Here is a 1153319-nt window from a genome sequence, read left to right as displayed (position 1 = left end):
TTCCGTAGCACGGATCATCTTACTTTTGGGACAATTAGTTGATCAGCCTGTAATGTCCTAACCAAACTAGGGATGACAAGGTGATTTTTGTTATATGTCCCCACCGGGATTCGAACCCGGGGCCTCCGGATCGTGAGTCCAACGCTCAACCACTGGGCCACAGAGGCCGTTACCCAAATAAACGCAACCGATTTTTTTATGTACTTAATCCGTTTCATTTAGTCTATACTTCAATTATAATGTACTTAACGAATATTTGTATTCGCATTCGCAAATATTCGCACTTTAATGGACATTTGCAATTCGCAAAACTCATGCAAAATTTCGAATATTTTGTGAATATGAACGTCAGAAATAATAAATACATTAAGGTGTTCGACTTTTCAATTGTTTCTTATAAAAATATCCAACACCTTATATTGTTCCTGCACTTTAATCTGGCACCTTTGAATGCTGTGCTGTTTTGTTTTTGTTAGGATAGATGCCTACCAACTGTGTAAAACCAAGGAAAAGTTGCTTGGAAAAACTCAATATTTGCGACGTGAGCCTGCTTTTTGTTTATCAAAATTCTGATTCGCAAAAAACCCAAAAACAACCTCCTGGACTCGTTAGACGTGAGGAATTATAGTATATTAACTCATCGCATCGAATCTCTTAGGTAATCTACAACCCCTTTATTGACTGGACTATGGCTCACGACTAGTTTTCCGGGGTTGATGTACTCCATCAGCAAGGATCTGCCGTCCGTTGTATCACCATCTATAACTGATAGCCAACATAGAGCAACACGGGCCTTTGATAGCCAACAGTGTTAGTGAAAATTATAAGTACCTACTTAACTTTACTACACAAATTGGGAATAAAATCGTAAACTTATGTCATGTTATGTTATTATATAGCCATATAATCACCATCTTCTCACAATATGCAATAAAACCGATACTGAACCGATCCCGCCCGCGTGGTCGACGATTTCCCTCATTCAGCGCTTATCGCTATCGACCCACTAGGGTCGATTAATTCTTTCAAATATTTTTCCTCTCAGACGACGCCCTGAGCCGAGGTTCGCGCCCAACTGGGCACCCTCAGGCCTGTTATCTTAAATGTTGTACCGGGTGAGAGCCTTCAGCGCTCCCCATTTGTCCAGCCATGTAGTTAATGCCATCTGCGGCAAATCTACAATAAGTCACGTCAAGAAATCCTATCACTATTTCATTACTATGAACTCGTTACAACTTCAAAAAGCAAAAGCGAATAAGTATTGACTTACCTATAATTTGAGATAGGTACATTTCGTTTGCGCTCGACGTGGGATTTTTTGAGCGTTGGCCTTTGGAAGATTTTGTTTTGGACAGGAAAGTCTGACGCATAAGCTACTAATATTAATAACATTTTAAATTGGGAGTTCTATCTGTTAATAATCCGATTTTAATAATCTGATTGTTATAATCCGATTTCCTTAATTCTATTTTTTTCTGCTTAAAAGTGTAGGACTGTGCTTCCGTAGGACGCACCTTTTAGGGACAGGGCAGACCAAGGGCAGCAGCGAGACGTGCACTTTCTGATAACACTGAATATCACCAAAAATAGAACTTTACTACGATTCTCGTAAAGTGCAATATTGTTCAACAACGCCAAACCAAACTTCTCTCGGCTCGAGTCACCGAGAGCTGATATTTGGGAGGGAGAAGTTTGCACTTTATTGAAACTTAATAATGTTAATTTTTCAGTGTTATAAGTGTGTTAAGCCGAAACTATAATCAGAATACACAATAGAAACCTGAAAAAAATATCCATGGGCATGGGCTATGCAGTTACAAGAGGTGTTTTAAAATTTAATTTACTATTGGTAGCATGTGTGTGTTACTCTGTAGTGTATGATGACTGGCGTATTTGCGATTGGTACCAAAGATACGTAATGTAATCACAACTACCAACGATTGGTACGCGGTAAGTCAGCTGTCAAAAATGCTAAAAGACTAGATGTAAAAACCGCATGTTCGTATGAGCAACTATTGACCGTAGATATTCGGTTTCGCGAATATTGAAAAATCAATATTCGTCCATCTACACTATCGGTTTCACTTGCTCAGACCTTTTACTTCAAAAACGATAATTTTTACTCTAAAAATACATATCGCTGCAGACTGATTAACTCTTAAAGGTATTCAATTTTAGTGGAATAGGTCAGGTCAGATTGAGGTCAGACGGGCTTGAGTTTATTACATTACCGCTACACTCAGCTTATAATGAACTTGGGTCAGGACTCAGTAACAGACAATGTATGACTCTCTATAACTTAGGTACGTTGGACTTTAGATGTTACTTGAGCGGCACTCTGATGAAATAGTTGATAGGTACTGTGGAAACGCATTTATACGTGGCGTTGGCCTTCCGCCACAGCACGTGGTGATGCGTCCGCGTTAGGAAGCTGCGACGTAAACATGCACTGATCTTGGCCAGATCTTGACCCATTAACACGGGGACTGTCAGAGCTGTCGCTTAGTATATTTTTAGCCGGGAAGCGGGCGCGGGTGCCGTATTGCCGAGCGCGTGCCGGGTAGTGAGCGTCGCGCCGCGCCGCAGTCGGTGCGCGCCCGAGCGGGGGCCATGAGCGCGGTACAATGACCACCAGAGGCATCCGGAGGAAGAAATCCTCGCTCTCCGAAGTGAAAGTGGCGGTGGTGGGAGCCCCCTCCGTAGGCAAAAGCGGTACGTCCTCATTTCCGCATTACAAGTTTATGACAACTGTGCGTTTGCGGTGTTTGAACAAATGCAACTTTCGCAACTTTTTCGCACAACGGAAAATAAGTAATTAATAAAAAGTGTTTATTTCTAAAAAGAAACTTGTGGACATCAACAGTATACTTTTGAGACATTTTTACTCAATTTCTTTTCTCTTGTCTTCAAAATAATATTTGATGACTCATCGCAACGTGGAAACAGAAATCTTATTGGCCTACGCATGAATGGTACCCAGCCGGCTAGTACGAGTCGGAAAAAATACCTCAACCGCTAAAATAAAATGGTTCAGTCAAGGCCCAGATATTTTCAAGTCGTAAAATTCCCAATAAATCCAATGTTATCATGTGTAGTTAAATCAGAAATTTATCAACGTATCCGCTTAGATAAATCTTGTATTTGCTCGCTAAAGTTTTAATAAATTCGCAAACTGCATCTGTTCAAACACACTGCTTATTAAATAAATAATTCCTTCTAGACATTTACTTTTCTAGATATAGTACGGACAACCTCTACTGATTTCTTTCTGGACAACTTGAAACCCACGTATACATACCTTAAATCTATCATTTTTATAAGTACGTTTATATAATTTTTTTTTTAATATTTTTTTTTAGTAATGTCGATTATTTTACCTATCATACGCTAAGCGAAGGTGTTGCAGAGCGAAGAACTTTACAGTTAATGCGCAACTGCGTATATTCGTTAAGAACGACAGAAGTTGGAAATACAATGTATAGGGTACCTATAATTATAGTTCGCAGAGAAATAATAACGTTACGTTACGTTTACATACTCTAAGCGATCCTTTATTAACCTTGGTACACACAGAGACGAGAAACCGGAACAAACAAGCTTAGGGTTTTGATTTTGTTTGCGGCTTTACCGTTTCACACAAAATTCGGCGTCTCGACCCGCTTATTATAATACTTTCCCGACGCTGCGTGCAACAAGTAAGCCATGACTTTAAAGTAGACTTAGGGATCTATGATCTGTCTCTGTACGGACCCCATTTGTCAGGACAAGTAGGGAAAGACGTCCAGCAAATACAAAATAAGGTTACTACGATTTAAAACAGCTACCTACTTACCTATAAACAAAAAAATACTTAAACCAGACGTCTAGCAGGTACAAAGTGACTATGAACAGTCATGAGCAATATAATGTACCCACTTTAGGACTCTGTCGCACTAACATATTTGACATTTAGTGAGACTTACAGTTCAATTTGTCAAAAAAGTTAATGTGACATGGTACCAAAGTGCTCGCGACCGAACATGCAAGAAATATTAAGTACTTATTACAATTGAACACAAAAAGTGTCCTCTTTTACAAACAGGCGTGAAAAATAAATTTTAATTGAAGCGTATGTTTGTTATCGTATCCTCACACTATCCGGAGAGGCAGCAGTAAACTGAGTAACCTTTTACAATGCGACACAGATCAGAAATTCCCCCGGATAAGTTTACCAATCGAACTTTACCACGACCGAACAAAAGGTGCCGTGCTATCGGACGTAACACAAACTCGTTTCAGTTATTCTGGGTGATGTTCGACATATTATTTGGGTCTCTCGTAAAAAAAAACAAAAATCGTTTATTTTCGATGTATTAGAATCACCAAAGTTGCATCACGTTGAGGCACCATAAAAAAAACAAAGCACACACGGTGAACGTCACTATTTTAAATTCTATCCTTTTAACTTATATTTGACTACCTCTTTGAAGTGTATTATGGCTGAGAACATGTGGTGGAATAAACTCCTCCACAACACACGATGATAAATAACTAGAAATTCTAAAGCGGTCAATTTCTAAACCACACACGAAATGATAAACTCCAATTTTTCTTTCACTGAAACATAAACACAATTTATTATTTGTTTTCATATAAGTAGTACGAAAGTACCTGCCTGCTTCTAAGTTGTTTTGCCCTTCAACACACAGTCTCTAAACATATGAACGATGAGGTCTTCGCTTGTTCTCATCACTAAGGTCTAGCTGTTACATTCTTGATCTTGATTAGATCTTCATAGTATAAATACATAATGAAGATTTTTAACTGTGGTACCTACCACAGACAAACACTGCTTTAAATACGTCACCCGCCAAGGTTTTTCATCAGGTCTCGTCCTTTTTTATATACTTAGATGTGTAAATATATAGATGTAAGTATTATGGTATATATGGATGTATGGTCTAGGGCGGCTACACGCTTACCTAGTGCTATACGAATGAGGCACTATGCAATCGGCCCAGCAGTGCATGCAGGGCACTATAACCGGCTCATATGTAGGATCTCTCTCACTTAGCCGCTTCTCCTCTTCCATTATTTTTTTATTATTAGTACAGATTTGAGGGTTAATCTAAGGATCTGAACAACTTAAACCCCCACACTTAAAATATTTCTTTACGGAAAAACATACGTTTGGATTATGCAGACTCGGTCCTACTTGTTAATATTATTTAATACTCCTAGTCCTAAGTATCTTATGGATCACGAAATTAAGAATTACAGTTAATATAAAATTCATTTCTCCCTTCTTATTCACTTCATGTCATACTAGTACCCGAGTCGATTTAGAAAATATTATTTCCTAATTTACAAGCAGTTAAATGATCAAACCCTGTCAGTCCTGTCACATACTCATATTCACCGGTTCCCATATAACATAATGTGAGTACTTAATCCATTTCCTAGAGTTCTATTATTAATAGAGAATAGTATTTTAAATAAGTAAAGTATATGATACATGGTAGTGGTAGGTACGATGAACTCCAAAAGTCCAATCAGTTTCTTGCAAAGTAATAAATTACTTAACTTGTTGCACGTAAGGCCTCCCAGTTACCTACATGTCGTTTTTGTAATAGACCAAAACCACCTACAAAAACATAAATTTTATAATTATGACAACTAATGGTTCATAATTTCACCACTGTTTACAAATAATTCGCTGAACTCAATGACTGAACTTATGCTCTTTGATTGTACATGCAAAATGTCAAAAGTTAATTGAGATCACGGTTAAAACGCCACATCGAAGCATTCAGACATTTACGCATATAAAAGTGTCAAATAGCAATATTGCAATTTGACATTTGCGTATTTTATTTTATTTATTTTATTTTATTTTTTTTGGGGAAATAAAAGTAAGTGCACAACGGCAAGAAATGTCAAATAGCAATGTTACTTTTTGAGATGAATTGCTTTGATGTGGCCTTTTTAACCCCCCTGTTAAAAAAAATCTTGGAAAAAAAACATTAGCACAAAACACTCGATTTCTGAACTTACTAGGAATTTATTGAACCTTGCACTTGAACTAGACCTCTACTGCAGCGAAGTGCATAGGGCACCGTCGCGATGAATACGTCTCTCAGAAACATTTTATCAAGCATTTCAATAGCATTTCCTTAGCTTTATATAATTTCCCTCTTACTGACAGACAAGTTTTCAATGTAACTGAAGTATTGATTTCTTACTTAGTTTGTTTCCTAACGAGAGCAAATGTTTTTTATTCTTTTAGAAACAACTTTGTCGAGAGCGTCGTGTAACAGACACGCGCTGTAAAATCGATGCCGGCTTGATTGATAGCTCCGGTAACTCACATGTCCCATATGCGTCGACTGCATGTACAATTGTAAATGCTATTGTAGTTAAGTATCGAGATTTTGAACTTAGGCGTACATATCTACACACACACACATACTTGAGATCACGCCTTCTCGCGGAAGGTACCTTTCTACTCGCTTATACGAACTTAACCCGATGGTTGATGGATGGTAGTAGTCCTACAGTAAAGAGGAACCGGGATCGTTTTTGTTTGACGTGTCCCCATTGGGAATCAAAAGCTCTACTACTGGACCACAGTGACTGTTAAGTCGATGAATTGTAATAAATAGTAATAATTCTTCTCTTGAACTATTAATTTAAAGGTCAACATTGCTGCTAATAGGTACTGTACAACTAATGTTCTATATTGCACGTGCATTGTTTATTGCAGTAGAGAAAAAAATATTTTTATTATTTATACGTAAGTATATTTAAATGGAACCATTATGATACTAGACTATTTTAAGTAAGTACGTAAAAAAATATCGTCCACGACCACGCGCATTATATTTTAAGATCCTATTTTTATAATTATGGGGGATTGAATCATTCGAAATATTTGTAACGGAAGTAATCTGGTGCGACGTACAATAGTGTAAACATTCGCGGCCAGGGTCGTAGTCAGTGTCTTAAGGCGTAGATAGATTCCTGCTTGGTGAACAATAAGGTGCAAATAAACAAAGAACAATAATAATTTTATAATTCCATTCCATCTCAAGCGCTTAAACTACTACACAGAAAATTAAAAAAAATTCTTATTCACCATACCTTTTATTCAGTGAAAGAATATTTAAATTTAAAGTCACACCCGTTTATTTAAATTAAGGTTAATTGTTTTTTGTGTATTTGAAATATCTATTGTTATTATTATTATTTTTTGAGACATTTATTAAAGATTGCATGTTCCTTTAATTATACATTATTTAATATTAATATTCGCACGCTGTATGGTTGAGTGATGGACTTTTATTGATATAATGTATATTTAAGATCTTTTGTACCACTCTAGAGCGAATAAATTTCATTTCAATTTCAGAAGCAAAGTTTTGCAAACACACTATTTACACAGTGATTTACATGAATCTTTTCAATTAAAAGCTCTCTTCCTCTTTTAAATTAAATGTACCTAATAAAAGTTTTAGCCGCGTTCAAAATACAAAATACAAAAAAAAATTAAAGAGGTTCAAACATTGATGCATAATTATGTTACTATAGGATTCAAACACGTGGACCTGAGAAGCTATATTATACTAATGTCACAAAGATTCATTATTTTCGTAATTACAGTGTTCAGTGTTCATGTTACCAAGTAAGTAAGTGCCATGTTAGGCATATTTCTTCTGTAAAACTTTTTTCTGACTTTATAGTTACATAGAGACAATCTCAATCCTGGCCTGCATAAGCGACGCTCGTCGCCCAGTCGCCCACACAACATATTCTGCTTACAGATATAATAATCTCATTGTACAATGTTTTATAGTAGACTTTTCTTTCTTAATCTTCACTCGTTTATTATAGTTTGACCGGTCATTACAGTCTCGTGCCAAATATTTCATAATTTTCTGTTAACTTTGAAAACGTTACTTCATACCACGCTCAAATAACGAATTACTCTGCGCACCCAAGAAAAACAAAGTTAAAATTCTATTCTAATATACGTCTAATCCCTTCTTACGAAGAGTGTTAAGAAATGAGTAATGTATATACAGGGTGTTAGTGAGTTCATAACGAATACTACAGGGGATGATGCAGACTATGATTCTGAGTTAATATGAAGTGAAATTTTTCGTCGCAAAATTCAGGAATTTCTAATTATTTTCAATTCTATACTTTTGCGATGGAAAAGTCCACTTGATATTAACTCAGAATAATAAGCTGAATCATCCCTCTCAGTATTCATTACGATGTCAGTTACACCTCGTATAAGTACGTACAGGTAGCCATACAAGTAGGTATGGTGTTAGTAGAACTGTAACGAATACTGAGGGAGATGATTCAGACCATGATTCTGAGTTGATAACAAGTGGAATTTCCTTTCGGAAAATTCATGAAAATTTTAGCGCTTTTTTAATTATTCTGAATTCTGTACTTTTGCGACCCGTCAAAGTTTTCGTTGCGATGTCACTAACACCCTGTATGTAAATAAGTACTCCAATTGTTAGCACTGCGTAAGTACCTGTATGTTTATCAACAAAAACGGCCAATGGTACATTTCTCTTCATGAAGCTCATTTAATACGTATACTTACTGTAGAAGTAAACTAATATCAAAGCCAATTCAAAAGGGTTTAGTTAATTTTAGTTGCACGTGTACACTGTATGTTGGAAGTTGATCTCTCGCCGTCCATACTAAGTTGAGCAGATATTTGTAAAACCACTACGAAGGTATCAATGGAAACTTTCAGAGCATGTTGCTCAACTAACACAGCAGGTAAAATCACAAAAATAACTAGTTTGCACGCTCGTATTTACGTTAGCCTTGTAATCGAGAATAGTTTTGTTGTCGATAAGTAAAACACGATTCTTTGTTGAACGTTTGTTTGGCCGAGTCGAACAGAAATAGTTCACATTGTGGATCTTGAGCTCTCTATGATTATTACGAGTATCGAACCACATTTGTTTTTCCGGAAATAGACCAAATGGATGCGTTGTTTTCTCTCCTTGAATTCGACGAATATTTTATTTGACTAACATAAATAAATCCGACTATTAAAACGTTCTAATACAAATTATGCAGAAACGTAGTCTTCTTACTGGCTAAGAAGTCGTTGTTGGCATATAATCTGATCAGTTTGTATCGGTTCGCAACTTATTAATTAACGCTACAGTCGATCACGAAGCCAGGCGTCTTATAAGAATGCTACAGTAGACACCAGTGAAGCATACATTCGTTTGCAACTCTGTCTATACGATGTACCTATGTATCAGTGCTATTGATTATCCGGTATGTTAGTGAATTGTGGATAGCATAATGTAACATAACACAGCATCATGCCTGTATTCACGTTGGAGTAGGCAGAGGTATACAGTACCTAGACACCCACTACTCGCCAGCTGTTTAAGTCCCATGTAGCAGAAGACGAGCCTATTGTGATTAACCTGGCACACCTATATAGATTACCAGCTCGGGGTGGACCTCAGGGTGAACCCACAAATTATCAGAAGCAACTTGCTAAATTCTAAGATGGTCACACTGAAAAAATGTTTCACAAAACTTTGGATGTTGTTTACTAGAGTGACTACTTTGTATTCGGTACTACGTAACGTAACTGTTTAGTTACAAAAAATATATATACTGTAGAATTGAGAACCTCGTCCTTTTTTGAAGTCGGTAATAATAAACTTTCATAAAATATTACAATGTTAAAGTTAAGTTTGTAAATAATAACCTTTTTATTTAATTTGACGTGACTTATTGTAGATTTGCCGCAGATGGCATTAACTACTTAGCCGGAAAAATAATAACCAAAGTTTCATTAAATACCTATTTATTTCAGCGCTTATGCTGAAGTAAGACTGAAGAAAAAGCTTAAGAACGCGTCTTTCAACTCACCAGTCCGTGAAAGCCGTAGAAGTTACTAAAGGATTATCTTCTCTTTAATACGATAAGTAAATGAGATTCATCATATCTATCTCAAGATTACAACACCGAATGTGACTAATTATAAAGCTACTAACGCTTTATAATTAGACACTTTATTGAAAAAAAAATACAAATAACTGTGATTGTATACACGTATCTTTTATTTTTTTCTTTTCTCCTTGCAAAATAAGTGCGTCCTTGACTACACTGCAGTGACGTACTGAAACGTCACAATTGAGCGTTTGCCGTTGGCATGCCGACGACGTCATTGACCGTCGCCGCGGCATGGCACCATCTTCGCTGGTCTGTAAGCGCCCTTAGTCTTCTGATGATGGTATACCTCTACCATTTCCATTTCGATTATAGACGTTTTAATAAAAAGTAGTAAACACAGGTGCACAATAAATGCATTAGTATTTTATGACTACGCTGTTAGACGTTTAGCCATGAAATTGTTGAAATCAACTCGTAATGAATCCTAAAGGAGAGTTTATAGCGAATTAAGTCTTATTTTAGAATAGAACGCGAGATGTTTTCAAAGCATTCAAGAGGTATTTCAATCGAATGCACTCTACACTGTAAGCGGTGGCAATTTACGAGAAGCATGTAACTTTATTTATGTTCTGCGAATTAACCTCGAAATTTTCGTTCATGACCTGATATCATCGATTTTGATTCGCCCGAGTGCCTATCTACGTACCGGTTACAATACGCAGAACTCACAGCAGTCGGTATTTCCATTTGGTGTGTAGTATTCTTGTCTTGTACTTTTCGTGCAATATAGAGATGAGCCGTAGAATAGAATAATCGTAAAGAGTAGATTACGTATGTATCTTGTAGATAAAGCTCACAGAAAGCTTTACTTAGCTTTATTAGTATACCTCATTTATTAGTAAACGGCCTCTGTGGTCCAGTAGTTGAGCGTTGGACTCACGATCCCAGAGGTCCCAGGTTCATATCCCAGGGATATATCGCAAAAATCACTTTGTGATCAGGACATTACAGGCTACTCAGATTGTTCGAAAATAAGGTGATCCGTGCTTCAGAAGGCACGTTAAATCGTTGGTCCCGATTACTGCTTACTAGTCTAAATAAGTATTCGTTACATGAGCCATGCCAAAGGCCTTTAGCGGCTCAATAGTAACCCTGACACCAGGTTTGATGAGGATGGTACGGTCACGAGCATTAATATGTATATACGCTTTGGTACCATGTCACATTAACTTTTATGACAAATTGAACTGTGAGTCTCACTAAATGTCAAATGTGTTAGTGCGACAGAGTCCTAAAGTGGGTACATTATATTGCTCATGACTGTACTCCACCTGACAACCCACACTATAGATGAAGATCGAAAGTCCTGAATGTAGAATCGTGTGATAGGTCGTCTACTCCATCGTTCCACGCATTCAAGCGCAGCTAATTTACTTATAATAGAACTGAAAGTGCAACGCAGTTCTTCGTTATTGAACTTGAATGCGCCTCGTGCCTAGAAGTCCCTGCTTTGCTAACAAGACGGCTGATTTAATTAACGGTCTGCCCACGTTTTTTTATTAATAGCGGAAAAGTAAATAATCAAGAAAGTACACTGTCAGGGATATCCAGGAAGTTTTAATATAAACGCAAGGCAGACATTGCGAAGTAACTTCTTGTTCTAATGGATTCAATAAGCGTTACATTATTGTCACTAACAACGCACATATTTCGAAATATATTTTGATTAGTTACTGATACTGATTTTTTGACAATATCAACTTTATAAAACGAATTAAATAGATTAGAAATGTTTTACGAGAATGTAGTGTATAGTTTGTTAAAACTCAGAATCAAAATTTTTATGCAGTTTTGTGTGACGGTATTCAAAAAAATGTGAAGTGTTTTCTACTCAGTTATCATAACATTAAGAAGATCTTTCAAACAATATAAATAACACTGAGTGTCTGCTGGAATCAGTAGCAGAATGAACACATGGCCTAAAGGTCTCTGCCACTGATGGGCCGGGGAATGTAACTGTTATAAGAATAGTAAGGACACTGGGGCTGCTTTTCTTTTTCACATTGTTCTTTTTTGTACTCAGGTCTAATCTGCCTAAAAGTTAGGCATGTAGTAAAGCTCTTTTTACATATGTTTTGGGCCTTTTCACTGCCAGCCACGTTCTCAAAGTGGGAACATTCTTGCAAACGGCAAAATCACAGTTCTCACCAACCACACCAAAAACCCTGTAACAGCAACCACAAAAAAGAAATGTCATAGTAATACTTTTATGCTGATATTTGATTTTGGAAGCCGTGGTAGCCCAGATGGTAGAACGCTTGCCTCTCACTTGGACGTCGCAGGTTCGAATCCAGCACAGGACTAAACCAATGATTGTCGAATTTGTTTTCGAATTCATGTTTGGATTATAAATGATTATCACGTGCTCAGCAGTGAAGGCAACATCGTAAGTATTCGTGAGGAAACCCACATACATAACATAAACTGCCTATAAAGGGTGTTAGTGACATCGTAACGAATACTGAGGGGGATGATTCTGACCATGATTCTGAGTTCATATCAAGTGGAATTTTCCGTCGCAAAATTCATGATTTTTTTTTAGTTTTTTTAAATTATTTTCAATTCTATACTTTTGCGATAAAAAATTCCACTTGATATTAACTCAGAATAATCAGCTGAATCATCCCCCTCAGTATTCGTTACGATGTCACTTACACCGCGCACAAGTACATACTGTAGCCATACAAGTAGGTATGGGTGTCAGTGACACCGTAACGAATACTGAGGGGGATGCTTCAGACCATGATTCTGAGTTGAAATCAAGTGGAATTTTCAGTCGGAAAATTCATGAAATTTTTTGTTTTATTTTAAGTTATTTTCTGTTCCATACTTTTGCGACGGAAAATTCCACTTGATATCATCTCATAATCATTGTCTCTATCATCCCTCAAAGTTTTCGTTACGATGTCACTAACACCCTGTATACGTCCCACTGCTGGGCACAGGAAACCCACATTCCCGAGAAATGCATTTTCGGAGGCATGTGACCTAACATTTATTGGGCTGGTTGTCCCCTCGCGGGTTGGAAGGTCAGACAGGCAGTCGCTTCTGTAGAAAAACCAGACCTGTCAAATGTTCAGGTTAGGGAAGCGGACCCTGTGAAAAACGGGATATTGCTAGGGAAGTGATGATGTTGATTTTGGATTTCGTATACGAAGTAGAACTTAGAACGACAACTATTAGTTTACTAATCAAAACACATAATACCGGGTTCTTACCGCGTTATTTCAACACTATTGCAAGTTATGATCACGGGATGACTGATGAAATTGGAGTGGACTATATAGTATTATGTGTTTTAATTATGATAAAAACCGCGTATACTTACCTCAAACAATGTATTTAGTTTACTATCACATCCTGTTTGGCGTGATGGACTATAAATAGGCGATGAATATAATGTTATATAACTTAGCACGACACGGTTCAACATATTCATTTTTAAAATAATTAACTTTTAAAGCATTCTTACGTGTTTATATGTAACATAAGCCCTGTACCATCTCACTAATGGTTAGTTGAAAAGCTATTGTTGAGAATCTTTTGTTTGTACATCATCCGTTCCCTTATGTGTATTCTTGTTAACATTGTCAGCTTTTGTTGCAACCACGTCACCTCCCAACCACGTCATTAATATAGTAATAACAGACTTCTCATCAAAAACTCGAAGCATTTCCGAATATTTATTCAACAAAATTTTAAAGAATTAGAAAGATTAATAATTAGAATTCACTGTCATAATCACCTCCCTAGCATTATCCCGTTTTTCACAGAATCCGCTTACCTAACTTGAAGATTTGACAGGTCCGGTTTTCTACAGAAGCGACTACCTGTCTGACCACTAGACCACTGTATCTGTTTATCACTGTAAAATATCATATAATTTTTATTAATGAGAAGTGCCTACACAAACAACACACAAACAACAGACAGAAAATTCCACTTGATATTAACTCAGAATCATGGTCTGAATCATCCCTCAATAGTTTTCGTTACGATGTCACTAACATTCTGTATAGTGATCGAACGTGATAGGGACGGACGCGAATGTTGAGTACATTTAAGTAAACTAGATTAATCGTTTTAATTATTTTGTAAATTGATCCTTTGCAAAAATAATATAATCTTATGTCAAAAAGTCTGACATCATAATTTAAGTACAATTTATTCAGTCATAATTTATGTTTAAGTATTGTAGATATTACAATTTGTAATATCGCACTAGCAATACCTTTGTTTTATAATTTCTTAACGGTTGTTATCTGAATTTTATTTGACATCTTAACGACGACTCTACAACATACCTACGTGATTATGCTATTAGTGTAATCTTTAGAAAGCTGTTTTTCAATATAGCATTTTAGTCGCATTTTATCTGGTGTCTGAATCTTGGCTTGGTTCCCTGACACCAGCAATTTGAGACAATTTATATCCACGATGTCACATGGTGCAATGGCCTTCGTCAGCTTATCGCTTGATTGGAAAAGTGTGGGAAGGCCTCTCTATATTTACGCAGCTTACCTTTTTAACATGTTTTATAACATGTTATTCTTACAGTGCCAAATGGCGTTTCTTATTTCCGTCCCATAAGTGAGAATTTTTAACAAAAATAGACATTGATATAGTTTTCTCCAATAAGTGTGTGTAAACTATGTAAGGTGGACTACCTTAGTCAAATAGAGATTAGGCTATGCGCACACCGATGCGGATGGGGTGACAAAAACGGGCGGCAAGGTCGCGTTTAGCTGTAGTAGGTAACCCACTGATGCTGATAACCGACTCCACCGCCTTGCCGAGTGCTGCACCGCTATAAGGACCGCGTTGTATGTTTCTAGTAATTAAACGGCTACGTCATCGTTAGTATTATTTTTCTTGAATCATTCGAAACAGACCTAGTGATCGCAATATAAAGTTCTTGAAGTGAAATTATGGATCATAATTCATCATCATCAGCCCATTAACGTCCCCACTGCTGGGGCACGGGCCTTCTCTACTATGGATGAATAGGGAGATCGGGCCTTAAACCATCACGCGGGCTCAGTGCGGATTGGTGGTTATTAACGACTGCTAATGCAGCCGGGACCAACGGCTTAACGTGCCTTCCGAAGCACGGAGGAGCTCGAGATGAAAACTTTTTTTGTGGTCACACATCCTATGAAAGTTTGCGAAAGTTGCTTAACTTCAACAATCGCAGACCGAGCGCGTTTACCGCTGCGCCACCGAGCTCCTCATAATTCAATGTTATCTTTATAGTGGAAATCAACCACTGGATTATAGTTGCTACTTGACATTTGTAATCCCATTAATATAATTATTTATTTAAAAATATATAAATATTTAGTTTGTTATTTGGTTTGGAGCCAAAGTTCTGCTATAGCACTAAATTTATATAGTAAAGTAAAGTTTGATAAACAGGAGGGAGAGAGGTTAAGTGGACGGCAGTATAGTAAGGTAATGAGGCGTACATTATGGCCTATCTATCGACCTTTGTAACAAAATTCATCATCATCATCATCAGCCCATTAACGTCCCCACTGCTGGGGCACGGGCCTTCCCTGTGGATGGATAGGGAGATCGGGCCTTAAACCATCACGCGGGCCCAGTGCGGATTGATGGTTATTAACGACTGCTAATGCAGCCGGGACCAACGGCTTAACGTGCCTTCAACGTGCCTTCCGAAGCACGGAGGAGCTCGAGATGAGTTTTTTTTTTGTGGTCACCCATCCTATGACCGGCCTTTGCGAAAGTTGCTTAACTTCAACAATCGCAGACCGAGCGCGTTTACCGCTGCGCCACCGAGCTCCTCAGAACAGAATTATAGTGGCCTAATTAGCATCTAATAGCGAGTGGACGTCTAGGGAGGAGAGTACTAATAATTTTCCACTCTTACCTAGGCGAGGGTACTCAAGTTCATCTTGCGATATATGTACTTCTGATTAGCACAACTGGGAATGTAATCGTGTGCTTAATTATGTTATTGGACCCCAATACCGACCGCGTGGTCGACGATTTCCCTCATTCAGCGCTTATCGCTATCGACCCACTAAGAGTCGATTAATTCTTTCAAATATTTTTCCTCTCAGACGACGCCCTGAGCCGAGGTTCGCGCCCAACTGGGCACCCTCAGGCCTGTTGTCTTAAACGTTTTACCGGGTGAGAGCCTTCAGCGCTCCCCATTTGTCCGGCCAGGTAGTTAATGCCATCTGCGGCAAATCTACAATAAGTCACGTCAAAAAATATATGTTACGTCATCTAGCTACCTCACTTAACAAACAAATGAATTCTTAGTTTGATTAGAAAGCATAATGGAGTAGTTAGGTATTTGGAGTTATTACAGTTGACTACTTACATTGAACAATGGACAGGAGGAGGACCCGGTGGTGTAATGGTTAACACGGTCGTCACGGCTTGACAAGAGCTGCTAGTTCAAGACAAGTTCGAGCTTCGAGACAGATTTTTTTCGATTTAATTTTCTCTTTGTGAGCTTCCCTAAGCGCGGATGAGTGCTACAAATATCACTAATTAGTGTTCAGCAATACATTATCTCTGTCAGTACACTAGAAGTAACGTACTAGTACCACCTACAATCTACTCACAGAAAGAACACTTCGTTTAAGTAGAATAAAGATGTTTTGATAGTATTATGTTGATAATAATTATGTGTTACGATTTTTTTAGTTCAGAAGAAAAAAATGAAGAATCTGGTAGTATGATGTCTCTCTTTTCTTCTTCTAATTACCGGGTGAGAGCCTTCATCGCTCCCCATTTGTCCGGTCAAGTCGGTAATGCCATCTGCGGCAAATCTACAATAAGTCACGTCAAAAAAAATCTTCTTCTAATACTTTTATCCCTCAAACTCAGGTTGAAATAACAGAGTTGTACTCCTCGTGATCTTTTGCAGCCTCTGTAGCTCTGTGTGGGAGGAATCCCATGATGTCTAAATATGAAAAATTGGAGACTAAGAATTTCTTCTGCCTTCTTAGACTTTAATTAATCGAATAGATAGGTTAGCTAAGTAGATATTTTTTCGTACAACGTAGTCTTACACGTACATGTAACATGTACGTTTGGTGCTGGTACTTGATAAATACTTCATTGTTCTCGATATCATCATGACACAGTTATTGAACTTGAATGTCAATAACGCGTTTACTCCACTGCCATTCATTTTCGGTCAGACGATGCCTGTGCCCGTGAATGCGAAACTTAATGTCACTGCTACGCCATTCGCAGTCCTCCTGACAAATTGCAGTATCGAATAACAAGTATAACAGCATCCCACATTGTTGGCTTGCACTCAAATACGTAAACGTACCTATGCGTGTACATTTACGCGGGCTATGTACTTTACTTACCTATTTCTATTGCAGCAAATATAGTACGTTTCTTTAATAATAAACGTCTTTCTTTCTTTTAAATAAACAGTTTATTGACGTAATGCAGAATATATTTCCCCAGCCAAACTTGACAAATGCTAAATATAAAATCTGTGAAGAGATAGGTATTACAAGAAATCAACAAGTCTTTCTTTCAATTGTTTTTGTTATGCCAAATATTGTTAAAATGTTTTTGCTATGCCACACGCTGGTATATATCGCAACACAACTACGTGACTGCGACATTACCGTCGCATGCGCAGGAAAGTCGTGAAACACGTACGCTTTTAAAGATTTACCAATATTTAAACGAAATATGTTCGCACAAGATTTGATCCCTATATTTAATTATGATTTATGACTCACTTACAAATCTATACAAAATGCACCAAGTAATAGAGACTTTAGTGCCGTGGACTCAAATCAAAATATAGATTAAAAGCTGGCGTACTTACTTACCTTCTTCATAATGAGCAAACGATCATTTTTTCATGCATATTTATTTTTTAATTTCAGCATTGACAGTCCGGTTTTTAACCAAGAGATACATCGGCGAGTATGATCATCAACAAGGTAGAGATTTTATTTTTAGACGATCGGTGTTACGCCGTGCCTATTTAAAGCTTTTAGTGTGATCCAATAAAATTAATGGATTTCTTATTTAGCTTTTATATTATAATACATTTCGAATTCATTTAATTATTATATAATATTAACAATATAAAATTAATATATTGTATAATATATATTTTTCGCCTGAAAAAAATAATACTGTACAGTATTTTTTATTTTATTTTAAACAAATTGTTTGCAGTTATTTCGAAAGTTCTACTGAATTTGATTATCTTAGGTTAAAAAAGCCACACCAAAAGCAATATTGCTATTTGACATTTGTTTGCATATCGCACTTACTTTTTATTAGCGCAAATGTCAAATTGCAATTTAGGTAAATTGCTTCGATGTGGCCTTTTTAACTCCTCAGATTGTGGAAAAATAATAAAAATCATTCGCTGGCGGACATAATGTACATACCTAATGCATTGTTTTGTGTCGTTTTACAGATAGCAAATATCGGCATGAAGTTTTACTAGATGGAGAGCCAATACTTTTTGAAATTTTAGACACGTGTCCTAAGGTAAGACAAAATAGTTTCTAATGAAGGACTTTCCAAGCTGCGTTCCTCAAAAACAATATAGATGGCGCACTGTACAGATTGTTTTTCGTTTGACATTCTAATTGCAGGAATAATAGGCACATGCATCTTTTATCTTTGTTTTGGGTATAAATGTTGACTCCTTTTATAACACTCACTACACTCAGGCACAAATACATCTTCCACCCAATATTAGTCTGGTCAAAATAAAGAGAAGCAATATAGGTGTTGTGCTTTTCTGTATGTTGTCCTTATCTCTGTATTTTGTGTCCATTGTGCTCAATAAAGTATTTTATCTATCTATCTATAGGTAGCAACATAATTCTATACATGTGATCCAAATATAAAGCATAAAATATTTTTATATACAGGGTGTTAGTGACATCGTAACGAAAACTTTGAGGGGTGGTCACGAAATTCCACTTGATATCAACTCAGAATCATGGTCTGAACCATCCCCCTCAGTATTCGTCACGGTGTCACTAACACCCATACCTACTTATATGGCTACCGTATGTACTTGTACGGGGTGTAAGTGTCATCGTAACGAATACTGAGAGGGATGATTCATCTGATTATTCTGAGTTAATATCAAGTGGAATTTTCCATCGCAAAAGTATAGAATTGAAAATAATTTAAAAAAACTAAAAAAAAATCATGAATTTTGCGACGGAAAATTCCACTTGATTTTAACTCAGAATCATGGTCTGAATCAACCCCCTCAGTATTCGTTACGATGTCACTAACACCCAGTATATATGCTTCTGCAATTACATTGTATTTTGGAATAATTATGTACCCGAGTAATGAGAAAATAGGTAATTATCATGTTAAAGCTGTCCAACGCCATCGTTTTTGGTAAACGGTAGCCTGGAAAGTCCCTCATTAATACTTAATTAGGTAGAATAATAATAGCACACATATTATTATATAAGTACTTAGGCTTTATTTACTTAGTCTTTTGAGGGGCTCGGTGGCGCCAGCGGTTAACGCGCTCGGTCTGCGATTGTTGAAGTAAAGCAGCTTTCGCAAAGGCCGGTCATTGGATGGGTGACCACAAAAAAAAATGTTTTCATCTCGAGCTCCTCCGTGCTTCGGAAGGCACGTTAAGCCGTTGGTCCCGGCTACATTAGCAGTCGTTAATAACCATCAATCCGCACTGGGCCGGCGTGATGGTTTAAGGCCCGATCTCCATACCCATACATAGGGAAGGCCGTGCCCCAGCAGTGGGGACGTTAATGGGCTGATGATGATGATGACTTAGTCTTTTAATACTCTTTTATCGCAAATACGTTGTTACGCAACATTTTACAAATTAACTAAAATAAAGAATTATCTATAAGTAAGTAAATATATATACGTCCCACTGCTGGGCACAGACCTGTCTCTCTCAATCTACCGGAGTGGGTATGGAGCATACTCGACCAAGCTGAAACTAACCAGTGAAAACATTTTTCAGTAAAATGGTAATTTGATTCGTCGTGGTGCTTTTCAATCTTGCCTTGACGCGACAGGTTTATTTACTGCGAGGTACTCTTGTTTCATTCCCTTCCACTTTGACGACACACAAGCGTATTTTATACGCTCTTGGTTCGTACTTTATTTCATTTGCAAAATACCGCTTCAGGGTCTTTCAGGGCAGGCAAAAAAAAAGCATATTAAAGCCGACGAAGGAAATGAGTCGTTTCTAACATTTTGGACTAGTGTATATATGGGCGATGGATACATCATCTTGCATCATACGGTTCATTATACCGTTCATATATTCTGCATGTTGTCTTCTGGTTGGTTACGTGAGTAGATCACAATTAATTTCACACTCATTATTTACCCTACACTTCCTTATAAGACACCTCCTTACAATACACACATACACTTCCTTACACCTCCTTGGAATTGGCCTTTGATAGACAAGAATGGAGAACGCTACACCGACAAGAGCGTGGCTCTTAACTTAGTGATGATGATTTACTCTACAGTCTACAGGGACTTAGTTCGGACCTCGTATTATTTGTATCTTCGGCGTTACGACGCTACTAGATACGTCTAGTCGCGAACGTGGTCTAGTGGTTAGAAAGCACGGCTCGCGCCCTATTTGAGAGGTGATTTGATTCCCAGTTCCCCGTTTGTCCCGTTAATTATGAAATGAAACTTTCTCATAATACTTATTGTTTTACGCTTGCAGAGTATGGATGAGTTGCCGAACAGTGACATAGCGCAATGGGCAGACGGTTTGTTCCTGGTTTACTCCATTACTGACCGCGAGTCCTTCAACTACGTGCGCCGCGCCAAGCAGAGCCTGCAGCCTGACATACCGCTCACACTCGTCGGGAACAAAGCAGACATGGTCCACTTGCGACAGGTATGTTGTATTTAACTTCTAGCATGTGCGAGTTTATGCGCTCACAAAAAAAAATCTTCTGGATGGTACTAACTCCGCTTCCCAACCTACAAAATTACGGAAAACATATACACTATTATAATCGGATATATAATATAAGGGTAACTCGTGGTTAATCATCCAGGATTATATTACTTAGAATAGGTATAAGTACCTACATTCATTAAGGATTCTGAATACATTTAAAAAAAAGGGAAAGGGTTTGTGTAAAACTTTAACACAGAAGGAGTAAAAAAGTTGATTTAAGATATTCCTAGATTACTTACATCTAGAAATCTTATTTGAGCTACTAACTACTGTAACTATGATGAATGACGATTAAGTATTATGCTAGCACCCAACAGTTTGAGACGTAGAAACCGTTGGGAGCATGGATTGTTCATAAACTTTGTTTTTGTGAGCAGGTGAGCCCGGACGAAGGCGAGATCCTGGCGAAGGACTTCGAGTGCAGCTTCGCGGAGGTGGCCGCGGCCGAGCAGGTGAACCAGGTGGGCGAGGTGTTTCACGAGCTATGCCGCGAGGTCCTGGCGCTGCGCCGGCGCGCGAAACACAGCCTGCTGGACCGCATGCTCGGCTCCAAGACCGCATACCGCGTCTACTCCCGCGGCAAGAGCGACAGTGCGCTCCCCAAAGACTAAGCTCCCCACATCTGCATTTATAACCCATCTCCATTACTCGACATCTGCGCTTGTCCAGCGCACTTAGCTGTAGTAACTCTCATCTGTTTCGTCTTCTAGTCGTTCAACATTTTATTCCGTAAAGACAAAAAACATGAATTTAGTTTAGATTGTAGGGGCTACGTTTCGTTGTTATGTCACGTAGTATGTTAATTAATTTATTGCTTGACTGTGAGATGTGTAATTTAATTTTAATCAACATTCTTAGTATAGGTATGCATTTGACGAATGTGGTATTGTAAAGCTATGATTTAACAATAAAAATGATCTATTCAACTGAAATTTTATTGTTCGCCTGCCCCATTGTAGTTTACTAATATCGCAGGTAATCTTCTCTGCGAGAAGTTTTATTGAAATGATAAACAAATAAATAATGAAGCGCGATTAAAAAATGACTAGCCGTCACAAAGGCAACCCCAGAGTCAGGAACAGTCGGGAACACAAAAGGTAATCTGTACCAAGTGGCCCTAAATCATCCCTAAATGAAGAATGAAAGCGCCTCCCCTCGCGACAGGGGTCCTGCCGTCAGCCAATCGCAGCGTTTCTATTACGTCACGTAATTGACAGTTGCAGCCGAATGACAGATTTAAAGATGGCACCGTGACTCTATCATTGTTTACTTTTATTATTATTACATTCAGGATACATTTTTATTCGAATACAACTTTAGTTATAGGTACTAATAATGAAAATTTGTCTATTGAGTCATAGCACAAATGTAGATAGAAATTAATGAATTTAAAGAGCAACAAACTAAAGATTTAAGCCAATAGTATTAGTGATCGAATCCCTATCTCTTTCGTCACCTTACCCGCACCTATACCTATCCTTCGATCTATTTACTGACTTTCAGTAGCCGAATAAAACAAATGTAAGTACTAATTACGCACACCACACCACAAAAAAATTATACTTACATCGCATTACGAATTCAACAAGCTTATCAGTATCCCAGTGGGCCGGACGAGATGGGCTCCCCTCGCCCCGCGCCGCGCCTGCGTGGAGAACAACCCCTGCAAAGCTGCGCGTGCGTCACTTCACCATCAACCACCTCTGACGTCAACACCGACGATACAGTTTCCCAAAAGTGCTACGGACTTACCGCTGTGCCGTGAAAGTGATCTATTTGTGTTTAAAAGGTAAGTGATTTTGCGGATTGCGGTTTTGAAGTAAGTAATTTTAATTTCTGTAATTTTTTTCACCCTGCGAATGCAAGGCAATAATGTACCTTTTTTATATTTTGTGTGGCCAGAGCGAGATGACGTTTTCATAACTCAAATAGGTATTTTTGTGTTTTTGTTTTCGTTTTTGTTAACAAACTACACTCCATTGTATATATACGTACATCTAGGTATTATACATCTATTATATTGTCGGTAATCCGTAAATGTATTTACTTATGATTCATAATTTAACTAACAGTCGATTTCTTTATTTTATTTCTCTAACTAACATTTTCAATTGTATCATCGCGTCACATTGTCATTATGAATTTCAGTAACCCCTTCTTTTATAAATATGGTCTAGACAGATAGACAACAATACATGAGATAATTATAAAGAAATGAGAGATAAGTAAATTCTACAGTGCGCCAGAGCGGCCTCAGCGCTAAATGCGATCTCTTCCAGACAGCTTTTAATTAATCTATGTTTTCAATCAAGTGTTATACGAGTATTTATGTTGTCAAAAGTGAAGTGACTCTCGATTGTCTCTTCATAGTGTGGTAGGTCGTGAATTGTTGTGATCTCGGATGTTGAGTAGCAATGCGGGCCATGCCGGCGGTTTTATATATAAATAGATACACCTAACACCCCCTTCACTATACTGCCTAAAGAAAATGTTGGATACAGATCTAATAGTTACAAGATAATAATTATTTCTTCACGTAATCAATCTTAGCGGTTTACTTTCTTGTTTGTTTACTAAATACTTTTCTTTTTTTGACGTGACTTTTTGTACATTTGCCGCATATGGCATTAACTACTTGGCCGGCTTTTACAACATTTAATTGTGTTGTCTAGAACTGAAAATCATCATCACTAATTTAAGAGCCACGCTCTTGTCGGTGTAGAATTCTCCATTCTTGTATAACAAAGACCAATTCCTTCACTTCCTTATAAGACACGACGTTCGCCTCTTTAATCTGTTCTATGTAAGCTCTTCTTGGTCTTCCCCTTTCTCTCTTTCCTTGTAGCTTCCCTTCTATGATGTTTTTAATAAATTAGTCATGTTTATTAAGTGTCCAATCTTCTTGCCTCTTCTGTCCTCAATAATTTTCAAAGTTTGCCTTTTAGTATTTTAGAACTGAAAATGATTGAAAAAAATAATGGACTAAAAAGTGAGACTTATCAAGCGTTATCTCCAATGCGTGAAAGTAGAATCCTAATTATGTAGGAGTTACAGTATGGATGATGAATACCTAGAACTTACCTAGCGTAATACTTATAGGCGGTTAGCAAAATCAATTGTAAAAGCAAATACAAAATAAACATAAATTGTAACTGTTATTTAAATAATAATATATTAAAGCACGTGAAAATCTGAAGGTAACAATCATGAAAACTTAGTAAACAAGCGACAGATTAGTTACTAGTTAGATAAACAAGTTTACCATTTTGTTGACCATTAGTGCTTCCCTACCCCAAAAGTATCTGCGACCATGCTCATGTTACTTATTTGTAGTTTTGATTGATATAATGTGAATAAACAATAATTTCATGTATGTGACTCTTAAGCTGACAGGTGTGATGCTCTCTGCCTGGATCACTATTTAGTACACAATTTCTAAATTATATCAATAAAACCTACATTCTTTCTACCTTCACGTGTATACCAAGAAAAACATCTCTCTCTCTCTCTCTCTCTCTCTCTCTCTCTCTCTATTTAAGAACTGCGCTCGTGTCGGTGGAGTAATCGCCATTCCTCTCTTCTTCCCGCCAAAACCTTCACCCCCCGATACGACAAGACCTGCACCTTCTCTTTGTTTTTTTTGTTTCATAAATGTTCTCCTAGGTCTCCCCATTCCTCGCTTCCCTTCAATTTTTCCTTCTATAATGTAATGTAAGAAAAACATAGTTCATCAAATTAAAAGAAAATGAATGTTTTGGGGTCCGAACAGGGAATAGTTCTCCGCGCCAACGTGAGTCTCAGAGATAAAATATGTAACAATTAAGGCTTCCATTCCGGAATTTTGTAGTTTCATAACTCTAAGAGTTTCGTGCGATTTTTGCCGATATTTCAACTCCGAAATTTTATTACTTACTTACTTACTCCAATATCGTAACTCCGGGGTTCGGTATTACCTGATCCTGAATGACTATAACGTCCTTCGGAGCAGACTTGAAAAAACGTTTAGAAGTTAATTTGAGCCATTGGGCACTAGTTAGCAGACCTAGGACATCCTTTCTAATCCGAAACCAGAAGGTGGAAGGGATTCGCCTGATCGAAGATGACCCCTGCTTAGATCATGATCGGATAATGCCGTTTTGAGATGGCGTGACTTATATCGTAAGATCAGGGGTTCGCATATCGAGTCGGGTTTTAAACCACAAAAATTCGTAATCAGCAAGAGTACGGGCATTAGAATTTTCGGGTCTATGAACAATCGGCGTTATGGATACCTAATTGATTCTTCGGGAAATATTAGTAATCGGGGTTGAGGTAGGTATTCTGTAGTCATTCGGTAGTATTTAGCTGTAAGCAATAAAAAGTACATAAGTTATTTTGTGTAAAAATGTTTATGCCTACTATAAAATAGACGACTATTTAAAAAATATATCTGCTTTGCTTTTGAATTATAAAAAACTAAAACCAAGTTGATAAGGATTTTATTCCGCCATTTCTCGTCAGCCATAACACGTTGGTAGTAGATTATTAGGTATTATAGAATAAAATAAAAATAGTAACATTCAATAACTGTTCTTTTATGATCATTTATTGAAAATTAACGATTTTTTGAATTCAATAAAATATACTAGATTTTTATGATACTTATAATTAGAAAGTGTACTGAATAGCCGCACATAAAACCTCTGATGACATCATACAAAAAAATGGAGCGTAATTTCATTGGATTGCAACCGAATATTTCAAATTACCTAACAAAACAATAAGCGACGTTGCGCGTACGATTTGGAAGTTATTTGGAAGTTATTTGCAAATCAAAGTCATAAATGTACTTAGTCAAAAAAGGGATCTCGTTAAAAGCTTCTGTGTGACGCTTATTAATGCAATCAACACATTATGTGAATCAGTAATATATATACCTATAGTCCTTGTAATAAGTAGGTAAGTACCAAAAACCAATGCATGTGTAAACTAGCGAATAACATAATTTATTGCCTGACTCAATTATAATTTTTCCGTTGATTGCTAGCGTTAAATTAATTTAGAATTGAAAAGGATATCGATACAGTCAGAAACATAATTTGAGCATTACAACGCATGCAAAGTCTTCTTTTGTATTACTAAAACTAAAACTGAATTAGTTTCGAATCGGCGTTAATACTATAAACTTCTACAGTGGCATCATCCGCCGCAAACATTCGTAACTATCCACTGAAAAGCGAATTTTATTGAACATGTTTTGGTTGTTGCCTGTACTTTATAATGTTTGGAATTAATTTTCTCTTACTTGTCAAGTCGTTAAAGTTTTCCCTAACGATCTACGGACACGCCTAGTGAAGTTAATTTTAACTGCGATATACAAGTACCCGTCAAAACTATCAGAATCGCTGAAACTGTTGTAAGTTACACTTTCTTTCTGAATACCTATATTATTTTTAAGTACTTAGATATCTTTATTTAAATTGTTTTAACACACATTATAATAAGACACTAATAAGCTATAAATATTTCTACATGAGTATATTATTTTATAATTATGACATTTTGTGTTTTTCTTTCTATTGATGACATTATATTGTTGCTATGGGCGTCGAATATAAATGATTCAACGGCCTCCGTGGTCCAGTGGTCTGAGTGTTGGGCTCACGATCCGGAGGACCTTATTGTCCGAAAGTAAGATGATCCATGCTTCGGAAGGCACGTTAAGCCGTTGATCCCGGCTGCTATTTACCGATGTAAGTAAATAGGCGTTACATGAGCCCTGTCAGGGGCCTTTGGCGGCTCAATAGTAATCCTGACACCAGGTTTGATGGGGTTGGTAATCCACCTCACATCCTACACGATAGAAGAAGAATGATTCATATTCTTATTATTTTTCTTACCTTGATTGCGTCGTATCGGGAGAGGACATCCACAGAGTTAATAGCAGCGTTTCCTATTTGTACGGGCTGCCAGCCCTTGGATGCCTATTATAATGAATGTTATTGTAAATATTATTTATTAATGTGAGGAGGGCGAATTGTTGAAGTTAAGCAACTTTCACAAAGGCCGGTCATAGGATGGGTGACCACAAAAAATAACCATCAATCCGCACTGGGCCCGCGTGATGGTTTAAGGCCCGATCTCCCTATCCATCCATAGGGAAGGCCCGTGCCCCAGCAGTGGGGACGTTAATGGGCTGATGATGATGATGAATGTATACTAAACGTTACCACAAGAACTCGGTAGGTATAAAAAGGCCTGCCGTATTACTATTTAGATAATTCCGGTGCCTGTAGAAATCTAACTACCACTGTCAATATGTATATTTATAAGCATACTTACCTACTATTAGGATATAAAGCTAGTTTTTAAAAATGAGGTATATATATTAACTTTCATTTATCTGCATATTTAACAAATCAGCAAGAAATTAATGCAAAAAATGTAGCACCGTAGCCGCTTGTATTGTAAACGTTGTACCTAAAATCAAACAAACCTACAAAAAATACACAACTACATTAAAATAGTTTTTTGTCGCAACTAAACGTTGAAAGCAAGAAGCTACCGACTTTCCGATGTTATTATCACTATTATTGGAGTGGCTTTTGTTGAGCCCTCCGCGCACCAGGCCTTTGCAACCCGACGGCTGATCCGCACCATTGTGCCGTACTTACCCGGATTATCCCCGCCTAATTTGTGTTACCTGTTTTGCGAAGCCGTAATTATGGACCCGTAATAATAAAAAATATGCAATTTTTACATCTTAAGTGACCGACGGACAGACAATGAAGACGGAACACAGCTACTGTTGTTCTCATAGCCGCAAACGCAATCCCTTGTGTGCAACTGTTTGCGTTTATATTTTCCAAGAATCTGTATCGTTTAGGCTGCTAATCGTCGAATCTGTTGAGAGATTTTGCTTACGGATTAATGGAAATAGTTAATTCTATAACTATTTGGAGAAATTTTCCAAAGGCATTTAAATAATAGCCCTTATTCTAGCTTGAAAGTCGCTGTCAACGCTACAATTCATCAAAAATAGCACGAATAAAGAACAATTACGGTCACACGAATACAAATTTGCTGCGGAAACGGCAAGTGTTTAAAGCGAAATAAACGGTGGGCACTCGATACCACTCGATGCCACAGCCGACATTATTGCACCCATTAGAACAATGCGAATAATGAACAAATATGAGCACACTTAGCTTTGTGCCAAAAAGATGTCAGACTTGTTAGCTTTAACAATGGCGAATTATTTCTTACATTTGTTGCGATTATTCTTCGTCGATTCTTTTCATTTAGTTTTTAAGTTGTTTGAGTTTGAAGTGTCCTCGACAAACCGCGAACGTCTCTCCAGGGGTTGATTCACACGGAGCTGTGTGAACATTCACTGAGAAAATCATTAAGGTTACTTTTTGTTACAGGAGTTATGAAGAAATAAATATTTTGCACGAAAACATTCAATATGGAAATGCAAGCTATGCCGACATCTTCAAGTGAGTATTTTGTACAGTTGCCTGTATTAGGTGTCTACAGCTGCTTAACAAATGACTGAACAACATTATCTGTACGTCTCATCCTACAATGTAAAATTAAAAATTATATTTTATTTAAATGTACTTACTTACTTATTTTATCCTTCTCGTATCCAGGCAGCCAATAGCGCAATATTTTATTACCGAACACGCCGACATTACAATTACGGGTTAATCGCAGGTTATTTAACTAATTTCATATTTATCCCGGGAACAATGTCAGTTGCTAATTACCTGACGAGATGACGTGTCTGCTAATATAGAGCGGTGGTGGTGTTCCCACGCGCGTGCGCATCTGCTCGCACTCCCACCGCCGCCCCAGGATCAACGATACCGTTCATTTGTTTCCTATGTTGATAAAATCCATAATTGGCATTGTGATGCTTTATGATTGTTTGACTAACTAGCCGCTTTTTAAACTTGTCGGTTTATATCGGTTGGTATGTTAGGATTTGTAGATTTATTAGTACTTACCCGTTCACACAGAATCCGCGCGGATTCATATTAACTCCTGTTTTCCGCCTGGAACGCTAGATTTACAAGATTTATGTACTAACATACACTAACCTTTAACCTACACTACAGCTGTTACGTACAGTGCAAATAATAAAAGTGAGTTAAAGTTAAAAATATTTTACAATATTTTTTTGTATTCTACCGCATATTTTTAACTATTTTTACATATAGGTAATTTTCAAATTCAATTTAATCATCTAATTAGACGAAACATAAGTAGGTAGTTTCATGGTATTTATATTTTTTTCAAATTCAAAGTAAGTAGCTTTATTTTACAACAATCTCAAATATCGATATTATTTCAAAAGTTCAAAAACAAATTCATCACAATCTAATTACCATATCTACATATTCATCCTCTGATCTGTGACACGCAAACTTTATTGATGTGGGAAAACATCAAAACAGTGCTCCCGTTCCAAATGAACAGTAAATTTAAACTTAAAAAGCATCCCAAAGCTCGATTAATAGTCGTGATGACCCCGCGTGTCACGCGATGCGTAGGCGCACCACAGGTGACCGCTCGCACGGGGCGGCGATAGCGATCATATTGCCATCGTTACGCGGCACGGATGACACAGAAATTGTCGTTATAGTCACCCCTTACTAATTAGGTCGCCTAGGTCGATAGTGCACTCTAACTCTAAACCAACCACGCAGCAAAATATCAACGATCATCAAGGCTGTGATATGACAGCTGGTAATACAAATAAAAGAGTTCCTAAAGAAATTCACACGACACAACAATGAGCAAAATAAAAACGCATACATATTAAACGGTCGCAGCTCATTCCCGACGACTTCTGATCTTATGTACGGAACCTGTCATTATCTATCGTCAATGGCCGTTTTATTGAGACGCATTAAATTGTTCTCAAGCCCCACTTCTTGGCTTTTATGCCCATTGCTGAATCTTTTTTTCATCTTACATTCGACACCGCGTTTCCTGCCCCGCAAGTGTATTCACGTGCAAGTCGTTTGAAATGGACGCATTCAATGGAACTGCCTTTGTGCCTTCTCGACTACGGTATGTTTGGAGGTGTATTAATAAAGGCGTATTATCTCTACTGCTAAACGGTGTGCGCCGTGGGATCGTATTTACAGATCAAATGATGAGGCCGAGACGAGCAAAAAACTGCACCGCGCTTTTGTTGCCAGCGAATATTTTTGTGCAGTCTTGTCTTGAAATACCAATGTATTTTTTTTTGTATAAGTCATTATTAAATCAAAAGGATTTACTTAATATGTTGGTATATACTATATTTTTTTACATTAAATACAAATAAAAGTATAATAATAGTCAAAATAATCGCTAGTAAAATTCAATAAAAATAACTAAACACGTAATTTAAGCAAAGGCTCTGTTTATATTAAAAATAAACATTATATAGAATTACCAAAAACCACATACCTATATGGTTACATTAATCAATACCCAATTTATAACCCTACGAAATCATAAATGAGTAGTCGTTGGTAACATTTTGTCCTTTTCGCAGTCACGTTATAAATTGGGCGTTAAACAAATTACTGCGTAGGGCGTCCCCGCAAGGCGGAGCCCTATCGATGCCTGCCCTAGTAGTCACACTCCACAAATGAATCTGTATTCGTATTGTACTCGAAATCACACAATAAGTAGTTTGATTTATGGTTTTCGATGACTATCGCCTGGCACGTTTACGGTATTGGTGGGTGGGTAAGTTACGTAGAGTCACAGCATAAGACTATTATGATGTCAATAGTTGGCCACTTAACAGTTTTCGGATAAGTATTTTGAAATTTACAAACTCTTATTTTATACCTCTTAAAATATTTTCTCGAAAAAGCTTTATTGGCTTAATACAAAAAACATACATTTCTTCATTAATTTCTCTTACGAAAACGATTGGTCACGTGACATTTTGCCCAGTGACGTCACATTTCACTAAACAAAGAAACTCTCGAGCTACGCGTCACTTCGACTGACCGAAAACCTGAAAGATAGCTTTTGTTTATTTTGTGAAATATGACGCCAAACGAAGCTCAATCATAGCCGCCCGTGTTTCGGGTCTTGTAATACGCAGATAAATAGCATTCTTATTTTGTACAAATAAAATATAAAAATAATCTAAGTAAATAAAAAAACTATAGGTTCATTCATTGTTAAATGATAAAGTACCATAACCGACATATTTCATATTTTATTGTTGTACCTAAGTAGCCAATTGTAAGAAGCCAAGTTACGCGTTGAGCAATGTCAATTTTATTTTTTACATAAACTTCTTTTTCCTATCAAAACCAGTAAATTGCCACAAACTATTTTCGCCGCTTGTGAATATGAAAACGAAGCGCTGTGACAAACATCAAGCTCGGGGGGTTAGCCAACTTGCAAAAGATTATGACAATCGACAGTGACAGTGATAAAAATGTATGCGATTGACATAAGGAGACATGCCAAGCCCGTTTATTTTTAACACTGTCGCTGTCGATTGTCATAATCGTTTGCAACTTCGCTCCGTTTGCAACAAGCCCCTGGACAAACAATACCTCATGACTTGCAACTACAAAATAGGTACCTAGAGTAGTTCTGAAGAATCGTGGATTACTAAGTATATGTCACTATTTCAGAAATATTTTTTAGTTTTTTTTAGATAATCTAGCAATATTTTTTCCGCCAGGCCGCATCCTGTATGATGTGCCATGCGCGGTTTGTCACGATCACTCCTCGGGCAAGCATTACGGCGTGTTCGCCTGCGATGGGTGTGCAGGATTCTTCAAGCGCTCAGTGCGCCGCGACCGCCGGTACGCGTGTAAAGCGCGCAGCCCCGGGGCATGCCTTGTGGACAAAGCGCACAGGAACCAATGCCGTGCCTGCCGCCTTGCCAAGTGCCTAGATGCTGGTATGAATAAGGATGGTAAGTTTCTAGGCAATCGTTTAAAAAGCCTTATAATGCTCAGTTTTTCGGAAGACATTTTATTTTCAACTGCAAACTTTTAAAACTTGCGTTTTAAAATAACATACTTAATAACATAATCTCAAAAATTACTTGTTGAGATATATATACAAACACATGCTAGATATTTATACAAATCTATATACCTACTTTTATACCTATACGTAACCTAGGATACGCGAAGACTAATAAAATAGTGCTCATTGCGAAATAATATCATTTAAGTGCCTAACTTAGGTATTGTTTCAGCTGTTCAACATGAAAGAGGACCACGAAACTCAACCATTCGAAGACAGATGGCACTCTTTCTCAAAGATCCAGCCCTCCCAACGTCAGAAATGGGTCTTCCAGGACCACCGGCATTGGACTTAGCCTTACCAAAACACACTCTACTGCCACCACCACCAATGTCACTCTTTCACACCGCATACCCTTATAGACTGAATCTTCTCACGCCTCCTCTAGCCCCCTGTCCTCTGAAAGTGCCTTCTCCCCCTCCAATCGTACCCTCACTTCTTACACCTTCAGATCCAGAAGCTATGTGTGAAGCAGCTGCTCGCCTGCTCTTCATGAATGTGAAATGGGCTAAAAATGTACCTGCCTTCACATCCTTGTCTCTCTCTGATCGAATACTGCTACTGGAAGAATCGTGGCATGACCTTTTTGTAATTGGTTCAGCACAGTTTCTATACCCCCTGGATCTAAAGTTGCTGTATGATGGAAAAAACACGAGAATTGAAGCGAGTGACTTGGAAACATTTGAAACAGCTTTAGTGGAATTGGCAAAGATTCGTCCAGATAGCAATGAATACGCTTGTCTTCGAGCTATAGTACTATTCAAGACAAATTTCAGAGATAAAAATGACAGCAGCAGTCCACCGCATACCGGGGAATATAAGAGACTTCAAGATCTGCCTGCTGTGGCAGCGCTACAGGACCATTCTCAAGCTGTGCTAAACGAGGTGTGCTTTCATACTGTAACATAACATGAGATAATTTCTACTTATGTAACTTAGGTTAGGATATTCTCCTTTTAACTTATTCCAGGTGTTTTAACAAAATTATATTTTCTAGTACGTCGCGCGCACGTATCCTCTGGACGTCTCCCGTGCCAGCCGACTCCTGCAGATGCTCTCGATCATCCGACGGGTGGCCAGTACCACGATTGTTGAGCTCTTCTTCCGCGCCACCATCGGCGAAATACCCATTGAACGTATAATCAGTGACATGTATAGAACCGGTAAAGATTCCGTCTGATGAGTGATGATAGATCGTCAAAATATTCAGCTGTAAAATATACACCTACTTAGCTGGTGTGCATAGATACCTAAGTACACAGGGAAATATTAAAGAGGCAATATTTAAGATATTCAGAATAGACGAATTATTGTAAATAAAATATATTATGTAGATAACTTATACTTTCTATGTAAGTACTACGTAAATTAATAATTGAACGTAGCGTATTGAATAGGTTCAATTATTTTTAGATTAGTATTTATCTAGTCAAAACAATTATTGTTCACTACAATGTGACTAAGATAATTTATTCACTTTTTGTTTAAAATACCATACTTACAATTTAATTCAGTACTTACGTACTTAATCATGTAATCACGATAAATATTACTTGTAATGCAGTAATTGATTGCTACATTACGTATTTTTTATAAAAATGCACGAATGCACTGTCTGTAGGTAATAATAAAAATAAAAAGGGATTGTAAACTAAATATATTTAAGTAGATAATAAAATGTGCCTTTTAAACTTTTGGTACTTATAACTTCTTAAGGCAATTTAGACACATTTTATGTCAAAGAGGTACTTAGTAGATAAATAATTGTTAGCTAAAGCTACGTTATTCTAGATATTAATTCAAAATATAACGATATTATTATTATGGTAAAATTATTATACAGTAAAATAAGTAAGCATTTTACTTTAGTCATTCCTTTGTACATATGTATTACGAATGAATAATAACATGTGATGAATTTGAGAGAGTTATCATTTTGTACATTTTAACGTTTAAGTACTTCTGCAGATCAGATTATTTATACGCTCTGGCCATCAAATAGGATTACTTCGGCTAATATAGCATAATGAACTAGTACATATTAAATATCTCAATGACTTAAGCCTATTATTAGGTATTTATTAGTATCAATACCGAAAATAGCGCTAGCGATCACATTTCAAAGCTTAGACAATTTAATCATAATATACGTAAAACATAAACAGCCTATATACGTCCCACAGCTGGGCTCCCCTCAATCAACCAGAGGGGGAAGATAATTAAAAAATAAAAATTAAAACATTAAAGTCGACTACGGAATCATTAAAATAGTTAATAAACAAATTTGTAGTTAATATCACAGCAAAATCCTTAACTCGTGTCAAACAAGGAAAGACGATCAATTTGTTTATCTATAAATACTATGAGAGCTAGACGAAGGTGTGGTACCTACTTATTCCATCTTAAACGATGGATGTACCTCTGACTAGCCCATTGGGATATAGTCGTGAACTTATGTTATGTTATGCCTATTAAAACAGATAAGTAAATGAAGTTGGTTAAAAAGTTAATCATGTACTTTCTTCACCACTGAAAGTTAGGTAATACCATGCAGAGCGATCGAACTTTTTAAATTTTTAAATGAGTCAATCAGAGAATGCTTCTCATAGATGATGTGATGACATCGCAACCCTCGTGTTAGGATGTCATTGACAAACAAACCGACTGCGGCCGTCAGTTCGTCTGCCATGTGTGCTGGCGTATATTGTGTCCAAATCCCCGATTAATCTCCAACTTTTATAAGCTTTTGTTCACTCCCTTTCAATTTTTTTTTGCGCTGTCCCAATTTTAACAATACCGTTACCACGTTTAATGTAAACTCTACCTTAAGATTCGCACATAAGGATTATATTCGGGCAGGGGTATCAATTAAAAAAAAATAAAGTAACTTTTCCCTTATAGTCGTAGCGATAGATTTGACTTTCCATTGAGTGAGAGTGCGCACTCGCTGACAGTATTAACTTCTAGAGTTTATAGTCTTTCGGTCGCGTCAATTTGTGTATTGTCATTTCGACATAATAGCCTTGCCATCCCCACGGCTTTATTGGTTGAAATCTGATGACAGTTACCTCGGATTTTTGACAAATATGCATTTCGCTTCTCTTTCGTACGCGGTCGAATCTACAAGGGGGAAAGGGAAAGCGAAACGGATTGTGTCAAATAGAAAAGCCTACTTAACGAAATATGGCTCTTTTATTGAGTGAATTTAATAAAGTATAATAGGGTGGCAGTCCATTATGTTTGTGTCACGTCGAATGTTAACATTTAATAATTTGGTACTTACTTATGCATCTTCTTCAATACAAGCATACGATTATTGTGTGATGGACCTTTGACTTAGGCATAGAATAAAGAATAATACTACTAATAGTCCTACTTACTAAGCTAGGTACCTAACTACGTAACGGTAAAATTTTAGGAGATGGTACATAAATAAATGGATTTTTTTAGGTAGGTAGGAACTTAGGTATAAGCCCATCGTTCGAGTAAACAGGTAGGTAAGTACCTAAAAAACTGAAAAAAATCTGAAAGGACTTTTCGGATCAGGCATGAGTTGGTGTCATAGTCAAAAATATCGAGAGAGATCTACCCGATAACTTCTACATATTATCTCTTTCACGTTTGGTACCACCTGTCTGCGAAAGCTACGATGATCCATGCTTAAGTTGAGATCTACCTAAAGCGCAGGCAGATTTTCAGCTTTTATAGAATATTTAATGCGAAGTCTGGAGACCTCTGGCTCGGATTAATTACTTAGAATATAGTAACTATTTGTTTTTTTTTAAATCTTTTGAGCTTGACTGATATAGGTCCTATTTACCTAATTAGGTGACGGACGAACAGCAAAGCGCGTGCCTTATTAGGTATGACAGCCGCACTACATGAGTTAAGTACCTATCTATGGTAGAAAATATCGGTAAACTAATACATAGTATTATTCCTTATTGTATGCTAACACTAAACTAACTAAATGACTATTCAATATTCTAGATTAAGTACCTACCTACCTAAATTAAATTTATCTTTTTTGGGTTATGTAAGTATACGTTTTTACAATAAAATACCGGATAATATTTCAAATTTGCCAGAAAATAAATTTAAAGCTCATGTGAAGCTTACTTTATGTAAAAAAGCTTAATATAAGATTTAACTATTAAGTTACCTAAATGATAAAAAGGCCTGGTATTAAATGTGTTTCTCTAGTTATTAAATAACTTGTAATGTAACTACATTGATTTATTAAAAGATGTGTTGCTGTTGTAGTTTCTTGTCATTTTTTCTCCTAAGATAAGTAGTTTACCCATGATAACTACGTTGAACAAATGGTTCTGATTTCTGATTAAAATACCTATTATGATGATGCAACCTGCTTCCAAAAATTAGAAATACTATCCGCCCTCCGGTACTGATACGTAGATATTTACATTCCTAGTTATTCGGATGAGGTGTTTTAACCATTTTGTTATGGAAACCTAATTCATTTTATGTTACACAAACAGTATTGGCAATTAGGTACTATATTTTTTGAATTAAGTATTATTTAATAAGTTGAATGAATCCCTAAGGGGAATACTTAGTGCATTTTTCATCAAAATCGGTTTAGTAGTTTTAAAACTCAATAAACATTATTATTTAAGAAACACAATGAACTCGTTAGTAGGCAATATAAAGTATAAAGTTAGTTGTCGGTGCTGGTGCGGATATTGGTATGGATGCTAGAAGGCATGGTGCTGATGCGGATGCTTGAGACGACTGGTCCGGGCTCCTGGCGTATGGATGCTATTTTTATGGATAACAGACATATACATTTTTAACTTTGTTTTGGGATAAGTATAAATGATGCCCCTTTTTATTACACCCCGACACAATACATCCATTTTTGTTCTGATTAAAATAAAGAAAGATTTTCCTTCTTTTAACCTTCTAATTTCATGGATAACGGATATAATACTTATGCAACTTTTGTTTTTGCGTATAAATGATGACCCTTTTTATTACACCCAGGTAGGTACAATTACATTTTCCACCCATTAATTTTCTGAACAAAATAAATTGAAGAAATATACGTGGGTAGGAACTTAGATTTATACGTACCTAATGTGATCCAAATATCAAGCAACAATTATTTTTATTTTGCCATTACTTTTATTATATTTTTAAATAATTATGTACCCCGAGATATGATAAAATAATTATCACCTTAAATCTGAACAGCGCCATCCATATTTTTAGGGCATGAAGTGTGAAAAGTCCTTGCAAAGTTCAGCGCCATCTATCCAGAAACTAGAAAAAAAATGGAAAATAAAATCTCTTTTTAAATACATTTTTTTTTTCTTTGTCTTGGACTTCCAAGACTTTCCATTTAAGTAGTGTTTGTTATATTAAAAATCATCATTAAATCGCACCCTTCGTGGAAAAACGCAGTAAGTTGATTTTATCAACTTTTCAGGAGCTAAAAAAAACTGTCCTACTAATTAGTTATAAGTCCTGGAAATAACCTTCAAAGAGAAAATAATAGCAAAAAGTAGCCCGGATTGACCCACATTTATTAATTTTTAATTAATTGTGTATATTTGAAAAAAAATTAAAAAAACACGGTTGCGTAGATATTCCACGAAACTATAATCAAACGTTCCGTTGTAAGTACAGATACTGCTTTATTATTACGTAGTGCAAACAACATTGACAGTTGTAACTTTACCTACAACGTTGTTCACCTTCCGATTTCATCTTACTCGGATGTTGTAAGTATTAGTTACTTCGTTCTTACACGAAAAATTTTAACAACATGTTTTGCGTAAGTTGAGAAACCTATTTGTTCCACGTGAAAGTAAATGATCTTTGATAGTGTAACTATAGAAATTGCTTTTTTAATAAGGAAATATCTCAAAATAATTGTATGTATCTTTAAATACTTGTTTGTTGCAGGGGTTAGTCTAGAATGTAGAAGTATGTATGCTCATACATTATAAAGGGTAGCCCAGAACTTCAAGTTCAAAATGAAAAATTAGATAAAGTGGCTCATTAGCTACTAGAAACACCCCCATGTATGTTCAGCCATTATTTATAGTTTAGGAGATATGACCTATTTTGTACCTTTTTCTAGATTTTCTACCTTACTTCAGAAATAATCATTTTGTCGCTATCCCGTTCTTAATAATTATTTTATTTTACTTCACAACTATGTCTAAAGATATATACCGCTAGGTAAAAAAATAAAAACAGTCAAATCAAAGACAAAAAAAAAGTTATTGGAAGTCAAAGTGAGAATTGGACCAAAATTGTCACAGTTGTTAAAACTTCGCCGAAGAATAATTAACACATGAGATTGGCATGGACGCTGAAAGTAGGTATCTCTAAAAAACTGCTCCATTTAATAGCCTTTTAGACACATCAAAAAAAGTACCTTTAATAGAAGCAATAAACTAAATAATTAGACCTCAAAGATTGCAAGATAGACAGATTTGAAGGAAAAATTTACATTCTCATACAATGTAGGTAGCTGCTTCTTTCTAACGTTGTTCTTTAACAACCTTTAACTACCTTTGTGGTCAAAGACACATTTTCAATAAAAAAAATCACGCTCATAATCGCTAACAGGGTAGACATAGCAACAGTCTGAAGACAAAACTTGCAGTCACTTTTGGTATTCATATTGTAATGAAGGAAAAAGTTATCTCCAAACACTGTTGGTGATTCATACTATAAGATGCTAAAATAAAATCTGTCTGTCTTGCAATCTTTGAGGGCTAATTATTTAGTTTTATGCCCCTATTAAGGGTACTTTTTTGGATGTGTCTAAAAGCCTATTAAATGGAGCAGTTTTTAAAAACACTTTCAGGGTTCATGAAAATCTCATGTGTTTATTATTCTTCGGCGAAGACTTACAACTGTAACAATTTTAGACGAATTCTCACTTTGACTTCCAACTTCCAATGACTTTTTTATCTTTCATTCGATTGTTTTTATTTTTTCACCTAGCGATACACATACTTAGGCATAGTTATGAAGCAAAATAATTAGAAATTAGAAAGAAAAAATTAGAATTATTAAGAAAGGGATAGCGACAAAATGATGATTTCTGAAGTAAGATAGAAAATCAAGAAAAAGGTGTAAAATGGGTCATATCTCCTAAACCGTAAATAATCGCTGAACATACACGGGGGTGTTTCTGGTAGCTAATGAGCCCCTCCATCAAATTTTTCATTTTGAACGTGAACTTTTGGGCCACCCTGTATATTGAAACAAATAAAATCAGTGTTAAATTAAGTGTTTATTCTAATTTGTATTAAAAAAAAAATATTTATTTACTAGCTGTGCCGAAAGCCGTTTGACCCGCATGGGTTTTTAGTTTTCAGGGAGTTATTTCTATTTGTAATTAAAATCCAACTTTTAATTTTAAAACGTTTATTAATTAATACATGCATAATCACAAAATATATTAATACGGTATGGCACTTGCCTTTATTAGAAAAACCTTCATTTTCAGTTATTACAGTTAGTCATTAAGTGTTTTCTTGAACATTTTGCTCCTTTCCGATCACCCCCTCTTTGCTTTTCGGTAGAACCTGCAAATGACAAAATATAAAAAACTATTAAGTATGATAATAAATTACTAAAAAGAAAAAACAACCATTAATACCTATTATAGTAAGCTTAGAGATGAGCCAATTTTCCAACGTATCCGAAAAGCGACAGTGTCAGTGATAAAAATGTATGTGATTGACATAAGGTCTGTCACTGTCGTTTTACGTACTTAATCGTTTGCAACTTGGCTAAAACCCCATAAAAGCTAGTTGGTTTGCATAGGAGATAACTCTAGAAAAAACTACATTAAGCAAATCAAAAATATATCTGTGGTTGTTATGATAAGAGGAAAATGACGGAATAATTATACCATAAATACACAGGCACTGACTATTTCAGAGAAACTTTACCACGCGCCGCTTCCAGGTTAGTAGGTAAATACCTATATCAATCTAGAATACAAATACTGAAAGGATATTTCGGCATACAAAACATGGAACGTTTTCAGCTGCTTAGCTTCCCGGCCAAGTCGTAAATCAGAAATGGTACTAATATTTTTTTTTTGCCCAAAAGTAAGATGATCTGTGCGTCGGAGGGCACGTTAGGCAGTCGGTTGCGGCTTAATTAAGTATGCAGGTATGTCGTCGTTACATGAGGCATGTCATGGACCTATAGCGGCTCAGTAGTAACCCTGATACCAGGGTTGATGAGGTCAGTCAATTATTGTCTCAACCCACACGAGAGAAGAACTTTAGTAGGATACGGATAGGTACATACGAACCTTCAAGAGAATGTGTCTCATGTTGACTACGACGAGAAGATATCCCATAGTTTCTTGAAATATTTTTGCATTTCTGGTCATTCTTCCACTGGGTTGTACTGGATTGGGTTGCAGTATTAGTGGAATCTGTTAATTGTAACATAATGGTTTAAATACATTGTTTGTAGGTAGGTACATAATAGACGTTAAGCAATAAAAAGGACCCATTACCAAATCACCCTAAAAATTAGACACAAACCTAGATATTTTATCGTTATTTAGATATTAAATAGAAGGTTAGTACCAATGCGTTAATAATAAAATGTATATCAAACTCAAGCGCACAAAATAACAACAAAATCAAGGGTGTTTTTGCAAAAGTTAACTTATATACCTAGGTAGATAATTCACAACCAAGCCGAAATACTACAGTTGATCCAGGTGCTATGCCAGGTGATAGCGAATGTACAAAAACGGCACACCCCAATTTAAATAGGTAGTTAGTTTATAGATTAAAAGCACCGAATAGGCACATAGGCATGCTTAGTTTAATAATTAGTACAGAGCAGTGCAATCATCATCACGCATTAACCAAACCAACTTACGTCAAGTAGGTCGTCAGGTAGGTAGGTAGGTAGGATCTGCTTCTGTGTAAACCTTACAAAACAAAATATTTATAATATTAATAGTCTAATAAATAGTAATATACTAAGTAGGTAAGGTAATAGGTACCTAAAATCTAGCTAGTCTATTTATAAGTAAATAACTCACCATCTTCGATTTTGTCGAAGTTGAGCATACGTATAATCCTTGGGTTTTTTACTTCCACACAAAGATATGCACGCTTCGAGTAGCCACCATGAACAAATTAAATAGAGAGATAATTATTACATCTATCCAACATTCGTCAATCATGACTTTTTATTCTAACAAAAATCGACCTTATTATTACTACAATGCGATCGTTATTTGTAGCGCCGTATGCTGACTGACGGAATACCGTGGTAAAACTACGATCACAAATAGACAATCAGCTTTCACTCTACAAATAACGATCACAGTACAATAATAATAAGGTCGTTTTTTATAAACTTCGTCGGCAATAATTTTGTCTATAGGTGATCTTGGTTTTACCGTGGTAAAACCACAATCAGCATACGACCCTACAAATAACGATCACAGTACAGTAATAATAGGGTCGATTTTTGGTTGAATAAAAAGTCGAGATTGACGAAAAATTGGTGGATAGATGTAATACCTCTCTTATATCTTTCTAATACCTCTCTTTGAGTGTGCAGCCCGCCGCCGCTGGCACGGCGTAAGTACAGTAACCAAATAAAACATAGGGATTTACGCTAGTGATAAGTAAGTATATTTACTTAGGACATTAATAAGTAGTCTATATTTGCAGGTAATTAGAATAACACGACAAATGATTCAAATTATTGTCTTTAAAAGAGTTGTATTCATATTTACGAAGAGTATAGTGTAAAATATATCATCGAAAAATGAAGATAAATGAAATAACGTAATAGTAATATCAAACCTTGCTTGGAAAAAACTACGTGATTATATTTACACCAAACCGTTACACTAAAAGATTCGCAGCATAGGCAAGTAGCTGGAGTTACAACAAATAGTAACGCTAAAACATTCGTGGAATAACGAAGTAACTAGACGTACAACCACTGTCGTGTCGTATAATGTCGTGAAACATGTCAGTACGTTTACTTACGACTCGACCATCCTAAAAAACTTTCGTGTAAAATCGAAGTAAGTGTTATTATGACTTTACTATATGGGAAAATACCAAAAAAAAATCACGTATTTATACTTACTTTCTTATTATGGGGGAAAAATATTTTTATCAATGTTGCACAATTTCATTGTTTTTGTAATAATTTCTTCATTTTTACTGATATCTTAATGAAAATTTGTGAGAAGGTGTATTCGTGTACGCTGAATTGAATGGTGCAATAAAAAAAAAATGTCGCTAGTCCACTTACTGCGTTTTTCCACGGGGGGTGCGAAATTATATTATGAACGCTGAGTTAAGTGCTGACATCTCTCCTCTGGCAGCTAAACTATAAGAGATCTCTTGTTCGTGCAAATGCAAAGTTATGAAACGAAACGTAGTCCACGAAGCGACATCTTTACATAGGTACCTAATTACTCTTTCTACGTGTAATGTAATTTACTAAAATATTTATCGTAGTACCTAATTTACTTCATCGTTCATTAATTTGTCAACAGTATGTATGTTGCTTATTTTGTACATTTTCGTCACTAAATAGGTAGGTAGGAACATAATCATGTCATATAAATTTCAAATCGTATTACGATTACGAATTAAAAATATATTTCTGCGAAACTGATTGTTCTCACACATAATTTATTATGTCTAATATCTATTTGTATAAATTTTAATAGAACGAAGAAAATCAATAACTAAACGTCCTCTAAATTACTTGTTAGTTACCGCGACAGATGTCGCTAGCATACTGTGACCTAGAAAATACAGACGTAAAATTCTACGTAACAATAAGGAAAATTGTGTATGTGTGAGTTAATGCAGCAGTGTGCGCAACAGTGCGCCACTAGCTGTCAAAAATTGTTCGGACGTCTGGCGAGTGCGAATCTTCCTAAAATGATTTTTAACGTATTTCTAAGTTAGACTAGAGTTATGTATGCCCGTACGTATCATTTAGAAGTCAAAACATCTTGTTGGTTAACAAGTAGTACTTACGCTGACGATCGACACCATGGTGCAGTGTCATCCACCGTTGGAGTTAGAGGAATTGCCAAAAGAAGACGAAGAAAGACTAGAAAAGCTATTTGCTAAATTAGACAATGATGGAAACGGGAAGATCGACATACACGACTTGTCTGTGGCACTGAAGGAGTTGGCGCCGCACATCAACCGCAGCTATGCAGAGGTTAGAATTTGATTCTCTCACGCCACCAGCTAACGGTGGTTTCACTTTCCATCCGCGGCGACACCCGACACGTGTGCCATCAATCATTATACACACTTCTAATTTAAAACGCCCTATTTCATTCTGATGCTATCCATTCAGATGGTCGCAATTAATCCTACACTTTAAAGTGTAATTACTTGGGCTTGCAATTAACCGCGAAATCGCGAACAAAAGAAATTCACCTAGTATCCATAAAACAGCTTTCCTTTTATTTAAAACATTCTAATTTTGAGTGTAAAATAATTTTAAATAACAGAACTGTCAATCATAACTTTAAAAAACGAAAAAACCTAATCTATTTCCTTGACAGTCTTGTGACTGCTTTGCTAACACAAATTTGCGTATTTATAATACTTTGTTTATTTATATACTGCTTATATTTAATATTAAATACAAATAAATTACTATGAAAGCTCCCACCAAAATAATGCAAAAAGAATGTATGGTTTTTATTTGAAATAAACTTTCAATCTACGAAAAAAGAAAAATAAAATATTATCCAAACTTCTAACATTGAGCTGAAATCTCATAGTTCAAAATATTTAACCTGATAATTCTCTGATAATGTATATCTCAGCTGTCACGGCTATGTTTGATGAGAGACAAGTGATAAATAATATCACCACAGTTTTGTTTGTTTCTTATGTAACCAATTCGCAGTTATCTTATAGACTTTCTACCTATAATATTCCATACCTACTCTTTATAGCAAACAAGTTGAAAATCACATGTCCACATCTGTATGCTATACTTACTTATTTATATGTCATTCATTGATTCCTGGATAATAGGCAACTTCACTGCTACGTCAATATCTTCCAACCACCTTAAATTAAAAGATAATATATTGTAATACCATAAGCTTATGAATGAAGTGATGCAGAACAATACAACAGTTTCCATATGAAATGGGCACAATGTGGTGTTCAATGTCCATGAAATGTAGACTTCAATTAATGCTTCCTGCATGAGCTGTTTCACTTGGTAAAACTAGTTTGGTACAGTTACTATATTATATTACAATGCACATATTCTAAACATACTAATAAAAAAAATAGCCCATAGCCCTCTTGACTATAAAATCTTTCTGATTAAAAATTTGTTAAAATAACAATTGTAAAACTGTTATGGAAAAGTAAGTATCAAATATATTACAACTACAAAAATGTTTAATAATGCTTTAAAATAAGTCAAAGTATTAAATGTTCCAGAAATTTCTGGCTAAGACGGGGAAGGATGCTGGTGATGTCACGCTGTCCGAATTCATTCACTATGTACGGGAGCATGAGAAGAATCTGCGACTCCAGTTTTCACACCTGGACAAAAATAAAGATGGTAAGATAATTATTATTAATTAACAACTTAACCTTGACCATGCTCAATCCATACATACCTAGTTATAAAAACAATCTCTCTAATTTGAAGCAACTACTGATCCAATGAGGGACTTTCCTCATTACGTTTTCATGAAAAATATATAGAAAGCGTTATTCAGATTTAATGTGATATTTATGTATTATCTCATTGCTCAGGGTACATAATTATTTTAAAATATAATGGGAGATGCGTATATTATAAATATAATTGTTGTGGATATTTGCATCAGAACAATAATGGGTGGACAATGTGTAGTGCCTGGATGTATGAAGGTCATCTTTTATACCCAAAAACAAAGATAAAAGTTGCATATGTGAAATTAGAAAGTTAGGCAGAGGCAAATCGGTACAGTGCCACATATATTTTTTTAGGAAAAGCCTGGAAAGTCCCTCTTTGACATAAATCATCAATCATCACTATCAAATGTATATCATTTTATAAAGTAGGTACAACGGTGTCTAGTTTACAGTATATAATTTGTAACTTTGAGCTTTTAAGATATCCGCTGTCATTGGAGGAGAATAGACAAATTCAAACTCAAAAATATCTTTATTCATTAGGTAATATAATTACACTTTGTATCGACAATTTTTACATAATTTTATTTTTTTGACGAATGTCTCTTCCACCTAAAACTACTGTAGCTTCTCAAAACCTATATATATATAACCTATGTATAGCCGAGGAAAAGCTTCGGCACAGGACCCTAGATGTTTTTAAAAGTGGTAAATGACAATAAGTGACGTTAGAGAAGAAATACACAAAGCATAACGGTGTAACAAATGCGATATAACCAGTCAATGTATTGTACGCGGAAGTGGGCGGAGGGGTTTGCTTAATATGAAAATAACTTAAACAATAACTATGAAGTCCATATGTAGACTAGCCACCAATTTGCATGTTTGTTGGGACCACTAAATTGTCTGTAATAATAATGGATGACTGTCCCAGAATAACTTTAGAATATTCCACTAAAATGAATTAACATGATAATAAATTATGATTCATAAAACTGTACTTTGGACTTTTGCCTGCTACCTATATATCGTACTATGCCTGCTAACTACTCTTATTCAAATATCATGTTGAAATTATCATTAATTTTATATTTATTATTTATGTACATATTTAACCATTGCTAATAAAATCGCCTTATTTTACTTATATTTTTTTTAGTATGTTATGTGCCGTGGTTGGTATGGTGATACCATGCCATGGTGTAGGAAAGAAAGTGACCGATTACGAGTTGAGATTCGTACTTTCTCCCAAATCATACATAGTGATTTAAACTATATCTAATCATTCTGTAGGTATTAAAATGCATACAGCTACAAAAATATGGAAAGAAGCGCGCGATTGTCATATTTGAAATTTACAGCCACGCCAAGTCGCCGCCCCCTACCTCTTGTAACTTTTAGCGAGTTTTCAGTTTTAAAACATTTTTTCCTCTTGGCATTTGATCATCTTAGTACGTTTCTACTGATGTTGCCAAAAAATTAAAAAGTTAAAAATACCGGACGATAATGGATTTTCATACAATTTTTGCTTCCCGCTTATTTGTATGATAACATAGAGTACTTTCTGCCCCCTTTTCAAAAAAAGGAAGATGGCATTGTCCGCGTAGATGTAACTTAAAGAGAATATTTTATTGTACTTTAAAACTTAATGTAATAAACTTTAAATTAGAATAAAAATAAGAAAAGAGGACTAATAACAAAAATATTCTTAACAGAGCTGTAAGCCCATGCTTTGAAATATGATAAACATCTGTCTACTAGCATAAGGTTACTGAACAATGTAACAGACAATATAATATGATCTTTGCCACACAACACTCTGAAGTACCTAATCAATACACTTATGTTTTATGCAATAGTAACATCCTATAAATACTGATGTCTAAAAATACTGCTCCACTGGTATTATGTGATGTTTTGATCAGGAGATAATGCCACTATGCGACGCTTTTTGAAATGCAAGACTTTAAAAAAACCCTGACTAGAAATAGAAGGACGATCTATACTTATAGTGGTGACATGAATGTATGTAGGTATATGAAACAAATAGTTTCTTCTCTCAAAACTTTAAGTTATTACGGCAATATTCAACCTACAATTACCTAAACGAGATATAGGATAGGAGCTATAGGTAGGCAAGGTATACTTGTACAATGATATGCCTTCACAATAACTTTTATATTCTTTCTTTTTTCAGGAAAAGTTGACCTTGAAGAACTTATATCGGCGTTTGCGGACTTAGGAATAGCTATCGGCCGGAATGAGGCTACCAACCTGTTGAAAAGGTAAAGACGTAATACATGTATTTGTTATATTATAAAAAGGTTCATTTTAATGCGCGTGGAAAGCTGGCGATATATTTTTTTTGTTGTTTTTTTTTTTGTAATTGCAAAAGCGATTGTCTTTCAATTAAGGTTAGTGATTATGCGATTTCTCATTACCACATTTATGGCCCGGTGACGACATTACGCAAACCCGCAGGTTTGAAACAAACGCAATACCGTGGAGTAACTAATATACTACGAAGCAATACATTTGATATTGAAGGATTCTATTTCATATAAATTGGCCCGTGCACATTGCGATTACTCAATTAAAACATCGAGTTATTAATATGGTGATGAGGTGCACCCACCTAAATCTGTTTACTTTAGTTTTCATTTATTCAATGTGACGCTAAATCTAATATCAGCAATCTTGTAACGTATTACGGTTGAGGGACTACGGTAAACGCTCTAACTAAAAATATCCATCAAATGTATTTAGATAAGGTTTTATTTTTAAAAATTTAGTTAAATATTTGGATTGTATTTAATAATTTATTACGTAAAATAATTCACTACCCAGCAGCAGAGGAGTATGAGAGAGAGACTGTTTATGTTATTATTTTATTAATCTTTATTTAAAGAGCTTAGGTCATTTATTTTATGTTAGTCTGCGTACATAACAAATATTGCAAATGCGATTAGTTACTGAGCTCTATAGCACACAGTTTCAATAACTGCATAAAAGCAGGGTCGAAGAGAGTGTTATTTAGAATTTAAATAAAAGTGTAGTAATTTCTTTTTTTTTTTCAGTTTGTTTATACCTCGGATACATTTTTTACTTATTACTTATGTTATAAATAAATGATTCAGTAAACATAATATGGCCAAGTCCCCATAACTCACTATAAACAATTAAGTATATTTAAACCTTATAATACTTTAATTCGCAGTAATTACGGCAGTTTTGTCAGGACTTATACCCCGTTAAATTTAGCATGATTAGAATGACAGCTGTCGGAACAATACGTTTCATATACACTCTTAATTCGCACTGTCCTGCTGCTATGCTGATTTTGCTATTTTAACAGGGTATAGGAAGACTGGATATATTTGTTACACCCAAGACTGCTTTGAGCGATTTCAATAATACACAAACGCCGTGCAATGGCTGCCGCCTAAACCATACCCAAAAATTAAAACTGAAGAGAAGATTCATTAGTAATTTAATCATTTCGGATACCAAATGTTTCAGAAAAACGAGTTGGCCAAATTTCTGGTGGTAAGTCGCGTCAACCCACGTAGTTTGCCTTGGCCAAACATGAGCTAAAGATATCATGACCACGTACCTAATAATGTCATTTAAAATGTGAAGTAAAATTACTAACAACACAAATTGGGACAAACAAAATATAGTAAGAAACCATTGCTTGGCGACTGTACATTGGAAACATAAAATATTGCATTATTCATTGAAACATTAGTGCCAGTATTTCACGGGATTACACTACGTCATGAAGCTCATGTAGCGTCGAGAGACGTCAGCTGTAAGATATCATCAGCTAGCTCGCCACCACATCTGTGGAACACCAGGAAACAAAAGCCAGCACTAAAGTAACAGAAATATCAAGGAACATCCTCCATGCTTCCAAAGTCAACGTTTTGTGATAATAAGATAGTTTACGTGTTTGCTTAAAAATATTTGAATCTGTATAGACTGAAATGTTAATAAATAATATAGAATAAGAATCACAGCTCGCTTTAAATTGTTTGTTTCTTTGTCTTTGTTTTTAAATTTTGTTGAGATCATAAATAGAAATAAACGTTTTATAGTACCTATAATATTTGAGACAACATTGTAGCGTCATACAATTTCATACAAGATGCAGAATGTGCCGTGGCGCAACTTTGTTCTAAAGCTTATCGTGTCAAATACATTGCCATTAAATAACCTCTCAAGGATGTTCTCACCGGAATCCATGGTGTTCTTTCGCTCAGTCGCATGAGTTTGTCCTCAGGATGGACCAGGACGGCAGTTTAAACATCAGCTACGATGAATGGCGGGACTACCTCCTGCTGGCTCCTGCCTCGGATATCCACGCCCTCATACACTTCTGGAGGCACTCTACTGTAAGTACTAGTCAGTAATTTTGCAGCGCCTGCAGATATTTTCTTCGCCAACAAAAATGATATAGTAGTTACTACCGGACTTGGAGCTAAAACTATTTTACACGTTACTATTTTTCATAAGTACTTATATTTATAATAAACAGTCTCCGTGTTCCAGTGGTTAGTGTTAGGCACTCGAATCGGAGATCTCGCATTCGAATTCTAGATCCAAACCTATAGATCCATTAGGACGTTACAGGTTGATCACTCGATTATCCGTAAGTTAGATGATCCCTGCTTCGGAGGGCACGTTAAGCAGTCGGTCCCGGCTACTATTAACTTAAGTTATAGTCATTCTTGCTCAGGATAGGAAAATAGTCTGGAATGAATCGCTGTCATCATTTGTATTCCTCATTTAAGCACTAGCTCTGGGTTTAAAGCTGGGTTGCCCATATTTAGTTTGATTGTATCTTTTAATTTTAAAATTAAACATCGTGATAGTTTCACTGAATACAACTCGTATATTTCCATTCTAAATCACACATAATTATTATTATTATTTTTTTTTGGGAAGAATACGTTGCATATCATAGTTTTATTTTATGGGACTTTTTTCACCCTCAGGATAAGGATATTCAGGATAAATATGAACCAATTTGAAACCTTCCGTTGGAAGAAAGTGTCTACCAAACAGATAAGGTTTCGTTCGCCGTGTCAAAGTCACTGACATGGCCGTGCTAATAACATAACAGTGCCGTGACCTTGCACAAGCGGGCAAACACTTGTTACTAAGGGTATGTTCACGTAGTTATTATAGCCTCAACCGTGTCGCAGTCTTACGTAATAGAAGTTCGTAAAACAATTTATTTCAATATCAATGTTCCATTGTATAATAACTGCGTTGGTTGCACAATTATTATTTTTTGAAATGCCGTGTAATGCGATTATTTCTTTTAATTTATTAATATACTTAATAGTGTCAACAAAACATTTCTAAAGAACCATTTTTTTATAGTTACTGATGTTTTTCTGATATTAAGTATCTTTAGGTTGTCTTATAAAATTTATCTATAGACCCTGTTAGAGATTTCAGCGATGAATTACGGGTTAGAGATCCGACTTCGCTTCACTGAGCAAAGATTAGTTTTTTTTTAATTAAAAACCGTATTGTTCTGCTTCTATACGTGAAAATCCAATAAAGTTAAATCTTTCTCGAAAACGGGTATAGGTATATACTTGGTCGGAGAGATAGACAAAACGTATTTGGGCATTTCTTTTATATTGAAGAATTTGTAAATGTAGACGTTGGTCTAAATCTAACTACCCCGTTTGGGACTAGCGACACAAGTTTATTTCCAGTTCACCAACAAGGTTCTACTTTCCGCAAAAAGATATTCTAACTGCAAGGAAAGTGTAAAAAAAGCCAAATATATTCGATAGTTTTTAATAGATTCCCTCACTAACGAATAGCATTTAATTTTCGTTTATATAGAATTGAATTTTCAAGATCAACATTGCGTAGTTCGGTATCTCAGAGACTTTGCCCGAACGTCCATTACAACGACTAGAGTGCTAAGGTCAAACGTCGAATCGGGTGTCATCGAATGTTTCCAAGTCCGGGAGCACAGTCACGCCTCTACAAATTCTCCATCCTCATTGGTCAACAACTCTCGACCTCATATTCATATCAAAATATTTTTCTTCAACAGAGATAACTGTTGATTCCGTTGTTATCGTATCGCGATCACAAAATGAAGACTTCCTCGTATAAATAATTTCAAACTGCGTGATCTATTTACGCAATACAATTTTAATTGACGTATTTCTGAAAGTGTATTTCTCCCCTTCTCATTCATAATAATAAAAAATAATTAGATTCAGTGAGACTTTCCACGCTACGTTCCTCAAAAACGTTATAGATGGCGCTGTACATTTTCCTTCTTTTAACCTACTAATTTCATAGATAATAGACATGATGATAAATGATGACCCTTTTTATACCTAGGCACAATTACGTCTTCCACCCATTATTATTCTGATCAAAATAAAGAGAAGCAATATAGGTAGCAACATAATTTATATACATAATGTGATCCAAATATCAAGCAACAATTATTTTTATATATGGTTTTGTGATTATATTGTATTTTGGAATAATGATGTACCCTAGTATGAGAAAATAGGTAATTATCACGTTAAAGCTATACAACGCCATCTATATTGTTTTTGGTAAACGTAGCCTGGAAACTCCCTTATTCGTAATGAATGAACGACGTAGAAATCCAAAACGTAAAACAGCTGCAGTTGGTAGCTGTTAATGGATAAGTAACTTGTTGTAAAAGGGCTGTTGCATAGTGCACCTTTTTTCATAGTTCTTAAAGTTTTCTTTGATCACGTAGAGCTCAAACCCATACTAATTAAAAGCTGTTTTTCCCCTTGGTCATTGATCGAAGTTCTAAATTCTTGAAATCTCCTTTTGGTCGCGTGTCTATAAACACACGCTACTAATGTCAAGGGCGGTCAGGACGACGCCGCAAAACCATAGACCCATCCGAAACTAGAAAGAACAAGAACGTTCGAGAAGTTCGTTCGAGGCGTTCGTGTCACGCTCAATCTCCATCATTATTATGTTTTGACTTCACACGATTGTTACTCCAGTCCAGACATAATAATTGTCTATAGACAGTTTCAGTCAGGTTTCAGTTCAGTGTTCTTTGCTTCAGTATATTGATGATATGATTATGATGTAGTTATTAGGACATGTACCCAGCTCCTACGCGTTTTCGCTCGTACTCCATTCTAGAAATACTAGAAAACCGTATTTATAAGCGTAGGTAGAAATGAAATATTTACAGACGAGACGATACAGTTTCAATTCCATTTAAATTTAATAACGAATGTGATTACTTGCGTCGCATGCAGGGGGCGCGAATGTAATTTTCTACTAAGTTGATGAGAACAGTATCGGGAAAATATGTTGTTCTAAAATGTAATTGTCCTACTGCTTATACAGCTCGATTTAGATTATTTTTTACCTACATTTCGATTTTGTGAAGATTGGGCATTGAATTAGACATTATGAAGCAGAGATCACAATGTCTAATTTTAATGTTCTAGTTTAGTAACAACGCGCAATAGGTACGCAAGGTCAATGTATTGCGTATTTGGACTCCCGACGATCCTGTCAAATTGATGGAGGGGGTGTCCAAATTCGTATAAGCAGGTCACTTGTACTCGTTTTACACTGCTCTCAAGCGTTTTCTGCTAGGTAAACCAATAATGCGCGTCAGCCTGCCGTGCACAAGGAACCCTGTATCTCTGGTCCAATGGTACTAACAACAACAAAGAGTAAATAGCTTGTCGTGTAAATCGTTCGCATGTACACGACTTGTATTTATTTAAAGAGAAACATAACAGCGGCCACACTATTTACATATTTGTAAAACATTGAAAAACATACATACATACATAAACTCACGCCCGTAATCCCTAATGGGGTGGGCAGAGCCACAAGTAATCAAAGACAACTTGCAGCCACTGTTGATACGAAGTCCAAAGATGGATATGATGAACCTTATGGTGACATTGAAAAAACACACAGTAAATCATAACATATACTTAAGTTTCATGGTAGCAACCACGATCGTGAATGTGACGGTGCCGATTGTTCGACTGCACTTAGGAACCTAACGTCATCTCCGATTGCAGCGTTGTTTCATCATAGACACAACAGCCGTCTTGTCTCCCGGCAGTTTCCTGGTGACGAGGCGTTAAGCGACATATTGCGTATCAGCTCCCCCATAGTCGAGCCCACCAAACGGGGCCCATTATCCAACTACACTGTAGTACACACACATTATCATATCAACATGATGACGTCAGACTTAGGTACGGCCTCGGGACTAAGGAGGGAAAAGGTCATCGCCTTGCTTCTTTAAATACAAGGATAGATGTCGTATTGGTATAAACTCACACCCATAATCTTTATTTGAAATTGACTCTAGGACTGGCCACTAGTCGTCCCCAAAGCGTCAGGAACTGTGTTACAGTTATAGCTTATATTACCATAAATAAATAGAGTCAAGTGCGAGTTGCACACGCACATCGAGATGGTGCCATACCTACCAGCATACAGACACAGGGTTAACTGAATCGACGGGGGTAAATAACGCACCACAACTTGTGGTTCACTCGTTATAAAATGTGTGGAAGACATTTTTCATGTTGTGCAGTGTAATCACTGTACTTCTAGCAACATATTATAACTATAGTAACATCAATGTCTATTGACAGAATACTTAGAAGTCTAAATGTTATTTTAATTATTGTATAAGTACAACCTCATCATCGTCATCAGCCCATTAACGCCTCCACTGCTGGGGCACGGGCCTTCCCTATGGATGGATAGGGAGATCGGGCCTTAAACCATCACGCGTGCCCAGTGCGGATTGATGGTTATTAACGACTGCTAATGCAGCCGGGACCAACGGGTTAACGTGCCTTCCGAAGCACGGAGGAGCTCGAGATGAAAACTTTTTTTTTGTGTTCACCCATCCTATGACCGGCCTTTGCGAAAGTTGCTTAACTTCAACAATCGCAGACCGAGCGCGTTTACCGCTGCGCCACCGAGCTCCTCATTCTTAGTACCTAATAGAAGCATATTTTTACGTCAAAATACTGACGTATTACAAAGTACAAAACCAAGTATTGTGTTTGCAATACTAGAATGACCACAAAGAAACTAAGTGAAAAGTTTCGAGAAAATTCTAGCCGGGCCCACGGTACGCCTTCTTTCAGACTATCTCGAGTAAAATACTAACAACGATTAACGACCTAACACATCGGGATATGCGCATCACCTGTCCTACTTTTAAAGGATAGTAATACACATTTACACTGATGATGTAAATAAAAATTGAAAATGAGAAGGACACAGAATTAAACGTCGGGTTAATAGATCTAACCACAACTTTATAAAAAACATGTTTTTTAATCGACAATATTGAATTATAATTAGCGCACGAGTTGCCAGAAAATGGGACTCGTCCGGTTTCCTTCAAATTGAAAAATGCATGTTTTTAATAATCATCAGCTGATATGACTGGCTAAACATAGGTAAGTACTCAAGTTCCAAACAGTACATTATACAACGCGGTTGGATCGAAGTCTCATGACAGTACTGCGGGAATTACTAGAAACGATAAGATAATAGTAGCCATTAGACATGACATCATTATACAAGTATTGTCTGATTGCAGGGAGGATGTCGGCTTTTAATGTACATTATTGTAAGGTTTCAGCCTGTCGACTCTCGAACTTGAAAGTACCAAACGAATTATGATTTGTACGCTTTGCTGTCACAGTTATGAAACTGTAGAAGACACGACTGTTATCATTTATTACATTATAAACCTGTATTTTACTATTTCGCATAAAGAAAGAGAATGAGCTAAGGCGACGGCAAAACAGAAGTAATAATATTGTCACAATATGTAGACATACTATAGCTACCTATTACTATCCTTTAAAAGTAGGACAGGTGATGCGCATATCTCGCTTACAGTTTTAACAAGCTTATCAAGTCGTAAGAAAATTCTATGTCTATGAATTTCATCTAAACACGACGGGTATCGATCGACGAGCTGACGTCAACAGGTGAAGTCGATTATAAAATATCTCCAGTGAAACGGACGCGTGTGTCTACGAATACCAAGGAGAACTCAAATATGTATTGAGCCCGGACTGAGCCCTCATAAATAAATCTAATATTCAGTATTGTATTTCAGTATCTATACTTACCTGATATTTATCAATTAATAGCTTTGTCATTTATGTTTATTATTATTATCTGCAAGCTATAATAACATCAATCAATGATCCGCAACTCATGTGTACATTGTATAACCCAATTATCACTTTACGATATTGACGTAAAATCGGTTTTTCAGTTTGTCACATGGTGCTAATCTTTGTAATTGAGTAACCAAACTAAGTATGTTCACGCGATTGCCAAGTTATTGTTTCTACATAAACTGACTTGGCTTTATATGAGATCTCACAACTTTTTTCGATAGAAGGATGATATAGCTCGCATTTTTTGTACATTTCTGTTTTTAATGGGGTTCTATTTTCTCTTATATAAAATAAGTTCAAAGTTATATACCTAGAAGTTATGTGAAGTTTGGACAAGGATTAAAAAATACACATATATTGCCTATTTTATCGCATTTGAGTATTCGATGTCGCAGTTTGCAGTTCATACCATTCTCATGCCATTACTAAATGTGAGGCAGTGGACTGGAAGTGACGTTTGTTGTGTAGTTGTCCCTCAACTGGGTAAAATTCAAAATTCAAAATTCAAAAATATCTTTATTCAGTAGGTAACATAGTTACACTTTGAATCGTCAATTTTACATAACGAACGTCTCATCCGCCTAAAACTACTGCAGCTTCTCACAACCTGTATAGCCGGGGAAAAGAAGCTGCAAGAAAAACCTCGGCACAGGGCCCTAGACGTTCTTTAAAAAAATAAAAATAAACATAAAACATAAAATATTGGTATACAATTGAGTAATTTAGCTGCCTAATATCAGTTCTCAGACAGTTAATCCCATGCATTCATATCTTCTAAATAATCACTAACTTTATAATAACCTTTTTTGTAAAGTTTTTGTTTAACTACTGTCTTAAAACAGTTGAAAGGCAAATTCTGAATGTCAACACATACATACCCGCGTCACTTAGGGGCTCGGCTACATTCGTCATCCGCTGGCCCAGATCACCTACCGCATCCGTTCCGTAATGTGAGCTGTCAAAGTCCGGATATTTTATCGCGGTACTAGATAAGTGTTGTCGTCGTCGCAGTCTTGTTTTGCTGATAGCGGAATTTTCTGACCCGATCACTTAGTACAGCTCCAGCTTACGACATCGTATCAACAGTGGCTGCAAGTTGTCTTTAATTACTTGTGGCTCTGCCCACCCCATTAGGGATTACGGGCGTGAGTTTATGTATGTATGTATGTATCACTTAGTAGTGATCGCGGAAAAATACGGGCATACTAACTTTTGTCCATCTCCAGATGGACCTCAAATGAGATGGCGTTTCAAAGAGATTGGATTGCACTCTTTTAGATTTGAACTGGCTGTAAGAGTTCAATTGTTTTAGAGATTACCTCTAGCTGCGAAACTTCATATTGATTCGTGATTTACAGAAGAAATCTAAGGAAGCCATAAAATACTAGTTTAGGCATACCATTAGAAGAAAAACCTAGCCAAGTAATTATAGGACAGGACAGGCATTTGATAGGATTCTGTATAGCGATCGTACAACCCAGACGCTTTTTGAGTTATACAGTCATTTAATACGACGTTGTTACTTAGAACTACCTATTGCGTAACCGTGTGTTGTAAAAATACATACATAAACAGCCTATATACGTCCCACTGCTGGGCACAGGCCTCCTCTCAATCAACCGGAGAGGGTATGGAGCATACTCCACCACGCTGCTCCACTGCGGGTTGCGTGTTGTAAAAATATCAAACATTAATTTGCAAATAACAAATATAAACGTATTTTATTACAATTTGCTAATTAAAAACATTTTTTACGTATTTGGTAAAATGTTCGGAAATTAAATTGCATCTTCTTCCGAACATTAGAGTGGACCTACCTAATCCATACGGTATATACCTTATAGTACGCCCAGGATAATAAGCAGCGTCGGCAGCCTAAATAATTAGCCCAGGACTTTGTACTAAAAGACGAATGTAACACATAAGACGATGTGTGTCTAAATAAAATTTGGAGGTAAATGAATGAACTTCACAATGAGAGACTTTCTAGCCTACGTTCCTTAAAAACAATATAGATGGCGCTGTTCAGATTTTCCTTCCTTTAAACTTCTAATTTCATTGGTAAGAGTCATGCCTCTTTGTTTTTGGGTATTATTATTTTGATCAAAATAAAGAGGAGCAATACAGGGTGTTAGTGACATCGTAACGAAAACTTTGAGGGATGATTCAGGCCATGATTCTGAGTTGATATCAAGTGGAATTTTCCGTCGCAAAAGTATGGAACGGAATATACCTACTTGTATGGCTACTGTATGTACTTGTATGGGGTGTAAGTGACATCGTACCGAATACTGAGAGGGATGATTCAGCTGATTATTCTGAGTTAATATCAAGTGGAATTTTCCATCGCAAAAGTATAGAATTGAAAATAATTTAAAAAAACTAAAAAAATAACATGAATTTTGCGACGGAAAATTCCACTTGATATTAACTCAGAATGATGGTCTGAATCATCCCTCTGAGTACTTGTTACGATGTCACTAACACCCTGTATAGATAGCAACGTAATTCTAAACATAATGCGATCCAAATATCAAGCAACAATCACGTTAAATCTCATCTGTAATACAGATGTAATGTAATTAGAATTACGTTGCTATCTATATCTGTATTATTTTTGAGGATCGCAGCCTGGAAACTCCCTCATTTTTTAAAAATTATTATAATTATATATGCTCAGCTGGTGTGGAAGTTATAACTACATCTGGCTGATATACACGTCATTGATTGGAGGCTTTATCCGGATAACTGAACAACTTTTTTGACGTTTACCTACCAAAAACGGAATTAACAAATGAAAAGTTTTTTTTTCTCAATTAAGTAAATTATATTTATCTTGTATAAGGAATAAATGACGAACGGAATCTAAACTAAGGAAGATACAGTTTATTTATACAATGGTGCTAATTCCTGTAAATACCATCTAATTTTATTTTAAGTTATATCTGTCATTTTCTTATCCGCCGAAAAGGAAAGGGACGGGTAATCGACAAGCATAAAATTTATGGAACACACGTCAATTTTAAGCACAAATCTAAACCAACCGTCTAAAAATTTTACATCAGTCAATAATCCGACACGTTCATTTGCTCATTCTTCCTAAAATTAAGAGCTGTAAATCATCCGTCCCTTTCCTTTTCGACGGATATGAAAATGACAGATATAACTTAAAATAAAATTAGACGGTGTCTCCAGGAATCGGGGCCAATATATGTACGTGTTGTCGTTTTTTTTTACACCTAACTTGTGCCGTTTAGACGCTAACTCGTAACTATGCGATATCAGAATCCGGTAAAATCTGGTTTGGTTGGCACGCGGAATGTGACGTCACGCCGTCTGCGCTTACGTACTGTCTCTGACGACTTTTCCAGATGGATAAGTGTGCATAACTACGAGTATGAACAGTATTTTGCTTATGTCATTTATAGAATAAAACTATTTTACAGCAAATAAATGCTGCGATATTGATACTTCTTTATTATAAATCTTTTTCGATAATTTAACATTGTGTACTCTAACCTGACCCTACGATAAGCTTCCAACAAACTGGTCGAAGATAATGGTAGCGATTTTCTGTGATTTTTTTTGAATTCTATATACTTATTTCAGTCATTAATTTATTTCTCATATATGTACTGTAGACATTTGTACCATTAAAATGCTATAAGATTTTCGGTACCTAAGCAATTTATTTTAATTATTTTATTTTATTGTCTTAGGGAATTTTACAGCGTTATTTACAATATAAGCGACTTAATAATAACTATTGGCCAATTACAAGCTACCACAAATGATTGAAAATAAATTTAAACTATATGAGAAAGAATAAAATGAAAGCAATTAAAAGAAAATACAATTTTAAGACATTAAATAAAACAAAATACTACTACAACCAATAATAATATTGCTATTATTTAATATAGTTATTTATAAGCGAGGTCCTAAGAGAACCAGCGCTGCTGAAAAACAAATCGCATCCAGAACTATTTAAAATGTTGAATAGTTTGAGCGCACGAGGCATAAAGCTGCAATTATATTATGTAAGTTGACAATTAACTTAATTTTATTACATTAAATAGGTTACCTCTAAATTGTTATCTAATGACTTGTTATGACGTAATAAATTTTGGTTTTACCACAAGTAAATGTAATATTTTGTAACGACCATTATTAGCAATCACGCAAAGTTTATTTTCTACCACATTAGTGTTATTGTTGTACTAAATAAATGAGATAATTGCTTTCAAACTCGTTCTCTTCAATGTAAATGTTAATAAATAGTCGTAAACGGCAAGTCACTGTGAAGCTTCTAGAAATAATAGTAGGTACCTACTTCAGGCGATAATTTTGTCATTTTATCTATATTCCCCAAGTGAGGTACCTAACCGAACTGTGACTTGTACTATATTTATTCTCAAACAAACCCGTTTAGTTGACATTTTATTAATGTAAATGTGAAATGCTTAGAAATCTTCTGGTAACGAAATCAGGGGTCTAAAAACACAAGACCTCGTTAAACAACTCATATAAAAAAAAACAATATTGCTTGTGATATTTGTTGACATTGAGAACTTACTTTTATGTGCGCTAACATGAAACTTTTTTAGACCAATTGCACCAATATGGCCTGTTTAAACCCACTGGTGATAAATGGAACACGCATAATTTATTTATAGAAACATAAGCAAAGTCATAAAATTTGTGAAATTCTCTGTTATACTTCATCATACATTTATCACTTCAATACAAAGATGTTTATAATTTAGATATTTATGTAATATCATTGCTTCAATATCATTGTCAAGGCGAAAATATCTTTTCCCTCATTGTATAACTTTTTTATATATAGAAACTGATAACAAGGACGTCATATCGTCTGTCAAGACTTTGTTTGATATACAAGAAGGTATTTTTCAGAAATAAATACTTTGATCAGTTGGAAAATTAAAAAGAAGCATCAGTTTGTGACATGCAATAAATCATTTGGAATTACTACATAAGTCTACCGCGTATTGCATATTGCCAAAAATGTAATATAAGCCCTAGAAGTGTGAATAAAAATAGTCATTGGTTCTGAAATCAGATTACTTTAAACTACTTCAATGACGGATGGATGTCTTGCAAGAAGGGCAGTACCAGTACGTACGAGTTGCAAGTTGAGACGATCAATATTATTAAATACTTAAGGAGGGGTAATGACAGGAATATTTACTAAACTAAAAAATAGTGTATATTTTTAAACAACAACAAAACAAATAAAATCTCTGAATCAAACACAATTCGATTGACTGACACAATCACATTGAAAGCATAACTTACACCTACGTCATAAGAGTAATAGACGTGAAGCGAGAATCATCAACGGCCTTGATGTATTGCCATGGAACAAATAAATAATATGTATAAGATATTAGTGGCACTTATCAACCTATGGCATACTCGTATAGGTTGCAAGTCCATCGTGTTAGACGGGGACGTGATGTAATTCTCTTAGTTGTCTTCTCTAATACTTGCGATCATCGGAAATTCTCAGAGCATTCTGCCTCAGTCTAGACGCATAATTTTGAACCGAGCAATTCACAATGACTAAATCTTTCTGTTCAAATGCTGCTATTTAGTGGTGCATTGGTCATCTGCATATATCTGGCTTCAGTCAGTACAGCCTAAATACGTCTCATTACTTGCCTGGCTCAGGTCTTCTTTTAATCAAATATAAATTAATCTTCAGGAAAAAATACAAGTACAAAGCAGTTCATTGACATAGTCGTCTTTAAATATTAGTACAGTAATTATACATTATATCATCATAACTCTTGTCACTCTAGTATTTGTTATCTGTCGGTTACTTGGAATTTATTACACGAATTTCCCAGGAATATGTGTTATATGAGACTGTTGGCTCGTGCGCAGTTTATTGCTTGATGGTGGTAGTACAACAAACTTAAGGAAACTCTTATGAAGAAACTGCCTTTTATGGTAAAAATAAAACAAACACTGATAATATAGCGATTTTTATAACGTAATGTCTTTGGGGCACCATAAGCGACTCGACATGGTAGCATCATCAATAAAATGTATACAGTTGTGTAAAGGGTACCCCTGTGCCGTATTTATCAAAACTTACAAGTCTACACGTTCACAAGCTACAAGTTACTCACAAGTACGTGTCAATTACGTTCATCAAAAAAGTATAAAAGTAAAAAATACTTGTGAAATAAATACTGACGTTTGTAACATGTAATTTACATGTGTAGTTTTGATAAACACATTGTTGTAATAATGAACTTTTTTTTAGAAGGAAAATTCTTGTAACAGTACTTGTAAGTTTTGATAGACAGGGCACTTGTTTCGCAACAAAATGTTATGTTATTAATTTCGGGCTGGTAGCACAACCATATTGTTCTTGAATAATACTACGTATGGAACGGAAACTCTCCGCTCCCCACCAGCGGCTGAGCTAGGTATACCTCACACCCCCTCGGTCTTGAATTGTATGGGCGGCAGACATCAGACATACCTACATATGCGCGTGTACGATAACTTTTTTTTTTGACGTGACTTATTGTAGATTTGCCGCAGATGGCATTAACTACTTGGCCGGACAAATGTGGAGCGCTGAAGGCTCTCACCCGGCAGGTGTACGATAACGCCAACGTGTAATGTGTATGTAAAACGAGGTGTTTTATATGAAGTGTCCGGGGTGTGATTCTAGTAAGATAAAGCCCTAGGTAGTTTTCTGAAGGCATATATTAAATACGATTAGAAAACCATTTCAGATCAACATAATATGTTGTGTAACACATAAAATATAGGTATTTCATCGTAGAAAAGTACTTATATCACAAATGTAGCCGAATCTCAGTAACTGTGATCATAATAAGTAATCGCATAGGTGTGACCCTCAATCCATCCATACATTCTATTCCATCTCATCATTCGCACGCGCCATCCGAGTTTACATTCTCAACTTGTTTGCAAACTTGACAGAGTACCATGTTTTATAAACATTTCAGCGAAAAATATCGGCCTTTATGCAAACAGAAATATTTTGCTGCTAAATTTGTATACCTCGTAGCATTCATTCATTCATTTCAAACAATGTAACTTTATTATACTACCAGAATAAATCCAGCTTGGCTTTTTCATTTTAAAGCCAGTTTAATCCAGTACGCATCCGATGTCATACGCCTAAACTAACGTCGTGACTCATCAGGTTTTCCTTTTCATAATACATGGAATTCATAAGTATCGATTATCACAGGTTTACAATTACGAAATAACTAGAAAAACATCGTATCCCGGTCGTCTTGGAGACAATTCAACCTTGTATACAAAACTGTGCAAAGGTGCCAAACTATTCGAGTCTTCCTGGTAATGACGTAATGCTCCTGTTATGTAAATTGAAACGCCTTAACTAGCTATGAACTAGTTTCTTCATCGTTGACAAAAATAGTTTAAACAATTGAAAGACATCTTAATATAAAATTAAGTTTGTAGAATACTTAATTGACGCCTCTCTAAAGAGACCTGCTGCTACATTAAAGTTACCAAGGCATCTTTTACTTTTCGTGAATGGGTAGAATAATCGCTTAAGTGCAATGCTCAACAGCTGTTTTAGATCTCGAAGCAGCTGACAAAGTCATCTGACTAGTTGCTTCGTCATTTCCTAGATTATACCTGTCGCTTTTCTATGTGTATGTTTCTAGATTACATACTCCTGGCTTTGCACATTATGAGATCAAAATTTCAAATTTCGTTACTATAATAGTTACTAAAAATATTGTTTAATTGTTTATACTGCACCTAGGAAAAAAGTGTAATCTTCCTTTTTTAAAAAGGCGGCTGAGAATACGGCATTACTGTCGGGATTATGTTACATTTAAGCGGGATAAAAAGTGTATGAAAGTCCAAATAATGGATATTTCTGTTTATTTATTTTTTTACGACATCCGTAATTTAAAAATACAAAATGTCAAAAGGTAAAGGTTTTTAAGTTCAAGTTCGTAGAACGTTACTAGTGGAGGTGGCGTAGAGTAGCTGTGCGTATTTAAAAAATAGAACAATAAATTAAAAAAAATACAATCGCGCGCCGCTGGCTATCTTGTTCTATTATTTTTCATTATACAAATATCTGTTTTCCTAGTAGGTGTAGTATAAAGTACTATTACATGTATCACTCGGGAGAAAGTACGACTCCCAACTCGTATGTGTATAGGTCCTCGGGTACTTTGTTGGTAATCGGTCACTTTCTTCCCTTGGTGAACAATGTACTGTTTTCTCATCAATAACTTTCGGTATCTGCTGCATACATAATTGTAAACGTTTTTGAAAAGACTTTGCAGATAGGTGTCGTATCTTGCTTGCAAGAATGAAAGTGGATACCTATATTTTTTCGTTTTGTCACTTTTTCTGTATGTCAAAAATCTCATTAGTGGCATTATGTAGCTCTAGTTTGAGTATAATTCTGGTAGCGCGCCGACTTTCACCTTCATTCACATGCATACCGATGTTGCCAAGCAACTAGATACGGCTACTTCATACCGCTTTGTATCGCAAATCGCAACGTATGGGGCGAGCCCCCAATGAACTTGTAGTTCGACCCGAGCGTAGCCATTATCAGCTGTTACTTCCCCTCTACCACTGTATGTTAAACCGGTCAAATGTAATCGTTTTGGTCTCAACAGCGGGCGCATCGCTCAGTGCTAGTCGGTATCGTAGTGCCAGCCGGTCGTCGGCAGCCACATACAACCGCCGCCGCCCGGTTCTCGCGGGCACGGTGACGACACTCGCGGCTGGCGCTTGCTAGCCAACCAACATAACTCGACTCGCAGTGTGAGATAGCCCGTTGAAGCGACTAGGCGCGTATAATTAATTATTCGTACAATCGCGTCCGCACACTCGAATTATAGCTAAAGTATTACGCGATCTGATACCTACAGTTCCAAAGAAAGTCTGTGATCTTATTTTAATTAATTTATCTTCTTTGCGTTCAGTAAATAAGAAAAAATGTCTCTTGAGTTAGAAGAACTAACAGGAGTAACCGGCGATGTCTTCGAGGATTTCTTGGTGGTGTTTCGTCGGTGCTTGGCAAAGGTAAATGCATCTATATTCGGTGACCAATACTGCTCTACCGAACTGCAATCAGTTTTAGCACGCACTTCACCTGGTTAAGACCATACCTATATTGGTTCTCGTCATTACCTTGTGACATTTCTTCAACCACTTCAATCATGGATTCTTACGCTGATTATTGGGAATGGATATTGAAGGTACCAAAATAATTGTAACCTCATAAATATTTCTTTACTACATTCTTCTAAGTACTGACCTTCAAAATCTGTCAATCCCGCCACATTATGTTCAGTTTTGGAACGTTTTCAAGTTTGCAAAAATAAAATAGTCATTAATCTGATTTCGTTTAAATCTCGAAACAATAATAGTTGAAATACCAAAATCCCGCCAATTTCTCAACTTCAATGAAACTGAGCATAGGGTAGTGCAGTATGGTTGTCTCTTTCCTCCTAATTATAAATGGCATGTGACCGCTCACACAGTAAAGGTATGCGCAGTCGCCTATTTTAACGAGAACCGTCCACGTGGTGATTGTTGCTAGGGAAACGCAGGCTCACGTAAAGCTTTAATGAATTGTGACCACGCGGCGGTGACGTACTTTATCTAAATTTAAATCCGTTTGATATAATAACTATAACCACGACTATCGATTAGCACAAACGGTCGTACTTTATAATCAAACAAAAGGAACATTCGGGAAAACATTCGAATTCGAGCAACCAAAAAAATATATTTTATATTTTCATAGATGTCTTCATATTCATTTATATCGTAATAATTATATTATTACATGTCACAAAGTAAAATTAATGTTACATTAAAACACCAGTATTGTTTTAATGTTGTTATTAATTAATTATACTTAAGTATTACGTGGTCAATTTTAAAATTAATTTAATTTCCAGGCATAATAGATACAAAAAATTTCATAACACTATATAACGTTAGAATCCCACAAAAAAGGGGCCCTACCTACACTAGCTGAGCGAACATTCGCACTGCGAGTTTGCAAACTAATCAACTTTCATCACACATTGATTTCACTCATCACTTTCACCTTTCGCTTCTCCCAAAAATTCTTCTGTCTTATTTTTGATAGTTTGTAATAAAACTTGGAATCTCAATACATACAGATGAAAACTATCATCGCGTAAATGGTTAAAATCAATACCCAGCTTCAACAGATTTATAAATCCGACTTACAGCCTGTTATAATATAAACTAAACTACTTTCTTTTTTTTAATCTTTTATTTAATACTTGGTACAAGAACAAAGACCATATCGTCCTCGCAAAAACTACTTTCTTCTTTTTTGTAATATCTTTACAGGCCGACTTAGTACTTTGTACAGGTACATTGTAATAGTACAATGTTGAACAGTAATAGTCACAGTACAAGTAAATTTTACAGTGTTGTAAACAGCGATGTGCCGTTCCAAGAATTGTTCCCACTTTGGGGACCTTCCCGGTAGTAAAAAGGCGCAAAACTTATGTAAAAAGAGCTTTATTATCTAGCATTTAAGCAGATAAAACCAAAGTACAAAAAGAACAATTTGAAATAGAAAAGCAGCCAGTGTCCTTACTATTAAATAGTTTTTACAATGGGTACATTCCCACTTTGGGAAAATTTCCGAGAACGGCACACCAATGGTCATAATGGACTGTTGATGATCGCGCTCAAGCGAAATATTTATGCTAAGCGACATTATTATTCTGCGAAAAGGAACACACCCTGTTTATCTTGAGTCGGCTCTATTACACTACACGATTTCAAGGCCCCAAGTAAGAGCAGCGCTTAATCTAAATATAAAGAGAAATCGAGGCCCATACTTCCTAAGTTTTATTACACCCTAACTCTATCCTGAAATCGTGTAATGTAATAGAGATTACCTAGAATTATAACAACAGAGCTTAAAATATACAAATCATGTATTTTTGTGTTAAGCCCACTTGTCGTACTTCTTACTAGTAAGCACTTGCTGATGACAATGATAATTAATAGAGATGAAAAATTCCATAGTTTAGTTCTTGCGCATGTGCAGTAGGTATGGAACACATACATAGTAAACTACAGAGGTGTAGTGAGGCTATCTATATAGGCAAACACCATCGGCCGGTGCAGCTGGCTCCGCGACTCACTCACCTAGTTTCCTCGTCACTAGCAATCACGCTTATCTCGTGTGACGTCACGAGTCTCACCGATCGAGGACACTTCCGAAAACTACATTGGGTAACTTAAAAAATGCAACTGTTTTTATAAAATTTCGTTTCCGCCCTGGAACTCAATTAGATATCTTTAAAAACTTTTTGCTACTTGCTTTGCGGTAAAGAAACCTGTTCTTGCTTTTGTTACAAATACTAAATGATTAGGTTTAATACCCAGTGATCGGATATTCAGGCGCTTATTTACCTCCAAAATATTACACTTTCATATTTTGTATTTACAAAATAAAGTGTTGTACAAAACCGCTTTCATACTCTCATAGCATTTCGTGGGATTTTAAGAAGTTTAGGTAAAAATCCGATCACTGAATTAACGTTGTATTGATTCTTGAGTTAACTATAATATCTTGACTATTTTCTCATTCAATGGTAAAAGATAGAGACATGGTCCTCTTTTCCCGCGTGTTTAGGTTCCCTGACTTCATAGACTTGTTCGAGGCTCACGTACTACAAATATTTGTATAGAATGGTTCCGTTGTGTTCAATAACATGCGTTTATCGCCGCATGTGAGTCGTGACGTCTGTTTACATGTGTTAGCACTAGACACGTTTTCATAACGTCTTATAAGTTATCTCTTATCATTTAGGTTACTGGTATAAAGCAAAGAAGTTAGAAGTTCGCTTTAACGTAACCTTTAGACTACGGTATCTAGTACTGGATGTACTTATGTCCCAATTGTTGTGTCTAGATGTACATACGAGTAGTGTGTCAAATTGATAACATTGCCAATATTTAATGATGAATCAAGAATGTACCAGTGTACCTTCTTACATATTGATGACTATTGACTTCTTCTTTGTAGCTTTCATAACTTCGTACATACATAACACCCATATATGTCGCTCTGCTATGTACAGGCCTCCCCTCAGTCACCCGGAGGGGATTCTCCAGTGCGAGTTGGTGGAGGCGTTTGGGCTAGCAGCCTGGTACCAACTGCTTAACGTGCGAAGGTTTTTAGATGAATCCGAAATCGTCTTATATTTCTCGGGATATAAGATGATTCAGCCTAAATGGTTTCTTGTGATCGTGATCTTCAGTTAGAAATAAGAAAATCTGAGCGTGTATCACATTGCGATTTACAAAATGTGATCTAATAAACAACAGGAATCATTCATTGCTTACAAAAAAAGAAATATCCGTATCAGGGAGTCTAAAGATGCCACATTGAAGCAATTCATCTAAAAAGTAATATTACAATTTGACTTTTGCACGTAAGAAAAAAAGTCAAATAGCAATATTGCTTTTTTAGATGAATTGCTTCGATGTGGCCTTTTTAACCCCTCTGTAGTCATATTTCCTGAATACAATTTCGTATGACTTTTACTAGTCCTTGATTTGTATTATGTTATCGTATTACATTATGCCGGAAAAGGTTTAATTCAAGTTTGTATACACCCGTCTACATGTACAAGGTATAAACAGGATGCAATATTTTTGCACTACTATACACAGTTTACGAAGATTCTTTATTATTTACAATGATTAATTCGTACGTTTCTGAATAGTAAACTTATATACGTAACAAATCATTGTCACTGGAATATTAATTTACGTTTATTAGGCATATCTGCGATTAAGTCTATAGTAAATATTATTAAGAATAAGTTAAATTGCATATATTATGTATTCTTGAAGATTTTCTTCCAAAAATAACAAAGAGAATTCGCAGTTATAATCACCCTATCCTTACAGTCTTACGTAACGTATAAACTACAGTATGTATCCGTATGTCCAGTATATATCGCTCACCTGTACGTACATCTCACTGAAGGCGCGGCCCCCTTTACAAATGCATAGTTCCAAAAATGTGTATGACTTACAGTGAGATTCTCTACCTTTCCACTTATAATTATTATCACTGCAACAATTTCCTCTAGTTTGCAAATGACAATAACTCGTACATTTTTAACTTATTGTTCATCTATCCGCTCGCTCAGGTAGAGCGCCCAACCCTGCGTTTCCTTGAATGTGTCCACTCCTAAGCGACTCACTGACGATGGAGATCTAAGCCATTTGACGCGACATACACACTCTCTTTATTTTCTCCCGCCATCCATCAAGATATCTATTTTCGGGCATCTTTTCCTTAAAATACTTTAACCTCATTGTATGCAAAGGTATATGCGTCGACTCCCGCGCACTTTGCTCGTCTGACGCAACGGGTTGTGGATTGCGTCAGCGGCGGCGCAATGGGAAAACCTCGTGTCAAAATATTTGTTATCGTTTTATTGTTATCAAACAAGTCCTTCGACAATAAATGCCATCGCATATGAACCTTCCTTTAAAATATCCGTATTTATAATTGGACGATACTAAAATGTTAATAGCCAGCACCTGCCGGGCGATCTTTGGACTTTGTAACTGGACCAGTGACCAAGCGTTAATGCAATTTAGTTTTTTTCTTATTTAAAATTGATACTTAGCCAACTTTTAAATTAATATTTCTTTACTCCTTTATTGTTAAAAATGTTGCGTAGTTCTGTAATATACCTAGGTAGATAATACGTACTATTCGAAATGGTAATGAAGTATAACTTTGTAGCTGAACTATTTTCGATGGTCTCTCAGTCGTAGTATTCGTGTCACGTGTAACTGTTCTTTTTATCAAAATAGATCTAAGTGTCCCAAACTAAACCTACTTTGTTTATTTAGTCACTATAAAATGGCACAAACATTTTGTTAAAGAAAAGTCAAAATGCTGTATTTAAATAATAGTGAACTTTCAAAGATAAAACTTAGACAATGATAAAGAGGAAATTGCAAAAATATCTTGTAGGTTCATCTACACTCTAGTTTATTTCCACTCAACAAGTGATTATGATTATAGAAAACCATTACAAGTAGTGATACGCTAACTTTGTTCATAAAACTTATTTGTCTCATTAAAATGTTAATACATAAATATGTTTTATAATTATTTTTTAATTTATGCACATTTATTATAAAATTGTTTATAATTAATTATTATCTGACGAGAGACTGCTGAAAATCTGTCCTTTTAGATTATTCTGTAATTACAAAATACACGATGTTACTGTAATATGATTAATAAATGTCTATATATTAATATCATTTTAAAATTTGTTATAATGGTAAGAGTATCGGTGGAACTAATCAAGTAATTAGCAGTTAGCAGCACCAGCGAACCGTAACACGTAACTGTGAAATCACGAGATGGCGTCGTGGACTCGCGCGCTGCGCCTGCGACTGTGAATCATTCTTGACGTAACCCATTGACAATTACGATTCATGCAACCAAATTTTGACATATAAAACCTAATCTTATGTACAAATAAATTATAATTACTTCAATTCTGGTTATTTAGTACTTTCGTTTCAAATGAGCCCAGTGACAAGACATTCTGCCTGCCAAGACTGCCGTTCCGGTTTGCTCGGGCTGGGTTTATATTTAAAAACGAATTTCTAAAGTAGGTTCAGGAAAAAGGAATGAGCAATACATGTATAGGGGAAAACATTAATAATTAGATACAAAGCATAATAGTAGGAATAGCGTGTAACTATAAAATTACAGCGCGTTTTCCCGATTTAGAGAAAGAACGTATGGACCCTTCAGTTGATTAAAGAAAGATCTTTGCCTACCAATGTGAGTTAGGTTAGTTTATTTATGGTGTTCGTTATAGAATAGTTCAAACAGTAGGAGTGCACATATTGGAACGCAAGATAATGGAACGGTGACATTGACCGCCTTACCCAAAAACCAAGCACCGGAGGTCACACGAACAAATACCGGGGAAAGGAAATGAGATGACGATAGAATCTTAGTAATCATTGATTTATGTGATCACGGCGGTATTGTAGATGAATGTAATGTAAAGCGGATCCAATGCTGAACATAAATGTCCCCAATTGGTTTCTAAAAACAACAAAGATACATTTCATTGGATATTTTTTTAAGACTTTGGCAATGCCTTTGATAATCATGGCCATTACCAGGCAAGGGTGGGCGAGGTAACAGCCAGTGATTAAATTGATACCTTATCTACACTAGCTATAGCCTCTAAATTCTATTATAAGCACCAATTTATCAATGATTTGGCCGCAATGTTAAGTTCACTGACTAGAATAGATTGCACAATGTTAGCGCTGTAGCATTGCACGAGTAACTTATCACCGTTGCAATAAAGATCAAAACATATCAATCTGTAGCGTGTCTTGAGTTAAACGTCGGTTTAAAAGCAGTTCTAACAGAATTCGATACACAGGTGCAACCATCAATGAATAACACACACCAAGCGACGACGTTCTCTATTGATCTGGACGCGGCTTAATATTGACCTTGTGCTGAGTTAGGCAATTCATCAAACGCCCAAATCAGAGGCTAACATTCTAACCTTGACATCAATCTATCGGTAAAGGTGAACACTATTACATTTATCTACAAGTATTCCAACCTTAATAAAATTCAAGAAGATCAAACATTCTCTTCTATCGTGTGGGTTGTGAGGTGGAGTACCAGCCTTATCAAGCCTGATGTCAGGGTTACTATTGAGCCGCCAAAGGCCCCTGACATGGCTCATGTAACGACTACTTCCTTACATCAGTAAGTAGTAACCGGGACCAAGGGCTTAATGAGCCTTACGAAGCACGGATCATCTTACTTTTGGACAATCAAACGTTGAAATAAATAGTTCAGACTATAATTGTGATTCTCCGTTTTTTCCCTATGATAGTACTAAATTATGCAATGTCATATGCACTGCACGTAAAAACCAAGTTATAGTATTTTATCTATACTTATAATAAATCTGTAGAGAGGTCAATTCTGTACATTAAATATTTTTTCAAAATAACTATCAGGGGGTGATAAGTGGTCGATACTGATGCCAAAAATGCAATCAGTAAAATTTTTGTCTGTCTGTCTGTCTGTCTGTCTGTCTGTCTGTCTGTATGTTCCTTATAGAAACAAAACCTACTGGACGGATTTTAATGAAACTTAGTACAATTATTCTTCACACTCCTGGACAGGTTATAGTATACTTTTCATCACGCTACAATCAATAGGAGCAGAGTAGTGAAGGGAAATTCTTTTGTATGAAAAATCTAAACCACTCAAGTTAGACGTTTGAAATTTGGCATGCAGGTACCTTAGATACCGTAGAGGTACACTAAGAAAGGAATTCCCGAAAATCCTACGGGAACGGGAATTAGCGGGAAAATCCTTTTGTATGAAAAATCTAAACCACTCAAGTTAGACGTTTGAAATTTGGCATGCAGGTACTTTAGTAAACTTAAAGCTTAGTTGCAACAGGATATTACAAAATTCCCACGGGAACGGTAGTTAGCGGGAAAATCCTTTTGTATGAAAAATCTAAACCACTCAAGTTAGACAATTGAAATTTGGCATGCAAGTACCTTAAGTACCGTAGAGGTGCACTAAGAAAGGAATTCCCAAAATTCTCACGGGAACGGGAATTAGCGGGAAAATCCTTTTGTATGAAAAATCTAAACCACTCAAGTTAGACAATTGAAATTTGGCATGCAAGTACCTTAAGTACCGTAGAGGTGCACTAAGAAAGGAATTCCCAAAATTCTCACGGGAACGGGCATTAGCGGGAAAATCCTTTTGTATGAAAAATCTAAACCACTCAAGTTAGACGTTTGAAATTTGGCATGCAGATACCTTAAGTACCGTAGTGGTGCACTAAGAAAGGAATTCCCGAAATTCCCACGAGAACGGGAATTAGCGGGAAAATCCTTTTGTATGAAAAATCTTAACCACTCAAGTTAGACCTTTGAAATTTGTCATGCAGGTACCTTAGGTACCGTGGAGGTGCACTAAGAAAGGAATTCCCAAATTCCCACGGGAACGCGAATTAACGGGAAAATCCTTTTGTATGAAAAATCTAAACCACTCAAGTTAGACGTTTGAAATTTGGCATGCAGGTACTTTAGTAAACTTAAAGCTTAGTTGCAACTGGATATTACAAAATTCCCACGGGAACGGTAGTTAGCGGGAAAAAACATTTGTATGAAAAAATCAAATCTAAATAAAAGGAGAAACTGACTGACACAGTGACTGACATATATCAACGCATAGCCTGAACGGCTAAACGTAGGCATTTGAAATTTGGAAGGGACATAGCTTAGGTACCGTAGAGGTGCACTAAGAAAGGAATTCCCAAAATTCTCACGGGAACGGGAATTAGCGGGAAAATCCTTTTGTATGAAAAATCTAAACCACTCAAGTTAGACGTTTGAAATTTGGCATGCAGATACCTTAAGTACCGTAGTGGTGCACTAAGAAAGGAATTCCCGAAATTCCCACGAGAACGGGAATTAGCGGGAAAATCCTTTTGTATGAAAAATCTAAACCACTCAAGTTAGACCTTTGAAATTTGTCATGCAGGTACCTTAGATACCGTGGAGGTGCACTAAGAAAGGAATTCCCAAATTCCCACGGGAACGCGAATTAACGGGAAAATCCTTTTGTATGAAAAATCTAAACCACTCAAGTTAGACGTTTGAAATTTGGCATGCAGGTACTTTAGTAAACTTAAAGCTTAGTTGCAACAGGATATTACAAAACTCCCACGGGAACGGTAGTTAGCGGGAAAAAACATTTGTATGAAAAAATCAAATCTAAATAAAAAAGAGAAACTGACTGACTCAGTGACTGACATATATCAACGCATAGCCTGAACGGCTAAACGTAGGCATTTGAAATTTGGAAGGGACATAGCTTAGGTACCGTAGAGGTGCACTAAGAAAGGAATTCCCGGAATTCCCACGGCAACGGAAATTAGCGGGAAAATCTTTTTGTATGAAAAATCTAAACCGCTTAAGTTAGACGCTTGAAATTTGGCATGCAGGTACCTTAGTTAACTTAAAGCTTAGTTGCAACAGGATATTGCAAAATTGCCACGGAAACGGGAGTTAGTGGGAAAAAAACATTTGTATGAAAAAATCGAAAGCGCGTAAGATAGATATTTTCAATTCAATTAAATTAAATTATTTATTGCATTCCATGTAGTACAATAGGGTGTTACATAGGCATAGGAACTAAAACATGGACCCTATAGGGCACAGCAACGTTGAAGGGAAGAGAGGAAGTGTGTATTAAAATTAAAACTCAATGAACAATCAATTAAAAAAAAAACAATTCAATAAATTGATTCAATCTAGCACGCATGCATACCTTAGTAAATATAAAGTTTATTTTTGGCTGTATTTTGAAAAATGGGAGTTATTGGGAAAAAAAAATGTACTTATGAAAAAATCTAAACTGCATAAGTATGCACTCCCACACACACAAAGATCTCTCTCTTATATAACACGCCACGCGGACGAAGTCGCGGGCAAAAGCTAGTTCTCAATAAATATGAATGTTACGAAACAATAAATTGACAATTACTGTGAATTATGAATCATTGTTTATCACAGCATTCACGCCCGATAATGAAAACCTACTAGAAGCGCATGTCATTTCGTAATGCTCAAAAAACCCCGCTATTAAATTACTTTTTTAATAGGTATACCAGTTAATTAGAATACTTTGAAAATTTTAGTGAAGATATGGGAACAATACCATATATACCTACCCCCATTCGGTCTGCCTTCTGTCTGCCTGCATTAAGGATACTTTTACAATGAAGATTATACATTTTTACTTAATTTCTCACGAATACAAACTCGTAACGGCAATGTTATAAAAACTTCCATTAGGTATTTGGTCAAAGACAATCTCTATACTTCTTCTAGTGTCATAATATAAATCGTTTACAACAAAAAACACTCAAAAAACATGCCTTTTTGGTTTGGTTGTCAAGCTGTCGAAAAATTACTCTGTAATAGAAATGAATAAAAATAGTCAGTTATGTGTAAAGTTACACACTTTCCGAAAATTTTGCACACTTTTCACGTTAAAACAAGCTGGCTAAAAAACAACATGTGCTGGAAATTTTACGTAACCTACAACTCCATGGGTTTTGATTGGATTCCTAACAGGACAATAGAACATATTACAGAGCCATCGGTAATCGGTTTGCAATTGCATAGATTGTTGTTTATTTTACGTTTTGCTCAACTTGCTGGTACCTGATGAAGAGTCCCGTTTAGATCAACCAGCCATAGAGCTAATAGCAACAGACAGACGTGGATCTAACATTCAAAGTTATTTACAATTCACGTTAATTTCACAGTTCATGGACCACCACGGAATAAAAGAAATTATATTAAACACACACTCAAAATTTAGGAGGAAGGTAGAAGCATTAGGGGACGAGGAAGACGATATTATGGCGAATACTGTAATTAATGAATATTTTACTGACTAATATATCATCACAAGAGTAGATACCATGTTGTAACTAAGTATCCACCGCTGCACCGGCTCGGATTAAGAAGTCTGACTCTGGTTATAAGAAGTACATTTGTTTGAAGGTGGACGCTCAGTTTAAACCACATGTATACTATAGTTTGTAATTGTATCCGTAAACTAATTATATCCAGGTATAAATTTTATAGATATAGGTACACGGTAGTTTCTACTATAGTATATTAGTCTGCTTGGTATGTTACTCTTAGCTTACATTATCTTTGAAGTGTGATTTATAGGTTGATGGTCTCATCCTGTATTACATAACTTCTATACATGTAATAAAATGACTTGACAAAGTTTTACTTAATCTTCATGCAAGATTTAAGTAGTCCATTAATTATCTTATGTAACTATTTTATAAGATAGTCATTTGTCAAGAAATTCAGATATTTTGTGTATTCCATGGTAGTATTGCTGTTTAAATTGAATTCTTAACAAAAAGTTTAATTTTTCACATTATTTTTATAAATTAGAGATACCCTGCTGTGTATTATCTTCGATATTTATTAAATTCACGTTCAAAGACACGCAAATCAATGACAGTCTTGCTACAAAGGTAATGTATTTGCTTCCAGTACCTGGACATCGGCGAGGATATGAACGTGCCTGATGACTTCACACAGAATGAATTGCAAACAGGGAAGTGGTGGCGCCACCTGCTGGCCGGGGGCATCGCCGGCGCCGTCAGTCGGACCAGCACGGCGCCGCTCGACCGACTCAAAGTATTCCTACAGGTGTGTACTTACGTTCCTTCCATAACTCCACGTCACAATTGATTCATCACTTTTAGTCCTCTGTTTGACATGTATGTGGAAATTGGTCATTCATTAAATCCTTCTTTTTCAAATTCTAGGTGAACCCGACAAGAGAGAATATGAGTAAATGTTTACTAAGAATGCTTAGTGAAGGAGGGTTTACCGGCATGTGGAGAGGGAACGGTATAAATGTTATCAAAATAGCTCCAGAATCTGCAATAAAGTTCGCTGCGTATGAACAAGTGAAAAGGTTGATCAAAGGCGAGCAACGCAACCAGCCGCTCGAAATCCACGAGCGGTTCGTGGCCGGTGCCAGCGCGGGAGCGATCAGCCAAACTGTGATCTACCCATTAGAGGTGCTAAAGACGAGATTAGCTTTAAGGAAAACTGGTCAGTACCAGGGGATTGTGGATGCTGCTAAAAAGATATACGCACGGGAGGGGCTTAGATGTTTCTATAAGGGTTACATTCCAAACATTCTGGGGATCGTACCGTACGCAGGCATCGATCTGGCGGTTTACGAGACGCTGAAGAAGAAGTACATCAACACGATGCAGGGCGGTCAGCCGGGCATCCTGCTGCTGCTGGCCTGCGGCTCCGTCTCCTGCACGCTCGGACAGATGTGCTCCTACCCGCTCGCGCTCGTGCGTACGCGCCTGCAGGCACAAGGTCAGTCCTCACAACACTCTTTGCTTACTCTTAAATTATAACAAGATGTCAAACATTACATTTTAAATAGTTTTTACAGTTCAAAGTTTATATTAGGTCTTTATCTATGAAATCGCCACACAGCCTCTGTGCTCCAGTTTAGTGGTTCGTTGGGCACACAATCCCGAGGCCCAGGGTTCGAATCCCGATGGGAACATATCACAAAAAATCAGTTTGTGAACCCTAGTTCGGTTAAGACATTACAGGCTGATCACCCGATTGTCCAAAAATAAGATGATCCATGCTTCAGATGGCACATTGAGCCGTTGGTCCCGGTTACTACTTACTGATCTAAGTACTTACGTTGGCGTCACATGAGTCATGACAGTAGACTTTGGCGGCCCAATAATAACCCTGACACCAGGGTCGATGCACTTGACATCCCACACGATAAACCTATGAAATTGCTGTTTTCTATTACAGTTCGATATCTAACTTTCTACTATTTACTCCAAATTCAAATTAGTTTTCAATTAAAGCTAAATTAAAAACTGTTATTCATTTGGTTTTCTTGGACGTTGCTGTCGCTGTTTCTGTAACCATGAATAAAACGAAATTACGTGCTATTTCCGAAAATGAAACTCTGCTACATGATACTCCCTTGGCCAGGCCAGTCCTTGCCCTAATACATTTTATTTTTAAAGCTAGTTACCAATATATCTGTAAAATAGTAAGGCCATACGAACAAAAAGTAACATTTAACATTTGTTTGTCCACAGAACAAGCAGCAAAGGGTAGGGAAGGGACGATGCGGGGAATGTTTCGTGAGATAGTTCAACGAGAAGGACTGTGCGGTCTGTACCGAGGGATCACGCCCAACTTCATCAAGGTGATCCCGGCAGTGTCAATCTCTTACGTGGTGTACGAGTACGCGAGCCGGTCGCTGGGCGTGAACATGACGTGAGCGAGGGCGGCGCCGCCCCTGTCCTCGCCCACCAGCGCGCCGACCGCCGTCAGCGCGCCGACTCCTACAGTCTCAGTCGCCGCTACGCCACGCTCGAGCTCAACTCACATCACATTCTACTTTAAGCATATTAGCAAATTTTGCATTTGAATGATTGTACATAGCTCTCGTGTATGTTAAGTCTATTATTTATTCTACATAATGTAAACTTGAATTATTCCATTATTTTGTTCGTCCTAACAGTATAGTTTAAGCTTGGAAATAATATGTGACATATTGAATACGTGAACTACTTACAACTTGTTGAAATTTTGAGCTGGTATTACGTTAACGCCGTGTGAATTCCGGCAGAACGCTGGACATGCATCTGTGATTACAATAAATTATGTATTTTTTTTTATTTACTTTTTTATTTTAAACTTTTATTTTTTAACATTAATCTTTCTTTCTATAAAACTTATACAGTGTTACTACAAAACACAAACTAAAAATAAGCTAGGTTTGAAATAGTATTTCGCGCCACGAAAGAAGTCTGCGGATTTTAATGAAACTAACTTGACAAGTCATAATAATTCTATGCAGAATCTGCGACATTAACGCCGCCGCCTTCGGGACGTCTTTCGTATACGGATTATATTTTAAACATAGTTTATGTTTTAGTCTTTGTTTTGTAGTAACACTGATAGAATCGTGAGATATTTTTTTGTTGGAGAAGAGTTTACATCTGCGTCAATGCGTATCATAAGCGTAAATCTTAGCTTTGTATTGAAGATTACAGCGCCTAATGAATGCGAGTGAGACCGTACAGAGACCGAGTGAGCTGTGATAGTAAACAATTATTTGTTTAAGTATAAACAAAGACGATAAAAAACAGGTGGATATCCAAGTTATTCTCCTACGCCCATTTCTATACAAAGAGCAATGATCAATGTGTTCACTAAAACTCGAATAATATAAACATGGTCTTACTATGCAGGGCAGCCATAGTTTTACACACCGTGCCCGTACTTCAGATACACTCATATTGCAGAGAAGCCCGTTATGTCAAATATCATAAAAATAAGACGTCCAAGTATAATACTCCTTTTCGCAATATGAAGTAATATATTTTTCTTCTCTAATACTTATATGTAGTTTTTAATAGTGTCATTTAAATAAATTAATAACTTAATGAAATCATGTGTACCTAATTAGATAGGCTTTAAAATGTATTTGCCTTTATAAGTGTTTTCCCTATAAAATTGTAGGTAGTATAGTGTTATAGCAGTTATATAAATACATAGCTAGCTAGTTGAATTTTAATCTTGGCTCTCAAATTCAGAAATATATTACATCAGGGGCTCTCAACTCTAAGAGGAAAGAAAGAAACGCAGCTGAAACGTACATTTTACAGGCCAATGTAGGCGTATTACTCACGAAACGACTGGTATTCCAAATGCTATCACCTGGAGTGATTCACGATTGAAGTCTTGAGAATTCCTGCTTTACTCAATAATAAAGCTTAACTTGTAAAATATAAGGTACATTCTACTGCCATTGACCTAAGTTCTCTTATAACAATTTTGACTGTTATAACGTCGTAATTTCATTTATTAATCATAGTTAGAATTTATAGCTTGATTAAAAAATATGCATCAAAGATGTAGTCAGAGCGAACAAACGATGCCTTATTTTTTATCAATAGTAATATAATATACATAGCCCCAAGTTTATTTTATCGAAATAAACATTTAAAATGAATCGCTCCCTTGTACTATCATGAACCGGAAAATCTAACCCACTTCTTGTACTGTTTATTAGTGAAAAGTTATGGGAGATTTTCCCATGCCACATGATAAAGTGACGGTAAGTACTTGTCTCCTGTAACGATTTCATGCTTAGTATATATCCAAGGTATAATTTTAGACAGTGGAAATGTTTGGCTAAAGTCCAAATAAGGTTACGCGAGGACTTACCATCGAAATGGATCAGATTTTCCCGGTACCAGACCATACACGTTGGAAAATATTAATAACGTTTTGATGTAATTATTTATGTAGTCTTGTTGAATAGTTAGATAGGTAAACAAATTTCGTGTCTTGTGTAGTTAGTCTCGCTAGGCTTCCATTATATCTTCAGTTGTTAAAGCAGATGATATAATTATGTTTCGAAGTCATCAATTGTACATGACGAGATAGTTAACTATTTATTCCCGTTATTATATTCCTTATGAATGAAACATATATTTATAAACTTATTATATACGTATACAACATGTAACGAGCAATAGATTATTATGGTTACGAATGATGGTGATTATATACATTATGTAATTTGTTAAACTTTCAAGTACAGCAAATATCTTATGAGGTTCATAGGCTAAAATAAAGACATAAATAATAATAACTTTGATTTATTTTGTACAACTTTTTACATAAAAGTGAAACACAAACGCGAGCTTATTGCATCGTTATAATTATCGACATAAATTAATAATACATATTGCCTTCAATTATCAGTGGACAGCCAAGAAAGTACAGAGAGCACCTCCATTAACTTTAGCAAAACATCTAATAACAATTTATACACAATGAATTAGTTACAAATAACAGAGATATCGCGTACGTATGATAAATTTGAAAACTAATGCAGTCTGACGGCTCCTGCTGGGGTGTGCAACTGGATCCCTCCACGAGAAACGCCAACACTATGAGAAAAGAAAGCTTACTACGAACTTAAAAATATATCAAAGGTAAGTATGAAGTCTCATGGCTGTAAGTACATCAACATGTTAAACATCATTCTCAATCTACTTAAGAAAACCTTAATTTTCTATAAAAATCTTAATCATTGATAATAATTAATATTAATATGAAATCGATGTTGAATTTCATAACTCGCGAAGCTGATTACAATTTTCAATTTACTCATTCTCGTACTATAAAAAGTGCTTCCATACTTCCAATACTTTGGCGTTAGTCCTTATTAAATACGATCTAACAATAAAACATTGTCAGACTATAATTTCTGAATCTATTAAATGCTTAATACTATACATATTTATACACAAAGTGAATATATAATAAAGTCATGCCTCATCATCATCTCTTTAGCGTTATCCCATTTTCACGGGATCCGCTTACCTAACCTGAAGATATGACAGGGTTTATTAAATTCATAACTATGCAATGAAAATTAAATTTTAAATTATATTTATAGGAATGCACAACATAATTTTGTTAAGAAAATAAGGTACAGGCAGTGGCCCTGACATGAATGGCGACAGGCGAGGTTCAGTGAAAAAAACACTTAAAATATGTGCATTACGCAGTTTTGAAAGATTTTTCTTGTTATAAATAAACACATTTATTGACTGTTCAGATACACTTTGATGCAGATAACGGCAGACACCAACTTAATTTAACAGTTGTAAAATTCGTTCTATCTCTTTCTTGTACTTATCGTAAGATAATGATAGCATTATTTTTAGAACTGTCGAATTAAGTTTGTGTCTACCAGAACTGGCGCCAATAACGAAATATTATAAAGGAGTAGGTGTTACAGTTATACACCTTGAATTACTTACATAAGGGAGAAAAGTACAGAAGAATGATTTACAACTAGTGATTTCATATTATTTACTCTAATCACAACATACTCGTAATGTAATGGGGAGGCTAATCGTTGGTATGCAACTATCCAGCCAGACAAGTTTCCTGTTAGTTTATTATATTATTTTGTGGATGTCTAGTACCATATTAGAAAATTGTTACTATTTAGCCGGGTAAACACTGATAATAATTTATTTGATAAATTAATTTACTTGGATACACTACAAATTGGCATTTTCAAATTTATTTTTTTGTTTGTTCCGGCAAATTAGTCTTCGCCTCCCCATTTCGATATGCAAAGAATTCTATGCATTACCCTAAACCTTTCCCAATTTGATTTGTCATCTTCAGGCATCATTACCTTTTTTCCAGATGATGTATACAGTGTCTAGGTGGCACTTTTCTCATGGCTATAAGCTAATGCGAGAGCGGCAAGGTCTAACACACGCTTTGCAAGCGTAGCCAGTGCCAGGTGGTCCCGTGCCACTTTCGTGTCGTCGGTTTATGACCTCCAGAGTAACAACATGAACAAATTCTCCCAAGCATGTTCTTTGTTTTTCATGTCCATCAACGTTTAAAAAACCGTTGTGCTGGAGCAGCATAGTCAAAAACCACAAGTCATCACTCTTGATGGCATCATGCAAGTAGTCGACAAAGTTTTGCTACTTGGGATCGACCGCGTCAAAAAATCTTTCGCTCGAAGCGGAGATCAATATCCGTATCGGCAAAGCGGCAAAACAAACAACTGACGATAAGACTAAGATGGTCATCTATCAGGTCTACAGGTTGAGAATACTGGATGACTCGACTCTATGTGCGGAGTTGAAACCTGGACAACGTATGCAAATCAGGAACGTCGACTAAACACGTTCCAAATGCGCTGCCATCGGTACATTCTTCGTATCTCTTGGGAGGACAAAATGACCAAAAAGAGGGTACTTGAAATTGCACAGCTATTAAATTGTTTACGCATACAATAATCTGTTATACATTTTTAAACCCTGAATTTATCTCACTGCCTTCCCCGATGTTCTAGGGACACTAATCTATACGACCTAATTAAATATATTACAATTTAAAATTCAGCCTACCTATGTATGTAGCCTAGTCCGAGTTATAGTTAGTCTCTTGCATCAGCGGCTGCATGTCTTCCCGCTTCTTCTCACTACCACCTCGAGACACCTTCGTGACTCCTTCTAGTACTCCGATTTCTGATAACCTATAACAAGTACAGGTAGAAAGTTCAAATGTTACTTTAATTACTCTTGGTCATTATAATGTTGATTATTATTATGTTGTTATGTATGAATGGTCACTTGTTCTATCTAGTTTGTTCTTTCTTATTTTACGTAGTCAGCACGGTACAAAAAGAGAAGCTGACGATAATTCACTTCGCTTAGAAAAATATTGAGAGAGTGAGGCACCGGGTACTAGGACAAACTATTAACGACGTAAATTCGCCTCTAGATATTTGATAGAAGACAAGCGGCGATTTTCAGGAATCGTCCAATCACCGAGGGGAGGGCGACAGAGTATTTTCTCTATCGCTTTCACGCGCGCTGTGATTGGTCGACTCCGCACGTCTCCATTCTCCGTGTCTCTCCTCTTCGGTATAAGTTGGAAACAGACTCTTAGTTACGTATTTTTTACACAATAGGACAGATAAAAGGAACTTACAAAGAAAACAGACAGTACAAGTAAAACTTATTTCTAATTAAGTGAAAGTTTTGTGTCTGGGTTACAATCACACGCCAACGGTCTTATCGGTGTGATGGTCGCCGGACAGGATACTCACACTTCAGGCTCGTCGTCGTCGAGCTGGGTGGGCGTGAAGTAAGGGTTGGCGGCGGCCGGCCGGAACTTGTAGCCCGTCATTACGAAGAATACGAACGTCGCCATCTCGCGGAACATCTCGTCTATCCACGAGTATTGGAACGGCACTGTAATCTGCGCACCGAGCACTAATTAAGTCCATATCTATATTTACCCATAGATACCTAAAATAAACAGCCTACATTATACGTCCCACTGATGGCACAGTCTTCCCCTCAATCAACCGAAAGGGAGATCTATAAATACAATAAAATGAACTTTTCTGGGTTTGTTCGTGCATCACGTGAAAACGTCTAGACGGATTTGATATCAATTCTGGAGTTTTGTACATTAGAAGCTTACCATCAGGGTTACCTCAGGTTTACGCAGATGAACGCTTGTTCGTCTGCGTAAACCTAGTCTAGTTTTATTTTAAACTATACCTGTCATTTTCTTATCCGCCGATAAGGAAAGCCGGCATAAAATTTATGGATCACACGCTCACACGTCAATTTTAGGCAGAAATCTGAAAAATCCCTGCCAAAATTTTATATTGGCCAATAACCTGACAAAATTAAGTTGACAGCGCACGTCAAACGGGTCGCATGTGAGCGAGATGCCTATTTTATTCGCCCGGGTTATTCATTCATTTTAAAATTAACAGCTTTCAACCACCCGTCCCATTCCTTTTCGGCGGATAAGAAAATGACAGGTATAACTTAAAATTAAATTAGAATGAGTCTGCAGGAATCGAGGCCAGTATTAGAATAAGTAAATAAATCGTAAATCTAATACTTAGCCTACGTAATATAAGTAAGGCAGTGCGAAAAAAATTTACAATAGGAAATTATTTATTTTTCGCGGTCTTCTAAACAATTCTAAATATATTAAATGGAAAAGCAAGTATATTTGTTTGTTACGCTTTCACGCCTTAACTGCTCAACTGATCATCACATGTAGGGGTACAGAAAAGAACAGTGCGAGCGAAACACATTGATAAAAATGTATTCAGATACGACGTCATTTCATAACAGGCGTACTATAGCTTAAGACCGATCGACTAGTTCAGTACAATTAGTGTTTACATTTCAATAAAGACAATGTAGTGCGTACATATGAAACGATTATTGAGAAAGCAAAAACTTTACCTGCTGATTTTTATATTGAACAAAAAACTAACAGACATTTTAAATACAATGGAACATTCTGAAAATGACAAGTACATAAAAAAACTTAAGACGACCAAGTAGGCTGTAGTTAACACTTTTACAATAGCTTAAATGCGCGGTACGAGTTAGATGTCTATCCATTTCGGACCCACGATACCTTTGACGATACCCCTGGTGGTATCGTAGGTCTTTTAAAATTAAACGATACCCCTGTTCGAAATGACCGTAGTGTTGCGGTGTGGAATGCGAAAATGCATTTATCTCTTGTTATCAAAGTATAGAGGCCAGTGTTGTAGCGTTTATTAGCGTGGTGGTGTAAGGTGTATCAGTCGAGATTAGACCCAAACTAACGACATTTTAAACTGAAGTTACCTTGAGCAAGGAGACGATGATCCGGGTGAAGTAGATGTAGCAGACGACCATGATATAGAAGTGGCGGAACAGCTTCAACTTGCGCAAGTTGATCGCTGCCTTACCGTCCGTCGTCGACGCGTCTTGGAGGTGACGGATCGACCTGCCACACACAACATTACATACATAAACTCACGTCCCTAATAGGCAAGAAGACAATCTAGTCAAATGAGATATTTTTACGAAACATCAAAACGATACATTTCATGCATGTATGACGCCATGAATAAGCGTAGTCAAACGTCGACGCCTTAAAGAGAAAACCTCGTAAAAATAACATTCGCAAGTGATTTTTGTTAACAAAACCTCGCATTAACACGCTAGTTTCAATCCAGATAAAAGTTTGTAGTCTCAATTTTAACCCAGAATGAAATTAATTAATGTAATCGAGGTTCAGTTGTATTGTAGTTGTGTATGAAATTTTTAGTAAAAAATAGTAAATCTATCAAAAAGAAAGAAAATCAGACTGATTTTTAAGCAGGCTTCTATGTCTTAATTAACATTTTACAATTTATCGTCCAACTCTGCTTCCGATTGCTCGTGGCTTTGTCTACGTGACACGAATAGGCCGTTAGAAAGTCCACAACACACTCGATTTTTGCGACGTGTTGGGAAGATAAGCAGCTGAACGAGATAATTTTGTTTTATTTTTTGTTGCGGGAGCTAACTAGGATAGAAGCAAAACAGCAGCGTACAAAAAAGAAAATAAAACAACTTTAGACATACTGAATTCCCCGTGAAAACTTACATACATCTCGATGTAATGGAAAGGGGGTTGTTCTTTGTTACGGTAACACTAGATCTAAAATATTATACTTGCCATACAACCGGAAAGAGTATGGCGCCGCAACACAGCAGGTCCACAGATATGAAGAGGTCTCGCCATGCGTTGTGTTCCGCCGCCCCCTCCTCACTCTCGGCTATTATGATCTCTGCTACATTTGCTACCACCTGCCGAACAAAACGATTTTATAACAACGGCATTTACTCGCGAGAGCCACCGCCAACATATCGTTATATTTACCCACGGCTTGAAAGCGGTTACGGTTATGCTACCGTTATTACGGTACCGATTTCCTTTTGGCCGTAAAACGGTAGCCTAACCTAAACAGTTTGTACACCTTAACCGGTTTTAAACCCTGATTATCCCTATAAGGCTATATATAAGGGGATATAAGGGTACACATCAATTACGGCGAACAGGAAATCGGTACGGTAATCATCCTGCCAGAGTATTCTTATAACAATGTCCGCCGAGTTTGTATGGTGTCCACTCTTTATATAAATTAACTACGGCGAGGTCTTTGCAGGGTTTACAGGTTGCGCCGAATTTAGATTATATCATCAGTCCGACCTGCAATGGAATGACGATCATGAAGAGCTTCTTGTCCCGGTCGGCGAGGATGTGCTTGATGAAGTTCCATCCAGTCCCCACTAAAACGATAGTCACGAACAACACGGCGCCTTTCAACCTGAAAACAAAATTCGATTGTATTCTTTGACAATAACATCGCAAATTATGTTGTGTAATTTATATTTCAAGTTTAGTGAAAGGGTGATTAATATTGTCTTTAAGTGCAAAAAGGATATTACTTGTTGGACAAAACCTTTACACCACTAATAATTGGTGTCAAAAACAATAGGGTATTTGACTGTGGCATAAAATGCTCATCTAGAAATAGAAGCCAAAAGATCAAAGATCAAATATCAATCTCATTTTCCATTTGACTTATTTTCGTGTAACTATGAATACGGTGTTGGACTGTTTTCATTGATGACGTGACACAACCATATTTTCATACAAATTCCATGGATAATTTCCATTTTGACGTTTCGTAAAAAGTATTTAATTTGACTAGAGAAATTTGTCAAGTAGCCTATAGTGCATACTATATCGTAACTTTAATGAGCTTATAGTAAACAGTAACATTCACAATAAATTTAATCACGAAATATACTTACAGGTGAGTAATATAGTACAGTATCGCCCAGGCCGTTACATGCTCGCCTCTCGTTTGTATGAAGTGGTAGTTTATAGCGTGGAATGCTAGAGAGAGAGCCTTGAGGTAGACTAGGACACACATGATGATATGGATGCGGTAGACCGGGTGTCTGCTGGTCTTGAGGATGAAGGTCCAGAATCCAGCGCTCAAGAAAAATACAAGGGACATCATGCTATAAAGGGCTGGTAGTGGCATCTCGCCCGCCGACAGAAAGTTGCCGTCGTTGCTCTCGTATATTTCTATCTAAAAATACAAAACACAAAAGGTATAAACGCTTATGTTAAACCCACCCTTACTTAAGACTACGGACTTAAGACATTTACTAGAGTGGAGATGTGCAGGAATCGACTAATCACCGCGAGGGAGAGAGGGACAGAGCGTCTTCTGTCTCGCTTTTTCACACGCTGTGTGTGGTTGATTGACACCTCTCTCCTCTCCTCTTTAGTCACAACCCACTCATATACTATTTTTATTTTTTACTTGATTAAGAAAACAAGAAAATTCCTGAGAATACATCATTGAGTCACGTCAACGGCCTCCGTGGTCCAGTGGTTGAGCGTTGTGCTCACGAACCGGAGGTCCCGGGTTCGAATCACAAAAACCACTTTGTGATCCCTAGTTTGGCATTACAGGCTGATCACCTGATTGTGCAAAAGTAAGATGATCCGTGCTTCGGAAGGCACGTTAAGCCGTTGGTCCCGGTTACCACTTACTGATGCAAGTACGTAGTCGTTACATGAGTCATGTCAGGGGCCTATGGCGGCTCAGTAATAACCCTGACACCAGGGTTGATGGGGTTGGTAATCCACCTCACAACCCACACGATAGAAGAAGATAGAGTTACGTCTTTTCTAACTTAATGGAGCGATGCACTGATAAGGTAGCAAGTTGACTCCCCAATCTTCCCCAATACGGTTTACTAAGAAGTAAGCAATGTATCACAACTATTAAAGTAGGCAATGTTTTCAAAAGATTCATCATCATCATCATCAGCCCATTAACGTCCCCACTGCTGGGGCACGGGCCTTCCCTATGGATGGATAGGGAGATCGGGCCTTAAACCATCACGCGGGCCCAGTGCGGATTGATCGTTATTAACGACTGCTAATGCAGCCGGGACCAACGGCTTAACGTGCCTTCCGAAGCACGGAGGAGCTCGAGATGAAAACTTTTTTTTTGTGGTCACCCATCCTATGACCGGCCTTTGCGAAAGTTGCTTTACTTCAACAATCGCAGGCCGAGCGCGTTAACCGCTGCGCCACCGAGCTCCTCAAAAAATTCGTAAATTCAAAATGTATATAGTGAAATCTTACCATGACATTAACAGGGGGAGATGACTTGCCGGGGTGCGGACAGTTGTGGAAATACAGATTGTACAGTCCCTCTTCTTTATCCGAAGCCACATACATTGCAAACTAAAACAATAACAGTAATAAAAGAGATAAAAACACCCAACAGAACAAAAAATAGATTATTCTAAACTATACAAAACCAGTTAGTTACCGTATTGTTGATGTGGTGAATAAACGAAAAAGAAAGTAAAAGTGATGGTTGAAGCCAATACTTACGCTAGTGTTATAAAAGTCGTAGCCATCTCGTGTCTCTTTGGTAATATTTAATACTGCGTTTGAACACAATTGCGTGACGACCTGGTCGTCGATCTTTTCCAGAGCTGTAAAAAAGTAATTGTGTTCAATATACATAGGTTCACAACTAATTCAATTATAAGCAGATAGGTTATTAAGTTATTACATATATATGATGATAAGTTAGCCGCTAATACTAAATTATTTCATATTATGCTTTAAGCTGCGCTTGAGCGGCACCAGAACGTAAAGTGTGAGCATAAAATTTAAAACTTAGTAATATCAAACAAGTGACGACTTCCGAGCGGAATTGCTGATCTAGTAAACGCAGCTATAAAACTCAATACAAAGCAAGAAATCCTTAAGCTCTGATTTTGCTCAAGTGTCCATATAACATAAAAGGTAGCTATATTACTCTTGTGCGTATTAAATTGAGGAGCTCAGTGGCGCAGCAGTAAACGCGCTCGGTCTGCGATTGTTGAAGTTAAGCAACTTTCGAAAAGGCCGGTCATAGGATGGGTGACCACAAAAAAAAAGTTTTCATCTCGAGCTCCCCCGTGCTTCGGAAGGCACGTTAAGCCGTTGGTCCCGGCTGCACTAGCAGTCGTTAATTACGACCAATGCGCACGGGCCCGCGTGGTGGTTTGAGGCCCGATCTCCCTATCCATCCATAAGGAAGGCCCGTGCCCCAGCAGTGGGGACGTTTATGGGCTGGTGATGATGACGTGTTAAATAATCAAACGTACCATCAGCAGATCTCCTTCTCCTGTTAAGGAATAAATACTCAGAATGTCGTTTAATTCTGTCGATAGGGATCGCGGACCTGTTGTGGTACAAGTGCAATGCAGCCACCTCCCCTTTACAGGTTATATTCAATCTGAAATCAAAATCCGCAATATAAACAACAAAGGACATAGTCTGATCTACATAGGACATAACATAAGCTTACAACTATATAGTTGTGGGATATCCCAATTGGGGTAGTCCGAGGTACATTCATCGCAAGATTTTTGTTCGGCCAAGTAGTTAATGCCATCTCCGGCAAATGTACAATAAGTCACGTCAAAAAAAAAAAACATAACAACATGAACTAAGTAGGTACGCACATCTCACTGAGCTTTCTATTTGTTTCCAGTATATACCTACTAATGATGAAATTATTTTCAATCAATTTCCATTGCTAACCTTAAGTTTTTAAAGTCCATCTTCAAGAATACTATAGCTGGGTGTTGTGGAGACACCAAACTATTGTCACTCTCTTTGAGGAAGCAGGTGTCGGTGTGTGCCTCCAAGTAAGGGTTGATTGCATCATTCACAGTTCGATCTAGCGTAAACCCATACTGTAACAAAATAAAATCCGCGTAATGAACAATGTGTCGCGTCTGAGATACGCAGAAATATTTAATTAGTTTTTTTCGCTTTATATGATACATTCTCAAGCGCAAGTACGCAGCAGCTCAATATCCACAGATTCACTAACATTATTAACATAAATGGTAAAATTTCATAGTTAGTTATACTATCACTCAAAGTTATAGGTACATTAGTGCAAGCTTTAATAGAAAACAATGTCAGTGTGAAAGTCGCTTTTAACTTTATTAAACATAGATTGTGGGTAGTCGCCTGAGCATTAGACACACACGTAAAACACCTATAATATTTATTTATGAAAATTTTGCCGTTTAAAGAACTGAATTTACGAATATTACCATAAAAGAAAACCAAGTAAAAATAAATATCAGTAGCAATCTCCATCGTTTATTCTTTCAAGTACTGAATGATTTGTCTCAATTAATGCATAATAAAGGAAAAGAACAGGAACAGAAAATTTAAAGAAAATTGCTATGGTAGAGGCGATCATGATTGGGAAAACATGTGACTTAAATCGCTAACTCAAGGGTTTGGCTCCATTGTTTTTCTGTAATATTTGTATTTGAAATGATACAACATTTTTTACGCATAAATTCGATGATATTTTTTGTGTAATTCCGCCCTCAAACTGCGCCCGCGTCGCAACTGCGCTGATACGTTTCTTGTATTAACATGCGCAGACCCGTACTCAAACTGCACTGCAATGGTGTATGTGCCAAAGCATTTATATATACTTTCAATATACTTAAAAGAGCTTCTAAGATAGCAAATATTTCTATGAAAGACAAAAAGATAATACTTATTACTTGCTCTGTGTGACTTATGGTTGCCAAATACGTGCCAGAGCAGCAGTGGCGGCCCTAGCAAAATATTTAGGTGGTGCGAGACGGCGATACCTCATAGTGGCGCCTCTTAAAATACAAAATGTTTCGATTAGTTTACGGCCACTGAAAAATACCTATTTAAATCTTCAAAAAAAGTTGTTTACGGCCACCCGGTATGAGACTCAATGTGGCCCCGATCTAACCCGCATAAGATATATTTACTCCTCCACCATAATATATATATATTATGTATCTACTTTTTTTAATTTACTGTATTTTGTAATATTAATACAAATTATGTCTGTATAATTTCGTTATCTACCTAAACAATTTCGTTGTCTTACACTGCAAATGTTGTGTGCACCTATAATTGGCTTATGTAAACAGTCTAATTCTTGATGTAACGTTTATTTCATTTAATGTTTTTTTAATGTTTTATATAAGCTGTTGGTGTACTTTTTTTATAAATAAATAAATAAATAAAACCCAATGAAGTTAGTTTGCGACCAGAGTGAACCAGTCTTGGTTGATTTTGGCGCCCTCCCTATTTCGGAGCCCGGTTCTGTGGCACACCTCGCACCACCCTAGGGCCGTCTCTGCTAGCAGAACAGCAGAGGATAACTCTAAAAGTGCCAGAGCCGGATGGAGTGAATTATGTAAAACGTGAGGACTGGAATAGCAGATGTCAAATGTACAGTAAGGAAACTAAAGTGATAAATTGAACACACAATCTGCAACAGAAAAGAAATGATCTAAATCAGTGTTGGTGTGGAAACACCCTCGCGATGGAAACAGCAAGAAGACATAAAAAGTTGCAAGAGAAGGAAGGCTATAGATAAAAAAATATTGAGTAGGAGAGTTCCCAATAATGAAGGAAAGGCCTTTGCCAGAGGCCAAACTGACGCAACAAAAAAGAAAGACAAAATACATTGAAAGCAAGAATTTAATTTAAAGTAAAGAGTAAAAGAAAAAAGATTGGTAAGGAGAAAGATAATTATATATTAATATCAGTAATAAAAGGAGGTAAAAGTAGGTTGTCAGTAATAAAAGCTTTATTATTATTATTAAAATAGCTCTCGTCACACATTAGGAAGTAGCTAGGCAAGTAATAATCTGATTAAAATAATAAGGATATGAAAGAAGACAGATGGATGAAATGAAAGGACATCACTTTCGCTTAGCTAGCAAACCTAAAGTGAATAAAAATATAATGACAATAACTAAGTATAAACATTGTGCACTCATTGCCTTTATATTGCATTTTCACATTCGAAGGTTAGTAATATGTCATCAGCATTAAATACATGTTGCTTCCTCTAAGCTCACTGGCAAGTTAAAATTCAGAATGTATCACAAATCTACATTAATAACATACCAGCATAATGCATGAATACTATTTATTAATACATACACACAATACTGTTGAGCCGGGGATCTTTAAACTGTTTTTGTTCCCAATGCACTTACAGGTTTAGTAATTTATCTTGGACTCTATCTAGATTATTCAAATAGTGAATAAGGATTAACCTCACAGTGCCCCTACTCTATATTTTCCATAGCATCGTCCCACACAATTTGGGAACCCCCAAGTATATATATTCTTTGGGTGAAGAGGAACTATTTATAGTGAAATGATAGCTCCTGTGGTATAGTGGTTAAGAGCTTAGAAGCATTCAGCTCAATCCGGAGGTGCTGGATTTGATTTCTTGGCCAGTAAACAAGCATATCCAACCACGAAATCAAATCCAGTTGACCTGGGTCTGAACCCATGTCAATGTCTTGACAAGTCTGGTAAACAGGTTGGCTAGGGGTCTAGACACCATCACTAATCCACAATTAGACATATTTTTGTTTATAATGCAACACAGAAACTAAAATTAATATACCTACCTCTCCATCAACTGGCCCTGTTGGAAGCATGAAGTTGATCATGTGCACGTCAAGGATGCCTCCTTGGAAGAACCCGAACGTCGTCAAATCAACATAATGGCGATCATCATCCTGTAATGTAAACAATTGATAGCATATGCCAATCGGCAACCATAATTACAAAATTCAAATGGAAAATTACTGTGTACCCACATGGACCGACACTAGAATTTATCCAGGAATTACGCTTAAATTTCTTTTGCTTATTTAGTTATTGCAACAGCTGGCTAAAAGATAATAACATATGCTCGCAATTATAACAGTTTAATGAGTTCAGCTTCCCTTTGTGCTGGACCAAGTTTACGTTTCATACGATCATCCGATCTTAACATAAAACTTATTTCGCACAACTATAATAAAAGATATGACTTTAGTGTATCACAAAATAAAATTACTCACCGTAAGGGGCAACTTGTGAATCCTGCATGTTACAACCGCTGCAGCAAAAATAATGAATAATAAAACATTTTTCACAACAAAAAACATGTTTCATGACTAGTTAATTGTGATGTTTTAATACAAAATAATATAATTTATTAAAAAATCGTGATTTTCCCCAATTTTCTGCAAGTACAATCAAACTTAAAGTCGACCACAGATTATAAACTGGCTGGATCCAAAGACCTTGTATAGAATAGACGGAGCATATTTAAGACGAAAGAAAAACATAGGTTTTGTCTTTCGCACTCATGTGAGCCGTCATAAGTTAAAAAGAGATAAATATACTATCGTCGTAACGTCTTTTGTACTCGTGTAGCGGGTTTGTTATAGAAACGTACCTATAGTATATGTTTTTGTATCAGAACCACTAGTGCCGTTCCATGTCTTTATCGACATTATTATTGGCTAAATATTTCATGTTAGTCCAAGATCTAAAAAAATATACATTACAAATTGAATGATTAATTAAATACAGAAATAACGACCTAGTATCCATACCTGGGTGGGTAGAACCACAAGTAAATTAGTTAAAACGATACCTATTTGTACCCTGATAGAAAGATACCTAAGAAGAACCGTACGTTGCGGTGACAGATTCACTTATTCAACGTAATTATCATGGACAAACTTGTTAAAGGTCAATTTATCATTTTTTAATCTATGTCATTTCGCAAGGTGTTATGGCCGAGGAGGTCGAGGACGGTCCATCTAGTCCACATATACTATAGTATCATTTTAATACGAAATTGCGGCCACCCTTTGGTTGCTATAAATCACATACCTACCCTTTTATAAAAATTAAATACACGTTTTTCATTGACTTGACCGGAAATCGAATCGGCTCTCGATACAAGAAGTAGACGACCTTCTAGTATATTTCGGGGATTATCTCAATGCGATTAAAGAATAAAAGCAAATACTTCTTTATAAGATTTTTATTCAATATAGTTAGAATACAATGACTACGAAGCACTGAACAATTCCGACTTTTGGTGATAAAAAAAAATATTTCCTCTTGTTCACTTTCTTTAGAAGTGTATAGTGTCGGCTCTGGTCGTTATAACTTTACCTGCAAGAATGGCACATATTAACGTGGAGCACACAAATACACAAGCATTGCATGTTTACACATTGCACATAGAAGGAATAATCACAGGTAATTACAAAAATAGTTATTCATACTAATTATTTATAGAAGGAATAATCACAGGTAATTACCAAAATAGTTATTCATACTAATTATTTTGTGCAATAGAGAATATTTGTATTGTATTGAAATATTTTTTTCATGCTAATGTAGAATACAAAAACGAAATAGCTGCAAATTTATCTATAAACTTATAACTAAACTTAAACTCACCTTATGTGAGATATGTGAGTGAATATTGTTGGTACTGCATCTCTATGTAATATTTTTGTTTGGTATCCTGCTCGATAGAAACCAAGATACATCGAAATGTAATTAGCACAGGCTTAAATAAGGAGAAGGCGTCCTTCAGAAGAGAGAATTATCTCGTTTCATGATCTGAATCTAATTGTTTCTTAATTTCTTGTTTCGTAAATTAGGATATTTAGGAAATCTGGAAAATACAATATCTTTATGTAATCTTCATCCAAATCGGAAACAGGTCGAAAAATAAATTAAACGTGAATAGAATAACGCAACATGTAGATGTTACATTCAAACATAATATTATGTTATCGATATCAAAGGACAACACTACTTATAATACTTTGGGTACATGATCTGTCAAAGCTGATTAACGTAAAATGTGAAATAAATTATTTGTACAAATGTGACGGCTTTGCTGAAAATATGCGTCTGCATCGTGTTTAGGGCTCAATAAACTTTACAAAAACCAGACCACGTAATGTATTTCTTGCACACAAACATGTATTATGTGGTCGATAACTTACCCATGGTGAGACATTGTTTGATCGTTCTCCATTATAACACCCATTCTACTCTCACAACCAATAGCTACGCAAGCCATGGTTCATAATGAATAACTATTTCACAGATTGTTTATATAAAAAGTTAAAATAATGTCCCAAAACACCAAAAAACTAACGGCAGGTTTGGTATCCAGCTGACTACCACAACATCTCAAAACGGTAAACACTGACGTTCTAGACAGCGGTGTTTGTCTATGTTTGTTTCTTTTTTCCACAGAGATTGTTGCCATAGGGAAGAAAGAGAGCTGTGATAGTTTGATCGTCACTCTAAAATATTATCCGTCTATTCTATACAAGGTCTTTGGCTGGATCGAAGTCAGAGAATTGTCATTTAGAGCTGTCTCACATGGGAGAATCCGAGTTTCCTAGCTTGCTAGCTACAAAAATGCATCACACGATCCAAGCGCCGCGCCGCGCGCCGTTTATTAAAATCTTAATATTCGGATATGATTTTTGTACATAACGCAATAGAGAAGCTCGATTCAATTCAATTCAAAATTTGTGGTCCCAATGAGAAGCTTTCCAGGCTACGTTCCTCAAAAAGAATATAGATGGCGCTGTAAAGATTTTTCTTCGCTTAACCGTATAATTTCATGGATAATAAACATAATTATGCATCATTTATCTTTGTTTTTGGGTATAAATTTGAATGATGACCCTTTTCTTATTCATTCCTTTTATCATTCCTTATTCTATGACCCAGGCACAATTACATTTTCTACCCATTATTATTCTGATCAATATAAATACGTAAGACATGGCTGTATGGGCGTAGTTCCCTTTGCCTTACCCTTCGGGGAAAACCAAAGAAAAAAAAATAAATAAAAAGAAGCAAAATAGGTAGAGCAACATTTATTACATCAAGTAACAATTATTTTTATACAGGGTATTAGATGGGTATTAGTGACATCGTAACGTTTTGTAACGAATACTGAGGGTGATGGTTCAGACCATGATTCTGAGTTGATATCAAGTGGAATTTTCTGTCGAAAAATTTATGGCATTTTTTATGTTTTTTTAATTATTTCCAGTTCCCTACTTTTGTAACGGAAAATTCCACATATCAACTCATAATCATGATCTTCTACCATTACATTGAAAAAATATAATCTTTAAAAGGTGTCTATTATGCTTGAAACAAGCTTGAAATTAGAAGGTTAACGAGGGCAAAGTTTATACAGCGCCATCTATATTTTTGGGGAACGTAGCCTGCCAAGCTCCTCCTCGTATATAATAGTAACATATTATATCAATGAGTTTGTTTATGTACCCAGCCGAGGAATATTATACAACCCACAGCAATTATTATTTACTGGCTGGCTGATAGAAAATAAAACCAACTGAAAAACAACATAAATGTGATGACCATAGAGTAAGGGGTTAATTAGACAGTAAGCTGTTCGTCAATCAAAACTATCAGTCATCGCACGAGTTGATTGAAGGATAACATAGCACCTGTGAGACCAACGATATACAACACTATTCAACAACACAATTGTTATTGACCATTCATTCATATGAGGGATATTACATCTATCCAACATTCGTCAATCATGACTTTTTATTCAAACAAAAATCGACCTTATTATTACTGTACTGTGATCGTTAATTGTAGGGTCGTATGCAGATCTTGGTTTTACTGTGGAAATAATAAATAATAAGGTCGGCAATGATAATAAGGTCGATTTTTGTTTGAATAAAAAGTAATTGACGAAAAATTGGTGGATAGATGTAATACCTCTATAATGGGTGAATCTCAAAATTTCAAGTTTGGTGGCGAAATTTCATATTATTTTTTCGTGAAAAATTGGGTTCCGACATGAAAAAGATCGAAAAGGATCCTCGGTTCCGACATAAAAAAGGAATTTTTCAATTCCCGATTTTCCCAATTTCCCAAATTTTTCACGAAAAAATTATATGACAGTCGCCACCAAACTTGACACATTTTGATATTCACCCTAATATGTCTAATAGTAATAATAGTATGTCCTTAGAGTGCCAAACGGCGGCGCGGCGGCGCGGCGGCGTTTGATTTGATCGTTTTGATTGACGGACAACCTACCATCTAATGGACCCATAAGCAACGTAACAACATAATCACCAAAGAGAATATTCACGGCGATGAATTAGACAATTTAGACATGATGAAATTGATTTTAACGAACTGAAATAAAGAAGTACTTTAATTACATAAATAAATAATTAATACGTGTATTACCTAATATTTCTTATTTGCAACTTATAATATTCTGTGACGCGCAACGCGCAAGTGTAGGGTTATAATTAACCTTCATTTGATTGGAAGTTTTTGTTATGGTTCGATTGGCTCTGAATTAGGAATTAATTCTTATAAATAGGCAAACAGTGAAGAAGAATAAAATGAAGTTGACTTGGCAGTGCATGTTTTCACCGCGTTTGTACAAAATCTATCGCGATGGCAACAGAGAGGTAGGTTTCATAATATTATCCTTTCTTTCCTTCTTTTTATCTCCTGCTACCTATATGGCTAATGCTGAAAATTGGCCTTATGAACAATTTCAAGCAGTTCTTGTATTATGTACTAAAAATTAAAGAAGTTATGCAATTCTAACTTTCACATTCTTCACAGTTTATTTCAAAGATAAGAAAATGATTCTTATTGGATTTTCATGTTTTAGGCAATGTACCAACCTCAGGGTTTGGAAAAATGGGGAGATAGAGTCATCACAACGGTAAGGGGTATTTAAATTTATCATTTGCACTATTTCTGATTATAATTATGGGTAGTAGAAAATTACTTAGAATAGTACCTATTGGGAGTGTGTAAGCTACCATATAAATAATTCTACAACTACAGATCTGGCATTCACGGGCTTGGACTGTGAATTCACACTACAATTGCTAATCGCATTTTTGCCAATTGTATTGTGAGCCAGCAATATCCAGTAATGTTACTGATTGTAAAAAATGTTATTAAAAATATTTAATGTTTTAGGCCAACACAATACTGAATATAGGAATTTATACATCACCATTCATCTGCATGTATATTTATAAAAGGGGATTCTTCTCTATAGAAGAGACTAGAAACCTTGCCCGTTTCTTTGGAGGAATTGGATGTCTCATCGCCTTCTCCTTTCTTATGAGGGGTTTTGGTCGAGCAACCAACCCAAAGTATGTAGCATTCTACAAGGCTCTCACCAACACAGTTGCTGACCAAAGAGTATATCTGAATAATATAAGGAAGTATGACTTTGATTTTCGCTCTTGGCCTGTGACATACTCTGTACCACCAAAACTAAGGTAAGAGATTCTTGTAAAGTGTTGAATCAGTTACACTTGTTATGAATAAAGTAAAACACCTGACTTGTGATATTGTTTCAGTTCCTCATGGTTTGATAAGCACCCATTCAGCAATTGTGCAAATGTTAATTTGCCTCTCTACCAAAGAACCACTATTCAAGTATTGGCTTATGCAGCAACCCATACTTTTGGCTTGCGTCTTATTTACCCGGGTTCTGTGGGTCTTGTTCAGAATCTTTTGTGTAAGTAGTCTAATCTATGTCTAATTAAGTTTGATTTGATCTGATTATATAATTGTTTTTTCCACAGGGTCTGCTCTCTTTCAAGGTAGAGCTCAACTTGTTGAACAATTTGAAGGGAAGCGTACAAAAGTAGGTACTGCTGATGGAAACCACATAGACACAATGTTTGTGGACAATAGAGAAACTTCAGTGAAGGGTAAAACACTGGTAATCTGCTGTGAGGGCAACTCTGGATTTTATGAGATTGGTATCATGACTACACCAGTGAAGGCTGGTTATTCAGCCTTAGGATGGAATCACCCTGGCTTTGCTGGAAGTACTGTAAGTATTACTATTCTTAGGATAATAATGGCCATCCATTAAATTTATTTTTTTACTGATTTTACCTTTTCTGTAAATGAAGCTATTTGTTTTATACTTTTAAGATGTTTTTGTATCACTAGCTGTTTGTTAGCTTCTAATAAAAATAAAATAATAATAGACAATTCTCTTTTTATATTATTTCAGGGTTTGCCATATCCAGAGCAAGAGCATAATGCAATAGATGCAGTGATGCAGTATGCAATCAATGAACTTGGTTTCAAACCTGAAAACATAGTATTGTTTGGGTGGAGCATTGGTGGATATGCTGCTGCTTGGGCTGCACTTAATTACCCTGTCAAGGGATTGGTAAGCACAACATTTTATGAAATAAAATCATCAAACTCTAAAGTTTTGACACACTTTGTCCTGTCCGCTTCTGTGCCTTTAAATAATATAATACATATATTATATTTATAAATATTTCAGGTATTAGATGCAACTTTCGATGATTTGTTACCTTTGGCTGAGAACCAAATGCCAAAGTCATGGGCTCTATTAGTGAAAGAAGTGGTTCGCTCCTATGTGGACCTGAACATCGCTGAACTGGTCGCACAGTACACAGGCCCAATACAACTAGTTCGACGCACTGAGGACGAGATTATCTGCCTAAGGTAAGCATAACAATGTCACCACTGTAAAGTTGTATGTTATATGCAGTACTAATGTAACTTGTCTGTTTCTAATTGTTTAGACAAGGACTGCTATCAACTAATCGTGGCAACCATTTACTGCTGCGTTTGATAGCGGCACGACATCCTGATGTAGTAACAGAAGCAGCAGAGGAGACAACCGTGGCTCCTCTTGATAAATACGTCTCCTTGATGGATTCACAGCGTGCTGCTTTAGAACGCAGCGAGGTTGACGCTAATGATAAACGGAATCTACAACTGGTGAGCTTTACTTTTATTTACAGCTTATAACATACACGTGAATGTAGATTATGTAGCTTTAATTGATATAATTAGAAATTTTGTACTAAATGGTGTCTGGTCAGATGACCAGAAAGAATCACACTTTCACTACCATTCAATCCATGGTATTTTGTATATTTTACAAATTTACAATTACAGGTTAGAGTTACTTGTGGTAACTAGATCTATTTAATCCGGACTAAATTAGATAGATTGGAGACCCAGACATGCAGGGAGATACATTGTAAAGAATGAATTTGATTTAACTTTCACATCATACATTAAACTACTTGGCAATAAATACCCCATGTGTATGAAAGACAAGGACTGCTATCAACTAATCGTGGCAACCATTTACTGCTGCGTTTGATAGCGGCACGACATCCTGATGTAGTAACAGAAGCAGCAGAGGAGACAACCGTGGCTCCTCTTGATAAATACGTCTCCTTGATGGATTCCTTCTAACCTTAAGAAGTTAGTGATTGAACTTAATAAATATTGTTTGTCTTTCAGATTGGGCGATACATGCGCGATTACAAGTCTAGTCACTGCACACCATTGCCTGAGCAAGTCTTTGATTCTGTGATGACCAACCTAACTTCCAATAAATTAAATTAATTTATACACATACATTCATTCTTGCATAAATATTTTGCTGCATTTAAAACTAATTTTAAACATGAAAATGCTAGAATTGATCTATAGCTTCTCTTCATATTTTTGTCTCAGTTAAATTAGGAATAAACCTTTAGGAAATTATGATCTTTCACTACATTACCAGAAAAGTGATATCATTCCTTACAGGTATATTTATTTATCATTCTAAATATTTGGAAATTTTGTGGGGATATTTATTTTGTCTTAGTCACAAGTGAGAGATACGCCCTTTATATTGTGTTTAGCGATTGTATGTAGGTATTATTATTTGAACGTCGCAGGCTGGTGCATCAAGATCGTGGGAAATCAACGCTACTACAGACGATCCAAAGAGCTTCAGGCCCATTATACTCCTGTACCATACTTTCAAGTTATTCGAAAGATTAACTCTTAACCGTCTTGCTAGTCTAATCGACCCAAAATTGATCCCGGAGCAGACTGGATTTCAACCAGGAAAAAGCATGCTGTAACCAGACCTTCAACGTCACTCAGCACATAGAGGACGGCTTTGAAACTGGAAAGGTGACAGGCACTGTATTTGTCGACTTATCTGCGGAAGGTGGGCGAACTCACTGGGGACCGCAAATTTGTTGAGGTCCTTGGAGAACTCCTCCAGAACCGTCGCAACTCACCTCGGCCCCGATAGGAGTCCTTGGCGAGCCAGAGTACGGAATGGCCACAAGGGAGTTTAACATATACACCAACGACCAACCATCTAGCCCAAACACTACTCGCTTTCCGTACGCTGACGATTTGGCCCTTATATCACAGGGATCTTTTGAGGCAGAGGCACACCTCGATAAAGCACTCGAAGATCTGAGTGTTTATTACGTGGAGAATGCCTTGAAACCAAATCCCGCAAAAACCCAGTCGTTCGTATTCCAGCTGCGTAACAGAACAGCGAGTCGTACCCTTAATATCCGGTGGCGGGGTGTGCCTATCAGCCATTGTAAACACCTAAAACAACTGGGCGTAACTCTGGACAGGTCAATCACGAAAAAACTGAACATCGGAACATCAAGCAGAAACTCGCCGCCCGAAACAACCTCCTGCGAAAACTGACGAGTACGACCTGGGGAGCTTCACCAAAGGTGCTGCGAACTACCGCGCTGGAACTCTTGTTACTATGCGGGTGAGCATACGTGCCCCGTGTGGAGTCGTTCCGTTCACGCCAGCCATGTGGATGTAGCCCTAAACTAATCATGCCGCATCATTACTGGCTGCCAGATGTTCGCAGGAGTGTGGCTTCCGGCATCGAGAATCAAACTTGAAACAGATCAGCGACACCCTGTGCACAATTACACCACAGGGCCTTAAAAGCCGCAAGGGTTACTATAAAGTCGTTGATCCAGTTAACGGTGAGGCCTCTCAAGCCTGACGCGATCTTTGGCGATTCATACAGTTAGGTAGGTATCTGCATTCGCAGGATAACGTAAACGGATAAAATGTTCGTCTACTTTTTGAAAAATACTTGGGCGGCCTGGAGTTTTTTAACATATTTGATGCGAATATTACATTCCACATAATCACGTGTCAAATGAAAAATACATGTAAGTACCTACCTATCTTTGTGAATTTTTCATCCCTAGCTTATATTAGTGAACAAGTCAACGTACCCACTACCAACCAATGATAATAATTTCTTAGTAATTATATAAATTTGTAGCTACATCAATTAAAAGGTATGATATGTAATAATATCAAGTTACAACACTAATATTATGTCTGGTAATCTGCTCAATATTTCTGCAAAATTAAGTAGACATCTTTCAATATTTTGGTACCCCCATACCAAGAACAGAAACAAAATTATGATTTTTCGATAATACCACTATTGCAGCAAATATGCAAAGTCCGTCCCTAAAAAGTGGAATACATTGAATAGGTAATCAAGGTGCAATACCGTAACACACTTAATATTTGTACAGTTTGAAAGGACAGATGTATTTTATGTAAATAGATAAAAAAATATATATTCTTGAATTCAATGTTGGCTTGGAGCTATACAGCTTGCAATATGCACAGTAGAAATATTTTAAGGCTATAAAACTGTTCTATGTTTGCTATTAGAGTGAGAGATTACCAGATTTTATAATAATTGTGACTATCCTCTTTATGTATTTTAAAATGTATGTATTCTCAAATGCACAGAAAAGATAATTTAAGTGAAATTAATGATTGGTTTATTAAAAATAATAAAAATATAATTATATTCTAAACAAGTATTGAATTCTATACAAGTATTTGATTTTAATGTACTCTACTTATTTATTCAATATGTGTAGGTTAGATTTAATAAGGAATATGTATTTTGGTGAACTTGGTGTACTTTATGAATACAGATTGAAAAAATATGTTTGTTTTAATTATATCAATTAGTTGTAATATTTAAATATAAAGTATTTCCACAAAACACTATTCAGTCTTGCTATTAACTTATTTAGGAATGTAAGCTCGAATAATTCGAACATCATCAACAGGACAGTCATCTTTGTCACATTCCACTAATCCAATTCTTTTCACAACTGTCATTCCATTCTGAACTCTGCCAAATACTGTATGTTTACCATCTAACCATTGTGTTGGGGCCAATGTGATGAAAAACTGCGAACCGTTAGTGTCGGGTCCTGCATTAGCCATAGACAAAATCCCGGCTCCTGTGTGTTTTAAATCTCCTGTGATTTCATCTTCAAATGTCGGTCCATATATGGACTGACCACCCTTTCCAGTGCCAGTAGGATCCCCGCCTTGTATCATGAAATCCCTTATAACTCTATGGAATTTTGTGTTATTGTAGTAGCCTCTTCTCACCAATTCCATAAAATTACGGCAAGTATTCGGCGCGTGTTTCCAATATAACTCAACAGACAGGGTGCCCATACTGGAAGCAATAAATAATGATAATATATATTATGTAAACTAAAAGACCACAAATTTTGTACTTAAAGTAAATTAGGATAACTTACGATGTTTCTATAACTGCAACCGGTGGTTGCCACGACTTATCAGGAATTCCAACATTAGCGAACCCAAGCATATTGTTGAGTTGACTTAATTACTACACTAGAAATCGATATTATAGTCAATTAACAGTATTATTAAATAATTTAAATTGTGATATGCAAAACACACCGCACGCGTATCTTTACCAAAATGACATTGACTGATTGACATACTTATTGCCATATTACAAAAAGAAAATACTTATAGAGTTTACGAACGAAAATATTCTTCCTTGCACATCCACTTTGTGTTCATTCATCATACAAATATTATATTCAACGAAATATCTTTAGGATGAGCGGTGGTGTGTAGTATTAGATAGCACAAAAAGATTTCACAGTCGGGACTCCGGGCGGAAACATATTTTTTATTTGTGGCAATGATAGAAAAAATGACCGTCTAAAGTCTGAAACGAAGTAAAATAATATACATTCATCAATCAAATCAACTTGGATTTCCACATCAAATGTATCATCAACTCAGTGATCTAATTTAACATTGTTTATTTTCAATTTAAGTTGCTCGCTTAGCTTGTATCGTGATGTAAAGACTATAAAACTTAACTAATGTGCCAACTGGGAATTTTGTGAGACTTAACGAGTTAGGAGGAAGTAAGTGACATTGATAACAGTTGGGCTGGGCTGGGATATTTCACAAGCCATGGAATCAGAACATCATCCGAAATTGAGCCCTGTACGCGCTTTTCAAGGTAAGAAAGTTTATGAAGAACCTTCTACATTATAACATAGGTATTTTTCGTGGGTAGACGTCTTGCGAAATCAGTTTGAAACTAGTAAATTAACATGTAAACAAAGCACGTAGATTACGTTCGCAATAAACTTATGCATCATCATACGTCGGTGCAAGAGAAAACGTTGGGATTTTTCAATATATTCATTGTACAATATATTAATACCAAATTATATTTTTTGTCTGGTGACTATGCAACTGCCAAATTTTGTTTACTTACCCATTTTTTTAACAACTACCAACAGAAGGTTTTACTCTGAAACTAATGAGTAATTGTTGCGAACTTATTAAAGTTTATACCATACACGGACAATGTGCAATTCTTCATAATGTATAAATCCCATCTTTTTTATATATGAAACAATTAAGTTACATTTTCCACACAGCTCTTCATGGGACCAGTAATGAAGAGGACCAGTACACCAGCCTCTCAGAATATCATGACTATGAGCCAAGCTTAGAGTTTGATGACTCAGAGCTAATACAAACTACAGGACTAGGTATATATTTTATTTAGTTACTTTTTTACCCTTACCTTTATTCTGTTAATCTACAGAATATCCTTTTGTTGTGGATATATTACTAATCTACATGAAATGCTTTGCCTAATCCATTTTCATATTAACAATAAAGGAATGGAAGTGTGTGTAGAGTGAATAGGTATTTGCTAAATGAGTGTATATCAAATCATCATTTACCATCAGGTGAGTATGTGATCAAACAAAAACCTATACATAATATGCACTATAATAAATAAAAATGAAATAAATCAATGCTCCTTTGACAAATTTCCATATCATGAAAATGTAGCATTTTCTATTTTTATCACTAAGTACATGTAATTGACAATCTATTTTCAGTATCACAAGTGCAAATATATTTCGGTTGTTAACTATGCTACTATGTTGATTTGTTTAAGGTCTTTATTCATAATGCTGTGCATTTTAACCATATTTCTTTCCCCGTTTGTATTGAATGATTGAACTTGTATTGAATATTATGTTATTTCATGTCTAATATATCTTTCAAAATTATACAGTCTTACTTGTTTAATAGAAAAATAAGAGGTTTACTGCACTATATTACTGCCACACCAAATTATTATTTTCATTCTAGTGAAATGTTTCATTGTTGATGAATTAGGGTCAACCTAAACAATATTTGACATTTAAATATTAAATGTCTTGCCATTTAGAAGCAGATAGGGGATTTATACATTATACTGTTGTTGGCAAAGGTGACATTTTGAAAGGAGGGTATAATTTTATAGATCACATATTGTCACTCTTTTAGGGATTTCTAATGCAAATATTACACGGTAATTGTGAAATAATCCAGAAACAATCTACAAATATGTTCAATACAAACTAAGAACTTATTAATTTACTACTATTGTTACCACTTCTAGTTACAAGAGATGTAGGTAGGTATAACAATTTAAACTAATGCTAATAGCATTGCATTGTGCTGTAGTTTTCGTGACATATTGCTAAATCATATTATATGTAGGTGTAATTCCTCTAACCAGTATCAATATAAACCTAAGGCTCAACTGAAAATAAAGTAAGCATTTAGTTTGGTTAGTAAGAAACAACTAATTCAAGATTGTAATCAGATTTTCACTAGCATATCTATCTACGCTTCTTCTTTCTCAATTATGTAATTAGATATGTGATACTGGCGTCGCCTGCAATCTCTTCCGGGTACACTTTTAGTTACTATATCGCGCTAAGCATTCCAAGTCTGCCCCTGAAAAGCACCCTACGTAGCTAAGTCACACAAATGATACAAAAAAGGTCAATTCTACTTGTTTATTTATGCCACAATGCAATAGCAATATAGAAATATAAGGACAATTGTGATCCTGGATTGATTGTCTGATGAGAAAATTGCATGCCTCAAGTATCTACATACGTACAATACAGCGATTGTGACGCACTAATCTGGGTACAGTGGGTATGTAACCAACTACAGAGTACTTCCATACCTAATACTTATAGGTATACATATACCTAGGTACTATTCTATAATAGAATTTGGTCACTGCCACTTTTAGAATTGAATTACGTCTCGGCTGTCTTTCATTTAGCTTTCAAAAGTGTACGCTTTCGGATCGTGTTTAGATTTATTTCGTCAATCCGAAAATAATAATAAAAGTCAAGGTCAATAAACCTTCGATAAACAAACATAGGTTGGTACTTACATCCCTACCTTACGACTCGAAATGACAAGCTAAATATTGCTGGCTTTTTATTTTAGGTCATCTATTTGAGGGTAGATATTAGGTATTAAGTCTAATATCATAAATCTTTTTGCGGTTGGCCGCAATGAGCGACAGTTAATAGATGGCTTGGTGCCTAAACCTAAGTAGGAAGATATTCCAAGGATACTCAAGCAAAGGTTTCAATCAACACATTTTATTGTTGTAGGAAGTACTCTGGGTGCGCGATAGATTGTCAAGACTAGTAAAAATTCGTGTTGTTTTCAGCGCCCCTACCGCCCGAACTTTTAGATCTTCCAGATGATCTTTTGGAACGTCCTGCCAGCGATGGCACCATTGAAGAGAACTTCGAAGAGGAACTCGCTAGAGCACCCGAGGTCTACGCTGAGGTACGTCATCTATTATACGTACTTGCGACTGTAAGGCCGGTCACATACATTCGGAATTCCGTTTCGGAATTTCGATTCGAAATATCGATTCGTAATATCGAACGCATTAAATCCATACAACATCTATGAATCAACCACATACTTACAGTTTTTTTCCGTTCGAAATTTAATCTGATTGGGAATTCCGTATGATGGCCTATGCATGGCCCAGTAACGGCGACGTATTTTTTTTTCCTTGATAGGTATAATAGCAACAGTGCTATCGCGATAAGAAAATCGTCGTCCATAATGCCAAATGTCTGAACTCAAGTTCTAGCGTCGCTCAACTGAGCCTTGTTATTCCGAACGGAAATAAACGTATGTGTGTGATATATTAACGGAATCCCGAAACAGTATTTCGAATCGAAATTCCGAAACGGAATTCCGAATGTATGTGACCGGCCTAATAGGAGCCACGTGGCCATGGGTGCTGCTGCCACAACATATTTAGATGGCATTACGGCAACATTTATGTATAACCCAAATGGTGATTGTTTTAGCTTAGGGTATGAGACGTTTATCTTTTTTCCGCTTTTGATGCCTGACAATAAGAACTGCAACATGTACTGGTAGGTAGGTAGTTATAACAGTTATATTGTTTGTTGCACATATTATTCAATTTGAACTCTGCAAATAGACATTCGATTGTACGTCGCCTCTCAGTACACATTGGTGTTCAGATAGGTAGCTGGTTTTTTATTTTAAGACGTTTTTATTAAATTGGACCAGAGTAGGTATATATACGTATGTTACTGGTGTTGCAGATATCAGGCTCATTACACGACGATGAGGGTTTCGTGGAGCTGTCGGGGACAGGGTTGGTAGAAGTAGTGGGGGACGACGAGATCGGCCGCCGCATTATCGTGGTATCAGCGTGCAAGCTACCGCCTAGCAAGGAACTGAATCCCGACATACTTTTGAGGTATCGTCAATTTACTGCTATACTCGTGAAATATTTTCTTGCATATATATGTCCCTTAAACGAAGACCCAATCCACCAGTGCTTAAAACTTTTTTGTAAGAGATAGTGAACATTTTGTTTTTCATATACATAGTTAATTTGAATCTCAATCATACTTGATATTTATATAAATTTAATCAAGGTTATTATAAAGAATACAAATAACGTTTGCCGACAGGTATCTAATGTTTACCCTGGACAAATATGTCGAGCAAGACTACAGTGTGGTATACTTTCACTGCGGACTGACTAGCAAGAACAAGCCCCCTCTATCCTGGCTATGGAAGGCATACAAGGCTTTCGACAGGAAGTACAAGAAGAATCTTAAAGCACTTTACCTCGTACATCCAACAAATTTCATCAGAATTGTATGGCAAATGTTACGACCAGCCATAAGTGTCAAGTTTGGAAGAAAGATGATGTACGTTAACTACCTCCATGAGCTGAATCAATATCTTAGCTTAGAGAAGCTTTGTATACCGGAGCCAGTGTTGGAGTGAGTATTTTTTTTATGATGTTTCTAGACGTAATATATTGTTGATCCATATGAACATCCGTATTTAAATGCAGTGGTATTCCGTGTCCTCGACAGATACGACAAACTTCTCCTTTCCAAAAACCCTCGGGCTGCTGAATTAGCTCGGCAATCTTTCGAGAAAGCGGAGAAACTTCCAGAACAGACTGATGCCAAAGTCACAGTTAAGGAGAGTCTGTCGCCACCCCCCACGCAACAATTCGGAGTATCCCTGCAGTTTATCAAGGAAAACAACGCTAATATGGTTGATTCAATACCTCCAGTAGTGCGACAGTGCGTCGAATTCTTGACACAACCAGACGGTAAGTAAATTAATATTGTGTTATCAACTGTAACAAGTTTGTTATAACTGCAACAACATATTATGTTCATTTTTCTTTATGTTGTAAAAACAAGTTAGCGTTCAGCTGTTAGAATTTTTTAAGCAAAGTTATCCTTTAAATAGGCGAAAACTGATACTGAATAGAGTAGGAATAGAGTTACTATCGTCGATCGATCGTTGCTTGTTTAGCTACAGCTACCTACAGCAGTTGGTCCATTCAGCGAACACTGATAAAAATATTAGCACTACTGATAATTATATCGAAGTGTATGCTGATAATATAATACTGTATTGAAACAGTTCAGATTTTTTATATAAACACATGACACTTATTCACTTCTCAAAAATAAATGAATAATGGGTTATGCACTTGATACCTCTTATTAAAGCCGTAAATAATGCAAATACTGGATATTATATTACTCAAGATGATGTCTTCCCATCATGGGTTGATAAACTGTTACTTCAGTGTAGTTAATACATTTGGCTGCATACAATTTGTTGATTGATGACATCACAAGTTTATGCATTAAGTGTTTGAGTTTATAAATGTAATTATTAAAGTTGTACTTGGGTTCTAATTGTAGTTGAAGAGGGCTTAGTATACAGGCTACTCGATTACTGCCCGCGCCGCGTGGACGTGTCGTTTATCGCAGGCTGCGTTATTTTATGTCCAGGGATAGAATAAGGATTAATACAACGGAAACTCTCCGCTCCCCACCATTGACTGTACTAGGTTTAGCTCACCCCGTTTCTTTAGTCTTAAATCGTATGAACGTGAGAGGTCACACACACTATGCGCGTGTACGATCACATCAATGTGTAACGTTTATGTAAAATGAGGTTTTGTATGAAGAGTCCGGGGTGTGATCCAGGATAAAAGCTCTTGCATTTTTACCTGGGTCTCAAACTATAATAAGCTCACGACTATATCCCGATGGGGTAGACAGAGGTACATTCATCGTAAGATGATCTAAGTATCCACATCTCACTGAGCTTTCTGTTAGACCAATGTGATAGGTGTCTCAAACTATCTCTGTACTGAATTCCATTTTAATCGATTCAGTGGTTTACATGTTTAAAATACAGACAGTTCATTTTGCATTTATAATTTTAGTATATCCATACTTGGAGGGATGATATTTCTTACTTTTAAATTAAATAAATTACAAAGTTTTCTATTCGTCCACCTAGCTTTAGAAACGGAAGGCATATTCCGGCGGTCGGCAAACATATCGGTGATCAAGGAGTTGCAGCGAGCGTGCAATAGAGGCGAGCCCATCTCCTTCAGGAATGACCCGCACAACGCAGCCGTCCTGTTGAAAACCTTCCTGAGAGATCTTGAAGAGCCGCTTATGACCTTCGACCTTTACGAGGAAATACTCAAATTCCAAAGTAAGTTTCGCAAAAAGTTACTTGTCCAAATTATCAAAGATAAACCTTGTCAAAGGTCAAATTTAAAATGGTTTTTATTTCTACGGTGTTCATCCGGTGGTTGAGCATTGGGCGCAAAATTAGAAGGTCACAGGTTCGAATCTCGGTGCTATATGTCCATATCACAAAAATCACTAACAAAACATACAAACTCCATTATTATGTTCTGACGTTTCGTAAACACGTCAATTACTTTCGATATGGTACAAATCGCGCGCGTCACACGTCTATGAGGAAGATCCCTTAAACAACACTTAAGATGTTTCGTTGACCATATACTAACACATTTTTTGCATGAAATGTGTTGAGTGCTTTGGGACATACGTTAAACAGTTGGTCGCGGTTACTACTTAACATGTCAGGGGCCTTTGGCTTAATCATAATCCTGACACCAATGTTGCTGAGGTTGGCCATCCACCCTCAGATCCCACACGATAGAAGACACATAGTATAGAAAATACATCTTTGTATGTATCTACTCGTGAAGATATGCCCTCAGTACTAAATTACACGAGTCGGTATGTCGCCTGACGTCACGTCGACGTGTGAAGCAGCTAAACAACGACACAACTTGCTAAAGCCCTACTTAGATTTACCCGCCGTTCATTGCGTTGCATAGACACAAGCGCTAGTTTTGGTTGCGCGATAACAAAGATAGGATGATGAGATATTTGTTTCATGGTAGTGGTCGTCTGGAAGAAATTAATCTAGAGCAATGAGGCCGCCCAAATTGTACTGTATTCATGTGTTATGTCTGATTGTTCAAATTTAGTTCTGTGCAATAAAGTATATTTGATTTGATTTTGATAGAAGCAATGAATAACATGGAAGTTTTATAATATGATTGTTGCTTCAGTAAATAATTTCGATTTGTGCATATTTCATACATGACATCTCTCTATAATAAGAACTCTGTGCTTCTACTATTCTGAGTCCATAATATAAAATTTTAATTCCAGCATGGTCACATCGGGACAAGCCGAGACAGGTGAAGATTTTAATTCTGGAGAGGTTACCGCTGGACAACTACAAACTCCTTAAGTACATCATACAGTTCTTATGGAAGGTTTGTACTTTTTTGGTTCGTTTGTTTTATCATTCTGCCCATTGCATTTCAGTCAAATGTTGAAATGCCTTACTCAACACTGAAATGAACAAGCATTTTACTCAATTTATTGATGAAATTCGTTGGATAACTATGTCAATGATAAATTATAAAACACTAATCTAGAAAAGGAAGTCAGACTAAGACAATAATCTCATTTTTCTTTCTGACTCATTTACCAATTTTAATTATCAATTACGTAACAATGGGTGCGACTATTTGACCGCCTTTATAGACGACATCTCAAGTAAATATTCCATGCAAATGCTATTACGTTACACAATCTTGGCTTTGACGTTTTATAAAAAAGTATCCCCTTTGACTAAGTTGTTTTCTGGCTTAATTATAGTTCATCTGGTGTTTCGTCGGGTGTTTCAGGTTCAAGACAGGAGTTGCCTGAACAAGATGACGAGCAGTAACTTGGCTGTGGTATTCGGGCCCAACTTAGCATGGCCTCCAAACGGCCAGATGTCGCTCCAAGCTATAGCGCCCATTAACGCGTTTACAGACTTCTTGCTTGAAAATCAGGAATCCATATTCATTATCTAAGTTAACACGACGGTAGATAGGAAAGAAAAGGTGGGTAACTTGATCTAAAACTGATATATTATTTGCTTATTTCACTTATCATCAAGCCCGTGGATTCTATAGTATTCTTAGGTAGATACTACCAAAACTACATAGGTACTTACATCGATAATAATGGAACGTTCTAAATGCGATACAGAAACAATTTCATAGGTAAAACCTAATTATTCGAACTAAGTAAAAGTAATTTTTAGTTCTCAAAAGGACTTTATGAAATTGCCTATCTACCTTACGTTATTTATTTTTTAAATCTGCAGAGTGTCTGGTAGACCTTGACGCTCTCACGTTAGCTTATAGTAGTCATGAGAAAAAGTGCCGGATGGGGTTTTTCAATCCTGCCTCCGAAGTTTTGGAAAGCAAAATATTTTCTTTACAACACATATTTTTATAAACGTTTCTATAGTATACATGTGAAACTTATCCACTGTGCCACAACTGTTAGGCTTCTGAGAGTTTTTCTTCTCACATCCGTCTTCTCTTCTTAGATATTTTTATTACAATCGGTTAATTTCTTTTGAATTCGAGCAAGAGGGGTAGTAGGGGATTACAGTCAAGTGTTAGTTTAGTATGTGATCATGGGTCGTAATTCGACAAAGGTGCCTATTCTGGCGGATACAAACTTAATCTTATTTTAGTTTGACAGTTCTCAAGCTAAATGAAAACTAAGTCTGTGTCGGTCCGAATTGGTAGGTACTGATTTTGTCTGCAGCATACCTCAACAGGTGCAAAAGATGTTTCGTGGTAAAAATAAAATTTGGTTAAGCACTCTTTTATGTAATACAACTCACACGGACTGAAAAAAAATTCAATTGTATTAGGTTTACATCCGTTTGCCGTCACCATGGGCAACTTTATTGACTGTTCATTGCCATTTTATTATTATAGTTCTTTTAGGAACGAAACGGCCAAGCCACATATTTTGCCTAACGTGTAGAGTTTGTAAACTTAGGGTTTGTATAGTTAGCCCGTGTAGAGTTAGAAGCTTGCGAGATCTAATAACTTTTTGACATTGCGATCGATATAATCTCGTCTTAGCACATTTTACATGAAAATGTTTTTGTTGGGATTATATGTATTCAAAAAGTGTATCGAAAAGAAATAAAATTTGGTTCAGCACTCTTATCTAATACAAAGCACGGACTGAAAAAATGTTAATTGTATTAGGTTTACCTATGAAATTGCTGTTCTATTACTAGTGGTTCGTAACAAGCTAATGGGAAAACGCCTGATTATCCAACACGTCACTGATTCTGTAACTAAGGACATTTTGAAATTGGGTAGTTTCCTAGATCAAAAATAAAAGACCTAAAGGTGACAAAAAGTTTTCTATTTCGATTTAACTTATTTATGAATTTTAATAAAGGAAAATGGAACAATTAGTGCGATATTTTGTCACGTTTTTCTATAAAGCCACAGGTTACTTTTTCATACAGATACCATAGTCATTTCGAGTTTTGACGTTTAGTAAAAAGTATTGTACCTGTTGTTTTCTATGAAAGATAATATTGGCTGTTGGATTAGTACACTAAACCCGCGTTTCGGAGTTTCTACATAACCAAATATAATGTAACAAATACTTTATCTTACTATAATTCCAAAATATTAATTTTCAACAATTAAATATCAAAAATAATTTTATTTTTAATAACTCTTTGGATTTGTTATTTTATTAACGCCGGGTGTATTTTATAATACATCTATATTACGCCAATTATGGCAATCGAAAAGAAAAAAATCGTAACAAATTATGCTTACCATATATGGTTTTTTAATCTCCAGTGCGTGTGTGTGGTAGATCTTGCCGCTCTCTCATTGGCTTGTATAATCATGAGAAAAAGTGAATGAATAATTAAATCATCTGGGAAATAAATATGAGGCCTGATGTTGACGTTGATTACCTACATTGTATGATCGATCACAAATGGACTGATAGAATTTAATCGATCTGATTATACAGGTTTAAAAGTCATCCCTTTTTAAAGTACCTTTTTATAATTTAAAGCCAAGAAGAGATCCTTCTGAATCTGCCATTACTAAAAAAAACTTTTTTTTTACCGTTTTACTAACTATAATATGGTAAAGAATGTCATCAATTATGATATGCAAAACATAAGTACAACATGTATACAATACAATACACCCAGTTATAATTTAAAGGCGAAGTATTATACGTATACAAGATCTCCTGTGTAAAGTATGTCCTCTGAGATCAACCAATCTGCTCTTTTAGTCTTTTGATAACTTGGCCAACCGCACCCACAATTAATTGAGTAAAACTGAGATAGTAGAGTATAAATACCTTTTGATGAGCTTGCTTAATTTACATTATACCTTGAAACACAAGGAATGACATGAGTTTATAACATTCAGTCACAAATCATTGTAGGTAAAGTGCTTAATCGAATGCTTACAAAGTAACAACATCACATTGTAAATGCAAAAATAGAGCCATAGGAGCACTAGATTTTTATATATCAATACATAAGGAATAACTTTATCATACCTACCTACTGTTTATATTTATAGTGTAGTTTCGTATATTGGGAGTTTGATGAATATCAAGTAAGTAAACATACATAAACTGCTTATATACGTCCAGCTGTAGCATGCAGACTCTCTACATCAACCAATAAGTTATGATGCATGGTATAATATTAGCAGTCCCAGAGAGCAATGTAGTTGTACATAAATTCAGTACATATACCATAATATGAGTACTGTGCCCGGTTAAGGGACGTATGTAAGCTGTTTAGTTTTTTTTTATGTAAATTAATGTATACCAAAAATAACAAAGAATAGGTTGTAAGATTGTTTTAGTACCTAATTAGTTTACTAATAAACTGGATCAATTTAAGTGATTCGTGTATAGGGCCTTTTTGTATTCGAAACAAAGTACTGTTGGCCAGTAAAGACATCCGTCAAGTTTTTATACTTAAGTACTACTTATAATATTTTTCTATGAGTATTCACGCGATATTTTCAGAAAGTAATAAGAGGCATCATAATGATGTTCCATGGAGCCTTCCACTTTAAAACTTCCACTTCGTTCTGAGTGTACCTTTTGCGTGATATTTCCTACCTAATAATCAATTTCCTGAGTAACACATTAAATAAATATTATCTTACTTTTTAACATATACAAGGAAGTTTTTTACAAGTAAGATAGTATATATTAAGAACGTTTTGTCCCGAATGCTTATACGGGCCTTGCCCTTGTCTGCATTACTACCAAATAACAGGTGTTACTTGTAAATTCGATTTATTGTTGCATAGTTATTTGTTATACAATAATAGAAAGTTATGTTTTATACGCGAGTGCTTAGTTTAGTAATATAGTAGACTTCTGAGCACAGTGAATAATTTAAAAGCGCGCTCTTATAAAATAATGTCAAATAATTTCTTCTCGTGTGAAACTTACAACTTTTCACGTCTACCAGAAAGAAAAGATGCAAACCTGTTATTTCAATTTTTTTGGAGTTAGACAACTGTCTTCATAAGTGGACATACTCCTTTTTGGTAGAATTGTTATATCCTGCCCCCGAATTTTCGCAAACGAAATCCGTAGATTTTCCGCTGTAGAAGTGAAAGGTTGTATGTTTCACTAAAGTTTCACACGACAGGAAATTTGTTTCATCTCACGTGTCCTTTAACTCACTACGCTCATGATTCAGTTATAGACTACTTCGCTAGTTCATAATTTAAACTCGGCACTCGCACATAAAATAACTTCCTCGTTTATTGAACAAATAACTATTACTGTCGTCTTCCAAAATTCTTCCATTTTCATTCTTCCGTTTGTTCGAGTGTCATGATAAGCCTGTATTTTTAAATAGTAAGTATCATGGCTAGGCCCTATGATTTTTCTGGCTCGGAATTGAAGTGCTGTTTTTCTTTTTCGATATTACATGAACTTGTGATCAAATTAATTGGGCAGCAAAGTGCCATTAAATTGTTGTTTTAACGACATTAACACCTTCAGGATATATCTGTTCACTATGGTACATGGCACACAATAATTTGTCTCAACATGGTGATTAGAATCAAATGTTCCACAAGCCATTAGATAGCGCTGCCTCCCAGATGCGTCAATATTCATCAAAAATAGAAAATCAACTCCGTAAATTAGAATTAATATTTTCAAAAGTTCGTATAACATCTGATCCATCGCATGTACGATTTGGAAAAGTCTTGAAAAGAAGATTGCCTTGGCCCAAAATCACTGGACTACTAGGTCCAATCAAAAAGTATAGGTAAAAAAAGCAACTTTATGAATAAAACTTTCAAAAAGTTTCCAAGTCATCACATTTAAATATTGAAGTGGCCACTTTAAGACGGTTCATTTATTTATATTAATACTTTTCTTAGTCTCATTACTGTATTTTTACTTATTAAAAAATTCTTGAATCTCCAACTTTCTATAGCATTCCAGAATTCCTAAGTATGTATTGTGAAAAAAATATAATAGGTATTTAACATTACATATTTTGTAATGTTGTAAATATTTGTTGTATTATGCGTTGAAGTTTTATATTTTTATACAACGAACTTTTATTCCTTCCTTATTTTGTATCCTTTGTGTTTAAGTCGGAGTGGGTATGTTTAAGGTCTGTTACAGTATTTTATTAGACATGGCACACAGTTAGAAAATATCCCTCAATATCTTTAATTTACCTGAACCACCTGACCAAGCTGCTACTAAAGTACTGTAACTTTATTATAAGTGTAATATGAAAAGTAAATAAAATAATGAAATAGTCAATGGGTACGTACCTATTGAATTTTATGCTTTAAAAGCGACGATTAGACGTTTGAAAAAAAGTAGGTATACCTAAATTAATTGTTTACCGATAACTTTAATATATTATGAAATGTTAACAAAATGATGTAATAATAACGTCAATAAAATTTTGATAAGTACTGCTAATCTTTCTCAAAAATCTTTTATCAAAAATATAAAATGCGTCCGTGGTCCTGTTGTTGAGCGTTAACTTCAGTCTCACGGTCCGGAGATCCCGATTTCGATTCCCGGTGGGGGACATATTACAAAACTTTTGATCCCTAGTTTGATTAGGACATTGCAGGTTGACCAGATTCGTGGTTCGGAGGGCGCATGAAGCAGTCTACTATTTACTTAGCGTGCAGGTAGTATGTAGGTACCTAATCGTTACTTTGCGGCTCAATAGTAACCCTGACTGACACTAGTGTTCATGAGGTCACTTCGGTCGTTGATCTCCCACGAGAGAAGAAGATTTGCTCTCTAATTTTAAACATCACACTCGTATCGGGGTGAGTTGATCCACGGTAATCCTGATTTTTGTTCCAAAATGGCAAATGCAGAATATGCTTTAAGGGCATAATGGCAAGCCCTCATAATTAGGTACGAGTATACCAAACCAAAACTCACTTCGGATGTTGATGTTATTTTAATATGACAGGTCTAGCGAATTGCAATAACAATAATACTGTACTACAGTGATTTGAAGAAAATAACAACTGCTGCGAAGAGATTTGAATGAGTAATAGCAATATAAAAGGCGAGCTAAATTGGCCTACAAACAAGTTGAGTGGGGAGGGCAAAGTGTTATTGGGGTCAAAGAAAGTAACGAATAAAAACTTGCATTTACGGTGCGTCACACCACTCGCGTACGGAAGCATTTCAGTAATATGAAAACAGTCGTTAGATATAATTAATTATACTGATTTAAAATGTATAATTCCCAGATTCTAGATGAACCGATAATGCTGACGATTATGTTTAACAGTTTCCCGCGCCTTTCCTATTCAATGGCTTAGAAAAGGAGTTATCTTGTTAACACACATTGGATTTATATACTTACCTCTCCACTCTAGGAAGTCAGAGTGATGACATTTGTCGGCATGATACCGTTATTGGCGTCGATAACACTTAACCTCGTAAGATTTAGTTTTCTAGACAATAGTTTAACAATGGAGACTGGATTTCGAAAGGATTGAAAATTTAAAATGTATCGGAGTGTAAAAATACACTTCACTTGCCTGGAGATGGTCGATACCGTTATAGTTTCCTAAAATGAAAAGGCGGGAACTTTTACGTTTATTGTAGATGCCTAATAAATAATGCTTATTTGCAGGACTGGAATGATCCTCTGTTGAGCAGGAAGTAAAAAATAATGCCTATAGACTTTGTTCGCGTCTTGAATTTAGATGTATCCAGGGCCTTGACCAATAAACGCAGTGAATGCTATCAAATAAGTGGATAAACGTCGTATGGTTACCCGTGCCGCCTATGCAGATATGCCATAACATTCGATTAAGGGATAACTTATATCCTCTCCAACACCACGGATTTATGAACGTAATAAAATAAATAATATATACAGGGTATTAGTGACATCGTAATGAAAATTTTGAGGGCTGATTCAAACCATGATTCTGAATTGATATCAAGTGGAATTATCCGTCGCAAAAGTATCAAACGGAAAATAATAAAAAAAAAACACTAACATTATATATGATATGAAATAGATATCAACTCATAATCATGGTCTGAATCATCCCCCTTAGTATTTCTTATAGTGTCACTAACCTGCACGTACTTGTACGGGGTGTAAGTGCCATCGAAACAATTACTAAGTGGGATTCGACTCATGAGTTAATATCAAGTGCTATTTTCCATCGCAAAGGTATAGAATCCAAAATAATTAATAAAACAAAAATAAAACAGTTTAAAAAATCATGAAATTTGCGACGGAAAATTCCACTTGATATTAATTCAAAATCATGGGCTGAATCATCGCGCTCAGTATTCGTTATGGGTAATGTCACTAACATTCAGTAGGTAGGCACCTCCCTAATAGTTTGGTAGGTAACTTGTCACCTTAAGGTTCATTATTTACCTACTTTGTGAATTATACACTTAATACCAGGTACCGACCTAGACGGAAGGGCTCTCTCTGCAAGTTGCCTTCCTATGAATTAGAGTCTACCTACCCCGATCAGGACATCGAGCTGGAGTTACGTAGAGATATAATAATATCTTCGCCCATTTTAATTTTTAAATTAGATATATGAACAGTGAGATACCGAAATACCAGATTATAAGTAGGTAGGTAAGCTTATGTACATAGTAAGTAACTATCGGAAACATTCATTGCACGAATCATACTTAATATACATAATCATCAGCCCTTTAACGTCCCCACTGCTGGGGCACGGGCCTTCCCCATGGATGGATAGGGAGATCGGGCCTTAAACCATCACGCGGGCCCAGTGCGGATTAATGGTTATTAACGACTGCTAATGCAGCCGGGACCAACGGCTTAACGTGCCTTCCGAGGCACGGAGGAGCTCGAGATGAAAACGTTTTTTTTTGTGGTCACCCATCATATGACCGGCCTTTGCGAAAGTTGCTTAACTTCAACAATCGCAGACCGAGCGCGTTTACCGCTGCGCCACCGAGCTCCTAAATATAAATATAAGACCCGAATTAGTTCAAATAATGAATAAATAAAAGGTAAAAATAAATAAATAAAAATACTTAATTCAAAATAATCTCAGAAATTTTGCATTCCAAATATTATTTATTCGTAGTTCCACAGAAAAGAACGCGTTGATTCATCAAATAAGCAATCTAAAATACCTACATGCTGTCAAAAATCATGACGCTGTCCTCCAGCAGATACGTATTTAGATTCGGAATGAAATACCATCAGTTTTGGATGTAAAGGTAAGTTAATAATTTACAAAATACTTTCCCATAAACGTATTGAATTTATATTATGAAACTCATTCTAGTACATAATTTCCCTTATAGAAAGAAATAATAAGTAGATATTGGGGTCAAGTGAGGTCATATTCATACTTTAGTTTAGTGTAGCCATCTCAGGTAGCCATACATGTCCACCCTGACTACGTATCTGTTAGAATTGCATTGGAAAGCAATCATGGTAGTATGTAATTTTGTAGTAGGCAACACTGTACAAAGTAAAGATAGTTCGCACGAGCGGAAAACTACAATCTTGGTCCTTGATTGTAATCTAGTCTACAATAATATTCTTCTTCTGCGGATCGGAGATGTGAACAGGAGTATTTTTATATCGTTTCTAAATACTTTATTGTAATATTACAGTTTGATAAAACATTATTGTTTAATTTGTGATACTTAATAAAGATTTTAGAAAATTTTTTTTTCTTTTTACTATCTTTTCATCTATTTTATTTAAGTATCATAAAGATATAATTAAATATTTGAGTCCGTGACCGAAACCCTATTTTTTGCTATTTTTTTTATTACTCTAATATGTTTTTTACTCGATTTTTTTATTATAAGAGCAATATTACATTTTTCAAATATGCATCGATAAAATTTGTTCTGACTCTGACGCAGTTCAGAAAAATCTACCTTATTATTAGTGTATTATGATCTTAGTTTTAATAGGATATATACTGTCTGCCAAAAAGCCATGGTTTAGGACAATCTTTTGACAAACAGAATACGATATTGATAAAAATTATGACCCTACAAATAACGATGACAGTATTTTAACAATGTCGATTTTTTGATCTTAAGTCATGCGTGATTCACGAATGACTGAGAGATGTAATATCGCTCTAAAGTTGACCTTCGACATGTTTTTTGATCTTATTTGTCCATCGAAGCTGAGAACTTACGTTCTTACAAAATTTTGAGAAGTGGATATAATAATAATAATAATGTTATTTAATTGGCGCCAGCCCGTAAATATCATACACATACCAGCATTAAGCTGAGATAATATTAATTTCACAAGAAAATAATAATAATAGACATTTATTTCAGACACAAGATCCATCGAGTTACAAACAGATAAATAATACAATACAATAATAAAAGATAAAAAATAATAAAGATAAATAACAAAATTGCTTTAAAATAAAATATAAATATTCTAAAATAAAACAATCCTTCATAAATATAAATAAGTAAAACTTTACGTCACAACATTTAGCCATCGTTTGTACCAAGAAGTGCCCAATATACGCAGGGTACCTTCTGTTCAATAGTGGGTTCATATCAAACATTCTAAATAAACAAGATGGATCAACTTGTTTCTCCATTTAAAGCCTTACAGCAATACGGGCGTGGAAGTTTTACTATATGTTCAAAACTCTTTATAACGTTAGTTATTTTCACCAGCTTAATTTTGTTGACATACAAGTTACAATCTGGATCAAGAGCTTAGGTACCTATCTCTGGAAATCTCCGGTTCATCGACGGTCCGTGTTGCTGTTGCTCGTCGTAGTCGAAATAGTACAAAACGAGAAGCTTAAAATAAATGTAGGCGGCAGCACTGTTGACTGTAAGTACCTAAATTTTGACAGTTCTCTATCTCTGTCCAGCTAAAATTCGTGATAAATTGCTATCAAATGTGGAGTCTATACCATCTGAAGGATGAGTTACGAAAAAGAAAAGTAGGAAAAGGCAGTTTTGTTTAAAAAGAAGTTTTTCTAAGGCTTCTTTCCGATCTTTAGGGAATAAATATAAGGCCGGTCACATACATTCGGAATTCCGTTTCGGAATTTCGATTCGAAATACTGTTTCGGGATTCCGTTAATATATCACACACATACGTTTATTTCCGTTCGGAATAACAAGGCTCAGTTGAGCGACGCTAGAACTTGAGTTCAGACATTTGGCATTATGGACGACGATTTTCTTATCGCGATAGCACTGTTGCTATACTTGTGCTATACCTATCAAGGAAAAAAAAAATACGTCGCCGTTACTGGGCCATGCATGCATAGGCCATCATACGGAATTCCCAATCAGATTAAATTTCGAACGGAAAAAAACTGTAAGTATGTGGTTGATTCATAGATGTTGTATGGATTTAATGCGTTCGATATTACGAATCGATATTTCGAATCGAAATTCCGAAACGGAATTCCGAATGTATGTGACAGGCCTAACACTGGTTTTGCAGTTAAACGCTGCGCAAAGGGTTATAGCGTAAAATTATAACCAAAAGATATGTTGTTTACTTAAATACTATGGGGAACTGTAAAAATTTAAGGGCACTCAACAGTAGACACACGTGATGGGAGAAATATGCAGATTTTGTCCTCACTACCGTTGTTAACTAGATAGGGTGTTATTAAGTCTTCTTCTTTTCAAAGAAGAAGAAGAAGTGTTATAAAGTATGTCCATACCTTAATTTGCCCTGTCGAATATAATTTAAGAATGGTAATTTATATTTGACTATTGTTGCAAGATACACGCAAAGCTCAATTATGCTTAAAATGTAGATATTTACTACTATAAATCAATAATAAAATTAAAAAACTGTGTGTGGGGGGGTCTTTTCTTACGGTACTTTATTTATTTCTGGCAACATTTTTATCGACTCAAGCGCCAACTAGCGGATTATGTCTGTAACTTCTTATTGATATGTATCTCTCGCTCTAAGTTCACGCTGTAATATTCCCTAATAATTTGTGGTATTTGCAGACAAATTCGATGTTTTTGAATATGTGCTGGTGTTTGGCTTGTTTTCGAGTGTAACGCATTAAAAATCTAGTCTCAATGTATGTGTTATGCGGCAATTTCCTTTCAAAACCAATGACATTAGATGAACTCGATGTGCGTTTTGGCCATTTTACTTGGCTTGCGTTGGTGATTCGTACATAGTCACGTGACCTAAGTGGTTTTTGGATCAATGGCGCCAAATGTCTGTTACAGAAAATGTACGTAAAATGTGATGAATTTAGCATAATACATTATTCTATAGGGATCAACATTCAACTTTTACCATACATCGTATAAATTTACACTGAAAGGGGAAGAAATGATGCGTAGGACTCACGTCAATCTGGCAACAAACAGTGCTGCTATCTATGTTGTCAATTTTGTTATGTAGTAATGGAGACTACCCCGTGAGATAAATATTTACGGTTACGATTATTAAAGAATGGAATTATTAAAACATGTCGTTGTGTGAAGTGAGTGTATTTTTAAGTAAGATTTGTGAAGTTCTGTTTGGGGGAGCGCCACAACGGGAGCGCGAACCGCCTGTTTACACAGTGCTCCGAGCCGTGTTCAGGCCCGCCATTCATTTTACTCATGCAATTTGTGAAATGTCAATCGGATTTGTTGATTGTTTTTAATGTAAATGTGCAGAAATTACTATTTGCTAGAAATATATCGAACACTGGAGCTGTCGAAAGATAAAATTGGCATCCTTTGTAATTAGCACCTGCATCTGTATCATGATGAATTCTGAATTGTCATTTTTGTTCCTTACGTCAAAAACCACTTTTAGACCCAATTACTCTTAGACAATATAATAGATAACGTGGTATAATATTGAAAACATGTGTAACATGTGGTTATAATGATATTTGTGTATTGTTTTGTTGTGAGATGCAAAGTGCAAGGTGGATCTGAGCTGTCAAAAGTATCACACACTAGGAAAGCATTTAGTCTTGCAACTTTACTTGTCGAAGCGACATACGGAAGCTTTGCCGCCTTTTTGTGTCAGATAAGGATACTGATAGGATAATTTGGTTACAGGGTGCATCTTTTGGTGTTGTGCAGTTCCAAAGTAAAGTGCCATCATGTAGTGAACGATGTGACATTCTACACAATGTTGCTCCCGCGATCCAAGTGTAAAGCACTAGGGGGGTCGTGAACATGTAGGTTGTGAACATAAACAAAACAACATGTCGTTGAAAGGCACCAAGAGGGGAGCCGGGGTGCGTGGTGAAGAGGCAGGCGCGTCCAAACGTCGCAGGACAGAGCCTGAGGATGCACTCTGGCAGCTCCGTCCAGTCAGTGACCTCAAGATGTCATCAATTTATAACAGAAATGCCTCTGAGGCACCTGCAGAACTATTCAGGTTTGTGTGCATTATTATGATTCCTTAAGTTATTATTTAGTTCATACTCTGTTGAAAATTAATAAGAATGTATGCTTCTCATTAGTTTATAGGCAATGTGAAAGACTGTTATTGAAGCTAAAATGATTATTTTTCTTAATATATTCTATACATGTCACTTAATTAGAATAAGCTTAAAACTTTTTAAACAATTTAGGTGGATATAATGAATAATCATACTTAGACATACATAAACTTACAATTGCAATCCCTAATGGGACCCAGAAGTTATCAGCTACCGTCAATAAGAAGTCCTAAGATAAATAAATTAATGATCAATGTATGAATATGCTTTGCAAGTATTCAAATAAAATGGGGAACATATTACATGTAATAATAACAAAATTGAATCAATGGTATAATCATCATCAGTGGCCTATAATAGTCCTCTGGCCCCTCATCTATGAAATTTTCATTACATATTTTTTATATATAGTTGTAATAGATAATAGATATAGAATTGCTGTGCCTTTTACAAATAGCCAATTTTCTTCAGATGGTTTAATATTGATCAATGGAATACTATTGATTTATAAATTGTTAATTTAATATACCTGCTGATACCTATGATAGACAAAAATAACAGAATTAAGGGATATATGAGGGATATCTTAATTACTTTTAGTGCGCATTTGCATTGTGAATTTAATTATTTCTGTATTGTTTAGTTATTAGCAGCATTGTGAATTGATATTTGTTGGTAAAAACTTAATTTTACAGTTGATTATTAATCTTGAATGCATCTTAATTTAAAGATCCTGACAGCAATGGGATACTGAAAGATTCCATTGGTTTAATCATTCACACAATCTAGGTCTCCCTGGTTGACGGAGGCAAGGCCTGTACCCAGCATTGGACATATATGCTGTTTAAGTTATGTTTATGGTTATTGTCAAGTTGGTAATTTTGTTACTTTTAACTTAAAATAATTTTAGCTACAATACATGCTGTGCGGTAATTCAATTTGTAATATGAAGTTAATATTGTATTATTACAATTTCATATTTATATAATTTAGCTTATAATTGGAATTGTATTTGTAAAAAAATATGCTGTGCTCATTATAATCAGGGTTTGAAGATGTATATCTGGAATTCCAAATGAAGTGAAAATATATATTATTATTATATAATATACCATATTACATCAGAGTATGATATACAGAACTAGAGTGTAACTTCTCAGTATAACACAATTTCATGACTCTCCAATATGGACTGACTAAAAATGTTGGTATCTACAGGAATAAGCACCAATTTGACTAAAAATAATGATTAAGTTTTGAATAATCAGTAATATGCAAGTGTTATTTCTTTGATATAGTTAAATAGTGTATTTAGGGGTTCTGTATCTCATATTATGGACTATTTAATCATTATGAGAAACTTTCCACTTAGTTAATTTTCGATTATTTTGAAACTAACATTGTGCCTATATGTAACTATGATGATTGAGTGAACAAAACTTCCAATGTGTGTTTTTTGTTGATTTATGTATTTTATTCATGTTGTAACTCTACAGATTTAAAAAGTACTTGTATGTCGATTAGAGCATCATTGATTTATATAAAAAGGTAAAGTATAAGACAGAATAAGTAAATAATGCATAATACCATACAGTAAACATCTAACCATGGTGGTATGTTGTATATTCAATATTTGTTAAGAAGACTCTTAAGCAAAGTTACAAATTACGTCTAATTCTTTTTTTATGATCTTTCCTTTAAAAAGAAACTAAACTATTTTCTGTCTTTATAGTCAGTAGAAGTTACAGGCACTTCAGCCAACTTCTAAAATCTAATAATCCAGACAGTTTTTAAAGTTCCTTTCGGATTTACAAAAGTATTTTTTAATAATGGTCATTATCTGTCAATTACTTTACAATTATTCTTATATTCATAAATTGAAAATGTTGACATTCTTTGTTAAATAGTCTAGGTAACACAATAGCTTATGATTTTGCAATTTACTAGCGATAGAAAGTTTTTTTCAAAGCGAGAATCGCGGGATGGGATTAGCATATTATTATTGGAATGAAATTGACGAGGGTGTTGATACTGGAATTCCAGGAAGGACCTGATCAGTGCCATGAAACTGCCGGATTCGGAGCCACTGACACCGAGTGAATACTGGGTGATCACGGACGCTTGGAAGCAAGACTGGGAGCGGGGTGTGCAAGTGCCTGTCAACCCGGACTCGCTTCCGGCGCCTAAGGTGAAGCTCATCGACAATCCGCTGCCACCAGACTTCCAGGAATTCAAGCTGTGAGTATTGATAAAGCCACCTCTTTAAACTTCAGCTCATTACTCCCTTTTTGATGTACTTATTTTGGTAAGATGTGTCGTATTTAGAATTTTATAACATACGATTTCCAAAACTTATTTAATTTAAAAAAACACGCAAAGGGAAGCTATGATGCTACAGATAATTGCTAAATTCAAATAAGAAACTTTGTTTCAAAGTGAGGATAAATTTGGGTTCCTATAAGTTATACTTATTACATCTTTTTAGTAATGCCCACACAAATTATTAAAAATATTAATATACGTTAAATGGTTTGTGTAGGCCTCGAGATAAGTACATACATCTGACTCGTGATGGGCACTACCAATCGGACAAGCACGTGCTGAGCACGACGCCGGCGCGTGCGGAAGCCGCGTGCAGCTACGACTTGGACGCCACTGACACGGCCTGGTTGAACCTGCTGAACGCGGAGCGGGCTCGTGCGGGTGCGCCCGCAGTCACGGAAGACCAGCTCGAGAAAGTCATTGAGGAGCTTGAGGTAAGTTATTTTCTTCCCTATGCAAATCCGTACAGCCCTAGTACAGATCAGCTGCTGGACTATTTCATACCTCGCCTCAGTTGGCTGATATTTTTGTCGTGAGCTCGGTATATCGGAAGACGGGAGACGGGTAGGATCCTACAGCTAGTGGATTACTGCTGACGGATTTTACCATTGTGTACTTGCATTTAAATATTTTTAAACTTGAATACAAAGGTTTCGGAGTTTGGTGTGAGTGAAATATTGTAAAAGGAAAAAATAATTTGACTAATTTAATTAAATAATTTGCGTAATACGATTTTTGAGATATAAAATGTTGCAGATAAAAAATATTTTTGTTTAGGCGGATTTCTACTACAAGTCTGAAATAATAAGCTGATATTAGCCGATGGATATATAGATAGATATCCACAACTAGTCATCAACCAAGTCTCTGCTGCATTCGCCGCACAATGCAGCTCGGCTGTGTCGCCTAGGAACCGGTGTTATTTAGTGTTACACCTACAACTATAATAGCACTCCTAAAATAATAGACCAAAATATGTCAATTGATTTATTTTTAGACAATATTCATCTTAGATAAGTTATCCTGCATACCTCTTTGTATGAAAAACGTTGCGCTTTAATTTATCAAACGGTTTATAAAATATCTTAAAGTAGTATATAATAAAAAAGTACAAAAAGATACATAGTTTTTAGTCAATACAATTTCTAGGTGTATTACACAGGGTGTTAGTGACATCGTAACGAAAACTGAGGGATGATGCAGATCATGATTATATCAAGTGGAATTTTCCGTCGCAAAAGCATGGAATTGAAAATAATAAAAAAACAAAACATGAACATGAATAATAAAAAAACAGAACATTTGATATTAACTCATTCATGGTCTGAATCATCCCCCTTAGTATTCGTTACGATGTCATTAACACCCTGTATAATGAAGTACACAAACAGTTTTGCAGGCTAAAACAACAGATAAAAATAGTAATCAAATGATTAGGTATAATTTTGAATGTGCAATAAAATGTAAAATGTAGGTAATTTATAAGTAATTTTATACGTAGACAAATAATAGTTATTCAATGAGAGAGGAAAATAGATTTTGTGAGCGAGTGCTGAGTTTAAATCACGAACTAGCGAAGTTGTCTACATTGAGGGACTTTCCAAGGCTACATTTCCGAAACAATGTATAGATTTGCCTTCATTTAGCCTTCTAATTTCATGAATAACAGACTGCATCTGTTGTATTTGTTTTTGGCTATAAATAATGACCCTTGTTAATTACACCCAGGCACAACACATCTTCCACCAATTATTATTCCGATCAAAATTACTGGTAGCAATATAGTTGGGAACCTAATAATTCTATACATATCTCGTTCAAATATAAAGCAACAATTTATTATTTTTATCTATTCCTCTGCCATTAGATTATATTTTTGAATAATGATGTACCCCGAGGAATGAGAAAATTAATTATCATGATAAACCTGAACAGCGTCATCTATATTTTTTTGGGGAACATAGCCTGGACAGTACAACATTTGGGGAACATAGCCTCATTGCGCTACGAGCTTCATTCAGTGTTACAAAGTTGTTGTCTCAACTCTTTTGGAGTTAGACAACTGCCATCATAACTGGACGCACTTATTTTTCGCCATACAAACTTTAACATACTTTATATTTATTATTAAGTAATTTTATGAATAACATTTTTAACATGATATTTTTTTGAAGTATTTTCGTAAATATTACGTTTTTAAAAAAAACAAATAGCACAATGAATATAATCTTAAATTTAAATAAATAACTTATGTACAAAATCTGCCTATTAAACGCCGAGTTTACACTATTAATCGGACTGTAAGGTTATTTTCCTTTGGCTATTGTTGAAAATCAGACTATAACACAAAAAAGCTACTTTGTTTCTTTAGTGAATAAAATACACGTTTCCTCGTTATCTTATACGCGGGAAAAGAACCCTTTTCGTGCTGGAGGGGTGGTTCGTCTTCCTTAGAAAATATTCCTTGACCTATTTTGTTTAGGCTACAATAAAACTTCATATTATGCAATGAAGATAAAGCTCGCAAGGAATATGGATAATGTGTTGCGTGCAGGATCATTTTTCTCATTTGGCACTCTAGGCTAGCGCCCAGGTCCCCACGATTGATGGGGGCCGGAGGTCCCCTAACTCCTGCCAGATCTCTTAACTGATAATAGTTGAAAAAACATAATCAAGAAGCTTGCTACTTTTCTCGGTGAAGCATAAAGGAGTGATATGCGTTTGACCGCTATGTATACCTATAGGTGTGTATGTACGTCTGTTCCCCCCTAACTTCTAAACTACTTATCAGAATTTAACAAATAAGGTATCGCTAGAAGCGTCTTCAATTACCGTTGGTTATATGCTATGCGACGTCACACTTTTAATGTGGCAGGTGCTCTGCAGGACGTAGACTGCAGAAATAAAAAATCCAAGGATATCGTGTTGGGTATCAAATGTAATTAGTATATCTATTCTCAGGTACTTACATAGTACTAGTTTTTAGCCACAGTTTCGCTTATATTTGCTTGAAAGACGGAGAGAGGAGTTAATTTTTCGCATCAGCAAGTTTGAAATAGGTACTTAAAAACACTAAAAGTGACTGTAAGTTTTGCGTTGGACTGTTGCCACTACCCGGTTAGCGATTATGAGCGTGAATTTATTATTGAAAATTTGTGATATGGCTACTTTTATTTTTTCAGCTAGTGGTCCTCTTCCTTAAGAAAGGGTATGAAGTAAAATATTAAGAAAGAGACAGTGTCAAAATAATGATTTTTGAAGTAAGATTATAAAATCTTGAAAAAGGTACAAAATGGGTCATATTTTCTAAACCGTAAATAATCGCTGAACATACATGGGGTGTTTCTGATAGCCAATGAGCCCCTATATCTATTTTTTTTTATTTTAAACGTGAACCTCTGGCCATCCTGTATATAGCTGGAGACCCACTGACTGACTGACTCACTGACATATTAATTATTCTTCCAGAAGGGGCATCGGGGGTGAAAATAATGTATGGTATGGGGGGGATGTAATCGGAACGTCACAGTGGGTATGGGAAAACTTCCAGATCTTCGAAAACTGCTCTGCATCAGAGACAACGGCCTGCTAAAACTAAACGTATTCCAATCTTGGTCAAAATCAATCACCGGTGACAAAAAAACAAAATGGCGCATAAACAAGATGGCGGCCATATAAAGTTTCTTTTGATTGCTTAACCGTTTGAGGTAGGTCGTGTTCCAATAAATGTTATTGCCTAGGAAGTAGGAGTGGCCTAGGGAGGTGACATTAAAAATCACGATGGCAGAAAAACAAGATGGTCGCCATAGAAAGTGTTATTCCCACAGAAACTTCGCGGATACATCGGAAAGTCATGTTGAGTATGTAAATACTTCCCAATCTTCAAAAACTGCTACGCATCAGGGAGACTGGTCTGACTTGGCCTGACTTTTATTTATGTGGGCGCACTTAGCACAATAATTACCAATCGGTAGCCTGATCTATTGTTGAGCTTTTATTTTGAATGCATTTACCTAGTTTTCTATCTATAAATCATTTTACACAATTAGTAACGTCGTAACATAAGTTTTAATATTGAACGATCCTGATGGATAAATCAGAAATTAAAACAAAATTTGAGTCGAATTTGTCCATCAGTGTATAAAGTGTATTTGAAAAGCAACCACAACAGGTTGCTCTTAAGGTCAACAGTATTATACAAAAGTAAACAAACTCAAGTTCATTTCTTAAGGAAGACCAACATAATAAGTAGCTGTAACTTTTTAAAGCTTTAATTTTGGAGCTTGGGCACTTCGTGGCTAAGTCGCTCCATTGTGAAACTCTAACAATAAACACGGAAAAAAGTACTTTATGCTGCTCGTGTTGCGTAGTAATAAAAAAATGTGATTACCTGGTTAAATATTTGAGTATCTGAGCTACAAGGGGGCAAAAATGTCTCGAAACCAGTCGTATAAGTGCGTGAACTTGGCCTGCACAATGCCCTGTCCGCAGATACATACTTTAAAAACCACTTACGTAGTAAACTGATGTCTCCAATATTCTGTCCTCTTGGGTGGAAATAGTATTAACGTGCTTGACTTTCAAGGAAATCCTCCGCCTTAAAGAAATCTATAACAATTCACAGCTCGGGAAATGAAATTGCATTTCTTCGTCGTATGTCTGGTTTGATACTGTCTAAATAATTTACTAGACCTTAGATATGATTTAAATGTTGCACATACGGCAAACCACCGAGGCTGTTACACCAGAAACCAAGAATAATCTACGCGATTGTATAAAGGGTTATTTTTTCTGTATTTTACGCGATAAGTATCGCAAACGCTGTACATTTGCTTGTTGTCGAGTCTTCTATAATAAATAGGGAAACTAAATATTTTTACAATGTCTGAAAATACCGAAATTATTTGGTCAGCTCATTCGATATTAATCCAGTTTAAAAACGGCAGCTCTTTAAAATTGTATTATGGTACCTATCCAGCTTTAATATTATTACATGAAGACTATCAATATAATTATTATTCATTCCCAAAGAAAAAAGGTAACTGTAATTGCACAAGGCCAGCTACATAGTTAAAGTATAGAAGTTCAGTTGTGTTTTGATATTTTCAATGTAAATTGTGTTTAGTTGCATTGTATCGTAAAGCTAGTGTTTAAAGATCGCGAAGTAATTGCATCTTTTTATTGCGTGGGCTGGTAACTTTCTAATAAAAGTGTTTTAAGTACCTTACAGTATAACATAAAGATGTATTTGTGTCAATATTTGTGACTGCCGAACGGACGAAATGAAATATCTGCATTGATAGGAGTCATAGGTATGCAAATTGATGCAGAATGAAGCTGGTTCGGTGCGAAGCGACAATTACGGTCGACGATTGCTTCAAATCAGTCGTTCACGGTCCCTCTCAGTGAAGCATTGATGCTGTATGCGTCTTTGTGGCGCATTCAATCGCGCGACGTCTATTATCGTTCGTCACTAATCCGCAAACCGAATCGTTATCCTGGAGAAAACCGCAGGACTTTGTCCGTATGCCGTTGTAATAACGTTGATATCCGTTGAGAGCCGACGACGTGTGTGCGCATACTATTATATCACTTACCAGTTGTGTGCAGGAATCACCGAGTTAATGGAAATGCATCGAGGAACGGATTTTCGGCCGCTATTTTGACGGATCGAATAGTGCTACCAGGCATGCATTTTTCCAGTGTTCTCTTTGCCTTAGTAATAGTTCAGTCGTACGTTCGTATTTATAAAATATTAGTGCGATTATTCGCTGAACTACAAATTACGGGCGTCAGTTTGTTGCACCGATGTCTCAACGCAAATAGAGATTGTCGTTTCATTTTGGGCTGTGGAAAATATTTGATTTAATTCGTGGACACCAGATGTTTCCTCCTGTTATTTTTTTTTTCATATCATCACTAATCATACAACATATCTTCATAATGTGTTTGTTGTTAATAAAATTATTCGTAAAAAATATGAGCAACACGTTAAGAACTATACTACAATGGACAAGACTATACCTACTACAATGGACAAGGGGTAATCCGTAGTCTTCTTATAGAAAGGTACAGCGTGCGTAACAGTAACAATTAATTCAGCGTTTCTCGAGATTACCTTGAACATACATAATAACATACTTCCTTTTATACTATGTTAGAAGTTCCCAAAGACAGGCGCGCCACCCTGTTGCGTCGTAAAGGGGGGGAGGTGCGTTGAGGCGCTTCGGTATACTCTTTTCCGTAAACAAAATATATTATGACTTAATATCAATACGTGAGACCATAATTATCCATGTTATATGATATATTTAGTGGTTGTTTTAAATTTTTGTATATCTGTCCTAGTAAGTGGTCATTCATTATATTTCATTCCGATCAGCTGGGGCGGGCGCTGACACAATATTAAACCTTTCTGTACGTTTGTTTAGAGCAAGTACTAATCTGAATTGTTCAGCTTATTGGTACACAAGTTAAGGACAAGCCAAATAATGTTGATTGAGTGTCAAGTTAAATCGTAAACACAAATATGTATTTCATGAATTAAATTTATATGCGACAAAATTCACATAAACTATGTCCCGACCACTTACTTCGATCAAAGTTTCGACGAAGTAAAGGAATTTCATTTAGGAACCTAAACTGAACTATATCCAAACTTGTATAATTAGGTTTTTACCTATGATATATATATTTTTTGGCGTGATACTCTGTTACGATATGTGTTATTAATATTGTTTTAAGTTTACGCGGTTATTATCATAATTAAAGCACATAATAACGGGTTCTTACCGCGTTCTTTCTTGCCGTAGTAAAGAACATATATTATTGCCAATTATTATTAGTGCCGTATTAAAGAACATATGTACTATATTAGTGCCGAAAAAAAACCGCGTGCAGAAATCTGCTATAGCTGAGCACGTACTGGAGTCGGGCCCTAACCACAGGATCGAGTTTAACAATCCTCAAATATTATCGACAGAACGTCATTACATCCCCAGACTCGTAAAAGAGGCTATTGAAATCAGAAAACATAAAAATTTCCATAGGGAAGACGGGTTTAAATTATCGCGCATGTGGAATCCAGCAGTAGGTGTTGTAAAAAGCTTGAAACGGCCTAATGTGGTGACAAAACATGAGGACACAGTGAGTGCGGTTTGTCGTAGTGAGTTTGGTGCGAGTTCAGATGGTTTCGAACATTCCGATATCAAAAACATAAACAAGCGGCAAAGAAAGAGGGTAGACAGATATGTCTGCCCGTAGAAAAATATGGATCTACCTACTCCACTCCAATCTCATCAGTCGTCCCTTGCAACAGTGTCGAAATATCGGGAGTCTCATATCCCCATTTAAACGCGGTAAGAACCCGTTATTATGTGCTTTAATTGTGTTATTAATGTTTTTTTGTATAAAAAGTACTATTTTATTTTGTTTATCGTACTATTATTATTGGCGCTCTTTCTTCTTATCGTGTCGATGGCAAACGAAATAGTATCGGCCGAAAAAGTATGGCGCTCTTTGAGATTATTCAAAGTTCTTTTGTGCCCCATACTGTAAAATCCCTGAGGACAGGTCGGAGAACTGTTCAAAGACAGTGAAAAACATCTCATCAGAGTTGAAATTTTCGTTTTCAATTGTTAACCAAATTCGAAAAAAAATATCTAGTCATGGTCACAAAAAGATGGAAAATCTAATGAACACGCTGATTTTAATTGAGCTTTAATTTATTTTATAGAGTTAGGAATTCGTTGATTTCAAAAACCTATTATCATAGGTTGCTTGTCTTCTCGTTTAGTGCAACAGCAGAGTGTAGCGTGGGTGTTAGACAGAAGAGTGGGCGAGGCGGTTGGGGGGGGGGGGGGGGGGGGGGGGGGGTGTTTCAGTCGCATCCGTATGCGACAGGTCTCCTTGAGCAGTTTACACATAACAAAGGCTTTGTTTACGTGACAGACACTACATTAACCTCTTACATCGAGATTACCCACACGTCTCAATTTAATATACCTAACTGTCACGAGATTAGGGCAGTGATAGAATTACGAAAGCTGTATATAAAGGAAAGGTTGACCAAATTGGAGATGTATATAGCCATAGAAAAGTTTCGTTTGATCTACTCTGAACCGGTGTGCGTGTTTGAAACGATTGCTGAACGTGGAGGAAGCAAGAGAAGTGTGTCAGGATCGAAGCAAATGGAATTCCATTGTCTCTGCTTGTGGTAAATATGCGTGAGTTTATGTATGTACGTATGTGTAGCAGTGATTCCAATCCCAGGGAGTTCTCGTTTCGTGAATACAATTCAACTATTTTAGAAATAGTATGTATTTTTTATTTTAGTAGTACGGTTCGTCGGGTAATAATAGTGGTCCAAACGATGAGGTCCATAACTAAAATTTTAATAAAAAGGCTAGGCTCTCTACGATATGAGTGCAGCGTAGTACATTCTGCAATATATATTTTTCTAGTTTAATTGAAACATAGATCGCGAACAACTATCGATGTATTTACTACTTTCTTTTTGTATGTTTTGTTGCGCGAGGGCCGCTAGTAATGTAATTTTAAATTTGTCAGAGAATAAATTTAAAGTTAATAATAATAAGATTAATGATGACCTAAATGATAAAAATGTCTGGTATTGAATGTGTTCCTCTAGTTATTAAATAACTTGTAATGTACCCTCATTGATTTAAAAAATGTGTTGCTGATGCAGTTTCTTGTCATTTCTTCTCCTCAGCCATAACACCTTGCGAGAAATGACGTAAATTCAAAAATGTTACATTGACCTTCAACAAGTTTATCCATGATAATTACTTTGAATAAATGATTCTGATTATGTTTGTATTTTATGTATAAAATAAAAGTATTATATTCTGTTCTATTCACGCCCACATTCACAACAATATTGCATGAAAGCCCCTTTTATACGAAGTGTTGGAAAAATGTCGCGCTTGTACATAAGATTAATTCTGACAAAGGGCGAGAAAACTCTTTGTTATCAGTGCACTCAAACTCGGTGTTCTATTTCAAGAGTTATTTTGTATTATGCAGTTCTAGGAAAATGTTGCCTAGTATCTTTTCTGCGAGCTTATAAAATACCACGCATTGAGCTTTTTTAATCTACGCGAATTTGTTCATTTTATATTTCATTTTACATTTGGAAGGTTTCAGGATTATAAGTTTTAATCCTGAAACCTTCCAATAATAAAATTTCGTATTTCCAATAATAAAATTTCATATTTCCAATAATAAAAATAAGTGAAATCGCTTCCTCGATATCAATGCAACATGAATATTCGATCTGCTCTAAGCATGTCCCGAATAATAGGTCTTCGTAGTCATGGTTATTATTTTATATAGGTACGAAAAGTTTGTTTTATATTGAATTTATTGATTAAATAGTATTTGATAATTGCTCAGTTTTTGGTTGATTACATTTAATTCACCGAATCCAAAGTTTTATAATAATAAGTTCGAATTTTACTTTAAGTGGTAGTATATTATAACTTTTTATTATGGTTTTGGCACTAATATTGAAATAACATACAATGGCGTTATACTAATTTGTAGCATCGATATATGAAATTATAAGAGATTTTGCTACTTAACTAATAATGGTAATTAGTTAAAAGGTTGCACTATCGCACTTTCGCGTTTATTATTGAGAACCGATGGATTGCTTCACAAAAGTTAACATGCAGTGTGACCAACGAATGGGCGTACGTTTCATCTGTTTGTTGCAACTTAATCAATATGAACAAACATGTAACAATTTATGGAATAAACCAAGTTTTATTTTATTTTAAAAGGTTTTATCTTTACAAACGATTTTTACAATAAATTGACATTTGTAGGAAAGATTTAGTTTTTGGTGGTCAGAGACAGATAATTTCGTTGTCCCCAAGTTTACAAGCCCGGCTAACTAGCCGCCCAACTGGGCGTGCAGCGAGACAGTTTAACAGTATTACGAGCTCGTGTTATTGCACCAAACTTTACTGACGCCGCTACAACATCTCGCGTACTTGATTGATCTGAAGTTAATTATTGGGTCAGGAGCTTCCATTTGAACATGTTAGTTAGTGTCTTAAATAATTAGTTTATAGGAAGAGTCTTCCGGACAGATTTAATGTGATTTACTGAAGTATGCTAGCATGGTCACCCATGACAAAGTTTAAAGTTATTAATGCCAGAAGCTCGATACTATTATTTACTACTCATGTGAAGCTTACTTTATCTAAAAAGCTTATTATAAGATTAATGACTACCTAAATGATAAAAATGTCTGGTAGGAATTGAATGTGTTCCTCTAGTTATTAAATAACTTGTAATGTATACCCTCGTTTTTAAAAGATATGTTGCTGTTGCAGTTTCTTGCCATTTCTTCTCCTCAGCTATAACACCTTGCGAAATGACGTAAATTCAAAAATGTTACATTGACCTTTAACAAGTTTATCCATGATAATTACGTTGAATAAATGATTCTGATTTCTAATTTCTGATTACTACGTTTTATTAAGTGTTTAGTTCATTACGTTTTCAAATAAAAAGTTTGATTTTAGTTTAAGATGGGTTTAGTGATGACCATAACAATAAATTGATTAACTCTTTATTTCGAAGCAAATACACATGCCTTTTAGTTCACAAATGATCCTAAGTTACATAGTTAATTAATTAAAACTTTAAGACGTAATGTGATCTCACTGAACTTTAATTTTTGTATTAGCAATATGAAACGGAAACAAACTGAGTATGATTAAGGAAATATTTAAAATAATTAGCCTATTTATGCAGCAGGTACTCATTTTCTGGCCTGCTCTATTTTCCTGCCCTAGAATGTTGTACCAGGATTTCCAGGGAAACCTAGTGCGTGACCTCTCGATCGATGCAGCTCCCTGCATTTTCTATTTTAGTTACTGACCCCTGACATCTGGGCTCGAATGATTCTGCGTAGTTGGAGCTAGGGACGCCATATTCATTTATTGATTTTAGTTATTGCGTTTTATGTTTGGATGCATATCTGGGCTAGCCTACACTTAGTGCTTTCAACAGGTGGTGGCGGAAGCACGTAGTTTCTGTTTTTTGGTTTTACTTTTATTTAGTGAATTTCACATAGATTTAATTCTATGTGTGATTAAGAACAAAAGATTATCGGGGTGAACAATAGTTACATTATTATAATTTATTACCACATGGCAGTGAACTAGTAGTTCAATATGGTAAGTAACTCAGATCGATTGGGCGTAGTAATTTTTATACGAGACTTTATGTTTCGTCTTTAGTCTCAAATGCGTAAAAAATCTTAAAACTCCCGTGGAAGAAACTTTTGTTGGTTTTGATTGTTTCATATTTCTTTTAAAATAATTGAAACTCTTGTTAGAAGGCTCTTGGAAAATGATTGTTGTCGCAAACTATTTGGTTGGGCAGCGACTGGCTGGTCTCCGGCCTGTCATTAAATGACATTTTTATTGATTTTATGTTTTAATACGTTTATTGTTTTTTTGCTGTCTTTCTGCGGTGCTCTTGTCGCTTACAATTGTATATGGTATTTTTAGGGTTCCGGAGCCTAATGGCAAAAAACGGAACCCTTATAGATTCGTCATGTCTGTCCGTCCGTCCGTCCGTCCGTATGTCACAGCCACTTTTCCCCGAAAATATAATAGCTATACTGTTGAAACTTGATAAATATGTGTATTCTGTGAACCGCATTAAGATTTTTATGCAATGATAGAAAACAAAAACAATAAATTTTGGGGGTCCTCCATACGTAGAACTGGAACTAAAAAAATTTTTTTTCATCACTAGCCCATACGTGTGGGGTATCTATGGATAGGTCTTCCAAAATAGTATTGAGGTTTCTAATATAATTTTTTTCTGAACTGAATAGTTTGCGCGAGAGACACTTCCAAAGTGGTAAAATGTGTAATGTAATTTCTAAAATAAGAGGAGGATAAAACTAAAAAAAAATATATGATGTAGATTAGCATGCAAACTACCAACGATAATTCGTTTGAACCAGATCTAGTAAGTAGTTTTTTTTTAATACATCATAAATCGTAAACCGTAATTTACTTTTATATTATGTTATGTGTTATGTGTCTGTTTCAACGACGGAAGGCACATTTCTTGAGTTCTTGTAGCACTTGGTGAATCTTGTCAGTTTTTTAATATCTTAATTTTTAAACGCAACCTTTTCCAATCCATATTCCAATTATTTTACCGTATGGTTTCGTATCGCCATGCCATGGCGGAGTCCGCGGTGTGTTAACTTTACGGGGGTACTCAGGGATAAGAGAGAAAGGCACCGAATGCGTTGCAATCCACTTTTTTAATTAATCAGAAACTAAAAATTCTTTGAGGGTCTGAAGGAGCTTGAAAGATAAGTGTTTGTGTGCGTCGTTCGACTGCCTCGGCATCAATCGGCAACAGGTCCCCCAGTACGAGTTGGCCGGGCCTGCTCGCCGTGATCCGTAGTCCCGGTATACGTAGTGGCGTAGTACGCTGACTGAGCCGGCTCCGCCAACGTGTACCTGGGGCGTGTTTAAAATATCTAGGAACAAAGAACGCGCCTTCCAACCCTGGCCGGACCACCATCTAAACACACAATTTCTAATTATATCAATAAAATTTGCATTATATCTACATTCACGTGTAAATCGAAATAAACATATTATTATGAAACGATTAAAAGAAAATTGATGGTATATGGGTTCCGGCTAGGGAGTAGTTCTACCCAGCCAGATTACCGTGATTCTTTGGGATTAAAGGATGTAATCAAGCAATAATGACATAGGAAAATAGTAGGATAACTTAATTCTTTTACGAAGTATCTCATTTGCTTCTATCTTGTTCAGCTAAGCGTTAATTAGAAGAAGATTTTTTGATTTTCTTTTTTTTTCTAACCTAACCATCTTAGTTGCAAACATCACATCTAGTATTGTTTGTGCATTCAAATAAATCTATAATTTTAATACATTCATTAACGGAAAATACCCTGGTACTAATCAAAGGGGTCCGGCCAGGGAGTAGTTGATTGTCAATAACGTGACTTATAAATAAAACTCACGTCTATTTTTTATTTTTTCGCCTATTAGGCGTGAGTTTATGTATGTATGTATGTGTATAAATAAAACTAAATAAGTGTAAAAAACATAGGTTTGTTTGGAAATATACAGGGTCTTGTGACATCGTATCGAAAACTTTGAGGGATGATTCAACCATGATTCTGAGTTGATATCAAGAGTAATGTTCCGTCGCAAAAGTATGGATCGGAAAATAATTAAAAAGAAACCCAAAATTTTTTATTAATTTTTGACAGGAAATTCCACTTGATATCAACTCAGAATCATGGTCTGAATCATCCCCTTCAGTATTCGTTACGGTGTCACTAACACCCATACCTACTTGTACGGGTATGTACTTGTACGGGGTGTAAGTGACATCGTAACGAATACTGAGAGGGATGATTCATCTGATTATTTTGAGTTAATATCAAGTGGAATTTTCCATCGCAAAAGTATAGAATTGTAAATAATTTTAAAAACTAAAAAAAAAAAAACATAACTTTTGCGACGGAAAATTCCACTTAATATCAACTCAAAGTTTTCGTTACGATGTCACTAACACCCTGTACAGTGACCGGCACATTGTTAATACCCGGAATAAAAATGAGCTTGCTTTACATGTCGGTCGACTGCATAAGATAACTAAATTTTTTAAGGGGCAATGTATAGTGTTTACAATAAGATTTCCATTGACATTCAGAATTTACCTTTGAACAAATGATAAGAATAAATTTAAGACGAATGTCCTATTTAATTGTTCGGCTTTTTAGGTGATTTGGAAAGCAAAATTGTAGACGTTAGTCGGTTTTGTTTCTTTGTTCAATATTTTACTACTGATCCCGACTATTTCAGCTAGTTTTTAAATAATTTCCAGAACTAAATGCGTGATTTTTATGTAGGTGAATCAATTTTCTACCAGGACGACACTGGGTTAATTAAAGGGTGCTGGGTGCCTTACAGTTATTTAACTGAGTTTTAATTTTTCGTATGTTCAAGCAAAAAATGGTGCATTTCTCGTTCGTACTTCGCTCATCGCACTTATAGACAGTTAGATATAAATCTTGTGAAAGCGAGCTCCACTTTGAAATTTAATTTATCAGATTATTGTCATGGGCATATGTTTAACTTTTTTACATTAAGAAGCTTTTAAGCTATTATAGATAACTTTTATAGCTAATGACTTTACCGTAGCGAGTAAGCCGGTTATTTTATGACAGCTCTAATCTTTACAAATATTTTTATTAATTTTGTTAACAATCAATTCCGTTACTTGCAGGTGCGGACGTGGGATAAAATCCAGGCGATAATAAAATCGGAGGAGGGGCTCGGCATTGAGTACGATGAGAATGTCATCTGTGACGTGTGCCGGTCGCCCGACTCAGAGGATGGGAACGAGATGGTGTTCTGCGATTCGTGTAATATCTGCGTTCATCAGGCCTGTTACGGTATCACTGTCATCCCAGACGGTAAGTACGGCAACGGTGAGTTCCCCTACATAGTTTGGTGTTGGCTTATTGATAATAGAGTAGATTTTAATTGTTCGGTCTGCATTTATCCTTTCAGGACAATGGCTTTGCAGACCTTGCGGAGACGGCGTCCGCCCTACGTGCGTCCTTTGCCCTAATCTCGGCGGTGCTATGAAATGCACACCATCGGGCCACAAATGGGCTCACGTTAGCTGCGTTCTCTGGATTCCTGAAGTTTCTATTGGTTGTGCTGAAAAAATGGAACCCATAACTAAAATATCTTCTATACCGGCCTCGCGCTGGTCTCTAGTGTGCGTGTTGTGTCGTGAACGTAAAGGAGCTTGCATTCAGTGTTCCGTTAAGACTTGTAAGACTGCTTATCATGTTACGTGTGCATTTAAGCATGGACTAGAAATGCGTGCAATTATAGAAGACGAAAATGCCGACGACGGTGTAAAATTACGGTCCTATTGTCAAAAACATAGTGTCAATTCGAAAAAAGAGAAGTGCCCTGGTTCAGGGTCGGAGGAGGAGGAGGTCAAGAGAAAGCGTCGGAAAGACATGACATCAGAGGAAAAGACGCAAGCGCGGGCTGCCCGCTTGCAGGAGATCGAAAGGGAATTTGATCGCCATGTCAGTGTCAAAGATATAAGTTCACATCTTCTTGACGTCGATGAAGATTCTCTTAACTATATTTACAATTATTGGAAGCTCAAGAGACGTGGAGGGCATAATCGTCCCTTGCTACCACCTAAATCAGACGATAACGAACTACTTACTCATAGACAAGAACAAGCTGATCTCGATAAGATGAGAATGTTCGTACAGCTAAGACAAGATCTGGAAAGAGTGCGGAATTTGTGTTACATGGTGAGCAGGAGGGAAAAGCTCTCTCGCTCATTCTTTCGTATGCGAGAGCAAACATTTCATAAACAAGTGGCTGTATTAACTGCCGATCCTAACATCTCTGGGCCAGATTTAGCCGCCATTATTGAAGCTAATCACGGGCCTTCAATTTACGATCGATTGTATTCTCATCCAAATGCTACGGATCATAAAAATGATTTTGAAGAGTTACTTGCTCGCATTGCGCCGCCAGATTCTGGCGATGATAAGAAAAAAGATCGTAATGGCCTTCTCAAAGGCTCTAAGTCACAGAATCCTTACAAGAAACATTACGTGAATGGTTCGCGGCGAAGCGGCAGCATGTACAGTGGGCTATCCAGTGAGGAAAGCGCTGGTGAAATAGGTCGATCGACGCGGTACCGTGGAAGAGCTATTGGATCCAGTACGGAAGAAGACACGAAAAAATGTAGTTCATCACCGAAGAAAAAGATTTCCCCAAAAGGTAAAGGCAAGAAGTCGCCTAAGAAAACTGAAAGAAAGAAGAAGAAAATGCCTCAGTCAAAGGCAGTTGTTGAAAGCAGCAGTGAAGAGGAGACAATTAAAGCTAGAATGAGGAAAGACAGTACTCGAAGCCGAACTCTCCAGCAGATGGAAAAAGAAATGACAGCTGGTAAACTTGGTCAATCCGGCTCTGACAGTGATGACTTGATTCCTATGAAGTCAACACGTAATAACAATAAATTTCCGATCGACATTTACTCTGACAGTAGTGATGAAGTTCCTGTTAAAACAGAAACCAAACCTGATAAACTGAAATCTGAAAAGGGTAAATCAGTTAAAGCCAAACCTGAAAAATCGCCAAATGAAAATGATTCTCAACAACCATTGCCTAGAACTAAAGCGGCTATGAAAGAGTTTATACCGACTAAAACAGAAAAGAAAACAGTAATTAAAGAAGAAGAAAAGCCTGCTCCGAAAAAGCGGGGCAGAAAACCATCTAATAAAGAGAAAAAGCCTCCAGTGAAAACTAATGAATCAGATGACGAGGCCAAGAATAAAGAAAATATTAAATTTTCCAAACAGAAAGATAATCCCACTGATTTGATAGTGCCACAGAGACAAGCTGCTAAAAAGGCTTCTGAAAACATGCGCTCAACGACTGCTGTCAAAAAGGAAGATTCCATCCCTGAGAAACATGTTAGTGGCGACGACACTAAGACTAAACCTAAAGTAAAACCAAAAGACAAGGAGATGAAAGAAGCTGTATCTGCTAAAGTGGGTAGAAAGAAGTCTTCAAAAGATGTTGAAAAGGAACCAATTGCATATGTGCCTCAAAGGCAAGCAGCAAAGAAAGCTGCTGCTCATATCAAAAGTGGCTTGGGAACTAAGTTACCCGTTCCTGAAGCTGAAAATGATAAGAAAAAGGAAAACGAGAAATCAGAGTCACCACCTAAGAAGGAAGAAGGTAAAACTTCTAAACCTTCCGAAAAAGAAAGCTCTAGTTCTTCTTCTAATTCAAGTAGCAGTAGCTGCTCGTCATCCACATCGTCGGATGAGGAACCTGAACCAGAGAAGCATGAGATAAAACCTACGGCTAAGGCACGTGAAATTAAACCTGCTGCAAGACAGCCATCTATGTTTTCTCCACAACCTACAGTTAGACCGACAGTGGACTTGCCCTTTCTCGACAAGGTGTCAAGACCATTGTCGTCAACTAGTGCCTCGAGTGATTCTGACAGCTCTCGGTCGCAATACTCCGGATCAAGCCCCACTCCTAAGCGACCACGGAGACGGAGAAAAAAGAAGAGTGTGTCAACTGATGCGTCCCCTCGCAAGACCCTTGACAAGAAGCTTAAAACTTCCGAACGGGGGTCCGAATGTCGGGTACCATCACCGATTCCTCAAAGAGAGGAACCGAGTCGACCCAGCGATGCGCGTGCTGCCACGCGTGCTCGGACCAGAAGCACTACTTCAAGCGGAAATATGCCTAATAAGCCTGATGCCCGACAGGGAAAACCATCTAAAGACGACACCGGTCTTGCCACTGGACCAAATAAAACTTCCAAAGAGAGCAGCCAGTCCAGTGAACTTTCAATTACGGAACGGAAAACGAACGAGGCGTTAAAGAAGGACGTGAAAGATACTGTCTCTGGAGACGTAAATGACACCAAGGCGAAATTACCGAAAAGTAAAAGACTCAGTGATGGCGTCGAGGATAGAGATAGAGGAGAGAAGACCAAGGCATCCGAAAGTGTAACTCCTCTGAATAGGACAAGTCCAAGAAAGGGTGGTGACGTGAAACAAAAGCCTGTATCTAACAGGCGGCTGAGTGTAAAAGATTCAGTTAAGGAAATCGTACCAGGTGCTCATGTTGCCGAGCCACGTGAATCAATAACTAAAGCAAGAAGATTGAGTCGATATGAGACAAGCGCGCCAAGTTCTGATCGCAAGAGTCTTTCGCCTGTGAAGAAACCAGCGACCAATGAAAAGCCCTTAATAACTGATAGGCCTCCTTCTCGCATTAACGACGACTTTTCTGACGCTGACAAACATTGGCCGCCGAAACCGCCTAGCCCTAATGTCCACCCACCGCCAGTAGAAAAACCAGGTGGACATGAAAAGTACATGACTGAAGATAAATCGTTGGATGCAGATTTTACTGATAAGACAAGCGTAAAAATGATTGCTAAGATTCAAGCAAATCTTAACGAAAACACCATGATTAAGTCACCAAAGACTCCTATGGACGCCAGATCTATGGATCCTATAGATATCGATAATCCGATGGTTCGAAACATTCGCAAACGATCTTTACTTGATTCAGACAAGAAGTTTATTACTCAAGACGCTAGTCACGTGCAAGGCGTAGAGATATCAAAGAGCGCTAAAATACCATCAGCTGTAAATCCATTTCCTAACAGATCTATGTTTTCACCGCAGCCTAAAGATAATGAGCTTTTCGAATTTGATTTGTTGGCGGTCGATGACGGGTTTAATCATGATGAAATGATGAAACCATTCACATCTTATCCAGAATTCTTTTTCAAAGAAGATTCAAAAGAACAGGGTGTCCAAGAAACCCTGAATTTAGTCGATCGACTCAGAATGCAACTGAGTTCAAAAAAGATGCCCACCGAGAACACAACGCAAGATGAACCTTCTGTTAATGATGACAAGGATCAAAGAGTTGAGGAGAACAATGTGGCTTCCAATACTATTTCGACTGATCGAGAAGAACAGCCGCCTAGTAAGAGTGCGATGGAGTTGCAAGACAAGAGGAAACCTGAAAAGGATTCGCACACTGCTACAGTCAATCATGTGCCTCGCGGTCTCGCAGCAACTAACTTAATATCCAGGGACCCTGTATCTGAATCCGATTCTAAAGATCGCCCTGTTCCTATGACAAGTAGCGATAAATGGCCAGAGCTGCCAGTTTCTCATAACGAATCACCCCATATTGATTTATCAAATGATAGAAGAAAGTACGATATTGCGCGTTCCTATGGTGAAGAAGCTAATAAGGAATCTTTGACAATTCAGTCGGATGCGCAGTCAGTCTCTGAAATCGGAGACACCATATCATTATCAAAACAAAGCGACGACACGTCACAATCTTTGTCAGTTGCCGACCATCCCATTAATAACGATGATCAAGATTTGACACAAGACAACCAGAATTATGACAATAATAATTCAGTGATGCATTCGGATTCAATTTCCTCTCCTTATATAGGTGAGAAGTGGAGAGAAAGCAAAATAACAACAAGAAGATCTTCAGCTTCGAGCACAAACTCCGAAGGTTCTGTTTGTTCTCAAAAAACAGATTTGAAATCTCACATAAACAGCTGTGATTCACATCAAGGTAATGTAATGCCTGAAATAGATTCTTATCCACCGATCCCTGCATACTCGTGCCCTGTTGAACCATCGATGCCCTTGAACCAATACGCGACGTACGCTACTGAACCATCACCGTTCCTGAGTATCAGTGGTTTGCCCCTATTTGGGCCAGGAGCGTGCGCATCCAGTCAATTACCGCTACCGTCGCCGGGACCGGCGTTGTACGCACCGGGGCTACCCTTTGCCCCGACTCCTTTGATACAGCCGTTAACAAAACCGCCATTTAACACGCTTTGTGCCGCCTTTACATCTTCCTCTCAAAATATTGCTTTGACTACAGCAATGATTGCACCGCCAACTCCTAAACCAATGGATTCTCCACCTAGAGATGAAATTGACGTCACCGGTGAAAGCGACAAATTCTCGATACATGTCAGAGAATCAAGTCCGACCATTAGTGTCGATTCATATAATGATACTAATACAAGACTGTCTACAAAAATGTCTAATGAATGCAGCAATGAGACTGTAACAACTCAAAATTCACAAGAATCAAATAAATCATCACCCAAACCTAAAGCTATGACAAAATTCCCAGGTAAATCCCCTGGTAAAAGCCCGGCTGGCATATCACCCAAACAAAGTGAATCGTCAAAAGGAACTAAACGATCTAGTAACAGAAGCAATAGAAGTCAAAGAGGCCGAGGACGATCTAAGAGTCGAGGTCAAGGGGTTCACGGTTTCCCTACCGTTGACTACATGGGTAATTCCATTCAAAGTAAATTAGTTGGAACTGTATATGACTTCGATGAAGAAATAGCCAACGATGGCGTTGATCTCAAAGCACTGCGTGAAAGGCGGAAATCAGTCGATGTTAGAGATGATAGAAAATCAGAGCAATCGTATAAAGACTCCTCGCAATCACCGCGTGTGGTTAGTTCTCCACAAAACAAAAGACCTCCTCTTGTCGAAACTAAAGAAACTAAACCTCCGACCCCTGAACCCGAAGATAAAGCTTCGTCGCCATCTGACAGAGGCGGCGAAGACCGCGGACCGGGATTTTCTCAAGTGCATCCGGTACTGCCTGGACCTGTGGATATGCGTACCTATCAGAACGTCGACGCTCCTGTTCCTCCTACAGGAGATGCTTATCATAGCCACCTCCTTGCATTCGCTAGTGGAACTGCCGACCAACAACTTGTGGATATTGACGAAGAAGTAGAGAAGCAACTCCAGTCGGCGCTAATGGCAAGTAAACACGGTATTGGCTCTCCGGTGCCAACGCCAACACCTGAGATTAAAGAACCCATAAAAGAGACTTTCACGCCGCAGCTACCTAAGGTCTCGTTGTCTGACTCACGAAACCAACTCAAAGTAAAGATAAAAGGACCCTTCCTCGATGCTAACTACTCCACAAGTTCTTCACAGCCTGTGGCGCCGCAACCACCCGCGCCTGTGCACTCCCATGACACCAGCACAGCATTTACTGGAGTAGTAGGCGGCGCGGCGTCTACTGCGATGAGTGGTTCCACCAATCTGCGCCGTATGCGTAAGAAAGAACTGTTGCGTCAGTACTGGACGCAAGATATGAATATGGATGACCCTACAAACCCAGTGACAATGGGCGTTGCACCTCCTCCGGCTGTGCCCCCGCCGCTGCCACGAGCTGTCATAACTATCCCGAAGGCGGTCGCCTCGATGACAAGCATACCCACGAGAGAAGACTATAAAATAACCGATACGTCAGTAGACAAGAAGAAACGTAAGACAACCAGCGGCTTATCTCGCGAATTGCGGCATTTAGACGTAGATCCAGCCGACGATGCGAAATTGTCCAGTTTCTCTGGTAACTCAAGTCAAGCACACAAGCGTCGAGGACGCGTTTCTACTAAACCAAATAAGACCGCCACATCTCCAGTGGCACCTAAACTTAAAATAAAAATCGGTTCGAACGTAGTGCAACAGGTGAACGAGGAACCACCTGGATTTCAGTTCCGGCCGCCGAAGAAACGAATTGTGGCTCCAGTGCCTAAACCTAGTCTCGAAGATTTGCGTCGTGAAAGTATGAAGTATCGACGAATGGTAATGGCGGACTTTGAAGAAAACGAAAAAACCAAGAAGAGTGAGAAACGTAAAAAGAAAAAGGACAAAAAAGCAGAAAAACTGCAAGTAGTGAACAGTGAAAGTGAAAGTGCTACTAAGTTGATAATAAAAATAAAGCGTACCAAGGAGGAGGAGGCGAGCGAGATGGGTGGCGGGACGAGTGCAGAGACGGCGCCCAGCGGGCTGAGCGGCGCGGCGGCGGTGGCGCCCGAGCTACCTGTCGACCCCTTCGAGTACGACCCTACAGCGCCCGACCCGCTCGCCATCGACCCGCCCTCTTACTCAGAGACCTCTTCCACTATGAGAAAGATTCGGACAGCTAAAGTGACACCCATTCGTTTAAAATTGGCGCGTAGCTCGCAGGGTTCCGGCTACGTAATGAAGAAAGCCGGCGAGGATGGCGGCGCGGGCGCGGCGATCCAAGCGGCGCCAGCCAGCGCGGCCGCCGCCGCCGTCACCTCATGCGCGGCCACCACAGCGTCCACCGCTTCTACCGCAGACGCGCTGCCACTGTCTCTCAATAAACATTGCGAAACGAGGTGATATAAACCGCGGTTTAATTGGTAGACAGTTAAACTAGAACAAGCGTAAAATCTCCTGTATAGTAATAATGGTATATTTATAAGTCTGTATATTATAAAATTAATAATAACTTCTTTATAATGTAGTTTATTATATTATTTATTTGTATAAATTGAAAGCTCAATGATTAACTTAAAAGTTACTCTTAAGATGTAGTTTTAAATAGTTTTGTGCATCAGAGTAGTGCACAAGTAAATCTTATTAATACTAGTATGCATTGATGTGCATATATTTATATATTTTTGTTAACGTTACTGTTTTAATTTGTGCCTCATGTGGAATCTCATTAATTTATCATTATGTAAATTAAACTGGATGTAGGTAAAATTACATTATCACAATAGACATCACAGGCTGTTCGATACTTCTATTCATTGCTTTCATATCTTACTGACCTAAATATATTTAGTTACATCTCATTCCAGACCGACATTGTTGTAACTCTAAAACATATTTGACTGGATGTGATTTGGCTTTTCGCTTTAGTATCAAATAATAGATTAAACCTAACACCTTTTCTAAAATACCATGGCCACAGGAAACCCAATTTGACGTTTTTAAAACCTCATAGTTATAAGAGTTTAATTTTCCATGCTGGCTTCTATTTATTATGGGTCTGACAGCTGTCAATTCGGGTTTCTTATGGCGGTGGACATAATGGGATTAGTCGAATTGACATCGAAAAGTAACCGTATGATTAATTCCCACGTTGTAATTTGAGATTACTAGAATATATCTATAAAATATGTATGGCAGGCTCCGTTGATTTTATTTAGTTAATTCGGTTTTAAGTACTGAGCAACACGAGCTTCCGGCGGACTCGAAGGGAGTAGTAGCCGCGGCGTTATTTCTCAATACAAAAGTGGGGGCCAGGGGTCACTCGCTAGGATACAAATAAACTAGTTTTGGATTGTGCAAATGGGCAAACACTTTGGCCAAAGGGAACGCCGCGTATGATTACTCCTTCCCCATGTTGCTCTAAGGTTTTAAGTGACTGATTATGCATGAAGTTGTAAATATTTTATTATTGGCACCATTAAAATTATGAGATATATTTTATAATTAATATAGTTACTTGTTAGGGCCAACGGGCCCTGATTCCTACAGACACCTAATTTTATTTTAAGTTATACCTGTTATTTTTTTATCCGCCGAAAAGAAAAGGTACGGATAGTTGACAGCTTTTAATTTGAAAATGAATAAATGAGGCGAATCAAATTGGCAACCCATTTGATCGCTGTTATGCAACCCATTTGACGTGTGCTCTCAATTTAATTCCGGGGTAATAATCCCGCATTTAATTTTACATTGGCTATTTTTTTTTTCTGTAGCCTAATCAATGTCCCACTTCTGGGCAAAGGCCTCCCCCTTCTCTTTCCAACCCTCCCTGTCCCTGCTAATAAGCTAATGTAAAATTTTGTAGAGTTGTTTAAGATTTCTGCCTAAAATAGACCGTCCCTTATCTTTTCGGCGGATAAGAAAATGACAGGTATAACTTGAAATAAAATTAGGTATGTACTGGAATTAGCACCATTGTTTTTATAGATTAACTTGATCATTAGCGTTCAGCCAATCACACTGCCAGCCATAAATGTTTTGGAATTACATTTTCTTTAGATGACATAAATTTTGGAGAACGCCAAAGATTAAAAAAAAGGAGTTATCACCATACGCAATCACTGAAGTTAGTCTGTAAGAATGGGCATTAATAGCACAGTTTTGTTATAATAGGTTATCATTATAACATCATAATAGTTTCTCGCTATGGCTTAGCTACAGGTGTAAAAAGTGGAAAATAAAAAATATTATCTATTAAATATTTACCTCTGTCTGACAAAAAATAAATATTACGATATCAACATCAAGTTTTGCTTTATTGAAAGTGAATCCCAGCTTATACAGTGGATCGTCAAGATAGTTTATACTAAAAATTATTTGACCAGCGTTAAAATTCAACACTAAATATTAATTAGTCATATAAAACAAAATTGATACAAATAGGCCTAATCCAAAATCCAACCTCCGAAATCCTGATCATAAAATAGTCGCAAAGCTCCATGTCATACCCGTGTCGTTTCACCTTTTCACAACTTCTTCATGTGAACGACTGTAGGAACTATTTTTTAATTGTAATGTTTTACTTTTCCACCTGTAGGTAAGTGAAATAATTTAAACTGGTGTTTTTCTTAATCTTAGTTCTCGCGAATACGCGCAAATTATTGTATTCTTCATAGAGCACCGCTGGCGGTGTGACAATATTTTTAAACACAATTTAAATTGTTGAGTCTTTCGTAATTTTAGTAATATAATAGTGACACATGTTACAATGCGTGTCCGACTTCATTTTTTTTTATCTAGTGTCGATTTACGATTAATTTCGTGTATTTTGTTACTCTTTGTTATATTTATATTTACTTGTGATCTGATCAAGTGTTGATGTGAGTCTTTGTTTGCGATTGGTTTTTTCTTAGGGTATAAATCATGTGACCAAGCTTTTGATTTATTTTGAGGTGAATCTATTGCTGTTATAATCATAAGTAAAAAATCACGATGGAAGTCCATTTTGGCAGCTGTCAGACTCATAGTAAACTGAAGCCAGTATCGAAAAATTAAACCTTATATCTATGAGGTTAAGAAAACGTCAAAATGAAAGTCTCGTGATATTTACTGTAACTTAGCTTATCCTCGGCATATCATGTTCACAAGTGTAATAATTAGATTAATTTGGTATCGTAGAGCTGTGTAAGGGCTGATTTGATTGTTTAGTTTGGTAAAAAAGTATTTATAGGTCAGCCGAAATTTGATGACAAGCAAAAACAAATCCGAGTAACGACTGATATCTGAAAGTTTGTTGTGTCTCATTGCAGTCACAGAAGACAGTCTGTATGGTTGTGTCAGTCAGTACAATTCTACGTTGTCAGAACTAACCAACCAAGAGAGTTCAACGTATGTTAATATTTTTTGTTGCGTTTCTGGTTCTGTGCAGTTTTCAGTCATCAGATTCCGGTACCCTACAGTCTTGTGCAATATTCGGCAATACTCATCGGGTAGTCACGGTCAAGCGACCTCTTCGTTAGGCGTAAGTGCGTGTTTGTTGGATAAGTAATATATTTGGAGCGTTTCGTTTTTTGTATATAGTGATTTACACACGGCAAAGTAGACGGTAAATACAAAATACTAACTTTCTCTGCAGTATCGGTTTTTTCACCAGTAGGCTGTGCACGGTAACCGCGCCGCGCGCGTCGCGTATTATATTGAGGTCTTCGACCAATAGCCGTTTGACGTCCATCTACGTAGATAACATTCGTAGCGTTTATTGGTCGAAGCGCACAATGTAATTCGCGCCACGTGCGGCGCGGTTGTCATGCAGACCGTGAACATTTTTAATTTATTATTTGAAAAACTAAGTATAAGATGCAGATAATTTACAGCTTGCTTGCAATATGTCCCGATACTTACATATATAGTTTTAAGTATCTTTCAATATAGGTGCATAAAACTGAACAGACTCACTTGGTAACAGATTAATATGATGTGTCAAGATACATGGTCAAACAAACAGCAATCATGCAGCATAAATTATCTTCTGTTTATAGGAAGTCCTATAACCATAAATTAATTCACTCCACTTTATAGCAGATTTATACTAATTTATCGTCTACTTCGACCGGGACGCGAATTAATTAGGTTGAACTAATTTATACTTTTGTATTTTTTTATATTTGGTATGTATCAGGCATTGTATGTGGCAGACGTTTTATATACAATCATGGTACCGTGAGTGCTGCGGTCATCTTCATACTCTTCGCATCCGAAAGGCGATCATTGTGACGATGGTCTCACTCCGAACGGAATTCAAATCGAAAACTTGCATTTACTCGTCGGTCTTAGATGAACTTGTATTAAAAATGACAGGATCTTTCATAAGTTATATTCTTGTACGTCTCTTAAATGTGATTTTTTAAACAATGTAGGTTAAAACTTTACGTAATAATTGTTTATATAATTCTTATTCTTACATTATGAAGGTTCACTGTAAAAATAAATCAATAGCAATTGACGCCGCCATTTTAAGCAAAAGACGAGACTTCTGCCTGCACATATCCAGCATCTTGTGCAGCACTAGCACTTTATGCTGATTTTAAATTAAATAAATATAGAATTAGATTGTATAGATAACATAAATAGTATAACGCAAATGACCTAATTAAATGAAAACCCCAATAGTCAGCCAAGAGCCTCTCGCCCATAATGCTTTTAAGGATAAACAACAATTTCAGCTCCGACTATGAATTGAATGTAGTTTGCTGCTCCTCTTAGGGACGTATTACTTCATTTTATTATAATCGTGTTGCAAATAAGTAGGTATAATAATCGTCGTCTCAGTATATTAAGAAAATGCTTCAGGTTAAGTTAAACTTGTGTCGGCCCGCGCTTTGTTCGTTCGAAGCTCGCATTTTGTATTGGATCGCAACAGGCACGTTACCGGGACGTGCGTGGAACTCAATATTAAACATGTTTAGCGTGTTATGAAAGTAAGGGTCGCGGCGTCAGGGGTAACTTAACCCTTCGTAGCCTATATATTATTAGTCAATAGAATCGTCATAACAGATAATTTCGATGGCGCAAGGAAATAAAATAACGTTCTCAGTAGTGATTAGTGCAGCGGGAGAAATTAAAATAAAATAATATTGAATAGATTTCGAAAAGAAAATAATTTTCGTTACCATAAATTTATTACTTATAAAATATTTATTGTAATTTATGTGAAAAATAAAACGAAATTAATTTAATTAGATCAACCGTCATAGTAACTTGTGTAAATAGATATATAACATTGAATACTACGATCACGATCGACTCGATTTTGAATGTCTACTTTAAAGTAATTTTAAAAATCAATTATTGCGTAGGTATAAGTTTCAACTATTTTACTTCTTCATTTAAAAAATGTAAATATACTTTTTAAAAATTTATAAAGCAGTGCATGAAATGATGATCGAGACAGAGACCGCTTTGCGTGACCCGTATCGATGCATTATTTACATCGATATCATCTTAATAGCAAGTTCGGAACTCTATTCAATAGTACCATTCCTAAATACTTACCTAAAGTTAATATTTTCAGTTGAACATGTTGTGGGTAGCAGGTACGTCCCGAGTTCAGTTACTTATATTGGCATTCCACAGACCTGCTGAGATTTTTAATACAAACGGATTATATAGTGAATAGAAGGTACTTAGACCTTACATTTTACGTTGATGCTTCTGGTCATTCCAACATCACACATAAAGCGCTTCTGACAGGCAACGTTGTGAATAATGCATCTTTTCGTTTACTCAGTTATTAAACTTTCATCATCATCTCCTTAGAGAGCTACAGCAGGTTTTCCCTTATTCTGTGCTTCGCTTATCAATCAATTCTGCAGTTTATGACAAGATTTGCGTTACGAAGCGTTACGTTATCAAAACGTTAAAACTATTTTTGCACGGCCACTTGGTCAGCATTTTGATGGCAGTCCTACCAGTCCCTATTGACTAGCTGACACTCGTGTTGGAACCTTCTAACTAAATTGCAAGCAAGTGGCACAGTTCACTGCAAAATAACATTATTATTACAATTATTATTGCATTTTAATTTTGTTAAACTTTCGGATCAGAAAACTTGACAGACGTTTATTGATCAGGATATTATCTACTGGACACCCTCCTCGAATACACTAGATTTTCAATATACAACATTTAATGTAATGCAAAAAAAATATGATGGAATTTCCATAAATACGTAGGTAAATTATGTGTGACACCTAACGGTATTTAACTAAAACATGTATCCTATCTGTGCCGGCCAAGTGGACGCGCTGCTTACTACAGCAGTTGTGATTTTTTCCATCGATTTCTATTAGTAAATTTCTATTAGTAAGACTTCTTGTAAACTGGTAGCTGTTAAAAACATATTCGTATTTTCAAGATATATTTTACAATAATTTCCAATTTTAATAGTTCTCTCATTGTGAAAAGCGCGTTGTTTAAAGCCACCCCGTGAAATCTTCTTGAACAATACAGTCGAATTTACATGAGCAGTTTGTTTTCTTGTCTTGAAACAACGTATAGTCGTACAACGCGTTTAATATAGTATAATATATCGATCGTTTCAGATCCTACAGAGCATCAATATAGATTTTATTTATCAAATCTCATATGAAATTAGTACACTGTCATATTTCACGCACAAACCCTACATAACACGAGCAAGCAACATCACAATACAATGATTAATGAATAAATTATAGAGATGCACCAACTAGACACCGACTAGCCGGCCAATGTCATATTCTGTGGCTGGGAGCTTCAAAATGTAGAAAATACTTGAAATTAAAACTCAGTGAAATTTTATGAAAAATATTAAGATTATTAGTTTGAAATTACAGGAAAAAATAAGAAACATTATCTATTCCGCATGTAATATTAATGTGACGAACACCAGTAAAATTCACTTCAGAAACAATATTTTCATGCACAGTACTAGCTGGAAAATTGAACGACTAGTCGGCTTTCTGGGGTCGGCATCTCTAATAAATTACCTTGTTACTGTGATTTGTTTTAATTTATACAAGCGTCTAGATTTTAAGAACGATTTTGTATTCGAGATTCCGATAGCAGGAAATAAAAAAAAGAATAAAAATATTTTTAATGTATATATATATGTTTACTAAAAGAACTTCTTGTGTTGATAAAATATTTTTTTATAAAAACTACGAGTGTATTGATTTTGAGTACTTTATAAGAGTCATGTTATGTAGATTTCGTGCTTTAAGCGCATGATTTTGTATTGAGTATTTTCATTTACATAGTGTTGATATTATAAAGTGTTGTATGGAATTGTAATTTAAATTATATCGTAAGTGGCGTTGGTAAGCGTGTGTGTTAGCATGTTGATGTATTATGTGCATGTAAAGGACGCTATAGTTATCTGGGGAGGCCTCGCTGGGGCCAGTAGTAAACCTCGGTCGGAGCTTCCTCGTTTGAGTTTCGTGGCGGAGAGGGGCGTGTGCCGCGTGCGACTCAGAGTAGGCGTGCGGAAGCTCTGTACTGAATGTGAGGTAGCTGTGTGTGGCGCGCGACACGGCGGCGCGGGCGCACCCAGCCTGCACCCTGCGTGCGGCTCGCCCGCTGCGCTGCTGCGTGCCACATTTTGCAGAAAATTATCATGTTAGTCGTAAAGCCGTCATGGATTCATGCCAGGCGTTAGGTTAGAAAATTCAATACATATATTAATTATTTATATTGTAGCCTATATAATCAGTATAAGTATTAGTGTTAAGAGATTAACTTCTTATACCATTATCCGTATAAGTATTATGATCAACAATATTTCCATTGTTTTTAAATCTAGAATGTTAGACATTAAATTTAAGTGTAACTTGTACAAACTACTTATGTACAGTGTGTAAATGAATGGTGAAGCTATAATAGAATAAAGAGATGGTGAGCGCTATCTCGGCGCTAGGCGGGTGTTGTATATAGTGTACAAGCGGTCTTGTATTATAACAAGTGTTTTCAATGTGCACATAGTCGCCTCATTCATTAATAAATTTTTTAGATCAATTTCTTTCTTTTTGATTTACCCTGTTTATTTATATTTCCAACCGATGCGAACCTGATTGTTGTACGTCCGTTTGTCTGTCTGCCACCTTTTTCTCGGGAACGCATGTAGGTATCAAGTTTCTACATCTAATACTTACGTCTGCGGTCTCTTGAAGATGTACAAAAATCAAGCTTCTACATCAGTGGAATCTAAAGATATAGCCATTTTTATCCTTCTTTTTATACATTTCGTCGGGGAACAAAACGGGGTACTTCCTAGAATAAGACCTAGAATCATGAAATTTGGACACAGCGCAAAGGAAAAATCTGAAAATCGCTGTTGTTCTACATCAGTTGGTAAACTAATCACTACCCTATATCGATGTATGGAGTGAACAGTTTTTCAATCGTAAAACAACCGTTGTTTTTGCGATTACAAACGTTTTGTAGTTGGTCAACTATTCGCGACCTATTTCGATATGTATGTGTGGAGACCATAGCCAACGGCCAGTCACAGCCTCTGAACTCTCGATGCGCGAGTGTACTCGCACTTGACAGGCTTTTTTATCAATCAATGTGCCAATGATTCTAAAAAAGATTGCCAAAGAAAAGACCATAAAAAAATTTCGTAAGTACAAAATTCACTTCTAAATCGGTAAAAACGAGGTAAACGAGTTACGTATTCATCCTTGAAATTATTAGCAGTATCTGATAAGGAATTTGGAATGTGATTGATATGTGAAATTCTGCGTTGAAGGCGAGTTCTCAATTAGATACTACTAAGTGCATAAAAAATCGACACATACCTAAGTATATATCTCTGTCTACACAGGGTAGGTACTCAGGGACCAATCAGAATTATGTCTTGCTTACTGCAAGGCACAACAACAAATTTGGCCCGATGTCAGCAGCATGGGACAAGTTATTAGTTTTCTCCCTGAAAAAGCATTAAGAGTATGTAAATTTGAATTAAGTATTTAACAGATTTTACAGGTAGGTAAGAAAATTATCTCAAATCGTGACTATATTTCTTATCTGTACCAATCTGCTTCTATAATATCGTGCGTTGTCCTTAAACATACGTTTCATAACTCGATGATAACGTTTACATTGCCGATTACAATTAATATAAATCTGCTTATAGAATATTGTTGATTTCAGAATTGTTTGGGTTGATAAGTAGGTAGGTAAACTGGTCAGTATAGAAGATTAACTTGTGATAAATGGTTGTTTATATTGAATGTTATACGTAGATGGAACTAAAATAGTAGAAATGATGATTTTTTGAGATTGTGGTTGGAAGTTTAAGTGGATTACAAGTTAATATTAGTATGGACTCTAAAAGGCAAAGTTACTACGAACGGGAATACGGAAAGCCGCAAAGAAAGCAGCCTAAAGTATTAGTAAGTACCACCTTATCTTATTTATCCAAAAGTAAATACTTTACAAAGAATACGTATCGTTGGTTGTGGATCCAGGATTTTCGTAAGTACTTGTGGATATGTTAGTAGGTACCTACCTACTGTGTGAATGTCTCATTCCTAGGCATTTCTAGGTACGTACCATACCTGTACGAAATTACTTTTCCTAATCTCACACATCTGCTAAAAAGTAGGAAGTGCCCAGGGGCCTGTTTAATAAAACTTACAATTGTAAATTACAATGACAATTTGGTGTTCATTACGTTGCTAATATGAAACTGCAAAATATTCGTGATCACACACTCCGCAATGTACATCAAATTGTCATTGTAATTTTCAATTTTTTATATGTTTTATTAAACAGCAATCCTGGGGATTGATGCAATCTAGTTTTTTTACCTAGCTAGACCCGGCAAACGGGCGTTTATTCATTAGCTCACAGCGGAATAATGATAGTGAATGATAGAAACCGTTTTCGAACCCACTCTGAGCACATGAACCCTATATCTTGCAGAGCACCGCTGAGCACCTGACCTAATACTACCACCGTCACTCGTTAGAACAACAATAATTCTGGACGGTATAAACGCTTGTTTTTTTACTTAAAAACATAGAGTGCATTTTAACTAACTTTATTGAATCAACATGACGAGCTAAAAGCCAGTTATAAAAAAAAAGGATCTAAACCATTCTAATGGGGAACTTTCCAGGCTACGTTCACCAAAAACAATATAGATGCCTTTGTATAGCTTTAACGTGATAAGTACCTATTTTCTCATTAAGTACTCGTGTACATCATCATTCCAAAATACAATGTACTTAATGGCAGAAGCATAATATATAGATTTGGATCTCATTATGTATACGTAGAATTATGTTTGATCAGAATAATAATGGGTGGAAGATGTATTTGTGCCTGGGTGTATAAAAAGAGTCATACCCAAAAAAGAAAAGGATGCATAGGTATGTCTTCTCCATGAAATTAGAAGGAAAATCTGTATAGCGCCATCTATATTGTTTCTGAGGAACGTAGCCTGAAAAGTCCTCCAGTAAAGCTGCTAAACCAATGGAATTGTAATAATAAAAAATGCACTACGTTTTTAAGTAAAAAAAGAAGCTTATGGTTTCCACCGTCCAGATTTTTTGTTGTTCTAATGGTACGATATCAAGTGGTACTATTAGGTAATGTGCTCTGCAAAATACAGGGTGCATGTGCTCTACATACAATAGACATCTTCATGAACCTCATTGTTACGTGTTTCTAAGTAATCACGGTAGATGGCGTCATCTGAACAAATAGTTTCAGACATAGTTAAGGTGACTTATAGCCATGAACAAGTAAGAAGTAGTATTTATAATCCCGTGAAAGTATTGTTAGATTAAGTTGAAACTATAAGTAGGTACAATAAAAGACAAAAAGGTGGTTGAATTATAGTCTATGGTTGTGGGGTGTGAGGAGCATGCGCGGTTGCAACCGAGTTGGTGAGGTAAGGCTTTGGTAAGGCCGAGCGGACCGTGCGGCAGAGGGCGGTCACGCGTGCGTTCAGCGCCATCGATCGTATCGCGGCGTGTGTTCGCTACAAGTAAACCGCGGGACAAGCGCGTGCCGCGACGCGGTCACCTCACCATGCAGCCTCCACCACGGAAGGTACGTCCATCAACTTTCTGTCACTTTCACCCTACTTCACGTACTCCCGACCTTCAACTTCACTTCTCTTCAATGAAAATGCTGGTGCACCCGACGACGCGACGCGTCTTTTTTACCGTGTATTTATGTTATATAATTATATAACTTTCGGCAAGCGTGTTATGTTTTTAATGTAACTTAGAATGTCGCCAGTAACGTAAAAATATCGTATCAGGTGTCAAATATTATTTTCGCCTCTATACTTTACCTGTAAATACAAGTTTCTGTTATCTTTCATTCTAGTAAGCTTTTGCTGTATTTTGATATAATTTGTATGCGAGGACGCATGGATTTTCTGTAATTAAGAGGTTAGACGGTTGACTTGACCCAGTTAAATCAATAACATTGAGTATCATTGGTTTTGTGTCAAAAAAAACGTTGTCCCTAATATTTTATTCTATGTCGTACAAGACAAACGAATGTCTGAAATCATTCCATTTTTTAAATTTATGTAGCAGAATGAGATCAAAGCATTCAAAGGTCTTGTTTTGACGTTTCGTGAATGTCGCTCAACTAGGTACTCTTTCATAAGCTTTTTCGGGACATAGTTTGACACAATTAACAGAGGTCATTGGTTGGCTACGGTGGTGGCGCGGCGTAGCGTAGAGGCTACGCATGCCTTGCTGTAGCACCGTAGCCTTCGAGCGTAACATTGTCGTAGCAAGCACGTAATAAATGGGAATTCAAGCATATTTCAAGCAAATTAGTATACCTAGGTAATATATATACTATTTACATGTGTTTGTTTTGTATTTGGGTTTAGCGTGATACAAAATTATGATTGTTGGCGGATTGTACCTATGATTTCATGGCGTTGTCCAAAATAACCAAATTCGGACAAATAAAAATGCTCGATAAACACATCAAGTTGAATTGCATAGGTACATGTAATCGCAATCGTTGTCACTTATGCAGTGGGCAGAACCACAATAAACAAGACATGTAAACAACTTGCAATCATAACAGCCTTCGGTTAGGTGATCGCAACACATTTTCATAATTAGTAAATTATTAGTATTTAAATTATCACATTATTAAACTTTATATCATAAATATTTTTACCTTTCATAATACAGGGTGTTAGTGACATCGTAACGAAAACTTTGAGGAATGATTCAGGCCATAATTCTGAGTTGATATCAAGTGGAATTTTCCGTCGCAAAAGTATGGAACGGAAAATAATTTAAATAAGCTCTAAAATTTTCATGACTTCTCCGAAAGGAAATTCCACTTGATATTGACTCAGAATCATGGTCTGAATCATCCCCTTCAGTATTCGTTACAGTGTCACCACCACCCATACCTACTTGTATGGCTACTGTATGTACGTACGTATACTTGTATGGGGTGTAAGTGACATCGTAACGAATACTGAGAGGGATGATTCAGCCGATTATTCTGAGTTAATATCAAGTGGAATTTTCCATCGCAAAAGTATAGAATTGAAAATAATTAAAAAAAACTAAAAAAATAACATGAATTTTGCGACGTAAAATTCCACTTGATATTAACTCAGAATCATGGTCTGAATCATCCCTCTGAGTATTCGTTACGATGTCACTAACACCCTGTATAAGTTCAATAGGCAATAAATGTAAATAGGAAATAAATGATCATCATCACCAGCCCATTAACGTCCCCACTACTGGGGCACGGGCCTTCCCTATGGATGGATAGGGAGATCGGGCCTTAAACCACCACGCGGGCCGAGTGCGGATTGGTGGTTATTAACGACTGCTAATGCAGCCGGGACTAACGGCTTAACGTGACTTCCGAAGCACGGAGGATCGCTCGAGATGAATTCTACAGCCCGTTTTAATTTGAAAATCCTCGAAGAAAATGAGGCTGGCATTATGAAGTAGGAAAGGATTCATTCCCAAAGTATTTGAATTTAGATAAGCGAGAGCGGAGATGTTGGCTATTACATCTGAGCGGGACGTACGTATTGTCTAATTCACGAATCTTATTGGTTGTTGACGATTTTGAGGACCGTTATTTTACTTACTTAGATTACTACTTCTATATATTTACTATTGTACTTGGATCATTACATTTACTTGTGTAAAACTAGAGCGAGCTTCTAGCACTAATTAAATAGGTAAGTAATCTGGAATTTAACAAGAAATGTTATAGACGCTACAGACACAGATTTCTAAATAGTTGCTAAAGGGATTGATATTCATCACGTAAGCTGATTAGTTAATTCGCGGAAATTTTAGATAAATTACATTCTCCGTAATCTAAATCCATGTTTCTGGATTTTGATATATCTATCTCTGATTGACCTTACCTGTTCTGTGATCAGTGTACCAAATATTAAAATTGATTGAGCGGTCTGTGTGTGAAATGGTAACAGACAGAAGATGGCAGGCAAGCCGACAGACAGACATGCAAGCAGATATTTTTTAAAGTCAAATAAAATACCTTATTATATACAGTACTTACTTGTAGAAAATATAATGACACGTAAAAGAATAAACTTTCCAAAATATTTGGAGCTTATCCAGACTTCTGTAGACGGATAGATCCACCTTTATCTATCTGTGACTGCTGCGCAGGTAAATCCAGGAATTTGATGTAAAAAAGAGTTCGTACGGGACGTTTCAATTCAAGTATTTGTACGAAGTTAAATTTTGACACGTTTTGGTAAGTCACACAGCTTTTCACTTTTTAACGGTCTCCCATGCATGGGGAAACCGTTTTGTGCATGGTGTGAGTGAGACAAAGATAGCTTAGTATGTTGCGTGTGTGGGTGATAATTAATAATAATAATAATAAAACACTTTATTGCACACAAATTCACAAAACATTTACAGGGTAAACTTATTCTAAGGTGGGCAAAGGCGTAGGCAAGGCATAGGAGTAAAGGTTGGACTACTTGTCTTGTAGTTGACGGGCTGAGTAGATCCTTTTATTTATACTTTTTATGATTGTGGCTGCTGCCTATCCAAACAGGTTTGGCCGTGGTACCCTTGGTATTGGAATCCTTAGTTCAGTATAAACTTTGTTTGGTAAGGACTTTTCAGGCTGGAATCACCTGATTGTCCGAAAAAGTAAGATGAATACGTGCTTCGGAGGGCATGTTAAGCCGTTGGTCCCGGCTATAAGCCGTAAAAACACCTCCACCAACCCGCATTAGAGTAGCGTGGTGGAGTATGCTCCATACCCCCTCCGCTTAATTGAGGGGAGGCCTGTGCCCAGTAGTGGGACGTATATAGGCTGTTTATGTTATGTTATGTAGTTCAGTATGAAGTCACCAGTTTAAAACACCCGTATTCTAAGATGTTCACTCAGCTCTTCTCTTCTTCTTCAGCTGAGCATTTTGGTATTTTAAGTTGAGATACGTCCTCGACTTGAGGACTTACTCACTTGAGTCGGGCATATCATACTACCCATGATGCTACTTATAATAATGCGAAAATAATGATGTCAAGCCATACTAAAGTAAACTGGAGTTAAGGTCGAGGAAAGCCTAGAGGTCGCCTCTACTGAAAACGGAGTAGAGGAAAGTTGGAGTTACGAATAGAATACGGGAATACGGATGTAAGTATTTATAAGAAAATTAGAATACGGGTGTAAGAAACGAAATGATAATAGTGCAAGTATAGGCATGTATTCGTTCACTTGAGCCCGGCCAAGTAGTGAATACCATCTGAGGTAAACCTACAGTAGGTTTGTCACGTCTACAAAAACATTCCTCTTGCTTACAAGGGGCTGCAGGCCTCTCCTCATCAGCGGGCGGGGCATGAAGCACACTCGACAACGCCGCTCAAGCATGCAAAACCAATTATATTTACCAGTGGAGCCTACTTCTGAAATACACATTAGTTTATGATTACCCACCTACCACATAATATGTCCTGAATCCTGATATCATATAATGAAGGTAGAAGCTACTTACGTAATAACTAGACATGCATGCATCAATTCACGCCGCTATAGGGATGAGTAGAAAGGTCATCAGTAGATGACTCTGAAAAATCAAATATTTAAGTGGATTTGTAGGACACTTGAACACTTTTTTAAAGAATAACATAACATAAATGAGGCAAAACGCCTTAATACAAAACATGAAATAAAAATGTGCGTTTGCAAGTAACAAATGTACCTATTAAAATGTTATACAATCAAATTTTCAAATGTGCGATTGGTACAATATTTCGATGGCAAAAAGCAAATAAATCGATTAACCTCCTTCTTTTTTTTAATAATAAGTAACCCTTTGTTAAATGGAAATAATTTCCTAAAATAAAAACTAATGATTATCTAGAAGTACATATCAGAAGCGAAAGTGGAGTGTAACAATCGTAGTAAGTGGAATTCCGTGATTTCTGCCTACCCGAACTGGAAACAGGCGTGATCTTATGTGTACTTACCTATGCGTAGATGTCAAGACAACTCAAGTCTTTGTCTTTGTATGTAAATCATTATGTGTTTATCCAAGCGGAATGCAACATATTCTAGAAAATCACAATTTCTCTTGAATAAACACGTAATTCGATCTCTCCGTTGAATTCAGTAGAGTTAGTTAGGTACGTCGGTAGCGGGAGGTTGTATTATTACCTGCGCCGTGAGGCTGCGTGTTTGATGCAGTTGTGCACATCCTCTGTCGCGCCGGCAGAGTAAACAGTAGCGCGTGACTCGTCGGCCTGAACGGAAGGATCCAACCTTTCGGAAAGGTGTCTTTTAGGTCTATCGAGCACTCTATGCGCGCGCGGCTCTATTTGGATTTCATTCCTTCTGAAGTCTACCCACGGTACTTTTTTGGTGGCCGTTTCCGAAATGGATAATATCCCAGTGGCGGGCCCCAGCTGGAGAGCTGATTATAGTTCGCCGGTGCATACTACCTCGTGTTGCGGCCAATCGGTAAAAATACTTTTTTTTTGGCTTGTTATTAAATTTTCTTTCGACCTTTTTTCATTTTACTTTATCAACGTATTCCATTTGCATGTTGTTCTTTTTTATTAAAATAATTTGCAGACAATGTGTTTAGATTTATTATACCTTGTTTAAGCAGTTTTTTCTAATTCTTTATTTTGGTTAATTATAATCGGCGAGTTGATGGACCAATCGCGATTAGCTTTTCACGGCGTAACCTCCGAATTTATCTTTACGAATTTTTCATTTGCGTTTTCCGAAAAGTTAGATTTTCAGTTTCATTACATATTGGCCCCAATTCCTGCAGACACCTCCTACTTTTATATTAAGTAATAACTTAATATATATAATAGGTATAAAGTAATAACTTTATACCCGTCATTTTGTTATCCGCCAAAAAAGAATGGGTCGACTTTATTCATTTATTATTCATTTAACTTTAGAATAAATGAATAACCCGGGCGAATGAAATAGGTATCTCGCTGGTATGCCCGTTTGACGTGTGCTGTCAACTTAATTCTGTCGGGTTGCTGATATATAAAATTGGGAGGGTTTTTTAAAATTCCTGCCTAAAATTACGTGTGTTCCATAAATTTTACGGCTGTCAATTACATGTCCTTTCCTTTTCGGCGGATAAGATAATGACAGGTATAACTTAAAATTAGTTGGTGTCTACAGGAACCAGTGCCATTGTACTTAAAATTTTAAGTAGAAGTAAAGTTTTCTTAGCGTTGATTAGTGTCTTAAAATGATGAGCAATCAAGTGATTTAAAAATATTCTTTTGATTAGATATACTCATGCGAATTTACAAATTAAATATTATATTATAAAATTAAATATTATATTATCTACTGGATGATTTGACTTCACAAACATATACATAAACTCACGCTCACAAGTACTAATGGGGTGGACAGAGACACAAATAAACGGAAAACAACTTGTGGCCGCTTTTGATACGAAGTTGGACTGTTGTGGTTGTCTTACTTCTGATACTATATGAGCGTGACAGTTACTATAATATTTGTGCGAAGGCTAATTTGCGTAAGATGTGGCGAAATAAATACAGCATAAAAAAGAAACTAGCGCAGGTCCCTAAACACATTAAATGATTTGTACATTTGGAATGTTTTTCAGAAAAGTCTTTTCGGTTTCCGGGAAAATTTTTGCAGTTCGTTTGCAAATTGATCTACTTACATAATGGAATTGGGAATTTTAGGAATTGTTTTCATTGCAGGTAATATTTCATGCTGTTGCACGAATTTTATGTATTGTGGGTGGTGGTTCTATTTCGGACAATTCCGTTGTATTTATTAATTTAATTAAAAACAGTAATTTGACTAAACATTATAACGTCAAGCAAAGAGGGTGACAAGCATTGAGAGTTCAATAATACAATGAAGAACATCACAAAGGTTGGGAACGAGAAATAAGTTAATAATAAAACGAAACACAAAGGCCAGCCGATCAGATTTCATAAGATGCAGGATGGCTATTTTAAAGAAGTTGTAACTGTTGAGTGCTGTACTTCTGCTTCCATTTGCAGTTCTAAATTATCAGTTTTGAAATAAAGTACAGGCTTCGTCTTAAAATCACATTTAATGGGAGTATATCTCGTAAAATTGTCTATTCTTGGAATAACTGTTGTGGTGTACTAAAATGGGGTCATTATTACATTTTAAGGATTCAAATTTCACAACCTTATAAATAAATACAAAATAAAAGTGATATTTCTGCATTCGATTTCATGAGTAGATTAATTTATCCATAAATATCTTACGCGATCAGAAATACTCTCAAAAACCACCTTCGATTATCTCCGACCACTAATAATAAACAAACCGTCATTAGCCAATGCGGTCTAACTAACAAAAAAGTAAAACAATTGGCGGATCGATATAGTGTAAACCAGTTTGAAGTAGTACTATGAATACTCTTTTATTAACCTTATATATATAGACCCTTAGGTCTTCAAAATCAGAAGTTATTGCCACTAGACGGTCTTACCCACATTGACTTTTACAGCAAACAGCTTTTGAAAGCTTAATTATGTGGCATCGCCGGGTATTAAAACTTTTTTATTAAACGTCTCCCTGATAATTAAATTATCAAAACATATTAAAAGACCCACTTTTAATGGAGGCATAGTGTTTAAAAGTACTTTAATTGAAAGTGAAATAACAATTAAATTAGATTGTACCTACCTACCAAGAATTTTGCATTGCCGTGCACTTTCTCGTTTACGCATTTTCGCCATTTATTCTTATTTTTAGCGAAAATCTTCAAGCCTCTATGCTTGATTTTGATGACAGTCATGTAACGTTTGGCACAATCTTTCAAGCATAGCAATGGTCTCCTAACATTTTCTTTAGTAAGTAGCTATTTCTTCTTACATGACACGCCAATGGGAGTGGAAAGTTTTATCCGATGCACCTCTGTTTAAGCAGAGGCTGTGCAATCTTAAGAACCCTCCTGTTTGTAATTCTGTCGTCCTAGGCCTTTGTTTGCTTTTTAGGATTTTTACGACAATTTCTCAAAACGGCAAAAGTGATGCGTAAGATGTTACGTAGACAGCATATTTGAAAAGTATTAAGTCGACGTTCGTACATTGTTTTGCCTACGAGGTCTCTGATCTGTATATTAAAGAAGATGCCTGTTCGTACCATAATTTCGCACCGAGCTTGCAGATTCGCCTTGTCGAATATGTCGATATGTCTATGTCAAGGCCAGATCTTAGAATTGATCACTTCATGATGTGTTCGACCATTTCATGAAATGGTCATAATTCATGAAATAGCCAACTTAAGTTGACTATATCTTTGAAACGCCATCGTTTAATGATATTGCAATCAACCTTTGGCCATATCGTTGATGTAGACGGTGATTTCATGAAATGATCGAGCACATTATGAAATGATCAATTATAAGATTTGGCCAGGATATCTACAATAAAAAAATAATTCAAAGAAGTGCATCCAACAGTACAGTCAGTATTTTCGCACTACCTTTAGTATTCTTGGCATTTATGGACATGGAAAACAGATCGTCGATCGACCAAATTTTCACGATTTCTTTTTAATTTTGGGACATGATTGATTTTTAATTTTGGCTTCCTATCAGTCCTCGTATGATAAAACCCTTTTGGTAGTCGGCGAAAGCTGTTTTTAGAAGCAACGTAAAAAATATACTTAACAAAGTTCTTACCCTCATATTGCTTCGTATTGGCACCTGCCAATATGCAACCTTGGTGGAGACCTCTGCGTATAGCGAATGATTTGGGTGTATAACTATTGCAGATAACAGTACCTTTCATATTCTCATGTGAGGTTTCGATAATTATCAGGAGTTTTGGCGGACACCCAATGCTTCCAAGTGTTGTGTAAAGTCCGCCCCTACTTACTGTGTTAAAGCTACGTCTACCTCTAATAAGGAAATTGGTTAAAAATATGCGTAATTTTACTCTTAATTTAGTATATACTCTTTTCTCTTTGCCTAGATCTATCTGTTAATTTTTAGTTTTATTTTTGACATGTATATTGTATTAAATAAAAAAATCATTAAATATTTGAATTGAAATAAAAATAGTATATTAATTGACAAAATAGTATTCAGTACCCTTCGTAATTGATGATCGGCCGAAATGATTATAGTATTTAAAAATATCATCATCCTCCTGCCCTTATCCCTCTCCAAGTGGGATCAGCATAACATGTATTCCTCTTCCATTCATTTCTGTCAGTCGTCATCTCGGTACTCACACCTTTCACACACATACCCTTCTTTACACAATCCATCTACCCTTTCTTGGGTCGTCCCCTACCCCTACATCTATCCACATTCATACTCAAAACTTTCATCGCCTTTCATCCCACCTTATTACATGCCCATACTATGATACCTGTTGCTCCTCAATTTCTCAGGGCGCTACTTTCAGACTTCCTCTTATATATTCTTTCCTGATCTTGTCCATTCTGGTCACACCACTCATCCACCTCAACATTCGCATCTCTGCCACATGTACTCTTCTTTCATCCGCCTCCTTTGTCGCCCAACACTCGGAACCAAACAGCACGACAGGTCTTATGACCGTCTTATCTTCTCTTTTAGCTTTAGGGACATTCACGGGTCACATATTGTTCCTGAGACCTGTCGTCATTTCATCCGTCACGCATTTATCCTGTTCACCTTATCCACCACAGAACCTTTCGGGTTTACAGGTATATCATCCGGCCCGACAGCTTTTTCATTTTTCATGCCTTACATGGATTTATTATCTCAACTATATTCACTTCTTGCACCACACTCAGATTCGCTAGTACACCTGCCAACTCTCCATTCCAATCATTTTCCTCGATCATCAATCTCTCAAAATCTCGCCAACATTTCTTTATTTACGTTTCCTCATCTTTCGTCAGTACCTTCCCTGCGTCATCTTTTATACATTTAACGTGTACTATCCCTTGCATTCTTTTCTCCAGCTCTTGCCAGGCTTTCCAGTGATTTGTACAATTTAATTCGTAATTGCGCCCTAGCTACTGCAACTGCTTTTTTAGCATATGTCTTAAGATAAATAACTACTTAGTTATTTGAATTTAAATGTATGTATTAAGACACCTCAAGGGTCATCTCTACCAAATTTAAAAACTAAAATAATTATTTCAATTTATTTCACGCATTAAGCTGTCTGCGCTGTTCTGGAAGATTTCCGCGGCACCACGCTCTCAACGACTTAATTCGCAGGGCACTTGGGGCCGCCAATGTCCCCAGCGTCTTGGAGCCCCCCGGCCTCAGCAGGTCGGATGGTAAGAGACCAGATGGGCTTACTATGGTCCCGTGGTGCAGGGGGCGGTGCCTTATTTGGGACGCCACCTGCGTAAGCACGTTTGCGGTGTCTCACCTGCGCGGGACCTCGCGAGTGGCGGGTTCGGCGGCTGAGTTAGCGGCTAAGCTCAAGCATGCCAAGTACGCGGAACTGAAAACTGCATACGTGTTTGTGCCCGTGGCTTTTGAGACTGCAGGTCCTTGGGGTAGCGAGGCGAGGGAATTGATCAGGGAGATCGGCCGGAGACTCAAAGTCAGAGGGGGTGACCCTAGGTCTGCGTCTTACCTGGTCCAACGCCTGTCAGTGGCTGTGCAACGGGGCAATGCCGCTAGTGTAATGGGTTCGTTTGGACCAGGTCAGAATCAGAACACTTAAACGCGTAGTTGGACGTGACGAAGTTACGTATGTTTCTGATTATGTGACAGATTGTATTATTTCTAGTGTATCATTTTTAATATTTAAATTAATTAAATACGTTTAGTTTTTTCAATTTATTTATTTTCGCCGCTTTAGAGTACCTTTGACCTGACTGGTGTAAGTGGAATTCCGTGGCCTCTGCCTACCCCAACGGGAAAAAGGCGTGATCTTATGTGTATACGTTTTTGTCCTAGAGATATCGTAGGCACCACACAAGAGATACACTCACGCAACATACAGTTATCTTTCGTCTATTTCAGGTTTCAGCATTAAACACAAAACGTCTCTGTACCTCTAAATGACCAATAAAGCCAATTTGGAACTACTTGTGTAATCAGTTCCATAATATAATACATTTGCTTATATTATTAGGTCACTAATTACTAATCTCGCCGCGACAATAAGATAATTATTTTAAGATTGGTAAGTAGTTAGGTATAATTTCGCACCGAGGTTTAGGTACTAACTTTTCGCTTGCAACTCCGTCCGCCAGGTATTCGTACTTCGCAAAAATTGCTTTAATTTAATTGGTTTGATTTATTCGCGCTTAGTTTAAAAAATACTTTTTTGAGGATACCTACTTATGTATAATTTAAATATCAAAACTATGATTTATGTACTTACTTAAATACTTTAAAAAAGCTCTGTAGGCAGCATAGCGATTGAGTTTGGAAATTTTAAAAAAGTAGGAAAACCTATTCATTGTGGTCTCCAGAAAAATAATATATCATTATGTAAGTACCTACAAAACAGTTTTATGGTAAAACTTTCTCAATCAATCATAATTCTATCTCCAGCACATGTTTTCTCAGCTATTACGTAGCGATTTATCAGTAAAATAAGTAGTGAATTATTTTAAATAAGTAAATAATTAATTACAAAGTAATGCAAAGCAAAGAATATAATATAATTATGGGTACTGGCCCTTGCGAATGTTTTACTCGTACCAAGTATATTTGAACAATACCTGATTGGTAATATGAGTAATACTAGTTACTACAAATCAGACATTGCTGGACGAACCTAATGATACAGACCTTTAGTAAGTATATGAGGAAAATTAATTAAGTGCTAGGTATATACCACACACTAGTATACCTCGTTTTCTCAAAGAAGTATCTATCTCATTAAAGGTGATCAGACGGCAACGTCGTAACTAAACTAGGAATCACGAAGTGATTTTTTGTGATATAACCTCACTGGGATTCGAACCCTGACTCCAATGAGTCCTATGCTCAACTACTGGACTACAAGAATTTTTACTAGAATTATTTATTCTTCTCTTCTATCGTGTTGGTTGTGAGGTGGAGTACCAATCTCATCAACCCTGGTGTCAGGGTTACTATTGAGCCGCCAGAAGCCCCTGACATGGCTCACGTAACGACTACTTACTTACATCAGTAAATAGTAACCCTGACACCAGGGTTGATGTGGTTGGCATCCACCTCACAACCCACACGATAGAAGAGAAGAATAAGTAATTGTAGTAAAAATTCACTACATGTTATATTACTTATTAATAAAATAGTTATATTACTCCACCAGTATACGTAAGATAGAAATGAGAAATAATTGGTTGCGTGGCTTTACAATGGAAAATTACGACATTAAGTAACTAGGTTTCCATACAAACATTCCCAGCCACTGCGACAACGGGTACAAGAAATTCGATATTTCTCGAAGAAGGCTAAAATATCTCAGCCTGTTCGAGAAAAAAGCTAATTAGTGTCTCTAATAACGTATTGTTATCTTTGTTTTTTTCTGGAAAAGAGATGGCTTAGAGGAAATGGTATTTTATTTACGATTGGAAATGAAGATCTAATTATGTCATCGAATGTTTATGGAAGGGTCCGTAATTAACGGAAAAATATTCACCCTGATATAGCAGTCTAGCGGAGTTTTCCCTGCAGTCTCATGATCTTGCCTTATATAATACTGGAGACATTTTACTAGGTAATATTCTGTACTTATTTTGAATAGCTTTGCGATACTAATTGGCTGTATTATAGCATTACATGTTTCTCTTTATACCGTTGCGTCTTATTGAAATTGCTGGCTTGACTGTTCATTATTATCGGTCTTAAGACTTCGTATCGTTTATGTGGAGTATATTTTGTAGATGGTATATTTTGCCTGAAAAAGTTACTATTATTTTTTGTGTTTGTCTCATACAGAGCCTTGAAACCTTAGTGAAGGAACTTTAGTGAAAATTATCTATTATTGAGCCGAGAAAAACTCCAGTAACGTTTACAACAACGTACTTACTATTTACTTAAGTAAAAACCGGGTAAGTGGCCACCTAAGCTCAAAACTGTACCATCCAAAACAAGCTGCTGAGTAGGTAAACGGTTATTTTTTCGACGGTTTTCGACATGATATAAAAGAAAAAGGAAAAGATGTTTTAGAATGTGCAAACGAAACCCCTTCATGCGACGTGCCACATGATCTAGTAACGCGAAAAAAAGCGTACGATCCTCTATCAGCCCCTTTAACAAAAAGTTTATAGTTTTCCCATAATATTTGCCTTATTCTTTATCTCATGTAAACATTTCAGATGTTTCTGTTCAGTAACTTCGGAGTACACTTTTTGATCGGACAGACTCTCCTACTCTAACCATAAGGGTTCCTTTTTACCATTTTTGTTCGGAACCATTAAAACGGCGTAACGTGGCTTCTAAAGTACGAATTCATTTTGCTTTCAGTCAATCTAGTGAGTACCCTGCAATGTATCGTAACTAGGGACAGTTTTACAAACCAACAATAACCCTTTTTATTTTTTTTTCATCGAGATTCGTATTACGGTATTTTTGAGGTGGCTACGCCCGCGCTACTACGCGTTCGTTTCGCCAGACTTTTTGTTTCCTTCTTATTTCCGTCATCTACTCGTATTTGGCCTATCTAGGATGCCACGTCATGTAGGCTGCTTTAGAAATTCACAGTCGTTTTTTTTTATAATTTATAGCAGTGGCTAGTTTGAGTGAGAAAATAGGTATGCCATTTCGTAACGCGGCTACGCGTAGTAAGTGCTACGAAATGTTTGAGCCGCCTAGCCGTAGCGAATGTTTTATAATTTGAATTTTTCAGGATTAAAAAGTTAAAAATTGATCAAATAATTAGCTATGACTTATGTTACCAGGCTAGAGCGCAATAACTATAGTGTGTTGTGTGGATAGTATGACGTGTACTAATAGCGGATATGTTTTCAGAGTAATTACGCGAAGTTCTTGAAGAACTTGCACACAGAGCAGATAGCGAAGCTCCATGCGAAGAACCAGCACGAGTGCGACCTGCTCGAGGACTTGCGCACCTACACCATAAAGCGCTCCGCCATCGAGAAGTCCTACTCCGAGGTAAGCTAAAAAATATTTTTCATATTACACAAATGAAGTTTCAAGTGTTACTGTGTGTAATCTTGTGTAAAGTCGAGGGTAGACGAAATGACACTGTCCCCCTTGAGGTTAATGGTCTTGTATAAAACCAAAACAAATTTGTTATTTAATTACAAATACATGTTGTAACTATCGCTCCTCAGCATCTTCTCATTTCAACCAAACGGGCTAAAACAGTCATGTTAAAATTTTCTTGTACTTGTCATTGATTGATTAGTGATTTTACATGCTAAGTGCTTACGACTTTCGTTCTATGTATCGACTTTAGTGCACCACTTCCGAAGTTCGGAGATTAATTAGACGATTTCCTTCCTTCCCTGATATTTACTTGTACCAAAGCTCAAGTTTTAAAAGTTCCACCGAGTTGCATCTATCTACAAACAAGAAATCGACGTGTTTGATATAAATTGTTACATTTCGAAATTTAGCTTGCTGAGCCGAAACCTAACCTAAACCATTCGGGCCAGCACTCATATCCGTCTGTTTTCAAATTTTCTTTGCTTTAGGCTCGAACCATTTCTAATTAGCCGACTTCATGATACTCCTTCTTATTAATAATTTACTTACCTCGAACGGCTTCATGTTGCCTACTACCATTGATAAGGGATACCTTCATACAAAAGACATCAACGAGGTCAAAGTTATTAAAGCATTTTTTTTATAGCACTCACCCATGATTAGGGAATTTAATCGAAAAGGTCTGACTGGGGTGGTTGCTTTTGTAATAACAATTTACAATATAAATTACTATTGTCTTACTTCATGTAACATCCAAACCAAAGTAAATCTACACACCTCATGACACTTGAATTAAGGAGTTTCTTTAATATAATTTTGGATTGGACTGCGATGGGATGACAAGGATTTGCGACTAAACCTGTAGACATGCTTTGAACCTGTTGAATCTGTTGAACAAATTCACTATTATAACGGGCATATTACAATGGGCATTCACTTTTCTTTGATAAAACCTCCCTCACACTTTCCATGTCTTATGGACATTTACCTTACATAGAAACACATTCACATGTTTCTCACATGTAATCAATATTACTTTCTGTCATCCCTAAGAGGCATAGAACAACGCAGGTCTCCGGCTAAGAAGCTAACGTAAACAGCTTTTATTTCAACTACAATGAGATCGCTAATGGGTACTGGAAATAAAACACTAAGTTGTCAGACAAGCCTCAAAGCCTCGCTTTTGTAATGAAGAACATAAAGCTGGATTTTATAAAGGGCAGGTTATGAAAGTGCCACATTGTCAAGAAGGGCTTGTGTATTGTTAGGTATCCGATTTCGCGTATTGTTTATGTTGACCCATAACAAAAAAAATATTGTATTGTTTATAAAAATCTCAATTAGTACACTGAGCTGCAGTGTTTCCTTTTCACTATATCTTATGATAATCGTTTACATTTTACTTTTGAAGAAGTACCTATTCTGAAAGTAACTAACTTGGCGTTGGACTTAAAAAAACAACTCTTTATTAAAACAGCCTACCAACAATAATTGGATTATGCAAATTAAACTGTCTTATTCTTGACCTTTTCGCCTTAACTTTCGTTAGTTTGACTACAATGTAGTACGAGATATGTAATTTTTCAGACGATTCGGAAGTCGCACAATATTCCAAGTCTATGATTGCACTAGTCTACGACTGTCATGTCTACAGCACACGATTTCCTGTGTGTCCGCGTTTATATAGGTAGATCTATCTCAAGCGCGCATTCGTTCAATAACAAAACTTTCCATTGCTATTTTACCTACATCTTTGTACGTTTGAAGAGATATTCTAGAATAAAGAAAGTCAAACTGGAAGTGAACATTTGGCAGTGCTAAAACACACCCTCAGTTGGACAGCTGGAGTGCACGCATTTGTCTAGAGGTATTTTAAAATGGTCCTTTTACAGTTGATCGATAAGGATCTTGATTGTCAGGAGATGTGCATCATCTCCAAGACCTCCATACATTCGACGTATGCGATCCTATAGATGCGACTTTGTTCCGATTATAACCAACTGCCAAATAATCCTTTTAGCTTTTTAATAAATAATATGACATGACAAATCCTGCGTCTCTAAAATAGGTAAGTACATGGATAAAAAATGGTCGTAGAAAATTGACATGTGGTTTATAATGCTTACTTATTGTATGTCATCCAACTTCCATTCCTGTTACTAACATGACAGGAATAATATGGACTATTTTCCGAATTAAAATATTTGAATTTCAAATTGAAAATGCGAACTATTTGAAATATGCACACATTGCGTTTCACTTCTTGTAAGTTGTAATGTTTCTCCAGTCACGTATGAAATATAATTACTTACCTGCACTGTCTGTTATCTTTGTACGATTCTTTTGTTCTATTGAGTACAAATAAATCAATCAATAAATAAATTAAATCAAATAGAAGATCGATCCAATTAAAAGGAATATGTCTCTTCTTGAAACTCTTTTGCTGGCGTACATTGCAGTCAAAAGAGAGATTGAATGTTCTATGTTTACAGCCGTAATGTTACCATGAATAAAAAATGGAATTACTGAAATACATGTAACGCTGAAAGTAATATAAAACCCGTTGAGATAGGATAACCTTCGGAAGTTTGCCAAAACCAGATATAGCGCAACATTCCAGAAGCTTGTCACCATTACTTATAAGAAAAGCTTTTGTTTAGTATAAAGAGTTGGAGGATGGAAAAATAATGTTTGTTATAAGCTGGTAGGTATTTTTTAAATGGCTCCTTTGTCAGTCCGAACACTATATGGCGCACAAGTGAGGCAAAATTTTCAATGCAACGGTCCATTAAAGACCTACAAGATTCCAGGTCCAATATCAAAGGGAAACATGAAAGCGACCTATATTCGCCATTCATATTGAAAAATGAAGCCGTTCATTTCTGTAAGTTGTATTTTTCGCGATCTAGGTGAACTATAAAGTATTTTTTGTTACGCTTGTAACACGTTTTTTTTTACACTTCCCACTTGGCTGTATGGCATACAGGTGTGTGCCTACGCGCCGGGAAAAAGTTATGTTCGTTTGACATTTCGTTTACGCGATGACGATGGCAATTTAGTCCCGTCGCGATTATTTCTTTAAAGTGGTGTATAAGCCACATATATTATGATGGAAGGATGGTGAAGTCTTCTGGTGAGTGTTTTGATGGTTATTATCGTGGAACGTTGGCAATTATGAGCTTCATATGTTCATGACAATGACCTAACCTCACGTTCTTTCTTTCAGTATAAAAACAATGGTTTAGTCCATCGACTAGGGGGAATGCTGTTATAATATCGTCCCACGTGATGTGGTGAGTGTTTTTACCTATAATTCCGCGTCGTAACGGGGTTGACAGAGCTGTAACATGTCATTTTGTTACAGGGGTCAAAGTCCACCGGCAGAGTCCAGTGTTAAAGTTCTACTAGAATGATCAACTGTAAAGACTAACTTCAAAAATCAACTTCAAGGTCTTCCTTCAGGGTCTAGCTCCCCAGCCATGACTACCATTTGTGTTCCTTATTTACTTTTGCCGTCAGGGTCAGTTCCTGCTGCGGTCATTAATGTACATAATCCCAGTTTGGTGTTAAAATCTCTGGATACCATCTAGATATCTCTTCTTCATGATTAATTTAACTTATTATGGATAGTGCCATTCTCTCAATGTGTTATTCAACTAATACATGGAGTATCTATCCTCAATGCATACTCCATGCTACTCATCCTCATAGGAATAAAACCTAGTTGTTTAGGAATAATACTAAGTTAAGCTACCATGCTATAGTAAATGTTTTATTCCTTAATTTATATTAGGATGGTTTGTAACCGACTGACTGCATATCATTTTATTGTGAAATTGTTGAACCAAATATACCTTTGTTAAAAGTGAAATCTTTATTATTTCCAACACCTTGGCTTTGTTTGTAATAGGAGGGAATCCTCTATAAGGCGTCCACATTGAAAAGTCTTACAGTAAGCGCCCAACGTTTGGCTCAGAAAAGCAAGGTTGGAAATTAGTAGGTATTTCACTTTCTTTGTTCTTTGTAACATAACCTAGTTATAAGCACATGGTGTAACTTTATAGCAAATAGGGTGTGTTTTCTTTTAATAGGTACACACTTATGACTTTACTTTTCTATTTATAAGTAGGTATGTAAACTTGAAATTTAGCATATCTCCAGTTGTTGTTGCATAGGGACATAGTGATAATTGTATTGACAGGACCATAGTATCTCTCAGATTTCTTTTTCTTATTTTAAGCTGAGTTAGTTTACATAGGGCCATAGTCATATACTTTTAATATCACATAGGACTATAGTGACACAATTCCTTTTTCTAGTAATTTATACGATTATAAACATAGTGACTCAGAGCACATAGAAGTTCTTACATAGACATAGTAATAGACTGTGGGTTTTTTTTAACTTATTTTATTTGTTAGTGTTTACATAGGAACATAGTATTCATAAATTTGATACATAGGACCATAGTAGCATGTAGATAAGTACCTTATAGGGGTGTTACTTATAATTTTTTTTCTTCATTACATTTTGTTAGTACTTAGAGTACTATAACTGTATTCACATACATTAGTGACATATCCATATTTCTTTTTCACTTATCTGGTATACTGTTCTTACTTTGTTTACTCAGAATGGCGGAATTCAATGCTAATATTAACTTCTTGTTGAAAGATGAACTTATTTATGAACTTTCTATTCGGAATGTAAAGGTTGACCGGGATAATACTGTTGAGCAATTACGAAAATTATTTAGACAAACTTGTAAACAAGCCCGTCGCGGCAGTATAGTTGTACCATCTGAGGGTTTTGAGAGTGATATTGATGATGAACATAAAACTTTAACATTAAAAATAAATGAAATCATCGCTTGTTTATCAAGTCCTGACAAATCTCCTTCGGCCCATCAGCGTATTCTAGGCCGTGCTCAGTATTTGCTTTTGCGGTTGTCTCGCATAGAACGTCCGGCCGATGACCTTGAAAAATTGAAAACTTCTTTATTGTTATCATTGGCTAATAATGATATCACTTCCGATTCATCTTCAGATTCCGAGCATGAATTAAACCGTCCGTCGTGTATTAACAAATATAAAACTATTATTTCTCATGAAAAGAAATATAACCTCAACTCGTTGAATTTGAAATTTAAGGGTGATTCCTGTGTTCGCGCTTTCCTGGCTCGCTTGGAGGAGCTGTGTTCGGCACGGAACATTCGTGTTGATGATGTCTACACTGGTTTTACTGACTTGGTGGATGGTCCCGCTTTATGCTGGTATCGCGCCAACAAATGTCGGTTTTCTAACTATAGTGAACTGGTTTCTGCTTTGAAATCAGATTTTGATTTACCTGACTACGACTTTCGTCTTCTTGAAGAGATTCGTTCGCGAACACAAGCGAAGGATGAATCCATTGTCATATATTTGTCTATCATACTAGGTATGATGTCTCGTTTGAGTAAAGATCTTTCTGAGAGCGATAAACTCGACATCATCTTGCGGAATATTCGTCCGGAATATAGTAGGGAAATTCGGATGATTGATGTCACTACCATCCAACAATTACAACAGATAGGTAAACGTTTGGAATTGTCAAAACATAGGATTGACAACTTTATAGAACCAAATTTCTCTAAAAATTCCGTAGCTCCGGATTTCAACTTTAAATGCAAACCTAAATCCTCTAGGGATTTTTCTAAAAACATTCCTGTCGCTTCTGTTAATCGTTCTTCGACTTGCTTTCGCTGTGGTGGAACGAATCATTCCACAAATCGGTGTAATGCATCTAAGGAAGTAGTTTGTTTTAAATGTGGTAAGAAGGGGGTAAAGACTCCTCTTTGCCCAAATTGTAATCCTCATTCTAATCCAAAAAACTAGATTGCTTAGTCTCTCTGGGATCTGAATCCTGCAGGGAGGCGATATTTAATCCTGATTCTAAAGACTTTCGCCCTTATTTAACTGTTAAAGTCTATGGCATTAAAATTTCTGGTTTACTCGACTGTGGAGCCGCTTGTTCTATTTTAGGAAACAATGCTCATAAATTCTTTAAAAATCTTGGTATCCCATTGCGTAATTTAAAGTCCCCTGTATTTTTGAAAGTGGCTAGTGGTCACGAATATATGTGCCAATTTTACATGGATATTCCTATTGAATATAACAATGAGGTTAAGCTCATTCAATTTTACATTCAACCCGAAATCAAACTTCCATTACATTTCGGAATTAATTTCTGGAAATCATTTAACTTAGCCCCAGAAGTTCTGGCGTGTCTACCTGCAATAGAGCCTGTCGATTTATACAATGTAGCAAGTGTCAAAGAAAATGGCTTGCGCAATTTAGATTCTCTTTCGGATTTTCAAAAACAAGAAATTGATAACGTTAAACAACTTTTCTCTAATATTGATTCAGAGTTAGTCGGCCTTGGTCGTACTCATTTAATAGAGCATGTTATAGAAACAGGTGATGCGAAACCTATAAAACAAAAATATTATCGTATTAGTCCTGAAAAACTTAAACTTCTAGACGGCGAGTTAAACCGAATGCTCCAACATGATATTGTTGAACCATCTTTCTCTCCTTGGAATTCTCCAGTAACCATGGTACCTAAAGCCAATGGTGATATTCGTCTGTGTTTAGATAGTAGAAGGTTAAATTCAGTGTCAAAACCTGATGCCTATCCACTACCATATATTAATTATATCATGGACAATCTTCGCGATGCTAAATACTTAACTTCTCTTGACTTGAGTGCTGCGTATCATCAGATTCCTCTCTCTACTTCTTCGAAAGAGAAAACTGCTTTCACGGTTCCTGGCCGTGGGCTATTTCATTACAAGGTCATGTGTTTTGGTCTTGTAGGAGCCTCCGCTACCATGCAAAGGCTAATGGATAATCTTTTCTCCTCTCAATTTGATAACAAAGTGTTTTGTTTCATTGACGACATCATTATCTGTACCAGTTCTTTTGAAGAACACGTGAAAATTCTAAAAGCGGTCTATGAAAAACTAAGATTCGCTAATCTCACTATTAACATGAAAAAGTCATTTTTCTGCCGATCTGAACTTAAATATCTCGGTTTCGTAGTTGATCGATATGGTCTTAGGACCGATCCTTCTAAAGTAGATGTTATTGCAAATTTTCCGACGCCAACTGACGCGAAGTCAATTAAACGTTTCTTGGGAATGGCGGGTTGGTACCGTCGTTTTATCCTAAATTTCTCTCATGTTGCTAGACCTTTGTCTCGACTTACTAGTAAGAAGGTACCTTTCACATGGTCTCCGGAAGCTGAAGAAGCTTTCACCCAACTTAAATCTGCTCTTATCTCGTCACCTATTCTACAATGTCCTGATTTCTCTCAGCCATTTTACATCCATACGGATGCTTCCTCGTTTGCTATTGGTGCTGTTTTAACTCAAAGGGTCGATGGTATTGATCACCCTATCGCTTATTGTAGCAGAACATTAAACGCCCAAGAAATCAATTACTCAGCGACAGAAAGAGAACTGTTAGCTGTGATTTATTCTCTGGAGTTATACCGTCCTTATGTTGAGGGTAGCAAATGTTATATTATAACCGATCATGCCTCGTTGCAATGGTTTCAGAATCTTAGTAATCCGAGTGGTCGTCTAAATAGATGGGCATGTCGTTTGAGTCAGTTCGATTTTGATATAATTCACAGGAAAGGTAAAGAACATGTGATACCTGATGCTTTGTCTAGAATCAAGATTGACTCAGTTGAAATTGATCCCTACACTATTTCTGATCCTTGGTATATTAAAGTCTTTAACGGTTGTACTAAAAATCCTCGTCGTTATCCTAATTTCTCGGTAGTAAATGGTAAACTATGTCGTTTATCTAAAAATAAATATCATCTTATTTCTCAACACGATTGGAAAATCGTAGTTCCCCGTGAAAAATATGGAGAAGTTCTTCGAAAATATCATGATGAGCCTTCTTCCGGTCATTTCGGTGTGGCTAAGACCCACAAGAAAATTTCTTCCATATATTTCTGGCCTTCCTTATTTAAAGATGTAAAATCATATGTTGACAATTGTGAGGTATGTCGTTCATACAAGCCGGTCAATACTGCTAGGCCTGGTCTGATGGGTAACCCCCGTCAAGTTACTAAACCTTGGGAGGCTATATCATGCGATATATTAGGTCCTTTCCCTTCTTCTTATTCTCGCAATCAATACTTATTCGTGGTCTCTGATTATTTCAGTAAGTATGTTCTTTTATTCCCTTTGCGTAGTGCAACTTCTAAGGCCATTGTGAAATGTCTTGAGAAACATGTTTTTCTAGTCCATGGCATATGTCGTATCCTGTATACCGACAACGGTCCTCAATTCACTTCTAAAGAATTTAGAGATTCTTTAACTTCATTCGGAGTACCTCATATATTTTATAATCCTCGATACCATCCTCAGTGTAATCAAACTGAACGCGTGAATCGTGATGTTGTTCGTGCCATTGCTTCCCTCGTGCGTTCTGATCATCGTAAATGGGATCAGAACATTCAGGAAATCCAGTGTGCGCTCAATACTTCGGTCCACGAAAGTACAAAATATACTGCCTTTTATATAAATCATGGTAGAGAGATGGTCATCGATGGTGCTACTTATACAAAAGATTCTTCACCTTGTGATGGGTCTACCATAGTAGTAGATACCCAAACTTTTGCTTCTCGGTTGCCGCGTATGGCTGAAGTCTTCAAGAAAGTTGAATGTCACCTTAAAAAGGCATATCAACACAATGTAAAATATTATAATCTTAGGAAGCGTCCTTTGGAATTGCGGGAAGGTCAAATTATTTATAAAAGATGTTTTCCTTTGTCCAGCGCTCCCAAGCACTTTTCTGCTAAACTAGCCCCTAAGTTTGAAAAATGTGTAGTGCATAAAAAGCTAGGTAATGTAGTTTATTCATTGAAAACCTTAGAAGGTAAACCTTTGGGTTCCTTCCACATTAAAGATCTTGTTGTTCGAGGTCCTAGTGAGGAAGTTTAGGTCTTCTCTCACTTTCAAGGTTGTGTTCTAAGGACATTACCTGTTAAGTGGTCATCCCTATAGGAAGGTGATCCATTTGATGAGATTTCCCTCGTTCGAGTAATATCCGTAGGCCTTGTTTATGCATTTGGTGTGGGTTTGATTACCACCCAAATGACGCCAAGGATATTCACTCTTATATATAAAAAGAAGATAGATTAAGTTTTTTAAGTACTTAAATAGTTTTTACTTGGAATAAGTTTAGTGTCATGGCCATGACTAAGTATAACGTATGCATAAGGTTTAGTCTATTATTTTAAATTTAAAAGTTAGGTAGGTTTTCCTTGGCCATGACTAAGTAAAACGTAGGCATAAGGTTTAATCTGTTATTTTAAATTTAAAAGTTAGGTAGGTTTTCCTTTAACTTGACCATATTCAAGATGTTTGTATGTTTATGTAAGGTTAAGCAGTGTTAGATTTAATTCTTTGAGTTGTCGTCTGACACCACCAGGGTGTTTCTTTGATTTGATTCAAACATATGTTGCCTATGTGCAATGTGTTTTCTTGGGAGAATCCCAAATTTTAACTCAGGTAAGCACGAGGCTAGTGCGGAATGTACTAATCCTTTTCCCCTTGGGCTACATGAGATGTGTTTTCAAGTTTGATACATGGTGATCATGTTTGTTTCTTTCCATTCTTTTACCTTTGTAAGGTAAATGTACGTTCATAACAAGTTAACTCATCAGGAGTCGCTTGTTATTTCTCTTTCGTTACTAGAATGTAGCGAAAAATTTTATTTAAAAATTTTAAATTTTTAAATAAAATTTTTCTTCCTCAACTAAAACGGAACTGTAACACGTTTTTTTTTACACTTCCCACTTGGCTGTATGGCATACAGGTGTGTGCCTACGCGCCGGGAAAAAGTTATGTTCGTTTGACATTTCGTTTACGCGATGACGATGGCAATTTAGTCCCGTCGCGATTATTTCTTTAAAGTGGTGTATAAGCCACATATATTATGATGGAAGGATGGTGAAGTCTTCTGGTGAGTGTTTTGATGGTTATTATCGTGGAACGTTGGCAATTATGAGCTTCATATGTTCATGACAATGACCTAACCTCACGTTCTTTCTTTCAGTATAAAAACAATGGTTTAGTCCATCGACTAGGGGGAATGCTGTTATAATATCGTCCCACGTGATGTGGTGAGTGTTTTTACCTATAATTCCGCGTCGTAACGGGGTTGACAGAGCTGTAACATGTCATTTTGTTACAGGGGTCAAAGTCCACCGGCAGAGTCCAGTGTTAAAGTTCTACTAGAATGATCAACTGTAAAGACTAACTTCAAAAATCAACTTCAAGGTCTTCCTTCAGGGTCTAGCTCCCCAGCCATGACTACCATTTGTGTTCCTTATTTACTTTTGCCGTCAGGGTCAGTTCCTGCTGCGGTCATTAATGTACATAATCCCAGTTTGGTGTTAAAATCTCTGGATACCATCTAGATATCTCTTCTTCATGATTAATTTAACTTATTATGGATAGTGCCATTCTCTCAATGTGTTATTCAACTAATACATGGAGTATCTATCCTCAATGCATACTCCATGCTACTCATCCTCATAGGAATAAAACCTAGTTGTTTAGGAATAATACTAAGTTAAGCTACCATGCTATAGTAAATGTTTTATTCCTTAATTTATATTAGGATGGTTTGTAACCGACTGACTGCATATCATTTTATTGTGAAATTGTTGAACCAAATATACCTTTGTTAAAAGTGAAATCTTTATTATTTCCAACACCTTGGCTTTGTTTGTAATAGGAGGGAATCTTCTATACGGCGCCCAACATTTTAATCTTATTCTCCCCCTATTCTCTGAGTTAGGTGCCTATTTCCACGCCCTGGGAAACTAATATCTCATTATAAGACAACATCTATAGGGGCAACTCACCCCAACACATTAACTGTACTTACACGCTTATCAAGAAAATCTTATCGTTTATGATCGCGTTTATATAGAACTAGCGACCCGCCCCGGCTTCGCTCGGGTGCAATGCTGAGGAAAAAATTAAATTATTTACGACATCACATTAAAAACTCAAAAACAACAGTATTTTTCCACTATTTAATGGATGTTATTATACATATGAACCTTCCTCTTGAATCACTCTATCTATTTAAAAAAACCGCATCAAAATCCGTTGCGTAGTTTTAAAGATTTAAGCGTACATAGGGATATAGGGACAGAAAAAGCGACTTTGCTTTATACTATGTAGTGATTTAGAGTACCTAAATACTGAAAGGACATGGATTTTACTAAGTATTAGTAGATATTACCTACCTACCTCATCATCACCAGCCCATTAACGTCCCCACTGCTGGGGCACGGGCCTTCCCTATGGATGGATAGGGAGATCGGGCCTTAAACCACCACGCGGGCCCAGTGCGGATTGGTGGTTATTAACGACTGCTAATGCAGCCGGGACCAACGACTTAACGTGCCTTCTTCCGAAGCACGGAGGAGCTCGAGATGAAAACATTTTTTTTTTCTGTGGTCACCCATCCTATGACCGGCCTTTGCGAAAGTCACTTAACTTCAACAATCGCAGACCGAGCGCGTTAACCGCTGCGCCACCGAGCTCCTCAACCTACCTACCTATCTACTTAATATATATTTAGGTCTACAATTTTATATGTAGGTATTGGGTACTGATTCCAGTATTTTCTTATCCACTAATGAATGAATGATCATTTTAAAATTAACACTTGTCAATCATTCATCCCTTTACTTTTCGGCGGATAAGAAAATGACGGGTCCATTACCTTCCCATCTAACATTACCTATTTTTCTAATACCCTTTTTGTTTGTAGGCTCTGCTAAAGATATCGTCGGCGTACCTCAACAAGAAGATACCAAACATCCCGGACATCAAGACAGATGGCGCCGAAGAGAAATGGTAAGTTAATACATTGGTTTAGAAACCAAAAATACTTAGTTGAACCTTTTATGAGCAATTCGTATCTGACTGCGGGACACTGTAAGCCAACGCGTAGCAATCTAGCAATATTATCCTGCATTTTAAAACCTACCTTTTTTACATACTACGTTTGCCCCACGAATATAGTTGTCCGCATTTGTAGGTACTTACACACACATTGGCAGTACTCCACAGTCCACTATCTATTCCAAAAAGTATTTCGGTGGTAAATATTTAGTTTTTTCAGTTTTATTTTCAACGGTTTGTCAATTTAACCCCGCTGCATGTTCTACGGACCGTATTTGATTGGATGGCTATTTTTCAATATTCCGTATTACATTTTTTCATATAACTCTCATCTGTTTGTCATTCGAACATATAGGACGTTTGTTGGATGTGTAAATGTTTGTATTTCAAATCAATATTTTTTATATTAAAACCTTTGTCCGAACTGACAATAACCATTGCACGGTATTATTTTGCTGCTCGATGTATATAAATATCTTTATACCTCTCCAGTGCGATAAAGGTGTTACGCGGTGAGGAAAAGTGCATTCTATTCTATTGAGAGACAAAGTATTTTTTAATTTTATACTCGGATTTCCCCTTGGAATAGCCATACAGCCTAATTTGCAGAGGAAACTTGTATTTTTGTTAAAGATTATTTAAAATGTAATATTTAAAATAACAAATTATACTAGTAGCTATACATTAATTTACTGCAACTTAAAAGTAATACCTACATCAAAAAATACCTACTTACATACATAACATAAATAGCTTACATACACCTAATACACCCCACTGCAGGGCACAGGCCTCCCCTCAATCAGCCGGAGGGGGTATGGAGCATACTCCACCACGCTGCTCCAATGCGGGTTTGTGGAGGTGCTTTTACTGCTAATAGCCAGGACCGTGCCCTCCGAACCACGGAATCATCTTACTTTTTTGGACAATCAGGTGATTCAAGCCAAAAAAGTCCTTACCTAACAAAGGACAGTCTCACAAAGTGATTTCGACAATGTCCCCATCATAAGTATGTAATATTATTTATGTACTTATAACATACTTAATAACAATAAAATTATAAAAAAAATGAGGCGAAACATATGTTTTGTGTTACATTGTTTGAACATTTTTTTGTGATAGGGAATAGCGAAAAGTTATGAAGACAGTTGTCTGCCTCCAGCAGACTTAAGAGAACAGATATACTTAAAATACTTATGCTTCAAACGACAGAAAATTTATTTTATGTCTCGTACTTTTAAATCACTCATTGTGCTCAATGCCTGATCAATATTACTTACAATCTTATTCTAAAGTACTTCAGTAGCTTGTAATTTAAACTCGATCTCACACACAAAACATAACTTTCAACAAATAACTTTAACGTTGAACAAATAACTATTCTCTGCTGGATTGAGAATTTTCTTTTTCGTGTAGCGATTGCGTTTAGTTGTAATAAACACGCCAGTATGACCAGGATAATAACCTGACCTGGTCATATCGAATAAAGGATTGTACCTATTTGTTTTCTTTAAAACCAAGTGCCATCGCGACATGGCGTGAGTTCCTTCCTGCTTATAAATGCATGTAAACAATTGCCCGCTGATATTTCCTTTAGATATATTTCATCATCACCAGCCCATTAACGTCGCCACTGCTGGGGCACGGGGCTTCCCTATGGATGGATAGGGAGATCGGGCCTTAAACTACCACGCGGGCCCGGTGCGGATTGGTGGTTATTAACGACTGCTAATGCAGCCGGGACCAACGGCTTAACGTGCCTTACGAAGTACGGAGGAGCTCGAGATGAAAACTTTTTTTGTGGTCACCCATCCTATGACCGGCCTTTGCGAAAGTCGCTTAACTTCAACAATCGCAGACCGAGCGCGTTTACCGCTGCGCCACCGAGTTCCTCAGATATATTTATCTAGTTACAATTACAGAATGACTTATAATATTTAATTACAAATACCATTTATAATTTATGATTCTTTTTTTGAGAAATCAATTGATATTTTATTTTGGAACCCGCTGCCGCTGGTGTGAGAGCGGGACGCGCGACGCCTCGACTTATGCAGCTTGCAGCGCAGTCTCGGCGGAGGGTTGAATTTTGTATGAATTACAAGCGAGCTCTTTGATTCTCGCTTGCCGCCCTAAATTAACTTCTTCTTTGGCGAAGCTAATAATTTTTAATATTGCTGTAGGTATTATCATCAGTTTATTAATAGTATTAATTCAATAGCTTATCTAAAGAAAGGCAAAATCCTTCATCAACAGAGGAAAGTTCTAACAAAAGTGTAACTCAGAAACGAACAAGAGTTGGCAAAAATTGTTACGGGAAAGAAAAGCGTAGCCATAGTACAGTGTTTTCTTTCAGGCCGTTTCCTCGCCAGGCTAAGGAACGTTCATCGCTCAGAATAGTTTGTGATGTGCGCTAATTGAACACCGATTTTATACGATACTTTATACTACCTTTTGCAATTAACCAAGTGTAGTATTTTGCTTGTTTCGCTGAGAAGTTTAGTAAAAAAATTCCTATACGGTATAGATACTTACTTACCTACATTTTAAAATATATTGTAAAAGGGGACGCTGAATTAAATTACGAAATAGTTTTTACGGTGTATAATTGCGCCATTAAAGCACAAATAACAACTGACAATCTTCACTTTTCTTTTTAAAAACCACAGAGTAAAAATTATCGAACGTAAGAAGTTTAAATTATGCCTGTATCAATTTATTATTGAGCCTGCTTGGTACAATACCTACTATAATCCACCACGGAGTATTGTTCTGATTATTAATGAAAATAATTGCGTAATTATTTAGAAATAATAACAGCTTAAACTCTATCAGCACAGCACACCTCAGCTCAGCATCGGACAGCACACAGCCATTAGCGATCTCTGCATGGCAATTGTTACAGAATTGAGAGATTATGAAAAAAATAATTCTCTGTTGAATTGAAAGTAAATATAAGACTATATCCCTATTGCGGTAGTCACAGGTACATTCATCGCAAGTTGAACTAAGTACGTGGGTACTTAGCTCACTGCACACTTTCTGTTAGTGTTTTTGAAAGTAAAGAAACAACATAAAATGCGCATGTCGTAAAAGCCGAATAAAAGTTTGTTTATGTCCACCCCAACACGACAGAGCATTAAATGGGCAAAGGGTTGATACTTCTCGCCATCCATCATATTCGTTTTAAGACTTCGTATTGTAAGTATCTGCAAGTTGTCTGATGACTTGTGGCCAGAAAATAAAAATATGTTTAGCAACTGGTTTCGAAACTTAGTTGCCATGATGGAGAATGGATAACATATTCGCAACTGATTGTGTATTAAGACAAAATATTCTTCATTCACAACTAGTTGCCAACAAAGGAGTATTTTTTTTCCTTTGCAACTGGTTGCGATGGCGGCCGAAGGGGGCTCTGCCCACCCCATGATTTTGAAATAAATAAAGATAAGAATTAATACGCGGTGAGGGAGATAACTGTAGTTTTAAAGTCTCATCGCACACATGATCAGACTGTAAGCCGCGTCGATTAATATGCTGTGGCGTCACTAGGTACCCCGCATATGTTCAAAGACGCTTGAATGACTTCACCCTGTCGATGTAACTTAGGCACACAAAATGATATATTCTGAAAGTTGCTTGGTTTTTATACTATAAAGGCTTCGGCACACCATATTTTGTGAAACGCATTTCATAATAGTTTCTTGTATTGTAATACAACACGCACAGATCCGCATTCAAACTGCGCTTTTTTGACCTGTTTTTATGTGCTTAGTTCCTAATTACATAGATTAAGAGGTTTCAAAAGGGTATAGAATATTAAAATCTAATTATAACAGTAGATCTAAAACAGTGACAAATAATTTAAAGTACTTAATTAAGTTTCTCTTATACAAGTTGTAACTATGGGTTGATACTTCTCGCCATCCATCATATTCGTTTTAAGACTTCGTATTGTAAGTATCTGCAAGTTGTCTGATGACTTGTGGCCAGAAAATAAAAATATGTTTAGCAACTGGTTTATTGCACCTGCCTGCCCAGACCAATACGGATTGTAGGCACTGTCGTTGCAGTTTTGTTTACACAAAGCACAAATTTACCAAATAACAAATTGAGACGATAATCGTATACTCTGTGGACACAACGCAATTCGCGTATGCATAGAATAACAATAACTCATGAATACTTATTGCAATGAGTCTTGTTACCATGGGAACCACGTCATAGTCACATCATATTTCCAGTGTCCATACAAATATTTCAAGGATTTATTGCAAATAAATCCATAACCTTGTTATCTTAAGTTCGAAGCTACTATAATGATAGGGTATTTAAGAGAATCAAACATATTTATACACTTCGGCGATTTTTTTTGAAAGTGAGGAAAGACAGTTTAGCCTTTTGTTTAAACCTGGGTTGTGTTATACCATCACCGTAGATTAATTTGTTTCCGAATCAATGAGACGTGACTAACGTCGTGAGGAAACCAAGGACAAGTATTGTGAACCAAACCTGTCAATAATTTATTGCACAAACATTTACCAATAACATAAAACATAAACAGCCCATATAGCATCCCACTGTTGAGCACAGGACTCCCCTCAATCAACTTTAACATACTCCAACCACACTGCTCCACTGCAGGTTGGTGGAGGAGTTTTTACGCCCAGTAACCGTGACCTACAATTTAACGTGCCTTCCAGAACACGGAATAATTTTACTTTTTCGGACTTCAGGTGATTTAGCCTGCAATGTCCTACGGTCCACACAAAAGACACCACAGTGTGAGTCCACAAAGTGATGAAACCACTTTATTTGCTAAATTTCATGATTCAAGGATCGGGGAAGCACCGTGGAAGAACTGAATAGTTTTTGATTCCCCTACAAAATGTATGAAAATAAGGCTAAAATGGCCGTGTCTTTGGAGTGTGTTGATGTGGAAGCTTGATGGTTTTTACTCCTTCGAGAGGCTGCAAACATAAGTGTTTGTTAGATATAAATTTCAACTTGATACACGTTTCCGAGACAGACGGACGGATAGACTGATAGACGGACAACAAAATGATCCTATAAAAGTTCCGTTTTAACTTTTGTGGTTCGGAACCCTAAAAAACAGAAAAGTCACAGTCACCCGCGGAAGTTCGTTGCTCTGTAGTTCCGTCTGAGTATGGATATTACATCGCATTTTATTGTAAATGCAAGAATTATATTCCATAATATTTTTGGTATAAATATTGTAAGCTCGGATTCAAAAAGCAAAATGCACGTCAATTATTTTAATTTATAATAAAGTGATCGGAAGCGTTCATTCCATACACAAAATAAACACTATTTCAATAAATCAGCTTTCAGTTTTTATTTTCGACCGATCTGATTAAATTGTGGTTTCATTTGTAAAGCTCAAATTTGAAATAATGAACGTGCTTGATTGATATTAACTGGTGTAGCGGGGATGAAGTTCAGGGATTAAAGAAAAAGCTCTACCACATTCTGGTTTAAGTGAGTTTTCAGTTAAAGTAAGCTGATTCCCTGCTTCCCCGTTGCCATAGGGGAGGCCCGTGCCCAGTCGTAGGAAGTATTACGCTGTTTTAGTAATCGTGAAAACCACGTAAGCGCTTTTTTGAGAAATCACATTCTGATGTGATTTCATTTAGCAAAATCTCGAATTCTTTCAATTAATTTCAATCCGGTTAAATAATTAGACGCCAAATTACCTGGATTGAAACTATCTTGTGTATTGCGAGGTTTTATTAACAAAAAAAGTACTTAATTTAAAAAATGTAAACCGACTTCAAAATGTGTCAAAAAGTTGAATACAATGTTAGAAGAATCTAAATTCTGATGTTGTCCATGCAGTATGTTGATGTATGGAGGCTGAACAGTTTTTCAGCGGGATAAAATATATGGTTTTAGGATACACACGTATTTGCAGCATGGAGACGATAGTTTTTCAACGGCAAAGTCAAAGCCTCCCTTAGGAGACTTCGGTACGAGAATCAGACTTGCACTTAACCGGCATTTACTTTTTTTGCGTGCGTGGTAAAAAAGGAAAAGACGACCACATCTCTGCGTGAATGAACACTGATGGGAGTCGATGAGACGAAAGTGGAAATTTCAGGATTGTAGCAACATGCCTCACGGGAAACTGGCGTGATGTATTAAGCGCGAAAAAAAATCATATTGTAAGTCTATGCTAATTCCGTAACAACACATCAAATACGAATATCGATTATCGTTTCGTGCATTCGGCTACAGCCAAATAAAGACTATCTACTACTTAGACTACTTACTAATAATTGCCTCGTAAAGACTCCTTCATCTTATTTGGAATAAAAAGAAGCTGAAAGTAATATTCCATTCACAAAAAGTTCTCATATATTCTCAATTCTATCGAAGTAAGTATGTAAAATTGTTTAAATTCTGTAACCTTATTTACATCTTTGTAATTAAGTAAATGTAAACAAAGTAGAATAAAAATTACTAAGAATCCATAAAAAAATGTTCTACGGATTACTTTAAAAAAATTGTGGTTCTCATCAATGATAGAAAAGCAAATACTCGTATAACACAATTCATAATGTAGCGATCTCTCTCGGGTTACTATCGGTCAAACCGTGCAGCTACCTTACACCTAACATACTTGCATTGATTTCAAAAGACATGGTGATTGCCTTTGTATTCATTCGCAATTTGCCTTCTTCGTAAGTATTGGTTGTCTGTGATAGACGTTATGAATTGTACATGTATGGTTACCACCCCACCGCCTGTATAATAAGCAGCTAGGAATATACTCGCAGAGCATATATAAATATGTTATGATGATGTAATTTATGTAAAATACTCGGTCGTTATACACGTCTCGTCAAATCGAAATACTTCGCTAGTTCATGTTTTATTATCAGAAAAATAGTAGATAACTAATACTTACAAATACTTAATACGTAATCCTTACAAATATTGTTAATAAAAAAATCGGGTATTAAGTATAAGGCTGCGAATTCTTTATTTCGATGTTCCAAATGCAAATTTTAAATTTATTTATTTTCGTTTTATGTTCAACAAAAATTGAAGTGTTTGATGAGAAGTATATTTTCAAACGCATTGACTAGACTGTGATTTTCGACGAAGAACTCTTTAAAAAATACAACTCTAGTTCGCTTTAATGGGTTAAAAGCCAATGTAATTGATTAACTGTGAGTAAATGCGCTCCCCTTCTGGCAATCATAGCAGCAGAACAAAATTATAGATTAATTATCGATTATCGATTTAAGTACGTTAGGCCTTTTACGAGTATTAACGAACCTAATGGTGTACTTATACTCGATAGTTTGCGATTATGTATGTAATTATTCATAAATAGGTCTGAAGGTAAGTAATCCTGTACAATGAAATTACAGACATACATACATAAACTCACGCCTTTTCCCCACCGGGCTAAACAGAGATTAAGGAATTTCATTCCTGACACACTTCTCTTTGTCTCTTTTTCTTTCACTTTGAAATTACACAGACAAAATAAAGACCACACACGGAAAGCTCAGGTGAAGCGTGGGTGCCCAGTTCATCTTGCAAGAATGTACCTCTGACTAGCCTAAGTAGGAATATAATCGTTAGCTTAAGTTATGTTTACTCTATCTTTTAGGTGTTCTAAATAAAAGCATTTGAATATTATGTCAAAAACATCTTCAAACTAAAATAATAAGTATACAGTCACTCAATAGCTTTTCTATCTCAAATTGATTCAATAAACACAAGTTCTTTTAATGCGAAAGTGCCGATCATTAATTACAAATACAGACTAAAAATAATATCAAAGAGAAGTTTCAGTAAAGACTGCAGTTTTGAATTCAGATACGAAAACGAACTGAAGTAAAAAAAACATTATCCCTAATGGGATTGGTTGATTTGATAAGGATCACGTGCTAAATTCAGTCCTCACTACTTTAGTCTAGAGATAAAACCATCAAAGTGCATTTTATTTATAGCTCTCTATGATCAGAGCTTAGCTTGAGCATAAAATTATTTAAGTAAGTAAACCTTGTTTTTATAGATATTAGGTAAGCATTTTACCACAATCTCACCTGATTGTAAGCGACGATGTGGTCGAAGTTGGCACACGCTTACCTAGATACTGGTGCTAAGTCCTGTAAATACCATCTAATTTTATTTTAAGTTATATCTGTCATTTTCTTATCCGCCGAAAAGGAAAGGGACGGGTAATTGACAAGCATAAAGGAGATCATCGGCTCTCCATACTTTGGCCGGCCCAAATTTGAAAGTGCCGGCCAGAGAAAAAAAATGTGTCGAACCTTTCGAGTAGATTGCTCTGATAATTTTTTACTATGACACCAAACGTGTATGACCATTAGTTTGGCTTTAATTGGATTTTAAAAATCACGATCTTTCATACATTTTGTAAAAAAAAATATTGTGTCCGTTTGGAAAAAGGGGATACAGGCGTATTACAAAGGACCGTTAGAACATTTATTAGTATGGCGCCAAACTTCTATGACCATTATTTTGACGTTTATTGGACTTTCCGTTTTGGTTAATATGTTAAAATGCCGGCAATCGAAAAGAATACGACGAATCCGTCTAATAGTTGCTTCTCAATATTTTTTAATATGACACCAAACATCTATGACCATTATTTTGACTTTTATTGGAATTTACGTTTTAGTTCAAATGTGAAAAGTGCCGACCAGCAAAAATAGCATGTAGACAGTATCGAGTAGATGCCTATTATCATTTTTTTCTATAGCACCAAACGTGTACGATCATTAGTTTGGCTTTTATTTTATTTTGAAAATCTTGATTTCTTATTTATTTTGTTTAAAAATAAAGTGCTTTGGGCAAAAATTGCGATACCGCGGATAACAAACGACCTTTAATACAACTTTGAACATTTAATAATCTGGCGCAAAACATTTTTGACCATTATTTTGACTTTGGCTTTTATTGGACTTTTTAAAATCTTAATTTTTTTTTATACATTTTAACAATGACAACAAGCAGAGCTTTCCCAATGACTAGTTATTAGTCAGATAAATACTTTTTGTTTTTGTTTTGTGTGTTGATAGGTGAACTTCTATATTAATACCATCTGATTTTAGATATGACGTTGGCTGTAGTTTTTGCATTCCACTCAACGTTACGGCCTAAGTTTAGGTTGAATTATTATGACCGTAGATGGTTACCACCCTCCAAAGATAAGCTTGCCATCTAGTGACGAAACTCGTATTTTGGCATGACGTCTGAAGTAGCTGTAAGGGAAGACAGGAGTCGGGCAGTTGTACTTTGCATGTATGCCGATCACAATGTCCTGGTGCTACTCGGCCGATAACGTAGTACATCTATCACCCCACTCTATTTTCCTTGTATACACACTTTTCTTAAAAAAGTAGCTTCTAAAGCGTAAACTCAAACCTATTTTTAATTTATAAAAATGTGTCAAAAATGTGTGTAGGTATCTATGAAAACACCAGATTTTTGAAAAATCGAATCAAGTTCAAAATAGTGGTCATAGACGTTTAATTCCATAGTAATAAACATTTTGACGATCCTTTACATAACGTGCCTGTTATACGTGTGTGTTATTATATTTTTTTACAAAATGAATCAAAAATCAAGTTTTTTTTTAATCTAACAAAAGGCAAACTCATTTTTGTCATAGTGAATAATGTTTACAGGTATCTTCTCGATAGCTTTGACATGTGTTTTTTGCTGACCGGCACTTCTCACACAGAAACTATAATGTAAAGTCCAACAAAAGTCAAAATAATGGTCATAGACGTTTGGTGCCATAATAATAAATGGTCAAACGGATAAGTTATAACGGATTATACCAATATTGTTTCTTGACCAGCACTTCAAATTTTCACCAAAAATGTATGAAAATTCATGTTTTTTTAATTCGAATAAAACCGAAAATATTGACCCTACAGCTTTGGTGCCATAGTAATAAATGCTCAGACGGATAAGTTCTAAGGATATATACCATTATTGTTACTTGGCCGGCACTTTACATTTTGACCAAAAATGTATGAAAAATAGAGTTTTTTGAATTCGAATAAAACCGAAGATATTGACCCTACAGCTTTGGTGCCATAGTAATAAATGCTCAAGTGAATAAGATCTAACGGAATATAGCAAAATTATTTTTTGGCCGGCACTTTGACTTCTGGGCCGAAATCCGATGATCTCCTTTATGGAACACACGTCAATTTTAAGCACAAATCTAAAGCAACCGTCTAAAAATTTTACATCAGTAAATAACCCGACACATTCATTTACTCATTCTTCCTAAAATTAAGAGCTGTGAATCATCCGTCCCTTTCCTTTTCGACGGATATGAAAATGACGGATATAACTTAAAATAAAATTAGGCGGTGTTTGCAGGAATCGGGAGCAACTGTTGCCTATTCACTCTTGGCGTTGCATAAAACGATAATTAAAAATAGCTTTAATATATAAAATTATAAAATAACCAAACCAATTACCCAAGTTACAAAAAGTTAGGAAACAAAATTATTATGCACATGTAAAACTATAAAATGATAATATACAACATAATCCAAATTTTTTTTTTCAGTAAGTATGTTCATTAATTTCGTTAGTTTTGTATCGGAATTTGTAATTATTATTTGTCCGTATTATTTATATAGCCGGTTTATTTATTAATATTATTTATTAAACAAGAGCTTACAATTATTTAAATATTACGAAATAAACTAAAAACAAAATCGCTACTTGTTTCTTGTACTAGCTTTCGCTATTTATTTCAGTTGAAAAATACTTTTTTTCGATTCCATTTCCCGATAAAACGCGTTTGTTTGCATCATAACATTATTCCGTTTTCATAACTTGCGTACTTATTCATAAAGGCACTGGCGGGGTTATTTCAGTTATGTAACATCGATTGTCATCACTACCCCTCTAAATGTAGGAGGTGGTTTCAAGTTGATACTTACCTAGTTATTATGGATAAAGACACCATGTTCTTGGCAGTTGCATGGAAATAATTACCTGTTACTGAACGTGACATCGCTATCTAGATAGCTGGAAGATATTTCTAGAATGTGCAGGAGGTAAGTTTAGCTCAGGAAAACATTCTTATCGGGACCGTTTAAAATATAAAGTTTTGTACAATAGGTATTAGAAAAGAACTAATGTTAGAAAGAACGATGTTTAGGTTGAGTAGTTACGAAAGACAATTTTAAAGGAAAACTTCGTAAGCTAAAGCTGTGTTGAATATATCTCGAGTTTATAGGAAGTGAATGTACCTATACTTCACGTTGTATTAAAAAGTCAAATCTTGAATAAAGTATCATGATGGAAATAACGCGGATAATTCAAATCTGAGTTTAAGGGGCACATTGAGGCACTTAATCCGAATAGCAATATTAAGATTTTACATTTAAACATAATATAAAATAAAGGTAAGTGTGTAATGTCAACGAATGTAAAATAGCAATTTGGATTTTTTAACCCCCGACGCAATAACGACGGGGTGTTATAAGTTTGACGTGTCTGTGTAAATGTGTATGTGTCTGTCTGTGGCATCGTAGCTGCCAAACGGATGATCCGATTTTAATGTGGCTTTTTTGTTTGAAAGGTATTTCAGTCGAGAAATCGGTTCAGGTCTTCAAGGTCATCAGGTCGTTTGTTAAGTGTGATAGGAATGTTACACAAGATAAGTTATTTTTTTGCGTTTTATAGGGTTTAGCATTTTTAACCTTTTGTCATAATAATTAGAGTACTTTATTTTGGTCGGGGGTTTTTAAATTTTTAATTTGATGTTATTAGATGAATTACTTCAACGTGGCCTCTTTACTCCTTCAGATTTGACGTTGAAGCGGCAACTCGAATTGGCCATCAGTGTAGTTCGCCTGTGTAATATGTTATAACCGCTAGTACCATTGATTCGTATAGGATGTCAGTGGCTAGTACACATACTCGTTCACGGGACATTTGACAAAGATGCACCTGCCAGGATATTGTGTTCCATATTTGAGTTACCGTAAGTTTGCATAGTCGTGGCAAATTTTGATATATACTCCGTTATACCACACCTCGGACACTGGAGAGTGATTGTATGGAACAATAGACTGGATTTGTGTTAGTACACGCGCGTATATTGTGTGAGTGACTACTAAGGTAACGTCTACGCAAAATTTATACTTACATACTTATCTAGTGAAATGATTATATGTAAATATTTTAATTATTTAATCCCGATATGAAACCATAAAAAACTATGTAAAGGTAGCGGTGTAAGTAGCGTGCGGGGACTGTTGCGGTATTTGGTTTCGGTGGGGGGAGGTAAATGTCACGAGTGGCCTGTTTGTACGTAGTAGGTACTATAATGTATTCTGTGGTAATACCGTCTGATTTTGAGCTTCGAGGTTGTGACCACCTTCGTCCATTTCTGTTAGTACTATTTACACTGAGCTAACTCTGAATGTTAGAAGGTTCTCTTTTTTTTATTCTCACACATTACATTTGAACACGTTTATTTCGCACAACACCTTGCAAATTATACATGTTTTCATTGCGGTTGAAATATACTTCCTGAAACATAGACATAGAAAACTATTTTAAGGAGCGTATTTATTATCCCGAGACGACCCGTTAAAAATACTTTATTATGTACTTGTAAAGTGCTGGAATCTATAAAAGTGACTATACTTCTTGAAACCTATTATTTCCTACAGCCAGCTTGGTGTAGATTCCTTGTAAGTTAGATCAAAGGACTGGTATGTTGAATACAATTCACATTAGAGTTGCGTCGATAACGATTCGATAGCCTATCAAAAGAAAGATTGGTAGTTATCGGTGGTATCGATAGATTTTAACAATTATTCGTGTCAAATATATAGTTACTTAATAACAATGGGTATGATAACCCCATTCACGTAGAAGCCAACCTCACCGAAAAATAAAGTTTATCGATACTAAGTATTTATTGATATTCGACTGTCAACACTAGCTCATAGATTTGCGAAGTATTTGTTATTTACAATATATTAGATATACGTATATAGATAATATTCATTTTCGTTTAGTGAAGCGATCATCGTACCTCCACATTAATCAAAGATTTGACCCTTTTTGGGAGTATCAAGTCTACTTTCTGTTCCGAGCTTTAGTCCCATACTAACGATGACGTCCATTGTTGAAGTGAAACTCATCTGAAACATTAATCTGAACATGAAGCTGTATAACACAACACATACCAACACAACAATAACATAACTTTTCACCATTTGCTTGTACTTAAGCGCCGCCAACAAAATATTGATAATCATAGTTTAAGAGTGTTTAGTTACACAATTGTGCTAATTCCTGCAGACGCCATCTAATTTTATTTTAAGTTATACCTGCCATTTTCTTATCCGCTGAAAAAGAAAGGGACGGGTAATCGACAGGCATAAAATTTATGGAACACACGTCAATTTTAAGCAGAAATCCAAAACAACCGTCTAAAAATTTTACATCGGCCATTAACCTGACAGAGTTAAGTAGTCAGCACGTCAAATGGATTGCATACCACCGAGATGCTTATTTTATTCGCCCGGGTTATTCATTCGTTTTAAAATTAACTTGTTGACAATCATCCGTCCCTTTCCTTTTCGGCGGATAAGAAAATGACGGGTATTATAACTTAAAATAAAATTAGGAGGTGTCTGCAGGAATCGGGGCCAATAGAGATGTAGTGAGAAAAATGCTTTAAAATCTTTGAGGATTGATGTAAGTAGTTCGAAATCATTAAGTACCTACTTAAGTAAGTATTTGAGTGTCTTTTTTAACTTTGCGTAGTGGCGAGGTGTGACATTCCGACCAAATAGTTAATGATAAATGCGCCAAAACTACGATAAGTCAAAAAAGAAGATTCACCGTCCCTTTCCTATAAAAGCGGCCTTACTCAACTTGGCACCGGGAAGTGGTGAATTTCAAAGATATTATACGTATCACCATCGAACACTATTAGGCTGCGTTTCCATTGACGCGGAGATGGGCGGAGAGGAGCGGAGATGTGCAGGAATGGACCAATCACCGTGTGGGAGAGAGTGACAGAGCGTCTTCGTTTTTCGCTCTCTCGAACGCTATGATTGGTCAAATCCGCACATCTCCGCTCTCTCCGCGTCAGTGGAAACCCGGCCTTACGCAAGCATAGCAGCCTAGAAATTAACAAAAGAGCAATATATTGTTGGTAAATATATGTATAATGATACACAGATAGACCTGATAAATAGGATAAAGATACAAAACATGTTACAATTTGAATTTTTGTTAGATGTTTGCAATGCCTTTAACAGCGTTGAGAGGGATACCGTTCTCGCACAGGTGAAAGACCTGATCCCGTCGGTGTACCCGTTTGTGTACCAGTGCTATGCAAAGGCGTCCAAACTTTTTTTCGACGACTCTTCCATCGAATCGCAGGTTGGTGCCCAGCAGGGTGACCCGTTGGGACCTCTTATTTTTAGCCTAGCGATTCATAAGGCTGTTGAATCCCTGAAGTCGCCTTTAAACATTTGGTATTTGGACGATGGTACTATCGGCGGCCCGCAAGATGTAGTCGCGCGGGACATTCATCGCCTGTTTCCGGCTCTTGGGGAGATGGGTCTCAAGGTTAATACCGCAAAATGCGAGATTTTCCCGTGCGGGCCCGAGGCGATGGCTGGTTTGGCAACTTTTAAAGACCTGATTCCTGGCCTAAGGGTCGTCACTAAAGACAATTTTATGCTTTTAGGAGCGCCAATCTTCCCCGACGCGGTTTCCGCCGCGCTCCGAGAAAAAAAAGAATTGCTGCTCAGGGGACACGCGGAGCTAAAGCACCTGTCAGCTCACGTTGCCCTGGTTCTTCTCAGGGGTAGCCTCTCTCTTCCAAAGCTCACCTACTTAATAAGAACCAGTCCTACTTGGTTATTTCCTCAAGAGGTTGCCGACATAGACGAAGTTCTCAGGTGCTCTCTGGAAGATATTATTAACATTAGCCTGGGGGAACGGGAGTGGAGGCAGGCTGGTCTTCCGGTTCGTCATGGAGGTTTAGGGGTGAGGCGAGTGCAGGATATCGGGGTGTCTGCTTTCTTGGCTTCGGCAAACGGCTCACTGGAACTTGTCACTAATATTATCTTTTTCGAGGGTGACAGTTTCAGGATCCCGTTTGCGGACGAAGCCCAATCAGCATGGAATGCGCTTTGCCCTAATACCACGTCCCCCGAAAAGCCTCAGTATCAGAGGAACTGGGACGACCTTTGGGCCAAATCAGCTGTTGCGGACCTTATGGAGTTGTCGTCAGGGGCGGACTTGGCCAGATTGCGTGCGGCCCTCTGTCCCGAGTCCGGAGCTTGGCTTCACGCCCTGCCTTCGCCGCACGTGGGCACGCTCTTGGACGATAACACCCTGAGGATAGGAGTTGCCCTTCGGCTGGGGTGTGGAATGTGTGAGCCACATACATGCCGCTGTGGTAAGCCGGTTGGCTCTGATGGGCGGCACGGCCTCGCTTGCCTAAAGTGCGCGGGAAGACACCCCCGGCATCATGCGCTCAATGATGTCATCCGCCGTGCACTGGCGTCGATCGACGTGCCGTGCAAGTTGGAACCGCCGGGTCTAAGCCGTACAGACGGTAAGAGGCCTGATGGGCTCACGCTCATACCCTGGGAGAGGGGGCGCGCTTTATTGTGGGACGTCACCTGTGCTTGCACGTTTGCAGCAACGCACCTGCCTCGTACTACTCGAACCGCAGGGGCAGCTGCCGAGTGGGCTGCTAGCCAAAAGCTGGCGAAATACGGGGACTTAACGCGGACCCACGATTTTGTCCCTTTTGCCGTCGAGACTTCGGGTGTGTGGTGCTCGGCGGCCAAGGATTTTATTCGTGTTTTGGGGAGGCGCTTGAGGGACCGCGGTAGTGACCCCCGCGCCAGCTCGTTCCTGGTTCAACAGGTTTCCTTGGCAATAGTGCGCGGTAACGCGGCCAGTATAATGGGCACCTTTGAACCGGGTACGAGAGGGGGCGGTATTTTAGACTGACTCACTAGTCATAGTTTGTGTTATAATTTTAAATGTTTTAATTATTCGTAATTTTAAGCGACAAATTGTATAAATTATTAAGTGAATAAAAAAATTATAAAATTAAAAAAAAAAAAATTTGAATTTCGAAGCGAATTGCATCGAGCTTACATCCCTTACTGGTTGTTTTTTAGTGTTTTATTTTTATTGTTTCGAATTGTATTAAACCTACAAAGATTGAACAAAGGATTTCAGTATGGCTGCTATAAAGCTAACAACAATATTGATTTTTGTATAATCTGTATCCAATATTACTCATTGGGATGTTACTTTGCGAGGCTATTGCATTAATATGTTCTATATAGTAATTAGATAAGAAGTGAAATTTTGTATACCCATTTACCGACAATGCGCGCTTATATCGCACATAGTTCAAACAAGCAATTGTATTCAATTACTGAAAAATCTCTTGGAACTATACCACCCACCATATGCCTGTTGTTTCTATATTATCCTATAGTAATAAAGAGAAAAGTCACAGAAAATCTGATCTAAGTATATACATATAGAAACGTTAAAATTTACAAAAATGCAACCTCTGCGTGCATTAGCTTTTAATGCGATGTGCGATATAAACGCTTCGATACAACTGGGTTTAAATCAACCTGGCTTAGCACTGCTATGCGGGGGCACAAATTATTAGAAAATTAATAAAATTAAGTAATAAAAAATATTAGAAATCATTAGAAAGAACAATATTACGTTACAACTAGATACCTATAGTTACTTTATGTCTCGATGAATGGATATTTATAAGACAGTTGGTGACTTATACAAGAGTACTTTTGAAATTTTAAGTTTAGGTTCGAATTTGGTCATCTTTAAATTGAAGAATTCACCTACTATGAAAAAACCAGACTATTATTGAAAATATATCGTAAAAAGTCTTATTCAATGACACTGAAGCCTACTTATTCTCTAAAATGTAAATAGATACTGCAATCTAAAAAAATGCTTTTTTCTTTTAGATCGCATTTAAATAGATTTAGCTTTGCTTTTTTCAAGTGGGTAGGTCCGATTTCCCGTTTGTTGATGTAGAATGTCAATGTGCAGACAATGTACTTACTTACTAATGTGTGACGTGGGCAGGAACATGTGGAACGTGTGGCGCACGGTGTTGGAGGAGAACGAGAAGCTTGCGCGTGCGCGGCTGGCTGCTGTCGAGGTCTTCCAGCAGCAGATCGCCGACGAAGCCAAGTTTCTGCGGCAGCATAAGCTCAATGTCGCCAAGAAAGTATGTACCAAAACCTTTACCTAAAATTTTAAATTTTTGTTCTCTGGGTTTGTTCGTGTATCTCACAAAAAAAAATCCTTTATGCCAAATTTGATGATTAGGTCTTTAGGAAATAGGTATCCCATAGGTTTGCTTCCCCTACGAAATGTGTGAAAATAAGACTAAAATGGCTGTATCTTTGGATTGCGTTGATTTGGAAGCTTGATTTAAATAGAATAGAATAACTTTATTCCCAAAACAGTGCAGTACAATAGTAGAGAAGATAAAGATAAGTATACAAATCAAAAATACACTGCCAGGGAAAAGGGACTGACTCAGCATGTTGTTGCGAAGGATAGTAGAAATACCACTCTTAGCAACACTGATTTTCGCTTACCTAACCTGAAGAATTAACAGTGCCGATTTTTATAGAAGCGCCTATCCAGATCCTACAAATAGCGAAGGTGAAGCCCAAAACCCTTCCAGATTAGGTCACGTAGGTACCTACGAAACGCATTTCTCAGGGACGTGGGTTTCCACACGATATTTACCTACACCACTGAGCACGTGATAATCATATAAGACCTAATGAATTCGAAAACAAAGACAATTATTGGTTTTATGCTCATGCTGGGATTCGAACTTGCGACCTCACAGTCAGAGTCAACGGTTCTTCCAACAGGGCTAACCCGACTTCTTATATTGGCGCATTCTATGAACAATTCACTTTGCATTGAGTACCAAAACATTGTTACAGCATTATATTTCAGTAGAAAACATCCATCATAAACAGAATAACCACAACCCTGGTAATGTATTAACAGCAAATTCTGCTAGCAACGTCGACCAATTTTACTTTAATTTAAGTGGCATACATTAATCCCGTCAATTAGCATTGACATTTGAAATTCCAGAATGCAAAATTACGTACTGTCGAGGTCCAAATTAGCTCTGTATGGTTGACCTCATTTGCCAGTGGTTAGAAACATGGAGCTCAGTCAACTCTGAGTAAATAAGTCGAACCGATTCTGACCTATTTAAGTTTAACATCGTGGGTTCTTGTCGAGCTGGACAGCGGGATCGTCCCAAAATATTTGAATGACTCTCCAATATTACATGAAGGTCGTCAGAAATAGTAGCGGACGACTCTTTACTTGACTTTATCATTCACATTCGAGGCTTCTAATCTATGTCGATAAATATATAGGATGTTAGTGACTTCTGATGCTATCTTGATCTAAATTTACTAAATTATTTATAACTTTAGCCAGCCGTTGAAATAAAAGCAAATTAAGCATTGCCGATAATTTTAGGCAAGTTATTGAGTAAGGATTAAAACTATCCGTCTGTCAGTCTATCGCTCCCGCAGTTGAACGATGCTACAGGCGCTGCCAGCGTCATCCGCTTCCTGTTTCCTGTTTCCTTCAACTAATTACATTGCTGCTAACACCTTAAAGCTTTGCCATCCTGCAAATTTCTCAATACTGGAAATGTTACTCGAGATCAAATTAAAAGAAGGAAATAAAATAGGTACTTAACAGTTTCTGATAGTTGTAAGCTGGGGTTGAATTTCAACAAGTTTATTTTTTTCATCATTTCCGTGAGATTTTTTTATTTCTTCACATATTTCATAACAAATAAAACTTTAACTTATTTTAAAGTATGTGCGTGAGTAGGTATCGAATACGATTATTTATGATTGCTTGTTTATGAATCCACTGAAATGATAAGTACAAACGAAAGTACAAAGTACAAAGAAATGATAATTAGCCCACTGAAATGAATGAAACGGTTTTACCATTTCGCTGTTATATATCACCCGTGAAGTGTTATTGGCATTTCAGTCCACCGATTCCACCGAAATGATAACACCGAGATGAAAGTGGGTTACGGACTAGCCATCGAAATGATAAAATGGCACATTATCTTCTTTTTTGTCGTGTTATAGATTCCGTAACTGAATGTTTTATTTTTGCCAAGATAGAAGACTACTTATTTTATCCAGAAAAAAATGTATAAAATCATTTAGCAGCATTTTGCGATACCGTTCTCAGTGCCGACGCGTTTGTTTTGGCTTTTGTAATTCACCTTTGTCTTCTTACTTTTGCCTCAACATGTGCCATTAGACAGCATTAGACACACGGAAGTGAATTTCTACAACGTACTAATGTCTATGTAGGTATATCTTTGCAAATATGTTCACAAGGTATTTATAAACCACATTTTTGAGCTTTTTGAATTCTAGATCCAGCAGTTCATTATTCAAACCCCAGATATAGAGAATAGAATAGTATAAACTTTGTACACCCGTTTTGGTATATGATTAGAATCTGGATTGCGTTGTTGATCAGAAAACAAGCAAACGAAGCCGTTAATACCGAAGTACACCTAATTCTGTAAATAATAGATGCGATAACAGATTCATTGTAGAAAGAATATGCTTAGAGACTAGATATTGAAATTCGTAACACAAGGATGATAAACAAATGTTATCTTAGTCAGTAAGTAGTTGAATTTGGTGGTCATTAAACTGGTTGCTTGCAAAGATTCCTGGGAGTTTTGAAAATTATGGTGATTTTAAAGATTTTAGCCTTTCCGAATTCCAACTTTGCTTATCTTTGCCGCCTTAATATTAGAAAAATCGCGCACAAAGATCGTCTTTTGACCATATATGTAATGCATTTTATTTAAAATTATTACTAACTATGGAGTGAATGGGAAAGTTGTAGAAGACGATATTTTGCACAAAGGTCGTGGGGGAAATATTTAATAGACTTATAATAATCTGTACGTTCTTGAGATATACTGCGTAGAGTAGGCGCCTATATTAGTTGTTTGCATAACAAACTCTGAGAGGCTGTGACCTTTGACCTGTAATTTGTGTTGGCAACATCAAAGTCTTAATTATAAATTTTACTGTAATATATTTTGCTATGGCAATATTACGGTACTTACGCCACGGACTTTGCCGATGAGGCATGTTTTTCTTTTCTCGCTAACTTAATGTAAATATTTCCTATTTATTCAATACAGTCCATTTTTCAATACAGTCATTCTAACAACATCTCGAAGGGTTTTATTTACCGGAGCAACCATCGCCTCCAACAATTTGTAATTTTCGTAGAATGTGTGTTGTTATAGCGTATATATATTATCCTAACAAGTAAAATATCTATTACATATATAAATGTGGGACAAAAATACCTGCTTTTTATTCAGTGCTTTTATCTCGGCTATCATAAAACGGTAGTGACTTTCCTCGAAACACAGACATCGATAGTAATGTACCACGCGCTGTGTTCCAGTTGCAATTCACAAAGACTTAACGATATATCATATATTAATTAAAAAAGGATATTAAGGATACCTGTAATGTATGGGTATGTATGTGAATATGACATGGTATGTATTTCCCACGGCTGGGAATGGGGGTCCCTTCTATCCACCAGATTAGGTAACAAATTATTCACTTTTAATTAAACTTATATTATAAGTAGGTCAGATTATGAAATAAGAAATTAATAAAGTCTGCACACAACAGAGCACAAAGCAAACAATACTCATACTGCACAATACACGATTACTTAAACGGACAAAACATTCCTTGAGATGAGGAAGTATTTCCTGGAATTTTCATTTTACCAAGAAGAGAGACCAATCTATAAAGCCTTGATATAGCTCAACGTCTATTCAGCCGTAACATAGGTACATTCTTATCCTCAATCAACCCGATATGAATTCCATGTGGACCGTAGCATACTCCACCACCCTAGTAGTTCTTCAAAAGTTAAGTGCAATAGAATGTATTGTATTGTACCATCGACACAAAGTACTCGAGTTTTTAAAAAGTCTGTCGTCCTGACTTTGCATTGCGTTCTATTCACGGCGTTCCAACCCTACCATAATACTTAGAGAAGACCACGTCAAGCGTCTTGTAAGCTTCTTACAAACGATTGTGAAAAGAATAGGGCCTGACGCAGGCTCTGTACTTACACAGCCAGTGTCAGCCTCTATTCTACTCTATGTTATAACTTTACAATGTTAGTAAAACGATACCGTAACTATAAGAAGTATTGAACAGCTACATACAATGGAAGTGAATGAATAACTTAAGCTCATATTCCGACTTGGTATTTTATAAAACCTTTCAGTTCACTCGAGCTCAAAGAATAGACAACTCTTCAAAGAGTTGACAACTTTATCAGCTGCGATGTAGTGAAAAGTGTTGCGCATAACAAAAGCTCTGTTAAGTACATGAGTGTAAAGTACAACATAAACAGCTAATTATATTTATAACACACGTCTTCCCTTCAGTTCTGTAAACAGCAAATACATAGGTATTTGCTTCACTAACTATTATGTACGGAGCAAAATTAGTGCTCTTTCATACAGCGATCTGTTTTACTGGATGCTTCTGTGTGAAAGTGGCTTAATTAAAGAAGTTATTGTTCTGTTCTTATGGGACGGGGCTGCAGCACACCATAACAGCATTACTAGCGACGTCGTACTAAGATAAAAACCGCACCAGTAAATCAATTAGTCGTATGCTCCGGAGCAATAAATCTATTTTCAGCGCACATTATAACAAATGCTATTAAATGAAGAGAAAACCTGCAGAAAAGGCAGAAAGGGATATTGGTTTCTTGAGTTACTTTGAAACTTAATGCACATACAAATTCTTCCGAATCGTCAGCATTTACAATTTGGTATGGTGATTGCCTATGCCTGGCCTATGCCCAGCAGTGGGCGTCGTACGGCTGATGATGATGATGGTGATTACCTATTAGCGCGAAATAAAAAGTCTATACCTATTAAAATCACCACGGAATAGAAGTAAGAGGTTAGTGTAAAAACACTTCAATGTACTTTTCTTAAATTCTAAAATCCTTCTCTCGAATGGAGTCAGGGTTACTAATGAGCCGCCAAAGGCCTCTGGCATAGCCCGTGTAACGACTACATACTTAAGTGATTAGTTCTTAGGACCGACTTCTTAACGTGCTCTCCGAAGCATGGATCGTCTTACTTTCGGACAATCGGGTAATCAGCCTACAATACAATGTGCAAACCAAACTAGGCATCACAAAGTGTTTTTTTAGTATGTCCCCACTGGTATATGAATTTGGGACCTCCGGATCGTGTGTCCAACACTCAACCACTGGACCACGGAGGTCCTTAAATTAAGCTTAGACGATCTTATTATTAAAACATCCTGCAAGTATCATGGGGTTAAAAAGTCACATTAAAGCTATTCACCTAAAAAAGCAATATTAGTTATGTTTGCATTGCGCACTTACTTTTATATGCGCATATGACAAGTTGCAATAAGTATTCCTTCTTTATATGAATTGCTTCGATGTGGCCTTTTAAACCCCCGAGCTCAAGTGACAGGGCTATAAAGTCCAAGTTTATTAAAAAGTTAGTTCTTGGACTAAAATCATCCCGCATTACAGTATTTCCACGAATGAATCTCAAGTACTTACTTCGATCATATAAACTCACGCCGGTAATCCTTAATGGGGTGAGCAAAGCCACAAGTAATTGAAGATAACTTAGACCCACACTTGATATGAAGTCCTAAAATGGACATGATGAACCTTTGGTTTTGTACCGATACAAACAATAAACATAATAAACTTATGCTTAATGAAACTCCTGCGGATCCATAATAATTAGTCAGACAAGAATCTATAGACATTTTTGATAGTTTCGGACAGTCAGGTGATTCAAGCCTGCAAAGTCCTTACCAAACAAAGGACAGTCTCACAAAGTAATTTCGACAATCTCCCCATCGGGAGTCGAACCCGGTCCTCCAGATCGTAAGCCTAACGCTCTAACGACTAGACCACCAAGGCTATTACCAAAAATTGAATTTGGATTAACTCAAATTAGTAGTGACTAATCCTCCTTTCCGTGTTGAGTACATAACTTTAGTGCTATAATATTAATCTATACTTATAATAAATCTGTAGAGAGGTCAATTCTGTACATTAAATATTTTTTCAAAATAACTATCAGGGGGTGATAAGTGGTCGATACTGATGCCAAAAATGCAATCAGTAAAATTTTTGTCTGTCTGTCTGTCTGTCTGTCTGTCTGTCTGTCTGTCTGTATGTTCCTTATAGAAACAAAAACTACTAGACGGATTTTAATGAAACTTGGTACAATTATTCTTCACACTCCTGGACAGGTTATAGTATACCTTTCATCACGCTACAATCAATAGGAGCAGAGTAGTGAAGGGAAATTCTTTTGTATGAAAAATCTAAACCACTCAAGTTAGACGTTTGAAATTTGGCATGCAGGTACCTTAGATACCGTAGAGGTGCACTAAGAAAGGAATTCCCGAAATTCCTACGGGAACGGGAATTAGCGGGAAAATCCTTTTGTATGAAAAATCTAAACCACTCAAGTTAGACGTTTGAAATTTGGCACGCAGGTACCTTAGATACCGTAGAGGTACACTAAGAAAGGAATTCCCGAAATTCTCACGGGAACGGGAATGCGGGAAAATCCTTTTGTATGAAAAATCTAAACCACTCAAGTTAGACGTTTGAAATTTGGCATGCAGATACCTTAGGTACCGTAGAGGTGCACTAAGAAAGGAATTCCCGAAATTCTCACGGGAACGGGAATTAGCGGGAAAATCCTTTTGTATGAAAAATCTAAACCACTCAAGTTAGACGTTTGAAATTTGTCATGCAGGTACCTTAGGTACCGTAAAGGTGCATTAAGAAAGGAATTCCCGAAATTCCCTCGAGAACGGGAATTAGCGGGAAAATCCTTTTGTATGAAAAACCTAAACCATTCAAGTTAGATGTTTGAAATTTGTCATGCAGGTACCTTAGATACCGTAGAGGTGTACTAAGAAAGGAATTCCCGAAATTCTCACGGGAACGGGAATTAGCGGGAAAATCCTTTTGTATGAAAAATCTAAACCATTCAAGTTAGATGTTTGAAATTTGTCATGCAGGTACCTTTGATACCGTAGAGGTGTACTAAGAAAGGAATTTCAATTCCCACGGGAACGGGAATTAGCGGGAAAATCCTTTTGTATGAAAAATCTAAACCACTCAAGCTAGACGTTTGAAATTTGGCATGCAGGTACCATAGGTACCGTAGAGGTGCACTAATAAAGGAATTCCCAAAATTCTCACGGGAACGGGAATTAGCGGGAAAATCCTTTTGTATGAAAAATCTAAACCACTCAAGCTAGACGTTTGAAATTTGGCATGCAGGTACCATAGGTACCGTAGAGGTGCACTAAGAAAGGAATTCCCGAAATTCCCACGGGAACGGGAATTAGCGGGAAAATCCTTTTGTATGAAAAATCTAAACCACTCAAGTTAGACGTTTGAAATTTGGCATGCAGGTACTTTAGTAAACTTAAAGCTTAGTTGCAACAGGATATTACAAAATTCCCACGGGAACGGTAGTTAGCGGGAAAAAACATTTGTATGAAAAAATCGAAACCGCGTAAGATAGATGTTTTCAATTCAATTCAATTAAATTATTTATTGCATTCCATGTAGTACAATGGGGTGTTACATAGGCATAGGAACTAAAACATGGACCCTGTAGGGCACAGCAACGTTGAAGGGAAGAGAGGAAGTGTGTATTAAAATGAAAACTCAATGAACAATCAATTAAAAAAAAATCAATTCAATCAATTGATTCAATCTAGCATGCATGCATACCTTAGTAAATATAAAGTTTATTTTTGGCTGTATTTTGAAAAATGGGAGTTATTGGGAAAAAAATTGTACTTATAAAAAATCTAAACTGCATAAGTATGCACTCCCACACACACAAAGATCTCTCTCTTATATAACACGCCACGCGGACGAAGTCGCGGGCAAAAGCTAGTTAACAAATATATGTGGTGTGCAGTGCACGGACACACTAGCGCAAGCGCATAAGGAGCTGCAACTGACCGTGCTGGACGTGGACAAGAACAAGAAGATGTACTTCGACGAGGAGCACACGGCCCACGACGTGCGCGACAAAGCCAAGGACATCGAGGAGAAGTAAGCTCTTCCACTTTCTAACTTTCTTTGACGTGACTTATTGTAGATTTGCCGCAAATGGCATTAACTATTTGGCGGGAACTACTTTCCGATGCCGCTATTACACTAATACACGATTTCAAAGGGCCCTATTTTTTTTTCTTTTTTTATAGAGGGGGAGATGCCTTATGCATACCCAGTCGCACGAACGACAGGGTTATGTGGGACTCGCGCCTACTAAAACCCCCTCTGTACTACAGACTGCAGACACAGCGGTCCCGCACCTTCGTTAGTTTATTTTTTTTTGTTGGATTACTTGATTAATTGCTCCTTAATCTATTCCTTAAGTCTATGCTCGTTGATTTTTGCTTTTTTCTTTTTTAGTTTGTTTTTTTTTGTGGGACCCTAACTCCTTATGTCTTATCCGTCTGTTACACCAACCTATCGCAAATTTAAGATCGCTTGGCATTAGGCCGGTCGGAAGCTTCTATAGTTGGCTAGGATTGTAAACGTAATACGTGTTCACACGAGGTAGATTCGTAAGTTGGTTTAGTCTTTTTTACTGCAAGTATTTAAATATGACCAAACCAACTTCAAAGGGACGAATAAAAACACAGATTACTGATTCACTTTATAAGTATAGTATAATACATATATAGTATATGTATATAGTATATACCTATGTATAGATCTTACGAGGAGCAACTCGATTAAACATTGCCCCGGACGTTTTAAATGGAAGTTTCAGGGGGCGCAAAAAATATAATTTAAAAAAGACGCTTCGTTCACATAGCGGAGGCGGATAACTATCGCCAACCAGATCGCCCCAAGGTAGCACTTTAACAACAATCTCCTGCGGCTGCTTAATAAACAAGGGCACTAATGATTTACCTCCCTATTAGGTATATATTATACGATAAAGTTCTACATCGCCGATTCCATAATAGGAGTTAATAAGATAAAATTGCAATGTTGCGATTTGTGCAACATGTCGGCAAATATAGATATTAACTTAGTAGTTGGTGAATGGGGCTTTCTTTTTTAAAACTATAATTTTAGTGCCTCTTAAAACTTCTATGATGTCCAGGGCAGGTGTGCCCAATCTAGTTGCTCTCCGTCAGACCCGGGACTGCTGGCTAGGGTGGTCGTGTCTTCGTTGATTTTGGCGCCCCCCTATAACGGCGCCCGGTGTGCTCGCCAGTGGAACTTTTGCGAAGTCACAACTCACAGCAGTGACTCGATGTTCTGTAAGGTTACAACAGCTCGCATCACGATGCTCCGAATGGTTGCGGCTGGTGCCGCGTCGCTCGGAGCGGCTGCGGCTGTACCCTCGACGCTCCGCGCGGTTGCGGTTGCCTTCGCGATGCTCGACATGGATGCAGCAGGCGTCGCGATACTCGTCAAGGCTGCAGATGGCGTCGCATTGCTCGGTGTGGCTGCAGCTGACGTCGCGAGGCATATCATGGGGTCAGCTGGCTTCGCGATGCTCGGTGTGCCTGCAGCTGGTTTTGCGATGCATGGCGCGACTGGCGTGTCTGGCATCGCGACTCTCGCTGCGGCTGGCGTCCAGGTTCGCGGCGCAACTGGCATCGCGATGCGCGGTGCGACAGGCGGTGCGATGCGCGGAGCAACTGGCGGCGCGATGCGCGGAGCGACTGGCGGCGCGATACTCCATATCGAGGTGCACTAAGGGTCATTGGAATAAAACACAACATACATTAAAAGCGCGAAGTACAAGTTTAAGTTTTAAGCAATTAATGTATTCTGATATAGACATAGATAAGAAAGTAGGTCACCGCGTTTAATTCGTAATTATAAGCGCGGGAGACCCTACGCAAACCAGCGTGCATTCGTTTTAATCTGTGACGACGACGTCACAGATTAAAACACTACGCGAAAAGAAACGACACACTTAACGCTTGTGTGTACGTACAATGATGGGGGGGGGGGACGCGGGAAGTCAGTTCAGTTTTTGAAGTGTTGTGCAAGTGATCGAAGAGGGAAGAAGAAGTGAAAAACTGAGAGTAAAGAAATAGTGGAAGTGAAGTAACAGTGCAGTGCAGTGTTCTGTGTACCGTTCAGGAGACGGGTAAAGTGCGTAATAAAAAGAAGTCACAGTGACTGAGTTGGACCGTCTCTGTGCATATTTATCATATTTTTTATAATTATTATTAAGTATCTATTGTGTACCGTGTGTATCGTGAATAAATTCGCTATCCTTGGACTGCGTGAGTTTCCTTCCATTCCCGAAACCCACTTCAACAACACTATGTGTAATTTTCTTTGGCACAAGTCTAAATTCCATTCTGGCTAAGGATGATCCTTAGCGTTTAAACGCATCGGCTTAAAGAACTTCAGCGTTCTAGATCAGATGTAGGTAGGTACTATAGGGAGTGTCAGAAGTGCCAATGTAAATACTACTTTATTAACGTTAAGTACTAATATTCTGTAAACAAGTTTATTATCTATTACAGCTATATTATAAGCATCTTTTGCTGGACTAGTCCAATTAAAAAAGCGAAATAAAAAACCATACAACTCGTTCAGCTGCTTGTCCATCTATCTTAGGGCTTGGGCTTGGTATCAACAATGGCTGCAAGTTCACTTTGATTACTTGTGGCTCTGCCCACCCCGTCACGGATTACGGGCGTGAGTTTATGTATGTATGTACTAGTTACACATGTTGAATAAACCGACAGAGGGATTTTATCCCTGATAACATGATGGACAATTGTGATGGGCGAAAGGCTGATATGCCCTTCCCAAAATAACTATCCTAAGATTCCGTATCAATACTGGCAAGGTTTTTATTACTCGGGGATCTGCTTACCCCGTTCAGGATTACGGGTGTGACTTTATGTTTGTATGTATTAGTCATTTCGCTTTCAGTCTGTCATTTAAATGCAGAAACCCCGTGCGAGTATGACTTTCTCACGGATAAGTAGCGCAGGCGCTACCTTTCACTTGGGCAGCCTGCTTTTATTTTACTAATGTACCTTCACAGACGCATGCTCTGTATAAGAGAAGAAGTGAAGTCCACAAGTGACTCGTCATTCGTCTACTAATGTAGCCGAAGTAGGGCTGCTTAAAAAGTAAGACTTCTCAAATCGATTTGTATCGAAAATTGCATTTATGTGACATAGTAGAAACGAGTAGGTGTGTATAAAGTGGACTGGATATGCGCTGATGTAGTCTCATTCGCAGACTGAAGAAGAAGAAAGGATCCTTCTTCCAGTCGATAACATCGCTGCAGAAGAACAGCGCCAAAGTCTCGTCCAGGAGAGATCAGCTGGAGGAGAAGTCCACGGGCGCCAGGAACGACTATCTTCTCAGCATTGCCGCTGCTAATGCTCACCAGGTAATTCCAATTCAATAGATTTGGGATAGATGAGATTTTGATTATTTTTTTATTGAGACTTGTTTTTTATTGATTGTAATTTGTTTTGTTTTCATTGTTTCGAGTTTATAAACTAAAGTTCTATAGGTTTTACCAGTCAGTTTCGTTCCCGCTATGTGTGTTTGAGGATTCATGTAATAGGTTACGAGACACAACGTTCACGGTGATGTCCAAAGTTATACATTATGAATGAAACGTCAGCTACCCAGATTTGAATTCCTATTCACCGTGTTTTTTTCCAACAGAACCGCTACTTCCTGGTGGAGCTCCAGTCCTGCATGCAGAGCATGGAGTCGTCGGTGTACGAGAAGGTGTCCGAGTTCCTGACGCTGATGGGCCGCACGGAGCTGCTCACCTGCTCCGCCACGCAACACTCGTTCGGCAAGATCCGCGACCAGGCCCAGCAGCTCACCCGCGAGTACAACTTACAATGCCTGTACCTCTACTATCCGGTTCTTAAGCAGCACATTCAGGTCAGCAGCATTATTTGAAAGTTCATAACAGCTTTGGTGAACCGAAGAGAGCCAGGAACCAAGAATGTTCCATACATGTGGGATATAGAAATAGCACATGATATATTTTAAATCTTAAGTCTTTACTCCTTTTATTTTACACACACCTTATATTAAAACAAAATCCTCTCACCCGACCGACATCGCACCAAAGACTCTCCTTTCTTACTTTTTAAAACTGCCTTACGCCCCATTCATTAACCATCCTCCTTTCATACCATAAACAATCAAATTCCCATTCATTATCCTTCCATAGTATTCTCACTTTCCTACATACATTTAGCTAATTTCCCAAGACATTGTAAGACACGAATGGGATTGCATGATACTTAACGAAAAATAAGCGAGCCTTTTAAAGTTTGACTTGTAAACAGTTTGTGAACACCAAGTTGCGACTACTATTATGATTCCTATATTTTCCTACATCTATACTTGGATACTTAATACGTTACTCTGATACTGTGATAATATTCGCATCATGCTTTCTTGTAAAGTTAGTCTAGAAATCCATGCATGCTTCAATAACATCCCGTTAACACGACACGTACGGCATGCTTCGATAAACTCTCGAGCTTTCGATTCGATGAACGCGAGATTGTAATTGATTGCATCGGATAACTATACAAATTAGCAAACTGATATTTTACTGATATACTTAGTAAAAATGAGAGTCCATTTTACTGAATTAGATAGAACCGTGAAATTCACGGTGTCGGCGACGTGAACCGATGCAAGTCGTGACGTTTTACGACTTTAACGTGAATTTACATGTTACGACGGTCTGTCACATGGATATGTAGACAAGCCCCCGCCTAATTGTCAGATAAAGTAAGATAATTCCGTACTTTGGTCCCGGCTACTACCAAACACTTGCACCGTGTGGTAAGTACGCTTCTCCACAGGTTTAGTGGCGGCCTGTGCCCTGCCACAGGACTCATCTAACTTGTTACGTATTTTGCTTACAGTACGAGTACGAGCCGTGCGACAACGACCCGGTAGACACGGTGACGATGGACCACGAGTCCGTGGTACAGACGCTAGCGCAGGAGGCTCGTCGCTGGGCCACGCGCGTCGTGCGCGAGACCGCTCTCGTGCGCGATGCTACGCGCAAGATCCATCTGTATCAGGCCATGCGTGATGCTGGGCAGAAGGTAACAGGATACTTGCATGACCTTATTTCTATACACATAGGTACATAAACTCTCGGAGGATAGGGCCATAATACAGGTATATTTATTTAAGCTCAAATTTAAAATTTAATTGTTTCAATTTGGCCTTTTAGACTCCCTGATCAGTTTTAGCATAGCGTACTTTCAAAATACGTCCCTATTTAATTTGTAAAAGTTTTTCACGAATTATTAGGTGGATCCGAACGACCCGAACGGCCCGGAACTGGAGGTCCGCCTTGATGAGCTGCGCGCCACCATCCGTCGCTCGGAGACTTCCAAGGTGAAGTACGAGGCGCGCCTGGAGTGCCTGCGGAACAGCGGCGCTCCGGTGGACGAGTGGCTGAAAGAAGTAGACCTGCTCGCAGTGCAAGACACCCTGCCCCGCAGCAGCAGTCTACTCAGTGTGAGGACCGATGCCTCTGGAGCCGCTGTGAGTGTAAGCGTCCCTCCCCTTCTTTCTTTCTTTCATCTTTCCTCTCTACTTTCAACATCGTAGTGTCATAGACGAACTAACTCCGAAATATTTTTTCATACTTCCGATCTTTACCTTTAACTCTACTAATTTGTATGAAAACTTACATCGTGACTATTCGTGACGTCACACAGTTGTTGTGTTTTTATTAATTTAAATTATTATGTAAATAAATTAAATAGAAAAATCATTTTAATTGGTTTAAGACTTGTAGTAAGTAATTTAGTAATTAACAGTTCGTAATTTTTGATCCATGTAACTAATTATGTCGTAAATATTCGATTTATTATTAAATTTTCACTTTAATAAGTAAATTGATCGGTATTTACGTTTTCTTTTTTTTAATAAAATGGCTAATTGATCGATGGCTACATTGCGCAGGACCACCCGAGCTCGGACTCCTTCTACGACAGCGATAACACAGACGGCGAAGCGGCCACCTCGGCCCCTCCGGCCACCACCTCCGGCCACCAGCGCACCACCTCCGGGTCACAGCATGAGGATGACCACGACGAGGATGTCGATGGTAAACAGACACATCGCATTAATTCTGAACGATCTATTGATACCTATCCATATTCTTCGTTTGACTTTATCACTCCTAATATCATCTGCTGACACATATTTCATGCATGCCACATTAAAAACGACTTCATTATTATTAAAAATCTCTTGTTTATTAGTTTAGACTTACTTATTTTTAATATTCGGTTTCATATAGGTACCTACCTATCTACCTATATGGTAAAACCTACCTATATGATATAATAAAACCCACTTTATAATTTCTGCTCTTTTTGTGATTATTCCTATGTAATATTATGCCAATTAGTTATTACAAAATAATCCTGTTAAGTAGGTAAATCTATCTATCTACTCAGCCTGTATCCACCCACTGCTGGGTATAGGCCTCCTCTCTTTCACGCCATCCTTTCCGGTCCTGTGCAAGTCTTATCCATTGCTTCCCGGCATACCTCACAATGTCATGTGACCACCGGGTTGGTGGTCTGCCTCGATATCACATACCATCCCTTGGCCACCATTCAGTAACAGCTTTAGTCCGTCTGTTGTCTTCCCGTCTTGCCAAGTGCCCTGCCCATCTCCACCTAAGCCTAGCGATTCGTTTACCTACATCCAGGTAAATCTATAATAATGGTATTATTTGAGCTGGTTGAGGGGAGGCTCAGCAGTGGAAAGTATTGTGAGATCACTCATATTGTTTTTTAGGTACTTAAATTATAAATGTTCTTATTAGGAACGCGGATCCCAAAGGCAAACATAGACTGCTTTTTTGATAGCTAAACAAACCAATTTGATTCGATTCTTTACAAAGTTATATTTATTATTCTAAAGATTAAACGTAGAAAATCATTGCGTTTTCAATTTATATACATTCTAATATTTTGATTTAATTTGTTCTTGTAGGAAGCAAGTACTTACCTTACTTGCGACAAAAGTAAATATTTTGGACACTCAACAATGTTATCATTTACAGCTGTGTTGGAGGAGGAGCGCATGCGCATTGAGTCACTGACTGTGGGTTGGGATGACCCTACTCAGGTGAACTGGGGTGAACCCGAAACTGAGGCCGTCATCGAGGCCGAGCCGCCGGCCCCATCTCTTTACAAATGCACTGCGCTGTATTCTTACACGGTGAGTCATGTTGTATCCACGGTATTGTATCCGTTGCTATGGTGACCCAGCGGCAGCCACAACCGCGGCTGCGATTGTGGACGTTCATACACGACGTCGTCCGCCGCAACAAATTCTCGCAAGCGCCGAATGTGAGCACATGATCTCTTCTACGTAAAACATACGTGACGCTTGGGGTGACACGTTGCGCAGGCGCGCGGCGTGCCGCACTGTGTATAAGTCGCCATTTTAGCTCTCCTACTACCTGGAAGCGATCTCACAAATGCTGTTAAAAATGTGGATTCTGTAGTATTATAGCCCTGTAATTTTTTCACTTGCTTACCTAATTATTCCAACTTTTTTTACTGCAAACTTAATTCTAACTTAACTCCACTATAAAGGGATCCAAACAACATATAAAAAATGCAGTTTTACATAGCATTTTGTGTAAGATTTGCATGGTAATATAAATGTACCGTCACGACTCAGATGTGTAAAATCACTTATAGGCTCAAAACCCGGATGAGTTGTCGATCATTGAGAATGAGCAGTTAGAGGTGGTCGGTGAAGGCGACGGAGACGGTTGGCTGCGCGCACGCAACTACCGCGGGGAGGAGGGCTACGTGCCCCACAACTACCTTGATGTTGATCGTGAGCAGGTAATAATCATTTTATTATAGCTAGTTGGGTGTACATACTATACACCTCTGCCTACCCCTTTAAGGATATAGGCGTGATGCTATGTTAGGTTATACTTAAGTACTTATATCTGCTTTATTCAAACAGAACATACATTTATTCAACTGATTATTGAGATAAGAGAAGACAGAAGTCTTCGATTTCAGCTCTGCCACAATAATATTTACGTACCTACATTACTTCCTAAAAGACAGTAGGTTTTTATAATAACAACGGTTATCATAATTAAAACATAATAACGGGTTCTTACTACGTTTAAAGTAGGGATATGAGAAAATATGAGAAACCCGTTATAATAATCGCGTTGACTTAAAACAATGTACCTATAAACAACGGTTATTTCACAGGCTTCGAGTGCTCCGGGGCTGGTGAGCCAGATATCCTTCTCCTCTGTGGACTACACGGTGGAAGGCGAGGACGCCGACGTGGTCCAGTCACCCGACCAGATCTCGGTGATCTCAGCTCCGGTGACCAAGCCGGAGGAGAAGCCTGAGCCAGCAAAGGCCGAGGCTGCCAAACCAGATCTGCCTACACTGGGCTACTGCTTCGCGCTCTACGATTATGATGCCGAAGGCGATGATGAGCTCAACTTGGAAGAAGGACAGGCAAGTTCTATTACAACTTCTTCTTTTTAAGTATTCTTGTTGTAAAACCATTCGCCAAACTGATTGTCCTGGTTGTTCAGCCACGAAATACTTCTTCACTCCTCATAAAGCTGAAGACTCTTGCTAGGGGTTCATAGCCAAATAGAAATCTTGTCTTTCTGTTTTGAAATTTAGATAGTAATCCGATTTTGCGAAAAAGTAGGTACAGTTATCCATATATTTTTTATCTAGAAACAGAAACCGGAATCCCATTGAAAACCGGGAGTCGTAAATGCTGTCATAGATTTTTTGTAGAACATTACAATGTGGCCATTTTATTATACATCTTGTGTTTATGAACGATTGTTGTAGATGATTCGCATCGTGTCCCGCAACGCCCACGGCGTTGACGACGGCTGGTGGCGCGGCGAGGCCAACGGGATCACCGGAAACTTCCCCTCGCTGATCGTGGAAGAATGTGACGAGGTCAGGTCCATTTGCTTAAAAGTATAAGCTCATGACTATACCTATCCCAAAATACCCACACATCACTGAACTTTCCGTTAGACCAACATGATAGGTGGTGAGTCGCCAACTGTGTGTGTCCATTTACTCTTTAAGAAAAAAATGATCAGTATTCAATAGGTCCTTTAAAGGGAATTTTATACCATACACGAATCTTATCCAAACTGGCATATTCATATATGCCATTTCGGCTTAACTCCGGTTATCTCACATGGCTCATTAGGAACGATTTTGTTTTAATGCAGACTGACGAAGGGTACATACTTACATATGCCTAAATTTGATTTCCATTTCCATCTGTGCGGGTGTTGCTGACTTGACGAGTAAATTATACATATCTAATCTGTGAATGTGAATTATGGTTTAGAACGGCGAGCCCCTGAGCACCGGGGAGACAGACTGGACGCCCCCGGGCTCCGCGCCGCCGGCGGCGTTCGCCTCGCCGCCGACCTCGCCGCCGGCTGACGGCGCTGACGATGAGCGTAAGCCACTCTTGTTTTCCCCTTCTCATTTCTCTTTTCTCCTGCATTGGCTGGTAGAATCGGAACATTTCGTACCTCAAAATCTTACTCATGTTAATTGTGTTAAATGAAAGTTGATTTTATTGTAGGTACTTACCTACCTATCTACACCTTTGTGCTTTGTCAAACGAGAATAGCGAAAGGAGAAGTTTGGATATTCACACGGTTAATAAATAATTATTAGATAGGTTGAAACAAAACTTTGTTAATTTTGTAAAAAAAATACATTTTTGTATTTAAAAATACTTCTTTATTACGATTTTGTTAAACACTGTCTACCAAAAACAAATCGCGTTGAATTATTATTGTAAGTTAGCAATTAAAAGATTGTAATTTAAAGCAATACGAGCAATCAGATCTTAATTTCAAATAGTGTCGTCCCACGTGTACGCCGATGACGCCAGGGTCGGATGTTCCGCATCCACCAGCCAATTTATCAATGTCTTGCAGCTCAGTATACGTATCTTTTGTATTGCCATGTTCACATAGTGGCCGTAACTTGTGCGGTTGTCTCGCGATAGATAGCTTATTGGCTGATTGGGTTTGATGTGGTTTTATTCCCAATTGGCATGGTAATTTGTTTACCCGCAGTTTCATGGCACGACACACGCTAGAATTTGTACTTACCGCTAGGATCATAAGGCATCATCATTGACGTTTGCATGTTTTGCACGAGTAATACGAGTAGAACCATTCGACTGGTTAAAATCAAGTGCCGTATTTGAAACTCCAGCGTCGATTAAAATTCTAAATTCAAAATCCGTGCCGTGCTTATCAGTTCTTCCTTGATTGTACACGTTTCTTATGTTCGATGAGTGATTCGATGTATTCTTCCATCCAGCTGTCTACTCAACTGTCTTCTATTCGTATAAATACAAATTGTTTCCTAAATCACGTGTCAATGTGTTAATATTTTCCCACATTATAATGACTACCTATCTACCTACCTATCAATTTATAATTCGTGAAAGTGTTCACAGTGTGTGTATATGTTTTTAGTGCTTCAATAATTGTCTTTGCTGTCGGAAGCTCTCTGTGTATCAATTATGATGATATTTTATTACAACTAATCAATATTGTACCTACACGAGTGCTGCTTAAGTAGCGTTAATCATTTCATATTTGATCGATACAAAAATCAAAATTTCTGCATAAACCAATTGGCTACCATCGTGATTAAAAAAAACATATCACCGCTACAGAACGCCTCGTGGTTTTAAAAACGGTACTTATCTATGCAAGATTTTCCGATATTAAATTCCTTTGAAAATATTTGGTATTCTGTATTAATCTATTGATATTTTCTTGAATTTGTGTACCGTTTTCTAAGCCTTCTATCAAAGCCTTCATCACACCGAAAGCGCGCAAGTTTAGACATGACTCAACATTTTGAGGAAAAATTTTCGTCATTCCTCGGGCTTCTTTTATAGGATAAGTGCGCGGTACGACGCTCATTATAGAGTCGTGCTTTTGGGGACTGAAGTCCTGTACTTTATCGTGGCTGCTTTCGGTGCGTTTAGGGCGGTTGTGGCGTAGTAGCGTGACGCGCTCGTGTAAGCTGACCTGCTAGAGTATGTGTGTGCTCCCGGACGCTGCCAGTGATCCTGGGCGAGAACAACAACACAAAGAGCGGCGCGCCTCCCGCGCTGCCGCCGCCGCCGCCGCCCCCAGAGTTCGCGGAGTTCGGCGAGTCCATGGACAGCCAACCTGACTTCAGCTTTAACTTAGAGCTAAGTAGGAACCAGCAGGACCACTACGACATGCAGTTCGCTCAGGGCTCCGAAGCCCCCGCCTCCGCGTCTCCCGCCGCCATAGCAACCCCTGCCGTTGTTACTATCGTTGGTAAGTTTCAGGTGACAACAGTATATCTGTACGTTTACATTCTTACAAAAGAAATAAAGTGTGGGTACATGTTAATTGAAGAATTAGTTATTGTAGCACAAGAGCCAATCTACACATTTTCGTGGAAGGCGAATGTATAAGTAGGTACGAGTATGTCAGAAAGTCACATGGACTATTTTTATAGATTTCAAACATCGATATCAAATGAATGACGTTAATTGTATCAAATATAAGACATGATATTCTTTGTGGCGATACCTATGTATATTGTGCATCTGTCACGGGTAGCATTCACTACTTGGACGTAGAAAATTGCCTTCATTTGTTAAGAATTTTGTAGGAACAACTCAATAACTGTCCTACAGTGAGAAAATTTGCCCGATACCTATATATACATATAAAGTTGTTATTAGTCTAATGGAATGAATTTTATATAAAACTGAACTCATTTAACTAAGCAGGTATAACATTCAGTGGGTAACTTCTCTTAAAAAGTCGGAACAGTTGCGACAAACTGTAACGGAATGTTTTTCTTATAGACAATGTTACCAACGTCCTTACTAACTACCTAATTGCAATAAATGTGTTTATTATTAATATTATACTGTTATAAGTGTTTGAATAATTGTCTAAATTTTTTCCATGCTTCAGTCGATGAGGTTGTCGGTGAAAATTTAGAGGACCAGGTTTGATATTCATTTACAAAGTCACTCTGTGTTGTTACATTGTATATACCTAGGTGTGCTTTGTCTTCGTCGCTTTATTTAGATGTAAATACATTATGTTATATGCTTGTTGCTGACCTTGTGTTTACTATGCTTCACTTAAGCTTTTGCCTTGCAGGTTATAAGTTAAGTACAATCAATTGTACATAATAATATTAAGGTGATAAGAGGATGTGCTCCAGCTAAGAGCCCATACGTAGGTATTATCTAAAGTTCCCCCTCTGGACTTCGGTCGCCCACTCCTAAGTATTTCCAGTAACATTCATATCATAAGCAGTAGTCTTCATGACATTAGGCATGAGCTTATTGCTGCATGGAAGAATATCCTGAATTTTGCATGATAATACCGATTAGTTAGTGTACAGTAACATGTTAAGCGTAGACCAGCCCATTGACGTGCACTGTCTGACACAACGCAACATCTCTAATGTTGACACGAGCTCTCGGCCCACTAACGACCCTCAATCGAAACCACTCCAACTATTTACATCCTGCTTGCGTAACACATCCGACAGTCGTTTGTTTACATCGGATGACATTACAAATACTGTAACACTAATACTAACCGACCGTACCCCATCTCACTTAATCTATTAAATGTGTGCAGTTTTAAGTATATAAATTAAAGTATTGTATTTATATAGGAGGAGGAGGAAGCGACACAGGCGCCGGCGCCCAAGCCGAGCAAGCCAGTGCCGCCCAAAGTTGAATTGCCGGAGACTAGCGGGCTGGGCGTGGGCATCGTGATCACGGCCGCCACGCCCATGGTAGAGGAGCCCGAGCAGCCGTTCCCGCCGCCGGAGCCGGAGGCGGAGTCAGAGCTGGCGGACGAGCCCGACAACGAAGACGAGGAGTCGTCGCTCTCGGAGCAGACGGCCGTGTGCCTGCGCGACGACGACGGCCACGCCGACGCGGCTCCGCACCCCGCCTCCAGCTCCACGGCCTCAGAGGGCGAATCCACCGGGCCCCCCACCGCGCCGCAGTCGCCCCCCGCCGCCGTACGCGCCGGCCGCGCCTCCATCCCCGACGAGCTCGAGCCCGCACAGCTAGCCAGGCTCACTGACCTCAAAGAGTCTAACGCTTAAGTCCCTGTAATCTTGACGTCATATTCTCGCTAACTTACTACTGACGCACACCTGATATCTTTTGTGAGAAAGTTATATTTTCCCATTGTCGACATCAATAATACTATCTTAATAATATGATGTGTACATTCAAACAAAAGTATTTTTTTCTAACTCCTCTACACAGACTGTGAAAATCAATAGAGGCATGTCTGTACAAAGGAAGGAACTAACAAGAAGACATATATTTGTTAAACCAGGTCTCATTATCTTATACAAGAGGCACAAAACGTATCACGTATGCGCGGATTCCCACTCTTTAACCTGTCACGGTCCAACTATCCTATCGTACTGGGAATGTGGCTTTTAGTTCTAAGGGATACTAGGCCTAATTAACGGCGCTTCCCCTTCAATTTCGAAGGTAGGACGACGGACGCCGGCGACTTTCAGTACTCCCACACATCAAACTGACAAATGTATCTCCGTCAAGTAGTGGAGAGGTTACTGAAAGTCGTGTAAGGACCGTCTCTTGCAGAATGGTTATGATTTATTTGTATTCACCTTCCCTGTCAAATCTATTTTTGTGAAGTATTTTATAAACCCGACCTTACGCTTCATATTTTTTCCTTTTATAAAACTATGTACGTTAAATGTTATATTTCTAAACCAAGATTCGATCCTATAAATATATGCCCCAATGTATGACAGTGAGACGGTCCTCATGTAGATGTGTTGTATATAGTTATACTATTTACTAGTAAATTACTGGGCACGATTTAGTACCTACCTGCTGACTAGAAGGTATGATAGAATGATATTGTACACTTGAGCTGTGTGTTGGCCAGATTAATTCTAGATTATTTTACATCTGTGCGAGCTAAATATTAAGCATTTGTTGTATAGTTTAGTGTTTAAATAATACTTAATAGTCACACACGATATACAATAAAAATACACTATAATAATAACTTTATACTCTTACTTCATATACCTACACATTTTCACGGGAGTGTGTAATATAAACTCATTCGACACTACTATTATTGTTTTATTTAAAAATCATATATTTGTTTCTTCATATTGATGTCATTTCGATTAAAAATTATTCTTGTGTCCTAAATTGATCTTAAAAAGTACTTACTGTAGTTTCAAACAACGATGGCAAAACATTTAAAATGTGTTATCGTAGAGAGTTATATTCATTTATTTTTTGTTACTCTATGCAAATGCGAATACTCAAGCGAATGTGTATTGTAATGCTCTGTGAATTTTGGCCAACACAGAAGCGAATAAGGCGTTGCTGAGTTCCCTCACTGAACCTTTATACCTCTGGCTTCCTATCGGATCTTGTACCAGTGGATATAAAGCTGAGTGACGGAAAGTAGGATTACGTATACAGGGTGTTACTACCTTCTTCTTTTCACACATCAACTGCCTATATCTCAAGTCCATTTGTAACGAAAATTTCTTAGAAATACTTTACTTATGTTAGCGCACTTCCATATTTAGGTCAAACATGATTTATGGATTAATTGAGTACCTACCTAAGAAATAAGTAATATTCCTCAATCTGTCCTATATAAACAACTTTATACAACTTTCTAGTTATTATACACTTCTGTTCTTTATGTCACATCAACTATATGATGTGATTGAACAAATTATGTTATTAAGTGTTAAGTATAACGATTGCATGCGCATTTTAAACTACGTCTGTTTGGTAAACGTTGTGAAATAATATTGCACATTTAAATATCACATACTTAGCCTCAGTATTATTATCATTATTAGCTATTACTTAGAGAATTAATTATATGTTCTGTGTTACCATTAATATATAGGATACATTAATAGATAAATATACTTTCTTTTAAATGTTTAACACGTGTAAGTTTAATATATTATTGTTATATTATACGTATTATATATGTTAAAAACAGAATCGAGATGCTAATTCATTTACCAGTATGAAAGAAATAGGTATATAATATGTTGTAGGGATAATGAAGGGACTTGGGATATGAGATTTAATGTTGTGACGTGGTTTAAAGTGATAAAGCCTGAGAAATACTGTAAATTAATCTCAGGCTTTCTATTCGCTGCGATATTTACGAGTTTTTTTCAAGTAGACGAGTTGTTTGAGATGGTCATTTCGAACGTCGCTAAGATTGGTAATTGAGCTGGCATCCCGCTGATAATACCTTTGGGCGTTGAGACAGAGCTCTGCTACTTACGGCATAGTTTGGTGATATTACTACATTGCTGCACGTAGGGAATGATTGAGAAATAAATCAACAGCTTGCGTTTAAATTTAAAGAACTCGATGAAAACTTTGGTAGTGGTTAGGAAACCTACTGCGGCCCAAAGGTATCGCACGTAGTAGATGATTACTATTATAATTCATTATTGTATGGCTCATTACTCATGAATATTTGGCAAGAAGACTGTAGCACTCTGGATAATATCACTGTAATAAAAAATTGCACAGAATAAAAATTGACTGTTACTATTAATTACAAACTCGATGGTGATTCATGTATCCGTTCACGCATTAGCGACTGGCTCAGAGAAAGTGTTATGTAATATCTTGTTATGAAAATGAATGAGAAGGTGAGGAAGTATTAGTTGTAATATTTTAGTAATTACCCATAATAACACGCGTGAGGGTATAACGTCGTATCGCTGAAGGGAATACCTATGCTTTGAACATTGTTGTTATTCTTCATCCGAGCAGGTCGCTCGTGGGTAAACAATACGTGGATTAGCATCTTTGTTGTTTGTGATACATACAATACTACTTATAGCTATATCGTATCTAAGTGTTGCTTTTCCTTTAGATAAATAAAAATATACCTGGAGGATATTAGATCACGTTAGCCTTAACTGTGGCATTGCGTAAATATGATTGTCCGATGTATCAAAGTTCCAAGTCTCCAGTAAGTAAACGAAAAGTTGAGTTTATCATACACACTTTTACATTTATTTTAAAATCGTAATGTTTCTTATATGAAACAAGTACTATTTAACTGGAAGCTTACAACGTGCGCGGTAACTAATTGAACATCTCGAAACTTCCACTCGCTCTATTTATTTTTACACTAGTAACAAAGTACGACTACCGATGTCTCATCCCATTAGTAGTAAGTATTATGGAAACATATTATTGTGTTATAGTAATTTCGATCCTTCATGTCGATTATATAACTGAAGTTTGTATGGAGCTCGAACTTACTGGAGACAGAATAGGTAATAACATTCAGATATCAGGCTAAAGCAGAAAAGAAAGAGAGAACCAAATTTTCCTTGGCAACAAAAGCGATCTTTCGAACAGGAATTGGGTTGGGAACAGTTTCCTACGTCAAAGATAAATTACTAAATTCTGATAACTAAAAAGAGATCTGAAGGTGATAAAAAACGTTCTTTTTTCTATTTAACTTATTTATTAACTTTAATAAAGAAAATTATAATAACAAATGCATGACATTTTATCACGATTTTCTATGAGGTCACAAGTTGCTTTTTCATACAAATTCCATAGTTATTTCGTGTTTTGACGTTTAGTAAACAGTAACTAATTTGACTAGTTGGAAACTAGCCTTTGAGTGAGGGTCACATGCAACGCATCGTGAATACCATCGGGACCACTATCGAGTCATCTATTGAGTTCTCAAACGAAAAATATCCTTTCGGATAACGACAGATAACTCAATTACGTTTAATAGTTTCAAAGACGGGATTTAGAAAATTGTTTTATTTTTACCTTATATATTATTTCTAGTGGTTTATTTACTTTTACTTCAACTAAATGTCTAGCTCTCCGGCTCATTAGTACATTTGTTCGCGTTAAAATAAGGGCATGGGATAAATATTATATACACAATGCCACAGCTAGAGGAACTTTACCAATTTAGAATATTTTAGCAATGCTCTCAAGTGTTTTACACTTTAAGAAATATATTATACTTACTATATACATGTAATAGAGACCGGTAGTAAATGTTTCGTATACAATTATATGGCTATCCTCTCAAACTGTGTTTTTAGTATTTATATAAATATTGAAACCCACGAAAATAAAGGAAATTGTATCTTTTTTTTTCATTCCTTCGAACGTAAATGACAATAATTAACTGCCATCTAAAAGTAAAGGATACGAAAAGATTAAAAAATCTTCTGAAGGGAACTGCTTCTCCACAAAACCATCAAGAAAATGCTTTAACTTTTTTTAATACAACTGGGGGGTTAAAAGGGCCACATCGAAGCAATTAATCTAAGAAACCAATATTGCAATTTGACATTTGCGCATATAAACGTAAATGCGCAATGCAAACACATGTCAAATAGCAATATTTCTTTTTTAGATGAATTATGTCGATGTGGCCTTTTTAACCCAAGATAGAGAGCTATGATTATTGATTACACATGAAGAAGTCCGAAAGATTAAGTAACTACAATCTGAGTAAAATATTAAATCATAATATTTGAATGCTATAGCGTTTGTTTTGTCAAAACTACCTTTCTTAATTTATTTAATTATATTGCATACACAGGAGCTAAGGGCAACTGCAACTGGCGATACCAGTGAAATATTTACAAGTCACAAGATGGCGCAGTTGAGACCCTGACTAGCGAATAGTTACAAAAAATTTCAAAAATTAAATGCACTCTCGTTAGAAACCTGACAAACCTCACGTCTCAGTGTTGCCATCTTTGACGATTATAATATATAATTGACACGTGAAGACTGCTTCAAACATTGATGTACAATTATGTTACTACATTGGTTTCAAAACTGCAGATTACTACTCTAAACTGGCAACATTGATAGATAACACAGCAATATTTAAGTTGGTAAGATCATAAATTGACTATTCTCTCGATCTGCTTTTTTGTGCTAGATGTTCAATATATCAATAACCATAGTTCTGATAGTTTTAAAGAAATACAGATCAAGATACAAGGCACAGATCAATAGCTGTCGTTAGTCGATCTAAAGACGTTTCCCTATGCCAACAAATATTGTATACGGAACTAACATAGACAGCAGACACCAGATTTCTACTTCCGTACAATTGGCTACTTGACAGATTTCGGATAAGTATTTAAAAAAATACAAACGCTTATTGTACGTATATACCTCTTAAAATATTTTATTGTCTCGAAAAAACGCTATATGTAATAGAAAAAGACATATTTTTTTCATTAATTTCAAATCTCGCGCGAAAACGGTTGGTCACGTGACATTTTGCCAAGTGACGTCACATTTCAACAAGCAAAGAAACTGAAAAACAGTATAATTAGAAACCTGACAGATAGTTTTTATTTTGTGAAATATGACGTCACACGAAACTCAATCATGGCCGCCCGTGTTTCGAGTCTTGTAATACACAGATATAAAATCGAATTCTTATTTTGTAAAAATATTTAAAAATCATCTTATTAAAAAAAACTATTCGATAATTATCATTAAATTATAAACTGCCATATCCGATATACTTTATATTTATATTGATATATTTTATTGTTACCACTATCAAGTAGCCAACTGCAAAGGTAAAATGTTCACGTTGAGTTTGATGTACGTACCTATTCAAATATATAAATAAAATTAAAAAGTATTATTTTAGACCGAATAGAAAATCTGTTGGCTGCATGTAAGCCAAGATCGAAATCGATCTCAGTTCGATGTTCCCCATGCCTTTTCGACCCGCAATAAAGTTTCTTAAAAATTCCAAAAGTCTATTATTATCCCCCTAACTGTTGTTTTACGGAAAAACTGTAATATTAGAAAAAATGATATTCTTCTCGCTTATACAGTGCAATGGACTCGTAAACTGAAAAGTGGTGTTTCAGGATCGTAGTAAGTGGAATTCCGTTATCTCTGCCTACCCCAAAGAAAAATACGCGTGATCTTATATATGTTCTTGTAAACTGGTAACCCTATAACGGAAGTTTTTTTTAGTCACCCATAAAGTTTTCTGAACACAAGCTGTCTTGATTCAAAAACCGATAAGTCTATGAAATTGAAGTCTTAAGTATTTGAATCAAAAGAAAAGCAAACATATAACATTAACTTTATTTTGTTAACTTCATTAATAATAAATTAACATCACTTTAACATAATATACTCAATATAGTTTACAGTGACTTATTTTGATATTAAAAAAACGAGTGAGGCAAAACAGCAATTATACGTAAATAATGCTCTACTATAGCGATTTCAAAGTTAGAAAAATATTATGGAAATACCTTTTCTTATTAAATGTCCGTAAAATACTGAGTTAAGTACAAGTACCTTACAATTATACGAGGTAGTAGGTAAGTTTGTGTTATTTTGTAGTTATTATTATATTAATCACAACCCTACTTCTAATTAGACAAAGACACGTAATTCGTGTATTTGGCAATGTTTATAATTACGTCCACTATAGGTCTGCTCACAAATTCTTGTCACCGGCGCGGCGGCGGCAGACTGATCAGGCTGTCTCAGTCTGCCAATCAGTGTCTACCTCTCCCGTCCTGCTGCTCACATACCTCAGGCGGTGTCAAGAACTTATGAGCAGACTATTATTATAGACTAGGACACACTGACATCCTATTAAGAAATAGAGTCACATTCGCGAAGGATTTTGTCTAAAAAAAGTGTGCGAACCGTGTTCTCAAATCGTACTGAATTACGTAATATACGTAAATTATAGCTGTTAAAATAAAGTGCAATATCGGTTGTACAGTGTCGTTACACGTCGTACCTTGTGACAAGATGCGCCTCGGACACTTTTTACAGAGATTGGTTGTCTATGCTTGGACGCATAAACAGCAGTTGGAAAACGTTTGTATTTTAAATGATGACCGCTGTAGCCTCAAACCATAGATCATCAAACATTACATTATTTGATTTTCATTTAAACTATTAAGATCGTTAGCTAGCTGCTACATAATTACTCCATAAATTATTTCCATGATGGTGAAATTTTGCAAGTAAATCTTTAATCGAAATAACTAACGTCAAGGGGTTACAAAAATTAAATCCGCTTTTTAAGTTTTTGAATTCAATCTAAAGAACTTATCTTAACATTTTGTGTGCGTCAAGCTAGCGGCCTCAAAAAAAAAATGGGCACGAAAAAATAATTTGACCATACCAAAAAATAGTACTCTTATTGAAAAAAATAGTACCTGTTGTAAAAAAATTAGTACCATCACGGTTCTGGATTTATAGCCATGTTTTATTGCACTTGCTAGCTTGACGGTGAGCGAAATTTGGCGAGAGTTAACGACAAGGTCTTTCGCTTTGATTTAAACGCCAAAAAATAGTACCGAAATAGTACTCACCCCCTGCAAAATACCGAAAGTAGTACTTCAACGGTTCCAAAGTTATAAAGGCAGTTCTTTGATCCCGCTAGCTTGACGTTTTGAAAATACCTATTATCTGGGGAACGCTTGCATACTTCAGTATGTAACTAATGTCAATAAACTCGTATGAAATAGTACTCCCTACCATCATAATTTTGATCCGATTCTCTTTGTAGAAATGTTAAAAAATCATCATAACCTATGCCATACATTTGTTGTTGATACAGTCACGTAGACAATTACATAACCTCACAATTTATTCGTAAGTATTGCCATTTTGGAGGTCTACCCTACCATTTCTTTGCACTTCAGTGCTGCTATTACAAAAAAATCCTATTGCATACACCCATATGCACTAATTTTAATAGAAAATGGCTGCATGGGTCTAGTTCTTATCGAAAACAATCTGTGATTTTAATACATCATAATACATTTTTAATCTGCTGTTTTATTTTATAATTTATACCTTCATGTTGAATTTGTTACGGATCGAAGTGTTTGTTAATAAACAATTTGCAGTATTTGTAGAATAACTCAAAGAGTTTCAACAATGATATTACTTTCATCTAACAACCCTGGCACTTCACCAATTTTTACCCAAAAATGGGGAAAAATACTAAAATCTGACAACATTCTTGACCATGTGTAATAATTTTGTTCGCGACTGTACTTGTCTTGATAAATGTATGACATAGGTTATAATGACTTTTTGACATATTTCTACAAAGAGAATCAGGTCCAAATTATGATGGTAGGGAGTACTATTTCATACGAGTTTATTGACATTAGTTACAAACTGAAGTATGCAAGCATTCCCCAGATAATAGGTATTTTCAAAACGTCAAGCTAGCGGGATCAAAGAACTACCTTTATAACTTTGGAACCGTTGAAGTACTACTTTCGGTATTTTGCAGGGGGTGAGTACTATTTCGATACTATTTTTTGGCGTTTAAATCAAAGCGAAAGACCTTGTCGTTAACTCTCGCCAAATTTCGCTCACCGTCAAGCTAGCAAGTGCAATAAAACATGGCTATAAATCCAGAACCGTGATGGTACTAATTTTTTTACAACAGGTACTATTTTTTTCAATAAGAGTACTATTTTTTGGTATGGTCAAATTATTTTTTCGTGCCCATTTTTTTTTTGAGGCCGCTAGCTTGACGCACACAACATTTTATCATCACCGACATATTACAACTAAGTTTAAACTCGAAAAACTTGCCCTGAAACACAAGTCTTTGATAAAAGTTGAATAAAGGGATTGTGTGTACTCTCCTGCCTAATTTTGCGACTGAATAACATTGACAATTGTTAGGTAAAACAATTGTATTCTGAGTCGGAACTTTATATCGAAGTAAATATATTTACACTTACAAAACTCAATTTAAGTGTCATTTTTTATTATAAGAAAACAGATAACGATTGTCAATATCATTTGGTTACGGAAGTTCGACAATGCATTACCGGTTGTTAGCTTTGTATTGCTTATAGATATCCTGAAATATATCTCTACAATTCATGCGGATTTTTAACTTGGAGCAGAGAAGGAAAACTCCAGATAGTTTTCTATGGAGGGAGTAGATTTCTTCAGGAGGCGGGCAGAGGCGATGGTTGAGAATGGTTGGTACTAACGCTTGTATCCGACGCGTCGTGTTCTGACCACCGAAATCGAATTCGCCGTCTCGTGTAAATACTTCGCCCATTATCAACACAGTGTCCACATGCGTTTCTTCCATTAGCTGTTGACAAAATTATGCAATTAATTTTGAATTTGCCATTTGCCATGCACCCAGTTAGACTCTTTTGTTAAAATTATCTTTTATTTTGGTGCAATAATATAAATTTGAATTAATCAATATAAAAGAAAATTCGAAAACTGTATGAAAGTTGTGTTTTTGTTATGTATGTCTTTCCGCAGAGCGCGATATCATAACGCCATATAGGACCACTTCTTTTTGCATATCCACCAAGAACACCAACCTTAGATTCGTAGCCAGTGAGGAACTTCATTTCGCGAGACATACGCAAGATGGCGTCGCGGTCGCCGTCAGACGCTGCCTTGATGATCTCTATGTACTGGTCCATAAACTCCTTGGAATATTCACGAGTTGCTCCGAAGTCCAGAAGGATCACCTATAGGAAAGCTTTTCAGTAAATAATAGAAATAAATGACATAAAATTAATATGTGAAAGAATCATACTGCAATGACTAAGGTCGGACTCTACTAACACCGATGAGCAGAAATCAGAATCAGAAAGAGCTGTGTATTAGAACCAATATAATTTTGTTATTGTCTCATGATGTGTATATCTCCACATTGAGGAGTCTGGGCCTGAGTGGACTTATACAAGCACGGTATTGTAGGTAACATGGAAAATCATACATTTTAATTTCCGTCTCAAACAAATGATGGAATTAAAATTGAATATGTACCTGTTTAGTATTCGTGTTATAGAAGAAGTTCGCCCAGTTAGGATCCGTCTGCATACAGCGCAGGATGAACATTTCTCTGAGACACAACTGCATGATCTTATAGGCGATATCGTGACAAATCTCGTATGGTGCGTCGAACAGCTTGTCCAGAGGCGTCCCGTCTATCAACTCCGTAGTTATTACTTCTGGCGCGCACAGCTCGTCTGTATAATACCGACCGTTGGATATAAATACATAGTGTAATTTAGACAACAGGCTGCCCTGTTTTCTATTATACCACCAGTTTGACAAGGATATTCTCAAAAAATATATATAATTATATATATTTTAGGACAAGTTTTAATCAAGATATAAAAGTGAGAAGAAACAAAAATTAAATTGTAAAATTTGACTCGGACGGAACTTGAACCCACAAGTCTTGTCAAGCCGGGACGAGCGTATTAATTACGCCTTCGGGTCCTCCTGTCCGTGCGAAATTTTAGATCTATATCGTCACTGAGCCGGCGAGACTGATTTTTCGTATTAATTTTCTCTTTAATTCCCGGTCAACCGAGCGTCACCAGGTCTCTTTGGGCCATGGATCTCGGCATGTCATGGGAGCAAGCTATAGACGCTGCAAAAGATCGCGACGCGTGGAAATCTGTTATTCGAGCCCTACATCCCAACAGGAGATAAAAAAAATTGTAGAATTTTCTCCTTGTGGGTTTCCCTAAGCACGGGTGAGTCCTATAGAAATAAAAACCTTTATAAGAATTTATACTACGAGTGCCGACTTTTTTTATCGACATTTTCACATTACGTAGTTACCCCTCAGACATTCTATGCTTTTGACATAAACACCTGATTCGCTTTATGTTACTAGTTACTATAATAACGTAGTAATAGAGTGCATTACCGATGACATCAGGTACATAGTACTCGGGGTAAGGTGCCAGTAATTGTTTAAACTTTCTCGTACATTGCGCCTCACGTACGTAGTCTACCTCCCACGATAACTCCTTCTTGGCCACCTCCACTATATTGTCGATGAACATTCCCTTTGGAAATATATTCCATACCTGCAAACACAAAAACAGTTATAAAAAACCTAGTGTAAGGTGTAAACAACTTCCCCGAGTAAGAAATTAAGTCAACCGAGACTATGGAATTCTATTTGCTTTGATCCCGACACACTTCTCTTGCTTACTCCACATTCATCAATCGATTCATACACGCACGTCGATTCGGAGTGACGGGACGGAGTGTGATATCTTCCTATCCTAGAACTGCATTCACTAGATCGAAAACCCGCGCCGGACAGATCATAACTCATAATAAATTGTAAATGCAGATTCTCCATCCATCCCTAACCAGAACATGTGCCTCTTTCTCCTGGATTTGTGATCACCATGATTGTTTAAGTCTGCCTCTTTACGGAAACTGTATTTCCTAAATCAACAGGCCAAGGAGGAAAATTGACTTACTTTCATGACACCAACGAGGTTGTCTATGTCGCTGTTGATGCCTTTAGCTACGCCAGGATACTGCACTTTCATAGCCACCTCCTGTCCATTATGCAAGACTGCCAGATGTACTTGGCCTATAATACAAGTAAAAGTCTTATGCAATTAAGAAGACAATGAAATATTAGACCCAAAATAGAAAATAGAGTTTGAGAATTATGTGTATTGTTTTAACACTGCACTTTAAATAGTGGTGTCGATTAAGGTAGACAACCTTAATTTTAATTTACTCTCTTCTCTTTTTGGTACTTCTAAAGTAAAGTCGAAAGTAAAGGACTTTATTTTCAAAATAGTCACACTAAATTCAAATTAAGTATTTTCACCAGCATTAGTATCATTGTGATAACAGAAAAAAATTAAAGGGGAATATTAAGGGTAAGATGGTTTGTACACATACATGTGCCATGCGTCTATCTGTTACAAATATAATCGAAGTGATAAACAAAGAGATTACCAATAGAAGCTGCTGCAAATGGCTTGTCTTCGAAGTACTGCACCTTACTTCGCCATTCAGGACCAAGTTGCGAGCTCATGACCTTCTCCACCTGCCATGACGGCATGAAGTCAGCTGACTGGCGCACTCGCTCAAAGATACGTTGTAGTTCCGGTGATATCACTGCCTCATCTTGGATGCTCAGTAATTGGCCTAGTTTTAGTGCTGCACCTGTAAATATACTAATTTGGATGAATTGTTTATGTGTTCGCAAGTGAAGAGCAGCATTAATTTCGCTAAAAAGATCTTTTAGAGCAAATGGAGACTTCTGTGTTCTATTTTCACATCATCAAATATTGATAATTATCTCTAACTTCATTACACTAAAAAATGCTGTTTTGTTAAGTCATATGTATTTTTTGTTGTCATACCATTATGCAGATTAACATCAGGACCAGTTATTTCAATGTCAGATTATCATTGTTAATGCACCTACAACTTATGCAAATTAAAAACACTTTCCCACGCAAATCCCAGTTTTCATGTTGTTGTAAGCTTCATACTAATACACACACACTGAACATGACTATTATAATTAGTTAGTTTGCAAAATGTAGTATCTGGAAATCTAGGACTTACCCCTGTAAGGCCTAGATTGTTACACACATATTTACAGTAATACAAACCTCTAACTTTACAAAGTGTGTCCACAATTCTTTCTGCATTGGCAGGGGACATGAAAGCGTTGTTTGGTTCCTCTGCTTTGCCAGTAACAGACTGCAAGGTGTTTCTGGCATACTGTGCCACAGTACCCACACCAAGGCCAGCAGCTAAAGTGCCAAATGAGAACATTCTCCCAATCCGCGAAGACGGTACTACTCGAGCCTTTGAATTCTCACTTAACTACAAAAATTATATAAATAATATGATTATAATACAAAAAGAAAGTATGGACATTAAACTATAGTTAGTACTGTATAAAAAAATATAGTTTGGCTACAGTTACAGCAAACAGTAACAGGACATTAGTTTAATTATTTTAAGTGACAATCTAGGTGGTTAAAGTACATATTTATTTTCTGTATGAAGTAAGTTAAATACTCACAGAAACTTTTATTTTCTTTTTGGCAACAGGCTTAGGTAAACCTTTTCCTATGGTTCCAGTGCTTGAACTACTAGAAGCCTCCAAGTCTTTTGTTTTTGGTGTTGGTGGTGTTGATGGTGCTGGAGGCGGTGGAGGCAGAGGAGCAGCCATGCTATTTGAAGGTGGTTGGAGGTCGTCATATGACACCACAAAATCTTCTTTAGGTATTGGTGGTAAAGAATATGATGGTTTACTTTGTGCTTTTTTCAAAGTCTCAAATGTCTTGTTAAACTCTCTGTTTAGCTCTTCAATTTCATCATTTAAATCAGTGAACTCCGGATCCATTTGTTTTCTCTCTGGTTCAACATTGAAATTGGGTACATACATTATGGCATATTGTCTAAAGCCGTGCGCCACCACCAGGGCCCTTTCAAACAACTCTTTGGCAGTGTCAGGATTTGGCTTGGAAGCTGTGAGCGGGTTAGTTGGGAAGTTTTGTAAGAGTGGTCTGATGCTAGAATTATTCCATATTAGCTTGGCATTCTCTTGCTGCAGTTTTCCAGCTGCTTCTGCAACTAGCCGCAATCCCCGAACTACACCTATCAAGTCGTTAATATGTGACATGGCTGACAGCCTGAAATTAGTTATTAGTTCATGTTAATTACATATAATTTAGGAAAATTATATTTAAAAAGGATTCCCTTTTGCATGGATTTACAAAGCCATTGGTAAAGTAGATGAGAGTCTCAAGCTTTGCTATAGGTTACTTTAACAAAGGTCGTTGTTAGGTATTTCAGAACACCCAATGGTACATTTTTTTTAATGATTATGCTTTTTTGAACATGGAATCACGTGTGTAAAACGTAAATAACTTAAAAATTCAAGCCCATTAAGAGTTATTGCATAACAAATAAAACTTGTATTAAAGTATATGTTCGGTCGAATATTAATTTGTATTTTTTTAAAAGGATTCTTTTTAAGTAATTTCAACTGACAAATTAATTAATACTTATTATGAAAAATGTGTATTAAAGACAAATAGTTCTTACGATTTGTTGCAGTTTTGTAAGGTGTCCAAACGTTCTCCTACTCGAGTAGTTGTTCTAGACAATTAATTATTATTAGAAGCACTGACAAACTTGATTAATAGGTAACTTATGTCGAAAGTGTTTGAAGCATTCGTATTTTTCAACGCAGGTGTTACTTTTATTTCTTACGCCACACACTTGCTTCACTCAAAACGCTCAAAAACTCAAAACCGACACTTTGAATTTGACATTGACGTCTTTTTTTTTCTTTTTTCTTGAATGGCTTCGTCTCGTCCCGTAGACAGAGAAACTAATAGACTAAATAATGTTTTTGTCTCATTCGCACTAGAAAGAGATAAGCCAACACAGTAACCGTAAGAAAAAAGGGGATAGCATTATCGTTTTTTTGTCCTTGTCGCTGTAACCTGTTTTTTACCTGACCACAAAACGTCAAAATGACAGTATGTGTGCAAACATTTAACTGATTCTGCGTTTTTACTCTAAATAAATAATTATTAGTGTTTCTTAGCTTCCAAGTACATTTTTTTTGGACAAAATCAATAGCGTAATAATAACAATGCCAGTATGTAGTGTTTTAGCGTGTGAAAACAGAACATATCGAAGCAGTCCGGCTACATCCTATCACAGGTACAATTTCCATTAAATTATACCTTAAACTCTTTATTTCTGTGTTTTATTCTCGTAAAATCTTCAATTTGGTGTTAGAAAGAGATTCCAGTGTAATTGCAGGTGATTTTTCGTGTTTTTTTCTGTAATTACAAAATCACCACGAAATTTTAGTGTTGCCTACCGAACAGTTATTTTTACCCTAGATTTTCACAAAAAAGTCATATTAAGTGGAACCAATTACTTACTGTCTATTATTATTTATATGTTGTTGTCATTAAAGGTTTCCACTTCAAGAACGTGAACGCACTGATTGGGTTAAAGCATGTGGAAGAACAAACTGGGAACCGCCTAAAAGTTCTGTAATATGCTCTAAGCATTTTGATGACAACTTCTTTATTAAACATGGAGATAGAACAAGTCCCAACCAAGTTCTGTCATGTAAGTTATATGTTCCTCTTGGATATATTATGACCAAGAAGAAGTCAATTTACCTTTCAATCAATCCTGATATTTTATTAAGTTTATTTTTATTTACAGTTGGAAAATGTTTCTGTACCAAGTTGTTCACCATCCTCAATGCAACATAGTGAAGTTGCCGGCATCCCTGCCAACTATATTTAGAAGCAGGAAAATCCAACTAAGCGAGGTAAGCTGCTGGTATTTGAAACAACATACATACATAAACCCACGCCCGTATTCCCCGAAACGGTGGGCAGAACTACAAATAATCGAGAATATATTTGCAGCCACTTTTGATTAAAAATGGGAGGCCACTTTTATTCCTCTGATCGATACTATTTTCCATTTTTTGTTATTTGTCTGTTGATGATTGAATTAAGAATCTGTTAACACTTTTCTCTCAATTTTTACGCCTTGAAATTGTCAATGAATGTTTTTTTTTATTATTTCAGGCAAAAGAACATGATTACACAGATACGCCTCGGAAGAAAAAGTTAAAGCTTATGCTTGAAAGAAAAAGGGTTTTGTCAGAAACTCGATTGAAAAAACTACGTGCTGCAAGACAAGCGAACCAGCGTTTAGTAAAAAAAAATGCTGAACTGTCTGACGTTATTGCTGAACTGCGGCTAAACTTTAAATTTTGAAAAACAGATCAACTCTTCTCTTTCATTTTTAAGAGATGATGCGTTAATAGAAGAAGCTTTCGAATCCGAGGAACTTGATTTTTCAGTAGACCATGACTATCTGCCAGATCCATCCCGTTTAACAGAATATACAAAACATGTAGTGGTATATATTGCGGGCTTTGTTGTTACCAAAGTGTCCAAAATAGTAAAGTGTCACGATTGCTTAAGTAGCATAGTGGAGATGTCAAATTTAAACTTGTTATTAATTTCCAAAAAAGACAAAGGCGGTTTGCGATATCCTTCTGCTGATGTAATAAATTTATGTGAAATTGCTGAAAGAATTTTTAGACAAAATGTCATACGGTTAGGTTTAAAAATACTGTCAACAAAAAAATATTTTAATGCTTTTAATCAGGAAATGTATAGAAAGAAAGAAAGAAAGAAAATATTTATTTCCATATTGGACGCCACATTTACAAACTTACATTACAGGAGATAAAAAAAAATAGAACAAAAAAAAAAAAAACAAAGACAAGAAGACAAATAATACAGACATTAAATATACATACACAATGGAGGCGCCCAAAATAAAAAAAAAGGATCTCCCTCAGCATAAACAACTAAGCCCAATTAAAGATTTTTTTTAATTTCACGGCAACCGGTTTGACCATTCTCCTTTAGAAAGCCATGAAATGCTTTTAATGAAAGCCATAATTATGAATTATTTAAAAGTTCGGTTTCATCATTACGCCAAAAACTTATCAGAGCCTGATGTAAAAGTGCGAAATATGTACAACAAATTGACCCTGTTACGTAATCAATGAATATTTTCAGTTTATTATTTTTGTTTTTTTTTATAGTCATTTAAACAAAGTTTCTTTCTATTAATGTGCAGTTTTATTGTTCTGTTCTACCGTCCTCTTACCCTTTACTTTTTTTAGCTTTACAGACTGCTTACCCCATATTTAACTGGGTTAAAAATCGGACTGTATATGGTGTTCAAGTTAGCACTGCTAATTAGCTAATTATCCATGCAAGCTAAGTTTACGACTTTGGTCGCACTGACTTAATTCACTGAACTTCTAATTCATTTGGTCGCCACTCGCAGACGACTACAGCGACTACGTTGGCCACTTGGTGTACCACGTTGAACCACTGTCGAAAGTCGCTATGGCTGTGACTAAAGTCCCTCATATAGGAACAGTTGCGTTTGGTTAAATGTATGGTCGTGGAGTTCCTTGGGGGAGGCCTATGCCCAGCAGTGGGCGTCATACGGCTGTTGATGATGGTCCGCGCCACGAAAGAAGTCCCGCGGATTTTAATGGCAAGTCGCAGCGGCCGCACGACTTGTAACGGGGCGCGTATTCTTTTTTAAAGTATACAAACTTTTTTTTACGTGGCTTATTACAGTTTACCAACCATGTGGTAATATCCTTTCAATGAGTCATATTTTCCACATAGTAAAGTTTACCCTGGTTATGGGTAGTTTTTATTTGTGGCAATACGTATAAAAACTATACCTGTCTCATAGCCGGTTACACGGTGATTTAGTCTATTAGTTTCTCTGTCTACGTCTCGTCCTCATCTTGAATATCCATGGTATAAGAAATCTCCACGTTCTGCCAACCATTGCCCAATGGCTCAAATTAGCTTCAAAACGTTTTTTAGATTCTACTCCGCACCACCCAAATCCCCTGGTAGTTGCGGCTTCCGAATATATCCCGCTTAGGAACGCTACTGAAAAGTATCGGCGTCCGAAAGACGTAATATATTGCGTAATATACGTACGATCCCCACGACCCGATTACTCTAGCTATAGAGCCAGCCAATCAGCTCGCGACACCAAACACCTCAGGACCCCGGTACTGACCCCGCCGGTCAAAGACGATTTCCCTCAATCAGTGCTTATCGCTATCGACCCGCTAGGGTCGATTAATTCTTTCAAATATTTTTCCTCTCAGACTACGCCCTCAGCCGAGGTTCGCGCCCAACTGGGCACCCTCAGGCCTGTTGTCTTAAACGTTGTACCGGGTGAGAGCCTTCAGCGCTCCCCATTTGTCCGGCCAAGTAGTTAATGCCATCTGCGGCAAATCTACAATAAGTCACGTCAAAAAAAACAACTCTACGTTCTCCAAAAACATAATATAAATATATACCGCTGTATACTTTTAACGCTAAGTTTTAACGTGCTAGTTATCTATTTTCTCATTGCCTGGGTACATAATTATTTTAAAAATAATGTAATGGTAGAGATTTGGATCCGATATGTTTACTCCGGAGTCTGGAAGCATCGTGAGCGACGCGCCTAACGCAGGATTGGTGTGCGTCAAGCTAGCGGCCTCAAAAAAAAAATGGGCACGAAAAAATAATTTGACCATACCAAAAAATAGTACTCTTATTGAAAAAAATAGTACCTGTTGTAAAAAAATTAGTACCATCACGGTTCTGGATTTATAGCCATGTTTTATTGCACTTGCTAGCTTGACGGTGAGCGAAATTTGGCGAGAGTTAACGACAAGGTCTTTCGCTTTGATTTAAACGCCGAAAAATAGTACCGAAATAGTACTCACCCCCTGCAAAATACCGAAAGTAGTACTTCAACGGTTCCAAAGTTATAAAGGCAGTTCTTTGATCCCGCTAGCTTGACGTTTTGAAAATACCTATTATCTGGGGAACGCTTGCATACTTCAGTATGTAACTAATGTCAATAAACTCGTATGAAATAGTACTCCCTACCATCATAATTTTGATCCGATTCTCTTTGTAGAAATGTTAAAAAATCAACATAACCTATGCCATACATTTGTTGTTGATACAGTCACGTAGACAATTACATAACCTCACAATTTATTCGTAAGTATTGCCATTTTGGAGGTCTACCCTACCATTTCTTTGCACTTCAGTGCTGCTATTACAAAAAAATCCTATTGCATACACCCATATGCACTAATTTTAATAGAAAATGGCTGCATGGGTCTAGTTCTTATCGAAAACAATCTGTGATTTTAATACATCATACATAATACATTTTTAATCTGCTGTTTTATTTTATAATTTATACCTTCATGTTGAATTTGTTACGGATCGAAGTGTTTGTTAATAAACAATTTGCAGTATTTGTAGAATAACTCAAAGAGTTTCAACAATGATATTACTTTCAAAAATGGGGAAAAATACTGAAATCTGACAACATTCTTGACCATGTGTAATAATTTTGTTCGCGACTGTACTTGTCTTAATAAATGTATGACATAGGTTATAATGACTTTTTGACATATTTCTACAAAGAGAATCAGGTCCAAATTATGATGGTAGGGAGTACTATTTCATACGAGTTTATTGACATTAGTTACAAACTGAAGTATGCAAGCATTCCCCAGATAATAGGTATTTTCAAAACGTCAAGCTAGCGGGATCAAAGAACTACCTTTATAACTTTGGAACCGTTGAAGTACTACTTTCGGTATTTTGCAGGGGGTGAGTACTATTTCGATACTATTTTTTGGCGTTTAAATCAAAGCGAAAGACCTTGTCGTTAACTCTCGCCAAATTTCGCTCACCGTCAAGCTAGCAAGTGCAATAAAACATGGCTATAAATCCAGAACCGTGATGGTACTAATTTTTTTACAACAGGTACTATTTTTTTCAATAAGAGTACTATTTTTTGGTATGGTCAAATTATTTTTTCGTGCCCATTTTTTTTTTGAGGCCGCTAGCTTGACGCACACGCAGGATTGTTGTTAAATGTTGGTACATGATTTTATTACAATTTTATTACTTTCAATCGATAAATATTTGCGATTAACTTAAGAATAGCGAGACTTATTTAACGAAAATTACCGGTTTTTATAAACGATATTATCTAATAATACCGTTTTTGTAATAAGTACCAACCAACTGCTCTATAGTATAGTCTATACTTTTTTAATACAGCAACATAGCGTGGTTCAACGTGATCTATCGTTTTCCGTTTGTATTTCGTGTAAATCATTCTAATGTACTCACGTATTTAACTTCAAGCTATTTAAATTTTTCATGTGGTTTTTCACAAATTATAAAATAGTGATATCTCCATATTGATGGGTGTACTCGGACCTCCCTCCAAACGCTGCTCTGACATTTTCTAAAGACGCCATGTTTGTCACGTTTTTGCCAGTTGTGAATATATTTAGCCAAAAATTGGATTTGCAGTAGCGTTGCCGCATGTAATCGTGAACCAGTGTTGTAATAAATTCGGTTCAAAATGAGTATGGTTTTTTCAAAAAATAAGGAAAAGCGTTCGCGTTCGTCGTCCAGCGAAGCTAACAATGTAAGTTGTCAATAAATTCCCGCTCTCTGCGACATCATCGTTATATTCCTAACAACTGTATGGCCTCACGCGTAGATGTATATTTTTACTTTTACGAACGTGATGCTTTGCAAGGCGAATGATTATACTTAAAATGTTAATGCATGTATTCATGTTTGCGTGTTATTTATACAGGGACCAGGGAAATTTCGTTGGAAACACGTCTTACGTCAAGTTTTTATACTTGCACCATCCTTGTCAAAGTCCATGCTTTTAGATAATTTGGCTGACCATCTCGTCGGGTTACTGACGCCGCTCTTTGTAGAAGCACTTAGCTTTTGCCCAAATAAATATATTTTGTTAGAAAAAATTATGAGACAAATGAGCTGAGTGGTAGATGTTGATTTATAGATAAGATAGTCATTATCATATACCTACTACATTAGATGCCTTAATCAGCTTTCTTCATTAACAGCAGTTATGCCTACACCCTTTTTCATTCTTCTCCTTTTTTAACAGGATGGCCTTTTCTCATAGTGGTCTTTTCTCACATGTCCCTTTAAATTAAATCATTTATAAAGTATTTATAAACATTATTTTCTCATCTCAAAATGGCGTTTAAATTTTCACAATGTTAATCAATAGATTCATTTTCTAAACTACTTGTCACCACTATACAATCTCATATTTTTACTTGGCAAGTTTAGTATTTTCATAAAATTTATAGATTTCTATTTAAAGTCTTTTAATATATTCTCTGCTTTTATTACCTTTCAAAAGTTGCTTACACTTATGCATTTAAAACAATACATAAATAAGATCACTTCTGTTTCCCATTGGGGTGCCTACATAGAGACTCTGGAATTCCACTTATTATGATCATGACACACCACTTTTCTCTCTTACATTCTCATCAAGATTTTTGTATTTTATGCTAGACAGTTAAGATTACTCTGGACCTGGCATCTCTTTAAAACTTCCTGAATTTGATCATGTTCCAAGGATACCACTTAATCGGCTTTATGAAATTGTTTTGTTAGGTTTTGTGAGATTAAAAAAGACTTTACACATTATAAAAACAGTGATGGCTGACAATACTATTTAAATGATTACATAGTAAAAGCCATAAACTTAAACAGCCTATATATATGTCCCACTGCTGGGCACAGGTTTTCCTCTTAATGGGTGGAGCTATAAAGCATATTCCATAATGCTGTTCTACTGCATATTATAGAGTACATAAGTATGTGCATTTCTCCAAGAAGACTACAAAAAAAAAATTGAATATAACAAATCTTCAACTTCAATCAGATCTTTTTACAAAAATTTGCTTTAATTCTTCTTCAATTAGTCAGTCAGCTCTCCTTGAAGTCTGTAGACCTTCCTTCTTCCATCATTACCATGCAGCAAAACTTTCGTTTCATCAGTGAAAAGTACCTGGCTCCATTGATGTTGAGTCTAATTTTAATGTTTATGTACGAAAGTGCCATTCGTGAGCTCGCATCAATTTGGGCCCATTTGCTGGGTTGTGTGGGTATACACCACTGAGTCTTCTTCTCACAGTACGAATATTCACAGCTACTCTATGAAAGTCTCGAAGCTGTTTTTGGATCTGTACTGAAGTGAAGTGACGAATTCGTAAGCTAGTCGTCAGGATATAGAGATCTTGTTTCTCTGTCATTACTCAGGATTGTGGTTATCCTGGTTGGCGAATGTAGCCGCCGGTCTCTAGAAATCGTTGATACACTCTTTGAACAGTGAACCGGATAATATGGAGCTGTGTACTTACATTTTGTTGATTATTCCCAGCTTGAAGAAGTGTCACAGTTGCGGCCACTTCAGGAGGAGTAACCAAAATTTTACCTACAAAATCCAGTGAAAAGTGGACAAAACAAAAAAAAAAACTACTGCAAAAAAAGCACCACTATACCTTAAAATATTGAGTTAAAGTCCTTTAATTTAAATTTTAACGTTTATTGAGTTTCAATATTCATAATTCAAATTTTGAACAATAGGGCATTCAAATTAATTTTGAATATGCCAGCTTCAAACCTGTATGTTTTTTAGTTTAGTACAATTTAAAAGTGAAAAGGACTTAAATATATTTGAAGTATAAATATACTTTTCACCACTATCACCACAATAGCAACATCCAACCCACTAGGGCTTTTGTTAGTACATGTTTATAAATTGATTGTCTTGAAACATAGATATCTTATTAAGAATCCACATTTAAAAAGATATTGTTTACACCTATCAGAGTAGGTACCTACTACAAATAAAAATATGTTTCATTAAGGTAGATAAACTTATTCCATACATTTAAATGTAAAGCTTGTGTCATGTGTTATGCCGATGGTCTCCGCTATTAGCCGTAAAATCACCGCCACCAACCCGCAGTGGAGCAGCGTGGTGGAGTATGCTTCATACGCCCAAACGTTGATTGAGGTGACGCCTGTGCCCAGCAGTGGGACGTATATAGGCTGTTTGTGTTATGTGTCATATACTTCAAATTTTTCTTTCAGATTTTTATAATTATGTTTGTCATATTAGGTACAGTGTTTTGGTCCACATTTTCTGTATTATTTAAATAATGAACAGACACCAAAGTAGGATAAGGAATAATTTCAAGTGGTAGCATTCGAACTGTGCAATCCATTTAATATGAATAAAGTCGGATTTTTTTAATACACAATACTTAACCGATAGTAGGTTATTATTATCATTATCATCAGCCCATTAACGTCCCCACTGCTGGGGCACGGGCCTTCCCTATGGATGGATAGGGAGATCGGGCCTTAAACAATCACGCGGGCCCAGTGCGGATTGATGGTTATTAACGACTGCTAATGCAGCCGGGACCAACGGCATAACGTGCCTTCCGAAGCACGGAGGAGCTCGAGATGAAATTTTTTTTGTGGTCACCCATCTTATGACGGGCTTTGCGATAGTTGCTTTACTTCAACAATCGCGCGTTAACCGCTGCGCCACCGAGCTCCTCAAATCTAATCCTAACCTAATAGGTATTATTACTTTATTCGTGTGATGAAATTATGAACACACTTTTAGTTCTTCCATCACTTTCTCCTTTCTGCAATATTATTTCAATAACTGTTGTAACGGGAGTAGGGTTAAACTTCATGTAAATGTAACATGTAGGTTATGAATACCTGTATTATATCGTTTTTTTCTGCTTTATGAATATGTTGTTGCATTTTGATACTTGCAAAGTTACTTCAATGTTATATTATGGTTCCTTTTCAAAAAGGGGAATAACACATTTTCCAAAGGGAGTAACAAAAATCAAAACAAGTACCTACCTACTACTTTGGGTAAAATTTATGCACATTCCATTTTATTCTGTGCTATAAAACAATTATTAAATTTACTTAAAGAATGTTATAAACATTGCATATGGGTTTAGCAACATTTTCATTGTTCTTTCCTTCATAGATAACCCCACCTTTGCTTCTCCTGAAGTGCTTTTACATTGACACTGAGGATTTTAATAATTAATAACTATTTGTTGTGTTTCTCTCCAGAAAGACATGTACTTCAAGATTTTTTTATGTACCAACAATTCCGCAGAAACATTACAAAGGTTCTGCAAAATTATTTATTTTCGGCTGTTAACACTTTCGAGGATTCCAAGGTGTCATATTACCTATTATGGACCATCAATGACTAGTGTTGGGTTCTTACCCGGAAAATTCCCGCGTTTTGGGAATTTTCCCAATTCTGAGGGAAAAAACCCGAAAAATTCCCATTTCAAGGGAAAATATTTTTTATCGCATATATTTGTATTAAAAGTAAGGATTTCCAACAAAGACCATTTAAATATAATGTATGCCTACTTATGCCCAATTTATTTTCTGTCGTAGTGTCGTATGAACTCTTAAAAAACTTATCTAAAGGAGATCATCGGATTTCGGCCCAGAAGTCAAAGTGCCGGCCAAAAAATAATTTTGCTATATTCCGTTAGATCTTATCCGTATGAGCATTTATTACTATGGCACCAAAGCTGTAGGGTCAATATCTTCGGTTTTATTCGATTTTAAAAAACTGTATTTTTCATACATTTTTGGTGAAAATGTAAAGTGCCGGCCAAGTAACAATAATGGTATTATTCTTAGAACTTATCTGTCTGAGCATTTATTACTATGGCACCAAAGCTGTAGGGTCAATATTTTCGGTTTTATTCGAATTAAAAAAAACTGAATTTTCATACATTTTTGGTGAAAATGTGAAGTGCCGGCCATGAAACAATATTTGTATATCCCGTTAGAACTTATCCATTTGACCATTTATTATTAGGGCACCAAACGTCTATGACCATTATTTTGACTTTTGTTGGACTTTACGTTATAGTTTCTATGTGAAAAGTGCCGGTCAGCAAAAAACACATGTCAAAGCTATCGAGACATTATTAACTATGACAAAAACGTGTATGACCATTAATTAGTTTGGCTTTTGTGGGATTTAAAAAAAACTTGATTTTTGATTCATTTTGTATAAAAATAAAATACAACAGGCGCGTTATTTAAAGGATCGTCAGAATGTTTATTACTATGGCATTAAACGACTATGACCAATATTTTGAACTTAATTCGATTTTTCAAAAATCAAAAAAAAGTTTTATCTAGTGATAATGGAACTATCTTGCTAAAGGCGTAATATGGTGGTCGTCTTTTGAAAAATAGGTTTACGTTTGACCACTACCTTACCTGATGGTGATACACGCTTAAGAAGCTACTTTTTTAAAGAAAAGTGTATACAAGGAATAAACAGCGGGGTGATAGAGGTAAGTACTATGTTATCGGCCGAGTAGCACCAGGACATTGTGATAGGCATACTTGCAAAGTAGAATAGAATAGAAAAAGTTTATTATAAGTACAACTACCCGACTCCTGTTTTCCCTAACAGATACTTCAGGCGTCATGCCAAAATACGAGTTTCGTCACTAGATGGCAAGCTTATCTTTGGAGGGTGGTAACCATTTACGGTCAAGGTGAATCAATACCATAATTCAACCTAAACTTAGGCCGTAACGTTGAGTCGAATGCAAAAACTACAGTCAACGTCATATCTAAAATCAGATAGTATTAATATAGAAGTTCACCTAACAACACACAAAACAAAAACACAAAGTATTTATCTGACTAATAACTAGTCATTGGGAAAGCTCTGCTTGTTGTCATTGTTAAAATGTATAAAACAAGTTTTTTTAAAGTCAAATAAAAGCCAAAGTCGACATTTGGTAGTATCGTAAAAATACGTTTCAAGTCGTTTACCAAAAGATTTGACTTATTTGTTTCGCTGGCTGACATTTTCCCATTTGAACCAAAACGGAAAGAGAGACGAATAAAAAGTCAACATAACGGTCAAAAATGTTTTGCGCCGGATTATTAAATGTTCTAAAGGTCCTTTGTAATCCGCCGTACCGCATTTTTTACCCAAAGCACTTTATTTTCATACAAAATAAATAAGAAATCAAGATTTTTAAAATACACTAAAAGCCAAACTAATGGTCATACAAGTTTGGCGCTATAGAAAAAAATATAAGAGGCATCTACTCGATACTCTCAACATGATATTTTTGCTGGTCAGCATTTTTCACATTCGAACTAAAACGTAAATTCCAATAAAAGTCAAAATAATGGTCATAGATGTTTGGTGTTATTAAAAAATATTGAGAAGCAACTATTAGACAGATTCGACATATTTTTTTCGATGGCCGGTATTTTAACATATTAACCAAAACTGAAAGTCCAATAATGGTCATAGAAGTTTGGCGCCATACTAATAAATGTTCTAACGGTCCTTTGTAATACGCTTGTATACCTCTTTTTCCCAACGGACATAATATTATTTTTTACAAAATGTATGAAAAATCGAGATTTTTAAAATCCAATTAAAGCCAAATTAATGGTCATACACCTCTGGTGTCATAGTAAAAAATGTTCAGATAATAACGATAACACATAATCTAAAGTGGGACGAACACATTATTGGAATCACTAATAAGGATAACTGCCTGTTATACATAATTAGAAAAGCTTTTTATCATATAGATACGGAATTGTTTCTTAGGCTTTACAAAACTTACTTACGTCAGACCGCTGTTAGAACATGGGTTTCAAATATGGAGACTTTACTATCGGAAGGACTCTACTAGAGAGAGATCTCTCTTTACTCGAGAGAGTCCAAAGAAGAGCAACAAAGATGGTGACAGTACTGGCTGGCCGGAGTGGACCTTAGCGGGGGCCGCAGGACTCTCACCTCTGGCTTGCCTTCATTGGCCAGCCAGAGTGGGGCGTTAGAGCTATACGCTCGCAGGATGCATAAGTCGCGAGTTGGTAAGGCGGGTAAACCGCCTCGCAGAAAGCGGTGTACACCTCTTGACATCCTGAGATGCTCACAACCATGTTGTTGCCTTGCCGTCCAGTCGCGTCGGCTAGATAGGTGACCCAACCAGTTAGTGACGAGTCACCGCCTGCCCAATGTGTCTCTGTTATTAAAATTGGTCGAGCAGGCGCCATAGTCCCCCATAGCCCCAGTATCCCGGTTCACTAACCCCCAACCCAATAGCCCCGTTCCTTTTGTTCCCATAATCTGCAATAGTCCTACACGAAGCAGGGATTGTCTTTGGGTGCACTCCCATAATGCATACAGGGATAATCGCCGGTTGATGTCACAACACATTTAGAGTAAATTGTCTTAAGGGGACTCCACGTGTTGGCTTCGGCCCCACGCACGCCTTCCAAAAGTCCGGGACTCCATGACAGACCCGACCCGAGACATGGAAACGACATACAAATAATAATAAGATTAAAAATAATTAAATAAAAAATATTTTCCCATGATTCGGGAATTTTTCGGGTGTTTATTTTATTTTCCCATATTTTCCCGATATTTTTTCTTTCCCACCCAATTTTTTCTTTCCCTGCCCATCACTATCAATGACTCATGATCTCTGTCCGGGAAAGGGTTAATCGTTACCACAGTTAGGCACAAATATTATTTTGGATTAGTGCAAAAATTCGGTATTGTTATGTGTAGTACCGGTAGTTAGCAAGTATGCGCGTGACTTTGATTCGGTGTCATTGATTTCTAATCATTTGATATCACGTTTCATAAAAGTTACTTGGTGAGTGTTAGTTTGGGAAGGCCAGGCCACCAATGAGCTATATGTTATCAGAAACCTTTTTTTGATGTATGTGAATTATGTCTTATGTTGGCTCTGCTGAAAGGGTTGTACTTTACAATTTATTCGGATTTTTAGAATTTTACAGCAATTGGCTACTTGACAGTATTTTAAAAATTATAATTGCTGTATATTTTATTTTCTCGAAGATGCTTTATATGATAGAAAAAAAAAACCTTTTTCTTCAATTAGTTTAAATTTCGTGCGTAATCGGTTGCTCACGTGACATATTGCCCAGTGACGTCACAGTTCAACAAACAGAAACTGTCAAACAGTATCACTTGAAACCTGACAGATAGTTTTTATTCATTTTGTGTGAAATGTGACGTCACACGAAGATCAATCATGGCCGTCCGTGTTTCGGATTTTGTAATACACAGATATAAAAACGTAAAAATAAGATATTTAATAAAAAAGAACTATATATCCGGCACATATTTTATTGTTACAACTGTCAAGTTCACAATTTTGGTCTAGACCACCAACACCGATGATCGTGTGGTTTAGGAAAAAAATGTAATATCCTCTTTTACCGTTATGGAAGAGCAAAAATGTCATTTTTGTCGTACATAGGGGAAACACGTGCGCAAGATAATTCTGACTTCAGCCATGCGAGAGCATTTTTTACTTGAGTTGTCACACAGCTTGAATGTTGATCTTGATAGAATTGTCTGTGTTGCATGATCATGCATGCTTAGCTGTCAATGTATTGCGGCGTTGTTGGCGAATAATAAAACACTGTTTTATAGATAAAGAAAAACTTTGTGTAAATTATCGAAAAGATCCGCGTCAGCCTTTTTCGGAGGACGCGTAGTGTCACGGATTCGAATCCCGGATCGGGCTTTGAACCACTAAATTCGACTTTATGAATTTGAATTATTTTTTTTGAATTGAATTGAGTTTTGATTAAAGATAATTGATATCACATGGTTTCCAGAATTTGTGACTGGTTAATGGCAATATTACAGGACGTAAGCATAGCTGGCGAGTGGATGTATAATATATCCCACAATATTCCATAATATATATATGTCACCGTAAAATTGTAAATAACGTTAGATTATAATCTATCTCCCGAGATTGTGACCTGTCGAAAAATTGTGAAACGTAATATATTGCTTACAATTTAACGTATTATTTTTCGGTAGATTATAATCTATCGAAGTAAAACTGTTAAATCACAATCTTACAATTGTCAAATTGTCAACTGTCCGACGGCTGTCCCCGATTGGTCGGCCTTACAGTAGACCTGCCTTTACGTTATTTACAATTTTACGGTGACATATATATATATATATATTGTTTTTGTGGAATATTAGTAATTAGTTGTTACTATGTGCCATGCACGTTGCTAAGCGATTATATCCACAAATATCTTAATATATACGTATTATAATTATTTGTGTATGCATTTTTTGCACTTTTAGTATATTTTAAGTTAAGTTGCTTGGTTCAAAGGGAATTATATTTATTATTGATTTAAATTACTCAGTTGTTTTATGTTATTGTATTGAATTGATGTATTCAATTTTATACTCATTCTAAATACATTTTCAGTCATTTGTGAAGAATGTGACATCACGAGTGTCTGGGCTGTTGCCTGCGACCATCACTAAGTGGTTTAGCAGTAGCCCAAGCTCGTCTTCAAATGCCAATGGATCGACTCAAACAGCCGACGTCACTGACTCCTCAACTGAGGACGAGGCACCAGAGAGCCCAATCACCACCCAGCCGCCGTCCAAGCGAATGCGATACAGTTCTCCCGGGAATTATCATTATAGCTCAGAGGTTTGAGGCTTTAGTAAATACGTATTTCGCTGGCTATTATGCCATTCTTTTCTTTTTTCAAAAAAGGAGGGGGTTCTCAATCCGACCGCATATTATATATATTTTTTTATAATATATATCTTGTATTGTATGGTGTGTACAATAATAAGTAACGTGTTGTGCGTGTAGGGCTATAAGTCTTCAGAATGTAACCTGCATCTTCCATATTCTTGCCGTAAGTGAATTATTCTTGATTTTATTGTTTTTTGTTTGTTTCAGACAAGATCTGATTGTATACCCACAAATGTAGATGACATGGACTTATGCACTCCTTATGGTAATGTGCAGTCTCCGCCAGGCCGCACTACTTTCAGGAGAGAGACTAACTTTGTCTCCACTCCACTGCGTTCTACTGACGAGTCCTCTATGGACAGCACTGATAAAGAAACAACAATGTTCAAATCGACAATTTCAGTGTCCACTGCAGGTCCGTCAGTTGCGCCCAAGAGGAAGTCTTTGTTTGATCCATCAAACAGCACTGAAGCGTCAACTAGAGCTTGCGGTAATTTGCCTTTAAGGCCCCTATATACCTAAAATAACCGTTTTTGATTTACTACTCCTCCTAAATTAGCCAGCCAAACATTCCACAAAAAATATATGTTACCCCTTGATGTTTTCGCAAAAGTTTGGCATATTAAAGAGCAAACCCATCAAAGGTAAAAAAAAACTATTTTCAACTTCATTTCCCTACTCCTCCCAAACTACAAGTGAATCGATAAGAATCGATAATAAGAATCAATAATAATTAGTTGGAAACTACCCTATTGTCAAAAAAATTGTCGATGATCAATATTACAATTATTATAGATTCTTTTACTTCACTTGAATTCGGCTACTTTTACAATTGATTTCCTCATTAGTGTGAACTGTGCTGCAAATTATTTATTTATTTTTATTTATTTGGGATAACAACAGCTACTTTAATTTATTTATGGGCCAATTACAGTTATCCACTATTGTAAAGTAGATAATAGATGTTGGGAGTAGGAGGAGTAGTAATTCTAAAACGGTCATTTCAGTTCCTTAAGACTTAACATTCATTATTATTACTTAGTCTTCTCAAAATCCACACAAGAGCAGATGACTATTACTTGATTTCAATCGTTTTTGAGGTCTACTTCCTTGATATTAACAGAGAGTTTTTGGTTACAGCGAAAACGGCGAGTAATACACCGAAAGACCCTAAACAACCATGTTTCAAGCCAAGTCTTTTTGGTTCACCATTCTATCCAGGGAGGACAATGTATGGTGGTGCTTCATCATCTTATATAAATCAGCCCAACATCAAACAGCGGAGGAATACGCTAGTAAATGAGGCTAGTTCTAGCGACAATACCATCAGTAACTCGACAAAACGTATCATGGACCTATTGCAACATTACTCATCACCATTGAATGAAGCTAAAAGAATACCACCATACACAAGGCCTTCCAGAAGCGAAAGTCTCAACAACAGTGTTAATAGTTCCTCTCCATATTCAAAGAAAGTTGTTAGTGAGTATATTCAGTTTATCAAGATTTTTTTTCCAATGAGTGGGTAACTGTAATATTAATATATTAATACTTTCTTTAGGTTATAAAACTCAAGAGCTTTATGTGCCAAGCATAGCTTCAATTTTACGACTGAAGCAGAAGTCTCGATTGATGGACACAACTAATGTGGCGCGTCAGTTACTAGCATCGCACAGCAGCACGTCTGATTACGTGCCTTACTCCCAAAGGTAAATTTTGTATAATTTATATACTGGAAGTTGTATCGATTTTTTTATATAATAATTTTACGTCTTCTATTGCAGGGAACAAACAGAAAAGGAAACTACCAGTAGTAAATTAACAACTAAAGTGAAATCGAGGTTAACTCGGCCCAAAAGAGGCGAGAGCAGTGATGCAGAAACTGAACTACCTACACCAGTTCACTTGCCATCTGCAGTTTTACAGATTGATCAAAATAATTTGCCTAAATTCTCATTTGGAATACCGTTGACTTCTGACACGTTAACACCTACACCAAAGGTCGCAGTCAATAAGTCGCCAGTTGCAGAGCCCAAGAAGGCTAATACTACATTCAAAATAACTGAAACACCATTAAGTAAGCCTGAGACAGTCACTAGTAACAATTTTATGAATTTCTCAAGTCCTGTTAGGATATCCAGTGATAATCCGCAGACTGCAGCCATTCTTCCTAAATTCACATTTAGTAGCCCCGAACGAAGTATAGACAAACCTAAAATTTTGGAAAAGAAAGATGATGATGTTACTTGTGTTGTAGGTGCCACAAAACAGACAGAAAATATAATATCCCTTTCAAAATCTAAGGGAAATTGGCAATGTCCCGATTGCTGGGTTCACAACAAACCAGATGTCGAGAACTGCGTATGCTGCGGAGCCACTAAATCAAAGAAAGTTACTGAAAAGTCGGCCAAATGCTCTGTTTGCAAACTTGCTGACATTAAGTCACATGGTGACAAATGTGCGCTTTGCGAAAATAATAGTATTAACAATATAGACAAAGTATCAGTGATTAAATCTACTGATTCTTCTCAATGGAAATGCGATGATTGCTGGGTAAACAATGACGAGAATGCAGAAAAATGTGTGTGTTGCGGCGCCAAAAATCCTAAGAAAGCTACCACTTCAAAAATAAATGTCATTCCTACAGAACCTGTGAAGTTAGAGATTGAGTGGAAGTGTGAAGATTGTTGGATCAAGAACAAAAGCAATGTGGATAAGTGTGCGGCATGTGGCGCAGCAAAACCCGGCGCTAAGCAAACAAGCGCCGCACCTTGTACTGGTTTTAGCTTCTTTAATTCACCCATGACTCAATCGTCTGACCAATTGACAAAGTTAGTCAAAACACAGACAAGCAAATGGGAATGCCCCAGCTGTTTAGTGCGAAATGACAATACCAAAACTAAATGTGTTTGTTGTGAGTCTGACAAACCTGGTTTAGTGAAAGAACCTGAAAAGAAGAGTTTTAATTTTGGAATGAACGTAAATACGACATTCAAGTTTGGTATTGATACCAAAATTCAAGAAGCAAGTACAACCAAAACAAATGAAATTAAGACTACCATTGAAAGCAAAAACGTTGAAGAATCTGAAACAAATAATAATGTGTTATCTAAGACGCCGACATTCAAATTTGGCTTATCCGTGAAAAAGAACGAGGATCTGCTAAGTGCTGCTAAAACAACTGAAGAAAAAGCTGCAGACAGTACTCCAAAAATGAATTTCTCCTTTGGCATACCCACATCTTTGCCTCCATCTACTACTATCACTCCTATTTTAGGAACTTCAAATAAATTTACAATGCCTGTGTCCAATAAGGAAGAGGATAAAGAAAAACCACAAGAAGTACCAACTATTGAAATCCCAAAGACCGAAGAAGCGCCCAAACCAGCAGCCAACCTCTTTGCATCACCATTGGCTTCACAGCCAGCTTCACAAGAAAAATCTCCTGCAATTTCTTTCTTTAGCCAAGATAAACAGGCTACTACTTCATCTTCATTAATGAGCTCCTCCATAACTCTAGAAAAAAAAGATCCGCCTAGTAACCATTTAGCTCAGGCGCAACCTGCTGCCACTAGTATTGAAACTTCAGCCAAGCCTACGTTTACGTTTGGTACTGGCGGTGGCATCAAAATAAACCCCAATTTATTTGCTACTGCAGCTACGACGACTATAGCTTTTGGAACACCTCTTCAAAATACAACAAATTCTGCTTCTCTTTTTTCCAACAAAGAACCAGTTACGACGTCAACAATGTCCATGTTCCCCAAAACTGATTCATCAAGTACCGTGTCTCTGTTTCAAAAGAGTGACTCGCCCGCTAGCACTGCGGCGCCACCGGCTCTCGGTGCCACAGCACCGATGTTCAGTTTTGGAGGCGGCAATCAGAATGCGCAACAAGAAAAACCCAAGTTCAATTTTACATTTGGCAGTAACAACAAAACTGAAACTCCGTCACTATTTAAGGCGCCCACATTTGGTGCGTCAAATGATAACAAATTTACTCTTCCTGCTGCAACCGGCAACTCAAATGCGTTAGGTGGCAATGGATTGTCGTCTGGAAATGCACTTGGAAGCAATGTTATGTCCAGCGGAAATGGCTTGCCAGCAAATTCGCTCGGAGGAGGAAGTGAGATGTCGAACAATCCTTTAGCGAGCGGAAATAGTTTACCATCTGGAAATGCTTTGCAGACACCATCGAGTGGAATATTTGGAGCCGCAATTCAAAAGGAAAATATGTGGTCTTCATCAAACAATCCTTCAAACAATTTATTTGTTTCAAATGCGACAACAAACAGTTTACAGAAGCCAGCCGCGTTTACTTTCGGATCTTCGACACCTTTTAATGCCAACAACAATAATACGACACCAGCTTTCGGGAGCAACACGCAGTCTACACCGAGTGTGTTTGGGATGGCAAATCAGAATGCAAATACACAACCTTCTTTATTCGCAAGTCCAGTGCAGAACCAGCCGGCGGCGAATGTTTTCGGCTCTCCACAGCCAGCGGCTAATCCCGCACCTACCCTCGGCATGTTTGGCACTCCAAACGTTGGTGCCACTCCGACTTTCGGCACGCCAAACCCCTCGATCCCGTCGTTCGAAGCGCCATCGCTCACACCTGCACCTGCTCCCGCTTTCAATTTCGGCGCACCGCCATCGACAGGCGTTTTTGGATTCGGACAGGTAAATATTCCTTGCTATTTATTGCCTTTAGTTTAATACTTGTGTATTTTTACTGCATGAAAAAAAAAATGGCGAGTATAATATAATATAAAACCACCCATCAGGGGGGCTACCGGCTAAAACGAAGCCGATTCAGATTGGAGCAAATCGAACATCGATTTGATTCTGTCGTACCGCGTAAGCAGCCAAGATGGCGATCCCCGATTCGTGACGTCACATGAAGTTCGGCAAGCCGATTGAACGAATGATTTCAGTACTTTTGACACTAAAATCGCTACCGCGTAAAAAATCGAAGTTCGGCGTCTGAAGCCGATTCCCATTGGAAGTGTCAGTTGAAGCCGGGCACTTTTCAGTAACCGTGATCAATTTTAATTTCTTATTTTCACTGTTTTTCACCAATATTAGGAGCTATTTACGGTGGGCGACAAATTTTAGGAACATCTTAATCAATATAAAATTGATATCGGCGTGGATTTTCGTGTTTAAATACCTAAATACAGTGTCATGGAGATAGTCGTTTTATGGGCTGCTGCGGAAGAAAATGTCTTCAGAATCTTGAGCAAATCGATTGCAGGATACTTCGAGAGAAAAGCCAGTATATACTTCTCACAGGTACATCTATTTATAACATTATTTCTGACAAGTGGCTCAATGTTTACAGAGGAAAAGTTGCTGAACTTACTAGAAGCGATTTTTGATCATTTCATACTTATCTATTTTGTTTTGTTTCAGAGAGTAGCTACATTGGTAATTTTAGATTAGTATCATGACTTAGGACCATATCTGAAGGTCCAATGCTCTACAACTGTGCAATCGACTTTAAGGTAGGTGGTTACTATATTATGTTATATATTACCTTATATTTTGATAATTAAAGTTATACTACAACATTACATGAATCCAATATAATATCTGTATGTTATAATTACAGTGACAAATGCCCTCAATCAGCCTGCAATCGTGAGATAATATATCAAGTTTCCTCGGACAAAAACTGAGCATATAGAAAGGTCTCTAGAGGTTTTAATGACAAATTTGGATTTCTTGGAGTACTTGGATGCATCCATGGCACACAAATTGCCATTATCCAACCTCACAAGTGGGAAGAGGCCTTCTTCAATAGCAAGTATTACCATTCATTGCATGTTATGTTGGTAAGAATCATGCCTTTAACTAGCTACATTTGTTTTGATTCTTATGATTGAGTCGCTAAAAATATTTTAATTTTCAGGTTTGTGATGGAGATATGTGCATTACATTTGTGATGCATCCAATGGGAGTGTTAGTGCTAGACTACTAGCCAAGATAACCATATTTGGAACAACAGCACTTTGAGAAGGGAAAAGGAACATCTCCTTAATTTTAATATGTTTAAGTTCATTAAGTGGACTTGTGTGGTCCTTGAAATGTAAATTATGAAGTCAGTGTGGTGTAATCAAAAGTGGCAGATTTGTTATTCAAAACATCTAAACAAACCTTTCTTTATTGACATCAAATAAACTATTTTCATTATGCATATTTATTTATTTTGTGTTATTACATAATTTGTTTCATTGCACCCCTCTCATTAACCAACCTATCTCTCAAGTAGATACATTTTTTCTAATCTTGTGTCCATTGTGCTTAATAAAGTAGTTTATCCATCTATCTTTAACTTGTAATAAATAAATCCATTTATTTTGTATAAATACAAGCTTGCGGGGCCTTATTGGACTAGACTATTTGTAATGTGTAATAGTATAGTCAAAAAAGCCCTGCGAGTGGATCAAAGAAATGTAATCAATTAGAACATACTACAAATATAATATTGTTCCCAATTCTTACTATAATATGGAAATATAAGTTAATTGCATCCAACATCTTCATCAATACACCTATACAAATCTTTTTATTAGATAGTAGTTGGCAAGGAGTGGTTGTATACATATACTATACACCTCTGCCTACCCCTTCGGGAATAGAAGCGTGATGCTATATTATTTTTGTTTCAAAATAGTTCTTGGTAAAATGATATCTAGTTGCTTTGTCTTTAATGTACTTTAATGTTACCCCTAGACAAACTCACTTAAATAACATGACCAAACTTAAGTATTTAAATTAAATACAACTTCACTTAAATAACATAAATGGAGTACTTATACTTTAGCTTAAATATTTACATACAAGTTTATTGAATACATATGTTTTTACTTAAGTATTTTAACTTAGTTTGTCTAGTGTCTTCGTTCTTGAGAATCGTCATGCTGCTATTCTTTAACCTGTAATAAATAAATCCATTAATTCATATAAAATACATGCGAAATATAAACAGTCACAATATGACAAAGTTTTTATGACGTCTATCATGTACATTAGTAATAGTCTTTATAGACTAGTTATAATCCTTTAGTTATTACTTTATTTATTTGGGTGATCCCGGCAAGGCAAAAATTTTGTAAAGTGGTCTTTCATGAATTAAAAGTTTAGGAACACTAGCCGACTCTAATGGAATGAAATACAATGTAAAGAAAATATTTTGGAATGTAATAAAGTAGCACATACAAAGGTATAAGGATATTTATATTTGGCCTTTATTCTTGCTAGTATGGAGTAAAATATGCTGATCAAGGAGGTAAATTTGGGTATATAACATACATACAATCTTTATGCTACATCCCTGGCGGGGTAGGCAGTAAGGACAGACCACTAAGTGTAGTGATCCTTATAAACTTCTCCTACTTGCTCCAATTCCATACAATTTTTAATAAGTTTGAGTAAATTACCTTATATTGTTCTTCACCTAGCTTCCTCCAGCAGCAGCCGAAGCAACTCTGTTTGCATATCCGCGGCCTTGCTATTAGCTTCAGCAGCTGTAGCCAGCCAGCTTGTTAACTGCTGAAACAAGTCGCTCCTCCATGTCTAGCCTCCGACTCTCTAGATCTAGTAGGTAGTAAATCGGTGATCTAGAAAAACAAAAAGATACATTTACAAGTTTCCAACAAACTATTTAAGTTGTTGAACAATGAATAGGTTCATTATGTGACTATTCTTTCTTGACTTGTTTCTTACTACTACTAGATTAATAATTTACTTACATTTCTTTCGTTATTGTTGTTATTGTATAAATTCTGAGAAGATAAAACTGTTGCATTCGGCGCGAATTCATTTTTTTTTTTTTTTGTTTTGGTTTTCCCCGAAGGGTAAGGCAAAGGGAACTATGCCCATACAGCCATGTCTGACGTATTTTTTCTTGATGATTAATGAAATGATGAAAGGTGATGATGATGAAACCTAAGCCCCCACCCTCGGAGTAGACTCCTACTCCGAACCCCAAACGAATTAACTCAAAAGTCCGCATAAACTTTTGAGTTATGAAGCGGCTTCCCGGCACGAAGCGAAAATAGGCAGATACACTTTGTTTATTGAATACTCCAATATAATAACACTCGCGAATGTCTTCTGACTAACTTAATGCGATCATTAACCACAAAACACCACTTCGTATTAATTATTTAGATTACTCAATGAAGAAAGCAACTGTCCCGTTCCCGTTTCCCGCCGAAAAGCCTCGGCGCGAATTCAAGTATGTCAGCTGATATACCGTCATTTTTCTTTTTTTTTTTTTGCGTTTCATTACTTCAGTTGCAAAAGAAAAATCCGTCGTTGCATTTTCCTTTTGTTTTAAACATTTGTAAGACTTTACAAAGTGATTAACTAAAAATATTATCAATTAATAAAAATAACATACAAAATTAGTCTGTATTTTTTAATTTCATAATGATATAAAATATTAAATGTTTACCAAATGTCTCAACGGAACGCAAGACCAAAAGTCATTCGTTCAATCATGCACCCCTCTAATATGTCTATTATTATGGATTGATTTTCATCCAGATTGCAATGAACCTCGGAAATTACCCGGTACCAAACGCCGAACTTCGATTTATCTGAATCGTTTTCAAGTCGCCGAAGTTCGGCGAATTAGCCGGTAGGCCCCCAGGCTATGTCACCTACAGAGGACTCATACCTCAACTTGTTCAGTTTCCACTTTGCACGCATCACACATGCCACATTGGACGCGTGAAGCATACAATTTTTCGCATAAGTTTAGAAAGAAATAAAGAATTCATGACTCAACAAATTCTGTGCTAGGTTACTTAGGTCACTTGGCACAGACAACCAGAGAAAGCGCGTCTCATATTTGTAATAATACAGTCAGCAAAGTTTGAAGTTGGTTTGACGATTGCAGCAGGCGCAACAGGCGCCGCAGCAGCAGGCCGGTGGCGTATACAGCTTCGGCGGCGCGCCGCCCGGCGCCGGGCCGCAGGTGCAGTTCAACATGGGAAGCGCGCCCAACACCGCCGTGCGCCGCATGCGTAAGGCCGTACGTCGCATTCCCCCGCGATGAACAGGCGAGTCACTGCCACCGCGCGCGTTTAGGGTGAGCCCGTATTCAGTAAGTGACCTAATTTAGTTACAATACACAATCATGTGAACCCGTAAGGATGTTCAAATTTGAACGAAAACATCCTTTAAGGTAGTAACTTTAAGTTTAGCTAATAACTTGTTAGGAATATAAAATCAACAATAGACTTGAATAAATCTTTAATGGTGGATATTAACATCACCTTCAAAATTGTATGTGATGTTTATTGTAATTGTTTTCATACATTATTATTTTAACATGCATTATTATGTTATAATTATGATTGACTTATATATGTCGCAGCCGAATTGAATAATTCGCCGTATTACATTACGGCTAGCCGTTTTCAAAAACAGGGCTGATTCGTAATACGGACGGTCAACAATTAGTCGATTTGAATACGGCTGAATAAAAGTACGTCGGAAAGTGTTCGCGCGCTTTACGTTATTCAACACGGTTAGCCGTAATAGTTAGCGGATCAATAGCGGCCTCTTTGACAGGTTTTTAGTTTTTATTTCTCGCGGCGCTGTCGTGGTATAACAAAATTCCTAACAACGACAATGGCGTCGAATACAGAAACTACTAAAATGTGAAGTTAACAGAGATTTAAACCCCTTACAACGTAGCATGATGAGAATGACAGCAGGACAGAAATATAGTACATTGCTTAGCGTGAAAGAGACGAGATATTATGTTTGTTTCGGACTAACGGTATACAGCTTAGCACGAAAGCGAAACACTGTTTTATTTGATTAAACAACAAGTCAGCTACATTACCCTACAATGTTAAATTAGTACAGTGCGGCTTAACGTTGGTTGCCATATTTTAGACGGCCCTGTTTTTGGAAACTGCTAGCCGTAGCATATGGCGAATTATACAACCCGGCTGCGATATATATGTAATTTACTTCTAGTCTGACTTTTTTGCTCATTGCTCATTAAATTTCAACGTCAGACTTAGACTATTTTTTTAATATAATTTTTGAACTGTAATTTGAAGTTGCTTTATTTTGTAAACATAATATCCTTGTCATTAATTTCATGTCGAGTTTGTAGGGTGATCAATGTCATTAAATGTGCATTAAAATAATATTTTTTCTTCTAATCCCTTTATCCCTTGTTGGGATGTAGGGCTAGAATAACAGATTTCCACTCCTAGCGATAGTTTGCAGCCTCTGTAGCTTGCTCCCATGACATGCCGAGAGTTTTTAACTGTCGGTAAACCGAGTGTGATCAGGTCTCTTTGGGCCGCCCCTTTTGCGTTTTCCACGCTCACACCAGGTTGGGACGGGTGCTCCACAGGTCTTAGGACAGGACCAATCCACCGCCATTTCCGTGCGCGGATATCAGCTTCCACAGTATTTTTAACAAACTGGAGTTTGCTGGTTGTTAGGTCTTTCCTGACAAACCATGTCTCACACCCGTATAATAGCATAAACTTAACGTTGGAGGTGAAGATTCTCAGCTTCGTTCTTCGTGATATAGTGGATGATCTCCTGACGGCTTTAGTTGGCAGAATGCGGCTCTGGCTGTATTTTAGCGGTGTTAATGTGAAGTCCTTCTTTCGCTCCCTCTGCATCAAAAGCTGAAGTCTTGGCTTGGACATTTTCTCGGAAGACAAAGATCAACCGCGAAGTCGGATGCCCTCCAATTTATCATCCGCTGACCAAGGTAGTCTTCTTCGACGCCGTCACGTCACGACGTCAACCAGCATCATAAGGAACAGTAACAGAGAGAGAAGGCATCCTTGCTTGACCCCAGCTGTTACTGCTATTGGGTCCGTCAAATGGCCTCTGTGCAGCAATCGGCATGCAGATCCCTCGTACATTGCCCTAATAAGCGAAATTACTTTTTCAGGAATTCCTTTTTTGCGTTGGGTGTTCCAGGTACTGGACCACTTAACCCTATCAAATGCCTTCTCAAAGTCTACGAATAGCGCATAGACTTCACTCTGCATTTCGCGGCACTGCTCCAGAACCATACGCAGGAAGTTGATTTGATCCGCACATGACCGTCCCGGCCTGAATCCGCCTTGTTCGTCTTCTGAGTTCCGCGTCGACCGCCATAGCCATCCTCCTCAGCAGAATTTTGCTCAACTTCTTCATAACTTTTACAAGTTGGATCAGCCGACTCTCTTCTTTTAAAGTTCTGACGTTCCAGCAACTTATCAGTGTCCGTATATTTATAAAAGTAACTTAAATATATACACAGTTTTTCATAAGGATTTTGTTATCTACGATGCCTTTCAGGACTTTGCGGCTAACAACAGACTTACCCATTGCCTTTAGGATAGACTATCTATCTATACATATACGATTAATCATAAAACATATTGCTTAATACCAGCACTTGGATAGTAGGATATTCATTATTGACCGAAAGAACTTTAAGGCGTGTAGTATAAAAGATGTTTACTGCGACCTGAGAATCCAGTTAATATAAAGACCAGACAAGTTATGGCATCGTGATACATTCCCTTTCACTTCAGCACTTTTGTTTTGATTGATCACTTCACAATTACAAATTAAGGCCTACCAAAGACAAAAAGAAATATTGAAGTCTTTAATTACTGAGCCTTGCAGTTGTAATTATTTAAAATAATAAAAATAATCATTTATTTGCAAAGGTTTACCAGCCTATATGACTGATTGTTGAAAACAGGATAGTATTCAATTTGAACAAAATTAATACAGTGCGAGTATTTGTTTGCTGTTATGTAATAATATTCATACCTATAGTATACATCTTATTACACTTGTGTACACTTTTGTAAGGAAATTTGCTAGCTTGGCTCTCTGGAATAATGGTAGTTGGTTAAACATAGATAAATATATTTTGAAACAGATTTTTCTCATTGATTTACCCACTAATCAATTACCAGTCTTTGCGCAAAACCACCAATAATTTTCCCCAGTTTTTTACAAACTGAGTATATTGGAAATATTTACGACTAAAAACTACATATTTGAGATGACAATGCAATCAAGGACAGTTGCTGCCGACAGATGGTTGCTGGTATCTAAGATCAATGTCAGAACGTAGTAAAATGATCTGATCTTTCACGGATAAATAACAAAAGAACAATTAACTTTACTTGTATATATTTTTTAATGTAAAAGTAAATCTTCCTGCGGCACAATATTTAAAACAATCGGGTTTGTATTTTAACAGGACTTTGGGCCTTAGGGCCGTATTCCATTGGTTTCTCACCACAGTAAAATATTTCGTGTAAGTAGGTTGTGGATGCAATTACCCACGACGGTCCTCTTTTAATGGTGCCACCGTTAAGAGCGAATACATTTTGTGACACAAAACTACAGTAAACACAGATAATGACAGCGAAGTGTCAAGTGGTTGGATGAGTTACATTATGTTAGCTTTGCCTTCACCTCCTGAGCCTCCCCTATTCAGATTTGTGTAAGCATCGGAATAATTGCGGAGAAAATAGTTGGGCAACCATAGAAAAGATTAACGTAATGTTTTAAAGTTCTGTATGATGAAAGTGCAATTCATTCTCTATAAAATACCTCAATGTACACACGATGACGAAAGCAGTAATATAACATTCTTTAACATTAAGTTATTTTTATAGTAGAGTGCCATTAGCTATGTATATTTAAAACTTTGCCTTTTGGTCTAATGAAGTAACCAAGCCACCACTGGTCGCGCTGCTCTGAAACCCTATATCACTACCATACCTACCTGTAATGTTTTTACTCTGTGTGCACGTATAGGAAGTTCAAGTTTCCAACTCTGTCAGGACAACGAACATAATATGTGATATTTTCGTCTAAGTAGAACTTGCGAAAATGATAACACGTTCTTCGTATTAAAATGTTTAATTATTATAGAGATTGTTATAAAATCGAAAATACTTAAGACATAAACATTGTTATAACCAACCAGTGATCGGATATGCTTATTTACCTAAGTTTAGCTGAGTTTGACTAAATGCGTAGTACTTTTATTTAAAAAAAATGCCGCGATAGCAAAGTTCCGCATGTTAAAACTGTCTTGTTAACTCGTCAACGTTTGGAGCAAAATTCAGTGGTCTTAGTTGTTTCCGTTTCTATGACCGTATCTGTCTTTCTCGTCATCGTCAGTTTACAAACATCCTTTACAATTTAGAAACAATAATTTAATGAAACCTGCAAAATCTGAAACCATAGTAGTAACACTTTCTATTCGATCCCCGGATTTTTATTAAAACAAAATAAACTGTTTTAAAAAAAAGCCTTTGCTTTTTTAGCATTTCCTGAGGTTTTATAAAGATTACGTAAATAAGCGCCCGAATTTCCGATCTCTGGTTATAACTAAAGGCAGAATAACAATAGTTGCTTGTTCGACAAGAGGACAAATAAATGTTTTTTTTAGGCGACTTTAAATTACGAACTGGTGAAGTAGGCAAAATAGACTACCTACTGAGCACAGTGAATGATTTAAAGGCTCGTGAAACACAACTTTCACTTCTACCAGCGAGAAAAGTCTTATAGGTTATAGCTAAGTAGTAGCATTACAAACCTGTTCCCTCAATTCTTTTGCAGTTAGACAACTTTCCTCATAACTGGACGCACTAATTTTTCGTTATATTATCACAAAGGTAGTTCAAACAATGTATTATTGAAAGAAAACATTGGGCATTTCGTTTTATAAGTTATTTTTTTATTTAAGTAGATATTTAATGACATTTTTTTTATGAATACGATATTTATTAATTAATATTTACTGGTATTTATACGTAAAATACGTTTTAAAACATAAGGAATAACATACGCCTATTAAGCGTCGAATTCACACTGCGGATCAAGCTTCATAGCTATGTTTCATTGCCTTCTGCCATGGGAAAATCCAAGAATGAAATTAAAAAGTTACTTTATCTCACGAGAGAGTGAATCGCGCTTTTCCTGACTGTTTTACGGCACCCTTTTCTGCGCTGGAGAGGTGACAGTGTGTATTAATGAACATTCATTTAGAACAAATATGGTAAAATTGCGAAATACAGGCTATTCTAATGATAAATTTATGTATACTTGGAAGGTGTGCAGCCGTAGGCATAAAATACTTTTATAAAATTGTTTTTAAAAATTAACCTAACCTAACGGCACTCCACTAAATGTTTTATACAATATATATTAACGTCTTTTTTACATTAAGATATTTTGCACTGATTAAAAATTTTCGCTAAGCGAAATGTGTGCATTATTATTAAATGTAATTAAAAATCAGCATACTCTTTATAGGCGGGTTGCACACACGTCATCATAGCACCTGGTCGATAGGTCGTGCAATTTAAAATTAAATTTTAGCGCATTTAATTATTATTGATATAAATGAATGTTAGAATTGCTCCTGTTGTTATATGGTATGAGAATTGAAAAGGAAAATATGTTTCAGTAATGCACGATGATAAGGTTGAATAAACAATTTATTGCCATTTTATGGCCTCCACTGTTCTACATATTAAATAATAGATAAAACTTAAGTAGGAGCAAATTATCTAAAACTAACTTGATTAGAATTAAACATATCCATAGTGTCCTGGTGGTGACCTGATAAGTGTTTTTTTTTATTTTGACCATTTATTACTGACGTAATTTTTTGGATCGGGGTTCTGTGAATTGTTCTAAAATAGTGTAAAAATAAAATGCAATAAATAGCTTGTTGTTAAAGTTTTAATTTGTTTTCAAAAACCCAGGTTGAATGTAAAAGTCACTTTTTAAAAAAGCTGTCATACAAAAAGTATGTATGACTGTATTATTATTACCATTATATTAAAAACTTTTACATTTAATGGGGTTTCTGAAATCGCATCACACTCACGTCTAGTCCTTAGTATTACAAAGATGTTTGCTATGGAAATTAGGAAGGCGCCATTTTTTCAAAGGATGATTTAGCGCTTTATACTGCCAGCTTAAGTAAAACAATTCCCCGACTTCATCAATTGTAGCTACAGCATTAAAATATATAAATAGACTAGAAGAAACGGTCAAAATAAGAAACTTAGGGTCCCTAGAGACTTTAATTCTAATCAGATTAGTAGATTATTAGGTGACGTAGCTTCCAGTTAAGTTTGTCTATTATTAACGGGCACCTTCTATACTTAGATAATATTATGTTTTTTACAAGTAAAGCTTCTTTGGGCGATCAATAAAGATTAAACGCAGAATGAAACTCTGCGCGAGTCCCGACTAGCGTATGTCTCGTTGTTCTGCGAAATTATCTTCTGTATTCCCATAAAACAAAGTAGCTACTTATATTTTTTAAGTTATATTTTTATAAAAATGTGTGCACCTCGACCGTGGCTGGTAGTTAAAGCTGATAGATTTTCCTGTTTTGCGATTGGTGTTTATTGCCTTGAAACCTAGTGCTCGATCTTCCTAAGACTTCTTAGTGCAGTAACAAAAAGGAAGCTGGTCTTTCCAAATATTGAAATACGATTTATTGTTGACGTTGCAAATATCTTACATGTTTTTACAAGTTACATATAATTCAAAGTTAATGTACAAAACAGGTTTGAAAAAGACTTTGAAGTGTAGGTAGCTACGGACATAATGTTTGTGATAATGAGGGGGTGAATGTAGGTGGACGAGTCCACCTACAGCTGGATAAGGGGCGCGCGGCGACGCGAGCGCACCCACGGCCGCCGCATTGCCTCGCCGCGCACCCTCGTGGATCGTCCTTGACAAGTATACGATGAAACTATTCTCGCTTTCACATTGCTTTGTAATGAAACAACCATTTATACATGGTAACCGACAGAATCGATTCGTCAACTGTAGTTTTTGTAAAGTATCCACATGTAAGCAAATGTAATGCGAGGTGGTCACCATCGTTTATACAACTCGTAGTTGATAAATTTATTATTAAGTTTAGATGTATGAACTTCATCACGTAATATGAACATTGGCAAAATATTGTAACAGACATGACGATTCTTTCGGATCAATAAATTTTGTATAATAATGTTGTCAAGAAGTAAAAGAAACTATAAAGATGATATTTATTTGTCCTATGACTGCTACGATCTTTTGCTTAATAGGTTTGTTGGCTCCTGTAAATAGTTTATTTCAATTATGATCGCCGCAATGTGTAGTCGTCTTTGGGTCTTCAACTAACTGTTTATTTTTATTATTAGCGATAAAGGAAAATCAAAATGCACCCAAATGCGTGCTACACATAGTCATTATGTAATGTAAAAGTATGTATTTAACTGTACTATCAGTGGACATTACAATAAACGAGTAATGGAATATTGGGGAGCAAAACTAAAATTGTAAACACTCGCTTTGTGTACTTGATATTATGTAAAATGTTGATAATTGAAGGAAATTAATGATCGTTGATTTATAAATAAATTTAGCTTTGTTCCTCAATGAAAACGGCCATTAAAATGATTTTCTTCTTTCTATTTATACTTCGACCCATGATATGACAGTGAGACTTTCCCGACCGAATATCAAAATAAAACACCTGTGACACTGCAATACGCATAATAATTATTAAATAAAAAAATGTAATATTTGTTAACATAATGCTAGAATAATAATATTTTCTAGGTGTAGACATATACCCACGACCATATGGTCGTAATAAAAACGAGAAGTGTACATAAATAAATTAAAAAGAATTCAGTGGCTCTGGAATAACAGCGCCAATAGTTCTTTTGATTTTGCTGAGAAATACGTGACGATGACCATGGCCCGGCATGCCGCAAGGATGCCCTTTGGCTAGATTGTACCGGCCCACTCCGGGCCATACTATTGTGCGCTGGTAGCCCGGCGCCTTGTCATACGAACTGTTGAATCCATACTTGTACTGCGGGAATTCGAACATTGGTCGAACAACATTGTAGCTGTAAGGACTGGGTTCAGTCGACTTGCGCGGGATGTTTGCCAGATCTGTCATCGCATTCCGATTCCTAGGTGGCACTTCTCTACCCGTCTTGTTCCATTTACCGAAATGTTTCTTCTTATATCCTTCAAAGCACCCTGGTAGTGCTATGGGCCACGTGGCGCACACAACCCTTTTTGGGGTAGTAAAACGCTTTCCGGTAAACAAATCATAAGGGCCTCGTAGTGACACTATCTTTTTCGGTTTATTTTCGATGCTGTCTTTATCCACGAGTGTATAACGATTGGGAGCAAGGGACCACCTTGGTGTTGGATCTCTAAATCTACAAGGATCCTCTCGCTCGAGGGTAGGCCTAGTGGAATGTGGTCCATATGGGGCTTTGTATGGTTCACCTCTGAAATAAGTACCCGGTCCTGGAACGCTTTTGGAATACGACTTGAAACGTGGAGTTCTTCCAAAGTTGAGATTGTTGCACGCCGGCTCATACTTAGTCGGCTCTGGTACTTCTGTCCAGGCAGGTCCTAGTAGTGTAGCGAACCATCTTCTCTGCTCAAGTATTTTCTGGTTGCGATATCCCAAGTTCTTAGACCAATCTTCGAGTTCTGTCTTGTATCTCCATGGATCTTTGTCAGCTTTCTGTCTTCTTTTTGATAAATAATATTCATAAAAAGGTACAGGATGATAGAGACAGGGGTTGCAGCCTTTGGGTCTTGTCACAAAAAGTCCACTGGGGTCTAAGCCTGGGTGATAGTGAATTTTGCCAAATCTCGGAACATTTGAACCGAACCCTAAGGGGGTTTTTACTTTTGTCGCCACCATTTTACGTGAATATGTGTTTTATAGAGAAAATTATCAATTTTTAGATACCTAGTGTTCTAAATATTTCGCAGACAGACAGAAAATAGTGACATGTTATTTTTAAAACTTTACCGACTTTAAATTTGACATGCAATGACAATGTAATGACAAGTTAACATTTTAACTCTCTTATCACTGTGGAGTGTTTATACGTTGCCTTTGTATTTTGTGTTATCTTTTCTTAAAGTTAAAACATTATTGTTCTCGGATAGAGAGATGTAGCATATCCACGCGAACAATAGACAGAGTGGTACATAATTTGGGAGTAAAGTTTAAATCTTCTTGAGTATAAAGATAGCATTCTTCCGAAAACGAATTTGTGGCGATGTTAGTTTTCTTATCGACTGTCATTAGTGCTGATACCTGCAGACACCTAATTTTATTTTAAGTTATACCTACCTGTTATTTTCTTACCCGCCGAAAAGGAAAAGGAGGGATGATCCACGTAAAGAGCGTATTGGTCTATGTGGTGATTTGTCAAAGCGGTAGGCACCGACGCTATGATCCAAATCTTTGATTTACCCAAATACACTGAAATAGGTATATAAAAACTGCGCCGTTTATTAAGCTTTTAGAAATATCAAAAAAGTAGGTACCATTTACATAAGGCTAAAAGTTAATGTCGCTCAAAGTTTGTAAGGTACTTAGATTTGAAGTTAATTCGACATTCTCTACAAAGCGGTTCTTTTTAATGTTCTTAAAGGTGGTATATATAAAACATTTTATTAGAGAAATAGGAACACACACACATACACGCTCATAATGCCTTTTAGGGTAGAAATAGTCAGAAGACTAACCTGCAGTCACTACCTGCCTACTGCCAACCTGCAGTGAAAATGGCTCAAATTATAATATTTGCTGGAACAAAACAGACAAACTGTTTGAAGCGTCCAAATTGAAGCTGTAACGAATTCACAGTCGAACAATTTTGCGCGAAGTTTGTCGATGAAGGCAGCTACGTGATTGTAGGTGCAGGATCCAGTTTTACGCCGAAACTAAAAAAAACTAAACTTTGAAAATTGTTTTGTCGAAAGTTACGTAAGTATTTAAATTTGGAATAATCTATTTCACTTCCGCGATCAATCGATGCTTAATGCAGCGTGATTCTGTTTCACAAAAGTACGTTGTAGGTATGTTTTTAAAGCTAATTTCGATATTAATTATTAAGTTAAAGATGCAAATAATTAAAAATACACAGTTAACACTCTGTTTTCATTATACAAAATACTTCTAATAATGTTGGGAAATATTTAAATGGAGTAGAACTGGTGACATTGATATTAGTTCGCGCGTGGAATAGATGAGAAAAAATATCTCGTTATTTGGAAGATCGAACTAATGAATCGGTGGATATGGTATAAATCAACAGAAGCCTTTTTGTCGCAACACTTGGTATTAAATATCTCCATGGGTATGATCACCCACGTTACTACTTATCAATATTCTATACTCATATATAATGTAAATTTATTAAATAGTAAGAACGCTGGATAGTTATTGCTTTGTGTATCTACAAATGCTAGATACAATTTTAACTTCAGATTCTTCCGAAGTCCAATGCTCGACTCCCAGCCTAAATCCGGTTCTGGAAGACTGCGTTTCACAGCTATGTAAAATTTCAACTACGTGCCCGGTGTATTCCCGGGGAATAGATAGTTCACTCCTTTTATATTTCTAGCACTTAACATTTGCCAAATAGAAATGCGATGCAGTTCACACCTATTGGGATGCTGCCTAAGTAGTGTTTGTTTTTATTTCCTATTCCTACAGCGTAGGTAAGGTTGGCGCCGATGAAATCGTCGAGGCGGAGTAAGTTATCCAAGTTATTATCGTGATAGGCATAGGGAATCCACGCATTTTTTTTGTTCTGAGTGATCTGTTATTATGATGATCTGTGCTGTAGGGGTAAGTAGATAATATTGTGTGTAAAGAGAAAATTTTGCAGGTAATTCTTATTAAAACCCTAAAGAGGAAAGCAAAATGTCCAATAGGTTAATATTAACTACATTACGTACCTTAGCTACGTTTTACGTTATGAACTAGGTTACAACTGCAGTGATGGCTGGGAAGAGATCTATTTTACAGATAAAGGAAACCTTTAAAGATGTGTCTATGATAATTTATCATACCAATACGTACAAATATTTTCAATAAAAATAATTGGCGTAAGTAGCAGGTGGACCACGGAAGAATATTATTATGTTTTCCCGTGGTCCACCAGGTGAACTAAATAGGTGGATCTCGGGAAAGAAGGGTAAATATACCAGTCGTTGGTAGGTAAGTGGGTAGAACTACAAGAACAAGCGATGCATCTAAATGGATTTCGAGCTAGAATTCATGGCTCGCGTTCGTCTTGGAATTCAGTCTGCAGTCACTGTTGCATACGAGGTAACTAAGATGCATCGCTCAAGTGCTCCCGAAGGCTAATAATAGCTGGAGTTGTAGGAGTAAGCTTCTATCACGTAGGTATACTGACTAAATTTTAACTAGGCCACAAGTTATTGCTAGTTTGCTTGCACAGTACCTGCCTACCTACAAACAAATTGGTAAATACTTATTATACTTACACAAACTCGGGTAGATAACTCAGTCGAAGATAAATTATGAAATGCTAATTTTGAAGTACCTAGCTACCTAAACCGTCTAGATCATAGAACAATCCAAGCTTTTTATTTGACTTATTTATCAACGTACCTACCTACTCATACAAATTCTTCGGCCATTGTTTTAATAGTATATAAATGGCTTCGGGTTTTAGAATATTTATAAATATGAAGAACCTCGTACCTACAAAGAGAATGTAAGTATTAAGTTTTTTTTATCAAACTTGTCTACTTATAAACAATTGTTAGCGTTCCCAAGGTAAGTAAAGTAAGAAAGTATGTACTTAGTTTATTAGATCTTCAGGTATATTTTTTCTATGTTTATTAGCCGTGTTGGTGACAGGACAGCCTAAAGATATTTTTTTGGAGGTTGCCTTCCTGTGTTCCCAGGCTTTGTTGAACTTCCTGTGTAGAAAACCTTCGTAGTTATTTGTTGAAAAGTAGGTATTTGTAACTTGTAAAGCTAAGATGAAGAAAGCCTCAATTTATAACTTTCTCAACCTACCTACCTACTAGCATTTCATTTTTTTAACTTCAAGCGACCTTTATTTCAATGCAAATACCTACTTAGTACCTACTAGATCTCCTTCCGCGATATCGTCCCCGTAGACTTGGGTATATAAGTAATTATGATAATAATAACCTACCTATCGCTCACTACCTACCTCTCCGTTTCTGGAAAGTAGGTACCTACCAATCTAGCCTATGTGCTTCTCTAGCACTCAAACTATATTCATGCCTTCAAACGTTTTAGCGTTAGAGTTATTTTAGCATTTATAATATTAGTACCGCATAGTAAGGATTGCTTGTGATTTAGGAGGCAATTTAGAAGTACTGTTTCAGTTCCCAAATACTTACTCAAGTAGTCGTATTATTATGTAGAATGTGGATATTGTATACATTTTAAACCCTGTATGCTATTTATAAAGAGGTTTTAATCGTGAGCTTTTCCCTCACGTCCCTTGCATTGGAATGCGTTCGACCGTCCTGCGCCCGGTGACATGCCGCCCGACCCACTTTAGCAGCGCGTACACTTATTTTATCTCGTCTCTTTACTAACTTTAACTACGGTAACTTTCGAAATATTTATTCAAAATATTAATATTTTAAATATAAAAATTATTTGTCCAAATTACGTAGTATAAAAGACAAAAGTTATCTAAGTACTAAGTAGTGAAACCCAGCTCTGAAAAATCACATTTGGATGTGATTTATGGAAACAAAAACTCGGAATAGACAAATTAGTTTCAATTCAGATAAAAAAAATCTGATTGTAATTAATTGAAAGAAATCGAAATTTATTAAGAGATAATGACATTAAATGTGATTTTTCAAAAAAGCGCATACGTGGTTTTTACTATAAGGTGACGATAGATACCTACCTAGAAGCTGTCTCCGACATTTTTGTAGAATTGTTTAAGAGAAACATTTCCACCATTAATTACATAAATTCTACGCTAATTTACACGTGCTGCAAAAAAAAAAACGGTTCTAGTATACGAACCGTTTTTTTGACGTGACTTATTGTAGTTTTGCTGCATAATGGCCCCGATTCCTGCAAACACCGCCTAATTTTAAGTTATATCCGTCATTTTCATATCCGTCGAAAAGGAAAGGGACGGATGATTCACAGCTCTTAATTTTAGGAAGAATGAGTAAATGAATGTGTCGGGTTATTGACTGATGTAAAATTTTTAGACGGTTGGTTTAGATTTGTGCTTAAAATTGACGTGTGTTCCATAAATTTTATGCTTGTCAATTACCCGTCCCTTTCCTTTTCGGCGGATAAGAAAATGACAGATATAACTTAAAATAAAATTAGATGGTATTTACAGGAATTAGCACCATTGCATTAATATATACATACTTGGTCGGACAAAAGGGGAGCGCTTATATCCGTGTAAGTCTTACGGTTTTTGTAGCGCACGCCGAAATAGCTCGCAGAAGGTAGTTTTTTCCTCGACTTGCGTACTTGACACTTGTTGTTATATTTTAGCCAATTTACACAAGGACCTTTATGAATCATATATATAGTAGCCTGCCTATGCAACAAATGTCATCAAAACCTATTCAGTCGTTTTGCGTGCAAGACGAAGTTTGAGAGGATGTTGTAGGCATATTTATATAACATCATCACAAATATTCGCGTTTACAATATTAGTACGATTAGGTAGGTACCTAAGTAGCTAAGTTAGATAACCTACTTACCGATTTGCTTATCAGCAGAATAAGGTGATCTTTGAGTTGCCATGTAATTTTTATTAAATAGGTACGTAGGCAGGTATTATACAAAATTAATCAGTTGAAAAAAAAAACAAACAACTCGTTATAATTTATTTGTTAGGTGATATCCATAGTTAAATTCACTGCCGTTACCTGCATAATGAAAAGCGAGAAAGTGATGGACTGAAATTTCGGGTAGCTATCAAAGTGCTGTTTTAATGACGTAGGTATAGGTTAACAATAATAAAATCTTTATTTACTCTCACAAAAAGTAATGCCATTGTAATATAACAATACATTATGTGAGAATCTGGTGCCTGATCTAGGTATAACCCTGTGTTCCAGGTCACCAGGTTCCCACTCCCGGAGGTCACATATACATGAAATTGGCGACGTTATTTCAATTATGAAAAATAGGTGTGTGTGTGTGTGTGTGTGTGTGTGTGTGTGTGTGTGTGTGTGTGTGTGTGTGTGTGTGTGTGTGTGTGTGTGTGTGTGTGTGTGTGTGTGTGTGTGTGTGTGCGTGTGCGTGTGTGTGTGTGTGTGTGTGTGTATAGTTGTGTGCTAGTCATGCGAGTGGTGTTCCTTTTTTTAGTTAATACCTAATTTACTACTATCTGCATATTGCGAGCAGTTTCTCAGTATCATCGTACGTCAAAGATTGTAGCCACATTATTAACGTTTTTCTGCATTCTTTCATATTTTTAGGATATATAGACAAAAGTTTGTTTGCGTGATTATACAATCTACTACATTGAAAAGCCGAGAACCTTTGGGCGAACGCAGTTCTCAGTTGAGTCCTTCTACATACCTCGAAGTAACGACGTTGGGTAGGCAGTTTGTTACTGTCATATGTCATATCAGCATGTTGGCGTAATATTATTGCTAAGATAAATAATTGTCTGACTGTTAAAACTTCTGCTTCCCTATAAAGCAGTGTGGTGGGGAAAAGTCTTGGTTTAAACAGACTAACCTTTAATATAAGTCTTTGTGCCCGTTCTACTGTCAGCATCGCTGTCTTGTTTGTTCCTCCCCATGAAGAGACGCAGTAAGAAAGAAGGGATTGACATAAACTAAAGTATACAGTTTTCATCAACTTAGTATCCGCTACGTATCTTAGTTGTTTGAAAACGTAAATAAGTTTCCTTGTTTTCTTTGTAAGGCTAATTATGTGTTCGTCGAACGTTAGGTTTTTATCGATAACAACAATTTTTAGTTTAAATAAGTAACTACGTTTGGTTGATCATTTAATCCTACGTGTCATTTTATTGTCCGGGAAACTTTATGAGGTCAGTTTGACAAACTTTGCGAAGGACGTAATGCCTTCCAGCGCATAGGTTCGCGGCTAGTTCGTGGGGAGAGCGCACGTCCCGCGCTTGCCAGGCACCCGCCCGTGGCATGAGCGACTCAAGTTAACGATAGCGCTGCGAAAATGGGGAAAATCTTGGAAGGGGAACCCGGCAGTTCTCTGCATTAGTAAATACCGCGCCTTAGGCGGCGTACATCGAAAATCGATGGGGGGAGAGAGGGTAGTTGGCGCGTGCGTCGAGCGCGAGTAACCCGCGTGTCGCTGACCGGCCGTCGCCGCCGCCGCACGCCGGGACCTGTAGCGCTGCTTGACTTGTTGCGAAGGCCACCTGTTAACACATGGAGGCTCCGTGAATTACAGGTAAGTTTTTCGTAGACCATTCTTAAGCAGCCGCAGCGAATTTGTTATTTTTTTCGCGACTTTAAACGGTTTTAAATAAGTTTTGTCGCGGGCGGCCGCGTGGCGCGCGCGTGTTTGCGTCCGCGTGCCGTCGTGTTACAGCAGTGGTTAGATTATTTCTTGCCGCGTTTGGGGGTTAAATTATTTTGTGTAAGCGGTTTTGTGGACAAAGAGGAGTGATTACGTCGAGCGTTGAGCGTAATTACTTACGCGCAATATCTCTTTGAATCTTTTCCTTGATGGTTGCTATTCATAAAGTTTTTCTTTGGTGTTTGGGGACTTTTTTATATTTTTAATGACGCATAGTCTAAACCTGCTTAATGAGGGGTACCTATATGTCGTGCTTCATTTAATTTAACTTACTTCTGGTAGATAATTAATAATTGAAGCTAAGATCTAGATAATGTTTTCGCTGCAATAGTTTATTTTTCCTTCATTTATATTTTTCACGTGTATTGTTTTGGATGTAGCTGAAGCATTTAGGTCAATAAATCACATTAGATACTATTTAGCGATAGTAGCTAAAATTCCTACTTACAATAAATATGTTTCATCTACTTAAACAACTATGGGAGGTTTTAAAAAAACATTAGTTTAAAATAATATTTAGAAGATTCTCAAGAAACTACTAATAAATAAAATACCTACCTACTACCAATGACCGGATGAGACCTTCAGGGCCCCCTTAATAATTATACAATAATTTTATTAAAACCGGACCAAAAACAAACAAATATCTATCATTTTGTAATTGGCGTTTTGAAGCGTGTGGATATTACGTGATAAGGGTGGAATTGAGAACCTTTTTTGTTGAAATCGGTTAAAATAGGATCGAAGTCGCGACCCGCTCATCGCCCCCACCGGGCCGACGACCGGCTACCGTCTACCATCTTTCATCCTGCGCGCTATGTAGAAGGTAGGTACCTACTACCTCACTGTGTTTCTTCGAACACTTCCAAACGCTTTTTATTATCACGTGCGCCATCATTAGGGAAATTCGAGCGTATACCCAATTTTAACGTTATGCTGCGAAAAGTTAAAGAGCGATTTAGCTATATTACATACATACGATCACGTGTATTTTTGTGTAGTGGAAGTTCCGTTGAGACAGGCCGAGAACCCATGTTCTCCATTTACTACGATCCTAACTGTCGCTTCTTCCTTCTACTTAGGATATTAATTAAATTACAAGATCCAAACATTGAGACGCGTTGGCTTGCTCGCGCTAGAGATGTGACTGACCATAAATGGTAGACTATTAGGTATGTCCCATACACAAATCTCCCTCAGGCGCAAGTATTACCTGGTCATAGGGGTAGAGAAGGCATTTGTCATTCATTCTTAGTCCACACGAAGTGCCTTTCGAATCCTTTATCTAGGCAATTGAATCCATGAATAGCTTGAGCAGCCACAGCGACGCTATACATCCCTCTGACACCTTTCTCGATGCTGCAGCTGCAGTCTCCGCAAAATTGAGTCGTGGCAAGTTTTTAGTGATACTTATTTTCTTTTTTAAGCAATATTAACACATTTATTTAACTACCGTTTATTGTGCACAAATATACATGATATAAGTATTAGACGCGTATTTTTTTAAAGTAAGGAAGTACACTTAGCTTGTTTATAAGATAAAACAAGCGTTGAATGCGAGCCTCTTACCCCCAAGACCGCGTAATTTTTGTTCACTTAGATTGATGCAATAGGAAATAAATTTAAAAATCTACTCAGGTTATCCTGATCTTAACATAATTGCATAAGGGATTGATTAGAATTTTCTTAAAAGCTCGTATTTTCTTTGTCTCGTATTACTTATAGCCATTTTTATGTGGAAGAGTCAACAATCAACTTTGTTGATCAATCAACTTTGTTGATTGTATCTATCATTAAGATAAATAAATAAAGCGATTGAGACTGATAATATTGATGATTGATAAACTAAGTTCTTTCTGTAATCTTATAATAGGGTGAGTAGTCAGAAGACAAGTGAGTAGCAGCGATACGAAGTCTAAAGACTTCATGAACAAAATACGTTGACATCTACGCTACCGCCTCTCTGAACATTTTTTATTATGTCACCAAAATTAACTCGTCTTTTTTGTATTTCAAAATATAATAGCTACTTCGCAATAAAGTGATATAGGCGTATAATAAAGGATATGTATTACTGTTGCAGCATACGTGTATAAAAAAAATACTCACTGTTCACTCGTTTTAAATCAATTTTAAATGTAAGTATTAATTGTGTGATTTTACAAGCAGTCATAAATAAATTGTTGAACATACAATACAATTTTTCATTTTCAAATTTAAGTGCACGCATAACTCACTTGTATGATAAACTATTATTTTTAAATCCAATAAACGTTAATTAATGATCATAGAGTTTGGTATTAAAAATGGCATAATATATAAGTTAGGAGAATGTTCTGGTTATGATGATTTTTGTTTTACGTAACAATATATTGCAATAGTTTAAATAATATTCCAGAATATAATCGGATGTTGGAGAGGGTGGTAAAATGTTAAAAAGCATTCTAATATGTTTATAGTTTTTTTAATAAAATAATGAAGGTAAGTAAGGTAAAAAAAAATATAGATACGCTTATATTTTTTTTATATATATTCTAAACGTATTTAATCCAATTTATCCGAACTATGAATCTGCTTCTACTTACATTGTATATCATAGCAAATAAATATTATTGTTCAAAATGATTCCATAAGGGCATAACATAATTGTAAGTACACCTACCTACCTACATTTAATTCCAGACCCTATTTAGAGAACATTAAGTTTACTTTTCCTTCTTTCACTGTCGAATGTTTGGAATAGTAAGTAGAGCAACTTCGGGTATGACGTCAGCTGGGGTGCTCCCCGAGAGGGGTGAACATATTCCAATTCTGAATTCTGCAACCGTCTCCGGTTGCACTAGGCCCTTAAACCAGTCTATGTTAATTTAGATACAAGCACTCCGTTTATTTAGATACAAGCACTGGAATTCTGATAGAGATTTCAGTGCTTGGATCAATTTTCCGTTCACTGCATACAGAGACACAGTAAATTCCTCATCATTCCCTTCAAAATCTACAAAAACACAGTAAAGTTTTTGGCTTTTTGCTAGAAATTTCTCAGCAATGCATCTCAAGGAAAAGAACTGTCTATACGTCCCCGCTTGCATCTTACCTCCTGTCTCTTTCATAACCCTATCAATCAGCACTTTCGCATGCCACGAGAGCTTTTAGCCACCGCTAGGCCAACACAGATTAAAAAGGCGATGCTGACTATTAGTCTTCACGCGCTGTTCAGCCCTCAGCATCTCGACTGAAATCCTATCACAACCTGCCGCTTTTCCAGGCTTCATACCTAAGCGTTATAATTTCATCCGTAAAAATTTAACTACCACCATCATTTTCATTCCATTATAAATGCCACGCTTGCGCCTTGTCGCTCTCCTAAATAAATTTTCGAAATAATCCTTCCATTCTTATCACGTTTTCTTTACTTATACTGCAAGCCTTGTTTTTAGACAGTTTCGAGTTTGCTAGATTTTCCTCGGGCAGATCTTATGGAATTCCAAAACCATATTTGGTTAGCTTGGAAATCATAACCTTTTCATCTTTCTGCTCATTTTTCTTTCTTTCTACAACATATTTTGCAATACATTTCAGATCCTCATACCTACATTTCTCTCGCCTTTGGTACATCCACAATCGTTGTTTTCTACACCATTGGGTTTGCCTTTGTTGCTGCGCCTTTGCGCCTCACTATCCCACCAAACATTCTTTACCTTCCTACTCTTTCTTCTCTTAGATACACCACATCACACACTTCGCCAGCAACATACACTACTTGTTCCTTAAATACATTCCATATGTCTTCAATTACATACTTTTCGGTCTGCGCGCTAGACTGAATCTTGGCTGAAACGACGTCCTTGAAAAAGCCTAACTGTACGGTTTTTTTATTAAAGATGGAATTTTAGTTTTATTTAATCTTCATAAAAAGTAAAAAAAAAAATTATAACCGCCCTGTTGTTTACGGATTAGTTGACCAACATGCTTCATGCTTTGTACTAATCGCGCGGATCAGTCAAGCGACTATGAGCGATTGTTCTCTAGTTGTCATGGCGATCATAGTTGTCACTGTCATCGAACGCTAGTGATTTACCGGTTTGTAAATTTGTTGTATTTAGTTATCGATAGAAATGTCAAAGACAAAGGAGTTAACATATCGTTGCCTTATTAAAATCCCATGTTAAAATCGGATTCGGATATGATTTTTACCTGGATTATGTATGCCAATTACAATTACTTCCTTGGGGTTGAAAGACGCAGTTGCACGTGGCGGCTTTAAATATAAAGTCGTAGGTTAGTGTTAAATACAAAATATCGTAGATCTGGCGAATATTCTAGTATACTAAGCTTGCCTCTTTTACTTGCTTTGTCTGTCATTTCATTAATAATATTTCTTTATTATATCTCCGCTTCTCTTAATATTACAATAGATTTCTTATATAAGTATGTGATATTTTCGGATATTTCCTTTATTTGTGCTTAGTGCCATGATTCTTGGTCTATGGGAGGTACTTCATAGGTTTTGCTCCCCGACGAAATGTATGAAAAATAAGGCTAAAAATGGCTACATCTTTGGATTGCATTGATTTAGAAAGCTTGATTTTTATTCAGTTTCAAGAGACCGCTGACGTTAATTTCAACTTGATATCTCCACGGGTTCCCGAGAAAAAAGTCTTGACAGACACAGGACAGACAGACGGGCGGACAAAAAAGTGGTTCTATAAGGGTTCTGTTATTCCTTTTGAGGTTCGGAACCCGAAAAACTTAAAATTATTGCAGGATATTTCTCATTCATTCAATTCAATATCGTCTCCGTGTGACGTAGACAGGTGTGCGGTTGGTTCTCAAGGGAATCGATTGCGATTCTAACAACACGTGGCTAAGTTTATATCTACTAAAGTTTATATAAGTACATAAACTACCGCCGTTGGGGTGCGGCGGTCAGAGTCACAAATGCGCAATATCACAACTTAGCGACACTTTTAATATTGACTGTGATATTGACAGTCGACTTGAATTCCAAGATATAAGAACGAATAACTGTAACTGTAACGGCCTCCGTAGTCCAGTGGTTGAACGTTGGGCTCACGATCCGGAGGTCCCGGGTCCGAATCCCGGTGGGGACACATCACAAAAATCACTTTGTGATCCCTAGTTTGGTTAGACATTACAGGCTGATCACCTGATTGTCTTAACGTAAGATGACCCGTGCTTCGGAAGGCATGCTAAGCCGTTCGTCCCGGTTACTACTTACTGATGTAAGTATGTAGTCGTTACATGAGCCACGTAAGGGACCATTGGCGGCTCAGTAATGACCCTGACACCAGGGTTGATGAGGTTGGTATTCCACCTCACAACCCACACGATAAGAAGACGAACTGTAACTTAACTGTGTTAACTGTAGGTATGACTTGCGTTTCCTAGTTGTAGGTGCCCCTTGATCGATACATATTAAAGTTAAGCAATGTCAGGAGCGGTATGTGTCTACACTCAGCGGGATCCCCTGTCTGGGAGATATAAGAGTGATGCAGAGAATTAGATCTGGACTTGTTCTACTGAATTATACTGAAAAAAACGGAAATACAAAGTTTTCTAACCGACCTCCAGCCAGCGGGATATTTACCAAAGTTAAGTCTGATGAACTATAAAGTGGTATTATTAACTTTTAGATCTGTATTTATTCTGTTCAACAAAACAAAAAAGAATACTTCTGCCGTCCTTACTTCAGCTACATTCAAGCTGCAATGGAACCTCCAGTCAGCGGCCTTTTTCTCTCAATGACATTCTTTTGTAACGTTTACGCTAATTTTTTAAAAAATAATAAAACATTAACTATTTACTATTTATTCATATAAAACGATTCAGTAGTTTTTCATGAACAAGTAATAAAAAAATCTGGTGACTGAGGGGAATCCTGTGCCCAGCAGTGGGACGTATGTAGACTGTTATGTGTGATGAAATTCAGTGACAATTACGCAACAGGTATTTATGTGTTTTTAGATCGTAATTAAGATTAGTAGTCAATAATTCATATACAACATTGAGATACATGCTCGCGATAAATATCATGGAAGGAATAGTCTTCTTCTATAGTGAGGTGGATGACCAACCTCATTACCCCTGGTGTCAGGGTTATTAATTGAGCCCCCAAAGGCTCCTGACATGACTCAAGTAACGACTACGTACTTACATCATTAAGTAGTAACTGGGACCAATGCAACGGCTTAACGTGCCTTCCGAAGCACCGATCATCTTACCTCTGGACAATCAGGTGATCAGCCTGCAATGCCCTAACAAAACTAGGGATCACAAAGTTATTTGTCCCCACTGGGATTCGACGGAATATTAAAAAATATCTACAATGATGTTTAAATTAAGGGAACATTTGACTAATTATGTTAGTAAATAGTTACAATGGTAAAATGAATTCTATATTTCAGTAAGTATAAAAGTTGGTTGGTATGGTAATCGGAACACATAACTAGTTGTGGATTGTTGCTGCAGCCGTGTCATGTCACTCTTTATTATGCAGTCTGAGTGCGCGTCGACTGATTGCTGAATTCTCTCAAAAAGAACATGTTAATTTTAGCTCCAACAGCTGACCAATCGAAACATGTTGTGTCTGTGACGTGCACGTGATGGGAAACAAACGGATTCATCAACTGAAAATCGAATTATTAGCGATACACTATTTTATTAAGGTCGACGAATCGACCGTCGTATTTCTTTGTATTTTAATCAAGCTGTTGAATTACATACAAGGGGCGTAGCTACCTTTTATTTCCCTTTATCTTTGAACCTGAGACGTCGTAGTCCACCTGTTGATTACATTTTACTTATTCACTGGTCTACACGCCTGTACATAACAGGCCCGGACCAGTTGCTTGAATACATTCCTTCAGTATTCGCGGTTAAAGGAAATGAAAATAAGCGCTGGATATTTTTTTAACACTTCGCTTTTTAAAGGCCTTTTTACTCAGCCAATATTACTTACGTAAGTACCTGTACCGGTGTGTGGTAGGTACCTGTTTGACCATTGAATGAGCACTATTTTGACCCCTTCTCCGACTTCATCATTTTACAATTGTAGCTCTCAGCTTGCGATTTTTAACGCCGCCACAGCGTGTAAGCAATTTATTTTTATGTCTTTTTCCGTCTCTGGTAAGTAAGTTATGTCCGTTTCTGTATACTCGTAAACATACAAACTCTATTCTCGCTTTCATGATATTAGTACGGATTCTTTCTTACCTTGGTCCCAGCGTTTTTATTCTTGTTACTTACTTTTATTTTCAGCCTTCTAATGTGTTCAGCAAATCTTGAAAAAGTTCACTTGATAAATTACTGCACGACGCCATAAGTTGAAAATTGGAAATATACATTTAATTTTGTATAATGATTGAGAATATTGCAACATTCGTTTTGATTTTTCAAAATGCTTGAACATTAAAGTTGTACGTAAGTAGATAAATATTTATTGCCCTGTGGAAATCAGGCGTGAATGGCAATCAGCCATGATCTTATGTACTTTATTGTATTGGTTTATACCTATAGGGTACCGATTGAAGTTTTGTAAAGTTTTAGCGGTTTCGAATTTTGAATGACGACAATTAGTGGAATAGATTACCTACTCTTCACTCGACACGAAGACGAGTTATTTGTATTCAATTAGTAATCTGCATCTACAGCTGAGCTGCAGTGTTATTTAGAAAACGAAAAAAAAGATAAACCAGATTTAAAATATAGTCTGTATCACGAAAGAAGTCCCGCGGCCGCGGCGCTGTTGTCGCAGATTCAGCATAGAATTATTATGACTTGTCAATTAGTTTCATTAAAATTCGTAGACTTTCGTGGCGTGGATTGTTATTTTAATCCTAGTTTATCTTTAGAGTTGGTTTTGTAATAACACTGCTGGTGTCTTTTATATTGGTATATTCCAATTAAAACAAGAGCAGAGGTTTAGAAAATTTTACAAAATCTTATGCTACTTACTCCCCTGTTCTATCGTAGAAGCCGAGCAAGGGATCATTTCGTATCTAGCATTACTTTACATACTTCTTCTATCGTGTGGGTTGTGAGGCGGATTACCAACCCCATCAACCGTGGTGCCAGGGTTATTATTGAGCCGCCATAGGCCCCTGACATGACTCATGTAAGTTGTAACGACTACATACTTACATCAGTAAGTAAGTAGTCACCGGGACCAACGGCTTAACGTGCCTTCCGAAGCACGGATCATCTTACTATTTGGACAATCAGGTGATCAGCCTGTAATGTTCTTACCAAACTAGGAGTCACAAAGTGATTTTTGTGATTTGCCCCCACCGGGAGTCGAACCCGGGTCCTCTGGATCGTGAGCACATCGCTCAACCACTGGACCACAGAGGCCGTCTTTTACATAAATAGCATTGTAGCGCCAACTTTACATAAATAGCATATATAATACACATGGGTACAGTTCCTGTATAACGTGATGGTAAATAGTATATTTTAGACAGTATAACTAAGGTCTTCAAGTTTGATTTCTATTGAATTCGCGGCGTGAATTTATGAATATTATTTTGGAGCACTATTAGAAATAATAGATTAATGACGGCGGAATGTAACAGTGTATGTGGTTTGCGTATCTTGGCTACATGTTGCCACCCTTCATTATTCATTGTTTGCATATCATACGGGCACGAGTGCCTATTCAGTAAGTTACGTGAATTTGTAAGAGCGGTATCCTACTAATATTATAAACGCGAAAGCTTATGAAGATGTATGTAGGAATTTGTTTGTGCCTCTATCACGCAAAAACTATTGACTAATGATATACATTTGATTTGACATATATTTTGTAAATGGGCCCAAATATAAAGTTAGGTGTCAAGTGTCGTGGAAAAAAAAAATGTTGGCGTGAGTTGCAAAAACCGAAAGTAATGTATGGTGGAAATATTTCTGTTAAATAAATGGTCAGTCGGAGGTCCTTGTTGTTCTATGGCTATTCTACAAAAAAGACAGCGACGGGAGTATGTTTATAAGTAAGCCATTATTGTAAATATAGTGTTTAATAAATACTTATGCTACTTATTATTTCCAATCCACATTTTGTAGTAATGAATTGGTTAGTTACGACGGGTTGAAAAGCTACAAGGTTTCTGTCCAGTCGGGCGCATGGCGTGCAAAGCGGGACATAAATTCACTTTCTAAATATCTTTAAAATAGGAAATACGACATGATTACGAGTATTTAATTACTGCATAGTGATTTAAAATTACTCTTTGACGTTTAAACTGCTAAAGTTGAGCCGTGGTATCCCAGATGGTAGAACGCTTGCCTCTCACTTTGAGGTCGCAGGTTCGAATCCAAAACAAAGCCTAAACTAATGATTGTCGAATTTGTTTTCGAATTCATGTTTGGATCATAAATGATTATCATATGCTCAGCGGTGGAGAAAACCCACATTCCCGAGAAATGCCTTTTCGGAGGTATGTGACTTAACCTGTACTGGGCTGGATTTCCTTTCGCAGGCTGGAAGGTCAGACAGGCAGTAGCTTCTGTAAAAAGCTGGACCTGTCAAATCTTCAGGTTAGGTAAGCGGACCCTATGAAAAACGGGATAATGCTATGGATATGATGCTTAAACTGCTAAAGTTGAAGCTGATTGTACCATGGTAGGTACCTACTTTCGAAGGATGGACTTAGTACGCGATATAACCGAACCACGTCGTGGGGGTAAACAACGGTGTTAATTCCTGCAGACGCATCTAATTTTATTTTAAGTTATACCTGTCATTTTCTTATCCGCTGCAAAAGAAAGGGATGGGTAATCGACAGGCATAAAGTTTATGGAACACACGTCAATTTTAAGCGAAAATCCAAAACAACCGTCTAATAATTTTACATCGGCCAATAGCCTGACATAGTTAAGTAGTTCATAGTCAGCACGTCACACGAATTGCATACCAGCGAGGTGCCTATTTTATTCGCCCAGGTTATTCATTCGTTATAAAATTAACTTGTTGACATTCATCCGTCCCTTTCCTTTTCGGCGAATAAGAAGATGACGGGTATAACTTAAAATAAAAGGTGTCTGCAGGAATCGGGGCCAATATACGACTTAATGTCTATTTCATTGTAAACGTACCTATAAGATACCTCACTCACCAATTGTGTGCTCTTTATAATTATAGAGCCAATAGAATTTATTACAGAATGAATGTAAATTTTAGAAGGCATTCATTCGTTATTACACAAGTAACTATTTTACTTTTTTTTATTTTTTTCTGGGGTTTAGGGGGTGTATGAAAACTTCATAATTACGCTCGGTCAATACCTAATTGTGAAGACAGAGAGGAGTATACTACTGAGTAACCGAGTTTATCTAATATAAAGCACTTGCTAGTATCCAGTGGGTTGTCCGTGGATATCATGCATGTGGAACTGGCCTAGTTAACTAGTCAGTTGAGATCGAGCAATAAAGTTAGGACCTTACGGCGCCGTCAGCCAGTGCACCATTTGAAACTATTTAGAAGCTTTACTTTGAACTGTTGAGTGAATTAGATGATATTAAACTCTCGTTATTAACGCATGAATTGATCGTGCCAGTCAGAATAATTCAAAAGTTTGAAAACTTTGCAAAACTGGGTTGTAGTGTTATGATATGCTAAGTAAAACTTAAGTATAATATGCTATATTGGACTTTCACCATATTAATACTAAGTAGTGGTTTTAATGCGGCTTGTATTAATTAACTTCTTGGCCCTACGCGTGCAGTGACCTATTATACTCTGTTTCGGCTTTTAATTATAAGACAGTCCTATACAGTACCTACTTACCTAAAAATATCTATAATTTGTCACAACATTCAACTATTTGTTTAAATTATTTTCTTCGTATTCGTAAAGGTGCTCGTAGGTAAATGAATCTGTACTTTTTATCTCTCTCCTGAAAAGTCTACAAAAGAAACTTAGCTTTACATTATTGCAAGCGCTTTTGAAATTATTCATAAGACACCCCGGAACGTCTGAACTTACTGAAAATAAATACTGAAAAGTCTGTAAAATGTACTGAAATGGCAATGGTATTCAGTAAGTGTGAATAATCTTAGAAGAAACAATTTGCGTTATCTGTACAGTGATCGTTTTAAATTTGACTTAGATAAGCAATTAGAGCAAGATGGGGAAAAGTCACATTTACACTCGTCAGCGTGTCTCTTAGGTCCTCCAAGAGTAGTCACAAGGCATCTAAAGTTCTATTTCTAAAAAAACACGTGACACCATTCAGGGCCATCTTCAGAAAGCTGAGATTAAATAAAGACAACCTGGCAAACATTTGAATCGTCCACTTGATCTTAAAATAGTATCAATACAGACCTTTAGAAGCTTAAACAATACAATGCGTAATCATATTACCCGGGCTCGCAGGACCGGCAACAAGTTAATCCGGGTATTCGGTACGGGCACACCGTACGGGACACGATCTCGTCTTTTTTTACCGGGGTTTTGTAAACAGATGATTCCCACATATTTCGTTTTAGTTTGAATGTTTTTCAATTTTTTTTTACACCTCTACCAACCCGCATTGGAGCAGCGTGGTGGAGTATACTCCATACCCCCTCCGGTTGATTGAGGAGAGGCCTGTGCCCAGCAGTGGGACGTATATAGGCTGTTTATGTATCTTTTTGATGACATTTTATTTTGTTCTGTTGCACCGTAAAAGCAGCTTAACTTTTTAATTGACTATTGCAGCCCGTCAAAAGATTTCATGTGCGTGTCCAGTTTTTGCGTGATTTTTAATTAACGGAGTAAATCAATTTAGGGGGTGCCGTGGGGGATGACTCTTGATCCAATAAGAGCTTAATGAACCAAGCTTATAATACGTCAGATTTTCGTATCTAACAAGGCCTAAAAGCTTGTTGTATAAATCAATTTCCCCTCCCTATCAATTTCATAGTTTTCTGCTTTACCAGCCCCCAGGCAGCCGACATTTCTATAGTTTAGGTTAGGTTATATTTTTTTCTTTTCATTGCTGTAAGTATTGCCTACTTTTCCTATAACAAAGTATTGAACACAAAATGAAGCTATTAGCCGTCTGGTTGTATATCGTATTCAGTCCCTAGTGCTTTGGTTGAAAGCAAATTTGGATTATGAAATACAAACATACGATCGTCTAGAAATACGATATTTATGAAAAATTTGGGTGAACTTATAACATTTTGGTATTCCGTCTATTTATATGGCTTTCAAGCTTCATACCTACATAACATGGCAATTACGAAAATTAATTTTACTTGGTCTAAAATGAAGTCGGCAAACGTTTGGTTACTTTGAATCAACAGTTCGGAAACTGAAATAACACATGCTACTTCTATGTGAAACTGGTCTTGATGTGATCGCCGTCCGGCCAAGTTATGCAACATTTAACAGTAGATAATCGATTTCTTTTATTTATTTACCTGCAGACAGGTAGGTTAGCAGGTTATGTTTAAAATTTTACCTGTTTCTTTCGGTGAAAAGAAGAAGTACTTAGTGCTCTACGTCGTGTCTAATAGCCGGCTAGGTTATCTGAACTTTCACATTTCGTGACATTTACCAATAAAATAGTGCCAACAGGAAGTATAATCGACTTGTAGCTCGACACAACCCAAAAAGGATCAGAGGTTTTTGATACTCGATTTATTAGGTATAGAGTTTTTTTGGACGGAATTAATTAAGTAGCTGGATCAAATGAGGAGCGCTGAGAGCTCTTACTCAGCAATAATTTGCTTATCATCATCCCGTTGTTCACAGGGTTCGCTTACGTAACCTGAAGATTTAACATGTTCGGTTTTTTACAGAAGCGACTGCCTGTCTGGCCTTCCAACCCGCGAAGGGAAATCCGGCACAACACAGGTTAGGTCACATACCTCCGAAAATGCATTTCTGGGGAATGTGGGTGTCTCGGGGATGTTTTCCTTCACCACTGAGCATCATTTATGACTCAAACATGAATTTGAAAACAAATTCGACTATTATTGGGTTAGGCCTGTGCTGGATTCAAACCTGCGACCTCAAAGTGAGAGGCAAGCGTTCTACCAACTGGGCTACCACGGCTATAATAAGCGTTGTTATATTTAATTTCCTTTTTCATTTACCGGCGTCTTTCTTTATAACAACTTCTTACTACTTATACTATTGTGTATTCTGTGATATTATTTTAAAAGCTCCTTTAAATGCTGTCAACTGGTTCAGAAGGCACGTTGTATACATTTGGTAAACGCTTGTGCTTTGAAACTCTGTGCTATAACGACACGAAGCCAGCTTTCACCTTTTTGTCATCGGCGAAAAGAACCGTAATATTAAATCCTGGCGTAGGTTACACACCTTTCTCAGCTAAAATGGTTACATGATACTCTTAGATGAATAGTTTATACACGATGTGTTAACTGGCGTACACTTCACATTCACAGCAGAAGGAATGAAGTTTAATCTACCACGCTATAAAATTACTATTTTTGTAAACCTATTATACTTATTCTAGACACACATTTTTAGCTTGATTAAAGATCTGAAGCAAAAAATTAACTAAGTACTTTCAACTTTGAACTGACCCACTAAGGTCGATTAATTCTTTCAAACAATTTTCTTCGCCCTGAGCCGAGGTTAGCGCTCAACTCACCTTCAGGCCTGTTGACTTAAATGTTGTACCGGGTGAGAACCCGGTCCCTATATGTCCGGCCAAGTAGTTATTACCATTTGCGGCAAATCTACAATAAGTTACGTGAAAAACAAAAATAGCCGATAGACAGACTCATAAGTCGTTAGAAGATAAAGCTGCAACTACATACCTATGGTAAATAGAGCCTGAAGGCAAGCCTGAGTAATTATGAACCTGCTGCTAAACATCGATACTGTTAAACACGACACGAAACGTCCAGGCGACTACTGCAGGATACCAACAACATTTAGTGCGTTAATAGTTAGGTGATTTATTAAACGAGATTAAAAAATAGATTGGAACGAATAAAATTAACACTTTCAAGGACAGAACGTCTAAGGACGTTTCGATTCCAAGTTGTCATACTCTCATACTACCTACTATGAACCATCAATGACCCATGGTCTCTGTTCGTGAAAGGGTTAAATGTAAGTAGGCTTGTATTGTGATTGTAGAATTCCGAAACTCAAAAAAAGGAACTCTTATAGGATCACTTTGTTGTCCGTATCAAGTTATAAGTAACGCCTAATACTTATGTATGCGGTTCCATGAAGGTGTAAACAAAATCAAGCTTCTAAATCAACGCAATCCATACGGCCATTTTTAGCATTATTTTTTCTTTTATTTAGGGGTTTTTTGCAAAGTTTGTTATCTTTATACATTTCGTACTGGAACAAAAACCCATTTCATATTATAATATAATTTAAAAAAAAAACAATTATACATGCTTTTTGCGACGGAAAATTTCACATGATATTAACTCAGAATCATGGTATGAATCATCCCCCTCAGTATCCATTACGATGTCACTAACAACCTGTATGTATTATTTTTTGATTGAACAGCAAGTATTAGGGTTGCTGTTTAATTTTCGGATTTTTTCTGTAACACCTTTCTTGTAAAATTTCATGATTGAGAAGTACCCCATGGGTTTGTAAAAAATTGTAAAATATGCTTTTAGTAAAACAATCGCGACCTATGTCGATGTAGGGAGAAAATATGTTTTCAACGCATACAGCAACACGGACCTCCGCGGTTTCAACGGCGAAAAGAATTGTTTTTGCGATTACAAACTTTTTGCAGTTGAACTAATCGCGATCTATTTCGATGTACCTATGGAGAGAATATGGAGACAATAGTTTTACAACGGCAAAGTCAAAGCCTCGGTACTGTCGGTGCGCGAGCCGGACTCGCAATTCTACTTCCTTACCTGCTATAGATACCTATGGTATATTTATAGCTAAACTTGGTTAATTATACAGTAATACCCATAATTACTAAAATACCCAAATTAAATGAACGCCAAATCTGTGGGCGTCAAGTAAATACACGGGGGCGCTAAATCCACAAGTCTAAAGAGGTTGTAATCTGGATAAAAATATAAAAATCGTCGGCGCGCGCGGGAACGCTACTGGAACCGTGGTGCCCTAATGTTAATTGGAAGGCGGCACTTGCATGTCCAAGCAGAAAAAAGGCCAAGTATACATCTGTGTTAGCGGGAATTCCGTATTTTTGCATATGTCGTGAGAATACTTAAGATCACATCGTTGATACGCCTACGTTTAATGATATTTCAATCAATGTTATATCGTTAATGCAGGCGGTGTACAGGCCACACAAATGCGAATAATTTCTTAAGTTCAAATTTACCTAATCGATATGGGAAATTGTAAAATTACATCGATTATAATATCTATCAAGTTTTAAATATAACCGACACCAACGCCACTACTGGTGGATAACGTTACTAACTTTACGATATGATTGCCAACGTTTGGCTATATCATGACGTATGCGTGTATTTAGTTGCTCATGTCGTTAAACGTTTTGTGTTCCAAACTACATTATGATGTGACCAACGAATGATATTCTATTTCATAAAATATGACCATTTCATGAAATGATCGAGCACATCATGAAATGATCAATTCTAAGATCTGGCCACGACACATGTATACATATACGTACAGGCATTATGTCTCTCCAGTGCAGTGTTGCCGACAGTAATTTGCTAAAATCCCCAAACGCATTGTCGAAATTCCCCACGTTTGGGGAAAGAAAAATGAAAATTCCCCACATATTCCCCACAGAAATAAAACAACCAAAAATGTAGGTAAAGTTCCGTCTCTGTGAGAATGCATTTCTGACGTATGTCAGATATCACTAGTGTCACATTCACTGTAAAGTTCTTTTTAATATCTATATTTTCTAATTATATTTTTCGTTACGTTGAAGAGCAAATACCATCATTTTTTTATTTTTTACAGAAATTAAAAAAAATATTTTTTCCCGCTAGGTAGGGCTACTTGAAAGCTAAATTCTGCCGGTAGGTCGCGACATAATTCCATGTGATTTTTATTTCTGCCACTAGGCGGCGATAATAGATAATACTTAACGTTAAATTCACCGCAAGTTTCCGTCAAATTTTACTCTCCAGATTCTGCTGTAAACTTGACGTCAAAATTCGGCAGTAGTTGGACGGCAATTTGACCATTATTCTGACGTCAACTTACGGAATAAAAGGCTATCAGGGAAATCAATCAAGACTAGCAGAAATTTGATGTTAAATATCGCGTATTTGTGTTCATACTTAAAATCCCCGCATTTTCCCCGAATTGAAGGTCTCCCCACACATTCCCCAATCAGCTTTGCTTTCCCCGCAGTTTGGGGAATTCCCCACAGATCGGCAACACTGCTCCAGTGTGAACCGGTCAAGTTATCCTTATATCATTTTTTTTGTTTTGGTTTTCCCCGAAGGGTAAGGCAAAGGGAACTATGCCCATACAGCCATGTCTTACGTATTTTTTTTTCTTGATGATTAATGAAATGATGAAAGATGATGATGATGAAACCTAAGCCCCCACCCTCGGAGTAGACTCCTACTCGGAACCCCAAACGAATTAACTCAAAAGTCCGCATAAACTTTCGAGTTATGAAGCGGCTTCCTGACACGAAGCGAAAATAGGCAGATACACTTTGTTTATTGAATACTCCGATATAATAACACTCGCGAATGTCTTCCGACTAACTTAATGCGATCATTAACCACAAAACACCACTTCGTATTAATTATTTAGATTATTCAATGAAGAAAGCAACTGTCCCGTTCCCGTTTCCCGCCAAAAAGCCCCTATCCTTATATCAACTAGTCTCTTACAGGCTTGTCGCAAACTATTTGGTTGGGCAGCGACTGGCTGGTCTCCGGCCTGTCATTAAATGAATTTTTTATTGATTTTATGTTTTTATACGTTTATTGTTTTTTGCTGTCTTTCTGCGGTGCTCTTGTCTCTTACAAGGCTGATCACTTGATTGTCCGAAAGTAAGATGATCCGTGCTTCGCAAGGCACGTTAAGCCATTGGTCCCTACTAAGTAAGCAGTCGTTACATGAGCCATGTCAGGGGCCTTTGGCGGCTCAATAGTAACCACCTCACCTCACAACCCACACGATAGAAGAAGAAGAAGAACTAGTCCATTAATTCAACTTTACAAATATCTAGCACCACACAACAAATTGGCACTTATTGACATGAATAAAACATGGCACTTACCTACGAGTACAATCACGAAAGTTGCGTTGAGATCAATGGCTGACATCTTCAAACGTGATGTCAGATTACTATTGAGTTGCCAAAGGCCCCTGACATGGCTTATACATACATACATACATAAACTCACGCCCGTAATCCCTAATGGGGTGGGCAGAGCCACAAGTAATCAAAGACAACTTGCAGCCACTGTTGATACGATGTCGATGACATGGCTTATAAGACTACTTACTTACTTAAATAATAATAACCAGGAGCGACTGTTTAATGTCCCTTCCGAATCGCGGTGAGAATGTAAAATAAACTTCTTCATTTTTAGTTATTTAGGTTCCTGTTAACAAATGAATACTCGGCCGATGTTCTGATTGAGGCCAGAATGACGACGACAATGAACATATCTCCATTGAATTCACACACACCGCCCAATCCGAGTCAGTAAATGGAAATTAATAAAATACTCCGACGGAATACGAAATTAAGTATAACATGTTTTAAATTCTTCGCATATATTTCAAAAGTTAAATAAATACTTTTCCATTTCGACGATTCTCAAGCGGAAGCTCAAATTATATATATTACTCGTATAGTTTATTACTTAGAGTATATTGTTTTATTAAATATAAAATAATAAAAATATCTTACTGTTACATATATATAGACAGATTTTGAATTTGGTTTAACTTTTTTAAATTACGTTTTCTTAGTTTAAACACGAGTAAAACATTACAATGACGTAAGTAAATAATCCTACCTACCTACGTTACAAACACTCGAATATGACGCAGCATTTCAGCATCCACACCAGCACCAGCCTTCCCCATCAATGTCCAGCACCCACACCAGCACCCGCATCCGTACGCCTCAGCATCCATACTAACACCAGCTCTCCCAGCATCTAACCGAGTATCCACGCCAACACCCGCACCCGCATCCGTCTCCCTCTCCGGCGTCCAAACTAGCACCCGCACCCGCACCCGCACCCGCACTGTCCCGTAAAAGCATCCACGCCAGCAACAGCACCCGTACCCACATACGCCCCCTCCATCCACACTAGCACTTGCGTTCACCCTTCCCATAACCCCATACCCCCCCGCAATCAACCTCCGCGCCTCCCCCCGCTCCACCACCCACCGTATATTAATGCACACATGTCAAGTGTATATAAATAAATTTCCGAAACACCCTTCACAGTTATTATATTTTCTTTGATTTACACTGAAACCATTTCTAATTAACCGACTTTTTGATAATTATAAGTACCATTAAGTAAACTCTAATCGCTTCATGTTGCCTTCTAATACTTAATAAGAGCTTCCTTCAAAAACAATGACCTCAATGATTGTAATTGAGGTCATTACTTTTGCACTATAATAATATTTTTTGACAACAACTTTAAAACTGCTTAGCCGATTTTGATGAAACGAATATTGTGCAATGTCAACAATATTACATAAGTACATACGGGTCAAATTGATAACCTACTTTTTTAAAGTCGGATGAAAATGGAAGTGTAATCTAATGACATTGTGGCCGGGGGTACCTTATGCACTTTTTTTGAGTGATACCGTATGTGATGTATATGCTGATGGATGGGAGACCTACAGAACTAATTGGGTTGCACCCTTTGCGTACGGAGCTCCAAAAAGAAAAAGGTCTGCTTTTTCAGCGAGTTATTTTTTGCATGTTCCGCCTGCTGCCCTAAGGGCGTAACGAGACCAGTCGATTACATGGAGTGGCTTGCAAAGCGGGATGACGGTCACCGGATATGTTCCGGACTTTTTGAGCGTGATAGTGCATGAAAAGCGACAGTTAGTTTTTTTTTTCACATCTGACCATACTTTACGTGTATTTATAAGAATATAACGAGTAAGATACCACTTTTTGGGAAAGGTCCCTTTTTCGTAAGTTAGATATAATAACACTGCGTTTCGTGCAACTTACTAGCAGTGACGTTATAATTATTAAACATTTTATTTGAAATTTTAATGCGAGTCCGGTTTTGATGAACATCATGAAATTGTACTAATTAATGAAGAGATCCTAATGAAGTGCACTTACAAACCGCTTGCAGTCCTGTTGAGAATGTTTTAATAAGAATAAAATGTTCAAGCAAGACAGAAGAGTTATAGATTTTAACAGCAGGTATGGTGTGATTTTTATGAGTCACATAAGAGAGATTTACGTATTAGCATTTTGGGCGACAGGTTGATAATTAGCCACTAAGTCAGTAAATGTACAAACTACTTAAATAAATAAACTAAGCTGCACTAAGTAATAAACTAGCTAAGTAAATATTATATTAGTAGTGGTTTATCATTCCATCTTGGGATAAATATGAGGAGTAGCTGCTGTTCATACTTTGTGTATATTTTATTGATAAACAATGTTAATAGAACTTTGTTACGTAAGTAAGTTATGATTTCAGTAAAAAAAAATGTATAATTTTACTTTTCAATTAAATATTAGGTTAGGAAAAGAGGAGGCCTATACCCAGCAGTGGGTGGATTTAGGTTGAGTAGATAGATAGATTAGGTTAGTTTGAATATGTAGCATATGAATATTGTCATTGGCTGCAGTTGTGATGGTTTAAAAAAAAAATGAGTGAAATTGTATGAAATGAAAGGTCTCGTTAAGGCCGCCTCGGGGTTAACAAAAAAATTGGACAGCCATTGTGGGCTTGAGTTTAGCGCGCTCGGTTGGTAATTAAATTTTACGCGTTTTGTTCACTTTGAAACGGATTGTTTTTTGTATCTCTTTATTAATCGTTTAATGTATTTGCGATTCTGTAATGTATAATATTGTTAATCAGATTCTGTACTATAAATATCCTCATACAGATTGTTGCAATTTCTAGATTATTAGTTTATGATTTGGTTTGATATTTTAGGAAAATACGATCAGTTTCGAAAATTTAAACAAAATTTAAAAATTACAACAGAAATACGCCGTGAAACGTCCACCTTAAAAATTCAACAGAAAACTACCTGCGAAAGATTTGAACCATCCAAGAATAGTGAAAAGTTCGCCCGCAAAATTCAATATTTGACACGACCATCAACGACGTCTGCCCTCACGCGTCTGCCGCGTTCCGGTTGCTCACTCGGGTATCTGCCCCCCCTCCGCGCCTCGCCACCGCTGTCGCCGCCCCACAAACGCCGCCGCGGCCGCGACGTTTCTTGGTTGCCACTACTGCGAGCTATAAACAAGCCTCTAACTCGCTTCCCGTTCCCAGGGAAATTTTTAACTTTGCATTTACTAAGGTATATAATATATGCATGTCAAATTTCAAGCATCTAACTTATGCAGTTTAGATTTTTTTATACAATTTTTTTTACCCGCCAATTCCCATTTTTCAAAATACAGCCATAACTAAAATTTATATTTACTAAGGTATGCATGCATGCTTTTATTCGTAGCATGCATGCTAGATTGAAACATCTATCTTACGCAGTTTAGATTTTATCATACAAATGTTTTTTCCCGCTAACTCCCGTTCCCGTGGGAATTTTGCAATATCCAGTTGCAACTAAGCTTTAAGTTAACTATGGTACCTGAATGCCAAATTTCAAGCGTCTAACTTAAGCGGTTTAGAATTTTTATACAAAAGGGTTTTCCCGCTAATTCCTGTTCCCGTGGGAATTTCGAGAATTCCTTTCTTAGTGCACCTCTACGGTATCTAAGCTACGTCCCTTCCTAATTTCAAGTGCCTACGTTTAGCCGTTTAGGCTGTGCGTTGATATGTCAGTCATTCAGTCAGTCAGTTTCTCCTTTTATATATTTAGATATTTCCGTCATACATGATTTCTATGTAACTTTAACCATTAAGGCTGCTCACGCGACGAAAGCTTAAAAAATGGAGTAACTTCTCCCGTTTTCCCAAAATTTCCCTTCACTACTCTGCTCCTATTGATTGTAGCGTGATGAAAAGTATACTATAACCTGCCCAGGAGTATGAAGAATAATTGTACCAAGTTTCATTAAAATCCGTCCAGTAGTTTTTGTTTCTATAAGGAACATACAGACAGACAGACAGACAAAAATTTTACTGATTGCATTTTTGGCATCAGTATCAATCACTAATCACCCCCTGATAGTTATTTTGAAAATATATTTAATGTACAGAATTGACCTCTCTACAGATTTATTATAAGTATAGATTTCAGTTGACCGGGTCAGGCTCTGGGACGCTGAGCCAGTAAAGATAATAATGCAAATTATCAGACTCAAAAATAGCTCCCCTCTGATTATCGTGGGGCGTGCTATGCTGAATTGCATAGGTTATATTTTATTTTCATTTCCTCCCTATAGTCTGCGCTCTCTTTGATAGACCCCTTTGGCGTCCCCTACACTCCCGCCCCGATGCAGTTAGGGTCCTAATAATTGAACGTTTACCTATAGATGGTGGTATTCAGTGCATAGTACTCGTAGCCATGCCGAAAATCAAACGGTGCGAGAGACCGAACCTGCTAACAAACAGGCGTCCTCCAGCCGAGTCATCAACGTCCAGTTTAACTTCAACAAACGTTGATAATGTAAACTGTTTGCCGAACCAATGAGCCCGTATACTACAAATTGTTTTAGATGAACATTCTATGCATGGTTTATTTGCTTTACTGGCATTATTGTGTATTTACAGAAAGTGAATTGAATGTGCGGTAGCTCGCTATTCAACGTACTGAAGAGCACTTTGCAGTAATTATCGATTAAAATTATAGCCGTTCAAGTTATTTGCAGGTTCAAAATTTTGGTATTGTACCTATATTAAATTTCTATCGTGTGTTGATTTAATCGGAACTGAATATTATTTTGGTGAGAAGTAATATAATTAAGTAATAAAAAAAAGAAAGCTTGGTGAAGTGAGGGTACCGTATATCTTGCGATGGAGGTACCTCTGACTACCTCAATTAAGATATAGTCGTCAACTTATATGTTATATTACGATTGAGAAGTAATTATATGTATATCGTTAAAAATTAATAATGTATTATTTTTGTGTATTTAATAACTAAGTAATGTTCTTTATGTTTTTACATGTTGCTAGTATTATTTCTTATTCTATGATAATGTGAAACTCAATTAAAGGCGTCCGTTTATAATGATCAAGGGAAATCTTATGATTGCGGATACTATAGGCAGAGAGTAGTTTAAATACAGAAAATTAGTTTTTCATATCTCAGATTCATATATCGACTGTACTACGTAGTCAGGACCTCCGCAACAGTTGTCAATTGTCCCACAATTGACTTTAAAGCACGTCGAAACAAATAACTTTCCTCGAAGAACACAAATGAAAAACGTTTAAAGGCACCCATTTCATTATATTATATTTCTCTCTCCCAAGCTTCTTTGTTCCTATTTTATACTTTGAGCAGCCGAGTCTGCTGCGATTGTTTTCAGATATTAAATAGCCCATTAGACAAATTGAATCACGCGTTCGCAAGTGGTACAAAGATGAATAATGAGGCCAATACGGCGTTGAAAAACCGCTGCCAATAAAAGCTAACGCAGATTTTGCTTGGATTGCATCTGTAAACAAAGGTGGTGCGGGTGTTTATCGGATAGTCAGCTGGGGGGAGGGGGCGGCAAATGCAATTGGCGACCGTTGCATTGTCCGAAGTTATTGAGAGGCAATAATGGAACTCGTTCTGTTCCCTTCATTAAAACAGTGGATTCGAATAAGCACAATCCTGATTCGAAATCCTACCAAATTTTCAATTTGTTGCTGCTGTAACAGAATACTAATAGCAAACAAAACGAGCTGTATTGTTCAATATTAAAATGCGCTGAAAAACCTGCCACAAACCTGACTGTATTTTTAAATTTACGCGACGCAACGACCAAGTTTTACTATTTTTTTGTGGCGTCTACCGTAGTTCATATCAATACGTTACTTTAACCTGAAAACTATTTTATAAATTTTCTAATCTGTTAAGTAATTTATTTTTTACTCGCTAGTTCTATAAAAAATAGTTCAAAACATCGCGATATAATTGTCAGGTTGATCTGTTCGTAGATAATCCTGCCTAAATTGGGATTTAGTTTTTTAATTTCGGATCCATATCCACATGGACGACTTCCGATCTATTTGTTCGTGTAAAAGTAAAATGGGCACCGACATGTTATGGGTATGTAAATATAAAATCCTAATATGTATACTTAGGTAAATCAAAATTGTGTTTTTTGTCTTGTATTGTACAAAGTACAAGTGTCAAGTGAGATACAAAAATACTACATAAACATCCTAATAGGTAAACAGGACTAGGTAATGGCATCCCCTTAATTAAACAAGTTGCAACACGCTGCTTCACTGCTTGTTGCAACTTATAGCGGAAAAATAACAGTAGTTCTATCGACAGAAGTATTCAACAAAACAAAAAAAATCACGATTACCTTCTATCGACCTAAATCGTAGAAGACCTACGAAGTCGTAGAGGTTCTACGTCTTCTACGGCGTAGCAAACATGCTACGTGATGAAATCATAAAAAAGAAACATTGTGTAGCACTTTGGCCTACATCAGTAGAATTGAAAAATGATTTAAGGTGACAATATTGAACAGTGATTAAAAGTGATACCTTTACTGTGGCAGACTTAATGTGTGCTACTTACCGCCTAACTATACGTACATTTTTAAAATAGTTGCTGACAGTGACAATTATTATTGTTATATTTATTACTACTATTTTATAGTAAACGCGGTGTAACTAGTTTCAACGAGTGGTTTTATCGAGGCAGACCCCTTCAGCATTGGAAGGTCTCCAGCAGATTAAAAATATGTGCGTTGAAGTAACAAAACGGAGGCACTTGTTGCGTTCAAGTGATCGGCGCTGCGAGGGTTGTTTGCAGATTGTGCCTTCCTTACATTGTTGTAGGGTACTTATGGTTATATAGTAAAGCGAGTTTTAAATGCTTTATTTTCGTCTCGTATCAACTATACCTATATTTTTTATAGATTTTATTCTCAAAATTGCATCATTTTAGTAGTAGGTATAATTCAGCATTACTGTTGTTAGGTACTTATTTAATAGCGGCTGTTAGACTTCAGAGAAGAAAAGCAGGAATGTCTTTACGAATGTAGGAAAGTGTGTAAGGAAGTAGTTAAAATTTGAGAGTGAAGTGTGCGCGATGTCTATTTTCTGTGTGCGCGCGTGTAATCTCAAAACGAAGAATGCTCTTCTACGTCTTATACGTTTGTCTTATACGTTACGAGTTACCGTCGACTAGCTCATTGCATGCTTCTTAAAATAAAATATATTTTAAACAATTTATATGTGATCAAAGCTAAAAACTAAAACTTGCAAATACTATAATATACTACGTAAGTATAGGAATAGACAAGTAGGTTCGCAGAGGTTAGTGTACGTATCATTTCACATCAAAGTGGGCAGTACGCCCACAGGCAACCAGCCTGCATGCATATTAAATATACGCAATAATGAAGCGATCCATGTGAATAAAATCAAATGTATTTGTTCAATTCGAACTATTGGTTTTAATTAAGAAACTATGAACTAGCGAAAAAAATATGTTACGCAGCTCAAACATTTTGCAATGTATTTAAAAATAAATTTAAAAATTTCAGTTATTCTATCGTGGACAGCCGGAATATATTTTGCTAATTATCAAATGCTGTTAGGGATATCTGGAACATTTTATAGTTATAAATTATCGTTGATTCATGTTCGTACAATTTTGGAACGTGAATTTCAACACGAGCTCTGTTTATTATTTTACAATTGTTTTATTTAAAATATCAAAAATATTCGAATGGAAAATATGTAAGTAGTTACTACGAAACACCATTAAATCCGTTGGCTCTGCTGCTGAACATGCTGCCCACTTGAAGAGGAGCAAATACTCTTATCTGGAAGGGAGCTATTTATTTGTTCCTCTGGCAGTGGAGACCATATATGGCGTTACGACAGTAAGGCGAAGGTTTTTATTGTGTACGGTCACGAGCATTAATATGCGTACACTTTGATACCATGTCACATTAACTTTTTTGACAAATTGAACTGTAAGTCTCACTAAATGTCAAATATGTTAGTGGGATAGAGTCCTAAAGTGGGTACATTATATTGCTCATGACTGTACATTGGTAACAGATAACCAGATAAGGTTATGATGTACGAGCTGGTTCGTTCCTACTGTCTATCGTGGTAATGATGCTAGTATCAAACGTGTTCACCTTTGCATGGGATAGACCATGGCGAGGCTTTTGATAAATAGGTTTTATGTTTTTGATACAATTATATTTAGTTGAATGTTTTTGATATAAGTGTTCTTCAATATGTTATTTCTTTTTGTACATGTTACCGTAACGTTGGAAATACAACGGTATTAAGTAACAAGTTTATAAGAATTTTGGTGAGATTATAAACTAACAAAAAATTTATAAAAAAATACAATGTAACGTAACAAGTCTGTATTATTTTTTATATTCTTCTGTTAAACGTATTTGGCGATTTTACATTGGCATATGACTACAAATTCCCTTACCCCTAGACTAGAAATTCAGCGTTTATAACGATAGTCATGATAAATGTATACGTTCGTTCCATTCATAGTTATAAAAATGTGCAGAAAAAATGAACATTCTCGTTGATTGGACGAGGATTGTTGCGGCGAATGATTAAAACAAGCCATAAGTATATCTGTTCTTCCCCAATATTGCATTTTTCGTCGCATTTGCGTAATGTCACACATTAACGCTTCAGTAAGTAACTCATTTTGGTGTTGATTGCCACTCTTTATATATATATATATATCTCTTTGTTCCCAATTGTCAAGCAATTTTAAATGCATTTTAACACAATACAGAATTGAATGGGTCTAGTATTAATAAACACAACTGAGAAAAAAATTATAGAAATCTAGTTAATCAATAATTATCCTGATGGAAAGCTCACTGCCTGCTTTCAGTTTATTTTCAATTGCATGTTATTTTAATTTAAACTAAATTTCATTAAATTTCACTAAATTAAATTAAATTTCAATTCCATGTTATGTGTCGACTGAATTCAAATTATTAATAGGTTCAATTTATTTTATTTCTCTTTCATCGTCTTTGTTACCTACTTTCAATTTGCTGTTTTATTTAATTTCGAGGTTGTTCTGTAATATTCATATTTTGCTGAAGTGAGGTGAACTGAAACCATATAAAATTCGATTGACGTTAGCTTGTAACGCGTGCATTTTGTGGGAATCTCTGTTTGCATACTATACTTACTTTATATATATTTAATGTGCTGATTCCAGTTCATATCATCTAATTGTATTTTAAGTTATACCTGTCATTTTCTTATCCACCGATAAGGATAGGGATATACAGGGTGTTAGTGACATCGTAACGAAAACTTTGAGGGATGATTCAGGCCATGATTCTGAGTTGATATCAAGTGGATTTTTCCGTCGCAAAAGTATGGAACGGAAAATAATTTAAAAAAACATAAAAAAATTCATAAATTTTCCAACAGGAAATTCAACTTAATATCAACTCAGAATCATGGTCTGAATCATCCCCCTCAGTATTCGTTACGGTGTCACTAACACCCATACCTACTTGTATGGCTACCTGTAGTACTGGTAAGGGGTGTAAGTGAAATCGTAACGAATACTGAGGGGGCTGGTTTAGCTCAGTATTCTGAGTTAATATCAAGTGGAATTTTCGATCGCAAAAGTATAGAATTCAAAATAATTAAAAAATAAATAAAAAAACATGAATTTCGCGACGGAAAATTCCACTTGATATTAACTCAGAAACATGGTATGAATCATCCCCCTCAGTATTCGTTACGATGTCACTAACACCCTGTATTATTTGAATGGCCATACTTCTGATATGCAATGCGTAAGATGTGTGCTATATCAAGGTGTATAATTAAGTGTGTCACTGTTATTATTTTTAATATACTTAAGTAAGCGCATGCAGTAAGGCTATCTATGATGAAACAGACCTCAACCCGTCTAATGGATTGAAAATAAAAAGACGTTGTGAAACCACTCAACAAAATACTTAGCACTGCCACTGCTGAGCATTATATAACTTTATTAATATAATCCCTTAATGCTATTGGTTTATGTCTCATGTTGTTTTATCCCGACTAAAACAAATTGCTGTCACTAGCCGCATTGCAATGGTTACCGCGGGGTTTACTTTGACCGGTCAATGATTTTCTTTCATCACTGTAGATCACCAGGCCTCAGCAATTCTATACTTAGTTAAATATTATAATATATATATTATGAACCAAGTTATTAATGCGTGCATGATGAATAATGCTCGGGCATTACTCATAGTGTCTAGTTCTATCGGACATAATTATTATATTATATTACATTACATTGCTACTTGACAATCGGGAAATTTGATTATAAAGCTAAATAATTAGCCTAATTAGCTTTAACTTTAGTTTGTTTTATGTTTTACAATAATATGTAAAAAATTATATTAACACTTTAAAGGACAGAACGTCTACGGACGTTCCGATTCCAAGGTGTCATACTACCTATTATGAACCATCAATGGTCTCTGTCCGTGAAAGGGTTAAACAAAGATATGTTGTGAATTTATTTAAATTGTGTAACAATTACTTACATAATAAAATTTAATTTAAATGTCAATACTTTAATAAAAAATAATAATGATATACTTGATAATATGTTTTTATTACTCTGCCTAACAGGTAATGGGCAATATGTATAATGCGCGGTAAATTTGATTATTTGAATATTTATTATTAAATTGCAATCTTATATTGACCATTATTTATACTCGTAATGCCCAATTCATGACTTGGTCCATAAGATATATACTTATAGTACTTACATCAATAGACGCTAGTAACAGCATAGGCGTTTATGTATGTACTCATCTAATCTGATGTAGCCTACAAGATCCCACTGCTGGGCAAAGGCCTCCCCATCCTCTTTCCATTTTTCGCGGTCCTGTGCGTATTCCGGCCAGTCCCTCCGGCAAGCGTCCAAGTCGTCACGCCATCTCTTTCGAGGTCTGCCACGACGCCTGTACCCGTCATGAGGCACCCAATGCGTGACGATTCGTGCCCACCGCTCACGGTGGATGCGACAAACATGTCCGGCCCAATCCACACCAACGCACATCAGCGACATATGTGTATGATAAATAATGCTGCATACTGCGAATGTTTATATAAAAGCGAATGATTGAATTATTTGAATTATTTACATACAAAATTATGATGAACTGTGCAAATGTAACATTATCCATATCGCTTATTAATAAAATACACCAAAACGGCTGTAATTTCGTCAAAAGTTCAACCAAAAATGATTTTCCTATTTTAATTGAACTTTCATTAACGAGAGCTACTTTTCGTTGTTAAAATTAACGAACATCAGATATCACGGTATTGAAAAACATAAAATCTGAATTAAATATATAAAAAAGGATGAAGCTCAATTACGTAACATGTATCATGTATTACCTATTTTTATTAGTCAGAAAATGTAGAGCATACTTACTCGTAGAAGAGGGTTGGTTACAATATCAAAGTATTCTTGTGCACTGTCCGCTCCGATGTTATTATTTAATTAATTACATGCTATCACCCAATGGTAGCTTGAAAGAAATTGCTTCCTTAGCAATAAAGCCGCCTTTTGTACTTTTGTTTAACTTGTATTCCTGTCATAATTATGTTCTTCCTGAATATAGTATTGCATTGTATGTTGGAGATTGAGTATAATGCAACCTGAGGAGAAAGAGCGTTGTGTGAAGACTTGAAAAGAGTAGACGAGGTGGATGTGGCGTGTCAAATCAGGGGCCTTATTTTTGAATCGCTCGCCTTTAACTATACAGGGTGTTAGTGACATCGCCACTAAGACTATGTGGCATGATTCAAACCATGATCCTGACTTGATATCAAGTGGAATGTTCCGTCGCAAAAGTATGGAACTGAAAATAATTAAGTAAAAAACACTAAAATTCTCTTGAATTTTCTGTCAGAAAATGGTTCTAAATCATCTCTCTCAGTATTCATTACGATGAAACTAGCACCTTATATAAATAGCATGAAACCTATAAAGATCTTACACTAATTAGCATTTTACCTTGCCTTTCAAAGATCCTGGAAAAAGTTGTTTATTTGCAACTAAGTAGTTGAATTCTTAGAAAAAATAATATCCTTCCCGACTTGCAATCTGGCTTCCGAAAGGGGCGTAGCACATACACAGCTCTCTTAGACATAACAGGTAATATCCTAGAAAGCCAGGATAAAGGTACGGGCACTATCCTTGTACTTTTAGACTTCTCGTATGCATTTGATTGTCTAAATTTAACACTGCTTTCAAATGGTTTATTACGGATTTAGTGCAGCTACAATAATAATCTTTGAGAGTTATTTAATGGAACGGCGTCAATATGTAGAGGTCCACAGAGCAGATGGTTCGTCTTCTTCTCCTGAAATTATTACAATGCCACAAGGCACCATACTAGGTCCTCTTCTTTACATTCTTTATAGTGCGGATATACCTAACTAAAAACATCAATGTAATGCAACTGTCACGTATACGATGTTGGCTAACGTATATTTGATTAATCTCAACGTAACTGCCTCGTATTGAACTCTGATAAAGTTATCTCCAGTAAACCGACTGTAATATTGCGGGGTAACCAGATTTGTCACATAGAGGAAACACGTAATTTAGGACTAACATTTGATGCTCTAGTTCGATTTGAAACGGATATAAAATACATTGCACGGAATTCTATATATCGGTTGAAAATTATGTACTTACAAAATTTGACCTCCTTAAATGTACAACTTTGCATACGGCTCGGAGAATCTTTAATACTGTCCAGGTTTAATTATGGCGATACAGTTTATGGTCCACGGCTATAAGAGAAGACTAAAAATATAATTTTAAGAATAAAATTTAGACGTTTGTCCATAATTTACAGCTTCAACATCCTGCCAAAAATATCCTCAACTTCTAATTTAAATTGTTCTTTTATCTCCTACTATAGGCTTCATAATTCTATGACAACCAGCAACAATCTATTTACGTGATTTTCCTACAGTTATCCTCACTAACTAATCGGGGCATACGTTTCACTTACTTGCACCCTATTCATACATACACACACACTCACACACCCTCATTTAACAAACACACGCACATACACCGTCCCTTAATTAGTTTGATTATTGTTTAGATTTAAGCTTTTTTATTTTTTTAATGCACAGCTGAAAATTAGCGTTGTGGTACCTCTTCAACGTCGGAGTACTTATCACAAAAATTTTGCTGAGCTGATGTCCATTTATACAGATAAGGTTTAATTATTACATTCACTCCTACTGTGTACTATACCTATTTATATCTAAAATAAATGATTTCTATTTCTAACCCACAAAAATGTATACTCATTTCCCGTGGCACATTAGAACTTGTCATTTGCAAGATGAGACAAGTAGTTACATATTTTCGCAAGCAAGTTGAAGGCGAAAAATAAAAGTCGCAATTGAATCGTAGAATTTTGTAGTACTTATATAGACTATATATATAAAAACTCACGCCCATAATCCCTAATGGGGTGGGCAGAGACAGTAGTAATCAGAAGTTAACTTGCAGCCACTACAGTTTTGGTACGAAGTCCTAAGATGGATATTATGATGAATCGTTTGATAACAGATGATCCCCCCACCGCCCACATGAAAGTGGTCCCACATCTTAGATACGACAAAATAAATCCCTCTGTCGGTTTTTACGACATGCGGAGAGACAAGGGACTGAAAGCTTTCTATGTTTTTATTCTCTCCCTGCTCAGCATGGAAGTTAAACTTGTTTAAAGCACATCTAATCAGTATACAGACAATAATAATAATAATATTTAACTTGTCTAATTAGTCTTACGAAATAATATTTGAGTAAGAAAAGCGTGTGGGTAGGGATTAAAATTTATAAAAACGTGTTTTTAATGCAGACGTTTTTATCGATTACATTGAATATAACAGAGTGCAGCTCTTCTTCTTTCGTGTGGGTTGTGAGATCGATGACCCCTGTGTGGTACAACCAGTTGCACCACCCGACGTCACCCCATGTTAGGTTTCAAGGTTACTATTGAGCCGCCAAATGCTCCTAACATAGTCCATGTAACGACTACGTATTTTCTTTATTAATAAGTAGCCGGGAATTCTGTATTATGGTTTATTTGCCAAGCTGAAGAGGCTGAAAAAGATCGGGAAAAGTGAAAATGGATTCTTGAAGCCCTAAGCCTCAGCAGGCGATAACAGGGTTAAAAGGAGAAGATGGTTTTGAATTGTTTTCTCATTTAGTAGCAAGGAAATTATTGAAGTAGTTCTTTTGATAAATTATTGTTAAAACTGTACGATCTAAGTACAGTGTCCAGTAATGGTCAGGTCCGGAAACATTTACATAACATAAAATTACACTCAATATGTATGCTATGCACATGAGAATAGTGTACAAAATAGTACATAATAATTGTATTAAGTATTATTTATCCTCCCGGGCATGTCGGTTTCCGTTTCCATTTGAGCATGGGTTAATATTATGGGTGATGGAACCTTGAACCTTTAGAGCCGAATGCTCTAACCACTAAACCGCGGAGAGTCGGAGGCGGTTTGAATCAATTAAGTAGTAGAGTGGTTAATATAATCAGTGAGGAAGCTAGGTGTAGTGTTTAACTGAGTGAGATCCTGAAAGGTTATGCTGTGGGCGGCGGGCAGATCGCGCACTGTCAAACGGCACTTCCCCGTAGAACCGCGGCGCGAGAGGAGCGTAGTTAGCCAGCGCGCGACCTGACGGACGCTCGTCCCCAAGTACTATTTACTTTCCGATCGCGGATATACCTTCGAGAACCGAGTTCGTTAAAGTTCACTTGTTATATTGTATTAGGTTTGTATTTTGTTTTTTTTCCGTTAGATTTTTATCTGTGTGGTGGATTAAGAAGGTGGTTTTTCCAGCGTGGGCCGCCATGCCGCGCTGCTACATGGTGAAGAAAGGCGTGCAGAGGCACGAAGGCCCTCCACCCTGCAGCCCGACGGAGGCCAGCGTGGCGCCGCCCTGCTACAGCCCGGCTGAACACTCTGCACTAACAGGTAACTTGTTGCTATCTCAACTCCCTGCAAAGCTCCGCCGTTGACAAGTCAATAAAAGTTAGAATCTAAGTCAAATCAGCATTTTTTTACTAAACTTAGAACGAAGAAACTACTTACTTTGAAATTTTAAATTTAAAGAATCACGCCCGCCATGACGTCATTGAAAAACGTAATTCGTATTCGTAAATAAGTTACTTGGAAGTAAATGGAAAAGAAAACCTTTTTCAAAAGTTTTACACTGGGTTCATAATTTATCTGTGACCTGGACACTACCTAATTTAAATCTCTTTGTGCGATACAGGTGAGGTAATTAAGTGTATGCCTAAATATTTCAAGTATGAAACAAAAGTATTATAAAGTTCGTCGGTCAACTGTTAGAAAGCGCGTGGTGGTGTGGTGAGTTGTACGTAGAGCTACAGGTGCTAGACAGGGGATAGAACCGCGCTAGAGAATTGTGTGTACCTACTCCAGTATACATATTTTGACCGGTCCTTGAAATGTTGCTTATTATTGAAAGAAAGTATAAGAGTAGCACTTTTATTACTAACAGGCACAGCGAATTAACCAATAATCATGAGTGATGACGAAATGACTTGAACACAGCTGGCGAGATGTAGGTTTATATACTACTCATACAGGCGTGATATTTTGTTATGTTAAAGCCAAAATGATTAAAACTCAGCGAAAATGTATATGCTTCATTGTTAAATCTATTGTTTATTGCTATTAGCTTACCGCCCGCGACTTCATCCGCGTGGACTACGGTTATCAAATATTGTAGCACTCAGGAATAATGTAGCTTTTCACCGGTGAAAGAATTTTCAAAATTAGTTCAGTAGTTTCAGAGATTACGTCCTAGAAACATCATTGTTCTAATACTTACCTATTAAATTAAACTAGTTAAATAAGTAAGTATATAAAATATACAATTTTAAATAAAAAAATAAATGTATAATAAATTTTATATAAAAAATACAATATACAAATATACAAATTATATAATTTGTCTTCTCATTTGATATAAGTACCTAATTCAATATTTTTTTTTGTTTGTAAGTAAGTAGATAATAATTTCAGGAACCTATTTCTAGAACAAACCTCACCTTACACTTTATTTGTTAAAAAAAGTTAAGAATTTAGGCGAGAACGATAGATATACTCCTACATATAATATATATAGCGGTCAAACATATTGTCCTCATTTTGGCCCTTCATCTACTGTCTGTAAAATGTCTGGACACAGTAGACAAGTCACACTACAAAATCTTACTACAGCCGAGTCTGCACGCCAATTGCGCCGCGTGAATTATATCGTGGGCGTCAACCAATAGGCATATAGAATACTATCTACGGTAGATAGAAGTCATATGGCCATTGGTCGAAGCGCTCGATGTGATTCGCGTGCAACGCAGCGTGGCTTAGTCAGTATCAAACAGACTAACTGTCGCATGACGGTCTGTAATCTGTATGGAGTGACCCATTTAGAGAGGAAAACAGATAAATATGTTTTTGTCATAAATTCAAAATAAAAAGAACATCATGACCACCCCTTCCCTTACAATATTGCTATTAAAATATTGTCTATTAGTGATAGATACAATTCCATAGCCAAGTTTCATGAACGTACAGCGGATATTGAAAAAAGTAGTTGGCAATGCCTCCCCGGTGTTTTTTCCAACTATGACATAATAAACTGTTATATGCATAGTAGTATAAGTTACGCGATTGTATATGAATATCTTATCTACCATAGAGGAATGTACCCATTCGATGCACAGCTTAATTGAAAGTTCTTGGCCTATTTTTATATAATTACTAGCTTTTGCCCGCGGCTTCGCTCACTTTAAATTCAGCGTAACACGGTTCCCCTTTCGTATTGTACCAATTTTTAGATTCCTACCTTGAAAACTGCGAATAGTTCCATATAAAATTTCACCCCCTCTTTAAAGGATTTGAGGGGCTTAAATTTTTTTTAAAAAAGATCATGTCCTATTTTTTTTAGTCACAAATAGTCTACCAATTTATAGATTTCTACCTTGAAAATTGCGGAGTGCTCCATACAAACTTCCACCCCCCATTTTAGAAAAGTGGGAGGTTAGAAAGAGACAAAAAGAAGTCTATGTCACTCTCCATCCATTCAACTATCTCCACTTAAAAAAACATGTCAATTTGTCGCTCCGTTTTGCCGTGAAACACGGACAAACAAACAGACAGACTAGTATAGATTACAACACAATTTTGCGGTCAATAATATATAAGGTTTTTTAGCTTTTGCCTAAATGAGAATTTTAAAGTCGAAAAGATTATAATATCATACACTAGCCGGTTTTTTGCGTTGTAAAAATCTTACTAAAGTAATATATTATGTTGATATCCGGCGAGCCAGACACGGTACCTCTTTTCATATTCGCATTCGAAATTGAAACTTAAGTGTGTGTTTACTATAAAACAGCTTTTCACTTACAACCTTGCACAAATATGGATTCATATCTGTTGGGCCGAAAGGCTAGACATAATGTAAAGAGATAAAATATTCGAAAAATGGAATTTATTTATATGTTTTTTCATTTTGCAGAGCACTCAAGCAATCGAGATACATGAATCAATGCAATATTAACGAAACTGAAAGGGAAGCTGAAATGTGAAATTTAATATGCTGTCGGGTTAATATTTTCAATATTATGGACGTAGGATCCTAGGCACATTCCTAGGATCAATAGAATTTTAATAACCGGCGTCACTCAACGTAGCAGGTGCGCCTTCAATACGGGGACCGATTCAAATATAATTTGTTATCGCTTTTCGTCGGTACAATACTTGTTGCTCCGTACATTGCCCACTCTGCCTTGGCTTTGTACTCCAATGCGGAGGCGAGCAAAATAAAGGATTATATTAGCTGAATGTACCTTCAAGACGTTTGTCACCTGCATAGCACAGGAATACATTCTGGAACTGTTTACATTTTATGGATAGTTTTATGAGGCGGCCCGTGAATCTCTTTTCAAAGTAATAAAATGATTGTAAAATTTTATAACAATTGATGGGAATAAAGACAAAGGCAAACTTTGTACAACAAATTATACCAGTGTGTTAAAGTGAAACTCGCGGCTGCTGGCGTTGAAGGCTAGAATGTCTTCGAATACGTTGTTGGATTATAGTTTCTTTAGACTTTATGACTTTGAGCACCTACGCGAACACGTCGAGTGCACCTTCTGCCGTTAAGCACACAGCTTCCGTGGCTCTTCTAACTAAAACTAAACTCGCTCGTATAATAATAATCCAAATATGAAACAGCCACCTTGAAAACTTTATACAATTAAGCTAATTTGTCTATAAGCACTAACTACCTCTTAGATTGAGTAAAATAGCCGTCATCACATGCGAGCCGGCGGACTGCGCGGGCTGGCTCTGTATCAGAAAATGCTGTCTAATTAGCGTTTACTAGATTATGATGTTTACAATGGATTTTCTTCTATAGTGTGGGTTGTGAGGTGGATTACCAACCCCATCAACCCTAACCCCCCGCCCCCTTCCCCCTAACTCTTAGTTTAGTGTCAGGGTTATTATAGAGCCGCCAAAGGCCCCTGACATGGCTCATGTAACGACTACTTACTTACATCAGTAAGTAGTAACCGGGACCAACGGCTTAACGTGCCTTCCGAAGCACGGATCATCTTACTTTTTGGACAATCAGGTGATCAGCCTATAATGTCCTGACCAAACTAGGGATCACAAAGTGATTTTTGTGATATGTCCCCACCGGGATTCGAACCCGGGATCTCCGGATCGTGGGATTACTTACCTATATAAACACAGAAGTGATGACCAGAAAAAGCGTGTCTCAGAACTACCGAGCCTGTTGTTTTCTTTACTGGAACACCAAATCTTTATAAGAAAAAGCTGAAGCCTAACTTTAATTTACCTACTTACTTTATTTTAGATTGGATTTCGATTGGATTTCGATACATTATGGTTAAAAAAAGGGGATTATGGTCCAGTTTGACAACACTAAAATATAATAAGTAAAAATTTTTGAGTGAAAACTTTTCGAGAAAATCAAATTATTCTCGCGTATTCGTAATTTGTATGTGTTACGGAACCGCACATGCAAATACAATAAAAAATACTGCTTGTTTTACACGTACGTGACCCTCCCTTGACAAATAAATGTACTTATTTTAACCTTTTCAGTTTCCAAACCATATTGAAGTAGTGCATAGATTAAACTGGTAGGTAATACCTACCATTAAATTCATTATAGGCATGCCTGACGTAATAGAATATGGAACTTTACTGGTTTTCATCATTTGTAACGTTTATGTGGGCAGCGCTTCTATTCTACTGGAAATACTTATAGGGCCTTAGCCAAGTTGACAACTATTCTGATGGCAACCAACAGCAACGTGATAAAGACAATGAGCAACACAGTGAGGTCCGTGTTTTCCGTGTGTTTCCGGATTCGGAATAAGAGAAATAGACAGTCAAACAATCTTCACGAAACGTCAAAACCAATTATAGTAACATATCGGTTAATTTATATGGCGTATGATACAATAGTAACACGCGCTAGTATGAGAACACAAAACGGTGACGTCAGCAATAAACGTGGTCGAACATCGTACTCATTGTTACGTAGTTCGTCATTAAAATATAAGACAAAACAAAAAATGATGTTGATTTTTAACCATCTTAGACTGTCTTTTATTTCAAGATTAGCATTTTATAATTTATCTTTGACCCAGCCATTTATCCTATTATAATAATTAGACATTTAAAATGTATAATTATTTAACAAACAAAACTTTTCACTTTTTACCCGTGTCGGTCGCGTCGCCGAGAAAATGGTCCTTTATTTTATTTTCTTTGGCTAATAGACATTTATAAGTAACCGCAGATCGAATCTATACATCCATCTGGACTGCCATCCATGCCGTCTCGACAAATACAAGAAGTAAATCGATAAGGAATCCTAAAGAAAAATCTTCTTGATTTAAAAACATCGATACCATGATTTTTTTTATTTTTTTTTGTTACGTGAACTACTTATTGTAGTTTCGTACAGTTTTGAAAAGTGGAAACTCCGCAAATGTTTTTAGGATACCTACTTGTGGTTCGTTGTACAGTTTGTTCAAACAGTTCGCTCGCATAAAGAAGTTATTAACGGTTGTACTCGTAGCTTCAACGTCAGTAAGACGCCTTTGAAAAGCTCGTTGCAAGCTGGTCTTTGTTACCTTGTGGTGAAGTTTCTCTTAAAGTATGTGTTGAGCGTGGTCCTCAACGAATGTCATCTTCTTTCCAGAGTATTTATTTATTTAAAAGCAGCTTACTTCATACAAAAAGCTACAAGAGAAGTACAATTTATAATATAATTTTCTCTGCTATTCCCTAATGAGATTTTGCGAAAACTTCTTGATTTCAGAAATGGACGATTATACGTCAATTACTCAGTTGCTTTTTACTATACTTTCTGCGGGAATGTAATGAACTTATAGAAAACAAGAATTACCACGTCACCGATACAGTGGCAAAATAGAGATTGAATATATAAAAATACTAATTTGGGATTATTATAAGTTCTTAATATGCTTTATGTTCAACCTCAGGTCCAAGCGTCGTTTAAGTTGATCATAATTAAATGAATTAATTGACCCTAGTGGGCCGATAGTGAGAAGCGCTAAATGAAGGAAATCGTCGACCACGCCGGCAGGACCGACCGTCCATCGGTTCTCATGTCGTGAGCTGATTGGCCGCCTCTACGGCTAAAGCAATCTAGTGGTCAGAATCGTGTTTCTAACGATGAACCTACGAATAAAGTAAGATTTCTATCAGTTGGTAGAACGCTTGCCTCTCACTTTGAGGTCGCAGGTTCGAATCCATCACAGGCCTAAACCAATGATTATCGTGAAACCCACATTCCCGAGAAATGCCTTTTCGGAGGTATATGACCTAATCTGTATTGGGCTGGTTTTCCCTTCGCGGGTCGGAAGTTGTAGTGAATATGTGTGTAGATATTGTTGTTGGCATCTAAATATTGTACATTTGTAATTATTTCGCTGTTAAATTCCCTAAGAATGACAAATAATACTAATAATAAAGCATAAAGAAATATATAGAAAAATAATTTTCATGGATAGTAAGGGTTGATCTTTAGACAAATTATAATCATTAGTTGGTTAGATTCAAAAATACCGATTGGTTAAAGTAGGTTTTAGGAATAAAATAAGGTAGGTGTTATAAACAGAGAGCAAAGCTTTCATTTTCCGTAAGCACTTTCCGCATTTGTCTCTATCGAGATAAAAGTTATTTTCTTTATTGCGTGCAAGCAGTTCGTTCATTACGCTATAAAATCAGATTTTTATACTTATTTATTTTCACAAACACTTTCTAGAAGGTAATGAACCAATTTGAAAAAAAGAACAACTATTAAAATATGAGCGTAGCACTACGTAGGTTTGTTTTTTGTTTTTTAGTAAGGCGGATAGCCGGGGCTTTACACTGTACGGTGTGAACATATCTTTCTCCGCATTTACCAAAACCAAGTTTTACCAAGGTAAAATCTTAGATTAACTCGATGCCTGTGGGTACGAATAAAGTATGAAATTAATTACCATTGATGATCGATTTGTGCGTTTACCATCATCATCTGTAGTTCTAGCTTTTGTAGTAACACCGTTTTAAATTAGTCTTTCAGAATCAGGTCTAAGAATTACGGCACATAAATTTGTGTTGGTTAGTATTTTTTAAACGGAGTTACTTTTTAGGTATCCCGATTTTAGTTATTGAGGACGTTTCAGATAGCGAGACACTAAGTTACGCTGTGTTCGATTAAGTTGGTAATCCTATACAACTGTAAATCTACCTTTTCTGGACTTGCATTTGCTGTCTCCCTCTCTCTGTAGGTGTGCTGCTCTCAGGTAGCCGGCTTCTCAAGTAATTTGCGCTTCGGTATGTATCTACCTAGATAATATTCGTATATTAAATACAGATGTATTTCGGATACAAGTAGCAAGCTCGGCGTTATAACTTGCGATTGCTTGTCCTGAGGTCCGAAATAACAGTGATACAAAACGTAATCCATATCAATTAATACTGCTCAGTGTTTTTTAACACATTCATAATAGATACATTTGTTTCCCACAATGACGTTATGCAATTGGCAACACAGCCTTTTGAAATCAGTCACGGAATTTTATTTTATTTGCAAATAACGAACGGATTGCGATTCCATCGGATTCCACGAATGTCGATGTGGATTAATTATCGATATCAAATTAAACAGGAATTCGAAAATTGTTTTATATTAATTCTCATTTTATATTACATGTAGAGTTAGGTAACCAGAATGCGGCTTACTTATTTATTTTATGTTTTGTACTCGTCATCTATAATTACATAGATGTTTAATAAAAATAATTGCTTAGAGTTTAATTTTAGTAATTATACAGGGTATTAGTGACATCGTAACGGAAACTTTGAGGTATGTTTCAGACCGAGTTGATATCAAGTGGTCTAAACCATCCCCCTCAGAATTTGTTACGATGTCACTCACACCCATATCTACGTGTACTTGTCTGGGATGTAAGTGACATCGTAACGTACACTGCGAGGGATGATTTAGCTCATTATTCTGAGTTAATATCAAGTGGAATTATCCGTCGCAAAAGAATGGAATTGAAAATAATTTAAAAAAAAAAACTAAAAAAAAACATTAATTTTGCGACGGAAAATTCATTCTGAATCTTCCTCTCAGTATTCGTTACGATGCCACTAACAGCCTGTAGTTTAAAACATATAGGTAGCCGTCAATGCTGTTACGTAAAGGTTACTTTTCTTGTCAATTTTTTTCAATCATCTTCATATACAAACATTTGAGCGTAGCACTACGTAGGTTTATTTTTTAGTAAGGCGGATAGCCGGGGCTTTACACATTTTCGCCATGACCTTACGCTGGTGTGAATAGTGTCAACTAGGAAATATTTATTTATTACTTACTAAAATTTAAAATAAATGGGACTTAACAATATGTATAAACTCTTTCTGGAGGGCACTTGCCTGTAATATAACATTTACAATTCGATTTTGAGCATTACATTACATGATGCCTGTCTGACAAGATTGCGCCTGTAAAATTACAGATTTGATTTTGAGCATTTATGCCATACACCGTTAGATGTTATGCTCGAATTTGTAACACCACCTCACCCTGACTGTTGCAGTGATTTGATTTGTAAAGTTACATTGCGCATGCCAGGTGAAGGGGCGCTCTAATAGTGTATGCTGTGCATGGCAGCCCGCGGCCGCCCCTAGCTCGTCTACCGCCATGCAGGCGGCAGGGGCGCGCTCGCATACTGACAGCTAACTAACAAATTCAATAGCAAGCTCGATTTCAATGAAATAATTAATCAGTTATATACGTATAATACATTATATGAAAGTTTTTGGTTGTTTTTCGGAGCGGATCATAATCTAAAATCAATACAAAGATAATAACAACAACATAATTAGGGCTAAAGTCGCAAATATTAGAATCGTTAAAGGCAGGGTCAACAAGGTTTTCAATTAAGGTGGCTGATATTTATATATATTATATCGTATGTATCTATATTTATATAACATTTACATATATATATACATGGAAAAGCCTCGTGTCGTGAGCTTACATGGAACAGATTAAAGAAAAGGTTAACGTCGTGTCTTATAGGGAAGTAAAGGAATTGGCCTTTGATTGACTGGAATGGAAAATGCTACACCGACAAGAGCGTGGCTCTTAAATTGATGATGATGATACATATATATACTTAATGTAGCATACGTAAACACGCATACACATGCAAACACTCAAACACACACACTCTCTCTCACACACACCCACGCGTTATTTTTAGCTTGTTAAGTTTATAAAAATTGTTAGCTGTGTATACCTTTAATTGGTTACGCATTTAAAATAACACCCATGTTTGTTGAATAAATGTACTTAGTAATAATGTTGTAACTGTTGGTAAACCTAATAAATTAAAAAAAATCATAACAACATCACGAAGAGTAGGCAGAGGTGTAATACACATAATAGTATATACACAGCCAGCTATGTTTGTTATGTTGTGTTATGCTACTACAAATAATTCTTGATAATTTTACTGTCGAATAAAACGCTTATTGGATTATTGAGGTCAATTTACTTAATTTAATAGGTATCCGTCAGTCGCAAATGTAATTCTGTATTGATATGACGTATACGGAGAGTAATGGAGAAGGTTAAACGGTTATCGCTACTAAAGACAGCATCAGGCATTCCCGTCGTGAGGTATGTCTATACCTTGCTTGTTAGCCGGCTGCCCAAACCCTTAAGGGTAAAATATTCAGTTACGCCATTGGTGATGGTCATACGTCAACCGAATTAAGAAATGAAGTTGCTAACTGAATTATAGAGTTGTTAATAGACATACAAAATGATGTGTATCGAGCTGAAAAATATTTAAGTCTGATTTCAACTTTGTTTGATAAAAAACTATTATAAGTACATCAATGACTATAATACTCTAAATTCAAATTTAAATTATTTTTATGAATAAAAGATAAAAAAAGAGAGGTTGAATTTTATTTAGAAATAGATCTTTTGTGACATGATTCATTGTAGATGGTGTCCAAGTTAGTGGCCGGATTGAGTAAAAGCGTTTCGTTATACGAGCGGAAGTTTCAAATAGATTGTACTTACAAATAATATCTACATTGTCATAAAAGTTTAGTGACGTTTCTAGGCAGAAGACCCTCGCATCGATTTTCATGAAGTTTATTTTTGGGGGGTGAAAGAGTGAGTCATATAGTGGAGTCAATAATAAACTTCTAATTTGCCAGGGACAGGTTCGATTTTGATGATTTTCACTTTGTAGGGGCAGTTTTTTTATATCATTTGATATCAGAAACATTTTGACATTATTTCGATCAAATATGTATTTGCTCCACTCAAGATGTTATGGAGATTGTAGTGTTCTCTATGTATTAAACGCATATGAAGTACTTACCTGGCTCCTTTTCTCTAGTCTTCCCTTTGCCTTTGTATTTTTTTACATCCTGTTAAAGCAGTTGAGATAAATATTAAACGGAAAACTATTGTGAATTTAATGAAAAATATATTTTGAAATTAATGAAAAACATTTTTTTGGCTGGTAGTGTGTTATGCAGGGATGTTTTAATTAGCCGCAACTTGTTATTTGCTAACATTGTTTTGCCAGTCTCTACTTGTTTGGTAACAAACTTTGAGTTTTAAATTAGATTTATTTCAACTTTTTACGGACGTAATGTATTTGAGCATTCTAATTATGTAATAATTATAAGTCGAACTAAAAAGTCGTCTACTGAGAATGAAATGGCATTTGTATGTAGTATCACGATGAATCTTAATTTGAGGTGAAGTAAGCGATATGGGTTGTTGCATCTCAAGTTCTCAGGCTGTATAGTACAGATGTCTTTCCTGCGTGGCTACCTATATACATGGTCTGCCATGTACTAATAACCTGACTGCATTGTCTTATGCTAGGTGTTCCGGACACTTTGACATACCAGTGTGAACTCGATTGAACCATTATGTAGATTTGCACACACAGATATGTATAAATTGTAACACCTAAGTATCGCACCTAGGTGTTTTAGTGAGTGATAGTCATTGATGAATAATATGTTGCTATTTGGTAAACGCCAACTCACGAGTTGTGATGGTATGTAACGCAGACAGCCTATCTTAGTACGGTGTTCAATGAGCAGTTATTAGGTTCATACTTATATAAATATAAGTACGAAAGGAATTATTGGATTCCGAGGGGGTCTGAAAAGACCACCATTGACATTTGCGCATATGTCTTACTCTAACTACATCAGGATGTGGCCAACGAGTGATATTCTATATCGGGAAATATGTCCATTTCATGAAATGAACAATTATAAGATCTGGTCACGACATATACATGGCAATTTGTAATGTCATTTGACCTCTGAAACCTGTCTGGTCCATTATTTCTGAAAATCCTTATTCATGGACTAAGACGTGATAGGCTGGTGAAGTTCTCGTTATTAGCTGGAAGAGAATTTTCTATTCTAGGTATTGCTCGTTAAATTAAAATATTCCTCATACCATGAAATCTTCCTTCCAAGAAGTTCCTAGGCATTCTAAGCAAGAAACTCTTCAAGTGCTTCGGAAATTGACGTTGCCTATTTATGCTTGGCTTTGCTAGACATCCTTTTGCGTTTGATCGCAATATACTTAGATAGCAAGTGCAGAGTGCTACGGCGATTTATGTCGATGTCAAAAAGGCTATATAATTATAGTAGGAAGTGAACTCTTTATATTTATTGAAACATGAAACTATCGTCACTTAAGATAAAGTAAAATAGATTCAAATTCAAAAATATATCTCTATTTATTCAGAATGTAGCATGGGATAAAAGATAAACAGCAATGACTACTAATGGTGAGTCATTGATTTTGAAGTAGTCCCTACTTGTTGAGTGTTTATGGGCGTCACGACGCAGGCAGATTTGGTTTAACACTTTTTATTTCAAGTGGTACGTAAGTATAGCTATATCAGATGAACAAGAATAATGAATAGACCCGCTAAGTGCTTATTGGGAAAGCTAAGGGGTGGCTAAAGACCCACCCCTCAGTCAACCGCAGTATCGCTCTATCTCCACCATGCTTTAATGCGGAAAGAATATTTTAAATACTGTTATAGAGTTCCCAAAATCATGTAGCGTACACTGGTTTTCTCTTGCGTTTTCCTGTGGAACAATTTTACTAACACAAGATGCTAACCGGCATCCTTTGGAGGACAAGCTCCGCGTGCAATCGTTACACCGTCACTTCTGATTGGTTTCAGCTTCCATTTATTTAAATAATGAGAAAATGTTTAATTTCGATTGGAGGAGCTCGGTGGCGCAGCGGTTAACGCGCTTGGTCTGCGATTGTTGAAGTTAAGCAACTTTCGCAAAGGCCGGTCATAGGATGGGTGACCACAAAAAAAAAAGTTTTCATCTCGAGCTCCTCCGTGCTTCGGAAGGCACGTTAAGCCGTTAGTCCCGGCTGCATTAGCAGTCGTTAATAACCACCAATCCGCACTGGGCCCGCGTGATGGTTTAAGGCCCGATCTCCCTATCCATCCATAGGGACGGCCCGTGCCCCAGCTGTGGGGACGTTAATGGGCTGGTGATGTCTAAAAGCATTAACTAGGTACCTCTTAGATTGAGTAAAACAGCCGTCATCACATGCGAGCCGGCGGACTGCGCGGGTTGGCTCTGCATCACAAAATCTTGTCTAATTAGCGTTTACTAGATTATGATGTTTACAATGGATCTTTTTCTATCGTGTGGGTTGTGAGGTGGATTACCAACCCCATTTATTTATTTATTTATTTTATATTTGGGAGACCAACAGCTCTTAACAACTATAGCAAAAAGAAAATCATACTTAAAAACTAAGCCAATAACAGGTTTCCACCTATATAAAACAGTATAAAAATATTAAAACTTAAAACTTAAGCGCACTGCAAAGGTTTAAGGACATGCACAGATGCCTAAGACAGTACAAAGACAAACGCTGACTTAAACAATAAAAATAACGCTACTATCTTAATATTGAAAACTATATAACAAAGTGAAACTACAGTAACGATGACAAAATAATTGAATCATCATCACCATCAACCTGATACCATCAACCCTAACCTCCCCCGCCCCCTTGCCCCCTAACCCTTAGTTTAATATCAGGGTTATTATAGAGCCGCCAAAGCCCCCTGACATGGCTCATGTAACGACTACTTACTTACATCAGTAAGTAGTAACCGGGACCAACGGCTTAACGTGCCTTCCGAAGCACGGATCATCTTACTTTCTGGACAATCAGGTGATCAGCCTGTAATGTCTTAACCAAACTAGGGATCATAAAGTGATTTTTGTGATATGTCCCCACCGGGATTCGAACCCGGGACCTCCGGATCGTGAGCCCAACGCTCAACCACTGGACCAAAGAGATCGAATGGATTACTTACTACGTGCTTGCTACGTGCCTCAGCAGTGGGGACGTTAATGGGCTGATGATGATGGTTTAATTTCGAACTGCTGTACGTAGCGTAGAGTCCCGTGTCGAATCGTTATGCCATGTCGGACGGACCGACAGCAGGTGAAGCACTCTGATAGGCTGCTAGTCGACGTACTGTAGTCACTGGCATGACTCGTCTCAGTTTGTTTGCTTACTCAGCTATAAGCCCTAGGTCTCGGCTAATTTATAGCTTTGATTCACTTTGACAACTGCCTCGAAATCAATAGCTCTAGCATTAGACCGTTTGTTAGTTCTCTGTGGGGGTTGTCGTCAATAGTGTGCACTAGTTTGCTAAGTAAGCAGCCTGTTGGCAGGAACTTATCCGTTAGAGCTAGTTTACGTAACATCCTCAAGCCTTCTACAACAGATATAAGTGCAACTTGTATACTTTGTTCGTGTAATCCGTGATGTATATCTATCTACAGTCAACTGGGATATAACGCGTGTCACGTATATTTATAATTTATAACATTACTGAGTAGCTCAAACTCGCGGAAGAATGGTGTTTGTAAGGAGCAGAATGATCCTAGAGGTGCTGAACACCGTATCCGTGCTATATTTCACGCATTAACAGATGCAGCTAGATGCAGCCTTCTCCCTCGTCTTTACTGCTTCATGGTAAGCAGCGACACGACGATGCGTTTGCGCGAACATCCGCTGTTCTGAAAGTGTAATATACGATCGCGCATGCTATTTAGACAGTTGTACAATCTGTATGTGGGTTACTATTGAATTGATGCCTTGTCACGTTTCGTTTTCGGTTCTTAGATTTTTACTATGTTTATAAGTTTACACTAGAAAATGAGGTATTTTCTAACTGAAGAGTTTACGTACATACCATCACGCTTATTTTACAAAAGATAGGATTCCTCTTGACACGTGACATTAAAGTACTTACCTTTGTCCTTATACTACAATTATCCTGAATTTGACTACTCTATGTTTGTCTAGGCTATGGCATTACATTCACCTTACAACTTAAACGTATTTCATTAATCTTCTTTCCTAGCTCATTTTGAAGTGCATTGCGGTACCTGTAATATTATGTCGCTGGGCCCAATCAATCGCTTTACTGCGGTCTGGTCACCTTTTTTTGACGTAACTTTTTGCAGATTTGCCGTCAATGGCATTAACTACTTGGCCGAATTTACTGCGGGTTGGTCACCACCTCCGTTTTATTCCCTTGGACTTGTTGAAAAGTTAGTTTCTTCATTGACTTTACCATTTGATCGGTACACTCCGTGATAGATTATCGATACGAACGAATGAGTATTTCCAATGTGTAACAGTTTGTTTGTTTTGTTTAGAACCGCGAGCGGCGGAGTATGCGGAGTTGGGCGTGGCGCAGTGCCCGGTGGGCGAGCGGTCGGCGGCCGACACGGAGGCTGCGCACGAGCTGCTGTCGCTGGCACAGAGCCTGCCGCCCCTGCCGCCCGCTGCCGTCGTCACCGTGCTCACCGAGCCTGTGTTGCCCGTCTATACCTACACCATACAACCCACTAACATCTACATACTCGCCGACGAGCCTCCCGAGCCCGTCTACACCACCGTGCAGACTGCCTCCCCCGTGCAAACCGTACAAACAGTTGAATTTGTCGAGCCACAGGTCAATTATATCACTTATCAAAACGACGAGGCTCCGGCAGAGTATATCGAGCAGTATGTTGAACCCTTATCCGACTACACGACAGTACCACAAGAGATCATAATAGAAACAACGACCGAAACTGACCCGGAGCCTGAAGAAGAGTCGCCGCCGCCGCGCCGCTCGCTCTCACGCAAAGGAAAACCTGCCAAGTACGACTGCAATGAATGCGGTAAGCGCTATGCGACCTCTTCGAATCTCTCACGACACAAACAGACCCATCGCAGCTTGGATTCGCAGTCGGCCAAGCGGTGCGGCGAGTGTGGCAAGGCGTACGTGTCGATGCCGGCGCTGGCGATGCACGTACTGACGCACCGCATGGGCCACGTGTGCGGCGTGTGCGGCAAACAGTTCTCGCGGCCGTGGCTGCTGCGCGGGCACCTGCGCTCGCACACCGGCGAGAAGCCGTACAGCTGCGCCGAGTGCGGCAAGGCGTTCGCCGACCGCTCTAACCTGCGCGCACACCTGCAGACGCACTCCGCCGACAAGAAGTACGAGTGCGACCGGTGCGGCAAGAGCTTCGCCCTCAAGAGCTACATGAACAAGCACCAGGAGGCGGCGTGCGTGCGCTCCGACGATGAGTAGACGCCGGCGGCGCGGCGCCGCGCACCACCGCCTGCCACCGCTGATCGATTGCAACGAACCATTTCTCTATAAACTTCTTTACATCTTTGTAAGACATATTTTATAGCATAGATGCTCGTTAGTAACGACTTCGTCGACGGAAATAATAAGCAATAATAATGTACCTAAAATATCGTTATGGCTCTTTCCATAAGTCTAAAATTTAGAAATTAAATTGTATTTTTTCAATTATTAGTGCGATATCTACGGAAGGAATTGTGTCAATTTATGGCAAGAGCCTGCAATGTTACAGCGTAGCGTTGTATTTATAGTACTGTATACTTAGTTAAGTTAGCGTCGCGCGTTGTGTGGTGGCGACTTAGATAGTAGTTACGGTGATACGTAGAGACTTAATGAAACCGTCGAGCTGTGGTACAAAGAGAGCAATAAAGTAACGAGCGTAGAGTGACAGTGATAGGAGCACGAGTAGCGTGCGACGCGTAGAAGTAGCTTAGCAGGCGGCGCCCCGAGAGGACCAATCTGTTGCCCGGGAGCCGCCGGCGCCGGCAGTCCGCACCGCGCGTGCGCCCGCTCCCGCCGCCGGCGTGCCGCCGCGTTGCGCCACCGTGACGCCGCGATCGAGTCGCGACGTGCGCGCACTGTACAGCGAGGAGCGGGCCCGCGGACAAATGCCGCAACCCCTTCTCGCGCTTTTCCACCGCCTAGCTAGAGAATTTAGTTGGAGTCGGAACCGAGTTCAAGTCGCACCTAAAGTTGTAAAGTAAAACATGCCAAAGCTTTGTGAATACTCTGAGTGTCATTAAACAATTTACTTAAATATATCGTTTTGGAGTAAAGTGGAAAAGCGCGCAATATCATTCTGCGGTATTTCTTTTCATACTCTAAAAAATATCGTAAACCAACACAATCACAAGTTTGTTTTATTGGTAACTTCAATAATTGTAAGAAAATTATTTATTGACCAAACAAACGCCTTAAGTATTTATTACCTCACTACTCACTGCTATTTGTTGTGTCGGGCAGATGCCATCTCCTTTGAGATCGAAGGACAGCCGTCGTAAGTGGGTTAAAAAACATGTAAGTACCTAAAGGCTTCTTGCAAATGATTTTTATTTTATGAAAGACACCGCATGCGGCATAGGTTCCGGCCAGGGGGCTTCGACCAATAAAAAGTACGATGTTTATCAACATACCTAGATGGCATTCGCTGTGTCTACCTATTTTGGTCAAAGCCCCCGTGTCGCCTGTGCTGGTACCTTTTACCAAAATCATTTCCCGATAAAATGGTGAGCGGAAATGAAGTGTTAGGGAATAATAATGGGCGAGCGAGATAGAAATTCGCCTTGTAGCGAATGAAGCGAGACAAGCGACCCCGTACGGCCGGCGCCGCAACGCGTGCCGCCGGGTGCTACCGGTGCCGCGCTAGTCCACCTTAATGTAAATCACTTAATTCTCTCCGAACACACGTACGTATATGTGTGAGACACAAACACTTGTAAGTAAATATTAGTAACGACATTTAATCCAAAAATAAGTACATTCTCTCAACCTTTCATAGAAACTCTTATAGAACGATACTACCTAGTATTAAAATTAGTGTAAAACTTAACCAAACTCTGTTTTTGTTAACTTTATTTATTTTAATTGTTTGTTTGAAATAAGCGGTAAGTGTTATTGTATAAGTGTTATTTTTCATGGAAAGAAGTATTTGCCAATCAACAAGATGTGGAGATTGATGTTGAAAAGAGTATTTTTATAGAAAAGTTGCATTTTATTCGGATATCCGGTAAACTAAGCACGGCGTATTTCCGTTACCATGGTGGTATAGGTGTAGGTGTAAATAACAGCCTAGAGGTTGTTTATGCAAGAGACTATGACGTCAAATAACCTAACCTAAATGTTGCCGCTAAATACATGGCGATATCACAATTTGTGGTTTGCGATAAGTATTACTTATAATTCAATCAACAACTACCGTACAATATTGACCCTTTGTTACAGAAAGTGCCCAGTTACTGTATCTATTTCATGTTGACACGTTATGAAAAAAAAAACACAAAGTACGATATATCAACGAATTCAAGTAGTAATTTGAGAAGTAATATATTTCACGTTACACAGATAACAAAACAATACAAAAATATATTTTTATTTTAAAATCGAGAGAAATTAATGAATACTATTTGGATATTGGGTACTTATATATAATTTTGCTCAATGTAAGTATACAAAATGAGGCGTAGTATTAATTTATATTGTAACAATAAAGGCCTAACTTGGCAGTTATATTATTAAATTCACCTATCAAAATTATTGTAAATTATTATGCTGACAGAAATATTTATTTGTAAGTAAATTGTTTAAATTACCCTGTAAGCATGCAATATTCCAATCATATTGTGTATTTTATGAGATTCTGATTCAGAAGAATAATGAAAATATCATATTGCTAAAAGTGATTTTATTAATCGAATGTGCAATGTATTTTTAAACATACGTACCCGATGTGTCAGAAATACTGGCATTTATTTTATTAACTAAACAAGTACCTACTTAAAGCAAATACCTAAAGGTGATGGTTTTAAACGATTGCATAAAAATAAAAACTTGTAATTTCCTTAGATGTAGAGTAGGTATAAACTAGAAATAATTCGTAAGCGTTTGAATAGTGTTGCACACTAAAAATCTACTTTTATCTAAGTCAATTTTAGTCATTTTCGTCAATTCCCACTTAATTAGATAAATTGTAAAAGCTTTTTGTAGTGTTGTATACTTCATTATACCTAAGCTGGCTCTCTTTCTTTCAGTGGTAATATGAATGTCAATTTGAACATTTTCTTCTTTAACTACTCCCAATAATAACAGTATATTAAAAATAAACTAAGATTTTAACATCATGAATACAGGGTGCTAATATTTTACTTCCAGTGAACGCGAGTAGGTGACCTACCCATAGTTATATAACCATACTCACTTGATCTGTTATATAGGTAAACTTTTGTAACAGTATACCTATTTAAATAATACATTCTCCATTCTTTTTTTAAAGAAGAGTGGAAATTTGGGATATAACAGAAAATATTAATATTAAGTACATTAGATTGGAATTCTGGATGCAAAAAAATTTACGCACCCTGTACACGCCTTGCAAAGTCAGCTTATTTATATACAGATGTCCCAAAAAAGAGAGTCAGGTCGAAGTCCAGAGATAGAGTATCGCTATGGGTATCCAAATTATCTCTACGTATGTTCATAATATAATAATGGGGATGATTCGGGAACCTCTCGACACCATTTTTCGGGACAACCTGCATATTATAATATTGTATATTACACTTTCTATATTGCATTATACAAATATTCTGTTCACCTTCACTAAGAAACAAATATTAATTTTAAGTTTCATGTGTTTAAAGACTTTTGTGAAAAACGGTGTGACCACGACTAAGCAATGCATGCAAATGCAACATACTTAAATAGGTATTTAAAATAAGAATTTTACATAGGTATTTTATAAATTACATAGTTTCTTTAACAAGAAACTTAAGGTTTGATAAATAATTATTTTTAAGTGTCGCCAGTCGGTGATCCGTTTTCAAACACCTGCTTAGATTATTATTGTCCGTTACCTACCTACTCATAAACGACGTGCGTACCTATATTAAATAGGTACGCCATATTAATAAACATATTATATGACGTACTTATATTAGATAAATATTATGTCATACTTATATGTTTATTTAAAACAAGAAGGCTCTTATGCTACTTGTGTCAAACATAAACTTGATTAAAGACACAAAACTGTTGCCGTCAACAGTATCTGTTTCAAGTCGGGATCCCGTATTTTATTTAGCTTAAAATACTACTTAAATATAAAAAGTTCTTTTGAGGTGCAAACTTCTTTGTCAGTTTGTTTTATGAAACATGTTGATGAAAAACAACTTGAGCGTACCAATTACACGGTACCCTCGGGTGTCCACGTGATTTGACCAGCATTTAACAATCGTGTATTGGTTTACTTTTATTAATTTTACGTCTTGTTCATTTAGGTACAGTTTCCTTTGAAACTGTTCAGAATAAGACTGATAGAAGGGATGTGTACTTAATCAACGATAAGCGTTTAAGAGTGTTGGAATAGTCAACTCGAGGAATCGAGGCAAGTCTTCCAAAGCTCAGCGATGAAGCGGAATAACTTAAAAAATACAGATTCAGAAGAAAAGATTAAGCGTATTAGCAATTTGGTAATAAAAACAAAAATCTAACGTAAGTATGTAAAAAACCAAATTGCTATAAAAATACTTTCGAATTACGTACTTATACCGATCATAATACCTACAGAATAGAGGATGAATTTTACCTCTAATTGATGAATTCTCTAAACCTTTACGTACTGACTTTCCTAGCCAAAACGAGTTAATACATATAGTTACTTTTTAAAACAATGACTGAATCCAAATTATGGAAAAATAACTGTTCGATAATTTGTAATGCAGTACTATGTGAAAGTTTCAATCGTTTCAAGTCAAAATGGTCTAAAGTACTTATAAATAAAGTAAAATGTTTTCCCATTTAGACACATAACGTGTATTTGTACATTTACATTAAAATTATTTCGATTTTATTAATTTGAAATTTTCAGCACTGTTTCATACCTTATATAGAATATCATTTTAAAATGTAGGTATTAATTAATTATCACTACCTACAGACTTATAATTATTTAGGTACCTAGGTATAAATTTAGGATTAGTGTAATTACTATAGCAAAATAACTATAACTAAGGCCAAAAAGCAATAAAATTCGTACAATTATCCTCATAAATTATAGTATAAAAACAAGATGTTTATATGAGGCTTTTCGCATAATATTCAATATCTAATAAAATAGAGGCGTTATTTATCGTAAAAATAATATAGAAAGTTAAATAGCTGTTTGGAAAATATTCAGCAAGTTAAGCGTTATTATGAACTTATTGGTAATTTGTAGATTTTAAAGTGTATTATTTACTGGAAAAAAATATTTTTAAATCCGGACCGAACGCCAAACATAAGCTTATCAGAAACGGCACAACCATCATGCATGCTTATATACTTAAGTAAAATCGTTAGCTTTCCCGCTCGCTCGCATTGAATGAGTAACAACAATACTGGCGAAAATACCTTTTACACATGAGGCGTAAACAATTCCGGATACGCCACGATATATTTTGACGTTTATGGTGATAGACATTAAGGCAGATTCAACAAGTTCACCTGATTAAGTACAAGACTCAGCGCAATCGTGCATTCAAATGACGCGCGTTGAAAATGGCACCGTATTGTATTTTATATTTGGTACATAAATACTGTGTCTCAAACAAAATAGAAATTTAATAGTTCGATGTGTTAAGTTACAGTAGGTACATTATGGTGTTCTGTAAAATAAATGAGAAAATACTTAAAGTTGTGTGTAAATGATTGTCGCACTAATTTGGGATACATATCGGTGCAGTCACCCTGACAGCCGCTTGTGCGCTTACCTGTTTAATTGAAGTAATGTAAAAAATAAAGGGTGTACGTTAATTTAGTTAGTGATTTTCATGCATTAGCGACCGCAAAGGTTCGTGAACACCGGCGGGTTCATTCATTCGGTAGGGTAGAGAATCCCTCTTACAGCGATTTTCGATTCGATAAAATACCTAATTTACTGTTTAAATTAAACCCACGTATTGTTTTTGTTTACTTACTTTAAAGTTGTTCATATTTAATCAAATGTATTGTTCCATGATGCATGAAAGTTTTCAAAATCAGACGAATCATGTTGTGGCATTACATTTTATTCAAAATATATACAGGGTGGCCCAGAAGTTCACGTTCAAAATGAAAAAATAGATAGAGGGACTCATTAGCTACCAGAAACACTCCCATGTATGTTCAGCCACTTTCAGGGTCCATGACTATATCATGCGTTTATTATTCTTCTCACTTTGATATCCAATAACTTTTTTTTTATCTTAGATTTGACTGCTTTCATTTTTTCGCCTCAATTTTTTAACCTCATATATGGGGATGTTTCTGGTAGCTAATGAGCCCCTCTATCTAATTTTTTATTTTGACGTGAACTTCTGGGCCACCCTGTATACTCAGATCATAGATTTACTTACTGTAATGTGTCAAGGGTAGTTTGCTTGCAAACTTAAGTTTAATGTTTCTGTTTTCATTTCGTACCGTAAGCATGTTCATGTAGCGAAAATAAGGAACGGCGTACGGCCAAACATTTTTGAATGCATTTTTTAAGCTTAATGAAGAGGAAAATAATTGCGGTCATTCTTTCTTTTAAATTCAGTATACTAGGTACCTATTAAAGAAGAAAATATTATTCAACACAGCATTTAATGACGGACTTGCCTTTTAAGACCTTTCACATTAAACGGATCTGGAAATGAGTGTTGTCTGACGAGTGTAGCATGCTCGTTACGTCAGGGGTTATCTAGTCACAGTCGTACGGCTGTCCCACAATGGCATTCCTTACTAAAAGCACGTCGTTTAAAATATAAGCAGCACTTGTCTGGGGGACTGTAAATTGTTCTTTTCCTAGTGTTAGTGTAATGAGGAGGTGTACCCGCGCGTCTCTCATGTCTAGAAACGTGACGCATGCAGCGCTTATACTACGATTCTTTCTAATTTACTTATGTGTTTTTTTGTAACTTAAACTGTACTTACCTATTTTATTTTTGTTCCATTCCAGTCTTGAGTAGTCCAACTTTTTAGCTCATTAAAACCGATGTGAAAGGGAAGAGAGGCAGATTCTTAGTTAATTAGCGTTAAATCGCTTCAAAAAAGTGGCTGGATGTTGGTTTGGTGCTCAGGTGCGGTTGATAAGCAATATAAAATTCATTTTACAACGTGTGCTCGCAAATAAACAATTTGTATTTATTAGTTATTCTAAATGATTAGAAACACGATTTATAGTTCAAAGCGCAGCATCGTAAAAATGAGCTTCTTTACTCAATTAATTGCATGTCAATTAGTCATTTATCTTCCAAAACTTACCTGTCAATTTGATTTAGAAAATATACCTAAAACTATATTTATATGGCTATTGCACGCTTGTCTTCTTCGACGATTAGTAATTTTACATTCACTCACCGCAAAAAATTAATAAGTAGTAACCCGTCGTCCCATTATTGTCTGGTTAGTCTTGCATAGATACGTTTATACACATAAATCAAGTATTTAGTACTTAAATACAAAAGCACTGTCACCTGTAATATATAATAATCGCACTCTTCAAGTAATGCAAATATTTCTTCAGAGATTTCAAGCGAAGAAACTATTTCATTATCATTTTATCGTATTTATATAAAACTATAAGTATCCACTTAAATAATTTAAAAAAATGACATATTCATGATAAAAAAGTAACATTTAAGTGGTATTTTTATATTTAACACGCATTACAACGAAATAATTGAAATACAATAAAAGTGTGTACTTAAGTAGTTTATATTTATTGCAATTATTTAATAAATACCCCGAATTTATTGTAACAACGATTTCAGTGCTGGGAAGCATTCTATTACTATTGTATTCAATTGATTAACAATAATAACTGTATATTAGATCTATAATTAACAAAGACGTTTGTCCCCCATACTTTTGTTTTAATTCGCATTACACAGGATGGCCTAAAGGTTCACGTTCAAAATGAAAAATTAGATAGAGGGGCTCATTGGCCACCAGAAACACCTTCTATTAAGGGTACTTTTATTTGATGTTTCTAAAAAGCTATTAGCATGGAGCAGTTTTTAGAAACACTTTCAGACTCCATGACAACCTCATGTGGTTATTAGGCGAAGTTTTCAACAATGTTGGTAGTCCACCTCTCAACCCACACGAGAGAAGAAGAGACGAAGTTTTAACAGCTGTAACAATTTTGGTCATATTCTCATTTTCCAATAACTATTTTTGATTTGGCTGTTTCCATATTTTCAGCTAGTGGTCCACTTAGAAATAGGCATGAAGTAAAAGAAAAGAATTATTAAGAAAAAGATAGCGACAAAATAATGATTTCTGATGTTAAGGTACATAATCTTGAAAAAGGTACAAAATGGGTCATATCTCCTAAACCGTAAATAATCGCTAAACACGCATGGGGGTGTTATTGGTAGCCAATAAGCCCCTCTAAACGCGAACCTTTGGGCCACCCTGTATAATGCTTAAATTAGGTACAATAATAAAAAAAAATCGTATCAAATCTTTTTTAAGACGGAGTACAACAGAAGATACGTATGTACTCATACACTTGGGTAGGACAGTTTATATGGATATAGAGTTAACGTTACCACATAACCAATACACAATAAGTCAGTATATAAACGCAAAATAATTTTAAGCGTAGATTTAAAAGTACATTATTTCCAATAGAATGGAAAAATACGAAGATGATAAGGTAAAATGATAATTATGAAATTTAAGGAAGAATATTTGGTGAACAGCGCGCTATAGTTTTTCTGGTTCTAGACATATTTTTTAATTTTTGAATATTAATACCTAACGTAAAACACGTTTTTAGTAATCGTGCCATAACAAATAACTGAGTGAGAGCCTACAGATCACAGCACTCCCCATTTAGAACGCGGGTGAGAGCCCCCAAAGATCCCATTTGTCCGGCCATGTAGTGATAGAGATCCGAGACTTACCTACGATAAGTCATGTAAAACATTATGCAATATATTAGAGTTTTAGAGTGTCAGTTACGTTATGAAGCTATTGACGAATAAACATTTTTCAATGCTGTGCACGTAAGTAAGTATAATGAAATAGTAAAGCACTTAAGATTTATGTCACGATTGTACAACTTCATGAATACAGCAATAATGTAATGTAAGAACTGCTTAATTATACGGTAAATTATAACTTAGGAAGTCGATTAATAAAATTGTAGTTACACTTATTTTTATTGGTGTATTATTTTAACCCCTTTTTTCAAATCCTCAAGACCACTTAGTATACAGATGAAACCTTACATACCTACCTGTTCTTTGATTTGACATGATTTATAAGTACCTAATATTAATATTCATATTATAAATGCAGTAGTAAATCTGCTCGTCTTTCTTGACATGAGGCTGATGGACAGATTTAGATGACCATTGATACATAGCAAGGAACACACTGGTTAGGTGGCGAGTCGAAGACACGAAATTACTATGGAATTTGTATGAAAAAGCACCCTGAGACGTCAAAGAAAATCGTGACAATATGTCGCACTTATTATTTACATTTTTCTTTATTGTTTATAAATAAATTAAATAAAACTCTTTTTGTCTCCTTTAGATCTGTTTTAATTAATGTAATTATTCATAATATAAATAGCAAAACCGGCTAGTGAGGACCGTGGAATCCCTTTCAGTCCAATCCCTTTCAGGCTGGCGGGGCCACCGTTACAGTAGTCGGTGTAACACACACAGACGTGATAACGCGCGAACAGAGAGATCCCGCGGTGGAAGGGCGTCAGCGACGCGTGGGGCGAGAACAAGCAACGGTCCTCTTTCGCCTGGCCCAGCGCATGTTCCAACTTCCTAAACCGGTGTGTGGCGAAGTTCCAAGTAGAATTTTCGTTGTCGTACCACGGCCCCGGCGGCCAGCGCCGGCATCCGCGCTGAGTGTATACCTTGCCCACGTCTAAGAAACGTTTGTAGCACCCGCCCATCTTCAACCCGTACTTTCGTCTGTAACCAACAACATAAACGTATTTTAAAAAACCCCCGACTTCAAACACATTCCTTTTAAAAGCGAAAAATTATTATTGTCCACTTATGCTTAGCAGAGTATTTTTAGGGTTCCGAACTTCAAAAGGAAAAATGGGAAGCCTTATAGGATCACTTTGTTATCCGTCCGTCTGTCTGTCAAGACTTTTTTCTCGGAAAATATAGGTATCAAGTTTAATTTAAGTAAGTACATGTAATACTTATTTCAGCTGTCTTATGAAGCTGTATAAAAATCAAGCTTCTAAATCAATGCAAATCAAAGTATATGACCATTTTTACATTTACAAACTTATATTTTCAGTTGGTAAACTAATCGCGACATTGTCGATGTATGAAGACAACAGTTTTCCAACGGCAAAAGCAATGAGTTTACAAACTTATTTAACAACATAACATAGCATCACGCCAGTATCTTCAAAGGGGTAGGAAGATGTATATAGTATTATAATACATCCACTCCTTGCCAGCTATGGCACGTGCGTGTGTGTGTTGCGTTTGTTGTGTTGCTATATTGTTCTGCTATTTTTTCAACGACAAACTCAAATCTTTGTTTATTTACGCAACAACAAACCTTTGTCTATGTATCGTAGCTCCAGAACGGAGGTCCGGTTTTTCGTTTGATAGGTGGTATTAGCGAGAAGGGTCTTAGATATGATTAAAGATTCCAGGGTTTGATGATGACCGGGTGGTTATAGGATAGGAACTCGACATTAAAATGACGAAAACATCTCGAGTTTGGGCTTGTTTCTTTTGTCTTAACGAGCACTCTGGTTCTAAGTGGTGTTCAGCGTCTGATGGAGACCAGGTGGTCATACTATAGGAACTCGGCATTAAAATGACGCAAGACCTCCGAGTTTGGATTTTTTTGATATGTTTTGATATGCATTCTGGTGGTTGTTGGTGGTTAGCATCGGGGTCTGACAATAAGCAGATGGCAATTTGTGTGGAACCCTCGATGCGCGAGTCAGATTCGCACTTGACTGGCTTTTTTATTAGCGTATCGGAAAACGCTGAAAGCTGAAATGTTGGTGAGTGTGAAAAAATGTAGACGCAACATCTTAACGTATTGCAATCTGAGAATGATGGAGGAGGAATTTCTATTACATATTTTTAGAGCGGTCCCCACGCGTTACTAAATAAATATCTAGTAAGCACAAGTGGACAATCATTATTTTTCGGTTTTAAAGAAACGTTTTTTGTAACTTGCTTTTTTAAAATTATTATTTACTTTTTCAATTCATAATTTCTAACTAATCGAATAATTCGATACGTATTACCTACACGTAATATACAACACCACACGATGCAACTTCCATACTACGATTACAAATCAAGATGCATCCCAATTCCATCTTCATATACTTAAGAGTAAAAGTCAAAATGAAACTATACCCATACTGGATTTGTACTGTCTAAAATGCTGTGCACATATTTCTATCATGGATAATTAAGAAGTCTATTAACAGATAAAACGGGTGATAGGTGATGATGGAGAGTGAAAGATCATGGCGGAGGCTGATAAATTATAGATAAAGACATCCATCATCATCTTTCATCATCCTCCATCATTCTCTGTCAACAGACTTCTTCATCATCCATGATAGATGATGATGGATGCCGTCATCGTCTATCATAATTTATCATAACCCATCATCCTCTATCTTAATCTATTACTCTTCATCTCCCTCCGATATCATCCATCCTCCAGACTTTTATAATGTTTCTTTGTTTGAAAAATTAAGCTGCGGAAATGAATTCCTCGTAAGATGACGACACCAAACTTGATATAGTTGCTAGACGGAGTATAAGGTGATGTACTTTCTAAAAAAAAAACTTTTACCTCTCCTGCCTACCCGATGGGGAAATGGCAACTGGACTAAACCAGTTCAGATTACCCCCAGAAAACACCCGTTCCAAGCGGATTGCTTTGTTTGAAAGATACGAAGATAAGATGGTAGATCTAAGATCTCCTACTCTTTGGTGTCATTTGTTCATTAACACTTTTCCGGAGGGTGTAGCTCAAAAACTATTGGAATATCAGAAAAGTGTATAAAAACAAAACTAGTAAATAAGCTTTCATTTAGTACTATTTCTCTACGACCCTACCCCCCTCCCCCCCGGGCTGGGCTTCTAGTCGTGGGGACTCTTAGTATGTTAACTTCCTAAACACCCTAAACACGTTTCTGAAAGAATTGCTTAGGTCGCCCTTCTAACGCGCTCTACAACCCCTTTATTGACCGGACTAACTGTACAATTTATCTACCTTCTAACCCACTGCCCAATTTCAGGAAGCAGGTATATTAATTACTAATAATTATACAATAACAAACTCACGACTTTAGTCCTCTGTCATTTTGAAAAATTTTTTCATCAGTTAGAAAAGGCTTTTTACGGCTATAACTTGACATATCATTGTATGAATTTTTGTAACATTTGGTGCGAAAATAACGCGCAGCAGTGCGGGCCCGCCAGTCCGGAGACTCGAATGCGTCGTGGCAGAGCGGGCTTCTAGGAATTCCTTCTTTGTACCCACACTCGTAGCAGGACTGCACAAATGAGCCAACATAGTTGGGGGACTGGTGATAATAATAATCCCACATTACATGACTGTAAAAAAACCATGTGTTTACACCATTATCGCGGCGTGAAAGATGTGTGCTGTTGTATGTCGTCATATTATGGTCCCAGTCATGAACTTCATAATCAGGGATTGCATCTATTGCCTGACGTTCCTCTTCCTCCAACTCTCGTAGATCTAATTCGGGATCTTTGCTTCTCAGATTGTCCAGCAGGCTACGGTTCCAGTTAAAATTAGCGATCCTGGTCGGTTGTTTCATCCCATCTTCAACCAAGTCATCATCCACAGTGTGTCTTCTTCGTTTACGGACCTCAATAAGCCTTGGCCGACTCTCAATCACTTCTCGGTACAGGTTCGGATCGATCCTTTCCAACTCCTCCAAGCTAACATCTTCCGTATAACGATCATTTTTATCTGTCGACTCAGGTAACCACGAGCCGTAAATATTTTTTATAGTAATTAGCAAAAATAAATAAATAGAAAAACATGAACACATCATATTTCCAAATTCATTAGAGTTTGTCAAAAGTGACGCGATTATCAAAAACGATAAAAACTATTTAAAAAAGATTAGATCGTGTATAATATAGAAAGTATTTATTAAAGAGATCTAACTGCGCTTACTAGAAAAGCTCTTCTCTTATTTTCTTCTTCTACCGTGTTACTAGGCGAGCGGACCTTAGCAAACAAACCCTACGTCATCGACTACCACGATGGTACCGGTTTATAGTTGTCACTGATTGGATAGGCTTTTTTTTAAAAATAGGATTGCCTTACCTAATCCTGGATTTGTGTGGCAATTATATGTGACATTTTTTAGTGAAATTTACGTCATCGGCCCCACCGTGGTAGTCGATGTTACGGTCCGCTCTCGTACTATGTGGGTCGTGAGATCATGACCGGCGTCACCAACACTATGAGCCGCTGACATGGCTCATGTAACGACTACGTATTTACATCAGTAAGTAGTAACCGGGACCAACGGCTTAACGTGCCTTCCGAAGCACGGGTCATCTTACTTTCGGAAAATCGGGTGATTAGCCTCACCAAACCACGGCCTACAAAGGGGTTTTGTGATATATCCCCACCAAGATTCGAACCTGAGACCTCCGGATCGTAAGCCCAACACACTTTCCGGTGGGCCACGAAGGCCGGAGGGTTTTTATAGTAAGAATTAAGATGCTCGAAATAAAATTAAAGCGCTTAGATTGAACATAATTATTATTTCTTATATAAGACATTTGTTTAGTACTATTTTTAGTAGGTATTAAGTAATTCATTTGTCTATTTATATTTTTCCATTCGTTTTTTGGCGTTTAAGTAAGTTGTTAAGAACGACGTATTTAAATGCGCAACACTTAAGAAACATAGGTACCAATTTTGCGTAGCGACATATATAGGTAACGTACTCGTACTTATTATAAAAATGAATTCACGTGCTAATGTGTCTTATATATTGGTTTTATGTCTAGTCAGACAAAGGTGCTAATCCTAGTACACAACATCTAATTTTATTTTGTTATAAGTACCTGTCATTTTCTTATCCGCCATCATCCCCATAGCATTATCCCGTTTTGACAGGTCCGATTTTTTACAGAAGCGACTGTCCGTCTGACCTTCTAACCCACGAAGGGAAAACCAGCCCAATACAGGTTACATACATTCCTCACGATGTTTTTCTTCTCCGCTGGGCACGTGATAATCATTTATGATCTAAACATGAATTCGAAAACATATTTGACCATCATTGGTTTAGGCTTGTGCTGGATTCGAACCTGCGACCTCAAAACAGGAGGCAAGCGTTCTACCAACTGGGCTACCACGGCTCTAAAACACGGCTTTAAAATAAAATAAGGAGGTAAGTATCTGCAGGAATCGGAGCCAAAGCTATTCTAAATATAGACGCCGTACTAAGATGATAAAAAAAAAATCTCGTGTTTCTTTTGAATTATTTACGAATTTTGTAAAAAGTATTAGGTACTGAGGGGTTAGCCAAGTTGCTAATGATTATGACAATCGACAGTTTTTTTACATGACTTATTGTAGATTTCCCGCAAATGACATTAACTACTTGGCCGGACACATGGGGAGCGTTGTAGGCTCTCACCCGGTAACAATCGACAGCGATAGTGACAAAAATCTATGAGATTCACATTAAAGTCATATGTCCCATAATCCCATATAATGTTATCAATGTCCCTGCGTCATAATCGTTTGCTACTTGGTTAAGGCCCCTGATGGCAAAATGAGACGTAGGTATCTTCATGCATAATCTGACATGGTTCTTTGAAAATATCATAGCCTGGCTGTGACCCGCTCTCCGAAGCTCATTTCCGAAGTTGGTTACCTCTAAACTGATGTTCATTTGAAATATTCAAATTCATCCCTCGCTGCCGCATTCAACACGCAGAGCAAGTTTTGAGGTCGTAAGCATTTAACTAGTTGCGATTAATAACTTGCATTTGAGCGCTTTGGTATCTGTACAGATTATATTAAACTATTTATTGATTTACTTACTTATCTAACAAGGTGCAAGCTAATTCAGACCCTATCTAACCAATACACCATACCACACTGGAGCTAAGTAAATAAAAGGGTAAGTAAGACCCTTTTTTAAATAAAATAGCTATGCGTTTGACTGCAAAGCTGAAGTGGCAGTGGGCAGGACACATAGCGAGGAGAACCGATGGCCGATGGGGCGGAAAGGTTCTGGAGTGGCGACCACGTGTCGGACGACGCTCAGTGGGTAGGCCCGCTACAAGGTGGACCGACGATCTGGTGAAGGTCGCGGGAAGCCGCTGGATGCGGGCAGCGCAGGACCGATCGTCGTGGAGATCCTTGGGGGAGGCCTATGCCCAGCAGTGGGCGTCATACGGCTGATGATGAATGATGAATGCAATCTCACCTGATGGTAAATGACGATGTGGTCTAGGGTGGATTACGGTTACCTAGCAAATGCCCATTCACTCTAGTCTTGAAGACTCCCAGATTAAAACGAGTTGGAAAAACAGACGACGCTAGACAGTTGCAGTCCTTTGCTGTTCGCATCAAAAAGGAAGAGGTAAAATATTTAGTGCGGATTGGGGGTATATCCGTAGTACAGCATAAGGATGAAGTCCAGCCGACGTCTAGTTGTCCGTAGATGGAATGGAGTGGGTGGAATTAACTCGTGAAATTCCTGCGTACACTCGCCGAATTTGTATCCTATAAAAACCGACAGACAAGCTACCCTTTATATGTGTTCGTCCGTTCGTCTGTGTACCTTACCTAGTCGCGCAACCAATTTGTTGCCAGCAGCCGAAACCGTGATAATTTGCCGTTGGTGGCGCAACCATGGTGCCAATATCAAGAGAGAAGGCCCTAACAATAAATACACTATTGTTTCCAAAAAATCTAAAATATGTTTCATTTTATTATAATATTGTTAGGGTTCCGATCCTCAAAAGGAACAACGGAACCTTTACAAGACCACATTGTCGTCCATCCGTCTGTCTGTCAAGACTTTTTTCTCGGAAACGCGTTAAGGTATCAAGTTGAACTTAACATGTAATACTTATGTCTGCAGTCTTATGCAGCTGTATAAAAATCAAGCTTCTAAATCAATGCCAACCAAAGATATGACCATTTTTACATTTACAAACTTATATTTGCAGTTGGTTAACAAATCGCGACGTAGTCGATGTATGGAGCCAAAAGTTTTACAACAGCAAAATAAACTTGTTTTTCAATTACAAACTTATTTTCAGTTGGTAAATAGTCGACATAGTCGATGTATGGAGCCGACGTCTGGGTTGTCTTGATGAGCAGTCTGGTCCTAGGAGGTTGGTATTCAGCGTTTGATGACGACCAGGTGGTCATGTATAAGAACTCGATATTAAAACCCACGACCCCCCGAATTTGGACTTGTTTGATTTGTCTTGATGAGCACTCTGGCCCTTGGTATTCAGCGTTTCATGATGACCAGCAAATCAGGTGGTCGTACTATAGGAACTCGACATTAAAATGATGCAAGACCCTCGAGTTTGAACTTGTTTGATTTGTCTTGATGAGCATTCTGGTGGTTGTTGATACGAGTAGTTGGCATCGGGGTCTGATAATGACCAGATGGCAGTTTGTGCAGAACCCTCGGTGGGCAAGTCAGACTCGCACTTGACCGGCTTTTTTATTTTATTGAATATGTTTCCGTATATTTTACTGAAATTATATACCTATGTAAGTAAGTCTTTTTATTTCATATTTATCAAAACAAAATACTTAATACCTAGTAATACTAGGTAGTATTAGGGTTTATTAACACATATTATCCCCATAGACTGAACTGTTTTAAAAAAACTACCTATGTAGTTAACTACAGTTTTTTTAAAACGGTTAAGACTATGGGGATAATATATGTTAATAAACGTAAAACCGTGAGAGAGTCAATTAGAAGTTCTCACAAATAAACTAAAAATTAAGGAGTTAGAAATAATGTCATTGAAGTGTGAAATAATTTCATTCTTCTTTGTACATATTCTTTGTTGTATTCGCAACAACTATCTGACACCGATTGCTTCTAATTTACGGCGCCCCACACGTCTATAGATCGTACTACCTATGTATAGCTACGACGTGTCGGAACTAAGGGAACCTTTACAACATCCGACTCGCTCGCTGCTAACTCCAACCAGCAGAACGAAGTAAAGAAAAATTGTTTGCATACAAGTTTTAACTTTTACAAACAAGTTTAACATAATCATCATTTTAAACCTGATTACGGTCATAGAAGGTCGATGTATAAAGTTCAAAGCGGAATGTGTGCAGGGGTAGCAAGAAGTCGCGTGCGTAGAAGGCGCGCTTAGTGCGTTCCACTGGTTGATCGCGGGGCCGCGGCGGCCGGCGCGCGGCGCGGATCGCAAGTCCCCAAGTTGGCGCGGGCAAAGTTTGTGGGGCCGATCGAAGCTGCGGCGCGCGCACCACCCCCTCGGCCATATAAGCCGCGCGCCCCACACCCTGCCGTCACAACCACAAGAGGACGCGCGCGATCGCGACCGCCGCTCGCCCGGGGCGCCGCTCTTTCTCTTTTCTCTCTTTTTCTCTGTTCGTCTGTCTCTTGATGCGGCCGCGCTAGGCCGATGCGGGCGCCGCCATGCCGCGCTGCCTCATGGCCAAAAAGTGGAAGGCGGCCCCGGGTGCGGAGCTGGGAGACGAGTCGGACGAGGAGATCGACGTGGTCGGCGAGGGGCGCGGCCGAAGCCCCGCGCCCGCCGCCACCGCGCCGGGGCCTTCGCCCCGCGATCCCGAGCCCACGCTCCTCTACAACGGTAAGCACTTGTTACTTCACCCGTACCGTCCATCGCACCTTGCTGGACCCCCTATCAACAACCTGAGTCCGTCCCTGCATACGCCATTCCAGCAGAACATCAACATGGCCATGCCGTCATCAACACTCATGTCAACTTTCATTTGTCTCCGACCTTCATCGTAATGTTATAATGCGCTTCTCTATCTTCTTAGTTCTTTTTATTAGATATATTTTTATTTAAGTAGGTATATTTCAAGATTTTAATTGTCATGTTTACAATTGGATCGATCATAGAGAACCGTATTATTAGAGAGTCAATCATTTCCTTTTATTGGTGCAGCAAAAATCCTGGACATCATTCTGCTGCTTTGACATTAATTAATATTAAGCTTTGCTGTTATGCGATTGCCTCATATTTTGCGAATTGGATATAATCAATTGACGTTATAAATGCTATGCGCATGCGAGGTTTTATATTTACATTTTATAATAAAAATATTATAACTTGGGAGTTTAATTCTGGCCGTTTCAAACAAACGCAGTAATCGAAAATAAATTCCAATAGTAAAGATAAACCGCATAAACTGAAACGAATGAAAGTTGCCGCCGCGGCCAAAAGGTATATTATGTACATACCTACACCATATACTCATTTGGCACTCATTCTATTAAACACAGTTGCATGTTTGACCACATAACATAGGTAATATATTTATCTATTTTCACGGTATCAAACCTAAAATGTAAAACGAGTTTTCGATATTAAATATGCAGAATTTTAGCAGTCAAATGATTACAACGTTCGCACTCACGGTCACTAGTGGTTTGGAATGACAGGACTTTTTACATTTAATACTTATAATATTTATAGATCTCATTTTTCATCACGTGGGGACCGTTATTTACAAATAAAGTTCTTAATTGCGGCTGTGGATATCGACCCTGGATAGGGCTCCAAACCACTGAATTCGACTTTATTATGGTAATCATTTATACCCAAAAATCAAGATAAAAGATGTAGTCTATTATCCATGAAATTAGAAGGTTAAACGAAGGTAACATTACAATGTTACGACGCTTTACAAAGCGTCGTCTATTTTTCTTGAGTTTGAATTCATGTTTGGATCATAGATATCACGTGGTTTCCATGACTTGGGCCCGGTTAATGGCAATAAGCTGTATAGTATATACATCACTGCCTACCCCTTCGGGGGGATATAGGCGTGATGCTGTTATGTTAGATATCGATAATAATAAGCAATTGTCTTACAGTTAGCTTTGTGGCTCTAAATTACAATAAAGAATGAAACAGTAAAAATAGACACTGAACCGATTTCCCCTAGTACTTACATAGGTATATTTGTGAACTGGTTTTCTGCTGCGACTATGTTCGCGTGGACTTTGGATATCGCACTACAGATATAGAAAATATCGTTTCCTAGTAATTTCCTGGTTCGGGATAAAAACTATGTCCTTCCCTGCGTTTCAATCCATTTTTATCGTTTCAGCGGTATTTAGTTACATTTATAGTTATTTATATACAGGGTGTTAGTGACATCGTAACGAATACTCAGAGGGATGATTCAGACCATGATTCTGAGTTAATATCAAGTGGAATTTTCCGTCGCAAAATTCATGTTATTTTTTTAGTTTTTTTAAATTATTTTCAATTCTATACTTTTGCGATGGAAAATTCCACTTGATATTAACTCAGAATAATCAGCTGAATCATCCCTCTCAGTATTCGTTACGATGTCACTTACACCGCGTACAAGTACATACAGTAGCCATAAAAAGTAGGTATGGGTGTTAGTGACACTGTAACGAATACTGAAGGGGGTGATTCAGACCATGATTCTGAGTCGATATCAAGTGGAATTTCCTGTCGGAGAATTCATGAAAATTTTAGAGCTTATTTAAATTATTTTCCGTTCCATACTTTTGCGACGGAAAATTCCACTTGATATCAACTCAGAATCATGGTCTGAATCATCCCTCAAAGTTTTCGTTACGATGTCACTAACACCCTGTATATTTATAGTTATAAGTAAGCATATTTCGCGGGCTCAATTAGGAACTTTCCAATCGACGTTCCTCAAACACACGATAGATGGCGTTGTTCACTTTTAACGTGATTATTACCTATTTTCTCATTGGGTACATAATTATTGAAAAATGTAATTTAATAGCAGAAGCTTATGTAAAATTAATTGTTGCTTGATATTTGGATCACATTATTTATACATAGAATGATATTGCAACCTATATTGCTTTTCTTTTTGATGAAAATAATAATGGGTGGAAGTTCTAATTGTACCTTGGTGTAATAAAAAGGGTCATCATTTATACCCAATAACAAAGATAAATGCATGTCTGTTATCTATGAATTTCTACGTTTAAACGAAGAAAGAACTTAACAACGCCATCTATCGTGTTTTTGGAGAACGCCGATTGGAAAGTCCCTCATTTAATACTTATTTTACGGTAACGATTCTACGAGCCTTAATTCAAACCATGCCATGTCAAGGGCCTTTGGCGGCTCAATCTTAACCCTGATACCAGGGTTGACGAGGCTGGTATGCCACCTCACAACCCACACGAAAAGAAGAATTCAAACTTTTTTACCTTTTCTTATCCATTTATCCACATCACGTATTTAAAAACCCACTCCACATAATAAAAAAAAATAAGATTGTTTATTTCGGATCAAAAAATCGGATAATAATATGAGCGTCCGGTTTTAAAAAAATGACACCGGCGTTGTAGTCAACATTGATGCAATTCAACCAAAAAAGCAATATTATTATTTGACATTTGTATGCGCACTTACTTATGTATGCGCAAATGTCAAATTACAATATTGCTTTTTTAGACGAATTGCTTCGATGTGGCCTTTTTGACCCCCCAGTAACATTAACAGCCTCCGTGGTCTAGTAACAGCCTCCGTGGTCTAGTAACAGCCTCCGTGGTCTAGTAACAGCCTCCGTGGTCTAGTGGTTACAGCGTAAGGCTCACGATCTGGAGGTCCGGGTTCGATTCCCGATGGGGACATTGTCGAAATCACTTTGTGAGACTGTCCTTTGTTTGGTAAGGACTTTTCAGGCTGGAATCACCTGATTGTCCGAAAAAGTAAGATGATTCCGTGCTTCGGAGGGCACGTTAAGCCGTTGGTCCCGGCTATTAGCTGTAAAAAACACCTCCACCAACCCGCATTGGAGCAGCGTGGTGGAGTATGCTCTATACCCCCTCCGGTTGATTGAGGGGAGGCCTGTGCCCAGCAGTGGGACGTATATAAAGGCTGTTTATGTATGTATGTAGACGAATTGCTTCGATGTGGCATTTTTGACCCCCCCAGTAATCAAGTCGGTTATTGCTATTAAATTCGGTGGGAATTGCGTACACCATGATAAAATCCATATAAGGTTGTACCTATCTGTACATTTACGACACCCTATTAATATTTTACGGCATGTGAAGTCGTTATGGATTCAGGATTGATGTCTAGTTCGGCACTCGCCGCCTGGGGAGCCAGCCCTTTCAAACAATCAGAAAAGAATCATGCGTTTTTATCATACATAGATATCATAACTTTAAAAAAAAATAACATTAGAAATATGCACTGGCAAAAAAATTTGCCATCAACCAACTTTAGATCAACTTTTAAAGTAATTTTTATTTCAACTGGAAACAACTGCCACAGTCAATTTATACTTACAACTTTATCTAACAACCAAAAATTGATTTGCCGAATCGAACAGGCGTCCATGATGATGAGTAAGCTTGAACTATTCGACTTTGATTAGTTGTTACGTGTTTCCTATTCTTTTGTATGGCGTCGAGACCTGGATCCTTACGAAAACATTATGTAAGCGTGTTCAGGTGTTTGAGATGTGGGTGTACAGAAGAATGTAAAAGACATGGACAGACAGGGTACGGAACGAGGCTATTTTATAGACGCTGAAGACATAACATACATAAAATAAACAGCCTATATACGTCCCACTGCTGGGCACAGGCCTCCCCTCAATCAACTGGAGGGGGTATGGAGCATATTCCACCACGCTGCTCCAATGCGGGTTGGTGGAGGTGTTTTTACGGCTAATAGCCGGGACCAACGGCTTAACGTGCCCTCCGAAGCACGGAATCATCTTACTTTCATTTTGCATTCAGGCCTGAAAACTCCATACCAAACAAAGGACAGTCTCACAAAGTGATTTCGGCAATGTCCCCATCGGGAATCGAACCCGGACCTCCAGATCATGAGCCTAACGCTCTAACCACTAGACCACAGACGCTGAAGAAAAAGCTGAAAATAGCGTACACCGTAAACCGGCAGAAACCGGTGAATGTTACGACGAGCTGAAAAAGTACGCTCTGCTGAAATGATTCTGTCCGGCACGGCCATGGCGCCGGGCGCAGGGCGGTCGGGCGCATTGCGGATGAGACGCGAGGAAAAAAAATCGCGATTAAAGCCTCTTCACATAAATAGGTAAGGTTCAACCTAGATCATCCGCATTCTACGTAACGAAATATGAGTACTTGAGAACTCCACCAGTACCTACAAAATCACAAATAAACTCTTCATAAACCCTACATAGCTAATCATTAGTATCCTTACCCTTACTAATATGAAGATAGTTTGACTGTTAGGGAAGGACATGGCAGATACTTTCGAGCGAGAGACTTAGTTCACGATATAACCTAATTCCATCTATGCGAACGAAATCGCGGAACAGCCGTTTATTAGATAAATTCGCAAAGAGTAAACTTGATATATCTGTCAATTTGGTTACGTATAGGTACTTAATCCAAATTATTATTACTTTAAAAAGGAAAAAGACATGTCACAATAAGAAACAAAAGCTACAGAGATGGTGACCTCGCTCCGAAACAGATCTTATGAGGAACGTCTAAGTACTAGAACTAAATTTGACCACTACAAGAACGAAGACAAAAAGATGATCTTATAGAAGTTTAAAATACTGCAAGGACACTAGAAGGTGTTGTACTGTTTAGATAAGTACAAAAACACAATTTTAAGAAGGCACTCACTGAAACTGTAGATACCTCCATGAGTAAACAACCCCAGAAAACATTTTCTCCACAATCGCAGAGTGGAGTCATGGAATAAGCTTCCAGAGTCAGTGATCAATGCGCCATCAGTGAACATTATAAAAAAATCAAAAACACAAGTGCAGTGACGTACACGCATTACCTTATACTGCTAGTGTAATTAAATAATAATAATTGATTGCCATATTAATTACAAAGTTATAGGTAATAAATTCAAAATAATACGATTTCACTATTTACAATTTTTAACAAGGTTCATGATAGGTTTACGTGCTTGGCAGCAGAATTTTAATGACAGTCAAAATGAAATCCTTGTAATTTATTTTATTATGTCTGATAAAAAGGTCCGGTGTCTGGCATAATGAAATGGAAATTGGGAATATTTGGGAAAGTTCAGTATGCGAGGCCTATAATCGGATTGGCAGTGGAATCAAGAGTTAATTCCGTCGGCTGTTTGAGCGACTCTCCGGTCCTGAAATTCATTTCACAGACAAATTTCAACCAATTAATTGAACTGTATTTAATGCGATCACTCAATTGTTTCGGTTATAATAACAAAGCCAGTAACGTGCGTATGCCGGCCAGTTTGCTAGTCAAAGTACCAACTCACGCTGCGATGGTCGTTTTAACATTTGTCGCGCTCATCAAGTTTCGTATACTGAGGGACTTTCCAGACTAGGTTCACTAAAAACAATATAGATGGCGTTGTACTGTTATGACGTGATAATAACCTATTTTCTCATTATTCGGGTACACATATCATAACATAAACTGCCTATATACGTCCCACTGCTGGGCACAGGCCTCCCCTCAATCAACCGGAGGGGGTATGGAGCATACTCCACCACGCTGCTCCACTGCGGGTTGGTGGAGGTGTTTTTACGGCTAATAGCCGGGATCAACGGCTTAACGTGCCCTCCGAAGCACGGAATCATCTTACTTTTTCGGACAATCAGGTGATTCAAGCCTGAAAAGTCCTTACCAAACAAAGGACAGTCTCACAAAGTGATTTCGACAATGTCCCACGATTTACCTCGGAGGCTGTTATTCCAAAATATAATGTAAGTTATCCATGAAGTTTAGAAGGTTAAACGAAGGAAAATCTATACAGCGTCATCTATATAGGTTTTGAGGAACGTAGCATGGAAAGTACCTCATTAGTAACTTATAATAAAAAGTTTTATTAATAAATAATTATATAGTAACTACGTTATAGGAGCAAATACCTGTACTTTATAACGTTCATCTAGTTAATGTTCTTCTGCAGGGTGTGTCGTAGAATTGATGCAAACTGCTCCAGAACTGGCTCGTACAGAGAATTATTGTACCTACTTTATGCTAAAACGACCATCATAGCTTTGATTTATTATATTACGTAGTTTTTATTGGTTAATCAATACAACCTCCTTGGTGAGATGGTTAGAGCATTGAGCTCACGATCTGGAGGACCGGGTTCAATTCCAGATGGGGACATTGTCGAAATCACTTTGAGACTGTCCTTTGGTAAGGACATTGCAGGTTTGAATCACCTGATTGTCTGAAAAGGAAGGCTGTTTAAGTTATGTCATATATTTAATACAGCATACTTATACAAGACACACACATATTATTACATATATAAATATAAGTTTAATAAAAACTAAAACCCGAGTACGCAAAAATCACGCTCTAAAAATGATAAAACTGAATATATATATAATATCTCGGTAATTCTTGCGAATGATATTTAAAGCAAAGTAAGTAAACTTTTAAGACAGATTGGCATTCAAACACAGCTATCTCTTCAATTCCAGAGATATATTTTCTTGTCTCATACTACTTAGATTTTTACTCCTTTTAAGATAAAGTTCCATTACGTGTTTTAGTCAAATTTGGAAATAAAACCTATCCTGAACATGTCTGAGCAGTTATGTTACCAATTCAACGTAATTATCGAGAAAAACACAAACAAACCCGCAGGTTAAGTTTAGTAATATGTTTATATTTAAAATGTGCAAATCATTAAAAATATACGCGTATTAAATCTCCCAATTTTTAATATAATTACTTACTTTTTAGCTTACTTTTTATTTGTAAAAGAAAGTTATTAAGTATTGAAGAAAAACAAAATGCTAATTATCCAATACTATCGAAGGTCAAATATCAATAAGTATGCCGAATAAATATTTTCTTTCTTTCTTTCTTTCTTTCTTTCAATATTAGTTAGTTACTTATCAGTTTGATTCTCTGTGAACAATTAGTACGGAAAGCCTTTTTATAGTTAAACGTCATTTGGAATGGATGGATCCCTGGAGGCAGTAAATGGGCAAACAGAATAAAGCTAAAGGCAAACAGACGCCGTGACCGGCGACCGCGCGACAACGCCGTCTACTGCAATCAAACAAGATTGCGATTGTGACTTAGTAAATTAGTTGACGGGAGATGCAGTTCAAACATTAGTACTAGTAGACAGTTCTCGACCACAAATTAGATTGTCTCGACTCTTAGATTATTGTTCTTTATTTTTATGTGACTTATTGTAGATTTACCGCAGGTGGCATTAACTACTTGGCCAGACAAATGGGGGGCGTTGAGGGCTCTCACCCGATTCAAAATTTAAGAAAACAGGCCTGAGGATGCCCAGTTGGGCGCGAATCTATTTATGAAGTATACCATAGGTGTATAATATGTATACACAGATTAATCTACTGAAGGAAAAACTCAGTTTACTTACTTCAGAGTGGAAATGTATAATTATTAACTTTGTCCGGCCAAGTAGTTAATGCCATCTGCGGCAAATCTACAATACGTCACGTCAAAAAAAAATATTAACGGCTTTCGCTTACGCCTTTTGATTGTACTTATAGTCATAATCAAACGCCGTTGTGAATAGTGTGTGGTCGCCACAGTATTGGACTTGAATAGGAACTTGTCAAAGAGCCGTCGCAACACCCGTATGGATCGACTGATTGCTTTTGCAACTCCACGAAACACGACACAAATTGACTCATGACACGGGCGAGTTACCTAAATGTTCGAATACTGTGTTGCACACACGTCAACGTTTCATAAACAACCACATTCTTTTTCTATCACGCGATAGAGAGCTTTCAGTCTTCTTCTTCTATCGTGTGGGTTGTTAGGTGGATAACCAATCCCATCAACCCTGGAAAACCCTGGCTTTCAGTGGGAAAGGGTTTCAAAGGGCCTCCGTAGATAAGTACTTGAGCATTTTACTTGAGTCACTAAGCAAGTATATATAAAATAGGCCTTTCTTATTCCGCATGTAGTATTTTGTATGTTTTATATACTTAAGTAATTCAATATTCATTTGCTCCCACTCATGACATTTCTGATTTTATAAAAAAAAGCATCATAATCATATCTCTACTCGACTAGTCGACGCTATAAAACTTTCTAGATGGTATTTTAGATCACTCAGTAGACCCGTGGTGGCCCAGTAGGTAGTACGCTTGACTCTCAATTTGAGGTCGCAGATTCGAATCCACCATAGGCCTAAACCAATGATTTTCGAATTCATGTTTGGATCACAAATTATTATCACGTGCTCAGTGGTGAAGATAAACACTGTGAGGTAACCCACATTCCCGAGAAACTCATTTCGTAGGTATGTTAACTAACCTATATTGGGCTGGTTTTCACTTCAAGTTGAAAGGGCAGACAGTCAGTCGCTTTGGTGGAAAACCGGACCGTCAAATCGTCAGGTTAGGTAAGCGGACCCCGTTAAAACAGGATAAAGCTAGGGAGATGATTTTAGAAAATTCACTGCACAAAAAGATCACATGAGTACTAATTAGATACTTTTTCCTTACATGAGCTAGTACTATTATATAACAATGAACTAGGTGCCTACTATCCTACATTCTTCTACTAAAACACATCGAATACAAATTCTAATAAGTCTTTGACGCAGTCAGTTATTATTCACCGCTAGTAAAACAAAGGTTATTTTATAAGCACGAATGATTAATTATAATAATAAATTAATTCTTTTTTCTATACTTAAATAAAACAAATTTCACTTACGTAAAGGTATAAGTATCAACTCGTATAAATACGGTCACCGGACTACTCTGTGACCATTTGTAAAAATAACTTCGAACAAACTGTCAAGATGATTCACTTACTCGTGTTTATTCTTGTTATCACTTCCATAGAAAGTTCACTAACTAAGGAAAAGGCGAATCAAACGCAAATTGAATTCGACTCACTAAATAATAATTCTGTCAACTTTGTGTCTACTCCACCAAAGAGGATATATCATTCCGAATCTGTTAAGGCTGAATATAAAATGACGACAAAAGCAGAATTTACGGAAGTTGAAATGTCTTATCTTGAAGGGTACTGCAAAGGATTCCGCGGATGCAAGGAGTGTGTAAACGCGACCAGGTTCCCTTGCGGCTGGTGCCACCGCTACGGCTGCACTCACCAGTCTGAGATGTACTGTCCACAAGCTAAAAGCAGGTCCATACCCAACGTGCATCATGCGGTTTGCCCCTTCGTGTATCACCAATCATCAGGGCCGATACTCTTTCATACTGGAAGAATTATAATCAAACTCAAGATACTAGCGCCTGAGCCGGCTATGCACATACATGAAATAGTATGTCTGATTACATTTTTAAAGAAGAAAAAGAGGATATTTCTTAAAGGTAAGCTTTTTAAAGACGAAGTTCAGTGTGCACCTTTTGATGATTTCATTTTAAGCGACAGCCACGGCCATGTTCAGCTGGTTTGGGGCGGAGCAGAGCCCTTGTCCAATCAGGTCCCTTTCCTCTTGTACAGCTGTGAGTCAATGGGCCGGGACTGCGGACAGTGCATGAAGATTCCCCCCGAGTACCAGTGCGGGTGGTGTAAGAGCAAGCACAGGTGTCAGCTTCATGACAAATGTCGCCAGGAAAACGATAAGTGGACAAATAGTGAAGAACTTCGCTGCCCGCCAGCCAAATGATTTGTGTCTCATCAAATGCACTTTCCGCAAGAAGATACCTCACGTTAAAAAACTACATCAAATTTAGAAAATTAAAAAGCGTTGAATTAGATTTTTTTAGGTAAGTAAATATATAGGCTAGCTATTTAAAATAGGAAAAAAGGTTATCGAGTGCCAGTCAAAAACCCAATGGGTCGCCGCGAGTATCACTGACCGAATCCTGTCAAATGCCGAATCGACTTCACCGACATGTACGCGCCACTATAACTCTGACTATTTAAATTATTGATATTATCGCTTAGTTTTTAAGAATACGTTAACGCAGTAGGTATATTAGTTACACCAAAATGTAATGAAGAAAATATTTAATTTGCTAATGTATGCCATAATCAAATGAATAAATAACTAGGTACTAAATTAAGTTCGATTTATTCTGCCTAATAAAGTAAAAAATAGATATGTGAGTTCTTATTTGATCATTTTCAGTGTGTACTGCATGCAACTCGATTCCTTAACAATGTAGAAATCGTAAAATACCTGAATTCCACAAGAAGGAAATCACCGCCGTACAATCGCTAGAAATCAAATAAAGAGATAAAATCATATACATACGGGTCAAATTGATAACCTCCTGCCTTTCGGTAAAAAATTGTTAAAGGAACCTTAAGGATTAGTGGTGAAAAGTATCACTTAACCATAGTTTAGTGGTCATTTCCCGCGAGCCCACGGCTAGCGTTTATCGATTTTTATTCTCTTTTTGTGTAAGTAAGTACTTACTGTAGTAGGTTTGCCTCAACCGGCATTAACTACTCTGCTGGATTTCATTCTATCATAATGTCCAAATACCTCCAAGCTTGACTTCAATATTTTGTTTGTGGATTCTTTCCCCACATATTATATAAGTTGAATCAAACCAGAATCATTTATTCAACGTAATTATCATGGACGAACTGGTTCAAGGTCAATTTAACATTTTTCAATTTACTTACATCATTTCGCAAGTGTTATAGCTGAGGAGAAGAAATGACAATTTTGATATTTCAGGCTGAAATCACAAGTGGTGCATCAGTAGATTGGTTTATATATAAATCCTATTAGATTACAGATATAATTTGCTGACCGGATAACTGACCTAAGTAAAACTGGCTTATGTAGTAACTTCTACTTCATCAGCTAAATCAGTCCACTACAGACTATAGGCTTCTCCATGTTGCCTTATCTACTTTCTACCTGACTGCGGCGAAGCAAAAAGGTTATGAGTCTGCGCCCTCGCAACTTTTAAATCCCTTATCAGAATTTAAGAACTAAAGTGTTACAGAAGCGTCTTGATTGTCCAGTGGTTAAAATAGGCTAATTGTGAAGTCGCACTAAATTCGCCCTCTAGAAGACGTAAACTGATGAAGAAAAAAATATATTTTTTTCCCAAGGTAATACATATTATACAAGGTAATACATACATAGTATTGGGCATTAAATATGAAAGGACGTAATTTGCACATTTGAAATAGGTAATATTACTAACTTTTACGCGCGGGTTTGCTTGTATGTAGGTACATGATAATTACGTTTAATACATAACTGTTCACATAATGTTACGGACAGGTTTTATATTTGCATAAAACCAGTAATGTAAGCACGTTATCCCAATAAATATGACCCTAAAATAATATGAAAAAAAATGTAAGTTTGGAATACAATCCGACTACGGAAAAATCGTGCTCTAACAAGTGCGAAACAATAAAATGTTTCTCCGAAATTCTTGCAATTAGTGATGTTTAGGATGTCATGGAGCGAATTATTTCGACAGATTGACATGCAACCACGGCCTTCTCCTAACCACCACTATTCGAAAGAATTTCGCAGAATTATTTTCTTGTTTCATACTTTTTAGAGCACGATTGTTCCGTAGTCGGGGTTTAGTTTTTAAACTTACTTATATATTCTTTGCAGTATAGGAGTATATTACGCTAGGTATAAATACTTTGTACAGCTAGCAGCTCGTTGCTCGATGCTTTTTAAAGTTTAAAGCCGGTTCAGTATAGTCCCGTACACAAAAATACTTCATTCAGCGCATACTTATCTAAACACATCGGATTTCGGAACGAGCGAGAAAAAGCTTTTAGGCTCACACCTTTTTGTAGTTGATACTCAAATGCTTTCAGACCATACTAACGTCTCCTTACTTGCAGTTCCCAAAACATTTTTTTAAAAGAAGTACTAAGCAAATATAATAACATAGACAAGACGTAATTTCTTGCTTAGGTAAAGTAACAAACTAATTAAGTAAGTTTTATATGTTTCAATTTTATTTTATTATTTCGAGACGTGAGTTCTTTTAGTCTATATTGGCTTGTGTTTAAAAAATATATGCTTTAAATAGTTGTACCCGCTATCAAGACTAATATTAAGTAAACGATACCGAATGCGAGTTGCCCAAAAACGTTGCGGCAAAATATTGAAATTCGTTCGAAAAGTTTTCCAGCTATTTGGAGTATGCACATCAATCAGGCTAAATAAAACGGAACCCCCCGGAACGCGTCAACTGCGATATGCAAATGTCTTCGTAAATGACATGTTATGTAACAAGTTTGGACTTTGGACGTGTATAGGTATGTGTCTACATTATGTTGTGCTGTTTTAACGCCGCGCGCCGGAGACCTGTGTTGCTCCATGATTTTAACATATTTCGTACAAAATATGTTAGAATAATACGTAGGTATGGTAGTGATGGATGTGACATCTTCTAGGCACGTCATCCTGCCAGCCAGGCGCATTATTTTTAAACTTAATCTTTAAATTCATGTCTTATAACAGGGAGTGTCTACGGCGCCCAAAGACGGCGCCGTGGGCCTAGCACAATGTTGATTCTGTTTATTTCAAAGAGGATATTTTTTACTTCGTGTATTTTTACGTAGGTACTTATTCCCATTTTAACCATGACTCAGATTATAGATTTTATTTTTCTAGAAATTTCAACCATAAGAAAGAAAGGAAATTAATAATTTATTTTAGACATAAGTGGTACCTAGTAGAGGAGTGAAAAATAGATAAATAACCCTTCATCTAAGTTAGTGGAAAGGGAAATGTCTAAAATGATAGAAGTTCCCCTTCAAAATTGTCTATCTGAGTAAACCAGGAGGAGCTGCTCGAATAACATTTAAATGTTAGGCAGTCGTTTTCGAATTCACTAACTTGTTGGGAGTCGGATAACTTTACAGTGCGATGCAAATCAGTTTTCCAGCAGTAGCGCTGCAACCGCATTTAGATCTAGAGACACTTTGCCCAGTTCACAACGTTTTTATTCTTTATTTGTGACAATGCAGCTGTAAAGCGGTGGTACAGTGGTCAGTGCTGTTTTCAGTCAGATATTATGTTTACAAGTATTACAGCTCTTTCAGTGTGTGAGTGTGATGAACCGCTCTATTAATTAATAGCTCGACTCAAGTCTAAATACCTACATACAGGGCCCATAACATACATGAGATGGTTAGACCAATCATTTTGGTAGTTTAGAACCCGACGTGTATTCACGTATTTATAAGTAGTAGTGTTGTATTATAATTTCTTACCTATAATGAAAAAAATAGATGCCATTGCCATAAAACCATTTTTGGGGGCCATTTTGCTAATATGGCGGCGCAAGCAAAGATGTAAAGTGGTAAATTTGAATTCCGAAAAGTGCAGCTTAAAATCTTCCAACCTCCCGGAAAACGTTCCAGGTAACTCGCTTAATGTCGATCAAGTGGCTCACTAGGTGTTTGTTTAGTAAACGTGTGTTTTAATAAAGTAGTGTCTTAAATTTTGGAATTTTGATTTATGACTGAGGTTAATTAAAGATGTACTTACCTACGTTTTAAATTAGTATTCCCTCCCCCCTCCCTAATTTATTTTGAGTTCGTTATATTTTTTTTCATTAGCTTTGTCCACTTTCATTAATACCTATTATGCGCTTGCCAGTTTATAGTAGTATTCTAAGCCTGGCTTCTCCTTAGAGTTTACAGAGTTTGATATAAAAAAATAACAAAGCCTTTGACGCTCTCTGGTAAACTTTAAACATACGCAAAAGTCTACGTATATACGATAATAAGGCTCTAAAACTTCATTCTATGCTTGTCTTTAAAAAAAAGGATAAAAAAGTTGCTTAGTGTGGCAGAATATAGTTTTCATGTCAAAGTTAAAAACAAAACAACACGGGTGAAATTTATAATAACGTCCGTTCTCATCCGGGTTCACAAACTTATCGACGCTCAGTTCTACTCTCACGGACACTAACTCAAACTTTAATTCACAAAATACTAGTAGGTATTTGTAAATGACTGATGCGACAATTAAGTACTTTCAATAACATTCATAACACATAACTTTGCGCAGGTTTGCAGCTAAACTCCGTTTTCACTGTTCTAAACTGGATGCAGTTTGGAGTTCCATGTTAGATTACCTCGGTTCGTACGGAATTTCGTAGGTATTACACGAGAGTTCGCAGGACGTTGCAATTTTGGCTCCACACAAAACTCCCGTGGCATTTTTATTACGTTTTGTTTTTTGTTTTCATTGAAATAATGCCCTTTGCTCGTGTCTGTCGAACTCATTGCATTGTGCATTGCAAATGAATGTTTTATCTTCTCGTTTTCGATGTTCATATTTATGGACTATAAATATCAAAGCAAATGATCGTTGTGGTTGATGATATACACAATTCTTATTCATCAAGAATAAAAAGATAAATTACATAAGTGTCTTACTTACGTAAGCTGAGCTGGGAGTCAGTGAAATTCGTCAAATATTCAGAGAGCATCGAATGTCTAAGTTTTCATTGCTTTTGTAGGTACTCATTTATTCATTTTGACTTGCAACCGCTATCGTGTCGGAAACGTCAAAGGCGACTACGATTTGTGACTGGAAATAATTTGCCTTGTTATTCACACGGGCAGTTGTGGGTAAATGTTAGAAAACTAAGGTTTTCCTTAGCTATTTTAGTATAATAAAGTGCTAAATATTAGGCAAGTTTTCCTCCTTGTTACCTCCACTTAACAGAATATTCTAGAAAGAGTAGTTGTTCTACACAATACATTGTGAAATGTCTAGTTTAGTTCCGTAAAAAAGGAGAATTTAAAAATTTACCCTACCACGAAGTCATAAAGCTATAGAAACAAGTTTTAACCCAACCTGTGGCAATAAAGCCTATCTTACTTTCCATTTACCACTTTACTTTATATGCCACAGTGCCCTTAACCGACAATTTTACCCCCTTTTAGTTTAACCCTTTCCTGTTTAGAGCTCTTTTTATTACTGAGGCTTTGCTCAGCGGGTTACAATTTTAGAGAGTCGCGAGTTTGCCGAAATGCCAAACATTCCACCTAAAAGCAGCTTTTTAGGTGACGTTATGAGAAATATCTCTGTACTTTCCCTTTTAAACGAGTATCACTCACTTTGATGACAGTAAATGTCCGACGTTGTTAACATTTACGATCTGAATTTGCCGTAAAAATAAGTCTAAAAAGTTTCATCTAGTTACCCCGTTTTTCACAAGAACCCTCGAATCACGATCACTGATGACTGAATAAAAAAATCTTGGCCGGTAGTCTGATCCAAGTTATACGAGTAGGTAACTACATCCAATGTCCTAATAAATAAGCTGATTTTAGAGGGCGGCGGAAGTTCATCAGATTAATAGGATTGTATAATCATGTAATAAACGTATCATTTTATCAAAAATAGATTTGCGACAATTCTGTACTTTGCTAGTAGAAAATATTACTTAGGTACCTCTAGGATACGTCAATTGTCGATACTTCGCATAGAGCAACGCGGGCCTCGACCATATTTCGTGACTATAGTCGACTATAAAGTGGCGGCTTGTAGGCGAGCAAGGCAGCTGTATGTATACATTTCTAGATTCCAGTTAAACTGCAATAAGCTTAGGGCAAATACCCGTCGCTTGATATATCGACACGTAAGCTGGGATCAAACACGTATCATAGACTGAATTTACTTGAATATATTGAGGAGCCCATTAGCCCGGTTGCTGTGTTTGTTGATTGGTTGCGATAAACATAGAATGTCGGTACCGATCAGTCATTGGGTGGTTGAACCTTTAGTACCTAGCTTTTATTTCGGGTTCCTCCGTGTTTCGAAGATCCGCTTGAAGGGGAGTGAGTGGAATGGTTACTAGGATGGTTTCACTTTTATTATAAATTTAATTTTGAAGATATCAGGGTGATAATTGTTGACAAATATGTAGGTAAGTAAGTAGCATTAGGTACATTTACTTAAAAATTAAATAATGAACTCGGACTTACGCAATGAGGGTCTCGAATATGTATGTATTGCATGCAATTATTTACTAAAGGAAATTGAATGGAACCAAAAACTGGTATATTTTTCAAAGTATTTTTTACAGTCGGTATCCCGTTTTATATATTTATGAAACGTAAGCGTTATATTTATTTCACGATGAAGTTCAAAAGGCAATCCATTATAATACGGGCATGGCCTTTTGGCGAAATTGTATTTATACAACTCAGTTGTAAATAGTGGTGTGCAAATATCATTTACATCGATAGGAACGCATCGGACGCGTAGGTTTTATTTTATTTAAAATTGCGATAAATTTTTTGTTTTCTTTTTGTTTGTAAGCAAACTTACTAGCTTAAATTATGGCCTGCATTTCGTCCGCATTGTACTCTTTTATATATGTGTGAATATATTTTCCTACATTGCGAATTTTTATTTAGATCCGTCCTACAATTCAAAAAAGAAAATGTAAAATTCTAAATTTTAACAGTGTACTTAAGTAAATTATTGATCTTTAATGCGAAAAAAGGTTTCTAAACCAAAATGTATCTACGTATGTTTACTTGAAAAATACGTCTTACAAAATGGGAATATCTTGTTACTTATTAAGGAAGGCTCTTGTTCGGTGGAGGTGCATAGTAATAAGTTATTCAGGAGCTGTACCCCGACACAGAACGGGCCGACATTTTACCGGGATCGGATCGTAAGCTGCTGGGGAAGGTTCATTTAGTATTAAGGGCAACATGAGAAGAAACGCTAAGTGCTTAAAACTGTACGAGAACTTACTAATAATAGGAAAGAAGCTCATTACGCTTGTTGAATGAATGTGGTAGGAGTATTATTGACTTACTGTACGACGTCGCAAAAGTACCAAAGTAGGTACTACTGTATATAGTATTCTAACAAACACACACACACACACACAACACTCACACACACACGCACACACATACAGACACACATACATATATACACATTTATAGTGCTACGAGTATGGGCAAAATTAGATACTTATTTAGTTTTATTTTACTTTGAAAATCTTTAGGTTACACCTACTTAATTATGTGTTTTCTTTATAGAAGTCATACTTGTTATTACTTTTTTAACTCACAAACTGTACCTACCCCTTGGGAATTGCGAGACATTCCCGCCACAAGTATCCTAGGATTACTTAATGGGAACTCTCGGCCACCATGTAACTAAAAAATATTTGTGAAATAAAGAATATTTTTATTTTATTATTTTATTTTAAACACTGTTCAAAATAAGTTTCCACATTACCCTTTTTATTATAATATATAACTACTTATATATTCAAATATGATGCATATTTGCCACAGGCAGTATTATGAAGTGTTGAAAAGATTTGTAATTTGGCATTGTTATCTCGTTAAAAGACAAAGAACAATGAAGATTGTCTGTCGAGAGGATTCACAGGTCTTGAATTATGATAATGACAAAACAATCTGTTCTTCCCCTTAAGTTTATTCACAGAGATAACGGAGGACAATAAAATGAAAGATCCGTGGCTTAAGCTGAATGGAGAGTATTTAATTTGGGTCGTCAGTGTTTATTTAGATCGCTGGCTTTAACCATTGTACGTGAAATCGACTCGGAAAGCTCGTTTCTTTTGTACGGGTAAAATTGTGTATCGTGTTCATTTACTACTCTTTTTTCTTCTTCTTTTAATTATTATCATTAAGTACTACTTATATAAGGAGCTCGGTGGCACAGCGGTTAACGCGCTCGGTCTGCGATTGTTGAAGTTAAGCAACTTACGCAAAGGCCGGTCATAGGATGGGTGACCACAAAAAAATACCAAAAAGTTTTCATCTCGAGCTCCTCATTATTTAGCAGTCGTTAATAACCACCGCACTGGGCCCGCGTGGTGGTTTAAGGCCCGATCTCCCTATGCATCCATAGGGAAGGCCCGTGCCCCAGCAGTGGGGACGTTAATGGGCTGATGATGATGACTACTTATATACTAATTGCAGAAAGATTTATAATTGGAAAATTTAATATGCGACACATTCTGTTAGCTATTTATTTATTCTATATTTTCAATCAAGATTTTATATACGATTTCCCTGTTCCAGTGGTTGAGCGTTGGGCTCACGATTCGGAGGTCCCGGGTTCAAGTCCCGGGGGAATATACCACAAAAAATACTTTGTGATCCCTAGTTTGGTTAGGACATTACAGGCTGATCATCTGATTGTTTGAAAGAAGATGATCCTTCGGAAGGCACGTTAAGCCGTTGGTCCCGGTTACTACTTACTGATATAAGTACGTAGTCGTTACATGAACCATGTCAGGGACTATTGGCGGCTCAATTATAACCCTGACACCAGGGTTGATGAGGTTGGTAATCCACCTCACAATCCACACGATAGAAGAAGAATCAAGATTTTTTATGATTAAGTAATTAAGATTATTTAACGTATCTTCAAGCACCTCCTCATAAATCTGGTTTGTAAGGTATCATCATTTATAGTCACCATCTACTTTACAAAAACAATAAGCAAAATACAAAAAAAAAAATATAAAGGCTAATCTCGTGTAGCTAACTTATAAGCGTAGGCAGTAATAATATATACGTAGTATTGTGTGTAGGTGTTGAGCTCAGCCTCTTGTGTACAACGTTGCTTTCGCGACAAGTTTTCCTCGTGCCCCTAAATTTATTGCCGCGAACAGATGTCGGGAACTTGTCTCCTATAATACATACAGTCGGCTTGGGGAAGCTCTCGCCTGTCATACCTATATCTATATCTACCTTATACCTACCGTCTACTCGGGATAGCTCAAGCCTTGTGCAATTTATCCCTCATAATTATTAACGTATCCACTCTTGTATGGACGATGAATGAAATGTTCTGTTGCTTTTTGCCGGGAATGCCATTAACTTGACCGGACAAATGGGGAGCGCTGAGGTGTCTCACTCGGTATAAATTTTAAACAACAGGCCTGAGGGTGCCCAGTTGAGCGCGAACCTCGCAGGATATCGCCTGTCTTATATTAGAAAGATTTAATCGAATATAGTGGGTCGATAGCGTTATCGCGCTGAATGAGATTCGTCGACTACGCCGGTGGGGTCGGTATCGGGGGAAATGTTCCGTTATAACCTGCATTATCTATTTTCATTTGTACTTACTACTTATTTTAAGTATATATAAGTTTATCTACTCGTATAATAACAATGATGACGCTGTAAAGTATTATTAGGGTAAAAAATATTAATCTAATTCTAAAACTAAACTAAATAATTGATATACTTATCGAGAAAATTGTTTTATACTATACTACAATTTTCTCGATAGCATTAAAATATTATCTAAAGACTAAGCTATCAACAGACCAGATGCAGACCTAACGCTTCAATGGTACTTTTTATTTTCCCAAATTGAAGTAATCTCGAAGAAAGACGACTATTTGTCGCAAGGCGGCAGTATCAGGCTATTCAATAGCCATACCTACATTTGTTACGAGTATCTATAGTACTATAATGGAAGGCTCGCTGTAGGGACGACAAGTTTTCCGCCCCGTTACGGGACATCAGCGGGACCTAAATGTCCGTCGTTAAACTAATGTTCAACGCTACGTCACTGTGTGTGGTTGAAAAATTAGGGTTCTTCTATCGTGTGGGTTGTGAGGTGGATTACCAACCCTATCAACCCTGGTGTCAGGGTTACATGGCCCATGTAACGACTACTAACTTGCATCAGTAAGTAGTAACCGCGACCAACGGCTTAACGTGCCTTCCGAAGCACGGATCATCTTACTTTTGGACAAATCTGGTGATCAGCCTGTAACGTCCTAACCAAACTCCCGACCGGGATTTAAACCCGAGACCTCCGGATCGTGAGCCGAACGTTCAAACTACTGGTCCACGGAGGCCGTTATCATGTTATCATGAGATTTAACTAATAACTACCTATTTTCACATTACCTACTCGGGTACATGATTATTAAAAAATACAATGTAATGGCAGAAGCATATATAAAATATGTATAGTTTTGTTAGGGAGTTTGACTTCGATAGCTAAAGAGACAAAATTGGACTGACCGAAGCTCCTCGTCTGCTGGATTTCGGGGCGCCCCGGTCTCGTTCACCACAGGCAGTGTATATAGTCCTTGTGTGTAAGATTGCACTTGTCTTGTGTCGATAGTTTGGAGTAATTGACCACTTTTGGGAAATAGAAAAGCCAAGAAGGCGTATGAGCTCGTTGAGCCGTTGTGATTCGACTTGAAAAGTCTTGAGAATGTAATGAGAGAGAGACGTAGTTCAGTCTCTTCACGTTGGCACCACTGTCGTGTGCGTTTCATTAGTGCACTTTGCAAAGCGTTGGATCATATCCAAAATTCGAATTAGCTATCGATTTGGATGAATAGAAATACATAAATTACGAACTAGAAATAACCGTCTTGTGCTTGTGACAATTGGTTTAAAAAGAAGTACGGAACAAGTTTCTTTATTTTTATCAGAATAATAATGGCTGTAATTGTGCCTGGTTGTAATAAAAATGAAAATCATTTATACCCAAAAAAAATAAATCAAAAAAAAAAAATCAAAATAAAATCATTCATATCCAGCTTACGACATCGTATCAACGGTGGCTGCAAGTTGTCTTTGATTGCTTGTGGCTCTGCCCAAACCATTAGGGATAACGGGCGTGAGTTTATGTATGTTTATGTATGTTATACCCAAAAATTAAGATAAAAGATGCATATGTCGAAGGAAAATCTTTACAGCGCCATCTATATTGTTCTTGAGGAACGTAGCCTGCATAGTCCCTCATTGCGTTTGCAGGACATTGTAACAAATACGGGACAGGTCCCGGGACGATACCGACCTCTGCCCTATCAGCCACTCTATCCGGGGGTAATTTATCAGGTTTCGCTTCCCGCGCCTTTTCCGTAACCCACTTATCCCGTTTATGTAATCCACACAACGGCAAATACTTCAATTTAGATTTTTTTATAGATACTCCGTTTTATCGTGCCCGCAGAGGAATTTTGTAGCAATGAAAAATACATTCCGCTTGAATCGAATTACAAGTAACCTAAAAAAAGCTTAAAAAAGTAGGTAGTAAGTTCGATTTCAACGAAAATACTGTGAGCTTTATTTCAGTGAATTTTTACTTCTAATACTTATTTAGAAGGTATTTACTTCAAAACTTAAGGAGTACCGGTACAACCAATACTTAGCCACAACACCCACGTTTACAGATCAAAAACAATAAGAATATTATAGTATTTAATATTATAGAGTAGTCTTTACCATCCTACTCATTATAGGGTATGTCATTAGATCAAATAAATAATTAACGTAATGGGATGTACCTAACTACTAATATAATTACTACATTGATAGCAACGTTGACCGAAGCTCAGCTATTATGCAACTTACTATATTGCTAACCAGTAATGTGCCATTCTACACTTTACTACCTAACCATTCGGTAGACCAGACTTCTTCAGAATTATTCTTTCTTATACTCAAAAGCCTCCAACAACAGCTTCCGTGGTCTAGTGGTTAGAGCGTCCGGGTTCGATTCCCGATGGGGACATTGTCAAAGTCACTTTGTGAGACTGTCCTTTGTTTGGTAAGGGCTTTTCAGGCTTGAATCACCTGATTGTACGAAAAAGTAAGATGATTCCGTGCTTCAGAAGGCACGTTAAGCCGTTGGTCCCGGCTATTAGCCACCTCCACCAACCCGCAGTGTTGGTGGAGTATGCTCCTTACCCCCTCCGGTTGATTGAGGGTAGGCCTGTGCCCAGCAGTGGGACGTATATAGGCAGTTTATGTATGTATGTTTATGTATACTCAAATGAAAGAATAATTGGAAAAAGCCTATGTCCTCACTAATTAAAGAGTTTTTACAACGTGGGAACATTCCCACTTTGATAACATGCGCGGGAACGGCACATGACTGTTGCTAACGTTACCAACATAACGGTATATCGCACTTATGTTGCGCAGTTGCGTGATCCCGCATGTTAGTGTCACATGTAGCGCGACAATTTTGGTATTTATTTCGTCTCGGACTATTACTACAATACAATACAAAAACGCTTTATTGCACATATAAATATAACACTAAAAACAATTGTACGAAACGAACTTTACTAGCAGGATAAATACATAAGAATTCAATACTGCTTATTTCTAATTAAAGTAGGTAACTAAATGTTCAACTTCTTCTAATAACGATACAAAGAAACAAAATGAACTAAGTACAACAAAAATCTGCAATTAATATCAACTGCACTCATTGATAACCGCACTCTTTACGTAAAGAAAAACCTTCGTAGAGACCTAACATTCAAAGCAAGTTCATTGAAACAACCTAGACTAAGGGTGTGGGAAGTGAAATTATAGGGCATTAAACCAGTTTAAATTATAGTGTGTCTCTCGGCTCGTGCCGCTCATGTCACTGTCATAGCTAGAGTTAGCACTTAGAGTGCTTTCACATGTATAAGCGTTTACCTCGCGCTACAAACACTCCACCAGCGAAACCTTTCAAAAATACAGAGGTTGCAGCGTTGTTGGGTAGATCTTCGAACACCGGTCCTCAATCTTTTTTACCGTAAATGCAAAAATATCCTAGAATCTTTCGTCTTTTTACTAATATCCAGTTAGAACTTAAGACATTCAGGTATTTGCAAAAAGTCAAAAGACATTTTAACGTTCGCGGTAGTGGTATTGACATCCGCAGTTCAAAGAACTACCCTGTTATCGCGAAGCTGCCAGTGCTGTACTCATGTTGCCGACATGCCGTCATGTCGTATTACTATAGCGCGACTTAGAAACGCTGGCAGGCGCGCGAATATTGTGTGAAAGCACTCTTAGGTGCGGACAGTCGAGGCTATGTCGAGGACTTCGTTCAATAATTTTACAGCAACATGTATGTGACAAATGAAGATTCCCACATATAAACTGTTTTAGAATTCTCAATAAGTAAGTTATATTACATAAGTATGTTATTTTGAAGTCCACACTGCATTCTTATATTTCTACTTATTACAGACATATTTATGTAAGTAGGTATTTCAAAACTACCTACTTCAAGACTTCCTTATGCCGCTTTATGCAAAATTTGTAGTAGGTGTACCTTTAGGTACCTACGGCACATTGTGCCTCAGATATTTGCTCCTTTACGGGTTTACAGAGACTCTTGTGTTCTGTTATACATATTATTGTACGTCGCTCTTACGTCACCCACGGGAGAAACGATAGCGTGTGTGCAAATATTTGTTATTACTTATCAACGAACTAACAGGTTTCCAGGAGAATGTACTGGCGTCGAACTTTTTCAATTCCGAAGATTATCCCTAATCAATGATGTGTCGTTCCTGGTAATGATTCCACTTTGGGAACGTTCCCGGCCTAACTGCCGGGCGCAAAACTTATGTAAAAAGCTTTGGACAGATAATACCAGAGTACAAAAAAGAACAATTTCGAAAAGAAAAGCAGCCAGTGTCCTTACTACTAAAGAGTTATTACAACGGAAACAATCCGACTTTGGGAACATTAGTTAAATAAGTATTTCAAAAAAGCCTTTCCTTGAACATCTAAGTATTTATAATAAGATCAATCTTTACCCATTTCTCTTTCTTTACAATACTCGTACTTACCAACTTTTATATTTCTAACTTGTACCTATTAATAATGATTTATTAACAACTACAAGTTCTTAAACGGTTATAGTCGTAACTTGTACTCGACCTATTTAGACGTATGGGAACAATAGCTTTCAAAGGCAAAGTCGAAAAGTCGGAACTCTCTGAGCGCGAGTCGGACTCGCACTTGGCCGGATTTCTTTTCTTGACGTGACCTATTGTAGGTTAGCCTCAGTTTCAGGAGTGTTATATAATGTTTCTAGTAGAGCTACCCGCAACGTGAGAAATATCGACTTTGGCGCAGCTGCACCGGTTCGAATCTCGCTCAAATTGCAGCACTGGCATCTCTGAAATGTGGCCTTTAATAGCAAAGTGCTGTAATACAGCGCCAGAGCGCTACATACTAGGTAGTCGCTATTACTAGATGCATTTTCCTTCTATCTCAAGACATGGTGTCAAAGGTAGCTTAAGGGCAAAAGATATTAGAGTTACTAACTAGTTAATAACTTGGAGTTTCGTAAGTAAGAATGTTTCCTAACTTTGTATTTTATCTATATTTCAAACAATATCACCTTATAAGCATTATTATCTGATAAGTACACTTACCTACCTAAAATAAGTAGATAAGTAGTACAAAATGAATAAAGATTTTTTAATCGCTATAGATTTTAATTCCACAAAATAAACTGATTCAGAGCGAGTAAAGCTCTTTTTATGGGGCAATTAATTAGTGCTAACGATAACAACACCCATTGAAAGAAGTATTAATAAAAGCAGACGTTAGGATGGGAACGGTTACTGAGAAAATTCTCGCATTGATTTCACGTTATTCTCGACAAACCCTGATCAGTGTAAAAAATAAGGACGTTAACAAAAGCAGCCGCAAAGAGAAGCGTTTCTTTGAAAATCAATCCGGCACGCATCCCGATCGTATATGAACGAGCGTCAACAAGTACTCTTGAGGGGCGGGGTGGGGGCGAAAGTGTAGGGGAGCAGCCCCCTCCCCCGACGCTGTCTAGGGGTCGAGATTCAACTGGTGCAATGCGGCGTGGCGTACCCCGCACATCCCCGGGGGTTTGTTTTTGCTTTTGTACAAGTATCTTTGTATCCGCGGCGCCCAGTTGGCACGCTAACCGGGCTATTCCCCACTTCCAGTTCCCCTAAAAAATCTACCATTTTTTCCCGTAAAATAAAACTGGCATCGCTTTAACGGTCTCCTTTCAGCGTTGTTATGACGTAGTGACGGTTCAGAATTATGAATTAAACATCGTTTCGCAGAATGTGAAATATAACGATAAGGCCCATACAATATAATTTTCTTTTATACGGTGGGAATCATGAAAAGCTGTAGCGTACACGCTGTCTGTGTTGTCGTAACTAGTATTAACAGAGTTGGATTTTTTATCGATTACAGTCGCTAGTGATGTACTATTTTCTCAAACTTTTATATTGTTAATAGAACATCTTGTCCACCACCAATTTCGTACATTTTTAATGTGTCTGAATTAAGAACGTTTACCGGGGTGAGAACCCTCAGCGCTCCCCATTTGTCCGACCAAGTAGTTAATGCTATCTGCGGCGAATCTACAAGTTACGTCATTTAAAAATCTGAACGGGTACAGGGGTTTAAAATTATTATAAAACAAATATACTACATACTTATGTATCACCTCGTAGTCTCTAATGGGTAGCCGTAAGTAATGAGACTTTCTCACCAATCCTTGATTTAAGTCGGTGCTGGACAACTAAATCGACTATGAGTATAACAAACAAAAATATTTGCCATATAAAAAGTATTGCCTCAAAAGTTATATTTATAGGTAGTGAAGACAATTTTATTATTTTTTATTTATAAAGCGTTTTAGTCTAAAATTGTTAATAAATAAAATATGAGAATCTGCCAGAATCTGCTAGTTAAATATAAAACGTAACATCGTGCCTAAAGTGCCTGTTGTATCTAAGTAAGTACATTACAAATGGCATAACTACACGTTTCATCGACTAGCCGAATAGTCGACCCCAGAAAAAAGGCAAATTATCAGCCGGCTAATTTCTGGAGTTCGAAATATCCTCAAATCTACTAAGAACTTAATAGGTAAGTACTTAACATCAGCAATTATTAATGTCATTGACTATATGGTTATCATTTATTTTACTGGTGTTCGTCATTCATACAAATAATACATGCAGATTAGATATATTTCCCACTATTTCGTGTAAATGGGTCTGATTTACACCTTATGGTCATTTCGACAAACATCCGTCTTGCTTTTTTGTAATTGTTTTAGTGGAAATTTGATATGATGTTGTTGTCTTTTTTTGTGTGTGGCGTCCTTTTATAATAAACTTTTTCTATTCTATTCTATTCTATTTACGTTAATCTTCTTTAATTAATATACACGAGTTTTTATTTCAAGCATTTCCTGTAGAAAATGTATTTTAAGCAAACTTATTAAACGCTGACTACTCGGTCCTTTTCCCGACTAGTCACTGACTATGTAGTTATTAAGTCAGTTTAGTTAGTGCGTCTCCAATCTACATATAATATTTACAACTTATTCGGTGGTTTGACGTCTAGGTGTTATTTTGACATTTCCCTCGGATAGCGTTCACTACTTGGCCGGATAATAGGGGAACACTGAGCGCTCTCGGATGTACTTAATGCCTGCTAATACGGCTGGAAGGGTAAGTATAATATTTTCTACTTACTAGTGTGACAAATCCGCCAGTGTCACACGCCTACCTACCCTAGATATCTCCCCGCAGTGGTACGTACTTTATTGCGATTGGCTGCGTTAATTGCGGCGGTGTTTAGAATTCCTAATTATAGTCGTATAGTCGTTGGGCTTGCGGATGATGACGCCGTACGAACAATGCGACCTGGAAGGATTAAGAGAGAATGCCGCGTTGTCTTCCCCGAATTCTCAATTATATCCCACAAGTCGAGTTGGTTTGGTACCGGAACTAAACTAGAGTTTCTACCTACTTACCTTAATCTCATTTGCCGTAGTACCTACTTACGTTTTTTTAACAGAAATTAAACGTGGAATACATTGAGTGAAAGCGCATTTTATTCTTTTGTGAAACAGTAGCTTTTTATTTTTAAATTCTGATTTTCCCGGTAAAGGCAATGAAACATAGCCGTACCTACAGCCTGGACTGCATTGTAAACTCGAGGGATTTTTATTTATTTAGTATATTAATGCACTTTAATTCTAGTAATTTAAGATTAAGGAGTAGCAGTAGCATTACCGTTTTGGCTATTATGGTAATATATGGCGAAAAATAAGTGCCACCAGTTATGAGGATAGTCGTCAAACTCCAAAAGATAAATTACCTATTGTCTGTTGATCGGCATAGTCTAAAACTAAAATACAAAAATAATTTAATTATCTTAAATAAGTAAATAATAATAATATTTAGATAAATGGGTTAACTGCGCACTTTTGGTAATCGTGTCTCGTGAGACGGACTTGGCTGTGTTTTTACTAAAAAATGAACAAAAGTGTAATTTTTTTTCATTATTCGGCAATTTTTTCTACATCTCACTATCTGGGTCAAACAAACCAAGAAATTGACTGATTGATTACATTTGAAAATAGAAATGTTATTTGATTTCAACCTACATCCTACTCAGATCTCAAGTGATCCTACATCGTTCACTGATATGGCGGAAGGGTGGTGTGGGGTGAGTAGGACCTACCTAGGCACAACCGTCGCCCTACCCCTACTACTTAGAAAATTTTGGCGCACGCGATAACTGCCTTGTCTCTTATCGGAGATAAAGCTGACCAGTGATAGACTATTTATCAATCAAGAACTCCGTTTTGAACCAATTTTACGTAGAGATGCTTAGATATATATAAATTACAATAATGATTCTGCCTCTCCTGAAATTACGAGTGAGTTCATTGAAGATAATTTTAAATATAAGCTGTATTTGTTGCGTGTTATGTTTCAAAACTAAATGAGTACCTACTTAATAGCGGTATCGCCCATCGCCGTAATACCAGCGCCAGTGTTCGCTAAAAGTAGGGTGAATGCCGACTGGGTGACCTCTTTGTAGGTGATTTGTTGGCCCGTACGGCCTATATTGTGGTCGTAGACAAGCTTATGGAAGTATTTCACGAGTGTTACACAACTTATGTCGCTAACATAACATGTTTTGTAGTTGGTAAATTTTATTTTTATATCACGATTTAGCTAGCTAGTACATCATCATCGTCCCCCTAGCATTATCCCCTTTTTCACAGGGTCCGCTTACTTAACCTGAAGATTTGACAGGTCCGGTTTTTTACAGAAGCGACTGCTTGTCTGACCTTCTAACCCGCGAAGGGAAAACCAGCCCAATACAGGTTAGGTCACATACCTCCGAAAATGCATTGGATGCGTAATTTAGCTATCTGTAGGTACATGTAATGTAAATAACATGGATTATGAATCTGTTTCTATTTATTAACTTGTTACACCGTAGCAGTTGTTTACGTAGAACGTAGATGATCGACGTAAGGGTAATTGGTTCTGAAAAGCCATTTTTACGTGCCAATAAAAAATAAACAAGTTTTGAACATATATGTTTGTGTAAACACGTGTCAACGGCTTGTTTATTTTGTATTAATACGACAGTTAGATTGTAACTTATTATACCCATCCTTGTTAGCGATTAAACTCGATATTTAAATCTTATACAGCACGCAAGCATTGATGTACGTAATATGTTACTATAGATGCACGCAAGTATCTCCCGCACCTGTGCGGGTAACCGACACCCGAACTGCTGTGATCTGGTTAAAACTAGTGTCAACTAAGTAAATAGTTGACATTCTTGCGGAGTGACAAAGTTACGGCAGTTTTAACGAGGGTTTCGCTAGTTAAACATGGATCCGGAGTTAAAGCTGCGCAATATTGAAGATTAGCTCTTCTGAGTGCTCGGTAAGTGGAAATTTTGACGATTATACATTGGCGCGCACTATTTTAGCAAATGAGAAACATTACTTACTGTAATAAATAAAGTTGTAGGTCCTTAAAGTGCATCAGTTTTTTACATAGTAGGTAGTTCCCACCATATCCCAACAAATCGGAAGGTGTAGGTAGTCATGGAACATTTTAATTGCTTTAAACCATAAATTCATTAGATTTTTCACTTTGTGAAGAAAACCTCGTGTGCATAAACGTTTTCGAGATCATTGACAAATGACCTCATTCCTGTGTAGGTATACGTGTAAGTATTTAAAACTACAAAATTAAAACAATTTCCATTGTCGAAATAAGTTACAATGAAAAAACAGTGAAAGGCAAAAGTAAAATAAAGTTAAGGCCGAACTTCTTTTGAGCCGTGTGCATAAAGCGAAGAGTCCGGTAGCTCGGTATCTTTTCACATTTCTTTTTCAACTAAACTTTTGTCCATTTTTCATCAGGGCTGAAGAAAAACTGCTATTACGGTAAGCTGAGCTCGCATTAGTACGGCCTTTTCAGGATTTTGTGAAAAAAGTATAATTAAGGTGCGCGTATACCATCAGCCGTAGGTAATTGCGCCGGAATAAATGACGCATCGCAGTGTTTCTTATACTAAAACGCGGCGGTTGGAGCTTAAAATGTATTTAAATCTTCATCATTAACGCGGCATCTGCATAGAACTGTCCGTACCTCCTCTATTTATTCGTATCTATCTATCTATAGGTACGCATACCTACTGTTTTATGTCTCCACAGTTTGATGAAAGTTTAAATTCAACAAGACATTTGTTTTAACGTCTAAATTACTAAAAGCAATAAAAAAGTTAAAGCGAAGGGTCTGATTTCGTCATTCAGTAGAATGAACGTAGATATAATTCGATTAAAGAAAAATGAGACTGACATTTGCGACAATGGCCCCGGGTCTGGCACATTGCACGCTTTAAATTGCGTCATTTTATAACTTCGTTACACTTTATATCTTTATAAAACTCCTAAACATACTGTAACACTGATATGAAATCGAAGTTGCAATGTTTACTTACAGTAAGTCAGATATTAATGTAGGTACCTACCTGCCCACATATATGTGTGCATTATTAGCAGTATCTTCTAAGTATAATAATTATTTTCTAAAAGTTTCTAAACCTACTTGTAAAATTAATGAAGCAGTACATTTCGAATCATCTTATAAAAGAAAGTGTTTCGATTTTAATTATCGGTTAAAAAGATACAACTTAGAATATTATCTTTGGTAATAGTTTGTACGGAACCTTCGGTTTGCGAGTCGGACTCGCACTTGACCGGAGTTTTTTTTTAATGTGTTTTATAGTATATTTGCCGCATATGGCATTAACAATATGACCGGACAAATGGGGAACGCGAAGGGCTCCCATCCGGTACCTGTCCATTAGCTTGACCAGTTACATTCATGGACAATCCAAATTAATGAAGATAAAAACTAGAAGCTCAAATGTAGGCGGCAGCACTGTTGAGTGTTCCTAAATTTAGCCAAATCTCCATACTGTCCGGCAAAAATTCGTGATAAATTGCTATGAAATGTGGAACAACATCTGAAGGATGAGTTACGTAAAAGAAAAGCAACCAGTTGGAAAAAGGCAGTTATGGTTGAAAATAAGTTTTTCGAAGTTTTCTTCTTTCCGATCTTTAAGCTTAAATATAACACTATGATTTTGCATTTAAACGCTTCGAAAGGGTTATAGTGTAAAAATATAACCAAAACAATATGTTTATTTACTCAAGTATGGGGAACTGTCAAAATTTAATAACACTCACAGTAGCGACACCTGATGGAAGAAATAGGCAGTTTTTATCTTCATTAAGGTTACTAATTAATTCAATGGAAACTGATTGGGTTGATCGGATTTGTTATTTATTCAGAACTAATCGTTGGGTCGGTATATGAACCGTTGAAATCCAATCAGACGCGCAAATAAGGTGAATTAAAAAGGAATAGTAGTACCTACCTAAATTCTGTAGACCGACACGAGCCGGGTAAGTTAATTTTCGTCCGCAACGAAAAATATGAAAAGGAACGGAACAGACAATTTATCGAATTGAACATTTTATTATAAAATTATCGATTGAAGAATGTTGAATGATATTTAGCTGTTTTCATGTCGTTGTCGTACAAGTGGTGGGTCGGAAAGTCGGAATTGTATACAAGAAATATTTATATCAGGAGAAACTTATTTAGTTATTTATAAAAAAAAGTATGGAACTCATTTTGAGGGTATAGAATGATAGATAAAGACGATTGTGTTTTGTTTGTACCTTTTTTTGACGTGACTTATTGTAGATTTGCCGCAGATGGCATTAACTACTTGGTCGGACAATGAGGAGCGCTGACGGCTTGCTCCCGGTTTTGCTTGTACTGGTTGACAACATTACTGAGGATGAGCGTAGTTGTTGACTTGTGGACCATACAACTGATTATTTATTAACCTACGTAGTACAGGGCTCGCGTGACTGCTTGGCACTATAATTTCCGAAGTTCAAGTTCGAGTGGCGGCTCTACTTGGCTGTTGGAATCCCTGCAGTGCAGTGACTTAGTAATTACACTCGACTCGTGTCTTTTTAATTGCATAAGTTCAGTTTGCAAGTTCTTGTCACCTTTTTGAAAGGTAAACTGGGTACACATAAAGGGGTTGTCTATGGTTGTCAATCCCGATCTCGCGAGATCTCGTTTAATATTTCGGGATCAACCCCGAAGCATAATATGACGAGATCCTATTCGAGATTGACGGGATTGGGCGAATCTGTTTAAGTTACACTTTTTGTTTTGATTATGCTGATTTCCAAAGAAAACTGAATTATTTAGTTAGTAATAATGAAGAATAAAGGTTTTTGTTTTCTTTCAAGAAAATATATTGTTTTAATTAACCTCACTATCACAAACAAGCAGTTTACATCGTTTTCAGGCATCCTAACTTTACATGTTTTTTATAATGAACGAGATTGATATTTCCGATCCCGCGGGACCTTGAATTTGCGATCTCGAGACGGGATTGCATTCCCTAGTTGTCTACTTTATGTTTGATAGATATGATTCATAAAAAATATCATCATCATCAGTCGTACGACGCCCACTGCTGGGCATAGGCCTCCCCCAAGGATCTCCACATCAAAAATATAAAGAAGTTAATAAATGTTGCATTACATATTGCTACTATATAGTTCTAGAATAGTAATTCAAATTTCAAGACGCATCTTATTTATTTAAATTATCACAAATTGCATTCATTATTATTATGGATGCTTCTATGCTGTTCTGGGAGCATATAAAAAACATAGAACACGTTCAGCTGCTTCTCTTCCCGGGCATGTCGTAAAAACCGACAGAGGGATTGTGTCCTCTAACATGATGGACTAATGTTATGGGCGATAGGCTGATCCCTTATTACCATAAGGTTCATCATATCCATCTTTGGACTTCGTATTAACAGTGGCTGCAAGTTGTCTTTGATTACTTGTGGCTCTGCCCACCCCATTAGGGATTACGGGCGTGAGTTTATGTATGTATGTATTATTATGGAACTTCATTACTTAAACGAAATAGTAGGTTAGTAGCCACAATTCCTGCAGACCCTTCATAATTTTATTTTAACCCAGATTCCCCTACTGGCCTTTTAAACGCCCGCCAATACTTATCAAATCTACCCTCGATTATTTGTAGAATAAATGTTTTCTACCCTAGTTATCTCTGCGTTATTCTCCTTAGTGTTAATTAAACTTCATGACAGTAACTTGTTAATGCTATTTGTGTGCCTATTTTCAATTAATTTTGCGGTTTTAAGTGACAGTTAATAAAATATTTCGAAATATGGCTTCTAAGAGGTAAGTTTTTATTAGTTTTTCGAGATATTATTGTTTATTACTTATAGCTTTATTGAGACGTAAGTACATATTAGTCAAGAAATGGAAAATAAAGTATCTTAGAAGAGTTTTTTATATCAATTTTGATCTTGAAAGTTTATGGTCGTTTAAACGCCCAGTAGGACAATCAACGTCTGTTATGTTTTTCAGGCCGCGCTATATGAAACCGTTGAGATTGATTGAAATTATCGAAGAGCTGGAGTGTATTGACGATAACGATCAATTACCAAGTGGCGTAGCTATTTTACCACCTGAAAATGCGAACGCTGATGTAACTGATGAGGATTCTGGAGGCGAAGAAGTTGTAACTTGGCATAATCTTCTAGGTAAGCTAGTAAGCGAAATAGTTATACATTTGTTCATAATACATTTATTACCATTACACAGTTATTTATTAGTTTTTATATATTGATTTAAATTGTTGGGTTTTTCAGGTTCTCAGCTGAAAGCTCAAGCGGACCTGATCTATTCAGACGACGAATCTTTTGACATTGAACATGAATTGCCTTTGTCTACGATAGCCAAAAGAAGATGTACAGGCATTGTATCTATTGATGAAGCTGCGGATCCCCCGGAACAGATTATATCAAATGTCACTGCACCTACCGAATGTGATACACCTCTTATATCCGTGACAGCGCCACGTAATCAAAAATATCAGTGAAGGAATCGTCACAATGCACATAGATTCCTAGAGGGGCAAAAAATCGAGATTGAGCTGACCAAAATATAGGACCAGCATCAGGGGGGAAAATGGTATTTTCCATTGCTGTGTCATTGCCTCGACATGGCTGTTCACAATGCTTGGCAGTTGTACAAGGCTGATAGTGGCGAATATTATCATCTGACTTATCGCAGGGCGGTAGCAAGAAGCTTACTGGAGAACTCTGGTGACGTATCAAAAAACGGAAAAGCGTGGTCCACGTCCAACGTCAAGAAACTACCGTGAAACGTCCCGTTGTGACAGAATGGAGCGCATCTGGTGGAATATAAAGAAAATCAGCTGAGGTGTGCTGTATGCAAGAAAAAAACTAATTATTTTTGTAAAAAATGTACTGTTTCTCTGCACCCCAAAGCATGTTTTCTTACACATCACACTGCCGATTAGTAGAAATATTATCATATTACAGTTAAAATGTTTATGTTGCAAATAAAAGTGCGCAAGAAAACTTAAATTGTATTTTAATACAGCTATATTTCCTTGTGTATGTTAGTAGTGGATATTCCTACTGGGCGTTTAAACGGCCATGATTTTCCCGCTTTCCCAGAAGAGATAGATTTTATTCACTATTTTTCCGAAGACTTTGGCACCACAATAAAACACATATTGAAAAATTACGAAATCCGGAGACCATAAATAGTTTCAGGAGTAACTGGGTTAAGTTATACCCGTCATTTTCTTGTCCACCGAAAAGGAAAGGGACGGGAGATTGACAACTGTTAATGAATGAATAACACTGGCGAATTATAGTATAGGCATCTCGCTGATATGCAACCCGTTTAACGTGTGCTGTCAACTTAATTCTGACGGGTTATTGACCAATATAAAATCTTGGGAGATTTTTAAATTTTTTCCTTAAATTGTCGTGTGTTCCATAAATTTTGTGATCTGTCGATCACCCGTACCCTTCCTTTTCGGCGGATAAGAAAATGACAGGTATAACTTAAACTAAAATGAGATGGTGTGTACTTACTGGAATTAGCACCAGTTTGTTTTGTGCCAGTCTATTTATTTAACACCAGTCTATTTCTTATAATGAAGTTCCCATACTCGGTATACTTAAATATTTGGGAAACTCACAATACATAATTCCACTAAGCAGATTATACCTTTTCACCCTCCTTTAAAGAATTCGCTCCATTCCAACCATTTCAAGATTTCAGCGCGGGCATCTCCGCAAACTACAGCCGCGGGCGGGCGGGAAAGTACATCAAGACTGCACAGTCTAAAGAAACTTGTAAGAGAAAGGAATAATATTTCCAAGTACTTATGTATTCGAATGCAATACCGAGGAAGTTTCCGAATACCAGACAAGTTTCCTCGTGAATAGATTGCGAGGTTCCTTCCACCCAGCCCGTTGCATCCTCTGTTAGTTGCCCATTATGTGCTTAGTTACTGTTACATCTAATTGCTATTTCATTACAGGAACGGTCTTCACTTTTTAACGTCTGTTATGACTTTAGCACTTCAGTATGTATAGTATAGACACAAAAAATTCTTGTTGTAATTGTACAGTGTTAGTGAGACCTTAACGAACTCTGAGGGATGATTCCACTGATTCCAATTGGAATATTTCATTGCAAAAGTATGGAAATGGAACTGAAAATAATTAAAAAAAAACCTAAAATTTCAACCTTTTTTTACTTGTTTATCATCGTGATTACTTTCCACCAGTGTTTTTCCGTAAAAAGGGTCACCTGATACAGTATACCAGGATTCTATACGTATACTGGTATGTACTTCAGACTGCACTAATCTAACATTTAGCTTTTCATTCAATAAATCTTCAGAACCCTTAGTTGAATGATTAAATAAGTGAAATTTATCACCATAGTTGGCAATTCTGTAGAAATTGTTGGACACTTTTAGTCCTGAAACATTCGCTAGTGGAAATAATGAAAAGGAAATGAAAACCCGTTACACGTTGGGTAGTTTGAAATTGCCGTCGTCTCATGGGATTTCGTTAGCACAAGTGTGGCAAAATAGATTTTATCTCGTATGCGTCGCTCGCGTGCCCTTCTAATGGAAATAACTTCAATCCATCTTTCTTTTATAACATCACTATGACTAGTACTAATAATTTAGTAGAATAAAGCCGACGTAAACGAACTGTAGGAGACGATAGCGAGGACGGTAACAAAAAAATAGGTAAGCAAGTATTTATTTAAATGGTCGAGAGAATAAACATCGTATTGACTACTACAGACCTTTCTCGAATACAGTACCTATGGTAATAATAATTGCCTTAATTAAAGTCGTTATTTCTCTCTCACGCCTATTTCCCACCGGGATAAGCAGAGACTATGGAATTCCACTTGCTTCGATCCTGACACACTTCTCTTGCTTCCTCCACGTTCATCAATCGTTATTTTAACGTATCTATTTACAAGAATCGATATAACAAAACGGTGTTTTGTAAGGGTGTGTAGGCAGGGTCAAATAGTTATTTGAACCGCATCTTAACAGCTACCAATTTAGCTACTATCTAGTAACAAAGGTATGTCGATAACCAATAGTACCTAGAGTGATTTTGTCATATCGATGAAACGGTTTGGAACAAAATTGTATTTCCACAACTATTCGTATTGAATGTTGAGGGGAAAAAAAATCCACGTTATTGTGCCTTTGCAAAATTTTGCCGCATTACTAGGATTTTCCATTTCACCGCTGGATTTATAGTGGGAAAATGTTTTAGTTCGGCTATTGGCGGCTATAAAAACTAGAACCGAACACCCCAGTTATACCGTTAAGCCACCGATTCTGGGTATTCGATATGCAATGGTAAAAAAATGGAATGTAGTTTTTTCTGTAAAGCTGATTTTTAATATGCGTTAGACAATAGTTTTATCAAAGGGCGTTATTACTTATACATTTTTAAAGCACTTTCTTTTCTAAGTTGCCTATTTGTAATGTTTTAACATCCTGTTTGCGTCCATTCAACTCGGGATTCCTTTAACCAAATCTTTTCGAAATAAGTTTTAGTTACCTACTTGAGTTTCGATAATATTGTATTACCAGTTTCGTATACCAAACGGATGAAGGATGCAAATATGGCAGCGTCATTCAGTCATTGACTCAGTTACGGTTTACCCAGCCTTTACGCGCATACCGAATGAAAAAATCACGCACATACATATTATTGCTGACTGAGGCGTTTGTGGGAACGTCATTTTATAAGACCACTGGTCGGTGACCGTCATTAGACATAACACAACATAAACAGCCTATTTATGTCCCACTGCTGGGCACAAGCCTCCCCTCAATCAACCGGAGGGGGTATGGAGCATACTCCACCACGCTGCTCCAATTCGTCATTAGATACACCGAGTAAAATATTAAATAGATTTTAAAACACTATACTTTCAAAGTAGCGCGTCAGTTGATCTCCTATTTTTATAGTGAATATTTAAATAATTGGAACTAGTATACTCGCAGTAAATAATTAACTAGGTGGTACTTACCTACCCATTTACCCTAAAAAAATAAAAACAAAGTCAAGCGACACCGATAGTAATTTAAATGCTAAAAGAACGTTTCAGTACGTAAACTGAAAAACAATGTAGTGCCCAACTAACCGAATATTGGTAACCAATTGTAGCTAAACAATAGACGGGTGCGAGCGAATGTTTTGTGAATTTACTCCCTACTCCGGCGCCGCCGCCGCCACAGCAGCATAAAATAGTGATGTTTTTCTCTGAAAGTAAGTAAGTATGAAAAATACTAAGACGACAAAACTAGCTCATCTCAATAAGTCGATATAACAATATCAGACACCAGTTTATTACATTGAGCTGAATAACAAATGCATTAAAACAACCAAAATCATACTTCAATGTTACAATTATACCTAAAGTTCTCGTTTATATAAGTAGATAAAATAAACTTGGAAACATTAAGTAACTGAAGTAAGTAGAAATATGTTTTTACAGTACGCTCTGGTGCCATGGTCATAAAAGCATCAGCGTAAAAGTTTTGGCACAATCCCTTCTGCTACAAATCCTATTACTTACCTATATTTTACAAGCGGAAGAAATTTTAAACTTATTTCCTGCATCTGCTGCACTGCACCTTTTTCAAAAGTACTCTATATAAATATATTATCAAACTGTTAAATGCGGACGCGAATAACAGGACGTCACTATTACTGAATGTATTCAGAGCGACAATGTAGTTCTTTGTTTGTGACAACTCCACTCCGGCCCTGGCCCCGCTCACTGTCGGCAACTAATCCCCAGAGAGAGACGTACTTAGGGCATGTCGTGCGATGAGACAAGCTTAATTTATAGTCGCTTGTTATTGCGGCTAAGGCCCTGAAAGAAAAACGTGCTCCTTCGTTGGGGATTAAGACAAAGAATAAACTAGCAACGAAATAAGATTCTTTTTCTCAATCCGCTTTCAAATCCATACTGCTTTTAGTATTTTTATCACATCTACGTATTTTTGACTAAAGCCGCATGAATACCTATGCTTAACTGTAAAATAAACAAAAGAAGTTGGAACTAGAATTATATTGAGTCTATGCAGCTTATTATTTTAATTTCCCGTTTAACTACTGATCCGTATCCAAATTAGTACAAATAGAATTAGTACTAAATAGAAAATTTTAAAAAATAATTGTTTATTTTATTATTTAAATAGTTAATTTATCACATAACATAAGCTCACGAACGACTATATTCCCAAATAGACTAGTCAGAGGCACCTACATCCATCGCCAGATGAACCAAATGCCTACCCTTCACCGAGCTTTGATTAATATAATGTGATAGGTGGAGAGTCGTGTCGCCGTCTATAATAGTCGAGCCGACTGTATCAGTGAAAATTGCAACTTATTGGCGCAAGTCCGGTACAGGGCATTGAACCGGCGCATCCTCTTTAAGAAGCAAGCCGGTGACACAAAACCACAGTGGCAATCACATCAATCAATCATATTCAGTTGCAACAGAATTAAAAGCTGAAGGGACGCGGTGACGTGCCTTCAACTGTAAGGGGTTCATTTTTCAATTCACTACAAAACAACGCCGATTTTCCGCATTACTTAAATTCGTGGCCGGACATTTGGGGAGCGGCGAGGCCTCTCACTCGGTACAAAAGAAACAACAAGATAATTATCAAATCAGAGGGTAGAAGAAAGCACAATTATTGTAGAATTAGGGTAGAAGAAAGCACAAGTATTTCCTTTAACGAATTACTGAAATGAATTGTTCCCGACAAGGAAATTGAACGAATAGCGCCAATTAAAATGAGAATATTTTTGACAAACCTTAAAAAAATATACATCTTGATCAAATTGTTCTGAAGCCGCCCCTGTTCACAGCTTGTGGTCAGCTTTCATTTACCCGCTTCTTGAGCGGCAAGCTGGTGTAACCCCGGATTACTCTCCCGTCTCCTCAGTAGTAAGTACGTATATTCAGTTACTTAGTTATTCTATTACTTAGTTATTGCCAGACACTGGCTTTCATTAACGTTGACAACTTGACGGCCACCCCGAAACTAACTTCGTGCATTACGAAATGCAGATTTGGTAAATAAATTGAAAACCCCCCTATATCCCAACCCTACAAAATCCGAGCTCTAATGCGCAAGTAACTTCAATCTCGACATTACTTCGCTTTTTACCTCAATTCACTTTGATTTTGTATTCTGTTAAAAGCACTTGCGCAGTGAACTGATTTCCTGAATTGTTCCGTGTTGAACTTATTACATACATACATACATAAACTCACGCCCGTAATCCCTAATGGGGTGGGCAGAGCCACAAGTAATCAAAGACAACTTGCAGCCACTGTTGATACGAAGTCCAAAGATGGATATGATGAACCTTATGGTGATAAGGGATCAGCCTATCGCCCATAACATTAGTCCATCATGTTAGAGGACACAATCCCTCTGTCGGTTTTACTTATTGAACTTATTGGTTGAACTTATTGGTTCTATTGTTTTCGCATGTCGCCGGAGTCTAATCTAAATAAGGTCTAAAATGTTACATTGACAACCAATGTGTAAAGCTTACAAAACCAAAAGGTTTTTTTATAAAACATAATTCAATAAGAATTTTTGTTCTTCCGATACAGTTATGCCAAAAATAAAAACAATTTTAGATAATATTTTATCTAAAATAGCCTACGAAAATAAAAGCGTATTGCGGCGAGCCGCGAGTATTAAATCAATTTTTGTGAAACCGGTCGGCGGGCGACCGTCGCAAATATTTACCAGGCTTGCTCAAAATCGTGTTTACAATTCGTTAAATAAAATAAGCTGTTATTTTAACGAGGTAACTTTGTTATCGCTCATTTTGCAGTATCAGTGGCATGATTTATAATATTCTTTATAGTAGGTACACACATTAATAAAATGAAAAGAGACAAAATGTGGATGTCAAATGGTGGGCTCATCTCCAGAAGAGATATCTTCTAGCCAACCCTGCATGGTATATTTTACAAATGAATAAGTAAACATACTTAAATACATATCGCATGCGGTCTTTAATGCTATGATCTGCATTTCATAAAAAAACTAAGGTACAAATTTTAACTAAGCGTAACCGGGTCGATATGCCGGTAATATGGATTTTGCGGAGTTATGGGTTAACTGCAGTAATTTTATAACGGGTACGTCTTTGAATGGCGCTTAATTAATTGAAACCGTTATCATACTTTAAGGCGATTATCACACGACACCGCGAACTGACGCGCTTAGCTGTGAAGCGGTTTAAGATTGCATTGACTTGTACTAAATACGAAAACCGCGCGTCCGTGCGGAACGCGTCCGCCTTACGCGCGGTGAGGTGATACTTGGCTTAAAACGAACCGCGTAGCGCCATACTATGAGGACCACTGTGGGCTACGGTATGTATAGTACGTACAGGCTACGGTATACGCTGATCAAAATCCGTCCGACAAATGAGCTTACTGCTCCGCCGCGCGGTAAACCGCTACACTAAATTCATAACTAAATCCGCCTCACACGACACGAAAAGCGCGTTAATATAATATTCAATATTCCCAAGTTATTTGAATATTACTACGATCTTTAGAGTATAACATATTACTCGTGTACACCTATTCGATTTTCATAGAATTATGATACGATGCAGAATATTCCTGGACTATCCTCCAACTTAACCCCTGCCTGTTTACTGGTGTCAAGTCAAAATTAATGAAATTGTACAATATTAATCAAAAATGAAAGAACGTCGCGCAAACATACATGTTATGATGAATCGTGACCTACTTACCTAAAAACATTATTTTTTCCTGCTTAACCTACATCTAACCTGTAAACATAAACTGCCTATATACGTCCCACTGCTGGGCACAGGCCTCCCCTCAATCAACCGGAGGGGGTAACCTGTAAATCCTAAAAATAATGAATAAATCTGTGTCAGACTAAACATAACACAATCTTCACTCAAAACCCGTACTTACCCAGTTTCATCGCAATCGGTTCAGTCGTTTTGGCGCAGAGTAACAGTCACAATATTATAATTATGTTGAACTGAAAAACAACTTAAAAAGCTTTTCTGAGAAGTTGTCTCCACCGATTCCGATATACCGCGAGAAAAGCACTTTTAATCTGACAAGCTTCTAAAGTTTTTGAACAAACCATTTTAGTTTAAACTTCAAACTCGCGCTTAGTGTTGGGTTCTTACCCGGAAAATTCCCGCGTTTTGGGAATTTTCCCAATTCTGAGGGAAAAAACCCGAAAAATTCCCATTTCAAGGGAAAATATTTTTTATCGCATATATTTGTATTAAAAGTAAGGATTTCCAACAAAGACCATTTAAATATAATGTATGCCTACTTATGCCCAATTTATTTTCTGTCGTAGTGTCGTATGAACTCTTAAAAAACTTATCTAAAGGAGATCATCGGATTTCGGCCCAGAAGTCAAAGTGCCGGCCAAAAAATAATTTTGCTATATTCCGTTAGATCTTATCCGTATGAGCATTTATTACTATGGCACCAAAGCTGTAGGGTCAATATCTTCGGTTTTATTCGATTTTAAAAAACTGTATTTTTCATACATTTTTGGTGAAAATGTAAAGTGCCGGCCAAGTAACAATAATGGTATTATTCTTAGAACTTATCTGTCTGAGCATTTATTACTATGGCACCAAAGCTGTAGGGTCAATATTTTCGGTTTTATTCGAATTAAAAAAAACTGAATTTTCATACATTTTTGGTGAAAATGTGAAGTGCCGGCCATGAAACAATATTTGTATATCCCGTTAGAACTTATCCATTTGACCATTTATTATTAGGGCACCAAACGTCTATGACCATTATTTTGACTTTTGTTGGACTTTACGTTATAGTTTCTATGTGAAAAGTGCCGGTCAGCAAAAAACACATGTCAAAGCTATCGAGACATTATTAACTATGACAAAAACGTGTATGACCATTAATTAGTTTGGCTTTTGTGGGATTTAAAAAAAACTTGATTTTTGATTCATTTTGTATAAAAATAAAATACAACAGGCGCGTTATTTAAAGGATCGTCAGAATGTTTATTACTATGGCATTAAACGACTATGACCAATATTTTGAACTTAATTCGATTTTTCAAAAATCAAAAAAAAGTTTTATCTAGTGATAATGGAACTATCTTGCTAAAGGCGTAATATGGTGGTCGTCTTTTGAAAAATAGGTTTACGTTTGACCACTACCTTACCTGATGGTGATACACGCTTAAGAAGCTACTTTTTTAAAGAAAAGTGTATACAAGGAATAAACAGCGGGGTGATAGAGGTAAGTACTATGTTATCGGCCGAGTAGCACCAGGACATTGTGATAGGCATACTTGCAAAGTAGAATAGAATAGAAAAAGTTTATTATAAGTACAACTACCCGACTCCTGTTTTCCCTAACAGATACTTCAGGCGTCATGCCAAAATACGAGTTTCGTCACTAGATGGCAAGCTTATCTTTGGAGGGTGGTAACCATTTACGGTCAAGGTGAATCAATACCATAATTCAACCTAAACTTAGGCCGTAACGTTGAGTCGAATGCAAAAACTACAGTCAACGTCATATCTAAAATCAGATAGTATTAATATAGAAGTTCACCTAACAACACACAAAACAAAAACACAAAGTATTTATCTGACTAATAACTAGTCATTGGGAAAGCTCTGCTTGTTGTCATTGTTAAAATGTATAAAACAAGTTTTTTTTTAAAGTCAAATAAAAGCCAAAGTCGACATTTGGTAGTATCGTAAAAATACGTTTCAAGTCGTTTACCAAAAGATTTGACTTATTTGTTTCGCTGGCTGACATTTTCCCATTTGAACCAAAACGGAAAGAGAGATGAATAAAAAGTCAACATAACGGTCAAAAATGTTTTGCGCCGGATTATTAAATGTTCTAAAGGTCCTTTGTAATCCGCCGTACCGCATTTTTTACCCAAAGCACTTTATTTTCATACAAAATAAATAAGAAATCAAGATTTTTAAAATACACTAAAAGCCAAACTAATGGTCATACAAGTTTGGCGCTATAGAAAAAAAATATAACAGGCATCTACTCGATACTCTCAACATGATATTTTTGCTGGTCAGCATTTTTCACATTCGAACTAAAACGTAAATTCCAGTAAAAGTCAAAATAATGGTCATAGATGTTTGGTGTTATTAAAAAATATTGAGAAGCAACTATTAGACAGATTCGACATATTTTTTTCGATGGCCGGTATTTTAACATATTAACCAAAACTGAAAGTCCAATAATGGTCATAGAAGTTTGGCGCCATACTAATAAATGTTCTAACGGTCCTTTGTAATACGCTTGTATACCTCTTTTTCCCAACGGACATAATATTATTTTTTACAAAATGTATGAAAAATCGAGATTTTTAAAATCCAATTAAAGCCAAATTAATGGTCATACACCTCTGGTGTCATAGTAAAAAATGTTCAGATAATAACGATAACACATAATCTAAAGTGGGACGAACACATTATTGGAATCACTAATAAGGATAACTCCCTCTTATACATAATTAGAAAAGCTTTTTATCATATAGATACGGAATTGTTTCTTAGGCTTTACAAAACTTACTTACGTCAGACCGCTGTTAGAACATTGGTTTCAAATATGGAGACTTTACTATCGGAAGGACTCTACTAGAGAGAGATCTCTCTTTACTCGAGAGAGTCCAAAGAAGAGCAACAAAGATGGTGACAGTACTGGCTGGCCGGAGTGGACCTTAGCGGGGGCCGTAGGACTCTCACCTCTGGCTTGCCTTCATTGGCCAGCCAGAGTGGGGCGTTAGAGCTATACGCTCGCAGGGTGGAAGTGAAAGATGCATAAGTCGCGAGTTGGTAAGGCGGGTAAACCGCCTCGCAGAAAGCGGTGTACACCTCTTGACATCCTGAGATGCTCACAACCATGTTGTTGCCTTGCCGTCCAGTCGCGTCGGCTAGATAGGTGACCCAACCAGTTAGTGACGAGTCACCGCCTGCCCAATGTGTCTCTGTTATTAAAATTGGTCGAGCAGGCGCCATAGTCCCCCATAGCCCCAGTATCCCGGTTCACTAACCCCCAACCCAATAGCCCCGTTCCTTTTGTTCCCATAATCTGCAATAGTCCTACACGAAGCAGGGATTGTCTTTGGGTGCACTCCCATAGTGCATACAGGGATAATCGCCGGTTGATGTCACAACACATTTAGAGTAAATTGTCTTAAGGGGACTCCACGTGTTGGCTTCGGCCCCACGCACGCCTTCCAAAAGTCCGGGACTCCATGACAGACCCGACCCGAGACATGGAAACGACATACAAATAATAATAAGATTAAAAATAATTAAATAAAAAATATTTTCCCATGATTCGGGAATTTTTCGGGTGTTTATTTTATTTTCCCATATTTTCCCGATATTTTTTCTTTCCCACCCAATTTTTTCTTTCCCTGCCCATCACGACTCGCGCTATACATGTAGTCTACATAGGTAATATCTACCTGGAAACTGTTTCCATTAATCGAAACGAAAATACCTACAGACACCCACAATGCCAAATGGTAGATAATTCAATAAGAAAACACTAAGCCCGACTAATAAAAAATGCTCTCTAAAAAGTATGAAATATCACTAAGTAAAATATTCGGAAGAATTTCAGAGAAATATTTTCTTGTTTTTCTTTATGTCCTCTAGCCGTCCAGAATTTAGTGTGAGGTCACATAGCGTATGACAACCGGACAATCAAGACACTTCTGTGACTCCTCATTTGTTATATTCTAATAGGTGGTTTAGAAATTAGATGGGAACAGACATACATACATAGCGGTCAAACATGTATTATTTTCTCCTTTTTGTTTCACGATAGTCCGATAAAAATAGCGTTTCATATAATTTTAGCTACCTACTCCTGTAAAAATTACGAAATCTACAAAAATTTAGTAGTGAGTGAGTCTGTGGTCGTAATTTCAGCGACACACAGCTCTCTCCGAAAAACAAACTTTAATAATACTGAAGATTTACTGCTGCTGGCAGTTTAAGTAAACCGGATTCATTTAAATAGGTACAACGTTTAAGAGTTTCACTCTAATCACAAGCCAGTATACTAGCAAACGGAGCTAATCCTGGTTAGACAGTCAAAGCACGCGACTTACTGCGATCTGTTCCGAGCTGAGTAAACTCATTACTGCCACCTCGGCCCGGTACCTAATTTAGATACATAAACAGACCGACTCGACAGTCATAGTCAACGATATTGTCGTTCCAAACTATTGCTGTTTATGTTAATGAAAGTATTCTTGCCAGTCAAGGTAGAATACAAAATGTTAATATTTATATTTTATTTATAAATATGAAGCGATTGATGAGTGTGGAGGAGGCAAGAGGAGTGTGTCAGGATCGAAGCAAGTGGAATTCTACTATAGTCTCTGCTTACCCCGGTGGGAAATAGGCGTGAGTTTATTGTATGTGTATGTTTTATAAATTAAATCCGTAAAAGGATAGATCGCTATCGCTTGGGTACATTTTTGAAAGTGTTTTTACGTAGTTTCTATTTATGCCTCATTTTCCGGTTAAGTGGCGATGCCAGTCAAGGTTTTTTGTTGACGTGAATTTTTGTTGGTTAGGAGTAAGTAGGTATATAGTGGATTTGCCACATTTGACATTAACTACTTGGCCGGACTGAAAATTTAAGACATCAGGCGATAGGGGGCCCAATCGGGCACATTACATACATTCGTGGGAATGGCGCAGCGAATGTTATATACGTCAAAGAGCAACACGAGTCTCCGGCGGACCACCTACGTAGATATATGTCGTACGTCGGTCGAAGCCCGGTAAACATAGACCGCGCGCGACGCGGTTAACATTCTGAGGGTGCTGATAGAGAACTTGGTAAAGCACCACCGCAAAAAATGTGACGGTAGCGGCACGGCAACTGGATTTTTCCGTTTAGTCTTGTACTCAGGACTGGCCTTGTATACTTCTAGTTCGATTATTTGGTAGTTTTACCTGGAATATTTTCCGGGACTGGAAATTGTTGATTTTGTAGATTAGATGCAATTAGGGATTCCCCTTAATTTATTATTTTATGGACTTTTCTTACTCATCAGAATATCCGCTTTATTAGCTCACATTTTGTGAAAATTTCAATTGTTTTCATACAGCTTTACAAGTTTACACTCTATATGCCCTATATCTCAAGGACAGTTAAATATATCAAATGCCCAAAACAAACGTAGAAAATTATATCCTGTACATTTTTTATTGATTTTAAAATCATACGCGGCGTCAAGGGCCGGTCAAAATGTATAAAATCAGCGATTTTCAAAACTCCCGGAAAACTGGTAGTCGACGATACCTAGACTATACCATAACGACAATAATGTCGTTTTAGTAAAATTGGAAATACCATGGTAACAAATGATTGTCTTCGTAAGCAAAGTTGAAAACACGGCGGCAATACCAGATAATTGTCTCATGAATAAATTATGGAGCTTGAATAGCGACATTGTAACTGTTTCAAATCTGTTGCTAATTTACATATAAGATTGTTAGAAGGTTGAACAAAATATTGAACTTACTTTTAAAAGGGAAGACACTATATAAGTAGGCTACGATGGAGCGCATTGTCGGACAGTTTTGGAGCTTTTGGAGAAATGATTGTGTTCAGTTAGTAATGACTTTTCATACTAATTTGACGGTCGAGACCTTTAGGGTTCTACAGGTAAACAGCGCCACAGGTTGTCCTCCACAGGTTGCTCCTGCAGGTTAATAACGGTCCGGGCATAACTCTTACAGACGGCTACCCGCGCCCCGCACCCCTCCCTCTCCTCTACTCGCTTCTATTGATGCGGAGCTCGCGTGCACCTCATTATAAATGAGAGAGCTAAACGACTATTTGTAATTTTCTCTTCAGCGCTCGCTAACCGCTGTTGAATATTCGATGATTTTGGTAAACAGAGCGCGATACCGAACATATCGTTACGGTGTTGTTTATTAAACTTAGAGAACTTAAAGATTTACAGGATTAAGTAACAAGGTTGTTGACGATGTTCCTTGTCGGCAGGTTACACCGAGGAGCAGCCTTCCACGCAGTTCACGGCCCAGCTGCCGCGCGAGGTAAGCGCGGCGGCGGGCGCCGGCGCCGCCTCTCCGCCTCTCTCTTATGCCCTTCTGCAACTATCCTCCGACTCGCCCGAACAGCCCTTCCTGCAAGTGCAGCTCCAACCTTCTGTCTCCCCTCCCCCGCCACCGGCGAGCGGCAAGTCCATCTCCATGTGCTACACTAGTACCGGCGCTCTTCTCTCTCTTCCACCAAAGAAAAAGGACATCTATCGCCCATACTGCCTCGGCGAGCGGGCAGCACACCTGGAGCGAGCCGAAGAGGACCTGAACGCGGCACACGCCATCCTTGACCTGAGCCAGCATGCGGTATTCCTGTCACCGCCGCGCGCCGAGCCCGCGCCCGAGCCACCTCCGCCTCCGCCGCCGCCGCCGCCCCCCGCGCCGCCCTCCCCGGAACCCACTAGCCCGGAACGCCCCAAGGAAACCGTCGCTTACACGTACGACGCCTTCTTCGTAAGTGACGGCCGCTCCAAACGCCGCAACTATGCCAACGCACCGGTCGAGAGTGCCCAACAACCAGAACCAAAATCTAAGTACACTTGCAGTGAGTGCGGGAAGAGATACGCCACTTCATCGAACCTGTCAAGACACAAACAGACACACCGCAGCCTCGACTCACAATCGGCCAAACGGTGCGGCGAATGCGGCAAGGCATATGTTTCCATGCCTGCGTTGGCGATGCACGTATTAACTCACCAGTTATCACACGTGTGCGGCGTGTGTGGCAAATTATTCTCGCGGCCGTGGTTGCTGCAGGGGCACCTCCGTTCTCATACCGGGGAAAAACCGTACGGGTGTGCTCACTGCGGGAAAGCATTCGCGGATCGTTCCAACTTGCGCGCGCATATGCAGACACATTCCGCCGACAAGAATTTCGAATGTTCGCGCTGCCACAAGACATTTGCGTTGAAGAGCTACCTCAACAAGCACCAAGAGTCGGCCTGCGTACGCGACGACGAGTCACCGGAAGTTGACTCTCCCGCGGCGGCACCTGCCTCCGCCTCGGGCTAGACTTCCGGCACGCACACGAAACTAGGGACCGTAACCGCTGGTTTACATGTAAACGTAAAGTATTAATATGAATTTAGCTTGTTAGTGTAATACCTAATATAAATTTACAAATTTTAAACTAGATCCGCGCACGGCCGGCGACGGCTCGAGCCGGCGACGGTGGGTCGCGCCGGCCGTCGCGCCGCAATCGAGCAACGTTTCGCATACAACGAATCACGTACGACCCCGTAGACCGCGCTCGCCGCGGCAGTAGGCCGTAGCGTCAGACGTCCCGATAAAGTTACACTTTTAATTATGTATATACTCGTCGATAAAATATACCCTTATATACATAGAATTATTGAAATATGAATGAAAACTAATATCTTTTGTAGGTGATTTTTACAACCGCAAAGTAGGTTAGAAAGTATTACGGTGTAAGTTTAGCGTCGAGATGCGAGCGCCGCGCGCTGGCGGGCGAGCCTTCGCCGTTCCGCCAAGAGGGCGAGGGCGAGGGCTCGCCACACTCCGTCCGCAGCGCCCGCGCCGCCCCGCCGCGCGGCGCCCGCGCCGCAGCGCGCCCGCGCCCGTCGGCCGCACTGCCGGCCCGCGACAGTGCCTTAGCGGCGACCGCGCGCCGCAAACAACGCCCGCCGCGCCGCCTCCACTACTGTTTGCTATATTTATCACAACACATTTCACATGTATTGTCATGTTCAAGATTACTATCGTGTTATATTTCATAAAGCAATAAATAAACTAAAAGCAATATTGTTGTGCTAGGAAGCTATCGAATAAATTAGGTTTAAGTTACGCGAAGACTGGAAATAAAAAGCAATTCATAGTCGTGTTCAAAGAGAAATGGTGTAAGTAGTCAGAATTTATCTCGTTTTAAGCAATTGTCTCTCCAGTACAATACAAGGACGACAAGAAGATGGTCGGCGGGCGGCCAGCGGCGGAGACCAGCAGGGCCGCACCACCACTAGCGAGCATGCCTTCACATGAGCGTGTTATAGACAAGTTTACATAACTGGCAATAAACTAAACCTAGGATAAGGTAGCGTTAATTAGGATAATCGAGAGCACGAGGTGCTCGGTGAGAAATGGGTATTCGAAAAGCAATAATAATGTAGGCACTAATAAAGTCGCGCACCGCTGTCATTAGACACAGCAGACTTCTTCCGTAGCGTTCTGTAGTAGTCCCTGCCCGCCCCGCACCGGCCTCGCGACTGCACCACGCGCGCCATCAGCGAGATTGCTTTGTAAACAGCATCGCGCTCTCGCTGATACATTTTCCGTGGACGCCTTTTTAAAAAGAAATGCACAACGTAATTCAATTTCTGAAATCTTTTAAATTGTCAGGTTTTGCCGAATAGCAGAAATTTCTGCAGAGATTTAAGAAAAGATAGCGAATCTTCTTTCTTGCAACTACAGTTGTCTGACACGACATGCTCTGATAAATTATTTTCAAGTCGGCGAGGTCGATGCATTCTCTAGTCTATTAGTCGTGCCTCGCATGTCAATTTGTCATCAGTGAATTTAATTTAATCCTGTCAATTATAATCTTTTAAAAAAAGATAGTTCCTGAATTTTTATTCCTTTAACAAATTGATTTTAAACGCGGGAAAGTGTAATTTTCCTGAAACACTACACAAAGTATGAACAACGCGATATTGAAATGAGTTATTCCGATTTAACATCATGCATGATTAAAAATATTATTTTAACAACATAGATCGGTTGAAGTACGGTCAGTCGGCCTTGAGAGGCTCTATTCTCGACCCTATGCCCTAGTATATACTATCCAAATATTCCTACTCGTAGTCGTAGTGCCACATTTTATCTATCTACTTAGATGTAGCTCCCTTCACTATAACATTTATTTTTACAACTAGACGTTGCCAGACAAAGGTCGCGAGTAAAAAAGCAATATAATGTAATTAAATAAGCAATACTGTAGAATTTATCTAGTTTGTATTAATTATTTATTGATATTGAGTAGATTTTTAGAAGGTTTTGGTGCTTTGGAGTACTATTTTGACAATTTTAATGAAACGAATCTAACATCGAATATAATATTGTGTAACGATGATTGTGATGGTTGTTTTCCTTAAAATTATATTCGTTGTATAGTTGTTTAAGTTCTTCACATAAACCTTACTTTCTAGCGCTCACTTCTCTATCTACTTAGATCTAGTTTCTCTGTGTACTCATTCGCTATTCCCTTCATGTATTCTTTACTCTAGCTACCTATCCCAACATTCGTATTTTGTAGACTCGTGAAATTAATGGCTTCTATGAATAAATCTAAAACGAAGATATTTTATTCAAAATATTTATACTAACGTTATAGTAATTGTAGTGAATATATTAAGTAATAAAATAACTAACGAAACCAACTTATATACAAAAATATATACATTTGAATGTAAATATTTCCCTGTGTACCAAATTTCCCTTCTTTACAATTTTTGTAGAGGTAGCGTTATTGAAATTTAAATACCTTTTATTATCTATTTAAATAGTAAAAGGAACAGTTAACGAGTAGTATAAAATTAGTAAGTCCAATATAGAATCCGATAGTTTCCACTCAACTATCAATAATATGGTTCCGGATAACTTTATTTTGTTCAAAGGTTCATGAACTATTTTACTGATAAAACTTGTAATTATTCATCAATAACATAATGTAATGATACTCGTTCTGGAAATGGTGCTTTGGGTTTAAAAGTAATGTGGAGCCGAAAAAAGATAAAAATGTTTAAAAATTTAACTTACATAAGGCTCATGATTGAAAAAACATTAAAACAAAATATAAGGAAATGTTGCCAGGAACATGGGACAACAGTAAATGCAGCTAGCAGATTAACAGATTAATGCCAAAGCCCTTTTCCAGGACAATCAAGCGAAATTGAAAATTTTATAGATAAGGAAATGCAGTGATAAAACTAAAATGTCCAAATTAGCAATACATAAGCAATAACGACGTTAGATTATATGATTACTTATAGATTATTATAATCAATAGCAATAATAGAATAATGACAATTGATTTACATAAGCAATACTTGAAGCAATATTGTGTCTTAGGTTTAGTTAAGGATTCGGGATATCGAACCCTCCTCGGCTAAGTAGACTGCGATCAAGTGATAATGTAAAATAGTTTAAAGTGTTTCTTTCATCGATTTATTGCTTAGGGTAAAATAATAATACTACATAATATGTCACTAATAATATAGAATTATTCAACGCGATCAAAACAAGCAAAGACAGAAATCTGATATGATTAACACCAAGTTTGATATAAATAGAAGATAGAATATAGTTTTACATTTATACAATATCATTTTGTTCTGCTGACATAGTGAGAGAGCTACAGTATCGATAATTTAATCGTTTCATGTCACTTTAAATATGTGGTTTTTGCTTACCCAGCTAGTTTATAGTGCTCAGACCTCCTCAAAACGAAGATAGTGCAAAAGTAAAGTAACACCACGGTGGTTAAAATGGCCTCATCGAAGCAAGTCATCTAAGAAAACAATATTGTTATTTGAGATTTGTTTGCATTGCGCACTTACTTTTATATACGCAAATGTCAAATGGCAATATTGCTTTCTTAGATGAATTGCTTCGATGTGACCATTTTAACCCTCCACGTCGTAGCGCATTGCTACGTTCGTAGCGCTATGCTACGACCGTAGCTTCTGCTACATCTCGTTAATTTTACAGCGTCTTGCTATGCTATATGAATGTTGACTGTTTACTACAGGCCCGAGTAAGACGTTTATGAAAATAACGCCCTATATTTAGCGTTTATTTTATGGGGCTGTAAGGTTAACGGAAATGAAAGACAGTAATTGTTGGCTGCCGATCCATACATACAGATCTAATTGTTCTTTTGAATGATTGGTCAGTCTGATTTCAATTTTATGATTTTTGTGTCAGATAATAATGAACGATCGACATGAACGGTGATTGACACATTTATAAATTATCAAATTCAATTGTAAAATCTAATAAAATGTCTGATAAAAGGTCGTTAAAGTAGTTAATACAGGCAGAACTCGCGACGGGTTTGCAATCATTTTGTTCTTTTCTCAGTGTTAGGAAAATTGGATTGCACAAAGACTCCACATACAAAGCAGAGTTCGAAATTAATTTCACTTTTGCTGTACAAAAAGGATTCTAGATTGCAATCATTTTTTTGTTCCATCGATAGCTGATTTTGAAAAGAAATAATAATCCGCCCAGCTATACAAAACGTTTCTTGTATTATGACTTTATATCGTTTTGGTCGATCATCTCAGAATACAGTGTTTAAAAAGCTAATCAACGAATAATAGAATCTGATAATAATTAAATATAAGTTCTCAATGTATTGTTATTCAAGGTTTGAGCGTCAATTTTGTATGAAAGAGGTTTCATGCACTGAAACAACGAGAGCAATAATCGAAGAACACAACGAATTGTTTTAATTATAGTTTATTTGCACAACGAATCGAGTTAAGATTGTTTATAATTTCCCCTAGAGATATCTGTGGAAATGTTCACATTTTGTAAAAGTTAATAATGATCTTTAGAAAAACATACACAAAGGCACAGAGTGAGCCGCAGGTATCTCTACATTTTGTTTTTGATAACGTTGGATATTAAATGTCCAGAAATATATCTGTGACTCTAATTACAAAAAAAATATGATAAATTATAATTTGAGTACTAATCATGCGTTGAAGAAGTGTTCGTTTTATTTAATGCCTGCGTGATATCTAATGATTCAAGAATGCTCTCCACTGGCAAATATGTTATTAGTACTCTATTAAAATACGGATTTGTTTTTCTATATTTTGTAATGTAATTTTGAACAAGTAGAACAATAGGCAACAATAAATGTGTCACGATATGAAATTAGAGTCACAGAGATTTTTCAATTAGTTTTAAAGCCTAAATGTAGGCGGTGAATCTAGTCATAGCATAGAATGTAGATAATCTAGTCGATTAGAAGTCGAACTATAGCAATATTCATACCACTAGCAGTAGAAAGAGAGGTGATTATTACTAATGTGATGCATCGCGTAGTATGTGAGAGTGAGTAGGATGTAAATTAGAACGAGAAGGTAGAATAGGCACAGGATAAGATTACTAAGTTTGCCTTAAAATATTCTGTATAAGTGAGTCAAGATATATAGATAAATTGACGATAGATTTATATGTTTTACAGTGAAATTAAGATATTTTTAATTAAGAGAAAGTTACTCGTATTTTTATATTTGACGATTACGTCAACAACGCAATCAACATCGACAAAAGTCAACTCCATACCGCAAACATTATTTACATTTGAGCCGAGCAATTATTTACATTCGCCCGTGCAACAACAAACGTTGCATATTTTACCTGCTTCGGAATATGTCGCACTAATTTGACAATTATCAGATTAAAATTGGTGTTACTTGCTCGATTGTTCAAGTTTTTAGAGGACAATACAACTGCAGTATACTATACTTGATATAGATCAATAGCGCACAACTGTTAATAATGCTAAATGATTAAAAAAACAAACAATCATACATACCTTGCTCACTTATACAAAATTGAAACAATAAGAACACATTGATAAACCAAATGTACATATTGGCTGCCTTTTCACCGCAGCTTGAAATCAATTTTGCCAGTGTCAGTGTTTGAAATGTTCGCTCGACGCGAAAATTGAATTTTGCGCTGAATAACGGAAATTAATTGCTCATCGATACACGAACGACGTACACTGCATTTTACATGTAAAATTGCGAGGGCGCGTTTAAATTCACACGAGAGGCGAGAACAGCCACTAGAATTGAAGTGGCCAGCGGTGAAAAGGTTTAAATTTTTGTAACGTTTGCAATAATCATATGAAACGCCAATATTTGCCCATTGCCCATATTTTCTAATACGACGACCAAAAGGGTGTCACTTTTTGTAATACATCGTAGTTTTTCAAACTACCAAGACCAATGAATGCACTTTAGATGCTTGCATTTTACGACTAGGATGAATAAGGTCATGATTTCCCTTCAAAATTACAAAAGAAATACCTTTTTAATTTTTAATTTAATGTAATCAAACTCCTGCTAAGTTTATTTAAATTTAAAAATACCCTAGCGTAGAAGGTCAATTTTTTAATTCACTTATTCCTTCCTAATAAGCAATTATTATATACCAAAAGTACCTACAGAGTTAGAAAATAACATTGCATGAATTATATATTATTATATAGTATTATAGCGTAATATAAAATATAATAAATAGGTAAGCATAAATATTATTCCTATTGTTGCATTTTGATGGAAATGTCGAATTTACATTCTGTTCCTGTTTTGGTATTTATTTGGATTGGATTGGTACAGATGAGCGACAAAACAAAACACATTAACATGGATTTATGTATTGGGTACACAACTGAGATCATGAGATTTGTCCAGCAAAAAACCTAATATCGTACCTACAAAACAGTATGATTAGAAAATAGCAGTATGATTGGAAACATTTACATGTTTTTTTTTTTTTCTGTTTAATTAACATTAGGTATTCCAATAAATTAACTTTATTAAAGTAATACCTAGGGTCCACAGCATTACGTCACATACTGTAGGTGTTGCCTAGCTAGTAGTTATTGTGATCGTGTCCCATTCTTTTAGAAATAACCAGATTTAACTGGTGCTGAAATAATATTAACTTACTAGAAATACTATAAAGTGAGCTACAGATGTTCATGTAAAAGAATTTCATGACAAAAATATTATGCGTAAATATGATCTACAGATACGCGAATATTCCAGAGCTACTTCCCATTTTACTACTTTAAGACTTAGTAATCCACAAAGCTTTTAAAGAATGACATGAATTTAAAATCGACTTTCGAATCTGATTGTGAAGTTTGTAGCTTACTCAATAACTTTTGCTGCATACCTACTACTTGTCAAATTGTGTTATACTGTGAATGACGCCACTTCTTGGTGTGATTAAGTGCAGAACAACAGAGGCTGAACTTGTTCAAGGACTTTATACTGTCCGGTTAGTAGGGATAATCAGTATGTTACCATGCAAACCTGGCAGTTAGCATATCCAAGGTATGGAAATTACTGACGAAATGAACTTTATGAAGTAAGACAATCTATTGTAAGTTTTGCACTTAACTACACATCGAACCCCATACTTCTGGGAGAGAGATCTACGAAAGGTTATTCACACTCGTACATGTCTGTCCCCCATATAAAGTATGCAGGTACCTATCGAAATAGATGGATTGATTATTTATATATGTATATTTGATTGCGCGTCGAGCATTTGCTTCTTTCCATTGGTGAGTTGGATGAACTCGTTACTTCTAATCAATTATATTACGTTATACTTCGCAATTCCATCTACGATGTGTATCGTGCCTGTACAATTGTACATGGACTAAACGCCGAGAAAGCCTTGGGCTCACTAAAAAGTAAATGTGGTAAGTTGTCGCGGCTTCCGACCATTCGGTCGAAAGGTCGATACGGCATTATACCTAGCAAGGGTCGAATTTCTGCCACTACGGGTATTAGTCTGATTAAAACAAAAGTGCCCCCGCCCTCTCGGAGAGGTTACGATGAACAGATATCTATTATAACGTATTTATTTGGTGAAGTGTTTTAAGTTTACGCGGTTATTATCATAATTAAAACACATAATAAAGGATTCTTACCGCGTTTAAATGGGGATATGAGACTCCCAGGGAGTCTCCCCCGTTATTATGTGTTTTACTTGTTTAAAATGCCTGTACACGTTATTGCATTGCCGCGTTTTTCTAATCATTCATAGCTCAATCGGTTCGATGGATAAAAATGTATGTACGTAATATCCAAAATACTACTCGCGCCACCAAAATGACGTGTAAATGCAGTCACAAGAAATCACCCAGTTCTCAAGTGCGGGTACCGATAGTAACTATGTTTGCTGTCCGTATTTACTTTCCTAACACAAAGTAAGCGATGTACAGGCCAGATTGTGTTGGAAGGCGAGAGGGGATGGATTTTCGTTGGAGCTTCACTTAATGACGCTTGCTTTTCTGATAATTATCAGATACTCTTCTTTCATTGTATACTTTGCCTAATGTCCCAATTTTCTACTAACCCTGAATAACTTTTGAGATGGGCGTGAAGTTTCAAAGTATAGTTCGTACTGCCGTGAAGTTAGTTCATCCTGCTGGACAGTGTGTTTTTTCTCACACTGTAAGGTTTCGAGTCAGTATTATAATATAAACGCACTATCAGACCAACGTAGTTTCATACTTTTTCCTTTTTTACATCACTGTTTATGTTTTTGTAACTAGTTACCAACTTAATTATTCTATTACATCGACTGTCTGTCTTAAACTTCAGTTTTATTCAAGCTGGTATAACTAAGCAGTTGAAACCAATCTAGCCTATTTCATGTGAACTTACCTAGTTTGATTTGATAGTGTGTTCATATTGCTATGTTGTGGCAAGTTGCTCCGAAACTAGGTTAAGTCTGTGGTATAAATATTTATGTTTTATCATGTTTATTTATAAGCACAAATTCGACTTATCGAGTGTATTATTTTTAGTACGAATAATGCAATGTTTAGACTGGCACTTGACAACTCTTGTAACCTGGTTCGAGAATTACTTTATCATTAAAAAAAAGTGTTAACATTCCAACAACCCTGTTTCATAATAGCTCTTTTTCTTTATATTTGAAATATCTTATACCTACCAACTATTATGTACTGTAAACTACAGTGGTGTTATCTTGTTTCGTGCTAGGAACATTAAATATTTCTTACAATACTATCTACGTTTGCGATAAGTTTTTAGTAGGTACTTACCTTCTTGATGAAAGTTGCTCGACCGTTGTTTTTGTGCTTTCATTTATTGTCCTTATAAGTTTTTAATGGAAAGAATGGAAAGATGCACCAAAGAGTTGTCGGGTAACTTGACAGAGTTGGATTAGGCCATAATTTGCTAAAGTTATGTTTGATTGTGTTGCACTGCGTCTCTGAAATATAAACATTATTGTATAAATAAGTGGTTTTCTTTTTAACACAACTTCCTTTTACATATTCATAATCACTTCAAGTGGTATAATAATATTTAATTGCAAGTGGTACCTACCTGTAGCCAACGGTGGTTCACGATTAGATTATTCCCTGTACGTATGGAAATGTAACCAAGATTTATCTTCGTCTTTATGCATACCTACGGAAATACAATAAAAAGAGAACTCCTGAATGTCTGGAACCCCAATGTCATTAAAAATACGACACATTTCGCATGTCGTTGAAAATATATGAAATCTCGCCCTTGCTAGTGTTCTCAGAAGTCTTTTCTATATCGTTAGACAATATATCAATTAAGAAATTTAAGAAATACAGTTTTAAGAGTTAAATAGGCGATTCGCTTTCGCTTCTTAAATATACTTTCTTGATGTTGTCATAAATTATTATGATTACTGTTCATTGTGTGAGAAGCATATAGGCAATAGCCTAACTAATAATAGGTAGGAATTGGTACAGGGATAAACATGTACACCAGCACAATTAAAAACTCGTCACAAAACATAAATAGCCTAATACGTCCTATTGCTGGGCACACTACTAGGCCTCCCTACAATCAACCAGAGGGGATATTACACACCTCACTACCCTGCTCCACTGCGGGTTAGTGGATGTTGACAACGGTATGAAATCATAAAACATAAATGGTAAAGAAAGAATGGTATATCAGGACATATAATCTGCGTTATTTGAATGTGTGGCTATTACTAAGTGTAGGAATGATTAAATTAATAAAGTAAAAAAGGAAAGAGGGAATCTTCAGCATTATTTATTCAATCGCATTATAGGATATTATTACTAATTACAATTCATTCGTTAAAAGACTGAACAATGTGAAAATTAAACAAATCTATCATCCCGCGATGCTTAATAATAACGAATAAGCAATTATTTTAACCCAATTTGTACAATTAAATAATCCATTACAAGTTCAAGTGTATAAAAAATAATAAAATCATTCGTCAAAATACAATACTTTACACAAACAAAAGTACAAACAAATAAATAGAATATCTTTAAATTAAAAAAATAAAATGTAAATAGAATTCATGTTTCATTTTTTTTAATTCCTTACCTATTATAAACATGCTACATCACCAAGCTTTAAATTGTTTTATTAAATAACGAGCATAAAGGAAGTGAAATGATTTAGTATAGAGGTTATAGTCACTCTAGTATGTCCCGAAGATATGATCTTGAAGTACGCAAAGCAAGAATAAATCAATTAAAAAAAACGGGCTGTGCATAACGATTTGCACGTTACTACATTGGTTCGCCTCTGATGTACTTCTTGGTTTAATAAACAATTTGTATCATCGGGGCATCCAGACGTCTCAATAATGCTCGCACGTCTCTTCCAATCGTCAACCCAGCAGAAGCGCCGTCCATCGCACTGTTACATACATACAATAAACAAGAACGATGATACATACTACAATAAACTGTAGTCAATAATGGCTTACAATAGGACAGGCGGCGTATCTTCCGCGTTGCCACTACTTACAGTTAAAATATCAGCAAAACAACGTAATGCCTAGCTAACTTTACACAACTAGATAGAGTTATTTGACTAGGTTGTGCAGGAGAAGCTGGTGACAGAGCCAATATGAGGACCACTTTACATCAACTCTATTTTACATTAAAGAAGTTTCCAATAAACAAGTTGATAAAAGAACAACCCTACAACCAGCGTCTTCTGCAGTCATTAACTAATCAGCATTTTATTTTTAACCTAAGTACAACACAAATAAATACGTGTGATGAGATGGGAGCCCTACCAATTTTATCGAGTGTAGTAAATAAACTTCGCTTTTGCTGCCTAAAGACAACCAATGTCTACGAGTTATTTGATGAAAACGTTACTAAACAAGACCTCTAAATATTCGTACCATACAGAATATAACATTTATATCGTTAAGAATGCTTAAAACCTCTCATAAGTCCCGATACCAGATACAAATTGACACAATAGATTTTACGGGTAGACGATTTATTAATTTTAGATTGTTATAAAGTTATTTTGGTATAAGATTGTAATATTGAATAAATAGATTTAATTATAATATGGTTTAGTTGTTTAAAAATCGTTTAGTAATTAGGATATTTTTTCAATCTTCAAGTGATTTCATCAAACAGTGACAAGTTGCTTATTCTAACACTCGATAAAATTTTGACTTGATTATGATAAAACAATACATAAACTTGTGATGCAGTTAACAACCACAGCCCATTCTTCACATAAGACGATTCACATTATTACTCGTACAATATCATTAATACAAATAATATAATAAATTATACAATCTCCAATAATGTTTTTAATACTAGCTAATGTCTAAAACTACATAAATGAATTATTATTTGGTGGTTACAATTACAACTTGTACATTACCTCAGATCAGTTGACAAATAACTGATTTTAAAAATGATATCCGAGTAACAAGTTATATATTTCGGTAAGAAGATTTAAGTTTTTACAAACTAATAAATAAGTAAAAAAACACTCGAAACAATTTCAAACGGTATCTGAAAGCATTTAAAGTACAGATTAAAATAATAAAATAAAAATAAATCTGGGTAGTAGGTTAGTTAGCACTAACCTGGATATACAGGGTGTTAGTGACATCGTAACGAAAACTTTTAGGGATGAATCAGACCATGATTCTGAGTTAATATCAAGTGGAATTTTCCGTCGCAAAAATATGGAACTGAAAATAATTAAAAAAAAAACAAACATTTTCATGAATTGTTCGACAGGAAATTCCACTTGATATCAACTCAGAATCATGTTCTGAATCATCTCCCTCAGTATTCGTTACGGTGTCACTAACACCTATACCTACTTGTATTGCTATCTGTATGTACTTGCACAGGATGTTAGTGACATGGTAACGAATACTGAGAGGGATGATTCAGCTTATTATTCTGAGTTAATATCAAGTGGAATATTTCATCGCAAAAGTATAGAATTGAAAATATTTAATAAAAACTAAAAAAAAAAACGTGAATTTTGCGACGGAAAATTCCACTTGATATTACCTCAAAATCATGGTCTGAATCATCCCCCTTAGTATTCGTTACGATGTCACTAACACCCTGTATATACCGATAACCGGGATACTGAGACTTCTTCTATTGTGTGGGTTGTGAAGTGGATTACCAACCTCAACAACCCTGGTGTCAGGGATACTGAGACTACCAATGTTGCTTGACATGGATAAAATGTATCCGCACTTCAAATGCCCTCGGAGACCGTTTAAAATTATTTTGAGTGCTTTTTTACTTGATTGGTATTTTTGTAAAAACGTACCTTTAAATAACATCGCAAATAAAGTTAATAAAAAGATAAGTTTTTAATCAATTACAAATCAGAATCATTTATTTAACTTATTTATTATGGATAAATATAAAGTCAAAGTCACAGTCAAAGTTTATTGATGGGTAATCATTTTTATAGTAAAATTGAACGCAGAACCTTTATTTTTATTTTTCATTTTCTACAATATGACAAACAAATCTAAAATACTATAAATCCGATTATTAAGCTAAGTAGGTTTATACGTACTCGGAATTTGTTTTAAAAAAATGTTATTTGTCGACTAAACGATTACATCTACTTGAGATTATGCTTAGACTAAAGTCGCCAAAAATATAATTTAATATAACAACGCCCACTTCGCCATGTAGCACTCCGATAGAATATCTCGTTGATATTATGGCAATACAGTCTAGTTTCCTTCAACAGTAGACATAAATACCGCACACAAACTAACCACACGCTACACAATTGCACTCCTTACATGAGCAATATCCTTCAAATAATCTCAAGCGCGAAATAAGATCACTAATAAATAAGCACACGTGATAAATGGTAAATGTATCAATTATAATGATTATGTAAACAAAGTCCATAGTGCCGTGCACCGCTTCTCGGTCTAACTTCGTGCGCAATCTTGAATACCGAATGTGACAACAAATACACATACACACACATTTTGGCGAGATGTTGATCTTTCAGGGTACGCGTACAAGCATATATTGAGTGGAAAAGATTGATTGGCATCTAAAGTGAGGCTAACAACGTGAGATAGTTATCTTCTAAGTTTCTAGATTATTAATGTTTTGAATATTAAAAAAGTAAGCGTACCCCGAAAATGTAAGTATGTGAATAGGTAAAAATGGATTTTGAAGGACCAACACTAAAACAATTCGTAAAGTGAATTGCAACCAAACTCTTAAGTAATTAGAAACACAGACCTTGCTTCCTACAAAAATCCTCTCGGTTATTGAGAAAGTATTGAACATTTAAATTCCCTTATTGTTGAAGTCATTAATAGAAGTAGTTCAAGTTTTATACGTAATTTATCTATTATTGCACTTTCATAAGCACCATTCTTGTACTTCGTTTGTCATATGTCGCACACATTAAGGGTGTCGCTTGAGCAATAGTGTGAATTTTGGAAATACGAACGCTCAATACATTCCCAAGGCCGTCCTATTCACGGGACTTACGCGTGGAACGTGGTGGCGGGTTTGGTGGAGACGCACACGTAGACATAGTCCGAGTCAGAGTCGATGCGCCGGCGCGCCGACCGTTAGGCGGGGGTCACCTGCCACACGATGAGGTGACTCTTATTGGCGCGCTCCACCAGCGAGCTCTGTCCACTCGAAGACCCGTCCTCTGCCACCACAACGCTGTCTTCCATCTCTGAATCAGCTGACGACAGAAACACAACCAGTCACTAACTATACACGACGGATTGCTATTTCAAAACCTTAGACTAACTAAACTCCCTTCGCCAAGGTTATATCAATTTTATATTACACATTTTTTTATATAAAAATCTGAATTTACGATGAGTAATGCTCTGTAGACTTTTTATTACCGTTAACAAATAATAATATGAATGTAAAACAAAAACAAAGTCAAACATTATTTTCGTATAACTACAACTACTTCATTGAAGAAACAAATTAATATATAATCATCTCTTTCTAAAATACACATTCTTTGTTATGTAAGTGACTAAATTAAAATAGTTTCGTGTTAAAATCTGAGTAAAAATTATCAAACAATACAAAAATAATACGAGAATAAAATATGTTTGTCACGAATGTCACTGATTAGATGAAATAAAAAAATATATGTTTAATTAAAAATAAATAAGTAACAAACTTGCAGACAATGTTATTATTATATACATTATGAGAATTACAACTGGATTAGCAATATACACGTCAGCTGTAAAATGTATACTGAAAATAAAAATGAAATACACTAACAACATAAAAATATTTATTAATTAGTCTTACCTTTTTTATTGTTAGATTAGTAATTAATGATCGAACATTGTTAGGCTGACAGAAGCTACAATGATCACGATTGGTGTTATGATTGTTATGCGTGTGTTACACTGCCCAAGTGACAACATGCAGTTTAGTGACTTTAAAAGGTGGTATTTTTTGGTATAATATTTGAGAAGAGTCATAATCTCTGAAAACATTTCTGATCGGTTCGCAATAAACTATGGTAAGTGGTAATAGGAGTAAAGCCGCAGAAATGTTAACGAGAACATGAAACTGCTCAATGTAAAACGACAGCGAGAAATCCCACCGTGTGTAAAACTAGCTTATGTTAATGATACTGTAACATGTTACGAGCTCCCCAAGCATCGCATGCCATCGTTACCGTAAGTTTCACGTACCATTCGTATTTTATATACTTTTATCTTTTATTTCTATCAGGTACGTTCATAGGTCTCTTAGAATCTGCCAAATTATGAGGTGGGAGGCTGTGTCTCGCGAGTCATCCGCATGCTCTTCTAATGGCAAAAATAAAAAATGGGGGAAATTAAAACAGAACTTTGCCTATTTAATTTTGTCTATCCACTAAAATGTTCTCGTCGGATGGACGTCGATGACAAGTTACATGAACGCTTGTTAATAAGCAACAACAATGGTCTAAAGCGATGTTACTGTGAAACATTTTAGTAGAAAAACAATTCTAGTAGTTCAAATCAAACAATAGGCACTTTGCTAGGGCTTCCGCTTATAGGGAGTTGCTACTTCTGAAACCTTCCACTGGATAAAAACAACACTTCAAGTAGTCAGTTGACATCCAAGTCACGTGTGTTCCGGCACTGGCTCTCACGGCCTGGGTGTCACCCATCTAAGTCTAAGCGCAATGGAATATGGTAAGCATGAAAGCGATCAAACACTACTGTGTGTATCGAAGAATACTAAGCAAAGCTTTAGATAATTTTAATATTCCGCTCAACTAACGTGCATATTGCTTGTTTTGAAAGATTTAACATCTCTATTTTGAATGGAAGAGTTTGATGGTTAATAATCTTGAAGTAATTGAATGTTACAATATTTACTGGTGTGTACCATCAGACTATGTAGCTTAGCTTCAAAGATCTCCGAATTCAGTATCTATTAGCACAATATTGTGGATACAAAGATTATTTTAATTTTATTGTAGTTATCACACCTTATATTTATAAAATATCCAACATTTAGTCGTGTCGTAAATATGCAGGGTGAGATCTAAATAAAATTCAGTGCTACTTTTCAATGGGAATCCCCGAAGTTTCAAGTGTATAATCACACAATTTTTAAAGGAATGCATCACACTCAGCGGAATCCTAAAGGAGGATGCGCACCGATGTATAGGAGTTGGTCTACCTACTAGATCCTATACATATTAGGCCTAGATTCCACTATTCTTCTTTTACTTTTACACAAACGACTCCACGAGGTAGTCATTTGTCGATATACAAAAAAATAAAGTATACGAAAGATCCAATTGATTGATGTATAGCTTGTTGGTATTGTGTAGATAGACCAACATGCCCTTTCTCTTTTGTTAAACGAAGCGTTGTCCTAAATGATAATTTCTCGCCATAACATGCCTTGTAAATTAATCGTACTATAACCAGCGGTAAATATTTTATCGCGAATATGTCTGGAATGCGGTGCGATTAGGACAACGCCTTACATGATTGAGACTTTAGAGCAATACGGAGTTCCGCGCAACTGGAAGGCCAGTGTTGCTCTATGATCAAGACAGATAAATCCACCCTGCACGACGAAGCATTAACAGACAAACTGATGTACGTGGTCATGCGACTCACCTATTCTGAAGTCGATGTACCCCTCGCCGCCCGAGATGACGAGCATGGGTGGCTGCGTAGGGGTGTGGTGGCGCGGGGAGTCCGGGGTGCGGGCGGGGGAGCCTCCGGCGCCCGGTACTGCCACGAAGAATGTCACCGCATCGCGATGCCCGTGGAAACTGAGCTGCGCATGCGCCATCGAACACCACGGAATTGCACCCCCTGTGACAAGTTATAACCGACTCATAAATATGTAAAACTAAATAAATATTTTAAACTAATATTTTGAGGGCCTCCTTCTGAGACAATAGAATAGATAAGTTTACTCTTGCTGCAGCTATTTAGACATTAATGGATTCTTATCGCTGTGTGAAAATTGTTAGTTATTGGTACATTTCCGACTATGTTATTGACTCTTCATAGCCTCGAGCGTACACAATAAAAAATACAATTTACCTGGTACTTTTCCCCCTGACGATAGGGAACCTCCAACGGAATCGCGGCTTGAGCTGTCGGAGAGTGGCACGGAGATGACGACGCCGTTGCTGGTGCCGATCCACAGGCGCCCCGAACTGATCAGCAGCGCCGTGATGCGCACCAGGGAGAAGCCCAGCTTTCCGGTGCCGAGCATCTTGCTTACATACGGCTCAATATCCACGTCCTTCAGGTGTTGGTATGTATGCGCGTGGTATAAGCGCAGAGTCGAATCCATTTTTATTGACACCTGGAATATCAGAAATTGTAAAGAATAATAGGCATTTTTAGGCGGAATCTAAAATATTTATGATGCCTTTGTTACACAGATAGACAGGCATGTTTATGCTTATACGTATGCACAGTTTACGACCTACATTATAATTAAAAAGCCATGTCTCACCCATACGCCGTCACCGTCGCAAGCCATCTGTCGCACCTGGCTCTCCTGCCGCGGGTGTGCCTCGAGCGAGTGCAACACCGTCCTCGAGCGAGGATCGATCACGTGCACCTTGTTACGGTAGCCACACCACACTGTGCACCCCACAGCGCTCAGGCAGCGCACTGAAACCCACAATACACGTTGACATATTGCTATTTAAATATTTAATCTAACTTACAAAAATGTAAGCTTTCGAAATGCCTCCGATCTCTAGTGGTAGAGCGTTAGGCTCACGTTCCGGAGATCCAGAGCTAGAATCCCAGTGGGGAAATATCACAAAAATTAATTAGTTTGGTTAGGACATTACAGGCTGATCACCTGATTGTCCAAAAGTAAGATGGTCCATGCTTCGGAAGGTCAGTTACTGATGTAAGTAAATAGTTGTTACAAGAGCCATGTTAGGGACTTTGGCGGTAATCCTAAACCAATAGTAATCCTGACACCAGGGTTGACGAGGTTGGTAATCCACCTCGCAACCCACTAACCCACACGATAGAAGAAGCTTTCGAAACACAAGCAGGGTGATGGGACTCTAGTGCGGCGCTAGTAGTTACAATGTACTTGTTGTGCTTGTCTTGAGTTTTTGTTATAATGTTTGTCGCAGCGTTTGTTACAATACCGGTTGACATGTATGACATGTCTCATGTACAAAAGTACAATATTACAGTACCTATATTACAACTATTAGCGCCGCGCCGATCGTGTGTCGAAAACTGTACACAAAACGGGATAAAAAGTTGTTTGTAAATGTTTGTTTCCCTTTGGTGGTTGCCTGGAAGAAATTGCTCTAGAGCAATAAGTCCGTCCAAATTGTACTGTATTCATGTGTTATGTCTGATTGTTGAAATTTAGTTCTGTGCAATAAAGTATATTTGAGTTGATTTGATAAAAACATTAACTTACACGCACCGCTAAACAACCCTAAAGACCCACTGGTAAAAAGGAATACCATCATGATAGAAATCTTTAATTACTGTGTAGCTGTGATGGGAAATGCTATTTTGGCGTATGTTGCATATCTTTTCCAGATAATGAAGGTAGATCAGTACAAACTAAATTAGAACGTATATATACCTGAATATCTAGGATCACCGAGTGCCAAGAGCCAGTACTGTGACAGGTCCCACTGTCCGTCAGCCAGCCGCGCGAATATGGCTACCGTGCCATCTGCCAGCGCCACGATACAGCGCGACGAACACGCCACGATCGACAGGATTGCGTCGTTCAACTTCACCCTGTCACAGATAAATATTTAACTGTTTACTGAGCTTTTATTCATATATTTGTTCAGGATCTGCCTGCCGTTTGTTAGAACTGGTAGGATGGCAAATGCGGGAACTAAATCGCCCCTAGTTCCGACGTCTATATCTTATTCGCTTTGGCGTTATAGCATCACAGAATGCAGGATCTATCGCACTAGCCTGTATTATATTTTCTGTCCTACTGTCCGCACCCTGCTAGAGTAAATACCATAGTCACTACAGTATAGTTCTCACCTGGCCAGACATTTTCTGTAGTTAGCCATGGCGGAGTGTATATACAAGTTGCCGCTTTTGGTGCCGAGCCACATAGTCGCCATTACGGTAGACATCTTTCGTTCACGGTCTTGGTTGCGGCTCGTCACTTCCTGGGCAAAAGCATCATATGCCTGCTCCGGGGAAGATATATTAAGGTCAGATTCTGTAAAAAATTGTTGGATGTGAGAGAATTGGCAATGTACAAAACTTGAAAAACGGGCAAATATGAATCGAACTCGCGCATCATCTAACCAAAAGGCAAAAGGACATTCTGATTGCAAAATATTTTTGATAATCTCGGTTAATTGGTGTTGTGGAAGTGATCGATGAGTTTCTTACGGTTGACGGGGGTGGAGCTGAGCGGCGGACTTTCAGGCGCGGGTACGTCGCCCTTGTCCGTGTCTTCGCGGGGGGAACCCTGAGGCTCTTCAGCCTCCTCGGGCTCCGGCTCCTTCTCGGGCGTGCTTGGAGGCGTCAGGATTGTGGCTTGCACCTGTACAATGATAGACATTTGTTAAAGACATACTAAGTCTGTCGTACTTGGTCCATTTTGTACCTTGACCAAATCACGGGCAAGAATAAAGATTTGGTTCTCCTTACCAGTCGCGTCGCTCCGACAACTACTTCCTTGTCAGTGGCTTCTCCGGAGTTACTGCCCACGGAGCCGGGCAGTCCGTTGCTCTGGCTCTCCGCTGAATCACTCTTGCCCACACAGAATAGAGATTGCTGGCGAATTTTAAAACATATATTTAAATAACACAATAAGTAATATACTTAAGTAACAAAATAATAACAACAGACTGTCTGCAAGTTGCATGATGCACTGACGACGTGTAAGGACGTGACGTTCCCGTCGCCCGCGCCCCCTGGTGAATTCATCAGTGAATCTTTTGATGCACCCGCAGGCAAACTAGTGGCGAGCAAATGGTGAGTAACGACACCACGGATCTGAGATCCCCGAGAATCAGTCAGGCACTTGGTCTCCAGCTAGCTTTTGCTGGAGTGTAACAAAGTGGGTGCCTCAGGACTCTCATCTATAGCTTGCCTTTATTGGCCGTTCAGAGTGGGACGTCAGAGCTAGCAGAGTGGAAGTGCAAGATGCATTAGCCGTGAATTGGTGAGCCGGGTAAATCTCTATATAACTACTTGGCCGGCCAAGTAGTCAATGCCATCTGCGGCAAATCATTTGTCCGGACAAATGGGGAGCGCTGAAGGCTCTCACCCGGTACAACGTTTAAGACAACAGACGTGAGGGTGCCCAGTTGGGCGGGAATCTCGGCTTAGGACGTCGTCTGAGGAAAAGTATTTGAAAGAATGAATCGATCCTAGTGGGTCGATAGCGATAAGCGCTGATTGGGGGAAATCCGCCGGCGCGCGCAACATGGTATAAAATGTTAACTAACTTGAGGAAAACGGACTTGGAGTATATTATTGTGGCAACACTTAGGAAAAAACAGAAAGTCCGTAATTTTGCAGTAAACATACCGAATGCCGTTTAATCTCGTTTTCCATGGACGCTCTCTCTTCATGTTCCCTGTAGTCTTCCTCTTCAGCGCCCGGCACCGACGCAACGCACAGAATGTGTTTGTCAATTGTCGGGAACGACTCGATCACTTCTGCTGGATTATTCGCGTCAATGATCTGAAAATATATTCACTTTTAATAAGGTGTGTCTATATAACTGAAACTAAGGTTGTACAGCTTAAACATGAAGTTTATTGATAGAAGAGGTACTGATGCACAGAAGATAAAGCGCAAAATATGGGGAAGTACACGACACTAGAATGATAGTTATGAAGTAAGCTTGATATTTATATCGTAAATCTTTATCGCCATGTAATATCGTTCTTAATAAATAAATAAAAAGTAAGTAATATAGTTCTTGCAACTCACGGAGGCAGTCGCCCGTTGATTGGTGAAGTATCTGCATATATGTTAATTAATGAGCGGGTGCGCGTGGTCCGCCAGGCACACACACCTTGCATGTACGTATATATTCAACCATAAGCAAAGGCCGACTACCTTCGTGAGTTCCAAGAACTATACTAAAAAAGGTTTGATAATCACACTTACTCTGACGGTCCCCTGGGACCGTGTGCTGGAGCAGATCCACACCAGGGAAGACAGGTTTTTCTCTGAGTGTTCAACCGTCTGAGTCGACTGCAGCTGACGGTCGATCTGCTCAATCTCAGGGGAATGCGTTTGCGCAGCCTTGCTCATTTCATAAGCTGTCATTGGAAAAAAACAAGATTACATATCATGTCGTAGTGTCTGATGACAACACCATCAAAATATTTTTATTCTGTGTAGTTCGCTCTATTCTGAAGCTTTATGGCAATAAATCTAATTTAATATGTCAAGTTAGCTAACGTATAGTGAACAAGACCACACTCCAACAGTGTCTGTTTGATATCTTTTCTTAACTAAAACGTTTGACGATTTGGAGGGTACTTTCCAGGGACACAGTAATTTCCAGGGAGTGTTAGACAAAGGATTATATTATTTCTGCATGATGTCCATCATTATAATATTAGGGGCGGTGGGCTGATGACCCGTTACCGTACCGTTCCTTATTTTTAGCTTAATTCTTATTACTTTGTATGAAAAGACTTCGATGAGAGTGGAAAAAGTGGCGTGTCAGGATTGTAGTAAGTGAAATAGGCTAAACTAGTCAAATGAGTTACTTTTTACTAAACGTCAAAACACGAAATTGCTATGGAATTTGTATTAAAAAGCACACTGTGACGTCATAGAAAAACGTGATAATATGTCGGACTACTTATTACATTTTTCTTTATTAAAATTCATTTAAAAAGCAAATGTTTTTCGTTAGTTTTAGCTCTGACTTTATTTAGTAATCTGAATTTCATAATTTATTTTGAACCTAGAACACGACCCAATTCCGTGATACAACGGGAAACAGGTGTGATTTTATGTATGTTAAATCAAGAGTGATTTAAGAATAGCTGTAAGTTTTTCTGATTACTTGCATTGTTCTGATTACCCCACTTACACTTTGATTACGAGCGTATATTTTATATGCCTTTGGTCTTGGTTCCATACAAGACCATTAACCCGGCCCCAGGGGGGACAGAGTCATCTTCTCTGCCCTCCACTGGGGCAATTCCTGTTCGGCGCGTCCTTGCCGCGGGGGTGGGCGCCTCTTATTTCAGTAGGCCGGAGTGAGATGGCGGCTGAGTTCGAAAACGGACCCAAACCTACGGGGTATAACGTAGAACCCTTGCCCAGGGATACGGGTGAAGACCTCAACGGTTGCAGAGGCGAAGATGGGAACCATCGGTACGGCAATGCAGGACGGAAGGGGCAAGTCACAGGGACTGTAACCTGGAACCTGACAGCAGCAGGCCTGCCTGGCAGTAGTAACTGTCAGTACTATTCAGAGGCGGAGGACAGGAGTCCTAGTATGGCTTTGTAATATACTTCTCTGTGCGCCATCCCACTTGCGTCAGACAGAGTACTGCGGGGCGGAAGGCAAGAGGGGAAACCACTGCCCTATTTTTCCCTAAAAAAGTATCAAGGAAAATGCTTCACCGACAAGAGCGTGGCTCTTAAATTGATGATGTTGATGATGATTTTATATGTATGTATATATTAACTACGTAGAAAGTAGAGGCTTGTACATGTTGTGTATACTGAACATAAAACATTGTTAATCTTACCCAAGCTACGTGGGTTGTCTTCTTCCTTGGCATAGAAGACGCTCTCTCCGATCATGCAGCCGCCGTCTGGCGTCCTCCCGCCGTTCAGGTTGACCCCGGCGGCGCAAAGCAATGTCATCCGCGGCTCGCTCTCCGCTATCGGTCTGTTAATATAACCATTACTTAATAATACATCCAACGAAAGAGTATGTCGAAGAGAGTGTCGATTATATTTACCAATATTGATGTCGATTCCGGCTAACAGAATTTAATTTTATTTGTTCGACAACTCTAAAAATAATGCTGTCCTTCACTTACTTGAGCCTACCACAAATAATTTTGTTTATATTGTCACATTGTGTATTAGTTTTATATTATTTTGTTTTGTAGTATCTTCTATATATATATTATTATATTATTGTTATCTTTTACATATATTGAAAGCGAACATAAAATGAAAACGAAGAAGTGTAATGTGTAATAATAAATAATCCAGCCATATCACTTCCGTTGATATGTTAAGAGAAGAGTGGGATATTGTGCTTACCTGCAGAACACAGGCACTGGGACAGGAACTCCTCCTGAAGACAGGGAGGTGCAGGAGCTAGGCCCCTTCTGGCTCTGGCCGCTCTTGCCTGGCAGGCTCCAGCCATACGCGTGCGTGCGCCCGTCCTCCTTGCGTACGTGGGCCCGCACCTACGTGCACCAATGCTTACTACAGTCACCGTTATACCTTACCCATACGACTCTTCTTTTTACCTAGTTGCTTTATAACACAGTAAACGTAACCCAAGCAAAACACAAAATGACTTCTACTTTAAGTTACTGGAATCAGCTGAACGGTAATGAAACGACAAACATAAACAAAGATTAATCAACATTTTATTGACGGAACGTCACAAAATAATAAATGTAATTAATAATACTCCTTAAAGTACAATAAATATAAACTACTAATATCACTTATTATCACTATAAAACACCACGTATATGTCACTTCATAAAATCTTTCATAAGGAGGTGTCTTCATTCGGCTGAAAACAAAAAGGGCAAGGAATTAGGTTTGGGGAGAGGATTAAATAGTAAAATAAATAAATAGAATAGAAGCACTAAACACATCACACAAATAAATAGATAAAGACACAGTACGTAGAGATGATCACATACCTACTTTATGATTATGTACACTACACGATGAATATAATGCACTACACGGCGCGAAATGTTTGTGGTCATGAAGTATGAAACACCAATTTGTTGAAAAAATAATAAATCTTGATTATTTTTTTCACGAAGAAAATAACAAACATACTGGATTTAAAACAAGTGCTACGGTTACAAAGGCACGCTTTTCTATTTTCTAATAGTTTTCGTTTTGATGCAAGAATACAGTACTGTATTCAAAGCCTAAGTTTCTACATTTATGACTCCATTCAAGTAATTAAAGATGTGGTGACAATGTGGTTTAGTAATGCGTGCTGCACGAATGACGTTGCGTTTCTTGTTAATATAAGCTAGTAATAGATATTGATAACAATTGTTAGCCGAAAAAAGATAAGTGAACTTTACTTGAAACATTTAAAGCTTACATTGTGTAATACTTATAATGAAGTAAAACATCGTCTGTGTAATTCAATTACTATGATTATAAAAACCAAACAAAGCTGAGATTATACATCTTTATTATTTCGACGTCTGTTGTCGAAATGGTCTCAAAATGTACACTTGTTTCGAGTACCAGCTAAAAAGATGTAATTTTTGGGAGGATATTTGAAAATATCCAAGAAAGTTCAGCATATCCACTGGTAGCATTCCTTATGTTATTTTTTAATTACTGTAACGTGCGTACCTGTCGGAACTGCTCGCTCCTCTCGTGTCGCCGATGGTGGTGGTCTGAGAGCTGCGTCTCGAGGAAGTCGGCCTGCGTGCGCGAATGCCGCATGGCCGGTTGCGGCGCCGCCACCGCGCGCAGATGCGGCGTCGACAACGGCCGCTGTGGCCGCTCCCCCGTACTACAACCATCACATCACAATGTTCATTCCGTTCACTTATAATAATGGTTTAGCATAAAGGCTGTTATCAATACAGGCAATTCTGCATTTATATACTTTATAGATTAAAACTATAAATTGAGTATGTTGTACTTAATTAGTTAACGAATAACATTTATCATCAACATTTACTAATATACGCCACGTGTTATCGCTCCACAAGATTTTATCTAAGATTTTATTTAACATTCATGCTTACGACTATATTTTCAATTCGAGTAGGCAATCAAGTCAAAAAATATATATCATTCATCGCATGAGGAACTAAGTAACCACGCCTCGCCGAGATTTCTGTTACGCCAACTATTTATATTAAGTAACTACAATAAAGTATAACTACTACAGTAGTATAGTTAGTATTTAAAATTTTCGCACGGCTAGCATTACTTAGGTAATGGTGCTGATTCCTGTAGACACCATCTAATTTTATTTTAAGTTATACCTGTCATTTTCTTATCCGCCGAAAAGGAAAGGGACGGGTAATCGACAGGCATACAATTTATGGAACACAAGTAAATTTTAGGCAGGAATTTTAAAAACCCTCCCAAATTTTTATCATCATCATCATCAGCCCATTAACATCCCCACTGCTGGGGCACGGGCCTTCCCTGTGGATGGATAGAGATCGGGCCTTAAACCATCACACGGCCAAAAATCCCAAATTTTTATATTGGCCAATAATAACCCGACAGAATTAATTTGAGAGCATACTAGCGAGATACCTATTTTATACGCCCGGATTATTCATTTTAAAATTAACAGTTGTCAATCACCCGACCCTTTCGGCTGATAAGAAAATGACAGGTATAACTTAAAATAAAATCAGGCGTCTGCAGGAATCGGAGCCAATGATTACATACTATAATTTAAACAAGAAAAAAATACACTCGCATAAATATAATTTACTACGTGAATTCACTCGTTTTAACTAAAGCATGATGTTGTCTTTATGAGTGTATCAGGCTTTATCAGTGAGTAAGTCGGTAAGTAAGTGAGTAAGTGAGGAAGTCTCACATCTATGAGACAACTGATACTGTAGCCACACCAACATCAAATGTTTTTCTTTTTGGTATTTGCTGTAATGAACGTGAACGCATCTTATTTTTATTTTATCAAAACTTCCAGTATTTTTATTATAGTATTATCAATGTTCATTGTGCATGGGCATAATAGACAGTCAGGATTATTTGTGCATTGTATAAATAATAATTACCTACTCAGAGCATTCGCCAGGCTTCACAAAACATATAAATAATTTCGCAGAACTTAGAAAATCAACACAACTGCATTTAATGAGACGTCTACAGTGGAAGTATGCTACGCAAATAAATTAAATAACTACTACTCATACTTTATTACTGACTACTATCAAATATTTTACTTATGACCTTTTAGCGCAGTCAGCGACATCGAGTATTCTTATGAATGAATCATCTAATGCTTTTAAACTTCTTTGGACAGAATCGCTTCGCCTGCAAACATCGACCATAACAATCTAATAGATCTTCACCGAAGGCGCAAATACACACGCCGGTAAAACGGAGCAGTATTAGCCTGCTAGTTACCTGCATGAACAAGTAACTTACACAATGTTGATACATTTACAAGCTAAACGTGAAAACAGTACTTTCGAAAATTCTTCTGTCGTGTGGGTTATGAGGTAGATTACCAACCTCATCAACCCTGGTGTCAGGGTTACTATTGAGCCGCCAAAAGCCCCTGACATGTGATCAGCCGGACAAACAGGTGATCAGCCTGAAATGTCCTATAACCAAACTAGGGATCACGAAGTAATTTTCGTGATGTGTCCCCACCGGGATTGGTACCCGGGACCTCCGGATCGTGAGCCCAACGCTCAAACCACTGGCCCATGGAGGCCGTGTAGTGCAATGTATTCGCTTGCCAGGTACAGACCCAAAGTAGCTGACACGTGCAATGAGGTGGCATGCATATATGTCAGCAACAAGCTTGTGCATCCACGCTTTAAATGTAATACACAATATACAAAAGAATTTAATTATAAGGGAATCAGTTGCAGTTGCATTGCATGTATCAATTTGTTTAGGGATATGGACTGACCGTGACCCTAACTTCTCAACAGAAGCCTCTGCCACTCCTCTAGTCTCCTGAAGCAGAACTCTAGTTCAAGTAAACTTTAAAAAGATAATTATTTATTTACACACATACGTACATAAACTCATCCCAGGGCATAAGTAGTCAGAAAAGAGCTTGCAGCCACACTTGATACGAAGTTTTAAGATAGATATGATGAAGCGTATGGTGATAGATGATCAAGTTAGAAATGACACAATCTCTCTGTCGTTTATTACGACATTCTCAATGCAATAAGCATTTTTGTGTGTATACAATTTGGCAGTAGCGCAATATAACAGTACAGTGTGTACTGTAACAGTCCGCCAGGCGCACAGAGAACATCGCATTAGCAGATATAACTTAATTTCATACTTAACGCAATATGACATAGAGATAGACATATTTTTTAGCATTTTACAAGTTTTACACATAGTTAACTCATATTAAACAACAGATATACGTCCCGCTAATGGGCGCATGCCGCCTCTTTCTTTTCGATTGGAGAAGGAACAGAAAATATACTGTTTCACTGTGCATCCATTGTGAGTCGATTCATAAATTGACCGAACCAGTAGTCGAACTCAAGACTCCAAGTATGATGGAAAACAGTTTCAACTAATATTTAATACATGCATACATAATGTCCCCCAAACCTAAGGCCTTTCACTTCTTGTATTTACTTGTAATCATTGAAGTAATTTAAATTTATTGAAGGAATCTACATTTACGTGGAAAGGATAGGCCTAAGCGTTCAAGCTGGGCGTAGTTATAGAATAAACAATAAACAAATACTACGTACACTACGGACACTTCGCCCCGCACCAATACGAGCCTGGAGCGAGATCGATTTACCTCACCCCCTGATGGGGGCCACTTTTATCAAGACTTACGACTTACGCCTTTAGGGGGTAGGGGGGCGCACCCAAATGTATGCCTCACTCGCTCGTATGCGGCAAGGTGCCACGTGGCACACGTTAAGAACGAGTTTTTCTGTCCCAAGACAACACTTGAATGTTCCACAGAAGACATTATGTCTCTTATGATGTTGATGTATTTTACGGAAGGCGCATATATCGCAAGCGTTAGATGTATTCGCTTTGATTTCGCTAAGCTGGCTAAAATAGCACTGTTGTATGAAACTCAGGCCAAAATCGCTTATCTGCATTAAGAACTTCACCTGCTATTTTAAATCAAAAATGAATAAAGGCTACTTAAATTTAGGCCAAAAATACTGTCGGGCGCACGATGCTCATAGGCAATTTTATTCAAATTAATATACGCAAAAGCATGCACATATTTTGATACAATTTCTATATTTGTTATTTTAAAAGAATAATTTCTTCACTTTACAGTTGTTTTCAAGTTACTGCTTCATTAATTGATTGATTGTCTATTTTCTATTTGTTTAAAGCTTGTTTTGCAGTAATCACCAGGATAAGTGAGGTCCTGCGGTGAGGTTGGTCATCAGCCTTACTACGCACACGAGAAGAAGAAATTACCTGAAGAGGTTGCTGAAGAACTTCCAGATACTCTGCTTGTTTTTCTTATCCATTGTGGAGTCTACACGACTGGCGCGCACCATCTCCGTCCAGCGCACGGCATCTTGCAATTCCATGAAACGTTCCTGAAAAAAAAATCATTAAAAGAAACTTATCATTTCAATGATTTGCATACAGACATTTAACAAAAAGAAAACTTCTTTTTTCTTTATTAACATAATCGTTGATGTAGACAACGAAAACCTGCCAGTTGCTTTTGGTGGAACATTAAATATTAGTTTATTTATGTACAAAAAACTACCAAGTCGTAGAAGTCAGCGAAGTCGTTCGCATTTTGCATGAATGCGGGCCTTCCAAATACTAACGGAGTGGAGTAGTAGTGGGCGCGAGTTAGCCGTCGTATACCAGATTTTATAAAACAACGCCCGAATCGAATTCATATACGCGATCCGTCATGAATTGGTCTAATAATTGACATAGACGTAATATAAAATAATAACGTAATATTTTTCGTATACATGCCTTGTATTGATTGCGTTCCATGAGCACGCGAGCCATCTCGACCCTGGTGAAGCGGCGTCTTTGCGCCATGGGCACGTCTGCCTCATCCTCGTTCTCGCCTCCGCCGGCATTGTTGGCCACCACCTCCTAAGCAAATACAGGTTATATATTACTTGTATCCTAAAGTATAACCTGAGGTGGCGGCACACGCTACTGACAGGTAGTCCAATTTGTGTTTGTCTTATACTTTCTAAACGTCAAAACGAGAAAGTTCTAGAGATGTCAAAATATAAAAACATGGTATCATCAATAACCTGGTCAAACGTTGAACTCGTTTCGTTACGTAGCTGTTAATAAAAAATCTTAAATAAGTCAATTAGAAAAATGAAATTGTATTTTGATCATTTTATTTCAATATCAACCTTAGCTTAGTCAACTCCCTAAATTGAAGTAAAGCAGATAAACAGAAAAATAAGCCGGGCAGAGCTCCCGTGCGTACATATTTATTTTTCCAATCACTACTACAAATTGCAGCACGAACCAAAACATTATCTATTACACCATTAGTAACTGTATCATTTGTAACCATTTACCTTCAAGTGACGCAGTTCCTCCTCCAGCATAGTGACCCTCTCCCTGAGGGTCTCCCGGGCAGCGCTTAGGTTAGCTACTTCCTCTCTCAGTATCTCCTGCTCACCCGTCAACTCATCCACCTTCACTATCAGGTCATCCTTCACCACGTTCAAGGCATTCCTGATAAATAATTCACAATTTGCTAATCATATAAATGATGTGGCTGTCGTATTAAGTGATTATCTAATCGATAATGCGCTGACTACATTATGTTGGAAACTTCTGGAAATTGTGTTTAGAAGAATTGTTTTAATTTTATTTCAGTGGGCTAGCAATAAAAGCCCGAGGGAATCCTTAATCCCATAGCAGCTGTATATTACATATTGACTCTCGAACTTTCCTTTAAATGAAATTATAATTAATACGCTGCAATGGCATTACTAACCATTAGTAATTGTAACGGGGTCGTTAAATTGCGAAAACAAGGAAAAGCTTTATTGAATACTGTTATCAGAACGCGTGACTTACATCGTAGTGTCCAGGGTTTGAATTTCGGCTCGAGCTCTAAACCACTGAATAGGCCAGTTTCCAAATAGTCAAATCAGTTACTTTTTACTATGGAATTTGTATGAAAAAGCACACTGACGTCATAGAAAAACGAGACTAAACGTCGGACTTATTATAACGTTTTTCTTCATTTAAATACACAAATAAGTTAAATAGAAAAAAGGAAATGTTTTTCGTTAGTTTTAGATCTGTCTTTATTTCGTAATCAGAATTCCATAATTTATTTTGAATCTAGTATAATACAGGGTGTTAGTGACATCGTAACGAAAACTTTGAGGGATGATTCAGACCATGATTCTGAGTTGATATCAAGTGGAATTTTCCGTCGCAAAATTCATGATTTTTTTTACTTTTTTTTAATTATTTTCATTTCTATACTTTTGCGATGAAAAATTCCACTTGATATTAACTCAGAATAATCAGCTGTTTCATCCCCCTCAGTATTCGTTATGGTGTCACTAACACCCATACCTACTTGTATGGGTACAGTATGTACTTGTACCCCGCACAAGTATGTACTTGTGCGGGGTACACCATAACGAATACTGAGGGGGATGATTCAGACCATGATTCTGAGTTGATATCAAGTGGAATTTTTAGTCAGAAAATTCATGAAAATTTTTGTTTTTCTTTTTATTATTTTCTGTTCCATACTTTTGCGACGGAAAATTCCACTTCATATCATCTCAGAATCATGGTCTCAATCATCCATCAAAGTTTTCGTTACGATGTCACTAACACCCTGTATATGAACGACCCAATTCGACTTTATGAGTTGGAAATCACGTAGTTTTCAGGATTTGTTCCCAGTTAATAGCAATAGGCTCGTCGCCTATTATTACTTATACTATGTAGATCCACTAAGCTATGTACTCGCCAGCTAAGCTATGTTTAGTTTAAGTCCCATGTAATAGGAGGCGAGCCTATTCACCAAGCCTATTTATTGCCCAAAGGGATACGCCCCTTTGGGGATACAGGAGTGATGCTATACTATGTGAATACACTTACTTGGTAGCCAGTAGCTCGTTGTTTTCCAATATGAGGTTTTCGACTTCCTTGCCCATTCCTGCAACAAATGATCATATTGTTTCATTTGAATATTATGTTAGCGTGGTGATTTAACTATTCTGACCGTAATGGAAGCAGCGTGTTGAAAGATTTTCGAGTCAGCGTAAATCCACCTCATCTGCTTTGTGTTACCTCTATACTGCCTACACTTTTGAGATCTATCTATTACTATCTTTGCTAAGATTACTATAGAACAATCCACATTCATTTATACATAAATATAAATAGCCTATATACACACAAGCTTAACACTTCAATTTATGATTTGCAACTCCAGTGAGAACTCTAAATTCGTTCAGGCGTTTTTATTTTATCAAAACTTTTACAGGCGAAATATGAGTTTTTTTTTTTGTTTAAAGTTAGCATACCTCTTTATATAATAATTTTGCGGATGTAATAAATGGATATTAATGCTTTGTTTTAAATTGGCATATCTTTTTTCCTTGTAAACCCAACAAGTACAAGTACATGATTTTCGTGATACAACAGTGAAAACCCCATCAAAATTGGTTCAGTAATTTTTATTCCATCGGCAAATGCGGTCAAAATTTAAATCTAGGATTTCAAATGAGCAGTACTTCTTTTGTTCTAGTGTTTCATGATGTCCTATACTTTATACTCTATGCTTGTACAGTGAGCTTATCTGAATCCAAATTGATATTATTATCGACAGAATTGGTAATAAGCCGATAGAAGTGTAGAAAGTGAATCCATTGGTTGGTTTACCAGCTTTGTGCGCCATCAGCATGTGTGACACCTTCCTCACCATGTGAGGTATATTGCACTCTCAAAATGTCATTGAGCGGCATGGTCAAAACCACTACAGCTTTTTAGAAAGATGTATCAGCAATTCTTTGGTAATGAGGTCAAAGCCTGGTGCTTTTCTGTCTTTTAGATGTGTTTCTCCCGTGTTGTTACGTTCCCGGTTTTGGAGGAATTTAAAGGTTCGGGTCTTGTTCTAGAATGTCGTGAACTGTTTTATCGAATATGTCGCCCACTTTAATTTGCGACTTATGTGAGGCCAATGAAACTGATTATTACGTGACCATCATTATCTCCGTTTGTCACAGGGTCCGCTTACCTAATCAAAACAATTGACAGGTGGGGTTTTTTGCAGAAGCCACTGCCTGTCGGATTTTTTAACCCGCGAAGGGTAAACCAGCCCAATGTGGGTTAGGTCACAAACCTCCGAAATGCATATTTTGGGAATCTGGGTTGCCTCATAATGTTTTTCTTCACCGCTGAGCACGTGATAATCATTTATGATCCAAACATGAACTCGAAAACAAATTCGAAAGTCGTTGGTTTACGTCTATGCTGGGATTCTAAGATGCGACCTCAAAGTGAGAGTCAAGCGTCTACCAACTGGGCTACCACGGCCCCGTTCGGCTCGGTTACTACATGATATAATTATAAATAATATATTTGTAGTGTGTATGTTACTTTTACGGTTACGCAAACTGAGCGCTTCCGATGGAATATAATTATTTTCTGCGTTTCTATTTTCACTCATAAATTCTGCAAAAACCGCAACAGAACATTTGCATCAATTTATTTTCACATGTACAATAAATGCATTATATACTATATAGGTAGAATATTATTTTTTAATAAACATAAGTCATCCATCAACGTTATCAACTACAGAATACACAAGGGGCACGATTTCGTTCCGATTTCATTATGCATGTGGATTTGTTTGCCTACGAAGCCGGGCGATGTGTCCTTGTAATCATATTAGAATAGCTAAATTAAATTATACGTAAAGTCTGTTATATGAATGGAATACAAATTTGTAGACTTGAGTTACATTCCCAACAAAACTTGGCTCTTTTTTTAGTCTATCTGTATGGTATAATATAACATTGTAGCTCAGGTTTTCTCTTGAGCACAAACATATTAGTATAATATTGTTTCATGTACCTTGTTGCACTTGCAAATAGACACATCAATTTACATTTAGCGTGCTCGCGTAACCTAGACCTTGTTCTAGGCCTGCCTTGTTGATTCGCTTAACCAAAATCTAATGCGAAATACAATGAAGCATATTTAACACGGAAATACGATTTGATTGAATAATTTTAACATATATAAAAAAAAACAATTCCGAGATTCATGATGCTGCCTTCGATATTGTCGAGATCGATTGCAATTTATAATTCGTTTTTTTACAGACTTGGAAAGTGACTAATTATATGCGGCGTTAACTTTAGCAAGAAGTTACAATACACGTTATATCATGTACAATTGTCAGCGATAGGGGCGCGTTCAAGATTTCCTTGTAAATGTGTGTGCAATAAAATTTTTCATTAATACAACTTATTTTTCTGTATTTTAAGTGTCACCAGTCGTTGGATGGGTGTTTAGTAACTCCCATATCGGGCCCTCCATGCTATGGCGGGCACATAAAATCGTAAATAGGGTAGTTTCCAACTAGTCAAATCAGTTACTTTTTACTAAACGTCAAAACGCGAAATTACTATGGAATTTGTGTGAAAAAACTACCTGTGACGACATTGAAAAACGTGACAAAATGTCGCACCTATTATTACATTTTTCTTTATTAATATTCATAAACAAATTAAATAGAAAAAATAAAACGTTTGTTACCTTTAGATCTGTCTTTATTTAGTAATCAGAATTTAATTTATCTTTGACCTAGGAAACTACCCAATTCTGGTCATTGATAATCAGAAGGCAAGAGGGAAACCACGGCTCTATTTTTCCCTAAAAAGTAGCATGGAAAATGCTACACTGACAAGAGCGTGGCTCTTAAATTAGTGATGATAATGATGAAAGGCGAAGGCTTGAAGGTCTGTTGGCCACTAGCCCACTGGAGTAGCGTAGTGGAATACCTATTATGCTACATACCTCTCCTGTGGATTGAGTGGAGTCATGTGCCTATTAGCGAGTTATATTCAGGTTAGGCACTAATGGGTTTATCATTATTTATATTTAACAAATCAGCATTCAAAATGAGTGTTACTTACCAAAATAGTTATCATTGACTGCAATGCGTTGATGCAACATTTTGTTAGAAAACATGGAAACAAAACATAAATCATTAGTATATGCCAACATTAATAATAGTGATGTAACGAATACTTGGTATTCGAATTTATGAATATGCATACTTTTCGGTACATTCGCATTCCTGCCACATTCGCAAAATATTTTGCAAAAATTAACGTAAAGTGTTTCAAATAGTGTAAAGTTTACAGCTGCGACATTTTCGAGGATTTTCAGATTTTGGCTTATAACTTCTAAAAGGTTCATTCTAGCGCAGCCTTGTAATCCTAATAGAATCAAGGGGAAGCACCTCCATCACTGGCCGTCTTTCCTTAAAGTTCTCAAACAATGTAGGTGTGATATTAAAACATATTTCAGGCAGTTACAACAGGTCTTCTAAAACTCATGTTTGCATTATTGGTAGAGTATTTTTTGCCACCTATAAACTAGATTTTTATGTTTATGATAAGCTATAAAAATTGACTCAAATAAATGGCATCAGATATAACAATAGGAGGCATTCACGAATGTTGAAAAATAAGTATTCGTTACATCACTAAATAGTATTAACACAAAAAATAAAGTTAATTGTTTCATCATATTCTTATTATCTTTTTACATTAATATAGGTATACATTAATAAGATATTATAATATAAGTCAAACAGCAGTTTTATCATTATTAAAATGACTTCCAATAATGCTGATAACAGCTATATCTAAGTAATATAATTTTCAACTCTCCAGCACAACAAAATGGTCCTTCTCGCGTGCGTGGAAAAGTTCGTTTTATTCACTTAAATGACAAAGTAGCTTTTTCATTTTATACTCCGATTTTTTCGTAAGAGAACGCAGGGAAACATAACCATACAACTTAATCTGCAGCATAAACTTGCGCGATTTTGTAAGTTAGGTTTTATTTAATGTTATGAATTGAATTTAACTTTATTGAAAATAATATTTAAAATAAAAACTGGTAAACATTCATTTAATATTACTTACTTAAAATAATATCATGTTTGAATTTGAAGATGTTACTCATAAATTACCTAAAGAAATATTTGATTTGATATACCTAGCTATACATATAGCGAAAAATTAACGTGTCCAATTATTAGGACAGTGATTAAATTCTAGACTACTTTGCTAGTTCGTAGGAATTCAATGTTCGCAGTCGCGTATGAAACATAACTTTCCACTCTTGTTTAACAAATAACTATTATCTGACATAAGACAAATGTTAATTATTTTATTGTTTTGAATATGTTTAGGTCGGTTAGTCTTTAGTCAATTATATTATTAGGTAGCTAGTAATATAGCAGACGCAGAACATTAGAAGCCTTACAAATTTAATCTAACTGCTACAGTGTACTCATATGAAACATATTAGATAGGAACAAGGTATGTAAGTAGGTACAAAGTTGGAAAAAAATATATTACCTGAAGATGCGTATTCACCAGGATGGACCCAGCTTCCTGTAAAAAGCACATTTACGATATTTCAAAACTGACTGTAATGTCGATTTGATCGGGATGAGACAGTGATGGCAAGACGAAGATCCAAAGGATATGTTAAGCCACACGAAAAATACAGGATTAGGAACACACAGTAAGCTGTCTCATACCTGTAATGTCAGCTCCGTCGTCTCCCTCAGCCATGCTGGCGTCGGTGTCGTGGAAGGCCAGCTCCTGGTACAACGTGTTGCCACTGCGCTTCTCACTCTTGGTCTGCGACTTACTGACGGATCCTGACGGAGGCGCAACCGGCGATGTGGCCTATAATAAATTAACAAATAAAAACCCTGCTCTTACTTACCGATATAACTGTTACACGTTTCCTCACTCTCTTTAATAATTATCAACTTTTATTTCGACAAAGAGCTCCTAACTTAAAAAATACAAGAGAGAGTCTATTTCTAACTGTTGATGAGTAATCTATTGTTCAAAATAAAATCTCCTTCATCACAAAGCATTATTGACAAAATATAAACTTTCAAACTAATTCAAATTACGAATAATTATGACACCTGACGTCTGCCAATGTGTCGTATGAAAGTATAATAAATACATGTTTGTATAATCTTATTTTGAAATAAAATGAAATGTTTTCTTCATAGATGTACACTACCAGTGATATTTGTAATATTTTTTGCAATGTGTAAACAATCGCTCAGCATTAAGTGCTATCAGTGCTCGTCGATTATCAACCCACACGGGTGCTTCTCATATGATTTGAGAAAAGAATATTTGAAGGAGTGCAACAGAAGTACAACGAGTAATAAGCGGCCAGTCTGTCGTTCTTTATCTCAAGTACAGTTATTCACAGACGAACAAGAAGTGACCGTGGTCCGGGAATGTGCGTATATCTATTCGGAACTACCGCTATGTGAAAAGTCCAGATTCAGTGGCATGCATTACTCGATGTCATACGAGTGCGATCAAGATGAATGTAACAGGGCAGTTAGTCGAAAGAAACACTGGAAAGTTATAATTTCTGTGTGGATACTCTCTTTGATCATAAAGTAGCTAGCGCATATCCTCTCGTTAAGCAGTGGAACAGCCTGATCTACATCGTTTTGGGAAGTGGCGATGTTCGGCGGTCAAGCTCGTAGTAAGAGGGGTATGTTTGTGCTTAGGTACAATTAACTATATGTGTAATTAGTTGTTAATAAACCTTTGTAAATACTATTAAGATTTTTGCTTAATCCTACATTTTTACTGTTGTTTCTGAAGAAAAGCTCTATCGAAGATATCGCATAAAATGGTCACTTATAGCTTATAAACCGAACGGAATATTCAGTACTAATACTTTGCTTACTACTCAGTCAAATCTTAGTTGCACTTATATTTTATTACAAAAAAAGTAAAAAAACAATATAAAAAAATAAAGTACATTTCATTAAAATAAAATATATTTTTTCGCAGTTCAACTTCTACTACAGTCATATTCATATTTATAGTCAAGTGAAGATAGAATAATATGTAGATTTGAGTATACTAAAACTGGCCATTTCTTAATTTGCTTGTTTACTATTATGGGTATTTTCAGAATACCATTTTGTAGAGCCGTTTTAATAGCTTGCAACTTAAAAAGGAAGGGGACAGGCTTGATAATGACGTTTTGCGAATTACGTACGAAAAACTTGAGATTTTACATCACATTTGTCCAATAGGCCTCACCTGACTTTGCTGCGTGATTGGATCTGTCTGGTGAGCTCTCTCCATGGTCCTGACGGCAGCTAGTTCCGAGCCGATGGGAGGTGATGATGGCGAAGAAGACAGACTGACAGGGCTTCCAGGGATGCTCTCTGTTTGTTCCACCACATGGACTGAGCCTTCCAGCGAAGCAAACCCAAATGATATTGGGCCTGGATTAAACAAAAAAAATAAATAAATAGCTAGGGTATCACCAAATTCCCACCTCTAAAGAACAAAAACCCAATTTGAATGTCTGATTTCGAAAAGAAGAGTTATACAAGGAGAATGTATATGAAAAGCTCACCACTGGACCTGCCGACGGGGTTGAGGCCGAGCCGCCCACGCACCTCGCTGCGCTCACTGGCCGTACTGAGCAGCAGCTTCGTCCGCTCCATGTAATCCATATGGGTCTTGAACAACTCCGTGTATCGATCGTGTAGTTTCGCATATTCCTACAAAATTAATATTACTTAAGTACTGTACTGGAGTGGATAGAATGACAAAGTAAGACAACCCGTATGCTAACAACCACCATGGAATATATATATGAACCCTGTAACTTTGCAAAGATAACCTGAATGGTATCTTATTTTTTGTATTTATTACTGGTTACACCTGATTATTACCTTTAGTAGTAAGCTACACATCATTTAAATTCCAGCTTACATCATTATAGACAATACTTATAAGTGACAACTTTACAACTGTATATGTATGTACATGGCACAGGTAACACAGTGGCACAAGTACATACACCAACATTAAGTTGCTCTATCTTCAGGTTGTGTCTTCTTATTGTTACTCCAGTTCTAAATTTACTTTAATTAAAATAACATGGAAAACCATACCTTTTTAAGTTCATTCTCTCGTTCCTCAAGTCTGCTGGCGTGGTCAAGTGAGTTCTTATGCTTAAGTTCGAGCATCCTGACTATGCTGTCCAGAGCTTCCAGGCGACCTGTGAGCTCCTTTCTTTCACCCTCATATTGGTCTTCAGCTTCCAATAGCTAGGAAATAAGAATTATCATTTAATATAGCGACTTTATTTAATATAATTAGATTTATTCTTCATTCGTCTTGAAGTTTTGTCCCACATTCCAAAGAAATCTTAGTTTTTCCCATATCACTATATTATGAAGTGTGGTTCGTTCCAAATCACAAGTATTTTCAAGATATACTTTTAAAATATACTCAAGTTTAAACTAAAAAAAGTATCAAAAAATATGAAAGTTTATATTATCTCTTACTTTTTATGAAACAGTTTTTGAAGATGGTTTAATTGTTTTAATAACTTAGTTATTTGCTAATTGTACAAAAGGTAAGTTTGGCCAAAGCAAATATAAACATTATAATAAACTTTGGCATATAAAAAAGTATGGACCAGACAAGGAATATAAAATAGGATGAAACGGGAATAAAATGATTAAAATTATATTTGGGGACAAAGGAAGCATATTGTTTGGGACAACCTAGGATTTTTTAATGTGGGACAAAGCTCAGTGGAACAAATGAAGAATAAATCCATAATTCAGCTTTAAATCTTCCTAAATGTAATTAAATAAATATTCCATTTATGAGGCATTGAGCCTTATTATGAGTCATTGAATTTGAAATAGTGGAAAGGATTTCTCGTGATTAATAATGTATATAGCTCCCATTGTTTTAAAAATGCATTTATTATTCTTAGTTAATGATCTATTAATATAAAAAATAATATAAAAAATTAAGAAATGTTAAAAATTTTCATAATTATTATTTATCTAAAGTCTAAACTGTATGATAGACTGTAAGATAATATGAAAACCTGTATTTAGAACAATATTTAAGTCAAATGTTAGCAAGAGGCTAATCTACTAGTAAGTATTTACTAGTAGATTAGCAAATAAACTATTGAATGTAAATTAGTAGGTTACATACAATGAGATGTAGCTATATATCAAATTCTAGTGAAGTTATCTCTTGTAGGTATTGAAATGATAAATGCCCTCATGTCATTGTTTATTTTAGTACCCTGAATAGCAATCAACACATTTATCAACTTGGCTTATAAACAATAACATTATATGGCATGCCAGTAAAGTCATACAAATACACAAGGAATTCAAACCAAATACATCACTAACACCTGACCTTAGTGGGTGTTTGTCCTAAATTTTAAACTATTCAATATTAAGTAATTAAGCAAGTGATACACCTTGTTTACCTTGAGCTTCAGATAAGAGAATGGATAACACATGCTCTACTACAACAAATTAAGTCACTGTTAAAAATGTTCATCCACTCACAACAAATGTACTATATGCCATTAGAAAACAAAATAAAATGCAATAAGATCGACAACCTTGCAGATGAAACAAAGAAAAACTGAATCAAGGTCTTTACAAAATGTACAAACTCACCTTCTGTTCCGCATGCTTCCTGGCAGCCTTCTCGCGCTCGTACTGAGTGACCAGCTGTTCGTTGTCTTCGCGGAGCAGCTCCACCTCCACTTCATGCTCCTGGTTCGACTGGTATGCAGAGTCTAGACATTCCAGCACATTTACCAGGAGTGGCATCAGTGTTTTGACAACGTCCTCATCGTAGCGAGCTATCATTCGCTCGAATTCCTGGTAAATGCTCCCCGCCAGCGACTGAACCTTCTCTGACATCACTACATGAGAATCCTCATGTGTGCCGTAGATAGTTTCCGTCGTAACATATCCACTACTAGCACTGTTATTTTCGAAATTCATGATTGCAAACGTTTACAAGGACGACTAATGAACGCGAAAAGGTATGTAGTGGTGGATTTGTGGCCAAGATTACTCGATGACTATTGATTATGGGTGACTTCAAAAAGTTATTAAAAGCATATTGGCGGTAATTAAACAATAGAACGCATTAAATTAGTAGCTAACATAACGAAACGAACCTATTGGCAAAATATTAGGCAGAAAATAGGATGAAGTAGAATTTTATGTTCACACTCGCACACCATTTGTTTGACATATTTTGCTGTGTAAAAAAAGTCGGTCGGCTCGGTTTTTTCTCGTTCCTCTTCCTCGTCTATCGAATGTATCGACTGACGGACGTTCGTTGCTTGGTTGGTTGGTTGGGTTGGATTAGGGCGTTTTCGCACTGCATCCGATCCGATTCTTATCCGAACCGAGTCCGAGAATTTTATTATGGATATTAGAAAATGGAGAACACATGTAATTTTTATTCCACATTATAAACCACGAAAAGTAAAAAAATCTGTGTTTATTTTTTTCAACAGGACAAAAAATATTTTCCGAGATATTTAATAAGAGACATTCCATTCCAGGCTATGTTCCTCAAAAATAATATACCTTCTAATTTCATAATATGCATCTTTTATCATTGTTTTTGGGTATAAATGATGACCCTTTTTATTACACCCAGGCTTAATAAGGGACTTTCCAGAATACGTTCCTCAAAATCAATATAGATGGCTCTGTACAGTTTTTTCTTCGTTTAACACGTTCACAGTCCCCATACAAAGTTTTTTTTCGACCCGGTAAGTCCAACTTAGATAATGTCGAATTCGTATGTTATTATATGTAACTACAACGTATAAGAAGTTTCATTTCCGAAAAATCATTTTTCCTTTTAGTTTTCAGCAGTTTTTCCCGTGACCCACATGTGGGGGCACGGACTTATGAGGAGGAAATAATGTGACCCCACGGACTTGGGAGTAAATTTTTTATTTTACTTTGCGAGTAGTTCAACAATTATTATAATTCCCACATTTATCTGAGACTCGAAACAGTTGTTGTTTTGATTCCGATATAGTACGTTCACTTTTGCGCATAAAATGTCTATTTTACCGGATAGGGATATCCAGAGGATTCTGGAAGATAGGGACGCTGAAAGCATCATATCAGATATTGAAACTGTTGTATGAAAATGAAGATATTGAAGACAAATTATAAAGTCGCGGAATTTTGATATAAATAAATATATTTTTTTAATAAAATAACGTTTTTGTCTTACTCAGTGGAAAATAATTCATATTTCCCGCACGAAAAACAAAATGTGGATTGTTTTTTTTTCATCCTATGACTTCATCCTTTGCTGATAAGTCCAGTAAATTACATAAACGTACTCCTAAGTCCAAGCCCGAAAACGTAGTTCGAAGTTATATGAACCCCGTGACCCACACGTGGGGGCACGGACTTGCCATCATATTTTGTGGTGCCCCCACGTTGGGGGCACTGGACTGGCAACGTGTTAACCTTCTAATTTCATGAATAACATATAATGCATCTTTTATCTTTGATATACATAATGACCCTATTTATTACACCCATGCACAATTACCTAAATCTTTCACCCATTATTATTCTGATCAAAGTAAAGTGAAGCAATATAGGTAGCAACATAATTTTATATATAATCTGATCCAAATATCAATATTATATGCTTCCGCCATTACATTATATTTTTGAATAATTATGTACCTGAGTTATTAATAAATAGGTAATTATCAGTGCCATCTATATTGTTTTTTGGGGAACGTAGCTTGGAAGGTTGTCCGTCATTCTTTTTCGGACTATCCGTTATTTTCGCCGAAAATTTTTCGGACTTGGATCAGATAATCGGATAAGACTCGGATCATGTAGTGTGATGACGATGAGCTACTATACAAATACTTCTACGACCATTTTGGATCCGTTATTTCATGGACTTGGTTCCCTTGCTTGGTTCGGATAAAAATCGGATGTAATGCGAAAACGCCTTTATGCATGCATGGCATGCTATGGGGGAGGAGACGACTTTTCGGTTCGCGGAGGTCCGTATTGTTCTATGTATCGTTTTGTATATTTCGTACTCTTACGTCTCATAACGGATAAAAAAAATGTAACGGATCGATAAGTTCCAAACTATAATCCAAGAAGATTATGACTAAGAGTGAGTTGGGCGTGTATCCAAATTTTAATGTCACGTCGCCGCCCTGGTGTGACGTTTTGATTTGACTGACTGACAGCCAGAGAGAGGATTTTCTTTTTCACTCTTCATTCATATTGGCTTGTTCTTTTGAAGAATAAAGTTTCAAGTGTAATTTATTCAGAAATTCCAAGTAATTATAAAATAAAAACACTTCAATTTTATATTTAGGTAAGTTTGAAGTATTTCCTATTCATATTCATTCACTAAAGTGAAATTTTATTGTGGTATTCGCAGTTTTTACACTCGACGTTTTCTTCTTTTCAAAGGAACATGTCTGCGAAAAAGGAGGCGCTGCCAGGGGAGAAGTCCGTGATCCGGGCGTATTTTCTGTGGTTGTTTAGTGGGATTTTTGGCGGGCATCATTTCTATCTTCGTAGGGACAGGCACGCCTTTGTCTGGTGGACAACCCTTGGTGGTTTTGGCGTTGGGTGGCTTGGTGAAATATTCCGTATTCCTCGCTACGTTAGAGATGCCAATCAAGACCCTCAGTATATGCAGGAACTCGCCAATAGGATGCTACGTAATAAAAAGGTAAGGTTAGAGATATCTGGGTCACCAATGTATGTTGTATAAATATAGCTTACTAATTTTAACATGACCACAAGTTCTGTGTGGGTAATGTATGTGACTTGGTAAGCAAGTCTTATGGGTACTTAAAATATATTAACAAAGGTTAAATTACTGCATAAATAATTGTATATAGGTAGAATGTATAAATGTGTGACTAGAAAGATTTTACAAAGTACCTATAGATTTTGTTGTGCTCTGTTTCATTATGTACTAAAATAAAATATAATTCTGATGGTTTAAAATTTTAAATATATGGTGAATGTGTCTACTTACCTGAAAGACAGTGGTGCTAGGGAATCTAATTTCATGTCAAGTATACATACCAATACCTTGCCCCAATTTTATGACATCAATGTGAATATGATTTTGCAAATATCATGAGATATGGTCTTCATAATCTTGCAAATACCAAGATTGTAATTGTGTTGTTTACTGTAAGATTGCATTCCCTAAATAGTCCTGATACCAGCAGACACCTAATTTTATTTCTGGTTATACCTGTCACTTTCATATCCACTGAAAAGGAAAAGGTGAGATGATGGGATAGCTGTTAATTTAAAAATAAATGAAGGAATGAAACAATGTAAATAAATATGTAATACCCAGATGCCTTTTAAAATCGAAAATCCCATTGTTTAACTATTGTATCTGGAAATCTGGGCCTTATGAGGTTAGATATCTGCAGGTGTCTACTGAAATCAGTACCATTGTACATCTAATGGCTTTACACAATCTTTAGTACTTATATGCAATATAGTGGGTACAAAACCCTAATAAGAATTTACCATCACCACCACCACTCCGATACTAACAATCCACTGAGTATGCATTAAATCTGAATTTGTTAATGTAAGTTGGTAGATAGTGTTGTTCACTTTCTTTATTTGTCCTACTAACATGGTAATATATAAAAAGTAAAAAATGTTATCAATATTTACAAATAGACAAATGAGTCTTGATATACATATACCTATCAAACTTTTCAGATTATCTTCATCTAACTATATTCTTAATAATTTATTTAATTTCAAGCCAATCCTTCAATGGGTGATGTAGCCTACAGGTTCAGGTGAAGGTATGATAACAATACATTTATAAGCATGTACATTGCATCTTTGTGCTGTTGCTTTTATTTTTTTTTTGTGCAATAAAAGAAGAATAAATCTACAGAATGAATAGCAAAGTAGGGAGAATGAAAAAGAAAATTGCCTGATTATTGTTATTCTTTTGATGACAGTACTCCAATAAACAAACTATATAACTGTCGTCACAGTAATTATTTTGATTAAATTGCTACCTTGTCCTTTTTCTATATTTTGTGTGTGTGTGTGTGTGATGACTTGTTTATTTAATGTGTGCTGCTTGAAATGTCTTATTATGCTAAATCATTTAATATTCAATATGTCTCACTCTCATCGTCATAAATCAATAAAAAGTGTTTCATAATCTTTCATAGCGTTCCATAAATCTCACTAGTTCACAAATTTCAAATCAGCCTCTTCCCTGTTAACATTAATAGGTAAGTTTTAATGTCCCCGATTCCTGCAAACACCTAATTTTATTTTAAGTTATACCCGCCATTTTCTTATCCGCCGAAAAGGAAAGAGACGGATGATTGACAACTGTTAATTTTAAAATGAATAAATAACCTGGAGGAATAAAATAGGCAGCTCGCTAGTATGCAACCCATTTGATGTATGCTGTCAACTTAATTCTGTTGGGTTATTAGCCAATAAATATACATAAATAAATATTACATTTGGAAGGGTTTTTAAAATTCCTGCCTAAAATTGACGTGTGTTTCATAAATTTTATGCCTGTCATTTACCTGTCCCTTTCCTTTTCGGCAGATAAGAAATGACTGATATAACTTAAATAAAATTAGATGGTGTCTACAGGAATAAGCACCAGTATAGTTGAAAAACAACAGTTTTAGGTTTATATATATGATTTGCACTACCCCCAAACTAGAAATATAATTATGAGGTTTTAGATTTATTTTGGTATATATGGGTATAAACAACAGTAAAATACAGCAGTTACCAGGGTTTAAGTATGGCTGATATTGATGATTCATAACTTGGAGAGATTAAATGTAGTGTCACTTTCAATTAAAATAATTTTGAAATAGACACAATTCATGCCCCTAATAATCCCTAACACGGTGGGTGTACCCTTGCAACTATTCTTGGTATAGGGGTATTGAAATATTATGTAGATGTAATATAATAATATCAAAATAATATGAGCTCACTACTGACCATATAGATGTATACACTTTAAAAGCCATTCAGTGGCCACAATAAAATTATTTTTAATATCCTTTACATACACTAACCTGCTCCATAACATTCTACTAATTATCATGATGTGTTTGACCAGCCTCCATTTTCGATGAACCGCTTCACCGGCATGTTGATGGTGGGTTACTCGTGGGGCCAGATGGCAATGTCAGCCGTGCCTCCAGATGAGTTCAACGGAATCAACCTGAGATACCTGAACTATCTTGTCCCACTTGTTGCAGCTCTCGGTAAGCAATAGTTTCATATTTAGAACCTATCCATCCACCATCTCATAAATATAAAAGATCTTTTAGGCAAATAGCTTGTATGTCTTGTCAAATAACAAGGTATAACTGTTATATATTATGGAGGGTCACTAAAATGTGTATGATCTTTGAAGGTGTGTGGACGGTTGGCAACATTGGACGAGAACAGGGAAGTCTGAAGTGGCCACTCCTTGCTGCCTATGCGGCGTACCCCGTGAGGTTCTATGTGTATGACGAGACTGTGTGGTTCACACTGATGGTGCTCGCCTCAGCTCTCGCGTTTGACTCCTTCTCCAAGGAGTGGCGCAAGAAAACCACCAAGAATAGCCTTGTCAAGTAAGTTTTTTATATTTAGTTGTCAATAGTTACAAAGCTTTTGTGCGCCTTTCCTCTCTTGATTGTTGTTATTACTTGTTATATTGTTAAAATAAAACAACTTGATTTATATTGTATGCAACACTACAGTCAAATCTGTTATAACTCCTTTGTGCTATAATGAATTAAATTCTAATGATATCGAAAAATATTTGATTTTTTAATAACAAATATTAAAAGTTGTCGATTCAATAGAAAAATGCATGTACCTAAAAATTTGCAAAGCACTTGATTAAATACAATCATGACGACAAAGTTTTGCTTAATGAGGTCAGCTAAACACAGCGTTTTTTATTATAATCTATAAAATGTGTTCTTTTTCATGTCTTAATTCAGTTCTTTTAGATACCATAGTTTTGGCATTTCGGCTTTGATAGATACCTATTCTTTCTAGCCATCCCTTATCCTGTTATGAGTAGATTCTGGTATCTTGTGTTACCATTGCACACTGTCTTTATACTGAAGTAAACCTTTGCAACAAAACCTAATTAAGACTTTATATATTTATGAAGTTCTTTGTGAACTTGCAATGTTGACACCTTTTGCGGTTGTTGAGAACAATCCTGTACTGTTACTGTTTACTTCCAGCCTCCGTAGTCCATTGGTAGAACGTTGTGCTCACGATCTGGAGCTCCCTGGTTCGAATCCCGGTGGAGACATATCACAAAAAATACTTAATGACTCCCAGTTTGTTTAGCACATTACAGGCTGATCACCCGAATGTCCGTAAGTATGATGTTCCGTTCTTCGGAAGGCACGTTAAGTCATTGGTTACTGTTACTACTGACTGATATAAGTACGTGGTCGTTACATGTGTCATTTTAGGGGAGTTTGACGGCTCACTAATAACCCTGACGCCAGAGTCATGAGGTTGTTACTCCACCTCACAACCCACATGATAGAAGACTGTTTACTTGATATCGTATTTTTTTATCCAGGCGAATTGCTGTGCTGGGTCTGTGTGCCTCGCTTTACGTATTGTTGTGGGTCAGCTACCTCTACTTCCACGGCACGATCACTGACAGCGAAGGTGACGAGGTGCCAATCTATGAAGCTCTGCATCACTTCTTCACTAGCCCCTGGTAAGGACGAGTTTATAATAATAGAACTGAAAGTAATGCTAAAAAGTTATATTACAGGGCAAATTAGTTTTGGCTCTTCTGTCGAATTCATCTGTAAGGCCTATGCTTATGAATTATTTCTAACGACTTATGCTTTTAGGAAAAAATAATGCCAGTATTTAAGCTTTTTTGTTAGATTGATAGGCGCATAAGGTCTCATTCGCCAAGAGTTATTCCTGCCTTATTTTTATAAGTAAAAACAATTCTGAAAATGTCCTCACAGGCTCAATTACACAATTCAGAAAATGTCAAACTTAAAAGAGAAATTAAAAAGAGTTTATTTTAAACGGCTAATATATCAAGTATGTTGGGTGTAAGTATATTCCAGGCTTAGTAAAAATCATATTAGTTAAAACACAATGTTAAAGAATAAAGTCATCTTTGCTCTCAGCTCAGCTTATATGTCACGTACTACCATACTCACCTTTCATAGTCGTACATTCATCATCAACAGCCTATATACGTCCCACTGCTGGGCACAGGCCTCCCCTCAATCAACCGGAGGGGGTATGGAGCATACTCCACCACGCTGCTCCAATGCGGGTTGGTGGAGGTGTTTTTACGGCTAATAGCCGGGACCAACGGCTTAACGTGCCCTCCAAAGCACGGAATCATCTTACTTTTTCGGACAATCAGGTGATTCAAGCCTGAAAAGTCCTTACCAAACAAAGGACAGTCTCACAAAGTGATTTCGACAATGTCCCCATCGGGAATCGAACCCGGACCTCCAGATCGTGAGCCTAACGCTCTAACCACTAGACCACGGAGGCTGTTATTCGTACATTGTCCCAGAAATATTTGACTATTTCTAAAAAAAACTTTTGCTTACATGAACAAAGTACAATAGGCTAGTTTCCAACTAGTCAAATCAGTTACTTTTTACCACACGTAAATTACTACGGAATTTGTATGAAAAACGTGTGACGTCACAGAAAACGTGACAAAATGTCGCACTTATTATTAAATTTTTCTTTATTAAAATTCATAAATAAGTTAAATTGACAAAAGAAAACGCTTCTTGTCACTTTTAGATCTGTCTGTGTTTGTGTGTTTTCGTACCTTCAGCTTTAACAACCTGTACCTTTATTTTTCAATAATATATATAGTTTTCTTTAATAATTTTATTGTTAAATTGTATATGTGACAAATTGTATAATTATTTAAATATAATATATTAATTATATGTGACATTGTGTAGGTACTGGAATAATTAAACCTGATTTGAGGTAGTGAAATATTCTTTATTTACTTAGTACAATTGATCATAATCATAATCATTTACTTTGGTAATAAAAAATATTACATGTCAATTAACTGTGGAAAAATCAAATGCAGTAAAGAATTGCGACTTGTGAATTTGATATACTGATGATTTGCGTATGATCATTTGCGAATGCGATCTTATGCGCCTACTCCAAAAATCTTTTCTATTCACGAATCTAATTATTTCCATTTAGTGCATAAGTGTAAGTATAAGACGATATTTTAGGGGGTTTCTATATTTAAGAGTTATCTAATATGTCTACAGAAGTTAACCTACATACAAAATACGATGTAAGTACACTAGCCTCTTAGTAGCCTGCATTATACAGCTTATCAGCAGAAGTGTTGAAGTGGTCGAGAAGTATTCATGAGATTCTTTAAAAAAATGTTTAAGAAATTGTATTTTTCTTTCTAACGCCTTGACCACATCCTATGAGGCAATAACAAAAAATACTTTACAGCAGTTCCAGCGATGTTGCTGAACACAGGCATTTAATCAATGGACACTTTTTCAGGTGGTTGGATGTGAAGCAGTGCCTCATCGACACGTACCAGTACGCACAGCATCACGGCTGGTATGAGGTGTGGAAGCAGATCATCGAGCTATCCGACCCACACGGCGAACAGAATGCTTACAAGGTACGTTATATCAAACTATCCCGCCCGCTATTAGTTCGCGTGGACTTCTTTGTCCCTGGAAAACACTCTAGGTCCATCTCTGGAGGATACCAAATTCCCGAAATAATCTCAAGAGTGTCGAAATCTGTTTCTGAGAACTACTTTCTTAGTATCGGCAAGGCTGGAGGGTCGTTTTATTCTTCCTCTCTCTCTCTCTCTCTCTCTCTCTAGGTAGCATTTGCTATCATTTACTATCAGGTTAGATTGTAGTAATACATATTAGCTATAAGAATATTGGTAGTAACACAAACATAAACCAATATACATCCCACTGCTGGGCACAGGCCTCCCGTCAATCAACCGGAGGGGGTATGGAGCATACTCCACCACGCTGCTTCATTGCGGGTTGGTGGAGGTGTTTTTACGGCTAATATCCGGGACCAACCGCTTAACGTGTCCTCCGAAGCACTTAATCTTACTTTTTCAGACAATCAGGTTATTTAAGGCTGAAAAGTCCTTACCAAACAAAGGACAGTCTCACAAAGTGATTTCGACAATATCCCCATCGGGAATTGAACCCGGACCTCCAGATCGTGAGCCTAACGCTCACTACTAATAGTAATCTTAGTTATTCCTTATTCAGGTGCTTGGTCTAGGACCAGACGCTAGCCAGCAAGAGATCACGTCCACCTGGCGACGTCTGTCCCGCGAGAACCACCCGGACAAAGTCAAAGACGAGTTGCAGCGACGAGTAGCTCAGGAACGTTTCATGGAGATACAACAAGCGTACGAAATCCTATCCAACAGCAAACACAGGCGGAATAGAAGGAATAAGAAGGACAATTCCGAACCAAGAGCGAATGACAAAGTGGAACTCTAAAATAAAGGCTTATATTTTGTATTTAGACGTAAAGTAACATGACTATGTTACTTTAATATAGTTCTGACTAGAACAATGTTTATACGACGAAATTACACGTGGATATCTCATCCAACGATTATATATGTAAGACCCAGCAAGAGAGTAATGAGTCTCAACAATCCGTCCGTAACAATATTATTATACTAGTAGTTTAAAATTTAAATGTAACGTATTTTCTTTACCATTGCTCAAATTTCAGTGTAAATAATGTTTATTTTGGTAAAAACCAAATTTTACTGCAATTCTTAAAGCTTGGTGCGTGTGGTAATGAAACTAATATAATATAGGTATTTAGTAATATAATATAATCAGATTTTTTATGTATTAGTCGAGATCGTTATACAAAGTTTTTTATGACTGGATCTTGGCTAAATAGAGAAATACGTTAAATATCAAGTAAAGGTTACGGTAGGATAGTAACCAAATGTATTATAAATCAATGGTGTAAGGTATTATTTTCCAAAAGAGCTTTGTGTGAAAATATAATTATACGTTGTTGTCTATTAAAAATACAACTGGATCTGGTCGCCAACTAGCGTAATTCGCCGTTTAATTACAGCCTAGCCTTTCCACCAACGGCCTAAGTACGTTAGGTTTTCATTTATAACTTAAACCCCGAGTATGTTTTACTTGTTCAATATAGCTCAGATAGTGATTAAGTTTTCTACCACTTTTTAATCCCGTCCATCTAAATCTGTCGATTTTGAGATATGTTAAGTAATTTTAAAACTTGCGATCTGATTTTATTAACTTTTGCATTTACGAAGCCAAATATATTTCTTATTTACGCATTTCTAATTGTTGTGAGACTTATCCGCATTTAGTATTTTTTTTTGTATTTAGCATAGTACCTACTAAGTAAGTTTCTTAAATATCTATTGGAATAACGTGGAAATAACTATCGAGGTTGCCATCCGTCCATTACATTTCCTTTTGTGGTGTCGAGTTGGGCATTTGTTTGATACACGAATAACAAATGTAAAATACGACCTAATATTTGTATTATTTATTCGAAATTTGAAAGTGCCGTGGAAAGCTGCGTACGAGCGAGACTGACAATCTGCGTGCGCTCCTTATTCCTTATGTCGTACGGACTGAAGCGGGTACGCAAAGCCACCTCCAATAGTACGCATCGGTTCGGTAGGCAACATGAATCAATAATATCAATGAGGTATTTGATTGGGTCAACGATTATAAATTGCTAATCTTGAAATAGAAGCCAGTCTAAGACGTTCAACAATCAATCTCATTTTCAACTTATTTTCGAATTTCATTTATGCATTAAGTAAAAATAAGTGCGACGTTTGACCGCTTCTATTGATGACGTCACAGGACAGTATTTCCATACAAACTCAACTTTCGTTTTGACGTTTTGTAAAAAGTGTATCTTAATTTGGCTAGGTTGTCAAGTAGCCTGGCTTCAACTAGTCTTGCCCCTGCAACTATCTGCAGGTACATCTTCAAACTGGCCAAAACTCTTTAACTCCACTTGCCACTGACATTGTATATAAATTATGCCCAACTCCGTAGTTATTTCTAATTCACATGTTACTACAAAAAGGGTATTACGAACTTCTATCTGTTTTTATTTGTAGTAACTTATCTGAAACTGTTTATTCGTATTTATAACATTTTTTATTACTTTATGGGGCATTATTACTTTATAATTTAGTCTTTTGATTCAATATTTTATACTTACCTTACTTTTAGATATTTATTCTTCATTTTATTACATCTTAATTTATTAAATGCATTTAATTGTAAACGGTGTATTAAATTTATTTAAAATATACCTATTTAATTCATATTTATCTTTTCATTTCAATGTGTTCTTCTTTTATCGTGTGGGTTGTGAGGTGGATTACCAACATCAGCCACCCTACTGTTATCCTGGTTTATTAATGAGCCGCCAAAGGCCCCTGATATGGCTCATGTAACGACTATGTACTTTTCTGGGTCCTCATACAAAATTCGGGTTCGAATCTTTTTCTCCTATTCCGTGAGCGTACATTACATCTGTATTAAAAGTCCCGATACAACAGAACAGAGGAATTACGTTACAACCTTCTGGTACATTGTTTTAAAAAACTTTCCAACAATTTAGGACTATGGTTTATTCAGTTATAGGACCTTTAGAAACGCTATACGCTTTTTAAAGGATTTCATGCGAGATGCAGTTCATGCGGAACTATCTCACTGAGAGGCCAATATTACTTTTCCAAATTTACGTACATGATTCTGCTTACATTAATATGATAGATACTTTTAAGATTTACATTAACACGTACGGTCATGAGCATTAATATGTATACACTTTGGTACCATGTCACATTAACTTTTTTGTCAAATTGCACTGTAAGTCGCACTAAATGTCAAATATGTTAGTGCGACAGAGTCCTAAAGTGGGTATATTATATTACTCATGACTGTACATACATAAACAGTCTATATAAGTTCCGGCAACGACATACTCTCAATCAATCGGAGGGGGTATGGAGCATACTCCACCACGCTGCTCCGCTGTGGGCGAGGTTGGAGGCATTTGGACTAGTAACACATACATTAATGGAATGCATATTATGCCTACATAGCATCTGAAGATATATAAGTAGCCTATTGTTTGATTGATTGCACCTATTTATCGGAATATTTGCATTACGACTTACCTATTTGTAATGTATGCTATGCCGCCGGGACAATAATGTAAAGTCTATTTTGAGAATTTGTAGGTATAAGAAAACCCGGTATGCTCAATCCTATGACACGCCGCCATTGCTAGCCCATTGATGACGTAAGAGTTACCACTGTGATACTATTAAATTGGTATCTCCAACATTCCAAGGACGTAAATTTTGTTATTGAAAATTAAGAGTATTACTGAGTAATGTATTTAATTACTATTAATTGTATTATTATTTAAAAACATTAAAACTGTACGTAAATCCTTTACTAAAAGTTCAAAATTTTCCTTGCAAGGCAAAAAAAGCATTGGCCGTGGACATTTTTTATAAGATGTTCACTAGAACCTTTCTCTACTCCATCCCCAGTTGAGGGGACCTCAAGGTATTCCTCGAAATTGGTTCCAGTAAGGTATGACGTCATTAATTTCGTATTATTTTCTTGGTAGTTTGATATGCTCGACTGCAGTGAGTAACGTCCTCAAATCGAGGACGTAAATGTCAATATAAAATACCAAAATGACAAACGAGTTGAGTGAAGGAATAGTCGAGTTAACATCTTAGAATACGGGTGTTAGAATTTCTACAGGAGGGATTACCAAAGGAATGTGTCTAGGTAGGTTTAGGCGGTGAAAGAAAACAGTATTATTTATTTATGTTTCGTTTATCAAGGTACAAGTACCTACTTTAAACTTCCTGACATCGCTCCAAAACGACTATCTACACAAAACAATAAATGTTAGCCATGTAAAAATTATTGTATTTCATTAATTATACATAGGATGGACGTAGTATATGTTTGTACAAACCATTTGTTCATTTAAAAGTCAAGTGAAATAGAAAGGTCACTATACCAAGTTATATGATAGATAAACAATATAAATTAGAAATAAAGAAACAATGGCTGTAGAAACATATTAAACTATAAACTTCATATATTTATTTTACTGTCGTATTTCAATAATGGCACATGTAAGTACTATAACATATATATAATTCAGAATTTCATATGTGTCTATAAACATTACAAATGTTATTCACATATGAGTACGAATATTTACTACTACATAAGCTTTCTTTGAGATAATATTATCACCTAGATATTTTATTTACAGGACCTATTAAATTATGTACATATTTATTACATGGCAAACAAGAGTTTGGTCTAAATATAAAAAAAAACACTTAACCATACTATTAACAAGATATAATTTGCATTTTATTGGGAATTTTGAGCTTCATTTGTGCATAAGACAGTGCTCAAACTTAAAATTAATGTCTTTTAATGTTTTGCTTTTTAATAATGTACAATAGATAGGTATATAGTTTCTTTTATTTAACAAGTATATTTACAATATGTTTACGTAGCTGCGGGCAGGTCCTCAGTATATAAGGCCAGGCAAGTAGTTTAAGCAAGTTAATAAAATAACCCTTTAGTATTGCTCCCTATATTGGCAAGATCTCACTCATCTTGGAAGAACGTGGTCTAATAAAATATTCTATTTAAAAAAAAATCGCTTCAAATGCTCGCGTTATCGTAAAAAAAAAGGAAATTATATTCCATAAACTAAAGTCATGAGAAGAACGTAATAAAAATATTCAGCTAAATAAAAGTTGTTTAACGTGCACGGTAGAAATAGTTTGTGTGAATCTTGTGCGAGAAATTAAAAAGATCTAAATTTTAGATAGATGGAAATCAGAAATGTTGTATCGGTAAGTGAAAACTACTAAGATTTTCCAAATAATCCAAATAAGGTCACAACCCACCTTAATAATTGACTTCACTGGTCTCATTGTATTGCAATTAATCTAATTATCACAGTTTATAATTAAAATAACGCTCGCTTAGCTACTTATTGCTACAGCATTCGAGAAATGTAGACATAGCCTTCCTTACACTAAATTAATAAATAACTTATATATGTATTTTGTTAAGTGCGTTAGAGCACCATATAAAATCGTAATTATATTTTTACATTTCATTATTCCGTAACAAGTCCTTTACAAAATTTTAAGTAGAAAAAATTAACAAATTGATTTGTTTGTAACTAAAATAAAATCTTAGTTGAAGTTTTTCAACAAACTATTACTAGCCACACCAATGGCACGAGAGGCGTACGCGCACTTTTAAGTAAAAAAGTCAGTACTCGCAAGAGATCAGTCTATACGTTGTAGTGTATCACAAAGCCAGGGCTCACACCTCACACGGTGGTCTCGTTCCGGCGCAGCGGCTGCAACTCGCGCTGCAGGTCGTTGTAGTACTCGTGGTCGGACATGGACTCCTCCTCCACGGAGCGCTGCGCCAGGAACTTGCTGGTGCCGGGCCGCGGCGTGGAGTCGCCGCCGCTGCCCTCGCTCACGCAGAGCGACTCCGGCGGCACCGGCTCCGTCGGAATGCCCAGTGTCTGTGGAGGCACGTTCTCTTCGGACATCAGGTACTCCGGATTGTCTACACATCGCTTCGACCCTACGAAACCACTGTAACGTAAGTCTTTCACGTCTTGAACCACTCCCCCTTCCCCTATCAAGTCCATGTATGCCGAAGCATTTTGGTTATGTTGCGGCGAAGGCATAAGGTAGTCATCCTCATCTAACGGCAGATTCAACTTCAGGTACACCACTTGAGCTTCTTTTGTTTTGGCCATGCTGTCAAAGTTTCCTTCGATTGAACCTTCAGGTTTGAGTTTCATAGGATCGCTGCAGTACCGCGAGCTGGAAGTATCAGAGGCACATACACCGTTATTGTAATAATGACGCATTTCTGTGCCCTCTGGATTGACCTGCTGATTGTATCTCAGAAGCTCATGGTCCCAGTTCTCAGGTCGGTTGGAGCCATCAGGTGTTGCACATTCTGTGTTGGTGACGTTGTTGGCCCAGGAAGATGACGTGCACGGCTTTAATGAGCTAGTCTGCGTTTCAACACCGGCACTGATGGCGGAATTAGAGGTAGCTGTTCCTGGTACTGCTTTAAATTTCGGTTGCAAGTACTCGTCAGCTTCAACCAATGATTCAGGACCTTCCAGTGCCGACGAAATATTCCTTATTAACTCCTTTTCATCCTGAAACAGGAATAAAAAAAATCTGTAAGTTTTTTTGTATTAATACAGAATTTTATTAAGTATAGGCATATTGCAAATAAGTACTAAAGAACGTTCAGAACAGAACTTAAATACTTATTAGTAATTTATAGTCATAATATGGTCATAGGATGGGTGACCACAAAAAAAAAGTTTTCATCTCGAGCTCCTCCGTGCTTCGGAAGGCACGTTAAGCCGTTGGTCCCGGCTGCATTAGCAGTCGTTAATAACCACCAATCCGCACTGGGCCCGCGTGGTGGTTTAAGACCCGATCTCCCTATCCATCCATAGGGAAGGCCCGTGCCCCAGCAGTGGGGACGTTAATGGGCTGATGATGATGATGAGTCATAATATGTTATTTTAATTTATGTTTTCAAGTTAACAGCATCTAGGAAAAATCTGTATGATGATTTCATTCAATGAGGTATTAAGTAGCTATAAAGAATTAATCATTTATTATTTACCTGAGTGGAGTAGGATGGTAGACGCATGAATTTGTCTCCAGGAATGACGAGATATCTGCCAGGGTCTCTTGCCATTTCGGCGAACTTTTCTGCCAATTCTTTGAAAGTAGGTCTGCTGTCAGCATCCAGCATCCAACACCGTACCATTATACAGTAGATGTCTAATGTACAGATGGTCGGTTGCGGCAATTTGTGTCCGTTCTCTATTAATTCTGGCACATTTCTAGCAGATATATTTTCATACGGCCGTGCACCATAACTTAAAATTTCCCAAATAGTAACACCGAATGCCCATACATCACTCTTGTGCGTAAATATTCTATGCTGAATACACTCCAGCGCCAACCATTTGATCGGCATTTTACCCCCAGCAGCTTTGTACTCGTCTTCATTTATGTCTAATAGTTTAGCTAAACCAAAATCTGTTATTTTAACGCTGTTTGGGGTTTGTACTAACACATTTCTGGCTGCTAAATCTCTATGTACCAATCTCTTCTCTTCTAAGTACGCCATGCCGCGAGCTATTTGAGTACACCAGTTCAAAAATGCTTTCGAACCTATTTTCTCTTTGTGTGTCCTGACGTAATCAAGCAAGCACCCAAGGGGCATTAGTTGTGTGATTAGCATCATTTGATTTGTCATACAAACAGCTAACAGCTGAAGTAAGTTGGGGTGTTCTACACTGGCCATTATATAAGCTTCTTCTAGGAACTCTTTACTTGTATTTGTACCCGTACCCTCTTTCAAAACTTTAATAGCAACTGGAATTTTCAAGTTTTCGCCTTCAGGGACCCAAACACCCTTGTACACTTTTCCAAAAGCACCAAAACCTAACATGCCTCCTCTTCGTAATTCACCTTCTTTTACTATTCGTAACTTGGCTAAGTTTGGCTTGACGTTAGTTGGACGTAGAGGTTCGTTGTCTTCGCAGCCTGTTAGCACCATGGTCATTTTTACAGCTTCTTTCTTTGCTTTTGCTTTTTGTCTAAACGTATAGCCAATTACTCCAAGAATTACTAACATGACAAATGCTAGTACCAATATGATTACCAAAAACGTTGGTGTCCTGGCTGTAGCCATAGCGGGTATGCCACTGGCGAGTTCTGAACAAAAAGGCTCGTCGATTTGATTTTGTAATTGTTCGTCGAAATAAATTTTATTAGGACTACTCTCAGGGCAAGTTTTTGTGCAGTTAAAAATAGGTTTATTGTCTATAGAATTAGTCTCGCTTAAGTATATTTTTAGATTAAGGCATTTAATACAGTCTGTTGAAGAGGGACCTGTACAGCCACGACATTCACTATGGCAGGGTGTACAAACTCTGCTAGCTTCGTCCGTATAATGGTCCGCTGGACATTCATCTTCACATTGATCTCCTCTTTTGAAACCATTGCAGACTTGACAAACCTGCTCATGAATACCGAAACCAGTGCATTTGATACACAATGGATGACATTTTCTGCAAACAACTTTTACTTTTCCTTCTAATGGTTTAACATTGCCAACCCATTCGTTGTAGTATCCATCTGGACAAGGTTCATTTTCTTTGAGACAACTTTCCACAGTTGCTTCGACGCTAATTATAGCTTTCTTGCATGAGTTACATCCTCCTTCTCCAACTGTATTAGCAGGCCCGGTGCAGCCGTTATAGCAATTGTAGTGGCAAGGAAGGCATGTGCCATTTTCAGAAGCGTATCTCGAGTCTGGGCACTTGGCGACACAGTAGGGTCCGTCACGGACGTGTTTACATCGGGAGCAGTTAGCACGACTCGGTCCGGAGCACCCGTCTAAGCACTCTGCATGGCACTGCTTGCAGATCTTTGGCCCAGCTTTGTATAACCTGTAATATGAAACATAAACATAAGCATTTTTGACAAATGTACATACCTTATAAAAGTGTCGAAATGTTGTTTGTTCGTCGAGCCGGTAAGAGAAGGCTACCCACACGTGAATAGGCTTTGTTATTCTAACACCTATCACTACCAGGTAGGTATGTCAAGATTGCTAGCAATAAATTTAATAGATATATTTCATACAGTATAAAATATTAAAATGTGTCGAACACGTTAATTTAGTTAACTTTTAAAATCTATAAACACGCATAATTATTTAGTAAAATGTTATGATACCTACCCTGGATGTACACTGCAATTCTGGATACATGTTTCGCCAAATTTATAGTTATGGCAGGAAAGGCATTGATCTGGTCCAGGGCCCCAGCATCCATCGGCAGAGCATTCAGGATCGCACACCAAATTCGCTTTTTCTGTTGAATAATGTTTGGTTAGGGGAAAAAATCACAAAACAAATGAATCCCAGGCCAATTTAACGAGAATAATACAAAGAAAAAAAAAAGAGAAATAATTGTCATGTTGATAATTGACCTGGGTTTGCTGAAATGAATTCGCTCGGCTGTGTTGTAGCAAAAGTTATATTAGTGCGGTTAGTGTGTGAATTAGTGTGTACAAAAAGATAAAATGTAGTATGTAGGGTTGTTATAGAACAAGGGGGAAAACTTCGCTTGCATTTGTGTTCTTTTTTATTTTTCCAAATTTATACTATCGCATTTGCAAAAATATGACTATTGAATTTACTATGAGGATCCTCACAAATAAGTAAAATACACGCTTAGCTAACTTACCACAAGTCCTCAGGTCACCGTTCTTCTGTATTATTTGCTTGTGATCCTTTGACTTGACTAGTTTGTTCCAGGCAATCTTTTCGGCAAAGCAAAGATTTCTGTTTTCCATAATCGCAATAGCGCCAGAGTTCACTCTCTTTAATGATTTCAAGCCTAGTGATTTCAGCGATGTCTTCACTATATAAAGGGAAGCAAAGAGATTCTCCACTACTTGACGTCCCCCTATCACTTCCAGATTGCGGAAGTAAGAAAGGCTCGTAAAGTTCGGATGGTGCGCCTGTACATTCAGATAGCCCGTCACTTCGCGAACTGTACTGAACACTTCCAGAGCTTCGGGACTCATTTTCCCATATCTCTCTCCGAAAGAGTAATCAGGATTAACTTGTTGGAACCCAGTAAATGTCATTTCCAATATTTCTATAGAACCATCTATTATTGTACAGTCTCTGAGACTTTCAATGTTTCCTGAATGGATTGGCTTCTCAGCACGGCAAGTTTTCGGACAAGTAACGTTGCATGGTATACATTCCCCATTTACAGCTGTTTTATTGGGAGGACAACTTCTTACGCAAGCTCCGCTATCTTTTAATAAATGCTCTGGACAATTCCGAACACATGTCGCACCATATGCATATTTACCATTCGGATTTGGCTCCCAGGAATATGTTGTAGGGTTATATATTTGCATTGGCGGACATTCTTGTGAACAAGTGCCTTCGTCATAAAAGTTTCGACAGGCAAGACATTGACTGGGGAGCGGTCCTGTGCAACCACCAGCACAAAATGTGTTGCAGCAATCTCGAGGGTTTGGCCCGAAACAGCGCCCTTGAGCACATTGCGGGCTGCAATTTGTCTTAGAAAATTTTTGGCAGTTTTCTGGCCCTTCACCCCAGCAACCTGCTTCACAACTAGGATGACATCGAGGACAGTCACGTTCAGGTGCCGAAAAATTATAGACGTACACATAAGTTGCATTTGGACCAGTAATTATTTCTTCCCAATTGATAGTCTTCACATGGCATAGGTTGTAGTTGTTGTAAATGCCAACACTGCCACGAAGAACATCTCGCAAAGCTGGCAACTCGAGGGTAAAGGCCGAAGACATGGTGACCATGAGGGCAAACTCTTCGTCTCTCGCGTTGATCTTGAAGAGCGTGCGTCCGCGGATGATTTGCAGATGAGGCAAAACGATCTGGCGGACGTTCACGTGAGAGATGAGTACGTAGCCGGTGACCTCTCGTATGTACTTGAGAAAGGACAAGTCCATCGTGTCGTTCTGAAGCCATGTCAGTTCGAGGTTGCCGTCGACGTAGGTACAGTTTGTGAAGCGGTCGCGAAGATTCCGGTAGTGAGTGTCCCGGTTCGATGGAACCGACATCCGACCGTTCGTCCCGATGCATACTGAAAATAAGGAAAAAACCTCTGTTAGTAAAATAGAGCACTTCAAAAGCTGGTTAAGTGTTTTTAGTGAAGTAACCTAATTTTACCTATGTTTTGTTTCACTACTGTTAACATAAATTAACTTAAAATACTGTTGTCAGTACATAAATTCGATGAGGTAATAAAAACAGTATTTATTTTTGGTCGAGGGATCGACAAGTTAGGAGCTGTTTGCGTCTAGCGAAGAGGCGGTGCCGCGTGGGCGGGCTCTAAAGCCAGTTTCTACCACTGCGCTACACGGAACACCGCTAGCTGTGACTAAACCATGCAAGTAATACAATGCCGTCTTATTCTATACAGCCCCACCTAAATGTTAAGCTTGAGCGCGAATGTACTGCGAATTAAGGAATTGTGTCGGATCAACGTCGCTTTTGAGCACAGTTTTACCGTTGTACAGCTTGTTTACAACATACAACAAATATATAGTGTACTATTTTAAGTTGTAATATTGTGAGACAAGCTACATCATTGTTTTGTTTTGAAAATAACATTACTTAAACACATTGTTTGTTGTGTTTTCTTTTTGATCTATTTTATGACTATCGCAATTTAACAGGATACTTGCCGCTAATGTCACGTAATCAGACTTAACTAGAGTATTCCATAGCTTCGTTAGCTGGTATTAGTACTCTAAGTACAAAAAAATGTCTTCGTTCGTTGCTTACGAATTTCAATGCAAGGTAAATTTTACCTGCCTTAGCCAAATAATGGATAGTTTTTAGAATAGATCTTTGTTTTCTGAAGATATCACAAGGTATTCAAGGTGCAAGGTAAATTTTACCTGCTCTAGCTAAATAATAGAGCGTTTTTGCCGCGCTTGCGCCCATATAGTGTCGAGTTACAGTCTTATATTTCTTTAAATAACTTCAAAAATCGTTCCGCGTCATAAGTAAGTACCTGAAATGTTTTATACGTTTCAAAAAATAAAGCTAGATGATAGGGTGATTATATAAATGACAATATTATGATTTCATAGAACTATATAATAAATAATAGGTAAGTACCTACATATTCTGCGATTCTTAGAAATATTATGGCCACGGTGGAGATTTATGAGTATGAGCAAGCGCCGTATACGCATGTTACAATGTGCTAACTCATGTTACCTACATTCTCAAGGCCCGTTTCGGCTTAAAACAACGGCCAGTTATTTAACAAAACGTAATATGATCAAATAAAGATTGTTACTTTCGAAAATGCCACACATATGTGACAATAACCGACAAATTTTAAAATACATACGTCCCGTCAGAGCAGCTTCGAACGTTGTACGTATGCGGTCTGGTTGTGACACCTCCTACGCGTATGCGACGGATTTCAGATGTTGCTGGTTTGTCCGCGGTGAGTTTGTGATTTATGAACTTTCAATTTGGTGGCTTTACGTGTGGGTAGTAGAAATCTGGTGTCCGGTCGACCCAGTTGCACTGGCGATGACATGGGTGATAGTATTGAAGTGTGGAAGTTACGTTTCGCTCACTGAGCTTGTTTGATAGTTGGTTATTGTACACTAAATGACATGAAATAAACCCAACGATTTGGAGTGCAAATAAAATATTATCCTTCGCGATGTTGTCACTAGCAAAGCCATGCCTTTGTAATCGATCTCCTCGAAACTATCCAACACCTACCTACTATTGTTGACGTTCTATAAGGTTATCTACGTTAAGAATGATAGCTCGAGTTTTACCAAACATTAACATGTATTTTGGTCGTAATTAAGTCGAGCCGGCATGCCTCTGAATATACGTAGAAACTTGTAAGTTTCCTTTCAACCGATAGCCGTCTTGGCAAGTCAGAACCGAGATCGTCCTTTCTTGAGCAATCGCCGCTTGTGTAAGTATGCGCGGTAAGGCGTGCGACTGGTTTGTCTCAGGGCTGTGTTTTTCAAATTCAAATTCAAATTCAAAAATATCTTTATTCAGTAGGTAACATAGTTACACTTTGAATCGTCAATTTTACATAACGAACGTCTCATCCGCCTAAAACTACTGCAGCTTCTCACAACCTGTATAGCCGGGGAAAAGAATTTTTTTCTGAATTTATCCAGTTACTTGCATTCTGAAGCATTGGAACCAGTTCTGTCCCTCCACTATCTCATTCTGGTAACACGACCTTTCACTACAATTCCGTATTGTGTAGCATGCACGTTGCGCAGGTATGCTTTAATTTTATAAGGATTCTTTTGAAAGCAGCAATGGAAACTTGAGTTTACTACTTTAGCGAATGTTAGCATGAAACTAGATCGTGTGCTGTTTCGAAAACGCAACCACGCTTTTCCAAGAAAGTGAAATATCTTTTATCAATAAAGCTATAAAGTAGGTACCTAATAAAATTTACAATTTCAAATTCAAGTGCGAATTGGACCGAATAAAGTACTGCAATATCGCTGATAAAACAAACTAAATATCAAATTAATAGAAACCTAATTACTTTTATGCAAAATTTAGTTATTTGGATAATATAAATATATGGTTTTCTACTGCGGCTGCAGTAAGAGGTTGTCGAATAGTTGTATTGTGTACCACTTACGTTGCCTTGATAAATACCCTTATGTAATTTAAGATATTATGTCTGCAGCCTTGTTGTTTTATACGTTCTTATGGAGCCTTATTACTTTTTACAATAAACCACACTACACAAGGGTATTGTGCGAAAATAAACAGCTGAATTTAAAAATGCAATGAAGTATTTAAGAGACGTTTATTGGATTGTAGAAATCGACTTTATTTAAGTAGGTAAGTAACTACATAGTAGACAAACACTTATCAACAGGCATTTTCATGCGGACATCTTAAACTCTAATAAATGGCATACCGGTTTGAAAAGTTATTTATTTTTGAGCAGAATACAGGGTCAAAAAACTGAGAATCTCTAATGTTGCATATAATTACCAGCTGATTAGCTTATTTTTCCAATTTTGCCGTTAAATTATTTTTAACGTTCGACATTTTTATGAAAACTTGACGATTTTAAGCTCTTACGCCATGCATACACAGCTTTTTATTTATGTAACACCGCTTGATGAACTTTTGATCTACATTATTATTAGATATATTGTTTTGTTATCTGACAATGCAGACTAATAAAACACCTGTTTGACGCAGTCAGCAGTACCTGCACATCTGTTTCATTCTGGGTTTGATATCCGGCCACGGAAACGTCAGTTAAGAATAAACCTTTTTGTGCGTTCAGCTGGACTTCTTTTTCTTGACCTAAATGAAATGTTAGCTTTCGTTAGGGACACAAAACATTAAACTAACCAGTTTAGTAATGCATTCGATATATCGCACATCTAGTTCTTAAAAGTCATAAATGTCAAAAAATCAGAAATTGAGTTAACTTAGTAATTAACGTAGATATGGCAAAACAAAAATCGTTAAAGCGCTCTACTGTAAAATTTAAAAAAATACATTTATGACCTTAAAGAACTAGATGTGCGTATGTACTTACATTACGATGGCCAAAAATGCGTATGTCAAATTTAAAGGTTGCGGCTTCGAATCCAAGGGCGAACTCTATTTTCATTCTTATTTTTCAGAATAAAATTTAGATCGTCAAATGCTTTACGTTTAAAAAGAAAAACATAGGTAAAATATCGAGAAAGTTACAAGATCTTCAAAGGCAAGCTTTTCCCCTATAATCAGACCTCTTTTTTTTTTTTTTTTTTGTTTTGGTTTTCCCCGAAGGGTAAGGCAAAGGGAACTATGCCCATACAGCCATGTCTGACGTATTTTTTTTCTTGATGATTAATGAAATGATGAAAGGTGATGATGATGAAACCTAAGCCCCCACCCTCGGAGTAGACTCCTACTCCGAACCCCAAACGAATTAACTCAAAAGTCCGCATAAACTTTTGAGTTATGAAACGGCTTCCCAGCACGAAGCGAAAATAGGCAGATACACTTTGTTTATTGAATACTCCAATATAATAACACTCGCGAATGTCTTCCGACTAACTTAATGCGATCATTAACCACAAAACACCACTTCGTATTAATTATTTAGATTACTCAATGAAGAAAGCAACTGTCCCGTTCCCGTTTCCCGCCGAAAAGCCTCAGACCTCTTTCTTGTGAAAAAATTTAAAAATCAATTTTTTTTATTTTACTTTTTTATGTTCTAATACTTCCGAGACTATGATTTTCAATCAATCGTCCAGTTTCACTTGCTTCAACGTTTTGTTTCTTACAGTCATGAGCAATATAATGTACCCACTTTAGGACTCTGTCGCACTAACATATTTGACATTTAGTGAGACTTACACAATTTGTCAAAAAAGTTTATGTAACATGGTACCAAAGTGTATATGTCACCGTAAAATTGTAAATAACGTTAGATTAATTGAATCTCGCGAGATTGTGAACTGTCGAATAATTATGAATCGTATCATATTGCTTACAATTTAACGTATTATTTTTCGGTAGATTATAATTTATCGAAGTGAAACCGTCAAATTGTGATACGAAACGCACCTCGCGTGCTATACCATAGAGTTACAAAACTATTAGAGTAATGTTAATTTGGGATTCTCTTAAAATGCATAAATGTTTTTGTCATAATTTTAATTATCATAATCCTTTTTGCATAACGTTTTTTAGCATAATAGTTTTACTTTCCCATAATAACATCTAGGAATACTGGTTTGTTAGGTATAACTTATTTTTGGGATTAATAAATAGATATCCATAATTCTTTTTTAGAATAATAGTGTTTTGTCATAATTTTTACAAGGCATAACAGTAGGTTAGGGTGCGGCGGGGGTGGCCCTTGGGCCACCCCTATGCCGCCAGCATGTTTATCTTACACACGAAAAGTATACTGAATGATACGTTTCAGATTTTTTAATTTTGATACATTTTTTCTTACCATGTGATGTCAGAATTATTGATTACTTACTAAATAATTAATAAATACGTACTTGATTTCACAATCTTGAAGGGCATTTATTTTATTTGACTGAAAAGTAACTAAGTATAAAAGATCTGCGGAACGGGCTCTGACATTTAGTTGTACAATATATAACTATACTTACCTAAGTACCTACTTAATATGTAGATTACATTTTGAAATATTATTACTTGAGTGGTGGAGTATGCTCCATACCCCCTCCGGTTGATTGAGGGGAGGCCTGTGCCCAGCTGTGGGACGTATATAGGCTATTTATGTTTATGTTATGTTATTACTTGAGTACCAAATATTCAAAACATTATTGGGTATGTCGATTTGTAATTATCAGAAACCTAAATATTATATAGTAAATATTATACACATAATTATTATATAGAATTTTTATAAAAAAGTGACGCGAATGTTTGATAGATGTAAAACAGAATCTTGATTTATTAAGTTCAATATAATAAATAGTTTTTATTACAAATATGATTTCCACTTTGAATGCCTGTTGATGCTCCCTACACTATTGTAAAATAATATATCGATCTAAGGACGTATTTATTTCGTACATTACAGGTTCTAAAGATACGTATTTATCTGATCTTTCATACGAAGGGGCGGGTTATTCCCTCCACTTCCATACTCAGTCGCGTCCACCGAGCAGCCTCACAGCCACACTATATCGGGAATATAACGCAATAATCTCTCTGTGCATTATATGGTACCTACAATTACGTAGGCGCCATGGTTCCGCGTACAAAAGGTCGATTTAAAAACTATAAGACCCGCAATACACGATTCTTGCCATCCATAATGTGCATTTATACAAGCCTTATAAAGAGCCACGGGTTCGCCTTGGCCACATAATAACGTTAATTTATATGGAAGACTTTATGTATGAATGTTTCCTGGCTTATATGAAATAATGTTTTGTAATCTATGAGTTGTTTTATTACCATACTGACAACAGCTTTATTTAGTCAATCTTTGTAGTGAGAGAGAGAATAGGGAATTCTGATAAAATTATTTATAAAACCTACTGTTTATTGAAAAACATACTCAACCCGATAAAATAAGAATATTATAATGAAAGTTGACTTGTGCACATAACATAATAGAAATAAAATATTCTATACTTATAAGAGTTCGCAAGTACTGACACCGTACCGTCGAATAAAAGACATCAACGAGTTCCAAAGTCGTTGTAAAAAATATTTAACAGATTAGTGAGCTAACGGACTCCAACTCTAAGTACTGTTTCTAAAAAATAGATATGAAATTCCAATGTAAGTATGTTTTAAGTTAAGTAGTACAGATTTGCGTTTTAGCTGTCACAAGACACTTTGTCAATAGCCAAATATTCAATAACGTCGTCGTTCAATCGTTAAACAAAAGGTCTTTTGTTTGCGCAATTAACTTATGAAATTTCGGGAATTTGTGCCAGAGTCTGGTCGTTTGAATTTCCGAATGAATAGTTTAAATTATGACTGATTATTTACGTATGTGCGGAGGAGGAAAACAGTTATTTATTTATTCTAGTAGGTAAGGCAATATATGGATATGTTTTAAAACGGTAAGCTTAAAAATAATATATCTTTGGCATTTATAAACGCACTAAATATTTATTTTCCTTAGACTTTGTGGATGCCATACCGTAATAAACTTCTGCATAACTAGTGTCCTGATTTGCTGAAGTAGGTAGGTGTTAAAAGTTTACATTAAAAAGCCTTCGCTGAAATAAACATACAACAATGGGATTTGAACAATCGTGCCCGGTGTAACTTGATATCGTAATATGTACAATTCAATACCTTTTTAATCCGTTTCTCGGACCACGGTCGCCATTTCAGCGTTATTTATGTTTCAATATATCAAAAAATTTTCTTGTACTTATTTATAATCGTGTTTCACAAAGGGTCGATATTAAAAACAATACTCTTTTGAGTGCCAATACGAACTCTAAGAACAGGGATCAAAGCACGTTTGTGTTACCAATCAATACATCACCGACAAACTGGGTAAGGCATTATGAGAACAATAAACATTATATTGTGCGCATATACCTATTGTTATTCCTCGAAGTTAGAGCGACCGTTTTTTTTAATCTTTCTTACAGCCGCTCTGATTAAAATGTTGGTTTATGTAAACAGTAAAAACTGCTTAGAATTAAGTTTTCGCTTTCGAAAATTTATTCGTTTTTATAGTCTGATTTTTTCTTTGTTGCAAATTATGATTTTTTCATTTTATTTCTAGTTATCAAATCTTTGATAAAATAAAATTATAATCAACTGAAAGTGTGAAATATTGCATGTAATTTCATTTTTTTATTAGCCCAAAATGTGAATGCGGTTGTTAACATAATACCATTTTCATTTTGGGGACAAAACAAGGTAAGCTGCGCGACCACTAGCATCTTGAAAGTTGAAAAGGTACACAAAGGTACACCTTGCCTCGACGACTCATCCCAGGGGATCATCTTGCATCCTTCTCTCGCAGACGCGAACAAAATGGGTTTAATTGTTTAAGAATAACTACGTCTATTGTTTATGAACGACCGGCTACAGTACATTTAACTTTTCGATATACTTAATCAATTTTATTTTTCTTTTATTACGAAAGATTGTTTAGTTGGTTATATCTGCTTAGTACTCAATAGATTTACTAAATCAGTAACATAGATTTTTTACAATATTCTCCTTGGGCTAATATAATTATTTTCGTGCATAATTGTAGTATCTTAGCAAGTAAGTACGATTAAAAATATTAACATCAGTGGGCGATCTGAAGTTATCTACGCTGAGCGTGTCGTGCTTATAAAGCCTCCAAGCGAGTTGTGACGCTGGCCTTACATGTTCCCCATCTATACATATAAGGCTATGTTTGTTGTTTCAAGATAAGTACTGTTTACTTTATACCCAGATAGGTAGTTCCCGGGCTTTATTCTGTATTATGTGTTCCATTGCCACAATTTTATAGTGTTAAGTAAGTCAAACTTTTAACGAAATTCAATCATAACTCTTCACCTCAGAGATTTAGAGGAGTAGAAACCTGAACGTGAATGAACATAAGTCAGAGTTTGAAGATATTTAGAGAGGCCTCCAAGTTGAGCACTGTTGTTACTTAGAAGTCGATCGTGGGCGGCACTTACTCTTTCCTTTAACGAATTCCGAGTGTTTGTGTCTTTGCGGCACAAGGTGGTGCATGCGGTGAGGGCGCGCGGCGCTAGCGGCTCCGAGCACGCTGAGGCACAGACACCACAGGAAGGCACGCGCAGCAATCATGCTGCGACATCACTCGCGACGCGGGGCACACAACCGTGCGGCACTAGCTTCCATCGTGGACTGGCCCGCCCGGTTTGAGAGGCGAGCGGTGCGCCCGCGCAACCACAGAACGTTTGCGCCCTAGACCCGGCATCCGCACAGGTGTTTGGGCGGGAAAAGTTTGCAATAAGCACGCCGGATTCATTAATGCTATTTTCAAGTAATTTCCCAAGTAGATTCTTTCATATCATTTTCTTTGATTGTTATTTTGTTGCACTATTGCATAATTAAATGCAGGTACTTACTAGCAAATTCTAAAATCATGTTTTAAGCTTAACATATCCTTCATACACTTTAGAATAAAAATAAAAAATCCAGTAACTTGAATAAATATTTCGTCCATAATAATGTTTTACAGAGAGTCCCTGTTGATGAAAGCTATGTATAAGTTCCATGTACCTAATAGAAAACATTAATTAAACTATATTTATTACAATCAGAATATTCAATAGGAAATATGTAATAAGAAATATATCAAGAATTACGCAGGCATGTCATCGGTCAAAAATCTTTGATAATCTTTATTGTCAATGCCAATATCAAATTGCTCATTTTACGAATACATTTTTAGTTTCTTGTAGTATATAAGTGGGTACCTAACTTCAAAGCTGTAGTCGCCTCTGTGTTACATTATTTCAATGTGTACTAACAGCGACATAAACATCAAGAAGAATATTTCGAACGCCTCTAAAACTTCCATTCGTCTATGGCAAGTGAGCTGCCCTCTCGAGCACAGGTAAACGTTGAGAAGGACGCAGGTATGCGCCCGCGCCGGACTCGATACGAGCACAAAAAGCCACGTAACAAAACTTTAATATCTACGCATTGTGCCCACTAGTACTGACACCAACTTTAATTGAACTCGATAAAACTGGGCCTAACACTTTTTGTCGGACCTCCATACCTTGATCTCATCTCAATGTCGAGGCAATTAATATATACGTTCGTAATTTGAATGATGTTTTTTAATCTCTCTCGAGAGTGGAATCTACGTAGGTATTTAGTGTATATGAGGCAGTCATCTCAGCACTGAAAGGCGTTAATTTTGTACCGGGCGAAGGCCTATCAGCGCTCTCCACTGGTCCGGCCAAGTAGTGAAGGATATTTGAGGCAAAACAGCGATAAATCACAACAACAAAATATGACGACGATGAATTTTCTGTCATATGAGACAGAAGCCTTAAATAAAATTTAAATTATTTTTTGTACTAACACATAAAACAAATGTCTATTAATAAAATACGAAACGATACATTTATTTTATAGGTGTACGTAGCAAAGGTGAAAATGTAAACAGCGAATATAATATCAGATGTCTTAGATTGCTTTTTCTTAAAATCTGCAAGACAAAGACCATTAAAGTTTAGTCATTTTTATTCAAAATATCTCTAAGGCCGACAATTGTTAACAAAAGTGAAAGAAGTCGTTAGTCTGCATTAATAATAATAATAAAACATGTTTGAGCATTAACTATCGATTACCTAATATACTATTTGCTCTGCATCGATAAGTTGTGTACATAGAACTGCAAGCGCGCATTGAACTCTTTAGGAAAGTCAAGTCGAGATTGTACTACAATACAAGAGAAAATGTGAGGAGACGAGGGGGTCTTTTTGTTCACGATCCATTACTGTCTTGCTATGCGAAGGCATATCCACGTCGAGCTGTGTGTGGCAATGTATGAGGTGTTGGAGGAGTGTAACGGAACGGTGGTTTGAGAGCGGTGGGGCGGCCCGCATTCCGAGGTATTCACTAGAGCAAGCTCTCGCATATCTCTGGACCCGAGATGGACCTCGGCTACTTTGAGATGAACAGTGAACATGTGCTTTCGTCCATCACACGAGGAAAGCTGATTACAGAAAGCGACAAAGATGTAAGCTAAGCTGCGCTGCACTGAAACATCATTTATATTGTGCGAAATTGTTTCTATTAACTTGTGTACGCGGAAATAGAAATATAAATAAGTATCATGTAGATATTTTATTACTTAGTACAGACGCATTTGTACCAGTTCAATTGCAAATATCGTGAACTAACTGTGATATAGATGGTTAAACGCGTTACCCATACAAATATGAGGTACCTATAAATGGGAATGTGTATCTTGTCTATCTGTTTGTTTATCCGTCTTTCACGGCAAAACGGAACGACACATTGACGTGATTTTTTAAGTGGATATAGTTGAAGGCATGGAGAGTGACATAGACTTATTTTGTCTCTTTTTAACCCCCCTCTTCCTTAAAATGGAGGGTGGTAGTTTGTATGGAGCATTACGCAGTTTTGAAGGTAGAAATCTACATATTGGTACCTATGCGGACTATTTGTGACAAACAATAAAATGCATCATCATTGTTTTAGAAATATGCCTCCAATTAAAAGAGGGGGTCAAATTTTATATGGGACTTTTCGCAGTTTTTAAATTAAAGTTCCTAGCTTAAAATTGGTACATTAGGAAAGGAGAACCGTGTTAACCCGTATTTAACGAGAGTAAAGCTGCGGGCAAAAGCTAGTCCTCTATAAGAGCTTTAGAATAAAGACAGTTTTGTTTGAATAACTCTTATTTATGTAGGTAAACAAGGTAATTTTCTATAAATACTAATTGCATGAACTCTAAAGTAAGTAAATCGATTTGATAATAGATATTATTTATAATATATTTTCATTTTAGTTCCTTCTTCCCACTACTCTGCTGATTCTGTGACTAGTATAGCTGACCTTTAAGGTACTAGTATAGCCTACCTTTTCTAAGGTAAACAGAAGATCCAAGCGTCAAAGTTAACTGGTTATCTATTTCTTATAGTCCTCCCACGTCATGGATCGACTCGTCAAGCCTATTCAATAGGGATGTTAAGAACTAAATTCATGTAAGTTACTCATTTATAATCACTTGGAGTTAGATATTGTATAAAGCTCTAAAGATTCTATTGGTTAAACTGCCTCTCTAATATTTCTATTACAAAAAGTATCTGTTATTTTAATTTTCCTGTCTCCATAAATGAGAGATATCTTCTTTGTAAGACCTAATGAGGGACTCTACGCTACGTTCACGTGATAAATACCTATTTTCTCATTACTCGGTTACCAGACTCCGATACCGACCCCGCCGGCGTGGTCGACGATTTCCCTCAATCAGCGCTTATCGACGGGTCGATTAATTCTTTCAAATATTTTTCCTCTTAAACGACGCCCTGAGCCGCGCCGCCCAACTGGGCACCCTCACGTTACCTGGTGAGAGCTTTCAGCGCTCCCCATTTGTCCGGCCAAGTAGTTAATGCCATCTACGGAAAATCTACAAGAAGTCACGATCAAAAAAGAGATACTTACCTATGAAGTTCAACATGGCTGCGCGTGGAACTTATACCATACAATAACGATTTATGGCTTCAGAGCCACCTTTATCAGGTCAGCCTGATAAAGATTGAGGGCCTGATTTTCTTTATACATGTTTTTACTGTGGTCTGTTAAGAAAACAATCGGTTTATATAAACTACTAGCCTCAGTTTAATTCAATTGTTCATTGAATATTGATAAGGCGTTTTCGGTTTAAACCAGGCCGTGTTCGTTTTCCTTTCGCATGTGATAGGTACAATGCGATAAGGAACGATTGTAATACTGGCCAGGTATTTGGAAAATTTATTGTTAGTAAATAAACCATACATACATGAACGCAGTGATTCCAAATGAGGTAGGCAGGGCCACACGCAATTTATTCAAAGTTAATTAGAAAAACGTAATAAAATAAAGCACTTAGGTAGGTGTTGTTAGGTACGTTATTCTTGGTTTAAAGTAAGTTGAATATAAAAAGAAAATGCTCCTGTTTATAATAGAACTGAGCATTTTATAATTCATACCCTATTAACTTGGTTTCATGTCTACACTAAGTGAAGGAAAGCTCCGAACCTGTGTTTGGTGCCCAGCAGTGGGATGTAGGCTGTTTAGGCCACATTTACTACAATAACTACATTTAATGTAATAAATGTAGTTCTTCTTCTTTGCGAGTCGATGGCGATCGAAACTAAATTTTTGCTGACCAATAATGTGTAATTTTATGTAATGTTTCTTTAATAATTGTACTGCCGTATTTTATCTCTGTATTGAGTGTTAGTGACATGCTACCAAGTGGAATTTTCCGTCGCAAAATATATGATTTTTTTAAATTATTTTCAATTCGATACTTTTGCGATGATAATTTGAAAAGAGCTGTATCATCCCCTCAGTATTCGTTACGATGTCACTTACACCCCGTATAAATACGTACAGGTAGCCATACAAGTAAGTACGTACAGGCAGCTTTACAAGTACGTACGGGTGTTAGTGACATCGTAACGAATACTGAGTGGGATAATTCAGACCATGATTCTGAGTTGATAAAAAGTAGAATTTCCTGTCGGAAAATTGTTGGTTTTTTTTTATTATTTTCAGTTCCATACTTTTGTGATGGAAAATTCATGGTCTAAATCATCCTTCAAAATTTTCGTTACGATGTAAGTAACTAAAACCCTGCATAGGCAGGCGTATGGTTAGTCTAACAACAGTATCGCAATAAAGTTCTAAGGTGCAATTACTACAGCACATTAACTTTATAATTAATTATATCAAGGAGATACCTATTTGACATTAAACGCATATCATGAACGTGCGCGTAGGCACCGACCTCCATTACTTTAGATTCCTTGGAATGTTTAAAGTTTCCACTCGTTTACATTTCTCGAGCCCAAATAAGTTCATTTACTTTTTAGCGACTAAAAATTGGCGTCGTATTGTCGCGTTCGGCTCTGGGCGAAAGAAAACTGTCTGAGTTGTTATATTGAGAGTTTACGTATATGTCGGGGTTTGAAAAGAAGACAACATTGACTTCTTCCCATGTTCGAAACAGCTTTATGTATTTTCGTCGTTGAGTAAGAATATTCTGAAGAATATTTTTGGGCTGCGTTGGAGCATGTAGCTAGAGGGTCAATCTCGACGTTTCTGTCATAGAAAATATTAATAAAACTAATTATCTTAATAACTGCTAAGAAGAAATCGTATTAGGTGATTAACATTAAAATTATTGTACTTGATACAACGTACACCTATGGTAAACACATGGTAGAGTCGTATACCTCATCAAGTTGTAAACATGCGTGTTCCTACTTAAACCTACCCTAGCCCCGAGCCACTCGTCAGTGAACAAAAGTACTCCCATCCACTTGACTGCATTGTGTCGAGATAATGGCGTTTTGATTTCTTCTATTGTACTCCAGGTACCTGCCACTGCGCCTGCGCCCTCCGCACATTGTGTAACACAGACGAATCCTGACAGATTATCCCAAAGGAATTAAACTACTTGAACAGTTGTTTATAAATTTGCAGAGGATCTCATAACGTGAAGGATGCAATTGTCGGTGATACAACAAAAAATGTAGTTCTTGTCAGATTAAATATTGTAAACTAAATAATAGGCTCTTTTCCAACTAGTCAAATCAGTTACTTTTTACTAAACGTCAAAACAAGAAGTCATTACTATGGAATATGTATAAAAAAGCACGCTGTAACGTCATAGTATAACGTGATTAAATGTCGGACTTATTATTACTTTTTCTTGGTTAAAATTCATAAATAAGTTTAGTAGAAGAAAGAAAATGATTTTCTTTACTTTTAGCCCTATATTTATTTAGTAAGGAGAATTTCATAATTTATTTTGGAACCTAGTACACGACCCAATTATGTATATGTTTTCCAAGGGTTAGCCATTCAAGGCGTAGAAAGTAAATACTATAGTTGCCGAGTTATATTTCCGCGACCTATTTATTTTATCTGGAATAACTTTAGGTTATAACTTTACTTAATTATAATTTAGTAGATACTTACCTATCGATACTTTATTATTACCTACCTATGTTATTATTTTACATCCTAATTGTACCTGGAAATTTAAGTTTTATGGCCAATCAGTAAGTATTTAAGTAAATAAGAAGGCAGTTCATTATCAAGGATCACAATTATGTAGTGGAACTCATGAAAAGGAACATGTCTACTTGTGTTGCAGGAAACAAAATAAAGGAACCGAGAATTATGAGATTTATAAACGACGCCGCCACTTCGGAACATTAAAAATTATTCTTCTGATCATTAATAGTAAACGTAGAAACTGTTAATAATAGTGGTGGATTATAAATGTTGTAATAAAAAACGCATTCTTGGGTTGCCCGGCCGTATGCGATCCCCACTGCGACGGGTTAGGCGACCTTTATGATATACTGTCTAATGTTGGTGAACAGGACCTTGCTGCAACATTATCTTTACACACGCAGCCATACGAGTCACTTTCCCAAGTAGCGAAATATTGTTCAGTTTTGACTGTCTTATATTTATTAATAGGAATTTTATTCGATTACTGGGATCGTTAAGAAATCAAAGGGCGAGTCATCTGCCACCCCCGACTGCTTGTTGTAATCGTATCTATAACTTAGAAGAAATATTCGATTTATCTCTATCAATCGATCACATAACGAACGGGTATTGATACCATCGGATACCGTCGATTTCTTTTGTCTCGGAAACTATGTTTCGTTAGAGGATTTTTGTATTTTTATAATTACAAGAGAGATTGCATCTGCGGTTTGGTGTTTATTACGGTTTTTAATTTGTTATTTGATAGTGACGGTTTCTTTGTTAGAGGCCAGCTGATAGTGTATCAGTCAGTATCTAACAAAGAAACCTAGTATTGACCCGTTTGTCTTCACGAGACGCACTTTGCTATTTGCTCCAGATGTACTACAACTTTAGGATATAATGGTTTACAATAAGAAATCATGTCACCGTGATGTAAATCCTTGCACGTAACTCGTCAAAAGGCGAGAATAAGATTGAGGACTGATAAATATTCCATTTACCCTGGAGGTTCAAGAGATCACTGACGTCCAAAATTAGTATCTTTATCTTTGGAAATATTCAAAAGATCCAACACAATGCCATGCAGAGATTGCAGAGAATGCGTTGCCTCGAGATATGCATTCAGGTATTCAGTTGCATGATGTTAGTGGCAATTCACATGGTAATGCCAAATATTCATGGCGTCATCCTAAAGGCTAAAGGCCTGAAGCAAGTAATGCTTGATGAGCAGTGGTTGGGTATTTTAAAAGGGCTATACCCAACCAATTCACAGTGTTCGTAATTAATGCAGTAAGTATAGTTAGTTGTCAAACTAGTGACATAAACAAAATGGTTTTACTAATTTTTGGAGTGTTTGTATGCATCTTTAAGAAAATAATAGGTCGGTTCTAGAGAGATAATGTACCTATTTAATTTGTGAGTACTTTATAGTCCGATCATTTGGTACTCGTAGTTGTAGGGGCGTCTTGAAAATTGGTGATTTTGTAGATTTCCACAACATTGCCACCACGTATGTTGATACGTGTAACCCGCACATCGACGTATGCTCAAAAAAATTTTTATGACACTATCTTATTATTTATGAAGTGAACCGAAAAGTTTAAAGTAGTAAGCAAAATTTTCTACTTTGGCGGCAAAGACATTGCAAAGTTAGGTCTGTAAAATTTCCAATTTTCAAAACTCCTAGAAAACTTTTCAGGCAACCATCTTTCATCTCTAGTTTTGAGATGAACGTCTCCTCTAAGTAACAGGATTCTAACTTTGACACGTCTGATGATCTGACTGTATTAATGTCTATAAAATGGTAAGAGAAGTTAAGTAAGTAGTTTACCGATAACTTTCTAATTGGATACGGTTACGAATATCTGATATCATGAGCTTTACGGTATGGTACATTTATATGTACTCTTATGAGTAAAACACAATATGGGATGAAACCTGCTTTCTCAGGGAGATTTAAAATATCTCCAACAGCTTGTGGAATCTAGCCTCAGTAAAACACTGTGGTGGAGAAAGCGCTGCTCAGTAGCAGTAGGCACCTACACTTAGGTGTAGTTTATCCATAATGGAACCAAAGGGGTATCTAAGAACATATAAATGTTTATTCAAACTTTAAATACGACATTACAAGACACTATTTTTGAAAGTATCATTTTCCCGATGCCTTAAAGGTGTATGTTCTGAAATTATAATGATCCCGACAGATGCACTTTTGACATACACTCGGACAAAAGACTGGCTTGTATTCACACGCTCCTAACAAAAGAAGTTTTTTGCCTTCCAGGATTCGGAGCGGAATCTAAACGCGAATCGCATTGTGGGAGCCTTCTTATTTTACCATTTTCTTATTTTTTCATTTTAATTCGCCTGACGACGAATTCTATCTCAACGATAGCAAATACTTTGTTTCTTATGATTCTGAGCTTGTAAGAAATTTAATTACTTATACTTATTTTCAAGAAATACTTAAGTATACCCTTTTTGAAAGTTATTAAGTTTAAAACTCATTACCTACTTAGGTACTACACTCAATACCAAAATGTAATGTGATAATATCACTGTTTAAACGTCGAACATTAGGTAGGTACCTACTCAAATTAGCAAGCTAACACAATTTATTGCTTACTGTCCTATAAATTGGTAGGACCCACTCTTATCTAGGTACTTATACCTATGGAATAATCATAAATGCATCACAAGAAAGTGCAAGATGACAGGACAAAACCACAACAAGCCTAATCGACATGGACTGTCTGACGCAAACCTATAAATCTTTCAAATAAAAACCGCGTTATGCCACACCGTTGACCGACCAAAATGGACGATTAAAATCAAAAATAAACTACAACCCGGCTCGCTTTGTCTTACTCGTGTCTACAACAGGCTTGAGGCTTTTATCGCGGACGCCATGGGCCGTTCCTTAAAATTTAAAAAAAGAACTACAAGTCCCGAAGGTAAAGCTGTGGTAAAGTGGCGCGCACAGGTAACGTCGGCCATTTTGTTTCACCTTTTTTATTGTTAAACTTTTTCAATAATCCACATGTTTTATGGCTTGTTAGGTAGTTTGTTACGATGCCCGTTCGCTAATTAAATAGCGGGAACACCGGTAGCAGGAAAAGTTCATTATTTAATAATGTTCAAGTGGTTTTTATAACTTTTACGATATAGGTAAATAAGTATACTAATAGGGAAGATATGGGTATAACGAAAAAAAAAACAATAAAAAAAAATAATGGCGAGATGCGGCGATTTTGTAACATAACAAAATGACATATTAAACTATCTTTATCTCTTTAATCACCCAGGAAATAATGATGTAAATCGTCATGAGGTGATGTGTAAAAAATGCCATTTTATTTACATAAGACTCAACCTATATCCTGCGACCTCTACCAAGGAAAGATTTTTTTATAAATGGCTTGCTAATGAAGACTTCCGTAGTTTCCTTTATGAGGTAAGTAGAGCAGTTACTGGTGACTGATGTCTAAAGTATCTGACAATGATGTATGTAGATTAGAGGCTCTACATACAAACGAAGCGGGAAGTAATGCTAGTCATTTCGTTTTGTAAATAAAATACAAATAATTTAACAATATTCAAGTCATGTAGTTACTTAACGCTGTAGGTGGTGATCTACCTATTCACAGACCATCTTGACAGTTACAGGATCTAATTTCAAAATATATTTTTTAAAGTTATGGGACGTAAACTAATGAAGACGGATGGTATTAATATTGCGAGTGTGGTGATAGGCTGTCTTGTTTTCTATAATTTTCTTGTCGAGCGTCATTAGAGCATGCGAATTAATGCGATGTCGCTAGTTAGGGCTTGTGCAATGTACACGCACGTAGAAGTTATATCATTTTGCAAAGCATTGCACTGTAACAGCAAAAATAGTTATTTGTTTAACAATAGAGTACAGTTATTTCTATGTGCGAGTGTATAAATCACGAACTTGCGAAGTAGTGTAGAATTGAATCAGGAGCATAGCATGTGATTCTAATATAGACTACTGAGCGCAGTGAGTGATTTAAAAGCATAAAACAAATTTGCTGTTGTGTAAAGCATAGGTAGGCGTAGGCTTTTCACCGCCAGTAAGAAAAGTTTTATGTAAGTACTTAATAAGGTGGTAAATTATAGCTTAAATGTTCAACTCAACTCTTTTGAGTATACTTATAGGGAAGCTGATAGAGGAATAGAGGCTGATTTTGCTCATCCCTAGGGTCAAGGTAAAAAAGGAGCAGCGTAGTCCTTTTACTTTATTTATATTGTTTTTACTTTTTTTCACAAGAAAATGTAACGCTCACTCTTTTTATATTACGAGCTAGGCTGAGATTTATTATAAATCTTATAACGAGTAAATAAGTAACACAATTCTCTTAGTTATACATAACTATCTGTAGCATAACAACAGTACAATAATGACAGTGCATTCAGTTCTATAGTGCATACTCTAATGACCTGTTTTTATTTAACAGAAGTATATAAAACTTTGCTCTCTTGAACTTAATATCTTACGATATGTTGCACTAGCCCTTAGGAATGCGAATAAAATGATGTGGCCATATAATTTCTAGTCATTACGTAGATAAAGTAGGTATTTATCCCCGGCCCAGATTGTCCGAATAACAAAACTAGGTACTAAGAAAGAGATCTCTTGGTAAAGTTAATGTAATGAAATATTAATATAAGTTCCTATCTACTTAAATTTACCAACGACAAACTTAGGAAGATAATATCGCAATATTCTTAAGTAATTGCATACAACATAAAGAGTTAACATAACACTTAGGAATCCTGTAGAATTTCTTTGCAGCATCAGAGTGGAAGGCAATTTCTCTAAGGCATACGTAGTGGTTAGAGTGGAATTATTCTTACTGGCCGTTGCCTTGAACACGTAATCACTGTAAGTGCCGCTACCCCGCGATAGAGTGGGGCTAGATGCTTGCTTATATCGACTAACAACCGACGAAACCTCGGAATCCAGTTATTATTTCATTTGTCGAATAATTTACCTTCCGTATGAGTTGTATAATTATACACTTGGTCAAACCTTAATAGTGGAAAGTTAGTTGTTATCTGATTGTCATAAATTCCTTATAAAGATCTTCATATAACATATTTCGTTAAATGTTCCGAATATGTTTACATTAAATATATTTGATGACCTTCATTTATCCTGAGCACACTTAAGTATAGGTACTCCAGGCGCTGCGTGCTGATTTTGCTCATCCCTAGGGTCAAGGTAAAAAAAGGAGCAGCGTAGTCCTTTGTTCCCATAATCTAGGCGTAGTTTGCTGCGATCATGTAGCTTGCGGCGCCACTGCCGAGCTGCGCAGACCCATCGCATTCTCCACGCCGGCCATGACTTAAAGCACTTGAAGCTATTTTTATCCTATTATTGGGCGAAATTGCGCTGCAGGTTGTATCGATGCACTTTTTTCACTTGTAGTCTACGTAATTGTTGCGCTGTTATATTGCTACACCACCAAGTTGATGCACTGCAATTATGATTTACTATGCGAAACTATGGTGACTATCACTCGCTCAAGACAATGAAGGCATAATATTCCGTCACTGACAAGTTAATACAAACTATTGTTAGATTTTCATGTACTGTTTAGCAATTGTCAACATTTATTATCTACGTTGATAAATATTACAAAATGATAGGTAAGTAGGTATCTATCTTTGTAGAGAAAATCGGAAGATTTGATAATACCATAGAATAATTATGGGATAGAGGAGAGTTATTTAGCTTGCAGTGATAAACATTCGAACAAAGAAAGTTGAGAAATGGAGGGTAAATCCTGCGCGACCGGCGGCGGTTCGTGATGTGCGCTCGCGCGCCTCGTCACGCGTGGCTCTGGGCGGCGGCGGCGCGGCCGTCACTCTCAGACATACTCATTTGCAGGCCAACCAACAAGTTTATTACATATCGCAGATTTCACACGAAACAGCTACGAATAAGAAGTTAGACTACGAAAACTAAATTATTTTCACAACTAAACGTGAATTAATCTGTCCGCGATAAAAACTCACTTACAGGTTAGTCTTTGCCAATATTCTGAAGACATTAGAAATGATTTATTAAAACATTACATTAAATATTTATTATTCAGACAGAACAAATAACAGTATAATTATCTTGACATATTAACTAACAGATAAACTTGTGGTATAAATACTGTCGCAAATCATAATGTTACGTCTGTGGAATACTAACTCAACAAGATGGTGCAGAAATTGCTACTAGAAATATCAAATCAGTTGACGGTGGATGTGATGGATAGAGCCTTCAAGCTGAAGACCGGCAGTCAGGACTGGGTGAAACACATGGAAGTGACCAGAGCGGCACCAGCAGGCACAGGGCTCTTAGGAGCTGTGTTCAGGATTAAATTGTATGGTGAGAATCACATCGCAACGTTTATCGCTAAGGCAATGGTACAGGACCGCCTGCTAAGAAAAAGTTTACAACCGGAAAAATATTTTGAACGAGAAGTCCGTTTTTTCTCTGAAGTTTTACCAATGTTAAAAGAAATTCAAAAATCTGCGGGCGCTAAAGAAAATATACAAAATATTGTTCCCATTTGCTACGCATATCATTGTGACGGAGTTAACGATTTTCTTCTCCTGGAAGATTTACGTGAACGAAATTGCGTGGCCTTTTCTGATAATCCAACAAAATGTGAACGCGATGCGATTTTGACGACACTAGCTCATTTACACGCCGTGTCCATGGCTCTGCGAGTAAAAAAACCAATCGATTTTGCTAAATTGGCTAATGTATTACACGACGTTTATTATACTGACTCCAATAGAGCTTGGTACTCAGTGTACTTTCAAAATGCTATTGACATATGCTTGAAGACTTTGGCTGAATTTGAGGATCCAACTACAAGTGTGTATTACAATAAATTTTTGAAGCTTGTTTCTGATGATCCATATGAACTGTTGATTAAGATTGCCTCAAATCAAAGTATTCACCCGGCAATAAACCATGGTGATGCGTGGATCCCTAACTACCTAGGCACAGGGAACAAAGCTGTCGCCATTGACTTCCAGCTGGCGAGGTGCACATCTCCAGTCACAGATATAATGATGTTCCTTTCAATGAACTGCAGAGAACTAAGAAACAAGAGCGACGCTTTTGACGATATGAAAGTATATCATAATGCCTTAGCTTACTTTTTGGAGGATATGGGCTTGAACGCTGATGAGGTGTATTCATGGAAAGACCTGAAGCAAGACCTGAAGGTCTTTGGTAAATTTGGCATTTTGACTTCGTTGACATCAATTCCTCTCATCTGTAGTACGAGATGCGATGTTCTTGGAGAATTTGAAAAAAAATATAGTGGACTAGATAAGATACCGCTTGAAGAGTTATGGGAATTAACGCCCTTTCAGACGATTGAAGAAAAGAAATATTTAGTTAAATCTGTGAGAAACGCTGTAGATATGGAACTCATTTAAAAAAGGCATATTCAAATATACATTTATAGTTACCTATTTATTACATCACTAGAGATATTCATTTTCTTTTCTACGAACATCACGAGAATACAATAACAATCAACGATCCCTTTATCTACATTCTTAAAGCAAGAACTACGTTTAAGTATACGTTAGACCAGCAAATTGATTTTTTAATTCTTGTCAAAATTCCTGTATGTATAGATAAGGCTGTAAATGAGTGAGGTGCGAGCGCAGTCCGGAATGTTTGGACTCGTGACCGCTGGAGAGAGGAAAACTAATTATCGCCAAGACGCGGCCGAGTACCAAGGCTCCACCAGTGGCTGAATAGACTCGCCTGCAGCGCACGTGAGCCAAATTATACTAAAATGTATATACACAATACACCTCAGATTTTTATATTATACTTACTTAATAATAATCTATTTTTTTACGAAAACAAGGTATAAGTACTTCTTACAAATTAACAACATTTTTTTAGGGAATAATGCATACATACATTTATATAAGCTAACCCCTAACTCCCACGTAGTAAGCCAGTAGTAGAGACCACGTACGGGTAAGCAGAAACTATGGAATTCCATTTGTTACGATCCTGAAAGACTTCTCTTCTTTCCTTGTATGTTTGTTTCTTCATTTTTTCTTCTTCTTTAGGAAATAACCTAATTATTACCTTAAAAGTCAAAATAAAGCCGAGTATCCTAAAATTAATTTCTTATTATTACTTATATAAAAAAATTTGATGGTTACTTGTTTGTCCCGTAAGTGTATAAAACCAGATTAAATAAAATAAACCGTATTTCGTAAAAGTGATTCGCCTGATAGGTAAAGCTAAAGTAGTTTGTTAGTCGAGTCACATACTTTTCCTGAAACTGCGCAAAATGAAGTCAAAATTGAATCAAGGATTGGTACCAAAATAACAAAGTACTTACACTGAATGCAAATGTGTTGATTTGTCACTTATACATATTTAAACACGACACTCGTCTTTAAGCAAATTCTGTATAATATTGAATTTAAATAGGTAACGCGAGCGCGTAGTATGTACTTGTGATATACAAAGGTATAAGTGTCGACCGCTTCATGTGTGACCGAAGTCAATGGAACTACTAATTGGCACAAGAATAGAATATAGAATAGAAATTGATTAATATGGAAGCCTTTTCCAGCAAATAAAGGATTCGAATATTTGTGAATAGTTTAGATATTTTTGCTATGAATTCACGATTCTAAGCGTATTAAATACGTAAGTTTACTTTTCTTATTATCAGTTTATAGATAAGATTTGCACAAAGGACCTTTTAGCAAACGATTTTATGAAAACTTAGTGGAATCGAACATAGAATTTATATATAAGGTGACATGTCAATCTCATACATTTTAATCGGTTTTTTAGCTTAACTTTACTAAGGTCCCAGGACGGTAATGGCCAGTAAATTGCAGTCTGACTAATGACAGATAAGGTTTATCAATAAAGATGTGAAATTCTGACTGAACGAGAATTGCAAAATATAGAGATAAAGATACTTTTATACAAGTTAGTATGTTGCATTTTTACAATTAACTAGATTGCGAATATCTACCTACTATGCATTTACTATTAGTTCTAAGTTGCGGATTATGCAAAAAAGTAAAGCTTAAAAAAATGTATCCTTATAATTCAAGTTACGTGGATGTGTCACATGAAGTAATGCAGCATCCAAAACAGCCTTGTCCATCGGATGTATTGTAACTTAGTCAATGTTTCCAGAACAAACGTCGCTGTATGTAAATACACACAAAACAATACAGGGCAAATGCTAGAGGGCAGTCTGTGTCTCCACATATTATATGTACCTACCTACCCGAGTAGAGGTGACGTCGCCTACATTATTCAGTTTATGTAAAAACTACAATAAATACATTTTAGCTACAAAATACGTTTAAACACGTACATGCTGTATCTTGGGTACTTAAAGTTTATCCCGCCGAGGAACCATAAAAATGCAAAGCGAGGCTGCCGCAATGAAAATTGATAAGTTTTTTAATTTACTAAACAGGAACGCTACGAGTATCATTGTTTAAGAGATTAAAGTACGTGTGAGAATAAATAATGAATGGCACAACCGAAGGATTTCAGGAATATGCAATGTGCTTACCCTTGGATCTCATATCTTAAACATTCAATGGTTTCCAAACAGGATAATAACACGATGACACACATATATAAGCAAATCAATTAGCATTCAATATAATTTAAGTCGTGTCTTCATTTTTTTATCGTGTCGACAAATCGCTTTTAAGTGGGTTGCCTTACAAAATAATTTATGAATATTATTTACCTCTGCTATCAAACGGCTAAAACAATTATTAATAATTTTACATGGACCATAAAAGTCAAGCGGCCATCTTAAGGATGAATAAAAAAAGTAAGCACGACCTCTCCGGGGCTTTTAAAATTGTCAGAGGGCACTTCTAAAAACAGATAATGCTTTTAACATTAAAAAAAGTAGAGTTCATTTTGTAAACGGGTTGTAAACGATCTTGTTGTATAATGTTCTACCGAAAAGGTGGGCAATGCTTGAAATGTCCTGTTTTAGGTTTGTTTGTGTCTCTCGGAAACGACGATGCGAGAAATACTTAACTACCTATTTAATTATGTACATTTACAAACTTACCTTTTAAATTGCTTTTGTTCGTGATAATAATTGTAACAAATTCCCTGTTCCTTGTAAACGTTTTTAATTTAAAACAAGTAGCGAGAAATGCAATTACGCCTTGCCTTCATTGTGGTCCAAAAATACTTAATACTTACTTCGTGATAAATCCTTTTACATCGAGTTTCGAGACTTAAAAAATGTTCACACGCCTACACTTATGTCTAATCGTGAATCACTTTAGGAACCTAAACAATATAATTTATTTGAGTTTGCCACTAAGGCATCGACTCTTTACAAAAAAAGAGCGTCAGCAACATTTAAGTAGACATATTTTTAGGCCCTTGAAAACGATTACGTTTCTGATTTCACCAACGCCTACTTTCAACAAAAACTATGCAAATCTTGAAATATTATGAGAATATTATATACGAAATGACCATTAAAGAAGGGTGGCGGCGTGGCAACTGAGCAAAGAAAGCCAATCAATCTTTACTTAGCGTGGTTCGTGTGGGAAGGGGCTGTAGACACCCAATATGGCTTTAAGAATGTTGACAGTGCTGTGAGCCAGTTGCTGCTACGATTGAGGGTTGCACAACTTTTCTCACAACAAGATTTCTCGTACGAATATTGTCATGTGACCTCGATTACCAAAAACTCTTGTCATACCACGATCGACAGCGTCTAAGTTTTTACTACGACTGCTAGAAATGTAAAACCTTTGTAAATCGTTACTTTTTATGTTTAGTTTTGCATGTTCAGGAAAAGTAATGAAGAGGATGTGAATCTTCCAGAAACTTCGAATCAAGGGTTTTTTTAATGATAGGTTTGACCACAATCTCACCTGACGGTAAGTGACGATGTGGTCTAGGGTCCACTGTAGCCTTGAAGACTTAAAATAATAATGTAACAGTTTTAATGTAAGTACCTGTGTAGGTACCTACTTTAAGCTGAAAAGTTAACATAAATATTCGTGCCTGGACCGAACAAATCAGAGTAACGTTTTGCCGTGTCCTCTAACAACTACAAAGAGGCCTCTACAGAGAAATCTGAACGGTCGATTGTAAATCACTATACCTATGGATGGACTTGGCATTTTTTACTGTCCACCTTCCGGAGTGAATATGTCTTTGTAATTCATCTGGACGAGTCCTGGTGGCATCGTTTTTTATTCAAACACTTATTCAATCACGATTTTAGTAAGTATGCGATTAAATATATTTTATTTTTGTTTTTATAATGTTGTATCATCTTACACTGTTTTTGCCAAATAAGTCTATCTATATCTCGTAGGTATAAATTTTACTCGGTGCTTTCACAGCGGTTTTCAATATTGATCAACTTCTAACTCTAATACACTAATCCTTCACTAAGCACACCATGGCGGGTACAAGAATACTTAGGTACTGTTATTTATTATGTGCCGTGGTCACTGTAGCGTCGTCTCAGAGCTCTTAACGTTTATCTAAAAGCCGGGACACGCAGGCTTGTTTGTAACCACTCCACTCAAAAACACGGGAACAATACATTAGAGCCTTTTAGTGCGTCCTTACCTTAACAACTTATGCAAACTAAGCAGTTGATAGCTCGAGGAATGCAATGTGATATTGTTTGCGTGATGCATGCCAGAGCCAACATTTGCCTTGTTTTTCGGTGTCATGTTAATGAATGTGCAACGCATATTAAAATGAAGAGTTTACTTCATTCTAAAGGTAAATCGTAATTTTACGACTTCAAAAATAATATGTGGTAAGCAAATTAAATTGTATTAGTATATATTAGTACGCAAGTTGAGTATTTTTACGAAGAAGTTGCTTTTTTTTAAATCCGCCAAAAATTTTAAAAGAACATAATTCAAAACCTGTACAAATATATTTTTATTTTCTCATCCCATTTACGCCACAGATGATATCTTACGTGAAGCGTTACTTCTCCAAGTTTTTGTGATATACATCGGAAAACCTGATATTATATTTGAGATGGTGGTGCCAGATTATCACGAAGACAATAATTCAAAAGTTAAATCTTTAGGTTGCGTCTACAGACTATAATCGCGATATAAAGTTTTATTTGGATATTATGTGGGTTTCGGCAACCAGAGTACCTAATACCTAACTTCTTCAGCCGTCAGATAACATAGCAGGAGTTTTATTGCATGCCGCTCAAGGATATTATGCATTTTGATTTTAGTATTTTAATTTTTTTAATTCTAATGATTATTTCGTATCGTATTGTCCACAGAACGTTCAATAGTTACTTAAATCAATTCAATGAGAGACTTTCTCAGGCTACGTTTCCCAAAAACAATATAGATGGCGCTGTAAAGATTTTCCTTCGTTTCACCTTATAATTTCAAGGGTAACAGACACATGCATATTTTATCCTTGTTTTTGGGTATAAATGATAATTCATTACACCCAGGCACAATTACTTCTTCCACACATTATTATTCTGATCAAAATAAAGAGAAGCAATATATGTAGCTACATAAATCTACACACACTTAATGTGATCCAAATATCAAGCAACAATTATTTTTATAAATGCTTCTGCCATTACATTGTGTTTTTGAATAATTATGTAAGTACCCGAGTAATGACAAAATAGGTAATTATCACGTTAAATCTCGACAGCGCCAACTATTTTCTTTATTTAAATTAAGTTTTAAACATAAATATCTTCAAAATTATATTATTTTCAAATTGACTTCTGTTATTAAAATGAGGCGTTTTATTTACCTATATGATTAGGACCGTCTCACGACATGATTTTACTTTAGTGGGTGTTCATTAGACATTATAAGTTAACCGATCATTTGCAGCCCACGTCCACGTTGCTTAACCATGTTTATCTGATGATGGAAATATTATGGTTCGAATTTAAAAGCAAAATGTTCTAAGATTTTCTTTACTTCTAATTTGGATAAACGTAACATTTGATCGTTAGACAACCTTACTTACCTTCTTAGGTACTGCGTAGAAGTTGTTTTTGTCAGTATTCAAAAGAGTATTTTATCAGATTTACCTTCACCATTGTGTGCACGGAGTAGAGTGTTGCTAGATGCATCAGTATGTTGAATAAGAGTATTACCTGAAAATTAAATGACAAGAACACTATTAATTATATTTCCAGTTAAACTCATATAGTAAGTCATCATCACCAGCCCATTAACGTCCCCACTGCTGGGGCACGGGCCTTTCCTATGGATGGATAGGGAGATCGGGCCTTAAACCATCACGCGGGCCCAGTGCGGATTGATGGTTATTAACGACTGCTAATGCAGCCGGGACCAACGGCTTAACGTGCCTTCCGAAGCACGGAGGAGTTCGAGATGAAAACTTTTTTTTGTGGTCACCCATCCTATGACCGGCCTTTGCGAAAGTTGCTTAACTTCAACAATCGCAGACCGAGCGCGTTAACCGCTGCGCCACCGAGCTCCTCCCTATATAGTAAGTAAAATCTTTATTTCCCCTATGGTAATATTTGTAGACGTTGGAGCCTAAACTAGGATACCTTGTGTTTTAGCACTCCAAGCCAGAAAATCATGGTCATGGCTAAAATAACAAAATAGAAAAAGTTGAAAAATAATAGTTACTTAAATTAAATTAAATGTAGTCATTAAAACGTTTCTTAAAAACAAATATGAAATCTATAACAGCACGCGCGCGCGCATGTGTGTTAATGTGTGTGTGTGTGTGTGTGTGTGTGTGTGTGTGTGTGTGAGTGACTTAACTTTAAGTATTGAATCTAGAAACTAATGTAGTTTATACATTTAAAAGCAATGTGCTTCGGATGACACGTTAAGCCGTTGGTCTCGGTTACTACTTACTGATGTAAATGCGTAGTCGATACATGAGTCATGTCAGGGGCCTTTGGCGGCTTAATAGTAACCCTGACACCAGACGACGATACCACGATAGGAGAAGAAAGCAATTTGCGGCACACTAGCGATACCAAACGTGAATGTAAGGCTAACAATTAGTTGTATTGTAACTAACTCATTTCTGCCTTTGGCCAGTGACCGGGCGGACCCGTCCGACTGGTCGTTAAAATTCCCCCAATTCGTCCCGCCGGATGGTTAACACTGTGTTTTACATCAACCGACATCCACACTCTTACTTGCAACATGTAGCCTTTAAAAACGCATATCAATAAAAGTAAAAAACAGGACTTGCAAATAACGGACTTTCCACGATCAGCTTCTCTTTATTTTGATCAGAATAATAATGGGTGGAAGATGTAATTGTGCCTGGGTGTAACAAAAAGGATTACTTATCATTTATACCTAAACACAAAGGCAAAAGATGCACATGTTTGACGTAACATGACGTATGTAAACGAAGGAGGTTTTAATCAATAATTATTTTTCTTTCAATACGGAATTTACTAGGCAGCATGGTCTTATGATCTTAGCCTGACCCACAAATGGGCAAAAGAAAAAAAAAGGGATTTACGAGACTAATTTTGGAACAAAGAACATTTTTAAAATACCAACAGCACTCTAGGAAAACGGTACGTTATTGTTTTAATTTTTCGACTGTTTGTAATTAATACGCTTGATGGTCTCAACTCTTGGACTAAGTGTTTATAACATGTTTGACTCGAGCGCGTGCGCCGTGAACAGCGCAACACGAATTCGTCCGTGTAACGACACTTTTCATCCAGGTAATTTTAAACAACACGCTTAATTCAACACGATACGCTACTTTAGCCAGTAAGTAAATCATTTGTAATTAATAAGGACGTAGTTAATTATTAAGGTATTAAGTTTTGTTGTATTCTTTGTTAATAAGATTATAAGTATGTTTATTTCTAAATGTTAATAAGACTGTATATTGGGGCATTTATGATTTTGCCTATGTAAAGCTTTCAATTGTGAGGTTATTAAGAAACTATTGTACGGGATAATCTTGTTCACAAAAGCTTGTTCATCAGTTATCAGATTCTCTTAAGTTGAAGGCGCCTAAATAAGTAATTTAATAAAACAAAGCGAAAGCTGCCACACAATTCTTTGCGTTAATTACGAAATAAGAAGTGTTGCTAGGGGTTGCGTGGGTATAGCAGCAAAACCTCAATCATTTATAAAGTGATTTCAACCTTACTAGTTCGAGATAAGATTCTGTTAACAACAAACATATTTACATTGATATTTACAACGGGCCTACGTTTTTTCGACACGAAGATAGTGTGGGCGCGGCCTACGTGTTATATTAAAAAATAATGTTGGCCTAGCCTAGCTGCGAATTCGGCCCTGGCGTAACATTAGACGAGAACAAACAATACTAAGAAATATATTTCTAGTTTTTTTACTTTCTCGATGTCGTTTTTTTTGGGATATGAAAGTATACTTTAGCGGTAGATAGGCAAGTGACATAGGCTTATATGGATTAAGAAGAAGAAAACTGATCAAAGATTTTAGGTATTAGGTACTTATACTTAATCAAATAATTACTAGTCTTTTATCGATAGTGACCAAAACTCCATTCAATGATTTGCAACTCACACTTGAACCCACTAAACCATTAATTAATATGAGTCGATACTACGTAAGTTTTCTGAGAATTTAAACAGGATAAGATTTAAAAATAACATATCTAGCTAAAACTGCCTTGATCTTTGAGTAAATGTAACCTACCTAACTGATTGTCTTATGGCGATGATGAATAATAAATATAAAAACAAACATAAAATAAGTTAGTGAAAAGTACAGTTGTGGTGTGGGTTGAAGCTCAGGGTTAAAGCAGCCAAGACGATGACGTTGCTTAAAGTAAGTACGTTATTTATAATGTCCTAGTTGTGGTGTTATAAAGCACCTACAATGGAAGAGGTTGCCTGCTAAAATACCTACTAAAATGCTATGAAAACGATAGAGGAAGGAAGCCTTATACGAAGTTTACAATAAGAAAGGAAATAGATTCACTGTTTAATCTCTGCAGCATAAAAGTAAAAACAACATTATAGAAACAATAAGTTAGCCCTAAGTCAGAAAACATAGTGGACCAGAAGAGCAGTCACAAACTGAGCGCCGTGAGAGATAAGAAAACGAAAAATGAGACACAGGTGACTAATTATGTACAAATAATGCATAATGGGTATGTCTGCGCTCCGCATTTACGAATCCACGTGTACTTATAATTTATATAATAAACAATAACTTTTTTGGCAATTTAAACCGTAAGTCTCATTAAATATTAAATGTGATATTGCGACCGGGTTCTAAAGTGGGTACATGATCAGTCGACCTAAGAAATCAAATGCTCCTTTTCTGCCCTCACATCCTGTAAATGGTATTTAAAAACCTTGAAATTTATTTACTTAAAACGAGGTTGGAAGTGATAACGTGTTTGTGTTATACTGGACACAATTTGTATTCTTAGGTTTATCACGAGGGTCGCGTCGTATCAATAAAACCATATTTGCTAAACTCCTCGTTTCCCGTGGCCTATTTAAGATTATTCAAGGACGTATCGAGTTGTACCGATGTAGTATGTAGAAGCCAGGAGCTTTTAGTCCGTTATTAATTTATTTATTGGTCTTAAAAACAGCTAAATCTGTTGTAAACCATCAGCCACTTCAGTCATGTACCCGAGTAATGAGAAAATAGGTAATTATCAGATTTAATCTGGACAACCCGTCTATATTAAGATATGTCTAGTGTAAGTTAGTAGTCGTTACATAAGCCATGTCAGGGGCCTTTGGCGTCTCAATAGTAACGCTGACACTAGGGTTGGTGGGGTTGGTAATCCATCTCACAACCAAGAAGGAGAACGTAGCCTGGAAAGTCCCTCATTGTGGGTATAAGTATCTATGCTGTTTATTCTTCATGCGTATTTTCATTTGCTTTTAAATAAGTACATTATAATGTTATGGATTTTAAAGACTACGTACTTATAGTCAATTTGGGTATTTTCAATTATGACGCATTTTTATGGCCCGAAGGTTCAAATGTCTGTGATCGCACAAGTCATATTGTAAAATCGCGGTACCAGGACGGCATGGAGTCAAAGAGTATTGGATAGTGTTACTATAGCAACATTATACATGAATGGTTGGATGTTACTCGAATCTGCGAAATGCATCTATCTCATAGAACCCCTTGCAAAAATGTGAAATGAAAAACCTGGAGTATGAGGAGAATGAGGGAGGGGCCAAACAGATTGTGTCCACAGACTTACTTGTCACCGGATACCATCGGGCATTCAATCACAACTTTACTTTATTATTACTGTCAGGTAATAATCTAATATAGAAGGTAAGTATCTGTAATTAAATGACTAGGTCAATACAAAACACGCTAATTACACTATTTATAACGGATCATTATAGAAGATTCGTAACGCAAATTATAATCTAAAACTTATTTAGGTGCTTGATATCTATCTTCCTCCACCAACCCGCATTGGTGAAGTATGCTCCATACCCCCTCCGGTTAATTGAGAGGAGGCCTGTGCCCAGCAGTGGGACGTATATAGGCTGTTTATGTATGTATGATATTTATTTGAATTAAGACAGCTACATCGCCTGTAAAATTTATCTTTAAAAGTGATACTTCATTTTGGATAAAGTTAAAGATAAGTACACAAATTGACAGGATAGTCATCTGTGCTACGTGTCAATTGGTGCCTTTCGTCTGAGAAGAACAGCAATAAGCAAATTTACATATGTTTGAAAGAGACGGAATGAAAGGGTTGGGGGAGAATAATCTAAGTCCGTCGTTGTGTAAGTAATGGCTCATCCACATAGGCGAACAGTTTGCGCGATATCTTTTTATAAGGGAACACAACTTTGAGCGGAAAATCGTCTGCAATAACGTCGCCTCAGCCGTACCATATTGCTCTTTGCGACTATAGTTCGTTTAGGAAACAGTTTAGATCTTTAGAGAATAAATACATAGTAATTCCTGCACCTTAATGTCTACATATAATTGATGATTTTTTTCATAATTAATATCTTTTCAATTATTTATTTCAGCAGTTTAAATACGTCACAGTATGAACAAGCCTTATTAAATCTGACGTTATTTACTACCTCATCCGTCAGAACTATTGATTTAAAGCAGGAGCTGTGAGAATATCAACTCGAGCCACGCACTTAAATCGAACCTCCTGTGAACTTTTGCATTCCTGGTGACGTTGCCCCCGTAGTATGAAAATGGAATTTTCGCTTCATACAAAATTTGTCTCGTCGTACTAGGACATCATAAGCATCTTGACCTTGAAAAGGAGGGAAAGAGAGAACACTATAATGGTGAGTTATGTCTTTTTTGGTGTTTTTAGATTTTGCACTGTATTGCAATGTGCTACGATTCTTAACAGATAAAATTGCGATATTACCTAATGAATACACGAGTACCTATGTAAACTAACAGTATATAATTTATTTATATAAAGGTGTAGCTAAAAAACGGAACTAACTATATAGTGCTGTCCCTTTCGCTCCATTTTTTAGATCACTGAGCTTATGTTGTCCTGGTACCTCGAGTCAGTTTTGTATGAAACAAAATTTCGTTTTCCATACTATAAGGCGCATTGCTACTGGGAACGCAAACGTTTGTAGGAGGTTCAACGTAGCACGTTGCCTCGAACAGTAAATTTATCAGCTCCTGCTTTATATCAAACGATCGGATGAAGCCAGAATCTGTATTATTCTCCCCAACCCTTTCATTCCATCTCATTCAAACGTAAATGAACTCGTATAGTGCTGTTCCTCTCAGAAGAGGGTAAAGTGATACGGGGCACAGACGACCAGTCTCTGGACATATTTTGTCAAATCCTTATTAGTTTTTTTTTTTTTACCAACAAGCCATCTTATTATACATTCATTTTCACTCACGTTTAGATTTTCGGAACTAATAGAATTGGATCTGAGGATTAAGCTTACCTAGTACTTACCTCAGATTTAGAAAAGTAAGTATCAACGCGTCAGAGCCCTTAAAGGTACGTTGACGTTCTTGTGAAGTCGGACATAACATATAAAATATTCAATGCACACAAAGGAAATACAAAGATACAAAAACAAAAGAGAAGAATAGGTGAGTAGTAATTGCTAAGTAGCAATCTCTCGCGCGCAATCTACATCATCTACATTATGATAGTGAACTAATTCATTATGGTATCCGGTAACTAGTCAGTCTGTGGACACAACGGATTTGGCCACTCCCTCATCCCCCTACTACTACCTCACACTCCTGGTGTTATGAGATCAATGCTTCCTACAGACTTGTATAACATCTTTCACTCCATGCTTCCCTGGTATCTACAGCGAAAAACGACTTGTGAGATCGGGTATTTGAGCCGCCTGAAAAAATTGTAGACATAGAAAGGAAAAGACATGATCACGTTCTGTCTCTCTCTCACTCACTCAAAGTGACTAGGTTATTTTTTTATTATAAAAGGCAAAAATCGTACTAGTTTTGGTAACACTGGCCAATTCGGTATAATTTGCAAGTAAAATAGAAAAATAAGATAGTCCATGGTCCACTGCCTGATTGAGCTGAACCACCATCCATGGGCCTCCAAGGAACCGCATAATAGAGAAGGTCGATTTCCTTTAAGGGCACTGCTCAGGCCTTGCTAAAGATCTAAAAAGCATATAAATGTCAAAAAGCTATTAAAAATCTATTCTACATTCCGTAACTTTTGTCAAAACACCCCATATTTGCCACACTCATGCGTGGATATTTTCTTGTCAGATGCTGAAAGCTCCTGAAATCTTCTGTACCTCTGACACTGTTTATGCAAATCACGATCCATTTTTAGTCAAATTACATTTTCTTCATCGAATATAAAGAAACTTTATTAGGGATGAGATTCACCGTGCCTACTACTGCTACCCTTACTATTTAACTGTATTGCCCTATTTAATAAGTCAGACCCCTTTCGACTGAAAGGACTAGGGGTTCATACCCTAGCCACAGATAGACTTCCACTTCTTAGGTAATTTGTTTAATACGTAACTGCGTGAAAACCCTCAAAAATATGAGCAGTTGAAAGCACGTCGAGGTTGATCTGATTACGCGCTTCCTTATGGAATAGGGGGGTTATCACCCCCAGCTTTCCTAACGCTAGTCCTGGCTGTGGACGGGGATAGTAGGAGTGTATGCTCTTTATGTATCAGTTATGTAAAATTGAGATGGTATCTTTAACTATCATGTCACATTGCAATACAGTGCAAAATCCAACATCACCTATTATGTTGGTCTAAACACAGCTCACTACGATAGTGTTCTCCCTTTCCCTCCATTTGTTTATGATGTCCTGATACCGCCGAGTCAAGTTTAGTATGAAGCGAAAATTCCATTTCTATACTACGGGGGCACCCTCACCAGGAACGCAAACAACCGTAGGAGGTCTCAATTCATCACGGAGCTCGAATAGTAATTTTCACAGTTCCACCTTTAAATCAAGAATTTGATAGATGGGGCAGTAAATAAAGCCGAAATTCTTAGGGCTTGTTCATAACTACTAAAATAAATAAATAATTAAAAAGTTTAAAAGTTAGGGTGACATTTGTCGAGTGACATGTCATATCCCCGTATGACGGATGACTACTTAACCAAATGTTGGCAAACTCGCGAGATAAGATGTCATACGACGTCGGGCAATATCGCCCTTTGTCTTTAGGAACATGTATCGCTCGGCAAATGTCCTCCAGCGGTGAGGTGGTAAGTACGAAAAATAGGCGCAACGTGCATCTTAACAAATCATAACTAATTATAGTAGTATAGTAAGTTCTTTTGTTTAAAGTTGTAAGTGTTTTATTACAAGTTCCCATCAAAAAGATGCCTATGTCAATATTTTCTCCTATATGGATGAGGCGTTACGTATATAGAGTAACTTGGATTATTCTCCCCCAACCTTTCCGTTCCATCTCTTTCAAACATGGGCATATTTGTATATTGCTATTCTTCTCAGACGTGGATCCAATTAACATGTAGCACAGATGACCAGCTCCTAGATATTTCGTGGTTTACTTATCTAACATAAACTACTTATACGATGAAAAGTTTATGTTAGAAAAATGTTACTGATAAAGTCACTTCTTTTCTTAAAATATAAAGATTATAATTACTAAGTAAAGTCTAAATTGCAATTTGCGTCATTGTGACGGGATACAAAATTATGCGTTTAGAAATAGGTACAAGACAGAGCAGTAGGTGTGTAGTGTAGTTAAGTTATTTTGGAGTCTTTTGATTGGAGATGTCTGCTACCAAATTTTAGATTATTACTCACATTAAAGTTGTGAATGAATACGCGAAGGTATCTAGGACAAGGCAGTCTGTGGACATAATTTGTTTGACCACTCCCTCATCCTCTTCCATTACGTCACAATCCTGGTTCGCTATTTCACTTGTTTGCAAATGGTTTTATGAGATAGATGCCTGTCACAGATTCATGTATTCATGGTATCATTCACTATATGCCCTCCTGGTAACCCATTTTTGCAATATGACTTGTGCAATTGGGCATTTGAGCCACCAATTCTCCGTGGGAGTTAAAAGGGTTCAAGCAATTCATCTAAAAAAGCAATATTGGAATTTGCACATATAAAAGTAAGTGCGCAATGCAAACAATTGTATATCCTTCACTTTATGCGATCCTAGTACTGCTGTTTTACAATATGACCTGTGACATCGGATATTTGAACCACCAATTCAGGCCTTACAAAAATGTAGTGTCTGAAAGGAGGAATTTTATTTATTTCAGTTTCCTCTTACTCTCCTCTAGTGTAGATACATAATTATAACAATACATCTTTAAATAAGGAATGAAAGGTGCTAAATGTTGCCAATGGCAAAATAGCATTAACATAACATAGAAGCGTCATCGTTAGAGTACTCGCTGTATTATGTTTTTTAATACTTAGTTTCAGAAATTGAATACGAGTAACGTTTTATTTTATGTGCGCTTTATTTTGTTAATTTGATAATATGTCACCCTCCGCTTTTAGCAACTAGTCAAAGATAATATAAATCACTGCATTATACTAGTGAGTAATTAATTTACTATCCATATTATGCAAAGTTTACTATCTATAGACTTAAATTATATTTGATTTGGCCAAAAGGCTCAAATCGATTATCTATACAATAACGGTGTCCTTTTGTAACAAATCGATTGTAATAACAAAGGTTTGTTGTGCGTATTTAGGGAGCCTATAAATATGTTATTGTTAAAATTACAAAGCAGAAATTATTTTCCATCTTCCAAAATTATGGAAATGAATAAGGATTAATGCTTTATTAAGTACTAACGAAAGTATCAACACGGTTTGCAATAGAGCTATGTTTGGTTGTTACGGTGCACCGAGCTTACTTTATATTTGGACCCAAAGTTGTTAAGCGGCAGCCAACAACCAACCGGCTACCATAGTTATTTAATAGGAGAGTACTACAAAACCAACATGCTCCTGCTCTGCTTGTTATAAGAACATGATTTGAAGTATTAATAATGTAAATAATATTGCAATACGACTCAAAAAGTGTTTCAAAAAGTGGTGAAAAGCCCTTTTTATAACTGAAGCTTTTTAACTACTACTTACATATGTTATCTCCAATATACCTAGATATCTAAGTGATTAGGTAGTTTATTTCGCATTTAGTCCTATAACGTTTGTATCATCATTACTAATATAAAAAAATAAGTCATATAAATGTTTTACGAAACTGCCTGGTGATAATGTTCGCAGCATAAAAAAATAAGTTCTGGTACAAATCCCGGTAGTATTCAGATGTCATCGCTTGAGACGTATGGGCCTCGATGAGAGGCACAATGCAGGCACGCGAGTTATAACTCGAACCTCGCTTTCGACCCGCGTGGGCTAACACCGGTGAGAAGGTCCGAGAGGAAGAATGCAGCGGATAGCGATGATTGCGTATAAAGTTTATGAGAGTCAAGGAAAACAAAACTTTATAGATAAATATTTCTTCATCTTTTGACAACAGTAACTTCAGCAGTTTCAACTACATTTTCTCTCTCTCTTTATTTAAGAGCTGCGCTCTTGTCGGTGGAGTATATAATCACCATTCCTCTCTTCTTCCCGCCAAAACTTTCACGTTCTGATACGACACGACCTGCACCTTCTCTTTTATTTGTTTCATAAATACAACTACATTTTACTGCAACATAAATTGGCTTTGACTATTCCGTAGATATGTACGATTTACAGTTATCTAAAACTGAAACATTTTACCTACATATATAATACTACTTATACAATAATAAACATCACGTTATGTATAATGCGCCGGTGCAAACGAGTGCGATGCCTTGCGTTATACTTATATTACCTCGCCACGTCTTGTGCTACATACCATACAAGTTCTTAATCCCCATCAGGCGAGGTCAAGGGGGGACCAGATTATAAATTTTCTAAAGAAAGTACCACGTGGGCAGGCGCGTGCCGTCTTACGAAATGCCCATAACAAAACACACAATAACATAAGAACCAAAAAATGAATAAAAATAAACAGCGCCGCGTGTCATCGAGATAAGTAGATACACGAAGAAGTAGTTTTTGGACTGAACATTATTATTTATTGGACGTATTATAGAAAGTTAACATGCTAACTTAGTTTAGTTAGTATAGGCTTTAACTACAGAAATAATCCCGCATACAAGTTGTTTGTAAAGGTTTGTTTCCTTTTGGTGGTTGCCTGGAAAATTGTACTGTATTCATGTGTTTTGTCTGATTGTTGTAATTTAGTTCTGTGCAAAAAAATATACTTATTTGATTTGATTTGAAATAATACAAGACTTGGAGGTAAGCTGCGTTTGTTGATTAAAAACAGTTACCTACCTTTAATAAAGAAAGTGACGCTGTCCTTAATTCCATAGGCGAATGACTACAACTACCCCCCAACTAGTGGAAAGCATGCACTCAGGGAGTCGGATGTATGAAACTAGTTAGAAAAAGGTTTAGTGTAAAGTGAAGACGATAGTCCTCATAGGCTACTTGATAGCTTAGTCAAATGAGATACTTTTTACAAAACGTCAAAACGGAAGTTTTCTTTGGAATTTGTATGGAAATACCATCATGTGACTTCATCAATAAAAGCGCCCTATATAACTTATCTTTGACCCCGTCAAATACCCATTTTGGCCCTTACTAAAAAGGTTTGGCGTCAGAAAGGTGCGAGACAAAAATTACAACCTCTTTCTTTTATTTCGTGATTATACTAAACCCATTTGCTATTTCGCAAAGAAAAGCTTAATTCTTAACGAATTCGTTGATTAAAACCGACAGAGAAATTTAAATTAAAATGTCGTATCCACCTGAAGTATGTTGGATGTGTTTCCATAAAAACAAGTTATCTGGATATAAAGTACGATACATTATGATTTTTATTGACGCCAAGCCAAAGTTCGAATACATTCCTAATTAATGTTATTGATGATGAGTAACGGTTAGTAGATACTTGCCGGTCCGCTAGTTGCTAGAATTGATGATTTGGCATGATCCGAAAAGTTTCAAATACTTATACTAGATTTCTCACATAATTTCATTAATATTTATATTTTAGCATCGAAGATGCTTAAAAGTGAAGATTACTTACATTATTTCTGTTAATTGTGAAAGCAGGTACCTACTTAATCAATTCGCGTAGGCTAATATCCACCTGTAAGAATTATACAACGTTTGATCTATTCATTAATGTTCATTTGGCAATTCAAAGGCCGGATGTAAGTTTATAGCCCAAAGGCCTGGGCCTTTGACACAGTTGCATTATCAAGGCTCGCCCCCGCTTAGCAGTCGAAAAGCCTTTAAACTGCCTTCAAATATTGAATAAATACACCTACATCCCGCTATTGCAATGTTATATAACCCTACTGTGTGTCGATGTCATGTCTGAGAAGAAGGTTCAACCGGTTTACCAACTTTTCAATCCGGTCGGGTAAAACTGCATTGCCTAATAGCATGTAGGCGACAGGCGACGTCGTTGGGCTATCCTCGTGTCTAGTTTTCGGCGGCACACGCAAGCTTAACTAAACTTTACATATCGGGTATAAAGTTGGTATTCGTAGAGCACTTGGAGATGTACCGTTTTGAAAATGGTATAACGATTACGTACGACGCCAGTTGTAGCGATGTTGCAATCGACGCGTGCCTCAATGTTCGAAATTCAAAAATATAGGCCTTATTCTGACAGTACCTATTCATAAATACATATCTAGGGAAAAACATAGACCAAAGATTAAATAATTACAATAATTTCATATGTTTATATATTTTTGTAAACAACTCTACTTTAAGCTTAATAAATAAAGTACAACTCAATATAACATTTCTGCCCTAGACTAGAGACATAACGATAACCACAGCTTTTTCAGGATAGTTAAATTGGTAATATTAAGAAGTTTATTGCTATTTGGTGCATGTATGTATAAATTGTACTCATAAACATTGCTATAAAATTATAAAAATGGAATAGGCATGGCAACAGCTTGGTAAACGTATCAAGGCATCTTGGTTGTTGGTAACATGACGTCCCTACTCATAAATCCTTAACAAAGATGATAAGTGCAGAGAGGACATGACAAAGTGAGAAGTTAAGTTGTTTACATTGTCTAATAAGTGCCTAATAAGGCACTAAGATTAATTAACATTGTTAACAATAACAAATGGGGCCAAAATACTTATAGAGTCAAAGTATTAGTATTGCAGAGAGATAGAGATGTTTTATTTAACTACAATATTAATATGTATATTGTGTATATTATTATTTGTATATTGTATCAAAGTAGAAAATTCTTTCTATTAAATGTATTTGTTTTTACGCGATTATTTGTCTATTTTGTTATTCGGTTTAGTATTGATATTCAACACAATTCAACTGCAAGTAAAAGTTTGATGAACTATGTACTTAGTCTGTCATTTGCACAAATACTACGCGTGCAATAAGTAGGTAATACGAGTAACAATTTAGTACCTACATAGGTATGACAGCAAAAGCAAGTTTATTTGCAACCAGCGCCATTGATTTAACATTGTGTTATTATTTTACCGATCATCATTTTTGCAACACACTTTGTCAGGAGTAAAAAGGGATATTAGCCAAAAAATTGAAAGCCGATGCCCAAAAGGTATAAACATTCACGCCCGAAATCTTGTCACGATGAGCAGAACCACAATTTGCCGGAACTCCCCAAGCGGCTACTTTGACTCTTGCGGCTTAAAACAAATTATGATGAGCTGTATAATGACAGGTTAATCAGTCATTCGCCTAATAACATTAGACATGATGTTGATTTAGTCTATATCGACATTTAGTAAAATAGATGTACTTATCCTTTTCTTCCTTTTTGCTTCGCCGTAATCGGCTAAAAAGAAATACCCATGCCTTTTTAATACTTATTTGAATGTAAGTACTAAATTTAATCATTTTTCGTTAAGAACAAGTTCTTAACGCTTAAGTCCTTACATACATACATAAACTCACGATTTACCACCGGGGTAAGCAGAGACTTTGGAATTCCATTTGCTTCGATCCTGACACACTTCTCTTGCTTCCTCCACATACACGCACGCCGGTTCAGAGTAGATCGTATTAAACCTTTTCTAAGGACATCTTCAATTTCGTCAATATAAGTCCTTCTTGGTCTTCCTCTATCAGCCCTACCACCAACTTTCGCTTTATATACCGCTTTTGCAATTCTATGATCCTTCTTACTTCACTCCTTTTGAGAAGGGAATGTTAGGTTGGTTTGGACATTCTACGTGTCCAAACCGACCTAACATTCCCTTTTCAATCTTAGTCACTATATCGTCTTAACTCCTTACGCTTAAGTCCTTACTTATTGCATATTAACTTTTTTATTTCACAACTGAGAGAATTACATAAACACCTCTGCAAACTACACAAGTATAAAAAGCTGTTTAAAACAAGAGCAACACAACCACAAGGATGTTGTGGCAACATGACATCCACTTATACACAAGTTTACAAGTCGTCGGTATGTCCTTAGGGTTATGAGTTCGTAATGATAGGTAAGTATATATTTTTAACTATTGTAATTATAAACAGAAATCATTCCTCTTTTTATAAAGCTTTTCTTTATTATGGTTTCCAGTGAAATAAAAGTAACTATGAACATAAAAAAGATCGTATAGGACTACAAAGAGGAGTAAATAAACAACAACATGAAATTGGGTGTGGACAAGGAACCCTAAAACATAAGTTATTGCGCTTAAATAATACTAATGTATAAGACTGTTTGAAGGCTATCCAGTTCTTCGGTCTCGCTCGCACGCGCCATTACCACGTATAGCATTCTCTCAGCGCAAGCGCAGCCTCCGACAGGGATGGATTCCCAGAACCGTCCACTAGGGACGCGAAGTGGTGGAATATCCGTAAACATAGTATGTATCATTTCCACCACAATAATTAAATTTCACTTATATTTTTTTTCATACAATAGTCAAATGAAGGTTTATTTCTTTGATGAAATTGATGATGTTTTTAATGAAATTGAATGTACCGAGGTAGTGAAGTTTTAGGTTGACACCATTTTGATCGTAGCGTACTGACATTATATCGGTGTTATCTTCGTAATACTGCAATTACAATTTATATTCTCGTAAGTTCCCGTACTTCCATAATATTAGATATTTTTGTACGCTCGTCGATTTGTATGATATCCGAAACTTTTAGGGTATTTTATCTATACTCCTGCCTATTCTCTCGTTTCCCTAGATAGATAATATCAGCTCTGTTGTAAGTTTATTTTCTGTGTAAATGCTAGTTTTAATGCTGCACTTTGTTTTTTATGATTCTTAGATATGGACTTCATTTCGTGTACATAATTTACGTTTAAACTTCTTTGAACTATTACGTTTATTTAGGTATTATAACTTACTTGTGTTTACTACAAAAATTGCCGTTAAAATGCATTTGCAGAGATAACGCCCTTGTTATCAAAATTAGGCAACAACATTGCAAGAGATACTACTCCAAAACTAAACACTCAAAATTAGATACGACTTTATAATGTAAACACGTAGTACGTAATGTAATGACCCAAGGTGTAATTTGCAGTAGGGCTTTTAAAACCTCTGTTGAATCATTCATGTGAATAATAATACAGTCATTGATTCAATCGTAACGAGAAATAAGCATGTCAATCAATTTCTTTCATGCGTATGTAAAAGACATGTACTTTGTTAATACATATTTTCCGTTCCTACGTTTTGTTATCAAATAACAACATAACATAAACAGCCTATATACGTCCCACTGCTGGGAACAGGCCTCCGCTCAATCAACCGGAGGGGGTTGGTCTAGGTGTTTTTACGGCTAATAGTCGGGACCAACGGCTTAACGTGCCCTCCGAAGCACTGAATCATCTTACTTTTTCGTACAATCAGGCGATTCAAGCCTCCAAATCCTTAGCAAACAAAGGACAGTCTCACAAAGTGTTTTTAACAATGTCTCCATCGGGAATCGAACCCGAGCCTCCAGATTGTGAGCCTAACGCACCACACCACGTGACGTAACACAGAGACTGTTCTGTTGAAGTTTAAGTTTACTTACTTGAGGCGAAATCGGCTATTTTTATAAGTCTCTCATTTTTATAAGGTTCTCACCCGGTACATTAATTTAAGACAACAAAACTGAGGGAGGGTGCCCTGTTTTATAAGATTGATTAGGTGCTTCTTCCGAAGTCTTGTCTTCAGATGTCCTCCCATAAGTACATAATACGCTCTGTTAGAGCATACGTTTATGATCACATGCTCTACTTATAGTAAGTATCAATAATCATCAGCGAGATCTAATGACCCCAATAATCTCCATTTTAAATGACTTAGCATCAGCACGAAAGAAAACACCAAGAATTAATTTAATACTAATATCTCGATTTTTGAGTGATTTATTCGAATGATCCAATCTCTGAACTAGTTCACATCCCGACCATGGCTCTAGTGTTAGCTCTTCGACTAGATAGCGATAACTGGACTAAGATTACGAAGTCGTTGACTCTGATAACTAAGTGGGTAGACAAACTATGATAACAGTAATGCACATCTTAAAACACTTAAATATAACGTAAGTACTATTAAAGTAAGTTGTTGGCTGTATTTTCACACTTTATGTAGCTAGGTATTTTATTTAATAGGTTCATAAACGAGAACCAGAACAAGTAAATGGTTCCTATTCGCGTCGCGTCTAACGTTATTGAATTATTTCAGGACAAAACCTAAACCTACACGAAAAATTACCAATACTCGTAAGCACGTGCCACTTTTTCTGCAACATAATAACATAATTTACGAAAGAATTTAACTTATACATTGGTTGATGATCTTTGGTATGGTTGCGTGTAGAAGATTGGCGATTTCATTATATATTCGAAAATTGGGCCCGTGCCAAATGTGGGAGGTAATCAGCGAATTAAAATTAAATTCACATTTCCGTTCGTTTCCCTTAACAAAAAAGCAAACATTCGATTGTTTTAGTCTTTTGAAAAAAGTTTAAAGTTAGATAATAATCACCTGAATGAAGGTGCACGTCGTATCCTATCAGGAGGTGAAGGATTTGGCGGGAAGAAGAGAGGAATATCGATTACTCCACCGAAAAGGGCGTAGCTCTTAAATAATGAGAGAATAATTATGAGCTATTGAAAATTTTAAAATTGTGGTTAAGTAAGTATTTATTGTAGGTAAGTTGTTACAAATTAAAAACTTTTCTATTTTCTAAATAACATAAACATCCTATATACGTCCAACTGCTGGGAACAGGCCTCCCCTCAATCAACCGGAAGGGGTATGGAGCATACTCTACCACCCTGCTCTGCTGCGGTAGAAATGTTTGGTAGAGGTGTTTTACGGCTAATAACCGGCTGAAGCACGGAATCATTTTACTTTTTCTGACAATCAGGTGATTCAAGTCTACAATGTTCTTACCAATCAAAGGATAGTGTCACAAAGTGATTTCGACAATGTCTCCATCTGGAATCAAACCGGACCCAACGCTCTAACCACTATAGAGCACGGTGCCTGTCAGTATTTTCTAAATGCAACAACGCATAAGTAATAGTAAGATCAAATAATACATTTTAGCTAATCCAATTACTATTAGCTATTGCTTCATGTCAGGCTGAAGAATTCGCATTAGCAGCTACTAATTTGGCTGACCAATTAATAACACATTAAACCAGAATTTTAGTTGATGTAAGTAGTCGCTACACGAGCCATGTCGGGGGCCTTTGGCGGTTCAGTAGTAACCCTGGCACCGCGGTTGATGGGGTTGGTAATCCACCTCACACCCCACACGATAGAAGAAGAAGAAGACCAGAATTTAATTTAAATAATTTGTTTTACTAAAAGTTATTCAATGATACATTTTAAATTAAGAGAGTCCAATTACAATAAGTAGGTACGATATTATACGGTTCAATAACACTTGAAATAGATACTCGTTCGGTAAGTAGAAATAACAGATAATATAAAATTATACTGAATATTTTACGAACATTATCTTTATGGCTATTGCGTCGGGCTGAGGAATTTGCGTTGTTGCCACTCGTACTAGTAGGTGACCAATTAATATCGCATTAGACTGGACCAGTGCGTGTCTAGTATGGAATGCTTTGCAATCCACAACGTTGGTAATGGCCAGTTGAAAAGCTCTGCTACAGAGAAATGTTGTGAAATCTCTTCATTCTTCTTCATTGAAAACACAGACCTTCTTTTGCCTATCTTCTTCTATCGTATGGGTTTTGAGGTGGATGACTAACCTCAGCAACCCTGGTATCAGGGTTATTACCGAGACGCTAAAGGTCCCTGATTTGCTTATATAATGACTTCGCACTAACAACATCAGTTAGTAGAAATTGGTACCAACGGCTTAAGGTGCCTTCGTTTCCTGACGAACAATCGGGTGATCAATCAGTAATGTCCTAACCAAACTAGAGATCACAAAGTGATTTTCGTAATATGTCCCAAGTCATCATCATCATCAGCCCATTAACGTCCCCACTGCTGGGGCACGGGCCTTCCCTATGGATTGATAGGGATATCGGGCCTTAAACCTTCACGCGGGCCCAGTGCGGATTGATGGTTATTAACGACTGCTAATGCCTTTAACGTGCCTTCCGAAGCACGGAGGAGCTCGAGATGAAAACTTTTTTTTTGTGGTCACCCATCCTATGACCGGCCTTTGCGAATGTTGCTTAACTTCAACAATCGAAGACCGAGTGCGTTTACCGCTGCGCCACCGAGCTCCTCAAATGTCCAAAGTAGGTATAGCCATTATAATCATAGTTGGCAAAGGGTCTACGCAGTTGAGAAACGTATCTACACGTTAGTTATTGATTTTTCCTCAAACATAAGGTAGATATGATTGACCAAGGTATTCCTTCAATAGCGCACTATCATTACCGGTAGACCGTCGTAAATACATAGTTGCTATGTGACGCAAACCAACCGTCTTTGTGCTCAGGTGTTCCATATTTCTTATAACTTAGTGTTTACACAACGATATCTTTCCAATTTGTGTATATTATCCTACGTCGATACGGGAGCCTTGTTTACTCAGATAACAGATCGACCAAATTCACGTTTGTGACAAAACACACACGTTTTAAAAATATAATATGATGATGAAGATTTTATATTAGAAACGTTAAAGGAGTTATTTTCTTTTTGTTTCAACGATTTTTGAATAATGGCAATGCTATTTAATACAGTTATCCTGAATGAATAAATCATTTACATTAAAATAATCAAATGCATTACAATTCACAATTTAGATTGGGTAGTCTAGTGACTACCTCTCTTCCCGTCCCTCTATGTTTCCCTCTGTAAGTTGTATTAAAGCCAGATCATTCGATTCGTCGGCATCGTGCTTTATCAATCCACGTTTATGTTAGTTATATACATATAATAATATAATATCAGATAGATATTGGCGCCAGAGATGTAAAGCTTGTTATCCAGTGTAAGATATATCGATTAATGAAAATAAATAAATCAAGGGCATGCTTCAAGTTAATAACTAAAGGTACAGGAATTTTCTATTAATTAGCAGGTACTTGCAATATAATGCATGGTAAACAATATATGTATTACATTACGTTATATATAACTAATTCCTTATGCTAGTGAAAGTAACTAATTATTTTAAATGAGAATAAACTTTCTTTAAACAATATTAATGTTATTTTCTGATTGAACAGATTACTTTGATTTTAAAATATTTTACCTCACATTTATTAAAGGGGTGAGAAGTTGAATCAGCAAACCATATCTGAACCAATAAACTCTGAAAGGTGTTATTATTGTGTTGTCATAACGTTAAGCATAACTTTATATAAATAGCTTATATACCTACGTCATCCCACTGCTAGGCACAGGCCTCCCCTCAATCGATGAGGGTATAAAGCATACTCTACCGCACTGCTCCACTGCGGGGTGGTGGATGGTAAACATACCAAGTTTTTACTATTCACCTTTTTTATTTAAATAATTTAAATCTCAGCTTTAGGTGGTCGACAAGCATGTCGTGCCGAGGTCCTAGCTATTTGCATAGACTAAGTGATACCTGAATGTTTATCCTCAGATAAAAATATCGGCTACGCGGAATATACGTTTCCATAAACACTTGATTTACATAAAAGCCATTTGAATAAACATTTTGAATGTTCGACGAATTTCAAGTATGTGTTAACGTTTATATTATTATCCCTTTACAATCTTTATATATATTTAATTATTTACAAATCATGTTTTAAACACGATTTGGTTTGTTATTGTGCTTATGTTAACATAATGTTTTGTAATGTTACAGTTTAATTTTTATTGGTTTTTAAAAGACATTCCTTCAAAGAATGATAGATGGTTTCCAACAGGTTTAGGCGAAAGGTGTAAAATCCCCTGTTCCTACAATTCCTTTCTTAGGCATTGGTCAAACCCTCTGATTGGCGTTAAAAGGTAAACAACCTTGCACGAGGTATTTGCGTACAAGTTAAAAGATATGAAACTTATGCACGGCAATTTACCGACGTTCATTCCATTTCCAATTTTACGGTGTTCTCGGCCAGTCAAGGGCTTTCGAATGCTTCGCGTTGCGTAGGTCGCCCATGTAAGTAGGCTTGGAATATTTCGGTTTGAATAATGACTTCTAGGAATCATAATTATATTAAAAGTGTTTGGGGAAACTAGAAATTGAGTATAGTTAATCCTTTATGTAGTGGTAAGATAATAATTAAGTAACTGTCGTAAAGCAATACTGAAATTGGATTCGATTACATTTCTTAACGACTATCCTTTGAGTTACAGGTCTCGCATTATACTTAAACTACAGTCATAGGTAGCACACTAAACGAAATCGTTAGCTATGTTTTTATGTGTTTTATTAAAAAGTAATAACGGAATTCACCTATTTATATATTTACCGCTTCCGTTTACCCACATCACATATTATTGACATATATATTGGTTTATTTTTTTCCCTAAATATTATTATTATTATCCATTATTCTCGATGGTCCGTGTGTATATGTGTTCATGGGTACTTGCAACAGGAAGTTCACGGCCGGACGGCGGCCGTCTCCATGGTAACCAGTTTTAGTACTTTCTTTCTAACCTTGTTTCACTTTGGACCGGTCATTAGATGAATTGTAGAGTATTTTGTTAGATATTTGTTTCTTTTTATCTTTCTGATTAATAGTCGGTCATTCCAGAGGATATTTATAAGCGTAGATATGGGACAAAATATAGTTAATAGATATTTCGTGGATTTTTGTATAAGTGAGCAACGATTAACGCTGATATTAATGTGTAGATATTGATTTTGAAAAAGCTAATCGAGACATATACCAAAAATCTGTCGCAAACAGTTGGACAGACAATGAAAATATTTTAATGCGTACTGGATCTATTTATTGACTCTTAGGTTAATGCTGGTCGGTCGGCATCGGCACAGTAAAGGCTGTATATCAAAACTTAATAAAAAAGGAACGCGAGAGCAAGACGTCAGATGTAAGATAGCGTAGTCGTGGCCGCCGCGTGTCGTGCCCGCGCGCACTCTATCTGCGCCCGCGCATCTCGCTCGACGGCACGACCCCAACCCGCTTGCTTCGGTTCCACCGCAACTATTCAGAGCAGCCAAATGAGAAATCCAAGCCTTGTGATGCTTGTTTTATTTGTAAAGCTTGTTGGAATGTTTCTACGATAAAGCCTGAGCAATCTGACGAAGGTTTTTAGCCTAGTTGTAAATGTCTGGCTCGCTCGTCACTATTGCCCTCGAGAAGGACTTCTAAAGCTTTGAAGTTACTTTATATTTACATGATTCAAAGTGACGGCGATACGGCTTACCACCTATCACGTTGGCTTAGGCCAACGTGAACGGAGTTCAAAAGGGTTTTTCAGAAAGCTCGATAAGGTGTAGGTACTTAGTTCATCTTGCGATGAATGTACCTCAATTAGGATATAGTCGTGAGCTTATGTGATTTAAAGAGACATTCGTAACCGTGAATCTTTAGTAGAACTATTTCAACTACGCTTATGTATCTAACCGGTCAACGGAGTTCAAAAGAGTTTTTGTGACATGTTTCTAAACAGTTCTGCCTTGGGCTGGTCGCGATCGGCTCATTACTGGACCAATTAGGAGGTCCGTACTAAACAAGCATCTGTGTTTCACATGTAGCGGTGAAATTCCAACGAAGAGCATCAACGCGGCATTCTGTGTTGCTTTTGCTGTTGTGTGTTGAATCCGATGGACTGGTACAAGTATTCACAGTGTATGTATACTATGCTTATGTCCCTTGGTATTTTAACATACCATCGCATCAAGCATGCATTACCGAACTAGTATGCAGAGGTGTATAGTTTATACTCTCAATCCTCACTAGCTATGTTTAAGTCCCATGTAATAGGCGAGCCAGGTATAGAGGTCGAACCGAGACTCGAACCCGTGATACTACGACGCAAGTCACGCGTTCTCTGAACAGGGCTATCGCGGATTTTCATTTTCGGGAAAGGGCTATCAAAAATTTTGTTCACAAAAATCTTAAAGTTTACTGTGACGTTTATAGTCGTACCAACTCGCTAGCAGCTTACCTTCGCTTGCTAGTAGCTTCGTAAGCATAATAAGTACCTAATATAGAAAATATAGTTTTTAGACCTTACACCGTGTAGATGCCTATTATCACGTCTTCTCTAATGTGACTTTACTATTGCAATAGATGCGACTTATCTGTCTTCGGGTTCGAATATTAAGAGTGACTGCAGATTCTCTTCAACTACTTACATTAAGCTCTGCACATCCTAATAGGTTTTAGAGGTCCTAGTAGGTATTAGAAATCCAGATACCTGCTGACATTCATACAAACACTCACACCTCTAATACCTATTGGGATGTGCAGAGCTTGTTCTAAGCAGTTGAAGACTACTTGCAGCCACTCTTGATATTCGAGTCCAAGATAGATTAGAACAATCCCTGATAAAATCTTTATTATTATTTAAGTTTCATAACTAGTTGTAGTTATACATTCTCGGATCATAAAGGCGATCGAAGGACACTCTTACCATCAACTGAACCAATTATCTTAATAATAGTCCAAAGTTAATAATAAAAGGAAATAATAATACACCCGAGTGTTTATTCCGGACCTTTTTTGGGGAAATTATACCTTTAGAAGAACAAGTGTGAAGTTAATAAAAGATTGTCTTTAATAATTTTAAAAAAAGCTACATTTAAAATAAATTACAAGAAATAAGGCTATAATATAATGTGGGTTTTACGTCATTAACAAAAGTACGTTGTCGTATGTGGAAGCTAAACATTCCAAGCAGATTACAGACAATAATTATTTATATAGAATATTTTTCCGTAAATATATGCATAAATGCAATGGCGTAAATAAAACAAAGCTCAGTGATTAACCCTATTAAGGCTGTATATACGGCTACAAGTCACTGTTAGCGAGCAATATGGCAGAGTTTCAGTGGACTGGACCAGAGGCGAAATCACAGGCGAACCAGCGTGAGTTATATATCAGTAAGTCCTTTTATTTTTATGGCCACCGCCGCTACAAATTGGTAAGGGCCAAACACGGCCCGCGCTCACGCACCACGCTTTTTATTTTATTTTTTCTTTTTGATATATGACTCGTTTTGTACCGACCTCGGCGTGTGAAGGTCGAACCGATGATTAGGCTGTTCTGGAGAGGTCCCAACGGATTGAATAGATGGACACGGTCAAAAAGATGTCGGATTAATTGTGGATATAAAACATGTAATAAGAAATGTGTTCTGTGAGCAAAAATATTTAAGCCAATTATTATGACAATAGTAATTATTTCCAAATACTTTGTATACGATAAAAACTTTGGCATGACGAAATTTAATAACATCTAAGCCCATTTAAATAGTTCACAAAGTTGTAAGTTATAAGTTACATATTCATTAAAAATACTAATGGGGTTCGGAACTTATAACTTCTAATTAAAAATAAATAACTAGAAAACGTGAACTTACAAGTGTTCCCTTTATTATTGAACATTTTAGCATTTATAACTCTAACAGTGAATATTCATGTTCACGCTAGACTCAATTCTGTCTAGCAATAAAATATTCCGCACTCTAGCAAAGAAAAGTAATAATTTATTTTATTTTTATTTCAAAATTCAAAAATTCAAAAATATTTATTTTTCAAAATTGGCTTACAAAGTTAGCGCTTTTTGAACGTCAAACATAATTAAATTACATATTATGTAACTAGCTGTAAAACTACTACCACATCGGAATCTGTAACGCTGAGGGAAAGACGTGGCCAGAAAACCTCCCAGCACAGGGCCCTAGTCCTACTGTTTCATGTTTTCCTTTTTTTTCTTTTAATCCAGTTTGTATTACATAATTTATAGACTTAATTACAATGGTATTCCAATTACAGTAGGTGGAAGGAAAGTGAAAAATAAAGAGTTTATGTGACTTTATCACAGAAACAGTGTTTTATGAGCTTCCTGACAGAAGCAGGCCTGTCCACTTTAGTCCGAGAACTCTTAAACTCTCGACGTGAGAAGCACGCAAGCTACAAAGGTTGCAAAATACCGACACCTGCACAAATAATGAATATAAGTCGTCTAAGCTTTATGAACTGACGATCTCTTCAATATTATGGACCAACTTTGTGATGGCTGGGTCTAATGTTCTATCAAAAAATATCGAACAGAATGAAATATTGGTGATAACTCTGGCTTCAATGTTTTTTACCGTGCTCCTTGTAATGCAGTCGACAGCGGCGATCGTTCATGCTAATGTGGACACGTGCTCTTGAATCTATTCCGTCGGTGAAGCCCCTCGGATGAAGTCGTTTTACATTGCTAAGTGGCTGCACTCACAAACAACCATTAAGTATACGCTGAAATCTGCGCATGCAGAAGACTGTGAGTCGGACTAACATACCATCACGGTCACATCAAAGAAACATTACATTCTTATAGTAGGTAGTAACTAATATATTTTTATAAGTATTAGGCAATCCTTAATACATTTTAAGGTACTTAATTCCGAAGATATTGTAGATACCTAAGTGAAAACTGTCATGAAGCTAAGGCAGTACAAAAGACATCAACGCGTGCACCTACGTTTTAAAAATAGACTTTAACAAAATCTTCATGTTTTTGTAATTGTTTTGCAATCAAAATTACAGGCGTGATCTCTCTATCTCTATTAATTATACATATTGTGAATATGTTATAGCAAAGTATAGATTTACACATAAGTGACGAATATAAGCGTAGCTCTTTATTATTGTCAATCATTTCATGAATACAGAAGGAGAAAGTACTTGACTCGGCCCACTCGCACGACATCTCTTTTGTCACGACACTAGTCTTGTGTGGTCAAAGCGCCCACTGTAACTTGGACTATGGAACTCTACCAAATTCTTCCAGATTTAGGGCCACAAACGTTTGGACATTTGCAGATGCTCAAATTATAGGTCTACAACAGGAAAACTTATTTAACATAATGCTTCTAGATTATTCTTTGTGGGAAAATTAAATAGAATTATTATTATAATGTACGATATATACAGGTATTTGTAATGAAAGCCATCGTGTGTGGTTGCGAAGTGAAGACTTCCGTGTATCTTGCTATTTACACGGACATACAAGGAAAGCTCTACCTGAAATCGTTCTAAAGCCATTGTTTGTTCAAGTCATTAAAATATTAATGTCGATGTCAATGAGTTTTATTGATAGGTTTACTTTTATTACAGCGCAACAGATTAATTTACACGATAATAAGTCATCAAGCAAGACTGAAGCGCTGAGGTTTCAAAATGCAACCGCTTCGGAAATCGCAGCGAAGGGGAAAAGTTGCGCGCCATCTTGGAAATCGTGTTAGCGCATGCGCCCTCGACACGTTTAGGAGAAACCTACGTGGCATACGATAGCCGCGCACAAAACTTATTTGATCGGTCGTTCAACCATGTCAGTGCGTGGTCTCTCTTTAGCTAGTGGCAGCGTCTCGCTCACTCGTACCGTTAAGGTGGTATGTCTGAGTTATGGCATTCCAATGTTGCCACCACCACCTCGGAGGCTGCGCGCGCGCGCTCCTCGTCCCGCGCGCCCCCCCACGTAATATCGTACGTTACATGTGGTTTTGCCTTCCTTATTTCTCCGAATGTTTCTTATTAGGTGTGAACGAACTTAGGAATAGGAAATTAATTGGAGATTTTGAATGATAGAATGGAATGCCAGTTTTTTGGTCTTGTTCGATTATGTTTTTGCTTTACCGCGCGGTTATAACTATTAGGTACTAGATCGTCGACATGAAAACATATGTATACACTACATAGGTACGTTATAAGCAAGATGGCTGGTATAATTAGATTGTAGAGTAAATAGATACTTTTTTTGTTGTTTTATGCATAAGATTTTCATCCCTGAAACCAAATATTAAACAATAATTGGTTAGATTATATAATGATATCCTAAACGATAAATTGCACAACCCAATTCGATCGGAGGCAACACCGAGCCTTATGCGGCAACGCGGAGTATGACGTGAGACCCGCTAGCTCGGATACATAGATTCATGCCTTATTTAGTCACAATCACAGAAGCTTGTGCAGCAATTGAACTCACTAGAGATAATCGACTAGTAACAACTCAACTACTCTTGGATAATTTTTTAAGATATATAATATCTTCATTAATTTCATAATAGATATATAGGTACGATGTTATATACCTACGTTCTGAAACATTTCAGTTCGACAGTTCCAGTCTGTGGGTAGGTACATAATCGGCCGCGATATAATAACGTTATATGTTTTTTATTATTATTGTATGTCTTTTTCATATCTCGGGCCTATGGAGGGCCGGACTTTTGGAAGGCGTGCGTGGGGCCGAAGCCAACACGTAGAGGCCCCTTAAGACAGTTTAATCTAAATGTGGTGTGACACCAACCGGCGATTATCCCTGTATGCACTATGGGAGTGCACCCAAAGACAATCCCCGGTTCGTGTAGGACTATTGCAAATTATGGGAACAAAGGGAACTGGGCTATTGGGTTGGGGGTTAGTGGACCGGGATACTGGAGCTATGGCGCCTGCTCGACCAATGTTGGTAAACATGGATAAATGAGCAGGCGGTGACTCGCCACTCACTGGACGGGCCACCTATCTAGCCGACGCGACTGGACGGCAAGGCAGCAACATGGTTGTGAGCAGCTCAGGGTGTCGAGAGGTGTACACCGATTTCTGCGAGGCGGTTTACCCGCCTCACCAACTCGCGACTTATGCATCTTTCACTATTATTTATTATTATTGTTGAGTAAGGGAAAAAAGACAAATACTGAGAATTATTGAGGGCAGAAGAGGCAAGATGATTGGACACCTAATAAGACACGACGAATTTATTAAAAACATCATAGAAGGAAAGAGAGGAAGGGGAAGACCAAGAAGATCTTACATGGAACAGATTAAAGAAAAGGTTAACGTCGTGTCTTATAGGAAAGTCAAGAAATTGGTCTTTGATAGACTGGAATGGAAAATGCTACACCGACAAGAGCGTGGCTCTTAAATTGATGATGATGATTATAATTGGATTATAACATACTGAGCGTAATATTTAAACATAATGCCTAGCTAAAACACGGCCTAAAGTGCAAATTCGCATTCTCAATAAAACAATAACTAAGTAGACGTAGGTGTATACCAACTGCAATTTGCAATGCAAGCATGATGTCATAGCCTTACCTACGCATAGGTCACAGAAATTAGAATGATATTATAAATATTAAACTATTAGGTAAATAGGTACCTGAAATACCTAAGTAAGTATATTAAAAATATTTCATTTCCGCCATGTCGTGCCTACCTACTTAAGGCTAATGAAACATCGAATGCATTAATAAAATACCTATCAATTTCGCTACATCACTATTTTTTGCATCTTCTATAAAAACGTACGGAGTAGGTAGGTACCTATAAATAGGAGAATGATTAAAATATCTGCAAAATTATTTATAATCAACTATGTAGCGACCATGGCGACATCTATAACCATATTTGAGAACAAAATATAATTCTGGGTAGCGCCATCTACCACACTTATTGAGAATCGCGTTGTCGTGAACGAAGCTTTAGCTGCGGCGATGTAGTTCGCATATATTACACGAGATGGCGCTGAGCAAGCTTGAACACTATTGAAGTTTCTGTGTAGCTGCATAGATGGCGCTGTCAACTAACATTTTTAAATATTTATTTACAAACTACATGAATTAAAAGCGTGTTTTATTTAATTCGCTTGAGCATTAAGAGAAATATAATAGCTTGGCTATTAGTTTTAATATGGATAGGTATAAAAAATAAAATAAATTACGGACATTACTAACAGGTTAGCCAACTAAGTACCTAACTTAGTTTTTGTAATAATTGTACACACTTCAAACGTAGCAGCACATACTAAATCGTCTAACATGCACTAGAAAATTAAAAAAAAAACCTAGACGTCGCGGTAGGGCCTTGCCCGCTGTAATCAAATATCTGTCAAGTGATGCATGAAATTGTGCGCTGGCGCCGATCGTTGCCCCGCGACGTGCGCGTAGCCGGCGGCGCTGTGGGCCTGATGACGGCCAGTACATTTAATTGGAATTCTCTTAACAAAGGCTCAACGTAACAAGATATCTGAAAAAAGGAATAATTTAGAGGTGTAAATGGGATTGAAAATGTGTCTGGTCTGGAGATGCCTACATCATGCTCTACACAATGTATATTTTCTATTTCATTGGTAAAGACTACACTAAGATTGATGTTAAAACTTAAACATAAATATAATAAAAGGCTTAAAAATACAGTTCGCTATATTGTAAAATAAGGTTTTAAAAATTGTCTCAATAAGGGCAAATGCGATAAAGTTAATTAAATTCCATCACGTCGCAAGGAACGTGGCATTTATATGCGACAGATCTGTAATGTGTGAGCGACATGTTTCGGCGTATTAAAATGATCGCGCTAACTGCACTGCGATCCACAACACTTATACGGTTTTTTCTGAGAAATAATCGGTAAAAAATGCCAAACATACCTACACAGATTTAGGTAGCTAGCGAACGAATGTGTATGAAATGTCTTGGACAATAGCAGATTGTCACGTTATGTGGCTACGCAATACAGAATTTAAAGAAGCCTATTTTGAAACTTTACCAATGGATAGGTGGATTACGTGAGTTTTTACTTAGGTAAGGTAAGGTAGGTAAGCCCTGTCTGTTTGCTCTAAAAATCAATCATTGAAAAATTAATAGGTGTCTTTTGGATCCAGATACAGCATCGTCATTTAAGTGTGCTAGTAAATAAGTATGTTTATTTTTTTTAATATTATTTGGCATAAAGTGGCAGTGGCGTTACCCATCGAGTAAGTACAAATACTATGAAACAGTTAATGCCGTTTGCCCGTATATCGTGTGCTGCTGTTCATTTAATTACCGCGGCCCCTCAATGTCAACTTAACAACACATGACGGGGGGCATCACCGCTACAATTGGAGATACTAATGCTTACTATAATTGTAAACACTTAGACCAAGACCACTTCATCGAAGCAATATTTAAGTACTTCTACGACAATACATACCTTAATTCAGAACTTCAGAAGTATAACGCCCGCGACTCATTTTAGCTTGTCCAAAAAATTACTAAATAGTTTTTTAGAGTCTTGATAAGAAAGAATAAACTAAAATCATCTAGCCTACATATTATTATACGTATAAGATGTGCAGTATATTTGATATTTCCTCAATAAAGACCTATATTAGCACAGAAATACGAAATGTGGCTGCAAGTTTATTTTTTTACGAGTTGCTCTCACATTTCTCATTGAAGATGACGAGCGAGAACTTATGTACTACCTTGTGTTACCTTGAAAACAAGATTATTATGTACTTTTTTCTTTTTAATGACATTACACCTCAATAGCCAAAGTTCTGGTGTAATTGATTTTTTCCTTATTTATCGGTATACGGAGCCGCGCTTCGTTCTACAAGCTTTAGCAAACTGGTTCCTGTACAAATAAGACGAATACTCGTCATTATGTCCATTCATTTTAGGACTTATTTTAATATCGAAGAACTTTGTTCGCTCATGTGAACATCGCTGGCTCACCAGGCTTCTTTCTTGTGGTTCTCAATACGGAATTTCATTTTTTAGTCACTGTGATCGCTACGCTATCTTGAATGTTTTTATATAGATTCTTTTCGAATACTTACTTTTTAGTTTTAATTGGAAGTAAAGTTAGGTATAAATAACGTAATATTTAACTCAGCGAAGTATTTTATAAAGTCGACTCATAGCTATTATGAATACGGTTAGGTTACTGAAAACCCTTTTTAGATAAGTACTTATTTTAACTGCATTTTTTTAAATCTGTCTAATTCTGTGAAAAAAGCTCGGATATCCTCTTAAGAAAGTTCGTGTAACATGTGCTCAATGGGATGAAATTTAAGAAATAAAAAAAGGTTTTTTCTTAAAATTTCATCCCAAAGAACAGCATCTGTTAGGGATATTGGGTGACCTGCGATCTTCCATCAGTCGTTTGAATGTTGTTGACGCGAGACGTCTTGATACTTACTTGTTATAATATTTATAAAAAGAATATCGGAGCTGTCTAAAAAAAATAAAATAATATGATTGGTTTTCTTCCATACATTACCCAATAGATAATCTTAGAGTAGGTATATGAATCCAAAACGCAGCTATAAGTTCCTTACCTGAAAAGATCAAAACAAAGTTATTAATTATATGATGTAAAACTGTACTTATGATGTAGGTAGTAAACAATTTTGGTTAATACTACCTTGGTAAATCGGAAAATCGGAAAAAGTATTGTGGTGTTGGTCGTTGCAGAGTACACGTGTAGGTTTTTTGTTCGCAAATCTAAGTTTGTAATACCTACTTAAGTAGGAATTTATTTATTGAGTAAGTAATATTATGACCTGTTCTGTAAACTAACGACGAAATAGGTACTATCTGACAGGACATTATTAAAATATTTGGCGTATTTTGGAGTATCAAATCCAGTACAGCGCTGTACCGCAAGTGGTCTTGGGTTCACACACCCACCCCCACCATGTTTTTTTGAACAGGTTGGCTGCGTGTCTGCGCGGGCGCACACTACACGTCAACGTATATGTGTGCGTGCTAACGCGCTTTTTATAGTGCCAATCCAGTTTCGAAAGATATTATGAATGAATAGAGATAGAAACCTGAGATCAAGATTGTGCTATTAAATTTTTAATTTAAAATGTCATCCGTTTTAGATTAAAAACTAGTATTTTACGTAACATTTGAAACTAGATGTTGGGAAGCAGCCAGGCGCTCTGCTCTGCCCCTTGAAAAAAAAAAGTTCGTTCTGTGTTGGAATGTACCTATCGTACAAAATGATACTTGTGTTCACGCAGAATACAATATTTATTACAGTCATTTATAGATTTGGACTATAAGGAACACTAGTATGTCAGCATCATCATCAATTTAAGAGCCACGCTCTTGTTGGTGCAGCATTTTCCATGCTTCTTTTTTAGGGAAAAATAGGGCAGTGGTTTCCCTCTTGCCTTCCGCCTCAACGTGTGCAGCGTGTTTCGTGTACTAGTATGTACATGATCTAAAACTTATCTCACATACTCATATATAAACGGATTCAAAAATATTCTAACAAATAGGTACTTAGAATAGAATAGAATAACTTTATTCCCAAAACAGTGAAGGTTACAAAGGCATTTACATAAATTAAGTTTAACAATTTATGACTAGTAGCTAACACTGCCCAGGGAAATGGGACTGACTCAGCATATTGTTGCTAAGAGTATGGTACGAATGCCCACTCTCACCAACACTGATATTCTGCCAGTACCCATATTACGCTTATAATTAGTAATAAATGAATTGAACGTGCCAACAAAAACCGTGCCGTGAATTGTTTAAACGGAAAAAAAATATATAACAACAAAACAAAAAACAAAGGTAAGGTTAACAAAGTACTAAATGAAAATCAGTAGTATGCCAAGGGGTTAAATCATAATTGATAGTATAAATAAAAATATATAAGCAAATAGAATAGATTATTATATTGTTCTTACATAGTAACCTTTTGAAATTTTGAAAGTACTTACCTAAACGAAAAAGAATATATCCGTGGATAAAAATATGGAATAATTCGACGCCTTTAAAAACTTTTCAAAGAAAACTATAAATAAAGTTGTAACTGTTTTCGGCAATAGCTTTTGTCAAGCACATCGACGTCACTTGCCAAATAAGGCAGGCCTTACGTTACTACGGCCTTACGAGGTGCGTAGGAGCATGTTGTGGGACGACATGTAGAGCAGTCGGCAGGTCCGTTTGTATGTTATATTGTTTATTGATAAAGATAATAAAGCAATGAAAATATAGTTATTGGAATGGACTTGACTATTTTAGCGGTATTTTAAGTCGATCTATGTATTCAATAACGAGCTGGGAAATGATCCTTTACTCCCCTACTAGGATTTTTTATCTTACTAGTGAAGTGATGATCATAGTAGTTGAGATTAGGGAATGGAATCCCGATCTCGCGAGAACTCGTCTAATTTTTCGGGATCAATCCAGAAGCATAATATGACGAGATCCCATTCCAGATTGACGAGATTGGGCGTTGTTTTTTTATTATGCTGATTTAGTTAGTCATCATCATCAGCCGTATGACGCCCACTGCTGGGCATAGGCCTCCCCCAAGGATCACCACGACGATCGGTCCTGCGCTGCCCGCATCCAGCGGCTTCCCGCGACCTTCACCAGATCGTCGGTCCACCTTGTAGCGGGCCTACCCACTGAGCGTCGTCCGACACGACACGACACCGACACGATTTAGTTAGTAATAATGAAGAATAAAAAAAAATACTTGGTTTTAATTAACCTTACTATCACAAACTAGCAGTTTTCATCGTTTTCAGCCATCCTAATTTTTTTTATGGACTAGACGAGATCCCGAAAATTTCGGGATCTCGCGGGATTGATATTTCCAATCCAGCGGGATCTCAAACTTGCGATCTCGAGTCGGGATTGCATTCCTTAGTTGAGATTCAATAAATTGAGAAAACTTTAGTACGTAAGTGTAATAAGTATTTTGTATTAAAGAGTTTCAGATTGGAAAGATCTACCTTCGATCACAAATACCAAGAGTGGCAACTGGTCATCTCTGACAATTCAACCACATTTTATGTTTGATTCGTTATTGAATTTGTTTATTTATAGTAATGAGACGCATAAGTAATAATTAAATAATGAGCTTTATCGAAGGCTTTATCAGTTTAAGTACCTAGGTACTCGAACATAATTATTATTATCAGTACCAATAATAGTAATCGAACAACACAATACATCGTCTAAACATTCTATTTATAGGTACTTAGGTTTGTTTTTCGTTGATATCCTGTTGTAAAACAATAACCGTGTAATACCTATCCATGAAGGTATTGTTATGTTTATCATCCATCCAAATGATGACCCTGTGACTCAAGCTAATAAGTACAAATATAAAGTGATATTATACCAATCGAACTCGGCGTCTAGTCGGTGCAGCTCTAATAATTTCTATACCATTTTAATACAGTAAAATCGCTCATATGTTGTCTAAAACTCCCTCTAGTACAATTTACAATTTGCGAACTATAATTTTAAGCGTCAAGTGAAGTTATTATTGTTTAATTACCAACAAGTAGGTAGTTATGCACGTTGGCACTCTACAAAATGCGAGACGTAAGAATGTCGGTGTCAGTTTCGATGTATAATTACGTTGTTTGCATTTTATCATTATAATAATATCATGAGCTAACGGGCGCTAGCTCCAGTTACAAAAGTCGCAGAAAGGCTGAATGTGATCCCTATGCGAATTGAGAACCGGATCACTAGGTGCTAACGTTCGACGCGATGACACAGTTACGCCTTATCGCTTAGGTATTCTTGACATATCGTATTCGTAGTAACGAATACGAAAAAGATCAAAGTTACAGTTGTAACTTCATGTTCGGAATATGAAAAGTTACAGTTGTAACTTTGATCTTTTTGGTAGGTTGGTAGCCTAGCAAAGAAGAAGTAGGTTGGTAGGTAAGAAGGATGAAGTAAATGACGATTACTAACCACCGTGATGCATTAATTTGACACCCTAGGAGTGTAAGAATCGAATGACCTTTAGAAAAGTAGAAAATGTTCAGCCAAATCCGTTACCTTTTATTATATTTACTATAGATTGGCGTTTGACCTAAGATGAAGAAATCAAATTGAATTCCAGAAGATACACAATTGCTAATCTGTCGATGAATGTAGCCACGGAAGAACTACAGAACGATCTTTATGTGTAAGAAATAGTAGCTGTTCAACTTATTTCATACACCCTAATCGATTTTAAGAACATCTTCAATGGCGCAGGTATTCCTTCCATTCATAACTTAGTCGTTGAACACAATCCACACAATTCGCTCTGTCCGTTCCTTTGTGAATGTTGATACTCGTACTTTGTAACACAGGTAACAATGAGTCGTGTTTTGAAAATCGTTACGTGTCCGATGGCATACGAATAGAACACAGCCGACAGTGTTTGGTCGTCACATTATGAAGTTGTTTATAAGGCCACCTCTTACATTGTTAGCACTTAAATGATTTGCACAACTCTTAACATTTAAGAAAGCTGTCGAAATCTTATGAGTGGGCCATACTTACAATACAAGAAATAAAAATAAAATTGCTATTCAATATTCTAGATTAAGTAAATTAAATTCATCTTTTTTGGGGTTATGCATACGTTTTTACAATAAAATACCAGATAATATTTTAAATTTGTCAGAAAATACCTAAATTTAAAGCTCATGTGAAGCTTACTTTATGTAAAAAAGGTTATTATAAGATTAATGACTAAGTACCTAAATTACAAAAATGTCTGATATTGAATGTGTTCCTCTAGTTATTAAATAACTTGTAATGTAAACCCTCATTGGTTTTGAAAAGATGTGTTGCTGTTGCAGTTTCTTATCATTTCTTCTCCTCAGCCAGAACAACTTGCAAAATGACGTAAATTCAAAAGTGTTGACCTTCAACAAGTTTATCTATGATAATTACGTTGAATAAATGATTCTGATTCTTTCATTTTTTTATTTAATTTAGTTTTATAAGCACTTTTTATTTAGTAGTAAGCTGTGTCCAGAAGAACTAGATATCTTCTTAACAACTACTTAAGTCAATTGCAAAGTCCACCACGCTACTCCAGCTAAAACGTAATATACCTATGCACATCTTCTCTTTCTTTGTCTTTTAAGTGTAGGTAATTTAGTACATATATCATTTTTCTTTTTCAACCAAAAAAAAATGTACATATAAATGGAATAATGCAGACATACCAATAAACCGTCTAGGGTTTGTCCTGGCATGCCATCGCTTCATTATAATTATCTTGTTTTAGAAATTGGTTTACTTACTATTTTTAAACAGTGATGTGTTTTATTTCAACAGTTTTTCTTTAACTTTATTTCCATTGTTATTAATTATATTAGTTTTAAGACAACACATATGTCGTGTACATATGTATGTGTGCATGTAGATATGTGTTTGGTTAGACCTACGAGATTCTAAGCCCTCTTGGTGTCGGAGGCTGCCATTGTTATGATAGGTTCCACTAACCTTATGTGTGTGTGTTAGAGAGAATGTATGTGTGGTTAATGAATAGGTATGCATGATATGTTCTTTATATGTTGCTTAGATATAGCTTTTTAAGGGTGTTTTTAATGTTTTTTAAGTTTAGGGATTCTGTTGGTATAGGCATTTCATTAAATATTTCCGGGACTAAACAAGCTACCGTCCGTCTCCCATAAAAAAATATTTTGTTTAGGTATAATGAACTTTCGTGTTTTAGATGTATATTTCATTTCAATAAAATCCTGGTCGTTCAGAAGTGATTGAACAATTAACTTGTAAGTAAATAAATTTGCTTTTGCTTACATAAATAAAACTAATAAGTATCTTCTGGTACTTACTGCACGTGTAGTAGGTATTTATGCAGCGTCAGATAATTATTATGTTCCAAATATCAAAATTCAGCCGACAAGCAAATTAGATAAATACGTAGTTAAATTAGTTACATTAATTTATTTTATACTAATACAGTAAGGCGCATATGTCAATAGGACACCATGATAATATCATGATAATATATATTCATATTATGAAGTTGGTGAGGTAGTGTTTATACAATTGTAAGTATATAATTTGCTGGCGGTTATGATGTTTCAGTGAGACAGGATCCATCCCTTATACCCAGATATTTAGTTAGTCATTCATATTTTACGCAAGTTCTATTTACGTAGTTTGCTACGCTACGTAGTACCTACATCAAATGTACTTAAACCAAATATTTATCATTTATATATCAAATATTTATTTATCAGTTTAAGTGTTAATTGTACATAATTGATTTTATTTTGAGTTTTGTTTATTTGTTTTAGTTTTATTTCATTTTATTTTTGTTTTTGTTTCATATTTTTGTTCTGTAACTGTTTTGTTTATGGTGTAAATACAATTTTATCATTACACTTTTTGAATGTCTACGTGAAAGTACATATGCGCCCTTTTCAGACTATAGACTGACCGTTCATTGTACGACATTCATACGTAGGTGACAAATAATTAGACTTGAAAGACAAGTTCAGAGCCGAAGTCCTTAATGAATTAGACTCGGCTTGACAAGAGCTGCGGGTTCAAGACCCGTCCGAGTGAGATTTTATTTCGATTTAATTTTCTCTTTGTGAACTGAACTGCTCTACTAGTTAGAATAGAATAGAATAGAATAGAATATGTTTATTTATCAAAAAACTTTAACATGTATACATTACTGGCGGACCCCGCACTAGGGAAACCCTGTATCGCAGAGGTCCTGAACATTTGTTATTACAAAACATATTTAAATAAAACGGCGAGCTAGCCTTTCATAACAGTACTATTATAACATATTAATGTACAATTTAGAATAAACAAAAGTAAGTGATAGAAAACAATAAAAAAGTTACATTTTATATGGCACATTTCACGACAAAGAAGAAGATAAAAGTGCAATAAAAAAAAAAAGGAGCTGAAAACTTGTCTGATAACAATTGACCACTTCATCTTATCGTGTGAGTTGTGTGGTGAAATACCAACCTCATCAACCCTTGTGTCAGGGTTATTACTGAGCCGCCAAAGGCACCTGAAATGGCTCATGTAACGACTACATACTTAAATCAGTAAGTAGTAACCGGGACCAACAGCTTGACGTGCCTTTCGAAGCACGGATCATCTTACTTTCGGACAATCAGGTGATAATAGCCTCTAATGTTCTAAGCAGACTAGGGATCACAAAGTGATTTTTGTGATGTATCCCCAACGGGTTTCGAACCAGGGGCCTTTGGATCGTAAGCCCAACGCTCAACCACACACCACAACCACGGAGGCCGTTCAACAATTGATCACTGACTGTCTGCACTGAAGTAGTTTGGTCTTAGTCAAGTTGCAAAAAGATGATCATAACGACAGCAACGGGCATGTCAATCCAATATAATGTATTCGATTACATTGTCGTTTTACGTAATCTTATTCTACAGCGATGGGTACTAAGGTTTAACTTTTTCAGGCCTGTACTTAAGCGTGTGATAATTCGACGTCATTAGGAAGCTTGCGTGATGGAGTAGAAGACCATTAGCTACCGAATACTATAATTTACGTAATTGGATGATTAGCGCGATCAAAGGAAATGTTTCGCAATGGTGCCATAGGACGCGACATTTAACTGCCATGGATAAATTTGAAAAAAATAACTTCAAGAAAACTTGGTTGAAGAAAATTGTACCTTCTGTTAACTACTTATATCCGCGTAGAGTTTATAATTCATAATTCGTATAGTAACAGTAGGGGAAGGCCGGGCATAGTGGATACCTTTAGGTATTTAAGGTTATAGCAGAAAAGGTTTACAATACAAAAACAAAATAATTATCACAAATTAGTCTTTATTTATTGCTCTTACAAATACCAACATCAGTAACCAAGAATATTTAAACAATAATCAACTGCAGTTAAAATAAAAAAAAGTACGATTGTATTCGCTTTGCCCGGTACCCCGGGTAAAGCGGATACAGCACTTGGGCAAAGTGAATACCCATAATCAGTCTCTGAAAATATAGAAATAACTTTGATAAACTGAAACAATAACTTTTATTGACCATAAAATAATAAAATTAAGATTGGCAATTGTCACAGGTATACCCTTAAGTGCCATCAAAAGCAGAACAATCTTCGTGACACCATTGTTGACAAATGTCACATCGAATCCAATTTTTAATTAGTTTACCATCTTCTTTTATATATATTTTCCTAATCTTCGGTGAAAACAGTTTCTTTTTTATATTTATTCATCATCTGAAACAAGTAAAAGACCTTTTTAGATAATAAGTCATCAGTGGATATGGTATCCACTTTGCCCTACTCACTTTGCCCCACTAGGTAAATTTTGAGGTTAACACATTTCATGCAAAAACTAATAATTCTGACTTTCTGTTAAATATACCATAAAAACCTATTTTGGTATGCTACTGAATTAAGACATTCCTAAGAATCAAGAACTAGAAATATAGGAGAATTAATCAATGTACTTACCGCATAAAATCAATCTTTTATTTACGAAAACACAAATCTCCACTCCGCGGACGGGACACGACGCGGCCCCTCGCTTCGATGTTTGCCGCGTATTAAACCAAGATGGCCCGACGTAACAGTAGTGGTGTGTTGAATTAACATCTAATATTTTAGGAGTAGTGGGGAGTATTCGCTTTGCCCGGGGTATTCACTTTGCCCAGCCTTCCCCTATCTAAAAGTAAGGCATTGACTCTGCAGTTAAGATGAAGGAGAAATCGATACCCATGTAATATTTTTGCAAAATATAATAAGAAACTAATCGGTTAGGTCAAGTACAGTCACCCAAACAGCAAAGTTATGAATGAGAGAGAGGGACGCTTGTTTTAAGCAAGTGGAACGTGTAAATCTTTATGCCTTGTTACAGTCTACATCAACTGGCCGCGATACAGACGCCGAAATGTTCCATCTGATCCAATCCATCCGGCTCGGTTAGATATTGAATTTACTGACGTAATATCACAAAACAATTTTCATTTCACTAAATCACTTAACTATAATTTGGACGGACAACCGTTACCCCGCCATTGACGTGTCATTAAGAGTAATATACCACTTTTTGCCGATACGGGATTGGCCGGTTCACTTTATTGCAATTACACAAGCCTGGTACCGTTAGGATAAAAACTAGAGCCTGATGAACGGTCCGATGTTGCAGCCTTATTGGGAATTTCACCTGCGTTCCTTTACTACTACTGTGGATCTAGTGGCTAGTGGCCAGTTAGAGATGCAGTAACTACTTTTTTCTGAGGTAGCGGGATACAGTTAGAAAGCTGTTTGAATCTGTTTGATACAGATCACCTCTAAAAGATAACTAAAATGAAATATCTTATTTAAAAATAGAATGTGATTAGTTAAATGGCGATGGTGCATGGTACATTGTCGCGCCGTGTCAGCGTCTGTACCGACACTTTCACTACAGCTGTCTGCGTAACCTCTCGTCGGTCTTTGTTCGAGTTTACTATATTAGCATCTACCCTACGCTTTTTACAACTAAAGTCAACATATCTCATTGTTTGCCACGAAATGCCATCATTGTAGAGACAAATTCTGACACCAATAACTAGCTTTCAACTGATGAGCTTAAACATTTCTCAACCTTATTGCATTAATGGATTAGATGCATTTATTTTTTCTTAACATACCTAATTACTTACATACCTACTTTAGATTTTCCACGTGTGGAATGACGAATAACAATACAATTGTGTCTTTATATGCCCTGATAAGGATGATAGACATCAGTTTATGAATTTAGTTATTAAAGATAGGAACTTCAGTCTCGATTATATTCTGAACCCACATTCGTCTCTTAACCCGTTCTATAAATTGAGTTGCAAACAAAAACAATGACCACTAATTTATGAAAAATGAATCTAAATAGTTCAATGTGCATGTTCTAATTCAATCAATTTACGCGGACAGCCGGGCAGTCGGTTCAACAATCAATTTAATAAAACGCAGAAGCTGACGCAACCACTTGCGGTTCCTAATCGATTAACAGCATCGAAACGAACGGGATCTCATGGGAAATTGAAATGAGACAATCCAATTGACAATCAGTGAAAAACCAGCGAGAGCCTGTGAAGTAAGGCAGCCGGTGATAACGGGCCCTGCCACTGTGCACTAGCTTTTTATTACCTGTGCTGATTGATTCTATGTTTGAAGGTGTATCTCTTTGCCAGATTGTATTTCTCAAACGTCCAATAAGTATCTAAAAAAATAACATTAATTTCTTACAAGACAAACTAATAATCCTTAATTATCATTAACAATAAATACGTTAAAAAAAGGAATAATGTTACGAGACGATAATATCAAAAACTAAGTTTAAGTGTTTAACATTCTACAGATTGTTGTTCGTTGTGGACAAGGAAAAAACGTTTTACAAAAAATCGATGCCTTGATCGAACGTGCTTCGAAATCATATAAATATCAGTACACAAATTAGAAACAAAGAGACTATGTACTCGTGTATTGTCTGTGTTATAAATTAACCTGAGTGCAATTTGTTACTCGCTCGGTTGTGAACTTGAAGCCTATAAAACAAACCCATTTGCATCGTTCAAGGGGACTTATTCCAGCGGATTTACATAACGAGCTGCTATTTTCCGAAGTAACTACACAACACAATAGAGTGATAATGTCGTTTGTTTATAAATAGCTAAGAACAAGAAGCCAATAGTGTATTAATGTAAGGGAATTTCCAAGAAACTGAGAACTGTGAAAATCGTCCATTGTTCGTGTCTCAGGGTGCAATACGAACTTGGATCTCTACTTGGAACTAATTGTACGATACTCGAAACGTACCAGCGTATTAGTACATACAGGTAATAAATACACTTATCGCTTCATAAGAACTTTTTATTTTTACGACAAGTGCTCTCGCAACCGATTGAAAATCGCGCATGGACTGTACGTCCAGTGAGTCCATTTATATATTCAGTTCAGAACATTTAAAAGGCAAAACGATACTTGTCTACCTTTTCTTGCAAACTATTTAAAGCAATGATTTAATAGACTTTAAAAAGGTGGATTTTCCTACACTTATCCTACAGGATATGGTATATGGTATAGGAATTATCAATATTTATGTGATAATTGCAGTCCGGGTATAATAAATTACTTATGCACCTATTTTTAATAAATTCGATGAAATAAAGGAACGCTGTTTTCTTTTTTCCGTTTTATAGTAGATTGGTTGTAGTAGTCTTAAACTTTAAAGGTAAGTAGTTGCTTCGTTCAAGTCCAATTATCGAGCGCAGGCTATGGAAACCCTGTGCCGTATTTGGCTTTGAACAAAAACTTGAAGATTCAATGCGCCATTTACGTCGTGATCCTAAAATAAGCAAAACAATCTAAATGCAAGCCATAAAGGGCCTTTACCCTACGATATTGTATTCTATAAGCGCACAGTACCTACAAGCGGGTTGCGCGTGCGTCGAATTCCACGCCGGTTTCACAGAACATTTTGTAATGCCAACGTTACAACCTTTACATGTTATAACGACGGGATAAAGTATCGAATCGTGCTGATTATAGCAAATGTTAGTTTAGTTTCTAGATTGGCCAATAAGGTACAAGGATAGTAGAATGTCAGCCAATAGAGTGGTGCTACTTGAGCGTTTCTGCCAATTGCGGTAAAGGTTGATTTGATAGTATCCCATGGTAGGAGACAGTCGGGCTCCGTGAGCGGGCTGCAGGCAACATTTACATGTAAGCCGTCGACATTTGAATACGGCGAGAATATTAATTCGCTTTACATTTAAACATCTTGTTATTGCGTTTAGAAGGGCCTGCTCGATCTTGTTTTATTTGCTTTAACTGCAAAACAAGTTATATTAAAATTCCAAGGCTTAATTAAGAAATTGGAGCCACTATGATGTTAATAAATTTGTAAAATGAACTCGGATTCTATTTATATATAAAACATGAATTTGGTTTTTCATGGCCTAGAAAATATATTTTGTATATGTAGAGTTTGTTGATACACTGAATTCATCGAGATGGCTGGTTGTAACTAGATCTGCATCACATATCGTAAAACTGGTTGCAGCTTGGTATGCTGGCTCTGCATACCCCATAATGGACGAGAGCTTTTACGAGTACTTACTACTTGAAGGTGTACTTATAATTTTGATATGAATAGCCGGTACTTCTTAATACTTTACAGCTTAATAATACAAAAAAATGCTCACGACTACATTCTCAATTGCAGTAAGAGGTACAGCCATCACGAACGAAGATAAAAAATGAGGGAAAACACTATCCTCAGAGACTAGAGGAGCATCATCAATAACAAATTTGTCCAAAAATGTATAAGAACACAATTCAACTTAACAACGAGCCTGTTAACCCGAAGACACAATTTAAAATGAACCTTAAAATGAAAAATTGTATTTCTTTGTTTTGGTAACATAAGTACGTATACTAGCTAGCTTAAGTAACATAAATACATACACATACATAAACTCACGCCCGTAATCCCTAATGGGGTGGGCAGAGCCACAAGTAATCAAAGACAACTTGCAGCCACTGTTGATACGAAGTCCAAAGATGGATATGATGAACCTTATGGTGATAAGGGATCAGCCTATCGCCCATAACATTAATAACACATATGTTATTAAGTAACATAAATATCCAGGAGTAATACAAGTATTCATATACTTAGTCAGCTATGGTACCTACCTATTTATATATGTGTCTAAGACTAAGCTATTTTAAGGAAAGAATTGTACCTACTTTTTTAGCAATAAGTTAAATTATTATATTATTATTAAAATTATTAACCATAAGTAAATATTTTACCAGCGAGAAGTACGCTTAGGTACTCACACGATACATCACAACATGCTTTTCATCGAGCTTTGTAAGACCAACGTGATAAATAATAGTATTTAAATAATGGTTTGGGAGGATATAGTCGACCTTTCACAATGTAGAGCCGGTCGATGTCCGGCCGGACATAGACTGGAAGCGGCCCGGATGAACACTGGACAGACCGGCCGAGAAAGTTGCGAGTAAACCAAAGTACCGCTGCGTAAGCGCACATTACACCACACGTATTAGCAACAAAATAATTATAATTTGCGTAGGAATTGGTTTACCGGTCACGAGAAATCGAATTATATATCCTATTACGAAAGATTTGAAAGTCTAGACTACCTATAGAATATCTGACGGTTGTCAAAACGGGTGTTCTTGTAAATTCGTTACGATTAAAGATTTATTTTCAGATTGGCACAAAGGAAGTGAACAAACGAAACTCATAAGAATGTTATTTTTTATTTGTACAATATTTTTTAATATTACCTTCGAGTATACCAAGTATTTAAAAATAGATTCCAACTATTCTACATAAGGAAAGAGCTTTACGAGACAAAATTTTCCTCATCCATTGTGCTGAATGGTGGAGAAAACACATTTGAACTTAACCTAACTTGTGAACTACAAATTTATTTGTATGCTTACCTTTCTAGTCCTCTTTCGAATATTATGTTTTCTCAATGATTGTGCGCGATTTGAGCTTAACGGTAGCTTTGACCTATATTTAAATTATCGAACGACCTATAGTAGCTTCTTTGTGATTACTTCAAACGTTGTGTGTAATTTGTGCATAGCGGTGGCGAAAAATGGTCTTTTTTTTCTAACCCAACCTTTGACCTATATTTAAGGTGCTGCAGCAGCTCTTTCTTACTAATTTTGTGCTCCCTATCTCGCACGCCCGCTTTCCTCACATCTCGCCTGCAGAGGCGTGCGCGGGCGACGTCTCGCAAGATTACAGTACGTTGCCTCCTATTCACTTTGGGGATGTGAATGAAAGTGCAGCGTGCATTCAGTCGAACGTGCTCGAGAGCTCGGTAGGAAGTCGACGGCCGATGAAGACGGATATCCGTACTGACAACATGTGATCAGTAGGTGTCTCGTAATGACCGGGGACTGCGCCGTACTTAACATATATAAGAGTAGTATTAAAAGTGTAAAATTATTTACGCTCGGAAGCGAGCTTAATTATCTAAATGTGTGTGTAAGTTTAAGAAATCTTGGTAGGTATAGTGTTGCGAGAAATAACGCAAAAAGTTATTACTTAATACAAAACCTTTTCAATAATTATGAAGCAGCAGACCATTTGGAAAATCGATTCAAAGTCGATTTTAGCCACGTTAACTATAAAGTACCTGCATTACTTTCATCGTAACTGTTAGCGTAACCGTAACAAAAACTTGGCCAATTCCATCGCAAAGCATTTCGAATAGCAAAGTGGGATCAATTTAATATGTCGAGATTGCCGACGACAATAATAATGAATTACTTTTACCTTACAAAAAGTTGTGTCGCTGAAAATGGCCGCAGCGCAAGATGGCGCGCGCGTTTCCCACGCATGCGCAATGGGAACGTCTCGCGCGCATGTCGCGCACATGTGTGCTCGTTTGCGCGGGAAAACTTGCCGCACTCCAATCGTTTTTTTTTTCGTCTTAATATCGTGTCAAGTGCAAACAAACTGGTAGATAATAAATAAACAAAGATAGCATGTGCGTGGGGTATTTGGTAGATACTGATGAACCTAACTTAGTGATCGTATCGTTTCGTCACATTATGATATGAGGTATTTAGTATGTCTGAGTTAACTAAGCTTCTTTTTTTAGTAATTTGAAGTTATTTTAAATCGGCTCTAATTCGAATACTAATCTCAAATAGGATAACTGAAAAGGATGGACTATATAGAAGGTACAAAGGCTGAATATCAGCGCTGGATAATGCCATGGATGGCGTTATCCAAAATTTTTCATAAAGGAAAATGTAAAGTGTTACTGGCAATAAAATATTATACTATTTTATCATATACCTAAAAGACTTAATGACAATGAAAATTGTCAGAACGATACCGTCTCCTAAAGGCCGTACATGCCTATATTGGTGCTAATTCCTGTAAATACCATCTAATTTTATTTTAAGTTATATCTGTCATTTTCTTAACCGCCGAAAAGGAAAAGGACGGGTAATCGAAAAGCATAAAATTTATGGAACACACGTCAATTTTAAGCACAAATCTAAAACAACCGTCTAAAAATTTTACATCAGTCAATAACCCGACACAGTTAGTAGACAGCATGTCAAACGGATTGCATACCAGTGACGTACCTTTTTGATTCGCTCGGGTTATTCATTCATTTACTCATTCTTCCTAAAATTAAGAGCTGTGAATCATCCGTCCCTTTCCTTTTCGACGGATGTGAAACTGACGGATATAACTTAAAATAAAATTAGGCGGTGTCTGCAGGAATCGGGGCCATTATATTGATGTCCAGATGCCATTCTTATCAGCAAGCTACCTTTTTTCATTTTCCCAGTTACTTATATGCTAGCAAGTCATCTTCATTCCATAAAATAAAGATGTGTCTTCTAGTGGTGCGTACCTCGCCGGACATCGAACCGGCGCCGTTAGCGTACCAGCAGAACCAGTTCTCAGCCACTACTAGAGAGTACGAAAGTATTAAAAACTTGTTTCAAGATTGCAAGGATAATATTCATTTGGGATCCTTGAAAGATATGAATGGGCCTAGACATTGCTGTAAAACCTAGGGCTTAACCACAAACAAGAAATAAAAGCTATTTTCCTAGCTAAAATATAGTAGTTTTATAAACCTAACTAATTAAAGGCTATGGTACTTTGCATATAAAACAGCGGACAACTACAGTACTTAATGATAAGATGGTATGTATACACTTCGTATCATATACGTTTTAGGCGTTATCACATGACGCAAGTTTTTGTTGCGATGCACAGGATCCCAAATAAATCCCAAATAACTTGGGAGCTTTTAAGGTAGGTATATCAATAATGTACTTAGTTCTGGAAAAAATAAAAGGACTTTTTTGAGCTTTGCTGAGCGATAATGCTATTGATTGATTCTCTTCAAAAACAAATGAGATCTGCATTTCGATATTCGCAAAAACAACATTCTTAGCTCACAACAAGAAGTTTTGTCACATGATTTCAAGTTTCAGGTGGCGCTTTTTGTATTTCCTGTAAAATACTTACTATAAAACCGTGGGAAACAAAGACAGACTGCACATTAGTTGAGATTTCAAGTATTCAGTCTTAAGAGCGGATATTGTGTAAAAAAATGTTTTTCTCAGGGCACAGTGTATCAAAGGACTGGCCTATTTAGAAAAAAGTTACAAACACGTGGTAACCCGCATATGTTCTTCGGTGATTTAATGACGAGCATCTGGGCGGGCTTTAATGCGATCAAATTAAAAACGTTGCCGCAGTAAGAAAAGCTTCCAAGCGTGGCGGCTCTTGCACTTGGTCGTATGCATCTTCGGGGAGTAAGAGATCCAAGAAGCGGTTCCTAATTAACCAACCGATTTAAGAAGGTTCCTACGACGGATCGGTCGCGAGAAGATGCTGCTCATCTTGATTCAGTTAGGTTGCAGTGTTAGGGTCAATCCCAATTGACCTCAAGCAGCTGCTGTTCCGAACAAACCGTTTCGAAGCGTTGTGCAATAAAAATGTATTTGTCATTCAAAACATGATAATATTTATGTACGTATTTATCATTATGATGATAGGCATATTGCATAATTGATATTTTTTCTTCAGTGTACTTTAATTCGAGAGTATAATGGCTGCACGAGAGTTTGATCAGTATAAATCCAAATACTAATTAAAGTCTTTAAGCGTATGTATATGTACATGTTCCAACTGAACATTGTTAATTATTTAAAAAAATGCTATAAGTACTTGAGTGACAGAGATTTACGCATAAGCGATTTTTTTTCGAATTTATGTCAATGCCATTTGAATCAGTTAGTTATTAAGATGACATTTATTATAAAGACGAGAAGAGCAACATCCGGTGACGTGCCGCAGTCACAATTGCAATCAATTGGCTGATGATGATTCAAAAACATTAGGATAGTTCGCAGCGGATCTTACCGGTCTGTCTGTGATGACGTGGAAGCCTTCCTATCTTCATGACGAACAATTGTTAGGAATTTATCGTATTTAGCTAGAAGATGTTTTACAAGATAGATTGTTGGCGTCAGATCTGGCAACCCCCGTTGCCTAGATATTGTTGTTTATATGGCGCTTAGCAACGGGGGTGTAAGTTAGGTTTTTTTACATTATTATATCTATCGAAAGAAGATATTACGAAATAACCCCGAATCATTTATTTATTTGACTCTGTTACCTTAACAGATTTTTTCTGTACCTACCCATTTTAAATTAGAATCTTTTAACTTTACGTTTCGTTTTACGTAAGTCACACACTCAAAGTGTGTTTTTTGCTGTTACTTTGCAGCCTTGCTTTTTATAGTAGGAGGCATTCCCGCCGAGTAGGTACATTCGTTTCACATTAAATTGCTTTGCCACTTTAGCTATTATGTGGACTTGGTTAAAAAACGTCCAAAAAATAATAGTGATTGCTTCGAAATGGAGTTCGATTGTAAAAAAATATTCGGTAGTCGCAGTAGAAAAGTTCACACCTTTAGGTAGTTTGTGAGTGATGAATTGATGATGCAGTTAAAATAACTTCTCACGGAAAATAGATAAGTACGCAAAATCACGAAATATCAAAATTACCTGTATACACGGAATTTTGAAGTATTGAATTAAGTAATTAATTAAAACCTCCTGTATCAATCGTATATAGCTAATGCCTCGAGTACTCGTAGCTGAGATAGTGTGTTCTTGCGCTTCTATTTATGAGTAAAATATAACGCAATGTTACTACTTACACAATTTTATACGACTTTTAAGTCAAGTAGTTCCGTCTTACAATGGTAAATGATATTAATCAAGATGTGAACACAAATAAACAAATTTGATATCAGTAAGTACGCGAAAAGAACGCGATGTTAAAAATATTCTCATTTGATGTTAGATACCAACCATAATCAGCTAGTAGCGAGTATTGACGTAAAAAAATAAAATAAAAAATAGTGAAGTTAGAACCGTGAGGCCATCTCGTGGTGGCGCGGGCGCAGGCGAGCGTAACAACACAATGGGGCCGCGTGAGTGAGCCGGCGACTGTTCGACTCAACCAGCTGATGGCTGCAGGGTGTAAGACGAGGATCTTGCATCCCGCATACTCTCACATAACCACCGTACGTTGCTTATCACCCCAAGCCTGTCAGGAGGCGGCTAGAATTTAAACTGTCGTAAAGACTGATTTTATTGTCGTTAGATACGACTGACATACAGTGATTGTTAATAGCTGCCTAATTTTAGCAGGGTTGTACAAAGAACACTTTGACTTTATGTTCCGTAATATTGGTAAGTATATCTAAATCAAAATTTAAGTTGACGTGGTTACAAAATTTATGATTGAATAGGTACATCTTGATTCTGATGAGCGTTAACTATCATTCAGTCTCTACACTGGCGAATCATTTCGTTTGAGAGCGTTAAGACTTGTTCCTGATAGATGATTCGTAAGCCTATAAAAAAATTTCAAACAAACGCGATATAAAGTGCAAAGAAAGACAGACAGACAAAGTGATAAAACTTATAACCTCTCCATTTAACGTCGAGGGTTAAAAACTTAAAAATAATAATACTTTTCAATAAAAATAAGAACACCATTAATATCAGGACACCATATAAGTCATTCGAGTTCTACGGAATATGAACCAACTATTGATCCAGACCTAGCAATTTATTTTGGGACATACAAACAGATGGATAAATGGATTTGCCCAAATTGTAAAGATTGCTAATTATTAGCGCTAATTTGGTAATTTAACTTATGTCTTTAATCTATAAAGTGATAAGTTACGTTAATTTTGGTAAATTTATATACTACTGCTAAACTAAAAATAAACAGTTTATTATAATATTTTATACTACACTAATAATTACTACCTGCACATCCTAAGTAAGATTATTTATTTTATATTTATTTAATAAACTTCTATTAACTTACTACATAGGTATATGACAGATTATGTCAGGCAAATTGTAGCTAAAATATTAACTTATTATTTGTTATGAATGTTTATGGTATCTTCTCCATCATCTTTGACGTAAAGGTCAAACACGTGTGACTTCTTCGTGTGTTGTTTAGAATTACAACTTCTACACTTTTCCGTCTATTCATGGCCATTTTCAACTGAAATCACAGCCCTAGGCTTAACGATAACACCCATCCATAACAGTGCGTGGTAGTAGAAAATACTTATTGACACAGGTAAACGACACGTGACTTCATGAGTTGGTAAGCACAAAGTAAATATGGCATCATCCTGGTCGAAAGTATTGAAGCAGTTCTTCGTCATGCATATTTAATTATTTACCACCAAGGCATGTGACAGTCAAGGAATCATAATAATCGAGACAATAAAGCGTTTCACTTCCTATTTTATAGGGACCGATCCTGGTGATTTCATGATTTACGTACTTAGGCATTTTTTTTATATTATTCAAAATTGGAAAAAAATAGTGAATCACATATTATAATTATTACGGGACATTGAAAAAAATTTTTACGGTTTTGTACAGAGTCGGCTTGTCCATCTGTTGGTCTATCAGAGGATTTTAAAATTTAACCTATAAAGGGCCGTATGTAGCAAACCATATTATGTTCTCGCTTGAAATATACACACGGTAGGTACGTAATATGAGCCTTCAAAGGTTCAACTTTGAGACCCTCGGACAGACACAAAAAATGTTTAGGGATATTACTTAAAAAAGAAGTCGGCCCTGTTACAGAATTATAAAAATAATTTTGATACGTACTTACTTTTTAATGTTGAGAAGTTTTTATATGATTGAAATTAAATATTTATGTGTGTAATCTTAATGTTTCCGATTTTAAATAACATGAAAACGATGTCTTAAAGTCGTAGGTAATAAGAAGATAAGTATATTTTACTGCTTTATTAATTCGATTTTAATAACATTCTGTTGTGTACTAGTTCCCTTTTTCAGTGTCATTAAAATACATATTAATTTAAAAAATATATATATTAAATCTATCGCGTTTTTTACTAGGCCTAGAAATCTATTTTGAGACTGAAAAAGCTTTGGTAGTCGCACTCTAAGAGAGCAAGAAAGATCTTGACGGTAAAAAAATATCGCATGCGCTGTAGGAGGTTTTGTTACGTATTTAGTAATTATTTCTTCTAGTGTTATTGACACTATTGCAATGATTAGCTATCTATATCGTGATGCGGCTGTGTGAATGTTGGTCATGGCACTTGCGCCTGCGGCCTCACTTTTGTTCTTTTAAATCATTAACCTCATTTGTGACATGCGAATGTTCGCCCGACGTATTTTTAATTCGCTTTAATTCACTTCGGAAATGACATAAAGCTTATATATCTTTAACGAAGCATTGTGCAAATTAGACGTAAGTAATCTAGATTGGGTGCTAACTCTTTCATTCAATTGAAAAGACTTATTACGCATTTGAAAACAAGAGATTTCGTGACCAGTTTCAATATCTGTTTATGTGATAGCCTCTGCTTTTATTATGCAGTTGGTGTATTACGTTTCTATGTTGCGTTGTCAGTTTCAGAAAATGTTGGACTTCAACAATTTATTTTTTCTATGTCACAAGTAATTCTAAGCCATCTTTACCTATTTGGTGATTATCGTACGAGGGTTCCTCTAGGACAGTGATTACGAAGGACATCGTCCAGTTGAGTACTCATGTGGTGGCACGCGGCGGCGTGGAGGCTCGCGGAGGAGCCGCCACGGTCGGCTGACCAGGCGTCACGGGCTACCGACCGCCCCCTCCACACTTTCGGGAATCTTCGGCCGTCGTCGGGAACTCTCGCCACTATTCGGTAACCGTCGTCACCAAGATCCCAATTCCTTAGGTGCGCGGTGACTCAACTAATTATAAGATCTATGGGTGTAATGTAATGATATCATGTTTTGTTGTAATTGGATGGTATTCGGCGTACAATTGTTCATCCATCATCGACTTGCTCAGTGGAATTGTTTATGAGAAATGTGTCTGATGTCACCGTCAATGTTTGAAATAAGACCGTTATATAAAGAAATACTTTTGTCAATTTTTATTTAAATCTTTTTGTTAACTGTATTGTCTTATCAATTTATATGAAAAAAAGGGTTATAATTATAGACATGGGTACTAGAATACATTCAATCTAAAAATCAAGATTAAGATGTAAGAATCTGCCAACCCCCTTGTTTAAACTTTTAATTACACGCGTAAAAAATATATCGTTGTGATATGTATGTCATTAAACCATAATGCTTGTAGTAGCCAGGGACACTGTTAAACTACCATATTACATAAAAGGATAAAACGCGAGGTGTCTCGGTAAAACGATGGCGCCAAACTACATAGTTTGCGGTACCGTATCTGGCGTTTATTTGTCGTCATTGTTCTCTATAATGTATTATGATGCCCATGTGTGCTCGTATAATGACACCCATACAAACACATGTTGTACGACACAATCGGCTGAGCGTGACATGGTATTGACTTTGTCTTAATGTAATCCCATTTGAATATTTTTCGAAGGAATGCGTCTGTACTCTGAAAGTCCTTTGTTTATTAAGGAGGGCAATAGGATTTGAGATTACTTGGAGTGGAACAACCACTTGCTTGTTTTAAAATTTAGCGTTTGCTTTTTTATTTACTATATCAATTTGAGAAAATGTGTCAAGCGCAGAACCCATAATCGGAAAAATTTCTTATTTATACCGCCCTTGAAGTAAATCAACCGTCAAGAATTTTAATGACAGTTTTTGCATGGGAAAAATAGTGTTAAATTACAATTGTGAATACCTAAGTATTATTTATAAAAAAATCGGACGCGAATGCTTTGTTTATATTCTTGTATGTCGTGCGCACCGCACATGTCAGTGTTACTGCTAGCTCTCAAATGTTTGGTTTATTATGAAGAGGACACTTCTAAGAATCCTAGTTAATGACGTGTTTAAGATTCTATATCTATAGACTATGTTTCCTTCGTGAAATAGGGGATTACCTAAAGCCTGAATTAAAACAAGCTATTGAGATATCAATCGACAAGGATCGATAGATCCTTGCACACGAACATACAGTTCTATGCGCGTAATGGCACTGAAGTTGCCTAATATAAGGGTCGTGTGAAATTTTGTCAGACACCGGGGGAAGAAAGTAGAATTGTGTCTAAAGTTGAGGCCTCTTTAGTGCAGGAGTCGAAGCCGGTGTTGTCGACGAAAATAACCTCATTCAGCGCTTTCACTCATAAAGTAGTTTTTTCAAATATAATCCTTTCAAAACACGCCTTGAGCCGCGGTTCGCGTTTAGTTGGGCATACTCGTCAAAACTGTTGTCTTAAATTTTGTACCGAGTGAGAGCCCCCAGCGCTCTCCATTTGTCCGGCTAAGTAGTTAATGCCTTCTGGCGCAAACCTACAAAAATAAAAGATCCGGTCTCGGAATGGGGCCGGTTAAATTTAGTCCAATTAATACTGCAAAGACACAGGTTGGTGCGTTCACTGCTAAGAAATCCATTTGTCGTAGCGCCACAATTTGAAAACACTCCCTCGCCGTTCAAGAAAGGATAGGGATCCTTGATGCCGCACTATCCAGAGACATTCAGTTCAGGGGTCATTTAGAGAGCAAAGCCAATTTGGGCTCTTAAAAGTTGGGTTAGCTGAACAGAGCCAAAAGGTACTTCACGCAAATACTGATGACGATTCAAAGTGTAACTATGTTACCTACTGAATAAAGATATTTTTGAATTTGAATTTGTTACTCTACAAAACAGGGGGAGGGGGAGTAGCAAAAACAAAAACTTGTCGAAAATCATTCTTTAAGGTTATCAGTTTCAGTTTCATATTGGTATTGTTAGTTGTTTATTTTATGTTGACATCTTTAGTTTACGTTTATACTTATGAACGTGTTTAAATGCGTGGTGTCATCCGGTGTCATATTCGCCCAGTTGTCGCTGCAGTACCAGCACCTATTGCATTCAGCAATTAGATTATATGAGCTTCAAACGACATGGAAACTGTAACGTGCGACACATCCGCTAATATCTTTGGAACTCAGTACTACGATAGACTAATGCGACTAAATAACACTAAAACATTGAAGACAATCTGTTTCTAAAAATATATAAGATTGCCTCCCACCAAACAATAATTTACTCAAGCACTAATTAATTGGTTTAAGTATGTTACAATATGAACGAGCCTATTATTAATTATAGTCAGAATATCATGTCATACTCGCCTTGTAGGGAAACTATGATGTGATTCAGTTATACTTACATACTTGTTTAATAATTTGTGTTTAAAAATAAGTATCTTTATTATGACGATACTACTGTCTTAGACACATTCTAAACCTTGTTTTGTTTTAAAATAACAAACTGGTATGACTAATTATTTACTTATACGTATTTAATTCACAAAACAAAAGAATTAGATGCAGCAATGTTGTATCTAGTCACAATAAATGGTATATAAATAACAAAAACAAAACTATTTGTCGTGGTAGTGTTGCATATTGTAACTATAACTTTGTTAATTAATGTGCAATAGAGATCTGAGTAGTTATATATAAAACCTGGAAGTTAGAAGGTGGCCGCAAACCGTCGTAATAGATTAACAATATCTACCGTTCTCTCGATATAAATTTCTCAATTTCTATCGGGCAATTAGCGAATGTTTACAAAATCGCTACGAAGTAGGCCAGTAGGTGCGCTTGGCTTTACTTTAATTGGTCCGGCCATGGGAAAAATATGCGAAATACGTCAGAGGAAGTCGCCGCTATTAGGAATGGGCTCTATATTACAGTAGCGGTACTCGGGTACTACAATTAAGGATTTTAATAATAAATATAAATCTACAGAGTTACTTCAGCATAAAGCTATACAGAGGAGCTCGGTGGCGCAGCGGTTAACGCGCTCGGTCTACGATTGTTGAAGTTAAGCAACTTTCGTAAAGGCCGGTCATAGGATGGGTGACCACAAAAAAAAAGTTTTCATCTCGAGCTCCTCCGTGCTTCGGAAGGCACGTTGAGCCGTTGGTCCCGGTTGCATTAGCAGTCGTTAATAACCACCAATCCGCACTGGGCCCGCGTGGTGGTTTAAGGCCCGATCTCCCTATCCATCCATAGGGAAGGCCCGTGCCCCAGCAGTGGGGACGTTAATGGGCTGATGATGATGATGATGATGAAAGCTATACATAGGAATAGGCTTATTTTCATCAATAGGAGGGAGTTACGCAACATATCTATCACCTCACTACTACTGTAAGGTATAGTAAGATAATACATATAAATCAATGGCTTCAAGTTAGTGGATAAACACCCAATCCCAAGTCGACTTAGACAAGAGATCTTTTCCTATTTTATTATATTCATGTAAAAGAAACAATTGCAAAAAGCATGCGACCTGCACATTTCACTATGCAATTTTTATTTTTTTTATTGTATTTTGGGATGCTTACAGCTAAAGTCGAATTAAACCTTCTATATTTTTGTCGAACAGTTATTTTCCAAACACACATACCTAAACAATAATAATTATTGTTACTTATATAGGTAATTTTACCTTTTAATTTCATGTTACCGGTGAAGTTATGTTATGATGTACTTACTCATAATTGTTGTGTAAGTATACTATAACATTATTTTTCACACACACTAACACAACATGCAGTCAAAATTGCCATGTCGAATATAATTTTATCTATCTAACAAAACCTGTGAACAAAACGAATAACTTAAAACCAATAAGTACTTTATGCCTTGTGCACAAATAATGATTTTACCATTACATTTGATTGACAATTGCCATTCATATTTTTTATTGGTATTTATCTTTCATATTTTTATCAATGCAGTGTGACGATCGACAAAACAGAGACGTGACGAACCCATGTCTATTTCCTAAAACCGATACGATAAAACGTGTCAACTATTGAACGATAACAGATAATAAACGTTTTGCAGAAATGCTTTTTCCTACGAAATCTATCTATGTGTACTTTGTAAATGTAATAAACTACACTTCACTGTCTTAATCAGACTAATTCATACTAATATGTGTTACCTTTTCACGATAAACCGCTGAGCTGATTTCGATGAAATTAAAAACCAAGAGAAGAACAGGACAGGTTTATCCCAGAAATCATCCCTTGAGTGGGAGGAAAACAAAATTACTCGGAAGGAGACGCCTCCCGCTTGCTTATATTTTATGAAGTCTCGTATTTTCACAAGCAGGCTCATAGCCCTATTACTCCATCTCATTGAACAGTGGTTCTCAGGGCTACGGTAACACATTATTGAGGCGCAGCAACGCAAAAGTTGTGCGTTGTAACTTTTGTATCGAAGCAAGAATGGCAGTTTGGAATGTTGAAGTGTGGAACGATTAGCACTATATATATAGCCAATAACCTTTTAACAATCCTTTTACGCTTTTACTTTATCAGACGTACACGGCAATTATGTCTTGTTTGTTCTGAAATGAAGATCGGTAAGTAACACATTTTTTTTCTTAAGATTCTATCTTCGTCCTGCAGTTAGTTAGGGTAGTTAGTAATAGTCATATCACTCTTCCTGTCCCTTTGATTTTGAAAAAGACGTAAGTATGTACCTAAGTAAAATGTGAATAAATAAAACAAATAAATAGTAGGTAAATGCTTGTATGATTTATGAGATAAAGCATGCGATGCCCTCAAGGGTACAAGTTGTGATACAAGTAACAGCCTCTTGCGCCGCGTTCCCAAGCCGATAACATCTTCAACTGTTTATTAATTGCCATAAACAATGACGTGCTCGAAGCAAGGGCAAAAACTACACTAGAAACTATAAACTTCGGGAACAGAGTAATTGCAGAGAGCTCTATAATAAATAAAAAAAGTAAAAATGCAGCCGGTATTTTACTATGTAAGTACTGTTAGTGTAACTCACATACTACTTTGAGTCCAATCTCAGTATTTTATTGCAGAATTTCAAGATACAAGTAAAGTGCCATGTCTGTTCTGATCTACAGGAAATACGAGGCTGTCTAGACTAGCCAATTATTATATTCAGTAAACCAAAGATTAGGTATTTCACCTTCAAATTAATTCATCATTATATTGGACCGTCCACAAGTCAGTCGGGTTTTCATATAGGTATTGTACAATTTATATCTTATATTTCTCTTAAAGCAAGTAGGTACCTATGCATAAGAATTACGAACAGTTAGTCTAGCAGATAACATTACAATATAAGCATTGTTACAGCTATTTGATACAAGGCCAGTCCTTAATAGATATGTATCTCGAATCTACTTCGGTGACGGTAATAATGCTATATTTACAATGACTTAACTATTTTACGGGATGTAGGCTTGCCCTTGTGCGCACGACAGGGTAGAATTATTAAAATAACTATTGTTTAAAATGGAATAAAACGTGACATCGCGCAATGTATCTACCTTCTAGTAATCACAGAAAAAATGATCCGACAAAAGTAATTCTAATTTTCAGTGTCTATGTGTATAAAATTGCCAACGCATTACGAATAATGTACGAATACTGTCTATGGGTGGTATTAATAAACTAATCTCAGCTTTGGGACTGCTCTCAAGATCATGTCAATGACAGTTCTTATATACTAAAAACAGGGACTTGAGCATGATCTTGATGGCAGTCTCAGCTGAGATTCGTTTATTACTACCACCCTATTTGTCAGGCATCAATCACGGAGTTGCTGGGAGCTAATATGGACGATGGTGCAAATATCTAGCCATGACTTAGATCTTGGGAAAGCTCTGGCCGTTATCGCGGCGCAGGTGTCAGCCAATCAAAAAGTATAAAACTCACAAAAGGGCGGCACAAAGTGAGAGTGCGCACACAATCGTCGCAGTTATCGTGGAGAACAATGGCCGCCGCAATATTTTGTCAACAAAACAATCGCTTTCAGGCCGATTGTTGGCAAAAAACATTCGTGATCATCCGTGATTCATTACTAGCCGAAATTAAAGAGATATTTTACACCGATTCCCTCAACGATTAATGATACTGTATCCGACATAAGGAATAATCTCATAAGCCCCTAGATAAGTACAATTCTATACGAATCCATAATATGATTAGGCACTTATCTGTAACTAACTACGGAAACTCAGTTGAGGCTGAGGATCTATTATGGCTATTAATTACTGAAATACTTTTTTGGCTCATCTACCTATGTGAATAAGGAAAATACATACACTGTTCCATGTTTAATTCTCTGAATCTATGTTGTGATGGAATAGTTTAAACTAAATTGAATAAAGAATAAGAAATTCCTGGTATTATTTATATGCTCATAATAGCCAAATATCCTAATAGTTAATACATTGTATAAGGTTTCCGCGGTTATTATCATAATTAAAACACATAATACCTGGTTCTTTCCGAGTTAAAATCCTGGTATTATGTGTTTTAATTATCCTAATAGTCTCCCAACGACACATTACGTCAGTCACGAGACTGCTCGTATTAAATCGACGTCTTCTCTCGAATCTCAAAACATTGAGGTTGTAATTCAACAGTATGAAGTTCTTTATACAAGTGACCATCTCTGCCTTTTCACTACAATCTACCTAATACCTAGTCCTCGCATTAGTTATTGCTATAATTGGCCGAAGGCTATTCGATAAGCAAAACGCGTAACACTATGCCCAGTGTTGACTAGTGAAATCACCAGAAACGACACTCATGAAAAATATTACGTATCAGACCCGCTATTGTTCAAACAAACTTCGTATTAAATGCCATGTAATAAGATTAATATTCGAATGGTAACCAGAAGGTAATAATGTCGTTCTGTTTGGGAATGCGCTGTAAAGTGCTGACGTGATGTCGACTGCAAAAGCAATCTTGGTCGTAATGTCGAGTGTTTTTTTATCGGGAGCACAGTGAAGACATTCGTGTAAGGTATAAATGCTCAAAGAAGTGAGTCAGTAGGTAGTTGATAATTATATTTTAAAAGACTGCAAATATCAAAATCATATATTTCGTCTCACATTATCATCACGACGGAGCATAAGTAATTCTGTTCTTCAAATATAGGTGCCCATTACAGAAAAACGTATGGAAAACTTTAATCCTTATCTTAGTACGGTTTTATTGTGGTTCAGATTGGCTTATCTTTGAGTGCTCATAAAATGCATTTTTTTTAAGCCACTCATTTATTACGAGACTAAGTGTTGCTTGCGCCTTCGTCGGCGTGGATTTCGGTTAAATAGATATCGCGATAGGCATTCTCAAATTAAAAAATTCAAATTCATAAATATAACATAGTTGAGGAGCTCGGTGGCGCAGCGGTTAACGCGCTTGGTCTGCGATTGTTGAAGTTAAGCAACTTTCGCAAAGGCCGGTCATAGGATGGGTGACGTTGGTCCCGGCTGCATTAGCAGTCGTTAATAACCATCAATCCGCACTGGGCCCGCGTGATGGTTTAAGGCCCGATCTCCTTATCCATCCATAGGGAAGGCCCGTGCCCCAGCAGTGGGGACGTTAATGGGCCGATGATGATGAACATAGTTACCTACTGAATAAAGATATTAGTTACATTCTATGTCAGTCTCTAGGAAGTACACAATAGGTCCAACCCGTGTGCCTGAAAAGTAGTCTGTGCCCGTTCCTGGATCTCGAATCTACTACGTCAAGTAAAATGCCGTCCCCGAAAATGTTCCCAAAGGAGGAATATTCCCGTTGTAAAAAATCCTCAATGGTAAAGGCACCGGCTGCTTTTCTTTTTCAAATTGTTCTTTCTTGTACTCTGATCTGATCCTAAAGATTAGGTAATAAAGCTCTTTTTACATAACTTTTGCGCCCTTTTACTGCCGGGAACGTTCCCAAAGTGGAAACATTCCTGGGAACGGGATACCACTGACTACGTCACAACTATCATCCAAATCAGTTCAGTGGTTTAATTAGACGTGAAAAGGTAATAGAAAAACAGACGAATTGTTTTTTATCGATGTAATAAAGTTTGCCTGTCCATGATAAATAAATATTTTTATAGGTAGGTATACTAAATTATGTTTATTGGTCAAGATAACTATGAAATTTTTGTAATGAGGTAGCAAGTTTTGAAGTAAGTACCTAGGTAAGTAGTGGGTTGTAGCATTTAGTTTCGAGTAATAATTAAACCACAAAACCAAAAAGTGAAGAGACTTCAATCAATTCCAATTACTTATTAAAAATGTCAGGAAACGGAAGTAACTTAAAAGCTTTTACAACTTTAAGACAGTGGTAAGTGGTAACGGGTGTCGTATCCGCTGAACTGGGATTCAAACCTGAGACAAAAAGTGGAGCGCTTGTGTGTGCGACGGGATGTGCACTAGGGGTGTCTTTTGGCTTTCTTCCCGTATTGCGAGCACCTACTCGTGTTCACTTCCGTTTTATTGAAATTCCGGAAGAAGGGTAAGTACATTTTTTCGTATTATATTTTAATCATATTTCACATGGGATCACTGATATATATTTTTTTAATTTATTGTCGTCAACCCGCACTGGTACAGAGTGGTGGAGTATACTCCATACCCCCTCCGGTTGATTGAGGGGAGGCCGGTGCCCAAAAGCTGGATATATATAAGCTGTTTATTGTCGTCTGTTTCTTTTTAATTTCAGTACTAAGAACACTCGAAATGCAAGCCAATCAGGTCGAACTAATGGGTAGCCTGGAGCGTCAGTAAAATTTTATTATTGTTGCTAGAGTTGAAATTGCAGTCAATTGTATACTGTCGTCTCCAATACGCCTGTTGATATTAATATGTAACACGCGAAACGCAAAAGTCTAAAATGCTATTACGTACCACCCAAGTGGTCACAAAACAGTTTAACTAGATTTAATCTACTGTGAAAATCTTCTACGCACGTTTAAAATTTTATAGTTCGAGGTAAAGATAAGTGTGAAACCAGTTTAACTTGATCTCTCTTCCGGTAGGGAGCCAATTATGGCGAGTATCACGGGCTGGTTGGAGAGAAATGCTGTTACCCTGGCTCTTACTACCATGAATGGAAATTATTTCAACGTTAAATCGTTAAATACTCTAAGTCCTCTTAAGGCGAATCGACCGGTTTTAGAATCTCTAGATTTCTATAATACACTAAGTAGAAACCTTACCGTTTCACTAAAAATCAAATAACAAAATATTTTGTCTTGTTTTTATGTAGGTAGGTACCTAAGGTACCTACTTATAAACATGTCATGACTTAATTAATCTTTATATTTGTTTAACCGTAAAGTGTAAGAGGCTAAAATGCTGTAAGTGTAACCTATTACCTACTAACCACCCAAGAAAATCTTTTACGCACGTTTAAAATTTTATAGTTCAAGGTAAAGATAAGCGTAAGCGCTTAACAATACGTATGTAAGTACCTATTTAAATTTCTTACTTAATATACAAACAGAGCTTCAATGACTTCATCTTTAAACGTGAACAACATGGAAATGCGAGACACATACCACACTCGATGGAATACTAAGAAATAATATAAGCATTTTCCAAAGATGAATTTGCCTATTTAAAGAATGACCCATAAAATATTAATAACCAACCGCAAGCAAAATAATGCGAATGACTTTATTTATACCTACAATAGCTGCGGTTACGCCACGTTGACATAGCAAAGCTAAAAGTACTGCCATACAAGTGCCGATTGTAGAGGACAAAACTTTTGTTTTGGCATCTGATTGTCCAGTGCCGTCCTTCGTTTACGATAACAGTAAGAAAGAGATAGAACTACTTTTGGTCCTGTCAAACTAACATTTAATCTTTCGAATGGGCAGCACGATAGTATTTATTATATGAAATAAACAAAATATTATGCACTTGATTTACCTTTAATATTTAGGTAAAGATTTTCTTCATGAGAAAGTTTGGACCTGGCGTTGAAGTACCTAATACGTACTTAGTTCAGGAAATCTATAACAATTACACGCCAACGGAGACCTCGGATTTTGCTTGACGAGAACACTAGAGCAAATAGATACTCATCTATCACCACAAATTTTCCATCATTTGTAGACAGACAATTTTTAAATACAATAGAATACTTTTGAAAATCAACATCTCTTGGTTTACTGACTGGGCAGGCTCGGGCAGATGTTGCACGATAGATAGCAGGCTAATAGAAGACTTCCATTAAACAATTAACGCTATGGAACTTGGGACTGGCCGGCGCAAGCGACGCCTTAAACCAACCTCACCATTGAAAACTTTCAGAGTTCTCCTTGGATTCTGTCATTGATTCCTTTTTAATGTTTACAAATTCCAAGCTACAAAACTGTTTACCTGTGTGTCTACATCAAATCGATACATTGACATTATGTAGGTACCGACATTCCCATTACCTATCAAAAACATGAATGAACTCACTACAAGTTTTTCAAAGGTCATCAGCACCTTCGTGGCTTTAATACAGTATTTGACTTGGTCAAAGATAAAATATAAAATTCTAATCTAGAAATTGAAGCCATGATCTCTCTAACATGATCAATAAATAATATAATTTTAATTTTAAATTATTTTTAATAATTGTGGCAATTTTAAGCTCGCTCACTCTGTGAGTACGTTTAGTCGCTTTTCTGATGACAGTACTTCCTTCATAACAAGTGTTTCCATACAAAGTCCAAAGAAAACTTTCGTTTAGACGATTCGTAAAATGTAAGTATCTCATATTCGACTAGGTTGTCAAGTAGTCTATTCTGACGGCTGTTAGGATACCGGCGATATCCAAACTAGACAATGAATCTGTGCTGTACATGCTCTGGTTGAAATATCAGGCTATCTCACCTCTGTCAATCTGGTCTACATTACGCAAGCGTGAGTAAATAATTTATGTGCGTAGATAATAAGCAAGTCTGACATTAAAGCTTTTCTTTGTCTACTGGAGTCGCTAATTAGCGTCATGTAGATATGTACATAATTAATTAATTCGCAATGTAACTTATGTTCAGGCTGCGTTATCCAAACAACTATTTAGCCTAATGTGTGAGCACCACCAAAAAAATATCACCTAGCACCGTATTCAAAAAATAATCTTAACTCGCCCCTGGTGGTTGTGCTATGGGATTCATTGGTCACTATTGAGTAGATAGGTATTTTTACTACTTATAACTATAACGTCTTAAATTTTTTAACGCGTTAATAAAGTAAAGTAAACAATAAAGATGTAATAACAACTTGAACCTAACGACATTTTGCCTTACCCGGTCTCATCTCTACAAATACAGTCACTCAAGAAATGAAACCTATAGGTAGGTAGTTAATACAACGGTTTACTGAACTAGATAGACAACAAGCTTAGCTGTAAATACTGAAACTAACAAACTGTGTTGCAGTCGATGATAAAAACTAACTGTCTTTATTCAGAAAACCGAATTTGCTTTACTTAATACGTATTATTTTTTTCAACCTTGGCGCTCGCCCTTAAATTCGGTTTAATTCTAAATGTCATTCAATTTACATTGCAGAAACAGTAATTAAACGCTAATTTTGGGTTAATAGGAAGGTTGTGTAACTCTAAACCGTTGCTATAACGTGAAAGCAAAAAATGAGGTAAGGTTTAAGTTATTGAAAAAAGCGTGTCTCGCTAAGAGCTTCTTACCTCTCTCCTGTAAGTCAGCCGTGCAGGCGAGAGGGAGCACGAGCAAGAGTATCAGGGTCCACATGGTGTCAGCACATGAGTCACACAAACACGCAAGAAAACATGCTAGCAAACGTCACAAAACACTTGGTCACGGGCGTGCACGACACAGAGCTTGGGGCGTGTGGCCGGCGCGCAGGCGCAGCTTGTATAGAGTCGGCCGCGCGCGGCGTACGCACCGCGCCGCTGCCTGTCAAGCGGACAAAGACTATGTCGCCGGGGAGACAGTGCCGACTGGCTTCCTCCGGTACTTTTATACAAAACTTACGTAGGTACCTACCTACATCGGCCAAATGAAAACAACCGATATCATGTAATTCCACGAAAATAGTTTCGTTCTGACAATTCTTAATATACTTACACTGTTTTCTAATAATTTACTGGAAACTGATAAGATATTCTATAAGGAGAAGACATAGTAAACAATCAGTTTAATTCATATATTGAACCTTTAAATAACAACTATAAAATTAAGTTAGGTATCCATACCCTCTCCGGTTGATTGAGAGGAGGCCTGTGCCCAGCAGTGGGACGTATATAGGCTATTTATTATTATTATTTATCTATAAGTTGTTAGGAAGGTAACTTTTATTGTAGGCAGTTTGTACCTAGTTGCCTCATTGCCGCGAACAATCTTTGCGGTCGGTAGCGGTTCTCTGAGGCTATACGCGCAGCGTCGCATGCGCAGGTAAGCCTCTGAGGGACGCTCGCGCTCCCCGCGCAGAGGCGGGGGAAGGGGATGCTCCATGCACTTGCGTCCCAGCCGGGATGAAAGGCTACATTCAAGTCCAATGCATGAGCTTTTATGCGCCAGAGAATATTGAAAAGACAATTGTCCCTCACACTGCACGTGGTTTGGCGTCCGGTGCTTTGTTAGTCTTTTTGAATGATAGACGAGCGATCATCGAATTCTCGAATAACTTTCTCATTATACGTACAATCGCGCAATATTAAATTATTGAATACTGTGTCAAATTAAGTACCTAATTCATTTGATTGAGCTTACTTACTTACTTACGTTTATTGTTAAGAATTTTGTAAAAATAATATTTCTTTAGCAGCGTTTTTCTTTATAAAACTTCATTTATCTGCTGTATTTAATTAACATATTTAATATAGGTACATATTTAATATTTAATATAGGTATTTAATATAGTACAATTTAAAATACATAGTACGGCTTCACGTAAATTTTATGACAGGCAGATTCAAGCATGTAGAACCGACTGATTAAATAAAAGCTTACGGCCAATAGGCTACATCACTAGCTAGTGAAATGAGATACTTTTCCGAAACGTCAAAACGAAAGTTAAAACTATTGGTAAGTAATAAAAAAATATATCAGCATAAAAATATTTATTTAAAAAAATATATTTATGAATATTTATTATAAATATTTATTTATTTTTATACACTATGAAATGAATGTTTATTATAGTACGTAAATGTGGTATAATACATTGTGATGTTTTATCACTCAGCACATTCAGTCATATTGAGACAAACAATAATCATTATTAAGTATATAGAATATTGACTCTTAAATTATTAATATGATTTCGTAGGTATAAGGATGCCATTATTATTTCAAAGAATAAAACATCTCTCTTTGAGTTGTCAACAAAAATTATTGCAATGTTTTTAATGTTTGCAATCTAGGCTCTACAATAGAGCAACACTTTTGACGTAGGTATATATAAACACAACGAAAACTATTTTTTATTTACCTACTTCTGCGTAAATTCATATCGTCTTTATATTATTATTAAAAAACTAAATATAAGCATGTAGGTAGGCAGGCAGTTTCTAATAAATGTAACTTATCGGTTACGATAATTAAAACTCAACAATGATTATGTAAGCACCTACTTATTATTTCACATTTCAATGTTTCAGTAGACGTCTATTTCTGAAGAAGCTGCATCCGTGATTAGATTACTTTCTTAGAAATTCAGTTCAATCAGCATAAACGTGCCGTAGCTAATCTGTGTGAGTTATTAAAACGTGTCATTGCCTACTTAGTATTGTATAGTAGCTTGAACCTACGAGAAGTCTTGGTACTTGGAAACAATATTTCACCTTTGCCACTTGCTTAGGCAATTTACCTGCACCACCGAAAGTGCACATAATTTAGGTAGCGTATAAATTCACGCAGGCACTTTGGTGTCTATAAACGAGTGTGTGACACATTGTGTTTCGTGGGACATGATAAAGCGAGGCTGCTCATTCATTTCCAACAAACATTTTGGGTGACATTTTTTTTTAATACTATGAACTACCTACATACTTATATCCATTTCTATTCCCGGTGGGGACAAATGACAAAAATCACTTTGTGGACCTTAGTTAGGACATTACAAGCTGATCACCTGATAGTCCGAAAGTAAGATGTTCTGTGCTACAGAAGGCACGTTTAGCCTTTGGTCCCGGTTATTACTTACGGTATAAGTACGTAGTTGTTATATGAGTCAAATCGGGAGCCTTTAGCGACTCACTAATAACCTGGATACCAGGGTTAATGAGGTTGGTAGGTAATCTATCTTTCAACCCACACGATAGAAGAAGAAGAAGTATATTATATTTGTACTTCATTTGAAATTACACACACAAACAGCCATCGCCTCCGTGGCGCAGTGGTAAGAGCATTGGGCTCACGATTTGGAGGTCCAGGTTGGATTCCCGATGGGGGCACCATCGAAAATCACCTTATGAGACTGTCCTTTGTTTGGATAAGATATCGCTGGCTGAACCATCTGGTTGTCCGATAAAGAAAACAAGACGATTCCGTGCTTCGGAAGGCACGATAAGCCGTTGGTCTCAGGTTTCTAGCCCAAATGGCTCTACCAACCCGCAGTGGATCAGCGTGGTGGAGTACGCTCCATACCCCCTCCGGTTGATTGAGGGGAGGCCTGTGCCCAGCAGTGGGCCGTATATAGGCTGTTTATGTAATGTATGTTGAAATTACAATCTAGCCTTTCGTCTAATTAGTACCTTAATTTCAACTCAAATTGCTATGTAAAGTGTAGGCGACACATATAGTGTGTTTGTAACTTAGGCTAAAATGTTTATTAATTGATACTTAGGTACTTGTCATGAACTCGGAAAACACCACCAAGAAGCCGAACATTAAGTTGGTGCCTAATACAATTTTAAGTAGGTAGGTACCTCCCTACACCAATATTGTAAACAACTTTTTTCTATGACATCATTATTATGCTTGCTTGTCAGATCAAATAAACATTAATTTGCATTCGTGTAAATAGTTATCTGTTACTACACTTCTCATCAAAAAAATCGAAACACCTTGCAAGTTTACGTTTTGTCAGGATTATCAGAAAAATGTGTACATTTAGGAATAAATGTTAAATGTCGTTTAATAGTGAGTAATATGAGCTTATCAAATCTTAATGTTAATGTTCTAAATTTAAATGAATTTTTCATAGGTTTCGTATTTTGTTAAATGAGTCATTTTTATTCCGTATGGAGTATAAAGGAAATGGATAAAACAACACACGTAAATGAAAAAAAAAGCTAAAAAACGTTTATTTAATAACTTGTATTCCCTCCCCGAGCTCTAATTACTGCTTCCATACGGTTCTTCATCGATCGGATGAGAGTCACGATCACATGCTGTGGTATATTGTCCCATTCCTCTTGGATTGCATCTTGCAGCTGGCTAAGTGTTTCTGGGGCAGGATCTCTTGCTCGAATTCGTCTCTTTAATTCATCCCACAGATGTTCAATGGGATTCATGTCCGGGCTTCTTGCTGGCCATTCCATAATAGAGATATCGACTTCGTTAAGATAATCTCGTACGACGCCCGCGGTGTGAGCCCTAGCATTGTCGTGCATGAATATGAAGCCGTTGCCAATAAAATGTGCATAGGGCATCACATGAGGCTCGAGACACTCTTCGACGTACCGATGACAGTTTAGTGCAGGCAGACGTGGCCCAGACACGAAAGCAAGCTCTGTCTTACCGTCGGCGCTGATTCCTCCCCAAACCGTCCACGAACCGCCACCATAGCTGACCTTTTCTTCAATGCAGCATTGTGCATAGCGTTCTCCGTCTCTTCTGTAGACCTTGTTCCTTCCGTCGTTACCATACAGCATAATTTTACACTCATCAGAAAAGAGAACTTTGCTCCACTGTAGGTATGACCAATTTAGGTGCTCACGTGCAAAGTTAAGGCGCGCTCTTCGATGGTCTGCAGTTAATTTCGGCCCATTTGCTGGCTTATGCGGTACCAGTCCACGATCCTTCAACCTTCTTCTAATTGTAGAGTCACTTACAGCCACCCTTCGTACAACACGAAGCCGCTGCTGCAGTTGAAAAGCGTTAAGGCGTCGATTTCTTAAAGAAGTTGTTACAATAAATCGATCATCTCGCTCAGAAGTGACCCGATTCCTGCCAGATCCTGAACGGCACGTGAACAAACCAGTCTCCCGATAACGTTTATAGACTCTATGAACAGATGACAGGCTTAGATGCAGTCTTGCAGCCACAACACGCTGACTAAGGCCAGAATCCAGCAATGCCACAACTTGGGCGGCTTCTGTGGGCGAAGTATCCATACGTTTTAGAAAAAAAACCTTTTTTCAGACGTCCCAAAGTCACAGTATTGAAATAAAAAACAAAAAGTTTAAGGATAGGCGCCAATTTTTAGTTTTTAAACGCTAAATGTACTCCAACCCTAAACACACATTTGTCTCAAAACAGTGATTCATTTCGTTTATAAGATAAACAAATGAAATTCTAATTTTGAATTTAGAATTTTCGCTTATTACTGTAATGGCCAAACTGCCAGCTATACATTTATGTATTTTTTTTCATCGTATGAATTCTTTTTTGTGTTAAATTCGGACAGAAATAATGAAAACGGAAGTGTTTCGATTTTTTTGATGAGAAGTGTATATGTGACATACCTAATCATTCATAAAAATAATTATGTTATGGCAGGTCTTAATCGTTTCAACGGCTATTGTTGAATTACGAAAATATTTTGGTTTTTTAAGTAGGTGTAGGTGGGACCATATTTTGTTTCATAAATTTTAAAAATGAAAAATTTCGTTGATCCGTGAGGTTCCAATAATGATATTTCAATCAAATAATGTTTTCTGAATAGTTGTGGTACTTACTGCTAACCCCACTACGAATTCTTGGCGTGAGTTTATTTACTTTTTTCTTGACTAATTTGCTACACTACGTAGCGCGCAGCGACATCTATCGTTATTGTTAAACACAATCGAAGGCACTCAATTTGTACTTCAGCCGAAAGCGATGTAGAGTTCTACACACACATAGAGTTATTTGATATAAAGCATAGATGGCGTCTTCATCGCTATAGTAGAGTCTCTACTGTAGAGACCTCGTACGTAGATGTATGTGTGTAGGTAGATAGATAATTACAGTAGTATAACGATATAATATATTTTATCTTAAATAACAGTATGCAGTCCAAGACAAGGACACAATTACTGACTAGAAATATAAATAAAGACATCTTCAGTTAGTAAGAACATCTCGATAATAAAAGGTAGGTAGTTATTATAGAGATGACATAATATCACAGGACAATAGTCGGAATTTAAGTAGGTAGCGAAAAAAAAATACGAATAAGAAACTTGAAGACGAAGTCGTAAATTTATTTAATTGTCGATCTTGATTTAACTACAAAAGCTCACCGACCGAGGCACATGCACCACGAGATGAACTGAGTACCTTTTTTTGACGTGACTTATTGTACATTTGCCGCAGATGGCATTAACTACTTGGCCGGACAAATGGGGAGCGCTGAAGGCTCTCACTCACCCGATACAACGTTTAAGACAACAGGTCTAAGGGTGCCCAGTTGGGCGCGAACCTCGGCTCAGGGAGTCGTCTGAGAGGAAAAATATTTGAAAGAATTAATCGACCCTAGTGGGCTGAAGTGTTTGGTGTCGCGAGCTGATTGGTTGCCTCTATGGCTAAAGTAACCGGGTAAACTGAGTACCCACGCTTCGCTGAACTAAGAGACAATATTTAGAAAAAGAGTATAAAATAACTATATTTCAACAATAATGATATGCATACAGTTTAACGTAGAGTTTGTGCTTTAATTTCATCATTAGTGACTGTAGGCAGTAACGGAATTATTATAAGAAAATGCCTGTCTATTTCAGTCAATATTACACATTTCGCTCCCTGAATAGATATCTATTTGTGTACAATATTTATTGTGGTGTGAATCACTTTAGTAAGGCGTGCGAGTGATTCCGTTGGCACGTGATGCACTTATCCGTCAGAGGGGCTCGGTGAGGCAAAATGCATTTATACAAAATGTTAGTAACATTGTAGCGAATACTGAGGGGGATGATCCAAACCATGATTCTGAGTTCATATCAAGTTGAATTTTTCGTCACAAAAGTTTGGAACTAAAATATAATACTTAATAGAAACACAAACAAAAACATGAATTTTCTGACAGGAAGTTCCGCGTAATATCAACTCAAAATCTTGGTCTGAATCATCCCCCTCAGTATTTGTTTCGGTGTCACTAACACCCATAAGTACTTGTATGGCGGTGTGTTAGTGACATCGTAACAAATACTAAGTGATTCTGAGTTAATATCAAGTAGAATTTCCCATCGCAAAAGCATACAATTGAAAATAATTAAAAAAATAACTTTAATTTTGCGACGGAAAATTCCACTTGATATTAACCCAAACTCATGGTCTCAATCATCCCCCTTAGTATTCGTTACGATGTCACTAACACCCTATAAAATAAGATTTTGAAATACAGATTTTAAAACACAATTCTTTTCTCAATTGAATAACTAAATATAATAATTAATATTGAATAATTGTAGCTGATAGTGAGCGCGAAAAAATCATCATTGTTCTAACAACTATGATGATTTTTATACCTGCATTGAATCTGTGCCCACCCGCAAAATAAGGGCAGGCGTGAGATTACACAAATATGTACCTAATTAGTTGGTATGTCCTTGTTCTAGCTAAGTATGATCTGTGACAGCGATACGTTTTTAGGATATCGTCGATTACTCGTCGTTTCCGCCATGAAGAAAGAATTTACAACAAAAATTCTGAAAAGTTCGGAATAAAAGTAGTAGCTTGGTTCTGAATATTTTAGTGGATTTTCTACTATATATCACTATTCTATTCCAGACGAACAGAGTCTTAGTTCGTCATCAATGTTACTTATATTTAAATGTGTAATGAAATTTGTTCACTTCTTAAATTAATGGTATAAACTTTGGCATTACATTGCACTACTGTGTATCATACCAGTTGTTTTAGTTTGTTATTTGTCATTGTCTATAAATAAAGTTTATATTCGTATCATTGAAAAGTTCCACTGATACATACATTGGTTTATCAATACAAGTGATTAATTAACACCACACTAAGATACAGGTTTATTTTAACCAACTGGGCATCCTGTTGTCTTAAATTTTGTACCGGGTGAGACTTTTTCCGGCCAGGTAGATATTCAACGATCGTGGCGTTGCGACCTTCTTTTACGTACAGGCCAGTAGACCAAACCTATCTCAGGATGTCTATGTCTTTACCAAGTGACTTACTGGAAGTTGATCGTTCAACTGTTCGGTGAAAAGACGACAGCTTATCACCGCCTGTTAATGTCTCGTGTGTATATGATAATGGTACCTTACGTAATCTCCAAGTAGACTATTATAATTAATAGACTACTATAAGACACACAACGGCCTCCGTGGTCCAGTGGTTTAGCATTGTGCTCACGATCCGGAGGTCCCGGGTTCGAATCCCGGTGGGGACAAATCACAAATATCACTTTGTGATCCCTAGTTTAAATAGGACGTTACAGGCCGATCACCTGATTTTCCAAAAGTAAGACGATCTGTGCTTCGGAAGGCATGTTAAGTAGTTGGTCCCGTTTACTACTTACTGATGTAGAACGTAGTCGTTACACGAAACATGTCAGATTTTCTTTTCTTCATTCCTGTGTCCCTTATTTGTATTTACTCTACGCGTACATTCTCATTGCAAATAAATTATAATTTATAGGTAGTATACCAAGTCTATATTCTAAAATTAATAATACGAAAATAAAATACCTATACTTATGTAGTTAGTGAAGCTTGAATGAAGCTTTGTTCTACAGTCAAATGTAATGTATATTGATACAAATAAACAGCTCAGGCCTTCAAATTCTCAGAATATCTTCAACGACATTGCAAAAAAGATTTAATAACCTGCTAGTTTTTGTCAGATATTGCTGTTGACAATGATCAACTATTCTACAGATTCGACAATTCAATTTACTAATTTACCTACTCCCACAAAACTCAAAACATATTTGTTGACAAAAATACTATTTATAGCTGCATACACTTGACAAAGAGTAGATAAAGCTAGCACTATACTCATAGAATAGATAATACTTAGTAAGTACTAAATATTTGTTTATTTTTTTCATATAAAAGACATCAAGGAGAGCTTTTATTTTCAATAACGCACACAATGTACTAGAACCACTACAAAAACAAGCCAAAAACAGAGTATCTAAGTAATATTGGATTTTAATATTTAATTTATGTACTTACTTACCTTTTTTGTACGCATTATATCGCACATGAAATCCAAAGGTGTATTATACCTTCAAAAAACATAGTTTGGGATTGCACGTGCGATATTTTCCCTAGTTCCGCTTCTGCGCAAACGCAAGGCCGGTGTCATGAGTTGCGAAACGCGCTAGAGTTCCGATGTGGAGCGATCTAAATATAACCGTCTCTTGAGGCGTCGCACTACCTTTGTGCAAGATTGTTTCCTACTAACCTTTCATTTGGGTTCTGAGTTGTCTTATCATTGTGAGGATATACTTACAGTAAGATTTTTAATACAGCCGTGATTTTAATAAAAATATATAGGTATCTATATAGGTTCTATGTAGGACCTAAAGAAACGAGATCGTGGTTAGATTCATTGTTGCATACCTGCTCTGGTTGATTGAGGGGAAGCCTGTGCCAAGCATTGGGATGTATATAGGTTATTTATTATTATTTTAACAAAAAATATACAGGGTGTTAGTGACATCGTAACGAAAACTTTAAGGGATGATTTCGACCATGATTCCGAGTTGATATCAAGTGAAGGTTTTGGACTAGCTCCTGCTAATTGTGAGGCCATACGAGTTTATCGCCGCGCGGCTGAAAAGAGCAGCGGCATAATGTCGCACTGTAATACTGCGCCGCTGCGGCGGCTCTGCTGTCAAGTGCGCGCAATACAATTTAAAACTGTTTGGTACAGAATTATAGTGCGACATTATGCCGCTACTTTTTCTGCCGCGCGGCGAACAATTTCGTAGTGCGCGCCTGGCCTTAGAAATCTAAATTCTTTAGTAAAATGACCACTAACTGTTTATTTTTATTTGAAGAAAAATACGTATCTAATTTCTTAAAGGTACCTATAATGATGCGTGAAAACCGATGGTACTCTACGTACTCAGCATTTCTTACAGTACATATTATGTTTTCGCATATCGACGATATTTTTGTTAATAGTGTTTAACACTTTATTGTATGCGTTACGTCGACGCTTCGCCGATGCTAAACAGTCAATTTCAGCGCTGCCACGCTGTGCTTTCATTCGTTAATCATGCCCGCTTTGTCCTAAAGAGGGTAATGAGCAAAGCTAGTGGGCAGTATGAGGTGGTAGCGCTATTTCAATGATTTTCTTGGAAAATGAGGGAAATACAATGTTCTAAAAATAATTCTAAAATATTCTATAAGAAAGTCAGTAGCGTTCTTGTAGGCGTAGTACAGTTAACTTATTTAAGTAAGGAAGTCATTTTACTTAGTCATATTAGTTTGAGTTTGATCTTGTGGGTTGAATTTTTTTTAACTAATACCGCGATAACTTTCCCAGTTCATACGACATGCATGATGCTTCCGAATCGTACGCGCCGTTAGTATTTTCTATTTATTATGGAATGATAATCATAACATAAACAAAAATTATAGTATATAAAGCTACAAACCCATGTACTAACTGACTGACTGACTCACTGACAGAGTTGTATATAAGTACATCTAACTGCTGGATACAGACCTCCCCTCAATCAAGCAGAGGGGGTATGGATACTCCGTCACGCTCAGACAAGAGATGATGTGACACAACATAACTGTATTGTAAATACGAGTTGTAGTATTGATGCATTGTTAAGTTTCTTTTTGATATATTAATAACATTTTTCTAATCCATCCAGATAAATCTAACGAACGAGGTACCTACTCGTACTTAAATTTTAAAACAAAAACGAATTTCAAATAGACGTGACATCATTTCTCACGTAATTTTATAAAAAAAAGAAAAGCTGTAACTAGATTGGAAATATGTTATTTTGAGAAGAAATTTTCGTCGGCGTCAATATGATTCACACTGAAATAAACAGAGTGACTCACGACGGCTGGCTCGGTTCAAAATTGTTAATGTAGGTAAACTAAACTGGAAGACATAAAAACTGGCAAAGACCGCTCTACCTGGATGAAGATTTCACGTCCTGTACTCGCTTCTTACTTACATATGGGGTGGGCAGAGCATTAAGCATTCAGAAAGTACTACCTAACTTGCCACTTTTGAACTGTACAAAGAACACAATATCTCTGGTGACTTTTACGACTCTCCCGGGAAGTTAAGCTGCTGATCGCATCCAATGTTTCGCATTCGCACCCTGTCTAGCTTATAATTGAGCAAATCTGGCTTCTTCTGATTTTTATAACAAGAAATACAAATTGCGTTTTAGCTTTTAAATACCTACTTGGCAAGTGACAGTTTTATTTTTGTATTTCTGAGCAAATCTGGCTTCTTCTGATTTTTATAACAAGAAATACAAATTGCGTTTTAGCTTTTAAATACCTACTTGGCAAGTGACAGTTTTATTTTTGTATTTCTTGTTTGTGTTTTAAAGTAAGTAACTACTCATATTTTAAAAATATTCAATGTCCATAAATGACACCAAATTGCAACTAATAATACAATATGTTTTAAATGCATAACTTTAAACAAAGGTATGGGTCACTAAATGTTATGAATATTATGATTGAATATAAATTGGGATTTGATAATTACTTAGTAAAATTAATAGACAAACTTCATGATAGAAATGTCTTCTTACTTTTTCACGGGATCTGTTTACCTAACTAGAATATTCCGGTTTATGTTAAAGGCTATAAAGTGATATTTGCAAGTTTTGTTATAAGTACTTAAGTACTATTTTAAATCGCGTGACTGCTTGAATCAGAAAGAAGCTTCGGGATTGAAATATCTACTTAGCTGCAATAAGTACACTAAGGATATCTATATGTCGCAGTCGGATTGTATAATCCGCTGTATTACATTACGGCTAGCTGTTTTCAAAAACAGGGCCGTTTTGTAATGCGGCGGTTCAACGATTAGCCGTATTGTCATTGCGATACGTTCTCCAATAAAGCGGTCCACGTTTAGCCGCATTGTACTACTACTTAAATTGTAGGTGACCATAATAATTTTTTTCTAATTGCACTTGAAAATTGTTCTTAAATTCACTATTTACCGACATATTTAACACTTTTCCTTTATTTAATTCACTTGTAACTTCGCTATTTAATAACACACTTTCTGCATCCAACGCCATTGTTGTTGTTATGACAGGCAGTACCATGAGTGTTAAGAATCGGAACTAAAAACTGTCAAAGAGGCGGCTAATCCTTCGCTTTATTTCATTACGGCTAGCCGTGTTGAATGACGTATGGCGACGAATACGTATAGGCGGTTTTTTACTTAGCCGCATTCAATACAGCTAATCGTTGAACCGCCGCATTACAAAACGGCCCTGTTTTTGAATACAGCTAGACGTAATGTAATACAGCGGATTATACAATCCGACTGCGACATATGTAATAATATACACTAAACTATTATTGTGTTGAACCAGAACAATACATGTCTGGATTACCAATGGCAGTTTTAGGTCTCCATTTGCAATGGATTAATAGCGGTCTCGCTGCATTTAACAAAATTAATGGGTTACAACTCATTTAAATTATAATCTTTATAAATTACTGTTGATATTTACTGGCAAATAATTGCTAACAGATAGATTAATCGGTTCTAGGGTGCAGATGCTACAACAAATCACAACCTCTGTCACAACTGATTAAAATAATTGAAACTGAAAGTCTGTGGAAGCATCGGTGTATATGTATAATTAAATTTAATAAAAATAAAGTTTACTCGTAGGTATACTTATATTCATACATACATAAACTTACGCCCGTATTCCCCGAATGGGTGGGCAAAACTACAAATAATCAAAAAACTATTTGCAGCCACTTTTGATACATGTAGGACCGTGTATGATAAACCGTATGATGATCCATCATATTCGACAGAACGCTGTCCTTTTGTCGCCTTTTACGACATATAATATATATATGGCTATATATATATATATATATGTATAGCCATATATATACTCATACTTATTATTGAGGAGCTCGGTGGCGCAGCGGTAAACGCGCTCGGTCTGCGATTGTTGAAGTTAAGCAACTTTGGCAAAGGCCGGTCATAGGATGGTTGACCACGAAAAAAAAAGTTTTCATCTCGAGCTCCTCCGTACTTCGGAAGGCACGTTAAGCCGTTGGTCCCGGCTGCATTAGCAGTCGTTAATAACCATCAATCCGCACTGGCCCCGCGTGATGGTTTAAGGCCCGATCTCCCTATCCATCCATAGGGAAGGCCCGTGCCCCAGCAGTGGGGACGTTAATGGGCGTTAATGATGATGACTCATTATTATTATTTTTATTCATACTTACTTATATTTTACTCCGTTTCATAAATATACTTACTGACTTATTTTATACTCAAAGTATGTATACTTACAAAAAAAATGGCCAAATGGGAGTAGGACTCGAGCAGGAAGGGTTCCGTACCCATTATACTTATAACTAAATATTATATCAATATTTCAAGCGTCTACCTGTTGCCGTTCAGTATCGAGCCAAAATGAGCAAAAAACAAGTTTGTTGTATGGGAGCCCACTTGTATTTATTTTATTCTGTTTTTTAGTATTTTTATAGCGGTAACAAAAATACATCAGCTGTGAAAATTTCAACTTATCTGAAAACTAGTTCATGAGATACAGCCTGGAGATCGACGGACGGACGGACAGCGTAGTCTCAGAAATAGGGTCCCGTTTTTTACCCTTTGGGCACGGAACCCTAAAAACCAATAGACTCTCAATAATACCTATTATTTTTTCATAAAAACCTAAGTCGGATTTCTTCTACAATGCTTCCAATGAAGAGTTTTAAGAAAAGTCGAATACAATAAAAGGAAAATCAGCTTGAAAGTCTCTTTCATTTACAAAATGGAGTAGAGGCAGTGAGGTTTGAGTTTCCCGAAGCCGTGAAGCGAGCCGCCGCCTACGCCGAGCTATTCTCAGCGGAATGCCGGAGCCACACCTTGCGCTAGGTAAGCCGACCACGGCGGCGCCTCACTTTACACACAACCACAACAGTTTTTCACACCTGCATTGAATTTGATTACTTATAGTTTTCATCAGAGCATACGATCTAAATATCAGTTCTAGTTCTAAACTGTAGCGTTAATATATTTTCCATCTTGTTTTTTTTTTTGTAGATTTGAAGCAAAGTGCATTAACTACTTGGCCGGATAGCGCTGAGGGCTTACTCCCGATACAAATTTTGTACCAAGTAATACTTAATCACTAGAAATAAATGTGATTTTTACCTATAAGTGTAAAATAGATTACGAAGAGTGGCTTCAAATCTGTTATAAACGGAATTATTACAAACTCAAAACCTCCATTGCGAAAACTGTGGAGGGCTGCGTTGATGAAGCCCATTCACCCATTAATTAGGAAATCCATGTATCTACATCTAGATTGCATAATATAATTAATAATAATGTACTGGATACAATAAACTAGCTACACTTCATCATAATCCAACAGAAATAGAAAAATTGCGTAAAAAAAAAATAATGCTAGCTCTGGCCGCAACGTTACAGTATGGTGAAATATGCCCTACAGCATGTAGGTTTATGCACTGTATGTCTGGTACATAATATTTCAATATTTCACAGTTCTAATCTTCGGTTGATATGACGGACGACATTGGCCATGTTTCAATATTCGGCTGCACGTTTCACATGAAGTGACTACCGTCCGATGTCACGCTGGAAGATTGTTTTACTACTACGCAAGAACTCGGTGACTAGTCATGTTTTCAGCTTTTTACTGCAAGTACCTAGTCGCGCATTTCCTTGCGTATTCCTACTGTCTCAGTGTATACTTTGTGTAATATATAAATCTGTGAATACTCGTTACGAACTGAGTTGTCATGGTGCTATCCGTAAACGCATACTCAATCATTCTGTTCCGCGCATGGGCGAAGTGGTTATTTGGGCTTTTTCACAAAGTGACGGGTTTCATTCACGCACATCGTCGTTTGTTTACTCACTTTTAATGATATGTGGAGCATTCGCTTCGTTGGTATTGATGTTGCTGCAAACTGCTCGTGACCGCTCTAAATCGATGTCATCCACATTGAATACCTAAAGTTCAACAGCGGTTTATACCTACTTAGGCACTGATGTAAATACTTAAGTACCTTAGTATAACACTCGAGAATAAGGACTTATATTATGCAATGTGCTACAAAACATGTATTGTTAACGAAAAGAATGCAGCAGTCTACGTTTTAAATTTTGTGTAAACTGTACTTACGCAATACTTACTCACATATCATTCTTGTCAAAATATACCATCGTTACCACATTGTACTCACCGTTGCATGAAACCGTACCCCACACCGCATAGTCATCTAAATGTCAGCAGTCATCGGCTTCTCAACTAATAAAGTTTATTTTGATTTTTACGTCCGTAACAGCACAAGTCGTAAAGGAGCGGCGGCGCTGCCAACAATCCCACATATTTATGTGACGGAAAAATACTTTACACTACGTACAAAATCTGAGAACTGCTTTTGTTGATTAATTTAAACGTTGTTCTATTAATATATTTTACATAATATCCCAAATATTCTTTAAACACATAATTCTTTAAAAAATGGAATTGCTCATCAATATTGACAAGATTTACCAGTGAATATCAACTAGAAAACCTTATTTTTTGACGATTTGTACCTATAAATCTACTGATTTCTACATGTATTAATAACTGACTCATTAATCTTCTTCTTCTTTGCGAGTCGATGGCGATCGAAGCTAAATCAGCAAAGATATGACGAAGATCGAATATTTTAAGTCGTCTTCTTATCGTGTGGGTTACTGAATTACCAACCTCATCAACCCTAGTGTCAAGGTTATTTATTACTGAGCCGCCAAAGGCCCCTGACATGGCTCATATAAGGACTACATACTTACACCAGTAAGTAGTAACCGGGACCGACAGCTTGACGTAGCTTCCGACGCGCGGATCATCTTACTGTCGGACAATCAGGTGATCAGCCTGTAATGTCCTAACCAAACTAGGGATCACAAAATGATTTTTGTGATATGTCTCCACCGGGATTCGAACCCATGGCCTCCGGATCGTGAGACCAACGCTCAACCACTGGACCATAGAGGCCGGTAATCTTACACTAAAGAAAAACAAATCAAATCAAATCAAATATACTTTATTGCACACAATATACAAAACAAATTAACACAGATGATGATAGATACAGTACAATCTGGTGGCGTTATTGCTAAGCAGCAATTTCTTCCAAGCAACCAGTGGAAGAAAGTAAGTGATCCATTAAAAAATAAACATAACAACACAGCACAGAACAGACAGAGTAGGTCTGTCAAGATAACAGACACATATATCTATATAGTTAAATCCCATTGCTAGACACAAAGTCCCCCTCACACAACTAGAGGGTACATAAAGAGCATACCACCCTACCACGAACGGTAATTCCAAATAACCCGCAAGTTCGATACTATGGATGTGCGCGAAATATAAACAGCGCTAATAATAACTCACCTAATCATAAACTTTATTTAACCGCCATAGCATACAGTCTGATTATATCGTCGTAATACTTCTATGAAATGTATGTCAGGGATCTTCGCATCGAAAGCGTATCGATAAGTAGAATTTCGTAGGTGTATACTAACATATTATACTAATTACACTCGTAAAAGTTTGTTAGGTTGATACATAAAATTCAATTATTTACATATTAATTAAGTTACTTTCCGATATCATTATAGCATACCTACTACAGTATAGAGTTTAGTTTACTAAATCACACAAAAACTTTTGTAGTTACATTAAAAAAAATACTTATATCGACTGTAAAGTACCTACCCAATAGAAGCTATTTCCTCACCTATAATGTTTGCCGTTTTCTTAGATAATTTCTAACAAAAACACAATCCTCTTTTTTGTAAGCATTATATGAATAGGTAACTTTGAAATGCAATCATCGTAAAACCTACACAAAGGTACAATTCTAGGAACAATGTTTGATTCCATGCGCGAACGATTGCAAAGCGCGCGACAGACGTAAAGTTATTAAGAAAAGCTGTATAATTTCGACTGGTCCACTGTGAGTCACGGAGGGAGAGAGGCGAGTGCGGGCTGAGGGACGTGGCGGAAAACATTCGGCCCACTTTGCGCAGGTACGAATATAACCGAATATTTTCCCACCTGCCTGCGCTCCGTAGAAATCGGGACGCGGGACAGATGCGTGCGCAAGTGCAATATTCAAAAACTGATTATTCAGACGATCGATACATTTATTGAAGATAATGCCATACAATTGCCGTGCTATGATAAAAAAAAAATCTCAAGCCATAGAGGCAGCCAATCAGCTCGCGACACCAAACACTTCAGGTCCCCGTTACCGACCCCGCCGGCGTGGTCGACGATTTCCCTCATTCAGCGCTTATCGCTATACCCTACCCTAGTGGGTCGATTAATTCTTTCAAATATTTTTCCTCTCAGACGACGCCCTGAGCCGAGGTTCGCGCCCAACTGGGCACCCTCAGGCCTGTTGTCTTAAACGTTGTACCGGGTGAGAGCCTTCAGCGCTCCCCATTTGTCCGACCAAGTAGTTAATGCCATCTGCGGCAAATCTACTATAAGTCATGTCAAAAAAAAAAAACTAAGTAAGTAAATGAAACACATATGTATATTTAACGTCGTATCAGTAAAATTCTTGCAGCAACGTACAATGATTAGTCGTTGATGGATTTTAAGGCAAATGTTAAATATTTAAGTACCTTTCGAAATTTCAATAATAAATTCCAGCTATTCGACTGAATCTTATTCCATTTGAGTACTAGTCGTATCATTGAACAAAATCGTTTTCAGTTCAATAAGAGCTTCTCATTTTATAATCTGAAGGTTCTTCTTTATTGTATGTTCCGCGGATTCCCAATTTTTTTCATTTATTAATAATATTAATGTATTGTGTAAGACAATGCTAATACAAAACAGTTTTGGCAGTATACTCAAAGCATTTTTAATTGTGAACATTCTTACTATGAGTAATTGCGAGCAATATTAATTTACATATATGTATATTTGAGTTCGCTTCCGAAAATGAAATGTTTGTAAACTTTCATTAGTATTTTTGTTTCATGCAACGCACCAAATGTACACACACAAGTCAATATCTCTGAGCTTTCAAAGTCGTTGTTATATTTTGTTGATTACCCGTTCGGCCGCATTCCTTAACTGAAAATAGAACCTGATTTTTTCAAGGAAATGATTCAAAGTTCCTTACTCATTTACCATATACAATATGAGAATTCGTAAAATGTTTAAGGTTTTTGTTGGCAACTGTGCGTGCATGAACTGAAATAGAGTGATGAATAATAACACTCCTCTCGATAGAAAATATCTTGACATTTCCTTCGTACATTAATCCGCTGACAAAATGCAGGTGATATGTCGCAAGGAGATGCGCTGGAAGCTGATGCGATTTGTACGTCACGCTAGATAAGCAAGCTCTAAATAAACACCTATGAAAATTTACGACCCACTTTCAGCTTCATATAACATACCTAAATGCCTGCATCATTAAATTACGTGGACACATTATGATGATATGAGCGCTGATAATATGTCGTGGAGTGCAGTTGTCTCCTGATGGCGTGCAGCTATGCCCATCCCTGGAAAGTGTAAATTATGTCTAAGTACTTATATTTTTATTGTAAGTTTAATATGATCCTTGAGAGAAAAATATGATTATTTAGATGATTCCGTGCATCAGAGGGCACAATAAGCCGTTGGTCCCGGGTCACTAGCCCGAACACCAGCAGTGGAGCAGCGTGGCAGAGTATGCCTAGCAGACGGACATATGCAGGCTATTTAAGTTCTGTCGTGTTAATACAGGGTGTTAGTAACATCGTAACGAATACTGAGGAGGATGATTCAAACCATGATTCTGAGTTAATATCAAGTGGAATTTTCCGTCTCCAAATCAATGTTTGTTTTTTTTTATTAAATTATTTTCAATTCTATACTTTTGCGAGGGAATATTCCACTTGATATTAACTCAGAATGGTGACTCTCCCCCCTCAGTATTCGTTACGATGTCACTTACACCCCGTACTAGTACGTACAGGTGGCCATACAAGTACGTATGGGTGTCAGTGTCACCGTAATAAATAACGACTATGATTCTGAGTCGATATCAAGTGGAATTTCCTGTGTTTTTTTTTAAATTGTTTTCAGTTCCATACTTTTGCGACGGAAAATCCCACTTGATATCAACTAGAATCATGGTGTGAATGATCCTCAAAGTTAACGTTTTTAAACTAAAATTTGACCACACGAAATTTGAAGCAATTTAAATGTGCGACAAGCGACAGTTTGCAAGCTCTACTCTTATGATAATCTATTCAGTTGAATAGTAGGAGAGTCTAGTCAGTAGTGGGACGCCGTTGATAGTTTGCTCTTTGTACGACCCATTTGATGGAATTTGTTCCACACGTTACTTCCATTGTCCAGTAGTTAGTGTTCGGCTCATGATGTGGAGTACCAAATTCGATTCCCGTTTTCAAAATCACTTTGTGAGACTGTGTTTATGTGGTTAAATGATATTGAGGGATAATTAAGTACCTACCTGATTGCACGAAAATTAATTCAAATTAATTTCCGGAATCATTCCTGAGAGTCAAAATGCTTGTCTAGGGACTCAATAACACTCAATTAAATGGAGATGTTAAATGATTGTTGACATTTCAGAAGCTGTAAATATACATCTAAAAAGAAGAGTACTGACGTCTCAATGAAGAATGCTAAGACATCATTTTCTAACTATATCTTTCTGATATGTAATATGTTTTAGAATATCTTGAAAATATATGTTCTTTTGTTTTTTCAAGAGACTTGTTAACTTTATATTATAAGCTACAAATATACTTAATCTAAGTATGTTATCATTTACCTATGCTAGTGTGATTAATTTAACACTCATCTATTATAATGTGCATTGCCCTATTGTATTTGTATAATACACAGAAGACTGAGGTAAGTACAGTAACCAGCTATAATTTACTCTAACCAGAGGAAATGTAATGTAATTAATGTTTGTAAACATTAATCGCGCTGAGGTAAATTTAAAGAGAAGAAGTTCATTGTTAAGATCAGCAGTGGCATGCGGGCGCGTAGTGCCAGGGACCGTCCGGCATGTACCAGGAAGTGGCGGGACCTGCGCCTGCGTCGCCCACGCCCGCACATGTTTACACCACCACCTGCTACCACCACAACTACATTCAACAAACTTATTATAAAATTAATCATCGCTTATCTCCAGTCACAAAGTGATAATTATGAAAGATAAGTTTGAAATGCTCGAGTTTTCCTGGCACTCCTGCAAAACGATTAAAATAAAGATTATTACCGTTTTTCTGCCAAGGAAAAAGACAGACGGTAGCAGGTGGTGTGAACCCTGGTGCTGCGCCGCCGAAGACACCCGCCTGCTGCAGCGGCTGCAGCCGATAAGATGAAAGAGATTCGCTAAATTTTGGGCAAAATAAAAGACACCGCTGACGGTGGTAAGGCGGGCGTGTCTATAAAAGGCTGAGAGGGGGGTGCGCGGGGGTGGTAACACGATCCGCGAGCTCCAGCCCGCCGGGAGCCTGGAGCGGTGCGGAGGGGGTGCGGCGGGGCGCGGGCGCGGGGGCGCCGCAGACCAGCGCACGCGCTGCCCGCTCCCGCTCTCACTAGTCGAACGGTGCCCGACCGGTAACGTAGCGCCGACTGCCGATCGAGAGACGAACAGCGACAATGTCCGCCGTGGCGAAAACCTCCAAGTACACCTACCGCAGCAGCGGTGGCGGCACCACCGACGTCAACATCGAGTACAGCGCCGACCTGAGTGCTCTCTCCAGGCTGGAGGTACCGGCCGGACCAGTGCAGTGCTTGTGAAGTGTTTATGGACATATGATAGCGTATATTGTATTTTTCAGGACAAAATCCGTCTCCTCCAAGATGATCTGGAATCCGAAAGGGAGCTGCGTCAGAGGGTAAGGAAGCGCGAAACGTGATACGAGCGCGCGCGCTGCCATAGCTGGCGCGCGCGCGCAGGTGTGGGCGGGGCGAGCGCACACCTCTATTAATACCGCCCTAGGGGCTCGCTTTTCTTTGCAACCCTTCTAGTGGAAAAACGTTTGCGCCCCTGCTACCAATTTGTGCAGAACGTGTGAAAATACTAAATGTCTACTTACTAAACGGTTTTTAACTTTCTTACATAATATTATACTACTTATATAAATTTAACTATAATCATATAACGAATATTGGATCAGTGCTTCGTTAATTAACATTTTTAATATAATTAACATAAAAGAGTAAAAAATCATGTTTTATCTTACAACTAACAGCAATTTTCGGGAAATAGTGATAGTGTGTATTTATGCATAATACCCATCTAAGAGAAGAAAAAATCTATCGAACATCAGAATAGTTGTTGTCAAATTATAAGTTCAATATCATCGATATCATATTTGGCCGATGTGTGAAGTTTGCGAGCTCATCATTCGATAGGATTATGCGTGTTCTATTTTGGTGATTGCATCGTACGGCATATAGCATGCGCGTGAAGCTCAGCCGCCCTGCGCGCACGGGCGGGCGGCGCGGAAGGCGACGGCGCATGCGCTACCTCGCCCGAGCACTGAATCGCAGCGAGTCGCACTCCGCACGCAGCATACCGCAACCCATGATAAAATTAGCCATGTAGCGAAAGCATTCTCTGAAATCTCAACTTCGCGCTCTCCGGTCTCACTTTTGAAACTGGGCCAAATGATGCTCGTTCCCGATGAGAATGCCACAATATAGAAATATAATAATAGACCGGAGTATAAGTAGCAAACATATTTGAGTTAGTCACAGTGCCGTGAGACATGAACCGTTTCTTATTTTAGATGAGGACAATGTTGAAATATGTGAAGGACGCGTCTAAGAACAACACCGCCGGCATTGCATAATATTTAGACATGTTTCTATCCTGATGATTTTTAGTGTTAATAAATCCATAACTAATTGAATGTTAGTAAATACTATTTATTTTTTCTTCTTTAAAAGTCTGCAAAGTTATTAATATTAAATAGATGTACTTAAGTTATTAAGTCCCAAACAATAATACATTCTTTATAATCTTGGCCATTTTAGCTTTGTTTCTCAGACATACTTATTTCTCAGCGTACCTAGTTTATTAAAACTACTACCAATAATAGCTAAACCACTGTTAATCCTTGAATTTAAAATTGCTGATAATATCGACAATAGCTTATAAAATATAAATAATTCAAATTTGAAATCTAAGTAAGATGTTTATTTCAGATCGAGAGGGAGAAGGCAGATTTAAGCGTGCAAGTTATTCAACTATCTGAAAGGCTGGAGGAAGCTGAAGGCGGAGCCGAAAGCCAGGTAATTATCAGTAATAATATAATAAAATATTAAAACAAATCTTTAAATGTATGTAGTACTTAGAAGTGAACTAATCATAGCAAGCACCGTATTACCCACCACACACAATAAACAAGAAGGTTATGATATGGAATTGAAAAATGAAGAATTAATAGAAGCTAATCATGAATGAAACAAAACTTTGAATAAAAGTAAAGAAAACCAGAATATGAATAGTAAAGAGAAAAAGTAACCTGGTAACCACCAAAGTATGACAAAAATAAAGAAAATAGAAGAGACATGTGAAAAATACAGGAGAAATAAAAAACGGTCGATTTTTAAGTTCACAAAATTTTCGGACCCGAACACGAATTGATATCCAGCTTTGCGAAAAACATTTCATATTGCAATGCGAATTATGTTACTGCTAAGCGATGTCATTACCATGTTTCTTTCAGGAATATAAATTTGGTGCTCCTTCATATACAATCATCTATTTCTAGTGTTCACAAGCTCATTTTAATAGATTGAAAGTATAGACCTTGGACAATTAAATAGATGATGAATCATTATAAAATAACTACAAAAAACAAGAAACAAGTACAAGTAATAGAAAATGCACCCCAAAATCTTATTAAAAGTTTTGGGGTCTTATTAAACGATCTCGTACGTTTTTCAGTTCGAGATCAACAGGAAACGTGACACCGAACTGACCAAGCTCCGCAAACTCTTGGAAGATGTCCACCTGGAGTCCGAGGAGACCGCCCACCTGCTTAAGAAGAAGCATCAGGAGATTGTCGTCGACTTCCAGGAGCAAATCGACCAGCTTACCAAAGGCAAAGCCAGGTGAGGATACACCACCTTACACCTAACATATACCCATGTATCATTACTAATTGAATGGTTTGTTAGTTATTTAGACTTAAGAGCTGTGCGAAACCATCTCCTATTGCGAACGCTGTGCGATTTAAAATTCATCGAATCACTGTCACCTATGATGTCATCAAATATACTTTAATTTGGTTTTTTGTTGTTTGGTGATGGCAAGATTTATTTCCTTGTCTCCAGGGCTGAGAAGGAGAAGTCCAAGTTCCAAGCGGAAGTGTACGAGCTTTTGGCCCAAGTGGAGAACGTGACCAAGGAGAAGATCACCATCCAGAAGACCGTCGAGAGGCTCGATATCACCATCTCTGAGCTGCACATCAAGATCGAGGAGCTGAACCGCACCATTGTGGACATTACCTCCCACAAGCAGCGCCTGTCTCAAGAGAACGTTGAGCTCATCAAGGAAGTTCAAGACCTTAAGGTTTGTAAAATGTTACGAGAAACCTGAACCATTCAAATACATTCATTTAATGTTTTTAATAAGAACCTATATTTATGTTTATCTTATATTTATGTTTTTCTTCTAGGTGAACATTGAGAACGTGTCTTACCTTAAGAGCCAGCTCGCCAGCCAGCTCGAAGATGCGCGCCGCAGGCTCGAGGATGAGGACAGGAGGCGCTCGATTCTCGAGGCCAACCTCCACCAGGTTATTATATTAACTCTTTTTTTTCTAAAATTTACCAATAATCAAGTAATTACTTAACGTTATTTAAAATCAAGCAATTTAACGACTTCGATTTTTCTTTGTTTATACGCCGTGCATAAATAATATCTCCAAAATTCCCTTCCAGGTTGAAATCGATCTCGAGTCCGTCCGCGTCCAGCTTGAGGAGGAATCCGAAGCCCGCTTGGACCTGGAACGGCAGCTTGTCAAGTCCAACGGCGAGCTGCTACACTGGAAGGCCAAATTCGAGGCTGAGGCCGCCGCGCGCGCAGAAGAGATCGAGGAGCTCCGCCGCAAGTACTCTGCCCGCATCCAGGAGCAGGAAGAGCAGATCGAGACCCTCATCCAGAAGATCAGCAACGTTGAGAAGCAGAAGTCCCGCCTGCAAAGCGAGGTATGTACATAATATAATAATAATAGTTATAAAGAATTAATAACTTAAGTATCAATTTTATACATATAGGTATCCTATATACACCACAATTTCACCATTTGACCAATTACAACAAAATTTTAACTTTACCTACTATAGCAGAGTAACAATCAACAATACCTTTAATATTTCAGGTGGAGGTTCTCATCATCGACCTCGAGAAGGCCAACGGTACTGCTCGGGAGCTGCAGAAGAGGACCGAGCAGCTGGAGCGTGTCAACATTGAGATCAAGTCGCGCCTCGAGGAGACGGTGCAGTTGTATGAGCAGACGCAACGTGACCTGCGCAACAAGCAGACTGAAGTGCAGCGCATCACGCACGAGCTCGACAAGACCCGCGAACAGAAGGACGCCCTTGGTCGCGAAAACAAGAAACTGGGTGGTAAGTGTCATGCCTCATAAGTCCAAAATGTTCCCCGCTTCAAAGATACATGGCCTGAATTAACTTACTAGGTAACGATGAGTTTTTAAGATTAGATAATTTATTTAATATGTGGCACAATGTAGGCTGAACATAAAATCTATTCACGAAAAAAAAAACGAAATGAGAATGGTTAAAGAACATAGGTAAGTATATAAAAAAGTTTTCGGCCCAGAGGCCGAACGCCGACGTATTATATCAGAATATATATACGTAATATTGGAACAAGTATAATAGGACTGCAAATAAATAAAACAGGAAATAATTTATTAATACGGATGATTAATATTATTTGCACAATTTGGCCTTGACCTTGATGAGGCGTCAATCAATCCAACTGACATTAGATTAATTAGTTAGTAATGGTGACATTGTTATCTATACTACCCAAGCTCTAATGCTGAAAGACTATATAATTCTGTGCAACAGTTGTACTTATATTAAAATGAATGAAATAAATCATCATGAGTAATGAGACCTTCGTGATGGTGAATTCATACATTAGATGTAGACTAGAGTATCGAAACGTCCAGTAATTATTAAACAAAATAGCATAATAATGTACGTATCTTACTTTGATGTCACTAAAGTTGAGAGGAAGTTATTATGGAGGAAGCTGATGATGGATTTACATATACCATTACTGGAAACAAGAGCATAAAATAAAAATTAATACTACGTATTGAACGGCAACTCTCCGCTCCCTACCAGCGCCTGAGCTAGGTTTACCCACCCCCTCGGTCTTACTTTAGTCTTCAATCGTATGGGCGTCAGACGTATAACTTCAATGTGTAGTGTCAGCGTAAAACGAGATGTTTTCTATGAAGTGACCAGGATGTAACAAGTGTTAATGAAATAATGTTCACAAGGTATGTAATATGAAGATTGAACGTGCGTTTATTTGCAGATGAACTGCACGACGCCCGCGCCAACCTCACCGAGTTGACCCGCCGTCTTCACGAGCTCGAGATCGAGCTGCGCCGTCTTGAGAACGAGCGAGAGGAACTCACCGCCGCCTACAAGGAGGCTGAGGCCGTAAGTTATGATACCGTAAAAAAACAACAAAAACAAACACCAAAGGCCCTCGAGTCCGGACTTAGATGGCCATGGCATTTTACAAAAGCTTATTAGATGCACCAGTACATCCCGCGGATAGTTTTTCCCACCTTTCCATGGATACTTAACTTAGAAAGTAATTTAAATTTTGCAACGGGGTTTTCTCAAATATCGATGTTTAAGCACCCTTTATTGGAATGGGTAGAGCCACAAGAAAGAAACAACTCGCAGCCGGTGCTGATATTTGATATTAATATCGACCTAAGATCAGTGCAGTAGTAAGATTCTAGGTGAATAGAAATGTAAAAGTATGACGGTATGAATTTCAGAATGAACTAGATATTTAAATTCAATTTTAAGTACTTACCTACTACTTACAACTTTCTAGGTACATATTGAACAGTCTAATTATTACGTGATGTCTTTATTTCCTATATTTTTTCTTCATACACAAGATTATTCTCGAAGAAGGCGTAAACATTATTTCAAAGGACTGATACATGGTTCTAGCCTAAATCAATAGGAATAAGGATGCTAATTTTGCATCTACACAAAACTATAGTCTAATGGGAACGTCTTGAGCTCTTTACTTATTATCCTAAATCAACATACAATTAATTATTGCATTTGACAGTATTATAGTCCTCGGTGTAATTAATAGGCTGTCGTTAGCAACACTTTGGCAGAGATTCAGACACTAAATAAAACGAACTAGACTGCCAATGTACCTGCCTCTGCAAATAGAAAACAATATTTATAGCAATGAGGACGTCAGCGTTCTTGCTTCTGAAATCATAGACAATACCATACGGTAAAAGATTCGCTAGAGCAATTGAAAACGAATTATTGGATCGCATTGCAAGACAGCCATTGTTCATTAGAAAACAGAAATTAGACAACACAGATTAGCATAACAAGATGATACTAGTATACTTTTTTATAAGGTCTAGCAGCATTTTTAGGTACTGAATATACCTATTGATAATTAGGACAGTGAATTGGACGTAATTCATCACAATTAAACCAATTTAAAAGTAAAACTAGTATCAAGATTTCCCCATTTCACGTTGAAAAGTCACGTTAAAAAAGAAAGATATAAGTAAGTATGAGTAATGAAGGGTTACACGTTGTATTACAGGGCCGCAAAGCTGAGGAGCAGCGCGCGATGAGACTGGCCACCGAACTGGGCCAGTTCCGTCACGAGGCCGAGCGCCGCCTCCAAGAGAAGGAGGAAGAGATCGAAGCCATCCGGTGAGTTCACTCTCTATAATCAGCACTTAAGGAACTACTTGATCGGGGAAATAGTGTGGATACTTTCACTCTCTTAGTTTTCGATTAAGAAGTGATATTGTTTTCAATCAGTAGATAATGTTATAATCACAACAACGTTCAACGTGTTAAGAAAACAGTGTTTCAGAAAATCACTTACCTAGCCCACAAAACACATGCCTGCACACTAAAGTATCACGACCAACTGAATACAATAATTACAGAGTGCACATGCGCTGGTGATCGCCAAATCGGAACTACAAGACCAAAGTATCTTTCAGCACCGACTCCCCTCTCTTTTCGCCCTTAATGACTGACGAATGTCATCCAAACACGCAACCGACAGGCCTCATCAAATCACAACCATGACATACTTCCATCACTGGACCCCCGCCAATACTAGATTGACATTTGACAGTATTGGACCAGTAAATCATCAAGGGTACTAATAAATCAGAGAAATCGATATTGGTATGCAAATACGCTAAAGGCAACACAAGAAGTCGTCATGACCGCATTGTGGATGAGGAAATGCGTTTTGTTTCCACGTATTTCCGGGATGAAATTAAACCGGTCCAACGTATCATCGAATAAGATATGACTCAAATAATTGGCACGAATTCCATTTATATTTAACTAGTCATGCGATTGGTGAATATTACCAGTGATCACATAAAACTTTGGCACATCTAGTACTAATGAAAATCTACAAAAGACGCTGCTGTGTTTCTTAGCGTCCCAATTACGCAACCTCGGCCCCTGGCTACGCTCGTCGGGCGGGCTGAGTGATAATTCAAACGAAACGATCGATCAGCGAACGTAAATCTTTCAACAGCATGGCACCTGTTAAAGTGCCTAACTACTGTAAGTGGAACAGGCCACCCACCGCTGTGTACGAAGATAATTATGGCTACGGCATCAACTTTTATCAGCCAATGATAGACTATATCAGTGCGAAAGAGCGCGGCGTCTCGAGCAAACCTCCCCATCTTCCGTGGAATAACGAAAGGGGGCTAGAAAAGTATCGTTTTGATAAACCAGTGCGTGCATACTCTAACGAAGATTTAACGCGGATCGCGCGCGAAGTATCCGAGCAAGCGAAAAAGGATTTAAATAAGTATAATATAAGTAAACGTGCTCCGATCACAGTAGTTGCTACAGCAGCTGCAGCAAATGTGACAAAACACGTCGGTGTAGAAAGTGTAACTGTGAAAGCTAAGAAGAAAAAAGTGGAACGAGAAGCAATTAAAGCCGAAAGACAGAAAAAAAGAATGGATGAAATTGAAAAAGAACTTCAGCAATACGAGAGGGAAGCAAATGTGGGAGCAGAATTGCGCGGAAAGGCAATGATGTATAGAGGTAAATCTGCTAAAGCAATCGCACAGACACTTCTTCAGGAAACCAGAAAAAATTGTGCTGAAGGACAGATGAGAAAGATGGACTTACACGCTCGTAAAGCTCTTATTGATCGTAGTTTGGCTAGATCCACAGAAAATTTAATATCTTCGATGATGTCTGAAAGTAGAATATCCAACATATCAAAAATGTCAGAAAGTAAATTCTCTGAAAGTTTATCGGAAGCTGTAAGGAGCATCCGCGAAGTTTCGCCCAGGAGATGTATTGTGACGGTTGAAACTGAATACCCGGCTATACAGGAAACTTACATGCAAACGTTGAGTGACTTGAAGGAAACTTTAAAACAGTTTGATCGTTTAAACACCAGGCTTCTAATTGATACAAGGTATAAATCCACACCGCATAAATAATCGTTTAAATGTTGTTAAATACTCGAACCGTTTTTTTTGACATATTTTAATTAAAAATAAACTAATCCCTTACTTTGGTAAAAAAAATCTGTAAAAGATTTTTGAATAAATAAACAACAACTATTTTTTTTTCATTGTTTTGAACAGCAAGCAGACCAGCATCGAGATCGAGCAGCTGAACGCTCGCGTGGTTGAGGCGGAGACCAAGTTGAAGACGGAGGTAACCCGTATCAAGAAGAAGCTGCAGATCCAGATCACGGAGCTGGAGCTCTCTCTGGATGTCGCCAACAAGACCAACATTGACCTGCAGAAGACCATCAAGAAGCAGTCTCTGCAGGTAATGTATCTGTTTGATTTTAGAATTCAGTCATCACGAAAAAATATAATTATAATTATTAGTTACCGATATTGGGTATGATCTATAAAGCCTTTTTGAGAGTCTTGAATTTATACTAAAAAATATTCTTGGTTGCAGCTCACTGAGATCCAGACCCACTACGATGAAGTCCAGAGGCAACTCCAGGTTACACTGGACCAGTATGGTGTTGCTCAGCGTAGGATACAGTCGCTCACCGGCGAGGTCGAGGAGATCCGTGGCAATTACGAGCAGGTCAGTAAAATATAGTCTCTTGACTAGTCTTTATAAACTAGACTGAGAGTTTTCGACTTGATAGTCCGTTCTTGTCCAAACTCTGCAAATCCGCCACTGAAAACCACAGCGGTTTTAAATAACTTTACCATTTCCATAAATTGAAAAAGAAATCAGTCGGTCTTTTCGATTTCTGACTGCAAGTTCATGGCGAATATAGGTAAGTCTTTTATTTGTCTTAGGGAACCGATAAAACTAACATACTCGTATGTTCAACAGGCCCTTCGCGCCAAGCGCTCGGTGGAGCAAATGTACGAAGAATCGCAGACGCGCATCAACGAGCTGACCGTTATCAACGTGAACCTGTCCAGCAGCAAGGCCAAGATCGAGCAGGAGTTGGCTGCCGTAGCCGCTGACTACGATGAGATCACTAAGGAGCTGCGTGTGTCAGACGAGAGATACCAGCGTGTGCAGGTAAGGACATTCTCCTCGGTTAACCGTTATTAATCACAACCTACTATTTAAAAAATATCTTTGAATAGATAAAGAACAACTTCGTATCACATTAATGTTTATTACAACACTTAAACAACTTATTTTGATATAGTTAACGTTAAAACAACGTAATTTGTTTTTTTTTATTACGATAGTAGAATTTATATTCTTCTTTTTAATTTCCGAGATAGGGATTCAGAAATTACCCACAATAATTTACCTATAACAATAACTATTAAAAAATCATTGCAGACTGAATTGAAACACACCGTCGAGCACTTGCATGAAGAACAGGAGAGGATCGTCAAGATCGAAGCCGTTAAGAAGTCCCTCGAGATTGAAGTCAAGGTAAGAATAATTAAAAACAATAAGTACCTTAAAAGTACACACATCCTTTAGTATACAATATTATACAAAAAAATATTGCACACAGAAGAAACATCAACATAAACAATTTTGAATCGAACAAGTTATAACTTATAATTGCTTCAAATTACGACTTCATACTACTTGCGCCTTTTCCAGAACATCTCTGTACGTCTGGAGGAAGTTGAAGCCAATGCCATTGTTGGTGGCAAGCGCATCATCAGCAAATTGGAGGCTCGCATCAAGGACATGGAGCTTGAGATGGACGAGGAGAAGAGGAGGCACGCGGAGACCATCAAGATCCTGCGCAAGAAAGAGCGTCAGCTCAAGGAGGTCATAATCCAATGCGAGGAGGACCAGAAGAACATCACTCTGCTCCAGGACTCCCTCGAGAAGACCTCCCAGAAGGTCAACATCTACAAGAGGCAACTGGCGGAACAGGTACGTAATGGCAATAAAGCTTAAATGATATAGCAATTGTGTCAATCTCTTGAATTTACCTTGATCACATTACTAATATATATAAATCTAATATATTTAAATCTTTGCAGGAGGGTATGTCCCAGCAGAGCGTGACGCGAGTACGACGATTCCAGCGCGAGCTGGAAGCGGCGGAAGACCGCGCCGATGTCGCCGAGAGCAACCTGTCGCTCATCCGCGCCAAGCACCGTACCTTCGTCACCACCTCCACTGTGCCCGGCTCCCAGGTCTATCTAGTACAGGAGTCCCGCGCGCTCAGCACGGAGTGAGCACTCCCCCCGTCGCCCCGCCAAGCATTTCTCTCACCATCGGGGCTCAATTCCGGTCGGGTATAAGCCTAGTCGTTCGTTAACTGCCGCTACTCCCTGTGCAGCGCGGCCGCGCTTGCTCACACGTGCGTGGGCGCGGGCGCGGGGTGCGGGGAGTAACGGCCGGTGGTCGGGACGCGCGCTCAGTCCGCGGCTCGCCCTAATGCCGTGTCTCCACACAATGCCGCCCACCGACCGCGCGTCCCAGCCATTTTTACGAGTTTACTAAAACCAAATAAAGGAACCAAAAACTCATCAAGCTTTTTTTTTCAATATTTTAATCTAAGGTCACCGGGCGCTATGAATACAATGTCGTTATGTACCGTAATTTAGGTGCAGTAGTTTAAAATAAAAGAAATATTTTATATTATTATTTATTAATGGTGCAATATCTATTGTACGTTTGTAACTGTAACTTGTAATAATTTTAAAAATAAATGCTATTTATGTTAAAGAAACAAAAAAAGCAATAAAAGTTCAAAAAGAGTTGGGTTTTTATTTCTACACCTACTCTATTATTATAGTATACTTACTTAAATAAGTATCTGATGAAATACTATATAGGTACTTACACTTTATTCATATATTTGAAACTGGCATGTTATATACATCAGGGTTATTTAATTACTGATATTATAACTTCTAGACCAAGGAGGCTGTCATTATACATCAATGGAATAAATTATATGGTCGATGGGGTGATCACTTGTTACCACCATATCAAAGTCTTATAGGGTCTTCGTAACTTTGTAGTTATGTCAGGGGCCTTTGGCGGCTCAATAGTACCCTGACACCAGAGTTGATGAGGCTGGTATTCCACAATTCCACCTCACACCCACACGATAAGAAGAAAATAGTAAGAAAATAATTATAGTCTATCATATAGGACACTATCCTATTTGTACGCATGTCCCCAAATCCCCTGGTAGTTGCGGCTTCCGAGTACATTCCGCTTAGGGACGGTACTGAAAAGTATCGGCGTCCGAAGGACGTAATATACGATCCCGACGACCCGATTACTCTAGCCATAGAGGCAGCCAATCAGCTCGCGACACCAAACACTTCAGCACCCCGATACCGACCCCGCCGGCGTGGTCGACGATTTCCCTCATTCAGCGCTTATCGCTATCGACCCACTGGGGTCGATTAATTCTTTCAAATATTTTTCCTCTCAGACGACGCCCTGAGCCGAGGTTCGCGCCCAACTGGGCACCCTCAGGCCTGTTGTCTTAAACGTTGTACCGGGTGAGAGCCTTCAGCGCTCCCCATTTGTCCGGCCAAGTAGTTAATGCCATCTGCGGCAAATCTACAATAAGTCACGTCAAAAAAATAAAAAAAAATAAAAAAAGTACGCATGTCCAGTAGAAAAGCAACTGAACGCTGTTTCTGTTTTTTATTCGCTCCCATTCCAGCATAAACGCAAACACAGGGCAGGTTACATGTGATGCCTAATTTAATGAACGAACTGAACTTTAGGGCGTTAAGGTTTTTGAACGCCAAACTGGATGGACTGTTTATAGAAGTAATGGCTCAATAAAAAGGTGGCAGATTGTGAAAGGCTGACAATAATAACATTGAGGTTTTCGCTGTCATTATCATAATTTAAACGCATAATAACCCCCTGATTAAAGGGAAATGTTCCATCCCTGATTTTAACGCGGTAAGAACCCGGTATTATGTATTATAATACTGATCTGTTCAGCGATGAAGGAAAACATCGTGAGGAAACCCATACATTTCCGAGAGATGCATTTTCGGAGGTATGTGACCTAACCTGTAGGTATTGGGCTGGATTTCCCTTCGCGGGTTGGAAGGTAAGACAGGCAGTCGCTTCTGTAAAAAACCGGACCTGTCAAATATTCAGGTTAGGTAAGCGGCCCCGTGAATAACGGGATAATGCTAAGAAGATGATGATGATGACGATGAACATGTTCAAGTAACTCTGGCTTTATTACGAATAGAGACACGAGGTTAAAGATATCCATTTGCTACGGTGTTGACACACTTTTGTTTCTCACTAAATGCCTATTTTAAAACTTACACATACCTAATTAAATCTAAATTCACAGTAGGTATTGGCACATCCTATGAACATTATTATTATTATTAGCCTGTATGATCCCACTGCTGGGAAAAGGCCGCCCCCATGTCTTTCGAAGTATCCCGGTTCTGTGCGAGCTGCTCTATCCAGTCTTTTCGATAACCGTCGAGATCAACGCGCCATCGCTTCCGGGGTCTAACACGTCTACGGTGTCCGTCATGTGGTACCCAGTGCATGATGATCTATGAACATAGGTAAGTTTTTTTTTTATATTAGTCCTTTAGCCAGTCCTATATTTTAGCATGTTTTTCAAATGTTTCACAATAAAGTGGTGCTATCTCGCGTAGGACAGCGTTTCTAAATATAAAACGACATATTCCTTGGCAAAGTCTCACAACGGCAACGTGCTCTTGCTCACACACAAACCAACAACTGTTGTAAGAATCTTGTTATTACTCCTAGATGGCGACACTTTTTCGGAACTGCAAAAAATTTAGAAATAGACCGCTAAGTTTTTCCGATCATAATATTATACTCATATTCACATAAGTAAACAGATTTTGTTATGGAAAAATAAATATTTTTGAAAGCTTTTAGCTAGGTAGATGCTTAGTAAAACAAGGCAAAAGCAATGCTCTATTTTTCCCTAAAAAGTAGCATGGAGGGTACTACACCGACAAGAGCGTGGCTTTTAAATTAGTGATGATCTTCTTCTATCGTGTGGGTTGTGAGATGGAGTACTAACCTCATCAACCCTGGTGCCAGGATTAGGGATGATGTGAGGTGCTTAATCGTAGATAACTATCATTTTTTTTGACGTAACTTACTGTAGATTTGTCGCAGATGGCATTAACTACTTGGCCGGACAAATGGGGAGCGCTAAAGGCTCTCACCCGGTACAAAGTTTAAGACAACAGGCCTGAGGGTGCCCAGTTGGGCGCGAACGTCGGCGTTAGGCGTCGTCTGAGAGGAAAATTATTTGAAAGAATTAATCGACCCTAGCGGGTCGATAGCGATAAGCGCTGATCGAGGGAAATCGTCGACCACGCCGGCGGGGTCGATATCGGGGTGTTAACAATAATCAAATATCAATAACGTAATAGGTACAATTATAATTGCGTATGGCAAAAAACTGGGGGAGGCCTATGCCCAGCAGTGGGCGTCGTACGGCTGATGATGATGATGGCAAAAAACAAAAAATATCCTGCGTGGATCATAAATCAGGTTTAAGCTCCCTTAACCAAGTCTCTGCCGTATCCGTCACACAAAGCAAACGGTGTAGACTCAGGTAACCAGCTTATTCCAGTTGGATTGCAGTCGATTTGCAGTTTCGAAACTAAAACTGCATCCCTGGTTGTAGTTTTGGGCGGTTTGCAGTAATTGCAGTCCGCCTGTAATTCGTCCATTAGGTGAGAGACATCTTCTATATTTGCTCGGAAACATAATAACCGGGTTGGGTAAACTGTAAAGGGTTGGTTAGCAATATTTAGGTACAGATTTATATTTAACTACTCGTACAAAAATCGTATAATGGCTGAAACATATAATGATACTTACTTAGTATCATAATTTTTGTCATTTACGATTAGAAAAAAAAATATCCATACTCAATAATATCTTAAATACTCTTATATCTTACATAAAACAGTCCTTTATTACGCAGAAAGTCTAATTTAAGAGGCAATTCGCAGTAACTTTCCTAGAAAAAGTGTCAAACATACGTAAAGTAGGTAGGTACACTGCACTAGTTTACTCACTAGCCCACGGAAGCCCCAAATCGCGGGGAGATCACCAGTCTCCGTCTCGGCATCGTCTCTCCTTGTCTAAGACAGGTCGATCTCAAATCTCGGCAGCGCACGCGCCGCCCGCCCAGTCACCGGCCGCCCGCCTCGCAGCACGCCACGCACTACGTCACTACAGGTCAGTCCGATACAAAAACCCTTGTCACACATCTGCACACAATCACACCACAAAACATAACACCAAAAATACCAAATAGGCCTCCACAACCACGCAAAATGCATAACAAAATAAGTTACGCCCATTTTATTTCAAGAATGCGCTAAATCGACTCCGAGTAATTAAACAAAACGGCGTTTTCTGTAGCTTTTGCAGTTTTATAATGTACCTACCAACGATGTCGAACAGAAATAACTTCATTTATTTATTGTGTTATTTATCAAACAGGGAAATTCAGTTTTAGCCAAATTCTGCCCAGAGTGGATGTCGTAACGAAACAATGCGGTGTGTCATTTATTGTCTGTTGTAAATCTGCTCTGTGAATGTGTTTTTCTGTAAGTAAAGCTTTTCTTTCTGCTATACTTACTTAAACTTTTGATAGTATTAAATATTATCAATGTGCAAAGGACGCCTGTCTTTAAAGTGCTGTATTTTTAACCGTGATAGGTTTACTTACACAAAATGTTATGCATTATTATGGTCGTTGGTCTAACACGTCGTTCATCTTGAGATAGGTATACCTCGGACTACCCCATTTGACAATATATTCGTGGGCTTATTAATTTCATTTTATGTTTATCCTAACAAACAATGCATCAAACAATATTTACCTAAATTACTTTATTGCACAAAGATAAACAATAAATAGCACAAACACCTAAAGAGACAGAAGAAGTAGTACCTACGGCGTTCTTATTGTTTGATAAATATAAAAATTACACTCACAAAATACCTAAAAAATAAACGTTATCTAGTAATTATATTATCAAATAATAAAGGAGAATGGGCGAATCTGGTCCAAGAACCTCCACTGATGAGACTTATATGTAATGAAAGCTTATGCTTTCCCTATGATTCTGGCAAAGTCCTATCAGATTCTGTCCCGGGGTTCTTTTTTTACGGCCATGTTTGTCCTGGCTAAAAATGTGATAAAATACAGTGGGAGCTAAAATCGACTCAAGATTTGTTGCTGGATAACTAAATCTACATAAATAATTATGTATCATATTGTATATCATTTTAAAGAGGATCTTTTCCAGAATCCGAAACATAAAAAAAAACAAAAAAATCTTTTTGTAAGCGAATTATAGTCAATTTATATCTGCAGCGCCATTGTTTCTCGGTAGCTAAGTTCAAGTTTCATGCCTTTTACCCCTTCCAAAAGTATCTTACCGATTTTTTTTATATTGCTTCCGGAATTTGATCTGAGTGATAATAACAAGAAAAATAAATAAACACCTCTATATTTCTTGTTTCTCTCGTACTAAGCTGTATAGTTGTATTGCTGTTAGTGTTAAAGAGACACATATTTCGTCTCTTTCGCATAAGGCGATGTACTACATTTCCGTCCCGCCGCATTCTAATCATGTTACGTCTGTTGGATTATAATGACTAGTCTTTGAGTACGTTATCTTGCAATAGGTCCATAGCTTACGCAGCCTCCACTGTATTTTATCACATTTTTAGCCAGGACAAACATGGCCGTAAAAAAAAGAACCCCGGGACAGAATCTGATAGGACTTTGCCAGAATCATAGGGAAAGCATAAGCTTTCATTACATATAAGTCTCATCAGTGGAGGTTCTTGGACCAAGTTTCATACAAAAGTGCCCATTGTCATTTATCAAATAGGTAACATATATCAAATGTCGAACGCATTACATTTGAACTATTTTTGTGGTAACACTATTATACAAAAATAAACAATTGCCTAATTCAAAATTTGTAATGCTGAATTAAGCTACCCTATAAACAAATCTCATTGGAAAGGTGAATTGTTTGTTGTAAGGCTCACACGAGAAGAAAGTCTAAGTTTTATTCTCGTGCTTTTAAATCACTCACTGCCCTCAGCTAGCTATGCTCTTGATTCAATTCTAGACTAATTCGCTTGACTTAAACTCGGCACTCGAACGCAAAACTTAACCTACCTCTCTTCTTGAACAAATCACTATTCTTCGTGCTATCAAAAAACTGAGTATCGTTATGCTAATAGATCTACGAAGTGTAGGTAGGTATGTTTACGGACGTACCTTGTTTCAAAATACCTTTACATTTTTATCACTCTGTCACTATCGATTTTCTTAATCGTTTAAGAGTTGACTAACCCTCCAAACCAGAATGGACTAGGTAGGTAAGTTCATTAATTTCCGTTTTGAGTTGGTCGAATCATAACGCCTGTAAACATATTGGAATAAACACTAAACAGTGACTAAGAGCGCATGCGTTGCCAGAGAGTTGCGTCGGCGTTTTTCGTTACGAATCTACGTCGACCTTGTAGCCAATATACTTATTATTATTACAGTGTATCGAAACTTCTTACCTGCTCGCTGATGTTTGGCAAAATTAGCAAAACAATAAATCTGCAAATTGAAACGTTCACAATATATTTTAACGAAACAATCTCCGTACTCGCGCTTTGGTTTCTTTTTTAAACCACGCTACTTGAATACAGATAAGACAGACATAAACTAAATCGAAAGACCACACATGAAGAGGTAATTTGGAAGCTACTTGATAAACTTGGTCATCGTTGCAATCTAATGCGCTCACATTTTCTCGATAAAACACTAGTCAAAGGACAAAGTGGGCAGCAGTCTTGACAACATACGGTCACATTTGTAAACTGTAGAATGAGTGTTCCGTGAAAAGCTATACCTACCAGCTTTTATGCGTTTGAAATCGTTTACCTACCTACTAAATATAAATTATTGTACACAAACATGCCTCGTATCACGTTCCATTACTTCGCAGAAGCCTCTACTTAACCTAAAACAGATATTACTTAGGTACTCTTGTTGAGGTAGTTGCCGCTAAACTGTCATATTTTATGTATAGCTCAAAATCTTTATATTGAAAGTCTCATATGATCCCAATTATAAATGACCTGAACTTCAAACATTGTGCAACGCTTGTATGTCAGTTTATTTATCATCGACATATTGTTTATGGTCGACGATCGTCATTTTATTACCCTGCTCCTGTTTCTTGCAACCTTGCACACGATTTGCCTATCCAACATAAATAAACTTTAGGTGTAAGCAGATGATGAAACTATAAGTTCTTTTCGTACAGACATTTAGCTCTCTTACCAGACAACGATTCAGAAGACGATGCCGATGATGATGCATCGCCTTCAAATGGGCGCCCTGAGGTTACTTCCTCAGGCTTACGCCATTCCACTCGCACTGGACGAGTACTTAGACACCTCCAGAATTATGTGCTAGGCTGATTCATTAGGCGGCCGGGAAGAATCTCGTGAATTGTATACTTAGAATATCAACTACTTAGTTGCCCAGCGGGTAAAATTATAAAGATCTTTCTTATTTTATTTCAATGATTTGTTTTCCAGAAACACAACGTTGTCCATTGAAAATCTGAAGGTTACACTTATACATTTCTCATATTTAGTAACTCCACCGTAAACACTCCCGCCCAGGTTCGCACCCCGACGCCCTGAGACCCGGTTAGCGCCAAATTGTGCACCTTCAGGTCAGTTGTCTTACGTTTTGTACTGAGTGAGAGCCCTCAGAGCTCCCCATTTTCCGGCTAAATAGTAAATGTCATATGCGTGAAATCTACAATAAACGTCAAAAAAAAATATAATATACTTATCGAAAACATTTTTACATTACTTTCAAGTAACCGGCACAGATGATAATAATAATAAAAACACTTTATTGCCCACATATTTACAAAACATTTACAGGATAAACTTATTCTAAGGTGGGAAAAGGCGGCCTTATCGCTAAGAGCTATCTCTTCCAGACTACCTTCGGCAGAGGATATAGTACACTTGTACAGAGTGTAAAATAAAATAAGAGAAAAAAAAATAAAGTAATAGACACTTACCACACACACACACACACAGATGTGTCAAACATTTTTACAAATAAAATACTTAAGTAGATTAATTATGAAAATGCCTGTTGTATGTTTTTGTTTAAGCAACTTGGACAACATTGTTAAATAAAACAGACTGTCCATTGGCTCTCATAGAACGATAATAATAAACAAAACAGACATTAATTTAAACGTTATCTATTTTTACTCTCTTTATTATGAGCGAAGAAAGATGGACTCGGAGATTGTTAGAGTGACGCCCAAGAGCATTCACAAGACCGAGAGGAAGACCACCAATGAGATGGAAGAACGTCATTGTGCGGCACGCAGGATATGGCTGGATTGGCTGGATGTCGATAGCCCAAGATCGTCGGAAGTGGAAAAACATGGAAGAGGCCTACGTCCTAAATTGGATATGAATTTAGGCTGATATAGATAGATAGATTTTTACTCTCCTCCTGAACAGGTAGCATTTTTTTCTATAGGTACCTCCGAGTAGAGTGGTCTATATACCTATACATTTTTGCTTAGGTACTTGATGTTGTTGTTAGTAACAATTTATATTTTTTATCTTCGTAATCGTCAAAGCGAAATTACATATTAAGTAACTGGGCACCCTCAGGCCTGTTGTCTCAATTTTTATACCGGGTGAGAGTGTTCCAGCGGTCCCCATTTTGTTCAGTCAAGTAGTTACTTAATGCCCATTGAGGAAACAACAAGTCACGATAAAAAGTAAGTTATTATTAGGTATTTGTTGCGTCTTGTAGACTTGACATTACACCCCTCCCTCCCCTCTCTTGACCCTCCCTCTCGACACGAGTACAAGTTTTTATTTTTTATCGCGAATTTTTGTAACTTAATAACTACTTAGCCAGACAAATGGGAAGATAGTAAATTCGTATGAGTTAGGTATATTAGGTTCTGCGATACTCATTTATGATATCCGAAATGAATTTTACAATGCTGACACATCTTCAGCCTACAAATGCATTAACAATCAATATGAACCAAGGGCCGGATATAACATGCGGGGATATATAAAAATAATTTGTCAGCCAGGATATCCCATTGCACGACATGCAGCTGGGTATTTTTAGACGCGCGTGCGTCGCTGCGCGTGTCGACTGACTTGCGGACCAACTGCGAGATTTAAAGCTTGTGATTCTCCAACCACGACTTCATCGTACCAACTGTTCATTATTATACTGACTCTAGGTCCACTATATATAGGTAATTCTGACGAAAAACTTTACACTATGTACTCAATTATTTCTCCACGTGGAAAACGAAGTATCTTCTCTTCAAAGCGAACATTAGATTAGGAACTAGCAGAATGAAGAAAGAACTACAGAAGTTGCCAAACAGCGCATTTATAACTATTTTAACTCACTAATTACAGTTCTGTAAATATTTCATTTTCCACTAACTGAAAGTAAACACGTGTAATGTCCACGTCAGAGTGAACACAAGCAAAATATTCTCAATTAAAACCTTTTCAGTAAACAAGTAAATAGACCACTTGGGCATCAGGTCAAAGCTCTTAAAAGCACCTGTAATGTGATCTAATTTTAGTTCTTAACTTTTGGTTTTTTTCCTATACTACAGATGTAGATTTTCCACAAACCTTCTGTTAAAAATAGAGTGAAGGGTCATTGTAATACTAGAATGTTTTTGTTTTTCCATGTTTCTTTTTCAGTGGATGTTGCAACTAGGTCAAAACATTTGAGTACACACTCTTAATATCTATTTCTACTTCTTAATACTCGTTTTGTAGAGTTGAGACAATATTAAACTCTCTAACGCGTTGACATTGTGTCAAGAAGTGAAGTGTCTATAAGAGACCTACACAAAATAAATTATTTGCATATTTTGCATAGTAACATCGTGCGTGAGTATTCAGCCAAGACAATATAGACTAGAAGTAGAGTAGAATAGAATAGTAATATACTTTGGTTGTGGTCATAGGGGTCTATTGATAGTAACTCAGTAGAAAACAATTAATAACCCTTGAAAATCACAAACATTATTATGCATTGCAGTTTTGCAGTAGCTACGAGTAATTGAAACAAACGAGATATTATGAGCGACCCCGCATCTCATGGGTGTACCTTACATTCACATCTATTTCCCAGAATATATTTATATATTTTCCATTTGCTTCGATCCAGACACAATCCTTTTCCTTCTTCCACATTCATCAATCGTTTCATACACGCATTTACCATTTGGACTGGTGTCCAAACTGGTGTACTGGTGTAACGAGCTTAACTCTTGAAAATTCATATTCGTATGGACTGTGGAGTTGGCTGGCGGAGCTGGCTACCACTAGCCGCCCTCATTTCCGCGGAGGCAACAACCGACACTAAGTCTTTGACACTTCAACTACTGGGAGTAGGCCATTTATTTTCGTAATGTACTAACTACCTATACATCGGACGGAAATAAATCTACAGTTCCTATTGGGTTTGTTTTGTAAATCGAGACGAACTCAATCCTCGTGTGAGGTCACAACTAAACACGTTCATTGTCAGATTTTGTTTGTAATCTGCGGTTTCTGTTTTCTTTAAAGCCAAGGTTTTAACTAATCGACAGTTATTTATTCTAAAGACAAATATAATTATTGACGAGGTTCTAATTTCTGACAAATATGAACATTGCCATTGGAGACATTGTCAGATCACGCACTTACAATATGAATTGAAGTATCCAAGTCCTGTTGCATTAAAGAGTAGTCCATTTCGAAAGAAAAAGCTTTGTCAATAGACTGGTTGCTCAGCCTGGATTACTGAAGAGCTTGTAAAATAAATTATCTATCTACAATTATACTTATCTATAAATTATACTCTGCGATTTTAATGTAGTTTTACAAAGAGCGTGACGTGTTGTGTGTTGGCGCGAAATACGTTGTAAGGAAAGAAGGCATTACAAGAGTATGAAACATGGGAGGACAGCAACCAAAAATGTTGAAGAAATTCAACTTGAAAAAAATACTCTCCAAAACTCAACATAAAGGAATAAGAAAGGTGCCTATACGCTTAACCAAATGAAACCAGAATACTTATCCCATGAGGTGGAGACAATTTACCATCTGCACTGTCATAGAAGGACCTTTGATGTAACCAATCTGCCAAAACTAGAACTCATGAACTTTAATGGAGTCTTGAATTGGCCAGAGGTTTGGGACAAGTTCGAGTCTAATATCCATCTCTAGCTCCTCCGTGCTTCGGAAGGCACGTTAAACCGATGGTTCCGGCTGCATTAGCAGTCGTTAATAACCACCAATCCGCACTGGGCCCGCGTGGTGGTTTAAGGCCCGATCTCCCTATCCATCCATAGGAAAGACCCGTGCCCCAGATGTGGGGACGTTAATGGGCTGGTGATGATCCATAAACAACGCATGAGTAAAGCTGAAAATCTTTTCTCGTCTTTTGAAGTTAATGCCTTCGATACCCTGAGGAACTAAAATCACCAATAATAGTTATGATGTGCCTATAAACATTCTTAAAAACAGATTCGGATACAAAAGCCTTGTGGTCGATGCCCACTACAAAGCACTGTCAAGACTACCACAATCGTCGAACTACTCCTTGTAGAAAATTATAAACGCGAAAGAGATGATTCTAAGTGGGTAGTACAGAAGCTCTATATTTAAAGTTTCAAATGAAGAGCTGCTTCAGAACTGGTTAGTTCTGAAGAAAAGGCTATTCACGATGGGCATAATATACACCATTAGCGGCGTAAACCAGAATGTGCTTTCTGTACAGTAAAGACTGTTAGGGAATAAAACATTTATGATCGGAAGAAAGCACTGAAGCAGAAATGCTTTAGATATTTCAAGCTTGGAGACTCTGACATTACCACCACAGTCAAAGCATTCATAACAGAGTCATGTTCCATAAGAATCATGAAACAACAAAGACAATGGGAACAGTCTATTTTTAACCATTATTCAAAAATAAGGACATTAGTTCCAGTTCTATTATATTAATAATGGTAACACATTTTTACATAATATGATGGTACAGTAATATATTAGATGGTACTTACTTAAGTATTATTATTATAAATGCCAGCACAACATGCACAAATAATTTGTTTGAAAACAGTTTTTAAATCGGAAATCGTTTAGATAATTATTATCGTTAGGTATTAAATGTGGACTAATATCAAAATAGTCCATTTCAATTTAAAACAATAAATTATTACTTAAAGTTTTCTTTATACTACGACAAGTAACTTACTTAACTTACTTTTATTCGGTTGTACATGTTGAGAAGTTGCAGGAGGTTTAGGCGGATGAGATGTTCGACAAAAAAATATATTTATAAGTAAATAAAGAAGACCGGCATACTGTTCTAAAATTTGAGTTTGACTGAGTTTGTTGAAGAAGATATATTATTATTTGTAGACCAAGTCATATGATCGGGTATGATAGATAATTTACTTGGCTATGTTTATAAGTCTAAATATAAGAGAAAGCGTTGTAATCTTTTGATATACAATCGTTTTTTTAAAACATGTCAAGTAGACGGTCTTCCAATGCAGTGTGAGGCAAGTCCGTCCACAAAAGAAAAAACGCATTATTAGTAAGAAATCGTAGGCCTAGACGTATGAAAATACTTTCAGGCGGTGAACCAACAATGCCAATTTGATACGTACTTTACCGATTTATGAATAAGGCTTTCATTACACAGATAATTATTATTTTTATAAAACAAGGCAAGACCGGCATGTCTTTGGTGACAGTGGTTGTAAACATTTCGTCATATTGTTTACCCGACTGCGGTGAAGCAAAAGGAGGGTTATGCGCTATGTATGTATGTATGTATACACGTTTGTTCCCTCCTAACCTCTAAAGCACCCCTAAAGCACTTATCAGAGTTAAACAAATGAGGTGTCACTAAAAAGCGTCTTTATGGTCTGGTGGTAGACTATGTGACGTACATATTACTTAATATATTAGGTATAAGTCAGTTAGATTTATAATGTGAACACACACAAACACAAAATATTAACAGAATGGAGCACAAAATACTATCTCACTAGTCTTGCATAAAATACGCTCTGCTGTAATAGTTGACAATATCTGGATTGAGGCAAGATCGGCATATGACGGACTTCCCTCTCTTAATGTAGACGGTCTTCCCAACTATTAGTTTTTCTAATTTAAAATTTCACACGGGTATAAAATCTAAATAAAAGCTATATTCTTGCATTATGTTTAACGAATACATTAATGGATCATTAAATAACCTAAGTGATCAGAAAATCTTCTGAAAATCCTCCGATTTGCCACTTTTTTTTATCAAAAATTCTGAAGCGCGAAATGGTAAAAAAAATTGCAGGACCGATATGGTCCAAACTAATCATACGTAAACGCTCCTATTACCGCCAGGTTAAGCTATGCTCTGATTACCTCCCAGAAATTAAGTACTTCTGTATTTGCTAGTGCAGCTTATTTATTTTATTTGTATTGTTATGATTGTCTTCTGCTAAATACATCAAGAATTTTTAATTTTGAGTAAATATTTTGGATAAAAAATAAATTTATGTCTGAAAACCCACTTGTCTCTATTACCGCCACATGAAATGCGGTTTCTTTCTATTACCGCCTTTGCTGCATCGAATACCGCCAACCAGATATCTAACCTAGTTATTCAGGTACATAAAATACTTTATTTAAAAAAAAGGTCGTTTTAATACCGTATTTTTACCACTGTTAATGTAGTTAATAGATACATAGATTGGGAAGGCACTGTCTCTCAAAATACAGGTTCACCTAGTTAGAAAGACAGCGTTCCAACAAAAACTGTAAACGAACTGTTTACAATAAACTTTATTTTAATGATATTTTTTTATTAAATGAATTATGACTTAAACTATAGAAAAATCTTTTGGTATCTTAGATTTATACACTTCTCATCAAAAAAATCGAAACACTTCCGTTTTCATTGTTTCTGTCCGAATTTAACACAAAAAAGAATTCATACGATGAAAAAAAAATACATAAATGTATAGCTGGCAGTTTGGCCATTACAGTAATAAGCGAAAATTCTAAATTCAAAATTAGAATTTCATTTGTTTATCTTATAAACGAAATGAATCACTGTTTTGAGACAAATGTGTGTTTAGGGTTGGAGTACATTTAGCGTTTAAAAACTAAAAATTGGCGCCTATCCTTAAACTTTTTGTTTTTTATTTCAATACTGTGACTTTGGGACGTCTGAAAAAAGGTTTTTTTTCTAAAACGTATGGATACTTCGCCCACAGAAGCCGCCCAAGTTGTGGCATTGCTGGATTCTGGCCTTAGTCAGCGTGTTGTGGCTGCAAGACTGCATCTAAGCCTGTCATCTGTTCATAGAGTCTATAAACGTTATCGGGAGACTGGTTTGTTCACGCGCCGTTCAGGATCTGGCAGGAATCGGGTCACTTCTGAGCGAGATGATCGATTTATTGTAACAACTTCTTTAAGAAATCGACGCCTTAACGCTTTTCAACTGCAGCAGCGGCTTTGTGTTGTACGAAGGGTGGCTGTAAGTGACTCTACAACTAGAAGAAGGTTGAAGGATCGTGGACTGGTACCGCATAAGCCAGCAAATGGGCCGAAATTAACTGCAGACCATCGAAGAGCGCGCCTTAACTTTGCACGTGAGCACCTAAATTGGTCATACCTACAGTGGAGCAAAGTTCTCTTTTCTGATGAGTGTAAAATTATGCTGTATGGTAACGACGGAAGGAACAAGGTCTACAGAAGAGACGGAGAACGCTATGCACAATGTTGCATTGAAGAAAAGGTCAGCTATGGTGGCGGTTCGTGGACGGTTTGGGGAGGAATCAGCGCCGACGGTAAGACAGAGCTTGCTTTCGTGTCTGGGCCACGTCTGCCTGCACTAAACTGTCATCGGTACGTCGAAGAGTGTCTCGAGCCTCATGTGATGCCCTATGCACATTTTATTGGCAACGGCTTCATATTCATGCACGACAATGCTAGGGCTCACACCGCGGGCGTCGTACGAGATTATCTTAACGAAGTCGATATCTCTATTATGGAATGGCCAGCAAGAAGCCCGGACATGAATCCCATTGAACATCTGTGGGATGAATTAAAGAGACGAATTCGAGCAAGAGATCCTGCCCCAGAAACACTTAGCCAGCTGCAAGATGCAATCCAAGAGGAATGGGACAATATACCACAGCATGTGATCGTGACTCTCATCCGATCGATGAAGAACCGTATGGAAGCAGTAATTAGAGCTCGGGGAGGGAATACAAGTTATTAAATAAACGTTTTTTAGCTTTTTTTTTTCATTTACGTGTGTTGTTTTATCCATTTCCTTTATACTCCATACGGAATAAAAATGACTCATTTAACAAAATACGAAACCTATGAAAAATTCATTTAAATTTAGAACATTAACATTAAGATTTGATAAGCTCATATTACTCACTATTAAACGACATTTAACATTTATTCCTAAATGTACACATTTTTCTGATAATCCTGACAAAACGTAAACTTGCAAGGTGTTTCGATTTTTTTGATGAGAAGTGTATATATAATCGACGTTTGTCCCTGTCCATCCGTCTGTCTCTGTCTATCCGTCTGTCTCTGTCTGTCCTTCTGTCTCTGTCTATCCGTCTGTCTCTGTCCGTCCGTCTGGCTCTGTCCTTCCGTCTGTCTCTGTCCGTCCATCCGTCTCTGTCCGTCCGTCTATCTCTGTCCGTCCGTCTGTCTCTGTCCGTCCGTCTGTCTCTGTCCGTCTGTCTCTATCTGTCCGTCCGTCTCTGTCAGTCCGTCCTTCTCTGTCTGCACCGTACCGTACCTAATAATAGAATAAATGAACGTTCCCAGAACAATTGCCATTCGTTCTTGAATAATGCATCACCCTGTATATAAATTATAAGAAGAAATCTATGGTGGCGGTAATAGAAACATGTATGTTATTTCTGTGTTTCAATTTCCGCCACATAAAAATTAGCCTTGAGAAAACAAATAAATATTCAAAATGAGAGCTACGTATATAATAACCAGTTTCAAAGCATATTTTAATGAATATATGCATATTTAAATTAGAAATCCATAATTACTTCAACTACTTGTTCATACATTTCTTAAAAAAATATATTAACTTATATGCAGCACAGGATACTTGAATTCCACCAAATGTGTGGCGTTAATAGATTTTAATATAGTTCATGAACCATACTACAAAATGAGATGATAACATTATGAATGATTGGGCATGTTACCTTAAATAACTAAAAAATACAAATATCATACAAACATCGATCGCCGCCATAGGTGGCGGTAATAGTAACCAAACTGCAAATGTATGCTTCCATCACCGCCACATTTTAAAACTCAAATTAATCATTTAAAACTAACACAAATGTCAAATATAGCATGCTTTCTCACTTCTTAAACGTATTAAGAAGTAGTCACAATTACTAAAATGAAGAAAAATAATGTATCATGGGATACAAAACCTTAAGAAAAAAATGTTGTATGCTTATGCATTTCAGTAGTGGCTTGTATGGAGCGTATTGCTTGCGCGGACACTGCACACTTACAGACCAATCACAAATTAGACTGTTGTTGCCCACGCTCAGGGATATGTTTGTTTCATGGTCAATTAATACATGTATCTTTTGACATTTGAATCAAATTTCTATCTCAGACACAATTCAAAATATCCGCAATTTAAAAAAGGTGGCGGTAAACGGTGTCGATTTTTGGGTGGCGTTAATAGGAGCGTTTACCTTAGCGTCATCCACGGTTTTTAGTTCGGACTGGCTCTTTAGGGAGTGTTTTATCGACAGAGACGTAAGGCGCTAGTTATTCAAATTTAGAAGTTATTGGCAATAGACGGTCTTTTAGCCCAGACGGTCTTCACCACATTGACCTTACATATACAAATTGATGATTCAAAGTGTACTTAACTATGTTACCTACCTTCTGAATAAAGATATTTTTGAGTTTGAGTTTACTCAGAAGCAATACATAAAGATAGTTTGGAATATATTGTTGCGCTCACAGAACAGTTTCTCTTTGATTGTGCTAGACACGAAGTCTGTAAGGGGTGACAGAAATAGCGACTGTTCCCATCTCCACAGTGAATGATTATGTAATTATTGGGAACAAAGCCGGTGCAAACATATTGGGGAGTCAACAGCATGCACATTAGAAGATGTTACTTACATACAAATATACAATGGAGAACTGCATAATAGTTAACGACCATTACCTACAACAATACAAAAAAGCGGCCAAGTGCGAGTCGGACTCGCCCATGAAGGGTTCCGTAACAGCAAGTAACATAATATAAAAGTTATTTTATAGTTCGTAGTAACTACACATATTCATCACAGAATACACATATTTATCATGTTTCAACAGTATAGCTATTATAGTTTCGGAGAAAAGTGGCTGTGACATACGGACGGACGGATGGACGGACAGAACGGACAGACATTACGAATCTAAAAGGGTTCCGTTTTTTGCCATTAGGCTACGGAACCCTAAAAACGCAGTTGAACCCCGTAGGTATCACTTGCGCTTAATAAAAGCTCGGGGGGTTTTAAACGACTACAGAATGTACCACTTAAAAAAATACAACTTGAATACTTACTGATATATGTATTTTGAGCTAATCAGTACAAATATGCATAGCTTCTTCCAATGCATCTCTGAGCAGGAAATATTCAAGTATAAACCTATCTTTAAGATAAATGTTCATTACACCGAAGGACTCTATATCTCTCGCGACACGAACGTCTTTGTTCTGACTTGATTTACATTGGTATGTCTCTATCTCTGAATAGGTAATTAACCTTTATCTTTATTTTATTAAATACCCAGCTGAAGACTTGGCGACTAGGCTTCGTTTCGCTTGTTTATTGAGCTACTTATGGGTATGTTTATTTTTTTCAAGCTACCATAAGACAAAATATTTAAGATATTATAATATCATCATGTGCACTTTCAGGACGTAGGACTACGCACAGAAAATAACTCTGTAGCGCCATGTATCTAACCTCATGAAAGCGAAAAAATTCTAAATCAAATCATTTTTATTTAAGTACTTACTAAAAATGTGTCGTGTGTAGATTTATTTAGAGGCAAAAAATACATTTGTGCGGCTTTAAAAAGTAGAACATATTTCAGGTACGAAATAAATGTTCAATCACTGTAACACTATGTCAGTGTGATTTATCTATACAACACTAGACATAAAATACAAACCAAAATAATTAGAGCTCTCTGCGATTCACAGTTATGCCCCAGAGTATACGGTTGAATTTGTAGTAATGGACCAATGAAAAAGTTTCTATCTATCTCTTGTCCATTGACTCGATCGATATAGGTCAATCCGGAAACTCTAGCGATTCTATTTTCAACATTTAAAAAGTTGTTCGTTGCAACTGGTGTGGAAATAGATACAGCCAAAACTCTGTTTTACAAATTCCTATTCAAGTTCGCCAATTTAGCTACGAGTTAAATAAAATAAGACGCTTATTAAATGCCCAAACTTAGCTTTGCATCTTTGATAAAACAGTAAATGCACATACAGTCAATGCTTAGGGAAAAAAAATATCAAAAACAAGCTCAAAAGGTACTCGTGTTTTAAATTCTCTACGTCATTCTAACGAATTAGGAACAATTATAATTTCCGTGTCTGTCAACTACTTTGTATTAACGTAAGTGTAACCTAGAAAACTTCCAACACTTCCGATATTTAAGTAGGTAGGTAGTACAAAATTCTGCTAGTATGTATTTTCTTGCCAACTTTATTTTAGTTTTAACTACTCAGACCATTGATCCATTGACATTGCTCATCTGTGTGATATTAACTTATGTGAACACATAAACATAGCCTCACGAGTTTATTCCCAATTAGGGTCGACAGAAGTACCTATAGCCATCGCATAATAAACTAAGTACCCGCGTTTCACTGAGCTTTTGTTAGACAAACGTGATAGGTGTTGAGTCGTATCCACGCCTTCTCTAATGGTCGACAGTCAAATTTGTTTGTGATTGAAAATGAGAAATTGCCCATAAAAATAAATACTCATTCGTACAAGTATGGAGCCAGGGATCGATCTCTCCCCGTTTATGACTACAGAGACTTATGTAGAAGTTTCACACATAACATCGCGCCTGTATCCCCAAAGGGGTGGGTATTTATGTATTGTATGTACACCCAATCCTCGCCTGCTATGTTTAAATACCATATAATGTAAAAGACACATACACTTAAAACCGCAACAATAAAGTATGTTAGTAAGTATGTACAAATTAATAATTATAATTCTTTTTTTATTTGTTGTGTGGATCGTAGGTTGTCTAGATAGCAGTATGACTATAGTAAAATGACCACATCGCAAAATGACGCGTTTGGAATACGTGCTTAGATCTTGCTTGCTAGAGCTAAGGCTAGACAGTGATGAAAAGTAGTCAGACGTCGCGTGCCACGCTCATATCTCTCGCCAAACCCAACATCATATTCTTGAAATATTAAAGCTGAATAACTATGTCTATAATTAAAACCTTTGCTTATTTCATCAAGATGACTCAAGTTGTCTGCACACATATATTTTACCAACAGACATACACATAAACATTGATGTACGTATATGTTACTATTCAGTAAGTCTATTGGGAAGGAAATTCCTAGTAGTTCAACTGCTGATAAGACTACTGGGAATATCTGCTGCACTGCTGGGTACGCTGAAGTACGAAGTGTTTGAAAATTCAAGCACGACTTTATGTTCTTAGATTGTTTAGTATTCGTAATGTATTATATGTCCAATATTCATAATAATTATGTATGTAAATATATAGAAACTAACACTCGACTCTGATGAATTTTTGATCAAAAACTGCATAATAATATTTCAATAAGTTACCCTCTTATATCTTACCAGAAATATAAAATTTTGTTATCATTTATTTTATTTAATGTACTTAAACTTTGTAAAAATCAATATAAATGACCGTTACAAATATGATATCTACTTACTTATCTATAACATTTGTTAATATCTATTTAATTCTTAATATTTCCAGGTTTTGGAGAAAAGGAAATTCGATCCGACTCATGGACACGAGTTGATTTAGCAAGATGTCATTTAGAAATTACGTAAGTAATTATTTGACTATTTACTTTCTTTGTACAACAGTCCCATAATATGCTTTTCTCTTCTTATCGTCAACTTATTGAATACTTACAACTTATTTTCTATTATACGAAGATGATGCTTTTCGTAAGTAAGGACGCGTCTAAATAGAGTTAACAGTGTAGAAGTAACATTTATTTCACTGCTTGATGGAATGACATGCAACAGCTAAATTGAGTCACTAAACGAAAAAAGGCGGATCTCTAATTATGGCCATCATCATCTCCCTAGCATTGCCCCGTTTTTCACAGGGTCCGCTAACCTAACCTGAAGATTTGACAGGACCGGTATTTTACAGAAACTGCCTGTCAAACCTTCCAACTCGCGAATGGAAAACCAACCCAATACATAATTAAAGCACATAATAACGGGTTCTTACCGCGTTTATTGTGATAATAACCGCGTAAACTTAAAACAATACATACATGTTGCACATACCCCCGAAAATGCATTTCACGGGAATGTAGGTTTCCTCACGATGTTTTCCTTCACCACTGGACACGTGATAATCATTTATAATCAAACATGAATTCGAAAACAAATTCAACATAAGGAGGTAAGTTGGTTTAGGCCTGTGCTGGATTCGAATCTGCGGCCTAAAAGTGAGAGGCAAGCGTTCTACCAACTGGGCTACCACGGCTCTAGTAGAGCCGTAATTATGGCCATGATAACATTAAATATAACTCATATTAGGTGACAAGATAGTCGCCGTTGCTCTAAGTGCAGTCATAAAACGAGCGTTAAATTCCTTCGCTTAGACACTATTAATCAGTCTATCCAGCACTTAAATATCACGAACAGCGAAGGGCTCAATAAAATCCCTCCCCGTATGTTATCTCCATCGTACGCGCATTCCCTTGCTATTTATAAAGCGGTGAAAGGCCAGCTTCATGTGTGATAGAGTTGAATGAAGAATATGCATTTTATGACTCGGGGAATAGATAAATCCACGCGCATTAAATTTATTATAATATATATATATATATATATATATATATATATATATATATATATATATATATATATATATATACATATATATATATATATATTCCAGCACACATCGACCTTTAGAATATTTACTTGAAATGCAAAATTATGTACTTTCACACTTTATACTATGTTGTGACTATAATATAGCTGAGTTGAGGCTAAATAGCCTCAGTTTAGTAAACTGATGAAGCATTAATAAAAGTAGGTCTATAAAAATAAAGAGATTAATCACGTGGCATTTTTGAACTTTCAGTATGACTCGTCATCGTATGGCCGGAGTCGAGACGTCGGGAGGAGCGCTGCGAGCGCCTCCTCCGACCGCCCAACCAGCGTCACCGCTAAATACACCAGCATCACTCCCTCCTACAAGTCATCTAGTATACCTGTCCTAAGCCCTGACCGGACAAAAGATGAGTCTTCCATTTCCGCTATCGCCAACAGATACGCTAATTACGGAAAAGCCGATAAATCTACCAATAAGTACGAAAAAAAGGATTACGATAAATCAACTACCACTTCTAAATACGATAAAAAAGAATACGACAAACCAATCTCGAAATTTGAAAAGAAGGATTACATCGATAAATCGCTCTCGAAATATGATAAGAAGAATTACGCTGACAAAACCGCTTCTAAATATGAAAAGAAAGACTATAGTAAACTAACTTTACCGTCTCCATTAACTACCAGCAGGAGCAGGGATGTGAGTCCAATATCAACATCTTCGAAATACAGTATCACTCGATCTTCCAGGCACGCAAGTCCTGAACGAAGAACTACAAAAAACTTCAAAGATAAAAGTAGAGATTCCAGTCCCCCAGATCGTGAAAAAGACATTCCAAACAAGACTGATAAGTCTACAGGTTATAACAGCCTGTCGAGCTACAAATTGTACCCCCGAACTTCAAATTATAATCGACCTGCTTCGAGAGCAGAAGTTAAGCCTGAAATAACCGTGAATAGATATTCCATAACTAATCGTTTATCGTCAAATTATTTGAGAAGCCCACCAACTGTTAGTAGAACATCGGTATCTCCCATAAATCATACTGATTCTATAAAAAATACAAAAAATTCCGACATAGAGAAATCGATTTCACCTATAGCATCGCGATCATCTGTTCCAACCACAGATGAGAGGAATGAATCACAAAAAGAAAACAGCAACGAAATTACAGATAATGGGTCCGATAATGCAGTTGAAGAATACGAAACTGTTACTGTGGTGACACGTCACACGTCACCAACCCCACCAGGCTCTTCTGCATATGTTAGAAGTAGAAGAGCTGATATGGCAAAAACAGTCGAAAAAAGTATGACAAGACTCAAACATAGACCACAAATGATAGATAAGGAGATACAGTCAGACAGACTAGATGATCCTACGCGATCCAGCAGATTTGGTAGTACTGCTAGAGCTAGTTCCACAAACTGGTCATATTACACACCAAATTCAACTTCATACACAGGATATGCAGGAAGATATTCTACTCAATATTCGTCCTTGCGCGAAAATACAAATAATTCTTGTAGTGATAGGAGCAGTCGAAGTCATAGTAATGAACGTTTGTCTAAAGAAGCCATGGCTTCCCATTCCCATACAGACAGTAGTAAAGAAGTAGAAAAGCCTATGACTCCTCTTAACAATATACCCGAATCAAATCAAGAAATAATTGCGACTTACGATCAGGATCAAGACGACGACACTTCTGAAATTATTATAAACGTCAATCTTAAATTAAAAAAGGCTAACAATCCATTAGTGACAGCCTCAGCTGAACTAGTGTCCCCAGAAATAACAATTAACAACAGTAATCTGCCGCCACAAGCACCGAAACCAGAAGGAGCAGCAAAATCTAAAAAGGTCAAGACACGGAAATCTAGCACGGATTCAACCTCAGACTCAGGGTCAAAGAAAAAAGTTATAAAACGAAGAAGCAAATCAGTCAGCTCTACTGAGTCAGATCAGGGCAGCGATGGAAAAGACTCAAATTCACCGCCTAAAATAGCTGCGATAAACTCATCAAATAGTAATCTACAAAATGGCCACGTGAAATTGAAACATTCCAAATCTAGGGAAAGCAAAAGCCCTGAGTCAGTTAGCACACTATCTACGCAATCTTCAATAAGCGAAGATGATACGGTATCAAAGTCAAAAACTAACGATGCCCGTACTTCAGCCGATGAAATGTCCATACCAACGGATAGATCAGGTAAACAATCTTCCCCTGTGCTATCTCAGAAAAACGATGGTACTGAAGAAGCAAAGTCATTTTTAATAAGAGCTTTAGCACCTGTTACGAATCTGTTCAAAATAAGACATCAGGATTCCAGTGAAAATAGAAGTTGGCCAGAGAATACCACCTCGGAATCTACTGGCAAAGATGTATCCAACCTCGTAACAGAAAGCGATAGATCCAGTAAAAGTAAAAATAACACGAATAACATAATTGCATCGAATGATGATAACTTAGTAAAGCTGAAGGGTATAAGGCATATTGAATCTGGTGAACGAGCTTGGTGGGTAGAATCAACATCTGACAAACCATCTAATTTTCAAAACGGTGATACTAAGTCACTTTCGGAAAAGAACATACCTAAAAAAATCAGACATATTGAGTCTGGTGAAAGAGCTTGGTGGTTAGACCCAACTACCGAAAACCAAAATGAAAATATTACACAACAAACTAACCTTTCAGATAGTACAGATCCCAGTAAAGCACTTAAAAAATGTAAATTTGTAGAGGAAGAGAAGCCATGGTGGCTGGACAGCTCTGCAAATATCCCAGAAGGTGTTGAAAGATTAACTCCACCAAGAAAATCTTCTAGTGAGAGCGATAAGAGTGAAAAATTTAACTTCTTTAAAGTTCGGCATATAGAATCAGGAGAGCAAAAAGATTGGTGGCTTACAAGTAATGAAAATTCTTCCAACAGTAAACTTGATGGTCCAAACAACCTTAGCCACTCCGGTTCAGATCAAAAAAGTTTTCCTCTAAGACGTATTCGACATGTCGAGTCGGGAGAGAGACCTTGGTGGTTATCAAGCAACAAGAACATTCCAGAAGGTATAGAGAAACTACCAACTCCTCCACCTCAACCTGATAGTGACAGTTCAGACTCCGAAGAAGTCCAAGTGTACGTGCCGCCCAGTCAGATTCCACCTTTCCCGTTACATTTACCAGACGATGAGCCTCTTGGCGCCAGGAGGAGTCCTGAGGGCCTAGAAACTCCAAAAGAAAGTAAGGAATATCGAGACCTTTCACCACCTTACGAGAACAGTCGTCAATATAAACGAAAAAACTCAAATTTTTACCAAAAAGGAGTAGAAAAGTATATATCCCGATACACGGACATCGACGATATACTGGGCACATCAGGTCAGATTTACAGTCCATTCATGGACTCGATACTAGCTAGAAGAACGGGTCAAACGTCCTTTGATGATGACGAGTGTGAGGAAATAGACCCGACGCAAGTTCGAATACACGACAGCACTGCACAGATGCCAGTCATAAAGAAACTACGTGGCAGGTACGATATTTCACTTGTTACAAAAACTCTAATAAATATGAGCACTTACGTAGCTAATGTAGGGCATTACGTCTACATGTTCTGTTCCTTAGTTGGACAGCTTTTTGTGTGGTCGTACACAAATGCTCCCCAAGTATGGACGCACACGCTCGAATAATACGTGCTTTGAAGTTGAAACTTTCACGAAACCACTATTATAAGTTTACCGTTTGAGTGCCTGTTGCAACACTTTCCATGCTTGACATGACAGATAAAAGTAAAATGTTATTCCTTAAATATCGTTTTCTTTTTATTTCAGAGGAGAGGTCGTTGACTACCGTGAGCAAAATCAGGTGAGTGTCACAAATACATTATTATGCGAGACATGTCATTATACATATTTATACGACGAATTCGGGAATGCCATTAACACTAGCTGTTGGCTGTGTATTTGTCACAGTACATATTTTTCAGCATTTCAAACTGATGAGAACAAAATAATGATTTACAAAACCATCAACTAAATTGATGCGCTAATAATAACAACAGTCGAACAAAAAATACCCTGGACGATATTCACGAACTTAAAACGTTGATCAAAGAACTTTTATTAATAACTTATCAATGGTGCTAATTCCTGTAAATACCATCTAATTTTATTTTAGGTTATATCTGTCATTTTCTTATCCGCCGAAAAGGAAAGGGACGGGTAATCGACAAGCATAAAATTTATGGAACACACGTCAATTTTAAGCACAAATCTAAAACAACCGTCTAAAAATTCGCCCGGGTTATTCATTTATTTACTCATTCTTCCTAAAATTAAGAGCTGTCAATCATCCGTCCCTTTCCTTTTCGGCGGATAAGAAAATGACAGGTATAACTTAAAGTAAAATTAAGAGATGTCTGCAGGAATCGGGGCCAATATATCTCTAAGTGGGTATTTATTTATAATATAAGTACCTATTTCCAAACAAAAAAATACAAAATTAAAATGTATGCAAATATACTTAATACTAAAATAACTGTGCTTTTATATTCTAAAAACCTTATCATCAAGTGATATTCGACAGCCTGCATAAATATTGAGATATTTTAAGTATTTAGGGAAGTTGTTAGATGTATTTAATAGAAGTCATTACTATCAAATACAAACAAAAAATATGTAATGTTGGTAATGTGTCCAATACTCTTGCGCAGTCCGGTGTAAGGCTTCGGCGCGGGAGCAGTGAACTGAAGAGTGCACTGTCTGTATCCTTGAATCGACTCCCTCTGAGAATACAGAGCAAGATAGAGATGGCAATACATCGCGCGTTGCTCACATTTTCAACCAGTGACGTCATGGCCAAAGAGTCAAAAGATACGACAAGATCACAATAGATAAAATCAGCTGATAATGGTAGAGATCGCTTTCGACACGCATCTTCCCTACTCTATTGAAAAGATTACTTAAATTGAGCAACCCAAAGAAAAAGTGATCGTACTACTTCACAAAACTGAATTTTAGTATGAAAAATAAGCTCCTCAGATACATTGCTATGTAATATGCATACCTCAGACTCGCAACTATACATAAAAAATAAAGAGTCAGCTAACATAGAAACAGCATTTCAAAAATTAAACCTAGTTGTAAATTAAAAGGCTTCTTAGTTTCACCTAACAACTACGATGCTTTTGTTCATCTTTGCGAAGGCTTAAAGTTATTCGCTTTTTATCTCTTTCTTCCGTTGGACGACGTGATACAGTGTTCTTATCGAGACTACCCGGCCATGTTCGGTGGTCGCGGTGTTCTAGTCGAGTTTGAGCCACAGCTGACTTTTGTTTATGGGCGTACTTTACCGCCGTGAAAATTGTACCTGAGGCGGCTCCGCTTGCAACAGGCAGCCGGTCTGGCTCTTCAGTAATACTTATGCCGCTGATAGAGTAAGTCCTGGTGCACTCAGGTGTGCGCCGCGGACCCAGTCACCCAAAAAGTTTGAAAACAATGGAGTGATTTTTGTGATTTATAAACTGTGTTCTGATCTCAATGAGGTAGCAACGATTTGACTTCAAATATTGTTTTCATGCAACGCAAAGCCGGTATTTTAATTTTCTTTTTGATAAACGAGCTTACTGACTGGCAGACTGAGGGTAAAATAAACTTTTTTATTTCTTAATATTTAATACGATTCGTAATTCTATTTGCGTGAGGTTATTTACATTGCACCTGCTGTTTTATTTGTACCTCTAATGATAGAGTTCTCTGGATGAGAGGAATGGATGGAAGAGTGAATAGGCATGAGCCTATTCACGTTGGCAGAGACCTTGATTTTTAATATTTAACTGCAAAAGCTTCGATTGATCTAATTAGCTCCGCGAATTCCTGCTTCGTATAAAATAAAATGGTTGTTTAAAATTATAGTAAGAGAAATAAAGAAACATTATCATGTGCGATCTGCACACCTGCTATAACCTGTTCGAGCCGGGAGGGTTTTAAATAAACAAAACAAAGCGAACCCATTTACAGAGTCAGTGCAAAACATAAGTAGTAGGTAAGAAGTAGGTACTTATTGATTTACAGCATACAAATATTTTAAAAAAGGTTCATTTAATATTAGTTAGCTTCTAATTGTAGGGCATAATAGTAAATCATTTTTTATGAAAAAGTATATTTTATACAAACCTAAATAAGTAAGAACAATTTTAGGTAATCATCAATCGAAATATTTTTTACATTCAATTTTATTTTGTAAGTACTATTATAATATACCTACTTATAATACCAATTCATAATAACTTGTCATATACATTGTTAGATGGTTACCTAACCAGCCATTTTCTAAGTATTTCTAAGTCTACAATTCAAAAATGTCGGTTGGGTATTATCATGGGCATTTCCCGTGACCATTTCTTATTGTAAAAAAAGCTCTTTGTAGCCTGAGACAACAACGACCTGTACCGTCTCATTGTCCTTCGTAATATTACGTTTCCAAAAGGTAATTTAAGGCCCAGTGACAAGTGTAATACAGGGCTACTTAAATACTACTTATGATTAATACACTTAAATTAAAAAATAAAGACCACGAGGCATGAAATATTATACATGATCTATAATAAGTAGGTATAAGTACATTCTCTCTCTCTCCTTGGCATTTATTATTCCCATCTGATGGTGGGGTCTGCCTTCTTCGTACTTCTCTTCCACTTCGCTCTATCGGACGTGTCGTTCTCGGAGACATTGCACATACACAGGTCCTTTTTGACCACATCCGCCCATCTTGTTTAAGTACATTGATATAACAAATTACCATTCTCAAAATATAAACGAGATAGTTTATGGAGAAGAGCGATATTATGGGAAATTACCTATAGAAAAGGTGGAGCAATGTTTAAACATACTTACTTACTTTTTTGCCAGATGAGAAATATATATTTTTTAGCTAAAACGGCCTTATCTGATTCACGCGAAGTCTGTGTTTTTATAGATACATATCTGTTTTACTCGTATGATGTTTTCTATCTACCAAATGAGTACTTATATATGTAAAGTATTCTGTGACATTCTTATATATTTATACAGTTCTATATATAAAACCCTATATAATACTATTTTAAATAGTTTATTAAAACAGGTACTTTGCAAGTTACAAATAGAAAACAAACGCATGTTAACGATAATGACTGTCATATTTCTTTGGAGTCTAAGACGACAGATATGATTACTATTAATTAAGCCCAATTGAGTCGAGCACATAATCGTAATGATGAGTGACAAGTAATGAAAATATAAATATGTACAAAATATAAGTAAGTCTATAGCCTAGATACTCGTATAAATATAGATGAAAGCAGGTAAATGTAAAAAATCCTAATCAGGGTCAATTTATATTTATTTATGAATAACCATACATTTTAAATATCACAAACAAACACAAAATATAAAAAATATGTAATTTCAGTAGTTACATTAGAAGAGAATCAACGTTCGGATGAATTGAGCATGTTCAGTAGCTCGCCCACGAGTGGGCCTGTGTAACTTTCCCACGATGCCTATTTGAGCCAATAAACCTATAGTAGTACGCTCTAATAAATCTGTCCCTTTCGTTGCTAGGGTACGAGAAAGGGACCAGTTTGTATATTTAGGATCCTTTGTATGCCAGCTTGGTCAACTAGGACTTGCTATGAATATTGTGCCATATTGATTCTCATTAAAGGTAATTGAATAAAGATTTATACTTTTAAGTAAGTAAGTAGTGTTTGTACAATTTTACTTGAAATTTTTGTGAGAAATTCCTTTTAGTGTTTAGTGAGTAATAGGTTCGTACTCCTACTTCCTGTAATATTAAGCCAAAGCAAATAGATGACGACTGGATAATATAAAAGCAATAGTTAAGTTGTTGTTGAGGAACTTGGTGGCGCAGCGGTAAACGCGCTCAGTCTGCGATTGTTGAAGTTAAGCAACTTTCGCAAAGGCCGGTCATAGGATGGGTGACCACAACAAAAAAAGGTTTTCACCTCACGCTCCTCCATGCTTCGGAACGCCCGTTAAGCCGGTGGTCCCGGCTGCATTAGCAGTCGTTAATAACCACCAATCCGCACTGGGCCCGCGTGGTGGTTTAAGGCCCGTTCTCCCTATCCATCCATAGGGAAGGCCCGTGGCCCAGTAGTGGGGACGTTAATGGGCTGGTGATGATGATGATGAGTTAAGTTGTAAAGGCGTTACACAGTCACCGACAAAAATAAAAATATGTATATTAAAAGTAAATAAAGACACAAAACATTAATCCTCATTAAATAACTTTTCTTCAAAAGTTAGGTAAGGTTCGGTACCCTTACTTACGCAATTTATATTTTCCAAGTCGGTCAAGGTTCTTTTAATATTTAATTAACAGCACAAAGGTATAGACAACTGCATTTTTCCCAGACTTAAGTAAGCATGTAATAAAATATATTTTATGTAAGTAGATTACTTCAGATGGACTAGGTTGTAACAAACCATTTCAATTTAGGAGACGAAGGCGTTTTATGTCAATTCAAGGAAAAACAAATCTGTAGTAGTAAATAGGTAGGATAAATTCCATGTCTAAAATTACCTATATCCTCTTTCTTATTTTTTTTATTGTGATATTTTCCAATACTCTACTACCTACATAAAAGATAAAAATTTCACTTGTATACCTATTTATGTTATTTCTTTATCTGCTGGGGTAGACTGGGAATAAAGTAAAAGCACTGAGTTGGTACCTGTCAGTTGCAATATTTTTTGCTAAATAAAATTTATTTTCGTTCATAATTCATAATCATTTATTCGCAATTCAAATTCAAATTCAAAAATATCTTTATTCAGTAGGTAACATAGTTACACTTTGAATCGTCAATTTTTACATAACGAACGTCTCATCCGCCTAAAACTACTGCATAGTATTACAGTCAGTTGGTCAGCATTTAACATTTGGTCTACATTTTTAGTTATTTAAATTTTAACAAGCAAATAGGAAAATAAAATAAAATTGATAATTTAAATGTCAATCATTAAGTACATTAATTATGAAATAATAATAAAATTATTTACAACAGTTATCTTCGGACTACCATACCAAACGTGGTATTTTCACCATATTTGCATTGTATTATTTTAGGCTATTTGAGGTACAGAACAACAATAAAATTACAGCATTTAGCATTACAGTAGCGTGGCTGAATGATTGATGTTTTATCGAGTGTCCTAACGCTTATCAACTTCATCACAATCGATCGACTCGTACAGAAAGTAGGTCGCCTTCAATGATATTACTTACATTATGGGTCGCCTTCGTTACCTATTGCTTTAATCGAGTGTTTTATTTTAAGATGTTAAAGTTTTGCTCCTGTGTTTAAATTTTAAATACGGCCATCATTACCATCAATATTTGGGATTGGATAAGTCTTAAGTAAAATCTTAAGTCTGTCATTTCCAATTACCATCCATTTGACACTACTTCCCATTCCTTTGCTTTGTTTTGCTTTTGCGCTCTTCTACTTTCATACTCAAAAGTTCAAAACCTTTTTTTACGTGACTTATCATAGATTTGCCGCATAAGGTATTAACTACTTGGCCGGATTAATGGGGAGCGCTAAGAGCTCTCACTCGGTACAAAATTCAAACAACAAGCTTGAGGGTGGCCATTTGGGCAAGAACTTCGGCTCCGGACATGTACACTCAACGGTATTTTCGTCAACGCTCCACAAAATACACCCAAACCTTCTCAAATAATAGTTTCCTCCAGTTGGTTCAGTATTATTTAATTTATATGATCATATCGTACAATAGCGTATGTAGATACAATAGCCAATTACGATTGTTTCATTTTACAAAATCTTTATTCTTGAACGTATGTCTGAGGTACAATTTTGTGGAATCCAAAGTGCTTTTAAACGTTATGTTTACGGTAAGTACAAAAAAGGTCGTCTGCAATCAACAGTAGCTTGATGATGACCGATGATGATGTCTTTCAGACTACCAGTTCTCTGCTTGGTTCAGTATTTGTGTGGCTGCCTAGCAAATGCTACGGTAACAAGCAAAAACTGACGCATACGGCTGATTACATCGCAACGGCGGCAGACGCAAAACTTGTAGTCAGGTCAATGACATACCTCCTAATATCCCGTACATAAATGCAAGTATCATTTTACGCCGAAAAACATGGGTACTAGCATGATATTTATTTAAACTCAGCTTAGGTTTTGTGTCTGATTGAAGTTTGTAGGTAACTATTGCTAATGTTTTACAGTCCAACATTTTTTCCTCGTTTAGATCCACAGCATTGTAACAAATAGATAAGTTTGTAGGTAACTATTGCTAATGTTTTACAGTCCAACATTTTTTCCTCGTTTAGATCCACAGCATTGTAACAAATAGATATCCATTTTATTAGTCAGTGCCCAAACATTTTCTACACTTTCTTGCAAGCGAAGTCCGCCTTTCCACTGCTTTATTCGAATAAATAACGAGAAAAACACATTTTAATTGTAAAACGACGTCATCCATATGCAACTGCATTTAATACTTAGCTAATGCTGCACTTGCAGTAGTGCTTTCGCAAATAAAGGAGTAAGTACGTCGATTTCTTTAAAAAGTAAAACAATTTAATATTTAAAAATCAAACACAAAACGGTAACCAACAAAGAGATCGAATGTCACAAAATTAAAAATAATACAGAAATAAATAGTTTTTATGTATTTTAACTAAGATACTGACTGGTTTTATGCAAAAATATTCCCAGTGTAGCCATTACATTAATAAAAAGTAATCATTTCTTTTTATTTTTAAATGGCTAATATATATTTTTTTTGTACTGAATTAGCCAGTTAAATAACAAATTAATAAAATCTTTTTAGAATTTTTAACATATCTAATAAATTAACAGCCATGATGACGACATTTTAAAAACGGTTATGTTTAAAATATTATTTCAAAACATGACCATTGAGTCCGATTTTATAATTTACAAATGTAACCGTCATTATGCATGCTATACCGCTGATTATATGGGTTATAGGTTAACTATGGCTGCTTGGAATGCTGTCTATTATGTAAATTATATCAGCGTAATCTAAATTTCACACAACCATTTGTGGTTCGCCTAATATTTACATTGCCTTATAGAGATTTATAGCCGAGGCAGGTTCAGTGTGGTCATCTTTATTTCTAGACGGACAAAAAACCGGTCCGGCTGCCGATTTCAGGATCAGCCGGTTCCGGCACAAGTGCCTTTTGGCTCATTAAAAAATAAAACTGGTATCAATTGGCACTGGCACCAATTTGTGGAAGCCTGGGAACTAAGTTGATTTTAAAAACTGTTTAATTTTTTAAATTATTTTTTTCTGATCTGTCGCTTCGTCCTTTGCCTAACTGTTTTAAATAGGTACTTATGCCACAAAAATATAATGTTATCTCTATATTTTAGTTTGAAAAGTTTATTTCTCATATTTTGATTTAATTTAATTTCAGCTCTCTTTTAGGATGTCATATCATATTATAACTACCTATTAGCATAAAAAAACAACACTAAGGTCTAAGACATTCTCTTGTAAAATATTTAAGTTTACCAACATAAGATATCTGTAATGTTCAATACCTATTGATTGTCATCATCACTAATTTAAGAGCCACGCTCTTGTCGGTGTAGCAGTCTCCATTCTTGTCTATCAAAGACAAATTCCTTCACCTCCTTAATAAGACACGACATTCGCCTTCTCTTTAATCTGTTCCATGTAAGCTTCCTCTCTTTCCTTGTAGCTTCCCTTCTATTATATTTTTAATAAATTCGTCGTGACTTATTCAGTGTCTATTGATTGTAGTGTTAGTTAATTTGGTTAAATATCAATAGTGTGGCTACAAAAATGCTGTAATAATACCGGGTGAGAGCCCTCAACGCTCCCCATATCTCCAGCCCAATAAATTAATGCCATATCGAAAAAAAATGCAGTAATATGATGCACACTGTTTGCTACAAATAAGTCCTCTTGCATCACCTAACGTATGCTAATTACTGGGCCGTCGAGGTAATTATAATGCAACGGTAGCGATACACTAATAACGATATTTTTAACCAGCATGTAGATTAGGTAGGTACATTGCGTATGCGATGGTTATCGGTTTTATTTCAGTGATTTCGCGAAAGAAGGTAAATTAATACGGATTGTTATTACTTTTGTTACCACACCGCGCATTCCTGAGGTACGGAAGAGTCGAATTTTTATTACATGTGTACATTTTGTGCTCATACCAGTAAGGTCTTTGGATAAAAAATATTTTCTTTCTTAACTAATTTATTGTTACTTACATTTCTTCAGTACAAAATATATTTTACCTAAATCTTAAGTTAGTGTACACGATACATTCTTACGTAATACTTTATTTGCTTATTAAAGATTTTAAGCATCTTTCACATGTTTCAACAATATCGGGCATTTTCATTAAAAGTTATACGTAACTTATTAAATTATTGACTTCCTTAGAGTAAAAATATTCGTTATTAGATATATTACCTATTTACTTATTCTTGTCTGTACTGAACTACTTTTCCAACACGTTTAATTTAGTCTGGTTGTATACTGACAAGAGTTTGTATAAGAAATGTGTGCTTATGTAAAGTAGATACCTACTTAGCACTAAATATAGCGTACCTATAGCCGAATCACGATCGCGTAGCCGCTAAGCCAAGCTTGCGCACGTTAACTAAATCTACGATAATGCAGTACCGTTAAATTGCGTACCAACAAATATGGTAGGGCATCGACATCGACAGGGACATATGCCTTATTATAAAAATAACTTTTATAAAACATAAACTTATTTAAAACTTACATTCATTACTTATAATTAAAAGTCTATAGGTACGTTATGAAGCACCAAATTTTTATTTTATTTGATTTCATTTAATAACATTACTATTCGACAGATTAAAGTGAAAAAGAAAACTATTATTATTAAGACATGCTGACATACTTTCGCTTTTAAATAAACAAAATTATAAAGTAATTTTGGCGTATTTTTCATTCATAGCGGATGACGCGGCTGCCACTGAGATAAATAAATTTAGTAGCTCAACAGCAATCAAGTAAATAAGTAAAACAAGTTACAAGTTAAGTAAATCTAAATGTCTGACTTGAACGAAAATTGAACTCTAATGTGTCCCTAAGCATGAATGAATGCTATAAAAACAAAATTCAGAAACAAAAGCTGTCTCGATGAATGAATGGCACCTAATTTGAATATATTTTGATTTTGTACAAACGGCACCATGTGTCTGTGTCTGGTTTCAAATGGTGCTATCACATTCCAAAATACGCCACACACAGGACAATATCATTTTAGACGGGCGTGTGTATCATAAAACCTAAACCTGAACCTAAACTCATTATACGAACCTTGATATCGCTTAGCACAGGAAGTTATTGCGATTGTTCTTCAAACTTTTTGAGCCTTAAACTAGGCACTTATACTTATATGTATTCATAAAATAAAAAATATTAAAATCAGTAGAAAAATGTACCTATTCTAAGTAGGTTTTTATGCAATATAGTTAGCTTATTTAATAGATCCTCCCAATTCTTAATACGGAAATAAGAAACTGCTATAAAATGTCGGTAACCTTCCCTATAAATAATTAGATTGTTAGACATCAAGAAGGTAATCGCTTTTAATGTGCAGAAGCATTGAATTCCTCATTTCAACGTAAGTATTGCGCTCTAATAACCGTGACCTCAGAATTGTAGGTATATGTTACACTCACTTCTACATCGACTCGGGAAGAGTGTAACTGCTCACGTTGCGTGTGGTGCTAAACGTACAACTCACATCAACAATAATTTCAGCAATTATCTCGACAAACAACCTCTTTTGAGATGCAAGAAAGTTGTCACTTAGCTTTCACCTTAAAATTTGCGCACTAACGAGTGTAGAAGCTCAAGCAAAGAAATTCGATTTACTCGTAACTCTGATGCATCCCTGGCGGTTTGAAATCCTCCTGTAGAGTTATCAATTTCCTCATTCTCGAGATTCCCCTTCCGTCGCACCTTTCGCGTCGGTTTAGTAATAAAATAAGATTGACTCGCTGACTCACGAACAATACACTAATAATTTAAAAGAGCCGTATTAATTCGACGGCCATCCTGTGGCTTCGTGGTACTTGTCCCGTTAACCAATACCAGTGATATTCGTACAGACCAAATTTAGAAAACCACTAATGTCTAGCAGTTAATAATAGTTACTATGTAGGTAGGTTGGTATTGAAAACACTTTAGCGCCGTAAGTCTAAACAGTACAAAAGCATATATTCGTATAACTTTCTTAATAACCATACTCCTGGTCGACGACGACGATAGATTTCAAATTTAACTTCCTATCAATTGAGTTGCAAAGTCCATGATAAATACAAACTACCTAATACAATGAGCAACTTATTGGCACGAGTTCTTTGCACTGTTCAGTAAAAATTCTTCTACGGAAACGTCAATGCTTCAATGTCAAGCACAATACCGTACACCATATCAATTGCGGCTAAATCGGTTAAGCTGTTTTTAATTGCGTATGGAATGATGGCAGCATTGTCTGCAGTTCCCATGAGCCTCGTCCCAGACGCCGCATAGACTCGCTTCTGGGAAGCAGCGAGTAACGTGGAATAACCCTGGGGGTCGTGTAAAATGTGTCACCGTACGGGACCCTCCGAGACCCGTTTGTGTGAATTATTTTCTACGAGGAGCGTCCATAAGAAACACGTCAAACAATGGCGAGTTACAAATACCTAGCTTGTAAAAACATACATTTTCAGAAACTACTTAGAACTTGAACCACATGAAACCGCAGCGATAAAAATAGAATTCTGGAAGCTTGATTAGCTGACCGGGAAAAACATACACAGCCACCGAAGATTTGTACTTCGTTTATTTAAGTAATTTTATAAAGAACCACCTGGCCCCTCGTGAACAAATATTAAGAAACCGAAATATTATTCAAATATTTTACGCAGATTTTTGGAAAGGTATCAATGACCTCCCGGGTATTTGAATAACGACGAAACAATACAAGCAATGGGCCTGTTGTTCTGGCTATCCAGTGTCGTTTTGATTCTAATCCAATATAATACGGCGTTAAGTCCCGCTTACACTGACCTATGACCTTGTATACCACTTGTGGCGTAAGTTATAAGCGATCTTAGTAAACGACAATTCGTTAGGTACCCACTTGCGTTTTAGTATTACATTCTAATCATTCGTCCCTTTTGTTTTCTGAGAATTTGATAATGATAGACATAAATTATATTATGACTTGTTTACCAGAACACATGAACATCTTTTGCATGCCATTTATACAGTAGCACAGATAACGCAGTTGTTTTTGACGTGAGTTATTGTAGATTTGCCGCAGATGGTATTAATATTGGTATTGGATGGTAATTGATGGTGGTGGCGTTCAATATAATAACGCCTTCAGGGGGTTGTTGGGGCTGCCCTGGCGCTGCAGTGCCTCGGGGATGTTCGCCTCCTGGAGCACTGATGGCTTCCAGGCTGTTCTACGCAAGCGTGTGGCTTCTCTGTGGGAGCGAGTGCGGGGCAGCAGCAACAGTCTCCTGAAGGTGGTCTCACAAAGGATGGACAGTCCCATCCTCACTCACTGGATGTACATGCATGTGACATCCAATGAAAATTATAAATTTTACTAACTTAGATATAATCTTCTATTACTAACAAAATATGGATAAATATCTGAAATAAATATTTCATTCATTCATTCATTCATTCATTCATTAACTACTTGACCGGACAAATGGAGAGCGCTGACAGCTCTCCTCACCCAGTACAAAATTTATGACGACAGGCCTGAGGGTGCCCAGTTGGTCGTGAACCTTGGGGCAGGATGTCGTCTGAGAGGATAATCTGAGAGAATTAATCAACCCTAGTGGGTCGATAGCAGTAAGCCCCGAATGAGGGAAATCGTCCACCATCGTGGTCCTGAAGTGTTTGTTGTCGCGAGCTGATTGGCCGCCTCTATTATAGCTACTAACTATTAACACTCTAACTAATAGCGCTATAGTAATAACACTCTTCGGGCGCCGATACTTTTATGTATCGTCCCTAAGCGGGATGTATTCGGAAGCCGAAACTACCAGGGGATTTGAGTAGTGTGCAGCATGGAGCTCCCGTGGCTTTTCGCATGAAACGATTTTGTATCAATTGGAGACGATGGATTTGAGAGGGATATCCAAACATCTTGATGACTTTAAGTTGACGACATGACCGTGGCGTGTAGTAATAGCCCTTTGAAAAGTACACCGCTACACTTTTCTCCGGGTTTACCTTGTTTCTCCATTTGCGAAACCACTCGCCCAAGGCATTGGCCGCGCGTTGAAGAATTCCGGTCATCATAATTCGACCACGGCACATTTACTTTTGTGTCATCCACGAATAATGCTAGTTCGGTATTTGGGGATTTAGGAATGTCGGTAGTATACTATGAAAATAGTAAAAGGACGGAGCCTTGTCGGACTCCGGCATATAGGTATCTCGTGCGGTGACGAGAGCGTCCTTTCCACACGGTAGCGAAAGGTTCGTATGATGTGCACGAAATGGTGTAGCAAAGCTTGCAGATCAAGCCATTGTGTCAGACTTTATCGAACGCTTTCGCCACATCGAAAAAAAGGCCTCCCGTAGCGACAGATTTTTCAATTTACTTTTTGAACACACGAGTGTCTGGTTCTAAAACCAAACTGCTCTGGTGGATTAAGACTATTGGATTCGGCGTAGCCCCGTATATATTTATATGAGCCGTTCATAAATCTTCCCCAGGGTGTTGAGGGGCATCATCAAAAGCGGGGGGTTGCACTTCGTGGATTTATTAGTGAAACTCTTATGAGTAGTTTGTACCACTCGGCGGTACGGCCACGGCCAATCTCGTTAGGTGGTGGCCGCGTGACATAGCAGTGACGTCGTTGAATCCTTTTTATGTTGAGCTTACTAGACACGTTTATAGTCTACCTACCCATAAATAGACTCAAATACGTCCATTACTTATTAATACATCGTCTGCATTGGAAACGCGATTTTTCCATCTGCAGTTAATAACATCGTGCTTCGTTTGCGGAGGATCAATAATACTTACTGTTACTTTCGTTTTTTACATCTTAGGACTTCGTATCAACAGTGGCTGCAAATTGTCTTTGATTATTGAGACTCTGTCCACCTCATCAGGGTAACGGGCGTGTGTTTAAGTATTTATTTCATGTTTAACAAGATCGAGATGATACAATATATAAACACGCAAGCCTTTGTAAACTCTACATGATTTCTCGTCAACTGCGAAAACTCTAGTCATTTACGAATAAAATAAATATTTTCCACTGTGCCTTGTCAAAACATAAGTACTTACGTAAATACTTATCAATTTAGAAGATCTTTTATAATTTATTTACACATTTTAATTGAGCAACCACAAAACGTATTTTATTCGTCTCTAGATAAATATATGATGATTTTCTAAACCAATTGACAATTAACCGAGAAAGTTGTGAATCAATAGACACTAAATATCATTTTGTAACCAGAGAGTAATTTCTATCAATGTACACGCAAACCGACAACACCACAACACTGGTCTCGTGTTTCCAATTGTGGACTTAATATAGAGATTATTATGGTCCTTAGTGTATATAAAACAGCGTACGTGTATGAGACCCTGACGAATGTGGTGGAATCAAGAGAAGTGTCAGGATCGAAACAAATGGAATTCCATAGTCTCTGCTTACCCCGGTGGGAAATAGGAGTTAGTTTATATATGTATGTATGGCCGTTAAAGTTTAGTGCTAGTTATCATTATCAACCAAAAAATGTGTTGCTTTTACATATTTACCTACATATAATTTGAAATTAGTTAGCAGGTTTATCCCGGACATGTCATAGGAGTAGACAAATGAATCCACGTCGTAACAAGGTGAACGTACTTAGGAGTTATAGATGACGCTCTGGTACCCAATCTCTACCAACATCAGGTCTAATATCTGCGCTCGCGCCTTAACAAACCTGTCACCATACTGATCAAAATTATCATCATCAATTTAAGAGCCACGCTCTTGTCGGTGTAGCATTTCCATTCGTATTAATCAAAATACTATGACTTATTTAAAATAGGGTTTATTGTGTGTGTACTGATTATGTAACAGTCATCTGGCTTGTTAGTTTCCTCGTATGTAAAATAAAAGTGACTAGGTACTTCAGTAACACCTACATTATAAGGGATTTTACATTCGAGTTTCACCACAGCGTTGGCGCAGTTAAAAATGCCCTCACGTCATCGATTGCCTAACAGCGGAAGTCCCAGGTTCGAGACTAACGATCGAAAGCTAACATTCCAGTGTTCCGATCACTATTCTGTCAACGCGTACGAATCGTGGGTTGCAAAATTAGCCATTGTAGTTATACGGCGGCAAACAAAATTATAAATTAAGTAACCCATACACATTCAAATATTTATCAAAAAACGAAGCAAAGCTTTATTTGTTAAGTAACAATAGAAAAAAAATGTATTAACGAGGAAGGTAGCCTCGTGGCATTTAAGGGTACGTAAACAAAAAAATGAAGTCAGTCATTATAATAGGGAAAAAATCTATATAATAAGGGAATTCCCAGGCTGCGTTCCCCAAAAAAAAAATATTTTTTTTTTTTGGAGAACGTAGCCTGAAAAGTCCCCCTTTACTTACTCAACCTTCGCTAAAATACGCTTGAATAGTGGGAATCAATAAACTCAAGCAAAATTGGTTTTAACCTACACATGTACAGCCAGACTAAATAGACTACTTACCCGTACGAAATATTGATTTACGAAATAATAGTACAGGTATTTATACCGTTTTCCGATTAAAATGGATTTTTCATTATTTCCAGGCTCTAAAAGTTTTCGCTTAATAGGGCCCTAAACCTGCATTATGTTCAACTAATTAAAGTAACGGGTATTTCACGTCGTTGGCACGTAGGCTTCCGCTACACGAAGCCAATTAGGAAACCTACAGGATGTTCATGTTCACGTTACTAAGGGCAGCTTCCATCTGTCGAATGCCATCATAATGCGATCACGAACACACTGCCCAGCGCGACGGTTAATGCAAAATGTTTTGACGGCAAAATTTTATAAATTGATAACCTGGAGTCCACAGTCACGTAGAAAGGTAAACATATCCCGAAATAAACTAAATTAATAACATTAAAATATTATAATACCTGCTAGCATTATGATCATTTAACGGAATAAAAATAATTTTATTTTTATAACATTCGCCTTTTCTTTTTTGGTTTCGGCGGGGATTCCATCTTGTACGGCAATATCATTAACACAAATATAAATACAAAAAGTGCACATGTCTGTATTATGACGAAGGTCTGGACCATTGTTATGCTGAAATCAAAACAGTACATATATTGATAGAAAATACTGTAATAATTCAACAAATAGAACAACGCATCACCAACAGCTAATATAGAAATAACATTAAGAAGTAAGCATAAATAAATAGATATTGATATTCACCCCATGTCATCAGCTATAAACGAAACACTATGATTAGGAATACTAATTAACAAACGATAATATATATGTAGTTTACTTAGATAAATACAAAGCTCTGTTGTTGTTGTTGTGCGTTGACAACTTGATTGTTGTTGTATAAATTCGCCTTTTCGGCTGACAAAGATCTGAGAACCATACAGCCTATAGAACAGGGTTGACTTGACGCATTTTGTCTTTTGGTACATAATAAGTTTGTCTATCGCTGTCTATTTTCTACCATTAAGATCTCTTCTTATTTTTTATGAGTCGATATACCGGCTCTAACATTTTCTAATTCAACCATTTTACTAAATGGATATTAATAAAGGATGTTTGCATGAAGACTTTTATGAGAATGGAAGAAGCGATAGTGGTGTGTCAGTATAGTAGTAAATGGTAATCCGTGGTTTTTGCCTACCCCAACGGGAAATAGGCATGATTTTATGTAGTTTAAATTCAGTATGTTTGTATTTCTTCTATGCCTTATGTAATTAAGTGTTCTAAATTTAAACCTTGCTAATTTCTGCACAGACTTACAATAAATAACATAATATAGCATCACACACAGGCGTGGCACAGGGAACACAGGTTCCCGAAGGGGTAGGGAGAAGTGTATAATTTATAGACTCACACCACCCCGCGAGAGTATATCCATTAAACGGGCACAAATCCAGGACACCACGGTGATATCAATTATCTAATATCAAACTCATAAAGTTGAATTCATTAGTTTAGAGCACGAGGCAGGATTAGACCCGTCGAATAAATCTCACGTTCTCTGAATAAGGCTATCGCGGATTCTTATTACAAGTATAGGTGATTAATATTTATCAATAGTCTGTGAATTTCGGCCTGTTTGGTTTATATTCTATATATCCACCGAGTTTCCGGTCTCGCCTGGCACCAACCAATCTCACACCAGCGTCACACCTTTCACTGCCATTGCAATACATTTGCATCGCATTGTTTGCATTATATCCTAATTACCAACCCAGTCGAGCCTTGAGCAACGCCTAATGACTGAACATGTTATGGAAAACATAGGGTGATCTTTATAGTACTCAAAACCTTTTATTTGTAAGAATAGTAAATGTTTGCATCTGGCAATAAACTCTTCATATGTCTACGTTTATAAAAGAATGACCACTTATCATTTCATTTAAAATAAATAACAATTTTGACATGTTTTCTTTATACATCAAGAAAACAATGAAGGTAGCTACGAAATGTAAATATCTGTATATCGTGAGGCTTGCGTCATAATTACCATACCATTAGTAACGATGCATAACTTTGGAGAGTGAAAACAGAATTACAGAACTAGGGACATCAATCAAAAATATCCTCATAGAACGTCACATATTTCGAACACGACGTTTCATAAAGTGTACGTAATTAATTCAGGCGCCCCACTGTACGCTAGCCGCATTTTCGCACATTGCACAAGAGCCCACATTGGAAGTTGCGTCACAACATTTAAAATTAGAATAGAATACCGCCTCACGCCGTACGCTGTCAAAATAATGGAAACTGTCAAATTCAACATCCAACTGACAAATCAGTCTGCAACAGGTGTCAATAGCAAGTTGCTGATAATGTCACTTGGTGCTAATAAATACAGCTTCATAGCTTAATTAGTAGCGGTTTTTTTCTGATACTAACAGGATAATAGGTACATATCTCTCCCATGTATCGGTTTTTAGGGGGTTATAGGAGACGACTTACCGCCTCATAAATAAAGATGAATCGTGACGGATTACAAAATTTGTGATCCCGTCACCTATAACATTACTGAAATGCAGCATCAAAGGCTTAGTCTTAAATCATCGCTGAATAAAACGCATATTTATGCATTAAATTGTTTAGGACCTACTTTCTTTGGAAACATTGTACTTACATGTATATCGAGTCTTATTATAAACTTCGTATTATTTCAACGATGGTTAATTGCACAGGCATTGTTCCATTGTTCCCATGTTACGTACTTAATTTTATTTAGTTTTAATAATAATAATAGGCTGTACTTGACCTTTGAATTAAATAGTTTTGATACGAACAACTAGTTGTTTTGTGACTATTTATAACTTCTACTTATGGCTAAAAATGTCATAGTCCAAAGGACATAAGGATCCTTACCACCCGATTACTTTGACTATAATCCCCTCGCGGCTGAAAATATTTGAAGTGATGGTAGTTGACGTATCCATAAGAATATATAGGAGGAAGTCTGAAAGTACCGCCGGTCACAAAAATTAAAGAACAGGTTAGCTAAGTATGGAAAAGGAAAGTTATGAATGTGGATAGATATAGGGGTAGGGGACGACCCAAGAAAGTGTGGATGGATTGTGTAAAAAAGGATATGTGTGTGAAAGGTGTGAGTACCGAGATGACGACTGACAGAAATGAATGGAAGAAGAATTGTTGTGCCGATCCCACCTGGTGAAGGATAAGGGCAGGAGGATGACGGATGATGGTAGTTGACGTGTCCCGTCCTTCAGTGCTTATCGCTATCGGCCCACCTTCCTAAGTCACTTTCATCTCACTAGCATTATTATCGCAGAGTTCTAAGCTAAAATTCGCGCCCACTTGGGCAACCTCAGTCAAGAAGTAGATATCTCCTCATTAATCAGAAAAGTCATGTCCCTGACTGAGGTCAATTGTATAGTAAATATAATTTAAAAGATTCTTTCTACCGGTTACGCGTTTCCCAATTCCGTTCGTTTGAGTAACAATTTCCATCTCATATTAACATCTCATTGCTTAACAAGTAACTTTGACATACATATACTTAGATAACCTAAGCTTTTAAAATGAACTTTACGATGTCTCGTTCAGTTGGGACTTTATATTTACAAAGCTCCAACAATCGTGACTGTGGCGCCCGCGCAGGGTTCAACCCACAGGGTCACAACGACCGGCGACCCGGTAGTAGCCATCCATAACAATATTGGGAAAATAACTGTTAGCGTATCGGTAATCTTACCTTAGAACGAACGTTTATTGCTCGTGTTTGATCCTTGAGTGTTGCGCTACTACAGTTTAGATTCGCTTCGAGATCTGCATGATCATCTTTCTCAAAATGTCCCTACTCTACGAATTGAAATCATTTTGTGGCCAGAAAAGTCCCTCCTTACATAAGACGAATCAGAAGTTTCCCAAGACAGTAAAAATACAAAAAACAATAGAATATTTCACTGGAAACTTCTGACAAGAAACAGTCGGAGCCTTAAATAAACCTGTAATTACATGTACCTAGTAACTTAATTTATCGACGTCTCAGTTTGTTGTGAGTCAATAATTACCCCTATTTATTTGTAACGTTGGGACCACTTGTTAGGATGAGAGGTACTGTGGTTAAGCTAGCTACTAAAAAGAGATAGATCTTCAACACATTGACACTATTGGAAAACCTTCCGGCCAAGTAGTGGATGCTAAGCAACCAAAACAAAACTCTCGTTGAAATAAAAAACTTGCAAGTTTAACTACAGAAACAGGATACTCACCTGCTAAAGTTTATGTAATAGTGCTGGAAAGTCATTGTTCCGATTCGTACATACGTGTCAGAACTTTCAGTCAACAGAAAGGTCGGTTACCGAATTCGGATGTCACCCAGTGAGCGGTGATTGAAATTGCGATTCGAATTTTTCAAAATAACGAAACAAAATGTCGACCAGAGCAGATAAAAAGGCCACAGTGAAGCAATTCATCTAAAAAAGCAATATTGCTATTTGTATTTTTTGTTGATATAGCGCACTTACATTTATATGCGTAAATGTCAAATTGCAATATGTATTGCAATGTGTCCTTTTTAGACCCCGTGTGACATAATCCCAGAAACAGTTCGTAGCGATTTTTAACTAGTTTTTACACTCCGATATTTCCAGATACAAGGTTTGGATTTGAAAAGGACACTCGGTCTTACGACTGCGGACTAAACGTCGAAGCTTCGGACCCTACGAATTATTGCAATATTTGAAATTTGGATTTGTACAGAGTGTTAATACCAGAAAGTTCATGATAACTTTAGTGTTTATCCATATTTTTGCGACGAAAAATTCCTCTTGATATCAATTTAAATCATGGTCTCTCAAAGTTTTCATTACGATGTCACTAACATCCTGTACAATATAAAATACCATTCTTGTCCTATTCTACTACTACTAATTCGGTGATTAAAAATACTTAGTTACATTCTTCAATACTTAAATACAAATGCTGTTCAAAGTGCGCGGACGGAAGATCGTCAACCCTCGTTGCGTAACCTACTATTTCCCAAACCACAAAAATGTTCCACCATAATATAGTGTCCATCTTCCCGTTGGCCGTTGGAACTTATAGTTACTCAATGACATATTCTGTAATAAGTAATAACTAATCGACGTGATCCATCGATTCGTAGTATCGGACACTTTTGAGGTAATCTCATTAAATGCCTAGCTAAACATTCTGAAAGCTGTTTGGTGTCGTAACGACCTAGGGATATAAAAACGCCGCATTAAAGCAATTGACTTATAAAGCAATATTGCAATTTGTTAAAAGCCAACAAATGTTAAATAGCAATAATGCTTTTTAGATAAATTGCGTCAATGTGGCCTTTCTAGACTTCCTGAACAATTGTAAAAGTATAAATAATAGATCTATTAAATATATTTGGCGACAACACTATCCATTTAAAAAGTTATTATTTTTCGGTGTCCCCAATCAAAGGCGTGATGAATGGTAGAAACAAAACGGCGTGCGCACGCACAGGTCGACGACCGGCGGTGCACGGACTTCCCGGACAGAGGAGGGAACGCTTATCACGGCTCACTTGAAAAGAACTACAGTCCTTTAAAAATACAATGATTGTTAGGTAGGTTTTAATTTTTAATCATCGTCAAAGAAGAGGATTTTGCTCAGCAGTAGGATCTCATACGCTACATTAGATATGACCATACTACTTTATAGATACAAAATATTTTGCTTAAAATAAATGTAAATCAATGTAAAACGTCATAATAAAAGTAAATCCATTTTAATTTTAAATTTAATATTAACTATAATTTCATTACCACTCTAGCTGTGTCTTTAGTAAACTTTTCTACCCTCAATACACATAATCTAAATAGACAGATGATAGACAGGGATATGGCCCCAATTATCTCCTTTATTTAATACCCATTCTACATCCATTTTGTCCTCCTAATTACGTAATTCATTCTAACAAAAAATATATCAAGCACAAACTATATACTGATTACTATTACGAATAACCTTTACTCGTATAGCCGAAAAACAATTAGGCAGATAGGTATATCCACTATAGAAACAGTTCGCTATGCTAAAATGATCACGTTACGACAGAGTAGAGCAGACGTTACTAAATATTACGACTATTTAAGATGATGTCATTCTAAAAATACAACTCATAAAATCTAAAAAAGCAACGTCAGTAGTACGAGTATGTATTTCTGCTTCTTTTCACAACGCTTCCATAATCTTCATTAACCATTATCCTTGCATTGTTTATGCTTCTGATCGATCTCTCGGATCAGACAAATTATTGTTTATTTTCAATGCACGAAAAGCATCTTAACGCCTACAAACTAATATTCCCTCTCTTAATTTTATTTTTTATACCTACTTCCTGGAGTATCTAAATATCTTGCTGATGGCGAAACGAGGGCGCTGAGCCTACTTAATTAATGGATCTACCACGGCTTGCGACCATTATCACGATTTTTTTATCTTAACATCTATAACTACGTACCTCAAATGCATAGATCGCGGTCCGCCGGAGGCTTGTGTTGCATAGATCACAATTTATCTAACAAGTACTTATCTTTCTACAATAACAAAAAATAGTAATTACTTACCTATAAGGTATTAACTACTCAAAAATGACTGCTCTCTTAGTTAACTTCTAAAAATAAGTACCTTAGAAGCTTATTTCAAGTACTTTATTTAACACTATCTATCAATTAACCTTGGATGATATATTAACTTTGTACCTGGATAACTCGTAGTTACTTCCTCATATTCTACGTAAGCAGTTATGCAAACTAGCTACATCATTAGAAGTGAATAAAGATGATGGATGAGCACGTTAGTTTCCCATATCGGCGGCTGTTTGATAGTTTCTCAACATCCTTACTTCTATCGTAAAAACCTATCGTAAGATGCGTTTATCGCGAAGCGGCGATCAGAGCACGTACCTCCAACTACCGCTGGAGCCAGTGAGCCAGTCAGCCAGTCCGTCCGCACACCCGAAACGTGCTGGCCGAAACGCGCCAAATTAAAAAGAAAAGAAAACACCGGCATTCTCTATTCGAAACTCAATATTTTAAAGTTCGGGCCCAATTCTATTTGTTTAATGTTTTTAGTGCTATGATGTGATAATGTTAACAAATATCGAACTGTGATTTAAGCCTGCATATTGTAATTATAAATAGTGTGAGTTCAAAATTGAAATGATTGAATTAGTAAAAGTGAATGAGAATAGAGTTAATGGGACAATGAGGGATATTGCGAGTGATTCGTTCGTGTGTCGGGTGCAGTACTTGAACGACTTGGATCCTTTTATGGAGTACAACATGCGGGAGCCGCCACGGCCTCTGTACCACACGTTCAACACTACAATACCTCTGTCGTATCAGATAGCTGCTGTGCATCGCTTGCTGCAAGCTCCACACCGGGTAAGTGCGGCTCCTTATTTATTTTTGAAAAATATAGGCACAGCTTCAGGATTTTCCGCATCGCCCTCACATAGGTTTTTGAAATTTCCTTTCAAATAAAAATCTACCTTACCAGCTTTGTCCTGTGGATTGTATCTACTGTTGCTATACACAATGGATGACATAGCAGCATTAAATTGGAACAGTATACTTACTTAACTTTTGTTTTATTTTCCCACTTTTGAGAAATGAATATCTACTTATTAATTTATGTAAGTATTACATCTTCAAAGGCATGAATTGATTAGGTATACAATTATTATTAGGTACATTTTTATTGTTGCTCATTTAGTTTAGCTTAAGATAATTTTAATGTTTATATTTGCTATTATCCCGTGAGTGTTCCATTTCCAAGAACAGAGCATTGTTGAGAAGGTAGCCACGAGTATTAGTAACGTCTGTTACTCATCGTGGTTTTTGGCTAAAATTATCCGTTCCAAATATCCACTCACTGCGCTCAGGTGAGCCTATGACATCATGCCATTACACTACTACTGTGTAAATAGGACAAATGCATTTGGAAATTATAAGATTATTTATGTTCTAAAAATGCCGCCTCTCTCAATTGTTCACAAAATATAATATGTTAACATAACATCAAGTATGTATCCCCGAAGAGGTAGGCAGAAATGTAAAATACACTACCACCCATTACTAAAGAAGCGAGCCTATGTTCACTGCAATATGTTCGTTTTTATATAAGTTACCTAACGGTTTAACAAATCCGTTGCTTCCATTTATATACGTTTTCTGAAAAGGTAACATCCGCAAAAGCAAATAGCAATTGTCTTGACCTAAATATTAGGCATATTGACTGAATAAGCAGACTGTGACAATAGTGCTAACCGACCAATATAAAAAGACTGCCTACTCTCCGAACTCCTATCAGACCTGTTGAAAATACAGAACATCAAGGAGCTCATGTTAAATGGTTGCATAATAACTAAGACCTAAGTGACTGGTCGCATTCTGAAGACACAATAAGATGTTCTAGCCTGACTGTTGACTCTAGAACACAATAGCATGTCATGTACCCACTTGCAAATAATAGGTACTTACTGACACAATTCTGTAATGACAATGCCTGAGATTGAAACAAGAAACAGGTCGATGATCCGATAAATTATAATTTTTGTATTAAATACTGGAATTAATATTATTTATTTATTTATGTCTATAAGCGAACGGATATCCACATTTGAACAGAACATGATTAAATTACAGTGAAACTTAGATAAATGGGACCTGGATAAGTGAGAAAGCTCTACAACTGGGAAACCTACAGAGATCCTGACAATTTTGCATCAAATTACCTCTGTTAGTGGGATATTAGAAAATTCTCTATCTGGGATTGGTTCCCTAAGTTTTACCCTGACCTTCTATAAGAGTATAATCTCTTGCAGTAGGTATAGTTTTTGACGCTAACTTCTATGATAATGACTATTGGTTACCTCACTACGGTATTGTAAACAAACAATATTAGTCCCAGTTAGAGAAAGTACATTTCGTATGATGTAAAAAAATATGATTGTTTTATTGAATAATTAATCCTATGTAACTGAAATTACCACTATTTCCATCTCTAATAATCGAACCCTCTGTAAGAAACGATTTTTTTAACCTGATATCTGAAACACTGGTAAACGGAAATATCTCTATGGTAAAACGAACTTAATGATCCCTTGAAATATCAGTTATCCAGGTTTCACTGTAATAGCAGGCTATTTTCAAACTGTATACATTAGGGACCAAACTTAGATTCATGACATTGATAAAATGACATCAGTGGCAATCGTTCGTGACAAAAAATAAATACTATTTGTATGTTATCCGTAGACGCTGACATCACTTACACTTAGCATGCTATTGAAATATATGACACAAGAAAATATTTTGATTCCAAACAACTCAAACGTGGTTGGTATGTCCGTGTTTTACTTTGACCGAAGTCAACTTAATAGTTACTACACCGAAGTTGCCGAAGGTAATACCTACCAAATCAACTTCTTGAACATTACTTTTTCCTGACATTCTGATTAGTATTCATTACTTAGATGGTTGGTAGATACTTTCCTCATTTAGCGATTACCTGCCTTAGCAAAGATATCTTCTTATTTCTAATAATTATCTACTTAATTACGAATTTTATAAAGATTTATATAAATCTATGACATCATCACATGTTAGCCTTCTTGTTTAGTTACTTATTGCTCATTGTATTGTTCAATGACAAAGTCTTATGTGATTTCAAATCAAAAAGTTCTGTAATGTAATTTGTGTCTGATAATTCTAACAAAAAGTTACAATTATTCTATTAATATCCGATGATGCAGGTTACTGGAAACTTAGCAGATTGTTTTGGCAACTCCTGTTTACACTAACGTACGTATGCGTGAGCAAAGATCATAAAGTCTACATTTATTATGTAACAGTCCAATCAGTAGTATACCTATAATGTTGGAATGGAACCGGGAAAGTTATTGCGTTTACAGATTCTAGGACCAAAAATTGGTGCCTAGGTAATAAAGGTATAAAAACATTTTAATACGCTTTATAACAGTGGAGTGTGGCAACAGAAATATTATCATCATCCCCTAGAGTTCCAGCCCAATTACAGGTTAGGCCACATAACTACGAAAACACATTTCTCGGATAGGTATGTCTTTTCGTGACGATATTTTTGTTCACCGCTGAGCACGTAATCATCATTTAAGATCCAGGGTTACGCTGGATTACACCTGCAATATCAAAATGAGTCAGGCGTTCTTCGAAGTCTTAACTAGGCTACCTCGCCTCATGAAATATTTTGAACCTTCATATTTGTTATGCGATGAATATGTACTTACATTTTAATATTAAAATTGAAAATCTGTCAGGGAAATAAACGCTTTATTATTAGGTATTGTATTCGCAAAGATCCCCAAATTGTGAATGTAATTTGCAATTGTAAATAGGGCTCAGATTATTTTCTATTCGTCTTGATGATTAAAATGGACATAGCCCTTCAGAATTCAAAATAGGCACTTAAACTATTGTCCTTGAGAATCATTACCGCATTCATTCTTTAACTAAAACTTCTAGACACGATAGGCTTCGTAACTTATGCAACCTGCCTACCTACAAACTACCTAAAACTAATAACGCATATGGCATGAGGACGTGGAAATACATATTACCCGATATATTGAATAAGTTACCTAAAGACAACAAACGGACATACTTACTAACATAAAAAACATGTAAACGTACTTTAAAGAATTTATACTTGGGTTCTAAAGATGTAACGTAATGTTACGATATTATTGTAACGAGGGAGCAATTTTCATTCGCTTCTCGCATAAGCCTTATTCAGGCTTTTAGATAAGCGTCTTATACTATGTAAATAAATAATTTGTAAAGTGTTTTGAACAAAATAAATAAAAAAATAAATAAAAATAAATAGTGTTACAAAAATCGGCCCCGAATTACGGAAGAACCAATAAGTACTTCATACTTTTTTACATCTTAAAATACTTTTCATGTGATTTCCAGGATTTGTACCCGGTTTATGGCCATAGGTCCCCATTACGTAGGTCGGAGTGGGTGTATATACCTACTTTACACATCTGCCTATCCCTTCGGGATGTACGCATAATACTATGGCTATGTTATGTAAATGCATTTTCTTAAAACACAAAGCTCTGTAAACTGCCGGGAATATACGAGCTTTTTAAATATAAAAAAAAACTACCGCAAACTTCCAGCGGATTTCCCGAATTTTTGTGCAGCCCAGCGGAGGGCTAAAAGAGACAAGACTATTTCAAGTCCGTTCCAGTTTCCCTGCACATCGGCTTGGCTCTGTGCCAGCGCGCCCGCACGTGCGCTGGCGCATTGCGTTCGACACCGGACCACCGGTCGTTATGACACCTCATACACTGATGATACCTATTATAATGTCATCTAAACTAAATGAGCAAAGTATGAATTGTAAAAAGTCGCCGGTAGCTGTATCAAGTTACGGTCAGGTAAGATTTTCTCTGCTGGATTTTAAGCGTATTGTAAAAATGTCTCCACCATCCCGCTTTGGAGCAGCGTGGTGGAGTATGCCCCATACCTCCTCCTGTTGATTGAGGGGAGGCATGTGCCCAGTAGTGGGACGAATATAGGCTGTTTATGTATGTATGTAAAAATCTAAAGGAATACAACAATATAATTGTCGAACATGATGGATTATTGATATGGGCGATGAGGTAAGCTGTCTTATATCAGTATCAAGTGCTGTGACTGCAAAATATCTGTTAAGTAACTTATGGTTCTGCTCACCCCGATATGGAGACAAATGTTGCAAAAAATATTAGGTACTTCTATGTACAGTTACGATATACAACGCCATCTGACGGCAACTACTACGAACAATTTAGTAGAAACGCAAAGACTGGCTTGATCAATGCGTATGATGTTATATTAGTCCGCAATAGGTTGTACAGAGGGCGCTATCGGCTTGCGTTCATCCCACAATCTCTATAGGGTAGGCAGGCAGAAGAACAAAATCTTCTTTTAATTTGTGGATATTGGATTTGCTGCAGTGATGTCCACACAAAGGAATATACTTAGAATTTATCTAAAGTGATTTGCCTTTTGGTTCATTGTGCACTGTACAGGTCGGATATTTAGTTATTCAGATTCGAACCTGAACAAGACTTGCATAAATACTAGCCTATTCTAATCCCTACCCCATCGCACAAAATTATCAACACAGGTGCTGGATTTTTTTACAAATTATTGCTGAAATGTGAATGTTTATTGTTACAGCTGGATGATGCGACGTTGCAGGTGTTCAAGGACGGCGACTATGGACCCTACCTCGACCTGGACTCGACCTTGGGCGAGCAGGACGAAGAGTTGGAAGGTCTACAAGATAGGTAAGGACGACTTGGTTTTTACATGCTCAGTAGGTAGGTAATTAACGGGTTCTAGCAGGGTAGTCTAATAAAGGTAAGATAAAATTTAAAATGACCTACCTTATCAGTTACTTTCGCGAAGGGTAGTTCGGTAGTTACATTGTGTGTAAGTTCATTAATCTTTTAAAAACGACTATAGCACGATTATTGATTCATAAACGGTCCCCGATATAAAATGGAGTGCAAAAATAAGTTACAGTACAGAGAAAAGATAATGTTTCACTATACCTATTAGAATTCGCAAATTTTTGGTTTAAACTCAACACTCGTACACAAATATACTTTCCTCTCTTGTTAAAAAAAACTACTATTATTCGTTGTCCTAAAGCACTGTGCAGCAGCGCAATGCAAGCATTGAATTGTGAATCTATGACAACTTTTTTCAAAAAACCGTCTGTCCGTTTACTATTTTGAAAAAGTCAACAGAAGATTGTAGAAAATAATCTACGTAAAATACATAAGTTACCTATAATTTACAATGAGAATGGTAATTAATAATGTGATGTCGTACCTACTATCAATTCGCAGAAGAAATGTAAGTAGACGATAATCTTATGCTAGATATAAGTATCTATACTTACTAATTTCTTTAACACATTTTCAGATGCGTTCCATTAGATACAATGATGCTTAGACTAATTTGAGAGTTATGATACCTATACCTATATGAAACGACACGTGATTGGGATAGACAGACATACGTGTATATGATTATGTTGTTTATAATATATACCAATGGATCTGCGTAGTTGTCGATCCTCTAATGCAGCTAGTTGTCAGTTTTCCGGCGGGTGGTCCCCCAAGGGAAGTACGGTTCACCATCCACTGCTAACAAATACTCACACAATCGAAAATGATACCTACTTTAAAATATCAGAGCTTTAGGTATTCCTTCTTACTAGATTTTATATGTATAATTCTTTTCTCCACATCTAGTGGAGATAGGAAAAAAAACATTTTGATCTTCCGGCTTGTTTGAATGACAGTAATTCCAACTTACTGTCCCCTTATCAAAAAGAAAGAAGGCACTTCCAGAGTACTGAATGCATAAAGTCTAAGCCAAGCCGGGCCAGGTAGTGAATGCCATATAATGATTCATATCAAAAACTACTCTTAGTCGTTGCCTCCACAAATTTAGGTGGATGGTGGGTTAGACGATGATTATGATTGACAACAGGTGCAGATCACACTCTGCATCCGAGGTCAGGGGTAACTTCTGCAGCCATTTTAAAATGATTGCTCCGTTTGTCTATTTTTACCGACTTCAAAAAAGGAGGAGGTTCTCAATTCGACCGTATATTTTTTTTTAACATTTACTTGGCACCGACTTCAGAATTATAAAATTAATTAACTAATTGAAAATACGTACTTATTACTTTGTGCGAAGAAAATTTATTTATTGCTTTTTAGTTTTGCGTTTGAAGTCGGTATTTTTTTGTTAATATTTTTTAAAATATAAATTTGTATAAGACCGGATGTTATCTCAGAAAATAAATAAATCGCCTATACCTACTGAACTATAGGTGCTTTCGGAATACTATGGAGTAGGTTAGGTCTTCTTCTATCGTGTGGGTTGTGAGGTGGATTACCAACCCCATCAGCTCTGGTGTCAGGGTTATTATTGAGCCGCCATAGGCCCCTGACATGACTCATGCAACGACTACTTACTTACATCAGTAAGTAAGTAGTAACCGTGACCAATAGCCTAACGTGCCTTCCGAAGGACGGATCATCTTACTTTTTGAACAATCAGATGATCAGCCTGTAATGTTCTAACCAAACTAGGAATCACAAAGTGATTTTTGTGATTTGTCTACTACCGGGAATCGAATCCGGGACCTCTGGATCTAATAGTAAGGTACATACATCAGAAACGAATATTATAACGGGTATCTAGCTTTCGTAATGTCGTCGTACTATTTCGGAGAACCAAAAATAGAGCAAGCAGACCAGATTCGACACATTAGGTACATTTATTTGGGTTACCGTTACCCAGTAACCCAGCAAACCACCAAACGTGGTATGTGGTATGCACAACCAATTCGAACGCTTATCAATAAGAAAATAGTAATTATACGTAAGTATAAATTGTTATAAGAAGATGGACTTATTTTTTCGTCACTCTCATCAACATCTTATGTTTTCTGGACGGTTTATCAAAGAAAACGGATTTTGATGTTTAAATAGAAAAAAATAAGCGTCAGGTGAAGAGATATAAAAATGCAGAAAAAACTTTGTAGTAGTTAAAAGGCTTTATTTCATTAGGACACCATAATGATTACGCCACCAGGGGGCGATTCGGTTGTCGGGGACAATGTTCCGGGTAAAGTACCCTTCATAGATATTGTTCCATCTTGTCTTACTGGCTCAGCCCTTTCGATAATACCAGCTAACTCTAGGTGGAACTTTTACTTTTGCATTATTAAAAATTATATCATTCGGTGCGCTAATCGACGTGGTGGAAATAATAACGCATTTTACTCTAGAAAGCCTGGAAACTTTACTAGCGAAACCGTGAGTGTTTTACTAAAGAAGTTTTTTTTTACATGAGTCTCAATCGCGATGCTTCAGCAAAAACCTGGGCTCGGTATGAACAATGAACTTAACTCACAGTTCGCCTTCTATAGGCCGTTGTTTAGAACTTCGTAAATTGAAACAAATGTTAAGTTTTTGACTAGGTAAATTTATTATTTACTGGTTTTATTTGTTTTTATTGATTATACGACATCACTTACGCCCGTAGTTCCAGTCAGGCTGGCCAGAATCACAAGTCGACCAGAAGACAATTTGTACACTTCATACCTATTGGAGTTTGGATATTGGTAAATCGTATGGTGACCCATATATGTAAATAATCCTTCGTCGGAGAGAATATTATAATCGGGTAAGCAGAAAAAAATAACGTTAAACATTACCCGTTCCCGAAAGAATTGGTACCTATACGTATTTTCGTGTGAGAGTTCAATGTATTTGATGGTAATATTATCGGATGAGCGCAAAAGTAATAGTTTGTCGGTCAGTGTCGGTCGGGCGGGAACATTTTGTACGTCAGCCTGAAATCAGGCCCCCAGTCATAGATCTACCGCGCACCCGGACAACATCGTCCTCCGTAATAAAATAAAACCTATAGGACTAATACTCTCTTAAAATAAAAACAGTGTTCTAAAATGATTACTTATTTTTAAATTAAATTGGTGATATTTTTGCATTCAATATTATGTGTGATTATAAACTACACTTTTAAATCAAATACAATTTTTTCCATCCATCATAGGCGCCAAATAATATACAGTTAATATTCTTCAAATACAAAATAAAATTGAACTAATAAGTTTAAGGCACATAATAGAAAACCACTTGTAACCACAGTGAACGTCGTTTATAACATTATATTGTAAAGTACGTACGTATCTACTGGCACTCTTCCGTAAGATACAACTATCAACGAATTAAATAAATAATATCAAACAAGCGGATCAACCTGTAGAATTCACAATGGAAATCGGCGAGCTTGACTTGGATTCGCGTTCAGTTGATGAAGATACCGCGTTGCGCCAGCCGCTGCTCAGGCAAACATCTTGCGACTCTGGCATCGCCGACTCCTTACACGAAGAGTTCCACTTACCTCTCGACTCTTTACGAGAATGCGAAGACATGTCTGAGGACGAGCAATTTGTGGACTCCGACGATGACAAGTGAGTAAACTCTCATCTCAGAAACTCGGAACAGATTAGCTATCATTAGATCAGATTATATTTCAATCATTATTAAAGTTGAACAAAAACTCGAAGAATGTCAAGTACTTAGATAGGCACTCTATTTTATGCTACTGGGGGTGACAGTGATAGGTAGGCTGGGTGGTGAATTCCAGAGCTGTGCTGAGCTATAGGTATAAGTTAATTAGGTAATTATGCATACTTACTTCAAAATACTAACGCACATGTTAAAAAATGTTATGAAAACCTTGCGCCTCGTAGTGTTCACAGACCCAGGCTACGTTCCTCAAAAACAATATATACGGCGCTGTACGGTTTTCATTCGTTTAACCTTGTAATATCATGGATAACAGACATGCATATTTTATCTTTGCTTTTGGGTATAAATGTTGACCCTTTTTTTACACCCAGCCACAATAGCATCTTCAACCCGTTATGACTCTGATCGAAATAAAGAGAAGCAATATATATTTTACTTTTTTTTTTGACGTGACTTATTGTAGATTTGCCGCAGATGGCATTAACTACTTGGCCGGACAAATGGGGAGCGCTGAAGGCTCTCACCCGGTACAACGTTTAAGACTACATGCCTGAGGGTGCCCAGTTGAGCGCGAACCTCGGCTCAGGGCGTCGTCTGAGAGGAAAAATATTTGAAAGAATTAATCGACCCTAGTGGGACGATAGCGATAAGCGCTGAATGAGGGAAATCGTCGACCACGCCGGCGGGGTCGGTATCGGGGACCTGAAGGGAAGCAATATAGGTAGCAATATAATTCTATATATCATGTGATCCAAATATCAAGCAACAATTATTTTAGATATATACAGGGTGTTAGTGACATCGTAACGAAAACTTATCAAGTGGAATTATCCGTCGCAAAAGTATGGAACGGAAAATAATTTAAAAAAAAAACAAATAGAAAATTTCATAAATTTTTCTACAGGAAATTCCACTTAATTAATATCAACTCAGGATCACGGTCAGAATCATCCCCCTCAGTATTCGTTACGGTGTCACTAACACCTACTTGTATGGCTACCTGTATGTGTAAACTGAGGGGGCTGATTTAGCTCATTATTCTGAGTTAATATAAAGTGGAATTTTGAATCGCAAAGCATAGAATTGAAAATAATTTAAAATAACACAAAAACACATGAATTTTGCGAATGAAAATTCCACTTAATATTAACTCAGAATCATGGTCTGAATCATCCCACTCAGTATTCGTTACGATGTCACTAACACCCTGTATGCTTTTGCCATTACACATGCTATTTTGGAAAAAATACGTACCCGAGTAATGAGAAAATAGGTAACTATCACGTTAAAGTTAGACAACGCCATCTATATTGTTTTTGGTGAACGCAGCCTGGGAAGTCCCTCATTAAAATAAGTCATTCCTTTAGAATAATGTAGGTTTTTTTTTCAGTCGCAAGAATGCCCTCGTTCTACGCACTCAACTATCGGTCAGGGTGCATGCTATTATCGGTAAGTAATAATAATAATAAATTGAGGAGCTCGGTGGCGCAGCGGTAAACGCGCTCGGGCTGCGATTGTTGAAGTTAAGCAACTTTCGCAAAGGCCGGTCATAGGATGGGTGACCACAAAAAAAAAGTTTTCATCTCGAGCTCCTCCGTGCTTCAGAAGGCACGTGAAACCGTAGGTCCCGGCTGCATTAGCAGTCGTTAATAACCATCAATACGCACTGGGCCCGCGTGATGGTTTAAGGCCCGATCTCCCTATCCATCCATAGGGAAGGCCCGTGCCCCAGCAGTGGGGACATTAATGGGCTGATGATGATGATGAATAATAAACAAGAACCACCATACTTATAACTCAAAATATCAATTATTCATATGCGACTTATCTTTGTCCAAAAGACTTATCCTACCTACTTATCGCTTTCTGACTTATTATCGCTATGATTACTTCTACTATTAGACTCGCATACACTAAACTCGTATACTCACACATTCATATTCCTACTTAATATACACACCCTTCGCTCTAATACTTAGATGTAAGTTTAATTTTAAGTTTCCTTTGGCAAACTATGCGCCAACATCACATGTAAGTACCCATTTTTTTACGTGTGATGTATGTAGGTAGATTTGTCCTAGTTCATTATTTATGTATGAAGGTAGTTCTCTTCGATTAAACGGCGAGAAGCGTTTAGACGTGTTTTCTTGTGTGCTCCCTGGTTCCCGTGATTCCCTGGTAAATATTTCTCATTACGGTTTCCCGAGATACAGGCTCTGCCTAGTTTGGGAACCTCTGTTCATTTGGATATATTTTTTATATAAGTACTTACCCCTCCCTTTTTACGTGCCTCATTGTATTGTTTTATGGTAATAAAAACATTTTTCATTTATTCATTTTCATACTCCGTATAATATTAAAACTTAAAAACTAGTGTTGCCACATTATTTCATGTGAGGAATCGAACAGGTGCAACATCTTTTTTTTTAAACAAAGCCATGTTCATACCATGCCCATTGTCCATCATCATCCAGGATCATCTTTCATCTTACTTAATATGGTCCTTGGGTAGGTCCTTGGTCTATATGAGCACCGTAGACATAATACCATAAACATAATGCGAGAATTGTATGTAGGAAGATAACCGGCCGTGATTACTATGGTTACACTTTTTCCTTGTCGGTACACAGCCGAAATTATATCAGTAAATTTTAAAGTCAAAGGAAAAAAATTACAGCCACACATAGCTTATCTAATTATATTATTATATTAACTCTATGATATTTGTATTTCAATACAAAAAGTCTATTATATTAAGATTTGAAATACTCGTGGCTTTAAAAATAAAGCTCTAAAGAATATCCCAGCTGCACATCGTAATGTCTACTTATATCTATGTGTACTTATCTAATAAGTACAGTCACGAGCAATAATATATATGTATACATTGTTACATTTTCTAAAATATCTTAACAGAGTAGCAATCTAGAAAGAAGTATACGACAATTTGTTAAACATTATCTAACCATCGAAGTGTGTCAAAATAAGGTATACATTTATTCCACATAAATATTATCGAAACAAAACCAGAAATAACTTCACACTTCCAACATCATTGTAATGTATCCACGACAATTTCTATTACATGTATACAATTGTGTACATATTAAAGAAATTGTCGTGGATACATTACAATGATATTGGAAGTGTGAAGTTATTTCTGTTTTATTATTTATATCTAGATTTTCCCATTGATTGTGCTATTTCATTGGGCTAATGTTACAAAAAATAAGTTTTATTGTATACTAAACTAGCCCGCGTTTGACCGTAATCACACCAGATGCTAAGATAATATTTGAAGTAATGAGGGTAGGTAGCCATCCGCGAGCGGCAACGAGTAGCGGTGCGGCTGGCCCGTCGACTTTTTTATTTCCGTATACCGTCTTTAAGCTATCGATTATTGGTCAGCAAAAATTTAGCTTCGATCGCCATCGACTCGCAAAGAAGAAGACTATCGTGCTGCTAGATTCCTGCGGAAATATTGCAGTAAGTATGGATAAACACGCATTATGTTTTCTGTCATCGTCGTAACTAGTGCAGCTAGATAAACATTACCTGTGGTTTTGTAATTATTATTGTAATCGGTGTCCACGACATTTTCTTTAATATGTACACAATTGTATACATGTAATAGAAACTGTCGTGGATACATTACAATGATGTTGGAAGTGTGAAGTTATTTCTGGTTTTATTTCGAATATATTTTTGTGGAATAAATGTATACCTTATTTTGACACACTTCGATGGTTAGATAATGTTTAACAAATTGTCGTATACTTCTTTCTAGATTGCTACTCTGTTAAGATATTTTAGAAAATGTAACAATGTATATATATTATTGCTCGTGACTGTACCTATTTACTGAATAAAGAAATTCACTATTCACATTTGTTTTCAGAGAGGCTGCTACACTCCCAAGGGCGGGAGCTCCGCAAGGCCCTCTTCACCCTCAAGCAAGTTCTCCAGTCTGACAAGGATCTGGTGCACGAATTCGTGGCTAATAAGGGCCTCGACTGCCTCATGCAAGTCAGCAGCATGGCGGACCACAACTTCTTGGACTATATTCTAAGAGCCCTTGGCCAGGTGAGTTAGTATACAATATAAATAGACTAATGAGAGAGAGTGAGAACTTCATTCGCAATCTGACAAAAATAGGGCAGACATTTTAAAAAAACACCTATTTTTTCCCTCCGGACTCGTGGTCACACCAGGTTGTCACACCAGTATGACAAACAGGAATTTTATTCTTGTTTGTCACACCGCTAACAATACAACACCTTTTATCACACCATTGTTAGTACGGAGAATATCCCTATGATAAAAAATATATCGATATTTGCCATGAGACATATTTGTGCAAAGAGATTATTATTTTATGTTTAATAGCGCATTCTTTTTGTTTATTCCTATCTTCTATCACTGGCGACCTCATGGATTTTTCCATAATTACCAGTTTTTTTATTTGATAATAAGTCATATTGTCGCATTAACTACTTGGCCGGACAAATGGGGAGCGCTGAAGGCTCTAACCCGGTACAACATTTAAGACAACAGGCCTGAGGGTGCCCAATTGGGCGCGAACCTCGGCTCAAGGCGTCGTCTGAGAGGAAAAATGTTTGAAAGAATTAATCGACCCTAGTGGGTCGATAGCGATAAGTTTCTGTTAAATTAAGTATAACGTAAATAAAATCAATTTTAATTTATACGCCGATAAACACAGCACTACTTATAATGACAAGTCAGGATAAAAGGTGTTATATTGTTAGCGGTGTGACAAACAAGAAAAAAAATCCTGTTTGTCATACTGGTGTGACAACCTGGTGTGACCACGAGTCCGGAGGGTATTTATTTTTATGATCGAATTATCTACTTGCCTCACGTGTTTTAAATTAAATACACCGCAACGACAGCGACATTCAAAATCGCTTATGTCCTTGGCAAATAAGAAGTTAGTTAGGAAGCTGCTGCTTTATTGACTCTGCTAAATTAGTGACTTTGCCTAACCAACTAAAACGTCAATCCGTTTACAGATCCTTCTGTACGTGGACGGCATGCACGGGGTGATGGCACACAAGCGCTGTGTCCAGTGGCTATATTCACTCATCTCCAGCAAATTCCGGCATGTAGTCAAAACTGCACTTAAGCTGCTTCTGGTGTTTGTCGAGTATACTGAACAGAACTGTTTGCTCCTCATCGACGCCATCCACGCAGCAGATAGCTCTAACGGCAGGCAACCCTGGTACAACGTTATGAAAATCCTTCAAGACTTCGACGCTTCAGACACAGAGCTGCTTATATATGCCACTACTCTCATAAATAGATGCCTCAACAATGTTCCCGATAGAGACACATATTATGATCAAGTGGATGCATTGCAGGATCAGGGCATGGACGATATAATACAGTTATATATGTCCAAACAAGGCACAGATTTAGATTTGTTGAGACAACTACAAATATTTGAAGCTGTACTTCTCTACGAGGATGGTGACGAAAGCGGAACAGCATTAAAGTAAGTTTTTTTTTCTTTCTTGGTTTAAACTACGATCAGTTCACTAGACTGTAAGCAGTTTTGTTGTGTGGAAAAGTGACGTGTCAGGAGCTACAACCAGTGTCACAGCATCCCACTTTATACACCGTGGCTTTTCTTCTGTAGTTTTTCACATAGTTTCGAGGTCTATAAGCCCTGATGCGAGGGAATTCGGATGATCAGCTAATCGCTCTAGATGTTTCTCTCCAGAGACGGTTGGCATTTTAAGGTATTCATGTATTTCTTCATTCTTGCTGAACCATGGTGCATTTGCAATTGCACGTTCTGCACTCGTTGCAGATAGAGTAAATTACTTTTACTGGCAACTTCTCAGATTGGGATGCCATAGGTCCAAGTAGGTTTAAGTATAGCGTTGTTGTTGTCTACTGAAAGCACAGAATTTTGTCCTATTAATCAGTTAAAGTTTTTGCACTTGAAGTTGATTTCGTCCCTTTTTCGCTTGATGTGTGTTTTCCATGTTAGGCGTGTGTCTAGATGGAGCCCAAGGCATTTGACACAATCGTTGTGTGGGAGGACATCAGGTCCAAGTGCAACGAGTGGGCAGTCCTTTCGTCGAAGCGTAAATGTGATGTGGTTATACTTTTGTGTACTAGCTTTTATAGGTACTTACGCCATTTCTACGCGATGTTGCGAAGTTGACAGTTTAGACAGATCTCGATGGTTTTAATTAAATAATATAACATTTAATTAAGAACGTATCAAATTCTTAAGGGAGGTCTAAATATATTTTAATAAATTTCAGACAATTAGACGAATCAGTTATAAATTCTGTACGAAGAAGAAGTCTCAGCTTGAATGGCGCAGAAAGGAGGAAATCTAAAAAACTACAATCGAAAGAAAAAGGTAAAGAATACGTTATATTTACAGTCTTGTGAAAATATTTTTCACGCATGACTTTGTTTGCAAATTCCGTTTTTATAATAAGGCTTTACTATTTTACTTTCAATAAATATACTTCATGTGATCAAAAATCCATCGATTTCATAAAATGTTTGTTGTGTACATTTGTTGTGTTTGCTTTAATATTAACCTAACTTTTGGCATTTTTACTAACAACGCAGCAAAACCGCCACTCATCACTCATACGGAACCCGACATCAAAACCACAAATCATCGAGCGACATTTTTACCGTCAATCATAGATAATAAAGAAAACAAGGAACTGAATACAGCTTTAAGGAGAAGAAGAGATAGGTTCGCGAGACAGGCCCATCATATCATACAGCAACAAGAACTTCTAAATAACTCACATAACATTTACAACGGACTGTTCAACAATTACAATAGCAACCATGTTAACACTAATGGAAACTATACCAATGGAACTTATACCAACAATAACGGACATTATCAAAGTTTAAATGGCAATGCAAACGGTACTGAAAACTACAATAATGCTACGAATGGACAACATGATGAAGACGCCACATATAACAGGACAAAGACTCATAACTTAGGAGACATCCTGAAAAATGGTTTGTTCATTTAACTAACCCACTACTAATCACCCGCATTTTCTGATCTGCTTTAAATTTTGCTTAATTAATATCGCTTGAATAAAAGCAAATTGTATATTTTTTAAATATAAATATTAACTTTGCGTCAATTATGTGATAATAGGTAACCAAAGATACACATCTGGTCTAAAGCAGAGAATCCAAAATGGTACACTTGGCAGCGTGACAGCAGTGGATACTCTGACGGTAATGAGACAAAAACAAATCGACTCCCCCGAGGTTAAAGATGACCGAGGAATTCTTTTAAATAGGGAGCATAGTATCAAAGATCTGGCCCAAAGACTAACCAGCCCCGTGAGCCCCACAACGGAAGAAAAACCACTAAGAGTGTCTGATATGGCCGGTATTGTATCAAAAGCCAAAGAAGAATTAGCAAAGTCTCAGTCTAAGGGTACGTAACTTCAGCGACAAATGAGTAGGATTAGTCTTACTTTCTATTAATATTACTACAACTTTTACAGCAACATTAATACTTTTTAAATTTTGCAGAAGTCATAAAAAGTCCTACTATAGAAATCGCCCCCAAAGTGCATGAAATAAAAGTATCAGAAAATGATTTGCACTGGGAAGAGTTGAAAAAAGGTTGTCTGAACAGGGAGTTCCATTTGTGTGACTTGGATTTCTCTGACTTACGACTGGACTCGGATGACGACGTAGATTCTCCAGCGGCGAATGCACCTGGTGTGCCACCGCCACCGCCTCCAGGAATGTTCCCTCTACTCGGCATGCCTCCTCCGTTACCGGGCTCATTCCCACCACCACCTGCGCCATTTCCTCCACTTCTTAAATGCAATGTTCCTGCTCCGCCACCTAAACCACCTTTATCATCCGAAATGTGCAATGATTCGGATAGTTCCACGATAAAAAAGAACAAGAAGACAGTAAAACTGTTTTGGCGTGAGATCCACGAAAACCCAATGCCATTCACCGTCAGATCCAAAGTTGGTGGGTTAATCTGGGATGATCTACCAGAAGTCCCATTGGATACTAATATGTTAGAACATCTATTTGAATCGAAAACCAATGACTTAGTAATCAAGGAGGTACGTATTTAATTTAATTATTTTGATATTCACAGATTAGGAGACCATATCGTAGTCAATTGTCTGTTCCTCTTTTACAAAAATTAATATTTAAATATTTCAGAAACTTATGGAACCAAAAAGAAATTTAATATTGGACGCTAAACGTTCCAACGCTATCAACATCGCCATGAAAAAACTACCGACACCTCAAACTATCAAGGCTGCTATCATGAAAATGGACGCGACTGTAGTAGGCAGAGAAGGCATTGAGAAACTTCTTACCATGCTTCCAACTGAGGAAGAAAAAGTTAAAATCCAGGAAGCTCAGGTAACAGTAAATTTAATATTATAAACTAAAACTTTATATATTTTTTATAAAATCAAATAAATTATTTATTTTATTTAATGGTTACGATTCTTACCAAGAAAATATTTTATTTCAGTACGCCAATCCAGATCTACCACTCGGTAGCGCAGAACAGTTCCTATTAACCCTAGCCTCCATAAATGAGCTGTCTTCAAGACTTAAACTATGGGTCTTTAAATTGGATTTTGACAATTTAGAGGTACAGTAAAAAATATTTTCACAAAAAAGGTATTTTACCGTACCAAAGTCTATCGTATAAAAATGGTTGTCTTTTCAGAAAGAAATAGCAGAGCCACTTATGGATTTAAAACAAGGGATAGAATTGTTGAAGATGAACAAAACGTTCAAAGTAATATTGTCTACCTTAAGATCGGTGGGCAGTTTCCTGAACGGAAGCCAGGTGAAAGGATTCCGCCTTGAATACCTATCCAAAGTCATGGAAGTGAAGGACACGGTACACAAACATCCACTTCTGTACCACATCTGCGAAATGATCATAGAAAAATTCCCAGATAGCACGGACTTCTTCAGTGAGGTGAGATGGGTTAGAGTCGCTAGTTGTCGCACAAAACAAAATCCAAAAAAGGAAACTCTTCCACAATTCCCTTTTTACCTTCTTGCTTAAACAATGCTATCTGTATGATATCAATATGAAAATTATCAAACAATGTTGTAATTGTTAGGTATTTTTTTAATTGTTAATTCATTTACACGTGAACTCAGCAAGGTTGGAAAAACAACAAATTGCAACTTGTCTTTCACTGGAGATTTTCAAGTTTAGAAGTCTATATTTTTCTTTATTTGAGATTAATGAAGTGGCACAATTATCGTCCACCTAATAAAAATATTAAAACCTTGCAGGTTGGCCCGGTAATTCGAGCATCGAAGGTGGATTTTGACATCCTCAGCACCAATCTACGCAAGCTAGAGACAGAATGCAAAGCTTCGTGGGATCACATGAAACGCGTCGCCAAACACGATAGCTCACAAATCATCAAAACCAAAATTAATGAATTCCTTACAGATGCTGCCGAAAGAATAATTCTTCTATCCGTCATTCAAAAGAGAGTGATGAGCAGGTAAACAAATTAGCTCGATAGAAAAAAAAAATCTTATCTTGTCGTAACAGTAAAAGTGCTAAGCGATTTTCTTTTGTTTTTGCAATGCGATTATCATTAATTTACACTTATTTGAAAGTTACACTCAACCCTTCACCACACAAGACAACTACACTTCACAGACTAGTAAAATAAAATTACACGGGATAATTTGAAGACACACCAAGCACCGCGATGTGTATTATTGCTGATGCAAAGCTACAATAGAAGGATGTTTTCTTTCATAGATACAGCAAGTTCTTACTGTACTTGGGAGTACCCCTGGGAGACCTTACCAAAACGAAGCCTTCAGAGTTCTTAAAGGTGATTGCGGAGTTTGCGCTCGAGTACCGTACCACGCGAGAGAGAGTACTACAACAGCTGGAGAAGAGAGCTAACCACAGGGAGAGGAACAAAACAAGGGGAAAAATGATTATTGACGTAAGTGGTTTTGAATATCCCAACCTAAGCTTCAGAAACATATGGTATAAGTCTCTAACGCTCCCTTTCATTTGTACAGGTTGGTAATTACAACGCTAAGAACGGTGACCACACCGCTGACAGTGCACTGAAGGAACTGCTAAAGACTGACCCTGACACCGATAGTCTCACTGAAAACCGAAGGAAGTCTCAAGCAACTAACAGAAGAATACTTGTAAAGTGAGTCTCGTTACTTTTTGGTGTAACGTTATATATTTCGTTATGTACATGTGACCGTTTTATACCCTAAGGTCTTCTTTGTTATCACGTGGATGTATAGCACGAGTTGACGAATCTCAATACATCAATTTGAGGGGTTGGTTTATCTATAATAGACTTAATTACTTTGCAGCGGTGATATGGCGGACGATGAAATAATCGAGAGCCTCGTGCGATCAGCGACGTCAAAGCGGAGGCCGGTGCCGCGTGATCGTAGAAGGAATCGAATCTCGGATAAGAAAAACTGTAAGAATTCTTTCATTAATCTTTGATACAATATGATGTAAAAATATGGTACGGCTCTTTAATTTCACAACTTTCACGCTTAATGTACACAGAGCCGAACAGTACACTGGATGGGCTGGGACGCGAGATTCTGTTTGCGATTTCATGCACAACCTTGCGCCCAAATATTACTAGTGTTGCATTCGTTCTTTGTTCCATTAGAATACAAAACACTAGAGCCATATATCATGTTTCAAAAATACATATGTAACGCCGCTGCGAATTTTTAAATAAACAATTCATATAAAGATTTTGCTGAGCGAATTTCAGTAGGTCTGTTTATGCCTGTATATATTTCTGCTGTGAAATGTCGGTAAAGTTACCCTCACTCTTCTTCAGCGCCAAAGAAAAACAATATAAGAAAAAATTTACTCATTCTGAATTTATATTGAATTTACAGTGAACAGAACCCTGGATGGAACTCAGTCATGGCCCGGACGAGAAAGTAGCCCAGGGTAAGTAGGCCTATTGTAAAATATGTACCTCCTACGTAAGCTGGTGATTTGACAAAAGTCAGGCTCATAGAATGAAATCATGATGTCCTTTATCCCAATGAAAATTCAACACAGTAACATTATGTTCATACATAAACTCAAGCCTATGTCCCATCGGAGTAAGCAGAGTCGAACAAGAAGTATACCTTCAATCTGGACATACTTCTCTTCCTTCCTCCACATTCATCAATCGTTTCATACATTTACGCCGGTTCAGAGCAGATCGTACTAAACCTCCTTTTCAGGACATCCCCAATTTATTTAAAGTACCTACTTACATAAGTACATCCTTCTACGTCTTCCTCTACCAGCCCCACCAACGGCCTTCCTCCCTCTATTATCCTTCATCCGTTTTCTCCGGAACAACTTAACATTCCCTTTTCAATCTTAGTCACTATTACTCAACAACGCAGATACTACGCAACGGCCTCATTTCTACGGCATTAAATAAATCCTACTTTCATACTTCTACTATACTTAACACTTACTACCGAACAAAGTTTAGGTAAGGAATTAACGCATATACTTATAAGTTGTTTTTTGTTGCAGGTCACATCAAAACATACAACATAGGTAGAATTATGATATTTTAACATGTAAAGGCAGTCACCGGGAGTATTCGCGTATCAATGACAGTAGGTGTTCTATTAGCTCACGGAGCTTGACAGAGCGTAGACGACATGTCGACATGGCAATTCTCTAGTGACGTGACGTTTTCAATATCGATATATTTTTATTATGTATGAAACAAAATGTGAATAAAATAATACCACGTTTTCATTTAAGTTAATATTTATTCATCTGAATCATCTAACGTTAATTTTATTTCTAAAATATTATTCTTAGTTTTCAATAATTTCTTGCTATATTTATAATTTTGATTGACCATAAATATTTAGATTAGATTTCTTTTAAATCTATTGTTTTTCTTTTGTGTTAATGTTAATTTCTAATTCAATGAATTATGTGAGCGAGATTATAATCGATAAACGCGGTCGATGCGGACTCGTGCGACACTAAGACTAAGACGCCGCGGGGACTGTGCGGGTGTGCGGGGCGACCCCGCCTCCGCGGCTCACCTCATGCCCCGATTGCCATGTCGACCTGTCGTCAACAGTAGAGACGCTTTTGTAACAAGAGGTCGATTTCACACAGCAGAATATGAATGGTGATATGTTTCACCATCTATGGTTCATATCATATGGTTTATAGTCTATAGTGAGCATAAATTTCGCGAATATTTATAATGATAGGTAATTCTGGAATAGGTATCAACTGTTAGGTAGAGGTGTCCTTTGTTCGCATACTATGTTATGTCCTGTTAATGATGTTCATAATTTTTTCTTCATGATAAAGTAATCACTCTTTATACCGTCGTTATCTATTACTAATAGGCTTCCTTCATAATTGTTGTTGTCCCAGGATTTTTCCTTCATTGTGCTGTAGTATCTCGCTTGTTGCTTTAATGATTCTAGGGCCCGTATTTATAAACTGATCTCAATACCGCTCTCAAGAGCGATATCAACTGAGTCACTCTCAAGATGTAAACAGCGTCTTAAGTGCGACGTTAATTAATAGACGAATATTGAGCGCGTATCACATGATATCGATCTCAAGTTCAGGATCTCAAGTAAACGTCCTAATTGAGTGAACTATAGACCGAACGAATCAACGTTTCGTTCTTGCTTAAAAAAAATATTTCGGTTTAGGGCTTCAAACATATTAAAAATTGTTCAATTATTTACTAAAATATAAAAATTATTATAATTCATACGTACGTTATTTAATTTTTTTATAAAAATGGTCATTTAACGTTTTAGAAATAATTTGTTATGATTTCAAAACGCAATGCGTAGTGAAAACGAAACGCAACAAACATCATTGTCAAAAAAAAAATATACGCGTCCTTCGCAACCACTTGTTTTGTTTTTGTTTATCAATAATAAACGTAAAGTAATTATTTTCCACAACGATGACAACAATTATATTTTTACTCTCCTCGAGAAGAAAACTTTTTTGGATATTTTGAAAAGATACTCCTCGGTGATAGAGAATAAGGATACCGATGGCGCTTCAATACGCGCAAAAAATTAAGCTTGGGATATTGTAACCAGAGAATACAACGCAAGCCCTCATGCCACTAATCAGGTAAACAAACTTATTTAACCTACAGTGCGCGATTTTACTCTCGCTTTTTGCTAGATTTTTTATAATTGCATCCTTGATTTTAGGTTACTAATAAACAACTGAGGAGATTGTGGATGAACCTCAAGCAGCGGCAAAGGGAAGCAGAACGTCAACATCGGCTAGCTACTGGAGGGGGGCCTGCAACCAGTGATGCAGTTGTAGACCCAGATGTGTCTGAGGTGGCCCCAGCTCTAATAGTTGGTATTGATGATGCTGTTGACTCTGATACAATTCCAGGTAAGTAATTTTCTTCTAATATAGCATCTATATCGCCGAAGGGGTAGGCAGAAGTGTATAGTAAATACAAAATCACTACTTGCCAGCTATGTTTAAGTCTGATGTAATAAGGGGTGAGCCTATTAACATGAATTCAAACTCATAAAGTAAAATTCAGTGGTCTAGAGCCGGAGCTGGGATTCAAACCTGACAGTATGATGTAAGCCACACATTCTCCGAAAACAGCTGTCATCAATTCTATTTTTTTAAATATGTAAATTGGATAATTTTTTATATTTCTCTCTTTAAATTACTTTGTTCCAGTAACCGCTGACCTTGCCGTCCAAGAAGTAAATATGGACTCGCAGCCCGTCTCTTATCTTGCACCACTTGCTGCCCCAACCCGGACAACATTGACACCACCTCCACCTGGAGTAGGTCCACTACTGTCTCTGTCTATATCTACCCCACTACCAGCTCTCCCCACAGCCACTCCACCACCACCACCTCTTCCTCCATCCACTCCACCACCACGTCTTCCAACCCCACCTCTTATTAACCCATCAAATACAGCCACCCCAACTTTTCAAAGGCATAAGAGTTCTATTCTGGATAAGGAATATAAAGACAGACAGAGACGGGCTAACGAGATTCATGACTTGGAGGTTTTATTATTAAGAGAAAGAATAAGAGAAGCAAAGGCGAAAGCAGACCTTGCAGAACTTCAACTGCAGCAGCAGTGTTCCTCAGGTACATCAGTATTACCTACTTGCTCATCATATTATTTTAAAAACTAGTATAGCTTAGTTAAGTCCTGGGATAATTAATAAAACATTTTTCATCTAATTTGTTTCAGATAGTGCAACTGATGGCAGAAGAGAGGATGTGGCATAATATAATAAATGGAATATTGTTAATTTATGAAATAAAAGCATATAAGTCAATATATAAAATATGTTTTATTAAATGATTTCAAATACTATTCCATCACAAAGCACTGCTCATAAAGACTATTGGTAATAATTTTCAACAATTGAATTTCTAATTAAAAATCCAGTCCTAGTGCTTGGTATTATACTATCTGTTTCTTCTTGTTCATCATTCTGATTCTCATCAAAAACCATGACATCATTTAAAATTAATGACAAGTTGTGTAATACCGCACATTATACAATTATATGAGAAACAGTTGACAGTTTGTTACCTAGGCCTCTAGATAAACAGGGAAACCTCCGCTTCCAAATGCCGAATGTTCTTTCCACAACATTTCTGGTTTTTATTTGAGCTCTATTGTACCGTACTGAGGGAGCATCTTCGGGGGCAGGTCTTATAGGTGTGAGAACAAAAGGTAGTGTAGGATACCCATTGTCTCCGACAAGTCTTCCACTTAAAATACCCTGCGTGTATTTTATGTAAATTGATGACATTTGAAATATCCTAGAATCGTGCATGCTGCCTGCCCATCTGGCTACTATGTCTAATATTTCCCTCCGGGGCCCTGCAACAACCTGGACATTAATAGAAAAATCTGATTTCCTATTTCTAAAGACTTCATGGTGCTGGCACCCTGGTGTTGATACAATTTTAACATGGGTACAGTCAATAGCTCCATCGATCCCGGGAAGTCCAGGCCACTGTCCATGTCTACCCATCTCTTTAAACAATTCTCTGTTTCTGTTAGCCTCTGCTCCTCGGGGAAACTTTATGTAGTGTGTATGCAATTGAGCTAGCAACTTTGAAACCTTCGTAATAATATTTGAGGCGGTAGGCTGTGATATGTGCAGTAAGTCTCCACAGACTATCTGAAAAGGCAAGGTTTGTGTAAGTCATTTATGTAAAATTAAATTACTTCCTATTACTAACTTATTCCTGTCCTGGACACAGGCTTTCCTTCATTTACTCGTTCAGAAGGATATGGTGCATTGCTCTACTGTATCCAGACCTCAAGATGTTCAAATACAGGCATAGTAATTTCGGTGTTCATTGTGCTGTCACTTACACTTTTTAAAGACAAAAGTAGAATAATTAGTATTGAATAAATTCTGGCTTACCTGAAATGACGCTGTAGCATAAAATCTCAGAGTTAATAAAACTGCTATTTCCGGAGCAATCGGTAGACCTCTGTTGTCCTGTTTTTCTAAGTCACTTCTCAGTAACGATGTTATAAACAATACAGATTCTTGGCAGAATCTGTATCTTTTCTGGAACCGATCCGCTCGCATTTCAAAGGGATTTTCGGCGTCCCTGATATAAACTTTTGGCAAACGATACGCATCTTGCCATAACAAATCGTCGTAATGATCTAAATCGTCGTAATAATTGATTTCTTGTAAAATATTTTCTAATTCCATTATCGCGAGATCACAAAACCCGCACTCAAGTCACGGTTTGACGGCACTCAGCAAACACGATCTTAAGTAACATCTTGAGAGCACTCTTGAGAGCCGAGTTTCGTTTATTAATACGGCGTCACTCAGTTGATATCGTAACCCTAAACGCGCACTTAAGTTCCGTTTATTAATAAGGACGTCATCTTAAGAGCTCACTCAAGATAGATCTCAGAGATAAGAGCGGTTTATAAATACGGGCCTAGGACTTTGAGAAGTATCCCATAGGTTTTTCATCCCCTACATTATTATAGAAGCTAGGATTGCAACCACGCGTTCCCGAGATATAATACCTTGACAAACTGATCCTATAATGGTTCCATTTTCCTTACGGAACCCTAAATTTTCGAAAATTTAAATTATGAAGAATGATTATTATGAAAAAAATATTAATAGGAAGAAATAGTTTATGCGAGCCAATGGATCCGTTAGGCGAATGCTTTCAGTGAGTGATCGCCTTAATTATAATAACTGTATTTTGTTTGAGGTATGTAATTTATTAATATTGAAAATGGAATCTCATTCCCTGTGACTATGTTCCGTATTGTTGAATTAAAAGAATGTATTGTATGTGTAATAAAACTTAGAATTTATTGGATGAATAACCTGCTGAACCGGTAGTCATGAAGTTTCAGAAAGATCTTGTAAAAACTGAAAAGTCGTCGGTAGGTACCTATATCGTCCAATATTACCTGGTTATTCAACAAGTATAATTATTAAGTATCACTCTAAGTAGTATCAGTGAGGCAGATGTAATATATTGATTTTAACTAACTGAGGTAAAAACTATTGACTGATTTTTACTTATCTTATTGTGGTGTTTTGTGTATGTATTAGTAAATTGCTTCTAGGATATGTAGGTACCTAGAATACCTGCATGAGCAGGTAGGTACTGAAACAAAATGATAAATGTTGAAATGTCTCCTCATAGGTACCTACCTCAACAGACAATAGTTAGTAATATCACTACGCCTGCTTTGTTTGAAATCATTATGTAATCTGTATCCTCTAAGCTTTTATTAATGTAAACTTTCATATTCATCAGAGTAAATAAACTGATAAATTGATTAAATGACAAAAACGTTTAATTCTTTACCTACCTAATTATAATAAAGGTTTACCCGAAAATAATTTTACTCCCTCACCTACTAGTCAAAGTGTATTCTCAAAATAATAATTCATAATGATGTCTACTTCCTATGGTCACTGTCGTGTTACTGTACTAAATAGGTACCTATCTATCTAAATTCCCGATTCATATCACAAATAGCAAATTAAATTAAATTAAAAATATTACTTTTGAGTTTAATTTCTTCGTTTGAAAAATCGTCTAATTACCCTAATAGGCTACTTGACTACCCAGTCAAATGATACTTTTTACGTGTGCGTCAAGCTAGCGGCCTCAAAAAAAAAATGGGCACGAAAAAATAATTTGACCATACCAAAAAATAGTACTCTTATTGAAAAAAATAGTACCTGTTGTAAAAAAATTAGTACCATCACGGTTCTGGATTTATCTTCTTCTTCGTCGTTCCCTCACTGCTGAGGATCGCGACCACAGGTTATGGTTTTCCACTCGGTACGGCTATATGCCGCGTGGACCGCCCTCTGTATGCTGCCGCCCACCGTCTTCTTCACGATGTCAGACCACCTCGTAGGCGCCCTTCCTCGCGCACGTCTGCCATCCATTTGCCCAACGATGATCTGCTTCTCCAGACTGTGCTTCGGAGACCGCATAATATGTCCGAAGAAGCTTAGGGCACGATTCCGGCATATTGAGGAGAGCCGCGTCGTGATCTTGAGCTCTTCTAATATGGACTCATTCGTACGCATCGCAGTCCAAGGTATGCGTAGCAACCTACGCCAACACCACATTTCGAAAGCATCGATCTTACTGCAATCGCGGCTCTTCAAGCTCCAAGTTTCGGCACCGTACATAAATATGGAAAACACCAGAGCCCGAACCAAGCGCACCTTAGTTGTGCGACGAATACCACGGTTCTTCCAAATCTTATCGAGATTAGCCATCGCACTTTTAGCCATAGCAGCCCTACGGCGGATCTCATCGGTGCAGCCTCCGTCACAATTTATCAAGGACCCAAGATACACAAACTCGCTGACCTTTTCGTACCCGCTCAGTGCACCGGTAACTGGAAGTAATTGTGCTCGCCACCACTATTTTAGTTTTTGAATGGTTGATCTTAAGACCGAGTTTGGCACTCTCTTCTTCAATTTTCTTCAGAATAATTGCCATTTCTGTTTCACCGGCCGCAACTATTGTTGTATCGTCTGCGTATCTCAAGTTACTGACCTTGTGGCCACCAACTGAAATGCCGCCGTCCCAACCATCTAGTGCTTTCCTCATAATAAATTCGCCGCACAGGTTAAATAACTTGGGTGACAAAATACAGCCTTGACGTACGCCTCGTTCTGTGTGGAAAGCTTTGGATTTCTGGTTTTCCAATTTCACGAAGCATGAACCATCGAGGTACAGATTCTGTATCAGGAAAATTAGGTGTTTAGGCACGCCCATCTCCACAAGCACTGGATTTATAGCCATGTTTTATTGCACTTGCTAGCTTGACGGTGAGCGAAATTTGGCGAGTGTTAACGACACGACAAGGTCTTTCGCTTTGATTTAAACGCCAAAAAATAGTACCGAAATAGTACTCACTCCCTGCAAAATACCGAAATGAGTACTTCAACGGTTCCAAAGTTATAAAGGCAGTTCTTTGATCCCGCTGGCTTGACGTTTTGAAAATACCTATTATCTGGGGAACGCTTGCATACTTCAGTATGTAACTAATTTCAATAAACTCGTATGAAATAGTACTTCCTACCATCATAATTTTGATCCGATTCTCTTTCTAGAAATATGTTAAAAAATCATCATAACCTATGCCATACATTTGTTGTTGATACAGTCACGTAGACAATTACATAACCTCACAATTTATTCGTAAGTATTCCCATTTTGGAGGTCTACCCTACCATTTCTTTGCACTTCAGAGTGTTGCTATTACAAAAAATTGCTATTGCATACACCCATATGCAATAATTTTAATAGAAAATGGCTGCATGGGTCTAGTTCTTATTGAAAACAATCTGTGATTTTAATACATCATAATACATTTTTAATCTGCTGTTTTATTTTATAATTTATACCTTCATGTTCAATTTGTTACGGATCGAAGTGTTTGTTAATAAACAATTTGCAGTATTTGTAGAATAACTCAGAGTTTCAACAATGATATTACTTTCATCTGACAACCCTGGCACTTCACCAATTTTTACCCAAAAATGGGGAAAAAATACTAAAATCTGACAACATTCTTCTTGAGCATGTGTAATAATTTTGTTCGCGACTGTACCTGTCTTGATAAATGTATGACATAGGTTATAATGACTTTTTGACATATTTCTACAAAGAGAATCAGGTCCAAATTATGATGGTAGGGAGTACTATTTCATACGAGTTTATTGACATTAGTTACAAACTGAAGTATGCAAGCGTTCCCTAGATAATAGGTATTTTCAAAACGTCAAGCCAGCGGGATCAAAGAACTGCCTTTATAACTTTGGAACCGTTGAAGTACTCATTTCGGTATTTTGCAGGGAGTGAGTACTATTTCGGTACTATTTTTTGGCGTTTAAATCAAAGCGAAAGACCTTGTCGTTAACTCTCGCCAAATTTCGCTCACCGTCAAGCTAGCAAGTGCAATAAAACATGGCTATAAATCCAGAACCGTGATGGTACTAATTTTTTTACAACAGGTACTATTTTTTTCAATAAGAGTACTATTTTTTGGTATGGTCAAATTATTTTTTCGTGCCCATTTTTTTTTTGAGGCCGCTAGCTTGACGCACACCTTTTTACGAAACGTCAATACGTAAGTTTTCTATAGAATTTGTTTGGAAAGACTGTTCTCTGACGTCATCCAAAGGACGTTACATTCGTATGTAATTTTGGTTGGGATCATTCCCAACGACCCGATTACTCTAGCTAAAGAGGCAGCCAATCAGCTCGCGACAACAAACACTTCAGAACCCTAATATCGACGTCGCCAGCGAGGTCGACGGTTTCCCTCATTCGGCGCTTGCCGCTATCGACCCGCTAAGATCAATTAATTCTTTATAAATATGACCCCCTCAGACGACACCGTGAGTCGAGGTTCGCGCCCAACCCTGTTGTCTTGAATTTTGTCTCAACGCTCCATTTATTTGGCCAGGAGATAATAGTTTATAAGTAGGCGGTAATGCACGTGTATTTAGCTAGTACACTTTCTGCATACCATCATCTCGTTGCCTTCCACGCACGGCGGCAAAAAATCGCCGCTAGATGAAATAGGATTTAAAAAATAATTGGTTATGTTCTGTTTGCAAGTCCGCGGAACTCCGTGTTGCTCTATGTCTGCATACTATATAATAAGTACATATACATAAAAAAAATATGTATGGAGCGGGGTGTCCTGTCACAGACATTTTCAAACGTACAAGGAGACTCCGATTACTAGTTTTATATTAGTATTTTTTTTTTTTCATTTTATACATATAACTACCTAATCGCTACCTGAGCACTGCGTTTTCCGTTAATACGAGAGCGGACCGTAACAAACCCTTGGGCAAGCGTAATTTATATTCTGTTTGGGGCTAGCAAGTAAGCCTCATATATAATCCGCCTGAGAACAGCCGACGACGTCATCCAAAAATAATTCGCACCGAAATTCAAATACTGTTTTAATATGGCCAAGCCAATTCAATACATGCAAACTGAGATAAGTCTCCTCGAGACTGAGACGCGTACAACAACCATTAGGTCTTAGAAGGTCCGGGTGCTCGCCACATTGCCGAACTGCCTCGCTCAGCAGCAGACTTCTGACCAGAGGAGTGTGGGTTACCGACGCTTCAGGGAGGCTAAGACTAACTGTAAATTCCCTAAATAATTTGGTGTATTACTTTAATATTGTATGCATTCTTAAGGTGTATTTTGTACCTGAACCCCTGGACCTACAAATACATTAATTGATATTAACATAACCAGTCTATTTTGTCCCATTGCTAGGCACAGGCCGCTCCTCAGTCAGCTGGACAGGGTGTGGAGCATATTCCTAGTAAGTATGTTTGAGCTAACATCCACTCCATCCGCGACTTTTGAAGCCGCCCGAAAGCATCCGACTCCGCATGACGACAGCTAACTTGTACCATATCCAAGAACGACGGTTTCGTGTCCTCCGAAACTAGAGGCGCAACAGCTTTTCCACCCAATGGGTGATCGCTCATGATCGATATTGTATCGATCAATATGTTCAAAATCATTTTTTTAAATGCTACTCTGTTGTAATTTTCTATACAAAAACAATACTGATCATGTCATACAAATTTATTTTAAAAACATACAAAAATTAAAATCATTGCAAAATTATAAAAATTACATAGGTACTAAGCTACATAAATGTATTTGTGCAAAATAATTATCTCAAAAACATATTCGCAAATGCTTGCATTTAATATAATCATAAAAATGTATCTCAAATTGTGTAAGTATAAAATACATTTCTTATCAAGATTCACTCCAAACTAAACATTTGTCTCCATCGCTGGTTTTAATAGCTTATGAATAATTTGTAAATGTTGTAAATAGTTAATACATTATTAAAATTTAATTATTTCCTAAAATATAAAGGCACTATTCAGGCTGTTGAGTAAAGACAACATAAATAATGCTACCCATTACTTTGTATGACATTTAGGTATGTACTTAGATAATATCATTTAACCTCTGCATTTAGTTAATGGTGTCTCATTTAAAAAGTTTTATGTGAGTCATATTACATATAAGATCAAGACTTGTTTTCATAATGTTCAAGTACAAATGAGTAACAACAGCACATTAATCATACTACTCATCGAAAATCCTTGGTATATGCTCTCTAGTCGCTACTGTAAAAAACCAGACCTGTCAAATCTTCAGCTTAGGTAAGCGGACTGTATGAAAAACGGGATAATGCTAGGGGGATGATGATGCTCTAACATGGACACAATATGACAACTGGTTATACAGCATCTTCGCAATAAGAACTAAAATATAATAACATTGAATTATTCTTGTTTTTCTCCTTCCTGCCTTATGAAGTAATTTTATTCATCACATGACATTGGCAGAATAAGTGTGACCACACAAAAGCCATCAGTCAAGAATTGAATTGACAATATATTTTAAATGCAACAAAAAATCTTCATATTTATGTACCTATATGACGGATCAACCTTATAAAGAGCTCAGCATGTTTTAAGTTATATTCATACATAGGGCTCATTAAACTTACACACTAAATTACAAACTATGTTATAAAAATCAGATCAATCAATGGACGGATACATTTTAATGAGGATTGCAGCCCAATCACAAAATAAAAAATTCAATTATTTAAGTAGGTAGCTATCAAAAGTATTTAGAAGGAACCCTAAAGTTTAGGTTTCCTTCCAATTGATTAATATAATGATGAAAAAATATAAAAAAACTGCAACCAAACTACAGAAAAATCTCACTCTACAAAGTATGAAGCAAGAAAATATTTCCCTAATTTTGAATTTAGTGTGATGTCACATAGGATATAGCTACTGGACCATCAAGACACTTCTAGTGAGACCTCATTTATTAAATTCTGATAAGAAGTTTAGCAGTTAGGAGGGAATACACACATACACACACATATATGCATAGCGGTCAAATACATAATGCTCCTTCTTGCTTTGCTGTAGTTTAGATAAAAAATATTTCATCTTTCTGTAAGAAATTTTTATAATGTGATTGTGCTCCAACAGTTTTCTTGTAGCAACTATTGAGACATTAAGCATATGATACCTTCTGTTCATATGCCTCTTCTTCATTCCAATATTCATGGTCAGCAAAAGCACTGTGGCGGAGCTTACACCATCTTGCTCCAAACCTCAGCATCAGTATAATGACCATCAGTACAAACAAAGAAAGTATAGCTACAGCTGGATATATCATTAAAAATGCCATCTTATATATCACTTTCTCGCTTATGCAGTTCTAAATACTCTTGTGATGAAGTAAGTGGTTGCTGTGAGAAAGACGGAGGAACTTCTGATTCACGCTTGTGGATTTCGTGATATTCCTCACCAGTAAATGAATGCATGTAATGTACTTGATGGTCAGGATTTTCCAGTTCTGTGAAGTCAAGCGGTGGCTGCTTGTGTGGTGTTGCTGACCAGATAGACACAATCCAACGATTGCCTGTAAAAAAAAGTACATTTATTGCTACATTGAAAACTCATTGAAGAAATTTAGGGCGGCAGATATACAGAACAGACACGAAAATACTGTAAACTAAACTTAACTGACCTGTGTGCCGATCGAGCCAGTAGTCCGAGTATCGTGAACAACAGCACACCACGTTTAGGATGAGAATCAATCCCAAAATAACGGAGCAAATAGCTATGGCAATATAAAAGGGTGTGAAATCGCCAACTTTCGATATTATTGGATTTATAGATTTGTACGTCCCATTCCCTGTAAAGGAAGCGTGTATGTCAGATGCCGACATTTTCTTACTAGAAACCGACCTGCCGAAGAAAAAATTCAAGTCAAAAGCTTGGAAATACACTACACTGTCTGGGACCGTGCCTCCCTTTCAAAATAATGGAACCAAACTGAAGTATGGCTGCAGGGCGTTGGCACAGCAAGGCGTGATATAACACACGTAACGGTCAAAAAGATGCCTCATCATAACATAAAATCTTTTGAACTCACCTTAAATATTCTGTTCTCAAATATAGAAGACACTCAAAAGATTATATTATATTTAGGACAAAGCTATAAATTGACAATTTCAAAAGACGCACTCGTAAAGTATACCGGTACATAACATAACACAAACCTTGTTTGTGCTGTTCTGTGTGTGACTGTGACATAAAAACGAACAAACGCTTGCTCGCTCGCTCGCTAGTGCTACTAATGTAAAAGTGGAGTCTGCGCCACGTAGGAAATCCCACGGGTGCGGCGCTGGCATCGCAGTATTCGCATAGAATTATTACGATTTGTCAATTAGTTCTTATAAAATCCGCGGGACGCTTGGCGGGACATCTTTCGCCGCGCGCAAAGTCAAGTAGAGTAGGTATTATTGCACGTACCTACTCTACTTTCATATTTTTGTTTTTGACTTTGAGCTTTTTGATTTTTGTCTTTATCTTTTACTGAAAAGAAGTAGAAATAGCAATCATGTCGTGTCTCTGTGTTGTGACTTGTGACATAATAATATACTTGATAATATACCTATTATACTTTGTATTATACCTTGTATACTTTAGTCAAGTTATTTATTTATTTATTACATGGAAAACCAACAGCTTACAAAACAAAATAGACTTAAAAATAGCAACACAAAGCCAATTACAGGTTTTTACCAATAAAATATAAATATATATAAAACGGCCTATATACGTCCCACTGCTGGGCACAGGCCTCCCCTCAATCAACCGGAGGGGGAGCATAATCCACCACGCTGCTCCAAATGCGGGTTGGTGGAGGTGTTTTTACGGCTAATAGCCGGGACCAACGGCTTAACGTGCCCTCCGAAGCACGGAATCATCTTACTTTTTCGAACAGTCAGGTGATTCAAGTCTGGAAAGTCCCTACCAAACAAAGGACAGTCTCACAAAGTGATTTCGACATGTCCCCATTGGGAATCGAACCTGGACCTCCAGATCGTGAGCCTAACGCTCTATCCACTAGACCACGGAGGCTGTACCAATAAAATCAGTATAGATAAAATCAACCATCAAGTTGTCTTCTTCGTTCGTTGGGTTATCTCTACTTGGTCAGTGAGTTGTCTTAAATGTGCATCAGACACTACAGAATCGTACGTATAAAATTCTGTGTAGAAGTTATATGTTCATAAATTAAATAGTGTTTAGAAAAAGAAAGGAAATTATTGAAGTACCTATTGTTACGGAAGTGGGTTTCGGGATTGCAAGGAAACTCACTGAGTCCAAGAATCGAATTTATTCACTATACACACGGTACAGCTTCCGCACAGGGCTTCGCGGTATAACTCTGTCACCATCACTTCACTTTATTTCGCGACACTCGGACACAGCAAGAAAAACGACACTTGCACTGCACTAACACTGCGCTTAACACCGCACTTAACATTTTCAATCCGTCACAGTATAAAACTTAACTAGCTTGTATCACATCCCACAAATCTGTAAAAAAGTATAATTTTTAAATCGTTCACTTACTCTCACAACAAATCACAATCACTCGTTCATATCATTCATGTGAAGTCCATGGGATACTAAGTGAAGTTATTTACCTGCCGAAGAAAATTATTATTTCCTAAAAGTGACCTTCCTTCCGATTAATTTATATAAATCCGAAATACTTGTATATCGTATCTCTTACAAAAATAATTGTAACAAGAAATGTGAAAATGTCATATGTTGGTATAACTCACCAATGGCCGTATTCCATTAGTGCTAATATAAAGTGTTTTCCTGTTTGAAGACTTGTAATACACAATGTTTGTCAAAAGAAAAACGATGGTGGACACTTTCCAGTGGAGGAAGTGGTTTTTGTTACTAATATTTGCTGTTTTTCGAAAGCTTGATCCTGTGGAGGGTGAGTGTTTTTACATATGCAAACTACTTATAGATAAATTGGTACGCACCTACCTAGATCTGTATAATGGTTACCCCACAATATCCGCTGAGCTAGTTGAGCAGGCAATCAACTTAACTGAAGTATGACTGGCACTGACTTGAGACAAATGGTTACCACCAATATATTTATGCTTCCTACTAGATATTTTACTTATTGGTAACCAACTCAGACTTATTTCTAATACGAGATAACGCATCCAAATCATAACCTACAGTAGGTACTTATAGTACAAACAAATTATACTATGCAATAGTCAATCTAAAATAGGGGGTATCATGAAAAAAATGTGGCTCATGTAGGAATGTGATGGCAATTTGATGATGACTATTTTGTGTCATAAGCATTCTGATATCAAATTCTATACAACTGATATTTCTATTAACCATAACACTACCTTAGTTATCTCAATGACAAATTCATCAATGTCCATGCTATAAATATGAAATCAAACTGATAAATAAATGAACACCACAATCTATTTTGGGACTAGAGAGACTTACTTATGGCTGGTATAAAAGATATACCTATCTATTGTTAATGCAATAAACTTAGTGAATCATTTCATACAGCATTGTTTTTTTCTATGATTTTAGGACTGAAGTGCTTCTGCAACAGCGATAGCTCAAGCTGTCTCAACTCAACTTGTGAGACTGACGGCTATTGCTACGCGTCCACCAACTTGGAGAAAGGAGTCCAGAAGTACACCTTCCAGTGAGTATCATTTTATTTGATTGTTCATTTTAATGAAACATTCAATCAATCAGAAATCATTATAGTGATCAGTTCACATCAAATTCTATAGTTATTCACAGTTGCAGTCATCTACTATTTTAAAAAGTATGCTTTCACTCATATAATTTCTTGGGATTATAAAAGTTACAGGTTTCATTTGAACTGAAAGGTACATATTTTGTAATATAATTATAAAATTGATATTCCAAATCTTATAAACATTCTTAATGTTCACAAACAATTGGCAAGCTCATATCCAACACAAATCTCTTTTTTTAATAAAGTTTATGATATATTATATGGCTCAAGTATATGATTTTAACCTATTTTTATTAAATGGTTTACCTGTGTAGAGAGGTGGCCTTAAGCTGTTTGCCAAACAAATCCTTCCCTCCTGACTATCCAGTAAAATGCAGAAACATAAGATCTTATTGCTGTAGTACTGATTTGTGCAATACTGATGAAAATTACCGAGCAAATATATCAGTCAAAGTGCAGCACGCCTCAACCATGGGTAAGATGTCCTGCGCACTGTGGGCGTGTGATTCCTACTTGACAATGCGGATTTTGAGTTTGTTTGATGTACTGTTAGAATCATAATTGCATTGCCATTTCCTATAAGTTTTGTGTTGAGATGCCAATACTCTAACAATATCGCTTATAAGTTAGACATTGAATATGTACCTACTAAGACAGCGAGCTGTACTTGACGGCCGTTAGTATGTTTTGAATGATGTGCCATCTTTAACAAACACTATTTTCCGAGTGTGTGTTGGTTTTGCTTTAACCTACTAAACGTAATGTCTGGTGGTTCCACTTGCGGCGCAGCTGTATCGACCACGACTCATTGATTCCCTTCGAGCACCCCTTCAGTTGCTCCACGACCAAAACCAGGAATGAGTCAGTCGTCATAGAATGTTGTTACGACAAAGACATGTGCAATCGCGACCTGCGCCTGGAGCTGTCGACGAAGCCGCCAGGTAGGACCTGCGTGCCGCCGCCGGCGCGCGGCCGCGCTACTAACGCCGCGCCGTCGCTCCGCCGCACCGCTGCTTGCAGCCGCACCCGCCTCGTGACGGCTCTGCTAGCGCTTGGTACTCGGTGCGAGATTGCATGGCTACACTATTTTATTTTTCTTGTGTTTTGTTCTAATATGACTAAGTTTTCTTTCTATAGACCGGCGTGATCACCAAGAGTAGGTCAGAAACGTGTATTCTGTTCACTAATACGCAATTTATGGGTGTAGATGTTGGCATCAAGAAGCGATATTTCCTCCGGGAGACAAGCCTATTTGGTGTCGCGAAGGTGAAAGCCCCGATATAGTTTGCTGCAACACGGACTTCTGTAACCGTGACATCCTGGCAGGTACGAAACGTCGGAATGTGCCGTCTGGGCGACCTGGGTAGCTTTGAATTGTGATGTCCACGTCAGCGTTGTCGAGTCTTATCATGTCGATATTCCAAATTTCATGGTGCTTTAACAAGGATACAAATCATAGCAAGTTAACATGGAATAAATTATGCATGTGAATGTTTCCAATTACTAGGTAACATAAGGTAGGTTCTATGTAAAATTGTATAAACGTCTCCTCTGCGAGACTCATACGTTTTGTTTATTAAATTGGAACATTTATAAGCACTGTACCTGTAATGAAAGTGGTAAAATTAATTCCGATTGAGTAAACCAGAGCGTGACATGTTGCCTGTGGATATGATGTTGTAAACACAAGCATTAATGGAAAAGGGATGGCTAGGTACTAGTAGGAGAACTACAAGAATCATGAAGAAGCTATGTTCTGCCTGGACGTTATACCTGTATTCTCTTTTGTATTAAAATTTGAGTTTAGTAGCTATTTATGACATCTACCCTCAATTTCAGCACTTGTAAAAGTTCAGCATTCATGATCCTAGGTGCTTTAGAGTAAGAGTTAGCATAACAGGAATGGTCAATCATAATACGAACGGGAATAAAAATGTAAGTGATCATAAGCCGGTTTATCCACTTACTTAAGCATGTTTTGCACTATTTTATACTAATCACTATTACTAATTCCTTAGATTTGTTTTTAATTAATATTTTAGCTTCAGTGTTTATTTTTAGTATCTACACACTACTGTAACATTGGGTAATGGTATTTTTAATATATCTACATTATTTTATTTCTTATTACGAAAGAGATGAGGAGTCAAATGGGTGTTACAATGAAAATTGCATGCCTGTACCTACTCATCCGTACTTGCCTTCTTGTAATATTTATGGCTGCATCGTTCAGAGAAAGGATTTATAAAATCTGCTAGTACCATCATTTATTTAAACATACCTACATATTTTTGTAGCAAACTATTGTATTGGTTTGTCGCCCAATGACTTTTGTTAGTTGCATGTGAATGTGAGTTGGGATTATATGTTTTTTAATTGTGCATTCATTAGACTTAAGATAGTTTATGTTTAATTAAAAAACTTAAAATTGAACTTTTAATTTGATTGTGGTGGTACTTCTACATTGTTTTATGTTAGTTTTTCACTATAAAATCTCTGTGTACCAAATTCGTTTTAAAGTTAAGCTTATTGCAACTTCCAAATTATGCCAATGATACTATTTTAACATCAGATAATAAAACTGTCTAGTATTGTATATTTAATTCCTTAAACAACACTAATAATATTAAAATAAAAGCGATGGAATACCTACCAAAGTTATAAAGATCCTGGATAGACACTATAAGTAAAGTACCTATTTAATTTTACAAAGTAAACACGAAGATTTGCCTCCGTTAATCTCTGATTATAACCATTATCAGATCCATAGCTGAGCTGAGCTATTGTCACGAGTGCGAGCGATCTTTGATTGACTTATGTAGGTAGACTGTCGATTTCGAAAGACCTATTTGCTTAATTGCTTAGATGTTGACGTGATGTGTTGGTGAAAGGTTCTGACATATTTTTCCCAAACGTAGAGTCGGGTGGTACTCCTACGGCATGGCGCGTGGTACCGTGGATCGTAGGCTTGATAGTAGTGGGAGTATGCGTCGCGATCAGCGTGTGGTGGGCCAAGCGCTCACGAAAGATGCTCAAGCGAGGGTCGCGGCCGCTGTTCACCGCCGAGGACTCCTTATGCGAAGCCAGGCACCCCATCATGGGCACTGCCACTATACGCGACATGATCGAGCTCACCACTTCTGGATCTGGATCAGGTGAGATCTTAATCATCCTTCGCCATTATTTTCTACTGCTTTATGTTTATTTGATACTGCAGGCAATTTCTTCAATCCGCCTTGAGAGCAATATAGGGGATTTTACAAAAATTTCGAAGCTTAGATAATAACTACAATATAGCAAGCTAGGTTTAGTTTTCCTTATTATATTTCCGTAAGAATCCCAGCTGGATTTCATCAAAACATTTGATCACGTTCTCAGGGCTGCCGCTCCTGGTGCAGAGGTCTATAGCTAGGCAGATTCAGCTAGTGGATATCATCGGCAAGGGCCGGTTCGGCGAGGTGTGGCGCGGGCGCTGGCGCGGCGAGAACGTCGCCGTCAAGATATTCTCCTCCCGCGAGGAGTGCTCCTGGTTCCGTGAGGCCGAGATCTACCAGACCATCATGTTGCGCCATGAGAACATACTCGGATTCATCGCTGCTGATAATAAAGGTATGCTTAGTTAAACGCTGAATCCTATGCCTGGCAGTGAGATCAATTTGGCTAGATAGAAAGTCGGTCAAAGACAGGAATTCCATTATAGCCGATCTGAAGTGTTATGAACAAACAACGACTCGAGGTCAATGTCTGAAAGTGTTAATAAGCGAGAAGCGGACCCATCAATTCTTTGCCGTAACAATCGAGAATTTAGTCTCTGAAGAACCGTATGAAAAGTACGTTCAGAAATAAATTAGTGATCGGATGTTCGGGCGCTTATTTCATTGATATACTATAACTACTGCTTATTTGCCATAAACGCAATACGTAAACGGTTTCTTAAATTTATTTTAATAATACAAATCTCTTTTTTGACATTGTAGGTTTTATTAAATAACAAAACATTGAGGTTTGGTGGTGGTGTTTTAAGTTTCCTTAAAACAAATTATTAATTTAAGCCTAATTTAAGCTATCGGTTCTTGTCAATCAAGGTTCGTGGGATTTTGTGATTTTTTAATACAAACGTGCTATCCATATTAGCCAACCAGCCAACTGTCAAATGAGCACCCTAATATGTGACCATGAATAATAGCTGTCTAGCTAGAAACGTTCGTTAAAAAGCTGTTAAAATTAAGATTTGTCTTAACAGATAACGGCACGTGGACGCAGCTGTGGCTAATCACAGACTACCATGAGAACGGATCTCTGTTTGACTTCCTGAGCGCGCGCACCATAGACTCCGCAACCCTGGTCAAGATGGCGCTATCCGTCGCTACCGGACTTGCTCATCTCCACATGGACATCGTCGGCACGAAAGGTAACCTACTAAGGCACTAAGTAGGAAGGTAGTGCGGTTTTCCTAAGCACGGCTTAAGCGCTGTAAAATAAAAAAGTCATGTACTTAAGGGTAATTCGTCAGTTTTTATTTCCAACGTGGTGCCATAACTTCTTTCGAAAATTGGTTGTTGACAAGAACATTGAAATAGGACATATTAAAATTGTATCCATCTCTATGGCTAACAGATGACAAGGAGTCGTAAATCAATACACTAATGTAGTAATTTTTTTTCTAGTTTAACACATTGGACTTTCTGGTTTAGTGGCCGTATGGTGTGACGAATGCGCCTTTTCTAAAAGCTTACATTCATTCCTGTTCTTCTCTAGGATGTAACAATTAGGGTGGCTTAAAACACCTGTCCTTTATAGAAGTAAATTAGTTGATATCGCTCCATGTTGGGGTACAGGGAAGCCAGCAATAGCTCACCGGGATCTGAAGTCGAAGAACATTCTAGTGAAGAGCAACCTGACGTGCGTGATTGGCGACCTCGGTCTGGCTGTCAGACATAATGTGGCGTGCGATTCTGTTGATGTACCCTCCACTAACCGCGTCGGCACCAAGCGATACATGGCCCCAGAGGTAACCAAATCTATGAAGACAACATACAGCCATTTTTGACACGAAGTCAGAAGGATACGATTGTGATCAGACAATATTAGTGATCAATCAACAAGCCCTCTGTCAGTTTTAACGACAAATGAGCAACTGAATGGTTATGTTTTTCTTCGTTAGAATCATGCATGTTATCTATAAATATAAAAGAGTGCAAGAAAATAGAATACATAAACTGGGAGCGAATAAACAACATAGTCTCGTCTTCCCTGACAATCGGACCTTTCTATTCGTAACATGATGGAAGGCTGTTAAGGGCTTAGGCTGATCCCTTATCACCACAAGGTTCATCAAATAATCCTATAACTTTGTATCAACAATGGCTGCAAGTTGTCTTTGATCATTTATGGCTCTGCCCACCCTATCAGGGAATACGGGCGCAAGTGAATGTATGTACAAAAAATATTTTCTCTGTATTTGTCCTGTAAATACTCATCCAGTCCTATTGTCTCCCAGGTATTAGATGAAAAGATGGACACGGGCCAATTCGACCCGTACAAGCGTTCTGACGTGTATTCCTTCGGGTTGGTGTTATGGGAGATGGCGCGGCGTTGTGGGGCCATGCCTGATGAGTACCAGCCTCCATACTATGACTGCGTACCCCCCGACCCGGCATTGGAAGACATGCGTCGCGTCGTCTGCCTTGAGAAGCGTCGCCCCAACGTGCCCAACCGGTGGCATTCGGATCCAGTAAGTGCTTTTTTAATCCTCAAACATAACACGTTTCGGTAGTGAGTTGATTTTAGTATAAAACAATATTGATTCTAGACTTTATTTCAGTTAAAATATATTCTTTCAACTGAATGTTTTGCTACATTATTTTGTGTTGGTAGGTACTCTCTGCGATATCGAAGGTGATGAAAGAGTGCTGGTACCACAACCCGGCGGCGCGGCTGACGGCGCTTCGCATCAAGAAGACGCTCGCGAACATCGGCTCGACCGACCACATTAAGCTGTAAGCACACGACTCGGACTCGCGAGCCGGACGTCTCCGCGCCCTACAAACCCCTCCACATGCATACAACCCGCAAGTAACATAATTTACGTAACTATAAACGGTTTTACAGCACATTACACCCTTTAGAATTAAATAATCCAACATGTACAACTACCACACTTTATCACTTAGTCTATATACATTTCGTAACTATTACTTTTAAGATAATACGCGTAGTACTTACAATATTTAATTTACTACTTATTTCAAATGGTGGTTTACAAGTGTTAGTGGAGTATTTATGGAAGGGACGTTGGATTCCACTGTCCACGGTGGTGGAGCTGGTAGCGTGCGCGAGGCCGGTTCGCTCCTCGCAGTCTTCTGACTCTACCTCATTCGAGTAATATCACAAGGAGCATTTATTAAATGTTACGTTATACTTATAGTGATATCTTTTCGTTACCAACTACCTAGTTTTTAGCTTTCATTAAGAGTTTTCATTTTATCATTGTGCATAATAGAATTAGATACGAAAGGTCCCCTTTAATTTTCGTAAACTGTATTTTCTGTGATATGTTACGAAAATGCAGAATTGTTGTAAATTTATTCGTGTTTTTTTCTAAAATGTGTAGTTGTAGTCCCCATTATTTCATAAGTGGCCGAGGAAATTATGCAGTTTGTTATACGATTATGTTATTTTTTATTTTCCGATTATGTTATACGAATTATATTGCTACGTTATGTATGATACAGTAGTGTCGTTGTAGAAACAAGGGCGTAGCTGTCACTGGCGCGGTACGCAACAACAAATTGTAAGCAATCGTAATATTTAATTCTAAAGTGAATAAACAGAGCACGCCTTCTTTAAAGAGTTTCTAATTATACCTTTTAATTGTTAAATAATCATAAATTATCTGTGTAAGACGCTTTGATAATGTTATGTTAGATTTTATTGTATAGCCGTGTCACACATAAATGTCATTTCGGGGAACAGTTTTAATGATAACAATTAATCCATACTAATTTTATACGTGGGAAATGTATCTTTTGGTGTATACCCGACAGTTAAATTGACAGCGAACGTCAAACGCGCTGCATACCAGCAAGATTCCTATCTGATTCGTCCGGGTTATTGTTACATTTTAAATTGACAGCTGTCAATCATCGATCTCATTCCTTACCGGCAAATAAGAAAAAGACAGGTAGAACTAAAAATGAAGGAGGTGTCTTCTGGTTTCTCAAATTACATAGTACCATCCAAAACAGCCCCTCAGCATACCAGAAATAATGCGCGCATATGGAACACCAGTGACGAGCATTTGTATTGTCAAATATTAATAATGATACGACGCAATGTCACTAGATGAAACATTTCCATATACGTAAACTTATACCACACCCCGTACACTTCATATAAGACACCTCGTCTTCACACGGATACTACATATTGGCATTATCGAACACGCGCATCAGTGTGTGTGAAGTTTGACGCCCATACGATCGCAGACTAAAGACCGAGGGGGTGAAGTAAACCTAGTTCAGCCGCTGGTGGGGAACGTAGAGTTGCCGTTCTATACGTAGTATTAATCCGTATTCTGTGCTGATACAGTTAGCGTCCAACCCAAAGTACAAAAGAGTACCGGTGCATTGGGACTAAATCTAAAATATATAGAAGGGAGCAGACGTGTTAGTACTAATTGTTTTCGGTAAAATGTCGGTATAATATTGCGCAGTGGCGTCAGGGTTTAACCCTAGAGATATGACAAGTAGAAATTGCAGGGGATCGTGTAATGATGTTTATGTGTAACTGGTTGGCGTGTTAGGGTAAGTTGAGAGGAAAATATTAAATTATTAATAATACGTATAAATTAGGTAGGTGCATAAGAAATAAATATTGGAATGAGAGCTTATTAGGATAAGCTGGAAATTTGTAAATAGCGTCGTTTTGTCATTTTCTACGTCGGCTGAAAAGTTTCGTAAAATCACGTGTCCGTAGGTCCAGGAATTCAAGCACAGGGGAACCAAAAATATTTTTTGAAAATATTTCATTTCCATTAATTAATTTTAATTAAATGTTTTCAAAAAACCTGCTTTTAAGATCTTTTACCAAGTTTCTGGACTTGCGGATACTTCTGCAAAGTGAAAAATGCTGTAATAAATATACCAATTTCTAGCTTATTCACTCTCATTCCGGGGTTGAATCCTTATTTGACTGTATTATAATATAATAATAATAGTTCAGCAGAGTGCACACGTTTTCATACTTATTCTTATCCGGAAACTGTGGACGGTGCGATAGGGTGTTTGTATATAGAGAGGGAGCTAGGCTCCTTTACGACGTACTATTTGCATAAGGATTTTGATAAACACGTAGATTTCATACATAATATATGTTATAAATTTTGTATTTGTAGGGTTACAGGTATAATTTATTTCGTTTTTGGTTTTATAGAGCCAGGTGATACGTACACTACATGAAGTTTTCCACCCGATGATATATTATAGTAGGTACACTTCGTTTTCCAGGTTGTCGGGTAGCAAACTTCGTCTAGTCCATTTTATAATTATGATAGATATTATTTCAGACTATGTATTTTTATTATGTAACTACGTATTATGTTTTGTTTTGTAATGAAATATTTTGATAAATATTTTGAGTATAGCCAGCAATCGATGTCGGTGATCAGTCGGCATAGTATGCGTAATTATGATAAAAATATTTTCGACTATTATGATTGTCTGAAAATATCTAATAACGGCTGTATATTATTCCTAATATTAAGTTGTAAATATAATAAAAGAGGTAGTTTTGATTTCTTATAACATGTATCAGCAAACTTACTCAAATGTAATTCACCACCAGACAAAACTAGAGACTGATGTACATTAGTATCCCCAGCGCGAATTATATCGACGGCTGGAACCAAATAGACGTCGTATGGGTGTTGGTCGACGCCCTCGATATCATTCCCTCGAAACCCGTACCCGAAAATATTATTGTACTTTTTGCAATGACAAATCAGTTACCTACACTATAAAAACTACAGTAGCATAGTAAAACGTTCAGACCCCTTTGTATAACATATTAATCTATATACTTTTTCGTATTAGCCCAACACTACTCAAATAATAATTTTGACTATAACTGCAAAAATCTGAGCACAATAAATTTTACGACGTTGTTGGTTTGTCAAATTAATGCCAGCAAAAAGAAAGCACAACTTCTATATTTTAATAATATTGTTTTAGAGGAGGAAATCAATATTTTTTGTTACTTCCATATTTTATCCACGAGACCAACTAAAAAATACACGCGTAAAACACCAGTCGGAATCCGACATCAAAACAATATTTTATTCTAGATAAAAATCTGCAATTAATTGAGTAATGTTAGTGAATTAGATGTAAGTGTACCCATTTTGAAGAATTGCTTACAACTTTACAGTCTTTTGTAGACTAAGCTTCGATTGAAGTTTCAATATTATAAAGACATGAATTTAAGATATTAACAATAGGCGGGAGCCTCCTATTCAATGTTTAGATTTCTAGTATTTCTGAGATACTTTTGTAATTTACATTTGGATGTGCACACAAAGGATAAATAAAGTCACTAGCAGATTAGAAAGAAATGGAGAATAAAATATCGAGTAGACAACAATAGAAAGACTCATGAGGATTTATTCTTCGAAAGCCTTGTGGTTAAATTGTACTGGCATACAAAGTTCGTCCTAACTTGAGTGCATGAGATTGCCAAATCAAATAAGACTGATACGATAGCCCGTAGTGAAGGTTTCTGTAGGACGTACTTTGGATATCTCGCGGAATATAACTAGATACAGGGTGTTAGTAACATCGTAACGAATACTGAGGGGGATGATTCAGACCATGATTCTGAGTTAAAATCAAGTGGAATTTTCCGTCGCAAAACTCATGTTTTTTTTTTATTATTTTTTAATTATTTTTTACTCTATACTTCTGCGATCGAAAATTCCACTTGATATTAACACATAATAATGAGCTAAATCAGCCCCTTCAGTATTCGTTACGATGTCACTTACACCCCGTACCAGTACATACAGGTAGCCATACAAGTAGGTATGGGTGTTAGTGACACTGTAACGAATACTGAGAGGGATGATTCAGAGCATGATTCTGAGTTGATATTAAGTGGAATTTCCTGTCGGAAAATTCATGATTTTTTTTGTGTTTTTTTAAGTTATTTTCCATTCCATACTTTTGCGACGGAAAATTCCACTTGATATCAACTCAGAATCATGGCTTCAATCATCACTCAAAGTTTTCGGTACGATGTCACTAACATCCTGTATATTTTGTTATTGAATCTTTATGCCGAGGATTCATAAACTGGCAGCTATTTTCAGTTTGAGTATGAAGAAACACACCTTTTCTTTCGTCTTCTTCGTTTAAGAGCAATGCTGTATTTGCCTACCTTTATTCACAGCGGGTTCCTTAAGTTCCTGATACTATACAACTTCCAAATTGTCTCTTAGTAATCTTCTTGTCATTTCTCTTCCTTCTAACAATCTTGGGAACGCAGTAATGGTGGTGAGTTAATTAACGTCTCATTCAGCAGCTTTGGATACGACCACTAAGTACAGGGCCACGTCCTTTGTGTGCACAAGCCGGGTTTTGAATACTATAATTATGACGAGATTAAATATTTTAGATATTTAGCTTTAGATCGACGAGTTCAAATTAATGTCCTTAAAATCGAATGTACAAGAATCAAACTATTGGTTTGAAACTATTGATAAGCAATACCAAGAGAGTACAAGTAATGTATTACTTACTGCAATAACTAGAGGAAAATGCTACATCATATCAAGGTACCGTTCGAATGATCAATTCCAAATTATTTTAATGTACATATATTGTAGAACGCCCTTACTTCGTCTGTTTAAACGGTTTTTTAACCCCGCCAAAACTACCAAACACTGCATTATGCTATGTTACCTATGTTAAACAGACTAATAAGACATAGTTTCTATAACCATAGATAATAAATTGTTTCTATAATTTTCTACTTATCACCTGTTTTTGGTGGTAGAAATGTAGGTGAAGTTAAGGAATTATACTTAATATATTTTACTATATTATTCATTAGATTGAACTGTATATCGCAATGATGGCAGTTGATCAGATTTAAAATACTTTTATTCCAGTCCTATTAATGTATACCATATACTGTTAAAAAAATAAATAGACGTAGGCGATGTTAGCACCCATTTATTACGAATATGACAAAAATATCCAATTTGACAGAGTTATCAACTTCTTACTTTTTGTCTTATTTAGCAAATAAAAGATAAATCTATCTCTCTTCTCTAGTAAAGTAATATACTTTATACAATCTTTTTAAGAAGTTGATTAAAACATATTTTGTGCCAACCCTATGACAGGCGAAACTTCGTCTAACTAGACGCGACACTATGCAGAAGCAATGTCCTAATATAATTAAAAATATAAGCATAACTATTAGTTATAATAAATGTAAACTATATCTACAAACTACAACCGCGTTACAAATGATTTATATAAATTTGAATATTTTAGGCGAAGTGAGGGCGTTCTACGATACTATTATTTAAATGCCCATTGTATAAGTTTTATTAATTGGTTATGGAGTGGACTAATTACCTAATATAATAAAATAAAACAAGTGTTTTTATAAAAAATGTGTTTTATTTTCATTCTGAATAAAATATAGCCATGTATAATAATAATCATTAAATTCAATACGTCAAATATAAGTTTCATTTTTATCCGCCCCTAATACTGCCGATCAAATTAATTATTATGTGATCACCCTCGAATGCAGAGAGATAATAAAGCAGTCATTATCTGGATCCCGTGTTTGATTACCGCGCCCATCCTATATTACACTATCAATGCGCCAATTATTATGAATATCGCTAAGAATCCATTGATCTCAATTTTGTATTGAGATAAATTCACGGAACCACATTCATTGATCCTACAAAGCATTAGGGGTGTATAGAAATAAACCCTATAATAATAGTAACATCATAAAAATCTTTTACGTATAACGCATACATTTCTTAATATAAACATAGATAGTACCAAAATACAATAAAACATTGGCACTAACTAAGCTACTCTATAAACAGACAACTTAGATTACGACAGAAATTCGAAAATACAAGATCATCGTACATATAATTTACGTATTCGAATATAATAAAACAATTTGCCGGTAGCCAAAATGTGAACTAAAACTTAATTTATTTATGACAGTACAGGTAATGACGGACTGTTCAGGCTACGTTCCAAAAAAATAGATGGCGTTGTACAGACTTAACGTGATAAATACCTATTTTCTTATTGCTCGAGTAGGTACATAATTATTCAAAAATGTAATGTTGCTTGATATTTGGATCAGATTAGTATAGGACTATGTTGCTACTTGCTAGGTACCTATATTGCTCCTCTTTATTTTGATCAGAATAATAATGGGTGGGATATGTGTTGTGCCTGGGTGTAATAACAAGGGCCATCCATCATTTATACCCAAAAACAAAGATAAAAGATGCATATGTTTGTTATCCATGAAATTAAAACTTTAAGCGAAGGCAACGTAGCCTGGAAAGTCCTTCATTGAACAGAAAAGTCCAAAACAAGATGTCTCTTGACACATTTTGAAATACGCCCGCCACCGCTATTGTTACAGTAACGTCCTATAGCCTATAATACCTAAGCGATGTTATAACAGATGCACTATGCGCTGAAACAACTAAAACTGTGAAGAGGAAAATAAATGCAGTCATTTCAATAAATCATTACAAAAAAATAGAGCAAGACAAATGTAACAAGTTTATAGGTGTTAATAAATATATGCGATAAAGTGAATAAATGTATTTACTATACAATTTTATAGCCTAATTGCTCCCACTGCTGGCTGGCACTATCTACAACATATTATGTGAGGTATGAAAAAAAATGAATTTCGTTTATTTGCTCTAAATGTAGTGTACAAGTTGTGTTGGTATACATTACAGTCGTTTACAGTACTGGTTCCAGCAGACTACCTAATTTTATGTTATGCCTACCTGTCATTTTATTATCCACCGAAAATTACAGATAACCGGAGGAATCTCGGTGGTAGGTATGCAACCCATTTGACGTGTGCAAGCTGTTCTGCATAAAATTGACGTGTACAATATTGTTTTCACGTCCCTTTCCATTTCGGAGGGTAAGAAAATTCTTTGAAGTTACGCAATTTAAACTAAAATTAGAATACTGCTGGAACCAGCACCCAGTGTCATACATTTAGACTCATGCGAGTCATGATAGTTAATAGTCAAAGAATATATTTTTTTCGTGGAAAAATAAACTGTCCTTTCCGGACGGATATTATTTATATTTTTTCGAAACAAAAGCTATGAGAACAAAGTTTATTTAACATAGATGTAAATATTTATAATATATATTTGATTGCGATTAATTAGGCCGTTTGAGACTATTTGTATCCTCTGATCCATCACTTGTAAATTCATCCATACTTGGCGATTATTTCGTATAAATAGGTATATAATGATATTATAATCACATTATTATTATGCTGCCTTTTGATCAAAGTCTATCAACTGTTCGTCTGTGCGTCTAGTTTCCAGGTACAAATGCATATATGTATATATAAGGCACTTTTTGCACAATTTAGCGCACACAATATCAATATACAAGGTTAATGTCTACATGTATGTACATGTAGGCAACATTTCCAACAACTTTATGTTATGTATCAACTTCCATAAAGCGACCATAGTAAAACCCACGTCAAAATTAAGACCATAATTTGTTAAAAAAAATACTTCCAAATGTGAGTTTTCGATAAGACGCTTACGTAGATTTAACTATAAAGCGATGAAAAAAAGTTTAATTGCACCGTCTATTCCCTATGTCTACTAGAACATTTTACTACTCACAAGAATGAGGGAGCGATGATAAAGCAATACAAGAATTAGAATTTTACCGTAAAGTCTCAGTGGGTGCACACATTATACTATAATTAAATCGCATTGCTTTTTGTATTATAAAATATTATTTCCAATTCAAAAAATATATAAAATATCCTGTTATAAAATATTTCATTCGACCAATAATTATGCTACTGCACCTTAAATAACTAGCTGCCATATTGCCCGTAGCATATGCTCTATATTATGCACAAATTGTCAAGTTATTGCAAACTATGTTTCTCCTACAAACCACATAAAAAAATTATATCTAACTTATTTTTTACGGAAAACATATCTAAGACTAACTCAGACCAACATTAGAAAATGTAATTTGTGATATCAGTCACTATTTGGTTACGTGATACGTATAATGTATAAACAAGTTAAACACCTATAGCCACAATAAGTAAAAAATAAAGGATAGAGATCAGTCTACGAATGGAAGTTACAGAAAATGCATATAAAGATCTTGTAAACGTGAATTATTAAATTATTGAATAATAGGAAGACGTCATATGTATACGGTAGACAACTAAACAGTAAACACACTTCTCTATTTGTTAAACTCATTTAGAAATGATTTACTTTCGATATGAAGCTGCGTCGTTAATTGTTAAAAACTATTTTATTTAGATTCATTGTGACTGTAAATACTTATTATTACGACAACAGCCCGGAAAGCCTCGGCATATGTAATAGCCATTTTAGGGGAGAATACGTTCCTACATCATTACAGAACACGCAGTCACCACATTAACACCACGAACATCTAGAATCTCAGTAATCAGATGTTACCTACCACATTAGTCATCAATATTCAACGTCGCCATCAATTTTTAAATATACTCTCAACTGATAGTTTGCTGTCAAGCGCGACAGTCAAACCAACAGAGGAGCCAGTCAGTTATTGGAGCTAAAATATTCCAATTGCTAACACCTACTATTTATTACTTTATTCATACGTCAGATCATTTTTCTAAATAAAAAATATGTTAACGATTTTGTATAAGACATATATGCACCAACAGGGATGATAACTCAAGCTCTTCGGAATAGCTGTTGTTAAGAATAACGCTGCGATAACCCGTGCGCAGGCATTTGAAAGGATACGTCGCCTGGCCGATAAAGTTGGGGTCTCCGAACATATCCTCGTCTTGCACTAAGAATCTGATAAGGGCTAGGTCCGGATTAGCTACCTCGAACTCGCAAATGTCGTTCCAGATTGGGTTAATTCCATTGTCCGCTAAAACAGAAAAAATGGGATGTTAGTAAATATATTTCAAATATCAGTCATATTTTGTTTTTGGATTTGATGTACTTACTGACAGTCTTGGTGACAAGCTTAACCCCGCTGTCGTATTCAGCGCCTATGATCTCGACCTCGACGAAGGGGCTGGCTGTGCCGCGGCCGGATTTGCACAGGTGCCGGGCGCCGATCACACGCAGCATCACTGTCACGGGACTCACTTTCTTCTCTATACTCCGCTTGTCGTACGGATTGTACCCTTCGTCGAACATGAAGTCAGGTTTCAGAATAAACCCGCATCCGCCGTTCTCTTTAAACTTCCCCATGTTAATCTGCATAGGCTTGTCCGGCGTCTGATAGTTCAACGCGACCATCTGTGATCCGGTGTTCCAAAAAGATACTGGGTTGTAATTGGAGGAGTCAATTCTCTGACCTTTGGGGTATATTCGGCTGAGCTGTATCGTATGGTACCTGAGGAAGAATTGGTTTTCTTGGACGCACATTAGCCGTTCGGCTTTCGTTTCTGGGAAGGAGGACATCTCGTTGAAGATGAAGCCTTTGTTTCGGAGGCGGTCTTGGTTGAACGCGACGGAGCGGCAGTAGACGATGAGGTCGGACATTTCTTTGGCAATGCGCCAGGTGCGCTCCATCTTACGGTGTTGGAGCGAGCGCGCGCTGGCGCTGTGTGCTGCCTCCTTGATGGCGGAGAGCCACTCGAGGGCGATCTCGCGTGTGGGTGCGGCCATATCGAAGGGCTGGCACATGGAGGAGCTCTGTATGCGCACGAGCCAGCGCGCCGATCCGCTCTCCTCGCCGACTACCAGCTCTACCACTGCCCCGAGGACATCCACTACACCCTTCTGAAGAGACCCCAAGGCCGCAGACTCGCTCTCGCGGGAACCCTGGCACAGAAGAACATTGTTTATTTGAAACGTAATGCGACAGTTTGCTGTTCAGTGAGCAACACTAATTTGCTTCGTGATAAGTGATGTAAGGAAAGTTTTTGATTAGAACACTTTTATTTTGGTACATTGACATAAAGCAACCTACCGTGAGTTCCGGTATTTTGGACTCGATCTCTTGCACATAATTGGCGGGGAACCAGTGGTGCCTCTTGCCGCCGTAGTCCCCGCGCCACCAGCCCTCGTCCGGCTTGTCCACGTTGGTAATGATGGCGTGCTTGCAGAACGACAGCTCGTCGTCCTGCCTTGCCCGGTAGTCGTACAGCGCTTTCACTGTCACCTACGCAACGTCGTAACTTTCAATAAAACACACTAATTGTGTGACCTAGTTCAAGAAGACCCCAAGTCCATTTAGGGACACCCTGAACTATCAATACTATGTGTAAAAGCATTATGTTATAATCACAGAATGATTGGAGAATCTCTAGGATGTAGTACGTTATAAATGATCCCTACTCGATTATAACAACTGAAATAAAAAAAAAGAAAACTCCATAATAAATACAACTTTAACTACATACACACTAGAAATGTGGACGAGCACCGTTAAAACAAGCGTAAAAAAAAACATATTAATGTACAATAAAACATATCTAAGATAGCCGACGATATTTTATTTCATTTCATATCATAAAATATATCATTTTATTTCATAAAATATATAAGCATACTGAAAATTACAAAATGTGGTCTAGTCTACAGTAAACTACTAAAATTACTAACATTTACAATTTAAATCTACGTACATACTAAAGACGCAACAACCTACCAGCCATAAGTGTTTACACTCTCTCACCAGTAGCTAATTCAGCCGTATATGCTTCACCTCGAAGTCATCTTGAAGGAATTATTATTATTTATAGTATTTTTATTACTTATAGTATAAATTCGAAAGATATCACAGAAAGAGAGGAAGACCGAGACAAGAAGAAGAGAAAATAAAAAAAATATTTGACTTACTTTTGATCTAAACGACGTGGGATCCATATACCCCGGAGTGCCATACACGGAATTATCGTCAGGTTCCTGAATAAATACAAAAATGTTAATAAAAAAAAACTATCTCATATTTTTTTTGTGATATTGTAGAACAAATTGTTGCTTGATATTTGGATCACATTATGTATAGAAATATTTTGGTACCTATATTGCTTCTTCATTTTGATCAGAATAATTATGGATGGAAGATGTAATTAAGCCTGGGTGTAATAAATAGGGTCATCCATCATTTATACTCATAAACGAAGATAAAAGATGCATATGTCTGTTGTCCATGAAATTAGAAGATTAAACGAAGGGAAAACTGTACAGCGCCATCTATATTGTTTCTGGAGAACGAAGCCTGGAAAGTCCCTCATCAAAACATATAAAAATAATTAAAGTATTATTATTTCAGGACTTACGCTTATTATTCTCCGTACAATGTCTTCACTGATAGGGAACTCCAGTTTAACTTTTTTGTAGAGGGGGTTCTTTTCATAGTAAGACACCAGCTCGACTAGACTCTCGAACTTGACCGTGCCAATAGTGTACAGGCGCCCTTCTTGCTTTATCCGGCAATGCTTGATCTCTTTTTGGGTCCTATAACATTATTCAAATAAGACGTGAGACTCTGGTAAACTATTGTTTTTTTTTAAACCAATGTCAATTCCAAATAAACCCTTATTTAGTAGGAGTAAAGGAGATAAATATGTATGTTTATTGCTTCAAAGCTACGTCGTTATTTGAGAAGTAAGTTATTGCGCCTCTGTTGTTTAACATTAGCTACTGGTCTCGGTTTCTTTCATACTTACAAGTTTCAAGTTAAAGCGTAGAAGAAAATGTTGCAGTAAATGATGACTAAATATCAGTAAATTAAATAATACGCCCTGCATTATGGCCGCAAAGAACTGAAACTGATACCTGAAACTGATGGCAAACGACCCTTGCTCCTTTTCGCTTGGTCGTACAAGGAACGCCCCGTCGGTATTGGCCTTGCGCAAGAGCTCCTCAGCGTGCGCCCGCGAGCAGTTGGACAGGAACCAATCCTTGCCTTCGTGTTTGTTCGGCTGAGGGACTGGCTCCTTCAGCGTTATCAGGAACTCCTGAACAATCAGATAGTTTTTTTTTTTATATATATAAATGCACAGAAGCAATTCATAAATCGTTACACACACTTATTTTCCTTCAGAACTGGGAAAGATCAAGGCTAAATTCAAAGAATACATTTTTGGTTTGAATCAGACGAAATTTGCTAAGTGAAAAACACATAATATAAATTACTCACCTGACTCCTCAGTGGATGTTGCCTGTAATGCGTTATCAGACTGTACAAGCTATCGAAACATACGGTATCGATCAGATAGTACTTGATGACTCCGCGTTCTTGCTTCAATTTGATCCTGCAGTGGTTGACCTTGCCCTGGCGCCAGAAGGACAGGCAGTAGTCACCCACGAACGTGACGCTCTCTCGCACCAAGAAGGTGCCGTCCCCGAGGTGAGCATGAGCTCGCAGCAGATCTTCCGCCTCTTGTCGGTTCCCGGCCAACTTGCCATGAAACCAGCACTCCCCAAAGTGCAACTCGTCTTGCGGCACGCTGCAACTAGTATCCACATCGGGCTCCCCGTCACTATCCGCGTCAGTTTCCACTTGAGTGCTGTAATTCTCAGTGTAGTACAATTTATTCTCCGTTAACACGAACGCGTGCGGATACCACTCATTATCAGTTGGATCTTCCAGTAACAGTATGCCGTTTTTTATCGAATTCCGCAAGTCCAAATCCTTGCCTTCTTCTTGGCGTACGGCGAAAGAATTTTCTTCCGCGCCTTCAGGCAGCTTTTTATGTTTCAATATGATTTTGCGTCGCAGTTCGTGAGGGGAAGGCAGACTAGACTCGTTTTTCTCTGTCGGTTGTGTTAAGAGCATTTCGCCGAAGACGTCTTGGAAGGCACTGGCCATACGTCTTTGTTGAGGAAGAGAACAGTTGTCTTCAATTGATAGAATTAGGGGGTAGTCGGATGTGAAAAATGCGTGTTCTTTTATAGTGCGGAGCACATCCATGAACCTGATTTTGGTGGTAAGCGTATGGCCATGGTATATAAACGGAGTGCCGTCGGGTCCGTCCCAGCAGTCGAGCTCTATACAGCGGCAACCTGATCTAAGGCACCGCACGTAAGCTTCCACAGATGATTCACTCGAAAATTGGTCTCCAGTCAAATATCTATGAACAAACGATAATGGTAAATTAACCACCCCTTTAAATAAAATAGATCTACGCTATTAGTAGCATCACGAAAGTCATCAATCTGTTGTCTTTTTTATTGAACCTACATGAACAATTACATATTACAAGGGGAAATATTGACTACTATATAAAAAAAGATATAAACTCACGTATTATGTGAAGACGATATCCAGTAGTGTGACAGTGGTTTAGTCATGTCCTGCGTCACATTTCCGTGTCTGCTGTCCCAAATTGTGTTTTGTTTCGAGAATAACATCTCAATGAACTGCAATAAAAAATATGTATACCAAACTTAAATAAATGATTCTGACTACTTACGACTGTGGTCTGGACAAGGTTGCATATATTCACACGAGACAGACATATAGAGTGTTTTGAACTTGATGGCATATTCAGTACAAGAATCAATCAATACTCACGGTGTGCAAAATAATAATAAATTTAAATAAAAAATCAAAAAGGGTTGGGCAGTTATTTTATCTGGTATCAAATGTTACGATAAGAGAACCTCAGAATATTCTAAAGTCTGAATATTATAATATTCAGGTTACAACGTAAAAGCCACTTATAGACGATTGGCTACTCCTGTCTCTAGACAGTTTATCGTAAGATCAATATTACTCGTGCCTGCAAGTTATTCTCTGATAACTTGCGGTATAAATGCGGAGTAAAAATGTATGTACCTCATTTAAGGTAAAGTAGGGCTCGTAGATGTCTCTCTGAGGGTCTCGGAGGTAGTCCCTGATGAACTGTGAGGCGCGCACCTCGTCGTCACCCATACGATCATGCTGTTCCACCAGGAGAAACCTCTGGAACTCTCGCAGTGTAATCGTCGTAACATTCGCGCAGTACAGTGAGCACTTGTCAAATATCTCGTTGACATTCTGAGAAAGAACACAACGGTTTTAGTAAAAGTGGACTGTAATGTGTTTTGGGAACAAAAATGTGTCAGTTTTACGCTCAGCACACCACGTAGCATAGCTCGATAAGGATTATAGTAAAGTTTGTTCTATAACAATAAACTTTAAAGTCATACATAAAAAGGCAAAATGTCTTCGCTGTTGGCCTCATCTAAACTTTTAGCAGAAATACAATTGGAATTGTTGCCAGCTGTTGTAATATTGTGAAAAATTGTATTAAAGTCAACATTCATATATTCCTCTTTAACTTATGAAAGTCAATGGCGCACCAATGCTAGAGTGACCTATGCTGAGAATACATTACATAAACTCTAACTATCATCATTTGCCAATTTTGTAGCCATTTTACTAAAGAATGAAAACGGATAAAAAATCACGCCTATTGAGACATGTAGAAAACTTAACTACTACTATAAGTGGAGCAGCTTACTATATATTTCCTGAGTAAGGTTTTTGTTTGCTTACTTCGCTTCGCAGCACGTCGTCTGCAGTTGGTAAAGCTACCCATTATGTTATCCACAATTATAAGTAACAAAACTTTGATATAATAAGTATAACATATAAAATCTTGAAAAATGTGTCAGATATCACACAGCAGATTCACAAAATATTATGCATTGAACAAAGAGAAAAACAAGTTTAAGACTGCATTGCAATTCATAAAACACGAAAACCATGCCCTTCGCATTGTTATATTGTTGTGCAAATGTAATTCATCTTGTTGCACAGTTCCATGCACAGATCATATTCATACAACAAGATACGAGATCTGGAATACATTGAATGTAAAATGTATTGAATGATTCATCGACAAAGGTCATGCGTCAATAGCAAGATCCCAGGCAGTGTTGCCTACATATGACTTGGCTAGTAAATGTCTGAAAAACGAATATATTTATCCTCCTATATATGGATCCTGGTAAAAATTGTAGTCTCAAGTTTCAATAATACTAACAATTTTGAACTAAGGACACTTTGACTTTCTGTAACTTGTTTTACAGAAACTATCCTTAACTGCCTTTTATCTAGTAGGCCACTTCCTGAAGAATAGTTATGAAGTAAAATAAAATAATTTAAAAAAAGATAGCAATAATCAATTATCAAACAAGTATGGCAAACAATCTTAAAAAGTACAAAATGGGTTACATTGCCCAAACAGTAAATAACCACTGAACATACATGGGGGTACCCCGAAGGTGTTCTATCTATTCTATCTCTTGACTTTGGCTATGGAATAAAAGCAGACTCAGCACAGTTCTGTTATCTCATCATCATAATAGAATAATAGTCCACTAAAACCTGAAATTACATTATTTACCTCAGTTGTTTAACTTTGTATCCATCCCTTAAAAGTTGTGTTGTGACTACCTAAAGAGCATACAAATATTTTTGATGTTATCTTATCTCATGTTAAAGGTACAAAGTAAAATAAAAATGTGCTTTGGAGCATTTTTCTTAAGCTAAAGTACCTACTCAACATCTAATTTCAGTGGTAATATCAATGATCCTAACCTAACTCCAGCAATTATTGTAACCACTCATGGCTTCAGTCATGTGAATTAAGATTGTATTTATTTTTTAATCTCTTTAATTTTATCTATTGGTACATCACTTTCATTGTTAAATAAGTTTGAAAAACTGCCTTAAAAATAATAAAAACCCCACAAGAACAACAAGTCAGGAAACAGAGCTTCGCCATTTATAAGGGTATATAAAAATACATTAATGATATAGGTAACAATGAATAAATGACAAAGAACTTACATTTTCATCAAATATCAACTTGTGGTACAAAATAGAAAAGTCATCGAAACCGATTTCTCCACGTTTGCTGGTGTCTACCTCTTGGAAGATATCTCTCAATTTACTGGTTGATATTTTGCAGTTAATTTTTGGTAAGAATGCTTTCACTTCCTTCAGGGTTATCCTGTAAACATAAAACGTATTGAGTCAATTTGTAGAGTAACTGTAATCAACACAAAAGTGACTATCACTGCAGTATTTGGATTCAGATTATATGTAGCTCCTTACTTTTCTTGTGCATTTTCAATTGCGTAGAACTCTTTCCGCAACCAGCGCTCAATTTGCAGTGGATATGATGCATTGACTGCCTCTTCGACTAGAAACCTAATTCCCTTTACCCAAGCTTCACATTCCTTGTCGGTTTGTGCTGAAAAACACCATCAGGTTAATTTTAAACATCAGCTTCAACCATTCCCAGCTTGTACCTTAAAACTGAATACATTAGCAAGCAAATCATAACAATAACATTTCCAATGAAATATACTCTGGCTCTGAGGAAAAGTCTATATTTAGGCTCTGATTAATGGATATGATCAAATCAAACTTTTGTTTCTTTTCTATTAATTTACTGGATGAAATGTGTAATGGGGTGTAAAGTAGTAGCATGTTTAAGAAACAATAACATTGTTTTTATTACTAAACTTAAAATTAAATAATGTAAACACAAAATGACTGGTGAAATAAAAAAAATGAGGTATTGATTGATTCCTTATCAGAGGAAGTAGATTTAGAAGGAACTTAAAAAGCTATGTGCTTTTATAAAATAAAATAGACCAAGTTCCTACCTGCAAAGGACGCAGAGCGCAATTTGAACTCGGTGCCGTAATATATCGTAAAACATTTGGAGTGCTCCAGTCTCTTGAGTTCCTCAGGCCATCTCTCGAAGTCCTTCGACGACTTTCCCACCCTGACTTCTTTTACATCCCTAATATCGAGTGCTCCTTCAAACGCGTGCCTCTGAGGAGCTCCATTGCGATACCAAATCACCTGGTGCGTTTCTCTTCGCACTGTGAGGGTGCGCCGCTCAGGCCTTTTTCGAGGATAAAACTTTAGCACCGTAGACCCTCGTTCTATGTAAGAAATCAGTTGATCCGCCTCATGTATGAGTCTATCATTGGCCCCATTGTAACAGACCGAAGTCATGGTAATGCGTCGCTCGCGGCCGCCGAACGGCGATAGTCTGCATGGAATACGGTCCTTCAGATGTAAATGGAGTTTATATATTTTTTTACTAAATATAACCGTATATCTATATCACAAGTACTTTGTTTGTTTGACAGACATTTCCAAATCAAATTAGTTTTGGTTACGTCGATTTACTTCCATCTTCAGACTGTGAGATCGGTTCAATTTGGTTCGTTCGTACTGTCACCCGTCACAGTGTCACTGCCAATGTGCCAATCAGGGTAACCAGGCACGTATTTTAGAATTCCTCCATTTTCTACAAAAAAAATATCCCCAAAGCGGTACCTATTATTTCAGAAAAGCACTCTTTTGTGAAGTAAATATGAAAGATATACGGAACTCATGTTATAATATTACACCATACAACAAACATCCCCGGCTAATCAGCTGAAGTCGTCAAGTGTCACGTCAAAGTCAATATTAATGTCCGTCAAATAGGTGAACCCTCACCGAAAATTCCTCATTATTTATTATTTTATTTTTTTTTATTTTTCTTGGAGATATTTTTTCCCAAAATTGCAATAAAATCGCTAACCTGGCAATACTGCAGTCGCCAAGAGGGTTGCCAGTCCTAAACGTTTTTCCTTATTTGGCTTTAAAACATTCTACTTATATGAAGATGTTTTATGAAGACCAAGCTAAGGCGTAAAAGCGGCCAAGTGCGAGTCGGACTCGCCCATGAAGGGTTGCAACTTCAATCGATGTTTTAATATTGTGTATTTAATCATCTCCACATACAAACCGTATCAGTAGATCGCACATTTAGTATGGGAGACCAATTTTTTTTTATATTTCGACTCATGTTCCTTGGAAAAAGTTGTTCAGTTTCACGGCCAGAAACTTGTCCTTCAGTATTATCGCTCATTTTTTTTACACCTGTAGATATAGATTAAGTTGATTGAATGAAAGGTAAATTGCGGTTTACGATTTATGGCGTATTAACAAACAAACTACTTAATCAATCTCTTTCAAATTAATTTTCGGAGGAAGTTTGCATGGAACTGTATAGCATATATATTTTTTACTTTTATATTCTCTTATTTTAGAAGTTACAGAGGGGGCGGGGGGCACTTTTTACCACTTTGGAAGAGTATCGCGCAAATATTCACTTAGAAAAAAAATGATATCCGAAACCTCAATAATATATATCATTTTTGAAGACCTATCCATAGATACCCCACATGTATGGGTTTGATGAAAAAAAAAATATTCAGTTCAAAGTATGGGCAACACCCAAAATTTATTGTTTTTTTATATTTTTGTGTGAAAATATTAACGCTGTTTACAGAATACATCTACTTACCAAATTTTTTTTCAACAGCATATATATAGCTCTTATAGTTTCGGAAAAAAAATGCCTGTGACATACGGACGAACAGACAGACATCCATAATCCGTAAGGGTTCCGTTTTGGCACTTTGGCTACGGAACCCTAAAAATGAGTGAATTTAGTAGACATTATTTATATTTCCACTTCTCGTACTTGGGCTACTGATATTTCGGTTATTTTGTGGTTTGGTCTTTAGCTGTTATAATACGATATAATGGTAACGCGTCAAATCGTATATCAACGGTAGATTTATTACTGGCATGCTTATATATCGAACGATTTTATACCTTACCATACCGTATTAAGTAATGAAGATGTGTATTAGTAGTCTAATGCTGACTTCTCTGTAGTCGGCATGCCATCTTGAAATGCCTCTTTCTTAACTCGGAGTAATCCGAGAACAATCGGCCAGCAAAGAGTACCTACTAGGTATCGACTAGAATTAATAAGATCTTTGATTTACCCAGTCACTCCGCCGCGCCGGACGAAGAGATAATACTATTCACCATGGGTACTTACCTATTTCTAGTATAGTATTACGTTTTAGCTCCAATTTAGCGCCGGAAGTCTGTGTTGCTCTGCTCATCGATGGTAGAAAATAGTACATACAAAATATTTTTATTTGTCGACCAGACAGTGTATTTGCGTAAGGGATGTATCACATAATTAGGGCACCACGCCGCAGCGTGCTTTCGCACTCTAAACATGGTTACGCGCGTTATAGTATGCATAAGCACGTCATAGCATAATTGTCAGGGATGTTAGGGAGCTGCGGATACGATATAAAAATTATCCGTACCGTATCCGAAATAAAAGTTTCGGATAATATAGTATAGGAGCGGAGCCTAATTATGACAAGTTGTTTTGATCGGCTGGCCGCTGCCAGTGCCGACACACAAGCCGCGCGCATAGTTTGTTTTTTCTCCTTTTATCGTCATAACATAATTATGTTTTATAAATAACTTGTCGTTATAAAAAAGCTATTTGTATTTTACTTTTGAAATTCCTTAAAAAATAATATCCGTAACCGAAATTATCTGAAACTAACGGATAATCTGAAATAATTTATTATCTGTATCCGATATAATAATCAATCTTAAATCAGTATCCGAAATTTCATATCCGTAACATCCCTGATAATTGTTAACGCGCGCGATCGCATTTTGTTTGCTCAAAATGTAGATTGCACACACACACACACACACACACACACAGTAAGGTAGGTAGGTACCTATATATAGTACAAGTTTCACCTCGTCATACCATCTTGTTAAAAAATAATAAAAAAACACTAAAAATAATAAATGTACCTACTTACATACATATCTCTTTGTTTCTGTATCTTTGTATGCAATAAAGTACACTAGTCAATTGTTTAGTAATTTTGCATTTAGACTAATTTCAAATTTATATTATTATTCCTAATTACGCGGTGCGGTCGTTCTCTCTCGCTTTAACGAATTACGGTCGTGTTCTGAGCAACAGAAATGGATAGAAGCATAGGAATGTGTGATGAGGTACTTACTGATGTGGTTTGAGACCCTAAGTCGGCACACGCTTGTCTAATTATGTCTATAAATATACACACTTCATGAAATATAGTGTTTCATTAAATCCATTCCAGTAGTTTTTGCGTTATTCAAACATCCTCATATACTTTCACGTTCAGTTATAAAGCGACATGGGCTTTCGGCGTACCGTAGGCTAGTACTATACTTCCTAAAAGGTCAACAACGTAGGTACATCACCGTGACGGTATTTATAATTGGAAGTGTAGAATTGACGAAAATAAAACATCACTTTAATTTAAATGATTTATTTGTTAAAAAAAAATATACACTTATGTTTATCTCAAAATATTTCCATCTCAATTCCGTGGAACATCAGAGACCATCACTACATAGATCGGAATTTGCAACATCAACAACGGGATCCCTACGTTAAAATAATATATAATATCAATAAAATAAATATAATAATAAAATTACACCTAACTAAGGTAATCTTTCATCGAACCATTTTAATTTTATTAATCAAAAGTTTATTGTAGTTTAGCTATAGAGGTAAGAAACTAATAAAAAACATAAACTGTGACTCAACTATAGGATATTAAATACTGAAACTGAACTGGTTTAGTATCTGTTTTCGTTTCCGCACGTAACGGACGGTTGCCACAGGTATGCTACGATATCAGTTATTCAAATGGAATTATAAAGATAGACCTAGTACTCTGTAATGTAAGATGTTTCATAAATAAAAAAGATGGCAAGATAAATAAACTGAACAAAATTGAATCTTTTCTAAAAGTATTGGGCGTGGTAGGCGACTAGCAGGCGAATGTTAGAAAGTTTCCTATTTACTGCCACTATGTCAATAGGTTCCACGCCGCGCGTGTCGATAATTACATTGGCTTTGACCAATAAACGTAGCGAATGCTATCTACGTGGATAAAAATCGTACTGCTATTGGTTGAAACCATTGATAAAAAAAGGAGCAGCGCGAGGCGCGGATCCCTTGCCGAGGGGGTTGGTGGCCATGTCTAGTCGCCTAGCCCTTACATTGTATAATACAAATTCTGATCTACGTGATATAACCAGCTAGCTGCAGGCACGCGCCTCTTGCGCATCGCAACCCGCGCGCTATCGTTTGCCTCTCCGCCCCTTCTTCCCGATCTCTCTATTATCGTGCACATCATAAGTTAGTTTAGCTCTATGCGTAGAGGGCAAACGGTAGCGGTAGTGGTTACTGCCAACTGTTTTCACAGAGGTTTGATCGCTTTAATGTTTGTTGTTAGTTTGGAATGTTTGTGGCGTTTGTTCAGGCGGCTGATCGTTACGGTACATCGATACGGCGCTTTTAAAAAAAACTATAATTGGACACTTAAAGCTTTAAGTGTGTATAACATAGGATTACGGACGTATTAACGTCGTCACCCATACAATATAAAAATATCGAACCAATTGTAACGTGCATCACCCCCGATAATGAGATCGCGTTACAACTCAGTTCTGCTCTGTTGGTAGCCCACGAACTCCGCTTCCCTTACATAGTAAAACTCTTACTAAGCTCTACGAAGTTTCGGTTCCTCAAACCGCAATTATAATATAGATATTAGGGATTCAAGTGCCCACACTTCACATCGCGCCTGATAAGATTATAATCACCATTGTGATTGCGCGGGAAATTGGCAAAGTCATCTTCATTGAGATAAAAATAACGACTGTGCGTTATCACAACTATCACCCAATAATTTGTACAACATATGTACATTAAAATTCACTTCAGCAGCGGGTGTTGAACCGTACTTTACAAACAGGGATATTATAACAATTGCAATATTGAGACAAAAATAGCAATGCAACGGGCGGTGAGTTATACCTATACCCTGCTAACTTGACACGTGAGATTGGGTGTCACTCGTTTTAATTTTCATATGATACGCGAATATTGAATGAATGATTTCAACTGTACTATACACAGCTAGTCGTCTTTTTTTGCTTATAGTAACAAAAGTATTTGTATTCAATGTTACAGTACAGAAACACTTGAAGCTTTGGATATTTTAAAACACTACTTGAAGTAACATGCAAACTATTACGCTGAATTCTCTTAACGTTAAACGAATTAATGTGATTACTGATTAGCTTATGCACGACCGCTATTCTGCCTCAGCATGGATACATAAACATTCAATTTTAAAACACTGTAAAGAATGATATTTGCTATTGTTATGATATTGGTTACATACATGCTACATTTATGAAATGAATATCGTAAATTGTAGTTTCGCTTTAGCTATGCATAAGATTCAATATAGTAACACAACACCAATGTAGTTTGTAATCACTTGTTGTCCATTTGTCCATTCATTCAGTTTAATTGTTGGAAGTAAATGTATGGGCCCTGGTATAGGAGTGGTGGCGGGGGGTGGTGTAGGGGTGGCAGCGGGGGGAGCGATGGGAGCGGGGGTAGGGGGGGTAGCGGTATGAGGGCAGGGGGCAACGGGAGCGGCGAGGGCGGCGCTGGTCCCGGGTACAGCACGGGCTAGGGGAGCGGAGCCGAGGCCTGCATCACTTCCTCGAACGCCTGTTCCAGGCAGTGCTTCAGTTCCGCGTACGACACCACCAGTACGCTTTGTTCGTCGCGCGACATCAGCTCCACCTGACGACGACAGCATAAGGTCGGTCGGTCGCACTTTGACCGCGTTTTCTACGCACGAGACGAATTGGTACGAAAACGCATCCAAAGTATGACCGGCTTAAACAACAATATTTCATTTATGTTGCGGCATAAGTGCATTGATAACGATGATAATATTAATAAATAAGATAACGTTATCTTATTAAACACGATTAGCCGCGTTGTTTGAAGCGAGCGTTCCATTTGGGCAATGCAAACAGCCGTTTGCCAATATACATAAACAGTTTCTCTTTTGTTGAGTGGGCTGTGAGGTAGATGACCGACTTCACCAACCCTGGCGTCAACGTTAAGCAATACACGTGGGTCATTTAATTACTACATATTTCCTGCAGTAAATAATAACCGGGCCGACAGGTTAACGTGCCCTCTGAAGTATGGATCGTCTAACTTTTCAGACAAACTGATGATGCGACCTGCAAAGTCCTTAACCAAATAAAGGAGTCTCCCAAAGTGATTTGAACAATGTCTCCATTGGGAATTGAACCCGCAGATCATGGGCCGAATGCTTTAACCGCGAGTCCACTGATGCTATCGTGATGGTGAAGGTAAGGAATACCTTTTCAATGGAGCCGCCGTCGAGTTGGTTCAGGCAGTGGGCGATGTGTGCCTGGTCGAGCCACGGCCGCCCGTCCTCGCTCACCGAGTGGAACAGGTAGTCGCGGAACAGCTTCAGCATGTAGCGGTCACCCGTTTCCGACCACGACGCGTCCATGTTCAGTCTGTCACCGAATACGTAATGATGAACAGTCATGAGCAATATAATGTAACCACTTTAGGACTCTGTCGCACTAACGTTAGAAAAATATAATTATTTAATTTTATGATTGTGTATATTTGACATTTAGTGAGACTTACAGTTCAATTTATCAAAAAAGTTAATGTGACATGGTACCAAAGTGTATACATATTAATGCTCGTGACCGAACACTAGCGTCAGCTTAAGTAAATGTGACAACAAATTGTAATTATCCACCAGCACATGTCTCTCCTAATCGCATGCCCTTATCACGCCTACCATTTTTTTTCTAACTAGTGCTATTCAGACTTCCTTTTGAATGTGGTCACAGGTGTCCTTTCCAAAACATTAGGACTATCTATTTTTAGATGATGTTCTAATAACCAGTCAAGTAGTACTGATAACTAGTAAAATAAGGAAATCTCACTCTGGACGTTCGTTGACTATCCCCAACTTGATCAGTATGCGCAGGAGTCTGCCGTTGTCGATTTCTCGCGCCAGTTGCTCCTCGAATGCGTCCGCACGACGCTCTAGCGCTTCTACCTGAGATACCATTTGTATATTGAGTAAGAATATTTATACACATACATACATATTACATACATAAACTCACGCCTTTTTCCCACCGGGGTAAGCAGAGACTATAGAATTCCATTTGCTTCGATCCTGACACACTTCACAATATTTATTTTCTTTTTTTTCGGGAGAATATTTATATTGCGGAATAAAATCGAAACTGTAGGTATAAACGACCTTGTGAAGAATCAAGTAAGTAAAAGGGAAAAGTAACAACTTAATGTGTCATATCAGTCATAATTTTCACAACTGTATACTACGAAGTATATACGTGGCGACAAGATTCACACAAAGTGCAAGAGATTAAAGTAATCAATGAAGCCGAAAACAATTTAAAAATATAAATGCCTGCAAAGGCAAAATTTTGTGAGACGTAATATGTTACTATAACTGTAAAAATTTTATACACAATAAAAATCTTTATTTTTAATGTATAAGAAATCGGTATACAGTAATAAAATCCCGTATTGAAAATTATAGCCACCTGTTTATTATTTTAATAAAGGACAAATTACCTGGTTGTAGAAGCGAGCTCCAATCATAGGCATGAGATCAGTGACGGAGCGGCGAGCGGCTGACGTGGAGAGCAAATACCTGAAAGGTTTGGACTTGGAAGGAATCTCAATATATTTTATATAAACTCCATTCGTGTTGCAGTGGAAGCGAAGAACAAACGTATTTGGCTGATAGCTTTCACGTTTAACCACCATCTCACATGATGGTAAGTGAAAATGTGGTCTAAGGTATACTCGACTTTTCAATATTCCAATATTACATTGCCCCCCACACCTGACCTGCCCGTTCTTATAAAGAATGGGGCTACGAAGCGCATTGTACGAATTGATGTGATATCCACAAAGAATGGAGGAGTTGATCGTAGAAACGTTGACTTACTTGGATATATTAACTTACAGCATAGAATAAGAAATAATACCACGTATAGAACGATAATTTTTCGCTCCTCACCAGCGGCTAAGCTAAGTTTACCTGAGCCCCCGCGGTCTTACTTTATTAGACTTCAATCGTATGGGCGTCAGATGTACGATAACGTCAATGTGAAGTGTCTACGTAAAACAAAGGTTTTTGGATGAAGTGTCTGGGTGTGCTTACAGTATGAGGTTCTTGAGATCGGCGGAGTAGGTGCGCGCCACCAGCTCCATGGAGGCGGGCAGGTTATCGCAGTGGATAGTGCGGCAAGCCAGCGCCAGAGCCAGCCGCCCCAGGGCCGTCAAGTCGTCTTGTTGCGCCTACATTCACATAACATAACATCACGCATGTACCCTGAAGGGGTAGGCAGACGTGTATAGTATTGTAAAGCTTTTAAACTGAACTTTAAATAACAAAGGGGTTGAAGCAGTATATCGAGTTTATTCACCGTCTTATGAACATCACAATAAAGATATAACGGGGAACACATGTGCAAAATATATAGAAACAACTTGGTGTTACACTTGTCGTCATAAGACATTTTTTTTAGTTATCTTTTAGAATAAAGCTACAGCTTATTTTCTGCTGTGTCCCCGTGAGCTCAGTACGCGACCTGCATGCGATGTAAACGTCATTTCAGTAAAATGACAAGTTGACCTACTAGATACTGCCAGTATGTTATGAGCTAGAATATAGTATACCTGTCCAACGTCATTGGTGTTAGGGTGCAGGGCGTCAGCGACACCGCACCACGCGATGCGCACTCGACACCCGTTCATCACCACCTTAGTGGGGTCTAGGCTCCTACAAAAAACAAAAATACTGCTATTATAGTCTCAACGCGATTTTATTATACATTGTTCGACGTTAAGGACGTGTAACTTGTAAGGTCGATGACCTCACTAACCCACATGAAAAGGAGAAGACCACAGGCGCTGTATAGTTATCTTTCATTACGTGAAAGGTCGGTGTAACACTGATGCATTTTCGTACGAATTCGACTCGTGCGTATACGTACGAACTTCGTCTGTGTCTAGTTGGAACTGTGGAATTATTCTAGCATGTTGGTACATGTACGCACGTTAGAGTACGCGTATCAACGCGCACGCGTTGAGTTCGTGCGGCACGAATCGTTCATACTTAAACGCATCCAAAGTGCGACAGGCATTATGAATGTTTTTTTCCTCAGATTAAGTTTATCAATCATCTGTTACTTTTGTTTGTGCGTGTGTGAGTGTGTGTATGAGTACCTGCAAGCCAGTCCGGCGGTGTGTATGGCGCGCAGAGCGGCCGTCAGCTGCACCAGCAGGCTCCATAGCACCGCCTCGGGCAACAGGGCGCCGCACGCAACCGCACGCAACATCGCGTTTTTCTAACAACAACACGTTTGTTTAGCACTTGACAAAAGGCGGATAGCATATTCAGAAGTTATCAGATGGTCTACCCAACGGTCTACCCTTGAATTAACACCTTGCGTCAGACGCCGCGTGTGAGCGAGACCGCTCGATAGCACGGGTTATAATAAGTGCGCAGTAAAGCTCTCAAACAGCATGTTGTGCTACAATCAAGAAAAAATGTTGCAACACTGGGTGTGATTCGACTTACTTTTTCTTAAAATAAGTTTAAATACAAGTTTACTAAATGGGGAATTCTTTCATAGCGATGGCAAAGAATGTGAAATATAATTATTTTCGATATAGAGAATGTTATCTAGGAGAAATTCGTTACTGGACAGTTGCTATACGTTTTTGTGGTGTGTCTAGTTTTAGCCTCGGATGGCATTTATTATTATGGCTGGAAACCACTACAAATAAGGTAGGATCTATGTGGAAGTCACCTGGTGCGTGTAAGGGCGCGGCGCGTCCGGGTCCGAAGAGAAGGGGTCGTGGAAGGCGCCATTGCCGTCGGTGACTGCGCCGCCGCCGCCGCCCGACAGGTACTTGTTCATCAAGGTCACGCATGCCGGGTGGTAATCGTACACCAACATCATCGCTGGCAAACACACCATAATAATTAACTCAGAATTAAACTACAGTCTAATTACAGAACAGCCTCGAGGGTTGGGCTCACGATCTGAAGACCCGGGTTCGATACCCGATGGACATTGTGAAAATCACTTTGTGAAACTGTCCATTGTTTGGCAAAGTCATTGCAGGCTGAATCACCTGATTGTCCGAAAAAGTAAGATGATTCCCTGCTTCGGAAGGCAAGTTAAGCCGTTGGGCCCGTGCTAGTGCCGTGCCGTGTAGTACTAGCTCAAAACGCCTCCACTAACCCGCACTGGAGCAGCGTGTTGGAGCATACTCCATACACCCTCCGGTTGATTGAGGGTAGGCATGTGGGGATGATGAAGGAGATACACAGAGTTCTATTAAGTGCTATAATATTATGAATGAAAGGTTAACAATCCGTGGTCAGTGCTCTTGAAAGTGAAAAAAAATTAACTTACAGTGATCGCCGAACGCTTTAGTAGTGAAAACATCATGGAGTCTTATAATGTTGGGGTGGTCGATCTGCTTCCATAGCTCAAGACGCTTGGTGGGGACACCGGCGAAGGAGTGCAGGCGGCGCAGCGCGTAGTGTTCGGCGCTGGCGCGGTGCGTGGCGCGGAACGACGTTGCCATCGCGTGCGGCGCTGCACCCTCTAGCGGCGTCAGCTCCGAGTACATCTCCACGTTCTCTGGCAGGTCTAGAGTTGAAAAAACCTATGTACATACTATAGTGGTGGACTCAGAGGGTTACAGTTTAAGAGTAGTGGCCGATTTTGTACGAGAAAAAACGGTAAACTCTGGATCGAGTCACTAATCTCCGGATTAAGTGAGAAAAGGCCCCATCTTTGTTATATAATCAAACGAATGATAATCTTATAGAAAATCACATCTAGTAAATAAAACTCAAACACTACGCTGGTGTAGTGGTGTCGGAATTAAGCGGCGCGGTCAAGATTAGGTTCAACCGTAAAGTTGATGACAACGAAACATGAGTCAACTCACCAGGGTACTGACGCAGGTCAGTAGTTAGAAAGATATCATCATTTCGCTGGTAGATCTCCGCACGTATGGTTTCGGGCATGTAGAACGTTGACGCCAGACCTTAACACAAACAAAATAAAATATTATCCTGCCATAGTTTGTCTAAAAAAGTTTGTTTAGTTGGCGCAAACAAATAATATAATGTTTATCTAAAAATATTTTAATTATACTTAAATAATTGGCAATATTTGGCGCGCGACATGTTGCACAACATAATGGCCAACATGATGAATGTTAGCACGCAACTTTTGTTTAACAACATTGTCTACGCATCTACTACACGCCGGCATCGATAACATTTCGCCAGAGGAACTTGTATTGTTGTGAATCATGTCTCCACTGGACAACAATTGATGCTCAACTAACGATGCTCTCTAAACATTACAACAAGCCGCTCGACATCTGGCGCTCCAGCTGGCAACGTCCCACGCTGTTGTGCAACGTTGCCGTACATGTTGAGCAACAGGTGTTGCTCGTCAATTGTTGTCTAGTGGATACGAGGCTTTACAAATCACATACGCACGCGCGATAGAAAAATAGATCGCAATTATAATAAAATTCACAAACAGTATGCAGCAGTTTTGGATAATAACATTAGTTTTCACTGTGCACTGGTAAACCGACATAAAGTAGGTCACGCATATAAACATAAACTTAACAGAGCCATAAGTACACAACCTGCAACCACTTTTGATATAAACAAGTTTATAACTAATCATATAATTCGCTTGCACTGGCAATTATACATTCGCAATAATTAACTGAACTAACCCCTTTGCTGAGAGTATTGCCATAATAATATCCACGAAAATGTATCTTAAAGCAAAAAAAATAAAATAAGATACACCCGACAGGAGGAAATCCTTTAGTCGATTTCAACGATATACTACCTTGATGAAATTGACTTACTGTGATGCTATCCATACTAATATTATAAATGAGAAAGTGTATATGTGTATCTGTCCGTTTGCTTGTCCGTATTTCACGGCAAAACTGATCGATGAATTGACGTGAATTTCTAAAAGGTGATAGTTGAAGGAATGGAGAGTGACATAGGCTACTGTTTGTCTCTTTACAACTCTCCACTCCCTAAAATGGAGGGTGGAAATTAGTACGGAGTATTCCACAATTTACTAAAGCTAAAAATTAGTATGCGGACTATTTGTGACTAACAAAATAATCGTGCATATTTTTTTATAAAACTGCACGCAACCCCTCTAAAGAGGGGGTGAAATTTTATATGGAACTTTTCCCAATGTCGGATGTTTTTCAATGTAGGAAGCTAAATGTTGGTACATTAGGCTTTCGTCAGGAATCGTGTTACCCCGAATTTAACACGAGGCAAGCAGCGAGCAAAAGCTTGTAATAATAATAAGTCAATGTACCAGAGGTGATAAGCAGCAGCATGGAAAAACCTTATTTTTGTTACTAAATTACATTCAGAAATATACAAAATTAGCTACGAAAAGCTAAAGCAAAAAACAAGAATGAAATAGCAAAATACAAAATAAAAATCGCAAGGCTATAAACAAATCGGGTGTCGCAATGGCGTAAAACAATGCTGTCAGCACAGGGTCAATATTATGCCTACACTAAATATTCAGGAATTATGTATGATAACTTAAGTCTGAGCAAACCGGAGAGGCAGCAATGTACGGTTACTGAATAATTTTAATAATGCGCTTTGCTTTTTCGAGAAAATACAACTTAAGTGATTCTGTGTGTAAATATTTATAAACTCACGACCGTCATGTTAGACAAGAAGTGCTTCTAAATCTTTATAGAAAATCTGCAATCGTTGAAAGAATTACAACACATTGTAAAAGATAATGCATTATTATACGTTTTCCTGTTTACAGTAAACTATTCATAGTTTAAGAGGTATAGATTTTAATCATTTAACATTTCTTTGTATTGGACTGATTTTTCGATTACAAGTATTTGCGCACACCATTGTTGTTGGTCTATTGTGAAGAACATAGGAAAATATTGCATAATGCACCTTTAGTCTGGCCTTCTCAACAATACGCAGATGCAATACATCCTTATATCAAATGTAGAATGTGTCTATATACAAACATAACCCAGTACGAATATAAAGAGATCTCCTTTAAAAGTAAACGTGTATAAATTCCAATTGCAAACGTCGCTATAATATTTCACATTAGCACAGAAATAGCTACCTAGGTACGTCTATACGAAAATGAAGGTACTGCAGTAGTACTGTGCATGCATCCTCTTATGTACATAATAATTTATATCTATATAAGCCGCTAGCGTTAGTATAAACTAAGTATTTTTATATTTTAGAAAGTCCTAATATCTACACAATCCCTGCGAATTAACTAGACACCTGACTGGAGTGCAACCCCTTTTCATCTTACGTAGAAGGAACCCCGCGTTCGACTTGTGTGTGTATTGTATTGACACACACACGCAGGGTCACCATCAAGGTGGCCAGTTCATTCGCACGGTTTATAGTTAGGAGTATTATAAATTACCTGGCTTGGAAGTCATAGGACCCATGTGTGTGGGGGTCCCCGGGTACATCTGTTGGCCGTAGGGCGAGGCTCCGGCAGTAGGCCCTACCACGCCCGGCCCGATGCAGGATTCTGCTGCGGATGTACACGAAAATACCCAATTTTACATACATACCTACATAACTTACATTGGGAGTTGATAGAGCCACACAAAATAGATATGGTTAACACAACACGGGCCTTCAGCCATAACGTTATTTCTCTATAAAAAAGAAATCCGCCACTTTTGGCTGAGGAGGAGGGTAAATCTGCGACACGTCGCATTGAGGTTGTACCAATTGTCGATAAATTCGTTAAAAGTATCATTCCGTACTAAAACGGAAAGACGTTGGCCCCAGCTATTAATAAAAAAAAGAAGAAGCAGCGTGGTGGAGTATGCTCTGTGCCGCCTCCCATTAATTGAGGGGAGGGCTGTGCCCAGCAGTGAGATGTATATAGGCTGTCTATGTCATAAGTTAAAAAATACTGTTTTGTAAGAACGTTCTGGGCTGAATCACCTGACTGTTCGAAAAGTTTCGGAAGGCACATTAAGCTGTTGGTCCCGCTGCTCTATTTGCTTAAGTAATTATTTCTAGTACGTTTAAGTAAGGTAAACAGACCCCTGAACAAATAAGAATGGGCAACTCTTCGTCCCGCGCTAATTTATATCGGGCGCTGACCTCACCCCCTCTGGGTCTTACTTTAGTCTTTAATGGCCGTAAACCGCTGAGGAGTTCTTACGAATTAGGCGACACATAGTAATAAAGAGATTTTTGTATTGAGTGTTCGGGGTGTGGTTATAATAATACTAAGAGTAAACTATACTGACTTGTGGCCTGGCACTAGCCTGATCTACGGCCTCTGTGGTCCAGTAGTTGAGCGTTGGACTCACGATCCGGAGGCCCCGGGTTCGAATCCCAGTAGGGAGATACCACAAAAATCACTTTGTGATCCCCAGTTTGGTTAGGACATTACAGGCAGATCACCTGACTGTCCGAAAGTAAGATCATCCGTGCTTAGTTAGCTCCGTGCCGGGAACAACGGCTTAGTTCCGGTTACTATTTACTGGTGGCGTTACATGACCCATGTCAGGGGCCTTTGGCGGCTCCATCATAACCCTGACACCAGGGTTGATGAGGCTAGTATTCCACCTCACAATCCATACAATAAGAAGAAGACCAGCCTGGTAAAACTGGTACTATACATTCAACATAATCTATTCTGGGACAGAGATACCTGAAATGGCTGCAGAGCGTGCCCTGACGGGTTACAGCTCCACCTCAGTACAGATTACGGGCATGACTTCGAATGTACGTCTTTAGAGAAGATTAACTTGTTTATGAACATTCTAAAATCTTTACAAGTAAAATGGCGTTGCTATTAAACTACGGTACCGTATAAAGGAAAACAACGATGAGCTTCAATTTAAAATAAATGATGCATTTTGCCAAAGCATGATGCGTTTAGGGATGCCCACTGCTGATGTATGTATTGATTTTATATCTGATACGATAGCTTATAAAATATCGATATAAAGTATTCGTCTTGGGTGTTTGTAATATAACCAACATGGACAAAGCAATATAATAAATACGGATTACAATATAATTAATTCTGACCTGGGTCAAGTCTCGCAGAATGGCACGACCGCGATAAGTTCTTTCGCGGAATGGACATATTTTTGTACATCATAACATACGAGTAAGCTCAAGACTATATTCTCAATTAGGGTAGCCAGAGGTACATGCATCGCAAGATGGAACTAAATACCCACGCAAAAGTATTTTTGTTTTTATTATGGTACTCAGAAGATTATCTTGAGAATCAGGACACTAATACTATGCTTTCCAATTACAATACAATACAATACAAAAACTCTTTATTGCACTTGAATCACATTAAAAATACATTAGTATTATAATTAAATTGGTAGTACAACAGGCGGCCTTATTGCTAAGGTAGCAATCTCTTCCAGGCAACCTTTAGGTATAGGATATTATGAATTTAATGAAAAATGTAGCGGGATAGACAGTGCAAAAAAATAATAATAAAAAAATGTAGAATTAGTCCTATAAATAATGCTGATGCGACATTACGCAAAATTAATTGATTTTACATATAATTCTTCTTTATTGGTGGAGTGTCTGCATATTGGATTCGCAATTGGGATTTTTAAATGATATTGGTAAGTCACAGCTCTGTGCTGTGCATCACTAGATGTATTGTAGCGTAGGTCTAGTCCACGGTCAATCACTGGACATTTATTAGAGGCAATTGGTGCATCCTTTGTGTTCATATGCATTTCCTTCGTCATAAATTAACAATACCTAAGATAACTGTCTATTGCGAATATACTGCTTAATACCTAACACTATTTGCATTATATCACACACTTCCCCACATCACATCACACAAACATATCACATCCAATCATCACATACTTCTTCTCCTTCTTACGAAAATACAATTTTAAGAATGTTTTGAGTGGCCTAAAGGTCTTTGTAACCAGGCCAAAAAAATCCAAAATAAAAGAATATTTTGATGTGATGATGCGACCTCTTCTAGCCATCCTGGTTGGCAGGCGCGTTTTTTTAAAGTAAATCTTTGAATGACGTCTAAGAGGTATACACGACGCCATGCGCCTAGCACTATGTGGAAGCGGTCAGATCATCACAGTACCTATTCATAAATTGTATATAAAAGGTTGCTTGGAAGATATTGCTGCCTGAGCAATAAGGTCGCCTGCTGTGCCTTTTCTTTATTATTGTTAAGATATAGGTATTGTATTGTAGGTATAGATAGTAGGTACCTAGATTGTTTTTATTTCTTTTGTTTAGCCAATAACTTCTTCAAGTCTGGTTTAAGCTATCAAAATGAACATAAAATGCATTTTAGACAGCTAAATTAATATCAATAATTTGTGTGTCGATTGTTTGTCTACTACATTTGTACCTTATTTTTACTGGTGAAGCAGCCACAATTTGGTAATTTCTAAGATCTTTATTATTTTAATATTATTAACATAATTCAGTTATTACAATGTATTAAGAACACTAGTAACTCCAAGTTTTTATGTAACACACTTACCCATAGCAGCAGGATGTTGAGGTCCAGTGCCACTGAGCCCATCTGCGTTTGTAGAGTAGAAATATGTTGTACCTCCAACATTCTCCTATACAAAATTCCAAAAATAATAAAAATCATTCAGAAATAATAGTGTGAATTATAAAGTCACAATTATTAAAACATTGATAGCCCACTAATTAACCAGTTCAGAGGATTGTAAGTTTTAATTTTGCTATGGACCATATAGGTACCTCAGATATTTTTCAGATTCCACAAGGTACCTATCAAGTGAAGAATATCAAGTTAAAGACAATATCAAACATCTTCAACTGCATGTGTAGTAGTTCTATAAACTTGAAGTGAAGCAGTATGGTGCAGTATGCTATACACCCTCCATTTGATGGAAGGGAAGCCTGTATCTTAGGCAGCTTAGGTTTTTTCAATATCGATGTATAGTTGTAAGTGTATCACCTGGTGAACTTGTGGTGGATGGCTGGTAGGGATAGCCAATGTAGATGGTGGTGAACTCTCTGGTGAGTCCGGCAGGATGTTTGCCGGGCTGAAGTAGTTGAGTGGCACAAACTCACCAATCAGTATCTGAATTAAGGATAACAATTTCGCCCAAAAATTGCTTTAAAGTAAGATGCTAATATTAAATGCAAACAATAGAAACTATTCACTTACCTTTTTGATAGAAGTTGGTGATGACTCCAAACTGACCTTACCTAATGCCTGATTTAACGACCTTGTTGGAGTTGTGGCAGAACGGTTCTGAAATAAAAATATCCAAATAAGAACATTATCTGATCTAGTACCAAATAAATCATAGAGTGGAGGGTAGCTTACCATGTACGTCGCTAACTTCGACTCCTGGGGCAGCCCATTGGGAGGAGAGTATTGCAAAAATATAGAGGGATCCATCTCTTCCAGCGTGGGACGCGACTAGCTGACGGCGGACAATAAAAAGCAATAGTAAATGGTGACAGCTATTAGCAGGTATCTGTACAAGTACTTTGACGTTACGCAGCTCGAATCAGATCCACAGCCAACTGCTTACCTGTAGATCTTTTAACAGCCCATCCCCTTCGACTCTCTGTGAACCTTACGACACTCGTACATCACATTACACAGCGAGGATGCACATATTTCTTCAATCTTCTTTCTTCCCGATGGACTCCACAATAGCGATTAAGCTTACACGACTTATATTTGATTACTTGTTAAGCTCATTGTCAATAAAAGTAAAACATTCGTTCGTTAATCGATCAATTCATAGTCGTAAAGAATTTTATTCGACAAATGCATAACATTTAGAACATTCTTAATTAAAAAACAGAGAATAGGGGACACGAAGACAACACAATATTTTAGTTTAGTATACATATATATATATATATAGGTAGAGATGTATTACTGGTTGCTACGTTGTATACGTGTGTACATCTACAAACCTCACAAACTTAATATGCGACCAAAGGCGGCGCTAGTGGCGAATAAATATTTCATCGCCGCGTCAAAAGCCATAGAACGATGGTTAGTTCCCAAAATATACACCAGCAAATAATAGTTACTATAAAAATCAATAGGTGCATGATACGACTCGACTTGCCCGACCAAATTCGCCACCCGCCTGACAGACGAACATGGTCAGACATCAAATTTGCATCAAATCATAGTCATTTTTGCAACATTTTTGGGGTTCCGACTTCAAAAAGAAAAAAAAATTAAGGGATCCATTTTTTTTAAACTGTAAACAATAAGCTTATATAAATCAACGATCCGGCTATTTATAGGCTTATTTTCATACATTTCGCGGGGGAATCAAAACCTATGGGGTACCATGGTATAAGAAAACCAGTTAATAAAGTAAAAATATGTTTATGGTTAAGAATGAATGAAAGCTTGTGCATACTTTTGGCCTTTCGGGAATGTTTCATAATATAGTATAAATATTATTACGTAAGTACTGTTTTTTAATATTTTTAGTTTAGATATTCATTCTTTTGATACTAAAAACACAACTACAACACGACTACAACCACTACAACACTAACTTATGTCAACCCATTTGTCAAATGTATAATTTTTGTTGTCGTTTCTGAACGATGCAGCCAAAAACAAAGAAAATAGAATTTTTGTTGTCAATTTTGGCTGTATGGGCTATGATCCCTTTGCCGTCGTACGGACAAAATAAACAAAAAAAAAAATAGTTGTCAATTTGTCATTTGTCGCCAATCGTAATCGGTCGGATGGAAAGGCTTTTTGGCGGGAGGCGGGAACGGGACAGTTGCTTTCTTCATTGAATAATCTAAATAATTAATACGAAGTGGTGTTTTGTGGTTAATGATCGCATTAAGTTAGTCGGAAGACATTCGCGAGTGTTATTATATTGGAGTATTCAATAAACAAAGTGTATCTGCCTATTTTCGCTTCGTGTCAGGAAGCCGCTTCATAACTCAAAAGTTTATGCGGACTTTTGAGTTAATTCGTTTGGGGTTCGGAGTAGGAGTCTACTCCGAGGGTGGGGGCTTAGGTTTCATCATCATCACCTTTCATCATTTCATTAATCATCAAGAAAAAAAATACGTCAGACATGGCTGTATGGGCATAGTTCCCTTTGCCTTACCCTTCGGGGAAAACCAAACCAAAAAAAAAAAAAAAAATCGTAATCGGTCGTGATTTTACTGTTTGTTAAAAAAAGGGATTGGCCGTATCTTGCTTGTTGATTGTTGGACGAGTTACTGGTAAAACACGCGCAGCGTCGTCGAGGTCTGAATTATATTTAAATTCAAACGCATTAAACAAGTAAGTAGACTCGCAACTAGGCAACTACAATAAGAAATATAGTTTTCTGTAAACGTCATGAAATTAATCATCAGTAACGTAGGTAATTTGATTATTGTATGTCGGAGATTATATGCGATGTTTTTACGAGGGAGTTGTTTGTTGGTTTCCAGCAAACGAGATACTGGTGTAAACTGCATATTGAACAATTATTTTGTGTGTGTACAGGATGGAAGCTTCTTACCAGGGAGGTGTGTCCTACCAGGAAGGTGGCGATAATTTTCAGAGGTCTGCCCAGACTATCGCCAGTAATATCAAGAAAATATCACAAAATGGTGAGCTTTGTTTACCTTATATCTTTGTTAGCATATTATTAATATAATACAAAGAGGACTTCTTATTGCATTTAATACTCTGTATTTAGAATGATATACTAAATAATGTTTTTCTAAAAAGCTTATGGAGATAGAAATTTAATGAAGTGATGCAATAGAATAATGAACTAACTGTAGCATCAAGTGTGGAGTAGAGCCAATGGCCATTAGCTTTAACTTGTTGTTTGTAGTAACTATAACAGTAGTGTAGTATTTAGGTATATAGGTTTAATACTAAACAATAAGCCTAAATAATTTACTGTCAAAAATAGAAAAAACAAATAATTGAATAGTAAAAATTATAATTATATTAAGTATATTAACAGTTTCGTTTTTACCTCTGTAACAGCTTGTTCCTGCAAAAGATTTCATTATTGTTGTATCTTCTGTAATCTAATTCCATTCTATTCCCAGTACTCTTTTTAATAGTCACCCCAACATTGGACTTGTCTTGTTCTTCCTTACTATCCCTTGGGTACCATTCTGTTAATTATGCATGTATGTTGTGCATGTCTCTTGTCTTTCTCTATTTATTTGACATGGGATTAAAGATCTAAACATATTCCAGTTTACTTGTGCACATACTTTACTTCTCAATTACTCTATAAATAAACTGCTTAGTTATCTGCTGGTGGATGGGGTTATATTTATAAAAACATGATCTGAGATTTGTCTACTATGTAAAAATCCCTCGCTTAATAAGTATAGCAATTGTAGTAAAATAAGTATTAAAATTATGGAGTTAGGTCATAATTAAAATATATTGTGTATTACAGTATCATCAATGTCCAAAATGGTTAACCAGCTCCAGACTCCACAGGACTCCCAGGAGCTCAGAAACCAGCTGTAAGTGTCACAGCTAATATAACTAATACATGCTCATTACAATGTGTTTAAACTGCTCAGACATACAAATATTGTTATAGAACATGTCCACTTGTTTTCTGTTTACAAATACCACCTTAGCAATGTCATTATGATAATTTATATTGATAACCATTTGTCTGAGCTAATTAGGAAAGGTATATTATAACTTGAACAAATTATCATTGCTTCAGCTATTATTATGTCATATGTGTATAATTCATTTAATTCTCCTACTTTTTAATAATTAGGTGAAATTAAAGCAATATGCATGTCACTTTTCATATAAGGTAAATGGGGCAAGGAATAAAGGAGAACATGAGTTAAACAAAATGTAAATGTAATTTTTTTATAAGCATTTCATTTATTATTATCAGGTATTTTGTGTAGACTGGCGTCTATATACTTAGGTGTTAAATGCAGCAGTCTTCATACATTATGAATGTTACTTGTGCAGGCGACAGATACAAAACTACACACAGAATTTGGCAAAGGACACCTCATCAATACTCTTGAATCTGATGAAGATGCCGGCTGATCAACCGGCAAGCAAGATCACGCGCGAGCGACTCAGCGATGAGTTCATGGCTACACTCAATGCATTCCAGGTGAGAGCTCTCTTTATTTATATATTGATTTTAATAAAAAGCTATTGACAGTCTAAGAGAAGAGACAAACCATCCAACTTCACCACTATCAACTAATACATGTTGTGTTAGCAACAGAATTTCAGGATAGAACTAAAATAGAATCTTGACTATGATAAGTGTTCTGGAATTTGATGATCTGATATTGAAAATATTTATTATACAGGGTTAAGCCATGTTTCTGAGTTAATATCAAGTGGAATTTTCCGTCGCAAAATTAATGTTATTTTTTAGTTTTTTTAAATTATTTTCAGTCAAAATTCCACTTGATATCAACTCAGAATAATGGTCTGAATCATCCCTCAAAATTTTCGTTACAAAACATTTTCGTTACAACTAACACCCTGTATTTTTGTGTTGCCACATTTTATACAAATAGTTATTTATAAGAAGTTATTCCATCAGGTCCTTTATTAGTATGTATTGTCTCATCTTTGTGCCTTTTTCTATTGTTAATTACTTCAGGCCACGCAACGGCTAGCTGCTCAGAAAACTAAGGAAGATGTAAGGAAAGTGAAAGCGCAGTCAGTCAAAATTGGCGATCCATTTGCGATGAGCAGTGAGTATCTATTATAATTTGTATGTGATTATACCATCCTTCAGAGTATGAAATAAATTAATGAATTTGGTTTGCTCATAATCTGCTGAATTTTAGCTTTCACCTTGTGATACACAAATTAATATTGTTTGTTACTACTTTATGAGTAATGGCGACCACTTGTTATCGCAAGCCTGTAGTAAAATTATGTTTTAATTATATCCCAGTATCATTCATAGGTGATAAACTTTTGGGAAGCAAAGGTACCTACTCATTTGTATTTCTAACCCTGTCTAATGTACATTTTCTCCATATAGTTCAAGTAGTCCAAGTTTCTTTTGTCAATGAAATGAAACTACATAGTTTCATTTCATTGACAAACATTGTGAACATTCACATGAGTTATTTATGATGATAAATATCAGCATACATTGTTTTTGTTCTGTGTTTATTAGTATACAAGTAAAAAAAAAAACAATATGTCCCTGGGATCAAATTGAAAGACTGGAACATTAAAATTATCGATCGTGTATTTTTTTATTGAATTAAGAAGCACTTAACCTTACCTTGAAGCTTATAGCATAGTTTAGTAGCATAACACTATTATACTGCGCCGTAGCTGAATTCTTAGGTTTAGCTGTATTTTTCTTTGCCTTCAAGGTTCTAATTTGGCCTAAACATAGAATATTGTAATACATGGATGCAGGTGGTGGCAACAAGGAGAATCTGCTGGAAATGGGCGACACGAACGAGCGAAAGCAGCAGGAGCAGGTCGTGATGCAGTCGGAGCGGGAGCTGATCGAATTAGAGGAGCGCGAGAATGACATCCGTCAACTTGAAGTAAGTTATACAAACTATAACTAGCTGATATTAGTTATCTACCACCCAGTGGGTAGGTACTGCAGGATATCGAAAACGAGGTTTGCGGATTACGACAACTGCACCACTGTTTTTGTTGAACATAATATATAATTTTATATGTGTAAAGTCACGACGAACCACAAAGCCGAATTATTACATGTATATTTATTTACAGAACAGGATACGTATATCTACCTACTTAAAATTCAGTAAAGACTAGGAAATCATGTTCCGAAAGGTTAAAAAATTTCAACATCTGTCTCAAATTTTACATATCAAATTATAACTTATACAACTACATATTTGCGTGCGCACACATCAGCGCACATGCAGTCTTAAGGGGAGACCTGGGTACACTCAAAACTTATCCTAACCTTTAACAAGGATATGCTGAAGGCTGAAGCTGATTTGTGTTTTAAATCAGTTGACATTAATTTAAATACCATAAAACCTTATCAGCACACGGATATTGAATCGGTCACAGTTACAAAATAACAGGCAGTTTGACCTTGAATCGTTTCATCACAGACGTAAAATAAAAGCGATAATACATTGGTAATCCACCTCACAACCCACACGATAGAAGGAGATAAAAGCTATTTGAAGTATTGTACTAACTATGTATTGTTTTTAGACACCCTATCTACCTAGATATCACTTTTACCCTTAAGGGGTTATTACATTAAGCGATTGACCGGTCACGATGAGACGCCGACTTGATGTATAATTATACACTTCGTGCCCGACGAACCGCGTAACGTAATAGGGTCTTTAATAAAATAGCATTACATCGAAAATCAGTGCGGAAGAGCAGAACAGCTGTATAATTATATTGCATATGTTTGTAGGATGACATTCGGGACGTGAACCAGATATTCAAGGACCTAGGGCAGATCATCCACGACCAGGGCACCGTGGTGGACTCCATCGAGTCGAACGTCGAGTACGCCGCGCAGAATGTCGAGAATGGGACGCAGGAGTTGCGACAAGCCGCCACTTACAAGGTACACATACCTACACATTGCAACCGATCCTGCCTGAGACTTTTAAACGAACCTTCTCAAATTAGGCTTAATCTTAACGGAATCAGTTCTATAAAACTATTGCTATCTCTTTTGTGACGCCACTAGTTTAAGAGTTGTCAAACTAAAATAAAATCTAGTAATAAGATTAAGTCTGTATTCGCCAGAAACTACACCACTATTTTCACATTTTACACGTCATATGACATAACACCTATATTACATAAACTTACTATCCTTATCCCTATTAGGGCAGAGCTGCAAATATGTATTCTGGAGACAAATTTAAGCTAACTTTGATAAGTACTTATAAGAATTTGTTGAGGCGCATGGTAACAAATGTGCCCATAGCTACATGATGGTCCAACATGTTAGAAAGGGTATGTCAAATACACAAGGTCTCTATCGGTTTTAACATTCGCGGGAAGATAAGCGGCTGTACGAATTCTATGTTTATGTAAATACTTGTATTTGGTCCATTAACATTGTACAAACTGATGCTTTGATAAAAAGAAACACCCTGACTATTCAATTGTTTTTCAGCTTATCTCCTTTTGAGTTTGATGTAATGTTCATTCTTTAATCTTAATTACCGCGAAGACTATTAGTGTTTTTTTATAATATAATGACATCTTAAAGGCATGTTGTCTTCTTGTTTCAGAACAAACTGAGAAAGAAGAAGGTGTATCTAGCCATCATCCTCATCATAATAATATCTATAATCCTTATAATTATTTTTAACCACTAAACCAATGATAAAGCGGCCACGATTGTATGATAACCGACCTTTCACATTGGTTTGTTACGCTTTTCTATTGATGTAAATAAAATCATATCGATATTATTTAATATGCATAGCCTGCGTACTTTTTGTATACAAGACCCTATTGACAACGATTTAGACGTGTTTAAAGTAAATTTCTCAATAATGTGACCATAAAACCACACTAATAGATTAACGATTGCGTAAAAATAAAGACGTCTACGATTGCCATGGCGCGGCGTATTCTAAAGTCTGTTAATGCTTATAATTTACAATGCTAAGCGCTGCAAGCGGAATTATTATTTTTAATAGCTGTGCGTATATTTATATTACGTTAAACATGTTACTTTGTATGATTTTTTTACTTTGTTTTCCTCATACTAACAAAAAAAGTTAATTTTGTGTTTTATATGTATGTCATTGCCAAAGTGCCTCTTGCCAAAATCATTAATATGCATAATTTCGTCAGCCATATTTTCATTATGAAAATTATTCCTTATCAAACTATCACCTTGCAAAATTAATAAGCATTCTATTAAATATTGTTTTGTTGATGTCGGTGTAAATAGCCGCGGCTCTTCTGCGCATGGTACACCCAGTAAATATTTTCACTGATTATTCTACTTATGCAACATTTGGGAAATGAAACAGATGGCAAACATTTTTAGGCGAAACGTTGGTTGACAATCAAAATATTTTGGGAATCGTTGTTTGGTTAATTAATATTTGCGTATAATTGCCCGACGAAAAAGCGGATTGCCGTATCATTACACATTTCCGGTAAATGTAATCCCATAGCACATTTGTACACAATAATGACACTGTCAAGTTGTAGAGTGTACTCTTATAAACAGTATTACTTTCTAAAAGACAGCCTTTGAGCATTCCGATAATGCAGAACATTATATCTCACCACTAATTGAACATTCGGCTATCCGTATCAATATTAGGAATCAGTAATGGAAAACTTTGCAATTAATGACTTTTAAATTAGTGCTATTATATTAACGGGTATTGAGCCATGTCAGGGGCCATTGGCGAGTGAGAATTAGTTATTCATTTCCCTTAAGTGTAGTTTTCACAAACACAGATTGCTCAACCATTATAGACGGCGAAACGGCTCACCACCTCTCAGATCTAACGGAATTCTCGAAAAACAAGGTTTAATATGTAGATATTAGATAGAACATTCTATCTAAATCGTTGTCAATATTTACTTAGATTCGTACATTTACTGAAATGTAAGCTGTTTGTTATTAATACCACAGGCTGTTTTGTAGCTATATTATTGTATTGCAAATGACAAATAAGAGAAAATATCATTTTATTAACTATAGTTTTTGCATAAAGTGTTTCTAATTGCATGACTCACTTTCATTAGCCGATAATCCGGTCGATGTCTATGCTGCGTGTGAAATTTGCAAGTATAAGCGATTGGTTGATTCCAAACTACTTAATTAATCAGTATGCGATTACGTGTTTTCATACTATTATCGCAAAGCAATAGACAAACATTTAACTATAACTAGGCTTGCGCACACGGGTTTATATTCGATTCGAGTAATAAATTTGCAAAATATACTAAATTATATTGTAACAACGTTACAAATGTGCATCATATCTCTCACATTCCGAATTACGTTTGTGTCGGCTAATGAAATTGCGTTTTAATTCGTCTGAAAAACTTATTTCTTATTTAAAACATAACCGGTCTAGCAGTTTTGTACAACATGCAGTAATAACGCAACACGCAAGGTTCTTCAGCACTACTGGCCTTGCGAAAAAAATTACCTTCTTATTTTGTCTATTACAATAGTAAAATAATATGTATTAGTTCGATAACAGTTACGTGCTAGCTGATTTTATGTAGTCGCTAGTTTTTAACATCGCTTGCTAGAACAATCGTTCACCAATTCCGATAGATATTATTTTTTTGCAGATACTAGATTAATTATAGTTTGTTCGAAAGTGATTCTCGTTGAAATAATTGATTTATTTATTTGAGATATGCGTCTTAAATTTTGTATTAAAAATGAATTAAGTGTTAACAAGTTCGAGGAGTGACCACACATTTTTGAGCAAGGTACGAAAATCGATATCTAAACCATTTCCTGTGAGACTTATAAATTGTCTAAACTTCTTACTACTTAGTCTAATGATATTCTCCTTGAAAGTCAGTAAGTTGCTGCTTGTAAATAATGGTTACTGATCAATATGACAAGCACTGCTCGTTTTTTCAATTAATCATTTTAAAATGAGATTATGTCTTACCCATGGTGCAACAAGATGTTACTTTTCTCCAGTGACTATGTAACAAGATTTTATTACTTTTAGTATTATTTTAGTATACGTAGAATGGTCATAAATGTCCAAATGCCACGTACCTAAATGTTATTTTGTTAACGTAGCACGTTTAGTAGTTTGCACTAATAAGATACGTTTTCGTTGTAAGTTTATATAATTTACTTTCCTGACAATTATTAAAAATATCTGCTCTGTCATACACCTTACAGTCTCAAGTGTAGAGAGAATAAATATAGAATAGCAATCAAAACGGGAATAATTTCGAAAATAGTCATTCCAAATTATCGATGGGTCCCATATTGTCAACGGAGAGTGTTAGCAAGGTGCTAATTGATGAATTTATGTAGCTGGATGTATTTTATTAAAGGAAAGGGTACCATTGGTTGATATTTGTTTACTTTAAAATTAACCTTTCGTCATATTCTTGAGGCACAATAAATTTAGTTTATTTTTTATTTTATAGTGTATTTGTAGAGTAATATGTAAGTATACCTTGATCCAAAATTTAATACTGTTCTAAAAGTTTGTGCCTCATTTAGATAATAGGACATGTTTATTTCGTCGTTAGTCTATCCCTGTCATATAGATATTTACATCAAGTATAATCATCATAAATTAATAATAGCATTATTATGTTACAATAGATATTAGGTATCGTGTCTTGTAAGTACTTGTGTATGTTCTGACTAGTTAGATTAATTAGTTCAATCGTAGAAGTGTGATATTTTTCTCATTTGTTCAACAATAGAGCTAGGGAAAATTAAAAAGTCGCATTAGTTGTGAAACAGTTACAAAAACGAACCCTTCTCGTATCATCGTGAGACTTTGCATTTTACGGTGCCAAGGGTGTACGTGTACGTACAGAACATTCCACGGTGAAAAAAATGATATCCAAAGTCCACTCCTCGGGCTGAAAGCCAGTATTTAAGTGCAGTGAAAAGTAACAAATTATACATCTATCAGCTCGACGATCGAACTAATGAATTGAATTAGTGAGAACAAAGCTAATTATGTATGTTGCGGCTAAAGTTGAGTATATTTTCGAGCATAGCTTATCATTAAATATTTAGCCAGCTGAACTTAAGTGTAGCCTTAAGCAGTTGGCAAAATTCTGTAAATCAAATTACATGACATTTATTTTTTAAATCATGTGTTTAAGCAGTCTCATCAACCGCTACTTTTAACCTTCAGCCACATTTCTTTCATAACCAGTTGCTGAAAAGCAATGTGCCTTTAGCCGTAACATATATTTTTTTAATTTAAAATGAAATGTACTGAAGCAAATATTATTTATAAGAGTCAACGATTTTATACTAGGCACATTTTGTTGAAAGCTGTAATTAAAATTAAAATATATTAAATCAGTAACCATTTGTTTATTTTAATGATGAAGGTAGAAGAAATAAAACATCAATATTATAAAATCAGTTTTTAATAGACCCATATATTAAACACACGCAGTAATATTAGACCTTAGAGCAACACGGGAGGGGGGTAGCCAAACACAAGAGTTCCACTCTGCCACAGTATTAGTCCGTGTGGACAAGATACGAGCTTGTAAACGTACGGTTGTAATTCCCACAGTGTACCAGTACTCGTCACTTAACAGAAAAATATTTTGTTTTTATATGTCCGCACACTATGCGACCACTACTTGTTACACAACCTAGTTTCTGTTACGAATTAGCATGAAATAATGGATCTAATCCACATGGTTTCTACCTAACTACTAACCGCCAAAAAGTGAATGTACCTAGGAGAGACGAGAAACAGTAATAGGTACACCCGACCTAACACTAGGTTGGCAGCTGACTTTCTTTTTGCATTAAAAATACTTTAAGAAACACGAGATAAGGTAGATTAGGGCCATGATTATTTCATGCTGAATCGTCGAAAATATTTTTTAGTGACGTGTCGTGTGACACAGAATCGTTCCCGCAGTGTCAGATAAAAATGTATTGGCAAAATCGCTTCGGCTACTCCCCCCGTCCACAGGACAAACAGGTCAACAGGCCCGTGATGCTCTATGTATATAGACACAAGACCAGATCTTATCGATTATCTCAATAGTATCCATACAAAACGATAGAACAGGTTCGATAAAATTCCAAGTCTAGAAATTATGATTTAATCTTTTTTTACTATTGTACTTCTACAAAGCATACGGCACCTTGATTAGTTAAACATGTAATGCGTTCGGTCAACGTTCGCATCACACAAGTAAATGATCAGGCGGGTAACGAACTGTTCTTTACTACTCAGACCTAACTACAGATCAAATTCTATTCTAGCTACGAAGAGAAATCTTCAACATCGTAACCATCAAATTTCAAATCAACATTAGTATTTTATTTGTAAATCCTCCCAGCGGCATGGAAATCGACACTATTAATTTAAAAACAATATAATACTATATAGTATAAAATGGTGATGATGCGCCGTGCCAGTGCCGTAAAAGGATCGTGCTTTCCATGCCACCAAGCAGATATGTTCCCTCAACATTGAAGCATGCTCGACAATCTATACTAAGTTAGATGTTAAGGGCCCTACTGTGATATATGCGTGGCACTATCCGTTAGCGATAAAATTGTAACTAGTAATAATTAAAGGATCTTGTGCAAATTGCGACCACTACTCACAGTAAGTCCCTTACATTCAGTAAACATACGAACTATATTTATACGAAAAATAGATAGCCACTCAATAAGCAATATGTTTACTTTATTGTTCTAGAAAGCTGTGACATTTCGCTTATACCTAAACACAACAAATAAAGGTTCTTAAAATAAACAAATTTATATAGGTACTGAATAATACTGATAAATGAATCATGGCAACTATGACTATTGAGATTCAAAGCTTTTCTTTACTTACTTAAACTGATCACAATACTTATAATAAAAGTGTAACGTAGGCCACTGATAACATGATTAAACGCAGTCATAATTATTTAAATCAACGTTCCGATATTAATCAGATTTCTTCTCCATAAAGTCTCACCATCATATTATGTCCTCAATTTCAAAAAAACTATCTTGGTCTTAGCATAGCACCCAGCGACTACCGTACCGCAGCCCAATATAATTTTATTATAATAGAACTACGTGCCAAATTATACGTTATACTTTCAAAAATAATACTGTGATGTGTCGTTGATAGACCACCCATTTATTTATATTAAATGCTCGAGTGTTACATGTACTTAGTGATTTTTAATAAAATTCTCTTAAAATTGTACACAATTGTACAATAATACACGTTAATAAGAGTGCAACTCGCGTGTCGGTCCGCCCGCGGCTCACGGCGCTCGCGCCGCTCACGTCACAGCTCCTCATTACATACCCCAGTTATCCAGATAAAACCTAGTCTGTGCCCTCCTTTCAAGATATGTACACTTACTTCAATAGAATCTTTGGTTCCGTTACATGTTTCGGTACTTACACTCGTACACTATTATTTATGTAAATATTTTTAAACTGCTAACATTAATCTACTACGTGCCATCTTTTGATAGCGCGGAAGCGGAAAAGGAATACACCAACATCTTTGGAAGGGTGACACAACAGCATACTTTGAATTATTAACTGTGATTTCTGTAATTAGATTACTATACTATTTGCTTACATCTATATAAAAAAAATATATGAGAACAAAAAACAAATCCTAAATTGTAATTTTGATACACTTAATTGTAAATGAGAAATTAACAAAACCAATAATAAAACGTTTAAGAAAGCTATAAAGTTAACAAACAAAACATAACAATATATCGCCCGATAGACAGTGTCGCGGCCACGTGTCGTACCCAAATTATGCAAGAACAAGTTAAGTTTTTTATTAATGAAAGGCTTTTCTATGATATGATTCTATTTCTTCTCAAGTACTTCTAAGAACAACATGTAGACTATGACGATTAACGGAATAAACACATCACCAAATGCTTTTTCAGTATGGCTCGCTCAAAATAATATGTGAACAGCGATTATCACAAATAATACGTATCACGTTATCTACAATGAGACTCACAAACGTGTCACTTCATGCTTACTAAACATTTAGAATTTTACTTTTTCGCACATAATGAGGGCATCAAACACGTTTTCGCGTACTACAGAAATATTAACTGGGTAAAATACAGCATGAATTTGAAATCGTGTTTACAATCTGATGTTTATTATGTATGGCGTATATGACTATCGATATGAGAGCCGGTCGTTATAACATTACACAGCAACATATTTCGTTGCTCTTACACGATTTCAAGGTCACACTGTATACACGCGTCTCAGAAAATCCGCACGAAGACGCCCGCATAGAGTTTCGTCCCGGCGTGGCGGGGCAGGGTGCGGGCGCCGGCGAGCGTGTGGCTGGTGAGCTTAGCACACCACCGCCTCGGAGATGGGGTTCTCGGTGATCCGGATGACAGGCGAGTGCCGGCACGGACGGCGGCGTTCCACGTCAGACAACCGCCGAAAAGCGACAATCTTTGTGGGCGACAGCGGCGCCACTGCAACATACAACAAGTTATCAAACTGATTTTTTTCTACTTATGATACCACACGTTGTAGCATATATATATAATATTTTTTTGAGTAGTTTGTTTTTCTGCACGACATACAATAATGTTTCGTGCCAGATACCTTATTTACTGCGCTGAGCATGTAAATAGTTGTAGTTTTAAATACAGATTACATGTAGGAAAATATATTCATTATTTTGAGCAATCATTGTGAATATAATACAAACTAAAACCATCTTATTAAAGATTTAGTACAACTTGGCAAAAATATTCAGAGAAAGTGATAAAAACGCCTATTTTATTACTCAGTATTGCAAAATTATTAGATTTTGATAGAAACTCTTTGCGAGTAAACAAAGAATGACTATTGCGAAATATGTTATACAAATAAAGAAAACCAAATACTGAAATGTTCTTACATAAGATAATTTTGACTAAATAAACATAATCGATGCAGATGAAAATATAAAAGGAGTGTAATCAAACGAACATGTCCCGACGAGAGTATAAAATATAACAAAAAATGTGTAATGGAATATTCGTTTTATTTCGGTTGATCTAAAATAATTCTTGTATTTGTACCTATTGCGTGGCAATAATAATTTAATTATGTTTATATGCTCTGCGGGACAAAATGCCTGTGTCATAGTACTACTGTTAACTATAAAATACGCACTAGAGGTCGTTTGCTACGGGTCCAACCACAACTTGAGTTAAATGTAGCAAGACAATAATGGAGTAGCAGTAACTTTAAGAAGTATAAATAAATCATGCCAACGGTATTATTTACTTTATAATTTCGAATGATGACTGTTAAAATAAAACATAATTCTCATCAAAAAATCGAAACACTTCCGAATGTTTGTTGAACAAAACAATGAGGTTTAATTGAATTTTTAACATTAACAGTGATCAACCTTACAATAGCTATTGTAAAATGGCATTTTTATTTTTTCTGATGAACCTTACGAAACATAAACTTATGAAGCGTTTCGATTTCTTTGGTGAAGTGTACTTACATGTAAAAATAGCGTTCGACTCAGTAACGCGCAAGTTTCTTACTTCTTGGATGTTGCAGGAAACTTGCGCACTTTATGTTGTGGTGATAAGATATAATAATAATACAAGGACTTACTCCGTCTACACAAGCTTCACAAGAGCAAACTGGCTAGATGGGGATTGGCTGCGCTACCGAACTATTGCGGCGGGTGCTTATTTGTTGCAGTGACAACACAGCTACCGGGTGGAAACGGAAACAAAAATAAACAAACAAAATGTTAGAACGGGTGTACGGTATGCAGTGCCCGATGAATTGATCATGACATAACAATCAGTCGACTAATGACTCAATTATTAAGCGTAAAAGCTTTTAACTTGCGTTTAGGCAAATTAATTTAATATCGTGCATTCATTATTATTAAAAATTTAATCTATACATTAAAATGTAATTATAGAGTAAGTGCAAAATGTGAGCGATGCTGAAATGAAATAGGCGTATAAGTATTTGAATTTCATTTTCTTCGTAAAAAAGACAATAATTATTATATCTCCCTAACATATCTGTAAGCAAAAACCAGTAATTCATATAATAAACAAAATATTTTGATTAGGTGTATAAAATTAAAAACTCTTACGCCATTATTTGTTATACTATTATAGGATTTTGGAAAACTTTCTACAAAAAGCATCATACGTCGCAACTGTTACCTGATAACAATTACACGTCGTACGGTACTATAATAGCGCTAATAATATTACAAAATTCACTACATGAATGTACACATTTCAAGGATGACCTATTCAGTTATAATCATGCTCATTAAAGAACATTTACTAAATAACAGGGAGTTTAAAGTTTAGATCATCTTAAAAATTAATTATAAATAACTTAATATCATATTTTAAAATTTTAATAATTTAGTGTTGGAAGCATATTTTTGAAATTGAATTTATGTACAAGTGTCTACTCTAAATACTATTTACACTTGAAGACTTAAAATTTGCTAGTAAGGCAAAAAGTTAAAATAGTGCATAACGAATTACCTACTAGAGTTTATCCTACACGTACAGTTCCAACTAGATTGGCAACTCTATTCACAACACCATTACAGTATTGACAAGCCGAGCCAACCAAGCGCTACAAGAATCAAGGCAGGTCGCGCGTAGTACACTATAGAAACCCCAAAAAGATCCTTATATTTTAGAAAAATATATTCAAAAAAGGGGAGGTAACGCAAAATTACTGTGCTAGCAAAACCAACACAGTTTTCTTTAATTGTTTGTCAAGTGTACAAATAGCGAATTGCGAATACCAGAGCACTTATACAGTGAGTACACCAAAATGTTTTTATAAGTTCTATGCGTTGCCTCCAGCGTAAAGTAGATAATTGTTTAAACGAAAAATACACAGATAAGAAAATGTATTTAATCTTTTCAGTGTTTTGGGGTATCGATAATGTTATAGCTTTTGCCTCCCGCCAATACATACCATGTCATTAGGGTTGCCGCATAACGCTATCGCATATCCAGGCTCAAACATAACACAGGACAAAACAAAACGGGTTCAGACCAATTTTCCAAAATTAAAAGACACTTGTTCTGTAAAGCTGTTCAAGTTGTAGAGCAGGCTGCATTTTGTAAGGAATTTGACAGTATAGTAAGTTTGTATTCGAATTAAAACTGTGGTAAATCATAATATAAGCTACCGTTAGTTTAACAGTTCACTGTGACAGTCCTAAGGAACTGCAAAATGTAGCCGTGCATGAATTTAGTTAAACCATACAGAAGAGAAAATATAATTCCAAGGGGCAAAATAAAACGTATATTGAAACAAAGTTTTGAAAATACAGAAATATATTTTAATTAGACTGCGATTATAATTTATGTATACCTAGAAAATATTAAGTATAGTCTCGAGTGATATTTAAATAGGTATTTGTTTGTTATATGTAATATTTTTTCGTTTTAAAGCAAAGTAAGCCATTTAAAAACTACGACTTGTATATCGAGTAGTTAGTATCGACCAGTCAGAAGCGATGATTGATTGCATCTATCGCATGTGTTTGGTTGAACGTTCCAATAACTTATTGCATGTGATGTGCCAGCATGATACCATGCTATATTGCAATGCGTCTATCGCCGGAGGCTGTGAAGATTTAAGCTTTAATATATAATTACTAAAAAAGGACTAAGATATATTATAGATAGTTGCCACGCTTTCACTCACCACTATACATATAATAGTGTATTCTTAAATGTGTTATATTTGCATCAGAAATGTTATAAAATTGTATACAGTAATACATACAAGTATACATTATTATTAAAGCAAATAGGTTATAAAAACATAGACGCCAGGGACGGAGTAGACTTGTATTTTGGTCCAAACGCATTATAGTTTCTTCTTGTCTTATGTGCTAAGTTACTGACAGACAGTAATTTGTTAGTGTACAAACAGGACGTCTTGCCACGTGTACTTATAACATACATACGCATCAATTAAAACATTAATATATCTTGCACGATAAGAAAAGATGTATTTACATATTAACATTAATCATATGGCTGAATATTATTCATTAAAAAAAAATACATTTTAGGGCTTTATTTTGGCATAGCGACAAATCGTGCTTATTATCTCACTTATTGTCCCACTTATACTTTTATCTGAAGAAATATTTTCCTTAATAAAACATCTTCTTACGTAATAAACGTTGATAACAAATCTTAATAATCTACACGAGTTTTTTTAAGCATATAATAGTACATTTATTGTTCACCGATGGAATAAAGTGACCGATTACCAACTCGCCGAGGGCCTTAATACACATGAGTTGGGAATCGTACTTTCTCTCGAGTGATATACGTGGTGCTTTAGACTACACCTACAAGGAAAATACCTGACATTTTTGTATATATTATAGCTATGTTATTATTTTTGTTATTATTATAATTTATGATACAGCTACAAAAAAGGCGAGTCCCGGCAGATTGTCATTTTTAATTATAATATTATTTTTCAATGTTTTAAATAAGTACAACCGGTCGACACCACGCGGGCGCCCCCGTCATCATTATCATCACCAGCCCATTAATGTCCCCATTGCTGGGGCACGGGCTTTCCCTTTGGATGGATGGGGAGATTGGGCCTTAAACCACCACGCGGGCTCCCATCACCCATATAGTGTAAAATGTAGCCATCGATATGATTTAGAGCCAAGATAAGCTCTACACGCCCTAACACTAAGTTTACTCAGTAAGAAAATTAGTAAATTCTGCTAAAATACGCTAAATAGACTAGATAGTTTCCCGAATACCCTAAATGAAGAACGCGAGCGGTCAGTGTTAGACTGCGTACATTTTTCTTCTCGCTTATGCGTACGACAGAAATGCCGTACTTTCTACCGCTTTTTCGAAAATGGAAGAAGGCACTTTCCGGGTACGTAGGTGTAGTATAAAGTTATCAAAATTGCATCTCCCGTTTGAGTAATAATGATTATACTGTTGGAAGAAACAATCGATCGACAGTTACTACTTATATTATAATCGTAGTATTAAATATGTAGTAGTATATAGAGAGTATGGATCGTAAGCGTGTAAGTTGGGGGCCTACTTACCGTATCCCTCGCCTTGCAGAAACAAACGGAAAGCTTCCGAGATCTTGGCAGGTTGCTCCTCGTGTACCATAGCGCAGTCCGAAATCTAAAATAATAATAGTTATTCTCTATAATACAGTTTTCCTAACCACCGATAAGCTACAAAAACAAAATTTTTCGCGAAAATAAGGCATTTACAAGCCATTTGTAAGAACGTAAAAAAGTAGTCGATGCATGAGCCATGTCGGAAGCCCTTGGCCCCGTGGTGAACCCAAGAAGAATCATGTACCTTCATCCAAGTAGAGTTGTTCGGGTTGAGGCGGCCATTCATCTTGACCGTGTCATCGACGTGCGGGGACAGAGCGCCTGTTACATTCAGCACCGGCACCTAGAAAAAGAACACTTTTTATTATTTTTTTAATTTATTGCGGCTCTGTTTATTGCACCATTTGCCAAAAAGTACACTTTCCATGGTCTGACGCATTCACAAATCTGTGTTAGGCCACTTTCTAATATCTACGGTTAGACCCACTGACCCTTCATGACATTATCTAAATACACTTCTCATCAAAAAAATCGAAACACTTCCGTTTTCATTGTTTCTGTCCGAATTTAACACAAAAAGAATTCATACGATGAAAAAAAATACATAAATGTATAGCTGGCAGTTTGGCCATTACAGTAATAAGCGAAAATTCTAAATTCAAAATTAGAATTTCATTTGTTTATCTTATAAACGAAATGAATCACTGTTTTGAGACAAATGTGTGTTTAGGGTTGGAGTACATTTAGCGTTTAAAAACTAAAAATTGGCGCCTATCCTTAAACTTTTTGTTTTTTATTTCAATACTGTGACTTTGGGACGTCTGAAAAAAGGTTTTTTTTTCTAAAACGTATGGATACTTCGCCCACAGAAGCCGCCCAAGTTGTGGCATTGCTGGATTCTGGCCTTAGTCAGCGTGTTGTGGCTGCAAGACTGCATCTAAGCCTGTCATCTGTTCATAGAGTCTATAAACGTTATCGGGAGACTGGTTTGTTCACGCGCCGTTCAGGATCTGGCAGGAATCGGGTCACTTCTGAGCGAGATGATCGATTTATTGTAACAACTTCTTTAAGAAATCGACGCCTTAACGCTTTTCAACTGCAGCAGCGGCTTCGTGTTGTACGAAGGGTGGCTGTAAGTGACTCTACAATTAGAAGAAGGTTGAAGGATCGTGGACTGGTACCGCATAAGCCAGCAAATGGGCCGAAATTAACTGCAGACCATCGAAGAGCGCGCCTTAACTTTGCACGTGAGCACCTAAATTGGTCATACCTACAGTGGAGCAAAGTTCTCTTTTCTGATGAGTGTAAAGTTATGCTGTATGGTAACGACGGAAGGAACAAGGTCTACAGAAGAGACGGAGAACGCTATGCACAATGCTGCATTGAAGAAAAGGTCAGCTATGGTGGCGGTTCGTGGACGGTTTGGGGAGGAATCAGCGCCGACGGTAAGACAGAGCTTGCTTTCGTGTCTGGGCCACGTCTGCCTGCACTAAACTGTCATCGGTACGTCGAAGAGTGTCTCGAGCCTCATGTGATGCCCTATGCACATGGGCGTCGTACGAGATTATCTTAACGAAGTCGATATCTCTATTATGGAATGGCCAGCACGAAGCCCGGACATGAATCCCATTGAACATCTGTGGGATGAATTAAAGAGACGAATTCGAGCAAGAGATCCTGCCCCAGAAACACTTAGCCAGCTGCAAGATGCAATCCAAGAGGAATGGGACAATATACCACAGCATGTGATCGGGACTCTCATCCGATCGATGAAGAACCGTATGGAAGCAGTAATTAGAGCTCGGGGAGGGAATACAAGTTATTAAATAAACGTTTTTTAGCTTTTTTTTCATTTACGTGTGTTGTTTTATCCATTTCCTTTATACTCCATACGGAATAAAAATGACTCATTTAACAAAATACGAAACCTATGAAAAATTCATTTAAATTTAGAACATTAACATTAAGATTTGATAAGCTCATATTACTCACTATTAAACGACATTTAACATTTATTCCTAAATGTACACATTTTTCTAATAATCCTGACAAAACGTAAACTTGCAAGGTGTTTCGATTTTTTTGATGAGAAGTGTATATAAAAGGAGAAACTGACTGACTGACATATCAACGAACAGCCTAAACGGCTAAACGTAGGCACTTGAAATTTGGAAGGGACGTAGCCTAGGTACCGTAGAGGTGCACTAAGAAAGGAATTCCCGAAATTCCCACGGGAACGGGAATTAGCGGGAAAATCCGTCCACGCGGACGAAGTCGCGGGTAAAAGCCAGTATTATATATAGCTCTGATTAATAAAGATAAGGGGAAAGGAGCCCTTGTCCATTTTATTCATAGGTATATACATAAACATAAACTGCCTATATACGTCCCACTGCTGGGCACAGGCCTCCCCTCAATCAACCGGAGGGGGTATGCTCATAGGTATATACAATACAAATAATCCTAATAAGTACATCGTTGTTCTATTTAAAGAATATAATCATCTACATGCTTAAAAAAACAAACTATAGAAAGGCTTATTAGCCGGCTTCAGTAGAAGTATATACACAATAGTGAGACCCTCACAGCTGCAAATGAGGTGTATGGGTCTCTTCTTGTTGAAGACAATATCTGTAAAGACGAGTCACAGTAAGTTCCATTCTGACATGGTGCTTTTTGAGTCTATGTTTAAATTTTAGTGTTTCTTAGTACTTTATCGAAAGGGAATCTAAAAATCCCACGTTAAGCATTTTATTTGATAAGTAATTCTCCTATTTGACTCATAAGTTAAATCACGTTATGTCAAACAAGTGTCAAATATCAGAATTGTTTTTTCAGATACTTCCATAAACTTAAGACTATAATCCCTAATGACCATAGCCACAAGTCAACAGAAGACAATTTGCAGCCACCCTTGTACCTAGGACCATGAACTTAGTAACATACTCGTACTATATAAAACAGAGGGTCCCTCTATATATTGGGAAAGTTGCGACTAAATGCGCGCAAATGCAGCGCCGTGGCGACCATTTCTAGTAACCGTTAGGCCCTGCGCAGACGACAGACTATCCGTGACGCACTTTTTAGTCTGTGAAAATATAACCTATGCAATTATATGCAGTAACGCGCCGGACCTTTTTGCGCGTCGTGTGCGTAGTAACGCACTAGTATATGCAGTAGCATATAATTGCATAGGTTATATTTTCACAGACTAAAAAGTGCGTCACGGATAGTCTGTCGTCAGGGCCTTAAAGTGTTTATAATGTTTCAACGCACCGTCACTAGATGGCACTTATTTCCACACATCAGTTTATATGGCTTGCGACATCCAGTTACTTTATTACAAAATAGAGTAATAATATCCTATGGTCCCTACCATACGTATAAAGAGTGCTTTGGTACTAAATATAAACGGATATGTCGAACCGTATAGTTTAAGGTCATCAGCCCATCTCCCATATAATGGTCTATAAAATTAGAAAAGATCAAGTGTTTAGAATGAAGGTGGCAGTTACCCTGATGGTTTCGGCCTCGCGAGAGATGCCGAGGTCGGTGCGGCGCGCGTAGGACTCCATGAAGAGCACCAGGTTGGTCGGGTTCAGGTGGCGCGAGAAGTACATGCGGTACACCTGCGCCAGGTCGTAGTTGCGGCTCTCGGGGTACTGCGGACAAACAAACTCGACGTCATTCTCGCATACGCATAATAATGGATTTATTGAATCCTCATTCAAAATACGTAAACCCGAGCTCTAAGTATGAATTATCTCCAATTGACACTAAGATATATATTTTCTTATCAGCCGCTTACAGTGGGAGCTAGCAAAACCAAGCTCTTCTATTGAGTAGAGAATCGAACGAACTCGTTTTCAGGGCTATGATAAAAGCGTTCGCTACGCAATATAGCGAATGAGATTTACGTACAAAAAATTAGATTTAATATTTGTGTGAGTTTCTAGCCCCTGACAATCCATCCAAAACTAGGACAGTGCGCAAGAGCTAGGGAGAGAGACAATCCGCGAATGCTCCACCTTACTCTTTAGCGGTTTACAGCTAATAAGAATAAAGTAAGACCGAGAGGGGGTGAGGTAAATCTAGCTCGCCCGATACGAATTGATGCGGCGCGGAGTTATCGTATCGTACCATACCCATACGTAGTATTATTCTTTATTCTATACCAATATAGATCAGTAGATACGCCGCTTAGTATTACATACTTTAAATGTTAAATGTCGCTTTGCTTTATAGCGTCGCAATTGTCGCATGTATATATGTAATTAAAACGTAAATACGAATAGCAAACTTGCCTATCAGGTGCTAACGAACAACCTTGTAATATAATAGAAAAACAATACCAACAATAGACAGCGCTTTGTTGCTACTAGTTATAAAAGCAATAACTGAAAGTTGGATTGGATGGTTGGAGGGACGAGAATATAACGGAATGTAATATTCTGACTACATGTGAGAAGGTGGAACATTGAATGACTTTTTATATTTAGCGTCAATATTGACAAGAAGTGTGAAGTGTGAGGGAGGTATTGAGAAAAGAGTGAATGGCGATAACGAAGTGAATGGGGCTCTGCATGCCTTTATGAGCAGCGAGAAAGTGTCTAAAAAGGCCCGTCGGGCTGTGCATCGGAGTGTGCTAGTTCCGACACTGTTGTACATACAGCGGTGAATGTTCAGTTCGGCAGAAGAAACATGAGAATAGAATAAATGCAGTGAAAATGAGACCGTTGAAGAGTGCGAGTGAATAAGGTATAGTGTGATAAGGGAGTGTGATGTTGTGTGCTTAGATGGTTCGGACATGTAAAGAGAAAGAATGAAAGTAGACTCACGAATAAGGTATGCTGGGGTTGTAAGTGGTACAGTCGGAGGAGGAAGGCCTGGGCGAACATACCATGATCAAATACAGAATGTTTTACAGAAAGGCAAGATCAAGCGTACGTATTCTAACTGGAAACCACGCATGAAGACTTTGATTAGAGTGGAAGTAGCGAAAGTGGTGTATCAGAATCACAGATTATAAAAACAAGGTACATATGGCATCAGCACTAAATTACACGAGTACGCGTGTCGCCTGTTAACTCACGTCGGCGTGTGAAGCGGTCACACCAAGATATTTAATTTACCCGTCGGTTGGGCGATACCCAAGAAACAATGAATGATGTGGAAAGTTTAATAATACAATCATGGCCTCATATAATATTATCGATTTGTGCATATTTCAGTCCCACCGGCTATGTTTCCGCGGCATCTCTTTATAAAAAGAACTCTGTCAGGATCGAATTAAGTGGAATTTCGGTGATCTCTGACTACCCCAACTGCAAATATGCGTCATCTTATGTATATCTGTAGTAGTACATAAGATATACGATTGGCCCAAAGGTCTATGTAACCAGGCCAAATCTAAAAAAAAAATAATAATTATAAGATATACGATAAAAAGAGTCTAGAATTGACGTTGAATCTATGAAAAAGTTACAGACTACATTCTGGATAACTGTGAATAGTCAATGGCGTAATGTAATGACTGTACGTCAAATTGTATTATTAATGGAAGGCTTTTATAATATTAACAGTGGCCGCTTTTGATCACAAAGGAATTCGGATTCGTTTTAATCAGCAAGCAAGTTATAATTTGAGAGTCGGGAGGTTTTGATCACACACTTTAAGTATTAAACAAATGTTGAAGTAGTTAGTACATGATATAAAATAATAAACTACGAGGATGTACAATCAAATTATGGAATCGGATGTTTCACGAAATTTATGAAGTGAATAGTTGACTAGTTCTTTAAAGTTAATTATTGATTGATAAAAAATATCTCTCTCTTTATTTAAGAGCTGCGCTCTTGCCGGTGGATTAATCGCCCTCATTACTCCATAGATAGGGCGTGTTGAACGGTGGTTACCCCAATCGCCTTCCGTTCCGCAGTAAGTATAAAAAAATATAACATAACATAAACAACCTATGTACGTCCCACCGATGGGCACAGGCCTACGAATAAATAATAAGCACAGGCCTGCCCTCAAAACCTCCCCTCCCCCCTTCGCTCCCTTTCCGTTTTTTTATTTGATAAAAAATATAAATAAAGAAAATTGTATATAAATATAAGTAAAGAAAGTATCAACGTACAATAATTTAAATATAACTGACAATGCATGGAAACAAGTTGAGTCAAATTAATACCACTAATAAGATAGATTCTGCATATTTCTTTCTATTCTCGTGGCTGCAAAATATCTGTTCCATATTTTTGTCAAATAGCCGGAGTTATTATCTCAATATTTCGAACAAAACTATGAGTACATACGCAGAGTTACAGCCATTTGAACAACAGTGCAAATAGAGGAATACAAATACATTCACAAAAAGCATTATTTATTAGCACACATTTCGCTGGGCGTTTAAATAAAAGAGAAAAAAGACAAATGTATATGCACAATAAAGTGTTGAAATTCGCAAAGGAACTTACATACTATATAAATAACAATTTTCGCTTCATCCACTTATATCAAAACCTTCATACATGCTCAGCGGTTGCGAGTACTTCGCCAAGACCTTCCTCTTTCTAATAAACCACAAGGATGTACAATGAAATTACGGAATCGGATGTTTCACGAAATTTTACGGAGGAGATTACAATTAGCTTATGTATAAGGATTCGCATAGAATTTTAGAAGGGTGTGTAGTGCGTAGTTGATACTGACCCTGCCGAGGTGGTGCCACATGAGGTAGTCGAGCACGGTCTGTGTGAGCCCGCGTGCGCGCAGCGAGCGGCTGTTCATTTTCTGCGACATCCACTCCAGCCAGCCCGCCTGCTCGGACGTGCAGTTGATCAGGGTCAGGGCGTCCACCTGGTCGTCCACAAGTACATTACTCACTACATATTTTACTGCACAATATTTAATCTAAAAGACAACTTGGTAAAAGGTACATTAAGCAAACAAACTTATGCTAAGAGCGACAATAAATTTCAGGCTTTTCATCTGATTCTCGGATTTGAAGCACGAGTCGACTATTGAAAGGCGTTCGTGTGTTCAAACAAATGAAGCGAACGCCTTTCGGTCCGAATTATGGAACCTGATGAAAACACCTACAATTTTATTTTTCTCTATGCTTCAATGATACTATCGAAATAGTTAGTAGGTACTTTATCAGCAGTAACAATCAGCAATTAATAAATGGAGATAGACGTTGACAGTTTGTTCTACAATTTAATGCCAATGTATTTGTAGAGCTTCTCAACATAGGAACACCGAGTAACTGCGCATGTATGCACAACTCGGTGCGTGTAAAATGATAAGTACCATGGCGTAGAGAAGCCGTTGCAAACTAACAGTTCAGGCGTTCGGGTCTTAATCCAAATCCGCTTCATTCCAACGACAATTTGAGTCGTGTCTATGCAGTTGGCCTGGTTTCGAAGGAATAACACATAATCTGCGACACTCGCTCCCGTTTACCTTTTACAGCTGACACTCACTAAATTTGCGTAATCAGGATTTTTATATCCCAGTTATAGTGCAAATTTTTTTTTAATTGTTACCGTCTTATTATTTGATTAATATAAGGTGCTGAACTCGCGAAACAGTAACACGTTTTTGAACTTATATGCACTAAACATAAGTAATTTAACTGACTACATAAAAATCTACCTACTCTAGATTATCGTTATAATAAATATACCAACACAGTTGGCTCGACCATTATAGACGGCCCACCACCTATCACGTTGGTCTAACAGGAAGCTCGGTGAGGTGTGGGTAGTTCATATTGCTATGGATGTACCTCTGTATACCCTAATTGAAATATAGTAGTGAGTTTATTTTATGTGATGGTATGTTATCTACAGCGAAATCTCATCATACTTCCACTTCAAATTATTCATAATATTTATTCTTTATTATCTACAACGATGGTTTATTTTTTGTTCTTACCTTTTGCGGGTGCGCAAGAGCGAAGCGGGCGAGGATGTTGGCGCCGGCGCCAACGCCGAACCCTATAAATGTGCGGAAGCCGAAGTGGCCCATCACGTAGTTAATCTGGTTAGCCAGCTCGTCCATCGTAGGGTAGATGTAGCTGCAACAGAACAACAATAATTAATACAATATCAGGTGGGATTTGGAGCTTGAGATATCGGCAAAATAATATATGAAAAAAAAAAAAAAATATTTTCAAAACGTATTTCGTTCATGATCTAAATGAATTGGTTTTATTCTAGAGTAGTTACAGTTTTAAAATTTAAATACAAAAGTTTTAAACCAAATAGCAGAAGAATATATAATTATCGGAAAATGCAGAAAATAAAAATATAAATTTACATTCGTTTACATTGTGACGTGAGCTGAATCCAATCAAATGGATTCAGCTTTAATAAATAAGGTACTTTTGCGTATTATACAATAAGTTTTAAAATAAAATCAAATAACTTCCTGTAACGTCAGCACTATTCTTTGTGATTCAGGTCCTTTGAGACATTCCACTTATTGCCACATAGCGTGCTTGGCGAGAATATTCTCAAAGGGTTCGCAAAGGGATAGGTCTCGTCATGGATTCATGGTCGCGTTATGGATTTTCAATACAAAAAATACACATTACACACGTAGCATTTTAGTTTTGTCACAGGTAGAATATTTCATGAGTGAACATAGTTGGTGAGGAGTGGGTGTATATAATACTATACACCTCTGCCTACCCCTTATACAGACGTGATGGAATGTTTTGTTATGTTGAATATTTCGTGGAAAAATATCTGCCATATTCCACAACTTAATACAAGTTTTATTCACAAAAGGCTTTAAAGAAAAAAAAAAGGTTCAACAAGTTCTTCTAAAAAGCATATCTAAAATATGCAAGGCATCTTCACAGCCCGAACGTAAGAAGAGGAAAATGTGGAAATACAAAATTCTTACGAATATATCTGTATGTTACGTTTCGTAAAGGACGGAAAAACTGTAGAAATTGTTATACCATAATGTCAACTCGCTACAACCATGCTACAGCGAACACTGTTACATAAGACTGCGGTGGATTTTCTCTAATATTATAATTATACTTTAATCGCGTCTATTATCGTAATCATCATGGTAAAAATTTGCACTTTCTAGTAGTGAGACATTTCTCTACTTTCGAGATTTTAAACCTTTGGAAATTCTTAGTAGCGCGACCCAAAATTATGACTATATTAAGTTTGGTTATTAGCGCTTCTACACTTGAATGTCGTGAAATGTAAATAAATAAAAATAAAATAAAAATTGGTCAGAGTTTTAGTTAGTGGGTAACAGTAAAAAATGTTTTCGAACTTGAGCCAAGTGGCGGCGTTGGCGAAAAGGTCGGATTCGGAATTTGTTCCGACATAAACTATCATGGCTCACTAAGAGGAAAATGCCAGATACAAGGCGCAACAAAACAATTTTCCGGACAGTGAGCCCTGAAGTCCCGTAGGACACGAGCCGGCATGGCCAGACGTCGTGACGTAGCTCGCCAGCCACCGCGCCGCCAGCGTACGACTCCAGACAACCAGCCAAGTATTATGCCCCAGACAATAGGGTCGGCAATTGCTCACCAAGGGGCAACCCAGCAAGCGTGTGTTCGCCCGTGCTAGTACAGACTATATCGAGCGGGGGTTACGTAACACTGCGGTACGGAACCAGACGCCGCCGAATCCATTCTGCCTTACAAACGATACCAAAACGTTCGATAGGGGTTACGTATTGACGCTAATACGAAGACGACGACTGCTGACGAGAGACGTCGTCAGTACCCATCTAGGACTATTACCGAAAACTGGTCTAGGGCTTTATTCTTCTTATCCACAGTAATGATATAAATGCAAAAGTAACTCTCTGTTTTTAAGATTTTAATTTCCAAACCGCTGATAGACCGAAACCCGAGCGCAATTGCAATGTTGATATATTTATATTTGTTGTTGTTGTTTTTATGCTAACTTCCTCTTTCAGAATATAAATTAGCAGGGTAGGTCTGTACCTACCCACGGGAACACAGGTTCCCGTGGGTAGGTACAGACCTACCTGTACCTACCTGTGTTCCCGTGGGTGAGGTGATAAATCGTAAAGCAGTAGGTGACACGCGTTGTCATGCGCGGAGTTGGCGCCGGTCTGTCCCGCCGTCAGCCCATTAATGCAGTTTATTCACCTACCCTTATAGAGAAAACCACCACTGTTTTTTAACTTTTCTAGGCGCTATTTCAATCTGCCCTACTTTCGACATGACGCAGATAAAAAGTCGACGTTAGTATCGACAGTATTGAGTTTTGAAATGTTTAGGATACTGAAGCTATTTATAGAGGTTATACCATGTAACGGTTAACCTACGGCGTTATTATAGAGTTATTAACTATTTAGCTTCTATCCATGAATGAATATTCCCGTGGAGAACAGCCTAATCATTGAGTAGACGTCCTTGTTAAAAGTTGCTAACGCAACGTAAAGTAATAACGTAAAGTTATTATTGTTTTGACTAAACAAAACAACTTCTATAAAAATACTTAGTTTTTTAGCTGAACAGCATAAAGCTTTCGAATTACTAACGTTGCAAGGGGATCCACTCTTATTAATTATTAGGTATTACGATGTAACGATTAATAAGGAAGGGGGTTAAAAAGGCCACATCGAAGCAATTCATATAAAAAAGCAATAATGCAATTTGACATTTGCGCATATATAAAAGTAAGCGCGCAATGCAAACAAATGTCAAATAGCAATATTGCTTTTTTAGATGAATTGTTTCGTTGTAGCCTTTTTAACCCCGCAGAACAGATTTTCTTCTTTATCATGCGTGTCGACCACATAATTACTAAACATGGTATGCAACATGTACTGGTATGCAACAAAGCACATGGTCCCAGATTACCGCGCAAATAAACGCAGGCACGGAATTCTTTGACCTAAAAACTGTGTATTCGTAGTTTTTGATACTTCGCCTGGCCCAGAATTTGTGTCTGCAACATTCGAGCGGAGGTTGTTAACTAGATTTCACCGATCGATGTCAGACGCTAATAATCGGTCATCATACGAGCAGAGCACGTCGTCAGAGCAAAGCGCATTATTTATTTCCACGTTAATGTAGCTGCAGGAATCAACGAAAAATATGTTTGGCTGTTGTTTAAAAAAAGTGTCCACACAACTTTGTATTTCCAGTAACAAATCAGGTTTAAGTTAACAAATAATAAATTTTGATAACTTATTACAAAACAAACTGTTTTGTTACTAGTAGTAAGTAGCCATATTTTTTGTAAACCATAACCAAACATTCTTTTAGGACATAGGTATGTTCTCTATAACGCTTTGGCATTGATTTATTTTGCTATTACGTCATAGAGTGCAGTCAAGCCGAAACATTGAAGAATGTGGGGCAGTAAGAAGGCAGTAACATACCTACAGGTAGGATCGTCTCTTGGAAGAGTATATACGCAACTAAAATTAAGATAAAGATAATACTCCTGCCTTTTCTTCCCGCTGCTTAGTCGGGTCGAAAATTTTTTAGTTTTGACAATATGTAACATTTACTCACTTGTAAAGATTTTTATTCGACTTGTTGCACTTAAATACTAGGTCGGTTTTCATACAAATATTTATACATTATAACCCCAAGAACTGCACTACGCACTTGTGAGACTGAGACATTTGACGCGTTCCAGACACTGCGCTGCGTTTCTGTAGGGAAAATGTGCTTTTTTAAAACTAGGTTATTTTTCGTTATAAATTACTCTTTTCAGTGGGTATCACAAATGGGCATAAGTTAATCAATGTAAGCCGACGAAAGAGCGAATTTATTTCGAAACGAAATCTGTCAAACAATGAGTTATAATTATATTGGTTGGGTGGTTATTGGTTTTTGAGTACTTTATTATGAGGCAGTGTAGGTGCCGCAAGTGCATTGACTTACCCGTGTGAGTTACTTACATAGCAGTGAAGGATGTGACTGAAACCTCCACTAGTCTCGTTTTTCATTGCTAGCAGACAATAACACTTCAGTGGCTTTTCTAAGATTTACTAGAACGATTCACGATTGCTACGAGTATATTTTCTATTAACGCAGCTCTTATTTCATACAAACGAGGAATTATAGGTACCTGTTTTATTAAATTATCATAATGAGAACCACGGTCTTAATGAACCAGACAATTATTTAATAGATTTCCGATCAATACAATAACGTAATCATTAATTTCAACAAAATACACTCATGTTAAAAGCTATCGTATGTACGGTCACGAGCATTAATATGTATACACTTGGGTACCATGTCACATTAACTTTTTTGACAAATTGAACTGTAAGTCTCACTAAATGTCAAATATGTTAGTGCAACAGAGTCCTAAAGTGGGTACATTATATTGCTCATGACTGTATATAAATTAAACAAGCTTTACAAGAATTAAAGAGCAAATTTTAACTTTTAACGCGTCAAGCTTAATAAAAAGTTTTAATGTAACGCCAAGTTGAATCCTTTATATAGCTTGGGTAAACGTTACCTATTATCTTTCATACGGTTACTGTATTGTACTTTCATTTGTAGATTCTTCTCAACGGGAGTAAAAGATTATGAGATAAGTGGATCCTATAATAACGTTGGAATAAATCTGCGTAATATGTCCATATTTTATGAAAGCTTATGATTTTCTAGTCACGTTTTCGTGTGATTACGTGACAATAATGCACAAGACTTAATGCAGTGATTTGCGTCCTAGCAACGCGACTGTAAACAAAGTTAAACTTGTTCGGTTGAATTTGTTAACTTGAACTATTGGAAAACAAATTATATTGTAACAATATCCATCCTTGAAAATATGATTGCCTTGTATTTTGTACTAATATAATTACACTTCGTTTTCGCGCGTGGAGTTGTCGGGAACAAGTGAGTATTGAAATCTGACAGATTATAATTACAATACTATCTCTATTCGACTGGGAATAAATTAAAATAAGGCGTTCAGTCGTCTATAATACCAAGAATGTCGTAATAGTCGACATCGGTGTGTCTTGCGTATATGCAGTCACTGCAGTCGTAAACATAACTGATGCATTCTGCTCTGCAATCTGTAAACCCGCCAATCCACTTATCATTTGAAAAAATATACCTATTTGAAATAAGTGCACATATTATGACGGTTATGCTGCAAATTATACATGAGTCTCTGCCAAGATTCGAACGAGGTCGCCGTTTGGGACACAATACGACACTAACGTGTCAGCAGCGGGCATAAGCGTAACAATACAGCCATAAGAGTGAGTGAGCTACCCTCTTAGAATATGGAAGCTTATCCTTAATAAATTAGTGCTACGCACTTGCGATAGTCTGTAATGATTACCAAAGTTCAAGGAAAATTAAGTATCATACAATATTTTTTACGCGACTACAGATTATGTTTTTTACATGATAACCTATAATTATTTTGTATACTAAACACAAATGCAACATAATTTGAACATCAAAAGACCAATTTCAAAGTTTGCCATCGACATGTAGCGCAGCAATGGCAGGTGTTAAACTGATTTTATATACCAAAAAATGGCCAAAATAAAGATCCTATAGTTTTTCCTTTCCTAGAGACATGACAGGGCGATGTACACGACAGTCACAGGGAGGCCCAGCAAAGAAACAAATAACAAGCTACAATAAAAGCATTAATCAGATTTAAGTGGCCGATCAAATTAATATAATCTCCTTGCTCGTGCAGACAATATTGGATTTGTACTGATTATCTTTGTGAAGTTTTGTATTTGAGAACATGATTAATTTGCTGTCAAACAAGGATTACACTGGAGGTAATCTATTATTGGTCTGTGGTTGCATTATGTCACTCACTGCACATTCTGTAAAGGCAATTATGCTCGATAATGGATACACTGAATTTCACTCGCCTATTTAATTATCTACTCAGCTAAATAGAGCTAACCTGTTGCTGCACATCCTTGAGTAAATTAAAACGTTTTTCTCTACGTTTATTAGCTGTGAAACATTTCAAGCCGAAACAATTACATTCGTGTAACGTATTATTTTAAAGTTAAATATTTTTAATTTCATTTAGATAAGATTGCGAATTGTTGATCGATTTGATTTTTATTGTAACCATTAATTATAATTCTTAGTCATATTAGGTGTCGAAACATTGAGTGCAAGTAACGGACGTTTTAATTTATCGGAGAGCACAGACATGTAGTATGTAAATAAGCAACGCTGTCGCGGGCAGATTGCGGCTGTCGTGGGCTCGTGGGCTTCCCGTGCCCAGACAAACTAGCTAATGGGCGGCCATTACGCAGAGGAAATGAATACGAGTCATTAGATGGACCTGACCAGTCTGCCGAGTGAGCGTTCTTTTAACCAGTTGGCAACATGATTCACCGTTCATCGGAATATTCATACGTATACTAAATCAAATCCTAACTGACTGATAGTGTGATTCAGAGTTCTGTTTTATGCAGTTACACAAATAGGGTCCTTGAAAGAATGTATATAGACATTTACATATAAACGCGTAGTAATGTGTGGATTATATACTTTGCCACTTTGTTCCGAAAAGCACAGTTGCACATAGAACACAGATTTTTTGAAATTAAATCATCTACTAAAAAAAAGTTTCTATGGTATCCAAAAGCTTATATTAAACACAGAACCTCGAAGTTAAATGTTAGTTTTATCAAACAAAGTTCAAAGTTCAAACTTTGTGTTTTGAATACCTTTAAAATTATATAGAACGTTTTTCTTCCAACGGTATGGAATGTCTTAATACGAAAATCATAAAAGCGAAAGTAGTTCTGTTATCCCATCACGCTTAAAACCCTAGGCCTATTTAGATGAAAATTTAAACCTAGCGACGAGAGACTTCCAAAGATAAGGTTATGAGTATTTTCCAGAGAGTGACGAATTTGCTTAGTGCTCGATATAGCTGAAGTCCACGAGTACGACGTCGCGGGTAGTTTAATGTATCGTCCCGTCACAGACCTTTACGAATATCGCACACCTTTAAAGGACACCAAGTCCCTAAGTACGGTGTCCAAGCTTATTCCATGTCGATGAGTTCGGGGTCACTTTCAAAGGACATTATACTACCTTAACACCAAACGAAGTAATTATTCGAGAAGAGATTAAAAATAGGTACAAAATACTGCGATCGAAAGCATAATATATTTTACTTTAAAACGCTCTTGGGTGTTAAACTAAAGTATGTTTAAATAAGAATTCTAATTATAAGAGAAAAAAGATGCTAAACGTTTTTCTAAACTTCAAAAGAATTTTTTTTCTCTCATTTCCAGGCTGTTTCAAGTTCACAGCTTTGTATCTGTTCCGGGAAAAGAAAGTGGGTCACTAATTAATGCTTGCCGTTAGCGCCCCGAGGAAATCATGCGGTCTCTTTGTCAAAGTCGACCAATACGAAACGTTAACCATTTACACAGAATGAAAGAAACTGCTGGGCACAGGTCAATCAATCGTAGAGGGTATGGAGCATACTACCACCACGCTGTTCTACTGAATATATATATAATGATAAAAGTAAATAGATATTATTAAAGTAATACACAAAAAATACTTTCTGGTCCCTAGTTTGGTTAGGACATTACAGCCTGATCACCTGATTGTCCGAAAGTAAGATGATCCGTGCGTCGGAAGGCACGTTAAGCCGTTGGTCCCGGTTACTACTTACTGATGTAAGTAAGTAGTCGTTACACGATCACGATGTCAGGGACCTTTGACGGCGCAATAGTAACCCTGACAGTAGGGTTGATGAGGTTGGTACTCCACCTCACAACCCACACGATAGAAGAAGATTAAAGTAATACAAATTTAACTTTAGTTTAAAGTGTAAATGATTTTCGGTTTACCATACAATGGACAGGCGAATGCGATAGTGAATCGTGTGACCGCAAGTCGACCTGCAACTGACCCGCTTCAGACCACTGACATGCCGACTTAATGACGGTTCCTAACTGTTAGGTTTCCACTTAAAAATATACCTACAAGAAGAGTACTTACAGTTTAGAATAACGGTAATTGTCAACAGTACTTTTCTATTTAATATACCCACATACAAGTGTGGTTTTGAAGTCTTATCTAATTAAGAAGTCACTGATTAATTACTGTATAGTACGTACGAGGGTAATGCCTACATTTATCCAATTTATAACAAAGTTTGAAAGGATTATCCGTTTTAAGCGAAATGTTTTGCAATGGCAAAAATGACCTTTCTATCGTCCGTAATAACTGATACGCTACTACATAAATTCACGGCCGTAAATCCCGTAATTGAGGTAAGTAGTAATAATTGACAATACGAAATATAATATTTTGAACATATTTTGTAATTCCCGTTAAGCCTTATGACTTATTTGCAGTAATAATAATGTGCGTTTGCTTTCAGCAAGGTTGTAAATTATTTAGCGGTAGTTGCCAGCGACTAATGTTTGTATAAGCCTTTGACGATAGTTCTAATTTGCACGACCAACTAACTAGTCGCGTTGTGGTTTCGTATCGTACCAACAGTTCGATGTTCCAATAAAACCACACCGAAACGTAATACTTATGTATATACGTAATACTTATGGTCTCACCCGACTAGTCAAATCAGTTACTTTTTAAACGTCAAAACACGAAATTACTATGGAATTTGTATGAAAAAGGACACTGTGACGCGTCACAGAAAAACGTGATAAAACGTACTTATTATTACGTTTTCTTGATTAAAATTCGTAAATAAGTAAAACTATAACTATATATAAACTATAATAATATGTAATAGGACATCATCATCATCATCATCAGCCCATTAACGTCCCCGCTGCTGGGGCACGGGCCTTCCCTATGGATGGATAGGGAGATCGGGCCTTAAACCACCACGCGGGCCCAGTGCGGATTGGTGGTTATTAACGACTGCTAATGCAGCCGGGACCAACGGTTTAACGTGCCTTCCGAAGCACGGAGTAATAGGTAAAATAGAAAAAAGAAAAAGTTTTCTGTTAGTTTTAGATCTGTCTTTATTTAGTAATCAGACCCAGTTACACATCAAAGCCATAACTCGTCTCTTGTCGACTTAAATCATACGTCTAAAGATGTATGCAATCTTACCTTACAATGCAGGATGACTTTTAATAAAACCGAGTGCTCGAAAAAGTGTAACTCTTCATTGCGCTGTTGTTGATGTAGCATTTTAGATCTCTTACGCATTCCAAAAAGCGAATGATGTAGTTTGTCGAGGTAGGGGGTTCATCCACATTATCTACCCCGCAAGGTTTATGGTGTAAGCAAGTAACCATAATAATCATATATACGTATGTAATATTACGAATGCGCTTCATAATGGTTAGACTATAGATACCTATAGGAATCATGTATGAAAAATATAACGTTGTGCAACGTATTTGCATATCTAATCCTCGCTTTACTCACGCCACTAAGATATGCTGAGGTATTTACTTATAATATCGTGTAAGACCCGAGCATTATCGTTACTAAGTAAGTAGTATGCTATGATTAATTTAGTATTAGTTACACATCTTTAGTCTACATTATGTAATGTACAGACGCGGCCTTAGAAGAACATTATTTACGTCACTTTATGTATCTACGCTAATTAGATCAGAGAGAACAACAGGCAGACAGGCTTGAGTAACTGATGTGTTAGAAACAAATTATTAGATATTTCCGTGTATTTTTTTTCAGATCTTGTTGAAATAAACTTGATCGAAGGGCAAAACGTCAAGATTTCTAAATTATAGAGGATTTACGGCACATGGATGAAGATAAAATAAAAAGGAACTGTTAAATGCTCATAACAACACAGTGAGTGCTGTGTTATATGAGTGCACAGACAGGCGGATAATCTATGTACCTAGTTATTTCATTTAGCGGAAAGTTGTATGCAAACTGCCGCATGCTTAATCGTTTCGGGAAACAATCAGACAGTTTATATGCAATGGCCCCGTTTCCGGGTTTAATTCAGCGGATTATAACGTGGCCGTGTCATAACTTTCAGTTCGCCGGTGTGCCGGGCCAGCAAGTTGATAAAACATTTTTAATTAATACTCACTGCCATTCCAGCACCTCGCTACTCTAGTTAACTACGTCAGTAGGTAAGTATAGAAAGGTTTTTAAAACCAAATGATGACATCTAGTAGTTTAAGTATAGCAAGTATATATTTTTATTTTTAAATTGACATTACGAGTCTTTGAAGAAAAAAGTTTTATTAACCAGATCGATTTGTCGCAGTGATGCGGAAGTAATAGGATCGAGTAGAGGTAAAAGTTATAATTATTGTGTATAATGTACTATAGCAACGAATTCCAAGAAGAAAAGCTGGAAGTTTGGGAATAAAGCCCAAGTTTACCACGGTATATAGATTAATTGGGGACATCTCAAAAGAAATCTACAAAGAATATTTACTACAAAGTTCTTTGAAACATGTATGTGTGTCCTTTGAACGGATTTCAGCAGATAACATACAAATCAACGTCATATGAAATATAATAGTAATAGGTTAAATAGGGCACATTTCCTAGTTTCGTACGAAATTGTTACGAGTTTTTTTTTTTATACTATAGATGTGAAAGTGTTGCTGAATATAATTTAACAATACTCGTCTCGTGTTTTCTGGGTTGTTATTGTTGCTAGGTTTGGATAGTGAAAAAAATATAAAGAAGGCTTCCGTTTCTAGTTATCAGGTAATAAGGAATCTTACAAGTTCGTCCAGTCTGTCTTTTGTCTGTCCTTCAGTCAGTCACACAGCCTAATCTTTAAATCTTCAATGCATGGAATATATAGTATAGGCATACCATAGTGGAAAACTATGCTGAATGTAATCTTACTTGAGCAATTAGTGTCCCGTACCGTAATAGCTTTTAAAATGAAGTCCCGCCCGTCACACGCTATTCCCTAGCCAAAATCAACATTCTACAAAATTCGTTGTAAGTTATAAAACTAGAAGGATGGAATCATTAACGTCGAAATGATTTCGGGGAGAATCCTGTGTCGAAACTTTTTGAATTATGGAACAAAAAAAATGTTTGTTATAAATTTTCCCAGGCGTGTTTATATAAAACATCTGTACACGCTGGCACGCTGTGGGCTGGACTTGAAAAAATGGGTAATTTAGTTTTTGAATGCCAACCGGTATTGGGTCGTCAGAAAATCTTGTTAATTGCGCTTTTAATAAAATGAATATTTAGAGAGTTAGAGTAGAACGAGGTATGTTTGATTTTTGTTTGACATCTCATATAAAAGTTTTCATGCACCTGGAAGAAAGCTAAAGTAGGTAATTAGCTTCGTTACCATAATTAGATGTTTGAATTTTAAGTTGATCAGTACGTACATTAAATATTTTAGACTTATGAATTATTGTTTATGATAGTTAGGGGTCTACATACAGTATAATTTTAGGAGTCTATTTTTTACGGCGAAATTAAAAATAGAGTAATGGCGAGGTAAGACGGCATTATTCAAATGGTATTACTTGAACGTCGCCGCTGGAGGGTGCCGTTCAAAAAAATCAATACAAGTCGTGCGCCCCGACTCACTCGCGTTCGCAAGGACACAGGCCAAAATGGCTAACTATGAAAGAAAGTACAAAACTTACATCACGTAACTATTTTAACAATGTTTCATAATGTAGGCATCTAACCGCCTTTGGGTCGTTCTTCTTTTTTATCGACAATAAAAAGACATTTTCTCGATTTATCGGATTTAACATCTTTAAAATTATAACGGCAATAAATATTTTAAAACATCATATAAAGATGTGTGTGTAGAGGACTATTTAGTGGTTCTCTTTATCTTGGTAACATACTTTTCTTTGCAGGCGCATTCCAAAAAATATTGTGACAGAGTGGCCCTTTTCATCGGAGACAGCATTTCAATTTACCACTCTGTCACATAATTTTGTGAAAAACGATCAAGCTACGTTAATAACTAATTGAGGAACCGATTAGTATTTTGCTTGTATTTTGAGTATAATAAGATAACTATATTTTTGGACAATCAAAACATGAAATAAAATTCTAAAACATAACTTATCAGAAGCAGAACGAAGGACAGATCATTGTCGATAAAAAAGAAGAACAACCCCTTTAAAACTACCACCTTAAGTGGAAACCGGACAACGGAAATTTTGTATCAGACTTTCATAGGAATCCTAGGTCCTCTCACATTGAAATGAAATGAAATTCACATTAGATACATGTTTTCTATTTTATAACACTAGCTTATTAGACTTTTGAATAAATTTTTATACGAAACATTTACCGTACGAAATTCGGCGTAGAAAATAACTGCCATTAAACATGAAGTAATATTATGTTAGTCAATGCAACCACATTCTCTATGCGGTGAAGTAAAATCTCTGTAACCTTGGACAGGTACTTAATGTATAAAAATACTTGTTAATTAACAATGCGATAAAGTTAACTCGAAGTCTGAACTTCTTCGTAGTAAGTATTGGTTACCTGGAATAAGTTGCTATAGAACATCAAAAATTCAAAATCGCTCCTGAGCAATAATGTGTATGTCACAACCATCTACCTTTTATGTTATTCCACTATCACAGGGCCCGCTTACCTAACCTGAAGATTTGACAGGTCCGGTTTTTATCTTATAATAATTTAAGAACGAAACATGAATTTGAAAACAATTTCGAAATTCATTAGTTTCTTGAAATATATTTAGAATAGTACTTTTTAGGGTTGTAGTTGCTAGTCACCGTACACATTTATGCTAACTATGAACCTCTAGAAGACTGTTGGACCGGGCCCTATTGCGTTTTTTAGCCTCATATACACAGTAATATAGCTTACAATCCTAATGAGGACAGACACGCACGCACACATATCCATGAAATTAACGGTACGCCCGTAATTAATCTAACACGTAGTGGAGATTTCATCATTTCCATTTCCAAACATCAAAGCCCGCAACGTGTTTGTAACTTGCACTAAACTCACATTCCGCGACCAAGTTTCCTGTCGTAGCATATTCCCTTTTAAAAAGTTTTATACAAAATGTCATAATATTGGTGTAGGCTTTACAAACTCGTGTTTGTTTGTTTATAAAGTAGAAGCGGAAATTAAGTGGGGATTTGTAAACATTGGTTTCTCGTGGAAGGTACAATGTACACTTGAGAAATTCGAGGGCTATTTGATTAAGTACTTTTTGGTATTCCAGCTGACGTGAACCGACATTATAATACTCTTACTCCTTCCAATTGATGGACCAGTGATATGATCAGTAGGCAAGTGTGACGTTAGAAGAAAGTTGTTTTTACTTTTAGGGCATATGTATGTAAAACTTCTATTCCTGTAGATAAAACTCTACCGCCAGACGCGAGTTTGTCGATGAAGTTCGTCTAGCCAGTGTCGACGACAATGTAATACAACAGCTACAATATATCTACGAGTAATCTGCTGTCGACGAATAATTGAACATGTACCAATTTGATTGGAAACCAATATATGAACGTTTCATAGTGTTGCCGAAAAGCTGCAGATATAAATATTATATATATATATGTATGTTTGTCCATGGATTTCTTCGAAAATCCTCTAGAGATTTTCTTTTGTATTATCAAACTCGAATAAGCGGAAGTCGCATTTGCTATTTGGCTGGACAAGTGGGGATCGCAACCTTAGGAAGCTCGGGTAATTGTTTGAGAGGATTACATCGGAGAAGCGGCTGAACTGAGACCAATAGTGATAATATACGACACCGACGACCCGATTACTCTAGCCATGGCAGCTAATCAGTTCGCGACACCAAACACTTCAAGATCCCGATACTGACCCCGCCGGCGTGGTCGACGACTTCCTTCAATCAGGGCTTATCGCTATTGGCGTTAAGAACATCATACTACCAACCAATTATTGGCGATCAAGAAATTGACTACAATTGAAGAATCTCTTTCTTCGGCCCAAGTGACCTCTTAAATAAGTTTGATATCCTCTCGGCTTCATATACTTTTTTATTCATTCATCCGTGTCTCCCCCTTATCTCATAGCGACCTATTATTTCCCATCTCACGCCCAGACTATTTAAAGAAGTTAGTTGTTAGAGTGCGGCTCTGTACTAGAAGAGGCTTTGATAAGATCATCTTATCGGTATTTACATGAGAGTGATCACTAACATGGTAATGTCATCAGCTACGTCGCAGTCATTCTGTCATTAAACGATAGAACCTCGTACAATTGTGTAATAGGTCATTACGTCACTAATGCGGCAACCTAGTTCGTTAGCTATTTCAATTGGGAAATAGGTCGCGAGCTTCCAGCACAGTGTCTTCCCTTAATAGAGACAGTAAGTGTTAATGAACACATATTTAGTTATACACTACTTAGCCGCGGAGGTCCGTGTTGCTCTATGCTACTTAGTAATTCAATAATCAAAACATTAGATTGCAATTTTACATGAAGCATATTAAATTCATAACAGATTTGGACTGCGTAGACGCACCAAAACACACTTAAGTACTCGTATTAATTCATGTCATTAATTACGTGGCATGCCATCTGCTTGGTATTGGTACATTGAAGTTTCAAATAGTGGGATAAAATTCATCAAAAGGATTGTAAAAACTATGAAAATTATTTGTATTGTATATCGATTTATTGTATATCTATTTACGTACCTTTTTAATATTTTTCAGTAAGATCTATATGGGGAAGACCGTCTGAGCTAGTAATCACTTCTTGTATATCAAAAGATTACGGCGCTTTATCTCATTTCTAGACTTAAAAATGTAACCAAGTAAATTATCTATCATGTCCAATCGCATGACTTGCTCTACATATAAAATCGTTTAATTAAATCAAATTTTAGAACAGTATGCCGGTTTTCCCGACATTTTATTATTCCCATTTGTAGGAATCCTTTGAAATGCACAGCTGAATTGTTTGCGCTCTACACCTACACATGTCGGGTATTAAATTCCGCGAATAGCATTCAAATTAAAAAAAACCGAGTGAAATAACCAAAGGTTACTAATATAGTATATTTAGCTATTTCTGCGAAGTAATCGCTTCACATCCTGCCGTCTATCCGACCACCTGCGTACTTAGTGTTGTTGTTTATTTGTGTCTGTACTTAGACAATGCAGAAGTAATACTACCAACCAAAAAAATACTGAGGGTAATTATTGAGGGTAGTAGGTATAATCTAGGTATAATCTGTACTAGAGAAATATAATTACTGACAATGCGTGTTTAGGTAGAGTTTAGGATAGGATTCTCAGTTATCACGCCTAAAGTTTAGCGCTACAGTCCTGGAGTTTAAAGTATTTGGTACGCTAGCTTAAGACGGTGGGCTGGCATTACCTACATAGTTTGCGAGCACAGGGGCGACCGCACTATGAGGAATGCCCTCAATTTACGACCTGTTTAAACTTACTGCGTTGCTCACGTTCATTATGACCGACGCGTTAGGACGACGCCGGCGCTACGCCCTCGTCCACGAATAAAAACTAAATCTTCCAGGGGCCCTGACCTGGAAGTAATGCCCTCGTATGTATTATACAGATGACAAGCTACGTCTATGACATTACAGCATAACGTGTGCGTTCCCCGTAACTCCATTACTTTAATAGTTTGCTTTATCGTTGTTTTACGCTGGAAAATAGAATAGGTATTCTAAAAGAAACGGGAAAATTTACTTTTCAAATGTGTTAAAAGCAGATCATTGCATATCGCAATGTAATATTACCTACTGTTCTGTGAGCTTTATATAAAATTTATTAGTTTGAGCTAGAAGCCGAGCTCGGTAGACTGGTTTTAAGGAATCAGCAACGAAAATGGAAAAACGAAGACAGTAAAATAACGTCGTTTCAGGCGGTATGTGTTTCTGTTTGCACGTCTTGTGTTTGTGTCGAACGGTATACGTACATAGTGCGTGGGTATAAAATGGACATGATTGGCTGAGGATATTAAATACGGCTTCAACTGCGATGTAATGTAGCAACAATGGTTGAACAAATAGATATCTTTTATTATAATCCCAGCATCCCTAGCTAAAGTAGGAAGATTTTTCAATATCTAAAGTAGGATAGAGATATTATTGTATTTTCTTGCTTTGTGAAAACGAATTGAATGGGTTCACTAGCCGTTAGATTTCATCTTCAAAGTCCTTCCCTCTTTTCTACTCGGGTAGTACATGCCGTCAATAGTGTTAGACGTTTGTATTTCAAGAAAGACGTGAAATCCTATCCGTTCTAAGATGTCTCAAGTTTTGTTATCGATACAATAGAAAAAATAAAAACCTACTATTGTAGAAACGATATGTTTCACGCATTGCTGGTAACGGTATTAAAATCATACATCTATGCTGCTTAGGACCCCGTCCTAATTAAATCATCATCCATCTAGAAGGAGATGATACTACGAGAGTCTGTAAGTAGTCGTCTGTCGAATTGTGACTCTGTTTACCCCATACAAGTGCGGGCGTGAGTGAATTTATATTGACAAAACATTGTGAAACGTCAGATTCTCATAGTCAAGTAATGATTATTAAAAGTCTTATTAAATGAGTATAAAACACACACGTGGAATTGAGAGCCTTCTTCTTTTTTAAGTCGGTTAAAGTGAGATTGCTTTTGGTCATTTCAGTCTAGGTGAATTTATATTTTTAGATTAGCATTTTATAATTTATCTCTGACCCAGTTTTCTACCCAATTCTTTTTCAGAATACTTCATCACCATCAGATAATAATATTATACAGAGTGTTAGTGACATCGTAACGAACACTGAGGGGGATGATTCAGACCATGATTCGGAGTTAATATCTAGTGGAATTTTCCGTTACAAAATTAATGAATTATTTTTAGTTTTTTAAATTATTTTCAATTCTATACTTTTGCGATCTAAAATTTCACTTGATATGAACTCAGAATCATGGTCTCAATCAGCCCTCAAAGTTTTCGTTACGATGTCACTAACATACTAACATACGTATGAAGATACTCGTACCAACGAGATACCAACATTATAGTATACAAAAGAGTTTGCGCTCGTGTCAACGCACCGGATTTCAAATAACTTGCGAGTGAGTTAGCGGGGATGTATGGGAATAGCGAACAAAATGAGGTATTCTGCGAATGAGATACCGCGTGTACAGCAAACTAGAGGCGAGCGTGTCTCGGGGAGCTGACGAGATAAACGTACAAGGAGAACAAAGATCTACTCCGGTTACAACTCTAAAATTCTATGAAACTGAGATTTCCCGCATAAATCGGATAAGAAAGCATAACACAATATGTTGACTTCGTTCTTGTTCAGTATGTAGCGAATGCTAGCCGCAGTAGGTACCTACTTTGTACCTAGTTATAATAGTCCTTTCAAGTAATTTAGTAATAAAGTTAACAATCATAATGGATATTACACCGTGTCAATCCAATTAACATATTTAACCAGTACATTGTCAAGCAATATTATTACGCTAGTTAATATCAACGTTTAGAAACGCTTCGTCCTACATAGTATAACCAACAACAGTTTAATTGAAATCCGGGCGCAAATTAAGTGGCAAGGTTTGGCAGCTATCAGAACCAGTTGACGTCAACATTTACAATCAGGGAAAACATAGTTCTGTTATTCTGTTCAACTAATCTAGATCTGTTATTATATATTAGGTATATTAAACGTTGGAAGAACAAATACAAACACATTGAAATAAAAAGATAAACTAACGAACCTACAAACTCGAATAAAATTACTAGATTGCAAAATAGCCAAGAAACATTTCTTCACAATTAAATGATATGAAAAGTAGTCGATTTGGACTTTAGTTGGCTATAGTAAGGGTACATTAGAAAATTACTAAGAGTCCGTAGTCACAGTGCTACGCGATATACTCGATAGATGTAATCCGTGTGATATTTGATCGACATTGACAATTGAAGCTATGCGTGTCGTAACTAGGTAAGGCTGCAAACTAGATGACAGCAGCAGCGGCGGCGAGTGCACTACTCTGTTCCGCGACCAAGAACACTTAAATTTATAAACATAAACGCGCAGCTCCGCTACGGGTATCCAGTTTAAGGTCTAAGGTAACTAATAGCACTTACTCTTGCGGTAACACCGGGGCGCCCTCCTCCTGGCCTGGCGCGTTCACGTGGTACACGCAAAAGTGCTCCAGCAGCGCTCGCATGTCCACGAAGTTGAAGAACGGTTGGAAGAACACATCTGTCGACAAATAAATCATCTTCAATCCCGAACAATACATATAAGTTCAAAGCACATCGCAAAGCAATTTCACAGATATCATAAAGTACACGCATAATCCCATGCCATCGAATAATAGCATCGAATAATGAGAAGACAACGTGCAGCTGCTTTGAACAAGAAATCCTAAGATGGTTAATGGTTATGATGAACCATAAAGATATCATAAAGTATTAACAAAAAGCCCATGATCAAATATGGAGTCTTGACTTAAGACCCTCAGTTAATAATCAGTGTTCAGCAATTTTTGTTTTAATGTATGTATTTTTTGATTATTTTTATTTGTAGAATTTGTTAAACAATTAGATAAAACTTTATTACTTAAAGTTACTTTGATATGGTCGCGGTGTACTAGTAGAGTTCGCAAAGCATTAGCTCACCTAGCAGCCACGTATAGAAACGAGTTGTAAACAGTATTAAGTTTAACTACGGCCGGTTGTTGTTGTTGCGTCTAAAGGAAGAAGAAAATCTTTTATTTTTAACCACTGAACTACCATTTTAGGATAAATAAATCTTTATATTATTCCGAGGTCATGCATGTAACTTTATATTCTTATTATTTAAGTAGTACTTTTTCACGTAGAAGTATATTTTTCTTGTGAATATAAACATCAAAACCCTGAGCTGAGTTGGTGGGAGTAACTAAATTGAAATGGCAAGATTCCTTTTTAAATAAAAATAATGACAAAGAATTTAAATGGAAAATAGATATTGCAGTTCCTAGATCTCGTACCCGCTGCCCGTCCCGCCTTCTCTAGTCATATGACTATTTCTCAGTAATCATAACACAACGGATTTTATTTAGGTCTGTTCAGTTTATTTCCTCACAGAAATAATCAATCTATCGATCCACCTTGCACACTTCTTTCGCCTCATGTAAAATTCATAATTCACGTCATGCTTATACCGCATAGATATACTTACCGAAGTACAATAGAGTTTTATTGTTTGAAAAGAAATGATTTTATGATACATTCCCTATGAATTGGGAACATTCATTTGGGAACGTTCCTAGCAGTAGAAAGGCGCAAAATATATTTAAAAGGAGCTTTACGAGTATTACCTATCCTGTAGGCAGATAAGAACAGAGTACAAGAAAGAACAATTTGGAAAGGAAAAGCTGCCAGTGTCCTTACTATTAAAAAGTTTTTACAACGGGAATATTCCCACTTTGGGAACATTTCCGGAAACGGCACATCACTGGTAAGGCTATAAATTCAAAGTAAAAGTATTCACCCATATATGGACCTGGTCTTGTTATAAACGCAATGAAAGCTAAACTCGTCCTTAATTTAATTATACGTATGCGAAACTGGTATAAAGCTCCAGGTTGATATAAAATACGTGCTCCTTAGTAATCAGTAAAATAGTAACAAAGACGGGAGTTTCACAATAGACAGTGAGCTGAACTGCGTTCGCTGAATATTAAAATGACTTCAAGCTAAAAAGAACATTATTGAAGAAGGAAATCTAATGAGCAATTCTCTATAATAAAGCACACTTCAGTGGAATTACTTTGAAATTGTGTCAGTGCCTACAATTTTATTCTTTATTATTTTATTGTTTCCAAATGTGATATTTGAAGTGTTATAAACATTTATCTTCCGTAAACACCGCAATCATTTTTCACCGCGAAAAGTAAAATTATAATGTAAAGATACTTAAATAAATTATCATGTATTTCAGCCTTGGTTGGTCGGTCCACAGAAAGGATGCTAAATAACAAAACGCAGGTTCGTTAATTACGAAGCAGCAAAGTGGCAACATCGCACGAAGCTCAGCGTTTGATATTGTAATTTTAATGTAATCAAAATAATTCATAATTGAATGCTGCAAGGTGAGACAAGAGAAGTGTGACAACGAATTTGTAAATTTTTGGAAGAATTTTTCCAGTAACCTGTAATGACCGAACAGTATATATCCATCCATATAGAAGTCGGTTCAAACTTTATTCCTCGTTCCAATTATCAAAGATAAACTTGTCGAAGGTCTCATATCATGAAAAACAAACAGATCACGTTGCACTTTGATTCAGTAAAGCTGAGATGATACTAATAATAATTAAGCTACGCTTCATAGTTGTCTGGAAAAGTCAACATTCTGGACACGCGAGTTAACTTCAGCGTACGAGGTTATGCATAATGTGATTCATATCATAACCCCACTAGTCTTAGAGCTGATTTAATTATTTACAATTACTACTACATCATAAGAGAAGCCTAGTTGGTCCAGTGGTAACACGCGCCTTGCATTTATGATATTCCAAAATCGGGTCCCAAACGGATCAATGTGTCGTCATAACACCGCAGTCAAAACATCGTTTGATCTACTAACGATTTTTTTTTGTGTTTTCAGTTACGTATCCTACGTAGGCGTAACTATGCAACCCACATTTACGATAAACCTTCGGTTGAATGAGTAGGCGTGTGTGGGTAGAAAATATATGCTTATTAAATTACAATATTACAAACATAAGTGCGTATGCTGTGTGCGAGAAGACTATAAAACATATTGTTTTGTATCACAATGACTAAGCTGCTCGCTAAGCATTGGTACTAAGTAGTTACGACAGTAGAGTCACTGGAGGCCAACAATCATAAAAATTAAATAGTAGGTTATTGTTTATGGTACATTTCTTTAACTCCAAAATAAACTTCGTACATTTAATGGTATTGTAAGCCTTGTAATCTGTGAGAATACGTGATAAAATAGTCATTTCAATACCTACTATTCTGAAATATAGTATACAAATATTTAAAGGCTATAAAGGCCACATCGATGCAATTCATCTAAAAAGCAATGTTGCGCTTTGAAATTTGGGTATATAAAAATAATCTTCCTAAAAAAATTAATAAGTAGCCTTTTTAACCCTTTGTAAGACTTTTATATGTATATACATGTATTGTGAATGTGCATCACGCTGTGTATAAATAACAAATACATTAAATGGAAGTAGGTACATTAAAAAAATCCATTTAGTAAAGTTTCAGTAGTAATTAAAGAAGTTAATTGATTTCGTAGTTAGTTCGACAAGATGCTTTAAAAGTCGGGTAATTTTATAAGTACTTTGGTCCAAACTGTAGTTCATGTTGGTTAAAGAGATATATTGTACCGAGTATCATAGTGTGAACCACTTCATGCCATAATACTAAAGTTCTATTGTAGGTATATGATTAATGTAACGAAATTATATACGTGGTAGCCTGACAGCATTATTGTAGCATGCGACTATTACAAGGTACAGCCAATAGATACAGGCACTGATAACCGACATTTTACAATATTGATCGACATCAATATTGAATAAACATTGGCTTTCGTGCCTGATACTTTATTAGAAAATATACATACATACATAAACTCACGCCTATTTCCCACCGTGGTAAGCAGAGACTATGGAATTCCATTTGCTTCGATCATGATACGCGTCTCTTGCTTCCTCCACATTCATCAATCGTTAAATACGCGCACGACGATTCAGAGTAGATCGTACAGAATCTTTTCTAAGGACATGTCAAATTTGATCAATGTAGGTCTTCCTCTACCAACTCTACAACACACCTACGCTTTATATTCTGCTTTCGTAATCATATCATATTTTGTTAGAAAGGCTACGACTACAAAAAATCTTCAATGTTACGTTATTAAGTTTAAAAACGACGTAAGATTTAGGCAATACAATCTGAACAAAAGTTTATTATGTACGTATGTATTTTGATAGAGCAGACAGTATTTTATATTTGCCTGTGGTCGAGGTGCTTATGTTGGAACACCTCTTTTTTAAGTGCAGTATGTGGTTGGGCGGAAGCCAACTGACATTCCCAGGTACTTGTGACTCGTCTGCAAAAAACTTCAACTTGTTTTGTAACGACTAAAACTGCGTGGGGCAGTTGTTACCATAGATGTTGTCTTATAATGAGATATTAGTTTCCCAGGGCGTGGAATGAGGCACCAAACTCAGAGAATAGGGGGAGAATATGATTAAAAATGTTGGGCGCCATAGAGAAGATCCCCTCCTATTGCAAACAAAGCCAAGGTGTTGGAAATAATAAAGATTTCACTTTTAACAATGGTATAATTGGTTCAACAATTTCACAATAAAACAATATGAAGTCAGTCGGTTACAAAACATCCTAATGTAAATTAAGAAACAAATCTTTTACTATAACATGGTATCTTAACTTAGTATTATTCCTAAACAACTAGGTTTTATCCCTATGAGGATAAGTAAAGTGTCAGGACGGCAGGTCCTGACAAAAGGCATGGAGTATATATTGAGGATAAATACTCCATGTATTAGCAGAATAACACCTTGAGAGAATGGCACTATCCATAATAAGTTAAATTAACCTTGAATAAGAGATATCCAGATGGTATCCAGAGGTTGTAACACCCAAATTGGAATTACATTAATGACCGCAGCAGGAACTGTCCCTGACGGCAAAAGCAGACCATGAACACCAATGGTAGTCATGGCTGGGGAACCAGACCCTGAAGGAAGACCTTGAAGTTGATTTTTGAAGTTAGACTTTATTCATTCTAGTTGAACTTTGACACTGGACTCTGCCGGTGTACTTTGACCCCTGTAACAAAATGACATGTTACAGCTCTGTCAACCCCGTTACGACGCGGAATTAAAGGTAAAAACACTCACCACATCACGTGGGACGATATTATAACAGCATTCCCCCTAGTCGATGGACTAAACCATTGTTTTTATACTGAAAGAAAGAACGTGAGGTTAGGTCATTGTCATGAACATTATGTAGCTCATAATTGCCAACGTTCCACGATAATAACCATCAAAACACTCACCAGAAGACTTCACCATCCTTTCCTCATAATATATGTGGCTTATACACCACTTTAAAGAAATAATCGCGACGGGACTAAATTGCCATCGTCATCGCGTAAACGAAATGTCAAACGAACATAACTTTTTCCCGGCGCGTAGGCACACACCTGTATGCCATACAGCCAAGTGGGAAGTGTAAAAAAAAACGTGTTACAGTTCCGTTTTAGTTGAGGAAGAAAAATTTTATTTAAAAATTTAAAATTTTTAAATAAAATTTTTCGCTACACTCTAGTAACGAAAGAGAAATAACAAGCGACTCCAGATGAGTTAACTTGTTATGAACGTACATTTACCTTACAAAGGTAAAAGAATGGAAAGAAACAAACATGATCACCATGTATCAAACTTAAAAACACATCTCATGTAGCCCAAGGGGAAAAGATTAGTACATTCCGCACTAGCCTCGTGCTTACCTGAGTTAAAATTTGGGATTCTCCCAAGAAAACACATTGCACATAGGCAACATATGTTTGAAACAAATCAAAGAAACACCCTGGTGGTGTCAGACGACAACTCTAAGACTTAAATCTAACACTGCTTAACCTTAAATAAACATACAAATATCTTGAACATAGTCAAGTTAAAGGAAGACCTACCTAACTTTTAAATTTAAAATAACAGACTAAACCTTATGCATACGTTTTACTTAGTCATGGCAAAGGAAAACCTACCTAACTTTTAAATTTAAAATAATAGACTAAACCTTATGCATACGTTATACTTAGTCATGGCAAAGGAACACCTACCTAACTTTTAAATTTAAAATAATAGACTAAACCTTATGCATACGTTATACTTAGTCATGGCCATGACACTAAACTTATTCCAAGTAAAAACTACTTAAGTACTTAAAAAACTTAATCTATCTTCTTTTTATATATAAGAGTGAATATCCTTGGCGTCATTTGGGTGACAATCAAACACACACCAAATGCATAAACAAGGCCTACGGATATTACTCGAACGAGGGAAACCTCATCAAATGGATCACCTTCCTATAGGGATGACCACTTAACAGGTAATGTCCTTAGAACACAACCTTGAAAGTGAGAGAAGACCTAAACTTCCTCACTAGGACCTCGAACAACAAGATCTTTAATGTGGAAGGAACCCAAAGGTTTACCTTCTAAGGTTTTCAATGAATAAACTACATTACCTAGCTTTTTATGCACTACACATTTTTCAAACTTAGGGGCTAGTTTAGCAGAAAAGTGCTTGGGAGCGCTGGACAAAGGAAAACATCTTTTATAAATAATTTGACCTTCCCGCAATTCCAAAGGACGCTTCCTAAGATTATAATATTTTACATTGTGTTGATATGCCTTTTTAAGGTGACATTCAACTTTATTGAAGACTTCCGCCATACGGGGCAACCGAGAAGCAAAAGTTTGGGTATCTACTACTATGGTAGACCCATCACAAGGTGAAGAATCTTTTGTATAAGTAGCACCATCGATGACCATCTCTCTACCATGATTTAGATAAAAGGCAGTATATTTTGTACTTTCGTGGACCGAAGTATTGAGCGCACACCGGATTTCCTGAATGTTCTGATCCCATTTACGATGATCAGAACGCACGAGGGAAGCAATGGCACGAACAATATCACGATTCACGCGTTCAGTTTGATTACACTGAGGATGGTATCGAGGATTATAGAATATATGAGGTACTCCGAAAGAAGTTAAAGAATCTCTAAATTCTTTAGAAGTGAATTGAGGACCGTTGTCGGTATACAGGATACGACATACGCCATGAACTAGAAAAACATGTTTCTCAAGACATTTCACAATGGCCTTAGAAGTTGCACTACGCAAAGGAAATAAAAGAACATACTTACTGAAATAATCAGAGACCACGAATAAGTATTGATTGCGAGAATAAGAAGAAGGGAAAGGACCTAATATATCGCATGATATAGCCTCCCAAGGTTTAGTAACTTGACGGGGGTTACCCATCAGACCAGGCCTAGCAGTATTGACCGGCTTGTATGAACGACATACCTCACAATTGTCAACATATGATTTTACATCTTTAAATAAGGAAGGCCAGAAATATATGGAAGAAATTTTCTTGTGGGTCTTAGCCACACCGAAATGACCGGAAGAAGGCTCATCATGATATTTTCGAAGAACTTCTACATATTTTTCACGGGGAACAACGATTTTCCAATCGTGTTGAGAAATAAGATGATATTTATTTTTAGATAAACGACATAGTTTACCATTTACTACCGAGAAATTAGGATAACGACGAGGATTTTTAGTACAACCGTTAAAGACTTTAATATACCAAGGATCAGAAATAGTGTAGGGATCAATTTCAATTGAGTCAATCTTGATTCTAGACAAAGCATCAGGTATCACATGTTCTTTACCTTTCCTGTGAATTATATCAAAATCGAACTGACTCAAACGACATGCCCATCTATTTAGACGACCACTCGGATTACTAAGATTCTGAAACCATTGCAACGAGGCATGATCGGTTATAATATAACATTTGCTACCCTCAACATAAGGACGGTATAACTCCAGAGAATAAATCACAGCTAACAGTTCTCTTTCTGTCGCTGAGTAATTGATTTCTTGGGCGTTTAATATTCTGCTACAATAAGCGATAGGGTGATCAATACCATCGACCCTTTGAGTTAAAACAGCACCAATAGCAAACGAGGAAGCATCCGTATGGATGTAAAATGGCTGAGAGAAATCAGGACATTGTAGAATAGGTGACGAGATAAGAGCAGATTTAAGTTGGGTGAAAGCTTCTTCAGCTTCCGGAGACCATGTAAAAGGTACCTTCTTACTAGTAAGTCGAGACAAAGGTCTAGCAACATGAGAGAAATTTTGGATAAAACGACGGTACCAACCCGCCATTCCCAAGAAACGTTTAACTGACTTCGCGTCAGTTGGCGTTGGAAAATTTGCAATAACATCTACTTTAGAAGGATCGGTCCTAAGACCATATCGATCAACTACGAAACCGAGATATTTAAGTTCTGATCGGCAGAAAAATGACTTTTTCACGTTAATAGTGAGATTAGCGAATCTTAGTTTTTCATAGACCGCTTTTAGAATTTTCACGTGTTCTTCAAAAGAACTGGTACAGATAATGATGTCGTCAATGAAACAAAACACTTTGTTATCAAATTGAGAGGAGAAAAGATTATCCATTAGCCTTTGCATAGTAGCGGAGGCTCCTACAAGACCAAAACACATGACCTTGTAATGAAATAGCCCACGGCCAGGAACCGTGAAAGCAGTTTTCTCTTTCGAAGAGGTAGAGAGAGGAATCTGATGATACGCAGCACTCAAGTCAAGAGAAGTCAAGTATTTAGCATCGCGAAGATTGTCCATAATATAATTAATATATGGCAGTGGATAGGCATCAGGTTTTGACACTGAATTTAACCTTCTACTATCTAAACACAGACGAATTTCACCATTGGCTTTAGGTACCATGGTTACTGGAGAATTCCAAGGAGAGAAAGATGGTTCAACAATATCATGTTGGAGCATTCGGTTTAACTCGCCGTCTAGAAGTTTAAGTTTTTCAGGACTAATACGATAATATTTTTGTTTTATGGGTTTCGCATCACCTGTTTCTATAACATGTTCTATTAAATGAGTACGACCCAGGCCGACTAACTCTGAATCAATATTAGAGAAAAGTTGTTTAACATTATCAATTTCTTGTTTTTGAAAATCCGAAAGAGAATCTAAATTGCGCAAGCCATTTTCTTTGACACTTGCTACATTGTATAAATCGACAGGCTCTATTGCAGGTAGACACGCCAGAACTTCTGGGGCTAAGTTAAATGATTTCCAGAAATTAATTCCGAAATGTAATGGAAGTTTGATTTCGGGTTGAATGTAAAATTGAATGAGCTTAACCTCATTGTTATATTCAATAGGAATATCCATGTAAAATTGGCAAATGTATTCGTGACCACTCGCCACTTTCAAAAATACAGGGGACTTTAAATTACACAATGGGATACCAAGATTTTTAAAGAATTTATGAGCATTGTTTCCTAAAATAGAACAAGCGGCTCCACAGTCGAGTAAACCAGAAATTTTAATACCATAGACTTTAACAGTTAAATAAGGGCGAAAGTCTTTAGAATTAGGATTAAATATCGCCTCCCTGCAGGATTCAGATCCCAGAGAGACTAAGCAATCTAGTTTTTTGAATTAGAATGAGAATTACAATTTGGGCAAAGAGGAGTCTTTACCCCCTTCTTACCACATTTAAAACAAACTACTTCCTTAGATGCATTACACCGATTAGTGGAATGATTCGTTCCACCACAGCGAAAGCAAGTCGAAGAACGAATAACAGAAGCGACAGGAATATTTTTAGAAAAATCCCTAGAGGATTTAGGTTTGCATTTAAAGTTGAAATCCGGAGCTACGGAATTTTTAGAGAAATTTGGTTCTATAAAGTTGTCAATCCTATGTTTTGACAATTCCAAACGTTTACCTATCTGTTGTAATTGTTGGATGGTAGTGACATCAATCATCCGAATTTCCCTACTATATTCAGGACGAATATTCCGCAAGATGATGTCGAGTTTATCGCTTTCAGAAAGCTCTTTACTCAAACGAGACATCATACCTAGTATGATGGACAAATATATGACAATGGATTCATCCTTTGCTTGTGTTCGCGAACGAATCTCTTCAAGAAGACGAAAGTCGTAGTCAGGTAAATCAAAATCTGATTTCAAAGCAGAAACCAGTTCACTATAGTTAGAAAAACGACATTTATTGGCGCGGTACCAGCATAAAGCGGGACCATCCACCAAGTCAGTAAAACCAGTGTAAATATCATCAACAAGAATGTTCCGTGCCGAACACAGCTCCTCCAAACGAGCCAGGAAAACGCGAACACAGGAATCACCCTTAAATTTCAAATTCAACGAGTTGAGGTTATATTTCTTTTCATGAGAAATAATAGTTTTATATTTGTTAATACACGACGGACGGTTTAATTCATGCTCGGAATCTGAAGATGAATCCGAAGTGATATCATTATTAGCCAATGATAACAATAAAGAAGTTTTCAATTTTTCAAGGTCATCGGCCGGACGTTCTATGCGAGACAACCGCAAAAGCAAATACTGAGCACGGCCTAGAATACGCTGATGGGCCGAAGGAGATTTGTCAGGACTTGATAAACAAGCGATGATTTCATTTATTTTTAATGTTAAAGTTTTATGTTCATCATCAATATCACTCTCAAAACCCTCAGATGGTACAACTATACTGCCGCGACGGGCTTGTTTACAAGTTTGTCTAAATAATTTTCGTAATTGCTCAACAGTATTATCCCGGTCAACCTTTACATTCCGAATAGAAAGTTCATAAATAAGTTCATCTTTCAACAAGAAGTTAATATTAGCATTGAATTCCGCCATTCTGAGTAAACAAAGTAAGAACAGAATATCAGATAAGTGAAGAAGAACTATGGTTACGACACTAATGTATGTGAATACAGTTATAGTACTCTAAGTACTAACAAAATGTAATGAAGAAAAAAAAAATTATAAGTAACACCCCTATAGGGTACTTATCTACATGCTACTATGGTCCTATGTATCAAATTTATGAATACTATGTTCCTATGTAACCACTAACAAATAAAATAAGATAAAAACCCACAGTCTATTACTATGTCTATGTAAAAACTTCTATGTGCTCTGAGTCACTATGTTTATAATTGTATAAATTACTAGAAAAGGAAATTGTGTCACTATAGTCCTATGTGATATTAAAAGTATATGACTATGGCCCTATGTAAACTAACTCAGCTTAAAATAAGAAAAAGAAATCTGAGAGATACTATGGTCCTGTCAATAAAATTATCACTATGTCCCTATGCAACAACAACTGGAGATATGCTAAATTTCAAGTTTACATACCTACTTATAAGTAGAAAAGTAAAGTCATAAATGTGTACCTATTAAAAGAAAACACACCCTATTTGCTATAAAGTTACACCATGTGCTTATAACTAGGTTATGTTACAAAGAACAAAGAAAGTGAAATACCTACTAATTTCCAACCTTGCTTTTCTGAGCCCCACGTTGGGCGCCACTGTAACGACTAAAACTGCGTGGGGCAGTTGTTACCATAGATGTTGTCTTATAATGAGATATTAGTTTCCCAGGGCGTGGAATGAGGCACCAAACTCAGAGAATAGGGGGAGAATATGATTAAAAATGTTGGGCGCCATAGAGAAGATCCCCTCCTATTGCAAACAAAGCCAAGGTGTTGGAAATAATAAAGATTTCACTTTTAACAATGGTATAATTGGTTCAACAATTTCACAATAAAACAATATGAAGTCAGTCGGTTACAAAACATCCTAATGTAAATTAAGAAACAAATCTTTTACTATAACATGGTATCTTAACTTAGTATTATTCCTAAACAACTAGGTTTTATCCCTATGAGGATAAGTAAAGTGTCAGGACGGCAGGTCCTGACAAAAGGCATGGAGTATATATTGAGGATAAATACTCCATGTATTAGCAGAATAACACCTTGAGAGAATGGCACTATCCATAATAAGTTAAATTAACCTTGAATAAGAGATATCCAGATGGTATCCAGAGGTTGTAACACCCAAATTGGAATTACATTAATGACCGCAGCAGGAACTGTCCCTGACGGCAAAAGCAGACCATGAACACCAATGGTAGTCATGGCTGGGGAACCAGACCCTGAAGGAAGACCTTGAAGTTGATTTTTGAAGTTAGACTTTATTCATTCTAGTTGAACTTTGACACTGGACTCTGCCGGTGTACTTTGACCCCTGTAACAAAATGACATGTTACAGCTCTGTCAACCCCGTTACGACGCGGAATTAAAGGTAAAAACACTCACCACATCACGTGGGACGATATTATAACAGCATTCCCCCTAGTCGATGGACTAAACCATTGTTTTTATACTGAAAGAAAGAACGTGAGGTTAGGTCATTGTCATGAACATTATGTAGCTCATAATTGCCAACGTTCCACGATAATAACCATCAAAACACTCACCAGAAGACTTCACCATCCTTTCCTCATAATATATGTGGCTTATACACCACTTTAAAGAAATAATCGCGACGGGACTAAATTGCCATCGTCATCGCGTAAACGAAATGTCAAACGAACATAACTTTTTCCCGGCGCGTAGGCACACACCTGTATGCCATACAGCCAAGTGGGAAGTGTAAAAAAAAACGTGTTACAGTTTTTAACTCGGTAACGAAGTGCAACCGGCGCGGCGGCGGCGGCGTACTGTTGATTGAGTTATCAGTGATCTATACTTTTACATTTCGTTTACCACCAAATTACTATTGAGTGCATTTCCTCTCTGCGAAATTAGGTCGATCAAATAAAACAGGCTTTACAACCAGTATTCACAGGTTCAACACGTGTGGGGTATCCTTTTCAATATTCTTGAGATCTCGTCTCACGTCTCCCTTGCTTCAATGAATGTAAGGGGCTGATTCAGACTAAGCGTGTCCCAGATCCGAGCTATTCCAATATACCTACCACCCTCTACATTCTGCGTGTAAATCAGTACACGTACACTCTTGTTTCTATTGAAAAAGCTGGTAGATTTCCTACAATGGGAATATTACTAAGACTTTTGGAATGATAAATGAGAAAAATGTAATGAGCATTACTGCAACAGTAACGGCAGTGTAGACAGAGCAGATAAAGACCAAAGCGATGGTTGGTAATCCGAGCGAAGCGGAAGGACTTGACGGATCAAAATTGGGTAGTTTCCTAGGTCAAAGAAAAATTATGAAATTCTGATTACTAAATATAGACAGATCTAAAGGTGACAAAAAACGTTTTCCTTTTTCTATTTAACTTATTTATGAATTTTAATAAAGAAAAGTGTAATAATAAGTGCAAAATTTTCTATGACGTCGTCGATGGCTTTTTCCTACAAATTCTACAGTAATTAATTTCGTGTAACTGATTTGACTAGTTGGAAACAACTCTATTACTATGGAGATAAAGTGGAGGTCATGTCATTACTATCGGTCGTAAATTCGGTAGCGTATTAACCTAAACATGATTAATCCATTATAATACGTATAGTATAAATTCGATAATCGATACTACCATACTGTACACCGCACTTTTGAAAATAGTAATCATGTTTTCGAGATAGTGTCTGATAGCAGTAATACTATCTGCTAGGTTAGTAGCTCATAACAGCCATGTTACCTGCCGCATAAGTGAGATATAAGTGTCTAATAACAATCATATTATGTATCCGCCAGAAAACGAAATTTTACTTAATTAAGTAGACTAAAATTAAGTTGACACTATTAGATCGCCACTTTTCATTATCTCTAGCCTCTCCATACAAATATGACATTCACATTTTTACTTTTTTGGAGCGAAATATTTTTATCCAGTAAAAAGTAATATTTTACCCAGTTTTACTTAAACATATAAACGGTTACATATAAAAAGGTGAACAAACTTCTTTATCAATAATACCATAAGCCTACAATTTACAAAGCTTCACCAATATGTTGAAGTAGACCGACAGAAATCTGGGATAAATGAATTATGCATGCGCGTGATTTGGATTGGAAGTGAGTTCTTGATTAATTCCTGGAAACAATGAGACGCTCGCTGGTGAAGAAACATCCATTACCTAATTCAAAATCAAATATATCTTTATTCAGTAGGTAACATAGTTACACTTTGAATCGTCATTTATTACATAGCGAACGTCTCATCCGCCTAAAACTACTGCAGCTTGTCACAACCTGTATAGTGGGGGAAAAGAAGTTGCAAGAAAAGCCTCGGCACAGGGCCCAACACATGCTAACGAGAGTGAGGGCCCGAAGCCCTAAAGACTACATTTAGTTTTTTAGGAGACAGTATATTTTTGACCTGCATCGGACAATTATGCATAAGTACACTTTTGAAGATTGAGCAACGTGCTTAATGAAAGTTACTAAGATACATAATTCACATCCGTAATTCGTATAGGAGTGAGCACAGACACAAGTCGTCGGACCTTAACACTTTCAAGGACAGTCTAATAACGTTCCGATTCCAAGGTGTCATACTATCTATTATGAATCATCAATGACCCATAGTCTCTGCCCGTGAAAGGGTTAAATAGCAGCCATAAAAAATGATACGATGAACAATACGCGAAGAAAGTTCACCAGGCGGGTCAATAGATTAACTTTCATCATGTTGCGATTTGCTTTTACTTTTAGTTGGCTTCTTGCTCCAACTTATCAAACCAACCGTTTATGTGTTTCTGTGATAGGTAATAATGCTTTGACAATTGATTCTACTTAAAATCTGTACATAAATTGAATGTAGGCTTTGAAAGATTCCATTTTCCTGTTGTTGGTATATAAACTAGTAAGACTGCAGACAGGTATAAAAATAGCAAATGACAAAATTCTTTGAGAGGCTTAAATTCTGGCACATGTTGGCTACACCAAAAGTTCGCGCTGGCCTCGCCTCGCCGACATGAAAATGACGTGCAGCTTGAGTAGACGAACGTAGGCTTTCATGTCGGCTTTTATTTTCTTTTAAGAGCTGCGACGATTTCAGCTCCTTGTAGCATTAGGCGTAGTCGCGTTACGGTACACAGACACAAATAGAGCATTTCTGTAGGGTAAATGCACTGCACTACTAACTGGAGTTTAGTAAGGAAATATACTTAAGAAGGAGATGCGGTAACAGTAATTCACCAGACATTAAAATGTTTTGAATTTTATACGTTCTATTTGTTCCTGAATCTACCTCAGAATATTGTCTGTTTTCTGTTTTAAGCTCTTAACACTCTCTAATTTGTTCTCTGAAAATTATATTGTATTTTTCGTAATGACAGCCCGCCATAAACATGAACTTTTTTTTGCTAGTATTGTTGTGTCATAAATAACGTAAAAATCGAATACTCACTCGAGTAGAAATAAAAAGAGAAGAATTTTCTTGCGCTCTCTATTTGCAATGAACTACGGCAATTTAATCAATAAGGTAAATTTTTCAACTTCCAACTCTTGTTATAAGATGGCTGCATATTACTTACATTTTTATTAGTACCCTAAGCTTCATAATGTAATTACATATCTACATATATAAACCCGGAGCGGTCAATAAGGTATATGAGTATGGCGGGTACATTCTCAAAGCGTAGCGCGTATACAGAATGGGGATTAGAATCGACTTCCTTTCACAATAACGTTTGGGACTTAAACTGCTAATCTAATACAATGCTAAGTGACCGAACAAATTCTTGCCCCCAGACCCTTTTACACCTATTTATATAGCCCGTGACCCTCATTCAATTCCACGCCGAACAAAACTATGATTCACTCTAGAAAAGGAAAGATTTAAAGGGGCAAGTAACACACACAAAGCAAGACGTTATACTTTGTAATATTAGCACTTTTTTTACGTAAGTTCGTCTACAAAAATAGATATTTGAACAGTACATTTACATGCCGTAAATCAATATTTTACGAAGTCTTTGCAGACGTGTGTAAATCGTATAAAAGGGAATACGGGAGAGCGAGGCAATATGGGAGAATCGCGTCTAAAAATACCTTCGTTTCAATAAAATTATTTGATATGTGCGGAAGTACTGAAAGCTCATCGAAGAGGAAAAGGCTGACGGTGTTTCGAATTACAGTCAGCACATGAGGCTTGTGTAGCCAATATCCAATCAGAGGATTGGATATCGACATTTGACATTAGATCCATGTCCACGGCTGCGGGCGCAGCTCACCCGCAAGCTCGCAGGCCCGCAACCCGCGCCGGACGTGCACCGAGTAGATAATTACACAGCCACAAAGGGTAGTTGGCATGTTATACCAGAGATCTATACCTAGTCTTTACAAACGGCTTTGAAACCAATGCAAACAATATAAATGTTTGCCTAACAAACCCCGAGTCATGAAAGGAATATATTATGTAGCATATAAAACAAGACGCAGCATTAGCCTGAGGATATTGCAAATAATCACATCTTACACATTCACAAAGGGAAATATACAGAGAATACAGAATAACAAATTCTTGTCTTGTAAAATAGACTGGGGGATATATTAAATCCCTGAGATACACTTTTTATTCGCTATCTGCAAGATGTGGGATATCTTTACGTAGTTCACGTTACACGCCTGTTTTATTATTTTCCTAATGTGACCGGTTCGAATATGAGCAGCGATGTAAAAGAGCGCAGGGAAAGTTTCGGGCATGTTTGTCGGAGAGTCCGAGGAGGAAGCTGTTACGTAAACGCCGCGCCTCGGACTCCGAGGGATAATGTACTTTGACTGGCCCGGACGTGGCCACCGAATTAACAATGGAAAATCCCGAGTCACCAAAAGGACTCGAGTCTAAGCAAACTAATTCATGTTGATACAATGCCGTCAATAATTAGAATTTAATTGCCACTTGGCAGTTAAGGTGAATTATTATTTATTATATTACTTATTTGGAGGGGGCTCCCACCCAAGCCAGACTGGCGGCATTGGCGGCAAGACTGTATGTTACTACTTTGTGTATGTTAGTACAGCAATTCCTAAAGTGGGTACCGTGGTTTTAGGGGGTTCAGTAGAAAAGTCACCAGGGTTCCGCGAACTTAGGCATTTATTTTTGGAACTACTCGCATAGGTAGGTAACAATTTATAAAATTTAATTTAAACAATTTCAATATCATTCACTTTTAAAATATGTCCAAAAAAATTTCTGTTCATATTAAAATAAACACTTATTAATTTGTAATCATTTTCTACTTATGGGGTTCAATAAAAGGTATTCGGTAGGTGTTCCATTATCTTCTTTAGGATTCCCCTAGTATGTAGGTATATATCATGTAATATAATTATAAAACTTTTTTAAGGTATTCTAATGGTGAAATGTTATAAAGATAACAGATTATTTGTACTTGTGTAATCCATTATGAGAAAATTTCAGTAATCCGATATGATATAAATTGGTTGAAGAATTTTAATTAATGTTCCGTTTCCTTTTATTATTTGCATTGTGGAATGATCGGCAAATTGCTGATGATTGGATAACGAATGTGAACTATTTCAACGGGAAATTGTGATGCAGGGTACTTCAGTGAAGCTGTTCCGGCTTTGCCTGAAAATTTGTGACCGCAGCCATAGTGAAGTGACGTAGCTACCATTCAAGTATAATAAGCTAGTTTCCAACTAGTCAAATCAGTTACTTTTTACTAAACGTCAAAACACAAAATTACTATGGAACTTGCATACAAATTCATAAAAAAAGCACACAGTGACGTCATAGAAAAATGTGACAAAATGTCGGACTTATTATTAAAAATTCTTAAATAAGTTAAATAGAAAAAAGAAAATATATTTCGTTAGTTTTAGATCTGTCTTTATTTAGTAATCAGAATTTCATAACTTATCTTGAACCTAGTACACGACCCAATTAATTAAACTACTAGTTAAAAAAGTATAAGTGATCAGAGTCAAAATATGAATAAAATTTAGAATTCAAAAATAAGCCCTTGATGAAACTATTATGTTTATTGTATTAAAATGTTTTAGGTATCGTGTAGCAATAATTATATATTAAACTAGCGGAAAATAAAAATAAAGAACCTCGATTATTTATTACGTGACTACGAAACTGGTAGAATACACTATTTTGATAACATCAGTTATGACTTTTAAATCTTTGTCTCCGTAACTGTAAAGTGAAGCCAGAAATAAGGTAAAAAAAATGTTAACCCGTTGGTATAATTGAAATCTCGTTTTTATCCTAAAGTTTGCGATATTATCTATCTATAAGGTAAAAAAAAGTTTCAGTTTATAAACTGAAACCATTATTTAAATGTCCGCAATATGCTGGGCAAGCTAAAAATATGTTTCTGTTGTACCTAAAATATACATGGGTTATATGTTAGCGTATTTAGAAATTGAAACGTGTGATTACGCCCTGAAAAACGGGCAGTTATAAATCGACATGACTTTCCTAAATAGCTCTACTCCTTTCGCCGCATTTCTATGAACAGCTGTTTACGTAACCAGAGGCAATACGTGACGTCACCGTACGTCATCAAACTACGTCAGTTGTCAAGTGCTAGCTATTTACGACTGTCACTCACTTCCGATTTTGATGCGTTACGAATTCAGGTTATGAACAAGTCTTACAATTAGCCATTTTCGTTTAAATGACCTTAAGTGGTAGTTGTTCAAATGTTTCTAGCAAAGAATACAGTTGGCGTTTTTTGTTATTTTAATTATACGAGTATATATCTACTGGCGAAAATGGCTCTTGCAGAGAATACACGATGCACTATTTTAGTGCGTCATACCTCGTGAGGAACAAGCTTGGCGTGTTCGTTCTGTCCCATGCTTACGCCACTTGTACAATCGATGCCTGCATCTACCTAACTATCAGTGTAGATATACGTAACTACAGTACATAAAAGGCACTTCAATTATGATTTCTTTTACACCCATTAGTTCACTCATAGCACTTAATTAATCCTCTTAGCTACAGATTCAATAAGTTTCCTAGAACATGACCCAGGCGTCGTTCAGCGAATACATATTATTGATTTAAAAATTGTATATAGAGGTACTATCATATGAAATTATTACACTATATGACATTTGACATGCTTATAGATGACACGCTTTGATATGGGCTTTTTAGCACCCCTGTTTAAAGTGAGCATCAGAATGACTACCCAATGCGACAGATCAGTTTTAAAATATTACTTACATCCAATACCTATTAGCTACTGTTTAATACCTTTGTATAGATATTTTGTACCTAATTAATAAATAAGAAAATGTATTTAAAAAATGGCCAGTCATTCTGATGTCTGAATGACCACCCACATTTAGAATCTCCACAAAAAGGCTCCGAAATGTAATTTCGCCTATACACAAATTTAGTACCTATTCAGTACCTACATATTCAACATATTTAACATATTAATCTTTTATTGCATTTGTTCCTTTTCTATAATTTGTATTATGTGCATAATTGAGTTGTAAACAATAAACAATTAACATTTTTGTTAAAACTTTTTTTGCTCATATTTTTTTATTTGTTGTTTTAAAAATCTAAAAAAAAATATTTGTTTAGGTAGGTACTGAATAGGTACTAAATTTGTGTATAGGCGAAATTACATTTCGGAGCCTTTTTGTGGAGATTCTAAATGTGGGTGGTCATTCAGACATCAGAATGACTGGCCATTTTTTAAATAAATTTTCTTATTTATTAATTAGGTAGAAAATATCTATACAAAGGTATTAAATAGTAGCTAATATGTATTGGATGTAAGTAATATTTTAAAACTGATCTGTCGCATTGGGCAGTCATTCTGATGCTCACCTGTTTAAACAATATTTATTGTTCTTACAGCACGAAAGCAAATATATTTCTTAATATTTATTTCGTATATATCATTGCCGTAAGTTACAAACATCAGTCAAAATCTCTGGTAACCATTTGTTTGTTTGTCAATATATTGCTCATGTTATGTACATGTGGCTCAAAGTTTCGTCACTTTCATATGTACATTTCCACCCAGAAAGTCTTTCCCTACAAAGCAGTAACTCTGAACAATTGGCCTTAGTATTAGCTTAGATTGTGGAATAAAACTACCTATAGAACGGACAATCTCCGCCCCATACCGATGCGAGCTAGATTTAACCCCCCTTTCATTATCAATGCCCCCTTTCCCCGTCGGGAGTCACTTTAGATTGTAAACCTAAGGGCTGTGCGCGGACGATTGTTTTCACGGATTTCATTGTCTAACGACTAATACGGTGTCTTGTGATATGTGTGTTCGATTAGTAAGTAGCGATAATGACCTTTGGAATATTTTTTTCATACAAACTATTTTCGCAACTGTCTCGGTCGCACGCGCTAGGCGCACCTCGTGCGATTTTTGAGCGTAGTAGTATCTCAGTAAGACATGCCGGTTAAATATTGTATTAGCCCTAAACGTCACACACGCAGTTGCGCGTGGAAGTAAACTAAAGAACGAAGTTTTGTATGAGGTACCCGGGCTGCGGTATTAGGTATTACTTTACTTTGGATAATTCTGAATTACCAACGGCTTATAAGAAAACATCAATAAATTCAAACTTCTCCTTTACAATGCACGTAAACCACAAAGGTAGACTTGTTTCGAAGTATGGTATGGAACGTGAGGCTCATTACGTCCTTAATTAAGTGAAACAGCTGCGCTGTGCGGAATATTTCACGTCAGTAAAGCATTATATTCAGTAACACCGATTCACATAGTCAGAAATCTGGCTACCAATCAAACAGGGTTCCACGAAATTAATCAATGACAGTTTATTAATTTGAAACGTGCTTACAAAGTTTACTGCACCTCATTATTACTAGGTTCTATACATCTGTCTGTTAGTACATTAATTTGATTCGCTTATTATTTTTGATACACATTAGCTTCGTCTAACACCTGAGCTTACAACATAATATATATATATATATATATATATATATATATATATATATATATATATATATATATATATATATATCATATATATAAATTCAAACTTCTCCTTTACAATGCACGTAAACCACAAAGGTAGACTTGTTTCGAAGTATGGTATGGAACGTGAGGCTCATTACGTCCTTAATTAAGTGAAACAGCTGCGCTGTGCGGAATATTTCACGTCAGTAAAGCATTATATTCAGTAACACCGATTCACATAGTCAGAAATCTGGCTACCAATCAAACAGGGTTCCACGAAATTAATCAATGACAGTTTATTAATTTGAAACGTGCTTACAAAGTTTACTGCACCTCATTATTACTAGGTTCTATACATCTGTCTGTTAGTACATTAATTTGATTCGCTTATTATTTTTGATACACATTAGCTTCGTCTAACACCTGAGCTTACAACATAATATATATATATATATATATATATATATATATATATATATATATATATATATATATATATATATATATATATATCAAAACAAAGAATAACAAGGATGAATACATTAGTGTAAAGAGAAGCACAAATAATATTTTTCTATGACTTTTATTATCTATCATTATGAATTCTTAATTTTGAAAGAAGTAACACCACAGTTGTTGTTAATCTTTATTTTGTACCACATGAAACGTAACCTCGAATTAATATTAATAATGGGATAAATATAACATAAGTATTTGTCAAGCGTTTAAAACATTTTGTTGTCTTTTTGTCCGCAAAAACCCACCTGCTGCTATTGAAATGAAATTGCTTTTTAATGCTTTTTGAACTTTTAAGAGCAACGGAGGCGACGTTGACGCGCGGCGTCGCGAGTCGCGGTAAAATAGACAAGAACTCTGTAAAGGCTGATACGCTCGTTTGAGATAATAATAATATTATCTAACTACAAAGATAGTAATGATCATGCATGTGACAGCTCCTTTTAAAGTCTGCAGTACAATGTGATTCACACTCGTAACGTGTTAAATTAAACACATTTTTTTTGAACTCTACGTCGCCTGCAAATCTGTAATCTATAATTATAAATGTAATTAAATGGAATGGGATGTACCACAAGTATCAGTATACGGGAATCAATATGCCGTAATTCGGATCAATCGATTTAGCTTTAAACCAGGTCTTGATATACGACGATGAATTGTAGCGATTTCATGATCAACATCGGAGATTTCCACGGCGGAAACGAGGGTTGCTAAGCCTCTCGGGACAACAAATAAATAACATCTATTTAATAATCACACAGGATTATATCACATTGATGTTTTCTTGTTTACGACTGTGTATCACTTTTCGTAAACGACATTTATTTTATTTTAAAGGAAAATGGCAATTTTAAGTTGAAGCAGTATACGAATGAAATCGATGAGGGAAAATTGGAGGCTGTTGTAACAACACGTTCAGTGACCCAAAAAGATGATTACGTTAGGTTGACGTAGCAACACATTGCAGCGCCATGAATATACAAGCACGAGTCAAATTATTACTTCAGCGTATTTTACTCTTTATTTATTTCTAATACATGTAGAGAGAAATAATCATTCTCAATATACTAATACTTGTATAACTATGTTCTTAGGAGCTATTTTAATACCCTTTATTATAGTTAGGCGTTGTGGGCGTCAGATCAGACTAAATGTACTCCGTTTCATTGAGATGTAAGTGGCGCCGATTATCTGATCAGACCCAATACGACGTCGCTGTCGACACTTAACACGATGGCGGAAAGGGAGGGAATTTAGAAGCATTTAGTAATTATGTACTGGATCACGCGGAATTTAAAAATCTTAGTCTACTGAAGGACGGGACGATAGATGATGGAATCACCCTCAAGGTGATGTGTTTTGGTATTGCGATCTTATTATCCGGACTGGACATTCTTATTGTATACTGAGCTGGAATCCTGTCATAATGACCAGAACAACCAAAAGTGGCAGCCTGTTTACCTTCTATTCTTTACTAATGTACCTTTGCTTTGTACGGAAATGTGCCACCTATAGTAGCTTTATTTAATTTTCTGGTTTTCACTTTCCACTTGTTAGTAAAGCGTAGCGAAGGAAAATATCAGATTTAATTAATTACCAGCTGCGCTTCAACAGTCGTGAGCAACAGTGCGTCCTCACGGCTTCAATATCTTATTTCGTTTTCAATCATATCACAAAATTTACAAATAAATTAAAACAGTGTCATTCCTCGAAATAATTGATATAATACCTATCTATTTTTTACCCATTTTATAGTTTCTATAGCTTTTCTGTAGGAAAGCACAGAAAGTTTAGTTGTTTGCCATCTCGGATATATCAAAAAATTAAAAAAATCTTACGGTTCAAGCCGATGTCGTGGTAGGTGAGGATGGCGGGCTTGGTGTGGTCGCCCTGCACGGCGACGACGATGTCGCCGCGGTCGGTGCGCACGCGCGTCTCCACGCAGCGCACTTCGCCGCTCAGTCGTCGCGAACCGCTTGGAAACTGCAGCTGGATGTTCTTTAGCTCAATGTCGTCCATGTTGTCCAAGGGCACCACACTGTTGACCGCACCATGATTACATTAGACGGCATTCTTTAATGTTTTTTGCGGTATGTGGTTCAAACGCCACTGATAAACACAGGATAGGATCACTCAGAAATTTGCTTAACATTACTTATGTTTATGTAAAATAAATGAAGGCAATATTCAACTATTGATTAATGTTTATAGGTACCTAAAAGCAACATCAGACATCTGTTTCTGTTTGGCTAACTTTATTAATAACTTAAGACAGAGCTCCTTTTCTATTGGTAGAAATGAATATTCGAGTAGATATAATTCAAAATTTATGGAGAATAAATAATAGATATTGTGAAGATAAAATGCACACAATACTTTAGCATCCAAAAGACAAATATACATGGTGATCATTATGATGGATGATGTAGTGGAGCAACTTACTGCCTAATTTTAAAAAGTAAAATGACAGCAGTTTACCATACGTTAGCTATATTACTAGCGATTTAGAACTCTGTCGGTCGAACGTGGTCATACTATAATTAATAGCCAAGACGGAAATCAGTGATAATACACCAAAATGTACGTTATAGCTCAACGGTAGCACTAATCGTCGCGTCTACTATTTGTTATCGCGATAACTTTTTTCGCGTGAATCTGTAAAATGTGAGATATAGGATTTATCTGTTCTGTGTCCGTATACCTATTCAATTGAATTGATTGGTAGAAATATCAAGTAGGTACTTCAAATGAATAAACATTATTCACTCATTATTTAGGGATTAACATTAAAAACAAACATAACATAATGTAATGTTGCTCTATGTGCATTGTTATAGGGACTTCGTCTGTTTGTCTTTTCACCAATCTAATCACGTGAACATGCGGATTAATCTGAATTTTTTCAGTATCTATCTTGTTTAACGCCGGAAATACTAATACTTAAAGTCAGTGGTGGAATGCTTCGTCCGTTCTGGCAAAACGGTACTTGTAGAAATGTAGCTTATTGAATATCACTAGGAACACGTGACGTCACGAGCTTCTACTGCCATTTATTTCTGACTCCCTGATTTCGGATGGCTGTAACTATTCCAATTTTCAATGAATTTCAATTATGGTTTCACATTTGGCTATCAATTTATGTCTATTTTGCAACTATAATGAAATACGTATTATTTTTTTTATACTTGTCAGCTGCTATCACGCGTGTAGAAAAGAAGATTTTAACAAAGTTAAGAGCTTTGTTACAAGGATGAGAGACACAAGGATATATTTATTTGTTCGGAACTAAGTTTCTTCAGAGATTATGATTATACCAAGAACAACCGCTTATGGAGCTCACTTTCATACCTCATGATAAACTAAATAAACAATCATCGACATTTGTACAACACAACGACGCCTTTTTTGTTGTTTATGTAAAATCTACGACACACATATACATTTACAACATACACACACACATTTACATTTTTTATGTATTTACTCGTATTATATCTTTATTATGTACATGCTTGCTGACGTGTTGTAGCACCTGAAAGGCCTAGGTTGCAACCCATGCGTAAGAGGTTAAATAAAACGTCAAGTACATCATAAATCGAAGTGTCTACCCAAATTCTCGACCGCTGTCAAGTAAAAAGAAAAGATATTTCCTCTTCACTATTTTTTCATTTTTAACTATTCGAGAAACTTCTACTGTACAAATGAAAACGTCTTTTAAATTGACCGGTTAAGTGAAGAAATTCAATGAGAGGCAAGTTTTAATTTTACTGAGCGACAGTTCCATCAATCACTGTAAAACCTTTCAGAATTTTCCAACAATTTAATAGTAAGGAAAACGAGGTATATTCCGGCTGTTTGAAACAATTTACTAACAAAAGCTTTGCTTCCGTTCTGTGAGACTTCCGTACATTGCTCAGAATAGTCAATTCTGTGAAGTATTAATTAAGAATGTTGTAGTCGGAAACAAGACAATATTAATGTTACTCTGGCCATTTAATTGGGAACATCAATATTGTTGTTTGTTTCTCTCACAGCGGGACTTATTGGCATCGAGTTGTCGGTTCCATTTAATTTGATTAGAAACGTATTATAGTAGCAATGTTTGCTGTCGCGCCTGTCTGCTACGGTGTGAGGACGCCAGCCTTGACACGTGGCGCTAGATACCGCACCACCCCGTCGAGGCCATACAAGTCATATACATTAATTCGTGTAATATACATATAGATTAATGCAGACACGTGCTGAATAGGTGCCAAAAAAATTAGAAAGGCAGTATGTAATTATGTGTTTACTGTGTCGGCCTACGTTTTTATTTGGCTGTTTCACTAAATTATGCAAAGTATACCTACAGGGCCTAGTACTCTGATTTTACAACGGGACTTTCAAAAACGGCAACAAAACTGCGAGTTTGTTGTAGATTACAATCGTCATTTATCACAGGTGACACAGCGGTGGGACTGAGCGCGTCAAAGAAATGATAAATTAATTTCGTGTCGGTTCAGTCGCAAAGGAAGTTGGTGCCGTGGTACCTTAGTACGAAAGAAAGGGTTTAAATATATAATTGAACCTAGCTGTTCATAACCATACGGTAGTCGTAGTAAGTTTAAAAAAAATATGTACGCTGGTTAGGAAATAAGGTCGTGCTGTTGAGCAATGGAGACGGTTGGAGTCTTGCCCTGGCCCCCCTCGGCGGGGGTACGCCATCGACCCGGACTCTTGGCACGCGGCCAGGACAAGAACCGGCCGGCAACAGCGCCACTTTCAATCTGCGAACGACTGTACCAAGCACGACCTCTCATGGAGCTCACTTCCATGCCCCACGATAATAACTCTCCATTATGATTATTTCTTCACACTTCACGTATAATAAAAGAAGTTACTTCTAGAACAAGGAAACTTTTAATTTCCTTTACGTCAAAAAAGGATGTAAAAGAGCAAGTTATCACTTGAAGAACAGTGGCTGTCGAAGAAACTTCTTAATAATAGTAAGTTGTGTAACGAAGGAAAACAGACAAAGTTAGGGGAGCCCGTTTTATATTCAACTCATTGCTGGCACGTTATAGATAACATCCGAGGGAGATGTCACGTCCTGCTTTGCTCAAACTCGAACTGGAACTGAACGCAACCGAGTCAGGAGGGAACTTGCCATCTCGCTGCCGTTTTATATTTATTTTAGAAAGAAACGACGATTTTCTTCTCAAACAAGTAATATTTTACATAAGAATAGGTGTCAATTTCTTATTTTTATAATAAATCAGTACTCTGAAAGAGGATCAAGGTCTATATGAAATATTTATTCGTTTATAATTTATTTATCTTTGTTTGGCTGTAGAATTTTATTGAAAACGTTACTACATGATAAAGAATTTTCTTGGAAATGTTTTTCTATTGTTGTCGTCGAAGGTATAGAGATAGGTCCAAACAATAATTCTTTTGAAATACGTATTTGAAAAGCATTGATAAGATGCTCTTACTTGAGGGCGTCTAAAGAACTTACAATAAAGTATAAGCAATAGCCAATTTTGAAAATACCTAAGTAGGTATATAGCGAGCGCAAACGACGTATTTTTTTTCTCAACTACTTATGCCATAACACCGTAAATCAAAATTGGTGAAACTTAGCTCAGACATACCTTAAATAAAACTACAGAATATGTGTGGAGGTGACGGTTGGTGGAAAACTATTGAACCACTAAATTCGCAGGTTCCTGGCAATATCTACTCACATGATATCGTGTGCTCTATCTCTATCCGATCAAAGGAACAAGTGCTCTAATTTCAAAATTAGGTAGGTGCCCAGATATACGTGCAGAAAAGTTAAAGAAAGTTGTCGTTGCTGTTGATTAATTTTTTTATGTTCTGTAAATGGGCAATCGACTTTAATTCATTCACTGGGCCCGACACCAAGTGAACAAAATTCGTAGTAAGTAAATTTGTCTATTGTCCTAACCTAACCTAACCCTTCTCCCTCAGTGATGTAATGCTCCGATCTGTACGTTACATTATAGGTGTACGCTCGCGGTGAGGTAGCATAACATAACATAACAAATACTTTATTGCACAAACAGGAAAAAACAAAAGAGAAATAGAATGAGTACAATAGGCGGCCTTATTGCTAAGTAGCACTTTAAGGGGAAAGCCTTACTTAGCTCAGTGTTCCTCGGTTGTAGCGAAATTCTTCTAATCTAATAAACTCTGAAAGCTATATCGAAAACCAATAAGTGATCATTACATTCGGTACCTATATTTTAAGATTGTGAGTCGACATTAGTATCTAAGTCCTAATTTGGTTGCCACGAATGTAGTTTTTAATGTCATATTAGTAGAATGTACTCCACCTTAAAGTCGTAACGTGCGTTCATGGAAATGTTACGTAAAATCAGTGTGATTGAGGTTCTTTCCAGGGCACGGTCCCCAAAAACAATATAGATGGAGTTGTTCAGATTTAACGTGAAAATGACCTTCTTTATCATTGCTCGGGCACATACGTAATTATACAAAAATATAATGTAATTGCAGAGGCAGGTATAAAAATAATTGTTGCTTGATATTTGGATCAGATATGGTATAGAATTTTGTTGCTACCTATATTGCTTCTCTTTATTTTGATCAGAATAATAGTGGATGGAAGATGTGTTGCGCCAGGGAGTAACAAGGTTCATCTTTTATACCCAAATACAAAGATAAAAGATGCATAGTAATATGTCTGTTATCCATGAAATTAGTATGTTAAACGAAGGTAACTCTGTGCAGCGCCATTTGATATTTTTTTGCGGAACGTACCTGGAAAGTCTCTCATTTTAAATATCTATTATTATAAGTCAAAAAACAATCTAGTAAACATGATTTGTAGGTACCGCTCGGTACTAGGATAAATCTCAAGCTAGCTAGCCATAATGCTAAAATTACTTACTATAATAACAGGTGCAATATTTAGCTTCTACGTAGTCGGTCCCAAAGTTCTGTCACAGGCACATTATTTTTAAATTTCGAACATGCTTTTAGAAAAATTTTATGGCGTTCCATTTTTGAATGTTTGACAATTATTTTAAAACAAAAAATGATCATTTGCCGTGATTTATTACGATGGAGTGGACCTTGGAAGAAAACCGAATCGCAATTTTAGTGTTGCATCGCTGTGGACACTCGCCGAGTACCATTTTCAAGTTGCTCAAAAATTTGAAAATAACACTTAGGTTTGTGTATCGTACCATAAATAGGTATAATGAAGTCTCAAGTGTTGAGGACAAGAAAAGAACTGGCCGGCCTCGCTCCGCAAGAACACCAGCAGTGATCAAAGCGATAAAGGCGCGCATACGAAGAAATCCTGTCCGAAAACAGAAACTGATGTCTTTGCAGATGGGGGTCACTAGAAAAACAGTCAAAAAGGTTTTAAACGAAGACCTTAAGTTGCGAGCATACAAGAAAAAGAGTGGACACTTACTTAATGCCCGCCTGAAAGCAATTAGACTCAAAAGATCCCGGTTGTTATTAAAACGGTACGCGAGAAACCGACACCGTGACATACTTTTTACAGACGAAAAAATTTTTGATATAGAAGAAAAGTACAATAAGCAAAACGATAGAGTGTACGCAGAAAACTCTGAAGAAGCAGGAAAAAAAGTTCCGCGGGTTCAACATGGGCATCATCCATCTTCAGTGATGGTCTGGTTAGGTGTCTCTTACTATGGGCCAACGGAGGTTCATTTCTGCGAAAAAGGTGTCAAAACCAGTGCAAAAGTGTACCAAGAGACGGTTTTGAATCGGCTTGTCAAAGATCTGCCCAACACGCTATTTTCAGGACATCATTTCGTGTTCCAGCAGGATTCTGCGCCTGCACACAAAGCCAAAACTACTCAAGCCTGGTTCGACCATCAAAAAATTGACTTTATTAGACACGAAGATTGGCCTTCCTCCAGTCCGGACCTTAATCCTCTGGATTATAAAATTTGGCAGGTCTTAGAGAACAAGGTCTGTGCTAAACCCCACAAAAATTTGGCGAGCCTGAAGTCAGCCATAATTAAAGCCGTCGCTGAAATAGACATGAATATGGTGCGTGCTGCGATAGATGACTGGCCGCGGCGTTTGAGGGAAGTTATTAAAAACAAGGGAGGTCATTTCGAATAATTTTAAGTTATTTTAATTTCTTAATAAATATACTTTAAATTGATATATAAATTTTTATAAACTTATTGGTACTTTTTATTTTATCACTATTTTCATATATGACAGAACTTTGGGACCGACTACGTAGATTGCAACTATAGGTACCAAAATCAGGTGTACATGCACATAATTTCTTTTAACAAGTGCATCAGCAAGCATCACAAAAAATACTACAACGCCGATTATGCTACATCGATGGAGCATCGACGATAAAACAAATAAAATTCTACCGTGAGACGTTAAAGTTCAGAATACAGTGTCCAGTAACGTGATATTAGGTGTCACGGTTAAACCACTTATATAGCAGGATATGTCATGACACAGGATATTACAACAAATCATATTCAGTTATTTTAAGAAAAAGGTTCGCGACTAAGACCTCTACATATTGAAGATAGGGTAAAACTAATATTTTAATACTTGAAACAGCTAGCGCAAAAGAAACTGATTACTTCCGCAGGCAACTATGGCCACCATACTACCTCCTACTTTGTTTCGCGAGTAACTAAGTGAATATTTATTTTATAACTGCCTGCCTATTCTATTTTGTACTTTCATCATATAGCTAATGGTAACTTAACACCACAGTCAACTCATAAGTAGGTATCTATCTGATAATGGAGTAGTTTGGAATTAAGTTTGGTATATTTTATAATATTACTGGCCCCGATTCCTGCAGACACCTCCTAATTTTATTTTAAATTATCCATTATTTTCTTATTCGTCAAAAAGGAAAGGGATGGATAATTGACAACTGTTAATTGAAAAATGAAAGAATAACCCGGGAGAATAAAATACGCATTTTGCTGGTATGCAAACCATTTGACGTGTGCTGTCAACTTAATTCTGTCAAGTAACTGGCCAATATAAAAATGGATATATAAATTTGGGAGAGATTTTAAAATTCCTGCCTAAAATTGATGTGAACTCCATAAATTTTATGCCTGTCAATTACCCGTACCTTTCCTTTTCGGTGGCTAAGAAAATGACAGGTATAACTTAAAATAAAATTAGATGGTGTCTACAGGAATCAGAAACACTGGCCCCGATTCCTGCAGACACCTCCTAATTTTATTTTAAGTTATAGCCGTCATTTTCTTTTCCGTCGAAAAGGAAAGGGACGGATGATTGACAGCTCTTAATTTTAGGAAGAATGAGTAAATGAATGAATAGCCCGGGCGAATCAAAAAGGTATCTCGCTGGTATGCAAACCGTTGTGTGTGCTGTCAACTTAATTCTGTCGGGTTATTGGCTAATGTAACATTTTTAGACGGTTGTATTAGATTTGTGCTTAAAATTGACGTGTGTTCCATAAATTTTATGCTTGTCGATTACCCGTCCCTTTCCTTTTCGGCGGATAAGAAAATGACAGATATAACTTAAAATAAAATTAGATGGTATTTACAGGAATTAGCACCACTGTGTACATAAACTGAAAAATAAAAGGAATTGGTAAAAATACAGTGGCCTTAGCCAGGTTGCTAACGATGGCGAAAAACGACAGTGACAGTGATAAAAACCTGTGGGATTGACATGTCATATGTTAAGTGTGTTGTGTTTGTGTTTTGTTTTAAAGTAATGAAAAGAAAATCGGGATGAGACGCAATTAATTTGAAATGTAAGAGAGAAGAAAAATGAATGGTAGTTTAGAGGTACAAAAAAGCGACTAAGTGCGAGTCGGACTCGCCCATGAAGGGTTCCGTAACAGCAAGTAACATAATATAAAAGTTTTTTTTAGTTCGTAGTAACTTTTGATGTTTTAACTATGTGTATTTTTAACTCCTGACGCAAAAAGAGGGGTGTTATAAGTTTGACGAGTGTGTCTGTGTGTCAGTCTAACTATGGCATCGTAGGTCGCAAACGGATGAAACGATTTTTTATTTGTTTATTTTTAAAGTAATTTTTGAGTAATAAAAAGTAATTTTAAAAAATTAAACAGACTTCTAACCCCGACAGATATGAATAACAACTGAAAAGGGAAAATAAATAGTTTTATACATACATAGATGAACTTACTCACCAATTAGTTTTATCTTTCCTATACTTGAGTTGATTGAATGAAAAGTAAATTATGGTTGACGATTTATGATGTATAAAAAAAAACTACTTACTAGATCTGGTTCAAACCAATTTTCGTTGGTAGTTTTCATGCTAATCTACATCATATATTTTTTTTAGTTTTATCCTCCTCTTATTTTAGAAGTTACAGGGGGGGGGGGGGACACATTTTACCACTTTGGAAGTGTCTCTCGCGCAAACTATTCAGTTTAGAAAAAAATGATATTAGAAATCTCAATACCATTTTGGAAAACCTATCTATAGATACCCCACACTATGGGTTTGACTAAAAAAATTTTTTTGAGTTTCAGTTCTATGTATGGGGACCCCCAAAATTTATTGTTTTTTTTCTATCATTGCGTAAAAATCTTAATGCGGTTCACAGAATACACATATTTATCAAGTTTCAACAGTATAGCTATTATAGTTTCGGAGAAAAGTGGCTGTGACATACGGACGGACGGACGGACGAACAGACATGACGAATCTATAAGGGTTCCGTTTTTTGCCATTAGGCTACGGAACCCTAAAAAGGGGATACAAATGATCAATTTAAGACTTCAAAACCAAGTACCACAATACTGAAAATATAATTGGTTCTTAATGTTTTCGCTCAGCAAACAATTCACTACTTAGCTAAAGAAATGAACGGACTTTAAACAATATCAAACAATTATAAAACATAATATTGTTAAACCTTGCAAAAGATGTTTAAGTTTTCTCTGCTTGTTAAAATAGACCATAGAGATTATTATGTGATTAAAATTCATTTCATATAAAGGCATCTAAAAAAGTGTTGTATTATGAAGGAAGAATTTCTCAGGTACATTTGTAAATCAAATTTTTGAAAGAATATAATTAGATACACAGAAGTTAGTGTAAGTTTGAGGCACACTTACCCCAGGAGTGCAGTCTCCTCTGCATTCATTGAAGGCATGATCCCAGGTGTCTGCTCTTTTGTAAGTGTTTTCTTTCTGAAATAGTGCAGTGTACATAGCTTACTCATGTGGGCAGTGAAGTGTAACTATATTACTCTATACACAATCAAGGAAAAAGAAGAAATAATTTTAGAATAGAATCAACTTAATGACAATGTTACTAATTAACTTTCACCAATATTACAAAACAAATCAACCACCAACCACACAAACAAATTAACTAGATGATTATATTTATGATTAGATTTCGAAACCTAATTTTACAGGCATTCTTTAACTAGGATGATTATTAGAAAACATGTTATTAAAAAGTATTATGATTATGCAAGAGAAGCCAGCATTAAGGCAGACATGCAACACAGTACTCACTCCATAGGATCATTCATTATCTTATTAAAGAATGGGTAAAGTTTCCTCCGGGCTTTTCCTCCGAAACGAAGCATTCTCTTCATTCTCCCATTATTCTTTTTTGGCAGTGTCGTGCCGCGATACACTGACCTGTCCAGGTCCAGGGAGGAGTAAGAGCCACAGGACAAATCTCGATTCATGCCAACTTAACATCCAGAAAAGATAAAATGAAATAAGCATAACATACATACACAAAGCAAAATAAAATAATATGCAGCCCCAAAATTTGTTAGAAAAAAATTTAAAGCTCGAAACACATAACCGCGTGAAAAGTTACGACAGTCGGAAACTTCGACGCGAAACTAAAACTAGAGTTAGTGCGCGCGATCAGCTGAGCGGGTTGCATAGTAGTTTTGATTCTAAAATGTACTTACCAAAGTTCAGATTATGTAGTATTCCTTGAAGATCACTTGTTTTCCAAGTGTAACCACTAGAACTGTCGTGCCTTTGGCAAGTCACGTAGCGCCTACCCCAACAAGTGCTAGCGACTAGACTCTGCCTGGCTCTTGGGTTGCGGAGTGAGCACACTCCCACAAACGCGCCTCACTTCGTAGCGAACCTAAAGCGCTTGCGTACTGCAATACGTCAATCGTAGAAATGAATTTGAGCGGCAGTGTACAAACAATTGTTTTTTTAATACTATATTTGATACAAATTGTATGTAATGTACCAGAATCACGTTATGAGACACACGTACCTAAGTGTTTATAAACGAAGGAACTACAGCAGATATCAACACCGCCGTCCTATTGTTCTGAAAACATTGACATCTATAATAAACTATGGATGGAACTTGCGTTTCATGGACTTCCTATTTAATAAACAAAACCTAATAAGTACGAACTAGTAAAATTACTAACCGTTGAAACTTTGAAAAAAAGTGAAAATTTTGACAGCTTTTTTTTTTCTTTTGCCCGTTTGTGGGTCAGACTAAGATCATGAGACCGTGCTGCCTAGTCTTCAGAACAATTTTGACAGCATGTTTGACAGCAAAGACCTTGTATAGAATAGACGGAGCATATTTAAGACGAAAGAAAAACATAGGTTTTGTCTTTCGCACTCATGTGAGCCGTCATAAGTTAAAAAGAGATAAATATACTATCGTCGTAACGTCTTTTGTACTCGTGTAGCGGGTTTGTTATAGAAACGTACCTATAGTATATGTTTTTGTATCAGAACCACTAGTGCCGTTCCATGTCTTTATCGACATTATTATTGGCTAAATATTTCATGTTAGTCCAAGATCTAAAAAATATACATTACAAATTGAATGATTAATTAAATACAGAAATAACGACCTAGTATCCATACCTGGGTGGGTAGAACCACAAGTAAATTAGTTAAAACGATACCTATTTGTACCCTGATAGAAATATACCTAAGAAGAACCGTACGTTGCGGTGACAGATTCAGAACCACTTATTCAACGTAATTATCATGGTCAAACTTGTTAAAGGTCAATTTATCATTTTTGAATCTATGTCATTTCGCAAGGTGTTATGGCCGAGGAGGTCGAGGACGGTCCATCTAGTCCACATATACTATAGTATCATTTTAATACGACATTGCGGCCACCCTTTGGTTGCTATAAATCACATACCTACCCTTTTATAAAAATTAAATACTTACACGTTTTTCATTGACTTGACCGGAAATCGAATCGGCTCTCGATACAAGAAGTAGACGACCTTCTAGTATATTTCGGGGATTATCTCAATGCGATTAAAGAATAAAAGCAAATACTTCTTTATACGATTTTTATTCAATATAGTTAGAATACAATGACTACGAAGCACTGAACAATTCCGACTTTTGGTGATAAAAAAAAAATATTTCCTCTTGTTCACTTTCTTTAGAAGTGTATAGTGTCGGCTCTGGTCGTTATAACTTTACCTGCAAGAATGGCACATATTAACGTGGAGCACACAAATACACAAGCATTGCATGTTTACACATTGCACATAGAAGGAATAATCACAGGTAATTACAAAAATAGTTATTCATACTAATTATTTATAGAAGGAATAATCACAGGTAATTACCAAAATAGTTATTCATACTAATTATTTTGTGCAATAGAGAATATTTGTATTGTATTGAAATATTTTTTCCATGCTAATGTAGAATACAAAAACGAAATAGCTGCAAATTTATCTATAAACTTATAACTAAACTTAAACTCACCTTATGTGAGATATGTGAGTGAATATTGTTGGTACTGCATCTCTATGTAATATTTTTGTTTGGTATCCTGCTCGATAGAAAGCAAGATACATCGAAATGTAATTAGCACAGACTTAAATAAGGAGAAGGCGTCCTTCAGAAGAGAGAATTATCTCGTTTCATGGTCTGAATCTAATTGTTTCTTAATTTCTTGTTTCGTAAATTAGGATATTTAGGAAATCTGGAAAATACAATATCTTTATGTAATCTTCATCCAAATCGGAAACAGGTCGAAAAATAAATTAAACGTGAATAGAATAACGCAACATGTAGATGTTACATTCAAACATAATATTATGTTATCGATATCAAAGGACAACACTACTTATAATACTTTGGGTACATGATCTGTCAAAGCTGATTAACGTAAAATGTGAAATCAATTATTTGTACAAATGTGACGGCTTTGCTGAAAATATGCGTCTGCATCGTGTTTAGGGCTCAATAAACTTTACAAAAACCAGACCAGGTAATGTATTTCTTGCACACAAACATGTATTATGTGGTCGATAACTTACCCATGGTGAGACATTGTTTGATCGTTCTCCATTATAACACCCATTCTACTCTCACAACCAATAGCTACGCAAGCCATGGTTCATAATGAATAACTATTTCACAGATTGTTTATATAAAAAGTTAAAATAATGTCCCAAAACACCAAAAAACTAACGGCAGGTTTGGTATCCAGCTGACTACCACAACATCTCAAAACGGTAAACACTGACGTTCTAGACAGCGGTGTTTGTCTATGTTTGTTTCTTTTTTCCACAGAGATTGTTGCCATAGGGAAGAAAGAGAGCTGTGATAGTTTGATCGTCACTCTAAAATATTATCCGTCTATTCTATACAAGGTCTTTGGTTTGACAGTTTAATATTTTTTCCCTTTTGGTCCGTTTAATAGACAGGCTAAGATCGCAAGACCATGCTGCCTAGTTTTCATTACTATATATACTCTTGAGTACATTATCTTTACTAAAAATCAAAGACCGGCTTGAACCGGCTAAAAACAAGCTAAAAACGTTAAAACAAAAAACTTTTGTTTTATTCATTACAATCCGAGGTAAATACTTTTATAGTATTTTATGCAACAGTTGTATAAGAAGGGTCAAAAAATGCGAGTGGCGTGAGTTGCGATGTGAGCCTTGGCGAACATCGCAATAAGAGACGCCACGAGCATTTTTTGACCTAGTTATACAACGTTGCATACAATACTTTTTCTACGACGACGTAATTTTAAATGAAACAAAAATTATACAAAGAAAAATTTTATTTATAAAAATTATTTTCAAACGCGCGGGAAAATGGCGGCAAATGTATACTTTTTTTTTATAGTATATCTATGGCACCAAACAAAGTAAAGGTGCCAGTTTCCAGGTCAAAAAAAAAAAAAAACAACAACAATGCTTTTTTGGCGACATTATAGTACAGTTACACTTTGTAAACAATGCTTTTATAGGCCATAGAGCGTACACTTTTTCAAAGAGTTTAATTATGTATGTACTTATATTAGACTTTTTGGTTATTTAAATGCCAGATTAAAGTAGAGGAGTAGAAAAAATATAATACAGCCTTGTCTTTCAATAAAAATGATAAGTGGATAGTAAAAGTAATTATGGTAACTAAATGTTTTCTAAGTTCTTGAGGCATTAGTCTCAAATTGGTGTCCAAAGTAACGCAAAATCCCCATAAACATCAGAAATGTTTCTTATTATTGCAACTGCTGCCATCTATGTAGCCATGCCGCTATTCAAGTAAAGATGATGTGGTACATAAAAGTACAACACTGTTAGAAGTAGTATGGTATGATTCAGCTGTTCGTATGTCACTGCATAGATGGCGCGTTCAGTATTTTAGCAACTCGCGATTTTGATTTCGACTGCGGCGAAGCAAAAGGGAGGGTTATGTGTTTGACCGCTATGTATGTATGTGTGTGTGTATGCACGTACGTTCCCACCTACTTCTAAACCTCCCATCAGAATTTAACAAATGAAGTGACAAAAGAAGCGTCTTGATTATAGATGTCAGGCCAGTTTAAAACCATTTAAACCAATCCGTTTAAAAAGAAATCGACCATTCTTCTTCTATCGTGTGGATTGTGAGGTGAATTACCAACCCCATCAACCCTGGTGTCAGGGTTATTACTGAGCCGCCATAGGCCCCTGACATGACTTATGTAAAGACTACGTACCTACTTACATCAGTAAGTAATAACCGGGACCAACGGCTTAACTTGCCTAAGCACGGATCTTTTTACTTTTTGGACAATCAGGTGATTAGCCTGTAATGTCCTAACCAAATTAGGGATCACAAAGTGATTTTTGTGATTTGTCCCCACCGGGAGACGAACCCGGGACCTCCGGACCGTGAGCACAATCACTGGACCACGGAGGCCGTTATAATCAACCATTTATTTCGGTTTAAAACGGCTGCTGTTGACGACTATGTTTTTCTTAATTATTATAACTAAGTAAGTACAGTTCTTAATTTTACCGAGGTAGGGATATAACGGAGTATTTACCTATAAACTGTGTTATTGATGAAGTTAATGTGAGGGCTCTGACTCAAAAGTTATGAAGCCGACAACGTATTAAATAGGTTCTTATAAATAATGCATTATTTTGTATATTTTGCACGTTGGCGTTTGGTTAAACTTTTTTTCACTCAATAAGTCTTCGTCTTACCGTGTGGATTGTGAGGTGGAATACCAGCCTCATCAACCCTGGTGTCAGGGTTACTATTGAGCTGCCAAAGGCCCCTGACATGGGTCATGTAACGACTACTTACTTACAACAGTAAAAAAAAAAATGTGTTATTGATAATTATATACTTGACGTGTTTAGTTCTATAGATAGATAGATAAAATACTTCTATAAGTACTTTTTATTGATATTCTATAAACCTACTATAAACTAATAATACGAAACATGACGTCAAGTGACCAAAAATTGTGCACATTCTTTTATTTTTGGTAATAGCAAAGGTTTGAATAGGTTTATAGGCTATGGTATAAGAACTCCTTTGATTTGAAACTTTTGGTTTTCTTATACCATGGGGCATATTATTATGTTGTGACGTCACACTTAATTCAATGTGGCGCCCTTTTGAGGACATAAATTAAGAACGACAAAAAAACTTTTGTCTAAGGGTTGTGTTTTGGGTACACAGGTTGGGTATCAAATAGTTGAAACATGTACATATTACTAGCTTTTACCCGTGGGTTTGCTTGTAATTACTCGATAATTACGTTTAAGTAAAGAGGGACTTTCCAGGCTACGTTCCCCAAAAAAATTATTTATTTAAGTATCTCCAAATCTTGCATAATAACACATAATGGAAGTGATGAAACCAAAAAATATACTTAAGTACATAAAAATATAAGTTTAAATAATAAAACCCAACTGCAGTAAAATCGCGTTCTAAAAATACTTAAGCATGAAACAAGAAAATATTTCTTTAAAATTCTTCTTATAGGTAGATAGCCGTGGTTATGTGCCAATCTGTCATAAGAGTTTGCTTAGAGTGGCTTAGAGCGCGTTGTTAGAGTAGTCGGGTTTCAGTTTTTAAATTTAAGTAAGTATCCAATTAAATTATATCAACACAAAATTACACCCCCTTTTCTCACCTTTGTAAGGTTTGTTTAAAAATACAAATACAATTTAATTTCTTTAAATAATAAGTTTTTTTAGTAGGTACTTAATGTGACCGTTCTATTAAAACTATAGAAGTTTCATACAAACTTTTCCACTCCTTTTTACACACACAGAGCCGGGAAAGCGGAACTAGCTGTAGATACTTCGGTAGGTATTTTGTTTGTTCCACTTAAGTATAGAATGAGGAATAATACTACGTACACATATTAATTAAGTCCTTAACTTCTATGGTGTCTAGTGTAGGCAATATATACACACGTGCCATCAGTGGATTAATTTTGTTCACTCAGTAAATACTGTTAATGGAATATTTTCTAGTTAGGTAACAGTAGCGTAATGAATGCATTTTAAATGCCTGACACATTCAATACACAGCTGCAGTTTTGATTCATTATGGTAAAAAAAAGATAATCAGAGTTACCTACCTACGTATTTTTTTAGTGTCCTAGCCTACAATAGAGAAAAGGTGAGAGAATCTTGCAGTAGGTACCTAGATATACTTAATACCTATTACGGGATTGTATACGCCAACATAAACTGATGGTGTTAGTGACGTGGTAACGAAACTTGCAGCGATGATTCAGACCATGATTTTGAGTTGTTAGTGTATTTGAATCGCAAAAATATAGAATTGAAAACAGTTTAAAAAAACACAAAAAAAAAAAGAATTTTGTGTCGGAAAATTCCACTTGATGTCGACTCTGAATCATCCCTTAAAGTTTTCGTTACAATGTCACCAATACCCGGTAGGTAGTCAAAGCAGGTACTATTCCGTTGGACTGGTTAAAAAATAATAAAATAGTTGTAGCCGAAATACTCGTAAAGTTATATAAATAAATAAGTATTTATTTATCGGAACAAAATTAAAAGACGGTTCCAATTTAGAGATATGATTTTCTGACTCACCAGGAGTCTAGTTAAAAAAATGTAAGCCCACTAAAGAACCCACTCACCTACTTAAGTGGGTAGTTAGGTAGGGTGGGTTCATGTAGGTACTCACGGAAAAGTACCAAAAAAAGGGCTGCAAGTATTTCTTGTTGACTTGTGCATTGTTTTAAGTTTACGCGGTTATTATCATAATTAAAGCATCACCCTCATCATCACCCTCGCCATTTGAATGCGGTAGTAACATCTTTAACCAACCGAGCATATGACATAATAATATGCGACAATGAGCACATAGACGCTGAAATCAGCCATGTACAGAAGGTTCTTCGCAATAATGGTTATAGGATAGATGTTGGAGCCTTGCAGCCAAAACCAAAGGTCAAGACGACCGTACCCAGTGTTGAACGTCAGCCAGCGTTTCTTCCATATCTGAAGGGAGTTACTGATAAGATAGGAAATATTTTGAATAAATATTTAATAAAAACTATATTTACCCTTTCGGTTCTGCCTACCCCAATAAGAATTATGAACGTGTGTAAGTACTTATAAAAGATTGAAAATTCTTACAATCCGTAAACAGGCACGACTATGGCCTTGTGGCATTGTCTCGCTGCGCACGCGCCGGACTTGGCTTTAGGGTGTGGACATCCACTTCTGTACACAGCCACGCATTGCCCGTCACAGCACACTTTCTCTTCACCTATCACCGCCAGCTGTTCGTCCACCACAAAACCGAAATTATGCATTTTTAATCTATTTACTCTGATCGGACTTTGTCAATACATCGAACGGTGGTGATGTTTAGACGAAGACTGGCTCTGATTTGATTTCATTCAAAACTTCTGAGGCGTGGTGCATTGTTGATTCAGGGCTTTACAGTCAATTAGTATTCTAACATTAGATACTTACATAGTTGGTACTTATGCATATAAAATTGTAGCAATGGTTATTGATCAAATTCAAATTGTATTGTTTGTGGGTAGGTATTTTATTTAGGTAGGTTACTTCCATTGTAGTTTATAGGCATCACGTAAATTAATTAAGCTGTGATGTAAATTAGTCCACCACTGAGCATTAGCTGTAATACTTACAGTTATTAGTATTAGTATATGGGAATCAACATCCAAACCGAACCTCATCTTTTATTTTTGCTTTTATGTAATTTCATATTGATAGTTTTTAATATCAGTGTTGCTGTGAAAAAAATCCGTGAGTAATTTCTTTGATTCTTTCTAGTATTAAGATATTGTTTAAGTCTGTAGGCAGCCAGAAAATGGCAGGGTTGGTCATAGAAAGGAGCTGGCGGTACTTTAGGCGCTACACCTCTAGCTCTCGGGTAAAGTGATTGAAGTTCGCCGAATGGCCCGCTCGGATCACCGTCGGCAGCGCCTCGATTCACAAGTTCAAGCGGTTTGTAATCTTTATTTGTTTATATCAGGCAACAACGCCGAATACAATAACCCTAAGCCTTAACATAAGAAAAAATATTACAATGACATTAAAAACAAAATGTCGTTTCAGTGGTTTAGGTCTCCCTCATTCACCGCTCATCGTTATCGACTCACTAGGGTCGATTAATTCTTTCAAATATTTTCCCTTTAGACGATGCGCGACGCCCTGAGGTACCCTCAGGCCTGTTAAATTTTGTACCGGGCGAGACCCCACAGCGGTCCCCGTTTGTCCGGCCATTTGCGCCAAAACTACAATAATAACGTTACGTTAAAAAAGGTGGTTTTGGTCGCGTAGACCTAGAATTAATGATGCGTCCTGCGTTTTGGTTTTTTCGTGGTGAACTTACAAACTTAATCAGTTTAAGTTGGAACAGTCAGTCGAAATGGATTATCTGGTTCAACCATTAGCACATTTAAGTAATTAGAAATGAAAAGTTACATAGGTACTCAGGAAATACCCAGGTTACCTATTTTGTCACAAAAGTTGGCTAGAATAGGTATTACAATAATAATATACTTAACTCCTTTCTTCACGTACCTACCTATTTGTCTATATTCTTCATTGTCGTCATATTGAGCCCTTTGAAAATACAGCTTCTGTTATATAGAGGTCGAGTCTTTCATATTTAGGTACTCACACCTACTTAGATTACTGAGTGAATCTGAAGTTCTTCCCTCGCCATGCCTCGCAACTTGGGCTGTAAGCTAAACGGCGCTTTATCCGGCCCTCCGAGCCGTTTGATCCATTTCATAAATTTGTTTCATAAACTTGCTTCTTTGCCTCTTATTTTCTGAATATGTTACGTTACAAGTAAAATATTGTTGTAACTCACTTCAACATTGAGGTATTCTGCTTTCTCCCTAATATGAAACATGGTCTGTTACATTTTTATTTTAAAGTAAAAGCTTGCAATTATTCTTCTACTTAGTAACTAAACAGAGTGATGGTAAGTAGGTATTCTGTCAGTAAGTAATTTTCCATACTATTTGGCCTATTCTTCATCGAAGTGTTTATAATAATGCTTCGTAAGAGTTAAATTCAATCTTAGTAGAAATTATTAACATCGACTGGCATCCATTCAAGAAATTGTGTAAGTACCTACTTATTTGAATATTAATTTGCAAATGAACCATAACTTAAATTGTATATAGTAAGATTTGACTTTTTCCAAAACAACGTTTTGCATTACAATTTGAAACACGTTTACCTAAACGTACCTAGGTACCTACCTAGGTAGAAGGTACAGCAGTTATCAATTTATGGATCTAAAATATTATATTTTGCATGGAACAATTCCCAACGTTCATCAGTTGATGACGAACCAAATCCTGAGACATGAATTTTTGCCTCTGATTAACTTATATTCCCGTCTGTCTGTTACAAAACGAATTACCGCGTCCTGTCCCCAATTCTAAGCCGCTAATAAAATTACTAAAGGAGCAAACATCGCGAGTTTTGTCTTTTTGATATACAAGTTTAAAATCTACAATTGTCTGGGGAGAATGTTGCCTTCTCTTTTATAAAGAATTGGAGATTGAGTAAAGGGGCCGTACTTGAATGTTATACACCTACCTAGTCAGGTTTGTTTCTGATCGCCGCGCGTGAGAAAAGATTTAGAAACATATTTGGATTACCTGAATAATTCATGAAGGAAAATTAAGAAAGCCGAGGGTTGCAAGGCCTTGAATTTGCCGTTGAATAATTATTGTCTCATACATCGAAATAGTTCGCGATTGTTTTACCAACTGCAAATTAGACTGTAATCGCAAAAACATTAGTTTTTTTATGAAATAAAAATTTACGTATTTTGGATTACTCTTTACTTGTGCTGTAAGACCTTCTTGCCATAGGTATTTCATGATTCTAGGTGTATAGTAAATACTCCATAGGTTTTTGTTCTTCTACAAAAAGTACGAAAGTAAGGCTAAAAATGGCCATATGTATCTTTGGATTGCGTTGATTTTGATTATATTTAGAAGCTTGACTTTTTCAAGCTAAACGTAAACATAAGTTAGTTTACGGTCCTTGTAATAGATACTTTAGAATAGATGTTAACAGTAGGTGTCAACTTGATACCTCTACAAACGGGAAAAAGGTCTTGTCTTGATAGACGAACGGACAACAAAGTGATCCTATAAGGGTTTCGTGTTTCCTTTTGAGGTTTAGAACCCTAAAAAACCTATACATTTATATGTTCCATAATTATGAGTCAGCTGTTTTCCTTTTATTGACAATGCGTTTGAAGTAGTACCTAAACTAATCGCTTAAATCGAATAGCACATGTCGATATATTGTGTCCTTATAAGAAGTGTCCAGAATTAAGGTTTAGATTCCAGCAGGAGCCTGGCGTCGACTAACACAAACCACTTCTAAACAATTTACGATTCCATAAAAGTTCTGTTATAAGTGGGGAAGGCGGTAGTGCCTGTAATTTCACAGACGGGCTTTTAGAGCGGATGCGACACGGTGGGATAGACGCACGCGGCCTTGCGAATAATCATTTTTCTTCTTCGTGTCGATGGAAATTCTTTATTGTATTGCATCTGCGCTCATGGTAAAAGGATTGCCGCGATCCCTGTTTATAAAAAAAATCGTACCTGGGTTGTTCTTCTTTTTTATCGACAATGATCTGTCCTTCGTTCTGCTTCTGATAAGTTATGTTTTAGAATTTTATTTCATGTTTTGATTGTCCAAAAATATAGTTATCTTATTATACTCAAAATACAAGCAAAATACTAATCGGTTCCTCAATTAGTTATTAACGTAGCTTGATCGTTTTTCACAAAATTATGTGACAGAGTGGTAAATTGAAATGCTGTCTCCGATGAAAAGGGCCACTCTGTCACAATATTTTTTGGAATGCGCCTGCAAAGAAAAGTATGCTACCAAGATAAAGAGAACCACTAAATAGTCCTCTACAGACACATCTTTATATGATGTTTTAAAATATTTATTGCCGTTATAATTTTAAAGATGTTAAATCCGATAAATCGAGAAAATGGCTTTTTATTGTCGATAAAAAAGAAGAACGACCCACCTGCACTTTATAGGCAAACAGAAACAAAAGAAGCCAGAAACAAAATTTGTAAAACACTAGTATAATAATTAATGTAAGGAAAAAGTAATATTCAGTGAATATAACGTCGTTTTACTCATTTTTGAAATCTCCATGATTCCCGCTCCTCGCCCCGCGCGTAGTACATGTTCCCCCTTTAGATCGATGCAAGTGGCAGCTGAGCGGCCACTACCTCGAGGTTGCTCTATTATTCAAATATTAGTCTTCGGGCACAGCTTTATTTTATATACTTACTACTCAAAAGAAAATAAGGGCCATCTAACACTGTTCTAAAATTGTGCTTAGGTGGGCGATGGGTCTCTCTCTCTCTCTCTCTCTGTCTCTCGCTCTAGGGGCGGTGCCTTACGTCGGGAAGAACGTGGTCAGCATCAGGGTTGCACCTGGAGCGGATGATCCACTTTCACCGGTTCCTGTCCAGCTTGTCTCTTACGCCCGAGTAGAACTTAGAGGACAACCTAGTTGGTAGAACGCTTGCCTCTCACTTTGAGGTCGCAGTTTCGATTCCAGCACAGGCCTAAACCAATGATTGTCGAATTTGTTTTCGAATTCATGTTTGGATCATAAATGATTATCACGTGCTCAGCGGCCGACGAAAACATCGTGAGGAAACTCACATTCCTGAGATATGCATTTTCGGAGGTATGTGACCTAACCTGTATTGGGCTGGTTTTCCCATACCGGGTTGGAAGGTCAGACAGGCAGTCGCTTCTGTAAAAAACCGGACCTGTCAAATCTTCGGGATAGGTAGGTAAGCGGACTCTGTTAAAAACGGGATAATACTAGGAGGATGTTAGGGTTTGTTCATAGGACTTAACCAAGGGGCAAATGTTCCTATTAATTTTTACATTCGCTAACTCGTTCGAGATAAATAAACAATTGGTGTCAAGGACAATGCGTCTTCGCGACACGTCTTTATTTCCGTTTACATTAGAAATAGGAACATTAGCTACTCGTATGTATATGCCCTCTTGTAAAATGGCGACTGACTGGTAACCTGCGACTAGTATTATTGTCTGTTCTATGCCATTATGGCACAAAACTGGTAAGTACCTAATACAATTCTTATTAAAAGATAACTTACGGAAATTATAGTTTAAAACGTTATTGAACGCATCTCAAATACGGAATAAGGAAAGTAAAATTATTATAATCCCACTGTTTTAATTAAAATTCTGAATATTTTTCCACGTCTAAGTAGTAGATGTTGCTTGCAGAAGTAAACTGTCAAGTCTTCTATTGTGTTCGCTTCATAGGAGAGAGGGTTTTTGCAGTTGTTGACGACATTTGATACCGCACTCAGCCTGCGACAAAAGACTCACTGGACTAATATTTTTTCTGTTGCATAAAGGATAAGTAATATTATATTACATAACACGTACGTAATTATGTTGAATGTAGGTTACCAATAATCTAACGAGTTTACATACAGGGTGTTAGTGACATCGTAACGAATACTGAGGGGGATGATTCAGACCATGATTCTGAGTTAATATCAAGTGGAATTTTTCGTCTCAAAATTCATGATTCTTTTTATTTATTTTTTAAATTATTTTCAATTCTATACTTTTGTGATGGAAAATTCCACTTGATATTAACTCAGAATAATCAGCTGAATCATCCCCCTTAGTATTCGTTACGATGTCACTTACACCCCGCACAAGTTCATACGGTAGCCATACAAGTAGGTATGGGTGTTAGTGACACTGTAACGAATACTGAGGGGGATGATTCAGACCATGATTCTGAGTTGATATCAAGTGGAATTTTCAGTCTGAATATTCATGAAACTTTTTGTGTTTTTTTAAATTATTTTCAGTTCCATACTTTTGCGACGGAAAATTCCACTTGATATTCACTCAGAATCATGGCCTCAATCACCCCTCAAAGTTTTCGTTACGATGTCACTAACACCCTGTATAATTCAAAGTGTGAAATTCGCCAAACAACAATACAATGTAACAGTTGTGTTTAAGTTTCCACGTCTGTAAATACAATCGGCTCATCAGAATATCCGTACATTGCTAAGTATGTATTGTATCTCGTGTGAATTCTTACAATTATTTCCTTAGATTTTACTCTTGAGAGTGTTTACGTCCTGTCCAGGGGATGTAATGCAACTCACTCATTTTGTAGGGTGGCGTGATGCCATTTTGATAGAAATATCTAGTTGATCTGTAAAATCACTTTATGATCCCTAGTTTGGTTAGGATATTACAGGCCGATCACCTGATTTTCCGAAAGTAAGATGATGATGATCCGTGCTTCGGAAGGCACGTTAAGCCGTTGGTCCCGATTACTATTTACTGATGTAAATTAAAAACTTAAAAATAATAGTGAAAGCGACGCTTTAAAAAGAGTCTTGTGTGTGTGTGCGTATGTGTGTGTGAGGATGTGTATTTTATAAAGAAAGTAACTTCAATTTATTGGAAAATGATTAACCTACGAGGTTAAGTAAATACTTAGTTTTATCATAAGATAATCCCTGCAAGTATTCAGTGAAGGGTTTTTGCAAATTTATTTTGAGAGGGAATGGATGAGAAGATTACGCTGAAGTTGTTGTATAAAAAAGGACCTAAAAAGCAGAAGAATCTGTAAAAGCTGGTGTTGAATAAAGAAGATTTAGCGATCAATTGATTACGCCTAGTATTAAGTAGTCAAGGTACAAGAGAGATTATGCCACGCCGCGTCACGCTTTTGAAGCGGCTGCACCAAGATATTTCTAGTTGGACCGCTACATCGAATTACCCATCGGTCATTGCGCAGTAACACAAGTGCTAGCTAGAGGTTGCGCGATACCAAAGACGCAATGAATGTTGTGGAAAGTTTTATAATTCGATTGTTAACCCATATAATATAATCGTTTTGCGCATATTTCGTCCTACCGGTTATGATCCCGCGACATCTTTTTATACCTAATAAGAATTGTGGTACCCTTGCACATTTGAGCCGAATGCACATAGAGACTGCATCGGGAGCGTCACGATCGCGCTCTCGCGCCACGCAATGTTCACAATCGTCTCTGCGTGTGCACTGCGTTTGCTCTTCAGCGCTCCCAATATGTCTAGCCAAGTAGTTCTCTATTCAGACGGCAAATCTGTAAGAGTCACGTCAATGAAAAAAGGAACACTTTCACTTAAAACTCCCTTCTTTTAAGGCACGTACTTAATATTTTTATAATGATGGGTATCAACGGAATCATCGTTACTATCACGTAGGATAGTTTGAAATGTAGGCAACGGGTGTCTGCAGGTGGCATGGTGCAGTTTGAGAAAGCATGTTTGTGACCTATGGCACATGTTGAAATCGGTAAAAGGTTAGCGCTTGACGGCAATCCACTGCAATCGCGTTGTAAATTTTATTTAGAAACAAGAAACCCAGTTAATTTTCCTAAATACAAGACGAGTAAGCAATCTGTATTAACATTAGTACTGACATATTGTTACTTGATTTTTAATCAAAATTTGTAAACGTTAGATACTTAAATATTTATTTCATTTTATAACAAATAACGTGTAAAAATGTGTATACCGTTTAAAGAGCTATAAAGAGTGCGCTCGTTGATATCTTTTATATGGGAACTTTTATTTTATACTCGTAGGTTTCCTTCTCGTAGTTATGTTCAAAAAGCCTTTCTATATTTAAATAAGTCATTCATTTTCCGTATTTACGTGCGTACGGTGGTAAACAGAGCCACATTTCGGTAAACGAATTATTTTTTGTAATAATTAGATGCTATACATACTTGCAATTGGTGTGGATCAATAGTGATCTCAGCGTAATGATACCTAAATTTTAAGTAGGTACTTGACTCCGTATACTGAAGACAGTAACTTGAAAAAAAAAACCAAATAAGGGAAGAAAGTGGTGTGTCAGGAGTCAGGATCGTACTAAGCGGAATTCCGAGGAAATAAGTGTGATCTTATGTACATTTATGTCAAGAACTTAATTAATAACTTTGGAAATCTATTATAACTAGCTTATTATGCACTGATTTTGTTGTAGATTTGCATCGAAAGGCTTTGACTGCTTGTCTGGACAAACAGGGTGTGCCAAAGGCTCTCTTAACTATTAGTCACTATATCCAACAAATACCACTAAACGCTGATATAGGTACTTACTCAGTTTACGTTTTCATTTAACAATCGGAAATCCTTTCGTGCGCAGTTGTTATGATCGATTTATACGTAGGTAAGTAGCTTTTAATCAGAATTCATGTTAATGGAATGGCTGGGAGATATTTCATTTAATGGACTTCCCATTTACACAATGCCAATATGATGGGCTTAGTGGATTATCTTACGTAAAGCCTCTTGTAAAGGGACCATTAGAGTGCGGGTAGGCCAATGTTATATTATATAAGTTCACGTCTATATCTCATATTGGGCTAGTCAGAGGTATATCCATAGCAAGATAAATCGCGAGTACCGTACGCACGCTTCACCGAGCTTTCTGGACGTGATAGCTTGTGAGCCGTATCGCCGTCTATAATGGACCTCTGTGTTAGTGAAAATTGCACTTTAGATAAATTAATAACTCATTGGTGCAAGTCCGGTTTCGGGGATCGAACCGGTGCTCCCCGAATGGGATGTTAACCGGCTACACATAGGACCATAGTGACTTTTTTGATAATCGTCACTAATATTTACATATCCGAAATTTCCTCTGTTACCTCTTCACACTAAAACGCCTGACTTTACAAGGACCAACTTAGTGTAACGAGACAATCGAAGTGCATGAAGGCCATGTCGCGGGCGGGAAGCTACTTACTAACTAATTAATTGAGGAGCAGAAATCAGCATTACACAACAATAATATAAAAGGCACTTGCCTATTAAGTAGTGGTAAGTAGTGGCAGATAAGATTATTAACATAATACACCAACTTGAAATGGTAAAAGGTTGACAAAATAACTTGACATTGTAATACGTGTACCTACTTTACAAGCCGGTATCTGTGACATTGACACGATTGACCCGACAGCTATCGCCCAATATTGCAAGTCCACGTAAATACCTACTTCTCTATCTTCATCTCGGGTTACAATGAGGTGACTTGTCATCATAGTTGCAGCATTTCGTTGCCTATATGCCCCTAAACAAGTTATCATCGATTGGTTTTCATTCCATTATGAGGCCACATGTGTCTACACTCAGCGGGATCCCCTGTCTGGGAGACATAAGAGTGATGCAGAGAATTAGATCTGAATTTGTTCTACTGAATTATCCTGAAAACAGAATTTGTTCCGTTAAAAAAACGGAAATACAAAGTTTTCTAACCGACCTCCAGCCAGCGGGATATTTCCCAAAGTTAAGTCTGATGAAGTATAAATTGGTATTAACTTTTAGATCTGTATTTATTCTGTTCAACAAAACAAAAAAAATACTTCTGACGTCCTTACTTCAGCTACAATCAAGCTGCAATGAAACCTCCAGTCAGCGGGATATTTCCCAAAGTTAAGTCTGATGAAGTATAAATTGGTATTAACTTTTAGATCTGTATTTATTCTGTTCAACAAAACAAAAAAAACTATTTCTGACGTCCTTACTTCAGCTACAATCAAGCTGCAATGAAACCTCCAGTCAGCGGACTTTTTCTCTCACAGCTTCAATTTGTACCTGATACATAGTTTTTTTTTTATATTCCACTCACATAATATCTTTCAAATTCTATACTTTTTAATTTAAGCACTAGATGTACGAATAGGTAATTTAAGTGAAAATATAGTCGTAAATAGGTTATTTTTTATTATTTTAGTGTAAAAGTTACAAAAGAATGTCATTGAGAGAAAAAGTCCGCTGACTGGAGGTTTCATTGCAGCTTGATTGTAGCTGAAGTAAGGACGTCAGAAGTATTTTTTTTGTTTTGTTGAACAGAATAAATACAGATCTAAAAGTTAATACCAATTTATACTTCATCAGACTTAACTTTGGGAAATATCCCGCTGGCTGGAGGTCGGTTAGAAAACTTTGTATTTCCGTTTTTTTAACGGAACAAATTCTGTTTTCAGGATAATTCAGTAGAACAAATTCAGATCTAATTCTCTGCATCACTCTTATGTCTCCCAGACAGGGGATCCCGCTGAGTGGAGACACATTGAGGCCACAACAACCAAAGTAAAATATTTATTTTCTCCCGTAAATTGCTGTGTCATGCACACACTATATGCACAAAGTCCAAAGCACTGGTCATTTTCATTAGGTAGGTACTTAGACAGTTCCTCCCTTCCCTTGCACTTATTCCGTACCAGAACGTTAAATTGATTCACATCAGTTTCCGGGTTTTATAGAATTCCTACAACGGATAAAAACATTTCGGATTATCTTCCATGATCTTAAATAATAGGTAGAATCAGACAACGTCATATGTTATACATGTTGTCCTTATTCCAAAGTAAAAAAAATATTTTATACTGCACCGCATAATATGAATATTATATAGGTACTTACCACACGAAACTCTACCAGTATTTTAAAAAAATATAGGTATTTAGGAGCCGCTAAAGTCACCGCCGCACGGTGGTCTGAAAATCGGATTTCATAGACTTAGGGATTTAAATTTTCAAGTGGTAGGGTTTTTTTTTTAAATTAAGGTGGGTTTGCTCTTGACTTCGTTTGGGTTTGTTTTTGCCGGATATTGCTTCTATTAAGTATTACTATACACAAAATTTACAACTGAGTCATTTTCGCACAAAAAATAAGGGATTACATTTTATTTACGAAAAATGTGTATAGAGCTGGTATGAAAAATCCGATTATCTCTTAAACGGCAAGAAGCACAGTTTTCCTAAGGGTAAGTTACTCTTAAAAGTTAGGCATAGATATAAATAATATCACGGATTTTTCTGTAGACCAAAAAAGAGGAACAATTCACCTTAGGTAAGGCCTCCAGTCCAGTCAATAACTTAACTTACTTACCTATAAAAATACACAATATTAAAACATCGATCATAGTTACAACGAACTACAAGAACTTTTATATTATGTTACTTGCTGCTACGGAACCCTTCAAGGGCGAGTCCAATTCGCACTTGGCCGCTTTTTTTGTTGTGCTCTCTTCCTTGTTCTTTATCTGTTTTCTCAAATTGTGTTGTTCGGATTCCTTACGAAAGGGCCTGCAGTCGCATAAAAGTTAATTTTAACTTTAAATCGCACAACAAAGTAGCGCTGTTTATTGGCAAGGCCTGCTGGTGTCGAACTACTTAATCTCTCAAATAACATCGTCAATGACGTGACATCTGATTAGGAGGATTTTAAAAGTTAGCAAGTTTTGAGTAAAAGTAGAACACGTTGAAGCAGCGATCGCGTCATCGCTCGCGTGGCGTGGCAGGCGCGAAGAGGCGCCGCGTCACCCGCCTCGGTACACTTGCTGAAGTACACCTAACTCGCTCCAACCTACCACGGTCGGCTTATCTAAGCGAGACAGCCGCAACTGGCGGGCTGTACAGTTGCCGCAAACAGCAAACTTTATACAAATTCCAAGTTGCCGGAACCCGCTCAGTTGATTCTCAGTCGCAGTTAGGACCGCACGCGTCCACTGACCACCGAACCGAATAACTTTTCGCCATGACGTTGCGCTGCGTGCTTGCGGTGCTGGCATTGGCCGGGGCCACGTTTGCTGGTCAGGAGGTCACCGAACTTAAGGTGGACGTAGTCAGCGTGCCCGAAGGATGCACGACCAAGTCCAAGCACGGCGACATGCTCACTATGCACTACACCGGCACGCTGGACGACGGGCATAAGTTCGACTCGAGGTAAGTTCAACCTAATCCTGACTCAACATTTATTTATAATTGTAACTTTAGTATTTACCTTGACTAAAAAAAATGTTGAATTGTTTACTTGACGTATCGGAACTGACAAAACCTAGCAGGCAAGACTGTATAGGGATACGGATACTGATGTCGAAACCTAACTGTAGGTCGCCACTGCTCGATGACTAAGCGATAACGTGCTAACAATTACAATAATTTGTGACCATAAAATTATAAGCGGAAATAAACACAATTACGTTATGTGACATGCGCCATTGACCCGGTAATAAAACTTTGAATTAGGAACACCTCGCACGGTAAAGTTAACGGACACGTGAAAGTTACTGACGACTTTCGATTTAATTGTTAGACTAAAATATGCCCTAGACTTTATAGGTAGGTAAGTTAATAAGTTCTTTTTTAGTTACCTTGTTGTTGTGTTTTTGTAGCCTATAACTAAGTAGTACTAAGGTAGGTGTAATCGGTATAATGTTTGAAAAATATTTATTCTGACATTCTTAAGATATTATCTACCTACCTACCTATACACCTAGTTATTTATTTTTAGTTTGTCGTAGTTAAACATTTATTTTGATCCATAATCAAATTCTCCTATAAGAACTCCATTGCAATATTATTTCATAAATAATCTAGGTAGGTAGGTACCTACCTACTGAGTTGAACGTATTCCACTACCGTGCATAGGCTTCCCCTTAATTAGCCCGAGAGGTAGGAATATGGAGCATGTTACAAATATTATTTATATTAAAAACAATATAAAATTGGTAATGTGTGAGTTTTGTAATCTCAAACATTTTATGATTCGATAAGGAAGGCTGGCAACGTTTAGGTTGGTGACCTGTTATTATAAATGCGATGTTTATATCAAACCGTTATCATATTATATTTGCTAATACCTAGTAGGCATGGCATAAATAGGTATGTCCTAGGACAAAAAAGTTTCATTCAATAAACAAAGTAGTATACCCTAACTTAAAAGTATCGGTAAACTCTATCCGAATGTACAATTCCTAGACATAAATTCCTAGAAAGCAGTGGAAAATACTTGTATCTTTTTGACGATTTGTGTTTCTGCCTACCACAGCAAGCAGCGTGTGCGCGTCTATGTGCGGTTGTAGTGATTTTATAAATAAGTCCTGAATAATTCCTCCACGATTCAAGTACTAGGTCCTGGACTAGTCCAGGAGTCTGCAACTGCGGTAAAGGATTCCTGCGAGTTAATAGGCACTTTATAAATAGTTAGCCCATATATATTCCACTATCAGGCAAATGTCCTCCCATCATCTATCAGAAGGAAGATAAGTACTCTACTTAGTGATTTAACACAATTAGTGTGAAACATGTAATCCAAATGCAGTGTAACTTAATCTAGTGGAAGTTTAGTTTCATTATTTTCTCATTAAGTAGTTATCTAAATTATAATAACAAGAACTCCTACGTCACTGAAGAGAACAAAATGCATCATAAGCGCATTACTTACCCAAGAGTTATGAAACCCTCATGCGGGTAAAACTACGTATTATATTACTTTCTACTGAACTCTTATATACTTAAATATATTATATAAGATCATGCCTATCTCCCGTTGGCGTACACAAAGACCTCGGAATTCCACTTAAGTACTACGATCCTGACACACCACTTTCGCTTCTTCGTCAAAATATCATAATGAAGCACTGTACCCGCTTAGCTTTCTAAGAATTACAATTTTATTATCTGTTTTACAATCTTTCCGTAATCGTTCAGTATTTTCGTCACTGTTACAACCTCAGGTTACAAAAATAATCACATGCATGTTTTCGTGTTGAATGCGCTTTAGAATGTGTATTTTGTACCAGCTAAACGTATCTTTAGCTCACGCCTAGCGCCTTGAGAAATGCTAAAATCCAACGAAGACTTGTGATTAGCAGCCAAAAGTTGCGCCTGTTTCATAAACTCCCTAACTTTCGTTATTACCGTTTATGTGTGCGAAAATTTACCGTTTAATTATCTTAGGTAACTTTGTCCACGTTAAAGTTAGCTACACACGTCGGTACAGTGCAAAGAACGCCAGGTAATGCCAAGACCACGGGAATGAGATTCAGAAGTGCACAACTATTATGCACTCTTGAATCTTCGATTTTTTTCACTCTAGTCAGGTCGAAAATGCTGCTGTTGCTTCTTCTTACGATCATAATGTTTTATTATTTCTAGGAGATACCTAGCTACTATTATAGATTTCATTACTACTTACTGTTTACCATTTAGAAGAAAGTTATTTACCGGAGTGTCCTTTTCCCTTAAACCTAAGAAATAAAAACTTACTGCACAGTCACATAATGAGACACATACGCACGCAATGGTATTCTATATGGTATGGCGGGCTTACGTTATTTAGGTAATCACCGCGCGTCACACATCGGAACGCAATGAAGAAAGCTTGTACGCGATTAGGGAGTGTACATTATTCACGTTGCTCTCATCCGTACGAAGGAGTTTACTTTTTAGTAGTCCACGCCACTTTCTCTTGCCTCAAATGTTCTCATGTATGCTTTCTTATATAAATAAATAATGTACCTACTTACAATTTGCGCTTCATTTCAGTCCTGAAAATAATTATAAAAGATATAATATTAGGTCTTTACCTATGAATTTGCCGTTTTGTATGAAAAAAACATAAACGAATGTTTTTTATTTGCATTAATCGAAGTAATCACACACGCAATCAATGCATCTTTGTCAACGCTGTGGCAGCTTATTGATGCTCTTCTTAAACAATCAACAACTTCTTTAAAGGATCTCGGGTATTGATTTTTTTTCCCGCAAAGAAGTTATCCAAACTCTGGAAAAAGTAGTAGTCTGTAGGCGCAAGGTCTGGTGAATGCGGATGACGGAGAGATTCCAACCCCAGTTCGTACAACTTGGAGACCGTCTGCTTTGCAGTATGAGGTAGCGCGTTGTCGTGCAGGAGCAGCGGAGACGAGCGATTGACCAATGCTGGTTGGAGATGTGGCAGCTTCTACATCATTATGTTCAGTTCTTCACAGTACACATCTGCAGTACCGCTCACTCTGTTTGGTAAGAAGCTGTGATGAATCACACCTGCGCTAGACCAGCAAACAGTGACCATCACTTATCTAGGGGTAAGTTTTCCTTTAGGGCAATGTTTAGGTACTGAACCAAGATCCATCCAACTTGCTGAGCGCTTGCGGCTATCAATCAGAATCCATTTTTCATCGCAGGTAACAATGCGGTTCAAAATTCCTTCATTTGTGTGTCTGTTGAGCAGTGCAAGGCAGGTCTCGGCGCGTACTTCGCGCTGGCGATCATTGAGTTCGTAGGGCACCAACGTGGGGACGCTAACATCGAAAGCTGCTGCTAATTCAGCCGTAGATTCGACAATCGCCTTTAATTCGTCATTGTCGACCAAAGTCTTCAGAAGACCGTGAATTTCTTTTTTCAGATCGAAATTTCCAGAAGAGTGTTGGTTTGTAGTGTTAGCTCCGTAGACGTCGTTTGTTGCGTGCCGCATGTCCCGGGTTGCTGCCACGACGGTACTCGTATTCCATAACTACTCAAACTTTTAACGTATCTATGATAACGAAAAAGATTGAAATGCGATGAAAATGTAACTAACCAATAAACAAATAATTACTTTTGAAAAAATAATTCCATGTTTTTTTTTTTAAATAAAATTAATTTGAAATTAGAATTCTTAGCCATACAAAAATTATTTTGATTTGAAATGGCCATTATGTTGCTATTTGACATTTGTTTGCATTGCGAACTTACCTTTATATGCGCCAATGTCAAATTACAATATTACTTTTTAAGATGAATTGCTACGATGGGGCCTTTTAACCCCCCAGTACTGCAGAACGGCAATTTCATAGGTAAAGACCTCGTATATATAGGACTGATCAATAAATATTTTCTTGTGCTTAGATAGATCTCAATTGACGCAATGTAAGAATTTCTGGAGCAATAACTGCTTGTAACAAGACTATTAACATTTGTTAAGTTAAGTTAGCCAAGTTTATAACTTTATGTCAAAGCAGCTATTATTTGAAATTTTATCTACAGGCTGTAAAAAGAAAAAGAAAGTAGTTTAGTAAATAGAAAATGAGACACCATGCAGCATGCAGACACGTATGAAGTCCTTAGTGGGTTGAAAGTCACGTAAAGGTTTTATCTTTATATCTATCCAATAAATTTCGTTAAATTATTTACTTCGCTGACTCAATTAAGCATTTTTTGCTCACTGGACGATGAACCACCGCGATACACACATTCCGGTTTCATTTTTGTTAATTATTGCCTAACATAATTTCTGTTGTATATCTACATGTTATTTGTTCATCTGGTCAAATAAAAACATATTTGTAAGAAGTTACGTCAAATGGTCAGTAAGCTGTTGAAAATATTATTATTTTCGATGCCAATTCTGCAGCTGCTTACTAACCAATTACCTTAAATGATAAGCATTGGTCTATCACGTAGCTGTGATACTATAAACAATAACCGGTTACAAAGAGAAAATTTAAATCGAAGAAAAATATTACTGGGACGGGTCTTCAACCGACAGCACTTGTTGTGTTATTGATGTGATGACACATAGATCGAAATAATTTCACATGCATTTCGCGGACAGGAGGAGGATCCGGTAGTGTAATGATTAACACGCTCGTCCCAGCTTGATTAGAGCTGCTGCTTAAGTCCCGTCCGAGTCAGATTTTTTTTCGATTTAAGTATATATTCTCTTTATGACTTTCCCTTAGCACGGGTAAGTGCTATAAAAACAAAAATCAATAACCGGTCATACCTAACAGTTTCCGCAGTTTTCACGAGGAAGCGTAGTTCTAAAATAAGTTTTAGACTAACTATTCCTTTTTTTCTAAACCCCGACGTGGATTTGCGACAAAGTTCGCAAATTAATATTTTATTTTTAAAGGCTGCTGTTTAAATAACAGTGCTAATCAGCACTTTCTTTTCCCGCATTGTGGAATGGCTTCTAATGTTACCACTACAAAGTCTACGATCTCGCACGGAACTGTGTAATTTAATTCCATACCATTGTCAGTCGACGGAGGTTTTGCTTGACATCGTTTCCCTAGAAAGTAGACTCATTTAATTTCATAAAACAATGGCGTAGGCACCGCGAGGTGAAAGTGTTTACACTAACAACATAGAGGATTGGACAACTTTAGTAGGTAATATAAATTGTTAATTAGCACCTTTAAAAAATCTATTAATGTTGTGTTCGTGAGACGTAGTTCGCGCACGTACTCGGCTTTCTATTCTTTGAACTAATAATGAAGGGGTGGTGTGAGTGTTATTCCGAAGTGTAAATGCTGATACCTTATAACCCACTACGATACGTCGAAGATATATTAATCGTATTATACGGCAATTTAAGTTTGCCCTACACTTCCAAGTTTCGGTCCACATTTACCCGGCGAAACTAAGGATACCTCCACACTGGCTGGTTATTCGGTTTGTACCGTTCTCCCATAGGCACCGCGACAATAGTTCGTTGTACGTACAACGGTACCTACTACATTAAAGTAGGACGTCTTTATTTGTTTTTGTAGTTGTATGTTGTACCTAATACGATATAAAATATTGACTTTTACAAAGGCAAGACTACATAAAGTTTTGTTACTTAATTATTGCAATTACAATAGTTTTGCTTTCGTTATGAAGTGTTGTTTTAATAATTTCTTACAATAAGAAATTTCGGTGTAAAATATCCACTGTGGCGACATGATGAGGTGTGCTCTGACCTTTATCCTTGTTAGCCTTTTGAGAGCTCCTCTGGTCGCATCAGTTTTAATGTCATGCGATTTGCCGTTTAGTTTGTGTGATAGAGTTACCTGTAGGCTGTAGGTAATTCAGTAAGAATAACACCCATTGTACAAAACATATGTTTATTGTATGTGGAGGTAGGACTTGCCTTATTAGGCAAGTTATTACTAGTTCGGGCACGGATCTTAATCTAGCACGCTAGTCCGGAATAGGTGGACAAAGTTACTACTTATTTTAGTGGGATTTTCTTAAATTACATATAAATGAAACACCTATTTTTAAAATTATTAACCGATTTGTCATTAACGTTTAATGATGGAAAGTATAATACAAAAACATATAAGTACTAAGTATATTATACTTGCCGTGATTATGAAAATCCATAATTTTATAAACTATTTATAAACTAGAAAAATTGCAACTTTAAAGTTCATACCACGAATACCGATGAGTTCTTTCACGAATTCCAATTCACTCATCACTCACTCAGACTCATTCTGGTCGGTGGGTGGTAATGGTAAGTGATCTGTTTATTCCTTTATAGGAGAAATATTACTGACTTCATTATTTTATTATTTGTGTAATTACATTGGGTGTGTGTCCAATTACCTACTAGGACAGATACAGCATCTAAACTGCGACCGCAATCCGATTGAAGAGCGTTTCGTTCATTTACATTTAGGATTTACGAGTACAAGCCGTTTCATTAACAATTTCGATTACTTTGTATTTGTGTGTTTGTCGAACGATCGGCAAGCTCCCCGCCGCTGATAGAGATTTAATTAGAAATTCCTATCAGCTAAAAGAAAATTAAGTTTTGAATGTAGAGGATAGCCGACCGAAAACGGTTCAAATAATTAAGCAAACACGAGAAGGCTGGCGCACGCGCGCCCTGTCGTCTGCGGGCTTGCTTCCCGTATCCAATATTATGTTTGTGTATAGGTAAGTACTTAATACAATAAATAAAGTACCTAAGTACACGTTATGCACAACCTCACTGTCGATTAGCATAAGCAAGCTAAGTTATATAAGTTACTGCAGCATAAGCGTAGCGTGTTAATAATAACAAAAAATATAAGTAGTTTTTTATAAAGCTCGCACTAATCTCAAGCCTACCCTCTCTCTTAATACCTACCCTTACTTATAAATAAAAATAGGTAAGTAATTTACTTGGCGGCAATTTGTTCGATTGCTACTAATAATACTTTTATTATTCCAGCAACCGCAATGCCAGCCAATGAACACATTTATTATAATCACGGAATGAAACCTTATTAAGTTAACGATGTGTAATATTTAGTTGGTCACTACATTACGTCTTTTGCCAATGATTCGGCTTTATATAATAGGTAGGTAAATGTGTTGCATTGTGCTACATCGGCTATTGTGTGTCCGGGAACAAAGCCACTGTTCACACAAGGTACCTACATTTGATAAATGCAATATGATTATGATTCTCTAAATTTGCATTATCAGATCGGAATTCTTTATAATAAGTTGCATACATGAGCAGAGGTCACACTATACTCAAGCATTTACCTATTTACTTACTAGGAAGATTTATTTCATACTGAATAGTTTAGTAACGTAAGATGTTAGTTAATTGCGAGTGTAATTCGTGATTTATAAATATAGACATGGTAAAAGGTCGTAGAGAGGCAGTTTTCCTTGAAAGTTGATAGTCGAAGAATATAAAAAAATGTTTAATGTTTACTTATAAGCAGGATGTTTGGATACGATTAAGACATGTTAAAGGGAGTTTTAATTACGTGGGTTTTGTTTCAAATATCCTAGCGTGGTGAAATGATTAGTTCCGCTATGGCATAGCGTGAGCCCCGTGACAAACTGATTGCGTACAGTACGTGTGCTTCCCGAGCGGAGACGTGGTATTGAAGTGGACCACGTGGCACCTAGCGGTAGGTGCACACAGGCGTCGCCGCACCGCTACCAGTGCGTAACAGCCGTAAAGATTGATAAGGCAAGTTATGCTCGTTAGTTGGTGGAACCAATAAAATAATATTACAATCTGGCAGATCTTATTACTTATGGACTTTAGCAACTTTTCACATATTGACGCGCTGTAGTAGTTAGGTGACTGCCACACAGCTTTGACTTCAAGATGCAGAAGAAATGAAAATCATAATTAACATTTCATAAAAATTACGATCCACATAATAGGTACTTAGTTACTTGAGTTACACTTAATCATAAGTTTCAACACGTAGGTAATTAAAAAGTTATTTTTACTCATTGAATGTACAATCGATTTCATACAACTACGTACAGCGTTCAGCAATGAATGCATCTATTAACACCGTCATGAGAGTATAGTATTTCACAATATTTTGTAGATAATTTCCAAAGGTAGGTTCGTCCTACCTACCATCGTTCTTATAATATAATAAGTAGCGATAATTTCTTATCGATACGAATGACCACGACTAAATTTTCATGCTAATAATTAAAAATATTTTTTTAATTCGTGCAAATAGTGTTCGTGAATCTGTAAATTTTTAAATTGTAATAGCAGTCAACAATCCACCTTATCTTTTCTCTGCTATCAACAGATCCTTCAAAAAAAATAACCTATCTATCAGATTCTCGTACCTACACATATACACGTATAATATACTATTATAAGTATGTAGGTAAGTACGTATATTCGGTTGGATTTGAAAGTAATTTCCTTTACATGCAATACCTACTTATATGTGTATCAGCAAGGTTAACAAGTGACTGATAAAGCCCCGAATAATTACTAGGTAGGTACGTATTTTGTTCAGATAGGGACCTATCTCCCGATCGAGGTCATTAGCGATTAAAACTTTTTAAATGTCATTCAAGTTACCTTGCTCATTAATGACTACTCGCTGAAATAAATCTTTTTTTAAATTTATTGCAATATCATATTATCAGTTTGTTATAATAAAATATTATCTTGGTGGTCAGCTATAAGTAGATTAGATAACGTAATATTGATTTCTCCAGAGCTGCGATTTCTAATTAGGTATTTCATTTTATATTTTGTTTGTCTCGTGTTTTATTTAAAAACACTTATTTTTGCTTCCGTACCTGCTTAACCGATCGAGAAAAACATAGCGATTTAGTTTAGTTATGTATTGTTTCTGATTTACTTTTTTTATTTCTAATTAACTTAACTTGAATACCTATACTTACTAAAGTTATTTTCCAAAATAAATTAAGTCTGTACGTAAAATGGCCGCGGGATTTGGGCGCTATTCACGTGCCTCTACCAAAAAGCATACACGAGCTGGCGCGCTGCGAACGCTGCAATTGCGAATTGAATGGCTTGGCGTTTTGATTTGAAACACTCGTAAAAACTCAGATGTATGCTTTTTGTTAGATGGCGTTGCGGCGCCTGGTGCTCCGTGGATATTCTGCCTCGCCGGTAACAAAGGTAGGTAGACTGCTCACATTGCAAAAATAATAAATGTGTCTATCACACTCCAAAGCAGTGTATTCTGTCTAAACATACCTTCACATTTTAAAGTTAACACAGTGTTTGCCTAAATGATTTGCGGCCCGATTCCTCGTGATTTCACGAGGATCACGAAGATCACTCTTAGGTACACTTACCTACTTAGGGCTAGCACGGCTAATTTCAAACTGCCTTCGCTATTTTAAACTAACATGCAATAATCACAAACATGTCAATAATTCTAGTAACTATCCCATATAAAGTGAGTGTCCTTTATATGCGGAGAATATATTGAAGTAAAAGTACACTAAGGTATATCGGATGTTCTAGTTTGTTTACATTGCTCCGGATCGTTGAGCCCCAGCTCGGGTGTTTAAATTCGAATGATACAGATTAGGTGCGATTTATGTGTGCCGCCAGCGATATGAGGTGGACCTACAGCCTCTGAGGTATTCAGACAGTGTGGGCGATCTGCTGCTAGCCACCTTGACTGATTAAACTATTACAATCACATTTCCTACGTATTAGGTCTTCAATAAAATGTTTACAACACCAACATTTTTAATTATTTTTTAATAATAGATTTCGACAATGTCCCCATCGGGAATCGAACACGTACCTCCAGATCTTGAGCCTAATGCTCTAACCACTAGACCACGGAGGCATTGTCGAAATCACTTTGTGGGATTGTCCTTTGTTTGATAAAGACTTTTAGGCTTGAATTACCTGATTGTCTGAAAAAGTAAGATAATTCCGTGCTTCCGAGGGCACGTTAAGCCGTTAGTCTCGGCTATTAGCCGTAAAAACACCTCCTCCAACCCGCAGTGGAGCAGCGTGGTAGAGTATGCTCCATACACCCTCCGGTAGATTGAGGGGAGGCCTGTGCCCAGGACGTATATAGGCTGTTTATGTTTATGTATGTAATAATAGATTGTTTTCGAAGTCAGTTCCGGGTATTTCAGTATATCAGTTCCAAGTACTTATTTAAAATGTTTCATATTCTAATTCCCAGTCTGTGGACTTGAAAATCAACCTTTGATTGTATCTGTACATCTGCCTCGTGTATTTTTTTGTAAATCTGCAAACAATGAGGTCTCTAGAGTGAAATTTTCCCACTTACCTACGATGTATGTACGTAGCGTAGGGGTTATTGACATAACACGACAACGGTTTGTCTGAGGTACTGGCTGGAAGGTACATATCTAACCAGACGTGCGTGTGCCTGCCTCACCCACTGGTATCGACAAACTCGCTCTCACTCCGCACTAGCCAATAAAATAAGATTGTCGGTTGCGGGATACGAAGGCCCAGGTGATACATAGCGGCCAAACTTTATAGCCGAGGCGAGGTTTCCCATCCTTTAATATTTAATATTGAAAAAAAAAAAAAACAGTAGCTATCCATCGCTGTGTCGAATCTGCACTTGTTTATGGCAGCGCCAGCGCCGGAGTCGATGGATCGCGCAGATGTATCACGAATGCGGAGAATACTCGATAGGATGTACCAAGTGATTGCTTTTTAAAGAACGGCTATGGGTGTACGTTTGAGGTTGATCGAATGATACGGACCCTATACAAAGATTTCAAGTGCACTTACTTATTCAATGGGATTTTAAAAGCTCTTTTAGAAAGTTATACTTAAGTACCGCTACAGAAACGAAATTAATTTGACCGTAAAAGTTTCCGGAAGTAGCTGTCACTTTATTATTTCAGCCGGTTCATCAGAGAACTGCAAAATTTTGCTGTGAACACTTAAGTACATGATCGTAAAGCTGGCGATGTTCTAGTAAGACAAGCTCGAACTCCTGAAACAATGTCTGCGATGTAGTGCACGGTGGCCACAAAACGGTTTCGTTTACCGCCCGCACAAAAAGGCGTAAGGTAATCGAGGCGAGTTCACGTGCGATCCGGCACTCGCCCCGCTCGGGAACTTGCGCGAAAGAGTCGTAAAACGTAACATGTACAACCAGCTTCACCGTGCAACCGTGCTAGATGAGCCACAGCCCTTGTTCCACTATCCACACCCTCCTAAATAAAATTCCAACCGAGTACCAAAAATCTAAGTAATCCAACTTTCTATTCCTAGCTTTCCAGTCAGACGTTTCGTAAAATTCGAACGTTGACTGAGTATTATTAGGTAGGTACTTACTGAGAGAGAGACAAATTATCGCCCTCTTGTGATACTCGTGACTGGCACTAGTTTCTTCGTTCCAAATAACGGGATATTACTTTCTGCAGAAAATAATTTACTGGAACATTGACCGATCAATTATGTTTGTTAAAGCACCTATTACATAGTAATAGAGGGGGCAGGAACAAGCAGGCAGTGATAAGCGCAGTCCCGATGCTGTATCGCTACTGCATAGTGACAGTTTGCTGCTTTTAGTAAAGGTTTTCGTTTTATGTTTTGATATACATATTATGCTGCATCGCGACCGTATCGCGACTGTATCGCTGCAAAAAGTCGCGGTGTGTAAAAGGCCTTACAGTTTGATAACCCTAAACCAAAACTTAAAGACATAAAAAATATAAATACCTACCAGTAGCTGAATGGCATATAAAAATGCGTAATTTTCATTATGCATGCGATTTGTGTTATGCACAAGTTTAGATGTTATTTTTTCGGAGAGTAATAATTTGTGAAGAAGTGTGGAGTGTCATTAATGGTCTACGTTGAGAATATGCAAATGGCGTTTCTAGCGTGTTTTTACATTTGCAGGAGCGCCGTAACCTCCCGCCGTGGCGGTAACGATGCGGTCTCTCCCCCGACTCTGAATTATTAACACGTGCCATCCGAGAACTTGAATCGACAGAATTAAAACTTACCGACCTCTTTCATATTTCACCTACTTACGTTGTTTTCCCAATTCAGACCATTGTGGGAGACCCATTAATGGGGTTCTCGCCGCGCTGTTTCCAACAACAGCCTCCAAACTCAGTGTTGTTTCATTTTAACACGGCAAAGTTTTGTAACGTTAATCAAGGTAAACGTTACGTTGAAATGCGAAAGATCTAGATAGAAGTGGAAAAGCCAGAACGTCAATAATCTGCGTCAGCCTGACACATTGTGTTGTAAGCTCCTAATAATTCGGCTTGGGCTTAGCCGCACGCCTTGCACAACAAAGGTTATAATAGATTATCGTCAAATTTAACAAGGTTCTGCCCGCATGCACTTTATTGCCGTAATTATACTTAATTAAAACAGGAACTTCACGCTTTGACATCTCAGTAATGTAGTTGCTATCCGGAACTCCTGATCATATCTCAAATGTAGGTATAGTGGTTTTTTCGTCACCTAGACATCGCCAGTAGTGCGAATAGTTCGATTCGTCCCAATGGAGTCATAAATAGAAAATTTGCATATCTATAGACCCACAGTTTGCTCTCTGAATGCGTAACGCGTAATATTTTACGTTTCGATATCTTAAATGCAAGCATGTTCTACGTGCCTAACATTATTCACAGCGGCCAGTAACGTAAATCCGATGGTACGCCGCCAGCGGTAACGGAGCGATCAGTGTTCCAGCCCTCGACAAAAATACAAAATAGGTAAATCAACATTTTACATATTACTAGACTAATACAAAAACATAGTTTGCAGCGTGTCTCGAGCGCGGTCGGCCGTGAATTGTCAGTGGACACATGTGCCCAACTCCACCCTCGCTGAATAATATACGAACGTTGTTTGAGGCTGCGATCTTCGCCTGTTTTATAGCGGACGATTGGCTACAGAATTTCGGGTACTCCAGTAGTAGCAACCCTCGACGGTTTGATTTAAAAAATAAACATAAAATAAAACGTGCAAATAAAGAGAGCCGTCTAAAATTCCGTTTATCTTTTACGATTCAGTTTTGCACTGCGATGCGTTTACGTAGTGCGCTGCCGGCGTAAATAATTAAGAGCACTTTTCCACGCGACGGCCTCGGTGAACACGTCGGCAAACAGCCGCTGCGCCTGCCGCGGCGCCGCATCGCACCCGCCGGCTCTCCAGCCGCTCGCGATGCCCGCGCTGAGTCAAGACGCCGTCGCAGCTCGCGATAGGTGACGCGCCGAGACGCACTCGACCGACCTCATCCCAGCCTTTAAAGCTAAATCTAAATAACCTGTGAACGTGATAAAGAAAGCTTCCAGTTGCGATTATTGAAGGCTTTTCGGACCTAAATAGGAATGACTTAAGTAGGTTCTCACCTATCTATATTAATATGTAGGTAAGTATTTGCCACACAGACTACAGACTGCCATTGTGAATGCAGAAAAAGATACTCATGTGACGGTTTCTCTTAATAAATAGCAGCGTCGCCTGGTTTCGCATATCCTAACAGGTAAATATCTCAAAAGCACGAATAAGGTAGGGGTTGGCATTTTTTCAGCCTTACGCATTTCCCTACTAAGTTAACATAAGCCGCTCTTGACAAATGTTTAAGATGAACGGTTATTTTGCACACTGTTTATGTTGTGTATGTTTTTTTACAAAAACATATGCCTTCTTATGTTGGGCTTCTACAAAGATAAAAAGATATATGACGTTAGCGTACCAACGTAAGCTGTTTTGGAATGACTACCAGTTTTTCATGTGTTACCTGGATTTTATGATGTTGTCAACATTATGAATTTTGTTTCGGTGTTGCAAGGTTTAAAACTTTTATTGTAGCATGTTAGCCTTTGTGTTTTTAGAGTAGTAGTCAAGTAATTGGATTTTCGAACAATAACGGCGTGCTTTGTTAGTGTAAACTAAAAGAACAACATGACAGGCAAATGGTACACACCTATGTTGATCACTACAAGTGATATTATCTCTATTGCCGCGCCCGTATGTGAAGGAAACCATCGCCGCTTTCTGCAGAGCACTATACTCTGCCTTTTTATTTCACACATCCACAAACGCAGTAAACACACAGAGTTACAAGTAGCTACCCAAACACATTCATGCAAAAATGGTAGCTATCTGAAAAAATCCACAGAAACGGCGCTCTATATTTTAACCTAGTTAAAAGTCTGACCGCAAGGCGATATCTGAGCCTAGTAAAACCTAGACTTAGCCCCAATAATATACCGTGGACACCGGCAGACTACAAATTATTTGCTCAGACACTACCGGCTCTGTATTGCCTAAAAGCATTAAAAATATATCCGGTGTAAACATCAACTTTGTGATGTTGCAACTTCGGTTTTTGTAGCAAAGTTTTTTAAGTTAATACTGAAGTTTGTCGTCTACGTATTTTCAACATTTCACCACTCTGTTCAAACCTTTTCAATACCTAAGTAGGTACACTGACAAGTCTATGTATTTTGTAACTTAAATATTTATTTATATGGTATTGATGTTTATGAAACAAAGATAAGTATTCCTTTAAACATGATTAGTAAAAAAAACATGAAATTAGATAAAAAAGGCAGCATCTCGAGATCGTTGAACCTCTAGCGGCTGATTGATCGCGTACCCTTCTGTCCAATAAATAGTAAATAAAGCTGTAGCAATTTGTCCGTCTCACTTAGTTACGATGAAATGATATATTAATACGGAGGGAGATGCATCGGTCTTCAGGTTATAGCTGGGGCGCGCGTGACGATGGCCGCCGCCGCCGGCGCAACACCTATAGACAGGTCCCACATTTTAACCCCAAGACGCCAAGGTACAATTTGTTAACAAATTTGCAGTAGTTTCGATTCGTTACAGTTTACCTTATTTGACTTACGTTTGCACTTCGAGTGATGATATTTAATTATTTATCATTGTTAAATCCAACCATATATTTTATATCACATATTAACGAATTTCAAAATCTGCTATTTTGCAAAATATAAACATATCTATTCATGGCATTATAAAATAAAAAATATACACAGCAAATAAGGTTTGCACAGTCCTCCATTAAGCTGGGATATCGTCTATGAATACGGTTCAAGAAAATGTTAAGTGTACGAAGTAAATATTGGAAGCTATAGATGCTAGAGCTTCAGTTACATAAACTGTAATACTCGTAATTAACTATTTCCAAATAAGTACCTAACTGTATAAATTCAAGATAGACAGGAAGTCTCGCATCATGTTATATTATATATCAGGCGATTCTCACACAATCCGGATTTTGTAGCGGTGCATGTTAGGCATCACCGGATTACATTATATATATTACATATGAAATCAGTGCGGTTGCATTGACTTAATGTGGTAAGGTTCCACCGACCGCATCACCACCAACCGCGTTGGTGTGCGGTGTCGTGTGAGAACCGCCTTAAATAGAAACTTGTTTTATCAAGAAATTGCATAGGATTTCCTCGGAAATTTCACTTTGTTCAGTCGCTTTTATAAGACAAACAAAGTAGAGGCCGGTGGGTGTTTTATAAGAGTTGCTTGTTTAAGATATTTCTACATCATTTATATAAAAAATGTGTTCGGCGGACGTCCTTTGTGGGTCGTCTTCAGTCTTTGTGCGGTGCGGTAATCCTGTTAGCGACCGGTCTGCTATGAGCGTCATACACGTTGTCTTTCCCGGATAAACGGATGCTACCCCAAGCATTCCCCTACAGCTATGTCATAAGTAACTTATATATAAATAACCAATACAGACTGCAAACATTCGTATTTCCATTTATTATAAAAAATAAATAAGAAAATTACTTATTACACAGATCAGCAGAAATTCCATTAAACATTTTTGTTGAACTACTTATCAAGTACCTACATTAATTTCTGCAAAAGCGGTGCCTCGCGTCTAGTAGGTCACACCAAAATATAAAGAATTTACCTATACAGTCTTGCTTATTACTCGCAGCAAAATCCGCGTGTACTTAGGACTTTCTACGAAAGCAAACAGCTTTAGAAAATAAATTATTTCAAATATCTTTTAAAAGCTTTGAAGAACGACGTCTAATACTTATTTTTATAAAAATTTTAGGTGGGTACTTACCTACGCTTTTCCCAACACTTAAGTGGGCTTTGTCTCCGACTGATGCAGTCAGTGGAACTCAACGAGTAGGTACTTTCCCTAATTAAATGTTTAAAAACTACAAAATATGAAAGGGCATTTGACTTCATTGAGAATAATTCCATCATCTGCGCATCGTTAGATGAAATTAATTTACTTATAAAAAATCTTAAACAGCATGAGTAATTAAATAATATTAATAAATCCATGGATATTAACAGTTGAGCGAAATAAGTACATTTTACTAAACCGGATAATGTCGGATTATGTAGCAATTGGTGAACCATAAGGGCATAACAATACAATCTAATTTTTGGCATATTCCGTGCACCAAACCGTGAAAAAGTGTTTGATTAAACACTGTGGCCATATTGACACAGTGAAAGTTTTGGTCCGCTGAGTCCCGCAATTAGAGGTATAATAGCTCATCGATACATCGGTTTCATGTATTGACAATTTATTATTCATTTTCCGCTTGATAATGTGTAATCAACACGTCGAATTTAGAAGCCAGCAGCACTTGCAGGTGCTAAATTAAACTCATATTATGAATAAACGGATGCTTTTTAAATTATCGCTAGTGATTACACCTCTGCCAACCCCCTCGGGGATACAGGCGCGTTATACTATGTCATTTTATACTAATGATTACGTAAACGGCTAACTAAGGAATATTTCACACGACTGCAGCCAACTGCGTGATGTTGAAATCACGACTGCATGCAGTTGAATGTAGCGACTGCGCACGGTTGCTGATTCGACTGCGTGCAGTTGCTGCGGTGCAGTTCGTCTGATGGCAGCCTTAGACATAGATTAGACAGATACTACGACGTTTTCTGAAAGATACTGAAAATTCCATCAGGAACTGATTTCAATTTTCAAGAGACGTGTTCATTTCACGGCTATTTGCCGGCAACAGAAAATATTGAACAGACTTTCCTGTGGCCTGCTCCTCTCTTCAAACTTATTATCATCGGCTTATAAAATTCCAACTTCGTAGCTTATTGTTTCAGTTTAAACCTTTATATATATAATACTTAAAGATTATTGTATGGTTGTTAAAAGATTATTGTGTTTATTTTTTATTAATTAGTTGGTATAGAGTGGGTGCTCTGATTCCGGAAAATCAGTTCATGATCGTTTCAAAAAATCTCTTCGATCTCATGTCAACAGGAAGCGAAATCGTGATGTTACTTTTTGATTTTGTTTTAGAAATCAATTGTCCCCTTTGTCAACTGAATAATCCCCATAGGTCCTGTAAAGCACTCTGTCGCACTTCAGATGTCCCACAAAAATAGTTGCCTATTTGCGCAATGTCTCATAACGCCACAAAACCAAGGTGTGTTGCCAGCTATAAATATTAAATTTGCCGTATCCGCGAGTTTGTCGGCTCACATCTGGTTCCTGCACTAACCGCGCTGTTAAAAATTCAACGAGACGTTATCTTCTTGCCAGCCTTTGTCCTGATCCAATCGCGGCTTTTTCTAAATTAAAACTTTTGTTTTCTCTTCGAGTTTACCAATCACGAATTACCTACAATAATACAGATCATTTACTTACGTAGGTACTTTCCTAGGTAAGTATTTATATTTTGTACTTATCTCTAAGTACCTACTTAAAATATTTATACTAATGGATATAAATGCCACAGTAACGCTGTCTGTCTGTTATTGTCTGTTATTCATGTTTAAACTGCTGAAACAATTTAGATTAAATTTGTAATGGAGATAGTTTTTATCCCGGACATCACCCCCTAAGAGGGTGAAAATAGTAACATCGTAACGAAAACTGAGGGATGATTCAGGCCATGATTCTGAGTTGATATCAAGTGGAATTTTCCATTACAAAAGTATACGTATATACAGGGTGTTAGTGACATCGTAACAAAAACTTTGAGGGGTGATTGAGGCCATGATTCTGAGATGATATCAACTGGAATTTTCCGTCGCAAAAGTATGGAACTGAAAATAATTAAAAAAAACACAAAAATTTTCATGAATATTCAGACTGAAAATTCCACTTGATATCAACTCAGAATTATGGCCTGAATCATCCCCCTCAGTATTTGTTACGGTGTCACTAACACCCATACCTACTTGTATGGCTACCTGTATGTACTGGTACAGGGTGTAAGTGACATCGTAACGAATACTGAGGGAGCTCATTTAGCTCATTATTCTGAGTTAATATCAAGTGGAATTTTCGATCGCAAAAGTATAAAATGAATTTTGCGACGGAAAATTCCACTCGATTTTAACACAGAATCATGGTCTGAATCATCCCCCTAAGTATTCGTTACGATGTCACTAACACCCAGTATGTACAATTGAAAATATGTAATTAAAAAAAAATACATGAATATTGCGACGGAAAATTCCACTTGATGTCAACTCAGAATCATGGTCTGAATCATCCCCTTCAGTATACGTTACGATGTCACTAATACCCTGTGTGTCCCGCGCGCGATAACCAGAGTCCATGCGGACGGTATCGCAGGCGGAAAGCTAGTGGGTTCTTAAGTTCAAAATTCTTAAAAGTATTAGTATGATATTGTTCTTCATACAATTGCAACGTAGACAATTCGAAGACGGTGAATATTCGCGGAACTTTTGACTAGTTTCCCAGAACTTATAGCTGACAACTCGACAAACAAACTTTCTACATTGATAAGCCAGACCTTTCTACTTCGCCAATTTCGTAATAAGAAAATAGACGAAATCATAATCGTATTTTGGCCAACATTGTTAAACAACGTTTAAAATCTCGTTAAGTTTTTAAACACGTAGAATGAACACGTTTGCTTTGTCCTTGGAACAAAACAACGCTTTTAAAGCAATGTAAACGAAAAAACAATAAGATACTTACTTGATACTTCTCTACCGACTTAACAATAATGATAAGTTTAAAAACAAAAACGACTACTTACGGCAAATAACAAATCTGTCCTAAGTGTTTGCTTACCACGCCGGCATACGACCACGGCTATCACCCAAATATCTGTGGTCCAGTGGTTGAGCGTTGGGCTCACGATCCGGAGGTCCCGGGTTCGAATCCCGGTGGGGACATGTCACTTTGTGATCCCTAGTTTGATTAGGACATTACAGGCTGATCACCTGATTGTCCAAAAAGTAAGATGATCCGTGCTTCGAAAGGCACGTTAAGCCGTTGGTCCCGGTTACTACTTACTGATGTAAGTAAGTAGTCGTTACAATAATAACCCTGACACTAGGGTTGATGGGGTTGGTAATTCACCTCACAACCCATACGATAGAAGAAGACTATTGCGTTTCGCTTTATTCGTCATGCCCCCCGTGCCTCCAGATACCTATTTTCTAGTAGTCGAGTTTTTGTTTTTAAACTTGTATTTTTGTTTACGTATATTATTCTGGGTTTTATTTATTAAGATAATGTGCTTCCAAAAGGTGTTTTTATTATAATTTTATTATAATTATTGGAATATGCACTAGGTATAGTAACATACATTATGTGATAAATTGAACAAGATTATATAAGCTATTACGGGTCAAAAGACACAGCCCTTCAAAGTTTGCCATACAAACGGTTATACGCGCCCCACCCCACGCCCCATTCTCTGTCCACCCTGTATCTCAGGACGCAAGCGGCGGAGGGATGGGAGGTTTACATAATTATTGGCCTACCTACATAGTCTTTTCACTTATTTGCCATTTTTTTGTGTAAATAAGTACACTAATAATCAAAAATCTCCACATCATAGCAAGTTACTTATATTATATCAGTAGGTTAGTCGATTGATATTTATGGGGCTCGTAATTCACCACTACTAATCGTGGTATAAGCTCATAAATATCCATCACCCTAAGGTGCGTCGTCGGCCGCGGTTTAATAACGCACATTGATGTCAATAGTTCATGATCATCATTTCGCAATATTTTGTACCTTTTGAGATTACGGCGTGAAATTAATAAGAACATTCTCATTGATTTCTTATTGCCGCTCAGTCTGAATCAACGTAATAAAATAAATGTTCATTACAATAATGTTCGCGTTTAATGTGGTGGTAGTTATTTTTTTACATAAATAAGTATATTAAGTGTTTCGAATATCTATCGCGATTTTAAGTAATTATTTATAAATTCATATATTCTATTAAGTATACAATACTTATTGACCTCGAATACCTCTTATTATTTAGTTTATTAGGATGTCCGCTATAATAAGTTAATAACCCAATGTCTTTAAAAAGGACACGAATTTCAAGAGTTGCTGAAAATTGACTTGACTGATTTATGACTCTACCTGTTCAGATAGGAATTGATGGCGTGATTTATAAAATATATATGCGATATTAATAGTTACCCGTTGAGCCGTTTTGGTGTTGAAAAAGGTTAATTTTAGTTTGTACTTTAAGTTAACAACGACACAGTGCAGCGGTGCTCATTTTGTTATTAAACGTTTCTGGACGCCGTTACCCAACTTCCCTGAAGACACTAAGAATTTTCATGTGTAGTCCTCAGAAATACACATTGAGAACAAATACCTAGATAGAGGAGGAAGCATGTGCAAGTTCCTATTATAGGTATTTTGAAATGTGACGAAGTGATTGTTATCAGTCACTCGCGATCATCTGAGCTCCTACACATGACCGAAAGCGATTACTTTTAGTCCCGTAGACCGTTTAATAATTATGAGTGACGAAGTGAGTCTTATATTTTATTAAGTGTGGGGGTGTGCTCGTAGTGTGGTGTGGTGAAGATGAGGGGGGGATGGGCGTGAAAAATTCAGCGCTCGCCGCCGCATCCGACTGCTAGCTGTTCGCTTGCAATAGCGCGCGTGGTGCAGCCTTTTTAAATATACTTACTACAGTTTCCAACTTGCTCATTTATCTCACTCCTCTGCAAATAGATCGCGGTTTTACTAAGTATTGCAGACGTAAACCAATTAACGCCCTGTTATTGAACTGCAGGCTAAGCTCGTATGCACTCAGCATGTGCAGGTACCTAAGCCTAGATGTAAGTATGTACATAAATGAATATCACGAACTCGTATTATTATTGCTTCTATTGCCATACAAACGGCAATGAATATGCTACTTGTATCTTGTAGAATATGCTACTTGTAGCATGTAATATGCTACTTGTAGCATATTCTAGGAAACGATACTCTCTCGTTTTTAGAGCTGTGGGTATAATTGATGAAATTAACGTGTTATCAATCGCATCTTGTCTATCATGTTGGCTTTTCCTTGGAAGGGTATAAACTGTTTTATACGGTGTTTTGCGTCGTCGTTTACAGCGTGCGATACACGCGGGCGGTTGGGTCCGTGAGGGAGTGTCGGCGCGGCTGCCTTATGTCCGGCAATTGTCTATGACATTGCACAGCAATACCTGCCACAGCTCTATGTCAGCGCCGCCTGTAGCATCTGAGAGCGCGGAGCCCAACAACCTACTTTCAGCCAGCTCAACACCCACTGACATGACGTATTTATTTTACAAACCATTAAAATCTTTCGGATCCTTCTAATTACAAGCCCATTAAAACATAAAACTCTACAAATACTTCATACTCCAGACCTTTCTAAGATGCCTGGACTAGCTAGAGCTAGACCATACTATTTACAGAGCACTTAATCTACTTTTTATAGATTCATCACAGGATTGTCTTAAGTATAAGTATTTTTCTAGTACGGAATTGCCAATGGCTTCCGCGGTTACTAAAGTGACAGTAAATAACTATAAAGGGTAAGGGTAATTGTTTACGTACTTACTTTAAAAAAAAAGAGGAAGTTCTGATTTCATCATTTACTATTATTCAATTGTTTGTTACTAGACTAGATATTTGCATGAAAACTTGTAATAAAGTTGTCAATGACGTTATCATATCAGTATTTGAAAGTGTAAGTGTACTTGCGGCGCCGACCGGTGCATGGCTGCCGGTGACTGGTCCCTCCACTTTCTCCTCTTGAGGAAGCCGATAGCTCTTTACACAATATTTTGACCTCAGCTTTAAACAGGGTATCTCGAGTCACCGCACATGTTTACTTATCGAGGAAATAAATAACGCTTTATTGGATTTTCTTCTTACACGATGTAGTTAGTAGGTAAGTAATTAATTTAGGTTTATATGAAGATAAGTTATGTTTTTTTTTTGACGTGACTTATTGTAGATTTGCCGCAGGTGGCATTAACTACTTGGCCGGACAAATGGGGAGCGCTGAAGGCTCTCACCCGGTACAACGTTTAAGACAACAGGCCTGAGGGTGCCCAGTTGGGCGTATAAGTTATGTATAAGCAAGTACTTTAGACAAATAAAACACCATGCATCATCAGAACAAGTCGGCACCGCTATTTGCAATGTGATCATCTTACATAAATGTCCATTGAAAAAGTTACTTCAGAACTATCTTGATGAATCATAAGTTTCTATTCGTGTTCGACTACTACTCATAATAATAGCCATTATTGCTACAACATAATTATGTGATATTGCATAATTTAAATAATTTTCATGTCTTGGTACTTGGTAATAAGTTGTAGGTGCCAAATCTTAAAAAGACGTGAAATATTTGCATATTTTTATTGCCTACTACATACTTGTAAAAAGTTGAAAAGAGAAAGGTATATTGAACTGGTTTTAATTTGTCTGCAAAAGTGCCATTTGATTTATCAAGGCGGTAGCGACACGTTTTAGTTAAATACTCGTGCACAGAAAATAGGAAAAGAATTAGGATGATACAATAAAATTAACTGATTGTAAGGTTTGTTGATTCTGCTAGGATATAAAAATGAATTAATAAACTTAATTAGGTATCAATTTACGCAACAACGTTCACACGTGCTGGAGCAAATTTCTGATGCCGCAACGATGGGAGATTTGATTCTCTGCGGGAAATTGAAAATTATTTAATTACAGATTTAATTACTTTCGAAGAAGCAAGAAACACTTGAACGACTCGCGGAGTAAGGTACTAGCTACTAAGTAATTAAAATATGTTGTGGGTGCGATACTTTGATAGAAATGTAGTAAAAACCGTACTTACTTGTTATTAATACATTGGGAAAGAAGTTCCTAGATAAGTGCAGAGCTCTATCAAACAATGAGCTGTGCGAGGTACCAATAAAGGCTGTTTAAGTCATGCTTTATAATGTTTCTTTTCAAACTTACCCAATCTAGTATTTAATTGGGTAAGTTTGAAAAGAAACATTATAAAGCATGACTTAAACAGCCTTTATTGGTACCTCGCACAGCTGGGCCCTTACATCAACCGAAGGGGGTATGGAGCATATTCCACCTTGCTGCTCCACAATCCACAACAACAGATTTATTTTTAACTCACTAGAGTTAATACTAAGAAACTAGTAGGTACTAACCTACTTACCCAATACCTGCTTCGTTTCTTCTATTCGGGTACAATCATAATATAATTAACTTATCTAAAATACCACATACATTATTACAATAACATATCTACTATTTACATACCTAAAATACTTATACCGCAATACAAATAACTTTCTTTTTATATTATTTTACTGACTTAGCTAGAGTAGCAAGATTTTTTCTTACAAATATTCCGCGTTATAGCGAAGTGTATAATATGCTTTTATTCTAGTCTTATTTTAATAATAAAATATTAAATGACCATCATCCACCTTTCATTTATGAATAAGTATTTATTTATACCTAAATGTTTAAAAAACATACCTGTTATTCGAGTTACTTAGGTACCAAATACTTCAGGCAGTACACTCAGCGACATCTGTCATTTTGTATATCTCTACTTATAATTTATTTTTTAATTATTGTTACAGTGCCTTTAGAATTTCATGTATGAAAGTGCTTGAGTACGATATAATATGTCAAAGTAGCCAGAAGGGACGCATCAAATACGTAATTGTCATAGTTCGCATCGTTTTATAATCCCAAAATAAAAAATGGTTCCTTATAGCATAACTTAATTTTAATTGTTATTCGAAGTACTCAGGTACAAGTATTGATGTGGTAAGCCGAATGTCTGACAATGGCTACGGGTGCGGTGGTGCCTAGCGGAGAGAGCTGACACAATAGGTCACTCCACGACTACAAAATGACTGGCGCTTGACTTTCGCCTTACACGTACTTGCTTTCACATATCCTTTTTCGAGACTCAAAAATTTTAACTTAGTAGGTATACATACTCCTAACAGTCGTATTTTTATAAGTTAGTAATTCAGTTATCTATTTTTTATTTAGATATCACGATAAGTAGGTACTGCTATTAAACAAATTTTAAATGACATCATCATTAAATCATTAGGCACGTTAAGCCGTTGGTCCCGGTTACTACTTACATATTGATGTGAGTAAGTAATCGTTACATAAGCCATGTCAGGGGCCTTTGGCGGCTCAATAATAACCCTGATACCAGGGTTGATGAGGTTGGTATTCCACCTCACAAGCCACACGATAAGAAGAGATCATCATCAGCCGGAAACAATCTGATATACTTACATCTAACAAAATTATGGTTACGGAATGAGGCAGTTTCTGTTTTTAAGATGATTCAGAGAGTGGACAAACTTCCTTATAACTCCAAAAATAAGTTGAGGTCAGCAAAAGTTCGTGGGAAAGTTTCCGTAATCGATGTTTTGTCTCGATTTAAATTCGCAGACGATTTCACAAATGCCAGCGAAGCTGACGCAATTTAAATCTTGCGCAGCTCTCCGGCAGCGTTTATGAAAGCCTCGATGGTATGTGGGCAGACGAGACAATTAATTGCAGATAGCAAGATTACATACTAGCTTCCCGGAAATTACGGAGAATTTTGCATTTTGTTATTTAAGTCTGTCGACTATCGAACCTATCGGCAACTAAATTCAGATGCAAAATACAAATTTGAATTGGATCGTTTCTGTCGAGTTGCACCTATACAAATGGAAAAAAATGAGTACTTATAAAAAATAATAAATGTTTGGAGAATATATATTATATACCTACTTATACGTAAAAGTCGGAATAAGTATTTATTGCCAGTGAATAAAGATGTTAACGTAATGCATTGCGTAACTGAATCATCTTTATACCAACATCTGGACAAGTATTTGCTTAGGTACTTTAAAATTACATCATAGTAGGATATGTCTACATGAACCATACAGTATGAGTGAAAGTAGATGCTTAGGTACCTATGGCCTTAGGCTAAGAGGTCCATAGATTATTTCCCTGACTATCGGTTACGTAGGTAGTTATGCACGTGTTTATAATTTTCTCATATTTATATTTACTTACCTTCTAATCTGAATGAATCAGTCCAACCGAAATAACCATCACCCGTTGAAATACAATATCCTATAGTAGGTATATATCTTATAGGATTATGGTACGTTATATAAATAGCCTATCTATATACGCTGTTGGGCACAGCAAAGCTGATCCAAGCTGCTGGACAATAGTTGTTATTTTAAACTCGATAATTGTGTATTATTTTGTATAGACAATCAATAATATTTATCCACATTGCCCGTCGGATGACTACACTCGAAGAAAAGTTAATGCACTTTTGCTTATTTATATTAAAAGTAAATACCTAAATAGGTACCTACTATTTGCCCTTTAATTTTTATTATAAGCTCTTTGGCGCAATGCCACGCACTTCCTCGCATAGGTAGTACGAACTCTACGGTTTTTGTAGGTAACCTATATTTCTAGAATATCCTATGCATTAAATACTATCTAATATACTTAGGTAAATTATATGAGAACGTAACGTATGAGTGAACATCATGCATGTTATATAAAAATATACCTGCATCTCTCTAACACAAGTTCAAAAATTGTTAACTTAAGACATTAACATTTAGAAAATTAAAAACCTTACAATACATACTGTAAACTAACATTTATTTTATATTTTTATTGATGAGAAGTACAATGACTTTCCAGGCTCCGTTCACCTAAAACAATATACGTATAGATGGCGTTGTACAGTTGTGTATTTGCTCCTTAGGAATTCTGGTACATCATTATAGGAAATACAATGTAATGGCAGAAGCTTTATATAAGAAATAGTTGTTGCTTGATAGTTTAATCACATTATGGTATAGAATTAAGTACCTACCTATGTTGCTATTCTATATTGCTTCTCTTTATTTTGATCAGAATAATAATGGGTCGAAGATATAATTGTGCCGGGGTGTAATAAAAAGACAAAGATAAAAGATGCATATGTCTGTTTTCATGAAATTAGAAGGTTAAACGTCCTTCTGAAGGTTAAATCTGTACAGCGCCATCTACATTGTTTCTGAGGAACGTAGCCTGGAAAGTCCCTCTTTGCTAATCAGCTACGATTCTAGCAACGAGCTCCAATTACTCTATGTACCTAGGTATACTATTGGTATCAATGATTCGTTGGAGAGTGAGGACCTGAATGTCAGTAACACAGGGTTTCCAAGAACAAAATCTACTCCGTCACAAAAGAATAAGTCATATAAGTATATGACTTAAAATATTCAGTTCTGTTGTATTTTGTGAGGTTGAAACTATAAACACTAAAATAAATAAACATATATAAGTAGTAACCTAATCACACAACAGGAAGGTTGATTTATATTATTCTAATAACATCCCAAAAAACGCAACTCCGTGTCTTCTAGGCTAATGGGCATTTCTACGGGAAGAGCCGATTGAGTGATTCCAGTGAAAAAAGTACCTGTAGCATCTAATTACGTACTTGGAAAAAATACTCACGTATTTATAGGACTCTTGGCTTCGTGGAGAGTAATTTAGAAGACCGTAAAGTTTTATAAAAGCGTCAAAAAAAAATCCCGAAGTTTGAAAACGGGCAGAATTTGGCTTAAAATGACGTGAAGCCATTCCAGAATTGACTCGTTATTGCTTCATAACTTCTAAACTACTAGTTTCCAAAACATAATTCCAACGTTCACAGAACAAGGGATAGTTAATAAAGCTAAATACGTAATTGTGTTTATTGTGAACCTTTTAGTTTTAGTACAATAACATATTTTAATTTTGAAGCCAGCATGTGTCTCAATTCGGTGAAATTAAGTTTTGTCAACTTACATCACTAACTACGCGCAGTACTATCACCACTACCCGGTTCCCGTGGAGAGCCAGGTGCGCCCGAGTGCCCGAGATGTGTGGATGGGCGGACTGCTGCATAGAGGAGAGTTTTTCGAAGGGTCGAAATCGTTGATTTTTTTTGGGGTAGGGTCAATTCTAAAATCGGTGGAAGATATTAATTTTGTTTATGAAGTATTTAATAATATATGTGCTAAATTAATTAAGTATTTAGGTGATATTTGACTGTATGTTTTGTATTAATTGATAACTTTACTAGATAATTGATGAAATGTGATATTTTCTCAATTCGATGGGTCTCAATTCCCTAGAAAATGGGGCACCGAATTGAGAATTACTTGCAACGAATTGAGATTTCATAATGTTTACATAACAAATGGCATCACGCCTGTTACTCCGAAGGAGTAGGTTAGGGAGAGGGTTAGTTTATTATTATTATGAGAACATTATTAGTATTAGATGTAATAATTCAATCAAAATTTAAAGCGAATAAAGCAGTTGGCCAGAACGTATTTGCCGGAGGGATGGCTCCAGTGGAAAGTCATTCCTCACACGAGACAAGACCTCTTAGGCCCAAACTTGGACCCGCTTGTTCTGAACACAATTAGATTCACTCTCCCGACAGTCGAGCTTGCAAGAGCATATTGCTCAGAATGTACATCCCTCCTGGAGAAGACCCACCGGGATATGAAAATTAAAATACCCTTTTGTGTAGGTCTCATAATTGGCACACCTTAAATCAGTTCAAGGATCAGAGGATCAGCTGTTCTAAATGAGCTGATAGTGGCTTCACTCGCTGAATTAAAACCACTGCTTTTAAGCCGTAAGGATGCGTCTAAGGAGCTAGCAGATAGTGAAGATACAGACGATCTATCTACAGTTCGGTCCTCATCATCGAAGTCAAAGAAATTGTCCAAGGTCGATAAATTAGAACAGAACTTTAGTGAGATGAAGGACATGCTTTCCAACAACTCAAAGAGGCTCGATAATACTTCAGACGATGAATGTCGTTCGCACGAAGGATTTCTTGAGGAGGATACAACGAAATCATTCACCTGAAAAGTTCCGGATCTATTACCTGAAGAAGATGTAGAAGATTTTGATTTGGCTTCCATGACTAAGGAACAAGATCCTTGAGGGAATCAAGTGCTTGAGGTTGGGTGAACTAGCATAAAAGCAGATACGTTATTCGTCTTTCACGTCTTTTGAGTTAACCCTTGCTTAAAGAAGTTTAACTCGTCAAACGCCGCAGCTGATTTTTTGATAAAGCAGGAAACCGGTTTCGGGACGACTTTACACGGCTTGTTATTGCAACGAGAAACGCTTGGCAATACTATGAAGGAACTTTGAACCAAACATCCTACTCTGAAACAGGATCTTAAGGATACATTTTTGGGATCAAACTCAGGTTTCAAAAATATATCGGATGATGTCCTACAATATGTATGCGGTCGCAAGGTAGAAGCTATTGAGCAGAGAAGAAATGCTATCTTGCCACAAGATGAATACCATGCTACATTAAAATAGATATAAAGTTATAAAGACAGGTCATAGAAAATTCTTGACAATAGTACACAACACAGAAAACTTCAGTTTATTTGCCTACCTTTCGGCATATCGACTGCACCGCTCACATTTGCAAGGGTATCAAACACAGCTAAGGGAAAACCCTTAGCTGTGCAGCGATCCAGTATAAGGGGATAAGAGTGATAGTTTACCTCGACAATTTCCTCTTAGCCAATCAACAGAAAGACCAGTTAGAGGAAGACACCTTATACGTGGTAAATTATCTGGAAAAGCTTGGATGGAAAATAAACAGAAATAAATCTCTGAACCCACCAACCCATTGTCTAGACTACTTGGGTATAATATGGGACACAGAGAAAAACAGAACCTTTATACCGGACAGCAGAATAGACAACTTAACAAGTATCCTTATGGAAGTATTGAAATCAGGAACTTGGAATTGGGTCACAGGAAAAAGTCTTGTAGGGAAATTGGGTTTTGAATCTTTCACGGTCCCTCTAGGAAGATTACATATCAGACGTCTTCAACGTGCAGCCATTTGTCTTCCTCAACACCAGAAAATACGGAAATTTCTAATACCGACAAAAGCTCTACAGGAATGTTCTTGGTGGTTGGAACACCTTCACAAAGGACGAACAATTTTCACATGTCAGGGCACAGTATTCATCACAACAGATGCTTCAGACAACAGATGGGGTGCTCATGTCAACGAGTCTCTAATCAGCGGAGTTTGGGAGAAGAGCCAAACCTTGTGGCATATAAATCGCAAAGAGCTGTATGCAGTATACCGAGCATTTCAGATGACGTTACCCCAACTACGAGAAAGACGAGTTCAGTCCGACAACAAAACGGTTGTGTCCTATATAAGGAATCAGGGGGAAACAAGATCCAGTCTCTTAACAGACCTAGTAGCAAAACTTCTGGAACTTGCTCAAAGGAACAGAATATAAATTTTTGCTTAATACATTCTAGGTGTTTTCAACGAGATTGCCGACAGCCTCTCGCGGCAGAAATCTCTAGCGGACTGGCATCTGTCGGATCGAGTGACGAACTTTCTATTCAAAAAGCGGGGAATTCTTCAGATAGACCTTTTCGCAACTTCTCATTCGAAAGTAATTCCGATTTGTGTGGCTTGAGATGTGAGGGACAAAGGTGCTATTTTCATAGATGCATTCAGCAAAACATGGGACTTCGACCTAGCTTGGGTATTTCCTCCACCAGCGTGGATACGCAGGTCAAAGGGAAGTGAGGAAGGTGTAATCTCACATGGTCAAGCCTAGGCAAGACATGAAATATATCATTTTCTTCCCTTCGTGGGGAAAAGTTTCCTATTTTTTACGATATTCATTTGTTTGTCTTTCGTCATCTTAATACACCTTTCATACACATATCCGTCCTCACGCAATCCAATCCACACCTTTTTCGGTCGTCTCCTACCCCTTATGTCTATGCACATTCATACTCACCACATACCATCTAATATGACTTCCATTCCTCTTCATCAGATGCCCATACCACATCATTATTGGTCATTCATTGCATTATTTCTATAATAACTGACAGCATTTCTAAATTCGCTGGCTTATTTCTCAATTCCGTGATTCATTTTCTCAATTCACTGAGCCGCTTCTCAATTCGATGTTTCATTTTCTCAATTCGATGGTTGCCCAATTCGGTGATTAACTTTTCTCATAAACCACTTCACCAAATCTGGTCCCAATTGCATCATTAGATTCAAGATGGAATAAAGTTCAGTATTTGTCATTAAAATATTCATAAAAGCCTAATTTCAATTTCGGCACCGAATTGAGAAAAAATAGACCCTTCCGTAGAAATGCCCTAATAATACCTATAAGCCTACAAAGTAAATAAACGGGCAGTTAAATAATACACGCTTATTATTTGTATTCATTCAGACTCGGATTGAATAAGCAACAGCTATTATTACAAACATCATTGTTATAGATAATTGTTTACGGATAAATCCCTCTGTTCTCATTGAATACATCACCATTCTCAGATGGCTGGCTGTGTCGCTGGCTGTCTTAGCAACTCCATAGTTTATTATTCATTTCACTGGTTTCAGCTAATTAACAAGACGCGAATAAAATGAACTACTTACTTATTTTATTTTTGTTAATGCGCATTTTGTTAGCGTTGTGATGTAATGTATGTGGGTATCTTTCTGTTGTTTATTATTATAATTGTTATGAGGGTAGTTTTCACTTCCTCTCTCTCCGAATATATGTGTCGTATCGAACGGACGTGTTTCATTGTGTTCTCTTGAAACCCAAACTTGTAGACTTTACAGTGGCGACGAGAAGTGAAAGTTCACACGCGAGTCTTATAATACTTAAAGGAAACGATTACGGTGATCGGGGACGGGTTGTAGTGTGCGAAAATGTCGATCGGGAAGTTAGGTCCGTTCGACCTTGACAAGGACAATTGGGATCTATACGTGGATCGACTAGAACAATATTTTATCGCTAATGACATTAAAGAGGCGGTGAAAGTGGCAACTTTAATAACTGTTATCGGAAGTGACGCTTATGAGCTTATGGTAAATTTATGTACACCGGAAAAACCATCAACAAAGTCATTTTCGCAATTAGTGAAAGTAATGAAGGCTCACTTACAACCTAGGCCAAGTCTATTAGCAGAGCGGTTCAAATTTAGGCAACGATCACAAAAGAGAGGTGAAAAGGTTGCGGACTACGCCGCCGAGTTAAAAAAACTGACAAAGGACTGTGGGTTTACTTCGTCTACATTAAAGGAGAACCTGCGTGATCAGTTTGTGTGCGGTCTAATTAGTGACGCTATCCGCCAACGGTTGTTCACGGAGGACGGGATCGAGTTCGATAAGGCATATCAGCTGGCGGTGACGATGGAGACGGCTGAGACGGATGCAGCCATGGTAGAAGGCCGTACCAGGGGAGGTGACGGTATACCACTGGCTAGCACATCGGTAAATCAGTTATCATCAGCGCGCCGACGGGAGCTAACAGTAGGCAGAGAGCACCGCGTAAACAAACGCGGCGGCAGCGGGCCGGGGGAGGCCGGAGCTAACGGCAGTCGTTCTACGCGTGAGTCAGTTTGGCGCGGTAGTGCAAGTGGCACAAGCGCAGCGGCGAGCGGGAAGCGTCAGTTCACCAAACAGGTGACATCGGCGGGAGGAGCCGCGGGTCGTTGTGCAGCCTGTGGAGGGCAGCATACTACTAATACGTGCAGATTTCGAGTTTACGTATGTAGAATTTGCAACCAACAGGGACATCTAAAAAAGGTGTGTCCTAATGTTTTGAATGGAGCATCGCCATCGTCGCTTTATAATGTACATGAAGAACAGATAAAGTTCCAAGACAGTGGTAGCAGTGACAGTGACGAGGTAAATAATTATTCTATAGACATTAAAAAAATATCAGATTTTAAACCATACACTGTAAACGTCATGATAAACAATAAGAACCTGTCTATGGAGATAGATACCGGCAGTGCGATTTCTTGTATAAGTAATGATTGTTATAGAAAAATGTTTTCGGATTGTGAGTTAAAACAAAGTAGTTTGTGTTTACGTTACTATACTGGGGAGATTGTAAAACCGGTAGGCATTGTGACAACTAGTGTTGGTTATAATGGAAGATGTAAACAGTTAGATTTACATGTTATAAATGGAGGAAAAACTAATCTGTTAGGTAGACAATGGTTGAGCGAGTTAGGTATTGAAGTGACACCTAAAATGACTAGTCATAATAATTTAAATAATTTAGAAACGGTTTTTAATTTTAAGGAATTTAGTTCCAGATACAGTGATGTGTTTGCCGAGGGACTGGGGAGATTCACTGGCGGAAAGGTGGGGTTCCGGCTGCGGAAGGACGCGCGGCCCGTGTTCCTTCGCGCCCGTCCTCTGGCGTATGCGCTGCGCGAGCCGGTGGAGCGCGCGCTGGACTCGCTGGTGAGGGACGGAGTGATCACGCCGGTGAGCTCGTCCGACTGGGCTACGCCAATAGTACCAGTCATGAAGAAAGATGGCACTATTAGGGTATGTGGCGATTTTAAGATAACCTTGAATAAATGTGTGGAGGTGGATCGTTTTCCTTTACCGCGCGTCGAGGATTTACTAGCTAAGCTACATGGTGGCGATAAGTTTTCGAAGATTGATTTGTCGCAGGCCTATGCGCAATTCGAATTAGATGAATCTAAGATATATACAGTGATTAATACGCATAAGGGTCTTTTTAGGTATAACCGTTTAATTTATGGCTTAGCCTCGAGTCCGGGTATCTTTCAAAGAAAGTTAGAAGAGATGTTTGCGGACCTGCCTAGGGTGGGTGTATTCCTCGATGACGTCATCATAACGGGAGTTGACGATAGCACACATCTCGCGACACTGAATGAGGTGTTTAGGAGGTTACAGAGGTACGGTTTAAAGGTAGCAAAAGAGAAGTGTACATTCTTTGCCGAATCAGTTACCTATTTGGGCTTTGTAATTAGTAAAAAAGGGGTTCATACTTTGCCGGAGAAGATTGAGGCTATAAAAAATGTTTCAACTCCTACTAATGTAAACGAGTTGCGTTCATTTTTAGGACTAGTAATGTACTATGCAAAGTTTGTACCAAATATTAGCACGTTATTGGCTCCTCTATACACTCTATTAAAGAAAGAGGTGAAGTTTATTTGGAACGAACAAGCGGAACAAGCTTTTAATGCGGTAAAAGCGTTACTGATCTCTAGTAAGGTCCTGGCGCACTACGACCCCGCACTGCCGCTGGTGCTGACTACAGACGCGAGCGGCGTGGGGGTGGGCGCCGTCATCTCGCACCTCACAGCCGCTGGGGAGCGCCCGGTCGCGTACGCATCGCGCTCACTAAACAACGCGGAGAAAGGGTATTCGCAGATAGAAAGGGAGGCGCTTGCTATCATATATGGAGTACGGAAGTTCCATCAATACCTATACGGTAGAAAGTTTACACTGCGCACAGACCATAAACCGCTCGTTACAATTTTCGGAGACAAAACAGGGATACCGGTGATGGCGGCGAGCAGGATGCAGCGCTGGGCGGTGATATTAGCTGGTTACAATTACAATATTGAGTATGTACGCAGTGAAAAGAATGCAGCGGACGCGTTGTCTAGATTACCGGTAGGGTTAGCAAAAAAAGAAGGCTCGGAGATAACTTACCTTAATTTCGTACAAAATTTTATGCCGATTACTAGGAAAACTGTACAAGAACACCTCGAGAGAGACGAAACCATGAAGAAGATTATTTATTTTGTGAGAACGGGCTGGCCTGCAAAGTGTACAGACGAAGACATAAAACCGTTTTTCATGCGTCGTAATGAGTTATACTTGGATTTAGGGTGTATAGTATGGGGTTATAGATTAGTTATACCTAGTACACTGAGGGAAACTCTGTTAAAAGAGTTACATTTGGGGCATATGGGTATAGTAAAAATGAAAAGTTTAGCTCGCAGTGTCATGTGGTGGCCGGGTATCGACGCCGACATCGAGCGTGCCTGCAAGGAGTGCGTCGCATGTGCGTTGGAGAACCCGGCGCCGCCACATGCGCCGCCACAACCTTGGCCTTATCCAGCAGAACCGTGGACGAGGCTGCATATTGATTTTTTAGGTCCCTTTCACGGCAGTATGTTTCTAGTAATGATAGATGCAACAACTAAATGGTTGGAAGTATACCAGATGCAAAGAACAACGGCTGGTGCGGTTATTAAAGTGATGAGGGAGGTATTTGCACGTTTTGGATTACCAAAAGAAATTGCATCAGACAACGGACCCCCATTTACTAGCAAAGAATATGGCGACTTTTTGACAGGTAACGGTATTAAAAAAACCCTAATATCAGCTTATCATCCATCATCGAATGGCGCAGCAGAGGGTGCCGTTAAACTATGTAAACGAGCGGTAAAAAAATCATTGCGCGACGGGTGCGAAGTTGACGTTGCGTTGCAAGCATATTTAATGGCGTACAGGAACGTACAGCATAGCACGACGGGGGCATCCCCAGCTATGCTTTTACAACGTCGACAGTTACGCTCACGGTTAGATTTGCTAAAAGGAGACAGACAAGTTGAAGATAAGGTACGGGAAGCGCAGCGGAAACAGGCGCTGAACGCGGGTGGTACTAATAGGGAGTTTAGTGTTGGGGATAGCGTCTGGACTAGGAATTATGCAGGAGGAAGGAGATGGTTAGAAGGACAGGTCGAACGAAAGGTCGGGTCACGTAATTATATTGTCAGTAGGGAAGACGGTCCACCGCTCAACAGACACGTAGATCAAATAAAAAGTAGAGGGGTGACTTATAATGTGCCAGTGCCCACACCGTGTGAGACAGACTGTATGGATACTCTGTTAGCGAGTCCAGGGACAGAAAGGGCAGAGGGTTCGGACGTGCCCGCACACTCCGTACTGCCAGCAAGCTCGGACGCGTCCGTGCTATCCGCACCGCCGCCGCCAGTGAATATCCCGGGGCCCACACTTAGACCTAGGCATTTATTAAGACCAGTTCATAGATATGGTTTAGATATAGATTAAGTAAGGGACGGTTGTTTGTAAAATATGTTTAGAATTTTTGATATCAGTGTCTGCGTCACCTATATGTAAGTAATTGTATTGTTATTTATAAATGTTACTATGAGTGTTAGTTAAGGGTGAGGGTGTAATGTATGTGGGTATCTTTCTGTTGTTTATTATTATAATTGTTATGAGGGTAGTTTTCACTTCCTCTCTCTCCGAATATATGTGTCGTATCGAACGGACGTGTTTCATTGTGTTCTCTTGAAACCCAAACTTGTAGACTTTACAACGTACTTACCTAAAAAACAAAGGACATTACTTTTTGTGGTAACAAATGAATCATAATAAAGTTAATTGCTTGAAAAACTAAGATTTAATTAAACTGTATCGATTGAAATAACGGTAGTTAACATAAAATATATTCATTTTTCCATCAATCAATAATACTTTATTGCACAACGACATATACAAAGGACATAAACATACGAATAAAAACATAAGCACAATAGGCGGCCTTATTGCTAAACAGCAATTTCTGCCAGGCAACCTTAGGGTGAAAGAAGTTTATGCATTGGAGCACGGAATAGTGCAACAGCTATGGTGTTCCACCAACTATGTAAGTAGTTTACCTTCACCAGTAGGTACTTACACTTACATGTAATATCTTTTAATATAATAAAAAGCTAACAAGTAAAACTTTTGAACACTAATAAATAAGTAAACCTGAATATGGTTTATCTGCAAGAACATCATTACTTTTATAATGCTATATTATAAAAGTAATGATGTTCCCATACTAACACCTACAAACTAGGCAAATGCCTGCCCGTGATAAACCTTAATGATGGCGCATACGAAGTGCGAACAAAGGCCTATGTAATAGTGTTATTCTACGCGCCGATTTATCTGATGTTCGGTCACATTGCCGCAATATATTGGGCATTCTGTGTCGGTACAGCCGTTAAACGTAACATGTGTGTGTAGGTATTGTTCCCAGAACAAGACAGTAAACCTCCTAAAATAGGTTTTTTCCTTTAGCTTATCATGTATCAAATCCTGGCGAACACCTAGCGTCTTGTGATTTCAATTTCTGCCTAAAATTTCGGAACTCGGTGTCAACATTACATTTAGGTACTTACTTCTTTTCTCTATTAGCGTGCACTTCTCACAGATGTTACAAAAAAAAGGTACTTACTTCACTATTATCACAATCTTTAAGTACTTAGATATTATTATTCTGAGGTAAGTATAACAATACATAGTATTTTGCCTGTATCCTTGAATGGGTAGGTAGAGGGGGAAGAGAGTATTACACTCACTCCTCGCCAGCTATGTTTAAGAAAGCTATTGCCACTTAAACTGGCATAAGACCTGGAAACCACGGATATCGATTATCTAATCCAAACATTAATTGAAACTCATAAAGTCGAATTCAATAGTTTAGATCCCGAGCCGAGATTCGAACCTGTGATATGACATGAAGCTTAGCTAAGGTTCAAACGATTGGGATAATCGACAGTGACGGTGGTAAACATTATTATGGCATAGATATTTCACCTTATTGACATAATAATCATTCCCAACTCGGCTAAGACCCCTGGTCCTGGTAGAAACTAAAACAAAATCCAGGAAGAAGTAAATACCTAAGCAGGTCTACTTACTTCTCTCTCTCTATTTAAGAGCTGCGCTCTTGTCGGTGGAGTAACCGCCATTCCTCTCTTCTTCCCGCCAAAACCTTCACCTCCCGATACGACACGACCTGCACCTTCTACTTACTTATAACTCCAAAAATAAACATTGTCATTTTTTTGTAGTAAGTATAAAAGTAGGTTTAAAATGTTGTCTCATTTGCTGTAACCTTGCTTTGTTATTGTTCCAGCTACGACCGCGACCAGCCTTTCACTTTTCAAATTGGCGTTGGCCAGGTCATCAAGGGATGGGACCAAGGTCTCCTCGACATGTGCGTCGGTAAGAAAAACATTTTTATTAACTTTTGATAAGCGAATTCTGCGAATGCATGTCAAAAGAAACCTAAAGGTTGAGTTTATTTATATATTATATATTCATTCATAGGGATACTAACAGCTTTACTTGATAAGGTTATAAAACAGTAGGAAAAGTAAATTTGTAAGCCAACTACCTATCCTCGATTTACAAGTTGTCGAAGACGAACATTAATGTTAATTGAAAAAGAGAAATAAGAAAATTGTTAATAAGCATTTACTTAAAATTGTAAGCAAATTGTTAATACATATACCACACACTAATAAAATACCTGCATGCATGACATTAAATGCATGCATGACTTAGTTACTTAACGGTCGTGAATAAAATAAGTTTTTTTTATTCTTTTCCCCTATGCTTTGATTGAAGCCTCTATGGCTATTAAGAAGAAGAATAAAATAAATTTATTAATTTTAACTGGCAATATTTATAAGCGGTATAAGCAAAATGCACAACCTAACAAAATTACAACAACAACTAGGTCACTTTTTTACTAACTTCTGCGCATTTCTATAAATTGCTGATACTTTTTAGGTATCGCGCGATTTCCAAGTTAAAGGTATTACTTGCTTATTTAAATTACACATGTGCAGTGCAGAGCGACGTTTTATAAACGCCATACTTACGTTTGATTATATAGGGTGCTAGAGTGTCACCGTTCAGACCATGAGTTTGAGTTGATATCTATTGAAATGACGGAACTGAAAATAATTTAAAAAGCAATAAAATTGACATTAATTCTGACAGGAAATTCCAGTTGATATCAACTCTGAAACATGGTCTGAATCATCCCCCAAAGTTTTCTTTACGGTGTCACTAACACCCATACGCACTCGTGTGGCTTAGATTGATGATTCAGTTACATAACGATCTCATCAGGTAACGTTCGATTAATAAAATAACTTCTTTACAACACTATATTAGAAAATATAAAAGTTAATACAATTGTTAGAGATGCTTCGATAAATAGAAACCACCCAAATTCAATCCAATATTCGAAGCATGACTACCAAAAAAACGGGCAAGTGCGAGTCGGACTCGCGCACCGAGGGTTCCGTACGAACCACCTAAAACAACCTGTCGAGTACCTAGGTAAAACGAAATTATAATTGTGAAACTCTTGTAACGAACAAAAACCCAAATCTTAAGTAAAAACATTTCCGAACGAAGGAAAGAATGAGGAAATATAGAAAACTGTGCGATAAAGAATTTGGTACTTACTTACATATTTCGTTCAACATCACCAATTCACCATCTCTCTTTCTATAGTGGAACTAATGTATTTTGGCTGTAAACTTAAGCTAATTCACTACCTTCTCTACCTCAGAATATTTCTAATATCTGTGTTCTCTGCCATATGCTATAATTTCAGATCAGTAAGTTCGAAGTTAAGTGAGGGGAACGGTATTTATACGCGGCTTAATAGAAAAATGTTTTAGAATGTGCAAACAAACCTCTTTCATGATATACCTACTTACTTACTTCTTACATAATAATATTATGAAGACACATGATACAATAACGCGACAAAAATAAAATATGATCCACTTTCAGCCCCTTTTGCAAAAAGTAGAGACATCGTTTTAGTTTTCCTGTAACCTTTGCCTAACTATTTATCACATTTTAATCGGAGGGTTATAGACTATGGAGCATACTCCACCACGCTGCTCCACTGCGGGTGATTCCTCCGGTTGATTGAAGGGAGACCTGCGCTCAGCAGTGGGACGTATATAGGTTATTTATATTATTACATTTTGTATGGTACCCCCAAAATATTTTCGGAATGGAAATGCCTTGATTCCCGGGTTCAATCTTGGCGCAATAGTTGGTTTGAGACTACCTACACCGGCTATACATAATAATAATTATATAGGTATGTTTATTGATGACATGCTTGACATGTATTTAATCAAAATGCCATCTGAGTATACTTAAAGTAACATTTATAGGTACATATTTATAGGTATACTCATTAGCAACAGGTCTCTAGTCCATCACCTCGATACTGGTAGTAGTTGTAGTACCTACTACTGTTGACCCTACAACAGGTTAGACAATTAAGTGTAAGTAGGTAGTGTGTAGGTAGTGAGTGTGTGTAGTGTGTAGGTGATGGTTTAAGGCCCGATCTCCCTATCCATCCAGGCCCGTGACCCAGCAGTGGGGACGTTAATGGGCTGATGATGATGATGAGGTAGTGTTCCCTTGTATAGTAATCGACTTCTACGATAGTAGGTACGACATTATGCGGGATGATCTTTGGAACATTCCAAGGTTTTATATTTGTACTTGTATTGTCCTTACTAAATGTTACGAGATGAAATTAATATCCGTCGCGTCGTTTCGCAGGTGAGAAACGTAAGCTGACGATCCCATCTTCGTTGGGTTACGGCGAGCGAGGGGCGGGCAACGTGATCCCACCCCACGCCACGCTGCACTTCGAGGTCGAGCTGATCAACATCGGCGACTCCCCTCCCACCACCAACGTGTTCAAGGAGATCGACGCCGACAAAGACAACATGCTGTCGCGCGAAGAAGTGAGTATAGAGTTAGCGTTCCGCGAGATGGATGGGGACGCCGACGGGGAGTTGTCCAGAGAGGAGGTCAGTGCGCACACGGTCACAGGTGGCGGGCCACAACTACCCTGTCTCTCTACTTTCTCCTCTACTTTAAATACTTATTACTTAGTTATACACGGTCCTACACAATTGTAGTACTTAACTATTATAAATTAGTACTAAATTCATTTCAGTAGGTATTTAGTAAGTTGGTAGGTGCTTACGTAAGTATATACCTGCCTATTTACAAAACTGTTTTAAATGAAAAAAGCCTACATTACCTTAAATAACCTAAACTATATTAAAAATATTTAGTTCTACTATAGTTCTTTAATACGAAGTGTCATTAACTGCATGAAATCTAGCCGCAATTTTCCTTATCTTAACTCAGCACGAAGCATAGTACACAACTTGCATGAGCCAATACCTGCTTAAACTTATTATTTGCATCGAATATTCCTATAGTAAAATATAATTTAAATATAGGCATTGATTTTATTGAACTGTTTGTGCCATTCTCAAAGATCAATGTGCCAAAGAATGTGAACAACACAGGCAAACAACACACTTTATCTATCAAATTGATCCTAGAAAGCATTAGAGGTGGATCTATAATAACCCTGTAGATGTACCTATCCTTATTGAGACAGATGTCTGATGTTTGATTGTGACGCAGGTGAGCGAGTACCTGAAGAAGCAGATGGTGCCTCCTGATGGCGCGGAGATGAGTGACGACATCAAGCAGATGCTCGAAAGCCACGACAAGCTAGTCGAGGAGATCTTCCAACACGAAGACAAAGACAAGAACGGCTTCATCAGCCATGAGGAGTTCTCAGGCCCCAAACATGACGAGCTATAAATATCCAGCCATCACCTCCCGAGCTCAAACGTCGCTAAATAAATCTAGGGAGGTTGATTCAATAAAGACTTTTCAGTGGCGCGAGTGTTATCCGTAAATTACCTAAATAAAATAATTGTTCAAAATTTTACTGTAGGTATGCTCACATTATAATGAGACCAAGCTCGCATTCGTAAGCCAATTCGGTTATTATAATGTAAGGTGTATGTGAGGCATTTTATGCAATTTTGTTGATTTTTTGTACTTAGTTTTCTTATGTTGTTGGTGTATCCATACTTTGTTGTGTAATAAAATAAAAATAACTAGACTAATTTATGTACAATTAATAAGAAAACAGCATAATATCTACGGATGCCATTTAAATGGGACTTTCAATCATTTAATATGTCCTAAAATCTAAACTCTTTTCAAAATACATTATATTATGGTTTAATAGATTCTGATAGATATTGTAGGCATCTGTATGTTACTGTAACAAATTAATAATTGGTGTTTACTTCGCAGTGTTTCCAATAAACATATTTATACCAATTGATTGTTATTTTATTTCGTACTTCTTTGAAACACATTTTAGATTGCTTATAAGTACCTAAGAATCTACTATGTATAGGTAACTACGTCTGAAAAATAAGATAATTTAAATTAGGGGGAATGTAGGTAACATGCGTAGCGATCATTACAAAACCATGAATTCTATGCGAATTAATGATTAATTTGATGTGATCTCCGCCTTTAATGATAGTCAAGAGCTGTCTTTGGGGCTGCTTACAAATTGCAGTAGATAGGTGGAGCAGCATGGAGGAGTATCCTCAATATTCCCTCCTGTTTATTAAGAAGGTGGCATGCCAAGTGGGACGAATACAAAGGGTGCTCTTTGGACGAACACTTATAAGTAGGTAGGTACTTAGGCTATTTATATTTTACGTTACTCATAGAGCAACACGGACCTCTTTGACGTTAGGTACCTATGCTAAGGCGCTGCCCGAAGGGGATACCAGTCTCGACCGATTATCGGGCTCCGTGGTAACCGGCCGGTAGGTAGATTCAGGCAGAACAAATATTGAAGTTCCTACATTCATAAAGTGTGTACCGTACGTAAGCGTAGGTAACACAATTTTTAAGAATTACGACCGCAGGCTCCTTATTACAGGGTGTTAGTGACATCGTTATGAAAACTTTTAAGAGATCAGATGATTCAGTTATTCTGAGTTGATATCTAGTAGAATTTTCAATCGCAAAAGTATAGAACTGAGAATAATCTAAAAACACAAAAAATTCTCGCTTTACATTAACCCAGAATCATGGTCTCAATCAGTGAATTATAGTTTTTATTAATTATTATTACTTAAAGAACGATATAGAAAGGTGGCTATGAGAAGGCTGTGGCGGCGTATCATTATTATACTTATTGGTAGTTTTGTATGATTATTACCGTACACTGTATTCTATACTTAGTATCTGCTTACTCCAGTGGGAAATAGGCGTGAGTTTACGTATGGCTCAATGATGGCCTTTGCAGGCTACGTTCAGATCAGATATGGCATAGAAGTAAGTTGCTACCTATATTGCTTCTCTTTATTTTGATCAGAATAATAATAGGTGGAAGATTTGTTGTGGCTGGGTGTAATAAGAAGGGTCATCATTAAATCTAAAAACAAAGATAAAATAATAAGCTTAAACAAAGGCAAATCAGTACAGCGCCATCTATATATATTTTTACTATCCTATAGATTTGAAAATCAACAAATGGGTGTGCCAAGTAAATACCTGTGAACTACTAAACTTGCTGGTTTTGACTTCCCTTAGGATAGTGGTTTTTTAGTAATTTATTGGTGGTTTATGCAAAACTCTTTTTGGTGAGTTTGGGAAAAAAGTTGGCAACATTGCTGTCAAGTTGAATACGTTGAAGAAGTTGTCAGTCAGTTGTCATGTTCTATGGCTATTTTTCTTTGCCTGCTCCTTCTGAAAGGGGCAAAAAAAAATAATGTCACTTGTCATGTACATTTATTTTTTTGTTTACTTAGTGCAAGCTCCGCTCATAGTATAAAAGTGAATTAGTGAAAAATGGACATACATTAGGTAATTAAAAGAAACAAAATGCTGTCCAACAAACGATTGGTGGCTGTCTGTGCCATAGCATTCTGTTGTAATATAGCTGGATTGGTATTTTTCGTTAAATACAATGTTGGTGATCGCTGTTATGCCACTATTGATGAGCACCATGTAGTAGCTGCAATGATTCCAGATGATTTCCTCAGTTTTGGCATAGATGCCTCCGAGATACAAAACTATGATCAGGTAGACTTTGGAAAGCATAAGTTGAGAAAACTCGCGAGGGCGCTGGCGCCGGCTAGGCTCCGACTCGGCGGTACAATGTCTGAGCGCCTCATATTCAGTAAAGATGATACTACTACTGTCTCTTGCGAACACTGTCCATTCAATACTACAAAGAGTTTCTGCCATGCTATAAAAAGACTGTGCAAACACAAATTTCTGCCATTTTTCATTATGACAGGCAAAAAGTGGAGTGATATAAATGAGTTCTGCAAAGTTACCGGTATAAAATTACTGTTCAGCTTTAATGTACTTCTTCGAGACCAGCACAATGAGTGGAGTGAAATAAATGCTGCTGAAATTTTGGAATATTCCAGGCACAATGGGTATGATGTAGATTGGCAGCTTGGCAATGAACCCAATTCCTTTCATCACGTTTTTAATATCAGTATTACTCCTAACATGTTAGCAAAAGATTTTAAAAATCTCCGCAAACTTCTAAACCGTAATGGTTATAAGAAATCTCTAATAGTTGGACCTGATACTACTAGACCTCAACCACACCGGCCAGAATGCCTGGAATATATGAAGGAGTTTTTAGGAAATGCCTCTCATTCTATTAATGTTCGCTCTTGGCATCAGTATTATCTCAATGGAAGAGAAGCCAAAATAGAAGATTTTTGGAATCCTGATACTTTTGATTTATTGAGGGGTCAAATAGAGACTATGAAGAATCATACTTTAAAGTACAGTCATATCCCAATGTGGCTAAGTGAAACTAGCAGTGCTTATGGTGGAGGAGCACCAGGTTTATCTAACTCTTATGCTGGAAGCCCTATTTGGGTAGACAAACTTGGACTGTCTGCCAAGAATAACATCACAACTGTGATAAGACAAAGTTTTGTTGGTGGAAATTACAGTTTAGTGGATAAAGATTTAGAGCCACTGCCTGATTGGTGGGTGAGTGTTCTTTATAAGAAACTTGTAGGGAATAAAGTACTACATATAGATTGCCATTGCTCTCGATTCCAAAGAATGTACGCACATTGCACTAATAAAAAATATACAAATGATTCCACTGCAATTACTATCTATGCCGTAAATTTAGAAATGGCTAAAGTTAAATTTCTTCTCAATGGCACAGCACTTCATGGAGATAATTTGCAAATTGATGAATTTATTATCAGTGCCCCTTCAAACAATAGAAGAAGCAAAACTGTGCTTTTAAATGGCTGGCCGTTGTATTATGAATCATCTGTGCCTGAATTTGAACCTCAGCATCTTAAATATGGTAATCATATTTCAATGCCACCATATTCTATAGGTTTTTGGGTAATTAAAAATACATCTATTAAAGTATGCACATGAGAAGCACCAATACAAACACCTACTCTCCCTGTAAACATGCTCTTAAGAACAAGTGTTAAAAAGTTAATCATAAAACATTCCATTTTTTTTAAATAGTGACAACATGAATGAAATGATCTTTTCATTATAAAATCCACAGATGAAGTCCACACAGAATAAGAATATAAAATGTTATGTAATAATATATTTTTAAATTGCTATAAGGCTAATTAGCAGAAAAGAATGGTATAATAGGAAAATATAGTGTTTTCCTTTTAAACAAATAATGACTTCTTATATTATTTACAATAGTTTAAAAATAATTTATGATAAAATAATTTTAGTTTTAGTTTGTTACCTGTTTAGTAAAAATATAGGTATGTAATGTAACTACTTTGACCTTAGTTTAGTTAATTTGCACAGAATATTTGCCTATTTAATATGTTTGTATAAATGGCTTTTATTGTGGTAAATTATGTTATTGTGTTTTGTCTTGCACATTTTGCCAATTCCAAGAAGTGACATTTGTCAGTAAATATGTAACAGGTACAATGTTATATAATACCTATGAAATGACACATCAGATCTTTTTAATTTAATTTAATCTTTATCGAAAATAATATTTTCTTTATATAGGTACCAACTTGAGAGCAAACTTGTCATCCTACTTTTGGCACAAACATTTTTATTTTTATTAATGCCCTTATATTTTAAAATATTTCTTTACATTACAATAACAGCCTTGTGTACAATCACAGGGTCATCTGCTGACACTGAACTGCCCTCTCTATTTGATAATGTTAATTTGCTCTGTACCAACATGAAGTATGATTGTGATTAATACTCATAGCTCCTAGTTGCCTACCTATTTGTTTTCAAACTGATTGCCTTCTGGCTGTCGCCTCGTGACCCCAGCTGCCTGTTAAGCAGTTGGTAATGAAAGTAGTTGGTCCGGACAAGTAGTTTATGCCATATGTGGCAACTGGCAAATCTACAATAAGACACCTCAAAATAAAATACAGGCTAAGATAATATGTTTTATGAAAAGTAATTAAATACCTAATTAAATACCTTCTTATCTATGTTCACTGTTCACTTCTCACCAACAAATAAGTATAATGTAGGTAGTGTCGTCCATTTGATAAATTTACCAATAGAAGACTTCAAAGACAGTGTTTTATACTGAGATTTATGTGAAAAAATTTATTTTATTTCAAATATTTTATTTATAATTATCTTAGAACATTTTACTATTAACTTGATATTAAGGAATGTTAGATGTTATTGCTAGTGTTACTTTTTTTTTGTGCTGCAAAATAGTAGTGCATTGACTATTTTTAAAATTCAAGTAGCATATAACTTTTGTAGCTTCTAGTGAGCCTGTGAATGGTATAATTTATTTAAATAACAAATATTTCATTATATAGGAGGTGAAGAAAACTCTTTTTTACTCTCATGTTTAAAATGTGAAAACATATTAAGCAATTGTTTTAAGTTTACGCGGTTATTATCATAATTAAAACACATAATAACGGGTTCTTACCGCGTTTAAATGGGGATATGAGACTCCCGATATTTCGACAACACTGTCACTGGCACTTGCAACAGTGTCGAAATATCGGGAGTCTCATATCCCCATTTAAACGCGGTAAGAACCCGTTATTATGTGTTTTAATTATCATATTAAGCAACTTTAAAAACAGCAAGTTAACAAATAATGTTGGCTATTTTTACTCAGAATAACTGTTATTCTTTGAGAATGGGTACTGTAATTATAATTCTGCATTTTTACTTACGTATTATTTTCTAATGTTGTGACTCTATGGTGCCTAAATGTAAGACTGATTAATATTACCGACAATCTTTATTTCCAGATGTGTCTACAGTTTTGATGTTTAGGTTTGTGCCTTATTGTGATTATAGTGATTATATAATATATAAATCATATTCTATTACTTCCTACTCACATGAATATATTTTATTTTCAATGTTGTGAATATAGAAGAGCTTTTGTAAATAAGTATATTTACTTTACCTAAGTGTATGTTTCATGGGTGTCGTGAATTAGATTTGTTGTTTTAGGTAAATCACATAATTTTCATTTTCGCCGAATATGATATGCTCATTCAGTCATTTACCTACTTAAATATTTTTGGACACATACAATATAACATCACATAGGTACATACCTCAGATACCTACATACTACAGTGTCTGTTTCTAATTACTTTAATGACACAGTTGACTTGATTTGAAGGTGTTTTTTTTTAATATATTATAGGTAAGTAGCACAACAGAATGATCAATAATCTACTCAAGTAGGTATGAATTTACGGCACATACCCTACATAAGTGAACAAGAAATTTTATAAAAGTGTATTTTATTATTATCTACTGTACCTTATAATGTAAGAATAATGCCTTATAATAACTAAGCTTTATCTGTTATATATATATCTATAATATTGTAGATCAAATTACCTACTTACTCTTACTACATTTTTATAAGTACGTAACGTAACAAATGTGTCTTGTTGTCGTTTACAAATGCGCATGCCCTACGCATAAATAAGTGTATAAGTATCAGAAACAAGTGAATTTCACGTAAGGCTCTACAGTATTTTAAATTTCCCTAAGCCATAAGTCATTCATAGGCTTAGATAATGTAACATAATATTGTGGTATTAAGAGGTCTAAGGAGTTAAAAAGGCCACTTCAAAGCAATTCATCTAACAAAGCAATATTGCTATTTGGTTGGCATTTGTTTACATTGCGTACTTACTTCTAGGTATATCCGCAAATGTCAATTTGCAATATTGCTTTTTTAGATGAATTGCTTTGAAGTGGCCTTTTTAATCCCCGTGATCTTGCTGTGGTCATAAAAGTAATGTAAACCTTTATTGATGTTATAGTTTTAAAAAATGGTAAAAGTTATATTCCCCATTGGGCTAGTCAGAGGTATATACATCTCAGGATGAACTATAAATACCCACGCTTTTCCGAGCTTTCTGCCGACGCAACAAGGCGTAGGTACGACGTGCAGTGCGTTTATAGTTTTTCGTTATGGAACTGCATGTATTTGTGATTGGTCACTGATTGTGTGGAAAAGGGGGAATACATACTTAATGCACCGCACTTGTTTTGACCTAAAAAGGTCATTGTTTTTATAATAATAAATGAAATTGACCTGTGACAGCGTACCGAATAATGAGGGGCTAATTCTGATCAAGTGGAATTTTCTGTCTAATTTTTCCGTAGGATTATTTAGGATGTAGATATTAAGTATACATATAATATTTTAAATTTATTTTAATTTCATAGAGCCATTGATGTAGTGGTGTTCGCCTTGTGAATGTTGATCTCGAGAGTTTTGATGTAAGCCGCGTTCACATTAATAATTTACATCGCTCTCCGCAATTTTTGTACTGGCGCACTTTATGTGACTGTTGACATTCCGACTCACGCGTTGTGTCGTGTAATATTCAACCCACGCGGTTCGTCTGTTGTCGATTGTTTTAAAAACGTTAACCGTTATAGGTAATTCCAGGAACTAGAAGGGTTTCCAGAGGTTTCAAGGCTTCCGTTGAGATAGGTACTCTTACCTGTTATCTGCCAAAACCACGATGATACAATTTTCATAATACGAGACTATCTAAGCTCCGTTCCTAAAAAAAAAAATATAGATAGAGTTGTACAGATTTACCGCGAATATACCTATTTTCTCATTGATTGAGTACATAATTATTTTAAAAAAAAATGTAATGCCAGAAGCATACATAATTGTTGCCTGATAATGAGTGGAAGATGTGTTGTGCCTGGTTGTAATAACAAAGGTCATCATTTATAGCTAAAAAAAAATATAAATGATGCAGATGACTGTTAGCCATGAAATTAAAAGGTTACACGAAGGCAACATTGTATAGCGCCATCTACATTTTTTGGGAACGTAGCCTGGAACGTCCCTTATTTTTTTTTATTTTTTTCTTCTGGCTTCCGCGGCTAGCGATGCGCCAATGACAAATCTTGAGTGATAAATCGTGAGTTAGTCTTCAAAACGTCCCTTATTGTTGATCGTTACACCTGGGTTAGAGACTATGCGCAGACAAACTTTCGGCTTTTACAAAATAACGATGGTCTGGGGGCCATTGGCTCTCAAACTGGTGGCTGTACCTACCTATAGATACAAAGAACACAACATGATCGTGAGGATCTTCACAATAAATGTTCAGACACTAGGAACCTCATCAATCACGTGGATAACTCTAACCGTTTGTAAAAATTATGCAATCGAATCGTGTCTGAACGTGGGCCATTTGTTTGTCGTAGAAAATAAGGAAAAAAATGATGTAACAAACTTCTGTATCAAAGAGCTCCAAACTTGGTCTTAATCGCTGATGAACGCCATGTTGCTCGTTCTTGTCACATTACATACTTTGTAGCAACTTTGTAGGTAGATATAGTACATATATTTACTGTGTTCTTGTGCATCTATTTATTAAAATGTGCTTCACGTGTCCACCGCAATTTGGATTTCAGGTGTGTGATGTGTTTAAATTAATTTATATTAAGTTTGATTTTGATTACATTTAGAGCATGTTGTGTTAATAGAGTAACATAGATCTCCGGTGGACCGGAATTGTTAGAAATTAATTATTGTAATAGAACTTTTTCAATTACTTATTTTGTCTTTACTTTTAAAGCCATTTATGTAGTAAACTTCTATGCCTTTTTTAATAAATTTTATTTATACTTAACGTTTGATTTCAATAATAATACCTACAATTCTTTGATTTGCGCTGTAGTCGTCATAATCAGATCCAAACCCAATAGGTACCTTTCCAGACTACGTTCCCCAAAAAAAAATATAGACGGCGATGTACAAATTTGCCTTTGTTTAATCTTATTTCATGGATAACAGACATAATCTTTTATCTTTGTTCTTCGGTACAAATAATGACCCCTGTTATTAGGATATCCAGGCTCAACACATCTTCCATCCATTATTATTCTGATCAAAATAAAGTTAAGCAATAGGTACTTATAGGTATCAACACAATTAATTCTAACGTATTTGATCCAAATATCAAGCAACAATTATTTTTATATAAGTACCTATACTTCTGCCAGCCATTAGATTATATTTTTGAATAATTATGTACCTCGACTCAAGCAATGAGACAATAGAACGTAGCCTAGAAAGTTCCTTATTATGCCACATCTTATACTTTAGTCCTATAAATAGGTTTTCCACAGTTTAATTTGTTAAGCAAACAAGATTTAGCTTTAATATCATTTATTATCTAAATCATAGAAGACTTGTTTCTGGCAGTGTCCAGTAGGGCCACTGGACCCTACCCAAAATATGGATTAGAGTAAGAGTGGCTGCACTAGTCCACTACGTTTTAAATAACTCGCGGATCGGAATAATCCCTTGCTCGTCCCTTCATGTACAGTCAATGTATCGTGCGTGGTGTATTTATTATGTAAATGTTATAAACTGCGGATCATGGTATGGCAACCCTGCTCCTGTCAAAGTAGTCACAAAAGTCAATGCTATGCTATTCGTTTATTAGAAGAAACAGCGGAATATTTAAATTAAATAATAATTGTATGTTTCCTTTCATTAATTAATCCAGAATATGAATTGAAAAAAAAAATAGTTCAAATTGTAAAATGAATTATTTAGTACTGTTTATTTTATTTATACCTGTGGTGTTCTGTGAAAATGAAGAAAACACTCCACCCTTTCCTGGTAAATATTTGTCCATAATTCTTGTTGTTCCAATAATTTAAACCACTTACTCACTTAAACGTAGTAGTATTCCTTATTTTCTGCTTACTTAAGATTTTCATGGGAATATTTAGTGAGCGAAAAATATTTTTCAGATGACTTCAAATGTTCTTTGCCAGATGTTAAAAGTGTTGACGACAATCTTGATCTAACAAGATTCAGGTCAGATTTTTCTAAGATTTCTGAGGTATGTAATATATAATAGCTACTACTACTATTCTACTATTCTATGAATTAATTTAAAAATTAATAGTCTAATACAATTGGGGTTGTTTTAGGTGAAATTTCCTGGCTTAATTGGTCCATTAAATGAGCGTTTAATTTGTAAAATTAAGTGCATCGACGGCAATTGGGTTGGACCTCTCTGTTCTAACACACCAGGTTTGTTGACATGTAACCTTCAAGGAAAAAATATAGGAAATCAAATATTTTAATAAATGACTGAAAAGGGATACATATAAAAGAGAAAATAAAATGTTTTTCAGATGGCCGGTTCCAGCCAATACTAAGGGAATGTGTGTATCGTAATGACCACCCATTGCTTGCAATATCATTCAAAAATTCTTCTATAGATGTAAGTTATATTTAGTAATGTAATATTATAATAATAGTAATTATTTAAGTAATAGTTATAAATAGTGAGTATTTGATTGAACCACGTTTAGGAGATTATTTTTATACAATGTTTTGTATGTTCATTAGAAACACACATCATTTCCCCATGGCTCATTGATCACTGCCCGATGCAAGCATTTTGGACACTATAAAATGAAAGGGGATGGTTTATTGCATTGTGAAAATGGAGAGTGGAAACCTAAACTGCCTGAATGTGTGCCAACTACAGTCATAACAAATTTCACAGGTAAACCTACTTATTTTTCAATAGCCTAATGTACCTACCTAGGTCCCACCGCAGAGCAAAGACATCCCTCCTCTCTTTGCAATTCGGTAACTGTGAAAATATGTAATACTAGCTGGTACCCGCGACTTCGTCTGCGTACTTTTAATTTGAATGTTAAGGATTATATTAAAGGGACGGTATAGATTTGGGTATTATTTATTTATTATTTGAGAATTGTGGAGACCGAACTGAATGCAGCCCGCGAGATCACTGCGACCTTGTCAGATCTATTGTGACCTAAATCCCTACATTTAAAAATTCTCCTCTAGACCGATCCGTTCGAAGAGATCCAACATCTTTTTGGGAGAAAGTTGCACAACTTCCTGGGGATCCATTATGTAGTCCCCAAGTGCACGGCTTCTACTATGTATGAGAGCCTCACAGCTGCACAGCAAATGTAGTGGCGTCTCATTTTCCCCTAAACAGAATCTGCATAAAGGAGACTCGGTCAGCTCCATTCTGTGTATGTGCTTATTGAGTCTGCAATGCCCCCTTATTAAAATCCTAGCCTGCCCCCTAGTGAGAGTAACGATTTCTGATGAGAATTTCTTAGAAAAAGGTCTAATCAGCTGCTTCGAATGTTTCAGGCCAACTGAGTTGGGCCAAAATTCCTTGGATTCATTTCCTAGTCGCACCCCCAGATGATATCTAGAGGTGCTTTTCGAGATCCCGCAGAAGGGTTCGGGTCCGATTAGACTTGTTCCCGATCTCTCTCTCCGAATCCGATCCGATCCGAATTTGAGGCCCCCAACTTATTCAGACTATCTATACACTCTAGAATGAGTAATGAGTCTACTTCAGTCGCCGCCACTGCCTTAAGAGCAGCCTGGCTGTCCGACAGTATGAGAATGTTACTGTTTATGTTCCCCAAATTTTGGTGCACACAATCAATGATGGCATACATCTCAGCCTGAAAAACTGTGGCGTGTGCCCCCATGTTGGTTACCCTCTTTCGCTTGGGGCACTTATATACCCGCCCCTGAAAGCCCATCTCGCTTAGAGCCGTCGGTAAACCACACCCGATCCGCACTGGGAAAGGGCGAGGGTAGAGTTCTAGACCACTCCTCTCTCTCTGGTATTACCACCTTGAAGTAACTCACAAAGTTATGAGTCCCGACCATGACGTCTGAGGGCATCGCCATAACCGGGTCAGTCATAAGGTCCTCTTTGAGTTTTCTCATGACAGTTGATCCCCATGTCGTCTTACCCCTTTCCTTAGCTCGGAGCATAGCGAGTCTAGCTTCCCCGATTATGTACAGATGGAGTGGACGCAGGTTTAGTGCCGCCTCCATTGCCAAGGTTGGTGTGGACGACATATCTCACATTATTATCATGCAAGCCATTCTTTGGACGCTGGTTAGGTCCGTAATGTAGGTCCCAATATATGCCTTTTTGAACCATGCTGCACAGCCGTACGCAAAATATCCCATACAAACTTTCAACCCCTATTTTAACCTCTGCATCCCTTTTTTTCGCAATAAAGGCCTATGTTCTTTCTCAGGGTCTAAAGATTGTCTGTGCCAAATTTCATCAAAATCGGTTGAGAGGTTTAAGCGGAAAAACGTAACAGACAGACAGACAGAGTTACTTTCGCATATATAATATTAGTAGGGATTCCCTAAATTATGGCGCCTACCTACTCTCTAAGTTAGAAAAGTGATCAAATACTAACTTGAAGTCTTAGTAACACTCAGTTAAAAAAAAAAAAACATCAAAATCATTTCAGTAGCTATGGCGTCATGCGCTTCTTGACACGATCACGCTAGATTTCCGCGGGAATGAAGCATTTTCCCGCCGTAAAAAGTAGCCTGTGTCCGTGCCTAGGATCCTATCTTTAAATAAACCACGTCTTATAAAAATCTGTTCAGACATTAAGGCGTGAATGAGGTAAACTTTTAAAACAAACGATTAAAAATCACTAACTTAATTAGTTTTCTGCCTACTGCCTACGCCTTAAGTGCGATAGCATGAATATTAATAGCCCACATCCTTTTCTAGGTAGGTGGGTACTATCTATCACCTAACTAACTTTCATTAAAAATCCGTTCAGCCGTTTAGGCATGATAGAGCAAAACTCCCAGCAAAAACCATAAAAAATCACTAACTCAATTCAGTTTTCTACTTACTTCCTACCCCCTATGTACGATTACGTGATCATTTTGATCTTATATCCGTTTTTAGGTAACCATCTATTACCTCACTAAATTTCATCAAATTTCGTTCAGCCGTTTAGACGTGAAAGAGCAAAAGTCCCAACAAAAACGACAAAAAATCACTAACTCAATTTAGTTATCTGCCTACTGCCTACCCCCTACGAACGATGGCGTGATTATTTATAGCCTATGACCATTTCTAGGTTATCATCTATCACCATAACAAATTTCATCAAAATCCGTTCAGCCGTTTAGGCGTGAAAGAGTAACAGACAGACAGACCGAGTTACTTTCGCATTTATAATATTAGTATGGATAGGTATATTACATTTTCTGTGGTTATGATTTTTAAGGTGATGCACCACCAACAATCCAGTATACTGTGGTCAGTGGATCTGCTGTAGTGGACCCTTCAGGAGAGCTGTTGGTGTTTCCTGATAGCACTTTGCGGCTTGATTGCATCTCACCTCGTGCACTTGGTGACCCTGAGTGGAGCTGGACTCAGGCCCTTGGACATCATAGTGCAGGTTAGTCTTTACTATTTATCGGTTACTAGTTTCCTAGTTTAGTTACTAAATAAAATACTAAGTTTGTTTTGGTAAAAGGATTCACTTGTCTGTAATTAGAAAGGTATTTTCACCTCAATTGTACTTAAGTTGAAATGAAAACTTTAAGCATGATAGCATTTGTGTATATAATATGTTAACATACAACCTGAAAGACAATCTTTTTAGTTTCGTAATTAATTTCTTTGGTTTCCACCACCATGCCATCTGATGGAAAGCATTGATGATGCAGACCAAGGACATCACAAAAAAGACCTATTTACTCAGAACTTACTTTGTCTTCAGTGGTTCGGAGTACCGACAAGTAGAGTACAGTTATGCACGAATACGATTGCAGCTTGGTCCTTGGACGAGGGCGAGACAGCCGAGACAGAGACGCACTACCGCGTGACGCTGAACAAGATGTCTGCACGTCACAGCGACCAGTACACTTGCACCTCGCCTGGGGGACACACCAACACCATCACAATTAAAGTTGTTAGTGAGTTTGGAATAATGCTCTTTATGCTCTAATACCTAAAGAAGAACATATTTATGATCAGCATGTAGGTATGTAAACTTCTTTTCATCAGCTGACTAGTATATTGGGTTCTTCAAGGGTAGTGGGAAGCTAAAGCTAGTTATAGTTTTCAAGTTACTCCAAGTTCTTGGACTGGTGTTATCTACAGTACCGTGAAGAATTAGGGTATTTATCATAACTTTGGCACTGGTGGGTAATGGTAACACGCGAATTATATGTAGGGATTCGACCCATAGTCGTACGACACGTAGATAGCATTCGCTGCGTTTATTGGTCGAAGTTGTCGATATTATTCGGTTGTCGTACAAACCCTGCACTTCTATGCAGAATCTCTTAGTACAAGTCTTCAAAGGAGAGGACGAAACAAATATGTTTCGTATCGACGGCATATCATATATATCTTAATCAAAAAAGAGCAGTTATTCACTTATTCAATGGTGAGCTCGAATTTTTGGTAGACGAGTAAGTAGGCAGCTAATCAATTTTCATGCATTGTTACAAGAATTGTTATGTTGTAGGCGTGACTTGCCCACCACTGAATGCATCAACGCAGCATCTACGTCAATTCGCGCAGGGCTCCAGGCTCGGTCACGCCGCACATTTCAGCTGTCAACCCGGTTACCATCTCAATGGCTCTGCGCTTCTGACTTGCATGGGCGACGGTGAGTGTAGAACTTGAAATAAAGTTAGGTGTTTGCTGAAATATCCTTAATTCTATACCCTATATCTAAACTGATAACATTTAATAGTATTTTCACATGCAGCATTTACCTACCTACCGTCAATTGTAGATCTCTTATAAAACCTGTACAAAGTGTCAGTCGGGAGAAAATATAGATAGACAACTCATGCTCATGCCATGATGGAGAGAGACACATGTGACAGAAAATAAATCCCGATTGTACTTAATTTTTATGTTTCGTTCCAAACGTATTATTTTGTACGTAACGTATTACCTCTATATTTTGTTATAGGTACTTATAAGCGACAGTCTTGCTATTGTATTGTGAATTTCGTAATATTAATCCAGGAAGGTGGTCAGCGCCGCCGCCGACGTGTGTGGAGACATTCTGTCCAGTGCTGGGTTCGTTGGGGCCTCACTTGAGTGTTGTGGAGTATAACTCGTCGTTCGGCGGGCGCGCCGTGTTCCAATGCTCTTGGGGCTATCGACTGGTGGGGCCGCCAGGGCTCGAGTGCGAACAGGACGGCACCTGGTCTGGAGCTATACCAACCTGCACTCGTGAGTGACGCCACGTCATAGAATTAAGAATAATACTACGTGTAGAACGCTAACTAATTCTTATTTGGCGCCGAACTCATCCCTTCTGGGTCTTACTTTACACTTAAATGAAGGCCCTAAACCGCTAAGGAGTAAGGGGGGAGCAAGCGGACAGTCTGTCTGCCTGGCACTTACGCGTTATATTTTTGTATAGGATGTCTAGGGTGTGGACAAGCTGTTTTCATCTTCTCCTGATAAACTATTTGATAGCCATTACAGCAGTTGAACATATTCTACGTTTTATCCAGCAATTTCTACTGTCCTCGTAGATTAACGTAATGTCTTTATAATTGTTTCAGCTATCTACTGCCCAGACCCTATCGTCCCAGAGGATGGCCGTTTGGTATCTGGGATGACAACTAAAGACAAGCACCCAGTGGGAGACCTAATAATATATGCGTGCGATGAAGGTTATGAAATTGTTGGCGAATCATCCATCGTATGCACTGAGACCGGTTTCTGGTCCCACCCTCCCCCTTTCTGTTTCCTTCCTTCAGAAATCCGGAAAACAGACACTATTTATGTGGAGAACACTACTCTTGTGTATTTCGAGGAGTAAGTAAGTAGCAAGTAATCATAAGAATTATGTATACCTAATTGTGCCATTTTATATATAATTTAGAGAAGTTTATTCTTCATGTATTCAAATCTAGTCTGTTATGGTTGCTTACCTAATACCTACTATTTATTTAATATTAAGTATAATCCAATCAATGTTGTATTATGCTAAGTCGCTGTGCGAATTCACAAAGTATAATTATTTTATACATAATTTACGGCCTGCCTGATCTTGACGCATCAAAACTAGATTTAATAAAACAGTCCGTTTACGCGTAGTAGAATTTTGTGGAATATGCTATTGGATAGTACAGGTGCGAATTTATTTCAAATACGATACGATCAAAAGTTTCGAATTCATTTTACGACACGAGAGATTTTGTCTATTTACTGTTGCTTAAATGTTTCGTCTAAAGAGTTTTAGCTCCAGCTGTTAACTCTTAACACTTTCCCTAAATGTTTACATCACTTCACTCAGTCATAGCGCCTGGCGCAGAACTGTGAAGGCGAAAGTCGGACGAGACAGTGTTTTTTAGAAATAGTCCGAAACTTGATCCTTCGTAATGACCTTTCAACTTTGCAGATACTCCAGAGGGTATCAGAGAATTGGTGACAGATCACATTGGTGGCAGCAGTCTGCTTCTTTTTGTCCGAATCCCATGCTAAGCAATACGTTTACAAAGCAGGAGTTTTAACAGCTCGGAGATTGTTTCCTTCGGATTAGTCTCCAAACATAATTGATGTCATCTTCGTAACCTTCTGGTTGTTTGTATGAGGTGTAAGTTTTCTTGTGCGCTGACACTTAAAAGAGCTCTTATTTGTAGCTAGTCGGGCCATATGACTGAACGTTTGGTCGTAATCTTGTCCTTTTCATTGTTTATAGCCATTTTCTACAAGGCGCGCTTTGTACTTGTTGATTGTACTATCAGGATTCTTCTTGATGTGTAGAACCCATTTGCAAGGTAGAGCCTCTCTATTAATGTTGTGTATTGTTTTTAAGTTAAGTTATTGACTGGATGGATGTCGCATAGGGTCGAGTATTGTGGAAGAACTTGGGGGAGACCTTTGCCCAGCAGTGGGATCGAATAGGCTAATGATAATAATAAGTTATTGATAAGTAAACATAAGTACCTTAATGATGGGATTTAGATCTAACTATATGCGAGCCCATATAGGGTTGTGATAGCTAAACAAGCTAATATATAAAAGTCATCTCCTCATACAAACCGTATCAGCAAATCGCGTATTTAGTATGGGAGACCAACATTTTTTTATAATACCTATTTCGACCCATGTTCCTTGGAAAAATTGTTTAGTTTCATGGCCGCTGCCGCTCATTTTTTTACACCCTGTAGATATATTCCCCCAAACGGAAACTGAAAATATTAATGCGGTTCACAGAATACATCTACTTACCAAGTTTCAACAGTATAGCTCTTATAGTTTTGGAAAAAAGTGGACATACGAACGGACAGTCAGACATGACGAATCCATAAAGGTTCCATTTTTGCCATTTGGCTATGGAACCCTAATAACGAAACCTAACCCAGCCTGCAGTGCCAGTCGACATTTAACCCCTTTCAACTCGCAGCCAATTCGTTTTTAAATAATACTGATAAGGTTTTGTGTATTTTTTGACTCTAATAAAATGCGTAGATAATTTCACTTCATACCACGATTCTAACTACTTGTCACCAAACGTATATTGACTGGTGATTTAAGAAATTTTATCAATGCAAGTGCAAGTCGTATAGCGTCTTTAGCGCAATACAATAATTGTAATAATAAGGACGATTATTATTTTATTTAATTAACAATATTTTGTAAGTACTACGCTTTAGTATTTATGTAGTAATATTTGGTAAGTTCTAAATAAAGAGTTACTATAGTTGTAAATATTTGTTTCATTTTATAAACCAATTCCTAGACATTTCATCTACGGTTATATTCTAACGAATATAACAAAAAAAAAAATGTGTATTTAGTAATAAAACTAACTAGTTAAAAAAAAACTCTCGTATTGTGGCCGTTTGTGACATGTTTGTGAAATTGTGACACACAAGCCTCAACAATAAAATAATATTATATTTTTTTTTTAACTAGTAACTAGAATTAGTCAGTTTAGTTTATTTGTGGTTATGTAATGGTCTTTGTTATGTACGAAAAAGTTCTGTCGTTGGCAATGGCAAGGGCTTTTTGGCGGGAAACGGGAACGGGACAGTTGCTTTCTTCATTGAATAATCTAAATAATTAATACGAAGTGGTGTTTTGTGGTTAATGATCGCATTAAGTTAGTCGGAAGACATTCGCGAGTGTTATTATATAGGAGTATTCAATAAACAAAGTGTATCTGCCTATTTTCGCTTCGTGTCAGGAAGCCGCTTCATAACTCGAAAGTTTATGCGGACTTTTGAGTTAATTCGTTTGGGGTTCGGAGTAGGAGTCTGCTCCGAGGGTGGGGGCTTAGGTTTCATCATCATCATCTTTCATCATTTCATCAATCATCAAGAAAAAAAATACGTAAGACATGGCTGTATGGGCATAGTTCCCTTTGCCTTACCCTTCGGGGAAAACCAAAACAAAAAAAAAATGGCAATGGCAACTTTGGCAACCCTGTTCAACATTGACAGGCTTTTCGGCGGGAAACGGGAACGGGACAGTTGCTTTCTTCATTGAGTAATCTAAATAATTAATACGAAGTGGTGTTTTGTGGTTAATGATCGCATTAAGTTAGTCAGAAGACATTCGCGAGTGTTATTATATTGGAGTATTCAATGAACAAAGTGTATCTGCCTATTTTCGCTTCGTGCTGGGAAGCCGCTTCATAGCTCAAAAGTTTATGCGGACTTTTGAGTTAATTCGTTTGGGGTTCGGAGTAGGAGTCTACTCCGAGGGTGGGGGCTTAGGTTTCATCATCATCATTCATCACCTTTCATCATTTCATTAATCATCAAGAAAAAAAAATACGTAAGACATGGCTGTATGGGCATAGTTCCCTTTGCCTTACCCTTCGGGGAAAACCAAAACAAAAAAAAAAAAAAAAAATCAACATTGACAGTTCAATATTAGAGATTAGACAGGTTAACGGATTTGAGATATTGATTTAATTTTTCAATTTTCAGTTCTGATTCAGCTTCTTATTAGTCTGTGAGTTTCAGACTCACAACACAATCAGTCAGTGACACAGAGTATTTTGTATCTATCTGGTCAATGATCTCATTGACCAGTCAGTAGCGTGTCTGGGAGGGAGTAGTATCTTATTAGTCTGTGCTGGGACCTGGGATTGCGCTCGAGGAACGCCGGTCACTTATTACTTGGTATTTCACGCATAACGATCATAATCTACATATGAACAATGCGTTTTTATCTACAAGCATGCCTTTTAACAACGTTACTCGGCCTTTATTTGTGTATTAGTGAAGATTCTACAAATCAAGATGAAAAGTTGCCTACGATTGGTGTTTCCGTATTAATCCGTAATAAGGCACACAGTTTACCCTATTTCTTTACGTATTTGGTTAACCTATCGTATCCCAAAGACAGGATGTATATCTGGTAAGTCTTATTTACGTGCTGTTTTATTTATAAATGCGTAGTTTTGATTTAGTTTTTATTTGTTCAAATATGTACCTATTACATAGTACATACCTACTTTCATTGGTAGGGGTTGAAACTGCATTTCTGGTGCAAATCAATAAAGAAACACACTATATCAATCTCTCTTGTACACACATAGTGCATCTATCTCTGGAAAGGGGTAGTTCACTTTATCCCTTTGCTTTTGATTACATATCAACTGATATGGATGTAAAAAAAAAAACAATAGGCGTCAAGATAACTGGAACTACTTACTGATCTATCATTCTAATATTCTATACTTGGTGATTAAACATCTGTTAAATTAATTCACATTCTGCATAGTACAATGGATTTGAGTGGGTGTGATCACAGACTGACCAAAGTTTATCAACTATGGCTGATAAGGACCCCAAAATTAGCTGGGGAATACATTGAAATATATAGTCCGTTCAAGAATGATCTTCATAAAAGGTAAACAAATATGGCTGCCGACATTTTTTATCTGTGTCAAACTTCATACTAGTGAAGTGCTGAATTGATTTTAGCTCAAGTTATTTTATCAAAATGAACTGACTCTCTTGGGTTGTTTGAATATTTTGTATGATAATATTAAAATATATATTGTATGTTTCTTTGTGGTTACACTAATTTACTTTGAAAGTCATTTTTTCTGCGTATTTCGGCTTATTAAGTACAGTACACTCACTTAAGTTATTCACGGAACTGACTTGTTTTCCTGACCTGAATGAAATGTCTCATCACTAATCGTCAAATTGACAGCTAGCCACAGATTAACAAGAATTTATGATGTCAACTTTTTTGTGTGAGGTTTTGTTTGATTTTTGTTTTTACATGAAAAAATGTGTTTTTTAATCATTATTTTACGTTAATTTCACATTGAGCTAAGAAATCATACATCTATTGAGTGCTACGGATGTTATTAGAAGAATACTTTGCGTAGTTTAGGTGAAATTCGAACATTCTTTGTAGTAACAGGTTTGTTTACCTTTTATGAAGATCATTTTTGAACGGACTATAGATACAGATTCATAACTGAATAAGTTTAGTTGTTATGTTTTTCTTACAAATAATAACTAAATTATTTACTAAACTTTTTATGTCTACCTAGGATCCACAGCGACTTTAATGAAGACAATAGCATTGAAATCATTGAGGCTTGGGCAGAGGAATACAAATCCCAATATAATGGAATGTATATTACTACAAACAATTCCAGTGGACCATTGCATAGTGGTGAACAACACTATGTTAAATGGATTCCTGAACATTTTAACCATGTCATAAAGCTGCGCCAACAAGCCCTAGATTTTGCTCGAAAGCAATGGGCGGATTACCTATTTGTAAGTTTTGTTTCATGTGTTAGTTAACATATTTGCTTTGGCTTAAAAGATATTTCAAGATATATACATAGTTCATTGGATATTTTGATGGGAAATAACTTATTGTAATAATACATGGGATAGCTACTTTGGCTAGTGTGCTCTTGCTTGATTTCTAATAGTTGAAGTCAATAATTAGGTAGGTACCTACTTAGTTTTTGGTATATACTACTTAATTTAGATATTTATTTTTCCCCATCCATTATCATAAGTTGGCTATACCCATGGTAATACAAGTACCAAAACCTGCAGACTGATTAATTGAAACATGTTTTCAGATGGTGGATGCAGATGTTTTCCTGACAAATCCGGACACCCTTGAACTTTTATTGGGGAAAAAGTTGACTGTTGTTGCTCCTATGCTTCTATCTGATGGACTTTACTCCAATTTTTGGTTAGCTTTCCATTTATTAAGCCAAGTGCGACATTGTCTGCATGCTGCTACATTATGAGCCAGGTTACATTTTTATTTCTAATGCTTTCCTTTATTTTTAAATAATCCTACCACAATTAGGTATATTACTAATGTTTATGATTGATTCAATTAGGAACCTATACCTATACAAAAATATCAAACATACTTGTTCCATTTATTTCATAATGTTTTTTTGTGTATGCTTATATTATAATTCTTGCATGTTTTAAATTTTACTTACTGCAATGGGGGACTATGCAGGCTATGTTACCCAAAAAAAAAATAGATGCACTGTACAGATTTGCCTTTGTTTAACCTTCTAATTTCATGGATAACAGACACACTCAACTTTTATGTTTGTTTTTGAGTATAAATGATATTCCTTGTTATTACACTATTATTGTTCTGATCAAAATAAAGAGAAGCTTTAGGTAGCAACATAATTCTATACATATCTGATCCAAATATCCAGCAACAATTATTTTTATATATACCTCCACCATAAGATTATATTTTTGAATAATTATGTACCCTGAGCAATAAAAAAATAGGTAATTATCATGTTAAATCTCACTAGTGCCACCTATATTTTTTTTGGGAATATAGTCCCTTATTGTAATAAATATTATATCAAAATAACTGTTATTTTATAGAACATTCATAGTACAATGTAGTGATTATGAAACCTATACCATTTATATACCTACATATTGGCCCCGATTCCTGCAAACACCGCCTAATTTTATTTTAAGTTATATCCGTCATTTTCATATCCGTCGAAAAGGAAAGGGACGGATGATTCACAGCTCTTAATTTTAGGAAGAATGAGTAAATGAATGTGTCGGGTTATTGACTGATGTAAAATTTTTAGACGGTTGGTTTAGATTTGTGCTTAAAATTGACGTGTGTTCCATAAATTTTATGCTTGTCAATTACCCGTCCCTTTCCTTTTCGGCGGATAAGAAAATGACAGATATAACTTAAAATAAAATTAGATGGTATTTACAGGAATTAGCACCATTACCTACATACCATTTTCTAAAATATTAATACCAAATTGCAAATATAGTGTCACTGAACTATTAAAAAGAATGAATTACTGTTATAGGTGTGGAATGACTGAAAATTACTATTACTTGAGGACTGATGAATATAAGCCTATAAGAGAACGTGAAAAGACTGGCTGTTTTGCTGTTCCAATGGTCCATACTGCAGTCTTAATCAATCTGAAGCGTACGGTTACAGATAAGCTCACTTATACACATACAAATCTGCAATCTTATGATGGACCAGTGGATGATATTATAATTTTTGCTCTTAGTGCTAAATGGAATGGTAAGTGGAATTATCATGTTATATTCACAGATTTTTACAAAAGGGTAGTTTCCAACTAGTCAAATCAGTTACTTTTCCCTAAACATCAAAACATGAAATTACTATGGAATTTGTATGAAAAAGCAACCTGTGACGTCATAGAAAAACGTGACAAAATGTCGCACCTATTTCATTTTTCTTTATTATAATTCATAAATAAGTTAAATAGAAAAAAGAAAACTTGTCACCTTTAGATCTGTCTATATTTAGTAATCAGAATTTCATAATTTATTTTTGACCTAGGAAACTACCCAATTTAAGTTGGTACCCAATTTTATTTCTTTTATATGCTTTTACAGGGGTAGAGCTTTATGTCTGCAATGATTATGTTTATGGATACGTGCAAGTTCCAATGGAGGAGAACGACGGCATTCAAAGCGATGTAGAGCAATTAGTCAATGTTAAATTAGAAGCTATAAGTAAGGGCACCCCTTTATTTTGGGACCCATTCTTTTCAAAATTTGTGGATTACCCACCTCCGTCTAAATATGGATTAGATGAGATATATATGATTAACCTTGCGAGGAGGACGACACGTCGGGAACTAATGGAACAAAGCTTCAAGGAACTTGCTATGGACGTAAAATTAGTTGAAGGAGTAGATGGCCGGTTAGTAGGTTATATGTTTTATTAATCAATTATAAAATGACATGCAATTTAATAACGAATGATCTTTTGCAGTACTTTGGACTTTACTAACTTGGGGGCATTGGGTGTTACCCTCATGCCTAATTATGAAGACCCATATCACAAAAGGTAATGTGAGGTGTTTAATTAGGTAGATATTTTTAATTTTGAGTTTCTTAACTGCTTGATTGTTCTTACAGACCTATGAAAACTGGTGAGATAGGATGCTTCTTAAGTCACTACTACATTTGGCAAGAGGTAATTGTTACATATTTTTGATTTATTTCTTAAACTGTACCTATTTTCATTATCAAAAGACTATAAGAAATAAAAAATAAAAATTCTAGGTTGTGGAAAAAGGATATCAAAGAGTGCTGGTATTAGAAGACGACATACATTTTACACCATACTTTCGAATCAAGATTTTACTTTTGTTGTCGGAATTGGAAGACCTAGATTGGGAATTAGTGTGAGTACTTTTTGTTTAAAGATTTTAGTCATGTAGGTAAATATAGGTACATAATTAAGTTTATATATATAAACTCCCCCCCCCCCCCCCCCCCGGTTGATTGAGGGGAGGCCTGTGCCCAGCAGTGGGACGTATATAGGCAGTTTATGTTATGTTATATATATATGTGTTGCACTTTCATAAATATAATTTTGATTGATCCTCAATGCAAAATTTAAAAAAAAATTTAAATATGTGATCAATGCGTGTGTGCCTGTGCGATTGTAATAAAATGCGATGGGTTGCTCTATTTAACTAAATATACGCAACATACCCAACTGGGGGTTAAAAAAATTCATCTCAAAAAGCAATATTGCAATTTGCCATTTGCGCATATAAAAGGAAGTGCGTAATGCAAACAAATGTCAAATAGCAATATTGCTTTTCTAGATGAATTGCTCTGATGTGTTGGATTGCCTTTTTAACCCCCCTGCAATGGCTGATGGATGGGCCGAGCCGTATGTCATCAGAGAGTAATTTACAGCGTGTTTCTAATAGTCCCTGACCGGCAGTGGAACTTCGTCAAGTGTTAAAGCAAAACTATTAAAAGCTGTTGAACTGTTCTATACGGGCCTTAAACCATCACGCGGGCCCAGTGCGGATTGATGGTTATTAACGACAGCTAATGCAGCCGGGATGAACGGCTTAACGTGCTTTCCGAAGCACGGAGTAGCTCGAAATGAACACTTTTTTTTTGTGGTCACCCATCGTATGACCGGCCTTTGCGAAAGTTGCTTAATTTTAACAATCGCAGACCAAGCGCGTTTACCGCTGCGCCACCGAGCTCCTCGCAAAATAAAATGTAAAGAAGAGGGCGTACACTTCGAAGCACTCATTTTCAGTTTTCGCGTGTCGATGGTTTAAGTAATTTTATTTAACGAAAGCGATCACTGAGTTATTGGCAAAGGTAGAGTTTTAGCAAAATATTTGCAAGCTTTCATTATGCGAACTAAATTGTTCTGAACTTGTTAGCTATTTATACTTTAAAATTGTATGCTACAACTGCAGACTTACCTACATGCTTTTGCGAAGCTCTAATCACTAAATAGTTTTTTTTTAATTTATCGTCACTCTGAACAACTTGTTATTATAATTTAAATTATACCTACTTTTATAACATGTTATTAACTATACTAAGAACTGTTGCACCTGTAGTAGTACAGTTTCTATAAAAACTTGGGTTTGTTTTATGCGATCACGAAAAGAGTCTAGACTTCTACACAGTAAGCTGATGTACTTTTTCTCCACAGTTACATCGGAAGGAAGATCATGACTGACGATGAGGAGATGGTGAGCCGGTACACCTCACGACCCGGCTACACGTATTGGACACTCGGCTACATCCTCAATCAAAGTGGCGCACAGAAACTGATTAATGCCAAGCCTTTAGAAAAAATGCTACCAGTTGACGAGTTCTTGCCCATCATGTTCAACGAGCACCCTAAGTGAGTCCCAAAATCATAAAGACACAACTGTCTATTTGATAAATAAGCACCTAAATTAGATAATATTTACTTCATACTTTATTTTGGTAGCAGGTATGAGTTAACTTTTAACCAAATGATTGTATGTCATACTGCCTTCTCCTTGTCTATTCCATGGAAAATAATAATTCATTAATTGTCTATGAAAGAGTGTTCCTAGGCAATGGTCTTTACTTATTTAATACTAATGTACACACTATACGTAGTTCGCACGAAGTTTAAAAATATACGTAAAAACTAATACTATTCAAACATCATAGGTTGAAATACGGTTCTGTAGTAGTAGAATACTTTAGTAATATTATTATGAACTGACTGTTGCAGTGAAACGCGGTAAACGGTCTGCGATTGTTGAAGTTAAGCAACTTTCGCAAAGGCCGGTCATAGGATGGGTGACCACAAAAAAAAAATTTCATCTCGAGCTCTTCCGCGCTTCGGAAGGCACGTTAAGCCGTTGGTCCCGGCTGCATTAGCAGTCGTTAATAACCATCAATCCGCACTGGGCGCGCGTGATGGTTTAAGGCCCGATCTCCCTATCCATCCATAGGGAAGGTCCCTGCCCCAGCAGTGGGGTCGTTAATGGGCTGATGATGATGATGATGATGACTGTTGCAGTGATACCTGGAAGTCTTACTTTCCGAATCGGGACCTGAAGGCGCTGTCAGCTGCTCCTCTTCTGGTCCACCCTACGCACTACACCGGCCAAGAGGGGTACGTCAGCGACACAGAGGACTCCATCGTGCTCGATGGCTCCGCCTTCGTCGATGGCAGGATCGTCATTGACCACGCCACTTCGCGCATCATAGGTCGTATAAATAGTGAACTTTGAACGCTCGCTATCATATTGGTAAAACTTTTATTATCTTCATTAGGTCTTATTTTCTTGATTATTCAGTTTCTAGTAGCATTGGAACTGGAGGATGACAAGTTTCCTGACTACCAGTTTTGTATTTGTATGTTAATGTTGTTTTCTTAGCCGAGTTACCCAAAATGCGTTTCACGGATTGAGTCGACGTCTGTAATTTTATTATTGATTGCCATTTTACTTATTCCTGAGCAGATTTTTATTAACATATACATACAAACATAAACAACCTAACTATGTCTCACTGTTGGGGATAGGCCTTCCCTTAATCAGGCGGAGGGCGTTTTAACATTATATTAGTATATTTCACAGTTCTCGTGTACTGACGGAAGTTCGTAGATTTTATCGCATTGTAGTAACAGGAATATATTGGATATACTAGCGACGCTCGAGTAGTAGTTGAGCCCTTGGTCAACTTATTGAGCTTCGGAATAATATCTCTTACGGTTCAACCGTTAGTTCATCATGGCCGTTTTGTATATTAAATAATATTATATTTGAATAGTAAATTAAATGCTAACTGCACTATTTATGACACTATATTATATACTTACCTATTATATACTACATATTTAGATGAATTTACACATTAAAAGCCCTTTTATAGAGTAGGTTAGATTTTCGAGGTAAAACCTCCGTTTTTATACTTATATATTTTATAAAATGAACATAATATTAATGATTATAAATATTTTTAGTAAGACTTTTATATGAATTTGCCACTGTCTATTTATAATTTAGCTAGGTTGTAATGAGTCAAATTTATATTTACTGATGGCATTTATTAGTTTTTAAGTGCTTATACTTATTTTTTATATAATATTTTTTTTATGTATTACGTATTTACTCATTTAAATGTTATACTATTTTTAACGCCAAATTAAATCAAAGAATTAAATAATAAGTAGTTTCTATGTCTATGTGCCATAATATCATCAATGTTTGTAAAATTCAAATTAATCAATAATAAAATGTCTGTCATGACCAATAAGATCTTTAATTTAAATCTTAAACGATGTTTCTACGGTAACCTGATAACAATATAATTTCGTCTCCTATTAACGTAAAATTAACAAGTGTAATGTGCAATAATGAATTTAAAAAAATATTTATATCCAAGAAAGCTGGTGAGAAATATGCTTCTCAAAGAAATAAGGATGCTATTGTCAATGAAGTTAGTTTAAATCTCAAAGATCATTATCGAGAGATGACAGATTGCGCTGCTTCATTGGATCGGATGGTTGAAGAGCTGCGCCTCAAGACAGAAAAACCAAAAAACTTATGCCGTGAAGAAAAGTTAGCCGTTGAGTCTTGTTACAATAATGAAAACCCCAAAGTACTTAACTGTACAGATGCTGTGAAGGAATTCATTGAGTGTGCGCAGCAGTGTTCGAAGTCTTTCGTCGACGATAATTTATAAGTATCTTTTTGTACCCTGATATATTTTATTATTACAGAAATATAATACATTACGTTTTATAATAATAAGTGGTGTTTAAATAAGTTATACCTTTAAAAACAATTTATGCTCACTAGAAAATAAATTGGTGCTTGGAAATCGGAATAACAAATATATTACATTTCTTTGACGAGCATCTTTTTTCTTAAGATTCGACCAAATAATAAAATCATCTGTGCAACGGCGACGCTAGTATAAAATATACAAATTCTTACTGGCAAAGTTACATTCAGTTGCATGATAAACAATAATGAAACCACAGACCTTGTTAGAAGGTTTATTTCCACATACGGTTAAATCTCGAAAATTTGTTTCTTACGGACAAACACTATACAAGAAGTACAAGATACAGCTGTTTATGTGGTGTTTATATTCTTTCGTCGGCTAACATTTGGTAGAGAAGTTCAATGATGGTGCGAGTTGGACGGCCTGTCATGCCGCGACCGAGGTAAGGGAAGTCTCTGCCTTTTGTGTAGGATACGTTATACGTATCTAAATGTATCCATTTGCTATCACATATAAATTGTTTTAAAAAAGCTGCACAGTCAGGTGAGTCGCCCCATTTGTTTCGGGCTGTGTTGGCTATATCGGTGGTCGTGCAGTCCAAGACACGGTCCTCATAGAACTTCCATAACGGCATACGCCAGATCCGGTCACCTGTTTGGCTACTCGCCGATTCTATGTAACTAAACAACTCTTCAGAGTTAGTATAGCAGCCGCAAGCCGCGCCACCTAATGAAACAATTAATTCCTTAGACATTGTTCCTATATCTACTATGAACTTAGGCCAGTAGTTCCGCGCATAAACAAGGCTATCTGCGATCAGTAGTCTGCCTTCTCGTGATGGTAACCGCACACGAATTGACTTGCCGTTGGCGCTGCAAATCACGTCACCGAATTTAGGACTTTTGCCGCTTGGCATAAGCTCGCAAAGGGGTAATATGCCTCGGATATTAACAGGTAGTTTTAATATTGCTGCGGCCCTTGTTATGGACAACACACAGGCGGCTCCCGCCATGTCGCCTTTCATGTATCTCAAGTCTTCTGGAGGCTTTAAATCCAAACTCCCGCTATCGAATGTGACTCCTTTCCCTATTAGTACAATTGGACGTTCGCACTCATTAGAACCGTAATAACTAATTTCTACGTACAGTGGTGGCTGTATGGAGGACTTTCCAATAGCTACGAAACCACCCATCTCACGGTGTGCCGCCCAGCCTTTTGTTTTCACTTCTACATTAATATCTAATTCACATAAAAGTTCAACAGCGATTTTGGCGAAAGCAGTAGGGTCTAAAATATTAGCGGGCAATTCTTGAAGAAACCTGGCCAGGTTTTGAGATTCCGCTTTCGCTTTACCTATTTTCCATCCCTCAAAGTCACAGTCATCGTAAAGGTGTAACACGGGGTGTTTGATTACAGGGAGCGTTGTAGGACTTCTGAACTCGTTGAACTGCCAGACACTTAGACTGGCACCTTCTGCGGCCGATTCTGCACATCCGAACGATTCCACGTGAATAACTGTAGGGTTTAACTGTTGAAGTGCTTTCGCACCGACTCCTGCAGCTATGCGTATTGCTTCCTTACTTTCATCAAGTTTCTCAGTCTTATTAAACGCTAAGCATTCAGAACCGAGCCCAGCAATAGCAATATATCCAAATTTAGGATCTACGTCGAAGAATACTCTGCACTCACCAAGTCGGGGGATGGGAGAGAGCTTTAGTAAATTCCATAGCTTTCCATTATTTTCCTTATCATATTTCTCAGCGCTCGCGGTGAGAATAGCTCTGTCAGAGACGGGTAAGTTTTCATTGTAGTAAACTCCTAAAACAAGACCCCTGTCACGGTTCGGGCAAGCATTTGGATGTTTCGTTCGTCGAGGTGGTCCGTAAGGAATGCAATCGTTCTGTTGTATTCTGAATTGGGACACGAAACGGATACCCGGCGCAAACAGCAGACGACATGATTTGGTAGCAGGTGAAAGAAACATCTTCAATTTAAACTAGTAATTTTGTAAAAAACAGATTTTCGAAAATATTATATTAACTTATTGACGGCGTCGCCAACTGGATTTGGGGCATTTTACTCTTTAAAACAATTCGGTATTATTAATTATAAGTATGCGTAAGTATATAATATTACAATAAGTAATCACAATATCACACAACGTACAATGTTCACAATCAAAAATCACACAGTTTGTCTTTTGGAAATAGTCAAGAAGTTTTCTTCTTGAGCCAGCTTGGAGTGTGGCTCCGGATCCACTGAGGGATGTCTAGCAGAGTCTCTTGTAGTTGACGATAAATAATGAGTGTCAGGAAAGGAATCGCGAGCCTCTCATCTTTGAAGAAATATACCCAAAAAGCAAGCAGTAACAGGCACACGTCTACTGCGTAATCTATAGCCGACCTTACATTTTCTTTAGCTTTCTCTTCCAGTTCTTTATAGTCAATAGGAATAACAATAGTGGCTCGCTCTGTCGTCTTTAAAAGTACTTTCTGTGTATATTTCTTTAGCGGTTCTTTATTCGATTTGTCGTGTGCATTAGGTGTGTTCTCAGTATCACTTTTTTCTAATTTATTTTTATTCACTTTGACAGGTTGTTTTGTCTTGACATGTTTTTCTATTGAATTGGCAGTTTTTGTTTTTGTAGGCGTTGCTATATCGGGAGTAGCTTTCTTCTTGACAGTTTTCTTTTGTTTAGTTACTTTTTTCTCTCCTACTTTTTCTTTCTTTTCCTGTTGTTGTTTTTCTGCTACAGTTTTTAATTGTTCAGTATTAAGGTAAAGTTGAGTTGCCGGCTTCTTTTGACTACCGTATTCTTTTACTATACTACCATAATAATCGATAACAGTTCGGCCCTCGTCGCAAATTTTATCTTCCGTTTCAATTTTTTCCTCTTTCTTTGTTACTTTGGGGATTTCATTTTCTGTATGTTCTGCCTCTGATTTATCAGGTTCAACCTTTTTCAATATTTTCGGGAATGGAAATGGTTTTTGAACAGGCATTTTCGTGAATTTTTTAAACAAACCCATTTTCTCATCCTTCTTCGGTTTTTCTTCGATTTTTTGTTTCTCTGTCGGGTTTGTCGTTCCATTGTCTTGTTTTATTTTCGGTTCTTGAATGTCTGCTTCTCTGCGCTTAAGTATGGGTTTCGGAATAAAGTTAGGATCTGGTAATGGCAGAGGTTTAAGAGGTTCCCTTTCGGACTCTTCTTCTTCCTCTTCGACATCTTCTTTTACAGAGGGCCAGGGGAGTTTGTCGCGAGGATGATACGTGTCTTCATCGTTGCTATAGTCGCGTCTGTCCAAATCACCATTTAGACTACCTTCCTCTTCTTCCTCCGAGTATTCGCCATCCGTAGATACGGTGCTAGCAGTATAATCCTCATCGAATGACATTTGCCATTTATTGTCAGAGGCTTCAGAATCGTGAGAGGCTTGTCTAGAATTGTACTTATATTGTTTATCCTCAACGGAATCGGATTTGATGAAGATTTCTGGTGCTTTGACCGGTTCAGGTGTTAATTTTATTTGTTCGTTGTTGCGGTCGTGTCTAGTATTATACGGAATGTTGTTTTCTTTTTTGTTGGCTTCTTTGAGTTTGGCGTGTTCTTCTTCTAGTGCTACAGCTTTGTAGAATCGAGCCATGGCGCGTTCATGTAACAGTTCTGTAGAGCTGACGGCATAGCGCAAGGCTTTGAATGGGACTGCGCAGCGCGCGCTGAGCTCGGGCGCAGAGAACGACAGCGGGGGTGGTGACAGCGCTTCTTCTAGGTCTAGTTGAAATGATTTCCTTTTCTCTGAAATAGAAATAATAAATTCTTGTCACGAACGATAAAACAACGAGAATTATAATTACAAATAGGAAGAGTTTCGCTAAGCATTTAATTTTTTCTTTTAAATTGTCCTCGTCCATTACTTTTCTTGAAATTTTCAGTCACTAAGCCAATTTTTGTATATAAACTGAATTCGCTATGCTTCTTCTGAACGTATTTCGAAACACAAATAGTAAAACTCGCTGTCGCATCTCATTTTAGAAAGCCATACGAATACTGCAGTCGTTTATTGTGGTTTCGGGATTCGGGGTTAGCGTTTGTTGCGACGGCGCGGTTGTGCTGAACTAGCTCGGTATTTATAGACCAAAAATAACACACCACTGTTCCGGCTTCCATCCACAACGCGCCCGATATTTTTTAATGAACGTACCTACCTATATCTAAGCTTGAGCTGTTATGATTTAATGTAACACACATAGCCACGCCACACGCCTGTATACCCCGAAGGGGCAAGCAGAGGTGTACAGTACACCGACTCATCGCCAGCTATGTTTATGTCCCGTGCAACGAGTCTATTGCTATTAACAAGTCATGGAAACCACGGGATGTAAAAAAATATGTATGATCAAATATGAATTCAAACTAATAAAAAACGATATTGATTAATTAGTATTTCCATTGTTAGATCAATTCCTTTTAAATTATAATATTATTGTAACGGAAAAATATTCCTTACATCCTTGTGTGACTGCAAGTTATTTTCTGTTTGTATGTCATTCTGACCACCACATAATACTGAAGCCTTTATAATTTGGAACTAACTCTCTTGTCTTAACATTCACAAAAGCCGGAAACAACATTCACAAAGTGCGCAAACAGTTAGAAGTATGTCGGAACATTACTTATACACAAGGGAGTTGTGGTTTGACGCTTTTTATTTTATGGGGTATACGAAAAACAACGGTATCTCGGAACATTAGTTATATACAAGGGAGTTACTCTTCTCAAGGGGGTTTGACTCTTTTTTTATGGGATATAGAAAAAATAACAGTATCCAAAGTTTTCCAGGATTTAGTTGGGTAGATGAAAATAAGGAAAAAAATAATTCTCACCAGCTTTGTCTGCGGATTCTTTCTTGTGGTCAGGGTAGAGTACGAGCATGAACTCGTTGCTTCCCCCGCGGTCCCGTTCGGGAGACAAGCTGCGGCGGCGGCGCGGCGCAGAGGGCGGCGCGAGTGTCGCCGCCGCGCCTTGCTGCGAGGGCGCACGCTTGCGGCGTGGCGCGGGAGACACCCTCGGCTCCTCGCCCTCCACCCGCGTCAGCTCTTCGTTGATGATCCGTGATTCGACCGCTAAGAACTCCATGTCCACCGCGCGGCCTGGAATGCGCACTGGAGCCGACTCTACAGATGGCGCACTCATTCCGTACGGACTCTCAGCTTTGACGCGAAATCGGTATTCGCTACCCTCAATAAGATCAAAAAGAGTAACACTCGTCTTTCGACTCGTAGTAGCTTTCAGCCATACGTTCCAGCCAGTGCGGTAGTATTCCACTATATAATTGCCCACTCGACAGCCTCCGTCATCTTCGGGTGGCTCCCAGTCCAGCGTGACAGACTTGTCGACTTGTCGCGCGACTGACACGCGGCGCGGCGGGTCTGGTGGCGCGGTTATCGTGACGAGAAACGCGGCCGTATCTTCTCCAATCATGTTTCTCGCATGGATTTGATACTCCCCACGGTCGCTTCTCCGCGCCGAGTGGATCTTTAGTATGGAAAATTTGGCCGTATTGGTGATTTCCACTCTCTCGGTGGGAATTATCGGTTGTCCATCGTGCCGCCATTCCACGGTCGGCGTCGGTTTCCCCACAATTGTGGTTTTCAAGAATACAGTTTCGTTTATTTCGTAAAGTAACCCATCCTCATACTGGCGCGGATAGCGCAACTTCGGCGCGGCCTCGAGCGCAAGGTGTGCCTTAGTGACTGCGTGTCCAGCACGATTTGTAGCTGTGCACTTTATTTCGCCCTCGTCGCTGGCAAGAGTTTGGTGGAAGAGCAGCACACTAGATGATTCTGTAGTGGTTATAGCCGTCCGTCGGCTACTAAAGATTTCATAATCATCCTTAAACCAAGCAATAGTAGGAGCCGGAGCACCAGTGAAGGTTACTCGGAACTCAGTCTTATCGTTCTCGAGAGCAGTGACATCTTCGAGATGCTGGAGGAAGACTGGTGGTTCGTGAAGGCCGCGGTCGGAGCTGACATTGAGGACGTCGCTGAGTTCGCTGTAGTCGGAACGGCCGACCGCATTGATAGCAGCAACTCGGAATTGATAACGATGCGGTGGCTCTAGACCGGTCAGTACTAACTCGGGGCGCAATACGAGTGGCGGTGAGGTTCGGATCCACTCGGCTGACCCGAGTCGGTTGCACTCCACTTGGTAGCCCTGCAGCGGCGCGCCGCCGTCGTGCGCTGCCGCCGCCCATCGCAGCGTGATTGAGTTCGGCTCATCATCCGACAGGATTGGGATTATGTCCGGTTTTCCTGGCACCGCCGGGCGTCCTGGAACAACAAGTCACAATACTGTCAGCAACCCGCAAAGAATCGGTCGTCGGTGACCACTTCGTCGGTGCCGTTAGGAAGCATTTGGCATAAAACACTTTACAAAATTAGACGTGTGATAATCGTTACATGAACGCGGACGGTCTTACGATTTGTTTTGTTGTGCCACGCTATAGGAATCGCAGCGCGCAATCTTTTTAAAAATAGAATCAGAGACAGGGGCCTCGCGCGGCTGATTAGACCGTCGGGCCAGCAGCGGCTGGCGGGGTTCAGCGGTGGCGAATGATGGCAGTTACCTGCAGACTTCCAGTGAACGTTTTTTCGGGGCTTGAGAGTTGCGTGTGAGGCGGAATGTTGGTTGCCCATGGCGGCGGCGGCGCGCGCCGACACACTGAGCTCGCCTGCGTGCGTTCCCCGCGCCGCGCCCCGCGCTAGGAATAACTCTCCGCGCGCCCGCCCGGATGCGATCTTGATCCGTGTGATCGATAGCTTTTCATTAACGTTCGAAGATGGGTTACGACCTTTGGCACAGGAATTAAGATGATCATAAATCCAAAATAATTGGCACTGCTAATTATTTGATGTAATGTTTTCAGTTGTTTGTTGGACAATTAAGCGAAAATTAAAATATGAATCCATGTTAAATGGAGTGAGAGGTAAGAAATGATTTAAGGAACTTATACACTTATCATCGTTGGTTGTAACGCCATCTAGTTGTGGAAACAGAGTTTCAGTTGTAAGACTAAAATACGCTGAATTCGAGTGAGCTTGTTTTCTGGGTGGAGTTTGTTTATAGATCGACGAATGTACTTCCCGAAGTGATACACAAACGAACGTATAGGTGGCGTTATTGTCGGGAGTTACTAAAAATACTAGTCAATGAGGTCGCATGCATAGGCCTACACATAAAAAGCTTAAAATCAACAACTGCCACTTAGAGAATACTCCAATTTGCACTAGCATCTGGGCTTAAACGCTGTTCGTAATTTGTGCAAATTCTAGCGTACATCACATAACCAAACATAGCATCACGCATGTATTCCCGCAAGGGCAGGCAGAGGCGCAATATATATAATGTATAAGTGCAATACTTCCTCGTCAGGTATGTTTTAAGTCCCATTTAATAGGACGCGAGCCTATAGTCATTGTCCGAGCACAAATCCTGGAAACCAGATGATATCAATCATCCAATATTGGACGGAGGATAAGAAAGGCGGAGATCCCCGGTCCGGGTCCTTTTTAATTCAAAGATTCTCTCTGGCCGTCCAGCGAGGCAATGCGGCCAGCATTATGGGCACTTTTGTACAGGGGTCACTGAGAGGAGGGATGTTCGAATAGATTTTGTATATTTTCCTTTATTATTATTTTTTATTGTGCTGTGTTTTTTTTCTAGTATTATTATGTATTAGTAAAATTGTTATTTGAGAATGCAAACATGAATTCAAACTCATTAAGTCGAATCTAGCGTATAAGCATCATACATTCGAAAATGGTTGGAATTGTTTAGAGTACTGACCTACTGGATATAATCTCAAAGATGCATTTTAAGTTTCGATCGTTGCTTTTAGTTGGTTACACTTTATAAAGACAGGTGGTTGAAGTCAGTCGTGTCTGTACGTTGACCTACGATCAGCGAAGCATTTAGGATCTGTGGTCCTCTTTTATCTATAGATCAGATTCGTCATTACTTGTTTGCTCACTCACAAATGATCATAAATAATAAATGTAGTACTTGCGCTGTTTTTGTTTTCAGTAAGTAGGCACTCCTTTGAATTAAAAAATAAACTAAAGACTTCTACTGCTCTTACCCTTTAGTATGCGAATGCTTTCTCATGGTTTACTTACGGCATTATATTGTGGCATAATAATACCGAAACACCAGCTTTATTTATCCTACAGAAAAAATAATCAAACTTAAAAATGATAGCTGTCACTGCCGGAATCATAAAATGCTTAAGCTTCCTTCTCTATATATTTTAGAAATTTGTTCGTAAATAGCATGATTTGTTAAACACCGCGAAGACTTCCCTGTAAAATACACATTTCGTCATGAAAGAATATTAAATTTACCTATATCTAGACTGGCCCTACGTTCTTCTAGCCCATATGTGTTGTCCACCATATAATAAACTGCCTAACATATTAAAAGAAGCAAAAAGCGTCAAAATTGTATTAAAACAAATGTTGCTACAGCACTACTGAATATCTTATTAATACTGACGTTATAATTTGAAGAGCGTTCTTCTCTATTTTAAACTTCTATTTGTTTGTGCCCGAAATGGTCTGTGATATGAAACTCATATGTAACTTACCAACTTGTACACCGTCATAGTATGCAAATAAAGAATATTGAATCTAGATACGGTATATGTCCAGGCAAAGGCAGGAATTGGCCTTTGATAGACTGGCATGGAAAATGCGACACCGACAAGAGCGTGGCCCTTAAATTGATGACGATGATGATATGTCCAGCCAAGTTGATAGTAGTGTTGTTGTTAGATATATTCAGTACAGGGTAGAAAATTAAATTCCCAGTTTTCCATCTTCAACTGTGTGTGCCCATTTGAGGCAAGAGTTCAATTGAAGTCTAGGCTCCACTGATGGGAGTCCAATTGTGCGTGATGCTGAAAGAAAAAGCATAAGTACTGGTGATAGGCTTCGACTACCTTCCAACCAGCCATGTCGCCAAGTATGATGCCTGGAGGAGTTATTTTCAGTGAGAGGCCAAATTAGTGATTTCTATTCATGACAAATGCTGAATATGGTGAGTGCTCTTATCACAAACAACCAATGAGAGGCTTTTCTGGCTACGTTCCACTAAAAACTAGAAAAGATTTTCCTTCGTTTAACCTTCCAGTTTCATGGATAAGAGACATATGCATTTTTTATCGTTGTTTTTGGGCACAAACGATAACCCTTTTTATTACATCTTTCACCCATTATTATTCTAATCAAAATAAAGGGAAGCAATATAAGCAATACGTTAGTATAATAGTAGTAGCAGTAGTAGTAACAAATCTATTAATATGCTTCTGCCATTGCATTGTATTTTTGAATAATTATGTATTTAGTAATGAGAAAATAGGTAATTATCCCGTTAAATCTGAACAGCGCTATCTATATTATTTTTGGGGAACGTAGCCTGGAAAGTCCCTCATTGCTTTAACAGTGCTCTATCACGTCTGTATACTAATTAGTGCTACTCGCTTCTGACATTCAAACGTTCATTATGGACCTAAGAGGGCGCTAGTAGGGATTGCAATCCGGCGTCATTTTCAGTCCGGCTGGATACGACCGGATTCCCATCAATCCGGCCGGGTCCGACTGGATCCGGCCGGATTGATTAAATCAAGATGATTTTCGCTTTTTAGTACAAAATAAGTGAGTTAATCAAGTGTCACTGCACTTATATGTAGGTAGTTTATAAAAAATAAATCACAAATATATAAAATCGACTTAGGTATTTACAAGTCAGTCGATTACATAAGATTACTAAATCTTTTAAGGGGCAATGTATACGTTTTTACAATAAGATTCCCATTGACATTCAGAATTTGCCTTTCAACTGTTTTAAGACTGTAGTTAAACAAAAACTTTACAAAATAGTGATTATTTATAAGATATGAATGCATGGGATTAACTGTCTGAGAACTGATATTAGGCAGCTAAATTACTCAATTGTATACCAATATTTTATGTTTATTTTTATTTTTTTAAAGAACGTCTAGGGCCCTGTGCCGAGGTTTTTCTTGTAGCTTCTTTTCCCCGGCTATACAGGTTGTGAGAAGCTGCAGTAGTTTTAGGCGGATGAGACGTTCGTTATGTAAAAATTGACGATTCAAAGTGTAACTATGTTACCTACTGAATAGATATTTTTGAATTTGAATTTATAAATTATGACAGATACCATCATGATTTGATGAATCTGACGAACGAATGAATGGCAAAAATTGCGACGAACGACTCGCACGCATGAACACTACGCACAACGCATTTTAAAGTACCTACTCATGCAACAGCTATATTATTTTCCCTCAAACTGCTAGCACCGCATCCGGTCTTCGGATCCGGTATATTGGTACCGGATCCGGTAACCATTAAATGATGCCGGATTACCGGATCCGTTTTTCCGGATTGCAATCCCTAGGCGCTAGACAACAAACCAGGAGAGATTCATCAAACGCAAATCTATTTTTAATAAAGTTTGAAGATCATATTTAGATATTGTCGGAATTTATCATCAACTATTTATTGCAAAACATCTTAAAACATCAGATGCAATATGTATCGATTGTTCCCATCGCTGAGACTGCATGAGCATATAATGAATAGTCAATTATGACACTTTCACTTGCACAGGTGCATGTATAAATCTGTTAGATGTCACGCATGCGCACCACACGCTAATCAACCAGTGCATAACTTGTAATAATTTATATTATGTGGGGCACAAGTCGCACTGGACGCCAGTTTTGTTTTTGGCTCCGAGCTAAACTCCATAACTCCCTTGTTTATTAAATAAGATTGTGGTACTATGATGTCTGTCGGTGCTATTTCTTTTAAACATCTATGTTATGGCAGTTTGAAGGTCATCACGAAATCTTTTTGAGTTTTCTTTATTGACTTTCGTTTTGATTTGCTAAGGATGCTTGGTAGATACTTTAGTTACAGCATTAGGGTTGGGTTGGCTAAATATAAGCATTGCTGCTTATATTGTGTTGACTGATGAAATAAAGTGTTTAATAAAATTGCGCAAACCTCAAAAAACATGTTTGTCAGAGGGATGGGTAAGCATCGCGCTCGACCTACATCTCGCTGGATGATCGCCAACGCTCGAATACCGACCACGGACCACCACTCACCGTCAAGGTGACATTGCGTCTATTGTATTTCCATGGTTTGGAAAAGGCTTTCTTAAGGCACTCCAAGAATGGTTGAGCAAACAGCTTCCGGGAAATCGTGGAAGTTACGGTGATCCGTTTTTCATACAAAGTTGATACAATATCACAGGAAAACGGATAGTAACATTTTGGTGGATTATTCTCGCGAACTGACAATCATTTAGGGTCCGAATATTATATAAGTGCATGTCGGACTAATTATCAGCGATTAAGTATTAGAATAACCTACACTCTACACTACCATAATTAGGTGCTTTAGGACAAAACGTCAACAGGCTGTAATTATGCTTAAAGTTTCCCGATTTTATGTTTGTCCCAGTGGTGGTGAAAGTAGAATAGTAGAGTATCGATAGATAGTGCACGCAAGTAGGTATTTTTCTGTTTTCTTTCGTTCTTTCAAGTATCACCAGGTCAAACCTGTTTGAACGTTGGCCCCAGGATTGAGTATCCTGGTTAATCTGTGAGGTTTTTGGATAGCTTCCTCGACGTTGAAACATCACACCGCTAGGCGTGTTCCGTTCTCTTATATGTACCATACGGTCCTTGTAACAAAACTCCTACATTTCCTTTTGTGAAAACTAAAGTACATAACTTACCTAGGGGGGTTAAAAAGGCCACATCGAAGCAATTAATCTAAAAAAGGAATAATGCTATTTGACGTCTGTTTGCATTGCGCACTTACTTTTATATGCGCAAATGTCAAATTGCAATATGGCTTTTTTAGATGAATTGCTTCGATGGGACATTTTAACCCGTTCGAAGTGTACCTACTTCACTGTGTTGATCTACTGTGAGCGGGTAATGAAACTCTTTCGCGATCTCTGAGTATCAGTATCTAGTCTTGCCTGAGACAAGAACATCCCGGTATTGAAGTAACTTATTTATTTGCCTCGGACAACAACCATTACTTGGCTTTAACTAAAGTTTGTTCATGGTACTTGGCTAACTTTCCTCTAAGATAGGTATTTCTGTTAGATAGGTGTAGCTAACATATATAATTAAACAACTAACTTTTCTTTACTATTTCTCGACTATTTATTGAGACCGGTATCATATTTAATGTAGATATTTCATCTTAAGTAACCAATTTCATTACTGTTATTACTGGTTTGAATGTATTCGCTAGATAAATTATAACTAACGATGTTCGGGTTTAGATTGCGTGTGTTGTAACAGTAGAGTTATTCTTAGATTATTTGGATCAGGATCGTTTCGGCAATCAATATGAAATCGACGTTATACTGCCATTGCTCAGAGTACTTTTATTCGTAGCAAGTTGCTTTGGACTGTTGAAATCCTGTATTTGTTAGTGTATCAGTGCGATGTGATCCCGTAGCCCATATTGTTACTTTTATTTACCTATATTATGACAACTTTCAACCTTTTTAATATTGAACTTTATACAATATCATATAGGTAACCATAGGTTTCGTAATGTATTAATATCTTAAAAAATAATCGTCGCTATTAAAACACACTACGAAAAAATCTACAAAGTAAACGAATACTGCAACTCTTGTAAGATAAATTCGTTGCCGCACAGATAATTCCTTACATTTATACTATACCTATTCGGAAAATGCTTTCTTCCTCTGAAAACGGGGTAGAAATACAGAAAGTACGTCAATACCGTCATGCTAAAAAGCGGGATCGAAGAGTGTATGAATATTAATTATTCCCGCTAAATACTGTAACAAAGTTTGTCAAGTTTAGTTTTCGAATACTTTCGTGACAAATCTTTAAAATAGTTATAGACCGGCACTTTACAACAACGCAAAATATTTTGAACAAATGCCAAGTAAACGGGCAATTTTCCAATGTTAGTGAGATTATAATTCAATGATGAATCTAGAATTGGTTCTGGACAGAAAACCTTGTAACATTACTTTGAGTGCTTAATAACTGCCTGAGCATCATAAAGATCATCATAATCATAATCTGCTGTCCCGCTGCTGGGCACAGGCCTCCTTTCAATCAATCGGAGGGGGTATGGACCGTCATAAAGATCATCCCATTATCCTTCTTTTTCCTGCCACCTACTGTATCACAAGGAATGAAACAGGGAATACTCTATTGGCGACAGAGGTGCGTAATTTCTGCCACTTGTTCAAGGTCTTTAAATGTATGCTAATTAAGAAATGCTCTATCCAACTTAATATAAATTAACATGGACGCGGCGAGCTGGTAACCTTTTACCATTGTGGTACATCATATCCATTTTTCCTAAAATGGATATTTATAACCAAGTATGGCTGCATGTTTTCTTCTGCCGAGTTGTGGCCTCGTCCGTGCCCACTCCTATAGTAATTAAGGGCGTGTGTTGTGTCTGTTACGAAAGATATCAGAACTTATGAGATATCAACTATTTCAATGCTTAATTTTTCTTGTGTCAACTTAATAGTTGACAACTTAGTAGTAGCATTTAGCAAACATTAGATCGTGAGTCTAGCTAGGTGTAGAAAAACTTCGTGATTTAAATTCCTTTATACATTTCAGTTGAAATTATCTGTTCTAATTACTTATTTCTATTTGGTGCCGACTAAGGAAAAGTTGGTATTTTTTTCATCATTAGGTAGTCCATGGTTGGACTTAAGTCACTCCTTAAAAATTCGTCTGTTTGAATGTTGTATTAAGTTTGAGGTGTCTTAATATTCAAACTTTTTTCACGTGATTTGCCGCATATGGCATTAACTACTTGGCCGAAAAATAATATTCTTACGCAAGTGTCTAATGAAAGCAGATTTGTTGAAATTGGACACTCCTCGGTAGCGAGGACAAACTATGTTATAGCCTAGTTGTAACATAATCCGGGCTTGCAGGAGCACGCACTTATTTCCGTCAGCGACCCATTTTCGCACGATCGTAAGGAATTTTTTCATCATGGTCGTAAATAAGGTCATTTGAATGTAATATTATTTCACAAAATATCAAGTAAGTTGTCCAGTTACATTTATGCATTGTATGAATTAAATAAAGAACCACAGACTTGCAAACAGCAACCTGTGCATACCATACTTATGCGCACAGTTGGCTACGCTATGGTAAAACTTTTGGGGCAATAGTACAGATGCAACTGACTTATTCATGCTATAAAAAAATATATAAGAATTCTAGCTAATATAGGACAAAGGACAAGCTGTCACATTTTTTTTATCAAATATGAAATCGAAACCTTAACATCACGCTACATACTCGAGTGTATATTTTCATTAGGAATAACAAGAACATGCCTCCAATATACTCAACCAAATAATTTAAGACCTCGGAACGCACTGGTCAAACTCCCTTCCCATTTAAAATTTGTAGACTCCGGCCCTCAGTCTAGTCCGTTAGAATATACAACAAATTACCTAAATTCATAACTGTTATAAACAAAATACATCTATTCAAAATGTCGTTAAAAATACTCAATTTAAAAATCGTTCTATACGCTGCAGGAGATTTTTAACGAATCTGTTAGGTACTAATAGAGAAATGTAGGTACGTATTTTTTTAATTTAAACATGATTATTTTTGTTCTCCGTTTTCTCTTTTCATTATGCATTAAATTTTAAGTTTAGTAAATCAACTTGTGTTGACTATGTTGTAGTGCCCTTACGGGGTTCCTGTATGTACTTTCCTCTACTTTTAAATTTTCTGTGATAACATCAGGAATGCAAGAAATATCTAAAATTAACGAGTTCCAGCTCTCGCGTCACCTGAACAACCTCGGCCGGTAGGTTAACAGGAGATATAAACAACGAACTTGGCAAGAGCAAAAACATGTTTTACCTATGATTGATAAAGATCAATATATATATAATCAATGTTAAGTTAGGGATTATTAAGTCTCAAGTAGGGCTTTAAACATTTGGAAGAAACAGCCTTTAATTTCTCCCAAGTTTCGATTAGTACTCCAGGCCACACCGTGGAGTTGGCTATTTTTAATACGGAAAGGAAAATTCAAAATTCAAAAAATTCAAAAATATTTATTTTTCAAAATTGGCTTACAAAGTTAGCGCTTTTTGAACGTCAAACATAATTAAATTACATATTATGTAACTAGCTGTAAAACTACTACCACATCGGAATCTGTAACGCTGAGGGAAAGACGTGGCCAGAAAACCTCCCAGCACAGGGCCCTAGTCCTACTGTTTCATGTTTTCCTTTGTTTTCTTTTAATCCAGTTTGTATTACATAATTTATAGACTTAAATACAATGGTATTCCAATTACAGTCGGTGGAAGGAAAGTGAAACATAAAGAGTTTATGTGACTTTATCACAGAAACAGTGTTTTATGAGCTCCCTGACAGAAGCAGGCCTGTCCACATACGCAGCACCCGATCACGAGTTGACGCGAAAGCCAGCCATCGCTCCCATCGCACATTTTTGAGGGAAAGGTGCGACCCGACTTCCGGACGCCACCGCGTACACGAACATTTCGAGGCGAGCATGCACCAGGATGTTATCTTAGTCTCGTTCGCCGAAACTAGCGAAATCAACAGTAATAGGTAGACAATCTGTGGTTTCACAAAGAAGCGGGTTTTCTTTGCGTTAACATTCTTGGCAGCTGTCGACAGATCGGTGGAGCAGAGACGTGCCACACGCATCTTGTTATTATTTTCATAATGGATGCGAAATCACAATGAAAGCGCATTACTGAACTGTATACTCGACCAATTATTGTTTTACTGCCCTATAAATTTTCTGTCGATTTACAGCTACATTTCCATTAATTTTGAGGGCACTTTGAATTCGCCCAAGCGCGTCTTTACGATTTCGCTGGAGATAGGCTTAGGCCTTATCTGGGAACCTTTCTACAAGCAAGCAAAGCCCACGTGATTCTTGTTATGGATTTTCTATGGTAAAGATTCTGAGTGCATGGTATGTGTTATCTGCATAACTGACTCACTACAGAAACGACTAAGTATGGAGGACATTCCAACCAAAGGGAAACCCATTCTAATTATCTACAGGTTAGCGATTAACGTACATTGTGTACACTTAAATATTTTAATTTTTATTATGCTGGTGCTGATTTCAGCAAACACCTCTAATTCTGTTTTATTTTATTTTATTTTATTATGTTATAAATGCAGTCTGTAATTTTCTTATCCGCCTAAAAGAAAAGGGACGGATGTTTTACAGCTGTTAATGATAAAATAAGTGCGTGTATGAACCAATAATGTATGAGGAGCTCGGTGGCGCAGCGGTAAACGCGCTCGGTCTGCGATTGTTGAAGTTAAGCAACTTTCGCAAAGGCCGGTCATAGGATGGGTGACCACAAAAAAAAGTTTTCATCTCGAGCTCCTCCGTGCTTCGGAAGGCACGTTAAGCCGTTGGTCCCGGCTGCATTAACAGTCGTTAGTAACCACCAATCTGCACTGGGCCCTCGTGGTGGCTTAAGGCCCGATCTCCGTATCCATCTATAGGGAAGGCCCGTGCCCCTGCAGTGGGAACGTTAATGAGCTGATGATGATGATGATGAACCAATAACACGGGCGAATCAAATAGACATCTCGCTGGTATGCAACCTGTTTGACGTGTGCTGTCAACGTAAGTCTATCGGGTAATAAGCCAACGTTAAAATTTTAAAAGATGTTTTAGGATCCTGCCTGAAATTGACATGTGTTCCATATTTGTGTTAGGCTGACGATTACCCATCCCTTTCCTTTTCGGCAGAAACGAAAATGATAGGCACAACTTATAACAAAATAAAATGGTGGCTCAGCATCAACACCAATGTAAAATTTAAAGCAAAAGCAAACTACAGTAAGTTCTCATTTATTTTATTCTTAACCTATTCTAGTTGTCGGAGACCGAAATACTCAACGACAAGGTTGCGGATGATAAAATGTATGTATTTATACATGCAAATATGCAATATCAGATCTTTCGGAGGTGTATTCGCCTATAATAGAACAGAACATTTAATATGCGGATAATTCCTAGCTACCTTCTAGGGACATCTAATATATAATAAAATTGTAACATCACAAATGGATCGCTATATTTACAAAATGATGACCTTAAATGAAAGTTTCCATCATTTTGACAGCGGAAAATATTGATCGGCGTTTCTGTATATGACTCCGCGTTAATTGAAATTTATAAGAAATCCTATATTTGATATTCCAGCAAGTTGTGATGTGCAGTTTTGTCGTTGACGGTTGTGGATATTCTTGTTCTTGTAGGAGTTTTGTTAAACTGAATCTTGCTGTGCTAAATTCATAAAAACATTGTAGATTGGATAACAACATTAAAAGATACTTTAAAAAACACATACCAACTGTCGTCAATGTGACCCAGTTTATTCTTTGAGGACATACACTCTAAATTCCAAAGCTTACCCAGTTGCAATTATGATCATAATATTTTTATGATACTTCTTGGTATTTCTTACACATTAATGTTTTGTGCTGCTGAAACAAGAATAAATTATATAATTTTGCAGTTCAAAAGTATCAATGTCAGACAAGTTAAAATACAATAGTCGATTGATGTTTTAATTTTAACCCAAATATATTTGGAGGTCGAATCCATAAATTATTTCAGTTTCAACCATTTTTGACTTTATTGTTAACTCGTAGTAGAGATTATTGTCATTTTTATTAGGTGCGTAAAGCTGATGTATATTTTTTATGGCAAAGACTATAATATAAGTTTTAAGCCTTAACGACAGTTTTTTCCTGTTTGGGGAAGATTGGTAGAAATAATCTTTTCTGATACTGTCGGTTTATTTTATAGCACTGTCCAATTGAAGTCAAAGGTTTAAAGAAAAATCAATTGGGATGTAAACTGCAGTGTGTTTTACGAAATCGAGTACTTGGCAGCATTTGCCTGTAGGTGGTCGATATTCTCGGAGGAGAGGAAAACAGTTCGCCCACGGACGGCTGACTTCAGCACCGGTGACTATAACCTGTTGGTATTCAGTGACTAAACTTTTACGCAATACTGGTGACCTCTTTTTCGGACATACTTTGTACCAGCGGAGGACATCAAGACTTTTCTGAACTGTAAAGAAAAAAGTAAAGCTATGATTTGTCATTAATCTTTCCATAAATTATTAATTAATTATATGTGCTGTAAAAACACCTCCACCAACCCGCAGTGGAGCAGCGTGGTGGAGTATGATCCATTCCCCCTCCGGTTGATATTAAGTACTTTCACATAATTATCTTCTCTTCTGACTGCAATATTGCGTGTGCTCATGATGTAGGTATATATATAACTTTTGATTCAATATAATATTATACTTATTGCAGACTTCGGAATTCCTTTGACTTTCTTTTTTCCAAAGATTCCTCTTTTTGTTTAATTTTGCTTTAAACACGAAGCGTCCCACTCAGGTAATTCGATGCGATCTTGCGAACATCAGTGGTATTAATATAGACGTGCTTTTAATATCTCGCTCACCTAGTGACTCGCATCGCATAATTCCAAGCTACCTGCCTGCAGTCGAGTTCCGAAATAGCTCTGGACTCCGCCAACACACATCTCCAGTTGCCCGCACTATTGTGATCCAATGACCAATTTTTTTGCGTTGTTTTTGGCACGAGTATGTTCTAGTCTGTGTCAGTCGTTTTTATGTGAATATAAAACTAAACATAGGATTACACTCATTCCCGACGACCATAACCCGTCTCTGGGCGACCGCCAAGTGGTCGTCATAAATTAGTGAGACACTAATTGATGCAATCCTTATTCCATTTTAGACCATTTTAGTGTGTTTAAGGCGTGTTACAGTAATATGTTAAGACTGCACCTGACTGCATGATTAAGATTTCAAATGACAAGACAACAGAAAGTATGTACTTAGAAATGGTTTTTGTATTAAGTACTTATCTGGCATTTCAGAAGGCAATATACATTTCTTAGACATGTTTTGTTGGTTTTATTTAATGTTATCGATGAGCACGTTTTCACAAGGCAATGGGAATGCATCTTTACAAACAAGTCGGAGACGGGGAAATAAAGCGCGCTCTCATTATCTAACAGTAGGCAATTCTCACTACAACTTTCTATTATGCTGCATTAAACGCATGAAAAATAACCTGAGTTTCCTTTGAAATTAAGCAAGGACTTATCATCATACATTTTCGCAAAAGGTTTTTAAAAGCAAAATTTGCACTGAAATAAATTTTTCATGAGTATTGACGTCAGACAGTTGTTTTCCTTTTTTTCTCAAAAAACTAAAAATATCTTATCAAGCCCGTCGTCGTGTCCCACTGCTGGGTAAATGCCTTACTTCACAACTCTCCGACCTGTGCTGTTTCTAATCTAATAAATAAGAAAATAATATAAATTAATTTTCCAATAAGAACATTAAATGCAATGTAGTTACAGACAACAAAAAAAAAAAAAGAATTTTCCGACTGATAATTCCACTTTATATTAACTCAGAATCATGGTCTGAGGGGGATGCCCCTCAGGGTTCGTTATGATGTCATTAACATCCTGTATAAGGTGAAATATGTTTATCAATATACTCATCATATATCTACCCTGTACAATTTTGCAAATGAAATGAAGGTAAGTATGTGAAAGTAGGTCACTTGCGATTTGAATTCTAAAAATATTTATGGAAAAAGGGGAAAGCTATACAACTTTCTGACGTCAACGCTCATGACAAATTGTATTTCAGTGCAGATGGCACTTTCAGATGTGATCTCCAGTTTAAAAAAGCTTTTATGTGATGAGATGATTTCAGTGTAACATACTAGAAATATATTTTAAATATTTCTTTTACATGGGTCCTGATTTTCAGTCACGTAGGTATTTCAAATATAGCACTTACATCATTGGTAGCTTCGGGAATATTTGTTCTGTTTACCCTTGGGTTATTTTTTTTTGTAAGTAGCAGACTCATCAGCATTACTATATTCCTTGTTATTATTATATTAAGTAAGATAACTATAGCTAGTCTAGGCTCTCTGGACTGTAATAAAAAAACAAATTTGGAATGAAATGCATATTGTGAAGACTAACTGCAATGGTGAATAACACGTACATATGTGCTATTTCACAGCTAATTCAGCTCCTCTGACTTGCGCTTGCTTTTCAGCCCAAAAATATACACGCAAATATGCGTCATGCGCATGAGTGATCTCACGATTATTTACAAGAATAATTCCTCTTGCTTATAGCAGCGATATGTCCGATGAATCAATATGTTAGGCGACAAGTTTTTAGTGACGATCCTGTGACGCATCGGGATATTTATGGATTGATACTTGTTGACACAATACATAGATCCACGATGTCATGATTTGTTTTGTATGTATGTACTCACATTGTACAATTGTCTCAGGGGCAGGGATGTTATGGACCTCCATATCGTATCGCATATCGATAATTTCGGATAGGTTTTGCCTAGCCGAACCGCTTCCCCTACATTGTTTATTTTTTCTTTTGTTTTGTAACTAGCCAATCATTTTGGGATTTCTTACAATACAATTTTAAAACGAGTCATGCGGAAAGCCATACAATTTATCTAACAAAAAGCTCGGTGAAGTGTGGGCACTTAGTTCATCCTGCGATTGATGTACCCCTGAAAAACACAATTTTGAAAATATAGTTGAAAGCTTATGTTATATTCTCTATATTCTATAACCAAAACTAACGGATAATCCAAAATAATTTCGTATTCGTTTCCAGATCCGAAATTTCATATCCATAGGATATGAAGGATGTTAGTTAGGGTAACACATATGTATGGAATTGAAAATAATATTGTTGGAATTGCACCCTGGAATTCCAACAGAAATTGCACACTATTCGTATATATGTAAATCTATATGGGCCTTCTATTATTTATTATTTATCTATTTATTTATTATTATTAAGCCTTAAGTATAACATTAGTTTAAATAAACAAGTGTTTCGAATTTCACAGGTGTATGTATATTTATTTGTACGTGTGTATTTTGTCAGAAATTACGTTTGTCCACGCATTTGTCAGAAATTACAAATCGTATTTCAAAAAATATTTTTTATTTCATTAAGTAGGTATCGTTCAACTTAAGAATAGTGTAAGTTTCTTCGGAATCCGGATGGTTAAAAAAATATTATGAAACAACAACAATGAAGTCGTTGATGTCTTCTGTATAATAGAAGCCCTTCTCAGTGTTACAAGGTAAAGTGAAGCCTATAGAGGTCATTTAATAGTAAGTATATCATTCCTTTTTTATTGGATTAAGTATCAATCAACTTAGAGAATGAGTTCAATTTAACTACAAATGGCCAGTATTATATTTCGATCTTGGTTTTAAAATCTAGTTGGCATTTTCTTAATTTTTACAGTGAAGTATAATTATGTTTTGAAGTTTCTACCGATGTTGTCAAAATTTAAAAGTAAAAAGGTCATATTTATATTTCACATTTTTTTTCCCTCTTCCCCCTTATAATTTGTATGACAGTATGGTCGTACTTTTTGCCCCCTTTACAAAAAAGGAAGAATGCACTTTTTGAGTAGGTGTAGTATAAAATTAATATTTTCAATTAGAAAACATCTATGGTTTGTGGTTCGAAGCATTTTGTTCATCTAAACATAGAGCCCGGATGCCTCCTTCAGCGAAAATGTACGAGTAACATATGCTAGTCTTATATTTCGCTGCTGACTTGTTTGTTATCTTACGTCGAATGTTCTACAGTGCCTAGAAGAAATGTTATTCTTAACATTTTTGAAGCACATTATGTAATTTGCAAAGAGGAGAAACTGATATCGAATTTCAGGTTTGATTTATCTGACTTACTTAGTAGGTGTGTTTTCGATGATTTGACTCATTTTTTGATCCGACTTCAAAAAGTGGTTATCAATTGAGTGTATTGTATAAATGTTAATCTTAAGTGGGCTACTAAACACGTGAGCCAAGATTCACAGGTGTATGTTTGTCTACCCAACTCTTAGAAACACAACTCTTGGAACAATAATCTGGTTGATGTCTTTTGTTTGAAGGAAGCCTTATTAGTGTTAGTACGAGTAGGCAACTTGAAGCAGATAGTGGTCGGTCACATAATAGTATAAGTGTCATGAACTCTGTTAATTATAAATTATTCGAGCTTTGATGTACCAAAGAAAAAAAAACTGTCAAGAATGTTTTGGACGTTTATTAACAACGCGGTTGCGGGTGCTGACGCTGGTTGGGGGTTGTGGGTAGGTGGATGCTGGGCTTGGGGCTATTCAGTTTAAAGATATTTATTTCTTAATAACGACAGTTACAATGTCTTTTACTTAAGAAACAAGCGGTAGGTAAATTAGATTTTTTAGTTCGCTTACACTATGAGTATGTAGGTATGCATTTGCGTTTGATAGGTAAGTACAATTTTTAGAAACATCTGTTACCACAGTAAATATCAATAAAAACAAAAACACATTAAACTCACTTTTCCAGAATATAACTAGCTAATTTCGCCTTAAATGACCCAAAAGACTCAATACTTTTAATATTAGCAGGTAGGTTATTGTAAAGTTGCACTCCCTGGTAGGTAAGCATAGTTTTATTCGTATGCTTAGCCCCCTAAGATTGTTATAAGTACTTCGAATGTTTTGATAACGTAACGTAACATAAGGATACAGGACCTAATAATATTTTTTGTGGTAGGTAACTACTCGACCTTAAACTACTTATATTAAAAGTACAAAATAACAAAGTAGTATAATAAAAATAATTAGACTTCTTACACACAATGTTCGAATCTAAATTCTGAAGTCTGTGCAAGTAAAAAGACGCCCGAACAGCATGTTCCACCCTATGACCACGGCGGGGCATTAGCAGAGTTTGCAGATATAGGCACTGCAAAGCATTCTGGTTTTTTTCATACTTTTTGTTACATAGTTCCTTTGAAAAGTAGCCTTCGTAATTTTCACAACAAATATCCTTGTAACAATAAGGTCTAGACGTGAATATGTTTGTTATCCATGAAATTAGAGTGTTAAACGTAGGAATCCATTCTCAAGCCAATCCAGCTCCAGACATTTAAAAAAATTACATAATAATATAAATGTAGGATAGTAGTAATGTAGGGCCTTATTATGGATAGCTATACAGTTATTATTCATTATATAGATACAATACATAATAGGAATATGGGCGAATTTCATAAGTGGGTACCATTATTAGGACTGGTGATTTCATGTGAACTTGGGCCTGCTCTTTTAGGTAGGTATTTCGTATAATAAGCCGGAAAATTCAATTAATTGCTTCAATGAGTTTCGTTACAATAGTTTTTAAAATAGCGGTTTCATTTTAAATTTACCTGCACGATATTTTTTTAGATAGGTAGGTATCTTGATTGCATAATATTAAAATTCTTTAAAACTTTTTTTCTGTACTAAGTATGTAGTTATTGTGATTAAATTATGTTTTAAGAAAACGTTGAACGGTGTAATTATTCATATTTTCATTTTCTTTCACCTTGCTTTGTAAGCAAGTATACCTTTCTCATCTTTTATACAGATAAATGATACGGATACAGATAAATAGAGATATTCCATAAAGGACCTGATTATTTAGGTACTTGTGCAGTTATGCGAAATTTTCTTATGCGAAGAGTACGGGTGCACAGATGGCTGCGGGAGGACAGCGCGGGGAGCGGGGGCACGGCCGCGGGAGTGCGCGCTCGAAATAACCGCGTATTTCGGTCGCGCCCCCCGCCGCCGCCCAGCCAGCGCCGGCGCACGCGAGCCGCCGGCTCCGCACTATCCGCTAACTATTCGCAATCGACCGACGTCTTGGTTGTTGGACTTGGGTTAAAATGACTTAACTTCTGCTAAATGAACCCGTGGACTAGTATCAGTTATTCGCAGTGGCGTATTTATTTCTTTTTGGGCGAACGCCGAAGCGACGGTTTAATAAGGACCTGTAGCGTCGAGTGAGAGTTTTTTTTGTGCGTTGTGCTGCGTGGCGGCGTGATGGAGAAGCAGTCGAGGTGGTCGGAGCAGCGCGTGCAGCAAAGCATGCAGCAGAGCTCGCAGCAGAGCACGCAGCAGCAGAGCGTGGAGCGGCGCGAGGAGGTGGTGCAGCAGGTGCAGCAGACGCAGCAGACGCAGCAGCGCACCGAGCACCACTACACGCGCCAGATGCTCATGCAGCAGCGAGGTCAGTCTCTACTCTTTTATACAATCACACTGCTCAAATTGACATTATCCATGAATCATTATCAAACCTAACAAATAGCTCCTGCGAACTTTGTTTATATTCGGCATATGCACCGCCATCCTGAAAATCATCATAATGATAGAGGAGGCTGACGCGGATCGCTTCGAGGCGGCGCGCGCGGCTCTCCGCCTGCGAGTGTCTTTGGTTTCTTCCTGGTGCGTAACTTTATTTGTGCATAGCGCTTTTCCTCCGAGCGAGATAGTGCGGCTATTCTGGGGCGCGAGTGGGCGGGCAGCGCCCGCGCCGCCGGGACAGGAATGCGCTCCCGCTTTTATACTTTTCACACTTGTTTTTCGTATTACATTTTGAGAAATGATCTCACTGTCTCTGCTCGACATCGATAAAATTTCGATGTTAAATGTTATTACTTGGCAGCGAATTGCATGTTCATAAACACCGAGAGCGGGTGAACTCACGTGCAGGAACGAGTCGAGGTCGCTGCAGGCAGAGCCGCTGCTTTTTGTGGAATATTTAAATCGTAGAAGGCGAACAGCCTGTTGTCGCGCGGGTTCCCCCGCCACTCAGTTAAACGTTGCAGTGCGAACTCCCGCATTAAGAACTTGTTTACTTATAAGGCGCACTCTTTACCTTATATAGGAACAGAACAAATATGCTACCATTCAAGGATTACTTTTTTATACGAAAGCTAAACGAGAAACTAGGACGAATTATTTTAAGAAAACGTAGCACACGCACACCTCGCTTTAAAAGAAAACTAAATTATTTATGGAATATAACTATGCAGATGATCCAAGAACGCACATTAACGGAGCGTCATGAATATGAAGAAGTTTTTATGGCAATCAATGAAAATATGAAATCGAGCGGCCGTGTATCTTGCATTGTTGCGTGCGTCGTCGTGCCGCGACTGCAGATTACACGCGGTGAAAAAACGACATAAACAGAGGCTTGACGTTGTTAGAGAAAACGTCTGCAACAAGTATACAGGAATGTCTGAGCTTCACTGCGTGAGATGCGATACTCATCTAAATTGCCAATCGCGACGCATTGTCAAACTTTGAATCATGAAGAGTGTGCATTTGCAATACAAACGGTACGGGCTGGCTTTATCCAATTACTATCTCTTCGCTCCTATACATTCAAGACGGCTTATTGTAAATAAGCTTTATGATAATCATGCACAATGTTTTATTATCTCGAGTTTATTCAAATGGCTATACCGTTTTACGAGTGACTCTCTCTACGTTCAGATCATAACTATAATTTAACTTGATGATTAGTTACGTACTTGCCTGTGCTTCGTGTCTTGTTTTTATTATTAACGTATTTGTAACGGATATTGGCCGTACCGTGAAAGATTAAAAAGACGAAACGATATAATAGCGCGAAGAAACAGCATAGATAGTGAAGATATGAGATTTAATTATAGATGTACAGCTACATTCTCGGAGCGAACAGAATGAGCCACAGTCAAGATCGGCAGTTGTTCAAACTCAAGCACACACCATGTTATTATGTAAAATGGAATTGTAAACACACGCAAACGCTATCGAATATCAATTGACAGCGGTGCGTGACTCATTTTCACATTGCTAGTGAAAAGAATATTACTCGCTGCTGTAACGTGATGAGACCCCTAATTAAAGAGTTCTTAAAACGCGATCTTTGTTTACCACAACAAACAAACAAATCAAGCGGATAAGACGATATAAATATTAAGTAACTAATCTGAAATAATCAAATAATGAGGCGATAGATCTTAATTTAGCTTCACTAGCTGAAGTAGATGATTAATTTGTGAAGTTTTGAAGGTTAATTACGGCTTACTACATGTAGTAATACATTAATATGCGGTATGAGCGTGGCATACGCAATTTACAATAAAGTTTTTTGTAGTTTACTGGTTTAATTACCGGTTTTCTAAGAACTACTGAGAACTTCACAATAATAGCGTCATTAGACCACGGGGCGAAAAACGTCGACATATGCAGTCAAGCGCCGTTTTCACTCTTTCTTCGCCATCGGCGCTCAATAGAAACGGAATAATACCTCATCGTAACCACATTCACTTTTTGTTAGATGGAACAAATCGGCAGTTATTTTACTGATGATATCGAATCGTAATGTAACGATTTGATACCATCAGTATGTATCGATATTTGTTTTAAGGTTAAGGTTTAAGATACTTTATTTCTCAAAAGAATACATTTGATTCGCTTACTGAGAAACAATCAATTTCATAATATAGTAGTTTAAACAACATTGGAATTGGACTAAGGTAGGTAGGTACTTAAATAACATTCCGAGACTTACTATACTAATTAGTAGGTAGGTATCTGTGTTCCATATGCGTCGACACTTTAATTGTTCCATCCACCAGCAACACAAGATTCACACTACGATTAAAACCATTAATAATGTTTAAGAATGTGGGCTTTTAATGCCTTTTTAAAGATATTTAGAGTTTTAGTATTTTTAATCTCAGTGGGTAGATGGTTATAAAGCTGCACTCCTTCGTAAACTACACTTTTTTTTCCATAATTTGTCCTTGGTCGTCCAGTGCAAAGAAAACTAGCCCGTCTCATAATACGCTTTTGTACAGTTACTTTTTTTGTGAAGGTAAGTTGCGAATGTAGGTCTTTATTTATTATTTTTCTTATTAGTAGGCAGGTATTGTATGTATAGGTTTGTTTGACATTCATTATATGTGTCGTTTTATAAATTTTCTTTGTGGGAGTTAAACTTTTAAATTAAGGTTTAAAAAAGCCTTTATCATTAATTATGCTTTGCGAATTTTCTTCTTACCTTGTTATATTACCATGTTCTACTTATAATAAAAACTAGCGACCCGCGACAACAAACAGTTTTGGTCCCCGTTAGTGGAGTCAATAAAGCCGGAGCTTCCTAACTAACTTGTAATTTACCAGGGACAGGTCCGATTTCGATGATTTTTTTCCTTTGTAGGGGTAGTTCTTTTATAGCATTTAAAATCTGAAACATCTTGAGTTGGGCAAATAAATATTTCGACCATATAAAAAAAATGTTAGATTTTTTATTTCAACGAAAAATGGATTTAAAGTTTTCTTCTGGATCTGTACAGAAACGGCTTCCAATTAGTACCCTTAAACCGTTGTTTGGTCTGTCCGTTTGTCTGTCAGAGTATCTCAAAGTTCAATCTTTCAAAGGGGTATCTTTTGAACCGTATTTGATACCTACTTGAAATTCGCACAGAATATGTATTATTATAGCGGATATTACATCAAGTAATAAAAAACAGAAAGTGAAAAATAAGGGGCCCCATACATGTAAGGTATTTTCAACGTCTTTTTGGCCTCGCTCTGTAAAAAGAAATACAACACATAGGTACGATAATACATTACTTGAAACAAAAATAGTGTTTATTGTAAACTAGACAGATAATATAATAAATAAAATTCTCTTTAAAATTTAGGAGGGTACACCAAATTTGACGCTGTTAGTATTTTTTGGGTTTACACACACCTCTCTCAATTTTATATAGTTTTGTTCTTTTTATACTTCAGAATATTCACTACTTTGACACTAAGTTTGACGCTAATTGGTATTATCTTATTTCTACAAAATAAGAAAAAAAGTCAATAATTTCATGTGTTTCATATTACCTCCCCTAAATTATAAACTCTTCGAGATTTTTATTATTTATATTTCTAGTTTGACTAAACTCCATTTTTGTTTCAAATAACTATTATCGCATGTGTTGTCGAAAAAGACGTTGAAAAAAAAACCTTACATGTATGGAGCCCCCATAATTTTTTCGTCCTCTGATTTTTTATTACTTGATCCGCTATATTCTGTGCAAATTTCAACTAGGTATAAAATATGCTTCAAAAGATAGTCTTTTAAAGGTTGAACTTTACGACTCTCTGACAGAGAGACGCAAAAACGGTTTAGGGACAATTATCGGAAGCGGTCTCTGTACAGAACCTGAAAAGTAATTTAAATTAATTTTTCGCTGGAATAAAAAAATAATATTTATTTGTCCCACTCAAGATGATATTAAAAAACTACCCCTACAAAAATCATCAAAATCGGACCTGTCCCTGGCAAATTAGAAGTTAAACTCCCTTCATTGACTCTATTATGTCCCTGATACAGCCCCCTCCGAGATTAATTGAATTTTCAATTTAGAAATTAACAAAACCTTATTACACCTACGGTAAAATTACATTTATTTACTAAATCTAATACTCATATTTGATTTTGTTTTTTTATTTAAGAGAAGTGTTCTTCTTTCTTTCTTTCCATCATTAATGACTACTTACTTAATAATATTTTGTTCGTTAGGTTTGATTTAGTTTAGATTGAGCTGGGTGTGGGCGGCTAGGGTCGTGTGGTGGCCTGTGGTCGCCGGTGGTCCAGCAACGCAGTTTCATGTGACAGGCTCACGGGCAGCTAGAGCAATCTCGGTCATTATAACGCACTGCGCTAACTGTAGCACGTCGCGGTGTCTGCGTCCGCGCCGGCTTAACTCTAACTAAGCGAAATATATCAACCTAATCTTATGACTTGATTCGTGTGCGTACATTAATTGTAAAAATATTATTAATAAGCGATTATTAAATATTACTAAGAAATTCGTAAGATTGTCGAGACATTCAGAACAGTAAATGAACAGGGTTCACGAGACGAAATAATTAGATTCGATGAAAATACAATTAGTTGCATCTTTAAATGCCTAATTTTCCAGTAAGGGAGTACGGTAAACTCAATTGATCCACAAATAAGTATTACAATATGAATATTTACATCGTTATAATTATAAAGAGTAAATAAAATACACGTTTTGAAAAGTTCTGAAAGACAATTTCGCAAAAAAGAGCGTAAGTGTGTTGATGCCAGGTTGTTCGTAAACAGAACGCTGCGCGCTCACTTTTACCGGCCTTATCTCCAAATGTAAAATCGTGAGCAGTTAAAAATGCACGATTGTCGGACACTTTCGCCGATTCCCATAACTGCTTGTTGTACGTACACCGTACTTGGCTCAGCACGTGGCCACGGCTTGTCAAGCAGTCGCGTGCGCTGGTGGGGGCCCCCTTAGCGACCTATATTTACACACCAGACTTTTAACGATTACATTATACTTTCTTGATGGGGGTAATACGAATATTTCGATGTTCTAACGTGGATTTTCTTTCGCCAATGTTGGACGTCTTTAGTGGTTCCAATGTTATTTCTATTTGCTATAACCGGCAAATTACAAGCAAAATATGATATTAGGTATCTTAATTCCACTCACGACTAGGTGTATAGTAACTGTGTCATTACTACATCGGATTAGGAATCGTCTTAGGAGCTGCTGGTGTAGGCCGTGCATGTTGACAGGCACCTATACTTACGAGGAAATACAGTACTTTTTGCGATGAAACACAGGTAAACTTGACGACTTATAAACCTACTAAAATACCTACATACATTAAAACTTCTCATCAAAAACATGGATACCTTACACCTCGCAAGTTTATGTTTCGATGGATTATCAGGGAATATATTATTTAGTAAGTATTAGGGACAAAAAACAAAATGTACTTTTACAGTAGGTGTTATAAGGTTATTACTTCTTAATTTTATTTTTTAAATACAAAAATGCAATTCATCTCGTGTTATCTTGAACCATAATTCGCATGTCTTTTGTTTTTGTTTTGGCATTAGGTAGGTTATTATTATTTTAATTTATTATTATTCGCTTGATATTGAGTAAGCTGTACTGTACAGGTATGTAAGATTTTAACGAAACTGAATACAAAATCATAAGACCTCTAAAAACAATCTATTACACCATGTACCCATTAGAATCACATGGTTAGGTGTAATACGACACGACTTATAGCGTAGTACAATACGTATACAATATTCATTCTGTGGTAGTATATCCACGTACGCCGTTTAGTACTTGGCTGGTCAAATGGGGAGCAGTAAAGGCGAGCGAGTAATGGACAGTTAATCGACATACCGTCCAGCGGTGCACCTTAGTGTCCTCGGCTTTCTCTCACCGTTAGCGTCATCATCTCGCCACTTCACGGCGTCGTGCTTGCTAGCTGACACCAATGGTTTTTTCATTTTATTCTGAAGTCATTATTAGTTCTTTATACCGGCCACTTCAACCAGAACACTCTCTTGATACTAATAAGTACTTACTGTTTGCTATTGCGTTACTTTAGTATTTATATTACTACAATATCCATAAAAACGTTATTTTGTTAGGCCCAGTTACGAAAATTACAACAAAACTGCTACAAAGTGTTGCTAGATATATTTATAGATCTAAATACTTGCAAAGTGCGCTTTTATTGTTCTAAACCCGTTTGCTGCAGTATACCTAATTAAATTCCATGACAAAAAGACACCAATCCTTAAATCTAACACAGCCACATCGAATTGTACAAGGAATACCATCTATGTCACAAAATCACACAGTGTGGTTCAAATCCTATGTTTAGCTTTATTGTGGAAATTCTTGCCGCATACTTATACAAGAACCGGGAGAGTATGTGTATAAATTTTATTACTCCGGACGGCGAAGCTGAGGTCGTACAACCATAGAGGTGGCTATGCGCTAATATGTACATATAGTGGTACAGTGCAATAGCGGCGGCGGCGTGGGGACAGAGGTCGCAGGTCCCCATCGCCCAGCCACGGATTCAGACAGTGCCATAGTGAGGGTTCAAATACACATGTGTTTATTTTAAATTTTGTATTACATGCGTTACTTTACATAAACTCACAGCATTAATCCCTAATGGAGTGGGCAGTGCCGTGCCACAAGTACTCTTGAAAGTCCTAACACGGACGGTTACGAGCTTTAATATGTATACACTTTGGTACCATGTCACTTTAACTTTTTTGGCAAATTGAACAGTAAGTCTCACTAAATGTCAAATATGTTAGTGCGACAGAGTCCTAAAGTGGGTACATTATATTGGTCATGTCATGACTGGACATTACGAACCGTACGGTGATAGGCGATTACTTATTTCATTGCCCGTATAGTTTGAGATTTTATTACCTGGACCCCTAAATACGGGCCTGAGGTTTAGTCTGCTCAGGGCACAACCACTATTGTTGCGCCGGCGCCGCTTTTTCACGTCACGTCTTACCATCAATGGCTAAACACCACAATCTGGTACTGGCATGCACTATTCAGTGACCCAACACATGTCCATTATAACCACGAAACGCGATTTTATACATATGTTGCTCGGTTTATTTTGTATTTTATTACTAGTGGCTCTAACAAAGAAGTATTTTTATTATGTTGACAGCACATCTGTTTCCCAAAAGCAGGATCCTTGGAAGCTTGTATAATTAAGACCCCATGTGGATTAGACAATGAATGAGGATAAGAAATACCAACAGGGAATATTGTAACGTTAAACTTAGTTATTCAAAGAAGCGTCTAAGTAAACGTCCAAACAAGAAAGTATCTGCTGTTATTAATCAGGCAAAAAAGTTATCGAGTTGATCAGTAAACAAAAAAGTTACATGGAAAATGTTAATGCTGATACGATCGTTATAGCGGTGCGCGTTCAAACGAACGATGGCAACAGTAGACAAGCAGGTTAAACAAAAATAACTAAATTAATTGCTTTCGCAAAACGGTCTGCCATTTCTTCTTGCGAGTAATTACTTACGGCAGCAATTACAGTCGATATTAACTTCGATCGCTACTTGAGATAACGACATGAAATTTTAGCACAACATTCAAAAAAGTTAATAATTACAACACTCTAGTTTGCAGAAAAAGAAGCAAGACTAGTGAGGTAGTGACTTTATTACGCTGATGCCATTTGCTAGTTTTACTTTTCTAAGTATATTTGTAGTTTTCTCTATAGATTATATTTGCAAGAAAGCGCTGCTCGTCTAAGTACGAGTAGTACTGTGTCTACTCACATCCAAGAGAATTATAATGAGAATCGAGACTCATGTAGATTTTAAATTTCATCATAAAATTCAAAGAGTCATGATAAGGAAATTATTTTTATAGTTGTTCTGTAGGTAACGAGAGACTTGAATTTTCGTTTTTGTGTTACACGTGCAGTTATTGTTATTGGATCTTGAAGCTTTTCTTCTTTACGTATAGGTATTATTGGTAGTTTTAATATAAAATGTGTAGGTACTTGCTATAAAAAACGTGAAAGTTAGCGTTAATTACGGTTTAAAAGCGCTTGATTCACAGTGAGGGCCAGTGACCATATGGCGCGACTGGGTCAAGCTTGCCCGCGCGCCGCCGCAGATAACGCAGCGAAGCGTGCTTCTTTCCCCGCTACATTATACATTTTACGCCGCTATTTAATATTTCTTGTTCGTTTTATTTTTGCCTTGCTAAAATAACTTCCGCTAATAAGCAAAAAAATGTTGCAAAGTTCACGCACAAATCCATTAAATCGACGAAATACTGCTTTATCGTCATTCTACCTGCAAGGCTTAGTAAGTAGCGTATGCCGTCAAAGTATAGGTACTTTGACGTAGGCGTCATATCAGTCAATTACACTTTCTATAATTCTGTAAATCATAATAACACAAGTTTGGTTGTCTAATAGATTTCCTTCATCCCAGTTAATCTTGATCTCGTTGTGAGCAATGCCGCCAATTCATGCAAGTATCTGGAAAATGTATCCAATCAGTTCGTCAATACGTGAAAAATTATTTAATTGAAAAATTAGCAGCAAATGCATGCACTAACTTGGAATGTACTAATTAATGACTAGTTTCGAAACAAGACATTCTTAGTTCGATTTCAGTCTATTAAAACTGAATTGTTAAGTACGTTTTATGTAGAAGTTAGATAGAGTTTTATTATGAATGAGTCGGAAAACGTATTTATTAAAATTATTTCGACATATCTATAAGTAATAACGTTATTTTAATATAGTAATATTGCATCTTTTATGTACTAATTATTAGGTGTGGTCGGCGATACGACCTGTGGTTAACACCTCACCCGCATAGCTACTAATGTATCGTTAAAATGTTTCGGTAGCGTGTTTTATAATGACACCGTTTCAATTCATTGTTACTTATTATCTTCACCACCGTGCTTCGGAAGGTTTCGGAAGGTGAAAGTTAAGCCGGTGGTCTCAGTTACTACTTACCTACTCATGTAAATATGTAGTCATTACATGAGCCACGTCAGAGGCCTTTAGCGGCTCAATAATAACCCTGACACCAGGGTTGCTGAGGTTGGTCGTCCACCTTATAACCTACACAATAAGTAGAAGAAGATTATCTTCAATTAATTTTATTCTTCACAAATTATTTGAAGACTCAGTGCATTGGTCTCTATTTGACGTTACCTATTACTTCCTTGCGTAATTTTAGCACAATGTAATAAGTTTTATTGTTTTCGATGAATGATTCCTGAGTCTCTTTCTATCAACCTATTGTATAACCTATATTTAATGATTTAGACATGGCTTATATGTATTGACCTGATTTCTTAATTGATGTATGAATTGAATCTCCACATGGAATGTGAAGTATTTCATAATTTTTAAATAATGGTCGGTCGGTCGGTCTGCTGCTCGCGCGATTTTGGTTCGTAGCCAAGTCAAGCCGGTGTTACGTTCATTCCTTCAAACTTCAAACCTACATTCAGTCCGTATTTACCGAAATCACTCAATTCAAAAGCTCATAATTATATTTTTTTGTTTACTGCTAAAGCGCAATGCACACACGTAGATGCAAACATTTCAGCAATTCAAATATGATAAACTTTACGTGTTATAAATACTGGTGTTTAAGGACAGACAATTACCTACTTATACATGATGTACCATATTTCGTAATTCTTAATTACCTTCACAGACAGAATCATAAATATCCTTTTTATGTATAGCAAAATGTTACTGTGACACCGACATTGAAGAGTTTTACCAATTTTGTGTTTCGTGACCTTGACCCAAAAATGAAACCTTGACAGAGGGAGTTTAGTAAACAATTGTCAGTCCGAAGCTTAATACATTCCTAACCATTGGCTGACTGATTATATAGCTATTTAAATAAAATATTAATTATTTACACAACATTAAATGTAAAATTGTAGCAGTATCGGTGGGGTTAATTCCACAGAATTTGTTTGGCTTACAGTGACGTATTAAACATTTTCTGGGACCATAAAAAGCGAGTGAGGAATAAATACTGCACCAACGTAAAATGCATTAGAACGAAAGTACACGTAAATGGCGATAGTAATAAGATCCGAGTGGAGCGAACGAAAATAGCCGCGCGAAAAGAGCTCCGTCGGCGGCATGACGGCGGGCGGCGAGCCGGCGGCGGGGCTTGCGCGTGAGTCACCGCACTACTGGAGAATGTTCCAGCTCTGCGCTGCCACCGCATCCGACCTGACTCCTAGCACGCACGCTATTGCATATACGATTAATGGTGTACTCCTTTGAACAAACAGCAAACGGTACAACAATCCACGCCAAAAAAGCATGGCACTGGCTATCAGGGTGCAAAAAGATCCGTTTTTATTTAAAACAAAAAGTGTATTTTATATGTTTATATTTAGTAGAATTTAGGTGTAATAGAATTTCACAATATAATAGAAGCTTTCAATATTATTAAACATAATTTAGTCGTTTCTGTGTAAGGAGGCATAATATAAGCTGGCAAATAAAAAAAACATAATATTGTGGTTGTGTGTTTTGAGCAATGTGTTCTGCCAGTATTCGTATACGGAGCCGAGACCATGACCCTAACTGAGAAATCCGCAGAGAATCTCCGTGTTGCTCAAAGAGCAATGGAAAGAGCTATGCTCGGCATTTCCTTACGGGACCGGAAGAGAAATACTTGGGTTCGATCTAAAACCAAGGTTAGGGATGTGGTAAAAGTAATTGCCGAACGCAAGTGGAGATGGGCGGGACACATTGCTCGAATGAGCAAGGAAAGATGGACCCGGAGATTGTTAGAGTGGCGCCCACGAGCATTCACAAGACCGAGAGGAAGACCACCAATGAGATGGAAGGACGACATTGTCCGGCACGCAGGATATGGCTGGATGTCGATAGCCCAGGATCGTCGGAAATGGAAAAACATGGAAGAGGCCTACGTCCAAAATTGGATATAAATTTAGGCTGATATAGATAGATAGAATATTGTGGTTAAGTAGTATTTTTTAAGAAATATTTTCGTTTTAGTTGTAAATCATCAGGTATCAAGACTAAATTAGAAGTTTTGGTATTTTTTCAGAACATATTTTAAAACGAATAATCGCAACTTACTTCATTCGTTCTGACTTCATTTTAATTCCTTTTTTTGCCCTTAATAATATTCTTATTAAAAAGTAATAATATAACGCACTTTTTTTAGATTTGAAGAGAGTGTTGAAATGAGATGTAGAGCCACGAAAAATGTCTCGCGGATACGGCACTAGGGTCGCTATATCTGCATAGAAATATTATGACTTGTGTGTTAGTTCCATTGGAATCCGCGGGAGGTCATGACGCGTACTAATTAGCGTAGATTTAACGGATCTAGCCCATTCAGCCATCGTCAGTAAAATTAATTAGTATATTGCTAATAAAAAAATTATATTAATGATCTTTGAAACCAAAATTCATTGAAATTGATATATATGCTGACATCATTATATCTATTCAAATATACTTACCCTTGTTCTTAATAATTATGTGTTCATTTAATGATTTGAGTAATTTTTATGATGCTTGCGAAGTTCTACATGGGCAGTTTAAATTTATTAATATCCTATTAAAATGCTAGCGAATTATATTTTTCCAATCGTAAACTAAAATATATGTGTAGTGCTCGCTAATCGATATTTTACTTTTTGTTACAGTCGAGAGCTCTGGCGATCGTTTGCCTATTACATCGGGCAGACCTGGTGACCCTTCACCGCCGATTTTCGAGCAAATATTCAAAAATGCGAGGTTCGCGCAAGGCGGCAATGCGAAATTCGAGGGCAAACTTAGAGGAAATCCGACCCCAGTCGTGTCTTGGACGAGAAAGAAGGCACCTCTGGTGGAATGCAATAAGTATAGTATGAGTTACAACGAGCAGACCGGCGACGTGTCTTTGCTGATCAAACAGATCGGGCCCGGCGATGAGGGCGAATATACATGCACGGCGCGCAATCAGTATGGAGAAGCTATCTGCTCTGTGTACATTCAGCCGGAAGGCGTACCTGTACCCGCACATCAGGCATCGCAACAACAAAGCTATCGCCATGTCAGTGAGAGTGTCGAACATAAGTCATACGGCACCCAGGGTTACTCTTCGGAGCAATCCAAACAAACACAAAAAGTTGCGTACACCAACGGCACTGACTACTCTGCTACAGAAGACTTCAAGGTCGACACTTTTGAATACAGACTTCTGAGAGAGGTATCCTTCCGCGAGACCATCACAAAGAGGTACATCGGAGAGTCTGATGTTCAAATCAGCACCGAAATCGAAAGAAATCTAGGACCGGCGTCTCCGCCGAAAATATCTCAGAAACCTAGAAACTCTAAGCTTCAGGAAGGAGCCGACGCACAGTTTCAAGTACAGCTGTCTGGTAACCCGCGACCTCGGGTGACATGGTTCAAAAACGGGCAGAGGATAGTCAACTCGAATAAACACGAAATTGTAACGACTCATAATCAAACGACTCTTAGAGTAAGGAATACACAAAAGTCTGATAACGCACACTATACATTATTAGCTGAAAATCCCAACGGATGCATTGTCACATCGGCGTATCTGGCCGTTGAATCTCCCCAAGAATCTTATGTACAGGATCAAAAATCACAGTACGTAATTGATACTCAGCAAACTGGGGTGGAAGAAAGAGTAGAAATTAGTGAAAAAGCTCTCGCTCCGCAATTTGTTAAGGTATGCCAAGATAGAGATGTCACGGAGGGCAAAATGACGCGTTTCGATTGCCGCGTCACTGGCAGACCTTACCCAGAAGTCACGTGGTTCATTAACGATAAACAAATACGAGACGATTATAATCATAAGATATTAGTAAACGAATCTGGTAATCATGCACTTATGATTACAAACGTCGATCTTAGTGACAGTGGTGTTGTGACATGTGTCGCGTGCAACAAGAGTGGCGAGACATCGTTCCAGTGCCGACTGAACGTAATCGAAAAGGAGCAAGTAGTCGCTCCTAAGTTTGTAGAACGTTTCAGCACGTTAAGCATTCGCGAAGGCGAGCCTGTTATGCTGCGTGCGCGCGCGGTCGGTACTCCAACACCCAGAATCACTTGGCAGAAGGACGGCGTTCAGATTATACCCAATCCAGAACTACGAATTAATACCGATGGTGGGGCCTCGACGTTGGACATATCACGAGCTAAGGCGTCGGATGCGGCATGGTACCAGTGCACAGCCCAGAACGTCGCAGGTTCCACCGCCACTCGGGCTAGGCTCTACGTTGAAGTACCGAAAGAGCCACCGCCCGAGCAAAAGCGTCTGCACTTACCCCGGCCTACCAAGATAATTGAACCGGAGTAAGTATTGCTATTTTTTAATTATTCAGTTTCTGTCGACTTAGTACTGTACAAGTAGTGTGTTCAAAAAAAAGTGACAACTAGAGAAGGTGATTCAAGAATTGTATATCTATATTAATGCGATGAAACTTTTTGTATCATATTTTAATTTCATAGTACGAGCGAATTTTTTCGCCACTACTTCCCAGTGCGCTAGACCGCCGCGGCCGCGTCGGATCGAATCATTTTAGTAGCGCATACTTACTTTCTCCTAGTATTTCTTCTTTTATATAGCGTAAAACACAAAGTTTATCTTTATGAAATAACAGAAACGTTGAAAGTATTTATTTAGTTTTTATAAGTATAGTTTCCAATTTTATTGTACTTGTTATTTCCTATTTTGGTAATAATGTCTTCCACATATAATGGAAATACGCGGTCGCTGACCTTTTTTTATGGAACTAATTAATCATTGCTTTCATGCAACTAAAATAGCTTATGTGGCATTCTGATATATGAACTATATTATTGATAAGGTTTTTACGTTAATGAGTATCAAACATAATTTAGTTAGATTTTTGAGCGATTAAATCTGTTGAAAAGTATTTTATAAATAATGTTTTGAAAATTTCAGGCCTGCTCCCGGTCCAGAAATCATATACTTGAGGCATGTGGAAAGAGCAAGACCTTACGTTCCTCCTGGTGAGGAAGACCGGATTTATCCTCCACCACAGTTTATTGTGCCACTCAAAAGCGTCACACAGATGGAGGGTGGCAAAATACACTTTGAAACGAGGATAGAACCCGTCGGTGATCCAACGATGAAGATAGAATGGTTGAGAAATGGACAAAGCATAGAAGCAAGTAAGTATAGTAAAATATATTAAAGGATTAAACGTCAATTAGCAATCTTCAGGTGTAATCTAATACATATGTCATTTCATTTTTGCAGGTTCCCGATTTACTTCAATATTCCGTTTTGGTTACATATCTCTTGACATACTAAGTCTTAACATGCAAGACAGCGGTGAATATACATGTCGTGCTGTTAGTTCAACTGGCGTTGCTGAAACCAAAGCCATGTTGCAAGTCACTCCTCGAGCGACCATTGAGAGAACAAGCCAGCATCCGGAGAGTTTACAGTACATCCAACAGCTGGAGGATTACTCTAGGTATCAACACCAGGAATCAATCGAGGAACAGATTAATCAAAGGCCGCAGTTTATAAGGCCTCTGCAAGACTTAGGCGAATTGCAAGAGGGCAGAAATGCGCATTTCGAGGCTCAGCTTACACCCGTAAGCGACCCTACTATGAGAGTGGAGTGGTACAAAGATGGCAGACCAATCACAGCCAGCTCGCGAATCACGTCAATCTTCAACTTCGGTTACGTCTCCCTTAACATCATGCACCTACGGGCTGAAGATGCAGGTTCGTATACAGTGAGGGCTGTGAACAAGTTGGGCGAAGCCATCAGTACTGCTTCCATCAGAGTAGCAGCAAGAAGTACGGTTACAGCTGATCTCGGCATACCAGAACAGAAACGATATATCGAAAAGACTGAGCAGTTAGAAGCTTATCAACAAATGCAACACCAGAAGTATTATCAAGAAGTACCTGAAAGCACTCAAAAACCAGAATTTAAGACACCTATCAAGGATCAAATAAACATTAAGGAAGGCGGGTTTGCTCATTTCGAGGCACGTCTTGAGCCCGTCGGCGACTCGACTTTGAAAGTAGAGTGGCTCAAGGATGGTCGTCCTGTTGAAGCAAGCTCAAGGATCACTACTTTCTTCAATTTCGGATACGTAGCACTGACTATTAAATCTGTGACAGTGCACGATGCTGGTCATTACACCTGTCGGGCCTATAATGCTCTGGGACAGGCCACGACCGCTGCTAATCTTACAATTGTATCCAAAAGAGATATCATTGCTGAGTCACAGCACCCCGGAGGTCTTGAAAAAATTCAACATCTCGAAGATTCGAGTAAATATATGAGGCGAGCTGAGGAAGAAGTAAGAGTAACACAAAAACCTCGGTTCTTGGGACCTCTAAAAGGTACCAATAAAATTGTTGAAGGCCAAAGTGCCCATTTCGAAGCTAGAGTGGAACCGCAAAGTGATTTGACTATGTCAGTAGAATGGTATTTTAATGGCAAGCAGATCAAAACTGCCAACCGCATTCAGACCTACCATGACTTTGGATATGTGGCATTAGACATCACCAGCGTACGAGCTGAGGATGCCGGCACCTACACTGTCGTTGCCCGTAATGCCGCAGGCGAAGCACAACTCAGCGCCTCAATGACTGTTGAAAGTAAGTATGAAGACATAATTGTATGTTTTAATTTATAATAACATACTCTTTGACAATAAATACATCGTATTTTTTTTTTGTTACAGCACGATCAAGCATCGACACTTCCAGCATTCATCGCGGTCTGTACGAAAAAACTCGTCAAATGGAGGAATCTAAGTTTGTGGAACCCGTTTACCACATTGAAGAAATTTCGAAATCAAAGCCAGTATTTGTGCAACCCTTGTCAGATCCCGCACCAGTATCTGAAGGCAGGAATATACATTTGGAATGCAGGTTGGAACCTATGGGTGATCCAACAATGAGGGTAGAATGGTTTCATAATGGCAGACCCGTGACGGTTGGTTCTCGCTTCAAAACTTATTATGATTTCGGATTTGTAGCTTTAGATATTATACATGCTACATCCGTTGATTCTGGAGAATATACTGTGAGAGCAGTTAACCACTTGGGTTCGGCGCACACGTCAGCGATGGTACGTGTTATAGAGAGATCGGATATAATGACTGACACACAACATGAACAAGCAGTGGAACAAATTCAAATGCTCGAAGACGCAGCGCGCAGGAGCAGACAAGTACAAGATGACATTACAGTCATGCAAGCGCCACAGTTCTCACGAGCATTGCACAATATCGAAACTATCGAAGGAACCAATGTACATTTAGAATGCAGACTACAGCCTGTAGGCGACCCCACTATGAGGGTAGATTGGTTTTGTAATGGCAGACCAATAAAGACTGGCCATAGATTCCGACCAGCCTATGAATTCGACTATGTAGCATTGGATCTCCTCAGCGTCTATCCAGAGGATTCAGGCGTTTACACCTGCCAGGCTACTAATCAACTTGGAGAAGCTGTCACATCATGTGCTCTTCGTGTTATTGCTAAGAAAGACTTAATATTTGAGTCACAGCATCCGTCAGGCTTGGAGAAAATTCAGTATTTAGAAGATGCTTCCCGCTACAAGAAATCAGAAATTGTAGACGAAACTGTTAATATTAAACCTCACTTTGTAACAAAACCCAAATCTATTGAGAATGTTAAGGAGGGTCAACATGTTCACTTTGAATGCAAACTGGAACCTGTTACTGACTCCAACTTAAAAGTTGAGTGGTTCAAGAATGGTCAACCTGTAACTATTGGCCACAGGTTCAGACCTATTCATGACTTTGGTTATGTTGCACTTGACATAATCGATTTGATTGCTGAAGATTCCGGCATATATACATGCAGAGCCGTAAATCTTGTTGGCACCGATGAAGTGAGCTGCAGGTTGACATGTCGTGGAACTGCAGACATAATAAGAGCTACACAGAATGAAGCTGGTCTAGAACAAATACAAAGTTTAGAAGACAGGTCTAAGTATCATAGGACAGACCATATTGAGGATGTAACTACTCAGGCACCAATATTCACAACATCTTTGAAAAACATTGAAATTAGAGAGGGTCAACGAGCCCATTTTGAATGTAGATTGATTCCAGTTTCCGATCCTACCTTGAAAGTTGAATGGTATCACAACAATAAACCATTAAAAAGTGGTTCGAGGTTCACTGAAACAAATAATTTCGGTTTCGTAGCTCTTGACATCTTGTCCTGTTTGCCAGAAGATTCAGGTACTTACACCTGCAGAGCTATCAATGCCTTAGGTGAAGCAGTCACGTCTGGAATCGCCATTGTACATTCCAAAAAATCTATTTACTTGGAGTCACAACACGAGGGAGCTCTGACAAGACTAAATCAACTAGAAGATACTTCCCGATACCAAAGGCACAGTGCTCAGGAGGAAGTCGTTACCCAGGCGCCGGTTTTCACTATGCCGATGAAGGACCTAAGAGTAGCTGAAAATCAAGCTGCTCACTTTGAAGCTCGTCTCATCCCTGTAGGTGACCCTAAACTGAGGGTTGAATGGTTGCGTAACGGCGTACCTATCGAAGCTTGTAAGTATTAGATGTAACAACTATTAAACGAATTAATAATATTATTTATCATCCATCATTAACGGTTATAATTTATAATCTTCTTATTTTAGCAAATCGTCTGACGACAATGCATGACTTTGGATATGTAGCCCTTAACATGAAGTATGTGAACCCTGAGGATTCCGGCACCTACACTTGCCGGGCTATAAACGAACTTGGTGAAGCCGTTACGTCGTCTACATTATTCGTTCAATGTAAGTGTTATAAATTACTATTATATATAAGTTCGTATGTTAATAGTGTAAATAGAAAAATGCTTATGCGTATCACATTTTTATGCGCAGCCAAGGCATCACTTCAACTCGAGTCACAACACGAGAGCGCACTGGAGAAAATTCAGCAATTGGAAGACACTTCGCGTTACCAACGCAGAGAAGACGTTGAAGTATCTGTCAACCAAGCGCCTCGCTTCATCACCCAGCTTAATGGACCGTCGAGACTGGTGGAGGGACAAAGCGCACATTACGAGTGCCGCATCGAGCCATATCCTGACCCGAATATGAGAGTTGAGTGGTACTTCAACGGCAAAGTGTTACAGAGTGGACACCGCTACCGCACTGCTTATGACTTTGGCTTTGCTGCTCTTGATATTCTTACTGTGTATGGAGAGGATTCTGGCGAATACACCTGCAAGGTCATTAACAACTTGGGACAAGCAACTTCGTCTATCAAACTGAATGTTCAATGTAAGTGTAACATATTAACGACTTAGCACTGGCACAATAAAGGTAGGGGTATATATGTTAATCGACTTATTTTTAATTTCAGCAAAGGAATCAATTATCAGAGACACTCAACATGAGAGTGCGCTTGAGAAGATTCAATACCTGGAGGACGATAGCAGATACAAACGTGTAGTCCGTGATGAGAGTTTTATTGCTGAAAAGCCTCAATTTGGAAAACCTTTGAAGAACGTGCAAGTGCCTGAAGGCAAACCTGTACATCTGGAAGCAACACTGACCCCTGTCAATGACCCCACGATGCGTGTTGAGTGGTACTGTAACGGAAGACCTATTCAGCAAGGACACAGGTTCAAAACCACATATGATTTCGGATACGTGGCTTTGGATATCCTGTACGCTTACGCTGAAGATAGTGGCACTTACATGTGCAAAGCCACCAACGCTGTCGGAGAAGCTGTCACCACTAGCTCTGTTAATGTAGCTGGTAAGTCACTTTGAACTATATTAATTCTCATAACTATAAAAACGTTTCTTATTAATTAATTAACATTAATATAATATTCTGGTAATTTTATTCTAAATTTATATTCTAAAATAAATAATTTCTATCACTAAATAGTATGCTTCCGCCGAAGATTGTATGCGAGAGAAATTATTTTTCTATGAATCTTCATACTTATTTTTATTCACTTTTCTTTACTATTCTATTTCTAGCCAAGGCCGGTCTTTATCTTGACACCTTAGATGAGCAAAGGTTGAAAAAGATTCAAGAACTCGAGAAATACGAGAGGCCTAAAGCGGTTGAGGAGGAGAAACCAGGTCAAAGACCCGTATTTTTAACTGCTCTTACTAGTCTCGAGAACTTGAAGGAAGGAGACCGTGCCCACTTTGAATGTAGAGTTGAGCCTATTAACGACCCTGATCTAACAATTGAATGGTTCTTGAACGGGAAAAAGATCAGAGCTGGTCATAGATACAGAACCACACATGACTTTGGTTATGTCGCGCTTGACATTCTGTACACTTATTCTGAAGACTCTGGAACATACATGTGTAAAGCTACCAATAAATTAGGTGAAGCAGTTAATACATGCACGTTGAAGGTTGCAGGTCAGTGTTCTCATTGTCATCGAATTTTGGATTACTACTAGTTTAATTTTCCGTTTTTTTCCGTGCTTCGGAGGGCACGTTAAGCCGTTGATCAAAAACACCTCCACCAACCCGCATTGGAGCAGCGTGGTGGAGTATGCTCCATACCCCCTGCGGTTGATTGAGGGGAGGCCTGTGCCCAGCAATGGGACGTATATAGGCTGTTTATGTTTACGTATGTTTTACTACTTTGATTTTATTTGGTTTGTACGATATGGATATGTGGATGTCAACAGATTGTTTAACGGAATATTTAGATACAATGAAACGATCAGTTGAATTATTGTGAACACCCAATTTATTTTCCCAAAATCTTTAATGTTAAAACTTTATTAATACTTTCATTGTTTTATGATGAAAACCCGAAAATAACAGTCATATTTCTTTGCGTTGATTTGGGATTAAAAAAAATAATATTACTATTATTCTTCACAGGGCACAGGAGTATCATTCTGGATAGTCAGCATCCTAACGGGCTTGAAAAGATAAGACAGCTTGAGGCACAAGGCCATCACACCAGAATGGAAATCGAAGAGCCACAAGTCACTCCACCTCGATTCGTTACAGAATTAAGAGGTACCACACACGTTTATGAAGGACAAACAGCTCATTTTGAGTGTCAAGTAGAGCCGGTACATGATCCTAATCTTCGCATTGAGTTCTACCACAACGGCAAAGCCCTGCAATCTGCGTCTAGATTCCATATCACTTTTGATTTTGGTTATGTGTCATTGGATATCCAGCATTGTGTCCCTGAAGATGCCGGTGAATACTCGGTGAAAGCAATTAACGCCCTGGGACATTGTACTTCATCTATATCCATGACCGTAACAGCAAAAGGTAGTATTATATCGGAATCTCAACGTCCTGAAGGCTTAGAGAAGATCCGAGAATTGGAATCAGCTGAACCATTCAAACGTCCTGAGATCCCAGAACCAGTGACCAGACAACGCCCCGTATTCACTCAACCTCTACAGAATATTGATAATATTCAAGAGGGGCAGACTGCACACTTCGACTGTAGACTTATTCCAGTTGGAGATCCTACTCTTAAAGTAGAATGGTTTAGAAATGAAAAGCTTATTGAAGACAGCTCTCGAATTACAAAGACACACGACTTTGGATATGTGTCGATGACTATCACTCATGTTAGGGATGAAGATGAAGGAGTCTACATGTGCAGAGCATCTAATCTTCTAGGTGAAGCTGTTACAACAGCTGCCATGAGAATAAAGAGTAAGTTGTAATTGTTATATGTAACTGTAAATCTAACGTAACAATAGCTCACGACTATATTTCCAATTCGGTATGTAAGGGGAAAAAAGTTACGTAAATTCTAATAACATTAGATTGCGTCTTTATTAGTTATTTTTAGCTCTCAAATCAGCCGCATTGTTTATTTTTAACAATAATTATGTATTTGACCTTCATGTAACCTCTAAATGTAGTCTGTTTATCCAAATTGTCGTTGCCAAATGCCGTCTATAATAAATAAAATTTAACATAATTTGTAGTCATCACTAGGGAACAAAGACCTTGTATAGAATAGACGGAGCATATTTAAGACGAAAGAAAAACATAGCTTTTGTCTTTCGCACTCATGTGAGCCGTCATAAGTTAAAAAGAGATAAATATACTATCGTCGTAACGTCTTTTGTACTCGTGTAGCGGGTTTGTTATAGAAACGTACCTATAGTATATGTTTTTGTATCAGAACCACTAGTGCCGTTCCATGTCTTTATCGACATTATTATTGGCTAAATATTTCATGTTAGTCCAAGATCTAAAAAATATACATTACACATTGAATGATTAATTAAATACAGAAATAACGACCTAGTATCCATACCTGGGTGGGTAGAACCACAAGTAAATTAGTTAAAACGATACCTATTTGTACCCTGATAGAAAGATACCTAAGAAGAACCGTACGTTGCGGTGACAGATTCAGAACCACTTATTCAACGTAATTATCATGGACAAACTTGTTAAAGGTCAATTTATCATTTTTGAATCTATGTCATTTCGCAAGGTGTTATGGCCGAGGAGGTCGAGGACGGTCCATCTAGTCCACATATACTATAGTATCATTTTAATACGACATTGAGGCCACCCTTTGGTTGCTATAAATCACATACCTACCATTTTATAAAAATTAAATACACGTTTTTCATTGACTTGACCGGAAATCGAATCGGCTCTCGATACAAGAAGTAGACGACCTTCTAGTATATTTCGGGGATTATCTCAATGCGATTAAAGAATAAAAGCAAATACTTCTTTATAAGATTTTTATTCAATATAGTTAGAATACAATGACTACGAAGCACTGAACAATTCCGACTTTTGGTGATAAAAAAAAATATTTCCTCTTGTTCACTTTCTCACATTGCACATAGAAGGAATAATCACAGGTAATTACAAAAATAGTTATTCATACTAATTATTTATAGAAGGAATAATCACAGGTAATTACCAAAATAGTTATTCATACTAATTATTTTGTGCAATAGAGAATATTTGTATTGTATTGAAATATTTTTTCCATGCTAATGTAGAATACAAAAACGAAATAGCTGCAAATTTATCTATAAACTTATAACTAAACTTAAACTCACCTTATGTGAGATATGTGAGTGAATATTGTTGGTACTGCATCTCTATGTAATATTTTTGTTTGGTATCCTGCTCGATAGAAAGCAAGATACATCGAAATGTAATTAGCACAGGCTTAAATAAGGAGAAGGCGTCCTTCAGAAGAGAGAATTATCTCGTTTCATGGTCTGAATCTAATTGTTTCTTAATTTCTTGTTTCGTAAATTAGGATATTTAGGAAATCTGGAAAATACAATATCTTTATGTAATCTTCATCCAAATCGGAAACAGGTCGAAAAATAAATAAAACGTGAATAGAATAACGCAACATGTAGATGTTACATTCAAACATAATATTATGTTATCGATATCAAAGGACAACACTACTTATAACACTTTGGGTACATGATCTGTCAAAGCTGATTAACGTAAAATGTGAAATCAATTATTTGTACAAATGTGACGGCTTTGCTGAAAATATGCGTCTGCATCGTGTTTAGGGCTCAATAAACTTTACAAAAACCAGACCAGGTAATGTATTTCTTGCACACAAACATGTATTATGTGGTCGATAACTTACCCATGGTGAGACATTGTTTGATCGTTCTCCATTATAACACCCATTCTACTCTCACAACCAATAGCTACGCAAGCCATGGTTCATAATGAATAACTATTTCACAGATTGTTTATATAAAAAGTTAAAATAATGTCCCAAAACACCAAAAAACTAACGGCAGGTTTGGTATCCAGCTGACTACCACAACATCTCAAAACGGTAAACACTGACGTTCTAGACAGCGGTGTTTGTCTATGTTTGTTTCTTTTTTCCACAGAGATTGTTGCCATAGGGAAGAAAGAGAGCTGTGATAGTTTGATCGTCACTCTAAAATATTATCCGTCTATTCTATACAAGGTCTTTGCTAGGGAAGGTGTCCTACAAGTGTGCGGTTAACAAACTTAATGACATAACTTCAATAATAATGAGGATCACTAATCAAACTATACACACTTAATTAAAGAAATTAAAAAATTCCAAAATGTTATTTATTTGTATCTATATTACTGGGTTGTTGGAAAATGTTGCATTGACAAGAGCGTGGCTCTTAAATTGATGATGATGATATTACTGGGTCTGAGTACTCTTAGGGACCGCCCACAGTTTGGGCACATTACCCTATAATGTCAATTAAAATTTTAATATAAACTAAGCAAAGGCAAAGGTATAAAGGTCATTCAGGCTACTTTAGTATATATATATATATTTTTTAAATTGTAATAAATTAACAACTGCGGGAAAAGCAAAAATATTAAAATTAGTTGTTTTTTATTATAGCTATACGTTTCATTTAAAAATATATAAATATACCTTACATACCCAATTGAGCTAGACTAGCTAGGCTACAACCATCGCTACACGAACTTAGTACTCACGATTCAACGAGCTTTCTGTTAGACCACTGTGATGTAAATTCTACTATTATCATAATTAATTTTGTTAGAGCTTATTACTATGACATTTTCTTTATTAACAGCAAAGGCAGCCATTCAACTGGACACTCAACATCCAGAAGGCATGAAAAAGATTCAACGTCTTGAAGAGTCACAGCCCAGGAGGCCCGACGAACCCGAACGCGAGTTCGAGAAACCCATATTTACGCAAGTGCTCACTGGACCCTCTGAGCTATGGGAGGGGCAACATGCTCATTATGAAGCTCGCGTTGTTCCTGTAGGTGACCCCAGCTTGCGATTTGAATGGTACATCAATGGGGTTGAACTTAAAATGGGTAAGTTCTGACTTCACTTTTTATTGATGTATTTAACTCTTAGTGCTACATCGACGCTAAAAAGACTCGAATTGATACAATTTTTATATTGTGTACCTTAAATTTTACAGGATCGAGATTCCGCACCACCCATGACTTCGGATTTGTCACGCTAGACATCAACTCCGTTGTATCCCAAGATGCTGGAGTCTACATGTGTAAAGCTATCAACAAAGCTGGTAGCACTGTTTCTTCAACCGCACTCAAAGTTAAAACTAAGTCGACAATTGTCGATCAAGCTATGAGACCCGAATCTTGGGAGCAAATCCAGTTGAAGGAGGCTGCCATGAATAAAGTGCCAGAAATGTTCGTTGAACCAGGTGTGCAACAAGCACCTATTTTCACGACTCACCTCAAAAGCTATGATAAGCTCGTTGAAGGTCAGCACGTTTACCTGGAAGCTCAAGTGGAACCACGTACAGACCCTAATCTAAGAATCGAGTGGTTTAAAAATGGCATGTCTCTTACCACTGGATCGAGACTGAAGAGTACCTTTGACTTTGGTTTGGTTACGCTATCAATCAACAACTTGCGAAATGATGATTCTGGCATTTATACTTGTAAAGCAACTAATCTTATGGGAGAAGCTGTATCTACAGCTTCAATTAAGATTGAAGGAAAACATTGGCTGCTCGGTGATACGTTACATCCTGAATCTCTGGACAGAATTGGCGCTCTAGAACAGCCTAAACCACCTAAGCCAGACGCCCCTGAACCTGTTTACGAAACACCAGTATTTATCTCGCACTTGAATAACATATTGTGCAAAGAAGGAGATAATATTCACTTTGAATGTAATGTTGAGCCATCTAGAGATCCTACACTTAAAATTGAATGGTTCTTTAATAATCAACCACTTCCATCAGGTACAAGATATAAGAGCACACACGACTTTAGTTATGTAGCGTTAGACATCGTACATACTTATGAAGAAGATTCCGGAATTTATACATGCAAAGCCACTAACAATAAAGGTTCTGCAACTACTTCAGGTTCACTGAGGTGCACAGGAGATAAACACATCTATTTCGACACTCAACACCCACAAGGAAAAGCTGGCTTAGATGCTGTGGAACAAGCCGAGGAAGCTCGATTGGCCAAAGGAAGAAGGCCTTCGGTCCCTGACGCGGATTATCCAAAGCCGGAATGGGTTGTTCCAATTGTTTCAGAACATCAATTAGTTGAAGGTCAAGCTCTACACTTTGAAGGCCAAGTGGAGCCCAAAAATGATCCTAATCTTAAGATTGAATGGTACTTTAATGGCAAAGTACTTGAACAAGGGTCCAGATTTAAACTTACAAGTGATTTTGGCTTTGTGACTTTAGATTTGATTGATGTCTACGAAAGGGACAGCGGTATTTACACATGTAAAGCATATAACAAAAAGGGCGAGGCATTCACTTCGTCGACTGTGTATTGCTCTAGCAAGGAAAATCTAATTGAAAGAACTCAACATCCAAAGGGCAAGGAGGGATTAGAAAAGATTCAAGATCTTGAGGAGTCTCTACGAAGAGAGCCTGGACAGAAACCGGACGACGATACCGGTAGACCACCAGAGTTTGTAACTGTGTTCCAAGATATAATCGATATGAGCGAAGGTCAAATCGCTCATTATGAAGCATCATTGATACCCACTGGTGATCAGAGCATGGTCATTGAATGGTTCTTCAATGGAAAAACCATCGAAGCAAGCCACCGTATTCGCACAGTATACGCTTTTGGGATGGTAGTTCTAGAGATACTTGGTACAAAAACCACCGATTCAGGCATTTACTCTTGTCGTGCTACTAACAAGTGGGGACAAGCAGAGATAAGCGTCAAGTTAGAATGCGTAGACAAAAGCAAAGGACAGAAACCGAAGTTCACCACGCAAATTCAGAGCATTGAACTGGTTAAAGACGGCCAAGCTGCTCACTTCGAATGCACCGTGGTTCCAGTGGATGATCCTGATATGAAAATTGAGTGGTATCACAATGGTCAACCTCTTCGTCATTCTAACAGAATCAAGATGGTTTCAGACTTTGGATTCGTGGTAATGGATATAGCATACACTCAAAACCATGACACAGGTGAATATGTCTGCCGTGCTTATAACAAGTACGGTGAGGACTTTACTAAGGCTACAATAAATTGCTACGGCAGAAGTGGAGTCTACTTGGACAGCTTGCAGCCTGATTCTCTGGCTAAAATCCGGGAGTTAGAAAGTTTGCAAGGCGCACAACAACAAGCGCCCGCTACTCCTTCTGCGGAGCCGCCGAGATTCCTCACACAAATCCAAGATGTTACTAAATTAGTTGAAGGACAAAGTGCTCACTTTGAAGCTAGATTAGTCCCGGTAGATGACCCAGATCTCAAGGTGGAGTGGCTCTATAACGGCAAGAAACTGCCGCACGGACATAGATATAGGACGTTCCATGATTTCGGCATTGTAATATTAGACATCCTTTATTGTTACGAAGAAAATTCTGGTGTTTACGAATGTGTTGCGACCAATAAATTAGGCCGGGACTCGACTAAGGCTACTCTGAAGTGTATGTCTAAGGAAAATTTGATCCTGGACTCGCAACTCCCGCGGGTATGTATCTCTGATATTTTGCCTTTAGAACAGAATAAAAAATATGTATATTTTCATAGTTTTGTTACTAATAGATGAAGTTAAATACTTAAGTGAGTTCAAAATAATGTAAATAACTAAGAAGTTATTGTGCAGCAGTATTCTATTTTATATTAATTATGTTCCAGGGCATGGAAGGCGGACTAGAAAAATTACAAACATTAGAAGATTCTATGGTCCGCAGAAAGGACACCACAGTAGACGAAGAAAGAGGCAAGGCTCCTGTCTTTACGGTCCCATTATCAAACATCGACAATTTAAGGGAAGGTGAAAACTCGCACTTTGAAGCGCGTCTTACACCAACTGATGATCCGAATCTGAAAGTAAGTTTTACGTTTTGAAATGAGATGTAGACGTACGAATCGACGAGTATAATTTGTTTACATTTATTAATTGATACCAATATTTTTCTAGGTGGAGTGGTACTGGAACGGAAAATCCCTAAAGGCTGGTTCCAGATTCAGAACTTTCTGCGACTTTGGGTTCGTTATTCTCGAAATATCTCCCACGTATCCAGAGGATTCTGGCGAATACTTGTGCAGAGCCTACAACAACTATGGTGAAGCAGTAACTACAGCGTCAATGAAGGTGCAAGGAAAGAGAAACATTATTCTAGAATCACAGCTGCCGAAGGGCATGGAAGGTACAATCGACAAAATTGCTGCCCTAGAGGGTTATACAGGCACTGTGGATTCGATGACTCCAGAAGCGGAAAGTGGAAATCCTCCTGAATTCATTACTACACCGTCTGACCTTATCTTGTCGGAGAATTCATCAGCTCACTTTGAATGCCGACTAATTCCTGTTAATGATTCTAGTATGCGAGTAGAATGGTTCCATAATGGTAAACCACTTTTGACTGGATCCCGAGTCAAAACCATAAATGACTTTGGTTTTGTTATACTTGAAATTGGAGGTGTGTATCAACGCGACGCTGGTCTTTACACTTGCAAAGCCACGAACCGACACGGCGAAGCAACCGTGTCATGTAAACTACAAGTTAAAGGTAGACAAGGCATTATTCTTGAACCTCAATTACCATCACATTTCAAGTCTGGTACTGAAAGTATTCAAAAATTGGAGGAAACTTTGCATAAACGCGAAGAAATTACTGTCGAAGATGAGAAACCTAATCCTCCTCGTTTTACTGTGGAAATCAAAGATAACATTGACGTCCCTGAAGGTGGGCCGATCCACTTCGACTGCCGTGTTGAGCCGGTTGGTGACCCCTCAATGAGGATAGATTGGTTCTACAACGGCAGACCTTTCGCGACTGGTTCTCGCGTGCACATGCTTAATGATTTCGGATTTATTGCTTTAGACATCGATTACATCTACGCACGCGACGCAGGTGAATATACCTGTCGTGCTACCAACAAGTGGGGCTCTGCAACTACCACTGCTAAGATCACTTGTAGTGCCAAACGTGATATTATTTTGGACTCGCAGTTGCCGCAAGGCATGAGCGGTGAAAAGATTAAGGAACTTGAAAGAGGACGTATAAGCGATGCTCCGAAGGAGGAACCGGTCATCAGTTCACCACCTAGGTTTATTACACAGATCCAATCACACACTGTTGAAGAATCTGAGGGCGTACGATTTGAATGCCGCGTAGAACCTAAGGAAGATCCGAAACTGCGTATCGAGTGGTACCGCAATGGAAAGTTGTTGCCCTCTGGACACCGGTATCGAACGGTGTATGATATGGGCTTTGTATCTCTTGATATCTTGTACGTATACGCAGAAGATTCCGGCGAATACGTATGCAGGGCTGTCAACGATTTTGGGGAAGATTTTACCAAGGGAACAATATCTTGTAAACGTAAGTACAGTATAGTAATAAATGTTACCTGTACCATATTACTATTGAAATTAACATTGAAATATTAAATTTTCAGAACTGCCTGATATTATTCTCCAAAACCAAGTTCCTCGTGGTATGAAGAGATCTGAAGCTCTGACTCAAATGGAAGCGACCATCAAGAAGTATACTTCAGAAATATTCTTGACTGAGGATGACCTTTACGATGCTGATAAAAAACAACCACCTCGCTTTGTAACTCAGATTCAAAGCCAAACAACATTGGTAGAAATGGAATCAACAAAGTTTGAATGCCAGTTAGCACCTGTAGGAGACCCTAACATGAAAGTAGAGTGGTTCTTCAATGGGAAACCTTTATTACACAGTGAGTATTAATACAATTCGTTAGAAGTAAAAATATAGCTTTTGTTTATTAGTCTTATTATTAGTAGTTTTATTTATTAGTTTAATTTAGAGCCGTGGTAGCCCAGTTAGTAGAACGCTTGCCTCTCACTTTGAGGTCGCAGGTTCGAATCCAGCACAGGCCTAAACCCATGATTATCGAATTTGTTTTCGAATTCATGTTTGCATCATAAACGATAATCACATGCTCAGCGGTGAAGGAAAACATCATGAGAAAACCCATATTCCCGAGAAATGCATTACGAAGGTATGTGACCTAACCTGTATTGGGCTGGTATTTCCTTCGCGGGTGAAGGTCAGACAGGCAGTCGCTTCTGTAAAAAACCGGACCTGTTAAACACAAAACATTAAACGTTAATTTTTCTTTTTCAGAAAATCGCTTCGCACCCATCTACGATTTTGGTTACGTAGCCATGAATTTCGGCTGGGTGTACCCTGAAGACAGTGGCGAGTATGTTTGTCGCGCGACTAATCTTTATGGAATGGATGAAACTAGAGCTATCATCAAGACTGCCGGTAAACCGGGTATCGTGTATGATTCACAACTCCCCAAGCACATGAAAAGTATTGAAAAGATTAGAGAGATGGAAGCTTCTTGGCAGGTGTAAGTATTTCACTTGGCGTACAAAAGTAGTAAAATTATCATGTATCATCATATTAATATTCGTGTACAGGACACAAGAACAAGTGGTGGATGAGACCAAGGCACGATCTGCACCTGTGTTCGTCAGCCGTCCTGATCCTGTGACGGTAGAAGAAGGCGAGTGGGCTCGCTTCTGCTGCCGTGTCACTGGTCACCCCAAACCGCGAGTCATGTGGCTTCTTAATGGAAACACCATTGTCAATGTAAACATCTTTTTATATTATGATGATTTTATACAAATCATTATGTTATTCATGTTTCGTCTGTGGATTAAAGAACTTTATTAATAAACATGGCAAAGAGACTGATGTGCCTCAACGTATACTGACTATAAAATTAAATATGACAAGAAATGTTTAATTCTAGGGTTCAAGATATAAGCTTATCTACGACGGAATGTATCACTTTGACATACCGAAAACAAGACAGTATGATACTGGTAAAATCGAAGTCATCGCAAGAAGCTCTGCCGGCGAGGCTTTGGCTACGACCGAACTTAAAGTTATTCCGAGACACGACGACTATAGAGGTGTATTGAAAAATGCTCCACGACGTGAGTACTTCCGATATTTCACAGAAACACTGTCTTACCTATGATGACAACGCACATAAAGCATACAACGGACTACGAAGTTCCTTAATTTTTATTAATGCTTTAAATCCTTAGGGTGAATTTTCTCTAATATCATATGACATATTTTTAAAAGAGCTTTTGAGTACTTGATGCTTTTTACTCACATACCAAATCACGCACACACCAACAGACCGCTTTAGCACATTAAACCCCTATATGCATCCCTTCGTCCTTCCTCTCTATCCTAAGATGAAGCGCAGCTAAATCATCTGCTTCTACCGGCTTACCATCGGACTCTAGCAGAGGTATGTGTTTTATACAGTAGACTGTTAAACAAGAACTTTAAATTAAATTAATCTGTTGATTTCCATACAGCTTGGTATGATGAGACAAAACAACGCACTGAAACTGAATTAGAAAAAACCTTCGAAGAGAGACAGACGCTGCAACGTCAAGGAGTAATCGACCACAGACCTGAATTGAAACCGAAGGTTGTTAAAGAACCTGAGACCGAATGGCAACAAACCGTCAAAAAGAAGAAGAGTGAAGAATATTACAATAAACTTCAGGAATTAGAAAATGAACAAGTTGTGAAAGAAAGCAGACTGAGGGAATCGACTCACCAATTTGCTATTCCTGGTGATAAGGTCGTTAGCAGCTCGGTTGCTAAAGGAATGGCGCAAAAATACCAAGATAACCTGTAAGTAATATATGCTGGCATTAGAACACTATAGATAGATAGCAACATAAAAATGTATTTTTTTTATTCAAACTTTATATATTTCCATTTCAGAGAACAAACCGAGGAGGTGGTTACGCAACAACAAGTACAGAGAAAAGTAGTGAAACCTAAAATACCTGATCCGTCTGAATCCACCGTCCATGGCAAAGAAGTACACGTCGCCAAGCAGAAACAAATCCAAAAGGAAGTAGTAGGCGACACAGAAATAACTCGTAAGATTACTTCTACGGAAACTACCGAAATGGAACACAAGGCACAGACACACGAGCGAGTTGTGGAGGGACCCGTGAAACCCAGCATGCCTCCGGTCTTCACCAAGAAAATGCAACCTTGCCGTGCCTTTGAACATGAACAAGCTCGTTTCGAAGTGGAGTTCGATGGCGATCCGCTGCCTACAATCAAATGGTACAGAGAGAACTTCCCAATCAAAAATTCACCTGATTTCCAAATACATACATTTAGTACAAAATCAATCCTCATTATAAGACAAGTTTTCGTGGAAGATTCTGCGGTGTTTGCCGCAGTGGCTGAGAACAGAGGAGGCACCGCTAAATGCAGTGCTAATCTAGTTGTCGAGGAGCGAAAGCGCCAAGGCAGAGGTGGAGTTATTCCACCCAGTTTCACTCTAACTGCGCAGAATGTTAATGTTACAGCTGGACAATTGGTGCGCTTTGACACAAAAGTTACCGGAACCAAGCCTATCGATGTTTATTGGTTAAAGAATGGCAAGAAAGTTCAGCCAGATATCAGGAACAAAATCTTAGAAGAAGACGGAACTTACACTCTTTTGATTCTTGAAGCATATCCACAAGATTCCGGTAAATATGAGTGCGTTGCTATTAACAGCGCCGGCGAAGCAAGATGTGATGCCGAGTGCTCGGTCAACGCTCCAGCTACAAAGGAAAAACCAAAGCCTCAGTCAAAGGCCGCAAATGCTCCTCCAGAAATCATTGAACCTCTTAAAGATAAAGTAGTTGCTGAAGGACAAGCGATCGAGTTCAGCTGCAAAATCGTTGGGAAACCAACACCTACTGTACAATGGTATAAAGGTGATAAGTTGATTAAACCATCGAAATACTTCCAAATGTCAAGAGCCGCTGATGAATACACATTACGTATTTCGGAAGCTTTCCCAGAAGATGAGGGAGACTACAAGTGCGTGGCTTACAATTCAGGAGGCCGCGTCACTGTCGCAGCCAAGCTCAAAGTATCGCTGCCAGATCAAGCTGATACTCTGCCTACACTCACGCCTCTACGCGATGTCGTCGTTATGGAAGGACAACCGGCTCAATTCAAGACCCATATTACCAGCAAACTGAAACCGACTATTCAATGGCTTCGTGAAGGTGCTCTTATTCCTGAAACTCCTGATTTTCAGGTAAGGTTCCCCTAATAGTCACGGTTTCAATAATCGTTAAATTGTTTATTTTTCGTTTGTTTTTAGTATTTGCAATGATCAATTTTGTTTCTTCTTTTCAGATGATCCACGAAGGCAACAACGCTGTTCTGCTGATCGGTAACACGTATCAGGAGGACACGGGCACGTTTACTTGCCGTGCGACCACCGCCGCCGGCCAGGTCGAGACCTCGGCAAAGCTAGTCGTCAAAAGTAAGACATAGATACAGGCAGCGAGCTCGCGTCGCGCACTTTTAATCCATTAATGTAGTGTTTCTTTGTTTCATCTCTATACAACATGAGATCGGGTGAAAACTACTTATTAAATTTGAAAGTTGACAAGCGAGAACAATATATTTCAAACAAATTTACACAATCGTAGCGGTTACCGCAATAACGACATCCGCCCGCTTCTTTGAGTCAGCCCGTAATCGCAAGTCGTGATGTTATGACACTTACGACCGCGACATTGTCACCTCGTTTATCGAGTCATGGTATAGACGGAGCCCTTCGAGGCCACAGTAGGCACGATACGTAGACTGCGCGGAAATACGACTACGCTGCGCGCACAATCTAACAAAATGATTTGCAAATGGACTCAGTTGTAAATTTAACTCAGTAGCATAATTTGGGCGAATTTCCGCATCTAACAACGCTGTACATTTGAGCTTTTTGTGTAAATAGTCCTAGACATGCGACATACAGGTGACACCTGCGATCTTCGAGCGGCGAGGCTGGAGCTTCCTTCCTTATACATATTGGACACACGTAACATGTGATTAACAGGAACACGAGACATTCTACAACTGTTTTGTTTTGCTTTTACCGCTACGATGTTTAACTAAATAATGTATCTTTTTTCGAATATTATGTGAATTAGACCGAAAAACGAGACGCGTTTTTAGCGAATCGTCAAATGTATTTTTCACCCAATACTCTATAATAATTTTAAGCCTGCGCTGAAGTTAATGAATTAATTTGGCCTAATTAACCTTGAAGAATTGAATATACTTTATGCTTTATGTGTTGAGATCTGACCTGTGAAACAAATGCGACTGATCTCAGTGATGTCTATCTCTAATTTTACATGATCATTTTAAGTGAAGTTTGCCAGGTGATCATTGAATGGGACTAAAGTCAGCTTCTGTGAACTGTGGAAGTGTCAGGTGATACGATGTTTTCGTGTGCAAATTTACGTCGAGCATACGAGACCGTCATGTGGAGAACAGTCCTTGCTTCAGCTTTATCCTTAGCATGACTTATTGTTTGTACTGTCCAAGATTTTGGCATTATAGATAAGACCCGTTACACCTAACAAAGTTGCACGTAGGCTGCGGTGTGTTTGCGTCGTCGCCTAATGTCATCTAACAGCTACGACTAACTTTGTCAGTGTCATGTCGTACGCGTATTATTCAGTCCGCCACACACGGATGATAGGGCGGGTCGTTCTCGCGGAGCGCAAAGTTACTCGTGGTTGTTACCGCGCCGCGCCGCGCCGTATCGCACAGTGTCGCGCCGCTAAGTCCGCTGTCAACTCTTCTAAGACAAAGAAACATATTATTAGTGTTAGTCGCGTATTACGGCGGCGAAGCATCTAAACTTAAAGTACGCACGCATCACTTGCCTTGCCAGTTTCTATGTTTTGGTAAACACTGCCGATGATGATGACCTAATGTTTTCTGCAAGTACAAATCCGAACTGAATGAGATTTTTATAGTTTAACGTTACAGTGATCCTTAACTTAGTTTGATTTAAGTGCACGATATTGTTAAAATTTATTGTGTTGTATGTTTCACCTAATTGTATTAAGTTACTCGTATTAGGCGTGGCAGTATTTTATCACTTAATATTTTTAGTGCCTACCCATATTTAATAATATATTTATGAAATGATAATTTTTGTATGTTACCTTTATGTGAAACTGTTTAATAAACGCTATAAATTAATGATAATTTCGCATTTTTCTACACACAAACAGATTTTTTCCTGAAACTATAAACAATATATGTTAGGGCAGTACGACATTCATCATGACGCATTTTACACTTTGCACTGACACTTAGTGCCTGCTGTCCATCAAACTATAACCCGGGAACGGCTCCTGGTTGCGTGTGGATCCACTTAACTACCTCCAACCATGGTGTACCCGTGAACGAGTGCACACTTCGTGTTTCTTGCGTTTTCCTTGATGGGTAGCGAGGCTACTACAGTTGCTTTGTTTTAATTCATCGACTGGCACTACTTTCTAAACTTCTTCCTTTTTATTTCATTTCATTTTATGAACTTGATTGTGATTTAATATGTCACATTTCTTCTTTTGCTAAAGTTGTAACTAAAAAGATAATTAACTTTTCTCTAATACTTATAGTTTTATCAGTTGATCTTGCGCCAGTGATTGAATGTTGACTAATTTATTAAATAGTGCCTCTATTAAGAAAATGAAACTGTATCGACGGATCTTATATGGTTCGCTAAGATGTTAAACAAATATTGATTCAGATTTAGAACCCATGCCAAAACTACACACAAGGAACACATCAATGAATGCCTTGATTATTATAGGCAGATACTTAATTAAACACATCTACTCCGAAGATCGATATATAAAATTGTTACAGACCGAAGCCTACTCACATATTTAGCCTCAGGTAATAAGAAAATCACAATCTATTTTGAAACATGTAGTTTAATATTTTTGGCTAATATATTGAAACAAGATAACATTTGTTGTCTGTCCAGAGTTGACACCGTAGCATGGAGATTTAAATACATTATGTGTTAGAAATGTGAAAATAAAACGTAGAGTAAAGATTAGGTTTTTAATTTAGGGAGTGGGAGTAGAATATATAGTGAGTAAATATTAGTAGAAGTAGTTGAATCGTCTGTAGGTAATGGAATTCCGATAAGGCTTCGTACGTATGACACTTATAGGTAATAAGTAAAGCAGCTAAAAAGGATCTGTATTTTTCACTTCGGTAAAGGTATGTATTGAAACAAGTTTGGGTGATGTAAGTATTACGCATAAGGTAAGTATCATACAAGTTTAGAAAATGTTATATATCACATACCACCTATCTAAGTCTTGTAGAACATTAATCATCTGAGAGTGTAAGATAAAAGAGAACCAACCATAAATGTAAAGGAACTAGGCGATCGCAGAACTTTTATGCTTCTGAATAGCAATAGTATTTTGTCCCATAGAAATTATTATATATTTTCACCGAGTTGAACTCAGTCCTCATTGTTAGAGCACGTGATTTAAATCTTGTGACAAAATCGTTGAACAATATTAGGTTTGCCTGACATAGAGTAGAAGTGAAAGTTTGTATAAAAGTATCCCCGGTCACCGTATGCACATAAACTCGCATCCGCCTCCTCTGTGTGCATCGCATCGATCAAAAACGGCATGCTCGGAGTCGCCGGCGGGAGCGTTCTGAGGGCTAGATTCCATGTATGCTGGTTCACCTACTATACCAGCGCGGTTTCATACAAACTCGAATTACATTTCGTCATACAAACTTTTGTCGACATGACCAATTGTGTATTTGCCTTAGGCTTCATTCATAGTAGGTACCCAGATAGTAGGCAAGAAGTAAAGTTAGTAACGCGTAATTAATAATACGGGTACTTACTAAATAGTTACCTACGAAGTAACATAACTATCTATATCTCGATGGGGTACATCCATCGCAAGATGCACTAAGTACCCACAGCTCAGAAGTTTTCTGTTACTAAGTAGAACATAATAATTAGTAGTAAGAAAATAAGTAGTAGGTAAGTAATAGATAGAAAATCAGTTAATAAAATACGTATAAATAGGTGGAAGGGAAAACTGAAAAAGAGGATGGTGTTGGAAGTGTTTGCGAGTGTGGTTGTTCCGATTTATTTCAATACCTATATCTACACAATGCGTTCCGTTGCTTATCACCCCGAGGATGGTGTCAAGCTTGACGAAGGGATTATCACTACTCTGCCGACGTCCAACTACTTACCCGTTCCGTTTAGTCATCAGCAAGTAACCAGATGTTAAGCCACTAGGTTCTATTTAGGTGCTAAGCTAGCCGCCAGTGCGGACGTAGCTTTAAAGATGAATATGATGAACCGTATAGTGATAGGTGATAAGCACATCTAAATATATAAAAGGAGAAACTGACTGACTCACTGACTGACATATCAACGCACAGCGTAAACGGCTAAACGTAGGCACTTGAAATTTGGAAGGGACGTAGCTTAGATACCTTAGAGGTGCACTAAGAAAGGAATTCCCGAAATTCCCACGGGAACGGGAATTAGCTGGAATATTCTTTTTTATGAAAAATCTAAACCACTTAAGTTAGACGCTTGAAATTTGGCATGCAGGTACCTTAGTAAACTGAAAGCTTAATTGCAAAATTCCCACGGGAACGGGAGTTAGCGGGAAAAAACGTTTGTATGAAAAAATCTAAACCGCGTAAGATACGAGTAGATGTTTCCAATCTAGCATGCATGCATAGGTATCTTAGTAAATATAAAGTTTAGTTATGGCTGTATTTTGAAAAATGGGAGTTGAAAAAAATGTTGTATCAAAAAAATCTAAACTGCGGTAAGTTAGATGCTTGAAATTTGATATGCACTCCCACACACACAAAGATCTCTATTTTATAACACGCCACGCGGACGAAGTCGCGGGCAAAAGCTAGTCGTCTATATAAGTACTATAATAAGTTCACCGTGCAGGGGCCTTAGCCAAGTTGCAAACGATCACGAAAAACATGGACATCGATGTATTTTATTCGACTATTGTCGTTTTCGTAATCGTTTGCAACTTGGCTAACGCCTCTTGAGTAGAGATAATCCCTTAGTCAAGCTTGACACCATACTCGGGGTGATAAGCAACGGAACGCATTGTGTAGGTATAGGTATTCAAATAAATCGGACCAACCACACTCGCAAACACTTCTAACACCATCCTCTTCCGTTTTCCCTTCTTCAGCGATTTCGTGTCCTTCGAGGAAAGGCTAACACACCACTCACAAAACAAGCTCAGACCCAACGTTCGCGTTGTGAATGCTATCTAAGTTACCTACTAGTACTACCTTTTATAGTTACACAGACCTTTTAGATCTCTAAAAAAATAATTCAATAATGTAGGTTGCCCTTAGTAACCTACCTACTAAAATCAAAATTGCTGTTGGTAGAATAAATAGGTACTTACCTATTACATAAAATGTTTTCGGTAAAGTAGCTATATAAACAAACTACCTAGTTAGCTACACTCAAAGATCTTTCTTAATATGATAGCAAATTGATTTATTGCAAAATTACACAAATTGTGAACACACTGGTTATATTGTATTAAATTAGGATTAGGAGTTCCCATTATACTTAATGTTAATATTTTAGGCAATTGTGTGGTGTTAGGGGCAATACGATTACAAAAGATCCTACAGCGCGCGCATATGAGGGCAATGGTACTTACCAATTATATTTCCCTCAATCAGTGCTTATCGCTATACCCCACCCACTAGGGTTGATTAATTCTTTCAAATATTTTTCGTCTCAGACGAGGCCCTAAGCCGAGGTTCGCGCCCAACTGGGCACCCTCAGGCCTGTTGTCTTAAACGTTGTACCGGGTGAGAGCCTTCAGCGCTCCCCATTCGTCCGGCCAAGTAGTTAATGCCATCTGCGTCAAATCTACAATAAGTCACGTCAAAAAAGAAGGTACCAATTATAAATGAAACGTGATAGAATCTGCGAAGTATCAGATCCGGATACCTATTTAGATTAACTTGTTTATTTTATCTTCAATTTATTATCAGTAGGGAGCCCTCCGCACTTCTCGTATTATGTCTTGCCGTCCAAGAAAAATATACTTACTTATTATAGATTATTGGAGAGAGAGAGAGCTCAGAGAATATTGGAGATATCAAGTATAAATACTTATTTACAATATTTTTTATGGATTCAGCTGTTGAATATCTGTAAAGTAAGGCGAAAAGGTGATGGAAATGTTATAAGTATACCTACCAGGTAACTATGTACTTAAAGACAGTCAGTAGTCATGTAAGTAGATATGCTGTTATTATTCATGTCCTTTTAATGTTTATTTAAAGAACCTGTACTGAAAGTGTTATAATTATTTAACGGTCTTATACTAAGAGAAGGATAATAAAGTGAATATGGTACCACTGAGGCAAAAAAAAAAAACATCGAAAAGCCAAAATCTAACTTTACGAAATGGGGTTGTTAGTGCGACCTACTACTTTGAATCGCGAGTTAGTTATCAATGGGCAAATCACGAAATGCCGGATATATGATCTGCCCAGGCAGATCTCGATGGGCCCAGGTTTACGACAATATCTTACCTCTGAGATGAGAAGATAATCTGTCTTAAATAAGAAATTCTAAATTAGAAAATAGAAAATGTTGTAAAAACTGTGTCCAAGTGCCACACGACGTCGGTTCGGTGACTACCGGATCTGCGGTGCGGTAAACCGATTAGAGGGTTTAGGCGCAGAAGACCTAATTCTCTAAGTGGCTAATTCTTAAAATGGCTTAATTTTCTTCAGTTAATTATGTAGTTTGAACGTAATTATGTACCTAGTTAGTAAGTACCTAGCTAGTAGATGTAGGGCCGGTTTAAAGCCATTTAGGTAAACCAATCCGTTTAAAACTAAAAAAGCCATTTAAATAAAACCGAAACCGTTTTTCAGTTTAAAGCGGCTGCTGTTGATGACTATGTTTTCTTAATTACTTACTTATAACTATTTTACCGAGATAGGGATATAACGGAGTTCCTATAAACTGTGTAAATATTTTTTTAATGGGTAATATACTGTTATTTATAATAATATTCTTCGCGTGTTTAGTTCTAGTTGGTCCGTCGTGGATACTTTCTATTGATATTCTATAAGCTAATTATGTACAACGAAACATGACGTCAAGTGACAAAAAATTGCCCATAATGAAGTTAAACACAGTTCTTTTATTGTTGTAGGCGAGTTTTCAACAGTTTAAATTTGTTTGGTTGTTTTACATCCATAATCAAGCCTATTCGATCCCACTACAGGGCAAAGGCCTCCCTGAGATCTTTCCACTTCTCTCGACTTAATCAATAAGCAATATTATATATTCTTTTATAAGCTGAACATCAAATCTGACACGAGAGGGACTCGTAACCACAACTTTTTATTACATATAACAATGCTTTACCAACGAGCTATCGACTCCTATAAGACGACTTTTTTAATTTCTATGTGATTATAATGATTTCCCGACTGCGGCGAAGCAAATCAGAGGGTTATGTGTTTGACCGCTATGTATGTAAGTATGTATATAATATGTATGTGTGTATGCACGTCTGATCCAACCTAACTTCTGAACCACCTGTTTAACAAATGAGCGACACTAGAAGCATCTTGATTATGCGGTGGTTATAGTAGGGGAGCCCAAGCGGGGATTTCGTATGTGACTCGAGCTCAGCAGTTTAGTATTAGAAGAGAATCTTTGTGCTATGTTAAGTACTTTTACCAAGTATGGTCCCTCAATATAGTGACGCAGGGCTAGGGCAGTCGATCAGATTAGTAAAAAAAAATCGATCCTCTAAAAAACTTGAGCACATCAGATTTAAACAAAATAAGTTAATTACTTACATACAGAAAACAATACCCCTTTCATAATCTGACGGTTTGAGCGTGACTTAAAAATTTGACGGAATCACAAAGCTGCAAAAAAAAAACGTTACCTTGAAATACTCAAGCGCAAATATTTTTTTTTTATTTTAAAGGAAATAGTCTAAAATTGATAGAAATACCATAATCTGCCGATTTTCATAAGCCTAAGAATGTAAAATTATTAAAAGAGTGTAGTATGTACAATTATTAAGAATTATATTATATTTCCCGCTCGATGCCTCTCTTCCCTTCTCACTCTTTCTCCACGTCTTACTCTCTCGCACTGCCCCACACTATTGTCTGCCGTAGTGTTGGGTTTTTACCCGGAAAATTCCCGCGTTTTGGAAAATTTCCCAATTCTGAGGGAAAAAACCCTAAAAATTCCCATTTCAAGGGAAAATATTTTTTATCGCATATATTTGTATTAAAGTTAAGGATGTCCAACAAAGACCATTTAAATATAATGTATGCCTACTTATGCCCAAGTTATTTTCTGTCGTAGTGTCGTATGAACTCTTAAAACTTAAATTCGTAATATCTTTTGAACGGAATGTTCGATTTTAATAAATCCGTGCAAAGATACCTACATATTATAGGATATATAGGATGTTTTTGGCCCGAGAGAATGTCATCTTCGAGGAGCAACATAGTTTTGTGCCAAGGAGGTCAACAGTTACCAACTTACTCTGTTGCTTGGACACATGGACAAGAAATTGGAAGGCACGAATACCTACAGATATTATTCACTTGGACTATGAAAAAGCTTTTGATCGAGTTCCTCAAACGATTGATTGCTAAATTAGAGCACTTTGGAATCAGAGGCAATCTCTTGAAGTGGATTGAAGGCTTCCTGTCAAATCGCACCTTCTCTGTGCGCATCGGAGAATCATACTCTGTTCTCAGAAAAGTCCTCAGCGGTCTGCCGCAGGGAGCGGTGTTAGGACCAATTTTATTCAGTATTTTGAATTGTCAGATTAAAAAAATTCCTTCACAAAATCATCAGATTAAGTATTCACACCCTCTAGAATGTCGAGCTGAACCACCTGTATAATATTCTGACGCGCCCGAGTATTTCGATGTCACGATTTTTTTTGCATTTACAAATATCAATATAAACTTTTGGTCACGTCCAAATCGTCAGTCTTTATAATAGTATACTTTTTATAGTGAATTTAACCTCTCTTATGAGTTTCTGACGAATCCGAGAAAAAACATTTTTTCCTTAATTTCTACGTGGTAGTACAGCTACGTGTCACCAGCGATTCGTCAGACTAATATTTTTCTGTAAACAGGAGTTCGTAGACCGTTCACGTTATTGAACACTGACGCGCTTGAAGTTTTTTTTGTAACTGATTTTTTTTTACATTTTTGAAAATTTAAATACACGCTTCCCCCACCACTAAACAGGTATACATCACATAAACTTTTTTTTTCTTTAGCATATAATCTTTGCGATCCAATAGGTCTTCAAAGTGCTCGAGTAAAAACGCATTTGGCCCTCTGGGCTCCCCTACTATTATAGGCTATGTGACGCTAAATTCAATGTGGAGCCCTCTAAAGGACATACAGTGAGAACATGTAGCTTACGTTATCAATAAAGATTTGTATTTTGTATTTGTATTTGAACGAATGAACATTTTTTTTCGTATGAGTGTGTTGGGTATCAAATGAAAGGGCTTAATTTGCACTGTGTGTTTTCTTGTTACTCGATAATTTTTTACGTTGACTTGATAACATGATTGCTCAAATATGTATGTTCAGGATATGTATTATCTCCAAATCTTACAAAAAATACGTATCTGAAGAATGTTATCTTAATAAATAAGACCCCTAAATTATTAATTAAAATTTAAGTTAAAAAACTAATACTAGACTTAGGAAAAATCACGCTTAATGAAAAAAAATTGCCGTGGTAAGCAATCTCTTAGGACAGATTGGCATAGGTACGACCTCGGCTATCTTCTAAACATCACTATTCGGACGAAATTCATAAAAAACCTATTTTCTTGTTTCATACTTTTAGAGCGTGATTTTTCCGTAGTCGGCTTTTAGTTTTAAACTTACCAATGCATTGTTTTAGTTACGATTGCACAGGAGTTCAGACTGAAAGACCCGCTCGTGTATGTTTCTTCTTTTTTAGTTTCTTTGCGATTAAAGCTTATTAAGGAGCTCATTATTGAGGATTATTGAGGAGCTCGGTGGCGCAGCGGTAAACGCGCTCGGTCTGCGATTGTTGAAGTTAAGCAACTTTCGCAAAGGCCGGTCATAGGATGGGTGACCACAAAAAAAAAGTTTTCATCTCGAGCTCCTCCGTGCTTCGGAAGGCACGTTAAGCCGTTAGTCCCAGCTGCATTAGCAGTCGTTACGCACTGGGGCCGCGTGGGTGGTTTAAGGCCCGATCTCCCTATCCATCCATAGGGAAGGCCCGTGCCCCAGCAGTGGGGACGTTAATGGGCTGATGATGATGAAAGTTTATTAAGAAGTCCAGCCACTACTAAAAGTAGTAGACATAATAAAAAATATTTGTAGTTAAGTATTATATTCCTTGTAACCTTCATTCATTTTTATTAATTCTGAGCCAGCCTGCGTGTATGAAACGATTGATGAAAGTGGAGGAAGCAAGAGTAAGTAGTAGATATATGTTAGGATCGAAGCAAATGGAATTTCATAGTCTTTGTCTCCCCAGTGGGAAATACGTTTGAGTTAAGCCATTTAGAGAATTTGCACTTTTGGGAACTACTCGTTTTGCGACTCTGTTGCCTTTTTGAGAATGAGCCCTTGCACCTAAACAAAAAAAAAAACGTTAAAATTGCCTTGCGGCTTTAAAAAAATCTAACGGTAGATAGATATATCATGTATATATAGCAATAAAACCAGTATAATAATAAGTACCTAAGTAGGTGTTATACAATAAAAAAGCTGGTCAAGTGTGAGACCGACTCGCGCAACTACGGTTCTGTCCGAACTACCACATATTACAAAATTACTACTTAATAAAAAAAAACTATTGTCTCGACAAAGACCGCGGTTAGTATTATACCAACTGCAAATAATTTTGTAACCGGAATTTTTTTTATTTTGTATTGGAACAACAAATTACGATTTCGGATTACTTGTGCTGTAAGTTTTTCCTTTTTGCTAAATTTAATGATTCTAGATCTATGGGAATAACCCCATAGATTTTGATTTGTAAGTACTATTAAAAGGTCGACTTGTGCATTATAACCAGTAGGGCAAAAAAATAAATATCGACTATCATGTAACGAGATCCCGCCTTATCACAGGAAAGTTAAAAACTTTAGTATGATCGGCTATTTATCAAAAAAGTACTTTTGTATACGGTATCTTACGAAAAGTAACGATATAAAAATTGCAACCTATCACACTTTACATTGTCGGTAAAGGGGCTATGGATTATCTGTTTGCAGAAGTGGTAGTAAAAGAGAGTGGGGTTGATCCGGCGACAGTGCGCGTTAGGGCCTTTTTATCCTCTTTCTTTTATTCCGTGGTTTCAAGGGAATGTAGATGTCGCAGTCAGATTGTATAATTCGCTGTATTACGTTACGGCTAGCTGTTTTCAAAAATAGGGCCGTTTTGTAATGCGACGGTTCAACGATTAGCTGTATTAAATGCGGCTACGTAAAAAACCACCGAAACGTATTCGTCGCCATACGTCAGTCAACACGGCTAGCGGTAATGTAATAAAGCGAGGGATTGGGAAGAATGTCAATTTAATAAAACAATATTATTTATACATTTTTACGTACTTACCGATAAGTATGTCAATTTGCCATGATTTGCTAACTAAGTATTATGACAATCAACAGTGACAGTGGTATACCTATGAGAGCCACCACTCCACAGAAACAAATTATAGTACTTACTTAAATAAATAGTCGTTTTTATTTGAACCAGCAAAGCCCATAGAACTCCCCCAGCCTCAGGGGTATTTTTATTCTTTATTGGGGTGACTATTGTAAGTATAACAGCTATGGAACTACTAAGTATCTGTTTTTGAAACCACTAGACGGTCACATATCCGAAAGGCAAAAATCCGTTGGCCTTCAAAGAACTACAAAATCTTTGGTATCAAAAGTCTAATTTATCGATTGACTAAAAGTTATTACATTATAAATGATAGGTAAGATAGGTACTTACCAAATTATTAAGTACTTAACTAATAAATATCAAAGATTATGGGGTAACGAGGTTAATATAATATCGTATTATACAGGGTGTTAGTGACATCGTAACTTTGAGGGATGATTCAGACCATGATTTTAAGTTGATATCAAGTGGAATTTTCCGTCTGAATCATCCCCCTCAGTATTAGTTACGATGTCACTAACACCCTGTATATTTTTCCATGGTCCATAGTCCGCCTGACCAAACATGGCATTTAACTGCCATATAATTTTAATAGAAGGTACCTATTTTAGACCATTAAAATTTTGATGTGCTAAACTTTGTTCAGTTAAATTATTGATTAAATGTTTTAAATTTCATTAATTCAAATGATTTGCTCCAATGTGAGTACAACATTTTTTAATTAGATATTACATTAAATATCCAGTAAGTACGCATAGACCCTGCAAAGAATCAATAATACTTACGCACATACATAATTATTACGACGGCGGTGCATCTATAGATACGTAGCCTATTCAGTGACATTTAGAATCAAAATTATTTCCATAAAAATCTTAAGTGATGTACTTAGTATTTTTTTAAGCTATGCGGCCTACTTATTCTAACAATATATTGAGATACGACTTAACCTTCTTGCGAAAGTTTATTTTGGCCTAGGAACCGAATGCTTTGTTTAACAGAATAATCCAGGCATGTGTTCTATATAGAATAATGTAGTTGGCAACTGACTAGGCGTACTTAGTACTCAGATGATAAAGTAAAGGAATACATCTCGGAATGTAGTTATCAACGTATTATTCATGATAAAGCTCATAATAAATCCTAGTCAAAAATGTATGTATACAGTTTGGTCATGGAATAAGTATGTATTTTTTATTAATCGACCACTTACTTATTTAATCTCACATACTTAATTGATAAAAAAAAACCAACATAAATATTTGGATAGATAGGTTGAAAATGAGTTGACCCCAATGAGATCAAATTTATATATATTGACATCTTACAATTCTTTTTTTTTCCAGAATCCCAAAAAACGGTTCGCAAAGCGTTCCAGGACAAATCGGAAATCACAAAAGTTATCGGTGAGAAGGGCGAAGTAATTACAAATAGATCGTTATACCAGTCGACAGAAGAGTCAAACATATTAAAAATAGACAATGCTCAAGATGTCGATACAAGGAAAATGTCTAGAACAGTACCATGGCGTAACCAAAGTCAGTCGGAATCTATCCAAATCACAAAAGAAGAAAACCTTGAAGTACGTCATTGGAGAAAACAGCGTCCTGAAGAAGTAACATCAGTTCAACAGACTGTCACAACAGAGGATGCAAATATTTTAAGAGTAAATCGCAAAGAGAGTATTGACAAAACTAAAATTGAAGAAGCTAAAGTTGAAGAAACTTTAGAAACAAAGCACTGGCGCAAACCAAGAACTCAAGAAAAACCCCAAGTTCTTGATAAAACTTCGGTAATAGAAGATTCTACCATACTTGACGTACAACAAAAAGAAGTTACTGACGAAGTACTTCAAACAAAATCCTGGAGAAAGCCGCGTGTACAACAAGAATCAAAGGACGTGGAAAAGACATTGGTAGTAGACGATTCTACTATTATGGGTGTGCAGAAAGTTACTACTCAGGAAGAAGAACAAGCTGCATTAGATGTAAAACACTGGCGAAAGCCAAGAGCGGAAGTAAAACCAAAATTTTTGGACACATCGAAACATACTGAAGATACATCGATACTGGAAGTGGAAAAAACGGAAATTGATGAAGTTGTTATAAAGGATAATTTGAAACCTAAGCATTGGAGAATATCCCATAAGGAATCCAAATCAAGTTTTGAAGAATCCAATATTATAGATATACAAGAAACAGACTCGATTGTAAAAGATGAGGGTCTTGAAACAAGACTTTGGCGCAAACCACGCGCAGAGGATAAAACGAGGCCATCCGAACCCGATAAGAAAGAAGTTGTTCCTTGGACACAAGAGGCTGTTAAATTACGTCCTACTAAAGTTGAAAAGGGTCAGATAGTAAAAGAAAAGTTGGAAGATGTAACTTTGAAACCGGTAAGAAAGGAGTCTATCCAAACTATGGAAACGTTAGTGATAGAAGAATCAATAACTCGTGAGGAAGACACAGTGATACTTAAAGTATCAGAGAATGAAGATATTGAAAAAATTGTAGGAAAAGAAGACAGCCTTGAGCAACGAACATCTACGTGGAAACGAGCACCTAAGCCAAAACATGAACAAGAAGATGTGACATCAGTACCCACTCGAAAAACAGTTATCCCTGAAGAAGAAAGAACTGGGGAAGTTCAAATAAAACCTGTTAAAACACCAATTGATGACGTTAAGCCGCAAGAAGCATCTTGGCGTACAGGAAAAAGACGCCCTCAGGAAGAACAACCAAAGGAAGAGGTTGTTCTTAAACCCATTCCGAAGCAAAAACCTCTGGAAGAAGAAAAGCCCGAGGCAGTAAAACTAAAACCTGTGAAAAAGGATAGATCTATTGAAGAAGATAGGCCTGAAGAAGTCAAATGGCCTACAGGTAAGAGACGTCCGAAGGAAGAACAACCAATGGAAGAAGTTGTTCTTAAACCCATTCCGAAACAGAAAGCACCAGAAGAAGAAAAACCTGAAGAGGTGCAACTAAAACCAGTCAAAAAAGAAAAATCTGTCGAAGAAGATAAGCCTGAGAAAGTCAAATGGCCTACAGGCAAGAGACGTCCTAAGGAAGATGAACCTAAGGAAGAAGTCGTACTTCAACCTATTCCGAAACAAAAAGCACCAGTAGAAGAAAAACCTGAGGAGGTGCAAATGAAACCAATCAAGAAGGAAAAAACTGTCGAAGAAGACAAGCCTGAAGAAGTCAAATGGCCTACAGGTAAGAGACGTCCTGAGGAACAGCAATCAAAAGAAGAGGTCATCCTTAAACCTATCCCAAAACAAAAACCACTTGAAGAAGAAACACCTGAGGAAGTTCAGCTGACGCCTATTAAAAAGGAAAAGCCGATTGAAGAAGGTAAACCGAAAGAAGTTTCTTGGCGAACAGGCAAAAGACGACCTCAAGAAGAACAACCAAATGAAGAGGTTGTTCTTAAACCCGTTACTAAACAAAAACCTCAGGAAGAAGAAAAACCTGAGGAAGTGCAACTAAAACCAGTTAAAAAAGATAGATCTATTGAAGAAGATAAGCCTGAAGAAGTCAAATGGCCTACGGGTAAGAAACTTCCTAAGGAAGAGGAACCTAAGGAAGAAGTCGTCCTTAAACCCATTCCGAAACAGAAAGCATCAGAAGAAGAAAAACCTGAAGAGGTGCAGCTAAAACCAGTCAGGAAAGAAAAATCTGTTGAAGAAGACAAGCCTGAGGAAGTCAAATGGCCTACAGGCAAGAGACGTCCTAAGGAAGATGAACCTAAGGAAGAAGTTGTACTTAAACCTATCCCGAAACAAAAAGCACCAGTAGAAGAAAAGCCTGAGGAGATGCAACTGAAACCAATCAAGAAGGAAAAACCTGTCGAAGAAGACACGCCTGAAGAAGTCAAATGGCCTACAGGTAAGAGACGTCCTAAGGAACAGCAACAAAAAGAAGAGGTCATCCTTAAACCTATCCCAAAACAAAAACCACTTGAAGAAGAAACACCTGAGAAAGTTCAGCTGATGCCTATTAAAAAGGAAAAGCCGATTGAAGAAGATAAACCGAAAGAAGTATCTTGGCGGACAGGCAAAAGACGCCCTCAAGAAGAACAACCAAAGGAAGAGGTTGTTCTTAAACCCATTCCGAAGCAAAAACCTCTGGAAGAAGAAAAGCCCGAGGAAGTACAACTAAAACCTGTCAAAAAGGATAGATCTATTGAAGAAGATAAGCCTGAAGAAGTCAAATGGCCTACAGGTAAGAGACGTCCTAAGGAAGAACAACCAAAGGAAGAAGTTGTTCTTAAACCCATTCCGAAACAGAAAGCACCAGAAGAAGAAAAACCTGAAGAGGTGCAACTAAAACCAGTCAAGAAAGAAAAATCTGTAGAAGAAGACAAGCCTGAAGAAGTCAAATGGCCTACAGGCAAGAGACGTCCTAAGGAAGATGAACCTAAGGAAGAAGTCGTACTTAAACCTATTCCAAAGCAAAAGCCACTTGACGAAGAAACACCTGAGGAAGTTCAGCTGACACCTCTTAAAAAGGAAAAGCCGAGTGAGGAAGATAAACCGAAAGAAGTATCATGGCGGACAGGCAAAAGACGCCCTCGGGAAGAACAACCAAATGAAGAAGTTGTTCTTAAACCTATTCCGAGACAAAAACCTCAGGAAGAAGAAAAACTTGAGGAAGTGCAACTAAAACCAGTCAAAAAGGATAGGTCTATTGAAGAAGATAAGCCTGAAGAAGTCAAATGGCCTACGGGTAAGAGACGACCTAAGGAAGAGGAACCTAAAGAAGAAGTTGTCCTTAAACCCATCCCGAAACAGAAAGCAGAAGAAAAATCTGAAGAGGAGCAACTAAAACCAATCAAGAAGAAGAAACATATTGAAGAAGACAAGCCTGAAGAAGTCAAATGGCCGACAGGTAAGAGACGTCCTAAGGAAGAAGAAACAAAGGAAGAAATAGTACTAAAACCGATTCCGAAACAGAAAGAAGGAGAAGAAGAAAAACCTCAAGAGGTGCAACTAAAACCAATCAAGAAGGAGAAACCTATTGAGGAAGACAAGCCTGAAGAAGACAAGCTGGAAGAAGTCAAATGGCCGACAGGTAAGAGACGTACTAAGGAAGAAGAACCTAAGGAAGATGTTATCCTTAAACCTATTCCGAAAAAGAAAGAACCAGAAGAAGAAAAACCTGTAGAAGTGCAACTAAAACCTGTCAAAAAGGATAAGTCTATTGAAGAAGACAAGCCTGAAGAAGTCAAATGGCCTACAGGTAAGAGACGTCCTAAGGAAGAACAACCAAAGGAAGAAGTTGTTCTTAAACCCATTCCGAAACAGAAAGCACCAGAAGAAGAAAAACCTGAAGAGGTGCAACTAAAACCAGTCAAGAAAGAAAAATCTGTAGAAGAAGACAAGCCTGAAGAAGTCAAATGGCCTACAGGCAAGAGACGTCCTAAGGAAGATGAACCTAAGGAAGAAGTCGTACTTAAACCTATTCCTAAACAAATGGCACCGGAAGAAGAAAAGCCTGAGGAGATTCAGCTGACACCTCTTAAAAAGGCAAAGTCGATTGAAGAGGATAAACCGAAAGAAGTATCTTGGCGGACAGGCAAAATACGCCCTCAGGAAGAACAACCAAAGGAAGAGGTTGTTCTTAAACCCATTCCGAAGCAAAAACCACAGGAAGAAGAAAAGCCTGAGGAAGTACAACTGAAACCAGTCAAGAGGGAAAGACCCACAGAAGAAGACGATAAGCCCAAAGTTCTAAAATCTATTTTAAAACAACCTTCATTTGAAACTGAAGAAGAAAAATCTGAGATTGTTCAGGTTCCAGAGCAATTGAAAGAAAATAAAGTGGAAAAAATAAAGAAAAAAGTTAAGAAAGAGAGGTCTATGGAGGAAGTCAAAATTGAAGAAGACGAAGCTAAAGAAGTACCAGTGCAAGATATCCAGGAAGAAATCACAACTGTGGTAACAAAACAAAAGAAAGTAATTAAGAAACATAAAGAAGATAAGAAAAAAGGTAAGTGGGACCTAAAAATCGGATACCCATGTACATATTTTTATAATTTATGTCAAACATTATACATTTTAGAGTCAAGGATTAAATAATCTAGACAGATGCATGGCTAAATACATTACAATTATAAGTGTATAACTAAAAAGTAATTACTCTGTAAATACATATCAACTTAATAGATATATATACAGGGTGGCCCAGAAGTTCACGTTCAAAATGAAAAATTAGATAGAGGAGCTCATTAGCTACCAGAAACACCCCCCATGTATGTTCAGCAATTATTTACGGTTTAGGAGATATGACCCATTTTGTACCTTTTTCTAGATTTTCTACCTTACTTCAGAAATAATCATTTTGTCGCTATCCCTTTCTTAATAATTATTTTATTTTACTTCACAACTATGCCTAAGGCTGTGTACCGCTCAATCAAAGATAAATCAAAGTCAAATCAAAGATAAAAAAAGTTATCGGAAGTCAAAGTGAGAATTTGACCAAAATTGTTACAGTTGTTAAAACTTCGCCGAAGAATAATAAACACATGAGACTGTAACAATTTTGGTCGAATTCTCACTATGATTTCCAATAACTTTTTTTTATCTTTGATTTGACTGTTTTCATTTTTTCACGTAACGGTACATATCCTTGGGCATAGTTATGAAGTTAAATAAAATAATTATTAGGAAAGAGATAGCGACAAAATGATGATTTCTGAAGTAAGGTAGAAAATCTAGAAAAAGGTACAAAATGGGTTATATCTCCAAAACCGTAAATAATCGCTAAACATACATGGGGGTGTTTCTGGTAGCTAATGAGTCCCTCTATCTATTTTTTCATTTTGAACGTGAACTTCTGGGCCACCCTGTATATATTTCAAACTCTTAACCTTGTCTATATCCCTAACTTTAATTTGTATTACTATATTTTCATGATATTTTTCCATCACCATGTTACACTAAGAACTTGCTTTTCAATTTTTAGCTTTACAATTTTGCATGGTATTTTCGTCCGTGTCTTATCTCATCTTGACTTTTTATATCAAATTGACCTTTTATAAGTGTAGTTCAATAAAATAATCTTGTAAATGCGAATTAAGTAAACAAATTATATTTGAGCGCAAAATATTTTTAATGAAAACACTGTTTTACAGAAGTCGCGCCTATCATAATTCAGCCAATAAAGGCAATCAATTTATTGGAAAACTGTGATTTCGAACTTACGGTGACTTTTGAGGCCCTGGACGATAGTGAAGTAACATGGTATCGAAATAATCAACCTCTCGAACAAGGTGCTGATTGTACCATACATACTGAAAATGGCAAATCATGTGTAAAAATATGTTCAGCAGATAAAAAGAAAGTAGGAAAATATGAAGTAACCATTCAAAGCAATAACAAGATCGTTAAATCAGCAAGTTCTGTAAAACTACTAAAATCTAAAAGTGAAGATGAAATTCAGCCACCGATATTCATACAACCCGTGAAACCTAAAGAGGTTTATGTAGGCGAAGTTTTACTTTTGGAAGTTGAAGTTCAGTCCAGCCCATGTGCCTCTTTTCAATGGTTTTTAGACACCAAAGAAGTAACATCTTACGCAAAAGAAAATAAATTAAACAATATGTTCGTGACTAACCGGGACAATACGTCGTGTCTTTGTATTGAAAATATCGATCAAAGTTGTACAGGAATTGTCACATGTAGAGCAGAAAATTTTGCTGGATCAGTCTCCAGTTCTGCGACTCTTTTGGTGAAGGAAAAAGATGATTATGATAGTGTTGGATACGAACCTGTGTTTATAAAACCATTAAAACCTGTTACTGTAATGGACGGAGATCAAATCATTCTTAGTTGTGAAGTACTAGGCCAACCTTGGCCCAAGATAGAATGGTATCACAATGAAAAAACTGTCCAGAAGGCCAAAGATATAACAATTGGACGTCAAGAATCGGGATTATGTGAATTAATTGTTAAAGAAGCCTTCCCAGAAGTGGCAGGCATTTATCACTGTAAAGCAACTAATGAATTTGGGAGTAATAGCAGCGAATGTTTCGTTACTGTGGAAGGTAGCGAATCCAAAAGATAAAGTGATGATTGCATGTTTGTATATTGCATGAAATAAAAGCAATTACATTATGATTAAACTTTAAAGTATTTCTTGTACTTACCTTATATATTTAACTCATCATTACACTTGCCATGCATCTGTAGTTACAAAATGTAATTGAAAGTTAGATCAAGCTTTAATAACACTACCCGCATATAAAATATTTAATATCTTTTTTCTACTCCTCTACTTTAATCTGGCATTTAAATAACCAAAAAGTCTAATATAAGTACATACATAATTAAACTCTTTGAAAAAGTGTACGCTCTATGGCCTATAAAAGCATTGTTTACAAAGTGTAACTGTACTATAATGTCGCCAAAAAAGCATTGTTGTTGTTTTTTTTTTTGACCTGGAAACTGGCACCTTTACTTTGTTTGGTGCCATAGATATACTATAAAAAAAAGTATACATTTGCCGCCATTTTCCCGCGCGTTGGAAAATAAATTGGAAAATTTTTGTGTTTCGTTTAAAATTACGTCGTCGTAGAAAAAGTATTGTATGCAACGTTGTATAACTAGGTCAAAAAATGCTCGTGGCGTCTCTTATTGCGATGTTCGCCAAGGCTCACATCGCAACTCACGCCACTCGCATTTTTTGACCCTTCTTATACAACTGTTGCATAAAATACTATTACGACGCACCTATGTTGTTTTACATTATATCACACTCGCCTATAGAATGATGTTGTTTTTTATGAATCGATGCACTCACCATTGTTTTCTTAGATCACAGTGTTATGTTCTTTATTTTACTTTCCGCAACTTCTACATCGAGGTATATTAACATCTGATGTAGGAAATATAACAATATTAAAAAATACTCCATTATGAGTTTGTTGACAACAGAAATAGGTAAATTACAACAAAAATATATCTACACGTGCTTTCATAAAATACCGATAAGTATTTAAAATGTAATTTTTAAGAATTCCGTCTTTTATTTTTGTAGCTTACGAATACATAGCGAGTGCATCAGAAGAGGACATCTTAAGTGACGAGGTATGTTGGTCAATCATTTTATTCTTATCCCGTCGCACACAACTACACGTTCTTACTACGACGAACTTGCGACGCTACTAGTTAGTAACGCTTACTAGAAGAAACTAAGCGAACTCAAACCACTATTCACGGATGCTTTTCCACTTTCTCGTGATGATGATGATATGAGTATTAAATTCATCCAGAAAGTGGAATAGCATTCGTGCACCTATTAGGATAAAAATATTTTAAAAGTCTATCGTCGCATTCTTCACTCCATTCACTTGGAATTGTGATGTTCACCCTTGCCGCGAATGAACAAAAATGACTGGAAACCTTGCAACTTGAGTTATCATAGTGTGCAAGCTAGAGTTTCCACATGCCTGGGAATGTTTGTATCCGACTAATATTCGATATTATTGGATTCGTGCCGTTTTGTTCAATAGGTAGTTTGTGGGTAACAATTTTTTAAACTTACTTATGACATTATTTTTAAGTAGGTAAGGGGTATTAAATTAATGTCTACTAGATACTACTTTTTTTTTAAATTAAGTATAAGTATTTCTTTTTTGTAAAGTCAGCTGCAGATCAGGTTGTATGTCCCTTGCCTTCTCTTCGTGGAAAATCCGAGTATCAAATGAATAAGCTACTTGTACTTTGTCTTTTGAGTGAATAAAACGCCCCATCCCTCCTGCTTTTACGCAGGATAGCCAACCTTATCGTGATGGAGAGGTGAAAAACTGTGTAGTATAAAGTATAATAATAATTATTGATTTTTGCAGAGAACGAGTGACATCGAAGAGTTTGCTCCGCGTATAGTGAAAGCCCTGCCAACTGTAATCTCAACTACCGAAGGCGAATTAACGAGGTGGGTAAAATAGAGTAGGAGTAAGTATATTTAATTAATAATTTATTTACCTTAGAAAGTACAGTTGCTTCCTTTTTAAATTTAAGTCAGGTATTACGATGTGAAAAAAAATACTTAATTGAATTATTCAATTGTAGATTGGAAGCTAAAGCAATAGGGATACCTAAGCCTCAAATAAGATGGTTTAAACAAGGCGCTGAAATAAAACAGTCTCAAGAATATCAAATAGAAGAAATGGACGACGGGACCTCAATATTAATAATTCCTGAAGTTTATCAGGACGACACAGGTGAAATAAAGTTCGAAGCGTACAACGCGTTAGGTGTAACGTCAACGATTGCTGCACTGTCTGTTGAAAGTAAGTTTAAAAACTAATTATATAACGATAATAAAAACTTACAATTAAGTAATGATTAATGTTATGATTTCAGTTACCAGACTTCGAAAGCTGCAATGGTGTGATTTTGTTGAAAATATTTTCCTTGTCCTCGTTCCCAGCATTTTAGTAATTGTCAAAACATACGTCTACATCATGTGTTTAAGAATTACATATACTCTATACAAGTTACACCCCAAAGTACATACAAGATTAAAAAAATATATTGAGTAGGAAATCATTTTGTTATTAATTTAATTTTAATAAATTTGTAGGTAGGTACTTACCACGATAAGTAAAAAAAATAGAAAAAATAGAATATGTTGCCTCAATTATTCATTTAATATACTTAATATTGTTTTACTAATTACATTTTTTATATAATTATAAAGGTATCATCGGCACAAAGGAGTATAGGAAACCGGAATGGGTGACTCATATGGAAGAATTACAGGCTGCTTTAAAAGGTTAGCATTTAATCAAACATAGTCGTAAGTTCATTATCTACAACAGGGAGTTATAAATAATTTTGTATCTATTTCAGCTTCACAGTCAGTACCAACTTTTGTAAAAGATATCTTTAGTGAACGCGTCCATGAAGAAGAAAGTGTTATTTTTGAAGCTAAATATAGTGGAAATCCAAAGCCAGGTAAAATTCTGATGTTTATCATAAGTGAACAATTCTTATAATAATATGATTTCTAACAACTAATGTAATAATTATATTTTATTATAGTATGTAATTATTATATTTCGTTTTCAGAAATATTGTGGTATAAGGACGACAAGGTAATAAGGACAGACGAGAACTTTTTGATAGAAAATATCGACAATATTACCACATGTAAGATTGAGAAAGCTACACCAGAACTAGAAGGAACTTATATGTGCAAGGCGGTAAGTGATATTGGAATGGCTGTAACTAAAGCAAAACTACAAGTTTTCAAAGCTGGAGAAACAATTAAAAAGGTAAAAAAAGAAAAAGTAACGAAAAGAAAAGATGAAAAAATTACAAAAGAGACGGCGAAAGAAGTTATTGAGGAGCCGAATAAAGAAGTTACTGTAATAGAAGAAGTCCAGAGTGTAGGTGTGGTAAAACCGATTAAAAAGATTGATAAAGAAACAGCTAAACTTATTGTTAGTGAAGCAGAGCATGTAGAAACAACAGATGTTGCGTCATATAAAAAAGTTGACAGAAAAGAAAAGAAAATACCAAAAACGGAGAAGGTGGAACCTGTTATAGCGCCACATGACTATTTGGTGTCGTCTCAGAAACAAAAGGAGGAAACTGTGCAACCTATAGAAAAACTTGATTTTGAAACTCAACAGAGCATAATAAAAATTGTTGAAGGAGATTCACGCATGGTTGCTGAAATAAACGAGTTGCTTGAAGTAATTAACGCCAAAGAATTCGGGCCAGGTCAGTCACCCTTAAGAGAATTAGCAAAAATCGGTTACATGTTAAGAACTGGTGTTTCGATCGAACAAATCGAAGGTTTATACGATTCACAATATTTCCCAGCATTAAGAGTACCACAATCACAATCCGCATTAGTACAGTTAGTAGAAAGACAAGGTCATGGTGCGCTCATCACAGAAGTTCTTACCGAAGAAACTGCTCAAGACGAAGATTTAATAGCAGCTAAAGTTGGTTTCCGAGCTTTCTTGAAAATGGTTGAAATGAAGCACACTTCCGTTGAAGAAGTTATTGCCCATTTCTATCCAGAAGATTTTAAGCCTCGTTCCTGGGAACAAAGGGAGGCACATGAGGTAAATTTTATACTTGCATACAAAATTAACGTGCTTAATCTTATAGTTTTATTAATTGTTTGTCTCTTTGCAGGTCATTGTGGAGTCGTCTGCTGATCGCGTTGCCAAGACGCATACTATCAAAATATTAAAGGGTGAGATATTAATATAACAATATAATACCTATACTACTACTGCCGCAGCCGTACGAATCCCAATTTGGAGTTGTTTTAACCTTATCGCTAGCTTCCTACTGCGGCCAAATCTACTATTTTGTACCTACTTATATTAACGTTTTCAATTATGTGCATGTACTTAATTTAATATAAAATAAAAAAATAAAGCTTGTATGTCGACTCATGCATTTTTATAATTGAATATTTTATTTTGCAGATACCAGTGAAGTAGAGGAAACACAGGGTAAGTTATTATTATTTATTATCCATTTTTGCCGTTGAAAATATGGCTGAAACTCATGCTTTGGATAATACTCGAAATAATATTTACATAGACGCTTTGAAATTAAAATGTCTTATAACTTTTAGCTACCTAATTATAATGTACCTAGAAGCATAGTTTATTTCTTATTTATCGATAACATAGTCTTAGTTAACTTTACTTTAACATTAAACACAAGAATATAATTTGCACTTCGCTTTAGTTTGGTGCAGCTTTCACCTGCTACATTTGGCTTCAAGATATACTGTGCTTTGCGGGCGAACTTAGATTCTAATATGTGCTATGAAATGCTTTGTATAAGTAAGTATCAATTAATTATAACTTATTATAGTCACAGTTTTAGAACAATTTATTTATTGTAGAAATTAAAACACGATTAATGTTACTCTTCAATCAAATAAATTCAATTAATCCCATATTCCACTGTTATTACAAAACTAGCAAATATTAGTTACTATACACTTAACAAAAGTAACGGCTTCTTAAAGCACACTCTTTCGCTTTACGTTCATTTAATAATATAACTATGTTATTTCACACTTTACTTACTATACCATAATTTCACAGATATCAAAGAAAAACAACAAGCCAAACGCAAAAAGACTATACGACAGAAATCAGGTTCAGAAGAAGTTGAAGAAGTGATTGAAGAAACTAGAAAGAAAATAAAAACATTACGTCCAAAGGAAAATATAGAATCATACGAAGAAGACGAAACCGGTATATTTGATAAAGAAGAATTCCCGTATATTAAAACTATTGCGACCGATATACCTGAAAATAAAGTTGAAGTAATAGCAGAAAGCCAAGTTACTCATATTGTACCCGACAAAATGACAGACAATATTACTGCTAATCTAAGAGTTGATACGAATTATCCAGTAATTAGCAATATGCAGCAAATACAAGAAAAAGAAGAGCCATTAGACGTCAAAGAAAAAAGTGAAGTTATTATTAAACCGTCATTATCAGAAATAGAACCACTGCAAGTAACAGAAGTAGAAATAAGCAATTCAATCGGAGAATATCAAACAAGTAAAATCAAAACTGACAGTAAGGCTAATGAAAGCGTAGTTCCTAAAGAAAGCTTCTTGACGTCTGAAATTATTACAAACTTTTCAGTGTCTGACTTACAAACAGATGAGAAAAATGTACAAAAAGCTAAACCCTCTATGATATTGAAAGATGCACTTGGAATATCAGAACAAATTACGTCCTTAAGAGAAGCTCCACTCGAAGAGACTCAAGTAAAGAAATCCAACGCGTCCGTTTCATTTTCACCGTTATCAGAACTAAATGTTTCAGAAGTCATTGAAGAAATGAAAGAACATGATACTATTAATATTACGCCTGAAAAACCTGTCACTTCGAAACTTAACTTCAATTTACTAGAGTCTGTACAAGTCGGAGAAGTTTATGTTGAAGATAAATCTGGGAAATATTATCCAGAATTAATCGTACCAACTGAAACAGCACGCAAAGAAGTGCTTGTATCTAATCAGCTAGTTACTGAAGTACACGACGTGCAAGAAAAAGAAGGATCTATGTCTGCACTAAAATTGCCTCCGATGCAAGAAGCAATCGTAGATATTACTTCTAAAGATAGCTTAGTTATTTCTATTGGTGAATCACACGAAAAGGAAGAAGACTTACCTATTCCTGAAATGCCATCTAAATTTATTGTAGACGAAGATTTGACGCTGCATACCAGCCTCACAAACACTATCACGACTGCTCATATAAAAGAATCAGAATTTATTTCCGATACATTATCTGGTAAAAAAGCTGTTATTGGTGTTAATGAACATCAGCACACATTCAATGTAGAAACAAATATACATGATTCTGAGAGTATATTAGAAAAGAAACAATCTGTTCAAGGTACACAAGCAGAGGTATCAATATCATTTTTAGATAAAAACTTTATAGAAGAAGTCCTTGTCAATGAAAGTGAAAGAGATCTTATAATAAAGGAAGACAAACATGCAGCTTTGGCTGACTTAGACGTAAAAGCCATAGAGCCTGTTGTAACTTCAGAAGTAGTGCAGATGTCTTCTATATCAGATTTAATGACAACGGATAATGTAGAAAGCGAATCAGCGACACAAAGTGTTATAACAGCGAACGCAAAGATAGTTTCCTATCCTCTTATTCATGATCAAGAAGTGAATCAAGACTATCCAAGCAGAAAATCAGAAACAATAACACAGTCCCTAATTCCTAACATGTCGATATCAGTTTCAGAAACTGAGTCATCGGAATCGGAAAATAAGCTTTCTTTAAATAAATTACCTGAGGGAATGAATGCAAAGCCGTCTCCTGCTCATCCGCTCAAATCCCCAATTTCAGAGATAGTGACCACAGTGGATCATGAAGGTGTTATTTCTTTACCGCAAAATATTACCGAAACTGCTAGTGAACAACGAGATTTGCACAAAGAAATAACAATACTCCAAACAACTGTTCATGAACAATTAGATAAATTAGATGCAAGAAAATCGCAAGAGAGTAAAGCTGTGGCATCTTTTATTAGTAAAGAAAGCTTAAATGTTACTGAAGTAATACCAAACATTACTGAAACAAAATTAGATGCAATTTTACAAAAGGAAGGTACTTTTGCCAAGATGGACTTTGACACCGACCATAAAATTGCTATAACATCTGAAGTTACAACACGAGATTCTTTAAATCAGTTTGATAGTGCAAGGCCAAATTATGAAGAAGCTCAACTTTCATCAAATGTTATGACATCTATACAAGTAACTGAAAATAAAATTTTAGATACTCAGTCACCATTATCGGTCTCTATACAACCAGACTTAAAAACAATAAAACCGGAAATAATTCCATCCGAACAAGTAATAAATGTATCAGAAGTAGTACAACATGAAAAAGAAAGTGATTATACAGTAAACACATTGCCTGATACTTATATAGCACTCACAGATGTTTCTGGTAGACCAGTGGCTATATCATCGGAACTAATTATAGACTCTAGCTTAGGTTGCACAGAAGAAGAAAACTTGGCGAATAAACTTAAAACAGCTAATGTAGACAACATAACCCATAAAGAAATTATCATAAGCACTACTGATAGTAACGAGAAGGAAAGTTCGTTGGATGTATTTGTTAAGCCATCTACTGTAGCTGCTATTATTAATATTGATTCAAGTCAGGCTATTATTGTAGAAGAGAATAAACCTGAGCTTGCTCCGTCGTTGTTTGGATTACCGAGTGAAACGCCATGGGCTAACGCATCGGAAGGTGCTATACCAAAAGAGGCTATTACTCAAGAAGAAACTTTAATTCATATGTCAGAAGCTCCCCTTTTACTGAAGGAAAAGGATAAAGAAACCAAACCAAGTGTATCATTGGCTGCATTACAGGCACCTGAATGTAACGAAAAGTTACCTATTGAAAGCGAAAATCAACTGGTTCTTCCTATAATACCAGACCAACAACAAGCAGACTTTTCAGTGGCAACTAATTACGGATTAATTACGTCAGAAACTACATCACAAGCTGACAATGTAGAAAGCACCACTAATGTTGAAATGATTTACAAAAATGCTGCATACAAAACAGATTACTTTTATGGTAAAGCAGCTCATATAGAAGAAGTAATTACTAGTCATCAAACAGAAGATTTCAGTAACGAAAAACTTACAACTCAGAAGTCTAGCTTGACTCCAGCTCCAGCCAACTATATGCTTGAACAAACAGAAATAATTACCGCTGAAAAAGAAACTTCGTTGCCTGAACAAAAAACCTTATTATCGAACATAAAACCTGATATCACTGAGACACAAGCCGTTATAACAAGTTGTGTGGAAACTGTAGATAAAGAAAAAGATTTTGAAGGTAAAATTCCCTTACCAATGCAAGATGCTTCTGTTGCGTTTGTTCCTTTAGTGAGCACCATCGGTACAGAAGTACTCAGTACTTGCAATGTAGAAGATTTAGACAAAAAATCACTAAAGCCTTCTCAAGCTACTATAACACAGGATGATTTACAAAAACATCTACAGGGAGTACAAGTTTTATTAGGTGAAAAAGAATCCGATTTAATAACAATAAAATCTGACGCACAACAAGAAGCATTATCAACGTTGGTTGAAATGACAGCAAAGGAGATATTAGAAGTACAAACAATAGAGAAGGAAAAAATATTCGACAAATCTCCTGATATTTCTGATACTACTGCTCATCCTTCTATTAGCGAGCAACAGCCATTGACAAATACCGAAGTAGTAACGAGCCAAGAAATTGAAGATCTGCACATTCCCATTACAATGAATTCCAAAAATGCTTTGACTACACACGGAATGCAAGAAGCTATACAAAAGTTAGTGCCATTTGTGGGTGAAAAGGAAGATATATTCATTGAAGAAGTAACAACGACGCGAACATCTAAAGGCAATGTTGAAGAACAAAAATCAGTAGATGTTACAGAGATAATTTTGACAGAATCAGAAATACCTATGGACAAAGCATCTTCAGTAAAAACGGAAGCCTTAGAATCGAAATTTGAAGAAAGCAATTACTTGAATATTTCTGTAGTTACTCCTTCAGATAAAGAAAGTGATATTCAATTAATGCAACGTAAGCCACAAGAAGAAAAACCAGGTATTGTAGTCGAATCCTATCAACATGTTACCGTTATTGACACACAAATCAGAGAAAAAGAGGAATTAATTGAAACGAAAGACACTCCACACTTAAACATAAAACATGTAGACATGCAACCTATTCAACACATTACTACTACTGAGACTGTTGTTATGGAAGGCGACACAGAATTTGAAAATTTAAAATCGAAAAATGAGAAAGCAAATCAGTCTCAAACAACAACTGAAGCCTTATACAATGAACAGCAACAATTAATAGAAACTGTCACGTCAATACCTTCGTTATACAAACCTGAAAAAACTGAAGCCATCCCAGATATTGTAGGTTTGAAATCTATAGAACAAACAGAAATTTACACAGAAGAAAAGCCTGACATATTTTCTAAGTACTTACCAAAAGATGAACAAGCACATCAAATCCAAACTACAGTAAAAGAAACTCTTACTACTCAACCTCAGGTAGTAGAAAGTATAATCGACCTTTCGACAGATTATAAACCCGAAGGGAATCATGCTTTGTGTGAATTAGAACTTCATAAAAGTTATGTGACATCTGAAAGTTCAGTTCAAGAAGTAACAGATTCAATTGGAGCTACTGATAGTCAAAATAAAATTGCTCAAAAACAAGTTATTGAAATGAAATCGTTAGTTCAAACGGAAATTATAACTGGGGAGGATTTGGTAGTTTTTGATAAAATTACTCCTAAAAAGGATGAAAAAGCTGAAGAGACTTGTACGGTATTGCAAGAAATATCTCAGTCTAAACCAGAAATACTTGAAATTGCTCGCGATTTCACAGGATCATTTAAACCTGAAACAAACAAAGCGTCATTTGACGTAGAAACACATAAGAGTTACATGGTATCTGAAGATATAACTCAAGAATTACCTAAAGAGATTCTGATTGATGAGAATAATACTAAGCAAGTCACCGAGCAATTATTAGAATTAAAACCATTAGAACAAACCGAAATTATAACTGGAGAAAATGCCACATCAATCAGCGTTTCTAGTCATGAAGAAAAATCTATTCTTGCCCAACCGATAAAGATGGAACCAATTAGTCAAAGTAACATTTTAATTCATGAAAAAGAAGTCGATACAGCCTTTGATAAGCCTTATCACGTAGAAAATGCATCAGTTTCCTTTAATACTACGGAAGGTGTTACTGTGTATCAGATGACTCATGACGACTCGCAAACAGACTTAGTTACCACAATAAATCAACAAGTAATTGCTGAAAAATCTATAAATACTTTTACACCCCTACAGTGTACAGAAAATACTGCAGAAATTCAAGTAGATGAATTTTTCACACCAACAACACAAAGTAAAACCATGACTATGAGTACCACTGAAATATCTCCTTTAATAGTTACAGACACTTTAAGCCTTCAACATGAAAGTGAATTAAATATCACTGAACCTAAAAAGCAGAAACTGAAAAAAGGCTTTACCCTTTCAAATGAACTTGAAGTCACAGAAGAATTCGTAGATGAACATATAGAACCTTACACAGAGGACCGACCACAACAAGTTAAAAGTAAAGTGGCTACAACCGATGAAAATTTACACACGATTACATTATCTGAGCAAGAAACACAAATCGATAGTAAGTTTTATTTTAAATATGGTTTTAAGCTTTGCTTGTATCTATACATTTTAAGGCGTGTCTAAATTTTGTCGGGTAGGTGTGTTCGAAGCCTAGTGACTCTAGTGAGGCACAACTCATATCAAGTAATTGAAGACAATGCTATTGCATTATAATAGCGATACATACCGTGCAAAATTTGGCACGCCTTTGTACTGACGTAACCTAGTGGTAATTATACCATTTCATTATGTTTTAATTACTCAAAGCATTAAATATTATTATAATTATCATTAATATATTGAACTAGACAAAAGCTACCTACTTATGTAAACATGTTTGTCGGTCAGTGTTGGTTATACAAAAAACTTTCAAGTTTGGTATAGAAAATGATACGAAGTGCTGCGTCATTGTTTGATTATTTCTGAATATTGTTTCTATAGATTTAAAGATTAATCCACACACGAAAAGTTCACGTACTTTTAACCATACCACTACCTTATTAAAGCAGCAGCAAATAGTTTAAAGCGCATGTCACATACATAAATAAACTTGACATTTGTAGTTAAAAATATATGTATTTACAATCATGAGAACCCGAAGTTGCGACAGCTCTCTTGCAGACATCGCTGTATTACCTTCACAATGAAATGCCCACACATCTTTTAACACGTTCCGATGCAAATAACTGACTTTTCAATCAATTTTGTGCCATACTTCACTATTTCGCTCTATTGCAGTTTGATAGAGATAGTTCAAAATAGTAATTAATAAAAATGGCAATAAATTTACTTACAACCAATATGTGACTTACCTACTCAAATATGACACAATTACGTTATATTTTGTCAACAATCCCGTTGAGTCGTTTCCATAATTCTCGTATTGGTTTTAAAACTAACAAGATTTGCTTAAAATGTTCATCTAACTTTTACCACAACACAATGACACTCAACAGTACACACTCACAACATTGGATAAATTTTCAGAATTCGAAGAAGCCGTACAGTCTCCGAAATCGTCGGACGTAGAAGAAACGGAAGAAATAATAACAAAATTCATTCAAGCCCCAGGAAATAATGAACCGATACAAGTAAAAACCAAACGAACTATTTTAAGAAAAAAGAGAAAGTCCAAAAACATAGAAGAAGGAGATGTGGTAATAGAAGAAAGTTTAGACAACGATATAGCAAAACAACCGCAAGAAGTAAAGCATGATGTTGACATAGAAGAATACATAGGTGATGATATGACAGTTATCGACGATTTCGACAAAAGTACAATCGAACTACCGGATGAAGTATTACACATTCCAAAAATGCAAACGCAAGTGCAAATCGAAGAAATGGAAGACTTGGAAGAGCAAAATCCAGACCAAGTTGAAATTACAGAAATATATCCCAATATAGAAACACCAGAAGAAAAGAAAAAGCAAAAGAAAATTATCAAACGTATCGTAAAAAAGAAAATAGATACTAAAACTGAAGAAACCAAAGCGGTACAAGAACCACTAGAAGAAACAGAAGAAATTACAAATGACTACATTGTGAATCTGAAAAAGGCTGATGTAGTTGAAGAAGTGCCAGAAGATGTAACAGTTACGCAAATACAGACAGATACAGGGAAAATAAAAGAAATTAAAACAACGAAAAAAATTAAAAAGAAGAAAAAAGATACTAACGAAGAAATCGAAGAAATAACAACAATGACACAACTTGATGAAACTCCTATTCGGGAAGAGCACCCAGAACAAAGACCAATGGAAATAGTAGAATTACCTGAAGAGTTCACTGTTGAAGAAACGACAACGCCTGAAGGAAAGACTAAACATAAGAAAATAACAAAACGAATCATCAAAAAGAAAGTTGGGCCTAAAGTAGAAACAACTGTAATAAAAACAGAACAGGAAGACAATGAAAAGCCAGTTGTATCAATCCATAAAACAGAAGAATTGGAGGACGAAACAACAACACTTCTTCAAGATTTAACTAAACCAGATCAAGCTGAAATTGTACAAGAGGAACCGGAGACAGTGTCAGTTACAAAAATTAAGACTGAAACTGGTGAAATAAAATCAGTTAAAACAACAAAACGCGTCGTAAAAAAGAAAAAGGGTCGTAAAAACGAAGTCACTGAAATAACCACTGTCCAAAAAGACGATGAAACTCCTGTCACAACTGTAACTGTCACTGAGGAACAAGTCCCAGAAGAAGAGGACACTAAACCTGTGGAAATCATAGAACTTCCTGAAGAAACAACTGTTGAAGAAGTTGGTCCAGGAGTAACAAAACAGGTTAAAAAATCCAAAAAGATTATAAGGAAAAAGAAGGGACCTGCTGAAGAGGTTACAGAAATAACTACAGTCACAAAAGATGATGAAGCTCCTATCACCACGGTTACAGTCAAAGAAGAAATACAGCCAGAAGACAAACAAACAGAAATAGTAGAACTGCCTGAAGAGTTCACTGTTGAAGAAACGACAACGCCTGAAGGAAAGACTAAACATAAGAAAATAACAAAACGAATCATCAAAAAGAAAGTGGGGCCCAAAGTAGAAACAACTGTAATAAAAACAGAACAGGAAGACAATGAAAAGCCAGTTGTATCAATCCATAAAACAGAAGAATTGGAGGACGAAACAACAACACTTCTTCAAGATTTAGCTAAACCAGATCAAGCTGAAATTGTACAAGAGGAACCTCAGACAGTTTCAGTCACAAAAATTCAAACAGAGACTGGCGAAATCAAATCACTGAAAACAACAAAGCGCGTCATAAGAAAGAAAAAGGGAGCTAAAGATGAAGTCACTGAAATAACCACTGTCCAAAAAGACGATGAAACTCCCGTCACAACTATTACCGTTACTGAGGAGCAAGTGCCAGAAGAAGAAGACACCAAACCTGTGGAAATCATAGAACTTCCTGAAGAAACAACTGTTGAAGAAATTGGTCCAGGAGTAACAAAACAGGTTAAAAAATCCAAAAAGATTATAAGGAAAAAGAAGGGACCTGCTGAAGAGGTTACAGAAATAACTACAGTCACAAAAGATGATGAAGCTCCTATCACCACGGTTACAGTCAAAGAAGAAATACAGCCAGAAGACAAACAAACAGAAATAGTAGAACTGCCTGAAGAGTTCACTGTTGAAGAAACGACAACGCCTGAAGGAAAGACTAAACATAAGAAAATAACAAAACGAATCATCAAAAAGAAAGTTGGGCCCAAAGTAGAAACAACTGTAATAAAAACAGAACAGGAAGACAATGAAAAGCCAGTTGTATCAATCCATAAAACAGAAGAATTGGAGGACGAAACAACAACACTTCTTCAAGATTTAACTAAACCAGATCAAGCTGAAATTGTACAAGAGGAACCTCAGACAGTTTCAGTCACAAAAATTCAAACAGAGACTGGCGAAACAAAATCACTGAAAACAACAAAGCGCGTCATAAGAAAGAAAAAGGGAGCTAAAGATGAGGTCACTGAAATAACCACTGTCCAAAAAGACGATGAAACTCCCGTCACAACTATTACCGTTACTGAGGAGCAAGTGCCAGAGGAAGAAGACACTAAACCTGTGGAAATCATAGAACTTCCTGAAGAAACAACCGTTGAAGAAGTTACTCCAGGAGAAACAAAACAGGTTAAAAAATCCAAAAAGATTATAAGGAAAAAGAAGGGACCTGTTGAAGAGGTTACAGAAATAACTACAGTCACAAAAGATGATGAAGCTCCTATCACCACAGTTACAGTCAAAGAAGAAAAACAGCCAGAAGACAAACAAACAGAAATAGTAGAACTGCCTGAAGAGTTCACTGTTGAAGAAACGACAACGCCTGAAGGAAAGACTAAACATAAGAAAATAACAAAACGAATCATCAAAAAGAAAGTTGGGCCTAAAGTAGAAACAACTGTAATAAAAACAGAACAGGAAGACAATGAAAAGCCAGTTGTATCAATCCATAAAACAGAAGAATTGGAGGACGAAACAACAACACTTCTTCAAGATTTAACTAAACCAGATCAAGCTGAAATTGTACAAGAGGAACCGGAGACAGTGTCAGTTACAAAAATTAAGACTGAAACTGGTGAAATAAAATCAGTTAAAACAACAAAACGCGTCGTAAAAAAGAAAAAGGGTCGTAAAAACGAAGTCACTGAAATAACCACTGTCCAAAAAGACGATGAAACTCCTGTCACAACTGTAACTGTCACTGAGGAACAAGTCCCAGAAGAAGAGGACACTAAACCTGTGGAAATCATAGAACTTCCTGAAGAAACAACTGTTGAAGAAGTTGGTCCAGGAGTAACAAAACAGGTTAAAAAATCCAAAAAGATTATAAGGAAAAAGAAGGGACCTGCTGAAGAGGTTACAGAAATAATTACAGTCACAAAAGATGATGAAGCTCCTATCACCACAGTTACAGTCAAAGAAGAAAAACAGCCAGAAGACAAACAAACAGAAATAGTAGAACTGCCTGAAGAGTTCACTGTTGAAGAAACGACAACGCCTGAAGGAAAGACTAAACATAAGAAAATAACAAAACGAATCATCAAAAAGAAAGTTGGGCCTAAAGTAGAAACAACTGTAATAAAAACAGAACAGGAAGACAATGAAAAGCCAGTTGTATCAATCCATAAAACAGAAGAATTGGAGGACGAAACAACAACACTTCTTCAAGATTTAACTAAACCAGATCAAGCTGAAATTGTACAAGAGGAACCGGAGACAGTGTCAGTTACAAAAATTAAGACTGAAACTGGTGAAATAAAATCAGTTAAAACAACAAAACGCGTCGTAAAAAAGAAAAAGGGTCGTAAAAACGAAGTCACTGAAATAACCACTGTCCAAAAAGACGATGAAACTCCTGTCACAACTGTAACTGTCACTGAGGAACAAGTCCCAGAAGAAGAGGACACTAAACCTGTGGAAATCATAGAACTTCCTGAAGAAACAACTGTTGAAGAAGTTGGTCCAGGAGTAACAAAACAGGTTAAAAAATCCAAAAAGATTATAAGGAAAAAGAAGGGACCTGCTGAAGAGGTTACAGAAATAACTACAGTCACAAAAGATGATGAAGCTCCTATCACCACGGTTACAGTCAAAGAAGAAATACAGCCAGAAGACAAACAAACAGAAATAGTAGAACTGCCTGAAGAGTTCACTGTTGAAGAAACGACAACGCCTGAAGGAAAGACTAAACATAAGAAAATAACAAAACGAATCATCAAAAAGAAAGTTGGGCCCAAAGTAGAAACAACTGTCATAAAAACAGAACAGGAAGACAATGAAAAGCCAGTTGTATCAATCCATAAAACAGAAGAATTGGAGGACGAAACAACAACACTTCTTCAAGATTTAACTAAACCAGAAATGGCTGAAATTATACAGGAGGAACCGGAGACAGTGTCAGTTACAAAAATTAAGACTGAAACTGGTGAAATAAAATCAGTTAAAACAACAAAACGCGTTGTAAAAAAGAAAAAGGGTCGTAAAAACGAAGTCACTGAAATAACCACTGTCCAAAAAGACGATGAAACTCCTGTCACAACTGTAACTGTCACTGAGGAACAAGTCCCAGAAGAAGAGGACACTAAACCTGTGGAAATCATAGAACTTCCTGAAGAAACAACTGTTGAAGAAGTTGGTCCAGGAGAAACAAAACAGGTTAAAAAAACCAAAAGAATCATAAGGAAAAAGAAGGGTCCTGTTGAAGAAGTTACAGAAATAACCACAGTTACAAAAGATGACGAAGTGCCCGTTACAACGGTTACAGTTAAAGAAGAAAAGCAGCCAGAAGAAGACCAAACGGAAATAGTAGAATTACCTGAAGAACTGACTATTGAACAAACGACAACGCCTGAAGGAAAGACTAAACACAAGAAAATAATAAAGAGGATCATTAAAAAGAAAGTGGGTCCTAAAATAGAAACAACAGTAATACAAACTGAACAAGAAGACAACGAAAAACCAACTGTGTCGGTTCATAAGACAGAAGAAATTGTAAACGAAACAACAACTCCTCTTCAAGATTTGACTAAACCAGACAAAGCTGAACTAATATACGAAGAACCTGAAACAGTTTCAGTCACAAAGACTCAAACGGAGTCTGGTGAAATAAAATCAATTAAAACTACAAAACGTGTCATAAGAAAGAAAAGAGGACCTAAAGATGAAATTACTGAAATCACAACTGTGCAAAAAGACGATGAAGCTCCTGTTACAATTGTTAATGTTACTGAAGAAGAAACTGTAGATGAAGAGGATACCAAGCCCGACAAAATCACTAAAAAGCCAAAGAAAGTTAGAAAACCAAAATCTGAAGGTAAGCAATATATATATATATATATATATATATACAACGTTTCTTATCATTTAAGTAATCTCTACATCTCTACAAATAATATCTAAAGACAACAAAACATGCCACAACCTACTCTTAAACTGTATTAAAGTTAAGAAAAATACTGTAAAATTCTTAATAACTTTTTCTTGGGACACCGTAAATAATTTAAGTACTTGCCTTTAAAATAATAACAAAAATAAGGGGTTTTGAAGGGAATTTAAAGAATTATCTTAGGTTGCTGACATCAGAAATATTAGATAGCGGTCGGTACATCAATGGATACAAATCCACTTAAATTACTAAAACCTTTTCTCTAATTATGCAATATGAAATGAGAATATGAAATGATGTATTAACAACAAAAAGTGAAACATCATCTTCTTTCTTCTCTCTCTATTACACATTTTTTTAACAACACATACTTATTAACCATAAATGTATAAGTAAGTGGTATTATTGCCAGCCATATTCATTAATTAAACAATCATACTATCTGTCATAAACGGACCAACATGTTTATGATGATTAAAGTATTTACATTTAAAACAATATGTTTCAAAATTGTATGCTTATAATTGGTCATATTTCGTGAAATAGAATATCATTCGTTAACCACATCATGATGTAGTTAGGCTAACTCAATGAACACAAAACGGTTAACGATATGAGCAACTAAATGCATGATTACTTCATGATATCGCCTAACGTTGGCAATCATATCGTAAAATTAGTAACATTATCCACCCGTAGTGGCGCTGGTGTCGAAAAAGAATATTTAAAACTTGATTCATATTATAATCGATGAATCAATGTAATTGTACAATTTTCTATATCGAATAGATACATAATTTTGAACCTAAGAAATTAATCGACTATTTGCAATTTTATTACACCACATAGCATGGATTCTGTGTACATTAACGATATAGCCAAACATGAATTTAAATATCACTAAACGTTGACTTAAGTTCATGAAATGGTCGAACACATCATGAAATGATCAATTTTACGATCTGGCTACGACATTTATATAATGCATACATGCAATGTATATGTCGCAGTCGGATTGTATAATCCGCTGTATTATATCACGGCTAGCTATTTTCAAAAACAGGGCCGTTTTGTAATGCGGCGGTTCAATGAATTGTTTATTTAAATGACAGAAACACTCACATGTAAGTATACTCGTATTTACACAATGACTTCAGAAAATATGCGAGTCAGTAGAGTGCTCCTACGTATATAAGATTTATTATTTTTATGGGGTTCCGAACGTTACAGCTTTACAATGACTTGCGTGTGTCAAGCCTTTTTACGTAGGAGTTATAGTTACTTATAGGAGTATTTTTCTTAACAACATAGAACAATCTTATCTATCACACCATTATATATGTTTTTAAATAATCAGGTAAGTAGTTTCATAGTTCATGGCACGACCATGGACGTTTTTCAAAATCTTTGGGAGGTTAAAATAGTTTATCATTTCTACTATTTTGTACCACCACTTTGCGATTTTGGACCATCTAGATATAAGAGGTATGCCCGACTACGCTGAATTTCAGGTTTTTCTTATGTTTTAGTGTGGTATAACAATAGCTTAAAATTTCTACTTATTATTACCATCATTTCCGAATGTTAAATTGTATAGATTTTAGAGATATTATGATGATCGTATTGAAAAAAAGATAATTATTTCATAGCTAACCCAGAAGGATCAGATCAGCATCAACGCTCCCACTTGTATGTACCAGGAGTGAATGTCATCCGAGCAGATTTGAACAGACACCATTTTAAGTTAATTTTAGTTTGAAGTTCAATAAAGAGATAGAGTGTTTTAGTTGTGTCAAATTAAGATAAAATTAATTTCGTGGTTGCCCGAATGGGCACCATTCTATAACGTCCATACAAAAATAAATTACTCAGTAGTAGACTACTGCTTCTATGATTTTTTAATTTTAGACTTCTTAAGAGGTAGATCTTAAGTGCTTTAATTATTTAATACAAAGAATTTATAAAATTACAAGCAAGTAACTCAAAAGCCGATAAGGTTATCATTAGGTAAGTACATGATGTTTCAATTATACAAGCAGAATAAAACTGCCACTAAAACTTTTAAATTGGAAAACACTGAGAATTTAATCCTGAAACCCGCAAAACTGCTCTAGAAATAAATAAATAAGAGCCTAAACCTAGGTATAGACGTCAATGTGAGGCCCTTTTATCTCAGGACGTCCACCACCACCTTATGATCATTTCGACAAACATCCGTCTTGCTTTTTTGTAATTGTGTTAATGGAAATTTGATATGATGTCGTTGTCTTTTTTTTGTCTGTGTGGTGTCCTTTTATAATAAACTTTTTCTATTCTATTCTATTCTACTTCAAATGATGTATTATTAATATATGAAATGGTTTTTATATCTGAATCTATTTTAAAATGCAGTAGGTAACGTATGTTTTCTTGTTTACTTATCATTCGATGTCTGTAAACAATCAATACCTAATTAATTCATATTAAATACTAAACACTTATTATTACACTGGTGTACGGTCATGAGTACTAATATGTATGTACACTTTGAAATCATTACACATTAACTTTAAAAAAAAAAATTAAACCGTAAGTCTCATAGTGCGACAGAGTTCTAAAGTGGGTACATGATATTATTGTTTATGACTGTACTACTTAGTAGTTCAGCTAAATACAAAGTTACTAATGTAAACAAATATGGAAGTGTAAGTGCATCTATAAGTTGATGGAAAAAAAAGATATGCGCGTAATGAAAAACAGGTCAAAATAAATAAGACACATTGTGTCACACAAATATTATGTCATTCATAAAACACAAACATAAATACTTCAAGATCACACTGCACGATCGCAAACTAATAACATTAACTAAAGATTTGGTCATAAAGTAGCCCACACTTAACATTGAACACTCACAAGGATTGATTTGGTTTCAGAAATAACAGCAGAAGACATACCATCTACAAAACCATTTGACGTAATACACACTACAGAAAAAACATCTAAACAAGAATACACACAAGAAACAGAAGAACTCACAGATGACACAATACTAAAATACACTGAAAAACCACAAATAGCTCAAGTCTTAGAAGAAATTCCCGAAAAAATTGAAATAACTCAAATACAGACAGACACAGGTGAAACTAAAAAAGTTAAAACGTCTAAAAAGGTATTAAGAAAAAAGAAGGGCCCCGTCGAAGAGATAACAGAAATAACAACAGTCACGAAAGACGATGAAGCTCCTGAAACCACGGTTACAGTCAGAGAAGAAACACAGCCAGAAGATGACCAAACGGAAATAGTAGAACTGCCTGAAGAGTTCACTATTGAGGAAACGAAAACGCCTGAAGGACAGATCAAACACAAAAAAGTAACCAAACGAATCATCAAAAAGAAAGTGGGCCCCAAAGTGGAAACAACTGTTATTAAAACAGAACAAGAAGACAACAAAGAGCCAGTTGTTTCGATCCATAAGACAGAAGAATTACAAGACGAAACTACAACACTTCTTCAAGATTTGACCAAACCAGAAAAGGCTGAGATTATACAGGAAGAACCTGAAACCGTTTCAGTCACAAAAACTCAGACAGAAATTGGTGAAGTAAAGTCAGTTAAAACAACAAAACGTATTATAAGGAAAAAGAAGGGACCTAAAGATGAAATCACTGAAATTACCACCGTGCAGAAAGATGATGAGGCGCCGGTAACAACTGTGCATGTCACTGAAAAACAAGCCCCAGAAGAAGAGGAGACCAAGCCCATAGAAGTCATTGAACTTCCAGAGGAAACTATTGTTGAGGAAATTACTCCGGGCGAAACAAAACAGGTGAAAAAATCCAAAAAAGTAATCAGAAAGAAGAAGGGTCCTGTCGAAGAAGTAACAGAAATAACAACTGTCACAAAAGACGATGAAGCTCCTGTAACCACGGTTACAGTCAGAGAAGAAACACAGCCAGAAGATGACCAAACGGAAATAGTAGAACTGCCTGAAGAGTTCACTGTTGAGGAAACGAAAACGCCTGAAGGAAAGACCAAACACAAGAAAGTAACAAAACGAATCATCAAAAAGAAAGTGGGCCCCAAAGTGGAAACAACTGTTATTAAAACAGAACAAGAAGACAACAAAGAGCCAGTTGTTTCGATCCATAAGACAGAAGAATTACAAGATGAAACTACAACACTTCTTCAAGATTTGACCAAACCAGAACAGGCTGAGATCATACAGGAAGAACCTGAAACCGTTTCAGTCACAAAAACTCAGACGGAAACTGGTGAAGTGAAGTCAGTTAAAACAACAAAACGCATCATAAGGAAAAAGAAGGGACCTAAAGATGAAATCACTGAAATTACCACAGTGCAGAAAGATGATGAAGCGCCGGTAACAACTGTGCATGTCACTGAAAAACAAGCCCCAGAAGAAGAGGAGACCAAGCCCATAGAAGTCATTGAACTTCCAGAGGAAACTATTGTTGAGGAAGTTTCTCCGGGCGAAACAAAACAGGTGAAAAAATCCAAAAAAGTAATCAGAAAGAAGAAGGGTCCTGTCGAAGAAGTAACAGAAATAACAACTGTCACAAAAGACGATGAAGCTCCTGTAACCACGGTTACAGTCAGAGAAGAAACACAGCCAGAAGATGCCCAAACGGAAATAGTAGAACTGCCTGAAGAGTTCACTGTTGAGGAAACGAAAACGCCTGAAGGAAAGACCAAACACAAAAAAGTAACAAAACGAATCATCAAAAAGAAAGTGGGCCCCAAAGTGGAAACAACTGTTATTAAAACAGAACAAGAAGACAACAAAGAGCCAGTTGTTTCGATCCATAAGACAGAAGAATTACAAGATGAAACTACAACACTTCTTCAAGATTTGACTAAACCAGAAAAGGCTGAGATCATACAGGAAGAACCTGAAACCGTTTCAGTCACAAAAACTCAGACGGAAACTGGTGAAGTAAAGTCAGTCAAAACAACAAAACGCATTATAAGGAAAAAGAAGGGACCTAAAGATGAAATCACTGAAATTACCACCGTGCAGAAAGATGATGAAGCACCGGTAACAACTGTGCATGTCACTGAAAAACAAGCCCCAGAAGAAGAGGAGACCAAGCCCATAGAAGTCATTGAACTTCCAGAGGAAACTATTGTTGAGGAAGTTACTCCGGGTGAAACAAAACAGGTGAAAAAATCCAAAAAAGTAATCAGAAAGAAGAAGGGTCCTGTCGAAGAAGTAACAGAAATAACAACTGTCACAAAAGACGATGAAGCTCCTGTAACCACGGTTACAGTCAGAGAAGAAACACAGCCAGAAGATGCCCAAACGGAAATAGTAGAACTGCCTGAAGAGATCACTGTTGAGGAAACGAAAACGCCTGAAGGAAAGACCAAACACAAAAAAGTAACAAAACGAATCATCAAAAAGAAAGTGGGCCCCAAAGTGGAAACAACTGTTATTAAAACAGAACAAGAAGACAACAAAGAGCCAGTTGTTTCGATCCATAAGACAGAAGAATTACAAGATGAAACTACAACACTTCTTCAAGATTTGACCAAACCAGAAAAGGCTGAGATCATACAGGAAGAACCTGAAACCGTTTCAGTCACAAAAACTCAGACGGAAACTGGTGAAGTGAAGTCAGTTAAAACAACAAAACGCATCATAAGGAAAAAGAAGGGACCTAAAGATGAAATCACTGAAATTACCACCGTGCAGAAAGATGATGAAGCGCCGGTAACAACTGTGCATGTCACTGAAGAACGAGCCCCAGAAGAAGAGGAGACCAAGCCCATAGAAGTCATTGAACTTCCAGAAGAAACTATTGTCGAGGAAGTTACTCCAGGCGAAACAAAACAGGTGAAGAAATCCAAAAAAGTAATCAGAAAGAAGAAGGGTCCTGTCGAAGAAGTAACAGAAATAACAACTGTCACAAAAGACGATGAAGCTCCTGTAACCACGGTTACAGTCAGAGAAGAAACACAGCCAGAAGATGACCAAACGGAAATAGTGGAACTACCTGAAGAGTTCACTGTTGAGGAAACAAAAACGCCTGAAGGAAAGACCAAACACAAGAAAGTAACAAAACGAATCATCAAAAAGAAAGTAGGCCCCAAAGTGGAAACAACTGTTATTAAAACAGAACAAGAAGACAACAAAGAACCAGTTGTTTCGATCCATAAGACAGAAGAATTACAAGATGAAACTACAACACTTCTTCAAGATTTGACCAAACCAGAAAAGGCTGAGATCATACAGGAAGAACCTGAAACCGTTTCAGTCACAAAAACTCAGACGGAAACTGGTGAAGTTAAGTCAGTTAAAACAACAAAACGCATCATAAGGAAAAAGAAGGGACCTAAAGATGAAATCACTGAAATTACCACCGTGCAGAAAGATGATGAAGCGCCGGTAACAACTGTGCATGTCACTGAAGAACAAGCCCCAGAAGAAGAGGAGACCAAGCCCATAGAAGTCATTGAACTTCCAGAAGAAATTATTGTCGAGGAAGTTACTCCAGGCGAAACAAAACAGGTGAAGAAATCCAAAAAAGTAATCAGAAAGAAGAAGGGTCCTATCGAAGAAGTAACAGAAATAACAACTGTCACGAAAGACGATGAAGCTCCTGAAACCACGGTTTCAGTCAGAGAAGAAACACAGCCAGAAGATGACCAAAAGGAAATAGTAGAACTGCCTGAAGAAAACACTATTGAAGAAACAAAAACGCCTGAAGGAAAAATCAAACATAAGAAAGTAACAAAACGAATCATCAAAAAGAAAGTAGGCCCCAAAGTGGAAACAACTGTTATTAAAACAGAACAAGAAGACAACAAAGAGCCAGTTGTTTCGATCCATAAGACAGAAGAATTACAAGATGAAACTACAACACTCCTTCAAGATTTGACCAAACCAGAACAGGCTGAGATCATACAGGAAGAACCTGAAACCGTTTCAGTTACAAAAACTCAGACGGAAACTGGTGAAGTAAAGTCAGTTAAAACAACTAAACGCATTATAAGGAAAAAGAAGGGACCTAAAGATGAAATCACTGAAATTACCACCGTGCAGAAAGATGATGAAGCGCCGGTAACAACTGTGCATGTCACTGAAGAACGAGCCCCAGAAGAAGAGGAGACCAAGCCCATAGAAATCATTGAACTTCCAGAAGAAATTATTGTCGAGGAAGTTACTCCAGGCGAAACAAAACAGGTGAAGAAATCCAAAAAAGTAATCAGGAAGAAGAAGGGTCCTATCGAAGAAGTAACAGAAATAACAACTGTCACGAAAGACGATGAAGCTCCTGAAACCACGGTTTCAGTCAGAGAAGAAACACAGCCAGAAAATGACCAAACGGAAATAGTAGAACTGCCTGAAGAGTTCACTGTTGAGGAAACGAAAACGCCTGAAGGAAAGACCAAACACAAGAAAGTAACAAAACGAATCATCAAAAAGAAAGTGGGCCCCAAAGTGGAAACAACTGTTATTAAAACAGAACAAGAAGACAACAAAGAGCCAGTTGTTTCGATCCATAAGACAGAAGAATTACAAGATGAAACTACAACACTTCTTCAAGATTTGACTAAACCAGAAAAGGCTGAGATCATACAGGAAGAACCTGAAACCGTTTCAGTCACAAAAACTCAGACGGAAACTGGTGAAGTAAAGTCAGTCAAAACAACAAAACGCATTATAAGGAAAAAGAAGGGACCTAAAGATGAAATCACTGAAATTACCACCGTGCAGAAAGATGATGAAGCGCCGGTAACAACTGTGCATGTCACTGAAGAACAAGCCCCAGAAGAAGAGGAGACCAAGCCCATAGAAGTCATTGAACTTCCAGAAGAAATTATTGTCGAGGAAGTTACTCCAGGCGAAACAAAACAGGTGAAGAAATCCAGAAAAGTAATCAGAAAGAAGAAGGGTCCCGTCGAAGAAGTAACAGAAATAACAACTGTCACGAAAGACGATGAAGCTCCTGTAACCACGGTTACAGTCAGAGAAGAAACACAGCCAGAAGATGACCAAACGGAAATAGTAGAACTACCTGAAGAGTTCACTATTGTGGAAACGAAAACGCCTGAAGGAAAGACCAAACACAAAAAAGTAACCAAACGAATCATCAAAAAGAAAGTGGGCCCCAAAGTGGAAACAACTGTTATTAAAACAGAACAAGAAGACAACAAAGAGCCAGTTGTTTCGATCCATAAGACAGAAGAATTACAAGATGAAACTACAACACTTCTTCAAGATTTGACCAAACCAGAAAAGGCTGAGATCATACAGGAAGAACCTGAAACCGTTTCAGTCACAAAAACTCAGACGGAAACTGGTGAAGTTAAGTCAGTTAAAACAACAAAACGTATTATAAGGAAGAAGAAAGGACCTAAACATGAAATCACTGAAATTACCACCGTGCAGAAAGATGATGAAGCGCCGGTAACAACTGTGCATGTCACTGAAGAACGAGCCCCAGAAGAAGAGGAGACCAAGCCCATAGAAATCATTGAACTTCCAGAAGAAATTATTGTCGAGGAAGTTACTCCAGGCGAAACAAAACAGGTGAAGAAATCCAAAAAAGTAATCAGAAAGAAGAAGGGTCCTATCGAAGAAGTAACAGAAATAACAACTGTCACGAAAGACGATGAAGCTCCTGAAACCACGGTTTCAGTCAGAGAAGAAACACAGCCAGAAAATGACCAAACGGAAATAGTAGAACTGCCTGAAGAGTTCACTGTTGAGGAAACAAAAACGCCTGAAGGAAAGACCAAACACAAGAAAGTAACAAAACGAATCATCAAAAAGAAAGTGGGCCCCAAAGTGGAAACAACTGTTATTAAAACAGAACAAGAAGACAACAAAGAGCCAGTTGTTTCGATCCATAAAACAGAAGAATTACAAGATGAAACTACAACACTTCTTCAAGATTTGACCAAACCAGAAAAGGCTGAGATCATACAGGAAGAACCTGAAACCGTTTCAGTCACAAAAACTCAGACGGAAACTGGTGAAGTAAAGTCAGTCAAAACAACAAAACGCATTATAAGGAAAAAGAAGGGACCTAAAGATGAAATCACTGAAATTACCACCGTGCAGAAAGATGATGAAGCGCCGGTAACAACTGTGCATGTCACTGAAGAACAAGCCCCAGAAGAAGAGGAGACCAAGCCCATAGAAGTCATTGAACTTCCAGAAGAAATTATTGTCGAGGAAGTTACTCCAGGCGAAACAAAACAGGTGAAGAAATCCAAAAAAGTAATCAGAAAGAAGAAGGGTCCCGTCGAAGAAGTAACAGAAATAACAACTGTTACGAAAGGCGATGAAGCTCCTGTAACCACGGTTACAGTCAGAGAAGAAACACAGCCAGAAGATGATCAAACGGAAATAGTAGAACTGCCTGAAGAGTTCACTATTGAGGAAACAAAAACGCCTGAAGGAAAGACCAAACACAAGAAAGTAACAAAACGAATCATCAAAAAGAAAGTGGGCCCCAAAGTGGAAACAACTGTTATTAAAACAGAACAAGAAGACAATAAAGAGCCAGTTGTTTCAATCCATAAGACAGAAGAATTACAAGATGAAACTACAACACTTCTTCAAGATTTGACCAAACCAGAAAAGGCTGAGATCATACAGGAAGAACCTGAAACCGTTTCAGTCACAAAAACTCAGACGGAAACTGGTGAAGTTAAGTCAGTTAAAACAACAAAACGCATCATAAGGAAAAAGAAGGGACCCAAAGATGAAATCACTGAAATAACTACAATCCAGAAAGATGACGAAGCTCCTGTAACAACAGTCAACGTTATTGAGGAAGACGTTCCTGAAGAAGAGGATACTAAACCCATGGAAATCATTGAAGTACCAAAAGAAACAGCTGCTAAAGAAGTCTGTTTAGAGGAAATAAAACAAGTTAAAAAACCGAAAAAAATTAAAAAGAAAAAGCTACTTGTTGAAGAAATCACAGAGACGGATTCCATTAAACCACAAGAAACAATTGAAGAAATAACTACTGAGGCTGTTCAATCTCCTAAAGGTAAGCTTATACAAATAAAATGTATTTTCAACATTCATCTTCAAGTAATATTAGTGCATCAAACTTATGAAGAACATGGAAGAGATGTTACTTTATGTGAGGTGTTAATATACGTATTATATTATTGTATTATATTATATATATTTCTATATATATTGGAATGTACTATAGTACTACTTGTTCCTGAAAATGATGAAAAGCAAAGCAGATATTTTTGATTATTAGAAGTATTATTCTAAGAGGAATGAAAAATCAGAAATGTGTGAAAATACTGACATTAAGCAAATGCTATTAAAATTCAAGAATAAATTGTTACTGTCTACACTTACTACCACCAGCACCACAACTTTAGGCACTTGTGATATAATGATATGTTTTAATAGTTACAGACACTTTAACATTTGCACCCACTGAAGAATTCGTAGATGAACAGATCGCACCTTACACTGAGGATCGACCACAACAAGTCCAGAGTAAAGTCACTACAACCAGCGACAAATTACACACCATTACACTATCTGAGCAACAACCACAAATTAATGGTAAGTTAATGATTTCAGGTTACTATTTCCGGTCTATAATGTCAACAAATTTTGATCCGCAGAATATGAATTACCTCTGCGGGTTATTATATCTATGAATATTCAGACTTAACGAAGTAGTTTCTCAAATTGATCCGATCAAAAATAAAACTACAATCGTCTGATTTGCCAATTGATTGAGTTGGCTTTCCCCATGGGGTAGGTAAACCCATGAGCTAACCAACTTTTTTATGTTCAAGCGATCGTTGTCATTAATTGTGCTCTGACTGATTTTTTTAATACAGAAAGGTTTTGGTCATAGTTCATTTTCTATATCGATGATGTTTATATCATCCTTATAAAACTGTCGGAAAATATAAACACAAATTGTGCCGATTTTAGTATTCAAAGCATAATTTTATTTTTGTTTGATAACGATCCCAAATCCCGTTCGGGTTCGAATCCTGACTTGGGCTCTTAACCAATGAATTCTACTTTATCCGTTTGAATTAATGTTTGTATCATAGATAATGTGGTAACGTGACTACCAGCATTTCTGCCCCGTTAATGGCAATAGGCTATAAATATATATACGTATATATGGCAGTTAGCTGGCTAGGAGTGGGTGTTATACTAAGTATACACCTCTGCCTACCCCTTCGGGGATGCACACGTGGTGCTATTTTATGTTATAATTATATTCTTAATCTAGTGCCGTCATTCACTTAAGAAAAAGATAGAGCTAATTTTGAACTGTCAAACTTTAAGTATTAAAATTAAGTTAGTGTATTCCCTTGTATTCCAAAATCAGCACCAAGGTTTATTTTGAAATTTGAATATTCAACAGAAATTAATTAGTGCGAAAATAATATAAATTCTTGAAATTAGTTGTACGCTAAAAAACGTGATATGAAAATAGATATTACAAAAAAAAGATTTACTATTTCTTCTAGTTCACTAAATAATTTAAATATATTTATATGGTATTGATATGTGTTGAAATGTCATGTATGCTTATATTTTTATACTAAGTTTAAAGGACAGTTTTAAAACACTTAGCGTTCATTTATCGTATTATATTCTACTCAAAATGTTCATAAAGAAATGTATAGTAGACAAATATTGTAACGTGTCTTATAACGAGAAAGATTAACACAATTTTGAAGGTAACATTAAATAACTTTCACACTCATATATTGTTCAAAACATAATAGGAATCACACAACGATTTATTCGCATACAATATTCAGCAAAATCACACCACAAATTACACTTTACATTATACACCACACACTACACACTTACATAAACAAATACATTTTCAGAGTTACATGAAGAAACTAAGAAAACCACACAATCACCAGACTTAGAAGAAACAAGACCTACTCAAAAATACGTACCAGAAATAGCAGAGTTGCCTCAAGAAACCACTACTGAAGAAATAACAACTCCAGAGGGAATAACAAAACATAAGAAAATAACAAAACGAATCATTAAAAAGAAAATCGGACCTAAACTGGAAACAACAGTAATACAAACTGAACAAAAAGATAACGAAAAACCAGTTATATCAATCCACAAGATAGAAGAGATAGTAGACGAAACAACAACGCTTCTACAAGATTTAGTGCAACCACAAAAAGCTGAAATCATACAAGAGGAGCCAGAAATCATTTCAGTCACAAAAACTCAGACGGAAACTGGTGAAGTGAAGTCAGTTAAAACAACTAAACGCATTATAAGGAAAAAGAAGGGACCTAAAGATGAAATCGCTGAAATTACCACCGTGCAGAAAAATGACGAAGCACCGGTAACAACTGTGCATGTCACTGAAGAACAAGCTCCAGAAGAAGAGACCAAACCCATAGAAATCATTGAATTTCCAGAGGAAACTATTGTCGAGGAAGTTACTCCAGGCGAAACAAAACAGGTGAAGAAATCCAAAAAAGTAATCAGAAAGAAGAAGGGTCCTGTCGAAGAAGTAACAGAAATAACAACTGTTACGAAAGACGATGAAGCTCCTGTAACCACGGTTACAGTCAGAGAAGAAAAACAGCCAGAAGATGACCAAAAGGAAATAGTAGAACTGCCTGAAGAAAACACTATTGAAGAAACAAAAACGCCTGAAGGGAAAACCAAACACATGAAAGTAACAAAACGAATTATCAAGAAGAAAGTAGGCCCTAAAGTGGAAACAACTGTTATAAAAACAGAACAAGAAGACAACAAAGAGCCAGTTGTTTCGATCCATAAGACAGAAGAATTACAAGATGAAACTACAACACTTCTTCAAGATTTGATCAAACCAGAAAAGGCTGAAATCATACAGGAAGAACCTGAAACCGTTTCAGTCACAAAAACTCAAACGGAAACTGGTGAAGTAAAGTCAGTCAAAACAACAAAACGCATTATAAGGAAAAAGAAGGGACCTAAAGATGAAATCACTGAAATTACCACCGTGCAGAAAGATGACGAAGAGCCGGTAACAACTGTGCATGTCACTGAAGAACAATCCCCAGAAGAAGAGTACACCAAGCCCATAGAAGTCATTGAACTTCCAGAGGAAACTATTGTCGAAGAAGTTACTCCACGCGAAACAAAACAGGTGAAGAAATCCAAAAAAGTAATCAGAAAGAAGAAGGGTCCTATCGAAGAAGTAACAGTAATAACAACTGTCACGAAAGACGATGAAGCTCCTGTAACCACGGTTACAGTCAGAGAAGAAACACAGCCAGAAGATGAACAAACAGAAATAGTAGAACTGCCTGAAGAGTTCACCATTGAGGAAACGAAAACGCCTGAAGGAAAGACCAAACACAAAAAAGTAACCAAACGAATCATCAAAAAGAAAGTGGGCCCCAAAGTGGAAACAACTGTTATAAAAACAGAACAAGAAGACAACAAAGAACCAGTTATTTCGATCCATAAGACAGAAGAATTACAAGATGAAACTACAACACTTCTTCAAGATTTGATCAAACCAGAAAAGGCTGAGATCATACAGGAAGAACCTGAAACCGTTTCAGTCACAAAAACTCAAACGGAAACTGGTGAAGTTAAGTCAGTTAAAACAACAAAACGCATTATAAGGAAAAAGAAGGGACCTAATGATGAAATCACTGAAATTACTACCGTGCAGAAAGATGACGAAGAGCCGGTAACTACTGTGCATGTCACTGAAGAACAATCACCAGAAGAAGAGGACACCAGACCCATAGAAGTCATGGAACTTCCAGAGGAAACTATTGTCGAAGAAGTTACTCCAGGTGAAACAAAACAGGTGAAGAAATCCAAAAAAGTAATCAGAAAGAAGAAGGGTCCTATCGAAGAAGTAACAGAAATAACAACTGTCACGAAAGACGATGAAGCTCCTGTAACCACGGTTACAGTCAGAGAAGAAACACAGCCAGAAGATGACCAAACGGAAATAGTAGAACTGCCTGAAGAGTTCACTATTGAGGAAACGAAAACGCCTGAAGGAAAGACCAAACACAAAAAAGTAACCAAACGAACCATCAAAAAGAAAGTGGGCCCCAAAGTGGAAACAACTGTTATAAAAACAGAACAAGAAGACAACAAAGAGCCAGTTGTTTCGATCCATAAGACAGAAGAATTACAAGATGAAACTACAACACTTCTTCAAGATTTGACCAAACCAGAAAAGGCTGAGATCATACAGGAAGAACCTGAAACCGTTTCAGTCACAAAAACTCAGACGGAAACTGGTGAAGTTAAGTCAGTTAAAACAACAAAACGTATTATAAGGAAGAAGAAAGGACCTAAACATGAAATCACTGAAATTACCACCGTGCAGAAAGATGATGAAGCGCCGGTAACAACTGTGCATGTCACTGAAAAACAAGCCCCAGAAGAAGAGGAGACCAAGCCCATAGAAATCATTGAACTTCCAGAAGAAATTATTGTCGAGGAAGTTACTCCAGGCGAAACAAAACAGGTGAAGAAATCCAAAAAAGTTATCAGAAAGAAGAAGGGTCCTATCGAAGAAGTAACAGAAATAACAACTGTCACGAAAGACGATGAAGCTCCTGTAACCACGGTTACAGTCAGAGAAGAAACACAGCCAGAAGATGACCAAACGGAAATAGTAGAACTGCCTGAAGAGTTCACTGTTGAGGAAACGAAAACGCCTGAAGGAAAGACCAAACACAAGAAAGTAACAAAACGAATCATCAAAAAGAAAGTGGGCCCCAAAGTGGAAACAACTGTTATTAAAACAGAACAAGAAGACAACAAAGAGCCAGTTGTTTCGATCCATAAGACAGAAGAATTACAAGATGAAACTACAACACTTCTTCAAGATTTGACCAAACCAGAAAAGGCTGAGATCATACAGCAAGAACCTGAAACCGTTTCAGTCACAAAAACTCAGACGGAAACTGGTGAAGTAAAGTCAGTCAAAACAACAAAACGCATTATAAGGAAAAAGAAGGGACCTAAAGATGAAATCACTGAAATTACCACCGTGCAGAAAGATGATGAAGCGCCGGTAACAACTGTGCATGTCACTGAAGAACAAGCCCCAGAAGAAGACGAGACCAAGCCCATAGAAATCATAGAACTTCCAGAGGAAACTATTGTCGAAGAAGTTACTCCAGGCGAAACAAAACCAAAACAGGTGAAGAAATCCAAAAAAGTAATCAGAAAGAAAAAGGGTCCTGTCGAAGAAGTAACAGAAATAACAACTGTCACGAAAGACGATGAAGCTCCTGTAACCACGGTTACAGTCAGAGAAGAAACACAGCCAGAAGATGACCAAACGGAAATAGTAGAACTGCCTGAAGAGTTCACTATTGAGGAAACGAAAACGCCTGAAGGAAAGACCAAACACAAAAAAGTAACCAAACGAATCATCAAAAAGAAAGTGGGCCCCAAAGTGGAAACAACTGTTATAAAAACAGAACAAGAAGACAACAAAGAGCCAGTTGTTTCGATCCATAAGACAGAAGAATTACAAGATGAAACTACAACACTTCTTCAAGATTTGATCAAACCAGAAAAGGCTGAGATCATACAGCAAGAACCTGAAACCGTTTCAGTCACAAAAACTCAAACGGAAACTGGTGAAGTAAAGTCAGTCAAAACAACAAAACGCATTATAAGGAAAAAGAAGGGACCTAAAGATGAAATCACTGAAATTACCACCGCGCAGAAAGATGATGAAGCGCCGGTAACAACTGTGCATGTCACTGAAGAACAAGCCCCAGAAGAAGAGGAGACCAAGCCCATAGAAATCATAGAATTTCCAGAGGAAACTATTGTCGAAGAAGTTACTCCAGGCGAAACAAAACAGGTGAAGAAATACAAAAAAGTAATCAGAAAGAAGAAGGGTCCTGTCGAAGAAGTAACAGAAATAACAACTGTCACGAAAGACGATGAAGCTCCTGTAACCACGGTTACAGTCAGAGAAGAAACACAGCCAGAAGATGACCAAACGGAAATAGTAGAACTGCCTGAAGAGTTCACTATTGAGGAAACGAAAACGCCTGAAGGAAAAACCAAACACAAGAAAGTAACAAAACGAATCATCAAGAAGAAAGTAGGCCCAAAAGTGGAAACAACTATCATTAAAACAGAACAAGAAGACAACAAAGAGCCAGTTGTTTCGATCCATAAGACAGAAGAATTACAAGATGAAACTACAACACATCTTCAAGATTTGACCAAACCAGAAAAGGCTGAGATCATACAGGAAGAACCTGAAACCATTTCAGTCACAAAAACTCAAACGGAAACTGGTGAAGTAAAGTCAGTCAAAACAACAAAACGCATTATAAGGAAAAAGAAGGGACCTAAAGATGAAATCACTGAAATTACCACCGTGCAGAAAGATGATGAAGCGCCGGTAACAACTGTGCATGTCACTGAAGAACTAGCCCCAGAAGAAGAGGAGACCAAGCCCATAGAAATCATAGAACTTCCAGAGGAAACTATTGTCGAAGAAGTTACTCCAGGCGAAACAAAACCAAAACAGGTGAAGAAATCCAAAAAAGTAATCAGAAAGAAGAAGGGTCCTATCGAAGAAGTAACAGAAATAACATCTGCCACGAAAGTCGATGAAGCTCCTGTAACCACGGTTACAGTCAGAGAAGAAACACAGCCAGAAGATGTCCAAACGAAAATAGTGGAACTGCCTGAAGAGTTCACTGTTGAGGAAACAAAAACGCCTGAAGGAAAGACCAAACACAAGAAAGTAACAAAACGAATAATCAAAAAGAAAGTTGGCCCCAAAGTGGAAACAACTGTTATTAAAACAGAACAAGAAGACAACAAAGAGCCAGTTGTTTCGATCCATAAGACAGAAGAATTACAAGATGAAACTACAACACTTCTTCAAGATTTGACCAAACCAGAAAAGGCTGAGATCATACAGGAAGAACCTGAAACCGTTTCAGTCACAAAAACTCAAACGGAAACTGGTGAAGTAAAGTCAGTCAAAACAACAAAACGCATTATAAGGAAAAAGAAGGGACCTAAAGATGAAATCACTGAAATTACCACCGTGCAGAAAGATGATGAAGCGCCGGTAACAACTGTGCATGTCACTGAAGAACAAGCCCCAGAAGAAGACGAGACCAAGCCCATAGAAATCATAGAACTTCCAGAGGAAACTATTGTCGAAGAAGTTACTCCAGGCGAAACAAAACCAAAACAGGTGAAGAAATCCAAAAAAGTGATCAGAAAGAAGAAGGGTCCTGTCGAAGAAGTAACAGAAATAACAACTGTCACGAAAGACGATGAAGCTCCTGTAACCACGGTTTCAGTCAGAGAAGAAACACAGCCAGAAAATGACCAAACGGAAATAGTAGAACTGCCTGAAGAGTTCACTATTGAGGAAACGAAAACGCCTGAAGGAAAGACCAAACACAAGAAAGTAACAAAACGACTTGGCAAAAACAAAGTGGAATCCAAAGTAGAAACCGATGTTATACATGAACTACCTCAAACATTTAATACATTTACACCTCTTGAATGCGTAGAGAATATATTTAACAGTCAAGCAGATGAATTTTTCACATCAAAGACACATAGTAAAACTCCTACTATTAACACCACTACACAATATCCTTTGATAATTACAGACACTTTAACACTTACACATGCAGATGAATTCGTAGGTGAACAGATAACACCTTTTACTGGGGATCAACTACACCAAGACATAGAAAACACACACACCATCACACTACCTGACCAGCAAACACAAACAAATAGTAAGTTTATTTATCTTCTTGTAGTTTAATTTATTTATTCTATTTATTAAAGATGCTCTCCAGTTGTCTAACATCTCAAGCATAATTTATAACTTTCCTTCTACTGAATGTCGAAACCTATTTCGTTTCTGAAGGCTGTCGTAACAACAACAAAAGTCGGACAAAGTTTGAATCTATTTTGCGCACCATGATCTCTGTACTACCACACAATTATCATGAACCACTTGAATAAGGAATACTACCACACAATTATCATGTTTTATGAATGAATAACCCAGGCGAATCATTTGATTCGAGGTGCCTTGACTTGTGCTGGTAAATTAATTATGTCTGGTTGTTGGTTATTAAAGTCAAATACAAAAAGCGCTACGCAAAACATTATTTTAATGTTCATTTTAACATTTATAATATATTTTATTATTATACTGTATTTACTGGTTTTAATAAATATCTAATATTAGTATGCAACTGTGGCTGGGGTCAAAATATGAGCTTCACGCAATTTCCGTGGCACATTTTTGGAAACTATTTCCCAAGTGTTGGAGTTAGTTTTGGGTTTATATGAGCCTCATTAACAATATATTCGATCGACAAATAAGTACCTCGGTATCCTAACGAGCAAGTACTATGGTACTATAAAGCTGTTGCTTTATCGTTAAAAATAATATTGCACCACCGAAATCGCGAGTAAAGGCACTTTCAAAAATTGATACTTATAGAAAATTGCAACAAATGTAAACATTATTTGCAAGTACTGCATGAGATGTTGGTAGTAAAAATGATGTGATTCAGATGAGTTTAAGTTATTACTTTTCGCGCTAAACGTTACAGTACATGATACCTTACGTTGGTATATTAGTAAGTACGTACTTATACCGTAATTTATCATTTTAAATAATATATACTTATTTACAAACCTTCGTTAAAATATTTTTATAACTTAGGTAAGTTATAAATTAGTAACTTGTGTACCTCGCTAAGTATTTGTTCTGAATTTAAAAGTTTATTTAACGCACTTATAGCAGATTAGAATAAAAACATCATGAGTAAATCCTTATTTCCGCAAACAGAAATCGTCAGCGGCAGTAGATATAAACGAAGTCTTGGAGTTGGTTAGGCTCCTATGATTCAAGTTCAGTTTGTTTTTCTTCTTGTTTTATAAACGTTATTTCATTTTACGTTATTTCATACTGTTGAATAGCAATAGTAAATGAACAAATTTTATGAAAGAGAAATGTGGAGTAGATTGGTGGAGTTTGCTCTATAACCCTCCGGTTGAAGCGGTTGATTGTGGGGAGACCTGTGCGGTGTACGACATGGCATCAGTACAACGTATATAATTGGCTATTTAAAAGTAATACAACAAATAAATATTTTTTGACATGCCTAGTTATCATATTTTCAAATGATTTGTGGAATCAGTTTGGATTAATATGATTTACTCATTATTTGTCTGCAATAAAATACGAGAAATGCAAATACATACAAATCATCTGCTCCAAAATTTAGACACACATTAATATCACAGATACTTACTCACATTTTTCTTGAAAAACTGGTTTGGCTTTTATCACAAGACTTTACTACACTGTTCAATATAAGTACATTATACATTAAACACTTTCAGAGCTTGTAGAAGAAGCGGAACAGCCACTGAACACACCTGAACACGAAACAGAAGAACTCATAGACAACACAGTTACACAACACAAAAAGCTTAAAAAAGTTAGAGTTAAACAAAAGAAAATTCCTGTTGAAGAAACAACAGAAACAGCAATCGTTTTAGAGGATAATGAAGCTCCAGAAACATTTGTCACCGTCACAAAAACAGAAGAAGAAGATGACAAACTCTTGGAAATCATTGAACTTCCAGAAGAAATAATTGTTGAAGAAGTAGGCCCAGACGAAACTAAAAAGGTCAAAACAACTAAAAAGGTTGTACGAAAAAAGAAAGGTCCTATACAAGAAATTACAGAAATAACAACAGTCACTAAAGATGATGAAGCTCCTGTCACTACAGTTACAGTCAAGGAAGAAAAACTGCCCGAAAAATCACCAGAGCCGACAGAACAACAATCAGAAATAGTAGAGCTGCCTGAAGAATCTACTATTGAAGAAATTACGTCACCAGATGGTAAGGTTATACACAAAAAAGCAACAAAGAGAACCATTAGAAAGAAAATAGGGCCTAAAGTAGAAACCACGGTGATAAAGACTGAACAAGAAGACGATAAAAAACCTATTGTATCAGTCCATAAGACAGAAGAAATAATTGATGAAACAACAACGCCCATTCAAGATTTAACTAAACCAGATAGGGCTGAAATTATACACGAGGAACCGGAAATTGTTTCAATCACAAAAACTAAGACGCTGACTGGTGAAATAAAAGCTGTCAAAACAACAAAGCGCGTCATAAAAAAGAAGAAGGGGCCCAAAGAGGAAATCACGGAAATAACTACCGTACAGAAAGATGATGAAGCCCCAGTTACAACTGTTAGTGTCACTGAGGAGCAAGTCCCAGAGCAAGAAGACACTAAACCCATAGAAGTCGTAGAACTTCCCGAAGAAACTACTGTTGAGGAGGTCAGCCCAGGAGAAATTAAAAAGATTACAACATCAAAGAAAATTATAAGAAAAAAGAAAGGACCTAATCAGGAAGTCACGGAAATAACCACCGTACAAAAAGATGACGAAACTCCTGTAACAACCGTTAATGTCACTGAGAAACGAATTCCAGAAGAAGAAGTAACTCAACCCATTGAAGTCATTGAACTACCAGAAGAAATTATTGTTGAAGAAGTAAGCCCAGATGAAACTAAAAAGGTCAAAACCACTAAGAAGGTCATACGAAAAAAGAAAGGTCCTGTACAAGAGATTACAGAAATAACTACAGTCACTAAAGATGATGAAGCTCCTGTCACTACGGTTACAGTCAAAGAAGAAAAACTGCCCGAAGAATCACCAGAGCCGACAGAACAACAATTGGAAATAGTAGAGCTGCCTGAAGAATCTACTATTGAAGAATTAACGTCGCCAGACGGCAAGGTAATACAAAAGAAAACTACAAAGAGAACCATTAAAAAGAAAGTAGGGCCTAAAGTAGAAACCACCGTGATACAGACTGAACAAGAAGATAATAAAAAACCTATTGTATCAGTCCATAAAACAGAAGAAATAATTGATGAAACATCAACGCCCATTCAAGATTTGATTAAACCGGATAAGGCTGAAATTATACAGGAGGAACCAGAAACAGTTTCCATCACTAAAACAAAGACGCAGACTGGTGAAATAAATAATGTCAAAACAACAAAGCGCGTCATAAGAAAGAAAAAAGGACCTAAAGAGGAAATCACGGAAATAACCACCGTACAGAAAAATGATGATGCCCCAGTAACAACTGTTAGTGTCACTGAGGAGCAAGTCCCAGAGCAAGAAGACACTAAACCCATAGAAGTCGTAGAACTTCCCGAAGAAACTACCCTTGAAGAGGTCAGTTCAGGAGAAATTAAAAAGATTAAAACATCAAAGAAAATTATAAGAAAAAAGAAAGGACCCAAAGAGGAAATAACCGAAGTAACAACCATACAGAAAGATGATGAAACTCCTGTAACAACTGTTAGTGTTACTGAGGAACAAGTCCCAGAGGAAGATACTAAACCCATAGCAATCGTCGAACTTCCCGAAGAAACTACCGTTGAGGAGCTCCGTCCGGGTGAAATTAAAAAGATTAAAACATCAAAGAAGATTATTAGAAAACAGAAAGGACCTAAAGAGGAAATAACCGCAGTAACATCCATACAGAAAGATGATGAACTTCCTGTAACAACCGTTGCTGTCACTGAGGAACAAGTACCAGAGGAAGAAGTTTCTCAACCAATGGAAGTCGTTGAACTTCCAGAAGAAATCATTGTTGAAGAAGTAAGCCCAGATGAAACTAAAAAGGTCAAAACCACTAAAAAGGTCATACGAAAAAAGAAAGGTCCTGTACAAGAGATTACAGAAATAACTACAGTCACTAAAGATGATGAAGCTCCTGTCACTACGGTTACAGTCAAAGAAGAAAAACTGCCCGAAGAATCACCAGAGCCGACAGAACAACAATTGGAAATAGTAGAGCTGCCTGAAGAATCTACTATTGAAGAATTAACGTCGCCAGACGGCAAGGTAATACAAAAGAAAACTACAAAGAGAACCATTAAAAAGAAAGTAGGGCCTAAAGTAGAAACCACCGTGATACAGACTGAACAAGAAGATAATAAAAAACCTATTGTATCAGTCCATAAAACAGAAGAAATAATTGATGAAACATCAACGCCCATTCAAGATTTGATTAAACCGGATAAGGCTGAAATTATACAGGAGGAACCAGAAACAGTTTCCATCACTAAAACAAAGACGCAGACTGGTGAAATAAATAATGTCAAAACAACAAAGCGCGTCATAAGAAAGAAAAAAGGACCTAAAGAGGAAATCACGGAAATAACCACCGTACAGAAAAATGATGATGCCCCAGTAACAACTGTTAGTGTCACTGAGGAGCAAGTCCCAGAGCAAGAAGACACTAAACCCATAGAAGTCGTAGAACTTCCCGAAGAAACTACCCTTGAGGAGGTCAGTCCAGGAGAAATTAAAAAGATTAAAACATCAAAGAAAATTATAAGAAAAAAGAAAGGACCCAAAGAGGAAATAACCGAAGTAACAACCATACAGAAAGATGATGAAACTCCTGTAACAACTGTTAGTGTCACTGAGGAACAAGTACCAGAGGAAGAAGTTCCTCAACCAATGGAAGTCGTTGAACTTCCAGAAGAAATCATTGTTGAAGAAGTTAGCCCAGATGAAACTAAAAAGGTCAAAACCACTAAAAAGGTCATACGAAAAAAGAAAGGTCCTGTACAAGAGATTACAGAAATAACTACAGTCACTAAAGATGATGAAGCTCCTGTCACTACGGTTACAGTCAAAGAAGAAAAACTGCCCGAAGAATCACCAGTGCCGACAGAACAACAATTGGAAATAGTAGAGCTGCCTGAAGAATCTACTATTGAAGAATTAACGTCGTCAGACGGCAAGGTAATACAAAAGAAAACAACAAAGAGAACCATTAAAAAGAAAGTAGGGCCTAAAGTAGAAACCACCGTGATACAGACTGAACAAGAAGATAATAAAAAACCTATTGTATCAGTCCATAAGACGGAAGAAATAATTGATGAAACATCAACGCCCATTCAAGATTTGATTAAACCGGATAAGGCTGAAATTATACAGGAGGAACCAGAAACAGTTTCCATCACTAAAACTAAGACGCAGACTGGTGAAATAAAAGCTGTCAAAACAACAAAGCGCGTCATAAGAAAGAAAAAAGGACCTAAAGAGGAAATCACGGAAATAACCACCGTGCAGAAAGATGATGATGCCCCAGTTACAACTGTTAGTGTCACTGAGGAGCAAGTCCCAGAGCAAGAAGACACTAAACCCATAGAAGTCGTAGAACTTCCCGAAGAAACTACCCTTGAGGAGGTCAGCCCAGGAGAAATTAAAAAGATTAAAACATCAAAGAAAATTATAAGAAAAAAGAAAGGACCCAAAGAGGAAATAACCGAAGTAACAACCATACAGAAAGATGATGAAACTCCTGTAACAACTATTAGTGTCACTGAGGAACAAGTCCCAGAGGAAGAAGATACTAAACCCATAGCAGGCGTTGAACTTCCCGAAGAAACTACTATTGAAGAGGTCAGCCCAGGAAATATTAAAAAGGTCAAAATATCAAAGAAAATTATCAGAAAAAAGAAGGGACCTAAAGAAGAAGTCACGGAAATAACTACCGTACAGAAAAATGATGAAACTCCTGTAACAACAGTTGATGTCACAGAGGAACAAATACCAGAGGAAGAAGTTACTCAACCCATGGAAGTTGTTGAACTTCCAGAAGAAGTAATTGTTGAAGAAGTTAGCCCAGATGAAACTAAAAAGGTCAAAACCACTAAGAAGGTCATACGAAAAAAGAAAGGTCCTGTACAAGAGATTACAGAAATAACTACAGTCACTAAAGATGATGAAGCTCCTGTCACTACGGTTACAGTCAAAGAAGAAAAACTGCCCGAAGAATCACCAGAGCCGACAGAACAACAATTGGAAATAGTAGAGCTGCCTGAAGAATCTACTATTGAAGAATTAACGTCGCCAGACGGCAAGGTAATACAAAAGAAAACTACAAAGAGAACCATTAAAAAGAAAGTAGGGCCTAAAGTAGAAACCACCGTGATACAGACTGAACAAGAAGATAATAAAAAACCTATTGTATCAGTCCATAAGACAGAAGAAATAATTGATGAAACATCAACGCCCATTCAAGATTTGATTAAACCGGATAAGGCTAAAATTATACAGGAGGAACCAGAAACAGTTTCCATCACTAAAACAAAGACGCAGACTGGTGAAATAAATAATGTCAAAACAACAAAGCGCGTCATAAGAAAGAAAAAAGGACCTAAAGAGGAAATCACGGAAATAACCACCGTACAGAAAAATGATGATGCCCCAGTAACAACTGTTAGTGTCACTGAGGAGCAAGTCCCAGAGCAAGAAGACACTAAACCCATAGAAGTCGTAGAACTTCCCGAAGAAACTACCCTTGAGGAGGTCAGTCCAGGAGAAATTATAAAGATTAAAACATCAAAGAAAATTATAAGAAAAAAGAAAGGACCCAAAGAGGAAATAACCGAAGTAACAACCATACAGAAAGATGATGAAACTCCTGTAACAACTGTTAGTGTCACTGAGGAACAAGTACCAGAGGAAGAAGTTACTCAACCAATGGAAGTCGTTGAACTTCCAGAAGAAATCATTGTTGAAGAAGTTAGCCCAGATGAAACTAAAAAGGTCAAAACCACTAAAAAGGTCATACGAAAAAAGAAAGGTCCTGTACAAGAGATTACAGAAATAACTACAGTCACTAAAGATGATGAAGCTCCTGTCACTACGATTACAGTCAAAGAAGAAAAACTGCCCGAAGAATCACCAGTGCCGACAGAACAACAATTGGAAATAGTAGAGCTGCCTGAAGAATCTACTATTGAAGAATTAACGTCGCCAGACGGCAAGGTAATACAAAAGAAAACAACAAAGAGAACCATTAAAAAGAAAGTAGGGCCTAAAGTAGAAACCACCGTGATACAGACTGAACAAGAAGATAATAAAAAACCTATTGTATCAGTCCATAAGACAGAAGAAATAATTGATGAAACATCAACGCCCATTCAAGATTTGATTAAACCGGATAAGGCTGAAATTATACAGGAGGAACCAGAAACAGTTTCCATCACTAAAACTAAGACGAAGACTGGTGAAATAAAAGCTGTCAAAACAACAAAGCGCGTCATAAGAAAGAAAAAAGGACCTAAAGAGGAAATCACGGAAATAACCACCGTGCAGAAAGATGATGATGCCCCAGTTACAACTGTTAGTGTCACTGAGGAGCAAGTCCCAGAGCAAGAAGACACTAAACCCATAGAAGTCGTAGAACTTCCCGAAGAAACTACCCTTGAGGAGGTCAGCCCAGGAGAAATTAAAAAGATTAAAACATCAAAGAAAATTATAAGAAAAAAGAAAGGACCCAAAGAGGAAATAACCGAAGTAACAACCATACAGAAAGATGATGAAACTCCTGTAACAACTATTAGTGTCACTGAGGAACAAGTCCCAGAGGAAGAAGATACTAAACCCATAGAAGTCGTAGAACTTCCCGAAGAAACTACCCTTGAGGAGGTCAGCCCAGGAGAAATTAAAACTATTAAAACATCTAAAAAAGTGATTAGAAAAACGAAAGGTCCCGTCCAAGAAGTCACAGAAATAACAACAGTCACAAAAGATGATGAAGCGCCTGTCACTACTGTCACAATCAAAGAAGAAAAGCTGTCAGAAGAAACTCCAAAGATAGAAGACAATAAATTAGAGATACAAGAGTTGCCAGAGGAATCTATAATTGAAGAAATAAAAACGCCAGTAGCAGACATAAAACAAAAGAAAATAACGAAAAAGGTCATTAAAAAGAAAGTAGCCCCCACTGTAGAAACAACAGTTATAAAAACTGAACAAGAAGGTGACCGTGAACCGATTGTATCGATGCATAAAACGGAAGAAATAATAGATGAAAAAACTACGCCTTTTCAAGGTCAGAGTAAACCAGAAACGGCTGATGTTATACAAGAAGAACCTAAACTAGTTACCACATTTACACCTCTACAATGCACAGAAAATATCACTGAAGGTCACACAGATGAATTAAGTACACCAAAAACACAAAGTAAAACTACTATTATGAGCACCACTGAACTATCGCCTTTGATAGTTACAGACACTTTAACACTCACACATGCAGATGAATTCATAGGTGAACCAATGACACCAAACACGGATCGAGCATACCAAGACATTGAAAATGTACTCACCATTACACTACCTGAGCAAGGAACACAAATTAATAGTAAGTTTTTTTTTATATCGTTATAAGTGATAACTTTTATGCTTCAATATTTATAATACAGTACTTTATCTTCTTCTAAATTTTTGCAAACATTGGCCCCGATTCCTGCAGACACCTCCTAATTTTACTTTAAGTTATACTTGTCAGTTTCTTACCCGCCGAAAAGGAAAGGGACGGATGACTGACAGCTCTTTATTTTAGGAAGAATGAGTAAATGAATGAATAACCCGAGTGAATCAAAAAGGTATCTCGCTGGTATGCAAACCATTTGACGTGTGCTGCCAACATAATTCTGTCGGGTTATTGGTCAATGTAAAATTTTTAGACGGTTGTTTTAGATTTGTACTTAAAATTGACGTGTGTTACATTAATTTTATGCTTGTCGATTACCCGTCCCGTCTTTTCGGCAGATAAAAAAATGACAGATATAACTTAAAATAAAATTAGATGGTGTTTAAAAAAAATAGGTAAGTTTCAAATTACATACAAATATACATACCTACTTACATTACATACATGAACACACTCGTATTATATTAGGTTGGACAGAGACAAGTCCTTTTTTACCCTAATATTGTCTTTTAACAAAGTAAGTGTACCCTATTTTTAATTGAAGTACTTTATATTTTATATACATTATTGTTACATGTAAATATGTTTGCTCTATACTAGGATCCCTACAAAACATAATATTCATTCGATACTAATATTAATTATAATGAATATAAAATCAATACATTTAATATCTTAAATGGGAAATGTTTACGAATTCCAATTTTCCATTACCCTTTCCAGTCTCTAAATAATATCCTATGATAATCTTAAGCATAAAACCGTGTTTCTAATGCTTTAAATACTCTTAAAATCTAACGTTATCTAAATATACTGCAAATATCTTTAATATAATGCCTTCTGATTAAATTTCTCTGAACAACATATATAAGAATTAACATAATATCTTTTGTTATGGAGTAACTTGCATGAGACATACTAAGATAATGTATTAAGTAAGTACAAATAATTTCTATTGTAGTGAGTCCTAAACATTTTATTTTACTTGTGGTAATTATTTTTTTACTTTATGTTGTTCCTGCAACCGACTGTTATAATGTGACAACACCTTTTTTATATCAATAATAATTTACAACCTGCACTACATAGTTCTTAGGATTTAAGGTTAAAATAGCAAGATATTATGATTAAGTATTCAATTAACTTCCGAAATTAAAATCTTTAATATTAGCATCACTACAGTAATACTATTTAATGGATAGTGGTCAATTACATTTCACAAAACATGTATTTGTAAACAAAAAATATTAGCCTTACGGATTAAGACGTTGGAAACCAACATCTGACCGACAACCAACCTTTAAGTGAGATATAAAATGAACAAAAATGTATGTAGGTATTAATTTGACTTCTCTCACAGTAAAACTGTATACTATACATTATACTCTTACAAAAATCAATTTTCAGAATACGTAACAGAAGAAGAGGACACTAAATCTGTTGAAATCACTGAACTCCCAGAAGAAGCAACTATTGAACAAATCGGCCCAGGTGAAATTGAAAAGATTAAAACATTTAAGAAAGTCATAAAGAAAAAGAAGGGACCTAAAGAGGAAGTCACAGTAACAACCACTGTTCAGAAAGATGATGAAACTCCTGAAACAACAGTTACAGTGACTGAAGAACGAATTCCGGAAGAAGAAGATACAAAACCTTTGGAAATCACTGAACTCCCAGAAGAAACAACTATTAAAGAAGTTGGCCCAGCTGAAATCGAAAAAGTTAAAACATCTAAGAAAGTCATAAAGAAACATAAGGGACCTAAAGAGGAAGTCACAGTAACAACTACTGTACAAAAAGATGATGAAGGACCTGAAACAACAGTTATCGTCAGTGAAGAAGAAATACCAGAGGACGAAGGCACAAAACCTTTTGAAGTTATTGAACTCCCAGAAGAAGTAATTGTTGAAGAAGTAAGCCCAGGACAAACGAAAAAAGTGAAAACATCTAAAAAAGTTATACGAAAAAAGAAGGGTCCAGTTGAAGAGGTCATGGAAATAACAACGGTCACAAAAGATGACGAAGCTCCTATTACCACGGTCACAGTGACAGAAGAAAATGTGCCAGAAGAAATACCAAAATTGGAAGAAAACCAAGTGGAAATAGTAGAACTGCCTGAAGAATCTATTATTGAGCAAATTACCTCGCCGGGAGGGGAAACTAAACAAAAGAAAATAACAAAGAGAATCATTAAAAAGAAAGTAGGTCCTAAAGTAGAAACAACAGTAATACAAACAGAACAAGAAGATAACGAAAAACCAGTTGTATCTGTTCACAAGACAGAAGAAATAACAGATGACACAACAACGCCTCTTCAAGACTTTACTAAACCAGAAATGGCTGAAATAATACAGGAGGAACCTGAGACAGTTTCAGTCACGAAACTTCAGACCGATTCCGGTGAAATAAAAGAAATTAAAACTACAAAACGCGTCATTCGAAAGAAAAAGGGACCCAAAGATGAAATCACTGAAATAACGATCGTACAAAAAGACGATGAAGCTCCTGTTACAAGTGTCAATGTTACTGAGGAACAAGTTCCAGAAGAAGATACTAAACCGATGGAAATTATTGAACTTCCAGAAGAAACAACTATTGAAGAAGTCAGCCCAGGAGAAATTAAAAAGATTAAAACATCCAAGAAAGTTATAAGAAAAAAGAAAGGTCCTGTTCAGGAAGTTACAGAAATAACAACAGTAAAAAAAGATGACGAAGCTCCTGTCACCACGGTAACTGTCAAAGAAGAAAAACTGTCAGATGAAAAAGAAGAAATAATAAAAGACATGGGCAGTTTAGACGGTAAGCAGAATAATAAACTATAATAATAAATGTATGAACTTGTAATGAAAAAAGTCGAAATTTACAGTAATAACAGTTTCAATTTACTTACTCCATAATACTGCACAAATAACTCGAATTTACTCATGATATACAAATAAACTTACATTGTCACAAAAGACTTTGATACAAAATACTTTTCATTTTACTTTTTTGTCCTTATACAACATTATTATACATTATCGTCTGAATTCAAACCCGTAACATTATATTATATGAATAGTTAATTGTGCATATTTTAACTTTTTGCAACTTTATATAAGCAACTTGTTTCAATACATTCATATTTCAGATCAAGAAATAGTTCCAGAAAAGAAACAGGAAGAAAGAAAGCCCAAGAAAGTAAAGAAAAAGGATGCTGTTCCTGAAGTTCTAGTACCAGATGATCAACAAGAACCTACAGAGCCTGAAACCGAAGACAAAAAACCTACAAAAGTAAAGAAATCAAACGAAAAAGTTCCTGAAGAGCATGAGAAACCTAAAACACAAGAAATCAAAGAAACTAAAAAACCTAAGCTTACTCCAATCAAAATTGAAAGAGTAACTGTTGAAAGTCATGAAGCCCAACACCCTGAAGCGGTTGAAGGACCACAGTTCACTAAATTGAAATTGAAAAAGCCTGTACAAAAACCTAAACAGGAACAATCAACGGTCACATTACCTAAATTTCAACTTAAAAGTAGAATTAGATACATCACTGACTGGCCTCCTCAGGTAATTGAGCCAGTCATTTCATTTTTAGGAAGTGTTCGTCAAAATGGAGAACTATCACGAAATATCAAAGAAGCTGCTAAAATTAAAAAGAAACCTCTTAAAGTTCCAGTGCTGCCAGATTTAGAAAAAGTAGAACTTGAAAAACCAGAAGAATTTGAGTTCTTCGTAGACAAACAAGACAAATCCCCTGTTCCAATGGAAGATATACCTAAAACTACAAAAACTGAAGAAGTGTCAGAACCGGAAAAAGACAAACCTACGCCGAAGATAGTGGACATAGACGACGATACTCCTAAAAAACCTAAAAAGTCCCTGAAGATACCAGAACAAATTCCAGTCGAATCAGATGTTGCCAAACCTATTTCAAAGAAAGAAGAACAACCAGAAGAATTACAATTTAAGCAGGTTGAAGCTGTGTTAGAACCAGAAGAACCACAGTTGAACCAACCTGATGTTGTAATTGAACCAGAAGAACCACAGTTAAAGCAGGTCGAAGAATCAGTTAAAGAAATAATTCAAGAGAAGCCTAAAGATGATACTGTGGATAAAATTAACGAAGAAGTTAAAAAACTGAAAAAGCCTAAGAAAAAGGCTAAATCTCTAACTGAAACACTGGAAACTGCACAAGAAGCACCTATTGACACAATAGAACAACCTAAGGAAGTAGAAGAAAGAGACATTGATGAAAATGAACCAGTGCAAAGTAATACCATTGAAGAACTTACCGATGAAAACATACTAGAAGAAACTATTTTACCGGATAAAGAAAAAGTTCAACCCGTTGATGAAAAGCCTAAAAAAGTTAAAAAAGTAAAAAAGAAGGAAGTCATACAAAAACAAGAAGTAGCTGAACCCGAAGAAGCAGCAGAGGTTGTAATTCCAAGACCCGAAGAAAACGAACCAGAGAAAATATCTAAGGAAAATGAACCTGAAGACGTAACTGAATTGGTTGAAGATAAACCCAAAAAGATGAAAACTAAACCAAAGCCAGTTGAAGAAACGAAAAAACCAGACGAAAAGCCAGAAAAAGCACCTGAACCTGAACAAACAAAAAAACCAAAACCTAAATTAGTTCCCATTAAAATAGAAAGGAAAGTTTTGGATATCAGCAAAGCTCAACACGCTGAAAGTGTTGAAGGCCCTCAATTCACAAAACTAAAATTAAAGAAAACCATAAGCAAACCAAAGCAAGATGCTGCTTCAGTTATACTTCCCAAGTTCCAATTAAAGAGTCGTATCAGGTATATCAATGACTGGCCACCACAAATCATAAAACCTAATGTCAGCTTTTTAGGTAGTGTTCGTCAGAATGGAATTTTATCACGTAATGTTAAAGAAGCCGCGAAAATTAAAAAGAAAGTATACAAACAACCAGAGTTACCTGAAATAGAGAAAACTGAATTAGAAAAGCCAATGTTTGGGTACGAAGATATTTTGGAATCCCAAAAACCGACTCAAGTTGTGGAAGAATTAGAAGATAAAGGGGATGATGATGATGAACCTGAACAGTTTACTATAAAACCTAGGCGACCAAGTATTAAGAAAACCGATGAAATAGTCGATGAAGTTACAATTAAGAAGACATTGAAGCCAGTAAGAAAACCATCAGTTACACTGCCTGAAATTACGGAGCCAGAAACAGTTACGTTTAGACCAAAAAGTACTACAACCAAAGAAGACGTAGAACAAGAGTTTAATATTCACTTGGATTCGTACGCAGAGGAAGAAATCTCGTTAACAAGCAAAGTTAAATTAAAACCTCACAGACAGCCAACGTTTAATGAAGAGGCAGGTGAAGCATCTATTAAATTTTATGAAGAAGAAGAAGGGCCCGATATAGTTGAAATCATTGAAAGTGATGTGGAACAAGAAACAGATACTGAAAATATTATGATGCCATTAAAGAAACCAAAAAAGAAAAAGGCAAGTGAACATATTACGTCAAGCATAACTATTTCTAAACCAAGATCCGCAGAAGAATCTTCAGAAGTTGTACAGGATGTCAGTTTCAAACTAGATAAAAAACCTAAATACGTAATAGATGACCAAGAGGAAGTAACGTTTGAAGTCAAGCCCCAAACCGAACAATTCACAACTGAAGAATTGTCTTTGTCAAGTAAAATTAAATTAAAACCTAAGAAGAGAGTGGTTGAAGAAGCTGGCGATGAAACATCAATTAAGCTGACACAAGAAATTGAAGACGATAGTCAAGCAGAAGAGATAATATTAAGTGAAGCGGAATCTGAAGAGAATGTTCAGATGGTAATCAAGCGTAAACCTAAAAAACCAGCTTATGAAGTCAGTGAAGTCGAGGAACTGAGTGTTGAATTTAAGCCAAAAAAAATTAATGAAGATGCATATGAAGAGGAACAACTAACAATCTTGGCTAAACGCAAACCAAGGAAACCATCACAACTGCAAGGTACCTATGGATTGTTTTGCGAAGTTCAGCGATGTTAACTGCCTATGCTTCTCGTCATTTTAATACAATTGTTTAAGTTCATCAGAAAATGCTTTATAAATACTAACGCTAAAAAGAAATGCTGTTAAAGTATTGCTACATTTCTACAAATGTTTTATGATTTGTTGTAGTCAGCCTTTAAATTATCATTTTTTTTTTCAAAGTGCTTTGCGTTTATTTTAATTTTTGACACTATATTACATTTTATTCAAAGCATGGGTAATAAAATATAACCATAATTTATTATATTGTTTATTAACTAAGTGAATGTTGCTGGAAAAGCAGGCTATTTATTGCAATTTACGAGTACATTATCTAATTAGTCAACAAAAAATATTTATTTGTAGAAGCTGATGTCTCTATGAGCATTTCCAGAGAACAAGAATTTCCAGGTAATTAATATTTCAGTAATAACTATTTTGATTATTGTCGATACGTGACGTATTTCTAATAATTATGTTTTTGTTAACAGAAACTCCGTTAGATGTGCGCAGCGGGGACACAGTATTTGCTGTCTACTCATACGTGGCTGAAACTGATGAAGCAATTAATCTGGTAGAAGGTGAACGCCTCTACATCTTAGGTAAATATTAAGAATTCTTTTCTTATTAAATACTTTTCGATTTGAACTTAGATAAACTCACGTCCGTAATCTTTAGTGGGATGGGCACAGCCACAAGTAGTCTAAAAACTAGCAGCCAATGTTGATACAAAGTCCTAAGATGGATATGATGAAATATGGATATGGTGATAAGGGGCTCGATTTTAACCATAAGTACATGTTTTTCGTTTTATTGCAGAAACTACAAATCAAGACTGGTGGTTTGTTCGCAAACATCTTACTGAAGAAAAAGGATGGGTGCCTGCGCAGTATTTAATGGATGAAGGAAATTACACCCTGTATTTACAGAAAAAACTAAATGAAAAGATAGATAAACTTCCAGTATTTGAAAGTAAGTATCGTAATCAAATTAACCATACGCCTTTTTTTGTAAAAATTCACGATATTTAATGTTTATCAACAACAAATTATTTCAGAACCAACATCTGAAGAACAAGCAATTGCACCTATATTTGTGGAAAAATTACGTCCTAAACATACTCCAGATGGATCTACAGTTCAATTTGAATGCCAAGTTGAAGGCTATCCTAGGCCTCAAATCACCTGGTTCAGGCAAACAGCAATTATTAAGCCTTCGCAAGACTTCCAAATGTATTATGATGATGACAATGTTGCCACATTAGTTATCAGAGAAGTGTTCCCTGAAGACGCTGGTACTTTCACATGCGTAGCTAAAAATGCAGCTGGTTTTGCGTCCAGTACTACAGAATTAATCGTAGAAGCTCCTCTCTCAGATCATGGATCAGAAATGACTGTTTTATCTCGAAAGAGTTTATCACGTGAATCTTCTTTGGCTGATATTTTAGAAGGCATTCCACCAACGTTTTCAAAACGACCAAAGGCACAGTATGTAGATGAAGGATCACAAATTTTCTTGGAATGCCGACTAGTAGCAATACCAGAACCAGATATTGCTTGGTTTTTCAAAGGGGAAGAAATAATGCCTGACGAAAATATTTCTATAGCCACTGAATCAGATATGCACATGTACTGCAGTGTTTTGAAAATAACAAATGTTAAAAAATTCCAAGAAGGAACATACACTGTTCTAGCGGTTAACAGAGAAGGTGAAGCTAGCTTGCCTATTGTGCTCAAAATTAAAACTGGGGAGAAGGAAAAACCCCAAGTAATAGAACCACTTAAAAACATGACTATTAGAGAGGGTGAAAGCATAGTTTTATCCGCACAAGTAGTAGGAAACCCTCGACCTACTGTTACTTGGTATAAAAATAATAAACCAGTAAAGTCATTAACAACTAAGAGCGACGGCGATACTCATACTATTACAATCATTAAACCTAAAAAAGGAAAAGACGACGGCGTGTACACAATCAAAGCCGTTAATTCAGAGGGAACAACAGAAACTACTGCAGTTATCACTATTGAAGGTATATTAATTGATTAATAATTACTGCATGCTTGCAAATATGATTTTATTACTTAACTTGCTTAAATATATAATTTATAACTTAAATAAGTAAATTATAAATAATATGAATAATTACTTTATTTTGATACAATAGTTGAAATATTTCCTTCTTATTATATTTTCAGAACCTACTGAAGAAAACGCTGAACCACCATTGTTTATAAATAGATTCCAAGAGATAACAGTAAAGGAAAAGGGAACGATAAAATTAAACGCTAAAGTAACTGGAAATCCGGTTCCGTCTATAACGTGGTATAGAAATAACCAAATTATAATACCTTCTGAGACAGTAACTCAAAATTTCGACGGAGAAAATATAGAGTTAATCATAACAAATGTTGATTCTGAAGTTGATTCTGGAGATTACAAATGCGTCGCTTCAAACAGCGCAGGCAAAGCATCTCATGGCGCTCGCGTGACAATTGATGTTGATAAGGTAACTTTTGTGAAAAATCTGAAGAAATCTTATGAAACAGAAGAAGGCAAAACTGTTGTTTTGGAATGTCAAACATCCCACACAGTTTCTACAAAATGGTACCACAACGAAAAAGAGATCAGTGGCATGGATCATCGTGAAATAATCCAAGAAGGTCGCACGCATAAATTAAGGATCAAAAGAACTAAAATAACAGATGTAGGCTCTATAAAGTGTGTAGTTAAAGATCAAGAGACAAGCACTAAATTAATAGTCCATGAAACTATACCTGAATTCATCCGTAAGCTACAAGACTTTGAGGTTAAAGAAAGAGATATTGCAATTTTGGAAGTTGAAGTTAATTCTGAAACTGCCGATGTATTTTGGGAAAAGGATGGAGAAAAAATTAAGCCCAAAAAGAATAAGTATGAAATAGAAAAGAGAGGTAATGTAAGAAAGTTGCTTATTCGGAACACGTCTGTACACGATGAAGGTGAATACACTTGCATTCTTCGTGATGATTCATGTACCGCTGAGATAACTGTAGTTGAACTACCTCCAGAAATAATATCACGTCTTCAAGACCAAAAAGTTGCTAAAGGAAATAAAGCTACATTCGAAATTGAACTTACCAAAGGTGATGCACTTGTCCGTTGGTTCAAAGATGGCACCGAAATTCAATTCTCAAACCACATGCAGCTTACAATTGACGGGAAAAAACAGAAGTTAAAGATTTATGACTGTGACAAGGATGACGCTGGTGAATATGCATGTGAAGTCGGCAGTGACAGATGTACTGCAAAACTAACCGTCGATGAACCCTCAATAAACTTCACACTAAGATTACCAGAAGTTATAATCGTACCAGCAAACACTGATGCTTACTTGACTGTAGAAATTCCGGACGAGAATTTGGATGTTATTTGGTACAGAAAGAAGACAATAATAGAAGATACAGAAAAATTCATACTAATATCAGACATTACTAAGCGTACTCTTATAATTAAAAAATGTACCGAAGAAGATCAGTGTGAATATTCTTGTGTGTTGTTAGATGCTAAGTGTTCAACAAAACTTAAAGTTGAAGGTACTTAATATATAATTTATTTAAAAAGTCTTTAGACAACATATATAATTTAAATAACGTTGCACATTGTATGTTCTAATGTACAATTTTGATTTTTTAGTGTTGGAGTCTGCCCCCAAGATTATTGAATACGACAGTGAATATAGAGTTAAAAGAGGCAGTGACATTACTATTTGCGTTCATTATAATGCTGTACCAATACCCAATGATGAATGGATTGTCAATGCTAAAATTATCAAGAAATCTAAACACACTAAACCTACAATAGATTCTCAAGCCGCAAGCTTAACTATTAAAAAAGTAGAGAATACAGATGCTGGTATATATAAATTAAGACTCTCCAATAACTGCGGAGAGGCCGAAGCAGATATCAACGTACTAGTTTTAGGTATGTACATTTTTGTATGTTTAATATTTAATGATTACTTAATACTACTTTTCCATATATTATTACTACTACTTAAACCATTTTTGTTGCAGATGTCCCATCCGCACCCAGCAAGCCTATCGTTTTAGAAATAGACGATACCTCCGTGAACATTTGCTGGGAAGAGCCAGAAAATAAAGGATGTACCGAAATAACTTACTACATTGTCGAATATCAGGAAATAAATAGAACAGAGTAAGTCATTGTTAAAGTTCTATGTGCTATATTATTTTAGTGCTCCGAATCCGAAAAATCTATACTATCATAATAATATATATTAGTTTCCTACGATGTGTGTGTCTACCCAACTTAGTAAAACGTTAAATTATTAACAAATACCATTCACATTTTAAATCTTATTCTTCAGGTGGACATCTATTGAAAATGTTACAAAAACACAATACAGCATAGAAAATTTGAAAACAAAGTCTTCGTATCGCTTCCGGGTATATGCAGTTAACGAAGTTGGTGTAAGTGAAGCATCAGAAATTACGGAATTCGTACAGATTCAGAAGATTACGAAAACTGAAGCTCCTACTGTAGAAAAACCATTGAAGGATGTCATAGGAGGACCAGGTGAAGATGTCGAATTAGTTTGTATATTTGGAGGTTACCCACAGCCGAAGGTTACATGGTTTAAGGATGGAAAGAAATTGAAAACTGCTAAAGCTACATACGAAAACAGAGTTGCTACGCTAGTGGTAACTGCAACAGATACGTCAGAAGGTCAATATACATGTACCGCCGCAAACGAGCATGGGGAGGTAGAAACTTCTTGCACGCTTGAAGTACAACAGAAACCAATAATAGAAATTCCTGAAAAAGAAATTAATCAAAAACACAAGGTAGATGAAGAATGGTGTGTAACGGCCACTATCAAAGGTATTCCTAGGCCTGAAATCTCATGGTATAAAAATGGAACCAAGATTGAACATTCAAAAGAAATACAAATATTTACTAAGGATAGCACCAGTAGTATTAAAATTTCCCGATTACAACGATCGCATCGCAGCAAGTACACGATAGAAGCTCGAAATAAAGCCGGATCCAGCAGTGTAGAACTATCACTGAAAGTATATGGTAAGTTAGGAAAACATCAAATACCTTATTGTTATTTGTTTTGTGGTGTTTTTTAGGGTACTTACTTATTAAAAATCTACAATCTGCTGCTGTTACATGCTCGACCGAGATACAAGTTTAAGCCAAGGAAGCTTTAATAACGCAATGGAAGAAATTGCATTCCGCCATTTTTAGAATTGTGTTCGTCCTTTCATACACAGTAATTAATAATTTTAGATGACACTGAACGCCGTAGCAAATCTAGATCACCCGAGGAATCGTATCTGGGTAAATTATAGATGGCCCTAGAGTTTCACCTTTTGATTTTCAGAACCGACTTAAACCAAAATATTATGACTCTTCATAAATCAGGATTATCAATTTATCGATTAACAACCTGTTAAAACTTATATTAAATATTCAGTACTTATTTAACATTAATATTGAAAATATTTTTGCCGTTATTACCATTGTATTACCTGATCCATATTATAACCTACATCAGCATTTAGCATGTAAAATAAAAATCAAACGATTTTATTACCTAAGCATGTCTTCACGATCCGAAAAACAATATTTATTCTTTTATATAATACATATTTATACTGTTTCAGATAAGCCTAGCAAACCAGAAGGCCCCGTTATCATGAGGGAAATAAGCCGGGAATCTGTCACCATAGAGTGGAAGCCACCCCTCGATGATGGTGGCCTTGAACTGACCAAATATGCCATCGAGAAACACGAGCCTGAGGTGGACCAATGGGTGAAAGTAGCCGACGTCAACAAAGATGTGGAAACATATTGCATACAGAAACTTAATGAGAATTGCGAGTATATGTTCCGTATAATGGCACAAAATCCCGTTGGATTCTCAGAGGCCTTGGAAAGTGAACCAATCATCATTAAAACAGCCCTAGGTTTGTACTTCTTTCATTTGGAAAGTTAAGACAATACTTACTTTAAGAAGAATAGAGTATTTCCACGTCACGCCACATCGTCAATAGCCATCATGTACTTTTAACATTGTCGTTAAATGCGAAATTTACAAAAATAAAAAATACTACCTACTTACTACTTAAACTTATCTTTTTTAGATGTGCCATCGCCACCATTGGGTCCACTTGGAATTTTCGGAATTAATAAGGATTCTCTCACAATAACCTGGTATCCGTCGGAGAAGAACGGTGGATCGCCAATCCTTGACTACAGTGTGGAAATTAAGCAGACGGGAAAGAAATGGGTTCATGTGGCCACTGTCTCCGAAACTTTTGCAAAAATTGAGAAGCTAACAGCAGATGCAAAATATCAGTTCAGAATATGCGCGAGAAACGAAATAGGCACAAGCCAGCCTTATATATCTGACGAAGAAGTTACTATGGGAAAAACGCTTTGTAAGTTTATTACCTATATTTTTTCTGAACTACTTACATATTTTATTTTAAATTTTATTATTAAGTAATTAACAATCTTACCGACAGCGTCTTCATTTTCTAAATGCTCAACTTGTGATTCTATTTGGAAAAAGTAGTGTCTTAATAAAATGTACTTAAGTACCTGATATTCTTTTTTTCGTTAGCTCCCCCATCACAGCCGCAGAAATTTGTTGTACGTGAAACTACTTCAAGATCTGTGACTCTTCAATGGGCGGCTCCAGAAAGCGACGGAGGAAGCGTCATCACCAGTAAGTCTATAATACCTACAGTCCCTTTTCAAATTAACACAAATATTTTTAATTATGGAAAGCCTAAACTTTTATCTTAAGTAAGCTCTTGTTAATGAGCGTTTATCCTGCAGGGAATTATAACACTGTCATTTTTCAGATTACATTATCGAGTACAAGACTGTAAAGGGAAAAACGTGGACGAAGGTTATTACAGTCGGGGGTTCGGCGTTCGAACATTGCATAGAGAATATAAAGGAAAAGGATGAGATTGTATTCAGGATATCAGCTGAGAACGCTATCGGCGTGAGCCTTCCGGCAGAGTCGCAATCCGTGCGTCTGGAGAAACATGCAAGTAAGTAGCAAGGTGTAATAATAACTATTTTGCCAATTCATTATACCTAGGTACTTTGTTACAACTACAGGTCTTATGTACAATTTTCCTCTGCAAACAAGGTGATACTAAATAACCTCTTACAGCTGTACCGTCACCGCCAACCGCCCCGCTTGAAATCAGAACTGTTGGTAACAACATCGTAATGACATCATGGGGAACGCCTGAATGGGATGGCGGGGCACCATTGCTGGGATACAACATCGCTATTCGTGACGTCACTAAAACGATGTGGATGGAAGTAGGCAAAGTGGACGCTCATACCCTCAAGTTCAACATCCGCGACCTGAGCGAAAATCATACTTACATGATCAGGATATACGCCCGAAACGAGATAGGACTAAGCGAACCACTCGAATCAGATGAACCTTTCAAAGTGATCCCAGGAGAAGGTATGTAGAATATTACTAAATATTTATTACGGAATTAATTGTGAACGTTATAAAATAGGCAATGCTTTATCGGTCGAAATCAAAGGAGGATACTGATAATCTGTACCTACTCTGCGTGTGTCTCTCTAGCTAGCTAAAAACTCAAAAATAAGTAAGAAAAAGTAGCTTAAAATTCATGTCTTCAAAGAAACTCACAAAATTGACGAAATCTGACTTCCTTAAAGATATCAATGATGGTATTTTTTCAGATTCGCATGCGGACGAAGAGCCGGGAGAGCACACGGAAGCGACGGAGCCGACGTCGTTCAGCACGCAGACCACTACGTCGTGGCTGCGCGAGCACAACATGGATGCAGATATCCGCTCCTACGCGCGAGGATCCCTGCTTCGCCGCGACGAATACTTCTTTAGGATATGGCATTACGCTAAACAACTATTTAAGTGATGCGAATACACGCACGCGCAAACCTTTACCTGTGATATTTAACGTCGAAATATTTATTGTACGTAGTTGGCGGATACCTCGTACAACTGGACATGCTCAACATATCCAGCGTGTCCAGCGTCGAACCCCATGTTTTCTAATTTTTTAAATACGATTTTTATATCTGTATAGTATTTATTCTAGCTAAGAAATTATTTATTTATTTAAAACTAGTCAACAGTAAGGTCTGATGGTGAGGTTTGAGTTTCATTCAATATGTAGGTAAAGGGAGACGAAATATAGGTGCAAAATATTTTCGAGAAATTGAATGAAGCTCGAATATCTCATCAGGCTTTTATTTGATAAAACTTATTAATATAGCAATTTTAAAATAACCGCAGTTTATATTTACTTACCATTCAAAGATCCTTCAGGCATTGGTCAAATGGCACGTCATCATGTCGACAATGTGGCTGTTGGTTCATCTGCCTTGTTTCGCCTGTGATTGTCTATTTGTTCAGGGATATAATTAGGCCGGCAGTTACGTAGGTAGGATTTCGCAAGTTTCTTGGACAGCATTATGTTCGAATAATAAGAACTCAAGTCAGAATAATTTATTCAACGTATGAACGTCATCGGTGTGGACTTCGGCTATCGCGAGTAGTCTACCCAAGTACTTACTCTAAGTCTAAATCAGAAAATACTCTGAAGGCGCTGGTTCTTAACCACATAACCACATTAACTGGCCCCGTAATCCCTAATGCGGTGGGCTGAGCCACAAGGAATCCGAAGTCAACCCACAGCGATGGCATATGATTTGATATGGAGTCCTAAGTAGGATACGATGAACTGAAGATACAATCGGTCTGTCAGATTATACGATAGTCCGGCCAAGTAGTGAACGCCATCCAAGGATAATTGAAGTACTTGCCTAAGTCATGTCAAAAAACAAATAAGCTGAGCAGGGAATGGACCTGAGAAATGGACAATACATAGAACGCTTTCAGGTACTTATCTTCCGTGGCATGTCGTATAATCCGACAGAGGGATTACATGGGCCATTGGCTGATCTATCATCACCATAAAGGTTTATCACATCCGTCTCAGGACTTCGTATCAACAGTGACCTGCGGCTCCCACCCCACCCCACCCTACCCCATCAGGGCTTACGGGCGTGAGTTTATCTACCTACGTATGAAATCGACCAAAAATAATAGTATGCTAGTACATCAGCACTTACTACAATAACTCATCCAAACACTCTTCAATTTTTTAGAGGGATAAATTTTAAAATGTGCTGTAATGGGTGTGTTCTCTGAGAAAAAAGAACAGACAATTTATATTTATTTTAATATCAAAGATTTACTTACTTAGTGACAATAAAATGAATCGTTACTACTTAGTTTTAATATTCATACATTTTATTATTAATTGTAGATAAATTGTACTGTTACAATTGCTGCTAATTTAAAACTAAAATTAATTTACGAAACTTTAGAAAAGTATTTAAGTTTGGACTCTATTTTGGCACTATTACATATAAATTAATATTAACGAAACCGTCAATTAAGTTACAATATTAGGGTTATTTGTTAATCTAAACATAAGTAGATGTTTTGCAGCCTTACTGACGATTTCGGCGACCTGAAAGAAAATACTTTATTAGTCTGGTAATCAGTTACGTTTTTTAGTTTTAATTAGTTTTGCCTGCCTAGCCTAATTAGGGAAGTACCTAAATAGTCATTGTATTGAGGCAGAAACACACTTTTATTTAACACGTTATGCGACTTGCCGGTTATCGTAAGTACCTAATAGTCATCACGTCGTTGCGTTGCGTGTCAGTAAGTGTGCCAAGGCAGGCATTGACGTGATGTTTTATGGACCTGTGCTACAGTAAGTATGTTACTATAGTACAGGTCTATAAAACATCAAGTCCAACAAGAACGTGACGGACATGCCGAATATAATTTCGCAACAATAGCTTTCGATGTCAAGTCAGAAACCCCGATTATAGGATTCCATATGGCACGTGCTGGCGTATCGACGGATTTTTGTAGCTTTGAGCCCCAACATACCAAACAGACAAGCTGAAGGGGTAAAAAAGTGTTCATACTATAAATTCAAGTATTTCCCAACCGGATAAGCAAAGTAACATAACAATAACAGGGTAATTTCTATTGGCCTTAGCATTGCATTATATGTATTTAAGTTATAAAAATATTTATTATTGGGCGTGATCAGGTCTTCAGTTGCACTCACAATGATGATTACAACATCCTGAAACAGTTTTGTTCTGTTGAAGAATGTTCACAAATTAGTTTTAATAAATGCTTTGGGATTTTAAGTACTTACGAACGGGTAAGTAAGGGCATGAACGAGATAACGCTAAGGTAATGATGATGATGAAAAACGTAATATCTCACCCTTATCTTTGGTAGATTTGACTTGTTTATTCTTGTTGCATTTTTTTGTCATGCGCCTACTCTGCTCACAAGTGGGGTCGCTATTGGCCTTAAGTACATCGGTCCTGGACATCTCGCCGTTAGGGCTGCACTCGCTCCAGGAAGACTTCTCATAACGGCATGCTAAAAATATAACAATAAAACGTTACTTGCAGTTTAAATACTATACATACATAAACTCACACCTATTTCCCACCGGGATACGCAGAAACTATTATAGACTTTAAATATCTACCTACTACTTATATTAGTATTGTAATAATAGGTATCTATATTGCGCAGTCAGTTAACGCGTGAACAAAAAAATGATTTTATTAATAGTTAAGTAGCCTTATTTAGAATTAATAGGCCTATATAAGTAATAGATACGCTTCACTAAAATGCTTCCACACGTACGTGTGATACGACTGATACGTATTTAGCCATTAGATAGGTGATTTCTATGTAAGTAGATAATATTATATGCACTTACCTTTCTTGCACTTCTTCTGGATGGTCTTAGTACGCTCGCAGCTGGTCGGGTCGCCTTTCTTGAGTGTCAGTGTTCTTGTTCGTAAGTTAGTTTTGGGGTCGCACTCGGACCATGCTCCTCTAGAATAGCGACACGTCTCCGCTGATAAAAATAATTGTGTAAATAAATAGTTTAGGAATCGTGACAGGAAATAATATATTGATTAAATAGATATATCTCTTTACTATAAAATCTACAGTTTTCAAAAAACGATATAGTACAATACAAATATACTTTATTACACACATATGGACGAAAGATACAGTACAATCTGGCTAAGCAGCAATTTCTTCCAGGCAACCAGTGGCAAGAAAACATTCACAATTAATGTGGTCATAAAAAAAGTTACAAAGAAACAGAAAATGGAACAATGGAAAAGAACAAAAGTGGCCTAATATCTATCTATTAAATATTTCCCAGCAATAAAGGAGCCCGGGCGTGAGCGTCTACTAGAGAGATAAACCTACACTTTGACGCGGCCAGACGCTTGTTGTCGTTTAGCTAAAATAGGAACAGGCTTGCAAGTTATAAAAACACATGCCATGTGTCATTGAGTGCGCCAAACTGCAGCCGCACCGGGAAGTGGTGGTGTTTCTCTTAAAATACTAACCTCTATTTTTAGCGCCCCTTTCGCTGCGGATGAGGACTTCATGCTCGCTCTCCTCCCACACCTCGCCCTCGGCGGAGGCCACCGCCACAGACAGCAGGATCAGACCCGCCACCATCCACCACCAGTGCTTGTTCTGGAACAATACATTTTCAAATAAGATCAGGAAAAAGAATCAAGAAATAAATTCCAATAACTTAGCAATTACCAAGTTCAGGGTAGAGAAAAAATAAGTCAGTAAATAATTATATTAAATCCCACTGCTGGGCGCACACCTCACTTCAATCAAGCGGGGAGGATATGGACAATTATCTACTCCACCACACTGACACATTGCGAGCGGGTTGATGGAGGTGTTTAACTGGTAGCATAGCTAATACGATAATGTAGGTAGGTTACATGCCTGGTAGCGAACCCATTTGCCAGAGTTTTCACCCAGCCTGACGACTTGGCAATGGGACTATTGAGATGTGTTAGTAGGTGGGATCGTCTATTTTACGTGCCCTTCGAATATCGTAATAGGTACCTAGTATTACCGTATAAAATGCTTCCTTTTTTCTTACAAATGATCAAATATTTTTTATATTTTTGTCTCCCTTAATAGTTACCTATACCTACAATTAACTTTCTTGTCGCTTATGTTGGCGCTATTTAGGCCTATCATGGGGACCGAAAACAAAGACGTTTCTCATTAAAATAATTTTGTTCGCAAAGCCAATTTGGTTAAAAAATGAGTGATTTTCAATTGATTTTTTCCGTACTCGGAAGGAACATCCTTCCGACCGACCCTGCAGTTACATAATAGCAACATTACTAATTGTATACTTAGCTAATCGTAATTCGCCTTTATTATTCAGGATTGCAACACACCGCCCTATTTCGTAAAGCACTTGAATTTTATTTTTCCTTTTTATTATGACACATCCTCTAGGTAGTTCATTTAGGTAATCTCTGCGCGACCCGCGATCTCAAGTCGTTTGTACCTATACCTAAGTAGGTAGGTACCTAAATACTTAGTCGGCACTGACTACTGAGGTAAGTACCTAAGGAAACTGAAAACACTTTTATTGTTATTGTCCAATCAACTATTGTACCTAGTAAGTGAACATGTTTTGTCGGGCCAAGTACCTAGTTAATGCCATTTGCGGCAAATCTACAATTATACCTACACGTCTAAAAAAGGTGAACATGTTTTGTTCAATCAATAAACAACAATTAGCTCATTAGATTTCGCTCAGCAAAATATTGATTAGGATTAATCTTTAATTTCGCATTGTCTTAAAATTTCTTCGTATACCTAGGTACCTACGCACTACCTACCTACACCTACTCAAGTAAATTCCTATTTACACAAGTTAAATTTTAATTTTAATCATTTTAATAATATAGGTACCTACGTACCTACGTGATCCACATACTACGTTGTGTAGGTAGATTCTGCTTCAACGGCACTGTCCAGTCAATGACTTTATTTATTGTTTCTAAGATATGAGTAGATAGTAGGTAGGTACTCACTAGGCGCCAGTGCTAAAATTAACTTTGTGAGGGCGCAGGTCAACCGTCTTCGATAAACAAAGATAAATCGGTAGGTACCTACCTACTTACTAGAACTCTAGAGATACCTACCTACATCATAATTATGTACCTAAAATTCACAGAAATATAAACATACATTAGTAACTAAATAAATAAGTATGACAATAAACGCAATTTTAGTCACTTTTATAATTTTATTCTTCCACGCATAAGTAGGTAGGTAGGTAGCATATTTTAGATTAATTTAACCCGTTTCGTTTCGTTTTAAAAAAGCATAAATAAGTAGGTACTTAATCAAATATAAAACCTTGCTATCTACCTACATAAAGGAAGATATTAACATTATTTTCATCAACACACGTAGGTACCTAGTTGTACTCTTAACTGTCAATTGACTTTATTTTAATACCTAGATAGGTAGGTACGACTTATCATCATAGACAGCTCATATTTCTTATTTATTGTTTTTAAGAGAAAAAAGAAGGCGGCGCTCCGCCACAATCCAAAATAATAATACTCATAAAAATGCGTTGCATTTGGAACCACAGACACAGACGGATCACGGACACAGAGGACTCAGAACGGCGAGTTAGAGCGAGATGGGGTAAATTGCATAGGTACACAGCAGCACAACATTTGTCAGACAGCACTCACACAGAAACAAAACCCCGTCCTCCCCTACCCCGCCCTCATCTCACCGGGAAGCTGCGCACTCATTTGTGTACCATGTACAATATTATGTAACCAACTTTGAACCCATTAGCAAAATTATTAAAACAAAATACCTAACAAGAATCATCACTACAAACACGAGTAAAGCGAGCCTAATTAAAAATAATAAAAAATATTGCTGGATTATAGTAATTTACTTAGCTAGTTCATATTTTTTATTCAATAACTTAGGTAAACCTACCACAAAGAATAGGTAATAAAAAATCACTAAGCTTTATTTTGACGACATTATCGGAGAAATAATGGTAATTTAAGATCTTATTTATTATTTATTTAATATCTAATCTTTAAAATTGGATCACCTACTTATCTGACCTCCCCAGTGGTCCCCAGACTACCATAGTAGGACTCTTGAATTAAGTAGTATCCTTTGTAAGTACCTAAGTATAAAACGAGATAATTCTTCACACTGTCTTTTGTTTGATTTATTAATACCCGCAAAACCTTAGCTTTAAACGTAAATGAGAAATACGAGGAAGCTGTCCGTGAGGGAGCAGGGAACAATCGGGTGCACTTACCTCCATTTCGGACGTTAATTGCGCGGTGCGGATAGATGATAGACGAGGGTGTGCCAGAGAACGTGTAGAGAACTAGAGAAGTCGACGAGCAAGGAACGAGTGGCGCGGCTGCGGGTGCCGGCGGGCGCTGGCGGGTGCAGGCGGGCGAGAGGGGCGGGGCGGCGCCGACCGGCCGGGCCCAGGACGACGCACGCTCACCTATTGATCTGGCTGCCTTGCACCCGGGAGCACTCCTGTACGCACGTCCCCCACCCGAGTCCACCCGATCTCTGTCTGTGGGCAGCAAACATTTATTTCCGGAAATGACCGGATTTCCTTCATAGGTACCGCATGATGCTACTTCTTGACTCAAAGCTATCTATCGACTTTTATTTATAAGTTCCTAGGAAGTAAGTATCTAAGAATTTTCATTATTGTACCAGAGCACATACTACTATGCACCAATTTTAATTACGTGTCCCGCCCGTGTATGATCGATGCCGTCACATTTATATGTAAGCATTACGTTTATATACGGTAATCTAATGATCCCATTGCTATAAGTAATCTGAACTTACAGATGTATGTAAACGGAAAAAATAATGAGTACTTAACTAAGTAATTGTAAATATTGAATGGTATTCAAGGGAAACTAAATAGGTAAATTTTCAAAGGAAATATTTTACTCATATTACATCAGTTACTTACTAATATTTTTCTTATATATGTAGACCTCTATAGGCCTATCAAAGGTATATATGTATATCTACCTAAGTTCAGCCATTCCATGCCCGGATTAAATAGTCAAAATACCCACAGAACAGAACAGGTCGTGATTAATCCATAATAAATAGCGAGAAGATAACCCAGTCATCGTGACCATCGTAGTAAATGAGTCGGCTGCTGTCGGAAGTGCAGTGGAGTCCCACATGTGGTTACCAAATGTGAGCCATTCGCACTAAGTATAACGAACGGTACAATGTACTTTTTTACTATACAGGCGGAGTAAATCTCTATTCTCGTCCTTGACAATTCTTGGAAAATAAACAGTTTACTAAGGCCATCACCCACCTGCTTTGTAAAACTATGTAGGTAACATTGAATATCGGTCCCTACAGTTAGGTACTTTGACCCAAAAAAATACCTATAAAAGGTACCCATTAAATATATAAAAAGCACCAAATCTTTAGATTTGTTAATAATTGTCTGGAAATCGGGATCAGACAAATAATGTACTTGTTTTAAAGCTAAATAATGTGGTTATGGCGAAGATATCTGTAAAAAAAGAGTCCGCTGAGCGTCTTGTCACAACAGACGATGTATAACGACACTGTACAACCGATCATTACATTTTATTTATTTATTTATTTAGATAGGTATACCAACGGTACACATGTTATAAAGTTATAAAATGCAAGTCATAAATTCGTTTTTGTATATGTGCTCCAATTACAGGTACACACAGCATTCACAATTACAACAACAAAACGTATTACGTACGGAAACGTACATTTTATTTGAGAACGAACTTATATGTACTATCTACATTACTTAATGTACCTATACACGGTTCGGACGTTTTTTAGAAAAACTCCTTAGAGAACTCCTGTGAGTCTATTTCTTTATAGGATGTCAGTGGGTACGGGCAACGGGTATGGGCTAAATAGGGCTATGGGGTAAGTACCTAGATCCATGAATAAGATAGTAGGGACCTAAGATCGTCACATTGGGTAATTGTAGTGAGATGTGCACACCTAAGTACACCTTTCAGTTCCTATTTAACTAAACCTATACCTATTTATATACCTATTTGTTGTATACCTATTTAACTAAAATACCTAAAAGAAATTCAGTTGTAAAAGTAGACCTACCTAACACCCTAACCCTAAAAACTGGTATAAAACTCCCTAAATAAAACTACTTACATAAACTTAAAGCTTTAAGTATAATAACTTTTTGAAGCATCCTGTGTTTTACTTGTTTTCCTTTTTTTACGAACTCTGGTTGTTTTGGAAACATGTTTTATGGTCCGTTACATTTTGTTAATTAAAATTAGATTACATTTTCATTTATAAAAAGTGCAGTTTAAAAATGAGCAAATGGTGTATTCTTTTTTTAGGTAGATTTTTTTTTACTTATAGGAATATAAACTACATAAAGGGGTAGGCAGACGAAAACCCTATATAATACATTATAATGTGTAACTATTTGCAACTGTATGATTTAACTATGTTTAAAGTTACCAACTATTTAATTACGTATGTCATTTAGGTACGTTTTTTGTTCTTTGCGCTGCCAGGGAGCCTTTTAAGCCGTTCCAAAAAACTTTACCATTTCTCGTAAGTACATTGACTACTTATTATGATTTTAATACGGTGGGATTTGGTCGAACTTCCAACGTACCTACAATATACATACGTTTAAAATTGAAGGTGTACTACACGTCACGGTACAGAGGAATATGCCACGGCATTCTGGTGTCTCGAACGGTGGTGATGACGGCTGCCGTCTGCGTCATCAACACCATATCATTGGTCCCAGACACGCGGCCTATCAACGTCGTCACCGGCTCAATGTACAGGCACCCCCGACGAGGCATACGCGTGCAAATCACCAAAATAATCATACCTAAAAGTAAGAACATTTTGATCTGGTTACCATTCATATGATGAATATACAAGCTGATTCTACGCTTAAAAAGAATTCATGTAGATAAGCACTAAAATAAGCCTTTCCACAGTAACCATTGTGGTAACGGTAGGATATTAGCCTCACCCCATTAGGGTAATTCCCAACTAGTCAAATCAGTTACTTTTTACTAAACGTCAAAATACGAAATTACTACGGAATTTATAGGCAATTTGTTAGAAAAAGCAACCTATGACGTCATACAAAAATGTGATAATAAGTATGTCGCACTTATTATTACAATTTCCTTTATTAAAATTCATAAGTAAGTTAAATAGAAAAAAAGAAAACTTTTTTGTAATCTTTATTTAGCCGCCTTTATTTAGCAAGTAATCAGAATTTCATAATTTATTTTTGACCTAGGAAACTACCCAATTCTACCAATACGTATTATCATGGCTGCTATGGCACAGGCAAAAGACTTGATCACTTTGCTCGATCAATCGATTGGAACTCGAGAAATCCTCAAACTCTTTTTGAAAGAATTACTGATTTATTCACTATACGGTTCATTAATCTTTCAGTGCCTCTAGACCTTGCGAAAAGAGCCCATTTACTGCAAAAATCTGTAGCCTTAATGATAATGAAGAGAAAAGTGCCGGATATCCTAGCGGAAAATCCCCTTCGCTCGTTGGAGATCGACTGGAAAGGAGAAGAAACTCTTCGATTGCAGGAAGAGTGCCTAATGCCCGGGTGGCATTTCTTCTACGCTGGAGTAATATAATTTTGACTAATAATTACAAGTAGTAAGAGATGACCTAATGACGTAATAGTCATGTTGTGGGTTAGTTGTCGATGAGGGTTGGTAACCTATAATTAGGTATAATTAGTTCATCATCACCCTAGCGTTATCCCGTTTTCACAGGGCCCTTGCTTAACTTGAAGATTTGACAGGTCCGGTTTTTTTACAGAAGTGACTGAACAAATTCAATAGATAGGTACTCGTTGGTATTGTCCGTGCTGGAATTCGAATCATTCGAACCTGCAACCTCACAGTGAGCGTCAAGCGTTCTTTCAGCTGGGCTACCACAACATAGTTCAGCATAATACAAAAAAAAACTTTAGAGATCAATGACAACCAAGTGTCAGAAAGTTACATTCTCACTGCTTTCTTGCAGATTATTCTACCCCGGTAGATTAATAAGTCTATGTTTGTGTTTAATATAAGTTCCGTAAGAAAAAAATGATATTTTAAACCCCAGGACAGAATTTATCCAGTCCATAAGTTCCTTCTGCAAAGGAACGCGCGAGTGCAGTTCCTGAACATCGTCAAGATGCACGAGTGGTGCGACGCCCTGGCCATCAAGCTGCAAAAGTCTCTTTCCAACATCGGTTTTTATGGTTTGCTGGACAAGACCTCTATGATCTGCACTAAGGATGTAAGCACTATTTCTAATCATACCTTACATAGCCGAAATTCGTAAATAAAGCAAAATAAGTAACAAATACAATAAATTAAATAAATAGGTTTAGATTACCTATAAAAAGTTCAGTTATTGATAATTATATGTAGATTACGACTTTTCATTAAAAAAACGAAACATTTCCCAAGTTTGTATATCGCACGAAATATCAGAAAATTTTTAAACAAGAATATTAGGAATACAAACAAAAGTATAAAAAGTGTGAAAAGAATAAATAGTGTTTTGAACAAAAATTCGAAAGTGCTTTCCAATTTTTTTATGAGAAGTACTTACCTACCTATTACATACATCTTTTGACAAACTTATCGTATTTTTTTTCGATTGTACATATAGCCTGATAATTCAGCACAACCTTGCCATGTAAGTAAACAATAAATTATTATTATTATTAGTCGAAGTGGTCGTTAATCTTTCAAATGTTTGGCACTCTTCTCATGTCTCTATCGTTACGTAGTGGTCTCGTGTAAAACCTCACTGCGTGATAGCTAACGCAGACATGCCAATATAGAATAAGAGCCGTATCCTATACAAATACTTATAGTATGTTTAAAAATCATGTTTTCATTAGCTGCTATTTAAAACCGCATCAGATGGTAGGTAAGTTAATATTTGGAAGGTTTTTGAATACTTTTTGTTCTACACAAGATACTACACATTGACGTTATACTTAGTACACGTTTTCGGCGGGAAACGGGAACGGGACAGTTGCTTTCTTCATTGAGTAATCTAAATAATTAATACGAAGTGGTGTTTTGTGGTTAATGATCGCATTAAGTTAGTCGGAAGACATTCGCGAGTGTTATTATATTGGAGTATTCAATAAACAAAGTGTATCTGCCTATTTTCGCTTCGTGCCGGGAAGCCGCTTCATAACTCAAAAGTTTATGCGGACTTTTGAGTTAATTCGTTTGGGGTTCGGAGTAGGAGTCTACTCCGAGGGTGGGGGCTTAGGTTTCATCATCATCACCTTTCATCATTTCATTAATCGTCAAGAAAAAAAATACGTCAGACATGGCTGTATGGGCATAGTTCCCTTTGCCTTACCCTTCGGGGAAAACCAAAACAAAAAAACGTTATAGTACACACGCATCTGTGGCTTTTCGGCGGGAAACGGGAACGGGACAGTTGCTTTCTTCATTGAGTAATCTAAATAATTAATACGAAGTGGTGTTTTGTGGTTAATGATCGCATTAAGTTAGTTGGAAGACATTCGCGAGTGTTATTATATTGGAGTATTCAATAAACAAAGTGTATCCGCCTATTTTCGCTTCGTGCTGGGAAGCCGCTTCATAACTCAAAAGTTTATGCGGACTTTTGAGTTAATTCGTTTGGGGTTCGGAGTAGGAGTCTACTCCGAGGGTGGGGGCTTAGGTTTCATCATCATCACCTTTCATCATTTCATTAATCATCAAGAAAAAAAATACGTCAGACATGGCTGTATGGGCATAGTTCCCTTTGCCTTACCCTTCGGGGAAAACCAAAACAAAAAAAAAAAAAAAAAAAAACACGCATCTGTGTGTGGCGTCTAACGCTCATACGATTAAAGACTAAGTGGAGGTAAACCTAGCTCAGCCGCTGGTGGGGAGCGGAGAGTTGCCGTCAGTGGGTCTCCAGCTATATGTAGTAAAATTATTCCTTATTGTATGCCTACAGGGCATGTACGGGTCACCGTTGTTGTGTGCCGGGCGAGGGGTCGGCATGTTGATGGCTCCAGACGCGCAGTGGACCAACTGCACCGGATTCAGCAACATCATTCACCTATTTAATTCTGAGTTCCTATCTGCGTTCATGCAATGTGTTAGCAAGTACGTGACTTCTGTTACACTTAGGGCCACATTCACCACTGACGATACCACATCACACTGATGATAAAGCTGTGATAGCAACGGCCCTAGCCAAATTGCAAACGATTAAGAAAAGCGACATTTTATACGATTATACACTGTCGTTTTTTCGTTATCGATTGCATCTTGGCTAAGGCCCCAGTTCTACTGTAGTCTATCAGATTCTCAAACTTCTATCAGCGAATACTCTCTTTTTCTTCGTACTCATTCGAGAAGACACCTTTCGACTAGGTATTGTTACTTCATGGAACTTTTGCAGTTTCATTTTTAGAAAAAAATATGTATTTTTTTTTCTGAATTGATATCAAGTATAAATCACCGTCGCAAAACACTAGTTTTCATGAATTTTCCACCAGAAAATTCTACTTGATATCAACTCAGAATCACTATCTGAATCATCCTCCTCAGCTCATTTGTTACGGTGTCTCTAACACCCACACGTACGCGTATATGGCTACCTGTACGTAAGTACTTATACGAGGTGATAAGGTGTAAGTGACATCGTACCGAATACTGAGGGGGATGATTCAGTTCATTATTCTGAGTAGAATTTTCCATCGCAAAAGTTTTGATAATAATTAAAAATAAACATGAATTTTGCAACGGAAAATTTCACTAGATATTAACACAGAATCATGTGCTGAATCATCACCCTCAGTATTCGTTACGATGTCACTAACACCCTGTATACTTATCTCTTTCTGTGTCCTAGCGTATTTTCTGTTCGTTCTGGAGCCCACTTAACTAAATTGACAAGGAAAGGCTTCTTGCAGAAGAGACTAACCTTTTAAACCGAAAGGAACAGACAAGGTTAATTGCACCGGCGCATATAGCCTATACAGGGTGTTAGTGACATCGTAACGAATACTCAGAGGGATATGATTCAGACCATGATTCTGAGTTAATATCAAGTGGAGTTTTCCGTCGCAAAATTCATGTTATTTTTTTAGTTTTTTTAAATTATTTTCAATTCTATACTTTTGCGATGGAAAATTCCACTTGATATTAACTCAGAATAATCAGCTGAATCATCCCTCTCAGTATTCGTTACGATGTCACTTACACCCCATACTAGTACATACAGTAGCCATACAAGTAGGTATGGGTGTTAGTGACACTGTAACGAATACTGAAGGGGATGATTCAGACCATGATTCTGAGTCGATATCAAGTGGAATTTCCTATCGGAGAACTCATGAAAATTTTAGAGCTTATTTAAATTATTTTCCGTTCCATACTTTTGCCACGGAAAATTCCACTTGATATCAACTCAGAATCATGGCCTGAATCATCCCTCAAAGTTTTCGTTACGATGTCACTAACACCCTGTATAGGTTTCCACACGACGTTTTCCTTCGCCATTAAGCACGTACTGGCAATTTATGATCTTTGCGGCTTTATAAATGCAAGCCACGGGGCAACCGCTAGGCCACCACGGGTGTAAGCGTAACGTGTATTTATTTTGAATCCTTTATTGTGAAATATGCATATTTTATGTATTTTGTGAATTTAGGCTGTTTGTGGTGGATACCCGAGTGGACTGGTCCGCCATGAAGAAGGCGATATACGATGAGCGAGAAGAGGTCTACGATTATATTCCCTCAATGTACGACAGGGTCGTAGATGACCCCTTAAGCACCTCCGAAGAACTATAGCACTCAACTAATCCGTTTATTTTTTGTTTAAATTACTAATGTTATATAATAAACAAACATAATTCTGCAGTAATATAGTGTGAATAAAGGTTCTATTTATCCATTAAAAACAATACATTTATTTAAATTTCGAATCCACAGCCGAAAATTTATTACAATTTGTATAGTATAAAGTTATAACCATATTATTATATTGGAATTATTTTCTTTTGTTTCTTTTGTTTGCACTTTATAATCTATTGATATACTACGGTTAAACATATTGTTATCCATCTTAGAATCTCAGGAGTAAATATCTCAAATACCAAGAGTGACTGCTGGTTTTCTTTGACGGGTTGTGGCTCTGCTCACCCAATAAGAAATACAGGCGTGAGTTATGTGTGTATGTTATTATGTATGTTTATTACTATTTGTGCCATGACAAGATTAAATTCGAATTACAGTAAAAATCACGAGAGAAGTCAATTTCACGTTTTCTTAACCTCATAAGGTTTAATTTTCCTTATTGGCTTCCGTTTATTATAAGCCTGACAAGATAGACTTCTGGTAATTTTTACTTTAAGTGCGAATAAATTTAACAAATAACCACTTTTTTTGCAAAACGATTATATTTCCATTTTGCATAGAATATAACATTGAATTTTAAAGAAACCTGATACAACTTACGTACAGAGCGTTTATAATTTACTAGAGTAAATTATGGTCAAGCTGAAAATCAGTCAAGTAATAACGAATGTCATATCTTATAACCCTCATACAAGTCTTGTGATGCATACAGATTGGTGAACTGTAATGATCGTAGCATGCGCTTGTAATTGTGCTTATCCACCAGAGATGTGATTATGATGCGTTGCTATGGAAGCGTTTGATATCCACCATATAGGATAGGAATAATGGGAACGGATTCAACTAATACGAAAGGATGCGTACCATAGATGGTCGCAAGTGGTTTAGCTATGTCAAGAGCAGAGTTCCTCGCGCAGCTACTTTGCGGCGGCGCATCTTCATAGCACATCTTGCTCACCCCGCTCTATAGTTTAGCATCAACGGAAACGGTCACATAGTTTCGTAGCTTAGTTTTCTCATGGTCGCCGCATAGATGCATAGCACATAAGAGAGCGCAAGACGTTTATAAACAAATTGAGATCGCCTTGAGCGCAGTGTGAATTTTACGCGCACGCTACGAGCATAAGAAATAGCACGCGGAGCGATCCGTGATTTGGACGAACAACGACCGAACGCGGTTCAGACGAAGCAGCACTGAAGTGTAAACTTTCTGTCACTGGTTTCCGGTTTGACCACTAATAAATTATCGTACACCCTGTGTATTATTACATTATGTTACTGTAAAAGCCCGACCTGGTTGTAAACTAGCATTTCAACTGATCATGATCTTATGTGTATGAAAATAGCCATTTATTTACTTCATACTATTAACATAATTCGCTTGGTCGATGAGTTTTACATCAGAAACTAGGTACCTAAATGTACATATCTACTCACATAACTGTTACGGGAGGATTTCATATCTAAAATGGCGGACGAATTGCTCCTTATATGCAGTGATTGGATATTCGGACGCTTACTTGTCTAAACTTGCTAAAATGTTATGAAAGTATAGAACCGACTTTTTAAAACAATGTATTTAGAAATCATCCCGAGATCGAACAGGTAACGATCACAGAGTTATTATTATAAAGAGATGCCGCGGGAGCATAGCCGGTAGGAACGAAATATGCACAAAACGATAATATTACAATATGAGGCAACGATCGTATTATAAAACTTTCCACAACATACATTGCTTCTTTGGCATCGCGCAACCACAACTAACGCTTGTGTTACTAGGCAATGAACGGCGGATAAATCGATGTAGCGGTCCAGCTAGAAATGTCTTCACATGCTGACGCGATGTGAGTTAACAGGCGAGATGCGGACTCGTGTATTTTAGTGCTGAGGGCTATATTTCTATGATCTATGATAACGATGGTTTAATATATTGTAGGTGTCCTTAAAACAATTATTCTATCCATATTAGTCAACCAGCGCAACTTTAGCCAAATTAAGCACCCGAATATCCGATTCAATGCTTATATGTCAGCAAAAGGTTACTAACTGGTCATTACTGAAACTGCAGTAATGTGCTGCGCCAGCACATTCCACACACATCGTCATTGGTAAATACTAACTTAGGTATATTTCAAAGTCAAAAAATCTCTTTCTAGTTCACTGTAACATTATTTAGTATTACTTATCAAAGTTATTCAGGCGTTTACGGTAACATATAAAATGTGCTTTCACAGCATACGTCAAAATGCACTTTAAGACAATTAGGTATTTGCTAATACTCCTGCACCGCTCAGACAAAATTTATATGTGAAATGGATCCCACTGATCTTTCAGAATTCGAAGGGCATATTACTAGTTGCACAAGAGTATAACCTAGTGCATACATATGACGTACTATACGTAATATAAAAATACATTTGTCGCTACATATGTAACTGTAAACATTTGAAGATTATCGTGTCTATATGTGAGACTTATTGTAATACGTTCTCATAAGAGATAAATCTTGAATAACCAGAAAAAGAAAAATAAAGGGGCCAAGAAAGCTTTGATTGCCAAAATAACGGAAACCAAAAAAATATAGCTTAATAGACAATTAGGCTGCGCAAGACAGAATATGTGCGTAAAGTAATAATCTAACTAACAGACAGGCCTTATTTAGTAATATAAATATCGTCAGGGCTAGCTAAACACCCTGGGTCTACGGGATTCTACGCTGGGCTTGAATAACCGAAAAAATGACGGTTATTAAACGGTTAGCGGTATGACGTAATATCTTTAATTTACGATATGTTAAAATAAAGATACCGCTCTTTTCTGCTACCGGAAAATTAAGTACCTTTATTTTTACGATACCGAAATAAAACAACTGGCCACGTCCTGCTGGCGTCGCATTTCTTTTTCGGAAAGCGATTTCGGTTAGGTAGGTACTAACAAATAGATGTATTATAATTATAATCGCAATTCTTAATTATTATGGCTCTACCTTTAAATCAGTTATTTTATTGCGGTAGCGTAACCTTTTACCTTAACCGCTTTAAAGTCATGCCTCCAGGGATCCTGGTTCAGCGTCCTGTCAGAAAAAAATGCTGGCATTCATAGTTTTTGGAACACCTTGTTCCCACAACTCCATGTCAGGGGCGTCTGTGTCGTCAGAGTCAGTTCTCAAGCAGTACTATCGCAATTTAACGCCCCGGGACACATTTTGTGCAACAGAACGATTGATAGGACTTGCGAGGCAGAGCCAGACTCTTGACCTAGCAGGGACACTGAGCAGGACGAGTGTGTACAGCGCTTAAACATCACTTAGATTAACATGAATAAACCGACACATTTATAACACAGAGCAATAAAAAAGGTAAGTATTTTTTTGCTAATAAATTTCTCTGGGTTAAATAAGGTTCTACCACATGGGTAAACTTTACGTAGGTATGTCTGTAAAGAGACTATCTTATTTCAATTAGGCCTTCGATAACAGTAAACTAATATCCAACACCTGTAACTAATAAAAGTAATATGATTATTTCCAAAACATATGGAGCGTAAATAATTTACCCATTCCGTAACAAAGTATTTAAATAAATAGTAAATAAGTTTCGCACGTTAATAAGCCTACGTTATGCGAGTGATAAAATAAACATTATCCTCTAAACAATAAATACAAATATAATAAATTTAACTTTGGCTAACACTAACAATAGTAAACAAATGTACTCGTAGATCACAAAACCAAGGTCAGATAGTAATACATTAAATTACAAACAATACAAGTCAGAGGCTAACTTACATACTAAACTAAAGCTAACAGCAAACCTCACAGTACCATTCAAATAATGTGGAGTTTTATCTGTTGTGAAGACAAGATTCGACTAGTTGCGATTAAATTCTCGCAAAATCCTATTGTACATTTTTGACACATTCAGGAGGTGAAGTGCTGGTGAATTACTCTGACGTCATGACACGCTGCCACTTTTCGTTGAATCAGTTTAATTAGCGAGAAAATTGCAGCCAGATAAATTTAATAACTCATTGGTCTATAACTCTCCATTTGAGAAGCAAGACGGTGACACACGACCACACCCCGGACTTTCTTCTTCTTCTAGTCCTATTATCCCCTCTCACTCTGTACAAAAATCTCATTCTTACCGTGTACCTACAGGCTGACCGCTAAGTGCGAGCGAGATAGACTGTCCACGCGCGCTTCTGCGGAATATGGTTCTCCCTACTGGATTACTAAATTAAAACCCAGACGGGGCGAGATAAATCTATCTCAGCGCTCGATACGAATTGGTGCGGGCCGGAGAGATACCGTTTTATACGTAGTATTGTTCTTTATTCTATGATTCGGTCTTCAGTCATCACGAGCTCGCCTTAGTAAAGATTTTTAGTTTTAAATTTACAAATTATGACAAAAACAAAATAAAGCAACAGGGCGCCGGGCTTATCGAGTATGAATGACGTCACGTACTATATACATTTACGGAACTCTCGATTTCCACCGAGTAACTATTATATATTATTCATCCTAAAAACGTCAAGAAATATACTTTCGTAAAATTACAATATTATTTTGTCATAGAGCTAATACGTCCTAGAGTAGAAAAACAAAATAGTTTCGCAAGAGTAATGGATAAAAGTGAGAGATTTTATCTGTGAATTATTATACAAGAACTGCTTACATATCACTTAACTACAGTGGCTACACTTACACAGGAGATAATTGCACTAAATAATTCAAAGAATAATAAATAATATTAAAATAATCATTAAAAGACCTACAAGAATTCCGATAGCCATCCATTGTCGTCGATCTGGAAAAAAAATACAAATGTATAGTGTATAGTTACACTTTTTTAAATAACCTAAGTATCCTTCAGTCAGATCAATTTGTTTTGTACATCGAAAATCTTACCGTTGTTCATATGAAGAACTTTAGCAACTTTCTTTATAGTGGAATCTAATTTGGAATCTGCATTCTCCAATTCAGAGTTCAAATCATCCAACATCCTGAAAAACAAAAGAGAAATAGCATTAAAGAAATTAATATAATACAAATATAAATATTTTTTTAATAAATTATATTAAGAGGCTGTAAACATCCTGGGGATCATGTAAAGTCAAACTTACACAGCTTGTTCATCCAGTTCAATGCCGATTTGTTTGGAAACTGTCTTCAAAGAGCCAACAGAATCGCTGATAACTTGTAGCTGGTCATTTTGGTTCATAAGCATCTTATCCTGCATGGACATAATGTCGCCATCGTAGCCATCGAACCTATTGGGGCTGTCGGTCTGGTTCGCTAATTTAGAGTACTTAGAGTACTTCGGAGTCGACGTCCAAGTGTTCCCAAAGTGCATAGGGCTCTCTTCTCCGAGCAAAGGCTCTCTGGCCGTCCCATCATTATCTCGATTCCTGTTTAGACTCATCTTGCCTTTCATTACCTATGAAAATAAAAAATATATATAATGCATCTCTCACGATCATTATATACAACATCTCATTTTATATATTGACTTTCTAAATTTAAACAGTTTGATAACATTTTCTTTAATTTATTTATTATATAATGATTTATATTATGTACTTGATATAATACGCAATACTCGAATTAATCCTTATTTTATGATAAGAAATACTAGAATGTCGATACTATAATTTGAATCAATCCATATATGTACTAGCATAAATAGGTAGGTATATACTAGTATAGTAATAATGTAACTGTATAACTTATTACCTACCTTCTTTGCAACTAGAACAGTATAATTACTTACTTTGACTTCTTGTTTAGTAGCTTCTATAAAAGTTCGTCTATCGCAGATTTCTTTATTGTCGATCTTAAATTTGGAGGAGTTCTTCTCGACGATACGTAAACACTTTTGTTAAGAAAATTAAATTATAGATGTCTGACGTGATGAAGTAATAGTATAGGTTTGGCAGGGAATGAATACGTGCTTAACGTGCCTTTCGAACGAAGCATGAAATCACTTTTTAGACAATCAGGTACCTAATTCCAGAAAGCCCTAGCCAAACAAAGGACTTTATCCCCCATGGGAAATCGAACCCGAACTTAAATACATTATCCATTTATGTTATGAGGTGGGCACAGACACAAGCTATCAGACAGAGGAAGATTATGTGATATTGGTAATATAATGAACTGTATTGAAGCAGGTTCAGATATATAATTTTGGAACTATCCATTAGTCGATTTCTGACAAACCTAGTCAGGATGATAAACCGGTCAAAGCATCTACATATGTCTATCAACATACCTACTTGGTTTATTTTGGCACAAAATATAACATCGCTAAGGCCATAAATGATAAAACTCTAGTTAAGACATATAAGAATATAATCACTAAATTAGGCACAGGTAGAGCACATAAAATAATTTTAAAACATTATTTACGCACAGCATAAAGTAAAGTTGCAAAAAAACCCAGGTAAACATTACCTAGCAGCATTCCAGCATGTTAAATATAATGTAACTCATAAAATATTCCTTCTATATGAGTGTAAACTTACAAATAAGTTGTATGTTATGTAGGATAGGACAAGTTAATATAAAATCTGCCAATCATATCATATTCGCAGCAAATAAGCCATAAAATCTTGAAATGTAACACATATTATAACCTAATGCTAAAGTAAATCTAAAATCAGATGATAATGAGATATAGCATTTCCACATATATATCTTAATAAATATTATGATGCTACAAATAATGAAAAAATATTATTTATAAGTTTTCTTATTGAAAAGGATATAGATAGTATCTTCCAAGTCTTCAAGATCCCATTCAATACTACGTAGGGCGTTTCTCAACTCAGTTGATGTCCATTCTACTTCGGGGCTGTTCGGAACAACGGGAGCTTTAGAAATCTCTTGCCACCGTAGGTAGAGCCCGCGCGTCTTGTTTAGCGCTTTGAACACCTCACTGGCAACAATAAAATGAAAATCATAAAAACAATTATACAAATTAAAAGCAAAATCATAACAAATGTTATGCAAAAAAGCATTAACATAAAACTATGATGAGAGTGGATTGAGGGAGAAACAAAAGTGGTGTGTTAAGGTCATAATCAGTAGAATTCCTTGGTCTCTGCCTACCCCAACGGGTAATAGATGTGGTCTTATGTGTGTGTATATATGCACCTATGTGTATACATATAACTTCCTACTATCCTACTAAATATAAGTACCAGTAATTAGTAAAAAGCATTATTACATTTTAAAAAAAGTTTCTAGTAAAACATATTTAGATTATATGGTCACAACTTTTATTGAATAGCTTATTAGAAAGGACAAACTTGTCACTCAATCCTGGGGAAAAGAAACCATTTCCCTTGTATGGTAGCATAAAAATAAATAGCTTTGACATATAATGAAAAAATGCACAAATTTTTGATAAATTTGTGCATTTTTTTTTCCTCATAACTAGATAAAACAAGCACAATATTTAAACAACTCTCTCATCATAGTTTAACATTTATTTATTTTTCACATTACTATACAAGTATTATTGAAATCACACAGTGTACTGGACTGGTGTGCAATGAAGAAAGTTGTATAAACATCAAAGTTTTCCTTTTTTAAATATTTTTTTGTGTAACCTAATAGTAAAGTCAAAAACAACCAACCATACAACATAGCATCTTTCAGATACTACTTAAAAACAAATCAATAATACTGCTATTGTTGGTAAAGGTCACTGCAAAACAAACTACTTATATGTAATTTAGACTACCTATACAAACAGGTGGGTAGGGAAGCAAACTATAAATAGCAAATGTATTTCTGACAAAGTCGCAAGTAAGTACAATATAACTTAAATCTACTTACTCTTTGACGACGTAAAATGGGTCTTCTAAAGTCATGTCAAATAAGAATAACAACGGTTTAGCATAAGCTGATTCATGTGACGAAATTTATCGCAAACAGTGGCAAACAAGCGTGAGGCACTCGTGAATAAACACTCAGGTATCTTTAGACAAACCCTCGCCTATCCCACAAAATATCGACAGCATGATACCTACCCCGTGTATACCTATCGTTCAATGAGTCCTCCTCGAATCCTCCGTCCTTTGCTGGCTCATGTAAAATACCGCGTTAAGAGACACTGCACTGCGCAAACGCGAGGGCGAAACAGCCGAATGTAGCCGAGATGCTAAAGCTACAACAGCGCTCTCCGCACCCTTATCCGACTAACATAAATAGTCCAGCTCTCCTCCACCACCCACCCCAAAAACCTCCCTATCTTTTCAGTTGTCAAGCGTGTAATTTTCAAATGTCAATTCAATTTGCCTTGCGGCTCTATGGTCCATAGAGTATACTATGAGTAGACTAGACCCAACCACCCTACGAGCTCCGAACCATTCGCTCAACTCTATGTGATCCAAAATGAGTTAACTCAGTTCCAGATCAACATGTAATAAAGCATGCAAAAAAAAAATATATTTGCTTGCAACACTGGAAGCACAGACAATACTTTCTGTCATTCATTCATTGACTCGCTTGTCACGTTGTTTATGCGCCGGGGCTTTTCGGCGGGAAACGGGAACGGGACAGTTGCTTTCTTCATTGAGTAATCTAAATAATTAATACGAAGTGGTGTTTTGTGGTTAATGATCGCATTAAGTTAGTCAGAAGACATTCGCGAGTGTTATTATATTGGAGTATTCAATGAACAAAGTGTATCTGCCTATTTTCGCTTCGTGCCGAGAAGCCGCTTCATAACTCAAAAGTTTATGCGGACTTTTGAGTTAATTCGTTTGGGGTTCGGAGTAGGAGTCTACTCCGAGGGTGGGGACTTAGGTTTCATCATCATCATTCATCACCTTTCATCATTTCATTAATCATCAAGAAAAAAAAAATACGTAAGACATGGCTGTATGGGCATAGTTCCCTTTGCCTTACCCTTCGGGGAAAACCAAAACAAAAAAAATGTTTATGCGCCGTTCACAGGTTCACTCGTTTCGTTCTTCACAGCTGCACGTTGGTTAGGGATTCATTTATTTTATTTTAGAAATATAGTATTAGGACCAGTTTTTACAAAAATGAATTCAGAACTAAATCCGGAGGCTCCTGAATTCTATCCACATTTAACTTCAGTGACACAGGTGCAGTTTGAAACAATTTGACTATATTTTTTTATATTAGCAAAATTTTGCTTTTCACTACAAAATTTCAATGTCTACAGTCAGTTTTTAATATAACTACTGTAAAATTTACAAACAATCGTGCAAAAATACACTACAAATTTCGTGTTTGGGTCTGAAAATTGCAACTTACTGGTTATAAATACCCCCTGGACATAACTCACCATGCAGGGTAGCAAAAAGAAAGTAATAGATTTGCTTAACAGTAATGTACCTAAAGGAAGCACATGTGTACATGCCAAACTACAGTTACCGATTTGGTATAACAGTTTACATTTTTATAATAAAGAAATTGAGAACAAAGACAATTATTTATTAACCTTTGAAAATCTTGGTCTTCTTCAAACTAATACTAATTTATTGACATCTCATTGTTAGTTCTTTTTTGTAAAGTTTACACATGGTTGCAACCAGTAAAGTCCCTCCACTTGACCTGATTTGTTAATATTATTACAAAACTGTTATTGCTCAATATGACATTCTATTCTTAACATTGCCTTATTTTACCAATCGTTTTTAAGAATAGTATAAATAAAATGTTGTTTTGACATAATTATTTCTTATAATTCATCATTATTTATATAATTCAAAGTAGGTAATGTTATCAGATATTTGATACCATTAACATTTTCTTGATCTGTAAGTCAATAAACTTGTTTTGTTTTTACAGAATGGTTATTCTACAGTGAACAAGACAATAAAAACATCCAACTTACTGCCAAAACAAGGATCTTATGAACTATACAAAACCTTTACAGACTTCAACATTTTAACATGCCAATTAAGTGAAAATGTTGTTACACAATCAAATCAAATAATAACAGCAGAGTTGCCAGGTGTGAAGTTGAAACGGTGAGAATACATCTAAAATTTGTACTTTCACTATTCAAATAATATCTCTTATTGTTAGATAAAATGTATATATTTAAATGTATAGTTCTTGTAAACCTTTTAGATATTTCAATGACCCTATTCTATTATTATTGTTTCATAATGCTTTTGCTCACTCTATTGCTCAGCGAATAAATATAATGTAATTTGGATATATTTGTGATATTGCATATTTACATCAATTTGTGTTTGACATTAGTAAATTATAGGTATTTATCATATTACTAGCAATAACAACTCAACCCAGATTTGCCTAGGTAAAATTTTTGGCTATTTTATTCTTGGAGAAATCTAGATCGTAACCAAATTAGCCCAAACATGATTAGAACATATGTATTTCCTTTTATTTTAAATAATATGAGTATTGTGAAATTGATGTGTACGCTGTGCCACATAAAATTTTCCTGCTCTCGCTTGTGCATTACTGAAAGCTAGCTAACTAATGACTAATATTACTGTCTTTTTATCAGTAATGACATCCAATACAATTCGGAGAAACTGGTTGATGCTAACGATAACATGTTAGACCGAGTGAATATAAACATAGACATAGTGAGTGGAGAAAACCAGCCCAACAACAAGTTCTTGGATGGACTCAATATAGCACCATGGAACAGGCAGAACAATGGTCCTGTGATTGCTAAAATACAGGTGTGTTTTATATTACATTAATATACCTAATCTTGTACTCAGGGTTGATAAAACTAACCCTCTGCCCACTTATTACTATACATCCAAAAAATCCTTTTGAATCAATGAGTGATAGTAAAAATATTGATGATATATGCTATTCATTATATTGTATGAGAGCCCTTAAACTCTGTATTAGACTACTAGGCCAAACACTTCTACCAATCTGCAATGAAACAGCATAGTGAAGTAGACTCCATACTCCTATGGTTGATTGAGGGTAAGCCTGTGGCCAGCAGTGGGACATATAAAAGCTGTTTACGTTTTAAAGAGATTTTTAAAGCAGTACAAGTCTACAGGAGAAATTCCAACATAAATTATAAATTCTATCTGTAAGACCCTTTGTTCAGAAAAAAAAAACTTAAATTGTCTAGAATAATTAAACATTCAAGCTTCGTTTTTTATGTCTTTGTTTCTGACTATGGCGCAAGCTCACACACGTGTTGTATGTGTGCTTTATCAAAGTCTTTGTTAACAGCCAGGTGTTTTCGAATTTGTTATCTGTGTTATGTATTGTAGATAACATAGTTGGCAAATAATAAGCCTGTATTTCTAAACGAATAATTGTTGATTACCGGGTTCATGTCTTAAGCATTTATTACACTACCCTGTCTATCAGGCCCGATGACTCAAGGTCGCGTATTCGGGCAGAGGTCGGGCAGTGTGTTAGCTCATCAGTGGGCGGGACCACGATTTCACCATATCCGCGACCTGGACGCATGGGGACGGTTGGATGGGGGTAGTGTAATATGCCCTTTATTCCTTTATGCCTTTCTTTTGCGTGCTGACCTGCTGTTAAGTAAATCTCTCCCTTTCTTTCGAACAATAGTAGTAGGTCTGAACTAATTGCCATGAAACCTGATAGCTATAATCTTATGCAGGTAGGTATCTGGATAAGCAATCTTTTATTGATCAGCTATACTTTTGTTCTGTACTAGTGAGTCGAGTAGTGACCAAAAGGCCATCAGACAATTTAACCTGATGTGAATTACTCAGCCGTTTATTCTGCCTGATCATATTTATCACAAGTGTTTCAACAATTAGTTTTAAGGTCATACTTTCAATTGTTTTGTTTGTCAACCAGGTGGGTTCCACTACGTTCATAGGTGCCAAGAATATTCCGCGACCGCAACTCACTTTCAAAGACCCCGTCGACAATTCGAAGAGCTTATGGGTGCCTAAAATATCAGACAAACCAAACAATATCAAGCCACTGGCTTTGAATATCCTTTATAATGATGAAGGCGAGGCTGTCGGGTGGGTTTAATACCATTTATTACTAATATACCATTTATTACTAATATTGAAGAATCATAATGATCATTAGACATCTTACAGTTTATTTCTTAATCATCTGAGTTTTCTTCAGTTCTCCAAATTTTGAATACATGATTTTGGAATTTAGAAGTCTCCCTATATCTTCCAGATACGAACATCCATACCAAGTGGAGTTGGACTTATACCAGCCACCAGCTGAGTTTATTGACCCCGACCCTGAGCCCCCAACACCTCCACCCCCCATTCAAGACACGAAGCTTACCTATGTGGAGACAGAGGAACAGGTTAATGAGTTGGTTGACCACCTCAATACTGTTAAAGAAATGGCTGTTGATGTGGAACACCACTCCTATAGGACTTATCAAGGTTTGTTTACTGCTTACTTATTGTGTTTTCAACACAGCAACAAACAATAGTGTTTTGCTACCTGTGTCCTATAGAAAAGTCGACCAAAAGACCGTCGATCCTTACTTTTAAGCGTATTTTACAAATCATTTTTGGCAAAATAACGAAGTTCTGGCATTTTCAGGAATAACATGTCTTATACAAATAACTACGAACGAAGGCGGCGATTTCATCATAGACGCGTTGGCAGTTCGAGAGCACATACACAAACTCAATTTGGCATTCACGGATCCGAAAAAAATTAAAGTAACTTCATATTATTGTTAGTCCGTCCCTTCCTCCTACTACTGCCTATGTATAGGATGATAAGTAGCCAAAGTAGTTGGAATCACTGGTGTTCTTTACTCCTAGTCCAGCATCCCGAATTCGAATCCCAGTGGGGACACATGTCACAAAAATCACTTTGTGATCCCTAGTTTGGTTAGGACATTACAGGCTGATCACCTGATTGTCCGAAAGAGCACGTTAAGCCGTTGGTTCCAGTTACTACTTGCTGATGTAAGTGAGTAATCGTGACACGAATCATGTCAAGGGCCTTTGGCGGGTCAATAATAACCCTGTAACCAGGGTTGATGAGATAGGTAATTCACCTCACAACCCACACGATAGAAGAAGAGTCCAGCATTACATATGTGTTTTATTCACAGATAATACCCGCTTTGTAGTGTTTCACTTGCCAATATGTTACTTGGAGATGTTCCAATTATAAAATCCAAAAAATTGACTGGATTACGTCTGGAAACTAGCCTTGCAAGGTTAATTATTATGTATTTGTGTGCACAGGTGTTCCACGGTGCCGAGATGGATGTGTTATGGCTGCAAAGAGACTTTGGTGTCTATATTGTCGGTTTGTTTGACACTCATCAAGCTGCTAAGGCCCTGAAAGTGAGCGGATTCTCCCTCAAGTATTTACTCATGAAATACTGTGGAGTGAATGCCGATAAAAAGTAAGTTTCTAATCATACCTACCTAATTCATAACTTTAAGTTGCCAAACAAAATCTTCCTTCTTCTCCTTGTTATCGTAGTATTTGTATAACCTACACTAGATTATACATGGTTTGATTTGTCGATCATAAATAATTTGATTATGTTAGGTTTTATAAAATTTAATAAGCTCTGGTAAAGAAGAGAGTAAAGTAGATTATCGATATTTACCATAAATAGGTTTATAAATTACCAACACACATGATTTAATTAAGAATTTGTCATGCTTTTGCGATTTGTATTGTTAGATTTACACATGCAGTAATTGTAAATATCCGTATATTATAATAGCCGTATATTTTTGTTATGAGCATTTTTCCACCATAGAACGGGAGCTAGGAAAACAATACCGTTCAAGTTTTTATTAATAAAATCACGTGACGCGTTGCTAGTTCCCATTTCAATATGACATACCTAAAATTAAATAAAGCAGCACCTTGGCAGAATTATTTTTGTTTCTTACAAACATTTCGTTAACGAAAATAATAATAAATGCTTAGGAAAATAGGCGTCTCATAAAGGCCATCAATACAAGAGGCCCTGAATTTTAAAAGTTCTGGTAACAGTTTTCAGCATTTGCAATATTGTCAAATTAGAGTACTATATACCTACTGTGGACTAATAAGGGATGATGGGGTGATATCAGGTATCAGTTGGCGGATTGGCGCATACGTCCATTGCCGAACGAGTTGATGGAGTACGCGCGCAGTGACACGCATTATCTGCTGTACATCTGGCGAAAGATCAAAGCTGATCTCTTGGAAGCAGGCGCTGGACAGCCGCAACTACTACTGTCAGTCTTTGAACAGAGTCGTCAGATATGTGGCATGGTGAGTACAGTCAGTCCACTAACTACGTTTTGGAAATTCAGTTTTGAGGACAACCTTATAGACCGCTCCGGTGTCACGTTAGCGGATGTGTTATAATATCACAACTCATTTCACTATCTGTAAGGAAAGGTGAAATATTTTATAACTTTCCTAGGTAGCGTCCTCGAAATTTCAAGCATATCAACACTATGCTAACTACAACTAGTTACATATATTATCATTGTTGCTTTTTTAGACATACAACAAAGAAGTGGTTGATGACTCGAGCCACATGCGACTGTACATGCGATCGAAGAAGTCGTTCAATTCCCGACAGATGTCCGCGCTGCAGTTATTGTACAAGTGGAGGGACACGCAGGCTCGTGCCCTGGACGAAAGCACAATGTGAGTGACCCACTTTATTATAGTTATATAGAATAAAAGAAGAAGAAATAATAGTCTAGTCTAGTATGTTTTATGTCGATGACATAATTATCACGCAGGAAAGTAAAGAGCGACAAGGATCTTTTGGCACATGGCCATAATCGGAACTAACGTGCCATCTGAAAGCGTAATCTTTGGTAGTTGTTATAAATGGAGAATGTATGGATGTGGTGCACGCCCGATACGTCGTGACAATGCCATCCAAGAGCCACAAGATCCTTGTCAATATATAACCGTTACATACAGACACTCTGCGAAGTCTCGTAATTCAAAATACTAGATTTTAGAGTCCCATTTGGCAGTGAAGAACTTTTCCGCCGACTAAATGGGTTGCCAGTAATGTCAAAACCATAATTCTACCATGTTAACAATAATCACATCACCATGCCAACAATTGATTATTACTGGGTTAGTTATTATTATTAAATCAATTATTTCTGATAATGCCATCCATATTATTAAATTCACAAAAATCAATAAAACAAAAATATACAAGGTAAAAACAAAATTAAGTTATGGTCAAGGTATAAGATTGTCGGGAACATACCAACCAACTTTCTACTTTTTCTTCCTGGATTGTGATTTCATACTTTCATATATTTAATCAGAATTGTAAACTAATAGCCTTGAATATAGGTTTATCTCAAGGTTTTTAGTATCGTATCATGTTTTTGATACAGTGAAAGAGACAATGATAGGTGCAATACGCATGTCCGAAGAAGTTCTTTATAAATGATTTTTTTTTTGCCATGTGGCTTTGTACTAGATACCAGATTATACAAGTACTAGGTCAACAGCTGAGCACATTATATCAATCTAGGTCACCTGATACCGCACACTGACCTAATAATTTCTCAATATTTACTCATATATTGAAGAAATAATAATACAGAGGCAATAGTAAATTATTTATTGTTTCATTTAGGGTTCCATCGTGCTAGGGAGGGCACAATTGCAAAAGTGTCGGACAATTTTGACGTATGTCAATAGCCGTTAAGCCAAGAGCCCTGTGGGCGGCCTATTTTTTGACGTGACTTATTGTAGATTTGCCGCAGATGACATTAACTACTTGGCCTGACAAATGGGGAGAGCTGAAGGATCTCACCCGGTACAAAGTTTAAGACAACAGGCCTGAGGGTGCCCAGTTGGGCGCGAACCCCAGCTCAGGGCGTCGGAGAGGAAAAATATTTGAAAGAATTAATCGACTCTAGTGGGTCGATAGCGATAAGCGCTGATTGAGGGAAATCGTCGACCACGCCGGCGGGGTCGGTATCGGGGTCCTGAAGTGTTTGGTGTCGCGAGCTGATTGGCCGCCTCTATGGCAAGAGTAATCGGGTCGTCGGGATCGTATATTACGTCCTTCGACCTGTGGTCGGCCTGAAAACTGAGAACCAACCAGCAGTGGGGCAGCGTGGTAGAGTACTTCCAGTAGATTAAGGGGACACTTCCCAGGCAGCGCGAAGTTTATAGGGTTATTGTAAATGGCATGACTTGTTCCCACCAGGTATTTACTGCCGAACCATATGCTATTGGCTCTAGCCGAGATTTTGCCCCGCGAGGTGCAAGGAGTGAACGCTTGTTGCTGCCCCATGCCGCCCTTTGTCAAGCAAAACCTAATTACCATTCATAGAATGATCCTTTCCGTAAGTAAAACTATTTTTTTTTTCGTTTATAATGTGCAGATTATTATGCTTAATCTTCGACGAACATATTTATCATTCCATCATCATAAAATAGTTTTCCAATCAGAGTGGAGGTATGCATACTCCTCGCATACTCCTTAACGGCTAAGGCCAAAGACTAAATTAAGAACCAGAGGGGGTGAAGTCGAGTTGGGGCGAAGAAGAGAATTGGGGCGGGGGCGGGGCGGAGAAGTATCTTTCTGTACGTGGTGTTATTAGTTATTATATGACAGTACTACATATTTCTGTTTCTTTTTAATAAAACGCGTAGGCAAATGATTACCTCGACATAATCTATTAAAAAAATGTATATCAATTAGTAATAGCGATACGTATTGCAGTGCCGCGAGTTACCGTTGGAGCCGCAGCTGTACCAGATGCCCTCGAGCATCAGAACCATGGTGAACACCACGCATCAACCGGTTATCTACAAAGTACACGACCTCACGCAAACCCCTGAATTCAGGTAACCAACGAACAGATCAACCCTTAAGACAAGTTCAAGAAGTGTAGTAACTTAAGAAGTTCTTGAACTATCAATACTGTGTGATTAATCCTAGTGCTGAGTTGAAAACACTTAAATGTACATCTCTTTAACTTGACCATTCAATTCCTAATTCATTCATGCATTCATATTAAAAAACCTGTGTAATATCACTGGTGTCACCCAGATGTGCGTACGATTTAAGAAAGTACACATACATACATAAACTCACGCCCGTAATCCCTAGTGGGGTGGGCAGAGCCACAAGTAATCAAAGACAACTTGCAGCCACTACTACTTACTTACTTGTTTACTTGATTTAAGAAAGTAATTATCTAATAAAACTGAATTCGTTGTTAAATTGATGTATGGCTTAGATAATTGTAAATTTCTGTTTACAGAGAAAACCAACGCATAAACTTAGACCGAGCAGCGACTTTTCTGGAAGATTACCCGGGATACCAAGCTGATATCCCCGCGTTTGTCCCCTTATACGACAGCGAAACTTGCTATGGCGTTGTGAGTAGTTAACCCAAAAATTATGAGCTTACTGTAAAAATATATTCTTGTTGTTAAAGAATATTTGATTTGAATACAGACAGATTTTGTTCAATAATGTGACAATCTATTATTTTACGCTGCTCGATAATAAGAATAAAATAATATTTTCTGTTGATATAGTATTCAAATATATAATAAATAAAATAATTATGCAACTTATATGTTCATATTGCAGGTTTCCGATCTGAACGCGGAAGCGAAACTATTCATTCCACCGTACGATAGATATAGGAAATATCGTTCTTTAGCTCAGGTGAGTGCATTTATCCATTATTATTTATAGTTTTTTATTCTATTGAAAATGGCAAGTGGGTTGGTGGGCCCAATCACACTACATCGATTTGATGAGAGCTCTTTATACCAAATGTATACCTCAAGTGTTCCAAATCAAACAATTTGTTGCAGATGGAAGAAATAAAAGAATACAAAGATAAGGAAGCGAAAATAGCTGCTATTAGCAAAGGAAACGAGTTGATCAAAACCGAGGTGCTTATTAAGCTCCAACAAGCTAAAACGAATGTAGAAAACGAAGAACACGCAGCTAAAGACGCAGGAGATGTCAGGATTGTCGAGGAAACTATACAAGTACAAAAAGGAGAAAAACGGAAAAGAAAAATGACTGCCGACAAGTTAGAACGCAAGGAAACCGCGACGCAGATTGAAGAAAAAGTCGAAGTGAAAAATATGAAGAATAATGACAGGAGCAAGAACCTAAAGCCGTTCCTTTACAAGAATGTAAACTACAGGAAGTTCTACGATGACTCTGACAAGGCGCACAAACAGCCTAAAATGAAATTTAAGAAACATAAATAGTTGTTACTAACTATACTTATTAAGCGAAAATATACCGACATTATACATAGTGAATTTTATATAATTATTGTCGTTTTATTGACTACCACCCGATTCTCCGAAAGTAAATAGATTCCGTACTTCGGAGAACCCGTAATATCTTTGACCCCGGTTACCATTTACTTAGGTAAAAGCCTGCGTAGCTATATCAAGGTGTTGGGTTTTGGCCGGTTGATGACTAAAGACCCACACGAAAATATGAATTTAGTCCGCGTCACGACAGAAGTTCCGCGGCTGCGTATCAAAATCAAAAATGTATATTTATAAAAAATGGCAGATATGTATCCCAGTACATATCTGCCATCTGCATTATAACTTGTCAATTAGTTCCATTAAAATCCACGGTCGTGATGCGTACTCCACACAGAGCACACGGATATTAAAAAATATTCTCTACCTACATACGGAAGATCTATTATAACCCATAGAGCACCACGGACCTCCGATTATAACCTCTTGAGAGAATTATCCAATGAGGGACTTTCTAGGCTACGTTCGCCAAAAACAATGTAGATGGCGTTGTTCAGTTTAAACGTGATAATTATTTTCTCATTACTCCGGTACGTAATTATTTCAAAATACAATGTAATGCAACAATAATTGTTGCTTGATATTTGGATCACATGAATAGGATTATTTTGCTACCTATATTGCTTCTCTTTATTTTCATCAGAATAATAATGGGTGGAAGAAGTAATTGTGCCTGGGTGTAATAAAAAGGGTCATCAACTCATCAGTAATACCTAAAAACAAAAAGAAAGATGCATTGTCTTTTATCCATGAAATTAGAAGGTTATCCAAGAAAAAACTACAGCGCCAACTATATTGATTTTGAAGAACTTACCCTGGAAAGTCCCTCACTGTATATTCTAATGTCTATTTACAAAGACGTATAATCCATGGACATAAAAAAAGTATTGAGAGCAACACAGGCCTCCTAAAGAGAATATAATTTACTGCGTTTCGGGCCTCCGGACCGGAGATCACGAATCCGCGTATTTTTAACTATTTCTATGGGCTACTTAACTAAATTACTGATCTTAGTTCTGCTACGGAATTAGTCCTTTCTGCTCAATGATATTTATATATTATTTCTTCAATATTAAATAAAGTCCGGTTTTTTACGGTTGCGACTGCCTGTCTGACCTTCCAATCCTCGAGCGGAAAACCAGCCCTATACAGGTTAGGTCAAGGAATGTGGGTTTCCTCACGATGTTTTCCTTCACCCCTGAGCACGTGATAAACTTTTATGATCCAAAAATGAATTCAAAAATCATACGCCTGTACTGCGATTCTAACTTGCGACCCCACAGTGAAGAGTCAAGCGTTCTTCCAACTGGGCTAATACGACCCCCCGACCGATATAATATCGATATCGGCAATTATATTTAAGGGAATTAGATTAAGATTTCAGTAACTAATAAGTCGAACTTTAAAGAACATTCTTTTAAACATTTATTTATTGAAGCTTTTTACACTTAATCCTATTCAATTTATTAATCATATAAAAATAGCGTTACTCCGCTTGCAACACTTCGTTAACTTAAAATACTTGCTTGAGCGTGAATTTTCATGCTCTTATTCAATCTTAGTTGTAAAAAGTTGCATATAATATAACGTCTGTTTGCCGACCATATTTTTTTGTTTTTTTTTTTTTTATCTTACTCTGTGCCCACCATATGCAGACCCATAAATACATATTTCTATGAATTATTGTACAAAACAAGACATAATGTAGCATCCTGCTGCATCGAGACTGCCGCTAGAATCAGACATTTTCCACGAGCTTGGCTTATTCCGACAAGTCATCGGAGACGTCCTCTCGTACTTTGATTTTATTTTTTAACGTCCTCCTGTATCCTGAGTCGTTACGTTCTTTTACCAAGCCCTTGCCTTCAACTACCTTGCTTCGTGTCCGCGCTCGGAATTTCTTCGACGGCTTCGGAGGCAGTTCTTCTTCTCTCACATTCTTCTTAGTCTTCCGAACGTGGACGTGAGGTGGTTCCGTAGTGAGTTTCTCCTCCTCTTGCACGACGTCCCGTTTAAGAGCGCTTTTGAAAGTTTGGCCTCGAGTAGGTTCGTGTAGAGAGAAGGTAATTCTGTCGTGGTGAATCTGTTGAAGGCAGGTCGATGTAAATGCGTGATTTGTACAAAGCTCCATAAAATTATCTACAAAATACACTCCATAAAAAATGCAAAATTTGCAAACTTACTCTATATTCAATAGTGATGTAGCATTCCTCTTCATCTTCACAAATGAGAGAGTTCACGTCAGCTGGTTTGGCTGCATTAGCCGGTCGCCGCCCTACACGGAAGAATCTCCACAGAGATCGAATCCGCGGACCGCACGCTCGAACCATTTCGCTCACCTATAAATGATTAAGCGTTATTAAAGGTATTCAATAAATAAATAATTATAAGGTATCTACCTATTTATTTAAAGTCATTTCTAATAAGTAGCGCACCTTCATTTGTTCTGCACCATCGCAAACGCCGCCGTTGTTGTGAGGTTCCACACCAAAGCTGTTGATGCAAGCTCTGTCGTCAGGTAGCAATGAGTCAATTTGGAATGCACATTTTGGCAGAGTGTCTGTACGTTCCTATGGAAAATAATAACAAATTAATAAATTACATTAACACACGATCATCAGCCTCATATTATAGTAATTATTAACTCTTACCCATCCAATATCATCACAGTGCTTGGGCTCGTCATAGCAGATGTAGTAATTTGTAGCTTTTGAACCGTCCGTCCTCTTTTCCGTTGACCATGTATACCAATTTTCGCCAAATTTAAACATACTGTTAATATGGTTTTGCCGGTAGATCAGAGGGAATATCATCTCATTAGGATGCAATTGATGCGTTTGTTTCTCGGTTGTTGGCTTCTCCTCCTCGTATTCCTTTTCCTCTGCGTGTGCCTTGCCATGTGAATGTTTGAGAAATGGCATCAACGTAGCATCCTTTCGTTTATGGTCGTTCCAGGTCTCGGTGTGGGCCGTCTCATCTTCTTCGATCTTGGAATCGTCTTGCTCAGAATGTAACACGACTTTCACTTTGACTGCTATCGCACAGTGTATCAGCAGCAGGTATAGTGCGACATGACCGTATCCTCCCATTGTAGACGTGCATATGAAACCACAGCACAGGCCCTAATTAGATGTATGTTTAACGTGCCGAAGGAAGTTGTTTCAAACTATGAAGCGATAAGCAATATTTGTAAACAAAAGTGAGCTCAAACCATTTAGAACTGAAAAAAAATACGACGTTTCTCGAATTGAATGCTGTGAAACGAAGTTAACGTTTTTTGTGCTTCGCTGCCTTACAATTGAGTGATGTGGAAAATAAAAGATTTTGGTTTTGATTATTGCTTTTATTTGGGTACAAAGATGTAGAGTATAAAATAAAAATACTGCATTTGGTATCAACCTTTTTTCATAAAACTTTGATTATGAAAATTAAGCATTTTGACAAATACATGTTTTACATCTATAAAATAAAATTAAAGCATAAAGTTGTATTTCTAGACTAATTATTATTTCTTTATCTATATAGAAATTGTATAATCGTATAGTACAAATAAAAAAGCGAGTGAAGTTTGGACCATTGTTAGGAATTTAAGTTTTCCATAGTGCTCAATATTTTACATCAGCCATAAGAATTCGTATTTACAAGATACATTAAAATTTCGTTCTAACATGATATTTCGTTCATAGCATTAGGGGTAAGAATAGCATCACTAAGGCAGAGAGGGTGTTTTATTGTACATTATTATTATTAGTGCCTAAAGTTACGTCACTAACGATACATAGCATGAGGGAACGAGACGTCACACAACTACTCTTTCTCTCACCTATACTATAGCTAGACAATAACAGAGGAAATAAGGCCAGATTGACAAAGTAATCGCGTACTTATTGTATAATAGCCCTATTTACTTACAAAATAATTAGACCTCATGTGTTCGATTAGCCTAATAAACATTGGTTCCGTCAGTGTACGATAATTATAGTGAATCAAACTTTCTACATTGCAAACTAAAGCCTCGCCTTATATCTAGTAAGTGCTTATTTATTAGGCTCGTTACATTAAGCCGTTCATTTCGGTCCACGACAGAGAACATAAGAACTAGTAATACCCTAAAGCTTACAGTTACACGCTCTACCTCGGTAGGTATTTGTCGTTGTGTAAAGTTAGCAAGCAAGTTGCATCATACAGGCTTGATGCGATGTTCCCTTATTGCATCAATATACTCACAGCTTTATTCCATATGCAACAGATTCAATGTTCATAATTCAACTTAAAGTAAAATTTACCTTACAGCTAAAACTTAAACTTCAGATGATTAACGAACACAGTAAAAATGTTACGTTGGTTGCTTACAAAACAATTCTTATATAATACTAGACCACTCATGCAATTAAGAATGTGTAACAATAACAGCAAAATTGTTTTTAACTATTAAAACAGTACCGGAGAAGAGCGTGTACCCAAAACAACGTTACAAATAGGAGAAGAGCGTAGCATTTTAAACTTGTACTAAAAACGAAGTGTCCACGAGGAACACGAACTTCTCTACAGCTCAGCCCATACTTGCAACGTAATTCTTACAGATCACAGCACACATTGCCCCACCAAATATAAGTAGTAATAAATAGAAACTTACATCATAAACCTTTATTATCTATCGGATTGATGGAACAATCCGTGCCGCGACCGCCGCGAGATAAACAATGTTATATTGTCACAACTGCCTCCTTTAACTTCAACATAGCAAACTACGGAAAATAGACAACTTTCAACTATTTATTTAAATACTCCTAATAAAATTCATTTACTCGATTCAGATGCTCTATCACTAACAAATCTTATTAACACTACTAATTTGTATGCTGTAATAGTGTATACCTATTCCCAATAGTAACTGCAATTATTTAATTGTTCATTTGAATCGTGAAAACAGATTACTAACTATGAAGAACAGCTTATAAAGTCATCCGAAAATATATATGGAAGGAAAAATACATGTTTGTTTCAATTGTTTAAAATGAAAGATATTGTTTTCTTCATAACGATCTATATAATAAGGAATAAGACAATTACTGTCAGATGAATTGAACTATGAAACGCGTGATGAAACGTGAAAAATATGAAAATAAATGACTATAAAGTTGGTAACTCTATCAGTAAAACGACAACCGTTAGGTGCGAAGGAAGATCGGATTGCTTATATGTCTATTAAACGTAGCTCACTCGTGAAAGTACCTTGCAGTAAAACTATATTGCTATCTCTACCCATAGTAGCACGGTGGTCCTGGCAACTAACTAAACTATCTCCCTCGATGAGATTTTATTAGGCGCCAAATTAATACATCATTACATACTCATCGTTGGCTTTCGCCCCTTCAATCGTTGTCATACTACTCTAATCTAATTTTAAGTTAAATTATATTTTATGTTCTTTTTGTAAGCTGCCATAATAACCGTGCTACGCAATTTTGACCCGTATCTCCTTTGTAATCGACTTGTCCCACACTCATTTACTTCCTACAACATACTCAATATTCGAAGCCGTGCACCAAGCTGGATTGGACGTGCGAAGCGCGATCTACCATGAAACCTTTAAGTACAAAACCCTGGGACATTCGTGCGGAGTTACGACTCCCGTTTCACAGTTACTAATTTTGTTTCTACAATTTATAATCTGTTTTATACTTCTATTATTTATTGCTTATTGTGATTTTTTACTATTACTGCTATAAGAGACTAGTTATATATTTAAAAAAAAAGTAACTGTGATTGTAGAGAGCCTCAGTCGATATTGAATAAAGGAGATTATCTCGAGTACCTTATAAAAATCAGAGCAAGATGTCGAGTCCATACTTTCTTCTCACTACACCATCATTTTGCAGAGAACTCTTCTTATTCGGGCTTTACTCAAAATTAAAGATTTGGTTCGTGAATGTTGATCATAGCACGTTAAATGATATGTAGAAGTAAAATTAAGAATAGTATCACAGAGAGAAGAATAAGCTTAAGTCAGTCGAGTGCTATGAGATAGTAATAAATAAAGAACACCCTACATACTACAAAAATATATAGAAATACGAAAATAAATGCGTTATCATGATTTAAAGTAAAACCCGAAGATCTCTGGCTTGTTTGTCACGTTCTAATTCAAACCAATCTGAACTTTTCCGACACACTTCTGTCCCCCTCTTCAACATTAGTTTGAATTAAAATTAATTTATATTAAACGAACCTTGGACGTCCTAATTGACTAGTAACACCGTAATATAATTGCGCAGTATTATATAATGTACGTACATACATCCGTCAGTCCCATAAACATGTTTCAAATTATTGTACGTCCTTTTGTAGAGACTGAATGAATGTTAAGTGACGCGACATTCTTGTTATTTTAATTTGTAAACTGTGCAAAATATGTATAGGGCTTGGACAAGAGTTGAAAGTAGTTCTTGAACTAGTCAACCGGGACGACGAAGATAAACCCGCGTTCGTTTCAACACTTGCCCCGTCAGTAGCTCATGCTCGTGAGTCGCGAGCATGCGACATGCCAGGATCACGTGGTCGCGAAGTTGAGGCTCTTACGTTGGAGGAAGAGGTGTACCTCGGCGAAGGCTGGGCGGTCGAGCTCGTCGCGCCGCCAGCACTCGCACATCAGCTCGTAGAGGTCGCGCGGCAGCCCCGGAGCTCGCCCGATGCACTCGAACATGCCGTCGTCCGCTTGCAAGTGCGATAGGTTCTCTAGCACCTGTTTCCGGCAAAAAAATTGCGAAGTTACAAAATATTCAACCGCTTTTTTGTCAGAGCAGTATAATTTCATTAGAAGGTGAGCTTTGACGTTTATTATTATACCTTTTGCGTTACAGTATGGCGCGTAATACAACCGTCAGAATAGTATATTTTCTTGGCCTGCGCACCAGCGCAAGAACTATAATTATTATTGTTACAATCCATGAGCGTATACAGACGTAATGTGAATACCTACGTATTATGTCATTCACAATTATTTTAGACTTGCTTACCTCAGTTTCAGTCAAGTGTTCGTACGGCCGACGGCGGCAGAGTGTGAAGATTTCATGCAGGGTTACTGCGAAGGCCCATACGTCGCTCTTAGTCGTATACTTGCCGAGAAGCACACTCTCCCAAGCAGCCCACCGCAAAGGAAGAGGGATTCTGCCATCCACTTTGTAATAGTCGCAAGCATACGCTTCATTGTCCGTGCCGAAATCGCTAATCTTCACTTGATAATTCTTTCCGACAAGACAATTCCTAAAAATAATAAGTTATTAGAATCAGGAGGGTAGGAACCTTCTAACGCGATTTATATCATCGACATGACGAAAAAAAGCAACGAGCAGTTTTTTAACTGACCTGGCAGCGAGATCTCTGTGTACGAAGTTGAGCGATTCTAGGTACTGCATCCCGTTGGCGATCTGCGTGGCTATATGCAACAATGTCGGCGTGGATTGCGGCGCCGCCGTGCGAAGGAAGGCGCACAGGTCTCCCAGCTCCAAGTATTCTAGCACTACGGCTAGAGGGGGCGACCGGCACGCGCCTAGCACCCGCGCCAGGTGCGGGCACGATAATGTTGCTAAGATACGCACATCGCGTTCGAATTCCTCCCTGAAAATTATTGTTTTACCATCACAACTAACTATGGAACTGAAAATAGTAAAAAAAACACTTAACATTTTCAAATTCCGCTTGATATCAACTCAGAATCATGGACTGAATCATCCCCCTCAATATTCGTTACGGTGTTTTACCACCCATACGTACTTGTATAGCTACCTGTACGTACTTATTCGGGGTGTAACTTGTTAGTGACATCGTAACGAATATACTGAGGGGGATGATTTAGGTCATTATTTTGAGTTAATATCAAGTGGAAATTTCCATCGCAAAAGTATATAATTGAAAATAATTTTAAAAACTTAAAAGTAAATATGAATTTTGCGACGGAAAATTCCACTTGCTTGCATGCATGTTTAATAGTGTACACCAAGTGTGATCTTTCAAATGAAAATGATGGACATTCAAATAGATAGTCGCCTTGTAATGCCGCCTTTGTAAATGGATAGTAAGGTAATCTGAGGAACGAATATCAAGAACTGTCTGTGATTAATAGTTTGTGTGGCTCTGCCTACCCCGATAGGGATTCGTACTTGAATATGTGTATGTATAATTATGAGTTACCTTTCTTTGACAGTGGCATCGTGACATAAGAATTTGACAGCGACGAGCCGCTTCTCCGCTGTGATGGTCCCGTTGTACTCAGGTACTCCGTCTGCCTCCGCCACGTACACCTGGGGAGTTACATTGATCGTATCATTGCAATCATGATCATTCACATTATCAAACGGCCTCTGTGGTCCAGTGGTTGAGCATTGAGCTCACAATCCGGAGAACCCCGGGTATGAATCCCGGTGGGGACATCACAAAAAGTAGTTTGGAATCCTAGTTTGGTTAGGGCATTAGGAGCTGATCACCTGATTGTCCTAGGGTAAGATGATCCGTGCGGAAGGCACAACCCACATGATAGAAGAAATCAATCATTAAAACAGTCAGTAGCTATTACTACGTACTAAGTCTGATAGCATACATCTAAGGTTGTAATGCATCTAAGGCATTTAAAAAAAAGAAGTAAAAAAAAATATGTATTTAGAACATCTAAAAAAGATGAAATAGAACGAAAGTGGTGGTGTCAGAATAGTTGTAAGTGGAATTCCGCTGTCTTTGCCTGCCTTAACGGGAAATAAGCGTATTCTAAACCCAGATGAGACCTAAACGGTGTTTGCATCAAATTGTACTTTCAGCAATATTGTACTTTCTTTTTACCTTATCATGTGTCGTTTTTACTCTGAGTATACAATAAGTAATAGGTAGTATTTGTATAGAGTTTAGAATCTTATACTTACAGTGCCAAATGCACCCTCAGCCAACTTGGATATCATCCTGAGTCTATGCCGCGGGAATTCGATCACGTTGGTGGTCTCAAGCCGTCGTTTCAGGTCGATAAACATCTCCTGTTGACTCGGCGACTGCAATGGAATATGACATAAATACATTACTGTACATATCACAACAGGGATGGAGGGAATCTCCTTGAACTTTTTATGCTGTTTATTATGCCAAGCATGTTGATGATGGACTTATTTATACGCGATAGCTGATAAGCAATTCCCTTTGGTCGTAGAATGTCGCTTTCTTAAAAGTCCAGGCTTTATCTACCAAAAATGGATTGCAGGTGTACTCACATTACGTAACATCACAAAATAGCAATAAAAAAAATACTGAATGACTGACATCCTATAAACAAATAGATTCACATTCGCTAAGCTTTTCTAGAAAAGCGTCCGAGCCGTATTGTAAATACATATACATTATTTAGATAGTATAAGTTCGTTCCCTCAACTTAAGATGTTATTATGGCTGTTCAAATAAAGTGCAATATCGGTTGTACAGTGTCATTACACGTCGTCGCATGTGACAAGATACTCCGCGGAAACTTTATTACAGAGAGTGGTTGTCTATTTGTTACACGAGGTGTATGACTGAATGGCGTATAATTACCCTGGTACTGTGTTTGGACCGCACGGAGCCGGCGGCGGAGCGGCGTGCGTCGATGTCGGCCATCTTGTCGACGTGATCGCTCATGAGCTCGGTCGCGCGGTCCGACAGGCTGTCCGCGAGCCGACGCTTGGTCAACAACGGCGCGGAACTCAACTCCGGTACCGCGTAGTCGTAGTTGGAACTATCTGTTGCGTAGAATAGAATACACGTTTAGAATAAAGACGCATTATTACACCCATACATGTATAGGGAAAATAATAATTTGTCTTAAGTGCAGTTTTCACTACACAGTTAGCTCGACCATTATATATGGCGATACGGCTCACTTATCACGTTGGTCTAACAGAAAGCTCAGTGAGGCATGGGTACTTAGTTCATCTTGCGATGGATGTACCTCTGACTACCCCATTGGGATATTGTCAAGTAGCAAAATAATAATGACCGGGCAATGTGAGAGATAGTAATTAATACGCCCGATAGCACTAGACATTATTCATAATGCCCGCATTAATCACTTGGTCCATAAAATATACATGGATCGCAAATTGATAACACATGCTCAGCAACACAGGAAAACATCGCGAATAAAAATGTAATAACCCATCATACAAAAACGTATAGGTAACTTACCTGAGAGCGCAGTATTAGAATCCTTCACAAAGTCTTTCATCTCGAGTAGTACAGTACTATAACTAAAATACGGTGCACACTTCAACGCCTGGTAAGGCTCTTGGTATTCGTCTGACTTAACATCTAAAGCGCAGTCTATATTTTTGTTTTCTGGCAACATTGAGGTGCCGCATCGGCTGTAACTTTCTACCGTCCTCTTTTGAGATACGGTAGACTTCGCTAGCGGGGAAGCGAAGCACTTTCTATGTCGATGTCTGTGTATGATTAAGAACACAGCGACAGCTAGTAGTATGACGAGAGCGGTGAGCACGCCGACTACGATGGCCATGTAAAGAGGGTCCTCGTGGTGTGCCGTGGATATCGGAACCTCTTTAGCGGTGGTCTGCTTCGTTTTGTCTTTTCCGCCGAGAGGCTTTAAAATTTCCGGCGTGTAGTTCCCTTGAGCCACGTCTGAAAAATGAGTTGGCAGAAAAATAGCTATTTATGAAATGTATACTTTAAGAATTTGATAAGTCTAAGTATTAAATTATGTATCTGACTTGTACTCGTAGATCTACATTTTTTTAATGAAACTTTCTTTTGGTTGATTTCAACATATATTTTTAGCATTAATTATACAGTGGAAGGTTTAAAATGTAGTTCTTACCGGAGTCAAAAACGACCTCGCTGATGAGTATCCAGCGCGCGGCGAACCGCAATTCGATGCGCACCCACTTGCCAATGCGGTGGTGCAACTTGATGCTCACATTTCTTGAGTTCTCGAAGATACTGTCTTCCACGTGCGAGTAGCGGATCGGCTCGTCTTGGAAGTGACGACCTCCGATCGAAAATGATATGATCGCCTCCGAAAACACCTGTGGGATGAAATTAGTGTTAGTAAAAGATCCGTTTGTGGTCGAGCAGCCAGATAACGACAAGGGATACATTAGAAAATAATGTATTCTTACCTGCACGTCTCTCATGAATCTATTGTTACAGTAGAGATGTACCGCGCTGAATTCCCGTACTTTGTCGAACTCGAAAATGATCACCGGAGGGCTAGGCTTGGAATCGTTTCTCCACCCCACCCAGGCCGAAGTCTTCGCGGCTTCACGAATCTCGTCGCCGCCAAACTGGCCATCCACCAACTGGCCCAGACCGCCTCTTAGCTCCTCACCCCATTGACCGTCGTAGATGGTATCAGTCAGCTCGATACCATTACTCCTCTTATTCCCCTTTGGCATAGAATACGCGACTATACCAACTGTGGAAAAAAATACCAATTAATGTGTTGCAGGGTGCTGCCAAAATTGTGACCCGCAGCGTGATCCTAATTTCCTAGTAGATCAATAATCTATGTTACCTATAGGCATGATAGCTTCCCTTCGATTAACGGGGGAGGATAGCCTCAGTAGTTTAATGAAAGAAATAAAGAAAATATTTATTAAACAGAAACCTGTTGACATTACTCCTACTTAAAAAAGTTTTGCTTTGAATATTATAAAACAAAATAGATACTTAGTGAAGGCTGATCTAAGAACATTTTAATTAGTAATGTTCTTTTGCCTTTGTTCAGTATTTATTTTTACTTGAATGGCTTCTTTGATCGGTAAAATATTGATATTGTTCGAAACTTTGCGGCGGTGTAGGTGCTTGAAACTACCTGTAAAGGCAGCTGTTTTAAGTGGGGGAATCGCGCAAGACGAATACGGGAAGAAAATGTCAGTTTGTTATGATGGTAGGGAGGACTTGCAGTTTTTATTATGCCTAAGAGACTCGAGGCCTTTGAAATGTGGTGTTGGAGGAGGATGGAAAGAATCAGTTGGACTGAAAGAGTTACTAATGAGGAAGTGCTAATAAGAGTAAGGGAAAAGAGGCAAATATTGAGAGTTATTGAGGACAGACACGGCAAGATGTTTGGACACAATACGACACGACGAATTTATTAAAAACATCATAGAAGGGAAGCTACAAGGAAACAGAGGAAGGGGAAGACAAAGAAGAGCTTACATGGAACAGATTAAAGAGAAAGCGAACGTCGTGTCTTATAAGGAGGTGAAGGAATTGGTCTTTGATAGACAAGAATGGAGAATGCTACACCGACTAGAGCGTCGATCTTAAACTAGTGGTGATGATGAAGAAAATGGTAGCAAAATGCACAAAAATTCTTGACCTTTTTTGGCCTGATTTAGGTAAAGGGTGACATATACTCGTAAGATCAGGATGAAATACCAAAACAAAATGTGGCACACACATTTTCGCATTGTGTATGGTTCTTCGTTTTTAAACGGTTTTTTACTAAAGGCCTTGGTCCGTAAACATTATCTGTGTAGTTATATTTGTGTGATTCATAATTAATTAAATATCAGACGCTAGAAACGCTGACGGAAATTCGGAAAATGTTTGAAAGGTCTTTATTGGATTGTGACACTTCAAAAACGTCCAGTGTCGCAGCTTGATCTACAGATTTTATACTTCTTCTTATTGTGTGGGTTGTGAGGTGGAAAACCAACCTAGATTTTAGCAGTCATAACGTAGTATGCAATAACGAGTTATTCGGTATTTACAAACGATAAAAGATGAGTGTGACAAAAACAGTTATGGGTAAGTATTTAGACCCCATATTAACCTGTGTCGCTGTAAAGGGATATCAATCAAAAATTTAACACGCTTGCATAGGAAAGTGGCTATCCGACGACAGCATGATTAGGTTTAAAATTTCACAGACATGTCGCGGCGTGTACAAACTCTCACCTGTTGTATAGGTACTTGCATTAGAAAGTACTAATACCAAAGCTTTTTCAGAAATACACTAGTACCGTGAATCGGGCGAATCATACAAAACGTACTATGTGGGGCAACTTCCACCCTACCACATGACTTGATCGTCGGTAATAAAGTGAAATATAAAGAAGACTCTTCAAAACGTTTCAGTTTTTTGTAAACTTTAAAATTTATGTAGGTACTGGTACATGGCTAAATGTGATGATGACTAAATAACACAGCAAAGGCATTAGATTGAAGACAAGTTCAACTATTTATTACTTACCGATAGTCAGCGATCAAACAACCCCATTATGCAGTCGAGAATGTTAGCAGGTTGAGTCATACCTCACCAGCGAGATAATTTAACATAGATTTACATGTTAACCCGTAATAGGCGCGTACTTTACTTGAGTTTTACTACTTTCTCTTAACCTAACAAATATTTATGAGTTTAAAGTTCCTTACAGAAGTACAGACTTTATACAATTCCAAAAAAGGAAAGCTGGTGGAAAGTTAAGTTAAGTTCTTTTAGGGACGTGTACGATCACTATTTATGACCTAATTCCTACGTTAATGACTCTAATAAGAAGCCATGACAGTTCTAAGTTATTTATTTACTAAGTACCTACCAAGTCGGCGGAACACAAGAGCGTGTGATTGTTTGAGAATGCGAAGGATGAATAACGTCGCGACGAAAGCGGTGTACATAGAATAATAACAACTCAGAAATGTTATTTATGGACTAAATAAACTTATAAGACAGTTCCTAGAGAAGTGGATATTTATTTCCTAGATTAATATACGAATGGTTAAAACAACGACGATATTGACAGATAAGACGAAGGATGCGTTAAGAGATAGTTATATAGTCACCATCACAAAGTTTAACATATTTTAATATTTAATTGTTCCTCAGTAATGGACTCTATTTTCCGCATTTAGGCTCCATGGAAAACAAGCCAGGCCTATTGCCATAACCTTAATTCCCTTTATTATTACTTAGAAAGTATAATATGAAAACGCATACTATAACTTACCATAATTATGAAAATCCGTAACTTTACAAACCGTAACCGGAATAACTATCTATAATTTTAAAATTCATAACTTGAGAACCCATAACTAGAATATACGTACCTAGGTAGGTAGGTATTTTTCATTTCAGGGAAGTATGTATTTGGGATTTATGTCCGGTTTTAGTTTTGGAATAGGCAGGTTAACTTCGGTACCAAATCGGTCGGACGACGACGTGCAAGTGAAGCGATCGTGCCGTGGCAGCGGCCGTCAAAAGCCAGACTCGACCAATTTCAATCACAATGAGGGATTTTCCAGGCTACGTTCCCCAAAAATAATATAGATGGCGCTGTCGTGTTTACATTCTCATTACTCGGGCACATAACCATTCAAAAACTCGACGTAATGGCAGAAACATATATGTATAAGTATAATATAATTATTGCTTGATATTTGGATCTCTTTATGTATAATTATGTTGCTACTCTTTATTACGATCTGAATAACATTGGGTGGCAGACGTAATTGCGTCTGGTTGTAATAAAAAGGGTCATCATTTATACCCAAAAACAAAGATAAAAGTTGCATATTATGTCTGTTATCCATGAAATTAGAAGGTTAAACGTAGGAAAATCTTTACAACGCTTTATTGTTTCTGAAGAATGTAGCCTGGAAAGTCCCTCATTTTATGATATTGCGGCATCTTCATATTAGCTTATATTTTAATTCTTACGTATTTTAATGTTAGATATATATTTTGCTTATTAAAATATATATTTTTAACATACACTATTAGATTAGGTATAGTCAATGTCGGTATTTTTAGTTATGGATTCTAATTAGATCCCCATTTAGAACGAATTTCTTACCGTTATACCAGCCATGACCGTTTACGATGAAACTAAATGGAACTTTTAAAAATTAACGTCAACCGTTGCAGTTTCACATTGCAGCAGTTGGTGGACCTTGTAAACAACAAATTTCAATCACTTTTAAGCGGTTTGCAGAATGCTACGTCAACAATATAATAATCTACCAGGTCGATTGCTTGACGGGGTCGGGCTCTTTGCAGTAAATATTAAAGCAGCAATTTACGTCGCAATCATATCGGAGTTAGAAACTCCGGAATACAGAAGTACAGAATTTATTATCTTCTATGTTGCGAGACGTACTAATGTGCGTGTGACGTCCTAAACGCGGGACGCGAAACAATGTCGCGATTTTCACAATTTGTCACTTCCTCCACCAGCATTATTTATTTACTAACCTACAGTGAAGTACTTAGTTCAATGGAGTATGGATCATACTCCTTCCGGATTGAAGGAGAGGCATGTATCTAGTAGTAGGGCGTAATATATAGGGTGGCCCAAAGGCTGACGTTCGAAACAAAAAATAGAGAGGCTCATTGACTACCAGAATTGAAATATTTTTATTTTTTATTACAAATGTATGATTTATCACTTTATCACCCATAGGAACATTAGAACGAAAATGTCAAATTGTACCATTGAACCTGTCATCGGTGGTTCACTCCAAATCGAACCCTAACACATAACAATACTAAGGTAACTGATATTATTAATTTTCGACTCTCGACTTTATAGCTCACATCAATTGACGCATGACGTCACTTCGACGGCTGTGTAGCTTTTTTCAAGACCACTGTCACGTATTTTGACACATTGGACGTGGCAACATTACACTTGACTGTGGTAATACTTCGCAAATATTGCTGCTTCCGTGCAGTGTGAGTCAACGCATTTTATTTATATTCCAAACGCACTACAGCCGGCACCTGGTTGGAATTCTTGCACAACCGTGTTTTGCTAACTCTGGAAACAATGATTGTTTATACAGTCGTCTAAATATAAAGTGTGATAAGGCCACGATCTTTTCTCAAAAGGATCTGTTTTGCAATTATTTTAAAAACCTTGACTGTTTCTATTTGAAATGTATTTGTTAATGGAGCTGATTCCTCTAGATACCATCAAAAATTATTTTAAGTTATATAAGTAATTTTCTTATCCGCCAAAAAGGAAAGGGACGGGCAAATGACAACTGTTAATTTGAAAATGAATAAGGGTTAACTTAATTCTGTCGGGTTTTGGCCAATGTACAATTTGAGAGCATTCTTTCTTCTGTTTAATATTGACGTTTTATGCTTGACGATTACAGCCGCAGCGGCAAGCTTGTAAACCAATGTTTGGCTGGCACATTTAATTTCGGTAAGACAACCCCAATTGCCGTCGAAATGAGTACATATCAAATCAGTTTCTTTGTTCGCGACCGAGGTAAATAACCATAGTTTGCGATAAGCGTGATGAAAACAGCTCCCTGTGTACCGTGTAATGTTGCTACAATAAATCAAATCAGGAACGTGTAGTTTATACGTGTGATTAACCTCAGTAATTCGCCACTTTTTTACTTAATAACACCTTGCATGCAGTCGCAACTTCCACCGGCGATAAGTAATTTCTAAGAATCCAAAGTTACGTACGTTTTGTACATTTTTACTTCAACAACTAAGCAATGGAATTTTACAGGAATGGTTGTATTTTTGAATATGTCAGGTACCTACTCTAGAAAGCTATTGGTTACTATTTATAGATGTTTATTTTACGCCTATGTAATCCTATAAGCACCTACCCACTGTTTTCAGAACAGTTTCTTTTTAAAATACAAAATCTTATTATCTATAAACACTATCTCGGGTACTTGCTATTGTTTATACAATACAATACAAATGCCGGTTTATACTTGCATTAGAAACGGTTAGGTCTATAATTCTGTGGTGCCGTCTGATATGCGTCTTGTTAGCACCCTGTTGGCAGTTACTTTACTTTTACAACTCTATGATGCTTTCCTGTCCGCTAAAGTGCTAATATCTATGCCACCTAGCCCATGAATATGTCACTTAACTAAGGCTTGCCGAACGCTAAACTAATTAACCTGGGACCACGTACAGTCTCCTCTTGGGGCACAAGAAAAGCACTTTATTTTAATTGCCCGTTTCTAGACAATACTGCCATTAATAATTATTAAAAACAAGCGAGTAAATTGTTTAGTACTAACGTTGCGTGATAACATTTTGTACTTGTTGTTCAAGATTCAGTTACGTACCTCGTCGAATCGGTTAGTATTACAATCGGACATTACATTACATACATTGAATACACTATTATTGCATGAGAAAAAGCCAGACAACACTATTGAGATATTTCCTTTGATTTATTTTAAACATGCCGTTCCAGTGAAAGAAGATGCTAACAAGCTTTGAATATGTTCACATTTTTAGCTTTGACATGTCGTGTAAAATAAGCATCTTTTCTTTCACAATCAGCTTATCTTATTATTTACAACAAAAGAATTTCATTCTTTGTTGGACTTTTGAGCCCGACTTACCCCAAAAATTATTATGTATAAGTAAACTTATTACTCCATGAGTGAATTAGTGGTTGAATTTGACGGTAAGGTTTTGAATTTGGATGTCTCGGACACACATTGTAAGTAGTAGATAGATTTTGGTGTAGTTCGAAAACTAAAATTAACTTTTAAATTCAAATTAATAATACCTCACATGCTCGCAAATATTTGCAATGCTGTGTAATTATTTAAACTTACCGCTCCAGTAGCAGCCGTACAACTCAACCCTCATGCAGACGGTCCGACGGTGCGAACTGTATGGGATGAAGCGGATCTTCTGCGCCCAAATAGGCGGCTCCAAGTGATTCTTCTTCTCTAAGTACGTGTTTGTGTTGCCACTTAAAATCTGTAAGGGAACATTGAATTGGAACTTTCGTTACTTCTAAGATGAGGCGTACTTTGCAGAGCAAGGGCAAAGTTTACAAGGACAATGGTGACAATGTTTGAGTTTCGGTCAGAAATTATCACTTATAAAGAATGAATGAACTTTAATTTACGAAATCTTAAACGTTACTAGCGACCCCCGCATTAGGGACGTACCCTGAAAAATAAGTTTTATTTATAAAAAATGTGCCGCCGCCGTTACAGCGAAATAGGTTGGAAGCATTGAACAAATCGTGTTGTTGTAGCCTACTTATTTATATAAGAGATCGTTTATTGATTCAATTGCTCTGGAATTCATGATGAGGGCTTATAACCCTTTGTAATAAACAGATTCTATTATATTTCTCTTCTCTCACAAAATCTTAAAGAAAGGTCAGGGTAGAAGTTTCTGTCGAGACTTACAATAATCCTATTTTCGTCTCCGCACAAATTGTATTGCCTTTGAACATTCTAATACAAGGCTATAGCGTTCAGAGCTTACAAGAGATGTTCTGGAATAATGTTTCATGTACCTTGAGTTTGATGTTCTAAAAGGCGTGAATTATGATGACATTGATGACTTACTTCTTGGCCGTCGGCGAACCGATATCGGACCCACTTGCCAAGCTTGGGCCGCCAATATTCGAGCACGTAAGCTTCTGCATACTCCTGACCCTGGCCGTTGCCGAACCGACCCTGAGTTCCAGTCCCGGTTATAACGTGCACCGAGTGCAGATCGATCTCCAGCCATTCCGTCGACTCAGTCGTGATCTGCGACTTCGGACACCAGGCGCCCCCTTTTATTTCTTGATTTAACCTGCAAATGTAAATAATATATTAGAATCCAATAATACTACACGTGCACGTGCACACTTAAAAGCTGAACTGAACTAAACCAAATAAAAGACATCCCGGATTGAACAAATTTAAGGTAAAGTGGTTGCAATGTTTACATAGAGACCCGACTCAATGCATTCTATTATTAGATTTATCCCGAGTCTTTTGTAAGAGATCTCTTATGAATTTCGAAAAGCTGTTTTAATGTACCTTTATATAACTGTGTGTGTAAGTACAGTATCTAGATGTTCTTGTATTTTACAGTGTCAACTGCGCTACAATTCTTTCAAAATGTGGGTTCGTGTGTGAGTCGACATGTCATATTCCAATCAAAGTTAATAATAGTCCTTTGGCGTTGGTGTTTATTAGCGCATTCACTTATCATGTGTCACTCCAATCAAACTCGAGATGGCCGCCCATTAAGACTTATTGATGCACTGCCGCTATGGTGACAGAAATGAAACCGGCTGCTTTCGTAATTGGGTATGTAAGGTATATCTTTTTTATATTTTGAATTGAAACGTTATGCTATTATATAAAAACTAATTTGAATATTTTTGCTCTTTGCAGTTGTTAATTATTTTAAATTTTTTAAACACATATCTCCTAAAGTAGGATGAATGACGTTTATACCTTTGCCTTTGCTTAGTTTGTATTAAAATTTTAATATTGACATTTTGTTAGGGTAACGTGCCCAAACTGTGGGCGGTCCCTAAGAATACTTAGGCCCAATAAGATAGAAACAAATAACATTTTGTTAATTTTTCATTTCTTTAATTAAGTTTGCATGGTTATGCTTCTAATAAACATGATGGTGGTTAGTGTACCTCATTATTATTGAAGTTATTTCATTAAGATTCTTGATCGCACACTCATAGGACCCTTTGCAATCGTGATGACCACTGATTATATCAAATTTTATTTATTATAAACGGCATTTAGCAACGACAATTTGGTAAACAGACTACCTTTAGAGGTCACATGAAGGTCAAATAAATACACGATTATTTCTAAAATAAACACCATCCGGCTGATTTGGGCCTAGAAATAGAGAAATAAAGCTAATTAACGAATTGATCCATGGATAATTGTTACGTTTCCATCTGTTAGTGTCTGTGTTTGGAAATAGAATCCTATCGTTATGTATACAGGTACCTATTCAATATATTTAACGTTAACATCAGCAAATAACGTAGCAAAAATGCGAGGAAAGAATAAATTGAACAGTGTTACTTGAAAAACTGGCAGGTTGTGTAAGAAGGCGCGAAAAGGCTCTTAACGGTGCTGTCTTCTTAGTGATTATTACCTTCAGACGCAGCATTAATGTATTCCGAGTGCCAAAGGCCATTTGCCTGTTATGCTATTTCATACAATACCGTACCAAACCTTTTTGCTTTTAACCCTGTACGTAACGACTGCAAATCAAAGATCCTCTATCGCCATCTAATACGATAGGTAGTTGCATAATCTTGTCGGTTGTCTTAATTCAAGACTTCTGAAGTTATCAAAGTAGAAACTTTAAAATAATACTAGATTGATTGAAATATTGACTGGTCGATGTTTGCATTGTTTATTTTGTACCGATAACTACTTAATTGCTTATAATTAGTAATCAATAAGTATTTTATAGGTACTAAAACGAATTATCGATCGATGTCAAATCTATATTAAATGTCTATGAATTTCGACTCATACAATGTTTTCAAATATTGATGAGAACTGTAATAAACCCGCTATTTAATGGTTCATGAGTTTCATATCGATATCACTGAATGCTTCACGAATGCGAACACGCGACCGACGTCAAAACTGACACAGTAACTTGGGTTATGAAATGAAATATATTTATTCGTTCTAGGGTAAATACAGATCTAATTAAATAATAATATATTGAATTGCACAATAAAAGGTCGAAGATAAATTATGAAATTCTGTTTACTAAATAAAGACAGATTTAAAACTAATGAAACACATTTTCTATTTGACTTATTTATGAATTTTAATTAAGAAAAATGTTATAATAAGTCCGACATTTTATAAAATTTTTATATGACGTCACATTGTGATATTTCATACATATTCCATAGTATTTACTTGTTTTGATGTTTAGTAAAATGTAACTGTTTTGACTAGTTAGAAACTACCCTATTGGATAACTAATAAATCCTATAAATACACAATAACCAACAAGTATAAACATTCAATAGAAGTGTCGTGAGCTCAAATTTAAATATTCGTCCACCAAGAAAAAGGAATGGAATTAGAAATTGTTTGAATTTACTTTTGAACATTGTTAGCGGTAATTCATTTCTACTAAGCGGTAGGCCACTATAAATTTATACACGTGCAGAATACATTATTTTAGTTAGTGTTAAATTTATCTATGTTTATACAGGGGACAGGTAGTATGTTGAACTTTTCTATATAAAGGTTGTACACTTCTTTTGTGTCAGTAGAGACTCTTTTAGCGTCGACTGAATTACCCCATACTATAATTACATATCGCATAATAAATCCTACATAACTATGATACACATGTAACGCTGCTTCGATGGAAATTATATCTCTGCAACTGCTGCTTAATTGCAAACAGGAATCTATTATTTTTATTGCAAACATGGCTTTTCCAACTGCCATATTTATCTACTATTTTTGCTAGAAATTATGTGAATGCTACTTCTTCTATATTTTGTCCCATACATGATATATCAAGATCTATGAGTCGTGAATTAAATGTCTGAAACTTTTGCCTTGAACGTGTCAAAAATCTTGTATCTTTCATACATAATATGTTCGATTTTTTTTTAAATTATAGTTATTAATGTAACAGGCCTGTAATTGTTCATTTCAATCTCATCTCCTTTTTTAAACAATGGCTGAACAATCGAGTAATAATTTAAGCCGGATATAGTTTGTTTCATTGAGAGATTTATTAGATAACATTAAGGTTTGGGCCAAGGATACTAATTGCACATAATTTTAACATCTTTGTGTCAACGTTAAATATAATTTTATTAATTATTCGTTGTGCCCAGGTCGCGCCTAACAAATTTAATCAAAAATAGTTAACTGAAACTACTAAAACTACTAAAATCAAAACTTGTATAAAGGCGAGCTTTTTCTGTCTTACAGTAAAATAAATAGGAATATTATGTGTTTCACGTGGACAGTGTATTGGAATTTATTAGAATCCATTGAAATATAGTTTCGCAAATCAAATATGAAACGAATACACATGGTCTACTAATTCAACTATTCCTCCGCTCAGTGACATGTAGAAAACAGACTTTGGCAAGAACATATAGATAGCATTGAGCTCGGTGACTTTAGAAGCAACTTAGGAGGCAGAAGACCTTCCTATTGCCCTTATTTGCCAACAAGGGCAACTAAAATCGAATCGGAACACTACCATAGTCTAATATTATTGTTGTCGCTTGTAATGTTATGAATAGCTATAATAAAAATTTACACAAGTGTTAAGATAAACATTTATTTAGGTAAAGTGGGTTACGACTTCTAAACCTCAAACATATAAATAAGTACGGTATGGTGTGTAACGAAGCCGCTCAAGTTAAAAAAGGGTTTGTTCGGTCGAGGCACGCGGCACGCGGCTGCGTCACTCGTCACCGGACGACAACGTGCTGGTTATACCTACTTACTATGGTTTTCTGTAAACTCACTTTCGACATAGTATACACTTTATAACTACCGAAGTCCGACAGTTTCCGGTAATACTCCATATTCGTTTATTAGATGTAAGAAGACCCTTAAAATGTTTGTGTATTTATTTGTGTCATAGCTGAAAATACCTAATTGTATATACCTTAATATCATTTCGTTATCGTTATTTTTTTACGGAGTCCGCTTACTTAACCTGAAAAATTTACAGATATGTTTTTTACAGAAACGACTGCCTGTCTAACTTTCCAACCCGAAGGGAAAACCAGCTCAACTACAAGTACCTACCATACATACCTAAGTTTTATGTACGTATCAGAGCTAATGGTTCCTATATAGGATTGAAATCACAATAATGTATTTTGACAGTCGTACCTATCTGTTGCTAACTTAGCAGGTTATTTTTAGAAAAAAAAAAATCTTATTAAAGCCAGGGATTTTGTGCCCACAGAGTTCGGTACTATGAAATCGATACTCCGGTACTTAAGTAAAATGTACGTATTATAAATAACATACTATCGAGATAGTAAATAAACACTCTACTTATGTATCGTAATAAATTATGTGCGAATGGAATTTATTAGGTCTTAAATAACACATTGTTTCAAAGTGGCTCTATCTGTTAAATAGAAGAGACAAGTCAATAGATCTTACGAGTATTGCATTTCTACCTACCTATTCTACTATTTCATCAGTTCAAAAATAAAACAGGCTGCTTTATCTTCATGGATCTGTTGATTATACTTAGTATCAAATGCACGTGTGTTTGAAAAATGAGTGTATATGTGCCTCAACAAGACAAAGTTTCAATAATTTACTTTTAAATTGAAGAAAAATGTAAACTAAATTCGCTGTTAAATTTTTTTGTACATTTTTATTTTTTAAATTTCAGACACCGTTGTCGTGGTAGAGGACAGAGAGGACTAGCTACTGTCTTGTAAAAAGAGCCACAAATGAAGTGAGTTTGGTTACATTTCGTTTCGATGACGTTACATGATTATCATTGAGTTTGGTTACATTTCGTTTCGATGACGTTACATGATTATCATCATGGATCATGGCTTACCTTCCATTCTGTGGTCCCACGTTGCCGTCATTAAAGGAGGAGCTGGCTGTTAGGTCCTTATCTGGGATTAACCCGCTCTCCATGCCGAGCGGCGCGATACATTGAGCTGAGAACAAACACACACCCTTCAATTTTGTTTCGTCGAACTTAAAGGAATTTCTAATACAGTCTCAGTGTAGGTTTTGTTTGGTCGTTTACATTATGTATATCTCTTTTTTCGTTTCTTATATTTATTAAGTCTATTGTAAATTGTTAAAAGTTTAATTTAAGTATTTATTATCGGGAAAATGCGCATAGCTCTGACACCTCGTCTCTGAATAAAAGTGATATTTGTAATTAACAAAACACGTCTCAGTAGGTAAACTTGAAATTTTACAATAAGTATGTCGAAGATGATAAACAGCACTTATTTCATCTCTGACAATACTTGGAACGTATAAAAATCACGTGACGAATTATATTGTATAGGTGTACATAAAACGTATTCGCCAAGCGCATTCACTTTGCAGCAGGGATTAATTAAAAATGCAAAGTAAGAGCATTACATTTCAAGCTCGATGACAAGCACAACGTCGATGTGTTGCCAGTAGGGTTGCCTTATCACTGTTGACATAAGGCACGTTCGACGCAACTTAGCGTACGTAGCGAGACATCTATGTAGATACTCATTCCCATCCCTTGTATAAATTATGTAAACCTCTCTTCGACCGCCTAACAAAGCTTTTTATTTTAGCTTACAAGGTTCTCGCAATATAATTTACTATCGACTCCTTCTAAAACTCAATACTGCTGCTCATAAAGAGCAGACGATAACTTAACAACTTCTCGGAAATAATGCTTCTTGAGAATAATGCTCTTACATTATTTTGACAGTGTACTTACTGTCCCGTTTACCTTCCATTAAAAAAGAAGCATGTATTGGAAGGATATTTTAATATCAATATACTACCTTTAAATTAAATGTCGGTACACAAGCAATAAGAAATTAGTACACCCATCTGTTTTACGCGTGGAAAACATTTATCGGTGCGACAGCAGCACTCCTTGGGGTCGCTTATTAGTCAATCTATCAAACGGCCCTCGCGTGCGGTAGGTATCAAATGAAACAAACAACTTGTTGTATTTATTCACACATAAAATAATACGTCCCGTCATTTAATTAGGTGCCACGGGTTGATAACTTCTATACGGACTGTCGCCAGACGCGCCCGACTAAGGGACTAGTAGAAGCGGGGGAAAATAAGTTCAAATATCCATAGATAGGATGTTACGATTAGTACGGTATGAATCATAGGCTAAAGGAACATAATAGTATGGTGTCTAATCTATTTTGTATGAAAACCTTTGTCGCCTCCGGCTTAGCGACTGCGGTGCTAAAATTGGGCAAAAACTACGGTATTTAGACGATTTTTACTAGCATTTTGACTTTTGTATGCTTTTGGCATTTGTAAAATTTCGACGACGCATGTCTCGTCTATTCAAAAATAACTCGTCCTTTACTATTCTGTGGTATGAACGTTATGTACCTACTGCAATGATATAGGTAAGGTTGTGTAGATTTTTCTATTGCATATTTCGGTTTTTGTGAGTGTTTATTTTCAACAGGAATGCCACGAGTATAATTAATGAGCTACATTCGAGATTTCTGATACCTATAGACAACCCGCTGCCCGCTTGAGACTTGCAGCCAGTGGTCGGAGCTATAGTAATCAATCATTCCATCCGAATGCGATGCCTGTCTCACATCAGACAAAATTTAATTCACATCAGTTTCACAATCGCATACAGTGTAGTTAAAAACGGGAGCATCGCATCAAGTGTGAATTTCTTTCAATTATCGCTGGTATCGCTGCGCAAACATTAGATAGACGTAGAGTACACAAGGGTCCATAATTATGTAAATCAGGGAGCCTTTACGATCTTTCTTCCATATTAATGATTAAGCGTAATAATATCTTGGCTCCACTTCAGTGTCTGGTCGCAGTTTAAATTTGTTATTTGCTTTCGGTAACCGGAAAAGTTGAGCATTATACCATTGTAGTGTTGTGTCTCCATTGAGAAATTGGACACTATTTAAATGTTAGCCGTCAGTGTGAATAACCCCTTTTAAAGTTCTATTCTTCATTACATTTACATTAGATAGGAGATAAACACAACATTACAGTTTTAAGTCCACGGGCGCAAACATAAAAGCTTACATTGAATTCGCATAAGGCGCTTACTTACTAACAGAGAACAGTGGCCTATTCAATAACTTTCTTAATTTATATTCAGTAAACCACTCGGTCCTCGGTATAATAGGGCACCGAAGGCAGGGCGATATCAATCAGAAGTCGCATAAGCAATGCATATACTTAATGTAAACCTGTAGCACGGAGCGACACACGTGGCCATTGTTCTCGCAGGAACTAATTTATTAATCAGTGTATGTAATAAATTGAGTTTAATAACTTTTACATTTCTTGATATAGTTAAGACATAACCTTCACGCTCGTTTAGGTAAATCAGAAAATTTGGCAGGCAATTTAGTCACTTCATTCGTCCTTTATCCTCAAATTACTAACTTAGAACTTAATTAATACCCACTAAGTAAAATAAAAATAACTACGATTGTCTCACGAGACGCGAGAAAATATAAGATAGTCTTTGTAGGTCAAATGCAAATATAATTCGCTGGTTGCGTGTCTCGTTGTTTAAGCAGCGACCTCTTGTTGCTCAGCTAGAAGAACAAATTGCAAACGTCATAAAACCAGTTTTGAATATTAATAAACACGAATAAATGATCCCAGTTAAAGCAAACCCATTTACTTGGACCAGCGGTTCGCAAAGTGCGCGTGCAGCTGACGCCCCGCAAATTATAACACTTTTTAACAAGAGATGGTCTTTTTTTGTTTTCAATTCAAGGTTGTAGTTAATAAATATTACGAAAAAATATTACTTTCAGCGACAAAACGGAAGGTGCATTATTAGGCGTGGAAGGGAAAGTTTCAGAAGCTCTGAGCTTGTGCGTGCTTATGCTCTTGCGTGACATGTAGTCGTCTAATGAATAATAAACAGCGCAGTGGCGACTCGCTACTCATTCATATCCATCCACGAAAGGCAATATACTTTTTTACATAAAACGATTGAATGTCAGCTTATGCCGCTTACAATATTGGGTTCGCCTCGTATAAATTTCAGAACCACTCGACTAGTTCACGAAATGTATTCGTTATTCAGATACACTATCATTCATTATACACGCCAACTTACAAAGTAACAGGTTTTTCTTTTACGACAAAAATTACTTTGCGTGATGTCGTTTGAACTATTATTTTAATTACTTTCATTGTACGTGGGGTGGTTTGTATTTTTCATTTTACAGGTTCAGTTGTTTCCACGACGAATGTGTAGAGCCCGTATGACAACGATAACGGTCCGGCACCTACCGGTAATGACTGCCCGAACTACCCGCATACGGTGGAACTTCGTACAGTAGGTACTCAGCTCATAATTACATGTCCACTGATGGCTGATCGATAAAACGGCCACTAACTTCGCTACATACATAATAAAACACGACACTTTAAAACGTGCTCCGGGTAATTTCGGGCCACGAATTTATAAACGCAGGCGCCCACTTAGCCTCTCTAAATCAATACCAGAGGGATGATTTATTATTAAATGTAATGTGACAAGTTAGAGCAGCGTCGGGGTTCAATTTTGGCGAGTTAATTTATTAACGTTTCTCTTTTAATAATTCAGTTCAGTCTTCGATGTTATTTCGTATGAAAAGTTCGTTCTCCGATCGGTCGGAACAAGCCTAAAGATGCAATGCGGCATCCGTTTTCATTCTTTAAAACCATTGAGCGTGACGTGATTCGCCATTGTCACAGACACCGGTTGTAACTACGTGAACCAATTGTGAACATCTTTGATTCATCGGTTCATAACTAAGTAGGCATAGGTACAACAAAATTTTAAATGTTAGGGTTTTTATTAAATTGTAACAAGTTCTTATGATCCCACCAATGTGGAAGGTACTTACTTATTCGATATTTTATATTTTCCCGCATGATATACCCATCATAATCCTTTGATACCCTACCAAACAAACACCTGTCTTAGACAGTAATAAATAAAATATTACAGAAATAAACTTCAGGATTTTCCGTTTACCGTACTTTTCAATCTCGAACAGGTAAGCTGTGTAGAAGGGTTTTAATTGGCCTACAAGTAGAAATAGAAGGGTTACCAAGTAACATTACGGGCGATTTAAATTAATGAAAGTTAGTGTTGTGTAACAACCCAGTTTAGCTAAGAATATAAGCGTATATAGAATTTAGAAGCACCGTGTTGTGCATACACTCTTTATAACAACTGCATACAAGTTTTCCTGAAATTTCGATCCGAAATATGACTGAACACTGAGTGCGAGTGCTGAAGTGAGGAATTTATAATTATTCGTATAACTAACTTGAACGCGCATAGCGTCCCCAACCGAACGAGAGAAGTTTCTAATTAAATATTAAGGGCGTCCGAGTAGACATCGACGACGCGACTCGCCGACACTACTGCCGTGGTCTGACAACGGCCTGCATCTTTCAATTAAAAGTAGACTACTTAAATCGATCGGCACACTCGACGAACTAATCACGCGTAGATCATTAAAAATACATACAATCGTAGAAGTCCTTAGATATTTTTTTATAACTAACTGAATTGTAACACCAAATACTGTGTAATTATTGTGTAAAAGCAGATTCGTAGGTATTTTTCTACAGTTACTCAATTTCCATGGTGCAAAAAATTAAGGTTCCCCGTTTTACTGACTACGAAGAGCAGACCTAAATAATGCAAACTAAAGACAATCTGAACGAGAAAATTAATAATTCTTTCTGATGTTATATTTTTTAAATGACCAACAATGAGAATCTGCTTTTACACTTCAAGTCAAGTCAACACTAGCTATAATGTACTGTTTATGATAAGAAAAATAAAGAAAAATTCATTTTAAATATGGAACAAAAGCTTAACCTCAACCACTGACTAAATAAAAATAATCGCAATGCGTCCGTTACTTTCATAGTTATACACAACTCTACATCCCTACCTATTTTCGCGTTATTTTTATTTGCCATATTTTGAGTAGGTAAACTCGCTAAGGATTATGTGAATTTCGGAGTAAGGATGTTAATCGGCTTTTCAATGAAAGTTAAACTTTTTTATCTATTTAGAGATGCCTTTCTCAAAATCGTACATTTATCGAGACATCGAAACGGTTATTATTAAAGACTATTTTTATTTTAAATAAACACTCTTTAATTTTATTACAAAAAGTATGTAATTACACTGTGCTATACTAACTGTGTTCGTTAAGATCTGATGGCTTTTATACTAATGTTAAAGGTGGTATAGGTAAGTGCGGTGAACGCTAGAATAACGTAGTCTCTTCAGTACTATCGTTAAAATTTCGACACGACTCGAGTCTCGCCCAAAAACATATACGTACCTATTACATAAAATATGTCATCGACATCAGCGCCTGAATTTTCGAGCACAGTCGCGCTAATGTGGCTACTTTCCATGCATGCATCCTATAAACGTTGTTTTGGATAGAGTTGATTCCTTTGACAGACTGGAATATTAAGCCTCCTTCTAGTTGCAAAGCAAAAGGGACTATTACAGAAGCCGATTAGATTTCATTGAATCTATAAGTACCTTTTAAGCACTATGGTTGACATACCACAAAGGCTGAGCGTCAATAGGCACAGAGTCCCTTGTAATTGGAACGGCTTTCAATATAAGGAACTATTACTGTACGTAGTACGCCCTGTCCGTCGTGATGTGACCCGATCCGGTTCATTAGCGTTTCGAGGCTGAACGGCCGTTGTCGGGCACAGTTGAATCGTGCGAACACACTCCATCGTAGGTACATTTCCGTCCGCAGAGAGCCGTTAATGGTTTTACGACTGGAGACGGTCCTCGGCGTCATGTTCACATCTTTTAAATTTTGATTACTCAGAGCAAACCGAGAAGCATTACACAAATAAAATGTAGGTACATATTTCATTACAATCTAAAAATAATAAAGATATGTGACGGAACCGTAAATAAAAAACAGCGAGATTGAAATATGCAAAAAAAGAAAACAAATATAAAAGCATCTTTGCGTCCACAAAATAAGAACACTAAGAAACATTAGCGAACGACGAAGAAGCTTTGTCTGCGCTGAGTGTTTCATACCTACTTATAAAAGTGAAATATGATGTGGTAAGATATTGATGTAGATAACTAGAAATAATATTATATAACCATTGAACAAAAGAGAGTGTTGTGAAAAAACGGAGCAGAGCCAGCAGATCCAGGAATGGAACACGCTACGCTAAACGAAATAAGATGAAATACCTAAAACACTTTGTATAAAATTTCGATTAAACCTGGAGAGACTTCAGGAGTCAAGTCACTTACTATTTCCATTACCTACACGGCATTTTAAGTTCGAAGAATTTACCTAATTGTGTAATAAAAAATGCACCGTTCGTTTTCAGCAGTTTACCAGTAGTAAAAACCGTAACAAACAAATTAGCGACGATTCCCTATAATATAATAACAAAGTATTAGTAGCCTTCTCTTCTCTGTTAGGTAGTTATGTCTGCTGTGAACAATTGGGATGAAAAAAGAAATGGGATGTGTTGTATAACCACCTGTTCAAACACAATGACAACTAGGAGAACGTTATGCACCAACGATAGTTTAAGACCTCAAGTGAACAAGATTATTGTAGGCTTGTAACAATTAACAAACATGATATAGACACTTACATATATAAGTAGTATGTTAAGTACTCACATATGTCGAGAGCGTGCAACAGCTCGGCCCCTAGCAGCAGCAACGCTACAACGCAAGGCAACATCTCGCGGCGCTCACTTCACCATTTCTACCGACGTCGGGGGTCTGAAACAATATGTACTCTATGTAGTTATAGCAGAGCAACTAGGTATACTCTAGCCCTCCCTGTCATCCCTAGAATATATATCGCGGCACCTCTTTACAGGTACGCAAGTAGAACATCGCGCGGGAAGAAAATTTTCAAAGTATTATAAGGTATGGGGAAAATAGAGTTCTATGAAGGGATTCAACTGAGTTATTATTATCCATTAGTTATTTCAAAATTATAAGTATTTTAGTTTCATCTCTACTTAGTATAACTATTTATCGGGTCAAATTTCTTTTAATTTCAGTAACATAGCTACGTCCATAATAAAATATTATGTATATGTCGTTATTATGATAATAACCGCGTAAACCTAGAACAATGTACAAATATCAAGTCAACCAATTGAAGAAAACATTTTCTAACAAGAAAATGTACGTTTACCCATCGACTTTGCCCAGCTGCGAAATGTAGTATCGAGTAGAGCGTCGTTTCAATTTATCGAGCGCATTTTATTGCCTCTCGTAGTATATATACGATGTAGTTATGACGAAACAGTGTAAGTTGAGCGCAAATCTGGTCGTAAATTGTTTCTGGTATTAAATATACATACATATTTTATACTGATACCCACCAGGGCTGCTTTTGTATATAAAAAAAAGTTTGTATAAGTACCTATAAATCCTTTTAATTCTTTAGTTTCTGTAAAGTTTTATACTTCATTAATTGATACTATTCTTCTAAATTAAATGTATTAATTAATTACTAACGTTTTATTTCATTACACATAACTTTTTATAAATCCGACAAAGTAAGTATAATTATGTATGCTGCTGTACCTATACGAAAAGGAACAGTTCTTTACGTGGTTTTTGTTCGTCGCATGAGCACTTGATTCTTAACAAAAGAAATGCTGCATGTGCTTGACAATAGCGCATCGTCGTTAGAGGTCTAGAGTAGTGTCAAGGTCCGCGATACCGTAATAAGGGCTTTAAGGGTCATCTTTGTCAAGTTTGAAAAGTACTTTTATCTAGATCGAAATTTGGCTAGGTCTTCAAGTTTGCTGTTTAAGAGTTCGTTTCTTTTGACCAATCAATGCTAGGTAGAATATTCCGATATTTATCAAATCCGTTCATTTCCTCAAAACGAAAAACAGAACCTTTATATATGTTCACTTTGTTGTCCATCCGTCTGTCAGACAATACCTTTTTTCTCGGAAACGCGTGGAGGTAATAAGTTGAAATTAACATCTAATACTTATGTCTGCCGTCCCTTGAAGCTGTAAAAATATCAAGCTTCTAAATCAACCCAATTTCGTAGGCGAATTAAACCTACGGGGTACCTCCTCTAGATCGAGAATCATTAAACTTTACAAAAAGGAAGAACTTACTTCACAAGTAGGGAAAAAATCAAAAATCGTAATTTCTCGTTCCATCCTAAAAAATATATTTTTGCGATTACAAATTTATTTGCCTTACCTATGTCAATTTATGGTGGGTGACAAATGGTTGAGCGGACTCGCACTGGTCTTTTGTAGTACCTACAGTAGTGAGTGTTGGGTATGGCAGAAGAAGCATAAAAGTAGGATCAGTGCCGTAAAAACGAGCAGATAGTTATGCGACATCTGCGGTGTTAGTGATAGAATAAGAAACAGTTTGATAACTTGATAAAACAGAGATGTGGAGTAAAAGATGATGTAATTTATGAACTAGGGATGTCCTTAAAAAAGGTTTAGGTATTACGATCTACTCCGAACCGGCGAGCGTGTATGAAACGGTTGATGAACATAAAGGAAGCAAGAGAATTTCAGAATCTAAGCAAATGGAATGCCATGGTCTCAAGTAAGTATACCCTGGTGGGAAATAGGCGTGAGTTTATGTATCTATGTAGTAAACAACATCTTATATTAGTAAATCGACGTCTTTCGTCTGCTAAAATAAAGGCGAGTCCTAATAAAACAATATGAGCACCCTTATTCCAAACAAAATAAATATGCACCTCAAAAGTAGCTAGTTATGTTAGCTTAGCAATCAGTCTAATTACCGCGGTTCAAACATGTCCACTATTGTAAGAAAAAAATGGTAAACACGCCATCTATAAAGAGCTACGGAGCCATGGACCAGTGGTTTGTTGTTATTACTGTCAAATTGCAACAAACGGACTCCTTTTAGCACTTTGAATAAATTGTGATTATTTCAATATGTACGAGGTAAGATGGGTATATGATTAGATTACATTCAAACAATTAGGAACGATTCTGAAAGATATGGTTAAGTATCTTGAGGTGCCAAAGCCAAATCCGTGCATACCGAGTTCAGCCCCCGCGGCACGGCAACCGCGCCGCGAGCGGTGCGAATTATATCGAGGGCTTTGACCAATAAACGCAGCGAATGCTATCTACGGTAGATAGTCGTCGTACGGTTATTGGTCGAAACCCTCGATATACCTAATTAACGCCACACGCGGCGCGGTTGCCGTGGCGCGAAACGAATGAAACACTGTTGAATTATTTTAACCGTGCACAGTATGGTGAACATAATAGACAAACTCTAACCACGACTCTGTAACCAATTCACTTAGTAAGATATTTTATAAGTTTATTAGATTACTCTCCTTTTACGAATAAAATACGTTAATACCTGTTAATAGCCAGCGACAAGCGGTTTCTGTAGATGTACAAATTTTATAAAAACCAGTGGATCACGACACGAGTCAGGAGTTCGATATTCTGCTGGTGACATGTTAAACAAAATGATGGATAGATTACTAAACTAGGGAGTTTGGTAATTTGGTTAGGACATTGCAGGATGAAATCACCTGGGTGGCCGAAAGGAAGATCAACCTGTGATGCGGAAGCGATGGTAAGCCATGGGCATTGGTGCCGAAGTCCTAAGGAATAAGAATACTGATTTAGCCACGCTGTAAATGTGCCGAAATAACTACGGCGTAATAGGGGCATTCATTATTTTTACAGTTGACATAGGCTGATTGACCAAGCTTCACTCCTTTACATTTTTTTTTTCAAGGAAAACATCTTCCACTTGTTCAGATATAGTCTACAATTTCAACTGATTTCGTTTTAAAATTTAGGACAGACAGGTCATGGTTTGGATCCCTACAAAAATGCAAGACAGATTAACATTTTTCCATAAATGTTTAGGGTTCCAGTTGAATTAATTACCAGCAATTTGGTGAAAAGCTAAAATCAGGACCCTAGTTAGATCAGAAACTCTGATGATTTGTGGAACTTGATGTAGTTATTCACCAAGAACCTATATAAGTAGTCAGAGTACCTAGTAAATTTACAAAACTTTCATGGCCAATTTTTATTTTGTCAACATTTTAAGTTGCAGATCAGTTAAGGTTATTATAATGAGCTCAAATAGAAATAACAGCAACAGCAGTTGCAGCAGTGCAGTTTAAAAAATATATTATTAAACATGCAATGATCATGGTGAGACAAGTCTGAATAAATAATGATTACTATACTTCTAAATATTCAGTGTTATGTACCACAGTCCAATCTATAATTTCTTCTTAACTTTATAAGGTACCAAAATATAATTATTAAATTTGCCTATCCATTATCATTTTTCAGTAAACAAACAACAAGGTGCTTTTTAAACAAAGATATAACACTTACGAAACTCTGTTCGACTGATGGCTAAAAGTGCTTCGAGAAAAAGGTAAATAAAAGTAGCGTATCACTCTACAGGCGAAAGAGAACCGACTCGAGAACAACGAGCCCTTCATTGCCCTATACTGTAATTTCTTGTTAGTGCTAGTGTCGAATGAAACAAAGGAGCTCAAAAAGCCAAGCAGATTATAATTACAACCAATTGTATTTATTAAGCCAGACTAAACAAATATTCAGCCATTAACGTACCTTCAAACGCCAGGTACAAAGGTGGAACCCGGTGACATCGGGAGAAAATTAGCATAACTCTGTCCTTACACCGTTTAGACCACTAAGCATATCTCTTAAATTTCAACTTTGGGAACGAATCCACGGCAACTAAAGACTAAAAGACACCATTATTCACTAATGTTTAGTTATTATTTACACGAAATAAAGAAAAGCTCAAGGTGACAAAATATAAAATCACTTCGGATTTTATAGAACATAGCAAAAGCCCTTTTGAGAGCTTTCTGAACAACCAACCCATAAGCAAACCAAACCAATGAAAGTTTAGTCTATGGAATGTCGATAAAAAATAAAAATATTTCTGCAAAAATGTAATACAACCATAGACAAAATTACACACCCAGGACCAAACCGAACCCCCGACATGTCAACCGACCAAACGAAAACTGATGTGATCAATCCAAATTCAATCACTCACACTCATTCCATATGAACTGACTGTCGCATGGTTCATCAGGTCTTGTTGGTTAGGTACACCTCTATTATAATGTTGCCCTTAGCGAAAATCATTTCAAAGTTGTTTGTTTTTTTTTTTCAAAACAACACATTTCTGTTAACTTCCCCAAAAAAATATAGATAGCGCTGTAAAAAATTGCCTTCGTTTAACTAATTTCATGGATAACAGGCATAATTGTATATGCATCTTTTTATCTTTGTTTTTGAGCAGGCCCAACACATCTTCCACCCATTATTATTCTGATCAAAATAAAGACATGCAATAATTTAGCAACATAATTCTGTAAACGACCTCCGTGGTCCAGTGGTTGAGCGTTGGGCTCACTATCCGGAGATCTCGGGTTCGATTCCCGGTGGGGATATATCACAAAAATTACTTTGTGGTCCTTAGCTCGGCGACTACCGCCACGCTTATCGACCACTCCACCATGGTTTGGGCCAAAAGGTCTTATGTCCTGGCGCAGTGATTGATAAGCAACATTTATTTTTCTATATGCCTTTGCCATTACAATTTAAATAGTTATGTACCCTAGTAATGAGAAAATAGGTTATTATCACGTTAAATCTGGACAGCGCCATCTACATTTTTTGTGAAACGTAACCTGGAAAGTCCGGTTCTGCAGATAATTTAAAAATTGTTTTGGTAACACTACACATATTGCCAGTTTTACACCGACCAAACACCGACATTTAATAGAACGTACTTGGCCAGGGTATTTATTATTATTCCATAAAATATTTTTCACTTAAGTATCTGTATGTTATCTTTGAAAACTTGCAACTATTATTAATTTAATAATATATTTTAATTTGTTAGAAATAATATTTGTTATATAGCAATTTTGAGAGTACTTGAGCTTGTAACCCTGGCCTTTGACTTTCGTAAATCTGGAAATTCTCGTTGTCTTTCATTCAAATAAAATACTTTCGTAAATTGCAACAATGGCTAATATAGCGGCTAAACGGATCAAAAGAGAATTCAAAGAAGTAATCAAAAGTGAAGAGGTGAGTCATTGTATTTATCTTCGTCTTTATAGATAATACTTGATATTAGCACTTACTTGCACTTTTGTTTAGAATGTCATAATTTCGCTGAACGACAATGTATGAAGTACAAACTGCTTGTGATTGTTTTTAATATTGTTTGTTACTGTGGTTTCTATATTTATATTCCTATTTTTTTTTTTGACAATGGGCCATAACAGGCTTTGCATAGTTTTGTCCTCATAGTTTCTTGGATCATTTCAACTTGGTAGATATTAACCTTCCTTTCCCCAATAAGACATTAAAGTATCTGCATTTGTAGTGATATTTAGCGAATGTGTTTTATTAAAACCATCAAAATGTAGACCCTTCTGCAGTTATCAGGTTAATGGATTCTAGATTGTTTCTTTTAGTCTGTAAGTGTGGGTATTGCGTTTTTCTAACAAGCCAATAACATACACAGCCTTCATGTACTTCATCCTTCATTAACCCAGTTACTCCTGAAACTATTTATGGTCTCCGGATTTCGTAATTTTTCAATATGTGTTTTATTGTGGTGCCAAAGTCTTCGGAAAAATAGTGAATAAAATCTATCTCTTCTGGGAAAGCGGGAAAATCATGGCCGTTTAAACGCCCAGTAGGAATATCCACTACTAACATACACAAGGAAATATAGCTGTATTAAAATACAATTTAAGTTTTCTTGGGCACTTTTATTTGCAACATAAACATTTTAACTGTAATATGATAATATTTCTACTATTCGGCAGTGTGATATGTAAGAAAACATGCTTTGGGGTGCAGAGAAACAGTACATTTTTTACAAAAATAATTAGTTTTTTTCTTGCATACAGCACACCTCAGCTGATTTTCTTTATATTCCACCAGATGCTCCATTCTGTCATAACGGGACGTTTCACAATAGTTTCTTGACGTTGGACGTGGACCACGCTTTTCCATTTTTTGATACGTCTCCAGAGTTCTCCAGTAAGCTTCTTGCTACCGCCCTGCGATAAGTCAGATGATAATATTCGCCACTATCAGCCTTGTACAACTGCCAAGCATTGTGAACAGCCATGTCGAGGCAATGACACATCAATGGAAAATACCATTTTCCCCCCTGATGCTGGTCCTATATTTTGGTCAGCTCAATCTCGATTTTTTGCCCCTCTGGGAATCTATGTGCATTGTGACGGTTCCTTCACTGATATTTTTGATTACGTGGCACTGTCACGGCTATAAGAGGTGTATCACATTCGGTAGGTGCAGTGACATCTGATATAATCTGTTCTGGGGGATCCGCAGCTTCATCAATAGATACAATGCCTGTACATCTTCTTTAGGCTATCGTAGACAAAGGCAATTCATGTTCAATGTCAAAAAATTCGTCGTCTGAATAAATCAGGTCTGCTTGAGCTTTCAGCTGAGATCCTGAAAAACCCAACAATTTGAATCAATATATAAAAACTAATAAATAACTGTGTAATGGTAATAAATGTATTATGAACAAATGTATAACTATTTCGCTTACTAGCTTACCTAGAAGATTATGCAAAGTTACAACTTCTTCGCCTCCAGAATCCTCATCAGTTATATCAGCGTTCGCATTTTCAGGTGGTAAAATAGCTACGCCACTTGGCAATTGATCGCTATCGTCAATACACTCCAGATCTTCGATAATTTCAATCAATCTCAACGGTTTCATATAGCGCGGCCTGGAAAACATAACAGACGTTGATTCTCCTACTGGGCGTTTAAACGACCATAAACTTTCAAGATCAAAATTGATATAAAAAACTCTTGTAAGATACTTTATTTTCCATTTCTTGACTAATATGTACTTACGTCTCAATAAAGCTATAAGTAATAAACAATAATATCTCGAAAAACTAATAAAAACTTACCTCTTAGAAGCCATATTTCGAAATATTTTATTAACTGTCACTTAAAACCGCAAAATTAATTGAAAATAGGCACACAAATAGCATAAACAAGTTACTGTCATGAAGTTTAATTAACACTAAGGAGAATAACGCAGAGATAACTAGTGTAGAAAACATTAATTCTACAAATAATCGAGGGTAGATTTGATAAGTATTGGCGGGCGTTTAAAAGGCCAGTAGGAGAATCTGGGTTAATAATAATAATAATATATTTAATATTTTAGTTATGTACATAGTCTAGTAATTAATATAAATATAAATAATCTTGTTTGTAGGTATATGAAATCACATTGTCATGTCACTTTTTTGTGTGCCAAAATAAGTACATGTGGTCACTCACATTTGTTGTTTGTTTTTTCTTGTAATGTGCCCAAGTCACTGACCTCTATAAAATAATGTTGCTCTGTCCAAATACGAAAAAGGGTTACTATAATAAAATTATGAATATTTAACCCTTACAATATAAAACCCATTGTACCTTCTGAACAGATAAGGAATTAATTTATTAATTAAATATTTGTATTATTGTTCAAAGATACAAGCAGCGTAAGGTAATGTCTGTATGTCACTGCACTTGTGTCTTTGTTTTTTATAATAAGTTCACTTATGGTGAACTGATCACTGTCTCTGGAAAATTATTCCAAGGGTCCACTTTCAGTGAGTGCCCTCTTAAATTTGTGTTCTTTTTTAATTTTAACAGTTCTTTTAGTTATTTAATGTTACAGTGCCCTTGCAGTATTTTATAAACTTCTACAAGACCACCTCTTTGTCTTGTAGAGTGGTCAAATTTAATTCAAGCGTCTGCTTGAAGAAAGTCTATTCTTCATAAATTATTTCGGAGTGAAGTCACCATACTTTTTATTTATTTATTTATTTATTTATTTGTACACAATGTAGCTTTTCTTTAAAATTATTCTAACACTCTTTTTTAAGTATGCCTGTGTGTGTAAACCTGGTGCGGGTGGTGCCTTGTAAAGCTTGATAAACAGTTTCTTAGAAATAACATAGAGGGCCTTTCTATTTATGTACTACATAGAGTGTACTTTTTGGTTTAATTCAAAATTCATTCATTCATGCGGGTACATTATAATGTTCCACTATAATAATTATTAAAGTAGTATCAGTACACTCCAACGAAAATAGACATACAAATTTTATTATATTGCACATGAGATTATTACTGACTATTATTCCTAGATCTTGTTACTTAACTACAGCTTGGAGATGCTCAGAGTTGATAGTGTACAGTAGGCAAGGGTTATTCTTTCCATGTAGGACCATATTCTTAGTTGTATTCAGTGAAAGAACACAATTCTGTGAATTGAAAAATGTGTTCTAGGTGCTCTTGAATAATATTGTGACTTATAATGGGGTCATAGAATAAGCATTAATACTATGTATAGAATGGCAACTCTCCGCTCCCAGCCCTGGTGGCTGGTGGGGTGGGAGTGAAGTAAACCTAGCTCAGATGCTGTGTATAGGACAAACATGACACAGTATCACGCCTATACAGGCGAAGGGGTAGGCAGAGGTGTATTTAGTACATCCACTCCTCTGTCTGGAGAATAGTTAAACAAAAGGAAAACATTGTGCACATTGTAAAGAAACTAATAGAGAGGAAAATAACTAAAATACTGGTATAGTTTATGCAATAGGGTAGTTAACAATTATTGAAAACGGCATTGTTTTCTTCGCTATCATTCCTAAATAGACAAATTAATAGTCAAATGTGAAAACAGAATCTAAATGCAAATAAAGAATATTGAATATTAAATTCATTAAAAATTAGACAGTTACAGCCTTCAGAAATCACGGAGTTAGAACGAAAATTTAATTCAAAATGGCAATAAGAACTTGTGATGTCACATGTTACAAGACTGGGACAAAGCATTCCCCACCATTGATTGTAACTATTAATCTCTGTTATTAGAAGAGATATTGGAAAACTGATTTTAGATCTATCTTCAGCATGTTCACATGAGTAGACTTGTTGCCAAGTTTTGGGCCTATACTATTTAGTTTGCCATCGACACAATGAGAAGAACACATGAGTGGATTGATACAATAAAAAAAACAGTCTATTACCACATTTAGTCTTATTTATTTCATACTTTTATAACAAAAATATACATCAATTAACAAGAGTCATTAAACGCGTGTAGGTTTGTGTCGATGCTAGGGATCTACAATATCTATCGTATTATTAATTTATATTAATGATAATATATAAAAATGTGGGTAAGTAAACAATAATTATCATAAATAAACAGTACAATTTGTGGTTCGGCTACGCATCTCAGAAAGCAAGCAATCCCCACATAACTACTTACATAGTTATTATTTAGTATTTGAACTAGTAAACGAATTTGTGATTTTTTATTGCATACTCTCGAAAAATAAAGGGAGCCATTTTACACCTTAATACTACCATGATAGCCACTTCATATAATAAAATTTGACCTATTGCTATTAAATATTGTATTTTTGTATTGTGTGAGACCTTTGACTGAAACTTATATCTAGTCTAGCTTAAGTATAATACGTAAAACTTTACAGTCGTAGACCCCAAAGGGGCCAAACAAACCCACAAGTAATCAAGAGGCTATTTGCAGCCACCTTTTTATTGTAGAGTGTCTTTGTTTCTTCATCTTACTGGAGTTTTTGTTTAGTATTATTGAAGAATGAGATTTCTTCTTTGACCAAGTAAAATTTTCCCTCGATAATATCAAAACAATCTCATTTTATTGGGTATCAATGGGCGTCTGATCAGTCAGTATAGAATGGACAGCTCGTTTATGATCTTTGGCATGAGAAGGGTATTGAAATATTGGGTTTCGGACTTTCGTGAGAGGGCGTGACGTGAATACCTACTTAAAATATTTATAGAAATGAGCGCTAAATCTACATATATTATAATTGTTTTTAGATGGCGGGTGGGGCGATAAAGTTGGAGTTGGTGAATGATAGTTTCACAGAATTGCAAGGAGAGATTGCTGGGCCTCCAGACACACCCTACGAAGGTGGAACATTTTTGCTCGAGATAAAAGTACCTGAGACGTACCCATTCAATCCACCTAAGGTAATTCACTTTTATAGCTTGACAATGCGGGTTTTGTGGCTGCATACCTATCACGTAAATGTGCATTATTAGCAGTCTGCATTGCGAACTCATTATAAATTGCTATTCAATAATTTACCACATTTCCAATATAACAAAGAAATTTCGTTGCCTTTTTAAAATAAAGTGTTATTTTTGACTTAGTTATCCTTTGTTTTTTATTAACAGATTCGGTTCATGACGAAAATTTGGCACCCGAATGTATCGTCAGTGACTGGTGCCATATGTTTAGACATCCTTAAAGATCAGTGGGCGGCCGCTTTGACGTTACGTACAGTCCTTCTGTCCATTCAAGCGTTATTGTCAGCTGCTGAACCCAACGATCCACAAGATGCAGTCGTCGCAAAACAATACAGAGAAAATCCCCAACTATTCAATCTGACCGCTAGACATTGGACCAACGTATATGCCGGTGGTCCGACATCCATCTGGGAGTTTAACCAAAAGGTGCAACGTCTACTTGATATGGGCATCGACGAACACCAGGCCCGAGTAGCTCTATCGACGTATGACTGGGAAATCGAGCGAGCTACGGAACAACTCTTTAGTTAGTGTCCCTCCCAAACATGTCTAGCGCTATACTTAATGCTACCCATTAAGATAACATGCCGATTTATGTGATCCAATTGTTTGACAATTATGTTAACTAATATATTTTATCATATCATGTTTTGACGATCTCGGTACATACTTGTGTGTTATAATACTTATAATGTATATGATGTATAAATTGTATCTGAGAAATTGACTAAACTAAGCTTAACACCTTAAATCTTTTCTAATTGGTTGCTTTTATTGTCATGAATTGTGAATTTACGGGGTTGGTTTGAATGGCTGCAAACCTTTACAAATGATTATGTTATAATAATGAAATACCTATTATTTTTACCATAACAGCTTTTAGCATGGGTCAAAATTAAAATTATGCTAATTTGTTTATAAACATAATTATGTGCAATCTTGCAGGAACTTTATAGGAAAAGTAATGTAATATTTGCTAAGATTTTTTTATGATTCTGCGCATTGTTGGCTTACTCTTAAGCTCACAGATGGCAAAAACTTATGAATTATGCTCTACCACAGTTGTCATCCATTTGAAAGAACCCTGTAGGTATATGGTAGTGTTAATAAGAAAACATTTTGACTTGGTATAGCGAGAAAAATATACAATTTGTTTTGTTTTTGTAAATTTTGTTATTTTTGTCGGCCAATTGTAATAGCGGCATGTAGGTATATTTGGTGAAAGAAAATTATGATTATCAATCCATGTGGGTCTTTAAAAAAATCATTACTAGTTATAATGCAATGCAATTTCATGAATTTTAGCCATATTTTGCAGATAATGTTGTATAATATATTTTACAATATGTACTTAGATACAAATTCCACGTAGATTTTTATATACTTAGTTCAAAGTCGTCAGAAGGATTCTATGGCAGCATTGATGTGTGCACTTTTCTTTTACTTTCTTTATTGAATTTAATTTTGTAAGTATTTTATTATAGTGGAATTAATTTCTTATGTATTACGTTGGTTTCGAAGGACAATGCATTAATTATCAATATATTTACAATTTATACACGATCTTCCGTCAGTAGCCAGTAGGGTATACTACCAGAATTTCAAACTTTTACATGTAACGTTTTAAGAAAGGTCTATGTCGTCCTAGACAGCAATTGTACCTCACTGTGACAAAATAAACTTACTTGTTTTGTAAGTAATTAGTAAATTATTTGGTGTTAGTTTATTTAGAAAAGTTTATTTAATTAAATGCACACATCAACACTGTCTATAATATATACGTTTTAAAAGTATTATTTTATTCCTGTTATTTGGGTTACACTTACGCGTACACATTTTATTGACGAAATAATTTCTCATACTTAGAGATAAATATTGTAAAGGCATTTTGAAGTCTATAATTCTTTTTGAGCAGTAGGTACACTTTTTCAGTGATTATCTAGTAAGGCCTGACACGCAACAGTGAAATACTACTCTAATAAAATTTCTTATTTGTTGAAACTGTACATTGACAATTTACGTATACGTTCCACTAATGGACACATGCAAGCCACCCCTTGTACGTAGTATTAATCTTTATTCTATGCCCTTGCCCTTTCACTGTGAATTATAAACAGTTGCAAACCGGACGAGTCATCGCGTTTCCGAATACTCGATAGCACCTATCCATCCTTTTCTAGCAATTCTATAATTAGATTTTGTTCTAGAAGTATCGTTTTGTGATTACCAGCAAATTATCCCGAAATATTGAGTGATTCCACTCTCATTGCAATTTCATCGAGTATGCACATTATTCATTTCGACAGAACCATGATCCCAGGGCTGCCAGACCTACGTTAATAGTATCAAGTCGGTAAGAACGAATCGACTTAATGTACCCAACTTGAGGGATAAGCCTGAGAAGAGATAATCCTTCAGGACGCTGACAAGCAGTGATTGCTCCTGACACCGGCATCAGGAATGTATACGTTTGGGGAGCTACCAAGTTATCTTTCCAAGCGTAACCTCAGCATTATTTAGTAGTTCCAGACTCCGTATTTTTGTCAGACGTTTTACCGAAGCAACAGTCAGACTAGTCAGTCAGTATTGATTAAGGGGCAAATTTTGGGCAAATAATCTATAGACGGACGCGTCTTCGTCGTCTTACAAGGTCGGAAGACATCGTTAGAAACATTACTAGACTTTAAAGTAAAATAGATATGTATTAAATATCCGGGCAGAATTTTATACAGGGTGTTAGTGACATCGTAACGAAAACTTTGAGGGATGATTTAGGCCATTCCACTTGATATTAACTCAGAATCATGGTCTGAATCATCCCTCTGAGTATTCGTTACGATGTCACTAACATCCTGTATTTATATCGCGTACTTATATCGAGCGATTATCCTGTGATAAAATCATACTGATGCTATAAGGTAGGCCTGGTAACTCTGCGATCTTACCCTAGATAATTATAGTATCTATGACTTATAATTATGGTATGTTCTATTAGTTAATTGATACCTACGTTACTATAGAGATTTAGTATTGATACTATCATTAGGGAGTGATTGTGGCCCTCGAGGCCATTTGACATCGTTTGTTCAGAAACACCATCACTTTGTTGGAGTTTATTAAATGTTGAGACCCCGGCTACGATAGTGACTTTAAAAGTAAATCTCATACAAAATAAATATCATAAACTGCTATCACTTTCGTCGCCCTGTCGGGTTATATGCATAAGAGCTCCATCTTGTGTTCTGGTTCTGTGCATAAAGTACTTACTTAGGGATATTATCTTTCGCTTTTTAGTTTACCTACATCAACAAATTTCTACATAACAGTTTCCTAATTCCATTTCGTTGAAAATACCTAGTTGTATAAAAGTAGCAATAAAATTCTGAATTGTGCCGATGTGTGCCTAAAGCAAAGCTTAGGTACCTACTACCTGCAAAAAGGTTACTATATTAATATTCAAAAATGAAAGTATTTTTACAACAAAATGTGCTAGCATTAATTTAAGTACCTACTGTATTAAGATTTTGTATGCCCGTACAGATATAGATTCAGCGTTTAATGTATTTATTCAACGTCCATGAAATAGTTTACTCTTCTTGCCCCTTATTACTTACCATTTTGTGTATCCCAGTATCATCTATATGATGCATGATGCTGAGTATAAACATACAATCATAATAATAGTTTTAGGGAATAGTCTAATGTACTTGACGGCGTACGTGACATAATTAGGTAGTTATACCGGAAGGTGCAATAGCGCCAAAATTATGAAATCTTATTTTTCCCTGTAATGCATACAGCGACAATTGCATATAATAGCAGGCTGACAAGTTAATATAAGTTTGTCTTCTAATTACCTAATTAAAAATATCGTCATACTTGTAATTTTTACTCGGAGTTTTATTTCAACTAAATGTATTTATTAACCTACCTATATGTATTTATTTATTTCTTATCTAATTAGTTAATAGTTTCTTTGCACAGAATTATTATTAAAAAAAAACATACTCCTCCTTTTTTGAAGGCGGTAAAAAATAACAAGATACACTAACGGGTCAGCTTGTTTTCGTTTTGAGTATTTATTTATTCAGTAACGATTTACAATAAATATTGCATGAATTGGGTACATAGATACCTACCTAAATGGTCTTACAAATATCTTTCTTAGTCTCATCGAACTCTACTACATTATTCACACGTGCTTAATATTTTTTATGAAGAACATCGACCATAGGCTCTCTCATCTATGTTATCTATACTGAATGCTTGTTGCATGCAGAGCCAGGGCAATCGGGCCAGGGTGCGGGTATGAAATGTCAAACAAACCTTATTTTCTGACCCTATTTTCAGACTCTGCGTGCAACAGCAAAGTGTTGGTGACATGAACAGTTTGTACAGTGCTAATCGATAAATTTTTCACATTTCTCCCAACGAATGAATAGCCCATAAACCGTCATCCAGCACCAAGCCAACCCGACCAGCCAAATCCACAAGGGGGTAGGTAGGTGCCAAATCACTACGCTTTACTGCTGTTGAAGAAGAAAACAGAAGATATTTGAAAAACAATTACGGGTACCTACTACTGGATTATCTGCTCATCAACTAAAAGGACCGAAGAAAAAGAAAAAATAACTTAGCTTTTTTTTTTTTTTGTTTCGTTTCTAGGAGCACAATATTGTCATTGCGTTGCGTTGCTGGTAATGTAATGTTGTTGGTACATATGCAACGCCATCTAGCGGCAATCGCCTGACACAGAACAGGCTCGGCGTAGAGCCTGCGTGCAGAGCTGCGCCCGCGCCCCGCCGCGTTTCGCCTCAGCAAGCAACGAGTAACTTGAGCAACATAACGAGTATTATTCATCAGTTCAGTCAGTCACAGTTGACGCTATACTGCGGGCGGTGCTTTCGAGCACCTTTCTTTATGTTTTACAACAATTCGGGGAAGCCTGAGTGCCTAACACATAATCAGAATGTGACTAAATAACAGTGTACTCTTTAGTTTAATAACTCCCCTTCGCTTTTCCTTAGTAACTAACGTCAAGAAACTTTTTATTACTTTCTAAAACGTATTTAATTTTCCGCGTGTGTCTCGTTTCAAGCTCGCGCCAACAGAACGTGTGTGTATAAATAAATATTAATTTTATAGTGTATTTAACATGACTATATCGTACGCCGGAGAAGTCCCGAATGGCAGCAGTTTTGGTTGTTTTTGGAGGATCCTTTGCAAGTAAGTGAACAGTATCATTGTAAGAGAGAGAGATGCCGTGCTGAAGAGAGGAGACAGGGTGCGGGTCAGGCTCTGTGAAACAGCTGTTCGATCAGTGGCTGCCTCGTGACGAAACCGCATGCCGACCGTCCCTAACACGGGCCAACACACTGTACAACAATAGCTCCTCTCCTGTAGACCGCCCATTGTGACGTGCTACTGCGTTTACTTTATAAAATAACAATATCTCACTGGCGTATTCTTGCAACAATTAAAAGTAACTCTGTTATTAAATGTCATATTAATAGTGAGGATCAGATGACCTTGCAACGGCTGTGTGATGAATGTTACTTGTCAGAAGTAGCTAGTACCGATTCAATGTCTTGTCGCTGCTCGGTTGGCCCTGACAACGAAAGGTGGCGAAAGTAACTGTGACGCATGTAAACGCCAATCGATTACGATTGAGTTGACCGTTGTGATATCGCTGCAATTTCCTTAAACGAATGCAGGTACTTATTTACATGGTTATAATACAGTTAATATCTTATGAGTGACTATTCAATAATAGGTTGGTACTTGATAGGATCCATCTACAGTTGAATCATCACCCATGAAAATACTAATGAAAATAATATACCTGCCTACTTAAATCTATGTCATAAAATTTGCCGTAATTATACACCAGAGGTACCCACCTACCTAGGTACTACATCTAGGTCTAGGTACTATTTTTGTGTGGTTAAGTGTCCAGACTCTTTTTAGGTAGGTACTAAGACTTCTCAGTTAGAATTACCGCTACGCCGACATTGGTCACAGTACGGCTAAGTATTTATTGTGTATTTATTTAACAAACAACGGTAAATGTACCTACCTAGTCACAATGAAAACAAACTTTGTAAGGAGATTATTTACGTCTCGTGTGTCGATAAAACTTGTTTGCTGCAAGTTCTAAGTCAATGCTACACCGAGTCTAGTTCTTGTTGCATTCCAGTTAAATACATTGAGATAGGGGAATGCGGGTAGGTAGGTAGGTTCTATTATGTTCCCGAAATGGAACTTATGCAACACACATTCAAATATAGCTATTTAACTCTGCAAAGTACCTCTAGGTATAGGTAAGTTACTATCTATATACCTAGAGGTACTTTGCAGAGTTAAATAGCTATAGGTGGTACATTATTTCGAGACTACGATAAAAGAATTCGTAAGAATGTTTCCTAAAAATCGAAAAGTGGTTGGGTAGGTAAGTACTGTGATGATATGACCTCTTACCTAAGCCATAATACCTCTACGTAAACATAATTTCATATTTAAATATTACCCAGATATTTTAAGCCATTACTATAATTAATAAAGTAGCTTTAGGTACGACCTTAGTTTAATATCAATAGCTCAATCTATCAACATAGGAGAGCACCTAAAGTTTTATGCCGATTCGAAAATGATGGTTCTATATTTAGGACTGTTCATCAAAACAACCGTCTTAAGACGAATCAGTAGTGGAGACTTATGACGTTGCCTACCCCGTTAAGGATTAGGTACGAACTTGACTTTATTTATGCGCAATATAGGTGCGTGTACCGCAACAATACACAATACTTAATTTATAATAAATCTCTATAAAAATGTTGCTATAGATTACTTATAATACTTAATAATAGCCGTCAAAACAATCTCTGAAGTTGACCCACTGAGGAAACCATTAATTTGTTACCATACCACCCTTCTAGCAAAACCACGCCGCTTCACTATCTCAGTCGTATTCTGGTGTAACTCTTGCACTTTCTTGTTAGAGTAGCTGTTTGCCATTGGTAACAAAGTTCCTACCTATTCACGCTAAAATACTAATGATTTAGGAAATTTACAGCGTGATGTTTGCATCTTAGACCGCATTGCTACTTATGATCACATAAAATTGTGTTCAAGCTATTATTATTATATTAAAGTAGCGGTAGATATTAGGCAATATTTTTGGTTCATTTTAAAGTAAGTAGGTACCTATATCCTACCGTGCAGAAGGTCAGTCGACACTGAAACAAGTAATTAGTAAGCAATGCTGAGGTGCTCGGGTTTGCAAGGTTCAGCTCGATGAAGGTCGCGTTGACAAAATTTGACGGCTTCTAATTTCGTATTCTGCGTGTAGAAAATTCGATGTGGGCTCCAATGTACGTATTAGTAGGTAGATGCCGATTATTGAATCAGTGACTTATCGGTCCATGGCCGTGGTAAAGGAAACATTTTTCAACCCATAAACGGTGCGAGTATGCTATTTTTTGCAACCATGTCAGTCCTTATTACACCTCATTCTGCACCTAATGTCAATAATATCCAGTGCGTACATAGTTATAATTAAGCCGATTTGGTTCTTAATAGTTGAATCATTATTATCGTCGTCATTATTATCTACCTACTTCATAGTGTAGAGACCAGAAATCATCGATATACCTATTAAACATGTCGTATCATTATCTTAGCTGGTCTTAATTCCAATTAATATAAGTAGGTCACGTCCATCATGTAACATTTTTACGCAATGCCACAAGTTTCCCAAAATCTTGGCAGGTACTCGCCGATCGGTCATAATTGCCATCTTCATTTAGGTAGGTATTTGGTAGTTAAATCGACATTAATGAGGAATAACTTTTGTAGTTTAACGACTACCAATAATGTATTAAACTTGTCATTAACATAATGTAAGTAGGTATTAATTCCTGTTTATGATCATTTGAATGATTAGAATAAGTTCCATAATAAGTGAAGCCGGTTAAACTAGCATTGACGACCGAAACCACATACCTACTACTTAGTCAGAAGACAAAAAAATGGTAAATTGTATGGATTCTACTACTCTTGCAAATTTAACATAAGTAATTAATAAAGCTGCATTTATGAGAGTAAATTTCCGTTTTTCTAATCTACGATGCACACATAAACTCACACATGAGGGGTGAGCAGAGCCACAAATCAACAAGGGGCTTCTTAAAGCCACTTTTGATACCATTCTTTGGATATGAACCGTACTTATATGATCGTCGGATACCTTACCTACCTTAATAGGAAGGGAGCTGGGCTTTCGCATATTAACCCAACAGGAGCAGGAGATGTCGTTCCTTCCTCTTTTCTAGGCACCTACTAACCTAATTCGTCAATAAATATTGCATTGACATGGTATTCTAGTACTGTCTCGGAATTAATTGAACGTTTTACCAATTAACCAGCAATCTAAAAGTTTTTGTCCATCTTGACTGAACGAAACAAGTTTAGGACACGCCCACGGGGCTGAGGCGTTTCGAGTCAGTGAATTGTTTCTTTGTAAATAAAGAAAAACGTCCTTAAGCTGAGTAAGACGTGTGTTTAATAACTTATTCTAATATACTTAGTTCAAATTCACAGAAAATGTTTTAATTGATAGATTAGGTATCCTATTATCATGTCACAGAAAAGTAGTAAGTACTTATAATATATTATAACTAAATAGAGAGGTGCCCGTATAAGTGACATTCACTGTATAAGTGATTCATTTCTGTTAAATGTTAATAAAAAAGTAAGTTTTGTTGAATACAATCACCACATATCACGTTAGTCTAACAGAAAGCTCGGTGAAGTGCGGGTACTTAGTTCATCTTGCGATAGATATATCTTTGACATTGAAATTGGGATATTGTCGTGAGCTTATATGTTATGTTATGATATGATACAATGTTAGAATCTCAATTACCTATGAAGTCGGCGCAAGTAGAAAGACGACCTGTATATTCCACCCGTCCTTAAAGTGACCACAGTGAGGTATTTACAAAATTTGTCGGTTGCTGGTTAATTCCAATAATATTACCTCAAAATAGGAATCAAAACAGCCTCCTGTTTTGAAGTCGTTTAAAACTTATTTCTGCCCGCCACTCCTTCTTCGCAGACTTGGTGTGATTATGTGCTGGCGCCCAATAAGGACCACCATTATTTTAATAAATCGAAAATTTTAAGCATAAGTATATCTATATGCATCATCAGGAAATATACTTATTATAGGACGACATAATTTTCACATTGTTATAAGTTTACGCGGTTAACGCGGTAAGAACCCGTTATTGGTGCTAATTCCTGTAAACACCATCTAATTTTATTTTAAGTTATATCTGTCACTTTCTTATCCGCCGAAAAGGAAAGGGACGGGTAATCGACAAGCATAAAATTTATGGAACACACGTCAATTTTAAGCACAAATCTAAAACAACCGTCTAAAAATTCGCCCGGGTTATTCATTTATTTACTCATTCTTCCTAAAATTAAGAGCTGTCAATCATCCGTCCCTTTCCTTTTCGGCGGATAAGAAAATGACAGGTATAACTTAAAGTAAAATTAAGAGATGTCTGCAGGAATCGGGGCCATTATGTGCTTTAATTATGACATAATTTTCAGTTGAAGAACATCGCATTGATGCAAATACCATGTGAGTGAGATCCTCGAAGACTGACATCGGTGGAAAACTGACATATTTATGCCTAATTTTAAATATAAATTTGTAGGAAGTACATTTTACAGGCATTCTTATTGTAAACGTATCCTTTACAAGTTTATCTTTGGAAATAATGATGGATACTTACATTAATTTTATCTTAGTATACCTAAGCTGACAACGTTGTAAAATAAGCCTGAATCAGCATTGAAACATTTGGTGTTTGTTTACAGATGGCGAGGCAGTGTATACAAGTTGGTGTGGCGCGAATTACTTGCATACCTCACACTATACTACACCATCAATTTATTGTACCGGTTCGCGCTCACAGAACCACAACAAAGGTAAGTCCTTTACAGGTCATTACTGTTATGAACACATATTTTACAAATATAACAGCGACACGTTTCATCCCATGCGATAGCTTCATTTATCTTGTCACGGATGTGTTGTTATTAAAATCCGTTAGTAAATAGAATGTTTGAGTTTGAAAGTTTGAGGTACTTAACTAAGCATTTAACAAAACACATACGATTCCTATACAAACGATTTAGAGAAGAAAATAAAGTAAGTATCCATAGGTGCTTTATTTTGAAAATTAAAATCAGTTTCAGTCGGTCGATCCGGTGCTGACTCAATTAACTGATTCGTTACATTGCTGAGTCAGGGCTAATCACGGATTGGTTGCTTTATACTGAGCTTAGATAAGGCAATCTTTGTTACTATTTAAATATATTCCTTACAATAAGATAGTAAGTAGGTACAACTACAAAAAAATATGATTGAACACCCTACGCCATCCATGTGAACTCTTCTTACATAGGTACACAATACATACGAGTATTAGAATAACATTCTAATAACGTTCTTTCAGTCAAGTTCTCTTATATAGTATTGTTACATAAGGCTTGTATTGAAATAGAGAGGGGAACGAATAGTTTTATCAACACAACGATAATAAATGTTCACAAATGGCATTCCTGTGCTTAGTCAAGTTCTATTTTAAGTATTTCTAAGTATTTTGTCTTGTTTACGTATCAGATATAATGAATGACAGCAGGTATTACTTACATTTATTAAATGTCCGTCTATAGGTTGCTTCATTGCGTCATCTTCCGTGTGATGGGAAAAACTCACTTTTGTTTATTGTTTCTACAAGTTTACTAAAATTAGCTTCCGTAGGTAAAGTTATGTTTAGCAAGTGTAATATAGAAGAAATAGTACGTATTTTTTTATATATTGAAAATCATACTAAGTATATTAAAATCAGGTTCACAGCCTTTATTAATTGGAGCACACAGGTACCGTCATGAGCAATATAATGTACCCACTTTAGGACTCTGTCGCACTAACATATTTGACATTTAGTGAGACTTACAGTTCAATTTGTCAAAAAAGTTAATGTGACATGGTACCAAAGTGTATAACATATTAATGCTCGTGACCGTACGTCAGTAAAAATAGTATTAAAATGTCTATTTAATTAATTACAACACAGCAGAAGTCATACTTCACTTATTTTAAAATGACATCTAGAGAAATCATATTCAAACGCGAGTTTATTCTTGGAAATAAACAATCATCGTCAACGGAAGTCCATGTTGCTGTGTTATGTATGTCGTTAACCCGCCGTAACAGGTTGTGATCACGTGTCGATATAATTATTTCCACTTAGTCCCTAATCTTTAGTTTTTATTTGAAACTTAATACTACTACTAGAACTACTTACTGATGTAAGTAAGTAGTCGTTACATGAGTCATGTCAGGGGCCTTTGGCGGTTCAATAGTAACCCTGATACCAGGTTGGTAATCCACCTCTCAACCCACACGAGAGAAGAAGATTTACCTATTTGAAACTTAATATTTATCTTTCTATTTATTTCGTCGCTCTTAGCCTCACTTTAAAACTTTAATTCTATCTACAGCGTGCATAGAGGTTCACAGTTTATTTTGAAGCCATTACATTATTTAAGCTTTAGGTGCGAGTTCTAGGTACAGTCATGAGCAATATCATGTACCCCCTTTAGAACCTTGTCGCACTATCATATTTGACATTTAATGGGACTTCCAGGTTTCATTTGCAAAAAAGTTAATATGACATGGTTTCAAAGTGTATGTATACAGTGTATGTATACACTTTACCGTTTTTGCCGTTTGAGGCAAATATACCAGAAGTCACGTCTTAAAAAAATTAGTAAGTAAAGATTTAACCTATTATTATTGCGTCTAGCCATGCGTCATTTTCCAACATCTAGGACTTTTGTACGACATTAGGGTCCGGAAATAACACATAATGAGCATAAAATTATGAAGCATATAACGCATAATATCTTTAAGCATAGGTATCGGTAATCGTCAAAAAATATTTTTGTCTGATTATAATAGAAGTCATTATTAAAAATAATAACGCTGCTCTAACGAATTGATAATGGTAGTATACGGTTTTGCAATAAGACCTTCCTTTATGCCAAATTTTAGGATTCCTGGTCTATGTGTTATAGGTATCCCACAGGTTTTGATTTCCCTGTGAAATGTGTGAAAATAAGGCTGAAAATCGTTATTATAGAACGATAACAATGAACTCGTTGATGTCTTTTGTATGAAGTAATTCCTTATCAGGTTTAGTAGGCACCTTGAGTCCATTGATGATGATGATGAGAATCCATTACAGGTAGTTTAGTAGTATGTGTTGCAATAATTATTTTAAGTAGTCAATTAAGTATCATACAACTTGGGAAAAAGTGCAAGTTTCATCAACATCGATTTAGTAGTTTTCACGTTATGGTAAAAAAACCTGTTAAAAATTAAGACGTATAATCAGTAATTATTTGGAATCTTACGTTTTGACAAGTCCTATTATTACCTTACTTATTGAGGAGCTCGGTGGCGCAGCGGTAAACGTGCTCGGTCTGCGATTGTTGAAGTTAAGCAACTTTCGCAAAGGCCGGTCATAGGATGGGTGACCACAAAAAAAGTTTTCATCTCGAGTTCCTCCGTGCTTCGGAAGGCACGTTAAGCCGTTGGTCCCGGCTGCATTAGCAGTCGTTAATAACCATCAATCCGCACTGGGCCCGCGTGATGGTTTAAGGCCCGATCTCCCTATCCATCCATAGGGAAGGCCCGTGCCCCAGCAGTGGGGACGTTAATGGGCTGATGATGATGATGATGATAATAATCTTACTAAGTACACAACGGCCTCCGTGGTCCAGTGGTTGAGCATTGAATCCCGATGGGGTCATATTACAAAAATCACTTTATGATCCCTAGTTTGGTTAAGACATTACAGGCTGATCACCTGATTGTCCGAAAGTAAGATGATCCGTGCTTTGGAAGGCACGTTAAGTCGTTGGTTCTGGTTACTTACTGATGTAAGTATATACTTCTACTCATTACATGAGGCGTGACAGGGGCCTTTGGCGGCTCAATAATAACCCTGACACCAGGGTTGATGAGGTTGGTATTCCACCTCACAACCCACACGATAAGGAGAGAAAACCTTACCACACCATGCCCATCATAATTTGTGTTGCTAATTTTATGGCTGACAATAATACTTATGACTTAATACATTTATGGGAACTATGTAGGTAGATGCTGAAATAAATAGACTAAATCATAATTATGTCAATTGAAGCCAACAGTGTTATAACAATGTTATAAATATTTCAGTGAAAAATTATCCCAAAAAGCTATATAGGTACCGAACATTTTATGCCCTTCAAAATTATGATTACAGACGTTATGTTTGCCAGATTATGGGCACACGTGCGCGTGCGCATCAATCTTGTAATTTTTTAATCAACAAAGAACAACAACTAAATAATTATTTTATGTTGTAAGTTTCCCTCTTAATCATCAAATGAGGAAAATGTTCACAGATTGCGTACGCCGATTCAACCTCTCAGGTGCTCATATTTTTACAACTGCGTGACCAAATGTACCTGTTGATTAGTTCGACTTATAATTAACCTCTTTTTATTGTCACGAATACACAGTTTTTTTACTTGTAGTGTATGTATTTACCTATACTGATAGTAGTGTTAGTTATCACTTATCGGCCGATTGTAACATTATTTAAAATAATACGTAACGAATACAATATTCGTCTACCTACTTTTTTGTTATACTTAAAGTAACTTTTTTAAATATTAGCTTAATAAGCTTTTGAAAACAACGTACTTATAGTAAAGTTGGAAACAACGAAAAAAAAAATGTTTGTAAACGATGTCACATTATTTCATTTGACTAAAAAGAACTTCACCTAACACATTTGAAGGTCCGTGAAAAGATTTAAAATATTAAGTATGTGTCATTTTATTACAAAATTCTTCTTCTATCGTATGGGTTGTACCAACCTCATCAACCCTGGTGTCAGGGTTGTTATTGAGCCGCCAAAGGCCCTTGACATGACGACTACTTACTTACTTACATCAATAAATAGTAACCGGGACCAACGGCTTAACGAACAAATTACAAAATTTAAAGTCCTAGAATAAAATCCTAGTTTAAAATCTGCTTTACGAGTGCGATAACTACTAACTTACTGACTAGCATTTATGCTCGGCGCTAACTCATAATCAGCAGTGATTGCATGTTACCGTCAATGCCGAACACAATGGGTGCCTCAATCATTCAATAATAATGAAGATCGCCATTTTTTTGTCGAGAATTCGCCCTGTAAGCGTAGGGCGTTACATTCTTCGTTACATCGCTGTACCTGTAGTCCTGTATATATATTTATATATATTCTATAATTTATATACATTTGTATATCTATTCGATAAACCTTTATCTATTCTTGTAGTTTTAGCTAGAGAAGGAATAATGAATTAAGTAAGTACTTCAGAAAAAAATATATATCTATACCTACTCGCTACTAGCACAAGGTGCTATCAATTCAGAACTCTAATTTCATCATTCAGAGTCTCAGAATGCAAAAGCGTACAACAGTAATTTTCATATTTTATATAATGTCCGTTCGCTAAAAGATCAAAACGAAGGTCATTCATTGATGATTAGGTGTAATGTCCACCATATCGCTGACCATCGGAGCGACCCGAATTACTAGACCTACCTACTACGTCAATTTGTATGGCATCTTCGCAACATTTGCATAATTGGTGTAGCTCATTGAATTATCATCTGTAATCGTTAAAACATTTTTGTTGAAGATAAAAGCAAAACCTTGCTTTGTTTTATACACTTACAAGTACTTTTCTACATTTTACTTGTCATTAATAAATAGTTTAATAAGCAATTGATAGGTAAGTACGTAAAATTATCGCAATTTTAACGTTTTCATTGATTTATGTAGTAAGACATCTTGGGAGTCTTGAGAATTGTATCGGGAGTGCTACAAAAGTAGGTAGGTAGTTTTTTTGATGTGTTGCGATGTAGGCGGGTTTAATTTAAAATACAGGGTGTTAGTGACATCGTAACGAATACTGAGGGGGATGATTCAGACCATGATTCTGATTTAATATCGAATGGAATTTTCCGTCACAAAAGTATGGAACGGAAAATAATTAAAAATACACTAAAGCCTTCATGAATTTTCCGACAGGAAATTCCACTCAGAATCATGGTCTGAATCATCCCCTTCAATATTTGTTACGGTGTCACTGACACCCATACCTACTTGTATGGCTACCGTATAAGATGTGGTACTTAAGTACTTATTTATAGGCTCGACGAAATAGAAGTATTTTAGTTTAACAAACTGCTTTTGGAAATACTTAGGTGAGAATTTTCACACTCTTCTGTTTAAGTTTAATATAAGTAGGTAACATTTATGGCTATAATAACACAGACTAAACATATATTACTAAACTTTGGTCTGTACCTTAGCTCTATAACTTTCCGGACTCGCTAACCCCCCAAAATACAGGTTTTCCTAGTTTGGGGGACAGAGAATCACTATCTGTATCAAAACTCTGTACGATCAACTGCTATTGTAACTTTTCGTTTGTGTTATTTTTGGAAATAAATACTTATTATTATTATTATATTATTATAAATATACGAGTATACTTGCCTATTTTACTCGAGTAGGTAATATAAAACAAAAATGAAAAAGAAGAAAAAATAATTAAGCAATCTTCTATCGTTTGGGTTGTGAGGTGGATTAACCAACCCCATCAACCCTGGTGTCAGGGTTACTATTGAGCCGCCAAAGGCCTCTGACATGGCTCATGTAACTACTACTAACATATGTAAGTAGTAACCGGGCCCAACGGCTTAACGTGCCTTCCGAAGCACGGATCATCTTTCTTTCGGATAATGAGGTGATCAGCCTGTAATGTCCAATAACCAAACTAGGGATCACAAGGTTATTTTCGTGATGTGTCCCCACCGGGATTAAGCAATCATATTCTGCTGGGCATAGTGTAATTGTATATTAGAGGTATTATGAATACGGAACCTTATTACACAAATAGTAACAAACACCTACCTAACTGTTAGTGAACGTCAACATCACACATAACTAATGATCAAAATATTCTGCCAGACATTTACTTTGTCACTAACCTCGCATTTTTTATGTTATCTAAGAAATGAATATTCATTATTGTCATTATTATACTACGTGTGTGCGATGTGAATACATATTCGATTTATAGTTTGACTGACTCACGCAACAGAATGTAAAATTGGTATAAGTAAAAAGTAACATTTTAGCCATGCTATATAAATAAAAGTCTTAAATTAAATATCGAAGCTACCTTTATAAATAATCCAACTAGAATCAAGTCTGAATGTTTCTCCAACAATCAGCAGTCTTCTATCGCGTGGGTTGTGAGGTGGATTACCAACCTCATCAACCCTGGTGTCAGGGTTATTATTGACCTGCCAAAGACCCCCGACATGGCTCATGTAACGATTACTTACCTTACATCAGTAAGTAGTAACCTCCTGGTTAGCCGTTGCTCCTGCAACGGCTTAACGTGCCTTCCAATGCACGGATCATCTTATTTTCGGACAATGAGATGGTCAGCCTGTAATATCCTAACCAAACTAGGGCTCACAAAGTAATTTTTGCTGTATGTTCCCACCGGGATTCAAACCTGGGACCTCCGGATCGTGAACCTATACAACCTATACAACCACTGGACCACGGAGGTCGTTATTATAATCAGCAGTAGCGTGTATTATAGAGAGATCCCAAGTTTAGTTAGGACAGGCTGATCATCCGATTGTAAGATAATCCATGCTTCTTACGGCACGTAAAGCAGTCGGTCGGTTGATCAGATCGTTCGTTGAGCTCACAACCATACTAACATATTATACATACATATCGATGTGACAAACCCACATAAGAGGAGAAGAGTCACATAATACAGGCTGTTTACACACGCAGCAGTGCCCAACAAAAAGAAATCTACCATAAAACAATAATTGTTGGTTAATAAAATTGTGTAGGTACCTCTATATGTATAAGTACCTATCTACATCGCATCTGTTATTAAATATAAGTAAGTACGTGTCTATTTTGCATTTCGCAAGTCGTCTTACCGTTTCGTCAGCCATCCTATTGATATAGGTACACACATGTTTTATATTTTAAACATATTTTTTCCTGTATGTTTTTGTACCAATAACTTAGATCTCGCTTCACGGGAATGCCCCCGCCAAGACGAACAAAGCGAAACTTAAGGGCAGGTTACAAGGTGCCTTTTCTAACCCACCCTTTTCTGGAAACGTTTCGTCGATTTTTGAACCCCCATAGTTTTTGTTTATTTTGGATTTGTGACGTCATACGAAGCTCAGTCATGGCCGCCCGTGTTTCGGGTCTTGTAATACACAGATAAAAATGAATTCTTATTTCGTAAGAATAAAATATTTAAAAAGTCATCATCATCAGCCCATTAACGTCCCCACTGCTGGGGCACGGGCCTTCCCTATGGATGGATAGGGAGATCGGGCCTTAAACCATCACGCGGGCCCAACGGCTTAACGTGCCTTCCGAAGCAGGGAGGAGCTCGAGATGAAAACTCTTTTTTTTGTGGTCACCCATCCTATGACCGGCCTTTGCGAAAGTTGCTTTACTTCAACAATCGCAGACCGAGCGCGTTAACCGCTGCGCCACCGAGCTCCTCATTTAAAAAGTACCTTAATAAAAAAAGAACTTTTGGATAAAATATCATTAAATGATAATATACAATATCTGACATATTTGATATTATATTTGTTACAACTGTCATGTAGACAATTGTACCTACCTACTACTGCTGCTGGATACAGGCTTTGTACATCTCAAGTGGATGTTTCCTTATGTTTTGCTTTTATAAAGATATTTATTTATTGACTATCATTTGTGCCCCACAGGATATTTGAAAAAGTGCGGCAGTACTTCGGTGCGCAGAGCGAGTCAATCCCGATGTCCTTCGTCCTGGGCTTCTACGTCAGTCTTATAGTCAAGAGATGGTGGGAGCAGTACAAACTCCTGCCCTGGCCAGATACCTTGGCCCTCTTCATCTCCGCCGGGATACCTGGAGCGGTCAGTAAAGTAAAGGCAACATGACTATTAAGTAACTACTTATCATAAGCACCTTCACCTTCATAATTCTTCCACTATCAACGAAAAGCAAAAGACAAAAGATTGACAAAAATACCTAAAATAGTATTAAGTACTCATGCGTTAAATGTAATGTAATGTGTGATTTTCATTTCAATTGATGATCGTCTTTTGTCCTATTTTCCACTTCTTATGTATATTATAGTAAAGCGAATATGTCTTACTTGCATTGTTATTTACATTGTGAAAACATTTAAGCACCTTCAGTTTTTACGGCAATGGATTGCTTCTGCGAAATCATTTATTTTTCGTACGCGCTGTAAGCGAAATTACTAAAGCCCCAGCGTATTTATTAACTTATTTATAATGTACTATAACTAATTACTTTTTTAAAACATTAAACAAGTTTTTTATTACCTCTTCCGGCCAAATATTTCAGTGACTTTTTCCGCTAAACTATTAGCATAATTGTGCAACGTTTTTTAAAGTGTACCATTCTGTGATGGCATGACGGCTTTGCTTAGTGAAACTGATGGAAAACCCGTTTGAGGGGCGCTTTCCAGTAGTGGTTCAAACTGAAATAGTGATGAAAACATTGGATAGGTGCCTAGGAAAAACGAAAACGAATTCGAGCATTGATCATGAGTTATACTTAAGCGAGTTATTTTAACTTGTTACTGACTTACTTTGCCGTCCAGAGTGAATTGTAATCTACTCGAACTTGAAATGTAAAGGAGAACAATACAATTATGAAACAGGAAAAATCCTGCTGTTGTATGTGCAACATACCTTCAACACCGGCCATTCAATCTCCTTGCATATTCTTTCAATATTCATCCATAAATTCGTTCTCTTCCTGTAACGCCGCCGCCATGTAAACCTACTTAACCTACCTAAACTTTTATGTCGTGTGCAAATAATCTACGCAGCTGTAGGTATACTTACATATTTCAATAAATCTCTAAGTAGGTATTTACTATTCTCTATACGTATTATACCTGTCGATAATGCTACCATCCGCCACAGATGAAAATAATTAAGTATCCTTAACCTGCGTAAGCTAGTAGGCACCGATATAAAACCCTGACAACGTGTACTTACTATGTTCCTAATTTTATAAAAAAAACTTAGAAAAAATCCGGCCGCTGACTTTCTATGCATCACAATGCAATAGTGCACAGAAAGTGTACCAATCTAAGTTAGCGGCTGCCTCGCGTAACTGGTGATGTGTCGAAACAACGGATAAGTACAACTTAGTTCGTGCTTTGTGGCCCAAGTATTACTGAATGATGATAAACTGTAAATATTTTGTTAAGTAGGTTACATTTACGAAATATTACAAAGGAATGTTGTTACAAATCAAAGAAGTAGGTACTTATACAGACAAAATCACTGCATCACGGGAGATTTTGTTTGTGTTCATTCTGTTTATGATTTTATACCAATTTTTATACTGTTCAACAGCTGTTGTCACTTATAAACAATTCTATTTCTTTATTAAGTAATACTAATGTTGTCAGTAAGGTGCTAGCCATAGAGGCAGCCAATCAGCTCGCGACACCAAACACTTCAGGACCCCGATATCGACCCCGCCGGCATGGTCGACAATTTCCCTCATTCAGCGCTTATCGCTATCGATTAATTCTTTCAAATATTTTTCCTCTCAGACGACGCCCTGAGCCGAGGTTCGCGCCCTACTGGGCACCCTCAGGCCTTTGTCTTAAACGTTGTACCGGGTTGTACGACGTTGTAGCGCTCCCTATTTGTCCGGCCAAGTAGTTAATGCCATCTGCGGCAAATCTACAACAAGTCACGTCAAAAAAAAACCCTGGATCTTTCAAATCGTGAAGGTTAGGTTTTGTAGTATCAAACTACTTCTTTCCCTTTTTGATTGATTTTCATTGATCAGTGAAAAAATTGATTTCGAATATGGCAGTGATGCTTTGCACTTTCAAGCTTACTATCGGAAGGTGTTTTCGCTTGACAGTATTAAAGAAAGAAACAGAAAGAAAGTGTATAGTACTAGGCGAGACTACTGGGAACTTAGCCAAGTTGCAAACGATGAGGTATGAAAAATGACTGTGACAGTCTCAGAAGTGACAGTGATAACAATGTACGAGGTGTCACCTTATGCCAATACCGTAACTTTTTATCACTGTCCAATAGGCGTTTTTCAAAATCGTTAGCAACTTAGCTATCCCCCCTGGACTTGAGTAGTCAGACAGACAGACATTTAGGTGTTTCGTGGCTGTCCAAGTCGGGATGGTTACATTTTTATGTTAAACGGTGGAGTAGAAACAAGGAACTTTATCTTTTTAATATGAACCTAAAATGCTGTTTACCAAGTTGTTGGGTACTTACATTACATAATACATACAAATTCTGTTTTAATTTAAGTATACTTACTTACGTCGACAATTAAATTACTTATACATATATTTTGCGTGCGAAAACGTGTATTTTTTGTTGTGAAACGCAATTGAATGATTATGGTCAGTGATTTGGGCATTTATTTACCTAAAGATTGTATTGAAAAATCCCACGAAGCCAGGATTGTTATTCGATCCCTAGAGTTTTATTATCGAAATAAATGCGCTCGAATATCTATTCTGATCACTAAACAAGTCCTTATTGTTGACATACAAATGCCAAAGTAGGTAGGCTTCACTTTAAACGAAATGAAACCTATACGCCTTCCGACGCATAATTAATAACTTCGAAAAATTCCCGAATCGCGTACGATATCAGGCAAGAAGATCACGTCGCTTTATGTCCCGCTGTGGGTCCATACTTGCTTCACCTGGCTGGCACTGATTACAAAGTAAAAGTTATAAAAATATAAACGGAAGAACACAAGGCGATAAATGTCGACTCATAATAATAAATTATGAGTAAATTATATATGACGGCTCTGCGATTTAAATTTAATTATTTTATTAGATAACTACGATTACGAACTGAACAAAAAATTGTTTACTCACATCCTTGTGAAGCGGTGGCTATTGTTGTAGTTTATGGCCGTTTATAGTTTCAAATAATTGCTGGACGTTAAGTTACCTATTTAAAAATGACACGACTCAATTATAATTATTCTTTATGTACAATTGATTGATTGAGTACTACGAAATTGAGTACCTATACGCAACTCGATGTGTCTTTCCTTTCACGCCTAAACCACAGCATCGATTTGTACGATTGGCCCACGAGTACGAGGGCTGATTGATAAGTATCCGAAATGAAAATGATAACTGCTAATATTATACACAAAAATGATTTATTTTCAACATAGCTTCCTTCTACCTGTACACACTTATTCCACCGCTTCTCTAAAGCTTTTATACCATTTTGGTAGAAGATCCTGTGCAACCCCTCAAAATAGCCGTCTACGGTGGCAATGAATTCTTTATTTGAAGAAAATCTTTGGCCACCTAGCCACTTTTATAAATTTGGGAACAGATGGAAGTCGCACGGAGCCAGGTCTGGCGAGTAAAGTGGATGCGGCAGCAATTTAAATCTTAATTCTTCTATTTTAGGGTTTGCTACAGCGGAGGTGTGAACAGGTGCGTTGTCTTGGTGGAGCAGTATTTTTTCGTCGCTAAATAAGGTCGCTTCCTTTGAATTTCTTCATTCAATCTTTGCAGCAAGTTTGCGTAGTATTGTCCATTAATTGTCCTACCCTTTTCAAGATAATCCACGTGAATCACACCTCGCTTATCCCAAATGACAGTAGCCATCACCTTTCCAGCCGGTAATGTTGATTTTGCCTTCTTAGGCACAGGTTCACCGCTCTTAGTCCACTGTTTAGACTGTTCTTTTGTTTCAGGCGTATAATGATGAATCCATGTTCCATCAACGGTTACATATAGCCGCGAAAATTCAACAGGATCAAGTTTATACAGCTCTAGACACTTTAAGGAATCATCCACTCTCCGCTGTCTTTGGTCTGCAGTCAGCAAACGCGGCACCCATCGCGCGCAAAGCCTTTTCATATTCAAATGTTCATGTAAAATATTAAAAACTCGTTCCGATGATATATCCCTACCATTATAGCTATCTCTCGTAATTTCAGTCGTCGATCGTTTAGAACATTTTTTTCAATTTTTCGTATCTTCACTTCATTTGTGACCTCATTTGGACGTCCAGCTCTATGGGCGTCTTCACAACTCTTTCTGCCCAGTTTAGAATCGGTTACCCAGGTGTGAACTGTACACATCGCAGGAGAAGAGTCACCTAATACGGCATCCAGCTTGGCTTTAATCTGACTTGCTATTTTTCCCTTCAAAACGTAGAACTTAATAACGACTCGAACTTTATTTTTTCCATTTTTCAAACGTACTTAATTAGCAAATAAAAATCAATCGTCGCATAACAGTAGACTTTTTGGCGCCAATGAAATAAAATTTTGCATGTAAGCTTACTAAAGATTTAAAAATAGAACGGTATATATTTTATTCCATTTTAGTTTTAAAAAGTTTTTCATTTCGGATACTTATCAATCAGCCCTCGTATCTATAGACGTAGACCCCAAGCACAGACCCAGGGGCACATTCCATGGACAGACACAAACAGGATGCCTGTAGCGATATCCAAAATTTCCGTAGTGAGTGGTATTTAAGTCGTAACAACGCATGCCACTCTACGTAACTATGTACTTAGATATGTGTAAAAATTACGTCAACCGCGAATAAATTACCCAGAAACATTAAGAATTAAATAAAATACCTAATACTTTATAATATAATACATAATAAGAAAGAAACAACTTACCTATTTAAATAAATAAACGTAATTAGACATACCTAATTCAGTAAATTTAAAAGAGCCATGAAAAAGCATGCTATCATCATCAACATTCATTTTTTATAATATTGAAGGAACGAATGCCATAGTCGTCTTCAAGTCACGATTTGTTCATCTTCTAATACAGACCAAGAAAAAGATCTCTTTTTATTTATAAAATGAGTGACGTGGTACATCTTGACTGCCCTTGGAGTAGTGTATAGGGTATGGACTATGGATGTGGAGACCCCAATACCACTATTTGTAATGAATATTGTTTTCTTTTTGTACCTAAAACATTACTACTTATGGTCCAAATCCCTGGTGGATATGCGGTTACAAGTAAGTATGCAAATTGGAATCGCACACAACGACGTACGATTTACGAACAGATTCCTGTTACGATTTATTGTCGGCACAAACAGGCCACCTATAGCCTCCACCGGTCGCCTGAAACAAACAGTTGACCCACTTTGTCATATTTTCTTGACACACACACACGTGTGGCCGATGGCTGCCACTCGCTACATCAGTACCCGCGACTCGCCACTTAAGAAGCCGACATCCGGCATTACTGCGCTGCTCCACCCCTGGCGCAGTTAACCATTAGACGTCCTACTATTAAGAATGTAGTTCCTTACCTTTACTTTTATCCCCTTGCATTAAACCTCGCAGCCGAGAGCGGGTTATGAACTGTATGGCAACTTCCGAACACCGGTGGCTGTCGCGCGCGTCGGCAATTTTTACAACCGTGGCGGGGATCCACTGACATACACCCACACTACCAGTCTACTGTTTCAACTGTGTGCCAGGCGAAATAAGTGTACTCATTTACCAAATATGCATATCTAGAACTGACGCCAAAACGCACTTTGTCAACAAATAATCTTTGATTATCTCACACTGACTCATTCTCCTCGAACTAGCGTACCGTTTTATTTTGCAATTTTATCCTTCAGGAAAAGGCATGTGGCAACCCTGTGCATTGTTTTATTAGCTAATGTCACAGCCTTGGTTACAATGTTAAACCCTACTCACAATTAGCTATGTGACCGATGCATTGATGCCTCGGTTTATCCATTTACACGTGATTCACGTTTACACGTAGATAAATTTACGTTCACGTTCGTGTTTGCAAATAACGAACGTGAGTTTTGAAAAAAAAGTGTGTGGAGATAACATAACAAACTATTACGCCTCTTTGCTAGTCACAAGTCTCCATGTACCCCTATCAGTCGGGCAGCTTGCCCTGCAAGTTGAATGAAAAACAACTTTTACCAAGCAGTCTTTTTTTATACCGTCTGCACACCGTCTGTCTTAGATCACCCGTTCGTCTCCTTTCTTCGAAGAAACTGATCTTCCCCCTACGAACCCTAGGCTTTCTATCTTTTCCTCCTGTGTCAAATTCTTTATCGTAAGAGGAAAAATACTTTCTCAAGAAAGACTACGGAGGGTGAGAACCGGATACAATTTAAGTATATTAATAGGAGGACAAAAAGCGTCATAAATAATTTCACGCTTTGTAGATCATTCATTCATTCATTGTAGTAAATCCCCAGTTTTTGATATCTAAGTAAAGTAAAATAAGCAAATTCTCTTGCAAACATCAATCAAATCAGACTAAATTTATTAGAAAACCTTTATGGCTCTCATTGTATTGTCCAATCGTGTCAAAATTAGTCAAAGCTTCTATATAAGTAATCTTATTTTCGAATATGGTATTAAATTCTGGGAATACTGCCCTTGATTGAATTTTTCAAAATTCTTAAGATACAGATTTGCATATTTTTTCAGTACTATGCATAGGAAATATCCTGTATGTCGATATTGTAAATTCAGAATTAATTATCAGAAGTTAGCGTTTAACGCCTAAACAGCTGGATCGATTTCGATGAAAATGCCATGTAGACAGATTGAAACCCAGTGACGGACAAGGACTGGCCGAAAACCACGCGAACGAAGTCGCAAGCGTCAGCATAATCTTAATTAATTATAATTAGTCGTATATAGCTATACTTAATAAAAATAGTTAATAGTAGAGCTGTTAGATTCACGGTCAAAGCACACTAGGTCAGGTAATGTTTATTGACATCTGTAAGACGCTCACATGAGTGAGCCTCACGTCGCGACGAGTTCGTAACGAACAGGTAGGTATGCAACAGACATAGCACAGCATAATCAAGTAACATCTGTTTTGGTCCGCTGCACCGTGATACCTGATCTCAATCTCGATTATTGTTTGCATGTATGTAATTATTATTTACATCATCCTTCTTGGTGCCGTATGCTATTACAACTGCAGGCTACCTGATGTTCAGGTAAACACTTACTGCTGTGCCACATCATACTTACCTACCTACTGCAAAAGGAATAAATATAAAATATTATGTAACATTTAACACAAAACGACTTTGTATCAAAATTCAATCACAGTGTATGTAACTAAAATGCAACGCTTCAAAATAATTAAGGTAAGTACATTTTGGTTTAACACAAAGGTGATGTTGGCGTTTAAAAATATAAACGTCATTGTGTCGTTGAGGCTGCATTGATAAATATCTACCTTTTGTCTTCTCTTTTCACGGCGCAACAGAAACAATAATGAATCTTGTGGCGGGTTTTATTTACATCCGCTGGCGATTCGAACGAACCTCGGTAAAAACAAAGTTTTTATCCATCCACTCCAGCATTATTCGGCACTTACTACACTGCTCATCATTTTACACCGCCGCAACTTACTAACTTAAGTGCCCATTGGTTTTTAATACTACGTAAATTTGTCACTTAAAATCAAAATATACATTTTGCATTACTTAATATACATTTTGCATACCAATAAGGCTGTTTACGTACTATCTTTGCGTCGCTCCCAAAACCGGCTACCTCTGCAGCATGAGGAAGGCACATTGACGTAAACATTATGACCGCTGCTGTATACAGAAACCGTGCGAAATCCACAAGTGTTACGAATTTTGAGGACAAAACAAAACTACGCTTACACCGGTAACATAGTATGAAAAAATACCAACATTCAGCGTCAATAACATGCTGGTTTTTAGTGGTAGTTAATTGATACGTTGCTTGTAGTTGTGTATTTATTCTGCAAAGAGTTACCTATTGGACAACTATTGTCTTTGAGAGATCTTTGAAAATAAATGCATAGGAATATCGAGGGAATAACAGGCGATTGCCTATTTTATGCTGATTGTCAGTGTGTCAAATACTGCAAACGCGATGTGAAACTCAATTTACCTGTTGTTGCAGCGATTACGGATGATGGTGGTGTTTTGTATAAATGTTGCACGCCATTTATACATAAGTACAGCGCATTGCGTTATTGCTTGCACATTGATACGGGTGCGCAGCCGCGTCTACAGCTCAATGCACTTGCGCCGCCCGCGCACCTTAGGCGAATGTAGGTACCTACTACCACGAGCGATAATAAACTCAGCTTAAAAAGGATTCGCTATGCGTGCTTGCTAACTGAAATTGTTGATTTATAAACATATACGTACCTACAATACAAATACACTTTATTGCGCCAAAATAAAAAGAAACCCACCTACTTACTGTTCGCCAATCGCTAATTATACATATATTAGGTATGTATTTACCATTATATTTTTCCGCATAGATAGATACCTTTTTTACTTATCTATGTATTTTGACACTAAAGGGTATTGTAAATATGTTGTTTATCCTTCACTGGTCCAGTTAATTATAAATATATCTGCTAAACAACACTTGAATTTCTCGCTGAACTTAATGAATTAATCAATCACAATAACTGGGTTCAGTAGTAAAATCATTGCGTCATAGGTATACCTACCTACATAGTTGGTTTTACTATAATATTAATTAGGTATGCCAGCGGCGTTAACGTTTTGTTTTTTACTATTTAAAACGCGATGTGCTACTCTGTACTATTGGCAATTTTAGCGATCAAAGCAAAAAATAAATAATAGGGTAGATAATAGGCAATTTTCGCCGATATTGTGTTGCGGAAAAGCGCAGAGGTCAAGGCTTCGTGTTCTAAATTGCAGACAGCATTTTTTTATAATGCTGAGATTATCTATTGCGAAACATAAGAGTTATTTGCTGTTTATTTAATAAAAACATTGAGTTTATGAGTTATTTAATAAAAGTAAACAGAAAAATATAGCAATTGATTTTATAATTATTATTTTGTCATTCTTGTAAGTAAGGAAGTAAGTGTGGAACTTACTTGTAAGTATCAAATAGCAGGTACGTAATTCCTTAAAAAAAAATGAAAAATAAAATTGTTGATATTTTTTTTGATGACTAGTATCTTGAACTACATTCTGCAACTTATTGACATAATTCAATCTAGGTATGTTTATCAAGCTTGATGAATCTGTCTAGTTCCGCGACAGGTACAGCTACCAATTCGATACAGTTTGTGTTACTTGCATTGCGTGAGAGTCTTGCATAGGTAGATACCTACCTAATTAGTTCTTTTTTCATTCTGTGCTGTGCAATACCCATCATGTAATTATGAATTTAAAACACGATTTTGTTCAGTATGACCGTGCTCGAAATAGGTAGATACACTAGGTATATACGGAGTGTGATGGACCTGTGCTACAGTATAATTTCACTTCACAATTTATCTACTTAGGTATGCAGATAATCTTACTTTCTAACTTATTTCATCAGACAGAAAAGAGAAAATTAGGCAAATAGGTTCAACGTGTACACTTAAAGTGTTACTTATACTACTGTTACACAATCCGATACGTCGTTCACTGCTGCCACACAAACCTAATTATGTACTTATTAGGTAGGTAGGTACTTACCTATAACCTGCAGGCAGAACCATTGCCGTTCAGCTTGAGTTTCACTGATTTTATTCTCGTTTCACGCCCAATAACTTCTCAAAACAATATAAATATTACCTATCAGTGAAAGGGAAGACAATTATATTTTTCTACTCAATTATTTATCAAAAGTAACAAACAAGTGAACAAGAGGCTATACCATTGAAAAACTAATACTTCAAATGTAGGCGGCAGCACGGTTGTGAATGTTCCTAAATGTTCAATGTTCATAGAATGTGGAGCAACGTGGGGTAGATATATCCCGTCTGAAGGATAAGTTACGAAAATCAGCCAGTTGGAATAAGGCCTTTAGAGAATAAATATAACACTATGATTTTTTAGTTTTTTTTGCTGCGCAAAGGGTTTAAATTTATGAGACTTCCAAAATGATTTCATGAAACAGATAAGACAAGCTAAGGGATGCGCGTAGGATACTTATGGATGTTTTTTTATGGTACTTATTTTAATATTATGCAACTCCTACCATAAATAAATAGGTAGGTTAGTTAGGTAGCTACTTACTATACTTAATAATATATTTATACTAATTCCAAGTTGTTGGGACAGCTGTGAAATTATTCTTGCGATGAAGGCGATATCTTTATATATTGTATTATATTTATTCTACGTAGTAGATCATTTTTACAATAGTTTTTTTTTTACCTAAGTGTAAACTGAATCGTTGTGACATTGAAAATTTGAAATGGTAACTTGTTATTACGTAATAAGTACATTAGGTTATGTTAGGATCAGTATTTTTATTTATTTCTACATTTAAAGCAAGTAGATATGAGAGCTAATAAAATATTAGACTTCGTTTTTAAATAATTTTCAGCCAACGTCGAAAGTGATAAAACGAAACTAGCTATTTACAAGTTTCCAGCTCATTAGCTCTCATTCTGAGGTTGAATCGCGATTTCACCATTTACGAGCATAACATGCACCATTTATTATCTGATTTTTGGGACAAACACAAAAATGTTGATCATCTGTGTATTAGCTGACAGATATTAATACTATCTTTTTAAATATTTTTATTGTTTGCACTTGTGGCATAAAATCTTAATCTTTGTCTACAGGATGAAACGGGTCGGTTAATGCGAAGAAATATTGTAAGATACGCCATTCTCGCTTACGTGATAACCCTCCAAAGGGTGTCTCTCAGAGTCAAAAGGAGATTCCCCACGTGGCAGCACGTAGTTGATTCCGGTAAGTATCTACACATTCTAATCGTTACCATGTCCTTTTCCCTAATTATAATAAGTAACTGTAAGAAAAACTGTAAGTAAATCTTAATAGATACAAAGTCGACTATTTCTCAATTGTGTAGAAATTATGGTCAGCATCCTACCTAACGTACACAAATAAGTACCTACCGTAAAACGAAATTAAAATTAAAGTAACTTTTTAAATATTACGTTAAAATTGAATAAAAAGCACATTAATAACTGAGAGAAAAATATAACATAATATAAAAACAGTCTTATCAACTTTAGATTGAATATGGGGCTACTTTGATAACATGGGTTTTTTAAATGGATATTGCAAAGACACCCCAAATTCGAATATAAAATAATAAAAATAAAATTTTTAACAAAAAACAACCGACTTCAAACGCAAAACTAAAAAGCAATAAATGAATTTACTTCGCACAAAGTAATTAGTACGTATTTTTAATTGGATAATTAATTTTATAATTCTGAAGTCGGTGCCAAGTAAATTCTACAACGAGGTACCTATAGCTAGCTTTTTAGATAAGCATTAATAAGTAAGTTTGAATTGAAAATTTTTGAGGCAACTTTGATTGTAGGGGTGAAATTGATTCTGTAAAGTAGAATATAATAATATACACATAAGTAGTTAAAGAAATGAATTAAGTTTCTTGAAACTTTTATTTAATAAGTACTCTAATTTAATAACAATAATAATTATTAATATATTATTCATATATTTTTTTATATTGATCGAAGCAGTAAGTATTGCATATGAAAATATGTAATAACCTATTAATATACTTAAGAGGTAAATTAAAATGGCAATCCAAGCCAAAACATGAAAACTTTGTTTTAATCACTAAGAACTGTGTAACTTCAAGTACTTACTACGTGTAGAACGGTAACTCTCCGCCCCTCATCATTTGTATTGGAAGGCAACCTCGTCCCTCTGGGTCTTAATTTAGCCGTTAAGGAATAAGGGTGAGAGCCCCTGACTGTGTCTCTGGCGCACGGTAAGAATGGGATTTTTATGTGGAGTGTTCGGTTCGGGGTGTTATGACGGTTGGCGGAGATTCCATTCATTGTGAGTTTTTAAGCCGTCCGAAGACCTTTGATTTGACTTAACGACTACAATAGCTGGTGCCGACGATCGCAGCAACTAATTAATTCATATTTCTTCTTAACTTTTTCAGGCTTGATGCTGGAAAGCGAAAGAAAGGTCTTCGAGAAAATGGACGGGAAAAGTCCTATGTCAAAATACTGGATGCCATTAGTTTGGGCGACAAATATAATAAATAGAGCAAGGAAAGAAGGCTTGATTACTAGCGACCATATCGTACAAACCCTGTTAGTAGAGCTATCAGATATAAGAAGACGACTAGGAGCCCTCATAGGATATGATACCGTCTGCGTGCCCCTAGTTTATACGCAGGTTGGTGTTGAATATTTAGAACCGCATTTTATTGCATTTTACTGTGACTGATGACTATATAAACAGCCTATACACGTCCCACTACTGGGCAAAGGCCTCCCCTCAATCAACCGGAGGGGGTATGGAGCATACTCCACCACGCTGCTCCACTGCGGCTTGGTGGAGGTGTTTGGGCTAGTAGCCCGGGACCAACGGCTTAATGTGCCTTCTGAAGCACGGAATCATTTTACTTTTTCAAGCCTACAGTGTCCTTACCAAACAAAGGACCTGCTGAACATAGCAGTATATTAGCAGTGCTCAGGTAGTTCTGAAATATAGACCGTACGCTTTTACAACATCAGTAAATATCGAAGTAGGTTATTACCTTCTATTTCATACTTATTTCAACACCATTTCCAGTATCCCTTGCGTTATAAGTAGTTTTACAATTTTATGACACCAGCTAAAGCAGCGAAAGCAGATAAAATTTATAAATTGTAAGTACCCATGGATAGTGAAATTGGATTCCAGCAAATATTAACATACTATTGCAATGAATGATTTATTTGTCTTGTTTTGCTGTAAGTACTTATACTTAGTATGTCGTTGTTTTATAGCTGGTAGCCAGAATGTGATCTATCACTATTTCTTATAGTCTACACAATATGAAGATATCAAAACTACCCACGTGACAAAAAGCAAATGCGGTCACACGCTTCATTATAGATTTATTTTTTACGGTTTTTTACGGCATTTTTGTTACTACTGATCTCAAAATGGCATTTAGATTCAAAATACAATTTAACATAAATATTTACCATGCGATTAATTAGGTAAGGTGAATTTTGAGGACAGCAAAATTAACAATTCCATAGGGCGGAATCCTTAGCATCGGGTAAGAGTTCTTAATGGCCCTATTGTATTGGCGGCCGGCCAAGTATTGAATGGCATCGGAGGCAAAGATCTTTAAGAACAAAAGGCTCAATAATGTATAATGATTAAAGAAAGAACCACCAGTGCGTGTTGCCAGTGATGACCTACGGCAGTGAGACGTGGCCGTTTACTATGGGTTTCGTGAGGAGGCTCGGTGTCGCTCAGCGGGCAATAGAGAGAGCTATGCTCGGTATTTCCCTACTCGATCGAATCAGAAATGAGGAGATCCGCTGGAGAACTAAAGTCACCGACATAGCTCGGAGAATTGCAAAGCTGAAGTGGCAGTGGGCAGGACACATAGCGAGGAAAACCGATGGCCGCTGGGGCGGAAGGGTTCTGGAATGGCGACCACGTGTCGGACGACGCTCAGTGGGTAGGCCCGCTACAAGGTGGACCGACGATCTGGTGAAGGTCGCGGGAAGCCGCTGGATGCGGGCAGCGCAGGACCGATAGTCGTGGAGATCCTTGGGGGAGGCCTATGCCCAGCAGTGGGCGTCGAACGGCTGATGATTAAAGAAAGAACAGTGAGCAAGATCGACGTGAAGTGATCTATTTTCAGGACTGACAGAGACCTGTCCTAACCTAAAGGTACCTGTGTGTTTCTTAGTCTTTGTACAACATAAAGCGTAACCATGTAGAGCGCGATACAATAGGTATTTTGCGGCAACAACGAGTTGACTATGTAAATTAAGTTCTGAAGTTTCCTTTATAAATCAGTCGGCGAGATATTTTAACGGCACAGCTTAAATAGGAGGTACCTACAGACAATAATCCGGTCAAGTGCGAGTCCGACCCGCGCACCTAGAGTTGCGAGGCCTTGACTTTGTCGTGGAAAAACTACTATCTCCGTACATCGAAATAGATCATGGTTACTTTACCAGCTGCAAATGATTTTGCAATTGCAAAAATATATTTTTCTCCCGTTTAAATAAGTACTGTTGTCACGGTTTGTTACCAACCGCAAATAAGTTTGTAATCGCAAAATCATTTTTTGTAATGGAAAAAATATGGTATAGGATTTTTAGTTTACTTGTGCTGTAAGAACCTTCCTTTTTGCCCCATAATTCTATGTCTGGATTTTAATTCCGCTACGTAATGTTTGAATTTTGATTGCTTTGATTTAGATGCTTGATTTTTCATACATTTTCATACGGACAATAAAGTAAACCCTATAGAATATATCAGAAGTCTGGGCAGACTCAAAAATAAAATGAAATTAGGTACTAAACCATGTCGCACTCGCAATCTCAATGGAGTAATTTTAACGGCCTCCGTGGTTCAGTGGTTGAGCGTTCTGCTCACGATCCGGATGTCCCGGGTTCGAATCCCGGTGGGGACAAATCACTTTGTGATCCCTAGTTTGGTTACGACATTGCAGGCTGATCACCTGATTGTCCAGAAGTAAGTTAAGCCGTTGGTCCCGGTTACTACTTACTGATGTAAGTACGTTGTCGTTACATGAGTTACGTTAGGGGCCTTTGGCGGCTCAATAATAATCCTGACACCAGGGTTGATGAGGTTGGTAATCCACCTCACAACCCACACGATAGAAGAAGAATGGAGTATAATGCCTTGGTTGGTTTCTACAATAGGTTGGTCAGGAATGAGATAAATAGTACATTAGATAAACAGCCTAATAAATTACATAACACTGCTGCACAGGCCTTCCCTCGATCAACCGGAGGGAGTATGTTGCATCTCCATCACGCTTTTTTTACGGATAGCAACAACCGGGTATAGCTACTTAACATGCCTTCTACATCACGGAAAAAAGTTGATAAGCAGAGTAGTATTTTTTAAAAATTTCTGTCTAAAAATAAGTATAAGTAAATGTACTTACAGGTAGTAACGCTCGCCCTGTACACTTACTTCGTGGCTGCTTTGATGGGCCGCCAGTTAGTGCCGCCTGCGCCGGGCAGCACCTCCAAATATGAACCTGACGTCTACTTCCCATTATTTACTGCTTTGCAGGTAAATATATAACTAGTACACCTATATACTTCATTAAATTAAATTAAAGAGAAGGCGGACATCGTGTATTTTTAAAAAAACAGCGAATTGGCCTCGGACAGTCAAGAGTGGAGAATACTACACCGACAAGAGAGCGGCTGTTAACCCTTTCACGGGCAGAGACCATGGGACATTGGTGCTTCATAATTGAGTAGCTCGGTGGCGCAGCGGTAAACGCGCTCGGTTTGCGATTGCTGAAGTTAAGTAACTTTCGCAAAAGCCGGTCATAGGATGGGTGACCACAAAAAAAGAAGTTTTCATCTCGAGCTCCTCCGTGCTTCGGAAGGCACGTTAAGACGTTGGTCCCGGCTGCATTAGCAGTCGTTAATAACCATCTATCCGCACTGGGTCCGCGTGATGGTTTAAGGCCCGATCTCCCTATCCATCCATAGGGAAGGCCCGTGCCCCAGCAGTGGGGACGTTAATGGGCTGATGATGATGAATAGATAGTACGACACATTGGAATCGGAACGTCATTAGACGTTCTTTCCTTCAAAGTGTTAAGTTAATGATGATGGAGTAAGTAGTTCAAGACGTAGACCGGAAGGAGGTAAGAGAATGGGCATTCTGTAGAGGTAAGTAAACCACTTAACATAATGTTTAAGCTGGTTTAAACAAAGCTGTTCAGAGGTTTTACAAAGGTTTTTGGGAGGAATTTGTTTACCAAGTGCATTATCCCAACCCCAAAAGTTTTCGTGTGATGGGAGCTTAGACAACCCGTGAGCCGTGGAATCCCAGTTGGTAGAACGCTTGCCTCTCACTCTGAGGCCGCAGGTTCGAATCCAGCATAAACCTAAACCAATGATTGTCGAATTTGTTTTTGAATTCATGTTTGGATCATAAGTGATTATACCTAATCACTTGCACGGAATACCTCACGTGCTCAGCGGTGAAGGAAAACGAAGATGAAGGAGACGTGAGGAAACCCACAATAGATATGTGACCTAACCTGTATTGGGCTGGTTTTCAGTTCGCGGGTTGGAAGGTCAGGCAGGCAGTCGCTTCTGTAAAAAGCCGGATCTGACAAATCTTCAGGTTATGGACAAAAATTTTACTTTATAATTTATCTTAGTTACCTCTTTTTAAAAGATAATATTCCTATAGGAGTCGTCATTACCTATATACTTCGGTATGTCTACATACATTTAAAATGAACCTACCTATCCTTACATGTTTTATATATAAAAGTTTTCTTTTCAGTTCTGCTTTTACGTGGGCTGGTTGAAAGTAGCGGAAGTGCTCATAAATCCTTTTGGAGAGGATGACGACGATATAGAATTGAATTGGCTGATAGATAGGCATATAAAGGTTCGTATTTGTAAAATACTAAACAACATTACTTGCTACTACGCTGGACTGGGAGCGAGTAAAAATCATAAGTAGAACATGTTCAGCTGTTTGTCTTCCCGGGCATTCCGTAAAATCCGACAGAGATATCGTAATGACAGAGTGATTATGACATTTCATCCGCCTATGAAGAAAGTATCGCATATCTTTATAAGATATACATAATGCAGAAAGATTGTACAGAATTTGTGCTGAAGTACACTTCTGTCTAGTAGGTACACCTACTAGACAATGAAAATCTGTACTTAAAAATTTTGAGCGCTAAATGGTATGTCTAATACACCGTACCGGCCATCCTGACATCAGGACCGCCGCGCCGGTGTATTTTCCTTTTGGGTGGATAAGAAAATGACAGGTATATATAATTTAAAGTAAAATTAGGTGTCTGCAGGAATCAGTTTATTAAAAATACATTTGTATATACGTACAATCTCAACTCTGCCAACAGGGTTGTTAAAGACAATGAAATTCCTCTTGCATACTTACTAAGTTACTACACTCCAGATCCTGACAAACTACTTTTGCTTCTTCCACTCTCATTAGTCGATCTCATTATATCGACTTTAGCCTTGGCTAATAGTGTAGTAAAATTAGATACTTTTTACTTAATGGCACGACGAGCTTCTTTTATACCTACTTATGTACCTATTACATAAGTATAATATACATCAATGTGAAAATCACGTGAAAATATTAAAGCATGACGTCATCAATAAATAAAATCAAACGTAGACGTAGGTAGTTTGGCTTCTATTTCAATGTTAATAATATTACAATTTTATAAAAAAAAAACTCAATCAAGGGTTTTCTTACAGGCAGCCTACATGATAGTAGATGAAATGCATGAAGAACATCCGGAACTTCTAAAGGACCAGTACTGGGAAGAGGTGGTGCCTAAAGACCTGCCGTACACAGTGGCTTCGGAGCACTATCGTCGTCACGAACCCGCCTGCTCCGCTGACCACTACAAGGTCAAGGCGGAAGACGCAGTCTACGCAAACGTACAAGCACCTAGGAAAAGCCACGACGAAACATACGCTGATTACGTAAGTATTTACTTTTAAATACCTAGTATTATTGTTACTAAGTATTTTTTGTACTGACAGTTGAGAGACAATTTTCAACTGAGTAAAAAAAATACTTAGTTTTTAAGATTTTTATACATATATATGACAAGTAATAGTAATTAAATACTTCACAATAAATATTAGTCAGTAAGTAATTCACTTAATTCTCAATAATAAAATTTACGTTCTTAGAATGTTGGAGATACCACAGTGGTATGCTGGTAACACAGTGGTAACACTTACGTCATAAAATCGCTAGCAATGGCGGTTTTTCATAGGACTGAGCATAAGTAGGTACCTGGTTTTGTTTTACCATGTGTCAGCCTGTATAATATTTTACCTAAACTGTTACCCACAGGCAGGAGGCACGTTTTCTTCAGGTTGACTGCGTCTCCTCCTTATTATGCCCCCGAAATTCTAATGGTCGTTTTCATCAAAAATTATCTTTAAAGTTTTAGGCACCGCCTAAAATAATATAATGGACTTCCATTCCACCTTAGGACTTCGCATTATTTTGTGTCAAAAGTACCTGCAAATTGTCTTTCTTTTGACTGCTCGTGGCTTTATCCACCCTATTAGGGATCACTAGTCATTTTATGTGGGTATGTAATGGAGTATGTATGATTTTCATAAACGTGATACAACTTTACGAATAACCAACATATGCAATTTTTCAGGAAAGTGTAGATACACCATTGGTAGAACGACGAAAAAACTGGTTTCAGAGACAGATATCAAGAATGGGTTCTGTTCGATCTGCTTCGACGGCATATTCGTCAGGTGGTTTATTTGGCCGCAATCGGCACAACTCTGTCGTGTACTCGAGCCCCGAGGCGGGCCAGCCGACCGCGCCGCCGCCCCCGCACCATAAGATGTCGCTATACGAGCGACTCGTCGGCCGCAAGTCCGGCCGCGGACAACACAGGCAAAATTCGAGACATGGTAACCACTTACCTTCGTTTCTATTAATTTTACTTTCCATTTATGGTACCTACCTATTACAAATGGGTGAATTTCAACAAAAGCATGACATATTATAAGGGAAAATGGGACAAGATATCGAAATGATAAAATGACACATTAGTGGTGTAGTTTTCGTAACTCAATGATTTTTTTGCCAAGGGAGAGGTATTTTTGGTATTTGCTTTACCCAGAAAAGTATCCAAATTCATTTGAGCAGCATTTTGCACGTACCGTTTTTCAATTCACCCAAATCTAGTTAACATTTCATTGTCATTTTTAAAATGTTTAATACTATTATACAATTCAATACTTTTTAAGATAAGTAAATAAAAAATCTCGTTCTACAGGTGGCCAAAAGAGCAATGGTTCTGCGATACCGATAACGCTGCGAAATCGACCACGCATTCCCACACCAGACGTAACTAAGGAGGTGATGGACCGTGAGAACAGACTCGCCATGGGTATGCAGAACATGGGCGTGATCATGGCGCAGGGCTACCAGAACGAGGTGCCGGTGCTAGGCGCGCTAGTGCTCTCTCCGATTCAGGAGCTGGATAGCGGGTCGGTGAACAACACGCTACACGCCGGCCAGCCGGGCACCACCGCACTGGCACAGGCGGTTCTCTCGCCGGGTGGGCTAGCGCCCATGCTGACCAGCGGGCCTGTCACTCTATCGCCGATGGGCGTATCACAGTTGACGCTGGTGAGCTCGGCACCGTCCACGCCGCGTACGGATCGTGCGCCCCCCTCTTCCCCTGGCAGCACCGCGCCCACGTCCACACCTCCGGCTCCGCGTGCTACTGTCACCGAACTACCATCCTCTGACCGCGAAAGTGACCATAGTGCCAGCACTGGCACACCGCCTCAGTTTGCCAGGAAACCTAATGGATCCAAAAGAGGAGAAGTCTATGTGTAATTTACTATCCGTTCAAAACGAGTGGTGCTTATTATTGTGATCGCTAGAATTTTGTACAGAATTAATTTGACTGGCGAAGATATTACCTAAAACTATATCAAGATAGCTCATTTATTGTTAGACGACTATTTGTGTTAAATTAAATTTAGGCACAAACAGGGATTGAGTTGTATATCTTTCTATAAAGTATTTTTATTTTATTGTTTTTGTTTCATTTAGGGTTCTATACCTCAAAGGGGAAAAAAACATGCTCACTAACCGGAAGCATTCGCCTGCATTACATTACAAAATTGCTTCCCTGTCTGACGAGGATTCATTTATAATGCAACATTTATGGTTCGATTTCAATCAATAATACATCCCCTCACAGACAAGTAACTGAAAATACTCGGTTTACCTCGCTCACTGATGTAATAGACCCGTTTCCCCCCCGAAGGGTAGGAAACGGATATTTAGGTTTCAGCCGAAGCTTGACCCACTTGTGAGGTGTGCGTCAAGCTAGCGGCCTCAAAAAAAAATGGGCACGAAAAAATAATTTGACCATACCAAAAAATAGTACTCTTATTGAAAAAAATAGTACCTGTTGTAAAAAAATTAGTACCATCACGGTTCTGGATTTATAGCCATGTTTTATTGCACTTGCTAGCTTGACGGTGAGCGAAATTTGGCGAGAGTTAACGACAAGGTCTTTCGCTTTGATTTAAACGCCAAAAAATAGTACCGAAATAGTACTCACCCCCTGCAAAATACCGAAAGTAGTACTTCAACGGTTCCAAAGTTATAAAGGCAGTTCTTCTTCGTTCGGTATGGTCAAATTATTTTTTCGTGCCCATTTTTTTTTTGAGGCCGCTAGCTTGACGCACACCTTGTGAGATTACCTCCCCCCGAATTTCGCGCCGCGGCGATGGCAAGACGTACTGTGTAGTAGAACTGAATAAGTAGATAAATTAAACGAGTATTATAATCGTATATTTATTTCTCTTTAGACTAAGTAATAATCACAGTTTAATAATCACAGCCGTTAATTATGATAATGGTGTAAATAATGCAGTCAAGTGTGTTTGATTAACCTGAGGCGTTTTTTGAGGGATCATCTTAAAATAGTGTTTTAGGAAAGTGTCTCTGCTCCTCCAATTCCCTTTGCTAAGCACTTCGTCTAAATTCAAGTTTTTGTTGATCCAATTGTCAGAACTAACTGCTGACCTAAAACTACCAGGCGTAGTTGCAATGCCTGCAGTTTTGAATAGATTACGGAGCCATCCTGAGATCACTGTCCGTGATGCTTCTTTAACCTTATTTCTTGTTGTTATGAACAACCGGGTAGATTTATTTGACCTGCGTGATTCACCTAAAGAAATAATGGTCTTAATCCAGTAAACAACGTTTAACTTTTGAGAATCGAACTCATCTAGCCTCCATCCTGATTGTCTAAAGGTTGAACGGTCGGTCTTTGACCCGAAAAGAGGCCAAAATATTAAGTGATCATCGTGGACCTCAAAGTGCTCTGGACTAGTATCCAGAAGTGTCAAATCATGAACTCTTCGTCCCGACATGAGTAGTAACAGCGCTGCTGTATGGCAAGACACTTGGTATAGGCTTCTTCTGTCCAAATCGTAATGATTCAGGAAGTCAATTAGCTGGCTTACTTCCCATGTGTGTGACTTGGCCGGTGGAGGGTTGTTTGCAAATATCGCTTTCAAAGTCTGTTTTACCAGTGGATGGCCACTCAGACGTTCGCTGTTTTCGGGATTTGAGAAGGTTACGGCTACAGATTTGTGTAAAGCAATTGATCTTGCAGCTAGTTTAATATCTTGGTGAAGATAACACATGTACTTCGCGATATTTTATGGCTTTGGATCGTTTACTAATACATTATTCTGGCTTGCCCATAATCTCCACCTTGACCAGACTGGTTGGTAGGTTTTCAAAGTTGATCTTCGCCAAGACCGTTCCAGTAGGTTTCGCATATCGATTGGCCATGAATCTGTAAGCTGGCACCAACCTAAACCTTCCAAACCTGCAAACATATGTCTTTTATTGCTGGTGGTGGTTTCCCTGTTCTCAGATCTGTAAGATTTACGTGTAGATCCGGGATTGTGAAGGGTTGACATACTTAATGCTATTTTGCTTATCTCTGCTTTCCAAAATGTCCTCTCCCACTTCGGGACTACAAGCAGATAGGTTCCCATTGAGCGACCTAGGTGTCGTAGGACTCGCGGAATTAGTGCTGGTGGGGGGAAGAGCCATCCTAGCTGGTAGTTCCACACTTGGCTGAATGCGTCTACAAACAGGCATTCCTTGTCGCGAGCATCCTCGCTCACGTAGGTGGGAACAACAGCCGATCGAGCACTCGCGAATAAATCTACATCTGGAACTCCCCACATTCTGAAGATTTGTTGACATATTTCCAGGTTCAGCGACCATTCTGGTAGATCTTTCCATCTGGATAGGCTGTCCTCCGAAAGGTTGTACTTGCCAGGTAAGTATCGTGCCACTAGATTTATTCTGTGTTCTTTTGCCAGATTGAGAATTAACTGGGTGATGTGAAGGAGTCCTGGGGATTTGGTTCCCCCCTGCTTCGTTATATAGGCCACCACAGATCGATTGTCTGACTGTAACATGGCTGTTTGATTCTGCAGAAGATGGCCCATTGCTTTCAAGACTTCGAATACTGCCCACAGATCCTTTCTGTTGCTGTGCCATTTCATTTGTTTCTTGTTCCAGTGGCCGTTCAGATGGGAGTTTCCTACAGTCGCCCCCCACCCCTTTTTTGCAGCATCGGTTGTGATGAATATTGATGCGCCTTTGTGATGGATTGGGGAATTGTGAGCGATGTTTTCTAGCCACCATCTCAATTCTTCTGACACGTGATTTGGTAGTGAAAACTTCCTGTGCTTTTAATCCATTGGTAATTTGTTTGCTGCCATCTGAATGGGGCGGCAGTGAAGTCTTCCCAGAGGGACGATGAAGGATGTAATCAGAGTGTAAAGACCAGTCGCCATCTTGTTCGACATGACATTTTCAAAGTTACTCCACAACATTTAATTCGTTTCATTCCGTAACTTATCCTCTCAATTTTTGTAGCTGTATTATCTAACTTTCACCATGTACCATAAGTGTAGTGTTGTGAGTTGTGATAGTAGACGAAAGGACGTAATTTTTTGTAGATTTCCGAAATCTGAGATACAACTCCAAAAATGGGTAGATTGGTTCTGAAAGATTGCGAAGTGTCCTGAACTTAAGAAAGCAGAAAAGGTTTTTCTCATCGCCACGCGTGAGATCTTGCCTCCGCGTCGATGCCTATCCAACATTATTTAGTGCTGATGAGATCACTACTGGTATGCCCCAAGGCTTACACCACGATGCCGATGGAACCAGTAAGTATCCTCAGAGTTATTTAAAATAATGTATCACATTATTTATTATTAAGTGGCTATTCTATTGACAATTGATGCTCTGTTTGTTGTTCTGCTTAGATAAGTTGGTCTGTTTGGGACAGTTGGTAGTGAAAAGAACAGTGGCAGAAGTCTGAGAATGCAACTCACTGAAAAATTTATTACTTTTCAGAAAATATCTCTCATGAGCACAATTTTTGCAAGAGGAGGCTGCGGGAAGACCACTCCTACAGCAAAGTTGAAGTTCCAGAGAAACGTACAAGAGTGGTAAGTTTTACACATCTTGAATCAATGATTAATATGTATGATATACACAAATATCCAGTTACGGGCAATTATTTTGATATTGTTTTACTTTTCATATTTATCTACAGATAGAACACAAAAAAAATGCCCTCGACAGAATGGACTAGGTATGGGTGTGGCGTAGTAGGAGGTTTATTTGTTTCTGTTAATTTAGAGCTGTTGTGAGGTTATTATTATTTTTTTATTTTGTGTTTCTTATTACAGATGCACCCATTTACTCCACCCCTCGACGCCCTAGACGAAGAAGGCCTGTGATTGTTACGAAAAAATCTCTGACATCAATTTGTGCAAGAATTTACTCTGATTACATGAGATCCAGAAAACAATCCATTAAAAAATAAAATAATTAATAAATAGCACTACCTATTTCATTTCAAATTCTCATTCCAAATGAAAATAATTAGATCTAATCACGAGGGTGAAAAAGGGAGGCGATTTAGGCTTAAAAAGGCTAAAATTTCTACCACCCAAACCTATTAACTTCCAAGGCAAATAATTCAATTTAAAAAAAAAGAGCTGTCATGTTCTATAAGAGCAGTTTCCACAGAGCAATTTTTTTACTATGGAACGAAAAAAAAAGCGCGGGAACACTTGAAGAAGGCGGGCGATTTTAATTTTGTAAATTCGTAATAATATGGAAAAAGTTGTACATACTGTTAATTTTGTATATATTTACTTAGGATAATTAATATAATAGCGAGTATAAATATTTTTACTGTATAAAGTGTACATACGTGACAAGTGGGGCTCGTCATAATGACGAAGCCCCCGAAGAGGAAAAAAGGAAAACCGCCTCCGTCGCAAACTTCGGGGGCGGAGGAGTCTACCGATTCGGACTCTACGGAACGGGGCAGCAACTCCAATGAAACACAGCCGGATAAGTACACCCCTTACAGGGTCATTGATTATAATTTAGGACTTGATTTGTGAATTTTGATTATTTTTATTTTTAAACTCAAAAGTTTCCTTTATGATATCTGTAATTGTTTTTGAATTTATATTGGTGTTCTGGGTTTTATTTAAATGAATAACTTTAATTATAGTTTCTGTAATAAGATTCAATATAGTTTTGTCAGACATGAATAAGTCAAGCAAATTTTTTGTTTGTTCAGCCTTATTAAGTGATGGGAAATTTTGAGCATTAAATAGATCTAAGAATTTAGCTTTAGTATATTTGTTTTTATTTTCTGCAATCTTTAGTTTTTTAACAGGACATTCGCCTGAAATAGAGATGTGGTTTCCTTGGCAATGAGCACATACTGCCTTTTCAGCAGGAACTTGGCATTCTCTAAAACTGTGTTTGTCAGAACAAATCGAACAACGTTGAGCATTTTTGCAAAATTTGGCCATATGACCATATCTGAGGCAATTGAAACATTGCTTAACTGGTGGTATATATGGGAGGACAGGAAGTCTCCACATTTTGATGAAAACATAGTCAGGCAAGCAAGTCGAGGAAGCAAAAGTAATGGTAACAGTTTGAGTTGGTTCTAGTTTGAAACCTTCATCAACCTTTTGTTTTTTCAGTATACATCTCACACAAATAATTTTTTTGGAGCTCGATTCCAAGGCTTTGAATACTTGATAGTTGCTCATTTCGGCGGGCACACCGGTGATAACTCCAGTGAGCTCGGTACTCCCTGCCGGAATAGAGGCCTTTAAACATTGGTCTCTTAAGAAAGTGGTATTTTCTAAGAAGGCGTTGGCCATATTCGGTCTGTCGAACACTACTCCCATTTTGTATTTGTTGACTTTCTTCAGATATTTGATGCCTTTAATTGACCGTACAAAACAGTTATTTAGGTACATCATGTCTCTCGAACCGATGGTTTTGTTCGGATCTGTACTCTCAATAAATACAACAAACTCACTGCCTGCTGCACTGTCCTCAGGATATCGCCTGTTATAATCAATGACCCTGTAAGGGGTGTACTTATCCGGCTGTGTTTCATTGGAGTTGCTGCCCCGTTCCGTAGAGTCCGAATCGGTAGACTCCTCCGCCCCCGAAGTTTGCGACGGAGGCGGTTTTCCTTTTTTCCTCTTCGGGGGCTTCGTCATTATGACGAGCCCCACTTGTCACGTATGTACACTTTATACAGTAAAAATATTTATACTCGCTATTATATTAATTATCCTAAGTAAATATATACAAAATTAACAGTATGTACAACTTTTTCCATATTATTACGAATTTACAAAATTAAAATCGCCCGCCTTCTTCAAGTGTTCCCGCGCTTTTTTTTTCGTTCCATAGTAAAAAAATTGCTCTGTGGAAACTGCTCTTATAGAACATGACAGCTCTTTTTTTTTAAATTGAATTATTTGCCTTGGAAGTTAATAGGTTTGGGTGGTAGAAATTTTAGCCTTTTTAAGCCTAAATCGCCTCCCTTTTTCACCCTCGTGATTAGATCTAATTATTTTCATTTGGAATGAGAATTTGAAATGAAATAGGTAGTGCTATTTATTAATTATTTTATTTTTTAATGGATTGTTTTCTGGATCTCATGTAATCAGAGTAAATTCTTGCACAAATTGATGTCAGAGATTTTTTCGTAACAATCACAGGCCTTCTTCGTCTAGGGCGTCGAGGGGTGGAGTAAATGGGTGCATCTGTAATAAGAAACACAAAATAAAAAAATAATAATAACCTCACAACAGCTCTAAATTAACAGAAACAAATAAACCTCCTACTACGCCACACCCATACCTAGTCCATTCTGTCGAGGGCATTTTTTTTTGTGTTCTATCTGTAGATAAATATGAAAAGTAAAACAATATCAAAATAATTGCCCGTAACTGGATATTTGTGTATATCATACATATTAATCATTGATTCAAGATGTGTAAAACTTACCACTCTTGTACGTTTCTCTGGAACTTCAACTTTGCTGTAGGAGTGGTCTTCCCGCAGCCTCCTCTTGCAAAAATTGTGCTCATGAGAGATATTTTCTGAAAAGTAATAAATTTTTCAGTGAGTTGCATTCTCAGACTTCTGCCACTGTTCTTTTCACTACCAACTGTCCCAAACAGACCAACTTATCTAAGCAGAACAACAAACAGAGCATCAATTGTCAATAGAATAGCCACTTAATAATAAATAATGTGATACATTATTTTAAATAACTCTGAGGATACTTACTGGTTCCATCGGCATCGTGGTGTAAGCCTTGGGGCATACCAGTAGTGATCTCATCAGCACTAAATAATGTTGGATAGGCATCGACGCGGAGGCAAGATCTCACGCGTGGCGATGAGAAAAACCTTTTCTGCTTTCTTAAGTTCAGGACACTTCGCAATCTTTCAGAACCAATCTACCCATTTTTGGAGTTGTATCTCAGATTTCGGAAATCTACAAAAAATTACGTCCTTTCGTCTACTATCACAACCACAGATCATATAATACTAACGATCACAACTCACAACACTACACTTATGGTACACGGTGAAAGTTAGATAATACAGCTACAAAAATTGAGAGGATAAGTTACGGAATGAAACGAATTAAATGTTGTGGAGTAACTTTGAAAATGTCATGTCGAACAAGATGGCGACTGGTCTTTACACTCTGGTATGGCAGGCGAAATAGGAAAGAAGTATGAAGGAGGGGCGGGGTGGAACTGTCATGTTCAATATGAGCGCACCATAGACTTAATGCGAGAGTGATATGTATGAAGATAACCGCCCATGACGCCGTGTAATCTAATCTGCATAGAACGAATCACGAACGAATGTTGAATGTGTCTGGGACTCAGAACAATAACTAAAGCATAGAAGGAAGGCTAAAATAGCAACAGAACTCTATAATTCTGCTCTACTTTATCTTACGGAACCGGCGTAATGTTAGACAAAGACGCATATACAAAAATTGTTTCGTAATTTCGTAGGTTGTCACAAGTTTTTCATTGCCTAGTGTTGGGTTTCACTTTAGTAATATGTCGATAAAATTAAATTTACTTACAATTAATGTCGATAATTTTTTTTTACAAGATTTCTTTTTGTAGGATGCAGTTATCTTCTTCTTGATGAATGGAGACTCTGTCTCTGATAGGTAAGTATCTAACCATTTTTGGATTATATTGGCCCCGATTCCTGCAGACATCTCTTAATTTTACTTTAAGTTATACCTGTCATTTTCTTATCCGCCGAAAAGGAAAGGGACGGATGATTGACAGCTCTTAATTTTAGGAAGAATGAGTAAATAAATGAATAACCCGGGCGAATTTTTAGACGGTTGTTTTAGATTTGTGCTTAAAATTGACGTGTGTTCCATAAATTTTATGCTTGTCGATTACCCGTCCCTTTCCTTTTCGGCGGATAAGAAAATGGCCCCGATTCCTGCAGACACCGCCTAATTTTATTTTAAGTTATATCTGTCATTTTCATATCCGTCGAAAAGGAAAGGGACGGATGATTCACAGCTCTTAATTTTAGGAAGAATGAGTAAATTAATGTGTCGGGTTATTGACTGACGTAAAATTTTTAGACGGTTGGTTTAGATTTGTGCTTAAAATTGACGTGTGTTCCATAAATTTTATGCTTGTCGATTACCCGTCCCTTTCCTTTTCGGCGGATAAGAAAATGACAGATATAACTTAAAATAAAATTAGATGGTATTTACAGGAATTAGCACCAATGACAGATATAACCTAAAATAAAATTAGATGGTATTTACAGGAATTAGCACCATTGTCTGGTTTATATTAGTTTGGAGCTGCAGCTCACATTCAGGAAGGAAAGAAAATAGCCAACTGTTATCGTTTCATCGGTAAGTATTTTGTAATATTCGAATTTATTTATGATGTCATCCGCCGTGCACTGGTGTCGATCGACGTGCCGTGCAAATTGGAACCGCCGGGTCTAAGCCGCACAGACGGTAAGAGGCCCGATGGGCTCACGCCATAGACATAGAAAAGAGTATGGACTGGAAATACCTACAGAAAAAACGTGCCACTCTGTAAACATAAAATGGCGGTCTTTACTAGGGCTACAAGCTGTTTCAATACTAGGATTACCATACTCGTACCTACTAGATATAGCATTATACTTAAAAAAAATACGGCATATAAGTATTCATAAGAGAACAGAAAGGGAAAGTAAAAGGTAGGTAGGTGGTGTACTGTATCTTTCGTGTAAAACTTGTAAGTATTGTATGTTGTGTGCAATAAAGTATATTTGTATTTGTAAAGGAAGGTTTAGTCAAGATTTATCTAAGTCGCTTACACAAATCTATAACATTCATTCAAAGACCTTGTATAGAATAGACGGAGCATATTTAAGACGAAAGAAAAACATAGGTTTTGTCTTTCGCACTCATGTGAGCCGTCATAAGTTAAAAAGAGATAAATATACTATCGTCGTAACGCCTTTTGTACTTGCGTAGCGGGTTTGTTATAGAAACGTACTTATTTGTATATATTTTGTGTCACGACCACTAGGGATGTTCTATGTCTTTATCGACATTATTATCGGCTAAATATTTCATGTTAGTCCAAGATCTAAAAAATTATACATTACAAATTGAATGATTAATTAAATACAGAAATAACGACCTAGTATCCATACCTGGGTGGGTAGAACCACAAGTAAATTAGTTAAAACGATACCTATTTGTACCCTGATAGAAAGATACCTATGAAGAACCGTACGTTGCGGTGACAGATTCAGAACCACTTATTCAACGTAATTATCATGGACAAATTTGTTAAAGATCAATTTATCATTTTTGAATCTATGTCATTTCGCAAGGTGTTATGGCCGAGGAGGTCGAGGACGGTCCATCTAGTCCACATATACTATAGTATCATTTTAATACGACATTGCGGCCACCCTTTGGTTGCTATAAATCACATACCTACCCTTTTATAAAAATTAAATTCACGTTTTTCATTGACTTGACCGGAAATCGAATCGGCTCTCGATACAAGAAGTAGACGACCTTCTAGTATATAATAAAAGCAAATACTTCTTTATAAGATTTTTATTCAATATAGTTAGAATACAATGACCACGAAGCACTTAACAATTCCGATTTTTGGTGGTAAAAAAATTTTTCCTCATGTTCACTTTCTTTAGAAGTGTATAGTGTCGGCTCTGGTCGTTATAACTTTACCTGCAAGAATGGCACATATTAACGTGGAGCACACAAATACACAAGAATTACATGTTTACACATTGCACATAGAAGGAATAATCACAGGTACTTACAAAAATAGTTATTCATACTAATTATTTTGTGCAATAGAGATTATTTGTATTGTATTGAATTATTTATTCCATGCTAATGTAGAATACAAAAACGAAATAGCTGCAAATTCATCTACAAACTTATAACTAAACTTAAACTCACCTTATGTGAGATATGTGAGTGAATATTGTTGGTACTGCATCTCTATGTAATATTTTTGTTTGGTATCCTGCTCGATAGAAAGCAAGATACATCGAAATGTAATTAGCACAGGCTTAAATAAGGAGAAGGCGTCCTTCAGAAGAGAGAATCATCTCGTTTCATGGTCTGAATCCAATTGTTTCTTAATTTCTGGTTTCGTAAATTAGGATATTTAGAAAATCTGGAAAATACAATATATTTATGTAATCTTCATACAAATCGGAAACAGGTCGAAAAATAAATTAAACGAGAATAGAATAACACATGTAGATGATACATTAAAACATAATATTATGTTATCGACATCAAAGGACAACACTACTTATAATACTTTGGGTACATGATCTGTCAAAGCTGATTAACGTAAAATGTGAAATCAATTATTTGTACAAATGGGACGGCTTTGCTGAAAATATGCGTCTGCATCGTGTTTAGGGCTCAATAAACTTTACAAAAACCAGACCAGGTAATGTATTTCTTGCACACAAACATGTATTATGTGGTCGATAACTTACCCATGGTGAGACATTGTTTGATCGTTCTCCATTATAACACCCATTCTACTCTCACAACCAATAGCTACGCAAGCCATGGTTTATAATGAATAACTATTTCACAGATTGTTTATATAAAAAGTTAAAATAACGTCCCAAAACACCAAAAAACTAACGGCAGGTTTGGTATCCAGCTGACTACCACAACATCTCAAAACGGTAAACACTGACGTTCTAGACAGCGGTGTTTGTCTATGTTTGTTTCTTTTTTCCACAGAGATTGTTGCCATAGGGAAGAAAGAGAGCTGTGATAGTTTGATCGTCACTCTAAAATATTATCCGTCTATTCTATACAAGGTCTTTGCATTCATTACATTCTTTATTGCGCGCAGTTCGTATCAACCTGGAGTGTTGGAGTAGGAGTAAATAAGAACAGGAGGTAAAATGAAATATAAATTAGATCGTAAATCTGTTCATTAGCAAGTATTTATTTCACACGTTATTAATTATGTACATTATATTTACAATAAATTCAAAATTAATTTCTAAACAGTGTCAATTTTTTTTTTTGTTTTTGTTTTCCCCGAAGGGTAAGGCAAAGGGAACTATGCCCATACAGCCATGTCTGACGTATTTTTTTTCTTGATGATTAATGAAATGATGAAAGGTGATGATGATGAAACCTAAGCCCCCACCCTCGGAGTAGACTCCTACTCCGAACCCCAAACGAATTAACTCGAAAGTCCGCATAAACTTTTGAGTTATGAAGCGGCTTCCTGACACGAAGCGAAAATAGGCAGATACACTTTGTTTATTGAATACTCCAATATAATAACACTCGCGAATGTCTTCCGACTAACTTAATGCGATCATTAACCACAAAACACCACTTCGTATTAATTATTTAGATTATTCAATGAAGAAAGCAACTGTCCCGTTCCCGTTTCCCGCCAAAAAGCCCTAAACAGTGTCAATTTCTTTAGAAACTGTCTTTATGACACCCTGTCACATTGATTTTTTTTTTCATTAAGTCGTTTGATCTCCGTTTGATCTTGAGGCGTGACTTTTTCAGCTTTTCTTTTAAATTTTTCATCTCGTCTTCTTGAACTGACTGAAATAAAGTTTAATAATAATGTTAAAATAGTGTATGTACAAAATAATCTATAAAAATAAAAGTAAAATATATCTGATTTAAGTCCATTGTGCAGCTGGTTGAATTATACACACTATATATGTATATCATGTTAAAAATATAAAAAAGAAAATTATTTGATATACCTTGTCATGTAAATCCAGTCGACACTTTTGGATTTAATATCTGAAATCAAAGATAATAATCATTTACTTATATAAAACGTGTACAGCTCATAATTGTTTAGACATAAAACAACTACAGACTTAGTATATACTAAGTTTATTAAGTACATAATAATATGTAGTTGAATGATAGATAGTATAAACGTGTTGTGATAACATGATACAAATATCTTATTTATCTAGCCAGCAGTGAGATGATGCAGGCTAGGCTGAAATTATAATATATAAATTTAAACACCATTTCATCTGTCTGATCTATAATGATAATTGGACGAAGACAAATAATTAAACAAAAGAAATGGCTCCGGCCTTCGAAAACAATTTATTGAAGACAAAGAAAACAAATTCAAGAAATAATACACGAAGAAAAACTTCATCCGACCAGGCTGTATGGCTATGTCCCTTTGCCTGCTCCTTCTCGGGGCAAATTTAACAAAAAAAAAATTTACTATGGAACATTTCCGTTTGATACGTAGCATTGGTAGCATCTCTACTTGGTCTGTGCACGGCGTGGAGTCGACGCCATCTTGTTGTGGTGGGTCAAACATTCTATAAGTTAGTATTAGGCGCATTTAATACGGTTGAATGTGTTTTACATTTTTACAGTTTCAGATTATTCAATCTGGTAGTTTCTACGATTATGAGCCCACAGTACAAAAGCTGAATTTTTATATAGATGCAGGTTACGCAGGCAGGTAAGTTTTAACTTTCTTTAATTTTAGTAGGTACCACGACCAATATCCCTTAGTATGTTGTCATTTGTTCGTAAATTAAAAGTTAACTTTTCTGTCGAAAATAGGACGTATACACAAAATGCGAAGCTATTTACCTGTCATATCAGTGGCGTATTTGCTATACTTAAACAATATTTGGTCTTTTAATTAAGACATTTAATTATTTTAACGAATTTGATATCGTCAAAGCTACTTCTTCTTCTATCGTGTAGGATGTGAGGTGAATTACCAACCTCATCAAAGCTACTATAAAACCAGGACTTGGTAAAATTTTGATCGATTTTATAGGTACCGTTGACTTAGCCGAATTTTCGTGTGAAATCAGTATGGGCGTGGGACTTTTCTCAAAAAAAGAAACAGTTCTGTTTTAACCTCGTAAGCCCTGGGGTCCTCTGAGAAGGACCAAATAATTGTAGTCTTAAGGGCCGAAGGTTTTGAAATAGTTCGTTGGAATAATCAACGAAGGTACTTTTAAAAGTAACAAAACTTTGCCGGTTAATTTAATGCAACCCTTTTGCGCCGATTGAGAAAAAAGTATTTTGACTATGAACTAGTTCATTCAATTTCGTGAATAGGTGGCTTTGATAGAAAAACAGAAATATGTATCACTTGTCGTAATTTGTCATTTTATTGCTAAAGATATTGAAATAAAAAATACTAAATATTAATGTAATGTGTGTATATTTTAATGTTGTAAATGTATATGTGTGTCGTAGATTTTACCTAAATAAACTCTTTTTTTTTATATGAAGAAAAGGCATGTGGGTTTCCTCACAATGTTTTCCTTCACCGCTGAGCATGTGATAATCATTTATGATCCAAACATGAATTCGAAAACAAATTCGACAATCACTGGTTTAGGCCTGTGCTGGATTCGAACCTGCGACTTCAAAGTGAGAGGCAAGCGTTCTACCAACTAGGCTACCATGGCTCCACCTGCTAGGGACCGCAGAGTCGAATCACCTGTGATGAGACTACAATTGATCATAGATTGGTCGCCCCTAAGTGCTCCCGGTTCGATCATCTTCCATTTCCCATATAGTCGCCTTTGCCACAGTAGCCCTTACTAGTAGTAAAACATATGTATATGTTGGGATATCGCCCATTAGTCAAAGCGATCACCACTGGATCACCTGCACGTTGGGAGGCACGTCGGCCATCCCCTTAGGCCATAATTCTCAGGGATTCTCTACGGTCGCTGTTACAAACTAAAAAAACGATCCGGACTCTGAGGGCTATCTATTACAAACGTCCAAGTACAGGTCGAATCACGACATCCTGAACGTCTAGTTAATATATGTATAATATAGGTCTATACTTGTTCATTCGGAAGCGCTGGAATAATGGTGAGTGACATTATTCCAGCACTCGGGTAATAACCACTTTTCACTCCACTCGTATCCAACCTTTTTTCTTTCCCGCCATGCGCCTGTTATCTCTTTTTACCTGTTCAACATTCACAGTCCAGTCAACATCGCACGTCCCCGAAATATCATCGGTGTTGCCGTAAGCGATAAAGTATCAAGCATAAATAAATAACCATAAATACTCATTATACGTGTCGGAATCGTGGCTGACCACGGCAAACCTAACCAACACTTTAAAGTTTTGATATTAATATCTCGAAAGCGGTGCATCGCAGAGTAAAAATAGCGTATTTTTCAACACCCTATGTTAACGTTAAGTCGTAGTAATTTCACTCAAAAATTCGGCAATATTCCAACTCAAAGTACCCCCCCCTTAAGTATACTCCAACCAACATCAATGGTAATTTTATCATTTGAACTAGAGCTTTGCGCATGTTATAATACAGTCCACCTTTGAAATGTTGTTTCCTTACCAAAGTAGAAAGTAAAAAATAGAATTATTTAAATACTTTCTATGCTATGTACTTGATACATAGCTTCATTGTACAATTTAATTTTGTATGATGTGAAATTTTTCATCACAAACTATATTGCATCTCTTGCTTGCATGTCTGTTTAAATGTTTTTTACATGATCCTCTACCACTGAAAAGTCTTCCAAAAGGTTCATACACATATAGCTGTTATTAAAAATTATGTATGAGAATATGCATAATGTCATGGATATTTATTTAATCCTTTCAACATCTGATTGCTATGTGTGTGAGTTTCAAATAATTTGTGACTTTCAAAATCAGTACTACTAGTGGCCTTGCCTTACTTATCCATATTTTATTTTTCAGAAGAGCCTAACGTCAGAAGAGTCGGTGTGCAGGAAGAATATATAAAATTCCGACCGTCACCCAATTTTAAAAACATGAAAAAGTTTTTAAAAAACAGGAGTAATCATCACTCGGTAACTCCTGAACCCCAATGCGAAAAGTTGGATCGAAAAGAAATAAAACCGGTGGTAGTGCAACCGCCACTACCACCATACCCACCACCACCTGATAGTCCTCCGAATCTAAATATTGTTATTAAACAAGAAAAAGAGGATGATGATGAGTCACAAAGCAGCTCAGGTGGAGAGGGGGATCATAGCCAAGAGCTAACAACATCAGAAGAGCGTGCTGTAGAACAGACAGAAGAACGTCCCAAGAAAGAAATCTGCAAAGAATTTATTAGAGGCAACTGCAAGAGGCCTGTATGCAGATATGCACATGAAGTCGACGTATCTCAGTTGGCTGGAGTATATACATTCTGCTGGAATTACCAGAATGCTGTGTGTACATTTCCAAATTGCCGGTTTGTACATGCATCAGTATTTGAAGAAGCTGAATTTTATCGAACTGGAGTCCTGCCACCACATGCTAGAAGTCATCTCAAAAAACCATCACCTACATCAGAAGGTATTAAGTTATGCAGTTACATATATTTATTACTAAACAATTATAACATGCAATACAATTATTTAAGACCTATTGTAGATTTTATAACTATTATGTTTTCATTTTCACCTATTGTGGCTGACATATCTGCATTTTTTTGCTAAAATAATTTGTCTTATTGACAATAACAAAAGGTGCAAATCAGATTCGCTAAACGTTTCAGATACGTCAGTTAGCGACGTCAGCGATGATATATTGCATAGGGAGGTACCTACTTAATATATTTTTTTTATTTTCAGAGACCCAGCAAGAGATGAAACCATCTAACTTTACAAACCTTCCTCCACCAGTTCATCCAACGTAAGCATTACTTAATTAAAAATATTTTTGTATTATTTTAATAATATTACTAGTACCTACGTTGATCACCAAGGAAAGAAAGTGACCAATGGCCAATGAGGGTATTGGCCAAGAGTCATAATACACCTGAATTGGGAATCATACTCTCTCCTGAGAAATACATAATGCTTTATGCTACATCTACAAGGAAAATAGCTAACTGCTTTGTATGGAAATTTATAATGCTACAATATGGCATTATTATAATAATGTTTCTTTTGTTTTTATTGAAATACGTACAGCCGCGCCAAGCTCCTCTACCACTGCACTAGTAACATTTACGGCTACAAAGCTGTTTGTCTTTTGACATGTCACAAACTTTAATTTTAGAAAGTAACAATACAATTTTTCGAAAACTTCTCTACTTATTTAGTATGACAGTAACATCTCCCCTCTTTAAAAAAGGAAGAAGGCATTTCGGACAGGTGTAGTATAAAATTTATTTGAGAAGTACCCTCAATATTTACGATTATTTTTATTGCCTTGCAGTGTGGATAAATCTCTGCCCATCCTTAGCTGTGTACCTACAAGCACCATTGAACAAAGACCTGAAGATGAAATGAGAAACTTGTTGTCACGCAATGTTTCTCCTTTTAAACGGGGCATTGAGGAATGTATGTATAGTTTATTTTTTTAATATTTAGTAATTTATTCAATTTTGCCATTGGTTTGCAACACTTATATTTACATCGTGTTTATATGTATATGTAATGTTATTAGTTTTACATCACCATAAAAATACCGTTTTAAAAATATGTCTTCTGGAAAATAACATATACAAGAGTAAGGCAATATCTAATCTGTACTTTTGATTTTGGTAGTAGTCATTTCATTATACATATACATAATTTAATAACTGCTGTATACATGCTGCATGCTGCTGTGTGTATATGTATCTAACTCGAGGATCAAAACTTTTGACTCACTTCACTTTCACTTCACTTTTTAAAGTTTATGGCTGCATCGTTTAGAAACGATGATTCTACCAACGTCAAGGTACCGAAGAAAAAAAACCATAAAAAAAATTAAATAAATAAAAAAAATAGTCGGTAGGTACATTTAACTTTTGACTCAAAAGTCAAATGGGTTTAAGCGACAATTTGGGCGAAATTGACTTATATATGACACCTTGGGATCGGAACGTCATTAGACGTTCTGTCCTTGAAAGTGTTAACATATTTTATGATAAATTACCTAGCTATTTCATGAATACATAAATGTTCGCATATAATCATATTTTTATTATGACAAGGTCGTAATTTTGAAATCTACTAAGCTAATTGACACTCCTTCATTAATGACTGGCTTTAAGGCCCCTATAGCCGCTAATGACCTTGAGCGTTCTGTAAAAATCATAATTGTCACGATACACTTTATTATAGCTTATTGGTGTAAAGTAATCACAATTTTCACTACCATTCGAAAATGTTTTCGTCTAGAGGGCGCCACATTAAATTTAGCGTGACTACTGGACAACCAAGACACTTCATTTGTTAAATTCGGTATGTAAGGGAAAAAAAGTTACGTTAATTATAAACCATTTCGAGATTTCGTCTTAATTAGCTTTATTTCTGTAAATCAGCCGGATGGTGTTTATTTTAGCAATTATCGAGTATATATTTGACCTTGTGACCTTTAAAGATAGTCTGTTTAACCAAGTGGTCTTTGCTAAATGCCGTTTATAATAAATAAATAAAATTAATATACGTCCGGTCTTGTGCCAAGTGATTGGTGTAGGGCGGTGATTGTGCCGTTGTTTAAGGGCAAGGGTTCACAGCAAGAGTGCAAGAACTACCGTGGCATAAGCCTTCTCAGCGTCGTTGGTCAACTGTATGCGAAAGTACTGATTGAACGTCTGATGAAAGAGACAGAGGAGAAAATTTAGAGGTATGTAGAAGAGGTATGGGATGCATGGATCAGGTCTTCTCTCTTCGATGCATCACCGAAAAACAACTGGCAGTTCATCAGAAGGTATTCTGTGCCTTTACAGATTTAGAGAAGGTCTATGTAGAGTGATGAGAGATGAACTGTGGTGTGTACTATCCGAGTATGGGTTGGACGGCAACCTGATACGCGCGCTGAAGTCTTTGTATAAGGGTTCTAGTGCGTGTGTCAGAGTTAATGGCGCACTGTCTTCCTGGTTCGACATCTCTGTTGGTGTCAGGCAGGGATGCGTGGCGTCACCATGGCTGTTCAATCTATTCATGGATAGTTGTCTGAATGAATTGAAAGAATCTGTGAGTGGGGTAAGAATGGGGGAGTTGCTTCTGAACTGCCTCCTGTATGCTGATGATCAAGTTCTTGTAGCATCATCGGCGGAGGAACTTCAGTACATGGTATCTCTAATGGTACGTGAATTACAAAAAAAGGGTATGAGAGTGAATGTTAATAAGACGAAAGTTTTGGTGATGGAAAGAGAAGAGAATGTGTCTGAGTGTAGAATTATCATTGGGAATGAAATAGTGGAACAAGTGAATGAATTTGTGTATTTGGGTTCTGTTTACAAGGGATGGTAAATGTGATGAAGATATAGAAAGGAGAGTGAGATTGGGTAGTTCAGTGAATGGGGCAATGCATGCAGTTATTAGTAGCCAATGTATCTCGCAAGATGCGAGGATGGCTCTTCACAATGCAGTACTTGTCCCTACGCTGAAGTACGGTAGTGAATGTTGGGTATGGCAGAAGAAGCATGAAAGTAGGATTAATGCCGTAGAAATGAGGTCTTTGCGTAGCATCTGCGGTGTGAAGTTGAGTGATAGAGAAACAGTGTGATACGACAGAGATGTGGTGTAAAAGACGATATAGTGACTAAGATTGAGAAGGGAATGTTAGGTTGATTTGGACATGTAGAGCGGATGAAGGATATTAGAATTGCAAAAGCGGTATATAAAGCGAAAGTTGATGGTAGGGCCGAGAAGAACTTACATTGACCAAATTGGAGATGTCCTTCGAAAAGGTTTAATACGAACTACTCTGAACCGGTGTGCGTGTACGAAGCGATTGATGAATGTGGAGGAAGCAAAAGAAGTGTGTCAGGATCGAAGCAAATGGAATTCTATAGTCTCTGCTTACCCCGGTGGGAAATAGGCGTGAGTTTATGTATGTATGTATGTAAAATTAATACAATCTGTGGCCTTCACTAGTCATCACTAGAGTAAGGTGTCCTACGAGTGTACAGTTAACAAATATAATAAAATAACTTCGATAATAATGCGGATTACTTATCCCCATCATGTGTATTAGAAGTATAAACTATACAAACTTAATGAAAATAATAAAAAAATAACAAAATGTTATTTGTATCTATCTTATTGGGCCTAAGTATTCTTAGGGACCGCCCACAGTTTGGGCACATTACCCTAACAAAATGTCAATATTAAAATTTTAATACAAGGAGCGTGTATAAAAAAATACCTTCAAAAATACCTTACATACCCAATTCTGACAGGTGGTTTAGAAGTTAAGTTGGAACACACGTGCATTTACACATACTACATTATACAATTATACATACAAACATAAAGGAGGAGTTGGGAAATGAAAGTAGAAAACATCTTCATTTAATTATATTTTTAGTGTAGTATTAATATGCCACAAACTTTTCAAACATTCCGATTCTAGGGAAGATATCAATCAATAGGTAACAAAATTTTTGTGGCATTTTTGCCTAGCCAATTTAGGAGAAAGTAGTATACGAAAACGGTCATTTCAGATATATAAGGGCCTTAATGCATTTTCAATAAATTGTTAATCTATATTTTAAACAATTATTATAGGGGTTAAGGCCTTATTTATTACGTTACGCTTGGGCACAGTGTAAGGGGCCACGATTTCACCATACATTTTATACCTACACCCATTGATGTATAATATGTTACTACCTACACCTCACGCTTCGAGCCAGATGAGTAATATAATAAGGCCCTTATAATTGTACGCTGTTACATTCGCCATCGCGATTGGTTTATCGCCATACCAGAATTTTATTTTTTAGTTTTAGTGCATTGCGCCTGTCTATAATATTCTTCCATTTTTACTGATAAAAACTAGGTATAACTTGCGCGCTTTGCGACTGTCATAATATAGCTTGATGATTTTGTCTGCAGTCACCGGCTCGCCACGTGAACTTGAAGTCAGTGAACATTTGGCGAAAAAGTGTAAAAACTGCGACATTGGAGAGTTCAGGTATAATGCATACGACTAATTTTAATGTTGCCACGAGCACAAGTAAAGGCGATGTAGTGTTTTCATATATGTTCATTATAACGATGAAGGTCACTGCTTAGTGTATTATTATTAACTAGTATTCCGCCCGCGACTCGTTCCGCGTAAACATCTGTTAAGTATGCTTTTTTACGCCTTTGGAAAATAAGTTATTAATTATTAGTCATTCTGTGTGACAAAACATATCAAATGCAGAAGAGTGATTACAATCATAATCAATCAACGAAACTTTGCGAGCTATAGTGAGTGCGAAACAAACACTATAACCAGTTGTTTTCACAAACCGTAAACATTGCTATAAAGTGAATTTTACATTCATACTGTTGTTATTGCATATCGAATTGTCAAACAGCAATGGCGACATATAAATAGAGACCAATTTTATTTGTAACCTGCACTAGCAAATTACTATTAAAATATTATTTTTTTATTTTATTTTTTGTATATAACTCAGCTAAAGAAACTCAAAAGAATATTATCTATTGCAGTTTAAAATATAATAAAGAGATGATGGAGAATATTTCCCAATCGTCAGAGGAAATTATCAAGAAAATTGCACAAATTTCTAAGAAAAGCACGAAATTGTTGAATGTCTTGTATACAGTTGTCAAACAAATGGTAAGTATGTTTCTGGAATCATACAATATATTTATTCTCGTTAGATTAGGGTTTTGGAGAGCACGTTAAGCCGTCACACGTGTTAGTGTCGGTATATTGTAGTCTTTGATGTATAATATTATTTTACTATAGTAATACATTGTAGTCGTCAGGCAAAATCGCTAGTTTTCGTAACTATTGAACAATTTGGCAACGGGGTTGGTTACTAGCCCAGACATCGGTGTCAACTTTTTTTTATTTACATGATTTATTTTCCGGAGAACTTCTTGCCTGGAGAATCTGTGTCATCCTATACTGGAGCAAGTCCGCGAAAGGAAGGATGAAAGGAGGTCCGGGGGCAGTTTTGAGACCTCAAGGCTGTTTATGTTATCTTATAGTAGTAGGGAAGTGACACTGAACACATTTCTGAAAGAATTGGTTGGGCCCCTCTCACCCACTCTGCAACTCCTTTATTGACAGGACTATGTGTGTATTAATTGTTATTTACTTTTCTAGAGTTGGAACAAGACTGCAACTGTTAACAACGGGATTATTAGTGCAGATAAAGAGAAGGTAATTTATATTTTCATATTATAATAATAATTTTTCTCAACAGCCTCCGTGGTCTAGTGGTTAGAGCGTTAGGCTCACGATCTGGAGGTCCGGGTTCGATTCCCGATGGGGACATTGTCGAAATCACTTTGTGAGACTGTCCTTTGATTGGTAAGGACTTTTCAGGCTTGAATCACCTGATTGTCCGAAAAAGTAAGATGATTCCGTGCTTCGGAGGGCACGTTAAGCCGTTGGTCCCGGCTATTAGCCGTAAAAACACCTCCACCAACACGCAGTGGAGCAGCGTGGTGGAGTACGCTCCATACCCCCTCCGGTTGATTGAGGGGAGGCCTGTGCCCAGCAGTGGGACGTATATAGGCAGTTTATGTAATTTTCCTCAAAAGCCTTTCCTTTCCTGGGCGAAATTAACACCGAAAGTGTTAAAACGCAAACTACAACCCGACGATGTGCACAAATCTTTGCCCACCATGCATGCGTCTTTCAAACTTAAGATGTCAGTATCAGACTATCCTTATGATAACTTATGCATGCAATCAAAAGTGAAATTACAAGGAGCGTGTATGAAAGTTTTAAAACGAAATAAAATTAAGCAACTTTCGTAATTGAATTACTATTGAAAGTAAGATTTTTTTATTACATTGAGTAGGTTAGAATCTATATTAGCAGTTGTAAATTATATACCTTATCTGCAGCGAATGGGCGTCATCAGGTCCGTTTTTTACCTTCGCCATTTCGCGGCTAATACGTAGTTGGTCCCAAAGTTCTATCACCGGCACAATTAAAAAAAAATGTTTTTGTTGTACTCGAATGGTCCCAGAATAGTACTCGAATAATCTCGGGTGAAACCTTCTAGTAAAGAAAAACAAGGAAACTGCTACGCGTCAGAAAAGACTGCCGCTAACAAGATTTACGGTGACATTCCAGAAGTCTCTGGTTGCAGAATTTGTTTATGCGATGTGATATTGTTAATCCCTCACAGTACTTTAAATTGATATAAATAATTAAAAACTAATGAATACTTTGGTTATAATAATTATTTTAATTTATGACAGACTTTGGGATCGACTACGTATAACACCCGTTATGAGGACTAAATTTAAATGTACATTTCATGCACATTCAAATTCAAAAATGTTTATATATATATTCGTAGGGTTACAATAGGTTTAATTCGCTTCCGAATACTATTTTTCTACGAGTGGCTGATTGATAAGTATCCGAAATGAAATACTTTTTAAAACTAAAATGTTATAAAATATATACCGTTCTATTTTTAAATCTTTAGTAAGCTTACATGCAAAATTATATTAAAATATCATCGGAACGAGTTTTTAATATTTTACATGAACATTTGAAAAAGCTTTGCGCGCGTTGGGTGCCGCGTTTGCCGACTGCAGACCAAAGACAGCGGAGAGTGGATGATTCCTTATAGTGTCTAGAGCTGTATAAACTTGATCCTGTTGAATTTTCGCGGCTATATGTAACCGTTGATGAAATATGGATTCATCATTATACGCCTGAAACAAAAGAACAGTCTAAACAGTGGACTAAGAGCGGTGAATCTGTGCCTAAGAAGGCAAAATCAACATTACCGGCTGGAAAGGTGATGGCTACTGTCTTTTGGGATAAGAGAGGTGTGATTCACGTGGATTATCTTGAAAAGGGTAGGACAATTAATGGACAATACTACACAAACTTGCTGCAAAGATTGAATGAAGAAATTCAAAGGAAGCGACCTTATTTAGCGACGAAAAAATACTGCTCCACCAAGACAACGCACCTGTTCACACCTCCGCTGTAGCAAACGCTAAAATAGAAGAATTAAGATTTAAATTGCTGCCGCATCCACCTTACTCGCCAGACCTGGCTCCGTGCGACTTCCATCTGTTTCCAAATTTATAAAAGTGGCTAGGTGGCCAAAGATCTTCTTATAAAGAAGTCAATGCCACCGTAGACGGCTATTTTGAGGGGTTGCACAGGATCTTCTACCAAAATGGTATAAAAGCTTTAGAGAAGCGCTGGAATAAGTGTGTACAGGTAGAAGGAAGCTATGTTGAAAATAAATCATTTTTGTGTATAATATTAGCAGTTATCATTTTCATTTCGGATACTTATCAATCAGCCCTCGTATGGTACGTTTTAAGGTTACAATAGAAAAATAGTATTCGGAAGCGAATTACAGCTACCCTCAATTTACAATTTGGTTGTCAATTTGTCATGTTATTAATTATTTTTGTAGGCATTCCTGGATCAGCTCAACACTTACCTTAGCAACACAAACAACAGGATGTCATCTCTCACGGTTATCAATGATGACAATTTAAAGGTATTATTTCTTTTTTGTTTTGGTTAAATGGCTTTATGTAGGTTTCTAAGTGTAAAACGTTTGATTCGTTCAATAGTGCCGGAGATTGTCTGCAATAAACGAATATTTCATTTTATAAGTTATGCATGATCGTTGCTTGTATACAAACGGGCACCCTTCATGTATATCCTTTCCAGCCGTATTCGACAGGTCTCCAATCTAGGAACGCCTAAGATGCGCTCTCATATGGCTGACGTAACCGATCTTAGCAGTGAATGTACGGCCACATTCACTGCACGTCAGCACACCTCCGATATAATTATATGTTATGGCCGCAGATGGTCGGGCCTTCAGCTCGTCGCGTTTTAAATCAAGCTCTTCCTGACGTTTCTGTTCAAAGCCATACACCTTGGTGTTCACAGTATACCTCCATTGCGGCCAATCCTGGGCCAGTATCTCCCACCGCGATGGGGCCACGCCGCATCCTTTCATGTGACGTTTGAGCACATCTTTGTACCGCAAGAGTTGGCCGCCCTGTTTCCGCTTGCCCTCTTGCAATTCCGAGTAGAAGATGCGCTTTGCTACTCTGTCATTAGACATACGGGAGACATGCCCACACCACCGCAACTGCCGCCACAACAGATAGGCCTCAACGCCAACATTCGCACGTCGCAGGACTTCAGTGTTTCGAACACGTTCGCACCAATAAATGTTTAAGATATTATGAAGGCAGTTGAGATGAAACCTATCTACATGCGGATGTGCTTGCGGTACGGGCACCAGGTTTCGGAGGCATACAGGAGATTTGGCAGGACGATCGTCGTATACATAGACACCTTGATATGTAGCTTAATCTCGTGCGAGCGGAACACCTTGGCGCGAAGTTTACCAAATACAGCAGCAGCGGCTCCAATTCTACTGTTTACTTCATCGTCAAGGCGGCACTTAGACGTTATCGTGCTCCCCAGATATTTGAACTTGTCTATCCGCTTAAGCAAGTCCCCGCCGAGCTCCACGTCGATAGGGACACTCAGTGTATCCAGAACCATGACTTCGGTCTTCTTGATACTGATTTTCAGGCCAAATCGACGACATGACTCGTAGAGACCCGACATAAGCCGTTGCAGACCATCCGGGGATTCCGCCACGAAACACAAGTCGTCTGCGTACATTATCTCCGTGATGGTGGTGTAAGACACTTTGGTGTAGGCTTTTAGTCTGGCCAGATTGAAAACACCGCCATCGGTACGAAAGCGAAAACGGACGCTTTCGGACAGAGTTTGCAAGGTGTCCCGAACTACAACCGCAAAATAAAGGGCGAAAAGAGTCGGCGCCAGAACACATCCTTGCTTGACGCCACAAGTAACACCGAAGTATTCTGACTGATCGCACCCCATACTGACACAGCATTGCATGCCATCGTGCAGGAGTCGAATTAGCCTCACAAACTTGTCCGTGTCCGTGCACCCCAGTTTCGCTAGTACCATCCACAGAGCTTCACGACACTGTCAAAGGCCTTTTCTAGGTCAACAAAGCAAAGATACAGAGGTTGACCTTGCTCTCTGCTCTTCTCCTGAAGTTGCCGTATAGAGAAAATGGCCTCACATGTGCCTCGGTCAGGTCGGAAGCCAAACTGTGTTTCCGGCAAGATTAGCCTAGCTTCACTAGGCGGTTTAATAGAACGCGAGCAAAGACCTTCCCCGGTGAAGACAGAAGAGATATGCCCCTGTAGGAATTGCAGTCTGAGCGGTCTCCCTTGTTCTTGTACAAGGAGCAAAAGCGAGAGACACTAAAGTCAGCAGGCACGCTCTCCTCATCCCACATACGCAAGAACAGTCTCCAGATAGTGACATGCAGTTCCTCACCTCCGTATTTCAGCAGTTCACCGGGTACATTGTCAATACCGCACGTTTTCCCGTTCTTTTGCTGCTTAATAGCTGCAACAACTTCGTTCAGCGCCAATGGAGCGTCCAGCTCACTAGTGGTGGGGAGCGATGACATGGAATTGATGAACTGCAAGTCTGCAGCCCTATCAATATTAAGCAGGTTGTAGAAGTGCACCCTCCACCGATTGAATACATTTTGTTTGTTGGTAAGCAGCACCGAGCCGTCCTGAGATCTAAGTGGGATGTTGCATCTAGGTGTCGTCCCAACAAGCTTACGCACTTCATTGTAAAATGCACCCAGCTGGTTCGTATCGGAAAGCCACTGGATGCGCTTAGCCCTGTCAAGCCACCACCTGTCCTTCACCTCCCGCACCATCCTTCGTAGTTGAGCACTGCTACTCTTGACCTGCTCCGTCTGCTGGCCAGGACTTTGATGAGAGAGTGCTCGGTGTTTCCTAATTGCCTCGGTCAGCACCTCGTTGTTATCGCCGTACCAGTCGTTATAGCGGCTGCGTGTTACACCTACCGTGTCTGACGCAATATCGACTAATTTCGACGAGAGCTTTTGCCATTCAGCTAGAGGATCACCACTTTCTGTATTTAGTGTCCAAACCGTGACACTGATTGCCTGAGCATAGTTCTCCTGAGTGTCTGGATCCTGGAGCTTATCTACGTCCAGACGCACAGGTTTCACTCCTCGAGATCTGCGAGGAGGATGCAAACGGAGCTTAAGCTTCGTCAAGACGAGCCGATGGTCGCTTCAGCAGTCGGAACCTCTCATAACACGAGTGACGTGAACTTGGGAGAAGTCTGTCTGTTTTATGATGACAATCAATCAGGTGCCAGTGCTTGGACCTGGGGTACATCCATGTGGTCTTGTATTTGGTAGGAAGCCTAAACATAGTGTTAGTAATAACCAGTTCGAATTGGGCACATAGCGATAGTAACAATTGGCCATTACTGTTCATTTTACCAACACCATGTCTTCCCAAGCCTCGAAATCACGACCGACTCTCGCGTTAAAGTCACCCAGCATTAATACCTGATCACTAGGACGAATCCTAGAGAGTTGCTGCGTGATCTCTTCGTAAAACTTGGCCTTCATATCATCACCCCCGTCCATAGTTGGTACGTGTACACTGATCACCGTCATGAAGTTGTCATTGACCAGGTGTAGGCGCAAAGAAGTAACGCGGTCTGAGATGTGCACAGGCCACTGCTCCAAATTAATTGCAATACAATTTTTGATTGCGAAACCAACACCAGATCGCCTGGGCACGGTAGCAGAGGTACCCTTCCAATAAAAGGTATACCCGCCCCCGCGCTCTACTAGCTCCCCCTCATCAGCCAAGTGCGTCTCACTGAGAGCAGCAATATCCAAATCTTAGCGTCCGAGTTCACGGGCTACTATGGCAGTTTTCCGTTCTGGGCAGATGTTGCAGTCGCGATTTTTTTTTTTTTTTTTTTTTTTTTTATTTATTCATTCATTACAAAAGATATTATAAAATTCTTACATTACGACACTGAAACCTATAATGGGTTTAAGATGTGTCAAATTCACGTCAGGCAGTACAGGTATAAATTAACCCTTAACACAATAAATTTAAGGTTGAAAAAGTAATATAGGTACAATACGAATGTATCCGCGGGTAGTAACTCGGTAATCAATTAACAAAATATAGTTGGACGGTCGGACCGGTATATTTCGACCGATCAAGGACGGTTCGCACATTCCATGCGCCGAATGTCATAGTCCTGGTTTTAATATTCTTTAAACTAATATCTTTATTTTGCATCGGTCGACCACGAAATAAAAGATGCAGAGGCAGCCGTGGTTACTACCTCCAAAGAGGGTTGGGCTAAGCATTTGTTTGGGACACCTTTTCTAGTCCTCTCCCCGGCTGAGCGAAGGAAGCAGTGCCCCCTAAATAGAGCTGCTTTGTCACTCAGGGTGCTACCGAGCCCGCATTGTTAGCCCTGTGCAATGCAGAAGCGACCACTCTCCCTGAGCCGCCTATGTGCAGTCATTAGCGAAAGCCCAGTTGGCATTACAACCAGACCTCTCTGCCTCTGCCTATCGCCACAGGACGAAATTTGTCGATCGGAGTCCAGACATCGGAGCTGGATGCCTTGCCTTGCTGTCTCGCCAGATCCGCCAAAACCAGTTGCACATCTGCGTTGGCTTACCTTCACCACCGAAACAGTCTTCATGCACTATACGTTGTCAGACCTATCGCCTAAGCGACAAGCCCCCCTCTGCCAGGTTCAGCCCGCGAGCCAACGCGGTTTGCCGGGGTGTGGCCGCTGCGTGCACCGCAGCTACCTGGAGCCACTGGCGAGAGATTATGGAACGTTTATGGCCAAAGGATCATTACCGTCCTCAATGGACTGGCTGGTAAAGTCCCAAAGTTTAGTCTCAAACGCCCCACTACACCCCATAAAGAAACATAACTCGAAGATTTTGTGACATCCAATATAAGTTTCCTTTATTACTATTAGTTATGTGTCCTTGGGGGAGGCCTATGCCCAGCAGTGGGCGTCATACGGCTGATGATGATGATGTGTACCGCCAAGTCACGCGAAGCCATAGCATCTCGTATTTTCATTGATGTGTTATTTTATGAAAATTTTAAAAGGTATCACTTAACTAGATTGCTTCGTTCGTTCGTTCCTCAGGAGGGCCGGCGTATCTCTTAGTGATGCATGGTCTGAACGTTTGCGCCGCACACGCCGGCAGGGGAGTCAACTCAGCCATATAGGTGTTTATATTGAGCGCAGCGCCCATGGCCCGTGTGTAGTCGGTGCAGATTGCATCAGTCCAGTCTCAATAGATCTGATCCTATTATTTTAATACTGGGACTGAACCCCCAGCCTACTTTACCAGACCTTGCTGATTTCCATGATTCAGACCCATTCCCAATACTGAAGTCTGACAACAAAAGTTCAGCATTGACGACAAATTTTATTTATCATTATATTAAATCAACCCCTTTTCGAGGCTAAACATTGACCCACACACATTAGGCGTTATACCCAGTAAAAGGCTTCTATTTTGATGAATTATATTAACATTTTTTTCCAGAATATGCAGGGAGGCAACATGAACTTGACGAGTTTGATGGCGAAAATCCTCTGCAGCGCTAGCGAGCAAGCCCTACCTAACGAGTCCTCTCGAGAAACTTAGCAAAGAAACAACGCGAGAGCGCTCCGCTAGCACGAAATGCAGGTGCACAGAAAAAGTCATACTTTTCTTTATCCGTTTTTGGACACATTTTCATGAATAACAACAAAGCTTCTGGCGGTAGGGCTCCGCTAGCTGACATCGAATATATTTACCTCCGATATACAGGGTGTTAGTGACATCGTAACGAAAATGAAAATGGATCGCCTATTTGATTGTATTAAAAACGATGGTGGGTTATACGATGGTAGGATTCTGAGTTAATATTAAGTGGAATTTTCTGTCGTCTGCATTCGTGTTTTTTTTTATTATTTTCAATTCTATACTTTTGCGATGGAAAATTCCACTAGATATTAGCTCAAATTAATGAGCTAAATCTTCCCCCTCATTAGTCGTTACCATGTCACAAAAAAGCCGCCAAGTACATATAAGTAGCCATACAAGTACGTATGGGTGCTATTGACATCGTAACGAATACTGAGGGTCGTGATTCAGACCATGGTTCTGTGATGATATCAAGTGGAATTTCCTGTTAGAAAATTCATGAAAACGAGTATGGGCGAATCTGGTCCAAGAACTTTTAAATATGAAATGAAAGCTTATGCTTTCCTTATGATTCTGGCAAAGTTTTATCAGATTCTGACCCGGGGTTCTTTTTTTACGTCCATGTTTGTCCTGGCTAAAATTGTGACAAAATACAATGGGGGACTAAAATCGACTCAAGATTTGTTGCTGAATAACTAAGTCTACATAAATAATTATGTATCATAATGTATATCATTTTAAAGAGGAACTTTATCAGAATCCGAAACAAAACAAAGAAGAAAACAAAAGGTTTACGTAAGCTAATTATAGTCAACTTACATCTGCAGCGGCATTGTTTCTGGGTAGTTCGAGTTTCGTGCGAATTACCCCTTCCAAAAGTATCTTACCGATTTATTTTTATATTGCTTCCTGAATCTGATCTGAGTGATAATAACAAGAAAAAAAAGATTTACATTGACTATAATTAGCTTACGTAAACCTTTTGTTTTGTTTCTGATAAAGTTCCTCTTTAAAATGATATACATTATGATACATAATTATTTATGTAGACGTAGTTATTCATAAACAAATCTTGAGTCGATTTTAGTCTATTTTTAGTCAGGACAAACATGGACGTAAAAAAAAATCCCCGGGACAGAATCTGATAGAACTTTGCCAGAATCAAGCATTCATTTCATATAAGTCTCATCAGTGGAGGTTCTTGGACCAAGTTTCATACAAACGTGCCCTTTGGCATATTTTTTTTTAAACATTTTCTGTTCCTTGCTTTTGCGACGGAAAATTCGACTTTCCAATTTTAGTATCAACTAAGAATCACGTTCTGATCATCCCTCAAAGTTTTTGTTACGATGTCACTACAGCCTGTATAGGTGGGTAGATAATTATTGCGACCGGCCAAACAAGATTGAGGACTAACTTATTTTTTATTAAAAACAAAATGTATACAAATCTGATCATACAGTACTGTGTTATTTTGATTAAAATGATAATGATGAAATGATACGATTATAGATTCCTGTAGGATATATTTTTTTATATGAGAACTTCCTACGATACTTTACATAAATGAGTCCTTAATTGTCGTTGTACTTTTATTTTTACATGATTACAATAATAATTTAATAATTTCCATAGGTGAGTAAAGTGCACACGGCCAATAATTGATATTTATTTTTATTTCTTGACTAGTATACTACTAAAATAATTAATTTCTTGTGATAAGGATACGGTTAGAAAGATTTGAATATAAATAAACGATGTATTTATGTCGTGGCCAGATCTTAGATTTGATCATTTCATGAAATATGACCATTTCATGAAGGTCGAACACATCATTAAATGATCAATTCTACGATCTGGCCACGACATAAATACATCGTTTATTTATATTCAAATCTTTCTAACCGTATCCTTATCACAAGAAATTAATTATTTTAGTAGTATACTAGTCAAGAAATAAAAATAAATATCAATTATTGGCCGTGTGCACTTTACTCACCTATGGAAATTATTAAATTATTATTGTAATCATGTAAAAATAAAAGTACAACGACAATTAAGGACTCATTTATGTAAAGTATCGTAGGAAGTTCTCATATAAAAAAATATATCCTACAGGAATCTATAATCGTATCATTTCATCATTATCATTTTAATCAAAATAACACAGTACTGTATGATCAGATTTGTATACATTTTGTTTTTAATAAAAAATAAGTTAGTCCTCAATCTTGTTTGGCCGGTCGCAATAATTATCTACCCACCTATACAGGCTGTAGTGACATCGTAACAAAAACTTTGAGGGATGATCAGAACGTGATTCTTAGTTGATACTAAAATTGGAAAGTCGAATTTTCCGTCGCAAAAGCAAGGAACAGAAAATGTTTAAAAAAAAATATGCCAAAGGGCACGTTTGTATGAAACTTGGTCCAAGAACCTCCACTGATGAGACTTATATGAAATGAATGCTTGATTCTGGCAAAGTTCTATCAGATTCTGTCCCGGGGATTTTTTTTTACGTCCATGTTTGTCCTGACTAAAAATAGACTAAAATCGACTCAAGATTTGTTTATGAATAACTACGTCTACATAAATAATTATGTATCATAATGTATATCATTTTAAAGAGGAACTTTATCAGAAACAAAACAAAAGGTTTACGTAAGCTAATTATAGTCAATGTAAATCTTTTTTTTCTTGTTATTATCACTCAGATCAGATTCAGGAAGCAATATAAAAATAAATCGGTAAGATACTTTTGGAAGGGGTAATTCGCACGAAACTCGAACTACCCAGAAACAATGCCGCTGCAGATGTAAGTTGACTATAATTAGCTTATGTAAACCTTTTGTTTTCTTCTTTGTTTTGTTTCGGATTCTGATAAAGTTCCTCTTTAAAATGATATACATTATGATACATAATTATTTATGTAGACTTAGTTATTCAGCAACAAATCTTGAGTCGATTTTAGTCCCCCATTGTATTTTGTCACAATTTTAGCCAGGACAAACATGGACGTAAAAAAAGAACCCCGGGTCAGAATCTGATAAAACTTTGCCAGAATCATAAGGAAAGCATAAGCTTTCATTTCATATAAAAGTTCTTGGACCAGATTCGCCCATACTCGTTTTCATGAATTTTCTAACAGGAAATTCCACTTGATATCATCACAGAACCATGGTCTGAATCACGACCCTCAGTATTCGTTACGATGTCAATAGCACCCATACGTACTTGTATGGCTACTTATATGTACTTGGCGGCTTTTTTGTGGCATGGTAACGACTAATGAGGGGGAAGATTTAGCTCATTAATTTGAGCTAATATCTAGTGGAATTTTCCATCGCAAAAGTATAGAATTGAAAATAATAAAAAAAAACACGAATGCAGACGACAGAAAATTCCACTTAATATTAACTCAGAATCCTACCATCGTATAACCCACCATCGTTTTTAATACAATCAAATAGGCGATCCATTTTCATTTTCGTTACGATGTCACTAACACCCTGTATATCGGAGGTAAATATATTCGATGTCAGCTAGCGGAGCCCTACCGCCAGAAGCTTTGTTGTTGTTTTGTTGATATATTTTTTTATATGAGAACTTCCTACGATACTTTACATAAATGAGTCCTTAATTGTCGTTGTACTTTTATTTTTACATGATTACAATAATAATTTAATAATTTCCATAGGTGAGTAAAGTGCACACGGCCAATAATTGATATTTATTTTTATTTCTTGACTAGTATACTACTAAAATAATTAATTTCTTGTGATAAGGATACGGTTAGAAAGATTTGAATATAAATAAACGATGTATTTATGTCGTGGCCAGATCTTAGATTTGATCATTTCATGAAATATGACCATTTCATGAAGGTCGAACACATCATTAAATGATCAATTCTACGATCTGGTCACGACATTTATAAGGTTTCTTAAAACGGTCCGACGGCCTTTCGGCCACTATATATTACGACTATAACGGTTGTTAGTGACATCATAACGAAATAACGAGGGATGATTCAGATCATGATTCTAGTTAATATCAAGTGGAATTATCCGTCGCAAAATTCATGATTTTTTATATCTTTAAATTATTTTCCATTCTATACTTTTGCGAAGTTTCAGAATAATGAACCGAATCACCCCCCTCAGTATTCGTTACGTTGTTACGTACAAGTAGGTACAGGTAGCCATACAAGTGCGTATGGGTGATAGCGACACCATAAAGAATACTGAGGGGGATGATTCAGATCATGATTCTGAGTTGATATCAAGTGGAATTTCCTGTCGGAAAATTCATGAGAATTTTAGTGTTTTTTCAATTATTTTCAGTTTCATACTTTTTTGCGTCGGAAAATTCCACTTGATATCAACTCAGAATAATGGTCATAATCCCTCAAAATTTTCGTTACCATGTCACTAACAGATACTGGAGAACCGATATTATCTTAAGAAATAGCCCAATTACAAAACTATTTATTTCGTTGTTTAGCACAGCGCAAATAAATAACATTGGGTAGGTATTACGAAAGATGAATATTGTAATATTTTCTAATACTAAATTGTTTTTCATAACCTGTACAACATCACTTTTTTCTAAGTTACATTATGTTTATAATGGAGTATACAAATGTAGTCATAGTTTAAACTATACTATAATTTGTCTTTAAGCTAGCATGCGCATTTAGAACTACACCGGTAAACTGTTATATCAGATACAGATTGACTACCAAATACAGGAACTGCTTCAGAAACCGATATATTCTATTCCATTTGCACATTATGATAAGTTTAGGAGTATTGTTAGCATAGTATTTATCTTTTGTTTTGTAAATCCTTATATATAAATACCCTATTGTAGAATTCGGCGAAATTATATGACTTTAGTAACGTTAGTAATCAGTGCTCTGTGGAATTAGATGACAGATATTTTTAAAATGTACTAATATACCTTTGTAAAACATACGTAAAGCGAATAAATACACTAGAAATAATAACAGGCTGAAAGTACCTGACAATATACAATTATCGATGTTCAAAATTAATCCATAAAGACCCAGAGTTATACGACACTTGGTATCACTAAAAGTATTTTTTTAAACAGTGGTAATGTTATGTTTGATAACAGGTATTTGAAATTGTCATTGAAACGTTTTGTCAGTTTATTAAGTGTCCCTTAGGTGTCTGAAGATTTGTTCTGTTAATGTTCTGAAAACCATTAGTCAATTTGTATAATACTTGCTGTATTTGAAGGGCCAACAGATTCTATGTATCGGCACCATCGCTAGCCTTAAATAAATAATTCCATACATTCGTTGTCTATGATTTCAGAACTTATTGCACATCTTTGGTTGGAACGTTTATTAGTCTGGTGCAAAACACCTATGACCATGATTTTGACTTTTCGTCTCTCTGTTTTGGTTCAAATATGAAAATGTCAGCCGGTAGTAGCACAAAACGTCAAAGCATTTGGTAGATGACTAAACATACTATAACACCAAAAAAAATTCTACGGTCATTACTGGCTTTCATTGGACTTCAGAAACTATTTTTTCGTAGATTTTAGCGTATCTATGACCACGAATAGAGCTTTCCCAGCATAGAGCAAAACGGACCGCCGCTTTCTCAATGACTAGTAATTAGTAGCAACTATTATAATACTTCTAACAACAAAAATTGAAAGACTTACCACATGCTAAAATGACATACAAACACCATATATTTTTGGTGCAACATAGAACGTGCTTAGAATGTGTTGACTCTAAACCTGAATGGACTCTAAGCCTGTAAGTAACCTAATTAATATGAACTTGCAATCTTTCAAATCACTTTTTCAGAACTATGTTTTTCCGTAGTATTAGATTTCATGAGCGATTTATTAATACGAGTATGACTACCATGCGAAAAAGTAGGTTCGTAGTAGGTGTTGTTGCGCGCATCGCTAATACTGCACTACGCTTAATACTACACTAGGAGTAATACTGTATTACAGAGAGGTATCTCACGTTTACGGTAGTAGCTATTTGTAACTAAGTACAATAAAAGCCCAGTGTAGGGTATTTTAGTTACCGGTAGTTACTACCGTAACCGTGAGATACCTCTCAGAATTGTTAGTAAAAATTCTTCTTTCCTTTTTACATACCATCATTATTATGTACCTACCTACTTACATAAAATATAATTCTTCCTACATCATTCAAAAAACAGCTATACATATATTAAATGAACTAAAAGTCATATTTTATTAACAACACCACATCGTTGTCTGTATCGTTTTCCACATCGTTTAATGTTTCAATAAAAATATACTACATCGTATATATATAATATATATAAGTAGTATATTTTATATAATCGTATATATATAAAATATACTACATAATTGAATATTTAAATGACACACACGCACACACAGTACATGTACTATCCATACTAATATTATAAATGCGAAAGTAACTCTGTCTGTCTGTCTGTCTGTCTGTCTGTTACTCTTTCACGCCTAAACGGCTCAACGGATTTTGATGAAATTTGGTATGGTGATAGATGATAACCTAGAAATGGTCATAGGCTATAAATAATCACGCCATCGTTCTTAGGGGGTAGGCAGTTGGCAGATAACTAAATTGATTTAGTGATTTGTAGTCGTTTTTGTTGGGACTTTTGCTCTTTCACGTCTAAACGGCTGAACGGATTTTAATGAAATTTAGTAAGGTAATAGTTGGTTATCTAAAAACGGTTGTACGAGCAAATTGATCACGTCATCGTACTTAGGGGGTAGGAAGTAGGCAGAAAACTGAATTGAGTTAGTGATTTTTTTATAGTTTTTGCTGGGAGTTTTGTCTATCATGCCTAAACGGCTCAACGGATTTTGATGAAATTTAGTAAGCTGATAGATAGTAATCTAGAAAAGGATATGGCCTATTAATATTTATGCTATCGTACTTAAGGCGTAGGCAGTAGACAGAAAACTAGGTTAGTGATTTTTAATTGTTTGTTTTAAAAGTTTGCCTCATTCACGCCTTAACGTCTGAACGGAATTTTATAAGACTTGGTTAATTTAAAGATAGGATCTTAGGCACGGACACAGGCTACTTTTTATGGCGGGAAAATACCTCATTCCCGCGGAAATCTAGATTTCGTGATCGTGTCAAGAAGCGCATGACGCCATAGCTACTGGAATGATTTCGATGTTTTTTTTTAAACTGAGTGACCTCAAGTTAGTATTTGATCACTTTTCTAACTTAGAGGGTAGGTAGGCGCCATAATTTAGGGAATTTATGATAAAATTTTGATGCAACTGTCTTTATTAAACAGTTATATCTCATTCCTACAGGAACCTACACATAGCTATAGCTAGCTATCTATTAACATTAAAACTCTTTCTAGAATCACATTACGCCAATTAATTGATCTGATTTGTATAAGTTTTTTTATTCAACTGACTGTTACATTACATACAGATAAAATCTAATTACTTACACCACATAATTAATATAGTACTACATGACTAGCTACGCTTTAAACTTGAGGAGGTAATTCGATAGACATTTATACGAACTTTAAGCCCAGTAATCAATCATAGTAATAAGGTAATACTCATTTTAGACAAAGAAACGGATAGGTAATCAGTTCGTCAACGAAATTATAACACCTACACTTAGTTTGTTTACTATTTAACGAGGGAAAATAATCCTTACTAATATTATAAATGCGAAAGTAACTCTGTCTGTCTGTCTGTCTGTCTGTTACGCTTTCCCGCTTAAACCTCTCAACCGATTTTGATTAAATTTGGCACAGACAATCTTTAGACCCTGAGAAAGAAAATAGGATACCTTTTATTGCGAAAAGAAGGGACGAAGAGATTGAAATAGGGGTTGAAAGTTTGTATGGGATATTTTAATTTTAAAATATAAATCCATGAAACTTTATATTTAAGCACTTGATAAAAAATAATTAAACATTTGTTCTAGCGTTGCTGAAATTTCGACCAGTGAGGGGGTGAAATGAGGGTTGAAAGTTTGTATGGGAGTTCGTCATTTTTGGGGATAAAACCACGAAACTTTATATTTAGGAACTTGATAAGAAATAAAAAAACAATTTGTTAAAGCGTTTTTGAAAATTCGATCTTTGAGGGGATGAAATAGGTGTTGAAATTTTTTATGAGGTTCGTCATTTTTCAAGATAAAAATATTAAATTTTGTGTTTAGGCACTAAATAACAAACAAAAAATCGTTTGTTCAAGCATTTTGAAATTTTTACCAGTATGGGGGTAAAATACGGGTTGAATGTTTGTATGGGTATTCGTCATTTTTGAAGATAAAACCATGAAACTTGGTACGTAGGTCTCTTAGGATGTGCAGAGTTTTTCAACAAACGGATTTTCCGAAATTCGAACGGAACGGAACGGATTCGGAACGGGAACTACGAAGCCAAACTTTTTGTATACAAAATATTAACCATTGAACCTAGGAACATGATATTTAGTAGTTTTGGGTGTATCAAGTTAAAAAAATTTGGCTTTTGTAGATAAAGTTCCTTTTAACGAATACTCTGCATCGCCGCCACTGCCGTCGGTCGTCGTTCGTCGTCGCGCACATTCGCCGAAGTGTGGCGGCAGTCAACGGCGCTGTCTTGTGGTGGGGGAGCGCACGTGGTGTATACGTGGCCTGCTCGCGAGTGTCGAGTCCAAACAATTTCTACATTTTAACAAATAATAACAAAATAGCAAACGTTGTGTACAAAAAAGTTTTAAATTAGGTCATTTTAAAATATTTTTGTACACAACGTGACGCTGACCCCTGTAAGTGTCTTGGACATAAGGGACCGATAAATATTCCTAGGTAATTTCTGCCACTCAATGGAATACATAGGTACTTTATAACGACTGTAAACAGATATTTTTTATTTTTTTTAAATATACCTACTTACTCTCTTTTAATCACATGCTATACCGTTCCTTTTATATAATCCTTAATATTCAAATTAAAAGTACGCAGACGAAGTCGCGGGTACCAGCTAGTTCAATATATATAAAGGAGTTATAGAGAAAATAAAACTTGCCGCCTTACCTCTCCGTGTAGTGTTTTGTCAATAATGTGCGAGTAATAGATTGCCCCTGGAAATCTAGACTCTCGATATTTAAAATGTCACAATGGTAGAGTCCACTGACGAGCATATAAAAAATAGAAACAAAAAGTCTCAATTTACACGAGGAGAAAAATGTATCTTTACACATTTAATTATTACTTTTTCATTACTTTTAATAATGTGTATTATATATTTTGTGCATTTGTGCGTGGTTAAACACTCTTTGAATGATCTTTGGAGAGTGTATCGGCGGTCACTTGCCAATGAATCGTGTGAGCAGTCCTTTACCGGTTTATTTTGAATTTAAAATACCTATTTATCCATATATTATTAGTACTTACCTGGCTGCCAACAAATGAGTATTTAATGTATTTATCATGTTCTAGCTGTGGAGACAGACAAATTTCCTGTGGGAATGGTATACTTGAAGTCAATTCCGTTAAGATCTGTTTGTAATTCATTGCTACTCAAAGACACGTGGTCAGTCACCCCGGGTCACTGTGCAGCGATGCGCACCGATCCTGACATGTCGCACTCGCTGCTATTATGGAGAGTCAAATACTCAGCTGGCGACAAATTTCTGGGTGAGTAGTCCAGACTATACTTCTATACTTTTCCTTTCAGAAAATTGATGAAAATGTTTGTGTTTATTTTAAATTATTTTCAGTTCCATACTTATGCGACGGAAAATTCCACTTGATATCAACTCAGAATCATGGTCTAAATCATCCCTCAAAGCTTTCGTTACGATCTTACTAACAACCTGTAACCTAAGAATACATACAATATAATATACTTAATGAAAATAAACTATTTAGGGAATTTATTGTCCGTCTTCACCTACCCGAAGCGTTGGAACACCACTCCCTCTGGCCAGTAGTCCGCATGAAGCGGCGAGTGTGGTGGAGGCACGAACTTTGAAAGACCTTTGAAGCTTGTACATCTCTCAGACTTAAGGAGAGTAATCTACACTCGCAATGCATTATGTAGCCATTGTGTTAACCTAAGTAGGTTGGGCGTAGGCAGGTACAGACAGGTTTAGCTTTCGTTTGGATTTCCTCCGTGCGTAGGATGGCACGCGCAATTGGGCATGGGCAGCTTGGACACTGATTCTATGGATTCTCACTTAATCTTGGGTGCCTATGATCCGTACTTATCCCTGCCTGGTTCATGAGAAGACATCTATCTGCCCATTAGATTACGTATGTTATGAACCTTAAAGGTTTTATTTCGTCCAGATTGGCATTATTTATTCCATACTGCCTACGACGATTTCCATGAAATGAGTTTCTAAACGAATCACAGTAATGTTGTATTTATGTTACATGTCGAAGAATCTGAAATTAAAAGAACGATACCGCATCCGCATTTTGATCGGGCTGACTTTCGCAACAATATTGGATTGTTTGAACATGAAAGCGCTATTAAAGTCAACTACTATACTTGTAAGTTTATTTTGTTCGTAGGTATGTATTTTGTTTAAGTACTTCTTACCATTAGGTAACCAATATAGTTCTCTTCTGTTAGACAGTACCTAGATAGATAAATATGCGTAAAAATGGACTCTTAAATGAGGTACATTCTAGACTACGTTCCTCCAAAACAATATAGATGGACTGTACATGTTGTTCTTCGTTTGACCTTCTAAATTCATGGATAACAGATATTATGCATCTTTTATCTTTAATTTTGGGTATAAATGTTGACCCTTTTTATTACCTACGTCCAGGCACATTTACATCTTCCACCCATTATTATTCTGATTAAAAGAAAGAGAAGCAATATAGGTAGCAACGTAATTATATACATGAGGTGATCAAGCAACAATTGTTTTTGTAAGTATATTATGTTTTTGTAATTACGCGAGTAATGAGAAAATAGTTAATGATCACGTTAAAACTGTACAGCGCCATCTATATTGTTTTTGGTGCGTAGTGCATTGATAGAGCTATGACGGGCTAACCCGTCTAGTACTAATACTAGGGCAGGAGATATAAGCGCACGGCAGCGCACAAAATATAAAATCTCGACACCATGCGCATGCAATACAGTAATGCACTACATACGAGGGGTGTTCAATAACAAGTGAGAACGAGTATTCGACGCAACTATCTTTTATAACCTTTTAGGTTTATGCACTTGGTATAATATTTTTTTTCTAAACATTTACTTCCTAAAAATCTCTTCAACCTGATCCCCTAAAATTCTCGTACGGCAGTGATCACCGCATCATTATTTTCAAATTTCTGACCTCTAAGATGTTCCTTTAACCTTGGAAATAGATAGAAACCACTAGGAGGGAGGTCCGGTGAATATGCAGGATGTTCCATAAATTCTTGTACACAGGATCTTCAATAGCAGCCATCGCAACTTTGGAGTTATGCGCGGGTGCGTTATCTTGATGACACAAAATAACTTTAGCGAGTTTACCACGTCGTGGCTCGCGATTTTTCCGTCGCAACTTTTATATTTGTTCTGCGTATAGTCTCCGTAACAATGGCTCCATGACTAAGGTATTCGATCATCACCACCCGCTGACTATCTAAAAAAGAGAGAGCTATGACCTTATCGGCGGATGGAATTGCTTTAAATTTCTTAGGCGTTGGAGATGATGGTCTCTTCTAGATCATGGATTGTTTCAGGGACATAATGGTGAAGTCGAGTAGTAGTTTGTTTCTGTGCGTCTTTAAGCATTCTGGGTATCCAAGCGCCGATAAGTACCTTTTTCATACCCAAGTGGTCGTGTACAATAATATGAACACTTCCTATCGAATTCTGACTACTTCAGCTACAAAACGAACAGTCACTGCCGTTGTAGGGCGTTCTTCCATGCTTAAACTCCGCGCACCACGCCCAACTGTAGAATATTGCAGAGACCCCTAATGTTCTTCTTGAGTCTTGATTTACCTACTCCGTAAGTAAAATTTTTCAAGCAGATATTTTTTAATTTCAATTTTCTCCGTATTCTAATACTGAGGGGGGATGATTCAGACCATGATTCGGAATTGATATCAAGTGGAAATTTCTGCCGGAAAATTCATAAAAATTTTAGTGTTTTTGAAATTATTTTCAGTTCCATACTTTTGCAACGGAAAAATCCACTTGATATTAACTCAGAATCGTGGTCTGAATCATCGTATTCGTTGCCATGTCACTAACACCCTGTATATATAATTAGGTAAGTATACAACTCATACGGTCACGAGCATTAATATGTTATACACTTTGGTACCATGTATTATACACTAAATGTCAAATATGTTAGTGCGACAGAGTCCTAAAGTGGATACATTATATTGCTCACTAGCTTTTGCCCGCGACTCCGTCCGCGTGGAGTGTTATAAAAGAAAGATCTTTGTGTGTGTGGGAGAAGGTTAAAAAATGCTTAGGTAATTTTATTACTTTTAAATGAGGTTACAGTATAAGTAGCTCAGTTAAATAATGAATTGTTATTAATTTCTAGATTATTAGTTTATGATTTGGTTTGATATTTTAGGAAAATACGATTAGTTTCGAAAATTTAAACAAAATTTAAAAATTACAACAGAAATACGCCGTGAAACGTCCGCCTGGAAAATTCAACAGAAAACTACCTACGAAAGATTTGAACCATCCAAGAATAGTGAAAAGTTCGCCCGCAAAATTCAATATTTGACACGACCATCAACGACGTCTGCCCTCACGCGTCTGCCGCGTTCCGGTTGCTAAATCGGGTATCCAGTTGCAACTAAGCTTTAAGTTAACTATGGTACCTGCATGCCAAATTTCAAGCGTCTAACTTAAGCGGTTTAGAATTTTTATACAAAAGGGTTTTCCCGCTAATTCCTGTTCCCGTGGGAATTTCGAGAATTCCTTTCTTAGTGCACCTCTACGGTACCTAAGCTACGTCCCTTCCTAATTTCAAGTGCCTACGTTTAGCCGTTTAGGCTGTGCGTTGATATGTCAGTCATTCAGTCAGTCAGTTTCTCCTTTTATATATTTAGATATTTCCGTCATACATGATTTCTATGTAACTTTAACCATTAAGGCTGCTCACGCGACGGAAGCTTAAAAAATGGAGTAACTTCTCCCGTTTTCCCAAAATTTCCCTTCACTACTCTGCTCCTATTGATTGTAGCGTGATGAAAAGTATACTATAACCTGCCCAGGAGTATGAATAATAATTGTACCAAGTTTCATTAAAATCCGTCCAGTAGTTTTTGTTTCTTTAAGGGACATACAGACAGACAGACAAAAATTTTACTGATTGCATTTTTGGCATCAGTATCGATCACTAATCACCCCCTGATAGTTATTTTGAAAATATATTTAATGTACAGAATTGACCTCTCTACAGATTTATTATAAGTATAGATGACTGTACATACTATATGCTAAAGCCAGGGCTTACTCTGCCGGGTCCGCTGGTTTCTTTTTTCATGTTACTTACATCAAACATAAATAGTAAGTAAATAACATGATCAAATTCACGAAAAGTCAAAAAATGGCATCATTGTCTTTGTTATACTTATACATTTCATCAAGGTGTAAACATTTACGTTTTTGATGGGATAAAAATATTGCAGCATTGACTGTGTAATTTAAATGTGTATTGCAGTCCCCAGTGGCCTCGAATTGAGCGACGATACGTTGCAAGCGCATGCAAATAGAATGATAATGGTCGGCTGGATATCTCACTTGCAGATGCAGGGAGGTAGGTATTTTTAATGCTCACTTACGTTAGGTACCTCAAGTACTTAATAAATGGGTACCTTTATGAAGATGTAAATTATATTTTTTTTACAAATATTTATTCTTCTATCGTGTGGGTTGTGAGGTGAATTACCAACCTCATCAACCCTGGCGTCAGGGTTATTACTGAGCCGCCAAAGGCCCCTGTCATGGCTCATGTAACGACTACATACTTCAGTAAGTAAAAACTGGAACCAACGGCTTAACGTGCCTTCCGAAGTATGGATCATCTTACTTTTTGGACAATCAGGTGATCAGCCTGTAACGCCTAACCAAACTAGGGATCACAAAGTGATTTTTGTGATATGTCCCCACCGGGATTCGAACCCAGGACCTTCAGATTTTTGTGATATGTCCCTACCGGGATTCGAACCCAGGACCTTCAGATCGTGAGCCCAACGCTCAAGCACTGGACCACCGAGGTCGTTAGAGACAGAATATTTACTGTATTATATTTTCATTAGTTTCAATTTTATATGTGCTGAATATTTCCTACCTACTGAAATTGAAAGTTTTTACATCATTTTAAGTATTTTAGTAATAGAATACTATAATGAATTATCTAGTAATAGTTACCTAATTGTGTCTACTATGCTACTTAGGTGAAAGCCCGCATCTTAGCACCTTTGATATGAAACCTGTAATGTCAGAGAAATGTATGCAATTCATGTCTCCAATCATTGACATGAGAAGCTATGAGTTTTGTATCCTACTGCAGCAAAGAACAAACGATCCGCCAGGTTCGTACTAAATATTTTCAAAGATTATTTATTTTAACCTATCTAGAAATATTTTCTCTTATTTTATAAGTATATTATTTATATTTTAGTACTTTTAATACTTATTATGAATACGGGATTGTATTATAGTCATACATTAATATGATGAACCAGATAGGGTAACCAACTCAGGTATCAATAGGCCTCCATTTGTGGCTCTGCGTACCCTGATAGAGTTTAGTTCATAAGACAACGCCACGCGACGTTACGTTTCATAAAAGATGCGAGATTAAAATGAATAAATAGTGTCCAACCGAAACTCGGTTTAATCTAATCATTTTAATCTTAAACCTAGTTAGGTTTAAGGGCCGAAACCGAATTTCGGCCACAGTCTTAGTTTCGACCGAAAACGAAACCGACATTTAGGGTCATGTTTTCGTGGAAAAAATAAATAATGAAACATTAGCCCTTTAAATAAATGATTATTTTTATACCTATTGACTTTTGTTAAGGTAATGTGCCCGAACTGTGGGCGATCCCATGCTATTATATACCTACCATGGGCTATCGGTAAGAGTAGGTACGTAAGCGCAACAAAATAGATATCTATAAATAACATTTTGTTATTTTTTAATATCTTTAAGTTTCAATAGTTTATGCTTCTAATAATATAACATAATATCTTGTATGTAATATAATGTATGACAATATTTAGTAACATTTATAAGTACCTATGTATACGTAGTTACAGGCTGTAACAATTATTATGGGTCAGCTTGTAATCCTAAGTTTTAAAACTGAGAAAAGGATATCAGCAGAAATGATGGTGGTTAGTGATGGTCATTGTTATTGGAGTTATATGATTAAGTTTGTTAACCGCACACTCGGACATCTTACCTTGGTAATAACCACAGATTCTATTAAAATTTGTCAATTTGGGTAAACAGGCTACATTTAGAGGTCACTTGAAGGCCAAATGAATAAATACACGATTTTTGTTAAATCGAACACCATCATACTGATAAAGGAACTACTCGTAAATATAAAGAAATAAGGCTATTAAGACGAAAACTTAAAATGGTTTTAGAATTAGCGTAACTTTTTTCTTTTATATACTGAATTATAATCAGTCTGTTTTTATTTATAAATCACATTTTATTTACTCTGATGATATTTCAAAAGAAATCCTTAACCCCTAAGTACATAATTATTATTTAATAAATGTAATAGCTTTATAACATTTATTATATTATAACATTTATAACGTTATATTATGAAAGATACAAAAGAAAATTACTTTTTACTTACCTATTAGGTATACTTAGGTGCATAAAATAACAATAAGTACTCTTTCATTGTAATAATATTTCTTCTAAATTTTAGTATTTTGTATCTTTGCCACTTTTGACTTCATAGGTATAACAATTTAAAAAATAGGTAGATATTTACTTAGATTTTTTACCCGGCTACGGCGAAGCAAAACGGAGGGTTATGTGTTTGACCGCTATGTATGTAAGTATATATGTGTGTGTATATACGTCTGTTCCAACCTAAATTCTAAACCCTCTGTCAGAATTTAACAAGTGAGTTGTCACTACAAGCGTCTTGATTATCCGGTGGTTTTCGTTATAGGCTATGTGACGTTACGCTAAATTTAATGTGGCGCCCTCTAGAGCCGCTTCCTTATCTCCAAATCTTGCGTAAACGCATATCGGAGGCATGTTATCTTAATAAATAAGACCCCAAAATAATATGAATAGAAATATAAAATAGGTATATTTCTAGACAGGAAAATAGGTATATTTCTCTGAAATTCTTCCGAATAGTGATGTTTAGACGACATGACGAAATGTGACTATTTTTTTGTTTCATACTTTTGCAGCGTGGTTTTTCCGTCGTCGGGTTTTAGTTTTTAAACTTATAAATAATTTTATATTGTTACATGCAGCTGAAAAACCTATGGATTATTGTTATATTAAAGAAGTAAATCAAAAGTGGGCATTAACAAGTAGTATAATATAAAACTAACCTGATACGAAATATTTTTATAATCACCCCAATTTTAATACAAATACAACAAACTACCGGTGCAAACAAAAAAGTTGTGACACGAACACGGCACGAAATATTTGACACCTTGGCGAAGTTCGTCACTTTGTAGGTAGGTACCGCATATGATCCCTGAATGTAGCGTGAAACCTCTCGAACTGAATTACGGTTTCGGTCTTAATTTAGGTCGGATTTCAGCCGAAACCGAAACTAAACCGAAACCTGTATTTTGGCAGTAACTAGACCGAAACCGAAAGTTCGGTCGGACACTATGAATAATAAGTATTAATTATTTTTAGAACATGGATCTCTATTCGTCGTGAACTCTGTAATATTAGGATTCTTTGCATGGGGAGAAAGAACAGGAAGAGGAACGCCCTGCATAGTCTTAGAACTAAGACACTTCAAAGAGTGGTTAGAGAACATTATCGTTTGGTAAGATTAATTAAACGCCATGTACTTAGGTAAGTACATAAATAAAATTTTTAGTGCCACTACCATCATTGTTGTTTGATTTCCGCTTTTTCAAAGTTAATAAGTGCCAATAAAAATGGGCAATTAGGTGCGCACACCGCGTTATCCTCCTGCCCCGTACTACTCGAACCGCAGGGGCCGCTGCCGAGTGGACCTCTGCCGAGTGGACCGCTAGCCAAAAGCTGGCGAAATACGGGGACTTAACGCGGACCCACGATTTTGTCCCTTTTGCCGTCGAGACTTCGGGTGTATGTGTGTGTATGGTGCTCGGCGGCCAAGGATTTTATTCGCGTGTTGGGGAGGCGCTTGAGGGACCGCGGTAGTGACACCCGCGCCAGCTCCTCGTTCCTGGTTCAACAGGTTTCCTTAGCAATAGTGCGCGGTAACGCGGCCGGTATAATGAGCACCTTTGAACCAGGTACGAGAGGGGCGGTATTTTAGACTGACCTGCAGTGTTTGTGTAATAATTGAAAATGTTTTAATTATGCGTAATTTTAATTTCTAAGGATTGATTCGTTAATTTTGAAACTATTGTATTTAATTTTTAAATTTTATTTTACAATACCATTATGTATTTATTAATTTTACAGAATTATTTATTATTATTTATTATGATGGACTAATGTTATGGGCGATAGGCTGATCCCTTATCACCATAAGGTTCATCATATCCATCTTTGGACTTCGTATCAACAGTGGCTGCAAGTTGTCTTTGATTACTTGTGGCTCTGCCCACCCAATTAGGGATTACGGGCGTGAGTTTATGTATGTATGTATGTATTTATTATAACTAATACGTACGAATATTCACCAAAATAACAGAAATTGTACAGTGGGCTGAAAATTAAGAATAAATCGAATTTTATTGCAATAATCAAAAATGTTATTCTTTTTAAATAGTAATTAAACTTGTTTTAGGCATTTATTACAGTATTTAAAAAACAACTCATAATGTTTTAATCAGTAGTACTCATGATCACCATATTAAAAGTATTAAAGATGTATTTTTAATAGTTCAGTCTTGATTCATAAACTAATACTTTAATATTTTAAAGAAATAGAAAATTGTTTACCTACGTAAAATCTCTCGCTGTTGGTGACTTGCGCCGATTTGCTGTGTAGGTTTCTTAAGGCATGTATTTAAATCGATATCTGTATATTCCCTTTTTCCGATCAAATTATTTGAACGTTCCACCAAAAATACTGACTGGCACACTACTTTTGCACACTAAATAATGCGAATTGCAATACTATTTAAAGTTATTTGCAAAACTGTTTTACTGAACGGATCACAATTATTAAAATGATTATCCAATAATTCCTGAGTTCAACAAATACAGTACAACTTTCTAAAGGAAAACCATCATCTAATTTACTTTTAGGCACATCGTTTATTCTAAATAAAACCCAATTTAATCTGTCATGTTCATATAATTAGGTACACATAAAAATCATCAAGTGCTAACTTAACATGGACTAAACTTTGGCACACTGAATGCTACTTAACTTATAACTTAATTTAGGGTCGGGGTGTCGCAAAAAGGGTCCCATACAAAAGTAGGATTTAGATTTTTTTTAACAAAAATCGCCAAATGTAACATTCGGGATGTGGGAGTATTAGGGTGGGGGGAAACCACGGGTGACCTTAGATGACCTTGGGAGGTCATTGACCTTAAAGGTCAAGGTCACTTATCTAAAATCAAAAATATTACCATTATACCAATTTTATAAAGTAAACCTTCAAAATCAGTGACCTTAAAAGGTCTTCGCGCCGCCTCTCGGCCCTTCGAGGGTCACAAGTAACCTAACCCACTCGGCTATGCAGGCTCGCTTTGCTCGCTCCCTGCCATACAGCCTTCGTAACCTATATCTACAGTGTCGGGGTGCCGCGAATTTCCGTGCTCGCTTCGCTCGCACCCACTGCTGTGGTTACGAAACAAATTTTCACCGCCGCCGTTTGAGGTGCAGGCCCTAACATGTATTTCGGTAAAACAGAGAAACAAGAAAATAAAGTTAGGTGAAAAGATTTTGTAGACGTTTTTTGATAATGGAAATTTATTTTATTAAGGTGCACTTTTTAGATATCGGTTTTAGAAATTCTGTTGTAAGATTGTACAATTTAGTGTGCAAGTTAGTATTTTTGATAAGCAATCCGAATTTTTGTTTCACAAATAATATATCCGTTGTACGAACGATATTTTTGGTGTGAATCCGGTTAAAAAGGTCATCTCGTTTTGTATGTTTAAGTTTTTTTGTGTGACATGTTCATTTATTAATCAATAAAATTGTTGTGCATTCAGTTAAATAGTGGAGTTACCCAGTGTACTGAAAAATTGTACAGATGTGCATTTAATAATATCCCGTTTCTTAATAAGGCCCGGATCGTAATACGAACTCAAACAGTGATCCAGAATTTCGACTTTTGGATAGAAAAGTACATTTTGTAGCAAAAAATTATACTAAAACAAACTAATTTCTGGCAGATTTTTTTTAAGTAGAACATAAAAGTTTATTTTATTATAAAAACTATTACCAAAACGCTGGTATTTTCACCAAAATAAACAAAAGAAGGCGCATAATTTTTCTGGAACGTTCTTTCAATAAGCTGCTTGACACAAACGCAAAGCTACTGTAAAATTTGCGGTGCTAAACCAAAATACCGCGACTGCATCCTGCCGCAACGCTGAATGGGAAGTGTGAATTTTCGCTCATGGTCCTTATTAGGAACCGGTCCTTATACGATGCAAGTACCTTAATCCCCGAGCGGCACAGATACACATTTCCGGTTCCCGTCCTAATACTCTCCCGGCATACATACCGCGCCTGGCACTGTATGCATTGAGTCTTTATTCGTCATCATCTCCTCAGCGTTATCCTGTTTTATAGGATTCGCTTACTTAACCTGAACATTTAACCGGTTCGGTTTGTGCAGAAACGACTCCCTATCTTACCTACCAAGCCGCGAAGGGTAAACCATCCGAATACAAGTCACATACTCCGACACAAACTCGGAAATGTGGGTCTATCACGAATGTACAAGTAAACACAATAAATAAATCCATATAAAGCTGTATAAGAAAATCATTGTTATTATTGTTGTAATCGAGTCGCTCGACTCTATTTTTAATGAGACGATTGACTGAAGTCTTGGCAGAATGGTCTTATGATCTTATCGCTTAAATGGCGATGGCACCTCATTTGTAAAATTCCGATAAGTGGTTTAGAAGTTAGAAGGGAATAGACGTACGTACACACTACATACACACAAACATACCTACAATGCTATCAAACACTTAACCCTCCTTTTGCTTCACCGCAGTCAGGTAAAAAATAAGTCGGCTCCTAATTTAATTACTTACGTACCTACAAGGCTTGAATTTATTAGGTAAGTATGGTGCTTTGTAAAATTACCTAATATCCAAGTCTAGAAGTGTTGCATAATATATAAAATAAAACTACCTACCAAGGTCCTTCCAACTTGAACAACTTCTAATAGATTTTTAATACCTAATTAATAACAAAATTAAGTGCCTGTCGGTCCACCAGGCATCGAATGTGAACTAGTGTGAAGTGACTTGCAATAGTTGCTATGTATTTTCAGTAGCAGTTTAATCTTGCAATGTCCTTCTGTCAATTGGAGCTTTCCTGTTTTTCTATCCAGTCCGATTACTCCCCCTCCACTTGAGTAAGTACGCACCAAGAAAGAAGTCCTGGATAACGACAACTCATAGTAGGTACCTATAAATCTATTCATGCAACACGCACGGCAGGGCACTAGCCTTGCTTGAGGCGTTTAGGTTGATTCTCACAAAAGTCACCGCAACCTGTCAATGAGTTTTTTAAAAATCGGTAACACAGCGAGAATGAGAGACTTTTCAGGCTATGTTTCCCAAAAACAATATTGGCGTTGTACAGATTTAACGTAATAGGTAATTATCTATTTTCTCATTGCTTCGGTCCATACCTAATGGACGACGATGTCCACTATTTTTAAATGTTAACTTTCTGTCATTTCAGATGAATATATAAATAATATGTGTGAAAGAATTAGTGTGATAGGTGATAGGTACCTACGTCAATTTGTTTTCAAGATAGGTATATCTTGTAAATACAAAGGTTCCGTTTAAAATGAAAAATTCGATAGAGGGGCTCATTGGCTACCAGAAACACCCCATGTATTTTCCCTATATACCTATTACTTTACTCTTTGGCATGTACCTATGTCCAGCAAAATGTCCAGCGATTATTTACGGTTTAGGAGATATGACCCATTTTGTACCTTTTACAAAATCGTCTACTTCAGAAATAATTGTTTTGTCGCTATCTCTTTCTGAATAATTCTTTTATTTGTTTTATTTTACTTCAAGCCTGTTCCTAAGGAAATGGACCACTAGCTGAATAAAAACAGTCAAATCAAAGATTGAAAAAGTTACAGGTACTTAATGAAAATGAGAATTTGATCAAAAAATTGTTACAGTTGTTAAAACTTCGCCGTAGCATAGTAAAAAAATAAGGAAGTCATGGACCCTGAAGGTATTTTACTATTTTTTTAAACTGCTCCTCTAGAGAGATATTACATCTATCAATCATTCGTCAATCATGATTTAGGATATAAACAAAAATCGACCTTGTTCTTACTTTTCTGTGATCGCTTTTGTAGCGGCGTATTTTGATTGACGGAATACCGTGGTACAACCACGATCACACCATAGATAATTAGTGCCGCGGCATTAGTGTTGTTCTTGATCGATAGTTTTTCCATCGATAGTTGCCTACGAAATAGTCACAAATACTTAAATTGGAAACCAAAATGTATTGCTCTCTCTCTCTCTCTTTCTTTCTCTCTCTCTCTCTCTCTCTCTCTCTCTCACACACACACACACATCGGACGTTACAGGTTACGTAACATACCTCCGATACGCGTTTCTCGGGTATCTGGGTTTCCTCACGGTGTATTCCTTCTCCGCTGAGCAAGTGATTATCATTTGAGTTCCAAAATTGAATTCGAAAAACGATTGCGAAAATCATAGGTTTAGGCTCGTGTTGGATTCGAACCTGCGACCTTACTGTAAGAGTCAAGCATTCTTCCAACCCGATATAAGCCTTTTGAATTTTTGGTTTAAGGTGATGTGTTTCAGTCAGCTAGGTAACGCTGCGTCAGTAGATGGCGTTACTTCTGCAGTTTTCGTATTTTTTTCCATTTATTCGTTTAGTGTTGAGTTCTGACCCAGTGAAATGTTAGGTGGCGAAATCTTACATACATTATCTTTAAGTTAAGCTACAATTTTGAAGTATTTACTGAAAATATCATATTGAAACATTGCATCAAAAGTTGGTGTCATTTCAATTTGTGTACAAACACGAAGCTGTCACACACACATGCGAACTAGGTTAGCTATTAAAAGAGATGCATAATTTGAAGTCTACTTCTAACTTCTAAATGGCGCATTTGGTAAAGCAGTAGCCGCCATTCTTAAGGTTCACGGTTCAAACCCAACTGTTTGTTTGTTTTTTTTGTTTTAATTGTTTTTACTTTTTGTATTTTTTTTTACAATTGAATTTGGCGAACCCGTCTATTTGTTACGGAATTTTCAAAAAGTATCACTTTTACCAATAATATTATAATTAAGTATACAATAATTTACTTTGCACTAAAGTACCTTCCGTAATTTCCGTATTTTTTATTTTGTAAAATTCTAATAGGCATTAATCGCATCAGTGAACATGCGGCTAACTAAAAAACTACTGAACGGATTTTCATACGGTTTTCACCAATGAGTAGAGTGATTCATGGGCGTGCTTTAGGGTTTATAATTTATACAAGTATTTTTTTTGTATAAAATGGTTCAAAAATGATGATGAATGTCAAACATAATTATCGTTACAAATATAGCCGACTTGGAGCTTTCGGCGAAAACGCTGCCTGAGCCCATTGAGATATAACAAAACAACGTATGGTTGAATTGTTCCTTTTTTGTAGGTATACCGAAAAGTCCACAATATGTCATAATAATTATATTGTGTATAAAGAATTGTGTATATGTATTGTATGATTTTACAAATAACGATCACAGTACAGTAATAATAAGGTAGATTTTTCCTAAATTGCGTAGGTTCAAACTTTGTCGCATCGCGTTTGAAAGATGTAATAGCGCTTCAGGACGTCCCGCAAGCACGGCGCTGATGTCGCAGTATCCGCATATAATTATTATGACTTGTCATTTAGTTCCAATAAAATCCGCGGGACTTCATACGTATGTCAGTGACAGCTGGTGATAGCATGCGGGACACTTAGCACCTAATCGAATTCTATGTTGTTTTCGCGCCCAGTCCAGACGACTCACAGCGCATTTCTGGACATATATTTACGCGTGGTGTTTATTGTTAGGTTAGTTAGTTCAGGTTAGGACGTCTTTTTATAACGAGGACGTTAAAAAAAAACGAGGCTGGGACGTATTGAAGTAGTATTTCCATATATACGCGGCCTGAAATGGGCTGTTTCGGGGACCTGAACTGGTTGCTGTCGAACTTATTATCACGTTTTCTTGATTAAAATTCATAAATAAGTCAAATAGAAAAAAGAAAAAAGATTTTATTTAGTTTTAGATCTGTCATGATGTCTGTGATGTTTGTTTATTATACATAAGAATTTCAAAATTTATCTTATTTTTTTTCCCAAAGGGCAAGGCAAAGGGAACTATACCCATACAGCCATGTCTTGTGTTTTTTTTCTTGATGATGATTAATGAAATGATGAAACCTAAGCCCCCACCCTCGGAGCAGACTCCTACTCCGAACCCCAAACGAAGTAAGCGGCTTGTTGGCGCAAAGCGAAAATAGATAGGTACACTTTGTTTATTGAATATTCCGATTTAATAATACTATCGGGAATGTTTTCCGACTAATGTGATCATTAACCACAAAACACCACTTCGTATTGATTATTTAGATTATTCAATGAAGAAAGCAACCTTCCCGTTCCCGGTCCCACCAAAAAGTCCGCGGCAAAGAGAATATAAATAAATCTGTATGTTGGATGGAAAAACAATTAATTATAAATGACTACTATTTAGGCCGGCAAATGCAACAACTTCTTTTTTGATTTGGTTTTCCCCGAAGGGTAAGGCAAAGGGAACTATGCCCATACAGCCATTTCATTTTATGTATTGATTTTTTATTATAATATATGTCCTCTTTTAAAATACGGTATTTACCCATTATTTAAAAATGTTTAAATAATATACGTTATTACAAAAATATTTTTCCAATATTCCTTTTCTCAGATTGTAGTATTTTTAGTTTTTTATTTATATTTATTCTCTTCATACAAAATCTCTTTATAAATTGTCACTGACATTCTATTACACTTGTCAAGTAGTCAAAGCCTTTAGAAAAAAAAAACTATCACGCACACAAACTAACATTGACACCTCTACACGCTCAGCAAATACACTGTAATCTGCACCACTACAAATGTAGAATTGATCAAAATTGAGGGTCTGAAATATGGTACTTCTCGTATTCGGACCCTAAATTTTTGTTAGTTTGCGAAAATAATACACCAAAATATTACTATTTATCGGTTTTATAACAATATTCCTCTATCCGTTTTCCTGTACCACTGCATCAACTTTTGTATGGAAAACGAATCACCTTAATATTATTAATTTTGGTAATCTGTGTACAATAAAGAAATTCAATAATACCTCCTGAGTTTACTTGCAAAAAATAGTGATTTCTAGTGTTTAGTTTTCTCAAATCTAGCATATTTGTTTTTTTTTAATGGTATACATGGGCGTAAGTGACATCGTAACGAAAACTTTGAGGACCATGATTCTGAATTGATATCAAGTGGAATTTCCTGTCGCAAAATTTATAAAAAATTTAGTAGTTTTTATATTGTTTTCAGTGTTTTAAACTGCATAGAACCCACATTTAAAATAAATAAATAAAAATACTAATTATTAAAAAATTAACAATGTACAACGTCAATAAAAAATAACGTACCTACAACTTCGGCTATGCACAGGTGAATTATAATAGCCGTCAATGGCAACAGGGTCAATGGCAACGCGCGCCAATAAAGTAGGCATTACGAACAGATACTATTTCTTTCTTTGACATCTGCACCATAAAAATGCTTCTCTCTCTCTCTCTCTCTCTCTGTGTGCGTCAAGCTAGCGGCCTCAAAAAAAAAATGGGCACGAAAAAATAATTTGACCATACCAAAAAATAGTACTCTTATTGAAAAAAATAGTACCTGTTGTAAAAAAATTAGTACCATCACGGTTCTGGATTTATAGCCATGTTTTATTGCACTTGCTAGCTTGACGGTGAGCGAAATTTGGCGAGAGTTAACGACAAGGTCTTTCGCTTTGATTTAAACGCCAAAAAATAGTACCGAAATAGTACTCACCCCCTGCAAAATACCGAAATGAGTACTTCAACGGTTCCAAAGTTATAAAGGCAGTTCTTTGATCCCGCTGGCTTGACGTTTTGAAAATACCTATTATCTAGGGAACGCTTGCATACTTCAGTTTGTAACTAATGTCAATAAACTCGTATGAAATAGTACTCCCTACCATCATAATTTGGACCTGATTCTCTTTGTAGAAATATGTCAAGAAGTCATTATAACCTATGTCATACATTTATCAAGACAGGTACAGTCGCGAACAAAATTATTACACATGCTCAAGAAGAATGTTGTCAGATTTTAGTATTTTTTCCCCATTTTTGGGTAAAAATTGGTGAAGTGCCAGTGCCATTGTTGAAACTCTTTGAGTTATTCTACAAATACTGCAAATTGTTTATTAACAAACACTTCGATCCGTAACAAATTGAACATGAAGGTATAAATTATAAGATAAAACAGCAGATTAAAAATGTATTATGATGTATTAAAATCACAGATTGTTTTCAATAAGAACTAGACCCATGCAGCCATTTTCTATTAAAATTATTGAATATGGGTGTATGCAATAGCAATTTTTTGTAATAGC

General features: G+C 37.0%; 49 protein-coding genes and 6 long non-coding RNA genes across 142 annotated transcripts; 34 read left to right on the top strand and 21 right to left on the bottom strand.

Annotated features, from left to right (window-relative positions):
• The first annotated feature begins 2479 nt into the window (after positions 1 to 2479).
• LOC126379840 (ras-related and estrogen-regulated growth inhibitor) lies at positions 2480 to 21870 on the top strand. The gene is made up of 5 exons (XM_050028784.1): positions 2480 to 2712; positions 17880 to 17936; positions 18425 to 18498; positions 20702 to 20878; positions 21322 to 21870. Exons 1-5 carry the CDS (start codon positions 2625 to 2627, stop codon positions 21553 to 21555), a joined length of 630 nt encoding a protein of 209 aa, XP_049884741.1. The 5' UTR covers positions 2480 to 2624; the 3' UTR covers positions 21556 to 21870.
• A 6489-nt stretch (positions 21871 to 28359) lies between these two features.
• On the top strand, positions 28360 to 33196 carry LOC126379834 (nuclear receptor subfamily 2 group E member 1). The gene is made up of 4 exons (XM_050028777.1): positions 28360 to 28422; positions 31635 to 31871; positions 32160 to 32872; positions 32985 to 33196. The coding sequence occupies exons 1-4, from the start codon at positions 28392 to 28394 to the stop codon at positions 33165 to 33167; spliced, it is 1164 nt and encodes a 387-aa protein (XP_049884734.1). The 5' UTR covers positions 28360 to 28391; the 3' UTR covers positions 33168 to 33196.
• Positions 33197 to 39377: 6181 nt separating this feature from the next.
• LOC126379844 (uncharacterized) lies at positions 39378 to 42367 on the bottom strand. 5 transcript variants are annotated; one of them, XR_007568388.1, is made up of 5 exons: positions 41821 to 42014; positions 41046 to 41118; positions 40880 to 40931; positions 40296 to 40421; positions 39378 to 39555 (listed from the first exon to the last, which is right to left on the bottom strand). XR_007568388.1 is itself a non-coding variant. In XM_050028788.1 (5 exons), exons 1-5 carry the CDS (start codon positions 41616 to 41618, stop codon positions 39493 to 39495), a joined length of 378 nt encoding a protein of 125 aa, XP_049884745.1. In that variant the 5' UTR covers positions 41619 to 41742; the 3' UTR covers positions 39378 to 39492. The 5 variants fall into 5 exon arrangements, 1 of the variants encoding a protein (XP_049884745.1); XM_050028788.1 differs by lacking the exon at positions 41821 to 42014 and adding an exon at positions 41555 to 41742; XR_007568387.1 differs by lacking the exons at positions 41046 to 41118; positions 41821 to 42014 and adding an exon at positions 42281 to 42367.
• A 454-nt stretch (positions 42368 to 42821) lies between these two features.
• On the top strand, positions 42822 to 77272 carry LOC126379832 (calcium-binding mitochondrial carrier protein SCaMC-3). 3 transcript variants are annotated; one of them, XM_050028772.1, is made up of 8 exons: positions 42822 to 43210; positions 44464 to 44587; positions 46844 to 46931; positions 48166 to 48192; positions 48929 to 49040; positions 75081 to 75239; positions 75359 to 75929; positions 76688 to 77272. In XM_050028772.1, exons 1-8 carry the CDS (start codon positions 43037 to 43039, stop codon positions 76870 to 76872), a joined length of 1440 nt encoding a protein of 479 aa, XP_049884729.1. In that variant the 5' UTR covers positions 42822 to 43036; the 3' UTR covers positions 76873 to 77272. The 3 variants fall into 3 exon arrangements, with proteins under 3 accessions (XP_049884729.1, XP_049884730.1, XP_049884731.1); XM_050028773.1 differs by lacking the exon at positions 48166 to 48192 and having other exon boundaries at positions 42824 to 43210; XM_050028774.1 differs by lacking the exons at positions 42822 to 43210; positions 44464 to 44587; positions 46844 to 46931; positions 48166 to 48192; positions 48929 to 49040 and adding an exon at positions 63580 to 63965.
• A 1976-nt stretch (positions 77273 to 79248) lies between these two features.
• LOC126379829 (protein GPR107) lies at positions 79249 to 92174 on the bottom strand. The gene is made up of 12 exons (XM_050028769.1): positions 91967 to 92174; positions 91529 to 91639; positions 88629 to 88783; positions 88190 to 88320; positions 87426 to 87529; positions 87171 to 87272; positions 85817 to 86100; positions 85209 to 85326; positions 84675 to 84805; positions 83816 to 83957; positions 82258 to 82409; positions 79249 to 81681 (listed from the first exon to the last, which is right to left on the bottom strand). Exons 1-12 carry the CDS (start codon positions 92051 to 92053, stop codon positions 81567 to 81569), a joined length of 1632 nt encoding a protein of 543 aa, XP_049884726.1. The 5' UTR covers positions 92054 to 92174; the 3' UTR covers positions 79249 to 81566.
• A 3884-nt stretch (positions 92175 to 96058) lies between these two features.
• Positions 96059 to 99392, top strand: LOC126379830 (phosphatidylserine lipase ABHD16A). The gene is made up of 9 exons (XM_050028770.1): positions 96059 to 96412; positions 96622 to 96675; positions 96939 to 97246; positions 97328 to 97488; positions 97556 to 97809; positions 97996 to 98157; positions 98278 to 98462; positions 98543 to 98741; positions 99276 to 99392. Exons 1-9 carry the CDS (start codon positions 96344 to 96346, stop codon positions 99378 to 99380), a joined length of 1497 nt encoding a protein of 498 aa, XP_049884727.1. The 5' UTR covers positions 96059 to 96343; the 3' UTR covers positions 99381 to 99392.
• LOC126379842 (peptidyl-prolyl cis-trans isomerase-like 1) lies at positions 98734 to 102568 on the bottom strand. Its single transcript, XM_050028786.1, has 2 exons — positions 102386 to 102568; positions 98734 to 102300 (listed from the first exon to the last, which is right to left on the bottom strand). The coding sequence occupies exons 1-2, from the start codon at positions 102454 to 102456 to the stop codon at positions 101856 to 101858; spliced, it is 516 nt and encodes a 171-aa protein (XP_049884743.1). The 5' UTR covers positions 102457 to 102568; the 3' UTR covers positions 98734 to 101855.
• Positions 102569 to 102795: 227 nt separating this feature from the next.
• Positions 102796 to 115683, top strand: LOC126379831 (rho GTPase-activating protein 1-like). The gene is made up of 9 exons (XM_050028771.1): positions 102796 to 103131; positions 103559 to 103672; positions 105661 to 105782; positions 106586 to 106743; positions 106961 to 107278; positions 107375 to 107619; positions 108834 to 109034; positions 110033 to 110139; positions 110557 to 115683. Exons 1-9 carry the CDS (start codon positions 103083 to 103085, stop codon positions 110725 to 110727), a joined length of 1485 nt encoding a protein of 494 aa, XP_049884728.1. The 5' UTR covers positions 102796 to 103082; the 3' UTR covers positions 110728 to 115683.
• Positions 115684 to 121183: 5500 nt separating this feature from the next.
• LOC126379822 (PHD finger protein rhinoceros) lies at positions 121184 to 154504 on the top strand. Of its 5 annotated transcripts, none has more exons than XM_050028746.1 (6): positions 121184 to 121467; positions 122294 to 122618; positions 124726 to 124920; positions 125222 to 125438; positions 139336 to 139525; positions 139623 to 154504. In XM_050028746.1, the coding sequence occupies exons 2-6, from the start codon at positions 122443 to 122445 to the stop codon at positions 146855 to 146857; spliced, it is 8013 nt and encodes a 2670-aa protein (XP_049884703.1). In that variant the 5' UTR covers positions 121184 to 121467; positions 122294 to 122442; the 3' UTR covers positions 146858 to 154504. The 5 variants fall into 5 exon arrangements, with proteins under 5 accessions (XP_049884703.1, XP_049884701.1, XP_049884702.1 ...); XM_050028744.1 differs by having other exon boundaries at positions 139336 to 139540; XM_050028745.1 differs by lacking the exon at positions 121184 to 121467 and adding an exon at positions 121647 to 121722 and having other exon boundaries at positions 139336 to 139540.
• Positions 154505 to 155678: 1174 nt separating this feature from the next.
• Positions 155679 to 224931, top strand: LOC126379845 (protein nervous wreck). Its single transcript, XM_050028790.1, has 18 exons — positions 155679 to 155886; positions 170916 to 171059; positions 182966 to 183051; positions 200260 to 200404; positions 208271 to 208407; positions 211591 to 211744; positions 212029 to 212256; positions 213261 to 213446; positions 213658 to 213894; positions 214318 to 214462; positions 215432 to 215589; positions 216078 to 216227; positions 216615 to 216872; positions 217224 to 217337; positions 217744 to 217858; positions 219497 to 219739; positions 220391 to 220425; positions 221109 to 224931. Exons 1-18 carry the CDS (start codon positions 155815 to 155817, stop codon positions 221547 to 221549), a joined length of 3048 nt encoding a protein of 1015 aa, XP_049884747.1. The 5' UTR covers positions 155679 to 155814; the 3' UTR covers positions 221550 to 224931.
• Positions 224932 to 229119: 4188 nt separating this feature from the next.
• Positions 229120 to 235569, bottom strand: LOC126379828 (atypical kinase COQ8A, mitochondrial). Of its 2 annotated transcripts, none has more exons than XM_050028767.1 (9): positions 235381 to 235569; positions 234353 to 234965; positions 233934 to 234150; positions 233269 to 233478; positions 232776 to 232891; positions 232208 to 232370; positions 231313 to 231515; positions 230859 to 231011; positions 229120 to 230617 (listed from the first exon to the last, which is right to left on the bottom strand). In XM_050028767.1, the coding sequence occupies exons 2-9, from the start codon at positions 234953 to 234955 to the stop codon at positions 230339 to 230341; spliced, it is 1944 nt and encodes a 647-aa protein (XP_049884724.1). In that variant the 5' UTR covers positions 234956 to 234965; positions 235381 to 235569; the 3' UTR covers positions 229120 to 230338. The 2 variants fall into 2 exon arrangements, with proteins under 2 accessions (XP_049884724.1, XP_049884725.1); XM_050028768.1 differs by having other exon boundaries at positions 234353 to 234687; positions 235381 to 235568.
• A 246-nt stretch (positions 235570 to 235815) lies between these two features.
• LOC126379846 (uncharacterized) lies at positions 235816 to 237962 on the top strand. The gene is made up of 4 exons (XR_007568390.1): positions 235816 to 236007; positions 236270 to 236427; positions 236527 to 236635; positions 236901 to 237962. It is a non-coding gene; the product is annotated as an uncharacterized LOC126379846 (long non-coding RNA).
• A 3040-nt stretch (positions 237963 to 241002) lies between these two features.
• Positions 241003 to 266887, top strand: LOC126379825 (nuclear pore complex protein Nup153). Of its 3 annotated transcripts, XR_007568385.1 has the most exons (9): positions 241003 to 241383; positions 250124 to 250354; positions 250613 to 250895; positions 251546 to 251887; positions 251967 to 252114; positions 252190 to 255088; positions 255821 to 255912; positions 256020 to 256242; positions 256320 to 256606. XR_007568385.1 is itself a non-coding variant. In XM_050028757.1 (8 exons), exons 1-8 carry the CDS (start codon positions 241318 to 241320, stop codon positions 259473 to 259475), a joined length of 3948 nt encoding a protein of 1315 aa, XP_049884714.1. In that variant the 5' UTR covers positions 241003 to 241317; the 3' UTR covers positions 259476 to 266887. The 3 variants fall into 3 exon arrangements, 2 of the variants coding, with proteins under 2 accessions (XP_049884714.1, XP_049884713.1); XM_050028757.1 differs by lacking the exons at positions 255821 to 255912; positions 256020 to 256242; positions 256320 to 256606 and adding an exon at positions 259317 to 266887 and having other exon boundaries at positions 252190 to 252482; positions 252663 to 255088; XM_050028756.1 differs by lacking the exons at positions 255821 to 255912; positions 256020 to 256242; positions 256320 to 256606 and adding an exon at positions 259317 to 266887.
• A 223-nt stretch (positions 266888 to 267110) lies between these two features.
• LOC126379836 (uncharacterized) lies at positions 267111 to 268163 on the bottom strand. Its single transcript, XM_050028779.1, has one exon. It carries the CDS (start codon positions 268161 to 268163, stop codon positions 267111 to 267113), a length of 1053 nt encoding a protein of 350 aa, XP_049884736.1.
• Positions 268164 to 307006: 38843 nt separating this feature from the next.
• LOC126379837 (protein snail homolog Sna-like) lies at positions 307007 to 322447 on the top strand. The gene is made up of 2 exons (XM_050028780.1): positions 307007 to 307130; positions 321525 to 322447. The coding sequence occupies exons 1-2, from the start codon at positions 307007 to 307009 to the stop codon at positions 322445 to 322447; spliced, it is 1047 nt and encodes a 348-aa protein (XP_049884737.1).
• A 17377-nt stretch (positions 322448 to 339824) lies between these two features.
• On the top strand, positions 339825 to 388139 carry LOC126380607 (transcriptional repressor scratch 2-like). Its single transcript, XM_050030138.1, has 2 exons — positions 339825 to 340080; positions 387070 to 388139. The coding sequence occupies exons 1-2, from the start codon at positions 339906 to 339908 to the stop codon at positions 388137 to 388139; spliced, it is 1245 nt and encodes a 414-aa protein (XP_049886095.1). The 5' UTR covers positions 339825 to 339905.
• On the top strand, positions 372553 to 374207 carry LOC126379843 (piggyBac transposable element-derived protein 3-like). Its single transcript, XM_050028787.1, has 2 exons — positions 372553 to 373151; positions 373260 to 374207. The coding sequence occupies exons 1-2, from the start codon at positions 372965 to 372967 to the stop codon at positions 373487 to 373489; spliced, it is 417 nt and encodes a 138-aa protein (XP_049884744.1). The 5' UTR covers positions 372553 to 372964; the 3' UTR covers positions 373490 to 374207.
• Positions 388140 to 399667: 11528 nt separating the features above from the next.
• On the bottom strand, positions 399668 to 427998 carry LOC126379826 (JNK-interacting protein 3). 6 transcript variants are annotated; one of them, XM_050028763.1, is made up of 25 exons: positions 427363 to 427998; positions 425815 to 425970; positions 425271 to 425418; positions 424949 to 425136; positions 423394 to 423544; positions 423209 to 423244; positions 421751 to 421768; positions 418701 to 418758; positions 417146 to 417305; positions 416574 to 416699; positions 416052 to 416176; positions 412257 to 412419; positions 410955 to 411103; positions 410429 to 410571; positions 408816 to 408976; positions 408234 to 408389; positions 407349 to 407474; positions 407088 to 407241; positions 406728 to 406911; positions 406306 to 406466; positions 405193 to 405353; positions 404772 to 405039; positions 404337 to 404537; positions 402906 to 403022; positions 401799 to 401917 (listed from the first exon to the last, which is right to left on the bottom strand). In XM_050028763.1, exons 1-24 carry the CDS (start codon positions 427693 to 427695, stop codon positions 402952 to 402954), a joined length of 3597 nt encoding a protein of 1198 aa, XP_049884720.1. In that variant the 5' UTR covers positions 427696 to 427998; the 3' UTR covers positions 401799 to 401917; positions 402906 to 402951. The 6 variants fall into 6 exon arrangements, with proteins under 6 accessions (XP_049884715.1, XP_049884718.1, XP_049884716.1 ...); XM_050028758.1 differs by lacking the exon at positions 402906 to 403022 and having other exon boundaries at positions 399668 to 401917; XM_050028761.1 differs by lacking the exon at positions 402906 to 403022 and having other exon boundaries at positions 399668 to 401917; positions 408822 to 408976.
• A 1945-nt stretch (positions 427999 to 429943) lies between these two features.
• Positions 429944 to 437322, top strand: LOC126379835 (dnaJ homolog subfamily C member 22). Its single transcript, XM_050028778.1, has 7 exons — positions 429944 to 430081; positions 430180 to 430444; positions 432866 to 433013; positions 433166 to 433367; positions 434345 to 434488; positions 436306 to 436429; positions 437052 to 437322. The coding sequence occupies exons 2-7, from the start codon at positions 430184 to 430186 to the stop codon at positions 437286 to 437288; spliced, it is 1116 nt and encodes a 371-aa protein (XP_049884735.1). The 5' UTR covers positions 429944 to 430081; positions 430180 to 430183; the 3' UTR covers positions 437289 to 437322.
• A 3331-nt stretch (positions 437323 to 440653) lies between these two features.
• Positions 440654 to 537328, bottom strand: LOC126379824 (epidermal growth factor receptor). Of its 3 annotated transcripts, XM_050028754.1 has the most exons (6): positions 537086 to 537328; positions 474851 to 474916; positions 446191 to 447591; positions 445683 to 445815; positions 443550 to 445389; positions 440654 to 443067 (listed from the first exon to the last, which is right to left on the bottom strand). In XM_050028754.1, the coding sequence occupies exons 1-6, from the start codon at positions 537147 to 537149 to the stop codon at positions 442210 to 442212; spliced, it is 4362 nt and encodes a 1453-aa protein (XP_049884711.1). In that variant the 5' UTR covers positions 537150 to 537328; the 3' UTR covers positions 440654 to 442209. The 3 variants fall into 3 exon arrangements, with proteins under 3 accessions (XP_049884711.1, XP_049884712.1, XP_049884710.1); XM_050028755.1 differs by lacking the exon at positions 474851 to 474916 and having other exon boundaries at positions 537086 to 537327; XM_050028753.1 differs by lacking the exons at positions 474851 to 474916; positions 537086 to 537328 and adding an exon at positions 455672 to 455850.
• Positions 467913 to 469611, top strand: LOC126379833 (uncharacterized). Its single transcript, XM_050028776.1, has one exon. The coding sequence runs from the start codon at positions 467952 to 467954 to the stop codon at positions 469188 to 469190; it is 1239 nt and encodes a 412-aa protein (XP_049884733.1). The 5' UTR covers positions 467913 to 467951; the 3' UTR covers positions 469191 to 469611.
• A 20012-nt stretch (positions 537329 to 557340) lies between the features above and the next one.
• Positions 557341 to 568259, top strand: LOC126379827 (paramyosin, long form-like). Its single transcript, XM_050028765.1, has 16 exons — positions 557341 to 557532; positions 557604 to 557660; positions 558976 to 559062; positions 559721 to 559887; positions 560110 to 560347; positions 560454 to 560573; positions 560719 to 560985; positions 561159 to 561405; positions 562352 to 562479; positions 563639 to 563751; positions 565683 to 565872; positions 566011 to 566145; positions 566404 to 566598; positions 566872 to 566967; positions 567145 to 567426; positions 567537 to 568259. The coding sequence occupies exons 1-16, from the start codon at positions 557422 to 557424 to the stop codon at positions 567732 to 567734; spliced, it is 2631 nt and encodes an 876-aa protein (XP_049884722.1). The 5' UTR covers positions 557341 to 557421; the 3' UTR covers positions 567735 to 568259.
• On the top strand, positions 563763 to 565616 carry LOC126379838 (paramyosin, short form-like). Its single transcript, XM_050028781.1, has one exon. The coding sequence runs from the start codon at positions 564606 to 564608 to the stop codon at positions 565533 to 565535; it is 930 nt and encodes a 309-aa protein (XP_049884738.1). The 5' UTR covers positions 563763 to 564605; the 3' UTR covers positions 565536 to 565616.
• A 3387-nt stretch (positions 568260 to 571646) lies between the features above and the next one.
• Positions 571647 to 636264, top strand: LOC126379823 (uncharacterized). 3 transcript variants are annotated; one of them, XM_050028749.1, is made up of 21 exons: positions 571647 to 571734; positions 587680 to 587752; positions 589036 to 592313; positions 592612 to 592645; positions 619855 to 619964; positions 625150 to 625208; positions 627658 to 627842; positions 628790 to 629271; positions 630053 to 630153; positions 630372 to 630785; positions 630931 to 631218; positions 631317 to 631870; positions 631974 to 632180; positions 632296 to 632418; positions 632497 to 632754; positions 633081 to 633298; positions 633565 to 633757; positions 633837 to 633976; positions 634149 to 634261; positions 634701 to 634755; positions 635344 to 636264. In XM_050028749.1, the coding sequence occupies exons 2-21, from the start codon at positions 587735 to 587737 to the stop codon at positions 635369 to 635371; spliced, it is 6858 nt and encodes a 2285-aa protein (XP_049884706.1). In that variant the 5' UTR covers positions 571647 to 571734; positions 587680 to 587734; the 3' UTR covers positions 635372 to 636264. The 3 variants fall into 3 exon arrangements, with proteins under 3 accessions (XP_049884706.1, XP_049884707.1, XP_049884709.1); XM_050028750.1 differs by lacking the exon at positions 630372 to 630785; XM_050028752.1 differs by lacking the exons at positions 630372 to 630785; positions 630931 to 631218.
• A 113-nt stretch (positions 636265 to 636377) lies between these two features.
• LOC126379841 (protein enabled homolog) lies at positions 636378 to 638150 on the top strand. The gene is made up of 4 exons (XM_050028785.1): positions 636378 to 636942; positions 637026 to 637218; positions 637522 to 637947; positions 638054 to 638150. The coding sequence occupies exons 2-4, from the start codon at positions 637056 to 637058 to the stop codon at positions 638089 to 638091; spliced, it is 627 nt and encodes a 208-aa protein (XP_049884742.1). The 5' UTR covers positions 636378 to 636942; positions 637026 to 637055; the 3' UTR covers positions 638092 to 638150.
• On the bottom strand, positions 638122 to 639429 carry LOC126379839 (putative nuclease HARBI1). Its single transcript, XM_050028782.1, has 2 exons — positions 639249 to 639429; positions 638122 to 638999 (listed from the first exon to the last, which is right to left on the bottom strand). Exons 1-2 carry the CDS (start codon positions 639417 to 639419, stop codon positions 638364 to 638366), a joined length of 807 nt encoding a protein of 268 aa, XP_049884739.1. The 5' UTR covers positions 639420 to 639429; the 3' UTR covers positions 638122 to 638363.
• A 7043-nt stretch (positions 639430 to 646472) lies between these two features.
• On the bottom strand, positions 646473 to 647488 carry LOC126380718 (uncharacterized). The gene is made up of 3 exons (XM_050030308.1): positions 647362 to 647488; positions 646954 to 647174; positions 646473 to 646845 (listed from the first exon to the last, which is right to left on the bottom strand). The coding sequence occupies exons 2-3, from the start codon at positions 647153 to 647155 to the stop codon at positions 646613 to 646615; spliced, it is 435 nt and encodes a 144-aa protein (XP_049886265.1). The 5' UTR covers positions 647156 to 647174; positions 647362 to 647488; the 3' UTR covers positions 646473 to 646612.
• Positions 647489 to 648815: 1327 nt separating this feature from the next.
• On the top strand, positions 648816 to 661720 carry LOC126380026 (TGF-beta receptor type-1-like). 3 transcript variants are annotated; one of them, XM_050029122.1, is made up of 9 exons: positions 648816 to 649230; positions 649866 to 649983; positions 650358 to 650518; positions 652962 to 653198; positions 653422 to 653652; positions 654287 to 654454; positions 654882 to 655054; positions 655544 to 655777; positions 655921 to 661720. In XM_050029122.1, the coding sequence occupies exons 1-9, from the start codon at positions 649131 to 649133 to the stop codon at positions 656044 to 656046; spliced, it is 1548 nt and encodes a 515-aa protein (XP_049885079.1). In that variant the 5' UTR covers positions 648816 to 649130; the 3' UTR covers positions 656047 to 661720. The 3 variants fall into 3 exon arrangements, with proteins under 3 accessions (XP_049885079.1, XP_049885081.1, XP_049885080.1); XM_050029124.1 differs by lacking the exon at positions 650358 to 650518 and adding an exon at positions 651251 to 651369 and having other exon boundaries at positions 648819 to 649230; XM_050029123.1 differs by lacking the exon at positions 650358 to 650518 and adding an exon at positions 650833 to 650984 and having other exon boundaries at positions 648819 to 649230.
• LOC126380025 (1-phosphatidylinositol 4,5-bisphosphate phosphodiesterase gamma-1) lies at positions 661714 to 673575 on the bottom strand. Of its 2 annotated transcripts, XM_050029119.1 has the most exons (12): positions 672962 to 673575; positions 672405 to 672543; positions 672138 to 672300; positions 670137 to 670337; positions 669603 to 669718; positions 668496 to 669429; positions 668132 to 668313; positions 667633 to 667810; positions 667190 to 667255; positions 666318 to 666509; positions 665344 to 666169; positions 661714 to 665264 (listed from the first exon to the last, which is right to left on the bottom strand). In XM_050029119.1, exons 1-12 carry the CDS (start codon positions 673317 to 673319, stop codon positions 665014 to 665016), a joined length of 3606 nt encoding a protein of 1201 aa, XP_049885076.1. In that variant the 5' UTR covers positions 673320 to 673575; the 3' UTR covers positions 661714 to 665013. The 2 variants fall into 2 exon arrangements, with proteins under 2 accessions (XP_049885076.1, XP_049885078.1); XM_050029121.1 differs by lacking the exons at positions 672138 to 672300; positions 672405 to 672543; positions 672962 to 673575 and adding an exon at positions 670804 to 671007.
• A 2916-nt stretch (positions 673576 to 676491) lies between these two features.
• Positions 676492 to 691314, bottom strand: LOC126380233 (PAN2-PAN3 deadenylation complex subunit PAN3). 2 transcript variants are annotated; one of them, XM_050029499.1, is made up of 16 exons: positions 690805 to 691314; positions 690594 to 690693; positions 690432 to 690518; positions 690219 to 690344; positions 689769 to 689853; positions 686664 to 686774; positions 684124 to 684222; positions 683580 to 683819; positions 682968 to 683122; positions 682381 to 682502; positions 681832 to 681934; positions 681314 to 681450; positions 680719 to 680797; positions 680055 to 680170; positions 679448 to 679610; positions 676492 to 678852 (listed from the first exon to the last, which is right to left on the bottom strand). In XM_050029499.1, the coding sequence occupies exons 2-16, from the start codon at positions 690666 to 690668 to the stop codon at positions 678736 to 678738; spliced, it is 1815 nt and encodes a 604-aa protein (XP_049885456.1). In that variant the 5' UTR covers positions 690669 to 690693; positions 690805 to 691314; the 3' UTR covers positions 676492 to 678735. The 2 variants fall into 2 exon arrangements, with proteins under 2 accessions (XP_049885456.1, XP_049885455.1); XM_050029498.1 differs by having other exon boundaries at positions 686664 to 686777; positions 690805 to 691310.
• Positions 691315 to 692297: 983 nt separating this feature from the next.
• LOC126379784 (syntaxin-7) lies at positions 692298 to 701272 on the top strand. The gene is made up of 8 exons (XM_050028664.1): positions 692298 to 692552; positions 692760 to 692866; positions 693682 to 693751; positions 694227 to 694377; positions 694882 to 694975; positions 695661 to 695794; positions 696664 to 696819; positions 697499 to 701272. The coding sequence occupies exons 2-8, from the start codon at positions 692761 to 692763 to the stop codon at positions 697583 to 697585; spliced, it is 798 nt and encodes a 265-aa protein (XP_049884621.1). The 5' UTR covers positions 692298 to 692552; position 692760; the 3' UTR covers positions 697586 to 701272.
• A 46-nt stretch (positions 701273 to 701318) lies between these two features.
• On the bottom strand, positions 701319 to 768639 carry LOC126379783 (protein NDRG3-like). Of its 4 annotated transcripts, none has more exons than XM_050028660.1 (13): positions 768575 to 768639; positions 768412 to 768468; positions 768089 to 768289; positions 767676 to 767859; positions 767268 to 767342; positions 757983 to 758182; positions 735120 to 735237; positions 717005 to 717146; positions 715778 to 715924; positions 712579 to 712725; positions 709308 to 709406; positions 709040 to 709124; positions 701319 to 704411 (listed from the first exon to the last, which is right to left on the bottom strand). In XM_050028660.1, exons 4-13 carry the CDS (start codon positions 767852 to 767854, stop codon positions 704281 to 704283), a joined length of 1323 nt encoding a protein of 440 aa, XP_049884617.1. In that variant the 5' UTR covers positions 767855 to 767859; positions 768089 to 768289; positions 768412 to 768468; positions 768575 to 768639; the 3' UTR covers positions 701319 to 704280. The 4 variants fall into 4 exon arrangements, with proteins under 4 accessions (XP_049884617.1, XP_049884616.1, XP_049884620.1 ...); XM_050028661.1 differs by lacking the exon at positions 768575 to 768639 and adding an exon at positions 705559 to 705659 and having other exon boundaries at positions 704275 to 704411; positions 768412 to 768562; XM_050028659.1 differs by lacking the exon at positions 768575 to 768639 and having other exon boundaries at positions 768412 to 768562.
• LOC126379788 (uncharacterized) lies at positions 766669 to 844739 on the top strand. The gene is made up of 2 exons (XR_007568381.1): positions 766669 to 766813; positions 844300 to 844739. It is a non-coding gene; the product is annotated as an uncharacterized LOC126379788 (long non-coding RNA).
• Positions 769288 to 770769, bottom strand: LOC126379787 (uncharacterized). Its single transcript, XR_007568380.1, has 3 exons — positions 770456 to 770769; positions 769899 to 770118; positions 769288 to 769607 (listed from the first exon to the last, which is right to left on the bottom strand). It is a non-coding gene; the product is annotated as an uncharacterized LOC126379787 (long non-coding RNA).
• On the top strand, positions 786494 to 827985 carry LOC126379785 (FK506-binding protein 2). The gene is made up of 4 exons (XM_050028665.1): positions 786494 to 786756; positions 823916 to 824004; positions 826387 to 826574; positions 827272 to 827985. The coding sequence occupies exons 1-4, from the start codon at positions 786569 to 786571 to the stop codon at positions 827452 to 827454; spliced, it is 648 nt and encodes a 215-aa protein (XP_049884622.1). The 5' UTR covers positions 786494 to 786568; the 3' UTR covers positions 827455 to 827985.
• On the top strand, positions 818968 to 822319 carry LOC126379778 (uncharacterized protein K02A2.6-like). Of its 2 annotated transcripts, none has more exons than XR_007568377.1 (2): positions 818968 to 819108; positions 819303 to 819362. XR_007568377.1 is itself a non-coding variant. In XM_050028653.1 (2 exons), the coding sequence occupies exons 1-2, from the start codon at positions 819207 to 819209 to the stop codon at positions 822052 to 822054; spliced, it is 2769 nt and encodes a 922-aa protein (XP_049884610.1). In that variant the 5' UTR covers positions 818968 to 819206; the 3' UTR covers positions 822055 to 822319. The 2 variants fall into 2 exon arrangements, 1 of the variants encoding a protein (XP_049884610.1); XM_050028653.1 differs by having other exon boundaries at positions 818968 to 819223; positions 819303 to 822319.
• Positions 829391 to 835829, top strand: LOC126379781 (heparanase-like). Its single transcript, XM_050028656.1, has one exon. The coding sequence runs from the start codon at positions 829552 to 829554 to the stop codon at positions 831094 to 831096; it is 1545 nt and encodes a 514-aa protein (XP_049884613.1). The 5' UTR covers positions 829391 to 829551; the 3' UTR covers positions 831097 to 835829.
• Positions 836409 to 844214, top strand: LOC126379782 (locomotion-related protein Hikaru genki). 2 transcript variants are annotated; one of them, XM_050028657.1, is made up of 10 exons: positions 836419 to 836827; positions 836962 to 837053; positions 837145 to 837247; positions 837352 to 837440; positions 837569 to 837728; positions 840274 to 840447; positions 840824 to 840967; positions 841525 to 841668; positions 842037 to 842246; positions 842585 to 844214. In XM_050028657.1, exons 1-10 carry the CDS (start codon positions 836749 to 836751, stop codon positions 842842 to 842844), a joined length of 1455 nt encoding a protein of 484 aa, XP_049884614.1. In that variant the 5' UTR covers positions 836419 to 836748; the 3' UTR covers positions 842845 to 844214. The 2 variants fall into 2 exon arrangements, with proteins under 2 accessions (XP_049884615.1, XP_049884614.1); XM_050028658.1 differs by lacking the exon at positions 842037 to 842246 and having other exon boundaries at positions 836409 to 836827.
• A 1172-nt stretch (positions 844740 to 845911) lies between the features above and the next one.
• Positions 845912 to 854257, top strand: LOC126379779 (glycosyltransferase 25 family member). Its single transcript, XM_050028654.1, has 10 exons — positions 845912 to 846398; positions 847552 to 847783; positions 848101 to 848216; positions 849346 to 849572; positions 849911 to 850220; positions 850293 to 850367; positions 850439 to 850496; positions 850586 to 850707; positions 851997 to 852191; positions 852846 to 854257. Exons 1-10 carry the CDS (start codon positions 846199 to 846201, stop codon positions 853057 to 853059), a joined length of 1749 nt encoding a protein of 582 aa, XP_049884611.1. The 5' UTR covers positions 845912 to 846198; the 3' UTR covers positions 853060 to 854257.
• A 561-nt stretch (positions 854258 to 854818) lies between these two features.
• LOC126379780 (cytosol aminopeptidase-like) lies at positions 854819 to 856554 on the bottom strand. The gene has a single exon (XM_050028655.1). It carries the CDS (start codon positions 856542 to 856544, stop codon positions 854922 to 854924), a length of 1623 nt encoding a protein of 540 aa, XP_049884612.1. The 5' UTR covers positions 856545 to 856554; the 3' UTR covers positions 854819 to 854921.
• Positions 856555 to 856657: 103 nt separating this feature from the next.
• On the bottom strand, positions 856658 to 861335 carry LOC126379777 (titin). The gene is made up of 3 exons (XM_050028652.1): positions 861187 to 861335; positions 859445 to 860890; positions 856658 to 858356 (listed from the first exon to the last, which is right to left on the bottom strand). Exons 1-3 carry the CDS (start codon positions 861254 to 861256, stop codon positions 856771 to 856773), a joined length of 3102 nt encoding a protein of 1033 aa, XP_049884609.1. The 5' UTR covers positions 861257 to 861335; the 3' UTR covers positions 856658 to 856770.
• A 17130-nt stretch (positions 861336 to 878465) lies between these two features.
• On the top strand, positions 878466 to 988371 carry LOC126379776 (titin). 50 transcript variants are annotated; one of them, XM_050028639.1, is made up of 60 exons: positions 878466 to 878871; positions 890726 to 892385; positions 892999 to 893228; positions 893317 to 894681; positions 894768 to 896624; positions 896717 to 896860; positions 896951 to 897352; positions 897435 to 897833; positions 898064 to 898459; positions 898934 to 899734; positions 902629 to 902880; positions 902991 to 905494; positions 905662 to 905856; positions 905948 to 907355; positions 907432 to 907719; positions 908130 to 908361; positions 908432 to 908603; positions 908767 to 908953; positions 909350 to 909674; positions 909768 to 911094; positions 911196 to 911325; positions 923939 to 928582; positions 929727 to 930638; positions 931631 to 931680; positions 932442 to 932527; positions 932665 to 932885; positions 933296 to 933370; positions 933448 to 933552; positions 933667 to 934673; positions 934747 to 934807; positions 935046 to 935072; positions 935679 to 941351; positions 942320 to 944704; positions 946730 to 947656; positions 950644 to 951267; positions 955318 to 957735; positions 958119 to 958277; positions 959582 to 960186; positions 961537 to 962892; positions 963568 to 965488; positions 967116 to 968314; positions 969437 to 969658; positions 970568 to 971987; positions 972897 to 973982; positions 975462 to 976853; positions 977185 to 980028; positions 980415 to 980459; positions 980540 to 980650; positions 980868 to 981020; positions 981106 to 982077; positions 982244 to 983620; positions 983721 to 984008; positions 984101 to 984242; positions 984415 to 985127; positions 985721 to 986023; positions 986201 to 986497; positions 986683 to 986787; positions 986927 to 987121; positions 987247 to 987552; positions 987801 to 988371. In XM_050028639.1, exons 1-60 carry the CDS (start codon positions 878685 to 878687, stop codon positions 987995 to 987997), a joined length of 51084 nt encoding a protein of 17027 aa, XP_049884596.1. In that variant the 5' UTR covers positions 878466 to 878684; the 3' UTR covers positions 987998 to 988371. The 50 variants fall into 50 exon arrangements, with proteins under 50 accessions (XP_049884596.1, XP_049884584.1, XP_049884563.1 ...); XM_050028627.1 differs by having other exon boundaries at positions 942320 to 945024; positions 946375 to 947656; XM_050028606.1 differs by having other exon boundaries at positions 878467 to 878871; positions 923939 to 925807; positions 926480 to 928582; positions 942320 to 947656.
• A 938-nt stretch (positions 988372 to 989309) lies between these two features.
• LOC126379786 (uncharacterized) lies at positions 989310 to 994499 on the bottom strand. The gene is made up of 5 exons (XM_050028666.1): positions 994343 to 994499; positions 991560 to 991692; positions 990911 to 991051; positions 990400 to 990561; positions 989310 to 989620 (listed from the first exon to the last, which is right to left on the bottom strand). Exons 1-5 carry the CDS (start codon positions 994346 to 994348, stop codon positions 989601 to 989603), a joined length of 462 nt encoding a protein of 153 aa, XP_049884623.1. The 5' UTR covers positions 994349 to 994499; the 3' UTR covers positions 989310 to 989600.
• Positions 994500 to 995992: 1493 nt separating this feature from the next.
• Positions 995993 to 1001932, top strand: LOC126380606 (uncharacterized). The gene is made up of 8 exons (XM_050030137.1): positions 995993 to 995997; positions 996621 to 996660; positions 996754 to 996955; positions 997534 to 997724; positions 998212 to 998388; positions 998767 to 998793; positions 1000087 to 1000238; positions 1001791 to 1001932. The coding sequence occupies exons 1-8, from the start codon at positions 995993 to 995995 to the stop codon at positions 1001930 to 1001932; spliced, it is 936 nt and encodes a 311-aa protein (XP_049886094.1).
• On the top strand, positions 999212 to 1020270 carry LOC126380044 (exosome component 10). Of its 2 annotated transcripts, none has more exons than XM_050029151.1 (15): positions 999212 to 999384; positions 1010820 to 1011124; positions 1011834 to 1012015; positions 1012525 to 1012705; positions 1013829 to 1014001; positions 1014171 to 1014388; positions 1014552 to 1014673; positions 1015211 to 1015374; positions 1016060 to 1016243; positions 1016479 to 1016627; positions 1018171 to 1018309; positions 1018690 to 1018814; positions 1019234 to 1019351; positions 1019569 to 1019646; positions 1019799 to 1020270. In XM_050029151.1, the coding sequence occupies exons 2-15, from the start codon at positions 1010897 to 1010899 to the stop codon at positions 1020204 to 1020206; spliced, it is 2469 nt and encodes an 822-aa protein (XP_049885108.1). In that variant the 5' UTR covers positions 999212 to 999384; positions 1010820 to 1010896; the 3' UTR covers positions 1020207 to 1020270. The 2 variants fall into 2 exon arrangements, with proteins under 2 accessions (XP_049885108.1, XP_049885107.1); XM_050029150.1 differs by lacking the exon at positions 999212 to 999384 and adding an exon at positions 999544 to 999804.
• LOC126380045 (syntaxin-6) lies at positions 1002307 to 1009985 on the bottom strand. The gene is made up of 6 exons (XM_050029152.1): positions 1009848 to 1009985; positions 1008773 to 1008942; positions 1007776 to 1007870; positions 1007129 to 1007442; positions 1006914 to 1007008; positions 1002307 to 1006812 (listed from the first exon to the last, which is right to left on the bottom strand). Exons 1-6 carry the CDS (start codon positions 1009880 to 1009882, stop codon positions 1006736 to 1006738), a joined length of 786 nt encoding a protein of 261 aa, XP_049885109.1. The 5' UTR covers positions 1009883 to 1009985; the 3' UTR covers positions 1002307 to 1006735.
• Positions 1020271 to 1021878: 1608 nt separating the features above from the next.
• Positions 1021879 to 1023364, bottom strand: LOC126380605 (uncharacterized). The gene is made up of 4 exons (XM_050030136.1): positions 1022927 to 1023364; positions 1022711 to 1022845; positions 1022459 to 1022614; positions 1021879 to 1022358 (listed from the first exon to the last, which is right to left on the bottom strand). The coding sequence occupies exons 1-4, from the start codon at positions 1023362 to 1023364 to the stop codon at positions 1022038 to 1022040; spliced, it is 1050 nt and encodes a 349-aa protein (XP_049886093.1). The 3' UTR covers positions 1021879 to 1022037.
• A 271-nt stretch (positions 1023365 to 1023635) lies between these two features.
• Positions 1023636 to 1054692, bottom strand: LOC126380268 (discoidin domain-containing receptor 2-like). Of its 2 annotated transcripts, XM_050029548.1 has the most exons (15): positions 1054404 to 1054692; positions 1053335 to 1053406; positions 1050433 to 1050537; positions 1043602 to 1043707; positions 1038606 to 1038837; positions 1037856 to 1038003; positions 1031423 to 1031718; positions 1031122 to 1031329; positions 1030476 to 1030925; positions 1029846 to 1030030; positions 1029191 to 1029313; positions 1028469 to 1028578; positions 1027644 to 1027895; positions 1027295 to 1027541; positions 1023636 to 1027020 (listed from the first exon to the last, which is right to left on the bottom strand). In XM_050029548.1, the coding sequence occupies exons 3-15, from the start codon at positions 1050494 to 1050496 to the stop codon at positions 1026829 to 1026831; spliced, it is 2613 nt and encodes an 870-aa protein (XP_049885505.1). In that variant the 5' UTR covers positions 1050497 to 1050537; positions 1053335 to 1053406; positions 1054404 to 1054692; the 3' UTR covers positions 1023636 to 1026828. The 2 variants fall into 2 exon arrangements, with proteins under 2 accessions (XP_049885505.1, XP_049885504.1); XM_050029547.1 differs by lacking the exon at positions 1053335 to 1053406.
• Positions 1039260 to 1043713, top strand: LOC126380269 (uncharacterized). The gene is made up of 3 exons (XR_007568455.1): positions 1039260 to 1039340; positions 1042762 to 1042843; positions 1043428 to 1043713. It is a non-coding gene; the product is annotated as an uncharacterized LOC126380269 (long non-coding RNA).
• A 913-nt stretch (positions 1054693 to 1055605) lies between the features above and the next one.
• On the top strand, positions 1055606 to 1064855 carry LOC126380706 (ubiquitin-conjugating enzyme E2-22 kDa). 2 transcript variants are annotated; one of them, XM_050030300.1, is made up of 3 exons: positions 1055606 to 1055903; positions 1060752 to 1060904; positions 1061112 to 1064855. In XM_050030300.1, exons 1-3 carry the CDS (start codon positions 1055841 to 1055843, stop codon positions 1061493 to 1061495), a joined length of 600 nt encoding a protein of 199 aa, XP_049886257.1. In that variant the 5' UTR covers positions 1055606 to 1055840; the 3' UTR covers positions 1061496 to 1064855. The 2 variants fall into 2 exon arrangements, with proteins under 2 accessions (XP_049886257.1, XP_049886258.1); XM_050030301.1 differs by lacking the exon at positions 1055606 to 1055903 and adding an exon at positions 1056012 to 1056266.
• Positions 1064856 to 1065794: 939 nt separating this feature from the next.
• Positions 1065795 to 1098812, top strand: LOC126380686 (bestrophin-4). Of its 3 annotated transcripts, none has more exons than XM_050030256.1 (10): positions 1065795 to 1066190; positions 1070853 to 1070963; positions 1078945 to 1079125; positions 1089831 to 1089960; positions 1091159 to 1091397; positions 1094152 to 1094280; positions 1095520 to 1095627; positions 1096482 to 1096712; positions 1097459 to 1097675; positions 1098044 to 1098812. In XM_050030256.1, exons 1-10 carry the CDS (start codon positions 1066120 to 1066122, stop codon positions 1098610 to 1098612), a joined length of 1986 nt encoding a protein of 661 aa, XP_049886213.1. In that variant the 5' UTR covers positions 1065795 to 1066119; the 3' UTR covers positions 1098613 to 1098812. The 3 variants fall into 3 exon arrangements, with proteins under 3 accessions (XP_049886213.1, XP_049886211.1, XP_049886212.1); XM_050030254.1 differs by having other exon boundaries at positions 1065798 to 1066190; positions 1097411 to 1097675; XM_050030255.1 differs by having other exon boundaries at positions 1065799 to 1066190; positions 1078945 to 1079116; positions 1097411 to 1097675.
• A 6045-nt stretch (positions 1098813 to 1104857) lies between these two features.
• LOC126380716 (uncharacterized) lies at positions 1104858 to 1105670 on the bottom strand. Its single transcript, XR_007568513.1, has 3 exons — positions 1105453 to 1105670; positions 1105168 to 1105262; positions 1104858 to 1104923 (listed from the first exon to the last, which is right to left on the bottom strand). It is a non-coding gene; the product is annotated as an uncharacterized LOC126380716 (long non-coding RNA).
• A 2484-nt stretch (positions 1105671 to 1108154) lies between these two features.
• Positions 1108155 to 1109556, bottom strand: LOC126380714 (uncharacterized). Its single transcript, XR_007568511.1, has 3 exons — positions 1109214 to 1109556; positions 1108660 to 1108879; positions 1108155 to 1108422 (listed from the first exon to the last, which is right to left on the bottom strand). It is a non-coding gene; the product is annotated as an uncharacterized LOC126380714 (long non-coding RNA).
• A 1409-nt stretch (positions 1109557 to 1110965) lies between these two features.
• Positions 1110966 to 1132568, top strand: LOC126380699 (uncharacterized). Of its 3 annotated transcripts, none has more exons than XM_050030291.1 (10): positions 1110966 to 1111044; positions 1111116 to 1111204; positions 1113452 to 1114057; positions 1114336 to 1114396; positions 1114925 to 1115049; positions 1118542 to 1118620; positions 1119148 to 1119277; positions 1119773 to 1119829; positions 1122069 to 1122155; positions 1127103 to 1132568. In XM_050030291.1, the coding sequence occupies exons 2-10, from the start codon at positions 1111186 to 1111188 to the stop codon at positions 1127202 to 1127204; spliced, it is 1266 nt and encodes a 421-aa protein (XP_049886248.1). In that variant the 5' UTR covers positions 1110966 to 1111044; positions 1111116 to 1111185; the 3' UTR covers positions 1127205 to 1132568. The 3 variants fall into 3 exon arrangements, with proteins under 3 accessions (XP_049886248.1, XP_049886249.1, XP_049886247.1); XM_050030292.1 differs by having other exon boundaries at positions 1110967 to 1111044; positions 1111122 to 1111204; XM_050030290.1 differs by having other exon boundaries at positions 1110980 to 1111200.
• A 3988-nt stretch (positions 1132569 to 1136556) lies between these two features.
• Positions 1136557 to 1141826, top strand: LOC126380604 (uncharacterized). The gene is made up of 4 exons (XM_050030135.1): positions 1136557 to 1136616; positions 1136731 to 1136928; positions 1140942 to 1141037; positions 1141678 to 1141826. The coding sequence occupies exons 2-4, from the start codon at positions 1136760 to 1136762 to the stop codon at positions 1141824 to 1141826; spliced, it is 414 nt and encodes a 137-aa protein (XP_049886092.1). The 5' UTR covers positions 1136557 to 1136616; positions 1136731 to 1136759.
• The last annotated feature ends 11493 nt before the right edge of the window (positions 1141827 to 1153319 follow it).

The sequence above is a fragment of the Pectinophora gossypiella genome, chromosome Z, assembly GCF_024362695.1.
Source record: "Pectinophora gossypiella chromosome Z, ilPecGoss1.1, whole genome shotgun sequence".
NCBI classification, from domain to species: Eukaryota; Metazoa; Arthropoda; class Insecta; order Lepidoptera; family Gelechiidae; genus Pectinophora; species Pectinophora gossypiella.
This window is presented reverse-complemented; position numbering and strand designations above follow the sequence as displayed.

Excerpts from the sequence above, each read along its gene's own strand:
- LOC126379834 (XM_050028777.1), top strand. The coding sequence starts at position 28,392 with ATGGAAATGCAAGCTATGCCGACATCTTCAA. Across the intron at positions 28,423-31,634 it reads AGCTATGCCGACATCTTCAA|GCCGCATCCTGTATGATGTG; the intron begins GTGAGTATTTTG and ends TTTTTCCGCCAG. Across the intron at positions 32,873-32,984 it reads CTCAAGCTGTGCTAAACGAG|TACGTCGCGCGCACGTATCC; the intron begins GTGTGCTTTCAT and ends TATATTTTCTAG.
- LOC126379833 (XM_050028776.1), top strand. The coding sequence starts at position 467,952 with ATGGTGCAGAAATTGCTACTAGAAATATCAAATCAGTTGACGGTGGAT.
- LOC126379786 (XM_050028666.1), bottom strand. Across the intron at positions 991,052-991,559 it reads AAGGGGCGCTAAAAATAGAG|CGGAGACGTGTCGCTATTCT; the intron begins GTTAGTATTTTA and ends TATTTTTATCAG. Across the intron at positions 989,621-990,399 it reads CAAATCTACCAAAGATAAGG|GTCGCCGAAATCGTCAGTAA; the intron begins GTGAGATATTAC and ends ATTTTCTTTCAG.
- LOC126380233 (XM_050029498.1), bottom strand. The coding sequence starts at position 690,668 with ATGGATCCCTCTATATTTTTGCAATACTCTCCTCCCAATGGGCTGCCC. Across the intron at positions 684,223-686,663 it reads TCCTATGACTTCCAAGCCAG|GTCTGGCGTCAACGTTCTAC; the intron begins GTAATTTATAAT and ends GTTTGTGTTAAG. Across the intron at positions 679,611-680,054 it reads ATAGTCAACGAACGTCCAGA|ACTGAACATGGACGCGTCGT; the intron begins GTGAGATTTCCT and ends ATTCGGTGACAG.
- LOC126379832 (XM_050028772.1), top strand. The coding sequence starts at position 43,037 with ATGGTGCAGTGTCATCCACCGTTGGAGTTAGAGGAATTGCCAAAAGAA. Across the intron at positions 44,588-46,843 it reads CCTGGACAAAAATAAAGATG|GAAAAGTTGACCTTGAAGAA; the intron begins GTAAGATAATTA and ends TTCTTTTTTCAG. Across the intron at positions 46,932-48,165 it reads GCTACCAACCTGTTGAAAAG|AAAAACGAGTTGGCCAAATT; the intron begins GTAAAGACGTAA and ends CAAATGTTTCAG.
- LOC126379836 (XM_050028779.1), bottom strand. The coding sequence starts at position 268,163 with ATGGTGGCGACAAAAGTAAAAACCCCCTTAGGGTTCGGTTCAAATGTT.
- LOC126380044 (XM_050029151.1), top strand. The coding sequence starts at position 1,010,897 with ATGGGCATAGTTCCCTTTGCCTTACCCTTCGGGGAAAACCAAAACAAA. Across the intron at positions 1,014,002-1,014,170 it reads GATGAAGGCGAGGCTGTCGG|ATACGAACATCCATACCAAG; the intron begins GTGGGTTTAATA and ends TATATCTTCCAG. Across the intron at positions 1,016,628-1,018,170 it reads GCCCTGGACGAAAGCACAAT|GTATTTACTGCCGAACCATA; the intron begins GTGAGTGACCCA and ends TGTTCCCACCAG.
- LOC126379776 (XM_050028597.1), top strand. The coding sequence starts at position 878,685 with ATGGAGAAGCAGTCGAGGTGGTCGGAGCAGCGCGTGCAGCAAAGCATG. Across the intron at positions 902,881-902,990 it reads TGGGGTTGAACTTAAAATGG|GATCGAGATTCCGCACCACC; the intron begins GTAAGTTCTGAC and ends TAAATTTTACAG. Across the intron at positions 931,681-932,441 it reads AGGACATCTTAAGTGACGAG|AGAACGAGTGACATCGAAGA; the intron begins GTATGTTGGTCA and ends TGATTTTTGCAG.
- LOC126379825 (XM_050028756.1), top strand. The coding sequence starts at position 241,318 with ATGAGTATGGTTTTTTCAAAAAATAAGGAAAAGCGTTCGCGTTCGTCG. Across the intron at positions 250,355-250,612 it reads ATTATCATTATAGCTCAGAG|ACAAGATCTGATTGTATACC; the intron begins GTTTGAGGCTTT and ends TGTTTGTTTCAG. Across the intron at positions 250,896-251,545 it reads AGCGTCAACTAGAGCTTGCG|CGAAAACGGCGAGTAATACA; the intron begins GTAATTTGCCTT and ends TTTTGGTTACAG.
- LOC126379779 (XM_050028654.1), top strand. The coding sequence starts at position 846,199 with ATGCGTTTTTATCTACAAGCATGCCTTTTAACAACGTTACTCGGCCTT. Across the intron at positions 849,573-849,910 it reads TCTTAGTGCTAAATGGAATG|GGGTAGAGCTTTATGTCTGC; the intron begins GTAAGTGGAATT and ends ATGCTTTTACAG. Across the intron at positions 850,221-850,292 it reads GTTGAAGGAGTAGATGGCCG|TACTTTGGACTTTACTAACT; the intron begins GTTAGTAGGTTA and ends GATCTTTTGCAG.
- LOC126379780 (XM_050028655.1), bottom strand. The coding sequence starts at position 856,544 with ATGTTTCTTTCACCTGCTACCAAATCATGTCGTCTGCTGTTTGCGCCG.
- LOC126379842 (XM_050028786.1), bottom strand. The coding sequence starts at position 102,456 with ATGCTTGGGTTCGCTAATGTTGGAATTCCTGATAAGTCGTGGCAACCA. Across the intron at positions 102,301-102,385 it reads GTTGCAGTTATAGAAACATC|TATGGGCACCCTGTCTGTTG; the intron begins GTAAGTTATCCT and ends TATTGCTTCCAG.
- LOC126379831 (XM_050028771.1), top strand. The coding sequence starts at position 103,083 with ATGGAATCAGAACATCATCCGAAATTGAGCCCTGTACGCGCTTTTCAA. Across the intron at positions 103,673-105,660 it reads AATACAAACTACAGGACTAG|CGCCCCTACCGCCCGAACTT; the intron begins GTATATATTTTA and ends TGTTGTTTTCAG. Across the intron at positions 106,744-106,960 it reads AATCCCGACATACTTTTGAG|GTATCTAATGTTTACCCTGG; the intron begins GTATCGTCAATT and ends GTTTGCCGACAG.
- LOC126379783 (XM_050028660.1), bottom strand. The coding sequence starts at position 767,854 with ATGAATCGAGATTTGTCCTGTGGCTCTTACTCCTCCCTGGACCTGGAC. Across the intron at positions 767,343-767,675 it reads ATAATGAATGATCCTATGGA|AAAGAAAACACTTACAAAAG; the intron begins GTGAGTACTGTG and ends GCACTATTTCAG. Across the intron at positions 709,125-709,307 it reads ACAACTCTACTTGGATGAAG|ATTTCGGACTGCGCTATGGT; the intron begins GTACATGATTCT and ends TTATTATTTTAG.
- LOC126379826 (XM_050028758.1), bottom strand. The coding sequence starts at position 427,695 with ATGAATTTCGAAAATAACAGTGCTAGTAGTGGATATGTTACGACGGAA. Across the intron at positions 406,467-406,727 it reads TACAGAAAATGTCTGGCCAG|GGTGAAGTTGAACGACGCAA; the intron begins GTGAGAACTATA and ends TATCTGTGACAG. Across the intron at positions 401,918-404,336 it reads GTACATCGACTTCAGAATAG|CTGATTCAGAGATGGAAGAC; the intron begins GTGAGTCGCATG and ends TTCTGTCGTCAG.
- LOC126379823 (XM_050028749.1), top strand. Across the intron at positions 632,419-632,496 it reads TGGATTTTGACAATTTAGAG|AAAGAAATAGCAGAGCCACT; the intron begins GTACAGTAAAAA and ends TTGTCTTTTCAG. Across the intron at positions 634,756-635,343 it reads GGACGAGAAAGTAGCCCAGG|GTCACATCAAAACATACAAC; the intron begins GTAAGTAGGCCT and ends TTTTTGTTGCAG.
- LOC126379844 (XM_050028788.1), bottom strand. The coding sequence starts at position 41,618 with ATGTTTTATTTGGTTACTGTACTTACGCCGTGCCAGCGGCGGCGGGCT. Across the intron at positions 40,932-41,045 it reads CTTCGACAAAATCGAAGATG|GTTTACACAGAAGCAGATCC; the intron begins GTGAGTTATTTA and ends TTGTTTTGTAAG. Across the intron at positions 40,422-40,879 it reads TACCTGACGACCTACTTGAC|ATTCCACTAATACTGCAACC; the intron begins GTAAGTTGGTTT and ends TACAATTAACAG.
- LOC126379822 (XM_050028744.1), top strand. The coding sequence starts at position 122,443 with ATGTCGTTGAAAGGCACCAAGAGGGGAGCCGGGGTGCGTGGTGAAGAG. Across the intron at positions 124,921-125,221 it reads GACTTCCAGGAATTCAAGCT|GCCTCGAGATAAGTACATAC; the intron begins GTGAGTATTGAT and ends TGGTTTGTGTAG. Across the intron at positions 139,541-139,622 it reads AGACGGTAAGTACGGCAACG|GACAATGGCTTTGCAGACCT; the intron begins GTGAGTTCCCCT and ends TTATCCTTTCAG.
- LOC126379828 (XM_050028767.1), bottom strand. The coding sequence starts at position 234,955 with ATGTCACATATTAACGACTTGATAGGTGTAGTTCGGGGATTGCGGCTA. Across the intron at positions 233,479-233,933 it reads CACACTTTGTAAAGTTAGAG|GTGCAGCACTAAAACTAGGC; the intron begins GTTTGTATTACT and ends GTATATTTACAG. Across the intron at positions 231,516-232,207 it reads CTATGTACCTGATGTCATCG|ACGAGCTGTGCGCGCCAGAA; the intron begins GTAATGCACTCT and ends GGTATTATACAG.
- LOC126380607 (XM_050030138.1), top strand. The coding sequence starts at position 339,906 with ATGCCGCGCTGCCTCATGGCCAAAAAGTGGAAGGCGGCCCCGGGTGCG. Across the intron at positions 340,081-387,069 it reads GCCCACGCTCCTCTACAACG|GTTACACCGAGGAGCAGCCT; the intron begins GTAAGCACTTGT and ends CCTTGTCGGCAG.
- LOC126380606 (XM_050030137.1), top strand. Across the intron at positions 997,725-998,211 it reads GGCATTTCTTCTACGCTGGA|GACAGAATTTATCCAGTCCA; the intron begins GTAATATAATTT and ends TTTAAACCCCAG. Across the intron at positions 998,389-998,766 it reads CTATGATCTGCACTAAGGAT|CCTGATAATTCAGCACAACC; the intron begins GTAAGCACTATT and ends TTGTACATATAG.
- LOC126380025 (XM_050029119.1), bottom strand. The coding sequence starts at position 673,319 with ATGACTTCGGTCTGTTACAATGGGGCCAATGATAGACTCATACATGAG. Across the intron at positions 672,301-672,404 it reads ATTGAAAATGCACAAGAAAA|GATAACCCTGAAGGAAGTGA; the intron begins GTAAGGAGCTAC and ends TTATGTTTACAG. Across the intron at positions 669,430-669,602 it reads ATATCGTCTTCACATAATAC|ATATTTGACTGGAGACCAAT; the intron begins GTGAGTTTATAT and ends GTTTGTTCATAG.
- LOC126379829 (XM_050028769.1), bottom strand. The coding sequence starts at position 92,053 with ATGTTTTTTGTTGTGAAAAATGTTTTATTATTCATTATTTTTGCTGCA. Across the intron at positions 88,784-91,528 it reads CAGGGCCAGTTGATGGAGAG|TATGGGTTTACGCTAGATCG; the intron begins GTAGGTATATTA and ends ATTTTGTTACAG. Across the intron at positions 86,101-87,170 it reads CTCCCCCTGTTAATGTCATG|ATAGAAATATACGAGAGCAA; the intron begins GTAAGATTTCAC and ends TTGTATTTTTAG.
- LOC126379781 (XM_050028656.1), top strand. The coding sequence starts at position 829,552 with ATGCTGTCCAACAAACGATTGGTGGCTGTCTGTGCCATAGCATTCTGT.
- LOC126379839 (XM_050028782.1), bottom strand. The coding sequence starts at position 639,419 with ATGCGAGCGGATCGGTTCCAGAAAAGATACAGATTCTGCCAAGAATCT. Across the intron at positions 639,000-639,248 it reads ATGCTACAGCGTCATTTCAG|ATAGTCTGTGGAGACTTACT; the intron begins GTAAGCCAGAAT and ends TTGCCTTTTCAG.
- LOC126379845 (XM_050028790.1), top strand. The coding sequence starts at position 155,815 with ATGGACTCTAAAAGGCAAAGTTACTACGAACGGGAATACGGAAAGCCG. Across the intron at positions 200,405-208,270 it reads AGCTCAATGTCGCCAAGAAA|TGCACGGACACACTAGCGCA; the intron begins GTATGTACCAAA and ends TGTGGTGTGCAG. Across the intron at positions 208,408-211,590 it reads GCCAAGGACATCGAGGAGAA|ACTGAAGAAGAAGAAAGGAT; the intron begins GTAAGCTCTTCC and ends TCTCATTCGCAG.
- LOC126380699 (XM_050030290.1), top strand. The coding sequence starts at position 1,111,095 with ATGTGTTTTACATTTTTACAGTTTCAGATTATTCAATCTGGTAGTTTC. Across the intron at positions 1,114,058-1,114,335 it reads ACCATCACCTACATCAGAAG|AGACCCAGCAAGAGATGAAA; the intron begins GTATTAAGTTAT and ends TTTTATTTTCAG. Across the intron at positions 1,122,156-1,127,102 it reads TCAATGATGACAATTTAAAG|AATATGCAGGGAGGCAACAT; the intron begins GTATTATTTCTT and ends ATTTTTTTCCAG.
- LOC126380045 (XM_050029152.1), bottom strand. The coding sequence starts at position 1,009,882 with ATGACTTTAGAAGACCCATTTTACGTCGTCAAAGA. Across the intron at positions 1,007,871-1,008,772 it reads AGACTTGGAAGATACTATCT|GTATCGTCGAGAAGAACTCC; the intron begins ATATCCTTTTCA and ends AAAAGTGTTTAC. Across the intron at positions 1,007,009-1,007,128 it reads GAACTGGATGAACAAGCTGT|GATGTTGGATGATTTGAACT; the intron begins GTAAGTTTGACT and ends TTTGTTTTTCAG.
- LOC126379782 (XM_050028657.1), top strand. The coding sequence starts at position 836,749 with ATGAATTATTTAGTACTGTTTATTTTATTTATACCTGTGGTGTTCTGT. Across the intron at positions 836,828-836,961 it reads AAACACTCCACCCTTTCCTG|ATGACTTCAAATGTTCTTTG; the intron begins GTAAATATTTGT and ends AATATTTTTCAG. Across the intron at positions 837,248-837,351 it reads TCTCTGTTCTAACACACCAG|ATGGCCGGTTCCAGCCAATA; the intron begins GTTTGTTGACAT and ends AATGTTTTTCAG.
- LOC126380604 (XM_050030135.1), top strand. The coding sequence starts at position 1,136,760 with ATGGTATACTTGAAGTCAATTCCGTTAAGATCTGTTTGTAATTCATTG. Across the intron at positions 1,136,929-1,140,941 it reads AGCTGGCGACAAATTTCTGG|TCCCCAGTGGCCTCGAATTG; the intron begins GTGAGTAGTCCA and ends TGTGTATTGCAG. Across the intron at positions 1,141,038-1,141,677 it reads TCACTTGCAGATGCAGGGAG|GTGAAAGCCCGCATCTTAGC; the intron begins GTAGGTATTTTT and ends TATGCTACTTAG.
- LOC126379827 (XM_050028765.1), top strand. The coding sequence starts at position 557,422 with ATGTCCGCCGTGGCGAAAACCTCCAAGTACACCTACCGCAGCAGCGGT. Across the intron at positions 566,599-566,871 it reads AGAGATACCAGCGTGTGCAG|ACTGAATTGAAACACACCGT; the intron begins GTAAGGACATTC and ends AAATCATTGCAG. Across the intron at positions 567,427-567,536 it reads AGAGGCAACTGGCGGAACAG|GAGGGTATGTCCCAGCAGAG; the intron begins GTACGTAATGGC and ends AAATCTTTGCAG.
- LOC126379840 (XM_050028784.1), top strand. The coding sequence starts at position 2,625 with ATGACCACCAGAGGCATCCGGAGGAAGAAATCCTCGCTCTCCGAAGTG. Across the intron at positions 17,937-18,424 it reads CGAGTATGATCATCAACAAG|ATAGCAAATATCGGCATGAA; the intron begins GTAGAGATTTTA and ends GTCGTTTTACAG. Across the intron at positions 20,879-21,321 it reads ACATGGTCCACTTGCGACAG|GTGAGCCCGGACGAAGGCGA; the intron begins GTATGTTGTATT and ends TTTTGTGAGCAG.
- LOC126379784 (XM_050028664.1), top strand. The coding sequence starts at position 692,761 with ATGGAAGCTTCTTACCAGGGAGGTGTGTCCTACCAGGAAGGTGGCGAT. Across the intron at positions 693,752-694,226 it reads CAGGAGCTCAGAAACCAGCT|GCGACAGATACAAAACTACA; the intron begins GTAAGTGTCACA and ends TTACTTGTGCAG. Across the intron at positions 694,976-695,660 it reads CGATCCATTTGCGATGAGCA|GTGGTGGCAACAAGGAGAAT; the intron begins GTGAGTATCTAT and ends ACATGGATGCAG.
- LOC126379785 (XM_050028665.1), top strand. The coding sequence starts at position 786,569 with ATGACGTTGCGCTGCGTGCTTGCGGTGCTGGCATTGGCCGGGGCCACG. Across the intron at positions 786,757-823,915 it reads GGGCATAAGTTCGACTCGAG|CTACGACCGCGACCAGCCTT; the intron begins GTAAGTTCAACC and ends TTATTGTTCCAG. Across the intron at positions 826,575-827,271 it reads ACATGCTGTCGCGCGAAGAA|GTGAGCGAGTACCTGAAGAA; the intron begins GTGAGTATAGAG and ends ATTGTGACGCAG.
- LOC126379830 (XM_050028770.1), top strand. The coding sequence starts at position 96,344 with ATGAAGTTGACTTGGCAGTGCATGTTTTCACCGCGTTTGTACAAAATC. Across the intron at positions 96,413-96,621 it reads ATCGCGATGGCAACAGAGAG|GCAATGTACCAACCTCAGGG; the intron begins GTAGGTTTCATA and ends TTCATGTTTTAG. Across the intron at positions 97,810-97,995 it reads CTGGCTTTGCTGGAAGTACT|GGTTTGCCATATCCAGAGCA; the intron begins GTAAGTATTACT and ends ATATTATTTCAG.
- LOC126380706 (XM_050030300.1), top strand. The coding sequence starts at position 1,055,841 with ATGGCTAATATAGCGGCTAAACGGATCAAAAGAGAATTCAAAGAAGTA. Across the intron at positions 1,055,904-1,060,751 it reads AAGTAATCAAAAGTGAAGAG|ATGGCGGGTGGGGCGATAAA; the intron begins GTGAGTCATTGT and ends AATTGTTTTTAG. Across the intron at positions 1,060,905-1,061,111 it reads ACCCATTCAATCCACCTAAG|ATTCGGTTCATGACGAAAAT; the intron begins GTAATTCACTTT and ends TTTTATTAACAG.
- LOC126380026 (XM_050029122.1), top strand. The coding sequence starts at position 649,131 with ATGTTTGTCAAAAGAAAAACGATGGTGGACACTTTCCAGTGGAGGAAG. Across the intron at positions 649,984-650,357 it reads GTCCAGAAGTACACCTTCCA|AGAGGTGGCCTTAAGCTGTT; the intron begins GTGAGTATCATT and ends TTACCTGTGTAG. Across the intron at positions 654,455-654,881 it reads GGACATCGTCGGCACGAAAG|GGAAGCCAGCAATAGCTCAC; the intron begins GTAACCTACTAA and ends GTTGGGGTACAG.
- LOC126379837 (XM_050028780.1), top strand. The coding sequence starts at position 307,007 with ATGCCGCGCTGCTACATGGTGAAGAAAGGCGTGCAGAGGCACGAAGGC. Across the intron at positions 307,131-321,524 it reads TGAACACTCTGCACTAACAG|AACCGCGAGCGGCGGAGTAT; the intron begins GTAACTTGTTGC and ends TGTTTTGTTTAG.
- LOC126380605 (XM_050030136.1), bottom strand. The coding sequence starts at position 1,023,364 with ATGGGAGGATACGGTCATGTCGCACTATACCTGCTGCTGATACACTGT. Across the intron at positions 1,022,846-1,022,926 it reads ACTGTGATGATATTGGATGG|GAACGTACAGACACTCTGCC; the intron begins GTAAGAGTTAAT and ends TATTTTCCATAG. Across the intron at positions 1,022,359-1,022,458 it reads ACATCACTATTGAATATAGA|ATTCACCACGACAGAATTAC; the intron begins GTAAGTTTGCAA and ends TGCCTTCAACAG.
- LOC126379843 (XM_050028787.1), top strand. The coding sequence starts at position 372,965 with ATGTTTTTCAGGCCGCGCTATATGAAACCGTTGAGATTGATTGAAATT. Across the intron at positions 373,152-373,259 it reads AACTTGGCATAATCTTCTAG|GTTCTCAGCTGAAAGCTCAA; the intron begins GTAAGCTAGTAA and ends TGGGTTTTTCAG.
- LOC126380686 (XM_050030254.1), top strand. The coding sequence starts at position 1,066,120 with ATGACTATATCGTACGCCGGAGAAGTCCCGAATGGCAGCAGTTTTGGT. Across the intron at positions 1,089,961-1,091,158 it reads GCAGCACGTAGTTGATTCCG|GCTTGATGCTGGAAAGCGAA; the intron begins GTAAGTATCTAC and ends TAACTTTTTCAG. Across the intron at positions 1,095,628-1,096,481 it reads TGATAGATAGGCATATAAAG|GCAGCCTACATGATAGTAGA; the intron begins GTTCGTATTTGT and ends GTTTTCTTACAG.
- LOC126379835 (XM_050028778.1), top strand. The coding sequence starts at position 430,184 with ATGTCTGCGAAAAAGGAGGCGCTGCCAGGGGAGAAGTCCGTGATCCGG. Across the intron at positions 433,014-433,165 it reads CCCACTTGTTGCAGCTCTCG|GTGTGTGGACGGTTGGCAAC; the intron begins GTAAGCAATAGT and ends TGATCTTTGAAG. Across the intron at positions 434,489-436,305 it reads CACTTCTTCACTAGCCCCTG|GTGGTTGGATGTGAAGCAGT; the intron begins GTAAGGACGAGT and ends ACACTTTTTCAG.
- LOC126379777 (XM_050028652.1), bottom strand. The coding sequence starts at position 861,256 with ATGGGCAACCAACATTCCGCCTCACACGCAACTCTCAAGCCCCGAAAA. Across the intron at positions 860,891-861,186 it reads CGTTCACTGGAAGTCTGCAG|GACGCCCGGCGGTGCCAGGA; the intron begins GTAACTGCCATC and ends TTGTTGTTCCAG. Across the intron at positions 858,357-859,444 it reads AGAATCCGCAGACAAAGCTG|AGAAAAGGAAATCATTTCAA; the intron begins GTGAGAATTATT and ends TTTCTATTTCAG.
- LOC126379841 (XM_050028785.1), top strand. The coding sequence starts at position 637,056 with ATGAACCTCAAGCAGCGGCAAAGGGAAGCAGAACGTCAACATCGGCTA. Across the intron at positions 637,219-637,521 it reads TGACTCTGATACAATTCCAG|TAACCGCTGACCTTGCCGTC; the intron begins GTAAGTAATTTT and ends ACTTTGTTCCAG. Across the intron at positions 637,948-638,053 it reads GCAGCAGCAGTGTTCCTCAG|ATAGTGCAACTGATGGCAGA; the intron begins GTACATCAGTAT and ends AATTTGTTTCAG.
- LOC126380268 (XM_050029548.1), bottom strand. The coding sequence starts at position 1,050,496 with ATGTTGCCTTGCGTTGTAGCGTTGCTGCTGCTAGGGGCCGAGCTGTTG. Across the intron at positions 1,031,719-1,037,855 it reads GTACGGCTGCTACTGGAGCG|TTGGTATAGTCGCGTATTCT; the intron begins GTAAGTTTAAAT and ends TTTTTTCCACAG. Across the intron at positions 1,030,926-1,031,121 it reads CGAGGTCGTTTTTGACTCCG|ACGTGGCTCAAGGGAACTAC; the intron begins GTAAGAACTACA and ends CTCATTTTTCAG.
- LOC126379838 (XM_050028781.1), top strand. The coding sequence starts at position 564,606 with ATGGCACCTGTTAAAGTGCCTAACTACTGTAAGTGGAACAGGCCACCC.
- LOC126380718 (XM_050030308.1), bottom strand. The coding sequence starts at position 647,155 with ATGTCGGCATCTGACATACACGCTTCCTTTACAGGGAATGGGACGTAC. Across the intron at positions 646,846-646,953 it reads CTGGCTCGATCGGCACACAG|GCAATCGTTGGATTGTGTCT; the intron begins GTCAGTTAAGTT and ends TTTTTTTTACAG.
- LOC126379824 (XM_050028753.1), bottom strand. The coding sequence starts at position 455,804 with ATGATTGCTGCGCGTGCCTTCCTGTGGTGTCTGTGCCTCAGCGTGCTC. Across the intron at positions 445,816-446,190 it reads CGGTGACCTGAGGACTTGTG|AAAAAGCGAATTTGGTGTGC; the intron begins GTAAGTTAGCTA and ends ATTATTCAACAG. Across the intron at positions 445,390-445,682 it reads AATTGCAGTGTACATCCAGG|GTTATACAAAGCTGGGCCAA; the intron begins GTAGGTATCATA and ends TTCATATTACAG.